At 47.3% G+C, this 1,028,476-nt stretch overlaps 2 protein-coding genes, 2 long non-coding RNA genes, 1 other non-coding gene and 1 pseudogene across 10 annotated transcripts; 2 read left to right on the top strand and 4 right to left on the bottom strand.

Annotated features, from left to right (window-relative positions):
* Positions 1-88,784: 88,784 nt before the first annotated feature.
* Positions 88,785-90,916, top strand: LOC116437361 (annotated as a pseudogene). Its single transcript, XR_004237265.1, has one exon. The product of XR_004237265.1 is annotated as an NADH-ubiquinone oxidoreductase chain 2-like (transcript).
* Positions 90,917-133,874: 42,958 nt separating this feature from the next.
* On the bottom strand, positions 133,875-136,303 carry LOC116437445. Its single transcript, XR_004237304.1, has 2 exons — positions 135,971-136,303; positions 133,875-133,942 (listed from the first exon to the last, which is right to left on the bottom strand). It is a non-coding gene; the product is annotated as an uncharacterized LOC116437445 (long non-coding RNA).
* A 30,888-nt stretch (positions 136,304-167,191) lies between these two features.
* Positions 167,192-212,340, top strand: LOC116437462 (mothers against decapentaplegic homolog 7-like). Of its 3 annotated transcripts, XM_032095102.1 has the most exons (6): positions 167,192-167,711; positions 168,264-168,317; positions 171,362-171,364; positions 175,863-175,934; positions 185,404-185,406; positions 211,802-212,340. In XM_032095102.1, the coding sequence occupies exons 1-6, from the start codon at positions 167,192-167,194 to the stop codon at positions 212,338-212,340; spliced, it is 1,191 nt and encodes a 396-aa protein (XP_031950993.1). The 3 variants fall into 3 exon arrangements, with proteins under 3 accessions (XP_031950993.1, XP_031950994.1, XP_031950995.1); XM_032095103.1 differs by lacking the exon at positions 185,404-185,406; XM_032095104.1 differs by lacking the exons at positions 171,362-171,364; positions 185,404-185,406.
* A 121,460-nt stretch (positions 212,341-333,800) lies between these two features.
* LOC116437397 (CBP80/20-dependent translation initiation factor-like) lies at positions 333,801-818,452 on the bottom strand. 3 transcript variants are annotated; one of them, XM_032095063.1, is made up of 12 exons: positions 818,273-818,452; positions 815,804-815,860; positions 735,340-735,354; positions 714,055-714,128; positions 713,039-713,143; positions 694,635-694,710; positions 602,423-602,499; positions 486,371-486,812; positions 484,140-484,469; positions 401,249-401,404; positions 335,823-335,876; positions 333,801-334,034 (listed from the first exon to the last, which is right to left on the bottom strand). In XM_032095063.1, exons 1-12 carry the CDS (start codon positions 818,450-818,452, stop codon positions 333,819-333,821), a joined length of 1,782 nt encoding a protein of 593 aa, XP_031950954.1. In that variant the 3' UTR covers positions 333,801-333,818. The 3 variants fall into 3 exon arrangements, 2 of the variants coding, with proteins under 2 accessions (XP_031950954.1, XP_031950955.1); XM_032095064.1 differs by having other exon boundaries at positions 484,140-484,439; XR_004237276.1 differs by lacking the exons at positions 333,801-334,034; positions 335,823-335,876; positions 401,249-401,404; ... (6 more) ...; positions 815,804-815,860; positions 818,273-818,452 and adding exons at positions 605,064-605,068; positions 611,904-611,915 and having other exon boundaries at positions 602,422-602,499.
* LOC116437398 lies at positions 445,804-469,708 on the bottom strand. Its single transcript, XR_004237277.1, has 3 exons — positions 469,664-469,708; positions 451,971-451,973; positions 445,804-446,000 (listed from the first exon to the last, which is right to left on the bottom strand). It is a non-coding gene; the product is annotated as an uncharacterized LOC116437398 (long non-coding RNA).
* TRNAK-CUU lies at positions 802,525-802,600 on the bottom strand. Its single transcript has one exon. It is a non-coding gene; the product is annotated as a tRNA-Lys (tRNA).
* Positions 818,453-1,028,476: the final 210,024 nt, after the last annotated feature.

Raw genomic sequence — 1,028,476 nt, 5'->3', positions numbered from 1 at the left:
GAATGGGGGAAAATTCCTTTAACAGGAAAAAAAACTAGGCCTCTTAAAAACCCCAACATTATCCACCCCGAATTTTTTCCCATACTAACATATTGCTGCCTGTTCTGAGCTTCCCCTCCCCCCTCCCAAAGACATGTGCTCCGAGCTCCTTTGTTCCAAGCGCGGGCAAAGCCAAATGTAACTCAGACTCTTCAGCAGTGTCTGATTGGCCGCTCACCCCGGGTCCGCCCCCAGTCCTCCCCTTTCCCCTTCTCCTAATAAAGATGGTCGAGGGGAGGCAAACGCCCTGTCTCAGCTCAGCTACTTTCCTGTGAACATCTCTGGTCGTCTGTCTCATTTGAAAGCTTCTAACTGCAGGGAATTGAGCGAGCAGGGAGCTATATTTCTCCCTCTTTGCTTCTGCTGATGGTATTTGCTCTGCAGCTGATTCAGGTACTGATTCTAGAGCTACTAAAGTGCTAGATTGCCCGTGCTACCTCTCAAGGCTGCTCAAGGCTTTCTAAGGCATTGAAATACAAGCGCTAGCCGGTATAAAGCTGAAAAGATACCTTCCACACTAACATGTTACATGAAACTTAACCTTTTTAACCATATTAATACATGCATCACCCGAACTATATACATATATACATGCTGATACTGATACACTGATATAAGTACAGAGCCATGGGTAGTTCACCCTAAAACAAGGTCCCCTTGAGGTAAGCATCGGGTCTCTCCATCCCTTTGCATCACCCACCAGGTGCAACCTGGTCCCTGAGCAAAAACAACCCCACAGATGGGTTTGTCTTTGCTCAAGGCAGACTTTACCCAAACAGTTTTTCCAAGCATACCTCTCATGTGCACCACTGGAACCTTATCCCCGTCTGTTGTTTGTAGGGGTTCGGATTGGGCAGGGCCTGCTCGGCTGGTGGAGCCTCGAGTGTTAACTAACCAGGTGGGTCTTGCTAAATGCACCTCCCAGTTTTTGAAAGTCCCCCCACCCAGTGCCTTCAAGGTGGTTTTAAGCAGTCCATTACACTGCTCAACCTTCCCAGCTGCTGGTGCATGGTAAGGGATATGGTACACCCACTCAATGCCATGTTGTCTAGCCCAGGTGTTGATAAGGCTGTTCTTGAAATGAGTCCCATTGTCAGACTCGATTCTCTCAGGGGTGCCATGCCTCCAAAGGACTTGCTTTTCAAGGCCCAGGATGGTGTTCCGGGCAGTAGCGTGAGGCACAGGGTAGGTCTCCAGCCATCCTGTGGTGGCTTCTACCATTGTGAGCACATAGCGCTTGCCTTGGCGTGTTTGAGGCAGTGTGATGTAATCAATCTGCCAGGCCTCCCCATACTTGTATTTGGACCACCACCCACCATACCACAGGGGCTTCACCCGCTTGGCCTGCTTGATCGCAGCGCATGTCTTACAATCATGGATAACCTGGGAGATACTGTCCATGGTTAGATCCACTCCTCGATCTCGTGCCCACTTATAGGTGGCATCTCTGCCCTGATGACCTGAGGCATCATGGGCCCATCGAGCTAGGAACAGCTCTCCTTTATGTTGCCAATTCAAGTCTATCTGGGACACCTCTATTTTCGCAGCCTGATCTACCTGTTTGTTGTTACGATGTTCTTCATTAGCCCGGCTCTTGGGAATGTGAGCATCTACATGACGGACCTTCACAGGTAGCTTCTCTACCCGAGTGGTAATGTCTTTCCACTCCTCAGCAGCCCAGATTGGTTTTCCTCTGCGCTGCCAGTTTGCCTTATTCCACTTTTTCAGCCAACCCCACAGAGCATTGGCTACCATCCATGAGTCAGTGTAGAGGTAAAGCTTTGGCCACTTCTCTCTTTCAGCTATGTCCAGAGCTAATTGGATTGCTTTGAGTTCAGCAAATTGGCTTGATCCACCTTCTCCTTCAGTAGCCTGTGAAACTTGTCGTGTGGGGCTCCATACAGCGGCTTTCCATTTCCGGCTAGCACCTACAATGCGGCAGGAACCATCAGTGAAGAGGGCGTATTGTCTTTCACTCTCTGGTAGCTCGTTATATGGTGGGGCTTCTTCGGCACGCGTCACATGCTCCTCTTCTTCTTCAGAAGATAACCCAAAAGTCTCTCCTTCCGGCCAGTTCGTAATTATTTCCAAGATCCCAGGGTGACTTGGGTTTCCAATTCGGGCACGCTGCGTGATGAGGGTGATCCATTTGCTCCAAGTAGCGTTGGTGGCGTGATGCTTGGGGGAAACCTTTCCTTTGAACATCCACCCCAGCACCGGTAGTCGGGGTGCCAGGAGGAGTTGTGCCTCTGTGCTGATTACTTCTGAGGCAGCTTGGACTCCTTCATAAGCTGCCAAGATTTCTTTCTCTGTGGGAGTGTAGTTGGCTTCAGACCCTCTGTAGCTTTGGCTCCAGAATCCCAGTGATCGGCCCCAAGTCTCACCAGGCACCTTCTGCCAGAGGCTCCAGGATAGACCATTGTTCCTGGCTGCAGAGTAGAGCACGTTCTTCATCTCTGGTCCTGTCCTGACTGGGCCAAGGGCTACGGCGTGAGCGATTTCCTGCTTGATCTGGGCAAAGGCGTGCTGATGTTCAGGGCCCCAATGGAAATCGTTCTTTTTGCGGGTAACCAGGTATAGAGGACTCACGATCTGGCTGTACTCGGGAATGTGCATCCTCCAGAAACCTATGGCGCCTAGGAAAGCTTGTGTTTCCTTCTTGCTGGTCGGTGGAGACATTGCTGTGATCTTATCGATGACCTCAGTGGGAATCTGATGCCGTCCATCTTGCCACTTTACTCCCAGGAACTGGATCTCTCGGGCAGGTCCCTTCACCTTGCTCTTCTTGATGGCAAAACCAGCTTGCAGGAGAATTTGAATTATTCTCTCTCCTTTCTCAAACACTTCGGTTGCGGTGTTTTCCCACACAATGATGTCATCAATGTACTGCAGATGTTCTGGAGCCTCACCCTTTTCTAGTGCAGTCTGGATTAGTCCATGACAGATGGTGGGACTGTGCTTCCACCCCTGGGGCAGTCGGTTCCAGGTGTACTGCACGCCCCTCCAGGTGAAGGCAAACTGAGGCCTGTACTCCGCTGCCAGAGGAATGGAGAAAAATGCATTAGCAATGTCAGCAGTGGCATACCACTTTGCTGCTTTGGACTCCAGCTCATACTGGAGCTCCAACCTGTCCGGCACGGCAGCGCTCAATGGTGGAGTCACTTCATTCAGGGCACGATAGTCCACAGTCAATCTCCATTCTCTTTCAGACTTGTGCACAGGCCAAATGGTACTATTGAAGGGTGAGTGGGTCTTGCTGACCACCCCTTGGCTCTCCAGCTCACGGATCATCTTGTGGATGGGAATCACAGCATCTCGATTTGTCCGATACTGCCGGCGGTGCACTGTCGAGGTGGCAATTGGCACTCGTTGTTCTTCCACTTTCAGGAGCCCAACTGCAGAAGGATTCTCTGATAGTCCAGGCAGGGTGTTCAATTGCCTAATGCCCTGTGCCTCCACAGCAGCAATCCCAAATGCCCACCTGAATCCTTTTGGGTCTTTGTAATAGCCATTCCGGAGGAAGTCTATGCCCAGAATACACGGGGCCTCTGGGCCGGTCACAATCGGATGCTTTTGCCACTCCTTCCCAGTCAGGCTCACCTCAGCTTCCAAAAGGGTCAACTGCTGTGATCCCCCGGTCACCCCAGCGATGGATACAGGTTCTGCCCCCACATGTCCCGATGGCATTAAAGTACACTGTGCCCCAGTATCAACCAATGCATCATATTTTTGTGGCTCTGATGTGCCAGGCCATCGGATCCACACCGTCCAGAAAACTCGGTTCTCCCGTGCCTCTTCCTGGCTAGAGGCAGGGCCCCTCTAGCCCTGGTTATCATTCTTTCCCTGGGTGTACATGCTCGAGGTACCTTCATGGGGATCCGACATATCATCCTCCCTTCTGTAATACCTGGCAGCTCGGTCACGGGAGGCTGAGGCTACTTTCACCTTAGCGGAACCCCCTCGGTTAGTGCCTCCCTCCTTGAGTTCACGCACCCGCGCTGCCAGGACAGAGGTGGGTTTCCCATCCCACCTTTTCATGTCTTCCCCATGCTCACACAGGAAAAACCACAGCTCAGCTCATGGGGTGTACCCTCTCTCTCTAGCAGGGGGACGACGGGCTCTGACTTGGGGGCCTGTGACTCGCACTGGTGCCACACTGACCTTCCTCATCTCCTCCCTCATTTCCTTCATCTCCTCTTTGAGGTCCTGGACCACAGCAGAGACATGAGCTTTCAGCGGGCCATTGACCATACTGTCATAATTCCTGAGCTTGTTGGCAACAGAGCCCACTGTTTCTCAGTTATTGTCAGCATCAATCGTCGCAATGAAGGTGGTGTATTGCAGTGGCCCTAGCTTTGCCAGGTTCCACATCATCTGTCCTGTGCACCTGACCTTATCGGGGTCATTATCATGCTGTCCATCCCTCCCAAAGAGTACCTCTAATATTGCCACCTCTCTTAGCTGCTGGATCCCTTCCTCGAGTGTCTTCCACTGCATTCTATGATGGTACTCCTGCATTCTTTCTTTGTGAATGAACCTTTCTCTCACACTCATTAAGAGCCGCTCCCAGAGAGAAAGGGGCCCTGGCTCCCTCACAAATATCTGGTCCACACCTGGGTCCTGGGTCAACAATCCCAGATACCTTGCCTCACTACTATCCAGTTGCACACTTGTGCCCATAAGGTCCCAAACCCGAAGCAGCCAGGTGGTATAAGGCTCACGCCCCCTTTGCACAATGTCGTTTCGCATAGCACAGAGACTGTCGTACGACAGGGACTCAGTGATGATTTCTGGCTCTGGCTCTCCTGCTGGTTGTGAGGGCCCTGGTTCCCCATCATCATTAACTGGTCGTACTGATTTGGTCTTACACTTCCTCCTTTGCACAGGGGCGACTGCTGCTGGCTGTGGTTGTCCTTGTGGTTCGGCTGAAGCCTGGAAGGTTGTAACATCCGTGGGTTCCACTGCTGCACCATCGGACTCACCCTCTTTGGGGCAGGGAGAGGGTTTTTCACTAGCTGAGGAGGTGTATTCCCTTAGCAATTGGCATATCCCTTGGCACACCTGGCCCATCTCCTGGCACATCTCCTTGCGCACCTGGCCCATCTCCTGGCACATGTCCTGCATCCCTTTTGCCAGTACCCCCACCCAGTTCGGGTAGTCCATTTCTGAGGTGGACTGTTGGGCGGTATCAGTCTGTGGGGCAGGGTCTCTAGTGTCTGGGGCTGTGTCAGGCTCTGGGGTATGATCTCTAGTGTCTGGGGCCGTGTCAGGTTCTGGGGCAGGATAGGGCTCTGGGGTAGGATCTCTAGTGTCTGGGGCCGTGTCAGGTTCTGGGGCAGGATCGGGCTCTGGGGTAGGAACTCTACTCTCTGGGGCCATGTCAGGTTCTGGGGCAGGATCTCTAGTCTCTGGGACTGGTGTCTGGGTAGATATCCAAGCCAATCTCAACTTATCCTTGAGTGCTAAATAGAGTAGTCCTACCAGCAGCAGATGGTTAGTATTCAGAGGGAATTTAAACCCTTCGAAAATTGATGGGGTGGGCCCAAAGAACTGGTTGAGAGGTTGGGGGAAAACTTCCCCTGGTGTCATTTCCTCATAGAAGGTACCATTGCTAACATAACCCCAAAAACATGTGCTCAGTGTGTGATAGCCGTTTATCCATGTGCCCACATTCCGGAGGAAGTTAAAAACCCATGAATTCCTCACCTTCTCAACCCATAACGCAAGCTGGATAACAGCAATGGTAGCCTTAGTCAGAGGACCCATATTCAAGTAAGGAGCTGCAAAGGGGAAGAATATAGCCATGGCCACATGCCACCCGAACCAGGGTAAACTAGACCACATAGTGCTGCCTAACAAGGTTCTTATATCTAGCACACAAAATAAAGTTATCCAGGAACTGTTATCCCTTTTTCACCTCTCTCTCTTAATGCCCTCAGGCCCCACGGTTGGGCGCCAAGATCTGTCTTGGTTTTGAAAGACAGGTGTCTGCTAAGGAAGGCAGAAGCCTCCCTTGAAGTGGCAGAATAGAACCCCTTTTCCCTCTGAGTTATTATATTTTGAAATCAAGCGCTTTTAGGCAAAGATGTGGGAAATAGGAATAACAGTTCTTTACTATATATATATATATATATATGTGTGTGTATATAACCAGTCAAACAAAACAACAACAACTATGGCAGTAACAGCAAACACAAACCCTGTCCCAGCCTCCTCGGCTGTCAGGCTATTTCCCCTCGGGTGCAGTTCCGCTCGCATCCAGCAGGGGCGCTGGTGGCTACCGGTGAGCAGGCCAGGTGCGATGGTTCCCCCACGGCTGCAGGGGGCGCTCCGGAGCGAGCTTGGGGAGCACGCGGCACTGGTGCCCCGGGGATCCCGGGGAAGGATGGAACAAAGGCTTCACAAACCCCTGGGCTGCCGATCCCGGATTCTCGGGAACAGCAGGCTGGAACGGCAGGCTGGAGCGGCAGGCTAGAGCAGCAGGCTGGAGTGGCAGGCACAAACACAAATCCCGGGTGGCAGACGAGATGTATCCAACAGGGGAACCCCCCGGAGGTCCACACAGGCAGGGAGAGCACGGCTACAATGCAGCGAAAGCTCGAAGCAGCAGCGGGGCAGGGCGGCCACAGCCTGGCCTCCAGCAGGGCAGGGAAAACGGCTTCGGGATCCCGGCGTTGTTTCCAGCAGAAAAAAGAAAAAAACGGCCGAGACGAGGAACCGGCAGCTCCTTTCTCTGCAGCTCCTCTCTCCGGACGCTCAGAGCGAACTGAACCCACACCCCGTTGAAACAAAAAATGTGGCCAGGCCCTTTTGTCTTTTCTTAAGTACCCGGCGATTTATCGTCTTAGTAACAGAATGGGGGAAAATTCCTTTAACAGGAAAAAAAAACTAGGTCTCTTAAAAACCCCAACAGAGTTTCTGTAGCAGATATAGCAGCTTTGTTGACCATTTCTCTCTCTGTTTTATCCAATAATTCATCTAGCATAACATTTAGATCACCCCAATCTGGGGTTTTGGGATTTTATGGCCATTTCTACACGCATAGCTACTCTCTCTGGGTTGTCCCTGTACTTCCCAATTGAGTTTTTCTACTGCTGTAATTCTCCGTGAGAAAATGGTACTTTTATATAAATGACTCCTTGATTTCCCACAGCCTGTCTCAGAGGTGCTTCTAATACAAGTTCTTCCCCCCCTCCTTTATCTGTTTTGGACCTTGTGTGTTTAGTGACGGGACTGACTGCTCTCATAGCTTCTCGGGCTATCCTGCTCCTCCTTCTACCACCCTCCTCATGAGAACCATCTGTATCAAAATCATCCCATTCGCTTTTAATTGAAATTGGTTCATTGGTTTTAAAACTTGTTCCAGGCGAATGTTGATCAGGAACTGTCTCACTCTTTGCGGCAGTGGAGGGGTAGGGAGGCAGGGGCTGCAAGCAGGTTCTCCCGTCCCTAGCTCTGTAAGAGCCGCCTGGGTCGGGGCCATCCCATCTTCCCTCAGCTTTAACACTGCCTGTGCCGCAGGGTGGGGAGAGGGAGCGGCTCCTCCTGTCTCTGGGTCGGAAACTTGCGGTTCTCTGCATTGGGGAATGCCGCCGCAATTGCCTGTGTCCATTTCTACCTTCACTTCTGTCTTCAGGGTACTCGGGGAAAGGCGGCCAGCCTGCCCCTTCCCCTCCCCCTTCCCCGTCTCTGCCTCTGGAAAAGTCAGTGGGCAGCGGCCAATCTGCACCTTCTCTGCCTCTGGAAAAGTCAGGGGGAGGTGGCATGCCTGCCTCTTGTCTTCCTCCGGGGCGGTCAGGGGGCGGCGGCCAATCCACCCCTTCCCTGCCTCTGGAAAAGTCAGGGGTCGGTGGCCACTGCTCCCCCATCCCCCCCCCGTGCGGGCTGCCCCGGAGGTGGAGTCGGTGGCGGCGGCGGTGGTGGGGGAGCCACTGCTCCCCCATCCCCCGCCCCCACCTGTGCGGGCTGCTCCGGCGGTGGAGTCGGTGGCGGTGGCGGCGGCGGCGGTGGTGGTGGTGGTGGGGGAGCCACTGCTTCCCCATCCCCCGCCGCCACTTGTGTGGGCTGCCCCGCTGGCGGAGGTGGCGGTGGCAGTGGCGGAGCCCCCGCTCCCCCACCCCCCCCCCGTGCGGGCTGCCCGGGCGGTTGAACGGGGGGGGGAGACCCCCCCCCCGCCATTGCGCAAAGCTGGTGCTACCATATCTTTATCTATCATATCAATTTCTCTGTCCGTATTAGTATACGAGTCAGCTTGCTGCGGCTTTTTCTTCCCCTTTCTCTTCCTCAAAGTCATTTCCATATTACTTTTGTCTACCACATATGCTTCTTCCCTGTTCAAATACATAGTAAAAAGTTCTAAGTTCTGCATATCTTAGTTCATCAAACCTACGTAATGATCTCAATTCTACCATCAGGTCATTAATGATGTTATTTTCCAAACTCCCATAGCGAGGCCAATTTCCTTGACTTAATTTTAAAGTCGGCCAAACCCGTGTGGACAGTCTGATCAATTCTCGGGGGTCCAAAGTAGTTTTTCGCCCTATCAGCCATCTCCAGTGTTTTATTATCAGCTCTAATGGGCTGTTAGGAGGGATTTTTTCATTCACACCACCCATGTTTGCTCACAGACAGGAAAACTCTGCCAGAGGAAAGCTCTTAACTCTGGAATTCAGCCTGCAATCTGGCCTTGGAATTCCGATTTCCCAGGCAGTTTATCTAGGCTACTACACAAACACTTCAAAACAGCACTTTAAAACACTAAAAAGCAACTAGGTTTAGCAAGCAGTAAATGCGCGTGCGCGAAAATCTGGTCTCAAAAGGATTCGAACCCTCAACTTCCTGACGTCCCAACCAACCAACCAACCCCTGAGCCACTCCTGCAGCTGCGTAGGGTGCAGCCTCTGGGCTCCTGTGGATTCCACGGAGGGCATCCCCTCCTTTCCACAGTTTGCAGGGGAAAAGTTTAAGCTTTCCCCTTTTGTGGGCTTCTCTGCCTCCAACCTTTCCAACCCCCTCGGAGATCTCCTTCCCTAGTGCTAGCACAGTCTCAGTAGTACTGATCCCCTTTTCACTCACCTCTTTCCGTGCTTCTGCCTTTCCGTGCTGGGTCCTAAAGTTCTGGTCAGTCTTAGATTGTGTCTCCGGCCCCTCTGTAATGTGCTGGCAAAGAGAGGGGCAAAGCAAGATGTGTTCCAGCCCAAGACTGCGAGTTTCAAGGTCTTTAGTGTCCCTTCCTGGTCGCCAGCAACTGATGCCTTTTCTTGGTCTTAAAATCAAGAGTCATACACGGTTAGAAGGGGAAAAGGGATTTTACCTTGGTATTTATTTTAAGGATCCTTAAGTGTACACGTCCAGGTCATATGCATCGAGATGCACCCCGCCGAGTCTATCTCTGTGTCTCTCCCCCCAACATTGGGTATAACATTATAGGTTTTACTAATTAGCATATCTATCAAAGATTCCCCAATGAGATGCTCAAGTGAGCCCCCCTCCCCAAGGAACCTTCCCCTGGATAGTTCTATCTTGGTTTACAGAATGTGTTCTGGAGAGGACCTTGGGGTCTGGGGCACACTGATCCCTAGCTACGAAGCTTCTAAAATGTTTAGTCTCTTAGCTTGACAAACAAGTCCAAGAATGTAGGCAAAAAGAACTAGGAATACAGAAGTTGTAAAAAAGTATAACAGGGGTATAAAAGAAAAGGCAAAAATCTTCATGGCATCAGTTTCTGTTGGAGGTTAGGATTTTTTCATTCTTTTTTTCTTTCTCTCAGGGAATTTTGTCCCTTTTGTTGCCTAAGAGAAGATAACGATTAGTACTTATGAGACAAAAGAAGTGGCCAAGGTGGGAGAAAGGGTGCAGCTGGCTGCTCTCTTAGCTGGGGGGTTTCTCTTGGGAAGGGCAGAGAGAGATTTTGGCTGGGGGGTCAGGGGGCTGGGCTCAGCTCCGAGTTCTCCCTCTCTCTCACTCTTGGATCAGAGGGGAATGGTCGAGTTGCTGCTACCGTGGGGAGAATTCGCTGCCCCCGTGGAGTCCAGCCCCTTTACTGCTTCTTCCTTACCATGGGTGAGCCTTTGCTCGTAAGAGCAGCTGGTGAACTGGGACCTTATTAACACCCGATCGCACTGGAAAGGACCCTCGCTATCTTCTCGGGTGCCACAGGGGAAAAACCTGGGACCCTGAACTCCTCCCCCTTCCCCGAGGGCACGTCTCCTGGCTTGTGTGCGGCAGCTGCTTGCAGAAACTCGGCTACAGCTGCTCAGCCCCACTGTTTTCTGTCACTGCCTCAGGGGTTGGGGTTTTTTTTGCTACATTTTAACCCAACACCCCGTGCCTGCTGGGGCACCCCGCGGCCCCTGCTATGGCTGCGGAGTTTCTGCTACATGTTGTTTGTCACCCCAAGTCTGCTCACCTCTGCTGTTCCAGCTTGCTGCTCCAAGGTTCCTGCTACAGTCCATTTCACTATCCGGAGGGGCACCGGGACCGGCTGCCCCTGTGATTTTGTAAAGGAAGCCCCTTTTCTATCTCTTCTGCCGGCTCGCCTGCCATTACCATGTAGAAAGAGATGGCCGAACTCGTGCCACAGCGCCCCCTGCAGCCGCAGGGGAATCGTCGCACCTGCCCTGCCTGGCTGGGAGCCAACAGTGCCCTGCCAGCTGTGACCATAACTACACCAAAGGGGAAAGTGCTTGACAGCTGAGAGAAGGCTGTTATTGGGTTTCTGGTTTTGTTTGTTGCTGTTGCCATTGTGGTTGTTTGCCTTGTTATATATATCTATAAAAGTAAAGAACTGTTATTCCTTTTCCCATATCTTTGCCCGAAAGCACCCTAATTTCAAATTTATAATAATTTGGAGGGGAATAATATTTTCCATTCAAAGGGAGGTTCCTGCCTTCCTTGGCAGGCACCTGTCCTTCAAGCCAGGACAGTTTTTTACCCCGCTTTGTGGGTATGTGCTAATGGAAGGGCTGATACATGGTGGATGGAAATATGATTTCGAGGTTTAGGTCTTCAAAACAAGATTATCACTTGCCACAAGCATATATTTGCTTATTGGTGTCCAGTGCCGTAATGTAAAGTAGTTAGTGATTATATTTCATTATAAAGAATGAAATAAAATGTGTTTTTTGTTCCTGAGATGGCACTGAGCAAATACATTAGCCATACATCTTGATCTTAGTTATAAAATTTAGGTTTTATTTTTCTGTCACCTCTTTTTCAGAACACTTCATTAAAAATCAGCAAACTGAGGGATTACCATAGAGTGAACTGGCAAAGACAAAAGTGATTTATAGTGTCTCTTGTTGAGCAGTTTGGTCAACAACCACAACATCTTGGCTCACTCACATCTGATTTCTTCTGCTTGAAATATGCTACCTAACCAAGGAGGTCTTGAAAAATCTCATCTGCAGTTGTGAGCAGAACTGCTGTCCTGTAGGTGGGATGCAAAGTAAGCAGATTGTGTGTTGGGGTTCCTCCCCCCTGGTGTGGGGTCCTGGGAGAGGGGCCCCAGGGTGGAGGCACGGGGTTTCCCTAGCCCCTGGTCAACCTTGTTCCCCATTGGTTGTTTTGTGTTCCCCTGCCTGGCAAGGACCCTCTGATCCTGTGATTGCCACAGTTCTTCGGCAAGTCGCCGGCCATGTGGCTGGAAAATAAACATCTCTCTGAAAACATCTACCAAGAATCGGTCCTTATATTTCTTTTCCACAGGCCTCACTGTATATACGTGTTGTAGGAATCCCCACTACAACAAATGGTGAAGAATGTGGGCAGAATGATTCCGTAAAGACAGCGACTGTGATTTGTGAGTAAACTCTTTAGATTTCTCTTCTTGCTTTTGTTTTGCTGTTCCATAAACTATGGAGGAACCGTGGGAAGACTCCTGGCTCTACAAGCTGCATTGGGACATTTATCTTAAACTTGAAAAGATTCTTGAACAACGATATGTAAATTTTAGCTTAATTCAAGCTCAAAAAGAACTAAAACGCTTCCTGGCATGGTTGTTTAAAAATTTCTACTTTTCTTGGGACTTGATTCTTACCAAAGACTTTTGGAAGACTGTTTGGACACAGTTAATTTCTGAGTCAAAATATATGCCAATGGAAGAATATTTTCGTGAATATTATTTAATTACTGAGACTGTTGAACAGTATCAGCTCTGTCCTTGCAAAGGGAAATGTGCCTCAGGGATCGTGCGGCCTCGGCCACGTGCGCCGAGTGCTCTGCGAGCAGCAGCGAGGCAGTTCCCGCCCGCGGGCAGAGCAGCACCAGCCGTGGTGTTGGCAGTGGAGTGAGGCGCGGCGGGAGCAGCGCGACCCGGCGGTGCCCGCCTGGCCCTGCACAGCGTGTGGTGGAGCCAGCCCCGTGAACGCCAGGCCAAGAGGGGTGGCGCGCGGGCGGCAGCCGGAGGTGACGGCGGTGGAGCGGACCCACACCTAGCCGAAACATGCCCTGGAGCAAGGCGCAGGGGGGCCATCGCTCAGGGGCTCTGCCGAGATGTGGGTGCGGCCCCAGGCAGTGGCAGTGCAGCTGTGACCAGAGGCGGCAGAGGCGGCGGTATGCAAGGAGCTGAGTGGCGCAGCCTGGCCCAGCCCGCGCAGCCCCGAATGCGACCCCAGCAGCACTGGCAGCACCCGCAGCTCCAACACGGGAGCAAGTGAAAACGAAAGTGAAAGCAAAAACACAGCGAGACAGAAAACAGCAGCCACTCGGAAAAAGGAAAATATCATCGTAGCTAAGGTTTTAGGAATAGTAAAATGGTATAATGTTAAACAAAATTATGGTTTTATAACGAGATGTGACAACCGAGAAGGCATATTCGTTCATAGAACTACCATTAGAAAGAATAACTCTGAAAAATACCTCCCAAGCTTAGGAGATGGAGGAGTAGTAGAGTTCAGGATTGTCCAAGGAAGGAAAGGTTTGCAAGCAGCAAATGTCACTGGGCCTGATGGTGTTTCTGGGAAAGGCAGTATATATGCTAAAAATCATAGTCATGTTAGACAATATCCCCATTATAAGCAACCCATACAGCCTCCCTTTCCTAATCCTACCTTTCCCCTTTATTCTATATCCTATTATCCCCAGTGTGTTCCCAATCCGTTTTTTCACCCATGGTTTCCCTCACAAAACCATGCCTTTGCCAATTGTTTCCCCAAAAATCCCTTTCCAGTGCCGAGTGGGGGATGACAAGGGAGAGAGAAAGAAATTAACTATTGTTGTTTAGAGTTCCAACAGGTTCAAATAGAAGAAACCCTCTCCTGCCTCAGTTTCCCCACAAAGCATGCTCAGAGAGTCCTGTCTCCCTTCTGCCAACTCAGGAGGGTGGCTTGTTTTGTTTTGAAACTGTTCTTGTTATCTCATGTTTATCCAGTTGTTTTCAATGTTAAGTTTTAAATCTCTTTTTGTTAAAAATAAATGGGTGAAGTGTTGGGGTTCCTCCCCTCTGCCATGTGGTCCTGGGAGAGGGGCCCCAGGGTGGAGGCACAGAGTTTCCCTAGCCCCTGGTCAACCTTGTTCCTCATTGGTTGTTTTGTGTTCCCCTGCCTGGCAAGGACCCTCTGGTCCCATGATTGCCAGTTCTTCGGCAAGTCGCCAGCCATGTGGCTGGAAAATAAACATCTCTCTGAAAACATCTACCAAGAATCGGTCCTTATATTTCTTTTCCACGGGCCTCACTGTATATACTTGTTGTAGGAATCCCCACTACAACAACTGTGCTCTTCAGAATTAAGCTTTTATTGATGACTGACTCCCACAAAAAATGTGTGTGTAACAGGAACTAGAGCAGAAAACAGTCTAGTTTTTTCAGCTGTTAGCCTTCCCTCAGAGAAGCCTTCTTTTCCTGCAGTAAATCTATCAAGATTAATCACTTCTGCTATGTGCAAGACTCTTTAGGCTTTAGTGGAAGCCAGAAGGACCATACTAATCTCACTGCAGTGCTGCTTTGTTCAGGCTCTTGCTACAGAAGAGGAAGGAACTAGAGCAAGTTACTGGCCAGGAGGATCAAAAAAGATGATGTTTGTTCATCCAGCAGAGTAAACAGTGGAGAATTCAGATAAATTATGTCAACAGCTACGTAAAAGACCTCAAAAGAGGGTTTTCTTTATTTTTCTTGTACTTAAGCGTTGTGGGGACTACTTCATAATTGTGTTGCATTTCTTACTGCTGTCCAAAAGTACATCTGTCCTGAGGAATTGGCCTTTAAGGAAACTTACTTTGGTACCTGGTTGTTGGTGTTTTAGTTCTCCTCCTGTTTTTCTTTTTCTCTTAAAGGAATTTTCCCCATACATGTTGCCAGGGTGACTAATTGCTGGGTGCTTAAGGAAAACAAAGGATCTGGCCACAGGGGGAGGGGTGCATCTCTTTCACCTAGGTTTGTGGGCAGTCAGTTCCTGGCATTTGGATGGAGAGAGAGGCTGCTTCTTTGGCTGCCTTCCTTCTACCGGAGAGACCCTGGGATCCCAAGCCCGCCTTTCCCTGCCCTGCTGGGAGCCGGGCAGTGGCTGCCCTGCCGCCGCCGTTGCTTCGAGCCTTCGCTACATTGTAGCCCTGCTTGCCCTGCCTTCCCAGACCTCCGGGGGGTTCCCACTGCAGCTCCTGAGTTTGGATACATCTCGTCTGCCACCCGGGATTTGTGCTCGTCCCTGCTGTTCCAGCCTGCTGTTCCCGAGGGTCGGGCCGGACACCAGGATCGGCTGCCCAGGGGTTTGTGAAGCCTTTGTCCCATCTCTTCCCGGGATCTCAGTGCCACGTGCTCCCCAAGCTCGCTCCGGAGCGCCCCCTGCAGCCACGGGGGAGCCATCACACCTGCCCTGCTCACTGGGAGCCTCCAGCGCCCCTGCCGGCTGCGGCCAGAACTGCACCCAAGGGGAAAGGGCCTGACAGCTGAGAAGGCTGGGACTGGGTTTGCGATTGTTTGCTGTTACTGCCATAGTTATTGTTGTTTGTTTACCTTGTTATACACATATAGATATATAATAGTAAAGAACTGTTATTCATATTTCCCACATCTTTGCCTAAAAAGCCCCTTGATTTCAAAATTATAATAACTCGGGGGGAAGGGGGGTTGCATCTGCCATTCCAAGGGAGGCTCCTGCCTTCCTTAGCAGACACCTGTCTTTCAAACCAAGACACTGGTGAATGGTTAGTGTGCTCTGCTGCTACAAAGATATATTGTTAAAGGTTGTAGGTACAGCGGAGACTTTCATAACCCCAGACAGTAGCCATCAAACTTGGTAGAGTCTGAAAAATAGTGGGTAGAGGAGAAATAGAGAATTTGACCAATATCTAGAAAACTATGAAAGGTGATATTTGCTCCCAAGTTTCAAAGATAGACCCCTTTATGGTCAACCAGGTTCTCTGAAAGAGCTCATGTTATATTTTTCACAAAAGCAGCTTGCCTGTCTCCTATTTTGCACAAAATCATTTTGTATGTGTCTGAATGGTTTCAGTGCAGAAAAGTAAGAGGCGTGGGTAAAAGGAATTTGAGAAAGGAAGGGTTGCCAAATATGAAGTAGAAAAGGGAAGGAAGATTGCGAATCAATGAAAAATAAAACGAGCAGAAACAGTCTTTCCTGCTGTCGTGAAAAGGGGAGATTTCCTCAAACCCCCAGTGTTTGATTTGTCTGTCAGCGCCTCAGAAAAGTCAAGACCCTTATGCCTGACCAGTCTGTCAACGTCCTGTTAAGGGGACCATTCACTGAGCAGTCCTGCTGGATCAGAGGGCAGTTGGACTGACTTGTTCAGGGTCACATGCCAACATAGAGACCCCCTCCCGGGTCTCCACACCTTTATCTGAGTATGTTACCCGCTGCCGCTGACTGCCAGCGCCTGTGAAGGACTCATACTAACAGTTTACAGAATAATACTTTATTAATAAAATAGTGTCAGGTTAAGGTTTAAGGATTACCAGTGACATTATCTGACTGCAAAAATGTATTCAAAACAATATATGGATAAACTCTAATCCCTAACAAAAGCTGTCTCGAGATAATAATTCAGCATGCATAGAGTACAGTTCTTACCCAATTGGCATCCCTATGGGGGAGAAGACAGGTTCAGCCTGTTGACAGATCCCAGAAGTTATGATGGAGTCTTTCCTGACTTCTCCCCATTCTTAACTTACTTTTATACTATTTCTTTGCATTTAGGTGGAGCTTGAGTGACTCTAGTCACATTGTGCTCAGTTGAGGGGTGGTCATACCTTGGAGGTGGGTAACTTTGGGATGGAGGTGTGCATCAGTATTGCATCCGAGGAGAGTGATTTCGCCATGGTTCCTGGTTCAACAGCAGGACATCCTCTTTTATCTCTGTTGGTTGACAGTTGCTGTGTGGCTTATCAGCAAAAAGTATGTAGTTGGTTGAAAATGGCTGGATGCCAGGCACACACCAAAGCTGCTCTCTCACTCCCCTCCACAGCTGGATAGGGGAGAGAAAATATAACAAAGGGTTCATGAGTTGAGAAAAGGATTGGGAGAGATCATTCATCAAATACCATCATAGGCAAAACAGGCTGTAATTTAGACATATGAATTGAATTTATTACTGACAAAATCGGAGCAGGATAATGAGAAGAAAAATAAGACCTTAAAAACACCTTCCCCCCACCCCTCTCTCCTTCCCAGCTCTACCTCCTGCCCCAGCAGTGCAAGGAGATGGGGAATGGAGGTTATGGTCAGTTCATCACCCATGGCTTCTTCCACTGCTCAGGGAGAGGAGTCATTCTCCTGCTGCGCTGGGGTTCCTCCAACGGGAGACAGTTCTCCATGAACTTCTCTGATGTGAGTCCATTTCATGAGCAACAGATCTCTATGACCTGCTGCAACACAAGTCCATCCCACAGGCAACAGTCCTCCCAAGACTGCTGCAGCGTGGTGAGGGAGGTATCTTTCCAGCTTTTTACCGGCTAGCACTTGTAGTTCAATGCCTTAGAAAGCCTCGAGCAGCCTAGAGAGGTAGCACGGGCAATCTAGCATTTTAGTAGCTCTAAAATCGGTAACTGTATCAGCTGCAAAGCAAATACCACCAGCAGAAGCAAAGAGGGAGAAATATAGCTCTCTGCTCGTTCAATTTCCTGCAGTTAGAAGCTTTCAAAAAGAAACAGACGACAAGAGATGTTTGCAGAAAGAGTTGCAGAGCCAGAGAGGCGGGGCCTCACTTGATCTTCTCTTTTATTCGGAGAAGGGGAAAGGGAGGACTGGGGGTGGACCCGGGGTGACCGTCCAATCAGACACTGCTAAAGAGTTTGAGTTACATTTGGTTTTGCCTGCACATGGAACAAAGGAGTTCAGAACACATGGCAGAGGCAAGTGTCTTGGGGAGGGGGAGGGGAAGCTCGGAACAGGCAGCAACAATTCCCTATTTTTTTTCTTTAAAGCTGGGTTGCAACTCTTAGTAACTTAGAAGTGCATAGAACAGTAACAAAACAACAGTGCAGAACATGATTGGAATCTATCGTCCCTACAACTCGACAGTACCTAGGATGCCTTTAAACTAGTTCCCAAGTTAAAACTTGGGGGGGTAGTCAGGACATCTATGGTATGGGGTATCAGGAAGAAGATTTACAAAATACAGTGCAAAACGTGAGTGCAAAACAATGCAATTTAACTTAAGGGATTAACATCAAAATCTGCAGTAGGGGGTTTACGTGAAGGTGCAAAATCAGGATCCTTTTTACAGCTTCTCCTCCAGGAGGCAGTTTTAACCTCCTTAACTTTTGAGGAAGTGACATAAGGTTTTACCCATTTCCCTGGGATCCACCTCAGTCCTTGAGGGGTAGATACACTGGCATACCCACGTCCCCAAGTTACAAGTTTGTATGGTCCTTGGATTTTTTGAGCCTCTGGGTCCCGGATCAGGACTTCTGGATTTTCCTTCAGTTTCTGTCTCCCGGTGTTCTGGAAATGACGATAGATGGGAGGGTTTGGATCCTCAAAGGTGCCAGTCAGGAAGTTTATGGTAAACAATGCTTTGCTGAGTCTGAGGACAGGTGAGTTGAGTTTAGTGGTCCCTGATTGTTGTAGCAGCATTCGCTTGAGGGTTTGATGGGCACATTCAACAATTCCTTGTCCAGTTGGGGAGTGAGGAATACCTGTAACATGCCGAAATCCCCACTGCTGATGAAAGTTTTAAAACTCTTTGAGAGGTGTGGGCAGGTCCATTATCAGTTTTTATCTCTTCAGGTATAACAAGCACAGCAAAAGCCTGGACAAGATGTTTTTCAACATCCTTAGCCTTTTCGCCTGCATGTGTAGAGGCATACATAGCACCAGAGAAGGTATCAATAGAAACATGAACGTATTTTAATCTCCCAAATTCAGGGAAATGTGTGACATCCATCTGCCACACTTCACCGCTATTAATGCCTCTGGGATTCACCCCCATGCCCAGTGATGGAAGCTGTAGCTTCTGGCAGTTGGGACATGTTGCCACTATTGCTTTTGCCTGTGTCTGTGACAGATGGAACATGCGGATAAGAGCAGGGAATATTTTGATGGTACATGGCATGGCTCAATTTTGCTTGTTCAAAAACTTGGGGGAGCTTCGGTAAGTCAGCTGATAGAACTATGTCTGCTGGCAGAGCCAGAGCATCAGCTCTACCATTACCCTCTGCAATAAATCCTGGCAGGTTTGTATGTGACCTCACATGCATGACAAAATAGGGATGCTCTCTGTGGCAAACCAGATAAATTAATTTTGAGAGCAAATCATAAATTTTTTGTTTGAGATTTCTTTTAGGAGAGCATGCTCAGCTCTAACAGTTACTCCAGCTACATATGCTGAGTCTGTGACCAAATTAAAGGGTTCTTTGAACCTCTCAAATGCTCTAACGACAGCTGCTAGTTCAGCTACTTGTGGTGATCCCTGGATTACCTCGATGTCAGATTCCCACTTTTGTGTCTTTGGGTTTTTCCATGTGACCACGGACTTTTTACTTTTTCTAGAAGCATCGGTATAAATGGTAATCGCATCGAGGGGTTTTCTACTTTGAATCTCTCAAGGGATGAAAGAGAATGGCATATTAAACATGCCATGTTTTGGGTAATGATTGGAGATTTGGCCTGAGTAACTATCTAATGCAAATTGTAAATTTATATTATTTTGGAGTAGGTGATCTAATGCGTCAGTTGTTACAGGTAAGTAGATGCATGCAAAGTCACATCCTGCCAGGGTGCGGAGTCTTGCTCTACCCTTCATGATAATTTTTGCCATTAGTTCTTGTGGCTGTGTAATAGTTTTAGGAGGTTGGAGCGGAAGGAATACCCATTCAATTATGAGGGGTTCCTTCTTGTACCGGTTTGGCCAAATTTAGAAATATATATCCTCTGAGAGAAGGCACAACCACCCCTCCCCCCATCAGGTTCGGGAAAAATAAATTTTCTTCCAAGGAAAGTGAAGAAGCTAAAACTATTTATTTACCAAACACACAGGAAAAGGAAAATAATGCTAAATAATAAAATCTCTCCCTGTGGAGAAAAAAACCTGGGAAAAAGTGTTAGAGTCCTCCCTTTGGTCTCCTCGGAGCTGCGGCTTGGCCCAGGGACAGGCCCTCTGTGCTCGGTGGAAAGTCCTCCTGATGTGCTCTGAGGTTGAAGCAGTCCAGCAGAAAAGGGAGAAAATCCAAAATTCCAGGGAAGGAAAAGCAAAGTTCAACTCTCAGTCTCTCTCCGGAGAAAAAAACAAACTGAACAACTGGCCAAAAGCTGACTGGAAAGCAGCAAGCCGAGTGCTTCCTCGCTCCCCTGCCGCAGCTGAAAAACAAAATGTCCCTATCTATTACGGTTGGTGGAGGGGGTCAGTGGCTCTGACCCAGGAAGAGGTGACTAGTCCGGGGAGATGGTCCCAAAAGGAATCGCCTTCCCGAGGTCCGGTGTCTTCCCTCAGCTGCTGGCAGGAGGGCCCATGCAGAGACTGTCAACTCTTTAGTGATTATCAGCTCGTGATTCCAGCTCAGCTCTGCAGGGCAGCCTCCAGGCCAAGCCAGACCAGAGAGAGAGACGAGAAGGCTCGTGTGGCTGGTTCCGCACGAAGGTAGCTTTATTGTTGGTCCCCTCCGGCGAAGGGGAAAGCCAGGGACGAGAACCCTCTCTGAGAGCCACAGGGGCCAGAGGGCTTGCTTTTATAGGGATACAGGGGATGGGTGAGGAGCAATGGGTTACAGAGGATCTGGGATGGGTGAGGACCAATGGGTTACGAAGGATCTGCATAGGGTCTCCTAAAGGATTGTGGGTCTGTCTTTTCTCGCCATGACCAAAGAAGTGGTTGCCTTTCCAGGGAGTCCTGCTGGGCGATTGCGAAATCTCTTATCTCAGCAGAGATCCCTCCAGGGCAGGGGCTGGGCATACCCCACACCTATCTCTATGTGACCTTGAGCGAGCTGCAAACTGCTTTGAGAAAGTTTTACTCAGTTTTCCTTCCCCCTCTTAGGCTCAGTTTAAAGGCATAGAAAGGCACAAGAACTAATTTCTGGGCATAGGGCAGTGATATGGGATGCACATCACAAAGTCACCCCAAGACATTTCTGTTCTTTGTCCCACTGAAATATGAGGCTGTGAAAGCGTGGTACCTTCCCTAGAATGACAAGCTTAAAGGGTAGGGAGAGCTGACACCTGTGTGCTTGTCTGGTGGAAATGAGCTCTTGTATCTTTCTGAGAGACTGCCTTGCCTCTTCTGTCAGGGATCTAGGGGATGCTGGACCACCTTCCCCTTTTAACAGGTTTGCAATAGGAGCTACATCCTCGGTGGTGAGTCTTAACCAGGATCTTAAATACTTCAGTGTCCCACAGATCTGTTGCACTTCCTCTAGTGTTTTTGGGTTATTATTAATGGTGACGGGTGTTGGGGTGATAGAGGTTTCTGTGATTTTGAGTCCGAGGTATTTCCAAGGGCTTGTTCTCTGCATTTTTTTCTGGTTGTAATTCAAAGCCCTTGGCCTCTAGGTCCTCAATTACCATGTTAAGGGTCTGCTCGAGATACTGATTATTGGGAGCACACACCAGCACATCATCCATGTAATGTAGGATGATGGCTTTCTCTGCTTTGGCACGGATGAGAGATAGAATTTTAGCAATATACTCTTGGCAGAGACTTGGAGAATTTTTCATACCTCCAGGAAGCACAAGCCAATGATAACGTTCCATGGGAGTTTCACGATTATTAGAGGGCACAGAAAATGCAAATCGAGGGGCATCTGCAGGGTGGAGTGGAATATGAAAGAAGCAATCTTTAATGTCAAGGACAGCTAAATGCCAATGTTGTGGGAGCATTGAAGGTGATGGCAGACCTGGTTCAAGGGGTCCCATGTCTTCAATAACCTTATTAACTTCTCTAAGATCTTGGAGGAGCCTATATTTGTTCTTTCCCAGTTTTTGTATTACAAACACGGGTGTGTTCCATCGGCTGTTAGTTGGAACTATATTTCCTTTAGCCAATTGTTCAGCTACTAATGTTTTGAGTGCCTCTAAGTTTTCTTCTTTTAGCGACCACTGGTTAACCCAGACTGGTTCATCTGTTTTCCAAGTTAGCTTTTGTGGCTGGCACTCTGCTCCAGCGGCCGCAAGGGAAAATTTTGATGTCTAGGGGTGATATCAATTTTTGTTCCCCACTGAGACATGGCATCCCTTCCCCACAGGGTGAATTTGGTGTCCAGGACATATGGACGGAATGTCGCTATTTGTCCTTCAGGACCTTCAATTTGAATGGTGTTTTTGGATTGCTTTGCAATTTGGGTACCTCCAATTCCTTGTATGATACCCTGAGATTGCAATTCCCATTGCGCAGGCCACTTATCAAATGGAATGACAGACACATCAGCACCTGTGTCAATCATTCCCATTATACTGATTTTATGTGATTTGTAACGGAGCTTACATTCTATTACAGGTTTGTCGTTTCCCAAAACCTCAGTCCAACAGATGGCTGGGATATGACCATCTGTGGGCAGGTATTTGGGCAGTGCAATGACTTGACCCTTTGGCATAAAGTACGGTGGATATATACACTGTACCATTAGGTTAGAACACCCATTCTGATCCACTTTCATGAGTGTAGGTGTAACCTCTATCCCAGCAGGTGTTTCCTGCGTGTCCCCAATAACAAAAAGGTATGTAAAGTAAGTCCGGCATGTGGTCCACATTCTGGAATGAGATGGATATTACAGTCTGGTTGTTGTTGTTGAAATGGTGTGTTTCATCACAGGTTACCTTAAACCTGAGTCCAGAAGTCCAAGTTGCTTTGTCTGCAGCCCTATTTATGTCTGAATGCGGAGCTGTTAGGACGCGTTGAGTCGCTAGTTTCCCTGCTGTTGACCTGGGGAAACAGTCTTTGGAGAGTTTTTATCAGCAGTTATAATTGTTCTGCAATTGCGAGCTACATGTCCCTTTTTCTGACAATAGCATATAAAGTTACCTCGCGATTGAGTTTCTCCTGTACCTGTAGCATTCTCCACAACTTCCCCAACCATCCCCACTTTTTTCAAACAGGGAACAGCTGTGTTCAACTGCACCTTCTTTGTACAGACTTCGAGGATTGATTCAACGGTCGGAGGGGGATGCAAAGGAAGAGTGAGGATGACTTGTTTGCAAGCATCATTCGTATTCACTTGGAGAAGTTCAAGTAGGAGTGCTTGTTGGAGGTCAGGATTAGGGACCTGGGAAAAGATTGCTTCACGCAAACAGTTATAAAAGTGAATAATATTTTCATTGGGCAATTGCTTGATGGTGGTATATTGAGATGTAGGGGTCTGAGATGGTAGTAATGTTAAGGCCTTTTCAGCAGCACGTGTGATTTCAGTAAGAATTGGACGAGGGATAAGCATTGCTTGTTTTTGAGGATTTGCCATATTATTGTCACCAGATAAAAGGTCTAATGTGATATAATTGTTGTCAAAGTCCAGGTAATTATCTGGAGTTTGCCACCAAATTTGCAATAAATCAGATAAAATTATTTGCCATTGTTGTTTCCACAACACAAAATCACCAGGTGTGAGAAGAGTTTGCATTATTGTAATTAAATCATGAGGTACAAGTAAGTGAGTTGCAAAAGTAGCACTTAAAAGTCTCTTAAAATAGTTACTATGCATCCCAAACTTCTTAATTGCCTTGCACAAATCCTTAATATTAGAATAAGGAAAGGGTGTCCAGCCAGGGTTAGCTCCTGTACCAGAGAGTGTAGTAGAAGCAGTTGGAGTTACTTCCTGGTAGCCATGGGTTCCCGGATTTAGAGAGGTAGACACATGATTGTGGGAATCTGGGGCGGGACAATGGGAAGCAGGGGTGGGGAGTGGAGGGGCAGGGGCGGTACTTGAATCATGGGCGGGAACAGAGGGAGGGGTGAAACACGACGCTGTGGGGGCGGGGTTGGAGGCGGGGTCAGGTTCCGACACGAGAGTGGGAGGGGATGGGGACAAGAATAGATTTGTGGGGTGGGGGAAAAAGGGATTGTGGGAGGTGTAGTTTAAGGATGAAGAAACATTGCGTCCACCATTATTGGAGACAAACTCCGAGAAAAGGGGCTGGGGGGAGGGGTTTTTTCCCAGGCTGCGAGCACATGGCAATGGCTGTCCCTGGGAACAAAGAGGTCAGGGGAGAAGGGGTTTTTAGGCGCACTGAAAACATGAGGGCTAGAAACTGGGGAAAAGGGAGTGGAGAAAAGGGGTTGGAAAGGTCCTTGGACTGGGTCCGGATTCCAATCCAAGGCAGGGTGCTGAGGAAACACAGGTGAGCCAGGAGGATGATGGCTCTCCTGCGCTGAAAAGCAGTTTTCTCTATCTGTGTTTTCCAGCGTAGGGGAAGAGGGGTCAGGGACACAGTGGTTGGAAGAGGGTGTAAGGGGATTGAAATAGGGTTTTTGCAGAGGCTTTTCATGTACTGCTTTTTTCTCCGGCAAAGTATAACTTAGTAACAGGAGAGGAAAAATTTTTGAAACTGTTTCATCTCCTGCACGCCTAAGAGAGGAGAGTTTTCTCCCCACCTTATCCCAAAATTCAGAAGATCCCATATCCTTGGAGGTCAGATTAGGAAAGTACTGAAAAAGCCATTGTACAAAAGATTGAAGTAGATTTTTAGGGTATTTATGCCCAGTACAAGAAAGGTAGCTTTGAACTTGGTAGTATATTTCTCTATGGTGTGCAGAAACCTCAGATCCCATTATGAATGCAGCACCACAAACCTCAACCCCTAATTGCAAAAAGGAGGAAAAAAAAGAGAAAGCTTGCACCAGCACCAGCTTAAGACAGGAGTCCCTAAACCAGCAGGGAAATACTCACTAGAATTCTGGATTTATCACAGGAAAGCAGGTCCGGAGAAAAAAAACAAGCGAAAAGGGACTTCTACATTCAAGCCGTTCCCTCGCCACGTGGTGTGGGGGAGGGTAAAGGCTGAGAATCTGGGCTCGCTGTTAGGCAAAAAGTAACAGCTCGTTACACAGAGCTGGCACAGCAGGAGGTGCAGAGCTAACTCCAGCAGACACGCAGCTGCTGGGACACCCTAAAAGTCTCTCAGAACTGGGGTTCAGAGATAGCACGCTGGGCGTGGTGAGGGAGGTATCTTTTCAGCTTTTTACCGGCTAGCGCTTGTAATTTAATGCCTTAGAAAGCCTCGAGCAACCCAGAGAGGTAGCACGGGCAACCTAGCATTTTAGTAGCTCTAAAATCGGTAACTGTATCAGCTGCAAAGCAAATACCACCAGCAGAAGCAAAGAAGGAGAAATACAGCTCTCGACTCACCTAATTTCCCGCAGTTAGAAGCTTTCAAAAAGAAACAGGCAACAAGAGATGCTCGCAGAAAGAGTTGCAGAGCCAGAGAGGCGGGGCCTCACTTGATCTTCTCTTTTATTCGGAGAAGGGGAAAGGGGAAGACTGGGGGCGGACCTGGGGTGACCGTCCAATCAGACACTGCTAAAGAGTTTGAGTTACATTTGATTTTGCCCGCACATGGAACAAAGGAGTTCAGAGCACATGGCAGAGGCGTCTTGGGGAGGAGGAGGAGAAGCTCAGAACAGGCAACAACAGTGTGGTTCACTCTTCCATGGGTACAGACCTTCAAAGACAAGCTGCTCCAACATGGGCTCCTCTCTCCACGGGTCTCCCAAAGGGGTCACAGCCTCCTCTCAGGCATCCGCCTGCTCCAGCATGGGTGTCCTTCACAGGCTGCAGGTGGATCTGCATCCCCATGGATCTCCATGGGCTACAGTGGAACAGCTGTTTCACTATGGTCTTCACCACAGGCTGCAGAGGAATCCCAGCTCCAGTGTTGGGGTTCCTCCCCCCTGGCGTGGGGTCTGGGGGGAGGGGGACCCTGGGGTGGAGGCACGGGGTTTTCCTACTCCCTGGTCAACCTCGTTCCCCATTGGTTGTTTTGTGTTCCTCTGCGCGTGGAAAGATGTGGAAGGTATCTTTCAGCTTTTTACTGGCTAGGCTAGTGGTTTAATGCCTTAGAAAGCCTCGAGCAGCCTAAAGAGGTAGCATGGGCAATCTAGCACTTTAGTAGCTCTAAAATCGGTACCTGTATCAGCTGCAAAGCAAATACCATCAGCAGAAGCAAAGAGGGAGAAATATAGCTCTCTGCTCGTTCAATTTCCTGCAGTTAGAAGCTTTCAAAAGAAACAGACAACAAGAGATGTTCACAGGAAGGTAGCAGAGCCAAGAGAGGGTGGGACCTCCCTCGATTGTCTCTTTTATTCGGAGAAGGGGAAAGGGGAGGACTGGGGGCGGACCCGGGGTGACCGGCCAATCAGACACTGCTAAAGAGTTTGAGTTACATTTGGTTTTGCCCGCGCTTAGAACAAAGGAGCTCAGAGCACGTGGCAGAGGCAAGTGTCTTTGGGAGGGGGAAGGGAAGCTCCGAACAGGCAGCAACAGAAAGACCCTGCTGGTCCTGTGATTGAGACACTTCCTTGGCAGTCCCCCGGCCATGCGGCTGGAAAATAAACATCTCTGAAAACTTCTATCAAGAATCGGTCCTTATATTCTTCCACGGGCCTCGCTGTCTTATGCATGTTGCAAGAATCCCCACTGCAACACTCCAGTGCCTAGAGCACCTCCTCCCCCTCCTTCTCCACTGACCTTAGTGTCTGCATAGTTTTTCCTCTCACATGTTCTCACCCCACTCTTCTTTGGTTGCAATTACAGCTGCACAATCACTTTTTATCTTTCTTTCTTCTTAAATATGTTATCCCTGAGGCGTTGCCACCATTTCTAATTGGCCCAGCCTTGGCCAGTGACACATCCGTCTTTGGAGCTGTCAGGGATTGGCTCTGCCAGACACAGAGGAAGCTTCTAGCAGCTTCTCAGAGAAACCACCCCTGTAACCTTCCCTGCTACCAACCTAGCCATGCAAATCCAATACAAAGTACCACCAAGTTCCCTCCTTTGCAAGGATTTCAACAGAGCCTGGCCATGATTTCTCAACTCGTCTCCACCATCCATTTAGTCCCCCTTAGATTGTGTGTGGGAAGTCAGACATGCTGACTGCATTCAGCAACAGCATTTCCCCCTATAATTTCCATTCTGTTGTGGGGAAAATCACGCTATGAAAAGCCAGTGTCCATAGAAGAGACAGAGGAGTCCTGCAACTTTATTCAAATAAAGGGAGAGAGTTGACTGGGGTACATGCCCATGGGATTTTCTCTCTCGAGGTTTTGGATGGCATAACCTCCTTTTATCCTAAACTCCCGGTTGCATGTTGCCCTCTTCCTTTCCCCATTGGCTGACGTACTAGGAAGGTACAGACTTCCCCAACTGCCTACCACATATTCCTGCCGTGAACATGTCATTTTCCCCCAAAGTTCAGAAACTCAGGCTTGTGTGGACCCATTTGTCTGTTTCAGGAGTCAAACTGTCTGGGTTCTGTAACAAACCTGCATCTTGAAGTTTGTAGAGACATTAAGACCCATTTTAAAGATGTTAACACCCAAACCCTCACCCATGGAATTGTTTGTAAGGACATTAGGACACATCTTTTCTATCACTGTTGTAACTGTGTCTATAATTTTCTACTTTTCTTTAATTTTATCTCCAGATTTTCCCCCACACCTGTGCAATTCATTAACTTAAAAACATTAGGAACCATTTCTAATTTGTCATCATGAAGAATCATTTATTCCAGTCTGAAATCTTCCAAACAACTTGGTTATAAGTGTCTGGTGTATCAGAGAAGGTGAATTCTTAGTAGTCATTTGATGGTGTTTGATGATTGCCAGACATTAAGTTATTGCTGAAATACTTTGACTTGTTAACATGCTTTAAAAACAAAGATTATTTCAGTGCTTTTCTCTGATTAAAAATGGCAAAAAATTTGAAAGTTTGAGGATTGTAAAGATTTTTTTTCCCCTAAAGATCCCTTTTACAGGCATTAGTTTTGGTTAGCAAAATGTTACCGATTTGACTGGTAAAGCCAAAATTTTAATGCTTTTGTATCTCATTTTGCAGTATGTGTGAAATGCAATGAATGACTTCCTGGTATGAGAGAAATACTTGTCTAACTGCTTTTTATATTTGAAGAAAGATCAAATCGCATTTCTTGGGGTTTTTTTCAGCCTCATTAATAGCACCTAAACTTCCCCAAAACAATTTCCCAAGCAGTGCAGTTTAGTAAAGACTTAATATGCCGGGAAAGCTGCAAAACCATCCTTATTAAGGGAGCTTTGTCACTTTGCTTTTCAGATATATAAGTGTACGCGTTGCAGAGCTAATGTAACTGTGGTTTAAATTACAAGGTCTGCTCACTATTGACTTCTTTTCTGGAATTGGGCAGAAAACAACTAGAGATTATATAGGTAAGAGAAACTGTAGTTTAGCTGCTGAAATCAAATATCTTTGGTTTTACAGTATCACTGCTCATTTCATAGACTCGCAGAGTGGTTTTGGTTGGAAAGGACCTTAAAAATAATCTAGTTCCAACCCCCCTGCCATGGGCAGATGTCACTGAAACTGTGGGAAACACAAAAACTCTCCAACAACATTTTTAGTGTTAGAGAATCAAGGCATTACTTTATTCTGGCCAAGATGTTGTTCTGGCCAGGATGTGCAACAGAAATAATTTCATCCACACATTGCCTGGGTTGTGCAGAGAAAATCCTTCCATTGCACATGTTCTTTACTAGATTTTTCATGAACTTATACAGTCAAAACCCATATAAATTAATTGGTTCAATGTTCATTGGTCCCAAGTTACACAATTTTTAATATTTGGTTTCTTATTGGTTATGTATTTCTTCGCCTCTGATGCAATGTCTGGGGCTGATGTTCGTTAATGTCCATTGATGGTTGCTTATCTGCTGGTATCTGTGTGTCTGCTGGCTACTCCCAATCTATGTAGATGTTAAACTCATCAGGTTTCACCAGGTGAAACAGAGTCATTTGAAAAGAAACTTCAGTTCCCTTTTCCCCTGGACAAAGACAAATAAACCTGACTAAAGTTACATTAAAAAAATTTTAAACTTTTGACCGATAGGTAAAGCTTTGTAAAGGGAAGGCCTGGTAAAATCATGTCTCTGGCCTGTTACTTAGCCTAAGTAGAAATGGATGGTTGGAGAATTTAGCAATACAGTCTCAAGCCACTCCGCTTTGAGGTTTAGCCCCCGGATTTACTTGGCTTTGGGACTTATCCTCCGGCATTCTATTAGTCTTTGAGACCGGGCCCCCAGCTTTACTCGGCTTTGGGGCCACCCGCTCTGGTTCCCCTCGCTCTGCCGCACCGATACGATGAAATTTGGAGTCTTACCGCATTTAAGCGAACCTGCATGTAGCAAAACTCACTCGGGTCCCTGCCGTTCGGGCGCCACGTTTTGCGGGGGGGTGGGTCCCGGGTGCAGGAGAATCCAGCCTGAGACACAACATGAACACCGATATGATTTGAGCATCGTGCTCCAGTTTTATTCTTCACTTACACCAAGTTATACTTTTTCAAAGTTCATGCCCCCTTCCCACGAGAATGCCTCTAAGCAGCGGGGGAGCTGACCAGTGTATACCTTTTCCCAAGGCTGTTCAAGGCTGCCGGCTCGCAGGTGCCTTGCAAGCCTGTCTTCAGCCTGAGGCCCTGTCAGGGGTACTTCTGCAACAGCCCTGGGATGCCCAAGCTCTCCTGGGGTATCCTATGCCCCCACTCCACAAGGAATTCCTCTACATATCCACCGTTTTCTTTTTGGGCAACCCAGGCCTGGTCGATGATCTTTCGCAGCCCTGCTTTAAGGCAAGAAAAAGTACACCCAAGTACTATTAAGCCTAATATAACTACAAATAGCAATCAGCAGCCTTCTACTACCAAGGTATGCAGCCATCCGGTGATACCCAGACTCTTAAGCCAATCTCCAATAGGGTCGTCTGTCTCCCGAACGTTGTGTAGGCCCCTCTGGAGGTCAGAGAGGTGCTTGTGAATTGAGACAGAGTGGTCAGAAAGATTCATACAGCACATACCTTGGAAATCTTCACATCCGTGGCTGTGAGCTAGTAGTAGAAAATCAATGGCAGCCCGATTTTGTAATACTGCATGTCTAACACTAGTAACATCTGCGCTTAGCTCGTCAAGCATCTGCGAAGTTATGTTTAACTCATCCCTCTCCCAGCAAGCAAGTTTATGCAAAATCACGTGAGCCCTGGCTGCTGAAGCACCAGGTAAAAACATAGATGCTAGCCAAATTATACCACGACTCCAAAAGATGGGCTCTTCATTTCTTTTACGCTGGAGCTCATGGATTGAACGCCGCGCCCTGGTTTCAGTGCGGTGGGTGATATTTAAGTGTTGATTCAGGCCTGGATGGAACAGGGTGAGTTTCTCTAAATAGCACGGTCTCCCATGTGGGCTGGCAGGAACCCCATTCCACGCATGGTCCCAGCATATTAGGAACGTACCACTGGGGAGGCGCTTCAGGGCTTGACCTGTGAGGTTGATTCAGGGGTAAATTGCTTCGGACTCGTAGTTTCTCAGAAACCAGTCTGCAAGAGGGTCAACAGTGGCCCAAAGGCGCCTATTAACATTTACAGGGCAAGCGAGGGCATCCACTGCATGGCAATCACCCTCAATGATTGCATCACGGATAACTCCATTCCATCTCCTTCGCAATGGGTCAGTCCTCCCCGTTGGGGCTGATGGAGGCGATGGCTGCACCTCCCCTCGCTGGAAGGGAGGGGCTGTAGGCACTGTGCCTGATTCTCCTGACGGGAACATAGGAGCTCTGGGTGCTAACTTGACTGGTGGGGCCACAGGACGCCACGGTGCTGATGGTGTAATATCACAAGCCTTGGATTCCAGCACGTCTTGCCATGTAGATAATTCAGCAAGCCTCTTGATTACTTCATGCATCATCTCTCTGTGGTTCTCCTCCTCTTGGGGCTGACCCCCGGCTGCTCTGGCTGGCTCTGGCTCTGCAGGCGACGAAACCGCAGAGGCTGCTTTGCCGTCAGACATTGCTCCGCTGTCCGTCAGAGGGGGGTTATGCTCTGCCGCTTTCGGCCAGGCGCTAGGACCACTCGTTTCTCCTTCGCCCGCCTGCTCCCCGCCCCCTGAGTCGGGCGGCTCTGCTTCCGCCTTCGCAGCCATTTCTCCCTCAGACATCGGAGGGGTAACTTCCTTCCCCGCCAAGTCCAGCAACTCCCGCAGCAAACGGACGGGTGCTGCTGTGCCCTTAATCGGTCTACCCGCGGCCAGCCCGAAGAACCGTGCAACCCTGGACTCCACCCTGGTCCCCGGCCCCCGCTCCGTAAGACCCCCGTCTGTTCCCTTCCCGGAGCCACCACGCCCTAAAGCCTCAATGGCCGCCGCAGCCACTGTCCTTTCGGCTTTCATCTCTGTGAGAGTGTTAGTTACTGGTCTCCAGGTTAAGCCAAGAGCTTTAGCTTCTTTAGCTTCCTTTCCTCCCTCAATCGTGAACAGCCACAATTCGTTCCCTACTTCCCACCATGCTTCAGTCAAAAACAAAAGCGAAGTGTAACTCAATAATCCATGTTCCCGGGCCCACGTAACGAGGGCATTCAGATCTCGGTCTTTCACAATCTCACCTCTCTTAGAGAGGATACTAACTAGGAGTCGAGTCCCCGCCTCGTAATCCATAGCTTCTTTGCTGCGGGTACTCGCTTGGCCGCGCGAAAATACAGTCTCCGGCCACTCCGCTTTGAGGCTTAGCCCCCGGCTTTACTCAGCTTTGGGGCTTATCCTCCGGCCTTTTAATCGGCTTTGAGACCGGGCCCCCAGCTTTACTCGGCTTTGGGGCCACCCGCTCTGATTCCCCAGGCTTCAGCACTGATACGATGAGTCGAAGTCTTACTGCATTTAAGCGAACCTGCATGTAGCAAAACTCACTCGGGTCCCTGCCGTTCGGGCCAGGTTTAGCGGGGGGGGGGTGTCTCGGGTGCAGGAGAGCCAGCTGGAGTCACGACACGAACACCGATACGATTTGAGCATCGTGCTCCAGTTTTGTTGTTTACCTCCACCAAGTTATACTTTGCAAAGTTCACGCCCTTTTCCCATGAGAAAGCCTCTAAGCAGCGGAGGAGCTGACCAGTGTATACCTTTTCCCAAGGCTGTTCAAGGCTGCCGGCTCGCAGGTGCCTTGCAAGCCTATCTTCAGCCTGAGGCCCCATCAGGGGTACTTCTGCAACAGCCCTGGGGTGCCCAAGCTCTCCTGGGGTATTATATGCCCCCATTCCACAAGGAATTCCTCTACAATTGATTTCTCTAGCTCACTTACTCCGAGGCTGGGTATAAACCATCTGGCAAAGCTGTGAAATCCAGTGGGTCTATCTATCAAGGGGTTTGATGTCTTTTTGGTCCTGTGTATAAAAGTTCGAAGCAAGCCTTGTAGTTGAGAGACAACTTTAATATGGGGAAATACTGGTCCTATCGCACAGCGGCCTTGCCATCCTAAGGGTAAAACTTTATAGGCGCTGTGTCCACATATCCAGTACCAACCCTGTCCTGAGGACACTGGCCAACCCTTGGGCTTTGGTCCTTGTCTTGTTTGATTCTTATTCTACATGTTAGCCCCCCCATAGGTCCAAAAACTTGAGCAGTTGGGGTAGCTGCCTATAAATGTTAAGCTCCCACATTTGGAATCCGTCTTATTTCCTCCTGAGTTTTTGGGTATAGATTCCTCCCAGCACGTCTGCACACAGGGTACCTGTGAGGACTCATTTATTGGCTCCTCAAGCTCTAATTTCCACTGAAGTTGATCTAGGGATATGTTGACATAATGTGAAAGGTTATTAGTACTAAGTGCAGCATGGATTTCTGTTGTATTAGGGAATGTTGCCCCAACCAAAGGAAAGCCTCTGGCAGAATTTTCAGGCAGCTGGGAACATATCCAGCAATCAATTAGATTAAAGTTCTCAACAACACCTTTGAGCAATCGAAGGTATGTATTTTGATCCCATGTGCCCGCCCCAGTTACTAATGCCACTAATATGGTCCAAATCATGTTGTGTTGATTTTTCATATTTGAAGGCGCAGAGGTCCTGTTCTTCTTGCTTCCCACTCTGGTTTTGGTGCAGGTTTGGTCGTTGTATAATGGATCCAAGTCAGTTTTCCTTGTACTTGAATTGCTGCATGAGTGGTCAGCAGTGTCTGATAAGGTCCTTCCCATTTTTCCTGAAGTGGATCCCCTGAAAGACACTTAACATAAACCTAATGTCTTGGATTCACAATATGAAAGGGTTTATCAGGTGGTGGCAGTTGAAAATTAACAACTGTAGTGCGTATTGATTGTAATTTTTGACCTAAATGCTTTACATAATCTATTAAGTAGCTTTGCCCTACCAGAGCCACACTGTCATTGTGAATCACGTTTGTTCCATAGGGCCTTCCATACAGAATTTCAAAGGAACTTAGTTTTTCCTTAAGCTGTGGTTTTACCCTAATTCTTAGCAAAGTCATGGGCAGAGCCTGATACTAATATAAATTAGTTTCTTGACAAATTTTTGCTAATTGTTGTTTTATTAAGTGATTCATCTTTTCCACTTGTCCACTTGCCTGAGGCCTGTGTGGTGTATGTAACTGCCAGCATATACCCAGTAGATGACTCACTCCCTGCACCACCTGGGCTACAAAGTGTGATCCCCTATCAGAATTCATTTCCCTGGGCACCCCAAATCGTGGAATAATTTCTTGTATTAAAGCTTTAACAACTTCTCTAGCTTTATTCATTCTACAAGGGAAAGCTTCTGGCCAACCTGAGAAAGTGTCTGTGAGGGCTAAAAGATACCTGTATCCCCCTTTTTTAGGTAATTCAGAAAAGTCAATTTGCCACACATCCCCTGGTAAAGCTCCTTTAGGGATAGTCCCTGTGTTTAACCTAACAGTGGTATTAGGGTTGTTTTTAAGACAGATTTCACAAGTGGAAGTTATGTCCTCAATTGTCTCCTTTAATTTTGGTGCTATCACTTTGTCCTCTAAGTGGTTATGCAGAGCATCAACTCTCTAATGTGTCTTAGAATGTTTGCTCTGGATAAATAATTTTAACAGTTTTCTGGGTATGACTATGAGACCCTTTATCCCACCCCACCCATCTGTTCCCATTTGTCTCTTTTCTTGTATCTAATTTAAATCATCAGTGTCGTATGGTGGGGGGTTTTCACCCATAAGGATGTTAGAAGGGATTAAAGCTAGGGCTTGGATCTGAACCCCACTGGCCACTGCCTTTGCTGTTTTGTCTGACATAGCATTTCCCAGTTCAGGGATGGTGCTGCCCTGGGAGTGTCCTTTACAATGCATTATAGCCACTTTTGAAGGTTATAGCACTGCTTCCAGCAACTGTAAGATTTCAGTAGCATGCTTGATTTCTTTCTTCTGTGAGGTTAATAAACCCCTTTCTTTCCAGATAGCCCCATGAGCATGTACCACCCCGAAGGCATACCTTGAATCAGTCCAAATGTTGATAGGTTTTCCTTCGGCTAATGCCAGGGCTGGAGTCAGGGATATTATTTCAGCCTTTTGAGCTGATGTCTCCACAGGTAACGGATTTGCTTCGATGATGGCATCTGTGGTTGTAACTGCATACCCAGCAAACCGCTTACCATTCTTGACATAACTGCTTTCATCAGTCAACCAGTTTTCCGCATTTTCTAGCGGAGAGTCCTTCAGGTCTGGACTGCTGGAGTAAACTGCCTCCACGGTTTCAATGCAGTCATGCTGTACGGGCTCTTCAGTAACTTTGCCCTGGAGGTAAGCTGCTGGGTTTAAGATGTTAGTTACTTGAATACTCACATCCTTTGATTCTGCTAGGACAGCTTGGTATTTGAGAAAGCAAGATGGGGTTAACCAGTGATTTCCTTTCTGTGTGAGTGCTGCTGACACTGTATGAGAGACAAAAACAGTCATCTGCTGGCCCATTGTGAACTTGTGAACTTCCTCTATGTTCAGGATCACAGCTGCCACTGCACGCAGACAAGGGGGCCATCCTTGGCTGACCATGTTGTCTTGGGGTGACGTTATGATGTGTATCCCATATCGCTGCCTATGCCCAGAAATTAATTTTTGTGCCTTTCTATGCCTCTAAACTGAGCCTGAGAGGGGGAAGAAAAAAAAAAATGAGCAAAACTTTCTCAAAGCAGTTTGCAGCTCGTTCAAGGTCATATAAAGATAGCAGGGTTTTTTTCCCCCCAGCTGCGGCAGGGGAGCGAGGAAGCACCCGGCTTGCTGTTTTCCAGTCAGCTTTTGGCCAGTTGTTTTCAGTTTCTTGTTCTCCGGAGAGACACTGAGAGTTGGACTTTGCTTTTCCTTCTCTGGAATTCCAGATTTTCTCCCTTTTCTACTGGACTGCTTTCAACCTCAGAGCATCGGGAGGACTTTCCACCGGGCACAGAGGGCCTGGCCCTGGGCCAAGCCCCAGCTCCGAGGAGACCAAAGGGAGGACTCTAATGCTTTCCCAGGTTTTTCCTCCACAGTGAAAGATTTTACCATTTAACCTTATTTTCCTTTCCCGTGTGTTTGTTAAATAAATAGTTTTATCTTCTTCACTTTCCTTCGAGGAAAATTTTTTTTTTTCCCGAACCTGGTGGGGGAGGGGTGGTTGTGCCTTCTCTCAGAGGATATATTTCTAAATTTGGCCAAACCGGTACACATGTCCAGCTGCTTGGAGAAATAAGCCACTGGCCTTTTGTACAGTCCCAGCTTCTGTGCCAAAAGTCCCAGCGCCAGTCCTTGTCTCTCATGTGAGAACAACAGAAAAGGTTTAGTGACATCTGGTATGCCCAATGCTGGAGCTTGCATCAACTCACATTTCAGAGTTACAAATGCATTATTAGTTTCTGGTGTCCAGCACAGGTGAGTTCCCCCAGTCTCTTTTAGGAGTTGGTATAAAGGTTTCACAATTAGTCCATAGTTGTAGATCCATAATCTACACCATCCTGTCATTCCCAGAAAAGTTCTCAGGTTTTGTTTTTTTTATTGTAGTTGGCCGGGGCATTTGACAAATTGCCTCCTTCCTGTTATTTCCCTAGGCTCTCTCTCCTCCCGCCAGTTCATATCCCAGATATGTAACTTTCTGGAGGACTAGCTGAGCCTTTTCAGGGGAGACCCTATATCCACTTAGTCCCAGACAGTTTAAAAGACTTACAGTCCAGTTCTTGCAGTCTTCACGGGTCCTTGTTGCTATTAGTAGGTCATAAATGTACTGCAGGAGTGTACCTTCCTGAAGTGGCGGTGTCCAGGCTTCCAGTTCCTTGGCTAATTGATCTCCAAATATCGTGGGGCTATTTTTGAATCCTTGTGGCAATATAGTCCATGTAAGTTGGCTTTTTCTCCCTGTTCTGGGATTTTCCCATTCAAAGGCAAAAATTTCCTGACTGCTTTCTGCTAATGGCAGACAAAAGAAGGCATCCTTTAAATCTAAAACTGAAAACCACACCCAGTCACTTTGTAATTTTGTAAGTAAAGTGTAAGGATTGGCCACTACGGGATGAAGTGTTTTTGTTATTGCCTTTATTGTCCTTAGGTCCTGAACCAATCTATAACTTCCATTTGGCTTTTGTACTAGTAGAATTGGTGATTTACAAAAATATGGGCATTGATTTAATATCGACACCCAACTAAGACGGACAAAGACTCTCTAACAGTTTAGAGTTAGAAAGTGTATGTTTATTCCAGCGCCGGGCAGCTGCACGGGATAACTCCCTAATACGCAGTGCAAAGTTACAAGCCAATACAAAGTCTATTTATTTACAAAAGTTCTGAATATTAAAAATACAAATGCATATTTTTAACATCAACACCTCCCATTCTCTGCTTTGTATGATAATTAGCTTAAAAGTTATTAAGCATGCGTGGTATGTTCTCTGAATTGGGTCAGTGGTCTCCTTATTTGGGGAGGGGTCCTGGAAGATTAAGTAAAACTACTCACTCTGACCTTTCTACCTTTCTGGGTTTTGACAATACAGATTACTCTTGGTGAACTTCCAGTTCCTCTCTTTGTGACTTCTAAATAGGTTCTCAGATGGCGGAAATTAGTAATTGTCTACATTTCTTTAGATCTATTTATCAATGTTTCTGTTTCTCATTATAAGCACAGCTAAACAAATATAAAAGTAACAAGCAATCAATTACCTAGCAATCAGTTACATCTTAAAAGCTCATTTCAGGTCTGGCTCTTCTTAACCAATTATTAACTTTTAATTGATTCCAGCTGGGCTTACATATCCATCTATTTTAACTAATTTCAACAAATCTAACCTTTAACTAAAATCTTAATATTTCTTTTAAAATCCATGTTTCATTGGGGTATTGTAGGAAGACCTACACTCTCTCAACAACCTTTGATCAATAAATTTAGCAATTATTGGTTCTATTCCCACTCTTGCTTTTTGTCTTAGTGGATATTGTTTAACTGACACTGGTCGTGCGCCTTCCAGTAGGTCAATAATCACCGGGGAAGCCCGTTTTGATCTCCCTGGAATTTCAACATCCCATACTAGTGGGATCACTTGATCTGTTATTTCACTATCCACGGGTATTTCTCCTCTTTCAGGGAAATTTGCTAAACTTAAGGCCATAATTAATTTTTCCTTGGGAACCTGTAGTCTCATTCCTTGTTCTGTAAATTCTATTTTTGCTTCTAACCAAGTTAATAGATCCCTGCCTAGCAGTGGTTTTGGTGAATTTGGAATATATAAAAATTGATGTATTCCCATCTTTTTACCTAGTGTAAATTTTAAGGGTCTTAAAAAGTAGGCTTTTTCTGTTTTCCCTGTGGCCCCAATAACTTGGACATAATCACTGCTTATAGGACTCAAAGTCTGATCCAGGACTGAGAATGTGGCTCCAGTATCTACCAAAAATTCCACCTCCCGTTCCCTGAGCCTAACTTTAACCAGCGGTTCTGCTAGGGAGGGACAGCCAGTCCCCGTCACTCCTGATACAGTTGTGCTACAGTCACTGGTTCTGACGGCACTGATGATTGTGTCGTTGGAATCGCAGCATGATTCATAGGACAATTCCACTTCTAATGCCTGAGCTGGCCACACAGTAAACATTGGTTAGGGGCTGGGCGTTGCTGTCTTTGCCCCCTAGGTGGAGGCCTCCTCCCACCCCTGGGGAATCTGGGTCCCCTAACCTGGGCAACCACGACCGTAAGGGGCTGTGCTCCAATTTTATAAACTTCCCACGCCACTGCTAAAAGTTTCTCTAAGTTTCGGTTATCTGTTTCCCTGATCTTTTGCAATTTTCTGTGTATATCTGGTGCTAACTGACCCATCAATAAGGATATTAACTGGTGCTGCTCGATTTCAGAAGCTGGATCCAGTGTAGTGTGTCTCCTCATATTATCCCTTAGCCTTTCTACAAATGAGCCTGGGGACTCAGTGGTTTCCTGGTGAATACTGAACAATAATGACCAATTAACCGTTTTAGGTATAGCATTTAGCAGTCCCCAGTGTATTAATTTCCTGTATCTAACCAAAAACGGATATGTTTGTGGATCATTTGGGTCCCAATGTGGATCTGCCATGGGGAAAATGTTATCTATGTTACCGTGTAATATCCCAGTAGCTATTTGTCCCTGCACGTGTGTTCTTGCTGTGGATATTACAGCTGCTTTTTCTGTTTCAGTTAACTCTGATAGCATTAAGTCTATATCCTCCCAATCAACATCCTGATTTCTAACAACTAATTCAAACCTCTTTGCTACCTTTTCAGGGTCTTCTCTATACATTCTGGCTGCCTCCCTCCAGGTATCTAAATCCAGAGCTGTAAATGGTGCTTTAACTTTTGTTATTCCACCATCTGGCCCTACCACTTGTCTGAGCGGTGCTATGAGCTTCTTTTCTACAGGGGCCTTGCTCCTAGTTCTGGATGATATTCCTGAGCTAGCCTCACTTGTCCCTTCATTCCCACTACCCTCAGGGGATGTTAGGGATGCTGGGGATATTGTCCCTGATGTTAGGGTGTCACCACTGCATTTCATTAACTCCTGGGTTTCTAAGGGATCCTGGTCTCCCTCAGTTTCGAACTTTAAACATCTCTGCCCTATACTGCATGATGAGCAACACCTCTTCATGCAGCTTTTCCCTTTTGCCTCCTTTTCTAAAAGCAGGACCATTGAATCCTGGGGTGCCAAATTGATACCACACTGTTTCTGCCACTCCGGTTTACGTCTTAAAGTAAAAAAACAATCCGCGTAGGAAATTTCATCCCATCTATTCTCCCTCCTTAAAAATAACATTAATTGAAGTAAGGCGTTGTAGTTTAAAGTCCCATTTTCTGGCCAGTTTTCACCATCATCTAATTTGTATAGTGGCCACCATTGGTTACAGTATTTAATTAGGGCGCTCTTTTTCATAGTCCCTCCGGGGATTCCTCCTAGTTCCTTCCAGTGTGCCAACACACATCCCAGCAGACTCTTCTGGGTTATTTCCTTGCTTTCTGATGATCTCATTGCCACCTTTGTCTGTTCCTCTCTTTTCTCTCTATCTTGGGGTGACTTTATGATGTGTATCCCATATGCCCAGAAATTAATTTTGTGCCTTTCTATGCCTTTAAACTGAGCCTGAGAGGGGGAAGGAAAACCTGAGCAAAACTTCTTCAAAGCAGTTTGCAGCTTGTTCAAGGTCACACAGAGACAAAGACTTTTTTCAGCTGCGGCAGGAGAGCGAGGAAGCATCCGGCTTGCTGCTTTCCGGTCAGCTTTTGGCCAGTTTTTCAGCTTCTTTTTCTCTGGAGAGAGACTGAGAGTTGAATTTTTTTCCCCTGGAATTTCAGATTTTTCCCTTTTCTGCTGGACTGCTTCAATATTAGAACACATTGGGAGGACTTTCCACCAAGCAGAGAGGGCCTGGCCCTGGGCCAAGCCCCAGATCCGAGGAGACCAAAAGGAGGACTCTAACACTTTTTCCCAGGTTTTTTTCTCCACAGCGAACGATTTTATTATTTAGCATTACTTTCCTTTTCCTGTGTGTTTGGTAAATAAATAGTTTTTATCTCTTTCCTTCGAGGAAAATTTATTTTTTTCCTGAACCTGGCGGGGAAGGGGTGGTTGTAGCCTGCTTTCTCTTAGAGGATGTATTTCTAAATTTGGCCAAACCGGCACACTCTCCCTCTCTTCTCTCTTCCACGCAAGCCTTCCTGCACGTCTCCTCCCGCTTTTCTTTCCAAGCCTCCCAAATCCACACACTAAAGCCACAATAAACCTCTTACTATTCTCTGTCACTCTCCCTTTACTTTAACATTACCTACACCCTCATTTTGGACACTACGCATTTCTTCTAGTACAATACCACTTTCTCTCACAATTAATACATGTACAAAAAGTCCAAGCCTCACAACTGTTTTCATGGAATTTCAGAGGGGAAGTAAGGTGGAGCGACATTAGAAAAGGGGTTGGGTGTCTGGGTGTTCTCTAATGTCTAAAATCTCTCCCCTCCAGTGATATAATCCACCTCCCTCCGTATAACAAGGTTGAATTCTAAACCAATAGTTTATATGATTGTCTTGGGGAGACTTTGTGATGTGTATCCCCTATCACTGCCTGTCTTGGTTTTGAAAGACAGGTGTCTGCTAAGGAAGGCAGAAGCCTCCCTTGGAGTGGCAGATGTAACCCCTTTCCCTCTGAGTTATTATAATTTTGAAATCAAGGGCTTTTAGGCAAAGATGTGGGAAATAGGAATAACAGTTCTTTACTATTATACATATAACCAGTCAAACAAACAACAATAACTATGGCAGTAACAGCAAACAATCACAAACCCAGTCCCAGCCTTCCCGGCTGTCAGGCCCTTTTCCCCTCGGGTGCAGTTCTGGTCACAGCCGGCAGGGGCGCTGGCAGCTCCTGGTGAGCAGGGCAGGTGCGATGGTTCCCCTGCGGCTGCAGGGGGCGCTCCGGAGCGAGCTCGGGGAGCACACGGCACTGGTGGCCTAGGATCCCGGGGAAGGATGGAACAAAGGCTTCACAAACCCCCGGACAGCTGGCCCCGGTGTCCAGCTGGACCTTCGGGAACAGCAGGCTGGAACGGCAGACTGGAGCAGCAGGCTGGAGCGGCAGGGATGAGCACAAATCCCGGATGGCAGACGCGATGTATCCAAATGGAGAATCCCCCAGAGGTCTGGGCAGGCAAGGCGAGCACGGCTACAATGCAGCGAAGGCTCGAAGCAGCAGCGTGGCAGGGCGGCCACAGCCTGGCCTCCAGCGGGGCAGGGAAGGTGGGCCGGGGATCCTGGGATCTTTCTCCACAGAAAGAAAAACAGCCGAAAAGAACCAGCAGCTTCTCTCTCCTGAATGCCAAGAGCGAACTGCCCCCACACCCAGGTGAAAACAAAAGAGTAGCCAGGTCCTTTGTCTTCCTTAAGCACAGCCATTTGTCCCCTAGCAACATGCATATGGGAAAAATTCCTTTAACAGGAAAAAAAAACTAGGACTAAACTAAAACTCCAACATTATCCACCCCAAATTTTTCCCATACTAACATGTTACATGAAACTTAACCCTTTGAACCATATAAATACATGCATCATCCGAATTATATACATATATACATACTGATACTGGTACAAGTACAGAGCCATGGGTAGTTCACCCTAAAACAAGGTCCCCTTGCGGTATGCATCAGGTCTCTTCATCCTTTTGCATCACCCACCAGGTGCAACCTAGTCCCTGAGCAAAAACAACCCCACAGATGGGTTTGTCTTTGCTCAAGGCAGACTTTACCCAAACAGTTTTTCCAAGCATACCTCTCATGTGCACCACTGGAACCTTATCCCCGTCTGTTGTTTGTAGGGGTTCGGATTGGGCAGGGCCTGCTCGGCTGGTGGAGCCTCGAGTGTTAACTAACCAGGTGGGTCTTGCTAAATGCACCTCCCAGTTTTTGAAAGTCCCCCCACCCAGTGCCTTCAAGGTGGTTTTAAGCAGTCCATTACACCACTCAACCTTCCCAGCTGCTGGTGCATGGTAAGGGATATGGTACACCCACTCAATGCCATGTTGTCTAGCCCAGGTGTTGATAAGGCTGTTCTTGAAATGAGTCCCATTGTCAGACTCCATTCTCTCAGGGGTGCCATGCCTCCAAAGGACTTGCTTTTCAAGGCCCAGAATGGTGTTTCGGGCAGTAGCGTGAGGCACAGGGTAGGTCTCCAGCCATCCAGTGGTGGCTTCTACCATCGTGAGCACATAGCGCTTGCCTTGGCGTGTTTGAGGCAGTGTGATGTAATCAATCTGCCAGGCCTCCCCATACTTGTATTTGGACCACCGCCCACCATACCACAGGGGCTTCACCTGCTTGGCCTGCTTGATCGCAGCGCATGTCTCACAGTCATGGATCACCTGGGAGATACTGTCCGTGGTTAGATCCACCCCTCGATCTCGTGCCCACCTATAGGTGGCATCTCTGCCCTGATGACCTGAGGCATCATGGGCCCATCGAGCTAGGAACAACTCTCCTTTATGTTGCCAATCCAAGTCTATCTGGGACACCTCTATTTTCGCAGCCTGATCTACCTGTTTGTTGTTATGATGTTCTTCGTTAGCCCGGCTCCTGGGGACGTGAGCATCTACATGACGGACCTTCACGGATAGCTTCTCTACCCGAGTGGCAATGTCTTTCCACTCCTCAGCAGCCCAGATTGGTTTTCCTCTGCGCTGCCAGTTTGCCTTATTCCACCTTTTCAGCCAACCCCACAGAGCATTGGCTACCATCCATGAGTCAGTGTAGAGGTAGAGCTTTGGCCACTTCTCTCTTTCAGCTATGTCCAGAGCTAATTGGATTGCTTTGAGTTCAGCAAATTGGCTTGATCCACCTTCTCCTTCAGTAGCCTGTTTAACTTGTCGTGTGGGGCTCCATACAGCGGCTTTCCATTTCCGGCTAGCGCCTACAATTCGGCAGGAACGATCAGTGAAGAGGGCGGATTGTCTTTCACTCTCTGGTAGCTCGTTATATGGTGGGGCTTCTTCGGCACGTGTCACTTGCTCCTCCTCTTCTTCAGAAGATAACCCAAAAGTCTCTCCTTCCGGCCAGTTCGTAATTATTTCCAAGATCCCAGGGTGACTTGGGTTTCCAATTCGGGCACGCTGCGTGATGAGGGTGATCCATTTGCTCCAAGTAGCGTCGGTGGCGTGATGTGTGGAGGGAACCTTTCCTTTGAACATCCACCCCAGCACCAGTAGTCGCTGTGCCAGGAGGAGTTGTGCCTCTGTGCTGATTACTTCTGAGGCAGCTTGGACTCCTTCATAAGCTGCCAAGATTTCTTTCTCTGTGGGAGTGTAGTTGGCTTCAGACCCTCTGTAGCTTTGGCTCCAGAATCCCAGTGATCGGCCCCAAGTCTCACCAGGTACCTTCTGCCAGAGGCTCCAGGACAGACCATTGTTCCCGGCTGCAGAGTAGAGCATGTTCTTCATCTCTGGTCCTGTCCTGACGGGGCCAAGGGCTACAGCGTGAGTGATTTCCTGCTTGATCTGGGCAAAGGCTTGCTGATGTTCAGGGCCCCAGTGGAAATCGTTCTTCTTGCAGGGAACCAGGTATAGAGGACTCACGATCTGGATGTACTCGGGAATGTGCATCCTCCAGAAACCTATGGCACCTAGGAAAGCTTGTGTTTCCTTCTTGTTGGTCGGCGGAGACATTGCGGTGATCTTATTGACGACCTCGGTGGGAATCTGACGCCGTCCATCTTGCCACTTTACTCCCAGGAAGTGGATGTCTCGTGCAGGTCCCTTGACTTTGCTCTTCTTGATGGCGAAACCAGCTTCCAGGAGAATTTGAATTATTCTCTCTCCTTTCTCAAACACTTCGGTTGCGGTGTTTTCCCACACAATGATGTCATCAATGTACTGCAAATGTTCTGGGGCTTCACCCTTTTCTAGTGCAGCCTGGATCAGTCCATGGCAGATGGTGGGGCTGTGCTTCCACCCCTGGGGCAGTCGGTTCCAGGTGTACTGCACACCCCTCCAGGTGAAAGTAAACTGAGGCCTGCACTCCGCTGCCAGAGGAATGGAGAAAAATGCATTAGCAATGTCAGTAGTGGGGTACTACTTTGCTGCTTTGGACTCCAGCTCGTACTGGAGCTCCAACATGTCCGGCACGGCAGCGCTCAGCGGTGGAGTCACTTCATTCAAGGCACGATAGTCTACAGTCAATCTCCATTCCCCGTTAGACTTGCGCACAGGCCAGATGGGGCTGTTGAAGGGTGAGTGGGTCTTGCTGACCACCCCTTGGCTCTCCAGCTCGCCGATCATCTTGTGGATGGGGATCACAGCATCTCGATTTCTCCGATACTGCCGGCGGTGCACTGTCGAGGAAGCAATTGGCACTCGTTGCTCTTCCACTTTCAGGAGCCCAACTGCAGAAGGATTCTCTGATAGTCCAGGCAGGGTGTTCAATTGCCTAATGCCCTCTGCCTCCACAGCAGCAATCCCAAATGCCCACCTGAGTCCTTTTGGGTCTTTGTAATAGCCATTCCGGAGAAAGTCTATGCCCAGAATACACGGGGCCTCTGGGCCGGTCACAATCGGATGCTTTTGCCACTCCTTCCCAGTCAGGCTCACCTCTGCTTCCAAAAGGGTCAACTGCTGTGATCCCCCGGTCACCCCAGCGATGGATACAGGTTCTGCCCCCACATGTCCCGATGGCATTAAAGTACACTGTGCCCCAGTATCAACCAATGCATCGTATTTTTGTGGCTCTGATGTGCCAGGCCATCGGATCCACACCGTCCAGAAAACTCGGTTCTCCCGTGCCTCTTCCTGGCTAGAGGCAGGGCCCCTCTAGCCCTGGTTATCATTCTTTCCCTGGGCGTACATGCTCGAGGTACCTTCAAGGGGATCCGACATATCATCCTCCCTTCTGTAATACCTGGCAGCTCGGTCACGGGAGGCTGAGGCTACCTTCACCTTAGCGGAACCCCCTCGGTTAGTGCCTCCCTCCTTGAGTTCACGCACCTGCGCTGCCAGGACAGAGGTGGGTTTCCCATCCCACCTTTTCATGTCTTCCCCATGCTCACACAGGAAAAACCACAGCTCAGCTCGTGGGGTGCACCCTCTCTCTCTAGCAGGGGGACAACGGGCTCTGACTTGGGGGCCTGTGACTCGCACTGGTGCCACACTGATCTTCCTCATCTCCTCCCTCATCTCCTCTCTCATCTCCATCATCTCTTCTTTGAGGTCCTGGACCACAGCAGAGACATGAGCTTTCAGTGGGCCATTGACCATACTGTCATAATTCCTGAGCTTGTTGGCAACAGAGCCCACTGTTTCTCGGGTATTGTCAGCATCAATCGTTGCAATGAAGGTGGTGTATTGCGATGGCCCTAGCTTTGCCAGGTTCCACATCATCTGTCCTGTGCACCTGACCTTATCAGGGTCATTATCATGCTGTCCATCCCTCCCAAAGAGTACCTCTAATACTGCCACCTCTCTTAGCTGCTGGATCCCTTCCTCGAGTGTTTTCCACTGCATTCTATGATGGTACTCCTGCATTCTTTCTTTGTGAATGAACCTTTCTCTCACACTCATTAAGAGCCGCCCCCAGAGAGAAAGGGGCCCTGGCTCCCTCACAAATATCTGGTCCACACCTGGGCCCTGGGTCAATGATCCCAGATACCTTGCCTCACCACTATCCAGTTGCACACCTGTGCCCATAAGGTCCCAAACCCGAAGCAGCCAGGTTGTATAAGGCTCACGCCCCCTTCGCACAATGTCTTTTTGCATACCACGGAGACTGTCGTATGACAGGGACTCAGTGATGATTTCTGGCTCTGGCTCTCCTGCTGGTTGTGAGGGCCCTGGTTCCCCATCATCATTAACTGGTCGTACTGATTTGGTCTTATACTTCCTCCTTTGCACAGGGGCGACTGCTGCTGGATGTGGTTGTCCTTGTGGTTCGGCTGAAACCTGGATGGTTGTAACATCCATGGGTTCCACTGCTGCACCATCGGACACCCTGTTTGGGGCAGGGAGAGGGTTTTTTACTAGCGGAGGAGGTGTATTCCCTTAGCAATTGGCATATCCCCTGGCACACCTGGCCCATCTCCTGGCACATCTCCTGGCGCACCTGGCCCATCTCCTGGCAAATCTCCTGCATCCCTTTCACCAGTACCCCCACCCAGTTCGGGTAGTCCATTTCTGAGGTGGGCTGTTGGGCAGTATCAGGCTTTGGGGCAGGGTCAGGCTGTGGGGCAGGATCTCTAGTGTGTGGGGCTGTGTCAGGCTCTGGGTCTGAATCAGGCTCTGGGGTAGGATCTCTAATGTCTGGGGCTGTGTCAGGCTCTGGGGCTGGATCAGGCTCTGGGGTAGGATCTCTAGTGTCTGGGGCCATGTCAGGTTCTGGGGCAGGATCAGGCTCTGGGGTAGGATCTCTAGTGTCTGGGGCCATGTCAGGTTCTGGGGCAGGATCAGGCTCTGGGGTAGGATCTCTAGTCTCTGGGGCTGGTGTCTGGGTAGTTATCCAAGCCAATCTCAACTTATCCTTGAGTGCTAAATAGAGTAGGCCTACCAGCACCAGTTGGTTAGTACTCAGAGGGAATCTAAACCCTTCGAAAATTGGTGGGGTGGGCCCAAAGAACTGGTTGAGGGGTTGGGAGAAAACTTCCCCTGGTGTCATTTCCTCACAGAAAGTACCATTTTTAACATAACCCCAAAAACATGCACTTAGTGTGTGATAGCCCTTTACCCATGTGCCCACATTCCGGAGGAAGTTAAAAACCCATGAATTCCTCACCTTCTCGACCCATAGCGCAAGCTGGATAACAGCAATGGTAGCCTTAGTCAGAGGACCCATGTTTAGGTAAGGAGCTGCAAAGGGGAAGAATATAGCCACGACCACCTGCCACCCGAACCAGGGTAAACTAGACCACATAGTGCTGCCTAACAAGGTTCCTATATCCAGCACACAAAATTAAGTTATCCAGGAACTGTTATTCCTTTTTCACCTCTCTCTTAATGCCCTCAGGCCCCACGGTTGGGCGCCAAGATCTGTCTTGGTTTTGAAAGACAGGTGTCTGCTAAGGAAGGCAGAAGCCTCCCTTGGAGTGGCAGATGTAACCCCTTTCCCTCTGAGTTATTATAATTTTGAAATCAAGCGCTTTTAGGCAAAGATGTGGGAAATAGGAATAACAGTTCTTTACTATTATACATATAACCAGTCAAACAAACAACAATAACTATGGCAGTAACAGCAAACAATCACAAACCCAGTCCCAGCCTTCTCGGCTGTCGGGCTTTTTTCCCCTCGGGTGCAGTTCTGGTCACAGCCGGCAGGGGCGCTGGCAGCTCCCGGTGAGCAGGGCAGGTGCGATGGTTCCCCCGCAGCTGCAGGGTGACACTTTAACGTACCATAAATCGAGTCTCTCCTGATGGGAGAGAATTTGGTGAAAGTCCTTGCAAGGCGCTTAAAACGAGACGTCTTCTGTAGTTTCAATGCTTCTAGATAGTTGTTTATTAAGTCTTATCAGAGGAACTGAACCACTAGCGTGACCCAGGTACAGCATGGAAGGAGGAAAAGTAGGAGTGAGAGCAATTATCAAGACTTACATAGCCTTTTAAAGACATTTTAACCAATAGTTACTAAAAACGTACATTATTTTTACTTTCTTACCAATTATTCAGCAACACTACTAGGAACTGTGGAATTTTATATCCAATCATTCCAAACTACTTTTACTGCAAAATATGGAGTGGTAGGAGAAGGAGAAGAAGGTTTAGAGAACAACAACAATCCTCCATTTTGATATTTTTTACTCTTATCCATATACTACAAGGAGAAGCCCAAAACCTGTAAAACTTTCACTCTGTGACAATCTTACATAGTAGTCTATAACCTAATTCACACCACTGTATTCTCTAGCTGTTGTCCGACTGTTTGTAATTTTTTCCAAGGTTTAAAGCTATACCAGTGGTGTCCAGGGGGGCAAAAACCCCCCAAAACAGGCAGAGAAATATTCTTGGCACTCTGGGTTCCTACACAGGGGGCACGCCAGAGCGAGCTCAGGGAGCACGCGGCACCGGTGGCCTGGGATCCTGGGGAAGGATGGAACAAAGGCTTCACAAACCCCCGGACAGCTGGCCCCGGTGTCCGGCTGGACCTTCGGGAACAGCAGGCTGGAACGGCAGACTGGAGCAGCAGGCTGGAGTGGCAGGGATGAGCACAAATCCCGTGTGGCAGACGCGATGTATCCAAACGGGGAATCCCCCGGAGGTCCAGGCAGGCAAGGCGAGCACGGCTACAAAGCAGCGAAGGCTCGAAGCAGCGGCGGGGCAGGGCGGCCACAGCCTGGCCTCCAGCGGGGCAGGGAAGGTGGGCCGGGGATCCTGGGATCTTTCTCCACAGAAAGAAAAACAGCCGAAAAGAACCAGCAGCTTCTCTCTTCTGAACGGAACGCCGAGAGCGAACTGACCCCACACCCAGGTGAAACAAAAGAGTAGCCAGGTCCTTTGTCTTCCTTAAGCACAGCCATTTGTCCCCTAGCAACATGCATATGGGAAAAATTCCTTTAACAGGAAAAAAAACTAGGACTAAACTAAACCCGCAACACTGCCCCATGCCCAGAAATTAATTTTGTGCCTTTCTGTGCTGTTGGGGTGGCTAAGCCTGCTCTCGGGCTGAAACCATCAAATGTCAGTCACCAGAAGAGATCACTGCGGTCTAGGTTACCTCCCCCTGGGTGGCTCCCAATCCTAAATTACCTCCCCCTGTTCCAGAAAGTTCTCCCTTTCTTAGTTATTAATTGGTTCCCTGTTATGACTCCTGCCTCCCTGTTTTCCCCATTTGTTCTGAAAAATTGTATCCTCCCCTCTGCTTGTACCCCATTGGTTGTTTTCCCTTTCCCTGCCTTGCTCCACCCCCCCATAAAGGGGCTAGCCCACGTCTCCTCGGCGCTTTTTGCTGGTCCCTGGTCCCTCCTGCAAATAAACCTGTTGGAACTCACACCAGAAGCCCCTCCCGCCTTCTTTGCCTCCGGGCTAACGCCAGCCTGATCATCGGCTGCCCGACGACGTGCTTCCTCTGAGGAGGAGCCAGCGCACGCACCCATCTCACGCTGATTCCACTGAGCCGTCCAGCAAGGACGCTGTGGAGGCGAACGCTACGTCCCCTCTGCCCGAGGGCACGCCGGGGCTTGTGCTGACAAGCCCCCGGTTGCGTTACTGTGCCTTTAAACTGAGCCTGAGAGGGGGGAGAGACAAAACCGAGGAAACTTTCTAAGCAGTTGGTTTTCATGTTTTCAAGGACCCAGAGATAGAGACGGCTCTGTATTCAGCTGCGTCAGCAGAGTGAGAGTGGGGGAAGCACCCTGCTTGCTTTCAGCCAGTTTTTTCAGCTCCATTTTCTCTCTCTGGAGAGAGATGGAGAGTTGAACTTTTTTTTTCCTGGGACTTTGTTTTTTCCTTTTTTTCTCTGCTGGACTGTTTCAACATCAGAATACATCAGGAGGAATTTCCACCAAGGCCTTGGCCCTGGAGGTGGGCCCACCACCCCATCCCAGCTCCAAGGAGGGGGAGAGAGAGATCTATGGAAGGACTCTGAAATTTTCCCAGGTTTCTCTCAGCAGAGCGAGAGGTTTTATGATTTAGCATTAGTATTTTTTTTCCTGTGTGTTTGTTAAATAAATAATTTTTATCTCTTTCACTCTCCTTCGAGGAAAAAGTTTCCTTTTTCCTGAACCTGGTGGGGGAGGGATGGTTGTAACTTGCCTTCTCTCAGAGGATATATTTCTAAATTTGGCCAAACTAGCACAATGATTTATACTCATTCACTTGCTGCCAATCACTTCACTTTCCACTGGCCGCAGTTGAGCAGCTGAGCTCCCCCTGAAAATTCAGGGTTGCGGCTGGGAGGTTTGCTTACCCCTGGATTCAGCAGCTGGGCAGAGTTAGGGTCCCATCTGGGGTGCCAGTTGAATCGACCCAAACTGGGCCAAGAGACACTTCAGAGACAGAGTCACAGAAGTGGGTATTTGCTTTATTTGGCGCCGGGTGTGTGGGTGATTGCTCCTCCAAACACATACACACGGCACTTCCTACAACACAATATTATGGGTAAAATTCATGAATAGTCATCACATTCTTTGGGATAGGAGTGGTTATACAAATTAGTTCTCAGAAGTCATTAATACCATTAGCATATGTGTCACACATGCGTGGTGTGTCCTGGTGGTCTCACTGAGGAAGGCTCCTCTTCTTCCTCGGGGGTCTTTCTGATGCAGATCAGTAGTCTTCATCACAATGCACTTTTCACTTTTCTTTCTGGGGCATGTGCAGTCCTTTGTAGGATGATTCAGCGGCTTCTGTGTTGGTCTCAAGTAAATTCTTGTTCCTCTGATCTTGACAAGATTAAGGTGAATCCTGCTTCTTAGGTTTTGTGATCAACATTTGCTGTCTCCCAATAGTTAACTGTGCTTACATGAGTTAACTATTGATCAGTCTTATCAGTAGGAGCTTATGAAGCAGTTCTAGTGGCAGATGGGAACTGCTGGCATGTGGGGTCAGTGCTGCCACTTTCTGCCATGTCCTGCCTCCCGTTGGACTCTACTGGTGTTGGTGCTGCTGTCTCAGGTCTGTCAGAGACTGAAATATTATAGTTTATGACTTAAACATTTTCTTAAATGACTTTTAAAACTGTATTACAAAAGCTGCAAAGAAGACTACCGCACTGTGCTGATTTGGCCAAATTTAGAAATATATCCTCTGAGAGAAGGCAGGTTACAAACCACCCCTCCCCCGCCAGGTTCGGGAAAAAAAAACTTTTTCCTCGAAGGAAAGTGAAAGAGATAAAAACTATTTATTTAACAAACACACAGGAAAAAAAATACTAATGCTAAATCATAAAACCTCTCGCTGTAGAGGGAACCCTGGGAAAATTTCAGAGTCCTTCCGTAGTCTCTCTCTCCCCCTCCTTGGAGCTGGAATGGAGTGGTGGGCCCACCTCCAGGGCCAAGGCCTTGGTGGAAGGCCCTCCCAATGTATTCTGATGTTGAAACCGTCCAGCAGAGAAAAGGGGAAAAAAAACGAAGTCCCAGGAAAACAAAAGTTCAACTCTCCGAAGGAAAAGGAGCTGAAAAACTGGCCAAAAGCTGGCTGGAAAGAAAGCAAGCCGGGTGCTTCCCTCTGCTCTCGGTCTCCTGCCCCAGCTGAACGCAGAGAGCCATCTCTATCTCTGTGTGACCTTGAACAAGATGCAAACTGCTTTGGAAAAGTTTTTGCTCAGTTTTTCCTCTCCCCTCTCAGGCTCAGTTTAAAGGCATAGAAAGGCACAAAATTAATTCCTGGGCATAGGGCAGCGATATGGGATACACATCATAAAGTCACCCCAAGACACACACCCTGGATGGGGCCCTGACTGAGGCCTTACACCTCTTGCTGATGAAGATAAGATAAAGTAACAACTCAGGGCTGGGGATATTCACAAAGCACAGGCTTAACACCTCCAAGGTGGAAACCACAGCCTCAGGGCTATCAGCTGCCAGGCTCGAACAGACCCTCCACCAAAGGGCGGGGTGAGGAGAGGCTTTGGGTATCTTGGAAAAGCCTGTGGTCTGAAGCTTATCCACAGAAAAAGGGGTGACATGGCCCATCACAGGGGCCCCCCTCAAAGGGGTCCCCAGACCCTGCACCAGAGCACCAGAGATGATGCAACAGGCCCTCTGTGTTGCAAGGGACAGTGTCAAGCCAGCCCCTGCAAGGGGAGACACGTGGGCATTCCCACCTGGCCACGGGATTCTGTACTCTTTGGCATGTAGCGGCGTGGTGTGGCATGTGGTGGTGTGTGGCGGCGTGGCCATGGTGGCGACGGGGGACCCTCACCACCAGAAGACCAGATGGAGGGGAGCAACGAGACGTCATTGGGACCCTTGGATGGGTGATATGCTTCCACCTAACCCCTGTCACCTCTCCCTGTCCTCCCACCCCCCATGCACACTTCTTTTTTTCATTTCTTTCTCTCTTTCTTTTCTCTTCCCTTCTCTTTGCCTCTCTACTAATAAATAAAATACTTCCATTTTTTGGCATCAACATCTAACCTCATTTGGTTTTAATCTCGTTTCTGGGAATATTTTGAACCTTCTAAGTTCTTTCCGGTTTATGCACAGAGACTTAGCTTGCTTTGCTTTTCTGAGTTTAAACCGGATTGTAACAGGGTCCCTGTTCCAATGGGGGGGAAAAAGAATAGATGCTTAAGCACCAATGAGTGGTGGCCTGACCCTGGAGCAGCTCTGGCTTTACACTGTGGACAGTTGTTGCAAAATTCACTGTGAAACAGTTTTCTTTGTGAAATGCAGCTTCTCAGGTTGCTACTGTTGCCAGTAGAGCCAAGAAGCAAGAGAGCGCTCTGCTTGGGCAAGCCAACTTTTTAAAAGCCCCAGCTCCCCCCTTCCCCCCTGAAGTTCTGTTTCTGGTTGGAGGGTCTTAAAGAGACAGTAACAATTTGGGGCACAGATAGATAGGGAATACAATAACATTTTGGGTTTCCCAGGATGCAAATTTAACAGTATATATACAGTATGTTGAGTTATACTTATGAGCTCAGTGGCCTTCTGTGATGAAGCAATGTGGTGCGTTGATCTTAGCTGCCTCATCCCTGGCATTGTTCAAGGCCAGGTTGGATAGGGCTCTGAACAATCTGGTTTAGTGGAAGGCGTCTGTGCCTGGAGGGGTTTTCAGCCACTGAGAGCTGGCAGAAGGGGGTTTTACCCCTTGCGTGCTGACACAAAGCAGCCCAGAGGTCAACGTTGAAACCCCTCTGGAAGGCGGCACTCAGTGCCCAACACACAATGAAAAAGGGGTAGAGCTCCTCACCCAAAAGGGGCTGTATCTTCCTGTCACTGTTAAGCAGGCACACAGGCGAAGGCAAAGAAGAGAGGGGACTCTTTGTATGTGTTCCAAGCGGGTTTATTCCAGTGAAATGACAGAGACTAAGAGGCCAATTGGTGGGAGGGTCCAGGGATCTTATACTGGGTACAGAATAGGTGGAGAAAGGGATCTCAGCCAATGGGATAGAGACAAGCAGGTGGGATTGACAGGAAGGGAACCAATGGGAACAACACATAGGAGGGACTCAGGGAAGGATCCAATGGGGCGTCGAGGAACAAGGAACTTTCTAGAACTAATACATATTAAAGAAGGAAAATGAATATACATAACTTCATACATAAAACAAGGAGACAAAGTATTAACCAATCAGGGGAAAACATGCAAAAGGCAAAACAAGGGAATCATGGGTTCTCACCATGACTGTTAAGTTACATGCTAAACTTGGGTTGCTAACCACCACAGCTGGTTGTCTGAGTTTTCCTCAGGACAAAGAGTAGCTGCAGCCACCTGCGCCGCTACACGTGCCCATGGCAGGGGGGTTGGGACTAGATGATCTTTAAGGTCCCTTCTAATCACAACCATTGTATGATTTTAAGTTGTGTCTGTAGTTTTTTAATTTTTAGCAAATATTTAGTTTAATTGCTTTTCAATATAAGATTGTTTTATGAACCATATATTTATTTAGTGTATTTCAATGAAAAAAAATAGGGTGTATTTTTTTGCTAATTTACTGCTGGGGTTAGGACTGACTTTTCTGGACTGAAAGGGGGTTTCCTATGAATTGGTGTTTCTTGTGTCTATCTCACTTCACTCTGTGAGGAAGCAGAATCTTTTTAACCTTGTCTTTTGCAGTGTTTTGGGGATCTTCTGGAACTGCCTTTCTGTGCAGTCAGGGCTGTTATGAAAGTCAGGTTTAGGAAAGATCATAGATATGTAAGTATTAGATACTATTTAAAACATACTGTTGTATTTGTATTCCAAATACTGACCAACTTTTTATTTTGTCTGAAGATTTCATCCTCTACTGCCTTAACCAGCATACAGTGTTAGAGGAACAGTAGTAGTGCCTCTTAATCAAAAGCAATGTACCAATTTAAGTGGTTACACGTTTTGAGTGATCTTTTCAGCTAAAGGCAGCTGTTTCTAAAAGAAACAAGTCTGCTATTATTTAATAGCATGTTTGAAAATGATTTAAGGTGATGACTGGCATTTAATATTATTTAGTTGCATATGTCTTGGAATTGTGCTTGAGGTCATGGACAGCATATAACCATCTATGGTAAAGCATTGGTGTTAATCTGTTACTGTTGATAAAATGCCAGGAAATTAAATGTTGATTTAAAAATACCTTTTAAATTATTTTTAGGTATTTGTCCTGTAGGATATTCATGAACTTAGAAGGAAAGACTTGTTTCCTTTGTTACCTGATTACTGGAGTTCCTCAGAAATGTCTGACTTCTTTAAAGCTTGGCCTATGGCTGTTTAGGTTGTAAGTACTCAGGCTGCATCATAAAGTCATCGTAGATGTGAAAAACGAGGTTCACTTTTTGTAGAATTTAAAAAAGGTTTAATAAAAGGGACAATTAGGAGACAATAGCAAAAAGAGTATTATGGCCGGGTGCTTTGGCAGAGATCCAAAGGCACACCCTCTACATCCAAAAGATCCTCTTTAAAAGAACATTGCTTATTGCATATTCATCACAGTCATGCATGATTCATAAATTCTTTGGAGTTTCTGTGTATCATCCCATCAGCCTTATCTTCCTCCTTGGCTCCATTCCGTCTCTGCTCCCTCCATAAATTCTTCTCTCTGGTTTCTGGTCTTCTTCTTCTCTGATAAGATACTCCAAGAATGTGAAGACTTTCTCTGCCTATCTTTTCTAAATTGACTACATAAACAATAGACATTCTATATCATGTATGACATTACAGAACCTAGGTAAAGTTTTTCTAACATTATGTAACATGCGAAAAGCCAATATCACAATATATTCATAACAATAGAGCACTTCAGCTAACTTTGAGATAAGTTCCTGATGGAAGGAGTTAAGCTTTGTTACACCTGTTATGTGTTGTTTCTAAGTCATCTACAATAAGGATCAGTAGAAGTTGCTGAGATTTTTATTTTAGAGGTGTCTTAGTTTAAGATAATTATATGGGGTGAAGACTCCAAAATAAGTTACCTTGCCTTTAGTTTTAACCACTCCATTTTCACCCACAGAGATGAATGCAAGAAGATATAAGTGAAAAAATAACAGTTTGCTAAAAAGAAAAGTAGCAACAACCAGCAATAACCACTAGATACAAAGGTGCTGAGTCATGTGGCCCCCTGAGAACAAAGAAAACAAGATGGTGGAGAAGCCCCTTCCCCAAGATGGTGGCCACCGTAGCAGCCCATGTGGACCAGAGGACAAAGACAAGATGGTGGAGAAGCCCGTCTCAGCTCAACCTTCCCCCAGAACAAAAAACCCAGGAACGGTAGGAGCTTATGAAGCAGTTCTGGTGGCAGATAGGGGGTGCTGGCATTGTCTGAGGTAGCTCCGGCCCTGTGGTGTCAGCCTCCCTGCTTTCTTTCTGCCTGGCTAGACCCAGGTGGTGTTGGTGCTGCTGCATTGTAGGGGGGGGAGCGGTCCTGCTGAGCACCGAAAAGATGTGGTCCCGGGCCTGGTGGTTCCAAGTGGAGGCTGCGAAAAGGTATTGCAAAATTCGATCTGGAGCAGTTTCCGATTGTGAAATGCAGATTCTTGGGTTGCGACTCATAGACTTGCCCCAGACAAGCCCCTCAGGGGCCCAGAGAGAGCAAAACAGAGCTCTCTGCATGTCTGTTTCCCATTTTTAAAGGGACCCCGCACCCTCCCCTTTTGTGAACCCAGAGTAAAACACACAAGTTCTGCTTCTGGTCCCAAGTCTTAAAGAGACAGTGAAACAGACTGCGGATGACATAGAGAAAATATGGAATACACAATTTTGGGTCACCTAGGATAAGAGGACTATAGTGAATATAACATTCTTAGAAGAGGAAAAAGCCTCCTGGGATATAAGAGAGAGAAAAAAATCTGCATGTTTATTTGCTCTAAGATTTGATGGCTCACAAGGTCCACATATCCACAAACTGCTGCCTGTTAACTAACTCTACAAGTATTTAGAGCTCAGGATAGCAATTGGATTCTTTTTATGGCTCTCAATGGCTTGATATTTATTTCATTTAGAGGAAAAAATCGACTAGTGCCTTATTTTTCTGTCACTTTGAGGAAGTGCTGTGGAATTAAAAATGTTTGCATTTTGGATGGAGACAGCTGGGCAGTAGGGCTTAGGGAGAGCTTGCAAGGGATTCTAGCCAGTAACTTCCCCTGTTGCTTGAGAATATGGCTTTGGCCATGGAACTGTGGTTCTTGGGTAATGTGAATTTTACACTGGCTCTGAAAATGGACAATAAATATTTTGCTAAAACTTGCTTTTAAAGTACAATTTATTTTGCAGGATTTGTTTTAATGGAATTTAATCTGTTGAGATACTGCAGGAAATCTGGAAAGTCTGCAGACTCTTTTTCAAGAACTAGCTTGCAACCTGTTCCCATTGCTCTCATATTTCTGGGAAAATGGGTTAAATGGTGGGCTTTGGGAGCTGCCGCAAGCTGTGAGAATAGGTTGTGAAATAGAGAATATGGTGACTTGATGCCTTTTCCTGGTCTTAAAGATTAAGAGCCAGACACGGTTAAGGGAAAAAAGGGTTTTTTACCTCGGTATTTAATAAGGATCCTTATGGTGCACCACTTTGCCAAGGTGGAATGTGCCAAAATGCACACACACGATAGGTCGTGTATACAATTTATAGACCTTGTAAATTAGCATATCTATCAAAGGTTCCCCAATAAGAGGCTTGAATGATTAGCGTGATATCCCTCCATCCCAAGGAATTTCCCCTTGGATGGGCCTAATCTTAGTTTACAGGATGTGTTCTAGAGAGGACCTTGGTTTCTCAGGATAGCATAGAGCTTTCTGGCCTCCAACTGCGAGGCCTCTAGGATGTTTGGTCTTCTGGCCTAGCAGAATACCAGGACTATGCTAAGATATCAGGCTTAAAGAATTACAAGTATGTATGCTAAAAACACTGAGGATACATAAAAGCTATATAAAAGGCATATAAAAGGTATATAAAAGAAAAGACAAAAAAATCATCATGGCATCAATCTTAGGAGAATGAGCTAAGTATTTAGGGCATGGTTGATGCCATGAAGATTTTTTGCCTTTTCTTTTATACCCGTTATACCTTTTTGCAACTTCTGTATTCTTAGTGTTTTTTGCCTACATTCTTGGACTTGTTTGTCAAGCTGTAGTGGGTTGAACCTGAGTTGATGGACAGTCTTTTAGACTAATGACGCTTCTCACAATTTACATATTTAAACCGCACGGAAAGGCGGGAATTGCCTTTCGTCCGAGCTCGCCTGCTGGAAGGTGGGGGGGCTCCGAGCCTCCAGGCCCCCCTGGGCTGGGCCGGAGCCACTGCCCCTTCCCCCCTTTTCCCAATGCCGCAGCACGGACCCTGGGTCGCTGGGGGGGGACTGTCCCAGAGCCGCAGGCAGCTAAAACCAGCCATGGACTACCACACAGCTAAACCCATCCAGCGTGGCTTCTTAGGACAGGTGGGCCCTTCTCCTCTCCACGCGGAGCCGGCAGAGTCAACGGGAGCCGGCGTAGCCTCCTTTCTGCAGCCAGCACACTTCATGCTGAAGAGGACACCATGCAGCCAGCAGCACAAAGGGAGCGAGGCTTTCTCTACCATAAAGCCTGAACAAGAACACTCTTCAACATGGCGGCTTCAGAGTCAGAGAGAAAGAGAAAGTGAGTCACGTGAGATGAAGCTGAAAAATGGCGACAGGAGAAAAGAGGGTGGTGCTGCGATTCTCGCGCGTAGCTTAAAAACCTTCTTGCATGCCGTGGTAAGAAACTGTAATATCACAGACTGTTTGTCTCTTTAATCCATTTGAAGTACATGGGGGGATGAAAAGTTCATGTGTGGCCTGTGGAAATTGTGAAGAGTGCCTATGCCAGGCTATATAGAAGCAGTGAGAGGCTTTTAGAGACTTGTGGAGAAAAAAAAGCCTTTGTGTGCAGGCCAAAATAACTCATCCTTAAAAAGATTAATAACCCCATGTGATGGCCCATGTTTTGCAGTGTGAAGGAACTGTGAGATTTTTCATGGGAGAGATGTTTTACACCACAGCAGATTGATTGTTTCCAGGTGGGTCTGCTGTTGGTGGCAGTTTGGGAACCATGTGCAGCTGAAGAAAACCCTTTTTTCCTTAAGCATAAGAGAGAGACTTTTCAAGAACTGCAACACTGACTAACATCCCATGTTCTGTTATCCTTTGTGCGAGTTGGGTAAAAGGAAAGAAGTGCTGGAAGGGGGGGGGGGGTGCTTTGCTTTAATTTCTTGTTATTTCTCTTTACTTTTAATTCTATTAGTAATAAAACTCTTTCATTGTACTGCAACTGTTTAAGGTTTGTGCCTGCTTTGCTTTCTCCTAATTCTTATCTCACAGAAGGAAAATAAGTAAGTAATGGATATTTTGAACCAAAACCACTACACTTAATTGGTGTTTCTGCCCGGTTTATGAACTCAACCTGCTACACAAGCTGAGAGACTAAACATTTTAGAAGCTTTGTAGCTAGGGATCAGTGTGCCCCAGACCCCAAGGTCCCCTCCAGAACACATTCTGTAAACTAAGATAGAACCATCCAGGAGAAGGCTCCTTGGGGAGGGGGGGCTCACTCGAGTCTTTCATTGGGGAATCTTTGATAGATATGCTAATTGGTAAGACCTATAATGTTATACTCGATCTTTTGGGGTGGGCATTTTTGCGGGGTGCATTTCGATGCATATGACCTGGATGTGTGCACCAAAAGATCCTTAAAATAAATACCAAGATAAAATCCCTTTTCCCCTTCTAACCGTGTGTCTTGGTTTGAAAGACAGGTGTCTGCTAAGGAAGGCAGAAGCCTCCCTTGGAATGGAAAATGCAACCCCCTTCCCTCCGAGTTATTATAATTTTGAAATCAAGGGGCTTTTTAGGCAAAGATGTGGGAAATACGAATAACAGTTCTTTACTATTATATATCTATATGTGTATAACCAGTCAAACAAACAACAATAACTATGGCAGTAACAGCAAACAATCACAAACCCACTCCCAGCCTTCTCGGCTGTCAGGCCCTTTTCCCCTTGGGTGCAGTTCTGCTCGCAGCCAGCAGGGGCGCTGGCGGCTCCTGGTGAGCAGGGCAGGTGCAATGGTTCCCCTGCAGCTGCAAGGGGCGCTCCGGAGCGAGCTCAGGGAGCACGCGGCACTGGTGGCCTAGGATCCCGGGGAGGGATGGAACAAAGAAGCTTCACAAACCCCTGGGCAGCCGATCCCGGTGTCCGGCCGGACCCTCGGGAACAGCAGGCTCGAACAGCAGGCTGGAACGGCAGGGATGAGCACAAATCCCGGATGGCAGACGAGGTGTATCCAAACGGGGACCCCCCCAGGAGGTCTGGACAGGCAGGGCGAGCAGGGCTACAACGTAGCGAAGGCTCGAAGCAACGGCGGGGCAGGGCGGCCATGGCCCGGCACCTAGCGGGGCAGGGAAGGCGGCTTTGGGATCCCGGGGCTTTCCAGCACAAGGAAAAGTAGCCGAAGAAAGCAGACTCCTCTCTGTCTGAAAGCCGGAGACCCAACTGCCCACACACCCAGGTGAAGCAAAAGGAGCAACCAGGTCTTTTGTTTTTCTTAAGCCACCAGCTATTTGTTCCCCTAGCAACATGTATGGGGGGGGGGGGGGTGGGAATTCCTTTAATAGAAAAAAAAACCAGGAGAGCTCCTAAAAACCCCAACACCGTGTATGACTCTTGATTTTAAGACCAGGAAAAGGCATCATGGTCAGTGCTCTGGCATGGGGAACTTAAGAATTATAGGTTAAGGTGGAGGAGTTTGTAGGCAGGGTTCCAGCTACCTCTTGTTTCTCTTCTCTCTTGGGTGTTCATCTTGGAGCAAGTGAGCTGAAAAGTGTGAGCAGAGGATGGGAACTTGAGGCAGACACAAACCTGATCTGTCTTTACTCCAAGAAATAAAGGTTTTGTGGCCCTCTGCTGGACCCTCTCCAGTAGCTCATTGTCTTTCTTGTATTGAGGAGCCCAGAACTGGACACAGTATTCCAGATGCTGCCTTACTAGTGCCAAATAGAGGGGGGAGGACCACCTCTCTCAATCTGCTGGCCACACTCATCCTGACACACCCCAGGATACCATTGGCCCTCCTGGCCACACTGCTGGCTCATGGTCAACTTGTCATCCACCAAGACTCCCAGGTCCTTCTCAGCAGAGCTGCTCTCTAGTAGGTCAGCTCCCAACCTCTACTGGTACTTGTTCCTCCCCAGGTACAGGACCCTACACTTGCCCTTGTTGAACCTCATTAGGTTTCTCTCTACCCAGTTCTCCAGCCTATCAAGGTCCTGTTGAATGGCAGCAGGACCTTTAGGTGAATCAGCCACTGCCCCAAGTTTCATATCATCAGCAAACTTGCTGAGGGTACATTCTATCCCTTCATCCAGGTCACTGATAAACAAGTTGAATAAGACTGAAGCCAGTATTGATCCCTGAGGAATGACACTGACTATAGGCCTCCAACTGGATTCTACTGGATTTCTATTTAGAAAATAATATCAATAATAAACATTTTCCTCATTTTTGTCAGATCTCACCTTTTAAAGACTTCTTTATTGCTTAATAGTGTCCTACATTCTTTTTGCTGGCAATTCGTTGTTTCTGAAATATTTGGGTACTGTGAATTTGCTCTAAATCCCAAATATAAGTTCTTCAGAGAGCCTCCACAATGGCTGCAAACATTGCAGCTTTTTGTTGCATCTTGTAGTTTATTTTTAGTAAGATTTCCTCATTTTTATGTTGTTCTTTATTAATATTAACTGCTTCTAGATTTGTCTTTTCTGGAAATAACTGCTGCTGCAAAGATGATGAGTTCTAAGAGAATCCGTACTGGAGTGATTCTTGAAACAGGTCCTGTACCTTTGTCAAGTTTAAGGGAAGAGTTGCTGCTGAGTAGTAGCTCACATCTAATATAGCTGTCCCTGTTCTTATGTCTTCTGCCAACTTAGGAGTGAGTATTTAGGTTACACAGTAATATGCTGCACAGTGCTTTTATCTTGATGGGGGTGGTTTTTTTTAAATACCAACCTTTAAAGCTATTGGTCACAGTTATTTCTTCTCAAAAGATGGAAGATTATTGAAGCTGATGTCCTGGAATGATGCAAATTGCATAGGAGCATCACTGGCACATAGTTAATAGCATTGTGGTGGTTTTTTTCTTTAATTAAATTGTTTATAAAGGTGAGAAGTGCTGAAAAGCAGCATGGAGAATTGAAAGCTTCTCATTCTTTGCATAGATCAAGTACAACACAGCTAATAATGAAAAGAGGGTTTGGAGTGCCAACTTCTGTGGTATTGCTTCAAAAAGCAGTTGTGTTTCTGATGTGTTCATTTTTTAGTTTTTCCCCTCTTGAAGTAGTTGACTGGAACTAACCACATTATTTTACAAATATCAGGAGGTTCATGTATGGTCAGTGGTACCTTTCCTCACTTTATTGAGGTTCACTGTGCAGCATGATAACAGCTGTGCTTACTCTGGCAAGGCAGGAGCTTTCAAGGTGTAGATCATTGATGGCATACAGGAATTAGCTGCATGATGGACTCCCTTTCTTGAGAATAGGAGTAATTTTCTATCCATATTCAGTTGGAAAAAATATTTTTAAATATCTCGTCAACTTGACAAGCCCATTTAAATTGTGAACTCCTTGCAGTTTTTCCCACTGATAACAGCCCTAGTACTGATTAAACTGTGATGCTGTTCTTGCCAAGTGTAATTTATGGAAATCCAAGTAAGATGATGGCTGAAGTTTATATATAGCACAGTAATTTTTAACTTCTTTGGATGAAGATATTATTGTCCTAAGTTTGTTGAAAGAAAATCCTTTTAATGTCTTCCTATGCACCTGTTTTCTAAATTTCACTAATTTTTCAAGGGAATGAACTAAAGCTCTACTGGTAGCTAATTTAGGGTCTCTGTATTCCTTATTTCTATAAAAGACTTTAATTTTTTTCTCTATTTATTTTTTTCCCTTTGTCCCAGTTTGAGACAAATTAAGGGAAATGCTCTGGAAGGAGCGTCTCCTCCAAAGAAGGCAGGTTTCAGCCGCCCCTCCCCACAGGTTTGGGAAGAAATTCCTCGGAGGAAAGTGAAAAAGAAGTTATTTATTTAACAAGCAGAATGCATGCAGGCACGGAAAAAGAATAATGCTAAATAATAAAACCTCTCACTGTGGAGAGAACCTAGTAAAATTCAAAGTCCTTTGTAGGCGTGGCTCTGCTCTCTCTCTCTGGAGCTGAGGTTTGGTGTGGGCCCCTCCAGGCTGCGGTGTAGGGCCTCCCAGTGATGTTCTGATGTTCTGGTGTTCTGAACAGTTCCAGAAGAGTTCTTGCCTCAGCTAGCAGGCCAGCGAAAAAAGCAAAGAATTTTAACTCTGTCTCTCTCCTGAGAAAAGGAACAGAGAGCTGGTAAAAGCAGGAAAAGTTCTTTTCTCTGCTCTGCCACAGCGGTAAGAGAGCGCAGGGGAGTGTATATGTCCTTGAAATGCAAACCGCTCTGAAAAAATTCGCCTGGCTTCTCTCCCCCCTCTCCTGAGAAACAGCTTAAAGACACAGGAAGGCACAGGATTCATGTCTGGCATAGAGCAGACGATAGGGAATACAGTATCATACAGTCACCCCAGGACACCCTTGAAGAAATGAAAAGTTAGAGATTTGCCAAATAAAGAAGATGGGAGCAAATAGCAGCAGCATCAGTGAGCTTCCAGAAAATCAGTACTTAGAAAAATCAGCAGGAGCAGAGCCTATCTCTGAGAATGACCTGTTCTGCTGTCTTTTAGCTTTACCACTCCAACAAACAGGTAAGAGGGTGCTTAAAGAACTAAACTTTGATACTATATTTATAGAAGTGATAAGTTTGAAAGCAAATCAGTGGTTCTGTTAATTTTTCCTGGTTTAGGTAGCAGAGGAATAAATGTCTATATAAAATGGACTGTTTTTTCTAATTTTGGAAGCTTTTTCCACCACCTCTTCCATTCCTGTGGGTTTCTTTCTTCTTCATAATAGCTGTAGTTGCTATTGATTCTCCTGGTAGCTGGGAAAGATCAGAAGTAGAATCTGTAGTGTTGGGGGGGGAGCTTTTTTTTTGGTTTGTTTTTTTTGTTGTTGTTTTGTCCATCTCTAAATTCAATGGCCTGTGTGTTGATTATCAGTCTTGCAAGAACAATCTGGTATTACCTAATACTTTTAAGTATTACTTAAACTGTTTTTACAGTTTACAATGTGACCTGATACTTTTCTGTCAGGTGAATGTCTTATGTATCCCCTTTATTGCTGGCGGGACCTAGCTTTTTTATAAAGGGTCATAACAGGCTATCTCTAACTGTGATGTATGAATGCGAGACTCACAAGCTGAGAGCAAAATGAATCTGTTTATTGTAGAGTTAAGACAGTACTTATACTATTAGTGTGAGAATCTCTGTTCAGTCCTTCGCTCGCAACCTGATTTCAGGCCTGTAATAAATCTGTTGGCCTGACAGTTTGTTATTTTTCTCAAGGTTTGCAGGCTTCGAAGAAACAGGACGCCTTTCCTGTTTTCAGATCGTTTGTAATCTGCTTTCTCCTGTGCTTCTCAAGGTTTTTCTGCAGCGTCAGGCTTCCTGTATGTCCACATCTAACCATTTGTATAACAAGTTTAAAAAGACCTGTCTTGGGGTGACTTTATGATATGTATCCCATATTGCTGCCCTATGCCCAGAAATTAATTCTTGTGCCTTTCTATGCCTTTAAACTGAGCCCGAGAGGAGGAAGGAAAAACTAAGCAAAACTTTTTCAAAGCAGTTTGCAGCTTGTTCAAGGTCACACAGAGATAGCAACTTTTTTTTTTCCAGCCAGCTTTCAGCCAGTTTTTCAGTTTCTTTTTCTCCAGAGAGAGACTGAGAGTTGAATTTTTTTTCCTTCCCTGGAATTTCGGATTTTTTCCCTTTTTTCTGTGGATTGCTTCAATACCAGAACACATCAGAAGGACTTTCCACCAAGCAAAGAGGGCCTGGCCCTGGGCCAAGCCCCAGCTCCGAGGAGACCAAAGGGAGGACTCTAACACTTTCCCAGGTTTTCTCTTCACAGTGAAAGATTTTATTATTTAGCATTATTTTCCTTTTTCCGTGTGTTTGTTAAATAAATAGTTTTTATCTCTTTCCTTCGAGGAAAATTTATTTTTTCCCGAACCTGGTGGGGGAAAGGGGTGGTTGTGCCTTCTCTCAGAGGACATATCTCTAAATTTGACCAAACTGGAACAAATTTAGTGGCTCCCAACTACGTGGCTCGAAGGAAAGTGAAAAGTTTGTGCTAATTACATTTTGGTTTGAATTTACTTATTCTGTGTTGGGGTAAAGTAGTCACCATGTTGGTTGAGTTCATAACGTTTCTCTGGCTTGATATATTCATGTATTTCTGGTCCGTAGGCTTTTTTAAGGTACTAGTGCCTTTCTGGTCCCTAGGCCTTTTTGCCTATCCACAACTTGGTCCGATCTTATCCTTGATAAGGAATTTTTGCAGAGCAGGGACATGAATTCGGATTTCTATTTTGCTATGCTCGGTGATAATGATTTATAAGAAGATAACAGAGGTACAGGCAGCTGTTCGAAGTGTGTATGATATGTGGTTTCTTCGTCCTAATCCCAGTCCTAGCTTCAGTAGCCTGTTTTGGGAATTTATTAGTAATTGCACCCAGATTGTTAGAGGAGGAGGAGATGACGTTTCTCTTCCCTTTAAATTTGATAGGTCATCTTTTGAGAATGTTCAGTTTCCCCTGGATGTTAAAGAGACCACCCTCCTGGTATTTTATCTGGTAATCTTCCTCTATATGATTCACAGCTTCTCTAGAATGAGAGCTCAGATTTCCAGGGTGACTGCTGAGACACCTGACCCAGAGGTGGAACATCCTGAGTGGTGTGGGGAATGGGAGGATATAGGCCAAATCCTGAAGAAATTCTCTGACCCGATAGTTTGGGATTTCCCATCTGAACAAGTTCAGAAACCAGCTGAGGTGGTGAAATATCTGAAAGAGAAATACAATGACAATTCTAATGAGAACAAGCTCCTTGCAGTATGTTGGGCTTTGGCATATGCTTATCGCACACTGCAGCAGGTAATGGTAGAGGGGCAGGAAGATAAATCAGCAAAGCCTGCAGACACCCCAGTCACTCAGAATGCAGCCATACCAGACAGCAAGCCCAAAACAGATGGAGTCTAAGCCACTGACAGTGGCTCCTGTCACAGAAAAAACACACAACCAAAACTGATCGCCCAGTGAAAGATGAGGATGATGCAGTGGAAGGAACCTCAAAGCCATCAACTGACTCAGGCACAGAAACCATTACTGAGTCATTGTCCATAAAGGACCTTCACAGCTTAAGAAAGGACTATACCCGATGGTCTGATGAATCCATAATAAGTTGGATGGTCCGTATTTGGGATGCGGCAGATGATGATGTGATGCTGGATGGTGCTGAAGTGAGGCATTTGGGATCCCTGTCACGTGATCCAGTGATCGACCAAGCGATGATAAGGGGGGCTGACTCTGCCTGTCTCTGGAGACAGGTCTTGACAGGCGTGATTGAAAGATAAATGTCGGGGTCTCCTCCCCCTGCCATGTAGCCCTGGGAGAGGGGCCCTGAGGGGAGGCACGGGGTTTCCCGAGCCCCTGGTCAGCCTCGTTCCCGATTGGTTGTTCTGTGTTTCCCTGCGCGGGCAAGGACCCTCGGGTCCTGTGATTGTGAGAGTTCCTCGGCAGAGCTCCGGCCATGCGGCTGGAGAAATAAACATCTCTCTGAAACATCTACCAAGAATCTGTCCATATATATTTCCTTTCCACGGGACTCCTGGTTTGATATATGCGTGTTACAGTATCCCCGCTGCAACATATATATGTGTGGAGATGATCTCTACGTGCAGCAAACCCAGCGGAAGACCATAGAACAAGGGATCCAATGCTTGAGACAACTAGGGGTGGTAGAAATTTTCTTCACAGATGACCCAGGATTGAGGAGTCCAGACCAGGTCAGAGTTAATCCATTCATGTGGCAAAAACTCATATGACTTGGGCCACAAGAATACGCTTCTGCTTTAGCAATAATGAAACCAAACTACAGTGCGAATGAGACCATGCGGGATATGGCAGTGAAGCTCCGAGCATATGCAGATTACGTGCATGGCCCAACACATGCAAGAGTCGCAGCTGTGGAAACACATATGCAGAAAATGGAAGATAAGATGGAGAAGAATCATCAGGAACTCAAGGAGATTAGAGTGCCTTCTCCAAATCTAGGCAGTACAGATCACAGATTCTGATACCAAACGCGGACGTTCCCAAGAGAGAAAGTACATCCCACGAAGTGAGCTGTGGGATTTCCTGTGTGACAGTGGGGAAAACATGAGGAAGTGGGGTGGACAATCTACTTCTGCTTTGGCAGCAAAAGTGCGCGAATTGAAGGAGCGCAAGTCTCAGAAAGGAAGTTCTACCAAAAAGGAAGTAGCTCCAGTTGCCTGTAGCCAAACTGCCGGAAATGATGGAAAAGATGATGACATGTCCGATTCCCATGAAGGAACCTCTAAGATGCAGGCCCAGGGAAAGAAGGATAACCAGGCATAGAGGGGCCCTGCCTCTAGCCAGGTAGAGGCCAGGGAAAACCGTGTTTTTTGGACTGTGTGGATTCGTTGGCCTGGTACATCAGAACCACAAAAATATAATGCCTTGGTTGATACTGGTGCGCAGTGTACAATAATCCCATCGCAGCATGTGGGGATAGAATCTGTTTCTATTTCTGGCTTAACAGGTGGATCACGAGATTTGACCTTGGTGGAAGCTGAGGTGAGCCTGACTAGAAATGAGTGGAAGAAACATCTCATTGTGACTGGTCCAGAGGCCCTGTGCATTTTGGGCATAGACTTCCTCCAAAGCGGGTATTTTAGAGACCCAAAGGGACTCAAGTGGGCTTTTGGAATAGCTGCTGTGGAGACAGAGGGCATTAAGCAATTGAACACTTTGCCTGGACTATCAGAGAACCCATCTGCAGTAGGCCTTCTGAAGGTGGAAGAACAAAGAGTGTCAATTGCTTCCTCGACAGTGCATCGCCGACAGTACCGGACAACTCGAGATGCTGTGATTCCCATCCACAAGATGATCCGTGAGCTGGAGACCCAAGGGGTGGTCAGCAAGACCCACTCACCCTTCAATAGTACCATTTGGCCTGTGCACAAGTCTGAAAGAGAATGGAGATTGACTGTGGACTATCGTGCCCTGAATGAAGTGACTCCACCATTGAGCGCTGCCATGCCGGACAGGTTGGAGCTCCAGTATGAGCTGGAGTCCAAAGCAGCAAAGTGGTACACCACTGCTGACATTGCTAATGCATTTTTCTCCATTCCTCTGGCAGCGGAGTACAGGCCTCAGTTTGCTTTCACCTGGAGGGGCGTGCAGTACACCTGGAACCGACTGCCCCAGGGGTGGAAGCACAGTCCCACCATCTGCCATGGACTGATCCAGACTGCACTAGAAAAGGGTGAGGCTCCAGAACATCTGCAGTACATTGATGACATCATTGTGTGGGGGAACACCGCAACAGAAGTGTTTGAGAAAGGAGAGAAAATCATCCAGATTCTCCTGGAAGCCGGTTTTGCCATCAAGAAGAGCAAAGTCAAGGGACCTGCTCAAGTGATCCAGTTCCTGGGAGTGAAATGGCACGATGGACGACGTCAGATTCCCACCGAGGTCGTCAATAAGATCACAGCAATGTCTCCACCAACCAACAAGAAGGAAACACAAGCTTTCCTAGGTGCCATAGGCTTTTGGAGGATGCATATTCCTGAGTATAGCCAGATTGTGAGTCCTCTTTACCTGGTTACCCGCAAGAAGAACAATTTCCATTGGGGCCCTGAACAGCAACAAGCTTTTGCCCAAATCAAGCAGGAAATCACTCATGCTGTAGCCCTTGGCCCAGTCAGGACAGGACCCAAAGTGAAGAATGTGCTCTACTCTGCAGCTGGGAGCCATGGTCTGTCCTGGAGCCTTTGGCAGAAGGGTTCTGGTGAGACTCGAGGTCGACCACTGGGATTCTGGAGCCAAAGCTACAGAGGGTCTGAAGCCAACTACACCCCAACAGAGAAGGAAATCTTGGCAGCCTATGAAGGAGTCCAATCCGCCTCAGAGGTGATCGGCACTGAAGCACAACTCCTCCTGGCACCCCAAATACCAGTGCTGGGGTGGATGTTCAAAGCAAAGGTTCCCTCTACCCACCATGCCACCAATGCCACACGGAGCAAATGGATTGCTCTCATCACACAGCGCGCCCGTATCGGGAAACTGAATCGCCCTGGGATTTTGGAAACAATCACAAATTGGCCTGAAGGTGAAAACTTTGGTCTCACTGATGAAGAGGAAGAAGAACAAGTGACACGTGCTGAAGAAGCTCCACCATACAACCAACTGCCATCAGAAGACACACGCTACGCTCTTTTCACTGATGGTTCTTGTCGAATGGTAGGGATGAAACGGAAGTGGAAAGCAGCCGTATGGAGTCCCACACGACGGGTTGCAGAAGCTACAGAAGGAGAAGGTGGATCAAGTCAACTCGCTGAACTCAAAGCTGTTCAACTAGCCTTGGACATTGCTGAAAGAGAGAAGTGGCCAAAGCTCTACCTCTACACCGATTCATGGATGGTAGCCAATGCTCTGTGGGGATGGCTGGAAAAGTGGGACAAAGCTAATTGGCAGCGTAGGGGAAAACCAATCTGGGCTGCTGAAGAGTGGAAAGACATCGCTGCCCGAGTAAGAAAGCTGGTTGTGAAAGTCCGCCATGTAGATGCCCATGTTCCCAAGAGTAGGGCTAATGAGGAACACCAAAACAACAAGCAGGTAGATCAGGCTGCAAAGATAGAAGTGTCACAGGTAGACTTAGATTGGAAACACAAGGGAGAGTTGTTCTTAGCTCGATGGGCCCATGATGCCTCCGGTCATCAAGGCAGAGATGCCACCTATAGGTGGGCACGAGATCGAGGGGTGGATCTAACCATGGACAGTATCTCCCAGGTTATCCATGACTGTGAGACATGCGCTGCGATCAAGCGGGCCAGGCGGGTGAAGCCCCTGTGGTATGGTGGGCGATGGTCCAAATACAAGTATGGGGAGGCCTGGCAGTTTGATTACATCACACTGCCTCAAACCCGCCAAGGCAAGCGCTATGTGCTCACAATGGTAGAAGCCACCACTGGATGGTTGGAGACCTACCCTGTGCCTCACACTACAGCCCGTAACACTATCCTGGGTGTTGAAAAGCAAGTCCTTTGGAGGCATGGTGTGAGAAATGAGACAACTCTTAGTTAAAAGAAATTAAAATAATTTATTGAAAACAGGAAAATTGAAAAATTACAGAAATTAGAAAAATATAAAAATTTGGGATCCTATGGCTTGATAGATGGTATGCCCCAGGAGCGCAGGGATCTGAGATCTTCTGGCTGAGACAGCACTGGACCTCAGGTAGAGAAAAGGACTTGCAGTGCTGGGCTGACTTTTAGCTGGTCCAAAAGTCAGGAAAAAAATTATTAAAGGCTCCTTAATAGGAATAAGGCTTTTAATGCCCAGCACTGATGTCCACCACAGCTAGCCTGCAGAGAGCTTCTCTCTGTCTGTTTTTTTGAAGCCTGTCTCGTTGTTTTATAGTGCCTTTGCTCTGCCCCAGTCCGCCCACAGCCTGCCCCTTCGGTTTAAAGTGATTGGTGCTTTCCCTTTGACAGATCATCTCCGTCCACCAATGGCTCATCGTTGTCAGAGGGGTGGTATTAGTTGAGATAAGGGTGCTAAAATGCCTTCATTAAAATTCAGGTTGACATGGAGCTTGCCTACAGGGTAATGGCTATGGGGCTAAAAATAGCTGCTGGCTATTAGAACTGGGGTTTTTGGAGTTAGCCTTGGAACCAAAGTGCAAGTAAAAACACCTAAAAAAAGTATTAAAATACTTCCAACACATCTTAAAACACTTGTAAAAGTATACAGTAAACACAGGAAAGATAACTCTTATGGTGTACAGGTGGTTTGAAGTTTGAAAAGGGAGCATAAGTTGGGATTTTTAACTGGGGAATTTTTAACTGGGAAGGGTGCAACTCTCTTAATAAACTACTTTGAACAATTGAAAACACTGATAATGGAACTTGATTTTTGTACCTGGGCTGATGGGTTAATTTTAACATTCAATTAAAAAATATTTAACTCAAAATTAATTAATTAAAGCACTTAATATGCAAAGACCAAGCACAAATAGGGATTTCATGTATGACACATGGTACCCCTGAGAGAATTGAATCTGACAATGGGACTCATTTCAAGAACAGCCTTATCAACACGTGGGCTAGAGAACATGGCATTGAGTGGGTGTATCACATCCCTTACCATGCACCAGCAGCTGGGAAGGTTGAGCGGTGTAATGGACTGCTTAAAACCACCTTGAAGGCACTGGGTGGGGGAACTTTCAAAAATTGGGAACAGCATCTAGCAAAGGCTACCTGGTTAGTTAACACCCGAGGTTCCACCAATAGAGCTGGTCCAGCCCAATCTGAATCCCTGCATACAGCAGATGGAGATAAGGTACCAGTAGTGCATGTCAGAGGTCTGTTAGGAAAGACTGTGTGGATGAATTCTGCCTCGAGTACGGACAAACCCATCTGTGGGGTTGTTTTTGCTCAGGGACCTGGTTGCACATGGTGGGCAATGCAGAAAGATGGAACAACACATTGGGTACTGCAGTGAGATCTGATTGTTGGGTGAAAACCACCTGTAATGTGGAATGCCTCTATACCAGTGCATGCTGAGTGTCACTGTCACTGTTCATATATAGCTGTGTATATATATATGAGTATGTATTAATGTGTGTGTGTAGAATTAAAATATATTAGTTTGAGCATTGAGCCAACAATATGGGATAAGGGGTGGAATGACTTGGGGTGACTTTATGATATGTATCCCATATCACTGCCCTATGCCCAGAAATTAATTCTTGTGCCTTTCTATGCCTTTAAACTGAGCCTGAGAGGAGGAAGGAAAAACTGAGCAAAACTTTTTCAAAGCAGTTTGCAGCTTGTTCAAGGTCACACAGAGATAGCAACTTTTTTTTTTTCCAGCCAGCTTTCAGCCAGTTTTTCAGTTTCTTTTTCTCCGGAGAGAGACTGAGAATTGAACTTTTTTTCCTTCCCTGGAATTTCGGATTTTTTTCCTTTTTTCTGTGGATTGCTTCAATATCAGAACACATCGGAAGGACTTTCCATTGAGTAAAGAGGGCCTGGCCCTGGGGCAAGCCCCAGCTCCGAGGAGACAAAAGGGAGGACTCTAACACTTTCCCAGGTTTTCTCTTCACAGCAAAAGATTTTATTATTTAGCATTATTTTCCTTTTTCCGTGTGTTTGTTAAATAAATAGTTTTTATCTCTTTCACTTTCCTTCGAGGAAATTTTTTTTTTCCCGAACCTGGTGGGGGGAGAGGTGGTTGTGCCTTCTTTCAGAGGATATATCTCTAAATTTGGCCAAACCGGAACAAGACCACAGTGTGTTACTGCTAAAATTGGGAAATGCTTTTAATCTGTAATAAATTGGAAATGTGTTCGAGATTTTGAGCTTTCGATTTTTTTTTTTTTATTTTTGCTGTGTAGTGGTTTGGTTCAAAATATCCATTACTTACTTACGTACTACTGATGGAGCCCTCCTCAACCAAAAACCCAAACTATGCTAAACCGTAACATTCTGTTAAAACAGAACTGCTGTCAAAATGAATGGTAGCCAAATGGGGGTTTTTTTCAGAAGGGGAAAAATTAGTGCAGATTTATGACTACCCTGAGCTCCTTGAATATAAATTAGTGATTGAATGAAGAATGGAATACAATTTCTGGTGAGGTATAGTTTATATGTGACATGACTTCCCTCTTTGCTGTCTTGTGTGCAGTAGCTTCTGAAAGACAAAGAACCAAATTTATTTTCATAACACTTTGGAGTGGATCAGGTAGATAAACTGTGTCCTACTACTGTGTTCCTGTGAGTAAGTGAAAGTTCAGGCAACTGGAATCGAAAATGAATTGTTAAGTTTGGAAAAGACCTTCAAGATCATTGACTCCAACTGTTAACCCAACACTGCCAAGCCCACCACTAAACCATGTCCCTAAGTGCCACATCTACATGTCTTTTAAATCCCTTCAGGGATGGTGACTCCACCACTGCCCTGGACAGCCTGTTCCAATGCTTGGCAACCCCTTCAGTGAAGAAATTTTCCCTAATATCCAATCTAAACCTCCCCTGGCACAACTTGAGGCCATTTCCTCTCGTCTTGTTACTTGGGAGGAGAGACTTACATCTTCTCACTTTGACAAAAGATTCACTTTTTAATATTATTTCCTGTTTTATAGTCACTGTACTTGAAATGCATGTTGCAGTGCCTGATAGTAGGATGACTGAGCACTGGAATGGGTTGCCCAGAGAGGTTATGGAGATATTCAAAAGCCACCTGGACATGGTCCTGGGCAACTGGCTCTAGGTGGCCCTGCTTGAGTAGGGAGGTTGGACAAGGTGACTTCCAGAGGTTCCTTTTTACCTCAGCCCCTCTGTGCTTCTGTAATATCTATGTAAACCAGATAATGGGTTGGGAAAATTAAGTGCTTCATAGAAATATTTAATTGCTACTTTGTAGTGAATTTTCACTTCAAGTACAGGAACCCAATTGCTTGTGTAACCATTTTTATTTTTCCCCCCTTCCCTAGCGCTGAGTTAAAGCTCTTGGAAGGAGCCACAATCTCAGTCTGCAAGTCTTTAGGTGAGAAACTGACATCTTTTTTTCCATGTGCTTAATCAGAAAAATTAGGAAACAGCATTCATGTGCACATCCATGTCTTCAGTATTCTTACTGCTACCTGTATGTTTCACTAGTAAGAATAGTGTGTTTATATATAGCCCAAAGTTTTAGAAACTTCCATCATTAACTGTTTTGTAGAACTTGAAATGACTGAAAGGTTTAAGAAAAATAACTACATCCCTGCTATGTCTTTTTCCCTCTGCCCTCTAAGCTGATGAGTAAGAGGAAAGAATCAGATGATGAAAGAAAGGGATAATATAAATGTGATCAAAGATGTTTCAAGAAGGTAAAAGGTAGTTGTGAAAACCTGCCCAGTTTTCTGACAAGAGACTATTGTGCTGTAGACAAGCCTTGGAAAGGAAGCAATGTGAGTTCCATATTTGGGATATTTTAAATCTAGGATGAATAGTATGTTTAGAGAACAATTATGGAGTAGTAAAGCATGCACTGGAGAAACTTAAGAGAAGAACAATACCTGTGCAGAAAAGCAGACATACTGTGCTTTATGTAGAAATATTTAAGGCATTGAAATTTCGTTTCATTCTATATATTGTTGGAACTAAATAGTGTCAACTTATGCATGCTATATAATCATATCTTATTTTTCCTCATCTAGTCGAGAAGAATCCTCAAACAGGAAACCTTGGTTCATTGATTAAAGTCTTTCTTTCTAGGACCAAAGAGTTAAAAATTTCAGCAGAATGTCAGAAGTAAGTCCCTGGAAAAAAGCTGTGCATGTCATTTCACTTCCTAAATGTTCCTTTTGTTGCTACCTTTTGAAATTTTACTAACATACTCATGGACCAAAATTTAGAATTCTCCTCAGTTGTTATTTGAAACAGAACAAGTATCTAGTACTTTTTCAAACACGGAAGATTAAGTGTAATGGGTAAATAGATTGCTCGGGGAAAAAGACATGTTTGTATTCATTCTGTGTGTTAGATGACCACATTTGTGTACAAATGGTGTAACTTATGGTTTAGAGATCTTTAAAAATCACCTGAACTATATTTAGCTCAATCTTAGTGTATGAGCCAGTATTTTATCTTGGAAATATTTTAAATTGGGTTGGATTTGAACACAAACTTCTGTATAAAGATATTACTTTCAAATCACATCATGCAACTGCCATTGGTTTTGCTTGCCCCTTTCAGCAATAGGAAAGAACTCCAAGAGGTTATGTGTGCAGGACTGTATTGTGTGTGTTGCATAGAAAAATCATTTTATTGTGCTCATGAAGTCTGTAAATGCCTATGGTCATCTGAAGGATATTTTGACTGGGAGAAGTTTCAGGGAGCCAGAGTAGCTTTCAAGTCTGAACCTGTTGGAAATTTTCAAATGTCTGGGTGCCTTGTGTCTATAGTATCTAAAAACATTTAGAAGTATGATGAGCCATTTGGTGAGCTCTTCAATGAGTGGTACGTCTGACAACTGTAGTGTTTTTAACAATACAAATTTATTTAGGAATAAGATTGTATTTTCTTGGGGGAAGAAAAAAATACATTTGTCATAGGTTAGCAAGCATAGTCCCGGAAGGGACGTCCTTGCTAAGGGGTGCTTACAGTTTCCTCTGGGAACTGATAGAACCTATCAGCTGGCCAGTTTGAATATGGACAACTCTCTAAGCCACTTAAAGTTGTGACCACCTCTGTGATCCACATTTAAGAATAGGCAAACTCCCCCTCCAAGCTCTCTCTCGTTTCCGGCGCTGGGACAGGTGGCTGCAGGCCCCGTGTGGGGGCCAGCGGGCCCAGCCAGGCCCTGCTCGGGCCAGGCCACGGCCATCCTGGAGTCAATGGACCTGTTCCAGCTGTGGAACCCCCCCCACTGCCTTGCCATGGGCAGCCAGAGCGGCTGGGCTCTCCCCCCTCTCCACTGCGATAAGAAAAATTCAACATTCCAGCTGCAAAGCTGCAAGGCCGAGGTGAGATTAACCCTTTTATTGCTGTGAAGAGCTGAAAACCTGAGGGAAGAGAGAGAGGAGATGCTTAAAGCTGAAATTCTGTTGTGAAGCTATGATATATCAGAGTATCCTGTTGTAATTTCGTGAAGATATGGGGGGTGGAGTGTTCAACTCGTAAGCAAAAGCACCTGCGCTGAGATAGGCAGATGCTGATGCAGCTGTAATTTCATGAGAAGTTTGGACAGGGAGAGATGAACCAGATGAGGACTTTTGCTCCAAATGGGAAAGGAGAAAACCTCAGTCCCTAGAGATGCTCCCAGAGATAGTCCTAAAGATGAAGATGATGAAGACCCTTTGCTCCCAGGGAAGGAGAAGGGCCTCTGTTTTTGTTTCTGAACGGCTCAACCTTAAAATTATACCCCAAAAAACTTCAAGAGTGGACCCTCGAAAGCAGTTGCGGGAAAAGCTGCAAGTCGGGGGAAGGGACTCACACGCAGGCAGAGAGACTCCTCTTCCTAAATGGACTGAACAATATTTGGAAGTGGGAGGCTGTCTCGTTGTGATACTGTTTTCATAGCATGAGCAAGAAGAGACTTCTCTTTCTAAATGGACTGAACAAGGTTATTATGGAAGTGGTAAACAGACTGAACATCTCAAGGGTTGTCCTTTTACATTGTAAGTGGGAGAAGGGAGGAAGGTGGGGGGAGGAGGAGAGTTCTGAAGGTGGTATAATTTTTTTCCCCTCTTTTAGGTCTGTTAATAAACTTTTTTATATTCTTTCAAGTTTGGTGCCTGTTTTGCATTTCTCCTAATTCTTATCTCACAGAAGATAAACAGTAATGAGTATTTTAGACCAAACCACTACACTAAATTGGTGTTTCCGCCCGGTTACAAACCCAACCCGCGACAACATTTTCAGTGTGTTTGCTGTGGCATCAACTGAAGACTCCCTGCTTGAGCACTTGGGCTTTTCCTTGCTTCAACTGTAGGAACCCCTTTGTTTACTCTGGCATTTATTTTCTTGTGGTTTTTGATGCATGTTCACAGGTGAAGCATTACTGATTCTTGTTTGTTCCTGCTTCTTTTCTAGTCACCTCTTTATTTGGCAGGCTCACAATGCACTGTTTTTTATTTTCTGTTTGCTGAAAGTATTCATCAGTCAAATGTCATAAGAGGAGCTGCAACTTCATTTTACTTATGAAGAGAAAGCACTAGGCTCATACGGTAGGTGTACACTATTGCTAGTGAAACAAATGTCCCACAAGACATAAAAACGTTTTGATGTTTGTAGATGTGGTGCTGAGAGGAACCAATCTGATTTTTATTCATGCCTCAATATATGTTATACATGAGGTGAAAAATCACTCTAGGGGTTGTACACGTGCTGAGAACCCTGTCCCTGGGGAGGCTTCGCCTGACAGCCAATCAGGAGAGAGGAAGCTTCCACGATTAGGCTAGAAGTGACCCCCCACTGGCTGGTGGGGCAGATCCCCGGATGCCCAGGAAAAATGCCCAGGAAATCGGGCTGTGGGAGGAGCCTTAGCACATAAAAGCAGTTAACTGCAACACAATGGGGGCCATTTTGCTTTGGGTTTCTTGGAGGGATGAGGGGCTCGCCCAGAGGATCAGCTTGGCCCTCCTCCCCCCCCACCTTTTTCCTCCCTGCGGTCCTGCTTTCCTGTCCGCACCTGTCCTGCCCTGCTTCGCTGCTTCCCTGAGGCAGCTCGTTGCTGGGACGACCTGGTGCTCCGCTGTTTGCCCGACGGAGCAGACACTGCCTGCACCCAGCCACGGCCATCGCCACCACCGTGTTTCACACGTTGTCCGTGGCAGCCATCCCACTGCACCAGCCTGCAGCAGCCAGCCCACAGTGGCCAGACTGCAGCAGCCGGCCCACAGCCGTCATTCGCCAGTGCCGGAGACACACTGCCGCTTGGAAATCGCACCGAGCCGCTCATAAAAGCTATGCGGGTTTGTTGCTGCTCACAGCACGCACTCTTCATCTGCCGAGTTGACGCCAACAGGGTGCCCGGGGTACAGCAGTAACGGTCTGTTTCTGTCTTCTGTTTGTCTCTCTTTTCCCCCCCTCTTCTCTCTTTTCTATCCCACTTTGGTAGGAACACTTACCCTTCTTTATCAATAAACAGTTCTCAGATATAATAGTGCCGCGTTTGGGCTTTATTTTCATCCAAGAAATCTATCAAAAAGAATCCTCCCCGACTCCCCCTTTGTAGTGGGTTCAGTTCATAAACCAGGCAGAAACACCAATTTAGTGTAGTGGTTTGGTTCAAAATATCCATTACTTACTTATTTTCCTTCTGTGAGATAAGAATTAGGAGAAAGCAAAGCAGGCACAAACCTTAAACAGTTGCAGTACAAAGAAAGAATTTTATTACTAACAGAATTATAAGTAAAGAGAAATAACAAGAAATTAAAGCAAACCCCCTCCCCCTTTCCAGCACTTTCTTCCTTTTACCCAACTCACACAAAGGGTAACAGAACATGGGATTTTAGTCAGTGTTGCAGTTCTTGAAAAGTCTCTTTCTTATGCTTAAGGGAAAAAGGGTTTTCTTCAGCTGCACATGGTTCCCAAACTGCCACCAAACGCAGACCCGCCTGGAAACAATCAATCTGCTGTGGTGTAAAACATCTCTCCCATGAAAAATCTCACAGTTCATTCACACTGCAAAACATGAGCCATCACATGGGGTTATTAATCTTTTTAAGGATGAGTTACTTTGGTCTGAACACAAAGGCTTTTTTTTCTCCACAAGTCTCTAAAAGCCTCTCAATACTTCTATATAGCCTGGCATAGGCACTCTTCACAATTTCCACAGGCCACACATGAACTTTTCATCCCCCCATGTACTTCAAATGGATTAAAGAGACAAACAGTTTGTGGTATTACTGTTTCTTACCACGGCATGCAAGAAGTTTTTTTAAGCTATGTGCAAGAATCGCGGCACCGCCCTCTTTTTCTCCCGTCGCCATGTTCAGCTTCGTCTCGTGACTCTCTGACTCTGAAACCACCATGTTGAAGAGTGTCCTTGTTCAGGCTTTACGGTGGAGAAAGCCTCGCTCCCTTTGTGCTGCTGGCTGCATGGTGTCTTCTTGCTGGTTTTAACTGCCTGCGGCTCTGGGACAGTTCTCCCCCCATCGACCCAGGATCTGTGCCGTGGCATTGGGAAGGGGGGGGGGGGGGGGGGCAGGAGCCCCGGCCCAGCCCAGCGGGGCCCAGAGGCTCGGAGGCCCCCCGCGTTATGGCAGACCAGCTCGAACGAAAGGCAATTCCTGCCTTTCCGTGCGGTTTAAATATGTAAATTGTGAGAAGCGTCATTAGTCTAAAAGACTGTCCATCAGCTCAGGTTCAACCCACTACACCCTTTTACAGCAGGATGGGACAGGTGCTTAGGGACATGGTTTAGTGGTGGACTTGGTAGAGTTAAGTTAATGGCTGGACTCAGTGACCTTAAGGAATCTCCAGGAAATGGAGCATGTATTACACAAGACAAAAGATGGCAGGGAAGATGCTCTCTTTCTGCTATCAGCTCCTTTTTGAATGTGAGTAATGCAAATGTCCTCAAACTCAGTTTGATTACAGCAAAAAGAAAGTCATAACACTCTCTGCCACAAATCTTTGTATAACACTGTATCAAGATACCCTTACAGAACACATGATGGATAATGCTGGCACAGGAGCCTTGATTTCCTTTGCTTTGTTGTAAATCATAGAATCATTTAGTTTGGAAAAGACCTCTAAGATCACTGAGTCTAACCATTAACCCAGCACTGCCAAGTTAAGGTACTGTTGATTTTGTAATTACATGTTGTTTATTGCATAAAGCAAAAAATGGTGTCAGAATGTTAATACAGTGTTAGTGGATTGTGGAAGAACAGCCAAATGTATCTGACTGTGGACTTCCCTGAACAAGGACACGTGTTGAGGATGCCTAATAGCTGTTTGCTTATTGAATAGTGAAGACTGTTCATTAAAATCTGTTTTAACTCCTTGGCGCCTGCCATTGCTATAGGGAAATCAGACTTCTGGTGCCAAAAGATTAAGTACTACATGTTCAAATGGTTTAATGTATTTAAACTGTTACGAGTGATATCCAAGAATGAAGTCAGCTAGCTGATGCATTAGAAAGGAAAACCTATTTATAAGCTATCACTGCAGACTGCTCATGAGTTTATACTTGGTTTAAAAAAATTACCCACCTCTTCCTTCAGGGGTGTTTACACAGTTTTATTAGTACTTTAATAAAGTTTTACATGCTTAACACTGTGATGAACATACTTTATAAAGTTCTTCTTACTTATCCTTGCTTGCTGTCTTTTCATTTACCAGAGCATGATACTGTTTTACTTTTCTTCAATTGCAAGCATGATAAAACAAACCTTATGAAAGACATTATTAACTAAATAATGTAAATAAAATATTCATCTAGATAAGAGCTTTAATACAGTATCTGAATTTTAAAGTTTACTTATTTTCTTAATGGCTGGTGAGTAGCTATTGGAAAGAACAGTACAACCAACCAACACCACAAACAACCTTTCTGATCTTTGTATGCCTTGTTCAATCTCTCAACCTTTTGGGAAAAGGTAACCATTCTTTTCAGGATTACCTTAAAACTCCTTTGGAAATCACTGTGTGGTGGTGTTTGTTTCCCTGTTTAAACTATGAGCATAATTTTTTTTCTTCTAGTCAGAGAATATACCCTAGTACCATGTTCTCTGAGTTTAAATATAGCACCTGGGAATTCAGAGTGCAAAACTGCAGTGTCAACACATTGGGATGCTCACACTGCAGTTGGTCAGAGCATCAGCTCCTGCTGTGTGGTATTTGGTACGTTGGGCAGAAGTGTATAGTGTATGATAGTAATGGTGTATGGAAAACAACCTTGTCACTGGCTACTCAGCAATATGTCTTGTATTTTGACAGGTTATATATGATAGAGGCACTATTGTTTGGTTATTTTTTATAATTGTCTTATCTGGAAGAATTCTCCTCTCAGATTTTGCAGTTCGAATACTTTCACTTTTTCTGAATGTCCAATTTGTACTTTTTCCCTGCTAGACTGTGTTTTAAACCCAGAAGAAAACTGTGAAATTGTGCTTTGTCATAAAATGGGATTATCGAGGTTTTTCATTTTGCAAAAAGTTTGAGTGCATGGCTATGTTTTAGCCTACCATTGTAAAGTCGTAATGAATAAATTGCACAAAGTCGAGTCTCTGCTAACAGCACTGTTTATTGATTTCCTTCAAGAATAGTCAGACCACTAGTAGAAGTTTGTTCTGTTTGACAATTTTCAGATGGTTCTTTAACCCAGGAAGTGCAACCTTTGACTCTTCATCCATAATTAGGAATTTGCATATAATTTTGGAGGATATTGCACAATTTTAATTGCAGGAAAATCCTTATAGAGACTTAAACCATATTCTTTAAGAGTCAACTAAAAAAAATACTGATATTAATAAATCCTATACTGAACCCAGCATATGCTGATCTGAAGCTGGAGTTACTCTCATTAACACAAATAATTCACCTTTCTGCTGTCTGTAGCCCATAATTTCTGCAGTCTTTATTGTGATTCAGTGGTATAGGAGGGCATATGCTGTGTATTGTATTCTAAATCAAACCATCAGTTTATTTAACCTATTCCCTGAGCTGTAGTAGGAAACTTTATCCATTCTCTATAGAGAAGTTTTTATTACGAGACTGCTAAGGACTGTATTTGGTGTATTAAAGCAAATGACAGGACATAGAGGAGGAAATAAATAACAATACATTTAATGCAAACTTTAAATGATTTAATGAATGTTCAGCTATCATATAAAGGAAATGAGGGATTGCAATTAGTTTATGTACTCATTATTAACACTCTTAAGTGAAAGTTGGGAGCTATTGAGAGATCAAACCACAAAACCCAAAGAAGCCTTAAGTCTGCTGGTTGTATAATAAATTGAATGGATGGGGCTTTAGGTACTGGTTTGTAAGTAATGAATTATTTCATTACTGGTGTCTAGGTTCAATCCTATCTGTAGGAGCAATAGGGCAGAAAAACAAGTAGCATCTAAGGTGACGCTATACCTTGCTATTGCTTGAATATCTTATTAATATTAGACACATCCAGCTGATACAGCAGCTCAGTTCAGGTCTTGACAATATAATAGGTTTTTGAGAAGAAAGACTTATACTGTCTATGTTAGACCCTGAATCATGGCCAAGGATGGAGCCGGGCTAGTTTTAGCATAAGTGGAGTCTCCTGTCAAATATGCTTTATTCTGGCTAAGCCATTTTGCCTGTGTGGCATCTGCTAATCCAATGTCTGTAATGTGCATAGATTTGAAAAAGTTTAAAAATAAAAATAAAAATTTATTATTTGTGTTAATTTTATTATTTATTTTAAAATATTGAAATTATTTATGTGAAAACCCCACACCAAACCCAAAACAAACAAACCTCACCAAAAAGCCAAAATCTTACAGTCTTGGGGTGATTTTATGATGTTTAATCTATTCCCTGTCTGCTTTATTCCTAAAAATGGCTGTTGTATCTTTAAGGTGGGTCCAGAGGGCAGGGGGAGCCTTGGGGCTCTTTGTCGGGCTTTTTCAAAGCCTCACTCCCCAGGCATCTGGGTTCCATGCATTCTGGTTTTTTTTTTTTTTGCTAAGCTAGCTTGGTTTTTTTGTTAGCTTAGGCAAGAAGTTTTTCCGTTCCCTGGCCTTGGAGAGGTTGCAGTAGCAATCCTTGGGCAGCTTTTCGAAGTGAACTGGACAGTTTGGTTTTGGTCCAAGATCAGAGAGAACAACCAGTGGTAGAGGAGTCGGCTGGGACTGGCGGGAAAGGTGAGGGGCCGCTCCATTTCAGCAGAACGTCTTGGAAAAAGCTGAGCTGGTGAGAGAAAGCACACCAAGCCCATCTGCTTCATCTGCTGCGAAGAGGGGACCAAGACCAGGGATTCACCAGGTTCCCATCTGTTTGCCTGAGCTGCTGCGTGAACCTTTTAGTTTGTTTTTTTCCTGAGGCAGGAGCCAGCATCATCTTTCTCCCCACCACGTGGCAGGTTTTTTTTCTTTCCCTGGCATTTTGGGTTTTTGTTCCAGTGTGTGTTTGGGGGGTGGGGGGGTAATGTCTGACAGTTCAATATCTAGCATTTATTTACCTTTTCTTGTGCCGTGTGGGTACTCTATTTGTCAATAAACGGTTGGGTTTTTTCACTTTTATCCACTGGTATTCATTTCCTACTGGCAGAAAGGGATAGTTGGAACCCCTGTTTTTTAGAGGAAACACGCATTCTAGAGTGTTTTTCTCCTAAACTTGTCTCTCAACCTGATACGCGGAAAAGACTCCACAACTCAAAAGTTGTAAAGTAGGTATGTTTTAATCAGCTGAGACGCATGAGGGATCTTTCCTCCAAAGACATGCGCACCTTCAGCGGCTCTTGACTTAGTATTTATCCAGTTACAAACTACATATGCATCAAATTACACAGTACACCTATACATATTCATTGCCTGTCCCTGCTTCGTATTATAATTAGCCCTAAAGTTGTTGTGTTGAACCATAGCCAACCCCAGGGTCAGCCGGATCAAGTGGACCCAAAGGTCCATTAGTTTCATGCCTCCACAGCCCAAAAGCCTTAAAGTCACAGGCAGCACCCAAAAGGCTGTGAAAAATATCTGTGCCTTACCATTGGCCACTGCCCTCCCCTCCCCTTATTTCTCATATTTGGTTGTCTTTCCAGAGAGTTCTATGTTCTTTGGTAGTTGATTGGCCCCTTGTTACTCCCCCCTGCCTACTCCTTCTCCCATTTGCTACCCTGCCTTTGTAGCGCCCCCTAACTGAAGTGTTATTGGTTACCCCGTGTTCCCCCTGCCCATTCTGTGGGGGTATAAGACCCCATGTCAGCCCCATTTTCTCGGCTTCTCCGTGGTTTTCCTGTGTTCTCCAATAAACCCTTTCCCCCACGAAGAAGTCCCTCCGCTTTTTTCCTGCCTCCTTTGTGCACCTTCGCCATCGGTGGGCAAGGCAAACCCAACCTGGAGCTTCGCGTGCCCTCCTGCACTGTGATCGGCCTCCGTCCTCCCCTTCGGGGCAGGCAGAAGATTGCCTGGTGCCCGGGGCAGCATGCTAGCTGGCAACGGCACCGCGGCAGCTGGCACCCATCGCGGGGCAGCTGACCAACTGACCGGCTGTCCATCACCCTGCCTGCCTCCGGCAGAGGCGGATTGGAGCATCCCCGCCGGCTGAGGCCAGCGTGAGTTGTAGCCAGACGCCAAATGCCTGTTTGTGGAGCGCACCGCTGCTAGTGTGCGCCGCGGCCGCTGCCAGCGTGCAGCTCCTCAAGGGTCTGCGGGACACCTTGCCGGAGACCTGCAGCCAGAAGGAGGATGCTCACCGGATTTTCTGTTCCAGGGTATTCCTGCAGTAAGTGCACCCCTGGAGGGCTCGGCGCGTGGTGCTTAGCGTGCGACGCGAGCAGCTCCGAGACAGGGGGGAAAGATACCCAGGTTTTCCGTTTATTTCTCCGTTTTACACCCGGTGGAGGGGAGGAACACAAGTCATGGGGAATAAATTCTCCCAGGCTTAGCAGAGTTTTTATGTCCCAGTTGTGGGTATTCTTCAGGGTTATGATTTTCAGTTTTCTAAAAGCCTTCCTAAGCAGTTTGTGAGGTGGATTTTCCACTGCTTCCCTGCCGCCGCTGCAGACCGAGTTCGAGACCCTACGTTTTGGGGTCGAGTCGGGGAGCGGCTAAGAGAAGCAGCTGCCACAGGAGACAGAGCGGTTTATCTGTTCATGCCTCTGTGTTCCGCTGTCATAAATGCTCTTAGGAGGTCCAGGGGGGAGGGCGACCCCAGTTCTACCCCCAGTTATGCCCCTTCGTCTTCCCCTGCCCCCGGCTCTCCATCTCCCTGTGCCCCTAAAGGGACTAGTCTCTGAGGTGCATCCCGCCTGATGGCGCAGAGCTGCTCTCGTCTCCCCGGCTGTCCGGAGGTTCCTCCCCACCCCCCTCAAGCTGGGTCTGTGAACCCCAACTTGAGCTCTTCCCTCAACCTCTTCTCCTCTCCCTCATCCCCTGTTCTGCCCAAGAAAGAGTGCATTGTACCCCCTAAAGACCTCAATCCCTTCTTGCCCCTGTGTCCCCCCCATCCTATTCTTCTCCACTTAATCAGTTCCTACCAACCCAAGATGGCACCTGTGCCCTTGTGGCTGCCCCTGCCATCTTGGGGCAAGACAAAGGGTCCTCCATTTTGTGTCCCTTGTCCTCTCAGTTTCCGGCCGCTTCACACAGCTCTGCCCTCGGCCCCTCCTTTGTTCCCCCCCTTCTCTCCTCCCTCCTCCTCCACGTCGGCACCTCCCACTTCTGCGTCGATAGGCCGATAGGTGTTCCCGCATTGGGCCCCTCCTACCTTGTCAGGTCCCTTCCCCTCCCCAGCTCCTCCCCGCCGGCTCCTCCTCACACCGGAAGCTCCACCCCCTATGCCCCTTAATCCGGTTCCCACGCTTCCTCTTCCCGTTCCCACAGCTCCAGAACCAGAAGTCAGGATGCAGAAGGCCAAATGCTGAGTCAAATACAGGCTGCCCCAGTTATTTATAACCAAGCTGAAGTGTACCTACAATGGGAACCCTTCTCCCATGCAGATCTAAAGGAGCTGTGCAAAGCAAGCAAAGAGTTTTGGTCCCTCATGACATTAAGAATGTCATGGCCTGTTTCCTTTCCCAGACCGAGTATCTCCTCTGGGAAAGGACATGGAAAAGTGTAGGGTATGCCCAGCCACTGCCCTGGAGGGATGTCTGCTGAGATTGCATAATCGTCCAGCAGGACTCCCTGGAAAGGCAACCACTTCTTTAGTCACGGAGATAAAAGACAGACCCACAATCCTTTAGGAGACCCTATGCAGATCCCTTGTAACCCATTGGCCTTTACCCTCAGAAACTCATCCCCTGTATCCCTATAAAAGCTAGCCCTCTGCCCCATGAAGGGAGATGCTCGCCCGTAGCTCCCCTTCGCCGGAGTACGGATAATAAAGCTACCTCGTGCAGAACCAGCTACTCGAGCCTCTCGTCTCTCTCTGGTCTGGCTTGGCCTGGAGGCTGCCCTGCAGAGCTGAGCTGAAATCATGAGCTGACAATCACTAAAGAGCTGACAGTCTCTGCACGGGCCCTCCTAGCTAGCAGCTGAGGGAAGACACCGGGCCTCAGGAAGGCGATTCCTTTCGGGACCATCTCTCCGGACCGGTCACTTCTTCCTCAGTCAGAGCTACTGACCCCATCACCAGCTGTCATAGAAAAGGGGGCTGCGAGATCTTCTCGCCTCTTACCAAAGCTATCCCCAACTTGCAGTGCTCTCTATGGACCACCTCTGCGAGCAAGAGACTTGGACTAAGCCCCAAGATCAGGCTGCTAGTATCCCTGAAGCAGTCCTGCAAGACATCAAGCAGGCCACCTAGAGAGCTCTGTTCCTCACTCCCGCCACTGCCACCCATAAGCCCCACTTCACACAGGTCCTTCAAGGGCGATCAGAACCCTTTGTAGACTTTGTAGAGCGCCTTACACAGGCCATTCGCTCGCAGACAGAGGGGCACAAATTTCAACAGCAGCTTCTGACAGAGATGGCCAGCTCCAACCCAAACAAAGCCTGCAAAGCAGTTCTCAGAGCCCTACCTTTAGATCCTCCTCCCACCTTAGACCAAATGATTGAAGCCCGTGTGAAATTGGTATCACTCAACCCTGAAGTTCAAAATAATAAAAAAGGGGGAGTTGTAGGTGTGGTGAGTCAAGGAGGGAAACCTCCATCCCAGAGCCGGTGTCACTGCTGTGGGAAGCCGGGGCACTGGGTGAAGGGATGTAAGGAACCCCAGGCAGTAACACCTGTGCCCGAGCCTCTCATTTCAGGTTTGGGCCACCCGGGGCAGGGATGTTGCTGCAGCCACCGACGGAATACCCAAGCACCACCCTTGGGAAACTGAGTAGACAGCGCAACACAGCTCCACGCAGGAACATAAATGGAGATGCGGTACCATCAAAAAGAGGCACCTTACAGGACTGGACAGAAGCTGAGCTAGCCAATGCGGCAGTTAAATTTTATACCTGGAGACTGGGTAGGACAGGGCCAATCGTCCTGACCTCCAGCCTCATCTTCAAAAAACCTGGTGACAGAACTATTCTGGCTCGACCGGCAATATCCATCCCACCAGAGTCAGACATTTTTATTACTGGACTTGCAGCACCTGAGCACCTGGAAATCCAAGTCTTCCCATCCATACTTACCACCGACAGGGGAGGAGGGCTTGTATTTCTAGTCAAATGTCATCATGCTCCTCTTTTCATTCCAGAGGTGCAGTGGTTTGGTCCAAAATACTCATTACTATTTACCTTCTGTGAGATAAGAATTAGGAGAAAGCAAAGCAAGCACAAAACTTGAAAGAATATAAAGAAGTTTATTAACAGACCTAAAAGAAGGGAAAAAAGGAAAAAGAAATCATACCACACCTTCAGAACTCTTCACATCCCCCCACCTTTCCCCCTTCTCCCACTGTAAAAAGACAACCTTTGAGATCTTCTGTTACAGCGGGGAAACTGCAACACGATGTATCAGACAATGAGGCCCCAGGAAAGAAATATATATGTACAGATTCTTGATTGATGTTTCAGAGAGATGTTTATTTCCCCAGCCGCATGGCTGAAGATCTGCCGAGGAACTGAGGCTATCACAGGACCCGAGGGTCCTTGCCCATGCAGGGGAACACAAAACAACCAATGGGGAACGAGGCTGACCAGAGGCTAGGGAAACTCCGTGTCTCCCCCCCAGGGCCCCTCTCCCAGGACCACATGGCAGGGGGAGGGCCCCAACAATGTTCAGTCTGTTTACCACCTCCATAATAACCTTGTTCAGTTCACTTAGGGAGAGGAGTCTCTCTTGCTCATGCTATGGAGACATCTCCATAAGAGATTCTGTCATGGCTTCAGTATCACAACGAGACAGCCGCCCAGGTTGGTTCTCTGCTGGCATGTGAGAGTCCCTTCCCCCGACTTACAGCTTTTCCCACAACTGCTTTCGAGGGTCCAATCTTGAGCTACTGGGGTACCATTTTAAGGTTGAGCTGTTCAGAAACAAAAGTTCTCTTCACCCATGTCTGGGAGCATTTCATCTCTAAGAATAGAGGCCCTCCTCCTTTCCTGGGAGACAAGGGTCCTCATCATCTTCATCTCTAGGACTATCTCTGGGAGCATCTCTAGGAACTGAGGTCTTCTCCTTCCGATTGGAGCAAGAATCCTCATCACTTCCATCTCTCCCTGTTCAAACTTCTCATCAAATTACAGCTGCTTCAGCATTTGCTTATTTCAGCACAGGTGCTTTTGCTCACAAGTTGAATGCTCCACCCCCCATGCCTTCATGAAATTACAACGGGTACTCTGATACATCATAGCTTTACAATAGAATTTCAGCTTTAAGCATCTCTTCTGCACGTAGCAGGGCTGTGGGGGGGCCTTGGGTGGAACAGGGCTTATCGGCTCCAGGATGGCTGTGTCCCGACCCGGGCCCAGCCTGAGCAGGTCCCAGCAGGCCCTCTGGGCCCTGTATGGGCCCAGCCCAGTTACCTGTCCCCTGGCCAGAAGCAAGAGAGAGGGCTTCCCGGGGTTTGTCCATTCTTAAATGTGGACCACAGAGGCGGTCAAAATTCTAAGTGGCTTAAAAAATTGTCAGTATTCAAACTAGCCAGTTTATAGGCTCTTTCAAGTCACAGAGGAAGCTGTAAGCACCTCTTTGCAGGAAAATCAGGAGCTATGCTTGCTAACCCATGACATGATTGCACAAGGACGAGTCATCCCGAAAGGTTGCCTAACAACCCACCGAGTCACAAGTGCTCTGGGCAGAAGTGATGGGACCCAATCGGCCAACCCTCAAGTGTGAGTTGAGCCAAGGGGGTGAGTGAGTTCGCATGCCAGGTATGGTGGATACAGGGGCAGACATCATTGTGATCTCTTGTAGAGAGTGGCCCCAAGCATGGGAACTCAAACCCGTGGCCAAGAACATTGCTGGGGTTGGGGGTAAAGCTATGGCTTTAAGGAGCACCCAAAATGTGACCATCCAAGGTCAGGAAGGAAATTTGGCTACTGTCCGGCCATTTGTTACTGACGCAGGGTTTACCCTGTGGGGAAGAGATACCTTGTCCCAGTGGGGAACTCGAGTTGTCGTTCCAGCAGCCCAGGGTTTTTAGGGCGGGCCACTGTTGAGTGCGACCACCCACGCATTAATTGGCTAACTGACACCCCAATTTGGGTGGAACAGTTGTCTTTATCCATCAAAAAGCTTCGTGCCCTCGAGTCCCTCGTGGAGGAGCAGCTTAACAAGGGCCACATAGTTCCAACTAATAGCCCTTGGAATTCCCCCGTGTTCGTTCTCTCAAAACTGAAAATAAATGGGTGGAGGCTCCTACACAATCTGCGTAAAATTAACACAGTCATGGAGGATATGGGACCCCTGCAACCAGGCATGCCCTCACCGTCGATACTCCCTCGTACGTGGAAGTTAGCTGTCATAGACATCAAAGACTGCTTCTTCCACATACCTCTACACCCCAGCGATGCTCCTAGATTTGCCTTCTCAGTGCCGTCTGTTAATTGGCAAGCCCCCATGCGCAGATATCACTGGACAGTGATGCCCCAGGGCATGAAGAACAGCCCCAGCATTTGCCAATGGTCTGTTGCGCGGGTCCTGTCCCCTGTCCGGAAACAGGCCCCAGAGGCAATCATCCTTCATTACATGGATGACGTCCTTGTGTGTGCCCCAGAGGAGACATACTTAGACCTAACCCTAGATCTGACAATTCAGGCAATTGAAGCTGCAGGTTTTATAGTCCATCCTGACAAGATCCAGTGCTTGTGCCCCCTGACCTACCTTGGCCTCCAGATCCATGAGACGACCATCACTCCCCAACAGCTTGCCATCGCTGATGAGCCCCGGACCCTCCGTGACCTGCAGTAACTGTGCGGTACAGTGAACTGGGTCCGGCCCCTGTTAGGGATCTCCACAGAGAGCCTCACCCCCCTCTTTAACCTGCTGCAAGGCAATGGTGCGTTGGACTCTCCCCGATCTCTAACCCCTGAGGCACGAGAGGTCCAGAAAGCTCTTTCCACCAAGCAGGCACACCAGATGGAACCACACCGGCACTTCAAGTTTAGAATTATGGGCCAACTACCACATCTGCAAGGCCTTATTTTCCAGTGGGACGAGAGGATCAATGACCCCCTCCTGAGCATAGAGGGGGTGTTCTTGCCTCACCAGTTGTCCAAAAGCATTACTACGCCACAAGAATTGATGGTGCAACTGATAAGGAAGGAGAGGTCTCGTCTCCGCGTTCTCACAGGGTGCAAATTTGCGTGCATTTACATGCCATTTAAATTAGACGATGTTGAATTTGCCCTACAGAGCAGCGAGTGCCTCCAGTTTGCCCTAGATAGTTATTCAGGGCAACTCTCTAGCCACTGCCCGCCACACAAATTGTTTAATCTAAATTTCAAATTAGTCCCTAAATTGTTTCAGAGTAACAAACTGCTCCGAGCCCTGACAGTCTTCACTGACGGCTCAGGGGCTTCTCAGAAGTCGGTTATGACTTGGAAGAACCCCCAAACATCTGAGTGGGTAAAAGATGTTGAAGTAGTTGAAGGATCTCCTCAAATTGCAGAGTTAGCCACCATAGTCAGGACCTTTGAGCGATTCCAAAAAGAACCAATAAACATTGTCACCAATTCGGCCTATGTAGCTGGAGTGGTAGAGAGAGCAGAGCACTCAATGCTCAAAAAAGTATCAAATCCTAAATTCCTAGTACAAGCAACTGCCTCAACCCTAGTACTATTCTCCAGCATAACTAATGCATGATACACTGGACAATGAGATATCACCCAACTAACCCACCCAACATCTTCTCTAATTCTAACTGCAGCTATTTCAATGAAACTAGGGCTAGTACCATTCCATTTCTGATTCCCAGAAGTCCTACAAGGCTCCCCTCTCATCACTGGCCTTCTCCTATCCACAGCCATGAAATTCCCACCGATTACCCTACTCTACATAACTTCCCTATCCCTAAACCCCACACTACTAACTACTCTGGCCATTCTCTCCGTAGCCCTAGGAGGCTGAATAGGACTAAACCAAACACAAACCCGAAAAATTATGGCCTTCTCCTCTATCTCTCACCTAGGATGAATGGCCATTATCCTGATCTACTACCCTAAACTCACTCTCCTCAACTTCTATCTATATGCCATAATAACCGCTGCCGTATTCCTAACCCTAAACTCAATAAAAGTCCTAAACCTATCCACACTAATAACTGCATGAACAAAAGCACCTTCACTTAGCACAATCCTCCTACTAACGCTTCTATCTCTAGCCGGCCTCCCCCCTCTGACCGGCTTCCTCCCAAAATGACTCATCATTCAAGAACTAACTAAACAAGACATAGCCCCGGCGGCGGTTATTATTTCCCTTCTCTCACTACTGGGTCTATTCTTCTACCTCCGTCTTGCGTATTGCGCAACAATCACACTTCCACCACACACAACAAACCACATGAAACAATGACATACTAACAAACCAATCAACCCCTCAATCGCCATCTTAACCACCCTGTCAATCATACTCCTCCCAACTTCCCCCATACTCACTACCATTATCTAAAAAGAAACTTAGGTTTACTGAAACCGAAGGCCTTCAAAGCCTTAAACAAGAGTTGGACCCTCTTAGTTTCTGTTAAAATCCGCAGGATGTTATCCTGCATCTCCTGAATGCAACTCAGATGCTTTAATTAAGCTAGGATTTTATACCCCTAGACAGATGGGCTTCGATCCCATAATACTATAGTTAACAGCTATATGCCCAAACCAACAGGCTTCTGCCTAACAGACTCCGGTGCACTATCAATGCACATCAGTGAGCTTGCAACCCACCATGAATTTCACTACAGAGCCGATAAGAAGAGGAATTGAACCTCTGTAAAAAGGACTACAGCCTAACGCTTATACACTCAGCCATCTTACCTGTGACTTTCATTAACCGATGACTATTCTCAACCAACCACAAAGACATTGGCACTCTGTACCTAATCTTCGGAGCATGAGCCGGAATAGTAGGTACCGCCCTAAGTCTACTTATCCGAGCAGAACTAGGCCAACCAGGTGCTCTGCTAGGAGACGATCAAATCTATAATGTAATCGTTACAGCTCATGCCTTCGTCATAATTTTCTTCATGGTAATGCCAATTATAATCGGAGGATTTGGAAACTGACTAGTTCCCCTAATAATTGGTGCCCCAGATATAGCATTCCCACGAATAAACAACATAAGCTTCTGACTTCTCCCACCCTCATTCCTTCTCCTTCTAGCCTCTTCTACAGTAGAAGCAGGAGCAGGAACAGGATGAACTGTGTACCCACCACTAGCCGGTAACCTAGCCCATGCTGGAGCCTCAGTTGACCTAGCTATTTTCTCACTACACCTGGCAGGTATCTCCTCTATTCTAGGAGCAATTAACTTCATTACCACAGCAATCAACATAAAACCGCCAGCCCTATCACAGTATCAAACTCCCCTATTCGTATGATCCGTACTAATTACTGCAGTACTACTCCTCCTCTCCCTACCTGTACTCTTGCTGCCGGAATTACCATGCTTCTAACAGACCGAAACCTCAATACCACATTCTTTGACCCAGCAGGAGGAGGAGACCCAGTACTATATCAACATCTATTCTGATTCTTCGGACATCCAGAAGTTTACATCTTAATTCTACCAGGATTTGGCATCATCTCCCAGGGCATCTTTTGCTGTCCCACCGAGAGCAACCCTATTATGTTATGCACGTGAGGTTGCACACCAACCTCCCAGATCCTATTGTAGAAGGGAACCGGAATGCCTACGCCTTGGCTGCCCCGGGGCAATTACCATCACTACTGGGAATGTTCCAACAAGCAAAGGTGAGCCATCGATTCTACCACCAAAATGTCCCAGCTTTGGTCTGCATGTTCCATCTCACGTGCAGCCAAGCTAAGGCCGTTGTGACAACATGCCCGGACTGTCAGAAACATCAGATCACATCGCTAGGCTCCGGTGTGTGTCTGCGTGGTCTCAATAGCTGCCAGCTGTGGCAGACCGATGTGACTTGCATCCCTGAATTTGGAAGGTCTAAGTATGTCCACGTCTCTGTTGATACCTTCTCAGGAGCAGTTTTTGCCTCTTCTCATTGCGGGGAGAAGGCAAAAGATATCATTAAACACTTTCTGCTAGCATTCATCACTCTGGGAGTGCCAGCAGAAGTTAAGACAGACAACGGTCCCGCATACATCTCAAAGGACGTCCACCGGTTCTTCAACACATGGGGGATTCACCACACTACAGGTATCCCTCATTCCCCTGATGCCATGAAGATTTTTGCCTTTTCTTTTATACCCCTGTTATACCTTTTTACAACTTCTGTATTCCTAGTGCTTTTTGCCTACATTCTTGGACTTGTTTGTCAAGCTAAGAGACTAAACATTTTAGAAACTTCGTAGCTAGGGATCAGTGTGCCCCAGACCCCAAAGTCCTCTCCAGAACACATTCTGTAAACCAAGATAGAACCATCCAGGGGAAGGTTCCTTGGGGAGGGGGGCTCACTTGAGCCTCTCACTGGGGAATCTTTGATAGATATGCTAATTAGTAAAACCTATAATGTTATACCCAATGTTGGGGGGAGGGAGACAGAGATAGACTCAGCGGGGTGCATGTCGATGCATATGACCTGGACGTGTGCACCTAAGGATCCTTAAAATAAATACCAAGGTAAAATCCCTTTTCCCCTTCTAACCGTGTATGACTCTTGATTTTAAGACCAGGAAAAGGCATCACCCCCACGGGCCAATCTATAGTTGAGCGTACCCATCAAATGCTAAAAAGAGTCCTTGCCCAACAGCGGGGAGGAGCAGAGACTAATTTGCCCATTGAGAGACTATGCAGGGCCCTCTTTACTATTAACTTTTTAAATTGTTCCTTCAAGGAGCCCGATCCCCCCGTATACCATGATGTTAGAAATTCAACCAGAACTAAATTGAAAGAAAACCCACCAGTGTTGGTCAAAGACCCTGAGACTCACAAAGTTGATGGCCTGTTCAATTTAGTTGCTTGGGGAAGGGGATATGCCACTGTGTCGACCCCAGCTGGACCAAAGTGGGTGCCAGCAAAGTTCATCAAGCCACACCTAACCTCGCCAGGCAGTGACGACCCCAAAGCAACAGCTTGGAAGAGGCACCGACACCGGACAGCATCTGAAGAAGAACTTGCTGCCTTCTTCCTGCTGTTCCCTTTCCCTGAATGTTTTCCCTTTTCCCCTACTCCCTAACTTCCCACACCCACCTTTTAATTTGAGAAACAGGGAGCTAACAAGAGGCCAATGTTTCTTTAGAAGTTTCAAGCCATTTACCCTTTCTGTTTGTTTTACCCACAGAAATCTCAGCAAAATTTCTAGTCTCCAGGATGGTGACCTGTAGGTACAAAAATGCTGTTAGTGAGGATTTTCTTGTTAGTTTCTAAGTCCGTGAGAGATTTTTCTCTCTCACAGAAGAGGTAGCAGGGAATGTAAACAACCAAGCCACCTGCAACCTTGAAAAGTCTTGTTTATGGTATAGTAGAAAATATTTTGATAATGGATGTTTTAGGATTTTAGCCAATCACCCCCAAGGGGTGGCTGGTCCTTTGTCCAATTAGACTATGAAGAAAAAAGTCTATAAAAGAGTTTGTAAAATAATTAAAGAAATCAATCTTGCTGCACAATTCCTGCCTGCTGGATCTTCTCCTTTTCCTCCTCCCTATGGCTGCGGGACACAGTGATATACCGTAGGAACCAGGCCTGCGGTAATATTTGGTGCTGCCCGACGTGATCTGCACTCTCTGACGTGTCCTGCTGCTGCGAGCCAAGCCGAATTTCTCTAGAGGTATGCTGTTCCCCTCCCCCCCCCCCGGGACCTGGAGGTCCGACAGAACTGAGAAATGGGGAACAGCGGCTCATAGAACGATGCTGTCATACTGGCCTGGAAAGGTGTGTTTAGCATATTGCACACCTCCATTCCTGAAAACTCAGTTCGGGAATTATTAGACTGGGCTACTTTAAAAGGGATTTCCATGGACAGAGATACTGCCCTGGACTTTGCCTTATGGCAGGAACTCAGCTCTGCTGTCCGACACGAGCGCCCGACTGGGGACCCAGCAGCGTTAGAATTATACAAAACCTGGCGTTCGTTATTTATCCTGCTGACAGACCTTGACTGTGATAGCAGGGCTGGATCGCCTATCTCGGTGATGAGTGACGGAGGAATGTCCGATGGGGGCCACGCTGACTGGGCTTCCGGGGCAAATGATGGTGGATTCGGAATAACCCCCCCGGCTCCACAGGCAGAGCCTGCGCCGGCTCACCCTGCACAGTCGCAGGACTCCACAGCCCCCAGGAACCCCGCGCCGGCAGAGGTGGGGGGTCGGGGCAGCAGGAGGGCGCGCAGCCTGCCTTGCCGTTCGGCTGGGTGGCTGCCACGGCTTATCCAGGGCCGCAAATCAGCGGCTTAGCAACTTGGACGCCCAGAGCGGCTCCTAGCTCGGTTCCGTATGCACCTGGATCTGACTTCTTAGCCGGCATAGCGCCGGGCGTGCCTGCCCCGAGACTGCCTGAGTGTGATCTGCTGCCCTCCCTGGCGCTGGACTGTTCTGCGCAGTCACAGAACCGAGCCATCGACCTTTTAATGCAGCATCTGCCTTTGCTGACAGAGCTGCCGAACCTATCCCGAAGGATGGAGGACCTGCTCAGCCTGTTAGAGCAGCGGATGCCCGAGCCCGCGCCGGCCACGCCGGCCGCGCCCCCCCCGCCAGCCGCGGTGACCCAGACCTTCCACCTTGGCCTCAGACTTCTTGTCCTGCCCTTTGCACTGGTAACAGCATGGATCGTGCAGCAGCCCCAAGCTAATGTTTGGGTTACATTAGCCCAGGCATTTAATGAAACTGGAGTTTCAGGGACTCTGCTGCCTCAATTTAACATCTCACAGCAAATCGATCCACGCCCAGATTGAGGAGATCCACAAGCAAGTTACTCATCTCAAAGAGGAAGGAGACGACTGGTTTACCAACATCTTTTCATCCTGGGGACTCTCCAGCTGGGTTTCTACAATAGTCAAAGGCACTGTTTGGGCCATACTCACCTTTTTGCTAATCCTACTTGCTCTCCCTATACTTAGATGTTTCATTCTAAAATCCATTAAAACTTACGTCCATTTGTTTCAAAATAATAAAAAAGGGGGAGATGTTGCATTGAACCATGGCCAACCCCAGGGTCAGCCGGATCAAGTGGACCCAAAGGTCCATTAGTTTCATGCCTCCACAGCCCAAAAGCCTTAAAGTCACAGGCAGCACCCAAAAGGCTGTGAAAAATATCTGTGCCTTACCATTGGCCACTGCCCTCCCTTCCCCTTATTTCTCATATTTGGTTGTCTTTCCAGAGAGTTCTATGTTCTTTGGTAGTTGATTGGCCCCTTGTTACTCCCCCCTGCCTACTCCTTCTCCCATTTGCTACCCTGCCTTTGTAGCGCCCCCTAACTGAAGTGTTATTGGTTACCCCATGTTCCCCCTGCCCATTCTGTGGGGGTATAAGACCCCATGTCAGCCCCATTTTCTCGGCTTCTCCGTGGTTTTCCTGTGTTCTCCAATAAACCCTTTCCCCCACGAAGAAGTCCCTCCGCTTTTTTCCTGCCTCCTTTGTGCACCTTCGCCATCGGTGGGCAAGGCAAACCCAACCTGGAGCTTCGCGTGCCCTCCTGCACTGTGATCGGCCTCCGTCCTCCCCTTCGGGGCAGGCAGAAGATTGCCTGGTGCCCGGGGCAGCATGCTAGCTGGCAACGGCACCGTGGCATAAAGTCTTTAACATATCCATGCGCTTGAGCAGTGCCGCCTGGTGGTTGCAAGATGGGGTCTCTGGGATGAAGTAAAGGTCTTCCTCCGATGAAGTAAGTAGTCTTCCTCAGGTTGAACTTTTAACCTCGCCTTCTTGCACATGCTCTCTGAGTTCCTGGCCCAAGTCCAAACTTCAGAGCTGGTTTGGGCTGGTTTCAGGGTCCGAGCAGGATCTTCGGTCACGGTTTCTTCCCCTTATCAATGGTCTGCTACATCCTCCCTTTGCTTGGCAAGCGCAATAAATGTTAAACAAGCAATAAGCATTGTTTAGCAAGCAGCTACAAAGTTCAGCAATACTAGGAATACCACGGTCAATAGTTAATTCTTAAAATCCTAAGCCCCTTGTATCAGTCCTCCCTTTTCTATAAAGTTAGTAAATTCTTTTACTAATACACAGATTCTTCTTCTAACAAACTCTTACGGTAAGCATCTCTTAGTGTTTTACCATGCACATTTATCAGAATGGTTAAAAAGGATAATTTTCTTAATATCCTATAATTCCAAACAAGCAGCATGATGGATAACAGAAGGCTAACACCTACCAAAATCAACAACACAATTATGGGGTGACATAACATATTCAAAATGCCAGTTGCAGTAGGTGACCATCCGAATAGCACATCCCACCAATTGTGAGTTGCATCTTGTTTTACCCTCTTCAAGACCTTGCTTATTTCTTGTGTGTCATGATGGACCGTAACCAAGGTCTTTTTCCCATTTCTTTGGATTTCTTTTAAAATTTTAATCATATCTTGATGTTTTACTAATTGCCTTACGAATGTAAGGTTCATTCCAATAGGTGTGGGTAACAATTGGTGGTACAGGGTGTAGTTTGACCTTACCAATTGATGGGGTACAACTGGTGCTGAATACGAGAAGTCACACCCAATAATCCTGGTAAAATTAAAAACACAAAGACTAGAATAGTTTTTAAAAGAAACATTGTCATTATCTATTTCTATAAAAGTACAAGTGGTTCTCAAACTTACACAACCTTGGCCGATATATGATGCAGCTGGTGTGGGGTCTGTAGCTCAGACCCAGGAAGCTGTGACCAGTCCGGAGAGATGGTCCCGTGAGGAACTGTCTTCCCGGGGCCCGGTGTCTTCCCTCAGCCATAGCCGGAGTGCCTTTGCAGAGAAGCTATCAGCTCTTTAGTGATTTTCAGCTCGTGATTTCAGCTCTTGCTCTGCAGGGCAATCTCCAGGCCAGACCAGGAGGAAAGAGATGAGAGACCCGTATAGCAGTTCTGCATGGGGCAGCTTTATTAGTCTGCACCCTGCGAAGGGGAGGCTAGGGATGAGCTCTCTCTCACAGGGGTAGAGGGCTAGATCTTATAAGGATACAGGGGGTGGGTGTCAGAGGGTAAAGGCCAATGGGTTACAAAGGATCTGCATAGGGTCTCCAAGAGGATTCTGGGTCTGTCTTCTTCTCACCGTAACTGAAAGGCAGTTGTCTTTCCAGGGGAGTTCTGCTGGGAGGTTATGCAATCTCCTTATCTCAGCAGGCCTCCCTCCAGGGCAGAGGCTGGGCATACCACACAGATATATATGAATACCGTCTCCTGGGTAGTATCTGGCTGGATTTCAAAATGCCTTGCTCAGCATCATGGCATATCGTCTTTGGCATCAATTGTGTTACCTTTGCAGATAAACCCTTGTTGTTCCTGTGTGATACAAGATTCCAAATTCACAGTTTGCCACTTTTCTTCTACCATTTGGGCCCACACTCTATGTTCGGAGGGGTAAAAGACTGTTCCCTCGTGATTCAATCCTAGTGCAACAATAGTGAGGATTAAGTAAACGGTGGCATAACGTATGGTTAAAACAAAGGCTGTAGCTATATTAGTAATTGGATCATGTTGCTACGACCCAGCCCACTGCGGGACTGGGGCAGCGAGATGCCAATCAACCCCGGACCGTCCCATGGAAGACACAGACTCAGAGGGTGGGTTGAGGGGCAGCTCAGAAGCTTAAGCCGCATCCCCCCTGGGCGGCACCTGGGTCCAAGATCCCTCCCCCTGTTTGGGAAATTTCTCGGTTACTCGGTTGTTCATGGGTTCTTTGTTATAACTCCCACTTCTCGGTTTCCCCCATTGGTTCTTGTTGAATTGTATCCTCCCCCTGCCTTGTAACTTATTGGTTGTTTTCCCCTTTCCCCACGGTTTTCAAACCCCCTATAAAACTGAGGAAAAGCCTCTTGGGGAGATCCCAGATTAAGATCATTGCCATGTTCTGGTTGCTAAACTTCTGACAATAAACCTGTTAGAAGCCAGACCAGAACCACCTCTCTCTTCCTTTATCTCCTAACTAACATGAGCCTATATTATCGGCTCTTGCCATGTCTCCTCTGCAAAGAAGCCAGCGAGCACACCCAGCCAGTGCCTATCCTGATGCCGAAGTAACTTCTGCGATGCGCAGAAGTAACACAGCTGGACTCTCTCTGATCAAGGGCACGCCAGAGCTTGTGCTGCAAGCACTGAACTGCTTTAGGATCATAAGTAAAATTTACCAAAGTCCACCAGGATTGAAGTTTTCTTTCTAGCCCAGTGGCATTATTCCAAACAGCTTCTCTAATCTCAATAGGAAAAACGCCTACATTCCCTTCTCTTATGATTAAGGAGGCTGTTGACTGCATCCATAACTGAGCTTGAATGCAGCTAAGGGCTAGTGAGACATTGTCCTGGACCACACCAAGCACGTTAATTATCAATTTGTGATCTTAATCATTAGCTTTTGCAAAATCCAGGAATATTTTTGAAACTTGCCACTGATCGTTCCCTAATGCTAATAGGGAAGACTGTAGGGGTTGTTTTAACTTGGTCAGGTCACTGATTGCTGTGCTCAATTTATTCATCTCTGAGTCAATTCCATTTAGGACTCCCAGTCCTGTTCCTAGCATGCCAGTCAAATCTCTTTGCATTCTACTTTTGAGGGGTGTTTGCTTTTGCAGCCAGGCTGTCCACCCTTCAAAGGATGTTTGTATTAAAGGGGAGCAGGCTGATTGTATCTCAGAAACATTAATTTGCATTAGTAATTCTACACATTTAAGAACGTAAAATTATACCAACAATTTAATTCACTTGAATGAATACAAATTTCATCGTGTCTGTTTGTAGGAGTGGTTGAGACATTAATTTGGGTTGCCTTTTTATGAGTAGTTCCATTAATCATTCGGCATCCTATTTTAATTTCTTCTCCTACAGTCCCTTGAAGTTGCCAAGTTTTTTGTCTTTCCCATTCTTGCCTTGTATATACTTGATTTCCGTGCATGACCACAGTTAATAGATTTAAGTCCTTTAGATCAAAATATTTTCCCATGAGTCCAGTAAACCTAATAAAGGCTTGGGACCAGAGGTCTTTTTGTCCATGGACAGCCTCACAGCCAAAAATTACAGATATGACTGCAAAAGGAATGATCAAACCCATGATGGGTTGGCCTTTATCTCTTCCCAATTTGATTTGGCTATTTCGCAGTCGCATTCTGGGACTTCCTAATTGTGTGGCGATGTGATTTGTTTCCCACACAAATATTCACAAATTATCAACTCCTCGTTTTCACCTCTAAAACACTCCCTGCACCTTGGTCCGCGCCCTAGAAATGTGGCAATAAAAACGTTCCCCACAGCTATGACAGTAACACAATACCCACGGTTTGCAATTTGCACAGCTGCACTGGTTAGGACGAGTCATGAACTCGTTATTTGTCAGCCACAGTTCTACCTCAGGTAAGCTTTAGTTTCAGTTCATCACCACCAGGGGTCACTCTCCATGGGGCCTCTGGAGCTTTCTTTACTCTGGTGTGATGAATCCAGGTGTTCTGTTCTTTAATCTTGATCACTGTGAAAGTAGTGAGAAGCACCTGGAATGGTCCTTCCCACTTTGGCTCCAGAGTCTTTTCTGCAAAAGACTTAACATATACATAATCCTCAGGCTGTATATCGTGTACAAGAACATCTAAACCCAGGCTTTGGGTCTCAGCCACATGCTTTTCAATTTTCCTGAGCTGCTTGCTCAAAGCTACCATATAGGTGGCTAGTGTTTCTTCCCCAATTTGATTAGATATTCCTTTTTGCACTCCGTATGGTCTCCCATAAAGCATCTCAAAAAGATTTAACTTTTCCTTAGTTCTGGGTTTTGTCCTTATTCGTAACAATGCAAGTGGGAGAGATTGGGGCCAAGATAAGTTTGCTTCTTGTCCTAACCTCACAATTTGTTGTTTAATTAAGTGGTTCATTTTCTCTACTTGGCCACTTGATTGAGGGTGATACAGAATGTGAAGCTCCCAATCTATACCCAAATGACAGCTAATCTGCTGTAACCACCTTTGAAATAAAGTGTGGTCCTCTGAGGAGATTGTGGCTGGGACTCCGAAACGTGGTATTATTTCTTGTAACAATGCTTTAGTTACCTCCCAAGCTGACACTGTCCGTGCGGTAATTATGCCTCCCCTGATGGGGGAGAATTTTAGAGTTGTAGTGGTTTGGTCCAAAATACTCATTACTGTTTATCTGCTGTGAGATAAGAATTAGGAGAAATGCAAAACAGGCACCAAACTTGAAAGAATATAAAGAAGTTTATTAACAGACCTAAAAGAGGAAAAAAAAAAAAAAAATTATACCACCTTCAGAATGCTCCTCCTCCCCCCACCTTCCTCCCTTCTCCCACTGACAATGTGAAAAGACAACCCTTAAGATGTTCAGTCTGTTTACCACTTCCATAATAACTTTGTTCAGTCCATTTAGAAAGAGAAGTCTCTTCTTGCTCATGCTATGAAAACATTATCACAACGAGACAGCCGCCCACTTCAAAATATCGTTCAGTCCATTTAGGAAGAGGAGTCTCTCTGCCTGCATGTGAGTCCTTTCCCCCGACTTGCAGCTTTTCCCGCAACTGCTTTTGAGGGTCCACTCTTGAAGTTTTTTGGGGTATAATTTTAAGGTTGAGCTGTTCAGAAACAAAAACAGAGGCCCTTCTCCTTCCCTGGGAGCAAAGGGTCTTCATCATCTTCATCTTTAGGACTATCTCTGGGAGCATCTCTAGGAACTGAGGTTTTCTCCTTTCCCATTTGGAGCAAAAGTCCTCATCTGGTTCATCTCTACGGACTGAGGTTTTCTCCTTTCCCGTTTGGAGCAAAAGTCCTCATCTGGTTCATCTCTCCCTGTCCAAACTTCTCATGAAATTACAGCTGCGTCAGCATCTGCCTATCTCAGTGCAGGTGCTTTTGCTCACGAGTTGAACACTCCACCCCCCATATCTTCATGAAATTACAACGGGATACTCTGATATATCATAGCTTCACAACAGAATTTCAGCTTTAAGCATCTCCTCTCTCTCTTCCCTCAGGTTTTCAGCTCTTCACAGCAATAAAAGGGTTACTCTCACCTCGGCCTTGCAGCTTTGCAGCTGGAATGTTGAATTTTTCTTATCGCAGTGGAGAGGGGGGAGAGCCGAGCCGCTCCGGCTGCCCACGGCAAGGCAGTGGGGGGGGGGTTCCACGGATGGAACAGGTCCATGGCTTCAGGATGGCCGTGGCCCGGCCCGGCCTGGCCCAAGCAGGGCCTGGCCGGGCCCGCTGGCCCCCACACGGGGCCTGCAGCCACCTGTCCCAGCGCCGGAAACGAGAGAGAGCTTGGAGGGGGAGTTTGCCTATTCTTAAATGTGGATCACAGAGGTGATCACAACTTTAAGTGGCTTAGAGAATTGTCCATATTCAAACTGGCCAGCTGATAGGTTCTATCAGTTCCCAGAGGAAACTGTAAGCACCCCTTAGCAAGGACGTCCCTTCCGGGACTATGCTTGCTAACCTATGACATTCTCCACCCCTCACCTCTGTGAAGACAAATTTAAGAATTATTATCAAAATTACATTCAACTTCTACTATATTCCACCCCTAGATAGTTCAATACAATTACAATATAAGTTTCTCACTATCATGCTACTTAACTTATGACTTAATACTTGCTTTGCCCAGTATTCCTCCTAATTAATCATTATCTCACAGTTCTCATCAATTGCCCGCATTCTCCACCATTTTGTCGCGGGATCGGTTTGTAACCGGGCGGAAACACCAATTTAGTGTAGTGGTTTGGTCCAAAATACTCATTACTGTTTATCTGCTGTGAGATAAGAATTAGGAGAAATGCAAAACAGGCACCAAACTTGAAAGAATATAAAGAAGTTTATTAACAGACCTAAAAGAGGAAAAAAAAAAAAAAAATTATACCACCTTCAGAACTCTCCCCCTCCCCCCACCTTCCTCCCTTCTCCCACTGACAATGTGAAAAGACAACCCTTAAGATGTTCAGTCTGTTTACCACTTCCATAATAACCTTGTTCAGTCCATTTAGAAAGAGAAGTCTCTTCTTGCTCATGCTATGAAAACATTATCACAACGAGACAGCCGCCCACTTCCAAATAACTTTGTTCAGTCCATTTAGGAAGAGGAGTCTCTCTGCCGGCGTGTGAGTCCTTTCCCCCGACTTGCAGCTTTTCCCGCAACTGCTTTTGAGGGTCCACTCTTGAAGTTTTTTGGGGTACAATTTTAAGGTTGAGCCGTTCAGAAACAAAAACAGAGGCCCTTCTCCTTCCCTGGGAGCAAAGGGTCTTCATCATCTTCATCGTTAGGACTATCTCTGGGAGCATCTCTAGGGACTGAGGTTTTCTCCTTTCCCATTTGGAGCAAAAGTCCTCATCTGGTTCATCTCTACGGACTGAGGTTTTCTCCTTTCCCGTTTGGAGCAAAAGTCCTCATCTGGTTCATCTCTCCCTGTCCAAACTTCTCATGAAATTACAGCTGCGTCAGCATCTGCCTATCTCAGTGCAGGTGCTTTTGCTCACGAGTTGAACACTCCACCCCCCATATCTTCATGAAATTACAACGGGATACTCTGATATATCATAGCTTCACAACAGAATTTCAGCTTTAAGCATCTCCTCTCTCTCTTCCCTCAGGTTTTCAGCTCTTCACAGCAATAAAAGGGTTACTCTCACCTCGGCCTTGCAGCTTTGCAGCTGGAATGTTGAAATTTTCTTATCGCAGTGGAGAGGGGGGAGAGCCGAGCCGCTCCGGCTGCCCACGGCAAGGCAGTGGGGGGGGTTCCACGGCTGGAACAGGTCCATGGCTTCAGGATGGCCGTGGCCCGGCCCGGCCTGGCCCAAGCAGGGCCTGGCCGGGCCCGCTGGCCCCCACACGGGGCCTGCAGACACCTGTCCCAGCGCCGGAAACGAGAGAGAGCTTGGAGGGGGAGTTTGCCTATTCTTAAATGTGGATCACAGAGGTGATCACAACTTTAAGTGGCTTAGAGAATTGTCCATATTCAAACTGGCCAGCTGATAGGTTCTATCAGTTCCCAGAGGAAACTGTAAGCACCCCTTAGCAAGGACGTCCCTTCCGGGACTATGCTTGCTAACCTATGACAAGAGTCTTTGCCAGGAGTCCGAGAGACGAACGGGACCTTCAGCCTTCTCTGATTTCAGATAGTTGTTCATTAAGTCTTATCAGAGAAATAGGGCCACTTAACGTGACCCAGACAGCACAGAGCAGGAGAATGCAGGAGAATGCCCCATTATCAAGATTTACAGTCTTTTAAAGGTAAATCACCCAATGAAAACTTAAAACGAAAGATATTTTCACTTTTCTTCCAATGTCTAGTAAATTGTCTGGTCACGTAGACAGGAACTGCGGAATTCTTTATCCAATCATCCCAAACTACGTCTACTGCAGAATATGGAGTAGTAGAAGAAGAAGGTCTGGAGAACAATAACAATCCTCCATTTTGAAGTGTTTTGCTTTTATCAATTTACTACATTAACAAACCCAAATCCTCTAAATTTTTCACCCTGTGACAATCTTACATAGTATTCTATCACCTAGTTCACACCAGTGTAGATTCTAATTCTTCCCAGAGGGTAGGCAATTTTCTCCAAGCACGAAGGTCAAAAACAGTGTTGTCCAGGGGGGAGAACCCTTCAAAACAGGCAGAGAAATATTCTCCGCACTCTGGGTTCCCACACCAAGCTTTAGTGGTTCTGGTGGGGAAGGCTTCTGGCCATCCTGAAAAGGTATCTGTTAATACCAACAAATATCGGTACCTCCCTTTTCTTGGGAGTTCCATGAAATCAATCTGCCACTGTTGCCCAGCCCCATGGCTCTTCCCAATTTGACCCATTTTTGGTTTAGGGGTATTCTTGGGCTTAGTCTGGAGGCAAATATCACATTGTCGGGTTTCCTGTATAACAGTAGCTTGTAGGTTTCTTGTGATAATTCTTTCACTTAAATAGTTATATAAGGCATCTGTTCCCCAGTGGGTTTTCTGGTGTTCTTCCTTTACTAATGACCACAACAAATAAGAGGGAATGTGGGATGCTAGCTGGGGATTACCCAAAGGGGCACAGCGTCCTCTCTGCAGATGTCCGCGGCTGAGCAGCTGCAGCTCGCGCAGGCTGGCTCCTCTGCTCTAGGAGCAAACCCCAGGAAAAGATAACAGGAGTGTCGGAGGAGGCAAAGAAGAGGGAGAGGTTCTCTGTATAGGTACCACAAGTGAGGTTTATTCCATGTGCAGGTGAAGGGTCCAGGGACAAAGAACAATTTGAGGGTAGGGTCCAGGGTTCTTATACTCAGTGGATTAGGGGTGGAGAGAAGGGAGACAACCAATCGGATAGCACCAAATGGGATGGACTTACAGGGAGGTATCCAATGGGAATAACTTGGAAGAGGGATTTATAACAATGAGCCAATAGGACATCTAGCTGAGAAGAACTTTCTAGACTTAATGCATAGTCAAACAGGGAAAATACATATGTATAAGCATATACATAAAATTGGGTGGGAAATGCATTAATCAATCAATATCAAGTATATAAATAGTGAACACAAGGGTCTGTGGGAACTCGCCCTAACCTTTGGGGAATGTGCTATACCTCAGTGCCTGTCCACCAGGACTTAAGGTCCTTGCTGGTCATGGTGGCCACAGCCACACGCACCACAACATCTCCCCCTTTTTTGTTTTTTATGAAAGAGTTTCCCACAGCCTGAATGAGAAAGTTTTTAAAGTAACTTAGAACAAACAAAATAAGGATGACAATCAGGACAAACCAAATTATGGACTTAATAATAGAGGATCCTCATCCCGACAACCCAAATTTTTTTAACAAGTTGTCTGCCCAGTCCTCCGATTCCTCCTTGATTTTCTGGATGTGGTTCCTCATCTCCTGGAGCGTCGCATAAATGCTTTTACTTCTCAATGTCAAATTAAAACAGCATAGTCCTTCAAAGTCCTCACAGCCGTGTCCACGGGCCAGTAGCAGGAAATCTATCGCAGCTCTGTTTTGTAGGGTCACATGCCTGGTGGTTTCTTCATCTTCCAGTAACTGGCTTAAAGCCCTGGATGTTAAGTTGGCCTGCTTTGTTATCCAGCACTCCATGTGGGAAATATTCCCTAGGGCTTTAGCGGCTGCTACCTAAGGCAGAAAAACAGAAGCCGCTGCCATTTTCAAGTGTGACCAATTCACAATTTCATCATCGCAATTTGGGTCCAATTGTTTAACTTCTCTCTTCTGGCAGGTCAATTTCGTTCTGTTTTGCCAACCAAGAATTTGTGTTTTATTTGGAGTGAGCAACGAAAGCTGGCCAAGGGTGCATGGTCCCCCCAAGAGAGGCGACAGAATGCGGCCCAGGCTCGGTTACCACAAAGGAGGAAAATTCCAGTGGGTAACTTTTTCAGGTGACTAGTTGATGGGACTGATTTGATTGAGGTTTTATTACACCAATTGAGGAATGTGTATGGTTTTGTCGCTTGGCTTTACCAGTTTCAGGTAACTGTATGATGTTCCCACAGCCAATCTATAGTCCCAATTTACACAAATATGTGCTCTAGAGGACCCCAGTAGTTCTAGTTCTTGGGGGTCTTCTTTTGCATCTTTCAATGAGTTCACCCATCGGTCCAAATTGCTTCCCAGGCTCAGAAACAGCATTTCGTGTATTCCCAACGGGATTCCCACCAGGCACGACGATAGGGGATCGTCTACATTACCCATGGACAAGCACATGTGTTCCTGGCTGATGGTTCTCGCCAGGGTGGTCCACACGTTGTCACGAGGCTGTGGGACTATCCATGCAGCGCTCCTTGATGTTATTAGGAGGATCCATCCCCACATCAGGAACCAGAGGTAGTTCAGGGGCAATATGTGTCGGGATGAGTTCTCTGCAAAATATAAACACAATATTGATAATCGAATCAATGCCGTACTAGTTGGCCCCTAAAACTTAGAACAATTACAGGTTTAGGGATTTATTCATGGAAGGGCAGTAATGTCCAAGGGTGTGGAGTGTCCTCGTTGTTGCAGCGATGCCATCTCCATGCTACCGAGGTGACATCTCTGGGCTCATCTTCAATTTGCAGTTTCGGTGGCTGATTAAGTGTGGTTTGTTGAGCAGATTCTATGTACAGTTTGACCCATTTCTTTGGTACCCACCTTGGGCCTGATGGTGTGGATACACACGCGTATCCTCTTCCCCATGCAACAAGTGGGTATGGGCCCTGAATCTGCTGCATTTCCGGGTCTTTGATGAGAACTGGTGCCTTTTCTTTAAATTTATTTTGTCTGTCATTGCTAAAATGTCTCATAACCAGAGGATTGGGTTCCTCAAATGAATTGTTTAAAACGTTTATCATAAACAAGGGCTTGCATAACCTTACTACGGGAGAGTTAACCTCAGATCCTCTGCATTGCTGCTCTAGGACTCTTTTCAGCATCTGCTGAGTCCTTTCTATTATAGATTGTCCTGTTGGGCAATGGGGAATGGCTGGGATGTGGTTCACTCCCCACTGTTGTAAAAAAAGCTGGAATTTGGAGGAAACATATACAGGTCCATTGTCTGTTTTTATCACATGGGGAACACCCAGGGTGGCAAATGCCTGGATTAGATGCTTCTGTACATCAGCTGCTTTTTCCCTGGCAAGAGCTGATGCATAAACAGCCCCTGAGAAGGTATCTACTGAGACATGCATGTATTTAAGTCTCCCAAATTGTGCAAAGCGTGTTACATCAGTTTGCCAAACTTCGCAGCTGTTCAAACCTCGAGGGTTAACCCCTATGCCCATAGATGGTAGCTGGTATTTTTGGCAGTTGGGGCGTGTAGCCACAATAGCTCTTGCTTGATCTTTGCTTAAATGGAACATTGTAGCGGGTTCAGTTTGTAAACCAGGCAGAAACACCAATTAGAGTGTAGTGGTTTGGTCCAAAATATCCATTACTTATTTACCTTCTGTGACATAAGAATTAGGAGAAAGCAAAGCAGGCACAAAACTTAAAAGAATATAAAGAAGTTTATTAACAGACTGTTCCAGTTTGGTCAAGTTTAGAGATATATCCTCTGAGAGAAGGCACAACCACCCCTCCCCCCACCAGGTTTGGGAAAAAATAGATTTTCCTCGAAGGAAAGTGAAAGAGATAAAAACTATTTATTTAATAAACACACGGGAAAAGGATAATAATGCTAAATAATAAAATCTTTTGCTGTGAAGAAAAAACCTGGGAAAGTGTTAGAGTCCTCCCTTTGGTCTTCTTGGAGCTGGGGCTTGGCCCAGGGCCAGGCCCTCTGTGCTCAGTGGAAATGTGTTCTAATATTGAAGCAATCCACGGAAAAAGGGAAAAATCTGAAATTCCAGGGAAGGGAAAAAAGTTCAATTCTCAGTCTCTCTCTGGAGAAGAAGAAAACAAAAAAAAAAAAAAAAACCTGGCTGAAAGCTGGCTGGGAAAAAGAAGTCACTATCTCTGTGTGACCTTGAACAAGCTGCAAACTGCTTTGAAAAAGTTTTGCTCAGTTTTTCCTTCCTCCTCTCAGGCTCAGTTTAAAGGCATAGAAAGGCACAAGAATTAATTTCTGGGCATAGGGCAGCAATATGGGATACACATCATAAAGTCACCCCAAGACACAGACCTAAAAGAAAGAAAAAAATCAGACCACACCTTCAGAACACTTCTCCTCCCCCCACCTTTCTCCCTTCTCCCACTGACAATGTAAAAAAGACAACCCTTGAGATTTTCAGTCAGTTTACCACTTCCATAATAACCTTGTTCAGTTCACTTAGGAAGAGGAGTCTCTCTTGCTCATGCTATGGAGACATCTCCACAAGAAGTTCTCTCATGGCTTCAGTATCACAATGAGACAGCCGCCCGGGTTGGTTCTCTGTTCACATGTGAGAGTCCCTTCCCCCGACTTACAGCTTTCCTCACAACTGCTTTTGAGGGTCCAATCTTGAGCTATTGCGGTACCATTTTAAGGATGAGCTGTTCAGAAACAAAGGTTGTCTTCACCCATCTCTGGAAGCATCTTCATCTCTAGGAATAGAGGCCCTCCCCCTGTCCCTGGGAGCAAAGGGTCCTCATCACTTTCATCTCTAGGAATAGAGGTTTTCTCCTTCCAATTTGGAGCAAGAGTCCTCATCACTTCCATCTCTCCCTGTTCAAACTTCTCATCAAATTACAGCTGCTTCAGCATTTACTTATTTCAGCACAGGTACTTTTGCTCACAAGTGCAGTTTGAACGCTCCACCCCCCATGCTTTCATGAAATTACAACGGGTACTCCGATATATCATAGTCCATCACCACCATAGCTTTACAACAGAATTTCAGCTTCTAAGCATCTCCTGTTTCTCCTCCCTCAGGGTTTCAGCTCTTCCTTCTTTACTGACTTTGGTGTCTCTATGGTGTTTTCACCTTCCCTCTTCCTCAGACTCTGAAGAGGATTGATGTCTGCAGGCTTCATCTGTTCTGGAGGAAACTTACAGCACTAAAAAAGGGTTAATCTCACCTGGGCCTTGCAGCTGGAGTTTGCTTATCGCTGTTGGTCACATGATCTTTGCCGGGCAGCAGGGCAGCCGTCTCACATGACCCCTGGCCGCACCAGGGGCTGCCTGCACGGAGCAGGACTGGGGGGGGGGGCCGCCTACACAGAACAGGGCTGGGGGGGGGCCGCGGATGGAACAGGGCCACATGGTTCCAGGATGTCTGTGTCCCGGAAGCAAGAGAGAGCTTTCCCGGGGTTTGTTCATTATTAAATGTGGACCACAGAGGCGTGTCAAGCTCTTTAAGTGGCTTAAAAAGTTGTCAGTATTCAAACTAGCCAGTTGATAGGTTCAGTCAGGTTATAGAGGAAGCTGTAAGCACCTCTTTGCAAGAGAATCACTTCCGTAGCTATGCTAACCCATGACACGAGAGCTGGAAAATTTTGGTGGTACATAGCATGGCTCAGCTTGGCCTGTTGGAAAATATCTGGGATAGTAGTGAGTTGAGCTGGCATAGCCAGGGCGTCTGCTTTCTGATTACCTTCTGCTATTGGTCCCGGGAGATTTGTGTGCAATCTCACATGCATAATGTAGTAAGGCTGCTCTCAGTGGGAGATAAGATATATCAATTTTGAGAGCAAGTTATAAATGTTTCGATTGGAAACTTCTTTTAGCAAAGCATTTTCTGCCCTTGCAGTAACTCTGGCTACATAGGCCGAATCTGTGACTAAGTTGAATGGTTCTTTGAACTTCTCAAATGCCCTAACCACTGCGGCTAATTCTGCAACCTGGGGTGATCCGTGGACCACCTTGATGTCAGCCTCCCACCGCTGTGTCTTAGGATCCCGCCAAGTCATGACTGACTTGTGGGATTTCCTGGAGCCATCTGTAAAAACTGTTAGTGCATTGAGGGGTTTCCTACTTTGGATTTCTTTTGGAATCAAGTGAAAGGTCAAATTGAACAATTTATGCTTTGGATAGAGCACTAAAATTTTGCCATAGTAACTGTCCAGTGCAGACTGCAAATTTACCTTGTTTTGAATCAAATATTCCAATGTCTCTGTGGTGATGGGCAGATATATGCATGTGCGATCACACTCTGCAAGGGTGTGGAGGCACGCCCTGGCCTTCATGACCAGCTGAGCCATCAGTTCCTGTGGTGTGGTTATACTCTTGGACAGTTGATGAGGGAGAAACACCCACTCAATGATGATGAGGGGATCTCCCTGCACCTTGTCCCACTGGAACAGCAGTCTGTGTAAGTATGGTATTTTTCCCAGAATGGCAAACTGGAAAGGGAGGTCTGGTTGGTATCAGTGTGCTTGTCGAGTGGATATTGCGTACTGTACCTTCTTGATGGAGTTTCTTGCTTCGTCCATGAGAATCCGCGGGGAGTTCAGGTCATCATTCCCCCTCAATAACTTAAAAAGAGGTGCCAAGTCGTCTGTATTAATTCCCTGCCAAGGCCTGACCCAATTAATCGACCTACACAATTGGTGTAGTTCTTGTAGTGTCCTGGGGTTATCATTAATTACCAATTGCTGGGGTACTATTATCCGCTCTGTTATTTTCAGGCCCAGGTACTTCCAAGGGCTTGTCTTTTGGACCTTTTCTGGCTGGAGTTCAAAATGATGTTTCTCTAGAGCTTTAATTACAAAGTGCAATGTCAAGTCTAGGTATTCGTCTTTGGGGGCACAAATTAAAACATCATCCATATAATGATGGATGATTGCTCTGCAGGCCATCTTGCGAACCGGGGACAGAATGCGGGCGACATACCATTGGCAAATGATTGGGCTGTTCTTCATACCTTGCGGTAAGACCTTCCAATGGTAGTGCCGCATGGGAGCTTCTCGGTTGATGGAAGGCACCGAGAATGCAAACCAGGGGGCATCGTCAGGGTGTAGAGGGATCTGAAAGAAGCAGTCTTTAATATCAATCACTGCCAATTTCCAATTCTGTGGGAGCATAGAGGGAGATGGCATCCCTGGTTGCAGGGGTCCCATGTCCTCAAGAACTTCATTTATCTTCTGCAGGTCATGGAGGAGCCTCCATTTATCTCTCCCCAGTTTTTTTATGACAAACGCCGGGGAATTCCAAGGGCTCTTGGTTCTATATTTTCCTTGGCAAGTTGCTCCTCAACAAGTGCATTGAGCACCTTTAATTTTTCCTTTGAAAAGGACCACTGGTCCACCCACACCGGGGTATCCATTTTCCAATTTAGTGCTTGGGTGGGGCACTCTGCAGTGGCCCCAATCAAAAATCCTGGGGCTTCTTGGGTATATCAACCCAAGCCCCCCATTGGGACATAAGATCCCTGCCCCACAGGGTAAAGCCAGTGTTAATTACAAACGGGTAAATGGATGCCGTTTGCCCATCAGGTCCCTCGATTTGAATAACGTTTGCTCCTTTCTGCTCTTGCAGGTCCCCCTATACCACTGACGGTGTCACTTACCAGTTGCAGCTCCCATTGTGACGGTCACTCGGTGTTAGATATGACCATCACATCTGCCCCTGTGTCCACCATTCCGGGCAGTGTGATGTTAGTTTTACCGTTTTGGAGTTTGCAGTTAATCATTGGTTTTTCTTTTCCTACCACCTCCGTCCAGCACACTGATGGAGTCCTAGAGTCTCTTGGCCGGTCCTTCGGAAGGACGATAGCCTGGGCGATGGTATTGCCTGGTGGTAGGAAGTATGGAGGACTGATACATCGTATCATTACAATAAAGGCTCCGTCTGTTTATGTTTTTACAACTGCAGGCGATATTTGTAATTCTGATGGCGATTGCACAGTGTCCCCAATAACAAAAATATATATGTCTGTTAGGGTTCCTCCCCCCTGGCGTGGGGTCTGGGGGGGAAGGGGACCCTGGAGTAGAGGCATGGCCTACGGGGTTTCCCTACTCCCTGGTCAATCCTGTTTCCCATTGGTTATTTTGTGTTCCCCTGCCTGAAAAGGACCCTGCTGGTCCCGTGATTGTGAAGTTCTTCAGCAGGACCCCGGCCATGTGGCTGGAAAATAAAGATCTCTGAAACATCTATCAAGAAGAATCAGTCCCTATTTCTTTCCATGGGCCTCACTGTCTATACATGTTGCAGAAATCCCCGCTGCAACATATGTCTGGTATAGATTTTTGTAAACTTACAGGTACTGCAGTCCAATGTGTCGTCTCAAAGCAGTGTCCTTTGGCATTGGTTACTTTAATCCTTTCTCCAGGTGTCCAAATGTCTTTATTTTCTGTCGCTTTGCAAGGGTTTGTGGTATGCTTACTTTTGTCCTCGCGTGAAGCCAATCCACGCTGACCTCCTAGTTTCCCTGAGGTGTTCGAAGCTGGTTGCCTGAAGAAACGGCTTTGGGATTTCTGTTAATTGGGGCTGATGCCCTGCAGTTCTTCGAAATATGTCCCATTTTTCCACATCTACAGCATATCACTTCCACGGTCCCCACCGCTGCGACAGTGTCCATGGCTCCTATCATTCCCCCTTTTTTTCTTTTGGTCAGGCTCAAGAGTAGCTAGCTTTGTACAAGCTTCAAGAATTAAGTCTAGTGTGGGGGCCAGGTCAAAGGGAAGTGTCAAGATGATACGCTTGCACATTTCATTGGCATTTGCCTTAGCAAGCTCACATAATAGCTCTTCTTGCACTTCACAAATGTTTATTTGCTTCCCCACAGCTTGACACAGGTGTTCAACAAAATCTATAAATGGTTCAGCTGGAGCCTGCTTAATATTAACATAACTGATTTTAGGGGATTTAGATGGCATTAGTAAGACTACCTTCTCTGCAGCTCCCTTAATGCTGTTCAGGACTGGCCTTGGTGTTGGGCCTAGTCCTGTGGCTTGGCCAATTCCCCCTCGCCACACAGGTGATTAAATGTGATTTCAGCATGGTCCGGGTTTTGTAAGAGAATTGGGAGGAGGTCCTTTAAAAGCCTTTTCCATTCTCTCTCCCACAAGATGTATTCAGTTGGGACGAGTAGACATGACAAGATGTTTTTAATGTCATGTGGTACTAGCACGTTGGAGGAAAAGGTAGCTTGCAATAGGCTTTTAAAATAGGAGCTCTCCCTCCCAAATTCCTTTTGTGCTTTGCACAATTCTTTTAAATGCTGATATGGGAAAGGTTCCTAATGTGGGTTCCTTCCCATCCGGCTGAAATGCGCAGGTGTGGCAAAAGAGTTGGCTCTTGTTTCCGGGTTCCTATGCCCATAGGTGTCACATCTGGTTTGAATGTCATGTAGGCCAGATGTGAGACCGTGGGAACCGGAAGTTTGGGAGGTGTAGGTGGGGCCACAAGTGGGAGGGACAGTGGGCAGAGCAGTAGGTGGGGTGGTAGGCGGGGCAGGGCCTGACATGGAAGGGGAGTGGCCCAATGGATGGGAGGGGCCTGACGCAGGAAAATCCAGTAATGGGAGGAAAGGGTTACAAGGACAGGGACAAAAAGGATTATGAGGAGAAGAAGGCAAGGTGGAGGACCGAGCCATGTGCTTGCCACCATCTTGCGTGGAACCACCATTTTGTAAAATTCTTTGTAATACAACTGGGGATGAGGGAGAGGGAAATGGGACTTGGAAAGAGTCCGAGGTGACCTGGCCATAGCCATCTCGGCAGGGGAGTTGAGGACACCAAGGAGGGCCAGGGAGACTGTGGCAACCCTGTGCTTTAGAGCAGTCTCCACCTCCCGGTCTCATCAACAATGGGGAAAAAGCGTTAGGATAGTAGGATGAGGGATATGGGAGAGGGTTGACAGAAACTGGGGAAGAACTTAAATCCTGGGGTTTTTCTCTCTCTTTCCCCTCCTTTTTTTTAACATCATAAATTAACACCATTAATGGGAAAAGTTTTACAACAGAAGTGTCCCCACTCTGTCTCAAAGAGGTCAGTTTATCACCCACGCTGTCCCAGAAGGGCAGTGTTTTAATCTGTTCTGGGGACACTTGGAGAAAGTAGAGAGAAACCCATAGAATAAACTTTTTTAACAAACCCCTAGAAAACTTCGCTCCCCCGCCTTTAGGGATCCCTCAACTTGGAAAAAAACCTCCCTATGGTGCACAGACAACTTATTTCCCATTTTAAAAATGCACCAATGCTTCACCCCCCAACTGCAGCAGAAAGAAAAGCAGAAGAAAAACACCCAAGGACCCAAAAGAGTCAAAATCCCCACCCCTGAGGAATTTGAGTTACCCACAAAGTGAATCCACACAGATTGGCTCCTTGGAAAGAAAATCTGCAGCTGGAGTCCTCTGCCCAAGACCGGTCTCCTCTCTAGGAGATTGTCGGTCTCCCCTCGGAGCACCACCGACTAAAACGTGGCGTGCTTCAACGAGGGGTAGTAACTGCCCAAAATGACTTACTCCTGGCAATTCCAAGTTGCCAGGAACGTCTTTCAGGGAGCCTCCTCGTGGAGGTCCCTGCTCGGGTGCCACGTGGGATACTGGCTGGGGATTACCCGAAGGGGCACAGCGTCCTTTCTGCAGATGTTCCCGGGTGAGCAGCTGCAGCTCGCGCAGGCTGGCTCCTCTGCTCTAGGAGCAAACCCCAGGAAAAGATAACAGGAGTGTCGGAGGAGGCAAAGAAGAGGGAGAGGTTCTCTGTATAGGTACCACAAGTGAGGTTTATTCCATGTGCAGGTGAAGGGTCCAGGGACAAAGAACAATTTGAGGGTAGGGTCCAGGGTTCTTATACTAAGAGGGATAGGGGAGGGGAAAAGGGAAATAACCAGTGGGGTACAACAAGAGGGGTGGAACTTTTTGAACAACAACCAATGGGGACAACATGGAGGCGGGAGTTAGGTCAGGGAGCCAATGGGTTGTCAAACTTAACAGAACCTTCTAGAGAAGGGTGGCGGCCTCAGATCTCAGTTCCACCCATGGATCTGCCCTCAGATCCCTCCTCGGATCTGCCCTCATCCAGCCATTGGAGGGCTAGAGTCTCGTGGGCATTTGATCGCCACAGCCCATTGATGGGCTGGGCCACTGCAACAACTCAGGACAGAGTCAGTATGATTTTGAGAAACCTGACTTGCAGACTTCCTAGCGCATCACCATAAACAAATAAATTAATAATAACAATAATTGTTATTATTATACTTGGCATGCAAGGACAATAGCTGTTGGGGCTGTGAATGGGATGATTCTTGCAAAGCACTGTTTATGGTGCTGGTCATATCACGCAGTCTGGCAGGAGGTCTGCAGCTCGGATTTCTTAAGAGCTTTAGGAGGTGGTAATTGTCTCACTTTTGCTTCAAACACAGCGTTAATTATGTTTTTAAACAGTGACTATAAACTTGTCCTTTAATTCTTTGTAAAGTGCTCTTCCCTGTCTCTATGATCTGGGGAGGTAAGTGTTGGAAGGCATTGGGGGGGGGTGCCACAGTTAAATACCATCACTAAGGCTATCAAACAACAAGCCTCTCTTTTTAATTTTGCTCATTGTAGTTGATACACTTTAATCCCAAAGATCTTTCTCTAATCTTAAAGGCACAGTTAGCATAGGATCCATTAGAGTGCACTTTCCCTCTTTGCTTCAAATCAGTTTTCTTCTCTATTCCATATGCGGGGTTAGGTTGTTCAACTTTGTGTCATTAATTTATGACAGTAACCCCCCGAAAAAACACAAAATGTGTCCTGGTTGTAGAGAAAGGACAGAGTTTAGAGCTGTGTGGGCGTGGCTAGGTTGCTATTCTATACCACCCTGTCATCACTGGGGGGAGAAAAAAACCCATACCTCTGGAAATGTGCCATTTTGTCTCACTGTATTGATTGGGGACGTTGCCAGGATCAGCCCTGTGAAACCTGTCCTCTGCCGCTAACACCCATCTCCTTCCCGTTCCTCTGAGACGTCTCAGAGATGTGGTTCTGAAAAAGCAGCAATTGCAGCTCCATGATGTAGTGCTGAAAAGTGGCACTGATATAGGAAGTCACAGAACTGAGCCCACGTGGTCCTGGAAGCAGCTGCACAGAATCGAGTCCAGAGTCCAAAGTGGCAGCGTCACATGATGTGGAAGATCTAGCTTTTGGGAGTTTGTCTGTCATTGTTTTCTGTTGTCAAGAGAGACCGCTGTGGGAAGTGCCCACCATCTTGTCTTTCTCTGATGAAACCAAGTGGTGCCATGCCCAGGAACAGCCACCATCTTGTCTTTGTCCGGGCGGCCATGCAGAACTAAGTTGAGGTGGTGAATACCTTTCTTGTGTGTAAAGCACCTTCTCTGTTGTATACTTTTGTTATTAATATTGTTGTTGTTATTGCACATTTCCTATTCCATTGCTGTTTGCTTTCAGTAAATTCTTATCTTAACCCATAGTCTCTGCCCCTCTCTTGCCAGAGCAGGGGGGAAGGGGAGTAGCTTCTTTGGAGTTGAATTTCTGGCTGGTGTTAAACCACTACAAAGGAAAAAAACCCAAAAAAGTACCTGTAATATCCTTTGGATATTTCAGATCCAGAGTTATTTTTATGTCTTTGAAAAAACCCCAAATATCAATACATGTGGGAAATAGTGGGCTGTGTTCTGCAGTCCCTAGAAGACCTGAAACCTAAGTGGTATGTAACAAAAGGTTAACCACAAGTAACATTGTAACAAGATGTGCAGGTAAAGCAAGCAAGATAGCAGAGCAAGTGAGATAACATGCGCCATCAAGAGCAAGATAGCAAGTTTTAATGGAACTTGCAAACTGCAAAATTAGCTAAAAACAAATTAGACTGAAAAACAAGAAGCACCAGGCATACGCTGAAAATAGAGGTAAAAAGTTCAAACGTGAGGAAGACTACAGAAGCCTTCATCAAAAGACCACCAGAGGACTGACGACCACCACAGAAGGAACTGACGCATGCGCAGAAGCAACAAACTTGTAAAACCATGGTCAGAAGAGTTTCTAGTCGCTTCAGCAACTATTTGATCAGTTAACAAATGATTTCTGAATATGGGATTGTGAAGGCAGTAGACTTGTGTTGCTGCCTGCCCCGAGGTGCAGCCTGGCCCCGGGACTGCCCAGGCATGTCCAGACTAGTCTCTGCCATGTGCTCTGAATCCCCTTTTTTCCAAGCGTGGGTAAAACTTGAAAGTAGCACGGACTCCCCCGAAACAGGGTCCGATTGGCTGGTTACCCCAGGTACACCCCTAGCTCTCCCCTTTCCCCGAATAAAGAGTGATCTGAGTGGGCTCCGCCCCTCTTGCTCCTGCCTCCCCTTCTGTGAACAGGCTCTCTCGTCTCTCCCGGGATGGGAGGAATAAAGAAAACAGGAATACAGGCACGGAGTTTGGGCTGTATTTCTACCTCTTTGCTTCTGCTTTTGACATTAGCTTTACAGCTATCACTTGCCGCATTTTGGAGCCACTGAGGTGCTGGATCACCTGTGCCGCCTCTCCCGGCAGCTAGGGGCATTTCCAAGGCACAGAACAGTGAACCAGCCGACTGAGCGAGCAGTGAGCATATCGTCAGACTTGGACAGGGGAACCCATTTTACAGGGGGATCCTTCAAGGATTCAGTGGGACTTCCATACCCCCTGGCACCCTGAGAATTCAGGTCAAGTAAAAAGGAATAAAGAAACACCCTTTGACAGAAACTATGCCACGGGTACAGCTTTGCCATTAGCTTTGGCAAGAATAAGAGCCAAACCCCAGGGAATATTCAATTATTCCCATTTGAATTGTTTGGGATTCTTACCCTGATAATTTTCAATGTGGTGTGGAGGTGAAGATGTATATTTAAACCAGTCTGTGGCCAGGATACTGTGTCTTGTGTAATCTGTTTGACAGGAAGCCCAGTTAGCACAGACGCTGCCTTTGGACTTTGCTGTGCAGAACAACCAACCAGGACTGCAGAGACAGGAGTCAGAACAGCTGAACACAGGTGGACCCATCAAACTCGGGTCAAGGCCTCTAAAGCCCTGGAGATTTGGACTTCTCAGCTGAAAGAAAAGGATGGGAGACCTCGGCTAGCAGTAGCCACGGATCATCTACAAGGATTAATGGGCTAATATGAACTGTCATTGTCTACTTTGTTCTCTGTATTTACTTGCCACACCTGGTGCAGGGACCAGACATGGAAAAGATGGGAGGGGATGTTTCAAATATTCCAGGTTGTTAAAAAAGAAAGGGTTAAGATAATAATAACTAGGGTTTGTAAAGACAAATTGAGAAATAAGAAGAGGAGGGATTGAGAGGAAAGATGTGTGCCAATGTCTTTACAAACAATTCCATGGGTGTTAACGTCTTTTAAATGGATCTTAATGCTTCTACTGACTTTGAGCAGCAGGTTCATTACCGGGCCCAGACAGCTTGGCTCCTGAAATAGACATGGGTCTGCACTGATGCCTTAAGAGGCCTCCTAGAAACAGGCACTAGACAGGAGTAAGGGAATAAAAGTAGGTATTTATTTGAAAGGCCTTCAAAGGTACCCCCTGGGGAGCCAGAGGCTATTGCCAAGATGGACCCCAAGATGGACAACAGGTCACGAGTTCTTCACACTTTTATAGGTTTGGTTCATTTGCATAGCAGGGTTAATTCTTCAATTAAAGCTTCAGTTTAATGATTTAATTCCCCTCCACTTGCCCCCCTCTCAAAGGCTTTTGGTTTATTCTTTTTGGGCCTAGGACAGTCTGGGTGTCCTTGAAGAGCAGGCCTGGAGAGGCTTTGTTATGTCTACCTAGCATGAGAGTGCAGAAATTAACAGGCTGCAAGAAACTTCAGGGTTACACACTAAGCAGTACAGAATTTGAAAAATATAAAAGTTAAAACCTAAGGCATCAGCACAAGCCTGAACTTCTCAACTTTGGGGTAAAACAGCAGGTTCAAGGGGGATATGGGGTAGGCGGTTCGGGAAGGCTATACCTTCCTAGTACCTCATGGGGAAAGGAAGAGGGCAACATGCAGCTGGGTGTTAGGATAAAAGGGAGGCTGTGCCCTCCGAAACCTTGAGAGAGAAAACCCGCAGGCATGTGCCCAGTGGACTGTCTCCCTTTATTCGAATAAAGTTGAAGGACTCCTCTGTCTCCTTTATGGACATAAACCTCTGGTGTTTGTGGATTTTCCTGACAGGGGGAATGAAATAAAGCTGTCCGTGGAAGAAGCACGTGGTGAAGAGCCCTGGATTCTCACCCAGGAGCAACCTTTTGTGTGAAAAGTTTGGACCAATTGGAGGAGAGAGAACCCTTCTTTCTCTCCACTCCAAAACGTGCTAAAAGTTACCAGGAGAATGTGGGAGGAAGCTTGCCTCCAACCAATGCACAAGAAACACCTGATGCCCTGTCAGCCTTCTCCTGTGTTATTGTTATTTATTGCAAAATTTAAGGATTGAGACCAAGAAAACAAACTCTCAGCATCGCCCTCAGTAAGTGAGCTGGGAGGGGGTGGCGAATTCAAATATCCAAAAAAACTCACTGGAAATAAATGGAAATTTAGTTTCCCTGTATTCACAGTAGAGCTTTGCAAAATGCTTCTGCACTGCCACCTTCTGGTAGTAGTGAGTATAGAGCCTTGCCTGCCACTAGAGGAGAGGAAAGGAATTGCTGAAGTCATTCTCAAATTAAAAGCCACAGATACCTCTGGCAGAAAATACAAAATACCAGCAGATGGACAGTTCATTCTTTTTAAGACCGGTTCAGGTGGGACGGAGTTTCTTGTCTCCTCTTACTAGTACTCCAAAAGGAGAGGTGTTTCATGAGAAGATGAAGTGGCGACAGGACTAAAGAGTTGTTGTTCTTCACTGCATCAATTGTTGACATGGTTTTATCTTGATAAGTTTTAAGATATTTAGGTTTGCATATGTTTTATATGTTTGTTGCAAGCAATGTTTTAAAATTTTTTTACTTCCTCTCTGGTTGCCACAGTGGGTGGAAAATATTTCTCCCTCAATTTAGTTTTGGGAGCTCACATAGGATTTCATATGATTATGGAATCAAATTTGTGTACCTCTTCCTACCTCCTCAGAGCAAAGCATAAAATTACTATACCGAGGGAAGCTCATGTAGAAATGGTAAGCGATGTGTAAAGCATAATTGTGCCAAAGAAGGGGATGTTGAACTGTTGATGAACCCTGGAAGAAGGGAGAAAGTTTGTTTCAGCTGTAGAGAAAGAAGGCATAAGTGGTTAAGCTGACAAAAAAAAGAAGAAAGATTTGGGGTTTGAGAACCAATGAAGGGTTTGGTAAAGTTGGAAAAGTATTTGGTCTGAACCCAAGACCCTGACTGAAACAATATGTGGAGGAGGTTGGAACAACTCAAGTTTTGCTATATCTTTGCTCCAGGCACCAGAGCTGAGATTCCTATGCAGCCCATGGAGGACCACGGGGGATACAGAGATCCACCTGTAGCCTGTGGAGGACCCCCCGCCAGAGCAGGTGGATGCCTAGAGGAGACTGTGATCCTGTGGGAGACCAGTGGAGAGAGGGACCCTGTCCCCAGGCTGGAGCAGCCTGTCCTTGAAGGACTGCACCCCGTGGAAGAGTGACTCACACTTGTCTTGGGGTGACTTTATGATGTGTATCCCCTATTGCTGCTCTATGCCCAGAAATTAATTTTTTGCCTTTCTGTGCCTTTAAACTGAGCCTGAGAGGGGGGAGAGGAAAAAAATACCGAGCGAACTTTCAAAGCAGTTGTTCAAGGACACACACACTCCTCTGCATCCTGCCGTGGCGAGAGGTGCAGGGGAAGCACCCTGCTTGCTTTTTAGCCAGTTTTCGGCCCTTTTTCTCCAGAGAGAGACAGAGAGTTGAACTTTGTTTTTCCTGGGACTTTGAGTTTTTTCTCTTCTTCTTTTTTGGACTGTTTCAACATCAGAACACATCGGGAGAGTTCTTCATCAAGGCCCCGGAGGTGGGCCCACCATGACCCAGCTCCAAGGAGAGGGAGAGAGACTACGGAAGGACTCTGAAATTTCCTCAGGTTTCTCTCCACAGTGAGAGGTTTCATTATTTAGCATTATTATCCCTTTCCTGTGTGTTTGTTAAATAAATAGTTTTTATCTCTTTCACTTTCCTTTGAGGAAAATATTTTTTTTTTCCCCCGAACCTGGTGGGGGAAGAATGGTTGTAACATGCCTTCTATCAGAGAATATTTTTCCTCCAAATTTGTCCAAACTAGCACACGCTGCAGCAGTTCACGGGGAGCTGCTGCTCATGAGATGGAGTCATGTTGGAGATGCTCGCAGAGAACTGTCTCCCATGGGAGGGACCCCACGGGGCAGCAGGGGAAGGACTCCTCTCCCCAAGCAGCAGAAGAAGCTATGGGTGATGAACTGACCATAACCCCCATTCCCTATCTCCCTGTGCTGCTGGGGTAGGAGGTAGAGCTGGGAAAGAAGGAGGGGTGGGGGGAAGGTGTTTTTAATGGTTTATTTTACTTCTCATTATCCTGTTCTGATTTTGTTAGTAATAAATTCACCTTATATCTCTAAGTTGATCCTGTTTTGCCTTTGATGGTAATTGATGAGTGTTTTCTCCGGGTCCTTATCTCAACCCATGAACCCTTTGTTAAATTTTCTCTCCTCTGTCCAGCTGCAGAGGGGAGTGAGCAAGCAGCTTTTGTGGGTGCCTGGCATCTGGCCAGCATCAACCCACAACACCCATGGTGGTCACTGACTTTTCCCTCTTTCCTTGGGTACAGGTTCTGGGGATCCCCCTGAAACCTGGTTGGTGGGAGGGATAAGGGTGATAATCTGGGACATATATATTTTTTTGGGTTATAATGATACCTGGATTTGTAAGATTACGGACCCCAAAAGGCAAGGCAGCCTAACTATTCGAAATTGATCTATCCTTAAAGTCTGTATTTTTTGACAAGGAGTGCAATACATTGCAATATCAATAAACAATAAATAATCTGAAATTGAACACACCATGCTATTTTGGAGCTCATCTTAAAAGTCCAGCAAGTATCAAAAATGGTTTTGTTAAATTGCCTAATGTTTGAGATGTTATTACTAAATGAACAAGGAATATGTAAAATGCCATACCTCACTGAAGAAAAATACCGTGCCAACAAACACGAAGGAAATCACTGGCACACTGATTGCAATGTTCCACACCCTGCCTCTAGAACCCCCAACCCAGTTCCTGAGTAGCCAGATGACTAGAAGTCCTGCCTGGGGGAAGGGCCCAGGAAAGCCAAAGGGTACTTGCACCAAGACACAAGGCAAGCACGTCTTGACCCTACCTCGTCTTGGAATTTCTATCAGCTGAACATCCCTGGAACTAGGAGTGGCAGCTATATTTGCTCTATTCTATATCTCCTGTCTCTTTCTCTTTCTTCTTTTTCTTCTAATTCCCTCTTCTCAGAGTTCTAAATAACTTAGAATTGGATGGGCTTGGAGTTTGCTAAGTTGAATGGGCTAAGTTAATGCTTTGAGAAGTGTTTTATGTTGACTGAATGCTGGTCTAACCTTTTGCCAACGTTCTCTGATTTTCTGAAGTTTTTTTGTTGTTTTGACCTCTTGAGAATATCTTGTTGGTATTTCTCCCGTGCATCTAACTCAGAGTATATAAAAAAACCATAAGCCCTTTTAAAAGGCTTGTCGAGCCAGTTTTTGGGGCCTTACACCCTCCAACACTGGCCCCCATTCATTTTTCCTTTCTCCACAGCACACTGGGTCTGGCCTGATCCTTGCACCATGTATATTCTTCTTTGATGGACATCATTATACCAGCATCTTACGTTCCAAGCAGCAAATTCTTCCACTAGAATTAGGGAGATATTATATATATTTAATATATATGTTTATATATTTAATTTCCTTTATGTTGGTGATGCCTTAGGTTTTAACTTTTATATTTTTCAAATTCTGTACTGCTTAGTGTGTAACTCTGAAGTTTCTTGTAGCCTGTTAATTTCTGCTCTCTCGTGCTAGGTAGACATAACAAAGCCTCTCCAGGCCTGCTCTTCAAGGACATCTAAACTGTCCTAGGCCCAAAAAGAATAAACCAAAAGCCTTTGAGAGGGGGGTAAGTGGAGGGGAATTACATCATTAAACTGAAGCTTTAATTGGAGAATTAACCATGCTATGTAAATGAACCAAACCTATAAAAGTGTGAAGAACTCGTGACCTGTTGTCCATCTTGGGGTCCATCTTGGCAATAGCCTCTGGCTCCCCAGGGGGTACCTTTGAAGGCCTTTCAAATAAATACCTACTTTTATTCCCTTACTCCTGTCTAGTCCCTGTTTCTAGGAGGCCTCTTAAGGCATCATTGGCATAAGGGAGTCCGGGTAAGGAGACTTGCCTTGTTTTTAACCTCTCTCTAGCTACAAAACTTGAGCAATACAACATTTGTGTGGTCAAACCATGTAGGAGCTTGGGTGGGTTGGACGGTCGGGACGGATGGAGACGAGAGATCTCTGAAGTCAGATCTTGGAACGTGGTTTATTGCAAAGGGCGTGGGTACAGGGGCACTGCTTAGAGCTGCCAGCTGCAGCTCGGAGCAGGCCCAAGAGAGCAAGAGTGTAAAAGTAAGAGCAAGTAGGTAAGAGTGGAGTAAGAGTGAGCAAAGAGGAGGTAAGTAAGAGAGTAAGGGCAGAAGTCCTCATTACAATACAATAAATCATCTTCTGTACTGAATATTCTAATTGTCACTAACCAATCTAATACAAGATACAAATCCTATAGCATTTACATACAGCCTATAAGAGTTCTTATATTACCATAGAGTGTTACATCTTAACTCCTAAAAACTACTCTTTGGACCCCTTCTGCTGAGCTAGTAGGGTCTGCTCTGACCCTTGGACCTGCCTGCAAGCAGAGGGTATTGTTCAATCAAGAGGGGATTACCTTCAGTTGGCCATACCATTGTTTTCCAGTTGTTCAGTAACTAAGACTTGGTATTTCAGAAGTGGCTTTCATTTTGATGTCGCATGTAGTTTTCATATTCCCAAAATCTTTTGTCAGGCAACCATATTTATAAGGCTTTCCTGTTTCATCTTCCCCAACATCTCCCCTGTTCTGATGAACAATTAAGATATTAGACATAGTCCTACTCGTTATTTTTTGCACACACTGAAGTATACAGGGTACTGCTACTAAAACTATAATTATTACTACTAGAATAATCAAGCCTATTTTACAGAGTTCCCTTAGCCAAGGTGCAAAGCTCCAACCGTCAAACAAACTGTCTAGCCAAGACGGGTCATCTGTTGTAATTTGGTTAGCTAGGTCCCTTAGGTTTTGTAGCTGTTTGTGAATGGAAACAGAATGATAGGATAAGTTCATACAGCAAAACCAGAAAGCTAACAGAATTTCAGCTATCAAAGCACATCATTTAAGTCAGGCATGTGTGAGTGCTTTGATGAATCAAAATATTTCCATGGCTGAATGAGTCCCCCAGAGCCAGCACCAGTGCTTGCTATAGCTGCTGATGGACACTTGATTTGGATGGATCGATTCCCAGGGCTTGAGAAAGGAGTGTTTTTCCCCCTGCCTGATAAGCACAGGCAAGGGTCCAGCTCACCAGGCTTTTTTCTCATTTATAGGATCATAGAATCCCAGGATGATTTTGGTTGGAAGGGGCCTTCAGTATCATCTCATTCCAACACCCCTGCCATTGGCAGGGACACCTTTCACTAGACCAGGTTGCTCAAAGTCCCATACAACATGGACTCTAACACTTCCAGGGATGGGACATCTATCACCTCCCTGGACAACATGTGCCAGTGCCTCACCACCCTCACAGTCAAGAATTTCTTCTGAATATCTAATCGAAACCTCTCTCTGTCAGTTTTAAGGCATTGCCCCATGTCCTATCCCTCCATGCCCTTGTCCAAAGTCCCTCTCTAGCTCTCTTGTAGCCCCTTTAGGTACAGGAAGGTGCTCTAAGGTCTCCCTGGAGCCTTCTCCAGATGGAACTGAATCATGCCACAACCGGGCCAGGAGACACTTCAGAGACAGAGTCAGAGAAGTGGGTATTTGCTTTATTCGGCGCTCCGGGTGTGTGGGGATCGCTCCTCCAAACACACACACCTGGTGCTCTCTACAACACAATATTAAGGCTTAAATTATGAATATTCATCACATTCCTTGGGACAGGTGTGGTTATACAAATTATTTCTCGGAAGTCATTAGCATATGGGTCACGCATGAGCTGTGTGTCCTGGTGGTCACGCTGAGGAAGACCTCTCCTCTTCCTCGGGGGTATTTCTGGTGAAGGCCAGTAGTCATCCTCCCAGTGAACTTTTCACCTTTCTCCCTGGGCATGCGTAGTCCTTTGAGGAATGATTCAGCAGTTTCTGAGATGATCCTTGTCCCCTCTATCTTGACAAGATTAGGGTGAATTCGGCTTCTCAGGCTTTGTAATTAACATCTTCTGTCTGAACTAACATTTGCTGTCTCTCAATAGTTAACTTGTGCTTACATGAGTTAGTTATTGACTGCCCCTTCTTCAGAACAACCCCAACTCTCTCAGTCTGTCCTCTTAGGAGAGGTGCTCCAGCCCTCTGTGTATCTTTGTGGCCTCCTTTGGACTCGCTCCAACAGGTCCACATCCTTCTTATATTGGGGGCCCCAGAACCAAACAAAATGAATCTCCCTTGCACCCACTTGCAGTGAATCTTCTTTCCAACATATGGAACCTTGGAGTGTCTGCTAGTACCCTAGAGCACCAGCACTGAAATTATGATTTTAGCTTGTGGTGCTACATGAGAAGAGTGAGAGCATGAGGTCTATGTCTCCCTATGACCTGCTGCTCAGTATATAGCAAGGCTGCCTGAAGAAGGGTTTTCTTTGCATACCTGAGGTCTCATAGCTTGAATCTGCTCTGTCTGTGTGAACTGCTGGAGTGGAAGGAGACTTCAGATACAGCCAAAATGGCCTTGTAACCTGGACTTTGAATGTTGCTTGAGAGTTCTGCTCTGAAAATAAGGTGTAAAAATGGAAGCATGGCTACAAGCTTAGCTATTCCTAATGTCCGCAAAGGATGGGAGAGTGCCAGGACCCTGCCTGCACTGCCTCTGCCCTGCCTTCAGCCTGACTTGCTCTCTCCTACCTACCCTGAATGGCTTTTCACTGCTCTGAAAAAGATGACATACCCCCAAAAGAGCAAAGTGTGTCTGTTATTGACCCTGTTTGTTTGTACCCGGTAATGATGTCAGGAAAAGGGTGTTGTTTTCTTAAGCCTCCTTTTATCCCCTTTGTTGGAAGTGCCTTTGGTGAATCTCACACCCTGGTGCTATTAGCAAAACAATTAGGTTAACAATGCCTTGGCTCCAACTGTCTGTCAAAGGCTGAATTGCAATGCAAATTAACTCGGCTTTAGCTCTTCAAAGCCAGCTTCGGGAAAGGTCCCCAGAAATCTCCATGAGAATGGAGGTCTAGGGATGGCGAGTGTGGGCTCCGTGGAATTTTACATCCAGGACCTAATGTGTTTGGCAAGGAGGGATACAAACATTGTACAGATATATTATACAAATCCTTTCAATACTTAAAGGGGGCTTAGAAAAAAGATTGGGACAGGTTTTAGCAGGGCCTAGGACAAGGAGTGATGGTTTAAGCTAAAATAGGGGATGATGCCTTAAGAGGCCTCCTAGAAACAGAGACTAGACAGGAGTAAGGGAATAAAAGTAGGTATTTATTTGAAATGAAGAGCGGAAAGAACTCCACTACTAAATAAGTAGTAAAGTAGGTATGTTTTATTCCAGCTGGGATGCACGGGGGATCGCTCTTCCAAAATCATGCATGCCGACAGCTGCATTCAGCTCGGTATTTATCGGGTTACAAGTTCCATATTCATTAAGTTTCGCAACACGACTATACATATTCATCACCTAGCCCCGCCCAGCCTCGCTTCGTATTATAATGAACCCAAAAGTCATTTGCATCTGCATTGCGCTTGCGCAGTGTTGTTTGGTGTTTTTGGTAGGGGTCTCCGAGGGTCTTTTTGATGAAGTCAGGAGGTCTTCCTCGTCCTGAACTTTTCACCTTTCTCCCCTGCGCATGCTCTTTTGTACCCCTGGCCTTTGAGACTGGTTTGAGCTAGTTCGCAGGATGTCTGTCTGAGATTCCCCCTGGTTTTATCAGAGGTCTCTTATCTTTTCTTCCTGCCCTGGTATGCTGACCAAGCTGGATCCATTGTTCCTGACAAATTCTCCTGCTTCCCATCCCCCTGATTCAGAAAGGCCTTCAAAGGTACCCCCTGGGGAGCCAGAGGCTATTGCCAAGATGGACCCCAAGATGGACAACAGGTCACGAGTTCTTCACACTTTTATAGGTTTGGTTCATTTGCATAGCAGGGTTAATTCTCCAATTAAAGCTTCAGTTTAATGATTTAATTCCCCTCCACTTGCCCCCCTCTCAAAGGCTTTTGGTTTATACTTTTTGAGCCTAGGACGGTCTGGGTGTCCTTGAAGAGCAGGCCTGGAGAGGCTTTGTTATGTCTATCTAGCATGAGAGAGCAGAAATTAACAGGCTGCAAGAAACTTCAGGGTCACACACTAAGCAGTACAGAATTTGAAAAATATAAAAGTTAAAACCTAAGGCATCAGGGAGAATCAGACTAGATATAAGGAAGAAGGTTTTTACACTGAGGGTGGTAAGTCACTGGCACAGGTAGTCCAGAGAAGTGGTAGATGCCCCATCCCTGGAAGTGTTCAAGGCCAGGTTGGATGGGGCTCTAAGCAAGTTTGTCTAATTGAAGATATCCTTGCTCATTACAGAGGGGTTGGACTAGATGATCTGTAAAAGTCCCTTGCAACCCAAAGCCTTCGATGATTCTATGATTCAAACAGATTTTATTCCTTGTGGGTTAACAGTGCCACTGGTATGTTGTGATGTCCCCTGAAGATTAGGATACAGTCTATTCTCTTCGTTATACAAATCACAGGCTAAGGCTAAAACATGAGGACTCTGACAGAAACAGTCCTGATCCTCCAGTTTGGAGTGGAAGTATTCCTCCCCAAGGGGGTGTCAGAGGTTCCTCAAAACTTGTCCAGATGGCACTTGATATAAGCTTGGCCTTATTTCCCAATTAGGTGTGATTCTTGGTACATTCCTTGGATCATTTGGGTCTTCCCAGTTCATTACCACCCAGTCCTCGCTTAAAAGTCAACTTGATATCACCTGGCTTAGATTTTATAGTCCACTCCTTAGGTTCTTCCACAGGTCCTTTAATTCGGCTGGTGTCGCTGTTGCGCGCAGGGAACGGTGAAAATCACGACATAAGTCCAGGTGAGATGATATGGCCGAAGCGACCTCGTTTAATCACCCATACCTTTTATAGCATGGTTCGCAAAAGAGAAATTACATGATTGGCCTATTGACCCACAACCTCTCAAGGTGATAGGTTAAGCAGTAAGACACCCATTTCCAAATATTATTCTCACAAGACTGAAAACAATTCCACAGTTCTCACAGCAACCTGCAGGTGCAGAAATGGTTTACATTCTCTCAAACTGTTGTCCATCCAGTTCGCATGAGAACGAAAGCTTTCACAGAGAAGCTGTGAGAAGCTGGATTTCTCTAACTGCTCTCTCATGAGAAAGAAGAGTTTCACGGGAAAATTCCTCTGCTCGCCCTTGCTAGCATCCACAGGCTGGCGTGGATCCACCCTCTTTCCCTGGTTCAGATCGCTGCCTCAGTTGTCAGTAGTACCTGAAAAGGACCTTCCTATTGTGGAGTTAAAGATTGCTCTTTCCATGTTTTTACTAGTACCCATTCCCCTGGATTGATATTATGGATTTTAAATTCTAAAGGTGTGGTTTGAGGGATTATCCCTTTAAACCTCAAATTTTCAAGCGCTCTTGCAATTGTGGTGACATATTTTCTATCACTCATTTCCCCTACTTCATAAGTAGCAGTTTCATGTTGGGTGGTCAGAAAGGATAATCTGAACATCATCTCATAGGGTGACACTCCCAGGTCTGACCTGGGTTGTGTTCGGACCCTTAACAGGGCCAAAGGTAAACATTTTACCCATGACATTTGTGTTTCAATCATTAGTTTTGTTAAAGTTCTCTTTAAAGTCTTGTTCATCCTCTCTACCTGGCCCGAACTTTGTGGATGCCATGGAGTATGTAATTCCCATTTTATTCCCGAGGCTTGAGTTATTTGCTGTAAAACTCTTGACGTAAAATGTGTCCCCCTATCTGAGTCTATTCTATTAACCATTGCATACCTGGGAATAATTTGTTCCAAAAAGGTTTTTGTTCCAGTTTGGCCAAATCTAGAAATATATCCTCTGAGAGAAGGCAGGCTATAGCCATCCCTCCCCCACCAGGTTCGGGGGAAAAAAAAATTTTTCCTCAAAGGAAAGTGAAAGAGATAAAAATATTTATTTAACAAACACACAGAAAAAGGATAATGATGCTAAATCATAAAACCTCTCGATCTGCTGAGAGAAACCTGGGAAAATTTCAGAGTCCTTCCATAGATCTCTCTCTCCCTCTCCTTGGAGCTGGGATGGGGTGGTGGGCCCACCTCCAGGGCCAAGGCCTTGGTGGAAATTCCTCCCAATGTATTCTGATGTTGAAACAGTCCAGCAGAAAGAAAAGGGAAAAAAACGGAAGTCCCAGGAAAACAAAAGTTCAACTCTCCGAAGGAAAAGGAGCTGAGGAAAAAAACCTGCCAAAAGCTGACTGGAAAGAAAAGCAAGCCGGGTGCTTCCCTTCCCTCTCGCTCTCCTGCCGCAGCTGAAAAAAAGTCGCTATCTCTGTGTGACCTTGAACAAGCTGCAAACTGCTTTGGAAAAGTTTTTGCTCAGTTTTTCCTTCCCCCTCTCAGGCTCAGTTTAAAGGCATAGAAAGGCACAAAGTTAATTTCTGGGCATAGGGCAGCGACATGGGATACACATCATAAAGTCACCCCAAGACAGTTTTACATACCACATTAGCTGTAGCTCTGACAGTGGGAATGGCTTCTACCCAATGAGTTAAATGGTGTATTATTGCTAATAAAAACTTCCACCTGTGCACTTGGGGAAGTTCAGTAAAGTCCACTTGGATACTTTGAAACAGTCGCAGAGCTAACTCGCAGCCTCCTGGTGTTTTCTCATTACGTTTTTATTTACCTTTTGGCAAGTTATACATTTCTCAGTTACTTGCTTTGCCAATCCAAAGATCCCAATGCCCCCATAATTCCTTAAAAAGTGATCACACAGAGCTTGAGTACCCTAATGAGTTTTTTGATGCATATCTTCTAATATTTTCCTAGTAAGTGGCTTATTAAGTAACTGCCTCCAATCAGGGAGTTTCCATTTCCCAGATTGGTCTTGCTCTCCCCCTATCTTACTTAATTATTTTTCTTCTGCTTCACTAAATTTTGGAACTTCCAATTCTTCCTTGTCTGGGGTCAAAATTAACAACCTTTTTGGCCCCATTTTCTGCTGCATCTCTAGCCTCTTGATCTGCCAAATTATTCCCTCTTATTTCTGAGGTCATTCTCCTTTGGTGTCCTTTAACATGTACTACAGCTATTTCTTCAGGCAATTTTAATGCCTCTAAAACCTCTAAAATGAGTCCCTCATGTATCAGTCCCTTTCCTTTTGAATTAAGTAAACCCCTTTCTTCCCAATTTTTTCCAAAGGTGTGTACTACCCCAAAGGCATACTTTGAATCAGTATATATGGTTCCTTTCTTTTGTGCTAAATATTCCAGTGCTCTTTTTAGAGCGTATAATTCACAAGATTGAACCGACCAATTTGAAGGTAATTTCCCTTTTTCGATGGTCTGCATATTTTTCCCATCAACTAAGGCATCTCCTGACATCCTTTTTCCTTGTAAGCATCTAGATGAACCATCAACATATATTTTTTCCCCTTCTGGGAGGGCCTGTTCTGCTAGATCTTCCCAAATTTTAGTTTGGTATTGTATAATTTCTAAACAATTATGTGTTAAGTTACTCTTTGGTTCTCCATATAAAAATTGAGCTGGATTCAAACTTTTGTTTACTTCTAGTGTCAAGTCATCACTATCTATCAGAATTGCTTCATATTTTAACATCCTAGAATCTGTTAACCATTTTTCAGTTTTTTGATTTAACACATTTTGGACTGGGGTGACTTTATGATGTTGTATCCCCTATCACTGCTCTATGCCCAGAAATTAACTTTGTGCCTTTCTGTGCCTTTAAACCAAGCCTGAGAGGGGGTAGAGGAAAAAACCCAAGCGAACTTTTCAAAGCAGTTGTTCAAGGACAGACATACACACTCCTCTGCTTCTAACAGCAGCAAGAGCGGAGGAAGCGCCCTTCTTGCTTTTCAGCCAGCTTTCAGCCCTTTCCTCCGGAGGGAGACGGAGAGTTGAACTTTGTTTTCCTGGGACTTTGGTTTTTTCCCTTCTTCTTTTTTGGACTGTTTCAACATCAGAACACATCAGGAGAGTTCTTCATCAAGGCCCCGGAGGTGGGCCCACGACCCAGCTCCAAGGAGAGGGAGAGAGACTACGGAAGGACTCTGAAATTTTCCCAGGTTTCTCTCCACACTGAGAGGTTTTATTATTTAGCATTATTATCTTTTTCCTGTGTGTTTGTTAAATAAATAGTTTTTATCTCTTTCACTTTCCTTTGAGGAAAATATTTTTTTTTTCCCCCGAACCTGGTGGGGGTGGTTGTAACCTGCCTTCTATCAGAGGATATTTTTCCTCCAAATTTGTCCAAACCGGCACAATGAGGTGTACACACAATTAGTTTACTCCCAAAAGTAAGCTTACAGCTCTCTTCTACCAGAATAGCCATAGCTGCTTTAGCTTGAATACATACTGGCCCGCCATGGCTCACTGAATCCAGCAATTTAGATAAATAAGCTACTGGCCTTTTCACTCCTCCCCATTCCTGGGCTAAAACTCCATGAGCCACTCCATTTTCCACATTCACATACAGATGAAAGGGTTTTTCTAATGAGGGTAAGCTCTAAGCTGGTACCAAGGCCAATTTCAACTTCAGTTCTTCTAATTTATTATCATCTTCCCTGGTCCACTTTATATTGTCTCCCCCTGTCAATTTTTCATATAAAAATTTTGCTGCCTGTGTATATCCTTCGATCCATAGTCTACAATATCCCAATAATCCAAGCAGTCTTCTAACTTCCTTCTTTGAAGAAGGAGGGAGAAGAGATAAAATCCCTGCAACCCTCTCAGGATTTAGCTTTAGGCTACCTTTACTTATTGACCAAGATACTTCACTTCCGATTCTGCAAATTGTAGTTTCCCTTTTGATACCCTTAATCCTTTTTCCCCAAGAAAATTCAAAAGTTTTATAGTAGCCTCCCATCTTGGTTTGAAAGACAGGTGTCTGCCAAGGAAGGCATGAGTCTCCCTTGAAATAAAAAAAAATTGCAACTCCTTTCCCTCCGAGTTATTATAATTTTGAAATTAAGGGGCTTTCAGGCAAAGATATGAGGAACAGGAATAACAGTTCTTTACTATTATATATCTATATATGTATAACAAGGCAAACAAACAGCAATAGCTATGGCAGTAACAGCAAACAGAACCACAAACCCAGTGCCAGCCTTCTCACTGTCAGGACCTTTTCCCCTTTGGTGCAGTTCCGGTCCCAGCTGGCAGGGGCTCTGGCGGCTCCCGGTGAGCAGGGCAGGTGTGATGGTTCCCCCGCGGCTGCAGGGGGCGCTCCGGACCGAGCTCAGGGAGCACACGGTAATGGCGGCTTGGGATCCCGGGAAGAGATGGAACAAAGGCTTCACAAACCCCCTGGGCAGCCAATCCTGGTGCCTGGCCGGACCCTCGGGAACAGCAGGCTGGAACAGCAGGGACGAGCACAAATCCCGGGTGGCAGACGAGATGTATCAAACTCTGGAGCTGCAGCGGAAACCCCCGGAGGTCTCAGCAGGCAGGGCGAGCATGGCTACAGTGTGTCGGGTGGAGTCGCGGGAGACAAGCACTCAAGGCATTGTGATCAGCAAGTCTCGTTTATTGTAATAATCTACACATACTTATAGTGCTACTAATTAGCTCATACATATTGCAAAAGCTGAGCTCCTTATTGGTGGGAGCTATTCCGTGAGATCTGCAAACACAGGGGTCTTATTTTCCTCTTCCATATGGTTTCTTTCTGCTTACTTATCTGGACTCACATCCTGTTATTTATACAACTTCTTGCTCAAGGATTCAGTGTCCTTGCCAAGTCTGCATCTTTACTAAGCCTGCTGTGTCATCATGACCTTTGCTTTTTAGCCATTCTTCAGAAAGACTCTCAACACTTCCCCCGTTTTCTTTTTGCATGATCATAGTCATATTGACTGACTTCAAAATTAAATTTTTTACACATGACATTATACAGCTAAGCATAAGTAAACCAAGCAAAACAATTATTAGCAATAGCATTAAAGATTTGATCACACTTTTCATCCATCCTTCTAAGGCCATCCACTCTGTAAGTCCTTCTAATCCGAAAAATCCGGAGTCTTTCTTTATTTTTTGGGAGTGTTCAATCAAATTCTTAATTTCGACGTGGATGGACTTAGAATGATCTTCAAGATCCATGCAGCACATTCCTTCAAAGTCTTTACAGCCATGGCCGTGGGCTAAGAGTAAAAAATCTATAGCTGCTCTATTCTGAAGCAGGGCGTGCTGGACTGAACTCAGGTCTTCTGCAAGTTCAGACAACACTCGGCTGGTACCGTTTGCTTGTTTAACTACCCAACATGTCAGTTTTTCTAAGTGACGATGGGCTCGTGCCGCAGCTGCACCAGGAACAAAAAGGGAGGTAAAAAGCACTTCTAATTTGCTCCATAACGTGAGGTCATCCTCACATTCAGATGTCATAGTTTCTGCTAAAGACCTCTTCCATTGTATTCGGTGTGTAGCATTAGGATGGTGCTGTGGAAGTGCAAGACTCAGTTGGCCAAAGGTACAGGGCCTGCCTATAGGCTTGGATGAGATACCTGACCAGGCACGATTCCCACAAATTAGGAAAAACCCTCTGGGTAACTTTCGAGGGAAAAACGTTCCAGGGGCTGCAAGAGATCGATTTCTCACGGTAACGTTGCACCATTCTAAGTCCCACTGTGAAGCATTGCCAACAGGATTAATCAAGGTGGGGCTGGATGTATTCATTTGACAGCCACTAAGGCTGCCCTCTTGGCATAAATTGCGTGAACTATTAATATAGATACAGGCTGTAGCGTTAAGGGAATCAACTAGTTCTATTTCTTGTGGCTCAGGGCCCACCGGGAGTCAATCATCCCAGATATCATAGTCTAGTAGGCCATGAGTAATATTTTTTGTGGAATTCAACGGCCAAATAGGTTTGAACTGCTTCTGGGTCTCGATTACAAAGTTGCGCCATGTATTATCTGTTAATGGTACTCCAACTAAGCATGTCAAAAATGGAGTACTGGGTGTGGCTAAGGAGGCACAGAATGTTGTGGTGTTTAATTCGCGTGCCAAGGAGACCCAGATATTATCTCTGGGGTCAAACACCTTAGGAGGGTAGGGAAGGTTGTGACCCATTGCTGAGCCTGCGATTAGCAGCACGATGCTTAAACCGCCGGCAAACATGATCCCACTTTCTTGGTTCAACTTGCCACTGAATGGGGACCCCGATGTTTAGTTGGCAGGAGGATTGCAAGACTGCAGAGTAGCTATCGGCCAAGATCTTTTTTGCTAAATGCTGTACTGACCACGCTAATTCTCTTAGCCGCAGATCTTCAAGATTTTCAACTAATTGCAAACTGTCAATGATATTTTTGCCTGTGAGTTGTACCAATGCTCCTTGAGCCGTCTCACGGTGCCAGTGAAAACTGCAAGACTGACACCAAAACCCTTCTGATAGATGTCGCTGGTGGACCCACCACTGTAAATTACAACCTCCGCAAAGCAATCTCACCCACGCCTTATGATCACTACAATTACATGCAAAGCAAGCAGATTGGCAAAAGCGTAAAAAATGTCTCTGCAAATGTGGGAGGAGATAATCCTCTATCTCCTGTTCGGAGTCCACAAGGAAGGTAACGCGAAACCGTTGCTCAACTTCCTGCAGGATTTGTGAGATCTTCCTCTGTACTCTTCTTGCCTTCCTCTGTTGTGGGTTGCTCATCAGTGACAACAGGCTTAGTCCATTTAGCCGGAACCCATAGGGGACCTGTCGGAGTGGACACACATAAATAACCTCTTCCCCAGTACAAGGTTTTTACAGGATCCTGCCAAAGTCCTGTCTTGGGGTCTTTGTAGCGCACCCAAGGCATGGGCATCGGGGGTTGAGGATAGGTAAAATGAACAATGGCAGGAGGCACTTCTTTGTCACCGAACACACAAAGGTGATTTAGGACAAAAAGGCATTTTAGTAATTTGTCTTGCGGGTTGGACAAATCAGGATATTTCTGCAAGTATGTTTTGAGGGTGCCATGTGCCCTCTCTACAATAGCCTGACCTGTGGGCGAGTGGGGAATGCCTGTTTTGTGAGTAATATTCCAATTTTGCATATATCTGTCAAAGCGTGCACTGCTATAAGCGGGGCCATTATCAGTTTTGATTATTAAAGGGACTCCCATAACTGCTATACAGCTATTCAAATGACGTTCGACATGTCTCGCTTGTTCTCCTGTCTGAGCCGTAGCCCATATGAAATGACTGTATGTGTCAATTGACACATGAACATACTTCAAGCGCCCAAAACTGGGGACATGTGACGTCCATTTGCCATATTTCATTGGCTTTAAGTCCTCGAGGATTGACTCCTATGCCTAAACTGACCCCAGTATTGTGAAAACTACATAACGGACATGCTTTTATTATGGCGCGTGCGTCACGTAAGGGGATATGGAAATCTCTTACTAATCCTTTTGCATTTTGATGAAACATACTGTGACTTTCTCGAGCCCTAGTATTTTTGGGAACATTCTGACTGAGTGATACGATCTGATCTGCTCTCTCATTGCCCTCTCCTAAGCCTTCTTGCCACTTATGGCTGCGTATATGGAGAATTGCATAAGGGTGAGATCTGTTCCGCAGCGCACGTTTTAGCTGTAATAACAGATCAAAAAGTCGCTGGTTTTTTACTTCCTTGATGACAGCGTCCTCGATTCTAGAAACAATTCCCATAACATAAAGAGAGTCTGAAACGACATTGAGGGGTTCCGAAAAATGAAGGGCGGCCCACAGTACTGCTACAAGTTCTAAGGTTTGTAATGTATCAGTAGGGGTAGCTGCGATCTTATGGTGGCACCATTGTTGATTATAGTGCCAAACAACGGCAGCTGTCCTGGTTCTGCGTCCGGCATCAGTAAAAACTGTCAAAGCATCAGGGATAGGCCCTTGGTGTTGCAGCGGTTTGGATATCCAGGTCCAGCTTCCCAACCAGTTAAGTAATTTTGGGGCTAATGGGCCGGTGCGAACTTCTGCTCCAGAAGAGAGCAATGCTTCAGTGAGTCGCGAGGAGTTGAGTAGGTACCACTCTAAAGTAGGTTTTTCCATGGGGAGGTTGATAACTGCAGGTTCAAGGCCACTAATTTCCCAGGTGCGTAGGCGTCCTTTCTTTAAAAGAGTTGCCAAATTTTCAATCTTTGGAGTGACTGTTTTTCTTTGCTGCAAGGGGGGCGAGATCCATTCTAGAACGGAAATGTCCCCCGTTTTCTTTTGCTGTGTAATGGCTCCTAAGAGATGTTCTCCACTGTTCCAGACAGTTAAGGATAAGGGGGTGTCGGGGTCTAGACGGTCGACAAAGCCTCTGGAGATGCAGGATGTAATTTGCTGCAAGACTTTAGACTGTTGCGGCGTAAGCGTCACAGGAGTACATGGGTCTGTGCCCTTTAGCAAAGGACGTAGCTGTTCCAATAGCATGTTGGGAATTCCTGTAACAGGTTTAAGCCATTGCAGGTCTCCTAGAAGTTTCTGGGCCTCATTTAGGTTTGAAATAGATGCTTGAATATGTAACTTTTGAGGTTTTATTCTCTGAGCGGTAATAGTCCATCCTAGATATTTCCATGGAGCAGAAACTTGTATTTTGTTGGGTGCCACAACAAGGGACCAAGCAGCCAAGGAGGCAACAATAATTTGCATCTGGGCAGGGGTGAAAGGATCCCTTTGAGCAAAGAGGATGTCGTCCATGTAGTGATAAATAATGGCATCAGGCATCTGTCTCCGTAAGGGTTGTAAGGCAGCATCAACATACAGTTGGCACAAAGTAGGTGAGTTTTTCATCCCTTGCGGCAATACAGTCCATTCAAATCGCCTGGCTGGTTCTCCTTTATTCAGGGCAGGTAAGGTAAAGGCGAAGCGCTTGGTGTCATCTGGATGCAATGGAATAGTAAAAAAGCAGTCCTTGAGATCTATAATTAAAAGAGGCCAGTTTTGGGGCAACATAGCCGGATTGGGGAGACCAGGTTGTAGCGCCCCCATAAATTCCATTTGTTGATTTACTGCACGGAGGTCATGTAGAAGGCGAAACGCACCAGACTTCTTGCGTATGACAAAAATAGGAGTATTCCAAGGACTGACGGATGGTTTTAGGTGGCCCTGTTGGAGTTGTTCGGTTACTAAGGCATGGGCTTGTTCTAAATTTTCCCGTTTCAAGGGCCATTGCTTAACCACCACAGGCTCGTTAGTAGTCCATGTCAGCGGCAACGGGAATGTCCAAGCAATGGCCTCTAGTGTAAATGGTGGTCGTTGGTCAGCACGAGGCCTAGCTGAGCTAAAACATCTCTGCCCAGCAAACAGTCCACAGTTGTTGGTAGGGGCATGATGGAAACTGTAGCTGGCACTTGTTTGCCATCAACTTCAATGTGGACTAAAGGAGACTTTTGGGCAAGTCTCATACCTCCGATGCCTGTGACTGCAGTTGTGGCAGGCAACATGGGCCAATTGGAAGGCCATTTTCCAGGGTCGATGACACTAGAGTCAGCTCCTGTGTCAAGAAGGGCTTCCAAGGTGATGGACTCTGCCTGATACAGCAGGAGACAACGTTTCCGTGGGCGGGACGTGAGATCAATAGTGAGTAAGGTCAGAGATCCAGTAGAGCCAGGACTTGGCTGGCACCTGGGTGCATTACAAGCAGGCGGAATACTTGAAGCCAGATGTGGTAATGGTACTAGTTGTGCTAACTTTTGTCCTGCCGGGATCTTAACGGGAGGATAATCGGTATGCGCTAAAATAAAAATTTCTCCAGTGGCGTCAGCATCAACAAGACCAGTCTCTACTAGGAGTCCCATCGTAATTGCGGATGAACAACCTACAATAAGTCCTCCCATAGCTTGGCCATTAATGCACACAGGTCCGATAACACCAGTGGGAATGCGATGGATTTCTGATGTTAACAACTCGGTATCTACTGAGGCTGCCAGGTCCAGGCCGAGGCTTCCGCTTGTTGCTGGGCGGGGACAGGTGGAGGTGCTGGAGCTGCTACTTGTGTCGTCACGCGGCCGCTGTTCGTGCTGGGTTGGGGGTTTCCCTGTTTCTTGTTGCTATTGCGGCATGCATTTGAGTTGTGCGTATTGGATTGGCACTTATTGCACCAAATTCCTGCGGCTGTGCATTCGCGACGAATGTGACCGGGTGTCCCACAGCGATAACATTTCATGCGGCCACCTGGAGCTGGGCGGGGACGTGCTGCTGCCGCTTGGAGTGGAGCAAGGGCTGCCATAACCTGATTTTGAGAGCTGATAGCCTGCTCTTTAAGCCCTTCACCTAATTTTTCTAAGGCTTGTGCTAAGAATAGTTGCGAGCCAGTGGGCATGGTCACAGCTTTTTCTAAAAGTTGCTGGACAGTCCAATCCCCTGGGGTGGAAGTAATAAGGGCACGGGTGGCCTGATTGCCATTTTGTAAAAGGCATTGTTTAAGCAACGGGTCATGCATATGCTCTTGAACCCCAGCTTTTGAAATGGCTTCCATAACTTTGTCAACAAAAGAGCCTAGAGACTCCTCTCTGCTTTGCTTAATGCTCATATACATCGGGATTCCACCTGGGGCTCGGACCTTATCCATAGCTTTCTTAGCAACTGCCATAGCTTCCCGTAGCTTGGCAGGTCCTAGCGCCGCTTGAGCTTCTACTCTCTGATGGTCTCCTTCTCCCATAAGCTCAGCTACTGTAACACCTGTCAAGGGATCTGCCGCTGGCCTGGGGACAGCAGCAGTAACAGCGGCTTCCTCCCTCCAGCGAGCCTCAAAAAGCAGTCGCTGATGCAGGGTATACATGAGCTTAGTAATGCCTTTAATGTCAGCAGGAAGAAGGGTAAAAGCATTAAAAATATAATCAAGCATCTGTTTAACTGGTTCACTGGTGACACCGTAATTCCCCACCGTTGCTCGCAGCTGCGCTAGCAGCTTCCAATCAAGATTAGTCACCTGTGCAATACTGCCACCTCCTTGTGGATTCGGGACAAATAAAACAGGGAACGCCATGCTGTCTTGGGCAGCCGCTAGCATGTCAGAATCACCCTTTTGTAAGCCATCACGAGCAACCGCAGCCCAGAGTTCTCGATGGCCCCTAGCCATGGCCTCCGCGAGGTCAGACTCTGCCCCAGGGACAGGCTCAGGGCTAACAAAGGGGTTTCGCGAACGAGAACAGTCCGGCGGAGACGGGTGAGGCAAGGGCGGTGGAGGAGCAGGCTGCGGCGGCTCCCGGGCCGGCTCGGGCGGCGGGCAGGGCTGCGGCGGAGCAGGCTGCGGCAAGGAGGGCGTAGGAGGTAGGGAAGGCGCAGAGGGTGACTCAGAGGGAGAAGCCTCAGGGGGTACATGAACCGTAGCAAAGGTGGAGGGATTAGGTGGGCCAGAGAAAACAGAGGCACTGTGATCGCCGTAATGACGGTTCCGATCCTGAGCAACCTTAATTTTTTCTGCCGCTTTTTTCTCTGCCTGTACCATTAAAAGTTCATTGTGGACAACTCTCCATAGTTTAGAAATCTTTTTAGCTGGCTTATCGTCATCTAAGACAAGATCCCAAAGTTTGTCACCATACGCGCGCCACTGACTTAATTCATGAATGGAGTGGGGGTCAGCAAAAAAACCATAAGAGCGCGCATGCGTTAAAAGAACGGGGAGGTCTTTGTCAAGATCAATTCCTTTAAAATTACGCTTAAGCAAAAGGGCTTTAAAAAGTTCCTGTGCTGCTTGCCTTTCCATACTTACGGTACCGTTGCTAGCCCCTCCAGGCTTCGGCAGCACGTATCGGCGAGCCCGCCTGTGCGGTCACTCGGGCGCGGAGGTTATAGGCACGACGCGGATGGGCGCTGCGTTCAGCCGTACGCGACCTCTTTCGCCGTCCGTCTAGGTGCGGGACCCGACCCCAACGCAACTCCCCCGTCGCACAAGGCAAGGGCAACTTCTCCTGTTCGGGCGCCAGATGTCGGGTGGAGTCGCGGGAGACAAGCACTCAAGGCATTGTGATCAGCAAGTCTCGTTTATTGTAATAATCTACACATACTTATAGTGCTACTAATTAGCTCATACATATTGCAAAAGCTGAGCTCCTTATTGGTGGGAGCTATTCCGTGAGATCTGCAAACACAGGGGTCTTATTTTCCTCTTCCATATGGTTTCTTTCTGCTTACTTATCTGGACTCACATCCTGTTATTTATACAACTTCTTGCTCAAGGATTCAGTGTCCTTGCCAAGTCTGCATCTTTACTAAGCCTGCTGTGTCATCATGACCTTTGCTTTTTAGCCATTCTTCAGAAAGACTCTCAACAACAGTGTAGCGAAGGCTCGAAGCAACGGCAGGGGCAGGGCGGCCGCAGCCCGGCTCCCAGCAGGGCAGGGAAAGCCGGGCTTGGGAATCCTGGGGTTTCTCCGGTAGAAAGAAGGCAGCCGAAAAAGCAGAAGCCTGCCGTGCTGACGAATTCCTTCCAGCCTCTCTCTCCGTCCAAACGCCGGAACAAACAGCCCACAAGCCCAGGTGAAAGAGAGTAGCCAAATGGAACCCTCCTCCTGTGGCCAGGTCTTTTGTTTTTCTTAAGCACCCAGTAATTTGTCCCCCTGGCAACATGTATGGGGAAAATTCTTTAAGAGAAAAAGAAATCAGAAGGAGAACTCCTAAAACCCCAACAACTGTCTTTTGGTGTTTCTCTTCTTTCAGTTTTGTTTGTCTGTTTTAAGTAGTAAATTGCCTTCATCACATTCTTCACCTACAACTGATATTGCAGAGCGTGCTATAAATAGGAGGCATGAGGCAAAGCTAAAATACTCTCTTAAGACATATGGCATGAGATTCGACAGCACATAAGTTTGAGAGTTGGTAGAAGGCTTTTTTGTATTTTATTCATGTCTTATCTGCAGTCCATGGCTACCTTTTTGTTTAGGAAGGGGGATCCAATCATTTCTCATGTAGCATTTGCTTGTGTTTTGTCAAGATTCTTTAATTCACTAATTAGAAAATCTAAAAAGTTTAGCCAGATTATAATAATTTTGAAGCCTTCTAAAGCAGAGCTGGGAAGGTTAGTCCATATTTGTAGGATTTCAAATATGTATAAATTCTTATACCAACTCTCAGGATAATATTGGTTGAGCCAAATTATACATCTATAAGACCTTAGCTACAACATTTTTCAGTAAAAAGACAAAACAAGTTAGACAAAAGTTAAGAATATGTAGAATGTTTTAACTTCTATTTGATCTCTCACCAAGTCACTTGCAATGAAAACGCAAACAAATTACAAACATTAACCAACTGACAATGCAAACAATTATGGTGACACTTTAAATTTCATTGGTTTTCATGCAGCTCCATCTCATGTGTTGGTAGGTTCTTATAAAAGAGAAGTGAAAATTTGGCCCACTAGACTGATTATTAAAAAAGAAGTAAAACTTTTGGGGCTAACACAAAATGACAGTGAAGCGATGGTTATCACATTTAGATGTGATTTTGCTGCTTGCACTTTCTCTGCCCTCAAACTGCTTTCTTTATCTTCGATGATGGGATGTTTGACATTCCTAGAAAAGAGAAAAGAAACAAACTTCCCCGAAAAAAAAATATGAAAAATATGTCTGAGTGAAACAAGTTGTTAATTGCAATAACTTATTCAAGTGGCGTTTTAGCTTTTATTCTATGAAGTGCTTGTTACACCACTTTTGTTGTTTCCCACAGATTTTCAGTGGGGTTTCCTCCAGTTGATTGTTCAGTGAAGGGAGTGAGACTGCTTTTAAAAGTTTTGCAAGAGTTGCAGTCTGTGAATCAGGCATTTGAATTGCTTTTTTTTTTTTCTTTTGTTTTCTTTTTTTTTTTTCTTTTTTTTTCCTTTTCTTCATTGGCCACTTAGGACAGGCATTTTCTCTTAAAGTTTCTCTATAGCCCCCACAGATGAGGCTGCATGACAAATACTTAGGCCTGCATAGGGACAACACTATCTCTACAAGGCTGTAGCTGCAGAATTGGCTTCAGGATTAGAATCTGCCAATTCTAGTTCTCCACAATAAACGACAGACTGGTGGGGGGGTTCCCCACAAAATAGGAGCTCTATATTGGTCTCAGGACTGAAACCTGCCAATTTTGGCTTTTCACAACAAAACAAAAAGGCACAGGGGCATGGGTCCCCTCCAAACAGGAGCCTTACAGCTCCACACAAAACACCAAGCAGAAAAGGGAACTAAACACCCAAATCTATTAACCACAATGTCCACAATTTTTACAACTTCTGCCATCACCTTTGCCTTTGCTTTTGCTTTTTCTTTATCCCTTCTTTTTTAACCAGTTCCTCTCAAATTTCTCACTATTCTCTGCCACTCTCCCCTCACTCTATCTACACCTTCATTTTCTGCCAAGTTCTTTATTCCTGCTCTTTCTAGTCTCCTACCAAGCTCTCTCCTCTGGCAGCTTGGGCACTACCCACTCCTTGTAGTAGAAGAACAATACCACTTTCTCTCACAGTTCTTTCCCAGTTTTCTTCCCGAACCTCCCAAACCTCAGGTACCAAATGTGACTTCCCGCACACAAACTTTAAAATCTCAGGCTCAAAATCAACTCCTCTAGAGTGCCTCTGATAACACTGAGAGCATAAGCTCTGCTGCCTGGCAGAAGAGCAGTACCACCTCTTCTTACAAATTTTACACTGTGTTAGTACCCATGCAACATGCCACCCTCTCGCTGAACGAAAAATTCTAATGCAGCCACAAAAACAAGTTATTCCATGTATTCTTTCAAAACCTAAATCCTCTGCCGCTGGTTGTTCCCAATCTAAAGCAACTAATCTTCCTGCAGAGGTTCTGTATATTCCCTCTAAAGGAACTCATTCGCCTCTTCTCTTGATGCAGTGTTCTATCAAATTTACAAATTCCCAAGAATCAAGACCAAACCACTGAGGGGGAGGGGTTCTTCTAACCTCTCGCCTAGCCACGATTCTAATTCTATTAGCACCAAAATAAATAATCTAGCACCGCTCCAAACAAATGCTTCAATACTACACACTCAAAAAACACACGAAAACATACACATCTCCGATTTACAAACAAATAGGCGAGCTAATCCACAGCCACATACACATAAAAGCAGTTGTCTTGGGGTGACCTTATGATGTGTATCCCATATTGCTGCCCTATGCCCAGAAATTAATTCTCGTGCCTTTCTATGCCTTTAAATTGAGCCTGAGAGGGGGAAGGAAAAACTGAGAAAAACTTTTCCAAAGCAGTTTGCAGCTTGTTCAAGGTCACACACAGATAGCAACTTTTTTTTCCAGCTGCGGCAGGGGAGTGAGGAGGCACCCGGCTTGCGGCTTCCCAGTCAGCTTCTGGCCAGTTTGAGCTTCTTTTTCTCCGAAGAGAGACTGAGAGTTGAACTTTTTTCCTTCCCTGGAATTTCAGATTTTTTCCCTTTTTCTGTGGACTGCTTCAATATTACCGCAGGCCTGGTTCCTACGGTATATCACCGTGTCCCGCAGCCATAGGGAGGAGGAAAAGGAGAAGATCCAGCAGGCAGGAATTGTGCAGCAAGATTGATTTCTTTAATTATTTTACAAACTCTTTTATAGACTTTTTTCTTCATAGTCTAATTGGACAAAGGACCAGCCACCCCTTGGGGGTGATTGGCCAAAATCCTAAAACATCCATTATCAAAATATTTTCTACTATACCATAAACAAGACTTTCCAAGGTTGCAGGTGGCTTGGTTGTTTACATTCCCTGCTACCTCTTCTGTGAGAGAGAAAAGTCTCTCACGGACTTAGAAAATAGCAAGAAAATCCTTGCTAGCAGCATTTTTGTATCTACAATTCCCCCTTTTTGTTTTATAAGATAACAACCCTACTATTAATCCTAAATATAAATCTACATCAGTTATTAATTCTAAATATGTCCTTAAGGCTTTAACTATCTGACTCCATAACAAGAAATTTAAAATTCAGTCTCTGCTTGTGGAAGGACAATCCCAGTCTCTGGTTGTAGAAGGACCATCTGCCTGATGGTTAAAATCTTGGTCATCATCAGAAGAGTCATTAGGCTGATGATCTACATTCTGGTCGCCATTTGGATGGTTGGCGTTCTGGTCATCATTTGGAGGTTGCCTGTTCTGCCTCTGGTGCCGTAGGGCAGGGTGAACGCATTTTGAAGGTAGCCACCGTATCCCAGTATCTGTGGAAACGCAAGCATACCCACGACCCCAAATGATAAGCTCATGAGGGCCTTCCCACTGGTTAGTGAGTAAATTCCGTGCCCAGACTTTTGCCCGGGGCAGCTGTCTGTCGCCTGCAGACTGCAATGAGAGAAAATGATTCAGAATAACAGGATTATTTGAATTTTGTGGTACTGTAAGGTGATTAATTGTATACAAAGCTTTTGCTAGTCGGCTCTGTGGGGTTTCTCCATGCATTCCCCTTTTCTGTTTGTCCAAAACACGCTTCAAGGTACCATGAGCACGTTCGACAACGGCTTGGCCAGTAGGAGAATGTGGGATGCCAAAGGTATGGTCTACACCCCATAGGTGTAAGAACTGCCGCGTCTTCTCCGAGGCGTAGGCAGGACCATTATCGGTTTTCACCGAAGCTAGCACGCCCAGGACTGAGAAAGCCAATTTCCAATGGGCAATGACATCACGGCCCTTCTCTCCAGTGTGAGCAGTAGCCCACATAGCCGAGGAGAAAGTGTCAATAGACACGTGCACATATTTCAGCCGACCAAATTCTGGGATGTGAGTTACATCCGTTTGCCAAATCTGCAAGGCTTTTAGCCCTCTGGGGTTTAGCCCCACTGGCAAAGGCGCAGCGAGTCCGTGACAGTCAGCACAAGCACTGACAATGTCGCGCGTCTCGGTTGGCGTTAAATGAAACTGCTTCTGCAGGGTATGTGCACTTTGATGGAAGAAACCGTGCGATGCCTTGGCTTGTGCAATTTTGTCAGGCTGAGGCCCTACCCACACAGGGTTGGCCAGCATGTCAGCCCTGGCATTGCCTTCTGTTAGAAACCCTGGTAAATTGGTGTGGCTTCGAATGTGCAGAATATAATACGGATGCCCTCGAGCCTGAATTGCAGACCACAAGGTTTGCAACAGTGAAAACAGATCCGCATTGTTCACCTCCTTCAGAAGTGAACAATCTAAGCGTTGGGTGATATCTGCTACATAAGCAGAGTCAGTAACCAAATTCAAAGGTTCCTGTGAGAATCGCTGAAAAGCCATGGTAACAGCCCTTAATTCAACTAACTGAGCAGAGTCTGACTCGGATTGGTGTGTTAATCAACACTGCAAAGGCAGTGTAAGACACTGTGTGCCCTTACACACAGTGACCCCTGCTAAAAATTTGTCCCAATCTGTACGCCCCAAGCTGCCAACACATCCCGCCCCCAAAGGTTAAGGGAAGTGGTAGCAACATAAGGCCTAATTGTAGCTGTGTGCCCCTCTGAATCCTTCACCATCACAGGCCGTTTGCTTAAATAGCTCCGTGTGGTTCCTCCTAATCCTGCGATGGCCGATCCCACTGGGGCTAAAGGCCATGAGGGAGGCCATGCAGAGAAGGAGATGACAGTTACATCAGCACCCGTATCAATCAAACCTCGAAGCTGAGTCCGAAGTGGACGGGCGTTCGGCAGGATCAGGCTACATGTCATCTGTGGCCTTTGGTCAGAGATGTCTGCAGTCCAGAAGGCCTGCGGAAGTCCCGTAGATCCACTGCCGTTATCATCGTGAGTTTGTTGCTCTATCCTGGGGACACAAGACTTAAAAGGCACTAATTTAGCAAGGCAGGTCTTTTCAGGAATAGTTACAGGGGGTTTTTGCGGGGAGACCATGGCGCAAATCTGACCTTTAAAGTCAGCATCAATAACTCCTGAGTGCACTAAGATTCCTTGATGGGCAACGTCAGGTTTTCCCACCAGCATTGCACTGGATCCCTGGGCTAAGGGTCCATATGCGTCCAAGGGAACCTTATAAATACCGCTAGAGTCTAAGACGACTGCGGCTGCGGTGTGAACGTCAAACCCGTTTTATCCGTGGGTGCTGTCTGATCCCTGGGTGCCGTCTCTAGGGTGGCTGGGTAGGCCTGTGCCTGTACCTGTGCCACTCTCTGGGGGAGCGACTGCATCGGAGAGCAATTCCCCCTCCTTGCACCCCGGCGGAAATTTCCCGACAAAGGCTGGCCATCGGCATGAGTCCGGGATCTACAGTAGCCCGTGCAATGCCCTGGCCTTCCACACCTTTTGCACTGGGGGATCGGTGTGTTCTCTTTTTGGCTCGGCTTAGGCCGCTTCCGTTTCTTCACCTGTTTTGGTTGCTTTGGTTCACGACCAGAAGATGTGTGAACAGACTGCAGGAACGCAGCCAAAGCAGACCTTCTCTGGTTCCCAGATCCCACCTTAGCGCAGGCTTCGACCATGTCTGTTACCTCAGGATCCCCTGGTAAGGCATCTATGATTTTTCTGCACTCCTCGTTTGCATTATCTCTCACTAACTGCCTTAACAACAACTGTCTTAACCCGTCACCCTCAACCTGCTTCTCGAGAGAAGCAGCGACTTTGTCTACAAAAGAAAGGAATGACTCTGATTTGCCTTGAACTATTTCAGTATATCGCTTTCTGGGTGCTGACAACTCTATGGTTTTCAACAGGGCAGCCATGCCGACCTGTTGTGCTTGCTGCAGGACGCTAGAGGACAAGTTACCCTGTAGACTGGGATCAGAGAAGGGACCAGTCCCCATCAAAGCATCCACTCCTGCTGTCTGTCTAGGATCCGCAGCAGGGAGCTGCATATTCCCTAATGCAGCCTTGTCGGCCAGCTTTCTCCAGGTTTTTTCAAAAACTGTAAATTGTACAGGTTGAAATAGAATTTGACCTAAGTGTCTGATATCAAATGGAGAAAGCAAATCTGTATTTATCACCCTTATTATCTGCATAACCTCAGCAGAACCTAGTCCATATTGTGCCACCTTGGATTGGAGGTCCTGGGCAACTTTCCAAGCAATTACCTCATGATTGTCATGCGTCCCTGAATCTGGGAGAGCCTTATACACTGGGAAAGCTTGGATCTCTTTTGGGGAACCAGTACCATCCTGAACTTCTGGCACAGTCTGCGGATGGAGTGTAACAGCCCCCCGGTTACCCCCAGAATCCTCAGATCTATTTGGCATTCCAAGGATTTCTAATAACCTCCAGTCACCCTCCCCCAATGATTGCACCTTAAGAGACTCTAGGAAGCGATTATAATGCGTCGGATGCACTGTTACCGTGCAGTCCTGAAAGGTCCAGGGGCGAGACCGGCGCAGCCTTTTTCTTCGCCGCGTGGCTACAGCCGCCTGACGTCCTGGGGCCAGAACCTCATCTGCCTCACTGCCTGACGAGGAATCATCCGGCAAAGGCAACTTTGGGGTGCTGGGAGGGAACTGAAATGTACGGGGGGGGTGAGGCACTTTGGCTAAGTTCGCCAGAGCCAGAACAGACAGCACAGACTGCAGCTGGCTGTGCGGCAGTTTTTACAGCAGTCTCTTTACGGGAGGCCGTCTCGGCCAGTTCCGGCCGAGCCGGTACTGAAGCTGCAGCCGACTCTGGGTCTACGGCCGCGCTCGGCGCCGCGGCCGGCGCCGCGCTCATCTCTCGCACAGCAGCCGTGTTCGGCGTGGTCGCCACTTCTGCTGCTGTTTCGCGCTCCCCGGGCGCGCTCGGCGCCGCCGTCTCTGGCCGGTGCTCCGCGGACGCGCCCGGCGCCGCTGCTGGTCCGTTCTCTGCGGACGCTCCCGGCGCCGCCGCTTCTGCCCGCCGCTCAGCAGCCGTCGCCGCTTCTGGGTTTCCCCGCGGCAGCGCTGTTCCCGGTTTCGCTGCCGGCCACGCCGTTTCTCGGCTCGGAGCTGCGTCTCCCGCTTCTGGCGGGGGGGGGCGCGGGCGGCGAGGCCGGCGCTGGCGCCGCTTGCGGCGCGGGCTCGGGCATTCGCCGCTCTAACAGGCTGAGCAAGTCCTCCATCCTACGGGATAGGTTTCGTAGCTCTGACAGAAAGGGCAAATGCGGCATAAAAAGGTCCATGGTTCGGTTCTGCAACTGTGCAGAACAGTCCAGCCCCAAGGAGGGCAGCGGACCACAGCTAGGCAGTCTCGGGGCAGGCACGCCCGGCGCTACGCCCGCTAAGTTAGATCCAGGTGCATACGGAAGCGAACTAGGAGCCTCTCTGGGGGTCCAGTTGGCTAAGCCACTGATCTGCGGCCCTGGATAAGCCGTGGCCGCCGTCCAGCCGAACGGCAAGGCAGGCTGTGCACCCTGTCTCTGCCCTGACCCCCCCGCCTCTGGCGGCGCGGGGTTCCTGGGGGCTCCGGAGTCCTGCGACTGTGCAGGGTGAGCCGGCGCAGGCTCCGCCTGTGGAGCCGGGGGGGTTATTCCGAATCCACCATCACTTGCCCCGGAAGCCCAGTCAGCGGGGCCCCCCTTGGACATTCCTCCGTCACTCATCACCGAGACAGGCGATCCAGCCCTGCTATCACAGTCAAGGGCTGTCAGCAGAAAAAATAATGAACGCCAGGTTTTGTATAATCCTGATGCTGCCGGCTCCCCAGTCGGGAGCTCGTGTCGGACAGTGCATCCGAGCTCTTGCCATAAGGCAAGTCCAGGGCAGTATCTCTGTCCATGGAAATCCCTTTTAAAGTAGCCCAGTCTAATAATTCCCGAACTGAGTTTTCAGGAATGGAGGTGCGCAATATGCTAAACACACCTTTCCAGACCAGTACAACAGCGTCGTTCTGTGAGCCGCTGTTCGCCATTTCTCAGTTCTGTCGGACCTCCCGGTCCCAGGGGGAAGGGGAACAGCGTACCTCTAGAGGAATTCGGCTTGGCTCACAGCAGCAGGACACGTCAGAGAGTGCAGATCACGTCGGGTTCACCAAATATTACCGCAGGCCTGGTTCCTACGGTATATCACCGTGTCCCACAGCCATAGGGAGGAGGAAAAGGAGAAGATCCAGCAGGCAGGAATTGTGCAGCAAGATTGATTTCTTTAATTATTTTACAAACTCTTTTATAGACTTTTTTCTTCATAGTCTAATTGGACAAAGGACCAGCCACCCCTTGGGGGTGATTGGCCAAAATTCTAAAACATCCATTATCAAAATATTTTCTACTATACCATAAACAAGACTTTCCAAGGTTGCAGGTGGCTTGGTTGTTTACATTCCCTGCTACCTCTTCTGTGAGAGAGAAAAGTCTCTCACGGACTTAGAAAAATAACAAGAAGATCCTCACTAACAGCATTTTTGTACCTACAGCTTCAATATCAGAAGACATCGGGAGGACTTTCCACCGAGCACAGAGGGCCTGGCCCTGGGCCAAGCCCCAGCTCCGAGGAGACCAAAGGGACGACTCTAACACTTTTCCCAGGTTTTTTCTCCACAGCGAGAGATTTTATTATTTAGCATTATTTTCCTTTTCCCATGTGTTTGTTAAATAAATAGTTTTTATCTCCTTCACTTCCCTTCGAGGAAAATTTATTGTTTCCCGAACCTGGTGGGGGAGGGGTGGTGACCTGCCTTGTCTCAGAAGATTTATTTCTAAATTTGGCCAAACCAGCACAGCAGTCCAGCAACAACCAATATCCACACAGACATATAAGCAACCCAACAACACTCAAACCAGCTACTAGTAGCCAAAATATTCATAACGCTCACTTGTAATAACTTCAGGATCCTGCTTATATTTTCCCCAATACAATCATCAACACGTTCTGGTGGAAACCCCCCTGGAATCACCCAATCAGCTCTCAGGATCGCTAGCAGCCGCTCTATCAGTAGGTGACTCCTCCTTGCCGGCTCCCGTAGCTGGCTGCCCCTGCTGGCTCTCGTAGCCAGCCGCTTGCAATCTCCAACTTTGGCCACACAGGGACCATGCTGTGCACCAGATGTCTCTGCGCGGCTTACCGGCAGCCCTGGCCACATGTATGACTTTCAGGCACCCTAAATCCAGAACATACCATTTTATCCGCAGTCCCAGCAGGTTGTTGTCTGCCCCTACAGTGAGTGAGCTGAGAGACGGAGTTCCTCCAGGAAAAGCCCTGGGACCCGCCTAGGATTCTCCTGCCTGGCTCACCAAAATTATATGCAGAAAAGACTCCACTACTGGAATAAGTAGTAAAGTAGGTATGTGTACTAATTTGAAAACAAACCAGTGGGAGGCACCAAGTCAGAATAACAATTTATAGGGAAGTTAAAGAAAAGAAACTAAAAGAGAACACTGGTTCAAACTGACAGAGTCAAGATACAACCTGAGTCCCTGTTAGGCAGGGTGGTGGTAGCAGTCTGGTAGAATGGTGGCTGCAGTCCTCTGAAGCGGTGATCCTGTAGAAAAAAAGGGTCTGCTCTTCCTCAGAAGGTCCAGTGGTGGCTGTGTAGCTCCTGTCCTCTGGAAATCCAGTGGAAAGGCGTTGTCTCTGGTGTTCAGAGTCCCAGCTTATATCCAGGATGGGATGCTTGGTTCTTCCCTCTGGGTGGAGCATCTCACAATGGGGTAATGAGTCATGAGGCCAAGTGCTGATTAGGCTCATTAACAGAAGATAGTCCAGAGGGAGTTATCTCTGAGTCAGGCCGCAGGACAATGATGGGCAATTAACAGATAGTCTGGGTGGAGGAGGCAAGGAAACACTGCCCCACCTGATTTCAATGGCTGATGAGGATGGTAATAGAATACACTGCAACCCAGGACAGTATGTTTATTCCAGCACTGGGACGCATGGGGGGTAGTTCCTCCAAAGTCATGCGTGCTGACAGCTGCATTCAGCTTGGTATATATCGGGTTACAAACTCCATATTCATTAAGTTTCCCAATATGCCTATACATATTCATTACCAAGCCCTGCCTAGCCTTGCCTCATATTACAATGAGCCCAAAAGTAATTTACATGTGCGTTGCGCTTGTGCAGTGTTGTCTGGTGGTCGTGGGCAGAGGTCGCTGGCATGAAGTGAAGGGTCTTCCTGATTCTGAACTTTTCACCTTGCTTTCCTGTGCATGCTCTTTATGTTCCTGGCCCAAGTCCAAACTTCAAGGCTGGTTTGGGTTAGTTTTAGGTTCGAAAACAGGATCTTTGGTCAAGAAGATCAAGATTCCTTCCCTTTATCAATAGTCATATCTTCTCATCCCGCTTTGGTAGGCACAATAAGTGTTGAGCAAGCTGTGTGTATTATTTTTGACAAACAACTTCTTAGCAAATCATTTAACCTCTGCATCCCCCTCCTCCCCCTGATTCAATACATATAGCATCCATTTTAACATTTGCAGAAAGCCAATATTATAATATGTGTCTATCACAAGGCTGACATTGGCCTACCCAAGAGCAATGCATCTACAGCAGCACAGGCTATGGGAATCACCCTTCTTTCTGAGCATCCCTCCAATCCAGGTTCCATGCCCATTTTTATCAGCTTCATTATGTTTATTTCTGTATTTTCCATATGGGCACATACATATGGTCTGTTTAAACAAGTTTGCAGGGTTAATTAGAAAGCAGTTCTTTACTGGTCATTTAATATTTTACACTTCTGGAGTAATTTTCATCTGCAGAGATTGCAAAGGCACGTGCTGGTGGCCCAGCTGTACTTCAGGGAAAGGGATGTGCCCAAGATCACCTAGACTACCCATGACAGGGCCAAAAAATTATATTATTGACACCTGGACCCCATTCCTGTTCTCTATCCCTTCACAGCATACATAACATTATACTTTTTGTCACTCTGTTTATGACAATAAAGAAATTGCAGTCATCATTGGTGAGACAAGAGGAACCACAAAGGGGGAAAAAAACCCTAAAAACATTTATACCAGCCTGTAAAGTTTTAAAAATTTTAAAAGTGTAATGCATGGATTAATGGGCATGTCCAGTGTGCCTTTCATTGGCAAATACGGGAATAAGAAGGAACTATTTTTACCCTATCAATTTACCATATGCATCACAGTGGGAAAGGGATTGAAGTCCACTAAGGAAGAAAGGAAATTGGCCTTGATGTATATGAGGTCACTCTGGAGGCTGGTGAATGAGATTTTAAACTAAAAGTATTTCCCAAATTCCATTTTTCAGGATACAGAAGCAACCATTTTAAAAGCAGTGGGATTTCCTTGTGCATGCAGCAGACCCAGATGTTGATGCTGTTCTCCTTTGGCCTCCTCCTCTGTCACCCCAAGGCCAGAGGGCTGTGCCCTGGGCTTCATGCAGCTCACCCCACCTCTGAAACTGCCTTGGCTGCAGCATCATCAACTGCAGAATTTAATGAGCATCTTCTGCTGTTAACTATTTGGAGGTGAAGTGAGAAGTCCCCTTCCCTTCCAACACCTTCCTCAGACTCCAGTTTCAGAACAAACCATCCTGAATTATTCTTTCTGATGCCAGCAAATTATGTTCTTCCCCTCCTCATTTTTTTCATACTATTAATCCAGATTTTAAGCAGATTTTGGGCCTAGATTAGATAAGTATAGTTTCATAAACATTTAATAAGGCTGCCCCAAAATCTCGTCCCTTTCTAACTAATTTAGATCCAGATTTTGCAAATACCATACCCATTTGAAGATTCCCTGACCTGCTCACATGAATATTTGCACGACTGGGCTTTAAAATTATCCCTGCACTCCTGCCAGCACCAAAGGCAGGGGCTCATGACAGGCACCCCAGGGATGCCCTGCCTGCATGGTGTGTTAGTTTTATGTGGTTTATGGTTGGTATTGCATTTAGTTGGGTGCAATTGTTTTAGAATTGGATTAGCTTATAGCATCCACGATTTGAGTCTTCACTTCTCCTTCCAATGTGATTACTGACTTACTGAGTGACCCTGAAGCAACTTATCCACCTGCACATATGAAAAAGGAGCTACTCCTCCGTGGGAATGCATGTGGGATGGGGACCCTTAGGGGCTTCTGCCCTGCCAAACCTGGCGCTAGGAAGTCTGGATGGACTTCCCAGCTCTGCCACAGAGCGCAGTGGGGCTGGTAGAGCTGCACAGCCTCTTGGTGGCTCAGTTTCCCCATCCTCTGCAGGTCCAGAGTTGGAATGTGGGATCTGCGGAGCTCCCAGGGTGCAAGGGATTATTACTGTGAAAAATGAGGTTCACTCTTTGTAAAATTTTAAGAAAAGTTTAATAAAAGGGACAATTAGGAGACAATAGCAAAAAGAGTATTACGGCCGGGTGCTTTGGCAGAGATCTAAAGGCACACTTCTACATCCAAAAGATCGTCTTTAAAAGTACATCTCTTATTGCATATTCATCACAATCATGCATGATTCATAAATTCTTTGGAGTTTCTATGTATCATCCCATCAGCCTTATCTTCCTCCTTGGCTCCATTCCGTCTCTGCTCCCTCCATAAATTCTTCTCTCTGGTTTTGGGTTTTCTTCTTCTCTGATAAGATACTCCAGGAATGTGAAGACTTTCTCTGCCTATCTTTTCTAAATTGACTACATAAACAATAGACATTCTATATCATGTATGACATTACAGAATCTAAGTAAAATTTTTCTAACATTAAGGAACATGCAAAAAGCCAACATCACAATACATTCATAACAATACCTCACTTTTCCTTTTTTTACAGATCATTTGGTTTGAGCAGTATCCCTTGTTTTCTAGCCTTTATTATTTGCTCATTTTTTTCACAAATCAATCTTGCTTCTTCAAAGGGGTCTTTGATATCATTTTGCTTCTTTAACACCATGATCTTTTGTGTCATTCCAGATGTAGCCAATTTTGGTTCCACAGGCATTGGTACTATTTGCATGCCTTGGACCACAGTAGATATTAATCGAATAAAGCAGGGGATCAGGCAAGGGAGAAATATCAAGCCTGCAGTGGCACATAAAAGGAAGAAACCTAGCTTCTTCCACCATTCTATTCCTAATACATTATCCCACCAGCTAAGTTATAGTGCGGATTCCCACTTTTGGACTGGTACAATGGCTATTTTTCTGATATTTTTGGCTATATCTAGGACGGCATCCCCATGGCCATCTATCTTCAAACAACAGTCTGATGTATTAAATTTTCCACAAACACCTCCTTCTTCAGCCAACAGATAGTCTAAAGCCAACCTATTCTGATACACTGCAGCTCTTGTTTGGCTTTGTTGGCTAGCTAGTAATTCCAATGCCTGACCAGTTTGGTTCGTTATTATTTCTACAACTGCTTGGAGTCTTATAATCCGATTTAGCATGTAAATTGGGGTTCGATAGCCCCAACTCCCATCTTGTGCCCAGGTGGCTGGCCCATACGTTTCAATTATGCGCTCAGCGGGCCATTCTTCGTCTCTCTATTTTTGAGATCCTCCAACCAATTCTCTTATTTCTTTTTAGATCCTTATATACTGGTATTCTTTGTTGATCTCCATCTGGCTCTGGTAAAAGAAAGAATCCTGGGTGTATGATTCTCAGGGTACAACTCTTTTTCCACCGAGAGGGGAGCTTTGCATATGCCCTTTTTCCACATATCCAAAATAGGCCATCTGGTGCCTTCCAGTAATCAAATTTTTGTTGATTTATATTTTCCCAAAATTTTGAAATGTCTGGGATCACAAAATAAGGATTTTTGTTTGTATCATTGCACTGAAAGAGTTTGACCTTATTATTGTACTTACAATTCTTTTCCTTTGTTTTTTCCTGAGTTCAATACAGAGTTGGTTTCTCAGGGACCCACCATGTAAAAGTTCCATTACTGACCTTATATCTCTTACAGGGAGTATTTCCTACTTCGTTAAGGAAATTGTTCCCGGTACGCCAGAGACACTCCTCTCCTATCACTGTTGAACTCAGTACCCGCCCTTCTGGTCTGTTTTCTCCCCTTATCCTTGTCCGATTCCACTTAAGGAGTTCTGTTGGGCTTAAGCTACTGCCTTTCCATGGCCATTCCTCTGTCATCAGAGGCCCTCCACAGACCCAACAGTTGGTTACATTAAGCTCTTTACCTATCCTTTCCCCTAATTCCACAAACAGGTGTTTTCCAAATTTTGAGATTTCCTTTTCATTTTCTAATTGTTTGAGTTTCACATACATGTCTTGAATTTGGGTCGATATAGAGTTAGATTGCTGTGCTAGCTTTGCTTTCTTGTTTACCAGTTGTTCTTTTACTAAGCCTGAGACTTTACTCCCAACAATATATGTGAAACAAATCCATCTTTCCCCTTTTGCACATTTACTTCCCAACCTGCTATCACTTGTTCCTAAGTTTTCTGCAATCCAGTATTTTTTCCCATTTTGTATACAGTTTTTCTATTTTGGATGGGTTGTAACAGTGACTGTTGACATGGGTATGCGCAATGAAAAAGGAACCTTGGCCGTTTTTCCATATACAGCTTTAGGTAACACCTATGGCATGGCTTTGTCGGTATCCCCAGAGGGAAGAGACAAAAAAGGAGTGACAGATAAAGGAATAACGGAGGTCCAATATGGCTTATACCTCCCCCTCCCATGCCTATGGGTTTGCTACCCACAGCCGGGGTATATGATCTTCTTGGTGGCAAGTACAGTGGTCAATTCGGTCTTGCCCTCTATTTCCTCATCACTTCCTTTTCGCTAATTTCCAGGCAAATTGCTTTTGACACTTCTTAATTGTAACTTCCCACCGTTCCTCAGGTATCTCCCATTCAACAGGCACTAGTAATTCCCATCCACAAAGTAGGGTTACTATTTCAGCTGTTCTTTGCTCTACCTGTATGGGGAATAGATTTGGCGTTCAATACTTCATGCAGTGAGAGTGTCGTTTTAGTGAACTACAGTACCAATAATTTTTACAGTCTAGACATTTACATTTCACCCAGCTAGCATGTCCAGTATTGGGATGAATCAGACAGGGTATGTGGTATGGCACTGTTGGAAGTGTCAATTCCTCCTCTTTTTTTTAAATAAGTCACAGGCTAAGGTCAGAATATGAGAACACTCAGACTGAAATAGTCCTGATCCTCCTGTTTGGAGTGGAAGTATTCCTCCCCAAGGAGGGTATCGGAGGTGTCTCAGGACTTGTCCAGGCAACACTTGAAACCACTGATATAAGCTTGGCCTTATTTCCCAGTCAGGTGTGATTCTTGGTGTATCTCTTGGATCGTTTGGGCCTTCCCAGTGAATTACCACCCAGTTCCCTTTTAAGAGTTAACTTGGTATCACCAGACTTAGATGTTATAGTCCACTCCTTAGGTTCTTCCACGGGTCCTTTGATTCTGCTGGCATGGATCCACCCTCACTCCTTGGTCCGGATTGCTGCCTCAGTCATCAGTAGCACCTGAAAAGGACCTTCCCCTTGTGGAGTTCAGATTCCTTTGAAAGTTACTTTCTCTCATAGTGGCTACCATAATTTTTGCTTCTACTTTGGCTTTTTCTTCATCTCTCCTGACATAAACTTTTTGAGCCTCTTTTAATAAATCATTTAATGATCTTTCGTGCCAGTCTTCCAATTTTTCTAATTTCTTCCTAATATCTGATCAAGCATGAGTGACAAAATTGACTCTTAGTAGAGCCTGCCCAGCTACTGTCTTGGGATCTATCCCAGAAAATTGTTTCATATTTCTCCTAAGTCTCTCTCTAACCATTCAGTTGGAGACTCTTCCTTTCCCTGTTGCCCTTCAAAAGCCCTTTTTAAATTCTGCTCTCGAGGTGCTGCCTCTTTTATTCCTTTGATTACTAAATTACGGTAATCATTCATATTCCTTCACCCAGCCCCTTCATTGTGATTCCAAGCAGGAGGTGTCAATGGCATCTTCTGGTCTCCTGGTAGTCCCTGCTGGTTTTCTCTTTCCCAAATTCTCATACCTGCAACTCTAATCATTTCTCGTTCCTCTTGAGAAAATAATATTTTCATTATTGCTTGCATCTCTTCCCAAGTGAAAATGTTTGGGCCTAAAAATTGATCTAATTGTTCAGCTGTTCCCATGGGATCATCTAATAATCCTTTAATCTCCTTTTTAAAATTTCCAACCTCTGAAGAAGTGAGGGGGACGTTTACAAATCCTATTCCCCCAGCTCCCATTGGAACTTCCCTTAAAGGGAAAAAACGGACCTCTCCATCCCAATTCTTGTGTCCTTTTTCTCTTATGATACTTCTTTCCTGTCTTGGGGGGTGTCGGGAGAGGGCTGTTCTGTAACTGAGCTCCCCGTACTTTGGTGTTTTGCTTCCTCTTTAAGAGGAACAGCAGAAGCGGTCGTTGCCAGTGGAACGGTGCAGGCGGGGGGGGGGGGAGGGGGGTAGGAGGTGGGAGTCCTTTCCGAAGCTGATTCCTCCAGGAGTGAGGGGGGGCATAGGCGGGGACTGCCACCGGAACCGCCAAGGGGACAAGCTCTTCCGGCGGATACCAGAGTTTGGCGTGGACTCTCTGCACACGGTCCACAGCAGCCATGGTGGTAGGACTCTGTGCTGCCGGAAGACCCAGGGGGTCTTCTTCGGGGCCGAAGCCAGGTTCAATGGAGCCGTGGCAGACAACGCAGCGGGGGCAGGGGCTGGTGGAACGGCCGCGGACATCGAAACCGGGGCCGGAGCCGGGACCGGGGCCAGAGCTGGGGTAGGGGCGGGGGGGACCCCAAAAAGCAGTGGGCTGGGCTGCCACAGGACCCACGGGGGCTGAAGGGAGCGGCGGGAACACCGAGGCCACCGGCGGAGCCGCCGTCGCTGGGACAAGTGGTGGAGCCGCGGGTGGTGCCGTGAGAGCCAGGATGGGCGGGACCTCGGGCCCCAGGACTGGAGGTGCAGCTGTGAGTGGCGCAACAGGAGCCTGGGCTTGGCGGGGGGGCAAGCGGGAATGGAGGGGGCAATGCTTCCAGGGGGTCCCAGCCCTTGTCTTTCTTGTTTTCCCTTTGCTCCTTTTCTTGGGTCTCTGATAAGTTAAAAATTCTTATCCCCTTAGGCTCTATGTTTCCCACCCAGCATGAAGTGTACATGCCGCCTTCTGCGTTAAAGGGTTCTTTTGAATTTACAAATACTTGTAAACCCTGACAGATCTAAACTTCAAAAGAGCCATACCTGGGCCAGAAAACATGGTCAGATCTTATTTCCTTCTTGGCCCAATCAAACATACAAAACGGTATCATTTTGACTTTGCTCTTTTCCTTTGTACTTGGTGTAGTGGGTTTGGTTCTGTAACCGGGCAGAAACACCAATTTAGTGTAGTGGTTTGGTCCAAAATACTCATTACTGTTTATCTGCTGTGAGATAAGAATTAGGAGAAACGCAAAGCAGGCACCAAACTCGAAAGAATATAAAGAAGTTTATTAACAGACCTAAAAGAGGGAAAAAAAAAATTATACCACACCTTCAGAACTCTTCTCCTCCCCCCACCTTCCTCCCTTCTCCCACTGACAATGTAAAAAGACAACCCTTAAGATGTTCAGTCTGTTTATGACTTCCATAATAACCTTGTTCAGTCCATTTAGAAAGAGAAGTCTCTTCTTGCTCGTGCTATGAAAACAGTATCACAATGAGAAAGCCGCCCACTTCCAAATAACTTTGTTCAGTCCATTTAGGAAGAGGAGTCTCTCTGCTCGCATGTGAGTCCCTTCCCCCAACTTGCAGCTTTTCCCGCAACTGCTTTCGAGGGTCCACTCTTGAAGGTTTTTGGGGTACAATTTTAAGGTTGAGCTGTTCAGAAACAAAAGTTCTCTTCACCCATCTCTGGGAGCATTTCATCTCTAAGAACAGAGGCCCTCCTCCTTCCCTGGGAGCAAAGAGTCTTCCTCATCTTCTTTAGGACTATCTCTGGGAGCATCTCTAGGAACTGAGGTTTTCTCCTTTCCCATTTGGAGCAAAAGTCCTCATCTGGTCCATCTCTCCCTGTCCAAACTTCTCATGAAATTACAGCTGCGTCAGCATCTGCCTATCTCAGCGCAGGTGCTTTTGCTTATGAGTTGAGCACTCCACCCCCCATATCTTCATGAAATTACAACGGGATACTGTGATATATCATAGCTTCACAACAGAATTTCAGCTTTAAGCATCTCCTCTTTCTCTTCCCTCAGGTTTTCAGCTCTTCACAGCAATAAAAGGGTTAATCTCACCTCAGCCTTGCAGCTGGAATGTGGCTTATCGCAGTGGAGAGGGGGGAGAGCCAAGCCACTCCGGCTGCCCACGGCAAGGCAGTGGGGGGGGTTCCACGGCTGGAACAGGGCCTATTGGCTCCAGGATGGCTGTGGCCTGGCTCAGCCTGGCCCGAGCAGGACCTGGGCCGGGCCCACTGGTCCCCACACGGGGCCCACAGCCACCTGTCCCAGCTCCGGAAAAGAGAGAGAGCTGTGGGGGGGAGTTTGTCTATTCTTAAGTGTGTATCACAGAGAGGGTCACAATTTTAAGTGGCTTAAAGAATTGTCCATATTCAAACTGGCCATCTGATAGGTTCTGTCAGGTCACAGAGAAAGCTGTAGGAAGAACATCACTTCCGAGACTTAGCTTGCTAACCTATGACACTTGGGTTTTTATTTCAGTTAGCTAACATAACTCCCAAATGGCTTTCCTGGGGTATCTCTGCTGGCACGCCTCTATTCCCTTTTTTATTTCCTGATTCTTGCTTACTGGTTTTATGTTCCATTTTCTCAGAATCTTTTCCACCCTTCCCAGGCCTTTGTTTCCCACTATATATATATATATTTTTTTTTTTTTTAAATAGAAAAAAACCTCCAACGATTCAGACCCCACCCCCTCTTATTACCGCAGGCCTGGTTCCTACAGTATATCACTGTGTCCCGCAGCCATAGGGAGGAGGAGGAGAGAAGATCCAGCAGGCAGGAATTGTGCAGCAAGATTGATTTCTTTAATTATTTTACAAACTCTTTTATAGACGTTTTTCTTCATAGTCTAATTGGACAAAGGACCAGCCACCCCTTGGGGGTGATTGGCCAAAATCCTAAAACATCCATTGTCAAAATATTTTCTGCTATACCATAAACAAGACTTTTCAAGGTTGCAGGTGGCTTGGTTGTCTACATTCCCTGCTACCTCTTCTGTGAGAGAGAAAAGTCTCTCACAGACTTAGAAAATAGCAAGAAAATCCTCGCTAACAGCATTTTTGTACCTACAATTCCCCCTTTTGTTTTATAAGATAACAACTCTACTATTAATCCTAAATATAAATCTACATCAGTTATTAATTCTAAATATGTCCTTAAGGCTTTAACTATCTGACTCCATAACAAGAAATTTAAAGATCAGTCTCTGCTTGTGGAAGGACCATCCCAGTCTCTGCTTGTAGGACCATCTGCCTGATGGTTGACATCCTGGTCATCATCAGAAGAGTCATTAGGCTGATGATCTACATTCTGGTGGCCATTTGGATGGTTGGCGTTCTGGTCATCATTTGGAGGTTGCCTGTTCTGCCTCTGGTGCCATAGGTCAGGGTGAACGCATTTTGCAGGTAGCCACCGTATCCCAGTATCTGTGGAAACACAAGCATACCCACGACCCCAAACGATAAGCTCATGAGGGCCTTCCCACTGGTTAGTGAGTAAATTCCGTACCCAGACTTTTGCCCAGCGCAGTTGTGTCTCGCCTGCAGACTGCAATGAGAGAAAATTATTCCGAATAACAGGATTATTTGAGTTTTGTGGTAATGTAAGGTGATTAATTGTATACAAAGCTTTTGCTAGTCGGTCTCAGTAACCAAATTCAAAGGTTCCTGTGAGAATCATTGAAAAGACATGATAACAGCCCTTAATTCAACTAACTAAGCAGAGTCTGACTTGGATTGGTGTGTTAATCAACCACTGCAAAGGCAGTGTAGGATACTGTGCGCCCTTACACACAGTGACCCTGCTAAAAATTTGTCCCAATCCGTACGCCCCAAGCTGCCAACACATCCCATCCCCAAAGGTTACAGGAAGTGGTAGCAACATAAGGCCTAATTGTAGCTGTGTGCCCCTCTGGGTCCCTCACCATCACAGACCATTCGCTTAAAAAGCTCCGTGTGGTTCCTCCTAATCCTGCGATGGTCGATCTCACCGGGGCTAAAGGCCATGAGGGAGGCCATGCAGAGAAGGAGATGACAGTTACATCAGCACCCACATCAATCAAACCTCGAAGTTGAGTCCGGGGCGGACGGGCGTTCGGCAGGATCAGGCTACATGTCATCTGTGGCCTTTGGTCAGAGATGTCTGCAGTCCAGAAGGCCTGCGGAAGTCCTGTCGATCCACTGCCGTTATCTTCGTGAGTTTGTTGTTCTATCCTGGGGACACAAGACTTAAAAGGCACTAATTTAGCAAGGCAGGTCTTTTCAGGAATAGTTACAGGGGGTTTTTGCGTGGAGACCATAGCGCAAATCTGACCTTTAAAGTCAGCATCAATAACTCCTGAGTGCACTAAGATTCCTTGATGGGCAACGTCAGGTTTTCCCACCAGCATTGCACTGGATCCCTGGGCTAAGGGTCCATATGCATCCAAGGGAACCTTATAAATACCGCTAGAGTCTAAGACGACTGCGGCTGCGGTGTGAACGTCAAACCTGTCTGATCCATGGTTGCCGTCTGATCCCTGGGTGCCGTCTCTAGGGTGGCTGGGTAGGCCTGTGCCTGTACCTGTGCCACTCTCTGGGGGAGCGACTGCATCGGAGAGCAATTCCCCCTCCTTGCACCCTGGCGGAAGTTTCCCGACAAAGGCCGACCATTGGCATGAGTCTGGGATCTACAGTCGTCCGAGCAATGCCCTGGCCTGCCACACCTCTTGCACTGTGGGATCGGTGTGTTCTCCTTTTGTCTCGGCTTAGGTCGCTTCCGTTTCTTCACCTGTTTTGGTTGCTTTGGTTCACGACCAGAAGATGTGTGAACAGACTGCAGGAACGCAGCCAAAGCAGGCCTTTTCTGGTTCCCAGATCCCACCTTAGCACAGGCTTCGACCATGTCTGTTACCTCAGGATCCCCTGGTAAGGCATCTATGATTTTTCTGCACTCCTCATTTGCATTATCTCTCACTAACTGCCTTAACAACAACTGTCTTAACCCGTCATCCTCAACCTGCTTCTCGAGAGAAGCAGCGACTTTCTCTTCAAAGGAGAGGAACGACTCTGATTTCCCTTGAACTATTTCAGTATATCGCTTTCTGGGCGTAGACAACTCTATGGTTTTCAACAGGGCAGCCATGCCGACCTGTTGAGCTTGCTGCAGGACGCTAGAGGACAAGTTACCCTGTAGACTGGGATCAGAGAAGGGACCAGTCCCCATCAAAGCATCCATTCCTGCTGTCTGTCTAGGATCCGCAGCAGGGAGCTGCATATTCCCTAATGCAGCCTTGTCGGCCAGCTTTCTCCAGGTTTTTTCAAAAACTGTAAATTGTACAGGTTGAAATAGAATTTGACCTAAGTGTCTGATATCAAATGGAGAAAGCAAATCTGTATTTATCACCCTTATTATCTGCATAACCTCAGCAGAACCTAGTCCATATTGTGCCACCTTGGATTGGAGGTCCTGGGCAACTTTCCAAGCAATTACCTCATGATTGTCATGCTCCCCTGAATCTGGGAGAGCCTTATACACTGGGAAAGCTTGGATCCCTTTTGGGGAACCAGTACCATCCTGAACTTCTGGCACAGTCTGCGGATGGAGTGTAACAGCTCCCCGGTTACCCTCAGAATCCTCAGATCTATTTGGCCTTCCAAGTGTTTCCAATAACCTCCAGTCACCCTCCTCCAATGCTCGCATTTTAACTGACTCTTAAGAAGCGACTGTAATGGGTCGGACGCACTGTTACCGTGCAGTCCTGAAAGGTCCAGGGGCGAGACCGGCGCAGCCTTTTTCTTCGCCGCGCGGCTACAGCCGCCTGACGACCTGGGGCCAGAACCTCATCTGCCTCACTTCCTGACGAGGAATCATCATGCAAAGGCAACTCTGAGGTGCTGAGAGTGAACAGAAATGGACGGAGAGGGGCACTTTGGCTAAGTTCGCTAGAGCCAGAACAGACAGCACAGACTGCAGTAGGCTGCGCTGCAGTTTGGACAGCAGCTTCTTTATGGGAGGCCGTCTCGGCCCGTCCCGACCGAACCGGTACTGAAGCTGCTGCCGCCATCTCTGGGGCTGCAGCCGCGCTCGGTGCCGCACTTACCTCTTGCACCGCGGCTGCGTTTGGTGCGGTCGCCGCTTCCGCTGCTGTTTCACGCTCCCCGGCCGCGCTCAGGGCCGCAGCCCCTGCGGGTGTTTCGCGCTCCCCGGCTGTGCCTGGCGCCGCCGTCTCTGGCTGCGTCTCTGCAGCCGCCGCCGCTTCCAGGTTTTCCCGCGGCAGCACTGCTTCCGGTTTCACCGCTGGCCGCACCGTTTCCTGGCTTGGAGCCGTGTCTCCCGCACGGCAGGGTGCCTCGGGCATCCGCTGGTCTAGCAGGCTGAGCAGGTCCTCCATCCTTCGGGATAGGTTCGGTAACTCTGTCAGCAAAGGCAGATGCTGTATTAAAAGGTCGATAGCTCGGTTCTGCGACTGCGCAGAACTGTCCAGCCCCAAGGAGGGCAGCGGACCACAGCTAGGCAGTCTCGGGGCAGGCACGCCCGGCGCTACGCCCGCTAAGAAGTTAGATGCAGGTGCATATGCAACTGAGCTAGGAGCCTCTCTGGGGGTCCAGTTGGCTAAGCCGCTGATTTGCGGCCCTGGATAAGCCGTGGCCGCCACCCAGCCGAACGGTAAGGCAGGCTGCGCGCCCTCCTGCTGCCCCGACCCCCCCACCTCTGCCGGCACGGGGTCCCTGGGGGCTCCGGAGTCCTGCGATTGTGCAGGGTGAGCCGGCACAGGCTCTGCCTGTGGAGCTGGGGGAGTTTTTCCGAATCCACCATCATTTGCCCTGGAAGCCCAGTCAGCGGGGCCCCCCTCGGACATTCCTCCGTCACTCATCACCGAGATAGGCGATCCAGCCCTGCTATCACAGTCAAGGTCTGTCAGCAGAATAAATAACAAACGCCAGGTTTTGTATAATTCTAACGCTGCTGGGTCCCCAGTCGGGCGCTCGTGTCGGACAGCACAGCCGAATTCCTACCATAAGGCAAAGTCCAGGGCAGTATCTCTGTCCATGGAAATCCCTTTTAAAGTAGCCCAGTCTAATAATTCCCGAACTGAGTTTTCAGGAATGGAGGTGTGCAATATGCTAAACACACCTTTCCAGACCAGTACGACAGTGTCGTTCTGTGAGCCGCTGTTCGCCATTTCTCAGTTCTGTCGGACCTCCCGGTCCCAGGGGGGAAGGGGAGCAGCGTACCTCTAGAGAAATTCGGCTTGGCTCTCAGTGTGCAGGACACGTCAGAGAGTGCAGATCACGTCGGGCAGCACCAAATATTACCGCCGGCCTGGTTCCTACGGTATATCACCGTGTCCCGCAGCCATAGGGAGGAGGAGGAGGAGAAGATCCAGCAGGCAGGAATTGTGCAGCAAGATTGATTTCTTTAATTATTTTACAAACTCTTTTATAGACTTTTTTCTTCATAGTCTAATTGGACAAAGGACCAGCCACCCCTTGGGGGTGATTGGCCAAAATCCTAAAACATCCATTGTCAAAATATTTTTCTACTATACCATAAACAAGACTTTCCAAGGTTGCAGGTGGCTTGGTTGTTTACATTCCCTGCTACCTCTTCTGTGAGAGAGAAAAGTCTCTCATGGACTTAGAAAATAGCAAGAAAATCCTCGCTAACGGCATTTTTGTACCTACACCCTCTTTCCCCTTTTCCTCTCTTAGAATCAAAAGTTCCCCCCTCTTAATACAACATGCCTCCCTCCAGAAAATAAAGTTATATTTCAGGGTTTAACATTTCTATCATATACATTTTCATTCATTCTCACTCACTCATTTTTTTTTTATTGTTCCAATTTCTCTTTCTCAATTGCTATCAGTCACAACCACACAAGATTAAGGTACCTTTTAATTTCAAATTGTTATCCCATATTCACCCATGGGCCCAATGTTCCAGGTTTCTTGAATTTATCCTCAATTTGGCAAAATTAAGTCTGGATTTCTTGGAATTTAATCCTCAATCCGGCAGTCTCAAAACCCAAATTTCTTGGAGTAATCCTCAATTTAGCAGAATTAAGCCCGGATTTCTTGGAATTTTTAATCCTTAATCCGGCAGTCTCAAAACCTAAATCTCTCGGATCCAATCCTCAACCTGGCAAATCTTTAGGGGCACTTTTACTTTTTGTCTCGTTTCCTTGTGGTTTGTACTAGGAAACTCTTGACTCCCCTCCTTCAAGGGATCCAATCCCTCCCCTGAAACCCAGTCCCAGTTAAACCGGGGGTTCTTTCACTCCTTTTATCTTTCACTTCGCCTCTTTACTCACTGCTTCCCTCGCGGGAGAGCAGAACTGCAGCCTTAGAAGCTCCTCACTCGCTTCGCAGGTCTGGGGGTAACCAGCCCACATCTCATACACACACTTTCATCCCCTGTATCTGCTCCCCCCCCAAGAAAAAGAGGAAAGAAAAAAATACTCACCTTTCTCTGAGTCTTCGTGCACAAGATTTTTACGTGCTTAACTACTGAGGTATCTTAGGGAGCCTTTTCTTTCCTTTCTTTTTGCTTTATTGTCTCCTCTCTTGTCCTCCGGGTGTTTGACCTGCAAACCCCCCGACCCACGCTGGGAAACACAAAGCGAGGCCACCAAAAGTGGGTGGGGGGCACCCCCCCACTCTGGGTTCCCCGGGAGATCTCAGAGGTGAGGCCTTTTCCCCGTACGGGCCACCAATTGTGAAAAACGAGGTTCACTCTTTGTAAAATTTTAAGAAAAGTTTAATAAAAGGGACAATTAGGAGACAACTGCAAAAAGAGTATTATGGCCAGGTGCTTTGGCAGAGATCCAAAGGCACACTTCTACATCCAAAAGATCGTCTTTAAAAGTACATCTCTTATTGCATATTCATCACAATCATGCATGATTCATAAATTCTTTGGAGTTTCTATCATCCCATCAGCCTTATCTTCCTCCTTGGCTCCATTCCATCTCAGCTCCCTCCATAAATTCTTCTCTCTGGTTTTGGGTTTTCTTCTTCTCTGATAAGATACTCCAGGAATGTGAAGACTTTCTCTGCCTATCTTTTCTAAATTGACTACATAAACAATAGACATTCTATATCATGTATGACATTACAGAATCTAAGTAAAATTTTTCTAACATTAAGGAACATGCGAAAAGCCAACATCACAATACATTCATAACATTGCCACAAGTAGTACCCATAACGAGAACATCAGAGTGCTATGTGCTAATCATTTCTGCTTTGCGTTTGATGCGAATTGAAGTGTACCAACCCTCTATGAAATATTTTCCCATCCTTTGGCGACAGGTGCAGTAAAAGTGGAAAGTATTATTATTATTGCTTTTTGTGCCATGTCCTCTTTCGATGCCCAGAACCATCTACACACATATATATCTATATAATTTTTTTTAATGTTTATGACTGATTTGGCTTAATATTTCAATACTTAGAGTGGGCTCCGGCACACCCTGGCCCCGGAGGCTCCCTCTGCTGTGCCCTGCTGGGTGTAGGGGAGAGACCAGCCGCTCCGCACCCTCGCCGTGCTCCCGGAGAGCCCCCCCATCCTGGGACAGGGGTGGAGGTTGGGGAGGGGGAACGGGGACGGGGGGACCCACAAGCTTTCAACAACCCGAGTCACCGATTGCGCAAGGCGGTTGGAGGTAAATATAATATGATTTTTTTTTTTTTTCCCACGGAGCGACACGGTGTCTAGACGCCCACGTGGCGGGGCCGGGGCCGAGCTGGGTCCGCGCCACTGCGCACTGAGAGCCGCCGCCGGAGCCAGGGGGGGAACAGAGCCGGGGACTGAGCGGAGGGGAGGGGGCGCAGGCACCGCGCTGCTGTCGGCTCCGTTCCCACTGTGCCCCGCTCTGCCGCCGGGGCTCCTCTCTCCCGCATCAAGGAAAATACGGAGGCCTTCGTGCGGGGAGGGCGGCTCGTTGCAGTGAGTGGAAGGAAGGAAAAAACAAACAAACAAAAAGAAAAACAAGAACGAAGGAGGAGGACGAGGAGAAGGAGGAGGACGAGGACGAGGACGAGGACGTGGACGTGGACGAGGAGGGGAGGGGGAGCCGGGAAGAAGGGGGAGGAAGTAAGGCAGGCAGGAAGGAGGAGAGAGGAGGAAAAAAACCCAAAACACCGAAACAGAGGCGCCGGCAGCAAGGAGAGGGTGGCCAGGCGGTGGGCAGCCCCGCACCTATGTAAGCACCGCCGGGAGCGGAGGGCGGCTGGCGCGGCTCGGCGCGGCTCCCCCCGCCGCGGCACCCTGCTGGGAAAGGCAAGGAGGAGGGGACACAGCCCCACTTTCGTTTTTCCCCCCCTCTTCGTAGCAGTCGGATCAAGATTCCGTGTGTTTGTCCATGTGGATTAAAACCTTTGGAAAAAACGAGGGAAAAAACCGACCTCGACCACCCCCTCAAGACGACCTGGGCTTTAAAAAGGGATACAACACTGGATGCGCTTGTTCGTCTCTTTTGTTACAGATGCTTAAACCAACGTCCAAACCTTAGGGTTGGTGTTTCGGGGTTTTTTAATTTTTTTTTTTTTTTTTTTTTTTTTTTTGCTAGACACCCTTTTGGCCGTATCCCTGCCTCATCATCCCCCCGCACTCCCTCCCGTGCCTGGAGGGTTGATGGGCTCTGCGGCCCCTGGGCAGCCGAGGCCCTCCCGCGGCTCCGGCCGCTGTCCGCCGTTGCACAGGGCGGCGCGGAGCCGACAGCCTCCGCCCGCCTCACCCCGTGCCGGGCGCCGCAGGCTCTAGACGGGCCTTTTATTTTTCTTTTAAGGGCAAAGCCTAGGCGACCAGCGGCTCTCCACTCCTCCCCGATTTTTTTCCTAATTTGATTTTTTTTTCCTCTCTCGCGCGCTCGCAGCGGGCGGAGGCGCGGCCGGCGCAGCCCCACGCGGGAGGCGGTGGGACCCGCGGCCCCAGCGCGGAGACTGGCGCATGTCACAGCTCGCCTTGGCCCCGCCGCCGCCCGCCGCTGTCCGCCGCCGCGTCTCGGCTCCCGGCCCCTTCATGCGCGGAGGACGATATGCCCGTTTTGTAGCCAGGGCACCCTCCTCTCGTTCCGTATGTTCAGGACCAAACGTTCGGTGCTCGTCCGGCGGCTCTGGCGGAGCCGCGCGCCCGGCGGAGAGGAGGAGGAGGAGGCGGCGGCGGCGGCGGGCGAGTCCGGTACGGCCGTGGCCGTGGCCGAGGTCCGGGCGTCTGCCTGCGGCGGGGGGCGCGAGTGCTGCCCGGGCAAGGCGGGCCGCGGCGGGCGGGCGGCGGCGGGCGCGGAGGCGGAACTGAAGGCGCTGACCCACGCCGTGCTGAAGCGGCTGAAGGAGCGGCAGCTGGAGGGGCTGCTGCACGCCGTGGAGTCCCGCGGCGGGGCGCGGACCCCCTGCCTGCTGCTGCCCGCCAAGGCCGACTCGCGGCTGGGACAGCACTGGTACCCGCTGCCCGTGCTGCTCTGCAAGGTGTTCCGCTGGCCCGACCTCCGCCACTGCTCCGAAGTGAAGCGGTTATGTTGCTGTGAATCCTACAGCAAGGCTCACCCCGAGCTTGTCTGCTGCAACCCGCACCACCTCAGCCGGCTCTGCGAGCTAGGTACGGCGGCGAAGGGAGCGGGGGTACGGGGAGATGGAGGGGATGTGGGGAGATGGAGGGATGAAGCCCCATTCGCCTTCCAACCCACCAATCTTTTTTTCCTTCTGGAAAAAAAGAACAACAAACCAACACACGAAACCTCCTTTCCATTGCCTTGGTTTATGTATTTTTTTCTGTTTAGGGGAGGGGGTGAGTTCCTGCCCCGGGGTCCCGGTGCGGCGGGGGGAGCAGTCTCCTCTCCGTCTCCGCGCGGTGCCGGGGATTAAGAGCCGGGCGGCCCTAGCGCTGCTGCGGTTCCGCCGAGCCAAGGAGGCCCCGATCAGACAGCCCGAGCGGCAGATAGCAGGGAGACTGGCGCCAGACGGCCCCTTTTGTTTATCTGACAGTTAAATATCAAGGCAATCACGACCTCTGCCCTGCCTCCAACCCCCAGAGCTAAGACAAACAGTTTTGCTAAAAGAATGCCACTGTTATAATAATTTCCTATCTTTTTTCTTTTATTTCCTTTCTTATGGCTCTGCCTTTATTTTCTCTGTACTTTTCTAATTCCAGAGTCTCCCCCTCCACCCTACTCCAGATATACAATGGATTTTCTCAAGCCAACTGGTAAGTGGACTTTTTGCAATGCAGACTACAGATAAAAGGGAAAACTGCCCCTTTCTTAGCTAAGGGAAACATCTCCTGCCTTTGTCATGCTTTTTGCTTTTAGTCTGCTTGCCTCTGTGCTTCTTGCTACCCCTTGAAGAATTAACATATACTCAACATATAATTTATCTAAGACACCCTCTGCATAAAGTAGGATTTTAAAACTTTGGCAAGAAACTCTAGGAGGGATTGCAGTGCAGCGCAGGCCTGCACTGCTCGAGTCAGCCAGGAAAATAATGGGCTCCAGTTGGAAATGGCAGTGCTCCTGCACCCCTGCGTGAATTTTGTAGGGATTTATGCTGGGAGCCAGCACAGCATCTCCCTAATTCCTGGGAATCCCAATGAACCTTGATAAATGGACTTCTTAGAAATCTTTATGTGTTTTAAAGGAAACTAATCCCACCTTGTCAGGTTGAAAAAAATTAGGAAAAGGGGTTGAAATGGTTTTTTTATTATTTTTTTTTTTTAGCAACTCTTTGCATGCCTGTTGCTTGTAATTGAGTGTCAGGGTACCAGGGGAGAAGCCCATTTGAGGCTGGCACCAGCTCTTTTGCGATTGTCTGCATAAACGCTTGGTTGGCAGTGAGCTTGCCGGGTGTGAGATAAATCAGTCTGGAAGAAGGAGGAGATGTGGGGAGAATATGAAATGGGGGGAGCTCAGGAAGGAGCAGCTCCTGGCTCCTCAAGGATTAGTGGATCTGGAATGTTGGCTGGAGCACGGTGGTCTCTGTGGTCATGTCCCATGGTCATGGCAGGCAGGAGGGGCAGGGTGGTACACAGAGGCAAAGAAGACCAATGCTAGGTTACTGGGGCTTTTTTTTTTGCCAAAAGAGCATTTTCTGTAAAATTGTTGCTCATCAGTTTCTTGGGACTAAAAGAAACCCCAACCTTGAGGTTGCTTTGGTACCGTGTGGGGTCCCATCTTGCCTACTGCTCCTTTGGAGGCTGGACTGTTGTTTTCCCCCCTCTGCAAACTTTTTAAGAAACACTGATAAGTCTTTTTATGACTTGTGGAAATAAGAAAAGATATTTAACAAAAAATTGGGTCACAAAGCATGAACTATTTTGCCTCAGCATGAAAAAAACAGGAGATAAAGAGTCATGAATGAAAGAAGGATATCTGGAGTAGGTTCAACATCCTGAGCACGTGCTGGTATGCAGGAGGGTTGTTCTGTAATAGACTTTGAGGGTCTGCTAGGTTGCAAAATTTTGTGGGTTTGTGTGAGATTGGCATCATTTTGCCTGCATCCCTGCAGTGCTTCCCCAAAAGTTTCTATTACTTCTGCCTTTATTGCTTTCCTTTCCACTCACCAATGATCCTGGCATGGGGTGTAAAGGGCTTCAGAGCTGCAAGAGAGAAGGGTTACAGCTTGATTTCGGTTTCCTGCAAAGATGTTAGGATAAATCTGTTAGCAGGGTTTAAACATCCAATCTGCCTCTGCTAGGACCTCATTTTCAGTTACCCCAGTGATATATTTATTAATCATCAAGTGTTGACATAAGGTAGCAAAATGTGTGTAAACAGAAAAGCTGCATAACATGAATGTGCCATTTTGAAAGGAAAAGTTATTCCTATTGGCCAATAGGAAGTGATTAACACTGTCCATCGGAAACACAGGAAAAAATGGGTTACTCACCAAAAAATCCTCCTTTTTTTTCCTTTTTGAAAGAAAAATCCGTTTTACAGCTGAACTCTAACTGGGCTGCAACAGGCTGAAGTGGAGCCTGGAAGTCTGTTGTTGCAGGTGGGTTTTGCAAGCTCAGGGTTTCTTGGCATTTCTTCTGGGGAGGGACCAAGAGTTTCCTGTCCCAGCATCAGTATCATCTCCTGTGTCAGTTTCCCACCTGATGTTGAGGATTGTTTAGATGGGAGAGGGACAGTAGATGATGATGGAAAGGTGTGAAACCTTTTACCTGGCTGATGTACATCAGCCATCTTCTCCCCTGGGACCTTGGGGGGAGGATGGTCCCTCCATTTAGACTTGGGCAGCTGCATCTGCTGATAGAGCTGAGAACATGCATTCAGCAGGAAACTTTTGCTTTTCCATCAAGTGTGATAGTGGTAACAAAAATATTAAAGTATTTAGTGCCGTGTCTTGTGTTTCATTTGGACAGACAGACAGGAATACCAGGACAAATATGGGCTCTCAAAGTGGTCGCCAGGGTCCATGATCATAGAATCACAGAATGGTTTGGGTTAGAACGGACCTTTAAAGCTCATCCAGTCCAACCCCCCTGCCATGATCTGGGACATCTTCAACCTGACCATGTTGCTCAGAACCCCGTCCAACCTAACCTTGAATGTTTCCAGGCATGGGGCATCTACCACCTCTCTAGGCAACCTGTGCCAGTGTTTCACCACCCTCACTGTAAAAAATTTCTCTGTTCTATCTAGTCTGAATCTCCCCTCTTTTAGATTAGAACCATTATTATGGGAATTAAATTGGTTTCTTGGAGGTGATGGAGGCTGATACAGGCCGTGTCACTGGCTAGAGGAAAGCAGGGATGGACAGGGAGCTGGGGGTCTGCTGCAGGCAGTGAAATTCCACATCAGTTTGTGCATTGGCAGGATAGATCTGGCAGAGCGGAAAGATCTGGCCTTGATGGCCAGGTTACCTGCGGGAAGGTTGGAGGTCCAGGCTGGCTTGCTCATTCATAGAATCCTAGAATGGTTTGGGTTGGAAGGGACCTTAAAGACCATCTAGTTTCAAGTCTCCTGCCATGGGGCAAAGACACCTTTCACTAGACCAGGTTGCTCAAAGCCCCATCCATCTTGGCCTTGAACACTTCCAGGGATGGAGAGGACATTCATCAAGGAGAGGACTTCCCCTCTTCCTTACACAGGACATTTGCAGGGATGGGTGACAGTGGCTTGCACGGGGCTAGGCTCACCCTGCAAGCCTGGAGGCATGTGGGCACTCAGCATCCCTGATGTCCCTGCAGGAGCTGCTGCTTGCAGCTGTGTTGGAAGTGAGATGGAGAGCAGTGCCTCCAAATAATTCAAGCAGGTATTTTGACCCATCATTAAGTGGGACAAGGGGCTGCAAGTGGCTGTGTCCATCATGCTTCTGGGTGGCTGGTCATGGTGGTGCTGGAGTATGAGAGTTCAGGAAACCCACTGAGATGTCGCTGCAGAGCTGAATGCCCTCCTGTGGCATTGAATTTCAGGGGAGCTGAAGGTTTGGCAGCTTCCAGGAGCTATTGGACGTTGCAAAGTTCTGCTGGTGGCCACCAGGATTAATTTTATGTCTCTGCGATGATTTTATATTGTGAGAAATATTGCATCTTCTAAAGAGACTTCAGAGGATAATTCATTGATGAGGAGAACTGGCTGTGGGTGATGGGATACAAGAAGGGAGCTGATAAGTCATGAAAGCACATCACCCCAGTGCTAGGTTTATGCATTTTAAATTGGGATAGGATTCTCTCCTGCCATCCTGTTTGATGTGCTAACAGGGGACCTGGTTGCATATGATCCCTAGAACAAGACAACATGGAAAGGGCAAATGATGTCCTCTATCCCACAGGGACTCTTCAGGGAGCTGTAGCTGGGGGCAGAAGGAGCCCAGTGCAGAGCAGGGTGGTCCAGCGTGCATTCGGAAAGCATCTGTAGCCCAAGCAGTTGTAGCCATCCCAGGAGAGGGGCAGGGGGAATCTTCTGCCTGGACTAGAAAGGGTTAAAAAAAAGGACCACACCACACCCCCTCCCCACACACCCCCCATATTTCTTAAAGCATAGAAAGCATGACAAGGCATCATATACAGTATTTTGCAAGTAAGTCTATTTCCTGTCTCCCCTACTAGTTTTGGTTTGATTAAGTATATCCTGTTAAACTGTCTATTTCTGTTAGGGCTTTACTCTGATAAAATGAGGTTATACAGACAGGAATTTCTTATTCACTTGGATTTCAGGGATGAAATCTTGAAAAATTACTTTATCAGTAGGGAGAAAATGATCTTGACTCTCCTGGTGATGGCCCTTGCTTTGAGATACAGCTGTGAGCAAATTGATGTCATTAGAGAGCCCAAATTTGACAAAACCCAAAGTCTCGGAGAACTTGCTGAGGAGCAGAAGGTTGTGTGAACTTCACAGGCCTTCTCAGGCTTGTCCTTGAGCTTGTCCCACACAGGGTAGTGACCAAAAAGGTGAAGTGTGCCTGCAGGAAAAAGGGATTGGTGTTGGCTTCTGGCTGTTCTCACTTGGAGGAACAAGCATGGGATGGAAAGTTCCAAATCTTAACCTCCAATACATTCATGCATCAGGAGAAACTTTTAATAGGGCTGCCAATCTTACTCTGCCCTTTGGTGGTGCATGGAGGAGTTGATCCAGTTGCCCACCTGTCTTAGGAGGTGACAGCAGGGTATAAGATCTACCAGCAGCTGGTGGTGACAAAAATTGAGTGGAGAAATGCAAATGTAGACTGTTTGCTGCAAAAGGGCAGCAATGAGACATTTCCTTTTTGGTTCCCATTTGTGCTGGTTTGGGCAAATTTGGAAATATATCCTCTGAGAGAAGGCAGGTTACAACCATCCCTCCCCCACCAGGTTTGGGAAAAAATAAATTTTCCTCGAAGGAAAGTGAAAGAGATATAAACTATTTATTTAACGAACACACAGGAAAAGGATAATAATGCTAAATAATAAAACCTCTCGCTGTGGAGAGAAAAACCTGGGAAAATTTCAGAGTCCTTCCATAGGTAGCCTCTCCCCTCCTCCTGGAGCTGGTACAGGGTGGGCCCACCTCCAGGGCCAAGGCCTCGGTGGAAAGTCCTCCCGATGCATTCTGATGTTGAAACAGTCCAGCAGAGAAGAAGGGAAAAATCGGAGTCCTAGGAAAACAAAGTTCAACTGTCTGGAGGAAAAGGAGCTGAAAAACTGGCTGAAAGCTGGCTGGAAAAAAAAACAAGCAGGATGCTTCCTCCCACTCCCGCTGCTGCTGTTAGAAGCAAGAGGAGTCTGTGTGTATATCTGTGTGTCCTTGAAACACTGCTTTGAAAGTTCTCTGGGTTTTTTTCCCTCTCCCCCCTCTCAGGCTCAGTTTAAAGGCATAGAAAGGCACAAAATTAATTTCTGGGCATAGTATAGCGATATGGGATACATATCATAAAGTCACCCCAAGACACCATTTCAGTGAGTTACAGGTGTTGAGTAAATTGGAAGTGTAAAACATTTGTACATTTAAGCATCTAATGTGGGATAAACAGAATTGCCCGATCAAAATATATAAAAGAAGTAACATTTATTATGCGACCGAAATATCGGTTTCAAAAGCCACGATCGAGAAAAGCAGAACTGAGCCCGGGGTCAGAGCTGGGTGAACACACATAGATCTGATCTCTATCGCACCAGACCTCCCAAGTTCACTTTGGCTGGTCCCTTCTTATACAGTTTTTGGGCAGAGTCTGAATTAATTCTATTCTTCTCGTAATTTTAGCATATTCATGAAGTTTTCTTGTCTCGGAGTTGGGCTGCACAAAGCCTTTCCTGGGTCTGATGAATTGTCCATCCTGGGTGATGAGTGGGCCATTTCTGGTGATGGAAGGGCCATCTCTGATGATGAATGGGCCATCTCTGGTTCCTGGAACAGTTATTTTTAGTTCCCGGAATGTCCGATTCCTTATCAGATGAGATGTAGATATCAGAGTGTGGTGATCAAGTTGTCATGGTGCAAATGTCCCGGTGATAAGATCTAACCCCACCTAGGTGGAATCCTCACTTGTTGTGAGAGAACTTCTTTTAGTGTTGTGAAATTTTTCTCTCAGCCAGGCTGGTGGAGGGATTTTGAAACTCTGTCTCTACATGGTCTGATTACATTCCAGTTTTATACATAATAGCACGAATTACATACTTTATTTGTAACATAATGCATTTAAACATTTTTGGGAGCTCGCTTACATCAGAATGGCGACAACCTTGATCTTTTTACCCAGTGACTTGGGCAGAGACGTGGCAGCCAGTCTGTAAGTTTTGCCAGTCTATAATCAGCGTTGGATGGTGTCATAGGTTAGCAAGCATAGTCCCGGAAGAGATGTCCTTGCTAAGGGGTGCTTACAGTTTCCTCTGGGAACTGATAGAACCTATCAGCTGGCCAGTTTGAATATGGACAATTCTCTAAGCCACTTAAAGTTGTGACCACCTCTGTGATCCACATTTAAGAATAGGCAAACTACCCCTCCAAGCCCTCTCTCGTTTCCGGCGCTGGGACAGGTGGCTGCGGGCCCCGTGTGGGGGCCAGCGGGCCCGGCCAGGCCCTGCTTGGGCCAGGCCAGGCCGGGCCACAGCCATCCTGGAGCCGATGGACCTGTTCCATCCATGGAACCCCCCCCCCACTGCCTTGCCGTGGGCAGCCGGAGCGGCTTGGCTCTCCCCCCTCTCCACTGCCATAAGAAAAATTCAACATTCCAGCTGCAAAGCTGCAAGGCCGAGGTGAGATTAACCCTTTTTATTGCTGTGAAGAGCTGAAAACCTGAGGGAAGAGAGAGAGAGGAGATGCTTAAAGCTGAAATTCTGTTGTGAAGCTATGATATATCAGAGTATCCCATTGTAATTCCATGAAGATATGGGGGGTGGAGTGTTCAGCTCGTAAGCAAAAGCACCTGCACTGAGATAGGCAGATGCTGACGCAGCTGTAATTTCATGAGAAGTTTGGACAGGGAGAGATGAACCAGATGAGGACTTTTGCTCCAAACGGGAAAGGAGAAAACCTCAGTTCCTAGAGATGCTCCCAGAGATAGTCCTAACAATGAAGATGAGGAAGACCCTTTGCTCCCAGGGAGGGAGAAGGGCCTCTGTTTTTGTTTCTGAATGGCTCAACCTTAAAATTGTACCCCAAAAAAACTTCAAGAGTGGACCCTCGAACGTGGGAAAACCAATTGCTATCTGTGTGTGACCTTGAACAAGCTGCAAGTCGGGGGAAGGGACTCACATGCAGGCAGAGAGACTCCTCTTCCTAAATGGACTGAACAATATTTGGAAGTGGGCGGCTGTCTCGTTGTGATACTGTTTTCATAGCATGAGCAAGAAGAGACTTCTCTTTCTAAATGGACTAAACAAGGTTATTATGGCAGTGGTAAACAGACTGAACATCTTAAGGGTTGTCTTTTCACATTGTCAGTGGGAGAAGGGAGGAAGGTGGGGGGAGGAGGAGAGTTCTGAAGGTGGTATAATTTTTTTCCCTTCTTTTAGGTCTGTTAATAAACTTCTTTATATTCTTTCAAGTTTGGTGCCTGCTTTGCATTCCTCCTAATTCTTATCTCACAGAAGATAAGCAGTAATGAGTATTTTAGACCAAACCACTACAGATGCTGATGAAGCATGGTGTGCAGGCTTGACTGAGGCAATGAGTTAGGGTGGATGCTTCTTGATGAACTACAGTCTCTGTGCTGGACAATTAGTAATTGTTTCTTGCTAAGCCCTTTGGAATGTGTGTTCTGCTCATGGCATTGCTGGGAGCCTGCAAAGAGCTGCCTATATACTGGTTTTTTTTCTTTGCCTCTGCTCCATCAGATTTTCCAGGTTCTGTGCCTTCCTCCACTGAAACAGGGAGAACTAATTGTCTAGCCCCTGGGGGGCTTTCAGGTAAGACATCTCTTTTTTTCCCTTGTGTTGCTGTGACCCAGCCCACTTCGGGGCTGGGGGCGTGATGCCAATCAATCCCAGCCCATCCCCTGGATCGAGTTTCCCAAAGAGGCAGACTCAGAGGGTGGGTTGATGGGCGGCTCAGAAGCCTAAGCCGCAGCCCCCCTGGGCAGTGCCTGGGTACAAGCCACCTCCCCCGGTTCGGGAAAATTCCCGGTTACTCGGTTGTTCATTGGTTCTTTGTTATAACTTCCGCCTCTCGGTTTCCCCCAGTGGTTCTTGTTAAATTGTATCCTCCCCCTGGCCCTTAACTCATTGGTTGTTTCCCCTTTCACCGCTGTTTTCAAACTCTATAAAACTGAGGACAAGCCTCAGGGGAGGATCCCATCGCATTCCATCCCTTCCGAGCTTGTTCGGGTTGCGAAACTTCTGACAATAAACCTGTTAGGAGCCAGACCAGGACAGCCTCTCTCTTCCTTTGTCTCCGAGCTAACGTGAGCCAATCCCATCAGCTCCTGCTGTGTTCCCTCTGCTGAGAAGCCAGCTAGCTAGCTCAGCCAGCAGCACCCTTCCTGATGCCGAAGTCGCTTCTGGGACGCACAGAAGTAACGCAGCTGGGCTCTCTATGACCTGGGGCACACCAGAGCTCATGCTTCGAGCACAAGTACTGCGTTACCCTTGATCTTGGATGCGGGTTGAGTTGACCAAGGGTCCCAACAGAAGGGGAAGTGATGCTGAGGAGTTGATGCTGTGCATTGTTGAGAAAGGCATGCTTGAAGGGGAAATTGGGTTTCATTTCAGTAGCAGTCACATACTTCTCATGCAGAGGATGTGTTGAAATCCCAGGTGAGGTTCTCCATCCCCAAAAGCCCATATTTCCTTTGAATTCCAGCCTTATGCTCCATTAATTTTTGGACGGAGGCAGGAAGAAGCCTGTTGGGGAAGGCTAAATGATGTTGGCTGCTCATTTGTTTAGATACATGGATTATGCGAACAGGTGCAGTTGTGCCTTGCAGAAGGATTTGGTGTCAAGGTTTCCTTGACTTGGTGGTGGTGGCGCCTCTTGTCTCTGGGATGAGAGTTGTGCTTGGGCTTTGCTCCTGGTAGGGTAACCAGTATCCTGCATCTAATGTGTGAGGCTAATGGTGCCTGGGAAGGAAAGGTGACCCCATTTTTTGCAGAGGACATTGCAGAAGGAGTTGAGCTCAATAATCCTTATGGATTCGTTCCAACTTGAGATACTCTATGGTTTTGATAATTTTCCTGTTTGCCATTTCCTTTAGCCTCCAGGTGCTGTTATGGGATGGAGGTTTGGAGGGTGGTTTCCCCACCCCTCTTGGGCTTTGGGTTGGAACAGACCTTTAATGCTCATCTAGTCCAACTCCCACCCCTTTTCCAAGGTGTGATGTCTTCAGCACCTCATCTTCCATCCTGGATGGGCCAAGTCGGTGGGTGGGCTCTGTCTCTACCAGGATTAGAGTGTCTGAAACCATGTACCTGCATGTACTCACTAATGTTTGAAGGTCCTTCCCTTTGTGCTGATGTTTCCTTGATTTATGCTTTATTCATCACCCTGAAACAAATTTCAGAAATAGGTCATTGGTGACTGCATGTACGCATCTGCCCCGCCTCTCTTCAGGAATTGCATTTGGTGTGGATGTCTTTAAGTGAGTCTTGTTTGGTTTTATTTGTGTCTAATATATACCTTGTCTGTTATTTGAGAGGAGAGCATATTGTTTGCTCAAAGGCCCTAATGAGAATTAATCAAAGGAAGGGGGAGAGGGAACAGAGAAACTTGTCACCTTTTTTTTTAATACAGAAGACTTTTGGTTTTTGAGGTTTTTTTTGTTGTTGTTATTGGAGCCTATAGCTTTGGGGAATTTAAAAAAAAGAGACTGTAAAAAGAAAAAAGACAAGAAGCAAAACAATAAAATAAGGATGTTGTTAGATTTTATTTTCTTTTTCCTTCTGAAATATACTCATTGCAAAGGGGAGGAGAGAGTTCAGTTCCTCAGGATACCACATGAAATAAGCAGAGGAAGTACTCGCTTTTAAAAGGGGGTTTTCTATAAGGGTCAACCTATTGATAGCATCTTGTCTGGCTGCTCTGCTCCCAAAGGGAAGGTGGGAGGTGGGGGCTTGGACTGCAGGAAATAACTTGGCTTGTTCTGGGCGCCTCCTGAAGGCCCCTGGGAAGGGGACCTCCAGCTCCTCAGTAGAGCTTCCTTCCCAAAAGAAAGCACATTTGGCCCTGAAAATGCTTTTTTTACTTATTATATTTTTATCATTTCATTGGATTGCATTTTTTTTGGTCTTATCAAATGTTCCTCCCCCATCAAGTCTGGAAACAGAACCTTTTATGATCATTACCTGCTCTTTTTTCCTCCCCAAGTGTAATTGTAGCCATTTAATTTTATGAGGAGCTGATAGGATAGTTGAGTCATGAAGAAATACAGTTAACTACCCAAGCCGTGAAACAAAGCTGAATGCTTCCACATGAAAGAGCATTTTCTTTTTAATTTGCTGTGATTTACTGACATCTCCCTTCTGCATGCAGAAGTGCAGAGCTGAAAATTCCCAACTGGAAAGACCCAGTCAAGAAAGGAAAATAAATGCACTTTGCAGCAATGCTCCAAAACTCACTTTCTCATGCTTTTTTCTACTCCTTCCTGCATATTTTAGTTAGCAGAAGAATGTATTTGAAGAGGGCTTTAATGAGTTATTGGCAGGGTACGTGGCAAGTGCTTTGGCTTGGTCTTATCTAGTTTGGGCAGATGGGGATCCATAATGCCAGTTGGAGAATCCAGCATCCCTCATCCTCTCCAGATCAGGGCTGTACACTCTTCTTGATGCTCCTTGATGAAAGAATGGCTTTAATAAAAGCAAAAAAATGCCAATTTTGCTAGATTTGGAAACTGGAGTAGGTGGCTGAGGAAGAAGACATCATGGGTGAATGGTGGTAGTGGTTTCCTATAGCACCGTAGGCTTTGGCCACCAGTGATGGGCAGTGGATGCTGGTGTAGTAACGGTGTTCAAGGCCAGTAGACCTCTAATGTCTTGAAGCTGGAAGGGCAGGATTTAGTGAGGCAGATTGCTCTCAGCAATGAGAATTTGGGAACGGGGCCAGCCTGGGGTTCACAGCCATTCTGTCAGGGAAATCTCATGGGGGGGGGGTTGAGAGAATGATGGCAAGAGGAGCATTAAAAAGGGGATCAAAGCGAGTGCCCTTGCAGCTCTCCACAAGGTTCCTTTGATGATCAGGAGTCTGAGATCCAGGCACCACTGGGGTCTCAATCTCCGTCTGGAGGCTGAAAGCAGTTTCATTGATGGATACCAGAGGCACTGGAGGATGTGGGAGGGGGAGCAGTGAGGCCAGGGGGATGTATGGGGAGTGTTTTTCCTTTGCAATAACTGATCTGAGCTGCTCTTTCCCTTCCCCCCTCTATTTTCTGTTCTCCTTCCTGGCCCAGGAATGCAATATTGGATAGTCCTTCATGCTGTGCTGGTGTTCTCTTCTCATCCCACCTATGCTGTCTCTTCCCCAGCCATCCCATTCTCCAGCTGATGTACCCCTTGTTCTCCCCGAGGCACTGGCTCTCAATTATTCTTACCTTTATTTTCATTGGTGGTCACTCTATGGGTAGGTAAGGACTCCTCGTTCATGGTGTCTCCCACTGACATGGTTGTACTCAGCCCAGATACTTTCTATCCTCAATGTGGTTAAAAAAGAGGACAAAAATATCCCATTGCAGACAAAAATAAATTCTGTAAATGTGAGACAGAGGGGAGTTTTTCCTGTATTTTGAGCTGACTAATTCTTGGCAGATGTGTTTGGTTATGACTCTTCTTTCAAACAAGATAAGCCATGCTTGGAAAGCCTGGAGGTGGCTGGCCTGTGGTCTGGAGGCATTAGATTGGTGGGAGATGAATTCCCATATGACCCATGGAGAAAGTTCTGTTGCAAGGGTAGAAGTGAGCTGATGGTGCTTGATGGTGTCAATGCTGGATCTCCATGGTATGGTCTCCACCCAGCCCTGGACATCTCCCTCTTGACCCATGTGTGGTGTGAGACTGGTGGCTCTTGGCTGATGGAACGTTATGGTGCTCATGGTGGGTGAGAAGGTGTCTCTCTTGCAGGATAGATGAATGGTGCTGGATCTGCTGGCAAAGTGAAGCTCTCCAAGAAGCCCAGAGCTGGCCATCATAGAGGGAAAGCAAGATGAACGGGCTTATGTCCTCACCACCTCCACTGCTTTTGTATTTATAGGGGTTATTCATAAAATACCAAACCTGGAAGTTTACCCAGATTTCAGCCCAATCCCGTTGACGTTTTGTCATAGGTTAGCAAGCATAGTCCCGGAAGGGATGTGCTTGCTAAGGGGTGCTTACAGTTTCCTCTGGGAACTGATAGAACCTATCAGCTGGCCAGTTTGAATATGGACAATTCTCTAAGCCACTTAAAGTTGTGACCGCCTCTGTGATCCACACTTAAGAATAGACAAACTCCCCCCCAAGCTCTCTCTCATTTCCGGTGCTGGGACAAGTGGCTGCGGGCCCCGTGTGGGGGCCAGCAGGCCCGGCCAGGCCCTGCTTGGGCCAGGCCGGGCCAGGCCACGGCCATCCTGGAGCCGATGGACCTGTTCCAGCTGTGGAACCCCCCTCCTCTCCACTGCGATAAGAAAAATTCAACATTCCAGCTGCAAAGCTGCAAGGCCGAGGTGAGATTAACCCTTTTATTGCTGTGAAGAGCTGAAAACCTGAGGGAAGAGAGAGGAGACGCTTAAAGCTGAAATTCTGTTGTGAAGCTATGATATATCAGAGTATCCCGTTATAATTTCATGAAGATATGGGGGGTGGAGTGTTCAGCTCGTAAGCAAAAGCACCTGCGCTGAGATAGGCAGATGCTGACGCAGCTGTAATTTCATGAGAAGTTTGGACAGGGAGAGATGGACCAGATGAGGACTTTTGCTCCAAACGGGAAAGTAGAAAACCTCAGTTCCTAGAGATGGACCAGATGAGGACTTTTGCTCCAAATGGGAAAGGAGAAACCTCAGTTCCTAGAGATGCTCCCAGAGATAGTCCTAACGATGAAGATGAGGAAGACCCTTTGCTCCCAGGGAGGGAGAAGGGCCTCTGTTTTTTTTCTGAACGGCTCAACCTTAAAATTGTACCCCAAAAAATTTCAAGAGTGGACCCTCGAAAGCAGTTGCGGGAAAAGCTGCAAGTCGGAGGAAGGGACTCACATGCAGGCAGAGAGACCTCTTCCTATATGGACTGAACGATATTTGGAAGTGGGTGGCTGTCTCGTTGTGATAATGTTTTCATAGCACAAGCAAGAAGAGACTTCTCTTTCTAAATGGACTGAACAAGGTTATTATGGAAATGGTAACAGACTGAACATCTTAAGGGTTGTCTTTTCACATTGTCAGTGGGAGAAGGAAGGAAGGTGGGGGGAGGAGGAGAGTTCTGAAGGTGGTATAATTTTTTTTCCCCTCTTTTAGGTCTGTTAATAAACTTCTTTATATTCTTTCAAGTTTGGTGCCTGCTTTGCGTTTCTCCTAATTCTTATCTCACAGAAGATAAACAGTAATGAGTATTTTGGACCAAACCACTACACTAAATTGGTGTTTCTGCCCGGTTACAAACCCAACCCGCTACACTTTTCCTGACTCTGGAACTGCCCCAGGGTCTCCTGGAGCCCCAGTGGATGTTGAATGACAATGCTTGGTGGATGCTGGACCAAGCAAGGCTTTGCAAGGCTTGAGGCTGGGAGACCCACAGGGCTCTTCTGCAGCAAGCGCAGCCTCAGTTTCTCCTTCCCAACTCCTCTGCAACAAAAAGACAGGAAAAGACCTCTGGAGCCTGGAGAAGCATCAGCATCACTCTCTTCTCTGGTTCTTCTGACGGTGGGACCTCATCTGGTTTAAGGGACCACTTGGCTGAATGACATTTCATTTCAAAATCACAGGCAGGCCAGAAATGTTTCAGTATGCCTCTGATCCCTGCTGGTATCTGCTCACCAGGGAAGAAGCACCTTGCCCAAATCCAGAGCTATTTGTGCCTCAAAGTGGCTCCTCATTATATATCCCCATGTAAACATGATCCCCATGCAGTTTTTCTGGCAGAGTCCTGCCTGTGTTTTCCCATTTCCTCTCCTTCCACCTCCCTCTTGTACGGAGTTTATAATCTCCTGTGAAACGCCTTTATTTACAAATTGGCATCCTATTATAATCTGAAATTGACATCTTCCTGTGGAACTGGGATTGTATATTTGTCCCAGGGATAAACAATTGCTTGGGATTTTTTTTTTTTTAAGTCACTTATTCTTGGTTTATTTTTGAGCATGCATAATTTTAATTTTTTTTTTTTTTTTTTTTTTTTGCTTTGAGCATCACAGGGCATTGAACCCTTTCTTTCCCAGCTTCATTGGAGAGATGACCTCCCCTCCCTGCTTATCTAAAAACCCACCATTCTGTCCTAGAAAGGACAAGGTTATGAGGGGTTAATGCCAAGATGTCAGCAGTGGAGCCTCTGGAGCAGAGCAGGCTGCCTGCCAGACTAGGAGCCTCTCAGCTTGCCTTGCACATCATCTGACTGTGGCCGACAGGGAGGAGGGAGTCAGGAGCTTGGCACCAACCCTGGGACTCTTGGCTTGGCCACCCGCTCTGGCTCCTTCAGCCTTGTGAGATTTTTTTTTAAGGGGGTTCTTGCCCTGCAGGGACCCCCCAGGAACATCCCAGGATAACCCCTCTGCTGCTGTGGGGATGCTGAGGTCATCCTCCTGCTGGCTCCGGGGTCTTCGCTAATTAAAATTCCCCCAAAGCAAATAGGACCCATTTAATAATTAATTTTTAAATGCTCTAGAGCCTTTTGAACCTTTCCTAGATACTCTTCTATGATGGGTTTTAAACAGAAATGATGGCAGAGGTGGTGCCCCCCATTAAATGCTGGGTATTTCAATCCATCCCTGTATAGCTCCATTAAATCCATTTTTCTGGATACTGATAGATTTTCCCAACCAAATGGTCCCTTGAGAGCAGCTGATGATAAAATGCAGAAGAGCCCACCACCAGCAAGTCCTTCATGATGGGGACCACTCGTGTTTTATTCTGCAACCTGACACATTTTGGGGAGGAATGAGGATAAAAAGGTGAATTTTGGAGGTTAGGTGTCAATTCAGACCATGCCATGCTTGCAAAAGCTGTCCCCATGAACACTGGCAACTAGATCATTGGGGACATTTAAAACTTGATGGGACAAAAACACTTGTAGAGGAGCAGCCCCAGGCTGGCAGGGATGTGGGCTGTATTGTTTCCATCCCTGCTGTCTGCCAGTGGCTATTACTTACACTAGAGGAACCAGTACTACTAACCACATGCATTTCCCTGCTGCCAGCATGGGAGATGTCTATTTCAAACTGCAGCAGCCAAGACCATAAATTTCCATGCTGACTTAAAACAAGATACACCCCATTTTTGGGTGTACGTGGAATAAATGGTGTGTAAGGACTCCCTCCCCAGCCCTAACCAGGTGCTTTAGGAGGGTGATGGGCTGGGCAACGAGTGGATGCCAGGTCCTTCTGCCATCCCCTGCCTGGCCGCCTGCCTACTGTCACAAAGGAGCTTCCTTTCCAGTTTATTTTCAGCACTGAGATATTAACCGCTGAGGCATGGTCTCTGTTCTAACCACCCTCACTGTTTTGCCTAAATTGCTTTGTTTTCACCCCTCATCAGCATGCTGAGGCTGTTGGCTTGGCTTTGGTGCTGCTGGGGTACTGGCTGAATCACAGTTGCTGTTGAGGAACAGGAAGGCACAGAGGAGAGAGTGGCCTGATCCTGCACAGGGCTGAGGTCAAGGAGGGGAAGGAGCTCAGCAGCTCCCAGGATTTCTGTCCACTTGCTTTGGCTTATTCCCTTTGTTCCGGGTTTTTTGTTTGTTTGTTTTTTATTCTTTAACTTTGTTTAATGAAAGCAACATCTTGGGTGTTGCCAGCTGCCTCTTTCTCTGCAGTTTATTATTTTATTTTATTTTATTTTATTTTCATATTTTTTCATTGGTCCTCCTTCCTCCTCGTCCTCCTTCTAATGCAAGAAAAGAGCTTTTCTGGGCAAGTATTGCAGGGATTTTCCATTCTCATCCAGGGAAGAGTGGGGGCTTGCATCCCTTGTACACAGACCTACTGTGGGAGCCACCCCTGGGGGATCTTTGTTGATGGGCTCAAGTTGTTGGGTCCAAAAAGCTTTGTCCAGGGGATTTTGTGCTGTTGGGGATGTGACATGGTGCTTGCTAATAGACAGCCCTTCTCTCCCCTTTCTTTTTTCTTTTCTCTTTATTTTTCCTGGGTTTTTTTCCCCTCCTCTCTTTCAGGTAGACATTTAAATGCATGATGATAACTTTCACCCTGTTAATTAACAGGAAACATTGGATCAAGACAGGAAATTGCATTAGTCTTTTATGAGGAAAGAGCCAAGGGAAAGAAAATACAAGAAAACATAGTTATTAGTGAAAGAAATGCTGGCGGAGGAGGAGAAAGAAAAGGAGAAAAAAGGAGGAAAAACACATCCCATGGGCCCTGCTTTTCCAAGGGAGGCTGCTCCAGTACTTGATTTTATTTTTATTATGTCAGAAAAATATTTGACTAACAGGATCACCTTTGCCTGAGTGTGAGCTCCAGCTTCCCAAGGAATCTTTTTTTCTCATGCTTTTTCTCAGCTTTCTTTCCCAAACTGTGAGGCCTAGGAAGCTCTCGTCTGAGACTAATTTTGGTTTGGCTGCTCAGCCCTTCAAATTGGTCCACACACAGTATCATTATCTTGGTTTTAACTTGCAAGGGGAAAAAAAATCCCACCCTTTAAGAGCTGGCTCAGCCTTTTTCTACCCTTTTAACCTCTCTGCATAAAAAACTTCCTGGCTTCAGCTCCCCTGTTGGGTTGTGCTGACAATGCCAAAGCACTGTAGGGTGGTTGCAGGACGTCCTGATTATGCTCTCACTGATGCTCCTCCATGTGTGATGGCAAGTACCAGGCTCTGTGGCCTATCATCATCCTCCCTCAGGGATGAAGTAAGATGCTCAGTGAGGTAGTTGCAGGAGGTCTCAGTGATGCTCCTCCATGTGTGATGGCAGGTACCTGGCTCTGTGGTCCTTCCTCATCCTCCTTCAAGGATGAAGTAAGATGCCCAGTGGGGTGGTTGCAGAAGATCCTGGTGATGCTTTCAGTGATGCTCCTCCATGTGCAATGGCGAGTACCTGGCTCTGCAGTCCTTCCTCATCCTCCCTTGGGGATGAAGTAAAATGCCTGGTGAGTTTTTGGTGATGCTCCTTCATGTGCAATGGTGGATACCTGGCGCTGTGCCCCATCCTTCAGGGATGAAGTAAGATACCTGGTGGAGTGCTGGGGTTTGGTGAGCTATCTTTGAGGTAAAGTCCTGGCTCTCATGGACTTTCCTGGCTTTTCCCTGAATTCCTGAGCAGGTGGAAAGGCAAATATTGCTATTAAATGAATAATTCAGAAGCACTTGGGCTGTTAAGCCTTGTTGCAAATATGTACCTATATGTGTACATAATGAATCAGACTATGGATGGTTATATATTCAGCAAAATCTATTCAGCCTATATATATATATTCAATATATATAATTATATATAATATATGGGTATATTCAGTATATAATGAATATATTCTATATATATAGGTTGAATATATTAAATATATAAATTGTATATTGAATATATCTTATATTTTTATAGAATTCTATACAATACATATATAGGTTGAATAGATTTTGTTTGTAGAGCTGCCAAATCTGCATCAATAAGAGTTGGTTTTGTGTTGGAGAAACTCAGGTGTTGGGAAGGTGGTGGAAGTTCAAACATCCTTTACTTTTGCAACCAGTGAAGTTGGCTCTGGATCCAATGATTTTCAGTGATGGAAAGCAATGGGTTGAATTTATGGATGCTAAAAATTGCTGGGCATCACTGCTGGTGATGCAAAGTAATACCAGAGGGGTTGTGTGGAAGGATGGCTGCAAGAAAAAGGACATGAAACTTAAAGCTCAGCAACTAACCACAAGAATGAGCAAGGTCAACATGACCGTGAGCCTGCCTGCTAGACAAAGATAGGATCTTGTGGTCAAGCGAGACAAGGATGTGAGTTACAGCCCTAACCACAGCTGGGCAGAGCTAAGAAAATGTAACTTTTAAGAATTATCCAATCAACTAAGGACAACTATGATTAGCTAATAAAGCCGGCTATAAATGTAATCGCAGAATCACTAATAAACGAAGCTTGCTTAACAATCATATTGATTGTCCGCATCTTCCCTCGTCCTCCGCAAATGGTGACCCCCGACGTGATAAGCAAGATGCCACAATAAGAGGATGAGTGAGAAAGCCCCGGTAAGCAGCGACCGGGAGGCGAAGGAACCATAGCGCTGGCGCTTCCTGTTCCCGTGCCTGGGCCGACCCGATAACGGAGTGTCCGCCACTCGGTGAGTTGCCTGCAGGGGAAAGGCTGCAACGGGTACCCATACTAATAGGTGGAAAAAATGGAAAGACAGGCAGCTCTTGATTTACTCACTTGCTTTTTAGAAAAGCGTAGAGTTCAGGACCTCGATATAAAAAGGGACCTGCCCCGATTGTTAGCTTATGGCAACGAGCAGGGGTTCTTTAAAGACCCTAATACCGTGTTTGATGTGGCTGAGTGGCAGAGGTATGGGGACCAGCTCTGGGAGAAAGTTATTGATGATGATAAGGCTGCGAAAAAGCTTATGAAACCATGGCGTGCAGTCATTAATGGATTGAAACATCACCACATTGAGCAGAACCTTGCCACAGTGGCCAATTCCTACCTGAGTGGGGGAGGCACAGCCTCTCACTCAGGTACGAACGAGCTGGAGGTGAAGCCAGGGTAGTTGGTCTTGGGAAGTGATAATGTCCCCGTGCCTCCCACAACTCGGACAATATCAGTCACTGCACGATCTAGCAGTGCCCCGACTGAATCCACATCGTCAGCCTGCACGGTGGAACCATCAGCCCCCCCTGAAGAAGAAACTTGCTCCAAACCCACAGTTAAAGGAGTGGATTGGGGCCAGATAAAAAGGGAAGCCTTACAAGCTGGCGACAGCACTATTTTAAAGGAGCTTGAGGATCACTGGGCATTCCCTGTGGTATATGGCCAAGATAATCAGGGAAATGTCACTGCCACATACAGCCCTCTAGATTGGAAATTACTATCCCAGCTCCACAGCACTGTCGCTGAGTCTGGCATCCACAGAGAGCCAGCAAAACAGATGCTGAATTATATTTGGGGAACTGGCATTTTACTGCAAGAAGATATTAAAACCATTATGAAAATGATTCTAACCCAATCCCAATTAATGCTATGGCAGTCTCATTGGAATGATCTATGCAACACTGCGGCCCATCTCCCCAGACCCGCCGGCGATCCTCTAGCCGGATTCACAGCAGACCAGTACACAGGAATAAGGATGTATGCCTCCATAGAGGAACAAGCTCGGCTAGGACCAGAATTACTGTGAGAAGCCATGTGACTAGCTAGGGCTGCCCTAAGTCGGGTCAGGACTGCCCCGCCAACCCCTTCTTATATGGGAATCAAGTGGGGGAGAGATGAAACTTTTGCCTCCTTTATTGACAGAGTCACCGATGCTATCAATAGGGCTGATGTACAGGAATGGATGAAAGGTGCTCTGTTGAGGCAATGTGCGATAGAGAATGCTAACTCTAGCACTCGAGCGATCCTAGTAACCCTGCCAGGAGATGCCACCGTAGAAGCAATGTTAGAGCGAATGAGCAGAGTCCCAGTAGGAGAGCATGCCACGCTAGTAGAAGCAGTGAGAGAAGTAGGGCGCAGTATCAAAGAAAACCAGGGACAAGTACTGGCCGCCCTAGCCCCCCTGCAGGCCAGGCCAGCAGCGGCACCAAGGGGTTCGGCATGCCTTCGATGTTTTCGCTGCGGCCAGCAAGGACACATTCGCCGAGAGTGCACCGCCTCGGAAGTTTGGTGTCAGAGATGCCAGATGGACAACCACAGCACCTCAGCATGCCGACACAGACAGGGAAATGGGAAGTCGAGCGCTCAGAGCCGCGGCGCGATGACACCAACAGCAGCTCCCGCAATAGCATCAGCACTCCACCCCACCCGCTCTAGCCAGCCAGTCGCCTCCATCCCAGCACCTCAGGAAGCCTCGGCTTGGACTTGGCAACCACAGTAGATGTTATCCTTGCAGACAAAGAGGTCACATGCGCACCCACTGGGGTGTGTGGTCCTTTAAGGCACAATGGACAAACCTATGGAGCACTACTAATAGGCCGCTCCTCAGCAGCCCTGAAGGGCCTCCTCGTTATTCCCGGACTCATTGACGCCGACTACACAGGGGAAATTAAAATCATGGTTCAAGCACAGTTTCCCCCATTGATCATACCTGCCGGCAGCAAGATAGCTCAATTAATTCCTCTACCGCACTTTATCCAATAGCCGTGCCTTAGAACCCAGAGGCAATCGAGGGTTTGGATCTACCGGAGGCCTGACGCTCCTGACAGTACCTATGAACTCTCGACCAGTAGTCCGCATTACGCTCAGCCATGGCTCAGAAAAAATTCACCTGCAAGCCCTCCTGGACTCTGGAGCCGATATCACTATTGTCTCCCACCGAGAGTGGCCGCCTCATTGGCCCCTGCAGAATGTAGCCGGAGCAGTAGAAGGAGTCGGAGGGGCATCAACAGTACAACGGAGTGCTCCTGTGCAGCTGGCCCTTGATGGTCGCCAACTTACCCTTGCACTTACGGTGATGCCACTGCCAATGGGCGTATCTGCCTTAATTGGACGTGACGTGCTAAGCCAACTCGGTGCCGTACTTACCACAGAAGCGGCTTTTCACTAGTGGCCATTGCATGGACTTTCCCCATTCTGCTCACATGGCTCAGTGACAATCCTGTCTGGATTGAGCAGTGGCCACTAAAAGAGGAAAGTCTTGTCCAAGCACACTCCCTGGTGCAAGAGCAGCTAAACCAAGGTCATGTCCGGCCGTCTACCAGTCCCTGGAATACGCCCATATTCGTAATCAAGAAGAAATCTGGCAAGTACCGACTACTACATGACCTGAGGGCCGTGAATACCCAGATGCAAGCAATGGGAGCACTACAGCCAGGGCCGCCCAACCCAGCAATGCTACCCGAGGGTTGGCCCCTGCTGATCATAGACCTAAAGGACTGCTTTTTCACCATCTGCCTGCACCCTGCAGACACGCCGAGATTTGCCTTTACCTTACCATCAATTAATAAACAAAGCCCCGCACAACGCTTTGAATGGGTTGTGCTGCCGCAAGGCATGCGTAACTCTCCCACCCTGTGCCAGCTCTTTGTAGACGCTGCTTTGCAACCCCTTCGGCAAAGATGGACACAAACAATCATTTATCATTACATGGATGATATCCTGCTAGCTCAGCCAGAGCCCTTCACCCCAGCACAAGAGCATGAGCTGGTAGAGCAACTGAAACTGCATGGCCTAACAGTGGCACCAGAAAAAATTCAACGCACTCCTGCTTGGAAATACCTTGGCTGGGAAATCACAGAATCGCACATTCGACCTCAAAAACTTGCGCTGCAGACAAAGGTGTGCACACTCCACGATGCGCAACGTCTGCTCGGAGATCTGCAGTGGCTGCGACCAGTCGTTGGCCTGTCCAACGACGACCTTAACCACCTGCGCCCCCTACTCAAAGGTGTTGACCCAGCAGCTCCAGTGCACCTAACGCCTCAACAAGAAGCACAAATTCAACAAATGAGTGACCTAGTCACACAGCACGCAGTAGCGTGTCGAGACCTCACAGCACCTATAGACCTTACAATCCTTACCAGTCCCGAGCAGCTCGCCACCGCTCTCACACAAGAAAAGAAAATGGGAGAGCCACGAGTCCTAGAATGGCTCTTTTCAACCTTGCAGCCAAAGACAACACTGCAAGAGCAAATTGAAAATCTGGCCGAGCTGATCCGAAAAGGGCGAGACCAAGCACTTCAAGTAACGGGCCGAGAACCCAACACTATTTATGTCCCCATAAAGAAAGACGTACTAGATTGGTATCTACAGCATTCCAATGCCATCCATGCCAGCCTGCTCACAGAAGGGACTCCAGTTGATACCCGGCCAGTTAAAGTGCCTATGCTACAGTGGATGCAGTTACACACTTGGATGCCTAAGCCAAAGCTCTCGCTACAACCCTTGCGAGACGCCACGACAGTGTTTACCGACGCAGGAAGAAGATCAATGAGAGCCACCGCCGTATGGCACGACAGCAAACAGTGGTGCCAACATGTCCTGCCAGCAGACCCAGACGATTCCTTGCAGACACTGGAACTGGCCGCTGTCGTTTGGGCACTCAGCAACTGGCTGAAGGACCGCGTCAACATCATTACAGACTCCCTGTACGTTGTGGGCGTGGCACAGCGAATCGAAACCGCTCGCATTAAAGAAGTGTCCAATAAAAGGTTGTTTACCCTACTGTGCCAGCTAAGACAAGCAGTACAGCAGCGAGAAGAAGCCTACGCAGTACTCCACATCCGCAGTCACAAGTGGAACGAAGGCCTAGGAGAAGGCAATGCCCTCGCAGATCGACTAGTGACCACCATCATCGTGCCCCTCGATCAATTTCAGCTCGCACGACAAGCCCATGAGACATTCCACCAGAATGCCAAAGGTTTGCATCGGCAGTTCCGCATTACAATGGAAGACGCGAGAGGTATTGTGCGAACCTGCCCCACATGCGGTCATCATGGACTAGGCCTAGGAATTGGAGTCAACCCCCGCGGAACAGGTCCCAATAGCCTCTGGCAGATGTATGTGACCCATGTCCCTGCTTTTGGTAAATTACAATATGTGCATGTCGCCATAGACACCTTTAGCCATTTCATATGGGCTACGGCACAGTCAGGTGAGAAGGCGCTACACGTAGCTAGACATCTCACAGTCTGCTTTGCAGTCATGGGAGTGCCAAATCAGTTGAAAACAGACAACGGCCCTGCTTATGCCAGTGCGAACATGAGATGGTTCTGCCAAAAATGGGGCGTGAAGCATGTTCTAGGGATCCCGCACTCTCCAACAGGACAGGCCATCATTGAGCGAGCGCACCAGACACTTAAGCAATACCTAGAAAAGCACCGTGAAGTCAAGGACCCCCAAGAACGACTAGCGAAAACGCTCTTTGTGCTGAACTACCTTTGTATTACAGGAGACAGCGATGTTCCGGCCGCCATAACACATTTTAAGGAATCAGAAGCCAAACCGAAGACACCGTCCATGAAAGTCTTATATCGGAACCCCCGAACCGGACATTGGGAAGGGTCAGCAGAAGTACAATATATAGGGAGAGGTCACATGTGTGTGCTTACTCCCATAGGTCCGTTGTAGGTACCAAGCCGTTGGACCCGACCTGCTCTAGCAGATGACAGAGAGTCGCCACGAGATCAGGCAAAGATATCTGTTCCGACTCCACCTAGCAACTAGAGATCTGCTTCACAACTCGAGAAACTTTTGGGTCAATCCCTCCACTGGACTACACAGCGGGAACTATTGGACCCAATAAGCTTGATTAAAAGGCAAGGGTGCCAAGGTGTGCAGTGTAACAGTTGCTTACACTGCGGACAAATAAGGTGTCGCGCTTGGGTAAAAATACTGTGTGGGGGTTGTCATCGCAAGGTGTGGATTTTCCAAGAGCGATTACGCTCCCGGTGGTGCCACGACTGCTATTCCAGGTGGACGCAGAGGTCTTGGGCCAGAGACTTGGCCGATTGGACAGGATACCCCACCGGAGTAGCGGTCAGCCTCATTGAGGACTTAGACACAAGAGCGCGGTGGGTCCTGGCGTGGGACCTCAGGCAGGCAGTAATTCGTTTGACTGCCCAAACAACTACACACATACTGGGGCACCACTGCAAAGTAGGGCTCAAAATTCCCCAGCTGTGGGAGGTTGAAGATGGGGATTGGGACCGCCTTTGCCGTCGCTTTGCTGTGGTCCCTAGGGTGGACCGCCAGGGCAATCGTGCACCGCATAGACCACCGAGAGAACATGTGGGTCACCTGGGCTAACCAGACAGGCCAAAAGTCCTTCTGCTTATCACTAGCCACACCTTCCGATCCCTTCCGTACCTGCCTTATCGGGGTCCCATTGACAAAAGCCAGTAGCCTCAAAAGCTACACCTCTAAATATCAAGAGCCAGAAGCCGCACTCTTGGCCTTTTGTGTTGTTACGAGCGGTAGCACAACGCTCGACATCTGCAAGACCCTTCAAATTAAGCAGAACCCTTTAGCCGCCCAAGCGCAGGTAATCGCCCAAGGCCTTAATACATCTACGCTCGAACCGCAAGAGCTAGATCTCTTAGGCTCCCAGCCTGGTCCCTATTGCCTTATGTTTGGATACTATGGCTATCACGGCAATTTAAGGTCCCAACAGCCGATCAATGATAGCACATGGCTAAGCCCCACCACCTCATGGTACTCCAACAGCACAGCCTACTGCAATGGCTCAGTGTGGCCAGTTAATGACTCTCCACAAAAACCTAGGGCGTTACCCTCGGGAACCTTCCTTATTTGCGGAGATAGAGCATAGCCAGGAGTGCCTTCTAAGCCGATGGGAGGGCCGTGTTATTTTGGGAAGTTAACGTTGTTTGCTCCTAGCATCCAGCAAATCCTAAACATCACACACAAACGATCACGACGGAGCATTCGTCAGTTAGGCCCTGATTGCAGAGACAATGTGGAATTATGGGAACCCCCTGCTGTCTTTTTTGCCTCACTCCTAGCACCAGGGGTCGCCTCAGCACACGCCCTCACCCAGCTTAAGAAGCTCGCATGCTGGGCAGGCAAGCAAGCAAATGTCACTTCAGACGTGTTGAGCGAACTCGCTACAGATGTAGATAGCCTGCGCCATGCACTGCTGCAAAATCGTGCAGCCATTGACTTCTTATTGCTAGCACAAGGCCATGGCTGCCAAGAATTTGAAGGAATGTGCTGCTTTAATCTATCCGATCACAGCACTTCCATCCATAAGCAGCTGCAACGGCTGCGAGAGCATACTCAGAAGCTTACTGTAGAAAGCAACCCCTTTGATCAATGGCTTGCTAGCCTCTTTGGTAATCTTTCCCCTTGGATGCGAACCATTTTAACAGAAGCTTTTCGCTGGCTCAGTATAATTTTTGCCATGCTGCTTATTATCCGAATAGCTTATTCTTGCATTATTCGCCAAGTAACAAAGATCATAAACAATGTCCTGCTTGTGCAAAAAGAGAAAACGGGAATTGTGGAAGGATGGCTGCAAGAAAAAGGACATGAAACTTAAAGCTCAGCAGCTAACCACAAGAATGAGCAAGGTCAACATGACTGTGAGCCTGCCTGCTAGACAAAGATAGGATCTTGTGGTCAAGCGAGACAAGGATGTGAGTTACAGCCCTAACCACAGCTGGGCAGAGCTAAGAAAATGTAACTTTTAAGAATTATCCAATCAACTAAGGACAACTATGATTAGCTAATAAAGCCGGCTATAAATGTAATCGCAGAATCACTAATAAACGAAGCTTGCTTAACAATCATATTGATTGTCCGCATCTTCCCTCGTCCTCCGCAGGGTTGTATGTCTGTTTGCATGTTAGTGTGCAAGGTGAGGTTTTGAGTAGAAAAGCAGGGAAAGTGACAAAATAGTTGAGAAATTAAACCATAAGATGAGGTCCTACTTGCCCACACAGGACAGCTGCTAATGACCCCGTGTCTGGGCTCTGGCAGCACCTTCCCAGGCAAAGAAGACAGAGTAAATAACTCCATATAATCATCCTTTGAGCAGGAATAAAATAACAGGAGTTTTATTTGGAAAAAGAGTTGGGACCCTGAAGTTACATCACTATGTTTGAACTGATGAATTTATTTTCTTTGTAAGCTAGGCTGAGACTTTTTAGCTCATGATAAGGAACAAACCCATAAGTCATACACAGTGGCCCATAGTTTTCCTGTTCTTTGTCACAGCCAGGCATAGAAAATGTATCCTGGGTGTCAAGACCATGAAGCCTTGGCTTACCTGAGATGTTGCACTAAGGTTTTTTTCTGGAGCAGCCAGTGTGGTTGGTGCTGGGTTTGCTGAACGGCAGTGCTGAGCCCCAAATCCCCTGGGATTTGTCCCCATGGGAGAATGCTGCTGGGTGTTGGTGAGACCCTAAATCCCCTGGGCTTTGTCCCTGTGGGAGGATGCTGCTGGGTCTTGGTAGTGCCACCCTGGCTGGCAGTGGCACAGTCCATGCCTGGGTCACATCTCAGCCGCTGCACCCAAAAGTGAGGTGGGATGAGCCACAAGGAGCTTTTTGGGTTGTTTTTTTTCTTTCTTAATCTGTATGCTGCCTACCTGCCCTGATTTATAGCCCAGAGCAAACCTCTGCTGGCTTCCATCTGCAAAAAGAGGGTGCCAGCTCTGCTGGAGTGTCAGGAGGGTTAATTAGTTAGTGAATGCAATATTCTCTATAATTGCTACACATTATTAATCCAGAGCAAAGTGAGAGGCGAGGGGAGGGATGTGTGCATGGTCAAGCTTGTGAACTCTATCCAAACACTGTGCATTCTGTCTGTCCATGCCTTGCTTGCTCCCTACCTGGGTAGGGGCTGATGCTGTTTGTCTATTGGTCCATCCCTGGGTGGTGACCCTGCCTGTACAACAGCATGCTTCACTGCCTGATCTTAGGAATAGGCATGATAGATTATAAAGGCAGACAAGTAATGATTAGCTTTTTCAGTCTGCATGCTGTCTCCAGTCTGGCACTGGGTGTTGTTATTTTCCCCCCTATGTAGGCCCTGGCCCTGCATCCACAGAGTATTAGGTTGTAAAGAAAGCCAGGAGGAATGAAGGGAAGGGAGGGAGGGGGAAGGGGGCAGCGGGGAGCCCTTTTCATCAGATCCAGGACTGGAATTTATTGGCAGGAATGCAGTAAATGCTCCAAATGCCAGCCCAGCTAAACAGTTTTCATAATTGTTACAGATCAGGGCACAACAAGCATGAAAAGGACTTTTGTTCCAACTCTGCTTTTACCATGTATTTACATCCCTGTGAGGGATGCTGCTCACAGGGAGCAGCATGGGCGGGGTGAACTTTTTTTGGTGTGGGAGGGAAGCATGTTTTTATGTCTGTTTTCAGTCTTTGGGGAGAATTCTTGATTGATGTACTGAGCAGAGAGACTTTTTTTGGTATTTGAATGAGAGCGGCAGCGATGCCATGTGTGTGCATGGAACGCATTTGGGGGGGAATCCTTACACACATCTGTGTATTAGGTGTGGGGTATGCCCAGCCCCTGCCCTGGAGGGATCTCTGCTGAGATAAGAGATTTCGTAATCGCCCAGCAGGGCTCCCTGGAAAGGCAACCACTTCTTTGGTCACCACGAGAAAAGACAGACCCACAATCCTTTAGGAGACCCTATGCAGATCCTTTGTAACCCATTGGTCCTCACCCATCCCCTGTATCCCTATAAAAGCAAGCCCTCTGCCCCTGTGGGACTCAGAGGGAGTTCTCGTCCCTGGCTTTCCCCTTCGCCGGAGTACAGACTGATAATAAAGCTACCTTCCGTGCGGAACCAGCCACACAAGCCTCTCATCTCTCTCTCTGGTCTGGTCTGGCCTGGAGGCTGCCCTGCAGAGCTGAGCTGAAATCACGAGCTGATAATCACTAAAGAGTTGACAGTCTCTGCATGGGCCCTCCTGGCCAGCAGCTGAGGGAAGACGCCGGGCCTCGGGAAGGCGATTCCTTTCGGGACCATCTCCCCAGACCGGTCACTTCTTCCTGGGTCAGAGCTACTGACCCCATCACCAGCTGTAATAATTAGGTATCAGTGTGTATTTTTGTTTAAAACCCAGTGGGAAAATTGAATCCACTCAAGCTGCCTCTTTTGCCCCGCCCCCTTCTGATAGTGGAGGAAACACGAGGAGAAATTATAAGATGGAATGACAATTTACTGAAAAATTGCAATAACAACAAAAATATTAATAAGAGTATGCAAAAGAGAGAGTGTTTTACCCACAAAAGGGTATTCACCACTGAACAAACAAAAATGCTTCTCGAAGACAGCACCCGGCGTGGTTTCCCAGACAAAGGCAAAATGGCGACTGGCCCTCCACTGGGCCACGTGATGTATGGGAAAACAAAAGTAGTATGTTGGGGAGGCTTGCGGCTTAACTTTCTTACCCCAGCCAAAAACAATGGAAGAAACAGGGACAAGACAAAACCTGGTGGGACCTGACAGGGCTCTGAAACAGGTCAGGGGACCCTTCTCCTGGGCCTGACTTTGCTGGAGCAGGACTGGAGTGCTTGGTGGTTCTGTCTGTGGCTTGGGCTCTGGCTGCAGCTATGGCAGCTGCTGCAGTTGCAGCGGCTGTGGCTTGGGGTCCACACGGCTTAGCTGGGCTGCGCTCCATGCTGCTGCTGCTCTCTCCCTATTCTTTTTCTTGGAGCGGTGTTTTGGGCTCACCAGTGCTGTCTTTCAGCACCAAACCAGAAAAAATGTGGCTTGGAGAAATGGGAAAGGGACTGCCAGTGGCAGAGAGGAGCTAGGTCCACGGGGCTGACCCCAAAACCTGAACACCCCTCCCTTGAGCCCAGAAAAAGATGATGACCCTTCTGCCCTGGCTTCCTCCTGCTGAAACCATGCCACCGCCATGATGTGCTAGAAACTCCACCCCTTTTCTCTATAACCATGACAATTTGGAAATCTTAGACTGCTCTGCTTCAGTTTTTATTAAGGTCTTAACAAGGTTTTTAACTTGCCACCCACACAGCTACATGTTGTCAGTGGAGAGCTGTGGCTTTCCTAGGGACTATATCCCTGCCTTCCCAAGGGCATCACTGGGTACTAGGCAACCTTGTGACAGTGGAGCTTTATTTTTCATTTCAAAAGCTTTTTAAAGTCTTCATCCTCTAAACCCGAGCTTGGTGTCTGCTTTGAGGGGAGCTGTGACCCAAGGGTTGGCGTGGCCCCTGGCTTCTTGTGGCTTCAGCATCAAAATAGGATTTCTGGGGATTTTCCACATGGATCTGCATGCCCTTGTGCCTATTGGTGTGGCCCAGGAATCTTAAAAATCCCTGTGGATGTTGGCAGCAAACCTCTGGAAGGGTCTCCCCTCTTGAATCATCCCTTTATCCTACCTGACTGCCATGTTGAGGCTTGGGGAAGGGATTCCTGTCCTACTGCTTTTTTGAAACAAGGGAAAAGTTTTCCCACACCTTTGAGGGGAATAGAAGGAGATGCAGATAAAGAAGGCTCTTTAAATGAAAACTTCAAAAATAATTAGACTGACTTGTCCGTTTCCCGCGCTTCACGTGTCGGAGGAAAATAACTTTAAGGGATGGGACTATGCAATTACGCGAATTTATTGTTTAAAATAACAAACGCATCAGTCGAGGCATGAGATTTTACAACACCTCCGAGTAATGGCAACTAGTCACAAGATTTAGGGTTACATCGTAATTTATAACTTTCTAATCCAATAGATACTTAAAACGACACTTTGTTTTAGATTAATGACCTATCACCTGTGGCACTTCTCACTGCAATGCAGCTATGTCTTGACCAATAACTTCTCATGTCACGTACACACAGTTGTCTCTCTTATACCATCTACATTCTTAACTTAAACTATATAAAATCACACTATTATATTTTAAAACCCTTCACCAAAACACCCAGTGTACAATTTTACTTATAATGATAGGAACACAAGTTTGTAATCCTTTTGCTTAAAGTCCACAAATCTCTGTCAATTAAGCCAGACCTAGTCTCTTCCAGGGTTGTAAATCAAAGCCTCCTTTAATTGCAGGAGTTTCTACTCCTCTGTCTCCCACACTGACTGTATACTAAACAACAGCAAAGAAGCCCATTTACTGTAAATATTATGAATGGATTTGGCTGGCTACTTTATCCCCACCCTTCCTCTAAGGCTTTTCTCTAGGCTGAGTCAAAATTTGTCCTTCAGACAGCATGGTACTCTATAATTTGCATGACTGATGGAGGCCCAAAGCCTGGTATGGAGGAAACTGGAGTCAGCCAGCTCCTCTAACTGCTGGAGACAGGCAGACAGGCATTTTTGGTGTGTGCCTGTGTATTTCCTGACTCACTTCGTGGCTCCAGCCTTACATGGCTTTTAAAGAAAATGGGCACAAAAAAAAAAGGTTCTTCTCAAGTTGATTTTAGCTGTGGTAATTGATTAATCACCACAATTAGACAGTAGCAGTGACTAATAAGATGTTTATGAATCAAATTTCTGGTTTGGTGCACTCCATTAAATCAATGGTTTCGCTTTGGTTCTTTCTTTACCGTCCTTTGATGCAGGGGACATCAATCACCCCATATTTTTCAAGCTTGGACATTCCTCCTGGGCCAGTGTAGTGGTTTTGTCCAAAATACTCATTACTGTTTACCTCCTGTGAGATAAGAATTAAGAGAAAAGCAAAGCAGGCACAAAACTTGAAAGAATATAAAGAAGTTTATTAACAGACCTAAAAGAAGAAAAAAAATCATACCACACCTTCAGAACACTTCTCCTCCCCCCTCCTTTCTCCCTTCTCCAAGTGACAATGTAAAAAGACAACCCTTGAGATGTTCAGTCTGTTTACCACTTCCATAATAACCTTGTTCAGTCCATTTAGGAAGAGGAGTCTCTCTTGCTCATGCTATGAAAACATTATCACAACGAGACAGCCGCCCGGGTTGGTTCTCTGCTCGCATGCGAGTCCCTTCCCACAACTTGCAGCTTTTCCCACAACTGCTTTCGGGGGTCCACTCTTGAAGTTTTTTGGGCTACAACTTTAAGGTTGAGCCGTTCAGAAACAAAAGTTCTCTTCACCCATCTCTGGGAGCATTTCATCTCTAAGAACAGAGGCCCTTCTCCTTCCCTGGGAGCAAAGGGTCTTCCTCATCTTCATCTTTAGGACTATCTCTGGGAGCATCTCTGGGAACTGAGGTTTTCTCCTTTCCCATTTGGAGCAAAAGTCCTCATCGCTTCCATCTCTCCCTGTTCAAACTTCTCATGAAATTACAGCTGTGTCAGCATCTGCCTATCTCAGTGCAGGTGCTTTTGCTCACAAGTACAAGTTGAACACTCCACCCCCCCCCATGCCTTCGTGAAATTACAGCGGGTACTCTGATATATCATAGCTTCACAACAGAATTTCAGCTTTAAGCATCTCCTCTTTCTCTTCCCTCAGGTTTTCAGCTCTTCACAGCACTAAAAGGGTTAATCTCACCTAGGCCTTGCGGCTGGAATTTCGCTTATCACTGCTGGTCACATGATTTCTGCAGGGCAGCTTCAGCTGAATCTTGGCCGAACTGGAGAAGGGGAGCCGAGCTGCTCCGGCTGCCCACAGCCCTGCTGTGGGGGGGGGAGGGTTCCGTGGGTGGAACAGGGCCCATTGGCTCCAGGATGGCCGTGGCCCGGCCTGGCCTGGCCTGAGCAGGGCCTGGGCCGGGCCCACTGGCCCCCGCACGGGGCCCGCAGCCACCTGTCCCAGCACCGGAAACGAGACAGAGCTGTGGGGGGGGTTGTCTATTCTTAAGTGTGTATCACAGAGGCGGTCACAACTTTAAGTGGCTTAAAGAATTGTCCATATTCAAACTGGCCAGCTGATAGGTTCTATCAGTTCCCAGAGGAAACTGTAAGCACCCCTTTGCAAGAACATCCCTTCCGGGACTATGCTTGCTAACCCATGACAGCCAGCCTTGGCATTTGCCATACTGGTGCCCAGTCACGAAGCTTTTCAGGTCTGTAACAACATGTTTGCAAGGACCCTTTCTCACTTTATTTTCTTGCTATTATTATCCTATCCCTAAATTAACCCTCAAACGTCAGGCCTGGGTTCCATGTTGGGAGAAGGTTGACTAAAGGTACCACCAAGTTGGGGTGGGAACTTGAGAGGATCAGTCATCTCTACCCACTGTCTAACCCAACCTTGTGTTTGTCCTGATTTCACAAGAGGGTTTCCCAGCTGTGGCGAAGGAGATGGAAGTTCTTGGTTGGATCACAAGGGGACTGAGCAGAGTGCTCCCAAGCTTGTAGGTTGCCGCTAACATGAGTCTGAACCAAAGAAACATCTCCCTAGAAATATCAGGAAATCCCAGACTCCTTTCCCTGTTGGCTTCTGCCACATTTTATCCCCTTTGTTCCCATCAGGCTTGCAAGGTTACAAATCCATTGGCAACATCTCGGCTTCTGGATATCAGTCTTTAGAAAATATTATCCAACTGAATTCTTGGGGGGAAATCAATTGGACATTTATTTTCATGCAAGGTTGACTGATTTTGCTAGGAGCAAAGAGCCATTTGAATGATTAGGTGGACAACTTGTTAAAAAATTTAAGAAATAATCTTAAGACTCTTTAGCCTGCATGACTACTGTCTATGATGAGTAATAAGAGCTGCCTAGTTAGACATAGACACAAATTTATGGTCTAGCCTGTCAATCTGCAGATTAAGGACTCCATAAGTACCTACTGACACAATGGGCTGTAATAGCTCCTAAAGAGATATTAGGGTTTATTGTGTCAATAGTCCACAGATTAAAGACTCCCTAAGTATATGTTGATGTGACTGACTGCCTCAGCTCTTTGAGGGCTCTTGTGTTGGTGTGGAAGGGCCCCATGGGCCACCTTGGGTGGTGGCATCCCTGCAGTAGGTAAGGGTTTATTTTCTCTGCAAACAACAGGAGCTTAACAAATGACCATCCCATCCTCTAAATTAGCTTTTCAGAAACCATCCCAGCCATCAAAAGCTGGGGGTGACACTGTCTAGCCCTTGTGTGTAGGGAGATATAAAAGGTTTGGGGCAAATATTTCTATGGGTGGTGTCTCTGGGATGCCACAAACTCTGTTAAAGGCACAAAGATCCTTTTCTGCAGCAGGATATATGCTTTAATTTTAATGTTTTTCCTTTGTTTTTTAAAGCATACCTGTAAATCTGTCTTTAAGGATTTTTCTTGGGGTTTTTTTTTTGTTTGTTCTCCCACCCAAATAGCCTGTAAATTATCTGAGAAACTAGAAAGGAAGTAAAATTTCCCTTTTTGTGCCTGTTTTTCCTTGTTTTGATGAGCTGTGTGGTTGCACATTGTTGGGGTTTTAGGAGTTCCCCTTCTGTTTTCTTTTTTTTTTTTCTCTTGAAGAATTTTCCCCATATATGTTGCCGGGGCAACAAATTGCTGGGTGCTTGGGAGAAACAAAAGACCTGGCCACAGAGGGAGGAGTCCAACGGGCTACTCTTTTTCACCTGGGCTTGTGGGCTGTGAGTTCTCGGCGTTTGGACAGGGAGAGAGGCTGGAAGGAATTCGTCAGCACGGCAGGCTTCTGCTTTTTCGGCTGCCTTCCTTCTACTGGATTCCCAAGCCCGCCTTTCCCTGCCATGCTCGGAGCCGGGCTGCGGCCGCCCTGCCCCCACCATTGCTTCGAGCCTTCGCTATTCTGTAGCCCTGCACACCCTGCCTGCTGAGACCTCCGGGGGGTTCCCACCACAGCTCCGGAGTTCGATACATCTCGTCTGCCACCCGGGATTTGTGCTCGACCCTGCTGTTCCAGCCTGCTGTTCCCGAGGGTCCAGCCGGACACCGGGATCGGCTGCCCAGGGGGTTTGTGAAGCCTTTGTTCCATCTCTTCCGTGGATCCCAAGCTGCCAGTGCTGCGTGCTCCCCGAGCTCGCTCCGAAGCGCCCCCTGCAGCCGCCGGGGAACCATCGCACCTGCCCTGCTCACCAGGAGCCGCCAGCGCCCCTGCCGGCTGCGAGCGGAACTGCACCCGAGGGGAAAGGGCCTGACAGCCGAGAAGGCTGGGACTGGGTTTGTGATTGTTTTGCTGTTACTGCCATAGTTATTGTTGTTTGTTTGCCTTGTTATACACACACACACACACATATATATATATATAATAGTAAAGAACTGTTATTCCTGTTCCTCATATCTTTGCCTGAAAGCCCCTTGATTTCAAAATTATAATAATTTGGAGGGAAGGGGGTTGCATTGTTTTTTTTTTTCATTTCAAGGGAGGCTCCTGCCTTCCTTGGCAGACACCTGTCTTTCAAACCAAGACACATCATGCTTGGTGTTTTCCTTGCCTTGATGTTCGCTTCTTGAGTAAAAGTTCAGGGAGGTGTTTTTCCTGAGATCCTGCAAAACCAGCACTTGCCAGTAACATGAGGGGCAAAACTGCAACTGGAGTGCCACAAACTGTCCTGAGAACAGTCCAGAAAAGCATGCAAAAACCCATAAAAAACTCTGGGGTTTGTGTCTCCATCTCTTCCATTTTAACAAGCAGGAGAAGATGGGAGTCATGGCTCTGCCTCAGGCTTGCAAATGCCGCTTAAGTTCAGCCAAGAGAGATTATTGGGCATGAGATGCGCTGAACTTGGTCTCAGCTTTGGTCCCAGTCAAATGACATGTCGTACTGACACTAGTCCAGCCAACTTTTTTTAAGCACAATGTGCTGATGGATAAAGGAGGAAGGACTATAGGTTCTTCTCTTCATCAGTGGTGCCCACAGTATTTATTTTCCAGCAGAGAGCTGCCTCCTGGGAACATAAGAAGGACATGGACCTGTTGGAGAAAGTCCAGAAGAGGCCATGAAGGTAATCAGAGGGCTGGAGCACCTCTCCTAAGAGGACAGGCTGAGAGAATTGGAGTTGTTCAGCCTGAAGAAGAGAAGGTGCCGGGGGGACTTTAGACCACCTTCCAGTACCTAAAGGGGCTACAAAGAGAGATGGAGAGGGACTTTTGACAAGGGCATGGAGTGACAGGACAAGGGGGAATGGATTCAAACTGACAGAGGGCAGGGTTAGATTAGATATTGGGAAGAAGTTCTTGATTTTGAGGGTGGTGAGGTACTGGCACAGGTTTCCCAGAGAGGTGATAGATGCCCCCATGCCGGAAGTGTTCAAGGCCGGGTTGGATGTGGCTTTGAGCAACCTGGTCTAGTGGAAGGTGTCCCTGCCCATGGCAGGGGGTTGGAACTAGATGATCTTTATGTTTCCTTCCAACCCAAACTATTCTAGGATTCTATGATCTCCTTGCTGCCCCAGGGCCTCCCATCTGGGTCCTGGCCCTTCTAGGAGAGGTCCATAAGACCAATCTGCTTTTGGTGCTATGATTTCTTGGTGGACATCTATAGTAATTTATCTGTTGCCTTTACCTGTTCATGTTGGATTATTGGTTGTGTGTGCAGTGTCACCTCCACAAGTGGCCAAGGTGAGGGTACCACAAAACCTGAACATCCTGATCTAGTGGAAGGTGTCCTTGCCCATGGCAGAGGGGTTGGACTAGATGGCCTTTAAAGGTCCCTTCCAACCCAAACCATTCAATGGTTCTATGAAAATTAGGAGACTTTTGTTAGTAGTTCAGGGTAGATGATATCATGGTGAGTGTTGCATCAGGGTTGATGTTTGGTGGGAAATCCAGCCCTAGGGATCACAGAGGAATGAAGGAGAGGAGACGGTGAGATGGTGAGAAGTTTAGGAAGAGCATGAGAAGATGCATTGAGTCAAAGGTGTGCTCTTAAAAAAAATCTATAAATGTATATATATATATATATATAAATTCATAGTTTGAAACACTTCTGCAATTGCATAATTTATTTTCTGTCTAATCCTAATATCATTGAGGAAAGATCCAATTACAGACATTTAAAAACCTTATCAGGAACACAGTTGTATTCCCATTTACAGTGACAAGTTGTTATTATTGCAGATATCAGTGGTGATTTAGATAGCTCTTGACTTGATTGTCTGGGAGTAGTCCCAGCAGGTGAGATAGCTCACTGTGTGCTAAACTTGATGTTTCCTCTCAAGGTTGTTGATTACAGGAAAACCTTTAGCTATGTCAAAACAAAAGCAAAACAAGAGACCCAGCCTACCTCCCCTTTACATTCTTGAACTTGGCACCAGGACAAGGCTGAGAGCTGAGAACTGGACAGAACCTGTGTTATTTTTTTTATTATTGTTATTTAAATTCAATTTTGATAAAATGTTTCGGTTTTTCCTGAATGAAAAAAAAAAAAAAAGAACTTTTTCTTCCCAAACTCCTAATAAAAGTGCTGGAGCTTGGAAAGAAAAAGTATAGATGACATGGTTTCATCATCTTAAAAGTGTTCATGTGTCAAGGAGAAAAGCCACTCCAGAATTTTCCTGCCACTTCCAATTGATGGGAGATGTGAGTCGTCCTGCCACAGCTTGGGAGAACCAAGCATGGAGCCATTACTGATAAATTTGGGTGTTTCCATGGTGTGAATCTCCAACATCCACCTTCATCTGGACTTTCTTGGTTTCAGCAGCTTTTAATTTTTTGCGGTTATTGCTTTGGTGTCCCATCCTCCAGGATTTCTGTATGGATGTAGCAGTTTCTGCAGCATCTCTGCCCAGAGCAGGATGATGCTCCAAGCCCACAGGCATCAGGTGCACGCTCAACGCTAGAGAAATCCTGGCTGTGGCCTTTTACTGAGCAATTTTGAGCAGGATTTGATGTTCGTGAGAGTTGAGGCAGGTGGTGGGAAGCCTCACAACCTCTTGTATTGGGTGATGTATTGGGAAGTAGCTGGTCAAGTCAGGTCAGCCCCTCAGGAAAATTCAGGAGGGTATAAAAAATATGGGGAAAAAAATGAATAATGTGGTTGTGCTGGGGCATCACTGGTGATGAACATCTGCACCAAATTTCCAAGCAATGTTGCCCCAACGACTTTGGGGGCATCAAGGTATTGCCTTGATTTCTTCCCTCTGTGCAGAACTGCGCTCTGCTCTGGATGTCTGTTCTCTGTAGACCCAACTATGAATGATCAATACAACTAATTCCCTAAATTCCTGAGAGCAGAGTCACTTTTCTTTCAGTCCCTTTCCCTTTTTTTTTTGTCCTCTCAAAATAAGCTTGCACAATATGCTGAGGGGAGCCTGCTGGAGCCCTGAGGGGGCTTTTGCAGGAACTCAGGGAAAAAAAGAGGGTGCATCACCTTTGGAAAAAGGGGCAGGTAACTCAGGAAATGTTAGTGTTTAAGGATGTCATTAGGTCATGCAGAAGGAAAATTAGAGAGACAAAAGCTCAATTAAAACTTAATCTGGCCTGTAAAGGATAATAAAAAGTGTTTTTATAAATACACTAATAACAAAAGGAGGGCCAAGGAAAATCTCCATTCTTTATTGGACGCAGGGGAATATAGTTACTAAAGATAAGGAAAAGGCTGAGGTACTTAACACCTTCTTTGCCTCAGTCTTCAACAGTAAGACCGGTTATCCTCAGGACAACCAGCCCCCTGAACTGGTAGACAGGGATGGGAAGCAGAATAGACCCCCTGCAATCCAGGAGGAAGCAGTTAGAGACCTGCATAGCCACTTAGATGCTCACAAGCCTACAGGACCAGATGGAATCCATCCTAGGGTGATGAGGGAGCTGGCAGAAGAGCTTGCCAAGCCACTCTCCACAATTTATCATCAGTCCTGGCTAACTGGGGAGGTCCCAGATGACTGGAAGCTGGCCAATGTGATGTCCATCCATAAGAAGGGCTGGAAGGAGCATCTGGGAAACTACAGGCCTGTCAGCCTGACCTCAGTGCCTAGCAAGGTTATGGAGCAGATCATCTTGAGTGTGATCACACAGCACTTACAGGATAACCAAGGGATCAGACCCAGCCAGCATGGATTTAGGAGGGGCAGGTCCTTCTTGACCAACCTGATCTCCTTTTATGACCAGGTGACCTGCCTGGTGGATGAAAGGAAGGCTGTGGATGTTGTCTACCTGGACTTCAGCCAAGCTGTCTCCCATAGCATATTCCTGAAAAAGCTGGCAGCCCTCAGCTTGGACAGGAGCACTCTTCACTAAGAACTGGCTAGACAGCCGAGCCCAGAGAGTGGTGGTGAATGGTGCCACATACAGTTGGCGGCCAGTCACTAGCAGTGGCCCCCAGGGATCAGTGTTGGGCCCAGTACAGTTTAATATCTTTATTGATGATCTGGATGAGGGGATCAAATCTACCATTAGCAAATTTGTGGATGACACCAAGTTGGAAGAGGGTCTCAATTTGCTGGAGGGTAGGAAAGCCCTGCAGAGGGACCTGGATAGATGGGCTGAGACCAACAGCATGAGGTTTAACAAGACCAAGCGCCATGTCCTACACTTCAGCCACAATAGTCCCATGCTGGGGACAGGCTGGGGGCAGAATGGCTGGAAAGTGGCCCAACGGAAAAGGACCTGGGAATGCTGGTTGACAGCTGGCTGAACATGAGACAGCGTGTGCCCAGGTAGTCAAGAAGGCAAATGGCCTCCTGGCTTGTATCAGAGATAGTGTGGCCAGCAGGACCAGGGGAGTGATTGTCCCCCTGTACTCAGCACTGGTGATGCTACACTTCGAGTGCTGTGTCCAGTTCTGGGGCCCTCACTACAAAAAAGGCATTGAGGTGCTCGAACATGTCCAGAGAGGGGCAACAAGGCTGGTGAAGAGTCTGGAGCACAAGTCCTATGACGAACAGCTGAGGGAGCTGGGGATGTTTGGTCTGGAGAAAAGGAGGCTCAGAGGGAACCTTATCGTTCTCTACAACTCCCTGAAAGGAGGTTGTAGCCAGGTGGGCGTCAGCCTCTTCTCCCAGGCAACTAGCAACCAGATGAGAGGACATAGCCTCAAGCTGTGCCAGGGGATTTTTAGGTTGAATATTATAAAGAAATTCTTCACAGTAAGGGTGATAGGTATGGGAATGGGCTGTCCAGGGAGGTGGTGGAGTCATCATCCTTGGAAGTGTTTAAGGAAAGACTGGACATGGCACTTAGTGCCATGGTCTAGTTGACATGGTGGTGTTTGGTTATAGGTTGGACTTGATGATCTCAGAGGTCTTTTCCAACCTAATTGATTCTGTGATTCTGTGAAACCATGGAAAATCCTAATAACCTAGTGATAGCAGCAAATGGAGGGATGCTTAATAATGAAATAATAGTGCAGATGTTTATAGCATTAAACATTATCATTGTTTGCTGGAATATGAGAACACTCCCAGTTTGCTGGGAGTTTTCCAGGCATTTAGAAAGGGATGTGTTTTCTCCAAGGAGCTCGTAAGAAACAATGCTTTTAACTCAAACAAGAATCCCAAAGCATTGGGTGACGTGGCTGCAGATTTCCTGGGATCTGGGTTTTTTGTGAGTTGGCAGCCGGCAGAGATGGGAGTTGGATAGTGGGTCAGTGCCATGACTCCAGGTTGCACAGGATGAACACACTGGGGTGTTTTGGGGCAAAATCCATCTATTTGCTTCATTTGCCCAGATCCATGCTCATTGCCACCAAAAAAGCCTTTTGGGGAAAAAAAATGTCCATCGCTGTAGGAAGCATCTCTGCATCATTTTTTTCCTCCTCTTCTGCCTCTGCTGCCCAAGTGATGCTACTGGCTTTTCCCACCTCTTTTCCCAGTGGATGCCAGAATCAGGAAGGCAGGTGGGAGCAGGGAGGCTCTGCTGGGGTCCCAACAACCATGAAAAGCAGCTTTGGTGGCAGCTGGCAGGGAGGCCTGAGACTACTTATCCAAGCTCAATCCTTATATTCTCATGTGTTTTGACTAGACATCCAGTCAACAGCCGAAGTCCACAAATGAAAGCGGTTCTGGCATATTTATACTGTGTGCTGGTATTGTCTCCTAAAAAAAAGTATCCCAGATTACCTAAGACTTGTCCTTGAGGTCTGGTCACCCCACATAGTTGAAAATCCTAGTGGGATTCATTCATGAACTTCCAGCCCTCCATAAAGGTCTCTTCATTCATTGCCAAGGCAGTTGGTTTTTTGTGGTTTGGGGTTTTGTTTGTTTTTTTAATGTTCTGGCAATTAAATAACTCTTTGTAAGCAGCAATGAGCTACTTGTTAAGTGGTCTTCACTAATGCAAGCACAAATATCAAGTGAAAAAGGCTTTCCCCCCCCCCCCCACTGCTTCCTGAAAGGGATGCTTTTATGTCCAAATAAATAAAAACCTATAAGAATTTCAGCATGTTCAATGTGTTGCTCCAAAATTCCCTCAACTGCTGTAAAACAAAACCCCAGAAGCTCTGAGCATCACTGGCAGGCAGTTGGCAGGAGGGGAATGATGGGTGGTCAAGATGAGGATGGATACAGGAGCATCCCCCCCATGGATTGAGGAGCATCCCTCCAAATTCCTCTATCTCCTGAGCATTCCCCTCCTTAATGGGTGGAGGAAACACTATCCTGGGGATGTTTCTTGCCCAACTGGGGGCACCCCATTTGGGTTAGGGGAGAGGTAATTTAAACCACCCACCTTATCCCCCTTCATTCCCTTGTGTAGTGCCAGGTTTCAGCAGGATATAAAATTATTGACAACAAAGTCTTGGGAGGCACTGAAAGGGGGAGGTGGAAGGACAAACTGGGGTGCACCTTGATGGATGCTGTCCCAGGGACCACCCCCCCACTGCTGGAACTCCCATCCCCACTTTCACCCAAAAGTGAGGGTCCCTATTTTGGGGCATACACAGCCAGGCCCATTTTTAGTAGCTGCCTCCAGCAACTGGAAAAATATTTTCCTCACTGGGATAGAAATGAGGAAATTAAAAGTGTGTGGCTGGGTTTTGTTTTTTTCTCTTAAAAGCACAGTGAAGGGCTTGAAGCACAACTCAGAGACAGGAGAAAAATGCCTGCACTGGGGAAATGGGCTAATTAATAACAAAAAATTAAGAAAACAGGGCAGCCAACATGTCACTGCCATTGCTTATGCTGGGCAGAGGGGTTTGGGGGTCCACAGAAAGAGCTTTGGGGTGCTGGGTCACCCACTATTCCCATTCCCATATTTGCTCCCATGCTGCAGGGGATTATTTTGGTAGCACTTACTCTCATACCAAGCTTGATTTTTTTTTTAAATGCAATTATACAGATTAATAGTTCCCAGGTCTTAACATGATGTCATAGGTTAGCAAGCATAGTCCCGGAAGAGATGTCCTTGCTAAGGGGTGCTTACAGTTTCCTCTGGGAACTGATAGAACCTATCAGCTGGCCAGTTTGAATATGGACAATTCTCTAAGCCACTTAAAGTTGTGATCACCTCTGTGATCCACATTTAAGAATAGGCAAACTCCCCATCCAAGCTCTCTCTCGTTTCTGGTGCTGGGACAGGTGGCTGCGGGCCCTGTGTGGGGGCCAGTGGGCCCGGCCAGGCCCTGCTTGGGCCAGGCCGGGCTGGGCCACAGCCATCCTGGAGCCAATGGACCTGTTCCAGCCGTGGAACCCCCCCCACTGCCGTGCCGTGGGCAGCCGGAGCGGCTCAGCTCTCCCCCCTCTCCACTTCGATAAGAAAAATTCAACATTCCAGCTGCAAAGCTGCAAGGCCGAGGTGAGATTAACCCTTTTACTGCTGTGAAGAGCTGAAAACCTGAGGGAAGAGAGAGAGGAGATGCTTAAAGCTGAAATTCTGTTGTGAAGCTATGATATATCAGAGTATCCTGTTGTAATTTCATGAAGATATGGGGGGTGGAGTGTTCAACTCATAAGCAAAAGCACCTGCGCTGAGATAGGCAGATGCTGACGCAGCTGTAATTTCATGAGAAGTTTGGTCAGGGAGAGATGAACCAGATGAGGACTTTTGCTCCAAATGGGAAAGGAGAAAACCTCAGTCCCTACAGATGCTCCCAGAGATAGTCCTAACGATGAAGATGATGAAGACCCTTTGCTCCCAGGGAAGGAGGAGGGCCTCTGTTTTTGTTTCTGAACGGCTCAACCTTAAAATTGTACCCCAAAAACTTCAAGAGTGGACCCTCGAAAGCAGTTGCGGGAAAAGCTGCAAGTCGGAGGAAGGGACTCACATGCAGGCAGAGAGACTCCCTAAATGGACTGAACAATATTTGGAAGTGGGTGGCTGTCTCGTTGTGATACTGTTTTCATAGCATGAGCAAGAAGAGACTTCTCTTTCTAAATGGACTGAACAAGGTTATTATGGAAATGGTAAAGGACTGAACATCTTAAGGGTTGTCTTTTTACATTGTTAGTGGGAGAAGGGAGGGAGGTGGGGGGAGGAGGAGCATTCTGAAGGTGGTATAATTTTTTTTTCCCCTTCTTTTAGGTCTGTTAATAAACTTTTTTATATTCTTTTAAGTTTGGTGCCTGCTTTGCATTTCTCCTAATTCTTATCTCACAGAAGATAAACAGTAATGAGTATTTTAGACCAAACCACTACACATGACTACCAAGGCTGGAAGGAATTACCTGCTGAGCTGTGCCAGGCTGCTAGGGATCCTCCATCAGGAAAAGGGGCCTTTTCACATTTCTCAGCCCTCCCCCCTTTGCTTTTTCCTCCTACAATGTATCCCTGCTGCTTGCACAGGATAGCTATGCCCAAGGAAGTAAAAAATAAGGTTACATGAATTAATTTCTGGGGGGGGGGGTTAGGCCATTTTTGTTAACAAGTGTGAGATTTTCGATTCCCACCATCTCTCAGTGCCTCCCACAAGTTGGGGCATCATCCAATGTCTCCATCCTCTCAATCACCCAGTGTTGCAGTGGGGTCTCCTGAAACATGTATCGGACAGCGAGGCCCGTGGAAAAGAAATAGGGACCGATTCTTGATAGATGTTTTTCAGAGATCTTTATTCTCCAGCCACATGGCTGGGGTCCAGCCCAAGAACCCTTAATCACGGGACCAGCAGGGTCCTTCCCCGCGCAGGGGAACCCAAAGCAACCAATGGGGAACGAGGTTGACCAGGGAGTAGGAAAACCCCGTGCCTCTACCCCAGGGTCCCCTCCCCCCAGACCCCACGCCAGGGGGGAGGAACCCCAACAACCCAGGCTCTGCCTATGGGCAGGGAAAAGCCCTGTGAACTAAAGTAGGTCAGTCCTTGTGATGCCTTGTCCTGATCTTAAAATCAAGAGTCCAACACAGTTAGAAGGGGAAAAGGGATTTTACCTTGGTATTTATTTTAACGATCCTTAGGTGCACACATCCAGGTCAAATGCACCAAAATGCACACCGCAATGCACACTCAAAAGATCTGGTATAACATTATAGGTTTTACTGATTAGCATATCTATCAAAAATTCCCCAATGAGAGGCTTGAATGAGCCCCCCTCCCCAAGGAACCTTCCCCTGCATGGTTCTATCTTAGTTTACAGAATGTGTTCTGGAGAGGACCTTGGGGTCTGGGGCACACTATCCTATACCTGCGAAGCTTCTAAAATGTTTAGTCTCTCAGCTTGACAAACAAGTCCAAGAATGTAGGCAAAAAGCACTAAGAATACAGAAGTTGTAAAAAAGATATAACAGGGGTATAAAAGAAAAGGCAAAAATCTTCATGGCATCACTTGACCCCTCTGATCCCATGGGGTGACCTTCAGTGTGGTTTTCTCAGCAGCACCTCATTTTTTCTCAGCATCTGTGTCCAGTAGATAGTTATTTATGGAAATGGATCCATTTTCTAGCAGGTGAAAATAAGGACATTTAGGGTGTTTGGTCTTGGTAAATGCAGCTGGCTGGAGCATCTCACCTCTCCTATTGCCACTGAAGGTGATCCTAGTGATGGTTTGAGTGAGGGTGACTGCACCATGGATGCTGCTGGTGGGTCTCAAGCCACTTTTGAAGGTGGACCTGGTGATTTAGGACCCATAACTCTAATTAGAATTAGGCGCTGAAATAGCACAGGAATTCCCCAAATCTGGGTCAACTTAAATGGTCCTAATAACATTGATTTTGGAAATGGTAGATGTGCCATGGGCATTGGTATGTGCATGGAGAGCATCATAAACACATTGGCAGACAATGACCTGCCAGCATTGTGCCACTTTTGGGTCGTATTACCCCCTCTGGTGATAAATTTCTCTTTTTCTTCCTTTTTTTCTCCCATTCTGTAGATTTTCAAGTTCTTCAGCAGCCAGGGGATTGGTCAAACTGGTGCGTGGTGGCATACTGGGAAGAGAAGACACGCGTGGGTCGGCTGTACTCTGTCCAAGAGCCCTCCCTGGATATCTTCTATGATCTGCCTCAGGGGAATGGTTTCTGCCTTGGACAGCTCAACTCAGACAACAAAAGCCAACTGGTGCAGAAGGTCCGCAGCAAGATTGGCTATGGCATCCAGCTCTCCAAGGAAGTGGACGGTGTGTGGGTGTACAACCGCAGCAGTTACCCCATCTTCATCAAGTCGGCCACACTGGACAGCCCCGACTCCAGGATGTTGCTGGTTCACAAAGTGTTTCCAGGTTTTTCCATCAAGGCTTTTGACTACGAGAAGGCATACAGCTTGCAGAGACCCAATGACCATGAGTTCATGCAGCAGCCATGGACCGGATTTACTGTTCAGATCAGCTTTGTGAAAGGCTGGGGCCAATGCTACACTAGACAGTTCATCAGCAGTTGCCCATGCTGGTTGGAGGTTATTTTTAATAACCAATGACTCAAGACAGAGTGGACTCATGGCATTTATATTACTTTGCTGCTATTATTTCCTTCTGAGTACTTGTTCTTCATGCAAACTTTTTGGTTTTGTTTTGTTTAGTTTGTATGTCCCCCCCTCTTTGTTTTGAGAAAAACCTTTGGAAAGATTTTTTTGTGCTTTGGGGTAGTTTGACAAATCTATTTTTTAAAAGTGTAAATGACCAATAACTCAGAAGGGTGAGAAAAGGGTGTGGGAGAGGGTGGGTGGATGTGTGGATTGCATATGATAATTATTCCATGCCTCTGAAAGGATTATCCTATGTGATCAATGGATTCGGAAGCCACTTGCTATATGCTACAGTTCCTTCTCTTGGATAAAACAACAAGATACTTGTATTTTTTATGCATCACCTTCCCACCCCTGGTGACGGTGACACCGAGACCCTTTCCCCAGCAGTGCTAACCCCACATTGCTGCCAAAGGATGGTGCAAAATCTTCCCAACCAGGTCTTTGCCCACCCTTTTTAATTTTTATTTTATTTTTCTTGTTGCTGAGTTGACATCTTGTCACTGTGTTCAATCTTCCACTGCTTTTTTTATTTTTTTATGGTCATGAATGGATGCAAGGGGAGAAAACAACAGCAGAGAAACCACTTGCATGGACCATGCTTTATAATTTGAGATAAGATGTAAAGCAACAGAAGCCTAAGCCTAAAAAATACAAAACAAAGCAAAACCAACAAAACAAATTAAAAACAAATGGGAAAACAAAAGGAAAAGTGTTCGCAATAGTTGGTCTGTTGTAACTTCTTAGATCAGGTTATCCCAGTACCATCCAATTTGAAAATGCAGTTGTGCTTTCACTTCTTCTTGAATTCATACACAAGTATGATACTTCTACACTGTTCTTAGCTCAATGAGCATGTTTAGACCTTAACATAAGCTATTTTTCTAAATATAAAGGTTTAAATGAACAAGAGACCATTTTCATTGGAACTTTAGCATTGTAGTGCTTTGGAAATACACACAAAAAAAGAACTCCTTAAAACCCCCTGAGATTTATTAAAGAAAAAAAATGCATTTTATGTTATATATAAATATATTATTACTTGTAAATATAAAGACATTTTATAAGCACCATTATTTATGTATTGTGCAATGTGTATAAATGAGGAAAAAAAAAGAAATATGCACTTTGCTTTAATATAAATGCAAATAACAAATGCCAATTTAAAAAAAACCCATGAGATTGCTGTTTTTTTCTATGGGTGTTATCATCCAGATGAATGGTTTTTTCTAAAGGAGTTTATGGTCCATTAAAAAATAAAAATGTACACTTGATCTCAGGCTGTGCCAAGTGTCTTTTTTAGTGTCAGGGATGAGGCAGGCAGGAGAGATGCTCCTCTAAGTGGGTACCACATGGGGTTGGTGGGGGGGGGCACCCACCCCAGTCCTCTGTGAAACCATTCTGGTGTGGGTAGCACCCAGATAGGGTCATCCTGAGCTTTGGTCTCCATTGGGCTAGTGTGTATGTGGCTTTGGGGTCCTTGGCATCGTTGCATCCCATCAACCCAAGTTTGGAGGGGCTGGCTGCCCAAAATCTGCTGGGGTTATTTTTGTTATTACTCCTGTTTCTCATAATTTTAACTTGAAAGAACACCCATGCTATGGACCCAGCTCCCATTTGGCCCTGTCCCAGTCCCTGAAGTACTCGGGGAGGCCAGGCTTTTGCTCTGTGCTGGGACATGGGTGGTCCATGCCACCAGGCAAAGAGGAAAATTTGAGAAGAGGGGAAAGCCAGTCTTCTAGGTTTTCCTCAACTAATTCCTGCCCCCTTCATCTCCCATGCCACTGGAAATAAAGATTGTTTTTCCTTTTGCCCCCCTTGGCCTGCCTTCAGGCGTTCACTGCTCTACATCCCGCTTGCACATGGCCTCTGTCAGGGAGAAGGTCCTTACAGCTGTTGTGGAGAGGGATCTTGAGTGGAAACCACCAGAGTCCTGGAGACTGATGGATTTTGAGAAGTAGATGGTCCAGATGGGCTTGTAAGCTCCCTCCCTGCCAAAGCACCTGCACCCCAGGAATGAGACTTCAGCCTCTGCTCTCCTTCATGTGGTGGATGGACATAGCAGTAGATCAGGCTTTGTAAGCATCTGGACCAGGTTTGCTCAATGCTGTGCTTTGCTGTTCAACGGAGATGTGCCCAACCCAGAGGATTTTACCAAGATGCAGTGTTTGATTTGCTCTGAATGTGTTGAGCTTTTGATGGAATACCCTTCCTTTTCGGATGAGGGTGAAAGAGCAGAGGAGGCTGCTGTCCTGCTAAATTTTTTTATTTCATAGTCTCGTAGTTTTCCAAAGGTAGAGTTCGAAGGGGATACATGATAGGGTGTCTCGGTTTTGAAAGACAGGTGTCTGCTAAGGAAGGCAGAAGCCCCCCTTGATATGGCAGATATAACCCCTTTTCCCTCTTTGTTATTATATTTTGAAATCAAGGGCCTTTAGGCAAAGATGTGGGAAATAGGAATAACAGTTCTTTACTATATATATATATATATGTATATAACCAGTCAAACAAAACAACAACAACTATGGCAGTAACAGCAAACAGAAACCCAGTCCCAGCCTTCTTGGCTGTCAGGCTATTTCCCCTCGGGTGCAGTTCTGCTCGCAGCCGGCAGGGGCGCTGGCGGCTTCCGGTGAGCAGGGCAGGTGCGATGGTTCCCCCGCGGCTGCAGGGGGCGCTCCGGAGCGAGCTCGGGGAACACGCGGCACTGGTGCCCCGGGGATCCCGGGGAAGGATGGAACAAAGGCTTCACAAACCGCTGGGCAGCCGATCCCGGACCCTCGGGAACAGCAGGCTGGAACGGCAGGCTGGAACGGCAGGCTAGAGCGGCAGGCTGGAGCGGCAGGCACAAACAGAAATCCCGGGTGGCAGACGAGATGTATCCAAAAGGGGAATCTCCCGGGGGTCCACGCAGGCAGGGAGAGCACGGCTACAACGCAGCGAAAGCTCGAAGCAGCAGCGGGGCAGGGCGGCCACAGCCTGGCCTCCAGCAGGGCAGGAAAAGCGGCTTTTGGGGTCCCGGTGTTGTTTCCAGCAGAAAGAAAGAACGGCCGAAAGAAAGAAGCAGCAGCTCCTTTCTCTGCAGCTCCTCTCTCCGGATGCTCAGAGCGAACTGACCCCACACCCAGGTGTGGACAAAGGAGTAGCCAGGCCCGCCCCACCCCCCTTTTTGTCTTTCTTAAGTACAGCTATTTGTCCCCTAGCAACATGCATATGGGAGAAAATTCCTTTGACAGGAAAAAAACTAAAACTAAACTAAAACCCCAACATAGGGCCAAGCAGTAGCAGCAGTAGCAGCAGTAGCAGTAGGCAAACAGCAAGTAGAAAACAGCTGCTTCTTCTAATTCTAATTAATTTTTTTCTTACAGAAGTGTGGATTATATTTGTTAATTGACCAGTGTTCCGGTTTGGCCAAATTTAGAAATATATCCTCTGAGAGAAGGCACAACCACCCCTCCCCCCACCAGGTTCGGGAAAAAATAAATTTTCCTCGAAGGAAAGTGAAGAAGATAAAACTATTTATTTAACAAACATATGGGAAGGAAAATAATGTTAGATGGTAAAATCTTTCGCTGTAGAGGAAAAAAACCTGGGAAAGTGTTTGAGTGTCCTCCCTTTGGTCTCCTCGGAGCTGGGGCTTGGGCCGGGGCCAGGCCCTCTGTCCCCGGTGGAAAGTCCTCCCGATGTGCTCTGATGTTACAGCAATCAAGCAGTCCAGTAGAAAAGGGGAAAAATCCGGAATTCCAGAGAAGGAAATCCAAAGTCCAACTCTCAGTCTCTCTCCGGAGAACAAGAAACTGAAAACAACTGGCCAAAAACTGACTGGAAAGCAGCAAGCCGGGTGCTTCCTCGCTCCCCTGCCCCAGCTGGGGGGAAAAACACCTGCTATCTTTATATGACCTTGAACGAGCTGCAAACTGCTTTGAGAAAGTTTTGCTCAGTTTTTTTCCTCTTCCCCCTCTCAGGCTCAGTTTAGAGGCATAGAAAGGCACAAAAATTAATTTCTGGGCATAGGCAGCGATATGGGATACACATCATAACGTCACCCCAAGACAACCAGTAAGATTAACACACGATTCTAGTTTTTCTTTTCTTAACCTATCCTGGTCTAATTCTAATAGTCGTAAATCTTATGCAAGTATTACATAGGTATTACACAGATTTGCGTATACAGTTTCTATCAGTTCTTATTGCTTATGTGAACACTCTATCTAAAAAATGTGAACAGTATCGTTCTATCTATATTTTGTCTGAAGTAAAGAAATTCTGTGAAAAGGTAATGATGCCTTAATTTAACTTTTGTATTTTTCAAATTCCATACTGCTTAGTGTGTAACTCTGAAAGTTTCTTGCAGCCTGTTAATTTCTGCTCTTGTGCTAGGTAGACATAACAAAGCCTCTCTGGGTCTGCTCTTCAAGGACACCAAGACTGTCCTAGGCCCAAAAGTATAAACCAAAGAGCCGCTAAGGGGGGGGTAAGCTGAGGGGAAAACTGAAGCTTTAATTGGAGAATTAACCCTGCTATGCAAATGAACCAAACCTATAAAAGAGTGAAGAACTCATGACCTGTGGTCCATCTTGGGGTCCATCTTGGCAATATCCTCTGGCCCTAGGGGGTACCTTTGAAGGCCTTTCAAATAAATACCTACTTTTATTCCCTTACTCCTGTCTAGTCTCTGTTTCTATGAGGCCTCTTAAGGCATCAGTAACACTGCTGCAATAAAAACTATGTTTAAGGTCTCTGCTGCAGCTTTTCAAAGTTTAAAGCACAGCATATATTTCTACTAAAAGTTAAAAATCTATATTTCTATTTCATTTTGGTGTGACTTCATGTATCTCAGCTTATCCAAAGGTTTTCATTCAACCCCTATACTTTGGCTTTCCTCTGGGCCTGGGTCCAGAGGAGCTTTCACTCCAACATGAATGGACTACCTTCAGCTGGGTTCAGGTCACTGAGCCCATGAACCAGCTTCAAAATGGTTTTTTATCATGTGCAAGGTTTGCATGGGAGTTTCAATTTCTAGGCTCTTTCCATGTCCTTCAGGTGGGAGTCAGCATCAAAGGCTGAGGGCATGGTCGATGTGCCCACCCTGTCTTGCAATATCAATATGCACTAAGAGACACTGAGAAGGGCAGATGTTGGGACAATGTAATCTACATTACAGTGTGGTTCATTTATTTTCCGTTCTCAAAATATCCAATAATAACATCATACCTGTGTGGTCCAGCAGTCGAGCTAGCATTGATGGCTTGCATCAGGGGCTCAAGCCGTGTCCTCCACACCCACCCAGGCAATATACCATCAAAGGCTCTGCAGATGAAGGATGAAGCAGACAACTTCATTGCAAAACTGACTACCAACTCCTGAGTTTTTGTAGTGCTTATCTGCAGGACTAGGGCTGTGCAGGCAGTAGGGACCTGGGGTTAGAAAGATCACACCAAGTCTAGGAGCCACCAGGTCAATGACCACACTAGGGTTAGTCATCTGGCTGAGAATCAGAAATCACAGAATGGCTTCAGTTGGAAGGGACATTAAAGACCATCTAGTTCGAAACACTGTGCCATGGGCAGGGACACCTTTCACTACACCAGGTTGTTCTTTTCAAAGCCCTATCCAATCTGGCCTTGAACACTTCCAGGGATAGGGCATCTACAACTGGATGTCTTTTACTCTGGAGTAACCAAAAGATAGGGAATATTTGGCTCACTCATACTTCTCCCATCTCCAAAATGTTGTGCTGTCAACTAGACATGGGTCTTAACCCAGAAGAGATGAGATGATAGTTTTGTCCCTGATGTATGACACCAAAGTAGTAACAAGCCATGTGGACACACCAGAGGACTCTGTTTCAGAGATGTTTTGCAGATGTTTTCACCTTGTTCCATGAGGTACGTACCATATCCTGGTGGTTAAAGCCCGGAAAACAAATTGTAGCATAGATGACTGTTCTTTGAATTGAGATCTGGGTTCTGCTTATTGTTCCATGAGATGTGACAAAATCATTTAACCTTGCTGATTCTCAGGATTTCCACTTGTGAGATACAGAGGCAAAAAAATGCTCCTCCTGAGAGCTTGTCATGGGTTAGCAAGCATAGTTCCGGAAGTGATGTTCTTGCAAAGGGGTGCTTACAGCTTCCTCTGTGACCTGACCTGACAGAACCTATCAGTGGCCAGTTTAAATATGGACAATTCTTTGAGCCACTTAAAATTGTGACCGCCTCTGTGATCCACACTTTAGAAACCCCTTCCCCCGCCACAGCTCTGTCTCGTTTATGGTGTTGGGACAGGTGGCTGCAGGCCCTCTGCCATCCTGGAGCCAATGGGCCCTGTTCCACCCGCAGAACCCCTCCCCCCCCACAGCAGGGCTGTGGGCAGCCGGAGCGGCTCGGCTCCCCCCCGCCCCAGTACTGCCAATATTCAGCTAAAGCTGCACCACTGTCCGGCAGAGGTCATGTGACCAACAGCGATAAGCTTCATTCCAGCTGCAAGACCTAGGTGAGATTAACCCTTTTAGTGCTGTGAAGAGGTGAAAACCTGAGGGAAGAGAAAGAGGAGATGCTTAAAGCTGAAATTCTGTTGTAAAGCTATGATATATCAGAGTACCCATTGTAATCTCATGAAGATATGGGGGGTGGAGTGTTCAACTCGTACTTGTGATTTCAGCACCTGTGCTGAGATAGGCAGATGCTGACGCAGCTGTAATTTCATGAGAAGTTTGAACAGGGAGAGATGGAAGCGATGAGGACTTTTGCTCCAAATGGGAAAGAAGAAAACCTCAGTTCCCAGAGATGCTCCCAGAGATAGTCCTAAAGATGAAGATGAGGAAGACCCTTTGCTCCCAGGGAAGGAGAAGGGGCTCTGTTCTTAGAGATGAAATGCTCCCAGAGATGGGTGAAGAGAACTTTTATTTCTGAATGGCTCAACCTTAAAATTGTACCCCAAAAATCTTCAAGAGTGGACCCTCGAAAGCAGTTGTGGGAAAAGCTGCAAGTCGGGGAAGGGACTCAAATGCGAGCAGAGAACCAACCTGGGCAGCTGTCTCGTTGTGATAATGTTTTCATAGCATGGACAAGAGAGACTCCTCTTCCTAAATGGACTGAACAAGGTTATTATGGAAGTGGTAAACAGACTGAACATCTCAAGGGTTGTCTTTTTACATTGTCACTTGGAGAAGGGAGAAAGGAGGGGGGAGGAGAAGTGCTCTAAAGTTGCTTATCACTGTCAGTCACATGACCTCTGCCGGACAGTGGTGCAGCTTCAGCTCAATTTTGGCCACAGTGGAGAGGGAGGGGGGGGACCCGAGCGGCTCCGGCTGCCCCCAGCAGGGCTGTGGCGGGAGGGAGGGGTTCTGCAGGTGAAACAGGGCCCATTGGCTCCAGGATGGCCATGGCCCAGCCAGGCCTGGCCTGAGCAGGGCCTGGGCCAGGCCTGCTGGCCCTGCACGGGGCCTGCAGCCACCTGTCCCAGCACCGGAAAAAAGACAGAGCCTCTGCCTCAGGGTTCCTATTCTTAAGTGTGTATCACAGAGGTGGTGACAACTTTAAGTGGCTTAAAGAATTGTCCATATTCAACCTGGCCATCTGTTCCGGTTTGGCCAAATTTAGAAACATATCCTCTGAGAGAAGGCACAACCACCACTCCCCCTCCAGGTTCGGGAAAAAATAAATTTTCCTCGAAGGAAAGTGAAGGAGATAAAAACTATTTATTTAACAAACACGGGAAAGGAAAGTAATGCTAAATAATAAAATCGTTCGCTGTGGAGGAAAAACCTGGGAAAGTGTTAGAGTCCTCCCTTTGGTCTCCTTGGAGCTGGGGCTTGGCCCAGGGCCAGGCCCTCTGTGCTTGGTGGAAAGTCCTCCCGATGTACTCTGATTTTAAAGCAATCAAGCAGTCCAGTAGAAAAGGGAGAAAATCTGAAATTCCAGGGAAGGAAAAATTCAACTCTCAGTCTCTCTCCGGAGAAAAAGCAGCTGAACCACTGGCCAAAAAAACTGTCCTCGGGAAACAGCAATGCCGGGTGCTTCTTCCCTCCCCTGCCACAGCTGGGAAACAAATTGCTATCTGTGTGTGACCTTGAACAAGCTGCAAACTGCTTTGAAAAAGTTTTGTTCAGTTTTTCCTTCCCCCTCTCAGTCTCAGTTTAAAGGCATAGAAAGGCACAAAAACTAATTTCTGGGCATAGGCAGCAATATGGGATACACATCATAAGGTCATCCCAAGACATTCCACCCCTTATCCCATATTGTTGGCTCAGTGCCCAAACGAAGATATTCTAATTCTACACACAAATTTATATATTTATATATACAGCTATATATGAACAGTGACAGTGACAATCAGCAAGCAGGGGTATACAAGCATTTCACACTACAGGTGGTTTTCATAAAACAATCAGATCTCCCTGCGGAACACAACGTGTTGTTCCATCTTTCTGCATTACCCACCATGTGCAACCAGGTCCCTGAGCAAAGACAACCCTGCAGATGGGTTTGTCTGTACTTGAGGCAGAATTCATTCACACAGTCTTTCCTAACAGACCTCTGACATGCACTACTGGGACCTTATCTCCATCTGTTGTATGCAGGGATTCAGATTGGGCTGGACCAGCTCTATTGGTGGAACCTCGGGTGTTAACTAACCAGGTGGCCTTTGCTAGATGCTGTTCCCAATTTTTGAAAGTTCCCCCACCTAGTGCCTTCAAAGTGGTTTTCAACAATCCATTGGACCGTTCCACTTTGCCTGCAGCTGGTGCATGGTAAGGGATGTGGTACACCCACTCAATGCCATGTTCTCTAGCCCAGGTGTTGATAAGGCTATTCTTAAAGTGTGTCCCATTGTCAGATTCAATTCTCTCAGGGGTACCATGCCTCCAAAGGACTTGCTTTTCAAGGCCCAGAATGGTGTTACGGGCAGTAGCGTGAGGCACAGGGTAGGTCTCCAGCCATCCAGTGGTGGCTTCTACCATTGTGAGCACATAGCGCTTGCCTTGGTGTGTTTGAGGCAGTGTGATGTAATCAATCTGCCAGGCCTCCCCATACTTGTATTTGGACTACCACTCACCATACCACAGGGGCTTCACTCGCTTGGCCTGCTTGATCGCAGCGCATGTCTCACAGTCATGGATAACCTGGGAGATACTGTCCATGGTTAGATCCACCCCTCGATCTCGTGCCCACCTATAGGTGGCATCTCTGCCTTGATGACCGGAGGCATCATGGGCCCATCGAGCTAAGAACAACTCTCCCTTGTGTTTCCAGTCCAAGTCTACCTGTGACACTTCTATCTTTGCAGCCTGATCTGCCAGTTTCTTGTTTTGGTGTTCCTCATTAGCCCTACTCTTGGGGACATGGGCATCTACATGGCGGACTTTCACAACCAGCTTTCTTACTCGGGCAGCGATGTCTTTCCACTCTTCAGCAGCCCAGATTGGTTTTCCCCTACACTGCCAATTAGCTTTGTCCCACTTTTCTAGCCATCCCCACAGAGCATTGGCTACCATCCATGAATCAGTGTAGAGGTAGAGCTTTGGCCACTTCTCCCTTTCAGCAATGTCCAGGGCTAGTTGAACAGCTTTGAGTTCAGCGAGTTGGCTTGATCCAACTTCTCCTTCTGTAGCTTCTGCAACCCGTCGTGTGGGACTCCATACAGCTGCTTTCCACTTTCGTTTCATCCCTACGATGTGACAAAAACCGTCAGTGAAAAGAGCATAGCGGGTGTCTTCTGATGGCAGTTGGTTGTATGGTGGAGCTTCTTCAGCACGTGTCACTTGTTCTTGTTCTTCTTCATCAGTGAAACCAAAGTTTTCACCTTCAGGCCAATTTGTGATTATTTCCAAAATCCCTGGGCAACTCAGTTTTCTGATACAGGCGTGCTGTGTGATGAGAGCAATCCATTTGCTCCGTGTGGCATTGGTGGCATGGTGGGTAGAGGGAACCTTTGCTTTGAACATCCACCCCAGCACCGGTAGTCGGGGTGCCAGAAGGAGTTGTGCCTCAGTGCCGATCACCTCTGAGGCGGCTTGGATTCCTTCATAGGCTGCCAAGATTTCTTTCTCTGTTGGGGTGTAGTTGGCTTCAGACCCTCTGTAGCTTTGACTCCAGAATCCCAGTGGTTGACCTCGAGTCTCACCAGACACCTTCTGCCAAAGGCTCCAGGACAGACCATGGCTCCCAGCTGCAGAGTGGTGCACATTCTTCACTTCTGGTCCTGTCCTGACTGGGCCAAGGGCTATGGCGTGAGCGATTTCCTGCTTGATTTGGGCAAAAGCTTGTTGCTGTTCAGGGCCCCAATGGAAATCGTTCTTCTTGCGGGTAACCAGGTAAAGAGGACTCACAATCTGGCTATACTCAGGAATATGCATCCTCCAAAAGCCTATGGCACCTAGGAAAGCTTGTGTTTCCTTCTTGTTGGTTGGTGAAGACATTGCTGTGATCTTATTGACGACCTCAGTGGGAATCTGACGCCATCCATCTTGCCATTTCACTCCCAGGAACTGGATCTCTTGAGCAGGTCCCTTGACCTTGCCCTTCTTGATGGTGAATCCAGCTTCCAGGAGAATTTGGATGATTCTCTCTCCTTTCTCAAATACCTCCGATGACGTGTTCCCCCACACAATGATGTCATCAATGTACTGCAGATGTTCTGGAGCCTCACCCTTTTCTAGCGCAGTCTGGATCAGTCCATGGCAGATGGTGGGACTGTGCTTCCACCCCTGGGGCAGTCGGTTCCAGGTGTACTGCACACCCCTCCAGGTGAAGGCAAACTGAGGCCTGCACTCTGCTGCCAGAGGAATGGAGAAAAATGCATTAGAAATGTCAATAGTGGCGCACCACTTCACTGCTTTGGACTCCAGCTCATACTGGAGCTCCAACATGTCCGGCACAGCAGCGCTCAGCGGTGGAGTCACTTCATTCAAGGCACGATAGTCCACAGTCAATCTCCATTCTCCTTCCGATTTGCGCACAGGCCAAATGGGACTCTTGAAGGGTGAGTGGGTCTTGCTGACCACCCCTTGGCTCTCCAGCTCACGGTTCATCTTGTGGATGGGAATCACAGCATCTTGACTTGTCCGGTACTGTTGGCGATGCACTGTCGAAGTAGCAATTGGCACTCTTTGTTCTTCCACCTTCAGAAGGCCTCCTGCAGACGGGTTCTCTGATAGCCCAGGCAAAGTGTTCAATTGCTTAATGCCCTCTGTCTCCACAGCAGCTATTCCAAAAGCTCACTTGAGTGCCTTTGGGTCTCTGAAATACCCGCTTCGGAGGAAGTCTATGCCGAAAATGCACGGGGCCTCTGGGCCAGTCACAATGAGATGTTTCTTCCACTCATTTCTGGTCAGGCTCACCTCAGCTTCCACCAAGGTCAAATTGGAACCATCTCATAGGTTCTGTCAAGTCATAGAGGAAGCTGTAAGCACCCCTTTGCAAGAACATCACTTCCGGGACTATGATTGCTAACCCATGACTTCACTTTAGAGAAATTTCATTAATTTAAGAGGCTCAGACATTAGCTGGTTGAGACAGTTTGAAGTACAGATTTCCCAGTGGTCAGTGGGACATGTTTCCCTCCTCTCTTCCTTAGAAAAGGTTTTGTCTGGAAATTAGGGATATCTGAAATCAGTCTGTTCTAGTTAACTGTACTCTTGCATTGGATCATGGCTCCAGCATCATCAGTGCTAAATCTTCTAATGATATACCACAACTCAGTAAATTACAGCACAGCTGGGCCTTTTTTTTCTCAGTGTTGCCAAGCAATAATTGAAGAGTGCAATAAAGAAGGGTCAAACTATGTAATTTGTGCTGCTAAATCATATGTGAAACATGCTCAAAGCGTCAACTGCTGATAAAAGTTCCCCGCAAGGCAAGGAGGTAAAACTGCCACCCTGCGATCATGGTTTTCCACACAGGAAAATAATTCGCAAGTATATTTCCACTGGGATCATGGTGCAAAGCCATGATCAGTCTCACTCAGGTGATGCTCAGCATCTAACTCATTCCCCATCCTCCCCAAAGCATCTGTGGGCTCTTGTCTTGCAGGTTGTCTGCAAGCCCATGTTATGAATGTATTGTGATGTTGGCTTTTTTGCATGTTCCTTAATGTTAGAAAAACTTTACCTAGGTTCTGTAATGTAATACATGATATAGAATGTCTGTTGTTTATGTAGTCAATTTAGAAAAGATAGGCAGAGAAAGTCTTCACATTCCTGGAGTATCTTATCAGAGAAGAAGAAGACCAGAAACCAGAGAGAAGAATTTATGGAGGGAGCAGAGACGGAATGGAGCCAAGGAGGAAGATAAGGCTGATGGGATGATACATAGAAACTCCAAAGAATTTATGAATCATGCATTATTGTGATGAATATGCAATAAGAGATGTACTTTTAAAGACGATCTTTTGGATGTAGAAGTGTGCCTTTGGATCTCTGCCAAAACACCTGGCCATAATACCCTTTTTGCTGTTGTCTCCTAATTGTCCCTTTTATTAAACTTTTCTTAAAATTTTACAAAGAGTGAACCTCTTTTTCACACCCATGAGATGAATGAAGCCTTCTGCCCATGCAGCCCTGAGGACAATGTGGTGGTTATGGGCTGGTGGCTCCAGACAATTCAACGAGGAAGTCCTTGGAACAGTATTTGCTTTATGCTGGTTGTACTTTGCTCTCACTGTTTACTCGTGTAAAGTTGTTCCAGTGGAGCTTAACTCAGTCTGCAAATGGTAACTCAGTTAGGTCTACATATATAGATGCATGTCCTGGTCTGCAAGGGCTTCTGGAGGCAAAGTGGTGAAGAACTGGCTTAAGATAAATTAATAAAAATCACTCATACATGGAAACAGCATTTGCTTTGTGTTGTCTACATGTGTTTAAAAATACAACCTGGTTTACTGGGCACACAGTTTGGAGACAAAATGTCAGAGTGGGGACAGATGTCTGGTGCATTAAGGGAGATGAATGTGTGTTGGGGTTTTAGGAGTTCTCTTTTTGTTTTGTTTTGGTTTTTTTTCTCTTAAGGAATTTTCCCCCATATGTGTTACTAGAAGACAATAACAACTGGATACTTAAGAGAGACAAAAGACCTGGCCACAGCTCGGGGGAGGGGTCCAGCTGGCTACTCTCTTTTACCTGGGGTTTTATCATGTAGGGCAGAGATGCTACAAGATTTGGACTGGGAAAATGGGGTTGGGTGGAGCTCCTAAGGGCTCTTGTTCTCTCGCCATTGGGAGGGGAGAGAGGCTGCCGTTGCTCTGGGGAAAATTCGTCACCACTGCGGGGTTCTGCCTTCTGCTGCCTTTCTTCTACCGTGAGTGGAGCTCTGCTCGGGGGAGCGGCCATTGTACTAGGAGCTTGTTAACACCCTACCTCACTAGAAGAGGGACTTTTTCACCATCTGCTCTGGTGCCTCAAGGGAAAAACCCTGGGATCCTGAGGCAGTTTTTTCCCTGCCCTGCTGGGAGCCGGGCCTCTGCTGCCCTGCCCCCGCCGTTCTTTTGCCACTGCTCTGAGTCTTCACTACACTGTAGCTCTGCACTCCCCCTGTGGAGTTTGATACATCTTGTCTACCACCTGGGACTTTTGCTCATTCCTGCTGTTCCAGTTTGCTGCTCCTGAGAGTCCTGCTGGGGCATCGGGATCAGCTGCCCCAAGGGGTTTGTAAAGCAAGCCTTTCTTCCATCCCTTCCCATCTCGGCCAAGCCGCCATTACCGTGTTCTCCCCGAGCTCGTGGCACAGCGCCCCCTGCAGCCTCAGGGGAATCATTGCACCTGCACTGCCCACCGGGAGCCGCCAGCACCCCTGCCGGCTGTGACCGGAACTGCACCAAAGGGGAAAGTGCCTGTGGCCGAGAAGGCTGTTACTGGGTTTCTGGTTTTGCTTGTTGTTACTACCATAGTTACTGTTGTTTGTTTGCCTTGTTATATATATTAGTAAAGACCTGTTATTCCTATTTATCATATATTTGCCTAAACGCCCCCTTAATTTCAAAATTATAATTTGGAGGGAAGTGGGTTACATTTTCCATTCCAAGGGAGGCTCCTGCCTTCCTTAGCAGACACCTGTCTTTCAAACCAAGACAATGTGGGCTGGGATAACAGACTGGGAGAAATGTTCACAGCAAGAAGAGATGGCTGGAGCTTCTCCTGTGCCATTTATTTGTACAGTAGCATGGATTCACATAGGGTCCTGAACCTTTTTGGGCCAGGCATTATAAAAAGAAAGACCTTGCCCCAAGCAGCCTATGCACAAGTGGCAATGAGACGTATTGTGCTGGGGATGACAGCAAGGCCAGGATTTGACCTGAACCCCCAGCCCATGATTGGAGAAGTCTACCCCCTGTGACCCCACTGTGTCACCAAGCTTTGACAGGAGGATGTCCCTGCCCAGCCTTGCACAGCAGAGCCAGAGGGACATCCCCGAGCACTGCAGTGAGTCATTGTACACATTTTTGTGTGGCTTAAAGATGAAATGAAACAAAACCACTTGAGATGCTTGTATAGCTCTTGTGGTTAACAGGGAAGTCACTGCTATGTCACAATAACCAGACAAGGTCCCTGTCATTAGCTTTAGTGGAAAAGCTTGGGACATTTCCTCTTTGTCATGCTACTGGACCAGCATCATAAACTGCCAAATTGCTCCTGGTGATGAATCTGACCATCCTCTTGGCTTTTTTAAACACTCATTTCTGAAAGCCAAGAGGCTCCAATGCTTACATCCCTGTCTGGCTGTCAGCTGTGTACCAAATAACTCCTGAACCTTGTGACAATGTCAATCAAGTCTGATGGAAATCTGAGGGTGCATTCAGTTCCCACTTTGAGAAATGAAAAAGGTTGGGTGGAGGGAGAAGACACAAAGTAACAGCTGTCCTGCAGCAGAGGCATGACTAATCTTCCTTGTCTCCTTCCATATCCATCATCTCCTGAAGCAACAACTTTCTGGCCCTCTCTGGTTTTGCTTTTAGTGGTTGTATCTCAGGGTATGTACCAGAACCCTAAAATCTAGACTTTAAGCTTGGCTTTTGATATCTGGCCCATCTCTCCCTTGCATCTCTCAGTTACTCAGTGGTCCATGGTAGACTTGCTCTGCCAGTTCCTCCCACCTCTGCAGCCTTTTGGATGCATCCCTGAGCTTGTCACATCACAGAAACGCTCTGAACAACCTCAGATAAACTGCATCTGCCTCAGTTTTTCCTTCATCCTAGTTTGACAGCATCTGGGATGACTTTCCTCCATCAGCAGAAGCTGTTTATTTTGGAGGCTGGTGCTGGCTTCTCCCCAGTCTATTTATATACCTGTTGCCAAACTAAATGCTGGAGATGAAAGCTGCATGTCTTCTTGAAGGAGAATGAGCCATGGGAAGGTAGTTGCAGCAGGCACATTAGTGCCATCACTACCACCGCCACTGCCTGTGTTTGTAGAACCTCCATGCCAGGAGACAACAAAGAGGGTATGGCATCCTCAGCTCCCTGGCAGCAGGGAGGTGAAATGACCTTCCATTTAAGGCATGCCTCAGTGTTTGCTAAAAAAAACCCCTTCTTATTTATCTGTGTGTTGGGGTTTTAGGAGTTGCCTGTCTTTTTTCTGTTAAAGGAATTTTCTCCATACATGTTGCTAGGGGGACAAATTTCTGGGTACTTCAGAAAAACAAAAGACCTAGCCATTGGGGTGGGGTGCATCTGGCTACTCTTTTGTTTCACCTGGGTGTGTGGACAGTCAGTTCCCGGCGTTTGGACGGAGAGAGAGGCTGCTTCTTTGGCTGCTTTTCCTTCTGCCAGAGAAACCCCTGGATCCCAAGCCCGCCTTCCCTGCCATGCTCGGAGCTGGGTCGTGGTGGCCCTGCCCCGCAGTCGCTTCGAGCTTTCGCTGCGTTGTAGCCGTGCTCGCCCTGCCTGACCAGACCTTCGGGGGGTTCCCACCGCAGCTCCGCAGTTTGGATACATCTCGTCTGCCACCCGGGATTTGTGCTCGTCCTTGCAGTTCCAGCCTGCTGTTCCAGCCTGCTGTTCCCGAGGGTCCGGCCAAACACCGGGATCAGCTTCCCAGGGGTTTGTGAATCTTTTGTTCCATCCCTCCCTGGGATCCCAGGCCACCAGTGCCGCGTGCTCCCCGAGCTCGCTCCGAAGTGCCCCCTGCAGCTGCGGGGAAACCATCACACCTGCCCTGCTAGCTGGGAGCAGCCAGCGCCCCTGCTGGCTGCGACCAGAACTGCACCCAAGGGGAAAGGGCCTGACAGCCGAGAAGGCTGGCACTGGGTTTGTGATTGTTTGCTGTTACTGCCATAGTTATTGTTGTTTGTTTGACTGGTTATACACATCTAGATATATAATAGTAAAGAACTGTTATTCCTATTTCCCATATCTTTGCCTAAAAGCCCCTTGATTTCAAAATTATAACTCGAGGGAAGGGTGGTTTCATCTGCCATTCCAAGGGAGGCTCCTGCCTTCCTTAACAGACACCTGTCTTTCAAACCAAGACACTGTGATTGAAACTGTAATTATATCATGGCTCTGAACAACCCCATTGACAAATATGGGCATGGGGAGAGCCTGAACCATTGAGGCTGACATGCTGTGCACAGCCCAGCCTGGCTGACTCTCCTGCATTCACCATCAGGGTCATTTGGGCTGGCAAACCCCACCATGATCTATGGTGTCCTCTCCAGTGGGGCCAAAACATGTACCAGGGTCCTGGGGGGGCAAAGCTGCTCGTAGGAGGTGTGATAAACTTGAATGGTGTGTGGTCACTGTTCCCCTGCACTGCTGCTGCAGTCTCGTGGTTGCCCCCAGCCTTGCACCACAAACCTGGGTGCCCATCTATCACCACCATGCCTTCACTGTGCCTTCACCAAGGCTGGCTTCCTCCATTTCATGCCTGAATGGGAATCCCTTTCCTGAGCCATGGGGCTCAACTGCTTCTGCAGGGTGCTTAATGCAGACAGCAGCCCCTCAACATACCCGACACCTCAGCTGGGGAGTTCCTGAGTCCCAAAAGGGGACTGTTTATGATGCTGCTGGTCTCCTACCTTCCTAAATGCCACCTCTGGTGGCTGGTGCTGCCCCTGCACCATGCACAGACTCAGCAGGCAGCACACACAGAGCATCTACCATCCTGGGGATGCTCAGCCCTTCCTCCAGCTAGGGTCATTTGACCCAGTGTCTTGGGGTGATTTTATGATGATACTTTATTCCCTAATCGTCTGCTGTGTGCCCAGAAATGGCTGCTGTAGCTTTAATATGAACCAGGGGGCGGGACCGGAGACTGGGAACCCTGGCACGGGTTTTGTTCAAGCTCTCTCTCCAGCATGCTTCGGTGGTGACATAGATTGTTACTTCGTTGCCTTTGTTTGATTAGTTTTTTGCTTGCTTAGGCAAGAAGCTTCTTTTTTTCTTTCCCCACCTTTTTCCCTGTACTCCAGCAGAGATCCTTCAGTTGTTTCTTTTTGGTTTTTCTCCCTTGAACTGTTTCGGCTTGTTTTTTTTTTTCCATCTTTGCCTCCTGGCCATGTGGCTGGGGGGGGGGGGGGGGTGTAAGGTTCAATTTTTCTTTCCTGTGTCTCGTGGGTATCTTACATTGTTAATAAACAGTTTTACTTTTTTTCTCACTTTCACCCACCGATATTCATTTCTCATTGGCAAAAAAGAAATTACCGAAGCCCTTCTCTTTAGAGGAAACTCCTTCCAGAGCGTTTTCTCCTAAAATTTGTCTCTAAACTGAGATACCCAGTAATCCCCCAAAACCACATTTCTGAGCTTTTCTTTCCCTAGGAGCTTCCACCTCTTCAGGTGCCCCTCATCTCCCTGGAAGCCAACTCTAGTTCCCCAGCCCAACACTTGGCTCTGCTCTGAAAACACTGGTTTCAGCTGATACTGATGCCTTTTCTTGGTCTTAAAATCAAGAGTCATACACAGTTAGAAGGGGAAAAGGGATTTTACCTTGGTATTTATTTTAAGGATCCTTAGGTGTACACGTCCAGGTCATATGTATCGACATGCACCCCGCCGAGTCTATCTCTGTGTCTGTCCCCCCCCCCCCAACATTGGGTATAACATTATAGATTTTACTAATTAGCATATCTATCAAAGATTCCCCAGTGAGAGGCTCAAGTGAGCCCCTCTCCCCAAGGAACCTTCCCCTGGATAGTTCTATCTTGGTTTACAGAATGTGTTCTGGAGAGGACCTTGGGGTCTGGGGCACACTGATCCCTAGCTTCGAAGCTTCTAAAATGTTTAGTCTCTTAGCTTGACAAACAAGTCCAAGAATGTAGGCAAAAAGCACTCGGAATACAGAAGTTGTAAAAAGGTATAACGGGTATAAAAAGAAAAGGCAAAAATCTTCATGGCATCAATACCAGGGGCTTAGATTTTAGGGGTTAAGTGCTGTGGGTACTGCTAGTATTGCAAAACTTTGCAGGTGCTTGCTAAACAGCTTGCTGAACATTTGCTATGCTGGCCAGGCAAAGGGGAAGGATGTATGAGAGGATAAGGATAGGATGCCAGACCATTGATAAGAGGAAGAAACCATGACCAGAATTCCTGCTTTTGGACCTTGGAATTGGCTCGAACCAGCTTTGGGGTTTAGACTTGAACAAGGACCTCAGAGAGCATGCACAAGGAAGCAAGGTGAAAAGTTCAGGTCTGAGGTAGTGTTTACTTCATCAGAAGATGACTTTACCTCATCCCAGAGACCCCGGCCCACGACCACCAGGCAGCACTGCACAGACGTAATAAGATGCCAAGTTAATTATAATACGAAGTGGAGACAGACTATGAATATGTATAGGCGTATTGTGTAACTTGATGCATATGTAATTTGTAACCAGATATATTTCAAGCTGAGTACTGCAGTCGGCACGCATGGTTTTTTTTGGGGCTACCCTCCATGGGTCCGGCGCTGCAATAAACATACCTACTTTACAACTTTCGAGCTGTAGAGTTTTTTCCACATATCACAGCTTTCATTGCTCTCAGACGTTTTTTAGACCTTATTAACCAACATTGCAAATGCTCATGTTATTTGAAAACCGTCCTAACCACTCCCTACTCACCCTAATCTTGTAACCCTTCCTTAAAACCTCATTCATTTTTGAGACCTTTCCAAGGGGAGGCTCTCCAGACCCAGCTTTATTCATAATGTTTCTCTATGCCACATCCCTCTGTAAAAAGCTCTGACATGTAAAACACTGGCTGCTTTTTCTTCATCACCATCTTCCTATCATTTTCTCTGTCCTTGGAGCTTAAGCTTGAGGAACATCAAAATGATTTATTGCGCTTATGCTGGTCTTTATCTGTGTCAGAAACACGAGAGCCCATACTATCAACAGATATACATCTTGTTGAAACAAGTCTTTGTCTCAGGTTTGGTACCAAGTATGTCTCTCTAAAAAATGAAATTTTATGAACTGAGCTCCTATCAGTTCAGCATTTGTATTACTGTATCCTGCAGTGGTAGGGAGGAGAGAAGATCCAGCAGGCAGGAATTGTGCAGCAAGGTTGATTTATTTAATTATTTTACAAACTCTTTTATAGACTTTTTTCTTCATAGTCTAATTGGACAAAGGATCAGCCACCCCCTGGGTGGATTGGCTAGAAATCCTAAACATCCATTGTCAAAATATTTTTCTACTGTACCATAAACAAAGTTTTACACAGTCGCAGGTGTTCATCGTTTACAGAACTCTGCAAATATCTTCGTGAGAGAGAAAAGTATCTCACGGGCTTAGAAAGAAGCAAGAAAATTTCTTGCTAACAGTATTTTTGTATCCACAATTCCCCATTTTTGCTTTCTAAGATAACAATTCTACTATTTATCCTAAATAGAAATTTACATCAGTTATTCATTCTAAATATGTCCTTAAAGCTTTAACTATCTGACTCCATAACAAGAAATTTAAAGTTCAGTCTCTGCTTGTGGAAGGACCATCTGCCTGATGGTTGACATCCTGGTCATCATCAGAAGAGTCATTAGGCTGATGATCTACATTCTGGTCACCATTTGGATGGTTGGCATTCTGGCCATCATTTGGAGGTTGCCTGTTCTGCCTCTGGTGCCGCAGGTCAGGGTGAACACATTTTGCAGGTAGCCACCGTACCCCAGTATCTGTGGAAACGCAAGCATACCCACGACCCCAAACGATAAGCTCATGAGGGCCTTCCCACTGGTTAGTGAGTAAATTCCGTACCCAGACTTTTGCCCGGGGCAGTTGTGTCTCGCCTGAAGACTGCAATGAGAGAAAATGATTCAGAATAACAGGATTATTTGAATTTTGTGGTACTGTAAGGTGATTAATTGTATACAAAGCTTTGGCTAGTCGGCTCTGTGGGGTTTCTCCATGCATTCCCCCTTTTTGTTTTTCCAAAACACGCTTCAAAGTACCATGAACGCATTTGACAATGGCTTGGCCAGCAGGAGAATGTGGGATACCAAAGGTATGGTCTACACCCCATAGGTGCAAGAACTGCCACGTCTTCTCCGAGGCGTAGGCAGGACCATTATTGGTTTTCACAGAAGCTGGCATGCCCAGGACTGTAAAAGCCAATTTCCAATGGGCAATGACATCACGGCCCTTCTCTCCAGTGTGATCAGTAGCCCACACAGCTGAGGAGAAAGTGCCAATAGACACGTGCACGTATTTAAACTGGCCAAATTCTGGGATGTGAGTTACATCCGTTTGCCAAATCTGCAAGGCTTTTAAGCCTCTGGGGTTTACCCCCAGTGCCAAAGGTGCAGCGAGTCCGTGACAGTCAGCACAAGTGCTGACAATGTTGCGTGCTTCGGTTGGCATTAAATGAAACTGCTTCTGCAGGGTATGTGCACTTTGATGGAAGAAACCGTGTGATGCCTTGGCTTGTGCAATTCTGTCAGGCTGAGGCCCTACCCACACAGGGTTGGCCAGCATGTCAGCCCTGGCGTTGCCTTCTGTTAGAAAACCTGGTAAATCGGTGTGGCTTTGAATGTGAAGAATGTAATATGGGTGCACTCAAGCCTGAATTGCAGACCACAAGGTTTGCAATAGTGAAAACAGAGCTGCATTGTTCACCTCCTTCAGAAATGAACAATCTAAGTGTTGGGTTATATCTGCTACGTAAGCAGAGTCAGTAACTTTAGCGGTGTTCCAGTTTGGGCAAATTTAGAAATATATCCTCTGAGAGAAGCACAACCACCCCTCCCCCCACCAGGTTCGGGAAAAAATAAATTTTCCTCGAAGGAAAGTGAAGAAGCTAAAACTATTTATTTAACATATGGGAAGGAAAATAAAGTTAGATGGTAAAATCTTTCACTGTAGAGGAAAAAAACCTGGGAAAGTGTTCGAGTGTCCTCCCTTTGGTCTCCTCGGAGCTGGGACTTGGGCCGGGGCCAGGCCCTCTGTCCCCGGTGGAAAGTCCTCCCGATGTGCTCTGATGTTACAGCAATCAAGCAGTCCAGTAGAAAAGGGGAAAAATCCGGAATTCCAGAGAAGGAAATCCAAAGTCCAACTCTCAGTCTCTCTCCGGAGAACAAGAAACTGAAAACAACTGGCCAAAAACTGACTGGAAAGCAGCAAGCCGGGTGCTTCCTCCCTCCCCTGCCCCAGCTGGGGAAAAAAAAAGCCTGCTATCTTTTTGTAACCTTGAACGAGCTGCAAACTGCTTTGAGAAAGTTTTGCTCAGTTTTTTTTCCTTCCCCCTTTCAGGCTCAGTTTAGAGGCATAGAAAGGCACAAAAATTAATTTCTGGGCATAGGCAGCGATATGGGATACACATCATAAGGTCACCCCAAGACATTCCACCCCTTATCCCATATTGTTGGCTCAGTGCCCAAAGATATTCCAATTCTACACACACATTAATACATATATATATATATATATATATACACAGCTATATATGAACAGTGACAGTGATAATCAGCAAGCAGGGGTATACTGGCATTTCACACTACAGGTGGTTTTCACCCAACAATCAGATCTCCCTGTGGTACACAACGTGTTGTTCCATCTTTCTGCATTACCCACCATGTGCAACCAGGTCCCTGAGCAAAGACAACCCCACGGATGGGTTTGTCTGTACTCGAGGCAGAATTTATCCACACAGTCTTTCCTAACAGACCTCTGACATGCACTACTGGGACCTTATCTCCATCTGTTGTATGCAGGGATTCAGATTGGGCTGGACCAGCTCTATTGGTAGAACCTCGGGTGTTAACTAACCAGGTGGCTTTTGCTAGATGCTGTTCCCAATTTTTGAAAGTTCCCCCACCTAGTGCCTTCAAAGTGGTTTTCAACAATCCATTGGACCGTTCCACTTTGCCTGCAGCTGGTGCATGGTAAGGGATGTGGTACACCCACTCAATGCCATGTTCTCTAGCCCAGGTGTTAATAAGGCTATTCTTAAAATGAGTCCCATTGTCAGATTCAATTCTCTCAGGGGTGCCATGCCTCCAAAGGACTTGCTTTTCAAGGCCCAGGATGGTGTTCCGGGCTGTAGCATGAGGCACAGGGTAGGTCTCCAGCCATCCAGTGGTGGCTTCTACCATTGTGAGCACATAGCGCTTGCCTTGGCGGGTTTGAGGCAGTGTGATGTAATCAATCTGCCAGGCCTCCCCATACTTGTATTTGGACCATCGCCCACCATACCACAGGGGCTTCACCCGCTTGGCCTGCTTGATCGCAGCGCATGTCTCACAATCATGGATCACCTGGGAGATACTGTCCATGGTTAGATCCACCCCTCGATCTCATGCCCACTTATAAGTGGCATCTCTGCCCTGATGGCCTGAGGCATCATGGGCCCATCGAGCTAGAAACAACTCTCCCTTGTGTTTCCAGTCCAAGTCTACCTGTGACACTTCTATCTTTGCAGCCTGATCTACCTGCTTGTTGTTTTGGTGTTCTTCATTAGCCCTACTCTTGGGGACATGGGCATCTACGTGGCGGACTTTCACAACCAGCTTTCTTACTCGGGCAGCGATGTTTTTCCACTCTTCAGCAGCCCAGATTGGTTTTCCCCACTGTCACACAGGAAATTCCACAGCTCACTTCGTGGGATGTACCTTCTCTCTGGGGAACGTCCACGGAGAAGGCACTCTTTAATCTCCTGGTGATTCTTCTCTATCTTATTTTCCAATTTCTGCACACGTGTTTCCACAGCTGTGATTCTTGCATGTGTTGGGCCATGCACAGAGTCTGCATATGCTCTGAGCTTCACTGCCATATCCTTCACAGTCTCATTCGCACCGTAGTCTGGTTTCATTATTGCTAAAGCAGAAGCGTATTCTGGTGGCCCAAGATGTATGAGTTTTCGCCACATGTATGGAATAACTCTGGCCCGGTCTGGACTCCTCAATCCTGGGTCATTTGTGAAGACAACCTCTACCACCCCTAGTTCTCTCAGGCACTGGATCCCTTGTTCTATGGTCTTCCATTGATTTTGCTGCATGTAGAGATCATCTCCACACATATATCTTTCAGCCACGCCTGTCAAAATCCGTCTCCAGAGACTGGTAGAGTTAGCCTCCCTTTTCATCTCTTGGTCGATCACTGGATCATGTGACAGGGATCCCAAATGCCTCGCTTCAGCACTGTCCAGCATCACATCATCACCTGCAGCATCCCAAATACGGACCATCCAACTTATTATGGATTCATCGGACCGTCGGGTGTAATCCTTTCTTAGGCTGTGAAGGTCCTTTATGGACATGGACTCAGTGATGGTTTCTGTGCCTGAGTCCGTTGGTGATTTTGAGGTTCCTTCCCCTGCATCATCATCATCTTTCACTGGGCGATCAGTTTTGGTTGTGTGCTTTTTCCTCGTGACAGGAGCCACTGTCAGTGGCTTAGACTCTCCATCTGGTTTGGGCTTGCTGTCTGGTTTATCTGCAGCCTGAGTGACTGGGGTATCTGCAGGCTTTGCTGATTTATCTTCCTGCCTCTCTACCTTTACCTGCTGCAGTGTGCGATAGGCATATGCCAAAGCCCAGCATATTGCAAGGAGCTTGTTCTCATTAGAATTATTGTATTTCTCTTTCAGATATTTTCCCACCTCAGCTGGTTTCTGAATTTGTTCAGATGGGAAATCCCAAACTATCGGGTCAGAGAATTTCTTTAGGGTTTGTCCGATGTCCTTCCATTCCCCACACCCCTCAGGATTTTCCACCTCTGGGTCCGGTGTCTCAGCAGTCACCCTGGAAATCTGAGCTCTCATTCTAGACAAGCTGCGAGACATACAGAGCACATAGAGGAAGCTTACCAGATTAAATACCAGGAGGTATTTAACATCCAGGGGATACTGAACATTCTCAAAAGATAACCTATCAAATTTAAAGGGAAGGGAAACCCCATCTCCTCCTCCTCTAACAATCTGGGTGCAATTACTAATAAATTCCCAAAACAGGCTACTGAAGCTAGGACTGGGGTTAGGACGGAGAAACCACTTATCATACACACCTCGAACAGCTGCTTGTACCTCTATCAACTTCTTATAAATCATTATCACCGAGCACAGCAAAATAGAAATCCTGATTCGTCTCCCTTCTCTGTAAAATTTACATACCAGGGACAAGATTGGAGCAAGTTGTGGATAGGCAAACAACCCTAGGGACCAAAAAAGAACTAGTACCTCAATGAAGCCTAAGGACCAGAAAGACATGAGTACATCGAGCCAGAGAGACATTATGAACTCAACCAGCATGGTGACTACTTTACCCCAACACAGAATAAGTAAACTCAAACCAAAATGTAATTAGCACAGGTTTTTTTCACTTTCCTTCGGGCCACACAGTTGGGCGCCACTAAATTTGTTCCAGTTTGGGCAAATTTAGAAATATATCCTCTGAGAGAAGGCACAACCACCCCTCCCCCCACCAGATTCGGGAAAAAATAAATTTTCCTCGAAGGAAAGTGAAGAAGCTAAAACTATTTATTTAACAAACATATGGGAAGGAAAATAATGTTAGATGGTAAAATCTTTCGCTGTAGAGGAAAAAAACCTGGGAAAGTGTTTGAGTGTCCTCCCTTTGGTCTCCTCGGAGCTGGGGCTTGGGCCGGGGCCAGGCCCTCTGTCCCCGGTGGAAAGTCCTCCCGATGTGCTCTGATGTTACAGCAATCAAGCAGTCCAGTAGAAAAGGGGAAAAATCCGGAATTCCAGAGAAGGAAATCCAAAGTCCAACTCTCAGTCTCTCTCCGGAGAACAAGAAACTGAAAACAACTGGCCAAAAACTGACTGGAAAGCAGCAAGCCGGGTGCTTCCTCCCTCCCCTGCCCCAGCTGGGGAAAAAAAACCTGCTATCTTTTTGTAACCTTGAACGAGCTGCAAACTGCTTTGAGAAAGTTTTGCTCAGTTTTTTTTCCTTCCCCCTTTCAGGCTCAGTTTAGAGGCATAGAAAGGCACAAAAATTAATTTCTGGGCATAGGCAGCGATATGGGTCACCCCAAGACAAGCGGGGGGGGGGGGGTCCCGGGTGCAGGGGAATCCAGCCAGAGTCACGATACGAACACCGATACGATTTGAGCATCGTGCTCCCGTTTTATTGTTTATTTACACAAAGTTATACTTTTTCAAAGTTCACGCCCCTTTCCCATGAGAAAGCCTCTAAGCAGCGGGGGAGCTGACCAGTGTATACCTTTTCCCAAGGCTGTTCAAGGCTGCTGGCTAGCAGGTGCCTTGCAAGCCTATCTTCAGCCTGAGGCCCCGTCAGGGGTACTTCTGCAATAGCCCTGGGATGCCCAAGCTCTCCTGGGGTATCCTATGCCCCCACTCCATAAGGAATTCCTCTACAAGTAACCAAATTCAAAGGTACCTGTTAGAATTGTTGAAAAGCCATGGTAACAGCCCTTAATTCAACTAACTGAGCAGAGCCTGACTCGTGGCCTTTCAGCACCTGTCATTCCGATCCATCCTTCCAGGTAACGATGGCTTTCCCTGTTTTCCCCGAACCATCTGTAAAGACGGTGGGTCCTTGCACCGGCACTCGGCTATTTCTCGGCCGCAAGGAAAGTATGGTTGATTTTGCCAACTGAAGTAATTTATGGCTGGGCAGATGGTAAGTCATCTGCCCTGAAAAGTTTTGCAGTGCACTTTGCAAAGGAGCGCTATGGATAAGGCTCCACTCAAAGTATTCCTTTGAGATCGGAATGACAATTACTGCAGGATCTGCAGCCATCAGTTGCAAACACCATTGACGGCATTTGATTATCAGAGAAGCGACCAATTCAAACAATGTGGTCACAGTCCTTTTCGGCTGGTGAGGCAAAAAGACTCATTCTAGGATATGCAAAGGATCAGGCCATTGTGCATTCCACTTGCCAATGATACTTGTAGGATGGAGGTCTGGAATAGTAATGAAAACAGTGATAGCAATGGAGGGATCCACTCGATAAACCTGACGAGCAGAAACAGCCCGTTGGACCTCCTGCAGCGCTCCTCGCGCTTCCGGAGTCAACTCCCAAGGTGAATTCAGATTGGGGTCCCCCTTTAATATATTAAAAAGCGGAGAAAGTTGCTTCGCAGTTAGACCTAGATAAGGTCGTAACCAATTGATGACACCCAGCAGTTTCTGAGCATCATTCAAGGTTTTAATCGAATCCGGGAATTCCACCTCTTGGCGTTGGATAGTTTGGTCCAAAATTTTGACTCCTAAATACTTCCAAGGAGGATGCTGTTGAACTTTCTCCAGAGCTACCTCTAATCCATAGGCATGCAGAGCAGCGAGCAGCTGAGGCTGTATTCTCAGCAGCTCGTCCTGGGTGGATGCTGCCACCAGGATATCATCCATGTAATGGTAGCAGCGTGTAGTGGTTTGGTCCAAAATACTCATTACTGTTTATCTGCTGTGAGATAAGAATTAGGAGAAATGCAAAGCAGGCACCAAACTTGAAAGAATATAAAGAAGTTTATTAACAGACCTAAAAGAAGGGGAAAAAAATTATACCACACCTTCAGAACACTTCTCCTTCCCCCACCTTCCTCCCTTCTCCCACTGACAATGTAAAAAGACAACCCTTAAGATGTTCAGTCTGTTTACCACTTCCATAATAACCTTGTTCAGTCCATTTAGAAAGAGAAGTCTCTTCTTGCTCGTGCTATGAAAACAGTATCACAACGACACAGCAGCCCACTTCCAAATATTGTTCAGTCCATTTAGGAAGAGGAGTCTCTCTGCTCACATTTGAGTCCCTTCCCCTGACTTGCAGCTTTTCCCGCAACTGCTTTCGAGGGTCCACTCTTGAAGTTTTTTGGGGTACAATTTTAAGGTTGAGCCGTTCAGAAATAAAAGTTCTCTTCACCCATCTCTGGGAGCATTTCATCTCTAAGAACAGAGGCCCTTCTCCTTCCCTGGGAGCAAAGGGTCTTCCTCATCTTCATCTTTAGGACTAGGAACTGAGGTTTCTCCTTTCCCATTTGGAGCAAAAGTCCTCATCGCTTCCATCTCTCCCTGTCCAAACTTCTCATGAAATTACAGCTGCGTCAGCATCTGCCTATCTCAGCGCAGGTGCTTTTGCTTACAAGTTGAACTGAACACTCCATCCCCCATATCTTCATGAGATTACAACGGGTACTCTGATATGTCATAGCTTTACAACAGAATTTCAGCTTTAAGCATCTCCTCTTTCTCTTCCCTCAGGTTTTCAGCTCTTCACAGCAATAATAGGGTTAATCTCACCTCGGCCTTGCAGCTGGAATGTGGCTTATCTCACTGGAGGGGAGGGGAAGCTTAGTCGCTCTGGCTGCCCACAGCCCTGCTGGGGGGGGGGGGGGGGGGGGCGGGGTTCCATGGGTGGAACAGGGCCCTTTGGCTCCAGGATGGCCGCGGCCCGGCCTGGCCTGGTCCGAGCAGGGCCTGGGCTGGGCCCACTGGTCCCCGCACAGGGCCTGCAGCCACCTCTCCCAGCACCGGAAATGAGAGAGAGAGACTGTGTGGGGGGTTTGTCTATTCTTAAGTGTGTATCACAGAGGCGGTCACAATTTTAAGTGGCTCAAAGAATTGTCCATATTTAAACTGGCCAGCTGATAGGTTCTATCAGGTCATGGGGGAAGCTGTAAGCACTCCTTGCGAGAACATCACTTCCGAGACTATGCTTGCTAACCCATGACACAGCATCCATCAGGAAACTGCTTGCGAACTCCAGCTAAAGCTTGGGCGACATACCACTGACAGATAATTGGGCTGTTCCTCATCCCTTGAGGGAGAACCTTCCATTGGTATCTCTTAGCAGGTTCAGCATTGTTAATGGCAGGCACAGTAAAGGCAAATTTTGGTTTGTCATCAGGATGCAAAGGAATTGTGAAAAAACAATCCTTTAAATCAATGATCAGGATGTCCCACCCCGTAGGAATCATGGTGGGAGAGGGCATGCCAGGCTGCAATGCCCCCATACCTTCCATTACTGCATTAACTTTCCGGAGATCCTGCAACAGTCTCCATTTCCCTGATTTCTTCTTAATTACAAAAACAGGAGTATTCCAGGGACTAGTAGAAGGTTCAAGGTGCCCCTGTTGTAACTGTTCCTGAACCAGCTGATGAAGGGCATCTAACTTCTCTTTTGGTAGGGGCCACTGCGGCTCAAAGATTGGTGTGTTAGTCAACCACCACAAAGGCAGTGTAGGATGCTGTGCGCCCTTATACACAGTGACCCCTATCAAAAATTTGTCCCAATCCGTACCCCCCAAGCTGCCAACACGTCCTGTCCCCTAAGATTAAGGGAAGTGGTAGCAACATAAGGCTTAATTGTAGCTGTGTGCCCCTCTGAGTCCTTCACCACCACAAGCCGTTCACTTAAATAGCTCTGTGTGGTTCCTCCTAATCCTGCGATGGCCGATCCCACAGGGGCTAAAGGCCATGAGGGAGGCCATGCAGAGAAGGAGATGACAGTTACATCAGCACCCACATCAATCAAACCTCAAAGCTGAGTCCGAGGCGGACAGGCATTTGGCAGGATCAGGCTACATGTCATCTGTGGCCTTTGGTCAGAGATGTCTGCAGTCCAGAAGGCCTGCGGAAGTCCCGTAGATCCACTACCGCTATCTCCGTGAATTTGTTGTTCTATCCTGGAGACACAAGACTTAAAAGGCACTAATTTAGCAAGGCAGGTCTTCTCAGGAATAGTGACAGGGGGTTTTTGCGTGGAGACCATAGTGCAAATCTGACCTTTAAAGTCAGCGTCAATAACTCCTGAGTGCATTAAGATTCCTTGATGGACAATATCAGGTTTTCCCACCAGCATCGCACTGGATCCCTGGGCTAGGGGTCCATATGCATCCAAGGGAACCTTATAAATACCGCTAGAGTCTAAGACGACTGCGGCTGTAGTGTGGACATCAAAACCATCTGATCCCTGGGTGCTGTCTCTAGGGTGGCTGAGTAGGCCTGTGCCTGTACCTGTGCCACTCTCTGGGGGAGTGACTGCATCGGAGAGCAATTCCCCCTCCTTGCACCCCGGCAGAATTTTCCCGACAAAGGCCAACCGTTGGCATGAGTCTGGGATCTACAATAGTCTGAGCAATGCCCTGGTCTGCCACACCTCTTGCACTGGGTGATCGGTGTGTTCTCTTTTTGGCTTGGCTTAGGCCGCTTCCGTTTTTCGCCTGTTTTGGTTGCTTTGGTTCACGACCAGAAGATGTGTGAACAGGCTGCAGAAGCGCAACCAAAACAGACCTCTTCTGGTTCCCAGATCCCACCTTAGAGCAGGCCTCAACCATGTCTGTTACTTCAGGTTCTCCTGGTAAGGCATCTATGATTTTTCTGCACTCCTCGTTCACGTTATCTCTCACTAACTGCCTTAACAACAGCTGCCTTAAGCTGTCATTGTCAACCTGCTTCTTGAGAGAAGCAGTGGCTTTTTCCACAAAAGAGAGATATGACTCTGACCTCCCTTGAATTATTTCAGTATATCGCTTTCTAGGAGCAGCCATCTCTATGGTTTTCAACAGGGCCGCCATGCCGACCTGTTGAGCTTGCTGCAGGACGCTAGAGGGAAAGGTACCCTGGACATTGGGATTAGAGAAGGGACCAGTCCCCATAAGAGCATCTGTTCCCACTGCACGTCTAGGGTCCTCAGCAGGGAGCTGCATATTCCCTAATGCAGCCTTGTCAGCCAGCTTTCTCCAGGTAGTCTCAAAAACTGCACATTGTACAGGTTGAAATAGGATTTGACCTAAGTGTCTGATATCAAATGGAGCAAGCAAATCTGTATTTATCACCCTTATTATTTGCATAACCTCAGCAGAACCAAGCCCATGTTGTGCCACCTTGGTTTGCAGATCCTGTGCAACCTTCCAGGCAATTACCTCATGCTTATCATGCTGGCCTGAATTTGGGAGAGCCTTATACACTGGGAAAGCTTGGATCTCCCCTTTTGGGGTGTCACCATCACCCTGAACTGCTGGCACAGCCTTAGGATGCAGTGTAGCAGCTTCCCGATTACTCTCAGAATCCTCAACTCTGCTTGGCATCCCCAGTGTTTCCAATAAATCCCAATCGCCCTCCTCCAACACTTGCATCTTAAGCGACTCCCAGAAACGGTTGTAGCGGGTCAGATGCACTGTCACAGTGCAGTTCAGGAAGGTCCAGGGGTGAGACTGGAGCAGCCTTTTCTTTCGCGGCCCGGCTACAGCAGCTTTACGCCCCGGGGCCAAAGCCTCCTCTGCCTCACTGCCCGATGGTGAATCATTGGGTACGAGCAGCTTTGAGGAGCCGTGAACGAACAGAGGTGGACGGGGAAGAATCGACCGATCAGAAGAAAAACTGACAGCAGAGGCTGCAGTTGGCTGTGCAGGGGTTTGAGCTGCAGCCACTGTCAGGGATGCAGTCTCAGGCGGTTTCGACCGATCAGGCACTGGGGCTGCTGCAGCCGTCTCCAGTGCTGCAGCCGTGCCCGGAGCCGCTGCCATCTCCTGCGCGGCGGCAGCGCCTGGAGCCGTCGCAACCGCCGCTTCTCTCACTGGTCTCGGCTCCGCTGGTGGCTGGGACACTGGTGCAGTGCCGGTCGCTGACACCGCGACCGCCGCTGCCACTGGTTCCGAGTTGGGAGCAGCCTGCCACGTCACTTCTGGGTTTGCCGCCTCTCTCCAACAGCTGCAACAGCTGCTTTTGCAAGCTGAGAAGTTTCGCCAGCTGCCGTGATATGTTCGGCAGCTCTGTCAACAAAGGCAGATGCTGTATTAAGCGGTTGACTGCTTGGTTCTGCTTTTCCACAGCACTGTCCGGCGCTACGCCAGCCAAAGACGTCCATCCGGATATCCTTGGCGGAGCAGGCGCCTGCGCAGATGGGCTAGGAGCCGCCATGGGGGCCCAAGACGCGAGTCCACCAAACCGCGGTGCTGCAAACACGGTGGCCGCTGCGGAGCCGAAAGGCAGGGCGGGCTGTGCAGTATTCCGCAGCCCCCACACCCCCGGTAGTTGCTTTGCTGGTGTGGCGTCCTTGGGGGGTGAGGGGTTCCACAGCAGCGCATCATGACCCGGTGCAGGCTCCACGGCATCCCCCACCTGTGGAGCCGGGGGGGGTTTTTCATATATCTCTCCATCACATGCCTCCGAAAGGGACAAGCCAGCTCTGCTGCAACATGTAAACTCTATCAGCAGTTTGAACAAACCCTGCCAAGCGTGTAGTAATTCCAGCACTGACGAATCCCCAGACGGGAATTCGCGAAATAGAGCAGACCCGAGCTCGTGCCACCACCCAAAGGCCAGGGCAGTCTCCGAGTTCAGTAAGAATCCATGCCCGATAGCCCAGTCTAATACCTCACGGAGTGAGTTCTCAGAAGCAGAGGTGTCTTTTGAACTGAAAACATCCCTCCAGGCTGATAATACAGAGTCGATTTCTAAGGTGCTGTTCGCCATTCTCTCAGTCCCGTCGGACATCTCGGTCCGGGGGGTGGAACAACAGCGTACCTCTAGAGAAATGCGGCTTGGCTCGCAGCATGCAGGACACATCGGGGTTCACCAAATATTACGGTATCCCGCAGTGGTAAGGAGGAGAAGAGAGATCCAGCTGGCAGGAATTGTGCAGCAAGATTGATTTATTTAATTATTTTACAAACTATTTTATAGACTTTTTTCTTGATAGTCTAATTGGTCAAAGGATCAGCCACCCCTTGGGGTGATTGGCTAAAATCCTAAAACATCCATTGTCAAAATATTTTTCTACTGTACCATAAACAAAGCTCTGCAAGGTCGCAGGTGTTCATAGTTATAGAAGTCTGCTAATATCTTCCGTGAGAGAGAAAAATGTCTCACGGGACTGGAAAAAAGCAAGAAAAATTCTTGCTAGCAGCAATATTGTATCCACACCCCTGAGGCCGGTGCGGCTCGCACAGAACCAGGCAAAAAACACCATGCAGCCAGCAGTGAGAGACAGGGCGAGTCTTTCCCCGATGCAGAGCCCAGACAAGATCAATTTCTCAGCTGCAACTTACAGACACCAACTTTCTTCCAAGTCAGAGAAAAAGGAAAAGTGAGATCACGTGAGGAAGACCAACATGATGGCACCAAGGTCAGTGGGGGAAGGGAGAGGGCGAAGGCGCTCCCAGCGCCAGAACTGAGATTCTCCTGCAAGCCGTGGTGAGGACTATAATACAACAAATTGTTTCTCTATAATTCATTGAAGTGCATGGGGGGGGGGGGGGGGGTGCAGAGATCCACGCACAGACCGTGGAATGCTCACACTGGAGCGCATAGATGCTGAGAGGCTTTTAAAGACTGAAGAAGAGAGCCTTTGCTTCCAGGCTGGAACAGCTCATCCTTATAAGACTAAACCCCATGAACTAGTATGACCCATGCTGGCAGTTGTGGGAATACTGCAAGACCGTGGGAGAGATCTTCACTGCAGCAGATTCGAGCAGGCTGTTGCTTGTGAAAGTTGAAACCACACTAGAGGGGTTTGCAGAGAGCTCTCTCCTGTGGGAAGGATCCCACGGCACAGCAGAAGAAACTCTTTTCCTTAAACATAAAGAAAGACTCTTAAGAAATGAAATACTGACCAAAACCCCATGTTTGTTTCCTTGCGCAGTTAGTGGAAAGAGGGAGGATTGGGGAAGAAAGGTGTTCTGAAAGTTTGCTTTGGTTTCTCATTACTCTTTTTACTTTTAATTCTGTTAGTAATAAATCTTCTTCATGCTGTTTAAGTTTGGACCTGTTTTGCCTTGAAGTTTTCCTTTTCCCTCAATAATCCTTATTTCATCTCATGAAAATGAAGTTTTAAGTTCCCCTCCTTGACGCAGGCCGCGTCTTAATTGTACCTCCCCTGATGGGGGAGACTTTTTAGAGTCTTTGCCAGGAGTCCAAGAGACGAACGGGACTTCTGTATTTTCTCGGTCTTCAGGTTGTTTATTATATCTTATCAGTAATTCACATGCCGACAGCATAGCATGAAGCAGAGCAAAATACAAAAGGCAAAATGCAGGAAAGCTCAAGGCTTTTTAAAGGTAAACTAACCAATGGTCACTAAAAGCATACAATAGTTTTACTTCTCTACCAATGCCTAATGAACTATCCTTCCACGTAGCCCTGTACTGCGGCATTTTGTGACCAATCATTCTATACTATCAATACTGCAGAAAATGGAGTAGTTGAAGAAGGAGGAAGAAACCTGAAAACTACAAGGATCCTCCATTTTGATGTTTTTTGCTTTTATCTACTTACTTGTACTAGTTTGAAAACAAACCCGTGGGAGACACCAAGTCAGAATAACAATTTAATAGGGAAATAAAAGGAGGGGGGAAGAAAAAATAAAGGCGGATAACACTGGGTTAAACTGACAGAGTTAGGATACAACCTGGCACCCTGTTAGTCAGGGTGGTGGTAGCAGTCTGGTAGAATGGTGGCTGCAGTCCTCCCGAAGTGGCGATCCTGTAGAAAAAGGGTCTGCTCCTCCTCAGAAGGTCCAGTGGTGGCTATGTAGCTCCTGTCCTCTGGAAATCCAGTGGGAAGGTTGTCTCTGGTGTTCAGTCTCAGATTATATCCACAATGGGATGCTTGGTTCCTCCCTCTGGGTGGAGCATCTCACAATGGGGTAATGAGTCATGAGGCCAAGTGTTGATTAGGCTCATTAACAGAAGATAGTCCAGAGGGAGTTATCTCTGAGTCATGCGGCAGGACAATGATGGGCCATTAACAGAAAGATAGTCTGGGAGGAGGAGGCAAGGAAACACTGCCCCACCTGATTTCAACGGTTCGTGAGGATGGTAATAGAATACACTGCAACCCAGGACATTACTATATTAATAAACCCAAAAACTCTAAATTTTTCACCCTGTGACAATCTTACATAGTATTATATCACCTAGTTCACAGCAGTGTAGATTCTAATTCTTCCCAGAGGGTAGGCAATTTTCTCCATGGACGAAGGTCAAAAACAGTGTTGTCCAGGGGGGTAGAACCCTTCAATACAGGCAGAGAAATATTCTCTGCACTCTGGGTTCCCACACCTCCTCTGCTCAGCTATAGCAGAGGCAAATAAGTGAATAGTCTTTCATGGTGCTTGCAGCTTAACCAGCGTCAAACCACCACAACTGTATAACAAAAGCTGCAGATAAGACCATCACGCCCTGACTAAGGCCCTGCACTGCACGTTGATGGAGATAAGATAAAGTGCCTCAGGTCTGGGCTGGGGGAAGAATATATATTGGAGGAGGATCAAGCTTAGCAGCTTCTGGGTGGAGACCACAGCCCCAGGGCTATCAGCTGCCAGGCTTGAACAGACCCCCCACACCAAAGGAGGGGGGGAGGAGAGGCTTTGGGTGTGTGGTAAAAAAGCCTCTGGTCTGAGGCAGTGAATGCCCATCCTCCACTGTGCAGAGGAGCTCAGCTGTGGGGTCCCTTCACCTCGGAAAAAGCCACATCCATGTGAAGGACAGCAGAGGGGGTGTCATAGCCCATTAAAGGCCCCCCACAAAGGGGTCCCCAGACCCTGCACCAGAGCACTGCAACATGATGCAACAGATCCACAGTGTTGCAAGGGACAGTGTCAAACTTGCCCTCCCCAGGGGAGGCATGTGGGTGTTCCCACCTGGACCAAATGTATATTAATCCATGGGATTCTGTACTTTTTGGTGGGTGGCAAAGGACCCTCACCACCAAGAAGACCAGATGGAGGGACCATCAAGAAGACCAGATGGAGGGAATCAGCGAGATGTCGTTGGGACCCTTGAAAGGGTGATATGCTTCTACCTAACCCCTGTCACTCTCTCCCTGTCCTATCCCATCCCATCATCCGTCGTGTGTCCCCCCCCCCAGGACACCTTTTTTTTTTTTTTTTTTTTTTTTTTTTTTTTTTCTTTCTTTCTTTCTTTCTTTCCCTCCTTTACTATTAAATAAAATATATCAAAATATTTTTTTACACCAACATCTAACCTCATTTGGTTTTAATCAAGTTTTGGGGTATATTTCAATTTTTTCTGGGTTCAATCCATTTTTTTTACAGAGACTAAGTTTCCTTTGCTCTTCTGTGTTAATTTGGATCATAACAGATCCCCCTGTCACCCTAGAAATAGAGATGGATTCTGCCCCTATATATCTTGATGGCATCAGGGTACATTGTGTGCTGATGTCAACTGAAGCCTTATACTCTTGTGGCTCTGCTGTGCCAGGCCATCAGATCCACACAGTCCAATAGATCAAATTGTCCTTTTCCTCTACCTGGCCAGAGGCAGGGCCCCACTAGTCCTGGTCATAGTATTCATTGCTCACTTCTTGTAAATATGAACTGGAGGTCCCTTCAAGAGGATCAGAGGTAACATCAGCCCTTCTATTCTGTCTGAGGACTTGGCCACTGGAAACTGGAGTGGCATTTGTCCTTGAAGGATTTTCTGTGATGGTTGTCCTTCCTTTCAACTCATGTACCTGTGCTGCTAGGGCAGAGGTGGGTTTTCCATCCAACTTCCTCATGTCCTCTCCATGGTCATGTGGGTAAAACCACAGGTTACCTTGTGGAGTGTACCCTCTCTAACAAGCTGGAGAGTGCTTGCTCCCAATAGCAGAGACTCAGATCCATACTGGTGGGGCATGGGACCTTTCCTCTCTAACTTGCTTGAGTCTTTTGAATCTGTCTTCAGTTGTGCTGGCTTGGCCAAATTTAGAAATATATCCTGAGAGAAGGCAGATCACCACCCCTCCCCCTCCAGGTTAAGGAAAAAATAAATTTTCCTCAAAGGAAAGTGAAAGAGATAAAAACTATTTATTTAACAAACACACAGGAAAAGGAAAATAATGCTAAATAATAAAATCTTTCACTGTGGAGAAAAAAACCTGGGGAAGTGTTAGAGTCCTCTCTTTGGTCTCCTCTGAGCTGGGGTTTGGCCCAGGGCCAGGCCCTCTGTGCTCGGTGGAAAGTCCTCCTGATGTGTTCTGATATTGAAGCAGTCCAGCAGAAAAGAGAGAAAATCTGAAATTCCAGGGAAGGAAAAAATTCAACTCTCAGTCTCTCTTCAGAGAAAAGGAAACTGAAAAACTGGCCAAAAGCTGACTGGAAAAACCACAAGCCGGGTGCTTCCTCGCTTCCCTGCCACAGCTGGAAAAAAAAAGTCGCTATCTCTGTGTGACCTTGAACAAGCTGCAAACTGCTTTGAAAAAGTTTTGCTCAGTTTTTTCCTTGCCCCTCTCAGGCTCAGTTTAAAGGCATAGAAAGGCACAAAAATTAATTTCTGGGCATAGGGCAGTGATATGGGATACACATCATAAAGTCACCCCAAGACAGCAGTCTTGGACAGTCTTTCCATAGCCGTGGTGCAGCTCAGTAGGGAGTAAAAAAGATGATCTTCATATTGCCAGAGTCTGTTCTCCTTTCATTGACATCAATGCCAATGAGATGGTGTACAATCACAGCACGCTCCATACCATCTTCCGCCACATGGATTGTGTACAGCAGACCTCATCTGGATCTACAGGGGACTGCTCATTATTTGAATCCCTATCGATTACCTCCAGCACAGCTAATTCTCTCAGGTACTGGATACCTTTCTCCGTAGCTCTCCACCTCCTTGAGCGCACTACTAGGTCATCCTTAAGAGAATATCTTTCCCTCACACTTGACAGGAGTCACCTCCAGAGGCTGATAGTTTCTGGTCTCTTCCCAATCCTTGTACTAGTTTGCAAACAAACCAGTGGGAAGCACCAAGTCAGAAAAACAATTTAATAGGGAAATTTAAAAAAAAAGGCAGAAAACACTGGTTCAAACTGACAGAGTCAGGATACAACCTGACACCCTGTTAGTCAGGGTGACGGTAGCAGTCCGATAAAATGGTGGCTGCAGTCCTCCTAAAGTGGTGGATGTGATTCTGTTGAAGCAGTGATTCTGTAGAAGGGTCTGCTCTTCCTCGGAAGGTCCAGTGGTGGCTATGTAGATCCTGTCCTCTGGGAATCCAGTGGAAAGGGTGTCTGTGGTGTTCAGAATCTCAGATTATATCTAGGATGGAATGCTTGGTTCCTCCTTCTGAGTGGAGCATCTCACAATGGGATGATGAGTCATGAGGCAAGGCGTTGATGGGCTCATTAACAGAAAGATAGTCCAGAGGGAGGACGCAAGGAAACACTGCCCCACCTGGTTTCAACAGCTCATGAGGATGGTAATAGAATACACTGCAGCCCAGGACAATCCCTTTGTCAATGCCCACATCCTGGGACAGGGATTCCAGTTGCTTGGCTTTACTACCATCTAGTTTCATATCATGGGCCATGCTATTCCAGCATTGGAGCAGCCAGGTCACATGAGGCTCTCCAGACTTGTGGTTCAAATCTTTTTGCATATCTTGCAGCTCACTCGGAGATAGGGATTGCGTGATTATCGCTGGCCCTTCCTCTTCCTCCTGTTGTGAGGGCCCTACTTTCTCTTCATCCCTCACTAAGCAAACTGATTTGGTCTTGGATTTCTTCCGTATAGGGGCAACTGCTACCAGCACTGCTTTTTCCTCTGGTTGAGCTGCAGTTTGAGTGGCCACAGTGCCTGTTGCTGTGCTTTTCTCCTCCTTCCCCTGAGGGTGCTGTACAGTAATGAACAGTGTGCAATAAGCAGTAGCCAGGGCCCAACATGTTGCATAACTTTGGTCCTCTCTGGAACTGCCACAGCATTTTCCTTTCTAATATTCTGCTACTTTATCAGGGTCCTGTAGTTGTTCAGAGGTGAACTTCCCTACCATTGGAGCAGAATACTCCTTCAAAAGCTGGCCCATTTTCTTTCACATTCCATGCTTTGAGAGACTGGAGAAGATTACTGGCTCAAAACAATTCAGGTGCATGTGTGTGAGGAAAAGGGGCAGGTCGGGCCTTGCCTTTGGTGAGGCAATGCACTGCTCTGTACATCTCACTCCCACAGGCCTGTATCCCAGCCCTGCAGTGGCCACCAATCACTGGCACACTGGAGGCAGGGCTCCACACCCCACACCTGGAGCCCCATTCTAGCTCTAGAGTGGCCACATGATCAGAAGTCCCATCTGGGGGAAGGGCCCAGGAAAGCCAAAGGGTACTTGAACCAAGACACAAGGCAAGCACATGTCTTGACCCTACCTCCTCTTGGAATTTCTATCAGCTGAACACTGCTGGAACCAGGAGTGGTAGCTATGTTTGTTCTTTTCTATATTATTGTACCGGTTTGGCCAAATTTAGAAATATATCCTCTGAGAGAAGGCAGGTTACTACCCCTCCCCCTCCAGGTTCAGGAAAAAAAATTTTCCTCAAAGGAAAGTGAAAGAGATAAAAATTATTTATTTACCAAACACACAGGAAAAGGAAAATAATGCTAAATAATAAAATCTCTCGCTGTGGAGAAAAAACCGGGGAAAGTGTTCGAGTCCTCCCTTTGGTCTCCTCAGAGCTGGGGCTTGGCCCAGGGCCAGGCCCTCTGTGCTCGGTGGAAAGTCCTCCTGATGTGTTCTAATATTGAAGCAGTCCAGCAGAAAAGGGAGAAAATCTGAAATTCCAGGGAAGGAAAAAAATTCAACTCTCAGTCTCTCTCCGGAGAAAAAGAAGCTGAACCACTGGCCAAAAGCTGACTGGAAAAACCGCAAGCCGGGTGCTTCCTCGCTCTCCTGCCGCAGCTGGAAAAAAAAGTCGCTATCTCTGTGTGACCTTGAACAAGCTGCAAGCTGCTTTGAAAAAGTTTTGCTCAGTTTTTTCCTTGCCCCTCTCAGGCTCAGTTTAAAGGCATAGAAAGGCACAAAGTTAATTTCTGGGCATAGGGCAGCGACATGGGATACACATCATAAAGTCACCCCAAGACAATTATTTCTTTCTTTCTCTTTCTTCTTCTAATTCCCTCCCCTCAGAATTTTGAGTAACTTAAAATCGGATGGGTTTGGAGTTTGCTAAGTTGAATAGGCTAAGTTAATGCTTTGTGAAGTATTTTATGTTGATTGAATGCTGGTCTAAACATTTTGCCAAAGTTCTCTGATTTTCTAAAGTTGTCAGTAAAGGTTTTGTTGGTTTGACCTCTTGAGTATATCTTGTTGGTATTTCCCCCATGCATCTAACTCAGAGCACATGAACAACCGTAAGCCCTTCTAAGAGTCTTGTCAAACAAGATTTTTGGGGCCTTACACATGCCATTCATGAGTATCCACTCTCAATGCAGATCTCTGAATAAATGCCCTAGAAACCTCTGTCTTGACTCTAAACATGGTGGTGACTGTACTGAGGAGACCTGGCAGGCTTAGCAACAAGAACATGCTTTCCTTAACATCCAAAGAGAATTCAAAATTCTCAAAAGCTGTTGTAACAGGCCTGAAGGAGGAAAAGGGGGCAAAAAGCTGGGGAAAATCACCTTCCCTGTTCCCCCCACAAACTAGGTACAATTATCAATGAATTCCCAGAGGTAGAGCCCAAGGCCAGGGCAGGAGAGCAACACTGAATACACATCCCAAATGACCCTCATTGCCCTTGATGTTATTATGTCATAAGCTGATATCACACAGTACAGCAACAAAACAATCCTGATTCCTTTCTCTGCTCTGAAAAAGAGCACTGCAAGGAGCACATGTTGCATATTCGGGAATATATACAGGGTTAGGTACCACAACCATGTGAGCAGACCAAGCAACATTGTGGCCATTTGCTCTGTACCTAATACAACAAATGCTTAGATCCAATTTAGTTCCTGCCTGTTCTAGTCAGATCTGTTGTCATCTCAACCCTTTGAGCCCTACCTTGGGTGCCAAATAAGGCTGTCATGGTTTAGGAATGGTATTCCCCAATTTAGTGTTCTCACTGAAACACTCCAAACCACATGCTGCTCGCTCAGTCCTTCCTCCTCCTACCACTCCGTCCTGTGTGGGATGGAGAAGAGAATTGGAAGCACAAAAGATAAAGATCATGGGTTGAGATAAGAACAATTTACTGGAAACAGCAATGAAATAAGACAATGAACAGTAACAGCAACAATACTAATCACAGAATGTACACGAAAAAGAGGCAAACAATTCACACAAATGATACAAACTGCACAAATGATACCTTTATCTCTTCCCTCTTTAGACTTTTGCTCAGCCTGACATTGTTCAATGCATTCCATCACCTTATCTTTCCAAAAACTTTGAACCTACTGCTTCCCAACCTGAGAAGGCACGCATTTATATTTTTGCAACAGTCTATACATGGCAATCCAGCCGACTATGACAATTAGCTGTCACATGAAAAGGGGGAGATTTACTCCACTGTTACTGTGGGGTGATTTCCTCGACCCTCAGGGTTTGCTTTCTGTCAGCACCCAAAGAAAACTGAGACCCTTGTGCCCAACCAGTCTGTCAGCATTCTGTTATGGGGACCCTTCACTGAGCAGTCCTGCTGGATTGGAGGGTGAGTCAACTGACTTATTCAGGGACACACATCAACAGCATAAGGCAGACGCTTCAGCAGGTCTTCCCCTTTATTTGAGTATGTTACCCACTGCCAGTGACTGTCAGTGCCTGTGAAGGACTCATACTAAGTTCATGGAATAACCCTCTTTATTTATTAATATAAAATTGTGACAGGTTAAGGTTTGAGGATTGACGGTAATAGTATCTGATTGCAAAAATGTATTCAAAGTAATACACAGAAAAACTCTTACCCCCAGTGTTTCGGTATGAGACAAATTATGAGAAAACGTCTGAAATGAACGTGTCCTCTAATAGATATCAGATTTCAGCAGCCCCTCCCCCACCAGGTTTGGAAAGAAATTTCTTGGAGGAAAGTGAAAAAAAAGCTGTTTATTTAACAAGCAGGGTGCACGCAGGCACGAGAGAATGAATAATGTTAAATAATAAAACCTCTCGCTATGGAGAAGACCTGGTAGATTCAGAGTCCTTTCTGTAAGTGTGGTTCTGCTCTCTTGGGAGCTGGGGTGCCGTGTGGGCCCCTCCGGGCCACGGTGTGGGGCCTCCCAGTGATGGTGATCCAGACTTTTCAAAAATTTCTTCTATATTTCTCGAGACTTACTTTTTGATATTGAACCTCCTGGAACTAGTCACGGGTGTTTTTGGTATGAGATCTGGGATGAGATAAAGGATCAAACAGAACATGCACTAGTGATAGAACCTCTCCGTGCATCTCTTGTAATCAGCGAAGCTCTTCAGGAGCATTTGTACGGTCCCATTACCCCTATAGCAGAGGATGGCCGTAATCCTGTGGCCGAGACCACGCGGCAGCCATCCCAGGAGCTCGTGACTACAGCCGTGCCAGCGGAGGTGCCTGCGCTGGATGCGCCCGGCCCCCTCGGGAGCGTGCGCCTTATCATGGACCCCATCCCTGTCTCGGGGTCCCCTGCCGCTCGACCGCAAGTGAGGAAGCGATGCCGCAGGTGTCGTAGGTTCCGTGGGCCACGTGCAGCAGACAGGTGGCCCCCACGAGCAGCCAGGAACTGGGGGTCGGCGTGGAAGCCCACTCTGAGCACATGGCTCGGAGAGCTTTGTAGAGCGAGAAGCGGCGGTTTCCATAATGACATGAGAAGCCGTGCAGGGCAGCACCGAGCCAAAACGAGGCCGCTCTCAAAGCAGCGTGGAGTTGGTGGAGCGGAACCGCTTGCAGGGCGGGGGGCCAGTGGCAATGGCAATGTGGGGCCAAGCAGAGACCAGACACAGGCCGGAGCAGCGCCGCTCAGAGGGCGCAGAGCAGCCGCAACGCGGGGGCCCAGCCGAGACATTGGAGTCGGCGAAGCAGCAGCCACGCGGGACAAGCAGCCACGACAAACACGCAAGCATGTGATAGAAGTTGTAGCAATGAAAATCACAGGAACTGTGAAATGGTACAATGTAAAAAACAACTATGGATTTATAACACGAGATGATACAGGGGAAGATTTATTCATCCATAGAACTGCCATTAAAAGGAATAACCCTAAAAATTACCTGCAAAGTGTAGGAGATGGGGAAGTTGTACAATTTGATATAGTGCAAGGAAAGAAGGGTTTACAAGCAGCAAATGTTACTGGGCCTGGGGGTACTCCAGTCGAAGGCACCTGTTATGCACAAAATTATAAACAATATCCATCCCAGCAGCTTCCCTACCCACAACCTACTTTCCCCTTTTACCCTATACCCAATATGAACCCTTTCCTAAGTTTACCCCATCCCCGGTTTATTCCTAATCTGTTTTTCACCCTATGGCTTCCCTATACAATTCCCTTTCCCTACAACTCCTCTCCGATGCCGAGGGGGGGACGAAGAGGGGGAGGGAAGAAATTAACTATTGTTGTTTAGAGTTCCAACAGGTACAAATGGAAGAAACCCTCTCCTGCCTCAGTTTCCCCACAAAGCATGCCCAGAGAGTCATGTCTCCCTTCTGTCAGCCTTAAGATGTTCCAGAGAATCTGTTTGGACATTTAAAGACTCAGGAGGGTGGCTTGCTTTGTTCTGAAACTGTTCTTGTTATGTTTATCCAGTTATTTTCAATGTTAAGTTTTACATCTCTTTTGTTAAAAATAAACGGGTGAAATGTTGGGGTCCCTTCCCCCCTGCCATGTGGTCCTGGGAGAGGGGCCCTGGGGGGGAGACACGGGGTTTCCCTAGCCCCTGGTCAGCCTCGTTCCCCATTGGTTGTTTTGTGTTCCCCTGCGTGGGCAAGGACCCTCGGGTCCTGTGATTGCCTCAGTTCCTCGGCAGAGCCCGGCCATGCAGCTGGAGAAATAAACATCTCTCTGAAACATCTATCAAGAATCGGTCCTTATATTTCTTTTCCACGGGCCTCGTTGTCTGATACGCATATTGCAACATCCCCATTGCAACAATACATACTTTTGTTACTGATTGGTGTAAAATTCTTTTGCTTTGCTTTTAAAGATACAGTCAAAAAAATGTAGAGCACATGCCCAGTGAGGGGTGATCGTAACTTGGAGGCGGGTAACTTCGGGATGGAGGTGTGCGTTAATATTGCAATTAGGCTATAATGAACAAAGTTCATCCAAGGAGAGCAATTTGGCCACAGTTCCTGGCTCAGCAGCAGGACATCTTCTCTCACCCAGTTGACAGGTGCTATGCAGTTTCTCAGCTTCAAAGTACTATTGAGTTCCCCTCCCTGCAAGGATTTCAACAGAGCCTGGCTGTGGTGTCTCCACTCGGAACGCCCCCCCGTTCCATCCCCTTTAGCAGGTACTTACTTTTGTTATGGGGAATCATCATGGAGCATGCCAACCACATTCTATCCAGGGAGTAGCAGCTGTATTTTACCCTATAATTTCTGTACTAACTTCTGTTAGGATGTGAATATAACTTCTCAGTTTCCTCTAATTGTACCAACAGCCATCTTTCCACAAATGCCTTGCCCACCAGCTGCCACCTCCAGGTGGGACAGTGAGCATGAGGCCATGTGCCCCAGATACTCCATGGGAGCATCTGGAGGTGACCATGGTACATCACCATCCCACAGGGCTGGTTGTCCCGATCCGTACCCAGCTAGAGCCACCCTATGCTCAGCCAGTTCTCTACAGGACAACTGCTGTTGGATTTGCCTTTGCTCAGGGCTCCTCTGCGTTTTTTTTTTCCCATTGCTTCCTTTAGGAATGGTGCTTTGATCCAGCCCCATGGGAACAATTAGGTGAAGTAGAGGAGAGGGTAATTAGGGGAGGAATTGGGAGGCAATGGGTTGTGTTGGGGTGGCTCAGCCTGCTCTCAGGCTGAAACCATCAAATGTCAGTCAAACCAGGGCCATCCACTGGGTGGATTTCCCCACCCAGGACAGTGGATTGGAAGGCGGACCAGACGAGTTCACTGAGATCTAGGTTACCTCCCCCTGGGTGGCTCCCAATCCTAAATTACCTCCCCCTGTTCCAGAAAGTTCTCCCTTTCTTAGTTATTAATTGGTCCCCTGTTATGACTCCTGCCTCCCTGTTTTCCCCATTTGTTCTGAAAAATTGTATCCTCCCCTCTGCTTGTACCCCATTGGTTGTTTTCTCTTTCCCCGCCTTGCTCCACCCCCCCATAAAGGGGTGTGCCTGCTTCTTCTTGAGGCTTTTTTCTGGTTCCTGGACCCTCCTGCAAATAAACCTGTTGGAACCCACACCAGAGGCCCCTCCTGCCTTCTTTGCTTTCCAGGCTAACGCGGCCTAATCCATAGGCCGCCTGACGCGCTTCCTCTGAGGAGGAGCCAGCGCACACATCCATCTCACACCTATTCCACTGAGCCGTCCAGCGAGGATGCTGTGGAGGCTAGCGCTGCGTCCCCTCTGCCTGAGGGCATGCCGAGGCTTGTGATTACAAGCCCCCGGTTACGTTAGGTTGGCGCCCGAACAGGGACTACACACACGTGCGTGTGCCAGGGGGCTGCGAGTGTCAGCGATTCGGAGCTGCCGACGCCTCTCGTGGCAGCGCGCTCTGTTTTAAAAGTTGCGCTCCGAGAGGAGGTTGCCAACTCCTGCCAGGAGAGCAGCCTGACCCGGAGGACCCCACCGTGCCTTTTTGTTTCCAGGACCGGATGCCTGTGTCTTCTTCTCATGTGTGTGAGTATTTTTGTGATTCCTGGCCCCTGGGAAATTGCCTTTAGTTTCTCCTTTTTGCTGGTGGTGGGTGAAGTTGAGGCTGAGGTTTAAGATGGGACCTACACTTTCCCAGCCTCAGCGGGAGGTTTATCTCCAAGTTGGGGAGTCCCTGAAGAATTGTGGGTTAAAGTTATCAAAGGGGTTTCTGAAAACATTTGTTAGGTGGCTCTTTTATTTTCCCCGGATGTCCCCTGTTAGTTTGAAGTCAGCCACGTTTTGGCAATTTGTGGGGGACAAAATATTGGAATTAAACCAAAGGGGAGATCCCTCTGGAGAGAGGTTTCTCTACATGGTCTGGGCTTTGAGAGATATACACAAAGCTAATCAGAAAATAAAAGAAAAGCCCCAAGTTCTCCCCAGTTCTTCCCAAGTCCCTCCTTCCCCCCCTCGTGTTCCTCATTCCACTACCCCTTCGCTGAGAATACCGGGAGGTGAACAATGCCCAGAGGCACAGGGGTGCCACTGTCTCCCTGACTCGATCCTCTCAGCCGCCCTGCCGCAGTAGCCCTGGCCAGGCTGTTTCGGCTTCTACCCAAACCCGCTCTCCTATGCCCTCTTCCCCGGTTGTTCGCCCAAAAAGTGGTTCCCAGTTTTATTGCCCTGGAAATGGTGGCGAAGGCTTTTCTTCGTCCACCGTTTTGTCCCCTTTCCCTGCTGTTCCTGCATTCTCCCAAAATGGAGGAGACCACATGGCACAGCCCGCCTTTTTTCCTTCTTCTTCCCACAACCCTCTTCTCCTCCCTCCTCCTCACCCTTTCCTGGCCCCGCCCCCTCCTAACATGACGACTGTGAGCTCCTCCTTTGCGCCGGGTACCGCCCTCTGCATCGGGAGTCCCCGCCTTTCCCGTGGCCACTCCTTTGTCCTCAGACCCCGCCTACCGGGAGGAGCCTTCTGGTTCCCACACCTCGTCTTCCGGTTCCCACGCTGTGGAAACCGGAACCGATGCCACCTTGAACCCGGAACCGGGAGCCTCCTCCGGTCCCTTCGCCGCTCCAGTTACTTGTAACCGAGCTGGTGGCAACCCCACTTGGAAACCCTTTGACCCTGCTGGGCTCAAAGAACTTTGTAAAGCCCAGAAGGAGTTTGGGAGGGAGAGTCCCTATTTCCGGAATCTCCTGCGGGCCACCCTCACTAATACAGTGCTGGTCCCAGCAGACCTCCAAAGCATTTTTTCTTGCTTGCTTTCTCCAGCCGAATTCGAGTTGTGGGATGACGGGTGGAGAAAGCAACTAAGAGAGGTCCTCCCAATCCTATTGCAAGACCCTAATAACGCAGGGGTTTCCATGGACCACCTTACCAGTGAGGGGTTGCTTGCCAAGCCACAAGACCAGGCACGAAACACCCCAGAGCCGGTCTTAAATGCTGTAAAGCATGCGGCTGAGCAAGCATTTTTAATGATGCCCCCTAAATCGGCGCCTCTACTAAATTTTACTGAAATTCGGCAACTTCCAAATGAGCCATTTATTGACTTTATTGACAAATTAAAATTAGTGGTGGAGAAGCAAGTGGAAGATACAAGAATTAGAGAAAGCATAATCACTCAAATAGCAAAAGCTAATGCAAATGAACCTTGTAAGAGAGTGATTATGACCCTTCCACTTGATCCTCCACCAACGTTAAAGCAAATGATTCGACACTGCACAACCTTAGTTCCAATTGGCCAACCAAATTTAAAAGTGAGGGGGAATGTGGTAGGAGCTGCGGGTGCTGCTGAGGCACCGGCACCTCAGGACAAGAGGATGACAAACAGAACCTGGACTTGTCATAGATGTGGCAAACCAGGACACATGGCCCGGAACTGCAGAGCTCCAGCCCCGATTAATCAAAGTTCCCGAGCTTCTTTCCCCAGGGCAAGTAGCATCGCCCACTCCCGTGGAGGTACAGCCAGGAAACTGAGGACCCAGCACGGATCTGCGGCCCTGCGTGATGACATAAATAAAGCAGCCGCAACCAGAAAAACTGACTACAGCCACTGCAAGCACGAGGGATTCTATCACACCTCTACAGGTCCTCGTGAGTTGCGAAGGACTGAAAGACTGCTGCTTGTTTATAATCAGAGACACCACGCGTACACCACCAGAGATCTCAATAACACCAGAGATCATCCAAGTAGGATCACAAGGACTCTTTACCACTAATATACAATGTATTAATCCACCTTTCTTCCTTGCAGCTGGCCAGGTTCTCGCCCAGGCCATCCTCATGCCCAGAAGTTCACCAGAAAACTACAACCCATCTGTCTTCTGGGCTGAGGTGGTAGGGGAGGATAAGCCGATGCTAAGCTGCAAGATTTCATGCCAGGGCTCGGACATCAGCCTAGCAGGGATGATGGACACGGGGGCAGACGTGACGGCCATCGCCTCCAACAACTGGCTGTCACATTGGGGGTTGCAACCGGCGGAAGGTATTGTTACGAGTGTGGGAGGATCCGTGGCTGCCCAGAGAAGCAGGACGCATGGCCAGATTGAGGGTCCAGAGGGGCGGATTGCAACAGTCCGTCCATTTGTTATTGACTCTGGGTTTACATTGTGGGGCAGGGATCTCATGTCCCAGTGGGGAGCCCAGGTTGAGATCCCATCTCAACCCCGGGATTTTTAGTAGGGGCCACTGCGGAGCGCCCCACTCAGAAATTGAATTGGCTCACTAATAAAAGGGTCTGGGTGGATCAGTGGCCTTTAAAAACACACCAATTGAGAGCGCTCACTGCACTCGTGGAGGAGCAGCTGGGGAAGGGGAACATTGAGCCTTCCAACAGCGCTTGGAACTCCCCGGTCTTTGTGATCCGGAAGCCGGGGACAGACAAGTGGAGACTCCTTCACGACCTGCGGAAAATTAATGAGGTCATTGAGGACATGGGAGCCCTGCAGCCCGGAATGCCATCACCCTCTATGCTCCCTAGGCAGTGGAAGCTAGCAGTCATAGATATCAAAGACTGCTTCTTCCATATCCCCCTACCTCTGGACGATGCATCCCGGTTTGCCTTCTCGGTGCCTTCCCCCAACTGAGAGGCTCCCATGCAGCGCTACCACTGGCGAGTTCTGCCGCAAGGCATGAAAAACTCACCCACCATCTGCCAGTGGTATGTCACTCGCATTCTGTCCCCTGTCTGGAAAAGAGCAGCTAGAGCTGTGATCCTACATTACATGGACGATGTTTTGGTGTGTGCGTCCACGCAGCAGTACGTGGACTGGACTCTGGGGGAGGTAATCAGGGCTTTAGAGGCTGATGGATTCGAAATCCATCCCGATAAGGTCCAGAAGACCTCACCTTTTAAATATCTAGGGCTCAAAATAGAGGAGCAGACGGTGGTGCCCCAACCGTTAAAGATCAATGATAACCCCAAGACTCTGCAGGAACTCCATCAACTCTGCGGGTCCATCAACTGGGTGAGGCAGCTCCTGGGACTGACGACTGAGGACCTTGCCCCTCTGTTCAACCTGCTTTGTGGGAACGAGGATCTCAAATCCCCAAGGCAGTTGACAGAAGAGGGAAGAAACTCCCTCATCAAGGTCCAAGACGCACTGTCATCTCACCAAGCCCATCGTTATGCCCCAGGTCTGCTCTTTCAATTTATAGTGTTGGGGAAAATGCCATACCTCCATGGGTTGGTTTTCTAGTGGGACAAGGTGCAGAGGGATCCCCTTCTGATTATTGAGTGGGTTTTTCTCTTGCACCAGCCGTCCAAAAGTATTACCATGCCACGGGAGCTCATGGCTCAGTTGGTGATAAAGGCTAGGTCTCCCCTCCGTACCCTTGCGGGGTGTGATTTCACATGTGTTTACCTGCCACTAACAACCAATGCACTGGACCATCTCCTTCAAAACAACAACCATCTCCAATTTGCCTTTGATAGTTATTCGGGACAAATATCATCTCACAACCCGAAACACAAATTGTTCAATTCAGCCTTTAAATTAATTCCAAAAGAAATTCAGAGTCGTGAACCCCTCAATGCCCTGACGATCTTTACGGATGGTTCTGGGGCATCTCAGAAGTCTGTCATCGCTTGGAGGAATCCTTGCACTCAGAAGTGGGAGTCTGATGTGCAGGTGGTCGAAGGATCACCGCAGGTTGCAGAGCTTGCCGCAGTGGTCAGAGCATTTGAGCGGTTCGACGAACCTTTTAATTTGGTAACAGATTCTGCATATGTAGCAGGAGTGGTGTCCAGAGCAGAAAGAGCATTGCTCAGAGAGGTGGCAAATCCAAAAATCTATAAATTGCTTTCGAAGCTAATCCAAATTGTCTCCCACCGAAAGCAACCCTTTTACGTAATGCATGTGAGGTCACACACCGACCTGCCAGGATTTATTGCTGAAGGGAACAGGAGAGCAGATGCCCTAGTTATGCCCATCGAGTTAGCGAATCTGCCTAACAGATTCCAGCAAGCCCAGCTGAGCCATGCAATGTTCCATCAAAATGCTCCAGCTCTCATCCGAATGTTCCACCTCACTAGAGACCAGGCGAAAGCCATTGTGGTGACATGCCCCAACTTCCAGAAACATCAGCTTCCATCATTAGGTCAGGGGGTTAACCCCCGAGGCCTAGGCAGTTGTGAGGTATGGCAAACAGATGTCACCCACTTCCCCCAATTTGGCCGCCAGAAATATATTCACGTTTCAGTGGATACCTTTTCTGGTGCAACCTTTGCCTCAGCTCACCGTGGGGAGAGGGCCAAAGATGTCATCAACCACCTAGTCCAGGCCTTCGCTGTGTTGGGGACACCAAATAAATTAAAAACTGACAATGGCCCTGCGTACACCTCCCTCTGCAGAGTTGAACAGATTCATGAGTGAGTGGGGTGTGGATCACATCACTGGCATCCCTCACTCGCCCACAGGCCAAGCCATCGTAGAGAGGAAACATCAAACACTAAAAAGACTGCTAAAACAACAAAAGGGTGGCAATGAGATCGCTGGCCCCATCATAAGACTGTCCAAAGCGTTGTTCACTTTGAACTTTTTAAACTGTTCCTATGAGGAACCTGATCCTCCCATCATGAGACACTTCACAAACTCTGCCAAACATAAACTGACTGAGAGACCTGAGGTCCTAATAAAAGACCCTGATACTTTACAAATACATGGCCCGTACCCCCTAGTCACCCACGGTAGAGGTTACGGGTGTGTTCCCACCCCAGAGGGTCCAAGATGGATCCCTGGGAAGTGGATCAAACCCTTTTTGAGACCACCTGCGGATGCCAGGCAAAGGAAAGAAGCTGCCACAGCCTGGAAAAGAAGAAAAACCAAGCCACCTGGAAAAAAGACTCCTCCTCCAGGCCTGAAAAACAAACCTTCCACCTCTCAGTCTCCTTAAAATGTGTCCCCCTTCCCAAAATGACCCCTCAGTTTTGTTTTGAAAGAGGGGGAGTCCAAGGGAGCCATTTTTATTTAAGTTAATTGTATTTGTATTAATTTTATTTATGTTACACTGTCCCTAAAGTTACCTCCCATGACTGCGTGATGACATCCTACATGCTGCTGTCCCACCTGCTGCTGCAGCTCCTCCTGTACACTGGGAGCTCCAGCGGCCAGATTCCTTCCATTATCAAGGACATTGTATGGGGCTTCTTTATGGAGTTAATTTTATTAGCCCTTCCCATTTTTAAGTGCTTGGTTTTGAAATCCCTTAAGCCTTTCCCCTCATTTCAGTGTAATAAAAAAGGGGGAGGTGTTGGGGTGGCTCAGCCTGCTCTCAGGCTGAAACCATCAAATGTCAGTCAAACCAGGGCCATCCACTGGGTGGATTTCCCCACCCAGGACAGTGGATTGGAAGGCGGACCAGACGAGTTCACTGAGATCTAGGTTACCTCCCCCTGGGTGGCTCCCAATCCTAAATTACCTCCCCCTGTTCCAGAAAGTTCTCCCTTTCTTAGTTATTAATTGGTCCCCTGTTATGACTCCTGCCTCCCTGTTTTCCCCATTTGTTCTGAAAAATTGTATCCTCCCCTCTGCTTGTACCCCATTGGTTGTTTTCTCTTTCCCTGCCTTGCTCCACCCCCCCATAAAGGGGTGTGCCTGCTTCTTCTTGAGGCTTTTTTCTGGTTCCTGGACCCTCCTGCAAATAAACCTGTTGGAACCCACACCAGAGGCCCCTCCTGCCTTCTTTGCTTTCCGGACTAACGCGGCCTAATCCATAGGCCGCCTGACGTGCTTCCTCTGAGGAGGAGCCAGCGCACACATCCACCTCACACCTATTCCACTGAGCCATCCAGCGAGGACATTGTGGACGCTAACGCTGCGTCCTCTCTGCCCAAGGGCACGCTGAGGCTTGTGATTGCAAGCCCCCGGTTGCGTTAGGATTGTACACAGAGGGGCAGGAGGAGCAGGGGGACATGAGGGTCCCTGCATACTCCTCGCAGCATTTCCATGGGTGACATCGATGTACATGGGTGGTGGCAATTCCTGGTGGGATTTTGGGATGTAATCCCAGCACACTCCAGATAAAGTGTTTGCAGAAAGTGTTCAAAAGAGAGAAAACCCTTGTGCAAGATTCTGGGGATCTAAATGGGAAATGCAGGGATCAGGGATCACCCAAAAAGGTGAGTGCAGATGGGGACTGGCACAAGGACAACTCATCATCCTCAAGGGGGAGACATCCTCAGGTCTGGAAAGGGAGCCAAGGTGGCCAAATGTGACAGCATGGAAATGGAGAGGGGAAGGAGCCCTGCCTGCAAACACAGAGAGACCAAACAGAAATGTAAGTTACAGGACAGAGAGCAAATGGGGAAAAAAATGGGTAAATTGGGCTGAAAAACAGAACTCAAGCACCAGAGCCAGGTTATTTGGGCTTAGCCCCCCTGGGAGAGTGGTGATCCCCTGCAGTACCACTTTTAAGTGTTCAGAAATCAACAGAAATGCAATTTTATATAAAGAACATATACAGCGTCCATGTAGTGATTGTAAAAACCACTTGCAGTCTCCACATGCAACACCATCCCTCTCCCAAATGTTTAATTGCTCTGAAAAAAGAAGACTGCATTTATCCTTAGGAAAGCAGCACAAAACCTTGTTCTCAAACAAATATGCTGCAATTTTTGTGATTTAAAGGAAGAGCAGAGCAGACCTGTTGTCTTGGGGTGATTTTATGATGTGCATCCCCTATTGCTGCTCTATGCCCAGAAATTAATTTTGTGCCTTTCTGTGCCTTTAAACTGAGCCTGAGAGGGGGGAGAGGAAAAAAATGAGTGAACTCTTCAAAGCAGTTTGTTCAAGGACACAGAGATACAGACTCCTCTGCTTCTAACAGCAGCAAGAAGGGAGGATGCACCCTGCTTGCTTTTCAGCCAGGTTTTTTATCTTTTTTTCTCCGGAGAGAGACGGCGAGTTGAACTTTGTTTTTCCTGGGACTTCGGTTTTTTCCCTTCTTCTTTTTTGGACTGTTTCAACATCATAACACATCGGGAGAATTTTTCATCAAGGCCCTGGAGGTGGGCCCACGACCCAGCTCCAAGGAGGGGGAGAGAGACTACAGAAGGACTCTGAAATTTTCCCAGGTTTCTCTCCACAGCGAGAGGTTTTATTATTTAGCATTATTATCCTTTTCCTGTGTGTTTGTTAAATAAATAGTTTTTATCTCTTTTACTTTCCTCTGAGAATTTTTTTTTTTTTTCCCAAACCTGGTGGGGGAAGGCTGGTTGTAACCTGCCTTCTATCAGAGGATATTTTCCTCCAAATTTGTCCAAACCGGCACACCTGTGAACCAGGGGTTGGTTTCTTACACAAGTTCTAAAATCCAGCCCTATTGATAGAAGCTACCTTAGCTGTAAAACAATCCGTCAACTGGATTTCACAACCTTTGTCATCTTTCTCTCCCCACAGAAATACTTTTCAGTGTTTCCCTGTGGAGATACTGCTAGAAAGCAGAAGTGAGAGCACTGCTAAACTCTTGTCAGAAGTGGATGCGCTAATGCTGCTAGGCCACTAACCATGGCAGGCAGTACGGCCTACCAGGAAATAGCTAGTATAAGGGAACGGCATGCTTGGTATGTACCTGTGTTGGTTAGTGCTAGCTTGTAGTTTTGCAATGTTATTAAGAAACATAGATATGGTTGTTATAGTGATTGCTGCTTATATAAGAATCTATTTTTAGTAACTGCTGAAAAGGTATAAATACTCATCTCTGTATCAATAAAATCGGCTTATTGCATCCAAGCAATCTGCCCCTTCTCTTCCATCGCCAACCATCACACGGCATTTGCCCTCAGATGTGTAATTACCAGCAGACAGGTTTTTGGTAATCCATCTCCTGGTGCAGTATTTCCTTTCACTCTCTGTAGCTGCTGATTTACCAAATCTGGCTTCTTCCAGACTTGCTTTGAATGGTGAATTTGGGTTCTTTTGGAGCTCAAAATTTAAAGTTATCAAAGAAATGTTATTTCAAAGTTGATCTCTGAGCTTGAAGGGTGCTCTTCTCTGGAAGTGTTCAAGGCCAAGTTGGATGGGACTTTAAGCAACCTGGTCTAGTGGAAGTTGTCCCTGCCCATGGCAGGGGAACTGGAACTAGATGATCTTGAAGGTCCCTTCCAACCCAAACCATGTTGGGATTCCATGATTGTATGATCAAGGCAGGGAGTAATAAATGCTGATCAGGATTTCTTTCAGGTTTTATCCCATGGACAAAAAAGTCCCAATGACATAATTTGGCTGTGGTTGACACATGGGACCTGGGGAAACCCTAGCTCAGCTGATGCCTGACCACAGAATTTCAGGCTGATGCTGCTCATGACCCACCTGTGCACGGCACCCTGGCTCCAGCTCCTGCACGGGGGGTTTCATATCTGATGTTGGAGCATGAGACTATGTCTGTGTGCCAAGAAAGCCCAGGATACTGAAGAATTCGCTATTATTATTTTTAAAGGTAAGACAGAGTTGCTTGTTCCCCATCTCCAGAAATAGGACAACAGCCAGAAGAAATGCCTCCCTGGTGCATGCAAGATGCAAAAACTGATGAGATTTGTCTCTTGGACCCAACCAGTACCCCTGTGAGCATCCCCCAGATAAAAGCCAGGCTTAGTGCTGCCTGTGGAAGTGTGGAAATGCTCTCCATAACCACTGTCTTGGACTTTGCAAAGGCCCTAGACACTGGGGACTCTCATGGACCACTTTTTCCACCTCTCATAAACCTGCAGACACTCGCTGCAGCCCAGTTCCTCAGCCAACTGTATTCAGCACACCCCCACCAGTTGGAAGACACCGATCTGCTCCAGGACCTTGTTTCTTCTCACAGCTCCATCACCGATGACTGCTGCAAGGTCACCAGCAGCACCGGTGTGGTCTGTGCAGCTCCCTCCCTGTCTTGGCTGTGAGGCCACATGTTCATGTCATGTATTTGGGCCTCAAGAATCACGTGTGGGGACAAAAATTAAACGCAGTGCATTTCCCTCCATCAGGGCTGGGAGAAGAGGCATAGAGCAAGCCCAGGTCCACACAATGCACGTTGGAGGCAAGTGCTCCCATCAGACCTTTGCCACCCAGTGTCACTTTCTTAAAGTGGAAACTTTTGACGGGAAAGCTCTATGGGAAGTTATTGAAAAGGTCTGAGCTAATAAAGTCCAAACACTTTGTTTAAATATTATTGTTACAGCAACATAACATGCATTGAAACAAAATGTATTGGTGAAAAACTCAGACGATTTAGGACAGAATGGAATTTTGAAATTTCAGCATTTCTCTTGAGAGGGATTTTGCATTTTTTACTATTAACTCTGTGGCATGGCTATGACTAGTGGGAAATTGTTAGCCAGCTTTGATTTGGCATGGGATAAGGCATCAGCTTAGCATCCCATGGACCAAGGCTTTGTCCTCTGCAATGCTGCTAACCCCTCTGGAAGGCTGCAGCTCCAAGGGGAGTGATGACTCAGGAAAGGGCAGAGGAAGACAAACCTCCCTACAAAAATTCCATTTCAGTGTCCTGCCCTAGGACCATCCATCCTTGAGGCCCTGTGAGGATAACCAGAGTTTCTCTCCAGGAGTTACAGGCAGTGTCTGCATCCCAAGAAATGCTTAAATCATTAAATTTTAGCCCAAGCATGTAATACTTTTTTGCAGAAATCTGTCTGTAGGAATTCAGAGAAGTCCTGAGGAGTGGCATAGACTTAAAGCTAGGCTCAATAGTCACATTTATGTATCCACTAAAGTATTTGGCTTTATAATTAGTGATGACAATGTAGGATCCAAAAGTAAGAGTCCACATAGTCTTGTAATGCGCATTATTGTTTTAATAACATTGTTTTTCTTGTTGCACCCCAAGAAATAATAATTTAAGCTACAGTTCATCTTGCAAACATTGCAGCAATGCTGTTACTTAAGCGTGAACATCCTTTGTCACTTAGGATTTATCTTTGTTACCCATTTTGCCGCCAGCATGAGCATTTATTCCGGTTTGGCCAAATTTAGAAATATATCCTCTGAGAGAAGGCAGGTTACAAACCACCCCTCCCCCACCAGGTTCGGGAAAAAAGAAACCTAAATTTTCCTTGAAGGAAAGTGAAAGAGATAAAAAATATTTATTTAACGAACACACAGGAAAAGGATAATAATGCTAAATAATAAAACCTCTTGCTCTGCTGAGAGAAACCTGGGAAAATTTCAGAGTCCTTCTGTAGTCTCTCTCCCCCTCCTTGGAGCTGGGACGGGGTGGTGGGCCCACCTCCAGGGCCAAGGCCTTGGTGAAAAACCTACCAATATATTCTAATGTTGAAACAGTCCAGCAGAGAAAAAAAAAAAGGAAAAAAAACAAGTCCCAGGAAAAAATAAGTTCAACTCTCCTTCTCTCTCCGGAGAAAGAAAAATGAGCTGAAAAAAACTGGGCAAAAGCAAGCAGGCTGCTTCCCCCACTCTCGCTCTGCTGCTGCAGCTGAACACAGAACCGTCTCTATCACTGTGTCCTTGAAAACATGAAAACAAACTGCTTAGAAAGTTCCCTCGGTTTTGTCTCTCCCCCCTCTCAGGCTCAATTCAAAGGCACAGAAAGGCACAACCTTAATTTCTGGGCATAGGGCAGAGATAGGGGATATACATCACAAAGTCACCCCAAGACATTCCACCACTTATCCCATATCATTGGCTCAATGCTCAAACTAAGATATTCTAACTCAACACACACACATTAATACATACATATATACAGCTATGTACAAACAGTGACAGTGACAGCAAGCACTGGTATACAGGCATTTCACATTACAGGTGGTTTTCACCCAACAATCAGATCTCCCTGTGGTACACAACGTGTTGTTCCATCTTTCTGCATTACCCACCATGTGCAACCAGGTCCCTGAGCAAAGACAACCCCACGGATGGGTTTGTCTGTACTTGAGGCAGAATTCATTCACACAGTCTTTCCTAACAGACCTCTGACATGCACTACTGGGACCTTATCTCCATCTACAGGGATTCAGATTGGGCTGGACCAGCTCTATTGGTGGAACCTCAGGTGTTAACAAACCAGATGGCCTTTGCCAGATGCTGCTCCCAATTTTTGAAAGTTCCCCCACCTAGTGCCTTCAAAGTGGTTTTCAACAATCCATTGGACCGTTTCACTTTGCCTGCAGCTGGTGCATGGTAAGGGATATGGTACACCCACTCAATGCCATGTTCTCTAGCCCAGGTGTTGATAAGGCTATTCTTAAAGTGTGTCCCATTGTCAGATTCAATTCTCTCAGGGGTGCCATGCCTCCAAAGGACTTGCTTTTCAAGGCCCAGAATGGTGTTACGGGCAGTAGCGTGAGGCACAGGGTAGGTCTCCAGCCATCCTGTGGTGGCTTCTACCATTGTGAGCACATAGCGCTTGCCTTGGTGTGTTTGAGGCAGCGTGATGTAATCAATCTGCCAGGACTCCCCATACTTGTATTTGGACCACCGCTCACCGTACCACAGGGGCTTCACTCGCTTGGCCTGCTTGATAGCGGCACATGTCTCGCAGTCATGGATAACCTGGGAGACACTGTCCATGGTTAGATCCACCCCTCGATCTCGTGCCCACCTATAGGTGGCATATCTGCCTTGATGACCTGAGGCATCATGGGCCCATCGAGCTAGGAACAACTCTCCTTTATGTTTCCAATCTATCTGTGACACTTCTATCTTTGCAGCCTGATCTACCTGCTTGTTGTTTTGGTGTTCTTCATTAGCCCGACTCTTGGGGACATGGGCATCTACATGGCAGACTTTCATAGTTAGCTTTCTTACTCAGGCAGCGATGTCTTTCCACTCTTCAGCAGCCCAGATTGGTTTTCCCCTACACTGCCAATTAGCTTTGTCCCACTTTTCTAGCCATCCCCACAGAGCATTGGCTACCATCCATGAATCAGTGTAGAGGTAGAGCTTTGGCCACTTCTCCCTTTCAGCAATGTCCAGGGCTAGTTGAACAGCTTTGAGTTCAGCTAGTTGGCTTGATTCCCCTTCTCCTTCTGTAGCTTCTGCAACCCGTCGTGTGGGACTCCATACAGCTGCTTTCCACTTTCGTTTCATCCCTACCATGCGACAAGAACCATCAGTGAAAAGAGCGTAGCATGTGTCTTCTGATGGCAATTGGTTGTACGGTGGAGCTTCTTCAGCGCGTGTCACTTGTTCTTCTTCATAAGCGAGAGCAAAGTTTTCACCTTCAGGCCAATTTGTGATTATTTCCAAAATCCCAGGGCGACTCAGTTTTCCGATACAGGCGTGCTGTGTGATGAGAGCAATCCATTTGCTCCATGTGGCATTGGTGGCATGGTGGGTAGAGGGAACCTGTGCTTTGAATATCCACCCCAGCACCGGTAGTCGGGGTGCCAGAAGGAGTTGTGCCTCAGTGCCGATCACCTCTGAGGCGGATTGGATTCCTTCATAGGCTGCCAAGATTTCCTTCTCTGTTGGGGTGTAGTTGGCTTCAGACCCTCTGTAGCTTCGGCTCCAAAATCCCAGTGGTCGACCTCGAGCCTCACCAGATACCTTCTGCCAAAGGCTCCAGGACAGACCATGGCTCCCAGCTGCAGAGTAGAGCACGTTCTTCGCTTCTGGTCCTGTCCTGACTGGGCCAAGGGCTACGGCATGAGTGATTTCCTGCTTGATTTGGGCAAAAGCTTGTTGCTGTTCAGGGCCCCAATGGAAATTGTTCTTCTTGCGGGTAACCAGGTAAAGAGGACTCACAATCTGGCTGTACTCAGGAATATGCATCCTCCAAAAGCCTATGGCACCTAGGAAAGCTTGCGTCTCCTACTTGTTGGTTGGTGGAGACATTGCTGTGATCTTATTGATGACCTCGGTGGGAATCTGACGTCGTCCGTCGTGCCATTTCACTCCCAGGAACTGGATCTCTTGAGCAAGTCCCTTGACTTTGCTCTTCTTGATGGCAAAACTGGCTTCCAGGAGAATTTGGATGATTTTCTCTCCTTTCTCAAACACTTCTGTTGCAGTGTTCCCCCACACAATGATGTCATCAATGTACTTGTAGTAGTTTTGGTCCAAAATACTCATTACTTACTTATTTACCTTCTGTGAGATAAGAATTAGGAGAAAGCAAAGCAGGCACCAAACTTGAAAGAATATAAAGAATTTTATTAACAGGCCTAAAAGAAAGGAAAAAAGTCAGATCAAATCTTCAGAACACTTCTCCTCCCCCCACCTTTCCCCCTTCTCCCCCTGACAATGTAAAAAGACAACCCTTGAGATTTTCAGTCAGTTTACCACTTCTGTAATAACCTTTTGCAGTTCACTTAGGAAGAGGAGTCTCTCTTGCTCATGCTATGGAGACATCTCCACAAGAAATTCTCTCATGGCTCAGTATCACAACGAGACAGACGCCCGGGTTGGTTCTCTGCTCGCATGTGAGAGTCCCGCCCCTTGACTTGCAGCTTTTCCCACAATTGCTTTCGAGGGTCCAATCTTGAGCTACTGGGGTACCATTTTAAGGTTGAGCTGTCCAGAAACAAAGGTTCTCTTCACCCATCTCTGGGAGCATCTTCATCTCTAAGAATAGAGGCCCTCCCCCTTCCCTGGGAGCAAAAGGGTCCTCATCATCTTCATCTCTAGGACTATCTCTGGGAGCATCTCTCGGAACAGAGGTCTTCTCCTTCCAATTTGGAGCAAGAGTCCTCATCACTTCCATCTCTCCCTGTTCAAACTTCTCATCAAATTACAGCTACTTCAGCATTTGCTTATTTCAGCACAGGTACTTTTGCTCACAAGTACAGTTTGAATGCTCCACCCCCCCATGCTTTCATGAAATTACAACGGGTACTCTGATATATCATAGTCTATCACCACCACAGCTTTACAACAGAATTTCAGCTTCTAAGCGTCTCCTGTTTCTCCTCCCTCAGGGTTTCAGCTCTTCCTTCTTTACTGACTTTGGTGTCTCTATGGTGTTTTCTGCACCTTCCCTCTTCCTCAGACTCGGGAGAGGATTAATGTCTGCAGGCTTCATCTGTTCTGGAGGAAACTTACAGCACTAAAAGGGTTAATCTCACCTGGGCCTTGCAGCTGGAGTTCGCTTATTGCTGTTGGTCACATCATCTTTGCCGGGCAGCGGGGCAGCGGTCTCAGATGAGCCCTGGCCGCACCAGGGGCTGCCTGCACAGGGCAGGGCTGGAGGGGCCGCCTGCACAGAGCAGGGCTGGGGGGGGCCACAGATGGAACAGTGCCGCGCCAAGGCCAACCCAGGCGGGCCGAGCAGGGCCCGGCCCGGCCCCGCTGGGCCCTCGGCAGGTCCCCCCCGCTACCTGTCCAAAAGCTGGAAGGCAAGGGAGCTTTCCTGGGCTCTGTTTGTTCTTAAATGTGGGTCACAGAGGTGTGTCAAGGTTCTTAAGAGGCCCAAAAAGTTGCAAATATTCAAACTAGCCAGTTGATAGGTTCTTTCGGGTCATAGAGGAAGCTGTAAGCACCTCTTTGCAAGAGAATCACTTATGTAGCTATGCTAACCCATGAAAGTACTGCAGATGTTCTGGAGCCTCACCCTTTTCTAGTGCAGTCTGGATCAGTCCATGGCAAATGGTGGGACTGTGCTTCCACCCCTGGGGCAGTCAATTCCAGGTGTACTGCATGCCCCTCCAGGTGAAGGTGTTCTGGTTTGGCCAAATTTAGAAATATATACTCTGAGAGAAGGCACAACAACCCCTCCCCCTCCAGGTTCGGGAAAAATAAATTTTCCTCGAAGGAAAGTGAAGGAGATAAAAACTATTTATTTAACAAACACACGGGAAAAGGAAAATAATGCTAAATAATAAAATCTTTCACTGTGGAGAAAAAACCGGGGAAAAGTGTTAGAGTCCTCCCTTTGGTCTCCTCGGAGCTGGGGCTTGGCCCAGGGCCAGGCCCTCTGTGCCTGGTGGAAAGTCCTCCTGATGTGCTCTGAGGTTGAAGCAGTCCAGCAGAAAAGGGAGACAATCCGAAATTCCAGGGAAGGAAAAGCAAAGTTCAACTCTCAGTCTCTCTCCGGAGAAAAAGAAGCTGAAAACCACTGGCCAAAAGCTGACTGGAAAGCAGCAAACCAGGTGCCTCCTCCCTCCCCTGCCGCAGCTGGGGAAAAAAACTGCTATCTCTGTGTGACCTTGAACAAGCTGCACACTGCTTTGAAAAAGTTTTGCTCAGTTTTCCCTTCCCCCTCTCAGGCTCAGTTTAGAGGCATAGAAAGGCACAAAGTTAATTTCTGGGCATAGGGCAGCGACATGGGATACACATCATAAAGTCACCTCAAGACAGAAGGCAAACTGAGGCCTGCACTCTGCTGCCAGAGGAATGGAGAAGAAGGCATTGGCAATATCAGTGGTTGCGTACCACTTTGCTGCCTTGTACTCCAGCTCGTACTGGAGCTCCAACATGTCCGGCACAGCAGCCCTTAATGGTGGAGTCACTTCATTCAAGGCACGATAGTCCACAGTCAATCTCCATTCTCCTTCCGATTTGCACACAGGCCAAATGGGACTCTTGAAGGGTGAGTGGGTCTTGCTGATCACTCCTTGGCTCTCCAGCTCATGGATCATCTTGTGGATGGGAATCACAGCATCCGATTTGTCCAGTATTGTTGGCGATGCACTGTCGAAGTAGCAATTGGTACTCTTTGTTCTTCCACCTTCAGAAGGCCGACTGCAGATGGATTCTCTGATAGTCCAGGCAAAGTGTTCAATTGATTAATGCCTTCTGTCTCCACAGCAGCTATTCCAAAAGCCCACTTGAGTGCCTTTCGGTCTCTGAAATACCCGCTTCGGAGGAAGTCTATGCCCAAAATGCACGGGGCCTCTGGACCAGTCACAATGAGATGTTTCTTCCACTCATTTCCGGTCAGGCTCACCTCAGCTTCCACCAAGGTCAAATCTTGTGATCCACCTGTGTCGCGGGTTTGGTTTGTAACCGGGCAGAAACACCAATTTAGTGTAGTGGTTTGGTCCAAAATACTCATTACTGTTTATCTTCTGTGAGATGACAATTAGGAGAAACACAAAGCAGGCACCAAACTTGAAAGAATATAAAGAAATTTATTAACAGACCTAAAAGAAGGAAAAAATTATACCACCTTCAGAACTCTCCTCCTCCTCCCCCCACCTTCTTCCCTTCTCCCACTGACAATGTAAAAAGACAACCCTTGAGATGTTCAGTCTGTTTACCACTTCCATAATAACCTTGTTCAGTCCATTTAGAAAGAGAAGTCTCTTCTTGCTCGTGCTATGAAAACAGTATCACAATGAGACAGCCGCCCACTTCCAAATATTGTTCAGTCCATTTAGGAAGAGGAGTCTCTCTGCTCGCATGTGAGTCCCTTCCCCCGACTTGCAGCTTTTCCCGCAACTGCTTTCGAGGGTCCATTCTTGAAGGTTTTTGGGGTGCAATTTTAAGGTTGAGCCATTCAGAAACAAAAAACAGAGGCCCTTCTCCTTCCCTGGGAGCAAAGGGTCTTCCTCATCTTCATCGTTAGGACCATGTCTGGGAGCATCTCTAGGAACTGAGGTTTTCTCCTTTCCCATTTGGAGCAAAAGTCCTCATCTGGTCCATCTCTCCCTGTCCAAACTGCTCATGCAATTACAGCTGCGTCAGCATCTGCCTATCTCAGCGCAGGTGCTTTTGCTTACAAGCTGAACACTCCATCCCCCTTCATACCGTCATGAAATTATTATGGGATACTCTGATATGTCATAGCTTTACAACAGACTTTCATCTTAAAGCATCTCCTCTCTCTCTTCCCTCAGGTTTTCAGCTCTTCACAGCAATAAAAGGGTTAATCTCACCTAGGCCTTGCAGCTGGAATTTTTCTTATTGCAGTGGAGAGGGGGGAGAGCTGAGCCGTGCCAGCTGCCAACGGCAAGGCAGTGGGGGGGGGGGGGGGGGGGGTTCTGTGGAAGGTATCTTTTCAGCTTTATACCGGCTAGCGCTTGTATTTCAATGCCTTAGAAAGCCTCGAGCAGCCTAGAGAGCTAGCATGGGCGATCTAGCACTTTATTAGCTCTAAAATCGGTACCTGAATCAGCTGCAGAGCAAATACCATCAGCAGAAGCAAAGAGGGAGAAATATAGCTCCCTGCTCACTCCGTTCCCTGCAGTTAGAAGCTTTCAAATGAGACAGACAACAAGAGAGGTTCACAGGAAAGTAGCTGAGCTGAGAGAGAGGGCGGAGCCTCCCCTCGACCATCTTTTATTAGGAGAAGGGGAAAGGGGAGGACTCGGGGCGGACCCGGGGTGACCGGCCAATCAGACACTGCTAAAGAGTCTGAGTTACATTTGGTTTTGCCCGCGCTTGGAACAAAGGAGCTCAGAGCACATGGGCATGAGCACGTGTCTTTGGGAGGGGGAGGGGAAGCTCAGAACAGGCAGCAACAATTCCCTATTTTTTTTTCTTTAAAGCTGGGTTGTAACTCTTAGTAACTTAAAAGTGCATAGAACAGTAACAAAACAACAGTGCAGAACATAATTGGAATCTATCGTCCCTACAACTCGACAGTGCCTAGGATGCCTTTAAACTAGTTCCCCAGTCCAAACTCAGGGGGTTAGTCAGGACATCTATGGTATGGAGTATCAGGACGAAGATTTACAAAATACAGTGCAAAACCTGAGTGCAAAACAGTGCAACTTAACTTAAGGGATTAACATCAAAATCTGCAGTAGGGGGTTTACATGAAGGTGCAAAATCAGGATCCTTTTTACGGCGTCTCTTCCAGGAGGCAGTTTTAACCTCCTTAACTTTTGAGGAAGTGACATAAGGTTTTACCCATTTCCCTGGGATCCACCTCAGTCCTTGAGGGGTAGATACACTGGCATACCCACGTCCCCAAGTTACAAGTTTGTATGGTCCTTGGATTTTTTGAGTCTCTGGGCCCCGGATCAGGACTTCTGGATTTTCCTTCAGTTTCTGTCTCCCGGTGTTCTGGAAATGACGATAGATGGGAGGGTTTGGATCCTCAAAGGTGCCATTCAGGAAGTTTATGGTAAACAGTGCTTTGCTGAGTCTGAGGACAGGTGAGTTGAGTTTAGTGGTCCCTGATTGTTGTAGCAGCATTCGCTTGAGGGTTTGATGGGCACGTTCAACAATGCCTTGTCCAGTTGGGGAGTGAGGAATACCTGTAACATGTCGAAATCCCCACTGCTGACGGAAGTTTTTAAACTCCTGAGAGGTGTAGGCAGGTCCATTATCAGTTTTTATCTCCTCAGGTATACCAAGCACAGCAAAAGCATGGACAAGATGTTTTTCAACATCCTTAGCTTTTTCACCTGCATGTGCAGAGGCATACATAGCACCAGAGAAGGTATCAATCGAAACATGAATGTATTTTAATCTCCCAAATTCAGGGAAATGTGTGACGTCCATCTGCCATACTTCACCGCTATTAATGCCTCTGAGATTGACCCCCATGCCCAGTGATGGAAGCTGTAGCTTCTGGCAGTTGGGACATGTTGCCACTATGGCTTTTGCCTGTGTTTGCAACAGATGGAACATGCGGATAAGAGCAGCAATATTTTGATGGTACATGGCATGGCTCAATTTTGCTTGTTCAAAAATTTGGGGGAGGTTTGGTAAGTCGGCTGATAGAACTATGTCTGCTGGCAGAGCCAGGGCACCAGCTCTACGATTACATTCTGCAATAAATCCTGGCAGGTTTGTATGTGACCTCACATGCATGACAAAATAGGGATGCTCTCTGTGGGAAACCAGATAAATTAATTTTGAGAGCAAATCATAAATTTTCTTGTTTGAGATTTCTTTTAGGAGAGCATGCTCAGCTCTAACAGTTACTCCAGCTACATATGCTGAGTCTGTGACCAAATTAAAGGGTTCTTTGAACCTCTCAAATGCTCTAACGACAGCTGCTAATTCAGCTACTTGTGGTGATCCCTGGATTACCTCGATGTCAGACTCCCACTTTTGCGTCTTTGGATTTTTCCATGTGACCACGGACTTTTTAGTTTTTCCTGAAGCATCGGTAAAAACAGTAATCGCATCGAGGGGTTTTCTACTTTGCATCTCTCGAGGGATAAAAGAGAATGCCAGATTAAACATGTTATGTTTTGGGTAATGATTGGAGATTTGGCCTGAGTAACTATCTAATGCAAATTGTAAATTTATATTATTTTGGAGTAGGTGATCTAATGCGTCAGTTGTGACAGGTAAGTAGATGCATGCAAAGTCACATCCTGCCATGGTGCGGAGCCTTGCTCTACCCTTCATGATAATTTTTGCCATTAGTTCTTGTGGCTGTGTGATGGTTTTAGGAGGTTGGAGTGGAAGGAATACCCATTCAATTATGATGAGGGTTCCTTCTGCTCTTTGTCCCACTGAAATATGAGGCCGTGAAAGCGTGGTACCTTCCCTAGAATGACAAGCTTAAAGGGTAGGGAGGGCTGATACCTGTGTGCTTGTCTGGTGGAAATGAGCTCTTGTATCTTTTTGAGAGACTGCCTTGCCTCTTCTGTCAGGGATCTAGGGGATGCTGGACCGCCTTCCCCTTTTACTAGGTTTGCAATAGGAGCTACATCCTCTGTGGTGAGTCCTAACCAGGACCTTAAATACTTCAGTGTCCCACAGATCTGTTGCACTTCCTCTAATGTTTTTGGGTTAATATTAATGGTGACAGGTGTTGGGGTGATAGAGGTTTCTGTGATTTTGAGTCCGAGGTATTTCCAAAGGCTTGTTCTCTGCATTTTTTCAGGTTGTAATTCAAAGCCCTTGGCCTCTAGGGCCTCAATCACCATGTTAAGTGTTTGCTCGAGATACTGATTATTGGGAGCACACACCAGCACATCATCCATGTAATGCAGGATGATGGCTTTCTCTGCTTTGGCACGGATGGGAGATAGAATTTTAGCAATATACTCTTGGCAGAGAATTGGGGAATTTTTCATACCTTGGGGAAGCACAAGCCAATGGTAATTTTCCATGGGAGTTTCACGATTAATAGAGGGTACAGAAAATGCAAATCGAGGGGCATCTGCAGGGTGGAGTGGAATATGAAAGAAGCAATCTTTAATGTCAAGAACAGCTAAATGCCAATGTTGTGGGAGCATTGAAGGTGATGGCATACCTGGTTGAAAGGGGTCCCATGTCTTCAATAACTTTATTAATTTCTCTAAGATCTTGGAGTTGCCTATATTTGTTCTTTCCTGGTTTTTGTATTACAAACACGGGTGTGTTCCATGGGCTGCTCGTTGGCACGATATTTCCTTTAGCTAATTGTTCAGCTACTAATGTTTGAGTGCCTCTAAGTTTTCTTTTTTTAGTGACCACTGGTTAACCCAGACTGGTTCATCTGTTTTCCAAGTTAATTTCTGTGGGTGGCACTCTGCTTCAGTGGCCTGCAAGGGAAAATTTTGATGTCTAGGGGTGATATCAATTTTTGTTCCCCACTGAGACATGGCATCCCTTCCCCACAGGGCGAATTTGGTGTCTAGGACATACGGACGAAGTGTTGCTATTTGTCCTTCAGGACCTTCAATCTGGGTGGTGTGTTTGGATTGCTTTGCAATTTGTGTACCTCCAATCCCTTGTATGATGCCCTGAGATTGCAATTCCCATTGTGTAGGCCACTTATCAAATGGAATGACAGACACATCAGCACCTGTGTCTATCATTCCCATTATACTGATTTTATGTGATTTGTGACGGAGCTTACATTCTATTACAGGTTTGTCGTTTCCCAAAACCTCAGTCCAACAGATGGCTGGGATATGACCATCTGTGGGCAGGTATTTGGGCAGTGGAATGGCCTGTGCAATGACTTGACCCTTTGGCATAAAGTACGGTGGATATATACATTGTACCATTAGGTTAGAACACCCGTTCTGATCCATTTTCATGAGTGTGGGTGTAACCTCTATCCCAGCAGGTGTTTCCCGAGTGTCCCCAATAACAAAAAGGTATGTAAATTCTGGCATGTGGTCCACATTCTGGAATGAGATGGGTATTACAGTCTGTTTGTTGTTGTTGAAATGGTGTGTTTCATCACAGGTTACCTTAAACCTGAGTCCAGAAGTCCAAGTTGCTTTGTCTGCAGCCCTATTTATGTCTGAACGCAGAGATGTTAGGATGCGTTGAGTCGCTAGTTTCCCTGCTGTTGACCTGGGGAAACAGTCTTTGAAGAGTTTTTATCAGCAGTTATAATTGCTCTGCAATTGCGAGCTACATGTCCCTTTTTCTGACAATGATAGCATATAAAGTTACCACGAGATTGAGTTTCTCCTGTACCTGTAGCATTCTCCACAACTTCCCCAACCATCCCCACTTTTTTCAAAAAGGGAGCAGCTGTGTTCAGCTGCACCTTCTTTGTACAGACTTCAATGATGGATTCAACAGTAGGAGGAGGATACAGAGGGAGAGTGAGAATGACTTGTTTCCATGCATCGTTTGTATTAACTTGGAGAAGTTCGAGTAGGAGCACTTGTTGGAGGTCAGGATTAGGGACCTGGGAAGAGACAGCTTCGCACAGATGGTTATAAAACTGAATAATATTTTCATTTGGCAATTGCTTGATGGTGGTATAATGAGTGTTAGGAGTTTGAGATGGTAGTAATGTTAAGGCCTTTTCAGCAGCACGTGTGATTTCAGTAAGAACTGGAGGAGGGATAAGCATTGCTTGTTTTTGAGGATTTGCCATATTATTGTCACCAGATAAAAGGTCTAATGTGATATAATTGTTTTCAAAATCCAGGTAATTATCTGGAGTTTGCCACAAAATTTTCAATAAATCAGATAAAATTATTTTCCATTGCTTTTTCCACATCATAAAATCACCAGGTGTGAGAAGAGTTTGCATTAATGTAAGTAAATCATGAGGTACAAGTAAGTGAGTTGCAAAAGTAGCACTTAAAAGGCTCTTAAAATAATTACTCTGCATTCCAAACTCCTTAATTGCTTTGCACAAATCCTTAATATCAGAATAAGGAAGGGGTTTCCAGTCAGGGTTAGCTCCATTGCTAGTACAAGAGAGTGTAGTAGAAGCATTTGGAGTTACTTCCTGGTAGGCATGGGTTCCCGGATTCAGAGGGGCAGTCACAGGATTGTGGGAACCTGGGGCGGGACAATGGGAAGCAGGGGCGGGGAGTGGAGGGGCAGGGGCGGGGAGTGGAGGCGGGGACACGGCCGGAGGAGGGGAGGGGTTGGGGGCGGGGTTGTGGGAGGCAGGGGCGGTACTTGAGCCATGGGCGGGAACAGAGGGAGGGGTGAAACACGACGCTGTGGGGGTGGGGTTAGGGGCGGGGTCAGGTTGTGACGCAGGAGTGGGAGGGGATGGGGACACGAAGGGATTTGTGGGATGGGGGAGAAAGGGACTGTGGGAGGTGTAGTTTGGGGATGAAGAAACATTGCGTCCGCCATTATTGGAGACAAACAAACTCGGAGAAAAGGGGTTGGGGGGAGGGGTTTTTTCCCGGGCTGCGAGCACATGGCAATGGCTGTCCCTGGCAACAAAGAGATCAGGGGAGAAGGGGTTTTTACACGCGCTTGAAACCTGAAGGCTAGAAACTGGGGAAAAGGGGGTGGAGAAAAGGGGTTGGGAAGGTCCTGGGATGGGGTCCGGATTTCCATCCAAGGCAGGGTGCTGAGGAAACACGGGTGAGCCAGGAGGACGATAGCTCTCCTGTGCTGAGAAGCAGTCTGCTCTAGCTGTGTTTTCCAGCGTAGGGGAAGAGGGGTCCGGGACACAGGGGTTGGAAGAGGGTATAAGGGAATTAACAGGGGGGTTTTGCAGTGGCTTTTCATGTACTGCCTTTTTCTCTGGCAGAGTATAACTTAGTAACAGGAGAGGAAAGAATTTTGAAACTGTTTCATCTCCTGCACGCCTAAGAGAGGAGAGTTTTCTCCCCACCTTATCCCAAAATTCAGCAGATCTTATGTCTTTGGAGGTCAGATTAGGAAAGTACTGAAAAAGCCATTGTACAAAAGATTGAACTAGACTTTTAGGGTATTTATGCCCAGTTAAAGAAAGGTAACTTTGAACTTGGTGGTATATTTCTCTATGGTGTGCAGAAACTTCAGATCCCATTATGAATGCAGCACCAAACCTCAACCCCTTACTCGCCAAAAAGGAGGAAAAAAAAAAGAGAAAGTTTACACGGGCACGAGCTAAAGACAGGAGCCCCTAAACCAGCAGGGAAATACTTATCAGAATTCTGGATTTACCACAGGAAAGCAGGTCCGGAGAAAAAAAAATGCGAGAAGGGTCTTCTGCTTACCAGCCGTTCCCTCGCCACGTGGTGTGGGGGAGGGTACAGGCTGAGGCTCTGGGCTCGATGTTACACAAAAAGTAACGCCTCGCTACACCGAGCTGGCACGGCAGGACGTGCAGAGCTAACTCCAGCAGACACACAGCTGCCGGGACACCCTGAAAGTCTCTCAGAACCAGAGTTCAGAGATAGCACGTTGGGCGCCAAATGTGGAAGGTATCTTTTCAGCTTTATACCGGCTAGCGCTTGTATTTCAATGCCTTAGAAAGCCTCGAGCAGCCTAGAGAGGTAGCACAGGCGATCTAGCACTTTAGTAGCTCTAAAATCAGTACCTGAATCAGCTGCAGAGCAAATACCATCAGCAGAAGCAAAGAGGGAGAAATATAGCTCCCTGCTCACTCCGTTCCCTGCAGTTAGAAGCTTTCAAATGAGACAGACAACCAGAGAGGTTCACAGGAAAGTAGCTGAGCTGAGAGAGAGGGCGGAGCCTCCCCTCGACCATCTTTTATTAGGAGAAGGGGAAAGGGGAGGACTGAGGGCGGACCCGGGGTGACCGGACAATCAGACACTGCTAAAGAGTCTGAGTTACATTTGGCTTTGCCCGTGCTTGGAACAAAGGAGCTCGGAGCACATGGGCAGGAACACGTGTCTTTGGGAGGGGGAGGGGAAGCTCAGAACAGGCAGCAACAGGGTTCCACGGATGGAACAGGCCCATGGCATCAGGATAGCCGTGGCCCGGCCCGGCCTGGCCTAAGCAGGGCCTGGCCGGGCCCGCTGGCCCCCGCACGGGGCCCGCAGCCACCTGTCCCAGCACCGGAAACGAGAGAGCTTGGGGGGGGAGTCTGCCTGTTCTTAAGTGTGGATCACAGAGGCAGTCACAACTTTAAGTGGCTTAAAGAATTGTCCATATTCAAACTGGCCAGCTGATAGGCTCTATCAGGTCCCAGAGGAAGCTGTAAGCACCCCTTAACAAGGACATCCCTTCCGGGACTATGCTTGCTAACCTATGACAACCTGTTACACCAGCAATAGAAACAGATTCTATCCCCACATGTTGCGATGGGATTATTGTACACTGCGCTTCAGTGTCAACCAAGGCATCATATTTTTGTGGTTCTGATGTACCAGGCCAACAAATCCACACAGTCCAAAAGACACGATTTTCCCTGACCTCTACTTGGCTAGAAGCAGAGCCCCTCTATGCCTGGTTATCCTTCTTTCCCTGGGCCTGCATCTTAGAGGTTCCTTCATGGGAATCGGACATGTCATCATCTTTTCCATCATTTCTGGCAGTTTGGCTACAGGCAACTGGAGCTACTTCCTTTTTGGTAGAACTTCCTTTCTGAGACTTGCGCTCCTTCAATTCATGCACTCTTGCTGCCAGAGCAGAAGTAGATTGTCCACCCCACTTCCTCATGTTTTCCCCACTGTCACACAGGAAATCCCACAGCTCACTTCATGGGATGTAATTTCTCTCTTGGGAACGTCCGCGTTTGGTATCAGAATCTCTGATCTGTACTGCTGAGATTTGGAGAAGGCCTTCTTTGATCTCCTTCTTGAGTTCCTGGGGATTCTTCTTTATTTCATCTTCCATTTTCTGCATACGTGTCTCCACAGCTGTGATTCTTCCATGTGTTGGGCCATGCAGGGAATCTGCATATGCTCGGAGCTTCACTGCCATATCCCGCACAGTCTCATTCACAGCGTAGTTCGGTTTCATTATTGCTAAAGCAGAAGCGTATTCTTGTGGCCCACGTCGTATGAGTTTTCGTCACATGAATGGACTAACTCTGACCCGGTCTGGACTCCTCAATCCTGGGTCATCTGTGAAGACAACCTCTACCACCCCTAGTTCTCTCAGGTGCTGGATCCCTTGTTCTATGATCTTCCACTGGGTTCGCTGCACATAGAGATCATCTCCGCACATATATCTTTCAACCACGCCTGTCAAAACCCGTCTCCAGAGACTGGCAGAGTCAGCCCCCATTATCATCGCTTGGTCAATAACTGGATCACGTGACAGGGATTCCAAATGCCTCGCTTCAGCACCGTCCAGCATCATATCATCACCTGCAGAATCCCAAATACAGACCATCCAACTTATTACGGATTCATCAGACCATCGGGTGTAGTCCTTTCTTAAGCTGTGAAGGTCCTTTATGGACATGGACTCAGTAATGGTTTCTGTGCCTGAGTCTGGTGGTGGTTTTGAGCTTCCTTCCCCTGCATTGTCCTCATCTTTCACTGGGTGATCAGTTTTGGTTGTGTGTTTTTCCCTCGTGACAGGAGCCACTGTCAATGGCTTAGACTCTCCATCTTGTTTGGGCTTGCTGCCTGGTTTGGCTGCATTCTGAGTGACTGGGGTGTCTGCAGGCTTTGCTGATTTATCTTCTTGCCCCTGTACCTTTACCTGCTGCAGTGTGCGATAGGCATATGCCAAAGCCCAACTGTAGTGGTTTGGTCCAAAATACTCATTACTGTTTACCTTCTGTGAGATAAGAATTAGGAGAAATGCAAAGCAGGCACCAAACTTGAAAGAATATAAAGAAATTTATTAACAGACCTAAAAGAAGAAAAAAAATCATACCACACCTTCAGAACACTTCTCCTCCCCCCACCTTCCTCCCTTCTCCCACTGACAATGTAAAAAGACAACCCTTGAGATGTTCAGTCTGTTTACCACTTCCATAATAACCTTGTTCAGTCCATTTAGGAAGAGGAGTCTCTCTTGTCCATGCTATGAAAACAGTATCACAACGAGACAGCCACCCAGGTTGGTTCTCTGCTCGCATGTGAGTCCCTTCCCCCCCGACTTGCAGCTTTTCCCACAACTGCTTTCGAGGGTCCACTCTTGAAGGTTTTTGGGGTACAATTTTAAGGTTGAACTGTTCAGAAACAAAAGTTCTCTTCACCCATCTCTGGGAGCATTTCATCTCTAAGAACAGAGGCCCTTCCCCTTCCCTGGGAGACAAAGGGTCTTCCTCATCTTCATCTCTAGGACTATCTCTGGGAGCATCTCTAGGAACAGAGGTCTTCTCCTTTCCCATTTGGAGCAAAAGTCCTCATCGCTTCCATCTCTCCCTGTTCAAACTTCTCATGAAATTACAGCTGCGTCAGCATCTGCCTATCTCAGCGCAGGTGCTTTTGCTCACAAGTACAAGTTGAACGCTCCACCCCCCATGCCTTCATGAAATTACAATGGGTACTCTGATATATCATAGCTTTACAACAGAATTTCAGCTTTAAGCATCTCCTCTTTCTTCTCCCTCAGGTTTTCAGCTCTTCACAGCACTAAAAGGGTTAATCTCACCTAGGCCTTGCAGCTGGAATGAAGCTTATCGCTGTTGGTCACATGATCCTTTGCTGACAGCGGTGCATCTTTAGCTGAGTCTTGGCCGCAGTGGAGAGGGGGGAGAGCCGAGTCGCTCCGGCTGCCCACAGCCCTGCTGGGGGGGGGGGGGGGGGGGGGGGGAGGGTTCCGCTGGTGGAACAGGGTCCATTGGCTCCAGGATGGTTGTGGCCCGGCCCGGCCTGGCCCGAGCCGGGCCTGAGCCGGGCCCGCTGGCCCCCACACGGGGCCCACAGCCACCTGTCCCAGCACCGGAAACGAGACAGAGAGGCTCTTCCTTGGAGTTTTCTATTCTTAAGTGTGGATCACAGAGGCGGTCACAATTTTAAGTGGCTTAAAGAATTGTCCATATTCAAACTGGCCAGCTGATAGGTTCTGTCAGGTCACAGAGGAAGATGTAAGAACCCCTTTGCAAGAACATCACTTCTGGGACTATGCTTGCTAACCCATGACACCAACATATTGCAAGGAGCTTGTTCTCATTAGAATTGTGATTGTATTTCTCTTTCAGATATTTCACCACCTCAGCTGCTTTCTGAACTTGTTCAGGGGGAAATTTCAAACCACTGGGTCAGAGTATTTCTTCAGGGTTTTGCCCATATCCTCCCATTCCCCCCACCACTCAGGATTTTCCACCTCTGGGTCAGGTGTCTCGGCAGTCATCCTGGAAATCTGAGCTCTTATTCTAGACAAGCTACGAATCATAAAGAGGAAGATTACCAGATTAAATACCAGGAGGATGATGTCTCTTTAACATCCAGGGGAAACTGAACACTCTCAAAAGATAACCTATCAAATTTAAAGGGAAGGGAAACCCCGTCTCCTCCTCTTCTAACAATCTGGGTGCAATTACTAATAAATTCCCAAAACAGGCTATTGAAGCTCGGACTGGGGTTAGGACGAAGAAACCACATATCATACACACTTCGAACAGCTGCCTGTACCTCTGTTATTGTCTTATAAATCATTATCACCAAGCACAGCAAAATAGAAATCCGAATTCGTGCCCCTGCTCTTCAAAAATTCCTTATCAAGGATAAGATCGGACCAAGTTGTGGATAGGCAAATAGGCCTAGGGACGAGAAAGGCACTAGTACCTTAAACAAGCCTATGGAGCAGAAATACATGAATATATCGAGCCAGAGAAACGTTATGAACTCAACCAACATGGTGACTACTTTACCCCAACACAGAATAAGTGAATTCAAACCAAAATGTAATTAGCACAGGTTTTTTCACTTTCCTTCGAGCCACGCAGTTGGGCACCACTAAATTTGTTGCAGTTTGGCCAGATTTAGAAATATATACTCTGAGAGAAGGCAGGTCACCACCCCTCCCCCACCAGGCTCGGGAAAAATAAATTTTCCTCAAAGGAAAGTGAAGGAGATAAAACTATTTATTTAACAAACACACGGAAAAAGGAAAGTAATGCTAAATAATAAAATCTCTCGCTGTGGAGAAAAAAACCTGGGAAAGTGTTAGAGTCCTCCCTTTGGTCTCCTTGGAGCTGGGGCTTGGCCCAGGGCCAGGCCCTCTGTGCTCAGTGGAAAGTCCTCCCAATGTGTTTTGATATTGAAGCAGTCCAGCAGAAAAGAGAGAAAATCTGAAATTCCAGGGAAGGAAAAAAGTTCAACTCTCAGTCTCTCTCCGGAGAAAAAGCAGCTGAAAAACTGGCCAAAAACTGACTGAAAAAAACCCGCAAGCCGGATGCTTCCTTGCTCCCCTGCTGCAGCTGTCTCTCTGATCACTATCTCTGTGTGACCTTGAACAAGCTGCACACTGCTTTGAAAAAGTTTTGCTCAGTTTTTCCTTCCCCCTCTCAGGCTTAGTTTAGAGGCATAGAAAGGCACAAGAATTAATTTCTGGGCATAGGGCAGCGACATGGGATACACATCATAAAGTCACCCCAAGACAGTCACCCAGTGCTCCATGCAACGCCATATCTGCTTAGGGAAAGAGCCTTGGGTTTATTAAATGTTTCCTGGTTTGTGCTGCCAGCTTTCAGGATCATTTCCTCTTGCGTCTCCTAGAAGCTAGATATTAACTTTAAAGTCTATGCAAAGCATTTTACATGAGTTTAACTCAATTTGCCAAAGAGCTCACTTTTTCTGCTCTTTTGACCACAGTCAAGGTCTTAGCCATCATAAGCAACATCCATGCTAGTAAATTAGACATAGCCAAGGTCAGATGTTGAAGAGTGACCCATGTCCTCAATGGAACCGAGTTGATCCATGATGTTTTCCTTTTTCATAACCCTTTGTGTTTTATTTGTCCCCAAAAGTCCATTTCTGCTGCAGCCCCCTGGTGTGACACACCTAGGCAGGGTCCCCTGCTCAAGGGACAATGGTGTCCCCACACCTGATTTTCTTTGTACTGACACAGATGACACGACCTACCTGGCAGTGTTTCTCACGACATGGGGCATCACCTGATCCATCCTTCTGCCACAAAGCAGGACCAACCACACCAGCACCCTTCCTGGGGAAGTTTGTCCAACCTGCTCATAAAACCTCTGCTGATGGAAGGCAGATTTCCCATTTCCTACACAAAATGTCTTGTGATGAACAATGGGGTCATTCTTGGATGTTTGCATAAAATAGAAATATATAACCCCCCTGTTTAGTCCTTCAAACAATCACCAGACATTGCTTTGGATTATTTTGCTGATAGCACAGGGAAAAACAATAAACTGGTTAATGCTATCTGCCACTGAAAAGATGATCCAGTAGAAACTGTTTTTGTTGTGTTGCTTCTCTTGGGAAGTACTCCTGGGTCCTTCCCATTATTTCTGTTGCTGCATCAACTTGGTGGGAGAAAGCTTTGCAGCAAATGAGACAAATCACTGCTGGTAAATGAGGGTTAAAACCATCCAGATCTCTCCTCCAAAGCCACCCTCTTCAAGGATCCATCTTTAAATGTCCCCATCAACCTACAGCCAGACCCTACTGCTCCAGGGTGAGCTGCAGCTGGAGTTTGGCTTGTTCCACCAAATCAAGGTTGTGAGCATCTGGATCAGATTCAGAAAGAGCTTGTCAGCACTGGAATTGGGCTGGGATCTGTAGATGCTAAGAGAGGTGGCAGAGAAATTTTCCTATTTTTACAGCCGCCTGTGAAAGTCTCCTTTCTCATGCTAACCAGCTGGGAAAGCAGTCTGTGTTTTTGTAAACTATCTCACAGGTGCACAAGCTGTTTGTGCCTTTGTTTCCACACTGGGAAAAATATTTTGAAAATGGGTGTTATGCTGTTCAGCCAATCCCTCTGGGAGGCGGATGGTCAATCATCCAATGGTTTTATGCCACCCTTGCGAATAAAGCTATAAAAGCTGAATTATATAATTAAATATAGCCATTTCTGGCCTTTGAACTTGATCCTGGACTTGTGCCGTTCTTTGCGCCGTCTTGTGACCCCACATCCTGTACTGCAACCGAAATCGGACTTAGAAAGGTACGCGTCCCTTTCCCCCCCGCCCCGAGCTGCGGGGACGGGACCCTAAGCTGCGAAGATGGGACAGAGTTTCAAAAGAAAACACGGTATTTTCTGCCTTCAAATCTGTGATAATGATCTCAGGAGCTGCTATAAGTGATAAAGCTCTCTGTGCGTTACTTGACTGGGCTGCGGACCACAGGTTCACCGCAGAATCTGACAATGCTCTGTGCCCAGAAACCTGGAAAAGGCTGGGGGATTAATTAATACAAGAGGTCGCATTTGGCGATAAGAATGTAGTCGATTTATTTCGTACATGGGGGACCTTGTACGAGGTGATTGCGAAATGGGCGACAGGAAGAGATAAAAAGGAGCACCCGAGCTCTGATGAATCTGGGGGAGGAGATTCTGCGGGATCTGCAGTAGATGATGAGTTAACTGAGGAAGGTCTAACTCAAGAGAGCATGAACAGTAACTCATCCCCTCTCCGACACGAGACCGGGGGACGCGGCGGGGATCTTACCCCTCCCCGCGGAATTATGTCCCTGCAAGATGCTCTGAGCCAGTTCAAGAGCTGGAGCGCCCGCCACCTTTCGCCCCACCGACTTCCCCTCCCCCCTCCGTGTTACAGCTGCCCGTCCAGCCACCCATCTCGAGTGCTGTGCCGGGATCTCCCCTTCCCACGGACCCGCCTTGGCTACAACCGGGAGAGGCGGGGGGTGTCGTGGCGGCCACTGCCCCGGCGCCTGCCGTTTTGCAGGCAGCCGCGGTGCCGGCTGCTGCTCTGTGGACAAGTTCGGCGCCGCCCGCTGCCCCGGCGCATGCCGCTTTACAGCTGGATCTGGCGCCGCCCGCCGCTTCGCAGACCGCGGTGTCGGGGGCTGCTGCTCCGTGGACAAGCGCCGCACTACAGCCCGCCGCTTTGCAGACGGCCACGGCCACAGCGCCGGCTGTTGCTCCATGGCCGGGTCCGGTGCCGGCCGCTGCTCCGCGGGCGGCCCCGGCGCCGGGGGCTCGGCAGCTGAACCCGGTACCGGTGCCTGCCGTGCAGCAACCAGCTGTACTGGCGCCGCAGGGTCCGGCTGTGCCGTTACAGAGTACGGGTGTGGCACCATGGTCTCCTGTGGCCACGCTTCCGGTGCCTCCCGGTCCTGCTCCGGGACCCGTAGCGCTTGGATAACAGGCGCATGCTTCGACAGCCGGACAGCTTCCGGCGCAGCCACAGACCCCACAGCCATTGGGGACGGACGCTTTAATGCAACGACTTCTGGTTGTTTTGCGTGAAGCGATGCAGCAGCTCGCAGCGCTGCCAGAGCTGGTGCGGCAGGCTGTCGTTGCTGGACCCGCGCCGAGCGTAGCGCTGGCGCCTGCACAGATGACAGCGCCTGCAGGGACAGCCGTGCCGCCCCAAGCGGCAACACCCCAAGCTGCACGGCTGCGAGTAGGTACATCGCTGCCCTCCGTGCCGCCGCCTACGGCTCCCCCCGCTCCAGCCTCTGCCACCGCACCGTCCGCTGGCCCGGCGCCTGCGTCCTGTCAGCCTCCCGGGAGATCGGACACACCTCTGTCTGACGATAAGAGCAGCGTTGCTACGGAAATGCTTACTTTGCTACGGGAGGCTGTGAAGGCACTCAGGCATCAGCAATCAGGAATTTGGCCATCTCGCAACCGCCCTCGGACCCTTCTGGGATGCACGGTGATTGTTCGCCCAAAATATTCAAAACGGTCCTGGGAGGAGGTTAAAAGGCGGGCATTGGAGGCTGGGGATTGGGATTTACTAGAAAGAGTTGGGATGCCTGAAGAGGAAAGGGAACCTGAACAGGTTGCTACCTTACCTCAGAATCAGGCAGGTCAAAGTGATCTAATGAAGGACCAAGCTGGTAGTGATACAGAGGGTAAACTCCAAGCTTTTCCAGTACAGAAGGTACTTCCTAATTCAGGCCAGCCTAACAAGCATGAAACCTTTGCCTGGAAGGTGGTACAGGATCTGCAAACTAAGGTTGCTCAGTATGGATTGGGTTCTCCCGAGGTCATGCAGATTATTAGAGTATTGAATACTGATCTGCTTTCTCCATTTGATATTAAGCATTTAGGTCAGGTGTTATTTCAACCTGTACAATATCAAGTTTTTGAAGTGTCATGGGTTAGCAAGCATAGCTCTGGATTTTCCTGCAAAGAGGTGCTTACAGCTTCCTCTATGACCTGACAGAACCTATCAACTGGCTAGTTTGAATATTGACAATTTTTTAAGCCACTTAGAATTTTGACAGCCTCTGTGGTCCACATTTAAGAATGGACAAACCCTGGGAAGCTAGCTCTCTCTTGCTTCTGGCCGGGGGACAGGTAACTGGGCTGGGCCCATACAGGGCCCAGCGGGCCCTGCCAGGCCCTGCCGGGTCCAGGCCAGGACCTGCTCGGGCCGGGACACAGCCATCCTGTAGCCGTGAGGCCCTGTTCCACCCGCGCCCCCCCCCCCCCAGATCTGCTACATGCCGACGGCGCGGCCCCTCCCCCCCCCGCCCCCTCCAGTGTGGCCGAAGATTCAGCTGAAGCTGCCCTGCTGTCTGGCAAAGATCATGTGACCAACAGCGATAAGCGAAATTCCAGCTGCAAGGCCCAGGTGAGATTAACCCTTTTAGTGCTGTAAGTGCTGCAGACATTAAGTAAAGAAAGAAGAGCTGAAATCCTGAAGGATGAGAAAGAGGAGATGCTTAAAGCTGAAATTCTGTTGTAAAGCTATGATGTATCAGAGTACCCGTTGTAATTTCATGAAGGCATGGGGGGTGGAGCATTCAACTTGTACTTGTGAGCAAAAGCACCTGTGCTGGAATAAGCAAATGCTGACGCAGCTGCAATTTCATGAGAAGTTTGAACAGGGAGAGATGGAAGTGATGAGGACACTTGCTCCAATCGGAAGAAGAAGACCTCTGTTCCTAGAGATGCTCCCAGAGATAGTCCTAGAGATGAAGATGATGAGGACCCTTGTCTCCCAGGAAAAGGGGAGGGCCTCTATTCTTAGAGATGAAGATGCTCCCAGAGATGGGTGAAGAGAACCTTTGTTTCTGAACAGCTCAACCTTAAAATTGTACCCCAAAAAACTTCAAGAGTGGACCCTCGAAAGCAGTTGTGGGAAAAAGCTGTAAGTCGGGGGAAGGGACTCTCACATGCAAGCAGAGAACCAACTCGGGCAGCTGTCTCGTTGTGATACTGAGCCATGAGAGAATTTCTTGTGGAGATGTCTCCATAGCATGAGCAAGAGAGACTCCTCTCCCTAAGTGAACTGAACAAGGTTATTATGGAAGTGGTAAACAGACTGAACATCTCAAGGGTTGTCTTTTTACGGTGGGAGAAGGGGGAAAGGTGGGGGGAGGAGAAGAGTTCTGAAGGTGTGGTATGATTTTATTTTTTTTTTCCTTCTTTTAAGTCTGTAAATAAACTTCTTTATATTCTTTCAAGTTTTGTGTCTGCTTTGCTTTCTCCTAATTCTTATCTCACAGAAGGTAAATAAGTAAGTAATGAGTATTTTGGACCAAACCACTACATGAAGCCAACTGGAGAAGGATGTCTGAGAAGGCTGCAGCTGGGAATATGCAGTTGCCTCAAACTGATCCCAGTTGTAGAGTTCCGGCAGGTGCTCTCATGGGGCTCAATAATTATTGGGACCCTGATGCCTAAGCTGCCTGGCATCCTCAGATCCTTGAACCGGCTCAGAGGATTGGTATGGGAGCCTTATTGAAGGGCATAGAAATGGCTGCTCCTAAAACACGATATGTGAAAATATCTCAGGGGTCAAAAGAGCACTTTTTGTCTTTTGTGGAAAAGATTGCTGCAGCCCTTGAGAAGCAAGTGGAGGATGAGGCCGTGAGGCAGCTGTTGTGCAGACAGCTAGCAAGAGATAATGCTAATGATGAGTGCAGAAAAATCATAGATGCCTTGCCAGGAGAACCCACACTTACACAGATGGTTGAAGCCTGTGCTAAGGTGGGATCTGGGGAGCATAAATCTGCTCTGGCTGCAGTTCTACGGCCTCTTCAATTAAATTCTGGTGGACAAAAAGGACAACCTAAGACTGGGGGCAAGCAGGAACAGATTAGGCAAAAGAAGAGAAATAAGCAAAACAGGGGAGTTGTTCTATGCAAGAGGTGTGGTAGACCGGGTCAGTCCTCAGACTACTGTCAATCTGCATACCATGTCAATGGTCAATCCCTGATACACCCGGGAAAAAACGGGCTGGGGGGAGCACGGGGGAATTGCGCCCAGATACAAATATTTCCCCAGGCTCCTCTGACACAGGCCTACTCAGCCAGCTTGCAGCCAGCACCCGGGGATCAGCCGGGGTGGATGTGCACACCGCAGGAACAGTCATCTTAGACTCCTGTTGTGTTCATAAGGTTCCCTTGGATGCATTTGGGCCCCTGGGACAGGGATTCAGTGCATTGCTTGTGGGCAGATCTAGTGTTACCATTCAGGGGATCTTTGTACACCCAGGAGTTATCGATGCTGATTTTACAGGCCAGATTTGTGCTATGGTTTCCACACCCATCCCCCCGTTACTATTCCTAAAGACTAGAATTGCTCAACTTGTGCCTTTTAAGTTATGTGTTCCCAGGGCAGAACAACGCAGTCACGGAGATGGTGGCTTTGGATCTACAGGACCTCCACAGGTCTTCTGGACTGCAGACATCTCCAGCCAAAAGCCGCAGATGACGTGTACCCTAATCCTGCCAAATGCCCAGCCGCCTAAGATCCAGCTCCGAGGTTTGATCGATAGGGGGGCTGATGTGACAATTATCTCCTCCTCTGCGTGGCCTTCCACGTGGCCTCTGGCCCCTGCGGGGTCAGCCATTGCAGGGTTGGGAGGAACTGCACAGAGCTATTTAAGCAAACGACCTGTGGTGGTGAAAAATTCAGAGGGACAAACAGCTACAGTTCGGCCCTATGTCACTATAGCTCCGCTTAACCTCTGGGGACGGGATGTGTTGGCAGCTTGGGGGGTGCTGATTGGGACAAATTTTTGATGGGTGCCACTGTGCCGAAGGGCGCAGTATATCCTACACTGCCTTTGAAGTGGCTAGTACGCAAATCTATATGGATTCACCAGTGTTGGGGTTCCTGCCCCCTGGTGTGGGGTCCGGGGGGAGGGGACCCTGGAATAGAGGCAGGGCCTACAGGGTTTCCGTACTCCTTGGTAAATCTTGTTCCCTATTGGTTGTTTTGTGTTCCCCTGTGTGGGGAGGACCCTGGTTGTCCCATGATTGCTCGGTTCTTCAGCAGTCCCCTGGCCATGTGGCTGGAGAATAAAGATCTCTGAAACATCTATCAAGAATCAGTCCCTATTCCTTTTCACGGGCCTCGCTGTCTATACATGTTGCAGAAATCCCTGCTGCAACACACCAGTGGCCCCTACCAGAGGAGAAATTAGTCACCCTTCGCCAGTTAGTCCAAGAACAATTACAACAGGGACATCTTGAGCCTTCTACTACTCCCTGGAACACTCCTGTTTTTGTAATTAAGAAAAAATCAGGGAAATGGAGGTTGTTACAGGATCTCCAACAAGTCAATGCAGTGATGGAAAGTATGGTGGCATTGCAGCCTGGTATGCCCTCACCCACCATGATCCCAACAGGGTGGGAAATCCTGATCATTGATTTGAAGGATTGCTTTTTCACTATTCCTTTGCATCCTAATGACAAACCAAAATTTGCCTTTACTGTGCCTGCAGTTAACAATGCTGAACCTGCGCAGAGGTATCAATGGAAGGTTCTACCTCAGGGCATGAAGAACAGCCCGACTATCTGCCAATGGTATGTCGCTCAGGCTTTGTCCAGAGTCCGTGAGCAGTTTCCTGAGGCACACTGCTACCATTACATGGACGATATCCTGGTGGCAGCATCCACTCGGGACGAGCTGCTGAGGATACAGCCTCGTCTGCTCACTGCTCTGCATTCTTATGGATTGCAAGTGGCTCCAGAGAAAGTTCAACAGCATCCTCCTTGGAAGTATTTAGGAGTCAAAATTCTGGATCAGACCATACAACACCAAGAGGTGCAATTCTGGGATTCAATTAAGACCTTGAATGATGCTCAGAAATTGCTGGGTATCATTAATTGGTTACGTCCTTATCTAGGGCTAACCACGGTATTACCGCTGGCCTGGTTCCTACGGTATATCACCGTGTCCCGCAGCCATAGGGAGGAGGAGGAGGAGAAGATCCAGCAGGCAGGAATTGTGCAGCAAGATTGATTTCTTTAATTATTTTACAAACTCTTTTATAGACGTTTTTCTTCATAGTCTAATTGGACAAAGGACCAGCAACCCCTTGGGGGTGATTGGCCAAAATCCTAAAACATCCATTATCAAAATATTTTCTACTATACCATAAACAAGACTTTCCAAGGTTGCAGGTGGCTTCGTTGTTTACATTCCCTGCTACCTCTTCTGTGAGAGAGAAAAATCTCTCACGGACTTAGAAAATAACAAGAAGATCCTCACTAACAGCATTTTTGTACCTACACCACGGCACAACTTTCCCCACTTTTTAATATTTTAAAGGGGGACCCTGAGTTGAATTCACCTCGAAAATTGACTCCTGAAGCTCGACAAGCACTGGAGGAGGTGCAGCAGGCTGTTTCTGCTCATCAGGTTTATCGAGTGGATCCCTCCATTGATATCACTGTTTTCATTACCATTCCAGATCTACATCCTACAGGTATCATTGGCCAATGGAATAAACAGTGGCCGGACCCTTTGCATATTCTGGAATGGGTCTTTTTGCCACATCAGCCAAAAAAGACAGCATCCACATTGTTTGAATTGATCGCTTGTCTGATAATCAAATGCCGCTAATGGTGTTTGCAATTAATGGCAGTGGATCCTGCAACAATTGTTCTTCCGATATGGCAGGAATACTTTGAGTGGAGCCTGGCCAATAGTGCTCCTTTGCAAAGTGCACTGCAAAACCTTTTGGGACAGATTGTGTCGGTGTCCCTTTCCCCCGCCATGTAGTCCTGGGAGAGGGGCCCTGAGGGGAGGCACGGGGTTTCCCTGGCCCCTGGTCAGCCTCGTTCGCCATTGGTTGTTTTGTGTTTCCCTGCGCGGGCAAGGACCCTCGGGCCCTGTGACTGTAAGAGCTCCTCAGCAGAGCCCCAGCCATGCGGCTGGAGAAATAAACATCTCTGAAACATCTAGTGCTACAGTGGGGATTACTGTAACACACATATATCAAACCAGGAGTCCCGTGGAAAAGAAATATATATAGACGGAGTCTTGGTAGATGTTTCAGAGATGTTTATTTCTCCAGCCCCATGGCCGGAGCTCTCCCGAGGAACCACACAAAAGAGATGTAAAACTTAACATTGAAAACAACTGGATAAACATAACAAGAACAGTTTCAAAACAAAACAAGCCACCCTCCTGAGTCTTTAAATGTCCAAACAGATTCTCTGGAACATCTTAAGGCTGACAGAAGGGAGACAGAACTCTCTGAGCATGCTTTGTGGGGAAACTGAGGTAGGAGAGGGTTTAATTTCTTCCCTCCCCCTTTTCATCCCCCACTCGGCATTGGAAAGGGATTTTTGGGGAAACAATTGGCAAAGATATGGTTTTGTGAGGGAAATCATGGATGAAAAAACGAATTGGGAATACACTGGGGGTAATAGGACATAGGGTAAAAGGGAAAGGTGGGATTAGGAAAGGGAGACTGTAGGGGGGGCTTACAATGGAGATATTGTCTAACATGACTACGATTTTTAGCATATATACTGCCTTTTACAGGAACACCATCAGGCCCAGTAACCTGCGATGCTTGTAACCCTTTTCTGCCTAGTACAATTTTGAATTCTACCACCTCTCCATCTCCCAAGCTTGGGATGCATTTTTCAGGGTTATTCTTTTTAATAGCAGTTCTATGCACGAATATGTCTTGCTGGTTGCCACATCTTGTTATAAAACCATAATTTTGTTTAACATTATACCATTTTACTATTCCTAAAATCTTAGCTTCAATGGTATTTTCCTTTTTCCGAGTGGCTGCTGTTTTCTGTCTCGCTGCGTCTTTGCTCTCTCTTTCGGTCACTCCCGTGTTGGAATTGTCGGGGCTGCTCGTGCCTGCGTGCTCTTCCTGGGGTCGCATTCGGGGCTGCACGGGCCGGGCCAGGCAGCGCCGCTCAGTTCTCCGTGCGTCACCTCCTCTGGTCGCAGCTTTGCTGCCGATGCCAGGCGCTGCATCCACGTCTCAGCTGGGCCCCCAAGCGACGACTCCCCCACGCCCTGCTCCAGCGCGCGTTTCGGCTGGGCGTGGCTCCACTCCACCGCCGCCAGCCGCCGCCCGCACGCCGCCCCTCTTGGTTGGGCGTTCACGGGGCTCCCTCCACCACACGCTGTGCGGGGCCGGGCGGGCACCGCCGGGTCGTCCCGCTCCCGCCGCGCCTCGCTCCGCCACCGACACTGCGGCTCGTGTGGCTCCGCCCGCGCCCGGGAATTGCCTTGCTGCTGCTCGCAGAGCGCTCAGTGCACGTGGCCGAGGCCACACGGTCCCTGAGGCACGCTTCCCTTCACCAGGACACAACTGACATTGCTCAACAGTCTCGGTAATTAAATAATATTCACGAAAATATTCTTCCATCGGCATGTATTTTGACTCAAAAATTAACTGTGTCCAAACGGTGTTCCAAAACTCCTTGGTAAGAATTAAATCCCAAGAAACATAGAAAAAATTCTTAAACAACCATGCCAGGAAGTGTTTCAGTTCTTTTTGAGCTTGAATCAAGCTAAAATTTACAAATCGTTGTTCAAGAATCTTTTCAAGTTTAAGATAAATGTCCATATGCGGCTCTGAAAGCCAAGAGTCTTCCCACGGTTCCTCCATAGTTTAGATATGGAATAGCAAAGCAAAACCAAGAAGAGGAAGCCAAAGTTTCTAGGGTTTACTCACACAATCAGTCACTTAGGGATCGGGGATCGTTCTGCTCACAATTCTTCACCATTTGTTACAGCGGGGATACTGTAACACGCATATATCAAACCCGGAGTCCCATGGAAAGGAAATATGTATGGACAGATTCTTGGTAGATGTTTCAGAGATGTTTATTTCTCCAGCCCCATGGCCGGAGCTCTCCCGAGGAACCCTCACAGTCTGGACTGAGGGTCCTTGCCCGCGCAGGGAAACACAAACCAATCAATGGGGAACGAGGCTGACCAGGGGCTCGGGAAACCCCGTGTCTGTCCCCTCAGGGCCCCTCTCCCAGGGCTACATGGCAGGGGGAGGGACCCCGACAATCTAGCAAGAATTTGTCCATATATATTTCTTTCCATGGGACTCCTGGTTTGATACATCCTGTTACAGAATCCCCACTGCAACAAATAGTAAAGAATTGCTGGCAAGACACCAATCCCTAAGGACAGAAAATTTGTGAGTAAAAACCACTCTAGATCTCTCTCTTCTCACCTTGGTTTGGATATTTTCTCTGGACTATGGAAGAATCGTGGGAAATGTGGCTCTCTGAACCACAGAAAGAAATGCATCTAGAAGTTAAAGGAATCCTTGAACAGCAAAACAAGAAAGTATTTGTTCCGGGACATCTAGAACATTTTTTTAAGTGGCTTTTCAAAAATTTCTTCTATATTTCTCGAGACTTACTTTTTGATATTGAACCCCCTGGAACTAGTCATGGGTGTTTTTGGGACGAGATCTGGGATAAGATAAGGGATCAAACAAAACATGGACTAGCGACAGAAGCTCTCCGTGGACTAATTGTAATCAGTGAATCTATTGAGGAGCATTTGTATGGTCCCATTACCCCTATAGCAGAGGATGACACTAATCCCGTGGCCGAGACCGCGCAGGGGCCATCCCAGGAGAGCGTGACTGCAGCCATGCTGCTGGAGGTGCCTGCGCTGGAAGCACCCGACCCCCTTGGGAGCCCGCACCTTATCGTGGACCCCATCCCTGTCTCGGGGTCCCTGGCCACTCGACCGCAAGTGAGGGAGCGATGCCGCAGGCACCGCGGGTGCCATGGGCCACGAGAAGCCAGGAACCGGGGGTCGGTGTGGAAGCCTGCTCTGAGCACACGGCTCAGAGAGCTTTGTAGAGCGAGAAGCGGCGGTTTCCACAGTGACACAAGAAGCCGCGCAGCGCCGAGCCGAAACGGGGCCGCACTCGAAGCAGCATGGAGTTGGCAGAGTGGAACCGCTCGGAGGGCGGCGGGGCTGGCGGCGATGGCAACGCGGGGCCCCGCAGAGCCCAGACACACTCCTAAGCAGCGCTGCTCGGAGGGTGCAGAGCAGCCACAATGCGGGGGCCTGGCCGAGACGTCGGAGTCAGCGAGGCGTCGGCCATGCGGGACCAGCAGCCATCACAAACATGCAAGCACGTGATAGAAGTTGTAGCCACGAAAGTCACAGGAACTGTGAAATGGTACAATGTAAAAAAACAACTATGGATTTATAACACGCGATGATACAGGGGAAGATTTATTCATCCATAGAACTGCCATTAAAAGGAATAACCCTAAAAATTACCTGCAAAGTGTAGGAGATGGGGAAGTTGTACAATTTGATATAGTGCAAGGAAAGAAGGGTTTACAAGCAGTAAATGTTACTGGGCCTGGAGGTATTCCAGTCAAAGGCAGCCGTTATGCACAAAATTATAAACAATATCCATCCCAGCAGCTTCCCTACCCACAGCCTACTTTCCCCTTTTACCCTATACCCAATATGAACGCCTTCCTAAGTTTACCCCATCCCCAATTTATTCCTAATCCGTTTTTCACCCCATGACTTCCCTATACAATTCCATTTCCCTACAACTCCTCTCCGATGCCGAGGGGGGGATGAAAAGGGGGAGGGAAGAAATTAAACCCTCTCCTGCCTCAGTTTCGCCACAAAGCATGCTAAGAGAGTCCTGTCTCTCTTCTGTCAGCCTTAAGATGTTCCAGAGAATCTGTTTGGACATTTAAAGGCTCAGGAGGGTGGCTTGTTTTGTTTTGAAACTGTTCTTGTTATGTTTATCCAGTTGCTTTCATTCTCCTTTTATTAAAATAAAACTGGTGAAATGTTGGGGTCCCTTTCCCCCGCCATGTAGTCCTGGGAGAGGGGCCCTGAGGGGAGGCACGGGGTTTCCCTGGCCCCTGGTCAGCTTCGTTCGCCATTGGTTGTTTTGTGTTTCCCTATGCGGGCAAGGACCCTCGGGCCCCGTGACTGTAAGAGCTCCTCGGCAGAGCCCGGCCATGCGGCTGGAGAAATAAACATCTCTGAAACATCTAGCAAGAATCTGTCCATATATATTTCTTTTCCACGGGACTCCTGGTTTGATACATCATGTTACAGAATCCCCACTGTAACAAGATTGCTTATCACCTGCCCAGCCATAAATTACTGCAAGTGGCAAAATAGACAAGCTTTACTTTACGACCAAAAAATAGTCGAGTTGCTGCCTGCCCCTGAGGTGCAGCCAGGCCCAGGACTGTGCAGGCATGCCCTGACTTGCTTGAACCATGTGCTCTGAAACCTCCTTTGTTCCCAGCACGGGTAAAAGTTGAAAAAAGCACTGACTCTCCAGAGAAGTGTCTGACTGACCAGTTACTCCAGGTCCGCCCCCTGCCTTCCCCTCTCCCTTCCTCTGAATAAAAGAGAGAGCTCGGCGTGGCCCGCCCTCTTTAGCTCAGCTCCCTTCTGCTAACAGCTTCTGTGTATTTCTGTCTCGGACCGAGAGCAAACTACTAGCAGGATTAAAGCATAGAGCGAGAGCTATATTTCTACCTCTTTGCTTCTGCTCTTGATATTAGCTTTGCAGCTAACACTTGTCACCTTTTGGAGCTACTGGAGTACTAGATTGCCTGTGCAGTCTCTCTAGGCAGCTCGAGGCTTTCTAAGGCACTGAACTATGAGCCTGGCCGGCTAAGTGTGCTGTGAGTATATCCACATAGTTGGGTGCCAGTGAAAGGACCCACTGTCTTCACCGATGGGTCTGGGAAAACTGGGAAAGCCATAGTTACCTGGAAGGAAGGATCTGAGTGGCAGGTGCTGGAAGGCCATGAGTCAGGCTCAGCCCAACTGGTTGAACTGAGGGCCGTTGCCATGGCTTTTCAGCGGTTCTCTCAGGTACCTTTGAATTTGGGCACTGATTCTGCCTATGTAGCAGACATAACTCAGTGCTTAGATTGTTCGCTTTTGAAAGAAGTGAATAATGTGGCTCTGTTTTCACTATTGAGGGCCTTGTGGAGTGCAATTCAAGCTCAAGTGCATCCATATTACATTTTGCATATTCAAAGCCACACCAATTTGCCAGGTTTCATAACAGAAGGCAATGCTAGGGCTGACAGGCTAGCTAACCCTGCCTGGGTGGCGCCTCAGCCTTACAAAATTGCATAAGCCAAAGCATCGCACAATTTTTTCCATCAAAGTGCACATACCCTGCAGAAGCAGTTCCACCTAACACCAACTGAGGCTTGGGACACAGTCAGTGCTTGTGCTGACTGTCATGAACTTGCTGCACCTCTGCCATCGAGGGTAAACCCCAGAGGCCTAAAAGCCTTGCAGTTTTGGCAGACAGATGTAACACACATTCCTGAATTTGGAAGACCTAAGTATGTGCATGTGTCTATTGACACGTTCTCCTCAGCTATGTGGGCATCTGCTAATACTGGGGAGAAAGGCCGTGATGTCATTGCCCATTGGAAACTCGCTTTCTCAGTCCTAGGAGTGCCTTCTTCTCTGAACACCGATAATGTCCCTGCCTATGTCTCTCAAAACCACCAACTGACTCAGGCACAGAAACCATTACTGAGTCCATGTCCATAAAGGACCTTCACAGCTTAAGAAAGGACTACACCCGATGGTCTGATGAATCCATAATAAGTTGGATAGTCCGCATTTGGGATGCTGCAGACGATGATGTGATGCTGGACGGTGCTGAAGCGAGGCATTTGGGATCCCTGTCACGTGATCCAGCTATAAACCAAACGATAATAAGGGGGGCTGACTCTGCCAGTCTCTGGAGACGGGTTTTGACAGGCGTGGTTGAAAGATATATGTGCGGAGATGATCTCTATGTGCAGCGAACCCAGTGGAAGACCATAGAACAAGGGATCCAGCGCCTGAGAGAACTAGGGGTGGTAGAGGTTGTCTTCACAGATGACCCAGGATTGAGGAGTCCAGACCGGGTCAGAGTTAGTCCATCCATGTGACGAAAACTCATACGACTTGGGCCACAAGAATACGCTTCTGCTTTAGCAATAATGAAACCGAACTACGCTGTGAATGAGACTGTGCGGGATATGGCAGTGAAGCTCCGAGCATATGCAGATTCCCTGCATGGCCCAACACATGGAAGAATCACAGCTGTGGAGACATGTATGCAGAAAATGGAAGATGAAATAAAGAAGAATCCCCAGGAACTCAAGAAGGAGATCAAAGAAGGCCTTCTCCAAATCTCAGCAGTACAGATCAGAGATTCTGATACCAAACGCGGACGTTCCCAAGAGAGAAATTACATCCCATGAAGTGAGCTGTGGGATTTCCTGTGTGACAGTGGGGAAAACATGAGGAAGTGGGGTGGACAATCTACTTCTGCTCTGGCAGCAAGAGTGCATGAATTGAAGGAGCGCAAGCCTCAGAAAGGAAGTTCTACCAAAAAGGAAGTAGCTCCAGTTGCCTGTAGCCAAACTGCCGGAAATGATGGAAAAGATGATTGTTGCTGCCTGTTCTGAGCTTCCCCTCCCCCTCCCAAAGACACTTGCCCCTGCCACGTGCTCTGAGCTCCTTTGTTCTAAGCGCGGGCAAAACCAAATGTAACTCAAACTCTTTAGCAGTGTCTGATTGGCCGGTCACCCCGGGTCCGCCCCCAGTCCTCCCCTTTCCCCTTCTCCTAATAAAAGAGACGGTCGAGGGAGGCCACGCCCTCTCTTGGCTCACCTATCTTCCTGTGAACACCTCTTGTTGTCTGTCTCATTTGAAAGCTTCTAAGTGCAGGAAATTAAGCGAGCAGGGAGCTATATTTCTCCCTCTTTGCTTCTGCTGATGGTATTTGCTTTGCAGCTGATTCAGGTACCGATTTTAGAGCTACTAAAGTGCTAGATCGCCAGTGCTACCTCTCTAGGCTGCTCGAGGCTTTCTAAGGCATTGAAATACAAGCATTAGCCGGTATAAAGCTGAAAAGATACCTTCCACATTTGGTGCCTAACGTGCTATCTCTGAGCTCCAGTTCTGAGAGACTTTCAGGGTGTCCCGGCAGCTGTGTGTCTGCTGGAGTTAGCTCTGCACGTCCTGCTGTGCCAGCTCTGTGTACCGAGCTGTTACTTTTTGTGTAACATCGAGCCCAGAGCCTCAGCCTGTACCCCCCCCCCCCCCACCACCACGTGGCGAGGGAACGGCTGGTAAGCAGAAGACCCTTCTCGCATGTTTTTTTCCTCCGGACCTGCTTTCCTGTGGTAAATCCAGAATTCTGGTGAGTATTTCCCTGCTGGTTTAGGGGCTCCTGTCTTAAGCTGGTGCCGGTGCAAACTTTCTCTTTTTTTTCCTCCTTTTTGCTAATAAGGGGCTGAGGATTTGTGGTGCTGCATTCATAATGGGATCTGAAGTTTCTGCACACCATAGAGAAATATACCACCAAGTTCAAAGCTACCTTTCTTTAACTGGGCATAAATACCCTAAAAGTCTAGTTCAATCTTTTGTACAATGGCTTTTTCAGTACTTTCCTAATCTGACCTCCAAAGACATAAGATCTGCTGAATTTTGGGATAAGGTGGGGAGAAAACTCTCCTCTCTTAGGCGTGCAGGAGATGAAACAGTTTCAAAATTCTTTCCTCTCCTCTTACTGAGTTATACTTTGCCGAAGAAAAAGGCAGTACATGAAAAGCCTCTGCAAAATCCCCCTGTTAATTCCCTTATACCCTCTTCCAACCCCTGTGTCCCTGACCCCTCTTCCCCTACGCTGGAAAACACAGCTAGAGCAGACTGCTTTTTAGCACAGGAGAGCTATTGTCCTCCTGGCTCACCCGTGTTTCCTCAGCACCCTGCCTTGGATGCGAATCCGGAACCCGTCCCAGGGCCTTCCCGACACCTCTTCTCCACTCCTTTATCGCCAGTTTCTAGCCCTCATGTTTCAAGCGCGTGTAAAAACCCCTTCTCCCCTGATCTCTTTGTTCCCAGGGACAGCCATTGCCATGTGCTCTCAGCCCGGGAAAAAATCCCTCCCCCCAACCCCTTTTCTCTGAGTTTGTTTGTCTCTAATAATGGCGGACGCAATGTTCCTTCCTCTCCAAACTACACCTCCCACAATCCCTTTCTCCCCCACCCCACAAATCCCTTCTTGTCCCCATCCCCTCCCACTCCCGCGTCGCAACCTGCCTCCCACAACCCCGCCCCCAACCCCTCCCCTCCTCCGGCCGTGTCCCCGCCTCCACTCTCCGCCCCTGCCCCTCCACACCCCGCCCCTGCTTCCCATTGTCCCGCCTCAAGTTCCCACAGTCCTGTGACTACCTCTCTAAATCTAGGAACCCATGCCTACCAGGAAGTAACTCCTGCTGCTACTACTGCACTCTCTCGTACTAGCAGTAGGGCAAATCCTGACTGGATACCCCTTCCTTATTCTAATATTAAGGATTTGTGCAAGGCAATTAAGGAGTTTGGAATGCATAGTAATTATTTTAAGAGCCTTTTAAGTGCTACTTTTTCAACTCACTTACTTGTACCTCATGATTTAGTTACATTAATGCAAACTCTTCTCACACCTGGTGATTTTATGATGTAGAAAAAGCAATGAAAAATAATTTTATCTGATTTATTAAAAATTTTGTGGCAAACTCCAGATAATTACCTGGACTTTGACAACAATTATATCACATTAGACCTTTTATCTGGTGACAATAATATAGCAAATCCTCAAAAACCAGCAATGCTTATCCCTCGTCCAGTTCATTCTGAAATCACACGTGCTGCTGAAAAGGCCTTAACATTACTACCATCTCAAACTCCTAATCCTCATTATACCACCATCAAGCAATTGCCAAATGAAAATATTATTCACTTTTATAACCGTTTGTACGAAGCTGTCTCTTCCCAAGTCCCTAATCCTGACCTCCAACAAGCGCTCCTACTCGAACTTCTCCAAGTTAATACGAACGATGCTTGCAAACAAGTCATCCTCACTCTCCCTCTGTATCCTCCTCCTACTGTTGAATCCATCCTTGAAGTCTGTACAAAGTAGGTGCAGCTGAACACAGCTGCTCCCTTTTTGGAAAAAGTGGGGATGGTTGGGGAAGTTGTGGAGAATGCTATGGGTACAGGAGAAACTCAATCGCGTAGTAACTTTATATGCTATCGTTGTCAGAAAAAGGGACATGTAGCTCGCAATTGCAGAACAATTATTATGGCTGATAAAAACTCTCCAAAGACTGTTTCCCCAGGTCAACAGCAGGGAAACTAGCGACTCAACGCATCCTAACAGCTCCGCGTTCAGACATAAATAGGGCTGCAGACAAAGCAACCTGGACTTCTGGACCCAGGTTTAAGGTAACCTGTGATAAAGCACACCATTTCCACAACAACAAACAGACTGTAATACCCATCTCATTCCAGAATGTGGACCACATGCCAGAATTTACATACCTTTTTGTTATTGGGGACACTCGGGAAACACCTGCTGGGATAGAGGTTACACCCACACTCATGAAAGTGGATCAAAACGGGTGTTCTAACCTAATGGTACAATGTATATATCCACCGTACTTTATGCCAAAGGGTCAAATCATTGCACAGGCCATTCCACTGCCCAAATACCTGTCCACAGATGGTCATATCCCAGCCATCTGTTGGACTGAGGTTTTGGGAAACGATAAACCTGTAATAGAATGTAAGCTCCATCACAAATCACATAAAATCAGTATAATGGGAATGATAGACACAGGTGCTGATGTGTCTGTCATTCCATTTGATAAGTGGCCTACACAATGGGAATTGCAATCTCAGGGCATCATACATGGGATTGGAGGTACCCAAATTGCAAAGCAATCCAAAAACACCATTCAAATTGAAGGTCCTGAAGGACAAATAGTGACACTTCGTCCGTATGTCCTAGACACCAAATTCACCCTGTGGGGAAGGGATGCCATGTCTCAGTGGGGAACAAAAATTGATATCACCCCTAGACATCAAAATTTTCCCTTGCAGGCCACTGAAGCAGAGTGCCATCCACAGAAATTAACTTGGAAAAAAGATGAACCCGTGTGGGTTAACCAGTGGTCGCTAAAAAAAACAAACTTAGAGGCACTCAAAACATTAGTAGCTGAACAATTGGCTAAAGGGAATATCGTGCCAACGAACAGCCCATGGAACACACCCGTGTTTGTAATACAAAAACCGGGAAAGAACAAATATAGGCTACTCCAAGATCTTAGAGAAGTTAATAAGGTTATTGAAGACATGGGACCCCTTCAACCAGGTATGCCATCACCTTCAATGCTCCCACAACATTGGCATTTAGCTGTTCTTGACATTAAAGATTGCTTCTTTCATATTCCACTCCACCCTGCAGATGCCCCTCGATTTGCATTTTCTGTACCCTCTATTAATCGTGAAACTCCCATGGAACGTTATCATTGGCTTGTGCTTCCCCAAGGTATGAAAAATTCCCCAACTCTCTGCCAAGATTATATCGCTAAAATTCTATCTCCCATCTGTGCCAAAGCAGTGAAAGCCGTCATCCTACATTACATGGATGATGTGCTGGTGTGTGCTCCCAATAATCAGTATCTCGAGCAGACACTTAACATGGTGATTGAGGCCCTAGAAGCCAAAGCCTTTGAATTACAACCAGAAAAAATGCAGAGAACAAGCCCTTGGAAATACCTCGGACTCAAAATCACAGAAACCTCTATCACCCCAACACCTGTCACCATTAATAATAACCCAAAAACATTAGAGGAAGTGCAACAGATCTGTGGGACACTGAAGTACTTAAGGTCCTGGTTAGGACTCACCACAGAGGATGTAGCTCCTATTGCAAACCTGGTAAAAGGGGAAGGCGGTCCAGCATCCCCTCGATCCCTGACAGAAGAGGCAAGGCAGTCTCTCAAAGTGATACAAGAGCTCATTTCCACCAGACAAGCACACAGGTATCAGCCCTCCCTACCCTTTAAGCTGGTCATTCTAGGGAAGGTACCACGCTTTCACAGCCTCATATTTCAGTGGGACAAAGAGCAGAAGGAACCCCTCATCATAATTGAATGGGTATTCCTTCCACTCCAACCTCCTAAAACCATCACACAGCCACAAGAACTAATGGCAAAAATTATCATGAAGGGTAGAGCAAGGCTCCGCACCCTGGCAGGTTGTGAATTTGCATGCATCTACTTACCTGTCACAACTGACGCATTAGATCACCTACTCCAAAATAATATAAATTTACAATTTGCATTGGATAGTTACTCAGGCCAAATCTCCAATCATTACCCAAAACATAACATGTTTAATCTGGCATTCTCTTTTATCCCTCGAGAGATGCAAAGTAGAAAACCCCTCGATGCGATTACTGTTTTTACCGATGCTTCAGGAAAAACTAAAAAGTCCGTGGTCACATGGAAAAATCCAAAGACGCAAAAGTGGGAGTCTGACATTGAGGTAATCCAGGGATCACCACAAGTAGCTGAACTAGCAGCTGTCGTTAGAGCATTTGAGAGGTTCAAAGAATCCTTTAATTTGGTCACAGACTCAGCATATTTAGCTGGAGTAACTGTTAGAGCTGAGCATGCTCTCCTAATAGAAATCTCAAACAAAAAAATTTATGATTTGCTCTCAAAATTAATTTATCTGGTTTCCCACAGAGAGCATCCCTATTTTGTCATGCATGTGAGGTCACATACAAACCTGCCAGGATTTATTGTGGAAGGTAATCGTAGAGCTGGTGCCCTGGCTCTGCCAGCAGTCATAGTTCTATCAGCCGACTTACCAAACCTCCCCCAAATTTTTGAACAAGCAAAATTGAGCCATGCCATGTACCATCAAAATATTGCTGCTCTTATCCGCATGTTCCATCTGTTGCAAACACAGGCAAAAGCCATAGTGGCAACATGTCCCAACTGCCAGAAGCTACAGCTTCCATCACTGGGCATGGGGGTCAATCCCAGAGGCATTAATAGCGGTGAAGTGTGGGAGATGGACGTCACACATTTCCCTGAATTTGGGAGATTAAAATATGTTCATGTTTCTATTGATAGCTTCTCTGGTGCTATGTATGCCTCTGCACATGCAGGTGAGAAAGCTAAGGATGTTGAAAAACATCTTGTCCAAGCTTTTGCTGTGCTCGGTATACCTGAGGAGATAAAAACTGATAATGGACCTGCCTACACCTCTCAGGAGTTTAAAAACTTCCGTCAGCAGTGGGGATTTCGACATGTTACAGGTATTCCTCACTCCTCAACTGGACAAGGCATTGTTGAACGTGCCCATCAAACCCTCAAGCGAATGCTGCTACAACAATCAGGGACCACTAAACTCAACTCACCTGTCCTCAGACTCAGCAAAGCATTGTTTACCATAAACTTCCTGAATGGCACCTTTGAAGATCCAAACCCTCCCATCTATCGTCATTTCCAGAACACCGGGAGACAGAAACTGAAGGAAAATCCAGAAGTCCTGATCCGGGGCCCAGAGACTCAAAAAATCCAAGGGCCATACAAACTTGTAACTTGGGGATGTGGGTATGCCAGTGTATGTACCCCTCAAGGACTGAGGTGGATCCCAGGGAAATGGGTAAAACCTTATGTCACTTCCTCAAAAGTTAAGGAGGTTAAAACTGCCTCCTGGAAGAGACGCCGTAAAAAGAATCCTGATTTTGCACCTTCATGTAAACCCCCTACTGCAGATTTTGATGTTAATCCCTTAAGTTAAGTTGCACTGTTTTGCACTCAGGTTTTGCACTGTATTTTGTAAATCTTCGTCCTGATACCGTCCATACCATAGATGTCCTGACTAAACCCCTGAGTTTGGACTGGGGAACTAGTTTAAAGGCATCCTAGGTACTGTCGAGTTGTAGGGACGATAGATTCCAATTATGTTTTGCACTGTTGTTTTGCTACTGTTCTATGCACTTTTAAGTTACTAAGAGTTACAACCCAGCTTTAAAGAAAAAAAAATAGGGAATTGTTGCTGCCTGTTCTGAGCTTCCCCTCCCCCTCCCAAAGACACTTGCCCCTGCCACGTGCTCTGAGCTCCTTTGTTCTAAGCGCGGGCAAAACCAAATGTAACTCAAACTCTTTAGCAGTGTCTGATTGGCCGGTCACCCCGGGTCCGCCCCCAGTCCTCCCCTTTCCCCTTCTCCTAATAAAAGAGATGGTCGAGGGAGGCCCCGCCCTCTCTTGGCTCACCTATCTTCCTCTGAACACCTCTTGTTGTCTGTCTCATTTGAAAGCTTCTAAGTGCAGGAAATTAAGCGAGCAGGGAGCTATATTTCTCCCTCTTTGCTTCTGCTGATGGTATTTGCTTTGCAGCTGATACAGGTACCGATTTTAGAGCTACTAAAGTGCTAGATCGCCAGTGCTACCTCTCTAGGCTGCTCGAGGCTTTCTAAGGCATTGAAATACAAGCATTAGCCGGTATAAAGCTGAAAAGATACCTTCCACAGATGATGACTTGTCCGATTCCCATGAAGGAGCCTCTAAGATGCAGGCCCAGGGACAGAAGGATAACCAGGCATAGAGGGACCCTGCTTCTAGCCAGGTATAGGTCAGGGAAAACCGTGTCTTTTGGACTGTGTGGATTTGTTGGCCTGGTACATCAGAACCACAAAAATATGATGCCTTGGTTGACACTGACGTGCAGTGTACAATAATCCCATCGCAACATGTGGGGATAGAATCTGTTTCTATTGCTGGTGTAACAGGTTGTCATAGGTTAGCAAGCATAGTCCCGGAAGGGATGTCCTTGTTAAGGGGTGCTTACAGCTTCCTCTGGGACCTGATAGAGCCTATCAGCTGGCCAGTTTGAATATGGACAATTCTTTAAGCCACTTAAAGTTGTGACCGCCTCTGTGATCCACACTTAAGAACAGGCAAACTCCCCCCCCAAGCTCTCTCGTTTCCGGTGCTGGGACAGGTGGCTGCGGGCCCCGTGTGGGGGCCAGTGGGCCACGGCTATCCTGAAGCCATGGTGATGCCATGAAGATTTTTGCCTTTTCTTTTATACCCGTTATACCTTTTACAACTTCTGTATTCCTAGTGCTTTTTGCCTACATTCTTGGACTTGTTTGTCAAGCTAAGAGACAAAACATTTTAGAAGCTTCGAAGCTAGGGATCAGTGTGCCCCAGACCCCAAGGTCCTCTCCAGAACACATTCTGTAAACCAAGATAGAACCATCCAGGGGAAGGTTCCTTGGGGAGGGGGGCTCACTTGAGCCTCTCATTGGGGAATCTTTGATAGATATGCTAATTAGTAAAACCTATAATGTTATACCCAGTGTTGGGGGGGAGAGACACAGGGACAGAGAGACACACTTAGAGAGATAGACTCGGCGGGGTGCATCTCGATGCATATGACCTGGACGTGTACACCTAAGGATCCTCAAAATAAATACCAAGGTAAAATCCCTTTTCCCCTTCTAACCGTGTATGACTCTTGATTTTAAGACCAAGAAAAGGCATCAATGGGCCTGTTCCATCCGTGGAACCGCCCCCCACTGCCTTGCCGTGAGCAGCCGGTGTGGCTCGGCTCTCCCCCCTCTCCACTGCGATAAGAGAAATTCCAGCTGCAAGGCCAAGGTGAGATTAACCCTTTTATTGCTGTGAAGAGCTGAAAACCTGAGGGAAGAGAGAGAGGAGATGCTTAAAGCTGAAATTCTATTGTGAAGCTATGACATATCAGAGTATCCCGTTGTAATTTCATGAAGATATGGGGGGTGGAGTGTTCAACTCGTAAGCAAAAGCACCTGCGCTGAGATAGGCAGATGCTGACGCAGCTGTAATTTCATGAGAAGTTTGGACAGGGAGAGATGAACCAGATGAGGACTTTTGCTCCAAATGGGAAAGGAGAAAACCTCAGTTCCTAGAGATGGACCAGATGAGGACTTTTGCTCCAAATGGGAAAGGAGAAAACCTCAGTTCCTAGAGATGCTCCCAGACATGGTCCTAACGATGAAGATGAGGAAGACCCTTTGCTCCCAGGGAAGGAGAAGGGCCTTTGTTTTTTGTTTCTGAATGGCTCAACCTTAAAATTGCACCCCAAAAAACTTCAAGAATGGACCCTCGAAAGCAGTTGCGGGAAAAGCTGCAAGTCGGGGGAAGGGACTCACATGCGAGCAGAGAGACTCCTCTTCCTAAATGGACTGAACAATATTTGGAAGTGGGCGGCTGTCTCGTTGTGATACTGTTTTCATAGCACGAGCAAGAAGAGACTTCTCTTTCTAAATGGACTGAACAAGGTTATTATGGAAGTGGTAAACAGACTGAACATCTCAAGGGTTGTCTTTTTACATTGTCAGTGGGAGAAGGGAAGAAGGTGGGGGGAGGAGGAGGAGAGTTCTGAAGGTGGTATAATTTTTTTCCTTCTTTTAGGTCTGTTAATAAATTTCTTTATATTCTTTCAAGTTTGGTGCCTGCTTTGTGTTTCTCCTAATTGTCATCTCACAGAAGATAAACAGTAATGAGTATTTTGGACCAAACCACTACACTAAATTGGTGTTTCTGCCCGGTTACAAACCAAACCCGCGACACAGGTGGATCACAAGATTTGACCTTGGTGGAAGCTGAGGTGAGCCTGACCGGAAATGAGTGGAAGAAACATCTCATTGTGACTGGTCCAGAGGCCCCGTGCATTTTGGGCATAGACTTCCTCCGAAGCGGGTATTTCAGAGACCGAAAGGCACTCAAGTGGGCTTTTGGAATAGCTGCTGTGGAGACAGAAGGCATTAATCAATTGAACACTTTGCCTGGACTATCAGAGAATCCATCTGCAGTCGGCCTTCTGAAGGTGGAAGAACAAAGAGTACCAATTGCTACTTCGACAGTGCATCGCCAACAATACTGGACAAATCGGATGCTGTGATTCCCATCCACAAGATGATCCATGAGCTGGAGAGCCAAGGAGTGATCAGCAAGACCCACTCACCCTTCAAGAGTCCCATTTGGCCTGTGTGCAAATCGGAAGGAGAATGGAGATTGACTGTGGACTATCGTGCCTTGAATGAAGTGACTCCACCATTAAGGGCTGCTGTGCCGGACATGTTGGAGCTCCAGTACGAGCTGGAGTACAAGGCAGCAAAGTGGTACGCAACCACTGATATTGCCAATGCCTTCTTCTCCATTCCTCTGGCAGCAGAGTGCAGGCCTCAGTTTGCCTTCTGTCTTGAGGTGACTTTATGATGTGTATCCCATGTCGCTGCCCTATGCCCAGAAATTAACTTTGTGCCTTTCTATGCCTCTAAACTGAGCCTGAGAGGGGGAAGGGAAAACTGAGCAAAACTTTTTCAAAGCAGTGTGCAGCTTGTTCAAGGTCACACAGAGATAGCAGTTTTTTTCCCCAGCTGCGGCAGGGGAGGGAGGAGGCACCTGGTTTGCTGCTTTCCAGTCAGCTTTTGGCCAGTGGTTTTCAGCTTCTTTTTCTCCGGAGAGAGACTGAGAGTTGAACTTTGCTTTTCCTTCCCTGGAATTTCGGATTGTCTCCCTTTTCTGCTGGACTGCTTCAACCTCAGAGCACATCAGGAGGACTTTCCACCAGGCACAGAGGGCCTGGCCCTGGGCCAAGCCCCAGCTCCGAGGAGACCAAAGGGAGGACTCTAACACTTTTCCCCGGTTTTTTCTCCACAGTGAAAGATTTTATTATTTAGCATTATTTTCCTTTTCCCGTGTGTTTGTTAAATAAATAGTTTTTATCTCCTTCACTTTCCTTCGAGGAAAATTTATTTTTCCCGAACCTGGAGGGGGAGGGGTTGTTGTGCCTTCTCTCAGAGTATATATTTCTAAATTTGGCCAAACCAGAACACCTTCACCTGGAGGGGCATGCAGTACACCTGGAATTGACTGCCCCAGGGGTGGAAGCACAGTCCCACCATTTGCCATGGACTGATCCAGACTGCACTAGAAAAGGGTGAGGCTCCAGAACATCTGCAGTACTTTCATGGGTTAGCATAGCTACATAAGTGATTCTCTTGCAAAGAGGTGCTTACAGCTTCCTCTATGACCCGAAAGAACCTATCAACTGGCTAGTTTGAATATTTGCAACTTTTTGGGCCTCTTAAGAACCTTGACACACCTCTGTGACCCACATTTAAGAACAAACAGAGCCCAGGAAAGCTCCCTTGCCTTCCAGCTTTTGGACAGGTAGCGGGGGGGACCTGCCGAGGGCCCAGCGGGGCCGGGCCGGGCCCTGCTCGGCCCGCCTGGGTTGGCCTTGGCGCGGCACTGTTCCATCTGTGGCCCCCCCCAGCCCTGCTCTGTGCAGGCGGCCCCTCCAGCCCTGCCCTGTGCAGGCAGCCCCTGGTGCGGCCAGGGCTCATCTGAGACCGCTGCCCCGCTGCCCGGCAAAGATGATGTGACCAACAGCAATAAGCGAACTCCAGCTGCAAGGCCCAGGTGAGATTAACCCTTTTAGTGCTGTAAGTTTCCTCCAGAACAGATGAAGCCTGCAGACATTAATCCTCTCCCGAGTCTGAGGAAGAGGGAAGGTGCAGAAAACACCATAGAGACACCAAAGTCAGTAAAGAAGGAAGAGCTGAAACCCTGAGGGAGGAGAAACAGGAGACGCTTAGAAGCTGAAATTCTGTTGTAAAGCTGTGGTGGTGATAGACTATGATATATCAGAGTACCCGTTGTAATTTCATGAAAGCATGGGGGGGTGGAGCATTCAAACTGTACTTGTGAGCAAAAGTACCTGTGCTGAAATAAGCAAATGCTGAAGTAGCTGTAATTTGATGAGAAGTTTGAACAGGGAGAGATGGAAGTGATGAGGACTCTTGCTCCAAATTGGAAGGAGAAGACCTCTGTTCCGAGAGATGCTCCCAGAGATAGTCCTAGAGATGAAGATGATGAGGACCCTTTTGCTCCCAGGGAAGGGGGAGGGCCTCTATTCTTAGAGATGAAGATGCTCCCAGAGATGGGTGAAGAGAACCTTTGTTTCTGGACAGCTCAACCTTAAAATGGTACCCCAGTAGCTCAAGATTGGACCCTCGAAAGCAATTGTGGGAAAAGCTGCAAGTCAAGGGGCGGGACTCTCACATGCGAGCAGAGAACCAACCCGGGCGTCTGTCTCGTTGTGATACTGAGCCATGAGAGAATTTCTTGTGGAGATGTCTCCATAGCATGAGCAAGAGAGACTCCTCTTCCTAAGTGAACTGCAAAAGGTTATTACAGAAGTGGTAAACTGACTGAAAATCTCAAGGGTTGTCTTTTTACATTGTCAGGGGGAGAAGGGGGAAAGGTGGGGGGAGGAGAAGTGTTCTGAAGATTTGATCTGACTTTTTTCCTTTCTTTTAGGCCTGTTAATAAAATTCTTTATATTCTTTCAAGTTTGGTGCCTGCTTTGCTTTCTCCTAATTCTTATCTCACAGAAGGTAAATAAGTAAGTAATGAGTATTTTGGACCAAAACTACTACAAGTACATTGATGACATCATTGTGTGGGGGAACACTGCAACAGAAGTGTTTGAGAAAGGAGAGAAAATCATCCAAATTCTCCTGGAAGCCAGTTTTGCCATCAAGAAGAGCAAAGTCAAGGGACTTGCTCAAGAGATCCAGTTCCTGGGAGTGAAATGGCACGACGGACGACGTCAGATTCCCACCGAGGTCATCAATAAGATCACAGCAATGTCTCCACCGACCAACAAGAAGGAGACACAAGCTTTCCTAGGTGCCATAGGCTTTTGGAGGATGCATATTCCTGAGTATAGCCAGATTGCAAGTCCTCTTTACCTGGTTACCCGCAAGAAGAACAATTTCCTTTGGGGCCCTGAACAGCAACAAGCTTTTGCCCAAATCAAGCAGGAAATCACTCATGCCATAGCCCTTGGCCCAGTCAGGACAGGACCAGAAGCGAAGAATGTGCACCACTCTGCAGTCGGGAGCCATGGTCTGTCCCGGAGCCTTTGGCAGAAGGTATCTGGTGAGGCTCGAGGTCGACCACTGGGATTTTGGAGCCGAAGCTACAGAGGGTCTGAAGCCAACTACACCCCAACAGAGAAGGAAATCTTGGCAGCCTATGAAGGAATCCAATCCGCCTCAGAGGTGATCGGCACTGAAGCACAACTCCTCCTGGCACCCCGACTACCGGTGCTGGAGTGGATGTTCAAAGCAAAGATTCCCTCTACCCACCATGCCACCAATGCCACATGGAGCAAATGGACTGCTCTCATCACACAGCGCGCCCGTATCGGAAAACTGAATCGCCCTGTGTCATAGGTTAGCAAGCTGAGTCTCGGAACTGATGTTCTCCTTACAGCTTTCCCCATGACCTGACAGAACCTATCAGCTGGCCAGTTTGAATATGGACAATTCTTTAAGCCACTTAAAATTGTGACCGCCTCTGTGATACACACTTAAGAATAGACAACCCCCCCCCACAGCTCTCTCTCGTTTCCGGTGTGGGGACAGGTGGTTGCGGGCCGCATTCGGGGGGCCAGCGGGCCTGGCCAGGCCCGGCTCAGGCCAGGCCAGGCCGCGCCACGGCCATCCTGGAGCCGATGGCCTCCCTGTTCCATCCGTGGAACACCCCCCACTGCCTTGCTGTGGGCAGCCGGTGTGGCTTGGCTCTCCCCCCTCTCCACTTCGATAAGCAACATTCCAGCTGCAAGGCTGAGGTGAGATTAACCCTTTTATTGCTGTGAACAGCTGAAAACCTGAGGGAAGAGAAAGAGGAGATGCTTAAAGCTGAAATTCTGTTGTAAAGCTATGATATATCAGAGTATCCCATTATAATTTCATGAAGATATGGGGGGTGGAGTGTTCAACTCATAAGCAAAAGCACCTGTGCTGAGATAGGCAGATGCTGACGCAGCTGTAATTTCATGAGAAGTTTGAACAGGGAGAGTTGGATGCGATGAGGACTTTTGCTCCAAATGGGAAAGGAGAAAACCTCAATTCCTAGAGATGCTCCCAGAGATAGTCCTAAAGATGAAAATGAGGAGGACCCTTAGCTCCCAAGGAAGGAGAAGGGCCTCTGTTCTTAGAGATGAAATGCTCCCAGAGATGGGTGAAGAGAACTTTTGTTTCTGAACGGCTCAACCTTAAAATTGTACCCCAAAAAACTTCAAGAGTGGACCCTCGAAAGCAGTTGCGGGAAAAGCTGCAAGTCGGGGGAAGGGACTCACATGCGAGCAGAGAGACTCCTCTTCCTAAATGGACTGAACAATATTTGGAAGTGGGCGGCTGTCTCGTTGTGATACTGTTTTCATAGCACGAGCAAGAAGAGACTTCTCTTTCTAAATGGACTGAACAAGGTTATTATGGAAGTGGTAAACAGACTGAACATCTCAAGGGTTGTCTTTTTACATTGTCAGTGGGAGAAGGGAGGAAGGTGGGGGGAGGAGGAGGGGAGTTCTGAAGGTGTGGTATAATTTTTTTCCCCTTCTTTTAGGTCTGTTAATAAACTTCTTTATATTCTTTCAAGTTTGGTGCCTGCTTTGCGTTTCTCCTAATTCTTATCTCACAGAAGGTAAACAGTAATGAGTATCTTGGATCAAACCACTACACTAAATTGGTGTTTCTGCCCGGTTCCAAACCCAACCCGCTACACCCTGGGATTTTGGAAATAATCACAAATTGGCCTGAAGGTGAAAACTTTGGTCTCACTGATGAAGAGGAAGAAGAACAAGTGACACATGCTGAAGAAGCTCCACCATACAACTAACTGCCATCAGAAGACACCCGCTATGCTCTTTTCACTGATGGTTCTTGTCGCATTGTAGGGATGAAACAAAAATGGAAAGCAGCCGTATGGAGTCCCACATGACGGGTTGCAGAAGCTACAGAAGGCGAAGGGGGATCAAGCCAACTCGCTGGACTCAAAGCTGTTCAACTAGCCCTGGATATTGCTGAAAGAGAGAAGTGGCCAAAGCTCTACCTCTACACTGATTCATGGATGGTAGCCAATGCTCTGTGGGGATGGTTAGAAAAGTGGGAAAAAGCTAATTGGCAGCATAGGGGAAAACCAATCTGGGCTGCTGAAGAGTGGAAAGACATCGCTGCCGAGTAAGAAAGCTGGTTGTGAAAGTCCGCCATGTAGATGCCCATGTCCCCAAGAGTCGGGCTAATGAAGAACACCAAAACAACAAGCAGGTAGATCAGGCTGCAAAGGTAGACGTGTCACAGATAGACTTAGATTGGAAACACAAAGGAGAGTTGTTCTTAGCTCGATGGGCCCATGATGCCTCAGATCATCAAGGCAGAGATGCCACCTATAGGTGGGCACGAGATCGAGGGGTGGATCTAACCATGGACAGTATCTCCCAGGTTATCCATGACTGCGAGACGTACTGCTATCAAGCAGGCCAAGTGAGTGAAGCCCCTGTGGTATGGTGGGCGATGGTCCAAATACAAGTATGGGGAGTCCTGGCAGATTGATTACATCACACTGCCTTAAACCCGCCAAGGCAAGCGCTATGTGCTCACAATGGTAGAAGCCACCACTGGATGGCTGGAGACCTACCCTGTGCCTCATGGTACAGCCCGTACCACTATCCTGGGCCGTGAAAAGCAAGTCCTTTGGAGGCATGGCACCCCTGAGAGAATTGAATCTGACAGTAGGACTCATTTTAAGAATCGCCTTATTAACACCTGGGCTAGAGAACATGGCACTGAGTGGGTGTGCCACATCCCTTACCATGCACCAGCTGCAGGCAAAGTGAAATGGTCCAATGGATTGTTGAAAACCACCCTGAAGGTACTAGGTAGGGGAACTTTCAAAAATTGGTAGCAACATCTGGCAAAGGCCACCCGGTTAGTTAACACCCGAGGCTCCACCAATAGAGCTGGTCCAGTCCAATCTGAATCCCTGTAGATGGAGATAAGGTCCCAGTAGTGCATGTCAGAGGTCTGTTAGGAAAGACTGTTTGGGTTAGTTCTGCCCCGAGTACAGACAAACCCATCCATGGGGTTGTCTTTGCTCAGGGACCTGGTTGCACATGGTGGGTAATGCAGAAGGATGGAACAACACGTGTACTGCAGGGAGATCTGATTGTTGGGTGAAAACCACCTGTAATGTGAAATGCCTGTATACCAGTGCTTGTTGTGTGTCTCTGTCACTGTTCATACCTAGCTGTGTATATATATATATGTATGTATTAATGTGTGTGTGTAGAATTAGAATATCTTAGTTTGGGCATTGAGCCAATGATATGGGATAAGGGGTGGAATGTCTTGGGGTGACTTTATGATTTGTATCCCCTATCTCTGCCCGACGCCCAGAAATTAATTCTTGCGCCTTTCTATGCCTCTAAACTGAGCCTGGGAGGGGGAAGGAAAAACTGAGCAAAACTTTTTCAAAGCAGTTTGCAGCTTGTTCAAGGTCACACAGAGACAGAGACTTTTTTTTCCAGCTGCGGCAGGAGAGCGAGGAAGCAACCAGCATGCGGGTTTTTTTCAGTCAGTTTTTGGCCAGTTTTTCAGTTTCTTTTTCTCTGGCGAGAGACGGAGAGTTGAACTTTTTTCCTTCCCTGGAATTTCAGATTTTCTCCCTTTTCCCTGGACTGCTTCAGTATCAGAACACATCGAGAGAACTTTCCACTGAGCACAGAGGGCCTGGCCCTGGGCCAAGCCCCAGCTCCGAGGAGACCAAAGGGAGGGCCCTAACACTTTCCCAGGTTTTTTTCTCCACAGCAAGAGATTTTATTATTTAGCATTATTTTCCTTTTCCCGTGTTTTTGTTAAATAAATAGTTTTTATCTCCTTCACTTTCCTTTGAGGAAAATTTATTTTTCCTGAACCTGGTGGAGGAGGGGTGGTGACCTGCCTTCTCTCAGAGGATATATTTCTAAATTAGGCCAAACCAGAACAGTGACTTACACTGGTTGCAAGTGGCTTGCTGTTGGGGTCCCTCCCCTGCTGTGTAGCCCTGGGAGAGGGGCTCTGAGGGCACAGACACGGGGTTTCCCTGCCCCTGCTCAGCCTCATTCCCATTGGTTGGTTTGTGTTCCCTGCGCCGGCAGAAGGACCCTTGGTCCGGTGACTGGAACAGTTCCTCGGCAGAGCTCCGGCCATGTGGCTGGAGAAATAAACATCTCTGAAACATCTAGCAAGAATCTGTCTGTCCATATATATTTCCTTTCCACGGGACTCCTGGTTTGGTATATGCACGTTGCAGGATCCCCACTGCAACATAATGGTGGTGAATTGTGAGCAGAACGATCCCCAATCCCTAAGCGACTGATTTGTGTGAGTAAACCCTAGAAACTTTGGATTCCTCTTCTTGGTTTTTGTTTTGCTATTCCATATCTAAACTATGGAGGAACCGTGGGAAGACTCTTGGCTCTCAGAGCCGCATATGGACATTTATCTTAAAATGATTCTTGAACAACGATTTGTGAATTTTAGCTTGATTCAAGCTCAAAAAGAACTGAAACACTTCCTGGCATGGTTGTTTAAGAACTTTTTCTATGTTTCTTGGGATTTAATTCTTACCAAGGGCTTTTGGAAAACCGTTTGGACACAGTTAATACTGGAGTCAAAATATATGCCGATGGAAGAATATTTTCGTGAATATTATTTAATTACCGAGACTGTTGAGCAATGTCAGCTGTGTCCTGGCGAAGGGAAGCCTGGCGCAGGGACCGTGCGGCCTCAGCCACGTGCACCGAGCGCTCTGCGAGCAGCAGCGAGGCAGTTCCCACGTGCGGGCGGAGCCACGCGAGCCGCAGTGTCGGTGGCGGAGCGAGGAGCGGCGGGAGCGGCGGGACCCGGCAGTGCCTGCCTGGCCCCGCGCAGCGCGTGGTGGAGCGAGCCCCGTGAACGCCCGACCGAGAGGGGCGGCGCGCGGGCAGCGGTGGGCAGCGGTGGCAGTAGAACGGAGCCGCGCCCAGCCGAAACGCGCGCTGGAGCAGGGCGCAGGGGGTCGTCGCTCGGGGGCCCGGCCGAGACGTGGGTGCAGCGCCTGGCATCGGCAGCGAAGCTGTGACCAGAGGAGGCGACGCACGGAGAACTGAGCGGCGCGGCCCGGCCCGGCCCACGCAGCCCCGAACGCGACCCCGGGAAGAGCGCGCAGGCACGAGCAGCCCCGACAATTCCAACACGGGAGTGACCGAAAGAGAGAGCAAAGACGCAGCGAGACAGAAAACAGCAGCCACTCAGAAAAAGGAAAAGATCATAGTAACTAAGATCTTAGGGATAGTAAAATGGTATAATGTTAAGCAAAATTATGGTTTTATAACAAGGTGTGACAACCAGCAAGACATATTCGTGCATAGAACTGCTATTAAAAAGAATAACCCTGAAAAATGCATCCCAAGCTTGGGAGATGGAGAGGTAGTGGAATTCAAAATTATACGAGGTAGAAAAGGGTTACAGGCATCGCAGGTCACTGGGCCTGATGGTGTTTCTGTGAAAGGCAGTATATATGCAAAAAATCGTAGTCATGTTAGACAATATCTCCATTGTAAGCCCCCCCTACAGTCTCCCTTTCCTAATCCCACCTTTCCCTTTTACCCTATGTCCTATTACCCCCAGTGTATTCCCAATCCGTTTTTTCATCCATAGTTTCCCTCACAAAACCATGCTTTTGCCAATTGTTTCCCCAAAAATCCCTTTCCAATGCCGAGTGGGGGATGAAAAGGGGGAGGGAAGAAATTAAACCCTCTCCTGCCTCAGTTTCCCCACAAAGCATGCTCAGAGAGTTCTGTCTCCCTTCTGTCAGCCCTAAGATGTTCCACAGAATCTGTTTGGACATTTAAAGACTCAGGAGGGTGGCTTGTTTTGTTTTGAAACTGTTCTTGTTATGTTTATCCAGTTGTTTTCATTCTCCTTTTATTAAAATAAAATGGGTGAGATGTTGGGGTCCCTCCCCTGCCGTGTAGCCCTGGGAGAGGGGCCCTGAGGGCACAGACACGGGGTTTCCCTGCCCCTGCTCAGCCTCGTTCCCATTGGTTGGTTTGTGTTCCCTGTGCGGGCAGAAGGACCCTTGGTCCGGTGACTGGAACAGTTCCTCGGCAGAGCTCTGGCCATGCGGCTGGAGAAATAAACATCTCTGAAACATCTAGCAAGAATCTGTCTGTCCATATATATTTCCTTTCCACGGGACTCCTGGTTTGGTATATGCATGTTGCAGGATCCCCACTGCAACAGCCTGCACCTCATTTTAATGTCTCATCTATTTATTCAAGGCCTCACAGCAATTAGCTGAGCCCCCAGCCAGCAGCAGAGATCCCTCTGCTATGGCCATAACTTCTTCCACCTCTATTGCAGTGAGCTCTGAGCACACGTACATGGTCACATCATAGAGCTGTAGAACCATAGAATGGTTTGGGTTGGAAAGGACCTTAAAGAGCATCTAGTTTCAAACCTCTGCCATGGGCAGGGTCACCTTTTACTAGACCAGGTTTCTCAAAGCCCTGTCCAACCTGGCCTTGAACACTTTTTCAAAAGCAGAAACCATTTCACCTCCAATTTTCTGGCTGGACCCCAATGACACACCAGCACAAACCACTCACTTCCAGTGACCTGTGTGGCTTCTCAGGCCAATGCATGCATTTCAATTAGCCAAAAATTAATTGGCTTGGACTAGAGAAGGGTTTTCCAGGGAAGACTTAGAAAAACTGATTGTTTGAATTTTTTTTTAAAGGAGGTTGAGTGGGGTAAAAGGACCAGGAGAGGGGCCCAATCCATCACCCATGGACCTCTGAGCCCTTTGCACTGCTCCCATGGGCTTCATCCTCACCTCTGTGTGAAGTAATAGGGAGAGGGACCAACTCCAACCGAAGCTGCAACAGGACGTGACCCAGTGCCAGGAGCACAGGCTGAGCCATCCCCACACAGCATTTCCAAGCAGACACCATTAGGGATATTACACCCCCCCCCCCCAATTTTCTTTTTCCTCCATCCTAAACAAAAGGAAGGTCTCTTCCAGACCAGCAGAAGTGATAGAGCGTACCCACAAAGAGATGGGGAAGTGTCAAGCTTTAAACATTTATTACTCAGATTATGCATTTTATAGCATACAGTGCATCTGGATGTTCTATAAACAAAGAATGAATTGCCACAAAGAGTTATTATCTCCCTTGTTTTAACAGTCTCTGAAATGCTGAACATGAGTTCCTGTTTTCTCTAGTATGAATATCTAGTCTTTATTCTCCACAACATCTTTTTCCTTTTTTTAAAAAAAAATTTAAAGCACTTAGTTTAACAAATATGATTAAATTAAAAATGCTGCTTTTTCAAATGCAAATAAATAAATTAAAAGAAAAAAAATGTTACCCTTAACTCCATGTTCTGCAGGACACTGCAACTCCCTTGGCTATTGACAGTGAAGTTTGCAACCTTTAGAATGGTTTCTCCTGAAAAAATACTGTAAGTATAACTGGGTCTGTCTAATAGCTAACACCAAAAAGAGCAAAATTGGTGTAAAGCCATAAAATACCCATTGGGCAAATAATTTTTTAAAAAAGTATTTAAGATTTTGAGAGACTTCCAAGTGAGGGATGTTATAAAAATAAGCATGAAAATAAATAATAAGTTAATCTGACAAGTTTTCATTCAAAGCCATCAATCATGCCAAGAATAGATACTAATTAATCTCCTTGGGGGGGAAGAGGGGAACCAAGCAAATCACTTACTTTTCCTTTTTCCCCTCCATTTTCATTTCACCTCCGTATACATGAAACTCCTCCAAACAAGGGTGAAATCCCTCATGGGGAAACCAAGCAAGTCACTTTCTGGGTAGCATAAATCTTCATTTTGGAAAGAATTTCACCAGAAATGAGGTGAATTAGATGCTGAGGTGTTTGGCAGGGAGTTGACAAACCTCCTCTGCATCCAAGGGGGACTGTCATGGTGGTGGTGCAGAGCATTGATCCTCTGCAGATGCTTCAGCCACTTGTCTTCACACCAGCCCAAGGTTTGGTCCCACAACATATTAAAACCCCATGTGGATACTTTTATTGAGCAGTAAAGATCAGATCTGGCTAATTTGGGGAGATGTAGTTTGCGGCTTCACACCTTCAAAAATACACATTGGAGAATTACACTCTTTGGCAACTGTTTCTAAAGAAAGCTGAAAAAAAGAAGACACTCAATGACATTCCTAGCTGCTGTCACCAGGGACCCCAAAAAATTCCCAGTGTTGATCCCCGGCTGCCCATCGAATGGCCTCACGGTGTCTCTTTTCCCAAAATGGTACCATGGTTAATGATACATGCCTGCTGGCTTCCTGCTGATAGATTTCAGAAAAATACCACTGGCAGCATGTAATTTTGGGATTAAAAAAAAATTTTGGTCCAAATTTTGATTCTCAGACATCAGTGGGGTGACTTATGTACCAAAGCAGTTAATGGGTGGATGAACATATGTTAATAATGGATATAAATGGCAAGACATTAAAACCCATAAGATTTCACATAAAAGTTCTTTGGTGGGAAAAATTCCAGTGCTGGGGGGAAAAATCATGGACCAAGCCTGGTTGGTGGGGGTTGCAGGATTGCCCCCCAATGGGAAAATTGAATAAATCCCCATGGCTTGCCAGGGTAGGGAAATTCTTAAGCAGAAATACTGCCCTGTGGCTTATACTTCACCTCTGAATGCCTCCTGATGAAGAATTACCTGGGAGTCTTGGTGGATTACAAGTTGAGCATGAGCAGGCAATGTGCTCTTGTGGCCAAGAGGCCCAATGGTATCCTGCGGTGGATTGGGAAGAGTGTGGCCAGCAGGTCGAGGGAGGTGATCCTACCCCTCTACTCAGACCTAGTGAGGCCACATCTGGAATACTGTGTCCAGTTCTGTGCACCTCAATACAAGAAAGACAAGGAACTACTGGAGAGGGTCAAGTGGAGGCCACAAAGATGATTAGGGGTCTGGAGTATTTCTCTTATGAGGAGAGACTGCAGGAGATGGGCCTGTTTAGAATCATAGATTATGCTGAGTTGGAAGGGACCCATCAGGATCATCCAGTCCGACTCCTGGCCCTGCACAGGACACCCCAAGAATCACACCATGTGCCTGAGAACATTGTCCAAACACTTATTGAACACAGACAGGCTTGGAGCTGTGACCACTTCCATTGGGAGCCTGTTCCAGTGCTTAACTACCCTCTGGTTGAAAAACCTTTTCCTGATATCCAACCTAAATCTCCCCTGACTAAGCTTCATGATGTTTTCTTGAGTCCTGTCAATGAGAGTGAAGAGATCAGTACCTGCCCCTCCGCTTCCCCTCGTGAGGATGTTGAAGACCACAATGAGGTGTCCCCTCAGTCTCCTCCAGGCTGAACAAACCAAGTGACCTCAGCCACTCCTCATAAGGCTTCCCCTCCAGACCCTTCACCATCCTTGTGGCCTTCCTTTGGACACTGTCTAATAGCTTAATGCCTTTCTTATATTGTGGTGCCCAAAACTGCACACAGAGCTCAAGGTGAGGCCACGCCAAGGAAGAGCAAAGCGGGTCAATCACCTCCTTTGACTGGCTGGCAATGCTTTGCCTGATGCACCCCAAGACACTGTTGGCCCTCCTGGCTGCCAGGGCACACTGTTGACTCATATTCAACTTTCCATCAGCCAGGACCCCCATATCCTTCCCCATATCCTTTTCAGCAGCACTGCTTTCCAGTCTCTTGTTCCTCAGTCTATCAGTACATCCAGGATTGCCCCACCCCAGGTGCAGAATTCAGCACTTGCCTTTGTTGAACTTCATACGGTTGGTGATTGCTCATCTCTCTAATTTGTCCAGGTCTCTCTGCAGGGTCTCTCTGCTCTCGAGGGAGTTGACACCTCTTCCCTGTCGGGTGGAGTCGCGGGAGACAAGCCTCACGGCATTGTGGTCAGCAAGTCTCGTTTATTGTAATAATCTACACATACTTATAGTACTACTAATTAGCTCATACATATTGCAAAAGCTGAGCTCCTTATTGGTGGGAGCTATTCCATGAGATCACTGTGGTCTTATCTTTTCTCTTCCATATGGTTTCTTTCAGCTTACTTATCTGGACTCACATCCTGTTGTTTATACAACTCCTTGCACAAGGATTTAGTATCCTTGCCAAGTCTGCATCTTTACTAAGCCCGCTATGTCATCATGACCTTTGCTTTTTAGCCATTCTTCAGAAAGACTCTCAACACTTCCCCCGTTTTCTTTTTGCATGATCATAGTCACATTGACTGACTTCAAAATTAAATTTTTTACACATGACATTATACAGCTAAGCATAAGTAAACCAAGCAAAACAATGATTAGCAATAGCATTAAAGATTTGATCACACTTTTCATCCATCCTTCTAAGCCTATCCACTTTGTAAGTCCTTCTAATCCGAAAAATCCGGAGTCCTTTTTTATCTTTTGGGAGTGCTCGATCAAATTCTTAATTTCGGCGTGGATGGACTTAGAATGATCCTCAAGATCCATGCAGCACATTCCTTCAAAGTCTTTACAGCCATGGCCGTGGGCTAAGAGTAAAAAATCTATAGCTGCTCTATTCTGAAGCAGGGCGTGCTGGACTGAACTCAGGTCTGCTGCAAGTTCAGACAACACTCAGCTGGTACCGTTTGCTTGTTTAACTACCCAACATGTCAGTTTTTCTAAGTGACGATGGGCTCGTGCCACAGCTGCACCAGGAACAAAAAGGGAGGTAAAAAGCACTTCTAATTTGCTCCATAACATGAGGTCATCCTCACATTTAGATATTATAGTTTCTGCTAAGGACCTCTTCCATCGTATTCGATGTGTAGCATTAGGATGGTGCTGTGGAAGTGCAAGACTCAGTTGGCCAAAGGTACAGGGCCCGCCTACAGGCTTGGATGGGATACCTGACCAGGCACGATTCCCACAAATTAGGAAAAACCCTCTGGGTAACTTTCGAGGGAAAAACGTTCCAGGGGCTGCAAGAGATCGATTTCTCACGGTAACGTTGCACCATTCTAAGTCCCACTGTGAAGCATTGCCAACAGGATTAATCAAGGTGGGGCTGGATGTATTCATTTGACAGCCACTAAGGCTGCCCTCTTGGCATAAATTGCGTGAACTATTGATATAGATACAGGCTGTAGCGTTAAGGGAATCAACTAGTTCTATTTCTTGTGGCTCAGGGCCCACCGGGAGTTTATCATCCCAGATATCATAGTCTAGTAGGCCATGAGTAATATTTTTTGTGGAATTCAACTGCCAAATAGGTTTGAGCTGCTTCTGGGTCTCGATTACAAAGTTGTGCCATGTATTATCTGTTAGTGGTACTCCAACTAAGCATGTTAAAAATGGAGTACTGGGTGTGGCTAAGGAGGCACAGAATGTTGTGGTGTTTAATTCGCGTGCCAAGGAGACCCAGATATTATCTCTAGGGTCAAACACCTTAGGAGGGTAGGGAAGGTTGTGACCCATTACTGAGCCTGCGATTAGCAGCACGATGCTTAAACCGCCGGCAAACATGATCCCACTTTCTTGGTTCAACTTGCCACTGAATGGGGACCCCGATATTTAATTGGCAGGAGGATTGCAAAACTACAGAGTAACTATCTGCTAAGATCTTTTTTGCTAAATGCTGTACTGACCACGCAAGTTCTCTTAGTCTCAGATCTTCAAGATTTTCAACTAATTGCAAACTGTCAATGATATTTTTGCCTGTGAGTTGTACTAATGCTCCTTGAGCCGTCTCACGGTGCCAGTGAAAACTGCAAGACTGACACCAAAACCCTTCTGATAGATGTCGCTGGTGGACCCACCACTGTAAATTACAACCTCCGCAAAACAATCTTACCCACGCCTTATGATCACTACAATTACATGCAAAGCAAACAGATTGGCAAAAGCGTAAAAAGTGTCTCTGCAGATGTGGAAGGAGATGATCCTCTATCTCCTGTTCAGATTCCACAAGGAAGGTAACGCGAAACCGTTGCTCAACTTCCTGCAGGATTTGTGAGATCTTCCTCTGTACTCTTCTCGCTTTCCTCTGTTGTGGGTTGCTCATCAGTGACAACAGGCTTAGTCCATTTAGCCGGAACCCATAGGGGACAGTTGGCACAAAGTAGGTGAGTTTTTCATCCCTTGTGGCAATACAGTCCATTCAAATCGCTTGGCTGGTTCTCCTTTATTCAGGGCAGGTAAGGTAAAGGCGAAGCGCTTGGTGTCATCTGGATGCAATGGAATAGTAAAAAAGCAGTCCTTGAGATCTATAATTAAAAGAGGTCAGTTTTGGGGCAACATAGCCGGATTGGGGAGACCAGGTTGTAGCGCCCCCATAAATTCCATTTGTTGATTTACTGCACGAAGGTCATGTAAAAGGCGAAACGCACCAGACTTCTTGCGTATGACAAAAATAGGAGTATTCCAAGGACTGACGGATGTGACCGGGTGTCTCACAGCGATGACACTTCATGGGCCACCTGGAGCTGGGCGAGGACGTGCTGCTGCCGCTTGGAGAGGAGCAAGGGCTGCCATAACCTGATTTTGAGAGCTGATAGCCTGTTCTTTAAGCCCTTCACCTAATTTTTCTAAGGCTTGTGCTAAGAATAGTTGCGAGCCAGTGGGCATGGTCGCAGCTTTTTCTAAAAGTTGCTGGACAGTCCAATCCCCTGGGGTGGAAGTAATAAGGGCACGGGTGGCCTGATTGCCATTTTGTAAAAGGCATTGCTTAAGCAACGGGTCATGCATATGCTCTTGAACCCCAGCTTTTGAAATGGCTTCCATAACTTTGTCAACAAAAGAGCCTAGAGACTCCTCTCTGCCTTGTTTGATGCTCATATACATCGGGATTCCACCTGGGGCTCGGACCTTATCCATTGCTTTCTTAGCAACTGCCATAGCTTCCCGTAGCTTGGCAGGTCCTAGTGCCGCTTGAGCTTCTACTCTCATGTGATCCCCTTCACCCATGAGCTCAGCTACTGTAACACCTGTCAAGGGATCTGCCGCTGGCCTGGGGATAGCAGCAGTAACAGCGGCTTCCTCCCTCCAGCGAGCTTCAAAAAGCAGTCGCTGATGCAGGGTATACATGAGCTTAGTAATGCCTTTAATGTCAGCAGGAAGAAGGGTAAAAGCGTTAAAAATATAATCAAGCATCTGTTTAACTGGTTCACTGGTGACACCGTAATTCCCCACCGTTGCTCAGAGCTGCGCTCGCAGCTTCTAATCAAGATTAGTCACCTGCGCAATACTGCCACCTCCTGGCGGATTCGGGACAAATAAAACAGGAAACGCCATGCTGTCTTGGGCAGCCGCTAGCATGTCAGAATCACCCTTTTGTAAGCCGTCACGAGCAATCACAGCCCAGAGTTCTCTATGGCCCCCAGCCATGGCCTCCGCGAGGTCAGACTCTGCCCCAGGGACAGGCTCAGGGCTAACAAAGGGGTTTCGCGAACGAGAACAGTCCGGCGGAGACGGGTGAGGCAAGGGCGGTGGAGGAGCAGGCTGCGGCGGTTCCCGAGCCGGCTCAAGCGGCGGGGGGGCCGCGGCGGAGCAGGCTGCGGCAGCTCCCCGCCCGGCTCGAGCGGCGGGGGGGGGGCCGCGGCAGAGCAGGCTGCAGCAAGGAAGGCGTAGGAGGAGTAGGAGGTGGGGGGAGGGGAGGCGCGGAAGGCGACTCAGAGGCAAGAGCCTCAGGCGGGATTTGAACTGCAGCAAAGGTGGGGGGATTAGGTGGGCCAGAGAAAACAGAGGCACTGTGATCGCCGTAATGACGGTTCCGATCTTGAGCTTAATTTTTTCTGCCGCTTTTTTCTCTGCCTGTACCATTAAAAGTTCATTGTGGACAACTCTCCATAGTTTAGAAATCTTTTTAGCTGGCTTATCGTCATCTAAGACAAGATCCCAAAGTTTATCACCATACGCGCGCCACTGACTTAATTCATGAATGGAGTGGGGGTCAGTGAAAAAACTATAAGAGCGCGCATGCGTTAAAAGAACGGGGAGGTCTTTCTCAAGATCAATTCCTTTAAAGTTACGCTTAAGTAAAAAAGCTTTAAAAAGCTCCTATGCTGCTTGCCTTTCCATACTTACGGTACCGTTGCTAGCTCTCCAGGCTTCGGCAGCACGTATCGGCGAGCCCGCCTGTGCGGTCACTCGGGCGCGGAGGTGATAGGCACGACGCGGCTGGGTGCTGCGTTTTTGCCGTACGCAACCTCTTTCGCCGTCCTTCTAGCTGCAGGACCCGAACCCAACGCAACTCCCCCATCGCATAAGGGCAACTTCTCCTGTTTCGGGCACCAGATGTTGGGTGGAGTCGCGGGAGACAAGCACTCACGGCATTGTGGTCAGCAAGTCTCGTTTATTGTAATAATCTACACATACTTATAGTACTACTAATTAGCTCATACATATTGCAAAAGCTGAGCTCCTTATTGGTGGGAGCTATTCCATGAGATCACTGTGGTCTTATCTTTTCTCTTCCATATGGTTTCTTTCAGCTTACTTATCTGGACTCACATCCTGTTGTTTATACAACTCCTTGCACAAGGATTTAGTATCCTTGCCAAGTCTGCATCTTTACTAAGCCCGCTATGTCATCATGACCTTTGCTTTTTAGCCATTCTTCAGAAAGACTCTCAACACTTCCCAATTTAATGTGTCTGTCAAACTTACTCAGGATTCCTTCGAGTCCTGTGTCCAAGTCATTAATGAAGATGTTGAAGAGAACTGGGCCGAAGATGGAGCCCTGCGGAACCTCACTTGTGACTGTTGACCAGCCTGATGTCACCCCATTCACTATAACTCTTTGTGCCTCACCTGTGATCCAGTTGCTCAGCCATTGCGTAACATGGTTATGCAACTGTGTGCTGGATGTTTTGTCCAGAAGGGTCCTGTGAGAGACAGTATCAAAAGCTTTGCTGAAATCCAAAAAGATTGCATCCTCTGGCTTTCCTAGATCAACTAGGTAGGTTACCCTGTGGCAGAAGGAAATCAGGTTCAACAAGCAGGACTTTCCCCTCATGAAGCCATCCTGGCTGTGACTGCGTTGTCCTCCAGATGTTTCTCAACACCTCCCTGAATAATCTTTGCCATGATTTTACTGGGAACTGATTTGAGACTGACAGGCCTGTAATTTCCAGGATCCTTCTTGCCCTTCTTGAAAATCGGGACAATGTTCACCAGCTTCAAGCCAGCTCTGACCTCTCCATATTCCCAAGACTGCTCAAAAATCATCGAGAGATGTTTTGCAATGACATCAGCCATCTCTTTGAGGATTCTTGGCTGAATCCCATCAGGCCCATAGATTTGTAGGGATCAAGCTGGAGCAGTAGATCCTGCACAAGTTTAAGTTTGACTGGGAGTTGATCATTCTCACAGTCATGGACCTCCAGCTCAGGGCACTGAAACCCCCTTAGTCTGTCATCCATGTTGAAGACAGAGGCAAAGAATGCATTAAACACCTCTGCCTTGTCCATGTCCCTGTTTGTGAGGTGACCATCCTCATCCTGGAAAGGGCTGATGTTATTTTTACACTGCCTATTGCCATTAATATATTTGAAAAAACTCTTTTTATTGTCCCCCCACAATCATTATTATTTAGTCTAGAGAAGACTGAGAGGGGATGCCATCAACGCATATAAATATCTCAAACGTGGGTTCCCAGAGGATGGTGCCAGACTCTTTTCAGTGGCACTCAGAAACAGGATGAGGAGCAAGGGCCATAAACTAAAACACAAGAAGTTGCACCTCAGCATGACGAAGAACTTCTTTACACTGAGGGAGGCAGAGGGCTGGAACAGGCTGTCCAGGGAGGTAATGGATTATAGGACTTCTCTGTTCTTTAAAGAAAAAAAATGAAGACAAAATTGGTTTCCAGGTCTTCTCGCAGAAGATGGATGCCGTGCCTGAGTGCTCTGCAATGGGTGTTAAGTCCCCTTTTCCTCTGCTTCCTGAGAAATCAGGGAGTGGGAAAAACCAAGAGCAATGGACACAACCCTGAGCCTTATATTGCCGATGGGCTTTACCACTGTACTGGGTTTGCATGGCCAAGCTTTGGTAGTGGGAAGGTGTGTTGGTTTTGCACAGCCTGGTTTTTGGTAGCAGGGGGGCCACAGAGGTGGCTTCTTTGAGAAGCTGCTGGAAGCTTCCACCATGTCCAGCAGACCCAATCCCTGATGGCTCTGAAGATGGACATGCTGCTGGCCAAAGCTGGGCCAAGTAGAGATGGTGGAAACACCTCTGTGAAAACATATTTAAGAAGAAAATCAAAACAAAGTGGGGACAGTTGTTTCTCTAGCCAGAGAAGAGGAGGAGGTGAGAACATGTGAGGGAAACAACATGGAGACACCAAGGTCAGTGGAGAAGGACGGGGAGGTGGTGCTCCAGGCGCCAGAGCCGAGATTCCTCTGCAGGCCATGGTGAAGACCATGGTGAAGCAGGTTATCCCCCTGTAGCTGATGGAGGTCCATGGGGGATGCAGAGATCCACTCACAGCCCGTGGGGGAAGTGCCCATGCCAGAGCGAGTGGATGCCTGAGAGGAGGCTGTGAGCCTGATCCGGTGGGAGTCCTGGTAGAGAGAGGGGGCCCCTGCTTCCAAGGTGGAGCAGCCTGTCCTTGGAGGACTGCAGCCCGTGGAAGAGTGACCCATGCCACAGCAGTTTTGGGAGGACTGTTTGCTCGTGGGAGCGACTCACGTTGCAGCAGTTTTGGGAGGACTGCTGCTTGTGAGATTGGAGCCACACTGGAGAAGTTCACGGAGAACTGTCTCCCATGGGAAGGGAACCCACATTCTCACAGGGGAAGGACTCTTCTCCCTGAGCAGTGGAAGAAAGCCTCGGGTGACGAACTGACCAAAACCCCCATGCCCCTGTCTCCCTGCACTGTCGGTGGGAAGGAGGGAGGAGTTGGCAGAAGAAAAGGTGTTTTTAAGGGCTTATTTTACATCTCATTATCCTCATTATCCTGCTCTGACTTTGTTAGTAATAAATTCACTTTGTACGTCTAAGTTGAGACTGTTTTGTCCTTGGAGTGTTTTCTCCTGGTCCTTAACTCATGAAGCTTTCATTAAATTTTTCTCTCCTCTGCCCAGCTGTGGCAGGAGAGGGTGAGTGAGTGACTTTCATGGGTACCTGGCATTTGGCCAGTGTCAAACCACGACAGGGGGGGCTACCGGGTAGCTTTTGTGAGAACCTGCTAGAAGCTTCCTCAGTGTCCAGCAGAGCCAATCCCTGGCTGCTCCAAATACAGATGTGCCGCTGGTCAAGGCTGTGCCTATTGGAAATGGTGGTAATGCCTCTGTGATAACTTATTTAAGAGGAAGAAGGAAAAAAATGAAGAAAAAAAAGTTATTGCACAGTTGTAATTGCAACCAGACAAGAGCAGGGTGAGAACATGTGAGAGGAACAGCTCTGCAAACACCAAAGTCAATGGAGAAGGAGGGGGAGGAGCTGCTCCAGGCGCCAGAGCCAAGATTCCTCTGCAGCCTGTGGTGATGACAGTGGTAAAGCAGGTTGTCTCCCTGCAGTCCATGGGGATCCATGGGGGATACAGAGATCTACCCGCAGGCCGTGGGGGAGGTGACCATGTCAGAGCAGGTGGATGCCTGAGAGGAGGCTGTGAGCCTGTGGGAGATCTGTGGAGAGGGGGCCCACACTGGAGCATTCTGTCCTTGAGGGACTGCAGCCCGTGGAAGAGTGACCCACATGGCAGCACTTTGGGGAGGACTGTTGCTTGTGAGATGGACTCACGTTGGAGAAGTTCACAGAGAACTGTGTCCCGTGGGAGGGATCCCATGCTGGAGCAGGGGAACAATTCCTTTCCTTGAGCAGAGGGAGAAACAATGGGTGATGAACTGACCATAACCCGCATTCCCTGTCTCCTTGCACCACTGGGGTAGGAGGTAGAGCTGGGAAGGAAGGAGGGGTGGAGGGAAGGTGTTTTTAAGGGTTTATTTTACTTCTCATTATCCTGCTCTGATTTTGCTAGGAATAAATTCAATTCATATCTTTAATTTGAGCCTGTATTTGATGAGTGATCTCTCCCTGTCCTTATCTCAACTCGTGAACCCTTCGTTATATTTTGTCTTCCCTGCCCAGCTATGGAGGGGAGAGTGACTTGGTGGGTGCCTGGCATCCAGCCAGAATCAATCCACTACAACCACCTTAATCAAGTTCAGCTGCTCATTAATTCACTCAAACACCATTGCTACTAATGAAGCTGACCCAACGCAAGGTGCCATCATCATGCTAAGTTCCTGGGCTTGAATCCACAAAGCAGAAAATAAATTTTCCAGACAAGTCCAGTGGACCCAGCAATCATTTTTCTGCTTTCTGTGTAGACAGAAAAGCTGAAGCTCCTGTTGGTTGCTACTGATGCTCCATGTGCAGAATAAAAACTGCATCAGCAGACAACCAGATGAAAATTCAAATAATATTGAACCACAGCATCACGACCTAAGCTGCACCAGGGGAGGTTTAGGTTGGACATTAGGAAGAAGTTCTTCACAGAAAGGGTGATTGGGCATTGGAATGGGCTGCCCAGGGAGGTGGTAGTCACTGTCCCTGGAGGTGTTTAAGAAAAGACTGGATGTGGCACTTAGTGCCATGGTCTAGTTGACAAGGTGGTGTTAGGTCATAGGTTAGACTCAGTGATCTCAAAGGTCTTTTCCAACCTAGTTAATTCTGTGATTCTGTGTTTTAATAAGTAGTGTCACTAAACAACAAATAAGGAGAGCACCGAGTTGTCTTCATCATTCGGGGAGGGTTGCAACAGCATGGCATTTCTTCGTACCAGCCTCCTTGCCCTCTGGGCATTTCTTCATCCATGAGGCATCATGTTTTCACTTCCCAGCAGCTTCTCTCTTCCTTGGGATGCCCTAGCACTGAGCAACCTGGGTATCCTGGAGCAATCTGGGGACCCCTGGGCAAACTCTCCCCCTCTGAATGTCACCCATCCTTCAATTATGTGGTGCCACTTACACCAACCATGGGACAGAGTTGCTCTTGTACATTGCCCACCTAGAAACACTGGACAGCAAATTCAGCTAGTTAGAAGCCAGGCTCAAAATCTCTATTTTTGGCTTTTTCTATTTTTCCCCTCTTCTTTTTTCCATGCATTGCTTGTCTTCTGTTTACCAGTCTCCAAAGAAGAACATTAAACCTTCATTTCTCCCTTGCCCTGTAAGTTATTAGGCCCAACTATAACAGTCCTGGATTTAAATGTATAATTATAACCATGACAGTAACTACAATAAAGCACTCCTTCAATGGAAAAAAATTTTATTACATTAAAAAAAAGGGTTGTAGTGGTTGAGGGATAATGGTGACTTGAAAAGCAAGAGCCACAGAATTCCCTGTTTCTTAGAGCTCCCAGCTCAGAGGACGTGATTCTCAATCCATCGAGAAGGTTACTGGCAAGATGATGATGGCTGCGTTACTTCTGCAGTGGCTTTTGGTCTCCTTTAAAATAGTCCTTCTGCTTCAGCATCTTCACATAAACCATTAGCAAGCTTTTGGGAAGGCATTGCTTTCCTCATCTCCGAGCTGTTTGCCATTGTTGATTCAACAATACAATAAAATAAGAAGGAATTACAAATAATAAAGAAAAAGAAAACCCAGTGCAAATAAGAAAGTCATCCCACTCTCCAATCCACTTTCAAAGGGGTGACAAATAGGTGGGGGGCACACAGAAAGTTGAAGACAAGAGGAGGGGAACCTAGCGCAAGGCCCCTTTGACAAAAGCCGTCACTTATGAGCGTCTGGTGTAGTGTGTGTCTAGCTTTGTCCTCCCATCTGTTGCCTGCTGTCTCCTGCCAGTTGGCCAGGGCAAGGCAGGAGGACAGCATGAAAACAATACTAGCCCCCACTTGGATTAGTTGTTTGGGTTTTTTTCTTTTCCAAATTCTCTGTCTTCTTTCAAAAGCCAAACAATAACCTGGTGGGATGCGTTGCTGCTGATTAAGCAATGAGATCAGAAAAAGAAACCCGACACGGCTGAAAAAGAAACATGCTTCTCTATCCCCACCCCACAAATGTATTCTCAAGCATGCTGGGGTTTGGTCTTCTGGGGAATTTAAATCAGAAAAGCTTTTTCCAGATCCTATCAAGGTGCATGTCTTCTTCCTGTTCCTTCCCACCCCACCTTGTCCTGCCCCTCAAGCCGTCAGTTTTTGGATGGTCTTGTTGTAGTACTGAGTGATGGTGGGCATCAGGGGGTTCCAGTTGTTGGCGTGCAGCTCAATGACCTCCAGCAGCAGGGACCGTGTCAGCATGGACTCAGAGGGACAAAGCATCTTGTCACGTGCTATTGCCAACAGCTCTGTCATCATCTCAGGCAGCTGCTCCTCCAGCAGCCGGCCAGTGCTCTGCAGCTGTCAGGAGAAGAAGGGGTCAACCATGGCTTATTGATGCTTGTGTGTCCCTTCCAAGTTGAGACGTTCTATGTTTCTATCATTCTATAATATTCAGACATCCCACTGGCTTTTACAAACGTGCTCCATCCCTCCAATTCTTCCCTGCTTGGTGTGGCAGAGCCAACAGGCAAGGTTAAAGGCATCGTGACTTTTGAAAACCAAAATGATCCGGCAGCAGGCTCCAAGAGCATGAAGGGCAAGGTTTTCAAAAGCATCTGCGCTGGGCTGCTAGAGGAGCAAATGGTCCAGCTACTGCTGACATAAAAGGAGGATTGCTTTTGAAAAAAAATAATCGCACCTAAAAATCATGCTATTGTCAAAACAAAGTGCAGGCTGTGATGTCTTATTCTTGCCTTCTACCTGGCCCTTCATTTACTTGCTGATTCACAGCTCACAGTAACTCCCAGTCATTAATCATAATAAGCAGAACCCTCCTGTATGCATAACAAATCCCACTCTGACGATCTGCATTTATACATCATGCTGCTTCACAGAGGACAGCCAAGGGATTTTTTTTTAAACAATTACTCCTTGGAGAGCCTCCATGGAGCAGCATAAGCCTTAGGTAGTTCCACAGAGGAGAAGGTCCAAGCTGGAACTTGACAGCAGTGAGTCCATCACGGAAGATTAGTGGGTCTTGAATGCAGAGCTCCTCAAAGTCCTCACCTTAAAAATTCATACCCTTGTCCTCAGTTGCCTGCCATTTTGCTGAATTTCAACCATTTGGGCTATAATTTCAACCGCTCTCTGCAAGGAAAGCATCCATCCTTACAGGCAAATCAATTCCCAAAAAAGATACTAATGAAACTCTTCTATATTTGTACCAGCATTTCCCTGCAAATCTGCTGCTGAGCCAAACAAACCTGTCCATGTGAGCCATGGGGCAGTTTTAGCTCCAGTACAGGTGTTTTTGTGCTTAAAAAATAAGTGCAGGGTGAGATTTGAAGGAACCAGGATGATATAATTTTGTGATGGGACCCCAGCTACCAAACCTTTTGCATTTATGTACATGAATCAAAAGCCCAGTGATAGAGTCTCAAGGGCCATCTCTTATCTCACAGTAGTGTCTTTTATCTACTCTGCTCTCATGAGACCCCCAACTGGAGTACTGCGTCCAGCTCTGAGGTCCTCAGGACCGGAAAGACATGGACCCATTGAAGAAGGCCCAGAGGAAGCCGCAAAAATGGTCAGAGGGCTGGAGCACCTCTCCTAAGAGGACAGGCTGAGAGAGTTGGGGTTTTTCAGCCTGGAGAAAAGAAGGCTCCAGGGAGACCTTAGAGCACATTCCAGTACCTAAAGGGGCTACAGGAGAGCTGGAGAGAGACTTTGGACAAGGGCATGGAAGGATAGGACAAGGGGCAATGGCTTCAAGCTGACAGAGGACAGGTTTAGATTAGATATTGGGAAAAAATTCTTGACTGTGAAGGTGGTGAGGCACTGGCACAGGTTGCCCAGAGAAGCTGTGGATGCCCCATTCCTTGAAACAGGGTCAGGTTTCAAGGTCAGGTTGGACAGGACTCTGAGCAACCTGATCTAGTTGCAGATGTCCCTGCCCATGGTAGGGGGTTGGATTAGATGCTCTTTAAAGGTCCCTTCCAACCCAAGCCATTTGGTGATTCCATAATACAAAGGGGCAACACAGTTGTTTGGGTTTGGAAACATGTAATAGCTGCTTGACATGTGTGGCCAAGGACAGAAGCGGCAAAGCAATGAAGACTGAGGCAGGTGGTGCGGGTGTTTCCCTACCTCCATGGAGCAGCAAAGCACAGCATCTTCCTTCACATCCTGAGACTGCAACAACTGCAAAAGAGAAGAGAGAGGTGGTGAAAAATGCATGACCTCCTCCTCCCTTATAACCTTCCTTTCATCTCTTCATCCAGATTGACTTTTGCCAGTTCCAGAAGGAAAGGACATAAAATCAGAAAGGGGGGAGGAAAGAGATAACACAAAAAGTTAAGATAAACAGTGACAAAATGCAGGGTAAAGGGTATCACCAGCCTACCCACTGCTAAGACCAAGCAAGCAGGGCAGAATGTAGACTTTAGATTAACAACTTTCAAAATCAAATTATTTAGGTTACATTGTTTCTTTTATTCCCCAACAGGCAATGAGAAAACACACTAGTTTCACATACACAGTGTATTGGTTTTGCATGGCCTGGTTTTTGGTAGCAGGGGGACCACAGAGGCGGCTTCTGTGGGAAGCTGCTAGAAGCTTCCACCATGTCCAGCAGACCCAATCCCTGATGGCTCTGAAGATGGACATGACACTGGCCAAGCCTGGGCCAATTAGAGAGGTTGGTAACGCCTCTGAGGTAACATATTTAAGAAGAAAATCAAAACAAAGGGCATATTACTTTTCTTCTGTTTTTGTGTATCTCGAGTTCTTTTACTCAGAGTTTGGATTACAACGCAGGAGACGCCAGGCTTTTCTTCTTTACTGATGTTTATTATTTTCTTATCTGTAATACAGCTGCACAGTGTGTGCCTTCTAGTTGGCAGGGTAGAAAATGGCTGTGAGTTTTAATTTTCAAAGCTTTTTAAAGTCTAAACTAACCAATTATGAGATATGTTTTCACTTCCAACCCAATTACTAACTTTTCATGTTCTGCAGTGTAGAACTTTTGACCCAATGACAGATCATTCAGATTTGTGAAGAAGAAGGAGAAGGAAGAAGACATAAATCCACACCCAAAATCCTCCATATTGTAATCTACTATTACCTATATCTCCTAAACCTAATTTTCTACATTTCTACATATTTCACCCAGTGACATAACTTTTAATTACACAGCAACAACCTCAGTGTTATCAGACAATTTAGGAAGCTTTTCCCAGGGTTTTGGATTGAATACAGTGTACTTCTGAGGATCACTGCTTCTCAGCACTGACAGGCTGAAATTCTCAGAACCCAGGGTTCCAATATTGGCACACAGTTTTTTCTTCTAGCCAAAGAGGAGGAGGTGAGAACATGTGAGGGAAACAACATGGAGACACCAAGGTCAGTGGAGAAGCAGGGGGAGGAGGTTCTCCAGGTGCCAGAGCTGAGATTCCTCTGCAGGCCGTGGTGATGACCATGGTGAAGCAGGTTGTCCCCCTGCAGTCCATGGGGATCCACAGGGGATGCAGAGATCTACCCACAGCCCATGGAGGAGGTGCCCACATTGGAGCAGGTGGATGTCTGGAGGAGGCTGTAATCCAGTGGGGGTCCCGGTGGAGAGAGAGGGCCCTTGCTTCCAGGCTGGAGCAGCCTGTCCTTGGAGGACTGAACCCTGTGGGAGAGTAACCCATGTCGCAGCAGTTTTGGGAGGACTCTTTCCCCGTGGGGGGAATTCACGTTGCAGCAGTTTTGGGAGGACTGCTGCTTGTGAGATTGGAGCCACACTGGAGAAGTTCATGGAGAACTGTCTCCCGTGGGAAGGGACCCCACGGTCTCACATGGGAAGGACTCCTCTTCGGGAGCAGCGGAAGAAAATCTCATGTGACAAACTGACCAAACCCCCATGCCCTGTCTCGCTGTACTGTCGGTGGGAAGGAGGGAGGGGCGGGGGTTTTAAGGGCTTATTTTACTTCTCATTATCCTCCTCTGATTCTGTTAGTAATAAATTCACTTCACAACTTTAAGCCTGTTTTGCCCTTGAAGTGTTTTTCTCCAGGTCCTTAACTCATGAACCCTTCGGTAATTTTTTTCCTCTCCTCTGCCCAGCTGTGGCAGGGGAGGGTGAGTGAGCAGCTTTTGTGGGTACCTGGCATTGGGCCAGTGTCAAACTATGACACACAGTGACAATGCAATGATCAGACAACAACATTCGTTGTTTGGAAGGGAAGTGCTCTGCCCAAGAGGCAGCCACCCACCACTGAACCTTTCCATCCCTGTGGGGTCACTTATAACAGCCATGAAATTACCTGATGGTAAAGCATTACATCCAATACACTGTAATTAACACAGCTCCTTCTAGACTGATTACATAGTGGTGCAAGTGCAATGGGTGCCAACAAAACTATTGTGTCTTAAGTGTGCTGATTCCAATCCTACTCTGCTGTCCATGAACTTTGTGTTACAAACATGAGCTTGTAAGCCCAAACAACTTTCAATAGAGACTGAAAAATGTTGGGCATGGCATGGGATGGCGAAGGAAGGTGTTCGCCCAGTGGTTCAGACTCAGTGTTGTCATCGTTACAGGAAAAAGGGTGCCAATATGGGTGTAACTGAACTGTATTCTACTGACATCTACATAATTTCTGATGAACTGTTAATGATGGGTTGTTCACAGTAGCTGCCTAGTGCACACCCAATCCCTCAGGCTACAAGCTGGGTGAGGCAAATCCTGCCAGATGGGGTAGTGTTTCTTTATCTTCACAAATGACCTAGCAGTGATAACTCCCTCCAGGGGAGTACCAACACAGTTACACCCATCCTGAGGGGGCCATCTCTGCTAATGGGCCATAATGGCTCAGCAGCACCAGCAGAATAGGCAGCTGCAGTACCCATCAAAGACTCCTCAAAATATCCTATGACTCACAGGATTACATCATTCCATTGTGAAACTCCCTGCCCTGGGGGAAGTACTGAGCATCCCTGCCTGGATTTGAGGGTATATAATCTAGGCAGTTTGGGGACTGGACACTACCACCACTGAACAGATCCAGAGGAGGACCCGAACTTCCACAGGAGGACCAGAACTTCCACAGGACCACTGCTTTTGGCAAGACTGTGACCATCACTTCAACAGCACTGCAACCACTGTTTAATCGGACTGTGACCACCACCCTGACCAACAGGGTGCCAGGTTGTACTTTGATTTTGTGGGTTTAAGCCAGTTTTTCTGTATCATTGCATTTATAGTAATCTTTCTATTAAATTGCAACTCTGACCTGAAATCTCTTGCAAGGTATTTGTGTGGGGTTCATTTCTCCCACTGGTTGTGGCAGGATGTCCCCCCTCTCTCATGGCTGGGGCATTTGGAAGAGATAACTCAGGCCAGATTAATAGCCCAGCAAGGAGTCAGAGAGCCCAACAACGGGTCAACTCCAGGCACCTGAGAGTCTAATCCTCGGCCCCAAGTACACATCTTGGTATGAGAGCAGATGTGGAAAGAGAGAAAAGAAAATAAACATCGGCAACCAAAAGACATGGTTCTTATGTCTATAAAAGCCCACATGAATTATCATAAAGGCAGAAGTCTCTTACACACTCCTTGGGTATGTGTGAGATGATTTCTCCCCAAAGCTTGGACGCAACTTCGTGGTTACTTTTCTGGAAATTGAGGGAAAGGAATTCGATGTCTACCCCTTCAACAATTTGGTGGTACGAAACATTGGATCCTGTTATACTATTTCTTAGCTAGCTGTAAATTTAATGGTACTTTTAACCCCGCGTGTATAATACTAGTATCCCCTTTTGTCTTATCCCTGTGTAGTAATAGTCTGTTTTAAGTCTTATGTCTGTTAGTTTTGTGTCTATTAATAAATAATTCATTTTGTAATAGACCAAATCAGCCATTATTAAAGAACTTGCGAATGAAAGTGGGTTTTTGGGGTGCTGGACACCTCAATAACATGACTGCCTGCTGCCAGAGGCCTGGGCAAAAGGCAGGGACTGATTTAGACCTACATCATCCATTCATAACACTGGTTTACTTCCAAACCAGCACAAGGGTGTACAGTGAGGGCCAATGCCTCTACCTGACAACAGCAAAGCGTAGGAGCTCAGCATGTCTCACCCCACGAACCTTGAAACCATGAGCAAGGACCCTCAAAAAGGGATCAGAAAGACCCATTTTCCACTGTTTTTACCTTTATGTCTTTGTTACACCCACAAAGATGCCGTTTCAGGTATTTTGCTAAAAACACGGTTCTAGTAGATAAAATACTGAGATTCTCAATCAGCCAACAAAGTGAGATGGAGAGTTATGAAAAACACTGTATCATGAGGCAGCTGATAAAATTACAAGTGGTGGCAACACTTGAACCTAAAGCCACTTTCATCCCATCACCTTGGGATGAACAAGCCCTGCTGGCCATGAGCTAATCCCTGTGGGCAGCAGGAAGATGAGTGCATGCATTAAACACTGAGAAAAAGGAGAAAAATTGGGAAAACTGGCTTCATTAGTATCTGAAACTCATTAGGGGAAGGAAAACTTTGGAAAAGTGTTTGGACTGATTAAAGCTGCCCATATAAAAATTGCTCACCATAACTAAACATGCTCCAATGTCACATCCTTTAGTTAAAATCCCAGTTCATATTCTCAGCCTTATCTCTCTTTCCCACTCTTATTTTTTCATGTTTCCTTTCCTGTACAAATAAATGCCTATTTTTTTACCAGCTCCACAATGACTGGAAAGTAGCTAGGGAAAAAAAAGAGGTAATTGTGTTGCTGCTGTTGTTGCTGTTTGTTTGTCTTGTTATATATACATGTGTATATATATATATATACTAGTAAAGAACTGTTATTCCTTTTGCCATATCTTTGCCTGAAAGACCTGTAATTTCAAAGTTATAATAATTCAGAGGGAAGGGGGTCACATTTTCCATTCCAAGGGAGGTTCCCGCCTTCCTTGGCAGATACCTGTCCTTTAAACCAGGACAGATCTTGGTGCCCAATTTGGGGCCTGAGGGCATCGAGAGGAAAGAGTGAAAAAGGAATAACAGTTCCTGGGTAACCTATTTTTGTGTGCTGAATATAGAAATTTCATTAGGCGGTGCCATGTGGTCTAGCCTACCCTGGTTCAGGTGGCACATGGTTGTGGCTATATTTTTCCTATTTGCAGCTCCTTATCTAAACATGGGTCCTATGACAAAGGCTGCTGTGGCTGTTATCCAGTTTGAACTATGGGTCAAGAAGGTGAGTAATTACTGGATTTTTAACCTCCTCTGGAAGGCGGGCACACAGATACATGGCTATCACACACTAAGTGTATGTTTTTGGGGTTTCATTAATAATGGTACCTGCTGTGAGGAAGTAACACTGGGAGAAGTTTTCTCCCAATCCTTCACCCATTTCTTTGGGCCTACCCCAACAGCTTTCGAAGGGTTCAAATTTTCTCTAAATGCTAACAATATCATACAATGGCTGATGTTGCTGATAGGCCCATTCTATTTAGCATTCAGAGATAAGGTGAGATTGCCTTGGGTAACCACCCTGACATCTACCCCAGAGACTAGGGAGCATGCCCAGGAGCATGCCACAGGGGCTGGGGATACTGCCCAACAGCCTCACACTGCCCAAGAGCCCACCTCAGAAATGAACCACCTGTATTGGATGAGGGTATTGGAGGAGATACTCCAGGTGCTGAGGGAATAGTCTTCCCCAGCTGGTGGGAAACCCTCACCCTGCCTCAAAGAGGGAGAGTCTGATGGTGCAGCAGTGGAACCCACAGACATTACAACCATCCAGGTTCCAGCTGAACCACAAGGGCAGCCACAGCCAGCAGCAGTCCCCCTGTGCAGAGGAGAAAGTATAAGGCCAAATCAGTGTGCCCAGCTAATGATGATGAGGTACCAGGTCCCTCACAACCAGCAGGGGAGCCGGAGCCTGAAATCACCACCGAGTCCCTGTCGTACGACAGTCTCCGTAATCTGTGTAAAGACATTGTGCGATGGGGGCATGAGGCTTATTTGACCTGGTTACTTTGGGTTTGGGACCTGTGGGAGACAGAGGAGTAGAAACTCCTGCAATTAAAGGAGGCTTTGATTTACAACCCTGGAAGAGACTAGGTCTGGCTTAATTGACAGAGATTTGTGGACTTTAAGCAAAAGGATTACAAACTTGTGTTCCTATCATTATAAGTAAAATTGTACACTGGGTGTTTTGGTGAAGGGTTTTAAAATATAATAGTGTGATTTTATATAGTTTAAGTTAAGAATGTAGATGGTATAAGAGAGACATCTGTGTGTACGTGACATGAGAAGTTATTGGTCAAGATATAGCTGCATTGCAGTGAGAAGTGCCACAGGTGATAGGTCATTAATCTAAAACAAAGTGTCGTTTTAAGTATCTATTGGATTAGAAAGTTATAAATTACGATGTAACCCTAAATCTTGTGACTAGTTGCCATTACTCAGAGGTGTTGTAAAATCTCATGCCTCGACTGATGCGTTTGTTATTTTAAACAATAAATTCATGTAATTGCATAGTCCCATCCCTTAAAGTTATTTTCCTCCGACACATGAAAGCGCGAGAAACGGACAGGGCCCTTATGGGTCCAGGTGTGCAACTGGATAGTGGCGAGGCAAGGTATCTGGGATCCTTGACCCAGGACCCGGGTGTGGATCAGATATTCGTGAGGGAGCCAGGGCCCCTTTCTCTCTGGGAGCAGCTTTTAATGACTGTAAGAGAGAGGTTTGTTCACAGAGAAACAATGCAGGAGTACCATCATAGGATGTGCTGGAAGACCATTGAGGAAGGGATCCAACAGCTGAGAGAAGTGGCAGTAATGCAGGGGCTCTTTGGAAGGGATGGACAGCACAGTAATGACTCTGACAAGGTCAGGTGCACAGGGCAGATGTTGTGGAACCTGGCAAATCTAGGGCCATCCCAATACATCACCTTCATTGGAAAGAATAATGCCGAGGACAACAGAGACACACTGGGTTCCGTAGCCAACAAGCTCAGGAATTATGAGAGCATGGTCAGTGGCCCAATGCAGGCTCATGTCTCTGCTGTGGTTAAGAGCCTCAAAGAGGAGATTAGGGAGGAGGTGATGGAGGAGGTGAGGAAGAACAGCTCCCATGTGGCACCAGTGCGAGGCACAGGCCCCAATGTCAGAGCCTGACGTCCCCTAGCTAGGGAGGAGTACACTCCAAGAGCTGATGTAGAGGAATTCCTTGTGGAGTGGGGGCATAGGATACCCCAGGAGAGCTTGGGCATCCCAGGGCTGTTGCAGAAGTACCCCTGACGGGGCCTCAGGCTGAAGATAGGCTTGCAAGGCACCTGCTAGCCGACAGCCTTGAACAGCCTTGGGAAAAGGTATACACTTGTCAGCTCCCCCGCTGCTTAGAGGCTTTCTCATGGGAAAGGGGTGTGAACTTTGCAAAGTATAACTTGGTGAGGGTAAACAATAAAACAGGAGCATGATGCTCAAATCGTATCGGTGTTCGTGTCGTGACTCCGGCTGGCTCTCCTGCACCCGGGACCCCCCTGCTAAATCTGGCGCCCGAACAGGGACCCGAGTGAGTTTTGCTACATGCAGGTTCGCTTAAACGCGGTAAGACTCCGAATTTCATCGTATCAGTGCGGCGGCGCCAGGAGAGCCAGAGCGGGTGGCCCCAAAGCTGAGCAAAGCCAGGGGCCCGGTCTCAAAGCTAAATAGAAGGCCAGAGGATAAGCCCCAAAGCCGAGTAAAGCCAAGGGCTAAACCTCAAAGCCGAGTGGCTGGAGACCGCGATTTCGCGTGGCTAAGCGCGTACCTGCAGCAAAGCAGCTATGGATTACGAAATGGAAACTCAACTCCTAGCTAGCATCCTCTCTATGAGAGGTGAGATCGTGAAAGACCGAGATCTCAATGCCCTTGTTACATGGGCCCGGGAACATAGGTGTGTGAAATACACTTCGCTTATGTTCTCAACCGAAGCGTGGAGGGAAGTTGGAAACGAATTGTGGCTGTCCACGATTGAGAGAGGAAAAAAAGCTAAAGAAGCTAAAGCTCTCAACTTAACCTGGAAAGCAGTAACTGGCACTCTTGCAGAAATGAAAGCAGAGAGGACAGTGGCTGCGGCCGCCATGGAGGCTTTAGAGAGTGGCAGCCCCAGGTGTGGTGGCTCCGGGAAGGGAACAGACGGGGGTCTTACGGAGCGGCGGCCAGAGACCAGGGCGGAGTCCAGAGTTGCACGGTTCTTCGGGCTGGCCGCGAAAAAAACCGATTAAAGGCACAGCAGCACCCGTCTGCTCGCTGTGGGAGTTGCTGGACTCGGCGAGGAAGGAAGTTAACCCACCGACGTCTGAGGGAGAAATGGCTGAGTCGGCTGAAGCAGAGCTGCCCGACTCAGGGGGCGGGGCGCAGGCGGGTGAAGGAGAAACGAGCGGTCTTAGTGCCCGGCCGAAAGCAGCGGCACAAACGAGCAGTCCTAATGCCCGGCCAAAAGCTGCGGCGCGCAACCCCCTCTGCCGGACAGCGGAGCAATGTCCGGCAGCGAAGTGGCTTCTGTGGTTTTGTCGCCTGCAGAGCCAGAGCCAGCCAGGGCTGCCAGGGGTCAGCCCCAAGAGGGGGAAAACCACTGAGAGATGATGCAAGAAGTAATCAAAAGCCTTGCTGACTTATCTACACGACAGGACGTGCTGGAGTCCAAGGCTTGTGATATTACACCATCAGCACCGTGGTGTCCCATGGCCCCACCGGTCAAGTTAGCACCCAGAGCTCCTACGTTCCCATCAAAAGAATCAGGCACAGTGCCTATGGCCCCTCCCTTCCTGCGAGGGGAGGTGCAGCTGTCGTTTCCATCAGCCCCGACGGAGAGGACTGACCCATTACGAAGGAGATGGAATGGAGTTATCCGTGATGCAATCATTGAGGGTGATTGGCAAGCAGTGGATGCCCTCGCTTGCCCTGTACAGATACAAGGGGACACTGCAAAGTGGGAACCCCATGACTGGAAGATCTTGCAGCAAGCCAAGCAAACGGTCACCACGCATGGCTTGCGGTCTGAAGCTGCACGAAGCATTCTGCACTTTATCTTTACAGCAGATGTCCTGTGTCCTAATGATTGCATCAGCATCGCACAGTTGTTATTAACCCCTTCACAGTTCCTGCTCTGGGAGCGAACGTGGAAGCGGCTAGCACAAGAAGAAGCTAGCAAACACCAAGGTGACACACGAGACCCACTGTATGCACTCCAAGCTGACATGCTAACTGGGAGTGGGGCTTATGGGGCAACGGTGACACAGCTGACCATGCCCGTAGTCATTCATCAGTTGTCACAGACTCTTGCCCACAAAGCCTTGTTGTCAGTACCTGAAAAGAAGAAGTCTCCCCCGTATGCAGCAGTCCAACAAGGGCTGTCAGAGCCATATGGTCAGTTCATCGACCGTTTGTCAGCAGCCTTAAAGGATGCAACTGAGCTCTCTGAAGAGCTCCAAAAGCAAACGTTCCAAACACTTGCCTTTGAAAATGCTAATAGGCAAACTAAGACAATTCTTGCTAAACTGCCCCAGAGAGCAGGTGTAGACGAGATGCTCGTACATGCTACCCATGCAGAACAGTCATCTCAAACAGCTGCTTTTACTGCAACACTGCAGAATGTCCTGCAGCAACAGGGACAAGTCATCGCCGCAGCACTGACCAAAGGGGTGCAAAGAAAAAAGGGGGTGAAGGCTGCTGGCCTACCTCCTGGTCCCCAGACGGGCAAAGTAACCTGTTTCCGATGCGGTGAAGAGGGACACCTGAGGCACACTTGCCAGAAACCGGTGTGGTGCCACAACTGCAATTTCATCAACCATGCCACCATGGCATGTCGTTGTGCGGGAAACGGCCAGCACAGCACCATGGGGTCTTGCGCCAGGACACAAATGAGCGCCCCAAAGAGCCACGAGTCGAGTGCAACCCCGGTGGTTTCCTTCACCAGAACCAGCCAGCCACCCGAGGGAGCCTCGGAGTGGACGTGGCAACCTCAATAGAAGTCACGCTGACGGACCGCCAGGTCACCCTGATCCCGACCACAGCCAAGGGCCCCCTGTCATCAGACGGCCCTCGTCTAGGTGGCCTACTCGTGGGGCGATCATCAACCAGCCGGCCGGGAGTAGTGGTGCTCCCTGGAGTCATCGACGCCGACTACACCAGTGAAATTAAGATCACGGCCTACGTGCTGCAACCACCCGTGACTATCCCGCAGGGCAGTCGCATTGCCCAAATCATCCCCATTCCCCTAATGACCAGTGAGGGGACCAGCAACGACAATGTCCGTGGAGACCACGGTTTTGGGTCCTCTGGGTTTGACGTGTTTTGGACATTGAACCTGGCCCAGAGACCTCAGTGGCAAGTGATCCTGCGAAGGAGGGCAGAAGCCATCAAAATACAGCTGCTTTTCAACACAGGTGCTGACGTTACCATAATAAACAGGGCGGTACGGCCACCTGGTTGGGGACTAGAAAAACCAGCAGCCACACTGTTAAAGGTGGGAGGAATACAAATCCCCCAAGTAAGTGCAACCCCAATTACCCTAGAATTTGAAGACAATCAAACCATTGTGTGTTGCTCCTATGTTATGAAGCTCCCTCAGACCCTGCAAGGCCTGATTGGACGTGACATCCTCGCGCAGCTAGGCCTTGTACTCACCACAAACCAGCATTTATGCTGATGGCTGCTGCCGATTAGCCGCCCATACGGGCTCTCACCTGGTTAACAGATGACCCTGTTTGGGTCGAGCAGTGGCCAGTAACAGACAAAAGGCTGAAGATAGTAGAACAGCTTGTTGCAGAACAGCTAGCGGCAGGACACATCAGGCCGTCAGTCAGCCCATGGAACACCCCCATCTTTGTGATCCCAAAGAAATCAAGAAAATGGCGCCTCCTTCATGACCTTCGCCAAGTAAATGCGTGCATGCAAGCTATGGGGGCGCTGCAACCTGGGCTACCATCTCCTACAATGATTCCAAAAGGATGGCAAATCACTGTTATTGACTTAAAAGACTGCTTTTTTACAATCCCACTGCATCCAAAGGATGCAGAACGTTTTTCCTTTACAGTGCCTACTAAGAATCGCAGTGAGCCTGCTAAGCGCTACAAGTAGGTTGTCCTACCCCAAGGAATGAAAAATTCCCCCACGCTGTGTCAGCTATATGTTGACTGGGCGCTCTGTCCGATTCGATGACGTTACGCAGAAGCACTCATCTACCATTACATGGATGATATCCTGATAGTTACTGCCACAGAGTTCTCAGACCAAGAGATGCAATGGGTCAGAGAACAATTGCATAAGACTGAATTAGAGATTGCCCGCCAGAAGATCCAGTGGACTGCACCATGGAAGTACCTGGGCTGGCTCATATCAGAATCGCAAATTAGGCCCCAAAAGATCGAGCTACACACAGAAATCTCCACGCTCCATGATGCGCAACGGCTGCTAGGAGATCTGCAATGGGTCAGCGGGGTCGTGGGAATCACGAATGCTGACCTCGCCCCCTTCCTGCCATGGCTGCATGGGACGAACGCTGCCGAGCCTCGAGAATGCTCCCCAGACCAAGCAGTGGCTCTTGCCAAGGTCACAGATAAGCTGCGGCACGCATGGGTATCATGCAGAGAAGAAGGAGTTCAACTTGCCATCCTTATCACCCTGATCAGTGCAGCAGGTTCACATGCCATCATCCATCAATGGCAAAAGAAAAAGGGGGAGGACATCCGGATTCTTGAATGGATCTTCCCGCATACTCAGCCATGCTTCAGACTGCAGTCCAGGGTAGAGATGGTGGTGTTTTTAATCCGAAAGAGTCATGATCGAGTGGTGGAGTTGGACGGCAGAGAGGCAGAGGACATCAGTATACCAGTCTGAACAGGGGACTTTGAGTGGATGCTACGCCATGCGGAGGCACTGCAAGAAGCTTTGCTCGGATTCACTGGCGTGGTCCATAACAAGCGCCCACAGGGAAGGCTGGCGCAGTTGCTGGGGCGCTATGAGTGGCTGGACCGTCCGCTGCATGTAGAATGGCCAGTACTAGGGCACACAGTGTTCACGGATGCGGGGAGGAAGACAAAGCTGGCCGCCTGTGCATGGAAAGAGAATGACCACTGGAAGACTCATGTCATAGCGGAAGAACCGGCCGACAGCCTGCAAACACTCAAACTGCGCACCGTGATATGGGCCTTACAACAGTGGTCGAAAGAACCGGTGAATGTAGTCAGCAATTCCCTATATGTCGTTGGAGTAGCCCAACGGATCCATGATGCAGAAATCCGGCGTACCAGCAACGAACATCTGGGCAGACTGCTCATTACATTGCGGCACACCCTGCAACAACGGACACACCCCTACTGTATCCTGCACCTTCAGAGCCACCAGTGGAACATCGGGCTGGGAGACGGCAATGCCCGTGCAGATGAGGCGATCTGTGGCACCATAGTGCATCTCCCGCCTGCGAACACTTTTGAGCAAGCCAGATGTAGCCATGATTTGTTCCACCAAAACGCAAAATCCCTGCAGAGACAGTTTAAGATCCCGCTGACAGAAGCGAAAGGCATAGTGCGGGCTTGTCCCCGCTGTAGCCATCATGGCCCGGGGTTGGGTGTGGGAGATAACCCCAAGGGTCTGAAAGCCCTCGAACTCTGGAAAATGGATGTCACTCACGCCCCTGAGTTCGGTCGACAGCGCTATGTCCATGTAACAATTGACACCTTTTCACACTTCCTGTGGGCTACCGCTCAGACAGGAGAGAAGGCATTGCATGTGGAGCAGCATCTGCTCTCTTGCTTCACAGTAATGGGGGTACCCAAAAAGATCAAAACGGACAATGGGCCAGCATACACTAGCGGTCGCCTAGGCAGATTTATGCAGCAGTGGGGAGTAGAACATATCACGGGGATCCCACACTCTCCCACTGGTCAGGCAGTGGTAGAGAGAGCCCATCGTACACTAAAAGAATATCTAGGCTGACAAAAAGGGAGAGAGATGGAACCAAGTAAGCAGTTAAGCAAGGTACTGTTTACATTGAACTTCCTCTCTCTGGCTGGGGATAGGGAGGAGCCTCCAGTGGCAATCCATCATCAGACAGTTCATAGGGGAATTGAGCGAGCTCTTCCAGGAATAAGTATGTCATACCGTAACCCTCGAACAGGTTTGTGGGAAGGTCCCAGCCCAGTGCTATTTAACGGTCGAAGATATATGTGTGTTTCCTCCTCAGAAGGACCATTGTGGGTGCCCAGCAAGTGGTGCCGTGCTACGCATACAGGACCCCGAAGCAAGAAGGCGCAGTCAGCATCAGCTCCTGAAAAAAGTGGCGCCACTACCATAACAGCTAGAACTCTGGGACCCTTGTACCGAGAAGCCTTGGGAGAGGCTGCAGACGTGGCTGACTGAGGGGGCTGAGGACTTGCCAGATCCACCACTCTCTGTCGCAGGAGAAATAGCAAGACCCTGGGGCGAATGTAAGAGCTGCCCTGGGTGGTTGCTAGTGACTTGTGGTGGGTGTCGGGGAACCCTCTCCAAAGGCAAAACCAAGAAGGAGAGTTGCATAAATTCTTGAGTATAGCACCAGACCCAGAGGTAGAGTGGGGAATTAGTTTTTTACTGTCTTGAGACAAGAGCATTGGCGGACATTTTTAATCAGCTGTCCGCCCATTTAGATCGAGTGAAGGCAGGTAATTTGGCTAGCATCTATGTTTTTACCTGGTGCTTCAGCAGCCAGGGCTCACGCTATTTTGCATAAACTTGCTTGCTGGGCGAGGGATGAGTTAAACATAATTTCGCAGATGCTTGACGAGCTAAGCGCAGATGTTGCTAGTGTTAGACATGCAGTATTAAAAAATCGGGCAGCCATTGATTTTCTACTACTAGCTCACGGCCATGGCTGTGAAGAGTTCCAGGGCATGTGCTGTATGAATCTTTCTGACCACTCTGTCTCAATTCACAAGCACCTCTCTGACCTCCAGAGGGGCCTACACATCCTTCGGGAGACCGACAACCCTATTAGAGATTGGCTTAAGGGTCTGGGTATCACCGGATGGCTGCATACCTTGGTAGTAGAAGGCTGCTGATTGCTATTTGTAGTTATATTAGGCTTAATAATACTTGGGTGTATTTTTTCTTGCCTTAAAGTGGGGCTGCAGAAAATCATTGACCAGACCTGGGTTGCCCAAAAAGAAAACAGGGGATATGTAGAGGAATTCCTTGTGGAGTGGGGGCATAGGATACCCCAGGAGAGCTTGGGCATCCCAGGGCTGTTGCAGAAGTACCCCTGATGGGGCCCCAGGCTGAAGATAGGCTTGCAAGGCACCTGCTAGCCGGCAGCCTTGAACAGCCTTGGGAAAAGGTATACACTGGTCAGCTCCCCCGCTGCTTAGAGGCTTTCTCGTGGGAAAGGGGCGTGAACTTTGCAAAGTATAACTTGGTGAGGGTCAACAATAAAACAGGAGCACGATGCTCAAATCATATCGGTGTTCGTGTCATGACTCCAGCTGGCTGTCCTGCCCCCGGGACCCCCCCGCTGCTAAAAGCTGACCTGTGGTTCTTCCTGTGTGACCATGGGGAAGATATGAGAAGGTGAGATGGAAAACCCACTTCTGTCCTGGCAGCACAGGTGCATCAACTCAAGGAGGAAAACACTAACCGAGGGAGTTTGCTAAAGTAAAGGTCGCCTCAGCTTCCCATGACTGAGCTTCCAGGTGTAGCAGAAGGGAGAATGATGTGCTTGAACCCCTTGAAGGAACCTCCATAATGTATGCCCAGGGAGGGAATGATAGGCAGGGCTAGAGGGGCCCTGGCTCTAGCCAGATAGAGGCACGGGAGAATCGTGTCTTTTGGACTGTGTGTATCCGATGGCCTGGCACATCAGAGTCACAGAAATATGAAGCTTTGGTTGATACTGGTGCGCAGTGTATCCTAAGTCCATCGGGACATGTGGGGGCAGAACCCGTTTCTATTGCTGGAGTGACAGGGGGATCGCAGCAGTTGACCCTGTTGGAAGCTGAGGTGAGATTGACTGGGAAGGAGTGGAAGAAACACCTTATTGTGACTGGTCCAGAGGCCCCATGTATTCTGGGCATAGATTTCCTCCAGAGCAGTTATTTCAAAGACCGAAAAGGACCCAGGTGGGCTTTTGGGATAGCTGCTGTGGAGACAGAGGGCATTAGGCAATTGAACACCTTGCCTGGACTGTCAGAAAACCCTTCTGCAGGTGGAGTCCTGAAGGTGGAGGAAAAACAAGTACCAATTGCCACCTCGACAGTGCACCGCCGGCAGTATCAGACGAATTGAGATGCTGTGATCCCCATCCACAAGATGATCTGTGAGCTGGAGAGCCAAGGGGTGGTCAGCAAGACCCATTCACCCTTCAACAGCCCCATTCGGCCTGTGCTCAAATCCGAAGGAGAATGGAGATTGACAGTGGACTATCGTGGCTTGAATGAAGTGACTCCACTGCTGAGTGCTGCTGTGCCGGACATGCTGGAGCTCCAGTACAAGCTAGAGTCCAAGGCAGTGAAGTGAACTGGGACCTTATTAACACGTGATCTGACTGGAAAGGACCCTCACCATCTACTTGGGTGCCTCAGGAGAAAAACCTGTGACCTTGACCCCCTTCCGCTTCCTGGAGGGGCGCATCTCCCCGGCTGTGTGTGGCAGCTGCTATGGGGAAGCCCGGTTGCCGCTGCCCAGCCTCGCTGTTTTCTGCCGCTGCCTCGGGCTTTTTTGCTACACTCTAACCCAATACCACATGTTTGTTTGATCTCCAGCAGCTCCTGCTAAGGCTGCAGAGTTTTCTGTTACATTTTGTTTGCCACCCCGGGTTGTGCCTGCCTCTGCCGTTCCAGATGCCACTCCAAGGTTCCTGCTACAGCCCATTTCACTATTAGCCACGTGGAGAGAGGCGGCTGAGCTTGCACCAGAACCCCCCCACAGCCGTGGGGGAATCATTGCACCTGCCCTGCCTGTCCGGGAGCCAACCCCACCCCTGCTGGCTGTGACCATAACTAGACCAAAGGGGAAAGTTCTTGACAGCTGAGAGAAGGCTGTTATTGGGTTTCTGGTTTTGTTTATCGTTGCTGCTATTGTTGCTGCTTGTTTGTCTTGTTGTACATATACATATTAGTAAAGAACTGTCATTCATTTTCCCATATCTTTGCCTGAAAGCCCCATAATTTTGGAGTTATAATAATTTGGAGGGAAGGGGGTCACATTTTCCATTCCAAGGGACGTTCCCGCCTTCCTTGGCAGGCACCTCTCCTTTAAACCAGGACAATAATTCAAAGAATTATCACTGCCCTGAAAATTTTGTCTTCACCCTCTTATTTTCAGCAGAGAGCTGTTTGTCTGCTTTAAAAATGATGTTTTCAGCATCTCAATGAGCATGTGGTCAATCAGTGTTTACCTCGTATTAGCCAAAAGTTCAGGCAGGGTTTTCAAGATATACAACAGGTTTTCCCCCCCAGTTTATCTTTCTGATGAGTTGTTTGGAAAATGTTAGCTAAGCCCAAGGCACATACTATTAAGTAAATTCTCACAAACAGTTCACAGATTCTTTGCAAAAACCCACAAAATTATTTTAAATACCACAACAAGGAAAAAATATATCAATTAGGGACAAATATAAACAGGCAGTAGTCTAGAAATTCACTCCTGGTGTATTTAGCTCGTGAGCATGGCATGAAGCAAGGCTACAAATAAAATATATACTCACCTTTCTAATTTTTGCTATTCTTTAGTAAAGAATATAATGTGGAAATCGATGCAATAAAGTGGAGTTAGGATCGATTAAGAAGGACCTATGGTGGCCAAACTCCAGTCCTTCCTCTGTGTCATGGTTTAGCATATTTTGGGCTTTCAGTAAAGAGGGCTTCAGCCACGGAAGTGATTCTTTGCAAAGAAGTGCTTACAGCTTCCTTTATGACCCGACAGAACCAATCAACTGGCTAGTTTGAATATTGGCAAATTTTTAAGCCACTTAAGAAGCTTGACACGCCTCTGTGATCCACATTTAAGAACGAACAAACCCCGGGAAAAGGTCTCTTGCTTCTGCGCATGTCCCAGCTGAAGATCTCAGCTGCCTCAGCCCCTCAGTGCAGGCTGCCCCCCCCCCCCCCCCCCCCCCCCCCCCAGTGCAGCCGAAAATTCATCTGAGGCCACTGCCTGGCAAAGATCATGTGACCAACAGCGAGAGGTGAATTCCAGCTGCAAGGCCCGGATGAGATTAACCCTTTTAGTGCTGTAAGATCCTCCAGAACAGATGAAGCCTGCAGACATCAATCCTCTCCCAAGTCAGAGGAAGAGGAAAGGTGAAGGCATGTGAAGAAAACACCATAGACACACCAAAGTCAGTGAAGAAGGAAGAGCCGAAACCCCGAGAGAGGAGAAAGAGGAAATGCTTCAAACCTAGAAGCTGAAATTCTGTTGTAAAGCTATGGTGATGAACTATGATACATCAGAGTACCTGTTGTAATTTCATGAAGCATGGGGGGTGGAGCGTTCAAACTGCAATTGTGAGCAAAAGTATCTCTGCTGAAATGAGCAAATGTTGAAGTAGCTGTGATCTGGTGAGAAGCTTGAAGAGAGAGAGATGAAAGTGATGAAGACCCTTGCTCCCAGGGGAGGAGGAGGGCCTCTGTTCCTGGAGCTGAAGATGCTTCCAGAGATGGGTGAAGAGAACCTTTGTTTCTGAACAGCTCAACCTTAAAATGGTACCCCATTAGCTCCAGATTGGACCCTCGAAAACAGTTGTGGGGAAAGCTGTAAGTCGAGGGAAGGGACTTTCACATGTGAGCAGAGAACCAACCCAGGCGGCTGTCTCGTTGTGACATTGAAGCCATGAGAAAACTGTTTCTTGTGGAGATGTCTCCATAGCATGAGCAAGAGAGACTCCTCTCCCTAAGCGAACTGAAAAAGATTATTATAGAGGTGGTAAACTGACTGAAAATCTCAAGGGTTCATTTTTTACGTTGTCAGTGGAAGAAGGGGGAAAGGTGGGGGGAGGAGAAGTGTTCTGAAGGTTTAGTCTGACTTTTTTTCTTTCTTTTAGGTCTGTTAATAAACTTCTTTATATTCTTTTAAGCTTTGTGTCTGCTTTGCTTTCTCCTAATTCTTATCTCACAGAAGGTAAATAAGTAAGTAATGGATATTTTTGAACCAAACCACTACACTCTGTTATGGTGTCCTTGATGATCCTGCTCTCTGCCAAGAAAACATGGTCAGAGAAATCTCTAACTTCACTTGGGCTTTTGTTGCCCCAGCTTCCCACTCACAGGGTTGGGACACACTTCCCTACCTCAAAAGGCAATTATGAGGATGAGTATGTCACTGTCAAGTGCTCAGATATTTGCTTACTGAAGAACAGTCTTATCTATCTATGATGAAACAGAGACCATATCCTGCCCCCAGACTTGAGCAGGTACCCTCCACCATCATGCTGCCCTCCAGGACCTCATCTGATGTGTCTGAACAAGGAGAATGCATATGCTCCATTTTGTCACACACACAGAATCACCAGGTTGGAAGAGACCTCTAAGATCATAGAGTCCAACCCATGCCCTAACTGCTCAACTAAACCATGGCACCGAGTGCCACATCCAATCTTTTTTTAAACACGTCCAGGGATGGTGATCCCACCACCTCCCTGGGCAGACAATTCCAGTACTTCACCACTCTTGCCATGAAAAACATTTTCCCTAATATCCAACCTATATTTCCCTTGGTGCAGCTCAAGACTGTGTCCTCTCATTCTGTCAGTTGCTGCCTGGAGAAAGAGACCAACCTCCACCTGACTACAACCACCTTTCAGGAAGTTGTAGAGAGTGCCCTGTCTATCAGGGCACCATGTGCTCCACCTCATCCATCCAAGCACTGTGTGCTCCACTACTCCATTGAGGCACCAAGAGATACCAGTTGCAAGAGCCACAGTTCAATCTTTGCCTGTGATATCTGGGTTGGGAAGGCCTACAACCTGACCACCAAGCCCTGGCACAGGCAGCAGAGCAGGGCTCAGCAGGCAGAACTGCTGGTATTCTGGGAATCATAGTCCAAGTCCATGCCTGTGGTAAACTGATCATGGCTGGATGCCAGACACCCACTAGAGCCATTCTACCATGCGACCTGGCCTGCCCCGAGGGTATAGGCAGCTCCGCACGCTGCAAGGAGTAGAAACAGCGGCGCAGCACCCCCCTTCCCCATTTGCCACTCCACCTAGACTGAAAGCGAGCGAGTAGCAACCAAAAGAATGCCACCCCAGCAGAACGCGATAAGCTACAAAAGCAGCTGCTGTGTGAGGACTCAACCAGCACCGATCTCCAAAGTCAACAACAACAACCAGCTGCCTCATCATTTTAAATTTAACTATTGTGCATTATTTTACCATTTTTTCTGTTGTATAAAAATTTTGCCTTTCCCTTTTCAGTTTAATATGAAAGGGGGAGATGTGGTGATCTGTTTACCCACTGCTTTTCTGATCCCATATTGTTCCCCTCACACCTTTCCTTGCCCCTAGCCCTGGCCACTCCCTCAGGTTCTCCCCATTGGTTCCTGTACCCCAACTCTGCCCATGCACCGTCCCTGAGACCCTGAGAAAAAGCCCTTGCGCCCAGATCATGAGGTCTCTCTGCCTCTGGGGATTGCTGGGACAAGATGTAAGATTAAAGATCCTCTTAAACCCTCATGGAGAGACCCTTCTCACCTCCTTTGCTGTCACTGTGTTGTAAAGCTGATAGCTAGCTGGAGCAAAACTGCGGAGCCGTCCAAAATGGACTATGGGAGGGTGAAAATGGTTGCACTGCCCTAATCAGCTCTGCTGAGCTCTCAGGGAAAGCTGCAGCTTGCTAAACTAAACCTAGCACTAGAACAATCATGGGCAAAACAGACTCAGCTTGGGGATATTAATAGAATTTATTACCAATCACAATCAGAGCAGGATAATGAGAAGTAAAACAAATCTTAAAAACACTTTCCCTCCACCCCTCCTTCCTTCCCAGGTGTCATAGGTTTGCAAGCATAGTCCCGGAAGGGATGTCCTTGCTAAGGGGTGCTTACAGTTTCCTCTGGGACCTGATAGAACCTATCAGCTGGCCAGTTCAAATATGGACAATTCTTTAAGCCACTTCGAATTTTGACCGCCTCTGTGATCCACACTTAAGAATAGACAAACCCCCCACACAGTCTCTCTCACTCTTGTTTCCGGTGCTGGGAAAGGTGGCTGCGGGCCCCGTGCGGGGGCCAGCGGGCCCAGCCAGGCCCTGATCAGGCCAGGCCGGGCCGCGCCACTGCCATCCTGGAGCCATGGGCCTGTTCCATTCGTGGAACCCCCCCGCACTGCCTTGCCGTGGGCAGCCGGAGCGGCTCTCCCCCCTCTCCACTGCGATAAGCAAAATTCCAGCTGCAAGGCCGAGGTGAGATTAACCCTTTTATTGCTGTGAAGAGCTGAAAACCTGAGGGAAGAGAAAGAGGAGATGCTTAAAGCTGAAAGTCTGTTGTGAAGCTATGATATATCAGAGTATCCTGTTGTAATTTCATGAAGATATGGGGGGTGGAGTGTTCAACTCGTAAGCAAAAGCACCTGCGCTGAGATAGGCAGATGCTGACGCAGCTGTAATTTCATGAGAAGTTTGAACAGGGAGAGATGGAAGCGATGAGGACTTTGGCTCCAAATGGGAAAGGAGAAAACCTCAGTTCCTAGAGATGCTCCCAGAGATAGTCCTAACGATGAAGATGAGGAAGACCCTTTGCTCCCAGGGAAGGAGAAGGGCCTCTGTTCTTAGAGATGAAATGCTCCCAGAGATGGGTGAAGAGAACTTTTGTTTCTGAACGGCTCAACCTTAAAATTGTACCCCAAAAACTTCAAGAGTGGACCCTCGAAAGCAGTTGCGGAAAAAGCTGCAAGTCGGGGGAAGGGACTCGCATGCGAGCAGAGAGACTCCTCTTCCTAAATGGACTGAACAATATTTGGAAGTGGGCGGCTGTCTCGTTGTGATAATGTTTTCATAGCACGAGCAAGAAGTGACTTCTCTTTCTAAATGGACTGAACAAGGTTATTATGGAAGTGGTAAACAGACTGAACATCTTAAGGGTTGTCTTTTTACATTGTCAGTGGGAGAAGGGAGGAAGGTGGGGAGAGGAGGAGAGTTCTGAAGGTGTGGGAGATAGAGGAGTAGAAACTCCTGCAATTAAAGGAGGCTTTGATTTACAACCCTGGAAGAGACTAGGTCTGGCTTAATTGACAGAGATTTGTGGACTTTAAGCAAAAGGATTACAAACTTGTGTTCCTATCATTATAAGTAAAATTGTACACTGGGTGTTTTGGTGAAGGGTTTTAAAATATAATAGTGTGATTTTATATAGTTTAAGTTAAGAATGTAGATGGTATAAGAGAGACATCCGTGTGTACGTGACATGAGAAGTTATTGGTCAAGACACAGCTGCATTGCAGTGAGAAGTGCCACAGGTGATAGGTCATTAATCTAAAACAAAGTGTCGTTTTAAGTATCTATTGGATTAGAAAGTTATAAATTACGATGTAACCCTAAATCTTGTGACTAGTCGCCATTTCTCGGAGGTGTTGTAAAATCTCACTCCTCGACTGATGCGTTTGTTATTTTAAACAATAAATTCGTGTAATTGCATAGTCCCATCCCTTAAAGTTATTTTCCTCCGACACGTGAAGCGCGGAAAACGGATAAGTGGTGCCCGGTGTGCGGCGGATTTACAGCGCAGAGGTCGGAGTAGAATGAAGAAGATTCCCCCGGTCGACGTGAGTTAGCCGAACCCTGAAACGAAGGGTGATCCGGCGAGAGCTGAAGCTGAAAGGAAGCTTAAACGGAGGGTCGCGGGCCCATTTCTCCAAAGCACGCCGGTAGGAGAACTGTCTTCAACGTTGAGTGAAGGCAGGGGCCGGGGAGGTTAAGAGATGGGTGAGAATATTTCAAAAGAACAGAGGGATGTTTATAATAAGTTAGATGCCTTGCTGAAGTTACATTCTGAGCCTCTTCCCAGCAAAGAAGTGAAAGATTTATTGCTTTGGGTTTTCCGTAATTGCCCTGACGTTGATTTTGACCTTCTTCTTACTAAATCGGTTTGGGATGATATTGCAACTAGACTTTATGATCTCGCTTCAAAACGCGATAAGGCGGCGGCTATGTTAATCCCTGCTTGCCGGGTGGTGATAGAATTGTTGAACAGCTCAGTGATTAATGGCGGCTCTGAAATTTTAACTGCGCCACGGGCTCCCTCACAGTCGCCCCCTCCGGCCGCTTGTGATATTGCACCCGAAAGGGGGGGTGGTGAAGAAAAGAGGGGGGAGCCCTCGGAAGTGACGTATGGTGCCGGAGGGCGGGAGGCCCCGGAAATTACATCTCAGGAAATGACATCTTCGGAAGTGATGAAAGCAAAGATGGATGCCCCCATGACAGCTCGGAGGGTTGCCGGTAGCACAGCAGATGTGCAAACTCAGGATGAGTGTTTACCATCAGTGGATGAATCTAATTTAAGCCTTCAAGATATGAATAGGCTTTCCTCTGCCGATAAGCAGAGAGAAATAAATCTAAGAGAAAAGCCTGTTTTAACAAATTGGAATGTTATACATCGGGAGGTATCTAAAGAGGATGATCTTGTCCCAGCTCGTAAATCGTTGTTAGCATTGCCGGTGAGGTATGGGAGAGGAGGAGCAAACCCGAGATGGGAAGCCTTGGCACATGATGACATTAAGGATTTAAGGAGAGCGATAAAGGAGAGTGGTTTGGGATCTCCCTACTTTAAACAGCTGTTAAAAGCAACTTTAGATCATGTGGACTTAACACCTTTTGACTGTAAAAATATTGCTTCCATGCTTTTAACTGATTCGCAGTATTTACTGTGGGATTTAAAGTGGCGTAGACTTCTTGGAAAACTGATAGAGAATTACGCAGGAGGTCCTAATGCAGCTCTGACACTTGCACAATTGGCAGGAGATCCACCTCATGACAGGCCAGAAGATCAAGCAGATCTGGCAAGGGCGGTCCTTGCTGACCTCAAAGAAGCAGCTAAAAAGGCACTTTTGCAAATTGAGCCTGTGGGTTCTCCACAAGGTGCCTATACACAAATCAAGCAGGGTCCTACCGAGACCTTTTCTTCTTTCATTGATCGGCTGACCCAGGCTTTGGAGAGACAATGTGAGGATGATGTTGCTCGTCCAATTTTATTACGGAATCTTGCTTATGTTAATGCTAATGAGGAGTGTCAGCGAACTATTAGAGCTTTACCAGGGGTGCAACCAAGTATTTCAGATATGCTTGAAGCATGCAGTAAAGTTGGTAATGCACAGCATACGGCTGTCATCCAAACTGATTCATTAGGAGAAAAACTGGAAAGAGCTATTACCAGCCAAGCTGAGATGATGGACAAAAGGCTTTCTGCTCAAGCTGAGATGTTGGATAAAAGACTTGTAACAGCACTTAATGCTCTTGCTATAAGCAATTCTCGAGCAATGCCACGAGCTAATATAGATGAAGGAGTGTGCTTTCGATGTGGCAAGCCTGGACATTTAATGAGAAATTGTCCAGGGCTTGGAGAGATTCCAATGATACCACTTCGTTGTCCGAGATGTAGAAAGGGAAGACACTATGCTAACAGATGTCGCTCTAGATATGATGTAGATGGGAATCTCTTGCCGGGAAACGAATTTTTGAGCGCGATGCCTCGCCGCGCGATGAAACAAATAGCAGCAGTCCATCACCCAGAGCTCTCATCCTCTGGAGACCAAAGTCACACACAGTTAGCAGAATGGTCAAATACCTCCCGAGCGACTCAAACCTCCTGCCCCCTGGAGCATTCTGTACCTTGGCAGCCTGCAAATTGATATGCTTTATGAATAGTTCCCACTACCTGATACCCACAGGGGTTACTGGGACATCTGAAGAAAAGCAGGACTTTTTAATTATGGGAAAAGATGCATGTCGTATCATAGGTCTCGTGGTTTATCCAACAATTGTCTCAGCAAATTATCATGAAGAGCTTACAATTTTGGCTCAAGCATTACAACCTCCTTTAGTTGTTCCTGCAGGAACACAACTAGCCACCGCTGTTGCAGTGCCTACTACAGCTGTACGTAGAGCGATAGAGATGGAAGGGCAGCCACCTATAACAGAAAACTCAAATGTGGGACCAGAGATTTTCTGGACAGAGCATATTGGACGTGACAGGCCATTATTGACTTGCAGTTTAATGCATAACAATAAAACAATCATGGTTCAAGGCCTATTAGACACAGGAGCAGATGTTACTATCATTTCTCACTTGTTTTGGCCAAAAGACTGGAAGCTGGTAACTCCCCTGGATACCCTCACAGGTATAGGGGGCGCCACTTTATGCTTACAAAGTGAATCTGCGATTACAGTCAGAGGACCTGAGGGAAAAACAGCAATTGTTCGTCCTTTTATTGTGAGAAAGCCTATTACAGTCTGGGGAAGAGATTTGTTATCTCAGTGGGGAGTCAAGTTGGAAGTGGATTTTTAGTGGGGGCCATGCAGGCACTCATCACCCCTAAGCTTTTGTGGAAAACCGATGAAGCCATTTGGGTTAATCAATGGCCCCTAGAAGAAGAAAAATTGAGTGCCCTTAAGAAATTAGTCAAGGAACAATTGCAGAAAGGACATATCATAGAAACAACTAGTCCTTGGAATTCACCAGTGTTTGTTATACACAAGAAGACCTCTAATACCTGGAGACTGCTTCAAGACCTTAGAAGAATCAACGAAGTAATAGAAGATATGGGACCCCTCCAACCTGGACTTCCTTCACTCTCTATGATTCCCAGAGATTGGCCTTTAGTTATCATTGATTTAAAGGACTGTTTTTTCAATATTCCACTTCATCCAGAAGATGCTCCACGTTTCGCATTCTCCGTTCCAAGTATTAACCGACAAGAGCCATTGATGAGGTACCATTGGGTTGTGCTTCCTCAAGGAATGAAAAATTCACCTACTATATGTCAATGGTTTGTGGCAAAAGCCTTATCTCCAGCCAGGCGAAAACATCCTAAAGCAAAGATTCTACATTACATGGATGATCTGTTAATTTCAGCACCAACACAGAAGGAGATGGAGGAAGCGCGTGACAGTGTTGTAACAGAGATTAAAAGGGCTGGACTTGAGATTTCTACATCAAAAATACAGGAAACTCCACCGTGGAAATATTTGGGATGGAAAATGACTGAACAGTCAATAAGGCCACAGAAAATACAGCTTCGAATTAAAGTTCATACTTTACAAGATTTGCAGCAGCTTTTGGGAGAGATAAATTGGATTAGAGTTACTTTAGGGATTACTAATGATGAACTTGCTCCAGTTTTTGATTTGTTAAAGGGAGATTGTGACATTACATCCCCAAGAACCCTCACACCTGAAGCTCTAAAGGCACTTGACAGAGTAACAGAAGCTTTTCAGAAAAGACAAGCACATCGTTGTGTAGATTCACAACCATTCTTCCTTGCAGTACTGGGGGAAAAAATGCAATTGTATGGTCTTATATTTCAATGGGATGCTTCTGCCAAGGATCCCTTATTGATAATAGAATGGGTCTTTTTGCCTTACAGATCTCCAAAAACAATCTTCACAACGATGGAAATGTTAGCTCAGATTATAATCAGAGGCAGGTCAAGGTTGTTAACTATTGCAGGCAAAGAGTTTGCTATAATTTATTTGCCTCTGAAGAAGCAATATTTTGATTGGGCATTACTAAACTCAGAAGAACTTCAGATAGCATTATTGAATTATCCAGGCACTTGTTCTATTCATTTCCCTAGTCATAAATTATTTCAGGCAAAATTAAGCTTTAGAGAAAGACCACTGTTAAGTGAAGTGCCTTTGGATGCTGTGACAATTTTTAGTGATGGATCAGGAAAGACATATAGTTCGGTGATAACGTGGCAAGACCCAGAAACTAAAACATGGAAACAGAATATTCAAATAGTAGAGGGTTCAACCCAGGTAGTAGAACTTGCAGCAGTAGTTAGAGCATTTCAGCTTTTCCCGGAGCCTTTTAATTTGATTACAGATTCTGCTTATGTTGCTAATATAGTTAAGAGAATAGAAGGATCAGTTTTGAAGGATGTTAGCAATAATGCTCTGTATCGTTATCTTAAATGTCTTTATACACTTGTGCAAGATAGAACTAATCAATATTTTGTCTCCCATATTAGGGCTCATTCTTCACTCCCAGGATTCCTGGCGGAGGGCAACTCCAGGGCTGATAAGTTAACAGTTGCCATAGTGAACACCTTGCCAAATATTTTTGAACAAGCAAAGTTGAGTCATGCCTTTTTTCATCAGAATGCACAAGCTCTTATGAGAATGTTTCGTCTTTCCAGAGATCAGGCTAGAGCAATTGTAAATACCTGCCCAGATTGCCAACTGGTGCAGCCTCCTGTTTCCATGGGAGCAGTAAACCCTCGAGGGCTACAGAGTTTGCAATTGTGGCAAACGGATATTACTAAGTATCCGTCTTTTGGAAAATATAAAAATATCCATCTGTCAGTGGATACATTTTCCAATGCAGTTTTTGCTTCTGTACACACAGGAGAGACAGCAAATCATGTGTGTCAGCATTTTTTGCAAGCTTTCGCTTCCTTGGGGGTACCTCAAGAAATAAAAACAGATAATGGTCCTGCTTATACAGCCCAGAAGGTAGCCACATTTTTGATGAATTGGGGTGTTCGCCATACTTTTGGCATTCCTTATTCGCCCACGAGTCAGGCAATTGTAGAAAGGACACATCATTCCTTGAAGTGTATTTTAGATCAGCAAAAGGGAGATCTAGCACAAGCAACACCACAGATGCGATTAAGTAAAGCTTTGTATGTTTATAACTTTTTGAATAGTTCTTCTGCAGAGCCCGATCCTCCAATATTTAGGCATTTCTCTAATAGCACACATGCAAAATTGAGAGAAAATCCTTTGGTTCTGATTAGAAATCCAGAAACAGGACAAATAGAAGGTCCATTCCCATTAATAACCTGGGGCAAAGGGTTTGCTTGTGTTTCTACAGGTACGGGACCTAGGTGGCTTCCTGCGAAGAATGTGAAACCATATCACGTGCAGAAAGAAGCTGACAACTCTATGAGTAGAGAAGAGAGTACGCAGACGTGAACTTCGCAGAGACTACAGCCCATACCTGCAATCTTTTGTTTTATTGTTAAAGCTGTAAATTTTAGGTTTTAGATTGATGTAAGAGTGCATAAGCAAATGTGTTGTAAAGATCTTTTGGCAAATAATCCTCATTTTTTATTTAAAGAAGGTATAAAATATTTTTGTGCCTCATCATTAGATGAAGTGAAAGTGAAATTGGGAAATACAAAAAAAATATTCTTACAAATTAGTTTAGAGATTGAAATTTGAGAAGGAGTCTTTTGCCAAGAGAACTTTCAAGAAACATGAAATTTAATCAAATGTTAAGTTTGTTTTTTGCTTTGTTTGTCTTGTTTGTTTTCAGTGGGACAGCTTTGCCAGTTGATCAACCTAAGACCAATGTTTGGGTGACTTTAGCTAATGCTTCAGGGTTGGATACTCTATGTCTGTCTACCACAACTCCAGAAAATCCATTTTCAACTTGTCTAGTCAATGTTCCAATAGAGAATTGGCCAATCCCAGAGAAAATTGACAGGGCCTTACGAGGTACCTTTGCAGGATCAGAAGTTTGGGAACACTATACTCCAGTAAATACATGGGAATGGTGGACTCCCTATCTTCCTAAAACCTCTGATGAACCTGAAGAATTGGAAATCCTTGGTTCTGTAAAAGTGAAATTCTGTGTTGAGTTCCATTCTACAAACATTAATCAATCACTGATGAGAGATGTTTCTCCATATCACCCTGTATATAAGAACCACTCCTTTTGGTGTAATAGTACTTTTGTAGTTTCATCTGCACCTAGCTCTATTCCTCTGCAATTACCAAGAGGAATGTTTTTTGTATGTGGAGACAGAGCATGGCCAGCTATCCCTTCAAACATTAAGGGTGGTCCGTGTACTTTGGGAGAGCTTACATTATTTACTCCTAATATGAAGACAATTGCCAACGTGAGACACAGACAAAAAAGATCTACTCCGCATCAATATGGACCAGATTGCAAAGATGATTTTACCCCATGGGGCTATGGAAAAAGGCTTGTAACATCTCTTCTTATGCCACCAGTTGCCTCAGTAGTTGCGTTAAAGCAGTTGGATCGGTTGGGATGTTGGCTGAGTAAACAATCTAATGCCACATCCCTTGCACTAAGTGGCCTTTTAGCAGATGTCAAAAATGTGAGGCATGCAACTTTGCAAAATAGAGCAGCCATTGATTTTCTTTTACTAGCCCATGGACATGGATGCAAAGACTTTGAGGGGATGTGCTGTATGAATCTGTCTGACCACTCAGAGTCTATTTATAAGAGCATACAACAACTTAAAGAGGGTGTGTCGAAAATAAGAATCGATGATGGAACTTGGCTGGATAATTTATTTAGTGGATGGGGTTTAGCATCGTGGGTAAAGAAATGTCTTACAACAGGCCTATACATTTTGGCAGTTATAGTAATAGTTCTCATAATGGTGCCATGTCTGTTTCAATGTGTACAGCGAATGATTGATAAATCCATCAAAGGAGTTTTTTTGGTGCAGAAAGGAGGGGGAGATGTGGGAGACAGAGGAGTAGAAACTCCTGCAATTAAAGGAGGCTTTGATTTACAACCCTGGAAGAGACTAGGTCTGGCTTAATTGACAGAGATTTGTGGACTTTAAGCAAAAGGATTACAAACTTGTGTTCCTATCATTATAAGTAAAATTGTACACTGGGTGTTTTGGTGAAGGGTTTTAAAATATAATAGTGTGATTTTATATAGTTTAAGTTAAGAATGTAGATGGTATAAGAGAGACATCTGTGTGTACGTGACATGAGAAGTTATTGGTCAAGACACAGCTGCATTGCAGTGAGAAGTGCCACAGGTGATAGGTCATTAATCTAAAACAAAGTGTCGTTTTAAGTATCTATTGGATTAGAAAGTTATAAATTACGATGTAACCCTAAATCTTGTGACTAGTCGCCATTACTCGGAGGTGTTGTAAAATCTCATGCCTCGACTGATGCGTTTGTTATTTTAAACAATAAATTCGTGTAATTGCATAGTCCCATCCCTTAAAGTTATTTTCCTCCGACACGTGAAGCGCGGGAAAACGGACATGAAGGTATGGTATAATTTTTTTCCCCCTCTTTTAGGTCTGTTAATAAACTTCTTTATATTCTTTCAAGTTTGGTGCCTGCTTTGCATTTCTCCTAATTCTTATCTCACAGAAGATAAACAGTAATGAGTATTTTGGACCAAACCACTACACAGGCTCTGACTCCTACCCCAGCGGTGCAGGGAGACGGAATGGGGGTTATGGTCAGTTCATCACCTGTGGTTTCTCCTGCTGCTCAGGGAAAGGAGTCCTTCCCCTGCTCCAGCATGGGGTCCCTCCCACAGGAGACAGTCCTCCACAAACTTCTCCAATGTTAGTCCTTCCCATGGGCTACAGTTCTTCATGAACTGCTCCAGCATGGGTCCCTTTCCATGAGGTGCAGTTCTTCAAGAACAGGCTGCTCCAGAGTGGGTCCCCTACAGGGTGACAAGTCCTACCAGAAAACCTGCTGTTGGAAAAGTTCGACGAACTCAGCGGGGGGAGACATTTGCAGACCAGCCAATATGATTGATAGAAGCAAGCTCCGTTTATTAGCAATCCAGAGGCACTTATATAGTATACCAGCTTGTTAACTCTTAAGTGGCTTAAAGCTTATCAAAGCGAATTTCTACTTCTACATAATTGGACTTACATTGGCAAGCTTCTACAGTTATGTTATGATTAAAAGAATTCAGTGTTCACCCTCCTCCCTCCGGGTCTTATCTCCACAGCTGTACCTTTTCAAAACTCCCTCTTTGTTCCCAGCCCTGCTTGTTTTCTTCACACAAGAATTTTCTCATGGAGAGTTTTTTCTCACACACAGGCCTTTTGCTTCCAGGCCTATTGCTTGTACAGTTCTTCTATTGATCCCATAATTCTATCAATGATCCATGCCCCGGATCCTTTAATAATTGCAACAACCTGCTCTAGTGTGGGCTCCTCTCTCCACAGGTCTGCAGGTCCCTGCCAAGAGCCTGCTCCAGCATGGGCTTCCCACAGGGTCACAGCCTTCTTTTGGGCATCCACCTGCTCCAGCATGTGTCTCCTCCATGGGCTGAAGGTGGATCTCTGCATCCCCATGGTCTTCCATTGGCTGCAGGGGAACAGCTGCTTCACCATGGTCTTCACCACAGGCTGCAGAGGAATCTCAGCTCTGGTGCCTGGACCACCTCCTCCCTCTCTGTCTCCACCGACCTTCATGTCTGCAGAGTTGGTCCTCTCACATGTTTTCACCCCACTCTCCTCTGGCCGAAGTTACATTTGCACAATAACCATCATCTTTGATTGGCTCATAGCAGGTCTGTCTTGGAGCTGGCTGGCATTGGCTCTGTTGAACATTAGGGAAGGTTCTAGGAGCTTCTCACAGAAGCCACTCCTGTAGCCTTGCGCCTCCCCAGCTACCAAAACCTGGCCATGCAAACCCAATACAATACCCACAGTTGGTTTTCAGCCACCTGAATCAGTTGCACAGCTCTGTATGACTGGCACTTGTATGACCACAAACCTGAACCCAACCAATTGCATTCATCATTTGCAATCTAATTCATATTGACTTAAAATATTTTGATGCAAACTCACTATACCCATGCCAGTGAAACCACTGAAACAGCGAATCAACATGTGCTGGTTGTCAGTTGCCCCTGTACAGAAGCAAAAGAAATGTACACGAAAGTCACCCTGTAAAAAAGCTTCAGCAAAGACAGTCAAGGAGGACAAGGACAGCAAAGAGGATGATGAAGCAGAACCATCACAAGAGTGATTTTCAGGGCCATCATCATGGCCATCACAGGAACTGGAAGAGGAGACAGAAGAGACAACCACCACTTGATCCCTATCCCTGAGTGAGCTGTGGGAAATACAAAAAGATTTCAGCCATCATCCATGTGAGCGTGTTACCACCTGGCTGCTCTGGTGCTTGGACAACAGAGTCAACAGTGTGGAATTAGAGGGTAAGGAATCCAAGCAGCTGGGATCACTTCCTAAGGAACCAGGCATTGACAAAGCAATGGGAAAAGACACAAGTCTTTAGTCTCTGGAGGCGACTCTTATCAAGTGTGAGGGCAAGATATCCCTATAGAGATGATATTCCATGTCACTCAGGCAAATGGACTGCAATAGAGAAAGGTATTCAATACCTGAGGGAATTTGCCATGCAATAAATTATATGTATTTTAACTCTGACAATGCACAGCTCCCCATGGATTCAGATGATGTCTTATGTCAACAACCCATGTGGAAGAAATTTATACAGATTGCACCAACAGTGCATGAAACCCCTTAACTATATTACTTTGGAAAGATGATGCACCACCAACAGTGGGTGGCAGGATTTGGCAACTCTGGGAATATGAAGACAATATTCCTTCCTCTGTCACTGAGGCTGTGGAGAAGCTGTCAGATAAACTGACTAAGGTGGTCCAGCAATTCAGAGAGGATATGTCCTATTCCCTACCTGTACGGGCCCATATTTCAACAATTGGCAGCAGGTGTCCTCTTGCTCAAGAGAGAGGATATAGAAGGTATGCACCATGGGCTACCCTGTGGTTTTACCTACAGGACCACAGAGAGGATATGAGGAAGTGGAATAGACAACCCACCTTGATCCTAGATGCATGGGTGAGGGAATTGCAGCAAAAACAGCCACAAATGGTTTTCTTTCTAGGAAAGTTGCTGCTCCAGTCTCCGGTGGACAGTTTTCCAGGCAGAATGGAAGGTCTGATCATACTACTGACTCTATGGTGAGAAGTTCTAGTCCATTTCTACAAGATGTTAGCAGGGAACCTTGTGATCAGTATTAGAGGGGCCCTGCCTCCAGCCAGGTGGAGGAGAGGCATTACCCGGTTTACTGGAGTGTGTGGATTCAATGGCCTGGCACAGCAGCCCCAGAGGAGTACAAGGCTTTAATAGACACTGGTGCACATTGTACCCTAATGCTATCAAGCTATGCAGGGGCAGAATCCATTTGTATTTCTGGAGTGACAGGGGGATCCCAACAGCTGACTGTATTGCAGGCTGAAATCAGCCTGAGTGGGAATGAGTGGCACAAACACCCGATTGTGACTGGCCCAGAGGCTCCGTGCATCCTTGGCATAGACTATCTCAGGAGCAGATATTTCAAGGATCCAAAAGGGTATCGGTGGGCTTTCGTTATAGCTGCCATGGAGATGGAGGACATTGAACAATTGTCTACTATTACTATCCCTGCTCAGCTCTGTGGGGTCCTGCATGCACCCACTGAAGCACAGGTGGGTTCAGTAATATAGTTGGTAGCAAAGAGTCGAGAAGGTCATTTGCGTGCATTCCGGCAGGAGCATTTATTGCTTCTTCACTGTTGAAGGTTGCAGGGGCAAATAAGAACATGATCCCAAAACTCACAGTTTTATCCGGGAGCAGGGAAAAGGCAGGACTAGGGAATGGGGACCAATGGGGAAGCTCTGGGGGAGTGACGAGGGGTAGAGCCTGACAGCCAACCGGGGAAGCCAAACTGGGATAGATTAACATAACAGAACAATGCATTCTGGGAGAAGCCTTTTTGGTCACCCTAGCATAAAAAGGCTCTTATGGTACCAGGGACTTGTCTTACTGAGAACTCTCTGTCCCCTGTAATGTACGTTCACCGGCCACCACGGTCTACCTTACCTGGTCTCTCAAACGATCCTTTTGTTGTGGGGTTGCTGAAGGTTGAAGAAAAGCAGGTGCCAATTGCCACCACCAATGCTGCATCGAAGGCAATATTGCACCAACCAAGACTGTGCAATTCCCATCCATGAACTAATTCATCACCTGGAGAGCCAAGGAGTGGCCAGCAGGACCTGCTCACCCTTTAACAGCCCCATATGGCCAGTGCAAAATTCTAACAGAGAATGGAGGCTGGCAGTAGATTATTGTGGCCTAAATGAAGTTGCGCCACCTCTGAGTGCTGCCGTACCAGACATGTTGGAACTTCAATATGAACTGAAGTCAAAGGCAGCAAAGTGGTGCCATAATTGATATCACTAATGTGTTTTTCTCAATCCCTTTGGCAGCAGAGTGCAGACCACAGACCACAGTTTGGTTTTACTTGGAGGGGTGTCCAGTACACCTGGAATCAACTGCCCCAGGGGTGTAAACACTGCCTGACCATCTGCAATGGACTGATCCAGACTGCACTGGAACAGGGTGGAGCTCCACAATGTCTCCAATACATTCATGATATCATTATGTGGGGCAATACAGGAGGAGTTTCTGAGAAAGGGAAGAAAATGAAATGAATCCTTCTAAAAGCCTGGTTTGCCATAAAACAAAATAAGGTAAAAGGACATGCACAGGAGATCCAGTTTTTAGGAATAAAATGTCAGGATGGACATCACCAGATCCCAATGGAGGTTATTAATAAAATAACAGCCATGTCCCCACCAATTAACAAGAAAAGCACAAGCTTTTTTAGGTGTTGTGGGATTTTGGAGAATGCACATTCCAAATTACAGTCTGACTGTCAGCCCTCTCTATCAAGTGGCCCAGAAGAAGAATGATTTCCAATGGGGTCCTGAGCAATGACAAGCCTTTGAACAAACCAAGCAGGAGATAGTTCATGCAGTAGCCCTTGGACCAGTCTGAACAGGACAAGATGTAAAAAATGTGCTCTACACTGCAGCTGGGGAGAATAGCCCTACCTGGAGCCTCTGGCAGAAAGTGCCAGGGGAGACTCAAGATTGACCTCTAGGTTTTTGGAGTAGGGGATACAGAGGATCTGAAGCCCCCTATACTCCAATCAAAAAGGAGATACTGGCAGCTTATGAAGGTGTTTGAGCCACTTTGGAGGCTGTTGGTACTGAAGTACAGCTCCTTCTGGCACCCCAGTTACCCATGTTGGATTGGATGTTCAAAGGGAGGATCTCCTCTATACATCATGCAACTGATGCTACATGGAGCAAATGGGTTGCACTGATCACACAACAAGCTTGGATAGGAAACCCCAGTCATACAGGAATCTTAGAAGTGATCGTGGACTGGCCAGAAGGCAAAGATTTTGGAATGTCACCAGAGAAGGAGATAACACGTGCTGAAGGGGCTCCGCTATATAATAAATTACCAGAAAGTGAAGCAATATGCCTTGTTTACTGATGGATCCTCCTGTCTTGTGGAAAAGCATTGGAGATGGAAAGCAGCTGTACGGAGTCTCCTATGACAAGTCACAGAAACCACTGAAGGAGAAGGTGAATTGAGTCATTTTGCAAAGGTGAACGCTATCCAGTTGTGTTACCGTGGGGATTCTGTAACACGATGTATCAAACAAGGAGGCCTGTGGAAAAGAAATATATATGGACCGATTCTTGATAGATGTTTCAGAGATGTTTATTTCCCCAGCCGCATGGCTGAGGATCTGCTGAGGAACTGTTACAGTCACAGGACCCGAGGGTCCTTCCCGCGCAGGGGAACACAAAACAACCAATGGGGAACGAGGTTGACCAGGGGCTAGGGAAACCCCGTGTCTCCCCCCCAGGGCCCCTCTCCCAGGACCCCACGGCAGGGGTGAAGGGACCCCGACACAGTTGGCCTTAGTCATTGCTGAACAAGAGAAATGGCCAATACTTTATACTGACTCTTGGATGGTGGCAAATGCCCTGTGGGGGTGGTTTCAGCAATAGAAGCAGAATAACTGGCAGCATAGGGGTAAACCCATCTGGGCTGCTGCATTGTAGCAAGATATTGCTGCCAGGGCGGAGAACTTGGTTGTGAAGGCGTGTCACCTAGATGCTCATGTACCCAAGAGCTGGGCCACTGAAAACATTGGAACAACCATCAGGTGAATCAGGCTGCTAGGATTGAAGTGGCTCAGGTGGATTTGGATTGGCAACACAAGGGTGAATTATTTCTAGCTCGGTGGACCCATGACACCTTGGGCCATCAAGGAAGAGATGCAACATATAGGTGGGCTTGTTATCGAGGGTTGGACTTAACCATAGACGCTGTTGCGCAGGTTATCAATGAATGTGAAACGTGCTGCAATCAAGCAGGCCAAGCAGGTAAAGCCTCTGTGGAATGGGGGACGATGGCTGAAATATAAGTATGGGGAGGCCTGGCAGATTGACTATATCACACTCCCTCAAACCTGTGATGGCAAGTGCCATGTGCTTATGATGGTGGAAGCAACCCAGATGGCTGGAATCAAATCCTGTGCCCCATGCCACTGCCCAGAAAACTATCTTGGGCCTTGAAAAGCAAGTCCTATGGTCACATGGTACTCCAGAAAGAATTGAATCAGATAATGTAACTCATTTACAAAACAACCTCATAGACACCTGCAGCAAAGAACATGGCATTGAGTGGGTATATCACATTCCCTATCATGCACCAGCCTCTGGAATGATCAAATGATGTAATGGACTGTTAAAGACTACACTGAGAGCAATGGGTGGTGGGACCTTCAAACACTGGGATACACATTTAGCAACCACCATTTAGCAGCCATCTTGTTAGTCAACAGCAGAGGATCTGCCAACTGGGCTGGCCCTGCCCAGTCAAAATTTTTACATATTGTAGAAAGCAATAAAGTTCCTGTAGTGCACACTAAAAACATGCTAGGGAAAACAGTCTGGGTTATTCCTGCCTCAGGCAAAGGCAAACTCATCCGTGGGATTACTTTTGTTTAAGGAACCAGGTGCACTTGGTGGGTAATGTGAGAGGATAGGGAAGTCCAGGCTGTGCCTCAAGGACATTTGATTTTGGGTGAGAACAGCCAATGAGTTAAATTGTATTATGTTAATAACTGTCCAACACTGTGTATTGCTACTTTTATGGCAGCTGCTTGCATATCACCTCACTGAGCACCTCATGGCATCGATCTTAACTACAAATGTTCTGGGTATCTGAGCCTGACTTTCCTCTGATTGTCACACTCTCACCAATGAAGAATGAACTATGATAAAACTGAACAAGCGCAGCAGTACTGGAATCAGAACTGACTCAAATGTGCAACATGCAACAATCCAACACCTCACACCATCTTTCCTGCTTGAAAGACTGTTACCAAGGAGGAAGGCCAAAGTCACAGACTAAATGAATTCAGCAATTTTTTTTTTTTTGGTGGACATTTTATGAACATTTGCAGAGGTGTTCCATAGACTAAGGGAATGATGTCTGTATGTATATTTATCAAAACAGATAAATAGGGAAGGTGATGGAATATTGGGGAGTGTGAAACACGGCATGACATAAATGGTATGGAATAACAGGTGGATATTGTCCTGGTTTCAGCTGATATAGAGTCAATTTCTTCTCAGTAGCTGCTATAGTGCTTTGTTTTGGATTCAGAATGAGAATGGTGTTGATAACACACTGATGTTCTGGTTTTTTACTAAGTCGTGTTTATCCTAAGTCAAGGAATTTTTTTCTTGTCTCATGCTCTGCCAGTGAAGAGGTTCATTAAAGAAACTGGGAGGGAGCATAGCTGGGACAGGTGACCCAAACTGACCAAAGGGACATTCCACACCATAGAACATCATGCCCAGTATATAGACTGGGGGGAGTTACCTGGAAGGGCAGCTGATCTGGGTTTGGGAAGGATGGTCTGGCATCAGTCAGTGGGTGGAGAGCAATTGAATTGTGCATCACTTGTTTTTTCCATTTTTATTATCATTATTATTATAATTTACCATTATTACTGTATTTTGCTTTATTTTCAATTATTAAACTGTTCTTATCTCAACATACAAATTTTACTTTGATTCTTCTCCCCATTCCACCAGGGGGTGGGGCTCAGAGAAAGGAGGGGTTGAGCAAGCAGCTCCATGGTGCCTAATTTTCAGCTGGGCTTAAAACTATGACAACCCATTAAATTAGTACTCCCACAATGGAATTATTATTGATTTAACTATTCATAGCCACTTGTCCCTGCTGTAGGCATCTGCTCAACTCCCACCATGGGCACCATCCCATTCCTCTCTAATGGATTCCCACATGGTTCAAACCAGCTGATGAATGTTGACAAAGGAGTTGGAAAAGGAGTGTGAAGCAGACAACACAGTAGGTGAGCCAAGACGCACATGCTTCTCAGTTTAACCTCTAATTATCCCCCGGAGGCTGGGGCTGTTTGTGAGGAAAACTTCCCTTTGCTCTCCAGCAGGTTTCCCCTATATTGCCCAGGCAATGAAAGCAGCAGTTCCTGCTTCAAAGCAGACAGAGTCTGCTTGATTTCCTAAGAGAGCAGGCTGCATGCCAGAATCTGCCTGGCCTGTCATAATACTCAACCTCGGTTGCGAAAGGCTTTTCGTTTTTGTTTCTGGTTTGTTTTCTAGCAGCTTTGCAGACTGAGGAAATATATCAGGTTCCTCTTCTTCCAAATGTCTGTGTCCTGCTGAGAAATGGAGCACTGGGCAAGGTCCTCTGTGAGGCCTGTGTGCCTGGGTGGGCTCTGGGCACTAAATATTTTCATAAGCAACCCAAAATAAACTGTAGGGTCTGCTCCTGAAAGTACTGCATGTGGTGGGGGAGATGCAGTGCTTTGCAAGGTGGCTCTTGAGCACAACTGGCTTCCATGGCATGCTACTGGGACCAGTCCCCCCTGGCGTCCGTGGTCCCAAAACCTGCTCTTTACATCTTTGCAGAGGTAAGCATCATAAGCCCCATGTGGTGGGCATGCAATGGTGGTTGAAGGAGCAAAGAAGCTCCAAAACTGCAGCTGTGCTTCATCATGGAGAGAACCAGCTTTGTCCTTCTGGACAGCAATGGATGCATGTGTGTGGGGTACAGACCACCAGGAGCAAACCAGGGAGCTAAGCTGATGGAATTCACATACCTATGAATATTTGGGTTTATTATCTGCTTTCTGAGATCCTCTGGGCTGCTGAGAAGCTAAAGTGCTTACTTGGTATTCTCACCACGAAGGGGACTGGAGAACCTACCCCACCATCCCTTATCAGCAAACCACACAGGTTAATTGTATTTCTTCAGCAATTCTCCCTGGGAGATGGAGTTGGAGCAGCCCAATGCATACATTACCCTTTCCAGCTGCAATGACATTTCTCCTGCAAGACACAATACTAATTATTGTGTATGATATCACTTGCCAAATGACATATAAGCAACTCTTGTCACAAACTACCTCTTAGCATGCAGTGTTTTCTGATGCTTTGGTGATGACTCCAGCATGAAGGCACAGAAACCTTGAAAATATCCACCTAGAGCAATGGAGAGGTTGGGATGGGACCCAGAGAAAGCTGGACTGACTGCAGCTCATGCGCCACTTGCCCTAGCTCACCAACAGGCATCTCAAGTTCATCTGTCTAGCTGGCAACACAAATGGACATCCAAACAGCCTTGGACATGAAGCTCCAGCTTCACTTTCACTTGGAAGTGCAGGAGACATGGTGCTTCCCAGTCCTGTTTTTAACCAGAGGGGCCCTTGGGAAGGGCCGTGGTGGACTTTGTTCTCAACAAGAAGGATCTGTTTCAGCTCTGCAGTCAGGATTATCACAGACACCCCCTTACAAGGGGGATTATAAGAAAGATGGGGACAGACTTTTAGTAGGGCCTGTAGCAATAGGACAAGGGGTCAGGGCTTTCAGTTAAAGAGGAGAGATTCAGACTAGTGTCTTGGAGATGGTTTATATCCCATATCCATTTTTGGGTTTGTTTTTGTTTTGTGTCTGGAATGGTCACCGCCTCCCCTGGCTCTGGGAGTATAGCGATGGGTGAGAGGCAGCCCTGGATCCTGTGAGGGTTGGGGGCCAGGGGCTGCTTCCTTCTGGTGGGGCAATTGTCTCAGAGGCCACGCAGCGCAATGCCTCTGACTGGAGATCCTGCTGCCCTGTGTTTTTTGCCTTTTTTCTTTTTTCCCTCTTGTTTTTTTTTCTTTTCTTCAGCACTGTGACTAGGGCTGGCCAGCTTGCTTCTCTGCTCCTGTGCCGTTTGGGAGCCCAGGGCTGGTGCATGTTGTGCCAGAACCTGGGAGCACCCCGTCCCCTGCTGGGCCACTGCCTCACCAGGGAGCCGAGCAAAGAAGCGATCCCTGCCGAGTCCCCTCTGTTATTCTGACACTGCTTCAGGGGTTTTTGCTACACTTTAGCCCGACACCGGGACCCCCCTCTGCTTCTGCTTCTGCCACCGCTTGGGGCTTAGTACTATACTTTTGCTGCCCCCGGGGGTCTGTTCACCTCTGCTGTGCCAGCCTGCTGCTCCGAGGTTCCTGCTACAGTCCATTTCATGACCCGGAGGGGCACTGATACTGGCTGCCCCCCATGAGTTTGCAGAGGAAGCCCCTTTTCTATCTCTTCCGCCAGCTGAGCCGCCATTAACCACATGGAGAGGTGTCGGAGCCCATACCACAGCACTCCCTGCAGCTGCGGGGGAATCATTGCACCTGCCCTGCCTGTCTGGGAGCCAACAGCACCCCTTCTGGCTGTGGTCATTACATCAACAGGGAAAGTGCTTGACAGCTGAGAGAAGGCTGTTGTTGGGTTTCTGGTTTTTTTCTGTTTGTTGTTGCTGCTGTTGTTGTTTGTTTGCCTTGTTATATGTATATATATTGTAGTAAAGAACTGTTATTCATTTTCCCATCTCTTTGCCTGCTAGCCCCGTAATTTCAAAGTTCTAATAATTTGGAGGGAAGGAGGCCATATTTTCCATTCCAAGGGATGTTTCCACCTTCCTTGGCAGACACCGGTCTTTCAAACTGAAACAAGATATTAAGAAGAAATTTTTTACAATGAGAGTAGTAAAACACTGGCACAGGTTGCCCAGAGAGGTGGTAGATGCCCCATCCCTGGAAACATTCAAGGTCAGGTTGGACGGGGCCCTGAGAAACCTGGTCTAGTTGACGATGTCCCTGTTCATTGCAGGGGAGTTGGACTAGATGGCCTTTCAAGGTCCCTTCCAACCCTGTATTGGTTTTCTATGGCCTAGTTTTTGATAGCAGAGGAGCGCCACAAAAGTGGCTTCTGTGAGAAGCTGCTGGAAGCTTCCACCATGTCTGGCAGAGCCAATTAGAGAAGTTGGTAACACCTCTGTGATGACATATTTAAGAAGAAAATCAATACAGACAGGCGCAGTTTTGCCGGTGGGAGGGACTCACGGCATAGCAGAAGAAAGACTCTTCTCCCTGAGTGAACTGAAAAAGATCTCAGGTGGCAAACGGACCAAAACCCCCACACCCTGTCTCCCTGCACTATCGGTGAGAAGGGCTGGGGGGAAAAAAGGTGTTTAAAAGGCTTATTTTACTTCTCATTATCATCCTCTGACTCTGTTAATAATAAATTTACTTTATACCTTTAAATTTGAACCTGTTTTGCCCTTAAAGTATTTTTCTCCCAATCCTCATCTCAACTCATGAGCCCTTCATTAAATTTTTTTTCCCTCTCCTCTGCCCAGCTGAGAGCAAGAGAGGGTGAGCAAATGGCTTTTGTGGAGGCCTGGCATTTGGCCAATGTCAAACAACAACAAACCCAAACCATTCTATGGTTCTATGATCATCCCCTACAACCAGCAGTGCTTTTAAGGTGCAGGGTGTGCTGTCCTGCTGACACGACTCTGCAGGCACTCTTGGTGATCTAATGGACCACAGTTGGGGAACTCCTGCCCCCAAAACCTTCTGGAAGCCCTGCAGTCTGCTAGATGGGTCCTCCTGGGAGTACAAGTCAGTTCTGCTGCGCTTCACAGGCTTTCTGCAGACAGACATCAATAGCAACTTTCTGCTTTTCCAGCAGCCCCTAAAAAAACTATTGTTGCAAATCTTTAAGGAAGATGCCTGAGATAAGATCCATGGGACCACTTGGCTACTCTGCATGGGGAGAGTCATACATTTCTCTGAGCTACAAACAATTGCTACAACTCTATTTTTTCTTATTGTCACAATGCACAGGGTGGTAAAAACAGCCAAGACTGGGGAAAAATGCAAAGTGCAAACAAGGGTGTGGGGAGCGAGTAATTACAAAACACTCCACCAGCAAGGCCACTTCCAGGATTTCTACAATCCGGTATCATCAGAAATATCAATTCCTTGACCCAGGACATCAGAAGGTCAGCACCCACCAAGAATCTGTGCCAGTGCCACCCTCTCTAAAGGGGTATCAAGTCCCTCTTTGGGAGCAAGAGAAGTCAGGTTAGACCTTTCCCTAGAGAAGAAACAAGTGAGCACATGGAAACAGGCCTTTAGAAGTCCACAGGCATAAGTGGCATCTTCTCTGCTCACTCAAACACAAAGTTTTGGGGAAAACCTTTCTCTTATGGAGCTGCCTGTGCTGATCCCTGCACAAGGCACAGGCTCTGTTGAGCTCCAAAAACCCAACTGAGATGGGAGAAGCAGACTATGTTAGGCTGCATCCACTAGCAATGGTACTTTGCATATCCTTCTGTTCATGCCTCTCTGGGGATCTGGTGAAGTGGTCAAGCACACTGAAGATGCACAAGGTGCCACAAACCCATGCATCTCATAGAGGGGTCCCTCTTCCCAGGTCCCTGACTAGGGTGGCATGGTCTCAGCCCAGGTAAGAACATGCGAACAGCAACTCACACTGCTGCCAGCAAGAGGCCACCAGCATGGGACACTACTGGTCCCACAAGGAGCTGCCCAAATGAGGTAGCACAGAAGGGAAGGAGCTCTGGGCTGGAGCTGCTTGCACCAGCACAGATGCTTCAAGAGCTATGTCCATAGCAGGCACTTTCCTTAATGTATTTTGGACAACTTGAAGGAGTTTGGTGGCACTTACTCCCTTTATGGTGATGTTCTGCTCTCAGCTGAGAAGACTTCTGTACTCCTATTACCCAACCAGGACTCCCTGGGAGGATGGTAAGAAGAGAGTAGTTTGCTCATTGCATCAAGTAAGCCAAAATGTTGGTTATCCTCCTTGTCAGGTTCCTGAGGAACTCAGAGATACTTAACAGCAAATTGAATTAAGGCCAGAGGAACAAAATCCTGTACCCAGTCATGGGAAACTCCTCCTAGTCCTTCCCAGTGTAGACAAGAGAAACCATGAAACATGGCTCTTTCTCTCCAAATCTGGAATAGAGAAGGGATTCCTGTGAAGATGGAAACCATTAAGAGGCAATTACTGGAGACAATTATGAAGAAAATCTGGTCATTCATCAACCCAGATACTGCAATCCAACAGTAGCCTAGTGGTTACATATCCCCTGGCTGTAGATGTACCTTCAGGACCTGATGTGTGAGACAGATGAACAGAGCCACCCAGTCTGCATACACAGGGAGACTGAGCCACCCAGATGGCTGGCTTCATCCTGTCTGCTCAAAGACATAATAACCCTGGGAGAGGAGGATATAATCTCATTCCAAGGGTCCTGGGGAAACACAAAACAGTGGTAAGATGATTGCCCTTGATTGCAATGGGCTCCACTCTGGCTCGCCCGAGGGTCTTTGCTTTCGTGGCTCTTTGGAGGGACAGAGTGCATGGCAGCAGACACAAATAATTGTGTTTACATCCCATTGAAAGGGTTTTTGGGAACTAACAATGCCTGATACAGAGGGTGAAGCCACAAACAAAGCCACGAGAGGAGGAGGGACCATCCTGTGAGATGGTATCTAGCTTCATTTCTTTATCTGCCCTAATTCCTTCCTCTGCCTTTCCACGGGTCCCACAGAAACAAGGGTGACATTTCCCCTCCCCTATTTAAAATATGCCATTATGGTTTTAATGCTGAGACTAAACAAGTCCCATAGCTTTCCAAGAATATATGTTCCTGCACATAAAATACTCAACAGAGCAGCTGGGCTCAAAGGCATCATCAGATTTCCTTCACCTTAATTCTGCCCTTTGACAAAAACAGTGACAATTAAGAATTTTTTTCCTATAAAAGCTGCATTCACAAGAGGGATTTTGCTAGGGCAGCTACGGGGGGTCTGCATGCATGGGAGCTTTTTGCATAGCTATTTATTTATTTATGGCATGGCAGGCATGGAGGCACAGGGACATCCATCCTTGCCTCCCGGAGCCTGGTCCTACAGACAAACATGTGCCTGTTCCTCCTCTTTGCAGATCCCTGCTCCTGTATGCTACCTCCTGCCACAGCTCTGAAGGTCCACATCACCCCACACATCAGCCCCACTTGTTCCAGATCCCAGACTTTTGTTCTAGCTCTTCACTCCTCCTCTTCTGAATTCCCACATTTTCCTACTTGTTTGCTCTTCCCATTTCTCTTTCTTTCCCATGTCCTTGATCCTCAGTCTCCTCTTTCTCCCTCCTTCTCTGGCATCCCTTTCCTCCCATGCCCACATTTCTCATCCCTTCTCCATCGTTTCCCCCTATAAACCACTTCCCAGTTTGTCCCAGTCCCACAGGACTGGAGACCAAACCACTGATTTTTGCAGAACTAGATGGGGGAAATTTTCCTTTTATGAGGAAATAAGTTCCCTTCTTCATAGAGAACTTATGTTCTCTGGTCATATCTGGCCTCATGAAGCTACCAGGGTGGAAGGGTGCCATGGGGTCAGGATCCAGCCCCCTCTGTGCTTTTGATCATTTGATAAAGGAAAAATTCTGTATTACCGCAGGCCTGGTTCCTACGGTATATCACCGTGTCCCGCAGCCATAGGGAGGAGGAGGAGAAGATCCAGCAGGCAGGAATTGTGCAGCAAGATTGATTTATTTAATTATTTTACAAACTCTTTTATAGATTTTTTCATCATAGTCTAATTGGACAAAGGATCAGCCACCCCTTGGGGTGATTGGCTAAAATCCTAAAACATCCATTGTCAAAATGTTTTTCTACTATACCATAAACAAGACTTTCCAAGGTTGCAGGTGGCTTGGTTGTTTACATTCCCTGCTACCTCTTCTGTGAGAGAGAAAAGTCTCTCACAGACTTAGAAAATAGCAAGAAAATCCTTGCTAGCAGCATTTTTGTATCTACAATTGCCCCTTTTTGTTTTATAAGATAACAACTCCACTATTAATCCTAAATAGAAATCTACATCAGTTATTAATTCTAAATATGTCCTTAAGGCTTTAACTATCTGACTCCATAACAAGAAATTTAAAGTTCAGTCTCTGCTTGTGGAAGGACCATCTCAGTCTCTGCTTGTAGAAGGACAATCTGCCTGATGGTTGACATCCTGGTCATCATCAGAAGAGTCATTAGGCTGATGATCTACATTCTGGTCGCCATTTGGATGGTTGGCGTTCTGGTCATCATTTGGAGGTTGCCTGTTCTGCCTCTGGTGCCGTAGGTCAGGGCAAACGCATTTTGCAGGTAGCCACTGTACCCCAGTATCCGTCCACCGTACCCCAAACGCAAGCACACCCATGACCCCAAACGATAAGCTCATGAGGGCCTTCCCACTGGTTAGTGAGTAAATTCCGCACCCAGACCTTTGCCCGGGGCAGTTGTGTCTCGCCTGAAGACTGCAATGAGAGAAAATGATTCAGAATAACAGGATTATTTGAATTTTGTGGTACTGTAAGGTGATTGATTGCATACAAAGCTTTTGCTAGTAGGCTTCAGTAACCAAATTCAAAGGTTCCTGTGGGAATTGTTGAAAGCCATGGTAACAGCTCTTAATTCAACTAATTTAGCAGAGTCTGACTCGGATTGGTGTGTTAGTCAACCACTGCAAAGGCAGTGTAGGATACTGTGCGCCCTTACGCACAGTGACCCCTGCTAAAAATTTGTCCCAATCTGTACGCCTCAAGCTGCCAACACGTCCCGTCCCCAAAGGTTAAGGGAAGTGGTAGCAACATAAGGCCTAATCGTAGCTGTGTGCCCCTCTGAATCCTTCAACACCACAGGCCGTTTGCTTAAATAGCTCTGTGTGGTTCCTCCTAATCCTGCGATGGCCGATCCCACCGGGGCTAAAGGCCATGAGGGAGGCCACGCAGAGAAGGAGATGTTAGTTACATCAGCACCCGTATCAACCAAACCTCGAAGCTGAGTCCGGGGCGGATGGGCGTTCGGCAGGATCAGGGTACATGTCATCTGTGGCCTTTGGTCAGAGATGTCTGCAGTCCAGAAGGCCTGCGGAAGTCCCATAGATCCACTGCCGTTATCTTCATGAGTTTGTTGTTCTATCCTGGGGACACAAGACTTAAAAGGCACTAATTTAGCAAGGCAGGTCTTTTCAGGAATAGTTACAGGGGGTTTTTGTGTGGAAACCATAGCGTAAATTTGACCTTTAAAGTCAGCGTCAATAACTCCTGAGTGCACTAAGATTCCTTGATGGGCAACGTCAGGTGTTCCCACCAGTATTGCACTGGATCCCTGGGCTAAGGGTCCATATGCATCCAAGGGAACCTTATAAATACCGCTAGAGTCTAAGACGACTGCGGCTGCCGTGTGGACATCAAAACCGTCTGATCCCTGGGTGCCGTCTCTAGGGTGGCTGGGTAGGCCTGTGCCTGTACCTGTGCCACTCTCTGGGGGAGCGACTGCATCGGAGAGCAATTCCCCCTCCTTGCACCCCGGCGGAAGTTTCCCGGCAACGGCCGACCATCGGCATGAGTCAGAGATCTACAATAGTCCGAGCAATGCCCTGGCCTGCCACACCTCTTGCACTGGGGGATCGGTGTGTTCTCTTTTTGGCTTGGCTTAGGCCGCTTCCCTTTTTTCGCCTGTTTTGGTTGCTTTGGTTCACGACCAGAAGATGTGTGAACAGGCTGCAGGAACGCAGCCAAAGCAGACCTTCTCTGGTTCCCAGATCCCACCTTAGCACAGGCTTCAACCATGTCTGTTACCTCAGGATCCCCTGGTAAGGCATCTATGATTTTTCTGCACTCCTCGTTTGCGTTCTCTCACTAATTGCCTTAACAACAACTGTCTTAACCCGTCATCCTCAACCTGCTTCTCGAGAGAAGCAGCGACTTTCTCTACAAAAGAGAGGAATGGCTCTGATTTCCCTTGAACTATTTCAGTATACTGCTTTCTGGGTGCTGACAACTCTATTGTTTTCAACAGGGCAGCCATGCCGACCCGTTGAGCTTGCTGCAGGACGCTAGAGGACAAGTTACCCTGTAGACTGGGATCAGAGAAGGGACCAGTCCCCATCAAAGCATCCATTCCTGCTGTCTGTCTAGGATCAGCAGCAGGGAGCTGCATATTCCCTAATGCAGTCTTGCCGGCCAGCTTTCTCCAGGTTTTTTCAAAAACTGTAAATTGTACAGGTTGAAATAGAATTTGACCTAAGTGTCTGATATCAAATGGAGAAAGCAAATCTGTATTTATCACCCTTATTATTTGCATAACCTCAGCAGAACCTAGCCCATATTGTGCCACCTTGGATTGGAGGTCCTGGGCAACTTTCCAAGCAATTACCTCATGCTTGTCATGCTCCCCTGAATCTGGGAGAGCCTTATACACTGGGAAAGCTTGGATCTCTTTTGGGGAACCAGTACCATCCTGAACTTCTGGCACAGCCTGCGGATGGAGTGTAACAGCTCCCCGGTTACCCCCAGAATCCTCAGATCTATGTGGCATTCCAAGGATTTCTAATAACCTCCAGTCACCCTCCTCCAATGCTTGCATCTTAATAGACTCTAGGAAGCGATTATAATGCGTCGGACGTACAGTTACCGGGCAGTCCGGAAAGGTCCAGGGGCGAGACCGGCGCAGCCTTTTCCTTTGCCGCGCGGCTACAGCCGCCTGACGACCTGGGGCCAGAACCTCATCTGCCTCACTGCCTGGCGAGGAATCATCAGGCAAAGGCAACTTTGGGGTGCTGGGAGTGAACAGAAATGTACGGGGAGGAGGGGCACTTTGGCTAAGTTCGCCAGAGCCAGAACAGACAGGACAGACTGCAGCTGGCTGTGCGGCAGTTTTTACAGCAGTTTCTTTACGGGAGGCCGTCTTGGCCAGTTCCGACCGAGCCGGTACTGAAGCTGCAGCTCGTCTCTCGCACAGCAGCCGCGTTCGGCGCGGTCGCCGCTTCCGCTGCTGTTTCCCGCTCCCCGGGCGCGCTCGGCGCCGCCGTCTCTGGCCAGTGCTCCACGGACGCGCCCGGCGCCGCTGCTGGCCCGTTCTCTGCGGACGCGCCCGGCGCCGCCGCCTCTGCCCACTGCTCCGCAGATGCTGCCACTTCCGGGTTTTCCCGCGGCAGCGCTGTTCCCGGTTTCGTCGCCGGCTGCGCCATTTCTAGGCTCGGAGTTGTATCTCCCGCAGCTGGCGGGGGGGGGGGGGGGGGGCACGGGCGGCGCGGACGGCACGGCCAGCGCTGACGCCGCTTGCGGCGCGGGCTCGGGCATTCGCCGCTCTAACAGGCTGAGCAAGTCCTCCATCCTTCGGGATAGGTTAGGTAGCTCTGACAGAAAGGGCAAATGCTGCATAGAAAAGTCCATGGCTCGGTTCTGCGACTGCGCAGAACAGTCCAGCGCCAGGGAGGGCAGCGGACCATAGCCAGGCAGTCCCGGGGGGGGCACGCCCGACGCTGCGCCCGCTAAGTTAGATCCAGGTGCATGCGGAACCGAACTAGGAGGCACTCTGGGCGTACAAGTTGCTAAGCCGCTGATTTGCAGCCCTGGATAAGCCGTGGCCGCCGTCCAGCCGAACAGCAAGGCAGGCTGTGCACCCTGTCTCTGCCCTGACCCCCCCGCCTCTGCTGGCGCGGGGTTCCTGGGGGCTGCGGAGTCCTGCGACTGTGCAGGGTGAGCCGGCGCAGGCTCCGCCTGTGGAGCCGGGGGGGTTTTTCCGAATCCACCATCATTTGCCCCGGAAGCCCAGTCAGCGGGGACCCCCTCGGACATTCCTCCGTCACTCATCACCGAAATAGGCGAGCCAGCTCTGCTGCTACAGTCAAGGTCTGTCAGCTGAATAAATAACAAACGCCAGGTTTTGTATAATTCTAACGCTGCTGGCTCCCCAGTCGGGACCTCCTGTCGGACAGCACAGCCAAGTTCCTGCCATAAGGCAAAGTCCAGGGCAGTATCTCTGTCCATGGAAATCCCTTTTAAGGTAGGCCAATCTAATAATTTCCAAACTGAGTTTTCAGGAATGGAGGTGTGCAATATGCTAAACACACCTTTCCAGACCAGTACCACAGCGTCGGTTTGTGAGCCGCTGTTCGCCATTTCTCAGTCCTGTCGGACTTCCCGGTCCCGGGGGGGAAGGGGAACCGCGTACCTCTACAGGAATTCGGCTTGGCTCGCAGCAGCAGGACACGTCAGAGAGTGCAGATCACATCGGGCAGCACCAAATATTACCGCAGGCCTGGTTCCTACGGTATATCACCGTGTCCCGCAGCCATAGGGAGGAGGAGGAGAGAAGATCCAGCAGGCAGGAATTGTGCAGCAAGATTGATTTCTTTAATTATTTTACAAACTCTTTTATAGATTTTTTCTTCATAGTCTAATTGGACAAAGGATTAGCCACCCCTTGGGGTGATCGGCTAAAATCCTAAAACATTCATTGTCAAAATATTTTTCTACTATACCATAAACAAGACTTTTCAAGGTTGCAGGTGGCTTGGTTGTTTACATAACTCTGCTACCTCTTCTGTGAGAGAGAAAAGTCTCTCATGGACTTAGAAAATAGCAAGAAAATCCTTGCTAGCAGCATTTTTGTATCTACAATTCTGTTTCATTTTGTCTTGGTTTGAAAGACAGGTGTCTGCCAAGGAAGGCAGGAGCCTCCCTTGAAATAGAAAATGTAACCCCCTTCCCTCCGAATTATTATAATTTTGAAATCGAGGGACTTTCAGGCAAAGATGTGGGAAATAGGAATAACAGTTCTTTACTATTATATGTATATATGCGTATAACAAGTCAAACAAACAACAACTACTATGGCAGTAACATCAAACAATCACAAACCCAGTGCCAGCCTTCTCGGCTGTCAGGCCCTTTCCCCTTCAGTGCAGTTCCGGTCACAGCCGGCAGGGGCGCTGGTGGCTCCCGGCGAGCAGGGCAGGTGCAATGGTTCCCCTGCGGCTGCAGGGGGCGCTCCGGAGAGAGCTCGGGGAGTACGCAGTAAGGGCGGCTTGGGATCCCAGGAAGGGCTGGAACAAAGGCTTTACAAACCCCCTGGGCTGCCGATCCCAGTGCCCCAGCAGGACCCTCAGGAACAGCAGGCTGGAACAGCAGGGACAAGCACAAATCCCGGGTGGCAGACGAGATGTATCAAACTCTGGAACTGCAGCGGGAACCCCGGGAGGTCTCAGCAGTCAGGGTGTGTAGGGCTATGTGGATACAAAAATGCTGTTAGCAAGAAATTTTCCTGCTTCTTTCTGGGCCGTGGGATACTTTTCTCTCTCACAGAAGATATTAGTAGAGTTCTATAAACTATGAACACCTGCCACCTTGTAGAACTATGTTTATGGTACAGTAGAAAAATATTTTGACAATGAATGTTTTAGGATTCTAGCCAATCACCCCAAGGGGTGGCTGATCCTTTGTCCAACTAGACTATGAAGAAAAAGTCTATAAAAGAGTTTGTAAAATAATTAAATGAATCAATCTTGCTGCACAATTCCTGCCTGCTGGATCTTCTCTCCTCTCCTCCCTATGGCTGAGGGTTGCAGTAATAGGGCTACAGTTAGCAAAGGCTCGAAGCAACAGCGGGGGCAGGGCTGCCACGGCCCGGCTCCCAGCGGGGCAGGGAAAGGCGGGCTTGGGATCCCGGGGTTTTCCCTGAGGCACCTGAGCAGATGGTGAAAAGGTCCCTCTTTTAGTAAGGTGGGGTGTTAAGGTCCCAGTGTAACAGCCGCTCCAGTGAGCAAGTTCCACTCACAGTAGAAGGAAGGCAGCTGAAAGCAGAAGCCTGCAGCGCCAACAAACTCCCTCCACAACGATGGCAGCCCTCCTCTCCCTCCAAACTCCGAGAGAACAAGAGAGCTAGGAGCTGTACCCAACCCCTTTTTCTTAGTTCAAATCTCTTGGCATCCCCCACCCTACATGAGAAAATCCCTGGTGAAAGAGAGTAGCCAGTTGGACCCCTCCTCCTGTGGCCACGTCTTTTGTTTCGCTTAAGTACTCGGCAATTTGTCCCCCTGGCAACATGTATGGGGAAAATTCTTTAAGAGAAAACAAAATGAGAGCTCCTAAAACCCCAACACATTCTTTGACTAGGAGATTAATATTAAAATCCTGGCATCTCATTATACTGTCAAAGACTTTTTTTTAACTCAAAAGGATGATGCTTTTTAAAAAATGAGAGCGATTAAAACCAAAAAAAACCCAGGCTAAAAGATACAATTGTCTTTTCCAAACAGCAACTGGAAAGGTTTTCCTCTCTCTTCCTCTGAAGGAGACAGTGAAAAGGCAGTGCCCTCTTGAAGTTGTTAATTACCACACTAGGATATTTTGTTAAATTATACAGCATGGCCCCTGGAGATAACAAGTATGGAGAGGAGAGGAGAGGAGAGGAGAGGAGAGGAGAGGAGAGGAGAGGAGAGGAGAGGAGAGGAGAGGAGAGGAGAGGAGAGGAGAGAGGAGAGTGGATGCTCCTCTACATGCTGTACTACAGACTCAGATGTGGGGGAAAGGCAATTAGACAGAGAGTATTAATCCTCCCTGCACCACCGCCCCAAGGCTTTCACTTAGCAGTGTGTACCAAGGCAGGGAAGCAATGAGAGCATGCCAAGATTTTAACTAATGATGAAATGGGACCCTCTCTGCCAACCAGACTGGAGGTAGAAGACAACTCCTGCAGAGGAGCAACTGTCCTTCCTGCTGCCAGCCTGCTGGGTCTGGTCCGCACTACCTCTCTGGGGTTAATTCACTGCTCCTGGGCACTGGCCTCAGTCCCCAGGGTTCATAATAAGACCATAAAAGCATCTGTCTTGGGTCAGGTCAATGCCCACATCTCCCTTATGGGTGGTGATGCTCAGGGTGATACCTCCAGGGTACCCACCCAGCCTCAGCATCAATAACCCCCTCAATCTGAAGGGATCTCCATGAATTGATCCTGCAGTCACAGCTGGCAGTTTAGTCTCTCTGTGTTGAGCTGCTTCCCAGGGTTTATTCTAAACCTGCCACAACAGCCAGGTTAGATTAGAATGGGATGATGTCACAGCAAGGCTGTTCCCTGTCACCCCTGGAATCCAAAGCACTTGTATCCAAGCTAGAACATCATGGGTAGACAACCAGATGGGTAAAAAAAAATGGTTCTTTCTGGTCACCACAAAAATTCCTCTTTTCCCCCATCTGTCTTCAATTCTGATCTTTGGAGGGATCTTGGGTATCCATTTCCTTTCTCCAACCTAAACTATGCAGTTATCCAAGCAGAAAAACATGTTTTGATCCAAATCACCATTTGTCTTGGGGTGACTTTATGATGTGTATCCCCTATTGCTGCTCTATGCTCTTGGGGTGACTTTATGATGTGTATCCCCTATTGCTGCTCTATGCCCAGACATGATTCCTGTGCCTTTCTGTGTCTTTAAAACTGGGTGCTAGAGAAAGAAAAAAAGCCAGACGAACTTTTCAAAGCAGTTTGTGCTCCAAGGTCACAGTACTCCTCTGCGTGCTTCTGCGGCAGCAAGAGTGGAGGAAGCACCCTTCGCTGCTTTTCAGCCAGCTTTCGGCTCTGTTTCTCTGGAGAGAGAAACTCTTTTTTCCTGGGACTGTGGCTTCTTCTCCTTCTCTTCTGTAACTGTTCAGAACACACCAGGAGACCCTACACTGCTGGCCCGAAGGGGGGCCCACGCCGACCCAACCCCGAAGAGGGGAAGAGAGAGACCACACCCATAGAAAGGACTCTGAAAATTACCAGGTTCTCTCCACAGTGAGAGGTTTTATTATTTAGCATTATTCTTTTCCCATTGTGCATTGTGTCTGTCAAATAAATAGATTTTTTTCTTTCACTTTCCTCTGAGGAATTTTTTCCCAAACCTGGTGGGGGAGGGGCAGCTGAAACCTGCCTTCTATCAGAGGACGTTCATTTTGGACGTTCCTTCGAATTTGTCACAAACCGGGACACCATCCAAACTCACTATGCTCCATCAAACCATTTTAATGAGAGCTGGACCCACCACCTCTTTGCCTAAAATCCCAACACTTCACCAGACCCTGTTGTGAAGACATTCACTGCTTGCACAAATCTCACCTCAAACCCTGAGAGTGGTTCTGGGAATTAAACTTTTTGATTCTTTGGGGATTGTGGCAGGAGGTTCCCCCCTGCCACAGGAGGGCTTATCTGTTTTGCCTATCAGATGCTGCGATAACTCAGAGCATCTTCCCCCTCACATGAATTTGTTAATTGGTGAAACTACTCAATCAGGACAGCTTGTCTTGTAGTGAATTATTTCAGCACCATGGAGGTGACACTCCCAGCTGAAAATAGACATCGTGCCTTGTGTCTTGGGGCGACTTTATGAAGTGTATCCCATATCACTGCTGTATGCCCAGAAAATTAATTTTGTGCCTTTCTATGCCTTTAAACTGAGACTGAGAGGGGGGAGAAAAAAAAAACCCCAGCAAAACTTTCAAAGCAGTTTTTTTGTTTCAAGGACACACATATATACACACAGATTCCTCTGCGTTCTGCTGTGGTAAGAGAGAGGAGCGGGAGGAAGCACTGCTTGCTTTCCAGCCAGCTTTCTTTTTCTCCAGAGGGAGACGGAGAGTTGAACTTTTGTTTCCCTGGGACTTTGGGTTTTTTCCCTTCTTCTTTTTTGGACTGTTTCAACATCAGAACACATCGGGACTTTTTCCACCGAGGTGGAGGGCCTGGAGGAGGGCCCACCCCGTCCCAGCTCTGAGGAGGAGGAGAAAGGCTACCTACAGAAGGACTCTGAAATTTTCCCAGGTTTTCTCTCCACAGCGAGAGATTTTATTATTTAGCATTATTATCCTCTTCCGGTGTGTTTGTTAATGTGCCAGTTTGGCCAAATTTAGAAATATATCCTCTGAGAGAAGGCAGATCACCACCCCTCCCACACCAGGTTCGGGAAAAATAAATTTTCCTCAAAGGAAAGTGAAAGAGATAAAAACTATTTATTTAGCAAACACACAGGAAAAGGAAAATAATGCTAAATAATAAAATCTCTTGCTGTGGAGAAAAAACCTGGGAAAGTGTTACAGTCCGCCTTTTGGTCTCCTCGGAGCTGGGGCTTGGCCCAGGGCCAGGCACTCTGTGCTCGGTGGAAAGCTCTCCCAATGTGTTCTGATATTGAAGCAGTCCAGTGAAAAAGGGAGAAAATCCGAAATTCCAGGGAAGGAAAAATTCAACTCTCAGTCTCTCGCCAGAGAAAAAGCAGCTGAACCACTGGCCAAAAAAACTGTCCTCGGGAAACAGCAACGCCGGGTGCTTCTTCCCTCCCCTGCCACAGCTGGGAAACAAATTGCTATCTGTGTGTGACCTTGAACAAGCTGCAAACTGCTTTGAAAAAGTTTTGTTCAGTTTTTCCTTCCCCCTTTCAGGCTCAGTTTAAAGGCATAGAAAGGCACAAAAATTAATTTCTGGGCATAGGGCAGCGATATGGGATACACATCATAAGGTCACCCCAAGACATTCCACCCCTTATCCCATATTGTTGGCTCAATGCCCAAACTAAGATATTCTAATTCTATACACACACATTAATACATATATATATACACAGCTATATATGAACAGTGACACTCAGCAAGCAGGGGTATATAAGCATTTCACACTACAGGTGGTTTTGACCCAACAATCAGATCTCCCTGTGGTACACAACGTGTTGTTCCATCTTTCTGCATTACCCACCATGTGCAACCAGGTCCCTGAGCAAAGACAACCCTGCAGACGGGTTTGTCTGAACTCGAGGCAGAATTCATCCACATGGTCTTTCCTAACAGACCTCTGACATGCACTACTGGGGCCTTATCTCCATCTACTGTATGCAGGGATTCAGATTGGGCTGGGCCAGCTCTATTGGTGGAGCCTCGGGTGTTAACTAACCAGGTGGCCTTTGCTAGATGCTGTTCCCAATATTTGAAAGTTCCCCCACCCAGTGCCTTCAGGGTGGTTTTCAACAATCCATTGCACCGTTCCACTTTGCCTGCAGCTGGTGCATGGTAAGGGATATGGTACACCCACTCAATGCCATGTTCTCTAGCCCAGGTGTTAATAAGGCTATTCTTAAAATGAGTCCCATTGTCAGATTCAATTCTCTCAGGAGTGCCATGCCTCCAAAAAGGACTTGCTTTTCGAGGCCCAGGATGGTGTTCCGGGCAGTAGCATGAGGCACAGGGTAGGTCTCCAGCCACCCAGTGGTGGCTTCTACCATTGTGAGCACATAGCGCTTGCCTTGGCGGGTTTAAGGCAGTGTGATGTAATCAATCTGCCAGGCCTCCCCATACTTGTATTTGGACCACCGCCCACCGTACCACAGGGGCTTCACCCGCTTGGCCTGCTTCATAGCAGCACGTCTCGCAGTCATGGATCACCCGGGAGATACTGTCCATGGTTAGATCCACCCCTCGATCTCGTGCCCACCTATAGGTGGCATCTCTGCCTTGATGATCTGAGGCATCATGGGCCCATCGAGCTAGGAACAACTCTCCTTTACGTTTCCAATCTAAGTCTATCTGTGACACTTCTATCTTTGCAGCCTGATCTACCTGCTTGTTGTTTTGGTGTTCTTCATTAGCCCTACTCTTGGAGACATGGGCATCTACATGGCGGACTTTCATAGTTAGCTTTCTTACTCGGGCAGCAATGTCTTTCCACTCTTCAGCAGCCCAGATTGGTTTTCCCCTACGCTGCCAATTAGCTTTTTCCCACTTTTCCAACCATCCCCACAGAGCATTGGCTACCATCCATGAATCAGTGTAGAGGTAGAGCTTTGGCCACTTCTCTCTTTCAGCAATGTCCAGGGCTAGTTGAACAGCTTTGAGTTCAGCGAGTTGGCTTGATCCAACTTCTCCTTCTGTAGCTTCTGCAACCCGTCGTGTGGGACTCCATACAGCTGCTTTCCACTTTCATTTCATCACTACGATGCGACAAGAACCGTCGGTGAAAAGAGCTGATGGCAGTTGGTTGTATGGTGGAGCTTCTTCAGCACGTGTCACTTGTTCTTCTTCCTCTTCATCAGTGAGACCAAAGTTTTCACCTTCAGGCCAATTTGTGATTATTTCCAAAATCCCAGGGCGATTCAGTTTTCCAATACGGGCGTGCTGTGTAATGAGAGCAATCCATTTGCTCCATGTGACATTGGTGGCTTGGTGGGTAGAGGGAACCTCTACTTTGAACATCCACCCCAGCACTGGTAGTCGGGGTGCCAGGAGGAGTTGTGCCTCAGTGCCAATTACCTCTGAGACGGCTTGGATTCCTTCATAGGCTGCCAGGATTTCCTTCTCTGTTGGGGTGTAGTTGGCTTCAGACCCTCTGTAGCTTCGACTCCAGAATCCTAGTGGCCAGCCTCGAGTCTCATCAGGCATCTTCTGCCAAAGGCTCCAGGACAGACCATGGCTCCCGGCTGCAGAGTAGAGCACATTCTTCACTTCGGGTCCTGTTCTGACTGGGCCAAGGGCTACGGCATGAGCGATTTCCTGCTTAATTTTGGCAAAAGCTTGTTGCTGTTTGGGGCCCCAATGGAAATCGTTCTTCTTGCGGGTAACCAGGTAGAGAGGACTCACAATCTGGCTGTACTCGGGAATGTGCATCCTCCAAAAACCTATGGCACCTAGGAAAGCTTGCGTCTCCTTCTTGTTGGTTGGTGGAGACATTGCTGTGATCTTATTGACGACCTCAGTGGGAATCTGACGTCGTCCGTCGTGCCATTTCACTCCCAGGAACTGGATCTCTTGAGCAAGTCCCTTGACTTTGCTCTTCTTGATGGCAAAACTGGCTTCTAGGAGAATTTGGATGATTTTCTCTCCTTTCTCAAACACTTCGGTTGCGGTGTTCCCACACACAATGATGTCATCAATGTACTGCAGATGTTCTGGAGCCTCACCCTTTTCTAGTGCCGTCTGGATCAGTCCATGGCAGATGGTAGGTTTGTGCTTCCACCCCTGGGGCAGTCGATTCCAGGTGTACTGCACACCCCTCCAGATGAAGGCAAACTGAGGCCTGCACTCTGCTGCCAGAGGAATAGAGAAGAAGGCATTGGCAATGTCAATAGTGGCATACCACTTCACTGCTTTGGACTCCAGCTCATACTGGAGCTCCAACATGTCCGGCACGGCAGCGCTCCATGGTGGAGTCACTTCATTCAAGGCACGATAGTCCACAGTCAATCTCCATTCTCCTTCATATTTGCGCACAGGCCAAATGGGACTATTGAAGGGTGAGTGGGTCTTGCTGACCACCCCTTGGCTCTCCAGCTCACGGATCATCTTGTGGATGGGAATCACAGCATCTCGAGTTGTCTGGTACTGTCGGCAATGCACTGTCGAAGTAGCTATTGGTACTCTTTGTTCTTCCACCTTCAGAAGGCCGACTGCAGATGGGTTCACTGATAGCCCAGGCAAAGTGTTCAATTGATTAATGCCTTCTGTCTCCACAGCAGCTATTCCAAACGCCCACTTGAGTCCCTTTGGGTCTCTAAAATATCCATTTCGGAGGAAGTCTATGCCCAAAATGCACGGGGCCTCTGGACCAGTCACAATGAGATGTTTCTTCCACTCATTTCCAGTCAGACTCACCTCAGCTTCCACCAAGGACAAATTTTGTGATCCACCTGTTACACCAGAAATAGAAACAGATTCTACCCCCACATGCTGCGATGGGATTATTGTACACTGCACACCAGTATCGACCAAGGCATAATATTTTTGTGGTTCTGATGTACCAGGCCAACGAATCCACACAGTCCAAAAAACACGGTTTTCCCTGGCCTCTACCTGGCTAGAGGCAGGGCCCCTCTATGCCTGGTTATCCTTCTTTCCCTGGGCCTGCATCTTAGAGGTTCCTTCATGGGAGTCGGGCATGTCATCCATCTTTTCCATCATTTCCGGCAGTTTGGCTACAGGCAACTGGAGCTACTTCCTTTTTGGTAGAACTTCCTTTCTGAAACTTGCGCTCCTTCAATTCACGCACTCGTGCTGCCAGAGCAGAGGTGGGTTGTCCACCCCACCTCTTCACATCTTCCCCACTGTCACACAGGAATTTCCCACAGCTCACTTCGTCGGATGTTCCTTCTCTCTGGGGAACGTCCACATTTGGTATCAGAATCTCTGATCTGTACTGTCGAGATTTGGAGAAGGCACTCTTTAATCTCCTGGTGATTCTTCTCCATCTTATCTTCCATTTTCTGCATACGTGTTTCCACAGCTGCGATTCTTCCATGTGTTGGGCCATGCACAGAGTCTGCATATGCTCAGAGCTTCACTGCCATATCCCGCACAGTCTCATTCACAGCGTAGTTCGGTTTCATTATTGCTAAAGCAGAAGCATACTCTTGTGGCCCAAGTCGTATGAATTTTCGCCACATATATGGATTAACTCTGGCCCGGTCTGGACTCCTCAATCCTGGGTCATCTGTGAAGACAATCTCTACCACCCCTAGTTCTCTCAGGCGCTGGATCCCTTGTTCTATGGTCTTCCACTGGGTTTGCTGCGTGTAGAGATCATCTCCGCACATATATCTTTCAATCAGGCCTGTCAAAACCCGTCTCCAGAGACTGGCAGAGTCAGCCCCCCTTATCATCACTTGGTCGATAACTGAATCACGTGACAGGGATTCCAAATGCCTTGCTTCAGCCCCATCCAGCATCACATCATCACCTGCAGCATCCCAAATACAGACTATCCAACTTATTATGGATTCATCGGACTGTCGGGTGTAGTCCTTTCTTAAGCTGTGAAGGTCCTTTACGGACAATGACTCAGTAATGGTTTCTGTGCCTGAGTCAGTTGATGGCTTTGAGGTTCCTTCCCCTGCATCGTCCTCATCTTTCACTGGGTGATCAGTTTTGGTTGTGTGCTTTTTCCTCGTGACAGGAGCCACTGTCAGTGGCTTAGACTCTCCATCTGGTTTGGGCTTGCTGTCTGGTGTGGCTGCAGTCTGAGTGACTGGGGTGTCTGCAGGCTTTGCTGATTTATCTTCCTGCCTCTCTACCTTTACCTGCTGCAGTGTGCGATAGGCATATGCCAAAGCTCAACATATTGCAAAGACCTTTTTCTCAGAATTTTCATTGTATTTATCTTTCAGATATTTCGCCACCTCAGCTGGTTTCTGAATTTGTTCAGACGGGAAATCCCAAACTATCAGGTCAGAGAATTTCTTTAGGGTTTGGCCAATGTCCTCCCATTCCCCACACCACTCAGGATTTTCCACCTCTGAGTCAGGTGTCTCAGCAGTCACCCTGGAAATCTGAGCTCTCATTCTAGACAAGCTGTGAGACATATGGAAGAAGCTTACCAGATAAAATACGCGGTCTCTTTAACATCCAGGGGAAACTGAACATTCTCAAAAGATAACCTATCAAATTTAAAGGGAAGGGAAACCCCGTCTCCTCCTCTTCTAACAATCTGGGTGCAATTACTAATAAATTCCCAAAACAGGCTACTGAAGCTAGGACTGGGGTTAGGATGGAGAAACCACTTATCATACACACTTCGAACAGCTGCCGGTACCTCTGTTAACTTCCTATAAATCATTATCACTGAGCACAGCAAGATAGACATCCTGATTCGTCTCCCTTCTCTGTAAAATTTACATATCAGGGACAAGATTGGAGCAAGTTGTGGATAGGCAAACAACCCTAGGGACCAAAAAAGAACTAGTACCTCAATGAAGCCTAAGGACCAGAAAGACATGAGTACATCAAGCCAGAGAGACATTATGAACTCAACCAACATGGTGACTATTTTACCCCAACACAGAATAAGTAAATTCAAACCAAAATGTAATTACTACAGGTTTTTTCACTTTCCTTCGAGCCACGCAGCTGGGCGCCACTAAATTTGTGTCGGTTTGGCCAAATTTAGGAATATATCCTCTGAGAGAAGGCACAACCACCTCTCCCCCCACCAGGTTCGGGAAAAATAAATTTTCCTCAAAGGAAAGTGAAAGAGATAAAAACTCTTTATTTAGCAAACACACGGGAAAAGGATAATAAAACTAAATAATAAAATCTCTTGCTGTGAAGAAAAAACCTGGGAAAGTGTTAGAGTCCTCCTTTGGTCTCCTCGGAGCTGGGGCTTGGCCCAGGGCCAGGCACTCTGGGAAAGCTCTCCCAATGTGTTCTGATATTGAAGCAATCCAGTAGAAAAGGGAGAAAATCCGAAATTCCAGGGAAGGGAAAAAAAAATTCAACTCTCAGTCTCTCTCCAGAGGAAAAGAAGCTGAACAACTGGCCAAAAGCTGACCTGGGAGCAGCAAGCCAGGTGCTTCCTCCCTCCCCTGCCGCAGCTGGGAAAAAAAAATTGTTATCTCTGTGTGACCTTGAACAAGCTGCAAACTGCTTTGAAAAAGTTTTGCTCAGTTTTTCCCCCTCCCCTCTCTCAGGCTCAGTTTAGAGGCATAGAAAGGCACAAAAATTAATTTCTGGGCATAGGCAGCGATATGGGATACACATCATAAAGTCACCCCAAGACACCCCAATAATTTTTATCTCTTTCACTTTCCTTTGAGGAAAAAAATTCTTTTTTTTTTCCGAACTTGTGGGGGAGGGGGTGGTTGTAACCTGCCTTCTCTCAAAGGATATATTTCCAAATTTGTCCAAACCGGCACACCTTGAAAGCAAGATTGTAGGAAGATAAGCTTGAATTTCTGACTGACAGACACTTCACTTTACAAACTATAAAAGCTACACCAAACTTTCACAAAGCAGAAATCTTCTGCACATTCCCTGGAAATGTGTTGGGCTTTTCCCCAAAGTTGAGATGCCGCTTTGTGGTTACTCTCTCGAGGGTTGAGTGAAAGGACTCTGTGTACACTATTGTCATTTTGGTGGTAAGTTATACTGACTCCTAATCTATACTATTTCTTTGCTAGCTTTAATATAGGTACCTTTATGTCGTGCACTGTTTTTATGTAATCCACTAGTAGGTCTTTTTGTTTTATCCTGTGTAGTAAGTAAGTTTGTTTAAGGCCTTTGTTCTGTTAATCTGTCTATTCAATAAATAACTAATTTTATAATAGACCTGATCCGCCATTCTTGAGAACTTGTGAGCCAGAGCAATTTAGGTGCAGGTCACCTGAGTAGACCTGCTGCCAAAAATCTGAGCCTAAGGCAGGGCTTGTCTGAAGTTCTCACTGGTTCCATAACAGGGATTCAGCTCCCAGGAGATGCAGCCACCATGTTGTATGTGGTGGTAGACCCTTCCTTCTTCCCCCACCCTGTTTTCCAGAAGGCAGCTCAGGCAATGGGCACAGAGGAGGATGGGGCAGAGGCCCCCGGGATGGGGGATCAGCATGGACCATGTTTGTGCCAAGGTGCACGACCACTCCCTTGGCTCCTGAAATGCTTCCCAGGCAAGATGGCAGCTCTGATCTAAATTTCCTTTGCTGTGATTAAACACCCTTTCCCATGCCTGACATGAAAACGCAGTCTGCCTGCTTTCCCGAGGATGGTGATGAGTGCTAGTTCAATTAACCAGCAAACCCTAGCATTTGTCACTCCAGCCTTGCCTGAAATTAACTTCTTTTTTTATTTTTTTTGTTTCAGTCCATGTGTTGGGTTTGCATGGCCAGGTTTTGGTGGGGGGGGGGGGGGGGCTACAGGAGGGGCTTCAGTGAGAAGCTGCTAGAAGCTTCCACCATGTCCATCAGAGCCAATGCCAGCTGGCTCCAGAACAGACGTGGGTCTGGCCAAGGTCGAGCCAATCAGGAATGATAGTAACGCCTCTGTGATAACATATTTAAGAAGGAATAAAGGTTATTGCTCAATTGTAATTGCGGTCAGAGAAAAATGGGGTGAGAATATGTGAGAGGAACAACTCTGCATACACCAAGGTCAGTGGAGAAGGAGGGGGAGGAGGTGGTCCAGGCGCCAGAGCTGAGATTCCCCTGCAGCCGGTGGTGAAGACCATGGTGAAGCAGCTGTTCCCCTGTAGCCCATGGAGGACCATGGGGATGCAGAGATCCACCTGCCCTTGGAGGATACCCACGCTGGAGCAGATGGATGCCCAAAAGAAGGCTGTAAACCTGTGGGAAACCCATGCTGGAGCAGGCTCCTGGCAGAGACCTACAGACCTGTGGAGGGAGGAGCCCACACTGGAGCAGGTTTTCTGGTAGGACTTGTCACCCTGTAGGGGAGCCACGGTGGAGGAGGCTGTGCCTGAAGGACTGCACTCCATGGAAGAGTGACCCATGTTGCAGCAGTTCATGGAGAATGGTTGCCCATGGGATGGACTCACATTGGAGAAGTTCATGGAGAAGTGTCTCCTGTGCGAGGGACCCCACGTTGGAGCAGGCAAAGGACTCCTCCCTGAGCAGCGTCAGAAACAACTGTTGATGAACTGACCATAACCCCCATTCCCCATCTCCCTGTGCCACTGGGGGAAAAGGTAGAGCTGGGAAGGAGAGAGGGGTGGAGGGAAGGTGTTTTTAAGATTTATTTTACTTCTCATTATCCTGCTCTGATTTCATTAGCAATAAATTCAATTAATATCTCTGATTCAAGCCTGTTTTGTCCATGATGGTATTTGGTGCATGATCTCTCCTGGTCTTTATCTCAACTCATGAACCCTTTGTTATATTTTCTCTCCCCTGTCCAGTTGTGGAGGGCAATGAGAAAGTGGCTTTGGTGGGTGTCTGGCATCCAGCCAGGGTCAACCCACTACACCAATCCATCCATACCTCTCAATAAATAATACTGCATTGTCACCTGACACCTCAGCCATGTCCTCAGCACAGATTCCTCACTGAGACACTGTTGCTGCCTGTTCCGAGCTTCCCTTCCCCCTCCCCATGGCAAGCCAGGACTTGCCTCTGCCATGTGCTCTGAACTCCTTTGTTCCAAGCACGGGCAAAACCAAATGTAACTCAAACTCTTTAGCAGTGTCTGATTGGCCAGTCACCCCGGATCTGCCCCCAGTTCTCCCCTTCCCCCTTCTCCGAATAAAAGAAAGGGCCCGAGAGGGGGCCCACCCTCTTTGGCTTTGCATTCCTTCTGCGAACATCTGCGTCTCTGTTTCTGTTTGAAAGCTTCTAATTGCAGGAATTAGGCAAACCGAAGGCTATATTTCTCCCTCTTTGCTTCTACTGGTGGTATCAGCTTTGCAGCTACTATTTGCCGCTTTTAGAGCTACTGAAATGCTAGATTGCCCGTGCTACCTCCCTAGGCTGCCCGAGGCTTTCTAAGGCATTGAACTACGAGCCTAGCTGGTAAAAAGCTGTGAGTATTTCCACAAGACACCTAGCACAAATTTCCTTGCTGCCATCTTCGCTCCTTCCCACCTTGGCCAGCTCCACAACTAATGATGGTGTTAATAAGTTTTTATTTTTGGGGAAAAGAAAGGAGCTGGAGAGAGGAAGCTTTGCAGGGGAAAGGGAAGAGACATTCCTGGCTCATTCATCAGGCAGCTTTCCCCTTCCTCGTTTGCTGAGCTTTGACTGAGTCTGCCAGAGCTATAAAGGAAAAGGAAGAGGAAAAAAGAAAAACAAAAGAAACAAAAAAGCAAGAGGAGATGAAAGGACAGGCAGAGGGAGATATGTTATCTTGCCTCTGCTAATGATTCATTGTCAAAGGATGGGTGGATGGAGGCAGAGAGAGCTAAGCATAATTGTGGGCAGCACAGAGGGGGTTTGCTGGGGGATGCCCAAGGGGGTAGGAGTTAGGGGCAAGGGGATGAAACTGTACTCAGGGGCATATGTGCTGATCAGCAGGATGGGGAAAAAAACCCTGTGAACCTGTCCTGAGGAAAGTGGAGGTCCCAAACCTTATAGGCCATGGTGACACCCCTTCCTGCCCTGGAACACCAGCCCATGTGCTTCATGAAGCTCATCAAGAGACAAGCACTCTGCATTATTAGGGAATTTTCACCCTGTCACAGAGCACCCGGCAGGGCCAGTCTGTGCAAATATCCTTGTCCTCTCCTGGGTAAAGCTGGAGGAGCTCACCACCACCTCCTCATCTGAATCTACAGCCTGACTTTGGTTCTGGCAACCATCTCAGAGCCTGGCACCTATCGCTACTGATAAATAGGTGATCTCCTGGGTTGGCCCTGTGCATCAAGATTAGCTGAAGGTGGCAAAAAATGGTGGCAAGATGAAAACCTATTGCAGAGCCATGGAAGAGAAACAGCATGAGTCAACGCCACAACCCTGTGGAGCGAGCAGTCTCAGATCAACCATTTTGGGGCAGAAGCACTGGAAGACTCAGGCTCACCCATGTCTGCTAAGCTGAGAGTCTTCTCTTACAAACAACACCACAGGGACAGAGCTGTCCTGCTAAGGAACAGAGATGTATTTTTAAGAAGCAAATTTATGCATGACATCTTGATATAATTAGTAAAGGCTTTTTTATGGATCTTCCCTGTAGCAAAAAAAAATCCCTAATACAAGAAATTTGTGTCCTTCTGTGCACCTCTAGAGTGTCACTGTATCCCCACATACCAGCAAGATGACAAGAGGGACTGTGACAGCATGGCAAGGGTAGACAGAAGTGGGCAGAGAAAAATCCTGGCAGAATAAGGGCTGGGTTGTATCATGACTGTGATGGGAAGTGGAGGGAAATAAGGACTTTGCTAGATGCCCAGATCTTCCCCATAAAGTGACACATACCTCCATGAGCAGAGATTTTGGGGAAGTTAGGCTATTCTTAGCATCCCTCTCCCACCTCCTCCTCTGGATATGTGTGCCCCATCATGATGTCTGCACTCTTACTCATTGCTACAGTCACCATCTGTGAACCCTATGTACAATATTACCTCAAAGACAAAATGTTTATGATGTGTTTTCATTCAGAGAAAACTTCGCATACATGTTAAAAGTCATTGTCAGTAGTTTCTTTATGCTTCCTTTGCCAAGGGTCTAGCAGAGAACTTATTTTACAGCAAGTTGTTTATGGCCCGACAGAAGCATTACTGACAATTTGAGATCCACAGCTCCAGCCCTGGGCAACGAGGCAGGTTTTTCTGAGAAAGTCTTCTACAGACAGCAGCAGGAGACAAAACCACCATTAAAACAGGATGGGGGAAAGCCCTCGAGTTGCCTTTTCTGTTTGTCCTCACCAAGATTTCTGCCACCATCTCAAACCATGAGATTCTCAGGCTCTGAAACAAGCTCATCAGGAGCTCGGGTTCTGAAATGTCCCCAACCCTGGTGGCAGGGCTGGGTTTCTGCTGCGCTAGGTGGGGAACATATGGAACCTTACTTCTTTGCTCTTTTGTCCCCTCAGTCCATCTCATCTATTCAGGTGACTTCACCTTCTTTAAGAAGCTTTTTAAGCCCCGTAGGTGGGGATTTTCACAACACTGGGATTGGCAAACTCAAACGTTGGGTTTGCAATCCCAACTGTTTGGCTTTTGCAAACCCTTGGACAAAGGGGTCTGGCTTGGAGCACATGCTCTTAATTAGCAGAAACACAATATGCAGGAAAAGCCAAGCATCTCTGCAGCTGCAGGTACTTTTGAGGTGGGAAGTGTTGATGCTAGCAAAGCAAACCTCTAGGAATCATAAAACAAACAGAATCATAGAATGGCTGTCATAGGTTAGCAAGCATAGTCCCGGAAGGGATGTCCTTGCTAAGGGGTGCTTACAGTTTCCTCTGGGACCTGATAGAACCTATCAGCTGGCCAGTTTGAATATGGACAATTCTTTAAGCCACTTAAAGTTGTGACCGCCTCTGTGATCCACATTTAAGAATAGGCAAACTCCCCCTCCAAGCCCTCTCTCGTTTCCGGCGCTGGGACAGGTGGCTGCGGGCCCCGTGCGGGGCCAGCGGGCCCGGCCAGGCCCTGCTTGGGCCAGGCCGGGCTGGGCCACGGCCATCCTGGAGTCGATGGACCTGTTCCAGCCATGGAACCCCCCCCACTGCCTTGCCGTGGGCAGCCGGAGTGGGTGGCTGTCTCATTGTGATAATGTTTTCATAGCACGAGCAAGAAGAGACTTCTCTTTCTAAATGGACTGAACAAGGTTATTATGGAAGTGGTAAACAGACTGAACATCTTAAGGGTTGTCTTTTTACATTGTCAGTGGGAGAAGGGAGGAAGGTGGGGGGAGAAGGAGAGTTCTGAAGGTGGTATAATTTTTTTTCCCTTCTTTTAGGTCTGTTAATAAACTTCTTTATATTCTTTCAAGTTTGGTGCCTGCTTTGCATTTCTCCTAATTCTTATCTCACAGAAGATAAACAGTAATGAGTATTTTAGACTAAACCACTACACTAAATTGGTGTTTCTGCCCGGTTACAAACCCGACCCACTACAATGGCTTAGGTTGGAAGGGACCTTAAAGATCAGCTCATTCCAACCCCCCTGCCATGAGCAGGGACACCTTCCACTAGACCAGGTTGCTCCAAGCCCCATCTAACCTGGCCTTGAACACTGCCAGGGATGGGGGGGGGCCACAACTTCTCTGGGCAACCTGTGCCAGCGTCATTTATGAATCATGAGCACCTCAGCACTGCAACGCAACAGCTTGGCCCACCAGTGGAGAAGGACAAACTGAAGGTATTTACCTCCCTGAGGCAGGTATAAATGGGGCAGACAAGCACTTGAAAGGGCTCTCCGGTGCTGCTCCTCATGGTACCAAAGACTTCACAGAGAAAGGTGATGAACCCCAGCCAGTGCTCCACATCCCGCTGCTGCAACTCCTCCCGCATGGTGAAGTCCTTCTGCAAGAGGGACAGAGACAACAGGCTATGTCAGCAAAACCGCATCACCACGGGAGAAGCAATGGCTGTCTAGAGAAGAAATTGAAATGGAGGGCAGGGAGGAAGACAGACAGACTGACTCTTTAGTAACAGCAGGGAGATTTCTCAACGCACGTGGAGTGGCATGAATTTCAACACAGCAAAGCCACCAGAAAGCAGGTACTGGTAGAAATATTACCAACTCCTGCAATAACTGTCATGGCTTGTGCTAGACATGGTGTCCCCTGTGGCCTGCTGTCCCCCTTGGAAAGACATATGCACAACCAAGATCAAATAAAAGCAGGAACAAAGAGGTTAAATGAAATGCAGGGGAAACACAATGAATGCTGGTGGCCAGGCCGGGTTTGGTGGTCAAGGTGGACCTGCCCAGCCTGTTCATTCTTCAGCAGACCCAGTGTCTGGCCAGAAGCATCCTAATGGCCTGGCTGCTCCTTGGAGTCTCACAAAATTATGGTAATACTGCGTCCCTGACAGACCAGAAGATGATCAGTGCAGCCTCAGCTTGGCATTGAAAGATCACCCTGCTCCTGAGCTGATGGTTGCCATGATGAAGGATTATCCAAGTGACATGATTTATGGAGCTGGGGAGTTAACCAGCTGGGGAGATGTTGTGGGTTGATGCTTGCTGGATGACAGACACCCACGAAAGCCACTCACTCACTCCCCTCTAAACCCTCTTTTAGTGGGGGGGGGGGGGGGGGGGATCCTGGGTGCAGGGGAATCCAGCCTGAGACACGACACAAACACCGATACGATTTGAGCATCGTGCTCCTGTTTTATTGTTTTCCTCCACCAAGTTATACTTTTTCAAAGTTCACACCCCTTTCCCATGAGAAAGCCTCTAAGCAGCGGGGGAGCTGACCAGTGTACACCTTTTCCCAAGGCTGTTCAAGGCTGCCAGCTAGCAGGTGCCTTGCAAGCCTATCTTCAGCCTGGGGCCCCATCAGGGGTACTTCTGCAACAGCCCTGGGATGCCCAAGCTCTCCTGGGGTATCCTATGCCCCCACTCCACAAGGAATCCCTCTACACATCCCCCATTTTCATTTTGGGCAACCCAGATCTGGTCGATGATTTTTTGCAACCTCACTTTAAGGCAAGAAAAAATACACCCAAGTATTATTAAGCCTAATATAACTACAAATAGCAATCAGCAGCCTTCTACTACCAAGGTACACAGCCATCCAGTGATACCCAGACCCTTAAGCCAATCTCCAAAAGGGTCGTCTGTCTCCTGAAGGATGTGTAGGCCCCTCTGGAGGTCAGAGAGGTGCTTGTGAATTGAGACAGAGTGGTCAGAAAGATTCGTACAGCGCATACCCTGGAACTCTTCACAGCTGTGGCCATGAGCTAGTAGTAGAAAATCAATGGCTGCCTGATTTTGTAATACTGTATGTCTAACACTAGTAACATCTGCGCTTAGCTCATCAAGCATCTGCAAAGTTATGTTTAACTTATCCCTCTCCCAGCAAGCAAGTTTATGCAAAATAGCGTGAGCCCTGGCTGCTGAAGCACCAGGTAAAAACATAGATGCTAGCCAAATTAACTGCCTTCACTCGATCTAAATGGGCAGACAGCTGATTGAAAATGTCCGCTAATGCTCTTGTCTCAAGACAGTCAAAAAACAATTTCTCACTCTACCTCTGGGTCTGGTGCTATACCCAAAAATTTATGCAACTCTCCTTCTTAGTTTTGCCTTTGGAGAGGGTTCCCCGACACCCAGCACAAGTCACTAGCAACCACCTAGGGCAACTGTTACATTCGCCCCAGAGTCTCGCTATTTCTCCTGCTACGGAGAGTGGTGGATCTGGCAAGTTCTCAGCCCCCTCAGTCAGCCACGTCTGCAGCCTCTCCCAAGGCTCCTCGGGAAGGAGGTCCCAGAGTTCCAGCTGTTGTAGTAATGGCGTCACTTTCTTCAGGAGCTGATGCTGACTGCACCTTCTCACTTCGGGGTCCTGTATGCATAGCACGGCACCACTTGCTGGGCAGTCCTCTGGTCAGTGCTGCGATGATGACTTGTTCCTGTTGTTGCAGGACATTCTGCAGTGTTGCAGTAAAAGCAGCTGTTTGAGATGACTGTTCTGCATGGGTAGCACGTATGAGCATCTCGTCTACACCTGCTCTCTGGGGCAGCGTGGCAAGAATTGTCTTAGTTTGCCTATTAGCATTTTCAAAGGCAAGTGTTTGGAACATTTGCTCTTGGAGCTCTTCAGAGAGCTCAGTTGCATCTTTTAAGGCTGCTGACAAACGGTTGATGAACTGACCATATGGCTCTGACAGCCCTTGTTGGACTGCTGCATACGGGGGAGACTTCTTCTTTTCAGGTACTGACAACAAGGCTTTGTGGGCAAGAGTCTGTGACAACTGATGAATGACTACGGGCATGGTCAGCTGTGTCACCGTCGCTCTATAAGCCCCACTCCCAGTTAGCATGTCAGCTTGGAGTGCATACAGTGGGTCTCGTGTGTCACCTTGGTATTTGCTAGCTTCTTCTTGTGCTAGCCGCTTCCACATTCGCTCCCAGAGCAGGAACTGTGAAGGGGTTAATAACAACTGTGCGATGCTGATGCAATCATTAGGACACAGGACATCTGCTGTAAAGATAAAGTGCAGAATGCTTCGTGCAGCTTCAGACCGCAAGCCATGCGTGGTGACTGTTTGCTTTGCTTGCTGCAAGATCTTCCAGTCATGGGGTTCCCACTTTGCAGTGTCCCATTGTATCTGTACAGGGCAAGCGAGGGCATCCACTGCTTGCCAATCACCCTCAATGATTGCATCACGGATAACTCCATTCCATCTCCTTCGTAATGGGTCAGTCCTCTCCGTCGGGGCTGATGGAAACGACAGCTGCACCTCCCCTCGCGGGAAGGGAGGGGCTGTAGGCACTGTGCCTGATTCTCCTGACGGGAACATAGGAGCTTTGAGTGCTAACTTGACCGGTGGGGCCACGGGACGCCAGGGTGCTGATGGTGTAATATCACAGGCTTTAGACTCTAGCGCGTCTTGCCGTGTAGATAAGTCAGCAAGCTTCTTGATTACTTCTTGCATCATTTCTTGGTGCTTCTCCCCCTCTTGGGGCTGACCCCCAGCAGACCTGGCTGGCTCTGGCTCTACAGGCGACAAAACAACAGAAGCTGCTTCACTGCTGGACGTTTCTCCGCTGTCTGGCAGAGGGGGGTTGCGCTCTGCCGCTTTTGGCCGAGCATTAGGACGGCTCGTTTGCACCGCCGCTTTCAGCCGGGCACCAGGACCGCCTGTGTCTCCTTGGCCCGCCTGCGCCCCGCCCCCTGAGTCGGGCGGCTCTGCTTCCACGTTCGCAGCCATTTCTCTCAGATGTCAGAGGAATAACTTTCTTCCCTGCTGAGTCCAGCAACTCCCGCAGAGAGCAGACGGGTGCTGCTGTGCCTTTAATTGGTCTTTTCGCGGCCAGCCCGAAGAACCGTGCAACTCTGGACTCTGCCCTGGTCTCTGGCCGCCGCTCCGTAAGACCCCCGTCTGTTCCCTTCCCGGAGCCACCACACCCGGAGCTGCTACTCTCTAAAGCCTCTATGGCGGCCGCGGCCACTGTCCTCTCTGTTTTCATCTCTGCAAGAGTGCCAGTTACTGCTCTCCAGGTTAAGCCGAGAGCTTTAGCTTCTTTAGCTTCCTTTCCTCCCTCAGTTGTGGACAGCCACAATTCATTTCCAACTTCCCCCCACGCTTCGACTGAGAACAAAAGCGAAGTGTATTTCACACACCCATGTTCCCAGGCCCATGTAATGAGGGCATTCAGATCTCGGTCTTTCACAATCTCACCTCTCATAGAGAGGATGCTAGCTAGGAGTTGAGTCCCCGTCTCATAGTCCATAGCTTTTTTGCTGCAGGTACTCGCTTAGCCACGCGAAAATACGGTCTCCGGCCACTCGGCTTTGAGGTTTAGCCCTCGGCTTTACTCGGCTTTGGGGCCACCCGCTCTGGTTCCCCTGGCTCCGCCGCACTGATACGATGAAATTCGGAGTCTTATCGCGTTTAAGTGAACCTGCATGTAGCAAGACTCACTCGGGTCCCTGTTCGGGTGCCAGGTTTAGCAGGAGGGGGTCCCGGGTGCAGGGGAATCCAGCCTGAGACACGACACGAACACCGATACAATTTGAGCATTGTGCTCCGGTTTTATTGTTTTCCTCCACCAAGTTATACTTTTTCAAAGTTCACACCCCTTTCCCATGAGAAAGCCTCTAAGCAGCGGGGGAGCTGACCAGTGTACACCTTTTCTCAAGGCTGTTCAAGGCTGCCAGCTAGCAGGTGCCTTGCAAGCCTATCTTCAGCCTGGGGCCCCATCAGGGGTACTTCTGCAACAGCCCTGGGATGCCCAAGCTCTCCTGGGGTATCCTATGCCCCTGTTCCACAAGGAATTCCTCTACACCCTCTGCTGTTGCAGTGGGGATTCTTGCAACACGTGTATCAGACAACGAGGCCTGTGGAAAAGAATATATGGACCGATTCTTGGTAGATATTTTCAGAGATGTTTATTTTTCCAGCCGTGTGGCCAGTGACTGCCCACGAACTGAACAATCATGGGCCCAGAGGGTCCTTCCTGGGCAGGGGAACGCAAAACAACCAATGGGGAATGAGGTTGACCAGGGAGTAGGGAAACCCCGTAGGCCCTGCCTCTACCCTGGGGGCCCTCTCCCAGGACCACATGTCAGGGGGGAGGACCCCCAACACTCTGCAGCTGGACAGAGGAGAGAAAATTTAATGAAGGGTTCACGAGTTGAGATAAGGACCTGGAGAGATGGTTCACTAAATACCATCAAGGGCAAAACAGGCTCAAATTAGAGGTATAAGGTGAATTTATTGCTAACAAAATCAGAGCAGGATAATGAAAATTAAAACAAGACCATAAAAAACCACCTTCCCCTGCTCTCCTACCTCCTTCCTAGCTCTACCTCCTACCCAAGTGGCGCAAGGAGGCAGGGAATGGGGATTTTGGTCAGTTCATCACCCGTTGTTTCTCTCACTGCTCAGGGAGAGGAGTCCTTCCCCTGCTGCACCATGGAGTCCCTCCCATGGGAGACAGTTCTCTGCAAACTTCTCCAGCGTGGCTCCATCTCACAATCAGCAACTCTCTGAGAACTGCTGCAGCGAGAGTCACTCTTCCACGGGGTGCAGTCCTCCAAGGACAGGCTGCTCCAGCATGGGAGCAAGGCCCCTCTATCCACAAGTCATCCACAGGATCACAGCCTCCTCTAGGCATCCACCTGCTCTGGCATGGGCTCCTCCACAGGCTGCGGGTGGATCTCTGCATCCCCGTAGACCTTCATGGGCTGCAGGGGGACAGCTGCTTCACCATGCTGTCTTGGGGTGACTTTATGATGTGTATCCCATATCGCTGCCCTATGCCCAGGAATTAATTTTGTACCTTTCTATGCCTTTAAACTGAGCCTGAGAGGGGGAAGGAAAAACTGAGCAAAACTTTTTCAAAGCAGTTTGCAGCTTGTTCAAGGTCATACAGAGAGAGACTTTTATTTCCAGCTGCAGCAGGAGAGCTAGAGAGAAGGGAAGCACTCAGCTTGCTTTTTTTTCCAGCCAGCTTTCGGCAGGTTTTTTTTCCTCAGCTCCTTTTCCTTTGGAGAGTTGAACTTTTGTTTTCTTTGGACTTCATTTTTTTCCCTTTTCTCTCTGCTAGACGGTTCCAACATCAGAATACATCGGGAGGACTTTCCACCGAGGCCTTGGCCGTGAAGGTGGGCCCACCACCCCATCCCAGCTCCAAGGAGGGGGAGAGAGAGATCTACAGAAGGACTCTGAAATTTTCCCAGGTTTCTTTCAGCAGATCGAGAATTTTTATTATTTAGCATTATTATCCTTTTCCTGTGTGTTTGTTAAATAAATTGTTTTTATCTCTTTCACTTTCCTTCGACGAAAATTTATTTTTCCCAAACCTGGTGGGGGGAGGGGTGGCTGTGCCTTCTCTCAGAGGATATATTTCTAAATATGACCAAACCGGAACACATGCTCTTCACCATGGGCTGCAGAGGAATTTCGACTCTGGCACCTGAAGCACCTCCTCCCCCTCCTTCTTCACTGACCTTGGTGTCTCCATGTTGTTCTCCTCACATGTTCTCACTCTGCTCTTCTCTAGTCATAATTAAAACTGCACCACATCCTTTGTTATGATTTCTTCTTGAATATGTTATCACAGAGGCATTACCATCCTTTATAATTGGCCCAGCCTTGGCTAGCGGCATGTCTATCTTTGGTGCCACCAGGGATTGGCTCTGCTGGATATGGTGGAAGTTTCTAGCAGCTTCTCACAGGAGCCACCTCTGCCCCTCCCCCCCCAAAAAACCCAAACTAGGCAAACTAGCCATGCAAACCCAATACAAGAGAAAAAAAAGAGGGGTTCCCAAAGGCAGTATATGAAAAGGGATGTGTGTTTTGTGTGTGTGTGGCAAAAAGAAAAGCAAATAAAAACATTTCTAGAGGATGGCACAAGAGAATGCATTGCACTCAGAGACGAGGATTTTCCTGTGCTCTCTGCAATGCTACAGAGCTTCTTGCATGATGTCCTATGTGATTTTGTTTGTCTGTCTCCATGGTGACCATTCTTTGGTATTAAAAATTAGTAGACACTAAATAGTGGAAAGTTAAAGAACAGGAGAAGTTTGTTATCAACACAGTGTATTCCCAGTGCAGGTTGCAAGACATTTGAAATCCAGCAACTAAATAAGTTATCCTTTATCTTTTTCATCTCTGTTTATTCCTACTTCCTGAGACAAAGGGCTTTGCTGCTGTGAATGTTCCAACCTGCTGCTGTATTCTGCAAAGCCAGGGAGCTATAAAGCCACCACACCAAAGTTTGCTCTCATGGCCTAGACTACACATAGGAGATATTTCTTTTGAAATAAAGGTAAGTAAAGCAGCTGCTAAAGAGAGGCAAAATTATTAACATGACACAACTGTATGCATAGAAGATCCAAGATAGGAGCTATTTATATGTTTCATTACAAAAGGAAAAAAATTTGCATCTGAAGGAAAAAGATTTGTAAAATAACTGAGGCACTTATTAACCAAACAGTGATGACTAATTCATCTCCTCACCCATTTCTATAAGGCCCAACTGTGTCTGTGACTCTGAAATCAACCTGCAGCCCAATCTTGTTGGGTCTTTTTAGACTCTCTGGGGAAGTTTGCAGAGTTAATCCTTTCATTATCCAGCCAGTCCCATGGAGGAGAGAGTTATTTGACAGCTCAAGTTATCACCCCAGGGTTACCAAATTATTCATTCTGGAGTTTTCACTTGAATTTTAATTTAAAAAACTGTCAGAGAAAAGATGTACTGACTATTGAAAAATTAAAATGAGTGACAGCATCCCATGTCCCTCTCCTGCCTCATCCACCCATAAGGTGAACAAAAAGCACCCTTTGAACCCTGGAGCTGTTCCTTGTTGCCCTGAGACATTTCCATCCCCTAGCACTGAGCTGTCTTCCACATCTCCCATGGCTCCAGCCCCCAAGCCATCCTGCCCCTTCCAGGTTGGATGCGCTCCAACAGCTGTCCTGTCCTGCCTGGGAAGGTCCACACTGATGCACACAGGGCACAGTGTAGTATTTCAGGATCCCTAGGGCATGATAGGAAATTCCTAGCATCTTGGGATAACCACATGGGCTCTGTGGTCTCAGATTACTGGGAAAGAATAAAAACCACCACAGGAAACTCCCTTCCTGTTTCTGCTTCAAACACATCGCCCTGCTCCACAGCCTTGCAAGAGAGAAAACTGACTCTTCAACATTTTCTCTTTAAGAAAATATTTTCTGTAAAAAAACCCCATCAAACCAACCAACCCAACAAAAAATTTCCATAAAATAACCCTCAAACCAAACCAAACTCATCAGGCCTGGGATGGGAGCTGAACAGGAAGGAATGCCACCACTCAGTACCCTCTTTTTTCATCCTATGGCACCCAGTGGGTGATGCCACCAAGCAGAGACATCAATGAACTCTGCCTGCAACTTTGCATCTGAAGAAGACCCTTGCAAAAGAAAAGGGTCTGGGGTCTTTTTTTCTGCTTGTACAGACTTTGATGGACCCTCATGAAGGACGGGAGCAGGGGATGGAATGTGGGATGGATTCAAAGGTCACCATGAACATTTTCACCCAGGTTGGGCCAAATTTTGCAAAAGGAGGTTGCATGTTCTCTGCAAAAAGGGAGTGTGATATCAATTCATTTGACAAAGTAGGAAAAGCACCTTTTCAGAGATAGGGATCACATTTTTTGGACCGTGCCTGCCTACAGGCAAGAGTTGGGCTTGTCAGGAGATGTGATTCTGTGAACCTTCATGGTAGCTGGACTTGCAGTGCTAGGGTTCTCCTGAAGCATCCTGAGATACCAACCTGCTTCAGCCCCACAGGGCAGTGCTACACCGGTGTCACAGTGCACATGAGGAAGGTGGTCCAGGGAGCTTTGTCCTTAAATTTGGCCTTTAGACAGTAGGTTTGACCAGTTCCACAGCATGCACAGACAGGCAAGCCAACCTGAATGTCACCCATGCAGAGGTGTCCCATCTCCCTTGGGTGTCCATGTTTGAGGAAACCACTGCTGTCATCTAGGTATTTGATCAATGGAGTTATGGGTGCAATTCATCTGGCTGCATGTCCGCCATGGTCCCAGCAGGATCTGCAACCCATCATGCTGGACTTTGAGAACATGAAGAGCAACTCAATTGCTTCTCCAAAGGGTGTGCAATAAAAATGGAGGAGCCAGACCAACAGTGTGGAAGAGGTGAAGAGCTGGTCAACAGCGAAGAGCAGCTCAGCAGAGAACCAAACCCATGTCCTATGTGCCTGGGGCACATCCAAAGGAGCCATGCCCTGACCCGCAGACCTCCACACCACTGATGAGAAGCCTTGAGGAGGCTGAAGAGCACTGAAACCAGAAGGCCAGGTCACTGCCCTGCCCAGTGAACTTTATTTGCTCTGGAAATGCCTCATGGAGTTATATAAAAACCTGTGGATTGGCTTGCCTCATGCTTAAGTAGTGATGTCAAGGCAGTAAGCAAATTATCTTTCATCAGGTTGGCTGCATTTTTAAACATGAATTGTATTACTAATTTCCCTTCAAGATAGGGACCAAGCTAGAAGAGCCAAGACTAGCCATTCCACAGGAGAGGAGGAAAATCCATCCTCTACCAATTTTGGTGGGTGGCAAAGTCAAGCAGGACAACAATCAAACCCTCCTAGAAAGGGTTCCATAAATGACATTTTGAACACTTAACATCACTGCATTATTCCCTGTTTATAATTTAAATACTACTTGCATTTAGGTCCTGGCTTGGAGGAGGATCTAGAGCATAGCTTTGCTTTCTGGGGAGTATAACCCAGTGAGATGAGTAGTTTATAGCACCAGAATTTGGAAGAAGCTCAGGAGGTATTGAAGAAACCTGTGTGTCAGAGACTGAAATGGTTCATGCCTTAAACATTGTTATGAAGGGGTTTTGCCCATTATAGCAAAAACTGTATAAAGAAGCTACAACCACAGAAGCCCACCCCTCCTTCAAGATGCCTGACTGGAACTTTGGACTGTGAGTTTGTCAGACTGAAATAGTTCATGCCTCAAACATTGATATAAAAGAGTTTTGTCCATTATAACAAAAACTGTATAAAGAAGCTACAACCAAAGAAGCCTCCCTGAAGATACCTGACTGGAACTTAGGACTGTAAATTAAACCACCTAGATAAGATGCTATTGTTCCTAGCCTAGGGAAAAACAAACAAGGTGGAGGGAGAAGAATGCATCCACAAGAAAGCCAAACACAGCAGAAAATCATCCCTGGCTGTTTGGGGTGGGGGAGACCACAGCCCATAGAGGTCAGGTTTACACAGACTCCCCTGCAACTGAGGAGGGAAGGAGGTTTCAGGTGCGGGGTGTAACCTCTGGTCAGAGGCACTGAACACCCATCCTCCCTTACACAAACCGGCCCAGCTGTGAAACCCCCAACCCCACAGGCCACACCCAAGGGACATTCATTTGAGAAGCAGATGAGGGGGTGTCATAATCCATCAAAGATCCCCCAAAGCACTCCCCAGAGGCCTTGCACCACAGGACTGCACGTGATGCAAAATGATGCAACAGATCCAGAGTCTGCTGCAAGAGACTTCCCCCCCCCCCAGGGGAGGTACCTGGGCATTCCCACCTGGCCTAAACGTATATTAATCCATCAGATTCTATGCTTTTCAGGGGACCCTCACCACCAAGAAGACCAGCTGGAGAGGATCAACGGAACATCGTTGGGATCCCCAGAGTGGTGATATTTTCTTTAATCTGTCTCTATCACTCTCTTTCTATCGCCCCACCTCTTTTCTATTTCTTTCTCTACCTTTCTTTCTCTCTCTCTCTCTCTCATATTTACTATTAAATAAAACCTATACTATTGACTTTGGTATATGGTCTCATTTGCACCTTAATTTGGGCAAAGGCATTTCTAATAACTTTAAAAACCAGACCGTAACACTGTGACAGCACTAGGCAGTGATCAAACAGCTCTGTCCGTGGATGCCTGGAGTCTCACCAAGAGCTTCTGAATCAGAGCTACTCCCCACAGCTTCATCAAGTACAGCTCATTCCACATGGACACCACTACAGAAGCTCCTTTGCTATACTAAAGTACTGGAGATGGTGGGACATGAGGTGGGACCATCAGCTCTTCCATGGGCTCTGCTCTTCCTCCAGTCACCCACAGCAACACTTCTGGCCTCTCTGCCTGCACCCTGTTGACAGGCCCTGAGAACTGAAGCATACTGAGATCCCACCACAGCATCCCTGTCCATGCTACTGCTACCAAAGGGACAATAGGACAAAGCAGAGTATAACCATGATAGACAATCTGCTTTGAGACGACAGCTTCCACACAAGACTGAGAAACCACAGCACAGAAGACAGATTGATTTCCAGTCCTGTGTGGGGTCCTATCACCTCTGTACCCTGATTTCCCAGCTGGCAAATGGGAACGATTTACTCATCTTCCTATGCAAAGTGCTTTAGAGTGTGTGACTGATAAATGCAAATAAAGGCAATTATTATTACTCCAAAAAAGGAGCTATTGACATTTAAAGCAGATAAAGCTTTTAAATTACAGATGATACCCTGTGCCCAGACTCACAAAGGTCCTGGCTTCACTCAGCCATGAGGCATTTCACTCTCACAGACTTTAATCACACAATTTCCTCCAAGCTGGATATTAACCAGATGAAGCACTGGCTTCTTTTCAGGGTGTTTTGGCCACTTTGGGAAGAGCAGTAAATCCTACTGGCAGCCTTCAGTGTGGACTTGGTTCCATGATGGCCACAGCTCTCTGAATGTTTCTAATCACAGAGGTCTCCAAAATGCACTGCGTGGTGAAGGTCCAGGTTACCAGGACTGTGGCCACCACTCTGTGAGCACCTATCACCCATCAGCTGACCATCAGCTGATATATAACTTGCATTAAATGCCACTGACCAATTCTACAAGAACAACTCACCAAAGGTCCTGCAGCCATCAGACAGACACAAATAGTGCTTATTACGCTCAAAAGAATTTGGGCAGAAAGGGGAAACCAAGATCAGAAAACTCCTGGCTCTCCTAAAGGAGATGCTGAGCAAACTCCCAGGATTAGGAACATACATGAATTTGAAATTCCTCCAGCTTGGGTAACTGAGGCAGCTGATAACCAGAGCCAACAGGAGCTGTGGGTACTTCCCATGTCTCCAAACATCCTGAGGTAACCAAGCGAGTGGTCACTCGAACCTCCTGCCCCCCTGGTCTCACGATAACCTCTCTGGCTCCAGATCCAGGATCAGCAGCAATTACCCACCCAATGTGGGCATCTCACACCTTGAACTAGCAATGTCTCTGAGGTCCTCAGGGGCTGTGGAGGTGCAAGTAGTTAATTATCAATTTATCTGAGGTCTAAAGCACACAGGTGGGAACATAATGTTCTTTACTGTACAAGTGACCTAGCACTGGAACAGATTGCCCAGAGAGGTTGGGGAGTCTCCCTTACTGGAGATATTCAAGAACCATCTGGATGCAATCCTGTGCAATGTGCTCTAGGACAACATTGCTTGAGCAGGGAGGTTGGACCAGATGACCCACTGTGGTCTCTTCCAACTTTACCCATTCTGTGATTCTGTGATAATGATGAATGTGCAAATAGAAAAGCACAGCTGTTAACCTTAGCAGTTGCTAGAGATCTTGAAACACTGTCTTGGTGGAAGCTCTGTGTTGACCAAGAGGGTGAAGTAGCATGGTCTGCATACCACAAACAGCAAACACCATTTTGTCCTGGATGTTCACCAGCACCTCCTCCAGCAGTACCCAGGTGATGGAGTTGTCTTCTTCATTACTTAATTTTATTGCCACCCTTCCTATCTTGAACCTTTCTGGATTTCCAAACACTTGCCAGGAATGTCAGCTCAGCTGGATAACAGCAGTTTATCATCACTTAAAAGCCCTGCTATCCCATGAACCCAGACACAATCACACAGAAAAATGTCATTGCCTGCCCTAGCCAGACCTTACAGTGAGCAGAGGAACACGAACAGACCACAGGACACACAGACATAGGGAACTAATGATACCTTTGAGACCCAGAAGCCAACCTCTCAGTCCTGTGGAGAGGGAGTGGTGGGGAGACAAGGGACTGTGAAGAAATACAAATCAATTTCCTTGCTGGGTTGTCATCAGAGCACCATTCGACCCGACCCTGCAGACGCCCCATGGCTATAATGCCTGGATGAGGCAGCTCTCTGTCAGCAGGCTTGCTCCTCTGGAGCATTTCAGAAGATCCTTGCTATATTTGTTTAAGTCCTGGTGCTGCAGGAACCCTGAGGCAGTGATGTGTCCTTTGTCTTTGCAAGCATGTGTGGGAAAACTTCAGGCTACCTTTGGATGTTGGGAGACACCATGAGTCCTCTCCTGGGCAGCCATTCCCTGAGACAGGGCAAAGCATCCATGTCCCCAAGAGCATTCTGTCCTCAGGTCAGCAATCCCCTCCCTGTTACATGGAGGTGGTAGGAAGAGAGGGCATTAAGCACAGCCGATCCCTGCTCATCCCAGCATCTGCAGCAGTGCTAGTACTCCCATTCCATGGTAAAATATATTAATATAAATCTCCCTGCCCATGGGCAGCATTTCCCAAAGCATGAGCTCTGTTTAAAACCATGCTGGTTTGAAGAAATCCCTCAAACAAGTGTAGAGGAGCTGTTTTATATGGGTAGGGATGGTTTGATGGGCAGTTTTCAAGCCCTTCCCCTCATCAGGGCAAGGTCTGAGCCCCAACACCATATGCATATCTGCTTAGAGGCCACTTCTGTGCCTGAAAAAATGCCCAACATCAACTTGGGGCGATGACTGGGACCCCAGCAGAGGCTGATGGATGGATGGATCCTGCTTGCAAATGCCGCTGCTGGAGATACTCAGCCTTGCAGCCTGGGGGCATGCATAGGGGCCAGCTGGATTTTGCCAGGAGGATGCATTCGTATTTTAAGCACTTCACATGAAACGTTCTAAGGCAGAGGTGCTAGGGGATCTATGGGGACAGGCCAGGTTTGGAAAGAGGGATATAAGAGAAGGAAAAGTGGCCATGGATGCAGGTGCTGCTTCATCCAGGCATCATAGCTGGAGAAATTCCACTTGCATTTGAAATGAAGATGCCCTATTGTAACACCAGCTTGCCTGTAGATGAATGAAACCAGGCAGAGAAAAAAAGCAGGAAGCTAATCCCATTTGCCATGAGGAGCTTTTCTGCATGGGAGTTCCTAGTTCACATCGTCTGGGTCCTAGGAGGGGTTTTCCTGGGTTCCTGAAAGATGGCAGCAGGATGCTTTCCCTGTGGGATCTAAGAACTTTCTAGCGAGTACGTGCTTGATGGTGCATCACCATGGAGTGGGACTGGGACCATCAGTCTCCTGAACTGACTGTAGAGTGACCTCTGCTTCTCTTCAAGCCAGGACTGGTGGATGAATGAAGCCCTGGTGGCTTATCCCATCCCTAAAACCTGCCCCTGAAGTGGAAGTCCCTGAGCTGGTTGGTACAGGGAAGCAGACAACCTTCGGATGGACCTCAATGCACACAGAGGACTACAAACAGGTCCAAGAGGCATGGGGCATTGTAGAATCATGGTTTGGGTTGGAAGAAACCTTTAAAGGTCATCTAGTCCAATCCCCCTGCCATGGGCAGGGAAATTTTCAGCTAGATCGGGTTGCTCAGAGTCCTGTCCAACCTGACCTTCAATGTTTCCAGGGATGGGGCATCCACCACCTCTCTGGGCAACCTGTGCCTGTGTTTTACCACCCTCAGAATATTTGTTCCCACAGGCCCTACTAGGAAGTCTGTCCCCATCTGTCGTGGTTTGACACTGGCCCAGCACCAGGCACCCACGAGAGCCGCTCGCTCACCCTCCCCTGCCACAGCTGGGCAGAGGAGGGAAAAGGAAAAAAAGTTAACGAAGGCTTCATGAGTGAGATAAGGACTGGGAGAAACACTTCAAGGGCAAAACAGGCTCAACTTAAGTTGTGAAGTGAATTTATTACTAACAGAATCAGAGGAGAATAATGAGAAGTAAAATAAGCCCTTAAAACATCTTCCACCCCCCAGCCCCTCCCTCCTTCCCATCGACAGTGCAGCGAGACAGGGCATGGGGGTTTGGTCAGTTCATCACCGAGACTTCCTTCCGCTGCTCTGGGAGAGGAGTCTTCCCCTGTGAGGCTGTGGGGTCCCTCCCACAGGAGACAGTTCTCCATGAACTTCCCTGGCATGGGTCCACTCTCACGAGCAGCAGCCATACCACACCTGCTGCAGCATGAGGCCCTCCCACGGGCAAACAGTCCTCCCAAAACTGCTGTGCCGTGGCTCTCTCTTTCCATGGCATGCAGTCCTCCAAGGACAGGCTGCTCCAGCTTGGAAGCAGGGGCCCTCTCTCTCCACTGGGTCTTCCTCTGGAACACAGCCTCCTCCAGGCATCCACCTGCTCCAGCATGGGCACCTCCCCCACGGGCTGCGGGTGGATCTTTGCATCTCACGTGGACCCATGGGCTGCAGGGGGACAATCTGCTTCACCATGGTCATCACCACGGCCTGCAGAGGAATCTCGGCTGCGGCGCCTGGAGCATCTCCTCCCCCTCCTTCTTCACTGACCTTGGTGTTGCCATGTTGTTTTCCCTCACATGTTCTCACCTCCTCCTCTTCTCTTACTAGAATCCCAAAATCTTGTGACTTCGTTTGGATTTTCTTCTTAAATATGTTATCTCAGAGGCGTTACCAACCTCTCTCATTGGCCCAGTTTTGGCCAGCAGCATGTCCATCTTCAGAGCCATGAGGGATTGGCTGTTGGGGTCTCCCCCCCGCCATGTAGCCCTAGGAGAGGGGCACGGGGTTTCCCGAGCCCCTGGTCAGCCTCATTCCCCATTGGTTGTTTTGTGTTCCCCTGCGGGACAAGGACCCTCAGGTCCTGTGATTGTAACAGTTCCTCGGCAGATCCCGGCCATGCATCTGGGGAAATAAACATCTCTCTGAAACATCTATCAAGAGTCTGTCCATATATATTTCTTTTCCATGGGCCTCATTGTTTGATATGCATGTTACAGAATCCCCACTGTAACATAATGGTGGAGAATTGCTGGCAAGACACCGATCCCTAAGGACAGAAAATTTGTGAGTAAAAACCACTCTAGATCTCTCTCTTCTCACCTTGGTTTGGATATTCTCTCTGGACTATGGAAGAATCGTGGGAAATGTGGCTCTCTGAACCACAGAAAGAAATGCATCTAGAAGTTAAAGGAATCCTTGAACAGCAAAACAAGAAAGTATTTGTTCCGGGACATCTAGAACATTTTTTTAACTGGCTTTTCAAAAATTTCTTCTATATTTCTCGAGACTTACTTTTTGATATTAATCCTCCTGGAACTATTTACCGGTGTTTTTGGTCCGAGATCTTGTGTGAGATGAAGGATCAAACAGAACATGCATTAGTGATTGAACCCCTCCGTGGAGGCCTTGTAATCACTGAAGCTCTTCAGGAGCATTTATATGGTCCCATTACCCCTAAAGCAGAGGATGACTGTAACCCCGTGGCCGAGACCACGCGGCAGCCATCCAAGGAGCGTGTGACTGCAGCCATGCCGGCGGAGGTGCCTGCGCTGGATGCGCCCGACCCCCTTGGGAGCGTGCGCCTTATCGCGGACCCCATCCCTGTCTCGGGGTCCCCGGCCGTGTGACTGCGAGTGAGGGAGTGACACCGCAGGCACCGCAGGTGCCATGGGCCACAGGCCACGGGCCACGAGCAGCCAGGAACCGGGGGTCGGCGTGGAAGCCCGCTCCAAGCACATGGCTCGGAGAGCCCTGTAGAGCGAGAAGCGGCGGTTTCCACAGCGACACGAGAAGCCACGCAGTGCAGCGCCGAGCCGAAACGAGGCCACTCTCAAAGCAGCGTGGAGTTGGTGGAGCGGAACCGCTCGGAGGGCGTGGGGCCGGTGGCGATGGCAACGTGGGGCCACGCAGAGCCCAGACATGTGCCGGAGCAGCGCCGCTCGGAGGACGCAGAGCAGCCGCAACGCGGGGGCCCGGCCGAGATGTCGGAGTCAGCGAGGCAGCAGCCACGCAGGACCAGCAGCCACGACAAACACACAAGCACGTGATAGGAGAAGTTGTAGCCACGAAAATCACAGGAACTGTGAAATGGTACAATGTAAAAAACAACTATGGATTTATAACACGAGATGATACAGGGGAAGATTTATTCATCCATAGAACTGCCATTAAAAGGAATAACCCTAAAAATTACCTGCAAAGTGTAGGAGATGGGGAAGTTGTACAATTTGATATAGTACAAGGAAAGAAAGGTTTACAAGCAGCAAATGTTACTGGGCCTGGAGGTATTCCAGTCAAAGGTAGCCGTTATGCACAAAATTACAAACAATATCCATCCCAGCAACTTCCCTACCCACAACCTACTTTCCCCTTTTACCCTATACCCAATATGAACCCTTTCCTAAGTTTACCCCATCCCCGGTTTATTCCTAATCCGATTTTCACCCCATGGCTTCCCTATACAATTCCCTTTCCCTACAACTCCTCTCCAATGCCGAGGGGGGGATGAAAAGGGGAAGGGAAGAAATTAAACCCTCTCCTGCCTCAGTTTCCCCACAAAGCATGCTCAGAGAGTCATGTCTCCCTTCTGTCAGCCTTAAGATGTTCTGGAGAATCTGTTTGGACATTTAAAGGCTCAGGAGGGTGGCTTGTTTTGTTTTGAAACTGTCCTTGTTGTTTTCAATGTTAAGTTTTACATCTCTTTTTGTTAAAAATAAACAGGTGAAGTGTTGGAGTTCATCCCCCCTGCCATGTAGCCCTAGGAGATGGGCACGGGGTTTCCCGAGCCCCTGGTCAGCCTCGTTCCCCATTGGTTGTTCTGTGTTCCCCTGCGGGAGCAAGGACCCTCTGGTCCCGTGACTGTGGGAGTTCCTTGGCAACCTCCGGCCATGTGGCTGGAGAAATAAACATGTCTCTGAAACATCTATCAAGAGTCTGTCCATATATATTTCTTTTCCACGGGACTCCTTGTTTGATACATCATGTTACAGTAGCCCCACTGTAACAATTGGCTCTGCCGGACATGGTGGGAAGCTTCCATCAGCTTCCTCACAGGAGCCATCTTTGTGGCCCCCCTGCTACCTAAAACTAGGCCATGTCAAACCAATACACCATCTTTTTTCTAAGTCCCCTTTAAGTACTGGAAGGTGCTTTAAGGTCTCCCCAGCACCTTCTGTTCTCCAGGCTGAACAACCCCAACTCTCTCAGCCTGTCCTCTTAGGAGAGGTACTCCAGCCCTCTGAGCATCTTCATGGTCTCCTCTGGACCCACTCCAACAGGTCCATGTCTTTCCTGAACTGAGGACCTCAGAGCTCCATTGACCAGAGATCTTGGATTCCTCCTTTAAAAGAAAGGAAAAAAACCCCAGAAGGATGGGTGTGCAGAAACACATCAGGTATGCACATGGGGAGCAGTTGATCAGATTCATCATGGGATAGGTTTTCCCTTCATTTGACCAGACATTGTACTGCACAGGCAAGGAGGGAACTGAAGGAGTTAACACTTCTAGCCAGAGATATTCATGGCACCCAGAGTTCATGTAAAGTTTCATACCAGGACCCTTTACTAAATTCTTTTGATCATGGGAGAAAACACTGCAAACTGTTTAGTCTGCAAGAAGGTGGTGGCTCTAGCACAGCACTCAACATTGCTGAGCAAACATGCTGGAAAGACAAAGGGCTGAGAACTCTCTTATCTCTTCCACCTGCTTTTCACCCTGTCTCTCCCACCACTTTGGTCAAGTATCCTATGGGCATCAGGTACTGGTGCCAGAGCTCCCTGCTGGAAACACAGCTCTGGGCTCCCTGGGGTGCGGGACAAGCAACCACTGAAAACCAGGACCTGGAGGTGAAGTACCAGTCTGCTAAAAAATGCTAATTACCCAAAAGAGCTCAGAAAATCTTTCTCAGGGGCTAATATTTTCAAAGCCCATGCAGCCAGGGAGCTTCTGCTATCGGAAATGTTTACAGAATCATGGAATATCCTGAGTTGGAAGGGTCCCACAAGGACCATGGAAGTCCAACTCCTGGCCCTGTACAGAACAGCCCCAAGAATCACACCATGTACCTGAGAGCATTGTCCAAACGCTTCTTGAACTCTGTCAGTCTTGGCATCGTGACCACTTGTCACTCCTTGTATGGCTTCCCACCAGACCATTCACCATCTTAGTTGCCCTTCTTTGGACATTCTCTAATACCTTTATATCTTTCTTATATTGAGGCACCCCAAACTGCACACAGCACTCGAGGTGAGGCAGCACCAATGCAGAGCAGAGTGGGTCAATCACCTCCTTTGATTGGCTGGCAATGCTTTGCCTTATGCATCCCAAAACATGATTGGCCCTCCTGGCTGCCAGGGCACTGCTGACTCTTAGTCAACTTGCCATCAACCAGGATGCCCAGATCCCTTTCCGTGGTGCTGGTCTCCAGCCTCTCGTTCCCCAGTCTATACACACAACCAGTGTTGCCCCTTGTTAAACTTCATATAGTTGGTGATTGCCCAGCCCTCTCATTTGTTGAGGTCTCTGCAGGGCCTCTCTGCCTTCAAGGGAGTCAACAGCCCCTTCCAATTTAGTATCATCAGCAAACTGACTTAGTATCCCTTTGAGTCCTGTGTCCAAGTCTTTTATGAAGATGTTGAAGAGATGTATTTGATTGGGGTTTTTTTAATGAATGTAAAAGATGCATTAACTTTTTCTGCTCATCCCCTGAAGCATGCAGGTATGGAGCATCCTACAATGCCTCCAAAACTGCATGTCCATGCTGGAAAAGCTGAGATTACAGAAAAGAGCTGCAGAAAACAACATTAACCTGTAAAAGCCTTCAATCCCTCCAAACTTTCTCTGTCTAAAGGGATGCTCATGATTACTATGGCATATTTTACAGTGTATTGGTAGACTGAGCATCTCTGCGTAAGACTACTGGATGGTATGGGCAGGAATATTAAAGATATGCAAGGAAACACAGCTTGCTCTTATTAACGAATCAGAAATGGAAAGGCTTTGTTTTTCTAGCCTGACACTATTTCCTTAGCCAGTGCACACTTTGCTCTCACCATCTTTGCTTTTAGTTCCTGCTGCTCCTGGACTGGAGCTGATATTGCTGGGTTTGGGTTCCCAGTGCTGCCAGAGATGGTCCTTCTAGCCCCTCTTGATTAAAAAAGTAATATGGAGAGAGAGAGAGAAAGAGAGAAAGAAAGAGAGAGAGAAAGAGAGAAAGAGAGAAAGAGAGAGAGAGAGATAAAGAGAGAAAGAGAGAGAGAAAGAGAAAGAAAGAGAAAGAAAGAAAGAAAGAAAGAAAGAAAGAAAGAAAGAAAGAAAGAAAGAAAGAAAGAAAGAAAGAAAGAAAGAAAGAAAGAAAGAGAAAGAAAGAAAGAAAGAAAGAAAGAAAGAAAGAAAGAAAGAAAGAAAGAAAGAAAGAAAGAAAGAGAAAGAAAGAGAAAGAAAGGAAGGAAGGAAGGAAGGAAGGAAGGAAGGAAGGAAGGAAGGAAGGAAGGAAGGAAGGTAGGTAAGTGGGTGGAGGAATTTATCACTGGGAGGGTAGAAGGAAACATTGGTTTTGAATGCTCAGCACAGGGGGAGAGCATGGGGGAGGCCACACATTGTTTGCTCCTGTCCTTGATACTTGCATGCTGTATTTCATGCTGGTATCAGCCCTGGCCAGGTATGGGACAGGGACCTTAAACAATTCTTATGCATCTCATTCCTCACCCATTTCATACCCTCTGGCTCCTTTGCTCCTGGGACTCATCCTACTAAAGCCATTTTGCATCATCTTTTTACATTTGCTTGTTTAAATGCCAGCAGCAGGAAATTATGAGGCTGTGCAAAATGATCCCCACAGGGGAGGTAAAGGGAATGTGGACTCCATTGGCAGCACTGATTCTCCAAATCCAGATTTTGACAGATAGGTACATACAAAAACATCCAGCAGTGAAAAATAAATGAGCCTAAGCCTGGTTGGGGGATGCTGAGGGTGTCCATGCTGTGACACCCACACTGCAGGTCCCACAGGACTGTCCCTCTGAGGTACCACCACAGCAGGCCAGCTGTCAAGACCAACCAAAATCCATTAGGGGCAGTCTGTGCTCGAGCACACCAATCAAGCCCACTTGGTTGGAAACTGAATATGGTACAAATCCTTGAGGCTCAACTAGAAATACTTAAAGAGATTTCCTGCTGACAAGCACAGGAGCATCCCCCGTATCCTGTGTGCCCAGGAAAAGCACGATCTATCCCATTTTTTCCCCTTCCCAAGAATGAAAAAGAGGTTCTGCCCTCTCCAACGTCCTTCTACCCAAACCCCAGCTTTGGGCTGATGCTGGCACATGTGTTTGCTCTGGCCTTGGCTCAAGAGGTGACATCCCTGGCACCTGCTTCTCCCATGTGTTCCTCTTCCAGAAGGATGCTTCATGCCCTATCAAAGTGCCTAGTGGATGTGGGGGTGTGCAGGACGGGTCCCAGGCAGCACAATGCATTGCAGGGTCTCAATAAGCCTCTGAAAATCCTGTCCACAGGCGAGGCAAAGGGAACCAGCTAAGAGAACAGCTGGGGATGGCAAGGTGGCTGCAGGTAACAGCAGCAGGGATCTTCCAACCCCACAGCATCATGAAATCTCTGCCTTGTGGTGGCTGCAGCAGGCTGAGCCAGATTTATGCTGGAGCAGGCAGGAGCAGATGGTCTGGCAGGAAGGTGCCTTAGGCCAGCTGAGTCCCTGGGCTGGCAGGAACATGCTCCTGCATCCTAGGACTGGATATAAGCCTTTTAGAAGAAAACGGAGAGCCAGAGCTGATGCCTGTTCAGCCTGGTCTGAGTGGTCTCAATGCCGAAGTGCCTTCCAGGCCTCTAGCATAGCAGGTGGAGGGGGGTCCTCAAGCATTTTCTTGACTCTAAATCAATGGATACATGGATTTTGAGGCTTTTTTTCTGCTGCGTCTCCTAGCAAAACCCCAGGGGACCTCAAGCATACTCACCCACCAGCAATGACTGGGAGCAGCTAGGAGCCCAGCCCACCAGTAGCCCATTGCCTGTATCTGGCCCAGAGCTGCAGGCAGGCTGCACAGTCTGCAGTCTCCACTTGGAGCCCAGCAAAGCCTCTGCTCTGCATTGCCTCCATGCTACAGTTTACACACATGATGTTCAAAAATCCCACCACTCAAAGCCCCCTGGTCTGAACTTGGCTGTGCTTTTAGCAGGCAGTGGCAGCAGGCAGCAGCTCAGCCAGGGATGCTCCTGACATTGCTCACCACCAACGTGCAGGACCAAGAGGAACCTCAGCTGAGTCCCATCACCACTGGAAGATTCCCAGATAGGGCATCCACTGGCCAGAGGAGATGATGGGACACCAAGGACCATACCTGAGATCAGACCACACACTGGAGCAGGGGTTGGTCCCCACCATGGCCTTGAAGCCTTGGCCCTGTCAGGGTGAAAAGGAGTCAGGAGAAACTACACACAACTTATGGAGTAAAGGTGATGGCTATTTTTTCATGACACACCTGAGATTTAGTCCTGCTTCCAATCAATCTCTCAACTGCACGATGACCTGCTACTCCAAACTAAACACCTTCTCTGTGCAGAGCCATGAGTGTGGCTCAAAGCCCCCAGCAACTTGCAGGGCAGTGGGGAATTGTCTCGGTTTGAGACAAGTTGTCATGGGTTAGCATAGTTCCAAAGTGATTTTCTTGCAAAGAGATGCCTCTATGACCTGAAAGAATCTATGAACTGGCTAGTTTGAATATGGACAATTTTTTAAGCCACTTAAAAATTTTTGACCGCCTCTGTGATCCACATTTAAGAATGGACAAACCCCGGGAAAGCTCTCTCTTGCTTCCGGCCTTGGGACAGGGACCTGGGCCGGGCCCGTATGGGGCCCAGTGGGCCCCGAGCTGGGCCCTGCTCGGCCCGGGCCGGGCCAGGACACAGCCATCCTGGAGTCGTGCGGCCCTGTTCCACCTGCGGCCCCCCACATCCCTGTTACATGCAGACGGCACAGCCCAGCTCTACACGCCCCCCTTCTCCAGTGCAGCCAAAGATTCAGCTGAAGCTGCCCTGCTGCCTGGCAAAGATCATGTGACCAACAGCAATAAGCGAATTCCAGCTGCAAGGCCCAGGTGAGATTAACCCTTTTAGTGCTGTAAGTTTCCTCCAGAACAGATGAAGCCTGCAGACATTAAGTAAAGAAAGAAGAGCTGAAATTCTGTTGTAAAGCTATGGTGGTGATGGACTATGATATATCAGAGTACCCGTTGTAATTTCATGAAAGCATGGGGGGTGGAGTGTTCAAACTGTACTTGTGAGCAAAAGTACCTGTGCTGAAATAAGCAGATGCTGAAGCAGCTGTAATTTAATGAGAAGTTTGAACAGGGAGAGATGGAAGTGATGAGGACTTTTGCTCCAAATCCAAAGGAGAAAGACCTCTGTTCCTAGAGATGCTCCCAGAGAAAGTCCAAGAGATGAAGATGATGAGGACCCTTTTGCTCCCAGGGACAGGGGGAGGGCCTCTATTCTTAGAGATGAAGATGCTCCCAGAGATAGGTGAAGAGAATCTTTGTTTCTGAACAGCTCAACCTTAAAATGGTACCCCAGTAGCTCAAGATTGGACCCTCGAAAGCAGTTGTGGGGAAAGCTGTAAAGTTGGGGGAAGGGACTTTCACATGCGAGCAGAGAACCATCATGGGTGGCTGTCTTGTTGTGATACTGAAGCCATGAGAGAACTTCTTGTGGAGATGTCTCCATAGCATGAGCAAGAGAGACTCCTCTCCCTAAGTGAACTGAACAAGGTTATTATGGAAGTGGTAAACTGACTGAACATCTCAAGGGTTGTCTTTTTACATTGTCAGTGGAAGAAGGGAGAAAGGTGGTGGGAGGAGAAGAGTTCTGAAGGTGTGGTCTGACTTTTTCCCTTTCTTTTAGGTCTGTTAATAAACTTCTTTATATTCTTTCAAGTTTTGTGCCTGCTTTGCTTTCTCCTAATTCTTATCTCACAGAAGGTAAACAGTAATGAGTATTTTGGACCAAACCACTACACTCGAATTGGTATTTCTGCTCGGTTACAAACTGAACCCACTACATGAGTTTCCTCCCCAGAAGGCAGGTTTCAGCACTCCCTCCCCCACCAATATGAAAGAAATTTCTTGGAGGAAAGTGAAAAAAACTATTTATTTAACAAACAAAGTGCCCGCATGGCACATGGAAAAAACGAATAACTTAAAATATTAAACCTCCTCGATGCAGAGAAAGCTGGTGGATTTAGAATTCCCTCTGTAGCTGGTTCAGCCCCTCCTGAGGTCTGAGGCCGGGATGCGGCATCCCTGCAGCCTCCCTGCCGGTCCACAGGGTCCAATGATCTGGTTTTCGGATCACAGCTAGGCTGAACAGTTCCAGAAGAGGAGGAGGAGGAGGAGGAGGAAGAAGACGAAGAAGAAGAAGAAGAAGAAGAAGAAGAAGATGAAGAAGAAGAAGAAGATGAAGATGAAGAAGACGAAGAAGACGAAGAAGACGAAGACGAAGAAGAAGATGAAGAAGAAGAAGAAGAAGATGAAGAAGAAGAAGAAGACAAAGAAGAAGAAGACGAAGAAGAAGATGAAGAAGAAGAAGAAGAAGAAGACAAAGAAGAAGAAGACGAAGAAGAAGATGAAGAAGAAGAAGAAGAAGAAGACAAAGAAGAAGAAGACGAAGAAGAGGAAGTTGTTACCGGAAGATTTTGGTATGCCGGTATGGGAAAATTTCTTGCCTCAGCTGACAGGCTGGCTAAAAGCAGGAAGGTGCTCCCTCGGCTCTGCAGCGGTGAGAACGTGGGGGAGTGTGTGAGTCCTTGAACACAAACGCACTGAAGAATTCGCCCAGCTTCTCTCCCCCCTCTTCTGGACCCAGTTTAAAGCTGTGGGACCCATTTCTGGGCAATAAGCAGATGATAGGGGAATACAGTATTATTATAAAATCACCCCAAGACAGGAATGACCCCCTTGGGATCCCCTGTGATGCCCACTGGTATGTTGGTGGCCCTATGGCCACCTCCAGCTGCATCTTAACTCAATGGCCTGCGAGCCCCGAAACCCACCCCTGAAACATAGATTTAAAAGAAACATAAAGATTTTAGTTATAGGCTAGCTGTGTTGAAATTAGAATAGGAAGGAATTCGGGCCCAGCTAGACTTAATTAAAATAGTTAAGAGAGCTGGACCTGAAACAGTTTTTAAGATGTTAGTAATTGATTACTGAATAATTGATGACCTGTCCTTTGTATGTTTGCTTAGCTGTGCTTAGAATGAGGAACAGAAACATTGATAAGTTGGTCTAGGGAACAAGGACAATTACCAATTTCCTCCCTCTGTGGGAACCTATTCAAAAGTCACGCAAGAGGAAATTTGGAGGTCACTAAAGTAATTAGGATTGTTAAAGTTCAGAAAGGCGAAAAAGGTCAAAATGAGGAAGATGAGTTACTTCATCTATCTGGGACCACTGACCCAATTCGAGACCACCGACTCAATTCAGGACACACACTATGCATGCTTAATGACATTTAAGCTCATTTCCATACGAAGCGGAGAATGGGAGGTGTTAATGTTATGAATATTCATTTGTATTTTGGATATTCATAATTTTTGTAAATAAAAAACTTTGTGTTTGCTTGTATCGGGGCCCTGCGTCTTAGGGAGCTATCCCACACAGTGCCTGACGCCAAATAAAACATACACTTTCTAACTCTAAACTGTTAGAGAGTTTTTGTCCGTCTCAGTTGGATATCGATATTAGATAGATATTCATATTTTGGTAAATCACCCCTGGGCTTGGGCTGAGGACTGATGTGCAGTGCAACCCCGCAGCCCATTTAGTTTGAGGTTTGGTTCGACTATTCCCATCTCAGAGGGCTCCTAGTGCTAGTGAGGCACAGCTGTCCCCATCCTCTCCTTCCTATCAATGGGAAATTGCCTTTTATTTTTTTGCTCCATTAAACCCCCTCATCTCACCATCAGCCTCCAAGGAGGTGATGCCCAGTGCTCCCTCACCCCTGCCATGTTCCCACATCATGGAATGGTTGTGAAGGAGGTGGATGGCTCCTATGGCCACTGCTCCACTAGGTAAAAGTGGCAAGTTTAAAGCACGCAGCTTGATATTTAATCTGGGGCTCCTGTCTTCCAGCAGCTCCCATAACCTCAATGGCAAAGCTGAGTATTATTATTACAGGCAGACATCAATGGCTTGGCCAGAATCACAGGTAACGGCAGGGCCAGCTTTAATTGATGTCTGGGTCTGCCCTTCACCTGCTGGCACAGGCAGGGTGCCAGCCCCTCCCGTCTCCTTCTCCTGCCTGCTGCCAACACTTGTAGGCATTACTTTTGGCCCCAGATGACTATGCAAAAGAAGAAAAAAATTAAAATAATAAGAATATAACATTATAAAAATAATAAAACAATAGATTATTACTAGAAATAATAAAATAATAAATAATATTAAAATTAAAATAATAAATACTCTGTTACAGAATTACAGAACATCTTCAGAGACACAACTGGAGGCAAATGAGGGAATGTGTCTCCTTCCCACTCCTTTTCTCTGTGCTTAAGAGCAGAAGGATGCAGGCAGCTGGAGATGCTTCTGGAGCCACCCATGAGGCTGCACTCCCCATCTGTCTCCAAGCCTGTATATATACTGCATATATATATGTGTGTGCATGAATTTAGTATTGCCTTTGAATTCCCTGGGCATATAGAGAATAAATCTCATCTGCAAAACTGCTCTTCTCCCCAGAAGAGCTGTAGGGAGCAGATTGAGCCAAGGAAGCTTTCCCCATTGAATCACCACCTCACTGTGGGAAGAGCTCATCAAACTCTTCTGAAAGAGAAACCAAAGGCAGAAACATTGGGCTCATGCACAGACTGATGAGATGGATATGGTGCTGCTCCATGGAGCTGAGTGTGAGAACCATCACTGCTGTGGCACTCAAGATGGACACCTTTATGACTTTAGGGTTTGCTCCAGGGACCTTGGGACCCTTTTTCCCTCCTATCTTTCAGTGAAGAAACCTCTCTGATGCCTCTTGGGCTGGGGAGGTTTAGGTTAGTTATCAGTGTCCTAGGTTACAATGTAAGATGTAACCAAAAGCATGTATTCTATTATCATCTTCACAAGCTGTTAAAGCAGGTGGGGCAGTGTTCGTTATCTCCTACCATGACTCATCCCTGATAACTCCTGAGGAGGAGGCTACCTCTGTTTAATGGGCAATCAAGGACCCACTGCATGACTCATAGAATTACATCAGCCCATTGTGAGATGCTCTGCTCAGGGGGGAGGAGCCAAGCATTCCCACCTGGATGTAATCTGGGGTTTGGAACAGCACAAGCAGCCCTGCCTACTGGATTCCCAGAGGATAAGACCTACCACTGGACGTTCAGGTGAAGACCAGACCTTTCTACAGGATCACTGCTTTAACAGAACCACTTAAGCTGGACTGCTACCACCACCTTGACTAACAGGGTGTCAGGTTGTATCCTGACTCTGTCACTGTTCTTGTACTATTGCATTTATTTTAATTTTCCTATTAAATTATAATTCTGACTTGTGATCTCCAGCTGGTTTGTTTTCAAACTAGTACAATCAGGAAAAAGTTCTTCACTCAGAGGGTGGTTGAGCACTGAAACAGGCTCCCCAGGGAAGTGGTCACAGCACCAAGACTGACAGAGTTCAAGTGCTTGGACAATTCTCTCAGGAACATGGTCTGATTCTTGAGGTGTCCTGTGCAGGGCCAGGAGTTGGACTTGATGATCCTTGTGAGTCCCTTCCAACTCAGCATATTCTATGATTCTATGTCTTTTCCAAGATAAGTGGTACCACTGTGTTTTCTGTGCATGAACTGGACCATCTAAAATTAAATTAAAAACAGCCACATAAAGAGGGCCAATTAGTTTTGCAGTCAGTGTTGGACATGGCATACAGGTCAGATGCTCTCCAGCTGTGCTTGGTTCCTCCTGCCTCCATCTGTGCCAAATCACAAACTGCTCCACCGAAGACCCAGATCTTAATCATGTTAAGGGAGAAAAAAAATCTGCCTTTCAGCAATAACCATGTGTATTACTTAGAATATTATAGGCTAGCATAGAATCCTTAAGGTTGGAAAAGACCTCTAAGATCATCGAGTCCAACTTTCATGTCCCAATTCCCCCAGTATCCCCTCAGCATCTATTCTCAGAACCCCTATGATGCAGAAAGGGCTGCTATCACTGTGAGGTTAAGTCAGTTGCTCAAATAAAGAGGAAGCCTATGGGAGAGGACGAATTTCAGTTCATTCCTCCCAAATCCTCATGCTCAGCATGGTAAACACTTCACTAAATTCTCCTCTTCCATCCTCTGCCTGGGCTGACAATGACAGGTTTTTGACCACCTTCCTGGTTGAGCCCCTTGACCATCTCAAACCCAGACCAGTCCACTGAAACCTGAGTGCAACCTCTATTAAAAACCATGGGACTCGACTCAAGTATTTAAAACCAGAGCAAAGCACAGCAGCAAACCAAGGAAGGGCCATTTCTGGGTGTCTCAGTTCAGAGACAAGTTTAGGAGAAACCGCTCTGGAATGAGCGTTTCCTCTAAAAAAGGGTTCCAACAATCCCTTTCTGCCAATGAGAGATTAATACTAGTGGATGAAAGTGAAAAAAACCACAACCGTTTATTGACAGAGTGCCAGCACGGCATGGGAAAAAAATGGTGAATAAATGCTAGATATTGAACTGTCAGACCTTACCCCCCCCCCACCCCCCACCAGAACAAAACAAATAAACCACCCCAAAATGCCAGGGAAAGAAAAAACAACGGCCAACCACGTGGCAGGGAGAAACAAAATGGTGCCAGCTTCTGTCTCAGGGAATAAAAAACCAGAAGGTTCACACAGCAGCTCGGGCAAAAGCAGATGGGAACCTGGTGAATCTCTGATGTTGATCTCCTCTTCACAGCAGATGAAGCTGGTGGATTTAGTGTCCTTTCTCTTGTGGGTTCAGCTTTTCCAAGGTCTGGGGCAAGGAGGGAGCAACCCCTCAGCTTCCCACCAGTCCACGCCCAATCCTTCTCCCGTCAATTCTCTGATCTCAGACCAAAACCAAACTGAACAGTTCAGCAAAAAAAAAAAAAAAAAAGAAAAGGGGCGCTAAAGGATTGCTGCCACAGTCACACAGTCTCCAAGGCCAGGGAAAGGGAAAAAAACTTCTTGCCTAAGCTAACAAAAAACCCCAAGCTAGCTAAGCAACAAAGTAACACCATGTGCAGGGCACCACGGATGCCTGAGGAGTGAGGCTTTGCAAAAGCCTGTGCAAGAGCCCCAAGGCTCCCCTCTCCCCCGGACCCACCTTAAAGCTACGACAACCATTTATAGGCATAGAGCAGATGATCAGGGAATAGAAAACAACACCAAGACACTGGGGCATCAAGAGGTTAAATTAAGACAATGAAGAAACCTTGCATGGGTATGCAATAATGTATGCCATAGGGTATGCAACAGGGTATGCATTAGGGTGTGCAATAGGGTACGCAATAAAGTATGCAACAGGGTGTCTTGGGGTGACTTTATGATATGTATCCCCTATCACCTCCTCTATGCCCAGACATGAATCCTGTGCCTTTTCTGTAGCTTTAAGGCGGACCTTTTTTGGGGTGGGGGAAGCCGGTGGAATTCCTTAAGCACTGTTCAAAAACAGAGGTAAGCTCACTGGCTTCTTTTGCCGGGCTGCTCCGCTTCTGCAGCAGGGAAGAGAGTTACATTCCTTTTGCTTTTTAGCTAGTTTCTTGTTCGTTAGCTAAAGTAGGGAGCCCTGGGACTTTGGCTTCTTCTTCTTCTTCTCTTCTGGACTGTTCAATAACACCAGAACATCGGCCAGGACACCTTACACTTCCGTCCGGAGGGGCCCACGCCAAACTCCAGCTCCGGAGAGGAGAAAGCCACACCCACAAAGGACTCTGAAATCTACCCAGGTTCTCTCCACAGCGAGAGGTTTTATTATTTAGCATTATTTTTTTCCCGTGCCTGCATGCATTGTGTTTGTTAAATAAATAACTTTTTTTCCTTTTTCACTTTCCTCCAAGGAATTTTCTTTCCAAACCTGGTGGGGGAGGGGTGGCTGAAACCTGCCTTCTTTAGAGGGGACGTTCCTCCCAGAGCATTTCCCTTAATTTGTCTCAAACCGGGACACAGGGTATGCATTAGGGTGTTGTAGTGGTTTGGTCCAAGATACTCATTACTGTTTATCTTCTGTGAGATAAGAATTAGGAGAAATGCAAAGCAGGCACCAAACTTAAAAGAATATAAAGTTTATTAACAGACCTAAAAGAAAGGGAAAAAAAAATTATACCATACCTTCAGAACTCTTCTCCTCCCCCCACCTTCCTCCCTTCTCCCACTGACAATGTAAAAAGAAAACCCTTGAGATGTTCAGTCTGTTTATCACTTCCATAATAACCTTGTTCAGTCCATTTAGGAAGAGAAGTCTCTCTTGCTCATGCTATGAAAACATTATCACAACGAGACAGCCGCCCGGGTTGGTTCTCTGCTCGCATGTGAGTCCCTTCCCCCAACTTGCAGCTTTTCCCACAACTGCTTTTGAGAGTCCACTCTTGAAGGTGTGGGTATCTTGGGGGGTTCGGACGGTCGGGACGGATGGGGACGAGAGATCTCTGAAGTCAGATCTTGGAACATGCGGTTTATTGCAAAGGGCGTAGGTATAGGGGCACTGCTCAGAGCTGCAGCTGGCAGCTCTGAGCAGGCCCAAGAGAGCAAGAGAGTAAGCGGGTAAGTAACGAGAGAGAGAGAGCGAGAGGAATGAGAGTGAAGAAGAAGTAGTAAGAGTGTGTAAGAGTGGAATGGTGAAGTCTTGGTTACAATACAATAAATCATCTTCTGTACTGAATATTCTAATTGTCACTAACCAATCTAATACAAGATACAAATCCTATAGCATTTACATACAGCCTATAAGAGTTCTTATATTACCATAGAGTGTTACATCTTAACTTCTAAAAACTACTCTTTGGACCCCTTCTGCTGAGCTAGTAGGGTCTGCTCTGACCCTTGGACCTGCCTGCAAGCAGAGGGTATTGTTCAATCAAGAGGGGATTACCTTCAGTCGGCCATACCATTGTTTTCCAGTCGTTCAGTAACTAAGACTTGGTATTTCAAAGGTGGCTTTCATTTCAATGTCGCCTGTAGTTTTCATATTCCCAAAATCTTTTGTCAGGCAATCATATCTACAAGGCTTTCCTGTTTCATCTTCCCCAACATCTCCCCTGTTCTGATGAACAATTAAGATATTAGACATAGTCCTACTTGTCATTTTTTGCACGCACTGAAGTATACAAGGTACTGCTACTAAAACTATAATTATTACTACTAGAATAATCAAGCCTATTTTACAGAGTTCCCTTAGCCAAGGTGCAAAGCTCCAACCATCAAACAAACTGTCTAGCCAAGACAGGTTATCTGTTGTAATTTGGTTAGCTAGGTCCCTTAGGTTTTGTAGCTGTTTGTGAATGGAAACAGAATGATCGGATAAGTTCATACAGCATAATCCTTCAAAATCTTCACAGCCATGCCCATGTGCTAATAAAAGATAATCAATATAAGTTTGGTGTCTATGGCTGGGAGTTGGAGATACATGATGATCGTCATATGGCTAATACTTATCAAGAGTAACATTATCAAAACCTTCTGGAAAAGGTATTCCAACTAAACAGGTTGAAAAAGGTTTGTCAGGGCTTGTGTCAGATAGACAGATGGTATCGGAGCCTGCAGATTTGGCTAAAAGCATCCCAAACATTTGTCTTTGGTTGATTTACAGGTAAAGCTTCACTACAAAAACAAAAACAAAAGGTTAAAAGCAACATGCATCTACACAAATAATGCTAAAACTCCATTCTTTTCTTGAGCTGTTTCTGGCAGACAATCTTCTCTCAGTGGTTCTGCCTGGTTCACATTTCAGTGCCGGCTTCTCGGCTTCCACTCGCGGGGTCACTGGCTGAAGTGGAACCGACAACGGGCTTTGATGTGTGGTACAGCTTCACGTTCTTTGCTGGAATCCACTTGGTTCCTTCACCTGTGGAGAGACATGCAAATCCCTTTCCCCACATTATAAGATCATATGGTCTTTCTATTTTTCCTGATGCTAAATTCTTAATTAAAACTGGGGGGTGCTCTTTCAGTTTTGCTTTTTTGTTGTTTAAGAAATGTCTGAAAATGGGGGGGTCAGGCTCTTCTGCAGAGCTATTCAAAAAATTATAAACATACAAAGCTTTATTCAACCTTCTTTGAGGTGTAGCCTGGGCTTTTCCCCCTTTCTGTTGATTTAAAATGCGTTTTAAAGTTTGATGTGTTCCTTTTAGGGTACTTTTTAGCAGTTGTTTAAGATACGGTGAGCAAATGCCACTGTATCTTACAGGTTTTTTTAGTTCTTTAATTTCGAGAGTGTGGATGGGAGTCCATGTTTTAGGACTGTCAGGCTGTTGGCTAGCTATCACAGGCTTAGCTAATAGACTAAGACTTTCATCTTTATAGATTTGGAGTCTTATTTCATGGCAATCTGTTAATTGAGAATAATCTGAGCACTTTGGAGGATTTTTTGATTCAGAAGGTAACGCTGACAAACTCTCAGAACTCGTTTTCTCTTTCTGGGTTGCAAGATCCCCGTCGCTCACTGGCGGGACTCTGGGGCTCATTGCAAACAAATCTGGCTACTTTTCAGAGTTTACTTGTGTTAGATTTAAAGCATCAGCTCCGGCAGAGGGGCTCTCCGTCTCCCCTGCCACTGGAGCTGCATCATTCCCATCCGTTCCCCCCCTGTTCGCGGCTTCTGAGGCGAGGCTGCGCTGCGCGGAGGGATACGGCTGGGCGGCGGAGGGATACGGCTGCGCGGTGTCAGGGGACCCCGGCGGGGGCGTCTGCGGCGCGGGGATGGGGCCCGGCAGGGGCGGTGATGGCACGGCAGAGCTCGGGAGTGGCGCAGCCGATCTCGGTGGCGGCGGGCGAGGAGGCGGCGGGGCTGCAGGGGACTGGCTCCGTGACTGGCACGGCCGATTGAGGCGGCAGCGGGCGAGGAGGCGGCGGGGCCGCAGGGGACTGGCTCCGTGACTCCGGCACGGCCGATCTCCGTGGCAGCGGGCGAGGGGGCGGGGCGGAGCAGCGCGGCGGTGGGGGGGGCGTGGCGAATAGTTCCATTAACGCTGCACAAGCCGGGATGAGTTCTGTGGTACTCTTGTCCCAGCGTGATATGGCATTAAATAATTTGATTCCCACTGAGTCCCAAAAGTCTCTGGTGTAGACTGCTGAACGGTCAGCATTTGGGAAATTAATCAGAGTCCATTCTAAGAGGTTTTTTAGCTCCTGTTTAGGTAATTGTCTTGAACCAGAGCTTAGTAAATGCTTAAGTTGCTTATAGAGATCTCTGTCATGGGCAGAGTGGGTTTGTCCCATTATTAGACCAGTATGATACTCACTTAGATGATGTCGCAGGAGCAGTGTCCTTAGTCAGAGGTCCGTCGTGGGGGGCTGGCCAGGCACTCCACTCGTCGCTCAGGACGCTGCTTTTGGGTCCTTTCCCAGAGCTCCGGTTTCAGGCGTCGCGTGGCAACGGCTTTCTGTGCTCAGGACCTCGCAGGTGGGTCCACACTGAGCTCCAGTGCGGGTGGTGCTGAGCACTATTCGCCTGTGCTCGGGGCGCGCGGCAGGGTCCCTCCTTAGAGCTCTGGTCGGCACTGCTTAGCAGCGTGTCCGTGCTCGAGGGGTGCCACGCAAACTTCCTCAAAGAGCTCCAGGTAGCCGCTGCGCAGCAGTGGCCGCCTGTGCTCGAGGACTGCCAGGCAATTCCCTCCAAGAGCTCCAGGTAATCCCCGTGCTCGAGGGCTGCCTCAGCAGAATTATAGAGCTCCGGCTTTTACGATGCGCAGCAACGGTATGCCGTGCTCACGACACGTTCTAGGTGGCTATAACTGGTCTTTTAGTTACCGTCCATGGAGAAGTCTCCCACAGATGGAGAAAGCTGAATCGGGCCTTCAATCACGTTGAGCGTCAGACTGCGGGTGCTGGGTGTGGGTTCGGCAATCACGATGGGCGCCAGACCGTGGGTATCTTGGGGGGTTCGGACGGTCGGGACGGATGGGGACGAGAGATCTCTGAAGTCAGATCTTGGAACATGCGGTTTATTGCAAAGGGCGTAGGTATAGGGGCACTGCTCAGAGCTGCAGCTGGCAGCTCTGAGCAGGCCCAAGAGAGCAAGAGAGTAAGCGGGTAAGTAACGAGAGAGAGAGAGCGAGAGGAATGAGAGTGAAGAAGAAGTAGTAAGAGTGTGTAAGAGTGGAATGGTGAAGTCTTGGTTACAATACAATAAATCATCTTCTGTACTGAATATTCTAATTGTCACTAACCAATCTAATACAAGATACAAATCCTATAGCATTTACATACAGCCTATAAGAGTTCTTATATTACCATAGAGTGTTACATCTTAACTTCTAAAAACGACTCTTTGGACCCCTTCTGCTGAGCTAGTAGGGTCTGCTCTGACCCTTGGACCTGCCTGCAAGCAGAGGGTATTGTTCAATCAAGAGGGGATTACCTTCAGTTGGCCATACCATTGTTTCCAGTTGTTCAGTAACTAAGACTTGGTATTTCAAAGGTGGCTTTCATTTCGATGTCGCCTGTAGTTTTCATATTCCCAAAATCTTTTGTCAGGCAATCATATTTATAAGGCTTTCCTGTTTCATCTTCCCCAACAGAAGGTTTTTGGGGTGCAATTTTAAGGTTGAGCCATTCAGAAACAAAAGTTCTCTTCACCCATCTCTGGGAGCATTTCATCTCTAAGAACAGAGGCCCTTCTCCTTCCCTGGGAGCAAAAGGTCTTCCTCATCTTCATCTTTAGGACTATCTCTGGGAGCATCTCTAGGAACTGAGGTTTTCTCCTTTCCCATTTGGAGCAAAAGTCCTCATCACTTCCATCTCTCCCTGTCCAAACTTCTCATGAAATTACAGTTGCATCAGCATCTGCCTATCTCAGTGCAGGTGCTTTTGCTTACAAGTTGAACTGAACACTCCACCCCCATATCTTCATGAAATTACAACGGGATACTCTGATATATCATAGCTTCACAACAGAATTTCAGCTTTAAGCATGTCCTCTTTCTCTTCCCTCAGGTTTTCAGCTCTTCACAGCAGTAAAAGGGTTAATCTCACCTAGGCCTTTCAGCTGGAATGTGGCTTATCGCAGTGGAGAGGGGGGGGAGCTGAGCCGCTCTGGCTGCCCACAGCAGCACTGGGGGGGGGGGTTCCACAGGTGGAACAGGGCCCATCGGCTCCAGGATGGCCGTGGCCCGGCCCGGCCTGGCCCGAGCAGGGCCTGGGCCGGGTCCACTTGCCCCCGCATGGGGCCCACAGCCACCTTTCCCAGCACCGGAAACAAGAGAGAGCCTCTGCCTCAGGGTTTCTATTCTTAAGTGTGCATCACAGAGGCGGTCACAACTTTAAGTGGCTCAAAGAATTGTCCATATTCAAACTGGCCATCTGATAGGTCCTATCAGGTCACAGAGGAAGCTGTAAGCACCCCCCTGCAAGGACATCACTTCTGGAACTATGCTTTGCCAACCCATGACAGGTGCGCAATAGGGTATGCATTATGGTATACCATAGGGTATGCACTATAGTATGCTATAGGATATGCAATAGGGTATACTATAGGGTGTGCACTGGGGTATGCCATAGGGTATCCAACAGGGCATGCAACAGGGTATGCATTAGGGTACACCATAGGATATGCAATAGGGTATGCAATAATGTATGAGTTTTGGAATACACTAGGGTATGCATTAGGTTACGCAATAGCGTATGCCATAGAATATTCTATACAACATCCAATAGAGTATGCATTAGGGTATGCTGTAGGGTATCCAACAGGGCATGCAGCAGGGTATGCCATAGGATATGCAACAGAAACATCCCTTCTCCACTGGCACTGAAGCATTTTCAACTGCAGGGATGCACCAGGCTCTGGCTCTGCCTGCAAGTCAGTGAATACTCTCAAGTGGGCAGAGATGTTCTATTTGTAGTGTTTGGGGTTTTTTTTTTAATTAAAAGAAGGTATCTGCCTTCTTTTTGATGTGCTGTTGGCCATGGTTGCTAAGGGGAGCAGTGTACAGTTAGTCCCAGTAATGTCCATTCTAATAATAACTTGACTCTGCATAGCTCAGATGCAGACACAGCTCTGCTATAAAGAGCATGGCTGATTCAACAGAGGAATACTCCAACTTATGTTACATGTGAAGGGTTTGTGGCACATTGCTTAACACCTCCCCAATGCAAGTGAAACTGACAAGCAAAAACCTCTCAGAGGAGACACACTTTCAATGTATTAATTAAGAAGGTATTTCTAGAGGGGTGAGGAAACTGTATGTGTGCCCACCAAGATGTCCTAGCATGTCCCCCAGATGCCCAAGCTCCCCAGGCCCAATTTGTCCAGGTCCATCCCAAGGGCTTGCATAGCTCAAAATCACTCTTTGTACCAAACACCAAACCAAACTCAATGAGCAGTAAATCAAACCCAAATAATTGAATTGTTTAGGTTGTAAAAGCCCTCTAAGATCATCAAGTCCAACTCTTAACCCAGCACTGCCAAGCCCACCATTAAACCATGTCCCCAACTGTCACATCTACATGTCTTTTAAATCCTTACAGGGATAGTGACTCCACCACTGCCCTGGGCAGCCTGTTCCAATGCCTGCCCACCCAGATGCCAAATGACCCTCCCAGCACCAAGACCCTGCATGGCAGCATCTCCCCGAGCTCCACCAGCTGCCCAGCCCATGACTCTGCATTTCCCTTCCTGAAAGGTTCTCAGTACCCAAATTCAAGACTCAGCCAAGATTTGGGACCAAAACACAAAGCATGGTTTTCTCAATGGGTCCCCTTAGAGACTGAAATGCTGCAACGCTGGTCAGGGAGATGCTCTTTAGAGGAGCTGCTGACAGAGAGGGGAATGATGTGACAACATTCCCATGCCACAGTGGGATGTGGGATCAAAACAAATCCCCCAAGATAAGCTGCAAATGTGCAGCCCCTGAGCATGAGCACCTTGTTAAACAGCTGAAAATATAAGAGGAGCCAGGTTAAAAAGAGTTTATTCCTGTTCTGCAGGAAAAACCTTTGCTGCTTGTTTTAAGGTCCAGTGGGCTATAGGTTCCAGGATGCTGGTAGGGCAGCTCAATGGATTAATGAGTTAATTTCTCAGATTTTCTGGTGGGACTGAGCTGTTGCCATCACAGTCCTGAGAGAAAGGGAGAAACACGCCCCTACAAAACAGAAGCATCTGTTGATCACATTGATCCTGATTTATCACACCCTGGCAGAGAAATTCCCCAGCTTGCTGGGCACCAGTGAGCTGAGCTCCTTAGGTCTGGGGATCAGATTAGTCTGAAAGGTGCAAGAGAGACATAAATCCAACCCTGGGGAATGTGTTTTATTAAAGTTGTTCAGTCTATTTTTTAATTAACAGCAAATTATCTTGAAATGTCTGATGGAGGAGCCAGGATGTGATACAGGAGGCTCAGGCTTTAAGAGGTTAATTGCTGATTGTGGGTACCGCTAGTATGGCAAAACTTTGCAGCTGCTTGCTAAACAATATACTGCTTGCTTAATATTTGCTATGCTGGCCAGGCAAAGGGGAAGAATGTATGGGAGGATAAGGATAAGATGCCAGACCATTGATAAGAAGAAGAAACTGTGACCAAGAGATCCTGCTTTCGGACCTTGGAACCGGCCCAAACCAGCTTTGGAGTTTGGACTTGGACCAGGACCTCAGAGAGCATGCACAAGGAAGCAAGGTGAAGAGTTCAAATCTGAGGAAGACTGCTTACTTCATCCCGGAGACCCTGGCCCACGACCACCAGGCGGCACTGCGCAGGCCTAATAAGATGCTGAGCTAATTATAATACGAAGCAGAGACAGACGATGAATATGTATAGGCGTACTGTGTAACTTGATGCATATGCAATTTGTAACCAGATATATTTCAAGCTGAGTACTGCAGTTGGCACGCATGGTTTTTGGGGGCTACCCCCCATGTGTCCAGTGCTGCAATAATCATACCTACTTTACAACTTTCGAGTTGTAGAGTCCTTTCCGCGTATCAGATGGGAGCTGGGTAATGTTATATCATCAAACATGTATCAATATATCATATTAATACGATATACCAACATTGTGGAATCAACTATATATCAATATATATTAATATAGCAATATGATATCCATATTAATCCATAATATCATATATTATCCAATATGTCAGATTGATATTGATAATATATCATATATCAATACCATCAACTAACTTATTTCACACCAAAGCAGTTGTGATGAGTCTTTTGGGCTTCATACCTGGGTCTATCTCCAGCCAGGGCTATCAAGCCTGAATGCATCACAAAAATTCCTGGTTTAGGGCTTGATTTAAGTATTTAATGAATCCGTGTGAATGTATCTGATTATTTTGGTTAGAAAAAGAAACTGTGCTTGGAGAAAGTCAAAATCCTTTACTATCAGAAAGGAAATGTCAAATTATTTAATTTCACATAGCAGTTAGTTTTTGACCTGTAGTGATATGTCCCCTTTTTGCCCCATCAAGACATTTATAAAAGATGTGCAGTTTAGGGCTGAGCAAATCCCTTTTGCATATTTTTCTATGCTTCAGAAAATTAAGTGGGTCACCTGTACACCCTACTCAGTCTTTGTGCTTCATTTCTCCCCAGCTTTCCACAATGGACATGTCCTGATTCTGGCCAGGACAGGGTTAATTTTTGCAGTAGACAGGAGGAGCATGGCTAGGACCCTGAGGTTATTCTATACCACCTCATGCCATACTACGCAGGAAGTGGACAGGGATGGGTCCCTTCCAGTTGGATCAGTGTCAGAGTGAATGGTCAGGGTAGCGCTGGGTTCCACATGGTAAGCACTTGCGTGTGAATCGTTTGCCTAGCTTGTACACTCTGTTATTAATATTATTGTTGTTACCATTCATTTCTTACTTCATTGCTGTTCCTAGTAAATTGTTCTTATTTCAACCTGTGATCTTTACCTTTTGAAACTCCAATTCTCCTTTTCATCCTGCTGGAGGGGGAGGGGGAGTGAGGGAGCAGCACACATTAATGAGTGTTTCAGTGGGAACATTTAACTGGGGAATATCATTCCTACACCACAACAGCCTTACTTTATCCACCCCTTATTATATACCATCTACCTCATGCCCAGATCATACATCTTCCAACTATATATATATATACACACACGCAAAAGTATGAGTATCATTTCCATAGTCAATGGCCATCCCCCCCATGATGTCTGTTGAGTTCATTTAGTCCAGGACTTTGGTTTCCATCTGTCCTAGATGACTTCCAGGGCAGGAGGGCAGGTGTGCTGTCACCTGGTTACAAGCTGTATCAGGAGCTCACATCTAGTGTATCTGGAGCAGTCAATCCTCATTGTCTATGGTAGTTATTGTCGGAGACTGAAATGTTATAGTTTATAGCTTAAACATCTTAATGAAGGACTTTTGCCTATTATAGCAAAACTGTATAACAGAAGCTGAAGACCACCATGCTCTAAGGCCCTGCACTGCACGTTGATGGAGATAAAATAAAGTGACTCAGGTCTGGGCTAGGGAAAGAATACATTCACCAGAGGATTAAGCTTATCACCTTCGGTGTGGAGACCACAGCCCCAGGGCTATCAGCTGCCAGGCTCGAACAGACCCTCATACCAAAGGGAGGGAGGAAGAGAGGTTTTGGGTATGTGGTAAAAAGCCTCTGGTCTGATGCAGTGAATGCCCATCCTCTGCTGTGCAGACCACCTCAGCTGTGGGGCCCCTTCATCCCAGGAAAAGCCACATCCACGTGAAGGACAGAAGAGGGGGTGTCATGGCCCATCAAAGGCCCCCCCCCAAAGGGGTCCCCAGACCCTACACCAGAGCACTGCAACATGATGCAACAGATCCACAGTGTTGCAAGGGACAGTATCAAACTTGCCCTCCCCAGGGGAGGCTCATGGCATTCCCACCTGCCCCAAACATATTAACTCCATTGGATGCTATACTTTTTGGTGGTGCGGGCAGCGGGGGACCCTCACCACCAAGAAGACCAGATGAATGGTAGCAACAAGAAGTTGTTGGGACCCTCGGAATGGTGATATGTTACTACCTAACCCCTGTCACTCTCTCTCTGCCCCCCTCGCCCATCCTTCCTTCCTTCCTTCCTTCCTTCCTTCCTTCCTTCCTTCCTTCCTTCCTTCCTTCCTTCCTTCCTTCCTTCCTTCCTTCCTTCCTTCCTTCCTTCCTTCCTTCCTCCTTCCTTCCTTCCTTCCTTCCTTCCTTCCTTTCTTTCTTTCTTTTCTTTCTTCTTTCTTTCTTTCTTTCTTTCTTTCTTTCTTTCTTTCTTTCTTTTCTTTCTTTCTTTCTCTTTGCCTCTTTCACTATTTGTAGCAGGTTCGGTTTGTAACTGGGCAGAAACACCAATTTAGTGTAGTGGTTTGGTCCAAAATACTCATTACTGTTTACCTTCTGGGAGATAAGAATTAGGAGAAAAGCAAAGCAGGCAAAAAAACTTAAAAGAATATAAAGAAATTTATTAACTGACCTAAAAGAAGGAAAAAAAAAAATAAAATCATACCACACCTTCAGAACACTTCTCGTCTCCCCACCTTCCTCCCTTCTCCCACTGACAATGTAAAAAGACAACCCTTGAGATTTTCAGTCAGTTTACCACTTGTGCTGGTTTGGCCAAATCTAGAAATATATCCTCTGAGAGAAGGCAGGTCACAATCAGCCCTCCCCCACCAGGTTCGGGAAAAAATAAATTTTCCTCAAAGGAAAGCGAAAGAGAGAAAAACTATTTATTTAACAAACACACAGGAAAAGGATAATAATGCTAAATAATAAAACTTCTTGATCTGCTGAGAGAAACCTGGGAAAATTTCAGAGTCCTTCTGTAGATCTCTCTCTCCTCCTCCTTGGAGCTGGGATGGGGTGGTGGGCCCACCTCCCGGGCCAAGGCCTTGGTGGAAAGTCCTCCCAATGTATACTGATGTTGAAACAGTCCAGCAGAGAGAAAAGGGAAAAAAACGAAGTCCAAAGAAAACAAAAGTTCAACTCTCCAAAGGAAAAGGAGCTGGGGAACAAAAAAAATGCCGAAAGCTGGCTGGAAAGAAAAGCAAACTAGGTACTTCCCTTTCCTCCCGCTCTCCTGCTGCAGCTGAAAAAAAAGTCTCTATCTCTGTGTGACCTTGAACAAGCTGCAAACTGCTTTGAAAAAGTTTTGCTCAGTTTTTTCCTCCCCCTCTCAGGCTCAGTTTTAAAGGCATAGAAAGGCATAAAATTAATTTCTAGGCATGGGGCACTGATATGGGATACACATCACAAAGTCACCCCAAGACACGACTTCTATAATAATCCTTTTTCAGTTCACTTAAGGAGAGGAGTCTCTCTTGCTCATGCTATGGAGACCATCTCCACAAGAAATTCTCTCATGGCTTCAAGTATCACAACGAGACAGACGCCCGGGTTGGTTCTCTGCTCGCATGTGAGAGTCCCTTCCCATGACTTGCAGCTTTTCCCACAACTGCTTTCAAGAGTCCAATCTTGAGGTACTGGGGTACCATTTTAAGGTTGAGCTGTTCAGAAACAAAAGTTCTCTTCATCCATCTCTGGGAGCATCTTCATCTCTAAGAATAGAGGCCCTCCCCCTGTCCCTGGGAACAAAGGGTCCTCCTCATCTTCATCTCTAGGACTTTCTCTGGGAGCATCTCTAGGAACAGAGGTCTTCTCCTTTCGATTTGGAGCAAAAGTCCTCATCACTTCCATCTCTCCCTGTTAAACCTTCTCATCAAATTACAGCTGCTTCAGCATTTGCTTATTCCAGCACAGGTGCTTTTGCTCACAAGTACAGTTTGAACGCTCCACCCCCCATGCTTTCATGAAATTACAACTGGTACTCTGATATATCATAGTCCATCACCACCATAGCTTTACAACAGAATTTCAGCTTTAAGCATCTCCTCTTTCTCCTCCCTCAGATTTTCAGCTCTTCATAGCACTAAAAGGGTTAATCTCACCCGGGCCTTGCAGCTGGAATTTTGCTTATCACTGTTGGTCACATGATCTTTGCCGGACAGCAGGGCAGCTTCAGCTGAATCTTCTGCCTCACTGGAGAGGGGGGGCTGCGCTGTCTGCACATAGCAGGGATGGGGGGGTTCCGCGGGTGGAACAGGGCCGCACGGCTCCAGGATGGCTGTGGCCCAGCCCGGCCTGGCCCGAGCAGAGCCTGGCCTGGGCCTGCCGGGCCCCGTACGGGCCCTGCAGCTACCTGTCCCAGTGCCGGAAGCGAGACAGACCTCCCCCGGGCTTTGTCCATTTTTAAATGTGGACCACAGAGGCAGTCAAAATTTTAAGTGGCTTAAAAATTGTCTATATTCAAACTAGCCAGCTGATAGGTTCTGTCAGGTCATAGAGGAGCTGTAAGCACCTCTTTGCAAGAACATCACTTCCGGGACTATGCTTGCTAATCCATGACACTATTAAATAAATTATATCAACTTTTTTGGCACCAACATCTAATCTCGTTTGGTTTTAATCAAGTTTTAGGGTATATTTCAACCTTTCTGGATGTCTTGGTTGAAAGACAGGTGTCTGCTAAGGAAGGCAGAAAGCCCCCCTTGGAATGGCAGATGCAACCCCTTTCCCTCTGAGCTATTATAATTTTGAAATCAAGGGCTTTTAGGCAAAGATGTGGGAAATACTAATAACAGTTCTTTACTATTATATATATAACCAGTCAAACAAGCAACAATAACTGTGGCAGTAACAGCAAAAAATCACAAACCCAGTGCCAGCCTTCTTGGCTGTCGAGCCCTTTTCCCCTTGGGTGCAGTTCTGCTTGCAGCCGGCAGGGGCGCTGGCGGCTCCCGGTGAGCAGGGCAGGTGCGATGGTTTCCCCGCAGCTGCAGGGGGTGCTCCGGAGCGAGCTCGGGAAGCACGCGGCACCGGTGCCCTGGGGTCCTGGGGAAGGATGGAACAAAGGCTTCACAAACCCCTGGCCGGACCCTCGGGAACAGCAGGCTGGAACGGCGGACTGGAACGACAGGCTGGAGTGGCAGGCTGGAGCAGCAGGGACGAGCACAAATCTCAGATGGCAGACGAGATGTATCCAAACGGAGAACCCCCCAGAGGTCTAGGCAGGCAGGGGTGAGCACGGCTACCAGCGTAGCGAAGGCTCGAAGCAGCGGCGGGGCAGGGCGGCCACAGCCCGGCCTCCAGCGGGGCAAGGAAGGTGGGCCCCCGGGAATCCTGGGGTCTTTCTCCGCAGAAAGAGAAAACGGCCGCAAAGAACAAGCAGCTTCTCTCTCTCAAACCCAGAGAGCGACTGACCCCACACCCAGGTGAAACAAAAGAGTAGCCAGGCCCACCCCACCCCCAGTGGGTAGCTCTTTTGTCTTCCTTAAGTACCCCAGCAATTTGTTGTCTTAGTAACAGTATGGGGGGGAAAATTCCTTTAACAGAAAAAAACCTAGAACTCTAAAGCCCCAACACTGGATTCTATTCATTTTATTCACAGAGACTTAGTTTTCCTTGCTCTTCTGTGTTAATACGGATCATAACAGTTATGGCATACAGTGGCACTGTCATTCAGCAACCAATATTATACTGTCTTAGTTAAAGACAATTACACAGGGCAGAGACTCCAAAATGAGTTAACTCTCCTTTAGTTTTAACCAATCCCCTTTCACCAATATAGACAAATGTGAGAAGATATAGGTGAAAAAATAACATTTTACTAAAAAGAAAACCAGCAACAACCAAGATAACAGCAATAACCACTAGATACAAATGTGCTGAATCCTGTGGCCTCCCCGGAACAAAGAAAAACAAGATGGCAGCCACCATAGAGACCACATGGAGCAGAAGACAAAGGACAATAGCGTGGAGAAGTCCCTCTTGGCTCAACCTTCCCCCTGGAACAAAAAAACCTATGAATGTAGGGGCTTACAAAGCGGTTCTGGTGGCAGATAGGGTGTGCTGGCATTGTCTGGGGCAGCTCCGGACCTCTGGTGTGTTTCCCTGCTCCTTATGACTGCAGTGGTGTGTGGCTGTGTAAGGTCAGTCCTGCCACATGCTGCCTCCTCCTGACACCTGTTGGACTCGGTGTCTGTGCTGCTGTCTTGGGACACTGCGCCAATTGGGCAGTGAGCAGGGGCGGGGGAAGAAAATGGACTTGCCGGGCACCAAAACCTATGGCCCCAGCTGCAGTCAGAGCTGTCACTTCAGCACCATTTGGCTTGGGAATGGCCATGCTGCCTCTCAGCTCACTTGTCCTGCAGAAGCATGTTGGAAAGGCTTGGAAATGGGAAAGGACCCGCAGGTTGTCCAGTGCCAGGGTCTGCTGATCATTTCAGCAAGCCAGAGAAAATGGACCCCTTTCCTTTTGTGCCATGGCTTTTTCCCTGCCGAAACCACACCCATAGCTGTGACATGAATGGCATTTGAATAGACAGTGATGAAAACTCCACCCCTTGTCTCTGTACCCAAGACATATACAATTCAATATTATGGACTGTTCTCACCCAAAAATCAAATCCCCTTGTTATAAATAAAGTATGTAATTCATGCTATTATGTATAAAACTGGAATGTAATCAGACCATGTAGAGACAGAGTTTCAAAATCCCTCCACCAGCCTGGCTGAGAGAAAAATTTCACAACACTAAAAGAAGTTCTCACACAATAAGTGAGGATTCCACCTAGGTGGGGTTAGATCTTATCACGGGGACATTTGCACCATGATGACTTGATTACCACCTTCTGATATCTACATCTCAGCTGATAAGGAATAGGACATTCCAGGAACTAAAAATAACTGTTCCAGGAACCAGAGATGGCCCATTCATCATCAGAGATGGCCCTTCCATCACCAGAAATAGCCCACTCATCACCCAGGATGGACAATTCATCAGACCCAGGAAAGGCTTTGTGCAGCCCAACTCCAAGACAAGAAAACTTCATGAATATGCTAAAATTACGAGAAGAATAGAATTAATTCGGACTCTGCCCAAAAACTGTATAAGAAGAGACCAGCCGAAGCAGCACTCGTGAACTTGGGAGGTCTGGTGCGATAGAGATCAGATCTATGCGTGTTCACCTAGCTCCAACCCCAGGCTTGGAGCTGCTTTTCTCAATCGGGGCCTTTGAGACCGATATTTGGTCGCATAATAAATGTTATTTGTTTATAAATTTTGATTGGGCAATTCTGTTTACCTCAGTTTGGTGACCCCAAAATGATGTGATTTGGGTATCGCGCGACCCCTTTTTTGGTCAGGAGGCACCCTGCTAATTTTTTTAGCGGCCTGGCCGGACAGGGGATCCCGCGGACCAACCATATCAACGAATCTAATTTAAAACGGCACCTCGATCGAGAAAAGGTAATAAAACGAGCTCTCAGGGAACTCGGGGGGGACCCAGGGTGGGATCCCCGGAGCCGCAGCAGGGTAATTCACTCATAAAAATCTACGTGCACGAAGAATCCATGCAGGAAAACGGACCATAAGTATCGCGTGGTTGAGTGAGGAGCAACCGAGCGTGTTTGTGAGACGTGATATTATCACGAAGGGAGTGCGGACCCCAAGATCGCAGTTCCTCTCTCCCGTGAGGGAAGAGGTCGGTCACGGGGGAAGCGAAAGACATGGGGTAAAAACCTAATTCTTTTCCACACGTCAAGCCCGAATAAATCGAGGAATTTGGGGGATCGATCGCGGACGGCTAGGAGGAAGGGTACGTCCTTTATCGAGTTCAAAGATTGGTAAGCCCCCTAGTCTCAGACATAGTTAGTCCAGGTAAAAGTCAGAACTTCAAGAGCAGTTACCGGAGGAAAACCCCCAGGGCGGTCCTCTGCGAGGGCTACTATACTGGTAACAAATTAAATACAAATTCAAAACGGTACCAAATTCAAGAACTTAGAGGACTCTCCGCAAAGTCCCAGGTAAGATACGCTAGCGAAGTAATTTTTTTATCTTTTTTTTCATTTTTCTTTAAGATAGGACAGAAAAAGAGTGCCGACTTCGGTGGGGAAAACCATGCAGACAATCAATGTGATTGGTAAAGCAAGCTTCATTTATTAGCAATACAGAGGCACTTATATAGTATTGAAAGTATACATGCTTATCAGTTCTTTAATTAGTTTAAACTTACGAAGGCGCATTCTTACTTCTACATAATTGGGTTAGATAAAAGACTACATTTGGCAAGCTTAATGTTTTGTCTTGAGAGATCAAAGACTTTCCTCCCTTCTCATGGTCAGCACATCTTTATCAGAACAGCACTGTACCTCTTTAAAAACTCCCTTTTGTTCTCAGGCTTGTTTCTCACGCAGGCATTTTCTCATGGAGGCTTTTTCTCATGCAGGCCTTTGCTTGCAGGCTTTTGCTCTGTGCAGTTATTGATTTGTTCCCTTTATCAATAATCCATGTCCCTGATCCTCTAACTATTTTCCAACAAAAGAGTAAAATCCTGAGAAAACCCCAAGAAAAATCAGGGGGTGGGAAGGAACAAGGGATACCTGAAATCCCTAGAGATAGTCCCCTAGGGTGGATATTACAGCATTGGGGGGACTGTCCCGAAAGGAGTAATAAACCCAAGGAAAGGAGAAAAACAAGAAAGATAGGGGTTGGAGCCCCCTGGAAGCATTGCCCCCTCCCCCCAAGCCCAGGCTCCTGTGGCGCCACTCGCAGCTGCACCGCCGGCCCTGGAGCCCGAGGTCCCGCCTGTCCCGGCTCTTATGGCACCACCCGCGAGTCCACCGCTTGTCCCAGCGGCGGCGGCTCCGCCGGTAGCCCCGGTGCTCCCGCCGCCCCCCTCCAGCCCCTGCGGTCCGGCGGGTCCAGACCAGCATCCCCTTACGGCGTCCCGCCCGTCCCTAGCCGGGTATCCGCTCTGCAGCAGCCCAGCCTGCTGCTTTTGGGCCCCCCCTTGCCCCTGCCCCGGCCCGGTGGTGGCCCCAGTCCCGGCTCCGGCCCCAGTCCTGATGTCTGCGGCCCGTTCCACTGGCCCCTGCCCTGCTGCATTGTCTGACACAGCTTCATTGAACCCGGCTGCGGCCCCGCGGGCTGCGCTGGGCCAGCCAGCAGCACAGAGTCCTGCTGCCGTGGCTGCTGTGGACCCGTGCAGAGGGTCCAATCCAGGCTCTGGTATCCGCCAGAAGAGCTTGTCCCTTGCCAGTTCCAGCGGCACTTTCCCGCTTATCCCCCCCCACCCCACTCCTGGAGGAATCAGAGGAATCAGCCTCGGAGAGGATTCCCACCTCCTACCCCCATCCCTCACCTGCACCGTTCCCCTGGCAAAGACCGCTTCTGCTGCTCCTCTTAAAGGAGAAGCAAAACACCAAATTTCGAGCAGATCTCGATGAACAAGCCCTTTCAGAAAGAGAAATAAATATCTGTAGACGGTTCTTCCAGATGTGTACAAGGAAAAAATGTCAGGGTATGTTGCTGCCTGTTCGGAGCTTCCCCTCCCCCTCCCCAAGACACCTTGCCTCTGCATGTGCTCTGAGCTCCTTTGTTCCAAGCTCGGGCAAAACCAAATGTAACTCAGACTCTTTAGCAGTGTCTGATTGGCCGGTCACCCCGGGTCCGCCCCCAGTCCTCCCCTTTCCCCTTCTCCAAATAAAAGAGACGATCGAGGGAGGCCCCGCCCTCTCTTGGCTCAGCTACCTTCCTGTGAACATCTCTTGTTGTCTGTTTCTTTTGAAAGCTTCTAACTGCGGGAAATTGAACTAGCAGAGAGCTCTTTGCTTCTGCTAGAGGTATTTGCTTTGCAGCTGATACAGGTACCGATTTTAGAGCTACTAAAGTGCTAGGTTGCCCGTGCTACCTCTAGGCTGCTCGAGGCTTACTAAGGCATTAAACCACTAACCTAGCCAGTAAAAAGCTGAAAAGATACCTTCCACATTTGGCGCCCAACGTGCTCTCTCTAACCCCCAGTTCTGAGAGACTTTCAGGGTGTCCCGGCAGCTGTTTGTCTGCTGGAGTTAGCTCTGTACGTTCTGCCGTGCCAGCTCTGTGTTCCGAGCTGTTACTTTTTGTGTAACATCCAGCCCAGAGCCTCAGCCTGTACCCTCCCCCACACCACGTGGTGAGGGAACGGCTGGAACGCAGAAGACCCTTCTCGCGTGTTTTTTTTCTCTGGACCTCCTTTCCTGTGGTAAATCCAGAATTCTGGTGAGTATTTGCCTGCTGGTTTAGGGGCTCCTGTCTCAAGCTGGTGCCGGTGCAAACTTTCTCTTTTTTTTTTTTTTTTTTTTTTTTTTTTTTTTTTTTCCCCTCCTTTTTGCGAATAAGGGTTGAGGCTTGTGGTGTTGCTTTCATAATGGGATCTAATGTTTCTGCACACCATAGAGAAAATATACCACAAGTTCACAGCTACCTTTCTTGTACTGGGCATAAATACCCTAAAAATCTAGTTCAATCTTTTGTACAATGGCTTTTTCAGTACTTTCCTAATCTGACCTCCGAGGACATAAGATCTGCTGAATTTTGGGATAAGGTGGGTGTTGCTGCCTGTTCTGAGCTCCCCTCCCCCTCCCAAAGACACGTGCTCCTGCCCATGTGCTCCGAGCTCCTTTGTTCCAGCGCGGGCAAAGCCAAATGTAACTCATACTCTTTAGAAGTGTCTGATTGGCCGGTCACCCCGGGTCCACCCCCAGTCCTCCCCTTTCCCCTTCTCCTAATAAAAGATGGTCGAGGGGAGGCTCCGCCTCTCTCTCAGCTCAGCTACTTTCCTGTAAACATCTCTGGTTGTCTGTCTCATTTGAAAGCTTCTAACTGCAGGAAATTGAGCGAGCAGGGAGCTATATTTCTCCCTCCTTGCTTCTGCTGATGGTATTTGCTCTGCAGCTGATTCAGGTACCGATTTTAGAGCTACTAAAGTGCTAGATTGCCCTTGCTACCTCTCAAGGTTGCTCGAGGCTTTCTAAGGCATTGAAATACAAGCGCTAGCCGGTATAAAGATGAAAAGATACCTTCCACATTTGGCGCCCAACGTGCTATCTCTGACCCCCGGTTCTGAGAGACTTTCAGGGTGTCCCGGCAGCTGTTTGTCTGCTGGAGTTAGCTCTGCACGTTCTGCTGTGCCAGCTCTGTGTAGCGAGGTGTTACTTTTGTGTAACATCGAGCCCAGAGGCTCAGCCTGTACCCTCCCCCACACCACGTGGCGAGGGAACGGCTGGTAAGCAGAAGACCCTTCTCGCGTGTTTTTTTCTCCGGACCTGCTTTCCTGTGATAAATCCAGAATTCTGGTGAGTATTTCCCTGCTGGTTTAGGGGCTCCTGTCTTAAGCTGGTGCCGGTGCAAACTTTCTCTTTTTTTCCTCCTTTTTTGGCGAGTAAGGGGTTGAGGTTTGGTGCTGCATTCATAATGGGATCTAATGTTTCTGCACACCATAGAGAAATATACCACCAAGTTCAAAGTTACCTTTCTTTAACTGGGCATAAATACCCTAAAAATCTAGTTCAATCTTTTGTACAATGGCTTTTTCAGTACTTTCCTAATCTGACCTCCAAAGACATAAGATCTGCTGAATTTTGGGATAAGGTGGGAGAAAACTCTCCTCTCTTAGGCGTGCAGGAGACGAAACAGTGTTCAAAATTCTTTCCTCTCCTGTTACTAAGTTATACTTTGCTGGAGAAAAAGGCAGTACATGAAAAGCCACTGCAAAACCCCCCTGTTAATTCCCTTATAACCCTCTTCCAACCCCTGTGTCCCAGATCCCTCTTCCCCTACGCTGGAAAACACAGCTAGAGCAGACTGCTTCTCAGCACAGGAGAGCTATCGTCCTCCTGGCTCACCCGTGTTTCCTAGCACCCTGCCTTAGATGGGAATCCGGAGCCCGTCCCAGGACCTTCCCAACCCCTTTTCCTCCACTCCCTTTTCCCCAGTTTCTAGCCCTCATGTTTCAAGCGCGTGTTAAAAAACCCCTTCTCCCCCTGACCTCTTTGTTGCCAGGGACAGCCATTGCCATGTGCTCGCAGCCCGGGAAAAAACCCCTCCCCCCAACCCCTTTTTCCGAGTTTGCTTGTCTCCAGTAATGGCGGGACGCAATGTTCCTTCCTCTCCAAACTACACCTCCCACAATCCCTTTCTCCCTCACTCCACAAATCCCTTCTTGTCCCCATCCCCTCCCACTCCTGCATCACAACCTAACCCCACCCCCCACAGCGTTGTGTTTCACCCCTCCCTCTGTTCCTGCCCATGGCTCAAGTACCGCCCCTGCCTCCCACAACCCCGCCCCAACCCCTCCCCTCCTCTGGCCATGTCCCCGCCTCCACTCCCCACCCCGGCCCCTCCACTCCCCGCCCCTGCTTCCCATTGTCCCACCCCAGGTTCCCACAATCCTGTGACTGCCCCTCTGAATCCGGGAACCCATGGCTACCAGGAAGTAACTCCAAATGCTTCTACTACACTCTCTTGTACTAGCAATGGAGCTAACCCTGACTGGAAACCCCTTTCTTATTCTGATATTAAGGATTTGTGCAAGGCAATTAAGGAGTTTGGAATGCAGAGTAATTATTTTAAGAGCCTTTTAAGTGCTACTTTTGCAACTCACTTACTTGTACCTCATGATTTACTTACACTGATGCAAACTCTTCTCACACCTGGTGATTTTATGATGTGGAAAAAGCAATGGAAAATAATTTTATCTGATTTATTGAAAATTTTGTGGCAAACTCCAGATAATTACCTGGATTTTAAAAACAATTATATCACATTAGACCTTTTATCTGTTGACAATAATATGGCAAATCCTCAAAAACAAGCAATGCTTATCCCTCCTCCAGTTCTTACTGAAATCACACGTGCTGCTGAAAAGGCCTTAACATTATTACCATCTCAAACTCCTAACTCTCATTATACCACCATCAAGCAATTGCCAAATGAAAATATTATTCAGTTTTATAACTGTTTGTGTGAAGCTGTCTCTTCCCAGGTCCCTAATCCTGACCTCCAACAAGCGCTCCTACTCGAACTGCTCCAGGTGAATACGAATGATGCTTGCAAACAAGTCATCCTCACACTGCATCCTCCCCCTACTGTTGAATCCATCCTCGAAGTCTGTACAAAGAAGGCGCAGCCGAACAAAGCTGTTCCCTTTTTGAAAAAAGTGGGGATAGTTAGGGAAGTTGTGGAGAATGCTACGAGTACAGGGGAAACTCAATTGCGTAGTAACGTTATATGCTATCGTTGGCAGAAAAAGGGACATGTAGCTCGCAATTGCTGAACGATTATAACTGCTGATAAAAACCTCTCCAAAGACTGTTTCCCCAGGTCAACAGCAGGGAAACTAGCGACTCAACGCATCCTAACAGCTCCGCGTTCAGACATAAATAGGGCTGCAGACAAAGCAACTTGGACTTCTGGACTCAGGTTTAAGGTAACCTGTGATAAAGCACACCATTTCAACAACAACAAACAGACCGTAATACCCATTTTATTCCAGAATGTGGACCACATGCCAGAATTTACATACCTTTTTGTTACTGGGGACACTCGGGAAGCACCTGCTGGGATAGAGGTTACACCCACACCCATGAACGTGGATCAGAATGGGTGTTCTAACCTAATTGTACAATGTATATATCCACCGTACTTCATGCCAAAGGGTCAAGTCATTGCACAGGCCATTCCACTGCCCAAATACCTGCCCACAGATGGTCATATCCCAGCCATCTGTTGGACTGAGGTTTTGGGAAACGACAAACCTGTAATAGAATGTAAGCTCCATCACAAATCACATAAAATCCGTATAATGGGAATGATAGACACAGGTGCTGATGTGTCTGTCATTCCATTTGATAGGTGGCCTGCGCAATAGGAGTTGAAATCTCAGGGCATCATACAAGGGATTGGAGGTACCCAAATTGTGAAGCAATCCAAAAACACCATCCAAATTGAGGTCCTGAAGGACAAATAGTGACACTTCGTCCGTATGTCCTGGACATCAAATTCACCCTGTGGGGAAGGGATGCCATGTCTCAGTGGGGAACAAAAATTGATATCACCCCTAGACATCAAAATTTTCCCTTGCAGGCCGCTGGAGCTGAGTGCCATCCACATAAATTAACTTGGAAAATGGATGAATCAGTCTGGGTTAACGAGTGGTCGCTAAAAAAAGAAAACTTAGAGGCACTCTAAAAATAGTCGCTGAACAATTGGCTAAAGGAAATGTAGTTCCAACTAACAGCCGATGGAACACACCCGTGTTTGTAATACAAAAACTGGGAAAGAACAAATATAGGCTACTCCAAGATCTTAGAGAAATTAATAAGGTTATTGAAGACATGGTACCCCTTCAGCCAGGTATGCCATCACCTTCAATGCTCCCACAACATTGGCATTTAGCTGTTCTTGACATTAAAGATTGCTTCTTTCCTATTCCGCTCCACCCTGCAGATGCCCCTCAATTTGCATTTTCTGTGCCCTCTATTAATCGTGAAACTCCCATGGAACGTTATCATTGGCTTGTGCTTCCTGGAGGTATGAAAAATTCCCCAACTCTCTGCCAAGAGTATATTGCTAAAATTCTATCTCCCATCTGTGCCAAAGCAGAGAAAGCCATCATCCTACATTACATGGATGATGTGCTGGTATGTGCTCCAATTAATCAGTATCTCGAGCAGACACTTAACATGGTGATTGAGGCCCTAGAGGCCAAGGGCTTTGAATTACAACCTGAAAAAACGCAGAGAACAAGCCCTTGGAAATACCTCGGACTCAAAATCACAGAAACCTCTATCACCCCAACACCCGTTACGATTAATAATAACCCAAAAACATTAGAGGAAGTGCAACAGAGCTGTGGGACACTAAAGTATTTAAGGACACTGGTTAGGATTCACCACAGAGGATGTAGCTCCTATTATGAACCTGTTAAAAGGGGAAGGCGGTCCAGCATCCCCTCGATCCCTGACAGAAGAGGCAAGGCAGTCTCTCAAAAAGATACAAGAGCTCATTTCCACCAGACAAGCACACAGGTATCAGCCCTCCCTACCCTTTAAGCTTGTTATTCTAGGGAAGGTACCACGCTTTCATGGCCTCATATTTCAGTGGGACAAAGAGCAGAAGGAACCCCTCATCATAATTGAATGGGTGTTCTGTAGGTTCTGGGTGTGGGTTCGGCAATCACGATGGGCGCCAGACTGTAGGTTACGGACGGGTTCGGTCGGGACGGAAACGGATGGAGATCTCTATAGGCAGGTCTCGGGACACAGTCGGTTTATTGTAAAGGGCGTGGGTATTGGGGCACTGCTCAGAGCTGCTAGACTCAGCTCTGAGCAGGCCCAAGAGAGCAAGCAGGAGAGTAAGTGGGTGAGAGAGAGAGAGAGTGTGTAAGAGCAAGAGCAAGAGCAAGAGAATAGAATGGAAGTAAGAGTAAGGAATGGAAGTGAGAATGAATAGAAGTGTCTGAAGTCCTGGTTACAATACAATAAAACATCTTCTGTACTGAATATTCTAATTGTCACTAACCAATCTAATACAAGATACAAATCCTATAGCATTTACATACAGCCTATAAGAGTTCTTATATTACCATAGAACGTTGCATCTTAACTTCTAAAAACTACTCTTTGGACCCCTTCTGCTGAGCTAGTAGGGTCTGCTCTGACCCTTGGACCTGCCTGCAAGCAGAGGGTATTGTTCCATCAAGAGGGGATTACTTCAGTGGCCATACCATTGTTTTCCAGTTGTTCAGTAACTAAGACCTGGTATTTCAAAAGTGGCTTTCATTTCGATGTTGCCTGTAGTTTTCATATTCCCAAAATCTTTTGTCAGGCAATCATATTTACAAGGTTTTCCTGTTTCATCTTCCCCAACAGTGTTCCTTCCACTCCAACGTACTAAAACCATCACACAACCACAAGAACTAATGGCAAAAATTATCATGAAGGGTAGATCAAGGCTCCGCACCCTGGCAGGATGTGACTTTGCATGCATCTACTTACCTGTAACAACTGACGCATTAGATCACCTACTCCAAAATAATATAAATTTACAATTTGCATTAGTGTCGGGGTCTCCTCCCCCTCCCTTGTAGCCCTGGGAGAGGGGCACTGAGGAGACAGACAGGGGTTTCCCGAGCCCCTGGTCAGCCTCGTTCCCCATTGGTTGGTTTGTGTTTCCCTGCGCGGGCAAGGACCCTCAGTCCAGACTGTGAGGGTTCCTCGGGAGAGCTCCGCCCATGCGGCTGGGGAAATAAACATCTCTGAAACATCTACCAAGAATCCGTCCATATATATTTCTTTTTCATGGGACTCCTGGTTTGATATATGCATGTTACAGTGATCCCCACTGTAACACATTTGATAGTCACTCAGGCCAAATCTCCAATCATTACCCAAAACATAACATGTTTAATCTGCCATTCTCTTTCATCCCTCGAGAGATTCAAAGTAGAAAACCCCTCGATGCGATTGCCATTTTTACCGATGCTTCAGGTAAAAGTAAAAAGTCCGTGGTCACATGGAAAAATCCAAAGACGCAAAAGTGGGAATCTGACATCAAAGTAATCCAGGGATCACCACAAGTAGCTGAATTAGCAGCCATCATTAGAGCATTTGAGAGGTTCAAAGAATCTTTTAATTTGGTCACAGACTCAGCATACGTAGCTGGAGTAACTGTTAGAGCTGAGCATGCTCTCCTAAAAGAAATCTCAAACAAAAAAATTTATGATTTGCTCTCAAAATTAATTTATCTGGTTTCCCACAGAGAGCATCCCTATTTTGTCATGCATGTGAGGTCACATACAAACCTGCCAGGATTTATTGCGGAAGGTAATCGTAGAGCTGATGCCCTGGCTCTGCCAGCAGACATAGTTTTATCAGCCGACTTACCAAAGCTCCCCCAAGTTTTTGAACAGGCAAAATTGAGCCATGCCATGTACCATCAAAATATTCCTGCTCTTATCCGCATGTTCCATCTGTCGCGGACGCAGGCAAAAGCAATAGTGGCAACATGTCCCAACTGCCAGAAGCTACAGCTTCCATCACTGGGCATGGGGGTCAATCCCAGAGGCATCAATAGCGGTGAAGTGTGGCAGATGGACGTCACACATTTCCCTGAATTTGGGAGATTAAAATACATTCATGTTTCTATTGATACCTTCTCTGGTGCTATGTATGCCTCTGCACATGCAGGTGAAAAGGCTAAGGACAATGAAAAACATCTTGTCCAAGCTTTTGCTGTGCTTGGTATACCTGAGGAGATAAAAACTGATAATGGACCTGCCTACACCTCTCAGGAGTTTAAAAACTTTCGCCAGCAGTGGGGATTTCGACATGTTACAGGTATTCCTCACTCCCCAACTGGACAAGGCATTGTTGAATGTGCCCATCAAACTCTCAAGCGAATGCTGCTACAACAATCAGGGACCACCAAACTCAACTCACCTGTCCTCAGACTCAGCAAAGCACTGTTTACCATAAACTTCCTGAATGGCACCTTTGAGGATCCAAACCCTCCCATCTATCGTCATTTCCAGAACACCGGGAGACAGAAACTGAAGGAAAATCCAGAAGTCCTGATCTGGGACCCAGAGACTCAAAAAATCCAAGGACCATACAAACTTGTAACTTGGGGACGTGGGTATGCCAGTGTATCTACCCCTCAAGGACTGAGATGGATCCCAGGGAAATGGGTAAAACCTTATGTCACTTCCTCAAAAGTTAAGGAGGTTAAAACTGCCTCCTGGAGGAGATGCTGTAAAAAGGATCCTGATTTTGCACCCTCATGTAAACCCCCTACTGCAGATTTTGATGTTAATCCCTTAAGTTAAGTTGCACTGTTTTGCACTCAGGTTTTGCACTGTATTTTGTAAATCTTTGTCCTGATACTCCATACCATAGATGTCCTGACTAAACCCCTGAGTTTTGACTGGGGAACTAGTTTAAAGGCATCCTAGGTACTGTCGAGTTGTAGGGACGATAGATTCCAATTATGTTTTGCACTGTTGTTTTGCTACTGTTCTATGCACTTTTAAGTTACTAAGAGTTACAACCCAGCTTTAAAGAAAAAAAAATAGGGAATTGCTGCCTCTTCTGAGCTTCCCCTCCCCCTCCCCAAGACACTTGCCTCTGCCATGTGCTCCGAGCTCCTTTGTTCCATGTGCGGGCAAAACCAAATGTAACTCAAACTCTTTAGCAGTGTCTGATCGGCCGGTCACCCCGGGTCTGCCCCCAGTCCTCCCCTTTCCCCTTCTCCTAATGAAAGAGACGATCGAGGGGGGCCCCACCCTCTCTTGGTTCAGCTACCTTCCTGTGAACATCTCTTGTTGTCTGTTTCATTTGAAAGCTTCTAACTGCAGGAAATTGAGCGAGCAGGGAGCTATATTTCTCTCTCTTTGCTTCTGCTGATGGTATTTGCTTTGCAGCTGATACAGGTACCGATTTTAGAGCTACTAAAGTGCTAGATCGCCCGCGCTACCTTTCTAGGCTGCTCGAGGCTTTCTAAGGCATTAAACCACTAGCCTAGCCGGTAAAACCTGAAAAGATACCTTCCACAAGGGTATGCTTTAGTTGATGGGGGGACTATGCATACTGGAATATTTAGCACACAAGAAGAGAAAGGGGTTGATGCATGGGAGAAGGATGAAAGATGAGAAAATCTTTCAAGAGGTCTAGGGGTGTCAGGGGCTTCTCAATTTAGGGTCCAGGAAGCCCTTGATAAAATTAAAAGTCAGACCCCTAAAGCAGGAACTAATTTTTTTTGTAGACTCGGGAGCTGAACAAACCATCGTTCAGGGACTGCCGAGCGGATGTACAACAAGCAAAGATACCCCGACGTTGGTCAGAGCAAAAAGGGAATCCTTTAAGGTCCCGGTTATTAAAAATGTAGAGTTCGAATCTGAAACTAGGACATGCCTAGAGAATGTTTTGTTAATTGAAGAGGCGGACTACAATTTGTTAGGAAGAGATTTGATGGTGGCTTTGGAGGTAAGCTTGATTGTTCGGGAGTCACAGCTTGTAGTGAGCTTATACAAACCATCCATAGAGGATAAAGAAAAGGTGAATCCGAAAGTCTCATATACCAAAGGAGAAGCAGGCAGAATAGAAATGACACCCATTCGTATCGAGATTAAAAGGCCAGAAGCTCTGATTAAGGGTTAAACAATATCCTCTTCCTATAGAAGGGAGAAAAAGACTAAAGCAAGTAATAGCTGGGGTGCTTTTCCCCACGGTCCCCTAATCTGTGCACTTTGCTGGGTGACACCCCCGCTCAGATACCTGGTGTAGCGTGGTAGACTTGAGAGGTGCCTTTTGGACTTGTACTCTGGCAGAAGAGAGCTGGGATTGTTTCACTTTTCGGGGGGGGATCCGGAAACCCGCTGGGGGCGGTGGCTCAGGTGAGCCTCCTTGCCTCAGGGGTTTGTGGACTCACCGAGCTTGTTTGGTCGGGCTCTTGAGCAATTGCTCAGCCGGTTTTGTTTGGGGAGCCAGGCTGCCTCAGTGCGTGGATGGCTTGCCGGTGGCTGGACCAGCAGAAAGGGATGTGAGAGAAGCCACTATAAAGTTGTTAAATTTCTTAGGAGATAAGGGGTTAAAAGTCTCCAAATCAAAACCCCAGTTCACTGAACCCGAGGTAGAATACCTGGGACATTGGCTAACAGAAAAAAAAGGGGGGGAACTATTTTTACAGACTCCAAGTATGCATTTGGTGTGGTACACACTTTTGGGGAAATTTGGGAAGAAAGAGGGTTAATTAACACCAGAGGGAGAGGATTAATCCATGGGGAAATAATAAAACAGATCCTGGAAGCTGTCAGGGAGCCAGAGGCGATTTCAATAGTGCATACAGGAATGCAGTTCCAGACCCGAGGAGCTGATAAAGAGGCGAAAACGCAACATTATTAAAAGTGAGTACCCCAGAGGTCGAGCAAAGAGAACCCAGAGAATACCCCCCCCACAACCTTCCAAAAAGGAGATTGAAGTCTATTTAAAAATAAGGGAAAACCTTAAAAAAAAAAAGGTAAGTAGAAGTTACCTGATGGGAGGGAGCTACTGTCAAAGGAATACAGTAGGAAAATTTTAAAAAGACTACATCAGCAAACTCACTGGGGGGGGGGGGCACAGGCTCTAGCAGAACAATTTTTAAAAAATTTTTCAGATGTAAGAATTTATGAGTTAACCAAGCAGGAGGTATAAGGATGCATGACATGCCAAAAAGTAAACCAGGCTAAATCTCAACGAGCAGTGTTGGGAAGTTGCCCTGCAGCCCACCGGCCTTTTAAGAAAATTCAAATAAATTTTACAGAGTTGCCTACAGTGGAGAAGTATAAAAATCTGTTAGTTTAGTAGATAAATTAACACATTGGGTAGAGGCTTTCCCAAGCCCTAGAAGTACAGCACAAACCTTATTAAAAAAAATATTATTAGACGAAATTATACGCCGATATAGCATGATAAATTATATGGACTCAGATCAGGGGACACATTTTGCCTCAAAAATTATTAAGGAATTGGCTGAAGCTCTGAGAATTCAATGGGAGTATCACACTCCTTAGCACTCCCAGAGTTCGGGTCAAGTTGAAAAAACGAATCAGACACTAAAAGCTCAATTATCTAAATTAATGCTAGAAACAAAAATGTCATGGGTAAAATGTCTCCCCTTAGCCTTGTTAAATATCCAAACTATGCCGCATTCAGAGACAGGGCTGTCACCTTTCGAAATGTTATACGGGATGCCAGTAGGACACCCCGGGATAGAAGATAGGCAAATACAACCATACCTATTAGAAATTAACAGGAATCTACAGAGATTGAGAAGGCATGGACTGACGCAGTAATTCAGACAGCAGAGAGAAGCTGGATGCACGCTTCTCGAGTGAAGAAAACAGAACTTCAAAAAGAGACACCTGAGTGGAAGATCACTTCTGTCCCAGGGGACTTAAAGATAAAACTGCACCAACCCAAAAAATGACCGGGAGGGATCAGATAAGTTGTAATATACCTGGTTGTGAATGTTATCCCTTTGTCTCTTTCAAGTGGGAATATTGTAATGAAATTTGGGTTGTTCATTGTCGTAGAGGGGATAGGCCCAGAGGCCTGTGTACAAAGTGTTTGGAGGAGGAGCAAGACCTGACTAGCCAATACTTAACCCTTGCTACTAATGTAGGGAAATTGGAATTAGACTCCCCTGAGTGGTATGCCATATATAAATATGGGGTCAGGGGAAAATTAGACGCACAAGCAGAAATTTTAACAGTCGAGTGCCGGAAAACAATCAAAGTACCTTGCGGATCAGACACAATAAAACTCTCTAGGTGGAACATATATAAGAGAAGGTATGCTATTCGGTCCAGCCATAGGACCCCAGAAGAATATTCCTGCTGCCAAGAAGATGGCTTACCTTGCCACTGGCTGCACTCCAGTGGGTGAAGGCAAAGGCAGAGGGATACACCTATGGGGGTTCCTGATGGTTCTGACCCTGACCATATGCCTAACACTTAATACACCACTAGAGGGTTTGTCCCCCAAAGAGGGCCAAAAAGCTGACAGCCTTTGCGAACTGTGTCAGCAGGTCCTTCCGAAGGAACAAGAGACACATCAGAGCCCAGAGAACTGCAAAGGGAATAGCAAACACTGTGATCTGAATGGCACTCGATTTCAAATTTGTGAATCAGAAGGCAAAATTAAATGCTTATCTCGAAATGCAAGGTTTAAGAAAAGGAAGTCAGAAGTTCCTCCTTTCAAAACTAGAAACCAATACTATAAGAGACATAAGAGAAATATAGACCAAATGCCGGTTTCAATCTGTGACCACTGTAATCATACTGTATGGGTTGGAGGGAAGAAAAAATCTATCTTCGTAGCTGTCCTGGGTTGCAGTGTATTCTATTACCATCCCCATCAGCTGTTAAAATCAGGTGGGGCAGTGTTTCCTTGCCTCCTCCCCCCAGACTATCTTTCTGTTAATTGCCCATCATTGTCCTGCTGCCTGACTCAGAGATAACTCCCTCCGGATTATCTTCTGTTAATGAGCCTAATCAACACTCTGCCTCATGACTTGTTACCCCATTGTGAGATGCTCCACCCAGAGGGAGGAACCAAGCATCCCAGCGTGGATATAAGCTGAGGCTGAACACCAGAGACACGGGCTTCCCACTGGATTTCCAGAGGACAGGAGCTACACAGCCACCATTGGACTTCCTGGGGAAGAGCAGACTGTTTTACTACAGGATCACTGCTTCAGAGGACTGCAGCCACCATTCTACCAGACTGCTACCACCACCCTGCCTAACAGGGTGTCAGGTTGTACCTTGACTCTGTCACTTTGACAGTGTTTTCTTTTACCTTTTTTTTTTTTTTTCCCCTTTTCTTTAATTGCCATTAAATTGTTATTCTGACTTAGTGCCTCCCACTGGTTTGTTTTCAAACTAGTACATAATTTGGCGCCCAATGTGGGGCCTGCTCTGAGAAAAAGTCAGAATTACAATTTTGTATAAACAGAAATCTATTCACCATGGTGCTCAGCTGGTCTGCATGGGTACTGTATCTTGCTCTCTATATTTTTCCTCACATGGGGAACTACCTGCCTGTTGTATTACTCCTGTTAAAACCAGGAAATGGTATGAGAATTGCTTTATTGGTTTATTATGTCTACAGCATAATAACCTGTGAGGCGATGAATACCATTCGGAATATATACTCAGTTTTGTTTGGCTGTCCTAGTCTGGGCTCCTATGTCTGGGATCTCCTCAACAATCGCACCCAGCCCCTGGTGGGAGGAGTAGAGAGTGGTTTCTTCCAGCCTTTCAGGCCAGGCACAGCAGTTTTTGAAAATATTGAATTCCCTCTGGATGTCAAAGACGGCATAAACTTGCTGTCAGTTCTGCTTTGTCTTCTCTGTACAGCCTGCACCATGTACACCATGCTTAGAATCAGAGCTATGGCACAGCATCCTCAGGATGAGGGAGGGAAAAAGAGCAGAGCAACAGCGTCCGTGTCTACGCAGACTGTCACCGAGGAGAAAGAACCCAGATGCAAGACAACAGCGTCCATGTCCACGCAGACTGACACAGAGGAGAAAGAACCCAGATGCAAGACAACAGCGTCCATGTCCACGCAGACTGACACAGAGGAGAAAGAACCCAGATGCAAGACAACAGCGTCCATGTCCACGCAGACTGACACAGAGGAGAAAGGAACCAAATGCAAAACAACAGCGTCCATGTCCACGCAGACTGACACAGAGGAGAAGGGAACCAAAAGCACTGTCAGCGTCCCCATGCAAACCATCACTGAACCAGAACAGCCTAAACCGATTGCAGTTGCCCCCGTGCAGAAGAAGAAATCAAAAAGCAAATCAGTCCGCATAGTGACTGACGAGGATGCAGCAGGACCTTCGCACCCAGCAGAAGAAGCAGAACCGGAGATCATCACTCGATCACTATCCCTGGGTGAGCTGCGTGACCTGCGGAGGGAATTCACCCGCCAGACAAACGAGTCTATCCTGACCTGGCTGCTTCGCATCTGGGACGCTGCAGCCAATGACACCATTCTGGACGGAAGTGAGGCCAGGCAACTGGGATCTCTGTCCCGGGATGTGGTCATTGACCAGGGGATCGGGAGAACCCAAGAAACCCTCAGCCTCTGGCGGCGACTGCTTACAAGTGTAAGGGACAGGTACCTTTGTAAAGAAGACCTCCAGGTGCACCAAGGAAAATGGAGCACAATGGAACAAGGTATCCGGTGCCTGAGGGAATTGGCTGTGCTGGAGATCATTTTCTCAGAAGATGAGAGATTTCCTAAGAGCCCAGATGGTGTCCAGTGCACGTCACAGATGTGGTTGAGGTTCGCACGCCTTGGACCAGAGATATACTCCCGTTACCTGGCAACGCTGCAATGGAGGGAAGGTGAGGACAGGGTGGGCGTCTTGGTGAACAAACTGAGGATTTACGAGGACACCGTCACAGCCCCGTTTCGCACCCATGTCTCATCCGTGGAAACAAGTCTTTTGGCTGAGCAAGTCCGGAGCTTGATTGAAGAAGGCCATCAGAAATTGAAAAAGGAACTTAAGGAAGAGATTTACCAGATCTCACCAGAACCAACAAGAGTCTCTGCCATTAGGAGCCGGCGACCCCCAACCAGGGAGAGAGGATACACCCCACGAGGTAACCTCTGGTTTTTCCTTCAGGAACATGGAGAAGACATGAGTAAGTGGGATGGAAAACCCACCTCCTCCTTAGCAGCTCGGGTACGTGAACTAAAAAGAGGGACAACTACCACAAGAAGCGCATCTAGAGTCAACATTGCTCCGGTCTCCCGCACACAGAACTCCAGACGGTACCGGAATGATAATATGACCGACCCTCTTGAAGGGACCTCAGGAACGTATTCATCGGAAGGGAGCAACATGCAACATGACCAGGAATAGAGGGGCCCTGCCTCTAGCCAGGTAGAGGAAAGGGAGAATCGGGTCTTTTGGACTGTGTGGGTCCGATGGCCTGGCACATCTGACCCACAAAAATACACGGCTTTGGTTGACACCGGTGCTCAATGTACTCTGATGCCATCAAGGTATGTGGGAGCAGAACCCATTTCTATTTCTGGGGTGACAGGAGGATCCCAGCAGCTGACTGTACTGGAAGCTGAAGTGAGTTTAACTGGGAACGAGTGGCAGAAACACTCCATCGTGACTGGCCCGGAGGCCCCGTGCATTCTCGGCATAGACTATCTCAGAAATGGATATTTCAAGGACCCAAAAGGACATCGTTGGGCTTTTGGGATAGCTGCTGTGGAGACAGAAGATATCAGACAACTGAGTACATTGCCTGGCCTCTCAGATGACCCCTCTGCCGTGGGACTGCTAAGAGTTGCAGAACAACAGGTGCCAATCGCCACAGCAACAGTGCACCGTCGGCAATACCGCACCGACAGAGACTCTGTGGTTCCCATCCATGAGATGATTCGCAAACTGGAGAGCCAAGGGGTAGTCAGCAAGGCCCATTCACCTTTCAACAGCCCTATATGGCCAGTGCGTAAGTCCAGTGGAGAATGGAGGCTGACGGTGGACTACCGTGGCCTGAATGAGGTCACGCCACCATTGAGCGCCGCTGTGCCGGACATGTTGGAACTTCAGTACGAGCTGGAGTCCAAAGCAGCGAAGTGGTACGCCACTATTGACATTGCCAATGCCTTCTTCTCCATTCCTTTGGCAGCAGAATGCAGGCCCCAGTTTGCTTTTACCTGGAAGGGTGTGCAATACACCTGGAACCGACTGCCCCAGGGGTGGAAGCACAGTCCCACCATTTGCCACGGACTGATCCAGACTGCATTGGAAAAGGGTGAGGCTCCAGAACATCTGCAATACATTGATGACATCATCGTGTGGGGAAACACAGCAAAGGAAGTGTTTGAGAAAGGAGAGAAAATCATCCAGATTCTCCTGGAAGCTGGCTTTGCCATCAAAAGGAGCAAAGTCAAGGGACCTGCCCGAGAGATCCAGTTCCTGGGAGTAAAGTGGCAAGATGGACGACGTCAGATTCCCACTGAGGTCATCAATAAGATCACTGCGATGTCTCCACCGACCAGCAAGAAGGAAACACAAGCTTTCCTAGGCGCCATAGGTTTCTGGAGGATGCACATTCCCGAGTACAGCCAGATCGTGAGCCCTCTCTACCTGGTTACCCGCAAGAAGAATGATTTCCACTGGGGCCCCCTAACAGCAGCAAGCCTTTGCCCAGATCAAGCAGGAAATCGCTCATGCGGTAGCCCTTGGCCCAGTCAGGACAGGACCAGAGGTGAAGAATGTGCTCTACTCTGCAGCCGGGAACAATGGTCTGTCCTGGAGCCTCTGGCAGAAGGTGCCTGGTGAGACTCATGGCCGACCACTGGGATTCTGGAGCCGAAGTTACAGAGGGTCTGAAGCCAACTACACTCCCACAGAGAAGGAAATCTTGGCAGTCTATGACGGAGTCCAAGCTGCCTCAGAGGTAATCGGCACTGAAGCACAGTTGCTTCTGGCACCCCGACTACCGGTGCTGGGTTGGATGTTCAAGGGAAAGGTTCCTTCCACGCATCATGCCACCGACACCACATGGAGCAAGTGGATCGCCCTCATCACACAGCGTGCCCGTATTGGAAACCCGAATCGCCCTGGGATTCTAGAAATTATAACAAATTGGCCTGAAGGTGAGACTTTTGGATTATCCTCTGAAGAAGAGGAAGAGCAAGTGACTCGTGCTGAGGAAGCCCCACCATATAATGAGCTACCGGAGACTGAAAGACGTTATGCCCTCTTCACTGATGGTTCCTGCCGAATTGTAGGCGCTAATCGAAAGTGGAAAGCTGCAGTATGGAGCCCCACACGACGAGTTGCACAGGCTACCGAGGGACAAGGTGGATCGAGTCAGGTTGCAGAGCTTAAAGCCGTCCAGCTGGCTTTGGATATCGCTGAATGAGAGAAGTGGCCGAGGCTCTATCTCTACACCGACTCATGGATGGTAGCTAATGCTCTGTGGGGATGGCTGGATCGCTGGAGAAAGGCCAACTGGCAGCGCAGAGGGAAACCCATCTGGGCCGCTGAGATTTGGCAGGACATCGCCGCCCGAGTAGAGAAGCTGACCGTGAAAGTTCGACACGTGGATGCGCACGTACCCAAGAGTCGGGCTAATGAAGAGCATCGCAACAACGAGCAGGTGGACCGAGCTGCCAAGGTAAAAGTATCACAGGTGGATCTGGACTGGCAGCACAAGGGAGAATTATTCCTAGCTTGTTGGGCCCATGATGCCTCTGGTCATCAGGGGAGAGATGCAACATACCGATGGGCCCGTGACCGAGGGGTGGACCTTTCCATGGACAGCATCTCACAGGTCATCCACAGTTGTGAGACCTGTGCTGCAATCAAACAGGCCAAGCGGGTGAAGCCTCTGTGGTATGGTGGACGATGGTCAAAGTACAGATATGGTGAAGCCTGGCAGGTTGATTACATCACCCTTCCCCAAACCCGCCAAGGCAAGCACTACGTGTTGACCATGGTTGAAGCAACCACTGGATGGCTGGAGACCTACCCTGTGCCTCATGCTACAGCCCGGAACACCATCCTGGGCCTGGAAAAGCAAGTCCTGTGGAGACATGGCACCCCTGACAGGATCGAGTCAGACAACGGGACTCATTTTAAGAACAGCCTCATCAACACCTGGGCCAGAGAACACGGTATCGAATGGATATATCATATTCCTTATCATGCACCAGCTGCTGGAAAAGTTGAACGCTGCAATGGACTACTTAAAACTACCCTAAAGGCACTTGGTGGGGGGACCTTCAAAAATTGGGAAGTGAACTTAGCAAAGGCCACCTGGATAGTCAATACCCGAGGGTCCATCAATCGAGCTGGTCCTGCCGAGTCTGAACCCTTGCACACAGTGGATGGAGATAGAGTCCCTGTGGTACACCTGAGAGGTATTTTAGGAAAGACTGTTTGGATTAATCCCACCTCAGGCAAAGACAAACCCATCCGTGGGATTGTCTTTGCTCAAGGACCTGGTTGCACTTGGTGGGTAATGCAGAAAGATGGGGAAACCCGTTGTGTACCACAAGGAGACCTAATCTTAGGTGAGAACGGTGTGTAGGTTTCACTGTGTATATATATATATATATATATATGTATGTGTGTTTTAGAGTTTAAGAAGGTATTGATTTGGGATAATGTAGATGGTAATAGAATAAGGGGTGGATAATGTCCTGGGTTGCAGTGTATTCTATTACCATCCCCATCAGCTGTTAAAATCAGGTGGGGCAGTGTTTCCTTGCCTCCTCCCCCCAGACTATCTTTCTGTTAATTGCCCATCATTGTCCTGCTGCCTGACTCAGAGATAACTCCCTCCGGATTATCTTCTGTTAATGAGCCTAATCAACACTCTGCCTCATGACTTGTTACCCCATTGTGAGATGCTCCACCCAGAGGGAGGAACCAAGCATCCCAGCGTGGATATAAGCTGAGGCTGAACACCAGAGACACGGGCTTCCCACTGGATTTCCAGAGGACAGGAGCTACACAGCCACCACTGGACTTCCTGAGGAAGAGCAGACTGTTTTACTACAGGATCACTGCTTCAGAGGACTGCAGCCACCATTCTACCAGACTGCTACCACCACCGTGCCTAACAGGGTGTCAGGTTGTACCTTGACTCTGTCACTTTGACAGTGTTTTCTTTTACCTTTTTTTTTTTTTTCCCCTTTTCTTTAATTGCCATTAAATTGTTATTCTGACTTAGTGCCTCCCACTGGTTTGTTTTCAAACTAGTACAGTAGCCTATTCTCAGATCAACAAATTATGTTATGATAATTCAAAATTAAGCATGTGCATGATGGACGAAAAAACTTACTGGGTGGGGAAAAATTTAAGGTACAAAGACAGATCACCCCTCGGCAACGAACCTGTTATACTAGACCTCCTTGAGGAAAATGATGACAGGGCATGCTTGCAATATGATAACACCTTTTGCTTTTCTAAGAACAAGGATGGCATAGACCCAGAAAACACTATGAAACAGGTAACATTAGACCTCAAGAGACAAGAATCAGAAATAAGAAAAAAGAGACTAGAACAAGAGAGACTATTGGCATTAAGCAAACAATACAACTTACTAGAAAAATAGTATAATGATTGGGAATGGCCAACCCCTAAAACTAACTTGTTCATAGACCTGATGCAAGAAATTGCTACTGAGTTAGGTTTATCCAACTGTTGGATATGTGGGGGGCTAAAATCAGCAGAAAAATGGCCTTGGAAGGGTGAAGGCTTAGCTCCAGAACAACTTCTAAAAAGAGATAAAAATCAGTTCTCAATGACTACACAGAGGCCTGAAGGTTGGATTCTAGACCAACGAGTAATAGGAATAATTTGCATCAGCAGGGAAGGAAATTAATATACTGAGGTTGTGGGATACACCCCGTGTATATCCACCCTAGCAATATATTCGAATAATAAAAGTAAAATCTGGCAACCAGAACCCCCTGCAGGATATTGGAGTCAAGAAAGAAAAGCAAATTGTGATTGGAATAGTCAAGTCAACCTTTGCTGGTACAAGCAATCTGGAGCTAACCCTTACCAATCCTTAGAGGACTTAAAAGAGTATTGGAGAGAACCAGAAAATAGGAGAATAAAATGGAAAGCCCCTAATGGTATATACTAGATATGTGGCAAAAAGGCATACAGCGAACTGCCCAGCAAATGGAAAGGTTCATGCACTCTAGGTATGATTTGACCTTCTTTCTTTACACTCCCCAGATCAGAAAGTGGCCTGTTAGGAGCTCCCTTGTACAAAACCTTAAGCCGAAAGAAAAGGGGGGTAAAGAAAACACTACCTATAGCAGGTGGGAATCAAAAGTGGGGTGAAGAAGAATGGCCTGCAGAAAGAATAATCCAATATTATGGCCCAGCAACATAGGCACAGGATGGGAGCTGGGGGTATAGAACCCCTGTCTATTTACTCAATCGGCTCATAAGGCTCCAAGCTGTAGTAGAAGTGGTTTCAAATCATACCTCGGATGCACTAGAACTGTTAGCTAAACAACATTCTCAGATGCGTGCCTTTGTATACCAGAACCGAATTGCATTAGACTATTTGTTAGCTGAGGAAGGGGGACTCTGTGGCAAGTTCAATGAATCAGAACGCTGCATAGAAATTGATGACTATGGAGAGACCATCAGGGACCTCGCAGCTGAGATCAAAAAGGTGGCACACGTTCCAGTCCAAAAATGGAATTCCATCTTACAAGCATCTTGGTGGGAACAATTATTTGATGGTACATGGTGGAAGAAGGCAGTATTTTTCATACTTTGTTCAGTGGCCGGGGTGATATTCATACCCTGCATGATACCATGTTTTATTAGATTAATACACTCAGTAGTACAAGGTATGCAAATAGCTGCGATGCCCATGGACCCGGAACTAGCTGCTGGAGGATTAGGCAAAAACAATAAAATCTCTAAAATCATGGAATTAAAAGAAGAAGAAGCAAATAGTAAAGCTACCGAGGTTCTGATAAAGTTTGAAAAGCAGATAAAGGAGGAAAAGCCAGAGTTACAAGAAAAACTAAATAGCTATGACTAAAAGGAATTATTTTGTCTGAATATTCATACCTTTATATTTGTAGTAAATATTTGATGATAGTATTTCTATTTTTTTATAGTGACAAAAGGTAGCACGAATTAATGTTTCCATATAAAAAGGGGGGGAATTGTTATAAATAAAGTATGTAATTCGTGCTATTATGTATAAAACTGGAATGTAATCAGACCATGTAGAGACAGAGTTTCAAAATCCCTCCACCAGCCTGGCTGAGAGAAAAATTTCACAACACTAAAAGAAGTTCTCTCACAACAAGTGAGGATTCCACCTAGGTGGGGTTAGATCTTATCACGGGGACATTTGCACCATGATGACTTGATTACCACCTTCTGATATCTACATCTCATCTGATAAGGAATAGGACATTCCAGGAACTAAAAATAACTGTTCCAGGAACCAGAGATGGCCCATTCATCATCAGAGATGGCCCTTCCATCACCAGAAATGGCCCACTCATCACCCAGGATGGACAATTCATCAGACCCAGGAAAGGCTTTGTGCAGCCCAACTCCAAGACAAGAAAACTTCATGAATATGCTAAAATTATGAGAAGAATAGAATTAATTCGGACTCTGCCCAAAAACTGTATAAGAAGAGACCAGCCGAAGCAGCACTCGTGAACTTGGGAGGTCTGGTGCGATAGAGATCAGATCTATGCGTGTCTATCTCCCGGGCTTGGAGCTGCTTTTCTCGATCGTGGCCTTTGAGACCGATATTTCGGTCGCATAATAAATGTTATTTATTTATAAATTTTGATTGGGCAATTCTGTTTACCTCACCCTTGAGGTACACATTATGTTTCCCTGTCCCTCTGTGTTACCCACCAAGTGCACTGAGGTCCTTTAGTAAAAACAATCCCATGGATGGGTTTGCTTTTGTTTGAGGCAGGACTGATCCAAACTGTCTTCCCTAACACATTCCTCATATGCACCATGGGGATTTTATTCCCTTCTACAGTACGTGGAGGTTTTGATTGGGCAGGGCCAGCTCAATTGGTAGAATCTCTAGTGTTAACTAACCAGGTGGCATTTGGTAAATGTAGATCCCAATATTTTAAGGTCCCACCAGTCATTGCTCTTAGAGTGGTTTTTTTAATAGTCCATTGTACCATTCAATTTTCCCAGAGGCTGGTGCACAACAGGGAATATGATACACCCACTCAATACTGTGCTCTCTGGCCCAGGCGTCTATGAGACTATTTTTTAAATGAGTCCCATTGTCCAACTCAGTTCTTTCTGGGGTGCCATGTCTCCACAGGACTTCCTTCTCAAGGCTCAAGATGGTGTTTCAGGCAGTGGCATGAGGCACAGGGTATGTCTCCAGCCATCCGGTGGTTGTTTCTTCCATAGTAAGCACATAGCACTTGCAAACCTTGGTGGGTTTGCAGGAGTGTGACATAATCAATCTGCCAGGCCTCCCCATATTTATATTTTAACCATCGTCCCCCATACCATGGAGGCTTTACCTGCTTGGCCTGCTTGATTGCAGTACGTTTCACACTTATGGATAACCTGGGAGATAGCATCCAGGGTTAAGTCCACCCCTCGATCACATTGCATTTCTTCCCCGATGACGTGAGGCATCATGGTCCCACCAAGCCAGAAATAATTCACCCTTGTGTTGCCAGTCCAGATCCACCTGGGACACTTTAATCTTGGCAGCCTGATCCCCCTGTCCATTGTTGTGATGTTCTTCAGTAGCCCGACTGTTGGGTACATGTACATTGACATGTACTTTCGCAGTCAACTTCTCTACCCAGGCAGTGATGTCTTGCCACAATTCAGCAGCTCAGATGGGTTTACCTCTGCACTGCCAATTGGTCTTTTTCCATCAGTCCAGTCACCCCTATAGAGCGTTTGCCACCATCCACAAGTCAGTGTACAGGTAGAGCGCTGGCCATTTCTCTCATTCAGCTCTACCTAAAGGCTGCTGGACAGCTTTCAGATCTGCAACATGACTTGATCCATCATGTCCTTCAATAGCTTCTGTGACTTGCCACATAGGACTCCATATGGCAGCTTTCCATTTTTGATGTAGTCCTATAATACTGCAGGAACCATCAGTAAAGAGAGCGTATCACTTTTCATTTTCTGGTAGATGATTATATGATGGGGCTTCCTCAGCACGTGATACCTTCTCCTCCTTCTCCTCCGACAATAGTCCATAATTTTCTCCTTTGAGCAAGTTTGTGATGACTTCCAAGATCCCTGGGCAATTTGGGTTTCCTATTTGAGCTCCCTGTGTGATCAGCGTGACCCACTAACTCCATGTGACATCAGTGGTGTGATGTGCAGAAGGGACTTTCCCTTTGAACATCCAGCCCAGCACTGGCAGTCAGAATGCCAGGAGGAGCAGTGCTTCAGTGCCAATCACTTGTGAAGTACCTTGGACCCCTCCATAAGCTGCCAGCATCTCCTTTTTAGTTGGGGTGTTATGGGCCTCGGATCCTTTGTATCCCTCACTCCAGAACCTCAGGGGTCATCCTCGAGTCTCCCTGAGTACTTTTTGCCAGAGACTCCAGGAAGGACCATTCTCCCCAGCTGCTATGAAGAGCACATTTTTCATATCTTGTCCTGTCCTGACTGGCCCAGGGTTACTGAACGAACAACCTCCTTTTTAATTTTGAAAGGAGAGACTTGTCTTTACAAACAAGCTCTGGGCCTGCTGGTTGATGAAATTAGCACTGAGAGATAAAAGAAACAATGAGAAGGGTTCCACTGATTGATGAATGGAAAGAGATTTGTCTCTACAAACAAACTGTAGGTCTGCTGATAAATTAAATTGGATATTGAGAGATGAAAGAAACAATGGGAAAATCATAAAATTCAATAAGAACTAAAAATAAGGGGGGGTTATACATTAGAAGGGAACCTTAGGTATTAGGCATTCCAGGAAGTCTGTACCTCTCAAGTACCTCAGCCAATGGGGAAAGAGAGAGGGAAATGCGGCCTAAAATTAGGATAAATAGGAGGCTGAACCCTCCAAAAATTTGAGAGACCACAGGGGAAATGCCCCATGGCCTCTCCCTTTATTAGAATAAAGTAACAGGACTCCTCTGTCTCCTTTTTGGACATAAACCTCTGGTGTTTGTGGATTAATTTTCCTGACAATTTGTTCAAAAGATAGATGTTGTTCAGGACCCCACTTGAAATAATTCTTCTTCTGGGGCACACGATAGAGGGTTTACAATTTGAGTGTAATCTGGAATATGCATCCTCCAAAAATTCACAGCACCTAGGAAACCCTGTGTTTCCTTCTTGCTGGTTGGTGGGGACATAACTGCTATTTTGTTGAACACATCCATTGGAATCTGACAGTGTCCATTTTGCCATTTTACTTCTAAAAACTGAATTTCCTGGGCAAGTCCCTTGACCTTACTTTGCTTTATGGCAAAACTGGACTTCAGGAGGATCTGGGTGATTTTCTCTCCTTTCTCAAATATTTCCTCTGCTGTGTTGCTCCACACAATGATGTCATCAATGTATTGCAAGTGTTCTGGAGCCTCACCCTTTTCCAGGGCAGTCTGCATCAGTTCATGGCAAATCGTGGGGCTGTGTTTCCACCCCTGGGGCAGTTGGTTCCAGGTGTATTGGACGCCCCTCCAGGTGAAAGCACACTGTGGCCTGCACTTTGCTGCTAAAGGAATGGAGAAAAACACATTAGCAATGTTGGTGCCACCACTTCTGCCTTGGACTCTGTTGCAGTGGGGATCCTGCAACACGCATATATCAAACCAGGAGTCCCGTGGAAAGGAAATATATATGGACAGACAGATTCTTGATAGCTGTTTCAGAGATGTTTATTTCTCCAGCCGCATGGCCGGAGCTCTGCCGAGGAACTGCTACAGTCACCGGACCAAGGGTCCTTCTGCCTGCGCAGGGAACACAAACCAACCAATGGGAACGAGGCTGAGCAGGGGCTAGGGAAACCCCGTGTCTGTCCCCTCAGGGCCCCTCTCCCAGGGCTACATGGCAGGGGAGGGACCCCAACACCTCACCCGTTTTATTTTAATAAAAGGAGAATGAAAACAACTGGATAAACATAACAAGAACAGTTTCAAAACAAAACAAGCCACCCTCCTGAGTCTTTAAATGTCCAATCATATTCTGTGGAACATCTTAGGGCTGACAGAAGGGAGACAGGACTCTCTGAGCATGCTTTGTGGGGAAACTGAGGCAGGAGAGGGTTTAACTTCTTCCCTCCCCCTTTTCATCCCCCACTCGGCATTGGAAAGGGATTTTTGGGGAAACAATTGGCAAAAGCATGGTTTTGTGAGGGAAACCATGGATGAAAAAACGGATTAGGAATACACTGGGGGTAATAGGACATAGGGTAAAAGGGAAAGGTGGGATTAGGAAAGGGAGACTGTAGGGGGGGCTTATAATGGAGATATTGTCTAACATGACTACGATTTTTAGCATATATACTGCCTTTTACAGGAACACCATCAGGCCCAGTGACCTGCGATGCTTGTAACCCTTTTCTACCTCGTATAATTTTGAATTCCACTACCTCTCCATCTCCCAAGCTTGGGATGCATTTTTCAGGGTTATTCTTTTTAATAGCAGTTCTATGCACGAATATGTCTTGCTGGTTGTCACACCTTGTTATAAAACCATAATTTTGCTTAACATTATACCATTTTACTATCCCTAAGATCTTAGTTACTATGATCTTTTCCTTTTTCCGAGTGGCTGCTGTTTTCTGTCTCGCTGCGTCTTTGCTCTCTCCTTCGGTCGCTCCCATGTTGGAATTGTCAGGGCTGCTCGTGCCTGCGCGCTCTTCCTGGGGTCGCGTTCGGGGCTGGGCGGGCCAGGCCGGGCCGCGCTGCTCAGTTCTCCGTGCGTCGCCTCCTCTGGTCGCAGCTTCGCTGCCGCTGCCAGGTGCTGCACCCACGTCTCGGCCGGGCCCCCGAGCGACGACCCCCCCGCGCCCTGCTCCAGTGCGCGTCTCGGCTGGGCGCGGCTCCGTTCTACCGCCACCACCGCCAGCCGCCACCCGCGCGCCGCCCCTCTTGGTCGGGCGTTCACGGGGCTCGCTCCACCACGCGCTGTGCGGGGCCGGGTGGGCACCGCCGGGTCCCGCCGCTCCCGCTGCACCTCGCTCTGCTGCCAACACTGCGGCTCCCGTGGCTCCGCCCGCACGCGGGAACTGCCTCGCTGCTGCTCGCAGAGCGCTCGGTGCACGTGGCCTGGGCCGCATGGTCCCTGAGGCAGGCTTCCCTTCGCCAGGACATAGCTGACATTGCTCAACAGTCTCGGTAATTAAATAATATTCACGAAAATATTCTTCCATCGGCATATATTTTGACTCCAATATTAACTGTGTCCAAACGGTTTTCCAAAAGCCCTTGGTAAGAATTAAATCCCAAGAAACATAGAAAAAGTTCTTAAACAACCATGCCAGGAAGTGTTTCAGTTCTTTTTGAGCTTGAATCAAGCTAAAATTCACAAATCGTTGTTCAAGAATCATTTTAAGTTTAAGATAAATGTCCATATGCGGCTCTGAGAGCCAAGAGTCTTCCCACGGTTCCTCCATAGTTTAGATATGGAACAGCAAAACAAAACCAAGAAGAGGAATCCAAAGTTTCCAGGGTTTACTCACACAAATCAGTCGCTTAGGGATTGGGGATCGTTCTGCCAGCAATTATCCACCATTATGTTGCAGTGGGGATCCTGCAACACGCATATATCAAACCAGGAGTCCCGTGGAAAGGAAATATATATGGACAGACACATTCTTGATAGCCGTTTCAGAGATGTTTATTTCTCCAGCCGCATGGCCGGAGCTCTGCCGAGGAACTGCTACAGTCACCAGACCAAGGGTCCTTCTGCCCGCGCAGGGAACACAAACCAACCAATGGGAACGAGGCTGAGCAGGGGCAGGGAAACCCCGTGTCTGTCCCCTCAGGGCCCCTCTCCCAGGGCTACATGGCAGGGGAGGGACCCCAACAGGACTCCAGTTTCTACTGAAGTTCCAGCATGCCTGGCATGACAGCGCTCAGTGGTGGTCTGACTTCGTTCAGACTGCAATAGTCCACTGTCAGTCTCCACTCTCCATTGGACTTATGCACAGGCCATATAGGACCATGAAAGGGTAAGGGAGTCTTGCTGACCACTCCCTGGCTCTCCAGTTCACAGATCATTTATATCGATGGTTTTAGGGTTTAGGATTTTTCCTTTTGTTTCTTTCTCTCAGGGAATTTTCTCCCATATGTTGCTAAGAGACAATAATGATGGGGTACTTAAGAGAGACAAAAGAAGTTGCCACAGCTCAGGGGAAGGGTGCAGCTGACTACTCTCTTAGCTGAGGGGTTTCTCTTGGAGGGGCAGAGATACCACGAGATTTGGGCTGGGGAAAAGGGGACTGGGCTCTGCTCCTAGCTCTCTTGCTCTCTCAGCATTTAGAGGGGAAACAGGCTGCGGTCGCTGTGGGGAGATTTTGCCACCAGTGCTGGGTTCTGTCTCCTGCTGCCTTCTTCTACCGTGAGTGAAGCTCTGCTTGTGGAAGCGGCCGTTGCACTGGAACCTTATTAACACCCTACCTCACTAAAAAAGGACCCTTTCACCATCTGCTTGGGTGCTTCAGGGGAAACCCCGGGGCCCTGAGCCCTTTTCCCCTCCAAGGAAGCCTCTCCAGACTGTGTTCGGGAGCCGGGCTGCCTCTGCCCAGCCCCCACCATTTCTTTGCTACTGCTCTGGGATTTGCTACACTGCAGCCCCGCACCCCCTGCCTGCCGGGACATCTCGTGGTTTCAGCTACAGATGTGGAGTTTCTGATACATCTCATCTACCACTCCAGGATTTTGCTCGTCCCTGCCGTTCCAGCTTGCTGCTTCCGAGGTTCCTGCTACAGCTCCTTTCACCATCCAGAGGGGCACTGGGATCAGCTGCCCCTGTGAATCAGGGGAAGAGGGGGAAGCAGAGGTTAAATGATTTGCTAAGAAGTTGTTTGTTAAAAACAATGCATACAGCTTTCTCAACACTTATTGTGCCTACTAAAGCAGAATGAGAAGCTATGAGACTATTGATAAAGGGAAGGAATCTTGACCAAAGATTCTGTTTTCGAACCTAAAACTAATTTAAACCAGCCTTGAAGTTTGGACTTGGACCAGAGACATAAAGAGCATGTACAGGGAAGCAAGGTGAAAAGTTCAGGAGGAAGATCCTTCACTTCATCCTGGAGACCCCTGCCCATGACCACCAGACAACACTGCGCAAGCGCAACGTGGATGCAAATGACTTTTGGGCTCATTGTAATACAAGGCGAGGCTAGGTGGGGCTAGGTAATGAATATGTATAGGCGTATAGGGAAACTTAATGAATATGGAACTCGTAACCCGATATATACCAAGCTGAATGCAGCTGTTGGCACACATGGCTTTGGAGGAACTATCCCGCATGCGTCTCAGTGCTGGAATAAACATACCTACTTCACTACTTATTCCAGTAGTGGAGTCTTTTCCGCGTATCACCTGGGGGTTTGTAAAGGAAGTCCCTTTTCCATCCCTTCCGCCAGCGCGTCCACCATTACCACGTAAGAGAGATGGCTGAACTCGTGCCACAGCGCCCCCTGCAGCCGCGGGAGAATGGGGAGCCTGCCAGCGCCCCTGCCAGCTGTGACTGTAACTACACCAAAGGGGAAAGTGCCTGCATCTGAGAGAAGGCTGTTGTTGGGTTTCTGTTTTTGTTTGTTGTTGCTGCCATTGTTGTTGTTTGTTTGCCTTGTTATCCATATACATACTAGTAAAGAACTGCTATTCCTTTTCCCATATCTTTGCCTGAACACCCCTTAATTTCAAAGTTCTAATAATTCGGAGGGAAGGGGGTCATATTCTCCATTCCAAGGGAGTTTCCCGCCTCCCATGGCAGACACCTGTCTTTCAAACCAAGACAGATGGCCATCATGGAGTCCCAGTTAGTGTGATATTGCCGATGGTGCACTGTTGTGGTAGTGATCAGTACCTGTTCTTCGAGACTCAGCAGTCCCACAGCAGAAGGGTCCTCTGAGAGGCCAGGAAAGGTATTCAGCTGTCTAATTTCCTTTGTCTCCACATCAGCTATATCAAAAGCCCAATGATGCCCTTTTGGGTCCTTGAAATATCCTCTCCTGAGAGGATATTCATCATGCCAAGGATGAACAGGGCCTCTGGGACAGTCACAATGGGATGTTTTTGCCACTCATTCCCAGTCAGGCTCTCTTCAACTTCCAGTATAGTCAGTCATTGGGATCCCCCTGTCACCTCAGAAATAGAGATAGATTCTGCCCCTACATATCTTGATGGCATCAGGGTACATTGTGTGCTGGTGTCAACTAAAGCCTTATACTCTTGTGGCTCTGATGTGCCAGGCCATCAGATACACACAGTCCAATAGATCCGATTGTCCCTTTCCTCCATCTGGCCAGAGGCAGGGCCCCACTAGTCCTGGTTATGTGTTGGGGTTTTTAGTTTAGTCTTAGGTTTTTTTTCCTGTTAAAGGAATTTTCTCCCATATGCATGTTGCTAGGGGACAAATAGCTGTACTTAAGAAAGACAAAAAGGGGAGTGGGGCGGGCCTGGCTACTCCTTTGTCTACACCTGGGTGTGGAGTCAGTTCGCTCTGAGCTTCCGGAGAGAGAAGCTGCAGAGAAAGGAGCCGCTGCTGCTTTCTTTTGGCCGTTCTTTCTTCCTGCTGGAAACAACGCCGGGACCCCAAAAGCCACTTTCCCTGCCCTGCTGGAGACCGGGCTGTGGCTGCCCCGCTCCGCTGCTGCTTCGAGTTTTCGCTACGCTGTAGCCCTGCTCGCCCTGCCTGCCTGGGCCTCCGTGGGGTTTTCCCATCTGGATACATCTCGTCTGCCACCCGGGATCTGTGTTCGTCCCTGCAGCTCCAGCCTGCCGCTCTAGCCTGTCGCTCTAGCCTGCCGTTCCAGCCTGCCATTCCAGCCTGCTGTTCCTGAGAGTCCGGGATCGGCTGCCCAGGGGTTTGTAAAGCCTTTGTTCCATCCCTTCCCGGGATCCCAGGGCACTGGTGCCACGTGCTTCCCGAGCTCGCTCCGGAGCGCCCCCTGCAGCCGCGGGGGAACCATCGCACCTGCCCTGCTCACCGGGAGCCGCCAGCGCCCCTGCCGGCTGCGAGCGGAACTGCACCCGAGGGGAAATAGCCTGACAGCCAAGAAGGCTGGGACTGGGTTTGTGTTTGCTGTTACTGCCATAGTTGTTGTTTTGTTTGACTGGTTATATACATATATATATATATATAGTAAAGAACTGTTATTCCTATTTCCCACATCTTTGCCTAAAGGCCCTTGATTTCAAAATATAATAACTTGGAGGGAAAAGGGGTTATATCTGCCACTTCAAGGGGATCTTCTGCCTTCCTTAGCAGACACCTGTCTTTCAAAACCGAAACATCATGGTACTCATTGCTCACTTCTTGTAAATATGAACTGGAGGTCCCTTCAAGGGGATCAGAAGTAACATCAGCCCTTCTGTTCTGTCTGAGGACTTGCCCACAGGAAACTGGAGCAGCATTTATCCTTGAGGGGTTTCCTGCAGTGTTTGTTTTCCCTTTCAATCACGTCCCTGTTCTGCTCGGGTAGAGGTGGGTTTTCCATCCCACTTCATGTCTTCTCCATGGTCATGCAGGTAAAACTGCAGGGTACCTCATGGTGCGGACCGTCTCCCTTGAGCAGGGAGGCACTTTTTCCTAATAGCTGAGATTCTGGTCCGTAGTGGCAGGGCATGGGACATTTCCTCTTTCAATTGCTTGAGGTCCTCTTTAAATTGCTGGTGGTCCTTGGACAGTCTTTCTACAGCTGCGGCACAGGTTGATAGGATGTCCTTCCTATAGCTGGGGTTGGGTAGTCACCTGAAGCACTGTTTGTTCTCCTTTCATTGACATAAATGCCAATGAATTGGCTTATGGCAATGACGTGCTACATGCAAACTTCTGCCACATGGATTGTGTACACTGGACTTCATCTGGATCTATAGAGTGATGCCTTAAAGAACCTAGAAATGAAACAACACACTTTCGAGATAATATTAGTATAGGAGGTAATATAAAGGCTGGTCTTTATTGGAGGCCTCCAGGGGCAGATATGGAAAATGCCTAAATGCCCATTCCTGCACAGGGTGAATACAGTTTTGTAAGTTTAGCAAATTAGCATAACTGACAAAAATCCACAATTAGAGACATAAGTGGTGAGGTAATTCCTCCCGGTTCAACCCCTTTTTAAATCCTCTCCCCTCAGACAGAAACTAAACTTTGTTTATGAAAATGTGTATTGAAGAGTTGGTTTTAACCTTGGTTCCCAGGAAGAACCAAGATAGGATAGGGGCCTTGGGTCTCCTGCTTGGAGTCTGGAATGTGTTTTGTCTTTCTGCCTATCAAGGAAGGGGAAAGTACTGGGGCTAGCTAGGAACTATATAACTACACAACAGTAGAGCCAGAATATATGTGTAAAGAATTTAGAGAATATATAAAAGCAAAAATCATTCTGGCAACAAGAGGACTGGTCGTTATTTGAATCCTCATAAAGTACCTCCAGCACAGCTAATTCTGTCAGGTGCTGGATACCTTTCTGCATGTTGTTCCACTTGCCTGGGTACAATGGTAGATCATCCTTGAAAGGATAACTTTCCCTCATGCTTGACAGGAATCACCTTCAGAGGCTGAGAGTTTCTGTTCTCTTCCCAATCCCCTTGTCAATGCCCACATACTGGGACAGGGATCCCAGCTGCTTGGCTTCACTACCCTCTAATTTCCAATCGTGGACCTACTTCCTCTTCACCTCTCACTAAGAAAACTGATTTGGTCTTGGATTTCTGTGGTAGCCTGTTAACCCCCTGATTCTGTGATGCCATGTTCCCCCTGTTCCCTGCCCTAGCCTTGGCCACTCCCTCGGTTTCTCCCTATTGGCTCCTGTACCCCAACCCCACCCAAGGACTGCCCCTGGGCCCCTGACAAAACCACCCTGCACCCAGACCACGAGGTCTCTCTCTCTGCCTCTGAGGGCGCCAGGACAAGATGTGAATAAAGCCATCTTACCACCCTCATGGGAGACCCTTCTCTACCTCCTTTATCACCACTGTGTTGTAACGCTGCTGGCTGCCGGAGCCAGATCGCGGGGCTGTCCGAAATGGACTCCGGGATGTGACTAGTTGCACGGCCCTAGGTAACTCCCACTGTGCTCACAGGGAGCTGCAGCCTGCTAGGCAGTTAAGCGGTTACAACAGATTTCTTCTTCTGTATAAGGGCAACTGCTACCGGCATGGGTTGTTCCTTTGGTTCAGCTGCAGTTTGAGTGGCCATTGTGCCTGTTGGTCTGCTTTCCTCCTCCTCCTCCTTCCCCTGAGGGTGCTGTCTAGTGTCAAACCTCGTCCAGTAAAGAGTAGCCTGGGCCAAACACATTGCAATAACTTTGTGCCTCTCTGGAACTGCCACAGCACTTTCCTTGCAAATATTCTGTCACTTTATCAGGGTCCTGTAGTTGTTCAGGGGTGGACTTCCAAACCATTGGAGCAGAGAATTTTTCCAAAAACTGGCCCATATTCTCCCACATTCCATGCCACTCATGACTGTCCACCCTTGGCACAGATCTTTGAATGACCTTCCTAGAAATTTCTTTTGTAACTCTAAACATGGTGTTGACTGTACTGAGGAGACCTGGCAGACTGAGCAACAAGAACATGCTTTCCTTAACATCCAAAGAGAATTCAAAATTCTCAAAAGCTGTTGTAACAGGCCTGAAGGAGGAAAAGGGGGTGAAAAGCTGGGGAAAATCATCTTCCCTTGTTCTCCCTACAGACTGGGTACAATTATTAATGAATTTCCCAGAGGTAGTGCAGGGAAGGGCAGGAGAGCAACACTGAATACATATCCCAAATGACCCTCATTGCCCTTGATGTTATCATGTCATAAGCTAATATCACACAGTACAGCAACAAAGCAATTCTGATCACTCTTCCTGCTCAGAAAAAGATCATAATGAGGAGCCACATGTTGCATATACAGGAGTATACACAGTGTTAGGTACCACAACCATGTGAACAGACCAAGCAACATTGTGACCATCGGTTCTGTACCTAATACAACAAATGCTTAGATCCAATTTGGTTCCAACCCACTCTGGGCAAATCTGTTGTCATCTCAACCCTTCGAGCCCCATATTAGCCACTAAATAAGGCTGTCATGGTTTAGGAATGGTATTGCCCAATTTAGTGTTCCCACTGAAACACTCCAAACCAGCGCCACTCACTCACTCCCTCCTCTCTCTCCCCATATGGCAGGCTGGAGAGGAGGATTGGAGGCACAAAAGGTAAAGATCACGAGTTAAGAACAATATATTACAAACAGCAATGAAGTAAGAAACAAATGGTAACAACATTAATAACAGAGTGTACAAGACAGGTGAACGATTCACCCACAAGTGCTCACCATGTTGAACCCAGCGCTACCCTGACCATTCACTCTGACACCGGCCCAACTGGAAGGGACCCATCCCTGTTCACTCCATGTGTATGACATGAGGTGGTATAGAATAACCTCAGGGTTCTAGACATGCTCCTCCTGTCTACCGCAAAAATTAACCCTGTCCTGGCCGGAACCAGGACAGGACATCATGCTGTCATCATGCCGTGTCCAGCTACATGTTCCTGATAAGCACTTTGAGACTCTCTGTAGATATGAGATATATTATTTATCCTACATTCATGCTATGAAGAGCTGAATATGAAACCATTTATTATTGCACACAATGCTGCAGTATAAGTCAGTCTATTGGGTCTGGTGGTAGGGGTGGAAATGCTGGGGCAAGAGAAGAAAGTAAGTTTGAAGAGTCCTTCATAACCCACTGTCCTCAATTTTTGGATAACACCCTGCTTCTCCCTGGCCATTGCTCCTGGAATTTATTTTGGATTTCTTAGCATCACTCAGACAAATGGGAGAAGACATAAGAGTTACTTGGCATGGGAAGAGAGAGATGCATGGAAGGTTTAGAACTCCCTCCAGCCCCTTGCTGTTAAATCTGAAACTAATGAGGACCACAATTTTTCTCCTCCTGCTGTACAATTGCTTTGGAAATAAATCAATCAGGAAAAAATCCAGTTCAGGTACAGGCAATGGGCAAATATGTGTGCTGCCCAAAGGCTTTGCAGGGGACAGTGGAGAAGGAGCAAGCAGAGGAAGAGATGCTGAGTTTGATACGCACCCAGAGCAGCAAGAGAAGCAAAACCAATCAGTGACTTTCCAGAATTATGTTTGGTTATGCTAAATATTGATTTTCATTATTTTATTTTGCTTCTTCTTTCCTGCTTGCTGTGTTGCCCAAAAGCCAACTTAAGGTACAGGCAGCCAGGCACAGCAACCAAGGGATATCACAGACAAATGAAATGAGAGCTTAATATGCCCCACAGATGGCATGGGTGCATGAGGGAATAGTCAAATGGAAACACATATTAAATTAAGGATAGGAATTCATGGTTTCAACTCTACATGTCCTGTCTTCATAGAGGCAGAAAGATGGAGGCCCATGTGACACCCTCCCCAGAAAGCAAACTGTGGCACTACAGTAAAGCATGCTTCCCCCAGCAGATTGTGGGCAGCTGAGGACAGTCCTGTTTCCCCATCATCCACCATTGTCATAGAATCACCTAGGCTGGAAAAGACCTCCAAGATAATCAAGTTCAACTGTTAAGCTCATGGACCAGTTATCAGAGCCTGTCTTGGGGTGACCTTATGATGTGTATCCCATATCGCTGCCTATGCCCAGAAATTAATTTCTGTGCCTTTCTATGCCTCTAAACTGAGCCTGAGAGGGGGAAGGAAAAAAAAACTGAGCAAAACTTTTTCAAGCAGTTCGCAGCTTGTTCAAGGTCACACACAGATAGCAATTTGTTTCCCAGCTGCAGCAGGGGAGGGAGGAAGCACCCGACTGGCTGCCCCAGGACAGGTTTTTTTTTGGCCAGTTTTTCAGCTGCTTTTTTCTCTGGAGAGAGACTGAGAGTTGCATTTTTCCTTCCCTGGAATTTCGGATTTTCTCCCTTTTCTACTGGACTGCTTGATTGCTTTAACATCAGAACACATCGGGAGGACTTTCCACCGGGCACAGAGGGCCTGGCCCTGGGCCAAGCCCCAGCTCCGAGGAGACCAAAGGGAGGATTCTAACATTTTCCCAGGTTTTTCCCCCACAGCGAAAGATTTTATTATTTAGCATTACTTTCCTTTCCCGTGTGTTTGTTAAATAAATAGTTTTATCTCCTTCACTTTCCTTTGAGGAAAATTTATTTTTCCCAAACCTGGTGGGGGAGGGGTGGTTGTGCCTTCTCTCAGAGGATATATTTCTAAATTTGGCCAAACCGGAACAGAGCCACTACTTTTTTCTCCCCCCCCCCCCAGTTTTATTGTCAGTGATGATTTTGGAGTAAGCAGTCAACCAATGCTGCATACACCAATAAACAAGTCACCCAAAATAATTAGCAAATACACAAATTATTTCAGTCTGTGTTGCAATCAGAAACCAGGACCAAGCCCTTCAACCAAGCGATGAAACCAATAGCCTACTCAGGGAACATGACTTAACTTGGTATCTCTGGTGCTGAAATAGACCCTCCACTGTAAGACCCTCTGAGTTCTCTTCATGACATGGGGATGCTGCCACAAGCAGCCCACTAGTTTCACAGATAGGCCCTGGAGTGAGATACTGTAATTACATGTACAGCTCATGAAATGGGAATGAAGAGCAACTTGACAATGCACTCAGTGCCATGTTATCTATGGTAACCATTAAAGATGTGCACAGACAAAATTGCAGGTACACTTCTGTTCTCCTCTCATCAACTGAGTTCAAAAGGAATTTGATAGCAACTCAGCTCCCGTCCAAATGCATGCTAAGACCAGGCAGGGTGATGCTGCAGTTATCTAACCAACTAATTTTATCTCATTACCTGCAACATGTTGAGGAGTAGACTCCGGAATTTGGTTCCTTCCACCATGAAGAGGGCCATTTTGTCACAGAGCTTGGCTGCTGTGGAAGCAAAGCTGCGGTCTGTCACTGCTTTCTGGTAGATGGTCTTGACTATCTCCCCCAGCATTTCCTCAGAGTTGGTAGAGTTCTGGGCCTCCTCCATGAATGTGGTGAGCTTGGAGTCAACGTCACTGCTGTTGTTCCTCATGCTATTGAGAATTTCAATTAATTTGTCCATTTTATTCTTTTCAGGATTGGTGGTTTCCACCATGACTTTGTCCTGGTCCGTGGAAAGGGAAAGACAAGGCATCTGTTACACAAGGAAAAAACAGACATATCAGCCCTTGTCCTTCCACAAACAGAAAAGGGGGAAGGGGATTGGAGAAACATAGACATGACAGAAAAAACAAAACATCTTTTAGCAACACAATGGTATAATCTCAGCATTGAAAACCACAAGTGAATGAATCCTGTCCCAGAAATGCTCTTTGTCCATTTCCCACAGCACTCAATCCCAAAGTCTTCCCCCTCAGCTCAGGAAGAAGATTTCCTCAAGGGTCCTGAGCCAGGATGTCAAAGTCTGACTACCCCTGACTTTCTTTGGCATCTTGGACTGGTTTCTGTGTGTGTCTGCCACATGGTGATAATGGATTTTTTTTTTTTGTCTCTATTTTGAAAGTGCACCAATGTTTGCAAAATGCTCAGATAAGAATCCTATGAAAATGTCTACTTTTTAATATACTCATGAGGGGAAGAGGAGGGGCAGACACTGACCTCTTCTGTGTGGTGAGCAGTGACAGGACCCGAGGGAATGGCCTGAAGTTGTGTCAGGGGAGGTTTAGGCTGGATATTAGAAAAAGGTTCTTCACCCAGAGGGTGGTTGGGCACTGGAACAGGCTCCCCAGGGAATGGTCACAGCATCAAGCCTGACAGAGTTCAAGAAGCATTTGGACACTACTCTCAGGCACATGGTGCGACTCTTGGGGTGTCCTGTGCAGGGCCAGGAGTTGGACTCAATGATCTGTGTGGGACCTTCCAAGTCAACATATTCTGTGATTCTGTGATATATTTAATGATTTAAATTGAGATTAAAGATGTCACATGATCCCAGCATTTGAAAAACTCTTAAAACATGCTATATAATACAAAACTGCAACAATTTTTTGGACAACCCCAATGCCAAACAGCAGTTGGAATTGTCCAAAACTCCCTTCAGGAGGCCAGTTGTGTTGACAATACCCACCCACCCCCTAAGATTGGGTACTTATGTGATGTGTTTCTTATAAGACTATAAATTCACAGGGAGAGCATTAATCATCTGAAAGTCTCTACTATACTCCTATTGCTTTAAAAAACATAAAAATAACTAACAAAATCTCTTCCTCCCCCTCATGCCACATACATAAATAGTAAATGCTCATGCATTCAAAGGTATACATTTCCAACATGCACTCCCATGGAGTTGTATATGTTCAGGTTATTTTTGCTACTTATTTTGGAAATCTCATTGGAGATACCCTTACAGATTCATTTTCTAGTCTGACAAAAGAATCTCAAGAGAAAGAATCTGAGTTTCACAGGGGGAAAATGGAAATATCATCTCCAAATTCTTCAGAAATCTGATGCTGAATATTGTTTCAAAAAAGTATTTCTCCTCTGTCACTTGCATGCAATAGTTTAGCTATTGTTAGGTTGTTGGAAGGAAGTGGGAAAGATAAGGTCATTTCAATTAATTGCTGAGATAAATGGATATCAATATTGAAGTAGCTGACTACAGCTATTCAGCACTCAAAAGTCAAAGCTTGGGATTTAGCTCTGTAATTGTAGAGAGACAAATTGCCTTTTTTAGACCTCTTTGCAAAGTCGATGAGCTCTGCAGACTGGAAGGGAGTCAGTTGGAAGGTGCACCCACATCATAGCTCATGTGTGAACCAGCTTTCCCCAAGGGTATGCAGGAAAAGAGTTCCCAGTCTTTGAAGAACTCAAGCTGGTAGCAACCTCAACCAAGAAGTCAAGCTCCAAGACTTAATTGTGTCAATAAAAGGCCTCCTGAAGAAGCATGAAGACACTTTGAGAGAAGTGTTGACACTGGGAGATTAAGATGCATTGATGGAAAGGTTTCTTGAGCCCACCCCACCCTTTGTATGGAAAATGGCCAACAGCCAGACTCTTGTAAAAAGGGAAATTCAACATTTCCCTAAGAAATAATACCTTTTCTTTTAGTCTCCTTCGCAGCCTGTCTTTGGAAGACTGAAGCAAACTGATCTTGGGTCTTTCCCCAATGCGTTCATGAATGCTGTCTTTCTGCTTGGTCTCTGACTCTTGGATGTACTGCTGAGACTGCTTCTCCATAGCCTCCAGGCCTCGGTGCATCTCCAAGGGAATGTGAACTGCACAGATGGAGGTGTCCTCGATTTTCAAGTTCTCAGTCTCTTTGGTGTTTCTGTGTGTTTCTTTGTCATTGGGCAAGTGTTTCTGGTTGTGGTGCCATCTCCGGTTCTGACTGTAGCCATGGTGGCCTGTCCTGCCTGAGGAGTGAGGGGCCTGGCCTCCTTGGTAGAGTTTCTGGTGGTCCCTGTTGTGTTTGGTGCCACCTTGCTGATGATCTGCATGCTGCTGAGACTTGTTCCCACCAGGAAGTCTCTGCTGTCGCCTAGAAAGTCAAAGAAGGTCATTAGTTCAACCTTTTCTGCATGGTCCTTTTTGGTCAACACATCTGTCCCACCAAACAGACTGGCCCTTGGTGGGTGGGCTCTGTGGGTCTCCCTACTACAAGAGGGGACTCAATTTCTTGACATCTAACAATCTCGCACATCTAAATCTCTTTCAGAAAGAGGGATATTTCAGCTGAAAGTTTTCATGAACAGTTAGATATATTACTTTGGTTACCAGGAAAATCTCTCCCAGCTTTCTGTGTTTTCTGTGTTGCTTCCATACTGAACCAGGGAATATCTGGTTAGTCCCAGCTGAGCAAAGGGAAGTCAGGCAGGCAAGAAATATCAGGAGATATTTTTTTCTGAAGACCTAAGGACCTCCTGATACACCTGGCCTACAGCATTGTTTGCTCCTCTTGACTGCCATCTCTGCTGTACTAACATGGCATACTGCTGCATGGGTTTGCAGTGAACAATTTAAAGTGTATCAGGAATTTCTAAGTGGAAAAAAATAAGCTAAAAAGTAAATTGCCAAGTAAACAAGGTGCCCACACTAAATGGTTTTGTTTGGCTTTTTGTAGTGGGTTGACCCTGGCTGGATGCCAGCCACCTACCAAAGCCTCTCTATCACTCCCCTCCACAACTGGACAGGGGAGAGAAAATAAAACAAAGGGTTCATGAGTTGAGATAAGGACTGGGAGACATCACTCAGCAAATACCGTAATGGGCAAAACAAGCTCAAATTAAAAATATTAATTGAATTTATTACCAACAAAATCAGAGCAGGATAATGAGAAGTAAAATAAGACCTTAAAAGAACACCTTTCCCCCCCCCCCCCTCCCCCCTTCCCAGCTCTACCTCCACCCTCAGCAGTGTAGGGAGACAGGGAATGGGGGTTATGGTCAGTTCATCATATGTCATTTCTCTCGCTGCTCAGAGAAAGGAGTCCTTCTCCTGCTCCAACATGGGATCTCTCCCACTGGAGATAGTTCTCCGTGAACTTCTCCAATGTGAGTCCATCCCATGGGAAACAGTTCTTCACAAACTGCTGCCATGTGGGTCACTCTTCCACAGGGTGCAGTCCTTCAAGGACAGGCTGCTCCAGCATGGGGTCGTCTCTCCCCAGGCCTCCCACGGGGTCACAGCCTCCTCTCAGGCATCCATCTGCTCCAGTGTGAGTGTCCTCCACAGGCTGTGGGTGGATCTCTGCATCCCCATGGATCTCCATGGGCTGCAGGGGGTCAGCTGCTTCACCATGGTCTTCACCATGGGCTGCAGAGGAATCTTGGCTCTGGTGCCTGGAGCACCTCCTCCCCCTCCTTCTCCCCTGACTTTGGTGTCTGCAGAGTTGGTCCTCTCACATGTTCTCACCCTGCTCTTCTCTGGTCACAATTGCAACTGAGCCATAACTTTTTTCTTCTTCTTCTTAAATATGTTATCACAGAGGTGTTGCCACCATTTCTATTTGGCCCAGTCTTGACCAGCAGCACATACGTCTTTGGAGATACCAGGGATTGGCTCTGATGGACATGGAGGAAGCTTAGGGCAGCTTCTCACAGAAGCCATCCCTGTAGCACCCCCCCCCCCCTTCCCCTGCTACCAAAGCTTGGCCATGCAAACCCAATAAACCTTTCTTTATGCATGTCCTTCATCATTGCTACACCAGGACAGGACACATGCATGGATGAAGAAGCTGAGGATCATGCTTGGCTCTGGCAGCATGGGGAGCCAGGACCATTGTCTCCAGATAGGCTATATGCATACAGCTCCAAACAGATAACATGGAAATTCAACAGCCACAGAGAGGAGGAACTGCCTGCAAATGGTTGGCTCAAGAGACTACAGTGACTCAGAAGGGGCAAGCAAGCCCCTGTGTGCTGGCTAGAACCAGTAGCTGAGATGATAACTCCCCCCAAAAAAACCAGTCAAATGGAAAAAACCACTTTGGCAGCCTCAGACATTTCATATTTCCACATAGGCTGCAGCATGGCTGTCTCGAGCAGAGAAGACAGAGACAGAATGCCATCATCAAGGATGCAACTAAGAAGGAAATTGTCCTGGAATGGTGTACTTTCACCCAAGACAGTGCAGGGCTAGCCCTAAGCAGGGCAGCACCTCCCTGCCTTTCCAATGCCTCTTTAATGCTCAGTCTTGACTCTGAGAGCACGGGGGATGCTTTAATGCTCAGTCAGATGAAGGAATTTGCCATTCACAAAGACATTTCAATGGTCAGCAGCTAAACAGTTTCCAACCCTGCCTGCCAAAGCCATCTGCCCATGGAATCTGTATTCCTTGGCATCCCCAGGAGTTAAAACCTATATTTGAGGCCAACTGGCTCATAACCATAGAGTGAGGGTTCGTGATTGGCAAACATGGGAGGAAGAGGCTTCGTGGTAGTGGCAGTAGAAGGAATTTGTCTTAAGTCTCAAATCACCACATTCAGTTTTCTGAGATATTCAACGTGGGTTTTTTGTTTGGGTTGTTTTTGGGGTTTTTTGCAAGCTGAATGGCAGGGAAGTATAAAAACAAAGAAAAAAAAGGATTTGGCCATTGGTCACTGTGGAAACTAGAGACATTCAGAGTCACAGAAAAACTGCAGAAGTATTAAAAACCAAGGGGAGACAGTCAGGGTTACCAAACTGGAAATAGGATGGTATTGTTCATGCTATCATTTCTCCACCAATTTTTAAATTTAATTAAGTAAATGAGATACCTTTCAACAGAATTTATATCTGACAAATGTCTACTCTGTCAGAGGAGCTTATGCAAACAAATCTAAGGCTTCAGCTGTCTTAGTGATTACCAGTCTATATGCTCAGAAATATGGGATTCCTGCAAGTTTTTTACTACATCATTTCCTCCCAAGGAAAGGGGCTGGAAGGCACAGGGCTGGGGAAAATAACTCCAGACACATGGACAACTGTGGTCTAAAACAGTTGGTCTGTTCCATCAGCCCTGCTCATAGCCCCCTGTGCTAGCTTAAAAGTAAAGTGGCAGGAGAAATGAACCTCACTCAATTACCTCAAGAAAGATTACAGGTCAGTTACAATCTACTAAAGAGATTACAATGAATACAATGATACAGAGAAAACTGGTAGAGTAAACCTGGCACCCTGTTGGTCAGAGTGATGGTTGCAGTCTTGTCGAAGTAATGGTCACAGTCCTGTTGAAGTTCTGGTCCTGCTCTGGATCCAGAGTGGTACCAGAAGTCCCACAACCCAAAGATATGCTCAGGTTCAGGTGGGGAATGCTCAGTACCTCCCCCAGGGTGGGGAGTTGCACAATGGAATGATGTAATACTGTGAGTCATGGGATATTTTGGGAGTCTGATGGGTTAAGTCATTGCAGGAGGACTGCTCGCTGCAGCACTGTGCCTCCAACCTCTTCCTCCTTCACCCAGCAGGAGAGCCACACCTTCTTCCAGTGCCAGCTCTCGCTGCCACTTCCCTTCACGTGATATCTTCAATCCTACACCACAAGGGCAAGAAAGACTGCCTGGGCAGTGCCCCCACCCCGCGGCTGTGAAATCTTAAAGATACAATGACATTTTCGTTGCATTGCGGTCTTGGCACAGCAAGCCTCCCTGCTTTTTGCTGCTTCCCTGCCATTTGGGAGTCCAGAGCTGATGCGTGGGATGTCATCTGAGGCCAGGGCCACCCCTCCCTGTTCCCTTTCTGTGCAGTAGCTCGACATCGCAACCAAGCCCTGCCCACCTCCCCTGCAGGTTGCCATAGGTGGTGCCAAGGACCAATCGCCATTTGAGTGAGACCCTGAGGGAGTCGTCCCTTTCCTCCCACTCTCTCTCTGAGCCGCCATTGACTGCCTGGAGAGGTTCTGGGCTCGCATTGGAGCATCCCCTGAAGCTGCAGGAGAGTCACTGCAGCCTCTCTGCCTTGCCTGAGCCACCAGCGCCCTCTGCCGGTTATAGTCATAACTACACCAAAGGGGAAACTGCTTAAAGGGTGAGGAATTTGTTATTGTTTCTTTTTGTTGTTTGTTCTGTCTTGTTACATATATATATATATTCTAGTAAAGAACTGTTATTCCTTTTCCCATATTTTTGCCTGGAAGCCCCATAATTTCAGAGTTATAATGATTTGGAGGGAGGGGGTCATCTTTCCTTGGCAGACATCTGCCTTTTAAACGAAGACAGACATTGAATCCATTATGGCTCATTAGCAGAGATGATCCCTCAGGCTGGGTGTGAATGTGCTGGTGCTTCCCAGAGGGGAGTTATCACAGCTGAGTCATTTGTGTGAAGAAAAAAAACCCACTAGCCTACCTCACAGGGTTTGCCTCTTTTCCTTATCTCATTTAACACCCAGCTTGTAGCCTGAGGTGTCAGGTGTGCACTGGGCAGCTACTGCAAACAATCCATCATTAACAGTTTATCAGGAATGATGTAGAGGGGGTAGAATACATAGTTTGGTTATGCCCACATAGTCCTAAACTGGTGCCCTACTCCTGTAACTAGGACACCCCTTAAGGGAGACAAGTCCTCTGAGAACCCCCACCATTTGTCTGGCATGTGGAGAGCTTGAGGACAATGTGGGGTTACATTCTTCTGGTGGTTATATGCAGATTTGGTTAGGCAATTCTTAAAATTACTGAGAGGTAAGGAGCTACATTAGAGTACAAGTCTGATGAGGAGCAGCTGAGGGAGCTGGGGGTGTTCAGCCTGGAGAAAAGGAGGCTCAAGGGAGACCTCACTCTCTACAACTACCTAAAAGGAGGTTGTAATCAGGTGGGGCTCTGTCTCTTCTCCCAAGTTGCAATAGAACAAGAGGAAATGGCCTCAAGTTGAGTCAGGTAAGGCTTAGATTTGAAATTAGGGAAAATGTCTTCCCCAAAAGGGCTGTCAAGCATTGGAACAGGCTGCCCAGGGCATGGGTGGAGTCACCATCCCTGGAGGGATTTAAAAGATGTGTAGATGCAGCACTTCGGGACATGGTTTAGCAGTGGGCTTGGCAGTGCTGGGTTAACGGTTGGACTCAGTGATCTTAAAGGTGTTTTCCAACCTACATGATTCTATAATTCTATACATCCCCAATGACACTTGAGACTTTTACCTCATGATGCAGAGCATCCCGTATGGCCAAACAGACTGAGATCCTGTGCATGTGCTCAGGGACTGGGTGCTCTGGACATGCTGGTTCTTGCCTTTGAAGAACCTTCCTGGACACCACTCTTGCCCTCAATCCCAAGCAACTCTCCCATGGGACAAAACTCTCCCAGACATGCTACATTCCTTGCAGTGAAGGGATTCTGGTTTTGTCCTGTTTTTTTGCAGAGCCCGTGTGGCAGGGCATATCACCCCTCTCCCCACCACAGGTGGCTGTTGCTGCCTGTTCCGAGCTTCCCTTCCCCCTCCCCAAGACAAGCCAGGACTTGCCTCTGCCATGTGTTCTGAACTCCTTTGTTCCAAGCGCAAGCAAAACCAAATGTAACTCAAACTCTTTAGCAGTGTCTGATTGGCTGGTCACCCCAGGTCCGCCCCCAGTCCTCCCCTTTCCCCTTCTCCGAATAAAAGAAAGGGCCCGAGAGGGGGCCCACCCTCTTTGGCTTTGCAATCCTGTGAACATCTGTGTGTTTCTGTTTCTGTTTGAAAGCTTCTAATTGCAGGAATTGGCAACCAAAGACTACGTTTCTCCCTCTTTGCTTCCACTGGTGGTATCAGCTTTGCAGCTACTATTTGCCACTTTTAGAGCTACTGAAATGCTAGATTGCCCGTGCTACCTCTCTAGGCTGCCCGAGGCTTTCTAAGGCATTGAACTGCAAGCCTAGCTGGTAAAATGCTGTGAGTATATCTCCACAGGTGGCCAGTGCAGGTAGGAGAGATAACCCAGGCGGGCAAGGCCCAGTGGGTATCATCTCCTGGCACCAAAAGGTCTGCCAGTTTAACACGTGGGAAGAGATAAACAAACATAGGTGACCAAAAGGCCTGTTTTTATGTCTATAAAAATACTAGAGTTTATCACAGATGCAGAACTCTCTTATACACTCCCTGGGAACGTGCAAGACGATTTCTCCCCGAAGCTTGGATGCAACTTCATGGTTACTTTTCTGGAAATTGAGGGAAAGGATTTCTATGTGTGCCCCTTCAACAATTTGGTGGTACGAAACATTGGATCCTAAGTTATACTATTTCTTAGCTAGCTGTAAATTTAATGGTACCTTTAACCCCGTGTGTATAATACTAGTATCCCCTTTTGTCTTATTCCTATGTAGTAATAGTCTGTTTTAAGTCTTATGTCTGTTAGTTTTGTGTCAAATAAATAATTCATTCTGTAATAGACTGAATCAGCCATTATTAAAGAACTTGCAAATGAGAGTGGGTCTTGGGGTGCTGGCCACCTCAATAACACGACTGTCTGCTGCCAGAGGCCTGGGCAAAAGGCAGGGACTTATTTACACCCACATCATCCATTCATAACAGCCCAATACCTGGTGCGCATGGCTGGGGTCACCCAGCATTTAACAACTGTCTTGGGGTGACCTTATGATGTGTATCCCATATCGCTGCCTATGCCCAGAAATTAATTTTTGTGCCTTTCTATGCCTCTAAACTGAGCCTGAGAGGGGGAAGGAAAAAACTGAGCAAAACTTTTTCAAAGCAGTTTGCAGCTTGTTCAAGGTCACATGGAGATAGCAGGTTTTTTTCCCCCAGCTGCGGCAGGGGAGCGAGGAAGCACCCAGCTTGCTGCTTTCCAGTCAGCTTTTGGCCAGTTGTTTCAGTTTCTTGTTCTCCGGAGAGAGACTGAGCGTTGAACTTTGTTTTTCCTTCCCTGGAATTCCGGATTTTCTCCCTTTTCTATTGGTCTGCTTTCAACTTCAGAGCATATCAGGAGGACTTTCCACTGGGCACAAAGGGCCTGGCCCTGGGCCAAGCCCCAGCTCCAAGGAGACCAAAGGGAGGATTCTAACATTTTCCCAGGTTTTTCCTCCACAGTGAGAGATTTTATTATTTAGCATTATTTTCCTTCTCCTGTGTGTTTGTTAAATAAATAGTTTTATCTCCTTCACTTTCCTTCGAGGAAAATTTATTTTTCCCGAACCTGGTGGGGGAGGGGTGGTTGTGCCTTCTCTCAGAGGATATATTTCTAAATTTGGCCAAACCAGAACAACAACTAATATGGGCTTGCAGCTACTCAGGCAAGAGGTTGGGAATGAAGAGCATTGCCATGGCCAGGGGATGCATCCCTTAGCCATGGGATCTGAGCATCCTTCTGCATCCCCTTCATTCTTCTGGTGATTGAATGAAAACATTCCTCACTGCAGTTGGCAGACAATAAATTTCTCTCCACTCTTCTGCCCAGGCAGGATCTCATCTATGTGCCAGGATCAGGCCCAGGAATATGATGCTAAGTCTTGGGAGTATCTCATGAACAGCTTTGTTATTAACATGCCTGCAATTAAGTAGCAATTGCCATTATAAGGGATAGATTAAGATCTGCTGCAGAAATGGACTCTGTGGGACCTTCCACTCCCATAAGGACCCCAGATCCCGCTTATCTGCAACACCCCTCAAAGCTGGAGAAGCAGACCATCCTCAAGTCATGCAGCAACTGTACCTGCAAATGGAGTCCTGGTGGGGCTGGCTCTATGGGATAAAGGGCTACCTTTCCCCACCTTCTTTTTGAAAATCCCACTGCAATTCTGCATTGAGGGAGGGAAATTATAAAAACCTCTTAGTCACCACTGAAAGAGTTAAATTCACCACTGAAAGAGTTAAATTCACAGAGATGGATAGCAGCTGGGTTCTTCCCAGCTGTACTAGTTAGCTGTCCAGAATACTCAGCCTGAGAAGGGAAAGGATAGGAAGACACTAAGTCCTCTGAAACATACCCATAACAAAACAATTTCTCCAGGCACAGCCTTTCTGAACTAAGCATATTCCAGCCAGACCAGCTGCTTCACCTTGTGCAATGCAGCTCCACAAATAACTGGACTGGTATCCCCAAACAGGCACTGCCAGAGGGGTTTGGGTGAGGCAGTGCTGTTGAGGTAAAAAGTGCCCATCATCACTGGTTTTGGGCACCTAAGGGACATTGTGGTCCAAACTGGAGGGCCTGAAGGACCCCAGTTAGGAGCTGATAGAATTTTATAATATCTAAATCTAGTCCTGGAGGTCTGGGGAATATTGTTACTAATATGAGGAGAAAGATCTGAATTTCTATTCCAGAGGCCTGACTTCCCCCAAAAGTATTCTTCACCAAGCCTATATCCATCAAAGACACTCTGATGTTTTACACTCATCTATAATAGTAACTCAGAATTGCTTTGGTGCAGGGAGTATCACAGTCCACACAATTTAATCAAAAACCTCAAAACCCCACAGAAAGCAACAACCACCAGCTCCAAGGATGAAGAACATGGGACTTGCATGTGTTTTTCCTTTGACTTTCTCTTTAAAACTGGTTTAAATTGACTCCAGTTTAATTTCTGCTTGCATTTTCCTCAGAAGAGAAGAGAACAAGATGTCATGTTCACTTCTGAAAACAGAAATGAAGTTATTCACACTTCTTTTATGCCTTTCTATCACTAGGGTTAAAGACTATCCTGATCACTAGACTGAGCCCATGCATCTGGATGGACACAGCATTTTGGAATCATAGAAAATCCACCTGTCAAAATTGTGATGATCAGGATTTAAAATCATCTTTGAACAGCTGAGATGCAGTGTGTGCTTTAGATGTTACATGTACACATCCTTGAAAATATACAATGAACTCCAGAAGAAAAGCACAGCCAACAAAACCAACACTATGAGGGGTAGAGGTGTTTCTGATGAGCTTCACAGCAGCTGGTTGCTGGGAAAAACCTTATGAAACCTTCACATGAGCTGCCTATATGGGCACAACTCCTCTTGTCACCACCTTGGTCCTGGGGTACAGCTGCTGTTGACAACCCTTCTTTGGGTCTGGACAATGGCATCTGTCTTGTTTGCTAGAGTTTATTTGGTTTAGCCTTTACAACATAATTAGACTCACTATAAACCAACAGAGTAGCATTGATTTTTACAGTGGGGGTGGTGAAACAGTGGCACATATTGCCCAAAGAGGTTATAGATGCCCCATTCTTGGAAACATTTAAGGTCAGGCTGGACAAGGCTCTGAGCAACCTGATCTAGTTGAAGATGTCTCTTCTCACTGCAAGGGGGTTGGACTGTGTTGGTGTGACCCAGCCCACTGCGGGGCTGGGGCTGCGTAATGCCAATCAATCCCAGCCCCTCCCCTGGATCGAGTTCCCCGAAGAGTCAGACTCAGAGGCCGGGTCGAGGGGCGACTCAGAAGCCTATGCTGCACCCTCCTGGGTGGTGCCCGGGTACAAGCCACCTCCCCCAGTTCGGGAAAATTCTCGGTTACTCGGTTGTTCATTGGTTCTCTGTTATAACTCCCGCCTCTCGGTTTACCCCAGTGGTTCTTGTTACATTGTATCCTCCCCCTGGCTTGTAACTCATTGGTTGTTTTCCCCTTTCACCGGGGTTTTCAAATTCCCTATAAAACTGAGGACAAGGCTCTGAGGAGCTATCCCATCACAATACCATCATTCCTATCACATCGGATTCCAGCCTTCTGAGCTCGTTCGGGTTGCGAAACTTTTAACAATAACCCTGTTAGAAGCCAGACCCCAACAGCCTCTCTCTTTCTTTGTCTCTGAGCTAATGTGAGCTGACACCATTGGCTCCTGCTCTGTTCCCTTTGCAAAGAAGCCAGCTAGCTAGCCCAGCAAGCAGCTCTTTTCCTGACTCCGAAGTCGCTTCAGCAACGCATGGAGGTAATGCAGCTGGACTGACTGACCTGGGGCACACCAGAGTTGGTGCCTCAAGCACCTAACCCTGCGTTAGGACTGGATAACTTTTAAAGGTCCTTTCCAACCCAAACAATTCTGTGATTCTTTGATTATATGATGGAAGGGCTTCACACAGAGACACCCAAGGTGCTCATGCAATAATGCATCCAAAAAAGTGGTGTAGGATTGACATAAAGCATGGTTCACCATAGGATGTGCTATCTTCTGCTATGGGATGCCATTTGAGTCAGCCTTTCCAAACACAGAAATGGACCTGATTTCTCCCTGTGGCTTCCTACAGCATCACTTCACACCATTGGTGTCCACTACTTCTCCCACAACAGTGCTGGACACCCCATTCACAGGACCACCAGATGAGCACCCAGGATGTGCTGCAGGAGCAAAGACAGCACTGCTGGGCCGAAAGGATGTGGTACAAAGTGCATCGGAGCAGACTCAGCAAAGCATTGAAGAGCAAACTTGTCTACTGCTGAAGTCCAATGAAAGTCCTCACATTCTGCAACGCTTAGCTACACAGGCTGCCTGAGTCAGCTATTTTCTTATAAGCTTCGTGGAAATGAATCTTCAGGAGGAATTTAAGTAGCTGTTTTGCAACACCAGCTTGGGAAAGACATCCTAAGTACAGATGGCATGCAAGATAGCTCTAAAACAGCTCTTTAAATGCTTTGCTGGATCTTCCACAAATCATTAGGGATGTTCAGATTAAGGCCCCTGTTGCACAGAGTGGGCAACCAGATAGGAAGACATCCCTCCAGACTTCAAGGCTGACTGCCCAGACTGGTGTAGAAATCACTGCAGTAGATTTCAGGTAGAATTTGCTTGAAAATGGTGCTCTGAATAAACTCCATTACTTGGAATTATGGTTTTGGATTCTTAGTGCACTGTAAACATGACTGCAAAAATTACATGAAAACCATTGAAAACTACAATGACAAAGAATTGAATCCAGTTTAGTTTAAACTTGAAATACACAACCAGAATACGAAGCATTTCCCAAAAATCTGCTGAGTGCAAAGACGGACAGATCCTGGACTTCTGATAAGAATGTGACTTGAATGAATACAGATTCATCTTTTATTACTTTGCAATAAAAGAACTTATACTTCAGACTCCAGACTGCCTCCTTTAAAAATACAGCCAGGCTGATCACTTATCCTGAGATGTGATAATCCTCCAAAAGATATAAACTTTAAACTCATGACAAGATGCACAGACACAGCCCACCACCATCACTCCACAACCCTGTACCTCAAGATACATCTTAAATAGCACGCACAAGCCCCCACCTTCTGTCTTTGTGTTCAGCTGACTTCCTTTAGACCTCAGTGACTCTTTGATCTGCAGCAAGGAGACATCCTACGATTTTTTTCCATGTTCTATTTATACTAGTACTTTCTAGTGAAGAAATAAATGTCTTTCATGTAGAAGCCAAGGCAAGATTTGACAGGATGTCCCAACAGCTGTCCAGACAACTGACCCAAAGTCAATGGCAAGCAGTTACTTTCAACACAGGGATTTGGTAAAGCACCAACTCAAGAAACAGAGATGCTTTGAACTTACATGTGCAAAAGCCTTTATTAAACACATAAAATAAATTTCTTTAAAAATAATGCAGCATGCTATAGCATGTAGTGTAGGGCTTTGGGAGTCAGGATTGATCTGGACATTGACTTATTGCAATCCAATGACAATCCTAAGCCACTTTCCAAATGTTTGCCTAACTCTGTACTGCTGTCAAAAGAACAGTTATCTCCTCTTGACCGCTGTCCTGGTTTGAAGGAGAGGTGTCTGCCAAGGTGTCAGAGACTGAAATATTGTAATTTATGACTTAAACATTTTCCTGAAGGACTTTTAAAACTGTATTACAAAAGCTGCAAAAAAAGCCTACTGCACCCTGAATGGGGCCCTGAGTGAGGCCTTACACTGCTCGCTGATGAAGATAAGTAACAACTCAGAGCTGGGGACATTCACAAAGCACAAGCTCAACACCTCAGAAATGGAGATCACAGCCCCAGGGCTATCAGCTGCCAGGCTTGCAGAGACTCTCACACCAAAGGGTGGGGGGAGGAGATGCTTTGGGTATCTTGGAAAAGCCTGTGGTCAGAAGTTTATCCACGGCAGAAGGGGGCGACGTGGTCCATCACAGGAGCCCCCCTCAAAGGGGTTCCCAGACCCCGCACCAGAGATGATGCAACAGACCCTCAGTGTTGCAAGGGACAGTGTCAAGCTAGCCCCTGCAAGGGGAGACACGTGGGTGTTCCCACCTGGCCCACAGCATATATTAATCCACAGGATTCTGTACTCTTTGGCGTGGTGGCATGGCGTGTGGCCACAGCGGCGACGGGGAGCCCTCACCACCAGAAGACCAGATAGAGGGGAGCAACGAGACATCATTGGGACCCTCAGATGGGTGATATGCTTCCACCTAACCCCTGTCACCTCTCCCTGTTCCCCCACCCCCCACGCACACTTTTTCTATTTCTTTCATTCTTTTCTCTTTCCTTCTCTTTGCCTCTCTACTATTAAATAAAATACATACATTTTTTAGCAACAATATTTAATCTCGTTTGGTTTTAATCTCATTTCTGGGAGTATTTAGAACCTTCTAAGTTCTTTCCGGTTTATGCTAAGAGACTTAGCTTGCTTTGCTTTTCTGAGTTTAAACCAGATCATAACACAAGGAAGGCGGGAACCTCCCTTGGAGCAGAAAATGTGACCCCCTTCCCTCCAAATTATTATAACTCCAAAATTACGGGGCTTTCAGGCAAAGATATGGGAAAAGGAATAACAGTTCTTTACTAATGTGTGTATATATATATATATATATACATATGTATAACAAGGCAAACAATCACAATGGCAGCAACAATAAACAAAACCAGAAACCCAATAACAGCCTTCTCTCAGCTGTCAAGCATTTTCCCCTTTGGTGTAGTTATGGTCACAGCCGTCAGGGGCGTGGTTGGCTGCCGGCCAGGCAGGGCAGGTGCAATGATTCCCCCTTGGCTACAGGGGGCACTGTGGCACGAGCTCAGACACCTCTCTGCACATGGGTAATGGCGAAATGGGCTGTAGCAGGAAGCTCAGAGCAGCAGCTGGAACGGCAGAGGCGGGCACACCCCAGGGTGGCAAACAAAATGTAACAGAAAACTCTACAGCCTTAGCAGAAGCCGCGGGGGATCAGGAAGACACGGGGTGTTGGGTTAGAGTGTAGCAAAAAAGCCCGAGGCAGCGGCAGAAAACAGCAGGGCTGGGCAGGGGCAGCTGGGCTTCTCCATAGCAACTGCCACACACAGCTGTGGAGATACGGCCCTCCAGGAAGGGGGAGGGGGTCGGGATCCCAGGTTTTTCCACTGAGGCACCTGAGTAGATGGTGAGGGTCCTTTCCAGTCAGATCAGGTGTTAATAAGGTCCAAGTTTACCGGCTGCTCTTACGAGCAGAGGCTCACCCACGGTAAAGAAGAAGCAGTGCCAGGCTGGACTCCGCAGTGGCAGCGAATTCTCCCACAGTAGTAGCAGCTCGACCATTCCCTTCAGATCCCAAAAGCGAGAAAGAGAGCCAGGAGCTGAGCCCAGCCCCCTGACCCCCCAGCCAAAAATCTTGCAGTATCTCTGCCCTTCCCAAGAGAAAAGCCCCCGGCTAAGAGGCTGCAGCCAGCTGCACCCCTTCCCCCACCTTGGCCTCTTCTTTTGTCTCTCTTTAGTACTAGTAGTTATTATCTCTTAGGAAACAGATGAGAGAAAATTCCCTGAGAAAAAGGAAAAAAAATTTAAAATCCTAACCTCCAACATTATCCACCCTGAATTGTTTCCCATACCAACGTTATATCAAACTTAAACTTTTAAACTATATACATATATGTATTAAACTAATTATAAACATATACACATCTAGATCTAGATACAGGCACAGTGTGACAGACGGTTCACCCAAAAACAAGGTCCCCTTGAGGTATACATCGTGTCTCTTCATTCTTCTGCATCACCCACCAGGTGCAACCTGGTCCCTGAGCAAAGACAACCCCACGGATGGGTTCGTCTTTGCTCGAGGCAGAATTAATCCAAACAGTTTTTCCCAGCATACCTCTCATATGTATCACCGGAACCTTATCCCTGTCTGTTGTACACAGGGGTTCAGATTGGGCAGGGCCAGCTCTGTTAATGGAACCTCGGGTGTTAACTAACCAGGTGGCTTTTGCTAGATGCTGTTCCCAATTTTTTGAAAGTCGCCCCACCCTGCGCCTTCAAGGTGGTTTTAAGCAGTCCGTTGCACTGTTCAACTTTCCCAGCCGCTGGTACATGGTAAGGGATGTGGTACACCCACTCAATGCCATGTTCTCTAGCCCAGGTGTTTATAAGGCTGTTCTTGAAATTAATCCCGTTGTTTGGCGCAATTCTATTGGGAGTACTATGCCTCCAAAGGACTTGCTTTTCAAGACCCAAGATGGTGTTCCGGTCAGTGGCATGAGGCACAGGGTAGGTCTCCAGGCATCCCGAGGTGGCTTCTACCATTGTGAGCACATAGCACTTGCCTTGGCATGTTTGAAGCAGTATGATGTAATCAATCTGCCAGGCCTCCCCATACTTGTATTTGGACCATCACCCACCATACCACAGGGGCTTCACCCGCTTGGCCTGTTTGATGGCAGCGCATGCCTCACAATCATGGATAACCTGGGAGATACTGTCCATGGTTAGATCCACCCCTCGGTCTCGTGCCCACTTATAGGTGGCATCTCTGCCCTGATGGCCTGAGGCATCATGGGCTCATCGAGCTAGGAACAATTCTCCCATTGTGTTGCCAATCAAAATCTTTCTGTGACACTTCTATCTTTGCAGCCTGATCTACCTGTTTGTTGTTTTGGTGTTCCTCATTAGCCCTACTCTTGGGGACATGCGCATCCATATGACTGACTTTCAGAGGTAGTTTCTCTATCCGGCTGGCAATGTCTTGCCATTCTTCAGCAGCCCAGATTGGTCTTTCTCTATGCTGCCAGTTGGCCTTCTTCCACCTTTCCAGCCAACCCCATAGAGCATTGGCTACCATCCATGAATCAGTGTAAAGGTAGAACTTTGGCCACTTCTCTCTCTCAGCAATGTCCAGGGCCAGCTGAACGCCTTTGAGTTCAGCAAGTTGGCTCAATCCATCTTCTCTTTCAGTAGCTTCTGCAACCTGCCATGTGGGGCTCCATACAGCTGCTTTCCATTTTCGATTTGTCCCTACAATGTGACAGGAACCGTCATTGAAAAGAGCACAGTGTGTTTCTTCTTGTTGCAGTTCATTGTATGGTGGAGCTTCCTCAGCATGGGTTACCTGTTCTTGTTCCTCTTTGTCAGTGAGACCAAAGTTTTCACCTTCAGGCCAATTTGTAATTATTTCCAAGATCCCAGGGTGATTTGGCTTTCCAATAGGGGCACCTTGTGTGATGAGGGCAATCCATTTACTCCATGTGGTGTCAGTGGCGTGGTCTCTAGAGGGAACCTTTGCTTTGAACATCCACCCCAGCACCAGTAGTCGGGGTGCCAGAAGGAGTTGTGCTTCTGTGCCAATAACCTCTGAGGCACCTTGAACGCCTTCATAGGCTGCCAGGATTTCCTTCTCTGTTGGGGTGTATTTGGCTTCAGACCCTCTGTAACTTCGGCTCCAGAATCCCAGTGGTCGACCCCGAGTCTCACCAGGTGCGTTCTTGCCAAAGGCTCCGGGACAGACCATGGCTCCTGGCTGCAGAGTAGAGCACGTTCTTCACCTCTGGTCCCATCCTGACTGGGCCAAGGGCTACCCCATGAGCGATCTCCTGCTTGATCTGGGCGAAGGCTTGCTGCTGTTCAGGGCCCCAATGGAAATTGTTCTTCTTGCGGGTAACCAGGTAGAGAGGACTCAAATTCTGGCTGTACTCGGGAATGTGCATTCTCCAGAAACCTATGGCACCTAGGAAAGCTTGCGTTTCCTTCTTGCTGGTCGGTGGAGACATTGCGGTGATCTTATTTATGACCTCAGTGGGAATCTGATGCCCTCCATCTTGCCATTTCACTCCGAGGAACTGGATCTTTCGAGAAGGTCCCTTGACCTTGCTCTTCCTGATGGTGAAACCGGCTTCCAGGAGAATATGGATGATTTTCTCTCCTTTCTCAAATACTTCTGTTGCTGTGTTCCCCCACACAATGATGTCATCAATGTACTGCAAATGTTCTGGAGCCTCGCCCTTTTCCAGTGAAGTCTGGATCAGTCCATGGCAGATGGTGGGACTGTGCTTCCACCCCTGGGGCAGTTGGTTCCAGGTGTACTGCACACCCCTCCAGGGGAAGGCAAACTGAGGCCTGCACTCTGCTGCCAGAAGAATGGAGAAAAAAGCATTAGCAATGTCAGTAGTGGCATACCACTTTGCTAACTTGGACTCCAGGTCATACTGGAGCTCCAGCATGTCCAGCACAGCAGCGCTCAATGGTGGAGTCACTTCATTTAAGGCATGATAGTCCACAGTCAATCTCCATTCCCCTTCAGACTTGCCCACAGGCCGAACTGGGCTGTTGAAGGGTGAGTGGGCCTTGCTGACCACCCCTTGGCTCTCCAGCTGGTGGATCATCTTCCAGATGGGGATCACGGCATCCTGATTTGTCCAGTACTACCAGCGGTGCACTGTCAAGGTGGCAATTGGTACCTGTTTTTCCTCCATCTCCACAAGTTCAACTGCAGAAGGGTTCTCTGACAGTTCAGGCAAGGTGTTCAATTGCTTAATGCCCTCTGTCTCCACAGTAGCTATCCCAAAAGCCCACCAGAGTCCCTTTGGGTCTCTAAAATACCCGCTTCGGAGGAAGTCTATGCCCAAAATGCACGGGGCCTCTGGACCAGTCACAATAAGTTGTTTCTGCCACTCCTTCCCAGTCAAGCTCACCTCGGCTTCAACAGAGTCAATGTGTGAATTAACAGCAGGTCAGCAAGCCTGTGTGGTTCTGACATTGATCTTGGCACAACACATTTATACCCGTGAGAAACAGAGGCAAGAAATCTAAAAAATACAGAGAGAGAACAGCAACAAACTTGCACCTGGTGTTTTTCTGAACGTTTAGAATGCTTAGGATGCTTATGCTGCATAGAACCAATAATGATATATTATAGTTACATAATAGCCAATAAGTCTATTGTAGTAGTTAAGTGACCAATGGATAAGTGACATGAATGATAAACATACAAAAGTCTATAAATGACACTGGCTTCATAGAATAAATGGGTTTTTTGCCTGGAACTGTTCTGGGGTCTGTATGTGTCGTGCCCGTCTCAACAGTGACATCTGCTGACCCCACGCGATATTGCAACACGAAGTAATATTGCAGCGAAAAGCGATTCTGTATCGAACAGTGATGTCACAACTTAGCGAAAAGTGATACGATCACAGCAACGGCAGGGCGAGGTGCCGTGGAGACGGAGCCTGGTGTAGCTGAAAGAGCAGAGGAGTTCTGCCAATGTCCCGGGTTGTGATTTGATACCTTGTGGAGTTTTTCTCAAGGTAAGCAGCCAGGACCAGATTAAAATGGGAAATCATTTATCAAAGGAGGAAAAGACTGTAGTGTCGCCCTGGAAGGAGCTTTTAAAGCGGAAGGGTGTTAAAACCACAGACTTTGCCCTTCAAAGCGTCTTGCTGTGGGCGCGGTCCCCAGACTTCCCTGTGGATGCTAAGGTAGCATTCAGTGTGTCTGCATGGAAGGCGGTGGGGGAGAAACTCTGGGATGTGATATCCACTGGAGACAAGAATGCTGTATGAAACGCTGAAGGAGTGGAAAAGCGAGCAGGACCAGCAAGACAGGGAGGCTGCAGAAGCTGCGCAGTTAGGGGCTGACGTGGAAGGGGACATGCCGATGGCGGAAGCGGAGGAGGGGGGAGACCTCAGTTGCTTCGGGTGCCTGCTTTGGTGGGCTGAACAGCATGCCCAATGTTGTTAAAGTAGAAGTAAAAAAGAATCCCGGCCAGTCTTCCACGTATCTGTCTCGGAGACACTATGCTAAACCTATGTATCCCTCCCCTGCTGACTATGTTAAACCTAAGTACCCTTCTCCTGCTGAGCAGCTGGCTGAGCTTTCGCTGAAACATCACAAGGACGCGCTTCCAGCTGTGCCCTCCGTTCCGCCCCCCCCTGTCTCCGCCCGACCTGGGTGGCAATTGTCAACCGCTGGGGGAGGGACCCTATCCCCCATTGCCTTGCAGCTCTGAGAGTGAGAGTGACGCAGAGGACTCTGTCGTGGTTGCAAGGAAGGAGTGTCAGCAGGGACAGACGGACTGTAACCACCATCCCTTGAATAGATCAAAACCAGGACAACCATGGACACTACCTCCTTGTCAGGTGACTGTGCAACCCAGACAGCCTCTCCGATTTTGGGATCACGTGAGACGGAAGGCCGCGGAGGTTGGGGACTGGGATTTGGTCGAAAAAATTGGAATGCCTAGATCCGGTGATGAGTTAACTGCTGGGGGGGTGACCAAAGGGGTGGGTGAACAGATGGCCTGCCCGGTTTTTAAGGCAGCCCCTAATTCAGGCCAAAATGATGACCATAATGTTATAGTGTGGAAGGTTGTGCAAGATTTACAAACAAAATGGATAAATATGGAATCAATTCTACAGAAGTAATGCAGGTGATTCGGGTTATTAACACTGATCTCCATGCACCTTATGATATTTCCCACCTGGCACAAGTGATATTTCAACTGGTGCAGTTTACTGTTTTTCAAAACACCTGGAGGCAGCTTGCTGAGAGAACTGCATTAGAAAATATGCGGCTCCCCCACCAAGATTCACGACATGCTGTGGGAGTGGATGCCTTAATGGGTTCTCAGTTGTTTGCTAACCCTCAGATACAGGCTCACTGGGATCCCCTTGTGCTGGAGCAGTGTCAGCGAGTTGGCATGACAGCACTGATAAAAACAATGGAGCTGGCATCCCCAAAGCCACAATATGGTACAATACGGCAAGGGGTGAGGGAACCTTTTTTACAGTTCATAGAAAAGGTTGCTGCCGCTCTTGAGAAGCAAGTGGAGGACGAGAATTTGTGGCAAATCCTCTGCAAACAATTGGCTATGGACAATGCAAATGAAGATTGTAGGAAAATTATTGAAGTGCTGCAGGGGGATCCTAGTCTACCTGATATGGTCACTGCCTGATCTAAAATTGGGTCAGTAGAACACAAAATGTCTGTTTTAGCTGCTGTCCTGCGCCCATCCCAGAGATGCTTTACATGTGGGCAGCAGAGACACATAAAGGCTGATTGTAAACAGAGACAGATAGGACAAAAGGAAAAGGAGGTTAGAAATTTTGGGGTTTTTCATGTAATCATTGTGGAAAGCCTGGTCATTATGCGAGATATTGTAGATCTAAGTATCATATTAATGGTCAGCCTCTGAGGGAGTCAGGAAAGGGAAAGAGGAGCGCAAAGGGGAAGGACATGTGGACACAAGCACTTCCCCGGGGAATGTCACCATTACAGGCCTATTCGACTAATTTAGCGGGAGCACCAAGGGAGCAGCCAGCGTGGATGATTCCACCACAACGACAGTAACTTTGGACTCTTACCAGGTGTACAAAATTCCCTTGAATGTGTGTGGGCCTTTGGACCAAGGACTAAGTGCATTGCTTTTGGGGAGATCTAGTGCCACTGTGGGAGACAGAGGAGTAGAAACTCCTGCAATTAAAGGAGGTTTTGATTTACAACCCTGGAAGAGACTAGGTCTGGCTTAATTGACAGAGATTTATAGATCTTAAGCAACAGAATCACAAGCCTGTGTTCCTATAGTTATGTTCCGGTTTCGCCAAATTTAGAAATATATCCTCTGAGAGAAGACACAACCATCCCTCCCCCACCAGGTTTGGGAAAAATAAATTTTCCTCGAAGGAAAGTGAAGGAGATAAAACTATTTATTTAACAAACACACAGGAGAAGGAAAATAATGCTAAATAATAAAATCTTTCGCTGTGGAGAAAAAACCTGGGAAACAGAGTCCTCCCTTTGGTCTCCTCAGAGCTGGGGCTTGGCCCAGGGCCAGGCCCTCTGTGCCCAGTGGAAAGTCGTCCTGATGTGCTCTGAGGTTGAAAGCAGTCCAGGGGAAAAGGAAGAAAATCTGAAATTCCAGGGAAGGAAAAGCAAAGTTCAACTCTCAGTCTCTCTCCGGAGAAAAGGAAACTGAAACAACTGGCCAAAAGCTGACTGGAAAGCAGCAAGCTGGGTGCTTCCTCGCTCCCCTGCCGCAGCTGGGGGAAAAACTGCTATCTCTGTGTGACCTTGAACAAGCTGCAAACTGCTTTGAAAAAGTTTTGCTCAGTTTTTCCTTCCCCCTCTCAGACTCAGTTTAAAGGCATAGAAAGGCACAAAGTTAATTTCTGGGCATAAGCAGCGACATGGGATACACATCATAAAGTCACCCCAGGACAAGTTATAAGTAAAAATGTACACTGGGTGTTCTGGTGGAGGGTTTTAAATATAATAGTGTGATTTTATATAGTTTAAGTTAAGAATTTAGATGGTATAATAGAGACATCTGTGTGTACGTGACATGAGAAGTTATTGGTCAAGACACAGCTGCATTGCAGTGAGAAGTGCCACAGGTGATAGGTCATAAATTCAAAATAAAGTGTCATTTTAAGTGCCTATTGGATTAGAAAGTGTTGCGGGTTGGGTTTGTAACTGGGCGGAAACACCAATTTAGTGTAGTGGTTTGGTCTAAAATACTCATTACTGTTTATCTTCTGTGAGATAAGAATTAGGAGAAATGCAAAGCAGGCACCAAACTTGAAAGAATATAAAGAAGTTTATTAACAGACCAAAAAGAAGCGAGAAAAAAAATTATACCACCTTCAGAACTCTCCTCCTCCCCCCACCTTCCTCCCTTCTCCCACCGACGATGTAAAAAGACAACCCTTAAGATGTTCAGTCTGTTTACCACTTCCATAATAACCTCGTTCAGTCCATTTAGGAAGAGGTCTCTCTGCCTGCGAGTCCCTTCCCCCCGACTTGCAGCTTTTCCCGCAACTGCTTTCGAGGGTCCACTATTGAAGTTTTTTGGGGTACAATTTTAAGGTTGAGCCGTTCAGAAACAAAAACAGAGGCCCTTCTCCTTCCCTGGGAGCAAAGGGTCTTCATCTGGTCCATCTCTAGGAACTGAGGTTTTCTCCTTTCCCGTTTGGAGCAAAAGTCCTCATCTGGTCCATCTCTCCCTGTCCAAACTTCTCATGAAATTACAGCTGCGTCAACATCTGCCTATCTCAGCGCAGGTGCTTTTGCTTACGAGTTGAACACTCCACCCCCCATATCTTCATGAAATTACAACAGGATACTCTGATATATCATAGCTTCACAACAGAATTTCAGCTTTAAGCATCTCCTCTCTCTCTTCCCTCAGGGTTTCACCTCTTCAGAGCAATAAAAGGGTTAATCTCACCTCGGCCTTGCAGCTTTGCAGCTGGAATGTTGAATTTTTCTTATCGCAGTGGAGAGGGGGGAGAGCCAAGCCGCTCCAGCTGCCCACAGCAAGGCAGTGGGGGGGGTTCCACGGCTGGAACAGGTCCATCGGCTCCAGGATGGCAGTGGCCCGGCCCGGCCTGGCCCAAGCAGGGCCTGGCCGGGCCCACTGGCCCCCACACGGGGCCCGCAGCCACCTGTCCCAGCACCGGAAACAAGAAAGAGCTTGGAGGGGGAGTTTGTCTATTCTTAAATGTGGATCACAGAGGCGGTCACAACTTTAAGTGGCTTAGAGAATTGTCCATATTCAAACTGGCCAGCTGATAGGTTCTATCAGGTCCCAGAGGAAGCTGTAAGCACCCCTTAGCAAGAACATCCCTTCCGGGACTATGCTTGCTAACCTATGACAGAAAATTATAAATTATTATGTAGCTCTAAATCATGTGACTAGTTGCCGTTATTCGGAGGTATTGTAAAATCTCACTCTTCGAGGCTGATGCGTTTTGTTATTTTAAGCAATAAATCTGATTAGTCGCATAGTCCCATCTCTTGAAGTTATTTCCTCCTATGAGTGGAACATGCGATTTCTACATGCCACTATAGAAGGAATATTTGTTCACCCTGGAATTATTGATGCTGATTTTACGGGCCAAATTTGCGCTATGGTTTCTACTCCCACACCCCCTGTTACAATTCCAGAAAAGACTCACATTGCTCAACTTGTACCTTTTAAGTCATGTGTTTCCAGAACAGATCAATGAATTTGTGGAGATGGAGGTTTTGGATCCACTGGGGTGCCGTCGGTTTTTTGGGCCAAAGACATTTCCAGACGAAGGCCGCACATGACCTGTACTGTAATTCTGCCTGAAGCCAGTCTGTCACACATCCGGCTCCAAGGTTTGATTGACACTGGTGTTGACGTGCCCATCATTTCCTTCTCTGAATGGCCTCCTACGGGGCCTTTAACGTCCGTAGGGTCGGCTATTGCAGGGTTGGGGGGAACAACTCAAAGTTATTTAAGCAAGCAGCCTGTGTTGGTTAAAAATGAAGAAGGGCAAGTAGCCACAATCAGACCTTATGTTACTGCAGCACCTTTGAATCTCTGGGAAAGGGATGTACTGGCAGCCTGGGGGGTGAGAATTGGCACGGATTTTTGATAGGGGTCACTGTGCAGAAGGGCACACAGTACCCTACACTGCCTTTGCAGTGGCTCACAGAACGGCCTATATGGGAAAACCAGTGGCCCCTATCAAAAGAAAAATTAGCCGCCCTTCAGGAATTGGTTCAAGAACAATTACAGCAGGGACACATTGAACCATCTACAAGTCCCTGGAACACACTTGTTTTTGTGATCAAAAAGAAATCAGGGAAATGGAGATTGCTCCATGATTTGTAGAATTAATGCAGTGATAGAGAGCATGGGAACTTTACAACCTGGAATGCTTTCGCCCACAATGATACCTATGAGGTGGGACATTTTGATTATTGATTTGAAGGATTGTTTTTTTACCATCCCTTTACATCCTAAAGATGTGCCGAAGTTTGCCTTTACAGTGCCTTCAATTAATAATGCTGAACCTGTGAAGCAATATCAGTGGAAGGTGTTGCCTCAAGGTATGAAAAACAGCCCAACCATTTGTCAATGGTACGTGGCACAAGCCTTGTCTATTGTTCGTGAACAGTTTCCTGGTGCATATTGCTATCACTATATGGATGATATATTGGTAGCAACACTGGCTGAGGAGGAACTGTTGAGGATTCAGCCTCAATTGCTCGCTGCATTGCAGTCATACAGGCTGCAAGTGGCCCCAGAGAAGGTGTAGCGACACCTTCCTTGGAAATATTTAGGAGTCAAAATTCTTGAATGAACCATACAACATCAAGATATGCAGTTCCAAAATTCGATTAATACTCTGAATGATGCTCAGAAATTGTTAGGTACCATTAATTGGCTATGTCCTTATTTAGGGCTAACCACAGCTCAATTGTCTCCATTGTTTGATATATTGAAGGGAGACCTAGATTTGAATTCACCACAAACCCTGACTCCTGAAGCACGACGAGCATTAGAAGAGGTTCAACATGCTGTTTCCACCCGTCAAGTATATCGAGTGGATCCTTCCATTGATGTCGTTATTTTTTTTGTCATTCCAGATCTCCATCCTACAGGGATGGTTGGACAGTGGAATGAACAATGGCCTGATCCCTTGCATGTTTTAGAATGGGTCTTTTTGGCTCAGCAGCCTAAGAAAACAGCACCTACGCTGTTTGAACTAATTGCCCAACTGATCATCAAATGTCGGCAGAGGTGTCTACAATTGATGGCCGAGGACCCTGCAAAAATTGTGCTTCCTGTTCTACAAGAGCATTTTGAACGGTGCTTTGCAAACAGTGCTCCTTTACAGAGTGCACTGCAAAACTTTCTAGGGCAGATTGCTTACCATCTGCCCAGCCACAAATTGCTGCAATTGGCAAAATCAACCAATTTGTCCTTACAGCCAGAGAACAGTCGTGTGCCGTTGCAAGGACTCACAGTTTTTACTGATGGATCAGGAAAAACGGGAAAGGCCATTGTCACCTGGAAGGGTGAGTCTGGGTGGCAGGTGCTAGAAAGCCACTAGTCAGGCTCTGCCCAGCTTGTTGAACTAAGGGCCGTGGCTATGGCATTCCAGCATTTTTCTCATGTACCACTGAACCTTGTTACTGATTCTGCCTATGTTGCAGACATTACACAGTGCCTTGATTGCTCATTTTTGAAGGAAGTTAAAAATGCTGCTTTTTTTCTGCTATTGAAAACCCTGTGGTGTGAGATTCAGAACCAAGTCCATCCCTATTACATTTTACACATAAGAAGTCACACCACTTTGCCAGGATTTATAGCAGAGGGTAATGCCAGAGCTGATAAGTTAGCCAATCCTGTGTGGGTAGCACCTCAACGTGATAAAATAGCACAAGCCAAAGAATCACACAATTTTTTCCATCAGAGTGCATGTACGTTGCAAAAGCAATTTTTGCTAATGCCTACTGAGGCTCATAACATTGTCAATTCCTGTTCTGACTGTCAAGGGTTCACCGCAGCTTTACCAGCAGGCGTCAACCCCAAAGGCCTATAGGCCTTGAAGATTTGGCAGACAGATGTCACTCATATTGCTGAGTTTGGTCGTCTCAAGTACATGCATGTTTCTATTGATACCTTCTCCTCTGCCATGTGGGCATCTGCACACACAGGGGAGAAGTGTTGCCATGCCATCACACACTGGCGGCTGGCTTTTGCCGTTTTGGGCATACCTTCCTCTGTGAAGACTGACAATGTCCCCGCCTACATCTCTGAGAAAACATGAAAGTTTTTACAAATGTGGGGTGTGACACATAAATTTAGTATTGCTATTATCGAGCGTGCTCATGGTCTTATAAAGTGTGTTTTGGAAAAACAGAAAGGAGGAATGCTTGGAGAAACTCCACAGAGCCGACTGGCAAAAGCTTTGTACACAATGAACCATCTTACAGTGCCACCAAATTCTAATAATCCTGTTCTTTTGAATCATTTTTTCTCTTTGCAGTCTACAGGCGACGCACCTACCCCGAGCGAAAGTATGGGTACGAGATTTACTCACTAACAAATGGGAAGGCCCGTGGGACTTTATCACTTGGGGGCACGGGTATGCTTGTGTTTCCACAGATACTGGTGTGTGTTGGATACTGTCTTGGGGTGATTTTATGATGTGTATCCCATATCGCTGCCCTATGCCCAGAAATTAATTTTTGTGCCTTTCTATGCCTTTAAAATGAGCCTGAGAGGGGGAAGGAAAAACTGAGCAAAACTTTTTCAAAGCAGTTTGCAGCTTGTTCAAGGTCACACAGAGATAGTGACTTTTTTTTCCCAGCTGCAGCAGGGGAGGGAGGAAGTACCCGGCTTGCGTTTTTTTTCCAGTCAGCTTTTGGCCAGTTTTTCAGCTGCTTCTTTTTCTCCGGAGAGAAACTGAGAGTTGAACGTTTTTTCCTTCCCTGGAATTTCAGATTTTCTCCCTTTTCCCCTGGACTGCTTCAATATCAGAACACATCGGGAAGACTTTTCACCGAGCACAGAGGGCCTGGCCCTGGGCCAAGCCCCAGCTCCGAGGAGACCAAAAGGAGGACTCTAACACTTTACCAGGTTTTTTCTCCACAGTGAAAGATTTTATTATTTAGCATTATTTTCCTTTTCCCGTGTGTTTGTTAAATAAATAGTTTTTATCTCCTTCACTTTCCTTCGAGGAAAATTTATTTTTCTCGAACCTGGTGGGGGAGTGGTGGTCACCTGCCTTCTCTCAGAGGATATATTTCTAAATTTGGCCAAACCGGAACAGATACCCCAAGGTGTGTTCGCCCTGATCTGTGACATCAAAAGAGTCAACAGGCCAACAAGCAACCTTCAGAAGATGACAACGGTGCGGACCAACAAACCAACAAGCAACCCTCAGAAGATAATTGTAGGAACCCAGAGTGCCGAGAATATTTCTCTGCCTGTTTTTAAGGGTTCTTACCCCCCTGAACAACGCTGTTTTAGCTTCAAACCTTGGAAAAAATTACCAACAGTCAGAAAAGAACTAGAAAATACAATGGTGTGAATTAGGTGATAGACTACTATGTAAGATTGTCACAGGGTGAAAAATTTAGAGGTCTTCGGCTTCTCTTTTTAGTACATAGATAAGAGTAAAAAATGCCAAAATGGAGGATTGTTGTTGTTCTCTAGACCTTCTTTTCCTTCTTCTACTACTCCATATTCTGCAGTAAAAGTGGTTTGGAATGATTGGATAGAAAATTCCGCATTTCCTAGTTGTGTTACTGAATAATTGGTAAGAAAGTGAAAATAATGTACGTTTTTAGTAACTATTGGTAAAAATATCTTTAAAAGGCTGTGTAAATCTTGATAATGAGACTCACTCCTACTTTTCCTCCTTCTATGCTGTACCTGGGTCACGCTAAGTGGCTCTATTCCTCTGATAAGACTTAATAAACAACTATCTGGAAGCATTGAAACTAAAAGAAAAGTCTCAGTTTATCTCTCAAACTCCTTGCAAGGACTTTCAGCAGATTCTCTCCCATCAGGAGAGACTTGATTTACGGCACGGTAAAGTGTCAATAATGATGGCATGGATCAGTGGTTGGATGATCCTGCTTCAGGTTGAGATAGAGCAAGGGCTTACCATGTTACCCCCAATGCCAAAGGACAATGTGTGGCTGACCCTTGTCTACACCCTGAATCAATCATCCTTATGCCTATCTCTTACGACCCCACAATCGCCTTTTCACATGTTTGGTTGGTGTACCAGTTGAACCTTCTGTAATAATTCAGGAGGCCAATAGCCGTGTTCCTAAAATTGCTTGTCGTAATACCATGAAAAAGTGTCTTCGGGACATTGATGTATGGGTTGTTGCACTCCCTACCACCTTTGAGCCACAAGAAATAGATATTCTGGGATCAATAAGGGCACCAGCGTGTGTCTTTTTTAACTACACATGGACTTGGTGCTGGGATAACCCACGTTGTCCCAGTACTCAAGACGTGTCACCTGAAAATCCTGTATTTCAGAATGCTTCAGCTTGGTGTGATTGGACAGTTCTAAATCGAGATGGTGTTACATACTACCAAGCAGCTTCAGACCACACACCGCGTAAATTGCCTCGAGGAGTGCTCTTGATTTGCGGAGATTGCACGTGGCCTGCAATGCCCTTTCATGCTGTTGGCGGACCATGTACTATTGGCCGCCTGATTATGCTCGCTCCAAATTTAACTACGATTGCAAATCACACGCATGCAACTCGTAGCAAACAGTCCTTGCATTCTTTTGCAAGTGGCTGCAATGACACCCTTGATTTCTGAAATTTGGAAAAACGTGTTTTATCTTCTCTTTTTGTCCCAAGGGTGGTGGCAGCAAAGGCCCTGGGATTGCTGAATAACTTAGGTTGCTGTCTTGCTAAACAGGCTAGTGCTACTTCGCTTGCTTCATCAGGATTGTTAACTGATGTAGATTCTATTAGACACGCTACTTTGCAAAATTGAGCTGCCATTGATTTTTGCTGTTAGTACATGGGCATGGTTGTGAAGAATTCGATGGCATGTGTTGCATGAATGTAAGAGCTTTGGGGTGGGTCGGACGGTCGGGAAGGACGGATCTCTGAAGTCAGATCTTGGAACACATGCGGTTTATTGCAAAGGGCATGGGTATAGGGGCACTGCTTAGGGCTGCAGCTGGCAGCTCTGAGCAGGCCCAAGAGAGCAAGAGAGTAAGCGGGTAAGAGAGAGCGAGAGGAATGAGAGTGAAGAAGAAGTGATGAGAATAGAATGGAAAGGTGAAGTCCTGGTTACAATACAATAAATCATCTTCTGTACTGAATATTCTAATTGTCACTAACCAATCTAATACAAGATACAAATCCTATAGCATTTACATACAGCCTATAAGAGTTCTTATATTACCATAGAGTGTTACATCTTAACTTCTAAAAACTACTCTTTGGACCCCTTCTGCTGAGCTAGTAGGGTCTGCTCTGACCCTTGGACCTGCCTGCAAGCAGAGGGTATTGTTCAATCAAGAGGGGATAACCTTCAGTTGGCCATACCATTGTTTTCCAGTTGTTCAGTAACTAAGACTTGGTATTTCAAAAGTGGCTTTCATTTTGATGTCGCCTGTAGTTTTCATATTCCCAAAATCTTTTGTCAGGCAATCATATTTATAAGGCTTTCCTGTTTCATCTTCCCCAACACATGAATCTCTCTGACCACTCTAAATCGGTGTTTGCTAATATCAAAGAACTACAAATAAGTGTTTCAAAGTTAAGAGAGGAGAGTGAATCTAATTGGTTCAATGTTCTGCTTGGTAATTGGCAATTTACCAGATGGATCAAAAATCTCCTGAAAATGGGATGTTTGATTGTGATTGCCATCTTTGTCATTTTACCCCTTGTGCTGTGTTTATTGTCCTTTCTGCAAAGGGCCCTGCAGAGGACCATAAACGCCGAATTTATGGTTGAAAACAAAAAAAGGGGAACTGTGCGAATTAACAGCAGGTCAGCAAGCCTGTGTGGTTCTGACATTGATCTTGGCACAACACATTTATACCCGTGAGAAACAGAGGCAAGAAATCTAAAAAATACAGAGAGAGAACAGCAACAAACTTGCACCTGGTGTTTTTCTGAACGTTTAGAATGCTTAGGATGCTTATGCTGCATAGAACCAATAATGATATATTATAGTTACATAATAGCCAATAAGTCTATTGTAGTAGTTGAGTGACCAATGGATAAGTGACATGAATGATAAACATACAAAAGTCTATAAATGACACTGGCTTCATAGAATAAATGGGGGTTTTGCCTGGAACTGTTCTGGGATCTGTATGTGTCATGCCCATCTCAACAGTGACAGGTCAACTGCTGCGATCCCCCTGTCACCCCAGCAATAGAAACGGGTTCTGCCCCCACATGTCCCGATGGCCTTAGCATACACTGAGCACCAGTATCAACCAAAACTTCGTATTTCTGTGGCTCTGATGTGCCAGGCCATCAGATCCATACAGTCCAAAAGACACGATTCTCCCATGCCTCTACCTGGCTAGAGCCAGGACCCCTCTAGTCCTGCCTATCATTCCCTCCCTGGGCATATATTATGGAGGTTCCTTCAAGGGATTCAGACGCATCATCCTCCCTTCTGTTACACCTGGCAGCTTGGTCACACGAGGCTGAGGCTGCCTTCACTTTAGCAGAACTCCCTCGGTTAGTGTTTTCCTCCTTGAGTTGACGCAGGACAGAAGTGGGTTTTCCATCCCACCTTCTCATATCTTCCCCATGGTCACACAGGAAGAACCACAGGTCAGCTCTTGGAGTGTACTCCTCCCTAGCTGGGGGACGTCAGGCTCTGACATTGGGGCTTGTGACTCACACTGGAGCCACATGGGAACTGTTCTTCCTCACCTCCTCCATCACCTCCTCCCTAATCTCCTCTTTGAGGCTCTTAACCACAGCAGAGACATGAGCCTGCATTGGGCCACTGACCATGCTCTCATAATTCCTGAGCTTGTTGGCTACGGAACTGTGTCTCTCTGTTGTCCTCGGCATTATTCTTTCCAATGAAGGTGATGTATTGGGATGGCCCTAGATTTGCCAGGTTCCACAACATCTGCCCTGTGCACCTGACCTTGTCATAGTCATTACCGTGCTGTCCATCCCTTCCAAAGAGCACCTGTATTACTACCACTTCTCTCAGCTGTTGGATCCCTTCCTCAATGGTCTTCCAGTGCATTCTATGATGGTATTCCTGCATTGTTTCTCTGTGAACAAACCTCTCTCTTACAGTCATTAAAAGTCACTCCCAGAGAGAAAGGGGCCCTGGCTCCCTCACAAATATCTGATCCACACCTGGGTCCTGGGTCAAGGATCCCAAATACCTTGGCTTGCCACTATCCAGTTGCACACCTGGACCCATAAGGTCCCAAACCCAAAGTAACCAGGTCGAATAAGCCTCATGCCCCCATTGCACAATGTCTTCACACAGATTACGGAGACTGTCGTACGACAGGGACTCGGTGATGATTTCAGGTTCCAGCTTCCCTGCTGATTGTGAGGGGCCTGGTACCTCATCATCATTAGCTGGGCGCACTGATTTGGCCTTATACTTCCTCCTCTGCACAGGGGGACTGCTGCTGGCTGTGGCTGCCCTTGCGGTTCATCTGAAATCTGGATGGTTGTAATGTCTGTGGGTTCCACTGCTGCACCATCAGACTCTCCCTCTTTAAGGCAGGGAGAGGGTTTCCCACCAGCTGGGGAAGTGTATTCCCTCAGCATCTGGCACATCTCACGCATCTCCTTCACCAGTACCCCCACCCAATCCAGGTGGTTAATTTCTGAGGTGGGCTGTGGGGCAGTGTCAGGCTCTGTGGCAGCATCCCTAGTCTGGGGTAGGTGTCAGGGTGGTTATCCAAGTCAATCTCACCTTATCTCTGAACGCTAAATAGAATGGGCCTATCAGCAACACATGGTTAGCATCTAGAAGTAATTTGAACCCTTTGAAAACTGGTGGGGTTGGCCCAAAGAAATGGGTGAAGGGTCAGAGTAAACCTTCAGAACACTTGTCCTCCTCCCATCTCTCCTCTCTTCTCCCACTGACAACGCAAAAAGACAACACTTGGGACTTTTCCAGTCAGTTTACCACATCTATAATAACCTTCCTTCAGTTCACGTAGGGAGAGGAGTCTCTCTTGCTCATGCTATGGAGACATCTCCACAAGAAACAGTTCTCTCATGGCTTCAATGTCAGAGCAAGACAGCCACCTGGGTTGGTTCTCTGCTCACATGTGAAAGTCCCTTCCCTTGACTTACAGCTTTCCCCACAACGGCTTTTGAGGGTTCAACCTTTAGCTAATGGGGTACCATTTTAAGGATGAGCTGTTCAAAAGCAAAGGTTCTCTTCATCTATCTCTGGGATCATCTTCATTTCTGGGAAGAGAGGTCTTCTTCCCTGGGAGCAAGGGTCTTCATCAATTTCATCTCTCTCTCTTCAAGCTTCTCACCAGATCACAGCTACTTCAACATTTGTTTATTTCAGCACAGGTACCTTTTCTCATGGTTGCGGTTTGAATGCTTCACCCCCCCGCAAATGCTTTTCATGAAATTACAAAGGGTACCCTGATGTATCATATGGATGCTAAAAAAGCTGGCAGAGAAATTCTCCCAGCTTTTTACAGCCACTTGTGAAAGTCTCCTTTCTCACGCAAACTAGCTGGGAAAACGGTTTGCTGTTTTGTAAACTATATTGCAGGTGCAAGCTGTTTGTGTCTTGTTTTCCACACTGGGAAAAATATTTTGTAAATGGGTGTTATAGCGTTCAGCCAATCACTCTGGGAGGTTGTCATAGGTTAGCAAGTAGAGTCCCGGAAGGGATGTCCTTGCTAAGGGGTGCTTACAGCTTCCTCTGGGAACTGATAGAACCTATCAGCTGGCCAGTTTGAATATGGACAATTCTCTAAGCCACTTAAAGTTGTGACCGCCTCTGTGATCCACATTTAAGAATAGACAAACTCCCCCTCCAAGCTCTTTCTTGTTTCCGGTGCTGGGACAGGTGGCTGCGGGCCCCGTGTGGGGGCCAGTGGGCCCGGCCAGGCCCTGCTTGGGCCAGGCCGGGCCGGGCCACTGCCATCCTGGAGCCGATGGACCTGTTCCAGCCGTGGAACCCCCCCCACTGCCTTGCTGTGGGCAGCTGGAGCGGCTTGGCTCTCCCCCCTCTCCACTGCGATAAGAAAAATTCAACATTCCAGCTGCAAAGCTGCAAGCCCAAGGTGAGATTAACCCTTTTTATTGCTCTGAAGAGCTGAAAACCTGAGGGAAGAGAGAGAGGAGATGCTTAAAGCTGAAATTCTGTTGTGAAGCTATGATATATCAGAGTATCCTGTTGTAATTTCATGAAGATATGGGGGGTGGAGCGTTCAACTCGTAAGCAAAAGCACCTGCGCTGAGATAGGCAGATGTTGACGCAGCTGTAATTTCATGAGAAGTTTGGACAGGGAGAGATGGACCAGATGAGGACTTTTGCTCCAAACGGGAAAGGAGAAAACCTCAGTTCCTAGAGATGGACCAGATGAAGACCCTTTGCTCCCAGGGAAGGAGAAGGGCCTCTGTTTTTGTTTCTGAACGGCTCAACCTTAAAATTGTACCCCAAAAACCTTCAAGAGTGGACCCTCGAAAGCAGTTGCGGGAAAAGCTGCAAGTCGGGGGAAGGGACTCGCATGCGAGCAGAGACTCCTCTTCCTAAATGGACTGAACAATATTTGGAAGTGGGCGGCTGTCTAGTTGTGATACTGTTTTCATAGCATGAGCAAGAAGAGACTTCTCTTTCTAAATGGACTGAACAAGGTTATTATGGAAGTGGTAAACAGACTGAACATCTTAAGGGTTGTCTTTTTACATTGTCAGTGGGAGAAGGGAGGAAGGTGGGGGGAGGAGGAGAGTTCCGAAGGTGGTATATTTTTTTTTTTCTTCCCTTCTTTTAGGTCTGTTAATAAACTTCTTTATATCCTTCAAGTCTGGTGTCTGCTTTGAATTACTCCTAATTCTTATCTCACAGCAGATGAACAGTAATGAGTATTTTGGACCAAACCACTATAGAGGTAGATGGTGTCCTGGGTTGCAGTGTATTCCATTACCATCCTCAGGAGCTGTTGAAATCAGGTGGGGCAGTGTTTCCTTGCCTCCTCCCCCCAGACTATCTTTCTGTTAATTGCCCATCATTGTCCTGCCGCATGACTCAGAGATAACTCCCTCCAGACTATCTTCTGTTAATGAGCCTAATCAACACTTGGACTCATGATTCATTACTCCATTGTGAGATGCTCCACCCAGAGGGAGGAACCAGGCATCCCATCGTGGATATAATCTGGGACTCTGAACACCAGAGACAACCTTTCCACTGGATTTCCAGAGGACAGGAGTTACACAGCCACCACTGGACTTTCTGAGGAAGAGCAGACCCCTTTACTACAGGATCACTGCTTCAGAGGACTGCAGCCACCATTCTACCAGACTGCTACCACCACCGTGCCTAACAGGGACTCAGGTTGTATCTTGACTCTGTCAGTTTGAACCAGTGTTTTCTTTTATTTTTTTTTTCCTTTTCTTTAATTTCCCCATTAAATTGTTATTCTGACTTGGTGCCTCCCACTGGTTTGTTTTCAAACTAGTACAGATGGTCAAGCACCCAATGATGCTGTACCACTCTTGAGAACAAAGCTATATAAATGAGTCTGTAATTAATAAATAATCAATTTTATCCTGGACTTCTGTGTCGTTCTTCATGCCGTCCCTGCGGACAACAGCAACAGTATCATAGTTCATCGCTATAGCTTTACAAAAGAATTTCAGCTTCTAGGTTGAAGCATTTCCTCTTTCTCCTCTCTCTGGGCTTCAGCTCTTCCTTCTTCACTGACTTTGGTATCTCTGTGGTGTTTTCTTCACATGCCTTCACCTTTCCCTTTCCTTTGACTCGGGAGAGGATTGATGTCAGTAGGTTTCATCTGTTCTGGAGAATTTTACAGCACTAAAAGAGTTAATCTCACTCTGGCCTTGCAGCTGGAATTCACCTCTCGCTGTTGGTCACGTAATCTCTGCTGGGCAGCAGCTGGAACTCATTTTGGTGTAGCATTGTGGATACAAAAATGCTGTTAGCAAGGAATTTTCCTGCTGCTTTCTAAGCTGTGAGATACTTTTCTGTCTCGCAGAAAATAATAGCAGAAGTTCTATAAACTATGAACACCTGTGACCTTGTAGAACTATGTTTATGGTACAGTAGAAAAATATTTTGACAATGGATGTTTAGGATTTCTAGCCAATCCACCCAGGAGGTGGCTGATCCTTTGTCCAATTAGACTATGAAGAAAAAAGTCTATAAAAGAGTTTGTAAAATAATTAAATCAATCAATCTTGCTGCACAATTCCTGCCTGTTGGATCTTTTCTCCTCCTCCCTACGGCTGAGGGTTGCAGTAATATTTGGTGCATGCCGACGTGATCTGCACGCTGCGACGTGTCCTGCAAGCTGCGAGCCAAGCCGAATTTCTTTAGAGGTACGCTGTTCCCTTTTCCCCCCTGGACCGGGATGTCCGACAGGACTGAAAAAATGGCGAACAGCGGCTTAAAAACCGACGCTGTGTAAACGGTCTGGAAAGGTGTTTTAAGTATAATGCGCACCTCCATTCCTGAAAATTCACTTTGTGAGTTATTAGACTGGGCTGCCCTGCATGGCATTTCCCTGGACAGAGACACCGCCCTGGATTGTGGGCTGTGGCAGGAGATGGGCTGTGCTATCCGGCGCAACCTTCCATCTGGGGATCCGTCAGTGCTAGAATTATTACACACATGGCGGTTTTTATTTAACCTGCTGATAGACCTTGACTGTAGCAGTAAAGCTGGCTTCCTGCCTCAGTGGAATGTGAAGGAGAGACATCCAAAAAATCCACCCTGGCTCCACGGGTGGAGCATGCCCTGGAGCCTGCACCAGGTCACCCTGTGCAGTCGCAGGACTCCGCACCCCCCAAGGACCCCGCACTAGCAGAGCAACTGGCGGGGGTGTTGGGGCAGCAGGAGGGCGCACAGCCTGCCTTACCATTTGGCTCAGTGGCGGCCACTGCTTTTCCGGGGCCGCAGTATAGTGGTCTGGCATCTTGGACGGCGATGGTGGCTCCTAGCCCGTCTGCGCAAGCGCCTGCCGCACCGAGGATACCTGGATGGACCTTTTTGGCCAGCATAGCCCCGGACAATACTGCGCATGCATCTACTGCACCGAGAATGCCCGGATGCGGGCCATTGCTCTCTCTGGTGCCGGACTGTTCTGCGCAGTTTCAAAACCGAGCAATCGACCTTCTAATACAGCATCTGCCTTTGTTGACAGAATTGCCAAATATCTCACGACAGCTATCGGAACTGCCAAATATATCACGGCAGCTATCGGAACTGCTTAGCTTGCAAAAGCAGCTGCTGCAGCTGCCGGAGACATCCGCGCCGCCCGCGAGAGACGCGGCTCCAAACCCGGAAGTGGCGTGGCCAGTGGGGAACCCGAAAGTGGTGGGGCCAGGGGCTCCCAACCCAGAACCCGCCGCAGCAGCAATCCCTGCGTTACCCGCCGGCACGGCACAGGCACTCCAGCTGCCAGTGGAGCCGAGACCAGCGACAGAAGCGGCTCCGGGGGCGACCACGGTGCAGGAGGTAGCAGTGGCTCTAGATGCTGCCGCAGCACAGGAGACAGCAGCGGCTCCAGGCGTGACAGCAGCACCAGACACAGCTGCGGCAGCTCCAGTGCCGAGTTGGTTGAAAACGGATGAGACCGCATCCCGAAAAGTAGCTGCAGTTCAAACCGCGGCACAGCCAACTGCAGCGTCTGCTGTCAGTTTCTCTTCTGGTCAGCTCATTCCTCCCCACCCACCTCTGTTTGCTCACGGCACCTCAAAGTTGCCTTTAACCCATGATTCATCGTCGGGCAGTGAGGCAGAGGAGGCTTTGGTCCCAGGTCGTAAAGCGGCTGTAGCCAGGCGGCGAAAGAAAAGGCTGCTCCGGTATCGTCCTCGGACCTTTCCGGACTGCACTGTGACAGTGCGTCCAACCCACTACAATAGTTTCTTGGAGTCAGTTAGGATGCGGGCTTTGGAGGAGGGTGACTGGAAGTTATTGGAAACACTTGGGATGCCAAAGAGATTTGAGGATTCTGGGAGCAATCAGGAAGCTGTTACACTGCATCCTGAGGCTGTGCCAGTAGTTCAGGATGGTAGTGACGCCCTGAAAGGGGAGATCCAAGCTTTCCCAGTGTATAAGGCTCTCCCAAATTCAGGCCAGCATGATAACCATGAGGTAATTACTTGGAAGGTTGCCCAGGATCTACAAACCAAGGTGGCACAACATGGGCTCGGTTCTGCTGAGGTTATGCAAATAATAAGGGTGATAAATACAGATTTTCTTGCTCCATTAGATATCAGACATTTAGGTCAAATCCTATTTCAACCTGTACAATGTGCAGTTTTTGAGACTACCTGGAGAAAGCTGGTGGACAAGACTGCATTAGGGAATATGCAGCTCCCTGCTGACGATCCTAGATGTGCAGTGGGGATGGATGCTTTGATGGGGACTGGTCCCTTCTCTGATCCCAGCCTACAGGGTACCTTTCCCTCTAGCATCCTGCAGCAAGCTCAACAGGTCGGCACGGCTGCCCTGTTGAAAACCATAGAGCTGTCTGCTCCTAGAAAGCGATATCCTGAAATAATTCAAGGGAGATCAGAGTCATTCCTCTCTTTTGTGGAAAAAGTCGCTGCTTCTCTTGAGAAGCAGGTTGACGATAACAGGTTAAGGCTCTTGTTAAGGCAGTTAGACAGAGATAACGCAAAAGAGGAGTGCAGAAAAATCATAGATGCCTTACAAGGAGAAGCTGAGCTCACAGACATGGTCAAGGCCTGCTCTAAGGTGGGATCTGGGAACCAAAAAGGTCTGCTTTGACTGCGTTCCTGCAGCCTGTTCACGCATCTTCTGATCGTGAACCAAAGCAACCCAAACATGCGAACAAATGGAAGCGGCCTGAGCCGAGCCAAAAAGAGAACACAGTGATCCCCCAGTGCAAGAGGTGTGGCAGGCCAGGGCATTGCTCGGGCTATTGCAGATCTCTGATTCATGCCAACGGTTGGACGTTGTCGGGAAACTTCCGCCGGGGTGCAAGGAGGGGGAATTGCTCTCCGATGCAGTCGCTCCCCCAGAGAGTGGCACAGGTACAGGCACAGGCCTACTCAGCCACCCTAGAGACAGCACCCAGGGATCAGATGGTTTTGACATACACACCGCAGCCGCAGTCATCTTAGACTCTAGTGGTATTTATAAGGTTCCCTTGGATGCATATGGACCCTTAGCCCAGGGATCCAGTGCGATACTGGTGGGAAAACCTGACATTGCCCATCAAGGAATCTTAGTGCACTCAGGAGTTATTGACGCTGACTTTAAAGGTCAGATTTGCTCTATGGTCTCCATGAAAAAACCCCCTGTAACTATTCCTGAAAAGACCTGCCTTGCTAAATTAGTGCCTTTTAAGTCTTGTGTCCCCAGGATAGAACAACAAACTCACGAAGATAATGGCAGTGGATCTACAGGACTTCTGCAGGCCTTCTGGACTGCAGACATCTCTGACCAAAGGCCACAGATGACATGTACCCTGATCCTGCCGAATGCCTGTCCACCCCAGATTCAGCTTCGAGGTTTGATTGATATGGGTGCTGATGTAACTAACATCTCCTTCTCTGCGTGGCCTCTCTCATGGCCTCTAGCCCCTGTGGGATCGGCCATCGCAGGATTAGGAGGAACCACACAGAGCTATTTAAGAGAATGGCCTATGGTGGTGAAGGACTCAGAGGGGCACACAGCTACAATTAGGCCTTATGTTACTACCACTTCCCTTAACCTTTGGGGATGGGACATGTTGGCAACTTGGGGGGTACGGATTGGGACAAATTTTTAGCAGGGGTCACTGTGCGTAAGGGTGCACAGTATCCTACACTGCCTTTGCAGTGGTTGACTAACACACCAATCCGAGTCAGGCTCTGCTTAGTTGAATTAAAGGCTGTTACCATGGCTTTTCAATGATTCTCACAGGAACCTTTGAATTTGGTTACTGAAGCCAACTAGAAAAAACTTTGTATGCAATCAATCACCTTACAGTGCCACAAAATTAAAATAATCCTGTTATTCTGAATCATTTTTTCTTATTGCAGTCTTCAGGTGAGACACAACTGCCCCGGGCAAAAGTCTGGGTGTGGAATTTACTCACTAACCAGTGGGAAGGCCCTCATGAGCTTATCGTTTGGGGTCGTGGGTATGCTTGCATTTCCACAGATACTGGGGTACGGTGGCTACCTGCAAAATGTGTTCTCCCTGACCTGCAGCACCAGAGGCAGAACAGGTGACCTCCAAATGATGACCAGAACGCCAACCATCCAAATGGCGACCAGAATGTAGATCATCAGCCTAATGACTCTTCTGATGATGACCAAGATGTCAACCATCAGGCAGATGGTCCTTCCACAAGCAGAGACTGAACTTTAAATTTCTTGTTATGGAGTCAGATAGTTAAAGCCTTAAGGACATATTTAGAATGAATAACTGATGTAAATATCTATTTAGGATTGATAGTAGAATTGTTATCTTAAAAAACAAAAAGGGGGAATTGTAGGTACAAAAATGCTGCTAGCAAGGAATTTTCCTGCTGCTTTCTAAGCCGTGGGATACTTTTCTCTCTCATGAAGAGATTAGCAGAAGTTCTATAAACTATGAACACCTGTGACCTTGTAGAACTATGTTTATGGTACAGTAGAAAAATATTTTGACAATGGATGTTTAGGATTTCTAGCCAATCCACCCAGGAGGTGGCTGATCCTTTGTCCAATTAGACTATGAAGAAAAAAGTCTATAAAAGAGTTTGTAAAATAATTAAATCAATCAATCTTGCTGCACAATTCCTGCCTGTTGGATCTTTTCTCCTCCTCCCTACGGCTGAGGGTTGCAGTAATATAGCATTTCATTTCAGTGGCTGCACGGTGGGGGGGAGGGCCTGGCTGAGCTGCGCCATGGGCCAGCCCGCACGGAGCAGGGCCGTGGATGGAGCAGGGCCACATGGCTCTGGGGTGGCTGTCTCCCGGCTGGCCCAGGCCCATGCTGCCATGCCGAGGGCCGACCCAGCGGGGCCACATCGAGCAGGGCCTGGCCCGGCCCCACCGGGCCACACCGCCCCCCCCCCCAGTTACCTGTCCAAAAGCTGGAAGCAAGAGAGCTTTCCCGGGGTTTGTTGGTTCTTAAATGTGGATCACAGAGGCGTGTCAAGCTTCTTAAATGGCTTAACAGAGTTGTCAATATTCAAATTAGCCAGCTGATTTGTTCCGTCGGGTCTGGAGGAAGCTGTCAGCACCTCCTTGCAAAAGAATCACTTTCATGGCTGATGGAGTTCTCTTTAACTAAAACCCAATCTGTGCTAAACCAAGACATCCCCTCACCTTTTTTTCTGGTGTTATCACTTGCAACCCCCTCCCAGCCAGGGCCATTTCAATGGAATGTTGTGACACCCAGCTACATCTTTGTTTTCTTAAGTATCGGTAGTTATTGTTTCCTAGAAACTTATGGGACAAAATTCCATGAGGGAAAGAAACAAAAGGAAAAATCCTCACTCCCAGCACAACCACAGAAACCTCCTTGAAGAACTTTGGACTGAAAGTCAAACTGCTGAGATTAGATAAAGGGAAAACCCATTCTTCAATCAGCTCAGGCCTGGGGAGAAACAAACAAGTAAACAAGGAAAAAAATGCGAGCCAAACCCAGCAGCCATGCTAAGAATCATCTCTGGCTTGCTTCGGGTGAGGGAGGCCACAGCCCACAGCCCCATTTTGCTGGGAGCAGGTTTGCACAGATTTCCCCCCTAGCCGAGGTGGGGGGAGGAAGATTCAGTGTGTCGTAACCTCTGCTCAGGGGCAGTGAACCCATCCTCCCTTACACAAACTGGCTATGGAACCCCCAACCCCAGGAAGGCTACATCCATGGGACATTCACATGAGGAGCAACTGAGGGGGTGCCTTAATCCATCAATGGCCCCCCAAAATGCCCCCCCCGAGTAATTCCTGAAGCCTCGCACCACAGGACTGCACGTGATGCAACAAATCCAGACTCTGTTGTAAGAGATAATGGCTACTCCTCTCCCCCATGGAGGTGCCTGGGTTTTCTTACCTAGCCTGAGCATATATTAACCCATCTGATTCTATGCTTTTCGGGGGGGACCATCACCACCAAGAAGACCAGCTGGAGAGGATCAACGGAACATCTTTGGGATCCACGGATGGTGATATTTTCTTTATTCTGCTCTGTCAGTCTCTTTCTGTCCCCCCACCTATTTTCTATTTATTTCTTTCTTTCCCTCCCTCTGTCTCTCTCTCTCGCTCTCATATTTACTATCAAATAAAACCCATACTACTGACATTGGCATATGGTCTCATTTGCACCTTAATTTGGGCAGAGGCATTTTTATGAACTTTAATAGCCATATCATGACACCTTGAAAGGCAGTCTCATGGGTGATGAGGTTCACACATATGAAGATCTGGTGGCCACAAGTTCATTGCAAGATCTGCAGTGGGGGAAGGTCCAACCATAGCCCCTTCCCTCCTTTCTGCCTTGGTTTTCTCCCAAGGAAATGGGGAATGCTGAGAGCAGCCCTTTGCCAAAAAGTATTTTGAGGTTGATGGACAACAAAACACTGCAGCATTGTTTCATCTCTGGCTGTCTTCCCTGGGGGCAGCTTTTGCATTGCTTCCCCATAACCCTTCCTACAGCTGATTGACCCAACAGCACCTTATGTTTGATGAGGACTTTCATGCCAAGTTGGTTAAAAAGAAATAAGTAACATAATTAGCTACCAAAGCAACACCAATACAACCAAGGTGATCAAGGTGCCATGGGCAGAAGGCCACAAAAGTGATTAGAGGGCTGGAGCACCTCTCCTATGAGAAAAGACTAAGAGGGCTGGGGTTGTTTAGCCTGGAGAATGCTCTGAGGAGACCTTATTTACCTTTGACACTGTCTCCCACAGTAAACTCCTGGAAAAGCTGGCAGCCCACAGCTTGGACAGGAGCACTCTTCGCTGGGTCAGGAACTGGCTGGATGGTCAGGCCTGGAGAGTGATACTGAATGGTGCAGCATCCAGCTGGTGGCCAGTCACCAGTGGTGTCCCTCAGGGGTCTGTACTGGGACCAGTTTTGTTCAATATTTTTATTGATGACATGGATGAGGGTATTGAGTCCTTCATTAGTAAATTTGCAGATGACACTAAGCTGGGAGTGTGTGTAGATCTATTGGAAGGTGGGAGGGCTCTGCAGAGAGACTTGGATCGGTTGGATGGATGGGCAGAGTCCAACAGGATGAAGTTTAATAAGTCTAAGTGCCGAGTTCTGCATTTTGGCCACAAAAATCCCCTACAACATTACAAACTGGGGACAGTGTGGCTGGACAGTGTCCAGGTGGAAAGGGACCTGGGGGTGCTGATCGACAGCCGACTGAATATGAGCCAGCAGTGTGCATTGATGGCCAAGAAGGCCAACGGCATCCTGGCCCGCATTAGGAACTGTGTGACCAGCAGGAACAGGGAGGTCATTCTTCCCCTGTACTCGGCACTGGTGAGGCTGCACCTTGAGTACTGTGTCCAGTTCTGGGCCCCTCAGTTTAGGAAGGACATTGAGATGCTTAAGCGTGTCCAGAGGAGTGCAACAAGGTTGGTGAGGGTCTTGGAACACAAGCCCTATGAGGAATGATTGAGGGAACTAGGGTTGTTTATCCTGGAGAAAAGGATACTTAGAGGTGACCTTATTGCTCTCTACAACTTCCTGAAAGGAGGTTGTAGACAAGTGGGGGTTGGTCTCTTCCACCAGGCAGCAACTGACAGAACAAGAGTATTAAAAAAAATGCCCTAGGGTATATTACCCTGTCCCGCAGCTGCAGGGAGGAGGAGAGAAGATCCAGCAGGCAGGAATTGTGCGGCAAGATTGATTGATTTAATTATTTTACAAACTCTTTTATAGACTTTTTTCTTCATAGTCTAATTGGACAAAGGATCAGCCACCCCTTGGGGTGATTGGCTAAAATCCTAAAACATCCATTGTCAAAATATTTTTCTACTATACCATAAACAAGACTTTTCAAGGTTGCAGGTGGCTTCGTTGTTTACATAACTCTGCTACCTCTTCTGTGAGAGAGAAAAGTCTCTCATGGGCTTAGAAAATAGCAAGAAAATCCTTGCTAGCAGCATTTTTGTATCCACACAAGAGGACACTGTCTCAAGCTGTGTCAAGGAAGGTATAGGTTGGATATTAGGAAAAAGTTTTTCACTGAAAGAATAATAAAGTACTGGAATGGTCTGCCCAGGGAGGCGGTAGAATCACCATCTCTGGATGTGTTTAAAAAAAGACTGGACATGGCACTTGGTGCCATAGTCTAGTTGAGGTGTTTGGGCATGGGTTGGACTCGATGATCTTGGAGGTCTCTTCCAACCTTGTTATTCTGTGATTCTGTGATATTGCAGCCTTTCAGTACTTAAATGGGGTGTAGAAAAAAGATGGGGACAGACTTTTTATCAGGGCCTGTTGCAATAGGACAAGGGGTGATGATTTTAAACTGAAAGAGGGTAGAAGATTGATACTAGATAGAAGGAAGAAATTTTTTATGATGAGGGTCGTGAAACAGTGGCACAGGTTGCCCAGAGAGGTGATGGATGCCTGTGCTGGTTTGAAAGTAAACCATTGTGAGAAATTAACCCCACACAAATACCTTGCAAGAGATTTCAAGTCAGAGTTACGATTTAATAGAAAGATTACGATGAATGCAACAATACCGAAAAACTGCCTTAAAACCACAAAGTCAGAGTACAACCTGGCCCCTGTTAGTCAGGGTGGTGGTCACAGTCCGATTAAACAGTGGTTCCTGTGCTGTTGAAGTGATGGTTGCAGTCTTGTCAAAAGTGGTGGTCCTGCAGAAGGTCTGGTCCTCCTGTAGAAGTTCAGGTCCTCCTCTGGATGTCCAGTGGTGGTGGTGTCCCAAGTCCCCAAACTGCCTAGATTATATAAGGTGGAGTTCAGGTGGTACCTTCCCCAGGGCGGGGAGTTTCACAATGGAATGATGCAATCCTATTAGTCATAGGATATTTTTGGAGTTCCTAAAGGTCGTTCCAGCTGCCTATTCAACTGGTGCCTTTTTGGTTCATTATGGCCCATTAACAGAGAGAAAGAGACCCCTTCAGGATGGGTGGGACTGTGCTGCTGCTTCCCCGGAGGGAGTTATCAGGGCTGAGTCATTGGTGTGAAGAAAAAGAAACAATACACTGCATTGCAAGGTTGCCCCTTTTTCCTTATCTCATTCAAAGGCTAAAAGCCTGAGGGGTGGGGTGTGCACTGGACAGCTGTTGCAAACAACCCACCATTAACAGTTCACCAAGAATAACATAGATGGGTGTAGAATACATAGTTTGCTTACACCTGTGCTGGTTTGGAGAAATTTGGAGGAAAATATCCTCTGATAGAAGGCAGGTTACAACCACCCCTCCCCCACTAGGTTTGGAGAAAAAAAAAATTTCCTCAGAGGAAAGTGAAAGAGATAAAAAACTATTTATTTAACAAACACACAGGAAAAGGATAATAATGCTAAATAATAAAACCTCTTGCTGTGGAGAGAAACCTGGGAAGATTTCAGAGTCCTTCTGTAGGTGTGGTCTCTTTCCTCCTCCTCGGAGCTGAGTCGATGTGGGCCCACCTCCGGGGCCTCGGTGGAAAATTCTCCCAATGTGTTCTGATGTTGAAACAGTCCAGAAGAGAAGAAGGGAAAAACCGAAGTCCCAGGAAAAACAAAGTTCAACTCACTGTCTCCCTCCGGAGAAAAGAGCCGAAAGCTGGCTGAAAAGTAAGCAGAGTGCTTCCTCCGCTCCTCTCGCCGCAGCAGAAGCAGAGGAGTGTGTATCTGTGTCCTTGAACAACTGTTTTGAAAAGTTTGCTCGGTTTTTTTCTCTCCCCCCCTCAGGCTCAGTTTAAAGGCATAGAAAGGCACAAAATTAATTTCTGGGCATAGAGCAGTGATAGGGGATACACATCAGAAAGTCACCCCAAGACAACACCTCACAACTCAGGACAATGCCCCATCCCTGAAAACATTCAAGGACAGGCTGGACGGGGCTCTGAGCAACCTGGTCTAGTGGAAGGTGTCCCTGCTCATTGCAGGGGGTTTGGACTAGACTGCCTTCCCTTCCAACCCAAACCATTCTATTGATCCCAGAGCCGGCACCGCTAAATGCTTCTGTTGATAGTCTTATGGTCTTGCTTTCAAAATGGCAAAACCTGTTTTAAATGCTGACTCCCACTTTGCTGAACACAACCAAAGAGCTAAGGTAGTGCTCAACAGGCACTTAGACTGCAGGCACAGCTACAGCCACATCAGCACTTTAATTCTCATGATGTGAAAAGAAGGATTGTTCAAAATAAGCAAAAGGAGGTATTTTTTTGTTGTGGTGACCCAGCCCACTGCTGGGCTGGGGCAGGCGAATGTCAGTCAATTCAGGGCTCTCCCTTGGGTGGATTTCCCCACCCAGGACAGTGACATTGAGGGTGGGTCGATGGGCGGCACAGAGACCTAAGCCACATCCCCCTGGGCAGCGCCCAGGTCCAAACCGCCTCCCCCTGTTCGGGAAAATTCTCTGTTACTTTATTGTTCATGGGCTCCTTGTTGTAACTCCTGCCTCCCGGTTTCCCCCATTGGTTCTTGTTGAATTGTATCCTCCCCCTAGCTTGTATCTCATTGGTTGCCTTCCCTTTCCCCGCGGTTTTCAAACCCCCTATAAAACTGAAAGCGTTAAGTCACTGAGGGCCATTTTCTGGTTGCTGGACTTCTGACAATAAACCTGTTAGAAGCCAGACCAGAAGCCCCTCTCTTTTCCTTTGCCTCCAGATTAACGCGAGCCCAGACCATCAGGTCCCTGAAGTGCCTCCTTTGTGGAGGAACCAGAACGTGCGCCCAGCCAGCGCCTTTCTGCTGCTGAAGCCGGTCCTGTAGGATGTCACAGAAGTAATGCTGCATTCTCTTCTGACTGAGGACACTTCAGAGCTCGTGGAAACAAGCCAGGGACAGCGTTATTTCTTCACATAATGCACAGCTAAACTGTGGAGATATGTTATAGGAAATGTAAGTACCAGGAGTTTACAAGGCTTCAAAAAGCACACTGCCCAATTCATGAAAAGAAAATCCATCAGGAGCTACTGTACACAAAGGTGCTCGTATGTGGTGCTGTAGATCCTCAAAGTGTAAATTCCTGGAGAATCATTTCATTTGGAACCTTAAGACCATCAAGTCCAAGCATTAAGAAAAGGAGAGCACTGCTGGGAAGCAGCATTACATGCATACCCTATTCTCACACTTCTGGAGTCCATTACTGGTCACCAAGCCAGGTGGTCTGGTGTGACCCATCACAGCTCTCCTCCTGCTCTTAATGACCTCCCAACCAGCTCCAGCATGCCACTTGCACATCTAATTGCAAATTAAAAACTCCTGCCCCTCTGCTGATGCAGGATGGCATGGAAACCATAAGATGAGTTATCTCCCAACTGGGTGGAGGGATTGCAGCTCAAAGCACTCTTCACACACAACCAGCAGCACACGCAGGCAATTACTGCTGCTCAGCTCATGTGCCGTAATTCATTAAGCCACAGTAACACAATCACCCCTCTGAACCCTTTTAGGAACAAACCACTGAGATAATATTATCCTCCAGGGACCTGCAGTTCAGAGAATTAATTTAGTCTACTAACTCCCAGCGATGTTGCAGGCAATCAAACCAAAAGAAATTATGACCTGTGTCTAAATTGCCTGTACCCAACCCTTCAGGTGATGTCCTGCAACCACCAGGTCTGCTTGGGCAGGTGGAGCAAGTACCAACTGTTTACTCGGGATTTTCATGCATATGAACACTTAATCCTTGAGGAACTTCATTGTGAAGGACTAGCACTCCAATAAGTTCTTCACCTTGTTCTTCAGGATGGTCAGCTTCAGCCAGCACAGCTTTCTTAGTCCTATGGTTTAGTTTTAGGTAGTCCTGCAAGGAGCAGGGAGTTGGACTTGATGATACCTATGGGATCCATCCAACTTGAGTTATTCTACGATTCCTTTCTGAGATGAACATTTAGTGCAGTTGTTCCTGAAAACATGGCCTGTCCTTCACTGCTTCACAGTTTCCAAATCTTAAACAGGACAGTGACTATCATTTTAACAGCATCTCTGCTTAGGTGCTTTCAGCTTCCTAGAAGTTTTTACATCTTTACACTCTAAACACTATGCTTTAGCTACATGCTACTATTGCTGCTGATCCTTGCAGGAAAGTATACTACCAGGCTTACTATTGTCCTTTAAAAAAAAAAAAAAGTTATTGCTCCTGAGTTTCCTCAAGAGAAGAGCTCACCCACAAACGACAGCTTTCCATCGCCACCATTACACTGGCTCAAGTCTGCACCCTGCTCAACATGGACAGCTGTGACATCCCCAGTGGACTTGGGATGTTCCCTCTGCACCCCAAAAGAGAGTCCCTGTGGTGGCTTCACCAAAACCCCCATCAGCTCCCAGGAGGGCATGGAGAAGACAGGAGCATAAGGAGGAAGATGAAAACCTGATTTCCAGATGCTGCTTCAAGGGTTCAGACTGTTGCCAGAATGATTTTTGCTTTTATATTTCCTTCATATATATTCATAGCTCTGTAGACTATTTTGTATAGTTATATAGTTCCTAGCTAGCCCCAATACTTTTCCCTACCTTTTCAGTACCCTGATAGAAAGACAAAACATATTCCAGGGCTCCTATCCTATCTTAGTTCTTCCTGGCAACCAAGGTTGAGACCAGCTCTTTGAGACATATTTTTATAAACAAAGTTTAGTTCCCATCTGAGGGGGGAGGATTTAGAAGGGGATTGAACGGGGGGGGAATTGCCTCACCACTTGTGCTCCTAATTGGTGATTTTTGTCAATTATGCTAATTTGCTAAACTTATAAAACTGTATTCACCCCGCGCGGGGGGTGGGCATTTTGGGTATTTTCCATATCTGCCCCTTGGAGGCCTCCAATAGACCAGCCTTTATATTACCTCCTATACTAATATTATCTCAGAAGTGTGTTGTTTCATTTCTAGGTTCTTTAAGGCATCAAGACCCACACACTGCTAAACCTAATTAATTTGATTTGGAAATCCTACTAAGAAGGAAAAGAGTGCTTCAACCTTTTCAATTCCTTTCCTTCCTCTCTCTTTCTTCTGTTTAAACACCATTTGTTGAGTTCAGTAAATATGCTGCAAGTCATTTAGCTTGATGCTAGTTTTCAGCAAGTACCCAGTTCATCAAAAACATTTTGTTTTGTTCCAGTTAGGAACAGCACTTCACCACTAAAACAACATCTTAATATTGTTGCTTTCTTTAATAAACATCCTCTCCTCTCATTGCAAAGCCTTCAGTAAATGGCCCTGAAAGAACAAAAGACATTTCTGCGTTGGCTTCTTTTCTTTTCTGAAAATCTCTATTAAACAATGAAAAAGCAAATGTGTCACTATTATACTCGGTAATTATGAACTCATTTCTATTCACTCGCCCAGCAGGAGAGGTTTGTCCTGGTGACCTCTGGGAACAGGTTTCTAGGGCTTTTCCAAAATTTCACAACCTTAAACCTGTCATATTCATGTCAGCTTTAAAACACATTCAACTTCACCCAAAACAACTTGCAATCTTAAAATCCAGGGTGAGGACCATTCCTGTGACAATTTTTGTTTGTGAAAGGAGCCCTAGTGCTGGCCATGAATAGATTGGCAGAGAGTGGCTCTGGAAATAGCACAACCCTTCAAGACAGCATGAAAATTGCATCAATACTGGCTGTCAGTTTATTGTCAAGTGTCATACATGAAATCCCTATTTGTGCTTGGTCTTTGCATATTAAGTGCTTTAATTACTTAATTTGGAGTTAATTATTTTTAAATTGAATGTTACAATTAACCCATCAGCCCAGGTACAAAAATCCAGTTCCATTATCAGTGTTTTCATTTGTTTAAAGTAGTTTATTAATAGAGTTGCACCCTTCCCAGTTAAAATTTTCCCAGTAAAAAAATCACAAACTTGCCCTTTTCAAACTTCAAACCACTGGTACACCATAAGAGTTACCTTTCCTGTGTTTACTGTATACTTTTACAAGTGTTTTGAGGTGTGTTGGATGTATTTTAATACTTTTTGTAGGTGTTTCACTTGCATTTTGATTCCAAGGCCAAAACCCCCACCCAGTCTTAATAGCCAGCAGCTATTTTTAGCTACAGAGCCATTACTCTGCAGGCAAGTTCCATGGCAACCTGAATACCTGAATTTTAATGAAGGTATTGTATTCCCCTTATCTCAAACTGATACCACCCCCCCCGACAACGATGAGCCATTGGTGGACAGAGATGATCTATCAAAGGGAAAGCACCAATCGCTTTGGACCGAAGGGGCGGGCATTGGGCAGACTGGGGGCGGAGCAAAAACTATAAAAAGGACGAAGCCGAGAGGCGGGCCCTCTTCTCTTTTCCCCTCTTGCTCTCTTCAGACCAGCTGTGGGAGGCATCGGTGCTGGGCATTAAAAGCCTTACCCCTTTTAAGGGGCTTTTAGTAATTTTTTTAAAAGTCAGCCCAGCACTGCAAGTTCTTTTTCTCTACCTGAGGTCTAGTGCTGTCTCAGCCAGAAGATCTCATATCCCTGCGCTCCTGGGGCATACCATCTACTGAGCCATAGGATCCCAAATTTTTATATTTTTCTGATTTCTGTAATTTTTCCATTTTTCTGTTTTCAATAAATTAATCTTTTTAAGAGTTGTCTCATTTCTCACAACTCTTTTGGGGACTTGTCCGGGATCCTTCTTTTTGCCCTTAAAATCCAGGGATTTTGGTTAATTTTATTATTTTTGAATTTTTGCGCTTTTTTTTGATTTTTTTTCCCTTGGATTTTCCGGGCTGCCACGAGGATTACTGCAGTGGAGAAAGGACACCTCCGGTGGAGAAGGACTTGGAGGTAAGGCTTGAACCCTTCTTAAAGGGGAATTTAGTTAGGACTTACCCTTTTTAAGGGCTACTAGCTTTTGGGGAAACCTCCGGGTGGAATTCCTTTTGTGAGAGTGAGTGTGGGGTTGGCCGTCCCCAGTGTGAGAGTGAGTGTGCTTGAAAGGATTCATTATAAGGGACACCACGAGGGATCACCCTTTAGAGACACAGAGGGTAAGATCGAGTGGGGTAGTCAGCCTTTCTGGGGGAGGTTTCCACGTTTTAGGGGTGCGCGCAGCCCCAATTCAGTTTTATCAGTGTCTCAGTCTCCTCGGGTCTAGAACCAAGGAGAAACCTCATTTTAAACCCCTTCTTTTCTTTCTTTTCGGGCCGCCATTTTGTAGTTTTGAATTTCGGCGCGAATGGCCGCCATTTTGTATTCTCAGCGGCAGCGGCCGCCATTTTGTGTCCTTGTAATTTGAACTACACCCTTTTGTTGTTCTAAGTGAATGTGAACTTGTTTTAGTTTGACTCTTTTGGTCAGTGCTATCTAGCACCTTTATACTTTCTGTTAGTTCAGATTGTTTGAGTTATTATAGTTGTAATTTGCTTTATCTGCTTTAATAATAAGATACCACTTTAGTATTTTAGATTACTATTTGTGTTATTCATTATAATCTTTTTTCTTTAATTCGATTATAAATATTTTAAATTTACCTTTCCTTTGCTAATTAAGACAACTCTTGTCTCTTAGTATATATATATAAAGCTATCTAAATTCCAATAATACTTTAAACAATTTAAATACATATTAATTATTCTTATTATAATTAAAATTAATTTTTGTGCACCATATTTGTTTTTCTCACAGCCTACCATATTTAATTTTCCCACATATTCACCATCATTAATTCCCTTTTACATCTACTATCCCTACTTACTTTTCTCTACATTAGTTGTATTGTATTTTATGCTTATAAATCTATTACCATTGTAATTTTATATTGTGATACTGTATTGATTTTAGGTTATTTTGTAATATCTTCTTATACAATATAATACTTTGGTTTATTTAATTTAATTTAAAAAAAAAAATCCTCTTCTGCACAAGCTACTTGTTTGCTTCCCAGTAACAAAATGGGACAAGCAAATAGCAAAAGAAAAGACCCAATGAAGAAATATAAAATCTTCCCAGAGATGTCTTGGGGTGATCTTATGATGTGTATCCCATATCGCTGCCTATGCCCAGAAATTAATTTTTGTGCCTTTCTATGCCTCTAAACTGAGCCTGAGAGGGGGAAGGAAAAAAAACTGAGCAAAACTTTCTCAAAGCAGTTTTTGCTTGTTCAAGGTCACAAAAAGATAGCAGGTTTTTTTTCCCCAGCTGGAGCAGGGGAGTGAGGAAGCACCCGGCTTGCTGCTTCCCAGTTAGTTTTTGGCCAGTTGTTTTCAGCTTCTTGTTCTCCGGAGAGAGACTGAGAGTTGGACTTTGCTTTTCCTTCTCTGGAATTCCGGATTTTCTCCCTTTTCTACTGGACTGCTTGATTGCTGTAACATCAGAGCACATCGGGAGGACTTTCCACCAGGCACAGAGGGCTTGGCCCTGGCCCAAGCCCCAGCTCCGAGGAGACCAAAGGGAGGACTCGAACACTTTCCCAGGTTTTTCCTCCACAGCGAAAGATTTTACCATTTAACATTATTTTCCTTTCCCGTGTGTTTGTTAAATAAATAGTTTTATCTTCTTCACTTTTCTTCGAGGAAAATTTATTTTTTTTTCCCGAATCTGGTGGGGGAGGGGTGGTTGTGCCTTCTCTCAGAGGATATATTTCTAAATTTGGCCAAACCGGAACAGTCCATTAGGACAAATGCTCTTAAAGTGGGAAGAAAATCTTTTAACTAAAGAAAAAGACCAATGCCAAATGATTAGATACTGTGTTTTTAAGTGGCCAAAACATAAAATTAACAAAGATGGGCTCAAATGGCCCAAGCATGGGTCTTCTGAAAAGTGGCTTTGTGAAGCTTTGCGTTCTTATGTACATTACAAAGCTCCAAAACATTCTGACGAATTAGACTATGCTAAAATTTTGTTAAATTATTGGCAAAAACAAAATGAAGAACAAGACAAAAAAAGAGAATTGGAAGAGGAAACAATCTAATTCAATTGGACTTAATAAAAATTCAAACCAAATTTTTTCCATTGCAGAAGAACCAAAACAAAAAGAAAAACAAAAAACTACATTAAATCAACCAAAGTGGGACCCCCTAGACTACCTTCCTCCAGTAAATCCTCCAGAAAGGAGGGTCCTTCCTTCATCAAGTCACCCAACTGAAAGGGACTCAGAAAGTGAGAATGAAAGTGAAAAAGAAATTTCTGTTCCTTCCTGCTCTCACAAAAAGACAACCGGACAAAGGATTTCTTCTAGTCAGGATGGCCCAGCATCTTGCACTAGAAAGAAATCATTTAAAACACCTGACTGTCCCACCTGCCTTAGCACTCCCCATGAGTCTAAAATTTTACCTCTTAGACAGGTACCCATGGATAATGCTCAAGGACGAATTGGTTATGTAGTCATATCTCTGGCTTCATCAGAGGTACGAGAATTTAAAAAAGAAATGAAAAGTCTAATGACTGACCCCATTGGGCTAGCTGATCAATTTGATCAATTCCTCGGCCCTAATATTTATAATTGGGGAGAAATACAATCCATCCTACATTCCTTATTTACCGTCGAAGAACGAAAATTGATTAGAGCCACAGGAGTGACAGTCTGGGACAGAGAAAATAATTCTAATCAGGGCCCAATTGGAGAACAAAAACTACCACTGACAGATCCTGAATGGAATCCAAATTCTGAAGAGGGCAGGAGGAACATGAAAGATTACAGAAATCTAATTGTAAAAGGTATCAGAGAAGCTGTTCCCCGAGTTAATAATATGAAAAAGGCATTTTGTGGGGAACAGGAAAAGGATGAGTCCCCAACAGCTTGGATGGCTCGGTTAAGGAACAACATCCAACTTTATTCTGTAATTGATTTAGACAGTGAAGGAGGCAAAACTATGCTAAAAGTACATTTTGTGCTTCACTCCTGGCCTGACATCAGGAGAAAATTGGAAAAATTAGAAAAATGGCCAGAGAGGCAACTGGATGAATTACTGGAGGAAGCCCAAAAGGTCTTTGTTAGGAGGGATGAAGAGAGGATGAAGGCCAAAAGCCGAATAATGAATAACAGCATTAATACTCCAATCCACAACCCTCCTACACAAAGAACTTTCCAAGGGGGCATCCCACAACAGCAAACCCAAATTTGCTCTCACCAACAGCCACAAGTTTGCACTAGCAATATACAACCAACCCTACAATCTACCTCAATTGTTCAAGGACCTAAGAGGTTAATCTGCACATACTGTAATAAACAAGGCCACGGGCACTGGTACTGTTTTAAAAGGCAGAGAGACCAAGGAGTCCTCCAAATGGAGGGACAAATTTTGAACAAGTGAAGGGGTCAGGGGCTCTATTCTCTGGGGCAAAAACATCTTAAAGAGCCCTTGATAAAATTAGAAGTTGGACCCCGGAGACAGCAAGTGGAGTTTTTAGTGGACACAGGTGCTGAAAGAACCTGTGTCACTGAAACACCTCCAGGATGTTTTATTTCTCAAGATACATTAGACATATGTGGTGCTAATGGTGAAAGTTTCGCTGTTCCTGTAATTAAAAATGTAACCTTTTCCATACAAGGGCGCACCCATACAGGGGACATTCTATATCTACCTCAAGCTGGGATCAATCTTTTAGGACGTGACTCCAAATACCTCTGAGAGTTGGGGTGGTTCCGCAAGGTGGATAAATGACCACTAAATTGTTTGTTTTGTCTTTAGTAGATGAGCAACACATAGACCCGGTAGTGTGGGCCAAACCTAGCAACCGGGGAAAAATGGACATCACACCTCTAACAATTGAGTTGCTCCCAAACAGCCAGCCAGTATGCGTACCACAGTATCCCCTCTCCAAGGACAAAAGAAAGGGCCTGAAGCCTGTTATCATGGACTTATTACGAGATGGAATTCTCGAGACCTGCAAGTCCACCTACAACACTCCAATTTTGGCTGTCCAGAAACCAGATAAGTCATTCCGGCTGGTACAAGATCTGCGTGAGGTCAATAAGAGAGTCCAAACCAGGTATCCGTTGGTGCAGGACCCTTATACACTCCTGAGTCGGGTACCCCCAACACATGCCTGGTTCTCTGTTATTGACCTTAAGGATGCTTTCTGGTCATGTCCTCTAGATTCTCGTTGCAGAGACATCTTTGCATTTACCTGGGAAGATCCAGACACTGGACGGAAGCAGCAGCTGCGCTGGACTCGCCTGCCTCAAGGTTACACCGAGGCACCCACACTCTTCGGCCAAGCGCTAGAAGATTTATTAAGTTCCTTTTTTCCACCCGAAGGGGTTCAGGTAACTCAGTATGTAGATGACCTGCTCCTCTCTGGGGAACAGGAGTCTACGGTAAGAACTGCTACAATTCAGTTACTGAATTTTCTAGGGAGGAATGGGCTGAGGGTGTCAAAACCTAAATTACAATTCGTGCTACAGGAGGTGAAGTATTTGGGACACTTAATTAGCCATGGCACAAAGAAACTCAGTGCTGAAAGAATAGAAGGGATCCTAAATCTACCACCTCCAACTTCAAAACGAGAAATTCGGCAATTATTAGGCCTATTTGGATACTGCAGACTGTGGATCAATCAGTATTCACAATCTGCCAAATTTTTATATGAGAAATTAATGGAAGAGGAACCTTTTAATTGGGATAACTCAGACACACAGAAATTACAAAATTTGAAAGAGAAATTAACAAAAGCACCCGTTTTAAGCCTCCCTTCGCTAGAAAAACCCTTCGATCTATTTGTTAATGTGGAGAAGGGAATTGCCTATGGCGTCTTGACCCAGGAGTGGGGTGGAGTCAGGAAGCCAGTTGCTTTCCTTTCCAAATTACTAGATCCAGTGTCCAGAGGATGGCCATTCTGCATTCAGTCCGTCGCTGCAGCAGCTGTTCTGGTTTCGGAGAGCCAAAAACTCATTTTTGGTGGAGATTTGACAGTACATACACCACACTCAATAAAAACCATCTTAGCACACAGGGCTGCAGAGTGGTTAACTGACCCGAGAATGGTCAAATATGAAGCCATTCTCATGCACTCAGACCACCTGAGGCTAGTTGTATGTGCACACCAAAATCCAGCCCAATTTCTTTATGGGACCCCTTCAGAAAGTGAAATAGAACACAATTGCATTGATATAATTGACATCCAAACAAAAGTTAGAGAGGACCTGGTGGACTGTCCCCTCAATGAAGGGGAAATCCTCTTCATTGACTGGTCATCTCGAGTGGTAGATGGAAAATGGTGCTCTGGCTATTCAGTGGTCGATGGACACCAAATGTGCGTGCTAGAAAAGGGCAAATTACCATCAACCTGGTCAGCTCAAGTCTGTGAGCACTATGCCCTAGAAAAAGCACTCCACCGACTAGCCAGAAGCATTGGGACCATTTACACTGACTCGAGATACGCTTATGGCGTAGTCCACACCTTTGGAAGAATCTGGTCCGAAAGGGGGTTCCTAAACACCAAAGGAAAAGATATCCTACATAAGGAATTGATTCTAAAAATTCTAAAAGCACTACAACTGCCTCAGGTGATCTCAGTGGTGCATATTCCAGGCCATCAATCAGGAACCACAAAAGAAGCTCGAGGAAACAGCCTAGCAGACTTGGCAGCAAAAGAAGCAGCAGTGGAAGAAGAGGTAAAAGTGATGGAAGTGAACCAACTTCCAACCAACACCACCACAACTGACACTATTCCACAATCTAACACTTTACCCACGCCCATTTTTACTGATCAGGAAAAACAAAAATTAGTTTTAATTGGAGCTAATGAGGATTCTCAAGGCCGCTGGTATTTACCAGACAAACGCCAAATTTTAAACAAAAATTTAACCCGAGAAATTCTACAAAATATCCACCAAACCAATCACTGGGGTTCAAAGGCTCTGGCGGATCACTACCTCAGAACTTTTGGATGCATTGGTGTTTATGAAATAGCCAACCAAATAACACGGGACTGTGTAATCTGTCAAAAAGTTAACAAAAAGGTAATGAAAAAGAACACTGGTGGAGGAATTGAATTAGCAATCAGGCCTTTCCAAAACATTCAAATTGACTTTACAGAAATGCCTCCTGTCCAGAGGTGGAAATACCTATTGGTAATCGTTGATCACCTTACTCACTGGGTGGAAGCTATTCCAACTGTCAATGCTACAGCCCAGACAGTGAGTAAGGTGATCCTCGAGCAAATTATCCCACGTTACGGGATAGTCCACCGCATAGACTCAGATCGAGGTACACATTTTACCTCCCAAATTGTACAACAATTGGCTCAGCAATTAGGAACAAATTGGAGATTACATACCCCGTGGCATCCACAAAGCTCTGGGAGAGTGGAATGGATGAACCAGACAATCAAGAACACCCTCACAAAAATAATGCTGGAAACAAAATGGGCCTGGGTAAAATGCCTTCCACTCGCTCTTCTTAGAATTAGAACGCAGCCAAGATCTGATTTGGGTTGTTCACCATACGAGATGTTGTATGGATTGCCCTACCTTGCTACATCACAAGAGCTGAATGCAAAAGAGTGTGGAAACACCAATGTACAACAATATGTACAGTTAATTGCCAAAAATCTGGGGTTGCTAAGGGAAACAGATCTTCTTCCACAAACACCCCCACTTGATGTTAATTTACATCACATCAATCCAGGTGACTGGGTGTTAATAAAATCCTGGAAAGAAAAGTCATTAACCCCATCTTGGGAAGGTCCATTTCAGGTCCAGCTAACCACCGAAACAGCTGTCCGAACATTTGAAAAGGGCTGGACACACGTCAAGAGAGTGAAGGGTCCGGTAGCACCACCAATTGAAGAAAAGAAACCTCTGGACAAACCATCAAACTGAACACCCTGTTTGAAAACTCCACTCAGCATCCCTCAGTCCAAGTTAATAAAACCCTGAACTCCCAGTTTATCCCCACTTATACCCCGTTAATAAGTGCAGTTTATCCCCAGTTATACCTCGGTAATAAGTGCTAGCTACAAGTTGTTTAATTAAGTTGAAAATGTTTAGCTGTTAATTCTGTTCCTTGTTATTCCCTTTTACAGACTCTGCCTTCACACAACCATATTGTCACATCACCTGTATAGTAAGGCTCCATTTGAAGCCAGCATTCTCTTTCAATAACAGTCCAATCAGACTCCAAATTTACGGGCATGATAACTCTAATCTCTGACAAGGCCAACCCCAAAATAACCATGAGTTTCCAGAAGCCTGAGATAACTGAAGAAGAACCATCTGAAGGTGAGAAGCCTAAAGAAAGGACTAAAGAAGCAAAGATGACAAGCCCCACCAGCAGAGGCAACCCAAATACTAACAACTGCTCCCGGGTCTGCCTAAAGGGGAAAGTGAGCAACATCCTGCTACTAAATGTCATCTGTCTCTGGGTCCTCTGGCCTCCCTTCACACAAGCAGCCGACAGCCGCTGTAACAAATGTTACAAGACGGTGTATCAGGCAGAAGGAAGCTCATTCCAAATTCGAAACTTTTTCTGAGCACATACTTATGTTAATCCATCTTGTTACAACATAACAGAGCTGGGTATCTGCTCAGAAAAAGGTCACAAGTATTGGATTGGCAAAAACATTGGCACCCAAACACACAAGCAGAAGGGAGAGTGCCCCTCCCAAGACAATTGGCTCTGTTTCAATTTTAGATACATAACCAGGACAGAAGATTTGTTAAAAAGAAAGACCTATGACACCGACCTGATTCAAGAGGTGGTCATAGAAGAAAAAGAAAAACAAAAAGAAAACAATCCTTTGATGTCAAGGAAAAACTTATTTATTGACCTGGCAGAAAGGATTGGAAAACAGCTAAATTTAACAAATTGCTGGGTGTGCGGAGGAACTTTAGAATCGGAAAGTTGGCCTTGGCGGGGAGTCAGTCTTGGACCCCCCGATTTACTCCGACTGAGTAATCTTTCCCCCACAACCCGACATGACAATGAAACCTGGCTGCTAAGCAATTCTGTTATTGGAGAAGAATGCATGTGGAGGAAAGGAAGAAAATTCTTAGAAGAAGTTGGTGAGACAATATGCAAAAGGTACCTGGTAACTGATGGGCAAAAACACTGGTGGATACCCCAAGAACCAGATGTATTCTGGTCTGCAGAAAAGATTAAAAACAAAAATTGCATTTTGAATCCTGTTAAAAAACTCTGGCAGTGTTGGGATCAAGGAAATCCATTCTCTGTCCTGCCACAAATTTCCAAATACTGGATCACAGCAGCAAGTATACAACCCCACTTCTGGGAAGCACCACAAGACCTCTATTGGATCTGTGGTAACCGAGCTTACTCCAGCTTACCACCTCGCTGGAAAGGGAGCTGCACTCTTGGAGCCATTCAGCCAAACTTCTTCCTACTTGCTGAAAATGCTGGAGCCCACCTTGGAATCTCCCTTTATGACGAACTTTCCCGTACCAAAAGACATGTAATAGGGGGGACCCAGAGATGGGAAGAGGAAGAATGGCCAGCCGAGAGGATCCTAGAGACTTATGGACCTGCAACATGGGCACAAGATGGGAGCTGGGGGTACCGAACTCCCATCTACATGCTAAACCGGATCATCAGACTGCAAGCACTAATTGAGGTAATCACCAATGAGACCTCTCTTGCTCTTGAACTACTTAACGCACAACAAGGGCAAACTCGAACAGCCGTGTACCAAAATCGGCTGGCATTGGACTATTTACTAGCAGAAGAAGGTGGAGTATGTGGCAAGTTTAACACCTCAGACTGCTGCATCCACATTGATGATCACGGTGAAGCCATCACCAAGATTACCCAAAACATCAGGAAACTAGCCCGTGTTCCAGTGCAGAAATGGCAGCCCTTGATCACTTCTGAATGGTGGGAAATATTTTCCAAGGACAATGGTGGAAGAAAGCTTTAATTATTGTTGGACTTTCCCTTACAGGACTTATTTTTCTCCCTTGTTTAATCCCTTGTTTCGTCCGTTTAATCACCACTGTCGTCCAAAGCATGCCACTGATCCAAGACCTCCAGGGACAACAGCAGTATCCACCATCCACTCAAAAGATTATGTATATCAATAATAAGAAGAAAACCAAAAAGGAAAGAAAAATTGCCCAGCAAGTGTGGGACAGTTTTAAACAGCTTGAATCCATCCCTGAAGAAGCTACCCACCTTCACTTAAATGCAAAGACCAAAGATGAGAGCATAAGAGAAAAAGGGGGGACTTGTCATACATGAAATCCCTATTTGTGCTTGGTCTTTGCATATTAAGTGCTTTAATTACTTAATTTGGAGTTAATTATTTTTAAATTGAATGTTACAATTAACCCATCAGCCCAGGTACAAAAATCCAGTTCCATTATCAGTGTTTTCATTTGTTTAAAGTAGTTTATTAATAGAGTTGCACCCTTCCCAGTTAAAATTTTCCCAGTAAAAAAATCACAAACTTGCCCTTTTCAAACTTCAAACCACTGGTACACCATAAGAGTTACCTTTCCTGTGTTTACTGTATACTTTTACAAGTGTTTTGAGGTGTGTTGGATGTATTTTAATACTTTTTGTAGGCGTTTCACTTGCATTTTGATTCCAAGGCCAAAACCCCCACCCAGTCTTAATAGCCAGCAGCTATTTTTAGCTACAGAGCCATTACTCTGCAGGCAAGTTCCATGGCAACCTGAATACCTGAATTTTAATGAAGGTATTGTATTCCCCTTATCTCAAACTGATACCACCCCCCCCCGACAACGATGAGCCATTGGTGGACAGAGATGATCTATCAAAGGGAAAGCACCAATCGCTTTGGACCGAAGGGGCGGGCGTTGGGCAGACTGTGGGCGGAGCAAAAACTATAAAAAGGACGAAGCCGAGAGGCGGGCCCTCTTCTCTTTTCCCCTCTTGCTCTCTTCAGACCAGCTGTGGGAGGCATCGGTGCTGGGCATTAAAAGCCTTACCCCTTTTAAGGGGCTTTTAGTAATTTTTTTAAAAGTCAGCCCAGCACTGCAAGTTCTTTTTCTCTACCTGAGGTCTAGTGCTGTCTCAGCCAGAAGATCTCATATCCCTGCGCTCCTGGGGCATACCATCTACTGAGCCATAGGATCCCAAATTTTTATATTTTTCTGATTTCTGTAATTTTTCCATTTTTCTGTTTTCAATAAATTAATCTTTTTAAGAGTTGTCTCATTTCTCACAACGAGTTCTAAAATAAATACCTTGCATTACACACTCCCCAGTGATGGTCAGGCTTCTCTTAGCAATCTTTCCAGCACAAAAACTACCTGGCCCGAAGCAGATGCCTGCAAGTGTGATCCCAACCTCTTGACTTGCAAATGGGATGTTTGTGGGAACAAGCACAGAGATTTCTTTTAGTCAAGTCCTGCTGAGAAAACATTTTGTGAGGCAAAATGCTGGGACAACTTGGTTATATGTATATGTTTCTTAGTTATATATGTGTTTATATATGTAACTTTAAGCAGAGAGTGAAAGATTAAGGACAAGAAGGAAAAACATTTTTTTATAAAAGAACAAACAGTGGACAGGAAGATAATTCCTGAGAACTCAAAATTATATAATAATGTATGTGGAATAGCAGATTTTCACATAAAATAAAGGAATATTGTCCTTTAAATACAAGCTAGAAAAAATAGCTTTAAAATTCACACATAGGACTACAAGCCACACTGCTTTAGGGTCCATTCCCAATCCTCCCAGGATTTTATGTGCACATGATTCACCTAGCCATATATATTTCTTTTCTCTTAACATTTAGGACCAAATCCAAGGGAGCATATATGCAACCACAGCACAGCCTAGGCAGAGCTGAGGACTCTGCAGCTTGTCAACTCATTCCTAATGATGCCATGATGATTTTTTGCCTTTTCTTTTATACCCCTTTTATATACCTTTTTATAGCTTTTGTATTCTTAGTGCTTTTTGCCGGCATTCTTAGACTTATTTGTCAAGCTAGGAGACTAAACATCTTAGAAGCTTCGTAGTTAGGGATCAGAACGCCCCAGACCCCAAGGTCCTCTCCAGAACACCTTCTGTAAACTAAGATAGAACCATGCAGGGGAAGGTTCCCTGGGGAGGGGGGCTCACTCGAGCCTCTCATTGGGGAATCTTTGATAGATATGCTAATTAGTAAGATTTAAAATGTTATATTCTATCTATTGTGCATGTGCACTGCGGAGTGCATGGGGGTGCATTCGACCTGGATGTAGCGCACCTAAGGATCCTTGTTACAGTGGTGATACTGTAACACGATGTATCAAACAAGGAGGTCCATGGAAAAGAAATATATATGGACCGATTCTTGATAGATGTTTCAGAGAGATGTTTCTTTCTCCAGCCACATGGCCGGGGCTCTGCCGAAGAACTGTGGCAATCATGGGACCCGAGGGTCCTTGCCCGCGCAGGGGAACACAAAACAACCAATGGGGAACGAGGCTGACCAGGGGCTAGGGAAACCCCGTGCCTCCCCCCCAGGGCCCCTCTCCCAAGGCTACATGGCAGGGGGAAGGGACCCTGAAATTTCACCTGTTTATTTTTAACAAAAGAGATTTAACATTGAAAACAACTGGATAAACATAACAAGAACAGTTTCAAAACAATACAAGCCACCCTCCTGAGTCCTTAAATGTCCAAACAGATTCTCTGGAACATCTTAAGGCTGACAGAAGGGACACAGGACTCTCCGGGCATGCTTTGTGGGGAAACTGAGGTAGGAGAGGGTTTAATTTCTTCCCTCCCCCTTTTCATCCCCCACTCGGCATTGGAAAGGGATTTTTGGGGAAACAATTGGCAAAGGCATGGTTTTGTGAGGGAAACCATGGGTGGAAAAACAGATTGGGAATACACTGGGGGTAATAGGATATAGGGTAAACGGGAAAGGTGGGATTAGGAAAGAGAGACTGTAGGGGGGGCTTATAATGGAGATATTGTCTAACATGACTACGATTTTTAGCATATATACTGCCATTTACAGAAACACCATCAGGCCCAGTGACCTCTGATGCTTGTAACCCTTTTCTACCTTGTACAATTTTGAATTCCACCACCTCTCCATCTCCCAAGCTTGGGATGCATTTTTCAGGGTTATTCTTTTTAACAGCAGTTCTATGCACGAATATGTCATGCTGGTTGTCACATCTCGTTATAAAACCATAATTTTGTTTAACATTATACCATTTTACTATTCCTAAAACCGTAGCTATGGTGATTTTTTCCTTTTTCAGAGTGGCTGCTGTTTTCTCTCGCTGCATTTTTGCTTTCTCTTTCGCTTTCGCTCACTCCCGTGTTGGAATTGTCGGGGCTGCTCGTGCCTGCGCGCTCTTCCCGGGGTTGCATTTGGGGCGGTGTGGGCTGCGCCAGGCCGCGCCGCTCAGTTCTCTGTGCATGGCCGCCTCTGGTCGCAGCTTCGCTGCCACTGCCAGGTGCTGCATCCACGTCTCGGCTGGGCCCCCGAGTGATGACCCCCCCCCGCGCCCTGCTCCAGCGCGCCTTTCGGCTAGGCGCAGCTCTGCTCCACCGCTACCGCCGCCAGCCGCCGCCTGCGCCGCCCCTCTCGGTTGGGTGTTCATGGGGCTCGCTCCACCATGCGGTGCACGGGGCCGGGCAGGCACCGCTGGGTCGTGCCGCTCCCACCGCGCCTCGCTCCACCGCTGACACTGCAGCTCGTGTCGCTCCACCCGCGCCCGGGAACTGCCTCGCTGCTGCTCGCAGAGCGCTCGGTACACATGGCCGCAGTGGCACGGTCCCTGAGCCAGGCTTCCCTTCGCCAGGACACAGCTGACATTGCTCAACAGTCTTGATAATTAAATAATATTCACGAAAATATTCTTCCATTGGCATATATTTTGACTCCAATATTAACTGTGTCCAAAAGATGTTCCAAAAGTCTTTGGTAAGAATTAAATCCCAAGAAACATAGAAAGAGTTCTTAAACAACCATGCCAGGAAGTGTTTCAGTTCCTTTTGAGCTTGAATTAAGCTAAAATTTACAAATCGTTGTTCAAGAATCTTTTCAAGTTTAAGATAAATGTCCATATGCGGCTCTGAGAGCCAAGAATCTTCCCATGGTTCCTCCATAGTTTAGATATGGAATAGCAAAACAAAAAAAAGAAGAGGAATCCAAAGTTTCCAGGGTTTACTCACACAAATCAGTCGCTTAGGGATCGGGGATCATTCTGCTCTCAATTCACCACCATTTGTTACAGTGGGGATACTGTAACATGATGTATCAAACAAGGAGGCCATGGAAAAAAAATATATATGGACCGATTCTTGATAGATGTTTCAGAGAGATGTTTATTTCTCCAGCCACATGGCTGGGGCTCTGCCGAAGAACTGTGGCAATCACGGGACCCGAGGGTCCTTGCCCGCGCAGGGGAACACAAAACAACCAATGGGGAACGAGGCTGACCAGGGGCTAGGGAAACCCCATGCCTCCCCCCCAGGGCCCCTCTCCCAGGGCTACATAGCAGGGGGAAGGGACCCCGATAGATCCTTAAAATAAATACAGAGGTAAAATCCCTTTTTCCCTTCTAACCTGTCGACGATTGAATGACGGATCCAGACCAGCTGGGAATCTGAATCGTTTATTCAAAGGAGTGAATTGGTTTTATACACTTTTCTAAGGCACAGTATTTCCTTATATGGCGTGACCTATCCCATGTTGCCACATCAGCAACACACTTTCTCAGTGTCCTTTTATGGGGCAGTCACTCACTGTTCACTCGTCTGTCAGCTCCCAGCAGGCTCCTCTCTGTAGGGGTCTGCCATGTGACACCTCCCCCCAGGGTCCGGAGGAGACAAGACTCTCTGTGCCGCCATGTGCTCCTTTGTTTTGCCATGTGCCTCTGCAGGCAGGTTTTGCAGCTCACAACCTAATTCTCTCTTAAAATTCCCCATACTAACCGTATTTGATTCTTGATTTTAAGACCAGGAAAAGGCATCACCAAAAATCCCACCCAACCCCAAGGGTTTGGATCAGCTCACGTTTCGACTGAAATCTTAGTGTCAAAAGCATCCCTGCTGGGCATGTTTTGAGATGGCATCATCTCCTCAGACCCCTCCAGTTAAGCCAGCTCCTGCCTTAGGACGTAACAGATACATCAACTGTGCATCTACCTACCAGTTCTCTTCTAAAAGAGGCCTTCTAGAAGAAGGTAAAAATTGCTAATTGAAGTGAAAATGAGTTAGGGGTCGTAGCAGGAGTTGACAATGCCTTTAAGGGGCTCAGGGCTAAACCCTTCCATCTATGATGACAACAGTTTTGTTGACACCTGTTTATGAAAAACCAAGGGCAAAAAAAGCCTACTACACATTTCACCAGGGCTGCTGAAACACCAGTGACTGGTGTCAACTCTTGCTCATTAACGGCACCAAGCACGCTTGGCTGGTAGACCTTGGTAGGGTCTACCTACCCAGCTGATGGTTAAGGGGCTTTCTCTGTTCAGTGAAGTCAGGCAGCCTCAACAAGGATGCCTTGGTTTGAAAGACAAGTGTCTGCTAAGGAAGGCAGGAGCCTCCCTTGGAATGGAAAATGTAACCCACTTCCCTCCAAATTGTTATCATTTTAAAATAAAGGGTCTTTCAGGCAAAGATATGAGAAATAGGAATAACAGTTCTTTACTACTATGTATAACAAAGCAAACAAACAACAGTAACTATGGCAGTAACAACAAACAACCAGGAACCCAGTAACAGCCTTGTCAGCCACAGGCACTTTCCCCTTTGGTTTAGTTATGGCCACAGCCTTCAGGGGCACTGGTAGCTCCAGGTGGGCAGGGCAGGTGCGATGATTCCCCTGCGGCTGCAGGGGGCGCTCCGGCGCAAGCTCAGGGAGCACGCGGCACTGGCAGCTTGGATGAGATGGGAAAGGATGGAAGAAAGGCTTGCTTTACAAACCCCTTGGGGCAGCGGATCCCCCAGCCCCAGCAGGACTCTTGGAAGCAGCAAGCTGGAACAGCAGGAATGAGCACAAAATCCCAGGTGGTAGATGAGTTGTATCAAGCTCCAGAGCTGTAGTGGGAGCCAGAGGACCTCTCGGCAGGCAGGGAGTGGCCTGGCTCCCAGCGGGGCAGGGAAAGGTGGGCTCAGGATCCCGAGGTTTTTCCCCTGAGGCACCCGAGAAGATGGTGAAAAGCCCCACTTTTAGTAAGGTAGGGTGTTGAATAGGGTCCCAATGCAACCGCCGCTCCCACGAGCAAAGCTCCACTCATGGTAGAAGAAAGGGAGCAGAAGGCAGAACCCTGCAGTGGTGATGAATTTTCCCCACAGCGACCGCAGCTTCTCTCCCCTCTGAACGCTGAGAGAACAAGAGAGCTAGGGGCTCCACCCAACCCCTTTTTCCCAGTCCAAATCTCTCGGCATCTTTGCCCTACACTAGAAAACTCCAGGTAAAAGAGAGTAACCAGCTGGACCCCTCCCTCGTGCTGTGGCCATGTCTTTTGTCTCTCTTAAGTATCCAGTCGTTATTGTCTCCTAGCAACACATATGGGAGAAAATTATTTAAGAGAAAAAAAACAAAAGAAGAACTCCTAAAACCCCAACAAAGGAGTTGAGCTAAAAGTGGGTGAGGGATCCTCATCAGCCATGTGCATCTTCCAGGTACAGACACAAGGAAATTATCTTCAGACACCAGAAATACTTATGGTAAGCATGGTCTGAAGTGGAGACTGCTGCCCCCAAAGCTTCTCAAGAAGTGGCAAGGTGGCACTCTCTGCAAACATAAAAATCTCTTGGTGGAAACCCTTGCTTTCCTTGGCTGAGAAGGGATTTCCCCTCCATGAGATGGGAAAAATGGGATGCCCAGTTTCAAGTCTTTGTTCTCGCTGAAGAGACCCCAGAAACAAATCCCTGTCTCAGCGCTTCCTCCAGTGCAAGATGTTTTGGCTCAACTCCTGCCACGGCTCTTTGTTTTTCACACTTCCTTGGTTCCGGTCAACATGGGAAGGCAAAATAAATCAAGGAAACCTGTTCTTATAAGATGGCCAGACTAATTTTTTTTGTGTTGGGGTGAACCATCCTCCAAACTCCACTGACCACATCCCCTCTGAGCATAAAGGGAACTTTGGCACTCAGTTCATATATGATTAACATAGTTATGGACACATGGAGTAGGATCCAGATGGTGGTGCAACTGGAGATGCTTTATGCCATCTTGTCTGGCTCCCACTCCATTTTGGTGCAGGTGTCACAAGGTCTGATGTCTGCCAGCTCCTTGCATGGATTTCACTATATGCTAGGGTATCTGAAATAGCACCTGAGATCATGGAGGTGAAGCCCAGAAGTTTGATAACAGTAGCATGTTTTGCCAGTGATACATAAAGTCTTTCAATCAGCTGCAGAGATGGAGAAAAACAATCAGCAAAAGCCTCCTGATGCTATAAAGTCTACTGGCAGCTTGGCAAATCATGTTAAATTTAGTCTGCAGGACAGGTATTGTGGGGTATGCCAAGCCCCTGCCCTGGAGGGAGGCCTGCTGATAAGGAGATTGCACAACCTCCCAGCAGAATCCCCTTGGAAAAGGCAGCACTTTTCGGTTATGGTGAGAGAGGACACAGAACCGTGATCCTCTAGGAGACCCTATGTAGATCCTTTGTAACCCATTGGCTTTTACCCTCTCACGCTCACCTTTGTATCCCCATAAAAGAATTCCAGCTAGCTCAGTGTTATAAATAAAATATGTAATTCGTGCTATTATATATAAAACTGAAATATAATTAGACCCTACAGAGACCGAGTTTCTAAATCCCTGCACCAGCCTGGCTGAGAGAAAAATTTCACAACACTAAAAGTATTTCTTTCACAATAAGTGAGGATTCCACCTAGGTGGGGTTGGATCTTATCACCGGGACATTTGCACCATGACGACTTGATCACCACACTCTGATATCTACATTGCATCTGATAAGGAATCGGACATTCCAGAAACTAAAAATAACTATTCCAGGAACCAGAGATGGCCCATCCATCAGCAGAAATGGCCCACTCATCACCCAGGATGGACAATTCATCAGACCCAGGAAAGGCTTTGTGCAGCCCAACTCTGGACAAGAAAACTTCATGAATACGAGAAGAATAGAATTAATTCGGGCTCTGCCCAAAAACTGTATAAAAAGGGACCAGCCAAAGCAGCAGTCGTGAACTTGGGAGGTCTCATGCGATAGAGATCAGATCTATGCGTGTTCACCCAGCTCCCACCCCAGGCTCGGTGCTGTTTTTCTCGATCGTGGCGTTTGAAACCGATATTTCGGTCGCATAATAAATGTCATTTCTTTATTAATTTTGATTCGGCAATTTTGTTTATATTAGTTTGGTGACCCCGACGTGATCCGATTTGGGGTACCGCAGACCCCTTTTCGCCCAGGAGGCGCTCTGCTAATTTTTCTAGCGGTCTGGCCAGACAGGGGACCCTGCGGACCAATCGGATCAACGAACCTAATTTAAAGTAGCACCCCGATCGAGAAAAGGAAATAAAACGAGCTCTCATGGAACTCGGGGGGGACCCAGGGTGGGATCCCCGGAGCCGCTGCAGGGTAATTCACTCCTAAAAATCTACGTGCACGAAGAATCCACGCAGGAAAACGGACCGTAAGTATTGCGTGGTTGAGTGAGGGCGAACGAGCGTGTGTGAGACGCGATATTGTCACGAAGCGAGTGTGGACCCCACGATCGCAGTTCCTTTCTCCCGCGAGGGAAGAGGTCGGTCACGGGGGAAGCGAAAGAAAAACCTAATTTTTTTTTCCACAAGTCAAGCCCGAATAAATCGAGAAATTCGGGGGATCGGTCGCGGACGGCTAGGGGGAAGGGTACGTCCTTTATCGAGTTCAAGGACTGGTAAGCCCCCTAGTCTCGGACATAGTTAGTCCAGGTAAAAGTCAGAACTTCGAGAGCAGTTACCGGAGGAAAACCCCCAGACCGGTCCTCTGCGAGGGCTACTATACCGGTAACATATTAAATACAAATTCGAAACGGTACCGAATTCAGGAACTTAGAGGACGCTGCACAAAGTCCAGGTAAGAAGTAATTTTTTTTCTTTAAGATGAAACAGAAAAAGAGTAAAATCCCGAGAAAACCCCAAGAAAAATCAGGGGGTGGGAAGGAACAAGGGATACCTGAAATCCCGAGAAGTAGTCCCTAGGCTGGAACATTGTGGGGACTGTCCCGAAGCATTGCCCCCCCCCCCCCCCCCCCCCCCCCCCCCCCCGCCAAGCCCAGGCTCCTGTTGCGCCGCCGCTCCTGGAGCCGGAGGTCCCGCCTGTCCCGGCTCTCACGGCACCACCCGCGGCTCCACCGCTTGTCCCAGCGGCGGCGGCTCCGCCGGTAGCCCCGGTGTTCCCGCCGCCCCCTCCAGCCCCTGCGGGTCCGGCGGCAGACCAGCATCCTCTTATGGCCTCCCGCCCGTGCCCCTGCCCCGGCCCCGGTGGTAGCTCCAGTCTCGGCTCCGGCCCCGGTCCCGATGTCCGCGGCCGTTCCGCCGACCCCTGCCCCCGCTGCGTTGTCTGACACAGCTCCATTGAACCCGGCTGCGGCCCCACGGGCGGCGCCGGGCCAGCCAGCAGCAGAGTTCTGCCGCCGTGGCTGCTGTGGACCCGTGCAGAGGGTCCACGCCGGGCTCTGGTGTCCGTCAGAGGAGCTTGTCCCCTTGCCAGTTCCAGCGGCACTTTCCGCTTATCCCCCCCCCTCCTGGAAGAGTCAGCCCCGGAGAGGATCCTCACCTCTTACCCCCCCTCCCTCGCCTGCACCGTTCCCTTGGCAACGACCGCTTCTGCCGTTTCTCTTAAAGGAGAAGCAAACACCAAAGTTTGAGCAGATCTCAAATATTTAGCACACAAGAAGAAAAAGGGGTTGATTCATGGGAGAAGGATGAAAGATGAGAAAATCTTTCAGGACGTCTAGTACTGTCAGAGGCTTCTCAATTTAAGGTCCAGGAAGCCCTTGATAAAATTAAAAGTCAGACCCTTAAAGCAAGAACTAATTTTTTGTAGACTCGGGAGCTGAACAAACCACCGTTCAGTGACTGCCGAGTGGATGTACAACAAGCAAAGATACCCCGACGGTGGTCGGAGAAAAAGAGGATTCCTTTAAGGTCCCGGTTATTAAAAATGTAGAGTTCGAATCTGAAACCAGGACATGCCTAGGTAATGTCTTGTTGATTGAAGAGGCGAACTACAATTTGTTAGGAAGAGATCTGATGGTGGCTTTGGAGGTAAGCTTGATTTTTCAGGAGGCACGGGGTTAAACAATATCCTCTTCCTATAGAAGGGAGAAAGGGACTAAAGCAAGTAATAGCTGGGGCGCTGTTCCCCACGGTCCCCTAATCCGTGCACTTTGCTGGGTGACACCCCCGCTCAGATACCTGGTGTAGTGTGGTATACTTGAGAGGTGCCTTTTGGACTTGTACTCTGACAGAGGAAAGCTGGGATTGTTACACTTTTCGGTGGGGGGGATCCCGGAACCCGCTGGGGGCGGCGGCTCTGGTGAGCCTCCTTGCCTCAGGGGTTTGTGGACTCACCGAGCTTGTTTGGTCGAGCTCTTGAGCAAGTGCTCAGCTGGTTTTGTTCGGAGAGCCAGGCTGCCTCAGTGCGTGAATAGCTTTCTGGTGGCTGGACCAGCAGAAAGGGATGTGAAAAAAGCCACTATAAGGCTGTTAAATTTCTTAGGAGACAAGGGGTTAAAAGTCTCCAAATCAAAACCCCAGTTCACTGAACCAGAGGTAGAATACCTGGGACATTGGCTAACGGAAGGAGAAAAAAAAAAACAAAAACCAGGGGGAATTATTTTTACAGACTCCAAGTATGCATTTGGTGTGGTACACACTTTTGGGGAAATTTGGGAAAAGGGTTAATTAACACCAGAGGGAGAGGATTAATCCATGGAGAAATAATAAAAACAGATCCTGAAAGCTGTCAGGGAGCCAGAGGCGATCTCAATAGTGCATGTTAAGGGACACCAGACTGGGATGCAGTTCCAGACCCGAGGAAATAATCTAGCTGATAAAGAAGCAAAAAAACCCGCAGCATTATTAAAGGTAAGTACCGCAGAGGTCGAGCAAGGAGAATCCAGAAAATACTCCCCACGATCCTCCAAAAAGGAGATTGAAGACTACCTAAAAATAGGAGCAAAACAAGGAAAAGGTAAGTGGAGGTTACCGGATGGGAGGGAGCTGCTGTCAAAGGAATATAGTAGAAAAACTCTAAAAAGACTGCACCAGCAAACTCATTGGGGGACAAGGGCCCTAGCAGATCAATTTTTAAAATTTTTCAGATGTAAAGGTATTTATGAATTAGCAAAGCAGGAGGTACAGGGGTGCATGATATGCCAGAGAATAAACCGGGCTAACTCCCGACAGGCAGTACTGGGAAGTCGTCCTGCTGCTCATCGGCCTTTTGAAAGGATCCAAATAAATTTTACTCAGCTTCCTAAAGTCGGAAGATATAAAAATTTGTTGGTATTAGTTGATAAACTAACCCACTGGGTGGAGGCTTTCCCTACCTCAAGGGCAACAGCCCAGACAATTTCAAAGATATTATTGGAAGAAATTATACCCCAATATGGTGTAGGTACAAAAATGCTGTTAGTGAGGATCTTCTTGTTATTTTTCTAAGTCCGTGAGAGACTTTTCTCTCTCACAGAAGAGGTAGCAGGGAATGTAAACAACCAAGCCACCTGCAACCTTGGAAAGTCTTGTTTATGGTATAGTAGAAAATATTTTGATAATGGATGTTTTAGGATTTTGGCCAATCACCCCCAAGGGGTGGCTGGTCCTTTGTCCAATTAGACTATGAAGAAAAAAGTCTATAAAAGAGTTTGTAAAATAATTAAATAAATCAATCTTGCTGCACAATTCCTGCCTGCTGGATCTTCTTCTCCTCCTCCTTCCTATAGCTGCGGGACACGGTGATATACCGTAGGAACCAGGCCAGCGGTAATATTTGGTGCTGCCCGACGTGATTTGCACTCTCTGACGTGTCCTGCTGCTGCGAGCCAAGCCGAATTCCTGTAGAGGTACGCTGTTCCTTTTACCCCCCGGGACCGGGAGGTCCGACAGAACTGAGAAATGGCGAACAGCGGCTCACAGAATGACGCTGTCGTACTGGTCTGGAAAGGTGTGTTTAGCATATTGCAAACCTCCATTCCTGAGAACTCAGTTCGGGAATTATTAGACTGGGCTACTTTAAAAGGGATTTCCATGGACAGAGATACTGCCCTGGACTTTGCCTTATGGCAGGAACTCGGCTCTGCTGTCCGACACGAGCTCCCGACTGGGGAGCCGGCAGTGTCAGGATTATACAAAACCTGGCGTTTATTATTTTTTCTGCTGACAGCCCTTGACTGTGACAGCAGGGCTGGCTCGCCTATCTCGGTGATGAGTGACGGAGGAATGTCCGAGGGGGGCCCCGCTGACTGGGCTTCTGGGGCAAGTGATGGTGGATTCGGAATAACCCCCCCGGCTCCACAGGCAGAGCCTGCGCCGGCTCACCCTGCACAATCGCAGGACTCCGCAGCCCCCAGGAACCCCACGCCGGCAGAGGCGGGGGGCTCAGGGCAGAAGCGCGCTGCACAGCCTGCCTTGCCGTTCGGCTGGACGGCAGCCACGGCTTATCCAGGGCCGCAGATCAGCGGCTTAGCCAACTGGACGCCCAGAGAGCGTCCTAGTTCGGTTCCGTATGCACCTGGATCTAACTTAGCGGGCGTAGCGCCGGGCGTGCTCCCCCCGGAACTGCCTGGCTATGGTCCGCTGCCCTCCCTGGCGCTGGACTGTTCTGCGCAGTCGCAGAACCGAACCATGGACCCTTTTATGCAGCATTTGCCCTTTCTGGCAGAGCTGCGAAACCTATCCCAAAGGATGGGGGACTTGCTCAGCCTGTTAGAGCGGCGAATGCCCGAGCCCGCGCCGCAAGCGGCGCCAGCGCCGGCCGTGCCGTCTGCGCCGCCCGCGCCCCCCCTGCCAGAAGCGGGAGACGCAGCTCCGACCCGAGAAACGGCGCGGCCGGCAGCGAAACCGGGAACAGCGCTGCCGCGGGAAAACGCGGAAGCGGCGGCGGCTGCTGAGCGGCGGGCAGAGGCGGCGGCGCCGGGAGCGCCCGCAGAGAACGGACCGGCAGCGGCGCCGGGCGCGTCCGCGGAGCGCGGGCCAGCAGCGGCGCCGGGCGCGTCCGCAGAGCGCCGGCCAGAGACGGCGGCGCCGAGCGCGCCCGGGGAGCGCGAAGCAGCAGAGGAAGCGGCAACCGCGCCGAACGTGGCTGTTGTGCGGGAGACGAGCGCGGCGCCGACCGCGGCGCCGGGCGCAGTCGTAGCTCCAGAGTCGGCTGCAGCTTCAGTACTGGCTCGGTCGGATCTGGCCGAGACGGCCTCCCGTAAAGAGACTGCTGTACAAACTGCCGCGCAGCCAGCTGCAGTCTGTCCTCTCTGTTCTGGCTCTAGCGAACTTAGCCAAAGTGCCTCACATCCCCGTACATTCCTGTTCCCTCCCGGCACCCCAAAGTTGCCTTTGCCTGATGATTCCTCATCAGGCAGTGAGGCAGATGAGGTTCTGGCCCCAGGTCGTCAGGCGGCTGTAGCCGCGCGGCGAAGAAAAAGGCTGCGCCGGTCTCGCCCTTGGACCTTTCCGGACTGCACGGTAACAGTGCGTCCGACGCATCATAATCGCTTCCTAGAGTCTCTTAAGGTGCAAGCATTGGGGGAGGGTGACTGGAGGTTATTAGAAATCCTTGGACTGCCAAATAGATCTGGGGATTCTGGGGGTAACCGGGGAGCTGTTACACTCCATCCGCAGGCTGTGCCCGACGTTCAGGATGGTACTGGTTCCCCAAAAGCGATCCGAGCTTTCCCAGTGTATAAGGCTCTCCCAGATTCAGGAGAGCATGATAGGCATGAGGTAATTGCTTGGAAAGTTGCCCAGGACCTCCAATCCAAGGTGGCACAATATGGGCTGGGTTCTGCTGAGGTTATGCAAATAATAAGGGTGATAAATACAGATTTGCTTTCTCCATTTGATATCAGACACTTAGGTCAAATTCTATTTCAACCTGTACAATTTACAGTTTTTGAGAAAACCTGGAGAAAGCTGGCCAAGAAGACTGCATTAGCAAATTTGCAGCTCCCTGCTGCTGATCCTAGACAGACAGCAGGAGTGGATGCTTTGATGGGGACTGGTCCCTTCTCTGATCCCAGTCTACAGGGTAACTTGCCCTCTAGCATCCTGCAGCAAGCTCAACAGGTCGGCATGGCTGCCCTGTTAAAAACCATAGAGTTGTCAGCACCCAGAAAGCGATATACTGAAATAGTTCAAGGCAAATCAGAGTCATTCCTTTCTTTTGTAGAGAAAGTTGCTGCTTCTCTCGAGAAGCAGGTTGAGGATGGCGGGTTAAGACAGTTGTTGTTAAGGCAGTTAGTGAGAGATAATGCAAACGAGAAGTGCAGAAAAATCATAGATGCCTTACCAGGAGATCCTGAGGTAACAGACATGGTCGAAGCCTGCGCTAAGGTGGGATCTGGGAACCAGAGAAGGTCTGCTTTGGCTGCGTTCCTGCGGCCTGTTCGCGCATCTTCTGGTCGTGAACCAAAGCAACCAAAACAGGTGAAGAAACGGAAGCGGCCTAAGCCAAGCCAAAAAGAGAACACACCAATCCCCCAGTGCAAAAGGTGTGGCAGGCCAGGGCATTGCACGGGCTACTGTAGATCCCGGACTCATGCCAATGGTCAGCCTTTGTCGGGAAACTTCCGCCGGGGTGCAAGGAGGGGGAATTGCTCTCCGATGCAGTCGCTCCCCCAGAGAGTGGCACAGGTACAGGCACAGGCCTACCCAGCCACCCTAGAGACGGCACCCAGGGATCAGACGGCACCCAGGGATCAGATGGCACCCACGGATCAGACGGGTTTGACGTCCACACCGCAACCGCAGTCGTCTTAGAATCTAGCGGTATTTATAAGGTTCCCTTGGATGCATATGGACCCTTAGCCCAGGGATCCAGTGCAATACTGGTGGGAAAACCTGGTGTTGCCCTTCAAGGAATCTTAGTGCACTCAGGAGTTATTGATGCTGACTTTAAAGGTCAGATTTGCGCTATGGTCTCCACGCAAAAACCCCCTGTAACTATTCCTGAAAAGACCTGCCTTGCTAAATTGGTGCCTTTTAAGTCTTGTGTCCCCAGGATAGAGCAACCAACTCACGAAGATAACGGCAGTGGATCTACGGGACTTCCGCAGGCCTTCTGGACTGCAGACATCTCTGACCAAAGGCCACAGATGACATGTACCCTGATCCTGCCGAACGCCCGTCTGCCCCGGATTCAGCTTCGAGGTTTGATTGATACGGGTGCTGATGTAACTATCATCTCCTTCTCTGCGTGGCCTCCCTCATGGCCTTTAGCCCCGGTGGGATCGGCCATCGCAGGATTAGGAGGATCCACACAGAGCTATCTAAGCGAACGGCCTGTGGTGGTGAAGGACTCAGAGGGGCACACAGCTACAATCAGGCCTTATGTTGCTACCACTTCCCTTAACCTTTGGGGGCGGGATGTGTTGGCAGCTTGGGGTGTACGGATTGGGACAAATTTTTAGCAGGGGTCACTGTGTGTAAGGGCGCACAGCATCCTACACTGCCTTTGCGGTGGTTGACTGACACACCAGTCTTTGAGCCGCAGTGGCCCCTACCAAAAGAGAAGTTAGACGCCCTTCATCAGCTGGTTCAGGAACAGTTGCAACAGGGGCACCTTGAACCTTCTACTAGCCCCTGGAACACTCCTGTTTTTGTAATTAAGAAGAAATCAGGGAAATGGAGGTTATTGCAGGACCTCCAGAAAGTTAATGCAGTAATGGAAGGTATGGGGGCATTGCAACCTGGCATGCCCTCTCCCACCATGATTCCTACGGGGTGGGACATCCTGATCATTGATTTAAAGGATTGTTTTTTCACAATTCCTTTGCATCCTGATGACAAACCAAAATTTGCCTTTACTGTGCCTGCCATTAACAATGCTGAACCTGCTAAGAGATACCAATGGAAGGTCCTCCCTCAAGGGATGAGGAACAGCCCAATTATCTGTCAGTGGTATGTCGCCCAAGCGTTAGCCGGAGTTCGCAAGCAGTTTCCTGATGCACGCTGCTACCACTACATGGATGATATCCTGGTGGCAGCGTCCACTCGGGACGAGCTGCTGAGAATACAGCCTCAGCTGCTCGCTGCTCTGCATGCCTATGGATTAGAGGTAGCTCCGGAGAAAGTTCAACAGCATCCTCCTTGGAAATATTTAGGAGTGAAAATTTTGGACCGAATTATCCAACGCCAAGAGGTGCAATTCCCGGATTCGATTAAAACCTTGAATGATGCTCAAAAGCTGTTGGGTGTCATCACTTGGTTACGACCTTATTTAGGTCTAACTGCAGAGCAGCTTTCCCCTCTTTTTAATTTATTAAAAGGGGACCCTGGTCTGAATTCACCTCGGGAGTTGACTCCGGAAGCGCGGCAAGCGCTGCAGGAGGTCCAACGGGCTGTTTCTGCTCGTCAGGTTTATCGAGTGGATCCCTCCATTGCTATCACTGTTTACATTACTATTCCAGACCTCCATCCTACAGGTATCATTGGCCAGTGGAATGCACAATGGCCTGATCCTTTGCATATCCTAGAATGGGTCTTTTTGCCTCACCAGCCAAAAAAGACGGTGACCACAGTGTTTGAATTGGTCGCTTCTCTGATAATCAAATGCCGTCAACGGTGTTTGCAACTGATGGCTGCGGATCCTGCAGTAATTGTCATTCCGATCTCAAAGGAATACTTTGAGTGGAGCCTCATCCATAGTGCTCCTTTGCAAAGCGCGCTGCAAAACTTTTCAGGGCAGATCACTTACCATCTGCCCAGCCATAAATTACTGCAGCTGGCAAAATCGACCGTACTTTCCTTGCGGCCGAGAAATAGCCGAGTGCCGGTGCAAGGACCCACCGTCTTTACGGATGGTTCAGGGAAAACTGGGAAAGCCATTGTTACCTGGAAGGAGGGATCGGAATGGCAGGTGCTGAAGGAACACGAGTCAGGCTCTGCTCAGTTAGATGAATTAAGGGCTGTTACCATGGCTTTTCAGCGATTCTCACAGGAACCTTTGAATTTGGTTACTGACTCTGCTTATGTAGCAGATATAACTCAACGCTTAGATTGTTCACTTCTGAAGGAGGTGAACAATGCGGCTCTGTTTTCACTGTTGCAAACCTTGTGGTCTGCGATTCAGGCTCGAGTGCATCCGTATTACATTCTGCACATTCGAAGCCACACCAATTTACCAGGGTTTCTAACAGAAGGCAATGCCAGGGCTGACATGCTGGCCAACCCTGCGTGGGTAGGGCCTCAGCCTGACAAAATTGCACAAGCCAAGGCATCGCACGGTTTCTTCCATCAGAGCGCACATACCCTGCAGAAGCAGTTTCATTTAACGCCAACCGAGGCACGCGACATTGTCAGCGCTTGTGCTGACTGTCATGGACTCGCTGCGCCTTTGCCAGCAGGGGTAAACCCCAGAGGGCTAAAAGCCTTGCAGATTTGGCAAACGGATGTAACTCACATCCCTGAATTTGGTCGGCTGAAATATGTGCACGTGTCTATTGACACTTTCTCCTCGGCTATGTGGGCTACTGCTCACACTGGAGAGAAGGGCCGTGATGTCATTGCCCATTGGAAATTGGCTTTCTCAGTCCTGGGCGTGCCAGCTTCTGTGAAAACCGATAATGGTCCTGCCTACGCCTCGGAGAAGACACGGCAGTTTTTACACCTATGGGGTGTAGACCATACCTTTGGTATCCCACATTCTCCTACTGGCCAAGCCATTGTCGAACGCGCTCATGGTACCTTGAAGCGTGTTTTGGACAAACAGAAAAGGGGAATGCATGGAGAAACCCCACAGAGCCGACTAGCAAAAGCTTTGTATACAATTAATCACCTTACAGTACCACAAAATTCAAATAATCCTGTTATTCTGAATCATTTTCTCTCATTGCAGTCTGCAGGCGACAGACAGCTGCCCCGGGCAAAAGTCTGGGTACGGAATTTACTCACTAACCAATGGGAAGGCCCACATGAGCTTATCGTTTGGGGTCGTGGGTATGCTTGCGTTTCCACAGATACTGGAGTACAGTGGCTACCTTCAAAATGCGTTCGCCCTGACCTGCGGCACCAGAGGCAGAACAGGCAACCTCCAAATGATGACCAGAACGCCAACCATCCAAATGGCGACCAGAATGTAGATCATCAGCCTAATGACTCTTCTGATGATGACCAGGATGTCAACCATCAGGCAGATGGTCCTTCTACAAGCAGAGACTGGGATGGTCCTTCCACAAGCAGAGACTGAATTTTGAATTTCTTGTTATGGAGTCAGATAGTTAAAGCCTTAAGGACATTTTTAGAATTAATAACTGATGTAGATTTCTATTTAGGATTAATAGTAGGGTTGTTATCTTATAAAACAAAAAGGGGGAATTGTAGGTACAAAAATGCTGTTAGTGAGGATCTTCTTGTTATTTTTCTAAGTCCGTGAGAGACTTTTCTCTCTCACAGAAGAGGTAGCAGGGAATGTAAACAACCAAGCCACCTGCAACCTTGGAAAGTCTTGTTTATGGTATAGTAGAAAATATTTTGATAATGGATGTTTTAGGATTTTGGCCAATCACCCCCAAGGGGTGGCTGGTCCTTTGTCCAATTAGACTATGAAGAAAAAAGTCTATAAAAGAGTTTGTAAAATAATTAAATAAATCAATCTTGCTGCACAATTCCTGCCTGCTGGATCTTCTTCTCCTCCTCCTTCCTATAGCTGCGGGACACGGTGATATACCGTAGGAACCAGGCCTGCGGTAATAATATGGTATAATAGACTACATAGATTCGAATCAAAGGACACATTTCACCTCAAAAATTATTAAGCAATTGGCCGAGGCACTAGGGATTCGATGGCAATATCATACCCCTTGGCACCCTCCGAACTCAGGCCAGGTCGAGAGAATGAACCAAACTCTAAAAGCACAATTATCAAAATTAATGTTAGAAACAAAAATGTCCTGGATAAAGTGTCTTCCCTTAGCCCTCCTAAACATCCGAACTATGCCACACTCAGAGACAGGGCTGTCACCCTTTGAGATGCTGTATGGGATGCCTTATGAACACAGAATGCCAGTAGGGCATCCTGGGATAGAGGATGGACAAATCCATCCTTATCTGACAGCAATCAATAAAAATTTACAGGAGTTAAGGAAATGTGGGCTAGTGGCACAGCATCCCCCCCTGGGATTTGCTATCCACAAGGTACAGCCGGGGGGTGTGGGATATGCCCAGCCACTGCCCTGGAGGGATGTCTGCTGAGATAAAAGATTTTGCAATCGCCCAGCAGGACTCCCTGGAAAGGCAACTACTTTTGGGTCATGGCGAGGAAAGGTAGACCCACAATCCTTTGGGAGACCCTATGCAGATCGTTCTGTAACCCATTGGTCTGTCCCAGACCCTCTGTAATCCATTGGTCCCCTTGCTGATCCCCTGTATCCCTATAAAGGCAAGCTCCCTCGAGCCCCTCGAGGGAGAGCTCGTCCCTGGCTTCCCTTCACTGGAGGGGACCCATGATAAAGCTACCTTCGTGCGGAACCAGCCACATGGGCCTTCTCGTCTCTCTCTCTGGTCTGGTTTGGCCTAGAGGCAGCCCTGCAGAGCTGAGCTGGAATCACGAGCTGATATCACTAAAGAGCTGACAGCCTCTGCAAGGGCTCCTCTGCCAGCAGCTGAGAGGAAGACACCGGACCTCGGGAAGGCGATTCCTTTCGGGACCATCTCCCCGGGCCGGTCATCTCTTCCTGGGTCACAGCCTCGGACCCCACCACCACCTGTAATAGGGGGACAAAGTTCTTATTAAAAACATGGAAGGAAACCCCTCTCACTCCTCACTGGGAGGGTCCATTTCTTGTCCTCCTCACTACAGATGCAGCAATTCAGACGGCAGAGAAAGGCTGGACGCACGCTTCTCGAGTGAAGAAAATCAAAGTCCAGGAAGGAACACCTGAGTGGAGGATCACCTCTTCACCAGGAGATTTAAAAATAAAATTTCACAGACCCAACAAATGACCAGAAGGGATCAGATAAGTTGTAATGTAATTGGTTGTGAATGTTATCCCTTTGTCTCTTTCAAGTGTGAATATTATAACGAAATTTGGGTTGCTCATTGTCACAGAGGGGATAGGCCCAGAGGCCCGTGTACAAAGTGCTTGGAGGAGGAGCGAGACCTGACTAGCCAATACTTAACCCTTGCTACTAACATAAGGAAATTGGAACTAGATTCCCCTGAGTGATACGCCATATATAAATACGGGGTCAGGGGAAAATTGGATGCACAAGCAGAAATTCTAACAGTTGAGTGCCGGAAAAACAATCAAAAGTATCTTGCACATGAAACACAATAAAGCTCTCTAGGTGGAACATATATAAGAAAAGGTATGCTATTCGGTCCAGCCATAGGACCCCAGAAGAATATTCCTGCTGCCAAGAAGATGGCTTACCTCGCCACTGGCTGCACTCCAGTGGGCGAAGGCAAAGGCAGAGAGATACACCTATGGGGGTTCCTGATGGTTCTGAGCCTGACCATATGCCTAACACTTAATACACCACTAGAGGGTTTGTCCCCCAAAGAGGGCCAAAAAGCTGACAGTCTTTGCGAACTGTGTCAGCAGGTCCTCCTGAAGGAACAGGAGACACATCAGAGCCCAGAGAATTGCAAGGGAAATGGCAAACATTGTGATCTGAATGGCACTCAATTTCAAATTTGTGAATTAGAAGGAAAAATTAAATGTTTATCTCAAAATGCAAGGTTTAAGAAAAGGAAGTCAGAAGTTCCTCCTTTCAAAACTAGAAACCAATACTATAAGAGACATAAGAGAAATATAGACCAAATGCCGGTTTCAATCTGTGACCACTGTAATCATACTGTATGGGTTGGAGGGAAGAAAAAATCTATCTTCGTAGCCTATTCCCAGATCAACAAATTATGTTATGATAATTCAAAATTAAGCATGTGCTTGATGGATGGAAAAACTTACTGGGTGGGGAAAAATTTAAGGTACAAAGACAGATCACCCCTCGGCAACGAACCTGTTATACTAGACCTCCTTGAGGAAAATGATGACAGGGCATGCTTGCAATATGATAACACCTTTTGCTTTTCTAAGAACAAGGATGGCATAGACCCAGAAAACACTATGAAACAGGTAACATTAGACCTCAAGAGACAAGAATCAGAAATAAGAAAAAAGAGACTAGAACAAGAGAGACTATTGGCATTAAGCAAACAATACGACCTGCTAGAAAAGCAGTATAATGATTGGGAATGGCCAGCCCCTAACACTAACTTGTTCATAGACTTAATGCAAGAAATCGCTACTGAGTTAGGTTTATCCAACTGTTGGATATGTGGGGGGCTAAAATCAGCAGAAAAATGGCCTTGGAAGGGTGAAGGCTTAGCTCCAGAACAACTTCTAAAAAGAGATAAAAATCAGTTCTCAATGACTACACAGAGGCCTGAAGGTTGGATTCTAGACCAACGAGTAATAGGAATAATTTGCATCAGCAGGGAAGGAAATTAATATACTGAGGTTGTGGGATACACCCCATGTATATCCACCCTAGCAATATATTCAAATAACAAAAGTAAAATCTGGCAATCAGAACCCCCTGCAGGATATTGGAGTCAAGAAAAAAAAGCAAATTGTGATTGGAATAGTCGAGTTAACCTTTGCTGGTACAAGCAATCTGGAGCTAACCCTTACCAATCCTTAGAGGACTTAAAAGAATATTGGAGAGAACCAGAAAATACGAGAATAAAATGGAAAGCCCCTGATGGTATATACTAGATATGTGGCAAAAAGGCATACAGCAAACTGCCCAGCAAATGGAAAGGTTCATGCACTCTAGGTATGATTCGACCTTCTTTCTTTACACTCCCTAGATCAGAAAGTGGCCTGTTAGGAGCCCCTCTATACGAAACCTTAAGCCGAAAGAAAAGGGGGATAAAGAAAACACTACCTATAGCAGGTGAGAGTCAAAAATGGGGTGAAGAAGAATGGCCCGCAGAAAGAATAATCCAATATTATAGCCCAGCAACTTGGGCACAGGATGGGAGCTGGGGGTATAGAACCCCCGTCTATTTACTCAATCGGCTCATAAGGCTCCAAGCTGTAGTAGAAGTGGTTTCAAATCATACCTCGGATGCACTAGAACTGTTAGCTAAACAACATTCTCAGATGCGGGCCTTTGTATACTAAAACCGAATTGCATTAGACTATTTGTTAGCTGAGGAAGGGGGAGTCTGTGGCAAGTTCAATGAATCAGAACGCTGCATAGAAATTGATGACTATGGAGAGACCATCAGGGACCTCGCAGCTGAGATCAAAAAGGTGGCACACGTTCCAGTCCAAAAATGGAATTCCATCTTACAAGCATCTTGGTGGGAACAATTATTTGATGGTACATGGTGGAAGAAAGCAGCATTTTTCATACTTTGTTCAGTGGCCGGGGTGATATTCATACCCTGCATAATACCATGTTTTATTAGATTAATACACTCAGTAGTACAAGGTATGCAAATAGCTGCGATGCCCATGGACCCGGAACTAGCTGCTGGAGGATTAGGCAAAACCAATAAAATCTCTAAAATCATGGAATTAAAAGAAGGAGAAGCAAATATTAAAGCTGCTGAGGTTCTGATGAAGTTTGAAAAGCAGATTAAGGAGGAAAAGCTAGAGTTACAAGAAAAACTAAATAGCTATAACTAAAAAGAATTTTTTTGTTTGAATTTTCATACCTTTATATTTGTAGTATTTGATAATAGTATTTCTATTTTTAAGTAACAAAAGGTAGCACGAATTAATGTTTCCATATAAAAAGGGGGGGAATTGGTTTAAATAAAATATGTAATTCGTGCTATTATATATAAAACTGAAATATAATTAGACCCTACAGAGACCGAGTTTCTAAATCCCTGCACCAGCCTGGCTGAGAGAAAAATTTCACAACACTAAAAGTATTTCTTTCACAATAAGTGAGGATTCCACCTAGGTGGGGTTGGATCTTATCACCGGGACATTTGCACCATGACGACTTGATCACCACACTCTGATATCTACATTGCATCTGATAAGGAATCAGACATTCCAGGAACTAAAAATAACTATTCCAGGAACCAGAGATGGCCCATCCATCAGCAGAAATGGCCCACTCATCACCCAGGATGGACAATTCATCAGACCCAGGAAAGGCTTTGTGCGGCCCAACTCCGGGACAAGAAAACTTCATGAATACGAGAAGAATAGAATTAATTCGGGCTCTGCCCAAAAACTGTGTAAAAAGGGACCAGCCAAAGCAGCAGTCGTGAACTTGGGAGGTCTCATGCGATAGAGATCAGATCTATGCGTGTCCACCCAGCTCCAACCCCAGGCTCGGTGCTGTTTTTCTCGATCGTGGCGTTTGAAACCGATATTTCGGTCGCATAATAAATGTCATTTCTTTATTAATTTTGATTCGGCAATTTTGTTTATATTACTCAGTCAGAAGAGCGAGCCTGTCACTGGCCACCTTTCGCGGGTGCAAGACAATAAAGCCACCTATGCGGGAATGCCATACAGGCCTCTCGTCTCTCTTTCCTGGTCTGGCCTGGAGATTGCCTTGCAGAGCAGGAGCTGAAATCACTAGCTGAAAATCACTAAAGAGCTGTTAGCCTGCTGAAACAGGCACCTCTCTGCAAAGGTACTCCAGCGGCTGAGGGAAAGCTGCACGGTCCCTGGAAGACAGTTCCTCGTGGGACCATCTCTCCGGACCGGTCACAGCTTCCTGGGTCTGAGCCACAGACCCCATACCAGCTGCCACAGCTGGCGCCCAAACAGCCATTGGACCCCGGACCCCAGACCACGGCTTGAGCTGCGTCTTGAAAAGCTTCAAGACAGAAACAGCCGTTTGTGCGTCGCTCCTCTGAAGACTGCATCTGCGTTACAGTAGACACATTCTGAAGTGGATGGTTCGAGACCCTCGCCTCCCATCTAGGATGAGAATCCTGAGGATCGAACTGTAGGCTGACCACTCACCCAGCAGATTTTCTTTTGGATGTGACCAGACCCAGCCCTGCCTGAAGACGCGATTTGTAAGTTTAAAATTGGGGTCTTTTGCACGCATTTCCGAGTCCTTCTTCGCTTTTTTTTTCTCTTTTTCTCTTTTCCTGCTGAGTGAGGTAGGGAACTCAAACATGGGAAGCAGGCTGGGTAAACCCCACCTCTCCCAACCAGAGAGACACTTATACTCCCTTCTCTTAAATCCCCTCCTCGAAACCGACTTTAAATTCTCTAAGGGTGCTCTTTCTAAGAAAAATCTTAAATCTTTCACTTATTGGATATCTCGAAATTTTCCTGATGTCAGCAGAGATTCTGTCCTTTCTAATTCATTCTGGGACAAAGTGGGGAAGAAGATCTATTCTTTTCAAGCTTCGGGAGACCTTTCTGTCTCTCGGTATATCCCTTTAATAGTTAAGTCGATACAAAAGACGTGTCACGTTGCAAGCAACCCCCCGCCAAACCTACCCCCTCCCTCTCCTCTCCCTCATCCTGCCTCTCCACCTGAGACAGACTCCGCCTGTATGCGGAGCATGCCAGCCCCCCCAGCTCTGGCCAAGCTGTTTCGGAGGCTACCCCTACATCCAATCCCGACCCCCCATTCCCAGCAGTTCTCCCATCCCCAGCCCCTCCCCCAGCTCGTCCCTTCGGTCCCGCTGCCACTCCCCAGGGAGCGTGCACGGGATCCACCCCACCTCCACCCCTTCCCCCCGTGACGGACAGCTCTGAGCCTCGTCCCGCCCAACCCCCTGTGCCCCTGCTATTTCGCAACCCTTCGCGCACGACACCAACCCCCCTCCCGTGCCAGCTCGTGGTGCATCTGACCCTGCCACTCCCATCCCTACCGAAATCCCCCCGCTCCCCCCCCACCCCGCCGCAGTGGCACAGGCGCCAGCTCAGGCACCGCCCGGATCCACCGGCGCGAGCATGGTGCAGCAAACGCCCCACGCCGCACCCCCGCTGCGGCAGCTGCCCCAGCCCGCAGCCGTGCTGCTCGCCCCGCTGCAACCCCAGCCACTGCCCACCGCCGCTGCGCTGCTGGCCCAGCCCCTGCCCGCCACGCTGCTGCCGTGACCCCAGCCGCTGCCTGCTGCCGCCGTGTCCCTGCTCCAGGCCATCGCTGTCGCACTTCCCCCCCCTCCCGGCGCCGCGGGGCCCGTGATGTTCCACCAAGCCGCCCTGCCCCAGCCCACACTGCTGGTGCAAGAACCATACAGCACGGCACCGCTCCCACGCAACCCAGCACAGGCACAATTGGGCACAGTGCACACGCCATGTGTCACACTGCAGCAGCCGCCGCCAGCGTCTGTGTCCACCGCCGCTGGCGGGGGACAGCAAGAGTACCACGAGGCTCCTGCGCCACCGTGGCAGCCTGCTGCCCGTGGAACAGAAGCCCCCTCCCCCCTCCCCCCGTTAGCAGCACCACTGCCAGCCTGGCAAGCGCCGGAAAACTGCCCTCCTTCCCCCCCCCCCCCCAACTGGGTCTTGTGCAACCCCCGCTTCCTCCGCTACTAATCCCTCCCCCCCCCCGTTCCTACCCCCTCCCCCACGGTCTCTTGCGCAATTCCCACTTCCTTTGCTACCAGCACTAATCCCGCCGCTCCCAGCCCCCCTGCAACCTCCTGGAGCCTATCCCGACTTCACACAACATCCCACGGGCGGCTACAGCGGCAACCCGACCCCCCCCATAACGTGCAGCTGTAGCACAGCTTCCCCGCCGCCCCCCTGCTGCCAGGACACGCCCCCCTCACAACACCCTTGACCCCCTGCCACTCCCGCCTTGGCTAAGGCAAAGCCGGCATTTAAAAAAGGCCGCGCTACGCCCCCTGCAGCCCAGCCCCACCCTGCCATGGCTAGCTCCTCATTTTCAGAGGAAAATAGCAGCAGCTCGGATTTTGAATCAGATACTGAGGATCGCTGGGCACAGACAGGTAGGGAAGCCACCTGAGAGGGAGACTGGGAGCTAGCTCAAAAGATCTCAGCCTTCCCAGTCGTTATAGGGAAAGGGAGGAGGGGTAGACCATCAACTACAAAAACATGGGAACCTATCCCATACAAAGAAGTCAAAGAGCTTTGCAAGGCAGAAAAAGAACATGGAGGAGGATCACATGGTCTTAGAAACTTATTGGAAGCCACCTTCTCCGCCTATACGCTCGTACCACATGATATTAAAAACATTATTAACTGCCTCCTTTCCCCTGCTGAATATATGCTATGGGAAAGGCATTGGAAGAGACATTTAAAAACATTGTCTGACACCTATGCTAAAGACACAAATCAGACAGATTGGACAATCGAACAATTAGCCGGAGAAGGTGACCTCCAGAAACCCTCAGACCAAGCTACCACCTTACCTGAAGTAGCACTACAGGACATATCTATCATCGCAAAGACATCGCTGCTCCTTACTCCTGATGACTCTGTTCCTACACAACATTTTCTAACATCAAACAGTCAGTAATTGAAAGCTTCATTAAGTTCGTTGATCGCTTAAAAACAATCTTAGAGAAACAGAGTCCTGATGGACGAAAAAGAATTTTGGGTAAACTTGCCATGGCAAATGCTAATGAACAATGTAAGACTATCTTAAGGGCTTTACCCATGGACACAGAACCCACCATAGAGCAGATGGTGGAAAGCTGCACATGCTATTCATCCACCGAAAACACAATGACCCAAGCAGTTGTTAAGGGCATTACAGAGGGAGTTTCCGGTGCATTTGCAGGAGCAGTCTCTAAGGAGAATATCCACTGTTTCTACTGTGGTGAACTTGGACACTTTATAAAGGACTGTCCGGAAAGGTCACCCACCCAGGACTGTCGCGTCACGTACCAAAAGCACAAGAGACAGCAGCAGCACCAGCAGCACTCAAAAATCTCCTATCGGAGAGTGGTATCAAGGCCCCGTGCTCAGATAACAAATCAAAGGCCATACTACCCCACCCTGGCTGCAAACTCCACATCAGATTACCGGGAGCAGGCAACTGGACCTCGCAAGGCACCATCATCCCAGGTCATCCCAGAACACATGAGAAGGATCCAACACACGGAGCGCTACCGATGGGAACCAGACGTCAACTGGTAACGTCACTGTCACTTAACCTTGTTGACAAGCATTTCTATCGTATCCCCACAGGAAAGTACAGACCACAGAATGGCCCATGGGACATTCTCATCCTAGGTGACACCTGCCATGGTCCGGAACAAATTTTTGTTTTACCAGAAATTGTAGGTGATTAGGGACAGGCGTTCGGAAGATATCGCATTGTGCGGGACAGGTAGAACCCCTCCCCTCTACAGGTAATACGTGAGCAGAAGGAAGTGACGCGGTAAACCCAGGTTATTTAACCCTATGTAATCCATGAATAAACGCCATTTGCTGTCCACCAAATTGGTGTCTGTGAGCTGATGGCCCGAACGACCTGAGGTGGTCATCGTGCCGTTCCTGAACCAGGTCGCTACGCCTCCGAGAGGCAACAAGTGGTGCCGAAACCCGGGATCCGGAATCGGAATCGGGATCGGGAATTCGCCTGGACAGGTGAACGGTGGCCGGTGCGGCAGGACCAGCCCGGCGGGGGGGACGCTCCCGGACCAGCGAGGAGGATGGAAGCTCTCGCGAAGGTCTTATCTCAGATTCATAAGCAATGGGGTATTGATTGCAAGCCAAAAGATTTTACTCTCGCTGTAGCGAGGCTTTTGGAAATTGGGGTCATAGACTGACCGGTGGATATACTCCACCCAGAAGTATGGGACAAATGTTCCAAGGTTCTAGCTGATGAAACGTCCTCGGGTTCGGGGAAATACCTTAAATTATGGGGAAAAGTCGTGCAGTCTTTGCGTAAGGCCCTGCAAGAGCAGGAGACCTGGAAAGCCACACGGAACTGTTTGCTGGCCGCACCTCGGTTGGGAGTTGGGGCAACCATGCAAACGGCAGATGAAAGCAGCCCTGCCGAGCGCACAGACTCGCAGGAGCAAGCACCCTCTCCACGGACCCCCAGCCCAACCCCACCTACAGAGGGAAAGGAGCGGGCGCAGTCATTCTGGGGCGGGCTGGTAGAGGAGGCCAGGGGGGCTGCCATTAAAGTGGAGTCCGAAGCAGCGTGGGTGAGACCCCCGCCCTATGCCCCGCAGAATGGCGCCGACCCCGGAGGGGATGGGGGGGCGCACACGCGGCCGGCAGAAGCGGGGGAGGTGCGCAGGGAGGCACATATACGGCCAGCGGGAGTGGGGGAGGTGCGCCAGATAACACAAACGTGGCCGGCGGGAGCGGGGGAGGTGCGCCAGATAACACAGACGCGGCCGGTGGGATCAAAGAAGGGCCGCATGATAAAGCAGACGCGCGTGAACGGAAAAGGGGGGGGAATCCCGGAGGGGGAACCAGGGCCAATCAGAGCGCTCGCCCGGAAACATGCCCATATATAGCAAGACCCTCCCTCAGCAGGAGGCGGGGCGAGCCCAGGGGGAAGGAACGGCCCAGTCCTAAGAGAAGGGGGCGGGGTAGGAGCCCAGTGAAAAAGCTCCGGAGCCCGGAAGTATCCAGTCAGTCGACTTCCGGCTTCGAGTCGGACTATAGCTGGAGCGAGTGGCCTGACGAATGGTCCGTAACTGACTCCGACTCCGACAAAGATTATTCAAGAATAGATAAAAGCTATAACCACCGCGCTCCTACTCGGGCCAAGGGGAAATTTGAAAAAGAACGTACTCCGCTTACAGACTGGAGAAAGATAAAAACAGCCTGTGCTGAATGGGCCCCTTCAGCCACGCTAGCTTTCCCGGTCCGGGTAGGAGGGCAAGGCGGAAACCAGAGGACTTACTCACCGATAAATCCTAAAGATATACAAGCAATTGTTAAAGCAATTGCAGACAGAGGGATTAATTCGGCTATGGTTTCCACCCTCATCGACAGCCTTTTTGGAGGGGATGACATGCTCCCATTTGACATTAAACAAACCTGCAGATTAATTTTTGATGGGGCAGGGATGATTGTTTTCAAACAAGAGTGGGAAGACAATTGTGCAAAGCAAATAGCCCTAGTAACTGGGGCAGACCACCCCCTCCACGGCTCCAGCCTACAGCGGCTAATGGGCACGGACCCAACCATGATCACACCCCAGGCGCAGGCCGAGGGCCTACGGGCCCACGAAGTCATGGCAACTACCCGCGCCACTAGAGAAGATATCCGCTCTGCTTCCAGAGTTATTGCTAGACCATCGCCATGGTCCACAATAAAGCAGAGCGAGAGTGAAAGTTTCACACAGTTTGTGGACCGCCTCCAGGCAGCAGTCGATTCCTCTGCTTTGCCCCCAGAAGCAAAGGACCCTGTGGTGGCAGAATGCTTGCGTCAACAATGCAATTCTGCCACTAAGGACATTTTACGGTCATTACCAGCCGGGTCCAGTATTGCAGATATGATTAAGCATGTCGCAAAAGAAGAACATCTGGCCCCAATCCAGGCAGCCGTCTGCATTGCAATAACCAGTGTAATGGCATGCTTTAAGTGTGGCCAGGCAGGCCACGTTGTAATGAATTGCCCCCAATTAGAGCCTCCATCAACAGCAGTTCCCCCACGCCAGACCCGACCTAGAGGGCCATGCTGGGCATGTGGGAAAAAGGGACATTTTGCCAGAGAATGCAGATCAAAGCTCCAGGGAAACGGGAGGGGGAGGGGGCATCCAGGCCACACACAGCTCCCTCCCACTCGGGACATGAAGCGGCCCAGCTATGCCAATCCTCAATGGGCCATGGAGCTCCCGCACCCACTGCGCCCCCGGGAAATGACCAATTCCACAGCTCAACCGATGGCTCAGTTAAACCTGTCTGCGCTCCAGGCACAGCAGGAACAACCCCCTGGGAGCGAGATCCCTGGGTGGCTTTGGCCATGAAAGTGGGCAGCCACCCGCCGATAGTGTGGGGAGTTTGCTGTCTCCATAACAACTCAGATGACTCTGCTATTCGTCTCCCCTTTTTGATTGATACGGGATCAGATGTTACCGTTGTCCCAGAAACATACTGGCCTATACATTGGGAACTGGAGGAGGCCCCCATGGTGGGTGGAGTTGGGGGACTATCTCGGGCCCAAAAAAGCACCCAACTGATAGTGATAACGCTCCGCACCAAAAGAGGACCGGAGAAAACTATCACCCTTTTCCCATATGTTATGCCAAAATGTCCACCCTTGTTGGGGAGGGATGCTCTTGCCCTACTGAAAGTCAGGGTGACAAATTTATTCTAAGGGCCACTGCCGCATACCCACCGCTGCCCATCAAACTGGTATGGAAATCGGTTGACCTGGTGTGGGTCGAGCAGTGGCCTTTGTCAAAGCCTCGAATGACCGCCCTCCTCGAGCTAGTTAGCCGCGAGCTACAGCGGAACCACATAGAGCCCTCCACAAGCCCATGGAACACCCCGGTTTTCGTAATACCCAAACGATCTGGCGAGGGCTTTCGCCTCCTGCACGACCTGCGGGAGGTGAACAAGGAAATCCAACCAATAGGTCCAGTCCAAACTTTGCTGCCCATGAACTCGATGATACCAAAAGGGCAGCCCTGCGCAGTGCTTGACATTAAAGACTGTTTCTTTTCCATACCCCTGCATGATGAAGACAAAGAGCGGTTTGCCTTTTCCATTGTCTTCCCGAACAGTCAACGGCCTAACCTGCACTTCCAGTGGAAGGTGTTACCCCAAGGGATGGTCAACTCCCCCACCATCTGCCAGATCACGGTAGACCGAGCACTAGCGCCAGTCCGGCGCAGCGACCCAGCCGCAACCATCATTCAGCACATGGATGACATCCTGATGGCTGCGCCATCAACGAGCCAGGTAGACCGACTGGTGTCGACAGTCTCAGAGACCCTGAAAGCAAATGGCTTTGAAATCGCGAGCGCAAAAATAAGAAAGGGACCATGTGTAACCTTTCTAGGAGTAGGAATTACAAGCTCCTACATAACCCCGCTCCAGATAAAAATCCGCAGGGATATCAGGACGTTCCATGATATGCAGCAGCTGGTAGGATCTCTACAATGGCTCCGTAACATCATCCTGATTCCTCCCGAGGTCATGGACCCCTTAAATGACCTCCTGAGAGGAAAAAACTCATGGGAACAGAAAGTTCTGACACCAGAAGCAACAAGCTCGCTCGACTTTATCAAGCAGCAAATGTCTGTGAGTATGCTTACCAGGTGGGACCCAGGAGCACCACTTGATTTATATGTTCACTTTACAAAGAAAGGAGGGGTAGGAGTGCTAGCCCAGGGGCCCCCTGACAAAGCCCAACTGATACAGTGAGTAGTCTTGGGAAAGCCGTCGCGCGCATTTTCCCCGGGAGTTGAGTGTCTTGGCAACCTTATCATGAAAGGGAGAAGACTTGCCCTAAGGCACTTAGGCACGGAACCCTCCGAGATATACCTACCCTTCCGCAAACAGCTCTCGGCGCAATCAACGACAATATCAGAGCTTTTAGCCATAGCCCTCACTGGTTTTGGAGGAGAGATTCGCTATGCTGCAAAACCCCCATGGACCCAGCTGCTTGCGATCATCGACATCGATCTCCCGCCAAAAGTCATCAACCGACCGCAACCGGGACCGACGATCTTCACAGACGCATCGTCGCTAACCTCAACTGCAGCAGCGGTATGGCAGTCGGGAGAGCAGTAGCAGTGCATCAAAGCAACCGACCCTACGCTTTCAGTCCAACAACTCGAAGCAGCTGCTGTTGTGCTGGCATGTGGACTGTTCCTGGAAGAGCACCTCAACATTGTAACTGACTCTATGTTTGTGGCTAAGCTTTGCCTAGCCATGTCAGGGCCCGGAGTGTCAGTGTCCACGGTGGCTGTGATGCTTGAAGAAGCGCTCTTTTTGCGGAAGGGCACCATATCTGTCATCCACGTTAACAGCCACAACCCGGTTAAAGGATTCTTTCAAATCGGAAACGACAAGGCAGACGCCGCCACAAAAGGACTGTGGACACTGAGAGATGCCCGTCAGCTACACGAGTCTCTCCACATCGGAGCTAGAGCACTAGCAAAAAGGTGCGGGATTTCAACTGCTGATGCGAAACACATCGTAGCCACGTGCCCCCACTGTCAAAAATCACCGCTGTGGTCCAGTGGAGTTAACCCCAGAGGCCTTAAAGCCTCAGAAATATGGCAAACAGACTTTACACTATGTCATCTACTAAAACCCCGAGCATGGCTTGCAGTGACTGTGGACACATATAGCGGAATGATCGTGGCCACACAACACCTAAGAACTGATTCTAAAGCAACCATCCAACATTGGCTAACAGCTATGGCGTGGCTCGGCGTTCCGAAGCAGATCAAGACAGACAACGGTCCGAACTTTATTTCAAAATCGAGCCAAACATTCGCTTCAAAGTGGGGTATCACTCTGGTACATGGCATCCCGTACAATAGCACCGAGCAGGCCATTGTTGAGCGGGCAAATCAAACCCTGAAAACCAAATTGGAAGTGTTAGCAAAAACAGAGGGCTTTACCAATTCTATTCCCCCAGGGGACCAGGCGCGCATACTGGCAACTGCCCTGCTAGCACTGAACCAATTCCCTAGGGGGGATGAGACAAATAGTCCCGCCCAAAAACACTGGGCCACTCGAGCACTAGACAAAGGCCCGCAAGTTGTAATCAAAAATGAGTTGGGGGAATGGGAACAAGGCTGGAGACTAGTGCTCACGGGGCGAGGGTACGCGGCTGTTAAAAAAGATGGTAGAGTCAAATGGTGTCCACTTAAGTCAATCAAACCTGACCTTCAGAATAAGACTAATGAAAGCTGCGAGGTTTTGTTTGCAGGACTGGATCTTTGGACGCCCCCGTGACCCATACATCCCAGTGCCTGAAGGAAGCGACAAGTCATCGAGCAGCCCAACAGCACCCAAGAATCCTACACCACTGAAATCCAAGCAACAACGGTATCTTTGCGTAATTTTGCTTTTACAGCTCCTTGGCAGAGGGCAAGCCAATGCAGAACATCACCCTCACCAGCCATTCAGGTGGGTCCTACGCCACCTTTCGGGCGACAAAGCAATCAAAGAAACCATCACACCAGACAGCCCATCTTTCGAGTTTAAGCTAAAAGACATTTTTCCCTTGCATCTACAATGTACCAAACCTATTGATGTCCTGCTTCAAACCCAGGTAAAAGCTACTGTAACTATCCAGGGTACGGTTATTGTGGGTATTGGGGGTGTGAGACTATCGTGACAAGCGATAGATGGCAACCGCAGAAACCTGATGAGTTCCTCCAAGTCAAGTATGCACCCCAAGGCTGTCGCGAGCCAAAATTCGCACTTGACAAGCGAATATACCTGCCCCAAGACGGGAGGAGACACACTTGCACACACTACAGAATGACAATTCTACAGCCAGCCCAGAAGAGTTGGGCCTCGGGTAGAGCATGGACAGTGTATATTCGCGCCCCTCACAACTATTGGGTGAACGTACAAATTGTCAAGCTCCTACTGTCAGAATCCCAACCAGTCGGGCCTAATCAGATTCTTACGGTAAATAGAAATCCTATCTTCACCCCACCCAGCCCATTAGTTACCTATCGAATACCTAAATCAGCTCCTTACGATCCGTTTCTCAGCGTACTAAACGCTACCTTTTTGTCATTGAATCAATCAAACCCGAACCTTACAAAATCATGCTGGTTGTGTTGTGACGCCCAACCCCCTTTTTATGAGGGCATTGCACTTAATGTTCCTTTTGGCTACTTAGCAGCACAAAATCCACACCAGTGCAGGTGGGACACCCCCCGGAGAGGAGTTACTCTGAGTCAGATCACAGGCCAAGGCAAGTGCTTTGGCAATGCAGTCTTAGCAAAACGAATAGGCAATGTCTGTACTGAATTTGTCAAACTTGACAAAACGATCAATAAGTGGGTGGTCCCATCCGCGTCAGGAATGTTTGTTTGCCAGCAATCCGGAATAAGCCCCTGTGTGCTTCTTGATAAATTCGATAACTCTGCTGATTTTTGTGTCCAAGTTTTAATTGTTCCTAGAGTCCTGTATCACCAAGAAGAAGAAATGTACCACCTTTTTGAAGAACCTAGCCGGCTCCACAAGAGAGAAGTAATAACAGGCATAACCATCGCAATGCTGCTCGGCCTTGGAGCCACCGGCGTGGCCACAGGTGTTTCAGCCCTCGTGACCCAACACCAGGGACTTTCTCAGCTGCAGATGACTATTGATGAGGACTTACAAAGAATTGAAAAATCCATCTCCTTTCTAGAGAAATCTGTCTCCTCTCTCTCAGAAGTCGTCCTGCAGAACAGGCGAGGACTGGACCTCTTGCTCATGCAACAAGGAGGCCTGTGTGCCGCCTTGAAAGAGGAATGCTGCTTTTATGCAGACCACACCGGAGTTGTACGGGACTCAATGACCGAACTAAGAGAAAGGCTAGCCCAGAGAAAAAGAGAAGCCCAACAAGGATGGTTCGAGTCATGGTTTAACCAGTCTCCATGGCTGACCACCCTTGTTTCCACTCTAATTGGCCCCCTCACTATGTTACTCCTAACGTTGATTTTCGGGCCTTGCATACTAAACAAATTAGTGTCATTTGTTAAAAGCCGGTTAGAAAAGGTTAACATTCTATTTGTTGACTGCCAACAATTGATCTAGAGCGCATTTATTTTGTAAATGTTATATCACTTTTTATAATTTGTTATGTAGGTTTTTACTAGTTCTTGAAATTTTTTACCATTTATACTTTGCATGTTTTTTAATCAATCATGGCGGGGGGGGAAATGTGGGTAATTCAGGATAGAGGGGGGGGAAATGTAGGTGATTAGGGACAGGCGTTCGGAAGATATCACGTTGTGCGGGACAGGTAGAACCCCTCCCCTCTACAGGTAATACGTGAGCAGAAGGAAGTGATGCGGTAAACCCAGGTTATTTAACCCTATGTAATCCATGAATAAACGCCATTTGCCGTCCACCAAATTGGTGTCTGTGAGCTGATGGCCCGAATGACCTGAGGTGGTCATCGTGCCGTTCCTGAACCAGGTCGCTACGCCTCCGAGAGGCAACAAGAAATACAAACAGTACACTCTGGAAAAAAGATTCTTGTCCAGCTTTGCTGCACGGACACACCTTTCTTTCTCACACAGGCAACACCGATTGCACAAGCCTTTTTGCTTCCACAGAACTGCCCAGAACAGATGCCACTCAATCCAACAGCAATGTGGACAGAGATTGTGGGCTCAAACAAACCGACCATCGAGTGCAGCTTGTTCTGTAAAGGAGAGAGAATCTGCCGTCCAGGGATGCTGGACACCGGAGCAGAAATGACCATCATCACCCGCTACGAGTGGCCAGGGAATTGGGAACTGGAGCCAGTGGCGGGTATGATCTCCGGAATTGGTGGAGTCGCAGTATCCATGAGGAGCAAACAAAATGTCATCATCGAAGGACCTGAGGGCAAGATAGCGACCACCCAACCATTCGTGGTAAGAGCCCCCATCACCCTATGGGGTAGAGACCTTCTATCCCAGTGGGGTGCCACCCTTACCATTCCCAGCCAGGATTTCTGATCGGGGCCACTGAGAAACGCGCGCTACCATCCACTCCCCTGCTCACCTGGAAGAGTGACAGCCCAAGATGGATTAAACAATGGCCCCTCTCAGAAGTAAAACTGCGTGCATTGAAAGCCCTGGTGGAAGAGCAACTTGTCAAGGGCCATATCACCGAGACCACCAGCCCTTGGAACTCCCCTGTCTTTGTGCTGAAATAGCCTGGAAAAGACAGATGGCGACTTCTTCATGATCTCCGCAAAATCGATGAAATCATTGAAGACATGGAGCCTCTCCAACCCAGTCTATCATCACCATCGATGCGGCCCCGATACTGGATGCTTGCCATCATAGATAGAAAAGACTGTTTCTTTAACATTCCACTCCACCCCCAGGATGCCCCACGGTTTGCCTTCTCCGTCCCCTCTCTTAACGAACAAGCCCCACTCAGAAGATACCACATGCTTGTCCTCCCACAAGGCATGAAGAACAGCCCGACCATCTGCCAGTGGTACGTCTCCCACATTCTGTCCCCCATCAGGAGCCTGTTCCCAGAAGCAATCATCCACCATTATATGGATGACATCCTGGTCTGTGCACCACAAAAATCTTACCTGGACAGAGCTCTTAAAAAGACAATTGAAGCCATAGAAGAAGCAGGGTTCGAGATTCATGATGACAAAGTGCAACACTCCAGCCCGTGGACTTACCTTGGCCTCCAGATCCGTGAGAGAACCATTGTACCCCAGCAACTCACCATCAAAGAGATGATCCAAAGACCCTAAGAGACTTACACAGCTTGTGCGGATCCATAAATTGGATACGCCCCCTACTAGGGGTCACAACAGAAGACCTCGCCCTCTTCAACCTTCTTCGCGGCAGCGGAGACTTAGACTCTCCACACGCCCTCACGCCTGAAGCCCGAGATACCATCACCAAAGTCCAGGAAGCCCTGTCTTCATGCCAAGCCCATCGCATCGAACCCAGACTGCCTCTCCAGTTTGCAGTTCTGGGTAAGGCTCCCCGTTTCCAAGGACTGATCTTCCAATGGGACCCTCAACTCAGAGACCCTTTGCTGATACTTGAATGGGTCTTCACAAGCAATCAACCAACAAAGACAATAACCACCTTTCAAGAAGTAATAGCACATTTAATAAAAAAGGCCAGAACTCGCCTCCGCTCTCTTGCAGAGTGTGAGTTCACATGCATATACTTGCCATTGACCACTGGAGATCTGAAGCATTTGCTCCAGACCAATGAGAGCCTCCAGTTAGCCCTAGACAGCTACACAGGCCAAATTTCCATCCACATGCCAAAACATAAGACTTTTCTACCGTGATGCAGCCTTTAAATTGATTCCAAAATTAATCCAAAGTAGAAAACCTCTCAAAGCTCTGACCGTCTTTACAGATGGCTCTGGTTTATCTTATAGATCAGTAATGACATGGAGGGATCCCAAGACCCAAAAATAGGAGTCTTATATCGAAATACTAGAGGGATCACCACAGATTGCCGAGCTAGCAGCTGTCATCAGAGCCTTTGAGAAATTCAAAGATGAACCCTTTAATCTGGTCACAGATTTGGCTTATGTCGCTGGCATAGCCATGAGGGCTGAACATGCTTTTCTCAAAGAGGTCTCCAATCAAAAATTATACCTATTGATTTCTACATTAATTTATCTAGTCTCCCACAGAAAGCAACCTTATCACATTATGCATCACACACTGACCTCCCAGGCGCCATTGCAGAAGGGAACAGGAGGGCAGATGCACTGGCCATTCCAGCAGAGACTGCAAACGTCTCTGACATCTTCACCCAGGCGAAGTTGTCACATGCATTTTATCACCAAAATGTGCCTGCTCTCGTCAGAATGTTTAAGCTCTCAAAAGATCAAGCGAGAGCTATCATTGCAACGTGCCTGAACTGCCAAAATTACCAAATACCATCTATGGGTACCGGAGTCAAGCCCCGCGGTCTGAACAGCTGCCAATTGAGGCAAATGGACGCAACCCACTTCCCATCTTTTGGGAGATCTAAATATGTGCACATGTCAGTTGACATGTTTTCTGGGGCAGTGTTTGCGTCAGCCCACGCAGGGGAAGATGCCATCCACACCATCAAGCATTTTCTCCTTGCCTTTGCCACCCTGGGAGTCCCTGAAGAAATCAAAACAGATAATGGGCCCGCCTACGCCTCCCGTAAGTTGAAAGATTTCTTCAACCAATGGGGGATACAACACAAGAAAGTCATACCCAGCAATCCCACAGGGCAATCCATCGTGGAAAGGACCCACCAAACCCTCAAAAGAGTCCTCAATCAGCAACGGAGAGAAACAGAAATTTTGTCTCCTGTCAAAAGACTCTGTAAGGCTCTCTATGTCATTAACTTCCTAAATGGTACCTCATCAGAGCCTGACCCCCCAATACTCCTCCACTTCTCAAATTCGACCCAAGCTAAGCTCACAGAGAAACCACCAGTACTAGTGAAGGACCCAGAATCACACCAGTTCTCTGGGCCTTTCCAGTTGATTACATGGGGGAGAGGCTACGCCTGTGTCCAGCTACCATCTGGCCCGAAGTGGTTCCCAGGAAAAAATATAAAACCATACCTAGGCCCTGCAAACACTGCTCCCACAGACACCAACAAGAACTCTCCTGAGTCAAATACAGGACCTCCCCAAAACCAGACCAGTTCTGCATGGAGACGGAGACATCGCCGAATGACCGCAAACCAGAGAAAAGACTGTCCCACCACACGACAGCAGACGAAACAGAAAGCTGAACAAGATGCTACGGCAGAAGTCAGGCCATAGGCCAGACACAGCCTGAAAAAATTTATTCCTAGTCTATATGTTATCACCCCCTTTACCCCAAAATATCCCCCTCCCTCAACCCTTGCCAAACCTCCCTAAACCCTAAAACCCTCCCATCTCACCATAAAGCTAACAAATCTCTCTTATATTCCCTCTCAGAAGCCCCATCCCTGTCCAAAGATTAAATTTATCTATGTTGATGCTGTCCTCATCGCTGCCTGGACGCTCTTCGCCGTACCACATGCCTTCAGCTGGGTTGTCCCACAGCCTAGCCATAATATTTGGGTGACCCTAGCAAAGACACTCAAACAAGACAATCTGTGCCTGTCCATGGGCAGCGTAGACAACCCACTCTCCACGTGTCTGGTAGGAATTCCCTTGGTAGCAGATGATTGGCCCATCACTAACTCAGAGCTCCTCTGCACCACAGGTAAGAGTCCCAACCTGGTAGTCACTTGGGACAAGTGGACAAAGATTCTGCCAAATGCTCAAGATGAACCCCAAGAATTGAACCTGCTGGGGTCCTCCAAAGCAACATATTGTGTCAAATTTTACTTTAGACAGCAAAGCCAACGCTGGCCAGGGATTGACCAAGCAAAAAATACATACAGAAAAGACATATCACCAATTAACAAAGCGTATAATAGTCAGGTTTGGTGCAATTACACCAGCCACGTACTCTCTATGTCCAGTCTCCACCCCAAAGTGTTACCCCGGGGGGTGTTTCTTGTCTGTGGTGACAGAGTATGGGCCAGGATCCCCTCACGTCTCCAAGGAGGTCCCTGTAGCCTTGGCAAGCATTCTACCCTCACCCCAAATATCATATTATTACATTACTGGAGACTAACAAACATATCCACACACCAAAAGAGATCCTTTGCTGAATTTGATGATAATTGCGACAGCCACATTTACAATTTGAATAGGGTAGAGCAAATCGCAGCTTCTGTGTTCACTCCTTGGTTAGCTGCACTCAAAGCCCTTGGGGATATCAATCACCTAGGGTGTTGGCTAAGCAAGCAGGCCAATGCGACATCTGCTGCCTTGAGCGATCTTTTAAAAGATGAGGAGACTACCAGACACGCAACCCTACAGAATCAAGCAGCAATCGACTACCTACTGCTTGCCCACGGACATGGCTGCCAAGACTTTGAAGGGATGTGCTGCTTCAATCTTTCTTTGCACTCAACATCCATCCAGGTGAACATCCAGAAACTACAAGGACTAGTAAAAGACCTAAAAGTAGATAAGAGCCTAGACTGGGTCGATGAACTTTTTGGACGATGGGGAATAACGGGATGGATTGCATCTTTGATTAAGGGAGCTTTGTGGGTATTCATTGTAATTCTTATCGTGTTACTTATGTTCTCATGCCTTCTACGTTGCTGCAGAAGAGCTGCTGGAGATGCCTTTTTACTAAATACAGAAGGGGGAGTTGTGGGATATGCCCAGCCTCTGCCCTGGAGGGAGGCCTGCTGAGATAAGGAGATTGCACAACCTCCCAGCAGAATCCCCTTGGAAAAGGCAGCACTTTTCAGTTACTGCAAGAGGGGACACAGACCCATGATCCTCTGGGAGACCCTATATAGATCCTTTGTAACCCATTGGCTTTTACCCTCTCACAATGTCTTGGGGTGACTTTATGATGTGTATCCCATATTGCTGCCCTATGCCCAGGAATTAATTTTGTGCCTTTCTATGCCTTTAAACTGAGCCTGAGAGGGGGAAGGAAAAACTGAGCAAACCTTATTCAAAGCAGTTTGCAACTTGTTCAAGGTCACACAGAGATAGAGACGGTTCTCTGCGTTCTGCTGTGGCAGCAGAGTGAGAGTGGGGAAGCACTCGGCTTGCTTTCCAGCCAGCTTTCGGCAGTTTTTCAGTTCCTTTTCCTCCGGAGAGTTGAACTTTTGTTTTCCTGGGACTTCGTTTTTTTCCCTTTTTCTCTGCTGGACTGTTTCAATATCAGAATACATTGGGAGGAATTTCCACCAAGGCCTTGGCCCTGGAGGGGAGCCCACCACCCCGTCCCAGCTCCAAGGAGGGGGAGAGAGAGATCTACAGAAGGACTCTGAAATTTTCCCAGGTTTCTCTCAGCAGAGCAAGAGGTTTTATTATTTACCATTATTATTCTTTTCCTGTGTGTTTGTTAAATAAATAGTTTTTATCTCTTTCACTTTCCTTCGAGGAAAATTCATTTTTCCCAAACCTGGTGGGGGAGGGCTGATTGTAACCTGCCTTTTATCAGAGAATATATTTCTAAATTTGGCCAAACAGGCACACACACACACCTTTGGTTTAGCATAGTTTGGTTTTTTAGTAAAGAAGGCTCCATCAGCCACGGAAGAGATTCTCTTGCAAAGAGGTGCTTACAGCTTCCTCTACGACCTGACAGAACCTATCAACTGGCTAGTTTGAATATTAGCAACTTTTTAAGCCACTTAAGAAGCTTGACACACCTCTGTGATCCACATTTAAGAACAAACAGAGCCCAGGAAAGCTCTCTTGTCTTCCGGCTTTTGGACAGGTAGCGGGGGGGGCCTGCAGGTGGCCCAGTGGGGCTGGGCCGGGCCTTCCTCGGCCCGGCCGGGGCAGCTGTGGCACGGCCCTGTTCTATCCACGGCCCCCCCCACAGCCCTACTCAGTGCAGGCAGCCCCCCCACGGCTCTGCTCCATGCAGGCGGCCCCTGGCATGGCCGGGGCTCGTCTGGGGCCGCTGCCCTGCTGCCTGGCAAAGATCATGTGACCAACAGCAATAAGCGAATTCCAGCTGCAAGGCCCAGGTGAGATTAACCCTTTTAGTGCTGTAAGTTTCCTCCAGAACAGATGAAGGCTACAGACATTAATCATCTCCGGAGTCAGAGGAAGAGAGAAGGTGAAGGGACATGAAGAAAACGCCATTAAGACACCAAAGTCAGTGAAGCAGGGAGAGCTGAAACCCTGAGGGAGGAGAAAGAGGAGATGCTTCAAGCTTAGAAGCTGAAATTCTGTTGTAAAGCTATGGTGATGGACCATGATACATCAGAGTACCTGTTGTAATTTCATGAAAGCATGGGGAGTTGGAGAGTTCAAACTGTAATTGTGAGCAGAAGTACTTGTGCTGAAATAAGCAAATGACAGTAGCTGTAATTTGATGAAGACCCTTTCTCCCAGGGAAGGAGAAGACCTCTGTTCCTAGAGATGAAGATGCTCCCAGAGATAGATGAAGAGAACCTTTGCTTCTGAACAGCTCATGCTTAAAATGGTACCCCATTAGCTCAAGACTGGACCCTTGAAAACAGTTGTTGGGAAAGCTGTAAGACGAGGGAAGGGACTTTCACATGCAGGCAGAGAACCAACCCGGACGGCTGTCTCACTGTGATATTGAAGCCATGACAGAACTGTTTCTTGTGGAGATGTCTCCATAGCATGAGCAAGAGAGACTCCTTTCCCTACATGAACTGAAAAAAGGTTATTATAGAGGTGGTAAACTGACTGAAAATCTCAAGGGTTGTCTTTTTACATTGTCAGTGGGAGAAGGGAGAAAGGTGGGGGGAAGAGAAGTGTTCTGAAGGTTTAGTCTGATTTTTTTTTTTCTTTCTTTTAGTTTTGTTAATAAACTTCTTTATATTCTTTTAAGTTTTGTGCCTGCTTTGCTTTCTCCTAATTCTTATCTCACAGAAGCAAAATAAGTAAGTAATGGATATTTTGAACCTAACCACTACATATCCCCATTAAAGAAGCCTGGCTAGCTCAGTCAGAAGAGCGAGCCTGTCACTGGCCACCTTTCGCAGGTGCAAGACAATAAAGCCACCTATGCGGGAATGCCATACAGGCCTCTCGTCTCTCTTTCCTGGTCTGGCCTGGAGATTGCCTTGCAGAGCAGGAGCTGAAATCACTAGCTGAAAATCACTAAAGAGCTGTTAGCCTGTTGAAACAGGCACCTCTCTGCAAAGGTACTCCAGCAGCTGAGGGAAAGCTGCACGGTCCCTGGAAGACAGTTCCTCGTGGGACCATCTCTCTGGACCAGTCACAGCTTCCTGGGTCTGAGCCACAGACCCCATACCAGCTGCCACAAGGGATCACCAAGATTGTTAAAATAAAATAGGGAATAAAAACTCTTGTGTTGTAGAGTTTTTATGTAATGACAAAACATCTCTCAATTGAGAGGTGGCAAACCTGGAGGTGGAAAACATACCTGGCTCAGTCCTGCCACTGCCTCCTGGCATTAAAAAAAACAGGAACAATGAAAAGAAAGGATTAAATTTGCTTATATGAGTATCTTTTAACCCTTCTGCGATATGCCTTTATCTAGACACACAAGGAGGACAGAGCAGATATGGAGAACAGTAATGGATAGGCAACTCCTGAAGTCTTGCTCATGTGGGCCTGTTGGGGTTTTAGGAGCTCTCCTGGGTTTTCTTCTGTTAAAGGAATTTTGCCCATACATGTTGCCAGGGGAGCAAATGGCTTGGTATTTAAGAAAAAGAAAAGATCTGGCTACAGGGTGGGGTGCATCTGGCTACTCTTTTGTTTTCACCTGAGTGTGTGGGGGCAGTCGGTCTCAGCGTTGGGACAGAGAGGAAAGCTTCTTTTTTGTTCGGCCGCTTTTCCCTCTGCTGGAGAAGCCCCAGGATCCCAAGCCTGCCTTCCCTGCCCCGCTTGGAGCTGGGCCGTGGCCGCCCTGCCCTGCCGCTGCTTCAAGCCTCCGCTACGTTGTAGCTGTGCTCGTCCTGCCTGCCCAGACCTCTGGAGGGTTTCCCCATTTGGATACACGTCGTCTGCCATCTGGGATTTTTGCTCGTCCCTGCTGTTCCAGCCTGCTGTTCCCGAGGGTCCGGCCGGACACCGGGATCAGCTGCCCAGGGGTTTGTGAAGCCAAAACCACTACACCATCATTTCTTAAGTATATATTGAAGCCTTGCATGTCAACTTGGTGCTGCACAGGGTTTCTCTAGTTCCCATCTGTAGTGGTTTGGTCCAAAATACTCATTACTGTTTATCTGCTGTGAGATAAGAATTAGGAGAAATGCAAAGCAGGCACCAAACTTGAAAGAATATAAAGAAGTTTATTAACAGACCTAAAAGAGGGAAAAAAAAATTATACCACCTTCAGAACTCTCCTCCTCCCCCCACCTTCCTCCCTTCTCCCACTGACAATGTAAAAAGACAACCCTTAAGATGTTCAGTCTGTTTACCATGTCCATAATAACCTTGTTCAGTCCACTTAGAAAGAGAAGTCTCTTCTTGCTCATGCTATGAAAACAGTATCACAATGAGACAGCCGCCCACTTCCAAATATTGTTCAGTCCATTTAGGAAGAGGAGTCTCTCTGCCTGCGTGTGAGTCCCTTCCCCCGACTTGCAGCTTTTCCCGCAACTGCTTTCGAGGGTCCACTCTTGAAGTTTTTTGGGGTACAATTTTAAGGTTGAGCCGTTCAGAAACAAAAACAGAGGCCCTTCTCCTTCCCTGGGAGCAAAGGGTCTTCATCATCTTCATCTTTAGGACTATCTCTGGGAGCATCTCTAGGGACTGAGGTTTTCTCCTTTCCCATTTGGAGCAAAAGTCCTTATCTGGTCCATCTCTAGGGACTGAGGTTTTCTCCTTTCCCGTTTGGAGCAAAAGTCCTCATCGTTTCCATCTCTCCCTGTCCAAACTTCTCATGAAATTACAGCTGCGTCAGCATCTGCCTATCTCAGCGCAGGTGCTTTTGCTTACGAGTTGAACACTCCACCCCCCATATCTTCATGAAATTACAACAGGATACTCTGATATATCATAGCTTCACAACAGAATTTCAGCTTTAAGCATCTCCTCTCTCTCTTCCCTCAGGGTTTCAGCTCTTCACAGCAATAAAAGGGTTAATCTCACCTTGGCCTTGCAGCTTTGCAGCTGGAATGTAGAATGTTGCTTATCGCAGTGGAGAGGGGGGAGAGCCAAGCTGCTCCGGCTGCCCACGGCAAGGCAGTGGCGGGGGGGGTTCCACGGCTGGAACAGGTCCATCGACTCCAGGATGGCCGTGGCCCGGCCCGGCCTGGCCCAAGCAGGGCCTGGCTGGGCCCGCTGGCCCCCACACGGGGCCTGCAGCCACCTGTCCCAGCACTGGAAACGAGAGAGAGCTTGGGGGGGAGTTTGTCTATTCTTAAGTGTGTATCACAGAGGCGGTCACAATTTTAAGTGGCTTAAAGAATTGTCCATATTCAAACTGGCCAGCTGATAGGTTCTATCAGTTCCCAGAGGAAACTGTAAGCACCCCTTGGCAAGGACGTCCCTTCCGGGACTATGCTTGCTAACCTATGACAGATGGTTTTTCAAACTTTTTGAAAAACGAAGGGCCAAACTCAGAGCCCACCTGCCCAAGGAGACAACATTCAAGCACAGCTTGTGATCTGCTAGCAGAGACACATTGGGTTGGGACGGGTCCGAGGAGAGGACTTGAGAAATGGGTCCATTGTGCCCCATTTCCCAGAATATTTTTTTCTTGTAGGAGAGGTCCTGCCACTGCCCAGGAAAACTCCCTCCCTCCCTAGAGTAGTTGTTTATGGGAGGTCAAACCAAGTTGCCCTTGGTGATATCTTGGTAGGATGGATCTTGTATGATGGCAAACAGCGGAATTGCATTCGGCACAATAAAACCCTCAATGGTGTTTGACACCTGCTCACATGGACATCTATGAAAAATTTGCCTCTGCTGCTCTCCTTCAATGATCCCATCAAATGGTGATGTCCTCCATCACCCTCATCAGGAGGTGGCAATTACACCTAATGTGTCAGCCAACAGAGAAAACACCAGGTGCGGGATTTCTGCTGGGTGAGGTAGGGAGGGTGATACGTCTCCCTGGTCTCCTGCCCTGATTATAATCTCTTTGCAGTAGGGACCTCACCACCTCATGTAGGCTTTTACAACACCCTGTGGAACCAAACCTTCCACCAGATGTGGCTCTGATGTTGATCACTGTTACCAAAAATGTGTCCAACTGTCCTAGATTACAATGTAAGATGTGCCCACAAGCATGTATTCTATCACCATCTTCATGAGCTGTTAAAACCAGGTGGGGCAGTGCTCCCTGCCTCCTCCCTCAAGACTATGTCCTGTTAATGAGCCCATCAGTGCCTTATCTCATGACTCATCATTCCACTGTGAGATGCTCCACCCAGAGGGAGAAACCAAGCATCCCATCCTGGATATAAACTGCAATTTTTGAAGACCACAAGCAGCCTTTTCCCACTGGATTTCCAGAGGACAAGAGCTACATACCTACCACTGGACCTTCTGAGGAAGACTAGATCTTTCTACACAGGATCACCGCTTCAACAGAACCACATCCATTCACTTCAGGAGGACTGCAGCCACCACCTTATTGGACTGCTACTGCTACCCTGACTAACAGGGTCAGGTTGTATCTGACTGTCAGTTTAAATCAGTTTTTTTCCTGCCTTGTTTTATATATATATATATATATGTTGCAGAATTATTGAGGGATCAGGGGCATGGATCATTGATAGAATTATGGGATCAATAAAAGAACTGTAGCAAGAGCCTGCAAGCAAAAGGCCTGTGTGAGAAAAGGCCTGGGAAACAAAGAGGGAGTTTTGAAACGATGCAGCTGTACTGATAAGATGTGCTAACCGGGACAGAAGGGAGGTGAACTCTGAATTCTTTTAATCATAACATAACTGTAGAAGCTTGCCAATGTAAGTCCAATTATGTAGAAGTCGAAATTCGCTTTGATAAGTTTTAAGCCACTTAAGAGTTAACAAGCTGGTATACTATATAAGTGCCTCTGGATTGCTAATAAAGGGAGGTTTGCTCTTATCAACCATATTGGTTTTGGACTGCAATTTCCCCTCCCCCCCCCCCCCGCCAGAGCCCGGGCCTCTCTTCTTTTTACAATTCCAACATAGATAGATAGATAGATAGATAGATAGATAATAGTAAAGAACTGTTATTCCTGTTTCCCATATCTTTGCCTGAAAGCCCCTTGATTTCAAAATTATAATAACTCGGAGGGAAGGGGGTTGCATCTGCCATTCCAAGGGAGGCTCCTGCCTTCCTTAGCAGACACCTGTCTTTCAAACCAAGACACCAAAAGACCCGCAGTGGTCCGTAACTGGGAAAGTTGAAGACTGTTTTAATAACACCTCTAATTTGCTCTTCATGTCTATTTTATGCAAAAAATGAAGCATGCATCCCATGGAAAAATGACTCATGGAACATAAAAACATATCCTACATGCAAGGAGAGAGCTATGGTTCCACATCCATAGGGTTGCTTCTCCCCAAGGGAGTGAAAGGTCCATGACAGAGACCTCAGGTAAGTGAGCTGCGCTCCACTGCGATGCGGTGATAGCATTTCCCGAGGAAAGGTGATGGAAAGGAAGCAGGGACAAGAACTATTTATAGCACAGCTGGACATCAGCATCGTTTTGCATGAGAAACAAAAGGTGCTTCACTAGCCCAAGATGTGATCCTTTCTGAGTATCACCATCAGGGAGGGGAGAGGAGCCTGCACATGCTCTGGGGAGGAATCAGTATCATTTATAAGACTAGCTAGAAAAAAATAGGCAGATTTCTGGGTACCAATATGCTTTATCAGCTTTTTTATAATAGCTGTGTTATATACAGTACCAGCCAACCTGAAGGCCAGCTACAACCAGGCTGGACCTGTGCATCAAGCAGAGGTCAGCCTGAGAGTTGACTCCTCAACCCAAGCTGGATGTCCACTTGAGAGCAATGACTCCTGCACATGGCAGAAGGATGCCCACCATGGTCATTTGGGATGTGTCATCCTTGGATGAGGCAGGTCCTGAGGGGGGAAGAGACAGTGCACCATGTAAAGGCATTGCTCATGGGGTCTGCGGTGCTGCTAAGTGCTCATCACCTTCAGGAGAAGGGGAAAAGCTGCCCAATGAAAACCAGACCCAACTGTGCCAGGGCTTTGGGGCCACACCTGCTGATGCCAAAAGATTTTTTCTTTTTATATATTTTCCATATAATCATAGCTCTGTGGATTATTATTGGATAATTATATAGTTTCTTAAGCTAACTCCAATACTTCATTAGACAAACACATTCCTGGAATCCTATTCTAATCTTGCTTCTTCAGTGAACCAAGGCCATGTCGTTTTCCCATGTATTTAGACATAAACAATATGGGGCTAGAAGCAAGGGGAAAGGCTACAGTAGGGGGCCGAACCAAGCGGGGAATTACTTCATTAACTGTATTTCTACTTGGGGATTCTTGTAAATTATGCTATTTTGCTAAACTTATAAAAGTGTTGAAGCCCTATATCACGGGTGCATTCCACCATAAGTGCACCTGGAGGACCTTCAATAAACAGTAAACAGTAACCGCTTTTTATCATTTTATTCTTGTTTGGCTTGTGATTTTAGGGCTGAAAAGGCATCACTGCTTCTAACCAATGGAGCAGGATGACCTCTTCTCTTCTTGCAAATTCATTGCATGTCAACCCTACTCCCTTAGCTGCTACCAACCTTTCCTAACCCTCTCCCAACCCATGCACCACCAAATGGCTCTGCTCAGTCTCTCCCAAGCCTCTCTGTTTTGAATGCCCCATCCACAGTCTTGCAATTTTGAGTCTCTCCATATCCAGATGAAGTTTAAAATAAAAAGCCCAGAACTCACAACTATTTTGCTGGCCATAAAATCTCACCCTGAGGGATGTTTATACCACCTGTGTGGCTCTACCAGCTCTGAAATGAAGTTTTTCTCTCCCAGAATGATGCCTGGGACATGAAGGCAATAGCACTTGAATAAAGTATAAACAGCTTTGTAACCTGTTTGTGCTCCACAGAATCACAGAATCATTTAGTTTGGAAAAGACCTCTGAGATCAAGTCCAACCCTTGACTGATCACCATTTTGTCAACTAGACCATAGCATAAGTGCCACATCTAGTCATTTCTTGAACACCTTCAGGGATGGTCATTCCACCACCTCCCTGGGCAGCCCACTCCAATGTTTAACTACCCCTTCCATGCAGAAATTTCTCCAATGCAGTCTGGGATTTTTTTCCTATTCCCTTCCCCCCCCCCCCCTTATTTCTATCTTCCCCCCCTTATTTCTACCATGCTTTTAAAGTAACAATTCTGAGACTTCATTTACTGCTAGAAATCAATTTTAAGGAGCAAATGCTCTCTGGGGGCAACTTAAGCAGCACTATATGGACTAAAACTCCCCTCCTAGTCCCAAATGCACTGCAGAGACAAGGGACCTTGAAAACCCCCAGCATCAAACCACATGGCATGGGGAGAGGAGGGCTGCTGAGGTCCCCAGCCAAAGTCTAGGGGATGGGACCATGACTTTTCTGCTTAAATAATTATTTAAGAGACTGTTGCTTCACTCCAGCTTCCTCTACCTGGGCTTCTTAGCTTTTTGCAATTAAAATTCTGTTTTTCTGTCTAAGTTTTGACAGCACTGTGAAAAACTTGGGCAGGACTGCATACCCTCTGCTCTTTCCATTTTATTTCATTTGTGACTGATTAGGGCTGAAACAACCCCATGTCTCCTCCCCCAAATGATGCTGTATCAATTGGGTTTTAAGGCTTTTGTCTCTCCTCCTGGGATATTATCCCAGTGCTACTAGGTTTGGGCTGCATCTCACCCCTCCATTGTCCAACCCCAGCCCAAGGCAGTTTCTTTTGCTATCTCTCCTTGCCATTTGTGCAGGAGGCAGGGATGCCCTGGGGGGCTGAATACCTCTGTCTGCTGATGGTTTATCTAAAGGAACCAGAAAGAAAAAGAAATATAAATAGAAATTAACATCTAGTGTGATCCCTCCAACTGGCTGTTTTATTGGATGGGAGGGAAGAACCAACATGCATTTCCATGTCTCTGGTCCAGCACCGTTTTGGGCAACGGGGGTTCAGGCAGAAGGTATCCTTTCCCTCAGCATCATGCACTCTTCAGATGGCAGAGGAAGATCCCCTCAGTGTGTAGATACAAAAATGCTGCTAGTAAGGATTTTCTTGCTATTTTCTAAGTCCGTGAGAGACTTTTCTCTCTCACAGAAGAGGTAGCAGAGTTATGTAAACAACCAAGCCACCTGCAACCTTGAAAAGTCTTGTTTATCGTACAGTAGGAAAATATTTTGACAATGGATGTTTTAGGATTTTAGCCAATCACCCCCAAGGGGTGGCTGATCCTTGTCCAATTAGACTATGAAGAAAAAAGTCTATAAAAGAGTTTGTAAAATAATTAAATGAATCAGTCTTGCTGCACAATTCCTGCCTGCTGGATCTTCTCTCCTCCTTCTCCTCCCTATGGCTGCGAGACACAGTGATATACCCTAGGGTCTAGGCCTGTGGTATATTTGGTGACCCCGACGTGATCTGAACACTGCGAAGTGTCCTGCTGCTGCGAACCAAGTGAATTTCTCTAGAGGTACGCTGTTCCCCTCCCCTCCCCCCCCCCCGCTGGGACCAGGAGGTCTGACGGGACTGAGAAATGGCGAACAGCGGCTCACAAACCAACGCTGTGGTAATGGTCTGGAAAGGTGTGTTTAATACAGTGCACACCTCCTTTCCTGAAAACTCACTTCGGGAATTATTAGATTGGGCTGCCTTGCAAGGTATTTCCATGGACAGAGATACTGCCCTGGACTTTGGAGTATGTCAAGAACTTGGCTGTGCTGTCCGGCACGAGCTCCCGTTTGGGGACCCAGCAGTGTTAGAATTATACCGAACTTGGTGTTCGTTATTTATGCTGCTGACAGACCTTGACTGTGGCAGCAGAGCTGGCTCGCCTATTTCGGTGATGAGTGACAGAGGGATATCCAAAGGGGACCCCGCTGACTGGGCTCCAGGGGCAAGTGATGGTGAAGCCGAAAAAACACCCTCGGCTCCACAGGCAGAGACTGCGCCGCCTCACCCTGCACAGTCGCAGGACTCCACCGCCCCCAGGGACCCCGCACCGGCAGAGGCGGGGGTGTCGGGGCAGCAGGAAGGCACGCAGTCCGCCTTGCCGCTCGGCTCGGCAGTGGCCACAGCTTATCCAGGGCCGCAAATTAGCGGTTTAGCCAACTGGACCGTGGCGGCTCCTAGCCCGTGTATGCGCCAGCAGAGCCAAAACTGCCCGGATCTACCTTCTTGGCCAGCGCAGCTCCAGGCGTGCCTGCACCGAGACTGCCTGGGTGTGGTCTGCTGCCCTCCTTGGCACTGGATGGTTCTGCACTGCTGCAGAACCGAGCCATCGACCTTTTAATACAGCATCTGCCTTTGCTGACAGAGTTACTGAACATATCACGGAAGATGGAGGAACTGCTCAGCTTGCAAAAGCAGCTGATGAAGATGCCAGAGGCATCCCGCCACGCAGGGTGCGCCGGGCCCAAGTCTCCCACAGGTGGCGCGGGTGGCCCAGCTCCGAACCAGGAAGCGGCGGCGGCCGCGCCCCGGCTGGCAGCAGTGCCGAACGCGGCCGTGGAGCAAGGGATGAGCGTGGTGCCGGGCACGGCTGCAGCATGGGGTCAGCGGCAACGCCAAATGCTGCTGCGGTGCAAGAAACGAGCACAGTGCCGGGCACGGCTGCAGCCCCAGAGACGGCTGCAGCAGCTCTGGTCCCAGTTCGGTCGGGACTGGCCGAGATGGCATCCTGTAAAGAGGCTGCTGTTCAAACTGCAGCACAGCCAGCTGTAGTCTATGCTGTCTGTTCGGCCCCTAGTAAACCTAGCCAAAGTGCCCCTCTCTGCCCACCTCTGTTCGCTCACAGAGTCTCAGAGTTGCCTTTGCCTGATGATTCCTCGTCAGGAAGTGAGGCAGATGAGGTTCTGGTCCCGGGGCATAAAGCTGCTGTAGCCGGGGGGCAAAGGAAAAGGCTGCTCCAGTCTCGCCCCCGGACCTTTCAGGACTGCACGGTAACAGTGCGTCCGACCCACTACAATTGCTTCTTAGAGTCAGTTAAAATGCGAGCGTTGGAGGAGGGACATTGTAGAGGAATTCCTTGTGGAGTGGGGGCATAGGATACCCCAGGAGAGCTTGGGCATACCAGGGCTGTTGCAGAAGTACCCCTGACAGGGCCTCAGGCTGAAGATAGGCTTGCAAGGCACCTGCTAGCTGGCAGCCTTGAACAGCCTTGGGAAAAGGTATACACTGGTCAGCTCCCCCACTGCTTAGAGGCTTTCTCATGGGAAAGGGGCATGAACTTTGCAAAGTGTATCTTGGTGTAAGTAAAGAATAAAGGGGAGCACTATGCTCAAATCATATCGGTGTTCGTATCGTGACTCTGGCTGGATTCCCCTGCACCCGGGACCACCCCCCCCCCCCCCCCCCCCCCCCCCGCTAAAGGACATTGGAGATTATTGGAAACACTTGGAATGCCAAATAGATTTGAGGATACTGAGAGTAATCGGGAAGCTGTTACACTCCATCCACAGGCTGTGCCAGAAGTTCAGGATGGTAGTGATACCCCAAAAGGGGAGATCCAAGCTTTCCCAGTGTATAAGGCTGTCCCAAACTCAGGGGAGCATGACAACCATGAGGTGATTGCTTGGAAGGTTGCCCAGGAACTGCGATCCAAGGTGGCACAATATGGGCTCGGTTCTGCTGAGGTTATGCAGATAATAAGGGTGATAAATACAGATTTGCTTTCTCCATTTGATATCAGACACTTAGGTAAAATCCTATTTCAACCTGTACAATTTACAGTTTTTGAGAAAACCTGGAGAAAGCTGGCCGACAAGGCTGCATTAGGGAAAATGCAGCTCCCTGCTGACGATCCTAGACAGACAGCAGGAATGGATGCTCTTATGGGGACTGGTCCCTTCTCTGATCCCAGCCTACAGGGTACTTTGTCCTCTAGCGTCCTGCAGCAAGCTCAACAGGTCGGCATGGCTGCCCTGTTGAAAACCATAGAGTTGTCTGCGCCTAGAAAGCGATATACTGAAATAATTCAAAGGATATCAGAGTCATTCCTCTCCTTTGTAGAGAAAGTCGCTGCTTCTCTCGAGAAGCAGGTTGAGGATGACCGGTTAAGACAGTTGTTAAGGCAGTTAGTGAGAGATAATGCAAACGAGGAGTGCATAAAAATCATAGATGCCTTACCAGGGGATCCTGAGGTAACAGACATGGTTGAAGCCTGCGCTAAGGTGGGATCTGGGAACCAGAAAAGGTCTGCTTTGGCTGCGTTCCTGCAGCCTGTTCACACATCTTCTGATAGTGAACCAAAGCAACCAAAACAGGCGAAAAAACGGAAGCGGCCTGAGCCAAACCAAAAAGAGAACACACCGATCCCCCAGTGCAAAAGGTGTGGCAGGCCAGGGCATCGCTCAGACTATTGTCGATCCCAGACTCATGCCAATGGTCAGCCTTTGTCGGGAAACTTCTGCCGGGGTGCAAGGAGGGGGAATTGCTCTCCGATGCAGTCGCTCCCCCAGAGAGTGGCACAGGTACAGGCACAGGCCTACTCAGCCACCCTAGAGACAGCACCCAGGGATCAGACGGTTTTGACATACACACCGCAGCCGCAGTCATCTTAGACTCTAGCGGTATTTATAAGGTTCCCTTGGATGCATATGGACCCTTAGCCCAGGGATCCAGTGCGATGCTGGTGGGAAAACCTGATGTTGCCCATCAAGGAATCTTAGTGCACTCAGGAGTTATTGATGCTGACTTTAAAGGTCAGATTTGCACTATGGTCTCCATGCAAAAACCCCCTGTAACTATTCCTGAAAAGACCTGCCTTGCTAAATTAGTGCCTTTTAAGTCTTGTGTCCCCAGGATAGAACAACAAACTCACGAAGATAATGGCAGTGGATCTACGGGACTTCCGCAGGCCTTCTGGACTGCAGACATCTCTGACCAAAGGCCACAGATGACATGTACCCTGATCCTGCCAAACGCCCGTCCACCCTGGACTCATCTTTGAGGTTTGATTGATACGGGTGCTGATGTAACTAACATCTCCTTCTCTGCGTGGCCTCTCTCATGGCCTCTAGCCCCTGGTGGGATCGGCCATCGCAGGATTAGGAGGATCCACACAGAGCTATCTAAGCGAACGGCCTGTGGTGATGAGGGACCCAGAGGGGCACACAGCTACAATTAGGCCTTATGTTACTACCACTTCCCTTAACCTTTGGGGACGGGACATGTTGGCAGCTTGGGGGGTACGGATTGGGACAAATTTTTAGCAGGGGTCACTGTGCGTAAGGGCGCACAGTATCCTGCACTGCCTTTGCAGTGGTTGACCAACAGACCAATCTTTGAGCCGCAGTGGCCCCTACCAAAAGAGAAGTTAGACGCCCTTCATCAGCTGGTTCAGGAACAGTTACAACAGGGGTACCTTGAACCTTCTACTAGCCCCTGGAATACTCCTGTTTTTGTAATTAAGAAGAAATCAGGGAAATGGAGACTGTTGCAGGATCTCCGGAAAGTTAATGCAGTAATGGAAGGTATGGGGGCATTGCAGCCTGGCATGCCCTCTCCCACCATGATTCCTACGGGGTGGGACATCCTGATCATTGATTTAAAGGATTGTTTTTTCACAATTCCTTTGCATCCTGATGACAAACCAAAATTTGCCTTTACTGTGCCTGCCATTTAGAATGCTGAACCTGCTAAGAGATACCAATGGAAGGTTCTCCCTCAAGGGATGCGAAACAGCCCAATTATCTGTCAGTGGTATGTCGCCCAAGCTTTAGCCGGAGTTCGCAAGCAGTTTCCTGATGCACGCTGCTACCATTACATGGATGATATCCTGGTGGCAGCGTCCACTCAGGGCAAGCTGCTGAGAATACAGCCTCAGCTGCTCGCTGCTCTGCATGCCTATGGATTAGAGGTAGCTCCGGAGAAAGTTCAACAGCATCCTCCTTGGAAATATTTAGGAGTGAAAATTTTGGACCAAACTATCCAATGCCAAGAGGTGCAATTCCCGGATTCGATTAAAACCTTGAATGATGCTCAGAAGCTGCTGGGTGTCATCAATTGGCTATGATCTTATTTAGGTCTAACCTCAAAGCAACTTTCCCCAGTTTTTAATACGTTAAAAGGGGATCCCAATCTGAATTCACCTAGGGAGTTGACCCCGGAAGCGCAACGAGCGCTGCAAGAGGTCCAACAGGCTGTTTCCGCTCATCAGGTTTATTGAGTGGATCCCTCCATTGCTATCACTGTTTTCATTACCATTCCAGACCTCCATCCTACAGGTATCATTGGCCAGTGGAATGCACAATGGCCTGATCCTTTGCATGTCCTAGAATGGGTCTTTTTGTCTCATCAGCCGGAAAGGACTGTGACCACATTGTTTGAATTGGTCGCTTCTCTGATAATCAAATGCCGTCAACGGTGTTTGCAACTGATGGCTGCGGATCCTGCAGTAATTGTCATTCCAGTCTCAAAGGAATACTTTGAGTGGAGCCTTATCCATAGCACTCCTTTGCAAAGCGCTCTGCAAAACTTTTCAGGGCAGATCACTTACCATCTGCCCAGCCATAAATTACTTCAGTTGGCAAAATCGACCGTGCTTTCCTTGCGGCCGAGAAATAGCCGAGTGCCGGTGCAAGGACCCACCGTCTTTACGGATGGTTCAGGGAAAACTGGGAAAGCCATTGTTACCTGGAAGGAGGGATCGGAATGGCAGGTGCTGAAGGAACACGAGTCAGGCTCTGCTCAGTTAGTTGAATTAAGGGCTGTTACCATGGCTTTCCTGCAATTCTCACAGGAACCTTTGAATTTGGTTACTGACTCTGCTTATGTAGCAGATATCACCCAAGGCTTGGATTGTTCACTTCTGAAGGAGGTGAAAAATGCGGCTCTGTTTTCACTGTTGCAAACCTTATGGTCTGCAATTTAGGCTCGAGTGCATCCGTATTACATTCTGCACATTCGAAGCCACACCAATTTACCAGGTTTTCTAACAGAAGGCAATGCCAGGGCTGACATGCTGGCCAACCCTGCATGGGTAGGGCCTCAGCCTGACAAAATTGCACAAGCCAAGGCATTGCGCGGTTTCTTCCATCAAAGTGCACATACCCTGCAGAAGCAGTTTCATTTAACGCCAACCGAGACGCGCGACATTGTCAGCGCTTGTGCTGACTGTCACGGACTCGCTGCGCCTTTGCCAGTGGGGGTAAACCCCAGAGGGCTAAAAGCCTTGCAGATTTGGCAAACGGATGTAACACACATCCCAGAATTTGGTCGGCTGAAATATGTGCACGTGTCTATTGACGCTTTCTCCTCAGCTATGTGGGCTACTGCTCTCACTGGAGATAAGGGCCATGATGTCATTGCCCATTGGAAATTGGCTTTCTCAGTCCTGGGCATGCCAGCTTCTGTAAAAACCGATAATGGTCCTGCCTACGCCTCGGAGAAGACGCGGCAGTTCTTACACCTATGGGGTGTAGACCATACCTTCAGTACCCCACATTCTCCTACTGGTCAAGCCATTGTCGAACGCGCTCATGATACTTTGAAGCGTGTTTTGGACAAACAGAAAAGGGGAATGCATGGAGAAACCCCACAGAGCCGACTAGAAAAATCTTTGTATACAATCAATCACCTTACAGTACCACAAAATTCAAATAATCCTGTTATTTTAAATCATTTTCTCTCATTGCAGTCTGCAGGCGAGACACAATTGCCCCAGGCAAAAGTCTGGGTACAGAATTTACTTACTAACCAGTGGGAAGGCCCTCATGAGCTTATCGTTTGGGGTCGTGGGTATGCTTGCATTTCCACAGATACTGGGGTACGGTGGCTACCTGCAAAATGTGTTCACCCTGACCTGCGGCACCAGAGGCAGAACAGGTGACCTCCAAATGATGACCAGAACGCCAACCATCCAAATGGCGACCAGAATGTAGATCATCAGCCTAATGACTCTTCTGATGATGACCAAGTTGTCAACCATCAGGCAGATGGTCCTTCAACAAGCAGAGACTGAACTTTAAATTTCTTGTTATGGAGTCAGATAGTTAAAGCCTTAAGGACATATTTTGAATTAATAACTGATGTAGATTTCTATTTAGGATTAATACATAGTAGAATTGTTATCTTATAAAACAAAAAGGGGGAATTGTAGATTCAAAAATGCTGCTAGCAAGGATTTTCTTGCTATTTTCTAAGTCCGTGAGAGACTTTTCTCTCTCACAGAAGAAGTAGCAGAGTATGTAAACAACCAAGCCACCTGCAACCTTGAAAAGTCTTGTTTATAGTATAGTAGAAAATATTTTGACAATGGATGTTTTAGGATTTTAGCCAATCACCCCCAAGGGGTGGCTGATCCTTTGTCCAATTAGACTATGAAGAAAAAAGTCTATAAAAGAGTTTGTAAAATAATTAAATGAATCAATCTTGCCGCACAATTCCTGCCTGCTGGATCTTCTTCTCCTCCTCCTCCCTACGGCTGTGAGACACAGTGATATACCCTAGGGCCTAGGCCTGCGGTATATCAGTGAACTGGCATAGAAGCAGAATCCTCCAACTCCACTGCAATTTCTTGGAGAGTCCAGCCCAGTACTGTGAGGAAGCCCACCCAGCTTGATCTTCTAATACAATCAGACTTCAGCTTGGTTTTAACCATGTTTTGGTGATCACAGGGCTGCAACCCAGCTGAAACAAGACCTTTTTTTTCCTAAATCACAAGACTAAATTGGCTTTTAAATTGCATACAGAAAAAAGGATGGAACCCCAAAGAGGAGAGAAATAGAATTTACTTCTGAAGAACTGCCCAGACCACAAAAGAATGTTTCTAGGATGCCTGAGCAAACTCTTTTCAGCAGTTTTTTTTTTTTGGTCACTTGGTAAAATTCAGGAAAACCAAACCACACACAGAATTAGCTACATCATGGCTGTTCATGAGTCGAGAAGCAATGGGGAGATTTGAGGATACACTCCAACTACTGTTACAGGTGTCTGTAGGACTTCTCTGAAAATCTTCCCTGTGAGGCATCACAGTTCAAACACAGATTTCAGCTCATTCTAGGAGAAAAAATTGGCCACTTTTTCTCCTGTTCAATCACATTAACCTTGAAAACTCCTAGTTTTAAAAATGGTTGTCTCAGCCACAGCAGAACACATCTGCAGAAATAAAGCTGCATGTACAACTAACTCCCTTATTTCCCGCTTATTTTCACATTTAACCATAGTCATGACTCCTATCAAGGACTCTATATGCCCTTGAATAATTAAATTTTCAATTTACACAATTAAATATCCAATTGACCCAATTAAATTAACTCAAGGGATTGAAATCACCAATGCCACAGGAACTCAGCTGCCTATTTAGCAGACAGGCATCTGAGGTTCACTGCAACCCCCTCTCAACCAAACCATGTCCACTTTGTAGGCATCCTGAATGTCAGCAAATTTTGCTTTTCAAGAGACAGAGGGGAAGCAAGTCCCAAGGACTCAAAGCTTTTACAAGGTAATACCTTGCCAAATGCCTCTTCTAATATAACTGGGAGGATCTGGCTATGCTGGAATAAGTATAAAGAGAAGAGAAGGTCCTTAAGATACTTCTGGAACAATATAGGACATAACCCAGACAAACCAAGGGGATGGACAGACTGTATTTTCAAGACATTAGTGTTCAAATAAGGGTTTATGCATTAACCCAATGCTGGCAGCTGCTAAAGAGCAGTATTGTCCAAAGACACTACATGAGAGTGGGAGAAGATGTGCAACAAAGAAGAGTAGATTTAAAAAAAAAATTAGAGGTTTCATCTACCTCCGGTCGTTTCTCCTCCTTCTGAACAGTTTTTTGGTGTGTGCGATTTCAGCTTCATGAGGCAATGAATGGTAGCCCTGTAAAACAGAGGGAAAAGCAATGATCAGCTTCAAGAGACAGGAGGCATCAATATGGAAGGGGTCAGAGAGAGAGCTGTACATTCAACATGCGAGTGTGATAAAAGAAACAGTTGCCATCCAAACATCCTTACAACATCTCAGACCCTATTGAAGCAGGACTGAAAATCCACAGATTTGTACACTCTCAGGGCTGTTGCAATGAGCAGATGAAGTTATCTGCAATTTCTGTATGGGAGAAACCACATGGGGCAAATAGCTGGGCCATGGATGGATGGATCCCAATACACACCATTGACAGGGAATTCACCCACTTCACATGACACTGCTGACACTGGTGCACCTAAACCACCCACTTTCACTGGGCTGCTTCATTTGTATATTTATCTAAAACCCAGCTGTACAAATTTCTGCTGTTTCTGTGGATTCTGCCTGCTTATTTTTGGGTTGTTTTTTTTTTTTTTTTTTGGTTTGGTTTTTTTTCTTCGGCACTGTGACTGAGCTTGCTGGCTTGGCTTCTTTTGCTGCTTTGCTGTCGGGAAGCCCAGAGCCAGTGCATGCCCTGCCAGGACCCGGGAACACCCTCGTTTTTCCCGCCGGGGGGCTGGCCCCCTTCCTCCGCACAGCCCGGACCCTAAGGACCAGCCAGCGCCAGTGATAAGTCCCAGGGAGCCTTTTCCCTACTGTGTTTGGGAGCCGGGCTGCTGCTGCCCAAACCCGCGGTACCTCTGCCATTGCTCCGGGTTTGTGCTACACTGTAGCTTTTCACCCCCTGCCTGCCGGGAGGTCCTGCTGTTCCAGCTTGCTTCTCCTGAGGTTCCTGCTACAGCTCCTTTTGCTATCCAGAGGAGGCACCAGGATCGGCTCTCCCTGTGAATTTGTAAAGGAAACCCCTTTTCCATCTCTTCCGCCAGCTGCGTCGGCCATTTACCCATGTGAGAGAGATGGCTGGCCTCTCGCCACAGCGCCTCCTGCAGCCGCGGGGGAATCATCGCACCCGCCCTGCCCGGCTGGGGAGCCACCAGCGCCCCTGCCGGCTGCGACCATAACTACACCAAAGGGGAAAGCACTTGCAGCCAAGAGAAGGCTGTTACTGGGTTTCAGGGAGGGGGTAAGGTTCCACAATTTAAATATCTAGAATTTATGCAATTTCTTTTTCTTTTTTTTTTTTTCTGTGTCTTGCGGGTACCCTTATTTTTTTGTTAATAAACAGGGGTTTTTTTCCACTTTCACCCCGGTATTCATTTTTCTTATTGGCAAAAAAGGATTATTGGACCCCTTCTCTTTAGAGAAAACATTAATTCCAGGGTGTTTTCTCCTGAAATTTGTCTCGAAACCGAGACAGGTCTCTTTCCCACATAGGTTTTACTTTGATATTTATTCACAGGTGGCTGGAGGAGAACATAACAAACCAACATTTCAGTGCTGCTAGTTCTGGAAGCAAGGGGTGTGGGAAAAGCAAAGAACAAGGAGACCATGGTCTCAGGAAGGATTGCTATTGGGGTAATTTTCAGTTGTTGAGCTAAACATTCTGTGGTTTACATGGTGGGAAGTTTGGAGTAGAACCTGAGAAGCCCATGGGACTTCTAATGCATATACATTCAAGTTTAAATCATAATAATCTGCACTCTAACAATAAAAGGCCAATAGCTCTGGAAAAGAAGGGGTGTTTGGGCCTGGTCTGCTTTCTGGGCCAGACCCCTAGATATAAGCTATGTTGTGATGTGCGTATTCAGCTCTTGAAGAAGGGAAGGTGATATGACTGTGAAGCTTAGGTGACTGTCATATGGGCAGCTAGCATATGCCAAGGGAAATCTGTCAACCGGAATTGTTGCAAAAAGACAGTAAAGGGAAGCAAGTTTGAAGCCCATGTGCACACTTTTTGAGCTTTACCTTCCTAATGAAGGTGTCTATCCAGCCCTCAACCCTGTCCACTTGACTGAAGGAATGCAGAAAGCTGGCATCTGCCTCTCTGTTTCCCCAGACCCATTTACATCAAAGTTTAATGAAAGAACAAATAAAAAGCTTTCAATATTTGGTTGGCAATCTGCAGCAACCAAGAGCCTCCACCTCTTCCCACACTGATACCTGCCTCTCCCCAGCAACATCCCTCTCCTGAGCCTTCCCACCAAAGCTGTGGGGTACTGGCCTGGCATGGACACAAGGCAGAGGGGGAGGACCAGAGAAGGGAAATGGTTAGTTTTAGAGCTATCCTGCTACAAGCAGGAGCTTTGTTATTATTTTTCTCATGCCTCCTCTGCATCATCATCAGCTGAAGAAGTTAAAGGAAGGCACCAGCTTTGCCTCTTTTACTGGTGACAGTAAATGACAGAATGACAGAATCGTAGAATGGTTTGGGTTAGAAGGAACCTTTCAAGATCATCTAGTTCCAACCCCCTGCCATGGGCAGGGACATCTTCCACTAGACCAGGTTGCTCAAAGCCCCATCCAACCTGGCCTTGAACACTTCCAGGGATGGGGCAGCCACAGCTTCTCTGGGCAACCTGTGCCAGTGCCTCACCACCCTCACAGGGATGAATTTCTTCTTAATATCTAATCGAAACCTGCCCTCTGTCAGTTTGAAGCCATTGCCCCTTGTCCTAACATTCCATGCCCTTGTCCAAAGTCCCTCTCCAGCTCTCTTGTAGCCCCTTTAGGTATTGGAAGGTGGTCTAAGATCTCCCCAGAGCCTTGTCTTCTCCAGGCTGAACAACCCCAACTCTCTCAGCCTGTCTCCATAGCAGAGGTGATCCAGCCTTCTGAGCATCTTTGAACCTTCCTCTGGACTTGCTCCAGCAGGTCCACATCCTTCTTATCATGTTGGGGGCCCTAAAGCTGGATGCAGTACTCCAAGTGGAGTCTCATGAGAGTGGAGTAGAAGGGGGCTGTCACCTCATGTCTAGCCTCTCATCAACCAATACTCTCAAATCACAAGGAAGTAAGCAGAAAGGAAGAAGGTTTTTTTGCTGCTGCTGCTCCTTCTGTAACCACTCAGGTAGAAAATCCCAGAAACTCCTTCAGCCTCTGAAAACAACTGCCTTACAAAAGAGATGGTCCTATTTGGCACCAACCTGCACCCTCCCTCCTTCTCCCCCACTTCTACACTTCCAAGAGCAACTGTTGCCAGGGGTGTCTGAAATTATGGGTGTTTCACAAAGACTTGAGGGGCTGTGAGAGCTTGGGGTCCATTGCTTCATCCCCATGGTCTTCATGTCTAACACAGCCTGACTTTCAGATCTGAAACCTCACCCCACAAAGTGACTGTCTTCACTCATACCCACTAATTCAGCCTCTTCCAGAGATGTTCCCCATGCAGCAGAAACACTCCCAGCCTGTGATGGTCAAGCAGGTGAAGATGCCTGAATAGGAAACAGCAACACTGAAACCCTGAGAGTGAACAAAATGTTGAGAAAAGCAACTGGACTGATGGAAAAAAAAGCAATGCTGGGATGATGAGAGAAGGAAAAGAAAAATTAGGCCATATTGCAGGATCAGTCTGCAGGAGTTTTATCTCAAGAACATTTTGTGCCCTCAAGAAACATCTCCACCCTTGCTTATCTTAAACAAATATTTGCAGAAGGCCTGAACTGAATGAACAGGTTATTAGGCCTTCAGTAGGTGCTGGGAGTTTTGCTTGATTTTACTGCACAGAAAGTTCAGGGTGGGTTTTATTTTCTGGCAAGGCAGGAAGGGTGAGGTGGGGTCGGGTTCACGGCAGCCCAGAAGACTCCCCATCTGCCTGTGCAAAGACAACAACAGAAATACTGAGGATAGAGGGAACATAAAAAGAAATGATCTGCAGAAACCAACCCCGTGCTTTGAAACACCCAGTGATAAGGCTTTCATCTGCCTATCAGATGGATTATCCATGGCAGGAAAATCCCGGACAGCACAGAGCTGCTGATATATTTAACTTTTATTTGCCGGTTCCACACTTGTGATGTCTATGGGATTGAATGTGCCAATACTCATTACAGCCATCTCAGCCAGTCCATTGCACATGAAAAACATGGCAAAGGCACCACTATCTCCTCACTGGCAGCATCCCCATCACCTCTACCCATCCAAGGCCTCCATTGCAGGGGGTTTTAACTAGATGATCTTTAAGGTCCCTTCCAACTCAAATCATTCTATGATTTATCAACATACAAGTCTTGTGGGCACTTCCAGCAGAGCCATCTCCTTGGAGGCCACTTGCTACTGCCTTTTCCCCTTCCAGGGACTCTCATGACACTGACCTGCCATCTACTCTCCTTTCTTACACGAGGGGAATTTTTTACTTCTTGAAAGGAGAGAGCCGGGCACAACCCAAATTCTTGACTTGCTTTGGAGACCATTGAAGAATACCAAACAATGTCAGGAAGTCACCTGGAAATTATTTCTTCTCTGTTAAAATGTAAGTGAAAAATCTCTTTCTTCAAATTGCAAGCTATTAATTTTTCCTGGAAGGTGCTTATAATAAGAGTAGCTTCTGAATAAGGAATCAGTCGGTGCTTAACATCAATGGAATAAAAAGTGCAACAATTTTACAAAATACTCCTCACCCAAGATAAAAGGGGTAAATCCGTACAGCACATCACAGTTGTGGCTTTCTCATCACTTCTCACCCACAACACAGCACACACGAGTCCTGGAAACCTCCAAGGATGCTTTCTTCAACCTCAGTCATTGGAGCCAAAGCTAAATTAAACTATAGGATTGGCAAAAAGGACTTAGTTTCCAACCACCCAGTAGTTGGAAAAGGAGCAAAGCTCCTCTGGTTTTTCCACCACTGATCTGACAAGTCCCATGGCAGAGGAGGGATGCTCTGTGGCACCTTGACAGGAGGATGTGCTCGCCCGATGAATCATGGCATGGTGCAACATGCCTCAAAGAGGAGGCATAGGAAATCGTTTCTTGGGAGATGTCCCAGTTTGGATGATTCTCCAATTAACTGCATCTTTGGAGAGCACACCATTAACCATACATCACCAGCAAAAGCAGAATGCATAGCTACAGCACTGTGGCACGACATTCCCCTTGAATCGCCCCAAACTGGGCCAGGAGATGCTTCAGAAACAGAGTCAGAGAAGTGGGTATTTGCTTTATTCAGCGCCGGGTGCGTGGGGGATCACTCCTCCAAACACACACACACGGCACTTCCTACAACACAATATTACGGGTAAAATTCATGAATAGTCATCTGTCTTGGTTTGAAAGACAGGTGTCTGCTAAGGAAGGCAGGAGCCTCCCTGCTGACTTCGGCGGGGGAAGACATGCAGACAATCAATGTGATTGATAAAGCAAGCTTCGTTTTTTGGCAATACAGAGGCACTTATATAGTGTGAAAGTACACGCTTATCAGTTCTTTAATTAGTTTAAACTTACAAAAGCGCATTCTTACTTCTACATAATTGGGTGAAATAAAAGACTACATTTGGCAAGCTTCTATTATTTATGTTTTGACTTGAGAGATCAAAAATCTTCCTCATGGTCAGTATATCTTATCAGCACAGTACTGTACCTCTTTAAAACTCCCTTTTGGTTCTCAGGCCTGTTTCTCACACAGGCATTTTCTCATGGAGGCATTTTCTTGTGCAGGCTTTTGCTTGTACAGTTCTGTTATTGATTTGTACCCTTTATCAATAATCCATGTCCCTGATCCTCTAACCATTCTCCAACAATTCCCCTTTTTTCTTTTTGTAAAAGCAATACTTGATTGGCTACAGATGTAGTAACTTTGTATATCATCTTTTGCAAGCATTGGCATAGGCAAGGTAAGCACACTATTATTAATAATATTACTAGTCTTACAATAATTAAATGCTGCACGAGTGAAACTAGCCATGGTCCTAAACCTAGTGACTTTAACCATCCTTCTAAGCTGAGACCGTCTTCTTTCTGTAATTGTGTGGTTAACTGATGTAACTTACTTATCTGCTTGTGAATTAGGACAGAGTGGTCAGAAAGATTCATACAGCGCATACCCTGGAACTCTTCACAGCCGTGGCCGTGAGCTAATAGTAGAAAATCAATGGCTACTTAATTTTGTAATATTGTATGTCTAACACTAATAACATCTACGCTTAACTCATCAAGCATCTGCGAGGCTATGTTTAACTTATCCCTCTCCCAGCAAGCAAGTTTATGCAAAATAGCATGAGCCCTGGCTGCTAAAGCACCAGGTAAAAACATAGGTGTTAGTCAAATTGACTGCTTTCACTCGATCTAAATGGGCGGACAGCTGATTGAAAATGTCTGTTAGTGCTCTTGTCTCCAGTCAAAAAACAATTTCTCACTCTACTTCTGTGTCTGATGCTATACCTAAAAATTTATGCAACTCTCCTTCTTAGTTTTGCCTTTGGAGAGGGTTCCCCGACACCCACCACAAGTCACTAGCAACCACCTAGGGCAGCTGTTACATTCGCCCCAGGGTCTCGCTATTTCTTCTGCTACAGAGAGTGGTGGATCTGGCAAGTTCTCAGCCCCCTCAGTCAGCCACGTCTGCAGCCTCTCCCAAGGTTTCTCGGGATGGAGGTCTCAGAGTTCCAGCTGTTGAAGTAGTGGCGTCACTTTCCTCAGGAGCTGATGCAGACTGCGCCTTCTCACTTCGGGGTCCTGTATGCATAGCATGGCACCACTTGCTGGACACCCCTCTGGTCAGTGCTGCGGTGATGACTTGTTCCTGTTGTTGCAGGACATTCTGCAATGTTGCAATAAAAGCAGCTGTTTTAGATGACTGTTCTGTACGGGTAGCATATACGAGCATCTCGTCTACATCTGCTCCTTGGGGCAGCGTGGCAAGAATTGTCTTAGTTTGCCTATTAGCATTTTCAAAGGCAAGTGTTCGGAACATTTGCTCTTGGAGCTCTTCAGAGAGATCCTTTAAGGCTGCTGACAAACAGTCAATGAACTGACTATATGGTTCTGACAGCCCCTGTCGGACTGCTGCATACGAGGGAGACTTCTTCTTTTCAGGTACTGACAACAAGGCTTTGTGGGCAAGAGTCTGTGACAACTGATGAATGACTACGGGCATGGTCAGCTGTGTTACTGTCACCCCGTAAGCTTTGCTTCCAGTTAGCATATCAGCTTGGAGTGCATACAGTGGGCCTTGTGTGTCACCTTGATGTTTTCTAGCTTCTTGTTGTGCTAGCTGTTTCCACGTTTGTTCCCAGAGCGGGAACTGTGAAGGGGTTAACAGCAGTTGTGCAATGCTGATGCAATCATTCGGATGCAGGACATCTGCTGTAAAGATAAACTGCAGAATGCTTCATGTAGATAAGTCAGCAAGCTTCTTGATTACTTCTTGCATCATTTCTTGGTGCTTCTCCCCCTCTTGGGGCTGACCCCCGGCAGCCCTGGCTGGCTCTGGCTCTGCAGGCGACGAAACCGCAGAAGCCGCTTCGCAGCCGGACGTTAGTTTGTTGCTCGGCAGAGGGGGGTGCGCTCTGCCGCTTTTGGCCAGGAGTTAGGACTGCACGTCTGCTCTGCCGCTTTCAGCCGGGCACCAGGACTGCCTGTGTCCCCTTGGCCCGCCTGTGCCCCGCCCCCTGGGTCGGGCAGCTCTGCTTCCACATTCGTGGCCATTTCTCTCTCAGACGTCGGAAGGGTAACTTCCTGCCCTGCTGAGTTCAGCAACTCCTGCAGTGAGCGGATGGGTGCTGCTGTGCCTTTAATCGGTTTTCTTGCGGCCAGCCCGACGAACCGTGCTGCCCTGGACTCCGCCCTGGTCTCCGGCCGCCGCTCCGTAAGACCCCCGTCGGTTCCTTTCTCGGAGCTGCTACACCTGGAGCTGCCACTCTCTAAAGCCTCTATGGCGGCCGCAGCCACTGTCCTCTCTGTTTTCATCTCTGTGAGAGTGCCAGTTACTGCTCTCCAGGTTAATCCGAGAGCTTTTGGTTCTTTAGCTTTCTTTTTGAACGATCTTGGATCAGCTAGTTCATTACAAAGGTTTACTTCTTAACTCCCCGCTTTTCTAAAAAGCGTAAAAATAAATCAAGGGTCACCTCTATTTCCATATCTGCGTCCTACTGCAATCTGCGTCTTACCGCTGTCCCTGTAGACAGGAATTTTGCAGCCTTTTCTCAGGTTTGCCCTTGTCAGCTGTAACGGCGGACCCCTCTGTAGGTCAGTCCAGGCATGGATCAGATGCTTGCCTGCAGCTACTGATCTTCTGCCCTCCGATTGCTGCTTATCGGTGCCTCTTCGGTCTCCCGCCTAGTCAAGAAAACAAAGTCCCAGTCCCTGTTCGGGTGCCAAATGCTGACTTCGGGTGGGGGAAAACATGCAGACAATCAATGTGATTGATAAAGCAAGCTTCGTTTATTAGCAATACAGAGGCACTTATATAGTGTGAAAGTACATGCTTATCAGTTCTTTAATTAGTTTAAACTTACAAAAGCGCATTCTTACTTCTACATAATTGGGTGAAATAAAAGACTACATTTGGCAAGCTTCTATTATTTATGTTTTGACTTGAGAGATTAAAGATCTTCCTCCCTTCTCATGGTCAGTATATCTTATCAGCACAGTACTGTACCTCCTTAAAACTCCCTTTTGGTTCTCAGGCCTGTTTCTCACACAGGCATTTTCTCATGGAGGCATTTTCTTGTGCAGGCTTTTGCTTGTACAGTTCTGTTATTGATTTGTACCCTTTATCAATAATCCATGTCCCTGACCCTCAAACCATTCTCCAACACCTCCCTTGAAATGAAAAATGCAACCCCCTTCCCTCCGAGTTATTATAATTTTGAAATCAAGGGGCTTTTAGGCAAAGATATGGGAAATAGGAATAACAGTTCTTTACTATTATATATCTATATGTGTATAACCAGTCAAACAAACAACAGTAACTATGGCAGTAACAGCAAACAATCACAAACCCACTGCCAGCCTTCTCGGCTGTCAGGCCCTTTCCCCTCGGGTGCAATTCTGGTCGCAGCCAGCAGGGGCGCTGGCGGCTCCCAGTGAGAAGGGCAGGTGCGATGGTTTCCCCACGGCTGCAGGAGGCGCTCCTGAGCGAGCTCGGGGAGCACGCGGCACTGGTGGCCTGGGATCCCGGGAAGGCTGGAACAAAGGCTTCACAAACCCCTGGGCAGCCGATCCCAGTGTCCGGCCGGACCCTCAGGAACAGCAGGCTGGAACGGCAGGCTGGAACAGCAGGGATGAGCAAAAATCCCGGGGGGCAGACGCGATGTAGCCAAACTGCGGAGCTGCGGTGGGAACCCCCTGGAGGTCTGGGCAGGTCGAGCACGGCTCAAACAACGGCAGGGGCAGGGCAGCCATGGCCCTGTTCCGGTTTGGCCAAATTTAGAAATATATACTCTGAGATAAGGCACAACCACCCCTCCCCCACCAGGTTGGGGAAAAATAAATTTTCCTCAAAGGAAAGTGAAGGAGATAAAAGTATTTATTTAACAAACACACTGGAAAAGGAAAATAATGCGAAATAATAAAATCTCTCACTGTGGAGAAAAAACCCGGGAAAGTGTTAGAGTCCTCCCTTTGGTCTCCTCGGAGTCCTCCTGATGTGCTCTGAGGTTGAAGCAGTCCAGTAGAAACGGGAAAAAATCCGGAATTCCAGGGAAGGAAAAACAAAGTTCAACTCTCAGTCTCTCTCCAGAGAAAAAAAAAGCTGAAACAACTGGCCAAAAGCTGACTGGAAAGCTGCAAGCCGGGTGCCTCCTCCCTCCCCTGCCGCAGCTGGGGAAAAACCTGCTATCTCTGTGTGACCTTGAACAAGCTGCAAACTGCTTTGAAAAAGTTTTGCTCAGTTTTTCCTTCCCCCTCTCAGGCTCAGTTTAGAGGCATAGAAAGGCACAAAGTTAATTTCTGGGCATAGAGCAGCGACATGGGATACACATCATAAAGTCACCCCAAGACAGGCCTGTCTCCCAGCGGGGCAGGGAAGGCAGGCTTTGGATCCCGGGGTTTCTCTGGCAGAAGGAAAAGCAGCTGAAGGAGTAGCCTCTCTCTCCGTCCAAACTCCGGGAACTGACTGTCCACACACCCAGGTGAAACAAAAGAGTAGCCAGATGCACCCCACTCCAATGGCTAGGTCTTTTGTTTTTCTTAAGTACCCAGCAATTTGTCCCCTTAGGAACACGTATGGGGAAAATTCCTTTAACAGAAAAAAACCCAGGAGATCTCCTAAAACCCCAACATCATCACATTCCTTGGGATGAGAGTGGTTATACAAATTAGTTCTCGGAAGTCATTAATACCATTAGCATATGTGTCACACATGCGTGGTGTGTCCTGGTGGTCTCACTGAGGAAGGCTCCTCTTTTTCCTCGGGGATCTTTCTGATGCAGATCAGTAGTCTTCATCACAATGCACTTTTCATCTTTCTTTCTGGGGCATGCGTAGTCCTTTGTAGGATGATTCAGCGGTTTCTGTGTTGGTCTCAAGTAAATTCTTGTTCCTCTTGTGTTGACAAGATTAAGGTGAATCCTGCTTCTTAGGTTTTGTGATCAACATTTGCTGTCTCCCAATAGTTAACTCTGTTTACATTGATGCCATGAAGATTTTTTGCCTTTTCTTTTATACCCCTGTTATACCTTTTTTACAACTTCTGTATTCTTAGTGCTTTTTGCCTACATTCTTGGACTTGTTTGTCAAGCTGAGAGACTAAACATTTTAGAAGCTTCATAGCTAGGGATCAGTGTGCCCCAGACCCCAAGGTCCTCTCCAGAACACATTCTGTAAACTAAGATAGAATCATCCAGGGGAAGGTTCCTTGGGGAGGGGGGCTCACTCAAGCCTCACATTGGGGAATTTTTGGTAGATATGCTAATTAGTAAAACCTATAATGTTATACCTGATCGTTGGGGGGGGGGGGGGCATTTTGCGAGGTGCATTTCGGTGCATTTGACCTGGACGTGTGCACCTAAGGATCCTTAAAATAAATACCAAGGTAAAATCCCTTTTCCCCTTCTAACCATGTATGACTCTTGATTTTAAGACGAGGAAAAGGCATCAACATGAGTTAACTATTGATCAGTCTTATCACCCTCTGCCACAGAAGAGCTTATCTGTTCTGTCTATCAGCTGGTGCAATAACTCAGGGCATCTTCCCCCTCACATGAATCTGCTAATTGGTGAGATAACCCAAGCAGTGAGTTATCTCTGGCGCCATGGAGGAGGTGTTCCCAGCTGACAATAAACATCTTGCCTTGAGAGCAGATTGAAGGGAGATAAGCCTTGAATTTATGACTGACAGACACTTCACCTTACAAACTATAAAACTGTTGGTGTGACCCAGCCCCCTGCGGGGCTGGGGCAGCATGATGCCAATCAATCCCAGCTCCTCCCCTGGATCGAGTTCCCCAAAGAGTCAGACTCAGGGGGTGGCTCAGAAGCCTAAGACGCATCCCCCCCGGGCAGTGCCCGGGTACAAGCCACCTCCCCCGGTTTGGGAAAATTCTCGGTTACTGGGTCATTCATTGGTTCTCTGTTATAACCCCCGCCTCTCAGTTTACCCCAATGGTTCTTGTTACATTGTATCCTCCCCCTGGCTTGTAACTCATTGGTTTTTTTCCCTTTTCACCAGGGTTTTCAAATTCCCTATAAAACTGAGGACAAGGCTCTGGCGAGCCATCCCATCATCATCCCATCGCATTCCATCTCATCCCATCTCATCGGATTCCAGCTTGTTCGGGTTGTGAAACTTCTAACAATAAACCTGTTAGAAGCCAGACCAGAACAGCCTCTCTCTTCCTTTGTCTCCAAGCTAATGTGAGCCAACATCATCAGCTCCTGCCATGTTCCCTCTGCAAAGAAGCCAGCTAGCTAGCCCAGCAAGCAGCTCTTTTCCTGACTCTGAAACCGCTTCAACGACGCGTGGAGGTAACGCAGATGGACTGTCTCTGACCTGGGGCATGCCAGAGCTCATGCCTCAAGCACCAAACTCTGCGCTATAAAACTATAAAAGCTACACCAAACTTTTACAAAGCAGAAATCTTCTGCACATTCCCTGAAATGTTTAAGGCATTTTGTCTGTTAATCTCCTGTCTATTCAATAAATAACTCATTTTATAATAGACCTGATTTGCCATTTTTAAGAACTTGTGAGCCAGAGCAATTTAGATGCAGGTCACCTGAGTAGATCTGCTGCCAAAAATCTGAGCCTAAGGCAGGGCTTGTCTAAAACTCACTCAATCCATAATAAGCATGCATGCCTTGGTGATGAGCACTTTGGAGGAGACTTTTTCCAAAAAAAGGGTGGGAGCACAGAGAGGAGATGGCTGTGATGATGATCAGGACTCATAGCTAAAAACTACTCTTTAGTTATAATTAAAAACACTGGCACTATTCCCTATAGGGCTCTACCCTCCCACAATGCCCCAAAGATGCAACCTCTTGGATTCCCACTTGCTGAGTGTTAATGCTGGTCTATACATCCCCTCTTATAAAACTGTGGGTGTTTTAATTAATTACAGACTCTACACATGCAGTCTCAGACCTGAAGAAGTATCATTTAGACCCTTATCTTTCCACTGCCTCTCCTTGGCATTTGCTATTGGCTCCTAGAAGAGAGCAGACACCCAGAGAGAGGGAAGACAGCATTTAAAATGGCATTAAATACTTGGTTGCAGCTAAGCTCTCCCACCTCATCCCTCTGCAGCCAGCTCTGGGATGACATGTGTCTTGGGGTGACTTTATGATGTGTATCCCATGTCGCTGCCCTATGCCCAGAAATTAACTTTGTGCCTTTCTATGCCTCTAAACTGAGCCTGAGAGGGGGAAGGGAAAACTGAGCAAAACTTTTTCAAAGCAGCTTGCAGCTTGTTCAAGGTCACATGGAGATAGCTGCGGCAGGGGAGGGAGGAGGCATCCGGCTGACTGCTGCCCGAGTCAGTTTTTTGGCCAGTTGTTCAGCTTCTTTTTCTCTGGAGAGAGACTGAGAGTTGAATTTTTTTTTTCCTTCCCTGGAATTTCGGATTTTCTCCCTTTTCCACTGGACTGCTTCAATATTGGAACACATCGGGAGGACTTTCCACCGAGCGCAGAGGGCCTGGCCCTGGCCCAAGCCCCAGCTCCGAGGAGACCAAAGGGAGGACTCCAACACTTTCCCAGGTTTTTTCTCCACAGCGAGAGATTTTATTATTTAGCATTATTTTCCTTTTTCCGGTGTGTTTGTTAAATAGTTTTTCTCTCTTTCACTTTCCTTCGAGGAAAATTTATTTTCCCCGAGCCTGGTGGGGGAGGGGTGGTTGTATCTTCTCTCAGAGGATATATTTCTAAATTTGGCCAAACCGGTACAACATGAAAGACACACAGAATGGCAGAAAAACCCAGCATGAAACTCCCTCTGTGGGGTGAAGGATGCAAATGCAATTAAAGCATTAGAATAATTAAGCAAAACATCCCAAGTGAAACATAATGTGAACCTTCCTCAATGCTTTCTGCTGATTACTGACAGTGAGTTTTTTGGGATCTATTTTTAACTCTTGACCCCTAAGCTCCTGAATTATACATAATTCAGAGATAATAAAACTTTAAAATCCAGGACAAAGTCTCCTAGGGGGAACTGCCTCTGCAAACACACACCTGCATATTAGTGCAACAAGGACCAGCAGGAAGAAAAGCCCAACCAGTGCCAGCAAGCCCCAGCTAACCCACCAAGATGGGGACAGGATGGAAATGTGGCTCCATTGAAACAGGGTGCTACAGACACACTGACACAGATGCATGGTGCCATAGGAAGACTATAAATAATAGACAAAAGAAATCCCCTTTTGTTACAAGAATCTGCAAATCCAAAATCAGCTACAAGCTGACTTAGGAAATGGAGTTTTTTCCCCATGTTATAGCAAAATGGGAACAATATTTTGTGAGTGGAATTAGTTCTAATTAACTGATGTTATTTTAGTGTTGTTTAGGTTTATTGTTTATTTGTATGTATTTCCTCTACCCTGGTCAGGCTTAAAACCAAACCTTGCTGTCAGCAATAAAGCATCCAATCCATAAATAAATATATTTATCCAGTAAATATAGATATAACCACACCATTGCTGTGAGTCCTTAAATGCAGAATATTTAAAGAATCATTGAAATAAACAGTGTTGATGACCTGGCTTTGCTTTTCCCTGTAAAAGAGAGCCTTTTCCAGATAATATTTGGAATAAATACCAACCACATTACTTGCGACCAGTAGGCACCACACCTGCTATTTGGTTTTTGGTCCATCCAGGTAACCCAAGCTCATCCTGAGAAAGGACTGTGCTGCTCTGAAAAGCTTTTCCTACATTTTCCTTGTCTTGTGCTAGTTTGGGGATGAGGGAGGGATTGCTTTAGCTGGGACTCAGTGTTATGAGGTTGCTATGGGAATATTTGTAACTTGAACTATTTCAGTCCCTCTGGGACCTCACATTTCTTTAAAGTATACTTTTCCTTTGCATTTTTCACATTACCAAGCCTTGTTTTCCCCATCTCTTGTCCTACCACCCCCCATTTTTACACCTCAATGTGCCATTTGACCATGCCTCTCCAGCCGAGATGAAGTGGGCAGGTAAGATGGCAGGAGGACCCTTCATTCACCATCCACCCTCAACAACTCCCCATTGTGCCATTGTGGTGGACAATGTCACAAGAAAGAGACATGCAGGCACAACAGGGACCTCCCCAATGATTTTTAATGTGACCTATTGACAGAGGCCAGAGAGCAATGAAAGCTGATAGCTGTGCAGATCTTCTAGCCTTGGTGCCTCGAAAGCCATGGGACAGATAAAAACTCAAGGCAAGAATAAGAAGCAGAGACAAAACAAAGCCCAAGTGCAAGAACAAAGAGGCAAGATACGGGACGAACAGGACGACATGGCCTGAGCCTCTAGCACAAAAGGATGATTAGCCAGGACACTGCTGTTGCAAGAGGGAATCTGCAAGGACTTGATAGTGTTGCTATTGCAATAGGGCAGGGGGGCTTGAGCCTATGGAACTACCCAGAGGTAGAAAACTATAAAATGCTGGTAACTTGTTGTTGGGGGTTTGGGAGTTCTCCTTCTGTTTTCTTTTTCTCTTGAGGAATTTTCCCCATATATGTTGATGGAGTGACAAATTGCTGGCTGCTTGGGAGAAAACAAAAGACCTGGCCACAGGGGGAGGGGTCCAACTGGCTACACTCTTTCACCTGGGGTTTTCTCGTGTAAGGTGGGGGGATGCCGTGAGATTTGAACTGGAAAAAAGGGGGTTGGCTGCAGCCCCTAGCGACCTGGTGTTCTCAGCGTTCGGAGGCAGAGAGGCTGCCATCATTGTGGAGGACATTCATCAGCGCTGCAGGCTTCTGCTTTTCGGCTGCCTTCCTTCTACCATGAGTGGAGCCTGCTCGCTGGAGCAGCTGTTACACTGGGACCCTAACACCTCACCTTACTAAAAGAGGGACCTTTTCACCATCTGCTCGGGTGCCTCAGGGAGAAACCCCAGGATTCCCAAACCTGCCTTTCCCTGCCCTGCTGAGAGCCGGGCTGCTGCTGCCCTGCCCCTGTCGTTGCTTTGAGCCTTTGCTACACTGTAGCCATGCTCGCTCTGCCTGCTGAGACCTCCCGGGGTTCCCGCTGCAGCTCCAGAGTTCGATACATCTCGTCTGCCACCTGGGATTTGTGCTCGTCCCTGCTGTTCCAGCCTGCTGTTCCCAAGGGTTCGGCTGGGCACCGGGATAGGCTGCCCAGGGGGATTGTGAAGCCTTTCGTCCATCCCAAGCCGCCATTACCGTGTGCCCCCCGAGCTCGCTCTGGAGCGCCCCCTGCAGCCGCGGGGAAACCATCGCACCTGCCCTTCTCACTGGGAGCCGCCAGCGCCCCTGCCGGCTGCGACAGTAACTGCACCCAAGGGGAAAGGGCCTGACAGCCAAGAAGGCTGGCACTGGGTTCCTGAATCTGTTTGCTGTTACTGCCATAGCTATTGTTGTTTGTTTGCCTTGTTATGCATATATATATATATATATATTAGTAAAGAACTGTTATTCCTATTCCTCATATCTTTGCCTGAAAGCCCCTTAATTTCAAAATTATAATAATTCGGAGAGAAGGGGGTTGCATTTTTCATTTCAAGGGAGGCTCCTGCCTTCCTTGGCAGACATCTGTCTTTCAAACCAAGACACTTGTGTTAGAGTGAAAGCTTCTCTGGACTCAGGCCCAGAGGGAAGCCAAAGCACAGGGGTTGAATTAAAACCTTTGCACAAGCTGAGATACATGAAGCCACACCAAAGTGAAAAAGAAGTATAGATTTTTAACTTTTAGTAGAAATATATGCTAAGTGCCTTAAACATTGAAAAGGTGCAGCAGAGACCTTAAACACAGTTCTTACTGCAGCAGTGTTACCTTTTCACAGAATTCTTTAATTTAGACAAAATATAGATAGAACTATTCTGTTCACATTTTTTAGATAGTGTTCACATAAACAATAAGAGCTGATAGAAACTGTATATGCAAATCTGTGTAATACCTATGTAACACTTGTGTAAGACTAGGACTGTTAGACCAGGAAAGGTTAAAAAAAGGAAAACTAGAATCGTGTGTTAATCTTATTGGTCAATTAACAAATATAATCCACACTTCTGTAAGAAAAATATAGAGCAAATAGAATAAACTAAAATTAGAAGAAGCTGTTTTCTGCCTGCTGTTTGCTGTTGCTGCTTGACTTTATCATGTAACCCCCTTCGAACTCTGCCTTCAAGAAAGCTATGAGACTATGAAATAAAGAACTTAGCAGAACAGCAGCCTCCTCTGCTCTCTTACCCTGGTCCAAAAAGGAAGGGTAACTGATCCAAGCTCAACAACTTGTATAATAAACTGGCTTTGCATGCAACACCCAGCAGAGTCCGTGCCTTGTTAATCTCCACAAATGGTGTACCCCATGTGAGGAGTACGACAAGCTGCCTATCTGGCAGCCGGTGGAGACGCCCCACAGAACTCGAAGTGCCACTGAAAGGAAGTGGGAATTCGGCTGATCAATCCCTTCAGGTTTTGAAGGTGAGCTGTGGGGAACATGGGTGGTAATATGTCCTCAGAAGAGAGGCATGTTTATGAACTTATGTCTAAATGTTTGGAGAAGCAAGGGAAGTCGGTTGCTTCTCCCTCTCTCAAAGCTGATTTTGCGCTGGGCGCAATCACACGTTAGAGGGTTAAGTCCCTGGGACACAGCCTTTACAGCGGAACTGTGGGACGAAGTGGGGGTGAAACTTTGGGACAAAGCAATTAAAGGTGACAAATTAGTAGCTGAATTGTTACCTGTTTGGAGAGCAATTTTAGAGACCCTTAAAGCTCAAGAGACTGCCAGGGAAAAGTCGGCTACTGCTGTTGCTGGCTTTAGCTGCAGCTCTGCAGCTTTGCCTGCCGAGCCGCTTCCTACCACTGGCTCCGCTGCTTTACCCACCGCGCCGCGCCCCCCCGCTGCTGCCTCTGCCGGCGCTTCCACGCCACCCACTGTGCAGCGCTCCCCTGCCCCAGCCCTCCCGACGGCTGCAAGTCCCTGCCAAAGCATCGCAGGAGATTCCCTGCCGTCTTTCGTTCCTCCACCACCCACGCGAACACGAGCCGCCGGCGCTCCAGTTCGTCGCTTCTGATGGGGACTCGGAATTTGGAGACGACCCCTTTGACTATGAATATGTAGATCCTGAGAAGGAGCCCGAGCTAAATCGCCCTCATTTACATAACAACTGGGGCAAGTTGAAACAAAGAGCGTTGGAATCTGGTCACTTAGCTCAAGCTATAGTAGCACCAGTAATATATCACGGCCAGGGACCACCACCGTGGGACGGACTACCTTTTTCAGTTATTAAGGAATTAAGACTTTGCGTAACTGATTATGGTATTTCCTCTCCTTATTTCACTAATATGCTTTCTACTCTGCTCAATTCTTATGTTATGACCCCCCACAATTTAAAATCTCTTTCCCAGCTGCTCCTTTCGCCTATGCAGTATGCGCTTTGGGAAGCAGAGTGGAAGAGGTTGTTAGAAGTGAGATTGCAAACTTACGTGGGGAATGCAAATCAACAGCTCACAGCTTTAACATTTGACCACCTTATGGGAACGGGCCAGCATTCTGCACTGTTGCTGCCTGTTCTGAGCTTCCCCTCCCCCTCACAAAGACACGTGCTCCTGCCCATGTGCTCCGAGCTCCTTTGTTCTAAGCGCGGGCAAAACCAAATGTAACTCAAACTCTTTAGCAGTGTCTGATTGGCCGGTCACCCCGGGTCCGCCCCCCAGTCCTCCCCTTTCCCCTTCTCCTAATAAAAGCGATAGTAGAGGGAGGCCCCGCCCTCTCTTAGCTCAGCTACCTTCCTGTGAACATCTCTGGTTGTCTGTCTCATTTGAAAGCTTCTAACTGCAGGAAATTGAGTGGGCAGGGAGCTATATTTCTCCCTCTTTGCTTCTGCTGCGGGTATTTGCTTTGCAGCTGATACAGGTACCAATTTTAGAGCTACTAAAGTGCTAGATCGGCCGTGCTACCTCTCTAGGCTGCTCGAGGCTTTCTAAGGCATTGAAATACAAGCGCTAGCCGGTATAAAGCTGAAAAGATACCTTCCACACTGCACCAGAAACCCAAGCATGGGATATCCTGTGCGAAGCCCTAAATTATATTAAAGATGATGCATATCATGCTTTCAAGAAAGTCCCCGATGTTAGCAAGCCGCAAAAGTCTTTTACATCCATAACCCAGGGGCCGAAAGAGTTACATGCAGTTCATAGACCGATTGCGACAGGCGTTAGAGAGACAGGTAGCCCATCAGGAGGCCTGCGAAGTTATTCTTTTAAAATTGGAGGTTGAGAATGCGAATTCAGACTGCCAGAAGGTCTTAAGGCCACTTTAAATCCCCATAATTGTAGAAATGGTTGAAGCTTGCAATCGTATAGGAACGGTTGAACACAAATATGAAGCCATGGCTGCTGCCTTTGCTGCTCTTAAGGCGGCTCCTGGTCCCACGGGACAGACTTGTTTCGGCTGTGGAAAGCCGGGTCACCTTAAGAAAGACTGCTATGCCTCAAAGGGAGCAAAGTCCAAAAAACCTGGAGTTTGCCCGCGCTGCTGAAAAGGGGGGGCATTTTGCGAATTAGTGTCGGTCTAAATATGATATTGACGGCAAACCAATTCCAGGAAACGCGAAACAGAGCGGGAGTCGGCCCTGCGCGCAGACACAAATCCCTCAGCCGACCCCCTCAGCAGCAGCAGGAGTGTTTCAGCCTTGCAACCAGACACTTCTGGTAGTTCCGGCTTGGATCTCATCACCGTATTTACAGTAACTATTTTAGACTCCTCCGTCCATCTGATCCCCACAGGGGTCAATGGACCTTTAGGACAAGGATGGAGTGCTTTGCTTTTGGAGTGCTCTTCAACTACTTTAACGGGACTGTTTGTACTTCCAGGTGTGATTGATGCAGACTTTCTAGGAGAAATCAAAATCATGGTCTGGACTCCCTTTCCCCCATTTACTGTACCCCAAGGGTCCAAAATTGCTCAGTTAATATTTTTTACAGCATCAATGCCTACTAACACAGTGCAAAAACAGAGGGGGGAGGAGGGCTTTGGATCCACAGGAGCACCTCAAATCTTTTGGGCTCAGCAGTTAACTACAGCATCCCACTTGTAAGTGTAAACTGTCCCGGCAGGGACAGCATGTCACGCTCACAGGTATTATTGATACGGGACCTGATGTTACAGTCATTTCACAAGCTAAGTGGCCCCATACGTGGCCACTTACTGCAGTCCCCCAAGCACTCACTGGTATTGGGGGGAACAGTACCAGCTTCCAAAGTAAAGATTTCATTCAAATTGTGGGTCCTGATGGACATATTGCTACCATCAAGCCTTTTGTTTTGCAAATTCCCATGGTGTTATGGGCCCGTGACATGCTTTCTCAAGTGGGAGTCAGGATTGGATCTGACTTTTTGTAGGGGCCACTGAATAGCACACTGTCCTAAAGGTGGTCTGGAAAACTAACAACGCAATTGGGGTTCCTCAGTGGCCCTTGCAAACTGAAAAATTGTGTGCTTTACAAAATTTAGTTAAAGAACAACTACAAGCAGGACGTATTGTCCCCTCCACAAGTTCTTGGAATTCTCCTGTATTTGTCATTCAGAAAAAGAGTGGTAAGCGGTGTTTGCTTCATGATCTCAGAAAAATAGATGCAGTCATGGAAGACATGGGAGCCCTGCAGCCGGGACTCCCATCACCTACTATGATTCCTTGAGATTGGCACTTGACAATCATCGATTTAAAAGATTGCTTTTTTACAATTCCTCTGCACCCAGAGGATGCACCGAGATTTGCCTTTTCTGTGCCCAGCTTGAATATGCAAGAGCCTTTGCAAAGATACCACTGGGTGGTTTTACCCCAAGGGATGAAAAACAGCCCTACAATTTGTCAGTGGTTTGTCGCATGGGCCCTTAGCCCAGTACGACAGGCAAAGCCTCATGTGTTACTATATCACTATATGGATGATATTCTCATTGCAGCTGAAAAACAAGAAGACATGAAAGAAACCTCGGCCCTTACCACAGAGGCTCTAAAATGTGCAGGATTGCAAATAGCCCAGGATAAGATTCAACAAATGCCCCCGTGGCAATATCTAGGTTGGCGTATTAGATCCCTTTTGTGGGGGGGGGGGGTCCCGGGTGCAGGAGAATCCAGCCAGAGTCACGATACGAACACCGATACGATTTGAGCATCGTGCTCCCCTTTTATTGTTCGGTTACACCAAGTTATACTTTTTCAAAGTTCACGCCCCTTTCCCATGAGAAAGCCTCTAAGCAGCGGGGGAGCTGACCAGTGTATACCTTTTCCCAAGGCTGTTCAAGGCTGCCGGCTAGCAGGTGCCTTGCAAGCCTATCTTCAGCCTGAGGCCTCGTCAGGGGTACTTCTGCAACAGCCCTGGGATGCCCAAGCTCTCCTGAGGTATCCTATGCCCCTGTTCCACAAGGAATCCCTCTACAGATCCCAAACTGTACAGCCACAGCAATTACAAATTCAAAACAAAATTTCTACATGACATGAAGCATAGAAATTATTAGGAGTTATTAATTGGGTAAGGCCCTTACTGGGAATCACAAATTCAGATCTAGCTCCCCTTTTTGCATTATTAAAAGGAGAGCCTGATTTGTCTTCCCCAAGACATTTGAATCATGAAGCACAATTGGCCTTGCAAAAGGTAGCAGATGCCATTGCCCACAGGCAAGCGTCACGATGGGCACCTGATCTTCCATTTTCACTGATTCTTTTAAACCCTTCATGACAGCCACATGCCTTGTTGTACCAATGGGATCCTAATATAGCTGACCTCCTGCTTATCATTGAATGGATTTTTTTACCTCATCAGATGACAAAGACAATTGTTATTCAACATGAAATGTTTGCACAGCTTATCATTAAGGCACGTCAGAGATTGCAAATGTTGGCAGGTCGTGATTTTAAACAAATTTGTGTACCTACAACTACTGTTTATCTGGATTGGCTTTTGCAGACATCAGGACCTTTCTAGTCTGCACTTGCTGATTTTTCAGGTCAGATTACCCTCCATTCACCACCTCATAAATTGTTAACTACTAACTTTAATATTCTTTAAAAACCCAAGCGCAGTGAAACTCCTTTAAAAGCTGTTACAGTATTTACTGATGGTTCTGGATGATCCCACAAATCTGTTTTAGTTTGGAGGGATGATAAGACTGGTACATGGGCCTCCAATGTGACTGTAGTTTCTGGGTCCTCACAAATTGTGGAATCAGCTGCAGTTGTTCGTGCTTTTCAAAAATGGCCCACACCTTTAAATTTGTGTGCTGGTTTGGCCAAATTTAGAAATATATCCTCTGAGAGAAGGCAGGTTACAAACCACCACTCCCCCACCAGGTTCAGGAAAAAAAACTTTTTCCTTGAAGGAAAGTGAAAGAGATAAAAATTATTTATTTAACAAATACTCAGGGAAAAAAAATACTAATGCTAAATAATGAAACCTCTAGCTGTAGAGAGAAAACCTGGGAAAATTTCAGAGTCCTTCCGTAGTCTATCTCTCTCCCCCTCCTTGGAGCTGGGACGGGGTCGTGGGCCCACCTCAAGGGCCAAGGCCTAGGTGGAAGGTCCTCCCAATGTATTCTGACGTTGAAACAGTCCAGCAGAGAAGAGGGGAAAAAAAATGAAGTCCCAGGAAACAAAAGTTCAACACTCTGGAGGAAAAGGAGCTGAAAAACTGGCCAAAAGCTGGCTGGAAAGAAAGCAAGCCGGGTGCTTCCCTCCGCTCTTGCTCTCCTGCCGCAGCTGAACGCAGTCCTCTCTATCTCTGTGTGACCTTGAACAAGCTACAAACTGCTCTGAAGAAGATTTGCTCAGTTTTTCCTTCCCCCTCTCAGGCTCAGCTTAAAGGCATAGGCACAAAATTAATTCCTGGGCATAGGGCAGCGATATGGGATACACATCATAAAGTCACCCCAAGACAATTTGGTAACAGATTCTGCTTATGTTGCAGGAATTCTTGAAAGAGCTGTTTTGAGAGAAGTTTCTAATGTTGATCTTTTTCAGTGGTTGCAACTGTAGCGGGGGGGGTCCCGGGAGCAGGGGAATCCAGCCAGAGTCACGATACGAACACCGATACGATTTGAGCATCATGCTCCCCTTTTATTATTCGGTTACACCAAGTTATACTTTTTTCCAAAGTTCACGCCCCTTTCCCATGAGAAAGCCTCTAAGCAGCGGGGGAGCTGACCAGTGTATACCTTTTCCCAAGGCTGTTCAAGGCTGCCAGCTAGCAGGTGCCTTGCAAGCCTGTTTTCAGCCTAAGGCCCTGTCAGGGGTACTTCTGCAACAGCCCTGGGATGCCCAAGCTCTCCTGGGGTATCCTATATTCCACAAGGAATCCCTCTACACATCCCCCGTTTTCTTTTTGGGCAACCCAGGTCTGGTTGATGATTTTTCGCAGCCCTGCTTTAAGGCAAAAAAATACACCCAAGTATTATTAAACCTTATATAACTACAAATAGCAATCGGCAGCCTTCTACTACCAAGGTACACAGCCATCCAGTGATACCCAGACCCTTAAGCCAATCTCCAATAGGGTCGTCCATCTCCTGAAAGATGTGTAGGCCCCTCTGGAGGTCAGAGAGGTGCTTGTGAATTGGGACAGAGTGGTCAGAAAGATTCATACAGCACATACCCTGGAACTCTTCGCAGCCGTGGCCGTGAGCTAGTAGTAGAAAATCAATGGCTGCTCGATTTTGTAATATTGTATGTCTAACACTAGTAACATCTACGCTTAACTCATCAAGCATCTGCAAAGTTATGTTTAACTTATCCCTCTCCCAGCAAGCAAGTTTATGCAAAATAGCGTGAGCCCTGGCTGCTGAAGCACCAGGTAAAAACATAGATGCTAGCCAAATTGACTACCTTCACTCGATCTAAATGGGTGGACAGCTGATTGAAAATGTCTGCTAATGCTCTTGTCTCCAGACAGTCAAAAAACTAAATTCCCTACTCTACTTCTGTGTCTGATGCTATACCTAAAAATTTATGCAACTCTCCTTAGTTTTGCCTTTGGAGAGGGTTCCACGACACCCACCACAAGTCACTAGCAACCACCTAGGGCAGCTGTTACATTCGCCCCAGGGTCTCGCTATTTCTCCTGCTACGGAGAGTGGTGGATCTGGCAAGTTCTCAGCCCCCTCAGCCACGTCTGCAGCCTCTCCCAAGGCTTCTCGGGAAGGAGGTCCCAGAGTTCCAGCTGTTATGGTAGTGGCGTCACTTTCCTCAGGAGCTGATGCTGACTGCACCTTCTCACTTCGGGGTCTTGTAAGCGTAGCATGGCACCACTTGCTGGGCATCCCTCTGGTCAGTGCTGCGGCGATGAATTGTCCCTGTTGTTGCAGGACATTCTGCAGTGTTGCAGTAAAGGCAGCCGTTTGAGATGACTGTTCCGCACGGGTAGCACGTATGAGCATCTCGTCTACACCTGCTCCTTGGGGCAGCGTGGCAAGAATTGTCTTAGTTTGCCTATTAGCATTTTCAAATGCAAGTGTTTGGAACATTTGCTCTTGGAGCTCTTCAGAGAGCTCAGTTGCATCCTTTAAGGCTGCTGACAGACGGTTGATGAACTGACCATATGGCTCTGACAGCCCCTGTCGGACTGCTGCATACAGGGGAGACTTCTTCTTTTCAGGTACTGACAACAAGGCTTTGTGGGCAAGAGTCTGTGACAACTGATGAATGACTACGGGCATGGTCAGCTGTGTTACTGTCGCCCCGTAAGCTCTGCTCCCAGTTAGCATATCAGCTTGGAGCGCATACAGTGGGTCTTGTGTGTCACCTTGATGTTTGCTAGCTTCTTCTTGTGCTAGCCGCTTCCACGTTCGCTCCCAGAGCAGGAACTGTGAAGGGGTTAACAACAATTGTGCAATGCTGATGCAATCATTAGGACACAGGACATCTGCCGTAAAGATAAACTGCAGAATGCTTCGTGTAGCTTCAGACCGCAAGCCATGCGTGGTGACTGTTTGCTTGGCTTGCTGCAAGATCTTCCAGTCATGGGGTTCCCACTTTGCAGTGTCCCCTTGTATCTGTACAGGGCAAGCGAGGGCATTCACTGCTTGCCAATCACCCTCAGTGATTGCATCACAGATAACTCCATTCCATCTCCTTCGCAATGGGTCAGTCCTCTCCGTCGGGGCTGATGGAAACGATGGCTGCACCTCCCCTCGCGAGGAGGGAGGGGCTGTAGGCACTGTGCTTGATTCTCCCTATGGGAACGTAGGAGCTTTGAGTGCTAACTTGACCGGTGGGGCCACGGGACGCCACGGTGTTGATGGCATAACATCACAAGCTTTGGACTCTAGAGCGTCTTGCCGTGTAGATAAGTCAGCAAGCTTCTTGATTACTTCTTGCATCATTTCTTGGTGCTTCTCCCCCTCTTGGGGCTGACCCCCAGCAGCCCTGGCTGGCTCTGGCTCTGCAGGCGACGAAACCGCAGAAGCTACTTCGCTGCTGGACATTGCTCCACTGTTTGGCAGAGGGGGGTTACGCTCTGCCGCTTTCGGCTGGGATTTAGGACCTCTGGGTTGCTCTGCCGCTTTCGGTCGGGCACCAGGACTGCCTGTGTCTCCTTGGCCCGCCTGCGCCCCGCCCCCTGAGTCGGGCGGCTCTGCTCCTGCTTTCGCAGCCATTTCTCTCTCGGCCGTCGGAGGGATAACATCCTGCCCTGCCAAGTCCAGCAACTCCCGCAGTGAGCGGACGGGTGCTGCTGTGCCTTTAATCGGTCTTCTCGCAGCCAGCCCGAAGAACCGTGCTACCCTGGACTCTGCTCTGGTCTCTGGCCGCCGCTCCATAAGACCCCTGTCTGTTCCTTGCCCAGAGCTGCTACTCTCTAAAGCCTCTATGGCAGCTGCAGCCACTGTCCTCTCTGTGTTCATCTCTGCGAGAGTGCCAGTTACTGCCCTCCAGGTTAAGCCGAGGGCTTTAGCTTCTTTAGCTGCCTTTCCTCCCTCAATCGTGGACAGCCACAATTTATATCCAACTTCCCCCCACGCTTCGGTTGAGAACAAACGCGAGGTGTAACTCAATAATCCATGTTCCCGGGCCCACGTAACGAGGGCATTCAGATCTCGGTCTTTTACGATCTCGCCTCTCATAGAGAGAATATTAGCTAGGAGTCGAGGTCCTGCCCCGTAGTCCATAGCTTCTGTGCTGCGGGTATTCGCTCGGCCGCGCGAAAATACGGTCTCCGGCCACTCGGCTTTGAGGTTTAGCCCCCGGCTTTACTCGGCTTTGGGACTTATCCTCCGGCCTTCTATTCTGCTTTGAGACCGGGCCCCCGGCTTTACTCGGCTTTGGGGCCACCCGCTCTGGTTCCCCTGGCTCCGCCGCACCGATACGATGAAATTCGGAGTCTTACCGCGTTTAAGCGAACCTGCCTGAAGCAAAACTCACTCGGGTCCCTGCCGTTCGGGCGCCACGTGTAGCGGGGGGGGGGGTCCCGGGAGCAGGGGAATCCAGCCAGAGTCACGATACGAACACCGATACGATTTGAGCATCGTGCTCCTCCCTTATTGTTCGGTTACACCAAGTTATACTTTTTCCAAAGTTCACGCCCCTTTCCCATGAGAAAGCCTCTAAGCAGCGGGGGAGCTGACCAGTGTATACCTTTTCCCAAGGCTGTTCAAGGCTGCCAGCTAGCAGGTGCCTTGCAAGCCTATCTTCAGCCTGGGGCCCCGTCAGGGGTACTTCTGCAACAGCCCTGGGATGCCCAAGCTCTCCTGGGGTATCCTATATTCCACAAGGAATCCCTCCACAGCAACAATTAATTTCCCTTTTAGACACCAGACAACATCCTTATTTTGTTATTCACGTTCACTCTCACACAACTTTACCTGGTTTTATAGCAGAAGGAAACCGACAATCTGATTTGCTTACCTTACCTGTTCAGGTACTTCCCGATTGTTTTGCACAAGCCAAACTTAGCCATTCCTTTTTTCACCAGAATGCTGCAGCCCTTTGTTGCACATTTGCTTTAAAGCGCCAACAAGTGAAAGACATCATTGCTGCTCGCCCTGATTGTCAGTGTCATAATTTTGTGGGAATTAACCCACATGGCCTACAAAGCCTCCAGGTATGGCAAACTGATGTCACTCACTATCCTGAATTTGGCCGCCTCAAATATGTTCACTCATCTATTGACACCTTCTCAGGTGCATTTTTTGCATCATGTCACACAGGAGAAACTGCCAAAGGTTTGCCGCCATTTTATGGCAGCTTTTGCAGCTTTAGGGATTCCCCAGCAGATTAAAACTGATAATGGTCCTGCTTACACTTCTCAATGACTTTTCTCCTTTTTCACACTATGGGGAATCTCTCATATTACCAGCATCCCTCACTCCCCCACAGGACAAGCTATTATTGAACATGCTCATTCAACACTTAAGCATCTTCTAGCACAACAGAAGGGGGAATGCAGGGGTGCACACCAATGGAAAGGCTACACAAGGCACTGTATGTTTTTAATTTTTTAAATTGCTATGGTGATAGCAAGGTTCCCCCTATAATAAAACACGTTTCCACTTCTAAGGAAACGTCATTAGACACAGGGCAGAAAGCACGAGTCCTTGTAAAAGACCCAGAAAGTGGGAAAATCATAGATCCATTTCCCCTCATTACATGGGGAAGGGGTTATGCTTGTGTTTCCACAGATACCGGTCCTCATTGGGTTCCAGCTAAGAACATCAGACCCTTCATCGAACAACCAGCTGATCAGAATACACAAAAGGATTAATACCCTTGAATCAGTGATATATAGATAAAGACTCTAGTGTGTGGGCACAGCTATGGTTTGCCTGAACACTTGGAAGTCTTCGCTGAACAATGGCCCACTACAGTGGCCAAATATTCTAGTAGTACTCTTGTTAAAAGGTAAAGTTTGCTTTATGCTAACAAAAGCTTTCTTAGTATTAATGCTTCTTTCTGTCACTTTTACTTGGCCTGTTAATTAGCCAAAAACAAATGTATGGATAACTTTAGCCAATCTAACAGGGCAGGATACTTTATGCTTGGCCACGGCCTCTCCTGAGAATCCATTTTCTACTTGCCTTGTTGGTTTACCTTTAGATGAGTGGTCACACCCCTCTCAAGCTCACATTCTTGATTTGGAGAATCATGCCGATGCTTGGGACGAATGGGTCCCATATCTCCCTCATGCAACACTTGAACCCCAAGAAATAGAGCTTTTGGGGTCCATAAAAATGGACCTCTGTGTTAAGTTTAATTATTCCAGGAGCAACCAATCCAAAGCATGGGATGTTTCTCCGATCCATCCTATATTTAGAAATGCAAGCGTTTGCTGTAATTACACTACTAATATTATCTCTTGCTCTATTAATGCTTCATTATTGCTACCAACAGGAGTGTTTTTTATTTGTGGAGACAGAGCTTGGGCTGCTATTCCATCACATATTAAGGGAGGCCCCTGTAGTTTAGGGCAATTCTCGGTGTTAACACCCAACACATCCATGATTTTGCAACATAGATTTCCACAGAAAGAAAAGCTCAGTATTCATGCGTTTGCCCCGATTGTGATGATAACCTTGACTTTTGGTCACTACAGCGAAGTTGGGCATCCTCTTTTTTTGCTCCAGGAGTAGCGGCCGGAAAGGCACTGGGATTGTTAAACAAGCTAGGGTGCGGGCTAGCACGACAAACTAATGCTACTTTGCTTGCTTTAACAGGATTGTTAATCAATATTGATTCAATTAGACATGCTACACTGCAGAATAGAGCTGCTATTGTTTTTTTGCTTCTAGTGCACGGACATGGATGCGAAGATTTTGATGAAATGTGCTGTATGAACCTTTCTGATCACTCTCAATCGGTTCATGTAAGTATTAAAGCTTTACAAGATAGTGTAGCCAAATTAAGAGTAGAAGATAGTGCTGATTGGTTTAATAGCCTTTTTGTAGACTGGGGGATCACTGGATGGATCAGAAATTTAGTTAAGATGGGAATGTTTATATTAGGGGTGCTGTTAATCATAGTGATATGCTTGCCTTGCTTGATTCAATGTATTCAGAGATTAATTAATAAATCAATAAAGCAAATAATGATCGTTGAACAGAGAGGGGGAATTGACAGAAGCCAGAGAGCAATGAAAGCTGATAGCTGTGCAGATCTTCTAGCTTTTTGCCGCAAAAGCCATTGGACAGATAAAAACTCAAGGCAAGAATAAGAAGCAGAGACAAAACAAAGCCCAAGGCAAGAACAAGAGGCAAACACGGGACGAACAGGACGACATGGCCTGAGCCTCTGGCGCAAAAGGATGATTAGCCAGGACACCGCTGTCGCAAGAGGGAATCTGCAAGGACTTGATAGTGTTGCTATGGGAATAGGGCAGGGGGGCTTGAGCCTATGGAACTACCCAGAAGTAGAAAATTATAAAATGCTGGTAACTTGTATAATAAACTGGCTTTGCATGCAACACCCAGCAGAGTCCGTGCCTCATCAATCTCTGCAACCTATAAACAGACTCCATAGGACATCAGGGAGTTTGGAACCAAAGTTCAGGTCATCCTCTAAGCTGGAGGGCTTGTTGAATATTTGTGCAATCCCCAGCATTGGTACAGCCTCCTCTGACCGAGCATGCTCACCTCAAACCTCAGCCTTGCTCTCAGCAGGCGGTAAAGGGATGTATCCAAGTATATTTTCATGTCACCCTTATTATTAACAAAAGATTGCCCATTTTCCATGTGCATTTGTGCAATCCCCTAGAACCAGCATCCCACAAATCTCCTCTTGGGTGGACCTGGTGTAGTGGTTTGGTTCGAAATATCCATTACTTACTTATTTTCCTTCTGTGAGATAAGAATTAGGAGAAAGCAAAGCAGGCACAAAACTTAACAAAATATAAAGAAGTTTATTAACAAAACTAAAAGGAAAAAAAAGAAGTCAGAATCAGACTAAACCTTCAGAACACTTCTCTTCCCCCCACCTTTCTCCCTTCTCCCACTGACAATGTAAAAAGACAACCCTTGAGATTTTCAGTCAGTTTACCACCTCTATAATAACCTTTTTTCAGTTCACATAGGGAGAGGAGTCTCTCTTGCTCATGCTATTGAGACATCTCCACAAGAAACAGTTCTGTCATGGCTTCAATGTCAGAGCAAGACAGCCGCCCGGGATGGTTCTCTGCTCACATGTGAAAGTCCCTTCCCTCGACTTACAGCTTTCCCCACAACTGTTTTCAAGGGTCCAATCTTGAGCTAATGGGGTACCATTTTAAGGATGAGTTGTTCAGAAGCAAAGGTTCTCTTCATCTATCTCTGGGATCATCTTAATTTCTGGGAACAGAGGTCTTCTTCCCTGGGAGCAAGGATCTTCATCAATTTCATCTCTCTCTCTTCAAGCTTCTCACCAGATCACAGCTACTTCAACATTTGCTTATTTCAGCACAAGTACTTTTGCTCACAATTGCAGTTTGAACGCTTCACCCCCCCATGCTTTCATGAAATTACAACGGGTACTCTGATATATCATAGTCCATCACCATAGCTTTACAACAGAATTTCAGCTTTTAGGTTTGAAGCATCTCCTCTTTCTCCTCTCTCGGGCTTTCAACTCTTCCTTCTTCACTAACTTTGGTGTGTCTATGGTGTTTTCTTCATGTGCCTTCACATTTCCTCTTCCTCTGACTTGGGAGAGGATTGATGTCTGCAGGCTTCATCTGTTCTGGGGAATCTTACAGCACTAAAAGAATTAATCTCACCTGGACCTTGCAGCTGGAATTCGCCCCTTGCAGTTGGTCACATGATCTTTGCTGGGCAGTGGCCTCATATGAATTTCAGCCGCACTAGGCGAGGGCCGGCCTGGCTGAGCTGTGCTGCGGGGCCACCTGCATGGAGTAGGGCTGCAGATGGAACAGGGCCAAGCGGCTCCGGGGCGGCTGTCTCCTGGCCGGCTCGGACTGCACTGAGGGGGCTGCACTGGGTGTCCAGCGAGCAGACGCGGCTGAGATCTTAGCCAAGCCGTGCTGCGGCTGACTCGGCTGGGCCGTGCCGAGCAGGGCCCGGCCTGGCCCCACTGTCCCACGCCACAGGCCTCCCCCAGTTACCTGTCCAAAATCCAGAAGCAAGAGAGCTTTCCCTGTTGCAGTGGGGATACTGCAACATGCATATACCAAACCAGGAGTCCCGTGGAAAGGAAATATATAGGACAGGCAGATTCTTGGTAGATGTTTCAGAGAGATGTTTATTTTTCCAGCCGCATGGCCGGAGCTCTGCCGAGGAACTGTTACAGTCACCTGACCAAGGGTCCTTCTGCCCACGCAGGGGAACACAAACCAACCAATGGGGAACGAGGCTGAGCAGGGGCAGGGAAACCCCGTGTCTGTCCCCTCAGGGCCCCTCTCCCAGGGCTACACGGCGGGGGAGGAGACCCCAACATTTCCCAGGGTTTGTTTGTTCTTAAATGTGGATCACAGAGGCATGTCAAGCTTCTTAAGTGGCTTAAAAAAGTTGCCAATATTCAAACTAGCCAGCTGATTGGTTCTGTGGGGTCTAGAGGAAGCTGTCAGCACCTCCTTGCAAAAGAATCACTTCCATGGCTGATGGAGCCCTACTTAACTAAAAACCCAAACTATGCTAAACCATGACACCTGAGTTTAAGCCCATAGGAGCTCCAGCTCATGTAAGCTCCCAGGAGTTGGAACAGTCCAACAGCAATGAGACCCCTTATTTGCAGAGTGAAAACTTCACAACCATACAAACAAGAGGTGGCTTCTTTCTTCTTTCAATGTGAATAGATCCAGAGGCACTAGGAGAACTTTCTCACCAAGGATGGGTAAGAAGAGCATGCTTGTAGCTGCTTTACAGCAGTCTGCAAATGTGACACTTGGAAACTTTACCAAAAAAAAATCCAGAAAAACTGTTTTTTATCCAAATTTACTAGAGGACATGCAGCAAGAGGGATGTATCCACTCTCCTGTGTCTTGCAAAGGCTGAACCTCAGCCATGAAAACTCCAAAGATACTGGCAGCATTCAAACATCAGCTTTCCTGCCAGAGAAACCATGAGTTACATCTGCTTTTTGTGTTGGTTTTGCACAGCCTGGTTTTTGGTAGTGGGGAGGGCAAAGAGGGGGCTTCTGTGAGAAGCTTCTAGAAGCTTCCACCATGTCTGACAGAGCCAATCCCTGATGGCTCTGAAGATGGACATGCTGCTGGCCAAGCCTGGGCCAATTAGAGATGATGGCAATGCCTCTGTGATAACATATTTAGGAAGAAATCAAAACAAAGCATGTGGCGCAGTTTTCATTCCAGCCAGAGAAGAGGAGGAGGTGAGAACATGTGAGGGAAACAACATGGAGACACCAAGGTCAGTGGAGAAGGAGGGGGAGGAGGTGCTCCAGGTGCCGGAGCCGAGATTCCTCTGCAGGCTGTGGTGATGACCATGGTGAAGTACGTTGTCCCCCTACAGCCCATGGGAATCCACGGGGGATGCCAAGATCCCCCTGCAGCCCATGGGAGAGGTGCCCACACCAGAGCAGGTATATGCCTGGAGGAGGTTGTCATTTGGTGGGAGTCCTGGTGGAGAGAGGGGCCCCCTGATTCCAAGCTGGAGCAGCCTGTCCTTGGAGGACTGCATGCCATAGAAAAGTGACCCATGCCGCAGCAGTTTTGGGAGGACTGCTGCTTGTGAGATTGGAGCAACGCTGGAGAAGTTCACGGAGAACTGTCTCCTGTGGGAAGGGACCCCACGGTCTCACAGGGGAAGACTCTCCCTGAGCAGTGGAAGAAAACCTTGGGTGACAAACTGACCAAAACCCCCATCCCCCTGTCTCCCTGCATTGTCAGTGGGAAGGAGGGAGGGGTTGGGGAAAGAGGTCTTTTTAAGGGCTTATTTTGCTTCTCATTTTCCTGCTCTGATTTTGTTAGTAATAAATTCACTTAATATCTCTAAGATGAGCCTGTTTTGCCCTTGGAGTATTGTGGATGCTAAAAGGCAGGAGCAGAGGAATTTTCCTGTGAAACTTTTCTTTCTCATGAGAGAGCAGTTAGAGAAATCCAGCTTCTCACAGCTTCTCTGTGAAAGCTTTTATTCTCATGCAAACTGGATGGACAACAGTTTAAGAGAATGTAAACCATTTCTATACCTGCAAGTTGTTTTGAGAACTGTGAAAATTATTTTCCTTCTCTAAGAATAATATTTGGAAATGGGTGTCTTACTGCTCAACCTATCACCTTGAGAGGTGGTGGGTCAATAGGCCAGTCATGTAATTTCTCTTTCACGAACCATGCTATAAAAGGTATGGGTGATTAAACGAGGTCGCTTTGGCCATATCATCTGACCTGGATTCATGTCGTGATTTCACCGTTCCCTGCGCGCAACAGCGACATCTGGTGACCCCGCGTGTACTATAACCGCAACCAGACCGGGTTAGTCTGACCGCGGCTGCCCCCCCCCCCCCCCCCCCCCCCCCCCCCCCGGCCATGCGGCACTTTGAACTGGGCAAAATGGAACAGAAATCCTCAAAAGACAGCACGCTGCTTTCTGCATTCGAGTCTGTGATACAGACCGCAGGAGCTAATATAAGCGATGGGGATTTTTCGGCTCAAGGGGGGACGCAGCAGCGGCCATGCTCGCTGTTCTCGGACTCTCTCGGGGAACAGATCTTGGCAGTTTTGCATAAGATATTGCAGCGGCTTGATGTACAGCAGGCAGTGTCGCAACAGCTTGCAGCGTCTGGGCCCCCGCTAGAGCCGGCGGCGGGGTCCACGGAGCTACAGGCGGCACCGGCCGTTCCGGTCGCGCGGTTGACTGCGGGGCCGGTGGGCGCGCCACCGGTCGTTCCGGCCGCGCGGCCGCTGCCAGACCGAGCGCGCCCTTGCAGGCGGCTCCGGCTGTCCCGGCCGGGAGCCTCGGCGTGGGGCTGGTGGCCCCGCAGACCGCGCCTGCGCCAGAGCCGAGCATGCCGCCAGAGCGTGAACCGGCGGCCTCGGAGCCTGACCAGAAGCCAGCGCCCGTGCCCGAGCGGAAACCGGCACTAATTCGACCCGCCACGTTCCAGGCGTCAGGAGCAGCTGCCGCCGCTTCGGCCGTAGCGGCCACGGCGGCCGCCGCTATTCCAACCTCCGAAACTACGCCCCCTACCACTCCAGCCTCTGCGACTCCGCCCCCTGCCGCTCCAGCTCCTGCCGGAGTCCCAGCCTCCGTCGATACCCCGCCCACTGGCTCAGACGCGGTATGCCCGTCTCCCGGGAGACTATACAGCACGCCCTCGGACGAGATAAGCTCTGTTGCTATGGAGACGCCTGTCCCGCGGCTAGACTCCGTGAAGGCGCTCAAGAGGCACCGGCGTGCAGCGCGGCGAGCCCGCCGTTATCCTTGGACGCTTCCGGATGGTGAAGTGACTGTCCGTCCTATAAATCCGAGACAGTTCTGGGAACATGTTAAAAGGGGTGCATTGCGGGACGGGGACTGGGAGTTGCTAGAAAGAATTGGGTTACCAGCTTGCCTGACCAACCTGCTACTTTGCCTCAGAATACAAAAAAGGGGGAACAAAGCGATGTAACAATGCAGCAAAGTAGTGATGATACAGATGGAATTGTCCAGACTTTTCCTGTACAGAAAGCCCTTCCTAATTCAGGTCAGACTGACAAACATGAGTGTTCCGCTTGGAAAGTGATTCAGGATTTGCATACTAAGGTTGCCCAGTATGGATTAGGCTCTCCTGAGGTCATGCAGATTATTAGAGTGTTGAATACTGATCTGCTCACTCCATATGATATTAAGCATCTAGGTCAGACATTATTTCAACCTGTACAATATTCAGTTTTTTAAGCCAATTGGAGAAGGTTGGCTGAGAAGGCTGTAGCTGGGAATATGCAATTGCCTCAAACTGATCCCAGGCGTGTAGTTCCTGTGGATGGTTTTATGGGACTGTTCCGGTTTGGCCAAATTTAGAAATATACCTCTGAGAGAAGGTACAAACCCCTTCCCCCCCCCCAGGTTCGGGAAAAAATAAATTTTCCTCGAAGGAAAGTGAAGGAGATAAAACTATTTATTTACCAAACACACAGGAAAAGGAAAATAAGGCTAAATAATAAAATGTTTCGCTGTGGAGGAAAAACCTGGGAAAGTGTTCGAGTCCTCCCTTTGGTCTCCTCGGAGCTGGGGCTTGGGTCAGGGCCAGGCCCTCTGTGCCCAATGGAAAGTCCTCCCGATGTGCTCTGAGGTTGAAAGCAGTCCAGTAGAAAAGGGAGAAAATCCAGAATTCCAGAGAAGGAAAAGCAAAATCCAACTCTCAGTCTCTCTCCGGAGAACAAGAAACTGAAAAACCAACTGGCCAAAAGCTGACTCGAAAGCAGCAAGCCGGGTGCTTCCTTGCTCCCCTGCCGCAGCTGGGGGGGGAAAAGTCACTATCTCTACTTGACCTTGAACAAGCCGCAAACTGCTTTGAAAAAGTTTTGCTCAGTTTTTCCTTCCCCCTCTCAGGCTCAGTTTAGAGGCACAGAAAAGCACAAAAATTAATTTCTGGGCATAAGCAGCAATATGGGATACACATCATAACGTCACCCCAAGACATTCCACCCCTTATCCCATACTGTTGACTCAATGCCCAAACTAATATATTCTAATTCTACACACACATTAATACATATATATATATATATATACGCAGCTATGTACGAACAGTGACAGTGACACTCAGCAAGCAGTGGTACACAGGCATTTCACACTACAGGTGGTTTTCACCCAACAATCAGATCTCCCTGTGGTACACAACGTGTTGTTCCATCTTTCTGCATTACCCACCATGTGCAACCAGGTCCCTGAGCAAAGACAACCCCACGGATGGGTTGGTCTGTACTCGAGGCAGAATTTATCCACACAGTCTTTCCTAACAGACCTCTGACATGCACTACTGGGACCTTATCTCCATCTGTTGTATGCAGGGATTCAGATTGGGCTGGACCCGCTCTATTGGTGGAACCTCGGGTGTTAACTAACCAGGTGGCCTTTGCTAGATGCTGGTCCCAATTTTTGAAAGTTCCCCCACCCAGTGCCTTCAAAGTGGTTTTCAACAATCCATTACACCGTTCCACTTTGCCTGCAGCTGGTGCATGGTAAGGGATATGGTACACCCACTCAATGCCATGTTCTCTAGCCCAGGTGTTAATAAGGCTATTCTTAAAATGAGTCCCATTGTCAGACTCGATTCTCTCAGGGGTGCCATGCCTCCAAAGGACTTGCTTTTCAAGGCCCAGGATGGTGTTCCGGGCAGTAGCATGAGGCACAGGGTAGGTCTCCAGCCATCCTGTGGTGGCTTCTACCCTTGTGAGCACATAGCGCTTGCCTTGGCGGGTTTGAGGCAGTGTGATGTAATCAATCTGCCAGGCCTCCCCATACTTGTATTTGGACCATCGCCCACCATACCACAGGGGCTTCACCCGCTTGGCCTGCTTGATTGCAGCGCATGTCTCACAATCATGGATCACCTGGGAGATTCTGTCCATGGTCAGATCCACCCCTCGATCTCGTGCCCACTTATAGGTGGCATCTCTGCCCTGATGGCCTGAGGCATCATGGGCCCATCGAGCTAGGAACAACTCTCCCTTGTGTTTCCAGTCCAAGTCTATCTGTGACACTTCTATCTTTGCAGCCTGATCTACCTGCTTGTTGTTTTGGTGTTCTTCATTAGCCCTACTCTTGGGGACATGGGCATCTACATGGCGGACTTTCACAACCAGCTTTCTTACTCGGGCAGCGATGTTTTTCCACTCTTCAGCAGCCCAGATTGGTTTTCCCCTATGCTGCCAATTAGCTTTTTCCCACTTTTCTAACCATCCCCACAGAGCATTGGCTACCATCCATGAATCAGTGTAGAGGTAGAGCTTTGGCCACTTCTCTCTTTCAGCAATGTCCAGGGCTAGTTGAACAGCTTTGAGTTCAGCGAGTTGGCTTGATCCACCTTCTCCTTCAGTAGCTTCTGCAACCTGTCGTGTGGGACTCCATACGGCTGCTTTCCACTTTCGTTTCATCCCTACGATGCGACAAGAACCGTCGGTGAAAAGAGCGTAGCGTGTGTCTTCTGATGGCAGTTGGTTGTACGGTGGAGCTTCTTCAGCACGTATCACTTGTTCTTCTTCATCAGTGAGACCAAAGTTTTCACCTTCAGGCCAATTTGTAATTATTTCCAAAATCCCAGGGCGGTTCAGTTTTCCGATATGGGCGCGCTGTGTGATAAGAGCAATCCATTGGCTCCATGTGGCAGTGGTGGCGGGGCGGGTAGAGGGAACCTCTGCTTTGAACATCCACCCCAGCACCGGTAGTCGGGGTGCCAGGAGGAGTTGTGCCTCAGTGCCAATTACCTCTGAGACGGCTTGGATTCCTTCATAGGCTGCCAAGATTTCCTTCTCTGTTGGGGTGTAGTTGCTTCAGACCCTCTGTAGCTTCGGCTCCAAAATCCCAGTGGTCGACCTCGAGTCACACCAGACACCTTCTGCCAAAGGCTCCAGGATAGACCATGGCTCCCAGCTGCAGAGTAGAGCACGTTCTTCATTTCGGGTCCTGTCCTAACTGGGCCAAGGGCTACCGCATGAGCGATTTCCTGCTTGATTTGGGCAAAAGCTTGTTGCTGTTCTGGGCCCCAATGGAAATTATTCTTCTTGCGAGTAACCAGGTAAAGAGGACTCACAATCTGGCTGTACTCAGGAATATGCATCCTCCAAAAGCCTATGGCACCTAGGAAAGCTTGTGTTTCCTTCTTGTTGGTTGGTGGTGACATTGCTGTGATCTTATTGATGACCTCAGTGGGAATCTGACGCCGTCCATCTTGCCATTTCACTCCCAGGAACTGGATCTCTCGGGCAGGTCCCTTGACTTTGCTCTTCTTGATGGCAAAACTGGCTTCCAGGAGAATCCGGATAACTTTCTCTCCTTTCTCAAACACTTCTGTTGCTGTGTTCCCCCACACAATGATGTCATCAATGTACTGCAAATGTTCTGGAGCCTCACTCTTTTCTAGTGCAGTCTGGATCAGTCCATGGCAGATGGTGGGACTGTGCTTCCACCCCTGGGGCAGTCGGTTCCAGGTGTACTGCACACCCCTCCAGGTGAAAGCAAACTGGGGCCTGCACTCTGCTGCCAGAGGAATGGAGAAAAATGCATTGGCAATGTCAATAGTGGCATACCACTTCGCTGCTTTGGACTCCAGCTCGTACTGGAGCTCCAACATGTCCGGCACAGCAGCACTCAGTGGTGGAGTCACTTCATTCAGGGCACGATAGTCCACAGTCAATCTCCATTCTCCTTCAGATTTGCGCACAGGCCAAATGGGACTCTTGAAGGGTGAGTGGGTCTTGCTGACCACCCCTTGGCTCTCCAGCTCACGGATCATCTTGTGGATGGGAATCACAGCATCTCGAGTTGTCCGGTACTGCCGGCGATGCACTGTCGAGGTAGCAATTGGTACTCTTTGTTCTTCCACCTTCAGATGGCCGACTGCAGATGGGTTCTCTGATAGCCCAGGCAAAGTGTTCAATTGCTTAATGCCCTCTGCCTCCACAGCAGCTATTCCAAAAGCCCACCTGAGTCCCTTTGGGTCTCTAAAATACCCGTTCCGGAGGAAGTCTATGCCCAAAATGCACGGGGCCTCTGGGCCAGTCACAATGAGATGTCTCTTCCACTCATTTCCAGTCAGGCTCACCTCGGCTTCCACCAAGGTCAAATTTTGTGATCCACCTGTTACACCAGAAATAGAAACAGATTCTACTCCCACATGCTGCGATGGAATTATTGTACACTGCACACCAGTGTCAACCAAGGCATCATATTTTGTGGTTCTGATATACCAGGCCAACGAATCCACACAGTCCAAAAAACACGGTTTTCCCTGACCTCTACCTGGCTAGAGGCAGGGCCCCTCTATGCCTGGTTATCCTTCTTTCCCTGGGCCTGTATCTTAGAGGTTCCTTCATGGGAATTGGACATTCCATCGTCTTTTCCATCATTTCCGGCAGTTTGGCTACAGGCAACTGGAGCTACTTCCTTTTTGGTAGATCCTCCTTTCTGAGACTTGCGCTCCTTCAATTCACTCACTCGTGCTGCCAGAGCAGAAGTGGGTTGTCCACCCCACTTCCTCATGTTTTCCCCACTGTCACACAGGAAATTCCACAGCTCACTTCGTGGGATGTACCTTCTCTCTGGGGAACGTCCACGGAGAAGGCACTTTTTAATCTCCTGGTGATTCTTCTCTATCTTATCTTCCATTTTCTGCATACGTGTTTCCACAGCTGCGATTCTTGCATGTGTTGGGCCGTGCACAGAGTCTGCATATGCTCGGAGCTTCACTGCCATATCCTGCACGGTCTCATTTGCACCGTAGTCCGGTTTCATTATTGCTAAAGCAGAAGCGTATTCTGGTGGCCCAAGATGTATGAGTTTTCGCCGCATGTATGGAATAACTCTGGCCCGGTCTGGACTTCTCAATCCTGGGTCATTTGCAAAGATAACCTCTAACACCCCTAGTTCTCTCAGGCACTGGATCCCTTGTTCTATGGTCTTCCACGGGGTTTGCTGCATGTAGAGATCATCTCCGCACATATATCTTTCGGCCACGCCTGTCAAAACCCGCCTCCAAAGACTGGTAGAGTCAGCCCCCCTTTTCATCGCTTGGTCGATCACTGGATCATGTGACAGGGATCCCAAATGCCTCACTTCAGCACCGTCCAGCATCACATCATCACCTGCCGCATCCCAAATACGGACCATCCAACTTATTATGGATTCATCGGACCGTCGGGTGTAATCCTTTCTTAGGCTGTGAAGGTCCTTTATGGACATGGACTCAGTAATGGTTTCTGTGCCTGAGTCCGTTGGTGGTTTTGAGGTTCCTTCCCCTGCATCTTTTAAGGTCCCTTCCCCTGCATCATCATCATCTTTCACTGGGCGATCAGTTTTGGTTGTGTGCTTTTTCCTTGTGACAGGAGCCACTGTCAGTGGCTTAGACTCTCCATCTGGTTTGGGCTTGCTGTCTGGTTTATCTGCAGCCTGAGTGACTGGGGTATCTGCAGGCTTTGCTGATTGATCTTCCTGCCTCTCTACCATTACCTGCTGCAGTGTGCAATAGGCATATGCCAAAGCCTAACATATTGCAAGGAGCTTGTTCTCATTGGAATTGTCATTGTATTTCTCTTTCAGATATTTTGCCACCTCAGCTGGTTTCTGAACTTTTTCAGGGGGAAACTTGCAAACCATTGGGTCAGAGAATTTCTTCAAGATTTGGCCCATATCCTCCCATTCCCCACACCACTCAGGATGTTCCACCTCTGGGTCAGGTGTCTCATCAGTCACCCTGGAAATCTGAGCTCTTATTCTAGACAAGCTTCGAGACATACAGAGCACATAGAGGAAGCTTACCAGATAAAATACCAGAAATACCAGGAGGGTGGTCTCTTTAACATCCAGGGGAAACTGAACATTCTCAAAAGATGACCTATCAAATTTAAAGGGAAGGGAAACCCCATCTCCTCCTCCTCTAACAATCTGGGTGCAATTACTAATAAATTCCCAAAACAGGCTACTGAAGCTAGGACTGGGGTTAGGACGGAGAAACCACTTATCATACACACTTCGAACAGCTGCCTGTACCTCTGTCAACTTCTTATAAATCATTATCACCGAGCACAAGAAGATAGAAATCCTGATTCATCTCCCTGCTCTGTAAAATTTACATATCAGGGACAAGATTGGAGCAAGTTGTGGATAGGCAAACAACCCTAGGGACCAAAAAAAAATCAGTACCTCAATGAAGCCTAAGGACCAAAAAGACATGAGTACATCAAGACAGAGAGACATTATGAACTCAACCAACATGGTGATTACTTTACTCCAACACAGAATAAGTAAATTCAAACCAAAATGTAATTAGCGCAGGTTTTTTTTTTTTTTTTTTTCACTTTCCTTCGAGCCACTCAGTTGAGTGCCACTAAATTTGTTCTGGTTTGGCCAAATTTAGAAATATACCTCTGAGAGAAGGTACAAACCCCTTCCCCCCCCCAGGTTCGGGAAAAAATAAGTTTTCCTCGAAGGAAAGTGAAGGAGATAAAACTATTTATTTACCAAACACACAGGAAAAGGAAAATAAGGCTAAATAATAAAATGTTTCGCTGTGGAGGAAAAACCTGGGAAAGTGTTCGAGTCCTCCCTTTGATCTCCTCGGAGCTGGGGCTTGGGCCAGGGCCAGGCCCTCTGTGCCCAATGGAAAGTCCTCCCGATGTGCTCTGAGGTTGAAAGCAGTCCAGTAGAAAAGGGAGAAAATCCAGAATTCCAGAGAAGGAAAAGCAAAATCCAACTCTCAGTCTCTCTCCGGAGAACAAGAAACTGAAAAACCAACTGGCCAAAAGCTGACTCGAAAGCAGCAAGCCGGGTGCTTCCTTGCTCCCCTGCCGCAGCTGGGGGGGGAAAAGTCACTATCTCTACTTGACCTTGAACAAGCCGCAAACTGCTTTGAAAAAGTTTTGCTCAGTTTTTCCTTCCCCCTCTCAGGCTCAGTTTAGAGGCACAGAAAAGCACAAAAATTAATTTCTGGGCATAAGCAGCAATATGGGATACACATCATAAGGTCACCCCAAGACAGGGACTCAATAATTATTGGGACCCTGATGTTCAGGCTACCTGGCATCCTCATATTCTGGAACAGATTCAGAAGGTTGGCATGGCAGCTCTCATAAAGAGCTTAGATACAGCTGCTCCTAAGACAAGATATGTAAAAATATCTCAGGGGCAGAAAGAGAATTTTTTCTTTTGTGGAAAAGCTTGCTGCTGCCTTGGAAAAACAGGTTGAAGACGAAGCCGTGAGACAGCTGTTGTGCAGACAGCTAGCAAGAGATAATGCTAATGATGAGTGCAGAAGGATTATTGATGCCTTGCCAGGGGAACCCACACTTACAGAGATGGTTGATGCCTGTGCTAAGGTGGGATCTGGAGAGCAAAAATCTGCTTTAGCAGCAATTCTAAGACCTCTTCAATTAAATTCTGGTGGACAAAAGAGACCTAAGGTTGAGAGCACACAGAAACAGCTTAAACAAAGGAAGAGAAACAAGGAGAGCAGGTGAGTTGTTCATTGCAAAAGATGTGGTATGCCAGGTCATTCTTCAGACTACTGCCAGTCTATTTATCATGCCAATGGTCGACCTCTGATACGTTTAGGGAAATTGACCAGGAACGCAAAAGGGAGTCAAATATTTCCTCAGGGCATAGCTCCTCTGAGACAGGCCTACTCAGCCAGCTTAGAGCTGGCACCCAGGGATTGGCCAGTGTGGATGTGCATGCCGTAGCAACAGTCAGTTTAGAACATTGAAGAAAAAAAAAGAAAAAAAAAAAGGGGGAAGAATCTGAGTGGCAGGTGCTGGAAGGCCATGAGTCAGGCTCAGCCCAACTGGTTGAACTGAGGGCTGTTACCATGGCTTTTCAGTGGTTTTCTCAGGTTCCTTTGAATTTGGTCACTGATTCTGCCTACATAGCAGACATAACTCAGCGCTTAGATTGTTCGCTTTTGAAGGAAGTGAATAATGCGGCTCTGTTTTCATTATTGAAGGCCTTGTGGAGTGCAATTCAAGCTCGAGTGCATCCATATTACATTTTGCACATTCGAAGGCACACTAATTTGCCAGGTTTCATAACAGAAGGTAATGCTAGGGCTGACATGCTGGCTAACCCTGCCTGGGTGGCACCTCAGCCTGACAAAATTGCATAAGCTAAGGCATTGCAAAAAAAGTTTATTCACACTTTCTCCTCAGTTATGTGGGCATCTGCTTATACTGGAGAGAAAGGTCGTGATGTCATTGCCCATTGGAAACTTGCTTTTGCGATCTTGGGCGTGCGTGCTTCTGTGAAAACTGATACTGGCTTTGCCTATGTCTCTCAGAAGACACGGGCAAATAATCATTTTACAGTGCTACCAAATTCAAATAATCCTGTTATCTTGAATTATTTTCTCTCATTGCAGTCTGCAGGCAAGATGCACCTGCCTCAAGCGAAGGTCTGGGTACAGGACCTACTCACTGAGAAGTGGGAAGGCCCACACGAGCTTATTGCTTGGGGGCATGGGTATGCTTGTATTCCCACAGATACTGGGATATGATGGCTACCTGCAAGATGCATTCGCTCTGGCCTGCAGCACCAGCAGCAGAACAGGCAACCTCCAAAACAGCTTCAAATGATGACCAGAATGCAGATCATCCATCAAATGATCCCTCTGATGATGACCAAGATGTCAGCCTGGTCCTTCTACAAGCAGAGACTGAATTTCAGAGACTGAATTTTATGTTATGGAGTCAGAATGTTATGTAGAATGTTAGAGCCCTTAAGGCTATCCAGAAGTAGTAATTGATGTAGTGCCCTTAAGGCTATTCTGAATTAATGACTGGAGGTATAGCTGGGTTCGCTAGATGCATTTCCCTTGGCACCGCTGAAGAATCTCTCTGCCTGCCTTAAATCAGTATCTGATTTAGATTCTGTTTGGTAACTGGCCACTACCAAACAGACCCCTTATGCTGTGTTTGTTCTCCTTTGCAAGGGATCCCGCAGAGGATTACAAACGTGACCTTTTTGGTCTCAGACAAAAAGGGGAAACTGTGGATGCTAAAAGGCAGGAGCAGAGGAATTTTCCTGTGAAACTTTTCTTTCTCATGAGAGAGCAGTTAGAGAAATCCAGCTTCTCACAGCTTCTCTGTGAAAGCTTTTATTCTCATGCAAACTGGATGGACAACAGTTTAAGAGAATGTAAACCATTTCTATACCTGCAAGTTGTTTTGAGAACTGTGAAAATTATTTTCCTTCTCTAAGAATAATATTTGGAAATGGGTGTCTTACTGCTCAACCTATCACCTTGAGAGGTGGTGGGTTAATAGGCCAGTCATGTAATTTCTCTTTCACGAACCACGCTATAAAAGGTATGGGTGATTAAACGAGGTCGCTTTGGCCATATCATCGGACCTGGATTCATGTCGTGATTTCACCGTTCCCTGCGCGCAACAGCGACAGAGTATTTTCTCCTGGTCCTTAACTCATGAAGCCTTCATTAAACTTTCCTCTCTGCCCAGCTATAGCAAGGGAGGGTGAGTGAGCGGCTTTCATGGGTGCCTGACATTTGGCCAGTGTCAAGCCATGAAACTTTTGTTATGACTGCCAAGAGCTGGGTGAAGCCCCTTCAATTAATTTCACATTGGAAAAGAGAATGCACCTTCAAGTGTTTCATCAAACCCAAGTGAGGACAAAGAAGATTAGATTGAGATTGGATATTGGGAAAAATTTCTTTACTGAAAGGGATGTCAAGCATTGCAAAAGGCTGCTCAGGGCAGTAGTGGAATCACCATCCCTGGAGGGATTTAAAAGACATGTAGATGTGGCACTTGGGGACATGGTTTGGTGGTGGGCTTGGCAGTGCTGGGTTAACAGTTGAACTTGATGATTTTAAAGGTTTTTTCCAACCTAAATGATTCTATGATTCTATAAGAATCAGCATCAGAACTTGTCCTGGGTTGCAGTGTATTCTATTACCATCCTCAGGAGCTGTTGAAACCAGGTGGGGCAGTGTTTCCTTGCCTCCGCCACCCAGACTATCTTTCTGTTAATTGCCCATCATTGTCCTGCCGCATGACTCAGAGATAACTCCCTCCGGACTATCTTCTCTTAATGAGCCTAATCAACACTTGGCCTCATGACTCATTACCCCATTGTGAGATGCTCCACCCAGAGGGAGGAACCAAGCATCCCATCGTGGATATAATCTGGGACTCTGACCACCAGAGACAACCCTTCCCACTGGATTTCCAGAGGACAGGAGCTACACAGCCACCATTGTACTTTCTGAGGAAGAGCAGACTCTTTTACTACAGGATCGCTGCTTCAGAGGACTGCAGCCACCATTCTACCAGACTGCTACCACCACCCTGCCTAACAGGGTGTCAGGTTGTACCTTGACTCTGTCAGTTTGAACCAGTGTTTTCTTTTAGTTTTTTTTCCTTTTCTTTAATTTCCATTAAATTGTTATTCTGACTTGGTGCCTCCCACTGGTTTGTTTTCAAACTAGCACATAATTTGGCGCCCAATGTGGGGCTTGCTCTGAGAAAAAGTCAGAATTACAATTTTGTATAAACAGAAATCTATTCACCATGGTGCTCAGCTGGTCTGCATGGGTACTGTATCTTGCTCTCTATATTTTTCCTCACATGGGGAACTACCTGCCTGTTGTATTACTCCTGTTAAAACCAGGGAATGATATGAGAATTGCTTTATTGGTTTATTATGTCTATAGCATAATAACCTGCGAGGCGATGAATACCATTCGGAATATATACTCAATTTTGTTTGGCTGTCCTAGTCTGGGCTCCTATGTCTGGGACCTCTTCAACAATCACAGCCAGCCCCTGGTGGGAGGAGTAGAGAGTGGTTTCTTCCAGCCTTTCAGGCCAGGCACAGCAGTTTTTGAAAAAATTGACTTCCCTCTGGATATTAAGGATGGTATAATCTTCTTGTCAGTTCTCTTCTCTTTTTTCTCTATGGCCTGCATTGTGTACACCATGCTTAGAAACAAAACACGACTTAGTGTGGTGCAACGTCTGCTTGAGGAGGAGGTAAAAAGGAGCAAAGCAGCAAATACCATGTCTACACAGACCGTCACACAGAAAGGAACCAAAAGCAAAGCAACCGCATCCATTTCTACGCAGACCGTCACAGAGGAGAAAGGAACCAAAAGCAAAGCAACCGCATCCATTTCTACGCAGACCGTCACAGAGGAGAAAGGAACCAAAAGCAAAGCAACCGCATCCATTTCTACGCAGACTGACACAGAGGAGAAAGAAACCCAACAGAAAGCAACAGTGTCCATCTCTACACAGACTGTCACAGAGGAGAAAGGAACCAAATGCAAAACAACAGCGTCCATGTCTACGCAGACTGTCACAGAGGAGAAAGGAACCAAAAGCACTGTCAGCGTCCCCATGCAAACCATCACTGAACCAGAACAGCCTAAACCGATTGCAGTTGCCCCCTTGCAGAAGAAGAAATCAAAAAGCAAATCAGTCCGCATAGTGACTGACGAGGATGCAGCAGGACCTTCGCACCCAGCAGAAGAGGCAGAGCCAGAGATCATCACTCGGTCGCTATCTCTGGATGAGCTGCGTGACCTGCGGAGGGAATTCACCCGCCAGACGAATGAGTCTATCCTGACCTGGCTGCTCCGCATTTGGGACGCTGCAGCCAATGACACCATTCTGGACGGAAGTGAGGCCAGGCAACTGGGATCTCTATCCCGGGATGTGGTCATTGACCAGGGGATTGGGAGAACCCAAGAAACCCTCAGCCTCTGGCGGCGACTGCTTACAAGTGTAAGGGACAGGTACCTTTGTAAAGAAGACCTCCAGGTGCACCAAGGAAAATGGAGCACAATGGAACAAGGTATCCGGTGCCTGAGGGAATTGGCTGTGCTGGAGATCATTTTCTCAGAAGACGAGAGATTTCCGAAGAGCCCAGATGGTGTCCAGTGCACGTCACAGATGTGGTTGAGGTTCGCACGCCTTGGACCAGAGATATACTCCCGTTACCTGGCAACGCTGCAATGGAGGGAAGGCGAGGACAGGGTGGGCGTCTTGGTGAACAAACTGAGGATTTATGAGGACACCGTCACAGCCCCGTTTCGCACCCATGTCTCATCCGTGGAAACAAGTCTTTTGGCTGAGCAAGTCCGGAGCTTGATTGAAGAAGGCCATCAGAAATTGAAAAAGGAACTTAAGGAAGAGATTTACCCGATCTCACCAGAACCAACAAGAGTCTCTGCCATTAGGAGCTGGCGTCCCCCAACCAGGGAGAGAGAATACACCCCACGAGGTAACCTCTGTTTTTTTCTTCAGGAACATGGAGAAGACATGAGTAAGTGGGATGGAAAACCCACCTCCTCCTTAGCAGCTCGGGTACGTGAACTAAAAAGAGGGACAACTACCACAAGAAGCGCATCTAGAGTCAATATTGCTCCGGTCTCTCGCACACAGAACTCCAGACGGTACCGGAATGATAATATGACCGATCCTCTTGAAGGGACCTCAGGAACGTATTCACCGGAAGGGAGCAACATGCAACATGACCAGGAATAGAGGGGCCCTGCCTCTAGCCAGGTAGAGGAAAGGGAGAATCGGGTCTTTTGGACTGTGTGGGTCCGATGGCCTGGCACATCTGAGCCACAAAAATACACGGCTTTGGTTGACACCGGTGCTCAATGTACTTTGATGCCATCAAGGTATGTGGGAGCAGAACCAATTTCTATTTCTGGGGTGACAGGAGGATCCCAGCAGCTGACTGTACTGGAAGCTGAAGTGAGTTTAACTGGGAACGAGTGGCAGAAACACCCCATTGTGACTGGCCCAGAGGCCCCGTGCATCCTCGGCATAGACTATCTCAGAAATGGATATTTCAAGGACCCAAAAGGACATCGTTGGGCTTTTGGGATAGCTGCTGTGGAGACAGAAGATATCAGACAACTGAGTACATTGCCTGGCCTCTCAGATGACCCCTCTGCCATGGGACTGCTAAGAGTTGCAGAACAACAGGTGCCAATCGCCACAGCAACAGTGCACCGTCGGCAATACCGCACCGACAGAGACTCTGTGGTTCCCATCCATGAGATGATTCGCAAACTGGAGAGCCAAGGGGTGGTCAGCAAGGCCCATTCACCTTTCAACAGCCCTATATGGCCAGTGTGTAAGTCCAGTGGAGAATGGAGGCTGACGGTGGACTACCGTGGCCTGAATGAGGTCACGCCACCATTGAGCGCCGCTGTGCCGGACATGTTGGAACTTCAGTACGAGCTGGAGTCCAAAGCAGCGAAGTGGTACTCCACTACTGACATTGCCAATGCCTTCTTCTCCATTCCTTTGGCAGCAGAATGCAGGCCCCAGTTTGCTTTTACCTGGAAGGGTGTGCAATACACCTGGAACCGACTGCCCCAGGGGTGGAAGCACAGTCCCACCATTTGCCATGGACTGATCCAGACTGCATTGGAAAAGGGTGAGGCTCCAGAACATCTGCAATACATTGATGAAATCATTGTGTGGGGAAACACAGCAAAGGAAGTGTTTGAGAAAGGAGAGAAAATCATCCAGATTCTCCTGGAAGCTGGCTTTGCCATCAAAAGGAGCAAAGTCAAGGGACCTGCCCAAGAGATCCAGTTCCTGGGAGTAAAGTGGCAAGATGGACGACGTCAGATTCCCACCGAGGTCATCAATAAGATCACTGCGATGTCTCCACCGACCAGCAAGAAGGAAACACAAGCTTTCCTAGGCGCCATAGGTTTCTGGAGGATGCACGTTCCCGAGTACAGCCAGATCGTGAGCCCTCTCTACCTGGTTACCCGCAAGAAGAACGATTTCCACTGGGGCCCTGAACAGCAGCAAGCCTTCGCCCAGATCAAACAGGAAATTGCTCACGCCGTAGCCCTTGGCCCAGTCAGGACAGGACCAGAGGTGAAGAACGTGCTCTACTCTGCAGCCGGGAACAATGGTCTGTCCTGGAGCCTCTGGCAGAAGGTGCCTGGTGAGACTCATGGCCGACCACTGGGATTCTGGAGCCGAAGTTACAGAGGGTCTGAAGCCAACTACACTCCCACAGAGAAGGAAATCTTGGCAGTCTATGACGGAGTCCAAGCTGCCTCAGAGGTAATCGGCACTGAAGCACAGTTGCTTCTGGCACCCCGACTACCGGTGCTGGGTTGGATGTTCAAGGGAAAGGTTCCTTCCACGCATCATGCCACCGACACCACATGGAGCAAATGGATCGCCCTCATCACACAGCGTGCCCGTATTGGAAACCCGAATCGCCCTGGGATTCTAGAAATTATAACAAACTGGCCTGAAGGTGAGACTTTTGGATTATCTTCTGAAGAAGAGGAAGAGCAAGTGCTGAGGAAGCCCCACCATATAATGAGCTACCGGAGACTGAAAGACGTTATGCCCTCTTCACTGATGGTTCCTGCCGAATTGTAGGCGCTAATCGGAAGTGGAAAGCTGCAGTATGGAGCCCCACACGACGAGTTGCACAAGCTACCGAGGGACAAGGTGGATCGAGTCAGGTTGCAGAGCTTAAAGCCGTCCAGCTGGCTTTGGATATTGCTGAACGAGAGAAGATGCCGAGGCTCTATCTCTACACCGACTCATGGATGGTAGCTAATGCTCTGTGGGGATGGCTGGATCGCTGGAGAAAAGCCAACTGGCAGTGCAGAGGGAAGCCCATCTGGGCCGCTGAGATTTGGCAGGACATCGCCACCCGAGTAGAGAAGCTGACCGTGAAGGTTCGACACGTGGATGCGCACGTACCCAAGAGTCGGGCTAATGAAGAACATCGCAACAACGAGCAGGTGGACCGAGCTGCCAAGGTGAAAGTATCACAGGTGGATCTGGACTGGCAGCACAAGGGAGAATTATTCCTAGCTCGTTGGGCCCACGATGCCTCTGGTCATCAGGGGAGAGATGCAACATACCGATGGGCCCGTGACCGAGGGGTGGACCTTTCCATGGACAGCATCTCACAGGTCATCCACAGTTGTGACACCTGTGCTGCAATCAAACAGGCCAAGCGGGTGAAGCCTCTGTGGTATGGTGGACGATGGTCAAAGTACAGGTATGGGGAAGCCTGGCAGGTTGATTACATCACCCTTCCCCAAACCCGCCAAGGCAAGCGCTACGTGTTGACCATGGTTGAAGCGACAACTGGATGGCTGGAGACCTACCCTGTGCCTCATGCTACTGCCCATAACACCATCCTGGGCCTTGAAAAGCAAGACCTTTGGAGGCATAGTACCCCTGAGAGAATCGAGTCTGATAATGGGACTCATTTCAAGAACAGCCTCATCAACACCTGGGCCAGAGAACACGGTATCGAATGGATATATCATATTCCTTATCATGCACCAGCAGCTGGGAAGGTTGAGCGGTGTAATGGACTACTTAAAACCACCCTAAAGGCACTTGGTGGGGGAACCTTCAAAAATTGGGAAGTGAACTTAGCAAAGGCCACCTGGATGGTCAATACCCGAGGGTCCATCAATCGAGCTGGTCCCGCCGAGTCTGAACCCTTGCACACAGTGGATGGAGATAGAGTCCCTGCGGTACACCTGAGAGGTATTTTAGGAAAGACTGTTTGGATTAATCCCACCTCAGGCAAAGACAAACCCATCCGTGGGATTGTCTTTGCTCAAGGACCTGGTTGCACTTGGTGGGTAATGCAGAAAGATGGGGAAACCCATTGTGTACCACAAGGAGACCTAATCTTAGGTGAGAACTGTGTGTAGGGTTTCATTGTATATATATATATATATGTATGTGTGTGTAGAGTTTAAAGAAGGTATTGATTTGGGATGATGTATATGGTAATAGAATAAGGGGTGGATAATGTCCTGGGGTTCAGTGTATTCTATTACCATCCCCATCAGCCGTTGAAATCAGGTGGGGCAGTGTTTTCCTTGCCTCCTCCCCCCAGACTATCTTTCTGTTAATTGCCCATCATTGTCCTGCTGCATGACTCATAGATAACTCCCTCTGGACTATCTTCTGTTAATGAGCCTAATCAACACTTGGCCTCATGACTCATTACCCCATTGTGAGATGCTCCACCCAGAGGGAGGAACCAAGCATCCCATCGTGGATATAAGCTGAGGCTGAACACCAGAGACAAGGCCTTTCCACTGGATTTCCAGAGGACAGGAGCTACACAGCCACCACTGGACCTTCTGAGGAAGAGCAGACCCTTTTTTCTACAGGATCACCGCTTCAGAGGACTGCAGCCACCATTCTACCAGACTGCTACCACCACCCTGCCTAACAGGGACTCAGGTTGTATCTTGACTCTGTCAGTTTGAACCAGTGTTTTCTTTTAGTTTTTTTTCTTTCCTTTTCTTTAACTTCCCCATTAAATTGTTATTCTGACTTGGTGCCTCCCACTGGTTTGTTTTCAAACTAGTACAAAGAGGAAAAAGCTATATATTTTTTCTAAGACTCTGTGGTATACACAAGGCTATGGATGAGGCTGATGCCTTCAGAACAGCAAAATATGAAATACAGAAATTAAGGCACTCATTTAGAGACTACACTGTTAGGATGTTCCCCATAAGGCAAGCATAGTCCCAGGTCTGTGGTATCTGAAGCCGAAAAACTTGATGGAGCTGGGATATGCAACATGATCCCCTTCCATCATCCCAGACCTGCTATAGCATCCACTGTCCCTCAGGACTTCAGTCCAGTAAAGCATTTTCTTTATGCGAATCTGCTCCTACGTCTGCTATTTGGCTTGGCCCTCAGCCAGCAAAGCACTTAGGCACATGCTTAAAGTTAAGCAGAAGAGTAATAAGACTGAAGTCAGGGAGACAATTTTAAGCACATATTTCAAGGATTTCCTGGATAAGGCCCTTAACCCTGGTGTGCAGCATTTAAGTGGGATGATTCCAGCTGATTAGCTCCCCTCTTCCCTGACCTCTCTCCATCAGACCAGGCAACAAACAGTTTCTGTTTTGCCACCAGGCTAAAGGCTTGGCTTTAAAGAAACCTTGTCTACCCTCCAGGCAAAGCATGTCTTTATACCTGCCTGTGAAATACCTTCCAGAAATCCCGACCCAAACAAAGCCTCTGGAAAGGAAATAACAGAAATTCTTGATGGTTTCCACGGGGAAAATTATCCTAACCAGTGAGATGAGGTGTACATAAGATGAGGTTGATGACTGTTCCTACTGTACACAGTTACAAAACCAGAGAGAGTCCTTAAAGCTCCAGCAGAAACCCCCAGCTACCATAGTCCTCATCTCCCAGGGCAGGAGCCTCCTTGAACCTGGCCCCTGGATGTGGCTCTCTGCATGTGTTAAGATCTGAAAAGCCTTTTGGTGGACACCCAGGCAAAGAAGAGAGATGTGGCAACACAAAATACATGAAACCACCCCATAGCAAAGTTCAGCACCCAATGGGGAATCTTCAAAGAGGCCTGTCTTGGTTTGAAAGACAGGTGTCTGCTAAGGAAGGCGGAAGCCTCCCTTGGAATGGCAGATGCAACCCTCTTCCCTCTGAGTTATTATAATTTTGAAATCAAGGGCCTTTTAGGCAAAGTTGTGGGAAATAGGAATAACAGTTCTTTACTATTATATATCTATATGTGTATAACCAGTCAAACAAACAACAATAACTATGGCAGTAACAGCAAACAATCACAAACCCAGTGCCAGCCTTCTCGGCTGTCAGGCCCTTTTCCCCTTGGGTGCAGTTCTGCTTGCAGCCGGCAGGGGCGCTGGCAGCTCCCGATGAGCAGGGCAGGTGCGATGGTTTCCCCGCGGCTGCAGAGGGCGCTCCAGAGCGAGCTCGGGGAGCACGCGGCACTGGTGGTCTGGGGTCCCGGGGAAGGATGGAACAAAGGCTTCACAAACCCCTGGGCAGCTGGCCCCGGTGTCCGGCCGGACCCTCGGGAACAGCAGGCTGGAACGGCAGGCTGGAACGGCAGGCTGGAGCGGCAGGGACAAACACAAATCCCAGATGGCAGACACGATGTATCCAAACGGGGAACCGCCCCCCCCCCCCCCGGAGTTCTGGGCAGGCAGGGCGAGCACAGCTACAACGTAGCAAAGACTCGAAACAATGGCGGGGCAGCGCGGCCGCGGCCTGGCTCCTAGCGGGGCAGGGAAGGCGGCTTTGGGATCCCGGGGCTTTCCAGCACAAGGAAAAGCAGCTGAAACAAGCCGACTCCTCTCTGTCCGAAAGCCGGAGACCCAACTGCCCACATACCCAGGTGAAACAAAAGGAGCAGCCAGGTCTTTTGTTTTTCTTAAGCACCCAGCTATTTGTTCCCTTTGCAATATGTATGGGGGGAAAAAATTCCTTTAACAGAAAAAAACACAAGGAAAAAACCCAGGAGAACTCCTAAAACCCCAACATGGCCACATAGCTGCTAAAGGGCTGGAGGTCACCTGCATGACTTGTTTTTTTGGCCTTCCATGCTCTTTCACATGAGCTTTTAAACTTTATTTCAATTGCATCTACCCATGCTAGGACCTCTGTAGCTGTGGGCACGTGAGCAGGTCTGCAATGAAAGCCCTGAGCACAGAGGCAACCACTCCAAACAGGCATCACAGGCAAGACTTAAAAGATAGGGACAAAACAGATGAGCAAAAGATTAGAGACCTGGACACAGAAGATTAATATTTGTTGTTGATTTATCTAGAAATAGGATTGCTTTTATCAAGGAGCAGCTACTAGCCCAGACTTGACAGTGGACTAATGGAACATCACCAAGTCTCATTCCCATCCCTTACTTAGCCCCATACAATTCACTTCTAACCATCCTCTGCTGCATTATCATCTACTCCTGAACAGTTAGTCCTCCCCACCAGGGCACGAACATCTGATTTGCCTGTGCTACACATAGCAATGGCACTAAATAACCAAATACCTTTGGAAAAGCACCTGTGAAAGATGCCTGGATTACTTCAAACTGCAAACCACTTTAGGCAACCAGTACATCATCAATTTTCACTGCAGCACATGCAGAAAGACTTCTGCACTGCCAAAACACCTTCTTTTTGATTCAACCTCATGTCAGGAAAGCTACCTTAGACCTCCCAGAAGAGTACGACCATCAACTGCTGCACTGCAGCCTTGCCCTTCCTGAACAAACAACTCTCAGGACTGGCAGAATAAATTCAAGTCCTGTCTTGTATGCAAATCACACCATGAAAAGATGTGTCAAGTAGAAGCCAAACAAGGCAATCTCCTACTTCAGACAGGAACAGCAGAATGGTCTAGTGGTCAAGGAGCTCCACCTCTAATGCAGCAGCTTCCCAGCCTCATGTACATTTGCAACCCTTGGAACTACTTGCATTATATTTTTGTGGCAGCTGGGCACTATTTCTTCTGATAGATGAAGAATAGAAACAAAGGAGCCATATCTTGGAAGTCTGTCATACTTCACCTGCCCTCCACCAAGGTCAATATAGCCCATGTAATTATCTTTCATTACTCTGCTTGGAAACACCACCAAAATCCTGGAGCTAGATGCTGAACACAAAGATCAGAAAGCTGCTCCAGCAGCAGGAGAAAAGCAGCTGAAAGAATAATTTGCTGCTTGCTTGTTTTTACTGTCAAACAAGGGCATTTGTAAAAAATAAAAGAGTTTAAATCTGTTTGCCTAAGCATTTATAAAGCGAACTACAAATAGTTTAACTTTCAGCTAAAGGACTCTGTAGTGTGTGTAGTCCCAAGACTGTAGCAACACAAGAGGGGTGGGGGGTGAGACCCTGAATTCCTCCCTGGCCATGAGTGTTCCCACCATACCTTTAGGATTTCAGGCAAGACATGGGACCACTCCCCCCCCCTCCATCTCCATTGCCAGGAGTCCTGGTCTCTTGACAGTTTTTCATAACTAGGTTTGGTCTTGCTTCAGCCCTCAGAGCATTTGCAAAAGAGGAGTTCCCACCTGCCTGCACTGACAAAGCAGACAAGGGGAAAGAGAAGCTGCTGCTGTGCTCTTCAGATTGTCAAGCCGCACATACATTTGAAGTTGGCCACCCAGTTCTCAGCAGCCAGGAGCAATTTTGTAACAGCTACTTCCTCCACTGCTCACAGAGCTGATCTTCAGGAAAGCTCATGTAGTGTGAGGAAATCCTGACCATCACCATCAAAGCATTATTGACACAGAAAGGAGGTAATAACAACAGGAATTGCCTTATGGCAAAATTACCATTATGATTCATGTGACTGATGCCATGAAGATTTTTTGCCTTTTCTTTTATACCCCTGTTATACCTTTTTTACAACTTCTGTATTCTTAGTGTTTTTTGCCTACATTCTTGGACTTGTTTGTCAAGCTGAGAGACTAAACATTTTAGAAGCTTCATAGCTAGGGATCAGTGTGCCCCAGACCCCAAGGTCCTCTCCAGAACACATTCTGTAAACTAAGATAGAATCATCCAGGGGAAGGTTCCTTGGGGAGGGGGGCTCACTCGAGCCTCTCATTGGGGAATCTTTGATAGATATGCTAATTATTAAAGCTTATAATGTTATACCCGATCTTTTGGGGGGGGGGGGGGCATTTTTGCAGTGTGCATTTTGGTGCATTTGAGCTGGACGTGTGCACCTAAGGATCCTTAAAATAAATACCAAGATAAAATCCCTTTTCCCCTTCTAACCATGTATGACTCTTGATCTTAAGACCAGGAAAAGGCATCAGACTGCTTGGTACCAAGGTCCAACAAACTGGGAAAAAGCAAGAGGAGGTCACACATGCTATTAGATGGTTATTGTGCTAGAAAATAAGGGGGAAAAGAAGAGGTGGGTTTCTACAATTTGATGAGCATCATCCACTTTCCATCTGGCAAATGCATCAGGTCTTTAAGCATGATACGTTTACTACATTGAACTTGCCTTTCACAGAAGACCACAGGTCTCACCTTCTCCTTTGGGAAGGTAAGTGGCATCTAGCCTGGCAGATAACACCGAGAAGAAGTATCACTGTTCATGGTGGCAGAACCTAGCGTAGTCTGCAAGTTTTGCTCTGGATTCACAAGAAATTTCATAGAAACCACAGTAGCCCTCTGATCCATGTACAACCTCCCCTAACAGAGAGCTGCAGGCTGCCTTAATAATGGACAGGACTGGTGGCAGATTTCAGGCATGCCATTAAAAGTGCTGGCTTGAAAACGCGGGTGTTGTCAGATGGTAGTCAATCCCTGGAGCAAACACAACGTGGCAAGCAGCTATGCCTCCTTCAACCTCATCCTTTCTGGAGACCATACACCAGCAGCACACAGGCTTTGCACATGCACTATGAGAGCAGCAGAAATTGCCCATCTTGGACAAACAGAGAAACATGAGGGTTCACCTATCCTCTATGGGGATTTGGCCACTTTTTGAGCAAATGCTGGGGAAGATGCTGCCATGGCATTGTGGAGGAGCACTTATGCATGGTAAGTGGACAGATTTCCCCCCACCATGAGAAACACTCATTGGTATACTTCTCCAAGTGCAATGCTACATCTGAAATAGAGCCCCTTGGAGACTTAAGTTTTTTGGTTTTTTTCTTTTTGCAACTCAAGATTACTGAGTTTGCAGAGTCTCTCTTTAATGTCACATATGTGGCTCATGTCCCTCAGGCCCCACCAAAAGCAGTCTGGGATATTTGCACAGACCCCTCACAATGGAAATAAGAGGATGTAAGGAGGGAGGATTAGGCTGCTGATCCCTTTATTGTTCTTGAGCCAGAAGAAAGCATCCTCCTGGCTTAAGAACCACAGTGATGAAAAAGTTTTCCAGCCAAAACGAATCAGATGGAGTTACTGGGTGGTGGCTTTAATTTTTTTTTTTCTCTTTCCCCTCCCTCCCCCTTCAGACAAGCAATGAAGAGTCACAGGGTTGCACTCCACTAATAAAATACCTGCTGCACATCACATAGTCCTTCCCCCTGATGGAGGGGAAAGGCACTGTAACCCAAGGAAAAATAAAACTTTCTCCCCCCCCCCCCCCTTTCTCTGCAGTATCAAAAAAAAAAAAAAGGGAAGAAAGGACCCTGGTCCCAGACTGACACCTTCAGTGTGTGTCTGCAGGGAAAGGGGTAGGTGGGGGGAGGGAAATTAGATGATGATATAAAAGAAAACAAAACCAGCAAATTCTGCTCTGAAAGGATTAAACTGAGGTTTTCCAAAAAAACACCCTGCCATTATATAATGGGGCTTAACTTGGAGTCACTGGGGTCACATGATGCAGCAGACTAGAAAACCCAAAGCACAGTGTAGCCTTTTAACTGTTACTCTAACCATAAAAAAATAAAATAATAAAGCGATATTGTTATTGCAAGGCAAGGTGGCTGCTCACACCCTAATGGTCAGGGTATTTTTTTACCCCTTTTGCTCTTACTGACTGAAATACCATATTAGTGTGAGTTGAACTCCTCACCTTTCTGCTTATCAGGGTGGTGACCTGTTTTTCTGGGACACTGCTGGCACCGGGCAGTGATGCCATGTGGAACATGGGGACTGAATCAACTCCCAAAGCCTTAAGGCATGCAGGGCTGATTTGCACTGAAAGCAAAATAAAGCACAAGTGGAAACTTCATTACAGCAATCTAGGTATCAAAACCTATCATTGGGTTTCCAGGTCAAAATTGAGGGGATGATTTTTGTAGCATGCCAGTTACATCTCTAACTCCATCTATGATCCACCTAGCCCCCTGGTTCTCCATAACCTTTAGGGTGACTTAGTTGTGCAACCACAGGCAACCCTTAAGCTTCTCTGTCCTTGACATCTCCCAGTGCTGTCTAGACCTGAGGTCCTAGCTGCAGGGCTGAACAAGCTCCAGTGGCATGGATGGGAATAACCAAAACAAGAAGAAAGCTTAACAAAAGATCACCCTAGAACTCTGCTTTTGGAAACCCAAGGTTTCATTGACTACAGACCCAATGGCTGGAGCAGACCAGCCACTGCCAGCATGCTGTGGCGTGCCTAGGAGGTCCAGCAGCAGCAGTGGGCCCTGCTGGTACCATCAGGCTGGAAATCTGGAGATAATCCTGAACTCATGTTTTCTTTTAAATGACAACAAATGCAAATCTGTACTTCACATTTGAATCTTAAAAACTGGCTTCAGTCTGGGTTATTGTTGTGGAACAACCATGAAACAACCGGACAGGGTGTCTCATCTCTCCCACTGCTCCTGCAAACCATGTCCATGCAACTACCAACCCTAAACCTTCTCATTCTTATCTAGTAAACATGCAGCAACCCAAACATGAGGAACACGTTTTTATGTTCTATTTATTCATAGCCCCAAGAGGAAGGCTGACCAAACAAAGGCATACACAGCTGTTGGGGTTTTAAGAGGTCTATTTTTTTTCTGTTAAAGGAATTTTTTCCCCCTACATACTGTTACTAAGGCGACAAATTGCTGGGTGCTTAAGAGAGACAAAAGACCTGACTGCTCCTTTTGTTTCACCTGGGTGTGTGGGCAGTTGGGTCTCCTGCGTTTGGACAGGCGTTCGGACAGAGAGGAGTCGGCTTGCTTCGGCTGCTTTTCCTTGTGCTGGAAAGCCCCGGGATCCCAAAGCCGCCTTCCCTGCCCTGCTGGAGGCCAAGCTGTGGCCGCCCTGCCCTGCCGCTGCTTATAGCCTTCGCTACGCTGTAGCCGTGCTCGCCCTGCCTGCCCAGAACTCCGGGAGGTTCCCCGCTTGGATACATCGCGTCTGCCATCTGGGATTTGTGTTCGTCCCTGCCGCTCCAGCCTGCCGTTCCAGCCTGCTGTTCCCGAGGGTCCAGCCGGACACCGGGGCCAGCTGCCCAGGGGTTTGTGAAGCCTTTGTTCCATCCTTCCCCGGGACCCCAGACCACCAGTGCCGCGTGCTCCCCGAGCTCACTCTGGAGCGCCCTCTGCAGCCGCGGGGAAACCATCTGTCATAGGTTAGCAAGCATAGTCCCGGAAGGGACGTCCTTGCTAAGGGGTGCTTACAGTTTCCTCTGGGAACTGAAAGAACCTATCAGCTGGCCAGTTTGAATATGGACAATTCTCTAAGCCACTTAAAGTTGTGACCACCTCTGTGATCCACATTTAAGAATAGGCAAACTCCCCCTCCAAGCTCTCTCTCGTTTCCGGCGCTGGGACAGGTGGCTGCGGGCCCCGTGTGGGGGCCAGCGGGCCCGGCCAGGCCCTGCCTGGGCCAGGCCGGGCCGGGCCACGGCCATCCTGGAGTCGATGGACCTGTTCCAGCCGTGGAACCCCCCCCCCCCCCCCCACTGCCTTGCCGTGGGCAGCCGGAGCGGCTCGGCTCTCCCCCCTCTCCACTGTGATAAGAAAAATTCAACATTCCAGCTGCAAAGCTGCAAGGCCGAGGTGAGAGTAACCCTTTTAGTGCTGTGAAGAGCTGAAAACCTGAGGGAAGAGAGAGAGGAGATGCTTAAAGCTGAAATTCTGTTGTGAAGCTATGATATATCAGAGTATCCTGTTGTAATTTCATGAAGATATGGGGGGTGGAGTGTTCAACTCGTGAGCAAAAGCACCTGCGCTGAGATAGGCAGATGCTGACGCAGCTGTAATTTCATGAGAAGTTTGGACAGGGAGAGATGAACCAGATGAGGACTTTTGCTCCCAACGGGAAAGGAGAAAACCTCAGTCCGTAGAGATGAACCAGATGAGGACTTTTGCTCCAAATGGGAAAGGAGAAAACCTCAGTTCCTAGAGATGCTCCCAGAGATAGTCCTAAAGATGAAGATGATGAAGACCCTTTGCTCCCAGGGAAGGAGAAGGGCCTCTGTTTTTGTTTCTGAACGGCTCAACCTTAAAATTGTACCCCAGAAAACTTCAAGAGTGAACCCTCGAAAGCAGTTGCGGGAAAAGCTGCAAGTCGGGGGAAAGGACTCACACGCAGGCAGAGAGACTCCTCTTCCTAAATGGACTGAACAATATTTGGAAGTGGGCGGCTGTCTCGTTGTGATAATGTTTTCATAGCATGAGCAAGAAGAGACTTCTCTTTCTAAATGGACTGAACAAGGTTATTATGGAAGTGGTAAACAGACTGAACATCTTAAGGGTTGTCTTTTCACATTGTCAGTGGGAGAAGGGAGGAAGGTGGGGGGAGGAGGAGAGTTCTGAAGGTGGTATAATTTTTTTTCTCCTTTTAGGTCTGTTAATAAACTTCTTTATATTCTTTCAAGTTTGGTGCCTGTTTTGCATTTCTCCTAATTCTTATCTCACAGCAGGTAAACAGTAATGAGTATTTTGGACCAAACCACTACACCATCGCACCTGCCCTGCTCATCGGGAGCTGCCAGCGCCCCTGCCGGCTGCAAGCAGAACTGCACCCAAGGGGAAAAGGGCCTGACAGCTGAGAAGGCTGGCACTGGGTTTGTGATTGTTTGCTGTTACTGCCATAGTTATTGTTGTTTGTTTGACTGGTTATACACATATAGATATATAATAGTAAAGAACTGTTATTCCTATTTCCCACAACTTTGCCTAAAAGGCCCTTGATTTCAAAATTATAATAACTCAGAGGGAAGCAGGTTGCATCTGCCATTCCAAGGGAGGCTTCCGCCTTCCTTAGCAGACACCTGTCTTTCAAACCAAGACAGATCTTGGCGCCCAACTGTGGGGCCTGCGGGCATTAAGAGACAGAGGTGAAAAAGGAATAACAGTTCCTGGATAACTTACTTTTGTGTGCTGGATATAGGAACCTTGCTAGGCAGCACTATGTGGTCTACTTTACCCTGGTTCGGGTGGCAGGTGGTCGTGGCTATATTCTTCCCCTTTGCAGCTCCTTACCTAAACATGGGTCCTCTGACTAAGGCTACCATTGCTGTTATCCAGCTTGCGCTATGGGTCGAGAAGGTGAGGAATTCATGGGTTTTTAACTTCCTCCAGAATGTGGGTACATGGATAAAGGGCTATCACACACTAAGTGCATGTTTTTGGGGTTATGTTAAAAATGGTACCTTCTGTGAGGAAATTACACCAGGGGAAGTTTTCTCCCAACCCCTCAACCAGTTCTTTGGGCCCACCCCACCAATTTTCGAAGGGTTTAGATTCCCTCTGAGTACTAACCAACTGGTGCTGGTAGGCCTACTCTATTTAGCACTCAAGGATAAGTTGAGATTGTCTTAGATAACTACCCAGACACTAGCCCCAGAGACTGATCCTGCCCCAGAACCTGACACGGCCCCAGACAATAGAGATCCTACCCCAGAGCCTGATCCTGCCCCAGAACCTGACACGGCCTCAGACACTAGAGATCCTACCCCAGAGCCTGATCCTGCCCCAGAACCTGACACAGCCCCAGACACTAGAGACCCTGCCCCACAGCCTGATACCGCCCAACAGCCCACCTCAGAAATAGACTACCAGAACTGGGTGGGGGTACTGGTGAAAGGGATGCAGGAGATATGCCAGGAGATGGGCCAGGTGCGCCAGGAGATGTGCCAGGAGATGGGCCAGGTGCGCCAGGGGATGTGCCAGGAGATGGGCCAGGTGAGCCAGGGAATATGCCAATTGCTAAGGGAATACACCTCCTCAGCTAGTGAAAAACCCTCTCCCTGCCCCAAAGAGGGTGAGTCCGATGGTGCAGCAATGGAACCCACAGATGTTACAACCGTCCAGGTTTCAGCTGAACCACAAGGACAACCACAGCCAGCAGCAGTCGCCCCTGCGCAAAGGAGGAAGTATAAGACCAAATCAGTACGACCAGTTAATGATGATGGGGAACCAGGGCCCTCACAACCAGCAGGAGAGCCAGAGCCAGAAATCATCACTGAGTCCCTGTCGTACGACAGTCTCCGTAGTATGCGAAAAGACATTGTGCGAAGGGGGCGTGAGCCTTATACAACCTGGCTGCTTCGGGTTTGGGACCTTATGGGCACAGGTGTTCAACTGGATAGTGGTGAGGCAAGGTATCTGGGATCGTTGACCCAGGACCCAGGTGTGGACCAGATATTTGTGAGGGAGCCAGAGCCCCTTTCTCTCTGGGAGTGGTTCTTAATGAGTGTGAGAGAAAGGTTCGTTCACAGAGTGCAGGAGCACCATCATAGAATGCAGTGGAAGACACTCGAGGAAGGGATCCAGCAGCTAAGAGAGGTGGCAGTATTAGAGGTACTCTTTGGGAGGGATGGACAGCATGATAATGACCCCGATAAGGTCAGGTGCACAGGACAGATGATGTGGAATCTGGCAAAGCGAGGGCCACCACAATACACCACCTTCATTGCAACGATTGATGCTGACAATAACCAAGAAACAGTGGGCTCTGTTGCCAACAAGCTCAGGAATTATGACAGTATGGTCAATGGTCCACTGAAAGCTCATGTCTCTGCTGTGGTCCAGGACCTCAAAGAGGAGATGAAGGAGATGAGGAAGGAAATGAGGGAGGAGATGACGGAGGAGATGAGGGAGGAGATGAAGAAGGTCAGTGTGGCACCAGTGCGAGTCACAGGCCCCCAAGTCAGAGCCCATCATCCCCCATCTAGAGAGAGAGGGTACACCCCACGAGCTGAGCTGTGGCTTTTTTCTGTGCGAGCATGGGGAAGACATGAGAAGGTGGGATGGGAAACCCACCTCTGTCCTGGCAGCGCAGGTGCGTGAACTCAAGGAGGGAGGCACTAACGGAGGGAGTTCCACTAAAGTGAAAGTAGCCTCAGCCTCCCGTGACCGAGCTGCCAGGTATTACAAAAGGGAGGATGATATGTCGGATCCCCTTGAAGGTACCTCGAGCATGTACACCCAGGGAAAGAATGATAACCAGGGCTAGAGGGGCCCTGCCTCTAGCCAGGAAGAGGCACGGAAGAACCGAGTTTTCTGGACAGTGTGGATTAGATGGCCTGGCACATCAGAGCCACAAAAATATGATGCATTGGTTGATACTGGGGCACAGTGTACTTTAATGCCATCGGGACATGTGGGGGCAGAACCTGTATCCATCACTGGGGTGACCGGAGGATCACAGCAGTTGACCCTGTTGGAAGCTGAGGTGAGCCTGACTGGGAAGGAGTGGCAAAAGCATCCGATTGTGACCGGCCCAGAGGCCCTGTGTATTCTGGGCATAGACTTCCTCTGGAACGGCTATTACAAAGACCCGAAAGGACTCAGGTGGGCATTTGGGATTGCTGCTGTGGAGGCAGAGGGCATTAGGCAATTGAACACCCTGCCTGGACTATCAGAGAATCCTTCTGCAGTTGGGCTCCTGAAAGTGGAAGAGCAATGAGTGCCAATTGCCACCTCGACAGTGCACCGCTGGCAGTATCAGACAAATCGAGATGCTGTGATCCCCATCCACAAGATGATCCGTGAGCTAGAGAGCCAAGGGGTGGTCAGCAAGACCCACTCACACTTCAACAGCCCCATCTAGCCTGTGCGCAAGTCTGACGGGGAATGGAGATTGACTGTGGACTTGAATGAAGTGACTCCACCGCTGAGCACTGCCATGCCGGACACGTTGGAGCTCCAGTATGAGCTGCAGTCCAAAGCAGCGAAGTGGTACATCACTACTGACATTGCTAATGCATTTTTCTCCATTCCTCTGGCAGCAGAGTGCAGGCCTCAGTTTGCCTTCACCTGGAGGGGTGTGCAATACACCTGGAACCGACTGCCCCAGGGGTGGAAGCACAGTCCCACCATCTGCCATGGACTAATCCAGACTGCACTGGAAAAGGGTGAGGCCCCAGAACATCTGCAGTACATTGATGACATCATTGTGTGGGGGAACACCGCAACAGAAGTGTTTGAGAATGGAGAGAGAATAATCCAAATTCTCCTGGAAGCTGGTTTTGCCATCAAGAAGAGCAAAGTCAAGGGACCTGCCCGAGAGATCCAGTTCCTGGGAGTAAAGTGGCAAGATGGACGACGTCACATTCCCACCGAGGTCATCAATAAGATCACAGCAATGTCTCCACCGACCAACAAGAAGGAAACACAAGCTTTCCTAGGTGCCATAGGTTTCTGGAGGATGCACATTCCCGAGTACAGCCAGATCGTGAGCCCTCTCTACCTGGTTACCCGCAAGAAGAACGATTTCCACTGGGGCCCTGAACAGCAGCAAGCCTTTGCCCAAATCAAGCAGGAAATCGCTCACGCCGTAGCCCTTGGCCCAGTCAGGACGGGACCAGAGGTGAAGAACGTGCTCTACTCTGCAGCCGGGAACAATGGTCTGTCCTGGAGCCTCTGGCAGAAGGGCCGTGGTGAGACTTGTGGCTGACCACTGGGATTCTGGAGCCGAAGCTACAGAGGATCTGAAGCCAACTACACTCCCACAGAGAAAGAAATCTTGGCAGCTTATGAAGGAGTCCAAGCTGCCTCAGAAGTAATCAGCACAGAGGCACAACTCCTCCTGGAACCCCGACTACTGGTGCTGGGGTGGATGTTCAAAGGAAAGGTTCCTTCCGTGCATCACGCCACTGACACTACTTGGAGCAAATGGATCGCACTCATCACGCAGCGCACCCGAGTTGGAAACCCAAGTCGCCCTGGGATCTTGGAAATAATTACGAACTGGCCAGAAGGTGAGACTTTTGGGTTATCTTCTGAAGAAGAAGAGGAGCAGGTGACGCGTGCTGAAGAAGCCCCACAATATAACAAGCTACCAGAGAGTGAAAGACAATACGCCCTCTTCACTGATGGTTCCTGCCGAATTGTAGGCACTAGCCGGAAATGGAAAGCCGCTGTATGGAGCCCCACACGACAAGTTTCACAGGCTACTGAAGGAGAAGGTGGATCGAGCCAATTTGCTGAACTCAAAGCGGTTCAATTAGCTCTGGACATTGCTGAGAGAGAGAAGTGGCCAAAGCTCTACCTCTACACTGATTCATGGATGGTAGCCAATGCTCTGTGGGGTTGACTGGAAAGGTGGAAGAAGGCAAACTGACAGCACAGAGGAAAACCAATCTGGGCTGCTGAGGAGTGGAAAGGCATTGCCACTCGGGTAGAGAAGCTATCCATGAAGGTCCATCATGTAGATGCTTACGTCCCCAAGAGCCAGGCTAACGAAGAACATCGTAACAACAAACAGGTAGATCAGGCTGCGAAAATAGAGGTGTCCCAGATAGACTTGGATTGGCAACGCAAGGGAGAGTTGTTCCTAGCTCGATGGGCCCATGATGCCTCAGACCATCAGGGCAGAGATGCCACCTACAAGTGGGCACGAGATCGAGGGGTGGATCTAACCATGGACAGTATCTCCCAGGTTATCCATGATTGTGAGGCATGCGCTGCAATCAAGCAGGCCAAGCGGGTGAAGCCCCTGTGGTATGGTGGGCGATGGTCCAAATACAAGTATGGGGAGGCCTGGCAGATTGATTACATCACACTGCCTCAAACCCGCCAAGGCAAGGGCTATGTGCTCACAATGGTAGAAGCCACCACAGGATGGCTGGAGACCTACCCTGTGCCTCATGCTACTGCCCATAACACCATCCTGGGCCTTGAAAAGCAAGACCTTTGGAGGCATAGTACCCCTGAGAGACTCGAGTCTGATAATGGGACTCATTTCAAGAACAGCCTTATAAACACCTGGGCTAGAGAACATGGCATAGAGTGGGTGTACCACATCCCTTACCATGCACCAGCAGCTGGGAAGGTTGAGCGGTGTAATGGACTGCTTAAAACCACCTTGAAGGCACTAGGTGGGGGAACTTTCAAAAACTGGGAGGTGCATTTAGCAAGAGCCACCTGGTTAGTTAACACTCGAGGCTCCACCAGCCGAGCAGGCCCTGCCCAATCCAAACCCCTACAAACAACAGATGGAGATAAGGTTCCAGTGGTGCACATGAGAGGTATGCTTGGAAAAACTGTTTGGGTAAAGTCTGCCTTGAGCAAAGACAAACCCATCCGTGGGGTTGTTTTTGCTCAGGGACCAGGTTGCACCTGGTGGGTGATGCAAAGGGATGGAGAGACCCGATGCATACCTCAAGGGGACCTTGTTTTAGGGTGAACTACCCATGGCTTAGTACTTGTATCAGTATCAGCATGTATATATGTATATAATTCGGGTGATGCATGTATTTATATAGTTAAAAGGGTTAAGTTTCATGTAACATGTTAGTATGGGAAAAAATTCGGGGTGGATAATGTTGGGGTTTTAAGAGATCTAGGTTTTTTTCTGTTAAAGGAATTTTTTCCCCCTACATACTGTTACTAAGGCGACAAATTGCTGGGTGCTTAAGAGAGACAAAAGACCTGACTGCTCCTTTTGTTTCACCTGGGTGTGTGGGCAGTTGGGTCTCCTGCGTTTGGACAGGCGTTCGGACAGAGAGGAGTCGGCTTGCTTCGGCTGCTTTTCCTTGTGCTGGAAAGCCCCGGGATCCCAAAGCCGCCTTCCCTGCCCCGCTGGAGGCCAAGCTGTGGCCGCCCTGCCCTGCCGCTGCTTATAGCCTTCGCTACGCTGTAGCCGTGCTCGCCCTGCCTGCCCAGAACTCCGGGAGGTTCCCCGCTTGGATACATCGCGTCTGCCATCTGGGATTTGTGTTCGTCCCTGCCGCTCCAGCCTGCCGTTCCAGCCTGCCGTTCCAGCCTGCTGTTCCCGAGGGTCCAGCCGGACACCGGGGCCAGCTGCCCAGGGGTTTGTGAAGCCTTTGTTCCATCCTTCCCCGGGACCCCAGACCACCAGTGCCGCGTGCTCCCCGAGCTCACTCTGGAGCGCCCTCTGCAGCCGCGGGGAAACCATCGCACCTGCCCTGCTCATCGGGAGCTGCCAGCGCCCCTGCCGGCTGCAAGCAGAACTGCACCCAAGGGGAAAAGGGCCTGACAGCCAAGAAGGCTGGCACTGGGTTTGTGATTGTTTGCTGTTACTGCCATAGTCGTTGTTTGTTTGACTGGTTATATATATAATAGTAAAGAACTGTTATTAGTATTTCCCACATCTTTGCCTAAAAGGCCCTTGATTTCAAAATTATAATAACTCGGAGGGAAGGGGAGTTACATCTGCCATTCCAAGGGAGGCTTGTGCCTTCCTTAGCAGACACCTGTCTTTCAAACCAAGACAACAGCCCGCCAGCTTTAAGGAGTAATGTTGCTCACAGGCGTGTGATGGAGCAAGTGTTGGTGGTTCCCTCCCCAGGACCAGGAAGCAGAAGCAATCCGTATCTTCTGCGATATCTGCTTATTTTGCCCAGCCAAGGGGTTTTCTTTTTCTCAGTCAAAGGGAAACAAACAGCTCCTATAAGCACACATATTTTCTTTCCATTTGGACAAGGCACCTCAGAAGAATGTACAATGAGAAATTAAATAATCAAGCAGGTAACAAAAGCAGGAAGAAATAAGGCTTTATCAATAGTTTCTCTGCTTGTACATTACAGGAATTATATAAAAAATAAAATAAAAAGAAAGCAAGCCAACAATGAGGGGTTTCTCCACTGTGGTACCACCAGGTGAAGGGTAAAGCAGAATAACACTGGAGACATGGACAGCAGGGCAGCATCACGTGAGGTGTCTACGTTGTTATTCTATACAATTTCATGTTATTGCCAGGGGTTGTTATGAATGTATTGTGATGTTGGCTTTTTTGCATGTTACTTAATGTTAGAAAAAACTTTACCTAGGTTCTGTAATGTAATACATGATATAGAATGTCTATTTTTTATGTAGTCAATTTAGAGAAGATAGGCAGAGAAAGTCTTCACATTCCTGGAGTATCTTATCAGAGAAGAAGAAAACCAGAAACCAGAGAGAAGAATTTATGGAGGGAGCAGAGACGGAATGGAGCCAAGGAGGAAGATAAGGCTGATCGGATGATACACAGAAACTCCAAAGGATTTATGAATCATGCATGATTGTGATGAGTATGCAATAAGAGATGTACTTTAAAGAGGATCTTTTGGATGTAGAAGTGTGCCTTTGGATCTCTGCCAAAGCACCTGGCCGTAATACCCTTTTTGCTATTGTCTTCTAATTGTCCCTTTTATTAAAGGTCTTTTAAAATTTTATAAAGACTGAACCTCATTTTTCACAGGGTGGAAGTAAGGAACTCTCCCTTTGAGAAGAGGGGCATGGCTTGGGGTCAAGAGAAGCATTGCGGGAGGGGAAAACCCGTCTGCCATTGTTCATTATCGCCTGGGGTAGTTGGTGAGCATTTTGCATGCAAATCACTCTCGCTTTTGTCCCTTCCCATTCCTTGGGAGAGCACAACTCCAAGAGGAGAACACAGTTGAGCTGACCAGAGCCAATCAGAGCCATGCCGATTGGGGCCAAGCGGACCCAAACGGAGCTGAGCAGAGCAGAGTTGAGCTGAGCCCAGCTGAAAACTGTCAAACACAGCCGAGCCCAGCGGAACAGGGTGGCCAGTCTGGGAAGAGTTGGAGTGGTGCAGCCTGGATGAGCTGGCTTGGAAGGTTTGTCCGTCATTGCTTTTCGTTGTCTTGGGGTCTGGGAAGGAGAACAACGGCTGCAGAAAAGGCCACCATCTTGTCTTTGTCTTGGCGGCAATGGGGAACTGAGTCAAGGTGGTGAGCATGTTTTGTGTGTAAATCACCATCTTTTTGTATACTTCTGTTATTAATATTGTGCTGTTATTGTTTGTTTCTCATCCCATTGCTGTTTCTTTTTAATAAATTTTTATCTTAACCCAGTCTCTTCCTTTGTCCCTTTGTCACCAGAGGGAGACAGGGGGAAGGGGAGTAGCTTATTTGGGGTTTGTTGGGGTTTAGGATTTTTCTTTTTGTTTCTTTCTCTCAGGAATTTTGTCCCATCTGTCCCTAAGAAACAATAACGACCGATACTTAAGAGAGACAAAAGAAGTTGCCAAGCTCAGGGGGGAGGAGGGCACCTGGCTGCACTTTTCTTATCTGAGGGTTTCTCTTGGAGGGGCAGAGATACCGCGAGAATTGGGCTGAGCACAGCTCCTAGCTCTCTTAGCTTTGGAGAAGGACGGTTGAGTTGCTGCTTACTGGGGGGGGGAATTCACTCCTGCTGCCGGACCCCACTCCGTCTTGCTTCTTCTGCTGTGGGTGAGCCTTTGCTCGTGAGAGCAGCCACTGAACTGGGACTTTATTAACACCCTACCTCATTAAAAAAAGACTTTGATCATCTGCTCAGGTGCCTCAGGGGAAACCCTGGGACCCCAAGCCCATTTCCCCTCCAAGGGAGACTCTCTCGGCCATGTTCTGGACCCAGCCCCTGCCATTTCTTTGCCACTGCTCTGGGATTTGCTACACTGCAGCCCCACACCCCCTGCCTGCCGGGACGTCCTGCGGTTCCAGCTACAGCTGTGGAGTTTCTGATACATCTCATCTACTACTCCGGGATTTTGCTTATCCCTGCCATTTCAGCTTGCTGCTTCCGAGGTTCCTGCTACAGCTCCTTTCGCCATCCAGAGGGGGCAGCAAGATCAGCTGCCCCTGGGGGTTTGTAAAGGAAGCCCCTTTTCCATCCCTTCCACCAGCTGCATCCGTCATTACCACGTGAGAGAGACGGCCAAACTCGTGACACAGCGCCCCCTGCAGCCACAGGAGAATCATCGCACCTGCCCTGCCTGGCCTGGAGCCACCAGTGTCCCTCCCAGCTGTGACCATAACTACACCAAAGGGGAAAGTGCCTGCAGCCAAGAGAAGGCTGTTACTGGTTCTCTGGTTTTGTTTGTTCTTGTTTGTTTGCCTTGTTATCCATATACATACTAGTAAAGAACTGTGTGGAGATAGAGCTAGAAAGCAGAAATGAGAGCACTGCTAAACTCATGTCAGAAGTAGACGCGCTAATGCTGCTAGGCCACAAACCGTGACAGGCAGTATGGCCTATAACAAAATAGTATAAGGGAGCAGCATACTTGGTATGTACCTGTGTCGGTTAGTGCTAGCTTGTAGTTTTGCAATGTTATTGAGAAACATAGATATGGTTGTTATAGTGATTGCTGCTTATATAAGAATTTATTTTTAGTTACTGCTGAAAAGGTATAAATACTCAGCTTTGTATCAATAAAATCGGCTTCTTGCATCCAAACAATCTGCCCCATCTCTTCCATCGTCGACCGTCTCGTGACAGAATTGTTATTTCTTTTCCCATATCTTTGCCTGAAAGCTCCTTAATTTCAAAGTTATAATTATTTGGAGGGAAAGGGGTCATATTCTCCATTTCAAGGGAGGTTCTCGCCTCCCTTGGCAGACACCTGTCTTTCAAACAGGGTTTAATTCCCCGCTTGTTTTAAACCACTTGTTGCGGTTTGGCCAAATTTAGAAATATATCCTCTGAGAGAAGGCACAACCACCCCTTCCCCCCCCCCCCCACCAGATTCGGGAAAAAATAAATTTTCCTCAAAGGAAAGTGAAGGAGATAAAACTATTTATTTACCAAACACACGGGAAAAGGAAAATAATGCTAAATAATAAAATCTTTCACTGTGGAGGAAAAACCTAGGAAAGTGTTTGAGTCCTCCCTTTGGTCTCCTCGGAGCTGGGGCTTGGCCCAGGGCCAGGCCCTCTGTGCCCTGTGGAAAGTCCTCTTGATGTGCTCTGAGGTTGAAAGCAGTCCAGTAGAAAAGGGAGAAAATCCGGAATTCCAGGGAAGCAAAAGCAAAGTTCAACTCTCAGTCTCTCTCTGGAGAACAAGAAACTGAAACAACTGGCCAAAAGCTGACTGGAAAGCAGCAAGCTGGGTGCTTCCTCACTCCCCTGCCGCAGCTGGGGAAAAAAAAACTGCTATCTGTGTGTGACCTTGAACAAGCTGCAAACTGCTTTGAAAAAGTTTTGCTCAGTTTTTTCCTTCCCCCTCTCAGGCTCAGTTTAGAGGCATAGAAAGGCACAAAAATTAATTTCTGGGCATAGGGCAGCGATATGGGATACACATCATAAGGTCACCCCAAGACACCACTCCAGATACAATTTTGATTTAAGCATTGCTGTATTAGGTACAGAGCCACTGGTTAAAAGGTTGCTTGGTCTATTCATGTGGTTGTGGTATCTAACCCTGTATATATTCCGTTATGTACCCCTTCTCTGTTGGGGAAGATGAAACAGGAAAGCCTTGTAGATATGATTGCCTGACAAAAGATTTTGGGAATATGAAAACTACAGGCAACATCGAAATGAAAGCCACTTTTGAAATACCAGGTCTTAGTTACTGAACAACTAGAAAACAATGGTATGGCCACTGAAGATAATCCCCTCTTGATGGAACAATACCCTCTGCTTGCAAGCGGTCCAAGGGTCAGAGCAGACCCTACTAGCTCAGCAGAAGGGGTCCAAAGAGTAGTTTTTAGAAGTTAAGATGTAACACTCTATGGTAATATAAGAACTCTTATAGGCTGTATGTAAATGCTATAGGATTTGTATCTTGTATTAGATTGGTTAGTGACAATTAGAATATTCAGTACAGAAGATGATTTATTGTATTGTAACCAGGACTTCAGACACTTCTCTTCCACTTCATTCCTTTCTTTCCTTACTTCCACTCTTGCTCTTACACCCTCTCTCTCTCTCTCACCTGCTTACTCTCTTGGGCCTGCTCAGAGCTGAGTCTGGCAGCTCTGAGCAGTGCCCCTATACCCACGCCTTTACAATAAACCCCATGTGTCCCAAGACCTGCCTATAGAGATCTCTCCGTCTCCGTCCCGACCGAACCCGCCCGAAACCTGCAGTCTGGCGCCCACCGTGATTGCCGAACCCGCACCCAGCACCTGCAGTCTGGCGCACAACGTGATTGAACGCCCTGTTCAGCTTTTCTCCATCTGTGGGACTCTTCTCCATGGACGGTAACTAAAAGACCAGTTATAGCCACCTAGAACTTGTCGTGAGCACAGCATACCGATGCTGCGCATCGTACTAGCTGCAGCTCTATAATTCTGCGGAGGCAGCCCTCGAGCACGGGGATTTACCTGGAGCTCTTGGAGGGACTCGCCTAGCAGACCTCGAGCACGGGCGGCCACTGCTGCGCAGCGGCTCCCTGGAGCTCTTTGAGGAGGTCTGCCGTATCACCCCTCGAGCACGGACACGCTGCCAAGCAGTGCTGACTGGAGCTCTGCGGAGGGAAACTTGCCGCACGCCCCGAGCACAGGCGAGTAGTGCTGAGCACCGCCTGCACTGGAGCTCTCAGTGCGGACCCACCCGTGAGGTCCTGAGCACGGAAAGCCGTTGCCAAGCGACGCCTGAAATTGGAGCTCTGGGAAAGGACCGAAAAGCGGCGTCCTGACTGCTGAGTGGAGTGCCTGCCAGCCCCGCACGACAGTCATCTGAGTAAGGACGCTGCTCCTGCTACATCATCTAAGTGAGTATCATACTGGTCTAAAAAAATGGGACAAACCCACTCTGCCCATGACAGAGATCTCTATAAGCAACTTAAGCATTTACTTATAAGTTCTGGTCCAAGTCAGCTGCCTAAACACGAGCTAAAAAATCTTTTAGAATGGACCCGACTGAATTTCCCAAATGCTGACCGTTCAGCCGTCTTTACAAGAGACTTTTGGGACACAGTTGGAGTTAAGCTCTTTAATAATATCTCCTACTGCGATATGGCAGCTGCGCAGCTGCTCCCAGCTTGCAGAGCGCTGGTAGAGCTGTTTACTGCGATAGCGCCGCCCGCAGCAGTCACCCCGCCGAGCCCGGCTCCTGCAGTGAGTCCGCCCCTTGCCGCCGCGAGCCCGCAGCGGAGTACGGCCCCCGCCCCTCCGCCAGACCCCGCGGCTCCGATACCCGCGGTCCGCCTGACTCGCGCCGCCCCGCCCCCCGCGCTCGCGGTCCCCGCACCCGTTACCCCGGCCCCAGCCACCCCACCGGACCCTACGGCCCCTCCCGCCATCCCCGCCCCCGCCATCCCACGCGTCCCCGCTCTCCCATCCCCCGCTGCCCCCGCCCTCGGTTCCAGCGTCTCCGCGGCCCCGCTCCTTGCCCCTGCCCCCCCGTGCCCCACCCCCGGTTCCGTCACCGCGGCTCCACCCCCCCCGCTGCCGTCACTGCTACCCCACCCCCCGCTGCTGACATCATGCTGTCCCCGCCCCCTGGCGGTACCCCTGCGGGACCAGCGCCTACCCCCCTGCTGCCTACGGGTGTTACCCCTACCCCAGCCGCGCCGCTTATGGCCATGGCTGCCATTATAGCCGGCCCCCCCCAAACCCAAGTCGCGACCCTTCTTCCAGCCCCCCAGATCCCCCCCCCGACACGGCGCCGATAGTAGCCATTGTTCCATCCGCGGCCGCCGCTGCTGCGTCTTCACAGTCCCCTGCCGTTCCCAAACCACCGGCGCCTACAGCGCGGGCCACGGCCGCGCTGCTGTCTCCGGCACCCCCTGTGCACGTTACCGCAGAAACCCTACCCCCCCACCCTGCCGTTCAAGCGCACACAGCACGCCCCGAGCTGTCCCCCGACCCCGCGGCAGCACGGACGCCTGTGTCTACTCCCGTCCCTGCTGCCGTTCCTGTGCGGTTCCCTGATCCCGGCATACCATCGCTTGCGCTCGGACGCGAGCCACATGATGCCGGTGCCGCGCTGCCTGCACGGATGTCTGCAGTCTCCCCCGTACCTGCCGTTGCTCCAGCTCCGTCTCCCGGCACCGCGGCTCCGCCACCGCCGTTTCTACCCGCGGCACCACCACCCACCCCAGCCCAGCCTACAAGCTCCCAGCAGCAGCACGCCGCGATCCAGCCACCAGCCCTCCTGCCTCCCGCAGCCGCAGCCCCAGCCCCTGGTTCTGCAGTCCTGCCATCTCCTGCTCTGCCCCAACCGCCTGCCACACAGACTGCCGCCATTACATCCTGCCGCGCGGACCTGATGATGCAACACACGCATGCGCAATTGCTGCAACTCCCAGATCACCGGTATCACTCCGCTCGAACTTCTCCAACCTCAGCACCGCTCCCGGGACCAGCCGCGCATCCTCCCGCGACTCCGCCGCGCAGCTCCACCCCGCCTCCTCGCCCGCCGCCACCGAGATCGGCTGGACCACTCTTGAGCTCTGCCGTGTCATCATCGCCCCCGCCGGGTCCCATCCCCGCGCCGCAGCCGCCCCCACCGGGGTCCCCCAACACCACGCAGCCGTATCCCTCCGCCGCCCAGCCGTATCCCTCCGCGCAGCGCAGCCTCGCCTCAGAAGCCGCGAGCAGGGGGGGAACAGAGAGCAATGATGCAGCTCCAGTGGCAGGGGAGACGGAGAGCCCCTCTGCCGGAGCTGATGCTTTAACACAAGTAAACTCTGAAAAGCAGCCAGATTTGTTTGCAATGAACCCCAGAGTCCCGCCAGCGAGCGACGGAGATCTTGCAACCCAGAAAGAGAAAACGAGTTCTGAAAGTTTGTCAGCGCTACCTTCTGAATCAAAAAATCCTCCAAAGTGCTCAGATTATTCTAAATTAACAGATTGCCATGAAATAAGACCCCAAATCTATAAAGATGAAAGTCTTAGTCTATTAACTAAGCCTGTGATAGCTAGCCAACAGCCTGACAGTCCTAAAACGTGGGCTCCCATCCACACTCTCGAAATTAAAGAACAAAAAAATGCTGTAAGATACAGTGGCATTTGCTCTCCATACCTTAAGCAACTGCTAAAAAGTACCCTAAAAGGAACACATCAAACTTTAAAACGCATTTTAAATCAACAGGAAAGGGGAGAAGCCCAGGATACACCTCAAAGAAAGTTGAATAAAACCTTGTATGTTTTTAATTTCTTGAATAGCTCTGCAGAAGAGCCTGATCCCTCCATTTATAGACATTTCTTAAACAACAAAAAAGCAAAACTGAAGGAGCACCCCCTAGTTTTAATTAAGAATTTAGCATCAGGAAAAATAAAAAGACCTTATGATCTTATAATGTGGGGAAAGGGATTTGCATGTCTCTCCACAGGTGAAGGAACCACGTGGACTCCAGCAAAGAACGTGAAGCTGTACCACGCATCAAAGCCCACTGTCGGTTCCACTTCAGCCAGTGACCCCACGAGTGGAAGCCGAGAAGCCGGCACTGAAATGTGAACCAGGCAGAACCACTGAGAGAAGATTGTCTGCCAAAAACAGCTCAAGAAAAGAATGGAGTTTTAGCATTATTTGTGTAGATGCATGTTGCTTTTAACCTTTTGTTTTAGTTTTTGTTGTGAAGCTTTACCTGTAAATCAACCGAAGACAAATGTCTAGGTTGCTTTAGCCAAATCTGCAGGCTCCGATACCATCTGTCTATCTGACACAAGCCCTGACAAACCTTTTTCAACTTGTTTAGTTGGAATGCCTTTACCAGAAAGTTTTAGTAATGTTACTTATGATAAATATTGGCCATATGATAATGATCACATTTCTCCAACTCCCAGCCATAGACACCAAACTTACATTGATTATCTTTTATTAGCACATGGGCATGGCTGTGAAGATTTTGAAGGATTATGCTGTATGAACTTATCCGATCATTCTGTTTCCATTCACAAACAGTTACAAAACCTAAGGGACCTAGCTAACCAAATTACAACAGATAACCCGTCTTGGCTAGACAGTTTGTTTGATGGTTGGAGCTTTGCACCTTGGCTAAGGGAACTCTGTAAAATAGGCTTGATTATTCTAGTAGTAATAATTATAGTTTTAGTAGCAGTACCTTGTATACTTCAGTGTGTGCAAAAAATGACGAGTAGGACTATGTCTAATATCTTATTTGTTCATCAGAACAGGGGAGATGTTGGGGAAGATGAAACAGGAAAGCCTTGTAGATATGATTGCCTGACAAAAGATTTTGGGAATATGAAAACTACAGGCAACATCGAAATGAAAGCCACTTTTGAAATACCAGGTCTTAGTTACTGAACAACTAGAAAACAATGGTATGGCCACTGAAGATAATCCCCTCTTGATGGAACAATACCCTCTGCTTGCAAGCGGTCCAAGGGTCAGAGCAGACCCTACTAGCTCAGCAGAAGGGGTCCAAAGAGTAGTTTTTAGAAGTTAAGATGTAACACTCTATGGTAATATAAGAACTCTTATAGGCTGTATGTAAATGCTATAGGATTTGTATCTTGTATTAGATTGGTTAGTGACAATTAGAATATTCAGTACAGAGGATGATTTATTGTATTGTAACCAGGACTTCAGACACTTCTCTTCCACTTCATTCCTTTCCTTCCTTACTTCCACTCTTGCTCTTACACCCTCTCTCTCTCTCTCACCCACTTACTCTCTTGCTTTCTTGGGCCTGCTCAGAGCTGAGTCAAACAGCTCTGAGCAGTGCCCCAATACCCACGCCCTTTACAATAAACCGACTGTGTCCCAAGACCTGCCTATAGAGATCTCTCCGTCTCCGTCCCGACCGAACCCGCCCGTAACCTACACTTCTCAGTGCTCTTTTTCAGAGCAGGCAAAGGGATCAGGATTGCTTTGTTGATGTCCTGTGTGATATCAGCTTATGACATGATAACATCAAGGGCAATGAAGGTTATTTGGGATGTATATTCAGTGTTGCTCTCCTGCCCTGGCCTTGGGTGCTGCCTCCGGGAATTCATTAATAATCATACCCAGCCTGTGGGGGGAACAGGAGAGGATTATTTTCCCAACCTGTTCACCCCCTTTTCCTCCTTCAGGCCTGTTACAACAGCTTTTGAGAATTTTGAATTCCCCTTGGATGTTAAGGAAAGCATGTTCTTGATGCTAAATCTGCCAGGTCTCCTCAGTGTCATCACCATGATTAGAGTTACAAAAGAGATTTCTAGGAAGGTCCTTCAGAGATCTGCCCTAAGAGTGGATAGTCCTGAGTGGCATGGAATGTGGGAGGACATGGGCCAATATTTGGGGACATTCTTTGCTCCAATGGTTCGGAAGTTCACCCCAAACAACTACAGGACCCTGATAAAGTGACAGAATATTTGCAAGGAGAATGCTGTGGCAACTCCAGAGAGGAGCAACTTATTGCAGTGTGTTGGGCCCTGGCTACTATTTATCAGACACTGCTCGATACTAGACAGCACCCTCAGGGGAAGAAGGACAAAAGCAGAGCAATGGGCACTGTGGCCACTCAAACTGCAGCTGAACCAGAGGAACAACCAGTGCTGGTAGCAGTTGCCCCTATACAGAAGAAGAAATCCAAGACCAAATCAGTTTGCTTAGTGAGGGATGAAGAGGAAGTAGGGCCCTCACAACAGGAGGAAGAGGAAGGGCTAGCAATAATCACTCGATCCCTGTATCTGGGTGAGCTGTGAGATATGTGAAAACATTTTAGATGCCAGTTGGGTGAGCCCCTGGTGACTTGGCTGCTTTGATGCTGGGATAGCGCAGCCCACGATATGAAACTAGATGGTAGTAAAGCCAAGCTACTGGGATCCCTGTCCCAAGATGTGGGCATTGACAAGGGTATTGGGAAGAGGACAGAAAGCCTCTGGAGGTGACACCTGTCAAGTGTGAGGGAAAGGTATTCTTGCAAGGATGATCTAGTAGTGTGTCCAAGCAGGTGGAACGCCATGGAGAAAGGTATTCGGTACCTGAGAGAATTACCTGTGCTGGAGGTACTCTATAGGAATTCAACTAAGCAGTCCCCTACAGATTCAGATGAGGTCTGGTATACACAATCCATGCGGCAGAAGTTTGCACGGAGTGTGCCATCGCTGTATGCCAACTCATTGGCATTTATGTCAATGAAAGAACAGTCAGTGCTTCAGGTGACAACCCGACTCTGGCAATATGAAGTTTATCTTTTTTCCTCCCTACCAACCTGCACCACGGCTGTGGAAAGACTGTCCAAGACTGTGGACAGATTGGAAAGACTTGAGCAAACTAGAGAGGAAATGTCCCATGCCCCACCAGTATCGACCAGAATCTCTGCTACTGGGAGCAAGTGCACCCCTGCTCAAGAGAGAGGGTCCACACGACAAGGTAACCTGTGGTTTTGCCTGCATGACCACAGAGAGGACATGAGGAAGTGGGATGGAAAATCCACCTCTGCCCTAGCAGCACGGGGATGTGACTTGAAAGGGAAAACAACCATAAGAAATATGTTGCCTCTCGGAGGCGTAGCGACCTGGTTCAGGAACGGTACGATGACCACCTCAGGTCGTTCGGGCCATCAGCTCACAGGCACCAATGTGGTGGACGGAAAATGGCGTTTATTCATGGGTTACATAGGGTTAAATAACCTGGGTTTACCGCGTCACTTCCTTCTGGTCACGTATTACCTGTAGAGGGGAGGGGTTCTACCTGTCCCGCACAACGTGATATCTTCCGAACGCCTGTCCCTAATCTCCTACAGAAATACTTCAAGGTTAAATGTTGCTCCAGTTTCCTGTGGGCAAGTCCTCAGACAGAATAGAAGGGCTGATGTTACTTCTGATCCTCTTGAAGGGACCTCCAGTTCATATTTACAAGAAGTGAGCAATGAGTACTATGACCAGAACTAGTGGGGCCCTGCCTCTGGCCAGGTGGAGGAAAGGGACAATCGGATCTATTGGACTGTGTGGATCCGATTGCCTAGCACATCAGACCCACAAAAGTATAAGGCTTTAGTTGATATGAGTGCACAATGTATCCTGATACCATCAAGATATGTAGGGGCAGAATACATTTCTATTTCTAGGGTGACAGGGGGGTCCCTACAGCTGACTGTACTGGAAGCTGAAGTGAGCCTGACTGGGAATGAGTGGCAAAAACATCCCATTGTGACTGTCCCAGAGGCCCTGTGCATCCTTGGCATAGATTGCCTCAGGAGAAGGTATTTCAAGGACCCAAAAGGGCATCGTTGGGCTTTTGGGATAGCTGCTGTGGAGACAGAGGAAATTAGACAGCTGAATACCTTGCCTGGTCTCTCAGAGGACCCTTCTGCTGTGGGACTGCTGAGGGTTGAAGAATAACAGGTGCCGACTTCAGGTGGGGGAAGCCATGCAGACAATCAATGTGATAGGTAATGCAAGCTTCGTTTATTAGCAATACAGAGGCACTTATATAGTATTGAATACAAGCTTATCAGTTCTTTAATTAGTTTAAACTTACAAAAGCGCATTCTTACTTCTACATAATTGGGTTAGATAAAAGACTACATTTGGCAAGCTTTATGTTTTGTCTTGAGAGATCAAAGTTTCTCCTCCCTTCTCATGGTCAGCACATCTTTATCAGAACAGCACTGTACCTCCTAAAAACTCCCTTTTTGTTCCCAGGCCTGTTTCTCATGCAGGCCTTTGCTTGCAGGCTTTTTCTTTGTACAGTTCTGTTATTGATTTGTTCCCTTTATCAATAATCCATGTCCCTGATCCTCTAACCATTCTGCAACAAACAGGTACCAATTGCTATCACAACAGTGTGTGGATACACAAATGCTGTTAGCAAGGAATTTTCCTGCTGCTTTCTAAGCTGTGGGATACTTTTCTCTCTCATGAAGAGATTAGCAGAAGTTCTATAAACTATGAACACCTGTGACCTTGTAGAACTATGTTTATGGTACAGTAGAAAAATATTTTGACAATGGATGTTTAGGATTTCTAGCCAATCCACCCAGGGGGTGGCTGATCCTTGGTCCAATTAGACTATGAAGAAAAAAGTCTATAAAAGAGTTTGTAAAATAATTAAATAAATCAATCTTGCTGCACAATTCCTGCCTGTTGGATCTTCTCTCCTCTCCTCCCTATGGCTGCAGGATACAGTAATAACAGTGCACCATCAAAAATACTGCATCAACCAGGACACTGTGACCACTGTCCATATAAATGATTCGTGAACTGGAGAGCCATGGAGTGGTCAGCAAGACTCCTGTGGATACAAATATGCAGCTAGCAAGAATTTCTCTTGCTTCTTTCCAGTCTCGTGAGATATTTTTCTCTCTCACAGAAGATATTAGCAGACTTCTATAACTATGAACACCTGTGACCTTGCAAAGCTTTGTTTATGGTACAGTAGAAAAATATTTTGACAATGGATGTTTTAGGATTTTAGCCAATCGCCCCAAGGGGTGGCTGATCCTTTGACCAATTAGACTATGAAGAAAAAAGTCTATAAAAGAGTTTGTAAAATAATTAAATAAATCAATCTTGCTGTACAATTCCTGCCTGCTGGATCTCTCTCCTCCTCCCTACCACTGCAGGACACTGTGATAGACTCCCTCACCCTTTCATAGTCCTATATGGCCTGTGCATAAGTCCAGTGGAGAGTGGAGGCTGACAGTAGACTATCATGGCCTGAACAAAGTCAGACCACTACTGAGTGCTGCTGTGCCAGACATGCTGGAATTCAAGAATGAACTGGTGTCCAAGGCAGCTAACTGGTACTACTGTTGACATTGCTAATGCATTTTTCTCCATTCCTTTAGCAGCAGAGTACAGGTCACAGTTTTTTTTCACTTGGAGGGGCATCCAGCATACCTGGAATTGACTGCCCCAGGGGTGGAAACAGCCCCATGATTTGCCATGAACTGATGCAGACTGCACTGGAAAAGGGTGAGGCTTCAGAACACTTGCAATACATTGATGACATCATCGTGTGGGGCAACACAGCAGAGAATGTTTTGGAGAAAGCAGAGACAATAATTCAGATCCTCCTGAAAGCAATAGCAAGACATTGTCAGATTCCAATGGACCTGGTCAACAAAATAGCAGCTATGTCCCCACTGACCAGCAAGAAGAAAACACAGGGTTTCCTAGGTGCTGTGGGTTTTTGGAGAATGCATATTCCAGAACACTCAGATTGTAAACCATATCTATCATGTGATATGGAAGAACAACAATTTAAAGTGGGGTCCTTTGGCAATCAGGTCTAAACCCAGAAGAGCAAAGAAAATTAAGTGTCTGTGTATAAACCGGTGTCTTGGGGTGAACTTATGATGTGTATCCCATATCGCTGCCCTATGCCCAGAAATTAATTCCTGTGCCTTTCTATGCCTTTAAACTGAGCCTGAGAGGGGGAAGGAAAAAACTGAGCAAAACTTTTGCAAAGCAGTTTGCAGCTTGTTCAAGGTCACACAGAGATAGCAATTGGTTTTCCCCACTGCGGCAGGGGAGGGAGGAAGCACCCAGCTTGCTGCGCCCAGAACAGTTTTTTTGGTCAGTGGTTCAGCTGCTTTGTTCTCCGGAGAGAGACTGAGAGTTGAATTTTTCCTTCTCTGGAATTTCAGATTTTCTCCCTTTGCTACTGGACTGCTTGATTGCTTTAACATCAGAACACATCGGGAGGACTTTCCACCGGGCACAGAGGGCCTGGCTATGGGCCAAGCCCCAGCTCCGAGGAGACCAAAGGGAGGACTCTAACGCTTTCCCAGGTTTTTCCTCCACAGCGAAAGATTTTACCATTTAACATTATTTTCCTTTCCCATGTGTTTGTTAAATAAATAGTTTAATCTCCTTCACTTTCCTTTGAGGAAAATTTATTTTTCCCGAATCTGGTGGGGGAGGGGTGGTTGTGCCTTCTCTCAGAGGATATATTTCTAAATTTGGCCAAACCGGTACAAATGGAAAGAACATAGAAGGTTCAAAATATATCAAAAAATGAGATTAAAACAAAATGAGGTTAGATGTTGGCACCAAAAACTTGATATGTGTCATGGGTTAGCTAGCATAGTCCCCGAAGTGATGTTCTTGCAAAGGGGTGCTAACAGCTTCCTCTGTGACTTGACAGGACCTATCAGATTGCCAGTTTGAATATGGACAATTCTTTAAGCCACTTAAAGTTGCGACCGCCTCTGTGATCCACACTTAAGAATAGAAAACCCCGAGGCAGAGTCTCTGTCTCGTTTCTGGTGCTGGGACAGGTGGCTGCGGGGCCCTGCGCGGGGACCAGTGGGCCCGGCCCAGACCCTGCTCGGGCCAGGCCGGGCCGGGCCGTGGCCATCCTGGAGCCGATGGGCCCTGTTCCACCCGCAGAACTCCCCCCACAGCAGGGCTGTGGGCAGCCGGAGTGGCTCGGCTCCCCTTCTCCAGTGAGGCCAAGATTCAGCTAAAGCTGCCCTGCTGTCCGGCAAAAGATCATGTGACCAGCAGCGATAAGCTTCATTCCAGCTGCAAGGCCGAGGTGAGATTAACTCTTTTAGTGCTATGAAGAGCTGAAAACCTGAGGGAGAAGAAAGAGGAGACGCTTAAATATGAAAATCTGTTGTAAAGCTATAATGCGTCAGAGTATCCCGTTGTAATTTCATGAAGGCATGGGGGGTGGAGCGTTCAGCTTGTACTTGTGAGCAAAAGCACCTGCGCTGAGATAGGCAGATGCTGAAGCAGCTGTAATTTCATGAGAAGTTTGAACAGGGAGAGATGGAAGCGATGAGGACTTTTGCTCCAAATGGGAAAGGAGAAAACCTCAGTTCCTAGAGATGCTCCCAGAGATAGTCCTAGAGATGAAGATGAGGAAGACCCTTTGCTCCCAGGGAAGGAGGAGGGCCTCTGTTCTTAGAGATGAAATGCTCCCAGAGATGGGTGAAGAGAACTTTTGTTTCTGAATGACTCAACCTTAAATTTATACCCCAGTAATTCAAGAGTGGACCCTCAAAAGCAGTTGTGGGAAAAGCTGCAAGTCATGGGAAGGGACTCGCGTGCAAGCAGAGAGACTCCTCTTCCTAAATGGACTGAACAAGGCTATTATGGAAGTGGTAAACAGACTGGACATCTTAAGGGTTGTCTTTCTACATTGTCAGTGGGAGAAGGGAGACAGGTGGGGGGGGAGGAGAGAGTTCTGAAGGTGTGGTATGATTTTTTTTCTCTCTTCTTTTAGGTCTGTTAATAAACTTCTTTATATTCTTTCAAGTTTGGTGCCTGCTTTGCATTTCTCCTAATTCTTATCTCACAGAAGGTAAACAGTAATGAGTATTTTGGACCAAACCACTACACTAAATTGGTGTTTCCGCCCGGTTACAAACCAAGCCTGCTACAATATATTTTATTTAATAGTGAAAGAGGCAAGGAGAAAGAAAGAAAGAAAGAAAGAAAGAAAGAAAGAAAGAAAGAAAGAAAGAAAGAAAGAAAGAAAGAAAGAAAGAAAGAAAGAAAGAAAGAAAGAAAGAAAGAAAGAGAGAAAGTAAGTGAAGTAAGTGCGAGGAGGTGGGGGAACAGGGAGAGAAGTGACAGGGGCTAGGTGGAAGCATATCATCCTTCTGAGGGTCCCAATGATGTCTTGCTGCTCCCCTCCATCTGGTCTTCTGGTGGTGAGGGTCCCCCGCTGCCTCAGCCAAGCTGCGCCAGGCCACCACACGCCGCCACAGGCAGAAGAGTATAGAATCCAGTAGATTAATATATGCTTTGGGCCAGGTGGGAACACCCACGTGCCTCCCTTGCAGGAGGTCAGTTTGACACTGTCCCTTGCAACACTGAGGATTTGTTGCATCATCTCTGGTGCAGGGTCTAGGGACCCCTTGGGGGGGACCTTTGATGGGCCATGACACCCCCTCTGCTGTCCTTCACATGGATGCAGCTTTTTCCCCGGGTGAAGGGCCCCTCAGCTGGGCTTCTCTGCACAGCGGAGGATGGGTGTTCATTGTGCCTCTGACCAGAGGCTTTTCCAACACACACCCAAAGCATCTCTCCCCCCACCCTTTGGTTCAAGGGTCTGTTCGAGCCTGGCAGCTGATAGCCCTGGGGCTGTGGCCTCCACCCCAAAGGTGCTAAGCTTGATCCCTCTGAAAGTCTCTTTCTCCCCCAGCCCAGACCTGAGTCACTTTATCTTATCTTCATCAGTGAGCTGTGTGTAGGGCCTCTCAAAGCCCCATTCAGGGTGTGTTGGTCTTCTCAGCAGCTTTTGTAATACAGTTTTAAGTCCTTCATGAAAATGTTTGTCATAAACTATAGTATTTCAGTCTCTGACAGGACCCAAAAAACAACAAGCTTTTGAACAGATTAAACAGGTGAATGTTCATGCAGTAGCCCTTGGGCCAGTCAGGACAGGACAAGATGTAAAAAATGTGCTCTACACCACAGCTGGGGAGAATGGTCCTTCCTGGAGTCTCTGGCAAAAAGTACCTGGGGAGACTTGAGGATGACCCCTGGGGTTCTGAAGTCGGGGATAAAAAGGATCCGAGGCCTGTTACACCTCAACTGAAAGGGAAATGCTGGCAGTTTATGAAGGGGTTTGAGTTGCTTCACAAGTGATTGGCACTGAAGTACAGCTACTCCTGGCACCCTGACTGCCAGTGCTGGGATGGATGTTCAAAGGGAAAGTCCCTTCCATGCATCATGCCACTGATGCTAGGTAGAGTAAGTGGATAGCTTGGATCATATAGTGAGCTTGAATAGGAAACCCCAATCGCCCTGGGATCTTGGAAGTCACCACAAACTGGCCTGAAGTTGAGAATTTCAGACGATCATCAGAAGAGGAGGAGGAACAGGTGAAATGTTGAGGAGGCCCAACCATGTAATCAGCTACCAGAAAATGAAAAGTGATACGCTTTCTTCACTGAGTTCCTGCTGTATCATAGCTATACATAGAAAATGGAAAGTTGCTGTATGGTGTCCTACGAGGTGAGTCACAGAAGCTATTGAGGGACAAGGTGGATCAAATCATGTTGCAGAGATGAAAGCTGTCCAGCTGGCTTTAGATAACGCTAAACAAGAGAAATGGCCAGTGCTCTACCTGTACACTGACTTGTGGATGGTGGCAAATGCTCTACAGGGGTGGCTGGACTCATGGAAAAAGACCAGTTGGCATAACAGAGGTAAATCCATCTGGGCTGCTGAACTGTGATTTTGTCAATACCACCTGTTGTTCTTATGTGGACCAAAATGGGAGAATTAAGAAAGATTTGGATGAAATTTAGAAAGGAACTCAAATTCTACATGAAGTAGCTTCTAGAAATAACATCTTAAATTTTGATCATATTTGTGATACCCTCACCTCATGGTTACCAAACTAGGCCTGGGTAAAAGAAATATTCATAATAGCTGCGATTGTAGCTATTATCTGTGTAATAGCTTGTGGAGCAGCCGGTTGTGTAAACCGGTTCTGCGGGTAAAGAATAGAGTAGAGTAGAGACTAGACAAAGTAGAGTTTTGTTAGTCTCTAAAAGGGGGGAAATGATGCCATGAAGGTTTTGCCTTTTCTTTTATACCCCTGTTATACCTTTTTTACAACTTCTGTATTCTTAGTGCCTTTTGCCTACATTCTTGGACTTGTTTGTCAAGCTGAGAGACTAAACATTTTAGAAGCTTCGTAGTCAGGGATCAGTGTGCCCCAGACCCCAAGGTCCTCTCCAGAACACATTCTGTAAACTAAGATAGAACCATGCAGGGGAAGGCTCCTTGGGGAGGGGGGCTCACTTGAGCCTCTCATCGGGGAATCTTTGATAGATATGCTAATTAGTAAGACCTATAATGTTATACCCGATCTTTTGGGGGTGTGCACTGCGGTGTGCATTTCAGTGCATTTGACCTGGACATGTGCACCTAAGGATCCTTAAAATACCAAGGCAAAATCCCTTTTCCCCTTCTAGCTATGTTTGACTCTTGATTTTAAGACCAGGAAAAGGCATCACTGTGGCACGACATTGCTACCTGGGTAGAGAAGTTGGCTGTAAAAGCACATCATGTAGATGCACATGTACCCAACAGTCGGGCTACTGAAGAACATCACAACAATGGACAGGTGGATCGGACTGCCAAGATTAAAGTGTGTCAGGTAGATCTGGACTGCCAAGATAAGGGTGAATTATTTCTCACTTGGTGGGTCCATGGCGCCTCAGGTCATCAGGGAAGAGATGCAACATACAGATGGGCTTGTGATCAAGGGGTGGACTTAACTATGGACAGTATCTCCCAGGTTATCCATAACTGTGAAACATGCACTTCAATCAAGCAGGCCAAGCTGGTAAAGCCTCTGTGGTATGGGGGACGATGGTCAAAGGATAAATATGGGGAGGCCTGGCAGATCGATTACATCACACTCCCGCAAACCCGCCAAGGCAAGCGTTACATGCTTACAATGGTGGAAACAACCACTGGATGGATGGAGATGTACCCTGTGCCTCACACCACTGCCCAGAACACTATCTTGGGGCTTGAAAAACAATTTCTGTGGAAACACGGGACCCCAGAAAGAACTGAGTCAGAAACAGGACTCATTTCAAAAATACCCTTATATTCCCTATCATGCACCAGCCTCTGGAAAAATTGAATGGTACAATGGACTGCTAAAAATCACAGCAGAGGCAATGGGAGGTAGGAACTTCAAACATTGGGATCTACATTTAGCAAAGGCCACCTGCTTAGTTAACACCCGAGTCTCTACCAATCAAGCTGACCCTGCCCAATCAAAACCTGCATGTACCTTAGAAGGGAATAAAGTCCCCATGGTGCATATAAGTGTTGGGGTTTTAGGAGCTCTCCTGTTTTTTTTTTTTTCCTGTTAAAGGAATTTTCCCCATACATGTTGCTAGGGGGACAAATTGCTGGTGGCTTAAGAAAAACAAAAGACCTGGCTGCTCCTTTTGTTTCACCTGGGTGTGTGGGATGTCGGTCTTCAGCATTTGGACAGAGAGGGAGGCTGCTTTCTTTGGCTGCTTTTCCTTCTGCTGGAGAAGCCCTGGGATCCCAAAGCCGCCTTCCCCGCCCCGCTGGGAGCCGGGCCATGGCCGCCCTGCCCCGCCGTTTCTTCGAGCCTTTGCTACGTTGTAGCCCTGCTCGACCTGCCCAGAACTCCGGGGGGGGGGGGTTCCCCGTTTGGATACATCTCGTCTGCCACCAGGGATTTGTGCTCGTCCCTGCTGTTCCAGCCTGCCATTCCAGCCTGCTGTTCCCGAGGGTCCGGCTGGACACGGGGATCAGCTGCCCAGGGGTTTGTGAAGCTTTTTTGTTCCATCCCTTCCCAGGATCCCAGGCCACCAGTGCTGTGTGCTCCCCAAGCTCGCTCTGGAACACCCCCTGCAGCCTCAGGGGAACCATCGCACCTGCCCTGCTCACCGGGAGCCGCCAGCACCCCTGCCGGCTGCGACAGTAACTGCACCCAAGGGGGAAGGGCCTGACAGCGGAGAAGGCTGGGACTGGGTTTGTGATTGTTTGCTGTTACTGCCATAGTTATTGTTGTTTGTTTGACTGGTTATACACATATAGATATATAATAGTAAAGAACTGTTATTCCTATTTTCCACAACTTTGCCTAAAAGCCCCTTGATTTCAAAGTTATAATAACTCGGAGGGAAGGGGGGTTGCATTTTTCATTTCAAGGGAGGCTCCTACCTTCCTTGGCAGACACCTGTCTTTCAAACCAAGACAATAAGGAATGTATTAGGGAAGACAGTTTGGATTAATCCTGCCTCAAGCAAAGGCAAAGCCATCCATGGGATTGCTTTTGCTCAAGGAGCTGGGTGCACTTGGTGAGTAATGCAGAGGGACAGGGAAACATGATGTATACCTCAGGAGGATTTGATTTTTTTGGTGAGAACAGTCTGTAATGTTGAATTGTATGATATTGGTTGCTGAATGACACTACCACTGTATGCCAGAACTACCATGGACAATGAGGATGGACTGCTCCAGATACAGCAGTCATGAGCTCTTGATGCAGCTTGCAACCATCTGACAGCACGCCAGCCCCCCTGCCCTGGAAGACATCTAGGATGGATAGAACCCATAGTCATGGACTAAATGAACTCAACAGGCATCTTGGAGGAATGGCCGTTGACTATGGAAATTACACCCATGCTTGTGTGTGTATAAATATATAAATATCTATCTATATATATCTCTATATATATATATATATTTATAGTTGGAAGGTGTAGGATAGGATTTGGGCTTGATGTAGATGGTAAAGAAAAAGGGGTAGGTAATGTCCCAGTTTTGGCTAGGACAGAGTTAATTTTTTCACACAAGCCGTGAGGGGGCAGACCCTGGAGCCATGTGGGTGTGTCTAGGTTGTTGTTCTATACAATCTCATTACCAGGGGTGGAAGTAAGGAACTCTCCCTTCCAGAAGAGGGGCATGGCTTGGGGTCAAGAAAAGCATTTCAGGAGGGGGAAGTTAACTGTTCTTATCTCAACCCACTATCTCTGCCTTTTGTGTCTCTCACTGGAGGGGGGAGGGGAGTGGCTCATGGTTTTCTTTTTAGTGGGAGTACTAAATTGGGGAATACCATTCCTAAACCTGGACAGAGGGGATGCCAGACAAAGGGATGAGCCCATCCCAGCTTCATGGGTGCAAAACAGACTACTGAGAGAGGGCCACGTTATGGGCAAGACTGAAAGAGGAAGGATCTGGGCTGCCTAACAAGCTGGCTAAAATGACAACTGCCCAACCTTGCAGTGCAGAAAGAGTGGGCAAGAGAGGATGTGGAGAGGATGAGGACTCTGTATGGTGATAGTAAATAACACCACCCCATCAAAGAGCTGTTCCTGAGCTCCAAAGAGATCCGTCCCCCTGCCACTACCACCCTGGAAGGGTCAGTGATCTGTAGGGTGCAGGAGCAAGCCCTCACACCAGTGCTGGACACTGATCCCCCCTCCCCCCTCACATTCAGAGTGACAGCAGAGGGGATCCACCCTTCTCCCCCTGGACACATGGGTTGACTTCATCACTCTTAAAGAACCTACCATATCTGACTAAGTCCACATGCGAGCTGGTCCCTCTGGGCTCCTTGCAGAGCTGACAGGGAAAGGACATGGGTATCCTCAGATAGGAATCATTCAGCCTTCTCTGGATCTCTACACTGAGATGCAACAAATCATGTCCCAATGTGTCCATGCCTCTCCTAGGGCAAGAAATTTGAATGACCAGCCCACACAGAGGTCCTGCCTTTACTCACATGATCTCCATACTGAACTGTAATGTCTGACTTGAAAATACTTGTCAATGAGGGAGGGTTCCAATGCCTGGTAGGTGCCTAAATTCAGGTGAGATCCCAGCACAGTCAAGAATCCCCGCACTTCTAAGCCTGTTTGGACAAAGTCAAGAACACAGTGGTGCTAAGAGGAACGTGAACAATTAGAGAGTCTGCTTTTCTCCTGAGGAGCTGCTCCCTTGTTTTTCATCCAACAAGGAAGCTGGATGACAAGTGTAGCCTGAAGAGAAACAAGCAGTTTATTATAACTCCAAGCATATGACAAAAAGGGTCAAAAATCAGTAAGGAAACAGAAGGATGCGAGCTGCAAGGCAATTAAGACGCCAAACCAAATTATATCAATGCCGTCTTCCAAGTTTATCCCATAGCACCAGTAAAGCCCAGCATTTGGAAAATGCCATATAACACAAGACAAGGAGCAGCTGGCCAGCAAAGGCACAACCACACTGTTAAGAGGAGGGCAAGCCCATCCTGGAGGAACAAGTCCAACAAACTGAAAGCCAAAAAATGCAAGATGCCAGTCTACAAAACACTTGAGATATGTCCCAAAACTCTCTGCTCATTTTCTAGCAGCATTTACAGCATGTCCCCATGACATGCAGCCTCCTGTATCCTTTGTGAGCTACAGCAGCTTCACAGGGAGGAGGGGGAGTATCTTGTAGGACATGACCCCCTGGGTTGTTTTCTCTGGTAAGTGTAGAGTTTGCCAAGCGCTCGCAGTCTGAAGACTCTATCTAGGACCGGGACATTTGGCTGTGACACATCCAAGCATGAAAGTCTTTCCAAGCATTTGCTGAAGGGAGAAAAAGAAAAATGCACTGACTCAGCCCTCCCTGTGATGTCTTCATGATCCCAAGATGGTTATGTGGTCTCCTCCAACAAACCAGCTGAGACGAAAATGGAGAGGGTGATGGAGACCAGCTCTGCATCTGAGCTGCATGTCTCAAATGCAGCAGATAACTGATCCTCCCTGGAGTGCAATAAAAAGATCTTATGAATGGGCAATACTGATCTTCAAAAGATTCTTTTCTTCCAAAGTCATTTTTTGGCAGCACTTAGGTGAATTACTGCCCAAATCCAACTACAGACTCTTATGAGTAAGGAGAGATGAAAAGGTTACAGCTAATGAGCTGAGCCAAAGCAATGACCGCATGAGCTCCTAGCCATGAAGCTTTCAAAACAAAGCCTATTTAACAGTAAGAACAAGCACCTCAGATGAGCTTTGAAAAGATGGGGCAGGAGAAAGCTTCAAAATACCAGTTGTGGCAAAGGAGTTGCGCCCACTGCCAAAGTGGAGACAGATTTGCCTGCCTGTGCGCGTTCACAAGATGGCAGTGTGCCATGGTGTAAGAGCATCTCTGAGGAGCAGATGAATCCATCCTCCAATTTCCAAACAAAATAAGAGGATTTTAGGGGAAGTTGTTTTGGGTTTTGTTTATTTTTTCACCTTTTAATTGCCAAATAGTTATAGGCTTTCCTTGGAATATTTTGTTAAAATACTATTGATAGATTCCAGCAGCAAAACTCATGTATATATATTAACATCCAGATATCCAGAATATTCTGCTTAACCCATTAGGGGTGTCACTGTATCTCTCTGTAGAGATACACATACAGATCTGGATGTACACTACAAATTATTCTTGATTCATGTCCTATAATACCTTATCATCAAATGAAACCCAAATTTCCAAAGCAGCCTGCAAGTAAGACTCACCACATCTCTCAAACATGGTACTCTTAACCCTACTATAGCTGCTGAAGCACACTCAACAGCAAAACATTTTCAGCTGAGTCATGTTGAAGGATGCTTGGACTGACCCAGTCATGCTGGAGGATGCTTGGACCACCCCAGTGGTGCTTGGAGGGTGCTCTGACCACCCCAGTGGCACTGGAGGATGCTCAGATTGACCCCTCCGTCCATGTACAGCTGCTGTAAGCAACCCCTGAGTTCTTAAACAGAGACAGAACAAGAGTTTATGTATCTCCAACCTGAAAAGCCTCTTCTTCAGGATATGACACAAAAATAACCACAGTGTGGGACAGCCCCATAGAAGGTGGATTTTTCTTCCATAGGCTCACGCAAATATTTTCCCTTATGCCCCCACACACTGCTCCACAGAGCCATTTAAAACAAGGGATAAAGGCCAACAGAATCATTGTTGGCATTTCACAATTGCATCCAAATCCAGTTAATGATATGTCAGGATTAAACCAGCTGTCCACAAGTATTTCACTTGTCAATGCCAAACAAGATAAATCCTTATGCAGAACTACCCAGCTCCTAGTTCCCACATGCACATATGACTGTACATGCCTAGGTAAGCGTGTCTCCAAAATAATGCAGCATTGCACGAGTCTGCCCAGAAGCACAAACAAAACACCAAATCCAGCATTCCCACTAGGTTTTCCACCTTAGAGATGCCACAATAGCAATTAATCTAGATATCAAGCTATATGTTGGAATTAATTCACTGGAGTCAATGGACTCAACCTGGTGTTGATGCCTTAGGTTTTAACTTTTATATTTTTCAGATCCTGTACTGCTTAGTATATAACTCTGAAACTTCATATAGCCTGTTAGCTACTGTTCCCTCATTCTGGTTAGACATAACAAACCCTCTCTAGGTTTGCACTTCAAGCACACCTTGTTGTCCCAGGCCCCAAAATATGTAAACTAAAGCCTTTGAACCGGGGAGGGGGGGGGGGGGGGGGGGGGGGAACTGGGGGTAATTACTTCATTGCCTGAGATTGTAATTGGAGAATTAACGCTTATATGCAAATGAACCAAACTTATAAAAGTGTGAAAAACCTGTGACCCAGGGTCCATCTTGGGTGTAGCCTCTTGACTGTCCAAGGTGTACCTTTGAAGGCTCTTCAAATAAATACTGCTTTTATTCTCTTAATCTCGTCTAGCCTCTGTTTTCAAGTAGTCACTTCAAGGCATCAGTGTTAGGACAAGATAAGATGACAACTTGGTGTTAGGACACAATCAGGTGATAACCAGACTAGGAGGGTCTGGCTTATTTAATACTTTTTGACTGAAAGTTAAACTCTAGAGAAGAAAATAAGTTCCTTTTATGGGGAATTTTAAGAGACAATTGGGTTGTGAGCTGTAAAACCTGCCTGCAGAGGCACATGGCAGCACAAAGGAGCACATGACGGCACACAGAGGCTTGTCTCCACCGGACCCTGGGGGGAGGAGGTGTCACACGGCAGACCCCTACAGAGAGGAGCCTGCCGAGAGCTGACGGATGGGTAAACAGCAAGTGATCATCCTATAGAAGGAAGTGTGTTGCTGATGTGGCAACACGGGATAGGTCACATAGTAAAGACTACCATATAAAGAAATATTGTTCCTTAGAAAAGTGTATAAAACCAGCTCATTCCTTTGAATAAACGATTCAGATTCCCTGCCGGTCTGGGTCCATGATTCAATTGCTGACACCTTTCATCAAAGATGGTTTGATTTCTCATTTCCAATTATTCCTCAGGGAAAATCACCTTATTTTGCAGAATTACTGGGGTCTGTATCAGCTGAACCTGATGTTTTCTTCCTGTGACCTAAAGTCCAGACATATCAAGCATGGAAGAGACTGAGCAGGAAGCAGCTGCAGGCTTCCTGGCAAAGTTAGCAGCACTTCTCCACTCCTTCCACTGATTTGTGTATTTAGTGCCAGCTAGCTCACCCAAAAGAAACAATAAGGCAGATCATCCCATGTTTTTCAGGATGAGCAAAGCTTTTTCTCACATGATGCATGAGCAAGAAGCCCAACGAGCTTTTTGCTCAGCACTGGAAAGGGTAACACTACCACAGCACATGAGATGTTTCCACCCTTCCCTCTGAAGGCAAAGAGGAGACTTCAGCAAAAACATGCTGAGCATCCTCAGAAACTTGCCCAGCCCAGGACACTCAGATCCATTGAGGACTAGGGCTCTGGAAAGTGAAAAATTATATGATGCTGACAAATTGACTTATTCAATTAGACTTTTTAACTGAGGGTCTCATTCTGCTATTTCCCAACATCCAAACATTAAAGGTCATTTAACCAGAACTACTGAAACTGGGCTGTATAGAGAGATCTGGAGAAGGAACAGGCTGGAGAAAACATGCAAGTGGATGACCACTGCATACAAACATACGTACACTGCATAGGGGAAACACCCGAGTCAGCACACCATCACTGCTGGCTTCCTGGCAGCAATTTATTTTGGAGCTGTCAGGAGGGTTGATGCTTTTCAAAATCTCCTTTCCTAAAATATATGAGCTTTGTGTACATATACCTATATATATGTATGCATGTATATATACTGTCCTCAATATTTCACCTCCCAATGAAATCTACATGATAACTGCCCTCACCCAGCATCAAGGGTCATTGCAAGCCTTGCTGAAACCACAGGCATAATTCTCCATCATAAACCCCAAAGGACCATAGCTTGGCACATCCAACCCAGCAGTTTTCCCACTTCTGGGAAGGGTTTTGTAAGGATAGGTAAGGCAGGGAAGGAACTGCTGGTCTCCACCATAGCATGGGCAGGAGATGTCCTCATCACCTACCTGCCACACTGGAAGGACTTTCTCTATGTCATTCAAGTTGATGCTATCACCATCTTCGAATTTCCCTTTTCCAAGCCTGTGGCAAGAAGAAAACAAACAAAACCACGTGAAACCTCACTGGAGCCAAAGCTAATTTTCTATTATGGCACATGGGGAAGATTGCTTCTTACTGCAAAAGACCCTCATGAAAACAAAGAGGCTTTCTGAAGCGAGTATGCTGTGCCTTCAAAACACTCCCACGAAGGCACAAAGCCGTTAATACAAAATTAAATGCTTTTCTCAGTCCTGCACCTGTACCACCTGCCACAGCATTCAAATGGTTTTTGGTAATAGCAGCAGTGAGAAAACCAAAGGCAATCCTGAGCAGTGGCGTTGGGTGATTCGATTCCCAGTTCAAGGAAAACCAAAAGCACAGCCCATCTGGACAAAAAAAAAAAAAAAAAAGAACACAAAAAGTAATGAAAAATGTTTCCTTTGAAGCACTTCACTTCTCATTTGCTGGTCTTCCACAGGAGCTCCAGTTCCATGTCTGAGAAAGGCGTTGGTAAACAAGCACAAACATACATCTCAGACAGCAAACAGCAATCAGTATAAACACAAACATACAATTTGAAAGTAAAAATAATTGGAGTGAGAAGCCAAGCACTCACAGACCAAACACAAAGCTGGCAGGTAAAGGACTTTTTTGTATCAAGAAAGGAACAAAACCATTCCAAAGATAATTACTAACTGGATGCAGAGAATTTGTAACAATACAGAAGAAGAAAAAATGGTCAATAAATATCATACTTCTGCATTTATAAACAATTGAGGCAATCTTTTTTATTATGCAAGAATGATAATGTATTTTTTGATCAATATCTTGTTAAATAACATATTAAACAGAAACTTTGATAGCAGCAGACACAGGTAATCAGTGCCTGGAAGTCAGAGAACAACATATTTTGGTGGAATTACAGCAAATGGGGGAAAAAACAGAAAAATGGCATGTGCTGAAGTACTAAGCTGAAAAAGTAGCAAGCTGAAGGGAAAAAATTAATTTAATTAACACCCTAATTACAACCTGATGTAGTGGAAGGTGTCCCTCCCCATAACAGGGGGGTTGGAACAAGATGGTCTTGAAGGCCCCTTCCAACCCAAACCATTCTGTGATTCTATGATTTATGGGAAATCAGAGGTGTTCAACAATTGACTTTCCCTCATAGATGAAATAGTGACTTTAATTTACAAAGGGAAAAATATAGAATGTATATATATGTAAATAAATATTTGTATATATATTTTTATATATTATAAAAATCAAGTAAAACATCTGGGGACAAGTAAAATCAGTTGCAGGTACAGAATGTGCAACCATATTGTAGGAAAAGGTTGTCTAAAAAGGTTGGAGACTGTCCCAGGTTGAATGTCTGATGCCAGACTGTGGCATAAAGGCAGGGGATGAGGATACAGGGATTAGGAGGATGAAGGTAGCTTTCCTCTAGAGACAGCATGCACATCTGAGCCGGAACTACAGGACCGCAGGCAGCATTGGCAGTCATGTTTCAAAGAGAGAAATTTCTTAGAGTACAGAAAAAACTAAAGTAATACATGGGCTTGGGAGATATCTGGAATGAAGAGAAAATATCAGCTACAAAAGGTTTTTTGAACTGTGCCATGGGTTAGCTAGCATAGTCTTGGAAGTGATGTTCTCGCAAAGGAGTGCTTGCAGCTTCGCCCATGACCTGATAGAACCTATCAGCTGACCAGTTTGAATATGGACAATTCTTTAAGCCACTTAAAATTGTGACCGCCTCTGTGATACACACTTAAGAATAGACAACCCCCCCCCCCCACAGCTCTGTCTCGTTTCCGGTGCTGGGACAGGTGGCTGCAGGCCCCGTGCGGGGGCCAGTGGGCCCAGCCCAGGCCCTGCTCAGGCCAGGCCAGGCTGGGCCACAGCCATCCTGGAGCCGATGGGCCCTGTTCCACCCATGGAACCCCCGCCAGCAGGGCTGTGGGCAGCCAGAGCAGCTCGGCTTCCCCCCTCTCCACTGCGGCCAAGGCCAAGATTTCAGCTAAAGCTGCCTGCTGTCCGGCAGAGGTCATGTGACCGACAGTGATAAGCCACATTCCAGCTGCAAGGCCTAGGTGAAATTAACCCTTTTATTGCTGTGAAGAGCTGAAAACCTGAGGGAAGAGAGAGAGGACATGCTTAAAGCTGAAATTCTGTTGTGAAGCTATGATATATCAGAGTATCCTGTTGTAATTTCATGAAGATATGGGGGGTGGAGTGTTCAACTTGTACTTGTGAGCAAAAGCACCTGCGCTGAGATAGGCAGATGCTGACACAGCCGTAATTTCATGAGAAGTTTGAACAGGGAGAGATGGAAGCGATGAGGACTTTTGCTCCAAATGGGAAAGGAGAAAACCTCAATTCCTAGAGATGCTCCCAGAGATAGTCCTAAAGATGAAGATGAGGAAGACCCTTTGCTCCCAGGGAAGGAGGAGGGCCTCTGTTCTTAGAGATGAAATGCTCCCAGAGATGGGTGAAGAGAACTTTTGTTTCTGAACGGCTCAACCTTAAAATTGTACCCCAAAAACCTTCAAGAGTGGACCCTCGAAAGCAGTTGTGGGAAAAGCTGCAAGTCGTGGGAAGGGACTCACATGCGAGCAGAGAGACTCCTCTTCCTAAATGGACTGAACAAAGTTATTTGGAAGTGGGCGGCTGTCTCGTTGTGATAATGTGTTCATAGCATGAGCAAGAGAGACTCCTCTTCCTAAATGGACTGAACAAGGCTATTATGGAAGTGGTAAACAGCCTGAACATCTCAAGGGTTGTCTTTTTACATTGTCAGTGGGAGAAGGGAGGAAGGTGGAGGGAGGAGAAGAGTTCTGATGGTGTGGTGTATTTTTTTTTCCTCCTTTTAGGTCTGTTAATAAACTTCTTTATATTCTTTCAAGGTTGGTGCCTGCTTTGCGTTTCTCCTAATTCTTATCTCACAGAAGGTAAACAGTAATGAGTATTTTGGACTAAACCACTACACTAAATTGGTGTTTCTCCCTGGTTACAAACCCAACCTGCTAAAAACTGGAAGAGTAAAAGCAAAGCAAGAGCTAATGCTGGAAATTAAAGGCAGATTAATTCAGATCAGAAATTAGGTACAGTTCCCTGGTTTTCCTTAGCCACTCTGCTTTGATTATTCATCATACAACCAAACTCAGAATCTTCCAATAAAATCAGATGTCTTTCTGGAGGAAAATGCTTCCTCCAAGCAAATGTGACAATGTCAATCAACTCAATACAGCTACATGGCCAACCTTGGGCAAGTGATTGGACTAAGGAATAAAATGGTCCCTTTGGTACTTACAGTGCAGAAAACATACTGAATGGCATCTTTCCTTTTTTTTTCTATTAATTTGTTCATTGCACACCTAGCATGTTAAAAAACTCCACTCAAGCAAGAGGGAAAATGCCTAGCTCGCAGGTGGAGATTCTTGGTTCAGCAAACTGAATCATGCTCAGCACAGATATTTGCACAGAGAACTGATGAATGCACAATACAGACAACTTAAAAAATTAAAACAATTTTGTCTGTGCTTTCCGTATTTTAACAGAGGTTACTCATATGACTTGCATTTTGGGAGATGCATTGCTTGTGCTGACAGCAGCTGTTTAACTTTTCTGTGTATACACTAATTCTTATTCAGGTTTTACAGCGGTAATATTTAGGAGTAATTAAATGTCTCACCTCCACACTGCTTTCTCTACCTGTTTTCATCCTGGGCATTCACAGTACACCAGGAACCAGAGGCAAACCACAAAGCAGACCCTGCTGCATTCTCCCTATTCGTAGCAGGTGTCACTGGCAGGATCACCTGGCAAGTGCCATCAACCATGGAGCATATTATATCTTATTTTACAGAGGGCACTTCATCATATTTGTCAAAACCATCTGTAAAAATGGGAGTAAACATGTCTAAGGCACATAGTGACTTAAAAATTTAGTGTCACATTGTTTCAAATATTCTGAAAATTTCTGCTTGTATACCTACAGTAAATATTAACAGTGCAGGAAAAAAAGTCTTATCTAGTTGTGTGAACCTGCCTGTCACTATATGGTATAGAAGTCTTCTGCAGATGCTGAGCCTGGGCTGGGGTGGGATTGCTGGCCTGGTGTTTCTAATGAAGATGTGCAGCCCAGACATATGGTATTGGCCAGTACTTTGGCAAAACCAACGTATCAACAGAATAACTTCTGAGAGAGGATTTCAATCCCCACATGCAAAGTGGCAATGATACATCACCTGCAATCTTTTCAACCCCATCTTTTAGACCTGTTCTGATTTTTTCCTTCACATATGTCCTGAACGACAAGGAGAGGAAATCCCAAATGATAGAATAGAATCATTTAGGTTGGAAAAGACCTCTAAGTTCAAGTCTAACTCTTAACCCAGCACTGCCGATCACACCACTACACCATGTCCCCAAGTGCCACATCTACATGTCTTTTAAATCCCTCCAGGGATGGTGACTCTACCACTTCCCTGGCCAGCTTGTTTCAGGGCTTGACAACCCTTTCCTGTTGCAGTGCAGATACTGCAACACGATGTACCAAACAAGGAGAGCTGTGGAAAAGAAATATATATGGACAGATTCTTGGTAGATGTTTCAGAGATGTTTATTTCTCCAGGCACATGGCCGGAGCTCTGCCGAGCAACTCTTGCAATCACCGGACCGAGGGTCCTTCTGCCCGCGCAGGGAAACACAAACCAGCCAATGGGGAACGAGGCTGACCAGGGGCAGGGAAACCCCGTGTCTGTCCCCTCAGGGCCCCTCTCCCAGGGCTACATGGAAGGGGGAGGAGACCCCAACATTTCACCCATTTATTTTTAACAAAAAGAGATTTAAAACTTAACATTGAAAACAACTGGATAAACATAACAAGAACAGTTTTAAAACAATACAAGCCACCCTCCTGAGTCTTTAAATGTCCAAACAGATTCTCTGGAACATCTTAAGGCTGACAGAAGGGAGACAGAACTCTCTGAGCATGCTTTGTGGGGAAACTGAGGCAGGAGAGGGTTTAATTTCTTCCCTCCCTGTTGCTGCCTGTTCTGAGCTTTCCCTCCTCCTCCCAAAGACACTTGCCCCTGCCACATGCTCTGAGCTCCTTTGTTCTAAGCTCGGGCAAAACCAAATGTAACTCAAACTCTTCAGCAGTGTCTGATTGGCCGCTCACCCCGGGTCCGCCCCCAGTCCTCCCCTTTCCCCTTCTCCTAATAAAAGAGATGGTCGAGGGAGGCCCCGACCTCTCTTGGCTCAGCTATCTTCCTGTGAACATCTCTGGTTGTCTGTCTCATTTGAAAGCTTCTAACTGCAGGAAATTGAGTGAGCAGGGAGCTATATTTCTCCCTCTTTGCTTCTGCTGATGGTATTTGCTTTGCAGCTGATACAGGTACCGATTTTAGAGCTATTAAAGTGCTAGATCGCCCGTGCTACCTCGCTAGGCTGCTCGAGGCTTTCTAAGGCATTGAAATACAAGCGCTAGCCGATATAAAGCTGAAAAGATACCTTCCACATTTGGCGCCCAACGTGCTATCTCTGAACTCCGGTTCTGAGAGACTTTCAGGGTGTCCCGGCAGCTGTGTGTCTGCTGGAGTTAGCTCTGCACGTCCTGCTGTGCCAGCTCTGTGTAGCGAGCTGTTACTTTTTGTGTAACATCGAGCCCAGAGCCTCAGCCTGTACCCTCCCCCACACTACGTGGCGAGGGAACGGCTGGTAAGCAGAAGACCCTTCTCGCATGTTTTTTTTCTCCGGACCTGCTTTCCTGTGATAAATCCAGAATCCTGGTGAGTATTTCCCTGCTGGTTTAGGGGCTCCTGTCTTAAGCTGGTGCCGGTGCAAACTTTCTCTTTTTTTTCCTCCTTTTTGCGAATAAGAGGCTGAGGATTTGTGATGGGGCATTCGTAATGGGATCTGAAGTTTCTGCACACCATAGAGAAATATACCACCAAGTTCAAAGCTACCTTTCTTGTACTGGGCATAAATACCCTAAAAATCTAGTTCAATCTTTTGTACAATGGCTTTTTCAGTACTTTCCTAATCTGACTTCCGAAGACATAAGATCTGCTGAATTTTGGGATAAGGTGGGGAGAAAACTCTCCTCCCTTAGGCGTGCAGGCGATGAAACAGTTTCAAAATTCTTTCCTCTCCTAAGTTATACTTTGCTGGAGAAAAAAGCAGTACATGAAAAGCCTCTGCAAAAACCTCCTGTTAATTCCCTTACACCCTCTTCCAACCCCTGTGTCCCGGACCCCTCTTCCCCTATGCTGGAAAACACAGCTAGAGCAGACTGCTTCTCAGCACAGGAGAGCTATCGTCCTCCTGGCTCACCCGTGTTTCCTCAGAACCCTGCCTTGGACGGGAATCCGGAGCCCGTCCCAGGACCTTTCCAACCCCTTTTCTCCACTCCTTTTTCCCCAGTTTCTAGCCCTCATGTTTCAAGCGTGCGTAAAAACCCTTTCTCCCATGATCTCTTTGTTCCCAGGGACAGCCATTGCCATGTGCTCGCAGCCTGGGAAAAAACCCCTCCCCCCAACCCCTTTTCTCAGAGTTTGTTTGTCTCCAATAATGGCGGACGCAATGTTTCTTCATCTCCAAACTACACGTCCTACAATCCCTTTCTCCCCCACCCCACAAATCCCTTCTTGTCCCGATCCCCTCCCACTCCCGCGTCACAACCTGACCCCGCCCCTAACCCCGCCCCCACAGCGTCGTGTTTCACCCCTCCCTCTGTGCCCACCCATGTCTCAAGTACCGCCCCTGCCTCCCACAACCCCGCCCCCAACCCCTCCCCTCCTCCGGCCGTGTCCCCGCCTCCACTCTCCTCCCTTGCCCCTCCACTGCCCGCCCCTGCTTCCCATTGTCCCGCCTCAAGTTCCCACAGTCCTGTGACTACCTCTCTAAATCCGGGAACCCATGGCTACCAGGAAGTAACTCCAACTGCTTCTACTACACTCTCTCGTACTAGCAATGCAGCAAACCCTGACCGGAAACCCTTTCCTTATTCTAATATTAAAGATTTGTGTAAGGCAATTAAGGAGTTTGGAATGCAGAGTAATTATTTTAAGAGCCTTTTAAGTGCTACTTTTGCACCTCACTTACTTGTACCTCATGATTTACTTACATTGATGCAAACTCTTCTCACACCTGGTGATTTTATGATGTGGAAAAAGCAATGGAAAATAATTGTATCTGATTTATTGAAAATTTTGTGGCAAACTCCAGATAATTGCCTGGACTTTGAGAATAATTATATCACATTAGACCTTTTATCTGGTGACAATAATATGGCAAATCCTCAAAAACAAGCAATGTTTCTCCCTCGTTCAGTTCGTACTGAAATCACACGTGCTGCTGAAAAGGCCTTAACATTATTACCATCTCAAACTCCTAATTCTCATTATACCATCATCAAGCAATTGCCAAATGAAAATATTATTCACTTTTATAACTGTTTGTGCGAAGCTGTGTCTTCCCGGGCCCCTAATCATGACCTCCAACAAGCGCTCCTACTCGAACTTCTCCAAGTGAATACGAATGATGCTTGCAAACAAGTCATCCTCACTCTCCCTCTGCATCCTCCTCTTACTGTTGAATCCATCCTCGAAGTCTGTACAAAGAAGGTGCAGCTGAACACAGCTGTTCCCTTTTTGAAAAAAGTGGGGATGGTTGGGGAGGTTGTAGAGAATGTTACGGGTACAGGAGAAACTCAATCGCGTAGTAACTTTACATGCTATCGTTGTCAGAAAAAGGGACGTAGCTCGCAATTGCAGAACAATTATAACTGCTGATAAAACCTCTCCAATACTGTTTCCCCCGGTCAACTGTTCAGGTCTCCTCCCCTGCCATGTAGCCCTGGGAGAGGGGCCCTGAGGGGACAGACATGGGGTTTCCCTGCCCCTGCTCAGCCTTGTTCCCCATTGGTTGGTTTGTGTTCCCCTGCGCGGGCAGAAGGACCCTTGGTCCCGTGACTGACACAGTTCCTCGGCAGAGCTCCGGCCATGCGGCTGGAGAAATAAACATCTCTGAAACATCTACCAAGAATCCGTCCATATATATTTCTTTTCCACGGGACTCCTGGTTTGGTATATGCATGTTGCAGTATCCCCACTGCAACATAATGGTGGATAATTTCTGGCAGAACGATCCCCGATCCCTAAGCGACTGATTTGTGTGAGTAAACCCTGGAAACTTTGGATTCCTCTTCTTGTTTTTGCTTTGCTATTCCATATCTAAACTATGGAGGAACCGTGGGAAGACTCTTGGCTCTCAGAGCTGCATATGGACATTTATCTTAAATTTGAAAAGATTCTTGAAAAACGATTTGTAAATTTTAGCTTGATTCAAGCTCAAAAAGAACTGAAACACTTCCTGGCATGGTTGTTTAAGAACTTTTTCTATGTTTCTTGGGATTTAATTCTTACCTAGGGCTTTTGGAAAACCGTTTGGACACAGTTAATATTGGAGTCAAAATACATGCCGATGGAAGAATATTTTTGTGAATATTATTTAATTACCGAGACTGTTGAGCAATGTCAGCTGTGTCTTGGTGAAGGGAAGCCTGGCGCAGGGACCGTGCGGCCCAGGCCACGTGCGAGCAGCAGCGAGGCAGTTCCCACGTGCGGGCGGAGCCAAGCGAGCCGCAGTGTCGGCGGCGGAGAAAGGCGCGGCGGGACCCGGTGGTGCCCGCCCGGCCGCGCGCAGTGCGTGGTGGAGCGAGCCCCATGAACGCCTGACTGAGAGGGGCGGCGCGCGGGCGGTGGCTGGCGGCAGTAGAACGGAGCCGCGCCCAGCCGAAACGTGCGCTGGAGCGGGGCGCGGGGGGGTCGTCGCTCGGGAGCCCGGCCGAGACGCGGCTGCAGCGCCTGGCATCGGCAGCGAAGCTGCGACCAGAGGAGGCGATGCACGGAGAACTGAGCGGCGCGGCCCGGCCCGACCCGCGCAGCCTCGAACGCGGCCCCAGGAAGAACGCGCAGGCACCAGCAGCCCAGACAATTCCAACACGGGAGCGAGCGAAAGAGAGAGCAAAGACGCAGCGAGACAGAAAACAGCAGCCAATCGGAAAAAGGAAAAGATCATAGTAGCTAAGATCTTAGGGATAGTAAAATGGTATAATGTTAAACAAAATTATGGTTTTATAACGAGATGTGACAACCAGCAAGACATATTCATGCATAGAACTGCTATTAAAAAGAATAACCCTGAAAAATGCATCCCAAGCTTGGGAGATGGAGAGGTGGTAGAATTCAAAATTATACAAGGTAGAAATGGGTTACAAGTATCGCAGGTCACTGGGCCTGATGGTGTTCCTGTAAAAGGCTTTATATATGCTAAAAATCGTAGTCATGTTAGATAATATCTCCAGTGTAAGCCCCCCCTACAGTCTCCCTTACCTAATCCCACCTTTCCCTTTTACCCTATGTCCTATTACCCCCAGTGTATTCCTAATCCGTTTTTTCATCCATGGTTTCCCTCACAAAACCATGCTTTTGCCAATTATTTCCCCAAAAATCCCTTTCCAATGCCGAGTGGGGGATGAAAAGGGGGAGGGAAGAAGTTAAACCCTCTCCTGCCTCAGTTGCCCCACAAAGCATGCTCAGAGAGTCCTGTCTCCCTTCTGTCAGCCCTAAGATGTTCCACAGAATCTGTTTGGACATTTAAAGACTCAGGAGGGTGGCTTGTTTTGTTTTGAAACTGTTCATGTTATGTTTATCCTGTTGTTTTCATTCTCCTTTTATTAAAATAAAACTGGTGAGATGTTGGGGTCTCCTCCCCCACCATGTAGCCCTGGGAGAGGGGCCCTGAGGGGACAGACACGGGGTTTCCCTGCCCCTGCTCAGCCTTGTTCCCCATTGGTTGGTTTGTGTTCCCCTGCGCGGGCAGAAGGACCCTTGGTCCCGTGACTAACACAGTTCCTCGGCAGAGCCCCGGCCATGCGGCTGGAGAAATAAACATCCCTCTGAAACATCTACCAAGAATCCGTCCATATATATTTCTTTTCCACGGGACTCATGGTTTGATATATGCGTGTTACAGTAATCCCTGCTGTAACAGTCAACAGCAGGGAAACTAGCGACTCAACGCGTCCTAACATCTCTGCATTCAGACATAAATAGGGCTGCAGACAAAGCAACTTGGACTTCTGGACTCAGGTTTAAGGTAACCTGTGATAAAGCACACCATTTCAACAACAACAAACAGACCGTAATACCCATCTCATTCCACAATGTGGACCACATGCAAGACTTTACATACCTTTTTGTTATTGGGGACACTCGGGAAACACCTGCTGGGATAGAGGTTACACCCACACTCATGAAAGTGGATCAGAACGGGTGTTCTAAACTAATTGTAAAATGTATATATCCACCGTACTTTATGCCAAAGGGTCAAGTCATTGCACAGGCCATTCCACTGCCCAAATACCTGCCCACAGATGGTCATATCCCAGCCATCTGTTGGACTGAGGTTTTGGGAAACGACAAACCTGTAATAGAATGTAAGCTCCATCACAAATCACATAAAATCCGTATAATGGGAATGATAGACACAGGTGCTGATGTGTCTGTTATTCCATTTGATAAGTGGCCTGCGCAATGGGAATTGCAATCTCAGGGCATCATACATGGGATTGGAGGTACCCAAATTGCAAAGCAATCCAAACACACCATTCAAATTGAAGGTCCTGAAGGACAAATAGCGACACTTCGTCCGTATGTCCTGGACACCAAATTCACCCTGTGGAGAAGGGATGCCATGTCTCAGTGGGGAACAAAAATTGATATCATCCCTAGACATCAAAATTTTCCCTTGCGGCCGCTGGAGCAGAGTGCCATCCACAGAAATTAACTTGGAAAATGGATGAATCAGTGTGGGTTAACCAATGGTCGCTAAGAAAAGAAAACTTAGAGGCACTCAAAACATTAGTAGCTGAACAATTGGCTAAAGGAAATATAGTTCCAACTAACAGCCCATGGAACACACCCGTGTTTGTAATACAAAAACTGGGAAAGAACAAATATAGGCTCCTCCAAGATCTTAGAGAAATTAATAAGGTTACTGAAGACATGGGACCCCTTCAACCAGGTATGCCATCACCTTCAATGCTCCCACAATATTGGCATTTAGCTGTTCTTGACATTAAAGATTGCTTCTTTCATATTCCACTCCACCATGCAGATGCCCCTTGATTTGCATTTTCTGTGCCCTCTATTAATCGTGAAACTCCCATGGAACGTTATCATTGGCTTGTGCTTCCCCAAGGTATGAAAAATTCCCCAACTCTCTGCCAAGAGTATATTGCTAAAATTTTACCTCTCATCCGTGCCAAAGCAGAGAAAGCCATCATCCTACATTACATGGATGATGTGCTGGTATGTGCTCCCAATAATCAGTATCTCGAGCAGACACTTAACATGGTGGTTGAGGCCCTAGAGGCCAAGGGCTTTGAATTACAACCTGAAAAAATGCAGAGAACAAGCCCTTGGAAATACCTCGGACTCAAAATCACAGATACCTCTATCACCCCAACACCTGTCACCATTAATAATAACCCAAAAACATTAGAGGAAGTGCAACAGATCTGTGGGACACTGAAGTATTTAAGGTCCTGGTTAGGACTCACCACACAGGATGTAGCTCCTATTGCAAATCTAGTAAAAGGGGAAGGCAGTCCAGCATCCCCTAGATCCCTGACAGAAGAGGCAAGGCAGTCTCTCAGAAAGATACAAGAGCTCATTTCCACCAGACAAGCACACAGGTATCAGCTCTCCCTACCCTTTAAGCTGGTCATTCTAGGGAAGGTACCACGCTTTCACAGCCTCATATTTCAGGGGGACAAAAAGCAGAAGAAACCCCTCATCATAACTGAATGGGTATTCCTTCCACTCCAACCTCTTAAAACCATCACACAGCCACAAGAACTAATGGCAAAAATTATCATGAAGGGTAGAGCAAGGCTCCGCACCCTGGCAGGATGTGACTTTGCATGCATCTACTTACCTGTCACAACTGACGCATTAGATCACCTACTTCAAAATAATATAAATTTACAATTTGCATTAGATAGTTACTCAGGCCAAATCTCCAATCATTACCCAAAACATGACATGTTTAATCTGGCATTCTCTTTTATCCCTTGAGAGATTCAAAGTAGAAAACCCCTCAATGCGATGACCGTTTTTACCGATGCCTCAGGAAAAAGTAAAAAGTCCGTGGTCACATGGAAAAATCCAAAGACGCAAAAGTGGGAATCTGACATCGAGGTAATCCAGGGATCATCACAAGTAGCTGAATTAGCAGCTGTTGTTAGAGCATTTGAGAGGTTCAAAGAACCCTTTAATTTGGTCACAGACTCAGCATACGTAGCTGGAGTAACTGTTAGAGCTGAGCATGCTCTCCTAAAAGAAATCTCAAACAAAAAATTTATGATTTGCTCTCAAAATTAATTTATCTGGTTTCCCACAGAGACCATCCCTATTTTGTCATGCATGTGAGGTCACATACAAACCTGCCAGGATTTATTGCGGAAGGTAATCGTAGAGCTGATGGTCTGGCTCTGCCAGCAGACGTAGTTCTATCAGCCAACTTACCAAAGCTCCCCCAAGTTTTTGAACAAGCAAAATTGAGCCATGCTATGTACCATCAAAATATTCCTGCTCTTATCCGCATGTTCCATCTGTCACGGTTGCAGGCAAAAGCAATAGTGGCAACATGTCCCAACTGCCAGAAGCTACAGCTTCCATCACTAGGCATGGGGGTCAATCCCAGAGGCATCAATAGCGGTGAAGTGTGGCAGATGGATGTCACACATTTCCTTGAATTTGGGAGATTAAAATATGTTCATGTTTCTATTGATACCTTCTCTGGTGCTATGTATGCCTCTGCACATGCAGGTGAGAAAGCTAAGGATGTTGAAAAACATCTTGTCCAAGCTTTTGCTGTGCTCAGTATACCTGAGGTCATAAAAACTGACAATGGACCTGCCTACACCTCTCAGGAGTTTAAAAACTTTCATCAGCAGTGGGGATTTCGACATGTTACAGGTATTCCTCACTCCCCAACTGGACAAGGCATTGTTGAACGTGCCCATCAAACCCTCAAGCGAATGCTGCTACAACAATCAGGGACCACTAAACTCAACTCACCTGTCCTCAGACTCAGCAAAGCATTGTTTACCATAAACTTCCTGAATGGCACCTTCAAGGATCCAAACCCTCCCATCTATCGTCATTTCCAGAACACCAGGAGACAGAAACTGAAGGAAAATCCAGAAGTCCTGATCCGGGACCCAGAGGCTCAAAAAATCCAAGGACCATACAAACTTGTAACTTGGGGACATGAGTATGCCAGTGTATCTACCCCTCAAGGACTGAGATGGATCCCAGGGAAATGGGTAAAACCTTATGTCACTTCCTCAAAAGTTAAGGAGGTTAAAACTGCCTCCTGGAGGAGACGCCGTAAAAGGGATCCTGATTTTGCACCCTCATGTAAACCCCCTACTGCAGATTTTGATGTTAATCCCTTAAGTTAAGTTGCACTGTTTTGCACTCACGTTTTGCACTGTACTTTGTAAATCTTCGTCCAGATACTCCATACCATAGATGTCCTGACTAACCCCCTGGGTTTTGACTGGGGAACTAGTTTAAAGGCATCCTAGGTACTGTCGAGTTGTAGGGACGATAGATTCCAATTATATTTTGCACTGTTGTTTTGTTACTGTTCTATGCACTTCTAAGTTACTAAGAGTTACAACCCAGCTTTAAAGAAAAAAAAATAGGGAATTGTTGCTGCCTGTTCTGAGCTTCCCCTCCCCCTCCCAAAGACACTTGCCCCTGCCACATGCTCTGAGCTCCTTTGTTCTAAGCTCGGGCAAAACCAAATGTAACTCAAACTCTTTCGCAGTATCTGATTGGCCGGTCACCCCGGGTCCGCCGCCCAGTCCTCCCCTTTCCCCTTCTCCTAATAAAAAAGATGGTCGAGGGAGGCCCCGACCTCTCTTGGCTCAGCTATCTTCCTGTGAACATCTCTGGTTGTCTGTCTCATTTGAAAGCTTCTAACTGCAGGAAATTGAGCAAGCAGGGAGCTATATTTCTCCCTCTTTGCTTCTGCTGATGGTATTTGCTTTGCAGCTGATACAGGTACCGATTTTAGAGCTATTAAAGTGCTAGATCGCCTGTGCTACCTCTCTAGGCTGCTCGAGGCTTTCTAAGGCATTGAAATACAAGCGCTAGCCGATATAAAGCTGAAAAGATACCTTCCACACCTCCCCCTTTTCATCCTCCACTCGGCATTGGAAAGGGATTTTTGGGGAAATAATTGGCAAAAGCATGGTTTTGTGAGGGAAACCATGGATGAAAAAACGGATTGGGAATACACTGGGGGTAATAGGACATAGGGTAAAAGGGAAAGGTGGGATTAGGTAAGGGAGACTGTAGAGGGGGCTTATAATGGAGATACTGTCTAACATGACTACAATTTTTAGCATATATAAAGCCTTTTACAGGAACACCATCAGGCCCAGTGACCTGCGATGCTTGTAACCCATTTCGACCTTGTATAGTTTTGAATTCTACCACCTCTCCATCTCCCAAGCTTGGGATGCATTTTTCAGGGTTATTCTTTTTAATAGGAGTTCTATGAACGAATATGTCTTGCTGGTTGTCACATCTCGTTATAAAACCATAATTTTGTTTAACATTATACCATTTTACTATTCCTAAAACCTTGGCTACTATGATCTTTTCCTTTTTCCGAGTGGCTGCTGTTTTCTGTCTCGCGGCGTTCTTGCTTTCTCTTTCGCTCGCTCCCGTGTTGGAATTGTCGGGGCTGCTGGGGCTGCCGGGCTGCCGGAGCTGCTCGTGTCTGTGCGCTCTTCCTGGGCTCACATTCGGGGCTACGCGGGCCGGGCCGCGCCGCGCCACTCAGTTCTCCGTGCATTGCCTCCTCTGGTCGCAGGTTCGCTGCCGCTGCCAGGCGCTGCAGCCGCGTCTCAGCCAGGCCCCCGAGCGATTACACCCCCGCGCCCTGCTTCAGTGCGCATCTCAGCTAGGCGCGGCTCCGCTCCGCCGCCACCGCCGCCAGCCGCCGCCCGCACGGCGCCCCTCTCGGTTGGGCGTTCACGGGGCTCGCTCCACCACGCGCTGCGCGGGGCCGGGCGGGCACCGCCGGGTCGCGCTGCTCCCGCCGCGCCTTTCTCCGCCGCCGACACTGCAGCTCGTGTTGCTCCGCCCGCGCCCGGGAACTGCCTCGCTGCTGCTTGCAGAGCGCTCGGTACACGTGGCCGCGGTCGCACGGTCCCTGAGCCAGGCTTCCCTTCGCCAGGACACAGCTGACATTGCTCAACAGTCTCGGTAATTAAATAATATTCACAAAAATATTCTTCCATCGGCATATATTTTGACTCAAAAATTAACTTGGTCCAAGCGGTGTTCCAAAAGTCTTTGGTAAGAATCAAATCCCAGGAAACATAGAAAGAGTTCTTAAACAACCATGCCAGGAAGTGTTTCAGTTCCTTTTGAGCTTGAATTAAGCTAAAATTTACAAATCGTTGTTCAAGAATCATTTTAAGATAAATGTCCATATGCAGCTCTGAGAGCCAAGAGTCTTCCCACGGTTCCTCCATAGCTTAGATATGGAATAGCAAAACAACACCAAGAAGAGGAATCCAAAGTTTCTAGGGTTTACTTACACAAATCAGTCGCTTAGGGATCGGGGATCGTTCTGCCAGCAATTATCCACCATTTGTTACAGTGGGGATTCTGTAACATGATGTATCAAACCAGGAGTCCCGTGGAAAAGAAATATATATGGACAGATTCTTGGTAGATGTTTCAGAGATGTTTATTTCCCCAGCTGCATGGCCAGGGCTCTGCCGAGGAACTCTTGCAATCACCGGACCGAGGGTCTTTGCAAGCGCAGGGAAACACAAACCAACCAATGACGAACGAGGCTGACCAGGGGCTAGGAAACCCCGTCTCTGTCCCCTCAGGGCCCCTCTCCCAGGGCTACATGGAAGAGGGAGGAGACCCCGACACTTTCCGTGAAGAAATTTTCTCTAATATCCAATCTAAACTTCCCTTGGTGCAACTTGAGGTTATTTCCTCCTGTCCTATCACTGGTTACTTGGGAGAAGAGACTGGCCCTCACCTTGCTACATCCCCCTTTCAGGTAGTGTTTGTTTCTCACTCTCCAAAGAATCTGCAGAGAAACAGTGATGGTCATCTAAGCAATATCGGTGATCCTCTTGGTGCCAGTATGCATTTATTTGTCTTAACCAACCAAAAATCAAAGAGAAATCCAGCAATGTAGCAGCCGGGATGGGGTCTGTGGCTCAGACCCAGGAAGCCGTGACAGCTCCAGAGAGAGTGTCCTGCAAGGGACAGTCTTCCAGAGGTCTGTGGTGATGCCTCGGCCGCCGGGGTGCCTCTGCAGAAAAGGGGGCCTCTCTCAGCAGGCTAGTAGCTCTTTAGTGATTCAGCAAGAGTGATTTCAGCTCTTGTTCTGCGAGGCAAACCCCAGGCTGGATCAGGAGGAAAGAGACAGGAGGCCCGCATAGCAGTTCCACATGAGGCAGCTTTATTAGCCTGTACCCCTGCGAAGGGGAAGGCTAGGGACAAGTTCTCCGAGCTCAAAGGGGCAGAGGGCTAGATCTTATAGGGATACAGGGATGGGTGTGAGAGGGTAAAAGCCAATGGGTTACAAAGAATCTACATAGGGTCTCCCAGAGGATCATGGTCCTTGTTTTCTCTCACCCTAACTGAAAAGTGCTGCCTTTTCCAAGGGGATTCTGCTGGGAGGTTATGCAATATCCTTATCAGCAGGCCTCCCTCCAGGGCAGGGGCTGGGCATGCCCCACACAGCAATACCATGGAAGCCCCTAGAGACTGTCACCACCAAAATGAGCTGTTTCATATTTTCACAGTTTTATGGCTAGCAGGGGATGAACACTTGGATCTACATTTATCACACTGATGCTCTTTCCTTCTCTGAAATCTTGCTGGGGAGAACAGCGGAAGACCAGTCACCTGTAACCAGGATCAGCAGTAAGACAGGATCTTTACTCCAATATCCTGAGATGTTTAACTCTTAGGAGACTTAGATCTAGAAAACTTGGATCCAGCATAGTCTAAAGACTGAATTCTACCAAGCAAGGCAAAAATACAGTGAACAACTCTGCTTTAGCCCAGAACAGGATGATAGAAGAGTCAGATAGATACACTGTGGCATCCTCAAACCCTGTATGTGGTCCAGCACCTTTTCCCCATGTTCTCCACATGAGCCATGCCACCATGCTAGCATTCCTACAAAAAGGGAGAAGTTAGAGACCTTCCCAGAGAGCACGTCCCGTCCCGCTGTAAAAGGGGGAGTTGGGGAGAATTCTTTTTTATAGATTTCTCATACGAAAATAAAGCGCCAAAGTAGCAAATATTATATCGGAGAACTGTTTATTGATAAAGAAAGATAAGTGTTCCTACTTAAGGGGGCTAGAAAAGGGAGCGGGGGGGGGGGGAAGAGAGATGGAGAGAGAAACAGAAGACAGGGACAGCTTTACCACTAGGATCCCGGATGCCCTGTCGGCGTCAGCTCGGCAGATAGGGCGTGTGTGCTGCAAGCTACGGTGAGCCTGCGCGGCTCTTGTGACCGGCCAGGCGCGATTTCCTAGCGGCGGCAGGCAGCCTGCCTTTGGCGTCGGCCAGCAAACGACGGCTGCGGACTGTCTGCTGCGGGCTGTTGACGGGCAAGACGGGAAACATGGCGGCGGTGACGGCTGCGGGCTGGGTGCAGGCAGGGTGCAGGCGGCAGCTGCTCCATTGGGGAAACAGCAGAGCACTAGGTTGTCCCAGCAATGAGCTGCCTCAGGGAAGCGGCGAAGCAGGGCAGATGGACAGGTGCGGACAGGGAAGCAGGACCGCAGGGAGAAAAAGGCGAAGGGGGGAGGGGGGCCAAGCTGACCCTCCAGGTGAGCCCCTGCTCCCTCCAAGAAACCCAAAGAAAAATGCTGCCCGTTGTGGCGCAGTTAACTGCTTTTATGTGATAAGGCTCCTCCCATAGCTTGATTTCCTGGGTATTTTTTTGTTTTCCGGGACATCCGGGAGTCTGCCCCGCTGGCAAAGGGGGGAGGGTCGCTTGCAGCCCAATCACGGAAGCTTCCTCTCCCCTGATTGGCTGCCAGGCAAAGTCCCCCCAGGGACAGGGCTCCCCCTCATTTTCTGCCTCCTTAACACGTGATGCATGTTAAGGCTCGCAGCACGTGTACAGCCCCTCTAGTAATTTTTCACCTCATGTATAACATATGTTGAGGCATAAATAAAAATCAAATTGGTCCCTTTCAGCATGGTATTGCACGCACGGCACTCACCCTTCTCTGTCTATGTGAGGCAACAGGTGTTTGGAGGTGGTTTGCAGCTTCTTGTGAAATTGGGTGAAATCTAGTTTTTCAGGCTGCAAGTCCCATGTTGCACCACTAGGAAAGAAAAACAGGAAAAAACAAAGAAAGAAAGTCCACTACTAACTAAACACCCCTGAGCTGAAGACCAGAGGGCACATCAGAGCCTACAGGCAAGGAAAGCTGGTATTTCTCAAGGTACCACTCCCTGCTGCAGAACGCATGGATGCAGGCCTCCAACCTTCATACTTCTGCATCTCCTTTCTTTTAATTTTTTCTCGGGTTTTTTTGAGATGCTGAGCTCCTGTTCCTTGATCTAAACCCCTAGTTTTGATATACGATGCAGCATGATCCAGCACACACCTTGCAAGCTATACTTGCTCTCTGTATAAAGGGGGTATCACAACAGGTAGTGGTCTGGTCCATGCAATGGAAATGTTCTCTGGTCCTGCACAACCTGCTCCAATGGCCTGGAGTAAGTGCCAGGTGGGAACTCAACCCCCCCAGACTCTTGCAGTGCTCCAGGCACAGAGAGAGAGATGCATAAAACTGGACAGAAAGCATATCTCACTGCTTTCCCCATGTTGAAGCAGGAGTTGAAGAGCTCTTTCCAGTAGCTGCAAAGCCAACACATGATCATACCTCCAATTAATGGAAGAAGAGTAAAAACCTGGAGCAGTAACTCAGAGCTTTCTCAAGTCTTGCCTGTGCAGCTCTTGGATGATTACAAGTAATTGAATCAGTACCAGGTTTAGATGTTTGGACTGAAAACCCATCCAGAAGCTTCTCCAAAGCACATAGGATACTTTAAGTAGATTGATCGTGCTTAGTGCTGCAGGTTAAATTGGGATGGAGAGGAGGAGGAGCAGTGATGTGAGTACTGGCAGGGTACTCGCTGGCACTTGGGTACTGGCAGGATGGATATGCAGGCAAAGGCTAAGAGAGGCCACAGTTCATCTCTCCCTTAAAGCATTTTAAAACTGACTTACCTGAAGGAGTCAAAGGTGTTGGCAGCCCAGATGTCCGTGCCCAGCATGTCAAGGGAGCTCTCCTTGTTGCCATTCTAGGAGGGAGGGAAAGGCAGTTACTCGCCAGAAGGCACAAGGTGCTATCCGAACCACAACACAGCCTTGCACAGCCTCTCCCACTGCCAGCTGCTGAAGTGTTCCAGCTCTGCATGTGGGCTCCTCCACTCCTATGTGAATCCATGCTCACTGCAATGCAGAGTCCCCTTGCCCACTGCAAAAGTGCACCATGAAAGCAAGGAGTGAGAGTTTCAGCCTTCAGGACACAAAGCTGTGGACAACATGGAGCAGACAATTTATAGACTCAGCTCTGACTCCAGCCCTGTCCTCCTGCCCCACTATCCACAAGCTTCAAGACCCACCAAGGTCCAGTGAGCACATTGACATTCCAGTCATGAAGACGCTCAGCTTCAGAGTCACAGACCAGTTGAGCTGGGAAGGAACCTCTGAAGCTCATTTTGTCCAGCCCTCCTGCTCAAGCAGGGCCACCTAATATAGAACAGTTTGGGTTGGAAGGGACCTTTAAAGGTCACCTAGTCAAATCAGGTGCCCAACACCACATCCAGATGGCTTTTGAATATCTGTAAGGATGGAGATACTCTTTACCAGCAGCTATCAGAGCCTGCTGTCACCAATAAGGATGGGGAAAGTCATCCTGTTTTTTCAAGGAGTCATGGTGCCATGACTTCTCCTTGCTCTAAAAACAGGGAGGGAACGTTGGAATCCTGCACTGTGCCACCTCTGCCATGCACACCAGCAAATGGGTTCACACAGTTATTCTGGTACACCTTCCACCAACACTAAGGTGAAGACCTTACACATCCTTCAAGGCCTCTTTACAGTCATCAGCCCTCACATATCCTCCTTGCAGAAAGAGGGCTGCCATCTCTACCCTTTACAGGGGAAGAAGTAAAGCAGATCAGATTTTAAAATTCAAGACCATTCAAGAAATCAAATTACTCAGACTTACACGGGATGGACATGTAAATGCATCACAAATAGGGAATCCCATATTACCAATTTTCCCCCCACATTTCTTACGCATTTTCAGATTATTCATAATCTTGAACATAGTCAGATTATTGAAGTATTTCAGCACAAATAGTCCCACTCTGGTGAAACATGCTGGAGAAGGTGGCTTCCATATACTCGCAATTGTATAATTTCTATATTTTTAAAATATTATTAATAATAACCAAGACACTAAAAACTCATAAAAATGTGAGCATTTCTTAATGAAGTCCCAGACCTCAATCTGCCCATAAAGTGATGAATCTTTTCCCAATGAGCAGGACACACATCCTCAGTGCACGTTATAAATGGTCACACTTCACAGCCGTTCCCAGTACAATCAATTTAGACAACACATACTCCAAACAAAGCCATATTGCTCCCCTTTTTTTGGTGTCTTCAAAGGGATTTATGGACTATGATTTTAACCTCCAGGGATCTGCAGGTTAACATGTCTTCACAAAGAAACAAAACACCAGAAATATATGAAATTCTCATGATCAGTTATGGAAACTGATCTTTTTATTTTAGGCAAATGCAAGCATGATTTTCTCCCACCAAGGAGATAAATTAGTTTTCTAAATCCGTAGAATCATCCTCATGCAGTATAATGAAAATACACATGGGCAGGTCTTCTCAGCTATCATCTTGTAGACAAATCCATTTCTCTTTCCATTTCATAGAATCATAGAATCATTAAGGTAGGAAAAGACCTCTAAGATCATTGAGTCCAACCATTAACCCAGCACTGCTAAGTCCACCACGAAGCCATTGTAGCGGGTTTGGTTTGTAACCGGGCAGAAACACCAATTTAGTGTAGTGGTTTGGTCCAAAATACTCATTACCGTTTACCTTCTGTGAGATAAGAATTAGGAGAAACGCAAAGCAGGCACCAAACTTGAAAGAATATAAAGAAGTTTATTAACAGACCTAAAAGAAGAAAAAAAATCATACCCCACTGCTGACTTTCGGGTGGGGGAAGCCATGCAGACAATCAATGTGATTGGTAGAGCAAGCTTCGTTTATTAGCAATACAGAGGCACTTATATAGTATTGAATACAAGCTTATCAGTTCTTTAATTAGTTTAAGCTTACAAAGGCGCATTCTTACTTCTACATAATTGGGTTAGATAAAAAACAACATTTGGCAAGCTTTATGTTTTGTTTTGAGAGATCAAAGTTTCTCCTCCCTTCTCATGGTCAGTATATCTTATCAGCACAGGACTGTACCTCCTTAAAACTCCCTTTTTGTTTCTCAGGCCTGTTTCTCCCACAGGCACTTTCCCATGGAGGTTTTTTCTCATGCAGGCCTTTGCCTGCACAGCTCTTCTATTGATCTGGTTTTATCAATAATCCATGTCCCTGATCCTCTAACCATTTTGCAACAATTCCCCTTTTTTCTTTTTGTAAAGGCAATATTTGATTGGCTACAGATGTAGTAACATTGTATATCATTTTTTACAAGCATTGGCATAGGCAAAGTAAGCACACTATTATTAATAATATTACTAGTCTTACAGCAATTAAATGCTACATGAATAAAACTAGCCATGGTTCTAAACTTAGTGACTTTAACCATCCTTTTAAGCTGAGACTGTCTTCTTTCTGTAATTGGGTGGTTAATTGATGTAACTCACTTATCTGCTTGTGAATTAGGACAGAGTGGTTAAAAAGATTACAGCACATACTTTGGTACTTTTCACAGCCGTGGCTGTGAGCTCATAGTAAAAAATCAATGGCTACTTAATTTTGTTATATTGTATGTCTAACACTAGTAACATCTACGCCTAACTCACCAAGCATCTGGGAAGTTATGTTTAACTTATCCCTCTCCCAGCAAGCAAGTTTATGCAAAATAGCGTAAGCCCTGGCTGCTAAAGTACCAGGTAAAAACATCAATGCTAGCTAAATTGACTGCCTTCACTTGATCTAAATGGGTGGACAGCTGATTGAAAATGTCCACGAATGCTCTTGTCTCAAGACAGTCAAAAAACTAATTCCCTACTCTATTTCTGTGTCTGATGCTATACCCAAAAATTTATGCAATTCTCCTTCTTAGTTTTGTCTTTGGAGAGGGTTCCCTGACACCCACCACAAGTCACTAGCAACCACCTAGGGCAGCTGTTACATTCGCTGCAGAGTCTCGCTATTTCTCCTGCTACAGAGATTGTTGGATCTGGCAAGTCCTCAGCTCCTTCACTCAGCCACGTCTGCAGCCTCTCCCAAGGCTTCTCGGGACGGAGGTCTCAGAGTTCCAGCTGTTGAAGTAGTGGCGTCACTTTCCTCAGGAGCTGATGCTGACTGCGCCTTCTCGCTTCGGGGTCTTGTAAGCGTAGCATGGTACCACTTGCTGGGCACCCCTCTGGTCAGTGCTGAAGCGATGACTTGTCCCTGTTGTTGCAGGACATTCTGCAGTGTTGCGGTAAAAGCAGCTGTTTGAGATGACTGTTTTGCACGGGTAGCACGCACGAGCATCTCCTCTACTCCTGCTCCCTGAGGCAGCGTGGCAAGAATTGTCTTAGTTTGCCTATTAGCATTTTCAAATGCAAGTATTTGGAACGTTTGCTCTTGGAGCTCTTCAGAGAGCTCAGTTGCATCCTTTAAGGCTGCTGACAACAAGGCTTTGTGGGCAAAAGTCTGTGACAACTGATGAATGACTATGGGCATGGTCAGGTGTGTTACTGTTGCCCCGTAAGCTTCGCTCCCAGTTAGCATGTCAGCTTGGAGTGCATACAGTGGGTCTTGTGTGTCACTTTGATGTTTGCTAGCTTCTTCTTGTGCTAGCTGTTTCCATGTTCGTTCCCAGAGCAGGAACTGTGAAGGGGTTAACAACAACTGTGCGATGCTGATGCAATCATTCGGACACAGGACATCTTTACAGATAAACTGCAAAATGCTTCGTGTAGATAAGTCAGCAAGCTTTTTGATTACTTCTTGCATCATTTCTTGGTGCTTCTCCCCCTCCCAGGGCCGACCACCGGCAGCCCCGGCCAGCTTCGGCTCTGCAGGCGACGAAAGCGCAGAAGCCGCTTCGCAGCCGGATGTTGCTTCGCTGTTCAGCAGGGGGATTTTAGGACCGCACGTCTGCTTTGCCCCTTTCGGCCGGGCACCCAGACTGCCTGTGTCTCCTTGGCCCACCTGCACCCCGCCCCCTGGGTCGGGCGGCTCTGATTCCGCGTTCGCAGCCATTCCTCTCTCAGACGTCGGAAGGATAACATCCTGCCCGGCTGAGTTCAGCAACTCGTGCAGTGAACGGACTGGTGCTGCTGTGCTTTTAATCGGTTTTCTCGTGGCCAGCCCGAAGGACCGTGCTACCCTGGGCTCCGCTCCAGTCTCTGCCCGCCGCTCCGTAAGACCCTCGTCTGTTCCTTTCCCGGAGACGCTTCTCTCTAAAGCCTCTATGGCGGCTGTGGCCACTGTCCTCTCTGTTTTCATCTCTGTGAGAGTGCCAGTTACTGCTCTCCAGATTAAACCAACAGCTTTTGCTTCTTTAGCTTTCTTTTTGAATGATCTTGGATCAGCTAGTTCCTTACAAAGGTTTACTTCTTTAATTCCCCGCTTTTCTAAAAAGCGTAAAAATAAATCAAGGGTCACCTCTGTTTCTATATCTGCGTCCTACCGCATCTGCGTCTTACCGCAATCCCCGTCAACAGGATTTGTGCAGCCTTTTCCCAGGTTTGCCCTTGTCAGCCGATACGGCGGACCCCTGTGTCAGGTCAGTCCAGGCACGGATCAGACGCTTGCCTGCAGCTGCTGATCTTTTGCCCCCCGATTGCTGCTATCGGTGCCATGTCGGTCTCCCACCTTAGTCAAGAAAACGAAGACCCAGTCTCTGCTCGGGAGCCAAAATGCCGACTTTCGGGTGGGGGAAACCATGCAGACAATCAATGTGATTGGTAGAGCAAGCTTCGTTTATTAGCAATACAGAGGCACTTATATAGTATTGAATACAAGCTTATCAGTTCTTTAATTAGTTTAAGCTTACAAAGGCGCATTCTTACTTCTACATAATTGGGTTAGATAAAAAACTACATTAGGCAAGCTTTATGTTTTGTTTTGAGAGATCAAAGTTTCTCCTCCCTTCTCATGGTCAGTATATCTTATCAGCACAGGACTGTACCTCCTTAAAACTCCCTTTTTGTTTCTCAGGCCTGTTTCTCACACAGGCACTTTCTCATGGAGGTTTTTTCTCATGCAGGCCTTTGCCTGCAGGCCTTTGCCTGCACAGCTCTTCTATTGATCTGGTTTTATCAATAATCCATGTCCCTGATCCTCTAACAATTTTGCAACACCACACCTTCAGAACACTTCTCCTCCCCCCCCCCCCCCCCACCTTTCTCCCTTCTCCCCGTGACAATGTAAAAAGACAACCCTTGTGATGTTCAGTCTGTTTACCACTTCCATAATAACCTTGTTCAGTCCATTTAGGAAGAGGAGTCTCTCTTGTCCGTGCTATGAAAACATTATCAGAACGAGACAGCCGCCCGGGTTGGTTCTCTGCTCGCATGTGAGTCCCTTCCCACGACTTGCAGCTTTTCCCACAACTGCTTTCGAGGGTCCACTCTTGAAGTTTTTTGGGGTACAATTTTAAGGTTGAGCCACTCAGAAACAAAAGTTCTCTTCACCCATCTGGGAGCATTTCATCTCTAAGAACAGAGGCCCTCCTCCTTCCCTGGGAGCAAAGGGTCTTCCTCATCTTCATCTTTAGGACTATCTCTGGGAGCATCTCTAGGAATTGAGGTTTTCTCCTTTCCCATTTGGAGCAAAAGTCCTCATTGCTTCCATCTGTCCCTGTTCAAACTTCTCATGAAATTACAGCTGCTTCAGCATCTGCCTATCTCAGGGCAGGTTCTTTTGCTCACAAGTACAAGTTGAACACTCCACCCCCCATGCCTTCATGAAATTACAATGGGTACTCTGACATATCATAGCTTCACAACAGACTTTCAGCTTTAAGCATCACCTCTTTCTCTTCCCTCAGGTTTTCAGCTCTTCATAGCACTAAAAGGGTTAATCTCACCTCGGCCTTGCAGCTGAAATGAAGCTTATTGCTGTCGGTCACATGATCTTTTTCCGGACAGCAGGCCAGCTCTAGCTGAATCTTGGCAGCACTGGAGAGGGGGAGCTGCCCGTCTGCCCACGGCAGGGCTGTGGGGGAGTTCTGCGGGTGGAACAGGGCCCATCGGCTCCAGGATGGCCATGGCCCGGCCCAGCCTGGCCCGAGCAGGGCCTGGGCCGGGCCCGCTGGCCCCCACATGGGGCCCACAGCCGCCTGTCCCAGCACCGGAAACGAGACAGAGCTGTGGGGGGGGGGGTTTCTATTCTTAAGTGTGGATCACAGAGGCGGTCGCAACTTTAGGTAGCTTAAAGAATTGTCCATATTCAAACTGGCCATCTGATAGGTCCTGTCAGGTCATAGAGGAAGCTGTAAGCACCCCTTTGCAAGAACATCACGTCCGGGACTATGCTTGCTAACCCATGACAGCCATGTCCCTAAATGTTTCCTATGGACATGGAATATTTTAAGTTGCAATGAGGCTGAGATAAACAAAGCCTGATAAACAATGCTGGCAAACTGTTAACAACAGATGAGAAGGCTGAGGTACTCAATGGCTTTTTTGCCTCAGTCTTCAATTGCAGCCTTGTTGGGGTGGCTCAGCCTGCTCTCGGGCTGAAACCATCAAATGTCAGTCACCAGAAGAGATCACTGAGGTCTAGGTTACCTCCCCCTGGGTGGGTCCCAATCCTAAATTACCTCCCCCTGTTCCATAAAGTTCTCCATTTTTTAGTTATTAATTGGTTCCCTGTTATGACTCCTGCCTCCCTGTTTTCCCCATTTGTTCTGAAAAATTGTATCCTCCCCTCTGCTTGTACCCCATTGGTTGTTTTCCCTTTCCCTGCCTTACTCCACCCCCCCATAAAGGGGCTAGCCCACGTCTCCTCGGGGCTTTTGCTGGTCCCTGATCCCTCCTGCAAATAAACCTGTTGGAACTCACACCAGAAGCCCCTCCCGCCTTCTTTGCCTCCGGGCTAACGCCAGCCTGATCATCGGCTGCCCGACGTGTTTCCTCTGAGGAGGAGCCAGCGCACGCACCCATCTCACGCCGATTCCGCTGAGCCGTCCAGCGAGGACGCTGTGGAGGCTAACGCTGCGTCCCCTCTGCCCGAGGGCACGCCGGGGCTTGTGGTTACAAGCCCCCGGTTGCGTTAGGTTGGCACATCGAACAGGGACGACACACGTGCGTTCCTGCATCGTCCTCGCTGCCAGGAGGCTGCGAATGTCAGCGATTCGGAGCTGCCGACGCCTCTCGCGGCAGCGCGCTCTGTTTTAAAAGCCGCGCTCCGAGAGGAGGCTGCCAACTCCTGCCAGGAGAACAGCCTGTCCTGGAGGACCCCACCGTGCCTTTTTGTTTCCAGGACCGGACGCCTGTGTCTTCTTGTGAGTATTCTTGTGATTCCCGGCCCCTGGAAAATTATTTTTAATTTCTCCTTTTTGCCGGTGGTGGGTGAAGTAGAGGCTGATGTTTAAGATGGGAGCTAAGCTTTCTCAGCCTCAGTGGGAGGTTTATGTCCAAGTTGGGGAGTCCCTGAAGAATTGTGGGTTAAAGTTATCAAAGGGGTTTTTGAAAAGGTTTGTTAAGTGGCTTTTATTTTCCCCAGATGTCCCCTGCTAATTTGAAGTCAGCCACGTTTTGGCAATTTGTGGGGGACAAAATATTAGAATTAAACCAAAGGGGAGATTCCTCCAGAGAGAGGTTTCTCTACATGGTCTGGGCTTTGAGAGATATACACAAAGCTAATCAGAAAATAAAAGAAAAGCCCCAAATTCTCCCCAGTTCTTCCCAAGTCCCTCTTTCCCCCCCTCGCGTTCCTCATCCCACTACCCCGTCGCTGAAAAGACCGGGAGTTGTAAAATGCCCAAAGGCACAGGGCTGCCACCATCTCCCTGACTCGCCTCGATCCTCTCAGCCGCCCTGGCGAAGTAGCTCTGGCCAGGCTGTTTTGGCTTCTACCCAAACCCTCTCTCCTATGCCCTCTTCCCCAGTTGTTCTCCCAAAAAGCGGTTCCCGGTTTTATTGCCCTGAAAATGACGGCGAAGGCTTTTCTTCATCCACCGTTTTGTCCCCTTTCCCTGCTGTTCCTGCACTCCCCCAAAATGGAGGAGACCTTGTAAGAGAGTGATTATGACCCTTCCACTTGATCCTCCACCAACGTTAAAGCAGATGATTCGACACTGCACAACCTTAGTTCCAATTGGCCAACCAAATTTAAAAACGAGGGGGAATGTGGTAGGAGCTGCGGGTGCCACTGAGGCAACGACACCTCAGGACGAGAGTACGACAAACAGAACCTGGACTTGTCACAGATGTGGCAAGCCAGGACATGTGGCCCGGAACTGCAGAGCTCCAGCCCCAATTAATCAAAGTTCCCGAGCTGTTTCCCCAGGGCAAGTAGCATCGCCCAATCCCATGGAGGTACAGCCGGGAAACTGAGGACCCAGCACGGATCTGCGGCCCCGCGTGATGACATAAATAAAGAAGCCGCAACCAGAAAAACTGTGACTAACGCTACTGCAACCACGATGGACTCCATCACACCTCAACGGGTCCTCATGAGCTGCAAAGGACTGAAAGACTGCTGCTTGTTTATAATAGGAGACACCACATGTACACCACCAGAGATCTCAATAACACCAGAGATCGTCCAAGTAGGATCACAAGGACTCTTTACAATTAACATCCAATGTATTCATCCACCTTTCTTTCTTGCAGCTGGCCAGGTTCTCGCCCAGGCCATCCTCATGCCCAGAAGTTCACCAGATAACTACAACCCATCCGTCTTCTGGGCTGAGGTGGTAGGGGAGGACAAGCCGATGCTAAGCTGCAAGATTCCATGCCAGGGCTTGGACATCAGCCTAGCAGGGATGATGGACACAGGGGTAGACGTGACGGCCATCGCCTCCAACAACTGGCTGTCACATTGGGGGTTGCAACCTGCGGAAGGCATTGTTACGGGTGTGGAAGGATCTGTGGCTGCCCAGAGAAGCAGGACGCTTGTCCAGATTGAGGGTCCAGAGGGGCGGATTGCAACAGTCCGTCCATTTGTTATTGACTCTGGGTTTACATTGTGGGGCAGGGATCTCATGTCTCAGTGGGGAGCCCGGATTGAGATCCCATCTCAACCCCGGGATTTTTAGTAGGGGCCACTGCGGAGCGCCCCACCCAGAAATTGAATTGGCTCACCGATAAAAGGGTCTGGGTGGATCAGTGGCCTTTAAAAACACACCAATTGAGAGCGCTCACTGCACTCGTGGAGGAGCAGCTGGGGAAGGGGAACATTGAGCCTTCCAACAGCGCTTGGAACTCCCCAGTCTTTGTGATCTGGAAGCCGGGCACAGACAAGTGGAGACTCCTTCACGACCTGCGGAAAATTAACGAGGTCATTGAGGACATGGGACCCCTGCAGCCCGGAATGCCATCACCCTCTATGCTCCCTAGGCAGTGGAAGCTAGCAGCCATAGATATCAAAGACTGTTTCTTCCATATCCCCCTGCATCTGGATGACGCGCCCCGGTTTGCCTTCTTGGTGCCTTCCTTCAACCGAGAGGCTCCCATGCAGCGCTACCACTGGCGAGTTCTGCCGCAAGGCATGAAAAACTGGCCCACCATCTGCCAGTGGTATGTCGCTCGCATTCTGTCCCCTGTCCGGAAAAAGGCAGTTAGAGCTGTGATCCTACACTACATGGACAATGTTTTGGTGTGTGTGCCCACGCAGCAGTACCTGGACTGGACTCTGGGGGAGGTAATCAGGGCTTTAGAGGCAGATGGATTCGAAATCCATCCCGATAAGGTCCAGAAGACCTCACCTTTTAAATATCTAGGTCTCAAAATAGAGGAGCAGACAGTGGTGCCCTAACCGTTAAAGATCAATGATAACCCCAAGACTCTGCAGGAACTCCATCAACTCTGTGGATCCATCAACTGGGTGAGGCAGCTCCTGGGACTGACATCTGAAGACCTTGCCCCTCTGTTCAACCTGCTTTGTGGGAACGAGGATCTCAAATCCCCAAGGCAGTTGACAGAAGAGGCAAGAAACTCCCTCATTAAAGTCCAAGAGGCGCTGTCATCTCGCCAAGCCCATCGTTATGCCCCAGGTCTGCCCTTTCAATTTATAGTGTTGGGGAAAATGCCATACCTCCATGGGCTGGTTTTCCAGTGGGACAAGGTGCTGAGGGATCCCCTTCTGATTATTGAGTGGGTTTTCCTCTCGCACCAACCGTCCAAAAGTATTACCACGCCACAGGAGCTCATGGCTCAGCTGGTGATAAAGGCTAGGTCTCGCCTCTGTACCCTTGCGGGGTGTGATTTCACATGTGTTTACCTGCCACTAACAACCAATGCACTGGACCATCTCCTTCGAAACAACAATCATCTCCAATTTGCCTTTGATAGTTATTCGGGACAAATATCATCTCACAACCCGAAACACAAATTGTTCAATTCGGCCTTTAAATTAATTCCAAAAGAAATTCAGAGTCGTGAACCCCTCAATGCCCTGACGATCTTTATGGATGGTTCTGGGGCATCTCACAAGTCTGTCATCACTTGGAGGAATCCTCGCACTCAGAAGTGGAAGTCTGATGTGCAGGTGGTCGAAGGATCACCGCAGGTTGCAGAGCTTGCCGCAGTGGTCAGAGCATTTGAGCGGTTCAACGAACCTTTTAATTTGGTAACAGATTCCGCGTATGTAGCAGGAGTGGTGTCCAGAGCAGAAAGAGCATCGCTCAGAGAGGTGGCAAATCCAAAAATCTATAAATTGCTTTCGAGGCTAATCCAAATTGTCTCCCACCGAAAGCAACCCTTTTACGTAATGCATGTGAGGTCACACACTGATCTGCCAGGATTTATTGCCAAAGGGAACAGGAGAGCAGATGCCCTAGCTATGCCCATCGAGCTAGCGAATCTGCCTAACAGATTCCAGCAAGCCCAGCTGAGCCATGCAATGTTCCATCAAAATGTTCCAGCTCTCATCCGAATGTTCCACCTCACTAGAGACCAGGCGAAAGCCATTGTGGCGACATGCCCCAACTGCCAAAAACATCAGCTTCCATCATTAGGTCAGGGGGTTAACCCCCGAGGCCTAGGCAGTTGTGAGGTATGGCAAACAGATGTTACCCACTTCCCCCAGTTTGGCCACCAGAAATATATTCACGTTTCCGTGGATACTTTTTCTGGTGCAACCTTTGCCTCAGCTCACCGTGGGGAGAGGGCCAAAGATGTCATCAACCACCTAGTCCAGGCCTTCGCTGTGTTGGGGACACCAAATAAATTAAAAACTGACAATGGCCCTGCATACACCTCTGCAGAGTTAAACAGATTCATGAGTGAGTGGGGTGTGGATCACATCACTGGCATCCCTCACTCGCCCACAGGCCAAGCCATCGTGGAGAGGAAACATCAGACACTAAAAAGACTGCTTGAACAACAAAAGGGTGGCAATGAGATCGCTGCCCCCACCATAAGATTGTCCAAAGTGTTGTTCACGTTGAACTTTTTAAACTGTTCCTATGAGGAACCTGATCCTCCCATCCTGAGACACTTCACAAACTCTGCCAAACATAAACTGACTGAGAGACCTGAGGTCCTAATAAAGGACCCTGACACTTTACAGATACGTGGCCCGTACCCCCTAGTCACCCAGGGTAGAGGCTACGGGTGTGTTTCAACCCCAGAAGGACCTAAATGGATCCCTGGAAAGTGGATCAAACCTTTCTTAACAAAGACATAAAAACCAAAGCAGCCTGAAAACGCAGTAGCAACTGCCTGGAAAAGGAGGAGAAACAAGACCTCCTGAATAAACAAGAAATTCTCCTCCCAGGCTGCAAAGACAAACATTCCCTTTCCCACCTTCTCTAATGTGTTTCCCTCCCCTAAGTGGCGCTTTGCTTTGAAAGAGGGGGAGTCCAAGGGAGCCATTGTTATTTAAGTTAATTGTATTTGTATTAATTTTATTTATGTTACACTGTCCCTAAAGTTATCTCCCATAACTGCATGATGACATCCTACATGCTGCTGTCCCACCTGCTGCTGCAGCTCCTCCTTTACACTGGGAGCTCCAGTAGCTGGATTCCTTCAATTATCAAAGACATTGTATGGGGTTTCTTTATGGAGTTGTTAATTTTATTAGCCCTTCCCATTTTTAAGTGTTTGGTTTTGAAATCCCTTAAGCCTTTCCCCTCATTTCAATGTAATAAAGAAGGGGGAGATGTTGGGGTGGCTCAGCCTGCTCTCGGGCTGAAACCATCAAATGTCAGTCACCAGAAGAGATCACTGAGGTCTAGGTTACCTCCCCCTGGGTGGCTCCGAATCCTAAATTACCTCCCTCTGTTCCAGAAAGTTCTCCCTTTCTTAGTTATTAATTGGTTCCCTGTTATGACTTCTGCCTCCCTGTTTTCCCCATTTGTTCTGAAAAATTGTATCCTCCCCTCTGCTTGTATCCCATTGGTTGTTTTCCCTTTCCCTGCCTTACTCCACCCCCCCATAAAGGGGGCTAGCCCACGTCTCCTCGGGGCTTTTGCTGGTCCCTGATCCCTCCTGCAAATAAACCTGTTGGAACTCACACCAGAAGCCCCTCCCGCCTTCTTTGCCTCCGGGCTAACGCCAGCCTGATCATCGGCTGCCCGACGTGCTTCCTCTGAGGAGGAGCCAGCGCACGCACCCATCTCACGCTGATTCCACTGAGCCGTCCAGCGAGGACACTGTGGAGGCTAACGCTGCGTCCCCTCTGCCCGAGGGCACGCCGGGGCTTGTGGTGACAAGCCCCCGGTTGCGTTACAGCCTCTCTTCCCACACCTCTCAAGCGGGTGGACCACAAGATGGGTGTGGGAGACAGAGGAGTAAAAACTCCTACAATTAAAGGAGGTTTTGATTTACAACCCTGGAAGAGACTAGGTCTGGCTTAATTGACAGATTTATAGATCTTAAGGAAAAGGATCACAAGCCTGTGTTCCTATAGTTACAAGTAAAAATATACACTGGGTGTTCTGGTGGAGGGTTTTAAATATAATAGTGTGATTTTATATAGTTTAAGTTAAGAATGTAAATGGTATAATAGAGACATCTGTGTGTACGTGACATGAGAAGTTATTGGTCAAGACACAGCTGCATTGCAGTGAGAAATGCCACAGGTGATAGGTCATAAATCCAAAACAAAGTGTCATTTTAAGTGTCTATTGGATTAGAAAGTTATAAATTACAATGTAACTCCAAATCTTGTCACTAGTTGCCATTATTCGGAGGTATTGCCATTATTCGGAGGTATTGTAAAATCTCATGCCTCGACTGATGCGTTTTGTTATTTTAAACAATAAATCCATGTAATCGCGTAGTCCCATCCCTGAAAGTTATTTCCTCCGATGAGTGGAACATGTGTGAAATTCTACAGTTGGTGGCGGATTTACGGCGGTAAGGTTGGAGTCAGGAAGAGGATGCCCCCAGTCGACGTGAGCCTGATTTAGTCTAACCTTGAAATGAAGGGTGATCCAGCGGCAGCTAAAGCTGAAAGGAAGCTTGAAGGAGCATTGTGGGCCGATTTCTCCCATAGCATGCCGGTAGAAGAACTGCCTTCTAAGTTGGGTGGAGGTAGGGGCCAGGACGGGATGAGATGGGAGAAAATATCTCAAAAGAGCAAAGGGATGTTTATAATAAGTTAGATGCCTTGCTCAAGTTACATTCTGAGCCTCTTCCCAGCAGGGAAGTGAAAGATTTATTGCTTTGGGTTTTTCATAATTGCCCTGACGTTAACTTTGAACTTCTTCTTAATAAGCCTGTCTGGGATGATATTGCAACTAGACTTTACGATCTCGCTTCAAAATGTGTGGATACAAAAATGCTGCTAGCAAGGATTTTCTTGCTATTTTCTAAGTCCATGAGAGACTTTTCTCTCTCACAGAAGAGGTAGCAGAGTTATGTAAACAACCAAACACCTGCAGCCTTGAAAAGTCTTGTTTATAGTACAGTAGAAAAATATTTTGACAATGAATGTTTTAGGATTTTAGCCAATCACCCCAAGGGGTGGCTGATCCTTTGTCCAATTAGACTATGAAGAAAAAATTCTATAAAGGAGTTTGTAAAAGAATTAAATAAATCAATCTTGCTGCACAATTCCTGCCTGCTGGATCTTCTCTCCTCCTCCTCCTCTACAGCTGCAAGACATGGTGATATACCCTAGGGCCTAGGCCTGCGGTAATAGAAACGTGATAAAGCGGCGGCTGTTTTACTCCCCACTTGCCAAGTGGTGATAGAATTGTTGAACTGCTCGGTGATTAATGGTGGCTCCGAAATTTTACCTGCGCCATGGGGTCCCTCACAGTCGCCCCCTCCGGCCGCTTGTGATATTGCACCCCACAGAGGGAGTGGTGAAGAAGGGAGGGGGGAACCCTCGGCAGTGATGCAGGGTGCTGGGGGGTGGGAAGCCCCGGAAATTACATCTCCAGAAGTGATGAAAACAAAGATGAATGCCCCCATGACAACTCGGAGGGTTGTTAGTAGCAAAGTAGATGTGCACACTCAGGATGAGTGTTTCCCTTCAGTGGATGAATTTGATTTAAGCCTTCAAGATATGAATAGGCTTTCCTCTGCTGATAAGCAGAGAGAAATAAATTTGAGAGAAAAGCCTGTTTTAACCAATTGGAATGCTATACATTGGGAGGTATCTAACGAGGATGATCTTATCCCAGCTCGTAAATCGTTGTTAGCATTGCCGGTGAAGTATGGCAGAGCAGGAGCAAACCCAAGATGGGAAGCTTTCAAACATGACGACATTAAGGATTTAAGGAGAGCTATAAAGGAGAGTGGCTTGGGATCTCCCTATTTTAAGCAGCTGTTAAAAGCAACTTTAGATCATGTGGACTTGACACCTTTTGACTGTAAAAACATTGCTTCAATGCTTTTAACTGATTCACAGTATTTATTGTGGGATTTAAAGTGGCATAGACTTCTTGGAAAACTTATAGAGAATTATGCAGGAGGTCCTAATGCAGCTCTGACACTTGCACATCTGGCAGGGGATCCACCTCATGACAGGCCAGATCAGGCAGACCTGGCAAGGGCGGTCCTTGGTGATATCAAAGAAGCAGCTAAAAAGGCACTTTTGCAAATTGAGCCTGTGGGTTCTCCACAAGGTGCCTATACACAAATTAAGCAGGGTCCTACCGAGACCTTTTCTTCCTTCATTGATCGGCTGACCCAGGCTTTGGAGAGACAGTGTGATGATGATGTTGCTCGTCCAATTTTATTACAGAATCTTGCTTATGTTAATGCTAATGAGGAGTGTCAGTGAACTATTAGAGCTTTACCAGGGATACAACCAAGTATTTCAGATATGCTTGAAGCATGTAGTAAAGCTGGCACTGCACAGCATACGGCTGTCATCCAAGCTGATACATTAGGAGAAAGACTGGAAAGAGCAATTAACAATCAAGCTGAGATGATGGACAAAAGGCTCTCTGCTCAAGCTGAGGTTTTGGATAAGAGACTTGTAACAGCACTTAATGCTGTTGCTGTAAGCAATTCTCGAGCAATGACACGAGCTGATACAGACGAAAGAACATGTTTTCGATGTGGCAAGCCTGGACATTTAATGAGAAATTGTCCAGGGCTTAGAGAGATTCCAACAGTACCGCTTCGTTGTCCAAAATGTAAAAAGGGAAGGCACTATGCTTTTGCGGGGGGGGGGGGTCCCGAGTGCTGAAGAGCTGTCAAGAATAAACGACACGTACACCGATACAATTTGAGCGTCGTTCTCCTCTTTATTGTTTAACTATACAAGCTTATATCTACTTTGCAAAGATTCACTCCCAGTCCCTCTAGGTGGCCCCTGATCCACGGGGGAGCTGACCAGTGTATAACTTTGCCAAGGACTTTCAAGGCTGTCTGCAGCCAGGTGTCTTCCAGGCTTGCCTGCAGCCAGGGGCCAGTTCAGGAGTTTTTCCTCAGCAACCCTAGGTTGTCCAATCTTTCCAGGGGTATCATATGCCCCTGTTCCACAAGGAATCCCTCTACACATCCCCCATTTTCTTTTTGGGCAACCCAGGCCTAGTCAATGATCTTTCGCAGCCCCGCTTTAATGGAAGAAAAAATGCACCCAAATACTATTAAGCCTAATATAACTACAAATAGCAATCGGCAGCCTTCTACTACCAAGGTACACAGCCATCCGGTGATACCCAGACCCTTTAGCCAATCTCCAATAGGGTCGTCTGTCTCCCGAAGGTTGTGCAGGCCCCTCTGGAGGTCAGAGAGGTGCTTGTGAATTGAGACAGAGTGGTCAGAAAGATTCATACAGCACATACCCTGGAACTCTCCACAGCCATGGCCGTAGACTAATAGCAGAAAATCAATGGCTGCCTGATTTTGTAATACTGCATGTCTAACACTAGTAACATCTGCGCTTAGCTCGTCAAACATCTGCGAAGTTATGTGTGTTGGAATCAAAAAAAGTCCGTGGACTCCAGCGGGGAGAGAAATTGCAGTCCAAAACTAATGTGGTTGATAAAAGCAAGCTCCGTTTATTAGCAAACCAGAGGCACTTATATAGTATACCAGCTTGTTAACTCTTAAGTGGCTTAAAACTTATCAAAGCGAATTTCTGCTTCTACATAATTGGACTTACATTGGCAAGCTTCTACAGTTATGTTATGATTAAAAGAATTCAGAGTTCAGCCTCCCCTCTCTGGGTCTTATCTACACAGCTGTAAATCTTCAAAACTCCCTCTTTGTTTCTCAGGCTTGTTTCTCACACAAGGATTTTTATCATGCAGAGTTTTTCTCACACAGGCCTTTTGCTTGCAGGCCTATTGCTTGTATAGTTCTTTTATTGGTCCCATAATTCTATCAATGATCCATGTCCCTGATCCTTTAATAATATTGCAACATTTGTGTAATGTTGCGTGCACCCTAGCTGCTGAAGCACCAGGTAAAAACATAGATGCTAGCCAAATTATACCACGACTCCAAAAGACGGGCTCTTCAGTCCCTTCACATTTGACCTCATGGACTGAACGCCTCACCCTGGTTTCAATGCAGTGGGTGATATTCAAGAGTTGATGCAGGTTTGGATGGAACAAGGTGAGTTTCCCTAAGTAGCACAGTCCCCCATGTGGGTTGGCGGGAACCCCATTCCACGCATATTAAGAACGTACCACTGGGGAGTCATTTCGGGGCTTGACCCGTGAGGTTGATTCGGTAGTAAATTGCTTCGGACTCGTAGTTTCTCAGAAACCAGTCTGCAAGAGGGTCAACAGTGGCCCAAAGGCACCTATTAACATTTAATTGACTGGTAGTGGGCAGCTCGAATGTCATGTAACCATCCCCAGTTTGGTTTGTGGAACCCAATAGATCTAACTCTTCTGGTGTTCCCATGGTGACATTGATGCTTTTCAAGAATGCAGCTTGCCAGCAGGCACGCTGCTGCGCAGGCTTGAGTCTGATCAGCCCTGAACAATTCCCATTGCTTGTGGCGTTCCCTATCAGGGAGCTGTTGTCTAGCATCCCTCGGAAGTCTTGCGGGTTAAAATATGGGACCCCAATTAAGCAGGTGCGAAATGGGTCCCCTGGCGTGGCCAGGCTCAGACACATGGAGTCTTGCCCCATTAAATTAGCTAGGGTGACCCACATGTTTTGTCTCTTTTGGATTGCTGTCAACATTGCGTGGGACCCAGTTAGGATGCTTACAAGAAGCAAACCTCTCAGAATGTTTGCGGGCCCAGCGCTGCTTTGTCGCTTCCCAGCACTCGGGGGCCATCACATGGTGCCGCGGGACATGAACCTGTGTGCTACACTCTCACCCTAACACTGCCACACTCCATACTGCCTTCACTCGGTCTAAACGGGCGCACAGCCAATCAAAGATGTCCGCCAATGCCCTTGTCTCAAGACAGTCAAAAACAATTCCCCACTCTACCTCTGTGTCTGGTGCTATACCTAAGAATTTACGCAACTCCCCTTCTTGGTTCCGCCTTCAATCACGGTCCGCACAAGGCGGGCACGTATACCACCCGCTTTCTAACGTTAGCTTGTGTATCCAGAGGCTCTGCCGACAACCACTGCAAGTCACTAGCAACCACCCAGGGCAGCCATTACATTCGCCACAGGGTCTCGCTATCGCCCCCACTACAGAGAGTGGTGGACCTGGCAAGTTCTCAGCCCCCTCACTCAGCCACGTCTGCAGCCTCTCCCAAGGCTTCTCGGGACGGGGGTCCCAGAGTTCCAGCTGTTGTAGTAGTGGCGTTACTTTCCTCAGGAGCCGATGCTGACTGTGCCTTCTCGCTTCGGGGTCCTGCATGCGTAGCATGGCACCACTTGCTGGGCACCCACAGCAGTCCCTCTGGGGAGGAAACACACATATATCCTCGGCCGTTAAATAGCACTGGGCTGGGACCCTCCCACAAACCTGTTCGAGGGTTACGGTACAAAATACTTATTCCTGGAAGGGCCTGTTCGATTCTCCTACAAACCGTCTGATGATGGATTGCCACTGGAGGCTCCTCCCTATCCCCAGCCACAGAGAGGAAATTCAATGTAAACAGCACTTTGCTTAGCCGTTTACTTGGTTCCATCTCTTCCCCTTTCTGTTGGCCTAGATATTCTTTTAGTGTACGATGGGCTCTCTCTACCACTGCCTGACCGGTGGGCGAGTGTGGGATCCCCGTGATATGTTCTACCCCCCACTGCTACATAAATCTGGCTAGGCGACCCCTGGTGTATGCTGGCCCATTGTCTGTTTTGATCTTTTTGGGTACCCCCATTACTGCGAAGAAAGAGAGCAGATGCTGCTCCACATGCAGTGCTTTCTCTCCTGTCTGAGCGGTAGCCCCACAAGAAGTGTGAAAAGGTGTCAATTGTTACATGGACATAGCGCTGTCGGCCGAACTCAGGGACATGAGTGACGTCCATTTGCCAGAGCTCGAGGGCTTTCAAACCCTTGGGGTTAACCCCCACACCTAACCCAGGGCCTTGATGGCTACAGCGGGGACAAGCCCGCACTATGCCTTTCGCTTCTAACAGCAGGATCCTAAACTGTCTCTGCAGGGATTTTGCATTTTGGTGGAACAAATCATGGCTACATCTGGCTTGCTCAAAAGTGCTCACTGGTGGGAGACGCACTATGGGGACACAGGTCACCGCCTCATCTGCACGGGCATTGCCCTCTCCCAGCCCGATGTTCCACTGGTGGCTCCGAACGTGCAGGATACAGTAGGGGTGTTTCCGTTGTTGCAGGGTATGCCGCAATGTGATAAGCAGTCTGCCCAAATGTTCATTGTTAGTATGCCGGATTTCTGCATCATGGATCCACTGGGCTACTCCAACGACATATAAGGAATCGCTGACTACATTCACCGGTTCCTTCGACCACTGTTGTAAGGCCCATATCATGGTGCGCAGTTCGAGTGTTTGCAAGCTGTCGGCCGGCTCTCCCGCTATGACATGAGTCTTCCAGTGGTCATTCTCTTTCCACCCACAGGTGACCTGCTTCGTCTTCCTCCCTGCATCCGTGAACACTGTGTGCCCTAGTACTGGCCATTCTACATGCAGCGGGCGGTCCAGCCACTCATAGAGCCCCAGCAACTGCACCAGCCTTCCCTGTGGGCACTTGTTATGGACCACGCCAGTGAATCCGAGCAGAGCTTCTTGCAGTGCCTCTGCATGGCGTAGCATCCACTCCAAGTCCCCGTTCGGACTGGTATACTGATGTCCTCTGCCTCTCTGCCGTCCAACTCCACCACTCGGTCGTGACTCTTTCGGATTAAAAACACCACCATCTCTACCCTGGACTGCAGTCTGAAGCGTGGCTGAGTCGGCGGGAAGATCCATTCAAGAATATGGATGTCCTCCCCCTTTTTCTTTTGCCATTCATGGATGATGGCGTGTGAACCTGCTGCACTGATCAGGGTGATAAGGATGGCAAGTGGGACTCCTTCTCTGCATGATACCCATGTGTGCCGCAGCTTATCTGCGACCCTGACGAGAGCTGCTGCTTGGTCTGGGGAGCATTCTCAAGGTTTGGCAGAGCTCGTCCCATGCAGCCATGGCAGGAAGGGGGCGAGGTAGGCGTTCGTGATTCCCGCGACTCCGCAGACCCATTGCAGATCTCCTAGCAGCCGTTGCGCATCATGAAGCGTGGAGATTTCTCTATTTAGCTTAATCTTTTGAGGCCTAATTTGCAAGTCTAATATGAGCCAGCCCAGGTACTTCCATGGTGCAGTCTGCTGGATCTTCTTGGGGGCGATCTCTAATCCAGTCTTATGCAAGTGTTCTCTGGCCCATTGCATCTCTTTATCTGGGAACTCTTTAGCAGTAGCTATCAGGATGTCATCCATGTAATGGTAGATGAGTGCTTCTGCGTAGGGTCGTCGAATCGGATGTAGCACCCAGTCAACATATAGCTGACACAGCGTGGGGGAATTTTTCATCCCCTGGGGCAGGACAACCCACTCGTAGCGCTTAGTAGGCTCACTGCAATTCTTAGTGGGCACTGTAAAGGCAAAACATTCTGTGTCCTTTGGATGCAGTGGGATTGTGAAAAAGCAGTCTTTTAAGTCAATTACAGTGATTTGCCATCCTGCTGGGATCATTGTAGGAGCTGGTAGCCCAGGTTGCAGCGACCCCATAGCTTGCATGCGCGCATTCACTTGTTGAAGGTCATGAAGGAGGCACCATTTTCCTGACTTCTTTGGGATCACAAAGATGGGGGTGTTCCATGGGCTGACCGAAGGCTTGATGTGTCCTGCCGCTAGCTGTTCTGCAACAAGCTGTTCTACTATCTTCAGCCTTTCGTCTGTTACCGGCCACTGCTAGACCCAGACAGGGTCATCTGGTAACCAGGTGAGAGCCCGTATGGGCTGCTGGTCGGCAGCGGCCATCAGCATAAATGCTGGTCTGTGGTGAGCACAAGGCCTAGCTGCACAAGGATGTCACATCCGATCAGGCCTTGCAGGGTCTGAGGCAGCTTCATAACATAGGGGCGACACACAATGGTTTGATTGTCCTCAAACTCTAGGGCAATTGGGGTTGCACTTACTTGGGGGATTTGTGTTCCTCCCACCCCTACCAGCGTGGCTGCTGGTTTTTCTAGTCCCCAACCAGGTGGCCATACCGCCTGGTTAATGATGGTAACGTCGGCCCCTGTGTCGAAAAGCGGCTGTATTTTGATGGCTTCTGTCCCCCTTCGCAGGATCACTTGCCGCTGAGGTCTCTGGGCCAGGTTCAATGTCCAAAACACGTCAAACCCAGAGGACCCAGAAGCGTGGTCTCTGTGAACACTGTTGTTGCTGATTCCCCCATTGGTCATTAGGGGAATGGGGATGATTTGGGCAATGCGACTGCCCTGCAGGATAGTCATGGGTGGTTGCAGCGCGTAGGCCATGATCTTAATTTCGCTGGTGTAGTCAGCATCGATGACTCCAGGGAGCACCACTACTCCCTGCCGGATGGTTGATGACCGCCCCACGAGTAGGCCACCCAGACGAGGGCCATCTGATGACAGGAGGCCCTTGGCTGTGGTCAGGATCAGGGTGACCTGGTGGTTCTTCAGCGTGACTTCTATTGAGGTTGCCACGTCCACTCTGAGGCTCCCTCGGGTGGCTGGCTGGTTCTGGTGAAGGAAACCACCATGGTTGCACTCGACTTGTGGCTCTTTGGGGCACTCACTTGTGTCCTGGCGCATGGCCCCACCACGCTGCACTGGCCATTTCTCACACGGTGGCATACTATGGTGGCATGGTTGTGGCACCACACTGTTTTCCGGCAAGTGCGCCTCAGGTGCCCCTCTTCACCGCTTTGGAAACAGGCTACTCCACCTATTCGGGGACCAGGAGGTAGGCCAGCGGCCTTCACCCCCTTTTTTCTTTGTGCCCCTCCGGTCAGTGCTGTGGCAATGACTTGTCCCTGTTTTTGCAGGACATTCTGCAGTGTTGCGGTGAATGCAGCTGTTTGAGACGACTGCTCCACACGGCTAGCATGCACGAGCATCTCGTCTACTCCTGCTCCCTGGGGCAGCATGGCAAGAATTGTCTTAGTTTGCCTATTAGCATTTTCAAAGGCAAGGGTCCGGAACATTTGCTCTTGGAACTCTTCAGAGAGCTCAGTTGCGTCCTTCAAGGCTGCCGACAGACGGTCAATGAACTGACCATACGGCTTTGACAGCCCCTGTCGGACTGCTGCATACGGGGGAGACTTCTTTTCAGATACTGACAACAAGGCTTTACGGGCAAGAGTCTGTGACAACTGATGAATGATTGTGGGCATGGTCAGCTGCGTCACCGTCGCTCCAAAAGCCCCGCTCCCAGTTAGCATGTCAGCTTGGAGTGCATACAGTGGGTCTTGTGTATCACCTTGGTGTTTGCTAGCTTCTTCTTGTGCTAGCTGCTTCCACGTTCGCTCCCAGACAGGAACTGTGAGGGGGTTAACAACAACTGTGCGATGCTGATGCAATCATTCGGACACAGGACATCTGCTGTAAAGATAAAGTGCAGAATGCTCCGTGTAGCTTCGGACTGTAAGCCGTGCGTGGTGACCATTTGCTTTGCTTGCTGCAAGATCTTCCAGTCATGGGGTTCCCACTTTGCAGTGTCCCCTTGTATCACTACAGGGCAGGCTAGGGCATCTACGGCTTGCCAGTGTCCTTCAATAATTGCGTCACGGATAAGTCCATTCCATCTCCTTTGCAATGGGTCAGTCCTCACCGTCGGGGCTGATGGACGCAATGGCTGCACGTCCTCTTGCAGGAAGGGAGGGGCTATAGGCACTCTGCCCGATTCTCCTGACGGGAACGTAGGAGTTCTGGTGGCTGTCCTGACCGGTGGGTCCACAGGATGCCATGGTGCTGATGGTGTGGTTTCGCAAGCCTTAGATTCCAGCGCGTCCTGACGCATAGACAATTCAGCAAGCTTCTTCATTAATTCATGCATCATCTCTCGGTGCTTCTCCTCCTCTTGGGGCTGACCCCCGGCAGCCCTGGCTGGCTCTGTCTCTGTGGACGACAAAGCTGTAGAGGCTGCTTCGCAGTCAGACCATGATCCACTGCCCGGCAGAGGGGGGTGGCGTGCTGCTGTTTTCGGCCGGGAGCTAGGACTGCTCGTTTCTCCTCTGCTCGCCTGCACCCCGCCCCCAGGGTCAGGAGCCTGCACTTCTGCCTTTGCTGCCATTTCTCCCTCAGACTTCTGAGGGGTAACTTCCTTCCCCGTCGCGTCCAGCAGCTCCTGCAGCGAGTGCACTGGTGCTGCTGTTCCCTTCATTGGTCGACCTGCAGTCAGCCTGAAGATTCACACAACCCTGGACTCTGCCCTGGCCTCCAGCCGCCGCTCCGTGAGACCCCCCTCTCTTTCCTTTCCGGGGCCACCACCCCCCAGGGCTTCCATGGCCGCCGCGGCCACCTTCCTCTCTGCTTTCATTTCTGCAAGGGTATTAGTCACAGCTCTCCATGTTAATCTGAGAGCTTTACCTTCTTTACCTTCCTTTCCACCCTCAATTGTGGACCACCACAGTTTGTTTCCAATTTCCCACCACTCTTTGTTCGAGAACAAAAGCGAAATGCATTTCAAAAACCCTTGTTCCTGGGCCCACGTAATCAGGGCATAAAGATCTCGATCTTTTACAGTTTCACCTCTCTTAAAGAGGATACTGGCTAGGAGATGAGTGCCAGCCTCGTATTCCATAGCTTCTTACCTGCGGGGACTGGCTCGGCCGTGCGAGCTCTGGTCTCCGGCTCCACTCAACTTTTTTGCCGGGACACTCCCGCTCCCAGCTCTCCAGGCTCCTCACCGGTGTGATGATTCGGAGTCTTACCGCATTCAAGCGGAACGCATTTAAGCGAAAAACAAACCATATCCAAGTGAAAGGCATTTAAGCGAAAAGTCACTCGAGTCCCTGCTCAGGAACTATGCTTTTGCGGGGGGGGGGGTCCTGAGTGCTGAAGAGCTGGCCAGATTAAACGACCCATGCACCGATACGATTTGAGCATCGTTCTCCGCTTTATTGTTTAACTATACAAGCTTATATCTACTTTGCAAAGATTCACGCCCAGTCCCTCTAGGTGGCCCCTGATCCGCGGGGGAGCCGACCAGTGTATAACTTTGCCAAGAACTTTCAAGGCTGTCTGCAGCCAGGTGTCTTCCAGGCTTCCCTGCAGCCAGGGGGCAATTCAGGGGTTTTTCCTCAGCAACCCTAGGTTGTCCAATCTTTCCAGGGATATCATATGTCCCTGTTCCACAAGGAATCCCTCTACACTATGCTAACAGGTGTCACTCTAGGTATGATGTAGATGGGAATCTTTTTCTGGGAAACAAGTTTTTGAGCATGATGCTCCGCCGCGTGATGCAACAAATAGCAGCAGTCAATCAGTCAGAGCTCCAATCCTCTGGAGACCAAAGTCACATACAGTCAGCAGAATGGTCAAATGCCTCCCGAGTGACCCAAACCTCCTGCCCCCTGGAGCATTCTGTACCTTGGCAGCCTCCAAATTAATATGCTTTATAAACAGTTCCCATTACTTGATACCCACAGGAGTTACTGGGACATCTGAAGAGAGGCAGGACTTTTTAATTATGGGAAAAGATGCATGTCGTGTTATAGGTCTGGTAGTCTATCCAACAATTGTTTCAGCAAATTGTTAAGAAGAGATTACAATTTTGGCTCAAGCGTTACAACCTTATTTAGTTGTTCCTGCAGGAACACAATTAGCCACAGCTGTTTCAGTGCCTACTACAGCTGCATGCAGAGCAATAGAGATGGAAGGCCAGCAACCTATAACAGAAAACTCAGACTTGGGACCAGAGGTTTTTTGGACAGAACATATCGGACGTGACAGGCCATTATTGACTCGCAGTTTAATGCATAACAACAAAACAATTATGGTTCAAGGTCTATTAGATACAAGAGCAGATGTTACTATCATTTCTTACTTGTTTTGGCCAAAAGACTGGAAGCTGGTGACTCCCCTGGATACCCTCACAGGTATAGGGGGCGCCACTGTATGCTTACAAAGTGGATCTGTGATTACTGTCAGAGGACCTGAGGGAAAAACAGCAGTCATTCGTCCTTTTATTGTAAAGAAGCCTATTACAGTCTGGGGAAGAGACTTGTTATCTCAGTGGGGAGTCAAGTTGGAAGTGGATTTTTAGTGGGGGCCATGCAGGCACTCATCACCCCTAAGCTTTCGTGGAAAACCGATGAAGCCATTTGGGTTAATCAATGGCCCCTAGAGGAGAAAAAATTGAGTGCCCTTAAGAAATTAGTTCAGGAACAACTGCAGAAAGGACATATCAAAGAAACAACTAGTCCTTGGAATTCACCAGTGTTTGTTATATACAAGAAGGCCTCTGATACCTGGAGGCTGCTTCAAGACCTTAGAAAGATCAATGAAGTAATAGAAGATATGGGACCCCTCCAACCTGGACTTCCTTCACTCTCTATGATTCCCAGAGATTGGCCTTTAGTTATCATTGATTTAAAGGACTGTTTTTTCAATATTCCACTTCATCCAGAAGATGCCCCACATTTTGCATTCTCTGTCCCAAGTATTAACCGACAAGAGCCATTGTTAAGGTACCATTGGGTTGTGCTTCCTCAGGGGATGAAAAATTCACCTACTATATGTCAATGGTTTGTGGCAAAAGCCTTGTCTCCAGCTAGGCAAAAACATCCTGAAGCAAGGATTCTACATTACATGGATGATCTGTTAACCTCGGCACCAACACGGAAGGAGATGGAGGAAGCTTGTGACAGTGTTGTAACAGAGATTAAAAGGGCTGGATTTGAGATTTCTACATCAAAAATACAGGAAACTCCACCGTGGAAATATTTGGGATGGAAAATGACGGAACAATCAATAATGCCACAGAAGATACAGCTTCGAATTAAAGTTAATACTTTTCAAGATTTGCAGCAGCTTTTGGAGAGATAAATTGGATTAGAGTTACTTTAGGGATTACTAATGATGAACTTGCTCCAGTTTCTGACTTGCTAAGGGGAGATTGTGACATTACATCCCCAAGAACCCTCACACCTGAAGCTCTAAAGGCACTTGACAGAGTAGCAGAGGCTTTTCAGAAAAGACAAGCACATCATTGTGTAGCTTCACAACCATTCTTCCTTGCAGTATTGGGGGAAAAAATGCAATTGTATGGTCTTATATTTCAATGGGATGCTTCTGCAAAAGATCCTTTATTGATATTAGAATGGGTTTTTGCCTTACAGATCTCCAAAAACAATCTTCACAATGATGGAAATGTTAGCTCAGATCATAATCAGAGGCAGGTCAAGGCTGTTAACTATAACAGACAAAGAGTTTGCAATGATTTATTTACCTCCGAAGAAGCAATACTTTGATTGGGCACTGCAAAAATCAGAATAACTTCAAATTGCATTATTGAATTACCCAGGCATCTGTTCTATTTATTTTCCTAGTCATAAATTATTGCAGGCAAAATTAAGATTTAGAGAAAGACCACTGTTAAGTGAAGTGCCTTTGGATGCTGTGACAATTTTTAGTGATGGGTCAGGAAAGACACATCGCTCAGTGGTAGTGTAGCAAGACCCAGAAACTAAAGCATGGTGTAGCGGGTTGGGTTTGTAACCGAGCAGAAACACCAATTTAGTGTAGTAGTTTGGACCAAAATACTCATTACTGTTTACCTTCTGTGAGATAAGAATTAGGACAAATGCAAAGCAGGCACCAACCTTGAAAGAATATAAAGAAGTTGATTAACAGACCTAAAAGAAGAAAAAAAAATCATACCACACCATCAGAACTCTTCTCCTTCCCCCACCTTCCTCCCTTCTCCCACTAACAATACAAAAAGACAACCCTCAAGATGTTCAGTCTGTTTACCACTTCCATAATAACCTTGTTCAGTCCATTTAGGAAGAGGTCTCTCTGCTCGCATGTGAGTCCCTTCCCACGACTTGCAGCTTTTCCCACAACTGCTTTCGAGGGTCCACTCTTGAAGGTTTTTGGGGTACAATTTTAAGGTTGAGCCATTCAGAAACAAAAGTTCTCTTCACCCATCTCTGGGAGCATTTCATCTCTAAGAACAGAGGCCCTCCTCCTTCCCTGGGAGCAAAGGGTCTTCCTCATCTTCATCTTTAGGACTATCTCTGGGAGCATCTCTAGGAACTGAGGTTTTCTCCTTTCCCATTTGGAGCAAAAGTCTTCATCGCTTCCATCTCTCCCTGTTCAAACTTCTCATGAAATTACAGCTGCGTCAGCATCTGCCCATCTCAGGGCAGGTGCTTTTGCTCACAAGTTGAACTGAACACTCCACCCCCCATATCTTCATGAAATTACAACGGGATACTCTGACATATCATCGCTTCACAACAGAATTTCAGCTTTAAGCATGTCCTCTTTCTCTTCCCTCAGGTTTTCAGCTCTTCACAGCAATAATAGGGTTAATCTCACCCTGGCCTTGCAGCTGGAATGTGGCTTGTCGCAGTGGAGAGGGGGAGCCAAGCCGCTCTGGCTGCCCACAGTAGCGCTGTGGGGGGGATTCCGCAGGTGGAACAGGGCCCATCGGCTCCAGGATGGCCGTGGCCCAGCCCGGCCTGGCCCGAGCAGGGCCTGGGCCAGGCCCACTGGCCCCCTCACAGGGCCCGCAGCCACCTGTCCCAGCACCAGAAACGAGAGAGAGACTCTGCCTCGGGGTTTACTATTCTTAAGTGTGTATCACAGAGGCGGTCACAATTTTAAGTGGCTCAAAGAATTGTCCATATTCAAACTGGTCAGCTGATAGGTTCCATCAGGTCATAGAGGAAGCTGTAAGCACCCCTTTGCAAGGACATCACTTCCGGGACTATGCTAGATAACCCATGACACATGGAAACAGAATATCCAAATAGTAGAGGGTTCAACCCAGGTGGTAGAACTTGCAGCAGTAGTTAGAGCATTTCAGCTTTTCCAAGAGCCCTTTAATTTGATTACGGATTCTGCTTATGTTGCTAATACAGTTAAGAGAATAGAAGGATCAGTTTTAAAGGATGTTAGCAATGATGCTCTATATTGTTATCTTACATGTCTTTATACACTTGTGCAAAATACAACTAATCAATATTTTGTCTCTCATATTAGAGGTCATTCTTCGCTCCCAGGATTCCTGGCAGAAGGCAACTCCAGGGCTGATAAATTGACAGTAGCCATAGTGAACACCTTGCCAAATATTTTTGAACAGGCGAAACTGAGTCATGCCTTTTTTCATCAGAATGCTGTCTTGGGGTGACCTTAGCCTATGCCCAGAAATTAATTCCTGTGCCTTTCTATGCCTCTAAACTGAGACTGAGAGGGGGAAGGAAAAAAAGGGAGCAAAACTTTTTCAAAGCAGTTTGCAGCTTGTTCAAGGTCACACAGAGATAGCAATTTGTTTCCCAGCTGCGGCAGGGGAGGGAGGAAGCACCTGGCTTGCTGCGCCCAGGACAGTTTTTTTTTGGCCAGTGGTTCACCTGCTTTGTTCTCCAGAGAGAGACTGAGAGTTGAATTTTTCCTTCCCTGGAATTTCAGATTTTGTCCCTTTTCTACTGGACTGCTTGATTGCTTTAACATCAGAGCACATCGGGAGGACTTTCCACTGGGCACAGAGGGCCTGGCCCTGGCCCAAGCCCCAGCTCTGAGGAGACCAAAGGGAGGACTCTAATGCTTTCCCAGGTTTTTCCTCCACAGTGAAAGATTTTATTATTTAGCATTATTTTCCTTTCCCGTGTGTTTGTTAAATAAATAGTTTTATCTCCTTCACTTTCCTTTGAGGAAAATTTATTTTTTCCCGAACCTGGTGGGGGAGGGGTGGTTGTGCCTTCTCTCAGAGGATATATTTCTAAATTTGGCCAAACCGGAACAAATGCACAGGCTCTTATGTGAATGTTTCACCTTTCCAAAGATCAGGCTAGAGCAATTGTAAATACCTGCCCAGATTGTCAGCTGGTACAGCCCCCTGTTTCCACAGGAGTGGTAAATCCTCGAGGACTACAGAGTTTGCAATTGTGGCAAGCAGATATCACCAAATATCTGCCTTTTGGAAAATATAAAAATATCCATCTGTCAGTGGATACATTTTCCAATGCAGTTTTTGCTTCTGTACACACAGGTGAGACAGCAAATCATGTGTGTCAGCAGTTTTTGCAAGCTTTCGCTTCCTTGGGGGTGCCTCAAGAAATAAAAACAGATAATGGTCCTGCTTATACAGCCCAGAAAGTAGCCACATTTTTGATGAACTGGGGTGTTCGCCATACTTTTGGCATTCCTTATTCACCCACAAGTCAGGCAATTGTGGAAAGAACACATCATTCCTTAAAATGTATTTTAGATCAGCAAAAAGGAGATGTAGCACAAGCAACACCACAGATGCGATTAAGTAAAGCCTTGTATGTTTATAACTTTTTGAATAGTTCTTCTGCAGAGCCTGATCCTCCAATATTTAGGCATTTCTCTAATAGCACACATGCAAGATTAAAAGAAAATCCTTTAGTTCTGATTAGAAATCCAGAAATACGACAAATAGAAGGTCCATTCCCATTAATAACCTGGGGCAAAGGGTTTGCTTGTGTTTCTACAGGTACAGGACCTAGGTGGCTTCCTGCAAAGAATGTGAAACCATACTGCATGCAGAAAGACATTGACGACTCCACAAGTAGAGAAGAGAGTATGCAGATGTGAACTTCGCAGAGAATACAACCCATACCTGCAATCTCTTGTTTTATTGCTAAAGCTGTAGATTTTAGGTTTTAGGTCAATGTAAGAGTGCATAAATGAAAATATTGTAAAGTGCTTTTGGCAAATAATCCTCATCTTTCTATTTAAAGAAGGTACAAAATATCTTTGTGCCTAATCATTAAATGAAGTGTAAACAAAATTGGAAAAATACAAAAAATGTTCTTAAAAATTCATTTAAAGGTTGAAATTTGAGAGGGAGTCTTTTGCCAAGACAACTTTCAAGAAACATGAAATTTAGTCAAATGTTAAGTTTGTCTTTTGCTTTGTTTGTTTTGTTTGCTTTTAGTAGTGTAGCTTTGCCAGTTGATCAACCTAAGACCAATGTTTGGGTGACTTTAGCTAATGCTTCAGAGTTGGATACTCTATGTTTGTCTACCACAACTCCAAAAAATCCATTTTCAACTGGTTTAGTCAATGTTCCAATAGAGAATTGGCCAATCCCAGAGAAAATTGATAGAGCTCTATGAGGTACCTTTGCAGGATCAAAAGTTTGGGAACACTATACCCCAGTAAATACATGGGAATGGTGGACTCCCTATCTTCCTAAAGCCTCTGATGAACCCCAAGAATTAGAAATCCTTGGTTCTGTAAAAGTAAAATTCTGTGTTGAATTCCATTCTACAAACACTAATCAATCACTGATGAGAGATGTTTCTCCACATCACCCTGTGTATAAGAACCACTCCTTTTGGTGTAATAGTAATTATATAGTCTCATCTGCACCTGGCTCTATTCCTCTGCAATTACCAAGAGAAATGTTTTTTGTATGTGGAGACAGAGCATGGCCAGCTATCCCTTCAAACATTAAGGAGGTCTGTATACTGTTGGGGTTCCTCCCCCCTGCCATGTGGTCCTGGGAGAGGGGCCCTGGCGGCAGGACACACAGGGTTTCCCTAGCCCCTGGTCAACCTCGTTCCCCATTGGTTGCTTTGTGTTCCCCTGCGCGGGCAAGGACGCTCGGGTCCCGTGATGTTGCTGCCTGTTCTGAGCTTCCCCTCCCCCCTCCCAAAGACATGTGCTCTGAGCTCCTTTGTTCCAAGCGCGGGCAAAGCCAAATGTAACTCAGACTCTTCAGCAGTGTCTGATTGGCCGCTCACCCCGGGTCCGCCCCCAGTCCTCCCCTTTCCCCTTCTCCTAATAAAGATGGTCGAGGGGAGGCAAACGCCCTCTCTCAGCTCAGCTACTTTCCTGTGAACATCTCTGGTCGTCTGTCTCATTTGAAAGCTTCTAACTGCAGGGAATTGAGCGGGCAGGGAGCTATATTTCTCCCTCTTTGCTTCTGCTGATGGTATTTGCTCTGCAGCTGATTCAGGTACTGATTCTAGAGCTACTAAAGTGCTAGATCGCCCTTGCTACCTCTCAAGGCTGCTCGAGGCTTTCTAAGGCATTGAAATACAAGCGCTAGCCGGTATAAAGCTGAAAAGATACCCTTCCACATTTGGCGCCCAACGTGCTATCTCTGAACTCCGGTTCTGAGAGACTTTCAGGGTGTCCCGGCAGCTGTGTCTGCTGGAGTTAGCTCTGCACGTCCTGCTGTGCCAGCTCTGTGTGGCGAGGTGTTACTTTTTGTGTAACATCGAGCCCAGAGCCTCAGCCTGTACCCTCCCCCACGCCACGTGGCGAGGGAACGGCTGGAAAGCAGAAGACCCTTCTTGCGTTTTTTTTTTTTCTCCGGACCTGCTTTCCTGTGATAAATCCAGAATTCTGGTGAGTATCTCCCTGCTGGTTTAGGGGCTTCTGTCTTAAGCTGGTGCCGGTGTAAACTTTCTCTCTTTTTTTCCTCCTTTTTGGCGACTAAGGGGTTGAGGTTTCGTGTGCATTCATAATGGGATCTGAAGTTTCTGCACACCATAGAGAAATATACCACCAAGTTCAAAGTTACCTTTCTTTAACTGGGCATAAATACCCTAAAAATCTAGTTCAATCTTTTGTACAATGGCTTTTTCAGTACTTTCCTAATCTGACCTCCGAAGACATAAGATCTGCTGAATTTTGGGATAAGGTGGGGAGAAAACTCTCCTCTCTGAGGCGTGCAGGAGATGAAACAGTTTCAAAATTCTTTCCTCTCCTGTTACTAAGTTATACTTTGCTGGAGAAAAAGGCAGTACATGAAAAGCCACTGCAAAACCCCCCTGTTAATTCCCTTATACCCTCTTCCAACCCCTGTGTCCCGGACCCCTCTTCCCCTACGCTGGAAAACACAGCTAGAGCAGACTGCTTCTCAGCACAGGAGAGCTATCGTCCTCCTGGCTCACCCGTGTTTCCTCAGCACCCTGCCTTGGATGGGAATCCGGAGCCCATCCCAGGACCTTCCCAACCCCTTTTCTCCACTCCCTTTTCCCCAGTTTCTAGCCCTCATGTTTCAAGCGCGCGTAAAAACCCCTTCTCCCCTGATCTCTTTGTTCCTAGGGACAGCCATTGCCATGTGCTCGCAGCCCGGGAAAAAACCCCTCCCCCCAACCCCGTTTCTCCGAGTTTGTTTGTCTCCAGTAATGGCGGACGCAATGTTCCTTCCTCTCCAAACTACACCTCCCACAATTCCTTTCTCCCCATCCCACAAATCCCTTCTTGTCCCCATCCCCTCCCACTCCTGCGTCACAACCTGAACCCGCCCCCAACCCCGCCCCCACAGCGTCGTGTTTCACCCCTCCCTCTGTTCCCGCCCATGGCTCAAGTACTGCCCCTGCCTCCCACAACCCCGCCCCCAACCCCTCCCCTCCTCCGGCCGCGTCCCCGCCTCCACTCCCCGCCCCTGCCCCTCCACTCCCCGCCCCTGCTTCCCATTGTCCTGCCCCAGGTTCCCACAATCCTGTGACTGCCCCTCTGAATCCGGGAACCCATGGCTTCCAGGAAGTAACTCCAACTGCTTCTACTACACTCTCTTGTACTAGCAATGGAGCTAACCCTGACTGGAAACCCCTTTCTTATTCTGATATTAAGGATTTGTGCAAGGCAATTAAGGAGTTCGGAATGCATAGTAATTATTTTAAGAGCCTTTTAAGTGCTACTTTTGCAACTCACTTACTTGTGCCTCATGATTTACTTACATTAATGCAAACTCTTCTCACACCTGGTGATTTTATGGTGTGGAAAAAGCAATGGAAAATAATTGTATCTGATTTATTAAAAATTTTGTGGCAAACTCCAGATAATTACCTGGATTTTGAAAACAATTATATCACATTAGACCTTTTATCTGGTGACAATAATATGGCAAATCCTCAAAAACAAGCAATGCTTATCCCTCGTCCAGTTCTTACTGAAATCACACGTGCTGCTGAAAAGGCCTTAACATTATTACCATCTCAAACTCCTAATTCTCATTATACCATCATCAAGCAATTGCCAAATGAAAATATTATTCACTTTTATAACCGTTTGTACGAAGCTGTCTCTTCCCAGGTCCCTAATCCTGACCTCCAACAAGCGCTCCTACTCGAACTTCTCCAAGTTAATACGAATGATGCTTGCAAACAAGTCATTCTCACTCTCCCGCTGTATCCTCCTCCTACTGTTGAATCCATCCTTGAAGTCTGTACGAAGAAGGTGCAGCTGAACACAGCTGCTCCCTTTTTGAAAAAAGTGGGGATGGTTGGGGAGGTTGTGGAGAATGTTACAGGTACAGGAGAAACTCAATCGCGCGGTAACTTTGTATGCTATCGTTGTCAGAAAAAGGGACATGTAGCTCGCAATTGCAGAGCGATTATAACTGCTGATAAAAACTCTCCAAAGACTGTTTCCCCAGGTCAACAGCAGGGAAACTAGCGACTCAACGCATCCTAACAGCTCCGCGTTCAGACATAAATAGGGCTGCAGACAAAGCAACTTGGACTTCTGGACTCAGGTTTAAGGTAACCTGTGATAAAGCACACCATTTCAACAACAACAAACAGACTGTAATACCCATCTCATTCCACAATGTGGACCACATGCCAGAATTTTCATACCTTTTTGTTATTGGGGACACTCGGGAAACACCTGCTGGGATAGAGGTTACACCCACACTCATGAAAGTGGATCAGAACGGGTGTTCTAAACTAACTGTACAATGTATATATCCACTGTACTTTATGCCAAAGGGTCAAGTCATTGCACAGGCCTTTCCACTGCCCAAATACCTGCCCACAGATGGTCATATCCCAGCCATCTGTTGGACTGAGGTTTTGGGAAACGACAAACCTGTAATAGAATGTAAGCTCCGTTACAAATCACATAAAATCAGTGTAATGGGAATGTTAGACACAGGTGCTGATGTGTCTGTCATTCCATTTGATAAGTGGCCTGCGCAATGTGAATTGCAATCTCAGGGCATCATACAAGGGATTGGAGGTACCCAAATTGCAAAGCAATCCAAACACACCATCCAAATTGAAGGTCCTGAAGGACAAATAGCGACACTTCGTCCGTATGTCCTAGACACCAAATTCACCCTGTGGGGAAGGGATGCCATGTCTCAGTGGGGAACAAAAATTGATATCACGCCTAGACATCAAAATTTTCCCTTGCAGGCGACTGAAGCAGAGTGCCAGCCACATAAATTAACTTGAAAAACAGATGAACCCGTGTGGGTTAACCAGTGGTCGTTAAAAAAAGAAAACTTTGAGCCACTCAAAACATTAGTAGCTGAACAATTGGCTAAAGGAAATATAGTTCCAACTAACAGCCCATGGAACACACCCGTGTTTGTAATACAAAAACCGGGAAAGAACAAATATAGGCTACTCCAAGATCTTAGAGAAGTTAATAAGGTTATTGAAGACATGGGACCCCTTCAACCAGGTATGCCATCACCTTCAATGCTCCCACAATATTGGCATTTAGCTGTTCTTGACATTAAAGATTGCTTCTTTCATATTCCACTCCACCCTGCAGATGCCCCCCGATTTGCATTTTCTGTACCATCTCTTAATTGTGAAACTCCCATGGAACATTATCATTGGCTTGTGCTTCCCCAAGGTATGAAAAATTCCCCAACTCTCTGCCAAGAGTATATTGCTAAAATTCTATCTCCCATCCGTGTCAAAGCAGAGAAAGCCATCATCCTGCATTACATGGATGATGTGCTGGTGTGTGCTCCCAATAATCAGTATCTCGAGCAGACACTTAACATGGTGGTTGAGGCCCTAGAGGCCAAGGGCTTTGAATTACAACCTGAAAAAATGCAGAGAACAAGCCCTTGGAAATACCTCGGACTCAAAATCACAGAAACCTCTATCACCCCAACACCTGTCACCATTAATAATAACCCAAAAACATTAGAGGAAGTGCAACAGATCTGTGGGACACTGAAGTATTTAAGGTCCTGGTTAGGACTCACCACACAGGATGTAGCTCCTATTGCAAACCTAGTAAAAGGGGAAGGCGGTCCAGCATCCCCTAGATCCCTGACAGAAGAGGCAAGGCAGTCTCTCAAAAAGATACAAGAGCTCATTTCCACCAGACAAGCGCACAGGTATCAGCCCTCCCTACCCTTTAAGCTTGTCATTCTAGGGAAGGTACCACGCTTTCATGGCCTCATATTTCAGTGGGACAAAGAGCAGAAGGAACCCCTCATCATAATTGAATGGGTATTCCTTCCACTCCAACCTCCTAAAACCATCACACAGCCACAAGAACTAATGGCAAAAATTATCATGAAGGGTAGAGCAAGGCTCCGCACCCTGGCAGGATGTGACTTTGCATGCATCTATTTACCTGTAACAACTGACGCATTAGATCACCTACTCCAAAATAATATAAATTTACAATTTGCATTAGATAGTTACTCAGGCCAAATCTCAAATCATTACCCAAAACATGACATGTTTAATCGGCCATTCTCTTTCATCCCTCGAGAGATTCAAAGTAGAAAACCCCTCTATGCGATTACCGTTTTTACTGATGCTTCAGGAAAAACTAAAAAGTCCGTGGTCACATGGAAAAATCCAAAGACGCAAAAGTGGGAATCTGACATTGAGGTAATCCAGGGATCACCACAAGTAGCTGAATTAGCAGCTGTTGTTAGAGCATTTGAGAGGTTCAAAGAACCCTTTAATTTGGTCACAGACTCAGCATATGTAGCTGGAGTAACTGTTAGAGCTGAGCATGCTCTCCTAAAAGAAATCTCAAACAAGAAAATTTATGATTTACTCTCAAAATTAATTTATCTGGTTTCCCACAGAGAGCATCCCTATTTTGTCATGCATGTGAGGTCACATACAAACCTGCCAGGATTTATTGCAGAGGGTAATCGTAGAGCTGATGCCCTGGCTATGCCAGCAGACATAGTTCTATCAGCTGACTTACCAAAGCTCCCCCAAGTTTTTGAACAAGCAAAATTGAGCCATGCCATGTACCATCAAAATATTCCTGCTCTTATCCGCATGTTCCATCTGTCGCGGACACAGGCAAAAGCAATAGTGGCAACATGTCCCGACTGCCAGAAGCTACAGCTTCCATCACTGGGCATGGGGGTCAATCCCAGAGGCATTAATAGCGGTGAAGTGTGGCAAATGGACGTCACACATTTCCCTGAATTTGGGAGATTAAAATACGTTCATGTTTCTATCGATACCTTCTTTGGTGCTATGTATGCCTCTGCACATGCAGGTGAAAAGGCTAAGGATGTTGAAAAACATCTTGTCCAAGCTTTTGCTGTGCTCAGTATACCTGAGGAGATAAAAACTGATAATGGACCTGCCTACACCTCCCAGGAGTTTAAAAACTTTCGTCAGCAGTGGGGATTTCGACATGTTACAGGTATTCCTCACTCCCCAACTGGACAAGGCATTGTTGAACGTGCCCATCAAACCCTCAAGCTGTTGAGAGTCTTTCTGAAGAATGGCTAAAAAGCAAAGGTCATGATGACATAGCGGGCTTAGTAAAGATGCAGACTTGGCAAGGATACTAAATCCTTGTGCAAGGAGTTGTATAAACAACAGGATGTGAGTCCAGATAAGTAAGCTGAAAGAAACCATATGGAAGAGGAAAATAAGACCCCTATGTTTGCAGATCTCATGGAATAGCTCCCACCAATAAGGAGCTCAGCTTTTGCAATATGTATGAGCTAATTAGTAGTACTATAAGTATGTGTAGATTATTACAATAAACGAGACTTGCTGACCACAATGCCGTGAGGCTTGTCTCCCGCGACTCCACCCAACATCAAGCGAATGCTGCTACAACAATCAGGGACCACCAAACTCAACTCACCTGTCCTCAGACTCAGCAAAGCACTGTTTACCATAAACTTCCTGAATGGCACCTTTGAGGATCCAAACCCTCCCATCTATCGTCATTTCCAGAACACCAGGAGACAGAAACTGCAGGAAAATCCAGAAGTCCTGATCCAGGACCCAGAGACTCAAAAAATCCAAGGACCGTACAAACTTGTAACTTGGGGACGTGGGTATGCCAGTGTATCTACCCCTCAAGGACTGAGATGGATCCCAGGCAAGTGGGTAAAACCTTATGTCACTTCCTCAAAAGTTAAGGAGGTTAAAACTGCCTCCTGGAAGAGACGCCGTAAAAAGAATCCTGATTTTGCGCCCTCATGTAAACCCCCTACTGCAGATCTTTATGTTAATCCCTTAAGTTGCACTGTTTTGCACTCAGGTTTTTGCACTGTATTTTGTAAATCTTCGTCCTGATACTCCATACCATAGATGTCCTGACTAACCCCCTGAGTTTTGACTGGGGAACTAGTTTAAAGGCATCCTAGGTACTGTCGAGTTGTAGGGACGATAGATTCCAATTATATTTTGCACTGTTGTTTTGTTACTGTTCTATGCACTTCTAAGTTACTAAGAGTTACAACCCAGCTTTAAAGAAAAAAAATAGGGAATTGTTGCTGCCTATTCTGAGCTTCCCCTCCCCCCTCCCAAAGACATGTGCTCTGAGCTCCTTTGTTCCAAGCACGGGCAAAGCCAAATGTAACTCAGACTCTTCAGCAGTGTCTGATTGGCCGCTCACCCCAGGTCTGCCCCCAGTCCTCCCCTTTCCCCTTCTCCTAATAAAGATGGTCGAGGGGAGGCAAACGCCCTCTCTCAGCTCAGCTACTTTCCTGTGAACATCTCTGGTCGTCTGTCTCATTTGAAAGCTTCTAACTGCAGGGAATTGAGCGGGCAGGGAGCTATATTTCTCCCTCTTTGCTTCTGCTGATGGTATTTGCTCTGCAGCTGATTCAGGTACTGATTCTAGAGCTACTAAAGTGCTAGATCGCCCTTGCTACCTCTCAAGGCTGCTCGAGGCTTTCTAAGGCATTGAAATACAAGCGCTAGCCGGTATCAAGCTGAAAAAAATACCCTTCCACACCGTGATTGCCACAGTTTCCTCGGCATCCTCAGCCATGCGGCTAGGGAAATAAACATCTCAGAAAATATCTACCAAGAATCGGTCCATATATTCTTTTCCACGAGCCTCATTGATACACATGTTGCAACAATCCCCATTGCAACAGTGTACTTTGGGAGAGCTTACATTATTTACTCCTAATATGAAGACAATTGCCAACATGAGACACAGACAAAAAAGATCTGCTCTGCATCAATATGGACCAGAATGCAAAGATGATTTTACCCCATGGGGTTATGGAAAAAGGCTTGCAACATCTCTGCTTATGCCACCAGTTGCCTCAGTAGCTGCGTTAAAGCAGTTGGATCGGTTGGGATGTTGGCTGAGTAAACAATCTAATGCCACGTCCCTTGCATTAAGTGGCCTTTTAGCAGATCTCAAAAATGTGAGGCATGCAACTTTGCAAAATAGAGCAGCCATTGATTTTCTTTTGCTGTCCCATGGACATGGATACAAAGACTTTGAAGGGATGTGCTGTATGAATCTGTCTGATCACTCAGAATCTATTCATAAGAGCATACAACAACTTAAAGAGGGTGTGTCGAAAATAAGAATCAATGATGTAACTTGGCTGGATGATTTGTTTAGTGGATGGGGTTTAGCATCGTGGGTAAAGAAATGTCTTACAACAGGCCTATACATTTTGGCAGTTATAGTAATAGTTCTCATAATGGTACCTTGTCTGTTTCAATGTGTACAGCGAATGTTTGATAAATCCATCAAGGGAGTTTTTTTTGGTGCAGAAAGGAGGGGGAGATGTGGGAGACAGAGGAGTAGAAACTCCTGCAATTAAAGGAGGTTTTGATTTACAACCCTGGAAGAGACTAGGTCTGGCTTAATTGACAGAGATTTATAGATCTTAAGCAAAAGGATTACAAGCCTGTGTTCCTATCATTATAAGTAAAATTGTACACTGGGTGTTTTGGTGGAGGGTTTTAAAATATAATAGTTTGATTTTATATAGTTTAAGTTAAGAATGTAGATGGTATAAGAGAAACATCTGTGTGTACGTGACATGAGAAGTTATTGGTCAAGACATAGCTGCATTGCAGTGAGAAGTGCCACAGGTGATAGGTCATAAATCCAAAACAAAGTGTCATTTTAAGTGCCTATTGGATTAGAAAGTTATAAATTACGATGTAACTCTAAATCTTGTGACTAATCGCCATTATTCGGAGGTATTGTAAAATCTCACGCCTTGACTGATGCGTTTTGTTATTTTAAACAATAAATCCATGTAATCGTGTAGTCCCATCCCTGAAAGTTATTTCCTCTGTCAAGTGGAACACGTGCGAAATTCTACAGATGAGGACTGGGGGAAGAAAGTGCTTCCCACTATAAGTGAAGATCAGGTTGTGAGAGACTGAAATGTTAATGGTTAATGACTCAAAACAATCAGCCATTTCTGGAGGCAGCAGGGTGCTTTTCTAAGGCCAGGTTTTCACTCCCTTAGGGGGAGGAGGTATGTTTGGGTGTGTGGTGGCACAGCCTCTGGTCTGCATAAAACAGAGGAGAACACCCACCACGGAAGCTACAAACCAGATGAGGCAGCCCCTGCAGAGATAGGATGGTGCTTTTTATCATGACAACTGTCCTCCCTTACACAAACTGGCTAAGTTGCAAAACTTCCGCCCCCGCCCCCACAGCCCCTGGGGAAGGTCACATTCACATGGGACATTCAAACAAAGGCTTGAGGGTATTCATCCCTTCTGATGGGGCATAACTGGCTCAACTGCACAGAGGTGAGAGGCAGCTGTCATATCTTAGAAGGTGTCATAAACCATCAAAGACCACCCAAATCGTGTCCAGACTAATTTCTGAGGCCTTTCACCAGAGGACTGAAAGCTCCCAGCCCCCCAGGGAAAGTACCTGGGAGTTCCCACCTAGCCTGAGCATATATTAACCCATTGTATTTTGTATTTCATGGGCTTTTTTGCCTACCCCAACAGCTCAAGATGGTGACCATCACTTTGACAAGACTAAGACCATCACTTCGACCAACGGACATATTAATTGCAACAATCAAGTCTCGTTGGGAGATTCATTGGTGGTGATATATTTCTTAAGTGATATTTTTATGCTTTCATATTGCTATATTACTATAGATAATAACCAAAATGGCTACATACCTGCTTTCCACTGCAGCCAAATTGTTCTAAAATAAATCCTACATACATATATTTACAAACACCAATCATTCAGTGACATTTCACTCTAATCCACCCAAAGGGATCTATTAACAAGAACCTGGGTGTTGCTGCCTGTTCTGAGCTTCCCTTCCCCCTCCCCAAGACACTTGCCTCTGCCATGTGCTCTGAACTCCTTTGTTCCATGCGCGAGCAAAACCAAATGTAACTCAAACTCTTTAGCAGTGTCTGATTGGCCGGTCACCCCAGGTCCGCCCCCAGTCCTCCCCTTTCCCCTTCTCCGAATAAAAGAGAAGATCAAGGGAGGCCCTGCCCTCTCTGGCTCTGCTACTCTTTCTGCGAACATCTCTTGTCATCTGTTTCTTTTTGAAAGCTTCTAACTGTGGGAAATTAGGCTAGTCAAGAGCTATATTTCTCCCTCTTTGCTTCTGATAGAGGTATTTGCTTTGCAGCTGATACAGTTACCGATTTTAGAGCTACTAAAAGGCTAGATTGCCCGTGCTACCTCTCTGGGTTGCTCGAGGCTTTCTAAGGCATTAAACTACGATCGCTAGCTGGTAAAAAGCTGAAAGGATACCTCCCTCACCTGGGTTACTCTTGCCTTCTGGAGTGGGTCATAACAAAAGTTTGTGAACACCCAAGGAACCTGATTGTACATAAGTCCACAGGACCTGATGAGATGCATTCCAAAGTCCCAAGGGAATTAGCTGATGTAGCTGCCAAGCCTCTCTCCATGATATTTGAAAAGTCATGGCAGTCAGGTGACATCCCTGGTGACTGGAAATAGGGAAACACCATAGCCATGTTTAAAAAGGGTAGAAAGGAGGACCCTGGGAACTACTGACCTGTCAGTCTCACTGGTATGCCTGGGAAGATAATGGAACAGATCCTCCTAGAAGCTCTGCTAAGGTACGTGGAGGACACGGAGGTGATTTGAGACAGCCAGCACAGTTTCACCAAGGGCAAGTCCTGCCTGATCAACCTAGTGGCCTTCTATGATGAAGTGACTACGTCAGTGAATAAAGGAAGGGCTACAGGTGTCATTTATCTGGACTCCTGTAAAGCCTTTGACACGGTCCCCCACAACATCCTTCCCTTTAAATTGGAGAGATATGGATTTGATGGGTAGACTGTTCAATGGATAAGGAATTGGTTGGATGATTGAATCCAGAGGGTAGTGGTCAATGGCTCAGAGTCCTGATGGACATCAGTGTGTATTGGGTTTGCATGGCCAGGTTTTGGTAGTGGGGGGGGTTACGGGGTGGCTTCTGATGGAAGCTTCTAGAAGCGTCCGCCATGTCTAGCGGAGCCAATGCCAGCTAGATCCAAGCCTGGGCCAATTAGAAATGGTGGTAACGCCTCTGTGATAACATATTTAAGAAGAAGAAAAAAAAGAAGTTATTATGCAGATGTAATTGCAGCTAGTGGAAAGTGGTGTGAGGATATGTGAGAGGAACAACTCTGCAGACACCAAGGCCAGTGGAGAAGGAGGGTGTCATGGGTTAGCAAAGCATAGTCTCGGAAGAGATGTCCTTGCTAAGGGGTGCTTACAGCTTCCTCTGGGACCTGATAGAACCTATCAGCTGGCCAGTTTGAATATGGACAATTCTTTAAGCCACTTCGAATTTTGACCGCCTCTGTGATCCACACTTAAGAATAGACAAACCTCAGGCAGAGCTCTCTCTTGTTTCCGGCACTGGAGCTGATGGGCCCTGTTCCACCCGCGGAACCCCCCCCCCCCCCCCCCCCCCCCCCCCCAGCCCTGCCGTGGGCAGACGGAGCGGCCTGGCTCCCCCTCTCCAGTGCTGCCAAGATTCAGCTGAAGCTGCCCTGCTGGCCCACAAAAGATCATGTGACCTACAGCGATAAGCTTCATTCCAGCTGCAAGGCCTAGGTGAGATTAACCCTTTTAGTGCTGTGAAGAGCTGAAAACCTGAGGGAAGAGAAAGAGGAGATGCTTAAAGCTGAAATTCTGTTGTAAAGCTATGATGTATCAGAGTACCCGTTGTAATTTCATGAAGGCATGGAGGGTGGAGCGTTCAACTTGTACTTGTGAGCAAAAGAACCTGCGCTGAGATAGGCAGATGCTGACGCAGCTGTAATTTGATGAGAAGTTTGAACAGGGAGTGATTGAAGTGATGAGGACTCTTATTCCACATGGAAAGGGGAAGACCTCTGTTCCTAGAGATACTCCCAGAGATAGTCCTAGAGATGAAGATGAGGAAGACCCTTTCCTCCCAGGGAAGGAGAAGGGCCTCTGTTCTTAGAGATGGGTGAAGAGAACTTTTGTTTCTGAACAGCTCAACCTTAAAATTGTACCCCAGTAATTCAAGAGTGGACCCTCGAAAGCAGTTGTGGGAAAAGCTGCAAGTTGGGGGAAGGGACTCACATGCGAGCAGAGAACCAACCCAGGCCGCTGGCTTGTTGTGATAATTCCTCCATAGCATGAGCAAGAGAGACTCCTCTTCCTAAATGAACTGAACAAGGCTATTACAGAAGTGGTAAACAGACTGAACATCTCAAGGGTTTTCTTTTTACATTGTCAGTGGGAGAAGTGAGGAAGGTGGGGGGAGGAGAAGTGTTCTGAAGGTGTGGTATGATTTTTTCCCTTTTCTTTTTCCTTATTTTAGGTTTATTAATAAACTTCTTTATATTCTTTCAAGTTTGGTGCCTGCTTTGTGTTTCTCCTAATTCTTATCTCACAGAAGGTAAACAGTAATGAGTATTTTGGACCAAACCACTACAGAGGGGGAGAAGGTGCTCCAGGTACCAGAGCTGGGATTCCTCTGCAGCCCCTGGTGAAGACCATGGTGAAGCGGGCTGTCCCTCTGCAGCCCACAAAAGACTACAGGGATGCAGACACCCACCTGCAGCTTGTGGAGGAGACCCATGCTGGAGCAGGTGGATGTCTGAGACGAGGCTGTGACCCTGTGGGAGGCCTGTGCTGGAACAGCCTGTACTTGAAGGATTGCAGCCATGGAAGAGTGATCCACGCTGCAGCAGTTTGTGGAGAACTGTTGCCCATGGGATTGACTCATATTGGAGAAGTTCGTGGACAACTGTCTCCCATGGGAGTGATCTCACGATGGAGCAGGGGAAGGACTCCTCTCGCTGAGCAATGGCAGAAACGTGATGAACTGATCGTAACCCCCATTCCCTGTCTCCCTGCACCACTGGGGGGGAGGAGATAGAGCTGAGAAGGAGGGAGGGATGGGGGAAAGGTATTTTTAAGGTCTTATTTTACTTCTCATTGTCCTACTTTGATTTTACTAGTAATAAATTCAATTAATATCTCTAATTCCAGCCTGTTTTGCCTGTAACAGTATTTGGTGAGTGATGTCTCTGTCCTTAACTCATCAACCCTTCATTATATATTGTCTCCTCTGTGAAGTACTAAGGCCTGAACAACAGGCCCTGAGCCAAAGTTGACCTCTAGATGAACCTTCCAACCAAATGTTATATGCATCCACTCATTAACAAAGTATTATTAGCAATATGATATATGTATCCATTAATTGGTGAAACATGTATTTATCTTTCCTTATTTAGAAACTGGACAAGGCCACATCTGGCCTTGTTTGGGGGTGCAGGATCAAAGACAACTCCCTTGGTTCCTCCTTAAGCCCTGGCCAGGCTTTAGGAGAAACCCAACAGGAGAATAAAACCAGATGTTCCCGCATTAGAAGTTGTTGCAAAATGATTAGAGGATCAGGGACATGGATTATTGATAAAACCAGATCAATAGAAGAGCTGTGCAGGCAAAGGCCTGCAAGCAAAGGCCTGCATGAGAAAAAACCTCCATGAGAAAGTGCCTGTGTGAGAAACAGGCCTGAGAAACAAAAAGGGAGTTTTAAGGAGGTACAGTCCTGTGCTGATAAGATATACTGACCATGAGAAGGGAGGAAGATTTTTGATCTCTCAAAACAAAACATAAAGCTTGCCAAATGTAGTTTTTTATCTAACCTAATTATGTAGAAGTAAGAATGCGCCTTTGTAAGCTTAAACTAATTAAAGAACTGATAAGCTTGTATTCAATACTATATAAGTGCCTCTGTATTGCTAATAAACAAAGCTTGCTTATCCATCACATTGATTGTCTGCATGGTTTCCCCCACCGAAGTCAGCTTTTGGCGCCCGAGCAGAGACTGGGAATTCGTTTTCTTGACTAAGGTGGGAGACCGACGTGGCACCGATATAGCAGCAATCGGGGGGCAAAAGATCAGCAGCTGCAGGCAAGCGTCTGATCCGTGCCTGGACTGACCTGACACAGGGGTCTGCCGTATCGGCTGACAAGGGCAAACCTGGGAAAAGGCTGCACAAATCCTGTTGACGGGGATTGCGGTAAGACGCAGATGCGGTAGGACGCAGATAGGGAAACAGAGGTGACCCTTGATTTATTTTTACGCTTTTTAGAAAAGCAAGGAGTTAAAGAAGTAAACCTTTGTAAGGAACTAGCTGATCCAAGATCATTCAAAAAGAAAGCTAAAGAAGCAAAAGCTGTTGGTTTAATCTGGAGAGCAGTAACTGGCACTCTCGCAGAGATGAAAACAGAGAGGACAGTGGCCGCAGCGGCCATAGAGAGTGGCAGCTCCGGGTGTGGTGGCTCCGGGAAAGGAACAGACGGGGGTCTTATGGAGGGGCGGGCAGAGACCGGAGCAGAGTCCAGGGTAGCATGGTCCTTCGGGCTGGCCGCGAGAAAACCGATTAGAAGCACAGCAGCACCCATCCGCTCACTCCAGGAGCTGCTAAACTCAGCAGAGCAGGATGTTATCCCTCCGATGGCCGAGAAAGAAATGGCTGCGAACGCGGAAGCAAAGCTGTCCGACCCAGGGGGCGGGCCACAGGTGGGCCAAGGAGACACAGGCAGTCCTGCTGCCCGGCCGAAAGCGGCAGAGAGCAACCCCCCCTGCCGAACAACGGAGTAATTTCCGGCTGCGAAGCAGCTTCTGCAGTTTCACCGGGGCTGCCGGGAGTCGGCCCCGGGAGGGGGAGAAGCACCAAGAAATGATGCAAGAAGTAATCAAAAAGCTTGCTGACTTATCTACACGAAGCATTTTGCAATCTATTTTTACAGCAAATGTCCTGTGTCCGAATGATTGCATCAGCATCGCACAGTTGTTATTAACCCCTTCACAGTTCCTGCTCTGGGAACGAACGTGGAAACAGCTAGCACAAGAAGAAGCTGGAAAACATCAAAGTGACACACAAGACCCACTGCATGCACTCCAAGCCAACATGCTAACTGGAAGCAGAGCTTACGGGGCGACAGTAACACAGCTGACCATGCCCGTAGTCATTCATCAGTTGTCACAGACTCTTGCCCACAAAGCCTTGTTGTCAGTACCTGAAAAGAAGTCTCCCCTGTATGCAGCAGTCCAACAGGGGCTGTCAAAGCCATATGATCAGTGCATTGACTGTTTGTCAGCAGCCTTAAAGGATGCAACTGAGCTCTCTGAAGAGCTCCAAGAGCAAATGTTCCAAATACTTGCATTTGAAAATGCTAATAGGCAAGCTAAGACAATTCTTGCTATGCTGCCCCAAGGAGCAGGTGTAAATGGGATGCTCATACGTGCTACCTGTGCAAAACAGTCATCTCAAACAGCTGTTTTTACTTCAATGCTGCAGAATGTCCTGCAACAACAGGGACAAGTCATCGCCGCAGCACTGACCAGAGGGGTGCCCAGCAAGTGGTGCCGTACTACAGGACCCCGAAGCAAGAAGGTGCAGTCAGCATCAGCTCCTGAGGAAAGTGACGCCACTACTTCAACAGCTGGAACCCTGAGACCTCTGTCCCGAGAAGCCTTGGGAGAGGCTGCAGACGTGGCTGAGTGAGGGACCTGAGGACTTGCCAGATCCACCACTCTCCGTAGCAGGAGAAGTAGCGAGACCCTGGGCGAATATAACAGATGCCCTAGGTGGTTGCTAGTGACTTGTGGTGGGTGTTGGGGAACTCTCTCCAAAGGCAAAACTAAGAAGGAGAATTGCATAAATTTTTGGGTATAACACCAAACACAGAAGTAGAGTGAAAAATTGTTTTTTGACTGTCTTGAGACAAGAGCATTAGCAGACATTTTCAATCAGCTGTCCACCCATTTAGATCAAGTGAAGGCAGTCAATTTGGCTAGCATCTATGTTTTTACCTGGTGCTTTAGCAGCCAGGGCTCACGCTATTTTGCATAAACTTGCTTGCTGGGAGAGGGATAAGTTAAACATAACTTTGCAGATGCTTGGTGAGTTAAGCGTAGATATTACTAGTGTTAGACATACAAAATTAAGTAGCCATTGATTTTTTACTATTAGCTCACAGCCACGGCTGTGAAAAGTTCCACAGTATGTGCTGTATGAATCTTTCTGACCACTCTGTCCTAATTCACAAGCAGATAAGTGAGTTACATCAATTAACCACCCAATTACAGAAAGAAGACAGTCTCAGCTTAAAAGGATGGTTAAAGTTACTAGGTTTAGGACTATGGCTAGTTTTACTCGTGTAGCATTTAATTACTGTAAGACTAGTAATATTATTAATAATAGTGTGCTTACTTTGCCTATGCCAATGCTTGCAAAAAATGATATATAAAGTTACTACATCTGTAGCCAATCAAATATTGCCTTTACAAAAAGAAAAAAGGGGAATTGTTGCAAAATGATTAGAGGATCAGGGACATGGATTATTGATAAAACCAAATCAATAGAAGAGCTGTGCAGGCAAAGGCCTGCAAGCAAAGGCCTGCATGAGAAAAACCTCCATGAGAAAGTGCCTGTGTGAGAAACAGGCCTGAGAAACAAAAAGGGAGTTTTAAGGAGGTACAGTCCTGTGCTGATAAGATATACTGACCATGAGAAGGGAGGAAGATTTTTGATCTCTCAAAACAAAACATAAAGCTTGCCAAATGTAGTTTTTTATCTAACCCAATTATGTAGAAGTAAGAATGCGCCTTTGTAAGCTTAAACTAATTAAAGAACTGATAAGCTTGTATTCAATACTATATAAGTGCCTCTGTATTGCTAATAAACGAAGCTTGCTTATCCATCACATTGATTGTCTGCATGGTTTCCCCCACCGAAGTCAGCTAGAAGTAATGGTAGGTTGCTTATGGTAAAAGCTGGGCTACTCTCATAGCGAAGTCGGAAGCCTCATTGCCTGCAAAGGTGGATGCATCGCAGGATTTCCCAGTTACTGGGAGTAGTTCTCCAGTCCTTCACTGTGACAACTTCCCCCAGCTGATGATTGCGGATCTGGATGAAGGAGTAATGTATTAGGGTAACTGGTGATGTCTCTTTCTTAATCACTATAAGCAATCTTCTGTAGTAATGATTAGGTGCATTGCTTAGCTTATCCTTTTGTAATTCTTTGCAGTTTTGCATTATAGTAAATTACACTATTCCTTAATATGATGTCTATGTTTTTGGTGTTGACCGTACCCACCAGCAAAACACCCTGTCCAAATGTAGAAGGGAGTGATAGAGTGGCTTTGGTGGGTTCTTGGAATCCAGTTAGGCTCAACTCACTACACAGTGACAAGTGGTGTCCCTCAGGGGTCCATATTGGGACCAGTGTTATTTAATATTTTCATTAATGACATAGATGAAGGGATCGAGTGTACTCTTGGCAACTTTGCAGATGACACCAAGCTGAGTGGTGCGGTTGGCATACCAGAAAGACAGGATGCCATTCAGAGGGACCTGGACAAGCTCGAGAAGTGGTCCCATAGGAATCTCATGTGGTTTAACAAGACCAAGTGCAAGATCCTCAACTGGGGTTGGGGCAGCCCTCAATATCAATACAGGCTGGGGGATTAACAGATCAAGAGCAGCCCTGCTGAGAAAGACTTAGGGGTGCTGTTGGATGAGAGGCTGGACATGAGCTGGCAATGTGCTTTTGCAGCCCAGAAAGCCAATTGTATCCTGGGCTACATCAAAAGAAGAGCGGACATCAGGTCAAGGGAGGTGATTCTGCCCCTCTACTCTGCTCTGGTGAGACCCCACCTGGAGTGCTACATCCAGCTCTGGGGTTCAGAGCACAAAAAGGACATTGACCTGTAGGAGTGTATTCAGAGGAGGTGTTGTGGTTTGACATTGGCCAAATGCCAGGCACCCACGAAAGCCACTCACTCACCCTCCCCTGCCACAGCTGGAAAGAGGAGAGAAAAAACTTAACAAAGGGTTCATTAATTGACATAAGGACTGGAAGAAAACACTACAAGGGCAAAATAGGCTCAGCTTAGAGGTACAAAGTGAATTTATTACTAACAGAGTCAGAGGAGGATAATGAGAAGTAAAATAAGCCCTTAAAAAAACCTTTTCTTCCCCCAACCCCTCCCTCCTTCCCACCAACAGTGCAGGGACACAGGGTGTGGGGGTTTGGTCAGTTCATCACCTGAGGTTTTTTCTGCTGCTCAGGGAGAGGAGTCCTTCCCCTGCTGCACCGTGGGGTCCCTTCCCACGGGAGACAATTGTCCATGAACTTCTCCAGCGTGGCTCCAATCTCACAAGCAGCAGTCCTCCCAAAACTGCTGTGGCATGGGTCACTCTTCCACGGGGTGCAGTTCTCCAAGGACAGGCTGCTCCAGCCTGGAAGCAGGGGACCTCTCTCTCCACCAGGTCTTCCACTTGACCACAACCTCCTCCAGGCATCCACCCACTCTGGCACGGGCACCTCCCCCATGGGCTGCAGGTGGATCTCTGCATTCCCCATGGATCCCCATGGACTGCAGGACAACCTGCTTCACCATGGTCATCACCATGGCCCGCAGAGGAACCTTGGCTCCGGCGCCTGGAGCACCTCCTCCCCCTCCTTCTCCACTGACCTTGGTGTCTCCATGTTGTTTCGCTCACATGTTCTCACCTCCTCCTTTTCTCTGGCTAGAATAAAAAACTGTGTGTGCCCCCCTTTGTTTTGATTTTCTCCTTAAATATGGTATCACAGAGGCATTACCAGCCTCTCTAATTGGCCCTGCTTTGGCCAGTGGCATGTCCATCTTCAGAGCCATCTGGATTGGCTCTGCCAGACACGGTGAAAGCTTCTAGCAGCTTCTCACAGAAGCCACTTCTGTGGCCTCCCTGCTACCAAAAACCAGGCTGTGCAAAACCAACACAGGAGGCCACCAAAATTATTAGAGGGATGGAACATGTCTCTCATGAGGAAAGGATCAAAGAGCTGGGGTTGTTCAGTCTGGAAAAGAGAAGGCTCTGGGGTGACCTTATTGCAGCCTTTTAGTACCTGAAGGGAGCCTACGAGAGAGATGGACAGGGACTTTAGACAAGGGCATGTAATGAAAGGAAGAAGGAAAATGCCTTCAAACTGGCTATGGAAAAGTGTGGGACGTTTAATGACGGGATTAAGAGATCTTTTACTCCTCTCATTTGGTTTTTCAAGATGGTCAAATATTGTTATATTTGGGACCACAGCCCCAATGGCACAAGCCTGGTCTTTGTTCACGGGCATAACTTTCCAGTCCTTATTGCCATATATGCTTCTTCCCTGTTCAGATGCATAGTAAAAAGTTCTGCATATCTTAGTTCATCAAATCTACGTAATGATCTCAGTTCTACCATCAGGTCAGTAATGATGTTATTTTCCAAGATACCAAAGTAAGGCCAACTTCCTTGACTTAATTTTAAAGTCAGCCAAACTTGTGTGGACAGTCTGACCAATTTGCAGGTGTCCAGGGTAATTCTCCACCCTGTCAGCCATTTCCAGTGTTTTGTTATCAACTATAATGGGCTGTTAGGAGGGATTTTCTTGTTTTCATCTGAAAAAACACCACCCATGTTTGCTCACAGACAGGAAAACTCTGCCAGAGGGAAGCTTTTAACTCCAGAATTCAGCCTGCAATCTGGCCTCGGAATTCCAACTTCCCAGGCAGTTTATCTAGCTTAATACACAAACTGCAGCACTTTAAAATACTAAAAAGCAACTAGTTTTAGCAAACAGTAAATGCACGTGCCCGAAAATCTGGTCTCAAGAAGATTTGATCCCACAGCCTCCTGATGTCCCAACCAATCAACCAACCAGCCAACCTCTCAAACCTCCGAGCCACTCCTGCTGCTGCATGGAGTGCAGCCTCTGGGCTCTTGTGGATTTGACGGAGGGCGTCCCCTCCTTTCCACAGTTTGCAGGGGAAAGGTTTAGGCTCTCCTAACGCAACTGGGGGCTTGTTATCACAAGCCCCGGCGTGCCCTCGGGCAGAGGGGACGCAGCGTTCGTTAGCCTCCACAACGTCCTCGCTGGACAGCTCAGTGGAATTGGCGTGAGATGGGTGTGTGCGCTGGCTCCTCCTCAGAGGAAGCACGTCGGGCGGCCGATGGATTAGGCTTGCGTTAGCCCGGAGGCAAAGAAGGCGGGAGGGGCTTCTGGTGTGAGTTCCAACAGGTTTATTTGCAGGAGGGTCCAGGGACCAGAGCAGCCTCGAGAAAAAGCGGGCTCGCCCCTTTATGGGGGGGTGGAGCAAGGCAGGGAAAGAGAAAACAACCAATGGGGTACAAGCAGAGGGGAGGATACAATTTTTCAGAACAAATGGGGAAAACAGGGAGGCAGGAGTCATAACAGGGAACCAATTAATAACTAAGAATGGGAGAACTTTCTGGAACAGAGGGAGGTAATTTAGGATTGGGAGCCACCCAGGGGGAGGTAACCTAGACCTCAGAGATCTCTTCTGGTGACTGACATTTGATGGTTTCAGCCCGAGAGCAGGCTGAGCCACCCCAACACTTTCCCCTTTTGTGGGCTTCTCTGCCCCCAACCTTTCCACCTCCTTCGGAGATCTCCTTCCCTAGTGTTAGCACAATATCAGTCCCCTTTTTAACTCACCTTCCTTTCTGTGCTTCTGCCTTGCTGTGCTGGGTCCTAAAGTCCTGGTCAGTCTTGGATCATCGCTCCGGCCCCTCTGTAATTTGCCGGCAAAGAGAGGGGCAAAGCAAGATTTTTTCCAACCCAAGACTGCGAGTTTCAAGGTCTTTAGGGTCCCTTCATGGTCGCCAGCAACTGATGCCTTTTCCTGGTCTTAAAATCAAGAGTCAAACACGGTTAGAAGGGAAAAAGGGATTTTACCTTGGTATTTATTTTAAGGATCCTTCGGTGCACACATCCAGGTTAAATGTACCAAAATGCACACCACAATGCACACCCCCAAAAGATCTGGTATAACATTATAGGTCTTACTAATTAGCATATCTATCAAAGATTCCCCAATGAGAGGTTTGAATGAGCCCCCCTCCCCAAGGAGCCTTCCCCTGCATGGTTCTATCTTAGTTTACAGAATGTGTTCTGGAGAGGACCTTGGGGTCTGGGGCACACTGATCCCTTACCTATGAAGCTTCTAAAATGTTTAGTCTCTCAGCTTGACAAACAAGTCCAAGAATGTAGGCAAAAAAGCACTAAGAATACAGAAGTTGTAAAAAAGGTATAACAGGGGTATAAAAGAAAAGGCAAAAAATCTTCATGGCATCACCTGCAAAGGAGCTAGTACAACTGAAAATTAATTAAGTCACTGGGAATGATGATTGAGATGCACACTAACAAGAATGACATCAGTACTCAGAGAGGTCAGAGGGCTGGTAAAGCAGATCCTACACACAGAATGTTTTAAATGCACATTAATAACATCTGTCTTCCAGCCCCTGTGAGCACACGTCACCTCCATCCACCACTGCCCAACCCCTGTAGCTGAGGAGGGATGGACCACACTACCAACCACATGGACTGACTGTTTACCCATGCATGCAACTTCAGCAAATTCCCCACAAAGTCTGTATTTGCATGCATGCAGCAACTTTTCAAAGCCTAGCTCAGCATCCCCCCCTTGACATTCCTTATTATCATCCTCCAGCAAAGCATTACAAATACAAAATAATGCTCTTTGTTGCATGATCGCAGCCTTGTTAGTTCATCTCTGTGCTTGGCATTGACGTAGAACAATACCAAGTGCTCGGCTCAATCCATGGGATAAATTCAGGAATTATCCTGTGTCATGTGTTACCTCAAGCATTTTTCAGTTCTAATTTTGAGGAGCTTCACCCACCTTTCCTCCTCAGTTGCTGTGAGAGACTGGAAGGATTGTTGGCTTGAAACATTTTGGGTGCGTGTGTGGAGAAAAGGGAAGGTTGAGTCTTGCCCTGGTGAGGCGATGCCCTGCTTTGCACACCTCCCCCCCCCCCACCCCACTAGAGCCTAGCCCCCACAGTGGCCATCAATCACTCGCACATCGGAGGCAGTGCTCCACACCCCACCCCTAGAGCCTCAATCTAGCCCCAGAGTGGCCCGATGACTGGAAGTCTTACCTGGGGGAATGGCCCAGGAAAGCCAAAGTTTACTTAAGACAGAACATGAGGCAAGCACATGTCATGACCCTATCTTCCCTTGGACTTTATATCAGCTGAACACCACTGGAACCAGGAGTGGTAGCTATATTCATTCTTTTCTATATCTTTTCTCTCTTCCTCTCTTTCTCCTTCTAATTCCCTCTTCTCAGAGTTTTGAGTAACTTAAAATCGGATGGGCTTGGTGTTTTCTAAGTTGAATGGGCTAAGTTAATGCTTTGTGAAATGTTTTATGTTGATTGAATGCTGCTCTAAACTTTTGCCAAAGTTCTCTGATTTTCTGAAGTTGCCAGTAAAGTTTTTTGTTGTTTTGACCACTTGAGAATATCTTGTCACCATTTAACTCCATCTATGTGGTGTCCACTCATCTATCAACTTCTAATGAAGACTTAACAAAAAATAATACAGACATCTCTTAATTTCTCAAAATTAAATTATTCCAAGACTTCAAATAAAGAGAAAAACCCAATTTCCTTTGCACTAATGTTGCTGCCTGCTCCGAGCTTCCCTTCCCCCTCTCCAAGACAAGCCAGGACTTGCCTCCACCATGTGCTCTGAACTCCTTTGTTCCAAGGGCAGGCAAAACCAAATGTAACTCAAACTCTTTAGCAGTGTCTGATTGGCCAGTCACCCCGGGTCTGCCCCTAGTTCTCCCCTTTCCCCTTTTCCGAATAAAAGAAGGACCCGAGAGGGGGCCTGCCCTCTTTGGCTTTGCATTCCTTCTGCAAGCATCTGTGTGTCTCTGTCTCCTATTGAAAGCAGGACGATAGCTTAAGCTGAGAGCTATATTTTTCCCTCTTTGCTTCTACTAGTGGTATTAGCTTTGCAGCTACTATTTGCCGCTTTTAGAGCCACTGAAATGCTAGATTGCCCGTGCTACCTCTCTAGGCTGCTCGAGGCTTTCTAAGGCATTGAAATACCAGCGCTAGCCGGTAAAAAGCTGTATTCCACACACTAAACCAGCTGACTAGGGACTTTCCCATTATTAAGGCACTCAGGACATCTCATCAGATTTCTTGAGGTTGAAGGACAGCTACAGCCTTCAGCAGCCAGGTTATGCATTATGGAGCAATTAAGTAGGTCTTTGAGGTGTCCTTCATAACTGACATTGTCTTGGTTTGAAAGACAGGTGTCTGCCAAGGAAGGCAGGAGTCTCCCTTAAAATGAAAAAAAAAAAAAGCAACCCCCGGAGGTCTCAGTAGGCAGGACGTGCAGGGCTACAGAGTAGCGAAGGCTCGAAGCAATGGCAGGGGCAGGTGAAGAAGGGGCAGTCAATAACTAACTCATGTAAGCACAAGTTAACTATTGAGAGACAGCAAATGTTAGTTCAGACAGCAGATGTTAATTACAAAATCTAAGAAGCCGAATTCACCCTTATCTTGTCAAGATAGAGGGGACAAGGATTATCTCAGAGACTGCTGAATCATTCCTCAAAGGACTACGCATGCCCAGGGAGAAAGGTGAAAAGTGCACTGTGAGGATGACTACTGGCCTTCATCAGAAAGACCCCCGAGGAAGAAGAGGAGCCTTCCTCAGTGCGACCACCAGGACATACAGCGCATGCATGGCCCGTATGCTAATGATATTAATGACTTCCGAGAAATAATTTGTATAGCCACACCTGTCCCAAGGAATGTGATGAATATTCATAATTTAACCCTTAATACTGTGTTGTAGGGAGCACCGGTGTGTGTGTTTGGAGGAGCGATCCCCACACTTCCGGTGCGCCGAATAAAGCAAATACCCACTTCTCTGACTCTGTCTCTGAAGTGTCTCCTGGCCCCGTTGCAGCGCGATTCACAGGGCTTGGGAACCCTGGGGTTTCTCCGCTAGAAGGAAGGCAGCCGAAAAAGTAGAAGCCTGCCGTGCTGACGAATTCCTTCCAGCCTCTCTCCCTGTCCAAACACCGAGAACTAACTGCCCACAAGCCCAGGTGAAAAAGTGTAGCCGGTTGGACTCCTTCAGTGGCCAGGTCTTTTGTTTCTCCCAAGCACCCAGCAATTTGTCTCCCCGGCAACATATATGGGGAAAATTCCTCAAGAGAAAAAAGAAAACAGAAAGGGAACTCCCAAAACCCCAACAGACATGCACTCACACCCTATGTGTGACACACACACACAAAACAAGTTTTTAGGAGTATACCTCCAATAAACAACAAGCAAAGAACACCACTTCAGTATGTTGCTACCAGGTATACCTTGTTTGATTGCCTGAACTGGCTGCTTCTCTCATGGCTGCCAGACCTGGATCCAGACCCATGCCTGGAGCCTGACCCCAGACAGGATCCTGAGCTCCCACTGCTACTGTGATCCCACTCTTCTGGAAACAACTAACAGCTCACTTTAGTCAAGGGCAACAACATCCCACACCAGCAAAAACCACCAACCTGGTGAGCCAGGAGAGCTTCAGCTCCCAGATCACACATGCAAGCACTTACAAAACCATGTCCGTGCCTAATGCCCTGATTTCGGGATTTTCTCAAGAGTCCTTTAACACGTTCTATTTACACTTTTCAAAGGGATGACATTGTGTGAGGCTTCAGTGAAGATAAGATTTGGCTCTAGTGCTATAGTATATGCATGGGGAAAATAATACTTACCTCCTCTATTTTCATGAGGATTAATTGTGCATATTCAGCAAGCCCACATCCTCTAAAAACTGCTTAAGGGCATTTACATAATGCCCTTAACAACATTCTTTAACTTTTGGTCAGCCCCGAATTGGTCAGGCAGTTAGATTAGATGATCACTGTAGGTCCCTTCCAACCACAATATTCTATTCTGTTCTCTTCTATCCTGTCCTATCCTATCCTACATCATTAATTCCTCTCCCAAGACCAAATCAACTTCTCAGTCAGTTTTTCCCTCTGCTTAGCCCGCTGTTGGAGTCCAACTATTAACATACCTGAAAACACGTGGAGTTCACGAGGAGACACATTGCAGAAATAACTATTTTTGCCTCTTAAGGAGCTGTGTCCAATGTTCTCCTTTATTCTCCTACACTAGTTCTTCTGTCAAGCAACCTGCAGGTTTCTTGTTCACCTGGCAGCCCTGAGGGCAAGATGAGTCATCTGAAAAACAGAATAACTCACCTGACCAGCCCTATGTACATAAATATCCCACGAGGTGCTTGGGTGTATATTGTCAGGGTTATTGCTCCAAAAAGTTTGCTCAGAGGCTTGGGAAAGACTTTTGAAGTGACCTAAAAAAAGACATGAAATCCCAGAGTGCAGAATATTCAACTGTTTCAAGCACTTTGAAAACCTGGGAAATACAAAGGGGAGCATTCATTTTAGGACTGGTGTGAGAGCTGACACTTAAAGAAGGCTTCTCTTGCCTCAGACATCCTTGCAGGACTACATGAGGTCCTGCAGACACCGCCATGGGCTAAGGCAAGGGCAGAGCAACCTTGGCCTTCAAGAACCAAAAGGACTCACCACTCAAACTTCCTCTTTGCACACAACAGCCAAGTCCAGGTCACTAATTTGAGGGCACAGACCAGGTCCCAGCTCCACCACTACCACCTGGGTTGGATAGGTCAGGGAGACAGTTCCACAGCAGACCCTAAACTACCTAAGGTCATGCTACCCAGTGGTCCAGAACTGATCTTGAATCAGGGGGAGGAGGGGGAAGCAGGGGTTAAAATATTTGGTTTGTTAGAAACAATACATACGGCTTGCTCAGCTCTTACTGTGCATACCAAGGCAGGAAGAGAAGATAAGAGACCACTGATAAGGCTAAAAGGATTCAGACCAGAGACCCTGTTTCTCACCTAAAACTAGCTCAAACCAGTCTTGAAGTTTGGACTCGGGCCAGGGGCATAAAGAGCATGTGCAGGGAGGAAAGGTGAAAAGTTCAGGATGAGGAAGACTCCTTACTTCATCCGAGGAAGACTCTTATCCCATCTCAGCGACCCCTGCCCACGACCACCAGACAACACTGCTCAAGCGCAACGTGGATGTAAATGACTTTTGGACTCATTTTAATACGAAGCGAGGCTGGGCAGGGCTAGGTGATGAATATGTATAGGTGTATTGCGAAACTTAATGAATATGGAACTTGTAACCTGATAAATACCAAGCTGAAAGCAGCTGTCAGAGCACATGGCTTTGGAGGAGCTATCTCCCGTGCGCCCCAGCGCTGGTGAATCAGTGGGATGGGAAGCAGAAGAATTAGTTTGTTAGGAACAATGCATCTAGCTTGGTCAGCATACCAGAGCAGGAAGAAAAGATAAGAGACCACTGATAAGGGCAGGGGGAGTCTCGGACAGACATCCTGTGCTCAACCCAAAACTAGCTCAAACCAGTCTCGAAGCTTGAACTCGGGCCAGGGGTATAAAGAGCATGCGCAGGGAGGAAAGGTGAAAAGTTCAGGATGAGGAACAATCCTGACTTCATCGAAGGAAGACCCTCGGAGACCCCTACCAAAGCCAACAGACACCATTGCGCACGCGCAACATAGATGTAAATGACTTTTGGGCTCATTTTAATACAAAGCGAGGCTGGGCGGGGCTAGGTGATGAATATGTATAGGCGTATTGGGAAACTTAATGAATATGGAACTTGTAACCCGATAAATACCAAGCTGAATGCAGCTGTCGGCACGCATGACTTTGGAGGAGCTATCCCCCATGCGTCCCAGCACTGGAATAAACATACCTACTTTACTACTTATTCTAGTAGTGGAGTCTTTTCTGCTCATCACTGGAATAAAACATACCTACTTTTACTACTTATTCTGGTAGTGGAGTCTTTTCCGCTCATCAATCTTAGCACACAAGAAACATGTAAGTATTTACTGTCTTGGTTTTGAAAGACAGGTGTCTGCTAAGGAAGGCAGAAGCCTCCCTTGAAGTGGCAGATATAACCCCTTTTCCCTCTGAGTTATTATATTTTGAAATCAAGGGCCTTTAGGCAAAGATGTGGGAAATAGGAATAACAGTTCTTTACTATATATATATATATATATATATAACCAGTCAAACAAAACAACAACAACTATGGCAGTAACAGCAAACACAAACCCAGTCCCAGCCTTCTTGGCTGTTAGGCTATTTCCCCTCGGGTGCAGTTCCGCTCGCAGCCGGCAGGGGCGCTGGCGGCTCCCGGTGAGCAGGGCAGGTGCGATGGTTCCCCCGCGGCTGCAGGGGGCGCTCCGGAGCGAGCTCGGGGAGCACGCGGCACTGGTGCCCCGGGGATCCCGGGGAAGGATGGAACAAAGGCTTCACAAACCCCTGGGCAGCCGATCCCGGACTCTCGGGAACAGCAGGCTGGAACGGCAGGCTGGAACGGCAGGCTGGAGCGGCAGGCACAAACACAAATCCCGGGTGGCAGACGAGATGTATCCAAAAGGGGAACCCCCCGGAGGTCCACGCAGGCAGGGAGAGCACGGCTACAGCGCAGCGAAAGCTCGAAGCAGCAGCGGGGCAGGGCGGCCACAGCCTGGCCTCCAGCAGGGCAGGGAAAGCGGCTTTTGGGATCCCGGCGTTGTTTCCAGCAGAAAGAAAAACGGCCGAAAAAAAAAGGACCAGCAGCTCCTTTCTTTGCAGCTTCTCTCTCCAGACGCTGAGAGCGAACTGACCCCACACCCAGGTGTAAACAAAGGAGTAGCCAGGCCCGCCCCACCCCCCTTTTTGTCTTTCTTAAGTACAGCTATTTGTCCCCTAGCAACATGCATATGGGAGAAAATTCCTTTAACAGGAAAAAACTAAAACTAAACTAAAACCCCAACATTTACCCAACATGAGGGACTGGAAGCAAAACACATCAGTGCTGGTTTCTGTATTGCTCCAGCTGCATGTTCTCCATCCTCAAACCGACCAAGTTTCAAGTAAGCTCAAATATATTGTGGTTGCTATAGCCTAAAATCAGTACTGACTTCAAAAGAGGAGGTCAACTGGTTTTCAAGTTGTCTATAGATGAGACTTGAGAGGTTGTGGTTATTCCCACCATGTTACAATAACAGTAGAAAGCACCTTATTTCCCTCCTCATCACACCCTGACCTGAATCTCCAATGGCTGAGAAATACTGAGTGGCACAAAGTTAAGAGAGCTGTTAAATTGACACAGAGGGAAAACAAACTTGATCGATGCCACTTGTGAGATACAAGCAGGTGACCACTTTAGGAAGCCTTGGGGAAGATCCAGCCTTGCAGGCATCCTGAGAAGTGAGAAATATCTCATTTGATGTGAGAAAGATGTGCAGCAACTGAAAAGGTGGTTGGGAGACATGACCCTTCACCACCTAGATGTTCTAAGGCTTAATTACCGGTTTACTGTATCCTACACATTGAACATTTTGTTCATCCATGTATGAAAAATTTCTGTGTCAAATGCTATCACAGGACCACATCAACATTGTGCCGGTTTGGAGAAATTTGGAGGAAAATATCCTCTGATAGAAGGCAGGTTACAACCACCCCTCCCCCACCAGGTTTGGGGAAAAAAAAATTTTCCTTGGAGGAAAATGAAAGATAAAAACTATTTATTTAACAAACACACAGGAAAAGGATAATAATGCTAAATAATAAAACCTCTTGCTGTGGAGAGAAACCTGGGAAAATTTCAGAGTCCTTCTGTAGGTGTGGTCTCTCTCCTCCTCCTCAGAGCTGGGTCGATATGGGCCCACCTCTGGGGCCTCGGTGGAAAATCCTCCTGATGTGTTCTGATGTTGAAACAGTCCAGAAGAGAAGAAGGGAAAAACCGAAGTCCCAGGAAAACAAAGTTCAACTCTGTCTCCCTTCGGAGAAAAGAAGCCGAAAGCTGGCTGAAAAGTAAGAAGGGTGCTTCCTCCACTCTTGCTACCACGGCAGGAGAATGCAGAGAAGTGTGTATGTGTGTCCTTGAACAACTGTTTTGAAAAGTTTGCTTGGTTTTTTCCTCTTCCCCCTCTCAGGCTCAGTTTAAAGGCACAGAAAGGCACAAAATTAATTTCTGGGCATAGAGCAGAGATAGGGGATATGCATCATAAAGTCACCCCATGACAAGCATCCACACCCACCCTTTGCTTTAAAACACACACTGAATATAAACATCACCATTCAGTTATAGTCAGTGGACCCAACTTTTGGTTGTGGTTTTCTACAGGCAACCTGCAAATTCCAGAGATGTGGCTGACCACAATAAAACACTTCTGAGAAATGAGGAGGTTGGCAGCATCACGCATCAATGTCCAAACTCACCAAGACAAGCCAGCGGGTACAGCACAAACCAGTTAGATAAAAATCACATGTACCTGTTCACTAAATCAGCTTGTCTCCTAGCTCTAACTCATGGCCTGTGGTCTTTTCCCCATTCACATTCCTCATCTTTATCATGCCCTGTTAATATATATATTTAAAACCAAAATATTTTTAAAAGAAAAAGTGTTAAATTAAAAATTGTTGAAACTTCTGTTGAAGCTGAAATAGTCCATTCAAGTATGGCTTAAATATACTCATGTTCAAACTCACCAGCACAACCAAGCTCAATATTTCCCCAAAACTTCTGACTAATTGACAAAGATGAACAACTTTTTAATGCTACCTTACCAGTGGGGGGTCAAAATTCTAGAACAAAAATATGTCCATCAGAAACTCTCCCAGACATTTCTGGTGGCTTTGTCTCCTCTAATAAAACCTTTTTGTGCTAAAATGAATACTCCCTGCAGACCTCCTTTCTGCAGGAGCTGGGAAGCTCACACAAACCTCATAGGTGAAGTTCCAGGACCAGGCAAGTGTATGCAAGTAATGAATGATCCTTAAATAAGCAACCAAGCAACAAAAGTCCTCCACCAGCATCATCACAAACCCCATAAAAGCCCCATCCCAAACCCATACAGGCAGCTGGACTTTAGCAGAAAGCTGAAGCTCCATGGTGGTGAGATCTGGCACTGCTCACCCTCCATTCTGCAGCTTCCACTGCTTCCTCCTACCACCAGCTGGACTCCACCGGTGTTGGTGCTGCTAGTGTGTTGCGGGGGGGGGCAGGGACAGGGTGGGAAGAAACGGTCTCTCTGCACCGACGCAAGGTGGCCCGGCCTTGGGACCAGCTCAAGCTTTGTGTCACTGACAGGGTTTGCAAAATTCACTCCGAAAGAGTTTCTGATTGCAAAATGCAGTTTTTCTGAGTTGCTGCTGTTGCCAACTCAGAAAAACCCACCTGAGACAACCTGCAACGATATGAAGCTTCTGCCCCAAGCAAAAGCCACCAGGAAAAAAAGGACTTGGCTTGGGTGCCCCAACTTTTTAAAGAGACCACCACCTCCCGATTTTGCGATTCCATTTCTGGCTGCACTGCCTGGACTTAAAGAGACAGTAACAACTTTTTGAAACAGATAGATATGGAGTACATCAACATCTTGGGATACTGAGGACATTATCCACCCCTTACTCCATATCATTTACCTCATGCCCAAATTAATACCTTTCAGATGTATACATATCTATAGATATACATATAACTATATACAAATGCAATTATTATTTCAGTAGCCACTGACTATCCCCCAGGATACGGATTGAGTTCATTTGGTCCATGACTGATGTAACTGGAGCAGTCCATTCTCATTGTCCATAGTAGTTAAAACATGCAGTGGCAGTGCCATTCAGCAACCAGGGTTACATATGCATTCCAATGTTACAGGCTGTTCTCACCCAAAGTCAAATGACCCTGAGGTACACAACGTTTCCCTGTCCCTTTGCATTATACACCAAGTGTAACCAGCTCCTTGAGCAAAAACAATCCCACGGATGGGTTTGCCTTTGCTCAAAGTGAGATTAATCCACACCATCTTTCCTAATGTACCTCTCATATGCACCACAGGGACTTTATCTCCGTCAGCTGTACGCAGGCGTTTGGACTGAGCAGGGCCAGTTCAGTTAGTGGAACTTCTGGAGTTAACCAACTGATGCCTGTCCTGGGTTGCAGTGTATTCTATCACCATCCTCATGAGGTGTTGAAATCAGGTGGGGCAGTGTTTCCTTGCCTCCTCCCCCCAGACTATCTTGCTGTTAATGGCCCATCATTGTCCTGCCACATGACTCATAGATAACTCCCTCTGGACTATCTTCTGTTAATGAGCCTAATCAACACTTGGCCTCATGACTCATTACCCCATTGTGAGATGCTCCACCCAGAGGGAGGAACCAAGCATCCCATCGTGGATATAAGCTGAGGCTGAACACCAGAGACAAGGCCTTTCCACTGGATTTCCAGAGGACAGGAGCTACACAGCCACCACTGGACCTTCTGAGGAAGAGCAGACCCTTTTTTCTACAGGATCACCGCTTCAGAGGACTGCAGCCACCATTCTACCAGACTGCTACCACCACCCTGCCTAACAGGGACTCAGGTTGTATCTTGACTCTGTCAGTTTGAACCAGTGTTTTCTTTTAGTTTTTTCTTTCCTTTTCTTTAACTTCCCCATTAAATTGTTATTCTGACTTGGTGCCTCCCACTGGTTTGTTTTCAAACTAGTACAATGCCTTAGGTTTTAACTTTTATATTTTTCAAATTCTGTACTGCTTAGTGTGTAACTCTGAAGTTTCTTGTAGCCTGTTAATTTCTGCTCTCTCATGTGAGGTACACATAACAAAGCCTCTCCGGGCCTGCTCTTCAAGGACACTTAGACTGTCCTAGACCAAAGGCCCGCTAAGGAAGGGGGGGGGGGAGGGGGTAAGCTAAGGGAAAACTGAGGCTTTAATTGGAGAATTAACCCTGCTATGCAAATGAACCACCAAACCTATAAAAGGGTGAAGAACTCGTGACTGGTAGTCCATCTTGGGGTCCATCTTGGAAATAGCCTCTGGCCCCCAGGGGGTACCTGTGAAGGCCTTTCAAATAAATACCTACTTTTATTCCCTTACTCCTGTCTAGTCTCCGTTTCTAGGAGACCTCTTATGTTGCTGCCTGTTCTGAGCTTCCCCTCCCCCTCCCCAAGACACTTGCCTCTGCCATGTGCTCTGAGCTCCTTTGTTCTATGCGCGGGCAAAACCAAATGTAACTCAAACTCTTTAGCAGTGTCTGATTGGCCGGTCACCCCGGGTCTGCCCCCAGTCGTGCCCATTCCCCTTCTCCGAATAAAAGAGAAGATCAAGGGAGGCCCTGCCCTCTTTTGGCTCTGGAACCCTTTCTGTGAACATCTCTTGTCGTCTGTTTCTTTTGAAAGCTTCTAACTGCGGGAAATTGAGCGAGCCGAGAGCTGTATTTCTCCCTCTTTGCTTCTGCTAGAAGTATTTGCTTTGCAGCTGATACAGTTACCAATTTTAGAGCTACAAAAACGCTAGATTGCCTGTGCTACCTCTCTGGGTTGCTCGAGGCTTTCTAAGGCATTAAACTACAAGCGCTAGCCGGTAAAAAGCTGAAAAGATACCTCCCGCATTTGGCGCCCAGCGTGCTATCTCTGAACCCCAGTTCTGAGAGACTTTTAGGATGTCCCAGCAGCTGTATGTCTGCTGGAGTTAGCTCTGCACGTCCTGCTGTGCCAGCTCTGTGTAGCGAGTTGTTACTTTTTGCATAACAGCGAGCCCAGAGTCTCAGCCTGTACCCTCCCCCACACCACGTGGTGAGGGAACAGCTTGAAAGCAGAAGACCCATTTCGCACGTTTTTTTTTTCTCCGGACCTGCTTTCCTGTGATAAATCCAGAATTCTGGTAAGTATTTCCCTGCTGGTTTAGAGGCTCCTGTCTTGAGCTGGTGCTGGTGCAAAGTTTCTCTTTTTTTTCCTCCTTTTTGCGATTAGGGGTTGAGGTTTGGGGTGCTGCATTCGTCATGGGATCTGAGGTTTTTGCACGCCATAGAGAAATATACTACCAAGTTCAAAGCTACCTTTCTTGTACTGGGCATAAATACTCTGAAAATCTAGTTCAATCTTTTGTACTATGGCTTTTTCAGTACTTTCCTAATCTGACTTCCGAAGACATGAGATCTTCTGAATTTTGGGATAAGGTGGGGAGAAAACTCTCCTCTCTTAGGTGTTCAGAAGACAAAACAGTTTCAAAATTTTTTCCTCTCCTCTTACTAAGTTATACTTTGCCAGAGAAAAAAGCAGTACATGAAAAGCCACTGCAAAAAGCCCCCTGTTAATTCCCTTATACCCTCTTCCAACCCCTGTGTCCCTGACCCCTCTTCCCCTATGCTGGAAAACACAGCTAGAGCAGACTGCTTTTTAGCACAGGAGAGCTATCGTCCTCCTGGCTCACCCGTGTTTCCTCAGCACCCTGCCTTGGACGGGAATCCGGAGCCTGTCCCAGGACCTTTCCAAAACCTCTTCTCCACTCCTTTTTCCCCAGTTTCTAGCCCTCATGTTTTAAGCGCGCGAAAAAACCCATTCTCCCCTGACCTCTTTGTTCCCAGGGACAGCCATTGCCATGTGCTCGCAGCCTGGGAATAACCCCCTCCCCCCAACCGCTTTTCTCTGAGTTTGTTTGTCTCCAGTAATGGCGGACGCAATGTTTCTTCATCTCCAAACTACATCTCCCACAATCCCTTTCTCCCCCACCCCACAAATCCCTTCTTGTCCCCATCCCCTCCCACTCCCATGTCAGAACCTGACTCTGCCCCCAACCCCACCCCCACAGTGTCGTGTTTCACCCCCCCTCTGTTCCCGCCCATGATGCAAGTACCACCCTTGCCTCCCACAACCCCGCCCCCAACCCCTCCCCTCCTCCGGCTGCGCCCCTGCCTTCACTCCCCGCCCCTGTCCCTCCACTCCCTGCCCCTGCTTCCAATTGTCCCGCCCCAGGTTCCCACAATCATGTGACTACCCACTTGAATCCTGAAACCCATGGCTACCAGGAAGTAACTCCAGCTGCTACTACTACATTCTCTCGTGCTAGCAATGGAAGAAATCCTGGCTGGACGCCCTTTCCTTATTCTAATAGTAAGGATTTGTGCAAGGCAATTAAGGAGTTTGGGATGCATAGTAATTATTTTAAGAGCCTTTTAAGTGCTACTTTTGCAACTCGCTTACTTGTACCTCATGATTTAATTAGATTAATGCAAACTCTTCTCACACCTGGTGATTTTTATGGTGTGGAAAAAGCAATGGAAAATAATTTTATCTGATATATTGCAAATTTTGTGGCAAACTCCAGATAATTACCTGGACGTTGACAACAATTATATCACATTAGACCTTTTATCTGGTGACAGTAATGTGGCAAATCCTCAAAAACAAGCAATGCTTATCCCTCGTCCAGTTCTTACTGAAATCACACATACTGCTGAAAAGGCTTTAACATTACTACCACCTCAGACACCTACATCTCATTATACCAACATCAAACAATTGCCAAATGAAAATATTATTCACTTTTATAACCATTTGTGGGAAGCTATCTTTTCCCAGGTCCCTAATCCTGACCTCCAACAAGTGTTCCTACTTGAACTTCTCCAAGTGAATACGAATGATGCTTGCAAACAAGTCATCCTCACTCTCCCTTTGCATCCCCCTCCGACTATTGAATCCATCCTCGAAGTCTGTACAAAGAAGGTGCAGCTGAACGCTGTTCCCTTTTTGAAAAAAGTGGGGATGGTTGGGGAAGTTGTGGAGAATGCTACAGGTACAGGAGAAATTCAATCGCGTAGTAACTTTATATGCTATCATTGTCAGAAAAAGGGAAATGTAGCTTGCAATTGCAGAACAATTATAATTGCTGATAAAAACTCTCCAAAGACTGTTTCCACAGGTCAACAGTGGGGAAACTAGTGACTCAACGCGTCCTAACATCTCTGCGTTCAGACATAAATAGGGCTGCAGACAAAGCAACTTGGACTTCTGGACTCAGGTTTAAGGTAACCTGTGATGAAACACACCATTTCAACAACAACAAACAGACTGCAATACCCATCTCATTCCAGAATGTGGACTACATGCAAGACTTTACACACCTTTTTGTTATTGGGGACACTCGGGAAACACCTGCTGGGATAGAGGTTACACCCACACTCATGAAAGTGGATCAGAACGGGTGTTCTAAACTAATTGTAAAATGTATATATCCACCGTACTTTATGCCAAAGGGTCAAGTCATTGCACAGGCCATTCCACTGCCCAAATACCTGCCCACAGATGGTCATATCCCAGCCATCTGTTGGACTGAGGTTTTGGGAAACGACAAACCTGTAATAGAATGTAAGCTCCATCACAAATCACATAAAATCCGTATAATGGGAATGATAGACACAGGTGCTGATGTGTCTGTCATTCCATTTGATCAGTGGCCTGCGCAATGGGAATTGCAGTCTCAGGGCATCATACAAGGGATTGGAGGTACCCAAATTGCAAAGCAATCCAAAAACACCATTCAAATTGAAGGTCCTGAAGGACAAATATCGACACTTTGTCCGTATGTCCTAGACACCAAATTCACCCTGTGGGGAAGGGATGCCATGTCTCAGTTGGGAACAAAAATTGATATCACCCCTAGACATCAAAATTTTCCCTTGCGGCCACTGGAGCAGAGTGCCAGCCACATAAATTAACTTGGAAAACAGATGAATCAGTGTGGGTTAACCAGTGGTCACTAAAAAAAGAAAACTTAGAGGCACTCAAAACATTAGTAGCTGAACAATTGGCTAAAGGAAATATAGTTCCAACTAACAGCCCATGGAACACACCCGTGTTTGTAATACAAAAACTGGGAAAGAACAAATATAGGCTCCTCCAAGATCTTAGAGAAATTAATAAGGTTACTGAAGACATGGGACCCCTTCAACCGGGTATGCCATCACCTTCAATGCTCCCACAACATTGGCATTTAGCTGTTCTTGACATTAAAGATTGCTTCTTTCATATTCCACTCCACCCTGCAGATGCCCCTGGATTTGCATTTTCTGTGCCCTCTATTAATCGTGAAACTCCCATGGAACGTTATCATTGGCTTGTGCTTCCCCAAGGTATGAAAAATTCCCCAACTCTCTGCCAAGAGTATATTGCTAAAATTCTATCTCCCATCCGTGTCAAAGCAGAGAAAGCCATCATCCTGCATTACATGGATGATGTGCTGGTGTGCGCTCCCAATAATCGGTATCTCGAGCAGACACTTAACATGGTGATTGAGGCCCTAGAGGCCAAGGGCTTTGAATTACAACCTGAAAAAATGCAGAGAACAAGCCCTTGGAAATACCTCGGACTCAAAATCACAGAAACCTCCATCACCCCAACACCTGTCACCATTAATAATAACCCAAAAACATTAGAGGAAGTGCAACAGATCTGTGGGACACTGAATTAAGACCCTGGTTAGGACTCACCACAGAAGATGTAGCTCCGATTGCAAACCTGTTAAAAGGGGAAGACGGTCCAGGATCCCCTAGATCCCTGACAGAAGAGGCAAGGCAGTCTCTCAGAAAGATACAAGAGATCATTTCCACCAGACAAGCACACAGGTATCAGCCCTCCCTACCCTTTAAGCTTGTCATTCTAGGGAAGGTACCACGCTTTCACGGCCTCATATTTCAGTGGGACAAGGAGCAGAAGGAACCCCTCATCATAATTGAATGGGTATTCCTTCCACTCCAACCTCCTAAAACCATCACACAGCCACAAGAACTAATGGCAAAAATTATCATGAAGGGTAGAGCAAGGCTCCGCACCCTGGCAGGATGTGACTTTGCATGCATCTACTTACCTGTAACAACAGGCACATTAGATCACCTGCTTCAAAAAAATATAAATTTACAATTTGCATTAGATAGTTACTCAGGCCAAATCTCAAATCATTACCCAAAACATGACATGTTTAATCTGCCATTTTCTTTCATCCCTCGAGCGATTCAAAGTAGAAAACCCCTCTATGCGATTACCTTTTTTACTGATGCTTCAGGAAAAACTAAAAATCCGTGATCACATGGAAAAACCCAGACATGCAAAAGTGGGTATCTGACATCAAGGTAATCCAGGGATCACCACAAGTAGCTGAACTAGCAGCTGTTGTTAGAGCATTTGAGAGGTTCAAAGAACCCTTTAATTTGGTCACAGACTCAGCATATGTAGCTGGAGTAACTGTTAGAGCTGAGCATGCTCTCCTAAAAGAAATCTCAAACAAAAAAATATATGATTTGCTCTCAAAGCTAATTTATCTGGTTTCCCACAGAGAGCATCCCTATTTTGTCATGCATGTGAAGTCACATACAAACCTGCCAGGATTTATTGCAGAGGGTAATCGTAGAGCTGATGCTCTGGCTATGCCAGCAGACATAGTTCTATCAGCCGACTTACCAAAGCTCCCCCAAGTTTTTGAACAAGCAAAATTGAGCCATGCCATGTACCATCAAAATATTCCTGCTCTTATCCACATGTTCCATCTGTCGTGGACGCAGGCAAAAGCAATAGTGGCAACATGTCCCAACTGCCAGAAGCTACAGCTTCCATCACTGGGCATGGGGGTCAATCCCAGAGGCGTTAATAGCGGTGAAGTGTGGCAGATGGACGTCACACATTTCCCTGAATTTGGGAGATTAAAATACGTTCATGTTTCTATTGATACCTTCTCTGGTGCTATGTATGCCTCTGCACATGCAGGTGAAAAGGCTAAGGACGTTGAAAAACATCTTGTCCAAGCTTTTGCTGTGCTCAGTATACCTGAGGAGATAAAAACTGGTAATGGACCTGCCTACACCTCTTAGGAATTTAAAAACTTTCGTCAGCAGTGGGGATTTCGACATGTTACAGGTATCCCTCACTCCCCAACTGGACGAGGCATTGTTGAACGTGCCCATCAAACCCTCAAGCGAATGCTGCTACAACAGTCAGGGACCACCAAACTCAACTCACCTGTCTTCAGACTCAGCAAAGCATTGTTTACCATAAACTTCCTGAATGGCACCTTCAAGGATCCAAACCCTCCCATCTATCTTCATTTCCAGAACACCGGGAGACAGAAACTGAAGGAAAATCCAGAAGTCCTGATCCAGGACCCAGAGACTCAAAAAATCCAAGGACCATACAAACTTGTAGCTTGGGGATGTGGGTATGCCAGTGTATCTACCCCTCAAGGACTGAGATGGATCCCAGGGAAATGGGTAAAACCTTATGTCACTTCCTCAAAAGTTAAGGAGGTTAAAACTGCCTCCTGAAAGAGACGCCGTAAAAGGGATCCTGATTTTGGACCCTCATATAAACCCCCTACTCCAGATTTCAATGTTAATCAGTTAAGTTGCACTGTTTTGCACTCACATTTTGCACTGTATTTTGTAAATCTTCGTCCTGATACCCCATACCATAGATGTCCTGACTAACCCCCTAAGTTTTGACTGGGGAACTTGTTTTAAGACATCCTAGGTACTGTCGAGTTGTAGGGACAATAGATTCCAATTATGTTTTGCCCTGTTGTTTTGTTACTGTTCTATGCACTTCTAAGTTACTAAGAGTTACAACCCAGCTTTAAAGAAAAAAAAATAGGGAATTGTTGCTGCCTGTTCTGAGCTTCTCCTCCCCCTCCCCAAGACACTTGCCTCTGCCACGTGCTCTGAGCTCCTTTGTTCCAAACTCGGGCAAAACCAAATGTAACTCAAACTCTTTCGCAGTATCTGATTGGCCGGTCACCCCGGGTCTGCCCCCAGTCCTCCCCTTTCCCCTTCTCCGAATAAAAGAGAAGATCAAGGGAGGCCCCGCCCTCTTTTGGCTCTGCTACCCTTTCTGTGAACATCTCTTGTTGTCTGTTTCTTTTGAAAGCTTCTAACTGCGGGAAATTAAGCGTGAGCAGAGATCTATATTTCTCCCTCTGCTTCTGCTGGTAGTGTTTGCTTTGCAGCTGATACAGTTACCGATTTTAGAGCTACTACAATGCTAGATTGCCTGTGCTACCTCTCTGGGTTGCTCGAGGCTTTCTAAGGCATTAAACTACAAGCGCTAGCCGGTTAAAAGCTGAAAAGATACCTCCCTCACTCTTAAGGCATCAGAACCATATAGCCTTTCCTAAATGCAGATCCCACTGCTTGAAGGTCCCACTGCACATTGCCTTTAGTGTGGTTTTCAACAGTCCATTGCACCGTTCGACTTTCCCAGTGTCTGGTGCATGATGGGGAATATGATACACCCACTCAATAGCATGTTCTCCAGGCAAGGTGTCTATGAGGCTATTTTTGAAATGACTCCCACTGTTCAACTCAATTCTTTCAGGGGTACCATGTCACCAAAGGACTTGCTTTTCAAGCCCCAGGATGGTGTTCCGGGCAGTGGTGTGAGGCATAGGGTACGTCTCCAGCAATCCAGTGGTTTGTTCTACCATTGTAAGCATGTAACGCTTGCCTTGCCAGGTTTGCAGCAGTGTGATGTAATTGATCTGCCAGGAATCCCCATACTTAGATCACTTACCCCCATACCACAGGGGCTTTGCCCACTTGGCCTGCTTTGATTGCAGCACATGTTTCACACTTATGGATAACCTGGGATATAGTGTCCGTGGTTAAGTCCACCCCTCATCATGAGCCCATTGGTATGTTGCATCTCTTCCCTGATGACCTGAGGTGTCATGGGCCCACTGAGCCAGAAATAACTCTCCCTTATGTTGCCAATCCAGATCTACCTGTGACAATTTGATCTTGGTGCCCAATCCACCTGTTTGTTGTTGTGGTGCTCCTCATTAGCCCAACTCTTCGGCACATGTGCATCTATAGGACAGACTTTCACAATCAGCTTCTCTACCTAGGTAGCAATGTCTTGCCACTCTTCAGCAGCCCATAAGTGTTTTCCTCTGCGCTGCCAATTGGCCTTTTTCCACCTTTCCAGCCACCCTCACAGAGCATTTGCTACCATCCATGAGTCAGTGTAGAGGTTGAGTGTTGGCCATTTCTCTTGCTTGGCGATGTCCAAAGCCAGCTGGATAGCTTTCAGCTCTGTAATTGGACTCGATTCATCTTGTCCCTCAGTAGCTTCCATGACTCACCGCATAGGGCTCCATACAGCTGCTTTCCGTTTTCAATTGGTCCTGACAATATGGCAGGATCCATCAGTGAAGAGTGTGTATTGCCTCTCACTTTCTGGTAGCTGGTTATACCGTGGGGCCTCCTCAACATGTGTCACCTGCTCATCTTCCTCTTCTGATGACAATCCAAAACGCTCACCTTTGGGCCTGTTCATGATGACCTCCAAGATCCCAGGGCGATTCAGATTTCCTATTCGAGCTCACTGCGTGATGAGAGCAATCTACTTACTCCATGTTGCATCAGGGGCATGATGTGTTGCAGAGACTTTTCCTTTACACATCCAGCTCAGCATTGGTAGTCAGGGTGCCAGAAGAAGCTGTGCTTTGGTGTCCATCACTTCTGAGGCAGCTTAAACCCCTTCATAAGCTGCTAACATTTCTTTTTCATTTGGGGTGTAGCTGGCCTCAGATCCTCTGTATTGTTACAGTGCGGATACTGTAACACGATGTATCAGAAAACGAGGCCCGTGGAAAGAAATATATATATGGACCGATTCTTGATAGATGTTTCAGAGAGATGTTTATTTCTCCAGCCGCATGGCTGGAGGTTGCCGAGGAACTGAGGCAATCACGGGACCCGAGGGTCCTTGCCCGCGCAGGGGAACACAAAACAACCAATGGGGAACGAGGTTGACCAGGGGCTAGGGAAACCCCGTGTCTCCCCCCTAGGGCCCCTCTCCCAGGACTACATGGCAGGGGGGAGGGCCCCAACACTGTATCCCCCACTTCAGAACCTGAGAGGTCATCCTCGAGTCTCTCAAGGTACCTTCTGCCTGAGGCTCCAAGAAGGACCATTATCCTCAGCTGTGGTGCAGAGCATGTTCTTCACATCCTGTCCTGTCCTGACTGGGCCAAGGCCTACCGCATGGCCAATCTCCTGTTTGATCTGTTCAAAGGCTTGCTGTTTCTCAGGGCCCCACTTGGAGTTGTTTTTCTTTCGTGTCACAAGGTAGAAAGGACTTACAATCTGGCTGTACTTGGGGATGTGCATCCTCAAAAAACCCATGGCACCTAGTAAAGCCTGTGTTTCTTTCTTGATGGTCGGGGAGACATAGCATCTATCTTACTGATCACCTTGGTTGGAATCTGTGGGCGTCCGTCTTGCCACTTAACTCCTAGGAACTTAATTTCCTGGGCAGGACCCTTGACTTTGATGGCAAAACCTGCTTTCAGGAAAATCTGGATTATTTTCTCCCCTTTCTCAAAAACTTCCTCTGCTGTGTTGCCCCACATGATGATGTCATCAACGTACTGTAAGTGTTCTGGAGCCTCACCCTTTTCCAGTGCAGTCTGGATCAGTCCATGGCAAATGGTGGGACTGTGCTTCCACCCCTGGGACAATCAGTTCCAGGTTTACTGCACACCCCTCCAGGTAAAAGCAAACTGTGGCCTGCACTCTTCTGCTAAAGGAATGGAGAAAAACACATTAGCAATGTTGATGGTAGCACCACTTTGCTGCCTTAGACTCCAGTTCGTACTGAAGTTCCAGCATGTCCGGCATGGCAGCACTCAGGGATGGTGTGATTTCATTCAGGCCACAATAGTCCACTGTGTCTCCACTCTCCATTAGACCTACACATTGGCCATATAAGGCTATTGAAGGGTGAGTGAGTCTTGCTGACCACTCGCTGGCTCTCTAGTTCATGGATCATCTTATGGATGGGAATCACGGATACTCAGTTTGTGCGGTATTGCCAACAATGCGGTGTTGTGGTGTCAATTGGTGCCTGTTGTTCTTCAACTGTCAGCAGTCCTACTGCAGAAGGGTCCTCTGAAAGACCAGGCAAGGTGTTCAATTGTCTAATACCTTCTATCTCCACAGCAGCTATCCCAAAAGCCCACCAATGTCCTTTTCAGTCTTTGAAATACTTAGTCCTAAAATAATCTATACTTAGAATACAAAGACCCTCTGGACCAGTCACAATGGGGCATTTCTCCTACTCCTTCCTGGTCAAGCTCACTTCAGTTTCCAACAGAGTCAACTGCTGAGACCCCCCTATCACCCCAGCAATGGAAACAGGTTCTGCCCCCACATATCCTGATGGTATTAGAGTACATTGAGCACCAGTGCCAACCAAAGCCTTGTATTTTTGTGGTTCTGATGTGCCAGGCCATTGGATCCACATATAGCAGGGGGGTCCCGGGTGCAGGGGAATCCAGCCAGAGTCACGACATGAACACCGATACAATTTTAGCATCGTGCTCCAGTTTTATTGTTCACTTACACCAAGTTATACTTTTTCCAAAGTTCACACCCCTTTCCCATGAGAAAGCCTCTAAGCAGCGGGGGAGCTGACTAGTGTATACCTTTTCCCAAGGCTGTTCAAGGCTGCTTGCTAGCAGGTGCCTTACAAGCCTATCTTCATCCTGAGGCCCCGTCAGGGGTACTTCTGCAACAGCCCTGGGATGCCCAAGCTCTCCTGGGGTATCCTATATTCCACAAGGAATCCCTCTACATCCACACAGTCCAAGACACCAGATTTTCCCTGGCCTCTACCTGGCTAGAGGCAAGGCCCCTCTATTTCTGGCTATTGTTTCCTCCCTGTGCATACATTGTGGCAGTCCCTTCAAGGGGATCAGACACGTCATCCTCCCTTCTATTATGCCTGGGAGCTCGGTCATGGGAAACTGGAACCACATTCTTGTAGAACTTCCTCTGTTAGTAGTTTCCTCTTTTAGCTTACCCACCCGTGCTGCCAGGACAGAAGTGGATTTTTCATTACATCTTTTCATGTCTTCCCCACACTCATGCAGGAAGAACTACAGGTACGCTCATGGGGTGTAGCCATGCTGGGGGACATCTGCTTCTGATAGCAGGGGCTCTGGTCTGTACTGAAGAAACTTGGAAAAGGCTCTCTTTAAGCTCCTTTCTGAGATTCTGATGGGTCTCTTCAATTCTCCCAATTTCTGCATACACTAGGTCAAATCTATTTCTACAGTCGAGACTTGGGCTTGTGTAGGGGCATGGACAGTATCTTCATATGTCCGGAGCTGTGGAAACTGACGGCTGGTCAGAAAGCTTCACAGACATTGATTTGAGCACAATTACTCTTTACCCTTGAGAATTCAGCTTGTACCCGTGAGAATTTTAACATCAACAGAAGCAAGAAACCAAAACAAGAGAAGAAAACACGCAGCTGTCCGAGGATGATGTTTTTAGCTTAGATTTGTTTTCTTATGGGTGGTGGTTGCAACCTACCAATAAGTTTTAAGAGGTGTTAATGTAGAAGCCTATGAGGACACAGCATGAGTGCCAAGAGACTATATAAATTGAGACTTTGTAGAATAAAATGTCTTTTCTGTTCTTTTGCCTTCTGACAGAGTTGGTGTGCATTATTCGTGAGTGTTGCGTCCGTCTCAACTGCGACATCTGGTGACCCCGACCTACGTGGAACGTCAACTCTACAACTGTATCACGCAACTGAGCCACGATCAAGTGGCCGGAGACAGAAAATTCAGCAGATGAAAATGGCTAAGAAAGTTGTGATAAAAGAAAGCTGCGACTACTTATTCAACCTGTTTTAAAGGTGAGCTGCTGAGAGGATAAAATGGGATCTCAAGTATCTCAGGAAGAGAGACCTATTGTAAATATTTGGACATCATTGCTAACTAAACGGGATATTAAATATGATAAGCACCAGTTAAAGGCTCTGTTCCTATGGTGCAAAAGCCAAGGTATAGAAGCAAACTCTGAAAATGCCTTTAGTGTGACAACCTGGGAGCGAGCGGGACTACTTCTTGAATCTGGTTCTCGGGGAGACGAAACAGCCTAATCTGTCATGACAACTTGGCGGGTGGTCTTGGACGCTTTAAGAACTCTGGAAAAGGAACAGGATGTGGAAAATTAAACCCCTGCAGATGCAGAGGGTTGGAACGGAAAAGAGGGGCCGGTGGAAGAAGCGGGCTGCACCCCCACAAAGCAAAGGCTTTGCAAGGAGCTGATTTTGCTGGCAGCTTTTTCCTTGCCTGTCGCATCAGCCCCCCCCCCCCCCCCCCCCCCCCCCCCAAGACTCTGACTGTGGCGGCGGTGGGGGACAGGGCGGTGGCACGTCAGACTGCCACGGTAATGGCGACACGTCAGACTGCCTCGGTAATAGCGACGTGCCAGACTGCCTCGGTAAAGATGGCTGTGGTGATGCAAGGTTTTTATTGTATTTTCATATGCTTTCTGTACCCCAGTGGTTCATCCCTACCTTCCCCACTCCTACTCCCAGTTGGTTTGCCCCAGACCCAAGACGCTCCCCCGGTGCTCCCTATATGGTTGTTTTCCTCCCCTTGTTCTGGCTCTTTCCCTATCAATCACCCAAACCCTTCCTGTTGTTCCCGAAGGTTTGGTGTCCATCACCTGAACCCTCCCTAATTACCCTTATATGGTCCCCGTCAGTCCCCTGAGATCCTGCCCCTTCGGATACCTCCCCTCTTGGAAATCCCCTAAACCTCGATGCCCCATTGGGGCATGTGACTCCTCTTCCTCCACTTACCAAGACTATTGGACCAGATGTGAGTCCATCCCTCCAGTGTCCCTCCCTCCTAATCCGCTTATTGGTCCCTAGTTGGTTTACTCCCCTTGTTCAACCCCCCTTTGTAAGGCATGGTCGCGTAGCAGCGGGGGCTTGTCCTCAGAGGACACCCTTCAATAAAGTTGGATTACCTCCCATGGCAAGCCTCCTCGCTACTTTTTATCTCTCCCTTCGTCGAGGGCTGCTGGCTGATACAGTGTCTGGAGCCTGTGCTCTGCAGGGTAGAGCAGAGGCTTCAGAGGAGCAGCTTTAAAGCTCCGTGCCTCCGGCTGCTCCCCAGTCCTGCCACACACCGCTGGAGCTAGCCTGGACAGTGGACAGTAGCAGTCAATGTGCCAGCTGGCGACGGTCCGCCTGGGCGGGGCAGTGCCGGAGGAGGGATCAACCTTAGCGCAGACTGCCCCAACCCTCTCGTTCCCTCGAATCCGCTTTATTCACCCTTGACTAACGATTCTTGGACTGACAGCGAAGATGAGCTCATACCTGTAGATCCCCCTGCTCCAAATGTCCTGGACATGCCTCTACCAGTGCATCAGCTGCTTCAGCTGCCACTACCAGGGGCACAGCCATTACAGGTCTCGCCCAGCCCCTGATCCCACTGCACGAACGCGAACGCGCAGCATTCAAATAGACTTCCACCAGCACATTTCCCTAGCAGACTTTCCACCCATACAGTCCTGCAGTGAATCTGCGCCTGCACAGACCAGAAGTTGTCATGTGGCTCGGCAGCTGCCTTCTGGAAATTGACGTGCGGTTCTGCCAGCCCCCAGAGCGGGTGGCCCCGCGCCTCCACGAAATGGCCCAGGGACCCCCCTGCTCTCATAGACCTGCAGGACCCACACATGGGGGGACCCGACTGCCATCCGCCGACTAACCCTCCGGAAGATGTATTTGCTATACAACCGGCTACAGTCACTATATCTGCCTATGACTCACTAAGTTTTTGGAAACATGTAAAAACATTAGCAATTAATAATGGAAATCTTGAAATGACTGACTCCATAGTAGGACCCAGGCAACCTAATATGGGGAATAAGCAATTGAGATCTGAGGGAATGCCTGCAGCATTCCCTGTTATCAGAGGAGGAGGTCAGATGCCTGACCAACACTCCCCTTTTAATTGGCAAGTCCTTTCAGGTCTGCGTAAGTTGTCTGCACAGCATGGCTTGAGATCCCCTGCTGTACAGAAGATGCTTTCATTTTTAGCTGCAGAAGAGATGACTCCATTTGATGTGAAACAGATAGCCAGACTAATTTGTTCTTCAACTCAATATATGATGTTTGAGATAACGTGGTGATGACGTGCCGAGGAGGCGTCGCTAGCCAATCTTGAGTTATCACCAGATGACCCCAAATTCGGAGCAGGCCCAGCTCAGCTGATGGGGCTACCCCCTGTTGATAATCCACAGCTGCAGGCTCGCCTGAATCCTTTTGTGTTAGTCCAGGCTCGAGATATAGGTATGAAGGCTCTCTTGAAAGTTGCACACCTATCTACATCCACACCGCGATATGCAACGATAAGGCAAGCACCTCAGAAGCCATTCATGCAATTCATAGAATGCTTGAGAGATGCCATGGAGAACCAGGTAGATGACTATGCAAAAAATCTATTGATACTGCAATTGGCCAGAGACAATGCGAATGATGAATGTAGAAAGGCCATAGACCTCTTACCAAAAGAAAATCCTACCTTAGAGGAGATGATAAATACTTGTGCTAAAGTGGGAAATGTCTCTCACCAAATAACTATGCTAGCAGAGTCTCTTGCAACTGTAGCCAAGGTAACAAGTCGTTGTTCTCCCTGCAGACAGCAAGGTCACGACAAAACCAATTGTCCCTGCAATAATCAGGCACTAAAAAGCCCTGCAGAAAGGTGTAAGGGATGCGGAAAGCCAGGACATCATGTAAAGTGATGTAAATCCACATTTCATGCAAATGGACATCCTCCTAGAGAGCAGGGAAACGGGAGGACAAGCGCGACAGGGAAGCGCATGCAGACACAAATATTTTCCCAGAGAGCACGACCGACACAAGCCTATGCGACCAGCTTGTTGGAAGGACATGAGGATCAGCCGGCATGGATGTTTCCACCGCCAACACAGTAACTTTAAACTCATTGAAGGTACATAAAGTCCCCCTAAAGGCACATGGACCCATAGGACGGAGTCTAAGTGCTTTGCTAATAGGGAGATCAAGTGCAACATTGCAAGGTATTTTTGTACATCCAGGGGTTGTGGATGCTGATTACATGGGACGAATACATGCTATGGTGTCCACACCCACCCCTCCTGTTTCGATACCTGCTCAGACTCGTATTGCTCAACTTGTTCCTTTTAAGTCTTGTGTCCCAAAAACAGACTACAGACTGCAAGGGAATCAAGGCTTCGGATCAACGAGACCACCTGAAGTATATTGGACTCAAGACGTATCAGACCAGAAACCATAAATGGTTTGTACTTTGACTATGCAAGATGTGACTCCATCACAAATAAGACTCAAGGGACTCATAGACACAGGGGCCGATGTTACCATTATCTCTGCTTCTGCGTGGCCACCCTCGTGGCCCACGATGCCGGTAGGGTCTGCTGTTGCCGGCCTTGGGGGCGCTGCACAAAGCTACATGAGTGCCAATCCTGCCAATCCTGTATTACTCAAAAACTCAGAGGGACAGACAGCTACTGTCCATCCCTATGTCAATGTGGCACCTCTAAATCTGTGGGGACGGAATGTTCTAGCAGCTTGGAGGGGTGAAAGTGGAGACAAATTTTTAAAGGGGGCCACTGTGCAGAAGGACGCAAAGTACCCTACGCTGCCTTTGCAGTGGCTCACAAAACGACCTATCTGGATAGAGCAGTGGCCCCTGACAAAAGAAAAATTAGTTGCCCTTCACGAATTGGTTCAAGAACAATTACAACAGGGGCACATTGAACGGTCTACCAGTCCCTGGAATACACCTGTCTTTGTGATCAAAAAGAAATCAGGGAAATGGAGATTGCTCCATGATTTATGTCGAATTAATGTGGTGATACAGAGTATGGGTGCTTTGCAGCCTGGAATGCCATCCTCCACAATGATACCTGCTGAATGGGATATATTAATTGTTGATCTGAAAGATTGTTTTTTTTACCATTCCACTGCATCCGAAGGATATTCCATAATTTGCATTTACAGTGCCATCTGTTAATAATGCTGAACCTGTGAAATGATATCAATGAAAAGTCTTGCCACAGGGCATGAAAAATAGCCCAACCATTTGCCAATGGTATGTAGCACAAGCCTTGTCAATGGTTAGGGAACAATTCCCTGGAGCATATTGCTATCATTATATGGATGATATCTGTTAAAGTGGGGATACTGTAACATGCATATATCAAACCAGGAGTCCCGTGGAAAAGAAATATATATGTGGACAGACTCTTGGTAGATGTTTCAGAGATGTTTATTTCTCCAGCCGCATGGCCAGAGCTCTGCCGAGGAACCGTCACAGTCACCGGACCAAGGGTCCTTCTGCCCGCGCAGGGAAACACAAACCAACCAATGGGGAATGAGGCTGACCAGGGGCAGGGAAACCCCGTGCCTCCCCCCCAGGGTCCCTCTCCCAGGGCTCCATGGCAGGGGGGAGGGACCCCAACATTTCACCAGTTTTATTTTAATAAAAGGAGAATGAAAACAACAGGATAAACATAACATGAACAGTTTCAAAACAAAACAAGCCACCCTCCTGAGTCTTTAAATGTCCAAACAGATTCTGTGGAACATCTTAGGGCTGACAGAAGGGAGACAGAACTCTCTGAGCATGCTTTGTGGGGAAACTGAGGCAGGAGAGGGTTTAATTTCTTCCCTCCCCCTTTTCATCCCCCATTCGGCATTGGAAAGGGATTTTTGGGGAAACAATTGGCAAAGGTATGGTTTTGTGAGGGAAACCATGGATGAAAAAGCGGATTGGGAATACACTGGGGGTAATAGGACATAGGGTAAAAGGGAAAGGTGGGATTAGGAAAGGGAGACTGTAGGGGGGGTTTGCAATGGAGATATTGTCTAACATGACTACGATTTTTTGCATATATACTGCCTTTTACAGGAACACCATCAGGCCCAGTGACCTGTGATGCTTGTAACCCTTTTCTACCTCGTATAATTTTGAATTCCATCACCTCTCCATCTCCCAAGCTTGGGATGCATTTTTCAGGGTTATTCTTTTTAATAGCAGTCCTATGCATGAATATGTCTTGCTGGTTGTCACACCTTGTTATAAAACCATAATTTTGCTTAACATTATACCATTTTACTATCCCAAAGATCTTAGCTACTATGATCTTTTCCTTTTTCCGAGTGGCTGCTGTTTTCTATCTCGCTGTCTTTGCTCTCTCTTTCAGTCGCTCCCGTGTTGGAATTGTCGGGGCATCTGGGGCTGCCTGAGCTGCTCGTGCCTGTGCGCTCTTCCCGGGGTCGCATTTGGGGCTGCGTGGGCCGGGCCGGGCCGCACTGCTTAGTTCTCCGTGCGTCGCCTCCTCTGGTCGCAGATTCGCTGCCGCTGCCAGGCGCTGCATCTCGGCCGGGCCCCCGAGCGATGACTCCCCCACGCCCTGCTCCAGCGTGCGTTTTGGCTGGGCGCAGCTCCGCTCCACCACCACCAGCCGCCGCCCGCACACCACCCCTCTCAGTCGGGCATTCACGGAGCTCGCTCCACCACGCGCTGCGCGGGGCCGGGCGGGCACCGCTGGGTCCCGCTGCTCCCGCCACGCCTCGCTCCACCACCGACACTGTGGCTCGGGTGGCTCCGCCCGTGCACGGGAGCTGCCTCACTGCTGCTTGCAGAGCGCTCGGTCCATGTGGCTGAGGCCGTACAGTCCCTGAGGCAGGCTTCCCTTTGTCAGGACACAGCTGACATTGCTCAACAGTCTCGGTAATTAAATAATGTTCACGAAAATATTCTTCCATCGGCATGTATTTTGACTCAAAAATTAACTGTGTCCAAGCGGCCTTCCAAAAGCCCTTGATAAGAATTAAATCCTAAGAAACATAGAAAAAGTTCCTAAGCAACCATGCCAGGAAGTGTTTCAGTTCTTTTTGAGCTTGAATCAAGCTAAAATTTACAAATCATTGTTCAAGAATCATTTTAAGATAAATGTCCATATGCGGCTCTGAAGGCAAAGAGTCTTCCCACGCTTCCTCCATAGTTTAGATATGGAATAGCAAAACAAAACCAAGAAGAGGAGTCCAAAGTTTCTAGGGTTTACTTACACAAATCAGTCGCTTAGGGATCGGGGATCGTTCTGCTCACAATTCTCCACCATTTGTTACAGCGGGGATACTGTAACACGCATATATCAAACCAGGAGTCCCGTGGAAAAGAAATATATATGGACGGATTCTTGGTAGATGTTTCAGAGATGTTTATTTCTCCAGCCGCATGGCTGGAGCTCTGCCGAGGAACTCTTACAGTCACCGGACCAAGGGTCCTTTGCCCGCGCAGGGAAACACAAACCAGCCAATGGGGAATGAGGCTGACCTGAGGCAGGGAAACCCTGTGCCTCCCCCCCAGGGTCCCTGTCTGAGGGTTACATGGCAGGGGGGAGGGACCCCAACAGATATCCTGGTAGCAACTCTCACGAAAGAGGATTTGTTACAAATCCAACCACATTTGCTCAAAGCGCTGAATAATTATGGTTTGCATATAGCTCCAGAAAAGATGCAACTGCAGCCACCTTGGAGATATCTGGGAGTGTCTTGGGGTGACTTTATGATGTGTATCCCATGTCGCTGCCCTATGCCCAGAAATTAACTTTGTGCCTTTCTATGCCTCTAAACTGAGCCTGAGAGGGGGAAGGAAAAACTTGAGCAAAACTTTTTCAAAGCAGTTTGCAGCTTGTTCAAGGTCACACAGAGATAGCAGTTTTTTCCCCAGCTGCGGCAGGGGAGGGAGGAAGCACCCAGCTTGCGGCTTTCCAGTCAGTTTTTGGCCAGTTGTTTCAGTTTCTTTTTTCTCCGGAGAGAGACTGAGAGTTGAACTTTGCTTTTCCTCCCCTGGAATTTCAGATTTTCTCCCTTTTCTACTGGACTGCTTCAACCTTAGAGCATATCAGGAGGACTTTCCACCAGGCACAGAGGGCCTGGCCCTGGGCCAAGCCCCAGCTCCGAGGAGACCAAAGGGAGGACTCTAATGCTTTCCCAGGTTTTTCCTCCACAGCAAGAGATTTTATTATTTAGCATTATTTTCCTTTTCCTGTGTGTTTGTTAAATAAATAGTTTTATCTCCTTCACTTTCCTTCGAGGAAAATTTATTTTTCCTGAACCTGGTGGGGGAGGGGTGGTTGTGCCTTCTCTCAGAGGATATATTTCTAAATTTGTCCAAACCGGAACAGGGAGTCAAAATATTTGAGCAAACAATACAGCCACAAAATGTTCAATTTGAAAAATCAATTCAGACTTTGAATGATGCACAGAAATTTTGGGTACCATAAATTGGCTATGACCCTATTTAGGGTTGACTACAGTGCAATTATCCCCACTGTTTAATATCCTTAAAGGAGATCCGGAGTTAACTTCACTGAGGAAGTTAACCCTTGAAGCAGAACAAGTGCTGGAAGAGGTGCAACAAGCTATTTCAAATCGTCGGGTCTACAGGGAGGACCTCACCATTGATACTGTTGTGTTTCTTGTCACTCCATATTTCCATCCTACAGGCATCATTGGACAGTGGAATGATCAATGGCCTGACCCTTTGCACATTTTGGAATGGGTCTTTTTGTCTCACCAGCCTAAGAAAACAGCACCTACGCTGTTTGAACTAATTGCTCAACTGATCACCAAATTTCAGCAGAGATGCCTTCAGTTTATGGCCAAAGACCCTGTAAAAATCATACTTCCCATTCAACAAGAACATTTTGAATGCAGTTTTGCAAACAGTGCTCCTTTACAGAGTGCACTGCAAAACTTTTCAGGGCAGATTGCTTATCATCTGCCCAGTCACAAATTGCTGCAATTGGCAAAATCCACCAGCTTATCTTTATGACCTAAGAACAGTCGTGTGCCGTTACAGGGGGCTCACTGTTTTTACTGATGGATCAGGAAGAACAGGAAAGACCATTGTCACCTGGAGGGATGAGTCTGGGTGGCAGACGCTGGAAGGCCATGAATCAGGCTCTGCCCAGATTGTTGAATTAAGAGCTGTGGCTATGGCATTTCAGCGATTCTCTCATGTACCATTGAATCTTGTTACTGATTCTGTTTATGTTGCAGACATTACACAGTGCCTTGATTGCTCACTTTTAAAGGAAGTTAATAATGCTGCTCTTTTCTCATTGTTGAAGACCTTGTGGTGTGCGATTCAGAATCGAACTCATCCTTATTACATTTTGCATATAAGGAGCCACACCAATTTACCAGGATTTATAGTGCAAGGTAATGCCAGAGCTGATAAGTTAGCCAACTCTGCGAGGATGGCACCTCAGCCTGATAAAATAGCGCAAGCCAAAGCCTCACACGACTTTTTCCATCAGAGTGCTCGTACTTTACAAAAGCAATTTCTGCTAATGCCTACCGAGGCTTGCGACATTGTTAATTCCTGTTCTGATTGTCAGGGGTTTGCCACACCTTTACCAGAAGTTGTTAACCCCAGAGGCCTACAAGCCTTGCAAATTTGGCAGACAGATGTCACCCACATTGCTGAATTTGGCTGTCTTAAGTATGTGCATGTTTCTATTGATACCTTCCCTTCTGCTATGTGGACATCTGCTCACGCAGGAGAAAAGTCGTGATGCTATTGCTCATTGGCGACTGGCTTTTGCTGTTTTAGGCGTGCCTTCCTCTGTGAAAACTGATAACGGCCCTGCCTATGTCTCTCAGAAGACTCGGCAGTTTTTACAATTATGAGGTGTGACGCACAAGCTTGGTATTCCACATTCTCCCACTGGTCAAGCTATTATCAAACGTGCTCATGGTTATTTAAAATGTGTTTCGGAAAAACAAAAAGGGGAAATGACTGGAGAAACCCCACAGAGCAGGCTGGCAAAAGCTTTATATACGATAAATCATCTTACAGTGCCCCCAAATTCTAATAATCCTGTTCTTTTGAACCATTTCTTCTCCTTACAGTCTACAGGTGAAACACACCTACCCCAAGTGAATGTATGGGTACAAGATTTACTCACAAACAAATGGGAAAGCCCGTGGGACCTTATCACTTGGGGGCACAGGCATGCTTGTGTTTCCACAGATACTGGTGTGCAGTGGATACCTGCAAGGTGTGTTCGCCCTGATTTGCAACATCAAAAACGTCATGAGACCAACAGGCAACCTTCTGAAGATGACGATGGTGTGGGCCATCTGTTGGATGGTCCTGCTTCAGGTTGAGATGGAGCAAGGACTAGCCGTGTTACCCTCAATGACAAAAGAAAATGTGTGGGTAACCCTTGCCAACACCCTGAACCAATCGTCTTTGTGCATGTCTCTTGCAACACCACAATCGCCTTTTCACACGTTTGGTTGGAGTACTGGTCGAACCTTCTTCAATAGGTCAGGAAACCTATGGCCAGGCTCCTAAAACTGCTTGTAGTACTGACCTGAAAAAGTGCCTTTGTGACATTGAGGCATGGGATCACACACTCCCTGTGGGCCTTGAGCCACAAGAAATAGATATTTTGGGGTCAATAAGAGCTCCAGTGTGTCTTCTTTAATTACACACAGACATGGTGCTGGGAGAACTCACGTTGTCCCAAGTGTTCAAGATGTGTCACCCGCAAATCCTGTATTTCAAAATGCTTCAGCTTGGTGCAATTGGACGGTTTTAAATCAGGATGGTGTTACATACTACCAAGCTGCTTCAGACCATTCTCCACGCAAATTACCTCGAGGGATATTTTTAATTTGTGGAGACCGCATGTGGTCTGCAATACTTTCACGCACTGTTGGCGGACCATGTACTATTGGCCGCCTAACTCTGCTTACTCCAAATTTAACTATGCTCTTAAATCACACACATGCAACTCGTGACAAACAGTCCTTGCATTCTTTTGCAAGAGACTGCGATGACACTCTTGATTTTTAGAATCTGGAGAAACATGCTTTAACTTCTCTTTTTGTTCCAGGAGTAGCAGCTGGAAAAGCATTGGGACTGTTAAACAAGCTAGGTTGTTGGATTGCTAAACAGACTAATGCCACTTCGCTTGCTTTGTCAGGATTGTTAACTGATGTTGATTCTATTAGACACACTATCCTGCAAAATTGAGCAGCCATCGACTTCTTGCTGTTGGCACAGGGACACGGTTGTGAAGAATTCGATGGCATGTACTGCATGAATCTTTCTGACCACTCTAAGTCAGTCTTTGCTAATATCAAAGAACTGCAAATAGGTCTTTCAAAATTAAGAGAAGAAAATGAGTCCAGTTGGTTTAATGATCTGTTTGGTAACTGGCAAATTACTAAATGGATCAAAGATCTCATAAAAGCGGGAGGTCTAATTATAATTGTTACCCTTCTTGTGCCGTGTTTGTTCTCCTTTCTGCAAAGGGCCCTGCAGAGGACCACAAACGCTGCATTTCCGGTTGAAAAACAAAAAGGGGGAGCTGTGGAAACTGACGGCTGGTCAGAAAGCTTCACAGACATTGATTTGAGCACAATTACTCTTTACCCTTGAGAATTCAGCTTGCATCCATGAGAACTTTAACATCAACAGAAGCAAGAAACCAAAACAAAGAGAAGAAAATACGTAGCTGTTCGAGGGATGTTGTTTTTAGCTTAGATTTGTTTTCTTATGGGTGGTGGTTGCAACCTACCAATAAGTTTTAAGCGGTGTTAATGTAGAAGCCTATGAGGACACAGCATGAGTGCCAAGAGACTATATAAATTGAGACTTTGTAGAATAAAATGTCTTTTCTGTTCTTTTGCCTTCTGACAGAGTTGGTGTGCATTATTTGTGAGTGTCGCGTCCATCTCAACTGCGACACGGAGCCTTCTTGTCATAGCTCCCACTGTCTCATTTTCTTCATTCCACTGAAGTGACACTAGGAATTGAGTATATGCTTGGGTCCCGAGTTGTGCCACTTTGAGCCACATCAGTGTTGTATTAATTGTTTGTCCTGGTTTGAGACAAATTCAGAGGAACGTCCGAATTTGAACGTCCTCTGATAGAAGTCAGATTACAACCACCCCTCCCCCACCAGGTTGGGGAAAAATTTCCCTCAAAGGAAAGTGAAAGGAAAAAACCTATTTATTTAACAAACACACCGGAAAAGAATAATAATGCTGAATAATAAAACTTCTTGCTGTGGAGAGAAACCTGGGAAGATGTGAGAGTCCTTTTCTGTGGGTGTGGTCTCTCTCCTCCTCTTTGGAGCTGGGTTTTCGGCATAGGCCCCTCTGGGCCTCAGTGGAAAGCTCTCCCAGTGAGTTCTGGTGTTCTCAACAGTTCCAGAAGAGAAGAAGAAGAAGCCGAAGTCCCAGGAAAAAAAATTTAACTCTCCATCTCTCTCTGGAGAAAACAGAGCTGAAAGCTGGCTGAAAAGTAGGAAAAGGGTGCTTCCTCCGCTCTTGCCGCCACAGAAGCTATCTCTGTGTCCTTGAACACAAAACTGCTTTGAAAAGTTTGTCTGGCTTCTTTTTTTTTTTTTTTTTTCTTTCTCTCATACCCAGTTTTAAAGACACAGAAAGGCATGGGAATCATGTCTGGGCATAGAGCGGCAATAGGGGATACACATCATAAGTCACCCCAAGACAATTTCCTACTCTGGACAGGGGCGACTACGACTGGCTTAGGCTGCCCTTCTGGTTTAACTGCAGCTGAATGACCGTGGTGTCTGTAGATTTGTTCTCCCTCCCCTCTGTAGCTGCTGTACAGTAACGAGCAGTGTGCGATAAGCATTAGCCGGGATCCAGTAAAATGCAATGAGCTGCTTCTCTTTGGAGCTGCCACAGTAATTTTCTTTCAGATATTTTTCTACCTTAGCTGGGTTCTGAGTTTGTTCAGGGGGAAAATTCCAAACTATTAGGGCAGAGTATTTCTTTAGGACCTGACCTATGTCCTCCCACATCCCATGCCACTCAGGATTTTTCACCACTGGGGCAGATCTCTGGGCAACCTCCCTGGAAATCTCAGCCCTAATTCTAAATGTGTTGTAGACCATTGTATTGGTTTTGCACGGCCTGGTTTTTGGTAGCGGGGGGGCCACGAAGGTGGCTTCTGTGAGAAGCTGCTAGAAGCTTCCACCATGTCTGGCAGAGCAAATCCCTGAAGGCTCCAAAGATGTATGTGCCACTGGCCAAGGCTGGGCCAATTAGAAATGGTGGTAACACCTCTGTGATAATATATTTAAGAAGGAAGAAAAAAAAGTTGTTGCACAGTTTTAATTCCAGCGAGAGAAGAGCAGGGTGAGAATATGTGAGAGAAACAACTATGCAGACACCAAGGTCAGTGAAGAAGGAGGGGGAGGTGATCCAGGCGCTGGAGCTGAGATTCCTCTGCAGCCTGTGGTGAAAACCATGGTGAAGCAGGCTGTCCCCCTGCAGGCCATGGAGGTCCATGGGGATGCAGACACCCACCTGCAGCCCATGCAGGAGATCCACGCTGGAGCAGATGGATGCCTAGAGGAGGCTATGATCCTGTGGAAGGCCCATGGAGAGAGGGGCCCTGCTCCCAGGCTGGAGCAGCCTGTCCTTGGCGGACTGCACCCCGTGGAAGAGTGACCCACACTGCAGCAGTCTGAGGGGTACTGTTGCCCGTGGGATGGACTCATTCTGCAGCAGTTCGCAGAGAGAGATGGAGCCAAGTCAGAGAAGTTCATGGAGAACTGTCTACTGTGGGAGGGACCCCATGGTGCAGCAGGGGAACGACTCCTCTCCCTGAGCACTGGGAGAAACCGAGGGTGATGAACTGACCAAAACCCCCATTCCCTGTCTCCTTGCACCACTGGGTAGGAGGTAGAGCTGGGAAGGAGGGAGGAGTGGGGGGGGAAGGTGTTTTTAAGGGCTTGTTTTGCTTCTCATTATCCTGCTCTGATTTTGTTTGTAATAAATTTGCCTTATATCTCTAAGTTGAGCCTGCTTTGCCCTTGATGGTATATATTGAGCGATCTCTCCCAGTCCTTATCTCAACCCACGAACCCTTTGTTAAATTTTTTCTCCTCTGTCCAGCTGCAGCAGAGGAGTGAGTGAGCAGCTTTGGTGGGTGCCTGGCATTTGGCCAGTATCAAGCCACGACAACCTGTGGGGTATGCCCAGCTACTGCCCTGGAGGGATGTCTGCTGAGATAAGGAGATTGAGCAATCTCTCAGCAGGACTCTCTGGAAAGGCAACCACTTTGGTCACGGTGAGGAAAGGCAGACCCACAATCCTTTGGGAGACACTATGCAGATCATTCTGTAACCCATTGGCCTGTTCCAATCCTAGATCCTCTGTAATCCATTGATCCCTTACTGATCCCCTGTATCCCTATAAAAGCAAGCTCTCTGAGGCCCCTCCCAGAGAGGGTTCGCGTCCCTGGCTCCCCCCTTCGCCGGAGGGGACCCATAATAAAGCTACCTTCGTGTGGAACCAGCCACACGGGCCTTCTCGTCTCTCTCTCTCTGGTCTGGCTTGGCCTGGAGGCTGCCCTGCAGAGCTGAGCTGGAATCACGAGCTGATAATCACCAAAGAGCTGACAGCTTCTGCATGGGCCTCCTGCCAGCAGCTGAGGGAAGACACCGGACCTCGGGAAGGCGATTCCTTTCGGGACCATCTCCCCGGACTGGTCACCTCTTCCTGGGTCAGAGCCGCTGACCCCCATCACCAGCTGTAATAACTGGCACGTGAACAGCCTTGGACCCCGGAACCCCGGACCTGGCCTGAGCTGCTTCTTGATCGCCAAGACAGAACCAGCCGTTCGTGTGCTGCTCCTCTGAAGATAGACCTACGTTTTAGCAGGTCTTTTGGACGGGGACAGTTCGAGACCCTCGCCTCCCACCTAGGACTGAAGTCCCTGAGGATCGAACTGCCAGACCATCCCCCCAGCAGACCTTTCCAGGAGCCAGCCCCACCAGAAAACGGGATTTGTAAGTTTAAATTTGGGGCTCTCCTCCTCTTGCGCGCAAATTTTGGATTTTTTTCTCTTTTTCTGCTGAGGGAGGAACTAAGATGGGACATAGGCAAGCTAAACTCAGCCTTTCCCAATCTGAGAGAAACCTATACCCCTTTCTTCTAACCCTTCTCTTAAAATATGACTTTAAATTCTCTAAAGGCATTCTTTCTAAGAAAAATCTTAAATCTTTCAGTAATTGGATATCTCTAAATTTCCCTGATGCTACCACAGATTCTGTTCTTTCTGATCCATTCTGGGACAGGGTGGGGAACAAACTGTATTCCTCTCAAGCCTCGGGAAACCTCTCCGTTTCCAAATTCATTCCTTTATTTCATTTACTGGTTAAAATGTGTCGTGCGAAAACCCCCCCTCAGCCAAACTGGAACAAATTTAGTGGCGCCCAAGGTGGGGCTCGAACCCACGACCCTGAGATTAAGAGTCTCATGCTCTACCGACTGAGCTAGAGACCCACTAAATTTGTTCCAGTTTGGCCAAATTTAGAAATATATCCTCTGAGAGAAGGCACAACCACCCCTCCCCCAGCAGGTTCGGGAAAAAAAAAAAAATTTTCCTCGAAGGAAAGTGAAGACGATAAAACTATTTATTTAACAAACACATGGGAAGGAAAATAATGTTAGATGGTAAAATCTTTCGCTGTAGAGGAAAAAAACCTTGGAAAGTGTTCGAGTCCTCCCTTTGGTCTCCTCGGAGCTGGGGCTTGGGCCGGGGCCAGGCCCTCTGTGCCTGGTGGAAAGTCCTCCCGATGTGCTCTGATGTTACAGCAATCAAGCAGTCCAGTAGAAAAGGGGAAAAATCCGGAATTCCAGAGAAGGAAATCCAAAGTCCAACTCTCAGTCTCTCTCCGGAGAACAAGAAACTGAAAACAACTGGCCAAAAACTGACTGGAAAGCAGCAAGCTGGGTGCTTCCTCCCTCCCCTGCCCCAGCTGGGGGAAAAAAGAACCTGCTATCTTTTTGTAACCTTGAACGAGCTGCAACTGCTTTGAGAAAGTTTTGCTCAGTTTTTTTTCCTTCCCCCTTTCAGGCTCAGTTTAGAGGCATAGAAAGGCACAAAAATTAATTTCTGGGCATAGGCAGCGATATGGGATACACATCATAAGGTCACCCCAAGACACTGAGATACAAACAGTGCACCCTGGACAAGAGATTCTTGTCCAGCTTTGCTGCACAGACACACCTTTCTTTCTCCCACAGGGAACACCGATTGCTCAAGCCTTTTTCCTTCCACAGAACCGCCCAGAACAGCTTCCTCTCAATCCTACAGCAATGTGGATAGAGATTGTAGGCTCAAACAAACCGACCATCGAGTGCAGCTTGTTCTGTAAAGGAGAGAGGGTCTACCGCCCAGGGATGCTGGACACCGGAGCAGACGTGACCATCATCGCCCGTTCCGAGTGGCCAGGGAATTGGGAACTGGAGCCAGTGGCAGGTATGATCTCCGGGATTGGTGGAGTTGCAGTATCCATGAGAAGCAAACGAAATGTTGTCATTGAAGGACCCGAAGGCAAGATAGCGACCACCCAACCATTTGTGGTAAGAGCCCCCATCACCCTATGGGGCAGAGACCTTCTACCCCAGTGGGGTGCCACTCTTACCATCCCCAGCCAGGATTTCTGACTGGGGCCACTGAGAAACATGCGCTGCCATCTACTCCCCCGCTCACCTGGAAGACTGACAACCCAAAATGGACAAGGCAGTGGCCCCTTGAAAAAGAAAAACTTAGCGCACTGGAAGCCCTGGTGGAAGAGCAGCTTGCCAAAGGTCATATCACCGAGACTACAAGCCCTTGGAATTCCCCTGTCTTTGTACTGAAAAAGCCTGGCAAGGACAAATGGAGACTACTCCAGGACCTACGAAAGATCAATGAGGTCATTGAAGACATGGGCCCCCTCCAACCCGGCCTGCCATCACCATCGATGCTGCCCCGAGACTGGCTGCTGGCCATCATAGACATTAAAGACTGTTTCTTTAACATCCCACTCCATCCTCAGGATGCACCACAGTTCGCCTTCTCCATCCCCCCTCTTAACGATGAAGCCCCACTCAGAAGATACCATTGGCTCGTCCTCCCACAAGGCATGAAGAACAGCCCGACCATCTGCCAGTGGTACGTCGCCCACATTCTGTCCCCCATCAGGAGCCTATTCCCGGAAGCAATCATTTACCACTATATGGATGACATACTAATATGTGCATCAGAAAAAACTTACTTGGACAGAACTCTTAAAAAGACAATTGAAGCCATAGAAGAAGCAGGGTTCGAGATTCGTGAGGACAAAGTGCAGCACTCCAGCCCATGGACTTACCTCGGCCTCCAGATCCGTGAGAGAACCATCGTACCCCAGCAACTCGCCATCAAAGAGGACCCTAAAACCCTAAGGGACTTACACAGCCTGTGCGGATCCATAAATTGGATACGCTCCCTACTGGGAATCACAACAGAAGACCTCACTCCCCTCTTCAACCTCCTCCGTGGCAGCGGAGACTTGGACTCTCCATGCGCCCTCACACCTGAAGCCCGAGATACCATCACCAAAGTCCAAGAAGCCCTGTCTTCACGCCAAGCCCATCGCGTTGAACCCAGCCTGCCTCTCCAGTTTGCAGTTTTGGGTAAAGCTCCCTGTTTACATGGACTGATCTTCCAATGGGACCCTAAACCCAGAGACTCTTTGCTGATACTTGAATGGGTCTTCACAAGCCATCAACCTACAAAGACACTAACCACCTTCCAAGAAGTAATGGCACATTTAATAAAAAAGGCCAGAACTCGTCTCTGCTCTCTTGCAGGGTGTGAGTTCACATGCATATACTTGCCATTGACCACTGAAGATCTGAAGCAGTTACTCCAGACCAATGAGAGCCTCCAGTTAGCCCTAGATAGCTACACAGGCCAAATTTCCATTCACATGCCAAAACATAGATTTTTCTACCCTGATGCAGCTTTTAAATTAATTCCAAAATTAATCCAAAGTAGAAAACCTCTTAAAGCTCTGACCGTCTTTACCGATGGGTCTGGCTCGTCACATTGGTCTGTCATGACATGGAGGCAACCCAATACCCAAAAATGGGAATCTGATATCCAAATAGTAGAGGGATCTCCACAGATTGCTGAGTTAGCAGCTGTTGTCAGAGCCTTTGAGAAGTTTAAAGATGAACCTTTTAATTTGGTCACAGATTCGGCTTATGTCGCTGGCATAGCTATGAGGGCTGAACATGCTTTTCTAAAGGAGGTCTCCAACCAAAAATTATACCAATTGGTTTCTACATTAATCCATTTAATCTCGCACAGAAAACAGCCTTACTACATTATGCATGTGAGGTCACACACCGACCTCCCTGGCCCCATTGCCGAAGGGAACAGGAGAGCAGATACACTGGCCATGCCAGCAGAGACTGCAAACGTCCCTGACATCTTTGCCCAGGCGAAGTTGTCACATGCATTTTTTCACCAAAACATTCCTGCCCTTGTCAGAATGTTCAAGCTTTCAAAAGATCAAGCAAAAGCTATCATTGCAATGTGCCCGAACTGCCAGAACTACCAAATAGCATCTATGGGTACCGGAGTCAACCCCCGTGGTCTGAACAGCTGCCAATTGTGGCAAACCGATGTAACCCACTTCCCATCCTTTGGGAGATCCAAATATGTGCACGTGTCAGTTGACACATTTTCTGGGGCAGTGTTTGCATCAGCCCATGCAGGAGAAAATGCCATCCACGTCATCAAGCATTTTCTCCTTGCCTTTGCCACCCTGGGAGTCCCTGAAGAAATCAAAACAGATAATGGGCCTGCCTACACCTCTCACAAGTTAAAAGATTTCTTCAACCAATGGGGAATAAAACACAAGACAGGCATACCTAGCAATCCCACAGGACAATCCATCATAGAAAGGACCCACCAAACCCTCAAAAGAGTCCTCAACCAGCAACGGAGAGAAACAGAAATCTTGTCTCCTGTTGAAAGACTCTGTAAGGCTCTCTATGTCATTAACTTCCTAAATGGTACCTCATCAGAGCCTGACCCCCCAGTACTCCGCCACTTCTCAAACTCAACCCAAGCTAAGCTCACGGAGAAGCCACCAGTGCTGGTAAAGGACCCAGAATCACACCAGGTCTCTGGGCCCTTCCAATTGATTACCTGGGGGAGAGGCTACGCCTGTGTCCAGCTACCATCTGGCCCGAAGTGGTTCCCAGGAAAAAGTATTAAACCATACTTAGGCCCTACAAACACTGCTACCACAAACACCAAGAATTCTCCTGAGACAAATACAGGACCTCCCCAAAACCAGACCAGCTCGGCATGGAGACGAAAACGTTGCCGGATGCCCACCAACCAGGAAAAAGATCGTCCCACCACACGGCAGCAGACGAAACAGAAAGCTGAACAAGAAGCTACAGCAAAAAGTCAAGCTGTAGGCCAGACACAGCCTGAAAAACTGATCCTTAGTTTATATGTTATCACCCCTTGTTACCCCAAAATATCCCCTTCCCTCAACCCTTGTCAAACCTCCCTAAACCCCAAAAGCTCCCCTCTCACCACAAAGCTAACAAATCTCGCTTATATTCCCTCTCAGAAGCCCCATCCCTGCCTAAAGATGAAATGTATCTATGTTGATGCTGTCCTCACCCCTGCCTTGATGTTCATCGCCGTACCACATGCCTTCAGCTGGCTTGTCCCACAGCCTAGCCATAATGCTTGGGTGACCCTAGCAAAGACACTCAATCAAGACAATCTGTGCCTGTCCATGGGCAGTGTAGACAACCCACTCTCTACGTGCCTGGTAGGAATTCCCTTGGTAGCAGATGATTGGCCCATCACTAACTCAGAGCTCCTCCACACCACAGGTAAGAGGCCCAACCCAGTAGACACTTGGGATGAGTGGACAAAGATTCTGCCAAATGCTCGAGATGAACCCCAAGAATTAAACCTGCTGGGGTCCTCCAAAGCAACATATTGTGTCAAATTTTATTTTAGACTGCAAAGCCAATGCTGGCCAGGAATTGACCAAGCAAAAAACACATACAGAAAAGACATATCACCATTTAACAAAGCCTATAATAGTCAAGATTGGTGCAATTACACCAGCCACGTACTCTCTGTGTCCACTCTCCACCCAAAAGTGTTACCCCGGGGAGTGTTTCTTGTCTGTGGTGACAGAGTATGGGCCGGGATCCCCTCACACCTCCAAGGAGGCCCCTGTAGCCTTGGCAAGCTTTCTACTCTCACGCCAAATATTACATTGTTACATAATTGGAGACAAACAGACACATCAACACATCAAAAGAGATCCTTTGCTGAGTTTGACGAAAGTTGTGACAGCCACGTTTACAATTGGAATAAGGCAGAACAAGTTGCAGCTTCCGTGTTCACCCCTTGGTTAGCTGCACTCAAGGCCCTTGGGGATATCAATCACCTAGGGTGTTGGCTAAGCAAACAGGCTAATGCAACATCTGCTGCCTTGAGCGATCTTTTAAGAGATGAGGAGACTACCAGACATGCAACCCTACAGAATCGAGTAGCAATAGACTACCTACTGCTTGCCCACGGACATGGCTGCCAAGACTTTGAAGGGATGTGCTGCTTCAATCTTTCTTCGCACTCAACATCCATCCAGGCAAACATCCAGAAACTACAAGAACTAGTAAAAGACCTAAAAGTAGATAAAAGCCTAGACTGGGTCAATGACCTTTTTGGACGATGGGGAATAACGGGATGGATTGCATCTTTGATTAAGGGAGCTTTGTGGGTATTCATTGTAATTATTACTGTGTTACTTATGTTCTCTTGCCTCCTACGTTGCTGCAGAAAGGCTGCTGGGAATGCCTTTTTAATAAATATAGAAGGGGGAGTTGTGGGGTATGCCCAGCCACTGCCCTGGAGGGATGTCTGCTGAGATAAGGAGATTGAGCAATCTCCCAGCAGGACTCCCTGGAAAGGCAACCACTTTGGTCACGGCGAGGAAAGGCAGACCCACAATCCTTTGAGAGACACTATGCAGATCATTCTGTAACCCATTGGTCTGTTCCCATCCCAGATCCTCTGTAATCCATTGGTCCCTTACTGATCCCCTGTATCCCTATAAAAGCAAGCTCTCTGGGGCCCCTCCCAGAGAGGGTTCGCGTCCCTGGCTCCCCCCTTCGCCGGAGGGGACCCATAATAAAGCTACCTTCGTGCGGAACCAGCCACATGAGCCTTCTCGTCTCTCTCTCTCTGGTCTGGCTTGGCCTGGAGGCTGCCCTGCAGAGCTGAGCTGGAATCACGAGCTGATAATCACCAAAGAGCTGACAGCTTCTGCATGGGCCTCCTGCCAGCAGCTGAGGGAAGACACCGGACCTCGGGAAGGCGATTCCTTTCGGGACCATCTCCCCGGACCGGTCACCTCTTCCTGGGTCAGAACTGCTGACCCCCATCACCAGCTGTAATAACAACCATACAGAGGAGACATAGCAGAATTAGTAACAAAAATATGGTGCCTTTAACATTCAGAGGGAAATGAACATTCTCAAAAGGTGATGTGTCAGACCTGAAAGAGAAGAAGGAAGTGAAAGGCTGGGAAAAATCATTCCCTACTGTTCCCCCAACAGGTTGGGTGTGATTATTAATAAATCCCCAGAAGTAGCAGCTGAGACCAGGGCAGGCAAACAGCAATGAATACACATCCGAAATAATCCTCATTGCCTCTGATCTTATCTTTACATAAGCTGATATTGCAGAATGTATCAACAAAGCAATCTTGGTTTGTGTCCCTGCGACAAAGAGCCAGATCTCAGGCAAATTGTACCATTTATACGGACAAGTACACAAGCCTAGGTGCCACTGTCCTATTATTAGACTGAAGACCATCGTGATGAGTGAGTTCTGTACCCAATACCAAATGTTTTGGACAAAATTGTTATTTTTTCACTTTCTAGTGCCATTTAAGTTGCATGCCAAATTTGTCTTGGTTTAAGACAACTGAAAGGTAGGCACTTTGGAATGAGTTGCCTCTCCTTCTAGTATTAACCAATCTCTTTCCATCAATAAGGAGAAATGAAATATGAGTAGATATAAGTGAAAAAACCCCAGTTTATTAACAAGCAAAACTGCAACAGGCAAAAAATAACAGTAAATAACCACTAGATATAAAATTTCCATATCTCATGAACTCCACGAGAAAAAAGAGAAACCCAAAATGGTGGAATATTCCTCCCTTCCAAGATGCTGGCCTTCACAGGCTACCACGCAGTCTAGGAGACAAAGGGAAAAGATGGCAGACCAAAAGAAACCCTCCCAGGAAGATAGGAGCTTACAAAGCAGTTCTAGTGGCAGATGAGAATTGCTGGTGCATATGGGCTCAGCATTGCTTCCTCCTGCTGCCTGCTGGACTCCACCAATGTTGGTGCTGCTGTCCTCCGAGCTGCAGGTGTGTTGGGGAGTGGCAGGGAGGGGCTGGGGGGGGGGGCAGGAAGAAACGGTCTCTCCACACCAACGCAAGGTGGCCCAGTCCTGGGACTGGATCAAGCTTGGTGCCACTGACGGGGTTTGCAAAATTCACTCCAAAAGTTTATGATTGTGAAATGCAGTTTTTCTGAGTTGCTGCTGTTGCAAACCCAGGAAAACCCACCTGAGAAAACCTCCATTGAAGCAGGGCCTCTTCCCCAAGCAAAAGCCACCAGGCAAAAGAGGACTCAGCTTGGGTGCCCCGACTTTTTAAAGGGACTGGCGTGTCCCAACCTCATGATTCCATTTCCAACTACGCCACCGGGACTTAAAGAGATAGTAACAATTTTTGAGCACAGATAGATATGAAATACAACAGCATTTTGGGTTACCCAAGACAGCCTACAAGACCGTTCTGGACTCTCCAGAAAGGGCCAAACCTGTGTGGTTGTGTTCCTTCCAGACAACATTGAGAGAGACATTAGCCAAGGATGTGCTAGATAGCTCATTTATGCACAAGAATGAAGATGAGGAGCATTGAGAGCACTCAGAATGGCACTGAGAACTTCAGACATGCTATGGAGACACAGCAGCAAGCCCCTGCCCGAGCCTCAGAGGAAATGGCTCATGTCATCCCTTCCCTGCCAAGAGCTTTGACACTTGTTGATGTATTCAACCAACTCTGGAAGAAGAATTAAGACCTCAAAGGGAACTCAACTACTGCAATTTTCACAAAAAAATAGTGTTGGAAGCTCTCCCTTCATTGGGAAGACCAGCACCACCCTGTCCACTCTACACAAATGAAAACTGAGGGTGACAAAATGTCATCTTATGTGAGTCACTAGTGACAGCAGGCCTAGAAGATACCATCCTCCATCCTCGGTAAGCAGCAACAATTTTCCTAAATCAGGCAGCAAAGCAGTGAAGCATTTCACTCCCAGATCTTCAGATACCCATGCAGGTATTTGCTTCATGAGATGTATCCCAAACAGAAGTCCCAAAGTTAAATCTATACATTAGCTAAAGGACTTGATTTCTTTTTCAGTAGTCCTCTCCAACTGTAACTGAACAGGACTGCATTCACTACACGGAGGGACTGTTACCCAGCAATTACAGGCAGAAAACCATTAAGTGACTGGTTTTCTTAGAGCTGCTCTTTGATCATGGGCAGGTCACCCCACTTAAAGATTTAATTTCTTCCTCTGTCAGGTAGGGCTACACCAACCTGTATTCACTGGCAAAGCTTCAAAGTAACTCCCTGTCTTTCACTTTCTCTTTTTCTTTTGGAAACAATGGAGACTGTAGCATCTGCCAGCACCCACTTGCCCCAACAGGTCTTCAGCATGGTGGCCAATCTCAATGAAATTCAGTGTACAAACTGGACTTGGACTATGATACAAGCAGGTCAATGAGATGGAGAACCTCAAAATGCCCCCAGGATCTTCCCTCACATTTTGCTTCAAATCTGAACCCAAGGATGGACAACTAAAGCTAGACACAGGCTGTCTACCAGCATGGGGAAATGAATTACATCTTTTGTCAGGAGATCCTGCCAGCCTCTTTGCAAGCAGTACTCACTCACTCTACAGAGCTGATCTGGTTAGTCAAGAATTTGGGGCATTGCATGCTGCCTGCTGTTGTCATCAGATTTAAGACAGCAAGAAGACAACTTCACTGCTGACTTGAGATGCTTACATGACAGCAGTGCTGGTCACAGGAGCCTCAGTCCAACTCTGGACCTAGTGATGTGGCCCCTATCCAAGACCATGATCCCTTGCCACCTGTCTCTGCAGCATCCATAGAGGAGGATCTCCTGGTGTTTGATCCCAAGAAGCACTGATGCCTGCAAAAAAAATTTCTGGAATTTCAAGAGAAATCTGCACTGATACTTTGGTTTTTCCACTTTCTATAAAATTAAGTTCTACTGTGCATTGAAATCTGCTGTTTCCCAAGAGGCAACTTTCACATATCACCCCACTCCTACTACTGCCTTTGCTTTGGCAATGTAGCAACTTTTCCAGCCATGACTACATGCCAAAGGCATGTACTTATAGGACAAGGGGGAATAGCTTCTCACTGAAAGAGGGCAGGTTTAGATTAGATATTAGGAAGAAATTATTCATTGTGAGGGTGGTGAGGCACTGGAACAGGTTGTCCAGAGAGGTCATAGATGCCCCATCCCTGGAAGTGTTCAAGGCCATGTTGGATGGGGCTTTGAGCAACCTGGTCTAGTTGAAGGTGTCCCTGCTCATGACAAGGGGGTTGAAACGAGATGGTCTTAAGGTCCCTTTCAACCCAAGCCATTCTAGGATTCTATTAAAAACTTCATGAAAGGAAGTTGTTTGACCCTGAGGTTAGAGCATGGTGCTAATAACATCCAAGGTTGTGTATTCAATCCCTGTATGGGCTATTCTCTCTTAAGAGTTGGACTCGATGATCCTTGTGGGACCCTTCCAACTCAGAATATTCTGCGATTCTGTGATATAGTTGGAAGCCAAGTGCTCATCATCAAAGAGGGTTTCGAGGTTCAGGCAAGACACATGAAAGAGAGACCTGAAAGATTTAAGTGGATCTTCTCTGCTCTCACCCCACACACAGCAGTCAAAGACACCTCCTCAGATGCAGGCAGGTCAGATGTCCTCACATGACACAAAGCATGTCCTGCCTTGAAATGTTTTGGTACTAGCACAGCATTGCACTTCTTTGAGTCACTGAGATATTTGAGATAGTTTCTTGTGATACATTTGATTTTGTGGGAATTTCTTATGCTTTCCTTATCAGTAAGGCTTGGGCTTCAGTTCAGACATCCTTTGGCAGAACATGCCAGATTCAGTAACAGTGGTACACAATACCTGCAAAGCTGTCTACATCTCCACACTACCAAACAGCACAGGACACTCAGTATCTTACAATCACAGAATAGTTTGGGTTGGAAGGGACCTTAAAGATCATCTAGTTGCAACCCCCTGCCATGGTCAGGGACACCTTATACTAGACCAGGTTTCTCAGAGCCCCATCCAACCTGGCCTTGAGCACTTCCAGGGATGGGGCAGCCACAGCTTCTCTGGGCAACCTGTGCCAGTGCCTTATCACCCTCACAGGAAAGAGTGTCTTCAGAATATCTAATCTAAACCTGCCCTCTGTCAGTTTGAAGCCATTCTCCCTTGTCCTGTCACTACATACCCTTATAAAAAGTCTTATGCTGTTAACTTGATAGCCCACCACCTCTGCCTGTGACAGGCATGCTGCTGTTTCTACTGGCTTAATGGGAAGGCAAGCAGAGTCATCATCTCCACCACCAGCTCCTCAGGGGGGACAGAAGGTTGCTACAAGCAGGGTGTAGGATAATCCAGATGTGATCCACACACCCTCCTTCACTGCTCAGTAGATAGTCAACATGACCATCAATTGGAGAAACCTCTGATGTCCACAATCATGCACCAAGTCCCTGCTGCACCTGGTGGGACATGGGCACACATGCAAATAAGCAGTAAAATAAAGGCAGTCCTATTCAACACAAGCTTTTGTTTGGTGATGATGGGTGACAGCCAGCCACCATGGGGGAAGGGATGGACTTGGCCAGGAAGTAGGATTTTTAGCTCTCCCTCTCCCATCACCTGGAGAAATGGGACAAACCCGCTGAGTTGCTGGTTTTTGTTAATGCCCATTACATAAGGTGAGCCTGGGATAGAACTGCTGCCAGGCCTGTCATGTACCAAGAGCTCTACTGGCTGTCTAAATATGTACCATACCAGAAGTCTTTTACTTAATGAATTGCTCTCCAAATTATATCAAAGAGCTTCCTACTTGCAACAGCGTCACAAGGGGAATGCAAATGCAAAAAAGTATTATATAAAATCTTCCCATTGGGTCTTTTTGGGAAAAAAAATCCAAACATAAAAAGATTTTTAATTATTCCATTATCTAAACTTTCCTCATTTATAGAGGGAATATGGTGCTCAGATATTATCTTGCATACCTCAATGGAGTAGTCTTCACCCCAGAGGCTCACACGGTGCTATCAGACCTTCTGGTGAGTATTGCTCAAACACAGCAGGGCTTAGCAGAGCACAGCCATGCCATGCAGCAAACAAAAGTGTTCACTGTAGGAAACAAGAATTATATATGAGCTGAATGTAGTTTTGAGGCCAGGATTTTCTCAGCACACCAGGAGTTCACAAAATGTATCTCATGAGATCCTCCATCAGCAGACCACCCTCTTGCAGTGACCTGCCCAGAGAACTGGAAAGACCAGAGTAAAAGGCTTCTAGAGGGAATTTTCTCCATTTGTAAGCCACTGCTTTGTATGGGATACACAAGTGCCAGTCTCCCACAGCTGCTAATAGCAGATGTTTCACCAAGCAGTGAAAAATCAACAGCCAGAAATGGTAATAAACTTCACCTAGTCCTCACCAGCAGCATTTCACTCGTATATCAGCCACAGCAAGAGAAATGCTTGCCTGGACAGAAGAACAATAGCTTGCAGCTCCTCTTTGGTGCCAATGAAAATTTGTTACTCACTGTTAAAGGAAGCCAAACATGGAGAGAGAGAATTACTAGCTCTGCCACAGGCTGGGAGAGAGCTCAAACACTGGGGAAACAGCTTGGGCATCAGTGAATGGCATTTGTATGTAGAAAGCAAGCTCCCTGTTTGAGGAGATCAAATAGGTTTAATTCACAGGGAAAAAAAAGCAAAACACCATCCCTCTTCCACATAAGTTGAAACAAAAGAGTCCACAGCATCAGGCAGATGGAAGATGTTGGGGCTGTGTTGATTTGAGTCAGGCAAGCATCACTCATATATGACTCCTGCATCCTCCTGTAGTACCCACCAGCTCAGCACATTAGCTGAGCCTTTGGGTGAAGAGCAAGGGACCTTCTTCCCCAGGGTAAGCACCTGGTCTTGTTATCACCCTTAGCAACCCAAGGAGGCTAGATGGAAATGGCCAGCTTCTCAGCTGAATATCAAGCAGCTGGCTGGAACCTGGATGAGGTTTTGATGATGAATATTTCTGAGCAGAACAAAACTATAATAAATTAAGTCCACAATTCCATCTTGCATCTTCAGAGGTTCATGTGAAGCAGCATTTCCATACAGCATGCACCTTCCTACACAACAAGATCTTGTCTTTGTTGGGTACAGGTGTTGGTATAGATATTCCCAGCATTCTTGCATCCAAACCCATGGCAGGGAGGGGATGCGTGAGCCCCCATCCCACAGCCAAGCAGTTTCCATCATGGGTCTGTGCAGGAAGAAATTGTACCCAAAATTAAAGTTGCAATAGGCACTGCTCCGACTGACACAGCCTCTTGTACACCCTGCAAGAGGCTCCCAGGCTTCTTCTAATGGATCCCACATGTGGGACTGAAGCCTGGAGGACATCAAGCATGGCAAGAGCACCAAAACCACCAGCCTGAAGCCCCTTCTCCAGGTAGCCACAGCTACTGCAAATGCCACTTCACCCTTTCCTCAGCCGCCTCAGTCTCATATCTCCTCAGGCAAACACTGTTCTTATAGAGTTGATGGCCTCATAGTGGCACAGTAGCTCCTTAACCAGGTGACAATGGTCAGACCCATTCCTCCACCCTACCCAACCCTCTCCCACGCTAGTGCTCACGAAGAGGAGGGACAGCCACCTCCAGCAGCACTTGGTAAATACTGTTCACTGATGTTCACACCACGTACAACCACCCAAACCAACTTACACCTGGCTTCTGTCATTGCTCACCCAACACAGGTTCTTGGCACATGCAGTTTTGCTTCTCCCAATTCATTCCCTCAGCTATTTAATCCTCTTCCCTACAACACCATCCTTGTGCTGTGGCATATAACCAAGAAGCCCATCTACACAAAGATCCCTCATCCCAGATACATCTCATACTTTCAAGTCAGCTTCGATGCTCCAAATAGGTTGCTTTCACAGGTGGCCACAAGAAGCTCTTCAGCAATAAATGAGACACTCCATATTTTTTCCCCTTTATCACAGAACAATAAGCTCCCGGTCAAAGCATCCATCCTCACATTGGGATGTTGCCCATCTTCCATGGTTTGGGTGGGAATGAGCTTTCCGATGCCAAACAGAGGGACACATCTCCCCTTCCATGGGACAGGGAAAGTTGGCAGCACGGGCAGGCTCCATGCTGATGGATGAGACAGTACAAGAACAAAAGCAAAGGTTTGGTGAGGAAGAGATAAACACAACCCCTACCTGACTGTGTTCATGAGATGACAAGACCTTCCCTTGGGATAGGGGACAGCTGCCATCAAGCTGCTCACTACTATCTGCTGTCCACTGTAATAGGGATAAAAAAAGGCATTGTGTAAAATAATAGCCAGGCTGGAGAAAACTGCTGTGTCAGACCACAACACACAGCAAACACCATCTGGCCACAGGCATCACATTACATGTGCAGCACTCCCTCATTTTAGAGGATGATCCCAAAGGCTTTGGCTTGGAAACACTCTACCTGCTGATGGCAAGCAGAGGGAAGATGCAGGAACAACTACAGGAAGGCACCTGAAATGATACTTTGCAATAAAATCCATCCCCAGTATTTCTTGGCAGACTCCATCAGTGTTTGGTATCTCAGGCATGTGGTATGCACCAAGGTGACTTGAGTTGATAACTCTTTTCTATGGAGTCTTCCATGGAAAGTTGGGAAAATTCTGCTTTTCCCAATTCCATTTGCTTCAGGGACAGATATAAGCCCTGAGCTGCCAGAAAAACTGTGGTTTTATTTTAAACAAAACAGAAAATGTGGCAACTGTGACGTGCCACCAGATGACAGCACTACTCCCACACCAGCTTTGCCCCATGGTGAAGGACATGGACATCAGGGGACTTCCCGGACATAGGGGATCATGAGCTGCTTAGGTCAGCTTCCCCCAAGGTGCCTCCACAAAAATAATTCAGTTTGGGGTAATTTGTTTTGTTGAGTTTTTTCCTTAGAAGAAATGAAGGGCTGCATCATACTGAGAAAAACATAATATTTTAAAAAAGCAATTTTCATTAGACAAATATAAAGGATGCTGCTTAATCCTAAAGTCATTTTATCACCCCTACCAACAAAGTTGAGACTGAACCTCGGTGACCAACCCCATTTCTGAGGTCTTTCATCCTGGAAGTGTTTGGCTGTTCCAGAGAGGCTCACTGCTTGAATGCCATCACCAAGGTAAATGAGTTGAGAAAATGAGGTCAATTCCATACAAGCAGCAACCACTTGAGAGCTCCTTGACAGGTATGGATGAGGCCACAAAATAAGAGGAAGAGCCACCAATAGAACCACCCATGATCCCTACACAGCTCTGCCCTTATTGGAGCACTCGTTCTAGCTCACATATGGAGGACCTCAGCCTCCTCTCATTAAAGAGCTGCTCATCACTCTCCTGCCACCTCTGCTCACCTACCTGGAGAAGCTCCTGATGCTATCATGCTTGAGAGCCTTCTGCTAGACCTATGCCTATCTCCTTTAACAATTTTGAGTGCAACCACATGCCTGGAAAGGTCTCCCAAGGTACAGCTCAACTATTATTATGTCTACAGCCAAAAGAAAATTACATTTTCCCTCTGATTTTCCTCTCTTTCCTGGTGGGAGCAAGGTTGGAGACATCCCCACCATAGGAACATCCACACCTTGGAATTTTCTAGACTGGTGATAGATTCCGCCCTGCTGTGAGTGGTATGGAGGATGAGGCAGCATACAATGTGCCTTGCCTTCCTTCCCCCAGCATGGAGAGCAGTTATCGGGGGATGTGGTACCATCTGAGCATCTCACACACATGGGTGAGTGGATTTATCCTCTCTCAGGCAGGAAAAACATTTTTACAGCCACAAGGAAAAGAACTGCAGAGATTAAGCAACTTGCCCAACATTAAAGATTAAGTTGCTAGCAGAAGCTCACAGTTAAAAACAATTTTCTTGGTCTCAGTCCAGTGCCTTCCCCCTAAACCCATTATTTTTTCTCTGGCTCTCATTAAGAGGGAACATGCCACCTTCAGTCAGGCTGGCTTCTACCAGGGTTACTTCAGCAAGCTTCAGGATATACGAGTGTTTATTCCTTGCTTTGCTAAGAAGTGATCAGGAAGAGAAAATCAGAAATTAAAATTCCTGATTATTTCTTATCCAAATTTGGGATATGAGGTGGGAAAAAATATCTTTGGGAGATGAGATAATTCCTTAATGCATGCTTTAAGACAGTAAACTGTAGTGACTACAGGAACTTCATGGTTGCATGCAGCATGTTGGGGGCAACGGAGTCTGTAGGATGGTCTTCTTGTGTGAAGATTTGGTTTAACTTGGATCAATCAATCAGTCAAGTACTTATGTCCTGAAAGACTTCATGTATTCATAGAATCCTAGAATGGCCTGGGTTGGAAGGAACCTTCAAAGCTCATCTAGTTCCAACCCCCTTGCCATGGGCAGGGACACCTTCAACTAGGCCATGTTGCTCAAAGCCCCATCCAACCTGACCTTGAACACTTCCAATGATGCACCTTGAGACCATAAAAACCAAAACCCAGTTGGCAGGAGACCTCTACCAGCTGGTTAGAGACCTCATATATATCGCTGTACAAGCAAGCTGCCCCAAATCTTGTGTTTTACTACATCCTGCTTAAGCTGGACGTGCATCCCCAAGCCAGGCTGTAAGCCACCAGCACCCCCCAGACCCTCTCCCACCCCACAATGTGCCCTTCGTCCACCTACCTGCAAGATGTGGGACTGTGTCTTCTCACTCTCACCATCCCCCTCCATTTTATCCATCAGCAGCCCCTGGACCTGGTACTCCAGGACATAGCTGTCAATGAAACGCTCCAGCTCCTCGATCTCCTGAGAGCGGCTGCTCCCTGCCTCTGAGGAGGCTGATGCCACTGATGAGTTCTCCATCCCTTCAGGAGAGATGTCGAGAACAGAGGGGGCCTGAGAAAGCAAAATTAAAAGGGGCAAGAAATTATTTCCCAGTAATTATAAAAAGGTTAAAAAAACAGCAGCTGAAGCTTATCGGTTTCCAGGGACAGGATATTTTCTGCTGTACATCTGCATTTCCAGTAATATTTATAATAAACCTAGGTGGTCATATTTGGAGTTTTCATGTGTGCAAAAAAAAAGAAGTCCCATTTCTGTAATATTCCTACATCTAAGGACAACAGACAGTTTTCCTGTCCTCCTTAAAACCCAAACTACTGAAAACCTCCAGACATGCACAAGAGAAAAACAAAATTAAAAAACTTAATTTGAAAAGCCCACAGCATTAGCTGTGCTGGATAAGGGTGAGAAGCTGGGGATAATGGACAAGGGTGTGAGGAAGAGGATGATAATTGAAAAGCTTCTCTAGGACAGCAGCAGTAAATGGTGCTGAATTAATGATGTGACTGCAAATGGTTGAAAGAGGAGGTTTGCACATGGAGGTGAAACAGACATCCCACTAGAATCTAATTTTAAAACCTCTCTTTCTTCAGGACAGTGGCTCTATAGAAGATGTACAGGCTTTATGATGCTCTTCTCCTTCCTCTTTCTCCATAGCTCAACAGGTATGAGGCTCTGGAACTAGAAGACCAGACAACTGATGAGGTGGGCGAAGGTCCTTCTGGGATAGTGGGGCATCCTAAAACAACACCACCTGTACCCTGCATCAAGACCTCCTCTGTTAAGAGGGAAAAAAGAGCAATTGTAATAGAAGACTCCTTTCTAAGGGGAACGGATGGCCCAATATGCAGACCAGACAAAACTCATGGGGAAGTCTGCTGTCTCCCAGGGGCTCGGATAAGGGACATCACTGGAAAACTCTCCAGTCTAGTAAGGCCCTCTGATTATTATCCACTGTTGGTTGTTCAAACTGGCAGTGATAAAATAACAAAGAGAAGTCCAAGGACAATCAAAAGAGACTTCAGGGCCCTGGGAAAATTGGTAGAGGGATCAGGAGAACAGGTAGTAATTTCCTCGATTCTTCCAGTAACAACAAATAGTACTGATAGGAATAGGCAGATCCATCAGGACAATGCATGGCTCCGAGATTGGTGTCAGGGGAAAAACTTTGGGTTTGTTGACTACGGGATGAACTACTCAACACCTGGTCTACTGACACCTGACAGGATGCACCTATCTCAGAGGGGCAAAAGAGTTCTAGCACAAGAGCTAGTGGGCCTTGCTGACAGAGCTTTAAACATGCTTGGAAGGGGGAAAGGGATAAAACCAAGCTCGCCAGCGATGAGCAATGGGATGGTGTGCCAAAACTTGAGGAAAGGAGCACTAATGCGATCCCTCAATCTACTTCACAAGGTGTTGGATACAAAGTACCACACCTGAAATGTTTCTACACTAATGCATGAAGCATGAGGAACAAACAAGAGGAGGTCGAGGCTTTGGCCCAGTCCCAGAGATTTGACATCATTGGCATAAGTGAAACCTGGTGGGATGAGTCCTGTGACTGGAGTGCCCTGCTGGACAGTTCCAGACTATTCAGGAGGGATAGGCAGGACAGAAGAGGCGGACAGGTGGCACTGTATGTAATAGAAGGGTATGTATGGAGCTCACAGTTGGCAATGTGTTGGGGTTTTAGGAGCTCTCTTGTTTTTTCGGTTTTTTTTTCCTTTTTCTGTTAAAGGAATTTTCCCCATTCGTGTTGCTAGGGGAGCAAATGGCTGGGTACTTAAGAAAAACAAAAGAGCTGGCTTCTCTTTTGTTTCACCTGGGTGTGTGGGCAGTTTGGTCTCTGGTGTTCAGACAGAGAGGGAGGCTATTTTCTTCGGCTGCTTTTCCTTCTGCTGGAGAAGCCCTGGGATCCCAAAGCCCGCCTTCCCCGCCCTGCTGGGAGCCAGGCTGTGGCCACCCTGCCCCGCCGTTGCTTCGAGCCTTTGCTACGTTGTGGCCCTGCTCGACCTGCCTGCCCAGAACTCTGGGGGGGGGGGGGGGGGGGGGGGGGGGGGGGGGGGTTCCCCGTTTGGATACACCTTGTCTGCCACCTGGCATTTGTGCTCGTCCCTGCTGTTCCAGCCTGCTGTTCCTGAGGGTCCGGCCGGACACCAGGATCGGCTGCCCAGGGGTTTGTGAAGACTTTGTTCCATCCCTCCCTGGGATCCCAGGGCACCGGTGCCGCGTGCTCCCTGAGCTCGCTCCAGAGCGCCCCCTGCAGCCGCGGGGAAACCATCGCACCTGCCCTGCTCACCGGGAGCCGCCAGCGCCCCTGCCGGCTGCGAGCAGAACTGCACCCGAGGGGAAAGGGCCTGACAGCGGAGAAGGCTGGGACTGGGTTTGTGATTGTTTGCTGTTACTGCCATAGTTATTGTTGCTTGTTTGACTGGTTATACACATATAGATATATAATAGTAAAGAACTGTTATTCCTATTTTCCACATCTTTGCCTAAAAGTCCCTTGATTTCAAAATTATAATAACTCAGAGGGAAGGGGAGTTACATCTGCCATTCCAAGGGAGGCTCCTGCCTTCCTTAGCAGACATCTGTCTTTCAAACCAAGACACAATGACACAGTTGAGAACTTCTGGGTAAGAATCAAGGGGCAAACAAATAATGCACATGTCATTGTGGGAGTCTATTATAGATCTCCAAGCCAGGACAATGACACTGACAAATTATTCTTTGAGGAACTATGGGATGCTTCCAAGTCAACTGCCCTTGTCCTTATGGGGGAACTTCAGCTTGCCAGAAATTAACTGGGAGCATCACACAGATGGTACAACCTGGGCCAGAAGATTCCAAAAAAACCTGGACGATAACTATATGGAACAGGTCCTAAGGGATCCAACTCGGAAAGATGCCCTCCTTGATCTACTGATTGTCAACAGAGCGGAGATTGGCAGCTGTCTTGGCCACAGTGACTACGAAGCAATTGAGTTTAAAACCTCTGTTGACAGGAGGAAAAGTGCCTGGACATGAGAAGAGCACACTTCAGGCTGCTCAGGGAATTAGTAAGTAAGGTCCCCATGGAAAATGTTTTTGCAGGTGCTGGGGTCCATTAGTGCTGGTCACTTTTGAAACATCACCTCCTAAGGGCACAGGATCAGGCAATTCCCAAATGTCAGAAGTCAAGCAGGTGAGGCAGAAGGCCAGCTTGGCTGAACAGGGATCTTCTGTCAGAAATAAGGCAAAAAAGGAAGGTGTATGCCCAGTGGAAGCAAGGCCAGGTGACATGGGAAGAATACAGAGATGCTGCTTGCCACTGTAGGGAGAAAATTTGTGAGGCCAAGTCTCAATTGGAGTTGAAGGTGCCAGAACTGTGGGAGGCAATAAAAAGTTTTTTCAAATTAATTAATGGCAAAATGCAGTGTAAAAAAACCATCAGCCCATTACAGGATATGGATGGTCACTTCACAAACAGGGACAGAGGCAAGGCAGAAGTGTTTAATGCATTCTTTGCCTCTGTCTTCAACACAGATGATGGACCAAGGGGGTCTCAGTGCCCTGAGCTGGAGGACCATGACTGCAAGAATGGTACCCTCCCAGTCGACCTTGAAATTGTGGGGGATCTGCTGCTCCAGCTGGATCCCTACAAATCTATGGGGCCTGATGGGATTAATCTGAGAATATTCAAAGAGCTGGCTGACATCATTGCAAAACCTCTCTCAATGATTTTGGAGCAGTCTTGGGAATCTGGAAAGATCCCAGCTGACTGGAAGCTGGTGAACATTGTCCCGATTTTCCAGAAGGGCAAGTAGGAGGCCCCCAGAAACTACAGGCCTGTCAGTCTGTCAAGATCCAATTATTAAGGTTCTTTAGAAATTCCTCTGCCCGAATTAAGGTGCAAACGAGACCATATGCCAGTGACAATAATATGGGTTTTATTTGATAGTAAATATGAGAGAGAGAGAGAGAGACAGAGAGACAGAGAGACAGAGAGAAAGAAAGAAATAGAAAATAGGTGGGGGGGACAGAAAGAGAGTGAAAGGAAAATATCACCACTCCATGGATCCCAAAAATGTTCTGTTGATCCTCTCCAGCTGGTCCTCTTGGTGGTGAAGGTCCCCCCAAAAAGCATAGAATCCCATGGGTTAATATACCCTCAAGCCAGGTGGTAATGTCCAGGCATGTCCCCCTGGGGAAGGGGGGCAGTCTCTTACAGCAGACTCTGGATCTGTTGCATCACATGCAGTCCTGTGGTGCAAAGCCTCTGGGGAGCACTTTGGGGGGCCTTTGATGGATTATGACACCCCCTCAGCTGCCTCTCACATGAAAGTCCCATGGATGTGGCCAGTGGGGTTGGGGGTTCCACAGCTGTGGAACACGGTTTGTGTAATCGGAGGATGGGTGTTTATTGCCTCTGACCAGAGGTTCTGCAATGCACCAGAAACCTCCTCCTCCCCCCTCGCTTGGGGGGGAGTCTGTATAAATCTGGCTTCTGTGAGCTGTGCTCTCCCCCCACCCCAAACTCAGCAGGGGATGATTCTCAGTGTAGCTGGTGGCTTTGGCCTTTTGTGGATGCATACCTTTCCCTCAGCCTGAGATGATTGAACAATAGGTTTCCCTTTATCTAATGAGCAGTTTGACTTTCAGTCCAAAGTCCCAGTCTTCAGGGAGGCTTCTTTGGTTGTAGCTTCTTCATAATGAGCAAAACTTTATAGCAATGTTTGAGGCATGAACTATTTTCAGTCTCTGAGAAAGTCTCACTTCAGTGCCTGGTAAAGTTATGGAGAAGATTACACTAGGAGGTATTGAAAAACACACAAAAGACAACACAGTCATCAGTCACAGCCAGCACAGCTTCATGAGAGGGGAGTTCTGTTTATCAAACCTGATTTCCTTTTATGACAAGGATCCCCACCTAGTTGATCAAGGGAAGCCAGTTGATGTCATCTTTTTGGATTTCAGTAATGCTTTTGATACTGTGTCTCACAGTATCCTTCTGGACAAAATGTCCAGCACATAGCTGGATAAACACATAATGTGATGGGTGAGAAACTGGCTCACGGGTCAGGCACAAAGGGTTACAGTGAATGGGGTGACATCAGACTGGCGACCTGTCACTAGTGTGATTCCACAGGGCTCCATCTTAGGCCCTGTGCTCTTCAACATTTTCATTAATGACTTGGACGCAGGACTTGAAGAAATACTAAGCAAGTTTGCAGAGGATAGAAAACTGGGAGGAGCTGTTGACTCCCTCGAAGGCAGGGAGGCCCTGCAGAGACCCATTGACAAATTAGAGGACGGGGCAATCACCAACCATATGAAGTTCAACAAGGGAAAGTGCCAGATTCTGCACGTGGGATGGGGCAACCCTGGATGTACTGATAGACTGGGGAATGAGACGCTAGAAAGCAGTGCTGCAGAAAGGGACCTAGGGGTCCTGGTTGATGGAAAGTTGAATAAGAGTCAGAAGTGCCCTGGCAGCTGTGTCCTGGGGTGCATCAGGCAAAGCATCGCCAGCTGGTCGAGGGAGGTGATTCTCCTGCTCTACTTTGCACTGTGTGGCCTCACCTTGAGCATTGTGTGCAGTTTTGGGTACCACAATGTAATAAAGTGTTGTGGTTTGACACTGGCCAAATGCCAGGCACCCACGAAAGCCGTTCGCTCACCCTCCCCTGCCACAGCTGGGCAGAGGAGAAGAAAAATTAACGAAGGGTTCATGAGTTAAGGACCAGGAGAAAACACTCCAAAGGCAAAACAGGCTCAGCTTAAAGGTACAAAGTGAATTTATTACTAACAAAATCAGAGCAGGAAAATGAGAAGTAAAATAAGCCCTTAAAAAGACCTTTTTCCCCCAACCCCTCCCTCCTTCCCACTGAGCGCAGGAAGACAGGGGAGTGGGGGTTTTGGTCAGTTCATCACCCAAGGTTCTCTTCCACTGCTTAGGGAGAGGAGTCCTTCCCTTGCTGCACTGTGGGGTCCCTTCACATGGGAGACAGTTCTCCGTGAACCTCTCCAGTATGGGCCCAATCTCATGAGCAGCAGTCCTCCCAAAATGACCGCAACACGATTTCCTCCCATGGGAAGACAGTCCTCCCAAAACTGCTGCAGCATGGGTCACTCTTCCACGGGGTGCAGTCCTCCAAGGACAGGCTGCTCCAGCCTGAAAGCAGGGGCCCCCTCTCTCTGCTGGGTCTTCCACTTGACCACAACCTCCTCCAGGCATCCACCTGCTCCAGTGTGAGCACCTCCCCCATGGGCTGCAGGTGGATCTCTGCATCCCCTGTGGACCTCCATGGCCTGCAGGGGGACAGCCTGCTTCACCATGGTCATCACCATGGCCTGCAGAGAAACCTTGGCTCTGGCACCTGGAGCACCTCCTCCTCCTTCTTCTCCACTGACCTTGGTGTCTCCATGTTGTTTCCCTCACATGTTCTCACCTCTTCCTCTTCTCTGGCTAGAAAAAAACTGTGCGTGCTCCACTTTGTTTTGATTTTCTTCTTAAATATGGTATCACAGAGGCATTACCAACCTCTCTAATTGGCCCTGCTTTTGCCAGCAGCATGTCCATCTTCAGAGCCATCAGGGATTGACTCTGCCGGACATGGTGGAAGCTTCTATCAGCTTCTCACAGAAGCCACCTCCATGGCTGTGCCGGTTTGGCCAAATTTAGAAATATATCCTCTGAGAGAAGGCAGGTCACCACCCCTCAGTTTAGAGGCATAAAAAGGCACAAGAATTAATTTCTGGGCATAGGGCAGCGATATAGGATACACATCATAAAGTCACCCCAAGACAGTGGCCCCCTCGCTACCAAAAACCAGGCCATGCAAAACCAACACAGAAAGATATTAAACTATTATAGAGTGTCCAAAGGAGGGCAATGAAGATGGTGAAGGGCCTTGAGGGGAAGCTGTATGAGGAGCTATATTGGGTCTGGCTGAGATAGTGTTCATTTACCTCGAGCAGCCCTCACAGTGCTGTGCTTTGCTTTGAGAGCTGGAAGGGTGTTGATAACACACCAGTGTTTTGGCTACTGCTGAGCAGCGCTGTCCCTCTAGCATTCCTTCTCCCATCAAGGGGGCTGGGAGTGGGCAAGGTCTTGGGAGGGGACACAACCAGGCCAGCTGACCCAAATTAACCAAAGGGATATTCCATGCCATATGGTGTCAGTTCAGATATAAAAGCTAAGGGAGAGAGGAGGAAGCAGGGGGGGATTCATTATTCTACAATGTTTGCCTTCCGGAGCAACCGCTATGCATGCTGAAGCCCTGCTTCCCAGGAAGTGTGTGAACATCGCTCACTGATGAGAAGTAGAGATTAAGTTTTCCCCTTTGCTTTAGTGTGCAAACTTTCCCTTTTTTTTTTTTTTTTTTGCTTTAGTAAACTGCCTTATCTCAACCTACGAGTTATTTTCCATCTTATTTTCTCTCCCCTGTCCTGCTGAGAAGGGAAGTGATACAGTGGCTTGGTGGGCACCTGGTGCCCAGCCAAGGTCAAACAACTTGGTCTGTTCAGCCTAGAGAAGAGAAGACTGAGGGGAGACCTCATTGCAGTCTACAACTTCCTCATGAGGGGAAGAGGAGGAGCAGACACTGACATCTTCTCTCTGGTGACCAGTGACAGGACCTGAGGGAATGGCCTGAAGTTGTGTCAGGGGAGGTTTAGGCTGGATATTAGAAAAAAGTTCTTCAGCCAGAGGGTGGTTGGGCACTGGAACAGGCTCCCTGGAGTAGTCACAGCACCAAGCCTGACAGAGTTCAAGAAGCATTTGGACAATACTCTCGAGGACATGGTGTGACTCTTGGGGATGGTCCTGTGCAGGGCCAGGAGTTGGACTCGATGATACTTGCGGGTACCTTCCAAGTCAGCATATTCTGTGATTCTGTGAAAGTTAGTCATAATGACAACATGGGAGGAGGGCTATAATTGCAACAAATGGGAGCAACATTAGCAATTTCAGCAAAAACATCATAGCAGGACAACTGCTATTGACGTACCTCTGAATTCAGAGATGCAAATAAAAAGCCCAAACTATATAGCTTTGGGGGGAAAAAAAAGGAAAGAAAAGAGGTGAGAATTTGTTTAATCAAGAGACTGTATAACACTATATACCCAGATGGTATCTCACATCAAAGGGCCTTGCAGGTGGAAGCCCACTGTTGCCAGCTCTTGGATGCCTGTACAGTGCAGGTCAGATGAGGTCATCTGAGGGATATTTATGGCCCAGCAATTTAGTAGCTGAGCTTAACAAGGGACTGAAAAAGACACTTCTGGAATAAATTATACAATATGAATGATCAAGAAAATAAACTTTGTACCTAGCCCTGAGTTACTGCAGCACTTGAAGACTTCAGAGGAAGATGCAACAAATGCCAACATAAATACAGAATGCTGGAGCTTGGGACAAGCTTTCCCCACTCCTGCTAGTGCTTTCATAGAACCATGGAAGTGTTGGGGTTGGAAGGACCTTAAAAGGTCATCTAGTCCAACCCCCTGCAATGAGCAGGGACATCTTCAACTAGATCAGGTTGCTCAGAGCCCCATCCAACCTCGCCTTGAATGTTTCCAGGGATGGGGCATCCACAACCTCTATGGGCAACCTGTGCCAGTGTTTTACCCTCTTCAGGGCTTCTCCCTCCTGGAGGGCCCTTGAAGAACCTTTGTGCTTGCTAATGACCCCCAGTCCACAGGGACACCCTGCTTCTGATGAGCATCCCCACATGTCCACAATGTCCAGAGAAGCCCAATGCCTTTCAGTACCAGGAACCAGAGGTGACATCTAGCACTCAAGCCCCATGTGTTCCCTCCTCCAGTGTGGGATGAGGGTCAAGTTTCTCCTCTGTCACAGTCACTCAAGGAATTGAATCTACCTTTGCAGAAGTAAAAGGCTGAACCCATCAAATAATAATTTTTTAAAAAACCACTTGTTTGCTAGCAGCCCACCTTTGGCTTGGTGAATTTTAAATAGTTTTGGTCAAGTCACTGCAGCCAAAACACTAGGAAGAAAATACTGGAAAAAGTTCTTTCATGGTTTTTTTAGGGACTGGTATTTTTAAACAATGGATTTTTACTTTTATTTTATGTTGACATACACTAAATTTCCACATCTCTCCATTATGGTGTAAAATATTGAAAGACAGATTTCATTTTGGATTTAAATAGGACTTGACATTCTTTTGTTTCCTGTTTTAACAAAGTAAAAATACCTATTCTCATTTATCCCAGCTAAAAATCCTCTTATCCTCCAAAACTATCCTTACGACCAAAATTTTTCTACAGGCTAATTAACTGGAAAAAAAAAATAGCATCAACTATTTGTTCTATGGGCTGAAGTTGAGCATTCAGAATACCTGAGGATAACTTGGGGTACTCACCTAAAGGATGCAGCAGTACTCCAGGACAGAAGATGTAGTTTAAAGTGCTACTGTAATCCACATATATGTTAGAAAATCATAGGAACCTCAGGGAAGGTCACATATATATGTTTTTTTTTTAAAGAGGGAAATCTTAGAGGTCTTTTCCAACCTAAATGATTCTGTGAATCTGTGAAATAAGGAAAATGGGAACCCACATTTCCCCAAAGAGAGGGGACACTGCTGCAGCCCCAGTTCTAGAGGCAAGGCATGACATGGGGCACAACCCCAGTCACAGCATTTTGGGCTTTATCCTCCTAGTAATGCCTCTGCTTTGGCTTGTTCCCAGCTCCTCTGTGGGCTGCTCTGCCTCAGGAGAAAATATTTACTCTCTGGAGACTATCAGGCATAACACAAGATAATACCCAGGGCTGCAAAAACTCCAATCCAGAGAAAGCCTTGCTGATGCTCAGATGCCCCACTACATCCTCTCCTGCTCCCTTTCAGGTGAAACTGGATCTTGTACATGACAAGGGGATAAAAACCCAAATGTTTTCAGGATAATGCTGCTGACTTGTTTTTCAAATCCTCTGCCAGCAAGCCTCCAGGGTGCTGCTTACCTCTGTTGATCCCATCAGGTGGTTTAACTGGGAAGCTTACCAATAAGCCCTCCCCCTGCAAGGAGGCACCATGTTATATCAGGTTATTCTCTGGCTGACAGGGAACATAGAGGCTTTCAGATAGCACAGGGATAAATCCCAAATAAAATTTTCAAGAAGAAAATTAAGTTTATGAATGAAGGGAACTCATACCAGGTTGCAAGGCTTTGTTGTTGGGTTGGGTTTTGTGTTTTTTTTCTCTTCTAAGCTTTATTTTATTTATGTTGAAGTACCTGTTAAATCCTGTTAACATGCTGCAAATCTCTGTCTTGCTGAAAAAAGAATTTGGCACCTTTAAAAGGTACCTGGCCTATATCTGTAGCCAAATAAACCCCTTATGAATAGGGAAGGGAGCAGGTAAGGAAGGGAGAATCCACAGCAGGGAAGGCAGGGCAGAAGGAAGAAAAAATAAGATAGGGAATAAAAAAAGAAGGGTAGGGAACAATTTTTAAAAAATGGGATAGGGAACAAAAAAGCAGGATAGGGAACAACAACAAAAATAGGATGGGGAACAATAAAATGAACTGGGGGACAAAAAAATGGGATAGACAACAACCCTGCATCCAAGAACAGGGAAGAAAGTGGCAATGCACAATTTTCACCTGTCATAGGTTAGCAAGCATAGTCCCAGAAGGGATGTCCTTGCTAAGGGGTGCTTACAGCTTCCTCTGGGACCTGACAGAACCTATCAGCTGGCCAGTTTGAATATGGACAATTCTTTAAGCCACTTAAAGTTGTGACCGCCTCTGTGATCCACACTTAAGAATAGGCAAACTCCCCCCCAAGCTCTCTCTCATTTCTGGCACTGGGACAGGTGGCTTCGGGGCCTGAGCGGGGCCCAGTGGGCCCGGCCCAGGCCCTGCTTGGGCCAGGCCGGGCCGGGCCATGGCTCCAGGATGACCCCCCCAGCAGGGCTGTGGGCAGCCAGAGCAGCTCGGAACCACCCCCCGCCCCCCCCCCACTGCGGCACCGCTGTCCAGCAGAGGTCAGGTGACCAACAGCGATAAGACACATTCCAGCTGCAAGGCCTAGGTGAGATTAACCCTTTTAGTGCTGTGAAGAGCTGAAAACCTAAGGGAAGAGAAAGAGGAGATGCTTAAAGCTGAAAGTCTGTTGTGAAGCTATGATATATCAGAGTATCCTGTTGTAATTTCATGAAGATATGGGGGGGTGGAGTGTTCAACTCATAAGCAAAAGCACCTGCGCTGAGATAGGCAGATGCTGATGCAGCTGTAATTTCATGAGAAGTTTGGATAGGGAGAGATGGAAGCGATGAGGACTTTTGCTCCACACGGGAAAGGAGAAAACCTCAGTTCCTAGAGATGCTCCCAGAGATAGCCCTAGAGATGAAGATGAGGAGGACCCTTTGCTCCCAGGGAAGGCGGAGGGCCTCTGTTCTTAGAGATGAAATGCTCCCAGAGATGGGTGAAGAGAACTTTTGTTTCTGAACGGCTCAACCTTAAAATTGTACCCCAAAAACTTCAAGAGTGGGCCCTGGAAAGCAGTTGTGGGAAAAGCTGCAAGTCGGGGGAAGGGACTCACATGCGAGCAGAGAGACCTCTTCCTATATGGACTGAACAATATTTGGAAGTGGGCGGCTGTCTCGTTGTGATAATGTTTTCATAGCACGAGCAAGAGACTTCTCTTTCTAAATAGACTGAACAAGGTTATTATGGAAGTGGTAAACAGCCTGAACATCTTAAGGGTTGTCTTTTTACATTGTCAGTGGGAGAAGGGAGGAAGGTGGGGGGAGGAGGAGAGTTCTGAAGGTATGGTATAATTTTTTTTCCTTTTAGGTCTGTTAATAAACTTCTTTATATTCTTTCAAGTTTAGTGCCTGCTTTGTGTTTCTCCTAATTCTTATCTCACAGAAGATAAGCAGTAATGAGTATTTTGGGCCAAACCACTACACTAAATTGGTGTTTCCGCCCGGTTACAAACCAACTCCGTGACATCACCCATTAACTCCAGCAGCCAGATTATTTCCACAGTAAAGAGGATGCATGTGTACAATCGGGGCAGGGGAAAGAGGACGGAGTCACAATGAAGAGCAGGGCTGTAAGGAAAGGCACACAGGGGGCTGCCTGGAAGGTTTGGCAGGCTGAGACCACCTGTCGTGGTTTAGCATAGTGATGCCATGAAGATTTTTTGCCTTTTCTTTTATACCCGTTATACCTTTTTACAGCTTCTGTATTCCTAGTGCTTTTTGCCTACATTCTTGGACTTGTTTGTTAAGCTAAGAGACTAAACATTTTAGAAGCCTCGTAGCTAGGGATCAGTGTGCCCCAGACCCCAAGGTCCTCTCCAGAACATATTCTGTAAACTAAGATAGAACCATCCAGGGGAAGGTTCCTTGGGGAGGGGGGGCTCACTTGAACCTCTCATTGGGGAATCTTTGATAGATATGCTAATTAGTAAAGCCTATAATGTTATACCCAATGTTGGGGGGAGACACACGGGAACACGCGGAAGAAGAGAGACACAGAGACAGGGAAAGACTCGGTGGGGTACATCTCGAGGCATATGACCTGGACGTGTACACCTAAGGATCCTTAAGAATAAATACCAAGGTAAAATCCCTTTTCCCCTTCCAACTGTGTATGCCTCTTGATTTTAAGACCAGGAAAAGGCATCAGTTGCTGGCGACCACGAAGGGACCCTAAAGACCTTGAAACTCGCAGTCTTGGGTTGGAACACATCTTGCTTTGCCCCTCTCTTTGCCAGCAAATTACAGAGGGGCCGGAGAAACAATGTAAGACTGTGACCAGGACTTTAGGACCCAGCACGGAAAGGCAGAAGCACGGAAAGAGGTGAGTGAAAAGGGGATCAGTACCACTGAGACTGTGCTAGCACTAGGGAAGGAGATCTCCGAGGGGGTTGGAAAGGTTGGGGGCATAAAAGCCCACAAAAGGGGAAAGCTTAAACTTTTCCCCTGCAAACTGTAGAAAGGAGGGGACGCCCTCCAGGAGCCCAGAGGCTGCACCCTACGCAGCCGCAAGAGAGGCTCAGAGGTTGGTTGGTTGGTTGGTTGGTTGGTTCGTTCAGACGTCAGGAGTTGTGGGTTCGAATCCTGTTAAGATCAGATTTTCGCGCGCACGCATTTACTGCTTGCTAAAACTAGTTGCTTTTTAGTGTTTTAAAGTGCTGTTTTGAAGTGTTCGTGTAGTAACCTGTTGGGGTCCCTCCCCCTGCCATGGAGCCCTGGGAGAGGGGCCCTGAGGGGACAGACACGGGGTTTCCCTGCCCCTGCTCAGCCTCGTTCCCATTGGTTGGTTTGTGTTCCCTGCGCGGGCAGAAGGACCCTTGGTCCCGTGACTGGAACAGTTCCTCGGCAGAGCCCCGGCCATGCGGCTGGAGAAATAAACATCTCTGAAACAGCTATCAAGAATCTGCCTGTCCGTATATATTTCCTTTCCACGGGACTCCTGGTTTGATATATGCATGTTGCAGTATCCCCACTGCAACAGTAACCTAGATAAACTGCCTGGGAAATCGGAATTCCAAGGCCAGGTTGCAGGCTGAATTCCAGAGTTAAGAGCTTTCCTCTGGCACAGTTTTCCTGCCTGTGAGAAAACATGGGTGGTGTGAATGAAAAAGTTCCTCCTAACAGCCCGTTGGAGCTGATAATAAAACACTGGAAATGGCTGACAGGGCGAAAAACTACTTTGAACACCCGAGAATTGATTAGGCTGTCTACACAGGTTTGGCCGACTTTAAAATTAAGTCAAGGAAATTGGCCTCGCTATGGGAGTTTGGAAAATAACATCATTAATGACCTGATGGTAGAATTGAGATCATTACGTAGGTTTGATGAACTAAGATATGCAGAACTTTTTACTATGTATTTGAACAGGGAAGAAGCATATGTGGTAGACAAAAGTAATATGAAAATGACTTTGAGGAAGAGAAAGGGAAAGAAAAAGCTGCAGCAAGCTGACTCGTATACTAATACGGACAGAGAAATTGATATGACAGGTACAGATATGGTAGCACCAGCTTTGCGCAATGGAAGAGGGTCTCCCCACCCTGTTCAACCGCCGGGACAGCCCGCACGGCGGGGGGGTGGGGGAGCGGTGGCTCCGCCGGCGGGGCAGCCCGCACAAGTGGGGGCGGGGGATGGGGGAGCAGTGGCTCCCCCACCTCCGGTACCGCCGCCGCCGCCGCCGCCGCCGCCGCTGTCCGAGCGGGGGCAGGGGAGGGAGCAGGCGGCCGGCTCCAAGCCGGAGGAGCGGCGCGGGGCCCCCCCACCCCCAACCTCGTCGGGGGCGGAGGGCGGGCGCGGAGGCAGGGAAGAGGCAGATATGCCACCGCCCCCTGACCGCCCCGGAGGCAGAGAAGGTGTAGAATGGCCGCCGCCCCCTGACCGGTCCAGAGGCAGAGACGGGGAAGGGGGAGGGGAAGGGGCAGGCTGGCCGCCTTTCCCCGAGTACCCTGAACACAGAAGTGAAGGTAGAAATGGACACGGGCAATGGCGGCGGCATTCCCCAATACAGAGAACCGCAAGTTTCCGACCCAGAGACAGGAGGAGCCGCTCCCTCTCCCCACCCTGCGGTACAGGCAATGTTAAAGCTGAGGGCACATGGGATGGCCCCGACCCAGGCGGCTCTTACAGAGCCAGGGACGGGAGAACCTGCTTGCAGCCCCTGCCTCCCTACCCCTCCACTGCCGCAGAGAGCGAGACAGTTCCTGATCAACATTCGCCTGGAACAAGTTTTAAAACCAATGAACCAATTTCAATTAAAAGCGAATGGGATGATTTTGATACAGATGGTTCTCACGGGGAGGGAGGTAGAAGGAGGGGCAGGATAGCCCGAGAAGCTATGAGAGCAGTCAGTCCCGTCGCTAAACACACAAGGTCCAAAACAGATAAAGGGGGGGAGGAAGAACTTGCATTAGAAGCACCTCTGAGACAGGCTGTGGGAAATCAAGGAGCCATTTATATAAAAGTACCATTTTCTCTCGGAGAATCACAGCAGTGGAAAAACTCAATTGGGAAGTACAGGGACAACCCAGAGAGAGTAGCTATGCGTGTAGAAATGGCCATAAAATCCCAAAACCCAGATTGGGGTGATCTAAATGTTATGCTAGATGAATTATTGGATAAAACAGAGAGAGAAATGGTCAACAAAGCTGCTATATCTGCTATAGAAACTCAAATTGCAACTGGGAGTCTTCAAGGGTCAGTTAATGATATCTATCCCCTAGCAAACCCTGGCTGGGATCCCAATGTCCCAAAACAGATGGAAAAGCTGAAGCAATACCAGAAATGGGTGGTTGTTGAGTTAGCAACATATTCTGTGTTAAATACTTTAAAAGGTAAACTGAGTCAAGACACTGTAGATGTGATTGGAGCTACAGGGGTAAGTGAAACAAGGCCTTTTTTCCAACCTTTAAAATTTAAATTGGGAAAACACTGGGTCACTCACCAGTTCCTGTATATGCCAAATTCCCCAATGCCATTGTTAGGCAGAGATTTATTGGAAAAATTGGAAGCAGAAATTAAGTTTTCAAAGGAAGGGAGAGTGAAAGTTATAATCCCAGAATCTAAAATTATCGAAGCAGCTGCTATACTTGTACAGGAATGCCATGGAAAAATTCCCGAAGAAGTTGAAGAGGCTGTCATTCAAATAGTGTGGGCCAATGATTCTCCTGGGAGATCCAAAAAAGCTGAACCTGTGAGTATCACACTCAAAGCAGGGGCTACACCAGTAAGACAAAGACAATATCCTCTGAAATTAGAAGCTTGTAAGGGATTAGTACCTGTGATTGAAAAGTTTCTCAAATTTGGGTTGTTAGTAGAATGTGAATCCAGGTACAACACACCAATCTTGCCAGTAAAGAAAGCTGATGGTAAAAGCTACAGGTTGGTACAGGATTTGAGGGAAATCAACAAGATGACAGAGGACATACACCCAGTGGTAGCGAATCCTTACACACTTTTGACAACACTAACAAATGAATTAGAGTGGTTCACTGTTTTAGATCTCAAAGATGCCTTTTTCTGCATTCCTGTGCATAAGAATAGCCAAGAACTCTTTGCTTTTGAGTGGGAGAATCCTGAAACAGGGAGGAAGACCCAGCTCACCTGGACAGTTTTACCACAAGGATTCAAAAACAGCCCGACCATATTAGGAAACCAGCTGGCAAAGGAGCTTGAGGACTGGAGGAAACAAGAACCAGGAGGAGCGGTTCTCCAGTATGTTGATGACATCTTGATAGCGGCCAAGACACGAGATGACTGCATCAAGCTCACTGTAAGTCTGTTGAACTTCTTGGGCCAAAGTGGGTATTGGGTCTCAAAAGAGAAGGCACAGGTTGCCAGGGAAACAGTAGTATACCTGGGCCTGGAAATTTTCCGAGGACATCGCCAACTCAGCAGAGAACGGAAGGAAGCCATCTGCCGACTTCTAGAGCCCCATACCGTAAGGGAGATGCAAGCCTTCCTGGGAATGGTAGGTTGGTGTCGCCTGTGGATATCAAACTATGGTATACTGGTGAGACCTTTATATGAGGTCCTTAAAGCAGCTGAAAAGGGGACAATCATGTGGACAGAGAATGCCAGGGCTGCATTTAAACAGCTGAAACATTCCTTGATGTCAGCCCCAGCTCTGGGGCTGCCGGACTTGACTAAACCTTTTGAACTCTTTACACATGAGCGACTGAATGTTGCTCTGGGGGTACTGGCACAGCACCTTGGAGACCAGCGAAGAGCTGTGGCCTATTTCTCAGAACAACTAGACAATGTAGCCCAGGGTTGGCCAGGATGCTTGAGAGCTGTGGCAGCAACAGTCCTTCTGATACAGGAGGCTCGTAAATTCACCCTTGGGCAGCACATTGTCGTGTATGTACCCCATGCAGTGATAAATGTGCTGGAGCAAAAGGGGGGACACTGGCTCTCCCCTAGCAGGATGCTCAAATACCAATCTGTGTTGTTGGAACAGGATGATGTTACTCTAAAGACAACTTCTGTGGTAAACCCTGCAATGTTTTTATCATCTACATTACTTGACAGTGTGCCTGAACACGATTATTTGCAGACAATAGAGGAAACTTATTCCAGCAGACCAGACCTGAAAGATGTTCCTTTGAAAGATCCAGACTGGGAACTGTACACTGATGGAAGCAGCTTCATGAGAAACGGTAGGAGGATGACCGGTGTTGGGGTTTTAGTTTAGTCTTAGTTTTTTTCCTGTTAAAGGAATTTTCTCCCATATGCATGTTGCTAGGGGACAAATAGCTGTACTTAAGAAAGACAAAAAGGGGAGTGGGGCGGGCCTGGCTACTCCTTTGTCTACACCTGGGTGTGGGTTCAGTTCGCTCTGAGCGTCCGGAGAGAGAAGCTGCAGAGAAAGGAGCTGCTGCTTCTTTCTTTTTGGCTGTTCTTTCTTCCTGCTGGAAACAACGCCGGGACCCCAAAAGCCGCTTTCCCTGCCCTGCTGGAGACCGAGCTGTGGCTGCCCTGCCCCGCTCCGCTGCTGCTTCGAGCTTTCGCTACGCTGTAGCCCTGCTCGCCCTGCCTGCCTGGGCCTCCGTGGGGTTCTCCCATCTGGATACATCTCGTCTGCCACCCGGGATTTGCGTCCGTCCCTGCCGTTCCAGCCTGCCGTTCTAGCCTGCCGTTTCAGCCTGCTGTTCCTGAGAACCCGGGATCAGCTGCCCAGGGGTTTATGAAGCCTTTGTTCCATCCTTCCTGGGATCCCAGGGCACCAGAGCCGCGGGTTTCCCGAGCTCGCCCCGGAGCGCCCCCTGCAGCCGCGGGGGAACCATCGCACCTGCCCTGCTCACCGGGAGCCGCCAGCGCCCCTGCCGGCTGCGAGCAAAACTGCACCCGAGGGGAAAGGGCCCGGCAGCCGAGAAGGCTGGGACTGGGTTTGTGATTGCTGTTACTGCCATAGTTGTTGTTGTTTTGTTTGACTGGTTATATACATATATATATATATAGTAAAGAACTGTTATTCCTATTTCCCACATCTTCGCCTAAAGGCTCTTGATTTCAAAATATAATAACTTGGAGGGAAAAGGGGTTATATCTGCCACTTCAAGGGGGGCCTCTGCCTTCCTTAGCAGACACCTGTCTTTCAAAATCGAGACAGATCTTGGCGCCCAATGTGGGGCTCGAGGGCATTAAGAGATAGAGGTGAAAAAGGAATAACAGTTCCTCGATAACTTTATTTTGTGTGCTGGATATTGGAACCTTGTTAGGCAGCACTATGTGGTCTAGTTTACCCTGGTTTGGGTGGCATGTAGCCGTGGCTATATTCTTCCCCTTTGCAGCTCCTTACCTAAACATGGGTCCTCTGACTAAGGCTACCATTGCTGTTATCCAGCTTGCGTTATGGGTCGAGAAGGTGAGGAATTCATGGGTTTTTAACTTCCTCCGGAATGTGGGCACATGGATAAACAGCTATCACACACTGAGCACATGTTTTTGGGGTTATGTTAACAATGGTACCTTCTGTGAGGAAATGACACCAGGGGAAGTTTTCTCCCATCCTCCTTCTCTAGCTCTTCTCGAACATCCAGCATGCCCAGCAAGGGGTCCAACAGCTAAGAGAGGTGGCAATATTAGAGGTACTCTTTGGGAAGGATAGACAGCATGATAATGACCCCGATAAGGTCAAGTGCACAGGACAGATGATGTGGAACCTGGCAAGGCTAGGGCCATCACAATACACCACCTTCATTGCAACGATTGATGCTGACAATACCCGAGAAACAGTGGGCTCTGTTGCCAACAGGCTCAAGCATTATGACAGCATGATCAATGGCCCACTAAAAGCTCATGTCTCTGCTGTGGTCCAGGACCTCAAAGAGGAGATGAAGGAGATGAGGGAGGAGATGAGGGAGGAGATGAGGGAGGGTCAGTGTGGCACCAGTGCGAGTCACAGGCCCCCAAGTCAGAGCCCGTCGTCCCCCTGCTAGAGAGAGAGGGTACACCCCACAAGCTGAGCTGTGGTTTTTCCTGTGTGAGCATGGGGAAGACATGAGAAGGTGGGATGGGAAACCCACCTCTGCCCTGGCAGCGCGGGTGCATGAACTCAAGGAGGGAGGCACTAACCGAGGGGGTTCCGCTAAGGTGAAGGTAGCCTCAGCCTCCCGTGACCGAGCTGCCAGGCATTACAGAAGGGAAGATGATATGTCGGATCCCCTTGAAGGTACCTCGAGCATGTACGCCCAAGAAAAGAATGATAACCAGGGCTAGAGGGGCCCTGCCTCTAGCCAGGAAGAGGCACGAGAGAACCGAGTTTTCTGGACAGTGTGGATCCGATGGCCTGGCACATCAGAGCCACAAAAATATGATGCATTGGTTGATACTGGGGCACAGTGTACTTTAATGCCATCGGGACATGTGGGGGCAGAACCTGTATCCATCGCTGGGGTGACCGGGGGATCACAGCAGTTGACCCTTTTGGAAGCTGAGGTGAGCCTGACTGGGAAGGAGTGGCAAAAGCATCCGATTGTGACCGGCCCAGAGGCCCCGTGTATTCTGAGCATAGACTTCCTCCGGAATGGCTACTACAAAGACCCAAAAGGACTCAGGTGGGCATTTGGGATTGCTGCTGTGGAGGCAGAGGGCATTAGGCAATTGAACACCCTGCCTGGACTATCTGAGAATCCTTCTGCAGTTGGGCTCCTGAAAGTGGAAGAGCAACGAGTGCCAATTGCCACCTCGACAGTGCACCGCCGGCAGTATCGGACAAATCAAGATGCTGTGATCCCCATCCACAAGATGATCCGCGAGCTGGAGAGTCAAGGGGTGGTCAGCAAGACCCACTCACCCTTCAACAGCCCCATCTGGCCTGTGCGCAAGTCTGACGAGGAATGGAGATTGACTGTGAACTATCGTGCCCTGAATGAAGTGACTCCACCGCTGAGCGCTGCCGTGCCAGACATGTTGGAGCTCCAGTACGAGCTGGAGTCCAAAGCAGCGAAGTGGTACGCCACTATTGACATTGCCAATGCATTCTTCTCCATTCCTCTGGCAGCAGAGTGCAGGCCTCAGTTTGCCTTCACCTGGAGGGGCGTGCAGTACACCTGGAACCGACTGCCCCAGGGGTAGAAGCACAGTCCCACCATCTGTCATGGACTGATCCAGACTGCACTAGAAAAGAGTGAGGCTCCAGAACATCTGCAGTACATTGATGACATCATTGTGTGGGGGAACACCGCAACCGAAGTGTTTGAGAAAGGAGAGAGAATAATTCAAATTCTCCTGCAAGCTGGTTTTGCCATCAAGAAGAGCAAGGTCAAGGGACCTGCCCGAGAGATCCAGTTCCTGGGAGTAAAGTAGCAAGATAGACGACGTCAGATTCCCACCGAGGTCATCAATAAGATCACAGCAATGTCTCCACCGACCAACAAGAAGGAAACACAAGCTTTCCTAGGCGCTATAGGTTTCTGGAGGATGCACATTCCCGAGTACAGCCAGATCGTGAGTCCTCTCTACCTGGTTACCCGCAAGAAGAATGATTTCCACTGGGGCCCTGAACAGCAGCAAGCCTTCACTCAGATCAAACAGGAAATTGCTCACGCCGTAGCCCTTGGCCCAGTCAGGACAGGACCAGAGGTGAAGAACGTGCTCTACTCTGCAGCCAGGAACAATGGTCTGTCCTGGAGCCTCTGGCAGAAGGCGCCTGGTGAGACTCGGGGCCGACCACTGGGATTCTGGAGCCGAAGCTACAGAGGGTCTGAAGCCAACTACACTCCCACAGAGAAGGAAATCTTGGCAGCTTATGAAGGAGTCCAGGCTGCCTCAGAAGTAATCGGCACAGAGGCACAACTCCTCCTGGCACCCCGACTACCGGTGCTGGGGTGGATGTTCAGAGGAAAGGTTCCCTCCACGCATCACGCCACCGACGCTACTTAGAGCAAATGGATTGCCCTCATCACGCAGCGCGCCCGAATTGGAAACCCAAGTCGCCCTGGGATCTTGGAAATAATTACAAACTGGCCGGAAGGTGAGACTTTTGGATTATCTTCTGAAGAAGAAGAGGAGCAGGTGACACGTGCCGAAGAAGCCCCACCATATAACGAGCTACCAGAGAGTGAAAGACAATACGCCCTCTTCACTGATGGTTCCTGCCGAATTGTAAGCGCTAGCCGAAAATGGAAAGCCGCTGTATGGAGCCCCACACGACAAGTTGCACAGGCTACTGAAGGAGAAGGTGGATCGGGCCAATTTGCTGAGCTCAAAGCTGTCCAATTAGCTCTGGACATAGCTGAAAGAGAGAAGTGGCCAAAGCTCTACCTCTACACTGATTCATGGATGGTAGCCAATGCTCTGTGGGGTTGGCTGGAAAGGTGGAATAAGGCAAACTGGCAGCGCAGAGGAAAACCAATCTGGGCTGCTGAAGAGTGGAAAGACATTGCCACTCGGGTAGAGAAGCTATCCGTGAAGGTCCGTCATGTAGATGCTCACATCCCCAAGAGCCGGGCTAATGAAGAACATCGTAACAACAAACAGGTAGATCAAGCTGCGAAAATAGAAGTGTCCCAGATAGACTTGGATTGGCAACATAAAGGAGAACTGTTCCTAGCTCGATGGGCCCATGATGCCTCAGGTCATCAGGGCAGAGATGCCACCTATAAGTGGGCACGAGACCGAGGGGTGGATCTAACCATGGACAGTATCTCCCAGGTTATCCATGATTGTGAGACATGCGCTGCGATCAAGCAGGCCAAGCGGGTGAAGCCTCTGTGGTATAGTGGGCGATAGTCCAAATACAAGTATGGGGAGGCCTGGCAGATTGATTACATCACACTGCCTCAAACCCGCCAAGGCAAGCGCTATGTGCTCACAATGGTAGAAGCCACCACTGGATGGCTGGAGACCTACCCTGTGCCTCACGCTACTGCCCGGAACACCATCCTGGGCCTGGAAAAGCAAGTCCTTTGGAGGCATGGCACCCCTGAGAGAATCGAGTCTGACAATGGGACTCATTTCAAGAACAGCCTTATCAACACCTGGGCTAGAGAACATGGCATAGAGTGGGTGTACCACATCCCTTACCATGCACCAGCAGCTGGGAAGGTTGAGTGGTGTAATGGACTGCTTAAAACCACCTTGAAGGCACTGGGTGGGGGGACTTTCAAAAACTGAGAGATGCATTTAGCAAGAGCCACCTGGTTAGTTAACACTCGAGGTTCCACCAGCCAAGCAGGCCCTGCCCAATCTGAACCCCTACAAACAACAGACAGGGATAAGGTTCCAGTGGTGCACATGAGAGGTATGCTTGGAAAAACTGTTTGGGTAAAGTCTGCCTTGAGCAAAGACAAACCCATCCGTGGGGTTGTTTTTGCTCAGGGACCAGGTTGCACCTGGTGGGTGATGCAAAAAGATGGAGAGACCCGATGCTTACCTCAAGGGGACCTTGTTTTAGGGTGAACTACCCATGGCTCTGTACTTGTATCAGTATCAGCATGTATATTTGTATATAATTTGGGTAATGCATAGATTTATATAGTTAAAAAAGTTAAGTTTCATGTAACATGTTAGTATAGGAAAAAATTCGGGGTGGATAATGTTGGGGTTTTAGTTTAGTCTTAGTTTTTTTCCTGTTAAAGGAATTTTCTCCCATATGCATGTTGCTAGGGGACAAATAGCTGTACTTAAGAAAGACAAAAAGGGGAGTGGGGCGGGCCTGGCTACTCCTTTGTCTACACCTGGGTGTGGGTTCAGTTCGCTCTGAGCATCCGGAGAGAGAAGCTGCAGAGAAAGGAGCTGCTGCTTCTTTCTTTTTGGCTGTTCTTTCTTCCTGCTGGAAACAACGCCGGGACCCCAAAAGCCGCTTTCCCTGCCCTGCTGGAGACCGAGCTGTGGCTGCCCTGCCCCGCTCCGCTGCTGCTTCGAGCTTTCGCTACGCTGTAGACCTGCTCGCCCTGCCTGCCTGGGCCTCCATGGGGTTCTCCCATCTGGATACATCTCGTCTGCCACCCGGGATTTGTGTCCGTCCCTGCCGTTCCAGCCTGCCGTTCTAGCCTGCTGTTTCAGCCTGCTGTTCCTGAGAACCCGGGATCAGCTGCCCAGGGGTTTATGAAGCCTTTGTTCCATCCTTCCCGGGATCCCAGGGCACCAGAGCCGCGGGTTTCCCGAGCTCGCCCCGGAGCGCCCCCTGCAGCCGCGGGGGAACCATCGCACCTGCCCTGCTCACCGGGAGCCGCCAGCGCCCCTGCCGGCTGCGAGCAAAACTGCACCCGAGGGGAAAGGGCCCGGCAGCCGAGAAGGCTGGGACTGGGTTTGTGATTGCTGTTACTGCCATAGTTGTTGTTTTGTTTGACTGGTTATATACATATATATATATATATAGTAAAGAACTGTTATTCCTATTTCCCACATCTTCGCCTAAAGGCTCTTGATTTCAAAATATAATAACTTGGAGGGAAAAGGGGTTATATCTGCCACTTCAAGGGGGGCCTCTGCCTTCCTTAGCAGACACCTGTCTTTCAAAACCGAGACAACCGGTTACGCTGTAACCACCTCAGATAAAATCATTGAGGCAAAAGCTTTGCCTCCAGATGTATCATCACAGAAAGCTGAACTCATTGCACTACCGAGAGCTCTAGAACTGAGTGAGGGGAAGAAGGTGAACGTAGGGACTGATTCCAAATATGCCTTCAGTGTTGTGCATGCCCACGGAGCTATTTGGAAGGAACGTGGCCTGCTGACTGCTCAAGGTAATAAGGTTAAGCATGCTAAACAAATTCTTGCACTTTTACAGAGCATTTGGAAGCCTACGGAAGTGGCAATCATGCATTGCAAGGGTCATCAAAAAGGGAAAACAGCCCCCGAACTGGGAAATCGTTTTGCTGACGAAACAGCCAGGGGGATTGCAGAAAAAGGCATTTTTGCAGTGGTACCACAAAAAGAGATAGATTTGTCATCATTTACCCCAAAATATGATCAAAGGGATCACAAATTAATTAAGTTCCTTAAGGCTGAAATCAAAGAAGGTGGGTGGGCTGTTACCCTGGTAGGACAAGTCGTAGTTCCACCCCTGATCCTTCAGGAAATAGCCCAACGAGAGCATGAAAGTACCCACTGGGGAGCAGAAAATCTTTTAAAACATTTGAGGAAAGTAGTGATAGGGAGAGGAATGACTGATATTGTACAATCTGTAACAAGCAAGTGTGAAACCTGCTGTAAAAACAACCCTGACACAAGCAAGAGAGTTGTGTTAGGAGTGACAAAGACAGGAGATCTCCCGGGAGATTATTGGCAAATAGATTTTGCTGAGATGCCACGCAAAGAGGGATGCAGGTATATACTGGTACTGGTTGACACCTTCAGTGGATGGCCTGAGGCTTTCCCCTGTCGCACCAACACAGCAAAAGAAGTAGTGAAAGCTTTGCTCAATCATATAATACCAAGATTTGGGGTTCCTTTGGGAATGTCATCAGATAGGGGACCACATTTTGTTGCAACAGTGGTTGGGGAAGTTAGCAAGATTCTGGGACTTACTTGGGACCTGCACACACCATACAGGCCCCAGGCAAGTGGCAAAGTTGAACGCATGAATGGGACCCTCAAAACCCAGATTTGCAAGATTTGTCAAGAGACATCCATGACATGGGTTCAAGCCCTGCCTATAGCCTTGCTGGGAGTCCGCGTACAGCCAAGGCAAAGGGACAACATCAGTCCCTATGAAATATTATATGGCAGGCCATACCAGGCTCCACAAATCGCGGGGGAAATTCATATGAGAGGTAAAAATGATTTGCAAAAGTATTTAATGGCTCTGAGTTCCACTTTGCAGAAGCTCCAGAGATGTGTTGTGTTATCCAAACCAATAGGATTGGACACACCTGCTCATCCATTCCAGCCTGGAGACTGGGTCTACATCAAGTGGTGGGACAGCGACCCCTTGCAAGCCAAGTGGAAGGGACCATTCCAAGTTTTGCTGACCACTTTTACTGCAGTCAAGGTTGCTAGCAAGGGACCGTGGATTCACTACTCCAGGGTGAAGAAAGCTTCTGCTCCCGAAATCACCAAGAAGACAGAGACTGATACAAATCAGAAAGATGCAGTTTAAACTGTTTTTTATATGTTTGCTGTTTGCCCAACTGGTAACCATGGTTCAGGGTTCACCCCATGATTTACATAAGACTGTGGTCCAAAATATGTCCAAAATTCTTAATAAGAGCAATTGCTAGATCTGTACTCAGTTACCGCCCCTAGATGGGAAGGGTCACTGGCCATTGATTGGCATTTTAATAGAAGAATTAAGAAAGATTTGGATGAAATTTGGAAGGGAACTCAAATTCTACATGAAGTGGCTTCTAGAAATAACACTTTAAAATTTGATCATATTTTTGATACCCTCACTTCATGGTTACCAAACTGGGCCTGGGTAAAAGAAATATTCATAATAGTTGCAATTGTAGTTATTATCTATATAATTTCCTGTGGAGCAGCCGGTTGTGTAAACCGGTTCTGCGGGTAGAAAAGTAGAGTAGAGTAGAGTAGAGACTAGACAAGATAGAGTTTTGTTAGTCTCTAAAAGGGGGGAAATGATGCCATGAAGTTTTTGCCTTTTCTTTTATACCCGTTATACCTTTTTACAGCTTCTGTATTCCTAGTGCTTTTTGCCTACATTCTTGGACTTGTTTGTTAAGCTAAGAGACTAAACATTTTAGAAGCCTCGTAGCTAGGGATCAGTGTGCCCCAGACCCCAAGGTCCTCTCCAGAACATATTCTGTAAACCAAGATAGAACCATCCAGGGGAAGGTTCCTTGGGGAGGGGGGGCTCACTTGAACCTCTCATTGGGGAATCTTTGATAGATATGCTAATTAGTAAAGCCTATAATGTTATACCCAATGTTGGGGGAGACACACACGGAAGAAGAGAGACACAGAGACACAGGGAAAGACTCGGTGGGGTACATCTCGATGCATATGACCTGGACGTGTACACCTAAGGATCCTTAAGAATAAATACCAAGGTAAAATCCCTTTTCCCCTTCTAACCGTGTATGCCTCTTGATTTTAAGACCAGGAAAAGGCATCAATAGCTTGGTTTTTAGTTAAGGAGAAATCCATCAGCCACGGAAGTGATTCTTTTGCAAGGGGATGCTCACAGCTTCCTCCAGACCCGACAAAACCAATCAGCTGGCTAGTTTGAATATTGACAACTCTGTTAAGGCACTTAAGAAAGCTGGACACGCCTCTGTGAACCACATTTAAGAACGAACAAACCCCGGGAAAGTCTCTCTTGCTTCCAGCTTCTGGAAAGGGAACTAGAGGGCCTGCGCAGCCTGGCGGGGCTGGGCTGGCCCTGCTCCATCGCGGCCCGGCCGGGTCGGCCCCCAGCACGGTTGTGCGGGGCCACCTCGGAGCCGTGGGCAGCCGCGCGGCCGGAAAACCTCCCCAGCTGAGGCCGGGACCGCCGGCCGAAATTCATCTGAGGCCGCCCGCCCGGCAGAGATCAAGTGAGCAGCAGCGAGAGGCGAATTCCTGATGCAAGGCCCGGGTGAGATTAACTCTTTCAGCACTGTAAGATTCCCCAGAACAGATGAAACCTGCAGACAGCAATCCTCTCCCAAGTCAGAGGAAAACGAAAGGTGAAGGCATGTGAAGAAAACACCATAGAGACACCAAAGTCAGTGAGGAAGGAAGAGCCGAAGCCCAGAGAGAGAAGAAAGAGGAGATGCTTCAAACTTAGGAGCTGAAATCCTTTTGTAAGGCTGTGGTGATGGACTATGATACATCAGAATACCCCTTGTAATTCATGAAAAGCATGGGGGATGGAACGTTCAAACCGCAACCATAAACAAAGGAACCTGTGCTGAAACAAGCAAATGTTGAAGCAGCTGTGATCTAATGAGAAGCTTGAACAGAGAAAGATGACAGTAATGAAGACCCTTGCCCCCAGGGAAAGAGAAGAAGACCTCTGTTCCCAGAAATTAAGATGATCCCAGAGATAGATGAAGAAAACCTTTGCTTCTGAACAGCTCATCCTTAAAATAGTACCCCATTAGCTAAAGCTTGAACCCTTGAAAACAGTTGTGGGGAAAGTTGTAAGTCGAGGGAAGGGACTTTCACATCACGAGCAGAATTTCATTCCCAGGCAGCATGATTCACTGTGACATTGAAGCCACGAGAGAAATGTTTCTTGTGGGGAAGTCCCCATGGCATGGCAAGAGAGACTCCTCTCCCTAAGTGAACTGAAGGAAGATTATTATAGAGGTGGTAAACTGACTGAAAATCCCAAGTGTTGTCTTTTTATGTTGTCAGTGGGAAAAAAAGAAGTGGGGGGAGGAGAAGTGTTCTGAAGGTTTATTCTGACTCTTATTATTCTTCTTTTAGTTCTGTTAATAAAGCTTTCTTTATATTCTTTAAAGTTTTGAGCCTGCTTTGCTTTTCTCCAAAATCTCACAGAGGAAAATAGATGTGAACTAAACCACTACACCACCAAACCCAGTAAGATGTCCATCAGAGCAGGAAAGGCAGTTCACAAGTATTACACTCTATCTGGCTACAAGCCTTATTCTCTGGCTTTACCTAGCCTGAATGAACAAATAATATTATTAAGACAGATGAGAGATCAAAACAGCAGCTTGGAGAAACCTGGGAAGCCTCCTGACAGCCAAGGAAACCTGCACTATCTAGGGAAGAGGGAGATTATAATAATTAGGTCAGTTGGCGATAAACCTCAGTGCACACAGGCACGTGTGTGCTGCTGCCTTGCTAGAAAGAAAGTGGTAACTTTCCTGAGGAGCTGAGAAACCCAACAGTGATATCCCAGGGGCTTCTAAATCTCTTCTCATAGAATGTAACATCAAATGGGTTTAAAGGTTGCTAAGTTGAATGGGCTATGTCGTGATAAATGTTTTATGTTGTACTAAATCTTTTGCCAAAGTTCCCTGATTTTCTATATTTTGCCAGTAAACTTTTGTGTCATTTTTACCTCTTGAGAATATCTGGTCAGTATCTCTCCCTTGCGCCTACCCAGAGCAAAGGAACCTTGGTTTACCCCCTTACATTTAAGTGTCCGGGGTGTTACACCACTCCACGAGTTTCCAGCTGCTGCCAGCAGATCACCGCTGGCCCCAGTCCAGCCACGCAGTGCTGGGAGGGAGATGGCCCGCTCCATGAGTTCCAGCCACTGAGGAGGTCAGCCCTGCAACTGCCGGGAAGTTTCTTCCAGCATTTTGGCAGCATTGACTCCTGAACAAAAAAAAGTTTTTCCAGGTTTTGTTTTTGTTTTGAGGGGAAGGGACTTCTGGAATCGGGGAGACTCGGCTGCCATGTTGTTTTTCCTTTGTTCTCTCTCTCGGCCAGGTGGTCCAGAGAAGGGGCTTCTCCCCCATCTTTTCTTTGTCTTCTGGGCTACGTGGACTTCCCCAGTGGCCGCCATCTTGTTTTCTTTGTCCCTGGAGGGCCACGTGACTCAGCACCTTTGTATCTAGTGGTTATTGCTGTTTCTTTTTTAGTAAACTGTTATTTTTTCATTTGTATCTTCTTGCATTTGTCTCTTGAAAACTGTCGCAGCGGGGATTACTGCAACAAGTATATTTCAAACCAGGAGTCCCGTGGAAAGCAAAGTATATATGGACAGATGCGTGGTAGATGTTTCAGAGATGTTTATTTCTCCAGCCGCATGGCCAGGGCTCAGCTCAGGAACTCCGCTGTCACGGGACCCGCGGGTCCTTGGCGTTATCAGGGAACCCAAACCAACCAATGGGGAACGAAGCTGACCAGGGGCAGGGAAACCCCGTGTCTCCCCCCCAGGGCCCCTCTCCCAGGGCTACACGGCGGGGGGAGGAGACCCCAACACCTCACCCGTTTTATTTTAATAAAAGGAGAATGAAAACAGCTGGATAAACATAACAAGAACAGTTTCAAGACAAAACAAGCCACCCTCCTGAGTTTTTAAATGTCCAAACAGATTCTGTGGAACATCTTAGGGCTGACACAAGGGAGACAGAACTCTCCGGGCATGTTTTGTGGGGAAACTGAGGCAGGAGAGGGTTTAATTTCTTCCCTCCCCCTTTTCATCCCCCCCTCGGCATTGGAGAGGAATTGTAGGGAAAGGGAATTGTATATGGAAGCCATGGGGTGAAAAACGGATTAGGAATAAACTGGGGATAGGGTAAACTTAGGAAGGGATTCATATTGGGTATAGGGTAAAAGGGGGAAGTAGGCTGTGGGTAGGGAAATTGCTGGGATGGATATTGTTTATAATTTTGTGCATAACGGCTGCCTTTGACTGGAATACCCCCAGGCCCAGTAACATTTGCTGCTTGTAAACCCTTCTTTCCTTGCACTATATCAAATTGTACAACTTCTCCATCTCCTACACTTTGCAGGTAATTTTTAGGGTTATTCCTTTTAATGGCAGTTCTATGGATGAATAGATCTTCCCCTGTATCATCTCGTGTTATAAATCCATAGTTGTTTTTTACATTGTACCATTTCACAGTTCCTGTGACTTTCGTGGCTATAACTCCTCCTATCACATGCTTGCGTGTTTGTCGTGGATGCTGGTCCCGCGTGGCCGCCGCCTCGCCGACTCCGACGTCTCGGCCGGGCCCCCGCGTTGTGGCTGCTCCGTGCTCTCCGAGCGGCACTGCTCCGGCGTGTGTCTGGGCTCTGCGCGGCCCCACATTGCCATCGCCGCCGGCCCGGCGCCCTGTGAGCGGTTCCGCTCCGCAAACTCCACGCTGCTTTGAGAGCGGCCCTGTTTCGGCTCAGTGCTGCGCTGCGCGGCTTCTCGTGTTGCTGTGGAAACCGCCGCTTCTCCCTCCGCAGGGCTCTCCGAGCCAGTCACTCAGAGCGGCCTGCCACGCCGATGCCCGGTTCCTGGCTGCTCGTGGCCCACGGTACCCGCGGCGCCTGTGGCATCGCTCCCTCACTCGCGGCCGCGTGGCCAGGGACCCCGAGGCAGGGATGGGGTCCGCCATAAGGCGCGCGCTCCCGAGGGGGCCGGGCGCATCCAGCGCAGGCACCTCCGCCGGCGTGTGCCACAGGGATGGCGGCCGCGCGGCCTCGGCCGCAGGACTATGGCCATCCTTTGCTTTAGTAGGACCATATAAATGTTCCTGAATAGCTTCACTGACTACCATGGATCCACGCAAGGGTTCAATCACTAATACATGTTCTGTTTGATCTTTCATCTCCCACAAGATCTCGTCCCAAAAACACCCCTGACAAGATCCAGGAGGTTCAATATCAAAAAGTAAGTCTCGAGAAATATAGGAGAAATTTTTGAAAAGCCAGTTAAAAAAATGTTCTAGATCTCCCGGTTCCATAACTTTTTTGTTTTGTTGTTCAAGGATTCCTTTAACTTCTAGGTACATTTCTTTCTGTGGCTTAGAGAGCCCCATTTCCCACGATTCTTCCATAGTCCAGAGAGAATATCCAAACCAAGATGAGAAGAGAGAGGTCTAGAGTAGTTATTTTACTCACGAATTTTCCTCAGGGATCGGTATCTTGCTCGCATTCCTCCACCAGTTTGTCGCAGCGGGGATTACTGCAACAAGTATATTTCAAACCAGGAGTCCCGTGGAAAGCAAAGTATGTATGGACAGATGCGTGGTAGATGTTTCAGAGATGTTTATTTCTCCAGCCGCATGGCCGGGGCTCAGCTCAGGAACTCCGCTGTCACGGGACCCGCGGGTCCTTGGCGTTATCAGGGAACCCAAACCAACCAATGGGGAATGAAGCTGACCAGGGGCAGGGAAACCCCGTGTCTCCCCCCCAGGGCCCCTCTCCCAGGGCTCCATGGCAGGGGGAAGGGACCCCAACAGAAAACTAAGGGGAGGTAACTTATTTTGGAATCTACGCCCCATAAATTGTCTTAAACTAAGACATTGATCCAAGTTAAACCCAATCTTCACACCAGAAGAGCATCCTACAGACTCAACTGTACCTCTACATGCTTCATGCAACCATGAAGTTCCTGCAGTCACTACGGTTCACTAGCAAAAAAATGGCAGTCCCCCTTAGATACACACAAACATTTTTGCATACTCCTAGGTCCTGCAGAAGACCTGTCCTGGGTTGCAGTGTATTCTATTACCATCCTCATTAGCTGTTGAAACCAGGTGGGGCAGTGTTTCCTTGCCTCCTCCCTCCGGACTATCTTTCTGTTAATGAACCCATCAATGCCTTGCCTCATGACTCATCATCCCATTGTGAGATGCTCCACCCAGAGGGAGGAACCAAGCATTCCATCCTGGATATAATCTGAGATTCTGAACACCACAGACACCCTTTCCACTGGATTCCCAGAGGACAGGAGCTACATAGCCACCACTGGACCTTCCGAGGAAGAGCAGACCCTTCTACAGGATCACCGCTTCAACAGAACCACATCCACCACTTCAGGAGGACTGCAGCCACCATCTTATCAGACTGCTACCACCACCCTGACTAACTGTGTCAGTTTGAACCAGTGTTTTCTGCCTTTTTTTTTTAATTTCCCTATTAAATTGTTATTCTGACTTGGTGCCTCCCACTGGTTTGTTTTCAAACTAGTACAAGACCTCATGCATGATGTTCACGTTCTGTAGATACAAAAATGCTGCTAGCAAGGATTTTCTTGCTATTTTCTAAGTCCGTGAGAGACTTTTCTCTCTCACAGAAGAGGTAGCAGTTATGTAAACAACCAAGCCACCTGCAACCTTGAAAAGTCTTGTTTATGGTATAGTAGAAAATATTTTGACAATGGATGTTTTAGGATTTTAGCCAATCACCCCAAGGGGTGGCTGATCCTTTGTCCAATTAGACTATGAAGAAAAAAGTCTATTAAAGAGTTTGTAAAATAATTAAATAAACCAATCTTGCTGCACAATTCCTGCCTGCTGGATCTTCTTTCCTCCTCCTCCCTATGGCTGCGGGACATGGTGATATACCCTAGGGCCCAGGCCTGCGGTAATAACGTTCAGCCTGCAAACTCCTCTCATTAGCTTCCCAATCAATGCTCTCATTTGGTTATGTGCTTCAACCTCCCTCCAGCACATTAAAAACCAGTGGCTACAGTTTCTCATGTACTTTTAATCAAAGTTCACTGCTTTTTTGTTACAATAATCGGCTAATCAAACCCATTGCTTCCAAGATGACATTCCTCCTAATGCTTTAATCAATAGACAGAGATGCTCACAAGAGAGCTAACATGGCCTGAGCTGAGTGTAGGTGCTGCAAGAACAAGGCTACAGTTTTTCATTCATGTCACTGGATGATGTGGAAGAGACATGAGAAGAGATACGCTGGAAGCACATGATGGATGTGTCTACTGTAATCAAGTGGATAAACAGACAGAATTACCAAAATAAGTGGAAAATTATATTCTTATGCTTATTAGCCTATGAAGAGAAGGAGATGAAGGCTTTACTGGCTTACACTTCTCATCAAGCTCAGTGTAACACTTGTAGACGTGTGGAAAAGGTCAGAAGCATTAAGGGATGGGGACAAATCACCAACAGCTCTACCTCTTCACATCCAGTTAGAAGGATCCAAGAGTCACATCACTGGATGTTCTACAACCACCACACTGGTTAACTAACAGCCTCTGACAGGTTCACGATTTGGTTGGATTTCTTAAAAGAAAAAAAAAGATGAACATGAGCAAGCCAAACCCAAGTTGGGTTACTTAAGCTTTTCTTGGTGAACTTCAGACTTCCCAGCACACTTTATTTCTTCATGCAAATATTCACCTTGGCTGCTAAATTTCTACAACTCCTCAATTACAAGCTTTCACAACATCAGCCACCACCTTATCATGACTCAAGTTTAAAGCATTTCCAATAAAACTTGACTGTAATGCTTGCATTGTCTCGCAACAGCCAGAACTGGACAGAAAAGACATGATGTCCCCAGGCACCCATGCTCCACCTGCTGCAATGGGCTGGCCCAGGTCAAGGACCAAGGGACTCAAGGAAGGAGAAGAAATGTGATCTGACATGGCTATTACAAGAAACAATAGGCTTAGTTTTCTGGGGTGAAACCTGCCTCTTGCAAGCCAACCAAGCCTTCTTCAGAAACATCTGGCTAAACTGGTGTCTTGGAGTGACTTTATGATGTGTATCCCCTATCGCTGCTCTATGCCCAGAAATTAATTTTGTGCCTTTCTGTGCCTTTAAACTGAGCCTGAGAGGGGGAAAAGGAAAAAAAAAAAACTGAGCGAACTTTTCAAAGCAGTTGTTTCAAGGACACAGATACACACTCCTCTGAGTTCTTCTGCTGTGGTAGAGCGGAGGAAGCACCCTTCTTGCTTTTCAGCCAGCTTTCAGCTCTTTTTTCTCCAGAGAGAGACAGAGTTGAACTTTGTTTTCCTGGGACTTCAGTTTTTCCCTTCTTCTCTTCTGGACTGTTTCAACATCAGAACACATGGGGAGAATTTTACACTGAGGCCCCAGAGGTGGGTCCACGACCCAGCTCCGAGGAGGAGGAGAGAGACCACACCTACAGAAGGACTCTGAAATCTTTCCAGGTTTCTCTCCACAGCGAGAGGTTTTATTATTTAGCATTATTATCCTTTTCCTGTGTGTTTGTTAAATAAATAGTTTTTATCTCTTTCACTTTCCTCTGAGGAAAATTTCTTTTTTCCCGAACCTGGTGGGAGAGGGGTGGTTGTAACCTGTCTTCTATTAGAGGATATTTTCTTCCAAATTTGTCCAAACCGGCACAACTGGATGGATCCAATTCAACAGATTCAACCCTCAAAGTTTCATTTGACTGGACTCACCTCTCCACAGATGTCTGTATTCATGGATGAGGAGCAGAGCAGACCTGGAGCTGCCACAGGTCTAGCAGTGTCCTTCTCGCTGCATTGCTATCCTCCTGGCACAGGGAAAACTCATGCTGATAGCTCATTCTCCCCCACCATGCCCTTCCCTACTGAAATGTGCAGTGAGGAGGAAGACACAATTCTGCTGAATGAAGCAAGTGTAACAGGAGGTGCTCAAGGAAAACCTTAGCTAAGCTAGCAAGGGATGACTATGAAAACCAGAGCATGGGAAAGGCTGTCAATTTCCACCCATAGCCCTAAATACAGAAGAGCATAAGGAAAATCATTCTCGAAGCTGACAAAAAAGGAAAAGAATCCACAGTTTAAAAAAAATGAAAAATGAAAGTGCATATAGTGACAGTAGAAGGGGAAGGGATAGAAAAGGCAGCCTCGTGCGGCAGCTGTAATGGGAAAGGCTGTCAGGAGCAGAGAGGGGCAGAGCATCATCCCCAGCTCCTTTGGGAACCGGAGGTTCACCAATCACTTCTAACAGCAGCTCCAGCTTCAAGACAAGTTCATGGACCATGGATGATGCTGAAAAGCCACTGCACTGCTGCTTCATCTCCAGGCAATGCAATCAATCAAGACCTTGGTCTCAATAGGAAACTGCAGCAAGCCTGGGAACAGCCTGGCCAAGCTTTTGAGGACAGATTTTATCCAGTCATCAGGGTGCAAATGCTCTATGTGAGCTAGGTGGTAGCACATGAAATGTCATTATTAAGAGCAGTAACAATATAATACCTGATTATCCACCCCAGCAGGTATGCAGTGAGGCTAAGCTCAAGGCTGGAAAAGCCTTTTGAACTGCAGGATACCGGTACAGGCAGGAGACTGGGGAGAAATCAACCACTAGCTTTTCACTGCAAGCTTGGTGGTCATGCACAAGCACAAAGTCCTGGGACAACAGCATGGCAGCATAGAATAGTTTGGGTTGGAAGGGACCTTTAAAAGTCATCTAGCAGCATCTCATCACACCCTCCCTGGCAGCATCCCTAGAGCCAGCTCCTCTTCCCCATGTTCAAGACAATTTAGGTTATTTCCTTAAAGAAAATGTAGTGATTTACTAAAGGTACTTCTGAGTTAACTAGTCTGCTTGCACCCAGACAGATAATATTTAAGCTCACAATTGCTTCAGACTCTCCTTGGAGGCAAGAAGAAATCTGCATTTCATTTTTCCACCCTCTTTCTTACAGCCTGCAATTTCTTATCTTTGAGACCTGCACTCCTCTGTCAAATTTGGCTGAAATTAGTCCCTGGGTTAAAAAAGCTTCCAGAGGAATAGCAAGTGACAGCCAGTCTGAGTTACATAAGCTTCATTTCTGTTAATTTAAAAAAAAAAGCAAGCACAGAAACAGTAAATTAATTTTTCACCCAATGTAATGAAAATATATATTAAAAAACCAATGTGCAAATATCCTTTTTCAGAGCAAATTCTGAGAAAGATGATGTGTGCTCTGAAACTCAGAAGGGAGGGAGAGAGACCAGCATCCTGGGGTGAATCTTTGCATTAAAAGCATCCTGGCAGGGAGGGATGTTGCAGTTCTGCCGACAACTAAGCACTCCACAGGGTTATAACGTCCTGCCCACCACTGATGCTGCTCTGAGCATCTGCAAAGGCAAGAAAAAACACTCCTCTACCTGCACCAGGCCAGCACGGGAATGGACAGAGCAGGGATGCAGAAAGGGATGGAAAACCTGCTGTTCACCAGAAGAGCTTTCCAGAAGTGTGCATTTCATTGCAGAGCTGCCATAAGGATGCAAGAATCTGCTGGTCTCAAAAGAAATGGAAAAAACTGTTGGAGAAGGCTATCCATCACCTCATCACGGCTGGTCCCTTGCAGCTCTTCATCCACATCCATGGCCTCTTCTTTCTTTACAGGCATCTGTAGCCATTGCGGTGAGACCCCATGGACACTGAAAACTCCAAGTCACTTGCAATAATGAAATATGCATGTGGCAAGAAAAATAAAGAAATAATTTCCAAAAGCACTCCCAGCCTTCATGTCCTGCTATAAAACCTCCAGCTCTAAAAATTATTGCTGCAAGTTTTAGAATCACCAGCCTGGCTTCCTGAGCTAGAGAAAAATGTAATCAAAGATGCCTCCAAGGCATTTGCCCAGCTGGGAATATGCCCTGATTTAAGGGAATACAGCTCCTGTGGGTGCAGGCATCCTCCCCTGTCTCCTCCCACCACGCAAAGCAAAGACCACCCTAAACATAGAACATTTCTCTATTATTAAACTCCAGCTGACAACTACAGCACAACCATAATCCTTCCTGCTTTCTTTTCCTCTCTTGCCCAGGCATCCAACATGGTATTTTTGACAACACATTATTAAAATCCCCTCTGGCTTCATTGCAGTTGGACACGGCACCCAGGAGCTCTCCAGTCCAGGGGGTTTGCTTCTGGCTGGGTGGGTGGTGCAGGGAGATGCCAGCACCCAAAAGCAAATCAGCATTTTTGCAGACTATTGCTTTGGACTGGCTTGGTAGGACCTAGACTATACCATAGTCCCACTTGGAGCGCACACTTCTCTGCAGAACAAAAAAATCCTTTAAAATACACCCCAGGATTATTCATGCAAGATCTCCCATTAGCAAACACTAAGATGTGTTTTCACAGACATGAACACCCTTCATAGTCCTCTGCAGAAGATGGTGGCCCTAAAACAGTGCCTTCATGGACCATATAACAGAAGGAGCAGCTCGCAGTCACAGACACAGGGGAGCCCAGCTGTGCAAAGCAGCTGCCCCAGCCTCGATCTCACCCAAGGTTATGTCATCTGTGACCAGCTCCAGGCCAGTTGGCAAAGCTTTGGCTTCACAAAGGAGATGCTCAATGCTTGGGATGGCCAAGACCCCTGAATTATCTGCAATGCAATTCTGTTCTAGCTCGAAAGCAAAGACAGACTTGTGAGACTTAATTAAACTATGCAAAATACTTGAGATTGTACATACTTATTTGCAGAAGACCTCAGTGCTAGCTTGGGGATGGACTGGGTGCCCTCCCTGCCACATGGCACAGCACACCTGATGGCAGAGACCTGAACTGTTGCAGCATGCTACACTGCTATGTTGCAGTCTCTCAAGTCACCCTTCCCACGCCAACCCAACTACTCACCTCCCATGCCAGCTATCACCCAACACAACCGGCAGCAGAGGGATGGCGACAGCTTGGTTGTGAACACCAACTTCTCCCAAGCTTCTCCCAAGCTTCTCCCAAGCTTCTCCCAAGGTCCCAGAGAACACAAGCCAAGCAACACAGCTCCTCCAGGATTTTATGAGTTCAAAAGCATTTTTCAGAATTAATTATGAACCCCGTCAATGGTTCCCCATCACAGGTGGCTGGGGAAGCTGGTGGGAGCTATGTGTCTCCCTGTAGTTTCTGTTCCAGCATGGGGCAGGCTCCAGTGGTGATGAAGCCTTCCCAGGTCAGCACAGGCTGTACAAACAAGTCCCAGTGAGCCAGGCCAGCTCCAGAGGGAGGGGGAAGATTGGTTGGGTTGTTTTCTTTTGCATTAAGGCAAATTAAAATTGCTGGTGAGAAATGAGAAGCTTGTGGAAGCCCACATGCATCCTCAGATCACCCAGGCATGACATGACACCAAGGGATGAGGCACACCACACAGCTGCCCAGCTCTGCTCCCCATCTCAGGGACATTCCCATCATGGACATGTCATCTCATCCATAACCCTTTCCATCTTGCCACTTGAGAGATGCAGATGACTTCCACCACCACCCAGCAGCATGATGGACACAACCATGCTAGGGAAGAAGATGAAGCTGAGCCAGTGCTGGTGGCCACAGAGGAGATGCTCTTAATAAATGGCTGTACATTATGAAATACTCCTGTGGCAGGCTCCTAGCCAACAGGTGTGTGGCAGGATTTGGTCCTGCAGAGATAGCAGAGGCAGAAGTTTAAGTTGTCACCACAGTTTCTCCTACCACCTAAGAAACCAGGTTTTTCTTCTCATGTACCACAACTGTTACATGCCTGGAGGACAGAGGAGGCCAAGGATTGTCTCTATAGAAGAGGAGATGGGAGTAGTGACTTTTCTGAAATAAGCACAAGACCACTCCTAGTCAAGCTGTGGTCCCTAAAGCCTCAGAGGTCCATCAACTGCCTCAAAGTAGTCTCCAAAACTAACTCAAAACAGCAAAGATCTCAAATCCATTATTTCCATAACAAATTTTTCGCAATCCACCCACGATAGAGACACCATCCCCATTCCTGGCCACTGTTGAAGTACCTCTACATTGCAGAAGCCCAACCATGGCACAGCCCAAAGTAGATGTGGAAGAAACAAAACCTCTCTTTTCAGCAGGAAAGTTGATGGTTAAATGCACAAAAGTTTTGAGAACATCCAATGTCATTCCCATTTCAGCCTGAACCAAGCAAGAAATATATTTTTCTTAGGATCACTAGCAAGGCATCTATGTTGTAAATGAATATATATATATGCGCATACACACATATATATAAATAAATAAATATAAAATAGCCAGGGCCTCAAACAAACAGAAAATTATTGGTTAGCTACAGTAGTCCTTTATTTTGGATGACTCAGTAATGCGCTAATTATACTCAGGTAGCAGAACTGTACCTTCTCCAAGAAGTTTCAGAAGAACATCCCAAGGCTCATCCAGAAGCATCAATGCTTCCAGATTTTCAAGATAGGAAGAGGTGTCCTTTTCCTAACCTGATGAAGACTATGAGTTACCCCAAACAGAGCACCATACTGTTAACTTTGAAACTTAACAATGGCATGAGTAATGTAAATGTCTTAATACTTCTGCCAAACATAAAAACAGTGAAATAATTAACAGTATTTAATTGCTCCATTGAAATAGTCAGGCAATATGCTAAATGTGCCTCAAAGAGCTCCCGAAATAGCTCTTGTCTTGGGGTGATTTTATGATGATTCTATTCCCTGATCATCTGCTCTACACCCAGAAATGGTTGCTGTAGCTTTAAGGTGGGTCCAGGGGGAGGGGGGGGACCTTGGGGCTTTTCGACAGGCTTTTTTCAAAGCCTCACTCCCCAAGCATCCATGGTGCCCGTGTGGACTGTGGGTTTTTTTGCTTAGTTAGCTTGGGGGTTTGTTAGCTTAGGCAAGAAGTGGTTTTTTTCCTTTCCCTGGCCTTGGAGACTGTGACAGCAATCCTTTGACGGCTTCTTTCTTGAATTGGACAGTTTGGTTTTGGTCCAAGATCAGAGAGAACAATCGACAGGAGAAGAATCAGCCAGGGACCGGTGGGAAGGCGAGGGGCCACTCCCTTTCAGCCCCAGACCTCGGAAAAGCCGAGCCGCTGAGAAAAAAGGACACCAAATCCACCTGCTTCATCTGCTGTGAAGAGAGGACCAACACCAGAGATTCACCAGGTTCCCATCTGTTTGCCCAAGCTGCTGCATGAACCTTTTGTTTGTTTTTTTTCCTTGAGACAGGAACTGGCGCCATTTTTTTTTCCTGTGCCATGTGGGCACTCTATTTGTCAATAAACGGTTGGGTTTTTTTCACTTTCATCCACTAGTATTCACCTCTTATTGGCAGAAAGGGATTGTTGGAACCCTTTTTTTAGAGGAAATACTCATTCCAGAGTGTTTTTCTCCTAAACTTGTCTCTAAACCAAGACACTCATCTGCTGCCCCCAGCTTCCTTAGAAACCATAGGGTCTTGCTATATTTTTAGCTATAGCTCCTTACAAATACACAAGACCCCAAAGACTCACTTGAGCAGCAAGAACATGAAATTAAATAAGGTCCAGGAGGGTTTTCTTGCTGCTCTGCAGAGATCAGCAGACAAAAACTCAACCAGCAATAACTACCACAATTTCATACCACTCCTGCTGGGAAAAGACCAAGCAGCAGCAAGGATGAAAACAGGAAACAGGAGAGAGACCCAAAATGAAATGGGAGAGTCAGCATAGCAAAATTTGTCCTCACCAGGAGATCCTGGTAGAGTGAACTCAATGGAGCACTTAATCCCAAAGTGAGGCTGCTGAGAGAGCAAAAAAGTATTTTTCTCATTCAAGATCAAGTGCTGAAGGAGAGACATCTAAAGATAAAGCTCAGCACCTTGTCACCTTCCCTTCCACAGTTTGGATCAAAGGCTAACAAGTATCAAGTATGTTTTCATGCTTTGCACATTATTTTTCACACCTCTCAGGTACCCTGCATGGACCACTCCCATCCCATTTGTGGATGAGGTTGACTCAGCTATGGAAATGAAGGTGTCAAAACCAGCCAAGCCCCTCAGGAAGCTCACTCCTCTCCCAAATCCCATTGCAAATGCAGAGCTGATGTTTAATTCATCTCCACAGTTTCTCCAGTCTCCCATCAGCAGGGGAGCTCCTGGGTGCTAGACTTTACCCTCCAGCTCACCTGAGACAAGTTGCTTCCCCACATCACTTTCACCTTCAGCATCTAACCACTGCTCCTCTACTTTCCTTTAAAAGCAACCTGAGATCTTATAAATTATTTTTTAAAATGCTTCCTAAGAGCTGTACAAGTTCCACAAGACACTAACCACAACACCTCAAATTCACAGAGCCCTCTGGTACAGTAGCTGCATTGCAAGAAGGGCTCAGATAGAGCTCAGAAGGAAAGAGCATCACATACAAGCACAGCCTGAACTTCCTCAGACACCACTCATCTTGTTGCCAGATGATAAATTGTCTACACCTGGTGAGCTAACATAATGCTCGTTCTACCAAAACCACTGACCTATGGAATCGCACAATGCCCATTGTGTAAGAAGGACAACTGGAAGTTCACCAGTCTCAGTGCCCTGCCAACTCAGCCAGGTCGACTGGAACATTGGGGTCTATGACCACTAGGGACCACCAGAGAGACTCCCAGGACAGAAGAATGCATGCATAAAGGGGAGGGGAAATACGTTAATGATTTTGGGGAAATGATTATCATATGTATGTTTAGTCTGAGACAATCAATGAATATGTATGTAGAATACAGTATATAAAGAGAAACTTCCCTGTACTCAAGTACACATGGCTTTGGGAGGAGCTATCCCCCCCCCCACCGCCCGTGCATCCAGCCAAATAAAGAATGCTGCTTCTTAATGTTATATTGATGTTAAGGAGTTTCTTTATTTTACCGAATTTTTGGTAACAATCTCTCTGCCAAAGATAACACACCTAAAACAGGGAAACCACAACCTACACATTTTACCCAAGGCTTGAGGGAATAAAATCCAGTGCAAGGTTTTGCTCTTGGACCTCAGGATCATCAATGGCACAGCAAAGCCTTTATGGTCCTTATGGGGAAACATAATATGTATCACCACAATAAAATGGTTTTTTTACACTCACTGGAGACAGAATGTGAATATTTGTTTGTCAGGGTCACATAAGCTGCAAGGGGAGTGGGATGCTTCCCTCTCCATCCCATGTGGCACTCCCCTGCCATCATCTGGATGCTCAGAGGATGGTCCACCATCAAAAAGCCTTTCTAGATTTTGGAGAGGAGTGACTATTAAATCTCCTGGCCTTATTTTGGTATCTTTGGGTTGAGAGAAACAACCTGGAAGCTCAGTATATCTTCCGCTCCTTCACACCTTTTTTATTTCTGTTAACAAGGCTGTGACTTCAAGCTTCATCCCATACCTGCTTGAGTGGTGGAGGAAGAATAGCATGGATTACTGAAGCAGGAGTGAAAGTGATAGAAATGGACATGTGGAAACAGCCTATTTCAGAGGAGCTATCAGGTCTCCAGAGAGGCCCAGGGCACTCCAGCCCTCCACATCATGCTGCACCTGTCCCTTTCCAATCTAATGGCATTGCTACCTCATCCAGTGTGGGGTCTTACTGGTGGGGGTCTCGCCCCTCCCAGAGGAGCCTGACACATGGAACAGCCCCAGGAGATAAATCTTAGTCTCATTTTATGGAAAAAAATCTCCAAGGACTGAGTTTTGAGGCATTGGGATGCCAGGGACAACCAGCAAATGTGCCTCCAGCCATTCAGCATTGCTGGGGGCAGCTGTGGCAAAAAAGTCTTGCAACTGCCGGCTGCTCCGCTGCCACAACATCTGTTTTCCCCTACTGTCACCCACAGCCCCTGAGACCACGTGCAGCCAGAATGACTCTGCAGGAAAATGATAACCATAAAATAACAACAAAATTGAGTCCCTGCTGTGTCCTCGCTTGCTACACCCAAACCCAACCCTGCACCAAAGACAGGGAAAGCACCTCCCAGGAGGTGGGAGATGCTCCCACCTCGGTACCACACAGCAGCATTCCCACTGGGAATGTCTCCCCTGTGAAGATACTCAGGGCTAAACCAGGTGGTACCATTGTGTCTGCAGATGCTGCTGTACAGGAACCTCCATTGGCTTTGCTGCGACAAGGACCACAATGAACAATAGTCATTGCGATGGGGACCCAATTGGTCTCCCTCTCCTTTTTGTCCATGGGGGGTTCGCCGGAGGACCCGGAGAGAGAGGCCACCCCTGCCCTTTGGCCGGGCTAATGAAGCTGCCAGGAAGCTTCCAGAGGCCGGGAGCGTATCCAAATCCGGCCCTGGACCTTGCCGCCGCAGTTACTGCCCTGCCCGCCGCTCACCTTCACCAGGAGAGGGAATATAATGGGAGAAGGGAGGGCTCCAAGTCCACGCACAGGATGTCAGCGAAGAGGGGGAATCCCACCCAGGACGAGGCCACTCGGGTAGCACCGTCGCCGGTACCAGATAAGAAACCGGGTCCATGTGTAAAACAACATCCCAGACCCACGGCAGCCTGGCGCGTGGGGGTTTGATTCTTTGCTAAGGAGACAAAGGCCGGACGTGCCCCCCCCCCCCCCCCCCCCCCCCCCCCCCCCACCGCTGCTGTGTCATGGCCCCCCCGCTCTGGCCTTACCGTGCAGGGCGCTGGGCGCAATCAGACCCCCGCCGGGAGGTTCATGGGCGCAGCGCCGAGGTGCGGGTAAACGCGGAGGGACACCAGGAGCGCCACCCGCTCGGGAAGAGAATCCAGCTCTGCAGAGAGACGGGCAGGGACGGCCGGGGAGTGACGCGCAGCCCGCCCAGCCCCGCCCTCCCGACCCCGCCGCCGGCCTTGCCGTCGGCCCTGTCGGGAGATGTAGTTCGGGCCTGAGCCCAGCCTGCCCTCCCCGCCGGATGCCCCGGGCCCCGAGGCTCTGCCGCGGCCCCCGCGACCACCGAGAGGCCAGCCCGGCGGGGCGACTGAGACCGATCAGGTAGCAGAGCAGCCTTTGTGGTGCTATTTAGTTCCCCCTGCATACACCCACCCTTCCCTGCCCGGGCTAAACACTGATTCTCATGTTCCTACCCTCATCCTTTGGGATTCAGACGTAGAACCGCATCCTTTCCGGTCGCATCCCCCCTCCTCATGGCCAAGCCGCATCCATCGAGCTTTCAGGAGGGTGATTTCAACTGAGCTTAAAAGAAGTAAACAGCAAGTGTTTCAGAATCCTTGAAAGGTTTAGGTTGGAAGGAAACATAAAGATCATCTAGTTCCAACCCCCTGCCATGGGCAGGGACATCTTCCACTAGACCAGGTTGCTCAGAGCTCCATCCAACCTGGCCTTGAACACTGCCAGGGATGGGCCAGCCACAGCTTCTCTGGGCAACCTGTGCCAGTGCCTCACCACCCTCACAGGGAAGAATTTCTTCTTAATATCTAATCTAAACCTGCCCTCTGTCATTTTGAAGTCATTGCCCCTTGTCCTATCACTCCATGCCCTTGTCCAAAGTCCCTCTCCAGCTCTCTTGTAGCCTCTTTAGGTATTGGAAGGTGCTCTAAGGTCTCCTTGGCACCTTCTCTTCTCCAGGCTGAACAATCCCAACTGTCTCAGCCTGTCTCCATAGCAGAGGTGCTCCAGCCCTCTGAGCATCTTCGTGGCTGCCTCTAGACTCACTCCAGCAGGTCCACATCCTTCTTATGTTGTGGGCTCCAGAGCTGGATGCAGTACCACAGGTGGGGTCTCACCAGAGCGGAATAGAGGGGCAGAATCCCCCTCCCTTGACCTGCCTTTGATGCAGCTCAGAACACAGTTGACTTTCTGGGCTGTGAGTACACAGTGCTGGGTCATGTTGAGCTTCTCATCCACTGATGCCTTGAGAGGCCACCTAAAAACAGAGACTAGACAGGAGTAAGGGAATAAAGGTAGTCATTTATTTGAAAGGCCTTCAAAGGTACACCCTGAGGAGCCAGAGGCTATTGCCAAGATGGACCCCAAGATGGATGACAGGTCAAGAGTTCTTCACACTTTTATAGGTTTGGTTCATTTGCATATCAGGGTTAATTTTCCAATTAAAGCTTTAGTTTAATGATGTAATTTCCCCTCAGATTGCCCCCCTCTCAGAGGCTTTTGGTTTATACTTTTGGGCCTAGGACGGTCTGAGTGTCCTTGAAGAGCAAGCCTGGAGAGGCTTTGTTATGTCTACCTAGCACAAGAGAGCAGAAATTACCAGGCTACAAGAAACTTCAGAGTTACACACTAAGCAGTACAGAATTTGAAAAATATAAAAGTTAAAACCTAAGGCATCACCACCAACACCCCCAAGTCATTCTCCTCTGGGCTGCTCTCCATCCATTTTCTGCCCAGCCTTTACTTGTGCTTGAGATTGCTCCAATCCAGATGCAGGAGCTTGTACTTGGCCTTGTTGAACCTCATGTGGTTCACAAGGGCCCATCTTTCAAGCCTGTCTAGGTCCCTCTGGATAGCACATAACTGAAGTGTTTCCATATAAATACACAAAACTCTGAGTTGAGAAATGTAAAAAAAAAGAATTCAAACACCTTTTAAACACCCTTCTAGCTAACTGGATCCATTTAGCCCCTTCAGACCTGCTCAAATGTTCCTACAAGGGATTAAAACCACTTTTTCTTTACCCCACCAGGCTCTCAAAAACACTGACCCAACAATCATTCCCCTTTTCTTATTGCTTGGGCTATATTCAAGAGATTAACTTTATTTCTGACCATGGATTATTTATTGCTTTCTGTCTAGTTCTGCTGTAACATTAATCCAGATAAATGGATCATGTTAATGAACATCAACAGAAGAACCACAGCCATAAATTCACCAGAAGAAAGGGCCTCTGAAGAAACCTTAATTCTACTCTGACAGCAAAATCAGATTCAAAAGATCTCTCTCCCTGCTGCGCCCAGGGCTGTATCAGTTTGCTGAGCAAGTTGCCATGACAACCCAATATTCACAGGAGGGTGGCTATAATTAGGAGAGTACATCGTTAATTTAGCTCCAGATATTTTTATTTTGTTGTATTTTAAGCGAAGGAGAACTGCCTGGATTTTCATATTTTTATCTATGATCATATTATGGTTTAATTATTACTCTGATGACTTAAGAGGCCTCCTAGACACAGAGACTAGACAGGAGTAAGGGAATAAAAGTAGGCATTTATTTGAAAGGCCTTCAAAGGTACACCCTGAGGAGCCAGAGGCTATTGCCAAGATGGACCCCAAGATGGATGACAGGTCACGAGTTCTTCACCCTTTTATAGGTTTGGTTCATTTGCATATCAGGGTTAATTCTCCAATTAAAGCTTCAGTTAAATGATGTAATTCCCCTCAGCTTATCCCCCTTTGAGGCTGTTTGGTTTATACTTTTGAGCCTAGGACAGCCTAGGTGTCCTTGAAGAGCAGGCCCGGAGAGGCTTTTATATGTCTACCTAGCATGAGAGAACAGAAATTAACAGGCTACAAGAAACTTCAGAGTTACACACTAGGCAGTACAGGATTTGAAAAATGTAAAAGTTAAAACCTAAGGCATCAACTCCAAGCATAAATAGCATTGCTCCAGTGACAGTTGAGCTGCCATGCTGTCATGGGTTAGCAAGCATAGTCCCGGAAGTGATATTCTTGCAAAGAAGTGCTTACAGCTTCCTCTGTGACCTGACAGAACCTATCAGCTGGCTAGTTTGAATATGGACAATTTTTTAAGCCACTTAGAATTTTGACCGCCTCTGTGGTCCACATTTAAGAATGGACAAACCCTGGGACGCTCTCTCTCTTGCTTCCGGCCGGAGGACTGGTAACTGGCCTGGGCCCAGCCGGGGCCCTGCGGCCCTGCCAGGCCCTGCTGGGCCCGGCCGGGGCCTGATCAGGCCGGGCTCGGGCCGGGCCAGGCCACAGCCTTCCTGGAGCTGATGGGCCCTGTTCCACCCGCGGCCCCCCCACAGCCCTGCTACGTGCAGACGGGCCGCTCCCCCACTCCAGTGCGGCCGAAGAACTCAGCTGAAAGCTGCCCGCTGCCCAGAAAAGATCATGTGACCAACAGCGATAAGCAAACTTCTCATGAAATTACAGCTGCATCAGCATCTGCCAATCTCAGCGCAGGTGCTTTTGCTCACAAGTACAAGTTGAATGCTCCACCCCCCATGCCTTCACGAAATTACAACAGGTACTCTGATATATCATCGCTTCACAACAGAATTTCAGCTTTAAGCATCTCCTCTTTCTCTTCCCTCAGGTTTTCAGCTCTTCACAGCACTAAACTGGCGCTGCTCAGTTCTCCGTGCGTCGCCTCCTCTGGTCGCAGATTCGCTGCCGCTGCCAGGCGCTGCATCTCGGCCGGGCCCCCGAGCGATGACTCCCCCACGCCCTGCTCCAGTGCGCGTTTCGGCTGGGCGCGGCTCCGCTCCACCGCCATCGCCGCCAGCCGCCGCCCGCGCGCCACCCCTCTCGGTCGGACGTTTACGGGGCTCGCTCCACCACGTGCTGCGCGGGGCCGGGTGGGCACCGCCGGGTTGCGCCGCTCCCGCCGCGCCTCGCTCCGCCACCGACACTGCGGCTCGCGTGGCTCCGCCCGCGCGCGGGAACTGCCTCGCTGCTGCTCGCAGAGCGCTCGGTCCATGTGGCCGAGGCCGTACAGTCCCTGAGGCAGGCTTCCCTTCGTCAGGACACAGCTGACATTGCTCAACAGTCTCAGTAATTAAATAATATTCACGAAAATATTCTTCCATCGGCATATATTTTGACTCAAAAATTAACTGTGTCCAAGCGGTTTTCCAAAACTCCTTGGTAAGAATTAAATCCCAAGAAACACAGAAAAAGTTCCTAAACAACCATGCCAGGAAGTGTTTCAGTTCTTTTTGAGCTTGAATCAAGCTAAAATTTACAAATCGTTGTTCAAGAATCATTTTAAGATAAACGTCCATATGCGGCTCTGAAGGCAAAGAGTCTTCCCACGCTTCCTCCATAGTTTAGATATGGAATAGCAAAACAAAACCAAGAAGAGGAGTCCAAAGTTTCTAGGGTTTACTTACACAAATCAGTCGCTTAGGGATCGGGGATCGTTCTGCTCACAATTCTCCACCATTTGTTACAGTGGGGATTACTGTAACACGCATTTATCAAACCAGGAGTCCCATGGAAAGGAAATATGTATGGACAGATTCTTGGTAGATGTTTCAGAGATGTTTATTTCTCCAGCCACATGGCCGGAGCTCTGCCGAGGAACTGTCACAGTCACCGGACCAAGGGTCCTTGCCCATGCAGGGAAACACAAACCAGCCAATGGGGAATGAGGCTGACCAGGGGCAGGGAAACCCCATGCCTCCCCCCCCAGGGTCCCTCTCCCAGGGCTCCATGGCAGGGGGGAGGGACTCCAACAGGGAAGGACTGTATCCTGCCTCAGAATCCTCCCAGGGCTGCTTCTGGGGAAGCACTGAGCATCTCTGGGAAGATGTTAAGAGCCTCCCTAAGTTCTTTCCTAATTCAGTGGGAACTGGTGGATGTCTGCCAATGGGAAATGTTCCAACCTCAAGGTTTTTGCCCCAGGAAAATCACAAGAGGCTTAGCAATGATGAGAACCTGCTGCTTCAAAGGGGTTATTTGCTGAAGGCAAAATTTGACGTACTGTATTCTACCCAAAGTTTACATCCCCTGCATGGAAAGCTCAGGTATACATACAGATAGGTACTGAAAAAATAATCTAAAGCAGAAGAGAGTTCCTTTCTTCTTCCTCAAGTCCTTCTGGCATAGGTGGGATGATGGGAATATCTTCCAGGATGAAGACACAGTGATGCCCTCAGCAGGTGACTTACAAAATGCCACTGTGGTCATCAAGTGCTTAAATGCTCCATCAGACACTCCTGCAGGAAATGAAACCCTTAAAATAGTTGGGTCAACAATCATCCTGCCTGTTGCAGCGGGGATTTCTGCAACATATATAGACAACGAGGCCCGTGGAAAGAAATAGGGAGCGATTCTTGATAGAAGTTTCAGAGATCTTTATTTTCCAGCCACATGGCCAGTGGACTGCCGAAGAACTCAACAATCATGGGACCACCAGCGTCCTCCCCGTGCAGGGGAACACAAAATAACCAATGGAGAACAGGATTGACCGGGGAGTAGGGAAACCCCATAGGCTGTGCCTCTACTCCAGGGTCCCTTCCCCCCGGACCCCACACCAGGGGGGAGGAACCCCAACACCTGCCAGAATCAGAGAGATCATGATTCTCACTGGGCTGCAGTTGAGTTGAAAGCTAATAGATCTCCTTTAAAAACCCAAATAATACACATACTGTGAAAGCAAGAACTGGACACAGACAAGGTGTTTATTCTCATCCTGAAAGAGCCTGAGATAGTGGCTCTGCCCTACTTCCTGAGCACAGAGACTTCTGTCCATGCCTGAAGGGCTGGCAGCATTGGATGTGGGGCTCCAGCAGTTCCTCCTCCATCCAAATCTTATGGAGTGAGATATCCTGACTGCAAAGCAAGAGACAAACTGTCATAGGGTGTGAATGTGGCCAGCCAGGGCATTTGTGGCAAAAGAAACAGCACAGAGCTGTCAAGACTCTCTCCTATATATATATATATAAATCAAATTTCAGACCAGGGTACCCACAGCTGAAACAATGCTTGTCTATACCAAGAGGAGAAGCTGGTTTTCAAACACCAAATGTGGGGACAGACTCCTTCCCCCATGTCCTGGTGACAGAGAAAGGGGATGGAGTTTTTAGCGCTGTGTGGGTATGACCATATGGTTTCTTCCATACCTCTCTCTTAACATAGTCTTCAACAGTCCATTATACCTTTCAATCTTCCCAGAGGCTTCTGGATGATAAGGGATGTGATATATCCACTCAATGCCACGTTTCTTTGCCCAAGAGTTTATGAGGTTGTTTTGAAAATGAGTCCCATTGTCTGATTCAATTCTCTCTGGGGTATGATGTGGCCACAAAATGTGCCTCTCAAGGCCTGAGATGGTGTTTCAAGCAGTGGCATGGTTTACTGGGTATGTATCCAGCCAGCCAGTTGTTGCCTCTACTGTGGTGAGGATGTAATGTCTGCCTTGGCGTGTTCGTGGCAGTGGTCCAATATAGTCAGTTTGCCAGGCCTCACCATATCAGAAATGCAGCCACTGCCCTCTGTTCCAAGGAGATTTCACTCATGTGGCTTGCTTGATGGCAGCACGTTTCACATTCGTGAATGACCTGTGTGATGGCCTCCATAGTCAGGTCCACCCCTTGATCATGAGTCCATCTGTATGCTGCAGCCCTTCCTAGATGCCTAGATAGCAGCTTTCCACCTCTGATGGTTTCCTATGACATGACAGGATCCATCAGTAAATAAAGCATAGCCTCTTTTGTTTTCTGGTAACTTGTTATATGGTGATACTTCTTGGGCACAAGTAACCTTCTCAGCCAATGCTGTCACCAAATCTTCCGAAATATCAGAATAAGACTACTTAACACTAATGTGGTGTTAAAGAGGGCATCATTTATTCAGGCCTGAGGTCGCACAGAGGATAGCTCCTAACCTTGCATGGACACGTGATTCTACAAATGTGTTGCTTATATACAGTCCTTACATGTGTATTACAATTTATCCATTACCATAAATCCCACCCAAAGTTCCCAGATTCAGTCCTTGTTTTGTCAATTACTGCATTCTTGAGCCAGGTGTCTTCTTCTTACCTTCCAATGATCCTTGATGGGAAAGCAATGTTTGCATGCCTTGTTTCTCTGCTAAAAGTTCACAGGCACAGTAAAAATTGAGTTAACCCTTTTGGTGTCAATGCTCCAATATCTCTGGCTTCTGGCCAGTCCATAATCTCTTCTAGGATTCCTGGGAAATTGGGTTTTCCCATTTGGGCTCATTGTGTGTTGGGATTTTAGGAGTTCTCCTTTTGTTTTTCTTTTTTCTCTTAAATAATTTTCCCCATATGTGTTGCCAAGAGACAATAACGACTGGGTACTTAAGAGAGACAAAAGACCTGGCCACAGGGGGAGGGGTCCAGCTGGCTACCCTTTTTTACCTGGGGTTTTCTCGTGTAGGACAGAGATGCCGAGAGATCTGGACTGGGAAAAAGGGGTTGGGTGGAGCCACTAGCTCTCTTGCTCTCTTGGCGTTCGGAGGGGAGAGAAGCTGCGATTGCTGTGGGGAGAATTCATCGCTGCTGTGGGGTTCAGCCTTCTGCTGTCTTCCTTCTACCATGAGTGGGGCTCTGCTTGCTGGAGCAGCCATTGCACTGGGACCCTATTTAACACCCCACCTTGTGGAAGGTATCTTTTCAGCTTTATACCGGCTAGCGCTTGTATTTCAATGCCTTAGAAAGCCTCGAGCAGCCTTGAGAGGTAGCACGGGCAATCTAGCACTTTAGTAGCTCTAAAATCGGTACCTGAATCAGCTGCAGAGCAAATACCATCAGCAGAAGCAAAGAGGGAGAAATATAGCTCCCTGCTCGCTCAATTCCCTGCAGTTAGAAGCTTTCAAATGAGACAGACGACCAGAGATGTTTACAGGAAAGTAGCTGAGCTGAGAGAGGGCGTTTGCCTCCCCTCGACCATCTTTATTAGGAGAAGGGGAAAGGGGAGGACTGGGGGCGGACCCGGGGTGAGCGGCCAATCAGACACTGCTGAAGAGTCTGAGTTACATTTGGCTTTGCCCGCGCTTGGAACAAAGGAGCTCAGAGCACATGTTTTTGGGAGGGGGGAGGGGAAGCTCAGAACAGGCAGCAACACCACCTCACTGAGGGGGGATCTTTGCCATCTGCTCAGGTGCCTCGGTGGGACCCCGGGATCCCAAGCCCGCCTTTCCCTGCCCCCCTGGGAGCTGGGCCGCTGCTGCTCTGAGCCTTCGCTACACTGTAGCTCTGCACAGCCTGCCTGCTGAGATGTCCCGGGGTTCCCGCTGCAGCTCCGGAATTTGATACATCTCACATCTGCCACCCGGGATTTTGTGCTCATCCCTGCTGTTCTAGCCTGCTGTTCCCGAGGGTCCTGCTGGGGCACTGGGATCAGCTGCCCCAGGGGGTTTGTGAAGCCTTTCTTCCATCCCTTCCCCGCTCAGCCAAGCCGCCATTACCACGTGCTCCCCGAGATCGTGCCAGAGTGCCCCCTGCAGCCACAGGGGAACCATCGCACCTGCCCTGCCCACCAGGAGCTGCCAGTGCCCCTGCCGGCTGTGACCGGAACTGCACCAAAGGGGAAAGTGACTGACAGCCAAGAAGGCTGGCACTGGGTTACTGGTTCTGTTTGTTGTTACTGCCACAGTTATTGTTGTTTGTTTGTCTTGTTTTATACATATATGTAGTGGTTTGGTCCAAAATACTCATTACTGTTTATCTGCTGTGAGATAAGAATTAGGAGAAATGCAAAGCAGGCACCAAACTTGAAAGAATATAAAGAAGTTTATTAACAGACATAAAAGAGGGAAAAAAGAAAAAAAAAAATTATACCACCTTCAGAACTCTCCTCCTCCCCCCACCTTCCTCCCTTCTCCCACTGACAATGTAAAAAGACAACCCTTAAGATGTTCAGTCTGTTTGCCACTTCCATAATAACCTTGTTCAGTCCATTTAGAAAGAGAAGTCTCTTCTTGCTCATGCTATGAAAACATTATCACAACGAGACAGCCTCCCACTTCCAAATATTGTTCAGTCCATTTAGGAAGAGGAGTCTCTCTGCCTGCGTGAGTCCTTTCCCCCGACTTGCAGCTTTTCCCGCAACTGCTCTCGAGGGTCCACTCTTGAAGTTTTTTGGGGTACAGTTTTAAGGTTGAGCAGTTCAGAAACAAAATCAGAGGCCCTTCTCCTTCCCTGGGAGCAAAGGGTCTTCATCATCTTCATCTTTAGGACTATCTCTGGGAGCATCTCTAGGGACTGAGGTTTTCTCCTTTCCCATTCGGAGCAAAAGTCCTCATCTGGTTCATCTCTCCCTGTCCAAACTTCTCATGAAATTACAGCTGCGTCAGCATCTGCCTATCTCAGTGCAGGTGCTTTTGCTTACGAGTTGAACACTCCACCCCCCATATCTTCATGAAATTACAACAGGATACTCTGATATATCATAGCTTCACAACAGAATTTCAGCTTTAAGTATCGCCTCTCTCTCTTCCCTCAGGTTTTCAGCTCTTCACAGCAGTAAAAGGGTTAATCTCACCTCGGCCTTGCAGCTTTGCAGCTGGAATGTTGAATTTTTCTTATCGCAGTGGAGAGGGGGGAGAGCCAAGCCGCTCCGGCTGCCCACGGCAAGGCAGTGGGGGGGGTTCCATGGCTGGAACAGGTCCATCGACCCAGGATGGCCGTGGCCCAGCCCGGCCTGGCCCAAGCAGGGCCTGGGCCGGGCCCAGTGGCCCCCACACGGGGCCTGCAGCCACCTGTCCCAGCGCCGGAAATGAGAGAGAGCTTGGAGGGGGAGTTTGCCTATTCTTAAATGTGGATCACAGAGGTGGTCACAACTTTAAGTGGCTTAGAGAATTGTCCATATTCAAACTGGCCAGCTGATAGGTTCTATCAGTTCCCAGAGGAAACTGTAAGCACCCCTTAGCAAGGACGTCCCTTCCGGGACTATGCTTGCTAACCTATGACAATATATAATAGTAAAGAACTGTTATTCCTATTCCTTATATCTTTACCTGAAAGCCCCTTAATTTCAAAATTACAATAATTCAGAGGGAAGGGGGTTGCATTTTCCATTCCAAGGGAGGCTCCTGCTACAGCGGGGATTACTGTAACACGCATTTATCAAACCAGGAGTCCCGTGGAAAGGAAATATATATGGACAGATTCTTGGGAGATGTTTCAGAGATGTTTATTTCTCCAGCCGCATGGCCAGGGCTCTGCTGAGGAACTCTTACAGTACCGGGACCCGAGGGTCCTTGCCCACGCAGGGGAACACAAACCAACCAATGGGGAATGAGGCTGACCAGGGGCAGGGAAACCCCATGCCTCCCCTCAGGGCCCCTCTCCCAGGGCTCCATGGCAGGGGGAGGAGACCCCAACATCTCACCCGTTTTATTTTAATAAAAGGAGAATGAAAACAGCTGGATAAACATAACAAGAACAGTTTCAAGACAAAACAAGCCATCCTCCTGAGTCTTTAAATGTCCAAACAGATTCTGTGGAACATCTTAGGGCTGACAGAAGGGAGACAGAACTCTCTGGGCATGCTTTGTGGGGAAACTGAGGCAGGAGAGGGTTTAATTTCTTCCCTCCCCCTTTTCATCCCCCCCTCAGCATCGGAGAGGAATTGTAGGGAAAGGGAATTGTATATGGAAGCCATGGGGTGAAAAACGGATTAGAAATAAACTGGGGATGGGGTAAACTTAGGAAAGGGTACGTATTGGGTATAGGGTAAAAGGGGGAAGTAGGCTGTGGGTAGGGAAATTGCTGGGATGGATATTGTTTATAATTTTGTGCATAACGGCTGCCTTTGACTGGAATACCTCCAGGTCCAGTAACATTCACTGCTTGAAAACCCTTCTTTCCTTGCACTATATCAAATTGTACAACTTCCCCATCTCCTGCACTTTGCAGGTAATTTTTAGGGTTATTCCTTTTAATGGCAGTTCTATGGATGAATAAATCTTCCCCTGTATCATCTCGTGTTATAAATCCATAGTTGTTTTTTACATTGTACCATTTCACAGTTCCTGTGATTTTCGTTGCTATAGCTTCTCCTATCACGTGCTTGCGTGTTTGTCGTGGCTGCTGGTCCCCCGTGGCCGCCGCCTCGCCAACTCCGATGTCTCGGCCGGGCCCTCGCGTTGCGGCTGCTCTGCGCCCTCCAATCGGCGCTGCTCCGGCGTTGCCATCGCCGCGGGCCCCATGCCCTGTGAGTGGTTCCGCTCCGCAGACTCCACGCTGCTTTGAGAGCGGCCTCGTTTTGGCTCCTCATGTCGCTGTGGAAACCGCCGCTTCTCCCTCCACAGGGCTCTCCGAGCCGTGTGCTCAGAGCGGGCTTCCACGCCGATGCCCGGTTCCTGGCTGCTTGTGGCCCACGACACCCGCGGCGCCTGCGGCATCGCTCCCTCACTCGCGGTCGCGTGGCAGGGGACCCCGAGACAGGGATGGGGTCCGCAATAAGGTGCACACTCCCGAGGGGGCCGGGCGCATCCAGCGCAGGCACCTCCGCAGGCACGGCTGCAGTCACGCTCTCCTGAGATGGCGGCCACGCGGCCTCGGCCACAGGATTAGTATGATCCTCTGCTTTAGGGGTAATGGGACCATACAAATGCTCCTCAAGAGCTTCACTGATTACAAGGGATGCACGGAGAGCTTCTATCGCTAGTCCATGTTCTGTTTGATCCCTTACCTTATCCCAGATCTCGTCCCAAAAACACCCATGACTAATTCCAGGAGGTTCAATATCAAAAAGTAAGTCTCGAGAAATATAGAAGAAACTTTTGAAAAGTCAGTTAAAAAAATGTTCTAGATCTCCCGGTTCCAATACTTTTTTGTTTTGTTGTTCAAGGATTCCTTTAACTTCTAGATACATTTTTTTCTGTGGCTCAGAGAGCCACATTTCCCATGATTCTTCCATAGTCCAGAGAGAATATCCAAACCAAGATGAGAAGAGAGAGATCTAGAGTGGGTTTTACTCACGAATTTTCTGTCCTTAGGGATCGGTGTCCTGCCCTCATTCCCCACCATTTGCTACAGCAGGGATTACTGTAACATGCATATATCAAACCAGGAGTCCCGTGGAAAGGAAATATATATGGACAGATTCTTGGTAGATGTTTCAGAGATGTTTATTTCTCCAGCCGCATGGCTGGGGCTTTGCTGAGGAACTCTTACAGTACCGGGACCCGAGGGTCCTTGCCCACACAGGGGAACACAAACCAACCAATGGGGAATGAGGCTGACCAGGGGCAGGGAAACCCCGTGCCTCCCCTCAGGGCCCCTCTCCCAGGGCTACATGGCAGGGGGAGGAGACCCCAACAGGCTCCTGCCTTCCTTGGCAGACACCTGTCTTTCAAACCACGACATTGTGTAATCAGTGCTACCCACTTACTCCATGTAGCACTGGTTGCGTAATGTATTGAGGGGATGTTTCCTTTGAACATCCAGTGTAGCATGGGCAATTGCAGTTCCAAGAGGAGACATGCTTCTGTCCCAACAACTTTTGAGGCAGCTCAAACCCCCTCATAGGCTGCAAATATCTCTTTTTCAGTTGGAGTATAGTGGGCTTCTGATCCTCAATAACTCTGGCTCCAAAACCCTAATGGTTGACCTCGGGTTTCTCCTGAGGTCCTTTGTCAGAGGCTCCAGGACAGACCCTGCTCCCCAGCTGCAGTGTAGAGTATATTTTGCACACCTGGTCCTGTTCAAAGAGGCCCAAGAACTACGGCACAAGCTATTTCCTATTTGATCTGCTCAAAGGCCTGTCGTTGCTCAAGGCCCCACTCGAAATGGTTCTTTTTCTGGGTCACTTGATAAAGGGGCCCCACAAGCTGGCTATAACCTGGAATATGCATTCTCCAGAACCCCACAAGGCCTATAAAAGCTTGTGTTTCCTTCTTGTTAGCTGATGGAGACATAGCTGCTATTTTGTTAACCACCTCTGTAGGCACATGACAGCGTCCACTCTGTCATTTTATTCCCAAGAACTGGATCTCTTGTCCAGGTCCCTTTACCTTACTTTGTTTTATGGCAAGAACAGCTTTCAGAAGAATTTGGATTATTTTCTTTACTTTCTCAAAAACTTCTTCTTTTATATTGTCCCACACAATTATATCATCAGTATATTGCAGGTGTTCTAGAGCTCCACCCTGTTCCAGGGCAGTCTGGATCAGGCCATGGCAGATGGTGAGGCTGTTTCCACCCCTGGAGCAGTTGGTTCCATATGTATTGGACACCCCTCCAGGTGAAAGCAAATTGTGGCCTTGTAGTCGTTTGGTCCAAAATACTCATTACTGTTTACCTTATGTGAGATAAGAATTAGGAGAAATGCAAAGCAGGCACCAAACTTAAAAGAATATAAAGAAGTTTATTAACAGACCTAAAAGAGGGGAAAAAAAAAATCATACCACACCTTCAGAATCCTTCTCTTCCCCCCCCACCTTCCTCCCTTCTCCCACTGACAATGTAAAAAGACAACCCTTGAGATGTTCAATCTGTTTACCACTTCCATAATAACTTTGTTCAGTCCATTTAGGAAGAGGAGTCTCGCTTACCCATGCTATGAAAGCATCACAACGAGACAGCCGCCCAGGTTGGTTCTCTGCTTGCATGTGAGTCCCTTCCCACAACTTGCAGCTTTTCCCACAACTGCTTGCGAGGGTCCACTCTTGAAGGTTTTTGGGGTACAATTGCAAGGTTGAGCCGTTCAGAAACAAAAGTTCTCTTCACCCATCTCTGAGAGCATTTCATCTCTAAGAACAGAGGCCCTTCTCCTTCCCTGGGAGCAAAGGGTCTTCCTCATCTTCATCTTTAGGACTATTTCTGGGAGCATCTCTAGGAACTGAGGTTTTCTCATTTTCCATTTGGAGCAAAAGTCCTCATCACTTCCATCTCTCCCTGTCCAAACTTCTCATGAAATTACAGCTGCATCAGCCTCTGCCAATCTCAGCGCAGGTGCTTTTGCTCACAAGTACAAGTTGAACACTCCACCCCTCATGCCTTCATGAAATTACAACGGGTACTCTGATATATCATTGCTTCACAACAGAATTTCAGCTTTAAGCATCTCCTCTTTCTCTTCCCTCAGGTTTTCAGCTCTTCACAGCACTAAAAGGGTTAATCTCACCTAGGCCTTGCAGCTGGAATGAAGCTTATCGCTGTTGGCCACATGATCTTTTGCCGGACAGCAGTGCAGCTTCAGCTGAATCTTGGCTGCACTGGAGAAGGGGAGCCGAGCTGCTCTGGCTACCCACAGCCCTGCTGGCGGGGGGGGGGGGCGGGGGCGTTCCGCGGGTGGAACAGGGCCCATTGGCTCCAGGATGGCTGTGGCCCGGCCCGGCCCAGGCCTGAGCAGGGCCTGGGCCGGGCCCACTGGGCCCCCACTCGGGCCCCGCAGCCACCTGTCCCAGCGCCGGAAACGAGAGAGGGCTTGGGGCAGGAGTTTGCCTATTCTTAAGTGTGGATCACAGAGGCGGTCACAACTTTAAGTGGCTTAAAGAATTGTCCATATTCAAACTGGCCATCTGATAGGTCCTATCAGGTCATAGAGGAAGCTGTAAGCACCCCTTAGCAAGGACATCCCTTCTGGGACTATCCTTGCTAACCCATGACAGGCCTGCATTCTGCTACCAGAGGAATTGAGAAAAATGCATTAGCAATATCAATTGTGGCACCATGTGGCTGCCTTTGACTCCAGCTCGTATTGAAGTTCCAACATGTCTGGTAGGGCAGCAATCAGAGGCAGCATGACTTCATTCAGGCCCCAATAGTGTATTGTCAGCCTCCATTCCCCATTAGACTTTCACACAGGCCATATGGGGCTGTTGAAGGGTGAGGGGGTCCTGCTGATTACTCCTTCGCTCTCTAGTCAATGAAGTAATTCTTGGATGGGAGTTACAGAGTTTCAGTTGGTGTGATATTACTGCCAAGGCACTGTCCTGGTAGCAATTGGTACCTGCTGGTCTTCAACCTGCAGCAATCCTACAATGAAGGGATCTTCTGAGAGGCCTGGCAGGGTGGATAACTGTTTTCTCTTCTCTGTATTCACTGTAGCTACACCAAAAGCCCATCAATACCCTTTTGGATCCTTGAAATACCCTCTCCTGAGGTAGTCCATGCCAAGGAGACAAGGGGCCTCTGGGCCAGTCACAATGGGGTGCTTTTGCCATTTGTCCCCTGTTAAGATCACCTCAGCCTCTATTACAGACAAGTCCTGGCATCCCCCTGTCACTCCAGAGATCCAGATAGGTTCTGCACTCTTGTGCCTTGATGGCACCAGTGTACACTGTGCACCAGTATCTACTAAAACTTTATACTTCTGTGGATCTGATGTGCCAGGCTATTGAATTCAGATGGTCCAGTATGCTTGGTCATCCCTTTCTTCCTCCTGGCCAAAGGCAGGGACCCTCTATTCCTGTTCCTGGTCAGAGTACTCACTATCTGACCTTTGCAATGCCAGATCAGAAGTCCCCATACCAGGGTTTTAAAGGAAGTGATTGTAGTTCTTTTATATCTGGGAGATTGCTTATTGCCTTCTTGTCTCTCTGCAGCAACTACACTGACAGCCTTCTCGGGTGACCCCTTAGCAGCTCTCTTCCCCCTCAGTTCATAGACATGGGCCTCCAGCATAAAGGTGGGTTCATCGTCCCACTTCGTCATGTCCTCCCCCTGCTCATGCAGAAAGAACCAGAGTTCATTATGTGGCCTGTGCTTGGGGCTTCCCTTCCCTCTGACCTGGGCAGGAAAGGAGGGATCTCTTGGGCTGTCCCTAAAAGCTGGGATGCTGGCTCGTAGGGATGTGGAAGTACCCAGAGTTTCTTCTACATTTTGGAGCCAGGATGATGCCATGTCTATAGCTGGTATATCCATTTGTGGGTGACAGAATACCAAGCTTCTGGAATGTGATGCAGGGGAGCTTTGAACCACCTTCCTCCACATGGCCAGTGTGCAAGGAACATCCTCTGGATCTTTAGAGACCCTGTAACTTTTTAGATTGCAAATTCTTTCAAGTCCTAGATACCTTCGTCTGCAATGGTCCACTTCCCTGGTGAGTTCACAAGATCTTCCTTAAATGGATATCTTGCCCTCACACTTGAGAGAAGCCATCTCCAGAGGGCGCAAATTGCTCCTTCCTTTCCAGTTCCTTTCAAGTTCCCGATCTTTAGCAAAGGATCCCAGCTGTTGGGTTTCATGACCTTCTAACTCCTGACTGTCAGCCCCGTTATCCTAGCATCAAAGCAGCCAGGCAGAAATCTGCTCACCTGGCTGGCAGCTGTAATATTTTCACAAGTCTTGCAGTTCTGATGAGGTCAGGGACCAAATAACTTTGGTTTCCTGTTTGATTGACCTCACTCCTTTCAATTTCTTTGTTGAAGGGCCTGCCTCTTGATCTAACCCCTCCTTTCCTACTGTTACTTCCTCTCCTTCTTCTTCTTCCTCTTTTTTTCCTCCCTGTCTTGGGGAAGTGGGTCATGGTGATGGGGTTATCCCATAGTCATTTTGTGCCCAGAATTGTCACTGTCGCCCCCCCTCCCCCACAGCTTGGGGAATACCGCAATGGGTGAAGGCTCGGCCTGGGATACAGAGGAGGTTGGGGCTGGGGCTGGCCCTTCCTTCCGGTGGGGGGATCAAGGCAGCAGCCATATGGTTGGCATGGTGAGTGGATCTGACCTGAAATCCTATTGCCCTGTAGGGGTTTTTCTTCTTTTCTCTTTTCTTTTCTTTTCTTTTCTTTTCCTTTCTTTTCTTTTCTTTTCTTTTCGCAACCAGGGCCAGGCCGCTTGCTTCCCTGCTTCCCTGCCACTCCGGAGCTCAGAGCCAGCGCGTGTGGTGCTGAAACCTGGGACCGGGACTGCCTTCTGCTGGGCCCTTGCCCCTGCGTCTGCTCCTGTGTGTTAGGCTCTCAGACTCCAATCCGCCGTGGTTTCTACACTGCAAGCCTGCTCACCTTCTCCCTGTTTCCCAGCCGTTTAGGGGTCCAGAGCCATTATGTGGGGTGCCGCTGGGACTGGGGATGCCCCCGCCGGGCCACTTCTCTGCGCGGTAGCCCAACATCGCAACCAGCCACTGCCTGTGAGCTGTGCAAAGGAGCAATCTCCTGTCCTCCCCTTTGCCCGAGCTCCCAGCCCCCCCCAGAAGGTTGCCGAGCCAGCATCGGAGTGCCCCTGAGGCCACAGGGGAACCATCGCAGCTCCTCTGCCTTTCCAGGAGCCAACAGTGCCCTTGAAGCCGAGGGGGAGTCACTGCAGCCTCTCTGCCTCAATGCAAGCCAACAGCGCCCCCTGCCGGTTGTGGTCATAACTACACCAAAGGGGAAATTGCTTGACAGGCGTGAAAAGGCTGTTATTGGGTTGTCTGGGGGTTTTTTGTTGTTGCTGTGTGTAGTGGGTTGAACCTGAGTTGATGTACAGTCTTTTAGACTAATGACGCTTCTCACAATTTACATATTTAAACCACGTGGAAAGGCAGGAATTCCCTTTCGTTCCAGCTCTCCTGCTGGAAGGTGGGGGGGGGCCTCGGAGCGTCCAGGCTCTGCCGAGCCAGGTCGGGGCAGGCCGGAGCCCCTGCCCCCTTCCCCTTATCCCAAGTCCGTGGCACGGACCCTGGGTCACTAGGGGGGAACTATCCCAGAGCCGTAGGCAGCTAAAACCAGCTATGGACTGCCACACAGCTAAACCCATCCGGCACGGCTTCTTGGGACCGGCAGGTCCCTCTCCTCTCCATGCGGAGCTGGCGGAGCCAGCAGGAGCCGGCGGAGCCTCCTTCTTGCAGCCAGCACACTTCGCGCTGAAGAAGACATCATGCAGCCAGCAGCACAAAGGGAGCAAGGCTTTCTCCACCGTAAAGCCTGAACAAGAACACTCTTCAACATGGCGGCTTCAGAGTCAGAGAGAAAGTGAGTCGTGAGATGAAGCTGAACGTGGTGACGGGAGAAAAGAGGGTGGCGCTGCGTTTCTCACACGTAGCTTAAAAAACTTCTTGCATGCCGTGGTAAGAAACTGTAATATCACAAACTGTTTGTCTCTTTAATCCAGTTGAAGTACACGGGGGGATGGAGAACTCACTTGTGGCCCATGAAGACTGTGAAGAGTGCCCATGCCAGGCTATATAGAAGCAGTGAGAAGCTTTTAAAGACTTGTGGAGAAGAAAGCCTTTGTGTGCAGGCCAAAATAACTCATCCTTAAAAAGATTAATAACCCCATGTGATGGCCCATGTTTTGCAGTGTGAAGGAACTGCGAGATTTTTCATGGGGGAGATGTTTTACACCACAGCAGATTGTTTCTTTCCGGGCGGGTCTGCTGTTGGTGGCAGTTTGGGAACCATGTGAAGCAGAAGAAAACCCTTTTTTCCTTAAGCATAAAAAAGAGACTTTTCAAAAACTGCAACACTGACTAAAATCCCATGTTCTGTTACCCTTTGTGTGAGTTGGGTAAAAGGAGAGAAGTGCTGGGGGGGAGGGGAGGGTTTGCTTTAATTTCTTGTTATTTCTTTTTACTTTTAATTCTATTAGTAATAAAACTCTTTCTTTGTACCACAACAGTTTAAGTTTGAACCTGTTTTGCCTCGCAGCTCTCTAGTTTTCCTCAATATTTTCCTATTTTCCCCTTATGAAAATAACAGATTTCGTGTGCTTGATGCTTAGCTGCGTCAAACCATGACACTGTGGTTTTGGTTGTTTGTCTGTCTTGTTATCTATATATATATTCTAGTAAAGAACTGTTATTCCTTTTCCCATATCTTTGCCTGAAAGCCCCTTAATTTCAAAGTTATACTAATAAGGAAGGAGGGGGTCATATTTTCCATACCAGGAAGGTTCCCACCTTCCTTGGCAGACACCTGTCTTTCAAACCAGGACACTCCTTTATTAATTGATGGTACAGGCCTGTAACTCACCTTGTCCATGTTTTTCTTTTCACTACTGGGGTGTCACTTTCTCGCGCTTTCACATGTCGGAGGAAAATAACTTTAAGGGATGGGACTATGCAATTACACTAATTTATTGTTTAAAGTAACAAACGCATCAGTCGAGGCGTGAGATTTTACAACACCTCCGAGTAATGGTTACTAGTCACAAGATTTAGGGTTACATCGTAATTTATAACTTTCTAATCCAATAGATACTTAAAACGACACTTTGTTTTAGATTTATGACCTATCACCTGTGGCACTTCTCACTGCAATGCAACTATGTCTTGACCAATAACTTCTCATGTCGCGTACACACAGATGTCTCTCTTATACCATCTACATTCTTAACTTAAACTATATAAAATCACACTATTATATTTTAAAACCCTTCACCAAAACACCCAGTGTACAATTTTACTTATAATGATAGGAACACAAGTTTGTAATCCTTTTGCTTAAAGTCTATAAATCTCTGTCAATTAAGCCAGACCTAGTCTCTTCCAGGGTTGTAAATCAAAGCCTCCTTTAATTGCAGGAGTTTCTACTCCTCTGTCTCCCACACTGGGGCAATTACTGTAGTTGCTGGGGTTTGAGTCCCTGTCTCAGGCATAGTGTCCTCAAACGCAGCTTGGGTTCCTGCCTCAACTACAGTCCTCTGAGAGTACTGAACAGTGGCTCCATAGGCACAGACCAGGCCCTGGTACAGGGCAAGAAGCTGCTGGTTTTCATTGGGGTAGGCAATGCATTGTTGCTGCCTGTTCTGAGCTTCCCTTCCCCCTCCCCAAGACAAGCCAGGACTTGCCTCTGCCATGTGCTCTGAACTCCTTTGTTCCAAGCGCGGGCAAAACCAAATGTAACTCAAACTCTTTAGCAGTGTCTGATTGGCCAGTCACCCCGGGTCCGCCCCCAGTTCTCCCCTTTCCCCTTCTCCGAATAAAAGAAGGACCCGAGAGGGGGCCCGCCTTCTTTGGCTTTGCAATCCTTCTGCGAACATCTGTGCGTCTGTCTCTGTTTGAAAGCTTGTAATTGCAGGAATTAGGCAAACCAAAGGCTGTATTTTTCCCTCTTTGCTTCTACTGGTGGTATCAGCTTTGCAGCTATCATTTGTTGCTTTCAGAGCTACTGAAATGCTAGATTGCCCGTGCTACCACTCTAGGCTGCCCGAGGCTTTCTAAGGCATTGAACTACCAGCATAGCCGGTAAAAAGCTGTGCGTATTTCCACAATGCACCTTCTGTTAGTTGATGTGTCAGTTTCTTAGCATCGTTTACCTGTTCAGGTCTAAAATCCCAGGTAATGGGAGGTGATGACTGCCTTAAAAACCTGCCCAAATTCTTCCACGCACCCTGCCACCCAGGAACTGGATGCCTCAGGGCAGATTCCAATAGCTCCTCACCTAAAATTTGTTTTCTCTTACACCAGGATGGCAACAGATTCCATAAACTCCATAGTGTACCAACAATATTAGCTAATAATATTTACAGTATTAAACAGCTTACATAAGGATGAGCAAAGACGGTGGGAGCCTGCATTATAAAATCATTCACATCCACCTCCAGCGAGGAGAAGGAGGTGTATTGCCTCATCGTCATTGTTTGTGTTAACATGTTCCCAAACTCAGCAAAATAAAGAGATAAGCAGTGCAGCTGACAAATGCCGTGTGCTGCACAGGAGCCTGCTGCTTGATAACTACTATTTACCATTTACTATAGCGTGCAATACTTCTATCTATATAACTGCCTCTATTTCACCCCACATTTGGGAGCCAAAAAGGACTGTAGTGGGTTGACTTTGGCTGGGTGCCAGGTGCTCACCAAGCCACTGTATCACTTCCCTTCTCAGCAGGACAGGGGAGAGAAAATAAGATGGAAAACAACTCATAGGTTGAGATAAGGCAGTTTACTAAAGTAAAGGAAAAAAACAAGTGAAAGTTTGTGCGCACATAAGCAAAGGAGAAAGAAAGTTAATCTCTACTTCCCATCAGCGAACAATGTTCAGACGCTTCCCGGGAAGCAGGGCTTCAGCACATGTAGCGGCTGCTTTAGAAGGCAAACATTGCAGAATCATGAATATCCCCCCTTCCGTCTCTTTCCCTTAGCTTTTATATCTGAGCTGATGTCATACGGTATGGAATTTCCCTTTGGTTAATTTGGGTCAGCTGGCCTGGTTGTGTCCCCTCCCAGGACCTTGCCCACTCCCAGCCCCCTTGATGGGAGAAGAGAATGTTAGAGAGACAGTGCTGTTCAGCAGTAGCCAAAACACTGGTGTGCTATCGACACCGTTCTGCAACAGTACTATCCTGTGGCTAGCGCGTTGTCCTGGTACCGTGCAAACTGCTGCTTGCCCTGAGCCGGACAGATGGAGCCCGATCGCGGCGTGCAGGGGGGCGGGCAAATCTCCGGCTGGGGTTCACCCGGCTCCAGATGGCTGATGCGCACAGAGGAGGTAGGAAAAAGCATAGGGCCTCTCGTGGGAGAAGGGAATTTATTCCAGGGCAACAGCCCATGAGGAGAACCAGAGAGAGAGAGAGAAAGAGAGAGCATCCACACGGCCGGGCGGGGCAGTTTGTACCCCGACAAGCAGGCGTGGAAAACACACAGTAACCAATGAAACATCAGCTAGGGGGTGCTACCGGGGCAGGGAGAAGGGATTACAGCCAATGGAGGAAGGGGTAGGCGGGGAGGAGTAACATGGGCCGATTAGCTGCTCAAGAAATTAGAGCTTGCCCTGGGTCACTCTGGGAAAGCAGACAGATATGGGGGAAGGGAGATATGCAGCTAAAAGGTAAGGCACGGATTTATGTATTTTTCCCAGCCTTATGAATGCTCAGGGCTTTTGGGGTGCTCCCTGTAATTTCAGGGGTTTTCGGCTGTGGAAGGATCAAACCACTGGACTGTTTGGTCTCTGTGATTCGGCCAATCATAGCTCACCGCAACACCCTCCAGCTCTCAATGCAAAGCACACCACTGTGAGGGCTGCTAAGGAGAAAAAAGAACTCTATCTCAGTCAGACCCAATACAGGAGGGAACATTAACCCACGGGAGCTCTCCTTGCCATATTGCCTTTGTCTGGACACCATGTGGGACTATCTTCGGGAAGTGGTTTTTTTTGTTCCCAGTGGTGAATACCCTTTTGTGGATAAAACACCTTCTCTTTTGTATACTTTTGCTATTAATACTGCTGTTGTTATTGTATTACCGCAGACCTAGGCCCTAGGGTATATCACCGTGTCCCGCAGCCGTAGGGAGGAGGAGGAGAGAAGATCCAGCAGGCAGGAATTGTGCAGCAAGATTGATGTATTTAATTATTTTACAAACTCTTTTATAGACTTTTTTCTTCATAGTCTAATTGGACAAAAGATTAGCCACCCCTTGGGGGTGATTGGCTAAAATCCTAAAACATCCATTGTCAAAATATTTTTCTACTGTACCATAAACAAGACTTTCCAAGGTTGCAGGTGGCTTGGTTGTTTACATAACTCTGCTACCTCTTCTGTGAGAGAGAAAAGTCTCTCGCGGACTTAGAAAATAGCAAGAAAATCCTTGCTAGCAGCATTTTTGTATCTACATTATTGTGCTCTTAGCGATTTGTTATTTCAATTTATAATTTCTTATTTATTGTCCCTTCTTACCTAAAGGGGTGGGGGAAGGGGAGTGGCTTATTTGGAGTTTAATTTCCCTGCTGGTGTTAAAATCAGTACATCGAATTGGTGCCCAATGTGAGGCTCAAGAGAGAACTTGAAATAACAATTCTGATCGAAGCATTTCTGTACTGGGTAGAAAACTCCCTGGTTACAATGTCGCTTGATTTGTTCATGTGGGTGTGGTAGTTAGCCCAGTGTATATTCCCATATATGCTCCTTGTGATAATATTTGTCAAAGTAGGGAGAGGGATCTAGATTGTTTTGTTGCTGTATTGTGTGACATCAGTTCATGACATGATAGTATCAAGGGTAATGAGGGTGATTTGGGATGTATATTCAGTGTTGTTTGCCTGTCCTAGCCTTGGCTGCTACCTCTGGGAATTGATTAATAATCATACCCAACCTGTAGGAGGAACAGGAGAGCATGATTTTTCCCAGCCTTTCCCCCACTTCTCCTCCTTCAGGTCTGCTACAACAATTTTTGAGAATTCTAATTACCTTTGTATATTAAAGAAAGCATCTTCTTGTTGCTAAGTCTGCCAGGTCTCAGTGCTGTCTACACCCTGTTTAGAGTCAAGACAGCGATTTCTCTGGAAGTTGTCCAGAGACCTGCCCTGGGGGTGGGTAGTCCTTAGTGGCATGGAATGTGGGAGAAAATGGGCCAGCTTTTGAAGGAGTATTCTGTTCCAATGATTTGAAAGTTCATCCCTGAACACATACAGGATCCTGATAAAGTGGCAGAATATTTGAAAAAAAATTGCTGTGGCAGTTCCAGAGAGGTGCAAAATTATTCCATGTGCTAGGCCCTGGCTACTGCTTATCGCACACTGTTCATTACTGTACAGCACCCTCAGGGGAAGGAGGAGGAAAGCAGAGCAACAGGCACTGTGGCCATTCAAACTGCAGCTGAACCAGAGGAATAACCTGTGCCGTTAGCTGTTGTCCCTATACAGAAGAAGAAATCCAAGACCAAATCAGTTAACTTAGTGATGGATGAAGAGGAAGCAAGGCCCTCAGAACAGGAGAAAGAGGCAGGGCCAGAGATAATCCCCCAATTCATATACCCAGGTGAGCTGCATATGTGGAAAGATTACAGCCACCAGCCAGGTGAGCCCCTATTGACTTGGCTGCTCTGATGCTGGGATGTCACAGCTGATGGTATGGCACTAGATTGTAATGAAACCAAGCAACTGGGATCCCTGTCCCGGAATGCAGGCATTGACCAGGGAATCTGGAAAAGACCATAAACTCTCAGCCTCTAGAGGAGACTCCTGTCAAGTGTGAGGGAAAATACCCTTGCAAAGTTGACCTTTCAGTGCACCAAGATTGATGAAACACCATGGAGCAAGGCATCTGGTGCCTGATAGAATTAGCTGCACTGGAGATAATCTTCTCACAATGTATTGGGGGGGGGCTACAGGGGTGGCTTCTGTGAGAAGCTGCTAGAAGCTTCCTCAGTGTCTGGCAGAGCTAACCCCTGGTGGCTCCAAAGATGGATGTGCCACTGGCCGAGGCTGGGCCAATTAGAAATGTTGGTAATGCCTCTGTGATAACATATTTAATAAGAAATCAAAACAAAAGTTGTTGCACAGTTGTAATTTTCCAGCCAGAGAAGAGGAGGAGGTGAGAACATGTGAGAAGAACAACTCTGCAGACACCAAGGTCAGTGAAGGAGGGGGAGGAGGTTGTAGGTTACTGGTTCAGGGGTTCTGGGGTCCAGTCGGGGACGGATGGAAGATCTCTATAGGCAGGTCTTGGGACACAGTCGGTTTATTGTAAAGGCGTGGGTATTGGGGCACTGCTCAGAGCTGGTAGACTCAGCTCTGAGCAGGCCCAAGAGAGCAAGAGAGTGAACGGGTGAGAGAGTGGGTGAGAGAGAGAGAGAGAGGGTGTAAGAGCGAGAGTGGAAGTAAGAGCAGGAGTAAGGAAAGGAAGTAAGAGTAAGGAAAGAATGTCTGAAGTCCTGGTTACAATACAATAAATCATCTTCTGTACTGAATATTCTAATTGTCACTAACCAATCTAATACAAGATACAAATCCTATAGCATTTACATACAGCCTATAAGAGTTCTTATATTACCATAGAGTGTTACATCTTAACTTCTAAAAACTACTCTTTGGACCCCTTCTGCTGAGCTAGTAGGGTCTGCTCTGACCCTTGGACCCGCTTGCAAGCAGAGGGTATTGTTCCATCAAGGGGGGATTACTTCAGTGGCCATACCATTGTTTTCTAGTTGTTCAGTAACTAAGACCTGGTATTTCAAAAGTGGCTTTCATTTCGATGTTGCCTGTAGTTTTCATATTCCCAAAATCTTTTGTCAGGCAATCATATCCACCAGGCCTTCCTGTTTCATCTTCCCCAACAGGAGGTGTTCCAGGCACCGGAGTCAAGATTCCTCTGCAGCCTGTGGTGAAGACAATGGTAAAGCAGCTATCCCCCTGCAGCCCATGGAGGAGCCCCATGCTGGAGCAGATGGATGCCTGAGAGGAGGCTGTGACCCTGTGGGAGACCCATAGAGAGAGGGGCCTTGCTCGCATGCTGGAGCAGCCTGTCCTTGAAAGACTGCAGCCCATGGAAGAGTGACCCATGCTGCAGCAGTTTTGGGAGGACTGTTGCCTGTGGGATGGACTCAGTTGCAGCAGTTCGCAGAGAGCCGTTGCTCATGAGATGGACTTACATTGGACAAGTTGCCTGTGTTTGTATATAGTTATCTGTATGTGCATACGTATACAGTTGAAAGGTATAAAATCTGGGCATGATCTTAATGGTATAGAATAAGGGGTGGGCAATGTCCTGGGTACAGAGACAAGGGGTGAAGTTTCATTTTACATCATGGCCATGAACACGGCAAGGAGTGGTTCGGGGGGGGGGGGGGGGGGCAGTTTCCTGCAGGGTATGCGGAGGAAGTTGAAGTTTTTGCTTTACCCCGTTCATGGAAGGGGAGTGGACCCCATGGTGCAGCAGGGCAACAACTCCTCTCCCTGAGCAGCGTGATGCCTGAAGTGGCCACCGAAAAACAGAGACTAGACAAGAATAAGGGAATAAAGGTAGGTATTTATTTGAAGGGCCTTCAAAGGTACACCCTGGGGAGAAGAAGCCACGGGTGATGAACCGACCAAAATCCCCATTTCCTGCCTCCTTGCACCACTGGAGTAGGAGGTAGAGCTGGGAAGGATGGAGAGGTAGGGGGAAGGTGTTTTTAAGGGCTCATTTTACTTCTCATTATCCTGCTCTCATTTTGTTAGTAATAAATTCATTTCATATCTCTAGTTCAAGCCTGTTTTGCCCATGATGCCATTTGATGAGTGATCTTTCCCTGTCCTTATCTCAACCCATGAATTCTTTGTTATATTTTCTCTCCTCTGTCCAGCTGCAGAGGGGAGTGAGAGAGCTGCTTTGGTGGGTGCCTGGCATCTGGCCCGGGTCAACCCACTACACACATAATGAGTGATTCCCTAATAATCCAGACAGCGTCCAGTATACATAAAGCATGTGGTGGAAATTTGTACAGCATGCGCCAGCACCATATGCCAACTCCTTGGGAGTGATGCCATTGAAGGGGTGTTACGATCCAGTTCAAACCCAGAAAAGCAAAGCAAACTAAGTCTCTGTGCATAAACCGAAAAGAACTTAGAAGGTTCAAAATATCCCCAGAAATGAGATTAAAACCAAACGAGGTTAGATGTTGTTGCCAAAAAATGGATGTATTTTATTTAATAGTGTTATAAATAAAATATGTAATTCGTGCTATTATATATAAAACTGAAATATAATTAGACCCTACAGAGACCGAGTTTCTAAATCCCTGCACCAGCCTGGCTGAGAGAAAAATTTCACAACACTAAAAGTATTTCTTTCACAATAAGTGAGGATTCCACCTAGGTGGGGTTGGATCTTATCACCGGGACATTTGCACCATGACGACTTGATCACCACACTCTGATATCTACATTGCATCCGATAAGGAATCAGACATTCCAGGAACTAAAAATAACTATTCCAGGAACCAGAGATGGCCCATCCATCAGCAGAAATAGCCCACTCATCACCCAGGATGGACAATTCATCAGACCCAGGAAAGGCTTTGTGCGGCCCAGCTCCGGGACAAGAAAACTTCATGAATACGAGAAGAATAGAATTAATTCGGACTCTGCCCAAAAACTGTATAAGAAGGGACCAGCCAAAGCAGCAGTCGTGAACTTGGGAGGTCTGATGCGATAGAGATCAGATCTATGTGTGTTCACCCAGCTCCCACCCCGGGCTCGGAGCTGTTTTTCTCGATCGTGGGGTTTGAAACTGATATTTCGGTCGCATAATAAATGTCATTTCTTTATAAATTTTGATTCGGCAATTTTGTTTATATTAGTTTGGTGACCCCGACGTGATGCGATTTGGGGTATCGCGGACCCCTTTTTCGGTCAGGAGGCACCCTGCTAATTTTTTTAGCGGCCTGGCCGGACAGGGTATCCCGCGGACCAATCGTATCAACGAACCTAATTTAAAGTAGCACCCCGATAGAGAAAAGGAAATAAAACGAGCTCTCAGGGAACTCGGGGGGGACCCAGGGTGGGATCCCCGGAGCCGCGGCAGGGTAATTCACTCATAAAAATCTACGTGCACGAAGAATCCACGCAGGAAAACGGACCGTAAGTATTGCGTGGTTGAGTGAGGGCGACCGAGCGTGTGTGTGAGACGTGATATTGTCACGAAGCGAGTGTGGACCCCACGATCGCAGTTCCTCTCTCCCGCGAGGGAAGAGGTCGGTCACGGGGGAAGCGAAAGAAAAACCTAATTTTTTTTTCCACACGTCAAGCCCGAATAAATCGAGAAATTCGGGGGATCGGTCGCGGATGGCTAGGGGGAAGGGTACGTCCTTTATCGAGTTCAAGGACTGGTAAGCCCCCTAGTCTCGGACATAGTTAGTCCAGGTAAAAGTCAGAACTTCGAGAGCAGTTACCGGAGGAAAACCCCCAGACCGGTCCTCTGCGAGGGCTACTCTACCGGTAACATATTAAATACAAATTCGAAACGGTACCGAATTCAGGAACTTAGAGGACTCTGCGCAAAGTCCAGGTAAGAAGTAATTTTTTCCTTTAAGATGAAACAGAAAAAGAGTAAAATCCCGAGAAAACCCCAAGAAAAATCAGGGGGTGGGAAGGAACAAGGGATACCTGAAATCCCGAGAAGTAGTCCCTAGGCTGGAACATTGTGGGGACTGTCCCGAAGCATTGCCCGCCCCCCCGCCAAGCCCAGGCTCCTGTGGCGCCGCTCGCAGCTGCACCGCCGCTCCTGGAGCCCGAGGTCCCGCCTGCCCCAGCTCTCACGGCACCACCCGCGGCTCCACCGCTTGTCCCAGCGGCGGCGGCTCCGCCGGTAGCCCCGGTGTTCCCGCCGCCCCCTCCAGCGCCTGCGGGTCCGGCGGCAGACCAGCATCCTCTTATGGCCTCCCGCCCGTGCCCCGGCCCCGGCCCCGGTGGTAGCCCCAGTCTCGGCTCCGGTCCCGGTCCTGATGTCCGCGGCCGTTCCGCCGGCCCCTGCCCCCGCTGCGTTGTCTGACAAAGCTCCATTGAACCCGGCTGCAGCCCCACGGGCTGCGCCGGGTCAGCCAGCAGCAGAGTTCTGCCGCCGTGGCTGCTGTGGACCCGTGCAGAGGGTCCACGCCGGGCTCTGGTGTCCGTCAGAGGAGCTTGTCCCCTTGCCAGTTCCAGCGGCACTTTCCGCTTATCCCCCCCTCTCCTGGAAGAGTCAGCCCCGGAGAGGATTCCCACCTCCTACCCCCCCTCCCTCGCCTGCACCGTTCCCTTGGCAACGACCGCTTCTGCCGTTTCTCTTAAAGGAGAAGCAAACACCAAAGTTTGAGCAGATCTCAAATATTTAGCACACAAGAAGAAAAAGGGGTTGATTCATGGGAGAAGGATGAAAGATGAGAAAATCTTTCAGGAAATCTAGTACTGTCAGAGGCTTCTCAATTTAAGGTCCAGGAAGCCCTTGATAAAATTAAAAGTCGGACCCTTAAAGCAAGAACTAATTTTTTGTAGACTCGGGAGCTGAACAAACCACTGTTCAGTGACTGCCGAGTGGATGTACAACAAGCAAAGATACCCCGACAGTGGTCGGAGAAAAAGAGGATTCCTTTAAGGTCCCGGTTATTAAAAATGTAGAGTTCGAATCTGAAACCAGGACATGCCTAGGTAATGTCTTGTTGATCGAAGAGGCGAACTACAATTTGTTAGGAAGAGATTTGATGGTGGCTTTGGAGGTAAGCTTGATTTTTCAGGAGGCACGGGGTTAAACAATATCCTCTTCCTATAGAAGGGAGAAAGGGACTAAAGCAAGTAATAGCTGGGGCGCTGTTCCCCACGGTCCCCTAATCCGTGCACTTTGCTGGGTGACACCCCCGCTCAGATACCTGGTGTAGCGTGGTATACTTGAGAGGTGCCTTTTGGATTTGTACTCTGACAGAGGAAAGCTGGGATTGTTACACTTTTCGGTGGGGGGGATCCCGGAACCCGCTGGGGGCGGCAGCTCTGGTGAGCCTCCTTGCCTCAGGGGTTTGTGGACTCACCGAGATTGTTTGGTCGGGCTCTTGAGCCATTGCTCAGCTGGTTTTGTTCGGAGAGCCAGGCTGCCTCAGTGTGTGAATAGCTTTCTGGTGGCTGGACCAGCAGAAAGGGATGTGAAAAAAAGCCACTATAAGGCTGTTAAATTTCTTAGGAGACAAGGGGTTAAAAGTCTCCAAATCAAAACCCCAGTTCACTGAACCCGAGGTAGAATACCTGGGACATTGGCTAACGGAAGGAGAAAAAAAAAAACAAAAACCAGGGGGAATTATTTTTACAGACTCCAAGTATGCATTTGGTGTGGTACACACTTTTGGGGAAATTTGGGAAGAGGGTTAATTAACACTAGAGGGAGAGGATTAATCCATGGGGAAATAATAAAAACAGATCCTGAAAGCTGTCAGGGAGCCAGAGGCGATCTCAATAGTGCATGTTAAGGGACACCAGACTGGGATGCAGTTCCGGACCCGAGGAAATAATCTAGCTGATAAAGAAGCAAAAAACGCAGCGCATTATTAAAGGTAAGTACCCCAGAGGTCGAGCAAGGAGAACCCAGAGAATACCCCCTCCACCCCTCCAAAAAGGAGATTGAAGACTACCTAAAATTAGGAGCCAAAGAAGAAGGTAAGTAGAGGTTACTGGATGGGAGAGAGCTACTGTCAAAGGAATATAGTAGAAAAAAATTCTAAAAAGACTGCACCAGCAAACTCATTGGGGGGCAAGGGCCCTAGCAGATCAATTTTTAAAATTTTTCGGATGTAAGGGTATTTATGAATTAGCAAAGCAAGAGGTACAGGGGTGCATGATATGCCAGAGAATAAACCGGGCTAACTCCCGGCAGGCAGTACTGGGAAGTCGTCCTGCTGCTCATCGGCCTTTCGAAAGGATCCAAATAGATTTTACTGAGCTTCCTAAAGTCGGAAGATATAAAAATTTGTTGGTATTAGTTGATAAACTAACCCACTGGGTGGAGGCTTTCCCTACCTCAAGGGCAACAGCCCAGACAGTTTCAAAGATATTATTGGAAGAAATTATACCCCGATATGGTATAATAGACTACATAGATTCGGATCAAGGGACACATTTCACCTCTAAAATTATTAAGCAATTGGCCGAGGCACTAGGGGTTCGATGGCAATATCATACCCCTTGGCACCCTCCGAGCTCAGGCCAGGTCGAGAGAATGAACCAAACTCTAAAAGCACTATTATCAAAATTAATGTTAGAAACAAAAATGTCCTGGATAAACTTGTCTTCCCTTAGCCCTCCTAAACATCTGAACTATGCCACACTCAGAGACAGGGCTGTCACCCTTTGAGATGCTGTATGGGATGCCTTATGACCACGGAATGCCAGTAGGGCATCCTGGGATAGAGGATGGACAAATCCATCCTTACCTGACAGCAATCAATAAAAATTTACAGGAGTTAAGGAAATGTGGGCTGGTGGCACAGCATCCCCCCCTGGGATTTGCTATCCACAAGGTACAGCCGGGGGACAAAGTTCTTATTAAAAACATGGAAGGAAACCCCTCTCACTCCTCACTGGGAGGGTCCATTTCTTGTCCTCCTCACTACAGACGCAGCAATTCAGACGGCAGAGAAAGGCTGGACGCACGCTTCTCGAGTGAAGAAAATCAAAGTCCAGGAAGGAACACCTGAGTGGAGGATCACCTCTTCACCAGGAGATTTAAAAATAAAATTTCACAGACCCAACAAATGACCGGAAGGGATCAGATAAGTTGTAATGTAATTGGTTGTGAATGTTATCCCTTTGTCTCTTTCAAGTGTGAATATTATAACGAAATTTGGGTTGCTCATTGTCACAGAGGGGATAGGCCCGTGTACAAAGTGCTTGGAGGAGGAGCAAGACCTGACTAGCCAATACTTAACCCTTGCTACTAACGTAAGGAAATTGGAACTAGATTCCCCTGAGTGGTACGCCATATATAAATACGGGGTCAGGGGAAAATTGGATGCACAAGCAGAAATTCTAACAGTTGAGTGCTGGAAAAACAATCAAAAGTATCTTGCACATGAAACACAATAAAGTATCTAGGTGGAACATATATAAGAAAAGGTATGCTATTCGGTCCAGCCATAGGACTCCAGAAGAATATTCCTGCTGCCAAGAAGATGGCTTACCTCGCCACTGGCTGCACTCCAGTGGGCGAAGGCAAAGGCAGAGGGATACACCTATGGGGGTTCCTGATGGTTCTGAGCCTGACCATATGCCTAACACTTAATACACCACTAGAGGGTTTGTCCCCCAAAGAGGGCCAAAAAGCTGACAGTCTTTGCGAACTGTGTCAGCAGGTCCTCCTGAAGGAACAGGAGACACATCAGAGCCCAGAGAACTGCAAGGGAAATGGCAAACATTGTGATCTGAATGGCACTCAATTTCAAATTTGTGAATTAGAAGGAAAAATTAAATGTTTATCTCAAAATGCAAGGTTTAAGAAAAGGAAGTCAGAAGTTCCTCCTTTCAAAACTAGAAACCAATACTATAAGAGACATAAGAGAAATATAGACCAAATGCCGGTTTCAATCTGTGACCACTGTAATCATACTGTATGGGTTGGAGGGAAGAAAAAATCTATCTTCATAGCCTATTCCCAGATCAACAAATTATGTTATGATAATTCAAAATTAAGCATGTGCTTGATGGATGGAAAAACTTACTGGATGGGGGAAAAATTTAAGGTACAAAGACAGATCACCCCTCGGCAACGAACCTGTTATACTAGACCTCCTTGAGGAAAATGATGACAGGGCATGCTTGCAATATGATAACACCTTTTGCTTTTCTAAGAACAAGGATGGCATAGACCCAGAAAACACTATGAAACAGGTAGCATTAGAGCTCAAGAGACAAGAATCAGAAATAAGAAAAAAGAGACTAGAACAAGAGAGACTATTGGCATTAAGCAAACAATACGACCTGCTAGAAAAGCAGTATAATGATTGGGAATGGCCAGCCCCTAACACTAACTTGTTCATAGACTTAATGCAAGAAATCGCTACTGAGTTAGGTTTATCCAACTGTTGGATATGTGGGGGGCTTAAATCAGCAGAAAAATGGCCTTGGAAGGGTGAAGGCTTAGCTCCAGAACAACTTCTAAAAAGAGATAAAAATCAGTTCTCAATGACTACACAGAGGCCTGAAGGTTGGATTCTAGACCAACGAGTAATAGGAATAATTTGCATCAGCAGGGAAGGAAGTGAATATACTGAGGTTGTGGGATACACCCCATGTATATCCACCCTAGCAATATATTCAAATAACAAAAGTAAAATCTGGCAACCAGAACCCCCTGCAGGATATTGGAGTCAAGAAAGAAAAGCAAATTGTGATTGGAATAGTTGAGTCAACCTTTGCTGGTACAAACAATCTGGAGCTAACCCTTACCAATCCTTAGAGGACTTAAAAGAATATTGGAGAGAACCAGAAAATACGAGAATAAAATGGAAAGCCCCTGATGGTATATACTGGATATGTGGCAAAAAGGCATACAGCGAACTGCTTAGCAAATGGAAAGGTTCATGCACTCTAGGTATGATTCGACCTTCTTTCTTTACACTCCCTAGATCAGAAAGTGGCCTGTTAGGAGCCCCTCCATACGAAAACTTAAGCCGGAAGAAAATGGGGATAAAGAAAACACTGCCTATAGCAGGTGGGAGTCAAAAATGGGGTGAAGAAGAATGGCTCGCAGAAAGAATAATCCAATATTATAGCCCAGCAACTTGGGCACAGGATGGGAGCTGGGGGTATAGAACCCCCGTCTATTTACTCAATCGGCTCATAAGGCTCCAAGCTGTAGTAGAAGTGGTTTCAAATCATACCTCGGATGCACTAGAACTGTTAGCTAAACAACATTCTCAGATGCGTGCCTTTGTATACCAGAACTGAATTGCATTAGACTATTAGCTGAGGAAGGGGGAGTCTGTGGCAAGTTCAATGAATCAGAACGCTGCATAGAAATTGATGACTATGGAGAGACCATCAGGGACCTCGCAGCTGAGATCAAAAAGGTGGCACATGTTCCAGTCCAAAAATGGAATTCCATCTTACAAGCATCTTGGTGGGAACAATTATTTGATGGTACATGGTGGAAGAAAGCAGCATTCTTCATACTTTGTTCAGTGGCCGGGGTGATATTCATACCCTGCATGATACCATGTTTTATTAGATTAATTCACTCAGTAGTACAAGGTATGCAAATAGCTGTGATGCCCATGGACCCGGAACTAGCTGCTGGAAGATTAGGCAAAAACAATAAACTCTCTAAAATCATGGAATTAAAAGAAGGAGAAGCAAATAGTAAAGCTTCTGAGGTTCTGATGAAGTTTGAAAAGCAGATTAAGGAGGAAAAGCTAGAGTTACAAGAAAAACTAAATAGCTATAACTAAAAAGAATTCTTTTGTTTGAATTTTCATACATTTATATTTGTAGTATTTGATAATAGTATTTCTATTTTTAAGTAACAAAAGGTAGCACGAATTAATGTTTCCATATAAAAAGGGGGGGAATTGTTATAAATAAAATATGTAATTCGTGCTATTATATATAAAACTGAAATATAATTAGACCCTACAGAGACCGAGTTTCTAAATCCCTGTACCAGCCTGGCTGAGAGAAAAATTTCACAACACTAAAAGTATTTCTTTCACAATAAGTGAGGATTCCACCTAGGTGGGGTTGGATCTTATCACCGGGACATTTGCACCATGACGACTTGATCACCACACTCTGATATCTACATTGCATCTGATAAGGAATCAGACATTCCAGGAACTAAAAATAACTATTCCAGGAACCAGAGATGGCCCATTCATCAGCAGAAATAGCCCACTCATCACCCAGGATGGACAATTCATCAGACCCAGGAAAGGCTTTGTGCGGCCCAGCTCCGGGACAAGAAAACTTCATGAATACGAGAAGAATAGAATTAATTCGGGCTCTGCCCAAAAACTGTATAAGAAGGGACCAGCCAAAGCAGCAGTCGTGAACTTGGGAGGTCTGATGCGATAGAGATCAGATCTATGCGTGTTCACCCAGCTCCGACCCCGGGCTCGGTGCTGTTTTTCTCGATCGTGGCGTTTGAAACCGATATTTCGGTCGCATAATAAATGTCATTTCTTTATTAATTTTGATTCGGCAATTTTGTTTATATTAACAAGGCTAAGGGGAGACATTTTACCCATGTCATTTTTGTTTCCAGCATTAATTTAGATAATTGAGCTTTTAGTGTCTGATTCATTTTTTTTTTTTCCCAACTTGACCTGAACTCTGAGGGTGCTAAGGAGTGTGATACTCTCATTGAATTCTCAGAGCTTCAGCCAATTGCTTAATAATTTTTGAGGTGAAATGTGTTCCTTGATCCGAATCTATGTAGTCTATTATACCATATCGGGGTATAATTTCTTCCAATAATATCTTTGAAACTGTCTGGGCTGTTGCCCTTGAGGTAGGGAAAGCCTCCACCCAGTGGGTTAGTTTATCAACTAATACCAACAAATTTTTATATTTTCCGACTTTAGGAAGCTCAGTAAAATCTATTTGGATCCTTTCGAAAGGCCGATGAGCAGCAGGACGACTTCCCAGTACTGCCTGCCAGGAGTTAGCCCGGTTTATTCTCTGGCATATCATGCACCCCTGTACCTCCTGCTTTGCTAATTCATAAATACCCTTACATCCGAAAAATTTTAAAAATTGATCTGCTAGGGCCCTTGCCCCCCAATGAGTTTGCTGGTGCAGTCTTTTTAGAATTTTTTTCTACTATATTCCTTTGACAGCAGCTCCCTCCCATCCGGTAACCTCCACTTACCTTCTTCTTGTTTTGCTCCTATTTTTAGGTAGTCTTCAATCTCCTTTTTTGGGAGGGTTGTGGGGGGTATTCTTTGGGTTCTCCTTGCTCGACCTCTGGGGTACTTACCTTTAATAATGTTTCGTCTTCGCCTCTTTATCAGCTCCTCGGGTCTGGAACTGCATTCCTGTATGCACTATTGAAATCGCCTCTGGCTCCCTGACAGCTTCCAGGATCTGTTTTATTATTTCCCCATGGATTAATCCTCTCCCTCTGGTGGTAATTAGCCCTCTTTCTTCCCAAATTTTCCCAAAAGTGTGTACCACACCAAATGCATACTTGGAGTCTGTAAAAATAGTTCCCCCCCTTTTTTTTTGTTAGCCAATGTCTCAGGTATTCTACCTCGGGATCAGTGAACTGGGGTTTTAATTTAGAGACTTTTAACCCCTTGTCTCCTAAGAAATTTAACAACCTTATAGTGGCTTTTTTTCACATCCCTTTCTGCTGGTCCAGCTACCAGCAAGCCATTCAGGCACGGAGGCAGCCTGGCTCTCCGAACAAAACCAGCTGAGCAATTGCTCAAGAGCCCGACCAAACAATCTCGGTGAGTCCACAAACCCCTGAGGCAAGGAGGCTCACCTGAGCCGCCGCCCCCAGCGGGTCCCCGGATCCCGCCACCAAAAACTGAAACAATCCCAGCTCTCCTCTGCCAGAGTACAAGTCCAAAAGGCACCTCTCAAGTCTACTACACCACACCAGGTATCTGAGGTGGGGTGCTACCCAGCAAAGTGCACGGATTAGGGGACCGTGGGGAACAGCGCCCCAGCTATTACTTGCTTTAGTCCCTTTCTCCCTTCTATAGGAAGAGGATATTGTTTAACCCTTAATCAGAGCTTCTGGCCTTTTAATCTCGATACGAATGGGTGTCATTTCTATTTTGCCTGCCTCTCCTTTGGTATACTCGACTTTCGGATTCACCTTATCTTCTATGGTTAGTTTGTATAAGCTCACTACAAACTGTGACTCCTGGAAAATCAAGCTTACCTCCAAAGCCACCATCAAATCTCTTCCTAACAAATTGTAGTTCGCCTCTTCAATCAACAAGACATTACCTAGGCATGTCCTGGTTTCAGATTCGAACTCTACATTTTTAATAACCGGGACCTTAAAGGAATCCTCTTTTTCTCCGACCACCGTCGGGGTATCTTTGCTTGTTGTACATCCACTCGGCAGTCACTGAACGGTGGTTTGTTCAGCTCCCGAGTCTACAAAAAATTAGTTCTTGCTTTAAGGGTCCGACTTTTAATTTTATCAAGGGCTTCCTGGACCTTAAATTGAGAAGCCTCTGACAGTACTAGATTTCCTGAAAGATTTTCTCATCTTTCATCCTTCTCCCATGAATCAACCCCTTTTTCTTCTTGTGTGCTAAATATTTGAGATCTGCTCAAACTTTGGTGTTTGCTTCTCCTTTAAGAGAAACGGCAGAAGCGGTCGTTGCCAAGGGAACGGTGCAGGCGAGGGAGGGGGGGTAGGAGGTGGGAATCCTCTCCGGGGCTGACTCTTCCAGGAGAGGGGGGGATAAGCGGAAAGTGCCGCTGGAACTGGCAAGGGGACAAGCTCCTCTGACGGACACCAGAGCCCGGCGTGGACCCTCTGCACGGGTCCACAGCAGCCACGGCAGCGGACTCCGTGCTGCTGCTGAACCCTGTGCGGGGCTGCAGCCGGGTTCAATGGAGCTTTGTCAGACAACGCAGCGGGAGCAGGGGCCGGCGGAACGGCCGCGGACATCGGGACCGGGGCCACCACCGGGGCCGGGGCACGGGCGGGAGGCCATAAGAGGATGCTGGTCTGCCGCCGGACCCGCAGGCGCTGGAGGGGGCGGCGGGAACACCGGGGCTACCGGCGAAGCCGCCGCCGCTGGGACAAGCGGTGGAGCCGCGGGCGGTGCCTGAGAGCCGGGACAGGCGGGACCTCGGGCTCCAGGAGCGGCGCCGCAACAGGAGCCTGGGCTTGGGGGGGGGGGGGGGGGGGGGCAATGCTTCCAAGGGGGCTCAACCCCTCTCTTTCTTGTTTGCCTTTTTCTCCTTTCCTTGGGTTTATTTCTCCTTTCGGGACAGTCCCCCCAATGTTCTAGTATCCAGCTTAGGGACTATCTCTCGGGATTTCAGGTATCCCTTGTTCCTTCCCACCCTCTGATTTTTCTTGGGGTTTTTTCGGGATTTTACTCTTTTTCTGTTCCATCTTAAGGAGAAAAAAATAAAAAATTACTTCTTACCTGGACTTTGTGCAGCGTCCTCTAAGTTCCTGAATTCGGTACCGTTTCGAATTTGTATTTAATATGTTACCGGTAGAGTAGCCCTCGCAGAGGACCGGTCTGGGGGTTTTCCTCCGGTAACTGCTCTCAAAAGTTCTGACTTTTACCTGGACTAACTATGTCCGAGACTAGGGGGCTTACCAGTCCTTGAACTCGATAAAGGACGCACCCTTCCCCCTAGCCATCCGCGACCGATCCCCCGAATTTCTCGATTTATTCGGGCTTGACGTGTGGAAAAAAAAATTAGGTTTTTCTTTCGCTTCCCCCGTGACCGACCTCTTCCCTCGCGGGAGAGAGGAACTGCGATCTTGGGGTCCACACTCGCTTCGTGACAATATCACGTCTCACACACACGCTCGGTCGCCCTCACTCAACCACGCAATACTTACGGTCCGTTTTCCTGCGTGGATTCTTCGTGCACGTAGACTTTTATGAGTGAATTACCCTGCCGTGGCTCCGGGGATCCCACCCTGGGTCCCCCCCCGAGTTCTCTGAGAGCTCGTTTTATTTCCTTTTCTCTATCGAGGTGCTACTTTAAATTAGGTTCGTTCATACGATTGGTCCCCTGTCCAGCCAGGCCGCTGGAAAAATTGGCGGGGCGCCTCCTGACCAAAAAAGGAGTCCGCGGTACCCCAAATCGTATCACGTCGGGGTCACCAAACTAATATAAACAAAATTGCCCAATCAAAATTTATAAAGAAATGACATTTATTATGCGACCGAAATATCGGTTTCAAACCCCACGATCGAGAAAAACAGCTCCGAGCCCGGGGTCGGAGCTGGGTGAACACACATAGATCTGATCTCTATCGCATCAGACCTCCCAAGTTCACGACTGCTGCTTTGGCTGGTCCCTTCTTATACAGTTTTTGGGCAGAGTCCGAATTAATTCTATTCTTCTCGTATTCATGAAGTTTTCTTGTCCCAGGAGCTGGGCCGCACAAAGCCTTTCCTGGGTCTGATGAATTGTCCATCCTGGGTGATGAGTGGGCCATTTCTGCTGATGGATGGGCCATCTCTGGTTCCTGGAACAGTTATATTTAGTTCCCGGAATGTCCGATTCCTTATCAGATGCGATGTAGATATCAGTGTGGTGATCAAGTCGTCATGGTGCAAATGTCCCGGTGATAAGATCCAACCCCACCTAGGTGGAATCCTCACTTATTGTGAAAGAAATACTTTTAGTGTTGTGAAATTTTTCTCTCAGCCAGGCTGGTGCAGGGATTTTGAAACTCGGTCTCTGTAGGGTCTGATTACATTCCAGTTTTATACATAATAGCACGAATTACATATTTTATTTATAACACTACCTTCCTGTTCCCTCCCCTCCCTCTCCTCCCCAGCCCTCACTTACCTCCAACCAGAATATCCCAAACCCTCTATCCCACCCAACAGTATTCTTTTTAAAAAACAAAGAAAGGGGAAATGGTAAGGGTGGAGGGAGGAAAGTGAAGACAACCCTTCCTCTTCACCTCAAAGCTGTGCCAGTTTGGACAAATCTGGAGGAAAACATCCTCTTATAGAAGGCAGGTTACAACCATCCCTCTCCCACCAGGTTCAGGAAAAAATAAATTTTCCTCAGAGGAAAGTGAAAGAGATAAAAACTATTTATTTAACAAATACACTGGAAGAGGATAATAATGCTAAATAATAAAACTGTTGCTGCCTGCCCCTGAGGTGCAGCCAGGCTCAAGGCTGCGCAGGCATGCCCTGACTTGCTTGAGCTATGTGCTCTAAATCCCCTTTGTTCTAAGCGCGGGTAAAACTGAAAGTAACTCCGATTCCACCGAAACAGAGTCCAATTGGCTGGTTACCCTGGGTCCACCCCTAGTTCTCCCCTTTCCCTTCCCTTGAATAAAAGACGAGCTGAGCTGGCTCCGCCTCCTCTTGCTCTGGCTACCCTTCTGCTAACAGCTTGTGTGTGTGTCTGTCTCGGACCGAGCGCAATCTACTAGCAGGATTAAAGCAAAGAGCGAGGGCTATATTTCTACCTCTTTGCTTCTGCTCTAGGTATTAGCTTTGCAGCTACCACTTGCCGCTTTTGGAGCTACGGAAGTGCTAGATCGCCTGTGCAGTCTCTCTAGGCAGCTTGGGGCTTTCTGAGGCACTAAACTAAGAACCTAGCTGGCTAAGTGTGCTGTGAGTATTTCCACATAAAACCTCTCGCTGTAGAGAGAAAACCTGGGAAAATTTCAGAGTCCTTCCGTAGGTAGCCTCTCTCCTCCTCCTGGGAGGAGGTGGGCCCTCCTCCAGGGCCTCCACCTCAGTGGAAAAAGTCCTGATGTGTTCTGATGTTGAAACAGTCCAAAAAAGAAGAGGGGGGAAAAAAAACCCAAAGTCCCTCTCTGGAGAAAAATTAGCTGGAAAACTAGCTGAGAAAGCAAGTGGAGTGCTTCCCTCCCCTCTCGCTCTGCTGCCGCAGCTGAACGTGAAGAACCGTCTCTATCTCTGTGTCCTTGAAAACAAAACTGTAAACTGCTTTGAAAGTTTTGCTGGGTCTTTTTTTCTCTCCCCCCTCTCAGGCTCAGTTTAAAGGCACAGAAAAGGCAAAAAATTAATTTCTGGCATAGAGCAGCGATATGGGATACACATCATAAAGTCACCCCAAGACACCTCCTGATGTATTCTAATGTTGAAACAGTCCAAAAAAAGAAGAAGGGAAAAAAATTGAAGCCCCAGGAAAATAAAGTTCAACTCTCTCTGTCTCCCTCTGGATAAAAGGAGCTGAGAAACTGGCTGAAAAGCAAGCAGGGTGTTTCCTTCTGCTCCTCTCGCCACCACAGGATGCAGAGAGGAGTCTGTGTATCTCTGTGTCCTTGAACAAACTGCTTTGAAAAGTTTTTCTCAGTTTTTTTTTTTTCTTCCCCCTCTCAGGCTCAGTTTAAAAGCACAGAAAGGCACAAAATTAATTTCTAGGCATAGAGCGGCGATAGGGGATACACACCATAAAGTCACCCCAAGACAAAAGCTAACAAATTTTCGTTTATATTCCCTATCAGAAGCCCCATCCTTGTCCAAAGATGAGACCCATCTACCTTGGTGCTGCCCTCACTGCTGCCTGGACACTCCTCACAGCACCACAGGCCCTCAGCTGGGTTGTCCCACAGCCCAGCCATAACCCTAGCGTGACCCTAGCAAGGACATTAAAACAAGATAACTTGTGCCTGTCCATGGGCAACCTAGACAACCCATTGTCGATGTGCCTGGTAGGGATTCCTCTAGCAGCACATGAATACCCATATACAGGTAAGAAACCCAATCCTGTAAACATTTGGGACGAGTGGACCAAGATTCTTCTGCAAGCACCAGAGGAACCCCAGGAATTGGACTTATTGGGGTCCTCCAAAGCTCATTACTGTGTGCAATTTTATTATAAACTATCCAGCCAACATTTGAACCACCTTGACCTTATTAGGTCTACCCATAAAAAAAATGTATCACCAAATAACAAAGTTTATAATCCTCCAAATTGGTGCAATTACACCAGTCATATGCTTTCTTCATCCTCACTCCATCCCAAAGTGTTGCCCCAGGGAGTGTTTCTTATTTGTGGAGACAGGGCATGGGCCGGGATCCCCTCATGCCTTCAAGGGGGTCCTTGTAGCCTTGGCCAGCTTACTACCCTCACTCCAAACATTACGATACTCCAAGGTTTAAAGAATAATTCGGCACACAAATTGGCATGCCAGAAATGATCGTACATGGAATATGATGAAAATTGTGATTCCCAAGTTATTAATTGGAGTAAAGGAAAAAGGGTAGCAGTCTCCTTACTTCTACCTTGGGTAGCTGCTGCTAAAGCCCTTGGTGAGCTAAATCACCTGGGGTGCTGTCTTAGCAAGCAGGCCAATGCAACATCTGCCACCCTAAGTGATCTCCTCCAAGATGAAGAAACCACCAGACACGTGACACTGCAAAACCGGGCAGCCATTGACTTCCTGCTCCTAGCCCATGGACATGACTGTCAAGATTTTGAAGGCATGTGCTGTTTTGATTTAACATCACATAGTGACTCCATCTCAAAGAACATCCAGCTGCTAAAAGATCAAGTCCACCAAATCAAGACAGAAGAAAAAATCACAGACGGTCTCAACAACTTTCTTGGACAATGGGTATGGCAGCTGGTGAGGGGTCAGTAGCTCTGACTGAGGAAGAGGTGACCGGTCTGGAGAGATGGTCCCAAAAGGAATCGCCTTCCCGAGGTCCGGTGTCTTCCCTCAGCTGCTAGCTAGGAGGGCCCATGCAGAAGCTGTCAGCTCTTTAGTGATAGCTCGTGATTTCAGCTTAGCTCTGCAGGGCAGCCTCTAAGCCAGACCAGGGAGAGAGACGAGAGGCCCGTGTAGCTGGTTCTGCACGAAGGAAACTTTATTGGTCCGGTGAAGGGGGGAGCTAGAGACGACCATCTCTCTGCCTTCGCAGGGGCAGAGGGCTAACTTTTATAGGGATACAGGGGGTGGGTGTCAGAGGGTAAAGGCCAATGGGTTATAAAGGATCTGCATAGGGTCTCCCAGAGGATTCTGGGTCGATCTTCTTCTTGCGGTAACTGAAGAGTAGCTGCCTTCCCAGGGGGAGTCCTGCTGGGAGATTGAGCAATCTGCTTATCTCAGCAGACATCCCTCCAGGGCAGTGGCTGGGCATACCCTACAAATGGGGACTCCAAGGGTGGGCACTTTCTTTAGTTAAGGGTGCTTTGTGGATTGTCATTGTAATTCTTATCGTATTGCTTATGTTCTCATGTTTTTTATGCTGCTTCAAAAAGGCTGTTGGGGAGGCGTTCTTGGTAAAAAAAGAAGTGGGAGTTGTGGAGGGCTGGGAGCCCTTGGCACAAGAGCCCTCTGCACTCCCTTGGAGGAGAGAGGCCTGAGGGCAAGACGACCTTCCCCAGAGATAAGCAACCTTCCTCTGGGTCATGGCGAGAAAGTGAACCACCCCCAGCATGCCTTGTTTCTATATGGTAATAGCCTGTACCTAGTTGGCTAGTTGGTTTCCACCCCACCCCCTGCCTTTCCCATAAAAAGCCCCCTTTTTTTGCCCCTTGGTAGGGAACCTTGTCCCTGGCCTCCCCTTCACAGGGGCTGCTGGGCAATAAAAGCTACCTCTGGAATTGCCATGCGAGGCTCCTGTCTCTCTGTCCCCGAGTTTGCCTTGGGTGATTTCACAAAGAGCTGAATCACAAGAGCTGGAATCACTTGTAGCTGAGAAATCGCTACACTTGCTGAAATCACTTGCTGCTCATGGAGGCCTGCCACCGCCCCTGGAAGAGTTGCTCCTTGCAGGACACTCCCTCTAGGAAGGTCATGGCACACCAGGTTGTCCACCCCCGGCTCTTTGGAAGCAATAGTACGGTGGACAATGGTCAGAGTATAGGTACAGGGAAGCCTGGCAAATTGACTACATCACCCTTCCCCAAACCCGCCAAGGCAAGTGCTATGTGCTGACCATGGTAGAAGCCACCACTGGATGGTTGGAGACCTACCCTGTGCCTCACACTACTGCCCAGAACACCATCTTGGGCCTGGAAAAGCAAGTCCTGTGGAGACATGGCACCCCGAGAGAATCAAGTCGCACAATGGGACGCATTTCAAGAATAACCTTATAAACACCTGGGCCAGAGAACATGGTATCGAATGGATCTATCATATCCCCTATCATGCACCAGCTGTCGGGAAAGTTGAACAGTGAAACGGACTACTAAAGACCACCCTGAAGGCACTTGGCGGGGGGACCTTCAAAAATTGGGAACTGAACTTAGCAAAGGCCACCTGGGTGGTCAATACCCAAGGTCCTCCTCAATCCAGCTGGTCCTGCCCAGTCTGAACCCTTGCACACAGTGGATGGAGATAGAGTCCTTGTGGTACACGAGAGGTATTTTAGGAAAGACTGTTTGGATTAGTCCCACCTCAGGCAAAGGCAAACCCATCCGTGGGATTGTTTTTGCTCAAGGACCTGGTTGCACTTGGTGGGTAATGCAGAAAGATGAGGAAACCCGTTGTGTACCACAAGGAGACCTAATCTTAAGTGAGAACTGTGTGTAGGGTTTCATTGTGTGTATATATAAAAGTAGAGTTTAAAGAGAGTATTGATTTGGGTATGATGCAGATGATAATAGAATAAGGGGTGGATAATGTCTTAGGTTACAATGTAAGATGTAACCAAAAGTATGTATTCTATCATCATCTGTTAAAATCAGGTGGGGCAGTGTTCTTTATCTCTTACATCTTTTGTAGCTTGTTCTTGCTGTCTTCCTTGCTGTGATACAACAGGCTGATTAAGTTCCAAATCTGACTTTAGCAGCCTATGTGCTGTGATTTCCTCATCTCTGTTGCTTAAAATTATATGATCTGTAAACTGTTTGCCTGCAGTTATGCCAAACTTGCATAAAGAACCTAACTTGGCCAAACTGCAGTTTCAGGTTTTGTTTAGTCATATCTATCAGAAAACATACCTCTCCATTTCCATTTTCACTAACAATACTACCCTAAAGCATTTAAGATCTCATTGTCTGACCTTTCTTCACCTGTAAGTGCTGAGGTCTGAAAAATCAGAAGCTGTCCTTGCCTGTGGCTGGGAGTCTTTTCCTACTGGCATGTTGCATAAATATTGACAAATTACTTTTATAGACTGATCTGTGTAATGCAGTAACGCAGTTCTGTGCTCGCGGCACGAGCTCTGGCGTGCCCTCAATCAGAGAGAGTCCAGCTGCGTTACTTCTGTGTGTTGCAGAAGCGGCTTCGGCATCAGGAATGGTGCTGCTGGCTGGGCAAGTTCACTGGTTTCTTTGCAGAGGAGACACGGCAGGAGCCGATCATATAGGCTCATGTTAGTTCGGAGATAAAGGAAGAGAGAGGTGGTTCTGGTCTGGCTCCTAACAGGTTTATTGTCAGAAGTTTGGCAACCAGAACATGGCAATGATTTTAATCTGGGATCCCGCTGAGAGGCTTTTCCCTCAGTTTTATAGGGGTTTTGAAAACCGTGGGGAAAGGGGAAAGCAACCAATGAGTTACAAGCCAGGGGGAGGATACAATTCGACAAGAACCAATGGGGGAAACCGAGAGGTGGGAGTTATAACAAAGAACCCATGAACAACTGAGTAACTAAGAAATTTCCCGAACACGGGGAGGCAGCTTGGGATTGATTGGCATCTCGCTGCCCCAGCCCCGCAGTGGACTGGGTCATAGCAACATCTCCTCCCTTTTATTATATTGAAATGAGGGAGAAGACTTAAGGGGTTTAAAACCAAACGCTTAAAAATGGGAAGGGCTAGTAAAATTAACAACACTATAAACAAAACCCATACAATGTTCTTGATCATGGAAGGAATCTAGCTTCTGGAGCTCCCGGTGCACAGGAGGAGCTGCAGCAGCAGGTGGGACAGCAGCAGGTAGGAGGTCATCACGCAGTCAAGGGTGGTAGCTTTAGGAAAAGTATATGTCATAGGTTAGCAAGCATAGTCCCGGAAGGGACGTCCTTGCTAAGGGGTGCTTACAGTTTCCTCTGGGAACTGATAGAACCTATCAGCTGGCCAGTTTGAATATGGACAATTCTCTAAGCCACTTAAAGTTGTGATCACCTCTGTGATCCACATTTAAGAATAGGCAAACTCCCCCTCCAAGCTCTCTCTCGTTTCCGGCGCTGGGACAGGTGGCTGCGGGCCCCGTGTGGGGCCAGTGGGCCCGGCCAGGCCCTGCTTGGGCCAGGCCGGGCCGGGCCACGGCCATCCTGAAGCCATGGACCTGTTCCAGCCGTGGAACCCCCCCCACTGCCTTGCCGTGGGCAGCCGGAGCGGCTCGGCTCTCCCCCCTCTCCACTGCGATAAGAAAAATTCAACATTCCAGCTGCAAAGCTGCAAGGCCGAGGTGAGATTAACCCTTTTTATTGCTGTGAAGAGCTGAAAACCTGAAGGAAGAGAGAGAGGAGATGCTTAAAGCTGAAATTCTGTTGTGAAGCTATGATATATCAGAGTATCCTGTTGTAATTTCATGAAGATATGGGGGGTGGAGTGTTCAACTCGTGAGCAAAAGCACCTGCGCTGAGATAGGCAGATGCTGACGCAGCTGTAATTTCATGAGAAGTTTGGACAGGGAGAGATGAACCAGATGAGGACTTTTGCTCCAAACGGGAAAGGAGAAAACCTCAGTCCGTAGAGATGAACCAGATGAGGACTTTTGCTCCAAATGGGAAAGGAGAAAACCTCAGTTCCTAGAGATGCTCCCAGAGATAGTCCTAAAGATGAAGATGATGAAGACCCTTTGCTCCCAGGGAAGGAGAAGGGCCTCTGTTTTTGTTTCTGAACGGCTCAACCTTAAAATTGTACCCCAAAAAACTTCAAGAGTGGACCCTCGAAAGCAGTTGCGGGAAAAGCTGCAAGTCGGGGGAAAGGACTCACACGCAGGCAGAGAGACTCCTCTTCCTAAATGGACTGAACAATATTTGGAAGTGGGCGGCTGTCTCGTTGTGATAATGTTTTCATAGCATGAGCAAGAAGAGACTTCTCTTTCTAAATGGACTGAACAAGGCTATTATGGAAGTGGTAAACAGACTGAACATCTCAAGGGTTGTCTTTTCACATTGTCAGTGGGAGAAGGGAGGAAGGTGGGGGGAGGAGGAGAGTTCTGAAGGTGGTATAATTTTTTTTTTTTTCCTCTTTTAGGTCTGTTAATAAACTTCTTTATATTCTTTCAAGTTTGGTGCCTGTTTTGCATTTCTCCTAATTCTTATCTCACAGCAGATAAACAGTAATGAGTATTTTGGACCAAACCACTACAGTATAACACAAATATAATTAACACAAGTGTTGCTGCCTGTTCTGAGCTCCCCCTCCCCAAGACGCTTGCCTCTGCCATGTGCTCTGAGCTCCTTTGTTCCATGCGCGGGCAAAACCAAATGTAACTCAAACTCTTTAGCAGTGTCTGATTGGCCGGTCACCCCGGGTCCCCCCCCAGTCCTCCCCTTTCCCCTTCTCTGAATAAAAGAGAAGATCAAGGAAGGCCCCACCCTCTTTTGGCTCTGGAACCCTTTCTGCGAAGATCTCTTGTCGTCTGTTTCTTTTGAAAGCTTCTAACTGCGGGAAATTGAGCGAGTCAAGAGCTGTATTTCTCCCTCTTTGCTTCTGCTAGAGGTATTTGCTTTGCAACTGATAATGTTACCGATTTTAGAGCTACTAAAATGTTAGATTGCCTGTGCTACCTCTTTAGGCTGCTCGAGGCTTTCTAAGGCATTGAACTACAAGTGCTAGCCAGTAAAAAGCTGAAAAGATACCTCCCTCACACAAGTACAATTAACTTAAATAACAATGGCTCCCTTGGGCTCCCCCTCTTTAAAAAAAAAACAAAACTGAGGGGTCATTTTAGGAAGGGAGACACATTTTAAGGAGACTGGGAAGTGGAGGGTTTGTCTTTCAGGCCTGGAGGAGGAGTCTTTTTTCTAGGTGGCTTGGTTTTTCTTCTTTTCCAGGCTGTGGCAGCTTCTTTCCTTTGCTTGGCATCCGTAGGTGGTCTCAGAAAGGGTTTGATCCACTTCCCAGGGATCCATCTTGGACCCTCTGGGGTGGAAACACACCCGTAACCTCTATCCTGGGTGACTAGGAGGTACGGGCCACGTATTTGTAAAGTATCAGGGTCTTTTATTAGGACCTCAGGTCTCTCAGTTAGTTTATGTTTGGCAGAATTTGTGAAGTGTCTCATGATGGGAGGGTCAGGTTCCTCATAGGAACAGTTTAAAAAGTTCAAAGTGAACAACGCTTTGGAAAGTCTTATGATGGGGGCAGCGATCTCATTGCCGCCTTTTTGTTGTTCTAGCAGTCTTTTTAGTGTTTGATGTTTCCTCTCCACGATGGCTTGGCCTGTGGGCGAGTGAGGGATGCCAGTGATGTGATCCACACCCCACTCACTCATGAATCTTTTTCATTCTGCAGAGGTGTACGCAGGGCCATTGTCAGTTTTTATTTTCTTTGGTGTCCCCAACACAGTGAAGGCCTGTACCAGGTGTTTGATGACATCTTTGGCCCTCTCTCCACGGTGGGCTGAGGCAAAGGTCGCGCCAGAAAAGGTATCCACAGAAACATGAATATATTTCTGGTGGCCAAATTAGGGGAAGTGGGTGACATCTGTTTGCCATACCTCAAAACTGCCTAGGCCTCGGGGGTTAACCCCTTGACCTAATGATGGGAGCTGATGTTTTTGGCAGTTGGGGAATGTCGCCACAATAGTTTTTGCTTGTTCTCTAGTGAGGTGGAACATTCGAATGAGAGCTGGAGCATTTTGATGGAACATTGCATGGCTCAGCTGGGCTTGCTGGAATCTGTTAGGCAGATTCGCTAACTTGATGGGCGTTGCTAGGGTGATGCCATGAAGATTTTTTGCCTTTTCTTTTATACCCCTGTTATATCTTTTTTACAACTTCTGTATTCCTAGTGCTTTTTGCCTACATTCTTGGACTTGTCTGTCAAGCTGAAGGACTAAACATTTTAGAAGCTTCGTAGCTAGGGATCAGTGTGCCCCAGACCCCAAGGTCCTCTCCAGAACACATTCTGTAAACTAAGATAGAACCATGCAGGGGAAGGCTTCTTGGGGAGGGGGGCTCATTCAAGCCTCTCACTGGGGAATTTTTGATAGATATGCTAATTAGTAAAAACCTATAATGTTATACCAGATCTTTTGGATGGGCATTTTTGGCAGGGTGCATTTCGGTATATTTGACCTGGACATGTGCACCTAAGAATCCTTAAAATAAATACCAAGGTAAAATCCCTTTTTCCCCTTCTAACTGTGTTGGACTCTTGATTTTAAGACCAGGAAAAGGCATCAAGGGTATCTGCTCTCCTGTTCCTTTCTGCAATAAATCCTGGCAGGTCAGCGTGTGATCTCACATGCATGACATAGAATGGGTGCTTTCAGTGGGAGATCAGTTGAATCAGTTTCGAAAGCATGTTGTGAATTTTTGGGTTTGCTGCCTCTTTTAGTAAAGCTCTCTCTGCCCTGGAAACTACGCCAGCAACATAGGCCAAATCAGTTATCAAAATGAATGGTTCACTGAACCGCTCAAATGCTCTGACCGCGGCTGCAAGTTCTGCCACTTGTGGGGATCCTTCGACTACCTGCACATCAGACTCCCACTTCTGAGTGCAAGGATCCTTCCAAGTGATTGCAGATTTGCGGGAAGCACCAGAGCCATCTGAAAAGATTGTCAAGGCATTTAATGGTTTTCAGCTTTGAATTTCTTTTGGAATCAGTTTGAAGACTGAAGTAAACAGTCTGTGTTTTGGATGGTGTATAGAAATTTGGCCTGTGTAGCTGTCTAGGGCGTATTGGAGGTGCTCATTGTTTTGAAGGAGGTTATCAAGTGAATCGGTTGCCAATGGTAGGTAGATGCATGTAAAGTCACACCCTGCAAGGGTGCGGAGGCGGGATCTAGCTTTCATCACCAACTGAGCCATGAGCTCCTGTGGTGTTGTGATACTTTTGGATGGCTGGTGTGAGAGGAAAACCCACTCGATGATTAACAGGGGATCACTCTGCACCTCGTCCCACTGAAATATCAGCCTGTGAAGGTATGGCATTTCCCCTAATACAATAAATTGAAAATACAGACCTTGGGCGTAGCGGTGTGCCTGCTGGGACAACAGCGCTTCCTGTACCTTACAGATGGATTGTCTCGCCTCCTCTGTTAGATGCCTAGGTGATGTGAGGTCATCTTTCCCTCGCAGGAGGTTGAACAGAGGAGTGAGATCTGCTGTTGTCAGCCCTAGGAGCGGCCTCACTCAATTTATGGTCCCGCAGAGCTGGCGGAGTTCCTGCAAGGTCTTAGGGTGATCATTAATTTTGATTTGTTGGGGAACCACAGTCTGTTTGTGGATTTTCAGTCCAAGGTATTTAAATGGAGAGGTTTTCTGGACCTTTTCAGCCTGGATTTCAAATCCATTTGCCTCTAAGGCCTTGATTACCTTCCCTAATGTCCAGTCTAAATAGGATTGTTTAGGAGCACACACCAAAACATCGTCCATATAGTGGAGCACTATTGCCTTTGCTGCCAACTTTCTGATGGGGGACAGAATGCGGGCAACGTACCACTGGCAGATGGTGGGTGAGTTTTTCATGCCTTGCGGCAGAACTCGTCACTGGTAGTGCTGCATGGGAGCCTTTCGGTTGATGGAAGGGACCGAGAAGGCAAACCTGGGAGCATCGTCTGGGTGCAGAGGGATCTGGAAGAAACAGTCTTTAATATCAATGACTGCTACCTTCCACTGCCTGGGGAGCATGGAGGATGAAGGCATTCCGGGCTGCAGGGGTCCCATGTCCTCAATGACTGCATTTATTTTCCGCAAGTCCTGTAGGAGACGCCACTTGTCTTTCCCTGGCTTTTTGATTACAAATACCGGGGAATTCCAAGCACTATTAGATGGTTCGATATTTCCTTTTTCAATTGCTCCTCCACAAGTGTGGTGAGCGCCTTTAATTTGTCTTTTTTCAAAGGCCACTGATCCATCCAGATATGTTTGTCAGAGATCCAATTTAATTTCTGGAAGGGGCGCTCCGCAGTGGCCTTTATTGAAAATTCTGGGGTTGGGATGGAATTTCGACTCGAGCCCCCCACTGGGACATGAGATCCCTGCCCCACAATGTAAATCCAGAGTCAATTACAAAAGGACTGACTGATGCTATCTGTCCCTCTGGACCCTCAATTTGGACAACTGCCTTGCTTCTCTGGGCAGATTTAGATCCCCCCACACCCATCACAATACCTTCTGCCAGCTGCAGCTCCCAGTGTGACAGCCAATTGTGGGAAGAAATGACTGTCACGTCTGTTCCTGTGTCCATCATTCCCGTCAGGCTGATGTCCGAGCCTTGGCAAGACAGTCTGCAATTAAGCATGGGTTTGTCGTTCCCAACTACCTCAGCCCAGAAGACAGAAGGGTTGTAGTCCTGTAGTGGACTACTAGGCATGAGAATAGCCTGGGCAACAACTTGGTTAGCAGCAAGAGAATAGGGAGGGTTAACACACTGAATATTGACAGTAAAGAACCCTTGTGGGCCCACTTGAACAATTTCTGGGGTAACACAAATGTCAGCTGGTGAATGTACAACATCTTTTAACACAAACAATATACAGTCTCTCAGATTCTCACAACTCATGACGATTCTCTGGGGTGTTACCGAGTCCATTTGAGTTGCAATGGTTGTGGTAACCATTTTTCTGGTGGCAGTTTCTTGATTTGTTCCCCCGTGTGGCCCTGCCAATCCACGCCATCCTGTCAGTTTTTTGGCTGCATCCCATCGGCAGCAGGCAATGTCATTTGCCCTGGGGAGATAGCTCGGGAACCCTGATTAATTGGAGCCGGAGCTCTGCAGTTTCGGGCCAAGTGCCCTGGTTTGCCACACCTGTGACAGACCCAATTAGCATTTCTTTTGTACTGCGATGCTATGTTTTCAGCAGCGGCTGCCATTACTATGAAGTTTTCCCCCGTTTTTAAATTGGCTGGTTAATTGGCACCAATGTCATGCAAGCACGAACCATTTGACTTAAGGTCGGTGGAGGTTCGAATGGAAGACCCAAAATCACTCTTTTGCAAGCATCATTGGCATTAGTCTTTGCAATTTGCGTTATAATATGCTCTCTTGTTTTTGGATCTTCCACTTGTCTTTCCACTACGAGCCTCAGTTTATCCACAAAATCAATTAATGGCTCATTTTGCAGTTGCTGAATCTCTGTGTAATTCAATGGAGGGGCTAATTTAGGGGGCATCATTAAGAATGCTTGCTGTGCTGCTTGCTTTACAGCATTCAGGACCGGCTCTGGTGCATTTTGAGCCTGGTTCTGGGGCTTGGCTAATAACCCTTCACCAGCAAGGTGATCCATGGAAACTCCTGCATTGTTTGGACCCTGCAGTAAAATTGGGAGGACCTCTCCCAGTTGCTTTCTCCAACTTTCTTCCCACACTTGAAACTCGGTTGGGGAAAGCAAGCAGGAGAAAATGCTTTTGAGGTCATGTGGCACAATCACTGTACTGGTGAGAGTTATCTTAAGAAGGTTCTTAAAATACTGACTCTCCCTCCCAAATTCTTTCTGTGCTTTGCAAAGCTCTTTGAGCCGTGCAGAATCAAAGGGTTTCCATGTGGGATTATTGCCTGCTCTGTCATATGTTACAGGAGCGGCGAAGGGATAGGAGGGGGCTGAGGGGACTGCCGGACCCGATTTCAAGATGGTGTCGGTTACGGTTTCTACCCTGTGGGAACCGGAAGGGGAGGCATGGGAACCAGGAAGTCCTCCACAGGGGGCGGGGTTCGAGGACCAGGAGGCGTGGTCACAGGATGGGCGGGGATTCCTGATGCAGGGGGCGGTACCCGACGTGTGGGAGGAACCTGAAGACGTCATGTCTGGGGGTGGGGATAGGAAAGGGTTGGGGGTAGGAGGGAGCAAGGGACTGTGGGAAGAAGAAGAGGGGGGAGGGGTGAACTGTGCCATGCGGTCAGCGCCATTGTTCAGACACGTGGAGTGGGGGGGGAACAATGGCAAACAGCATTTAGAACAGTTTTCTGGGCTTACAACTGGGGAAGAGGACGAGGGATATGGGGTTTGGGAAGGGGTCGAGGCAGCCTGGCCAGGGCTATCTCGACAGGGTGGCTGAAAAGACCGAGAGGGGTCAGAGAGAAGGTAGCAACTCTGTGCCTCTGAGCATATCACCCCATTCAGATTTTCCAACGAAGGGGAAGTGGGATGAGGAGCAGGTGGGGAGGAAGGAGGGATACAGGAAGAACTACGGGGGGATTTGTGCTTTTCTTTTACTTTCCGATCCATTTTATGTAAGTCCCGCATGACTGGAAATAGAGGAAAGAATTTTTCTCCTGAGGAGTCTCCCTTTCGCTTTAAATCAGTAATCTTATCACCTACAGCTTGTCAGAAGGCAGGAGATTTTAAATTTGTGGGAGATACTTGAGGAAGGTAAAAGAAAAGCCAGCGAACAAACTGTTTTAACAGACCCTTTGAAAATTTAAACCCACTAACTTCAAGGAATTTCGAAACTTGGAGAAAAACCTCTCTTTGGGGCTGAAAGTTTTGATCTCATCTCTCTCTCAACACTTCTTCCACCCGCCACCCGCAAAATGAAAAAAGAAACAAATTATCAGGGACCGGGGATATTCACACAAGTTTCAGAAATCAGTTAAAAGGCATCTGGTCCCAAACTAAAAAGCACAGGTGGGGTTCTCTGAGGCACAGCTGCTCTCCAAAATCAGTTCAGTGCAGAATCAGTGGGAGTTAGCAGCCTTCTCTCAGGCCAGCACTCCTAAAACAGAGCGGACTGCACCGAGAGGTGTCGGCAGGTCCAAAGTCGCTTCTTCTCGCTGTCCACCAACAGCAACGACGTCGCAGGGATCCACTCGCGTGAACTCCAAATTGGGCACCAACCTAACACAGTTCTTGTGCTCGTCGCACGAGCTCTGGCGTGCCCTCGATCAGAGAGAGTCCAGCTGCGTTACTTCTGTGTGTTGCAGAAGCGGCTTCGGCATCAGGAATGGTGCTGCTGGCTGGGCAAGTTCACTGGTTTCTTTGCAGAGGAGACACGGCAGGAGCCGATGATGTCGGCTCACGTTAGCTCAGAGACAAAGGAAGAGAGAGGCTGTTCTGGTCTGACTCCTAACAGGTTTATTGTTAGAAGTTTAGCAACCAGAACAAGCTCGGAAGGGATGGAATGCGATGGGATGCTCCCCCAAAGCTTGTCCTCAGTTTTATAGAGAGTTTGAAAACCACGGTGAAAGGGGAAAACAACCAATGAGTTACAAGCCAGGGGGAGGATACAATGTAACAAGAAACCGAGAGGCGGGAGTTATAACAAAGAACCAATGAACAACCGAGTAACTGAGAATTTTCCTGAACCGGGGGAGGCGGCTTGTACCCGGGCGCCGCCCAGGGGAGATGCGGCTTTAGCTTCTGAGCTGCCCCTTGACCCACCCTCCGATTTTGTCTCTTCGGGAAACTCGATCCAGGGGAGGGGCTGGGATTGATTGCCATCTCGCTGCCCCAGCCCCGCCGTGGGCTGGGTCATAGCAACACTTTTTGTCTACATTCTTGGACTTGTTTGTCAAGCTGAGAGACTAAACATTTTAGAAGCTTCGTAGGTAGAGGATAGTGTGCCTTAGAGTCTAAGGTCCCCTCCAGAACACGTTCTGTAAACTAAGATAGAACCATCCATGGGAAGGTTCCTTGAGGAGGGGGGTTCATTCAAGCCTCTCATTGGGGAATTTTTGATAGATATGCTAATTAGTAAAACCGATAATGTTATACCAGATCTTTTGGGGTGTGCATTGCAGTGTGCATTTTGGTGCATTTGACCTGGACGTGTGGACCTAAGGATCCTTAACATAAATTCCAAGGTAAAATCCCTTTTCCCCTTCTAACCGTGTTTGACTTTTGATTTTAAGACCAGAAAAAGGCATCAGTTGCTGGCGACCATGAAGGGACCCTAAAGACCTTGAAACTCACAGTCTTGGGTTGGAACACATTTTGCTTTGCCCCTCTCTTTGCCGGCAAATTACAGAGGGGCTGGAGCAACGATCCGGGACTGTGACCAGGACTTTAGGACCCAGCACAGCAAGGCAGAAGCACAGAAAGGAAGGAGAGTTAAAAGGGGACCGATATTACCGAGATTGTGCTGGCACTAGGGAAGGAGATCTCCGAGGGGGTTAGAAAGGTTGGGGGCAGAGAAGCCCACGAAAAGGGAAAGTTTAAACCTTTCCCCTGAAAACTGTGGAAAGGAAGGGATGCCCTCCGTAAAGTCCACAAGAGCCCAGAGGCTGCACTCCATGAAGCCACAGGAGTGGCTCAGGGGTTTGAGAAGTTGGTTGGTTGGTTGCTTAGGATGTCGGGAGGCTGTGGGTTTGAATCCTGTTGAGACCAGATTTTTGCATGCACGCATTTACTGTTTGCTAAAACTAGTTGCTTTTTACTATTTTAAAGTGCTGTTTTGAGGTGTTTGTGTAGAAAGCTAGATAAAATGCCTGGAAAGTCGGAATTCCGAGGCCAGATTGCAGGCTGAATTCTGGAGTTAAAAGCTTCCCTCTAGCAGAGTTTTTCTGTCTGTGAGTGTTGGAGTGAAAGCTCCTCTGGACTCAGGCCCAGAGGAAAGCCAAAGTACAGGGGTTGAATTAAAACCTTTGCACAAGCTGAGATACATGAAGCCACACCAAAGTGAAATAGAAATATAGATTTTTAACTTTTAGTAGAAATATATGCTAAGTGCCTTAAATATTAAAAAGCTGCAGCAGAGACCTTAAACACGTTTCTTGCTGCAGCAGTGTTACCTTTTCACAGAATTCTTTATTTTAGACAAAATATCGATAGCACTATACTGTTCACATTTTTTAGATAGAGTGTTCACATAAACAATAAGAGCTGATAGAAACTGTATACTCAAATCTGTGTAATACCTATGTAACACTTGTGTAAGATTTACGACTGTTAGAATTAGACCAGGATAGGCTAAGAAAAGAAAAACTAGAATCGTGTGTTAATTTTATTGGTCAATTAACAAATATAATCCACACTTCTGTAAGAAAAAATATATAGAGCATATAGAAGAAGAAGCTGTTTTTGCCTGCTGTTTGCTGTTGCTGCTTGCCTTTATCATGTAACCCCCTTCGAACTCTGCCTTCAAGAAAGCTATGAGACTGTATTGGGTTGACCCTGAGTTGATGGACAGTCTTTAAGACCAATTACGCTTCTCACAATTTACATATTTAAACCGCACAGAAAGGTGGGACTTCCCTTTTTGTCGGAGCTCGCCTGCTGGAAGGTGGGGGGGGCTCCGAGCCTCCCGGCCCCGCCGGGCCGGGCCGGGGCCACTGCCCCTTTCCCCCTTTCCCAACACTGCGGCACGGACCCTGGGTCGCTGGGGGGAACTGTCCCAGAGCCGCAGGCAGCTAAAACCAGCCATGGACTGCTCACAGCTAAACCCATCCAGCGCGGCTTCTGGGGACAGGCGGGTCCCTCTCCTCTCCATGCGGAGCCGGCGGAGTCAACGGGAGCCGGCAGAGCCTCCTGTCTGCAGCCAGCACACTTCGTGCTGAACTGAAGAGGACACCACGCAGCCAGCAGCACAAAGGGAGCGAGGCTTTCTCTACCATAAAGCCTGAACAAGAACACTCTTCAACATGGCGGCTTCAGAGTCAGAGAGAAAGAGAAGTGAGTCACGTGGGACGGAGCTGAGCATGGCGACGGGAGAAAAGAGGGCGGCGCCGCGATTCTGGCGCGCAGCTTAAAAGAAACCTTCTTGCATGCCGTGGTAAGAAACTGTAATACCACAAACTGTTTGTCTCTTTAATCCATTTGAAGAACATGGGGGGATGGAGAATCCTCGTATGGCCTATGAAGATTATGAAGAGTGCCTATGCCAGGCTATATAGAAGTAGTAAGAGGCTGTTAGAGACTTGTGGCGAAGAAGAGCCTTTGTGTGCAGGCCAAAATAACTTATCCTTAAAAAGATTAATAACCCCATGTGATGGCCCATGTTTTGTAGTGTGAAGGAACTGTGAACTTTTTCATGGGAGAGATGTTCTACACCCAGCAGATTGTTTGTTTCCGGGCGGGTCTGCTGTTAGTAGCAGTTTGGGAACCACGTGCAACTGAAGAAAAACCCTTTTTTCCTTAAGCATAAGAGAGAGACTTTTCAAGAACTGCAACACTGACTAACATCCCATGTTCTGTTATCCTTGTGTGAGCTAGGTAAAAGGAGAGAAGTGCTGGAAAGAGGGGGGGGGGGGGGGGGGGGGGGGGGGGAATTTGCTTTAATTTTGTTTTGTTATTTTCTCTTTACTTTTAATTCTATTAGTAATAAAGCTCTTTCATTGTACTGCAACTGTTTAAGGTTTGTGCCTGCTTTGCTTTTCTCCTAATTCTTATCTCACAGAAGGAAAATAAGTAAGTAATGAATATTTTGAACCAAAACCACTACATTTAATTGGTGTTTCTGCCCGGTTTCGAACTCAACCCGCTACAGAGACTATGAAATAAAGAACTTAGCAGAACAGCAGCCTCCTCTGCTCTTTTAGCCTGGTCCGAGAAGGAAGGGAACCCCGTCAAAAGCTCAACATGTGAGCAACCACGGGTAGTGTTTTTTAAGATGAAAATTTAAAAATTCCTCCTAACAGCCCATTAGAGTTGATAATAAAACACTAGAAATGGCTGACAGGGCGAAAAACTACTTTGGACACATGAGAATCGATCAGACTGTCCACACGAGTTTAGCCGACTTTAAAATTAAGTCAAGGAAATTAGCCTCGCTATGGGAGTTTGGAAAATAACATCATTACTGACCTGATGGTAGAATTGAGATCATTACATAGGTTTGATGAACTAAGATATGCAGAACTTTTTAATATGCATCTGAACAGGGAAGAAGCATATGTAGTAGACAGAAGTAATATAGAAATTACTTTGAGGAGGAGAAAGGGAAAGAAAAAGCCACAGCAAGCTACCTCGCATATTAATACGTACAGAGAAATCGATATGACAGATATAGATATGGTGGCCCCAGCTTTGTACGATGGGGGGGGGGGGGGGGTTGTCTCCACACCCTGTTCAACCACCGGGGCAGCCCGCACCGGTGGAGATGGGGGCAGGGGGTGGAGGAGCGGAGGCTCCGCCGCCGCCGCCTCTGTTGTCGGGGCAGCCTGCACAAGTGCGGGATGGAGGAGCGGCGCCACCGGTGGTGCCTCCGCCCCCACTGCCGCCTCTGCCGCCGTCCGAGCGGGGGCAAGGGAGGGAGCAAGTGGCCAGCTCCAAGCCAGAGGAGCGGCGCCGGGCCTCCCCCCCCAGCCTCATCAAGGGCGGAGGGCGGGCACAGAGGCAGGAAAGATGCGGGTGTGCCACCACCCCCTGACTTTTCCAGTGGTGGATAAGGGGAAGGGGGAGGGGAAGGGGCGGGCGGCCGCCTTTCCCCGAGTGTTCTGAGTGAAGGCAGAAATGGAAACAGGCAGTTCCGGCTGCATTCCCCGGTACAAAGAACCGCAAGCTTCAGAGCTGGGGACAGGCGGAGCCAGTCGCTCTCCCTACTCTGCAGTGCGGCCAATGTTAAAGCTGAGGTCAGACGAGATAGCCCTGACCCAGCTGCCTCTTGCGGAGCTAGGGACGGGAGAAGCTGTTTGCAGCCCCTGCCTCCCTACCCCTTCACTGCCGCAAAAAGCAAGGCAGACCCTGATCAACATTTGGCTGAGAAAATCTTTAAAACCAATGAAGCAATTTCCATTAAAAACAAATGGGATGATTCCGACACAGATGGTTCTCATGGGGAGGGTGGTAGACAAAAGGGGAAGATAGCCCAAGAAGCCATGAAAGCAGTCAGTCCCGTCGCTAAACACAAAAGGTCAAAAGCAAATAAAGGGGGGAGGGAAAGACCTGTATGAGAAGTACCTCTGAGACAGGCTGTGAGAAATCAAGGGGTGATTTATATAAAGACACCATTCTCCCTTGGAAAACTACAGTAGTGGAAAAACTCAAATAAATTGGATAACACCGAGAAAGAAATGGTCAACAAAGCTGCTGTATCTGCTATAGAAACTCAAATTGCAGCTGAGAATCTCCAAGGGTCAGTTAATGACATTTATCCCCTAGCAAACCCTGACTGGGATCCCAATGTCTCAGAACAGATGGAAAAGCTGAAGCGATACCAGAAATGGGTGGTTGTTGAGTTAACAATGTATTCTGTGTTGAATACTTTAAAAAGTAAACTGAGTCAAGACACTGTAGATGCGATCGGAGCTACAGGGATAAATGAAACAAAGCCTTTTTTCCAACCTTTAAAATTTAAATTGGGAAAATACTGGGTCACTCACCAATTCCTGTATATGCCAAATTCCCCAATGCCATTATTGGGCAGAGATTTATTGGAAAAATTGGAAGCAGAAATTAGGTTTTCCAAAGAAGGGGGAGTGAAAGTTATAATTCCAGAATCTAAAATTATCAAAGCAGCTGCTATCCTTGTACAGGAATGCCATGGAAAAATTCCCAAAGAAGTTGAAGAGGCTGTCATTCAAATAGTGCGGGCCAATGATTCTCCTGGGAGATACAAAAGAGCTGAAGCTGTGAGTATCACACTCAAAGCAGGGGCTACACCAGTAAGGCAAAGACAATATCCTCTGAAATTAGAAGCTCGTAAGGGATTGGTACCTGTGATTGAAAAGTTTCTCAAATTTGGGTTGTTAGTGGAATGTGAATCCAGGTACAACACACCAATCTTGCCAGTAAAGAAAGCTGATGGTAAAAGCTACAGGTTGGTAAAGGATTTGAGGGAGATTAACAAGATAACAGAGGACATACACCCAGGCGTAGCAAATCCTTACACACTTTTGACAACACTAACAAATGAATTAGGGTGGTTCACTGTTTTAGATCTCAAGGATGCCTTTTTCTGCATTCCCGTGCATAAGAATAGCCAAGAAATCTTGGCTTTTAAGTGAGAGAATCCTGAAACAGGGAGAAAGACCCAGCTCACCTGGACAGCTTTACCACAAGGATTCAAAAACAGCCCGACCATATTCAGAAACCAGCTGGCAAAGGAGCTTGAGGACTGGAGGAAACAAGAACCAGGGGGAGCCGTTCTCCAGTATGTTGATGACATCTTGATAGCGGCCAAGACACGAGATGACTGCATAGAGCTCACTGTAAGTCTGTTGAACTTTTTAGGCCAAAGTGGGTATTGGGTCTCGAAAGAGAAGGCACAGGTTGCCAGGGAAACAGTAGTATACCTGGGCCTGGAAATCTTCCGAGGACATCGCCAACTCAGCAGAGAACGGAAGGAAGCCATCTGCCGACTTCCAGAGCCCCATACCGTAAGGGAGATGCAGGCCTTCCTGGGAATGGTAGGTTGGTGTCATCTATGGATATCAAACTATGGTATATTGGTAAGACCTTTATATGAGGTCCTTAAAGCAGCTGAAAAAGGGAAAATCGTGGACAGAGAATGCCAGGGCTGCATTTAAACAGCTGAAACATTCCTTGATGTCAGCCCCAGCTCTGGGGCTGCCGGACTTGACTAAACCTTTTGAACTCTTTACACATGAGCGACTGAATGTTGCTCTGGGGGTACTGGCACAACACCTTGGAGACCAGCGAAGAGCTGTGGCCTATTTTTCAAAACAACTAGACAATATAGCCCAGGGGTGGCCAGGATGCTTGAGAGCTGTGGCAGCAACAGTCCTTCTGATACAGGAGGCCCGTAAATTCACCCTTGGGCAGCACATTGTCGTGTATGTACCCCATGCAGTGATAAATGTGCTGGAGCAAAAGGGGGGACACTGGCTCTCCCCAAGCAGGATGCTCAAATACCAATCTGTGTTATTAGAACAGGATGATGTTACTCTAAAGACAACTTCTGTGGTAACCCCTGCGATGTTTTTATCATCCATGTTACTTGACAGTGTGCCTAAGCATGATTGTTTGCAGACAATAGAGGAAACTTATTCCAGCAGACCAGACCTGAAAGATGTTCCTTTGAAGGATCCAGACTGGGAATTGTACACTGATGGGAGCAGGTTTGTGAGAAATGGTAGGAGGATGACCGGTTATGCCGTAACCACCTCAGATAAAATCATTGAGGCAAAAGCCTTGCCTCCAGATGTATCATCACAGAAAGCTGAACTCATTGCACTAATGAAAGCTCTAGAACTGAGCGAGCGGAGGAAGGTGAACATATGGCCTTATTCTAAATATGCCTTCAGTGTTGTGCATGCCCACGGAGCTATTTGGAAGGAACGTGGCCTGCTGACTGCTCAAGGTAATGAGGTTAAGCATGCTAAACAGATTCTTGCACTTTTACAGAGCATTTGGAAGCCTACGGAAGTGGCTATCATGCATTGCAAAAGTCATCAAAAAGGGAAAAGAGCCCCTGAAATTGGGAAATCATTTTGCTGACGAAACAGCAAGGAGGATTGCAGAAAAAGGCATTTTTGAAGTGCTACCACAAAAAGAGATAGATTTGTCATCATTTACCCCAAAATACCATCAGAGGGATCACAAATTAACTTAGTTCCTTAAGGATGAAATCAAAGAAGGTAGGTGTAGATGCTAAGAGAAGGCGGCAGAGATATTTTCCTATTTGTACAGCAGCCTGTGAAAGTCTCCTTTCTCACGCTAACCAGCTGGGAAAGCAGTCTGTGTTTTTCTAAACTATCTCACAGGTGCACAAGCAGTTTGTGTCTTTGTTTCCACACTGGGAAAAACATTTTGAAAATGGGTGTTATGCCGTTCAGCCAATCCCTGTGGGAGGCGGATGGTCAAGGATCCAATGGTTTTATGCCACCCTTGCGAATAAAGCTATAAAAGCTGAATAATATAACTAAATAGAGCCATTCTCTGGACTTTGAACCTGATCCTGAATCTGTTTCATTCTTTGCACCGTCTTGGTACAAAAGCAACAGGTAGGTGGGCTGTTACCCTGGTAAGACAAGTCATAGTTCCACCCCTGATCCTTCAGGAAATAGCTCAACGAGAGCATGAAAGTACCCACTGGGGAGCAGAAAATCTTTTAAAACATTTGAGGAAAGTAGTGATAGGGAGAGGAATGACTGATATTGTACAATCTGTAACAAGCAAGTGTGAAACCTGCTGTAAAAACAACCCTGACACAAGCAAGAGAGTTGTGTTAAGAGTGACAAAAACAAGAGATCTCCCAGGAGATTATTGGCAAATAGATTTTGCTGAGATGCCACGCAAAGAGGGATGCAGGTATATACTGGTACTGGTTGACACCTTCAGTGGATGGCCTGAGGCTTTCCCCTGTCGCACCAACATAGCAAAAGAAGTAGTGAAAACTTTGCTCAATCATATAATACCAAGATTTGGGGTTCCTTTGGGAATGTCATCAGATAGGGGGCCACATTTTGTTGCAACAGTGGTTGGGGAAGTTAGCAGGATTCTGGGACTTACCTGGGACCTGCACACACCATACAGGCCCCAGGCAAGTGGCAAAGTTGAATGCATGAATGAGACCGTCAAAACCCAGATTTGCAAGATTTGTCAAGAGACATCCATGACATGGGTTCAAGCCCTGCCTATAGCCTTGCTGAGAGTCCGCATACAGCCAAGGCGAAGGGACAACATCAGTCCCTATGAAATATTATATGTCAAGCCATACCAGGCTCCACAAATCGCGGGGGAAATTCATATGAGAGGTAAAAATGATTTGCAAAAGTATTTAATGGCTCTGAGTTCCACTTTGCAGAAGCTCCAGAGATGTGTTGTGTTATCCAAACCAATAGGATTGGACACACCTGCTCATCCGTTCCAGCCTGGAGACTGGGTCTACATCAAGTGGTGGGACAGCAACCCCTTGCAAGCCAAGTAGAGGGGACCATTCCAAGTTTTGCTGACCACTTTTACTGCAGTCAAGGTTGACGGCAAGGGACCGTGGATTCACTACTCCAGGGTGAAGAAAGCTTCTGCTCCTGAAACTACCAAGAAGACAGAGACTGATACAAATCAGAAAGATGCAGTCTAAACTGTTTTTTACATGTTTGTTTTTTGCCCAACTGGTAACCATAGTTCAGGGTTCACCCCATGATTTGCATAAGACTGTGGTCCAAAATGTGTCCAAAATTCTTAATAAGAGCGATTGCTGGATTTGTACTCAGTTACCACCCCTAGATGGGAGGGGTCACTGGCCATTGATTAGCATTTTAATGGAAGAAAACCACACTGAAACATGAGAACCAATTAATAGCTCCCTTCTGACCCCCATACCCCTGAGTGACCTGGTAGAGCACGCAAACTATAAGGTTCCTTGTGCAATTGTAAACGCCACAAGAAAAGCTGTTCTGCCTTCATATTGTCATAAGTCCCATATCAGGGAAATAATAGACCCAAGAATTGCGGCAAAGATGAATTTGACAGGGTGGAGACTGGCTTAGCCTTTTGGGACGGGGTTGTATTGGATATGTGGTAATAAGGCCTGGAAAGTTATGCCCATGAACAAAGACCAGGCTTGTGCCATTAGGGCTGTGGTCCCAAATATAACAATATTTGACCATCTTGAAAAATCAAATGAGAGGAGTAAAAGATCTCTTAATCCCCTCATTGAACGTCCCACACTTTTCCATAGCATAATCAGAGCCCTTGTACCCGCTTACAGAGTGGTTGAACTGGAGAGAGCAATTGTAAACATCTCGGCCGTCATTGAACGTATTGTCCTGGGTTGCAGTGTATTCTATTACCATCCTCATGAGCTGTTGAAATCAGGTGGGGCAGTGTTTCCTTGCCTCCTCCCCCCAGACTGTCTTGCTGTTAATTGCCCATCATTGTCCTGACGCATGACTCAGAGATAACTCCCTCTGGACTATCTTCTGTTAATGAGCCTAATCAACACTTGGCCTCATGACTCATTACCCCATTGTGAGATGCTCCACCCAGAGGGAGGAACCAAGCATCCCATCGTGGATATAATCTGAGACTCTGAACACCAGAGACAACCCTTCCCACTGGATTTCCAGAGGACAGGAGCTACACAGCCACCAGTGGACCTTCTGAGGAAGAGCAGACCCTTTTTCTACAGGATCACCGCTTCAGAGGACTGCAGCCACCATTCTACCAGACTGCTACCACCACCCTGTCTAACAGGGTGTCAGGTTGTATCTTGACTCTGTCAGTTTGAACCAGTGTTTTCTTTTAGTTTGTTTTTCCTTTTCTTTAATTTCCCCATTAAATTGTTATTCTGACTTGGTGCCTCCCACTGGTTTGTTTTCAAACTAGTACATAATTTGGCGCCCAATGTGGGGGGCTTGCTCTGAGAAAAAGTCAGAATTACAATTTTGTATAAACAGAAACCTATTCACCATGGTGCTCAGCTTGTCTACATGGGTACTGTATCTTGCTCTCTATATTTTTCCTCACATGGGGAACCACCTTCCTGTTGTATTGCTCCTGTTAAAACCAGGGAATGGTATGAGAATTGCTTTACTGGTTTATTATGTCTATAGCATAATAACCTGCGAGGCGATGAATACCATTTGGAATACATACTCAATTTTGTTTGGCTGTCCTAGTCTGGGCTCCTATGTCTGGGATCTCTTCAACAATCGCACCCAGTCCCTGGTGGGAGGAGTAGAGAGTGGTTTCTTCCAGCCTTTCAGGCCAGGCACAGCAGTCTTTGAAAATATTGAGTTCCCTCTGGATGTTAAGGATGGTATAATCTTCTTGTCAGTTCTATTCTCTTTTTTCTCTATGGCCTGCATTGTGTACACCATGCTTAGAAACAAAACACTACTTAGTGTGGTGCAACGTCTGCTTGAGGAGGAGGTAAAAAGGAGCAAAGCAACAAATACTATGTCTACACAGACTGTCACAGAGAAAGGAACCAAAAGCAAAGCAACAGCATCCATCTCTACGCAGACTGTCACAGAGGAGAAAGGAACCAAACACAAGACAACAGTGTCCATCTCTATGCAGACTGTCACAGAGGAGAAAGGAACCAAACACAAGACAACAGTGTCCATGTCTACGCAGACTGTCACAGAGGAGAAAGAAACCAAACACAAGACAACAGTGTCCATCTCTACGCAGACTGTCACGGAGGAGAAAGAAACCAAACACAAGACAACAGTGTCCATCTCTACGCAGACTGTCACAGAGGAGAAAGGAACCAAAGGCGCTGTCAGCGTCCCCACACAAACCATCACTGAACCAGAACAGCCTAAACCGATTGCAGTTGCCCCTGTTCAGAAGAAGAAATCAAAAAGCAAATCAGTCCGCATAGTGACTGACGAGCATGCATCAGGACCTTCGCACCCAGCAGAAGAGGCAGAGCCAGAGATCATCACTCGGTCGCTATCCCTGGGTGAGCTGCGTGACCTGCGGAGGGAATTCACCCGCCAGACGAACGAGTCTATCCTGACCTGGCTGCTCCGCATCTGGGACGCTGCAGCCAATGACACCATTCTGGACAGAAGTGAGGCCAGGCAACTGGGATCTCTGTCCCGGGATGTGGTCATTGACCAGGGGATCGGGAGAACCCAAGAAACTTTCAGCCTCTGGCGGCGACTGCTTACAAGTGTAAGGGACAGGTACCTTTGTAAAGAAGACCTCCAGGTGCACCAAGGAAAATGGAGCACAATGGAACAAGGCGTCCGGTGCCTGAGGGAATTGGCTGTGCTGGAGATCATTTTCTCAGAAGACGAGAGATTTCCTAAGAGCCCAGATAGTGTCCAGTGCACGTCACAGATGTGGTTGAGGTTTGCACGCCTTGGACCATAGATGTACTCCCGTTACCTGGCAACGCTGCAATGGAGGGAAGGCGAGGAGAGGGTGGGCGTCTTGGCGAACAAACTGACGATTTACGAGGACACCGTCACAGCCCCATTTCGCACCCATGTCTCATCCGCGGAAACAAGTCTTTTGGCTGAGCAAGTCCGGAGCTTGATTGAAGAAGGCCATCAGAAATTGAAAAAGGAACTTAAGGAAGAGATTTACCACATCCCGCCAGTACCAACAAGAGTCTCTGCCATTAGGAGCCAGCGTCCCCCAACCAGGGAGAGAGGATACCCCCCACGAGTAATCTCTGGTTTTTCCTTCAGGAACATGGAGAAGACATGAGTAAGTGGCATGGAAAACCCACCTCCTCCTTAGCAGCCAGGGTACGTGAACTAAAAAGAGGGACAACTACCACAAGAAGTGCATCTAGAGTCAACACTGCTCCGGTCTCTCGCACACAGAACTCCAGACGGTACCGGAATGATAATATGACCGATCCTCTTGAAGGGACCTCAGGAACGTATTCACCGGAAGGGAGCAACATGCACCATGACCAGGAATAGAGGGGCCCTGCCTCTAGCCAGGTAGAGGAAAGGGAGAATCGTGTCTTTTGGGCAGTGTGGGTCTGATGGCCTGGCACATCTGACCCACAAAAATACACAGCTTTGGTTGACACTGGTGCTCAATGTACTCTGATGCCATCAAGGTATGTGGGAGCAGAACCCATTTCTATTTCTGGGGTGACAGGAGGATCCCAGCAGCTGACTGTACTGGAAGCTGAAGTGAGTTTAACTGGGAACGAGTGGCAGAAACACCCCATCGTGACTGGCCCGGAGGCCCCGTGCATTCTCGGTGTAGACTATCTCAGAAATGGATATTTCAAGGACCCAAAAGGACATCGTTGGGCTTTTGGGATAGCTGCTGTGGAGACAGAAGATATCAGACAACTGAGTACATTGCCCGGCCTCTCAGATGACCCCTCTGCCATGGGACTGCTAAGAGTTGCAGAACAACAGGTGCCAATCGCCACAGCAACAGTGCACTGTCGGCAATACCGCATTGACAGAGACTCTGTGGTTCCCGTCCATGAGATGATTCGAAAACTGAAGAGCCAAGGGGTGGTCAGCAAGGCCCATTCACCTTTCAACAGCCCTATATGGCCAGTGCGTAAGTCCAGCGGAGAATGGAGACTGACGGTGGATTACCGTGGCCTGAATGAGGTCATGCCACCATTGAGCGCTGCTCTGCCGGACACGTTGGAACTTCAGTACGAGCTGGAGTCCAAAGCAGCGAAGTGGTACTCCACTATTGAAATTGCCAATGCCTTCTTCTCCATTCCTTTGGCAGCAGAATGTAGGCCCCAGTTTGCTTTCACCTGGAAGGGTGTGCAATACACCTGGAACCGACTTCCCCAGGGGTGGAAGCACAGTCCCACCATTTGCCGTGGACTGATCCAGACTGCATTGGAAAAGGGTGAGGCTCCAGAACATCTGCAATACATCGATGACATCATCGTGTGGGGAAACACAGCAAAGCAAGTATTTGAGAAAGGAGAGAAAATCATCCAGATTCTCCTGGAAGCCGGTTTTGCCATCAAAAAGAGCAAAGTCAAGTGACCTGCCCGAGAGATCCAGTTCCTGGGAGTAAAGTGGCAAGATGGACGACGTCAGATTCCCACCGAGGTCATCAATAAGATCACTGCGATGTCTCCACCGACCAGCAAGAAGGAAACACAAGCTTTCCTAGGCGCCATAGGCTTTTGGCGAATGCACATTCCCAAGTACAGCCAGATTGTGAGCCCTCTCTACCTGGTTACCTGCAAGAAGAATGATTTCCACTGGGGCCCTGAACACCAGCAAGCCTTTGCCCAGATCAAGCAGGAAATCGTTCATGCGGTAGCCCTTGGCCCAGTCAGGACAGGACCAGAGGTGAAGAACGTGCTCTATTCTGCAGCCGGAAACGATGGTCTGTCCTGGAGTCTTTGGCAGAAGGTGCCTGGTGAGACTCGTGGCTGACCACTGGGATTTTGGAGCTGAAGCTACAGAGGGTCTGAAGCCAACTACACTCCTACAGAGAAGGAAATCTTGGCCGCCTATGAAGGAGTCCAAGCTGCCTCAGAGGTAATCGGCACTGAAGCACAGTTGCTTCTGGCACCCCGACTACTGGTGCTGGGTTGGATGTTCAAGGGAAAGGTTCCTTCCACGCATCACGCCACCGACACCACATGGAGCAAATGGATTGCTCTCATCACACAGCGTGCCCGTATTGGAAACCTGAATCGCCCTGGGATTCTGGAAATTATAACAAACTGTCCTGAAGGTGAGATTTATGGATTATCTTCTGAGGAAGAGGAAGAGCAACTGACTCGTGCTGAGGAAGCCCCACCATATAATGAGCTACCGGAGACTGAAAGACGTTATGCCCTCTTCACTGATGGTTCCTGCCGAATTGTAGGCGCAAACCGGAAGTGGAAAGCTGCAGTATGGAGCCCCACACAACGAGTTGCACAAGCTACCAAGGGACAAGGTGGATCGAGTCAGGTTGCAGAGCTTAAAGCCGGCCAGCTGGCTTTGGATATTGCTGAATGAGAGAAGTGGCTGAGGCTCTATCTCTACACCGACTCATGGATGGTAGCTAATGCTCTGTGGGGATGGCTGGTTCGCTGGAGAAAGGCCAACTGGCAGCGCAGAGGGAAACCCATCTGGGCCGCTGAGATTTGGCAGGACATTGCCGCCCGAGTAGAGAAGCTGACCGTGAAGGTTCGACACGTGGATGCGCACGTACCCAAGAGTTGGGCTAATGAAGAACATCGCAACAATGAGCAGGTGGACCGAGCTGCCAAGGTGAAAGTATCACAGGTGGATCTGGACTGACAGCACAAGGGAGAATTATTCCTAGCTCGTTGGGCCCATGATGCCTCTGGTCATCAGGGGAGAGATGTAACATACCGATGGGCCTGTGACTGAGGAGTGGACCTTTCCATGGACAGCATCTCACAGGTCATCCACAGTTGTGAGACCTGTGCTGCAATCAAACAGGCCAAGTGGGTGAAGCCTCTGTGGTACAGTGGACGACGGTCAAAGTGCAGGTATGGGGAAGCCTGGCAAGTTGATTGCATCACCCTTCCCCAAACCCACCAAGGCAAGCGCTACGTGTTGACCATGGTGGAAGCCACCACTGGATGGCTGGAGACCTACCCTGTGCCTCATGCTACAGCCTGGAACAGCATCCTGGGCCTGGAAAAGCAAATCCTGTGGAGACATGGCACCCCTGACAGGATCGAGCCACACAACGGGACTCATTTTAAGAACAGCCTCATCAACACCTGGGACAGAGAACACGGTATTGATTTGATATATCATATTCCTTATCATGCACCAGCTGCCGGAAAAGTTGAACGCTGGAATGGACTACTTAAAGCCACCCTAAAGGCACTTGGTGGGGGGAACTTCAAAAATTGGGAAGTGAACTTAGCAAAGGCCACCTGGGTGGTCAATACCCGAGGGTCCATCAATCGAGCTGGTCCCGCCGAGTCTGAACCCTTGCACACAGTGGATGGAGATAGGGTCCCTGTGGTACACCTGAGAGGTATTTTAGGAAAGACTGTTTGGATTAATCCCACCTCAGGCAAAGGCAAACCCATCCGTGGGATTGTCTTTGCTCAAGGACCTGGTTGCACTTGGTGGGTAATGCAGAAAGATGGGGAAACCCGTTGTGTACCACAAGGAGACCTAATCTTAGGTGAGAACTGTGTGTAGGGTTTCATTGTATATATGTATGTGTGTGTGTGTGTAGAGTTTAAGGAAGGTATTGATTTGGGATGATGTAGATGGTAATAGAATAAGGGGTGGATAATGTCCTGGGTTGCAGTGTATTCTTTTACCATCCTCATGAGCTGTTGAAATCAGGTGGGGCAGTGTTTCCTTGCCTCCTCCCCCCAGACTATCTTGCTGTCAATGGCCCATCATTGTCCTGCCACATGACTCAGAGATAACTCCCTCTGGACTATCTTCTGTTAATGAGCCTAATCAACACTTGGCCTCATGACTCATTACCCCATTGTGAGATGCTCCACCCAGAGGGAGGAACCAAGCATCCCATCGTGGATATAATCTGAGACTCTGAACACCAGAGACAACCCTTCCCACTGGATTTCCAGAGGACAGGAGCTACACAGCCACCAGTGGACCTTCTGAGGAAGAGCAGACCCTTTTTCTACAGGATCACTGCTTCAGAGGACTGCAACCACCATTCTACCAGACTGCTACCACCACCCTGTCTAACAGGGTGTCAGGTTGTATCTTGACTCTGTCAGTTTGAACCAGTGTTCTCTTTTAGTTTGTTTTTCCTTTTCTTTAATTTCCCCATTAAATTGTTATTCTGACTTGGTGCCTCCCACTGGTTTGTTTTCAAACTAGTACACGTATTGAGTAGCATACTGCAGATGCAATTTCAGACTTACAGGAGGAAGTTGACAGTCTGTCCCGTGCAGTTATGCAAAGCAGGATAGCTCTCAATTTCATACTTGCTGCACAAGGTGGGGTATGTGCTATTGTCAATACTACCTGTTGTTCTTATGCGGACCAAAATGGGAGAATTAAGCAAGATTTGGATGAAATTTGGAAGGGAACTCAAATTCTACATGAAGTAGCTTCTAGAAATAACATCTTAAATTTTGATCATATTTTTGATACCCTCACCTCATGGTTACCAAACTGAACCTGGGTAAAAGAAATATTCATAATAGCTGTAATTGTAGTCATAATCTGTGTAATTGCCTGTGGAGCAGCCAGTTGTGTAAACCGGTTCTGCGGGTAAAAGGTAGAGTAGAGACTAGACAAGGTAGAGTTTTGTTAGTCTCTAAAAGGGGGGAAATGATGCCATCTTTTATACCCCTGTTATACCTTTTTACAACTTCTGTATTCCTAGTGCTTTTTGCCTACATTCTTGGACTTGTTTGTCAAGCTGAGAGACTAAACATTTTACAAGCTTCCTAGCTAGGGATCAGTGTGCCCCAGACCCCAAGGTCCTCTCCAGAACACATTCTGTAAACTAAGATAGAACCATGCAGGGGAAGGCTCCTTGGGGAGGGGGGCTCACTTGAGTCTCTCATTGGGGAATGTTTGATCGATATGCTAATTAGTAAAAGCTATAATCTTATACCCAGTCTTTTTTTTGGGGGGGGGGGGGGGGGGGGGGGCATTTGCGGTGTGCATTTTGGAGCGTTTGACCTGGATGTGTGCACCTAAGGATCCTTAAAATAAATACCAAGGTAAAATCCCTTTTCTCCTTCTAACCATGTTTGACTCTTGATTTTAAGACCAGGAAAAGGCATCAGTAGGATTTCTAATATGTATAAATTCTTATACCAACTCTCAGGATAATATTGGTTGAGACAAATTATACATCCATAAGACCTTAGCCACACCATTTTTCAGTAAAAAGACAAAACAAGTTAGACAAAAATCAAACTTAATTATATGTAGAATGCTTTAACTACTATTTGATCTCTCACCAAGTCACTTGCAATGAAAACACAAACAAATTACAAACATTAACCAACTGACAGTGCAAGCAATTATGATGACACTTTACATTTCATTGGTTTTCATGCAGGTCCATCTCATGTGTTGGTAGATTCCTATAAAAGAAAAGTGAAAATTTAGCCCACTAGACTGATTATTTAAAAAGAAGTAAAACTTTTTGAAGCTAACACAAAGTGACAGTTGAAGCAATGTTTATCACATTTAGGTGTGATTTTGCTGATTGCAGTTTCCTTGCTCTCAAACTGCTTTATCTTCAGTGTCAGGATGTTTGACATTCCTAGAAAAGGGAAAAGAAACAAACTTCCCCGAAAAAAAATAAGAAAAATATGTCTGAGTGAAACAAGTTGTTAATTGCAATAACTTATTCAAGTGGCGTCTTAGCTTTTATTCTATGAAGTGCTTGTTACACCACTTTTGTTGTTTCCCACAGATTTTCAGTGGGGTTTCCTGCAGTTGATTGTTCAGTGGAGGGAGTGAGAGTGCTTTAAAAAGTTTTGCAAGATTTGCAGTCTGTGAATCAGGCATTTGAATTGCTTTTTCTTTTTTCCCAGGGTTTTAGTAGGCTTCTGCTTTTCGCCTTGGAGCAGTTTGCCTTATCAGGTTGCTCTTTATGTTCTAGTGATTTTCTTTTTGGACAAGATCAAGTTTGGCAGCAAGCAATGCTACTGCCTAAAACCATTTTTTTTTTAAAAAAAACCAATCACATTTTTAGTAATCAATCTTCTTTTAGTAACCAATTGCTCCTTATCTTTTTTTTTTTTTTTTAACCAAGTCCACCCCAGGAGTAGAGAGGTGACTAACAAAACTTTTTTTTTTTTTTTTTCCACTGGCCACTCAGTAACGCAGTTCTTGTGCTCGAGGCACGAGCTCTGGCATGCCCTTGATCAGAGAGAGTCCAGCTGTGTTACTTCTGTTCGTCGCAGAAGCGACTTCCGCATCAGGAAAGGTGCTGCTGGCTGAGCTCGCTGGCTTCTTTGCAGAGGAGACACGGCAGGAGCCGATCATATAGGTTCATGTTAGTTTGGAGATAAAGGAAGAGAGAGGTGGTTCTGGTCTGGCTTCCAACAGGTTTATTGTCAGAAGTTTAGCAACCAGAACATGGCAATGATCTTAATCTGGGATCCTGCCAAGAGGCTTTTCCCTCAGTTTTATAGGGCATTTGAAAACCACAGGGAAAGGGGAAAACAACCAATGAGTTACAAGCCAGGGGGAGGATAAAATTCAACAAGAACCAATGGGGGAAACTGAGAGGCGGGAGTTATAACAAAGAACCAGTGAACAACTGAGTAACCGAGAATTTTCCCGAACACGGGGAGGCGGCTTGGACCTGGGCACAGCCCTGGGGGGATGCGGCTTAAGCTTCTGAGCCACCCCTTGACCCACCCTCCGAGTCTGTGTCTTGGGGAAACTCGATCCACGGGACGGTCCGGGGTTGATTGGCATCTCGCTGCCCCAGCCCCGCAGTGGGCTGGGTCATAGCAACAACTCAGGACAGGCATTTTCCCCTAAGGTTTCTCTATAGCCCCCACAGACGAGGCTGCATGACAAATACTTAGGCCTGCATAGGGACAACACCATCTCTACAAGGCAGCAGCTGCAGAATTGGCTTCAGGATTAGAATCTGCCAATTCTAGTTCTCCAAATAAACCACAGACTGGGTGGGGGGGTTCCCCACAAGATAGGAGCTCTGGATTGGCTTCAGGACTGAAACCTGCCAATTGTGGCTTTTCACAACAAAACAAAAAGGCACAGGGGCATGGGTCCCCTCCAAACAGGAGCTTTTCAGCTCCGCACAAAACACCAAGCAGAAAAAGGGAACTAAACACCCAAATCTATTAACCACAATGTCCACAATTCCTACAACCTCTGCCATCACCTTTGATTTGCTTTTGCCTTTTCCTCATCCTTTCTTACATACACTTGCTGTACTTTTCTAACCAGTTCCTCTCAAATCTCTCACTATTCTCTGCCACTCTCCCCTCGCTCTAACATTATCTACACCTTCATTTTCTGCCAAGTTCTTTATTCCTGCTCTTTCTAGTCTGATACCAAGCTCTCTCCTCTGGTAGCTTGGACACCACCCACTCCTTCTAGTAGAAGTACAATACCACTTTCTCTCACAATTAATACATGCACACAAATACAAGCTTCACAACTGTTTTCACATACTAAACACAGGATTTCAAAAGGGAAATCAGATGGAGTTATATTAGAAAGGCGTTGGGGGTCTGGATGTTTTCAATTCAATAGCTAAAATCTTTCCCCTCCAATAATACAATCTGCCTTCCTCCGGATAACAAGGCTGAACTCCAAACTAACAGTTTATATGATTTATACTCATTCACTCCTTCTCATTCTCCCACTCATTCCACAATAAAAACCCATAATAGCACAGTAAAAAAAAATAGCAACACGGCACGACTGTGGGGCCCGACCCCTGGGGCCTCTAACCCCTTAAAAGGTACCTTTCCTTTTGCCCAGGACTAATTTTGGAAGACCCAGTCTCCTTGGGACTTTCAACCCACCCTCGGGGACTCGAACCCTGGACTCATGGGAATTTCTACTTAACAAAAAATAGCAAATACCTTAATTTGGTGCAGATGGTCCTTGTCTGCTCCTGCTGTGAGCCAGGGGACAGCTGAGCTCCCCCTGAAAATTCAGGGCTGCAGCTGGGAGGTCTGCTTACCCCTGGATCCAGCAGCCGGGCAGAGTTAGGGTCCCATCTGGGGTGCCTGTTGAATTGACCCAAACCGGGCCAGGAGACGCTTCAGAGACAGAGTCAGAGAAGTGGGTATTTGCTTTATTCAGCGCCGGGTGTGAGGGGGATCGCTCCTCCTAACACACACACACAGCACTTCCTACAACACAATATTATGGGTAAAATTCATGAATAGTCATCACATTCCTTGGGATAGGAGTGGTTATACAAATTAGTTCTCAGAAGTCATTAATATCATTAGCATATGTGTCACACATGCATGGTGTGTCCTGGTGGTCTCACTGAGGAAGGCTCCTCTTCTTCCTCGGGGGTCTTTCTGATGCAGATCAGTAGTCTTCATCACAATGCACTTTTCACCTTTCTTTCCGGAGCATGCACAGTCCTTTGTAGGATGATTCAGCGGTTTCTGTGTTGGTTTCAAGTAAATTCTTGTTCCTCTGATCTTGACAAGATTAAGGTGAATCCTGCTTCTTAGGTTTTGTGATCAACATTTGCTGTCTCCCAATAGTTAACTGTGCTTACATGAGTTAACTATTGATCAATCTTATCAACCATCTGCTCGGGTGCCTCAGGGAGAAACCCTGGGATTCCCAAGCCCACTTTTCCCTGCCCCGCTGGGAGCCGGGCTGCAGCCACCCTGCCCCTGTCGTTGCTTTGAACCTTCGCTACCCTGTAGCCCCGCACACCCTGCCGACCTCCGGGGGTTCCCGCTGTAGCTCCGGAGTTTGATACATCTCATCTGCCACTCGGGACTTGTGCTCGTCCCTGCTATTCCAGCCTGCTGTTCCCAAGGGTCTGGCCAGGCACCAGTATCAGCTGCCCAGGGGTTTGTGAAGCTTTTCATCCATCTCTTCCTGGGACCCCAAGCCGCCATTGCAGCGTGCTCCCTGATCTCACTCCGGAGTGCCCCCTGCAGCCGCGGGGGGACCATCGCACCTGCCCTGTTCACCAGGAGCCGCCAGCGCCCCTGCCGGCTGTGACCGTAACTGCACCAAAGGGGAAAGGGCCTGACAGCCGAGAAGGCTGGCACTGGGTTTGTGGTTCTGTTTGCTGTTACTGCCATAGTTATTGTTGTTTGTTTGACTGGTTATACACATATAGATATATAATAGTAAAGAACTGTTATTCCTGTTCCTCATATCTTTGCCTAAAAGCCCCTTAATTTCAAAATTATAATAATTCAGAGAGAAGGGGGTTGCATTTTTCATTTCAAGGGAGGCTTCTGCTTTCCTTGGCAGACACCTATCTTTCAAACCAAGACATTGTGAGAGCCTGTGAATTATATCGGGACAAGATAGTGAATTTTTTTACTGATTCTAAACATGCATATGGGGTGATACTTGCATTTGGGAAACTATGGGAAGAAAGAGGCTTATTAACCTGCAGGGGAAAAACGTTAGCTTATGAGAGCTTAATATCTTGCCTATTATAGGTGGTGAATTTACCAAAAAGGATGGCAATAATACACATTAAGGGGCACCAGGCCGGGTGCTCATAGGAGGCAATAGGTAACCGACTGGCTGATGAAGAGGCTCAGAAAGCTGCCTTGTTGTCAGAAATCTCTCAGCTCCTCCCCTTGCTCCCAGTAACTGCACCACTGCCAGAGAAACTGTCTTTTCCACCAGAGGAGCTTGAGATAATTAAAAAGAGTGGGGCAAAGGAAAGAGGGGATAATTGGTTTACAAGGGATGGTAAGCAGTGGATACCAAAAGCTCTGGCCTTATAGATATTAAAACAACTTCATGAAGGGAGTCATTGGGGCTCCCGAGGACTGGCAGAAGCCTTCCTCAAAATGTATGCTGCTGTGGGTCTTTTAACTTTGGCAAAGTGAGCTATTGAGGATTGTTTGATTTGTGCTAAAACCAATAACAGGGTTACAAAGAAAAGTGCCAGGGGAGGGAGGCCTTGGGTTGTATGTCCCTTCCAAAGATGCCAGGTGGATTTTACTGAAATGCTCTAAGTAGCAAGTTTTAAATATCTTCTGGTAATAGTATGTCAGCTTATAGGGTGGCCAAAAGCATTTCCGGCTGTTTCAGCAACTACAGTTCAGTTATTAAGGTGTTAGGGACCGAGTCCGGAGAGTTGGCCGGATAAATGACACGTACATCGATATGATTAAGCATCGTTCTCCCTTTATTGTTCAACTATGCCAACTTATATCTACTTTTGCAAAGATTCACACCCAGTCCCTCTAGACGGCCTCTAATCAGCGGGGGAGCCGGCCAGTGTATACCTTGCCAAGAACTCTCAGGGCTGCCTGCAGCCAGGTGCTTTCCAGGCCTGCCTGCAGCCAGGGGCCTGTTCAGGGGCTTTCCCTCAGCAACCCTGGGTTGTCCAATCTTTCCAGGGGTATCATATGCCCTTGTTCCATAAGGAATCCCTCTACATTAAGGTTTTTTTAGAACAAATAATCCCAAGATATGGGATTGTGGTCATGCCTGAAGTGGCCACCTAAAACCAGAGACTAGACAGGAATAAGGGAATAAAGGCAGGTATTTATCTGAAGGGCCTTCAAAGGTACACCCTGGGCAGGCCAAAGGCTGCAGCCAAGATGGATGCCAAGTCACGAGTTCTTCACATTTTTATAAGTTTGGTTCATTTGCATATCAGGGTTAATTCTCCAATTAAAGCTTCAGTTAATGTTGTAATTTCCCCAAGCTTATCCCCCTTCTAAAGATGTTGGTTTACACATTTTGGGCCTAGGACAAACTAGGTGTCTTTGGAAAGCAAGCTTAGAGAGGCTTTGTTATGTCTAACTAGCATGAGAGAACAGAAGTTAGCAGGCTACAAGACACTTCAGTGTTACACACTAAGCAATACAGGATTTGAAAATATGAAAGTTAAAACCTAAGGCATCAGTGGAAGCAATAGACTCAAATAGGGGAACTCATTTTACAAGAAAAATTCTGCAAGGGGTTATGACTGCTTTAGGAATACAATGGAACCTCCATACCCCCTGGCACCCCCAGAGCTTTGGCCAGGTTGAAAGGATGAATGGAGAAAAAAAGAAACGCCTTCTGAAGCTGGTGATAGAAACCAAGATGCCATGGGTGCAACTCTTGCCACTGGCTTTACCAGGAATAAGGGCCAGACCCAGAGGAGATATTCAATTGTCTCCCTTTGAATTGATGTTTGGAATTCCTTACCCTTGTAATTCTCAACCTAGTGGGGGGGGGGTGGAAAGAAGTGATGTATATTTAAAACAATATGTGGCCAGGATACTGCCTCTTGTGAAATCTCTTTGACGGGAAGCTCAGCTGGCACAGACCCTGCCTTTGGACTTTGCTGTTCACAAAATCCAACCAGGACATTGCGTCCTAGTTAAGGAGTGGAAAGAAGCACCACTGGTGGCGAAGTGGCGTGGACCTTTCCAAGTGTTACTGACCACAGAAACAGCCGTCAAGACAGCTGAACATGGGTGGACCCATCACACTCGGGTCAAGGTCTCTGAAGCCCCCGAGATTTGGACATCTCAGCTGGAGGAGAAGGATGGTAGGTCATAACTGACACTCCACAGGAGTGGACCGGAGCAGTAGCCAGTGCGTCGACATCGGGGGAAGCCTCGTGTGCCTACCCACAGACTGTCTACTGAAATAATCTGTATGGGCATCCCTCCTTTCGGATCTCCAGTCATTGGGGGGCCAATCCTTGCTGTCATTGTTTTCTTTATGTTAAGCTATTTCTGTGCCTTCACTCGCCACAGGTGGTGCAGAAAATGTGAGAAGTAGATTACGTGATTAGATTACATCATTAGAATGTTTTTCTTAATAATCTTACCTTTATATTGTCAGTTAGGTTTGGGCTAGAGGCGGGAGAATCATTTTTTAATCCTAGGAGAAAAAGCAGCAAAACCTTTAACTTTAGCAATTGTTGAGTCTATGAAGGGCCAGGAAGATCTGAAGTCTGGCCATGGGTAACATTGTAGGTTACCTCCAAACTGGTCAGAGGTATGTTATGTAGGGTATATTAGACAGTTGTTCTTTTTGCTACCACAAGTTCAGGGAAATCAGTTAGGAATCAAGGTATATGATGATCTAATTAGAGAAAAGCTGTTAATTGATGCAGCCCTGGCTGAAGGGAGCACCCAAAAATGGAGAAAAGATGAATGGCCTCCAGAGCGAATCATACAACACTATAGACCAGCCACTTGGAATCCTAATGAATTGACATCAGGTGCCAGAGAACCCATTTATAATTTAAATCGGATAATTAAGTTACAAGCTGTCTTTAAAATAATAATCAACCAGACAGTTACAGCTCTTGACCTTCTTACTGACCAATCCACTCAGATGAGGAATGTGATATTTCAACATCGCATGGTATTAGATTATCTGTTAGCAGAAGAAGGGGGAGTGAGTGGAAAATTAAATGACTCAAACTGCTGTTTGCAAATAGATGACAATGGAAAAGTGATGAAACAAATAACAAAAGGAATAAGAAATTTAGCCCATGTACTGGTCCAAACGTGGAAAGGATGGCAATGTGGCATGTTTTCGTGGTTACCTGGTGGACTGTGGGTTGAACAAATGCTTTTTTTCCTCTTATGTGCTGTAGCAACTTTAATCTTTTTACCATGCATGATCCCTTGCTTAGTGCAACTTATTCAACATGTGATCAAAGGGATTCAAGTAGCCATGCCTACAGATCCAGAGATGGCTACAAAAGGACAGAAAATTATGTCACTGCATATAATTGCAAAACCAAAAAAAGACCAAGGAACAGAAAGTTAAATCGATGATAGCTAAGGTTTGTAAAGACAATTATTGAGAAAATAAGAAGAGGAGGGATTGAAAGGAATGAGAAGGAGGTGTCTTTACAAACAAGCTGTGGGTCTTCTGGTAGATAAAGCCAGATACTGAAAGGAGAAAGAAGCAATGAGAGGAACCATAAATTCCAAAGGAATTCCACTAAATTGACACAGACTGTTACTCACTCAAGACTGTGCTAATCCCTGGATTTAGAGAAAAAGAACAGAGACACAAGGAAAATAATGGGGGGGGGGGGGGGGGGGGGTGTTACACATTACAAAGGGGGTTTGTATTAAGCAATCTGGGAAGTCTGTACCTCTCAAGTACCTCAGCCAATGGGGAAAGAGAGAGGGAAATGCAGCCGGGAAATCAGGATAAAAAGGAGGCTGCCTCCTCCTAACATATTGAGAGACCCCATGGAAAATGCCCATGACCTCTCCCTTTATTCGAATAAAGTTACAGGACTCCTCTGTCTCCTTTTTGGACATTTTCTTGGGGTCACTTGATGTTGTATTCCCTATCGCTGCACTATGCCCAGAAATTAGTATATATACCTTTCTATGCTTTTTAAACTGAGCCTGAGCGGAGAAAGAAGAAAAAAAAACCCTCAAGGATGCAGACAGAGATAACACACTCTAGTTCTCTGCATTTTTTTTTTTTTGGCTTCTGCGTTCTGTGGCTGAGGGAGCAGGAGCGGGGAAGCACCCTGCTTGCTTGTTCAGCCATTTTTCATTTTTTTTCCCTCCAGAGAGTTGAACTTTGTTTTTCCGGGAATTTCGGAGTTTTTCCCTTTTTCTGCTGGACTGCTTCAATATCAGAACACATCGGGAGGACTTTCCACTGAGCACAGAGGGCCTGGCCCTGGGCCAAGTCCCAGCTCTGAGGAGGAGGGAGACCAAAGGGAGGACTCTAACATTTTCCCAGGCTTTTCTCCACAGCGAGAGATTTTATTATTTAGCATTATTATCTTTTTCCTGTGTGTTTGTTAAATAAATAGTTTTTATCTCTTTCACTTTCCTTCGAGGAAAAAGTTTCTTTTTTCCCAAACCTGGTGGGTTTTAACCTGCCTTTTCTCAGAGGATGTATTTCTAAATTTGGCCAAACTGGCACAAACTTAGTGGCACCCAATGTGGGGCTCGAAGGAAAGTGAAAAACCTGTACTGATTATATTTTGGTTTGAATTTACTTATTCTGTGTTGGGGTAAAGTAGTCACCATGTTGGTTGAGTTCATAATGTCTCTCTGGCTTGATGTACTCATGTCGTTCTGGTACATAGGCTTGTTTAAGGTACTAGTGCCTTTCTGGTCCCTAGGCCTATTTGCCTATCCACAACCTGGTCTGATCTTATCCTTGTTAAGGAATTTTTGCAGAGCAGGGGCACAAATTAGGATTTCAATTTTGCTGTGTATTACCGCAGGCCTAGGCCCTAGGGTATATCACTGTGTCCCGCAGCCATAGGGAGGAGGAGGAGAGAAGATCCAGCAGGCAGGAATTGTGCAGCAAGATTGATTTATTTAATTATTTTACAAACTCTTTTATAGACTTTTTTCTTCATAGTCTAATTGGACAAGGATCAGCCACCCCTTGGGGGTGATTGGCTAAAATCCTAAAACATCCATTGTCAAAATATTTTTCTACTGTACCATAAACAAGACTTTTCAAGGTTGCAGGTGGCTTGGTTGTTTACATAACTCTGCTACCTCTTCTGTGAGAGAGAAAAGTCTCTCATGGACTTAGAAAATAGCAAGAAAATCCTTGCTAGCAGCATTTTTGTATCTACAGCTGTGCTCGGTGATAATGATTTATAAGTAGTTGACAGAGGTACAGGCAGCTGTTCGAAACGTGTATGATATGTGGTTTCTCCGTCCTAACCCCAGTCCTAGCTTCAGTAGCCTGTTTTGGGAATTTATTAGTAATTGCACCCAGATTGTTAGAAGAGGAGGAGAAGGGATTTCCCTTCCCTTTAAATTTGATAGGTTATCTTTTGAGAATGTTCAGTATCCCCTGGATGTTAAAGAGACCACCCTCCTGGTATTTTATCTGGTAAGCCTCCTCATTATGATTTGCAGCTTGTCTAGAATGAGAGCTCAGATTTCCAGGGTGACTGCTGAGACACCTGACCCAGATGTGGAAAATCCTGAGTGGTGTGGGGAATGGGAGGATATGGGCCAAATTTTGAAGAAATTCTCTGACCCAATGGCTTGCAATTTCCCCCCTGAACAAGTTCAGAAACCAGCTGAGGTGGTGAAATATCTGAAAGAGAAATACAATGACAATTCTAATGAGAACAAGCTCCTTGCAATATGTTGGGCTTTGGCATATGCCTATTGCACACTGCCGCAGGTAATGGTAGAGGGGCAGGAAGATAAATCAGCAAAGCCTGCAGACACCCCAGTCACTCAGACTGCAGCCACACCAGACAGCAAGCCCAAACCAGATGGAGACTCTAAGCCACTGACAGTGGCTCCTGTCACAAGGAAAAAGCAAACCACCAAAACTGATCGTCCAGTGAAAGATGATGATGATGCAGGGGAAGGGACCTCAAAGCCAGCAACTGACTCAGGCACAGAAACCATTACTGAGTCCATGTCCATAAAGGACCTTCACAGCCTAAGAAAGGACTACACCCGACGGTCTGATGAATCCATAATAAGTTGGATGGTCCGTATTTGGGATGCTGCAGGTGATGATGTGATGCTGGACAGTGCTGAAGCAAGGCATTTGGGATCCCTGTCACGTGATCCAGCTATCAACCTGTGCTGGTTTGGTCAAATTTAGAAATAGATCCTCTGAGAGAATCCACAACCACCCCTCCCCCACCAGGTTCGGGAAAAATAAATTGTCTTCGAAGGAAAGCGAAAGAGATAAAAACTATTTATTGAACAAACACACAGGAAAAGGATAATAATGCTAAATAATAAAACCCCTCACCCTGCTGAGAGAAACCTGGGAAAATTTCAGAGTCCTTCCGTAGATCTCTCTCTCCTCCTCCTTGGAGCTTGGACGGGGTGGTGGGGCCACCTCCAGGGCAAGGCCTCGGTGGAAAGTCCTCCTGTAGTGGGTTGAACCTGAGTTGATGGACAGTCTTTTAGACTAATGACGCTTCTCACAATTTACATATTTAAACCGCACGGAAAGGTGGGAATTGCCTTTTGTGCTAGCTCGCCTGCTGGAAGGTGGGGGGGCTCCAAGCCTCCAGGCCCCGCCGGGCCGGGCCGGGGCCCCTGCCCCTTTCCCCCTTTCCTAACACCGCGACACGGACTCTGGGTTGCTGGGGGGGGACTGTCCCAGAGCCGCAGGCAGCTAAAACCAGCCATGGACTGCCACACAGCTAAACCCATCTATTCCGGTTTGGCCAAATTTAGAAATATATCCTCTGAGAGAAGGTACAAACCCCTTCCCCCCTGCCAGGTTCGGGAAAAAATAAATTTTCCTCGAAGGAAAGTGAAGGAGATAAAACTATTTATTTACCAAACACATGGGAAAAGGAAAATAAGGCTAAATAATAAAATGTTTCGCTGAGGAGGAAAAACCTGGGAAAGTGTTAGAGTCCTCCCTTTGGTCTCCTTGGAGCTGGGGCTTGGGCCAGGGCCAGGCCCTCTGTGCCCGATGGAAAGTCCTCCCGATGTGCTCTGAGGTTGAAGCAGTCCAGTAGAAAAGGGAGAAAATCCAGAATTCCAGAGAAGGAAAAGCAAAATCCAACTCTCAGTCTCTCTCCGGAGAACAAGAAACTGAAAAAAAACTGGCCAAAAGCTGACTGGAAAGCAGCAAGCCGGGTGCTTCCTTGCTCCCCTGCCGCAGCTGGGGGGGGGGAAAAGTCACTATCTCTACTTGACCTTGAACAAGCCGCAAACTGCTTTGAAAAAGTTTTGCTCAGTTTTTCCTTCCCCCTCTCAGGCTCAGTTTAGAGGCACAGAAAAGCACAAAAATTAATTTCTGGGCATAAGCAGCAATATGGGATACACATCATAAGGTCACCCCAAGACACCATCCAGCGCGGCTTCTGGGGACAGGCGGGTCCTTCTCCTCTCCATGCGGAGCTGGCGGAGTCAACGGGAGCCGGCAGAGCCTCCTGTCTGCAGCCAGCACACTTCGTGCTGAACTGAAGAGGACACCACACAGCCAGCAGCACAGAGGGAGCGAGGCTTTCTCTACCATAAAGCCTGAACAAGAACACTCTTCAACATGGCAGCTTTAGAGTCAGAGAGAAAGAGAAAGTGAGTCACGTGAGACGAAGCTGAAAATGGCGACGGGAGAAAAGAGGGCGGTGCCATGTTTCTCGCGCGTAGCTTAAAAACCTTCTTGCATGCCGTGGTAAGAAACTGTAATATCACAAACTGTTTGTCTCTTTAATCCAGTTGAAGTACATGGGGGGATGGAGAATTCACGTGTGGCCTGTGAAGATTGTGAAGAGTGCCTATGCCAGGCTATATAGAAGCAGTGAGAGGCTTTTAGAGACTTGTGGCAAAGAAAGCCTTTGTGTGCAGGCCAAAATAACTCATCCTTAAAAAGATTAATAACCCCATGTGATGGCCCATGTCTTGCAGTGTGAAGGAACTGTGAGATTTTTCATGGGAGAGATGTTTTACACCACAGCAGATTGATTGTTTCCGGGTGGGTCTGCTGTTGGTGGCAGTTTGAGAACCACGTGCAACTGAAGAAAACCCTTTTTTCCTTAAGCATAAGAGAGAGACTTTTCAAGAACTGCAACACTGACTAAAATCCCATGTTCTGTTATCCTTTGTGCGAGTTGGGTAAAAGGAGAGAAGTGCTGGGGGGGGGGGGGTTTGCTTTAATTTCTTGTTATTTCTCTTTACTTTTAATTCTATTAGTAATAAAACTCTTTCATTGTACTGCAACTGTTTAAGGTTTGAGCCTGCTTTGCTTTCTCCTAATTCTTATCTCACAGAAGGAAAATAAGTAAGTAATGGATATTTTGAACCAAAACCACTACACTTAATTGGTGTTTCTGCCTGGTTTACGAACTCAACCCGCTACACCTCCCATTGTATTCTGATGTTGAAACCGTCCAGCAGAGAGAAAAGGAAAAAAACTAAGTCCCAGGAAAACAAAAGTTCAAAATCCAAAGAAAAAAAAAGAGCTGATAAAAAAAACCTGCCAAAAGTTGGCTGGAAAGAAAAGCAAGCCAGGTGCTTCCCTTCCTTCCTGCTCTCCTGCCGCAGCTGAAAAAAAAAAAAGTCTCTATCTCTGTGTGACCTTGAACAAGCGGCAAACTGCTTTGAAAAAGTTTTGCTCAGTTTTTCCTTCCCCCTCTCAGGCTCAGTTTCAGGGCATAGAAAGGCACAAAAATTAATTTCTGGGCATAGGGCAGCGATATGGGATACACATCATAAAGTCACCCCAAGACACGACCAAACGATAAGGGGGGCTGACTCTGTCAGTCTCTGGAGATGGGTCTTGAATGGTGCGAGGAATAGATATCTGTGCGGAGATGATCTCTATACGCAGCAAACCCAGTGGAAGACCATAGAACAAGGCATCCAATGACGGAAAGAACTAGGGGTGGTAGAGATTGTCTTCACAGATGACCCAGGACTGAGAAGTCCAGACCGGGTCAGAGTTAATCCATTCATATGGCAAAAACTCATACAACTCGGGCCACAAGAGTATGCTTCTGTTTCAGCAATAATGAAACCGAACTACGGTGTGAATGAGACTGTGAAGGATATGGCAGTGAAGCTCCGAGCACATGCAGATTCCATGCATGGCCCAACACATGCAAAAATCGCAGCTGTGGAAACACATGTGCAGAAAATGGAAGATAAGATGGAGAAGAGTCTCCAGGAACTCAAGAAGGAGATGAAAGAGTGCCTTCTCCAAATCTCGGCAGTACAGATCAGAGATTCTGCTACCAAACGTGGACGTTCCCAAGAGAAAAAGTACATCCCACAAAGTGAGCTGTGGTATTTCCTGTGTGACAGTGGGGAAAACATGAGGAAGTGGGGTGGACAACCCACTTCTGCTCTGGCAGCACGAGTGCGTGAATTGAAGGAGTGCAAGTCTCAGAAAGGAGGATCTACCAAAAAGGAAGTAGCTCCAGCTGCCTGTAGCCAAACTGCCAGAAATGATGGAAAAGACGATGACATGTCCAATTCCCATGAAGGAACCTCTAAGATGCAGGCCCAGGGAAAGAAGGATAACCAGGCATAGAGGGGCCCTGCTTCTAGCCAGGTAGAGGTCAGGGAAAACTGTGTTTTTTGGACTGTGTGGATTCGTTGGCCTGGTACATCAGAACCACAAAAATATGATGCCTTGGTTGACACTGGTGCGCAGCGTACAATAATTCCATCGCAGCATGTGGGGGTAGAATCTGTTTCTATTTCTGGTGTAACAGGTGGATCACAAAATTTGACCTTGGTGGAAGCTGAGGTGAGCCTGACTGGAAATGAGTGGAAGAAACAGCTCATTGTGACTGGTCCAGAGGCCCCGTGTATTTTGAGCATAGACTTCCTCCGGAACGGGTATTTCAGAGACTCGAAGGGACTCAAGCGGGCTTTTGGAATAGCTGCTGTGGAGACAGGGGGCATTAAGCAATTGAACACTTTGCCTGGACTATCAGAGAACCCATCTGCAGTAGGCCTTCTGAAGGTGGAAGAACAAAGAGTACCAATTGCTTCCTTTACAGTGCATTGCTGACAGTACCGGACAACTCGAGATGCTGTGATTCCCACCCACAAGATGATCCGTGATCTGGAGAGCCAAGGGGTGGTCAGCAAGACCCACTCACCCTTCAACAGTCCGATTTGGCCTGAGCGCAAATTGGAAGGAGAATGGAGATTGACTGTGGACTATCGTGCCTTGAATGAAGTGACTCCACCATTGAGTGCTGCTGTGCCGGACATGTTGGAGCTCCAGTATGAGCTGGAGTCCAGAGTAGCGAAGTGGTACACCACTACTGACATTGCTAATGCATTTTTCTCCATTCCTCAGGCAGCAGAGTGCAGGCCCCAGTTTGCCTTCACCTGGAGGGGTGTGCAGTACACCGGGAACCAACTGCCCCAGGGGTGGAAGCACAGTCCTACCATCTGCCATGGACTGATCCAGACTGCACTAGAAAAGTGTGAGGCTCCAGAACATTTGCAGTACATTGATGACATCATTGTGTGGGGGAATGCCGCAACAGAAGTGTTCGAGAAAGGAGAGAAAGTCTTCCAAATTCTCCTGGAAGCCAGTTTTGCCATTAAGAAGAGCAAAGTCAAGGGACCTGCTCAAGAGATCCAGGTCCTGGGAGTGGAATGGCAAGACGGACGGCGTCCGATTCCCACTGAGGTCGTCAATAAGATCACAGCAATGTCTCCACCAACCAACAAGAAGGAAACACAAGCTTTCCTAGGTGCCATAGGCTTTTGGAGGATGCATATTCCTGAGTATAGCCAGATTGTGAGTCCTCTCTACCTGGTTACCCGCAAGAAGAACGATTTCCATTGGGGCCCTGAACAGCAACAAGCTTTTGCCCAAATTAAGCAGGAAATGGCTCATGCCGTAGCCCTTGGCCCAGTCAGGAGAGGACCCGAAGTGAAGAATGTGCTCTACTCTGCAGCTGGGAGCTATGGTCTGTCCTTGAGCCTTTGGCAGAAGGTGTCTGGTGAGACTCGAGGTCGACCACCGGGATTTTGGAGCCAAAGCTACAGAGGGTCTGAAGCTAACTACACCCCAACAGAGAAGGAAATCTTGGCAGCCTATGAAGGAATCCAAGCCGCCTCAGAGGTAATTGGCACTGAAGCACAACTCCTCCGGGCACCCTGACTACCGATGCTGGGGTGGATGTTCAAAACAAAGGTTCCCTCTACCCACCATGCCACCAATGCTACATGGAGCAAATGGATTGCTCTCATCACACAGCGCACCCGTATCGGGAACCTGAATCGCCCTGGGATTTTGGAAATAATCACAAACTAGCCTGAAGGTGAAAACTTTGGTCTCACTGATGAAGAAGAACAAGAACAAGTGACACGTGCTGAAGAAGCTCCACCATACAACCGCCATCAGAAGACACATGCTACGCTCTTTTCACCGACGGTTCTTGTCGAATCGTAGGGATGAAACGAAAGTGGAAAGCAGCCGTATGGAGTCCCACAAGACGGGTTGCAGAAGCTACTGAAGGGGAAGGTGGATCAAGCCAACTCGCTGAACTCAAAGCTGTTCAACTAGCCCTGGACATTGCTGAAAGAGAGAAGTGGCCAAAGCTCTACCTCTACACTGATTCATGGATGGTAGCCAATGCTCTGTGAGGATGGCTGGAAAAGTGGGAAAAAGCTAATTGGCAGCATAGGGGAAAACCAATCTGGGCTGCTGAAGAGTGGAAAAACATCGCTGCCCGAGTAAGAAAGCTAATTGTGAGAGTCCGCCATGTAGATGCCCATGTCCCCAAGAGTAGGGCTAATGAAGAATACGCAAACAACAAGCAGGTAGATCAGGCTGCAAAGATAGAAGTGTCACAGGTAGACTTGGACTGGAAACACAAGGGAGAGTTGTTCCTAGCTCGATGGGCCCATGATGCCTCAGGTCATCAAGGCAGAGATGCCACCTATAAGTGGGCACGAGATCGAGGGGTGGATCTAACCATGGACAGTATCTCCCAGGTGATCCATGATTGTGAAACATGCGCTGCGATCAAGCAGGCCAAGCGGGTGAAGCCCCTGTGGTATGGTGGGCGATGGTCCAAATACAAGTATGGGGAGGCCTGGCAGATTGATTACATCACACTGCCTCAAACACGCCAAGGCAAGTGCTATGTGCTCACAATGGTAGAAGCCACCACTGGATGGCTGGAGACCTACCCTGTGCTTCATGCTACAGCCCGGAACACCATTCTGGGCCTTGAGAAGCAAGTCCTGTGGAGGCATGGCACCCCTGAGAGAATTGAATCTTACAATGGGACTCATTTCAAGAATAGCTTTGTTAACACCTGGGCTAGAGAACATGGTATTGAGTGGGTGTACCGCATCCCTTACCATGCACCAGCTGCAGGCAAAGTGAAACGGTCCAATGGATTGTTGAAAACCACTTTGAAGGCACTGGGTGGGGGAAATTTCAAAAACTGGGAACAGCATCTAGCAAAGGCCACCTGGTTAGTTAACACCCGAAGCTCCACCAATAGAGCTGGTCCAGCCCAATCTGAATCCCTGCATACAACAGATGGAGATAAGGTCCCAGTAGTGCATGTCTGAGGTCTGTTAGGAAAGACTGTTTGGATGAATTCTGCCTCGAGTACAGACAAACCCATCCGTGGGGTTGTCTTTGCTCAGGGATCTGGTTGCACATGGTGGGTAATGCAGAAAGATGGAACAACACGTTGTGTACCACAGGGGGATCTGATTGTTGGGTGAAAACCATCTGTAATGTGAAATGCCTGTATACCAGTGCTTGCTGAGTGTCACTGTCACTGTATTCCCTATCGTTGCTCAATGCCCAGAAATTAGTATATATACCTTTCTATGCTTTTTAAACTGAGCCTGAGCGGAGAGAGAAGAAAAAAATCCCTCAGGGACGCAGACAGAGATAACACACTCTTGTTCTCTGCATTTTTTTTTTTTTTGGCTTCTGCGTTCTGCGGCTGAGGGAGTGGGAGCGGGGAAGTACCCTGCTTGCTTGTTCAGCCATTTTTCATTCTTTTTCCCTCCAGAGAGTTGAACTTTGTTTTTCCGGGAATTTCGGAGTTTTTCCCTTTTTCTGCTGGAGTGCTTCAATATCAGAACACATTGGGACGACTTTCCACTGAGCACAGAGGGCCCGGCCCTGGGCCAAGTCCCAGCTCTGAGAAGGGAGACCAAAGGGAAGAATCTAACATTTTCCCAGGTTTTTCTCCACAGCAAGAGATTTTATTATTTAGCATTATTATCCTTTTCCTGTGTGTTTGTTAAATAAATAGTTTTTATCTCTTTCACTTTCCTTCGAGGAAAAAGTTTCTTTTTTCCCGAACCTGGTGGTTTGTAACCTGCCTTTTCTCAGAGGATATATTTCTAAATTTGGCCAAACCAGCACAGACATAAACCTCTGGTGTTTGTGGATTAATTTTCCTGACAATGGGGTTATTCTGGATCTGTCATTGCTATTGTCCCGACTCCTCGACTTTCCCTCATTGCCCCTCTGGGCATGGATTGCCAAGACCCCTTCTTGACTTTCCCTTACTGCCCCCTCTGGGCGTCCATGTCCTTAATTACCTCAGGGAGAATGTGCAAACCATCTCAACATTCTCCCAAGGGACCCTTAGGAGATATTTTTGTGATCGACATCCCTATAGTTGAGACCCCTTCTTGACTTTCCTTTACTGCCCTCTCTGGGTGCCCTCTCATGTGTACTCCCCGAAGATCCCATTGTACTCACTGGTGAAATTTTCAGTGGTCCTTCCCTGTGGACTGTTCATAGACCCCCCTCGTCCACCACTCATCTGTCTCCTGGACAGTCTCAGGAACCCAATCACCCGGTGCCGGCCAGCACTGAAGGGAGCTGGTCACCTAAACTGGGTGAGGCGTGCCTTCAGCTTTGCTTGCCGTGTGCCATTCCCGGATGGTGGAAGGCACGCGAACAAGTCCCCACTCTTGTGGAAAATCACACTATGAAAAGCCAGTGTCCATGAAGGAGACAGAGGAGTCCCAAACATTAATTCAAAGGGGCATGATAGGAAAAGATGTGTGCTAATGTTTTTACAAACAATTCGAATGGTGAGGGTATGGGTGTTAATGTCTTTGAAATGGGTCTTAATGTCTCTACCAACCCCAAGCCACACAAGCTTGTTACAGAGTACAGACAGTTTGATTCCTTAACTTTAGGGTAAAAGAGAAATGGGTCCACACAAAGTCTATTGCAGAACCCAGATATCCTGAGCTTCTGAACTTTGGGGGAAAATGACATGTTCAAGGGGGGAATATGTGGTAGGCAGTTTGGGGAGGCTGTACCTTCCTAGTATCTCAGCCAATGGGGAAAGGAAGAGGGCAACATGCGGCCAGCAGTTTAGGATAAGAGGAGACTGCGTCCTCCAAAATCTCGAGAGAGAAACCCTGCGGGGGTATGCCCCAGTGGACACTCTCCCTTTATTCGAATAAAGTTGAAGGACTCCTCTGTCTCCTTTATGAACACTGGCTTTTCATAGCGTGATTTTTCAGCACAGTACGTACCCCCCCGTGTAACATACAATACATAATCAATAAAATTAGCTTTAATTCCACCCTGGATGGGGAAGTTAATATTCATAACCCTATTGTTATGAATGTATTGTGATGTTGGCTTTTCGCATGTTACATAATGTTAGAAAAACTTTACCTAGGTTCTGTAGGGTAATACATGATATAGAATGTCTATTGTTTATGTAGTCAATTTAGAAAAGATAGGCAGAGAAAGTCTTCACATTCCTGGAGTATCTTATCAGAGAAGAAGAAAACCAGAAACCAGAGAGAAGAATTTATGGAGGGAGCAGAGACAGAATGGAGCCAAGGAGGAAGATAAGGCTGATGGGATGATACATAGAAACTCCAAAGAATTTATGAATCACGCATGATTGTGATGAATATGCAATAAGAGATGTACTTTTAAAGACGATCTTTTGGATGTAGAGGTGTGCCTTTGGCTCTCTGCCAAAGTACTTGGCCATAATACCCTTTTTGCTATTGTCTCCTAATTGTCCCTTTAATTACACTTTTTAAAAAATTTTACAAAGAGTGAACCTCGTTTTTCACACTATTAAGTCTTTGTTCTTCTTCTTGAAGTTCAGGAGTTTAGCACGACCTTGGCTGAGCAGCAGTCCATGTCAATTAGTAATACGTTCTGAAATTGATGATTTCTCCTGCTACTTCCTTATCTACAAGTCTCTGGCCCTATCTACAAGGATTCACACAATCTCTTTGTAAAGACAGATTCATCTTATTCCTTTCAGGACTGAGACAAAAATAGTAGGATCTGTCAAGCTCATGGTGCTGGCTGTTTCTTTTCAATACTGCTAGCATGGATGTGCTGGAATCGACACCTTTTTTTTCAATTTTAGAATGCCTGCTGTTTCTTTCCTATTTAGCCAGTAACGCTCTCGGGTTTGAAGTGTTTGCAAAGCAGGGGGATGCAGGCATGTGTTTCTGACACGGAGCCAGTTGCCTTTGGAATCGGGCACCCTGCCATTCCAACACCCGTGGTAGAGGGCCAGAAAGTTGTCGCAGCCGCCTTCCGCGGTGGGCTCCGCGCCATCTTCACATGTGACTTTCGGGCGCAGGAGCTCACACCCGATTCCTTCTGCCCACCCGCAGGGCGCACCGCTGCTTCTGCGGCACCGGGGCTGACACGGGGCGCGGCATGGAGCACGCGCGGCGTTGCCGTGGAGAGGGAGCGGAGGAGGGAGGAGGCGATCCGGGTGCCGCCGGCGCCCGTGAGAGGCGGCACGGAGGCAGCTGCAACGCGGCGGGCCCCGAACCCTGCCTCCCCCCCGCCATTCCATATTATAGAAGAGCTTCCGGTGGCGTGGACCACTCTGACATCATCCCCCGCACCCCGGTAACGTCAGCACCGGGAGCGGTGTGTGACGTCAGTGCGAGGGGAGTGCGGTGACATATGCTAGTTAAAGCTCCCCGGGTGGACGATGGAGACAGAGTGAGCAGGTGCTGTCGTGAGCTGGCTGTTAATGGCGGCGGACTGTAGGGCCCTGCCCTTCCTTTCGGCGTGGGCTACAGGCGTGGCGACAGCCCCTGCCCATCACGAGGGTACAGGCAGGCGGAGGCGTGAGACGGCGGATGCGAGCGGGCTGAGGCAGAGGTAGCGGCAGCGGCTTAAGGGTGTTGGAGTAGCCGGCCACCACCTGACACAGAGCTCGCTCGCTCCTTCATTTCGTCCCACCGGTGGAGCTGAGCCCGAGCCCCCCGCAAAGGAGCGCGGGCTGGGCAGCCCCCTCCCGCTGGCAGTGAGCGACCCACCGCGGCCCAGGACAATGCTCGCCCGCTCGTCGCAGAAGGCGTGACGGCGACGAGCGGACCCGCCGCCCCGGGAAGGCGGAGCGGGGTTCCGCATCTCTGCGGTCGAGGGTGGGCGGATCGGAGGAGCACGGCGCCCCGGTGCCCGCGGGGGACGCGCGGCCTCCACTCCCCGCCGCACGGCGAGAGCCCAATGACAGCGCCGGTGCTGCGGCTCTCTGTCTCTTCGTGAGAATGCGTTGGTGCCCGCCATGCTGCTGGCGGGGATGCTAGGGGGAGCGGCGGCGTGGAGCCCTGCGCTCACCACCTGCCCCATCCCGCTCCGCCTCTGAGTCGCACGGAGCCTTCGGCGGCCACTCACCTTCCGGCGAGAAGCGCCGCAGCCGCCGTCAGCCCCTCGAGGAGAACGTGAGCGTCTCCCCGTCCGTCCGCAGGAGGGTACCGTCTGCCCCCGGAGCTGCCGCTGTCGCCCGCCCGAGGGCCGCAGCCGCTGCCTGCGGCGGCCTAGCGAGGCTGACAACCATGGGAGCCCGGCCCGCGGGGGATACTCCCTAGCGCGTGGGCGGCTCCGCTCGGCCCGGCAGCTGTGAGCCTGCGGCGCGGCGACCCCAGCCCAGAGGACTGCAGCCTCCACGGGGCGTCGGAGCTGCTGTTGCGGCGAGGAGCCCCTCGGGGACGTGGTACCGCGGCACCGCCAGTGCTCGGCGCTGCCGGCCGCCATGGGGTAAGAATGTCGCGGGGACACCGGGGCGTTGCCGAAGTGGGGGTGGAAGCGGATGCCCGCGAGAGCTGTTGCTGTTCAAGCGGGGGCTGCTGAATGTGCATGGAGGCAAGTGGCTTTACTGGCTTGGTGCATAAGGAGGAGGAATCCTTCTGCGATCTATGACCCGATGAAAGAAAAGCGGGGCGCACCGTGATCTGCAGGGGTTTGCCTCTGCCGTAGCCACATTGCATCGCTGGAAGGGCCGCCTTGGCTTCCAGGTCCCCACGGTGGGGACCTTCTCCATGTCTTTTTTTAAGGGTGGTCAGTGTGATAAGGTGAAACTTAAGAGCACCGAAGGCTCGTTTTAACTCTTCTGGAGTCTTCAGAGGATATAAAACAAGGTGTGAATTTCTCAGTAACATGAAGAAGGCTCTAGAGAAATCTGCTTTACAGCAGGTCCCCCAAGTGAATTGAGATATCCACTTGAGGGTTTAAGGAAATTAGAAATAATAAAATCTTTAATATCAACCTGATCACATCTAATTTAGTAGATATAAAAGTAATATAGATACCTGTAAAAGCTTTCCACGGTTGTATTCTTAGTAATTTGTATAGTGAAATGAAAAAATAAACCTTGTGCTTGCCTGATAACCTCTCAATAGAATGGAAACTCATCCATGTTCAAAAGAAACAGAAACCCGGTATTATTTGGCTAACTGCAAGGTGGAGGCAGACTTCTAATGCATTAACAAGATGCCATTTTCCTAAGACTATAACATAGTTCAGAGTATAAAAGTTATAACTTATGTACTTTGCACTTTGGTCATTCAGGAATTTGAATGTGAAATCGATATTGCAATGTGGAAGTTAAAAGTGTCTTTCCTCAAGCTGTTAAGGACGCTTGGAATTCTCCAATTTATTAACTTCCTTGCATGTAGGGTAACAGCTGAGTCCTTGGCTCTGTCCTAATCACTGGGGTTCACTGTACAAGATGTAGGAAGGAATGACTTCTTAGGATAGCTTTTATTTTCCTGTTGTTTTCCCTTACATTTGGAAAAAAAAATCCCAAACAGAATAAACCCAAGCTTGCAGCTGTCTGCATAGAAAGTGATAATGTGTTTCAAAAACCTGCCAAAAGGCTAAACGATGTTATAGTGGTATTGGGATATATTCTTTAAACTGCTAAGCAGACACAGAATTATGTAGCTTTTTAAAATTCAAATAATGGAAAACATGTAATTTATTTAAAATCAGTATTGTGTTTGTAGATATGTCAGTTAAGTGTATTGCATTACAAATACAGAAAACTGTTGAAGAGGAGTAAATTTGTACTTTCTACAGAATTAAATTGAGCACTTCTGAAACAAAAACCTGACTTACAAAAAAAATCCTTAATTTCTCCATTTCATAAACTCCAGTACTGTTAGTGTCTTAGCATGGTAGCTTCTTAATGAAGAGTCCCTGTAGAGGGAGTGGAAATAATTATAAATACTGAAGGGCTATAAGAAATATTTGGGAAAAGGATGTAAAGTTGGTATCATGACACTTAAATAGTATCTTGGCATGTTAAGGTCAAAAAGACAAAACTTGCAAATATTTTGAATACTCTTTAGACAATATACACCGGGATATTGCAATTTAACATTTCTTTGCAGACTGTCTTTTAACAAGGTGGTCAAAACCAGCAATGTAGGTATGTGTTACTGATAAGCTCTCTGTTCTCTGAGTGAACGCATCCAAGCAAGAGCCAGCACCAGCTCTGTGGATCTGTGGTTAAGTATCAGACATTTGCTAATGTTCAGAGCAGAGATCTTATTTCAGTAATTATTTTGTATTAATCTTTAAATGCAATTGCCCATAGATTTCAGACTATTTCTAGACCAAGATGTACAATTTGAATTATAAAAATAGTCTTCTGATGCTCTACTAAGGTCTTAATTTTAAGTGCTCTAGAAGCAAGTTGCAAAATGATTGATAATCCATGTACCTGGCCACATGAGGATCATTGTACTATATTCATTATTTAATGGGTACTGCTATCCTACATAAGCTTGTACACTGAGCTTGTAGTACCTGGCTGGTGCAGAGTTTACCTATTCCAATAATCAGAACACAGAAAACTTGGGTAGAGGAATTGCCTTACCAAACCAGCAGTGGCTTAGTCTTATTTGTATAGTGAAGAATTCACTGTTCTGCCAGAGTAGTTCAGCCTGCTCAGCTCATTAAATACCATCAGGTAAGGCAAGTAATTATGCACTGCTTATGCTGTGAATACCAAGCCATGTGTGACCGGTCTCTGAGGCTGTGCTGCTATTAAATTTGTTTTCAGAATCTTGAGAATCGTCTATAGTGTTCAGCAGTTTGGAAGCCACTCAGTGCTTTCTCTCATATATCTGTGGATGTCCCTCATATCACAGAAGAAGGTAAAGAAATCAAGCCCTGGGGATTATACAGTCCAGGCACTCTAGCATAGGATGTCTACTCCTGATTCTCTACCTGCCAGTCTCTCTTTCTCCCTCTGTCCTAGTTCCTCATCCTTATTGCATAAGGACAAGTTGTTATCAATAGTCATTGTTGAGTGATATACCCTTTTTTTTTTTTTTTGTGCAGACCACACTGAATATAGCATTCTTCAATAGGAAAGCATTGATTTTTGTGTAAATAAGATGTTCTCAGTATGTTCTGTCATAGTTCATAATGTGTCTCTTTTGTATTGCCAATATTGAGAAACACAAAATTTGTCAGTATTGCACAATTGATTATCTTTGAGCAGTGTCACTGTTGTACCAAGAACGGCGAAAAATGACACGAGTCTAATTTTCGGGTTAAGTGGCCAAAAGGCTATATGTAATTATATAAATCAGCTTATATAGCTTTGTTCGCAAGAGTGGTATAACATCATTGGGTGCTTGACCATCCGCCTCCCAGAGTGATTGGCGGAATGCTCTGACACCCATTTCCAAAATATTTTCCCAGTGTGGAAAACAAAGACACAAACAGCCTGCACCTGTGAAATAGTTTACAAAATCTCAAACTGTTTCCCAGCTAGTTTGCGTGAGAAAGGAGACTTTCACAGGTGGCTGTAGAAAGCTAGAAAATTTCTCTGCTTGCTTTTTAGTATCCACAGAGCAGAGGCTTGATTATATTAAAAATCCTTAAGAAATAGATCTTAAGTAAACATACTTAGTGTTGGTCTGTTGCATTTACACAGAGCTGCGGTAGTAGTATTAATGTAATCTACTCCATTCTGCAAAGTAATGGAACTGTGTTTGAATACAGTATTGAGTTTCTGGAACAGCATCAGAAATATGCTTCTGGCAACACACTGCATTCTGACACATTTTTTCTGGTGGCAAATAGTGGTGAATGCCAGTCATCGTTTAAAAAAATTTTCTAGGGAGACAGTGTTTAAACATGCTGGGTTGCCAGGTACAAGCATATATTGACATCTTCAGTATCTTGTACGGATTTTTTTTCCCAGCTACATATATGAAGTTAGCTAACTTAATCAGTCACTGGTTTTGGCTAATGGCTTTTACCTGAATAAAGAGGGAAGCACTTGAAATACATAGTTCCTCTCAGGTTTTTCTTCTTCTTCCATATACTTGCAAATGGTTCACAGACAGTTTTGTTCATCTTTGTGGTTGCATTCTTTGTTAACATCTTGATCATTAAGTTTTCACTGAGCTTGCCACCAAAAAGTGGGGACAACAGAAGATGGGAGCTGCTTTTCCCTGTTGTCTGTACTCCAGCACAAACATTTGACTATGCAGTGAGCTGCATCAGTACTGTAACCTAGCTGACTGCATGGCTGTACAAATAGAGTTGGCACAAGGGAAGTGTTATTACAGGTGGGATAGATCTACCTTTTACTACAACAGTGTCTAACTTTGCAGAAAGTATTTTAAAAATAAATAAATAATCCAGTCTCATAGCTATCCTTGTCCAAGTTTGCTGCTCAGTTTTGAAGCTGAAGTCTGGAAAGTTCCTTTTGAGACCATTAGCTAAGTTGAGTCTCAGCTTGTTGAGAAATGTTGTTTTTCCCCTTTTCATGGTGTCTCTCATAGTATAAACCATAGTAGGTAATATTGCCAGAGTTTAGAGTTTGGGTTTTTAAAATGCTTTTACATGACTTATTCTGTAAACAGTATGCTATAGTCTTGAATCCATAGTTAATCTCGAAGCTATTCTTGTAACAGGATATATAATGAGATCTTCTGTGAGTTTTGAAAACTGAAGAATGATCTTTAAATGGTCAACACTTTATTGTGAAGTGTTGATGAAATAATCTTTGTCACGTGTCCTTGTAATACCTACTTTTTGTGCCTGTTCATTTCCAATAGTCTGCTAGCCTTGGCTTGCCTGTACAAAAAGCTAAAAGAATGTACTGTGTGATATTGGAGAAACCAGTGTTTTCTCCAACACAACTTACTGGGGAGTGTGCTGCCATTTCAGGACTTCATAGAGTATGAAGTGTTTTTCATGACAACAAAAATAAGCTTATGAAATAATGTATGCTATGTAGCTCTGTTGTCAAATAATTGCATACAGTAAATGGGGCTCTAAGCAGCTACTTGGCTAATTGACTTTGAAATTGGGAGACTGTGCCGGTTTGGCCAAATTTAGAAATATATCCTCTGAGAGAAGGCAGGTTACAAACCACCCCTCCTCCACCAGGTTTGGGAAAAAATAAATTTTCCTCAAAGGAAAGTGAAGGAGATAAAACTATTTATTGAACAAACACACGGGAAAAGGAAAATAATGCTAAATAATAAAATCTCTCGCTGTGGAGAAAAAACCTGGGAAAGTGTTAGAGTCCTCCCTTTGCTCTCCTCTGAGCTGGGACTTGGCCCAGGGCCAGGCCCTCTGTGCTCGGTGGAAAGTCCTCCCGATGTGTTCTGATATTGAAGCAGTCCAGCAGAAAAGGGAGAAAATCCAAAATTCCAGGGAAGGAAAAAAAGTTCAACTCTCAGTCTCTCTCCGGAGAAAAAGAAGCTGAAAAACTGGTCAAAAGCTGACTGGAAAACAGCAAGCCGGGTGCTTCCTTGCTCTCCTGCTGCAGTTGAAAAAAAAAAAGTCTCTATCTCTGTGTGACCTTGAACAAGCTGCAAACTGCTTTGAAGAAGTTTTGCTCAAGTTTTCCTCCCCCCTCTCAGGCTCAGTTTAAAGGCATAGAAAGGCACAAAATTAATTCCTGGACATAGGGCAGCAATATGGGATACACATCATAAAGTCACCCCAAGACAGAGACCTTTGGGCTTTTGATGCCATGGAAATTGAAACTAATGACAATGAAGTTGAATGCCTATGGGTAAGGATTAAGGGGAAGGCCATTAAGGCTGACATCCTGCTGGGAGTCTGTTATCGACCACCCAACCAGGAAGAAGAGGTGGATAACTTATTCTAGAAGCAGCTGGAGGATGTTTCAGGATCACCAGCCCTTGTTCTTGTAGGTGACTTTAACCTACCAGACATCTGCTGGGAACTTAACACAGCAGAGAAGAGGTAGTCCAGGAGGTTCTTAGAGTGTGTGGAGGACAACTTCTTGTCACAGCTGGTGAGTGAGCCCACCAGGGGACGAACTATCCTAGACCTGCTGTTTGCAAATAGAGATGGTCTGGTGGGAGATGTGGTAGTTGGAGGCTGCTTGGGGAATAGTGATCATGAAATTATAGAGTTTTCAATATTTGGTGAACCAAGGAGGGGCATCAATAAAAATTTTATACTAGACTTCCAGAAGGCAGACTTTGGCCTATTCAGGAGACTTATTCGGAGAGTTCCTTGAGAAGCAGCCCTTAAAAACAAGTGAGTCCAGGAAGGGTGGGCGTGCTTCAAAACAGAGATCTTGAGGGCACAGGAACAGACTGTCCCTGTGTGCCGAAAGATGAGTCAACGAGGTAAATGTCTGGCCTGGATGGGCGAGGAGGTTTTGAAGGAACTTAGGAATAAAAAGAGGGTGTATCATCTTTGGAAGGAGGGTCAGGTATCTCAGGAAATATTTAAGGGGGTTGTTAGGGCATGTAGGAAAGAAATTAGAGAGGCCAAAGCTCAGCTAGAACTTCATTTGGCAACTTTTGTGAAGGATAATAAAAAATGTTTTTACAAATATATTAATGGCAAAAGGAAGGGTAAGAACAAGCTCGGTTCTCTACTGGATGCAGGAGGGAATTTAGTGACTGCAGATGGGGAGAAGGTGGAGGTGTTTAACGCCTTCTTTGCCTTGGTCTTTATCGGAAAGACGGTTTGTCCTCAGGACAACTGTCCTCCTGGGCTGGCAGACGGTGTTAGGGAGCAGGATGGTCCCCTGTTATCCAGGAGGAAGCAGTCAGAGAACTGCTGAGCCGCTTGGATGTTCATAAATCTATGGGACCAGATAGGATCCATCCCAGGGTGATGAGGGAGCTGGCAGATGAGCTTGCGAAGCCGTTCTCCATCATTTACCAACAGTCCTGGCTCACTGGTGAGGTTCCAGCTGACTGGAAGCTGGCCAATGTGACACCCATTCACAAGAAGGGTAAGAAGGACGATCCTGGAAATTATAGGCCAGTCAGTCTGACCTCAGTACCCAGTAAGGTAATGGAGCAGTTTATATTGAGTGCCATCACACAGCACCTACAGGATGGCCGGGGGATCAGACCCAGCCAGCATGGGTTTAGGAGGGGTAGGTCGTTTGACCAACCTGATCTCCTTTTATGACCAGGTGACCCGCCTGGTGGATGCAGGAAGGGCTATGGATGTCTGTTTGGACTTCAGCAAGGCCTTTGACACTGTCTCCCACAGTAAACTCCTGGAAAAGCTGGCAGTTCATGGCTTGGACAGGAGCACTCTTTGCTGGGTTAAGAACTGGCTGGATGGCCGGGCCCAGAGAGTGGTGGTGAATGGTGCTCCATCCAGTTGGTGGCCAGTCACTAGTGGTGTCCCTCAGGGGTCTGTGCTGGGGCCAGTTCTGTTCAATATTTTTATTGATGACATGGATGAGGGTATTGAGTCTACCATCAGTAAATTTGCAGACTACACTAAGCTGGGAGCATGTGTTGATCTGTTGGAAGGTAGGAGGGCTCTGCAATAAGACCTGGAATGGTTGGATAGATGGGCAGAGTCCAATAAGATGAAGTTTAACAAGTCCAAGTGCCGAGTCCTGCATTTTGGCCACAATAACCCCCTGCAACACTATAGGCTGGGGACAGAGTGGCTGGACAGTGCCCAGGCAGAAAGGGACCTGGAGGTACTGGTCGACAGCTGATTGAACATGAACCAGCAGTGTGCCCTGGTGGCCAAGAAGGCCAACGGCATCCTGGCCCGTATCACAAATAGTGTGGCCAGCAGGACCAGGGAAGTCATTCTTCCCTTGTACTCAGCACTGGTGAGGCCGCACCTTGAATACTGTGTCCAGTTCTGGGCCCCTCAGTTCAGGAAGGATATTGAGACACTTGAATGTGTCCAAAGGACGGCGACAAGGCTGGTGAAGGGCTTGGAACACAAGCCCTATGAGGAACAACTGAGGGAGCTGGGGTTGTTTAACCTGGAGAAAAGGAGACTCAGAGGTGACCTTATCACTCTCTACAACTACCTGAGAGGTGGTTATAGTCAGGTGGGGATTGGTCTCTTTTTCCAGGAAACAACTGACAGAACAAGAGGACACAATCTTAAGCTGCGCCAAGGGAAATTTAGGTTGGACGTTAGGAAAAAGTTTTTTACTGAAAGAGTGATAAAGTTCTGGAATCATCTGCCTGGGGAGGTGGTGGAATCACCATCCCTGGATGTGTTTAAAAAAGATTGGATGTCGCACTCAGTGCCATGGTTTAGTTGAGGTGGTGTTAGGGCATGGGTTGGACTCAATGATCTTGAAGGTCTCTTCCAACCTGGTGGTGATTCTGTGATTCCGTGGCCTGTGCTTTTGCATTAGCTGTATTTTTCACGGACTTGTGCATGACTAAAAGAGTTAACTGGTAATTACACAGGGTCAATTCATCTTGACTTAACTTATTTTCAGCTTCTAAATACTGTTTTCTAAGTGCTTTTTCAGCATCACAGTATATGTCCCTTCCATGTCAATATTTGTTCTTGTTATTTTACAAAACATAAAAGGATTCCCTGCTTTAGCAAGCCTGCTACTCAGACATCCAGAGCTCTCTGCATCTAGACATAGATAGGAATTGGGTTCCTACCAGGAAATGATTGGCTGTGCTCAGGAAAAGGTGGTGTCTTGCTGGTTTGAGGCCTGATTCTGCAGCATGTCTGATTATGCACAATATTAAAACACCCAGGATCTTTGTGAAGTTTTCTGGAAAAAGACACAGGTGCTCAAGCACATGGTTAAGTAATGATCCATTTTGATGAGATTTCTGTGAAAGGTGAGTACTAAACTCTTGATTCCCTAGTTACCTCACAACTGAATGCAAATGCTATCCACGTCTCTTACAACAGATCTTAATGGGCCATCCAAGATCTGAGATAATTTTTACTGATAATTAGGTATTTACTGACCTTAAATGTGAGATACAGCTTTTAAAAAAAGATCCTCCCTTTTTGTGCATGTTAATTATGAATTTTTAAAATCAGGTTGGAGCAAAAGCTAGAATATGTTTATTATTGGAATGGATTGAAGGGCATTATAGGGACCTTTTCTATAACATTTGTGACTAACTTATCATTGGCAGGATTTGAGAATTAATATAATTCTGGAGCTAAGTTCTTAGACAAAAGAAAATAATCTGCTACTTCTCCAAATTTTTTTTACAAAGCACTGTATTTACTTAGCATGAAAATAAATTTAGTCCTTCTCTTCTGCTCCTCAGTAACATCCTTAAATCCTGTATTTAAAGAATACTGCTGCTCTTGAGTGCTCACGGTAATCTTCAAATCACTTGCACTAATTCAACTATTGCAGATAGTACCCATGTTTAGATCTTTTAAAGATTGCCTTCTGTTTCAGCTTCTTGCTTGTCTTGTTACTCTTGCCACAAACCCATGCCTAAACCACAGAGTAAATTCATTTCTGTTACCTCAATAACCAGGGGATTCCTGAAGCAACACCCAGTCAGAGGCACATAAGTGGAGATACAGGCACTGTTGAACTCAGTCCATGCTAGAGGATCACTGGCTGCTGTTCACACAAGCTTATCAAGGATTATTCCCAGGTGCAAGGTCACTTAAGTGTATTTACAGTCCTCCTCAACAGTCTTCCCCTTTGTCGCGGTTCAGGAATCCTATTCTCCAATTTAGTACTCCCACTAAAAAAAACCCCCATGCACTGATCCCGGCCCCGCCCCCACCCCAGTTGGAGGCCCAAAAGGCAAAGATCATGGGTTGAGATAAGAACAATTTACTGGAAACAGAAATGAAATAAGAAAACCAAGAGTAACAGCAACAATATTAATAACAAAATTATACAAATGAGAAAGTGATTCACATGCAAAAATGCTCACCACAGAGCCCGAGGCTCTCCTCTGTCACATTTACTCTAACAGAAGGAACCCTTTTTCCCTGCCCTGTCAATGACTTGAGGTGGTATAGAATAACCTGCTGGTTCTGGCCATGCCCCCTCCTGGCAACTGCAAAAATTAACCCTGTTCTGGCCAGAACCAGGACACCCTTTTAATCCATTTCTCCCAACATGACCCGACCACCACTGGTGATCACTTGAGCAGTTACAGGAAATAAAAGTCAGGTTGGTGGGGGGTGGGGGCACAGTGTCACAGCAGTTCATTCAGGTACCATGTAAGGAAAATAGTTCCTGTTCATAAAAAGAGGCCATACTGAAATAACTAACTAGGTCTTAAAAAGCATTGTTTCCTGGCCTTTGATTAGATGTTTCCTAACTGTAGTAACATTGTGGTGATGCGATGCTTGAATATTTTTATTGATATACGAAATATAGGCCTTTAATGTAGGCAATTCCAATTTTGTGTGAAATAAGAAAATTACAGTTTTATCTGTCACACAGGCACTTGAGCCAACACTTATGCACAAAATTTAAGGTGTGCATTTTGTTGCTTAGTTTGTCAAAATGCCAGGCAGTTTCCTGAGATCCGATGATGTCCTGTAATTACACTCAGAATCACAGAATCAATTAGGTTGGAAAAGACCTCAGAGATCATTGAGTCCAACCTATGATGGAACACCACCATTTCAACTAGACCATGGCACTACATGTCCGGTCTTTTCTCCACCACCTCCCTGGGCAGTCCATTCTAATGTTTAACAACTCCTTCTGTGATGAAATTCCTCCTAATGTCCAACCTAAACCTCCCCTGGTTCAGCTTGAGGCTATGACCCTTGTCCTGTCATTAGTTTCCTGGGAGAAGAGGCCAAAGACCACCTTGCTACAACCACCTTTCAGGTAGTTGTAGAGAGCAATAACATCCCCCATGAGCCCCTTTTTTCTCCAGGCTAAACACCCCCAGCTCCCTCAGCCGCTCCTCATATTGATGCCTGAGGTGCCCACCTAAAACACAGACACTAGACAAGAATAAGAGAATAAAGGTAGGTATTTATTTAAAGGGCCTTCAAAGGTACGCCCTGGGCAGTCAAAAGGCTACACCCAAGATGGATCCCGAGTCACGGGTTCTTCACACTTTTATAAGTTTGGTCCATTTGCATATCAGGGTTAATTCTCCAATTATAACCTCAGTTCATTATGTAATTATCCCAAGTTTGCCCCCCCTTCAGAGGCTTTTAGTTTACACATTTTGGGGCCTGGGGTCCTTGAGGTGGAAACCTAGAGAGGCTTGTTATGTCTAACCAGCATGAGAGAACAGCAGCTAACAGGCCACAAGAAACTTCAGTTACACACTAGGCAGTACAGGATTTGAAAAATATAAAAGTTAAAACCTAAGGCATCAATATGACTTACTCTCTAGACCTTTTACCAGCTTTGTTGCCCTTCTCTGGGCTCGCTCCAGCACTTCAATGCCCTTCGTGAATCGAGGGGCCGAGAACTAGACACATGTTGGAGGTTATGTTGGAGGTTAGGATTTGTTCCTTCTTTTTTCTTTGTCTTAGGGAATTTTTCTCCCATTTGTTGCCTAAGAGACCGGAATGATGGATACTTAAGAGATACAAAGGATGTTGCCAAGATGGGGGGAAGGGGTGCAGCTGGCTGCATTCTCTTAGCTTGGGGGCTTTCTCTTGGGAGGTGCAGAGATGGCATGCACAAGATTTTGGCTGGGGGGTGAGGGGCTGGGCTCAGCTCCTTGCTCTCTCTGGCTCTCTGGACCGGAGGGGAACGGTCGGGTTGCTGTTGTTGTGGGAAGAATTCGCTGCCACCGCAGAGTTCCATCCTTTACTGCTTCTCCTACCATGAGTGAGGCTTTGCTCGTAAAAGCAAAAGTAAAAGTAAAAAAGTTATCACAGAGGCGTTACCAACCTCTCTAATTGGCCCAGCTTTGGCCAACAGCATGTCCATCTTCAGAGCCATCAGCCATTGGCTCTGCCAGACATGGTGGAAGCTTCTAGTAGCTTGTCACAGAAGCCACTTCTGTGGCCCCCCCCACTACCAAAAACCAGGCTGTGCAAAACCAACACATTCCACCCCTCTCCTCTGTGAATCACATATTTAAGAATTATCATCAAAACTACATTCAACATACAATCTTCACTTAGAACAACAAAACCAACTAAACTAAACAGAAAGAAAAGAAAAAAATTCCCCATTTGACTTCCGCACTGGCCATATGGGGCTGTTGAAGGGTGAGTGGGTTCTGCTGATTACTCCTTGGCTCTCCAGTCTGTGAATCAGTTAATGGATAGGAGTTACAGAGTCTCAGTTGGTGTGATATTGCTGCCGGTGCACTGTCCTGGTAGCAATTGGTACTTGGTCTTCCACCTGTAGCAATCCTACAATGAAGGGATCTTGTGAGAGGCCTGGCAGGGTGGATAACTGTTTGCTCTTCTCTGTATTCACTGTAGCTACACCAAAAGCCCATCAATACCCTTTTGGATCCTTGAAGTACCCTCTCCTGAGGTAATTGATGCCAAGGATACAAGGGTCCTCTGGGCCAGTCACAATGGGGTGCTTTTGTCATCTGTCCCCTGTTAAGCTCACCTCAGCCTCTATTACAGACAAGTTCTGGCATCCCCCTGTCACTCCAGAGATCCAGATAGGTTCTCCACTCCTGTGCTTTGATGGCATCAGTGTACACTGTGCACTGCTATCTACTAAAGCTTTATACTTCTGTTGATCTGATGTGCCAGGCCCCTGCACTTGGTCTTGTTGAACCTCATACTGTTGGTCTCAGCCCATCGATCCAGCCTGTCCAGATCCCATTGCAGAGCCTTCCTACTCTCCAGCAGATCAACATTCCCCCCCCAACTTGGTGTCATGAGGAGGTATCTTTTCAGCTTTTACCAGCTAGCGCTTGTAGTTCAATGCCTTAGAAAGCCTCGAGCAACCCAGAGAGGTAGGACAGGCAATCTAGCACTTCAGTAGCTCTAAAATCGGTAACTGTGTGAAAAACGAGGTTCACTCTCCTGTTAGAATTTAAAGAGTTTAATATAAAGACAATAAGAGACACATAAAATAAAGCAAAGGGATAATGGCCGGGTGCCTTGGTGCTCTGCCAAGAGCACACCTGATGCTCGAGGTGAGTCTTTTTTATACCATTTTTACTGTCTGTTCTCTATTCATATTAAAACTTTTCCAGGAACTGTTCTGCATGGCCACTCCTTGGGTCCGCCTTTTTAGAGCATGCGTAGTCTTCGGCCTTGCGGTTTTATTTCTTTTGATTCTTGGGGTTGGGCCCGCTAGGTAAGAGTCGATGGTAGGGTGGATCTCTTAATTCTCCAGACAGTCAGGGCTGATTGCAGCTTTGGGCCTCTTTGCCCCCCGGGCAGAGCGGTGATAAGGGCTCTCGGACCCTCCTGGCCGCCCGTTCTCCGGGCGGAGTAGCCTTTGGGCCCTTTTGTTCTCTGGACAAAGTGTTGATTAGCAGCTCCTTGGGCCTCATCCTCTGCTCGCTTGGAGGTTATCTTACTTGCTCGCTAACATTCTTGCTAAAACGAGAGAGAACTACATCCACACAGCAAAAAGCATTTCTAACATTATATAATATCTACTTTAATACTTTGCGAGAAGCCAATACTATAATATATGTTTATAACAACTGTATCAGCTGCAAAGCAAATACCACCAGCAGAAGCAAAGAGGGAGAAATATAGCTCTCTGTTCGCTCAATTTCCCGCAGTTAGAAGCTTTCAAAAGAAACAGACGACAAGAGATCATCGCAGAAAGGGTAGCAGAGCCAAAAGAGGGCGGGGCCTCCCTTGATCGCCTCTTTTATTCGGAGAAGGGGAAAGGGAAGGACTGGGGGCGGACCCGGGGTGACCGTCCAATCAGACACTGCTAAAGAGTTTGAGTTACATTTGGTTTTGCCCGTGCTTAGAACAAAGGAGCTCAGAGCACATGGTAGAGGCAAGTGTCTTGGGGAGGGGGAGGGGAAGCTCAGAACAGGCAGCAACAGTGTCATCTGCAAATTTACTGTGGGTGCACTCGATCCCCTCATCCAGATCATCAATAAAGATATTAAACTGTACTGGGCCCAACACTGATCCCTGGGGGACACCACTAGTGACCGGCCGCCAACTGGATGCAACACCATTCACCACCACTCTCTGGGCCTGGCTGTCCAGCCAGTTCTTAATCCAACAAAGAGTGCGTTCATTGAAGCCATGGGCTGCCAGCTTTTCCTGGAGATTGACATGGGAGATAGTGTCAAAGGCTTTGCTGAAGTCTTGGTAGACACATCCATAGCCTTTCCCTCATCCACTAGGCGGGTCACTTGGTTATAAAAGGAGAGCAGGTTGATCAGGCAGGACCTGCCATTCCTAAACCCTTCCTCGCTGGGACTGATCCCTTGGTTGTCCTGTATGTGCCGTGTGATGGCACTCCCAACAAGTAAACTAACTTCCACTGGGTAAAGCCCTGATACCTATCTACTATCTTGGGGTTAGAACTACAGTAATATAGGTGCCTTTTTGAAGTATAAACTATATTTTAAAGTATACTTTGCCAACTAGTTGATAATGTAGTTCCAGTACAACTAACACGATACTTTGTCTTTTCCAGCCTCCACCAGTGCAATCAAAGCAAGGGCATGAGCTGTCAGTGAGGAAATGTTTCTTTGTTATTTGGATAGCAATACCCAAGGGTAGTACTGGTGCAGCCATTCTGCTTTCAGCATGGTTGTCTTCCTTATGAGCTGCTCATCAGTGAGACAGTCTAGTCTAGGTATGGCCACTCCTCTTCAGCAGTCAAGGCCTGTCTCCGTGGCACAGTACTTGGCACAATCCCTTGACTGACATTTACTGCACAGACCTGTGTACCTATTCCCACATCAGCCTCTGTAGCAGGCTGTGCAGGGCACCACTTGCTCCAAGCACATTGTATGGTCATACTAGTAAATCCAGAAATGGATTGTGCCATGTGCTTCCTGTGAATCTCACCATTATGGTGGGAAATCATGAGGGAAATGGGATTTGGAGCAGTCCTAGGAATGCCTTGAATATCTGACAATCAAACTGCTCCAGAGGCCCCTCAGGGACAGGATTTGGATGTCCAGCCTTAAGAGGAATCTCAGAACCTGTTTGGCATATATGTGGTGTGAACAATCAAGGAAACAGGAGATCTGTCGCTTCCAGTTATAGCTCAATATGGAGGCAACCACTGCTTCTGAAATTCAATAATGTTTACTAGGCTGTAAGTTATGAAAAGGAAGGAACTTGCTGGTATGGTAATAGCATACTCAAAATGAATTAAAGAGGCTTTATAGTTCCTGCAGTGCTCAGTGGGATGTTTCTAATTGATTTGTTGCTTATGAATATAAAATTATTTTGTTTACCTTTCTAGGAATCTAATTCAGTTCTTTGCTACAAATGAAATAATTAAATTCTCATCTTGAGATGTGGACTAATGATTCTGTTTGAAACTTAGCATGCAGCTGTAGCAGTCTTGAAGGGATTGAGATTTGTCTAAAAATCAGTTGATGGTAATAGTGATAAAATGCATGTTTATTTAGCATGGTTCATTCCACTCGCTCCATATACAAGTTCTGATACTTCCACTGATGCTGGTGAAGGCATGACTTCAGCTTTGTGCTGTCTGCAGTCAAAGTGCAGGTTGTGCTAATCATTTATTTAAAAGTGTTTATTTTTGAGGGTGAAGTGTAAAAGCTCTCAAAACTGACTGCTAACTGACAACTTCTTAATGTTGAATAAGGGGTTTGTGGGTTTTAAACTTGAAATGAAAGGAATGACAAAAGTGCCAGGCCCACTAAAATAAAAAGCATTTTCACATGTAGAAGGCATATCAAAAATAGTAACTTGGATATGCAGTAAAAGATGAGGTGAACTTGGTTGATGGAGTGAGTAGTAAGAGAGTGTGATCATTTCTGTATGAAGACCTGAAAGGAAGCAAATGGAAGTTTAAAGCCAGTAAAGAAGGTAATGAGAGAAAGGTAGTAAGAAGCATTACAAGGAGAGTTTGCTAAAGATTGTGGTGCCAAGTGAGGAAACCATATTTTGTTACAGAAATATCTTAGAGACAAATCCCAAGTGTTATCTAACAAACAAGGAAGATGTGTATTCCTTGAGGTTTTTTTCTGTTGTGAACAAGTTGCTGAGAGATCTAGTCTTTAGAATAGCAAAATTATGACTAGTATTAGTTGAGTGTTTTCTTTCAAAGATGATCTGAAAAACATCCGCTAAACTTCATCTAAAAATACTATTTTAAAAATATTATCACTGTTTACCATATAATTGTTGATTTATCTCACTGGAAACACTTCATCATTGATTCTATGATTTTGTCTGCCTTCTATTACTTTTTAGGTTCCAAAATCCTCATCTATCTCTATTGTCAGATGCTTCAGCTTTGTCTCTGTTGCCATATACCTGTGAAATACAGCACTAGTCCTAGTGCCAACCCTCAGATCTTGGTTCCTTCTTGCTGTGCTAGCTGTGCAGTGACACTTGTCGATGCTGCTGAAGGATTTCATTACAGCAACTAAATTGATCTAACCAAACTTTAGAACAGAGGGTGTTGATTTTTGGACAGTCTCATGCTTTCATGTCAAGACAAGGCAGGGATTTTGTCTGTCAGTTGTTGGAATGTGCTACTGTGGGTGGTACTTCTACCCCCATTGTCTTATGACCCTTTTATCCCACCAAACAGCATGATTAGTATCAGAGAGTCTTCATGTGTTTGCAGGGTACTATTTCTCCCCATCTATGCCTCAGCAACAGCACCTAAGTGGCCCCATCCAATTTGGCTTAATTCTCACCTTGTTCAGTATCAGTCAGCATCAGTTGGTCTAATTAGTCATTTGCCAGCGACAGCAACAGCCCTTCTCACAGTCTGAAAGTTGTTTTGCAAAGGAAACTACTGAACTTTATATCTCAGAGTCCATGAACTAATTTGAGCGTGTCTGTGAAACATGACAAGGAAACCATGGGAACAGGCTTGCATTCTGGAGATTGCAGTAGATTGAAAATCATGTCCTGTTGGAGCTTTCCTCCTCATCCAAGCCTCTGGAAAGGAGATGGCTGCTGGGCCCCTTCTTCCCTACCCTTGCTTTCCCCCACCTCCCTCCTCTTTTTTCCCCACCTCTCTTTCCCCCAAAGTGCCTTTACCTTCTTGAGAGCCCCAGAAAATACCAGTGCTAAACTCCAAGCTGTTTTGTGCAGTCAAGAGACACACTTCTAGTTGAGGTTCAGTATGCCAAGAACAAGTGACTGTTGAGATACTAATTAGATGACAAGATGAAATGCCTGAGCTACAGGTGTCATTATGACTCACATCTAAATGGAATTTTATTGCAGAATCCTGTGCACTCTGTCATGTTCTTTCTCTGAAGAATGTGCATATATTTTATGTTTCAGTTTTTGCTTTTTCTGATTTGTGAGAAAGCAAAATGTGAGTTTTTGCTGTTGATCTGGACGTTGAGCATATCTAGTAAGATCCATCTGATTTCAGTACCTGTCATGCAGTGAAGTTAACAACACTGACCTACTGTACTGGTTTTGCATGGCCTGGTTCTAGTAGTAGGGGGGCTACAGGGGTGGCTTCTTTGAGAAGCTTCTAGAAGCTTCTTCCATGTCCAGCAGAGCCAATCCCTGGTAGCTCCAAAGATAGATGTGCTGCTGGCCAAGGCTGGGCCAATTAGAAATGGTGGTAACACCTCTGTGATAACATATTTAAGAAGAAAGAAAAACAAAAAATGATTGTGCAGTTGTAATTGCAGCCAGAGAAAAACAGAGTGAGAACATGTGAGAAGAACAACTATGCAGACACCAAGGTCAGTGAAAAAGGAGGGGGAGGGGGTGCTCCAGGCACCAGAGCTGAGATTCCCCTGCAGCCTATTTTGAAGCCCACAGTGAAGCAGGCTGTCCCCCTGCAGCCCATGGAGATCCACCCACAGCCCATGGAGGAGCCCCACACTGGAGCAGTGGGATGCCTGAGAGGAGGCTGTGATCTAGTGGGAGGCCCATGGAGAGAGGCGCCCTGCTCCCATGCTGAAGCAGCCTGTCCTTGAAGGACTGCACCCTGTGGAAGAGGGACCCATGCTGCAGCAGTTTTGGGAGGACTGTTGCCTGTGGAATGGACTCACCTTGCAGCAGTTCGCAGAGAGCTGTTGCTTGTGAGATGGACTCACACTGGATAAGTTCATGGAGAACTGTCTCCTGTGGGAGGGACCCCACGGTGCAGCAGGGGAAGGACTCCTCTCCCTGAGCAGTGGGAGAAACAATGGGTGATGAACTGACCATAACACCCATTCCCTGTCTCCTTGCACTGCTGGGGTAGGAGGTAGAGCTAAAAGGAGGGTGGGGTGGGGGGAAGGTGTTTCTAAGGGCTTATTTTACTTCTCATTATCCTGCTCTGATTTTGTTAGTGTAATAAATTCATTTCATATCTCTAAGTTGAGCCTGTTTTGCCCATGATGGTATTTGATGAATGATCTCTCTCAGTCCTTATCTCAACCCATGAACCCTTCGTTAAATTTTCTCTCCTATGTCCAGCTGCAGAGGGGAGTGAGTGAGTGGCTTTGGTGGTTGCTTGGCATCTGGCCTGGGTCAACCCACAACACCTCCCAAAATTATTTGTTCCATCAGTCTTGTAAATTTAAAGATAACATGTTAAAGCCTTCCCTACCTGATGTTAGGTGTGAAAAACGAGGTTCACTCTCCTGTTAGAATTTAAAGAGTTTAATATAAAGACAATAAGAGACACATAAAATAAAGCAAAGGGATAACGGCCGGGTGCCTTGGTGCTCTGCCAAGAGCACACCTGATGCTCGAGGTGAGTCTTTTTTATACCATTTTTACTGTCTGTTCTCTATTCATATTAAAACTTTTCCAGGAACTGTTCTGCATGGCCACTCCTTGGGTCCGCCTTTTTAGAGCATGCGTAGTCTTCGGCCTTGCGGTTTTATTTCTTTTGATTCTTGGGGTTGGGCCCACTAGGTAAGAGTCGATGGTAGGGTGGATCTCTTAATTCTCCAGACAGTCAGGGCTGATTGCAGCTTTGGGCCTCTTTGCCCCCCGGGCAGAGCGATGATAGCGGCTCCGGACTCTCCTGACCGCCCGTTCTCCGGGCGGAGTAGCCTTTGGGCCCTTTTGTTCTCTGGACAAAGTGTTGATTAGCAGCTTCTCGGGCCTCATCCTCTGTTCGCTTGGAGGTTATCTTACTTGCTCACACTTGCTAACATTCTTGCTAAAACGAGAGAAAACTACATCCACACAGCAAAAAGCATTTCTAACATTATATAATATCTACTTTGCGAGAAGCCAATACTATAATACATGTTTATAACATTAGGTATCTGAAGAGAGGATAAGGCACAAGACAATTCTTGTCTTCTGAGCACTTTTGCATCTTCTGTGCCTGGTGATGTGGTGAGTGCCAAAGAGGGCTGCGAGGAGGGGATTCTTAATATAAGATATTGAGGGCAGAGCCTGTTGTCCTGGTGTGCTCAAAGTATGCTAACTGAATTAGTGAACAACTTTATTTTGAATTTCGTGTATCATTTTTGCTGTTTGAAGAAATCTGAAAAAAAATAGGTCAGTCTTGTCTGTGTAGCATGTTTAACACTTCACATGTAATATCTTAGAGGTGTATTTACATGTGTGTATATGTATATATGTAAAAACACTAATCAGAGCATGTTAAAATGAATGGGACCTTAAGGCCGTGGAGGCAAGCAGGACAAAGAAGAGTATCAGAGACAAATATTTAGAGAACAGCTGTGTAGGGGGACCTTTGTTCCTGCTGTTTTGTAGGGTTTCACAGTCAGTGAGATGCCTGAACAGAAGTGCTGGTGAAATAGATTGGAAAGGTGCATTTTCTTAGAGAGAAGGTGCCAAGGAGGAGTTGGTCAGGTCAAATGAATGACTTGTAATGAAGCAAGAAGGTAGGTCTGAGTGAAAGATCAAAGCAAAGTCACATGGATCCTAGTCTAAGACTCCCTTCATTCTTGGGTACCTGGAGGTGCCAACACTAGCAGTGTCCTTTCCTGCCACCACCACTGTCCTGACAATAAGGTCTTGTTTGGCTTTTCTTGTTGTCTGTGGAGAGTCAGAACCTGGGCACTGATTTGTCCTGTACTTTGCAACTCTGACAGCTTCTATGTTGATGTTACTGAAATTGGTAGAATAAACTCGTTAACACCAATATAGCATTAAGAAGCAGGCATTCTTGAGTCAGCACTGGATGCACGAGTGGATATTTCCTCCTATCGTGCATATCAAGTACAGAAAAGCTCCTGTTTATATACTATATTTTACATACATATTCATTTGTTTTCCCAGAAAAACATACATATGATAATTTCTCCAAATCCATGAACATATTTTCCCTCCCACTGGCTCATGCTTTCTCCTATCCCAGGGGTCACTCTGGTGGTCCTTGGTGGTTACCTGTCGCTGTTGGGGTGGTCATGACACACACAGACAGTGCCTCTTTCAAGGCCCAAAAAGCTGTTTATTAAACAAATCAGCCTCTTTTATACAGCTTTTGTATGTTATCATTCATGTTACATATTCATTGGCTGCTAAACTACTACAATAGACTCCTTGGCTATTATTAACTTCAATATACTACCATTGGCTACCTATAGCATAAGCATTCAAGCATTCAGAAAAATAACAGGTGCAGATATGTTGCTGTTTTTCTCCTATTGTTTAACTTTCATGCTTCTGTTGATACTACATTCTCATGGGTAAAAACTAATTGTTTTTCTTCTCACGGACTTTTCTCACAGTCCTTCTCTAGCCTAAGTAACAGGCCTGAGCCATAATTTTACAAAGGCAACAAGGCCTTCATTTTATAAGGTTTTACTTAAATGCCACATCTCCCCCTCTTTTGTTTTTTATGCAAAGGGTTCATGTATTCTAATGTTAAAACAGTCTGCACCTGTAAAGCCACCACCCCACTAAGACCACCACTGGCCACCTGCCAGCCTCAGGACAAAACACATGGAATACAGATCACAACCAACAAAACCCACCAAGAACAACCATGCCACCGACAGAGAGACTCATAACATAGGAAAACAAAAATAGTGTCCAATGTTCCCAGAGAGAGAGAGCTGCTTCTTCTTCTGCACTTGGCAGTAAATGGCTACTGTTCCAAAGCTCCCATGGCTGGAGCTCAGGGGCCACGCCACCCAGACAAGAGGGAGTCCACCAGCTGGAAACACGGACCCCAACACCGCTAAATGTCTCTCTGGAAGCATGGAACAGGGAACTTCTGAAGAAGGTAAGCAGGAACACAACAACATGATGGCAGATGCAGTAGGACACAAGGCAGTTGGCAGTCTGCCTCCGCAAGCCCTCAGGTCACAGCCATGTTCCTGGGGTTCCTACTCTTGCTCCTGCCTTGGCCACGAGGGCTGGATAGTGATTGGGTCATTTTTCCTCTTGCTGGGCCTCATTTTCTCAGAGGCGACTGATGTTTGTCAGGTCGAGCAGGTATCTACGCTAGACCTGTTGGCAATAAAACACATACGTACCTTCTCCCCTAGGTTAGTAGATCAGCTAGGCCTTGCCATTGCATGCCCAATTGTGGATCCTTACGTAAAACCTTTTAGAAATTGGTTCCACGCATGCAAATCTTCAGACCGATATTGCTCTGCTGGGGATCAAGATTGATGATCCTCCTGCAAAACTTTAGTGTAAATATTGCATTATCTAGATATTCCTGAGAGGTCATATTCCCCCTTTTTGTTTTTATGATAACATGTGTTTGTCACTATGAATGTGAAGGCAACATAAAAGCAAGGAAATACATGTAATGAAACAATAAACCTACACCCAGCAAAAAAAGCAAAGTAAGATGTGTAATCAGTATCACACGACAAAAAGATAGTGCTTTAGAACAATACGCTTTCAATTGCCTAAATACTGTACCATCACCCAGAGTCTGCCGTAGCTGATGAACCCTGTTTCACAATGAGGACCTGGAGGACCTTCCCAGACAAGGCCTCCAAGTGTACCTCGAAAGGGGTCCAGCTTCTATACATCCCAATCAGCAAGTCAAAGTGCCTCAATTACATTTTTAGTGCAGGAACACCTGGGTCTGTTGGCATGCTTCCCAACCAGGTAGGGCCAGGGCTTGGCCAGAGCCAAGGCCTTAACTGGAAAGGTTCCCCTAACATATTCTAGAAACAAGCCTCTATTAATAGCAGTTGGGAAAGTTTCTTAAAATGACACATCGTGCAGATGTCATAACAGTATGTGAGTCTGTAAAACAGCCGGCTTTATCATTCATCCTTAGCTAAATAGTCAGTGGTACCATAAACGAACTGCAAAGAATCAAAGAAATGCATATGCATTGTTGGTGTGACCCAGCCCACTGTGGGGCTGGGGCTCCGTGATGCCAATCAATCCCAGCCCCTCCCCTGGATCGAGTTCCCCGAAGAGTCAGACTCAGGGGGCGGCTCAGAAGCCTAAGCCGCACCCCCCCCCCCGGCGGTGCCCGGGTACAAGCCACCTCCCCCAGTTCGGGAAAATTCTCGGTTACTCGGTTGTTCATTGGTTCTGTTATAACTCCCACCTCTCGGTTTACCCCAGTGGTTCTTGTTACATTGTATCCTCCCCCTGGCTTGTAACTCATTGGCTGTTTTCCCCTTTCACCGGGGTTTTCAAATTCCCTATAAAACTGAGGACAAGGCTCCGAGGAGTCATTCCATCACATACCATCCCATCACATCGGATTCTAGCCTTCCAGCTTGTTTGGGTTTCGAAACTTCTAACAATAAACCTGTTAGAAGCCAGACCCGAACAGTCTCTCTCTTCCTTTGTCTCCGAGCTAACGTGAGCTGATCCCGTCGGCTCCTGCCGTGTTTCCTCTGCCGAGAAGCCAGCCAGCTAGCCCAGCAAGCAGCTCTTTTCCTGATCCCGAAGTCGCTTCTGCGACGGGCAGAAGTAACGAAGCTGGACTGTCTCTGACCTGGGCTACGCCAGAGCTCGTGCCTCGAGCACCAATCGCTGCGTTAATGCATAACATCAAATAACATCTTATGGATAATTCCCTTTATAAAAAGTCAGTGAATTCATGGTATGATATTGAGAATATATTCAGAATCAATAATACATCTACAGTAACTTATTTTAAAAAATCGAGAGTATATTTCTTCATACATCTATGCATATAAGACAATAAAGCAAAATAAAAGCAAGAAAGAAAGGACTGAACAGCTTACAATCAATACTATCCATAACTTAGAACTGTTAGTCATTCTTCTGTGTTACCTGTGAAAGATGGAACAGCAAAGATTGTTATGCATAACCATCCCAATGGGCCAATGCAGAACATTCACACCCATGGAATTTTCAATGAATTTAAGGATTTAGCAAACCGAATCTTCACATATTTTTACAACTTATTATTTCATGTTCTTAAACAGTTGCTTACCAATTCTCATCATAATTGTTTCAGTTGGTTCAATCTTATCTCTGTAACAAAAGAACTGCATCTTTCAGTTTAAACGAGCATATTCCAGCAGAAGCTAAACTTCACTTCACTTAAACTTGTTACTTAAATGGAGCAGAGTTAACCAAACAGAACTTAAAGTTAACATCATTGAAACTGAACAGAAATCAATCTATGACTTAGACTTAACAGAAATTAAAAAACAAACTTTAGACTGAACAGCAGTTAAACTTGTCAGAAATTAACTTCAGCAGAACTTAAGCCTAACAGAACTTAAATGTAACAGAATATCAAATTAACAGAATTTAAATTTGACATCCCATAAATTAACGACAAACTCAACAGAACGTAGCCTTAGCCTCATATAAACTTACAACACTTACATTTAGCAGAACTTAAAATTAACATCACTCAAATTTTGACAGGACTAAATTCAGAGTTGAGAGTTCTTATAAAAGTTTCTGATACAGCAGAATGTAACTCGACTTCATCAGTGCAAGAAAGTTACCAAAAATTTGTCATATAGCAGTTAACATCAATGAACAATATACAAGCAAACAACAGATGTATAACTGAAATAGCAGCAACATGGATTTACTAGAGAAATTATAAAGTGTGGCAAATCTGGACATTTACAAGGACCCTGTGTCCCTGGGCTGCAGCCACACCTCTGCAGGGGCTGCATCAAGCAGGCACTCCAGTGCCAGCAGAGTTCTGCCCGGTGCCCGCTTTGCCAGTCACCCATCAGGGAGCTGCAGCCTAACTCCCACCTCTGCAACATAGTGCAGAAGTTTATGGATGCTCCTGCGCACCAAGAGGAGGAAAAGCAGGAAGCGCAATGCACGCGGAAGGGGGAAAACTCTGGCCAGCCAGAGAAGGTGATCCTGTGTGATTCCTTCCTCTAGGAGCTGCAGCACAGCAGTCTTGGGAGGACTGTGTGCCTGTGGGAGGGATCCCACGGCCCTGAGATTAAGAGTCCTATGCTCTACCGACTGAACTAGCTGGGCTGTCCTGAGCACGGCAGACTGCCAGAGTGTCTCTGCGAGAACACCATCAGCCTGGAGGAGGCCTTCGATGAGGTCCAGATATCTTTTCCTGGAACTTTGGAAACACTGAAAAACCATGAAACTGTACTGTATCCAGCCATAGCAAAACTGCTGAAACAGGAAGAAGGACCAAATGCTGAGGAAAGCCCTCAGAGGGAATGGCCAGAGTGCCATACTATTCAGTTGTGATGTGACATAATTCAGTTGTGAGAATAGGTCATGGTAACTATAAACATGATTGAAAATATTCATTCACAGTCAGGACTCCTCTGGCACAAGTTCGCATGATTTTCCAAGTAGCAGGCGTACTCAAAAAAAATGACAATATCATACGTCCCTCAGTACTTCCCTGGTATAAGCATAATTTTGCTAGTCTTTTAAGATACACCTCTACAAGGCTTATTACAATCATTAAATCTCAGGCAATCTTCAAGATGTGCCAAAGAATACCATGAATGTTTTTAGTCAGAAAAGTGACAACAGTGTATATATTGGCAAATCGCACTTAAAACCTGCTCAGTTCGCAGATGACAAGACAGCCTTTTGTGATTATCAGTACAATAGATTTGACCTTGGACTATTAAAGGCAACGATAAATACCGAGGGCCTAGTCATATAATACTGCCCTGAGTTTTGTATATGTAACTCGGTAGGTCAGTGGGTGCATGTGGAACAAAAATGCTGCTAGCAAGGATTTTCTTGCTATTTTCTAAGTCCATGAGAGACTTTTCTCTCTCACAGAAGAGGTAGCAGAGTTATGTAAACAATGAAACACTGCAACCTTGAGAAATCTTCTTTATAGTACAGTAGAAAAATATTTTGACAATGGATGTTTTAGGATTTTAGCCAATCACCCCCAAGGGGTGGCTGATCCTTGTCCAATTAGACTATGAAGAAAAAAGTCTATAAAAGAGTTTGTAGAATAATTAAATAAATCAATCTTGCTGCACAATTCCTGCCTGCTGCATCTTCTCTCCTCCTCCCTATGGCTGCGGGACACGGTAATATACCCTAGGGCATTTTAATAGGTGCATAGAACTGACAAGTGCATAGAAACAGCTACAAAGCCATGGTTTCAGATGATTCCAAAGGAGTATACTACTGTTTACTGTTTTCCTGTCTGCATAAGAATAGAGAATATTAGAAACTCAGCCACTGAGCAGATAACACATAGAGAGTGTTCCGGTTTGGCCAAATTTAGAAATATATATCCTCTGAGAGAAGGCACAACCACCCCTCCCCCCACCAGGTTCGGGAAAAAATAAATTTTCCTTGAAGGAAAGTGAAGAAGATAAAACTATTTATTTAACAAACACACGGGAAAGGAAAATAAGGTTAAATGGTAAAATCTTTCGCTGTAGAGGAAAAACCTGGGAAAGTGTTCGAGTCCTCCCTTTGGTCTCCTCGGAGCTGGGGCTTGGCCCAGGGCCAGGCCCTCTGTGCCCGGTGGAAAGTCCTCCCGATGTGCTCTGATGTTACAGCAATCAAGCAGTCCAGTAGAAAAGGGGAAAAATCTGAAATTCCAGAGAAGGAAAAGTTCAACTCTCAGTCTCTCTCCGGAGAACAAGAAACTGGAAAAACTGGCCAAAAGCTGACTGGAAAAGCCGCAAGCCGGGTGCTTCCTCGCTCCCCTGCCCCAGCTGGGAAAAAAACCCCTGCTATCTTTATGTGACCTTGAACAAGTTGCAAACTGCTTTGAGAAAGTTTTGCTCAGTTTTTTTCTTCCCCCTCTCAGGCTCAGTTCAGAGGCATAGAAAGGCCAATAATTAATTTCTGGGCATAGGCAGCGATATGGGATATACATCATAACGTCACCCCAAGACATTCCATCCCTTATCCCATATTGTTGGCTCAATGCCCAAACTAAGATATTCTAATTCTACACACACATTAATACATATATAAATATATATATACAGCTATATACGAACAGTGACAGTGACAATCAGCAAGCAGGGGTATACTGGCATTTCACACTACAGGTGGTTTTCACACAACAATCAGATCTCCCTGTGGTACACAACGTGTTGTTCCATCTTTCTGCATTACCCACCATGTGCAACCAGGTCCCTGAGCAAAGACAACCCCACGGATGGGTTTGTCTGTACTCGAGGCAGAATTTATCCACACAGGTTTTCCTAACAGACCTCTGACATGCACTACTGGGACCTTATCTCCATCTGCTGTATGCAGGCATTCAGATTGTGCTGGACCAGCTCTATTGGTGGAACCTCGGGTGTTAACTAATCAGGTGGCCTTTGCTAGATTCTGTTCCCAATTTTTGAAAGTTCCCCCACCCAGTGCCTTCAAAGTGGTTTTCAACAATCCATTGCACCGTTCCACTTTGCCTGCAGCTGGTGCATGGTAAGGGATGTGGTACACCCACTCGATGCCATGTTCTCTAGCCCAGGTGTTAATAAGGCTATTCTTAAAATGAGTCCCATTGTCAGATTCAATTCTCTCAGGGGTACCATGCCTCCAAAGGACTTGCTTTTCAAGGCCCAGGATGGTGTTCCGGGCAGTAGCGTGAGGCACAGGGTAGGTCTCCAGCCATCCAGTGGTGGCTTCTACCATTGTGAGCACATAGCGCTTGCCTTGGCGTGTTTGAGGCAGTGTGATGTAATCAATCTGCCAGGCCTCCCCATACTTGTATTTGGACCACCGCCCACCATACCACAGGGGCTTCACCTGCTTGGCCTGCTTGATCACAGCGCATGTCCCACAATCATGGATAACCTGGGAGATACTGTCCATGGTTAGATCAACCCCTCGATCTCGTGCCCACTTATAGGTGGCATCTCTGCCTTGATGACCTGAGGCATCATGGGCCCATCGAGCTAGGAACAACTCTCCCTTGTGTTTCCAGTCCAAGTCTACCTGTGACACTTCTATCTTTGCAGCCTGATCTACCTGCTTGTTGTTTGCGTATTCTTCATTAGCCCTACTCTTGGGGACATGGGCATCTACATGGCGGACTCTCACAATTAGCTTTCTTACTCGGGCAGCGATGTTTTTCCACTCTTCAGCAGCCCAGATTGGTTTTCCCCTATGCTGCCAATTAGCTTTTTCCCACTTTTCTAACCATCCCCACGGAGCATTGGCTACCATCCATGAATCAGTGTAGAGGTAGAGCTTTGGCCACTTCTCCCTTTCAGCAATGTCCAGGGCTAGTTGAACAGCTTTCAGTTCAGCAAGTTGGCTTGATCCACCTTCCCCTTCAGTAGCTTCTGCAACCCATCGTGTGGGACTCCATACGGCTGCTTTCCACTTTCGTTTCATCCCTACGATGCAACAAGGACTGTCGGTGAAAAGAGCATAGTGTGTGTCTTCTGAATGCAGTTGGTTGTACGGTGGAGCTTCTTCAGCGCGTGTCACTTGTTCTTCTTCATCAGCGAGACCAAAGTTTTCACCTTCAGGCCAGTTTGTAATTATTTCCAAAATCCCAGGGCGATTCAGTTTTCCGATTTGGGCGCGCTGTGTGATGAGAGCAATCCATTTGCTCCATGTGGCATTGGTGGCATGGTGGGTAGAGGGAACCTCTGCTTTGAACATCCACCTCAGCACCGGTAGTCGGGGTGCCAGGAGGAGTTGTGCCTCAGTGCCAATTACCTCTGAGGAGGCTTGGATTCCTTCATAGGCTGCCAAGATTTCCTTCTCTGTTGGGGTGTAGTTGGCCTCAGATCCTCTGTAGCTTCGGCTCCAGAATCCCAGTGGTCGACCTCGAGTCTCACCAGGCACCTTCTGCCAGAGGCTCCAGGACAGACCATGGCTTCCGGCTGCAGAATAGAGCACGTTCTTCACTTCGGGTCCAGCAAAACTGGCTTCCAGGAGAATTTGGAAGACTTTCTCTCCTTTCTCGAACACTTCTGTTGCGGCATTCCCCCACACAATGATGTCATCAATGTACTGCAAATGTTCTGGAGCCTCACACTTTTCTAGTGCAGTCTGGATCAGTCCATGGCAGATGGTGGGACTGTGCTTCCACCCCTGGGGCAGTCGGTTCCAGGTGTATTGCACACCCTTCCAGGTGAAAGCAAACTGGGGCTTGCACTCTGCTGCCAGAGGAATGGAGAAAAATGCATTGGCAATGTCAATAGTGGCGTACCACTTCGCTGCTTTGGACTCCAGCTCGTACTGGAGCTCCAACATGTCCGGCACAGCAGCGCTCAATGGTGGAGTCACTTCATTCAAGCCACGATAGTCCACAGTCAATCTCCATTCTCCTTCAGATTTGCGCACAGGCCAGATGGGGCTGTTGAAGGGTGAGTGGGTCTTGCTGACCAACCCTTGGCTCTCCAGCTCACGGATCATCTTGTGGATGGGAATCACAGCATCTCGAGTTGTCCGGTACTGCCGGCGATGCACTGTCGAGGTAGCAATTGGTACTCTTTGTTCTTCCACCTTCAGAAGGCCGACTGCAGACGGGTTCTCTGATAGCCCAGGCAAAGTGTTCAATTGCTTAATGCCCTCTGTCTCCACAGCAGCTATTCCAAAAGCCCACCTGAGTCCCTTTGGGTCTCTAAAATACCCCTTCCGGAGGAAGTCTATGCCGAAAATGCACGGGGCCTCTGGGCCAGTCACAATGAGATGTTTCTTCCACTCATTTCCAGTCAGGCTCACCTCAGCTTCCACCAAGGTCAAATTTTGTGATCCACCTGTTACACCAGAAATAGAAACAGATTCTACCCCCACATGCTGTGATGGAATTATTGTACACTGTGCACCAGTGTCGACCAAGGCATCATATTTTTGTGGTTCTGATGTACCAGGCCAACGAATCCATACAGTCCAAAAAACATGGTTTTCCCTGACCTCTACCTGGCTAGAGGCAGGGCCCCTCTATGCCTGGTTATCCTTCTTTCCCTGGGCCTGCATCTTAGAGGTTCCTTCATGGGAATTGGACATGCCATCGTCTTTTCCATCATTTCTGGCAGTTTGGCTACAGGCAACTGGAGCTACTTCCTTTTTGGTAGATCCTCCTTTCTGAGACTTGCGCTCCTTCAATTCACTCACTCGTGCTGCCAGAGCAGAAGTGGGTTGTCCACCCCACTTCCTCATGTTTTCCCCACTGTCACACAGGAAATTCCACAGCTCACTTCGTGGGATGTACCTTCTCTCTGGGGAACGTCCGCGGAGAAGGCACTCTTTAATCTCCTGGAGATTCTTCTCTATCTTATCTTCCATTTTCTGCATACATGTTTCCACAGCTGCAATTCTTGCATGTGTTGAGCCATGCACAGAGTCTGCGTATGCTCGGAGCTTCACTGCCATATCCTTCACAGTCTCATTCGCACTGTCGTTCGGTTTCATTATTGCTAAAGCAGAAGCGTATTCTGGTGGCCCTAGCTGTATGAGTTTTTGCCACATGTATGGAATAACTCTGGCCCGGTCTGGGCTCCTCAATCCTGGGTCATTTGTAAAGACAATCTCTACCACCCCTAGTTCTCTCAGGCATTGGATCCCTTCTTCTATGGTCTTCCACGGGGTTTGCTGCATGTAGAGATCATCTCCACACATATATCTTTCCATCACGCCTGTCAAAACTCGTCTCCAGAGACTGGTAGAGTTAGCCTCCCTTTTCATCTCTTGGTCGATCACTGGATCATGTGACAGGGATCCCAAATGCCTCGCTTCAGCACCGTCCAGCATCACATCATCACCTGCCGCATCCCAAATACGGACCATCCAACTTATTATGGATTCATCGGACCGTCGGGTGTAATCCTTTCTTAGGCTGTGAAGGTCCTTTATGGACATGGACTCAGTAATGGTTTCTGTGCCTGAGTCAGTTGCTGGCTTTGAGGTTCCTTCCCCTGCATCTTTTGAGGTTCCTTCCCCTGCATCATCATCATCTTTCACTGGGCGATCAGTTTTGGTTGTGTGCTTTTTCCTTGTGACAGAAGCCACTGTCAGTGGCTTAGACTCTCCATCTGGTTTGGGCTGGCTGTCTGGTTTGGCTGCAGTCTGAGTGACTGGGGTGTCTGCAGGCTTTGCTGATTGATCTTCTTGCCTCTCTACCTTTACCTGCTGCAGTGTGCGATAGGCATATGCCAAAGCCCAACATATTGCAAGGAGCTTGTTCTCATTAGAATTGTCATTGTATTTCTCTTTCAGATATTTTCCCACCTCAGCTGGTTTCTGAATTTGTTCAGATGGGAAATCCCAAACAATCGGGTCAGAGAATTTCTTTAGGGTTTGGCCGATGTCCTCCCATTCCCCACACCACCCAGGATTTTCCACCTCTGGGTCAGGTGTCTCAGCAGTCACCCTGGAAATCTGAGCTCTTATTCTAGACAAGCTGCGAGACATACAGAGCACATAGAGGGAGATTACCAGATAAAATACCAGGAAGGTGGTCTCTTTAACATCCAGGGGAAACTGAACATTCTCAAAAGATAACCTATCAAATTTAAAGGGAAGGGAAACCCCATCTCCTCCTCCTCTAACAATCTGGGTGCAATTACTAATAAATTCCCAAAACAGGCTACTGAAGCTAGGACTGGGGTTAGGACGGAGAAACCACTTATCATACACACTTCGAACAGCTGCCTGTACCTCTATCAACTTCTTATAAATCATTATCACCGAGCACAGCAAAATAGAAATCCTGATTCGCCTCCCTTCTCTGTAAAATTTACATATCAAGCACAAGATTGGAGCAAGTTGTGGATAGGCAAACAACCCTAGGGACCAAAAAAGCACTAGTACCTCAATGAAGCCTAAGGACCAGAAAGACATGAGTACATCGAGCCAGAGAGACATTATGAACTCAACCAGCATGGTGACTACTTTACCCCAACACAGAATAAGTAAATTCAAACCAAAATGTAATTAGCACAGGTTTTTTCACTTTCCTTCGAGCCCCACAGTTGGGCGCCACTAAATTTGTTCCGGTTTGGCCAAATTTAGAAGTATATATCCTCTGAGAGAAGGCACAACTACCCCTCCCCCCACCAGGTTTGGGAAAAAATAAATTTTCCTCGAAGGAAAGTGAAGAAGGTAAAACTATTTATTTAACAAACACACGGGAAAGGAAAATAAGGTTAAATGGTAAAATCTTTCGCTGTAGAGGAAAAACCTGGGAAAGTGTTCGAGTCCTCCCTTTGGTCTCCTCGGAGCTGGGGCTTGGCCCAGGGCCAGGCCCTCTGTGCCCAGTGGAAAGTCCTCCCGATGTGCTCTGATGTTACAGCAATCAAGCAGTCCAGTAGAAAAGGGAGAAAATCTGAAATTCCAGAGAAGGAAAAGTTCAACTCTCAGTCTCTCTCCGGAGAACAAGAAACTGGAAAAACTGGCCAAAAGCTGACTGGAAAAGCAGCAAGCCGGGTGCTTCCTCGCTCCCCTGCCCCAGCTGGGAAAAAAAACCCTGCTATCTTTATGTGACCTTGAACAAGTTGCAAACTGCTTTGAGAAAGTTTTGCTCAGTTTTTTTCTTCCCCCTCTCAGGCTCAGTTCAGAGGCATAGAAAGGCCAATAATTAATTTCTGGACATAGGCAGCGATATGGGATACACATCATAAGGTCATCCCAAGACATTGAGCAAGTCTGTTTTGTAAGGTAGTATCACTCTTAGTCACTTTTCTGGTCCATTACAGCACTTAAAGTTTTTGATATCAAGTACAATTTTAATTTTGAAGTGGCAAGGAAAAAATCCACACTTGAACCACTAAATAGCTGTACCAATTTGAAAAGCTGTTGCATGTTTATTCATGGCAAAACATTCACAGTAAAATTACCTTAGTAAAGCAGTGGGATAAAAGAGCAAGCAAAATGGTAAAGCTGGCACAGGTCCCTCTGCTTTTGCAGTGGAGAATCATGAGCCAATTATACGTAAACCTCGAATAGTTTCTGCAGATAACGTTAATAAGGGAGTAAAGAAAGGAATTCAGTCATCTAATTGCTCTCAGCAACCCTGTAAATCATTCAAGTTTTCAACATCAGACCTTAAAGTTAATTGCCCTTTTCAAGGAAGGATCTGAGGGTACCAGTACAGATAATCTTGAACCTCTCCAGTAAACAATCCTATCAGAATCCACAGCTTACTGAATATATAAGTTACTTTTAACAGAAGCCACAAATGTTCTTGAGATGCATAGTAAAACGTATTTGTTAACACGAGTAATAGACATTTGCAAGGGCACTAAGGTTGGGACAAAGCAAGCACTTCTCAGAAGCTCTTCCAGTGGTAACCTTTCCATATCACGAACATGGGAAGGGAGAGGAAGAGCAGGGCAGAAGTTGGAAGCTGGTCTTTCCCTTTCTTCGAGTCGAACAAATTCCCTGCAACTCAGTTTCATTAATTAAAAAAGCGCCTTGAAAAAACATGCAGGAATGGAGCTGCGCAGCCCTGAAAGGGCCCCCCCGGGCCTCCCCCGCAGGTGTCTGGGTCCTCCGAGCATAGCGTGGGGAGGATGCCAGGGCTCGCCTGTCCCCCCTTGCTCCCCTCTTCAGCTCGGTGATACACAGCAAAAAGGCAGCAGCGGGGGGAGAAAGGGGGGAAAGAAGCTGCTGCTGTTCCTGGGCGGTCTGCCAGGGCCTCAGACAGAGCTGCTGCAGCCGCCACTGGAGCCGCCCTGTCCCACAGAGAGTACCGGAGGGTTCCAAAGACGGTATCAAGGGTTGTTCCAATCGCTCCACTCATCCGCAAGCAAGGGTGGATAAAGCGGTTTCGCGGGAATGGGGGAAGTAGGGCAGTCTGTCCTAGGGCTTGTAGGTGGCACACAGCCTGGTGGTTCAACACAGTGCTCGCAAGCGGGCTCAGTCGGCGCTGCATCATGCAGCTCTTTGCCAGTTTTACCCGCCTGCGCCCTCACCCCCCCCCCCCCCCCCCCCCCCCCCCCCCCCACGTCCACAGAGGTTTGCAGTTCTAGGTCCTGCTCCTTTTTCACTGCTTTTAAGGTATCCAGCACCACCTTCAGGTAGCCAGCAAAGACTTACCAGTCTCATCACCCCGGGAAGCGAAATCAAGAATTCGCAGTCCACCTTTTTCCCAGGTTATCACCTTAAAAGCACCCAAACAAGTGGCTTCAAGTCCGTGGCTCTTACACCACAGTAAAAGTTTTAAAAGAATGTTTGTCATACTTAATATCACGCTTGTTTAGCATAAGTGTCCATATTTACTATAGCCTTCGCTCCTTGGGATATTTGATTTCCCATGGTCCCCTGTAGCCTACCTTTAACTTTTAGTCATCCCGGGACTTTTGGCACCTCTCTCCGGTGCTTTTTGGCTACAGGGCCCTGCCCCCTCCGCTCTCCAGGCAGTCAATTATCTTGCAGTTCCTCACACGGGGCACCAGATGTCGCTGTTGGGGCAGTCACGACACACAGAGTGCCTCTTTCAAGGCCCAAAAAGCCGTTTATTAAATAAATCAGCCTCTTTTATACACCTTTTGTATGTTATCATTCGTGTTACATATTCATTGGCTGCTAAACTGCTACAATAGACTCCTTGGCTATTATTAACTTCAATATACTACCATTGGCTACCTATAGCATAAGCATTCAAGCATTCAGAAAAATAACAGGTGCAGATATGTTGCTGGTTTTCTCCTTCTATTGTTTAACTTTCATGCTTCTGTTGATACTACATTCTCATGGGTAAAAACTAATTGTTTTTCTTCTCACGGACTTTTCTCACAGTCCTTCTCTAGCCTAAGTAACAGGCCTGAGCCATAATTTTACAAAGGCAACAAGGCCTTCATTTTATAAGGTTTTACTTAAATGCCACAGTCACCAACCTCAAAGTTTGATGAACTCTGTGTTACTTCCCAAATATGGAGCTGAGTTGGCATAACTGGTTTGCTTCCCTCTCTGGAACATCTTATATATGGACTTCCTGGACATTTAGTTGAGATTAGCATCTATACAGTGGTTAATTTTTCCCCTGAATAGACTACTTTATAGGATTGCATGTTCGTCCACACCAGTGAATGCGCCAAAAAACATTAGCAGAAGGAATCTGATTTAAAACATCTTTTCTACATTTTAAGTTATCTGCTTATTGACTTGTCTCCTGTGTCATACAGAAACTTTTACTCATTGATAAAAACAACCATAAGTAGACAGTTTTTCTACTAATGAAAGTTCATAATTTCTGACTTCCATGTAAAAATTATTTTTTTTACAGCCTAGGGTTTTAAGGTATGCAAAAGCAGTGCAACTGTTCCCTTTCCTGCCTGAATATTTCAACTAATATTTTGACTAGTTTTTATAGGGGCATGACATTTGTGGTTGGATGACCTTGGCGAGGTACCCACCAAGCTGTTCTATCACTCCCCTCCTCAACTGGACAGGGGAGAGAAAATATGATGAAAGGCTTGTGGGTCGAGATAAGGACAGGGAGATCACTCACCAATTACTGTTATGGGCAAAAGAGACTCAGTCTGGGAAAATTAACTGAATTTATTGCAAATCAAATCAGAGTAGGATAATGAGAAATAAACCCAAATCTTAAAACACCTTCCTTCCACCCCTCCCTTATTCCCAGGCTCAATTTCACTATTGGACTCTTTACCTCCTCCTCCCCTGAGTGGTACAGGGGCATAGGGAATAGGGGTTGTGGTCAGTTCTCTGCTACTCCTTCATCCTCACTCTCTTCCCTTGCTCCAGCATGTGGTCCCATCATGGGAGACAGTTCTTCCCAAACTCCTCCAACATGAGTCCTTCCCATGACCTGCAGTTCTTCACAAACTGCTCCAGCATGGGTCCCTTCAACAGGGTGCAGTCCTTCAGGAACAGGCTGCTCCACTGCGGGTCCCCAGAAGGGTCCCAAGTCCTCCCAAAATACCTGCTCCAGCATGGGCTCCTCTCTCCATGGGATCACAGGTCCTTCCAGGAGCCTGCTCCAACATGAGCTTCCCATGGGGTCCCAGCCTCCTTCAGGCGCATGAACCTGCCTTCTTGTGGGGTCCTCCATGGACTGTATGTGGATATCTGCTCCACTGTTAACCTCCATGGGCTGCAGGGGCAGAGCTGCCTCACCATGGGCTGCAGTGGAATCTCTGACCTGACACCTGGAGCACCTCCTCCCCTCCTCCTTTACTGACCTTGGTGTCTGCAGAGTTGTTTCTCTCACATATTCTCACTCCTGTTTCTGGCTGCTGTTGCACAGTAACTTTTTCCCCTTCTTAAATATGTTATCACAGAGGTGCTACCACTGTCACTACTGGGCTTGGCCTTGGCCAGTGGTGGGTCCATCTTGGAGCTGTCTGGCATTGGCTCTATCGGAATAGGGGAAGTTTCTGGCATTTTCTCACAGAAGCCACCCCTGTAGCTCCCCCCTCTACCAAAACCTTGCCACATAAACTCAATACAACATTTCAAAGATAACAGACTTCTGAGAATTTTATAAAAATAAAGAGCCAGGTCAAAAAGACTATTCAAGTGCTTGTTGAGAGAGCAAGTGCTCAACTCCTAATAGTCACAGGGGAATCTGTTGGGTTAGAAGTTCTGCCTCAAAAGCCAGGAAGTTTTCAGGTGGAAGTTTGCTTTTGTTAGACACTGGAGGTCCAACTACAACTTAGAATTTGCTTTTAGACCAATTTCATTAATTATGGTATTTATACAAATACTTAAAAAAACAAAACAAAAACACTTGTTAAAGAAAAGGAAAAGAGGTTGCCAGCATTACCAAGAACTCCTCACTAAATTAATAGTTTGAAACTGTGAAGAGACTGCTGTCTCTTTAGGATGATGCAAAATGATGCAGGTATAAAATTGGATGAATATGAAGTTCTCTGTCACATTCCATTGGAATGGCTACTGTGGTATTTCTGTTACATCTTTATTCTATCTTCTTGTTCTGTTTTCCACTTACCCATATGATAATTTAAGGTTGCCATGGCCAAAACCAAATGCATAATTGTCTGCCTTCACTAGAAGTAATACCACTGCTCTGGAGTCTTCTCCTGTAAGATATTGACATGATTTAACCCCAGCTGGCAACTAAGCACCACGCAGCTGCTCACTCACTGTCCCCCCACCTCGTTGTGATGGGGAGGAGAATCAGAAAAAGATAAAACCCATGGGTTGAGATAAGAACAGTTTAATAATTGAAATAAAGTACAATATATCAATAATAATAATAATAATAATAATGAAAAGGAAAAAGAGAAAGATAAATAAGACCCAAGAAAAACAAGTGATGCATAATACAATTGCTCACCACCTGCTGATCGAGCAGAGATGTTTTAGTTGTTGCAATTGGCATTATTCTCATACTAAATCCAAAACACAGCACTGTACCAGCTACTATGAAGAAAATTGACTATATCCCAGCCAAAACCCGGACAGATATTTTCCAGGGACTTCTATATGAACCAGTCACAGAATAATTTCCAATAGTAAGCAACTTTTACAATTTGGACAATAATTTAGAGCATTTTGTGATTTCCCATTCACCAGACTAAAGCTACTAAGTCAATTTGAATTCCAAAACCAGGTATGACTCAGTCCATTTAACATTAGTGTCAGCATTGTGCAGTTCAGTTTGACTTAGAGGGGAGTCCAGGCATGCGTTTTGTTATTTATATACCCTCATTGTCTTCTAAAGTTATTTGGCATTTAAGGAACTTTAAAAATCTAATGTTTGAATAATTCTTTGGTATTTTCAAAGTCTCATCTGTAATTTCATTTGATTTGAATTATTTCAGGCAATGCTTTGTATTTCTGCTGTCTTTGAAGTTTCCTTGTTCACATGTAAGACTAGAGGTAATGAGCAAAGAATGAATGTGGATAAAACATAGATGCCTTAGTGTGGGCAAAGGGGAAGGGACAGAGTTGATGGGCTGGGCTTTGAACCTTTCCTTCCTAAAACCAGGCAATACTGAGCATCAAAATGTCTGTTTTAGAATTATAAAAATAAATGGTAAAAACAGGCTACAACTTATCCTCAGAAAAGCAAAGTATTGGAGCTGGCCAAAGCTGATTAAGTCAGCAGGCCTAGCAGCTGTCTTGTGGCATATCAGAGAGACCTTGTTTTCTGGTCACCCATGACAATAAATTTCATAGAAATAAAAATATGAATAGATCTCTAAATCACTTTATTTTGACTTGCTGTATCTTATATCCATAAAGTATTGCATGATATCTGATTTCAAGCTGACACACTTCAGTTGCTCAAAACTTCAGATCTTTGAAAATCTAACATACAGTATGTAATGATGTTTCTGACAAAGGTAAATGTATTTTTTTTCTTAACCTTAGAGATTTTATGAAAGGTTCTAGCCCATTTTCTCCCCTCGGCTCCTGAAAAATTGCTGATATTATTTGTGATGGTACACTAACTCAGAAGTGGTCAAAGATCTAATGCTAAAGGCTGATTGTTAAATGAGAACAAAACAGTTTAGGAAACAGCTTGAAGGCACTGCTCTGTGCAGTAATATGTAGCTATAATCCATATTCTAGAAACGAAGGAATGGAACTTTATACGTAAATAAATGCATATATGTATTAACGTCTAATTCAATACAGAAAACTTTCCAAGCTTTTTAGGAACAACTTCTTAAGCTTTTACTGACCGTAAGTGAACACGACTCAAACCCAAAACATTACAGCAAAAGCAAGTCTAAGAATGTAAGTGCAAAACTAGATAAACTGGTGATGGTATGGGAGGTATTTTGATCTGGTTGCTCAATTGTTTTAAGACATCAAAGTTCTTATTATATGCATGTAGTATAGAAAATAAATTCTTAATATGTACTCATTTCACAAGTATGCTATGTTTTGTTTGTGTTTTCAGTTACTTTCTGTCCAGAAAAATATTTTTATTTCAGAGCAGTTTCCATACAAGAAGCCAATGTTTTGCAATACTGTCCCACAAGCTACTGTATACAGTATTTATCAGACTTTAAAGCACTTTTAGGAATAAGGAAAAATCTGTATTTTTTCTATGTTGGGGTCTCCTCCCCCGCCGTGTAGCCCTGGGAGAGGGGCCCTGAGGGGACAGACACGGGGTTTCCCTGCCCCTGCTCAGCCTCGTTCCCCATTGGTTCTTTTGTTTTTCCCTGCGCGGGCAAGGACCCTCGGGTCCCGTAACAGTTCCTCGGCAGAGCTCCGGCCATGCGGCTGGAGAAATAAACATCTCTCTGAAACAGCTATCAAGAATCTGTCCGTCCATATATATTTCCTTTCCACGGGACTCCTGGTTTGATATATGTATGTTGCAGTATCCCCACTGCAACATTTCTACTGCTTTGAATTGTGTTTACAGAGTTTGTTGGCTCAGACTCCTGTGAAACCATTGATCGTGTTTGGATGCCACAGTCAACAAATTAGTTTTGACCATATCTGCATTTTTTAATCACTCTCCTTATTTCTTTTCAGGGATCCCTAATGAAGCCGCATAGAGTAAGGAAAGCTTTCTAAAGCTTTAAAAACAAGTTAGGGAGAGTCTTTTTTTGACTGTAGCTGGGCATTGGGAGAAAGCTGTAGTCTAGGTATGTTGTAATTTTGAAAAAGCAAAAAGGTTTTTATCCTGTCCTAAATCTGAGGATAATCACCAAATGCCTGAGAGATCATGCAGTGAATTCATGTTGTCTCATAAAGGGAGAAATCAACTTGAATGACATATTATACAGGCTCAGAACTCACTGTGTGCATAATTACTACCTGCAAAAGCATGTGTGTGACTGTGTGATACTGAGAAAGTTTGCAGTCCTTGGGACTGCCAGAGTGCATGTGTTGAGTGTGCAGGCTACCACATGGCAGGGTCTGCTGTGCCCAACCTGATCTCCCATGCCACAGGTGACACTTGAGATGGTGCTCAGTGCCTGGTGTCTTTTTTTTTTAAGCACAACTACACTACAGGCCACAGTTCCCTCAGTGTTGGACCTGCTCCCATGCCTGCTCCAACCCGTGTCTTTTTTTTTCCTAGCCCCAATCCTGCTCTGTTCTTGTGTCTGCACAAGGCTGTCTGACTTTCTCCCACACAGTGCAGCACCCCCACTACCAAAACCTTGTCAGTTTATCCCAGTGTGTGTGTGTGTGTATGTGTGTGTGTGTAATTTATTTATTTATTTAGCATCATTAACACACCAAAAGGGGAAGCAAGTAGGGCATCAACTAGTACTATAAAAGTTTGTACCTTCTTTTCAGTAGCCTTATTCTTTTTACAATAACTAAGACAACAGAATCCCAGCATTGAGAAATTGTAGCTATTATGTCAATGAAAATTACTTTGGAGTCATAGTAAACAGTGTTGGGAAAGAAGTAAGAAGAAGGAGGTCTTGAGCACTAGTGTTGGCATGGTCTGGACATATCAGACACATCAAAGAATAATACTTTTTTAAAAGCAAATGTTAATTATGGATTATCAAGGAAAGTTCTTTTTAACCTTCTGTACTAATGTAAGCTGCTTTTATGAAATCTTTAATTAATGTCACATGTAGAGAAAAGAACCCTTAGGTTATTATATTCAGTAGTCTGTATTTTCTTGAAAAGAATGTTTTAAGATGCCAAATTGGAAAGAGGAGTTGAAAACACTGTTCATTCAGCTGTTAGGACACAGGCGTTTCTCCTAAGCCTAACCTAGGACTGATCACATATCAATGAATTGATTTCTGTATCAATGATAAAAACTGGTGTGACTCTACTTCCTTAAGTGGTACTTCTCATTCTTCTTTAGTACTCACATTCCCACTTAAGGATGACTTAGCACTTAAATCTTGATAGTCTACATTAGACTGCAACATTACAATGGTCAAGGTGAATTAAGAACAACAGCATATTAGCCTTATTGTTTCTGCCATGCTTGAGAAGACATTTCTAATAGACTGTGTTACTATGGCATTCTGTTAGTTTTTTCTCTTTTTCTTCAGCATCAGGATATGTCTGGAAAAAGGAATTACTTCTCCTAATTAGTGATGAGTTCTTGTCTCAGTACTTGAGAGAGACAAAAGAAGTTGCCAAGTTCAGGAGAGAAGGGCATCTGTCTGCACTTCTCTTATCTGAGGCTTTCTTGTGGAGGGGTGGAGATACCGCAAGAATTGGTCTGGGAGAAGGGGTTGGGCGCAGCTCCTCTCTCTCTCTTGCTCCCTTGGCATTTGGAGGGGAAAGACGTTGCTGAAGAATTCACCACCACTGTGGGGTTCTGTCTTCTGCCTTCTACCAGGAGTAGAGCTCTGCTTGTAAGAACAGCTGTTGCACTAGGACCTTATTAACACCCTACCTCACCCAAAGGACCCCTCACCGTCTGCTCGGGTGCCTCAAAAGAAAACCCTGGGATTCCTGAGCCCCGTTCCCCTCCCAGGGAGTTTCTCTCTCTGCTGTGTTTGGGAGCCAGGCTACTGCTGCCCAAACCCCCTGCTGTTTTTTGACATTGTTCCGAGGTTTTCGTGCTACACTATAACTCACACCCTCTGCCCTGCCGGGGCAGTGACCCGGTTTCAGCTACAATTGCTGAGTTTCTGATACATCTCATCTACCACTCCAGGACTTTGCTCATTTCTGCCTTCCTAGCTTACTACTCCGAAGTTCCTGCTACAACTCCTTTTGCTATCCAGAGGGGGCACCAGGATCGGCCGCCCCTGGGGGTTCATAAAGGAAGCCCCTTATCCATCCCTTTCTGCTGGCTGCCATTGTCTATGTAGCGAAAAAGATGGCCGGACTCGCACCACAGCGCTCCCTGCAACCAAGGGGGAGTCATTGCACCTGCCCTGCCTGGCCGGGAGCCTGCCAGCACCCCTGCCGGCTGTGACCATAACTACACCAAAGAGGAAATTGCTTAAAGAGCGAGAAGAGACTGTTTATTGAGTTTTCTGGTTTATTCTTTCTTTTGTTTGTTGTTGCTGCCATTGTTGTTGTTTGCTTGCCTTGTTATACACATACATATTAATAAAGAACTGTTATTCTTTTTCTCATATCTTTGCCTGAAAACCCCTTAATTTCAAAGTTATAATAATCTGGAGGAAAGGGGGTCATATTCTCCATTCCAAGGATGGTTCCCGTCTTCCTTGGCAGACACCTGTCTTTCAAACCAAGACAGTTCCTATCCTATTATTGTTTTTAATGAATACTAAATACTTTATGGTAGTGAAGGAATGGTAACAGAAAGCTGAAAGAGGAAGAGAAGGAAGAGTAAAGAATTGATAGCTGTTTTTATAGGATTATTTTTTCTTATTTAAAGTTGTTCTTTTCTTCTTTCTCTCTCAGCTCTATATAGACATAAGTGCATTTATATTCTTAGGTATATATATATATGTCTAAGCACTCAGCAAGGGAAAAAGGAAATGTCTCCTATTTAACTAATACTACTTCAACTGAGTTAATTGAAACTTCCAGATTGGGCAGGTATCATGTCCTGGGCAGATAATGGAAAAAAAGTCTCATAAAGATTGTTTAGCTGAAGTTGTAAATCTTGTATATCTTTTACATATAAACTTTTGCTTGTTTCTGAATGTTTTAGTAAATCTAAAATTTATGTAGCTCTATAATGTGTTGCCACAGAAAAGTACAGATGACCTAATTGTACAGCAACTTTGACATGTTATGGACCGAGTCCGGACAGCTGGCCGGATAAACGACCCGTACACCGATTCGATTAAGCATTGTTCTCCCTTTAGTGTTCAACTATGCAAGCTTATATCTACTTTTGCAAAGATTCATGCCCAGTCCCTCTAGATAGCCTCTAATCAGCGGGGTGTCTTGGTTTTGAAAGACAGGTGTCTGCTAAGGTAGGCGGAAACCTCCCTTGAAATGGCAGATGTAACCCCTTTCCCTCCGAGTTATTATAATTTTGAAAATCAAGGGCCTTTAGGCAAAGATGTGGGAAATAGGAATAACAGTTCTTTACTATATATATATATATATATATATATATGTGTGTATATAACCAGTCAAACAAAACAGCAATAACTATGGCAGTAACAGCAAACAATCACAAACCCAGTCCCAGCCTTCTTGGCTGTCAGGCCCTTTCCCCTTGGGTGCAGTTCTACTTGCAGCCGGCAGGGGCGCTGGCGGCTCCCGCTGAGCAGGGCAGGTGCGATAGTTCCCCCGCGGCTGCAGGGGGCACTCCGGAGCGAGCTCCGGGAGCATGCGGCTCCGGTGGCCTGGGATCCCGGGGAAGGATGGAACAAAGGCTTGACAAACCGCTGGGCAGCCGATCCCAGACTCTCGGGAACAGCAGGCTGGAACGGCAGGCTGGAGTGGCAGGCTGGAGTGGCAGGCTGGAGCGGCAGGCATGAGCACAAATCCCGGGTGGCAGACAAAATGTATCCAGATGGGGAACCCCCCGGAGGTCCAGGCACGTCGAGCACAGCTACAGCATAGGGAAAGCTCAAAGCAGCAGCGGGGCAGGGCGGCCACAGCCCGGCCTCCAGCAGGGCAGGGAAAGCGGCTTTGGGATCCTGGCGTTGTTTCCAGCAGAAAAGAAAAACGGCCGAAAAGAGGAACCAGCAGCTCCTTTCTCTGCAGCTTTTCTCTCTGGATGCTGAGAGCGAACTGTCCCCACACCCAGGTGAAAACAAAAGAGTAGCCAGGTCTTTTGTCTTCTCTTAAGTATGGCCATTTGTCCCCTAGCAACATGCATATGGGAAAAAATTCCTTTAACAGGAAAAAAAAAAAAAGGACTAAACTAAAACCCCAACACGGGGGAGACAACCAGTGTATAACTTTGCCAAGGACTCTCAGGGCTGCCTGCAGCCAGGGGCCAGTTCAGGGGCTTTTCCTCAGCAACCCTGGGTTGTCCAATCTTTCCAGGGGTATCATATGCCCCTGTTCCATAAGGAATCCCTCTACATTGACAGGCTTTAGTAGCAAATCAGTGACTGATTCTGTAACACATTTCATCCTGTAGACATAAGGTGTGTAGCTTCCATTTGAAGAAGTAATCAGTATAAACGTTCATCATCAAATGTCAAAATGTATTCTAGTTGGTTTAATTCAATACGCATCTAAAGTTTAGCATTGTTATTGGAAAAATTCCTAATTACCCCAGCAATTAGGCAAAATCATGATTTCTCCAACTAGTTCAATGAAGGGGGCTATGTTGGGTTTTTTTTGCCACAGAGTATAGACAACTTGTTATTCAGTGACACTTTACCGTGCCATAAATCGAGTTTCTCCTGATGGGAGAGAATTTGCTGTAAGTCCTTGCAAGGAGTTTAAAAGATAAAGCGAGACGTCTTCTGTAGTTTCAATGCTTCTAGATAGTTGTTTATTAAGTCTTATCAGAGGAACTGAGCCACTAGAGTGACCCAGGTACAGCATAGAAGGAGGAAAAGTAGGAGTGAGAGCAATTATTAAGATTTACACAGACTTTTAAAGATATTTTAACCAATAGTTACTAAAAACGTACATTATTTTTACTTTCTTACCAATTATTCCGTAACACGACTAGGAACTGTGGAATTTTCTATCCAATCAATCCAAACTACTTTTACTGCAGAATATGGAGTAGTAGAAGAAGGAGAAGAAGGTCTAGAGAACAACAACAATCCTCCATTTTGATATTTTTTACTCTTATCTATTTACTATAAAGAGAAGCCTAAAACCTCTAAATTTTTCACCCTATGACAATCTTACATCGTAGTCTATCACCTAATTCACACCACTGTATTTTCTAGTTGTTGTCTGACTGTTGGTAATTTTTTCCAAGGTTTAAAGCTTTGCCAGTGTTGTCCAAGGGGGTAAGAACCCTTAAAAACAGGCAGAGAAATATTCTTGGCACTCTGGGTTCCTACAATTCAGCAAAGCTGTAGTTTCGATTAAAACATGGCAAGAAAAGACTAACTGGTTTATCAGAAGTGATAAAAAAGTGCAGGTAAGCTTTATTAATGCTGTTCTGTACCTAACTGCAATGTCTATAACAGACACATATGTACCCTGCAAAAAATCTTTGTGAAACACTGCTGAAAACTCAGCAGAAATATGCAGGCCATCTCATCAAACAAATTGAGGCTATTTTATCTGGGGCGATATAAGATTGTTGTATTGACAGTGAAGGAGAGTAACAACTCAAGGCTGAGCAATTGGACTTTTACTGACGCTCTCTGTCTTAGTTTACAATGTAAGATGTAACCAAAATTATGTATTCTACCACCATCTGTTAAAATCAGGTGGGGCAACGTTCTTTATCTCTTCCATGACACATCCCTGATAACTCCTGTTGTGGTGGCTAAGTCCACTTTACACCCCCCAAGTTGCCTTAAAAGTGGTTTCTACTTACAACACTGTGCTAGAAAGTTCTCCCTTTTTCTAGATCCTGCTGGTCACTGGCCCTCTCCCCCCTCCCATCCCTTTTCCCATTGGCCTCTGTTAAGTCATTCAACCTTGCCTCTGCCCCCTAGCCCTCAGACTATTGGTTTTGGATGCTCTGCCCACCTTTGGGAGTTTTCGGGATAAAACTGGTGTGGGCTTTCGGTTTGGTTGTTCTTTCTTGCCTCTGTTCCCTTTGGGTGTGTTGCCATTAAACACCTCAGAATTGCATGCAGAGAACCCCTCTTGCCTCTTTGTCTCTGGTTCGTGCATAGACCGTGTGTGTGAGCGGCTGTTCGCAACTACCTGTGAAGGTGAGATTCTGTGCATGCGTAGGTGCTAGGAGAGTGCCGCCTAATCCGTCCATGAGGGACCCAGTAGGAACAAACGCGGCATCGATCCACCGAGGCCCTCTTCCATAACTGGCCTATCAAACGGGCTTCGGCTGAAGTCTTTGGAAGAGTGTCCCCCAGGGAGTGAAAGTCCCGAGGAGCCACCATTCCGAGATGCCATAAACCTGACAGGAGATCTAAATTCTATTAGACTGGCCTGGAAGGACAGCCGATAACTCTCTCAGCATGAGGGAGCCGGCTGACAAACAGAGAACCATTCACCGAGATTTTCCTTTTACCCGGGAGCTGGGAGCCAGAGGGCTTGGTGCAGCTCAGCACTGGACACGCAGCGTGAGCAGGGACGCCACAGCAGGGCTCAGCGAAGCGACTTCGGAGTCGGAGAAAGCCAACAAAACTCGGGGTGAGTGAAGCCGAGGAAAGCTCATTCGGATCCCTTTTGATCTTTTCTTTTACTAGCTTTTTTTCTCTCGGTGGCTGGGTGAGGTTTTTGGGGAAAGATGGGTGCGAAATTCTCAATTCCCCAACGAGAGGCTTTTCTCCAAGTTAAAAATACCCTAAAAGAGAGGAAAATCTGTTTTTCTAAGACACTTTTAGAATGCTTTATGCAGTGGATTTTTTATTATTTCCCTAATGTTACAATAGAATCTGTTAAGAATCCCGCGTTTTGGGACCCGGTGATCGAGAGGCTGGCTTTCCTGAGGCAAGGCGGGGACAAGTCAGTTAAGAAGTTTTTCCCGTTAGCAGTTTTAGTTTATAAAGCGGTCTCGGAATCAGAACAGGAGGCTGCGATGCCTGAGAATGCTGATTCCCAGGCAGGAGACACCCCTTCATGTCGCGCAGTGCTCCCCGCCCGCGGACAGCGTGGCCACTTGTGGCTGCTGCCATGGCAGGGCGCATCCCCCCCCACTGAGCCCACCGAGTAGCAGCGGCAGCCTAGCCTGCCCTGCCACGGCACCTTCCCTGGTTCCAAGTTCGCCCACCCCGGCCCCGGCCCCGTGCCACAAACATGGCTCAGGCCACATGGCCGGCTCCGGCCCCTCATTCTCCCCCTGTTACGGGGTCTCCCGCCCCGGCCCCGAACAATGGAAGCCACATGTCAGTCGTGGCTCCTCAAGATGGTGGAGACCATGTGGCGGGCATTTCGCAATCGCACAGTCCCCACCCCTGCCCTACGTCAATGGGTGTTACCATGCCGGGACCCTCCTACGTCAGCGGGAATCCCTTCGGTGAGGCAGACCCCGCCCCCATGGGGAATCCCTTTCACATCACGGGCTCTGCCCACACCCCTGCCCCCTCCTTCAGCGACCCCTCCCCTAACCCCGCCTCCTTCAGTTCCGACGCCTCCCCCTTTGGTTCACATGGTCTCTCAAACCCGGAAGTAAACCAAGACTGGGAGTTCATAGCTGCCTCTGTGTCTTGGGGTGACTTTATGATGTGTATCCCATGTCGCTGCCCTATGCCCAGAAATTAACTTTGTGCCTTTCTATGCCTCTAAACTGAGCCTGAGAGGGGGAAGGAAAAACTGAGCAAAACTTTTTCAAAGCAGTTTGCAGCTTGTTCAAGGTCACACAGAGATAGCAACTTTTTTTTTCCCAGCTGCGGCAGGGGAAGGAGGAGGCACCCGGATTGCTGCTTTCCAGTCAGCTTTTGGCCAGTTGTTCAGTTTCTTTTTCTCTGGAGAGAGACTGAGAGTTGAACTTTGCTTTTCTTTCCCTGGAATTTCGGATTTTCTCCCTTTCCTACTGGACTGCTTCAACCTCAGAGCACATCAGGAGGACTTTCCACTGGACACAGAGGGCCTGGCCCTGGGCCAAGCCCCAGCTCTGAGGAGACCAAAGGGAGGACTCTAACACTTTCCCAGGTTTTTTCTCCACAGCAAGAGATTTTATGATTTAGCATTATTTTCCTTTTACCGTGTATTTGTTAAATAAATAGTTTTTACCTCCTTCACTTTCCTTTGAGGAAAATTTATTTTTCCCGAACCTGGTGGGGGAGGGGTGGTTGTGTCTTCTCTCAGAGGATATATTTCTAAATTTGGCCAAACCAGAACACCCTGTTAAATACAATAGACAGGGACAGAATCCCCAGTGGGAACCATTCCCATTTGCCAGTTTAAAAGAACTGTGTAAGGCTGTGTCTTGGTTTGAAAGACAGGTGTCTGCTAAGGAAGGCAGGAGCCCCCCTTGGAATGGCAGATGCGACCCCCTTCCCTCCGAGTTATTATAATTTTGAAATCAAGGGGCTTTTAGGCAAAGATGTGGGAAATAGGAATAACAGTTCTTTACTATTATATATCTAGATGTGTATAACCAGTCAAACAAACAACAATATCTATGGCAGTAACAGCAAACAATCACAAACCCAGTCCCAGCCTTCTTGGCTGTCAGGCCCTTTCCCCTTGGGTGCAGTTCCGGTCGCAGCCGGCAGGGGTGCTGGCGGCTCCCGGTGAGCAGGGCAGGTGCGATGGTTCCCTCGCAGCTGCAGGGGGCGCTCCGGAGCGAGCTCGAGGAGCACGCAGCAATGGAGGCCTGGGATCCCAGGAAGGGATGGAACAAAAAAAGCTTCACAAACCCCTAGGCAGCCGATCCCGGTGTCTGGCCAGACCCTTGGGAACAGCAGGCTGGAACGGCAGGCTGGAACGGCAGGGACGAGCATGAATCCCTGGTGGCAGATGAGATGTATCTAAATGGGGAACCCCCCGGAGGTCTGGGCAGGCAGGGTGAGCAGGGCTACAACGTAGGGAAGCCTCGAAGCAATGGCAGGGCAGGACGGCCACGGCCCGGCTCCCAGCAGGGCAGGGAAGGTGGGCTGGGGATCCTGGGGTTTTTCTCTGCAGAAGGAAAAGCAGCCGACGAAAAACAGTCTCCCTCTCCGGCGTTCGGGGACCAACTCACCGCACACCCAGGTGAAACAGAAGAGTAGCCAGATGCATCCCACCCTCAATGGGTAGCTCTTTGTTTTTCTGAAGTACCCAGCAATTTGTCCCCCTAACAACACCTATGGGGAAAATTCCTTTAACAGAAAAAAACCTAGGAGAACTCTGAAAACCCCAACATTATCCAGCCTGAATTTTTCCCATACTAACATGTTACATGAAACTTAACCCTTTTAACCATATAAATACATGCATCACCTGAATTATATACATATATACATGCTGATGCTGATACTGATACAAGTACAGAGCCATGGGTAGTTCATCCTAAAACAAGGTCCCCTTGAGGTATGCATTGGGTCTCTCCATCCCTTTGCATCACTCACCAGGTGCAACCTGGTCCCTGAGCAAAAACAACCCCACGGATCGGTTTGTCTTTGCTCAAGGCAGACTTAACCCAAACAGTTTTTCCAAGCATATCTCTCATGTGCACCACTGGAACCTTATCCCCGTCTGTTGTTTGTAGGGGTTCGGATTGGGCAGGGCCTGCTTGGCTGGTGGAGCCTCGAGTGTTAACTAACCAGGTGGCTCTTGCTAAATGCACCTCCCAGTTTTTGAAAGTCCCCCCACCCAGTGCCTTCAAGGTGGTTTTAAGCAATCCATTACACCGCTCAACCTTCCCAGCTGCTGGTGCATGGTAAGGGATGTGGTACACCCACTCGATGCCATGTTCTCTAGCCCAGGTGTTTATACAGCCGTTCTTGAAATGACTCCCATTATCAGACTCCATTCTCTCAGGGGTACCATGCCTCCAAAGGACTTGCTTTTCCAGGCCCAGGATGGTGTTACAGGCTGTAGCATGAGGCACAGGGTAGGTCTCCAGCCATCCAGTGGTGGCTTCTACCATTGTGAGCACATAGCGCTTGCCTTGGCGTGTTTGAGGCAGTGTGATATAATCAATCTGCCAGGCCTCCCCATACTTGTATTTGGACCATTGCCCACTTTAGCGGGGGGGGGGGGGGGGTCCGAGAGCAGGGGAATCAGCCGGAGACACGACACGAACACCGATATGGTTTGAGCATCGTGCTCCAGTTTTATTGTTTACCTCCACCAAGTTATACTTTGCAAAGTTCACGCCCCTTTCCCACGAGAAAGACTCTATGCAGCGGCGCAGCTGACTAGTGTATACCTTTTCCCAAGTCTGTTCAAGGCTGCCGGCTAGCAGGTGCCTTGCAAGCCTATCTTCAACCTGAGGCCCTGTCAGGGGTACTTCTGCAACAACCCTGGGGTGCCCAAGCTCTCCTAGGGTATCATATGCCCCTGTTCCACAAGGAATCCCTCTACACATACCCTGTTTTCCTTTTGGGCAACCCAGGCCTGGTCTATGATATTTCACAGCCCCGCCTTAAGGCAAGAAAAAATACACCCAAGTACTATTAAGCCTAATATAACTACAAATAGCAATTGGCAGCCTTCTACTACCAAGGTACGTAGCCATCCGGTGATACCCAGACTCTTAAGCCAATCTCCAATAGGGTCGTCTGTCTCCCGAAGGTTGTGCAGGCCCCTCTGGAGGTCAGAGAGGTGCTTGTGAATTGAGACAAAGTGGTCAGAAAGATTCATACAGCACATACCCTGGAACTCTTCACAGCCGTGGCCATGAGCTAGTAGTAGAAAATCAATGGCTGCCTGATTTTGTAATATTGCATGTCTAACACTAGTAACATCTGCGCTTAGCTCATCAAGCATCTGCGAAGTTATGTTTAGCTCATCCCTCGCCCAGCAAGCAAGTTTATGCAACATAGCGTGAGCCCTGGCTGCTGGAGCACCAGGTACAAACATAGATGCTAGCCAAATTAACTGCTTTCACTCGATCTAAATGGGTGGACAGCCGATCGAAGATGTCCATCAATGCCCTTGTCTCAAGACAGTCAAAAAACTAATTCCCCACTCTACCTCTGTGTTTGGTGCTATACCCAAGAATGTACGCAACTCTCCTTCTTGGTTTCGCCTTCGGAGAGGGTTCCCCGACACCCACCACAAGTCACTAGCAACCACCCAGGGCAGCTGTTACATTCGCCCCAGGGTCTCGCTATTTCCCCTGCTATGGAGAGTGGTGGATCTGGCAAGTTCTCAGCCCCCTCACTCAGCCACGTCTGCAGCCTCTCCCATGGCTTCTTGGGACGGAGGTCCCAGAGTTCCAGCTGTTATAGTAGCGGCGTCACTTTCCTCAGGAGCTGATGCTGACTGCGCCTTCTGGCTTCGGGGTCCTGTATGCGTAGCACGGCACCACTTGCTGGGCACCTGTCTTGTCAGTGCTGCGGTGATGACTTGTCCCTGTTGTTGCAAGACATTCTGCAGTGTTGCAGTAAAAGCAGCTGCTTGAGATGACTGTTCCGCACGGGTAGCACGTACGAGCATCTCGTCTACACCTGCTCCTTGGGGCAGCGTGGCAAGAATTGTCTTAGTTTGCCTATTAGCATTTTCAAAGGCAAGTGTTCGGAACATTTGCTCTTGGAGCTCTTCAGAGAGCTCAGTTGCATCCTTTAAGGCTGCTGACAAACGGTCGATGAACTGACCATATGGTTCTGACAGCCCCTGTCGGACTGCTGCATACGAGGGAGACTTCTTCTTTTCAGGTACTGACAACAAGGCTTTGTGGGCAAGAGTCTGTGACAACTGATGAATGACTACGGGCATGGTCAGCTGCGTCACCGTCGCTCCATAAGCTCTGCTCCCAGTTAGCATATCAGCTTGGAGCACATACAGTGGGTCTTGTGTGTCACCTTGGTGTTTGCTAGCTTCTTCTTGTGCTAGCCGCTTCCATGTTCGCTCCCAAAGCAGGAACTGTGAAGGGGTCAACAACAACTGTGTGATGCTGATGCAATCATTAGGACACAGGACATCTCCTGTAAAGATAAACTGCAGAATGCTTCGTGCAGCTTCAGACCGCAAGCCATGCGTGGTGACCGTTTGCTTGGCTTGCTGCAAGATCTTCCAGTCATGGGGTTCCCACTTTGCAGTGTCCCCTTGTATCTGTACAGGGCAAGCGAGGGCATCCACTGCGTGCCAATCACCCTCAATGATTGCATCACAGATAACTCCATTCCATCTCCTTCGCAATGGGTCAGTCCTCTCCATTGGGGCTGATGGAAAGGATGGCTGCACGTCCCATCGCGGGAAGGGAGGGGCTGTAGGCACTGTGCCCGATTCTCCCGACGGGAACGTAGGAGCTCTGGGTGCTAACTTGACCGGTGGGGCCACGGGACGCCAGGGTGCTGATGGTGTAATATCACAAGCCTTGGATTCCAGTGTGTCCTGCCGTGTAGATAATTCAGCAAGCCTTTTGATTACTTCTTGCATCATCTCTCTGTGGTTCTCCTCCTCTTGGGGCTGACCCCCAGCTGCTCTGGCTGGCTCTGCCTCTGCGGGCGACGAAACCGCAGAGGCTGCTTCGCCGTCAGATGTTGCTCCACTGTCCGGCAGAGGGGGGTTACGCTCTGCCGCTTTCGGCTGGGAGCTAGGACCGCTTGTTTCCACAGCCGCTTTTGGCCGGGAGCTAGGACCGCTCATCTCTCCTTCGCCCACCTGTGTCCCGCCCCCTGAGTTGGGCAGCTCTGCTTCCGCCTTCGCAGCCATTTCTCCCTCAGACATCGGAGGGGTAACTTCCTTCCCCGCCGAGTCCAGCAACTCCCGCAGCGAGCGGACGGGTGCTGCTGTGCCCTTAATCGGCCTACCCGCGGCCAACCCCCATGAACCGTGCAACCCTGGACTTCACCCTGGTCCCCGGCTGCCGCTTTGTAAGACCCCCATCTGTTCCCTTCCCAGACCCACCATGCCCCAAAGCCTCAATGGCTGCCGCGGCCACTGTCCTTTCGGCTTTCATCTCTGCGAGAGTGTTAGTTACTGCTCTCCAGGTTAAGCCGAGAGCTTTAGCTTCTTTAGCTTCCTTTCCACCCTCAATCATTGACAGCCACAATTCGTTCGCTACTTCACACCACACTTCGGTCGAAAACAAAAGCGAAGTGTATCTCAATAATCCATGTTCCCGGGCCCACATAACGGGGGCATTCAGATCTCGGTCTTTCACAATCTTGCCTCTCTTAGAGAGGATGCTAGCTAGGAGTTGAGTCCCTTCCTCGTAATCCATAGCTTCTTTGCTGCAGGTACTCGCTTGGCCGTGCGAAATTGCGGTCTCCGGCCACTCGGCTTTGAGGTTTAGCCCCTGGCTTTACTCGGCTTTGGGGCTTATCCTCCGGCCTTCTAATCAGCTTTGAGACCGGACCCCCGGCTTTACTCGGCTTTGGGGCCACCCGCTCTGAATTCCCCAGGCTTCAGCACCGATAATACAGTAAGTCTTACTGCATTTAAGCGAACCTGCATGTAGCAAAACTCACTTGGGTCCCTGCCGTTCGGGCGCCAGGTCTAGCGGGAAGGGGGGTCCCAGGAGCAGGGGAATCAGCCGGAGACATGACACGAACACTGATATGGTTTGAGCATCGTGCTCCAGTTTTATTGTTAACCTCCACCAAGTTATACTTTGCAAAGTTCACGCCCCTTTTACACGAGAAAGCCTCTATGCAGCGGCGGAGCTGACGAGTGTATACCTTTTCCCAAGGCTGTTCAAGGCTGCCGGCTAGCAGGTGCCTTGCAAGCCTATCTTCAGCCTGAGGCCCCATCAGGGGTACTTCTGCAACAACCCTGGGGTGCCCAAGCTCTCCTGGGGTATCATATGCCCCCGTTCCACAAGGAAATCCTCTACAGCCCACCATACCACAGGGGCTTCACCCGCTTGGCCTGCTTGATCGCAGCGCATGTCTCACAATCATGGATCACCTGGGAGATACTGTCCATAGTTAGATCCACCCCTCGATCTCGTGCCCACTTATAGGTGGCATCTCTGCCTTGATGGCCTGAGGCATCATGGGCCCATCGAGCTAGGAACAACTTTCCTGTATGTTGCCAATCCAAGTCTATCTGGGACACCTCTATTTTCGCAGCCTCATCTACCTGTTGGTTGTTACGAAGTTCTTCACTAGCTCGGCTCTTGGGGACTGTGGAAGGTATCTTTTCAGCTTTATACCGGCTAGGCTAGTACTTTAATGCCTTAGAAAGCCTCGAGCAGCCTAGAGAGGTAGCATGGGCGATCTAGCACTTTAGTAGCTCTAAAATCGGTACCTGTATCAGCTGCAAAGATAATACCATCAGCAGAAGCAAAGAGGGAGAAATATAGCTCCCTGCTCGCTAAATTTCCTGCAGTTAGAAGCTTTCAAATGAGACAGACAACAAGAGGTGTTCACAGGAAGATAGCTGAGCCTAGAGAGGGCGGGGCCTCCCTCAACCATCTCTTTTATTAGGAGAAGGGGAAAGGGGAGGACTGGGGGCGGACCCGGGGTGACCGGCCAATCAGAAACTGCTAAAGAGTTTGAGTTACATTTGGTTTTGCCTGCGCTTAGAACAAAGGAGCTCAGAGCACGTGGCAGGAGCAAGTGTCTTTGGGAGGGGGAGGGGAAGCTCAGAACAGGCAGCAACAGGGGACGTGAGCATCTACATGGCGGACCTTCACGTATAGCTTCTCTACCCAAGTGGCAATGCCTTTCCACTCCTCAGCAGCCCAGATTGGTTTTCCTCTGCGCTGCCAGTTTGCCTTATTCCACCTTTCCAGCCAACCCCCACAGAGCATTGGCTACCATCCCTGAATCAGTGTAGAGGTAGAGCTTTGGCCACTTCTCTCTTTCAGCTATGTCCAGAGCTAATTGAACAGCTTTGAGTTCAGCAAATTGGCTCGATCTACCTTCTCCTTCAGTAGCCTGTGCAACTTGTCGTGTGGGGCTCCATACAGCGGCTTTCCATTTCCGGCTAGCACCTACAATTTGGCAGGAACCATCAGTGAAGAGGGTGTATTGTCTTTCACTCTCTGGTAGTTCGTTATATGGTGGGGCTTCTTTGGCACGTGTCACCTGCTCCTCTTCTTCTTCAGAAGATAACCCAAAAGTCTCACCTTCCAGCCAATTCGTAATTATTTCCAAGATCCCAGGGCGACTTGGGTTTCCAATTCGGGCACGCTGCGTGATGAGGGTGATCCATTTGCTCCAAGTAGTGTCGGTGGCATGATGCATGGAAAGAACCTTTCCTTTGAACATCCACCCCAGCACCAGTAGTCGGGGTGCCAGGAGGAGTTATGCCTCTGAGCCGATTACCTCTGAGGCAGCTTGGACTCCTTCATAAGCTGCCAAGATCTCTTTCTCTGTGGGAGTTTAGTTGGCTTAGGACCCTCTGTAACTTCGGCTCCAGAATCCCAGTGGTCGGCCCCGAGTCTCACCAGGCACCTTCTGCCAAAGGCTCCAGGACAGACCATGGCTCCCGGCTGCAGAGTAGAGCACGTTCTTCACCTCTGGTCCTGTCCTGACTGGGCCAAGGGCTACCGCATGAGCGATTTCCTGCTTGATCTGGGCGAAGGCTTGCTGGTGTTCAGGGCCCCAGTGGAAATCGTTCTTCATGCAAGTAACAAGGTAGAGAGGGCTCACGATCTGGCTGTACTCAGGAATATACATTGTCCAGAAATCTATGGCGCCTAGGAAAGCTTGTGTTTCCTTCTTGTTGGTTGGTGGAGACATTGCTGTGATCTTATTGATGACCTCAGTGGGAATCTGACGTCGTCCATCTTGCCACTTTACTCATAGGAACTGGATCTCTCGGGCAGGTCCCTTGACTTTGCTCTTCTTGATGGCAAAACCAGCTTCCAGGAGAATTTGGATGAATTTCTCTCCTTTCTCAAATACCTCCGATGCCATTTTCCCCCACAGAATGATGTCATCAATGTACTGCAGATGTTCTGGAGCCTCACCCTCTTCCAGTGCCGCCTGGATCAGCCCATGGCAAATGGTGGGACTGTGCTTCCACCCCTGGGGCAGTTGGTTCCAGGTGTACTGCACACCCCTCCAGGTGAAGGCAAACTGAGGCCTGCACTCTGCTGCCAGAGGAATGGAGAAAAATGCATTAGCAATGTCAATAGTGGCATAGCACCTCGCTGCTTTGGACTCCAGCTCGTACTGTAGCTCCAACATGTCTGGCATGGCAGCGCTCAATGGTGGAGTCACTTCATTCAAGTCATCATAGTCCACTGTCAATCTCCATTCCCCGTCAGACTTGTGCACAGGCCAAATGGGGCTGTTGAAGGGTGAGTGGGTCTTGCTGACCACCCCTTGGCTCTCCAGCTCATGGATCATCTTGTGGGTGGGGATCACAGCATCTCGATTTGTCCGATACTGCTGGCGGTGCACTGTCGAGGTAGCAATTGGCACTCGTTCCTCTTCCACTTTCAGGAGCCCAACTGCAGAAGGATTCTCTGATAGTCCAGGCAGGGTGTTCAATTGCCTAATGCCCTCTGCCTCCACAGCAGCAATCCCAAATGCCCACCTGAGTCCTGTCGGGTCTTTGTAACAGCCATTCCGGAGGAAGTCTATGCCCAGAATACACAGGGCCTCTGGGCCGGTCACAATCGGATGCTTTTGCCACTCCTTCCTAGTCAGGCTCACCTCAGCTTCCAACAGGTTCAACTGCTGTGATCTCCTGGTCACCCCAGTAATGGATGCACGTTCTGCCCCCACATGTCCCAATGGCATTAAAGTGCACTGTGCCCCAGTATCAACCAATGCATCATATTTTTGTGGCTCTGATGTGCCAGGCCATCAGATCCACACCATCCAGAAAACCTGGTTCTCCTGTGCCTCTACCTGGCTAGAGGCAGGGCCCCTCTAGCCCTGGTTATCATTCTTTCCCTGGGCGTACATGCTCAAGGTCCCTTCAAGGGGATCCGACATATCATCCTCCTTTCTGTAATACCTGGCAGCTCGGTCACGGGAGGCTGAGGCTACTTTCACCTTAGCGGAACCCCCTCGGTTAGTGCCTCCCTCCTTGAGTTCACGCACCCGAGCTGCCAGGACCGAAGTGGGGTTCCCATCCCACCTTCTCATGTCTTCCCCATGCTCGCACAGAAAAAACCACAGCTCAGCTCGTGGGGTGTACCCTCTCTCTCTAGCAGGGGGACGACGGGCTCTGACTTGGGGGCCTGTGACTCGCACTGGTTCCACACTGACCTTCCTCATCTCCTCCCTCATTTCCTTCATCTCCTCTTTGAGGTCCTGGACCACAGCAGAGACATGAGCTTTCAGCGGGCCATTGACCATACTGTCATAATTCCTGAGCTTGTTGGCGACAGAGCCCACTGTTTCTCGGGTATTGTCAGCATCAATCCTTGCAATGAAGGTGGTGTATTGCGGTGGCCCTAGCTTTGCCAGGTTCCACATCATCTGTCCTGTGCACCTGACCTTATCAGGGTCATTATCATGCTGTCCATCCCTCCCAAAGAGTACCTCTAATACTGCCACCTCTCTTAGCTGTTGGATCCCTTGCTCGAGTGTCTTCCACTGCATTCTATGATGGTACTCCTGCATTCTTTCTTTGTGAATGAACCTTTCTCTCACACTCATTAAGAGCTGCTCCCAGAGAGAAAGGGGCCCTGGGTCCCTCACAAATATCTGGTCCACACCTGGGTCCTAGGTCAATGATCCCAGATACCTTGCCTCACCACTATCCAGTTGCACACCTGTGCCCATAAGGTCCCAAACCTGAAGCAGCCAGGTTGTATAAGGCTCACGCCCCCTTCGCACAATGTCTTTTCACATACCATGGAGACTGTCGTGCGACAGGGACTCAGTGATGATTTCTGGCTCTGGCTCTCCTGGTGGTTGTGAGGGCCCTGGTTCTCCATCATCATTAACTGGGCGTACTGATTTGGTCTTATACTTCCTCCTTTACACAGGGGCAACTGCTGCTGGCTGTGGTTGTCCTTGTGGTTCAGCTGAAACCTGGACCACTGTAACATCTGTGGGTTCCACTGCTGCACCATCGGACTCAACCTCTTTGGGGCAGGGAGAGAGTTTTTCACTAGCTGAGGAGGTGCATTCCCTTAGCACTTGGCATATCTCCTTGCTCACCTGGCCCATCTCCTGGCATATCTCGTGGCGCATCTCCTGCATCCCCTTCACCAGTACCCCCACCCAGTTTGGGTAGTCCATTTCTAAGGTGGGCTGTTAGGTGGTATCAGGCTGTGGGGCAGGGTCAGGCTGTGGGGCAGGATCTCTAGTGTCTGGGTCCGTGTCAGGTTCTGGGGCAGGATCAGGCTCTGGGGTAGGATCTCTAGTCTCTGGGGCTGGTGTCTGGGTAGTTATCCAAGCCAATTTCAATTTATACCTTGTTGCAGCCGGGATAACTGCAACAAGCATATATCAAACCAGGAGTCTCGTGGAAAGCGAAGTATATATGGACAGATTAATGGTAGATGTTTCAGAGATGTTTATTTCTCCAGCCGCATGGCCAGGGCTCTGCTGAGGAACTCTTACAGTACCGGGACCCGAGGGTCCTTGCCCACGCAGGGGAACACAAACCAACCAATGGGGAATGAGGCTGACCAGGGGCAGGGAAACCCCATGCCTCCCCTCAGGGCCCCTCTCCCAGGGCTCCATGGCAGGGGGAGGAGACCCCAACATCTCACCCGTTTTATTTTAATAAAAGGAGAATGAAAACAGCTGGATAAACATAACAAGAACAGTTTCAAGACAAAACAAGCCACCCTCCTGAGTCTTTAAATGTCCAAACAGATTCTGTGGAACATCTTAGGGCTGACAGAAGGGAGACAGAACTCTCTGGGCATGCTTTGTGGGGAAACTGAGGCAGGAGAGGGTTTAATTTCTTCCCTCCCCCTTTTCATCCCCCCCTCAGCATCGGAGAGGAATTGTAGGGAAAGGGAATTGTATAGGGAAGCCATGGGGTGAAAAACGGATTAGAAATAAACTGGGGATAGGGTAAACTTAGGAAAGGGTTCATATTGGGTATAGGGTAAAAGGGGGAAGTAGGCTGTGGGTAGGGAAATTGCTGGGATGGATATTGTTTATAATTTTGTGCATAACGGCTGCCTTTGACTGGAATACCCCCAGGCCCAGTAACATTTGCTGCTTGTAAACCCTTCTTTCCTTGCACTATATCAAATTGTACAACTTCTTCACCTCCTACACTTTGCAGGTAATTTTTAGGGTTATTCCTTTTAATGGCAGTTCTATGGATGAATAGATCTTCCCCTGTATCATCTCTTGTTATAAATCCATAGTTGTTTTTTACATTGTACCATTTCACAGTTCCTGTGACTTTCGTGGCTATAACTCCTTCTATCACGTGCTTGCGTGTTTGTCGTGGCTGCTGGTCCCGCGTGGCCGCCGCCTCACCGACTCCGACGTCTCGGCCAGGCCCCCGCATTGCGGCTGCTCCGCGGTCTCTGAGCGGCGCTATTCTGGCGCATCTGGGCTCTGCGCGGCCCCGCATTGCCATCGCCGCCGGCTCCGTGCCCTGTGAGCGGTTCTGCTCCGCCAACTCCACGCTGCTTTGAGAGCGGCCCCGTTTTGGCTCGGCGCTGCGCTGCACTGCTTCTCGTGTCGCTGTGGAAACTGCCGCTTCTCCCTCCGCAGGGCTCTCTGAGCCGTGTGCTCAGAGCGGCCTGCCACGCCAATGCCTGGTTCCTGGCTGCTCGTGGCCCACGGCACCCGCGGCTCCTGCGGCATCGCTCCCTCACTTGCGGTCGCGTGGCCGAGGACCCCGAGGCAGGGATGGGGTCTGCCATAAGGCACGCGCTCCCGAGAGGGCCGGGCGCATCCAGCGCAGGCACCTCCGCCGGCGTGTGCCACAGGGATGGCGGCCGCGCCGCCTCGGCCGCAGGACTATGGCCATCCTTTGCTTTAGGGGTAATAGGACCATATAAATGTTCCTGAATAGCTTCACTGACTACCATGGATCCACGCAAGGGTTCACTCACTAATACATGTTCTGTTTGATCTTTCATCTCCCACAAGATCTCGTCCCAAAAACACCCCTGACAAGATCCAGGAGGTTCAATATCAAGAAGTAAGTCTCGAGAAATATAGGAGAAATTTTTGAAAAGCCAGTTAAAAAAAGTTCTAGATCTCCCGGTTCCATAACTTTTTTGTTTTGTTGTTCAAGGATTCCTTTAACTTCTAGGTACATTTCTTTCTGTGGCTCAGAAAGCCCCATTTCCCACGATTCTTCCATAGTCCAGAGAGAATATCCAAACCAAGATGAGAAGAGAGAGGTCTAGAGTGGTTATTTTACTCACAAATCTTCCTCAGGGATCGGTATCTTGCTTGCATTCCCCACCAGTTTGTTGCAGCGGGGGTTACTGCAACAAGCATATATCAAACCAGGAGTCCCGTGGAAAGCGAAGTATATATGGACAGATTCGTGGTAGATGTTTCAGAGATGTTTATTTCTCCAGCCGCATGGCCGGGGCTCAGCTCAGGAACTCCGCAGTCACGGGACCCGAGGGTCCTTGGCGTTATCAGCACCAGGGAACACAAACCAACCAATGGGGAATGAAGCTGACCAGGGACAGGGAGACCCCGTGTCTCCCCCCCAGGGCCCCTCTCCCAGGGCTCCATGGCAGGGGGAGGGACCCCAACAATACCTGAGTGCTAAATTGTAGAGAAATGGCTGAGTGAACAGGGATGTGTACGTGCACAATCCAAGCTATATTAGTGAACTGTCCTTGACTAGAGAAAAAAGAGAGGAGCAATGCTGATGTGGCAAACAGACAGGATGTTGAGGAGGGAGATGCTGACCATAGAAAGAGAAAGACTTATGTTAGTTAGTCGCATGCATATTAATCTGTAACCAATCGCTTGCTATTAAAGGCCGCGTGAACAGTAGCTGTAACCCAATAGTATAGAGCTTGCTTACGCGTGCTTGAGGAATTAGGGTATAACTATGGGTCTGACAATAGAATAAATGGAGTTCCATCATATCTCTGTGAGAAGCGTGGTTCATCCCAGCAGATCTCTGGCTATTTCTGGCACCCGACCAGGGACAGTTCCTCAGAGGAAGATACGCTCGCTGATCACTGTAAGAAGGGTGACGATGATGAGCGACAGCGATACTGGGGGCGGAGAGTGTCGACCACGAATCAAAGGATGTTGGTCAGGCCGGTAAGAAGGGTCGCTACCTTCCCTCCGTGATACCCTGCTATTACAGCTGGTGGTGGGGTCCGAGGCTGTGACCCAAGAAGAGTTGACCGGTCCGGGGAGATGGTCCCGAAAGGAATCGCCTTCCCGAGGTCCGGTGTCTTCCTCTCAGCTGCTGGCAGAGGAGCCCTTGCAGAGGCTGTCAGCTCTTTAGTGATATCAGCTCGTGATTTCAGCTCATGATTCCAGCTCAGCTCTGCAGGGCAGCCTCCAGGCCAAAACCAGACCAGAGAGAGAGACGAGAAGGCCCGTGTGGCTGGTTCCGCACGAAGGTAGCTTTATTATGGGTCCCCTCCGGCGAAGGGAAGCCAGGGACGAGCTCTCTCCCGAGGGGTTCGAGGGAGCTTGCCTTTATAGGGATACAGGGGATCAGCAAGGGGACCAATGGATTACAGAGGGTCTGGGACAGACCAATGGGTTACAGAACGATCTGCATAGGGTCTCCCAAAGGATTGTGGGTCTACCTTTCCTCGCCATGACCCAAAAGTAGTTGCCTTTCCAGGGAGTCCTGCTGGGCAATTGTGAAATCTTTTATCTCAGCAGACATCCCTCCAGGGCAGTGGCTGGGCATATCCCACACCCTGCTAGCATGGATTTAGAGTTTGCGGCAGCACAGAAATTACTCCTCAGTATCCTCACTAAGCAAGGGGAGGAGGTCAAGGAAAAGGATCTAAATAAGCTCGTTTTATGGGCACGGGAGCATGGACATTTGTGGGTGCCCCCCCTCCTCTTCGATGCAACTGAATGGAGGGAAGTGGGGGATCACCTGTGGGGCTGTACTATCCAGGGAAAAGGGAAAGAAATGACAAAATTAGGGCCCACCTGGAGAACTGTTATAAATACCTTGAAAAATATGCAAGCTGAATCGAAAGTAGCTGCAGCTGCGGTGGAGGCAATTGCAACACCGGCTGGGGTTGTCGCTCCTGCCCGAACTACGCAGCGCCAGGGGCTGAGCGGACTGTTTAAAAGCCCGAGCGTGATAAAAGGGCAGAAAGCAGAGAAGCACTTTGAGACTGTCAGTGAGCTCCTGCGGGAGCAGGAGAAAGAGCTCTTGCAATCAGAGCCAAAAGAGGAAGTTACCGCCACCGCGCCTCAGAGCAAACTGAAGGCAAACGCGGAAGTTACAGTCGACCAGTCAATGGGCGGAGGAACGGGCAGTCCTTCTTGTCAGCAGCGTCTCTACCCTGCTTGCCCTCCCCCTCCACCTCCGCTGCCAGCAGAGATTCATCCCGAACCACAGACTGTTCCTCTGCCAGATGATGACATACCAATGACAGAGGCGACAAATGAGCTACCTGCTTATCCCCCAGGATCTTGCGTGAACCCACAAGCCTTGGAAAGATGGGCTCATCAAGTAGAAAAGGCAATGCATCAAATGAAACAACACTTTGATTGTGCTCTGTCTTCTATGGAAGAAAAGCTCAATCGGAAGCAGGAGCCACAACAGGGTCCCACTGAGTCCCGAAAGGGTGTGGCCCAGACGGCCCTGCAACTACAGGAATGGGCTCAAGTCGAGCCCTCCGCTCCACCCCCCGTAGTCACACATAACAGCCATATTAAGTTACAAGCCACCCCAGGGGTACAAATTTGTTATAAAGACCCACAGACACGACAATGGGGGGGCCCAGCTCCATTGTTATTTAACGGTCAAGGTTATAGCTGTGTTTGTACAGATACCGGACCGATATGGGTTCCTAGCAGATGGACCAAGCCTGCTCCCAGTCCCACTGTCGACAAAAGCAGCTCCAGCGAGTGCGTGACGGACTGAGCCAGGACGTGGCACATACAGCAGATGTTCCCAACCTTTGGGTAGTGAACCTTTGCTTGGTGGCCGACGACCTCACATTTGGACAACCACTTGGAGTCTGGGAACAGTCACCGAGTGTGCATGCTAATTGCCGCAGAAATTGTTTACGCTGTTATAATAGCTTGTGCTTGCGCTTGTGCTGTGGGGACTGTGGGGAAGAGCTTACTAGGGTGTCTTGGGGTGACTTTATGATGTGTATCCCATATCACTGCCCTATGCCCAGAAATTAACTTTGTGCCTTTCTATGCCTCTAAACTGAGCCTGAGGGGAGAAGGAAAAACTGAACAAAGCTTTTACAAAGCAGTTTGCAGCTTGTTCAAGGTCACACAGAGATAGCAAATTTTTTTTCTCCCAACTGCGGCAGGGGAGGGAGGAAGCACCTGGCTTGCTGCTCCCAAGTCAGTTTTTTGGCCAGTTGTTCAGCTTCTTTTTCTCCGGAGAGAGACTGAGAGTTGAATTTTTTTTCCTTCCCTGGAATTTTGGATTTTCTCTCTTTTCTGCTGGACTACTTCAATATCAAAACACATCGGGAGGACTTTCCACCGGGCACAGAGGGCCTGGCCCTGGGCCAAGCCCCAGCTCCGAGGAGACCAAAGGGACGACTCTAACACTTTCCCAGGTTCTTTCTCCACAGCGAAAGATTTTATTATTTAGCATTATTTTCCTTCTCCCTTGTGTTTGCTAAATAAATAATTTTATCTCCTTCACTTTCCTTCGAGGAAAATTTATTTTTTCCCGAACCTGGTGGGGGAGGGGTGGTGACCTGCCTTCTCTCAGAGGATATATTTCTAAATTTGGCCAAACCGGTACAAATTTAGTGGCGCTCAACTGAGTGGCTCGAAGGAAAGTGAATAAAACCTGTAGTAATTACATTTTGGTTTGAATTTACTTATTCTGTGTTGGGGTAAAGTAGTCACCATGTTGGTTGAGTCGATAATGTCTCTCTGGCTCGATGTACTCATGTCTTTCTGGTCCTTAGGCTTCATTGAGGTACTAGTGCTTTTTTGGTCCCTAGGGTTGTTTGCCTAGCCACAACTTGCTCCAATCTTGTCCCTGATATGTAAATTTGTAGTGATTTGGTCCAAAATACTCATTACTGTTTATCTGCTGTGAGATAAGAATTAGGAGAAATGCAAAGCAGGCACCAAACTTGAAAGAATATAAAGAAGTTTATTAACAAACCTAAAAGAGGAAAAAAAATTATACCACCTTCAGAACTCTCCTCCTCCCCCCACCTTCCTCCCTTCTCCCACTGACAATGTAAAAAGACAACCCTTAAGATGTTCAGTCTGTTTGCCACTTCCATAATAACCTTGTTCAGTCCATTTAGAAAGAGAAGTCTCTTCTTGCTCATGCTATGAAAACATTATCACAAAGAGACAGCCGCCCACTTCCAAATATTGTTCAGTCCATTTAGGAAGAGGAGTCTCTCTGCCTGCGTGTGAGTCCCTTTCCCCAACTTGCAGCTTTTCCCGCAACTGCTTTCGAGGGTCCACTCTTGAAGGTTTTTGGGGTACAATTTTAAGGTTGAGCCGTTCAGAAACAAAAACAGAGGCCCTTCTCCTTCCCTGGGAGCAAAGGGTCTTCATCATCTTCATGACTATCTCTGGGAGCATCTCTAGGGACTGAGGTTTTCTCCTTTCCCGTTTGGAGCAAAAGTCCTCATCTGGTCCATCTCTCCCTGTCCAAACTTCTCATGAAATTACAGCTGCGTCAGCATCTGCCTATCTCAGTGCAGGTGCTTTTGCTTACGAGTTGAACACTCCACCCCCCATATCTTCATGAAATTACAACGGGATACTCTGATATATCATAGCTTCACAACAGACTTTCAGCTTTAAGCATCTCCTCTCTCTCTTCCCTCAGGGTTTCAGCTCTTCACAGCAATAAAAGGGTTAATCTCACCTCGGCCTTGCAGCTTTGCAGCTGGAATGTTGAATTTTTCTTATCACAGTGGAGAGGGGCGAGAGCCGAGCCACTCCGGCTGCCCACGGCAAGGCAGTGGGGGGGGTTCCACGGCTGGAACAGGTCCATCGACTCCAGGATGGCCGTGGCCCGGCCCGGCCTGGCCCAAGCAGGGCCTGGCCGGGCCCGCTGGCCCCCACACGGGGCCTGCAGCCACCTGTCCCAGCGCCGGAAACGAGAGAGAGCTTGGGGGGGAGTTTGCCTATTCTTAAATGTGAATCACAGAGGTAGTCACAACTTTAAGTGGCTTAGTGAGTTGTCCATATTCAAACTGGCCAGCTGATAGGTTCTGTCAGTTCCCAGAGGAAACTGTAAGCACCCCTTAGCAAGGACATCCCTTCCGGGACTATGCTTGCTAACCTATGACAAAATTTTACAGAGAAGGGAGACGAATCAGGATTTCTATTTTGCTGTGCTCGGTGATGATGATTTATAAGTAGTTGACAGAGGTACAGGCAGCTGTTCGAAGCATGTACGATAAGTGGTTTCTCCGTCCTAACCCCAGTCCTAGCTTCAGTAGCCTGTTTTGGGAATTTATTAGTAATTGCACCCAGATTGTGAAAAGAGGAGGACATGGGGTTTCCCTTCCCTTTAAATTTGATAGATTATCTTTTGAGAATGTTCAGTATCCCCTGGATGTTAAAGAGACCACCCTCCTGGTATTTTATCTGGTAAGCCTCCTCATTATGATTTGCAGCTTGTCTAGAATGAGAGCTCAGATTTCCAGGGTGACTGGTGAGACACCTGACCCAGAGGTGGAACATCCTGAGTGGTGTGGGGAATGGGAGGATATGGGCCAAATTTTGAAGAAATTCTCTGACCCAATGGTTTGCAGTTTTCCCCCTGAAAAAGTTCAGAAGCCAGCTGAGGTGGGAAAATATCTGAAAGAGAAATACAATGACAATTCTAATGAGAACAAGCTCCTTGCAATATGTTGGGCTTTGGCATATGCCTATCGCACACTGCAGCAGGTAATGGTAGAGAGGCAGGAAGATCAATCAGCAAAGCCTGCAGACACCCCAGTCACTCAGACTGCAGCCACACCAGACAGCAAGCCCAAAACAGATGGAGAGTCTAAGCCACTGACAGTGGCTCCTGTCACGAGGAAAAAACACACAACCAAAACTGATGAGGAAAGATGAGGATGATGCAGGGGAAGGAACCTCAAAGCCATCAACGGACTCAGGCACAGAAACCATTACTGCGTCATTGTCTATAAAGGACCTTCACAGCTTAAGAAAGGACTACACCCGACGGTCTGATGAATCCATCATAAGTTGGATAGTCCGTATTTGGGATGCTGCAGGTGATGATGTGATGCTGGACAGTGCTGAAGCGAGGCATTTGGGATCCCTGTCACATGACCCAGTTATCGACCAAGCGATGATAAGGGAGGCTGACTCTGCCAGTCTCTGGAGACGAGTTTTGACAGGCGTGGTTGAAAGATATATGTGCGGAGATGATCTCTACATGCAGCAAACCCAGTGGAAGAGCATAGAACAAGGGATCCAGCACCTGAGAAAACTAGGGGTGGTAGAGATTGTCTTCACAGATGACCCAGGATTGAGGAGCCCAGATCGGGCCAGAGTTAATCCATTTATGTGGCAAAAACTCATACAACTTGGGCCACAAGAGTATGCTTCTGCTTTAGCAATAATGAAACCGAACTACAGTGCGAATGAGACCGTGCGGAATATGGCAGTGAAGCTCCGAGAACATGCAGATTCTTTGCATGGCCCAACACATGCAAGAATTGCAGCTGTGGAAACACGTGTGCAGAAAATGGAAGATAAGATAGAGAAGAATCACCAGGAGATTAAAGAGTGCCTTTTCCAGAGACGTTCCCCAGAGAGAAAAAACATCCCACGAAGTGAGCTGTGGAATTTCCTGTGTGACAGTGGGGAAGACACAAAGAGGTGGGGTGGACAACCCACTTCTGCTCTGGCAGCACGAGTGCGTGAATTGAAGGAGCGCAAGTCTCAGAAAGGAGGATCTACCAAAAAGGAAGTAGCTCCAGTTGCCTGTAGCCAAACTGCCAGAAATGATGGAAAAGACGACGGCATGTCCAATTCCCATGAAGGAACCTCTAAGATGCAGGCCCAGGGAAAGAAGGATAACCAGGCATAGAGGGGCCCTGCCTCTAGCCAGGTAGAGGCCAGGGAAAACCGCGTTTTTTGGACTGTGTGGATTCGTTGGCCTGGTACATCAGAACCACAAAAATATGATGCCTTGGTTGACACTGGTGCGCAGTGTACAATAATTCCATCGCAGCATGTGGGGGTAGAATCTGTTTCTATTTCTGGTGTAACAGGTGGATCACAAAATTTGACTTTGGTGGAAGCTGAGGTGAGCCTGACTGGAAATGAGTGGAAGAAACAGCTCATTGTGACTGGCCCAGAGGCCCTGTGCATTTTGAGCATAGACTTCCTCCGGAACGGGTATTTCAGAGACTCGAAGGGACTCAAGCGGGCTTTTGGAATAGCTGCTGTGGAGACAGAGGGCATTAAGCAATTGAACACTTTGCCTGGACTATCAGAGAACCCATCTGCAGTAGGCCTTCTGAAGGTGGAAGAACAAAGAGTACCAATTGCTTCCTTTACAGTGCATTGCTGACAGTACCGGACAACTCGAGATGCTGTGATTCCCACCCACAAGATGATCCGTGAGCTGGAGACCCAAGGGGTGGTCAGCAAGACCCACTCACCCTTCAACAGCCCCATCTGGCCTGTGCGCAAATTGGACGGAGAATGGAGATTGACTGTGGACTATCGTGGCTTGAATGAAGTGACTCCACCATTGAGCGCTGCTGTGCCGTACATGTTGGAGCTCCAGTACGAGCTGGAGTCCAAAGCAGTGAAGTGGTACGCCACTATTGACATTGCCAATGCATTCTTCTTTCCTCTGGCAGCAGAGTGCAGGCCTCAGTTTGCCTTCACCTGGAGGGGCGTGCAGTATACCTGGAATCGACTGCCCCAGGGGTGGAAGCACAGTCCCACCATCTGCCATGAACTGATCCAGACTGCACTAGAAAAGGGTGAGGCTCCAGAACATTTGCAGTACATTGATGACATCACTGCGTGGGGGAACACCGCAACAGAAGTGTTTGAGAAAGGAGAGAAAATTATCCGGATTCTCCTGGAAGCCAGTTTTGCCATCAAGAAGAGCAAAGTCAAGGGACCAGCTCAAAAGATCCAGGTCGTGGGAGTGAAATGGCAAGATGGACGACGTCAGATTCCCACTGAGGTCATCAATAAGATCACAGCAATGTCTCCACCAACCAACAAGAAGGAAACACAAGCTTTCCTAGGTGCCATAGGCTTTTGGAGGATGCATATTCCTGAGTATACCCAGATTGTGAGTCCTCTTTACCTGGTTACCCGCAAGACGAATGATTTCCATTGGGGCCCTGAACAACAACAAGCTTTTGCCCAAATCAGGCACGAAATCGCTCATGTCGTAGCCCTTGGCCCAGTCAGGACAGGACCCGAAGTGAAGAATGTGCTCTACTCTGCAGCCGGGAGCCATGGTCTGTCCTTGAGCCTCTGGCAGAAGGTGTCTGGTGAGACTCGAGGTCGACCACTGGGATTCTGGAGCCGAAGCTACAGAGGGTCTGAAGCCAACTACACCCCCACAGAGAAGGAAATCTTGGCAGCCTATGAAAGAATTAAAGCTGCCTCAGAGGTAATTGGCACTGAGGCACAACTCCTCCTGGCACCCTGACTACCAGTGCTGAGGTGGATGTTCAAAGCAGAGGTTCCCTCTACCCACCATGCCACCAATGCTACATGGAGCAAATGGATTGCTCTCATCACACAGCGCGCCTGTATCGGGAAGCTGAATCGCCCTGGGATTTTGGAAATAATTACAAACTGGCCTGAAGGTGAAAACTTTGGTCTCACTGATGAAGAAGAACAAGTGACACGTGCTGAAGAAGCTCCACCATGCAACCAACTGCCATCAGAAGTCACATGCTACACTCTTTTCACCAATGGTTCTTGTCCCATTGTAGGGATGAAACGAAAGTGGAAAGCAGCCGTATGGAGTCCCACACAACGGGTTGCAGAAGCTACTGAAGGAGAAGGTGGATCAAGCCAACTCGCTGAACTCAAAGCTGTTCAACTAGCCCTGGACATTGCTGAAAGAGAGAAGTGGCCAAAGCTCTACCTCTACACTAATTCAAGGATGGTAGCCAATGCTCTGTGGGAATGGCTAGAAAAGTGGGAAAAAGCTAATTGGCAGCATAGGGGAAAACCAATCTGGGCTGCTGAAGAGTGGAAAGACATCACTGCCCGAGTAAGAAAGCTGGTTGTGAAAGTCCGCCATGTAGATGCCCATGTCGCCAACAGTAGGGCTAACGAAGAACACCAAAACAACAAGCAGGTAGATCAGGCTGCAAAGATAGAAGTGTCACAGGTAGACTTGAACTGGAAACACAAGGGAGAGTTGTTCCTACCTCAATGGGCCCATGATGCCTCAGGTCATCAGGGCAGAGATGCCACCTATAAGTGGGCACGAGATCGGGGGGTGGATCTAACCATGGACAGTATCTCCCAGGTTATCCATGACTGTGAGACGTGCTGCGATCAAGCAGGCCAAGCGGGTGAAGCCCCTGTGGTATGGTGGGCGGTGGTCCAAATACAAGTATGGGGAGGCCTGGCAGATTGATTACATCACACTGCCTCAAACACGCCAAGGCAAGTGCTCACAATGGTAGAAGCCACCACTGGATGGCTGGAGACCTACCCTGTGCCTCATGCTACAGCCCGGAACACCATTCTGGGCCTTGAGAAGCAAGTCCTGTGGAGGCATGGCACCCCTGAGAGAATTGAATCTGACAATGGGACTCATTTTAAGAATAGCCTTATTAATACCTGGGCTAGAGAACATGGCATTGAGTGGGTGTACCATATCCCTTACCATGCACCAGCTGCAGGCAAAGTGGAACGGTGCAATGGATTGTTGAAAACCACCCTGAAGGCACTAGGTGGGGGAACTTTCAAAAATTGGGAACAGAATCTAGCAAAGGCCACCTGATTAGTTAACACCCGAGGTTCCACCAATAGAGCTGGTCCAGCCCAAACTGAATGCCTGCATACAACAGATGGAGATAAGGTCCCAGTAGTGCATGTCAGAGGTCTGTTAGGAAAGACTGTGTGGATAAATTCTGCCTCGAGTACAGACAAACCCATCCGTGGTGTTGTCTTTGCTCAGGGACCTGGTTGCCCATGGTGGGTAATGCAGAAAGATGGAACAACACATTGTGTACCACAGGGGGATCTGATTGTTGGGTGAAAACCACCTGTAATGTGAAATGCCTGTATACCACTGCTTGCTGAGGGTCACTGTCTCTGTTTGTACATAGCTGTGTATATATATATGTATGTATTGATGTATGTGTTTAGAGTTAGAATATATTAGTTTGGGCATTGAGCCAACGATATGGGATAAGGGGTGGAATGTCTTGGGGCGACTTTATGATGTATATCCCATATCACTGCCCTATGCCCAGAAATTAACTTTGTGCCTTTCTATGCCTCTAAACTGAGCCTGAGGGGGGAAGGAAAAACTGAGCAAACCTTTTTCAGAGCGGTTTGCAGCTTGTTCAAGGTCACACACAGATAGCAAATTTTTTTTCTCCCAGCTGCGGCAGGGGAGGGAGGAAGCACCTGGCTTGCTGCTCCCCAAGTCAGTTTTTCGGCCAGTGGTTCAGCTTCTTTTTCTCCAGAGACACTGAGTGTTGAAATTTTTTTCCTTCCCTGGAATTTTGGATTTTCTCTCTTTTCTGCTGGACTGCTTCACTATCGGAACACATCGGGAGGACTTTCCACCGGGCACAGAGGGCCTGGCCCTGGGCCAAGCCCCAGCTCCAAGGAGATGAAAGGGAGGACTCTAACACTTTCCCAGGTTTTTTCTCCACAGCGAAAGATTTTATTATTTAGCATTATTTTCCTTCTCCCGTGTGTTTGTTAAATAAATAGTTTTTATCTCTTTCACTTTCCTTTGAGGAAAATTTATTTTTTCCTGAACCTGGTGGGGGAGGGGTGGTGACCTGCCTTCTCTCAGAGGATATATGTCTAAATTTGGCCAAACTGGTACATAGGGGAAATTGGAATGTAGACGGGCGAGGTAGTTTATGCCGAGAATGTTATCAAGTGCCTGAGACAAGAAGTTTTAGGCAGTGTGCATCTGTCATGCTCAGGATATTTTGTTGCATTTTTGGGTGCATACGGAAGGCTTTAGAGAACGTTGTTAATTGGGCTTGGCCTGTGCAAGAAGAAAAAGAGGGAATTGCAGAGAAATGGCTGAGTGAACAGGGACATGAACATGCACAATCCCAGCTATATTAGTGAACTGTCCTTGACTAGAGAAAAAAAGAGAAGAGCAATGCTGATGTGGCAAACAGACAGGATGTTAGGGAGGGGGATGCTAACCATAGAAAGAGTAAGACTTATGTTAGTTAGTCACGTGCATATTAATCTGTAACCAATTGCTTGCTATTAAAGGCCATGTGAACAGTAGCTGTAACCCAATAGCATGGGGCTTGCTTATGCGTGCTTGGGGAATTAGAGTATAACTATGGGACTGACAATAGAATAAATGGAGTTCCATCATATCTCTGTGAGAAGCATGGTTCATCCTGGCAGATCTGTGGCTATTCTAAATAGAGTAGGCCTACCAGCACCAGTTGGTTAGTACTCAGAGGGAATCTAAACCCTTTGAAAATTGGTGGGGTGGGCCCAAAGAACTGGTTGAGGAGTTGGGAGAAAACTTCCCCTGGTGTCATTTCCTCACAGAAGGTACCATTTTTAACATAACCCCAAAAACATGTGCTTAGTGTGTTATAACCCTTTATCCATGTACCCACATTCCGGAGGAAGTTAAAAGCCCATGAATTCCTCACCTTCTCAACCCATAGCGCAAACTGGATAACAGCAATGGTAGCCTTAGTCAGAGGACCCATGTTTAGGTAAGGAGCTGCAAAGGGGTAGAATATAGCCACAACCACCTGCCACCCAAAACAGGGTAAACTAGACGACATAGTGATGCCTAACAAGGTTCCTATATCCAGCACACAAAAGTAAGTTAATCAGGAACTGTTATTCCTTTTTCACCCCTCTCTCTTAATGCCCTCAGGCCCCACGGTTGGGTGCCAAGATCTGTCTTCGTTTGAAAGACAGGTGTCTGCTAAGGAAGACAGGAGCCCCCCTTGGAATGGCAGATGCGACCCCCCTTCCCTCCGAGTTATTATAATTTTGAAATCAAGGGGCTTTTAGGCAAAGATGTGGGAAATAGGAATAACAGTTCTTTACTATTATATATCTATATGTGTATAACCAGTCAAACAAACAACAATAACTATGGCAGTAACAGCAAACAATCACAAACCCAGCCTCAGCCTTCTCGGCTGTCAGGCCCTTTCCCCTCGGGTGCAGTTCCGTTAGCAGCTGGCAGGGGCGCTAGCGGCTCCCAGTGAGCAGGGCAAGTGCGATGGTTCCTCCGCAGCTGCAGGGGGCGCTCCGGAGCGAGCTCGAGGAGCACGCGGCAATGGTGGCCTGGGATCCCAGGAAGGGATGGAACAAAAAAGCTTCACAAACCCCTAGGCAGCCGATCCCGGTGTCTGGCCGGACCCTCGGGAACAGCAGGCTGGAACGGCAGGGACGAGCACGAATCCCTGGTGGCAGATGAGATGTATCCAAACGGGGAACCCCCCGGAGGTCTGGGCAGGCAGGGTGAGCAGGGCTACAACGTAGTGAAGCCTCGAACCAACAGTGGGGCAGGGCGGCCATGGCCCGGCTCCCAGCAGGGCAGGGAAGGTGGGCTAGGGATCCTGGGGTTTTTCTCCGCAGAAGGAAAAGCAGTCGACGAAAAACAGTCTCCCTCTCCGGCGTTCGGGGACCGACTCACCTCACACTCAGGTGAAACAAAAGAGTAGCCAGATGCAGCCCACCCTCAGTGGGTAGCTCTTTGTTTTTCTGAAGTACCCAGCAATTTGTCCCCTTAACAACACCTATGGGGAAAATTCCTTTAACAGAAAAAAACCTAGGAGAACTCCTAAAACCCCAACAGGCTGCAAATGATTTCGGGCGGGAATCCCCTTATTTCAAAAGCCTAGTTCAGGCTACCTTTGCTGCAAGTATTTTAGTGCTGCATGATATTAAGAGAATCATGTGCTGCCTGCTCTCCCCAGCTGAATCTCTATTGTGGGAGAGGACATGGAAAAGTCTGCTCCAGGACCTCCATGCGAGTTACTAGAGCGATCCCAACAGATCAAATTTAACCCTAGAGGAACTATGTGGTGAAGGCAACCTAGAAAAGCCTTTAGATCAGGCCCGGACACTCCCGGAGCCGGTCCTGGGTGACTTGAAGCAGGCTGCAGACAGGGCGGTGTCCCTTACCCCCAGCAGTTCTACCCCTCCTCCCAGCTACTCCAGTATAAAGCAGGAACAAGGGGAGAACTTCATCAAATTTGTAGACCAGTTAAAAGGTATGACAGATGGTTAGGGGCCAGTAGCTCTGACCAAGGAAGCTGTGACCGGTCCGGGGAGATGTTCCCAAAAGGAATCGCCTTCCCGAGGCCCAGTGTCTTCCCTCAGCTGCTACCTAGGAGGGCCCGTGCAGAAGCTGTCAGCTCTTTAGTGATTTTCAGCTCGTGATTTCAGCTTAGCTCTGCAGGGCAGCCTCCAGGCCAGACCAGGGAGAGGGACGAGAGTCTCGTGTGGCTGGTTCCGCACGAAGTCGCTTTCTTGTTGGTCCGTACTCTGGCGAAGGGGAGGCCGGGGACTGGCAGCTCTCTGCCCTCTCAGGGGCAGAGGGCTGGCTTTATAGGGTTACAGGGGGTGGGTGTCAGAGGGTAAAGGCCAATGGGTTACAAAGAATCTGCATAGGGTCTCCCAGAGGATTCTGGGTCTGTCTTCTTCTCGCCCTAACTGAAGAGTAGCTGCCTTCCCAGGGGGGTTCCTGCTGGGAGATTGCTCAATCTCTTTATCTCAGCAGATGTCCCTCCAGGGCAGTGGCTGGGCATACCCCACAAAAAGGGGCAATAGAGATCCAGGTCAAAAGCATAGCAGTTCAGAGAGAGCTGCTTAGAACTTTGGCAAGAGATAATGCAAATGCAAGAAACTCCCTCCAGAGGGATATCTTTCTGTTAATGGGCTATCAAGCCTCACTGCATGACTCATAAAATTACATCATCCCATTGTGAGATGCTCCGCCCAGGGGGAGGAACCAAGCATTCCTACCTGGATATAATCTGAGGTTTGGAACACCACAGTCAGCCCTTACCTACTGGGTTCCCAGAGGACAAGAGCTACCACTGGACCTTCAGGTGAAGACCAGACCCTTCTACAAGATCACTGCTTCAACAGGACCACTTAATCTGGACTGCTACCACCACCCTGACTAACAGGGTGTTAGGTTGTATCCTGACTCTGTCAGTGTTCTTGTACTACTGCATTTATTTTAATTTTCCTATTAAATTATAATTCTGACTTGCGATCTCCCACTGGTTTGTTTTCAAACTAGTACACTCACTCTTGCTTTAGTTGTATAGTTTTTGTTTACCTTTTACATATGAGAATATTAACCTGTTGTCATGGTTTAGCCCCAGCTGGCAACTAAGCACCACACAACTGCTTGTTCACTCCTGCTCAGGTCAGATGGGGGCGAGAATCCAAAGAGTTAATGTGAGAAAACTCATGAGTTGAGATAAAAGTTCAAGAGGTAAAGCAAGTGCAGCACATGCAAGCAAAGCAAAATAAGGAATACATTCAACACTTCCCATTTGCAGGCAAATGTTCAGCCATCTCCATCATTTTATCAGCAGGGCTCTATCACTTTTTAACAGTTATTTGGGAAGACAAACACCATTACTCCGAATGTCCCCCCCCTTTCTCCTTCTTCCTGTAGCTTTATATGCTGATTATGATGTCATATGGTATGGAATATCCCTTTGGGGTCAGCTGTCCTGGATGTGTCCCCTCCCAACTTCTTGTGCACCACTAGCCTACTCACTGGTGGTGTGAGAAGCAGAAAAGGCCTTGACTCTCTATGAGCACTGCTCAGCAATAATGAAAACATTCTTACATCATTGTTGCTTGGAATCAGAAGAAAAACTTTTCCAAACAATATTAAAGTAGTAAGACAAAAAGCAGTTCTTTAATGAAAGCTTTCAGGTGCACAAAATACAGCTATGCACACACATGGTACAGTATTTCTACAATTTCTTAAGATTAATTAATTAGTATATCTAGCAAGTACATCCAATAGGAGAACACTTGTGCTGGTAACCCACCCCTGGGTCTGCCCCTTGGAGACTCTCCAGGGCCTTCTTTGCCCTATTTCTTGTTATGTCTCCTAAGTTCTGGTGCAAAAGTGTCCTTGTTAGAAATTCTTTTCTTGAAAATAAGACTAAACAGAATTTCAAGAATGCGACATAGCTACTGTTCTAAAGTGTGAAAAAGGGTAAGAAGGTGCTAAAAGCCATAAAAATATGTATTAAAAATCTACAAAGCTACAAAGATATGAAAAACCTAAAAATCTTTAAGCATCAGCAGCAGCACTGTTTTCAGGACAAATCCAAAACATAGTCCCATACTAGCTACTATTGATGCCATGAAGATTTTTTGCCTTTTCTTTTATACCCCTCTTATACCTTTTTACAACTTCTGTATTCTTAGTGCTTTTTGCCTACATTCTTGGACTTGTTTGTCAAGCTAAGAGACTAAGCATTTTAGAAGCTTCCTAGCTAGGGATCAGTGTGTCCCAGACCCCAAGGTCCTCTCCAGAACATATTCTGTAAACTAAGATAGAACCATCCAGGGGAAGGCTCCTTGGGGAGGAGGGCTCACTTGAGCCTCTCATTGGGGAATCTTTGATAGATATGCTAATTAGTAAAACCTATAATGTTATACCAGAACTTTGGGGATATAATCGGCGGGGTGCATTTCGATGTATATGACCTGGATGTGTGCACCTAAGGATCCTTAAAATAAATACAAAGGTAAAATCCCTTTTCCCCTTCTAACCGTGTATGACTCTTGATTTTAAGACCAGGAAAAGGCATCACTATTGACACTGTACCATGCCGTAAATCAAGTCTCTCCTGATGGGAGAGAATTTGCTGAAAGTCCTTGCAAGGAGTTTCAAAGATAAACAGAGACTTTTCCTTGAGTTTCAATGCTTCCAGATAGTTGTTTATTAAGTCTTAGCAGACGAACAGAGCCACTAGTGTGACCCAGGTACAGCATAGAAGACAGGAAAGCAGGAGTGAGCTCTAGTTATCAAGATTTGCACAGATTTTAAAGATATTTTAACCAATAGTTACTAAAAACGTACATTATTTTCACTTTCCTACCAATTATTCAGTAACACGACTAGGAACTGCAGAATTTTCTATCCAATCATTCCAAACTACTTTTACTGCAGAATATGGAGTAGTAGAAGAAGGAGAAGAAGGTTTATAGAACAACAACAATCCTCCATTTTGATATTTTTTACTCTTATCTATTTACTACAAAGAGAAGCCCAAAACCTCTAAATTTTCACCCTGTGACAATCTTACATAGTAGTCTATCACCTAATTCACACCACTGTATTTTCTAGTTCTTGTCTGACTGTTGGTAATTTTTTCCAAGGCTTGAGGCTAAAACAGTGTTGTTCAGGGAGGGTAAGAACCCTTAAAAACAGGCAGAGAAATATTTTCGGCACTCTGGCTTCCTACACCGTATGAAGAAAATTGACTCTACCAGATAAAATGCATCACACCTCTGATATGTTGAAAGCCTCAGTTGTGTGGCATACTGTACTGTGACAGAACTGAATAGCATTTTTGGTCAAATGTGTATTTATTAACCACACATCTGTGATTTGAATTCAGTTCTTGTCTTTTTAGTTAATGTGTTCAGAGCCTTTATTTTCTCCTTCCAATGTCAATCTTCATTCAAATAATAGTCAGGCTTCTATGACTTTTGTTTTGATGGGCTCTTTACCTTTCCAGAGTTAATGAACTGGTTCTGCTGTGGTAATATGCCTCAAATTACATTTGGGTATGCTTAATTGGGAGGTAAATGGAAAATGTATCTAATATTGAAGACAAGAACTAAAGTTTAGGTTTGACTGAAGAAGTAATTGTAGAGACTCAGAAGAGTGATAAGAATTAGTGTAAATGTTATGTTAAACAAAAGGGCTATAAAAGTCACCTTTGCATAACCTTTGTGTTTGTGCAAGGGATTGGAATCAGGAAAGCATCTACCCAACCTATAGCTTGGTGATTTAGGAGATGAGTTGATGCTTAGGGTACAGTGACATTTGTATGTAGGACTAACATGTGCATTGATTCCCCCGGCCTAAATTCCTCTGCCTTTAGCTTTCACTTAAACAGTGCTCTCATTAGTCTGTTCTGTATTGCATCTAATATCCAACATAGGAGAACATCACATTTTCTGATATATGGGCTTCAAGGAGCCTTAACTCCTAGCTGAATAATACAATTCTGCTGCTGAAATCAACTGGTCTTGGCTTCTCTCGCTGCCAAGCATGTTTCTGAGAGTTCACATGTACCCCTTTGTAATGAGGCCAGAGTGAAACCCTTTGACTATGAGTACCCCAAATCCTATTTTTTTTCCTTTGCTTTTATTTTAGGCAGAAAAATGTATTAAGAATTTACCTCTTAAAGGGAGATGAAGTCAGGGACAAAGGATATGTTTCTTCACACCTGGAAATGGGAGAAAAAAGAGTTCAAAAACCTACAAAGTAAAAAACTTAAAATTCTGGTACTTAATATCTTTGGGATTTGGTGATGACAGCATTCCCTGAAGAATACAACAATCTATTTGTCAGTAAAATGTAGCTAAATTTAAACTGACAGCCATCTTAGTGATACATAAATATTTTTAGATTTCTATGCAATCCTCTATGTCTTGGTAATGATCAGGTGGAAAAATAAGTTGTAAATTCTAAAGTATAGTAATTTTTTTACCTTACGTAATTTTATTTGCTAAGCAGTTAACTTCGAATCATGCATGTTATACATATTTACTGTTGCTAGGAAAATGTTTAGATGTGAAGCTCCAAAAAGTGAGGGTTTCACAACACATATTCCTAACCCTAATTAATGTTAGTTTTAGAATAA

This window comes from Corvus moneduloides, chromosome W (genome assembly GCF_009650955.1).
Source record: "Corvus moneduloides isolate bCorMon1 chromosome W, bCorMon1.pri, whole genome shotgun sequence".
Lineage (NCBI taxonomy): Eukaryota > Metazoa > Chordata > Aves > Passeriformes > Corvidae > Corvus > Corvus moneduloides.
Note: the sequence above shows the minus strand (reverse complement) of the source record. Positions and strands in the feature narration are given on the sequence as shown.

Bases quoted from the DNA above. Each gene is read 5' to 3' on its own strand.
- LOC116437397 (XM_032095063.1), bottom strand. From the start codon at position 818,452: ATGGAGAACTCATCAGTGGCATCAGCCTCCTCAGAGGCAGGGAGCAGC. The intron at 713,144-714,054 runs GTAAGTCAGTTT...TTTCTTTCCTAG, and splicing joins AACACCTTTGACTCCTTCAG to TGGTGCAACATGGGACTTGC. The intron at 694,711-713,038 runs GTGAGTGCCGTG...TTCTTGCCACAG, and splicing joins CCTCACATAGACAGAGAAGG to GCTTGGAAAAGGGAAATTCG.
- LOC116437462 (XM_032095102.1), top strand. From the start codon at position 167,192: ATGTTCAGGACCAAACGTTCGGTGCTCGTCCGGCGGCTCTGGCGGAGC. The intron at 167,712-168,263 runs GTACGGCGGCGA...TTCTAATTCCAG, and splicing joins CAGCCGGCTCTGCGAGCTAG to AGTCTCCCCCTCCACCCTAC.